The 1,153,433-nt window shown below is 42.0% G+C and overlaps 1 non-coding gene across 1 annotated transcript; it reads right to left on the bottom strand.

Moving 5' to 3' along the window:
* Nucleotides 1–517,454: 517,454 nt before the first annotated feature.
* Nucleotides 517,455–517,528, bottom strand: Trnat-ugu (transfer RNA threonine (anticodon UGU)). Its single transcript has one exon. It is a non-coding gene; the product is annotated as a tRNA-Thr (tRNA).
* Between the last annotated feature and the right edge of the window lie 635,905 nt (nt 517,529–1,153,433).

Raw genomic sequence — 1,153,433 nt, 5'->3', positions numbered from 1 at the left:
ATGGTGTAAGCCTGCTTAGCAGAATATTCGAGAAAATTTTGGAACATACTGGTAATAGCGATGTCCCTCTGTAATTACTACAATCCATTTTGTCGCCCTTCTTAAAAATTGAGATCAGAATCGACTCCTGCCACTCTTCAGGTATCTTCTCTGAGTTCCAGAGAACTTTAGTTATCACTTTATGCACTACTTCCACCAATTTCCGTCCCCCATTTTTAACTAATCCTGCAGTTATGCAATCTGATCCTGAACGGTACCCAACAATAACTAAGCATGCACGAAGACAAATGTGGAGTCGATGCACACACACACACACACAGCCGACTGAGGAGAGAAGTTCCAGAGAACTTTAGTTATCACTTTATGCACTACTTCCACCAATTTCCGTCCCCCATTTTTAACTAATCCTGCAGTTATGCAATCTGATCCTGAACGGTACCCAACAATAACTAAGCATGCACGAAGACAAATGTGGAGTCGATGCACACACACACACACACAGCCGACTGAGGAGAGAAGTTCCAGAGAACTTTAGTTATCACTTTATGCACTACTTCCACCAATTTCCGTCCCCCATTTTTAACTAATCCTGCAGTTATGCAATCTGATCCTGAACGGTACCCAACAATAACTAAGCATGCACGAAGACAAATGTGGAGTCGATGCACACACACACACACACAGCCGACTGAGGAGAGAAGTTCCAGAGAACTTTAGTTATCACTTTATGCACTACTTCCACCAATTTCCGTCCCCCATTTTTAACTAATCCTGCAGTTATGCAATCTGATCCTGAACGGTACCCAACAATAACTAAGCATGCACGAAGACAAATGTGGAGTCGATGCACACACACACACACACAGCCGACTGAGGAGAGAAGTTCCAGAGAACTTTAGTTATCACTTTATGCACTACTTCCACCAATTTCCGTCCCCCATTTTTAACTAATCCTGCAGTTATGCAATCTGATCCTGAACGGTACCCAACAATAACTAAGCATGCACGAAGACAAATGTGGAGTCGATGCACACACACACACACACAGCCGACTGAGGAGAGAAGTTCCAGAGAACTTTAGTTATCACTTTATGCACTACTTCCACCAATTTCCGTCCCCCATTTTTAACTAATCCTGCAGTTATGCAATCTGATCCTGAACGGTACCCAACAATAACTAAGCATGCACGAAGACAAATGTGGAGTCGATGCACACACACACACACACAGCCGACTGAGGAGAGAAGTTCCAGAGAACTTTAGTTGTCACTTTATGCACTACTTCCACCAATTTCCGTCCCCCATTTTTAACTAATCCTGCAGTTATGCAATCTGATCCTGAACGGTACCCAACAATAACTAAGCATGCACGAAGACAAATGTGGAGTCGATGCACACACACACACACACAGCCGACTGAGGAGAGAAGTTCCAGAGAACTTTAGTTGTCACTTTATGCACTACTTCCACCAATTTCCGTCCCCCATTTTTAACTAATCCTGCAGTTATGCAATCTGATCCTGAACGGTACCCAACAATAACTAAGCATGCACGAAGACAAATGTGGAGTCGATGCACACACACACACACACACACACACAGCCGACTGAGGAACCGTCGGCGAGCCAACACGCGTCGTCCAGTGGGACGACCGACCGCCGATCCACCCAGACCGTGGCCCGGCTCAAGTGGTGCCTGGCGGCAAAGGTCGGGCGAGCCACGTCGACGCAGACCTCGCTGCTCCAACCCGACTGCACTGCGTTGCAACTCCCCGACTGGCGGGTCCGGACTGCGCTCCAGACGTGTTCCAACTGGCTGGAAGACCCGAACTCGCTATCCGAACTCCTTACGACAGAAAACGACCGCCGAAGTAACAGCAGTGGAGCAAAGATACTACGAGGGGTGATATATGGATAGGTCAGGCAAAACAGCAACCCAGTTAACGTAGTGAGGTGGAAGCGGGGGTCTAGAATACATGATGGTGGGACCACGAGCCACGCACACCTCACTGGTGAACCGAATAAACACTCTAAAGACTACAGAACACGGACTGAGAGTAAATGTAAGAAGGACGAAAGCAATGAGAAGTGGCAGAAATGAGAGCAGCGAAAAACTTAAGGAATAATGGTCACGAAGTAGATGGATTTAATGAAATCTGCTATCTAGGCAGCAAAACAAGGCGTAATGGACGGAGCAAGGACATCGAAAGCAGACTGGCATTGGCAAAGAGGGCAGTTCTGGCCGACAGAAGTCTACTAGTATCAAACGTAGGACCTGATTTCAGGAAGGAATTCCTGAGGATGTAGGTTTGGAGTACTGCAGTGCACGGCAATGAAACACTGACTGCGTGAAAGTCGGAACAGAAGAGAATGGCAGCGTTTGAAATGTCGTGCTAAAGACGAATGTTGAAAATTAGGTGGACTGATAAGGTAAGCAATGACGAGGTTCGGCGCAGAATCCGAGAGGAAAGGAATATTTGAAAAACACTGACGAGGACAAGGGACAGATGACAGCACATTTGTAAAGGCACCAGGAAATGACTTCCATCGTGCTAGAGGGCAAGAACAGTGGAGGATGACAGAGATTGAAACGTTGATGTTGTGGTCTTCAGTCCTGAGACTGGTTTGATGCAGCTCTCCATGCTACTCTATCCTGTGCTAGCTGCTTCATCTCCCAGTACCTACTGCAGCCTAAATCCTTCTGTATCTGCTTAGTCTATTCATCTCTTGGTCGCCCTCTACGATTTTTACCCTCCACGCTGCCCTCCAGTACTAAATCGGTGATCCCTTGATGCCTCAGAACATGTCGTACCAATCGACCCCTTCTTCTGGTCAAGTTGTGCCACAATCTCCTCTTCTCCCCAATCCTATTCAATACCTCCTCATTAGTTATGTGATCTACCCATCTAACCTTCAGCATTCTTCTTTAGCATCACATTTCGAAAGCTTCTATTCTCTTCTTGTCTAAACTATTTATCGTCCACGTTTCACTTCCATACATGGCTACACTCCGTACAAATACTTTCAGAAACGACTTCCTGACACTTAAATCTATACTCGATGTTAACAAATTCCTCTTCTTCAGAAACACTTTCCTTGCCATTGCCAGTCTACATTTTATATCCATTTTATATCCATCATCAGTTATTTTGCTCCCCAAGTAGCAAAACTCCTTTCTACATCTACATCTACATGATTACTCTGCAATTCACATTTAAGTGCTTGGCAGAGGGTTCATCGAACCACAATCATACTATCTCTTTACCATTCCACTCCCGAACAGCTCGCAGGAAAAACGAACACCTAAACCTTTCTGTTCGAGCTCTGATTTCTCTTATTTTATTTTGATGATCATTCCTACCTATGTAGGTTGGGCTCAACAACATATTTTCGCGTTCAGAAGAGAAAGTTGGTGACTGAAATTCCATAAATAGATCTCGACGCGACGAAAAACGTCTTTGCTTTAATGACTTCCATCCCAACTCGCGTATCATATTTGCCACACTCTCTCCCCTATTACGCGATAATACAGAACGAGCTGCCCTTTTTTGCACCCTTCCGATGTCCTCGGTCAATCCCACCCGGTAAGGATCACACACCGCGCAGCAATATTTGAAACGTCCCCTTTGAACATTTATATAGGACTGAGCTTAAACTGACACACAATATTTTGAGCGCAACGCAATCTGACTTTCAAAAATCCCTACAAAACAATGGCCCTGACTAACATTAACCTATACCTTTCACAAATCACTTACCTCACAAAAATCTTCGTTACTCGAACTACTGCAATACAGCGAGTGCCACCACTGCCAGCTAAATAAAAGATTCAAACTACGGAAGTCACTAACTACTGATAGGGATAGTTAGCAAATGAAAGATTTTAATAGAGAACAAACAATGTATTTACCTTAATAGTCATAATATATATAGCAGTTCATGACAAATTTCAAAACTCCGCCATCTCTCTCCCCACATCCACCACTGCTGGCGGCTCACCTCCAACTGCGCAACGCTACGCGCTGTTCACATCCAGTTGCCCAACACTACAATGGCAGACAACAATGCAAACTAGCCACAGACTGCACACAGCACAGCCAGTGATTTTCATATAGAGCGCTACGTAACGTTGCCAATAAGAAAACATAAACAGCCTACTTACATAAAGAAAACATAAACAGCCTACTTACATAGCCCCCATGCTCCCCACAAAAAATTTTACAAATTGTTTTGGGCAGTGGCCAATAATGATTTGAAAAAATTTGTCATAATTACAATAACAAAGATATCAAATGGACACACTTATTTATACAATGTTGGTCAAAAGCTAAAATTTTCTCACAGTCCATTAAGACAGTCCAGATTGTTCATCACAGTAAAATTTCAGTGTTTTTTTTTTTCAAAGTCTGAGCAGTAAAAGACAATGCACACGGAAGTAGTGGATTTCCATGCAGTCTTGAAGAAGTAGTGTTGTCCTTCCAACTGAAAGACAGTGCTGACTCTTGACGTGCTGACAGGTAATGGGCCACAACAGAGCAAACCCACAGCAGAGTCATTCGACGTTTTGAAGAAGATTGGTAGGTAGGTCATCACAGAGCAGACCCACTGTAGTCCTGGTAGAGATTACGGTATTGGTGGGCCACCAGAGGTGCAGACCCACTGCAGCCCTTGTAGAAATTGTGGACAGGCCCACTGTAGTCCAGGTAGAGATTGTGGTATTGGTGGGTCATCAGAGATGCAGACCCACTGCAGTCCTTGTAGAGATGGCCAGCAGCCATCTGTTGCGACTGTGCGGGTGCACAATCACCATTGAAGAGTCTTGCAGTTAATATAGCAAGTCCATAATCACCACTTGTGCACTCACAAAGTTTTTGGAATTGTCCTTAGAACCAGCAATGCTGTTATCCAGTCCCTCGCTGAATTATTAACCCACGTGCAAACACTAACAGTCCCTGCTTCTCACATATTGTCCATATACTATGACTAACAGAAAAGTGTGCAGTGAAATGTAACTAACAAGTTAATAATATGATGAACTGGTATCAATTACAATTTTATAACATAAGAATACAATTACAAAGGTACAAAATACATCATTAAAGAACATTACAATACAGATAACATTTGTAGTACAGGCTTTACAAAAGAATCGAAATAACATATACATCAGGGTTACAGGAATTATGACATGAGTACATACATAAAAGATCAGAATAACTTTTGAAACATCAACTTTACACATGAGCATTAAAACAAAACAGAGTAAATAATGTCTAAACATCTTTACAAAGTACATAACAGATTATTAATGCAAATTATATTTGAGGATAACGGTATTCCTCATTATAGTGAATGTAGCTTAGTGTTAGAAGAAGAAAAAATTCTATGAACCTACACAGAGACAGAAAGAAAACAAATACACAAGGGTACACAAACACATAGTGGGATAACACAAAAGGAAAGGACAGGGTTTGTTTTCAGTGTAACATTTGGTACTGCAGTCCAACCCAAAACTTCATTCCATAGATCTTTCTTCTTATTTCAACATTTGCTCCAGCCAAAAAAACATCCTATCCAAGCATGCTTTCTGTATTTTTCTCGTATAACCTCTCAGTGCATTTCTTCAGATTCACTGCAACTCATTCTCTTATAGGCTACCCCCTCTTAAGCTAACTTAAATCTACTGAGCTCAGATGCATAAACTAAGGGACGAGGCAATGCAGCAGCACAAAACAATTAACGCAAACAGCAATGACAAAATAATGCAGATTGGCACAGTAAGCAACAATATTACAACTAATATAGGGCAATGAGAAGCAAACAAGAAAAATAAATCAGTAGTAAACTGGCTTAGAAGAGTAACACAAAGTCAAATTCAGTAACACTATGCCTGGCAAACAGCAGTAACTTATCTCTAAACATGACATAGCTCACAGAAAAATACATTACACTAAAGACAATAATGCAGACAAGGGAAATGTCTCTTCACATCTTAATGTCTATGTAATTAAAGTGGTGCACCACAAAAACTAATTCTACAAAAAATTACCAAGTACTTGAAAAGAAAATTACATATGCAGTTACTGTTATTAGTCCCTTCTTATTGTTCTTTCCATTCCAAGAGCACCTTTTTCGAAGAATGTGGATCATAAAATAATTATCTAATAGGTCTGTTGACAGAAAGTTTTCACATTAGCAAATGCATTTTATTTTATTTTATAAAACCAATGCTGCAACACAGCTGGAAACTATACTCCTGGAAATGGAAAAAAGAACACATTGACACCGGTGTGTCAGACCCACCATACTTGCTCCGGACACTGCGAGAGGGCTGTACAAGCAATGATCACACGCACGGCACAGCGGACACACCAGGAACCGCGGTGTTGGCCGTCGAATGGCGCTAGCTGCGCAGCATTTGTGCACCGCCGCCGTCAGTGTCAGCCAGTTTGCCGTGGCATACGGAGCTCCATCGCAGTCTTTAACACTGGTAGCATGCCGCGACAGCGTGGACGTGAACCGTATGTGCAGTTGACGGACTTTGAGCGAGGGCGTATAGTGGGCATGCGGGAGGCCGGGTGGACGTACCGCCGAATTGCTCAACACGTGGGGCGTGAGGTCTCCACAGTACATCGATGATGTCGCCAGTGGTCGGCGGAAGGTGCACGTGTCCGTCGACCTGGGACCGGACCGCAGCGACGCACGGATGCACGCCAAGACCGTAGGATCCTACGCAGTGCCGTAGGGGACCGCACCGCCACTTCCCAGCAAATTAGGGACACTGTTGCTCCTGGGGTATCGGCGAGGACCATTCGCAACCGTCTCCATGAAGCTGGGCTACGGTCCCGCACACCGTTAGGCCGTCTTCCGCTCACGCCCCAACATCGTGCAGCCCGCCTCCAGTGGTGTCGCGACAGGCGTGAATGGAGGGACGAATGGAGACGTGTCGTCTTCAGCGATGAGAGTCGCTTCTGCCTCGATGCCAATGATGGTCGTATGTGTGTTTGGCGCCGTGCAGGTGAGCGCCACAATCAGGACTGCATACGACCGAGGCACACAGGGCCAACACCCGGCATCATGGTGTGGGGAGCGATCTCCTACACTGGCCGTACACCACTGGTGATCGTCGAGGGGACACTGAATAGTGCACGGTACATCCAAACCGTCATCGAAGCCATCGTTCTACCATTCCTAGACCGGCAAGGGAACTTGCTGTTCCAACAGGACAATGCACATCCGCATGTATCCCGTGCCACCCAACGTGCTCTAGAAGGTGTAAGTCAACTACCCTGGCCAGCAAGATCTCCGGATCTGTCCCCCATTGAGCATGTTTGGGACTGGATGAAGCGTCGTCTCACGCGGTCTGCACGTCCAGCACGAACGCTGGTCCAACTGAGGCGCCAGGTGGAAATGGCATGGCAAGCCGTTCCACAGGACTACATCCAGCATCTCTACGATCGTCTCCATGGGAGAATAGCAGCCTGCATTGCTGCGAAATGTGGATATACACTGTACTAGTGCCGACATTGTGCATGCTCTGTTGCCTGTGTCTATGTGCCTGTGGTTCTGTCAGTGTGATCATGTGATGTATCTGACCCCAGGAATGTGTCAATAAAGTTTCCCCTTCCTGGGAAAATGAATTCATGGTGTTCTTATTTCAATTTCCAGGAGTGTATATATCAAATGAAATAAGCAACTATGAAAGGCAAAGCATAAAAATATCATTCAATAGTCATGTGACATTTCATAAGTTAGTAGAAATTCTCTCAACTCTCGTAGAAAGACACTTGTCATAGTCAGGTGTATAGACATAAAAATATTTCTCGTCATTTCATTAGGCATTTCAGTAAATATCATAAATTAAGAGCTCCACAGTGTTATCATATGTTTTCAAGTTTGAGTGTGTCGTATTTAAGAAATGTCAATAGCGAGGATAATGGCCTCCCTTTTTTTTTCTACCTGTGCTTCTGAAAGGCACTCACTAATGACTTGTTCTCCCGGCGTCTGACACAGCTGGGTGCCCATGACGCATTACTTGCAGGTGGTCACTTAACTTTCTTACGGAAATATTTACGACAGCAGTTTCCGCTACAGTGACAGTCTCATATAAAAATATTTCACAGGTAAGAATTTGCGTTACAAATCTGTAGAAACAAAATGCTATTGATATAACAATGTCCAAAAAACTTTCGTCGGCATTGTAATACATTCACGCATTTACATACATTTCATAACTCTTAAAGTACGATTCTTGGTTTCCAACAACCTTCTTCACAAACCAGAGTCCCTAACCACTACTCATTACTCCTTACCTTATTACACATATAAATATTCGTCGACACTCCTTCAACATTTCATCATAACAGATATGTAGCATAATCAAATTCCACATATAGCATCAACTTATTGACCATAAACATACCTCAGCAGCATAATACACATCGTCGTCGTAAAAATAACATCAGAACACCTCAGTCAAATCTCAAAAACGTCGTAGCTTTCTGCAGTAATTTCAAAACCTAAAGAAAATTCTCTGCTCATTTCAGTAGTGTGATCTACCTCAAACGTACTTTAAAAATCATGATCCCATACCAAATATATCATTCAAAACTCTCATAGTATCACAATGCTTCCGAAAAAATATGAACTGTTCACAAAGTACAGACAAAGTACAACTTCATAAGTGTGAAGTTATCCAACTGTGTAATTGCGTAAACATCTCTCACTGACGTAGTAAATAAAAAATGTTTGTTTCTCTGTTAAATAATCAGGTAGCTGTGTAATTCTGTGTTGGAGAAATATGGTACCGATGTGTAAAGTTGTATAAGCAAATACCATATTAGCTAGGGCTCCTTGTGCTTGCCACACACATGGTACTCAAAGTAAGCGTGTACCCCCCTGAGGAGGTGTTACAGACTACAGCAATGGAATGAAATGTATTACGGAAAACCTTTGTATCATTGTACTTCAAATATCTTTAAAAATAAATGTTTTAAGTATAAAATTAATCACTCAAATATGTGTACTGTAGCGCTAAACTGTGCGTCTTGTTGTAAGATAATCTCTGTGGAAGTGTCGTAGTTATCGTCCTCCGAAAGCTAAGTTCTGCAGAAGTCAGTGTACTCACCTCATGATAAACAAAAGTGAAATGCTTTGCATATAGATATCTTAGTTATTACGCTTATTGTCGTGGTGAAGAACGTACTGTGCTGTAACGTATTGTTGTGCTACGAAAGAGGCTGTCTCATTGTGGCTATACCACAAAAGTTACTACTAAAACATGTTTTACTTTCCAGAATAATACAGAAAAACTGTGCAGATATGAAACAGAAACACCGCAAACAGATTCTAAGTCTGACAAAGCATACTAGCAATGTAAAGTGAAAAGTTATATGGCAAAGACAAAGTTAAGGTGTAAACCTTTACTCTTCCTAGTACGCAGACGTTCAACTTGAACGGAATTATCATGTGGTATACGTCGGTAAAGAATTTTGCTCAAGGTTAGCGTCAATGTTATTTTTCCGTGAGCCAGCCGGTGCACGCGGCAGCCTGCGGTGCGAGTCATTGTCTGTTCCTATGTTGGCGCGCATCGTTACTGGTATTAGGAGGCCTAACTTCCACAAATTCACGTTGTCGAAAGTGCCCTGCTCTGTTTGAGTCCCGCCAGTTCTGATAAAATTCAGGTCTGTCGTTACGATCACATCGTCTGTCGTCATGTCGGTAGTTACTGTAGTTTCTTTCTTGTCGGTTAAGTGGTGGAGAATTTCTTCCTGAATCATAACTGCGCACTGAACTGTTGCGTCTGAAGTTATTCTGTCTCCCGTGATAATAATAGTTCTGGTTGCCAAATTGTCTGTTTCTATGATTGTCTCTATCATATTCATTACTACAGAAATGCGATCTTTCTCTGTAACTATTACTCTGCCAGTGGTTGTCATACGGGTGGTGTCTGTTTTGGTCACGATTTGTGTTGTGAGAATAGCCTTGTTGTGTCCAGTTATTATTTCTGTCGTCACAGAATTGTGACGGATGTGACCTGTAGTGATTGTTCCCCTGTTTTCGCATCCCGCGACTGTCTGTGTCTATTTCTAATTGTTGTAAGAGTCCCTGAAAAGCTTCAATGTCGTCTTTGCAACGCCCTGCCAAAATAATATTTCTTAAATGTTCAGGAAATTTCATTAAGCAAATGCGGATGAGTTCTGAAGGGCTGTATGGGTTTGAAAGATACTGATTCTTGTGCAATATGTCTTCAAAATATTTCATAAGACTGGAAAATTCAGATTGTTCGAAACGTTTCATCATTATGATGCTATGTTTACTCGGTCTTGTGTAGCTTGAGACCAATATGCTGAGAGGAAGGCATGATAAAATTCTCCTTCACTGTGACAATCGTGAATGACCGATCGCATTCTTACAGCTGGTTCATTCTCCAAGTAGCCACACATAAATTCTAACCTGTGCTCCAATGACCAGTTGGGAGAAAAACAATGAGAGAATTGATGGAGCCATGCTTGTGGATGAATGTCGTTGCCAGAATTCTTAAATGTTTTGAATTTACGTGTAGTAATGAACAGATTATAGTCAAAATCATCATGTCGGCGAGTCGCATGTCGGTCATTGTTACATCGTTTCGGCGGTTCCATCTCAAAATTCGGTGTACCTTGCCAATTTCTTTCATAATTTCCGAAATGCCCTGTGTTATTATTTTGTGACTGTTCCGTATTTCTATGTCCCTCTTCCCGTATTGGAGCGCGAGTGTCCTCTGAAATACGCAATTCTTGTATTACCTGTGTCAGCTGATCTTGTACTTCCCGGATTTCTCTTTGGTGTTGCGTATTAATTTGATTCAGATTTTGTTTCAGTTTCCTAATTTGTTCGCACTCTTCTGTGTCATTAAAGACTACCGGTTTTGTGTCATTCAGATTATCATCTACCTTCGTAGATAAGTTAGTGACCTGATCCGAAAGTTCGGCTACTTTCTCTGATAATGAACTAATTTCCTCCATGTGTCTTTCTGAACCAATTTTCAGAGTATCTACTGTGTCCTTTAAGTTTTCTTGAGTTTTTGAAAGTTGTGTAACCAAATCGGTAGATGCAACTGAGTCAATTTTAGCTTGCAAGGTCTCATGATTTTCATGAACAATGGTTTGCAGTTCTTTTATGGCTGCTTCGTGATTCTGTAATGCATTTTCATGCCGCGAAAAAATAGGTTGAAAATGCTCACAAATTTGTGTTTTTACGTCATTACAGACTTTTTGACATTTCGATTCAATGCTATGTAACTCAGTAGCTAAATCTTCACGTGTTTGTTCAAGCTTATGTTCCACTGAGACTAACGTTTGAAGCTTTTGTTCCATTGTGTCTAACTGTTGCTGTGTTTGCCTCTGGTGTTGTTCCATTGAGTCTAACTTTTGAAGATTTTGTTCCATTGTGTCTAACTTTCGAAGATTTTGTTCCATTGTGTCTAACTTTTGAAGCTTTTGTCCCATTTGTTGCATTAATTGTAATAACAATGCACTGGTGTCTGAAACATGTTCCTCAGTGCTATTCGGCAATGCATTTGAACCGCCAATATTCGCATTTTGAAAAGCAGAAAATGTGTCTTGAATAATTTGAGAAAACGGCGAGGACGCAAAACCTGAATCTACAGTATTTGCAAGATTGTATCCTGTCATTTCGGATTCCTGAGGCAAGCTGTTGCCGACCGATCGATCGATAATGCTTCCCTGTTCACTAATTGTTTCACTGCCTACACCATTATTTGACGCCCGCTCCATTTCCCTATGCACAGTTACCAAATTACTACTTTGAATATTTGTTAATTCATTACACAGTGGTGCTGATAAGCTACGCTTGTCGTCACTATTATTTCTCAGTTTACTTTGGAGCCTAGTGTTACGTTTTTCACACGCCATTATTGTCACAATATTTCACGTGACAACACAGAAAAGCACAATTTGAAGAGCAAAAATAAGAGAACACATTAACATAGCACTGAAAATAATATCTAGTTAATTGCAAGCGCAGCTGCGGAATACTTGGTGCAAATCTAAATGCATGCCACAACTGTGTACAACAATGAAAAACTACAACTACAAAGGAAATTCTCTCTATAATTGCGCGCTAGCAATAAACAAAATCTACACTAATTACACAAACTACAAGAAAAAATCAGAAGATTCCAGTGAGATATCCTTGGCTAAGGGTCGACATATGAAACGTCCCCTTTGGACATTTATATAGGACTGAGCTTAAACTGACACACAATATTTTTAGCGCAACGCAATCTGACTTTCAAAAATCCCTACAAAACAATGGCCCTGACTAACATTAACCTGTACCTTTCACAAATCACTTACCTCACCAAAAATCTTCGTTACTCGAACTACTGCAGTACAGCGAGCGCCACTACTGCCAGCTAAAGAAAAGATTCAAACTACAGAATGCACTAACTACTGATAGGCATAGTTAGCAAATGAAAGATTTTAATAGAGAACAAACACTGTATTTACCTTAATAGTCATAATATATATAGCAGTTCATGACAAATTTCAAAACTCCGCCATCTCTCTCCCCACATCCACCACTGCTGGCGGCTCACCTCCAACTGCGCAACGCTACGCGCTGTTCACATCCAGTTGCCCAACACTACAATGGCAGACAACAATGCAAACTAGCCACAGACTGCACACAGCACAGCCAGTGATTTTCATATAGAGCGCTACGTAACGTTGCCAATAAGAAAACATAAACAGCCTACTTACATAAAGAAAACATAAACAGCCTACTTACATATTGTAACAGAGGACGAACGAGGGTAGTGTAAACTGTCTCTTTAGTGGACTTGTTGCATCTTCTAAGTGTCCTGCCAATGAAACGCTACCTTTGGCTCGCCTTCCCCACAGTATTATCTATGTGGTCTTTCCAACTGAAATTGTTCGTAATTTTAACACCCAGGTACTTAGTTGAATTGACAGCTTTGAGAATTGTACTATTTATCGAGTAATCGAATTCCAAAGGATTTCTTTTGGAACTCGTGTGGATCACCTCACACTTTTTGTTATTTAGCGTCAACTGCCACTTCCCACACCGTACAGCAATCTTTTCTAAATCGCTTTGCAACTGATACTGGTCTTCGGATGACCTTACCAGACGGTAAATTACAGTATCATCTGCGAACGACCTAAGAGAACTGCTCAGATTGTCACCCAGGTCATTTATATAGATGAGGAACAGCAGAGGTCCCAGGACGGTTTCCTTTGAGAACACCTGATATCACTTCAGTTTCAGTCGATGATTTGCCGTCTATTACTACGAGCTGCGACCTTTCTGAAAGGAAATCACGAATCCAGTCGCACAACTGAGACGATACCCCATAGGCCCGCAGCTTGATTAGAAGTCGCTTGTGAGGAACGGTGTCAAATGCTTTCCGGAAATCTAGAAATACGGAATCAACTTGAGATCCCCTGTCGATAGCGGCCATTACTTCGTGCGAATAAAGAGCTAGCTGCGTTGCACAAGAGCGATGTTTTCTGAAACCGTGCTGATTACGTATCAATAGATCGTTCCCTTCGAGGTGATTCATAATGTTTGAATACAGTATATGCTCCAAAACCCTACTGCAAACCGACGTCAATGATATAGGTCTGTAGTTCGATGAATTACTCCTACTGCCCTTCTTAAACACTGGTGCGACCTGCGCAGTTTTCCAATCTGTAGGTACAGATCTATCGGTGAGCGAGCGGTTGTATATGATTGCTAAGTAGGGAGCTATTGTATCGGCGTAATCTGAAAGGAACCTAATCGGTATACAATCTGGACCTGAAGACTTGCCCGTATCAATCGATTTGTGTTGCTTCGCAACCCCTAAGGTATCTACTTCTGAGAAACTCATGCTAGCAGCTGTTCGTGTTTCAAATTCTGGAATATTCCATTCGTCTTCCCTGGTGAAGGAATTTCGGAAAACTGCGTTCAATAACTCCGCTTTAGCGGCACAGTCGTCGGTAACAGTACCATCGGCACTGCGCAGCGAAGTATTGACTGCGTCTTGCCGCTTGTGTACTTTAGATACGACCAGAATGTCTTCGGATTTTCTACCAAATTTCGAGACAATGTTTCGTTGTGGAACCTATTAAAGGCATCTCGCATTGAAGTCCGTGTCACATTTCGCGCGTCTGTAAATTTTAGCCAATCTTCGGGATTTCGCGTTCTTCTGAACTGCGCATGCTTTTTCCGTTGCCTCTGCAACAGCGTTCGGACCTGTTTTGTGTACCACGGGGGATCAGTTCCATCTCTTACCAATTTATGAGGTATGAATCTCTCAATTGCTGTTGCTACTATATCTTTGAATTTGAGCCACATCTCGTCTACATTTGCATCGTCAGTTCGGAAGGAATGGAGATTGTCTCTTAGGAAGTCTTCTAGTGACACTTTATCCGCTTTTTAAATAAAATTATTTTGCGTTTGTTTCTGGTGGATTTGGAAGAAACGGTATTGAGCCTAGCTACAACGATCTTGTGATCACTAACCCCTGTATCAGTCATGATGCTCTCTATTAGCTCTGGATTGTTTGTCGCTAAGAGATCAAGTGTGTTTTCGCAACCATTTACATTTCGTGGGTTCGTGGACTAACTGCTCGAAATAATTTTCGGAGAAAGCATTTAGGACAATCTCGGAAGATGTTTACTGCCTACCACCGGTTTCGAACAAGTATTTTTGCCAACATATCGAGGGAAGGTTGAAGTCCCCACCACCTATAACCGTATGAGTGGGGTATTTATTTGTTACGAGACTCAAATTTTCTCTGAACTGTTCAGCAACTATATCATCGGAGTCTGGGGGTCGGTAGAAGGAGCCAATTACTAACTTAGTTCGGCTGTTAAGTATAACCTCCACCCATACCAATTCGCACGGAGTATCTACTTCGACTTCACTACAAGATAAACCACTACTGACAGACACAAACACTCCACCACCAATTCTACCTAATCTATCTTTCCTGAACATCGTCTGAGACTTTGTAAAAATTTCCGCAGAACTTATTTCAGGCTTTAGCCAGCTTTCTGTACCTATAACGATTTCAGCTTCTGTCCTTCCTATTAGCGCTTGAAGCTCAGGGAGTTTCCCAGCACAACTACAACAATTTAATTCCGACTGTTCCTTGATCCAAGCACGTCCTGTGTTTGCCATGCACCCTTTGAGATTGCAGCCCACCCCGTACTTTCCCGAGGCCTTCTAACGTAAAAAACCGCCCAGTCCACGCCACACAGCCTCCGCTACCCGCGTAGCCGCCAGCTGAGTGTAGTGAACTCCTGACCTGTTCAGCGGAACCCGAAACCCCACCACCCTGCGGCGCAAGTCGAGGAATCTGCAGCCCACACGGTCGCAAAACCGTCTGAGCCTCTGATTCAGACCCTCCTCCCGGCTCTGTACCAAAGGTCCGCAGTCGGTTCTGTCAACGATGCTGCAGATGGTGAGCTCTGCCTTCAATTCGTAAGCAAGACCGGCAGCCTTCACAAAACCAGATAGCCGCTGGAATCCAGAGAGAATTTCCTCAGATCCAGAGCGACACACGTGATTAGTGCCGACATGTGCCACCACCTGCAGCTGGCTGCACCCTGTGCCCCTCATGGCATCCTTTACCACTTTAAGTGTCTCATTTCCTAATCTAATTCCCTCAGCATCACCCGACTTAATTCGACTACATTCCATTATCCTCGTTTTGCTTTTGTTGATGTTCATCTTATACCCTCCTTTCATGACACTGTGCATTCCGTTCAACTGCTCTTCCAAGTCCTTTGCTGTCTCTGACAGAATTACAATGTCATCGGATTTTAATACCTACTCTGAACTTTTCTCTTGTTTCCTTTACTGCTTGCTCAATATACAGATTGAATAGCATCGGGGAGATGCTATAACCTTGTCTCTCTCCCTTCCCTTTCATGGCCCTCGACTCTTATAACTGCCATCTGGTTTCTGTACAAATTGTGAATGTCCTTTCGCTCCCTGTATTTGACCCCTGCCACCTTCAGAATTTGAAACAGAGTATTCCTGTCAACATTGTCGAAAGCTTTCTCTAAGTCTACAAATGCTAGAAACGTAGGTTTGTCTTTCCTTAATCTGTTTTCTAAGATAACTCGTAGGGTGAGTATTGCCTCACGTGTTCCAATATTTCTACAGAATCGAAACTGATCTTCCCCGAGGTCGGCTTCTACCAGTTTTTCCATTCGTCTGTAAAGAATTCGCGTTAGTATTTTGCAGCCGTGACTTATTAAACTGACAATTCGGTAATTTTCGCATCTGTCAACCCCTGCTTTCTTCGCGATTGGAATTAGTGATTTCTTCTTGAAGTCTGAGGGAATTTCGCCTGTCTCATACATCTTGCTCAACAGATGGTAGAGGTTTGTCAGGACTGGCTCTCCCAAGGCCGTCAGTAGTTCTAATGGAATGTTGTCTACACTGGACTCGCATTCGGGAGGACGACGGTCCAATCTCGCATCCGGCCATCCTGATTTAGGTTTTCCGTGATTTCCCTAAATCGCTCCAGGCAAATGCCGGGATGGTTCCTTTGAAAGGGCACGGCCGACTTCCTTCCCCGTCCTTCCCTAATCCGATGAGACCGATGACCTCGCTGTCTGGTCTCCTGCCCCCCCCCCCCCCCCAGAAAAAAAATGTTGTCTACTCCCGGGGCCTTGTTTCGACTTATGTCTTTCAGTGCTCTGTCAAACTCTTCACGCAGTATCGTATCTCCCATTTCATCTTCATCTACATCCTCTTCCATTTCCATAATATTGTCCTCAAGAAGATCGCCCTTGTATAGACCCTATATATACAGATCTAACATGCAAGAAATAACTCAGGAGGTAGTCTGTGAGCGCTGCCCAGAGGTGAAGAGGTCGGCACAGGAGAGCAATCAAGCAACTGAGAAGGGCGATGACTCTGAAAAAGTTAACATTTCACAGTGACCGAATATGTTCACAATGAAACTTGAAATTAACAACATTTAAATACTCGTGCGATTTCAACAAACGATATCTCAGATGAGATAACTGCACTACAGCTGTCATACTAAGAAGCTGCACACATGTTGTTCCGGCGTAACCACAAGTGGAGGCAGGGAGATCGAGAGCGCGAGAGCGAAGAGTGCTGCGAGGTGCCGTCAACGTGTGCCTCATGTTAACCGTTCGTATGGACATCGTCTGCAGCTAAGGACGCTGATTGTTTACATGTCGCCCCTCGCTTGTGACGACTCATTGTAAATATTGTCAATCTACTTTACCCTAACAAAAACCATTAATGTGATTTGCTTGAATTGTTGTATAGCTATCCTTTAGGCACCCTATGAGCGACGAGTGGGCGCAAATATGTATCTACACTGATGAAAAAAAAAATCGCAACACGAAAAAGGTGTCATAAACGAAAGTTGGTAGACATGTCTCTACATCTACGAGGGCAGTTCAATAAGTAATGCAACACATTTTTTTTCTCGGCCAATTTTGGTTGAAAAAACCGGAAATTTCTTGTGGAATATTTTCAAACATTCCCGCTTCGTCTCGTATAGTTTCATTGACTTCCGACAGGTGGCAGCGCTATACGGAGCTGTTAAAATGGCGTCTGTAACGGATGTGCGTTGCAAACAACAGGCAGTGATCGAGTTTCTTTTGGCGGGAAACCAGGGCATCTCAGATATTCATAGGCGCTTGCAGAATGTCTACGGTGATCTGGCAGTGGACAAAAGCACGGTGAGTCGTCGGGAAAAGCGTGTGTCATCATCGCCGCAAGGTCGAGCGAGACTGTCTGATCTCCCGCGTGCGGGCCGGCCGTGCACAGCTGTGACTCCTGCAATGGCGGAGCGTGCGAACACACTCGTTCGAGATGATCGACGGATCACCGTCAAACAACTCAGTGCTCAACTTGACATCTCTGTCGGTAGTGCTGTCACAATTGTTCACCAGTTGGGATATTCAAAGGTTTGTTCCCGCTGGGTCCCTCGTTGTCTAACCGAACACCGTAAAGAGCAAAGGAGAACCATCTGTGCGGAATTGCTTGCTCGTCATGTGGCTGAGGGTGACAATTTCTTGTCAAAGATTGTTACAGGCGATGAAACATGGGTTCATCACTTCGAACCTGAAACAAAACGGCAATCAATGGAGTGGCGCCACACCCACTCCCCTACCGAGAAAAAGTTTAAAGCCATACCCTCAGCCGGTAAAGTCACGGTTACAGTCTTCTGGGACGCTGAAGGGGTTATTCTGTTCGATGTCCTTCCCCACGGTCAAACGATCAACTCTGAAGTGTATTGTGCTACTCTTCAGAAATCGAAGAAACGACTTCAGCGTGTTCGTAGGCACAAAAATCTGAACGAACTTCTCCTTCTTCGTGACAACGCAAGACCTCACACAAGTCTTCGCACCCGAGAGGAGCTCACAAAACTTCAGTGGACTGTTCTTCTTCATGCACCCTACAGCCCCGATCTCGCACCGTCGGATTTCCACATGTTTGGCCCAATGAAGGACGCAATCCGTGGGAGGCACTACGCGGATGATGAAGAAGTTATTGATGCAGTACGACGTTGGCTCCGACATCGACCAGTGGAATGGTACCGTGCAGGCATACAGGCCCTCATTTCAAGGTGGCGTAAGGCCGTAGCATTGAATGGAGATTACGTTGAAAAATAGTGTTGTGTAGCTAAAAGATTGGGGAATAACCTGGTGTATTTCAATGCTGAATAAAACAACCCCTGTTTCAGAAAAAAATGTGTTGCATTACTTATTGAACTGCCCTCGTACATGATGTCTAAAAGATTTCGCGCCATTCGGATAAGAGTGTGCGCTAGTGCTGCCTCTATGAGGATGCAAATCACGTTTGCTATATACAGGGTGGACCATTGATAGAAACCGGGCCTAATATCTCACGAAGTAAGCATCAAACCAAAAAACTACAAAGAACGAAACTCGTCTAGCTTGAAGACGGAAACCAGATGGCGCTATGGTTGGCCCGCTAGATGGCACTGCCATAGGTCAAACGGATATCAACTGCGTTTTTCTAAATAGGAACTCCCATTTTTTATTACTTATCCGTGTAGTACGTACAGAAATATGAATGTTTTAGTTGGACCACTTTTCTCGCTTTGTGATAGATGGCGCTGTAATAGTCACCAACGTCTAAGTACGTGGTATTACGTAACATTCCGCCAGTGTGGACGGTATTTGCTCCGTGATACATTACCCGTGTTAAAATGGACCGTTTACCAATTGCGGGAAAGGTGGATATTGTGTTGATGTATGGCTATTGTGATCAAAATGCCCAACGGGCGTGTGCTGTGTATGCTGCTCGGTATACTGGACGATGTCATCCAAGTGTCCGGACCGTTCGCCGGTTAGTTACGTTATTTAAGGAAACAGGAGGAGGGGAGGGGAGGGGTGGGGAGGGGAGGGGAGGGGAGGGCGTCGCGTGGCGCCACAGAGACACAGCGAGCCGTCGCAAGTCGGTTGCTTCGAGGACAGCTCCGTGCCAGACGCTGCGTAGCGTGGACTCCACTGACCCCAAAGCACCGCCATTTGCGCTTTCAGCGGTGTCAAGCGAGAGCTAAGTCGAGATCTGGGTCCAGAAGTTAACTCTCCGCAATATTGAGAGTGGTAGTGATGTTCAGTCCCGATGGGGCACTGTTAAGTGGGGCGTTCCCCAAGGGTCGGTGCTGGGGCCACTGCTGTTTCTTATTTATATAAATGATATGTCATCTAGTATTACAGGTGATTCAAAAATATTTCTGTTTGCTGATGACACCAGCTTGGTAGTGAAGGATCTTGTGTCTAATACTGAAACACTGTCAAATAATGCAGTTCACGAAATGAGTTAGTGGCTTGTGGAAAATAATTTGATGCTAAATCACAGTAAGACTCAGTTTTTACACTTTCTAACTCACAATTCAACAAGAACCGATATTTTGATGAGACAGAATGGGCATATTATAAGCGAGACGGAACAGTTCAAGTTCCTAGGCGTTCGGATACATAGTAAGCTGTTGTGGAAAGCCCACGTTCAGGATCTTGTTCAGAAACTAAATGCCGCTTTATTTACCATTACAACAGTATCTGAAATAAGTGACAGTTGAACGCGAAAAGCTGTCTACTTCGCATATTTTCATACGCTTATGTCGTACGGTATTATTTTTTGGGCTAATTCTTCTGATACGAAAAGAGTATTTTTGGCTCAAAAACGGGCTGTTCGAGCTGTATGTGCTGTAAGTTCGAGAAGATCTTGTCGACCTCTAATCAATAGTCTGGGAAATCTGACATTGCCCTCACAGTATATATTTTCTTTAATGTCGTTTGTTGTTAGCAATATTAGCTTATTCCCAAGAGTTAGTAGCTTTCACTCAGTTAATACTAGGCAGAAATCAAATCTGCATGTGGAATGCACTTCCTTGACTCTTGTGCAGAAAGGAGTGTACTATTCTGCTGCATCCATTTTAAATAAGCTACCACAAAAACTCAAAACTCTCAGCAGTAGCCCAAACGCTTTTAAGTCCAAACTGAAGAGTTTCCTCATGGCTCACTCCTTCTATTCTGTCGAGGAGCTCCTGGAAGAGCTGAAAAATTAAGCAAATTCCAGTGTTACATTGTTGATTTTCTTTATTTAAACTTACCAGTTGTCGCCTGAATACGTTTCTTGTATTTCATTTTATCTGTTTCTGCTATCGTGTTATAATTTCATGTATTGACTCGTTCCGTGACCACGGAGACTTCTCCTTAATTTGGTCCCACCGAACAATAAATAAATAAGTTAAAAAAAAGGTCTGTTTTGCTTCCTGACGAAAGCTGGTTCTGCCTCGGCGCCAGTGACGGCCGCGTGTCCGATAGAAGGAGGCGAGTTGAGCGCCTGCACCAGACCCGTCCGTCTGCGTTCTGGACGCACTGGACTCTACACCTGGAGTCGTGGGCTGGAGCGCCATTTCGTGTGACAGCAAAAGTCGTCCCTCGCTCCCTGACGGCCAGTGTGGTTATTCGGCCTGTTGTGGTGCCATTCATTAAGGGCATTCCATAGGGATTTTCCAACAGGATAACGCCCGTCCAGGAACGGCTGTTGCAACCCACGCACCGTGCTCTAAAGAGGGTCGACGTGTTGCCTTACTTTAAAAAAATGGTTCAAATGGTTCTGAGCACTATGCGACTTAACTGCTGAGGTCATCAGTCCCCTAGAACTTAGAACTACTTAAACCTAACCTAACCTAAGGATGTCACACACATCCATGCCCGAGGCAGGATTCGAACCTGCGACCGTAGCGGCCATTGCGTTACTTAGCCTGCTCGATCACCAGATCTGTCGCCAGTGCAGCACACGCGAAGTTGCATCATTAGAAAATTGTAGCGAAATACAGGGAGATCTGCAGCGGATAGGTGCTTGGTGCAGGGAGTGGCAACTGACTAAGGACATAGACAAATGCAACGTATTGCGAATACATAGAAAGAAGGATCCTTTATTGTATGATTATGTGATAGCGGAACAAACATTGGTAGCAGTTACTTCTGTAAAATATCTGGGAGTATGCGTACGGAACGATTTGAAGTGGAATGATCATATAAAATTAATTGTCGGTAAGGCGGGTGCCAGGTTGAGATTCATTGGGAGAGTCCTTAGAAAATGTAGTCCATCAACAAAGGAGGTGGCTTACAAAACACTCGTTCGACCTATACTCGAGTATTGCTCATCAGTGTGGGATCCGTACCAGGTCGGGTTGACAGAGGAGATAGAGAAGATCGAAAGAAGAGCGGCGCGTTTCGTCACAGGGTTATTTGGTAACCGTGATAGCGTTACGGATGTGTTTAGCAAAGTCAAGTGGCAGACTCTGCAAGAGAGGAGCTCTGCATCGCGGTGTAGTTTGCTGTCCAGGTTTCGAGAGGGTGCGTTTCTGGATGAGGTATCGAATATATTGCTTCCCCCTACTTATACCTCCCGAGGAGATCACGAATGTAAAATTAGAGAGATTCGAGCGCGCACGGAGGCTTTCCGGCAGTCGTTCTTCCCGCGAACCATACGCTACTGGAACAGGAAATGGAGGTAATGACAGTGGCGCGTAAAGTGCCCTCCGCCACACACCGCTGGGTGGCTTGCGGAGTATCAATCTAGAAATGTAGAATTCACGCACGCCTGCAGGTCTGTGTCCGTCATTCCGGCGGTTACAGCGGTTATTATCGTACCAGCACTTCACACTTCCAGTGGCTTATCTCACGTGTACGTTAACTTCCGATCTCGCAATAATAATCACTGAAATACGTTACCTAGACGAATGGATTCCCGAAATTTCATTACGCTAGATTAATTATTTTTCTGTGTTCCGATTTTTCCGTCAGTGCATTTTATTTACTGTTTTATTACGTTTTTATGGCCTTTCCTTTGCGCACATGTTTTTGAGAACATTGTCTCCTCCACGACAAGACAACCACGGAATGCAGAGTGAATACCGCGTTTCTTCTAATACTTGTGTTGCTAGTTAAGGAGTACACTACAATGTTTGCCAGTAGCTGTGTTTAAATTTGACTCAACTCGATATCAGACTAAATCCGTGACAATTTAAAAGTGGATAGTCGGATGTGTCAGCTGACACCGCCATAGGAAAGAATGACAAAAGACGCATCTGTCAAGCAGATATAAGTAACTGTTTAAACAATATTTAACAAGATTTTCTTCTCATTTAGTGTGGGTACGCACTTGTAAGGAAGCTGCCTTATTTACTTAGAAACAAACTACTACTTTATATTCTTGTAAATGCTCTCACAGTGACAGAACGTTTATAAAAATTTTATTTTATTATTGTTATAATATATTAGTTTAGTGTGGAAAGTTATCAGGTTGAGTCAAATCGTTTCTGTAGAACATAAAGGCGGTCTGCTTTTGGAGAGGGCGGCCTTTTGCCAGTCGGACGAAATGTCAACTGCTATCGACAAGGGATTTCAAATTGATTCGGAATTTCTTAATTTCCGGAGGCTTTTGACACTGTACCACACAAGCGGCTTGTAGCGAAACTGCGTGGTTATGGAATATCGTCTCAGTTATGTGACTGGATTCGTGATTTACTGTCACAGTCGGTAGTAACTGACGGAAAATGATCGAGTAAAACCGAAGTGATTTCTGGCGTTCCCCAAGGGAGGGTTATAGACCCTTTGGTGTTCCTTATCTATATAAACTATTTGGGAGACAATCTAAGCAGCCGTATTAGGTTGTTTGCAGATGACGTTTATCGACTAGTGAAGTTATCACAAGATCGAAAGAAATGGAAAACGATTTAGAATATGGTGCGAAAATTGGCAAGTAGCCCTAAATAACGAAAAGTGTGAGGTCCACCACACGAGTGCTAAAAGGATTCCGTTGAACTTGGGTTAGACGATAGATCAGTCAAATCTAAACGCCGTAAATTCAACTATATACCTAGGAATTACAATTAGGAACAACTTAAATTGGAAGGAACACACAGAAAATTTAGTGGCGAAGGCTAACCAAAGGCTGCGTTTTATTGGCAGGACGCTTAGAAAATGTAACAGACCTGCTAAGGAGACTTCCTACACTACGCTTGTCCGTCCTGTTTTGGAATACTGCTGCGCGGTGTGGGATCCCTACCTGATACGATTGACGGAGTACATCGAAAAAGTGCAAAGAAGGGCAGCACGTTTTGTATTATCGCGAAATAGGAGAGACTGTGTCACCGAAACGGCACAGGATTTGGGATGCACGTAAAGAAAGGCGTTTTTCGTAGCGCCGGAATCTTCTCACGAAATTCCAATCACCAGCTTCCTCCTCCGAATGCGAAAATATTTTGTTGACGCCGAGCTACGTAGGGAGGAATTCACCATGAACAAATAAGGGAAATCAGACATCGCACGGAAAGATACTGGTGTTCGTTCTTTACGCGCGGTTTAGAGAGCGGAATAACAGAGAATTACTGAGTGTAAAGTTGGGAAGCGGGCGAACACTGCTGGAGTCCAGTGTTCTGGAAGACGGCGGATCTGCCTGAGGAAGTAACGCGCGTCGCAGTCGGTCGTCTGGGCGCTGGAAACCTGGAAGTCTGGAAGGGTCTGAGTGTGCTCCAGTGCACAACTTTAACTGTTCCACTTGCGCTATAGAGTTGGTGCTAGAGAAATTACGATGTCCTACTCGCCATATGTCGTGTGCGTATGTGCAAGTCGTCTTCTTGAAGTCGGAACTATTTCAGGAGGGGAATGTTTCGTGTATTGTGGTCACGAAATGGGCTTAGTATATCGCGTATCAGGATCACTATTTAGATTGGGGATTTTGCTACTATTCTTGTAACATACCGCACCCACCCTTACTGCATTTTAATAAATTTATTTTTCTGCTCGTATTACACCTGGTAATTGTAGGACTACTTCCCATTCATTTGGGATGGCTTATTTGAATAAACGATATTCGACATGTAACCTCGCCACAAAAAAATTCCTAAACCTCCCAACAGGAAAAAATATAATTATTTATATCATTCACATTAAGTGTAAGCTCCCAACAGATAAATTCCGTAACCTACCAATAATACAATGTGGCTAATCTCTCAATAAAAAATTGTGGCTCACTTATAACCTTTCAATAATTGACTGTGAATTTAACCTGGTAAAGATTGGACGTCAGGAGTGCTGCGTCATGGTCCTGAAAGATCATTTTGAATAAATAGAAAATTCTTACCTCAATAAGGTCGCCGGATAACGCGTATCTATCTGCTCCTATAAGAAATTTTTCTGGCACAGCTCAGTGCAGTGCTGGCCGACAGATTTGTCGTGTATAAAAAGAAACAACTGATTCGTCTTTAGAATTATCAGGATGACCATGGATTGGAGAAATTAGTAAATTATGTAAATTGAGATGAATGATTGTGAAAAGTTAAATTTTATAAGAAAGATTATTATTAAGAGATTTGTTCTTAAAAGCATTTACATGGGAGTTGGTATAACAATACTACATATGCGCGGGGCTGCTTGCACCTTGTACTACAACGCCCAGGCGCCGCCATCGCTGCACCACGACCGGCCCAGCCAACTCGATACACACGACCAGACTGCTCGCTAGCAACCACTTACTGCTACTGCCACACAGTTCCTACTGCATACAGCACTGCTCTTTGGTCTGACATTCTCTTACAGCTTACATATCGCAGGCAGCGCGTGAGCAATCCATCGAAATTACATCTGCTCGAGTGCGCTAGCAACAAACTCCGCAATCATGGACCTCTTACAGACATACGCTCCTGGAAATGCAAAAAAGAACACATTGACACCGGTGTGTCAGACCCACCATACTTGCTCCGGACACTGCGAGAGGGCTGTACAAGCAATGATCACACGCACGGCACAGCGGACACACCAGGAACCGCGGTGTTGGCCGTCGAATGGCGCTAGCTGCGCAGCATTTGTGCACCGCCGCCGTCAGTGTCAGCCAGTTTGCCGCGGCATACGGAGCTCCATCGCAGTCTTTAACACTGGTAGCATGCCGCGACAGCGTGGACGTGAACCGTATGTGCAGTTGACGGACTTTGAGCGAGGGCGTACAGTGGGCATGCGGGAGGCCGGGTGGACGTACCGCCGAATTGCTCAACACGTGGGGCGTGAGGTCTCCACAGTACATCGATGTTGTCGCCAGTGGTCGGCGGAAGGTGCACGTGCCCGTCGACCTGGGACCGGACCGCAGCGACGCACGGATGCACGCCAAGACCGTAGAATCCTACGCAGTGCCGTAGGGGACCGCACCGCCACTTCCCAGCAAATTAGGGACACTGTTGCTCCTGGGGTATCGGCGAGGACCATTCGCAACCGTCTCCATGAAGCTGGGCTACGGTCCCGCACACCGTTAGGCCGTCTTCCGCTCACGCCCCAACATCGTGCAGCCCGCCTCCAGTGGTGTCGCGACAGGCGTGAATGGAGGGACGAATGGAGACGTGTCGTCTTCAGCGATGAGAGTCACTTCTGCCTCGGTGCCAATGATGGTCGTATGCGTGTTTGGCGCCGTGCAGGTGAGCGCCACAATCAGGACTGCATACGACCGAGGCACACAGGGCCAACACCCGGCATCGTGGTGTGGGGAGCGATCTCCTACACTGGCCGTACACCACTGGTGATCGTCGAGGGGACACTGAATAGTGCACGGTACATCCAAACCGTCATCGAACCCATCGTTCTACCATTCCTAGACCGGCAAGGGAACTTGCTGTTCCAACAGGACAATGCACGTCCGCATGTATCCCGTGCCACCCAACGTGCTCTAGAAGGTGTAAGTCAACTACCCTGGCCAGCAAGATCTCCGGATCTGTCCCCCATTGAGCATGTTTGGGACTGGATGAAGCGTCGTCTCACGCGGTCTGCACGTCCAGCACGAACGCTGGTCCAACACAGGCGCCAGGTGGAAATGGCATGGCAAGCCGTTCCACAGGACTACATCCAGCATCTCTACGATCGTCTCCATGGGAGAATAGCAGCCTGCATTGCTGCGAAAGGTGGATATACACTGTACTAGTGCCGACATTGTGCATGCTCTGTTGCCTGTGTCTATGTGCCTGTGGTTCTGTCAGTGTGATCATGTGATGTATCTGACCTCAGGAATGTGTCAATAAAGTTTCCCCTTCCTGGGACAATGAATTCACGGTGTTCTTATTTCAATTTCCAGGAGTGTAGTTCTCCAGTGTCTAAATAACCTTCTAGTAGAAGCACTTTTGTGAACTATTCATTTATCTTGTATATAATATTTGTGCCGAATTTATTAATTCGCACTTCTAGCTGACGTACAGACAATTAGACTGCAGAATCACACCCTCGTGATATTATTCGCAGCGAACCCACGTCTGCGCTGCACGTTTTAAATGGAGTCGTGAAGTCTCCGCCATACAGAGGGTTTAACTGGCTGAGTGAGAACCCAACTTGGTGACCTCGGTTCCCCTACCGATGACCCCAGAAGGCCACTAGATCCGATAAAACTACATTCACGCCTCAGGCCGGATAGCACGTGCATATTTTAATGCACAAGTACATTAATGTTGAACCTCTGGTATTGCTAACGGGTAGTGATATCGTAAAAAGCGTCAATATTCCCACAGAACACATTTTAAGAACACATGGGAAAAATGTCAACGATTTGCCGCGAACAGGAATTACAAAAGCCATCCCCACAACTGGTACTCCTGGAACCAAAAACTTCTGGATTTTCCGGTCTATTTCATTTTACAAAAAGAGGAAATTGTTGTTTCTATATGTACGTCCAAAAAATGTAGTGTTAAAATTTGAGCAATTTGCTATTATTAGTTACTGAGAGAAATGCGGCGCACGGCACAAAAACGGCTAAAAACAGGCTGTTGCGGATTTCTACGCAGTTACTTTAAGCTTGAGCCTGTGGAACACGGTAACGGATTATGATATCGTAAATAGGTGGTCTCCTGGGAAACTGCCCATGAACAAATGATGCTTTTACAAGCCGCCTAGGGTTCGTGTCTCTGCACACCTAATGCAAAAGAACCAACCGATTTGCTCAGTTTACCTCGGCTAGAGGGAGCGTGTAACATTTTACACTTGTCCTTGTACTGTAGCGAAGCTACAGTACGCGTGTTCTTCCGATAGCTGTACAAATGGTCGCTAGTGCAAGCGCTGTCCGAGACAGACTTTTTGATCAACAGAACCCGAGACACAGGACCCCGAAAAATCGCATTTTCGCCCGTGTGGCTGTTTGGTACACAATGGTACCACGCACCATAATGCGCGAACCGATACGTAAGTTCGTTTTGTCAACTTCCTTCTTACGTAATTTAATTATTAATTATGTTTAATAGTTCGTTAAATATTACGTAGTCTGTAAGTGTGATCTTACGGCAGAATGGGTTACAGTGGAAAAGGGTAGCGGCTCTTTCTACCACGTTACTGTCTCACTCTGCTGCACGTTAATTCTTTTTTAGATTTTGAACAAGAAACTTTATTTGTTTGTGTACAGAATGCTTCCAGTCTACAAAACAAAAACTAACACTCAAAGTTGGTCTATTGTATCGGCGCTAAAGGTTCCAGAAGCTGTAATAACTGCAAGAATGCGTTATAAAGAAACGGAACTCAGTTTAACGTCCCTCAAACCAAAATAGTACGTCACGTGAAAAGGAAGGAGAAAACAAAAGCTATTGTCCTAAAAGAGCAATGAATCGTTGTAACTGCGTCTTTACTGTAAAACAAGAGGTTTAACAACTCCGATATTTGCTTAAAATCGATACTCAGCTATTTGGAATAAAAATTAATCTACTTCGAAAAAAAAATCTCCAAGATTGGCGATCTTTTACAGAAGCTCGAAATTTAGCGCGGACTTCACTGCGAGATGCTTGTAACAGTTTCCGCAACGAAACTTTGACCCGAAACCTGACAGAAAATCCAAAGAGATTCTGGTCGCATGTGAAGTGTGTTAGCGGAAAGATACAATCAATGCCTTCTCTGCGCGATAGGAGTGGAGATACAATCGACGAGTGCTGCCAAAGCAGAGTTACCGAACACAGCCTTCCGATATGCCTGCACAAAAGAAGAGGAAGTGAATATTCCAAATTCGAATCAAGAACAGCTGCCGCCATGAGTAACGTAGAAGTAAATATCCTCGGAGTAGTGAAGCAATTTAAATCACTTCATAAAAGCAAGTCTTCTGCTCCAGACTGTACACCAATTACGTTCCTTTCAGAGTACGCTTATGCATTAGCTCCATACTTAACAATCATATACTATCGTTCGCACGACAAAAGATCCGTACCCAAAGACTGGAAAGCTGCACAGGTCGCACAAATATTCAAGAAACGTAGTACGAGTAATCCAGTAAATTACAGGCCCATATCGTTAACGTCGATATGCAGCAGGATTTTAGAACGTATATTGTGTTCGAACATTATGAATTACCTCTAAGGAAACTGTCTATTGACACACAGTCATCATGGGTTTACAAAACATCGTTCCTGTGAAACACAACCGGCTCTTTATTCGCATGAAGTGCTGAGTGCTATTGACAAGGGATTTCGGATCGATTCCGTATTGGCCCGCCGGTGTGGCCGTGCGGTTCTAGGCGCTTCTGTCTGGAACCGCGTGACCGCTACGGTCGCAGGTTCGAATCCTACCTCGGGCATGGATGTGTGTGATGTCCTTACGTTAGTTAGGTTTAAGTAGTTTTAAGTTCTAGGGGACTGATGACCACAGATGTTAAGTCCCATAGTGCTCAGAGCCATTTTTGATTCCGTATTTCTGGATTTCCGGAAGCTTTCGACACTGTACCACACAAGCGCCTTGTAAAGAAATTGCCTGCTTATGGCATATCGTCTCAGTTATGTGACTGGATTTCCTGTCAGAGGGGTCGGAGTTTGAAGTAACTGACGGAAAGTCATCCCCAAGCTAGTGTTATAGGCCCCCTGCTGTTCCTTATCTATGGGAGACAATCTGAGCAGCCGTCTTAGGTTGTTTAGAGACTACTAAAGTTATCAGAAGATCAAAACAAATTGCAAAACGACTTACAAAAGATATCCGTATGGTGTAAAAATTCGCAATTGACCCTGAATAACGAACAGTGTGAGGTCATCCACATGAGTTGTAAAAGAAATCCCTTAAACTTCGGTTACACGATAAATCAGTCAAATTTAAAGGCCGTAAATTCAAGTAAATACCTAGGAGTTACAATTACGAACAACTTAAATTGGAAGGAACACATGGAAAATGTTATGGGGAAGACTAACTAGCGACTGCGTTTTATTGGCGGGACATTTAGAAAACGTAACAGATCTACTAAGGAGATTGCCTACACTACGCCTGTCCGCCCTTTTTTATAATACTGCTGCGCGGTGTGGGATCCTTACTACATAGGACTGACGGAGTAGATCGAAGAAGTTCAAGGAAAGGCAGCACGTTTTGTATTATCGCGAAATAGGGGAGGGAGTGTCACTGAAATGAAACGGGATTTGGCATGGACATCGTGGCGTTTTTCGTTGCAACGGAATCTTCTCACGAAATTCCAGTCACCAACCTTCTCCTCCGAATGCGAAAATATTTTTTGAGACCGACCTACATAGGGAGAAACGATCACGACGATAAAATAAGGGAAATCAGAGCTCGCACGGAAAGACATGGGTGATGGTTCTTCCCGCGCGCTATTGGAGACTGGAACAATAGAGAATTGTGAAGGTATGCCGATGAACCCTCTGCCAGGCACTTAAATGTGATTTGCAGAGCATGCATGTAGATGCAGATGTGGCCTGTTAAGTGGCTCAGTGCATAAATTGGCCCGAGCTCTTTGGCTGGATTTGAGCAAGTTAGCCGATACTTCAAGGTTGCTTCAAACACTCAGCTTACGGCCTTTAATATACCAGCAGCTGGCTAATTCCTTGACTTGTTAGGCAGTGTTGTCGATGGGTGCAAACTCACTGGGGAGACAGTATTTTGTACCAGTGAGAGTGCAACCTGAGTGAACACTAAAGGCCACTCGAGAATTCGTGCTCGGGGAGGGCGTACGCGAAAAGCCGCCTTGAACTATTCCAGTGTCCAGGAAAACTCTGAAGTAAGCGAAAAACATAAAGCTTCAACAGGATCGAAAGCAGGTAAGAGGAGCAGAGGTTGAAAATACCGCTTCAGTTGTTAATTGCTTTACTTCCACACTGCCGGTTTCGGACTGTTATAAGCCCATCTCTCAGGAGATAGAGAAGATCCAAAGAAGAGCGGCGCGTTTCGTCACAGGGTTATTTGGTAACCGTGATAGCGTTACGGAGATGTTTAACAAACTCAGGTGGCAGACTCTGCAAGAGAGGCGCTCTGCATCGCGGTGTAGCTTGCTCGCCAGGTTTCGAGAGGGTGCGTTTCTGGATGAGGTATCGAATATATTGCTTCCCCCTATTTATACCTCCCGAGGAGATCACGAATGTAAAATTAGAGAGATTAGAGCGCGCACGGAGGCTTTCCGGCAGTCGTTCTTCCCGCGAACCATACGCGACTGGAACAGGAAAGGGAGGTAATGACAGTGGCACGTAAAGTGCCCTCCGCCACACACCGTTGGGTGGCTTGCGGAGTATAAATGTAGATGTAGATGTAGATATCGTAGCTGTGCTGTGCTGTGGACCACAGCACGGCTACGACACCTGAGGATGGGCTTATAACAGTTCGAAACCGTGGACCACAGCACAGCTACGACACCTGAAGATGGACTTACAACAGTCCGAAACCGGTCGTGTGAAAATAAAGTAATTTACGACTGAAGCGGTATTTTTAACTTCTGCTATAATGCTCAGTTGCGAATGTTTCTACCTAAGAGGAGGTTATCCGTGTATGCAGTTCACGAGAAACACAAAGACCGTTTAGGGTATGTGTGAGCCACCTACGACTAACATCTTTATAACTACTTGTTGTCCTGGCTCTCTCAGTTGCGAGTAAAAATATGTTAACACTTATTACGTTGTACTCATCTACACACAAAAAAGACCGAAACAAATTTTTTTGCCATGCGATTTTTGCCTTTATTATTTGCAAGGCATCCTCAGTGTCCGGTAATATATATACATATTTGTGTTTACACTTATTTGCTTTACATTTTGGACACTATTTGAATGTACTGATGTTATAAAGGAGTCTGGTATTTCTGCTTATCTATGATAGTGCTCAGAGCACGAAATTCTACTTACAGGTTTCTCAGACGCTTGTCTAGATGAGTTCTTTCTCCTGTTTTATTCTCAGTCTTTCTCTGCTTTTGCCATGAGAAATTCCCTTTTCACAGCACTACGGTGTGAACATTTGTTTACTTGATGTTATGTCCTCGGTGGTGTGAACTATGGACGGTGCTGCCAACTGTTGAATGTTGTTACCAACAGTTAAACGTGCGTTTGTGTTATCAGTGATCTGGTCCTCTGTGTGTGTGTGTGTGAGAGAGAGAGAGAGAGAGAGAGAGAGAGAGAGAGAGAGGCAGAGTGACTTCTTGAAACTTCCTGGCAGACTGAAACTGTGTGCCGGATCGAGACTCGAACTCGGGTAGAGCACTTGCCCGCGAAAGGCAAAGGTCGCGAGTTCGAGTCTCGGTCCGGCACACAGTTTTAATCTGCCGGGAAGTTTCATATCAGCGCACACTTCGCTGCAGAGTGAAAATCTCATTCTGGAGAGTGACTTGCTATTTGTTCGAGTACGATCAGATTTGTGTTTTCAATCTATATTTTGTGCGTGTGTGACTGCGAATGATACAGTAAGAAATATTTATGTACTATATGTCTGGTCGTTTATCACGTTGTAAGTAGGCTGTTTAGGTTTTTTTAATGGTAACGCCACGTAGCGCTCTGTATGAAAATCACTGGCTGTGCTGTGTGCAGTCTGTGGCTAGTTTTCATTGTTGTCTGCCATTGTAGTGTTGGGCAGCTGGATGTGAACAGCGCGTAGCGTTGCGCAGTTGGAGGTGAGCCGCCAGCAGTGGTGGATGTGGGGAGAGAGATGGCGGAGTTTTGAAATTTGTAAAACTGGATGTCATGAACTGCTACATATATTTGACTTTTGATGACTATTAAGGTAAATACATTGTTTGTTCTCTATCAAAATCTTCCATTTGCTAACTATGCCCATCAGTAGTTAGTGCCTTCCGTAGTTTGAATCTTTTATTTAGCTGGCAGTAGTGGCGCTCGCTGTATTGCAGTAGTTCGAGTAAAGAAGATTTTTGTGAGGTAAGTGGTTTGTGAAAGGTATAGGTTAATGTTAGTCAGGGCCATTGTTTTGTAGGGATTATTGAAAGTCAGATTGCGTTGCGCTAAAAATATTGTGTGTCAGTTTAAGCATAGTCTTGTATAAATTTTTCTAAGGGGACGTTTCAACGTCTTAGTCTTCTGCAGTGCGTTTCTGGATACGACAGTCTTCCTGCACTGGTGTGAGGGATTTGTTGTGCTTCTTCGCCTTAATGATTTTCATATCTTGTTTTAAGTTGGTAGGACGGTGGTTATGCTGTTTCGTTTACAAACGTGGAGTGATGTAATTCAGCACGTGCTGTGTCCTTTGTATCACGTCACAAGGTTCCTGTTTGTCTTGCCTATGTGCGACTTTGACGCTGCTGGTCCCTGAGATTTACGCCCCTGGATTGTTGGTTGGCTTAACTGCGTGGGGACGGTTTCCACAGCGTCAGCGGTTACACGGAGGCCCTGTCTCTCTGTCACGTTTGCCGCTCTGTGATGTAATTTTTGTGTGTATGTCTCAGTATGCAGTGTACGTTGTTCCTATGTAGATTTGCCATTGTGTATCTGTGTTTCGCCTGTTTGTGGGCTTGGGGTTTCTGAGTTATCACGCATTCTGGATCTGTCGGTTGTGTTGTGCCCATTTCGCATTTGTGTCTTTTTACGACTAATTTTTCTGAGTGAAATATAATTCCCCGTTTCGATTCAGCAGTGTGGGCAGCAGTATTGTGCCCCTTTCCCCATAATGTGGCAGTAGTGGAATTTGTGCGTCCCACAAAGTGGTAAGCGTCAGTTTTCCTGCGGACCGTTGGGTCTCGAACTTTCTCTGGCACGGCGAATTTGGATGTTTGCATTCGATACACTGCCGTTTATTCTCCGGCTCGTAATGACGGATCCATGTTTGGTCACCAGTAGTGATCCTGTCTAAGAAGTTGTCCCCTTCGTTGCCACAGCGATCCAAATGTTTTTTTGCACATGTCCAAGCGAATTTGTTTATGCAAGTGTGTGCGTTGTTTTGGGACCTATCTTGCACAAACTTTATGAAACCCAAGCCTGCTGTGGATCATGTCGTCGGCAGAACCGTGACTAATTTGCAGACAATGTGCCACTTGGTCAATAGTTAATCGTCTGTGTAAGAGAATCATCTCAGGCGAACGCTCAACGGTTTGTTCATTTGTGGCGGTAGGCGGTCGTGCGGCCCCTTCGTCGTGCGTAACACTTGTGCGACCATTTCGGAATTTTTAAATCCATTCGTAGACACTCAGTTGTGGCAAAACAGTATTCCCGTACTGTACCTAATGTCTTCGTTGAATTTCGGCCCTTGATACGCCTTCCCACCACAAAAAAACGGATCACGGAATGTTGCTCTTCTTTGGTGCAAATAGACAGCGGAGCCGCCACGATTAACAGCACGACAGCGAGAACGAAACTAACCTAGCAGGTTGAAAATTGCAAAAGGGATAACAACAAAAAAAAACAAAGCGTGTGTCATCAACCTAAAACGACAGTACTACCGAAAGATACAAAAATATAACTAAATTGCGGATAATAATTGACTTCGCTCGTATTTTTATAGCTCAAAGGAACTCTCGAAAACTAAGCATTTTGTTCTGCCGCAGGTTCGCCAGCATGTTGGGCTACTACCCGTCTTCTGTGTAGCTTTCGAATGCCTTGCAATGCCGAACGGATTTTCCGACTCGACAAACCCCGCGGATCTCTTTCGACTTTCCCTGAGCCGCGCACCTGTTATCACTCGGAACGCCGGAGCTGCGAGACGGGCGTTTCCCCAAAGATTTTACGTACTTCGGGGGGATGCAGTGTACCCCTTCCGTTCTATTTGCTCGTGAGATAGTGAGACGAATAGCACACAGATTAAGGTAATTGGAAATCAGCGTTTGGTGTCATTGGCCTGGAGGTGCGGCCGCCTTCGCCTCATCGGGCGACCTGCGCGCCGGAAGGGAACGAAATGATGATGCAGGCAACAAGACACGCAGTCCCTGAGGGGAGAAAGTCCTCGACCCAGCCGGGAACCTAACCCGGGCCCGTAGGACGGCAACCCGTCACGCTGGCCACTCAGCTGTCGCGACGGACACAGCTTAAGGTGGTGTGTAGAGCGTACTGCTGGATGCATCTACATCTACATCTACATTTATATTCCGCAAGCCACCCAACGGTATGTGGCGGGGGGCACTTTAGGTGTCACTGTCATTACCTCCCTTTCCTGTTCCAGTCGCGTATGGTTCGCGGGAAGAACGACTGCCGGAAAGCCTCCGTGCGCTCTCGAATGTCTCTAATTTTACGTTCGTGATCTCGGGAGCTACAAGTAGGCGGAAGCAACATGTTCGACACCTCCTCGAGAAACGCACCCTCTCGAAACCTGGACAGCAAGCTACACCGCGATGCAGAGCGCCTCTCTTGCAGAGTCTGCCACTCGAGTTCGCTAAACATCTCCGTAACGCCATCACGCTTACCAAATAACCCTGTGACGAAACGCGCCGCTCTTCTTTGGATCTTCTCTATCTCCACCGTCAACCCGATCTGGTACGGATCCCACACTGATGAGCAATAGTCGAGTATAGGTCGAACGAGTGTTTTGTAAGCCACCTGCTTTGTTGATGGACTACATTTTCTAAGGACTCTCCCAATGAATCTGAACCTGGTACCCGCCTTATCAACAATTACTTTTATATGATCATCCCACTTCAAATCCTTCCGCACGCATACTCCCAGATATTTTACAGAAGTAACTGCTACCAATGTTTGTTCCGCTCTCACATAACCATACAATAAAGGATCCTTCTTTCTATGTATTCGCAATACATTACGTTTGTCTCTGTTAAGGGTCAGTTGCCGCTACCTGCACCAAGTGCCTATCCGCTGCAGACCTTCCTGCATTTCGCTACAATTTTCTAATGCAGCAACTTCTCTCTATACTACAGCATCATCCGCGAAAAGCCGCATGGAACTTCCGACACTATCTACTAGGTCATTTATATATATTGTGAAAAGCAATGTTCCCATAACACTCCCCTGTGGCACGCCAGAGGTTACTTTAACATCTGTAGACGTCTCTCCATTGAGAACAACATGCTGTATTCTGTTTGCTAAAAACTCTTCAATCCAGCCACACAGCTGGTCTGATATTCCGTAGGCTCTTACTTTGTTTATCAGGCGACAGTGCGGAACTGTATAGAACGCCTTCCGGAAGTCAAGGAAAATGGCATCTACCTCGGGGCGTGTATCTAATATTTTCTGGGTCTCAGGAACAAATAAAGCTAGTTGGGTCTCACACGATCGATGTTTCCGGAATCCGTGTTGATTCCTACAGAGTAGATTGTGCGTTTCCAGAAACGACATGATACGCGAGCAAAAAAAACATGTTCTAAAATTGCCGGCCGCGGTGGTCTAGCGGTTCTAGGCGCGCAGTCCGGAACCGCGAGACTGCTACGGTCGCAGGTTCGAATCCTGCCTCGGGCATGGATGTGTGTGATGTCCTTAGGTTAGTTAGGTTTAAGTAGTTCTAAGTTCTAGGGGACTGATGACCACAGATGTTAAGTCCCATAGTGCTCAGAGCCATTTGAACCATTTTCATGTTCTAAAATTCTACAACAGATCGATCTCAGAGATATAGGCCTACAGTTTTGCGCATCTGCTCGACGACCCTTCTTGAAGACTGGGACTACCTGTGCTCTTTTCCAATCATTTGGAACCTTCCGTTCATCTAGAGACTTGCGGTACACGGCTGTTAGAAGGGGGGCAAGGTCTTTCGCGTACTCTGTGTAGAATCGAATTGGTATCCCGTCAGGTCCAGTGGACTTTCCTCTGTCGAGTGATTCCAGTTGCATTTCTATTCTTTGGTCACTTATTTCGATGTCAGCCATTTTTTCGTTCGTACGAGGATTTAGAGAAGGAACTGCAGTGCGGTCTTCCTCTGTGAAACAGTTTTGGAAGAAGGTGTTTAGTATTTCAGCTTTACGCGTGTCATCCTCTGTTTCAATGCCATCATCATCCCGGAGTGTCTGGATATGCTGTTTCGAGCCACTTACTGATTTAACGTAAGACCAGAACTTGCTAGGATTTTCTGTCAAGTCGGTATATAGAATTTGACTTTCGAATTCACTGAACGCTTCACGCATAGCCGTCCATACGCTAACTTTGACATCGTTTAGCTTCTGTTTGTCTGAGAGGTTTTGGCTGCGTTTAAATTTGCAGTAGTTTCCTAACTTTGTTGCTGAACCACGTGACAAATTCTACCGCCGAAACGAAAACCAATAAATGGGCTTGTTAGTGGTGTACTTGTTCTTCTTTAACTATAAGGTAATCGAGAGAAAGAACAAAAGCAAACATCAGTTACGCGAGAGGCGGCGCCACCAGCGCCGCGTCATTCTTACGGTGGACCGCAGGAATGCTGCCAGTCCTGACGGCGGCCGGCAGACGGTTCGCAGGAGCTGCGACTTCTCGTGGAGCCGCAGCTTCCAGCTGGTCCTCCAGTGAGGGATCTGCAGCGCTGCTGGAAACGTTTCCACTGTCACTTGTCAATGGCGTGACGCCGACACCTGGCGGTCCAGGCAGTTAAAACTGTGACTCCGAAACTGAGGCCGCTGGAAGCGTGTGCGGTAATCCTCTACAGTGGGAGGTATTTTTAGCTACAGGCCGCGCCGTACACAAAGGAACATGTTGGTGCCCCTTTGCGAAGTGCTGCCGTACAAAGCCGTTCTCGAGAGGAAACACTTACGAACAGTTAAATGTGCACATTGTTCGTGAATACGGCGTACCTCGTTTACGACTCGTACGAACTTGGAGAATTTGTGGCAGTCGTTTTAATGCGATTTTGTGGCAGGAAGTTGGGGGGGCAGTAGCGAGTGTAAGCACAGGGGATGTGAAGCACAATACACGATAAAAGGCGGGAAACCGTGAGCAGTAAAAGCCGCTTACGGCGTCGCTGAGTATAAAGGGGCGACGGCGCGCCGGGCAGCTGGGAGCGGACGCAGTCCGTCAGGCCGAGCGAGATCCGACATGGCGGCGGCGGGGGCGGCGAGCGGGGGCGGCGCGCTGCGGCGGCTTCTGCTGGCGGCGGGTGAGTCTGAACTTCGCAACCACCGCCCCCGGCAGCTGTTGTCGCAGGCGGTGGTGGCGACTTCCCGAGGGACCAAACGGCTGACGCCGTCCCCCCCGCCCCTCCCCCCCGGACTTGGACACTACTTACTTACTTACTCACTGGTCGTAGCGGACCATTACCGCAGCAACGTATTTTCGGCATCTGACCCTGTCTTGGGCTATTTCCTTCCATTTACCCTAATATCTTAATATTTCCATTTAACTCCACACCCTCTGACTTATCTGCTGCCATTCGTACAATATATTCTAGGACTAAATTAAAAAGTAGCGGAGACAGGCATCTCCCTGCTCAAGTTCGTTCTTTATTACAAATTCTTCTGACTCCAATTTCCCAACGCGTACTCTACCTTTTATGTTTTTCAAACTCTCTCCTATAAGTCTAACATACTTCTTTGGTATTCCAAGTTCTAAAATAATTCTGTACAATTGTGATTGCAATACTGAATCATATGCTTTTCTAAAATCTATGAAAAGATTATGAACTCGTTTATCGTATTCCCATTTCTTTTCCAAAATTTGACGCAAGGGTGCAATCTGATCCTGGTGCTTTATGGTTTTTCAATTTGTTGATTGCACCTCTTACTTCCTTTAACATTGGTTCAGGTATCTGGGGTCCTGCTGTGTGTATTTCGTACGCCTGCTCGTTTCCTGCTTCCTGGTGTACATTTAATAGATGCTCAAAATACGCCCTCCATTTACTTAATATAGCACTGGGGTTTGTCAGTGTTCCCCCGGCATCCCCTCGAAGTGCATTTGTCCCAGCCTTGAAGCCCTTCCTATACCCATTTATGTCTAGGTAAAGTTCGCAAATGTTTTTCGTTTTACTGTTTGTTTCCATTTGATTGTTCAAATAATCCCTCTTCTTTGCCCGTAGCCTACGACCAACTTCCCATCTCAAGTTCAAGAACTCCTCTCGTTTTCTGTCTCCCATTCTATCCCAATCTAATCGCGCTTTTCTCCTTTCCTCTACCAATTTCTTGCATTTGTCATCAAACCACGGTTTTCTCCTGTTCTTCTTAATTGTACCTATTTGATATTATTCCTCACAGCGATCCACTGTTTATTTACATCCTCGTCTTGATCTTCGTGTGTCCTGAGAGCATCAAACCTATTTGAAATTTCTAGCATATAACTTCTAAAGTTTTCATCATTTAGCTTGTCAGTGTCGAACCTAAAAAGGTCTGCATTGTGACACCTTGATGTTGCTGTAGATAGCTGTTGGTGAACTTTGGCAACTACAAGAAAATGATCAGAATCGCAGTCTGCTCCCCTGAAAGTCCTAACATTTTCTATACTAGTGTGCCATCTCCGATCTACAAGAACATGAGCAATTTGGTTTCGGGTGTGTCCATCCGGAGGGACCCAAGTTGCTTTATGAATGTCCTTCCTTTTGAAATATGTGCTCTCAACAATCACGTCTTCTGAAACAGCAAAATTAACCACCCTTGCGGCATTATCATTCGAAATGTTATCAAACTTTCTTTCCCAATTGTAAGCCGGAATCCTTCCTCCTTCCCTATCTTCGCTTTAAAATCACCTACGATTAATTTTGTATCGTACGAGGAGAACTCATCCCACAGTTGATCTAGTTCTTCATAAAAGCCGTCTTTAGCAAACTCTTCAGTGTCCTCAGTTGGTGCGTGTACATTAATTACTACTAGTCTATTCCACCTGCCGGACAACACTATAACTGATAGTCGGTCACTAATGAACCTTATATCTCTGATTGCGTGGAGCACTTTTCTCCGTACTGCGAAACCTGTTCCGAAACTGTGAGCTTCCGCACCTCCATAGAAAAATGTATAGTTACCCCTCTTTATGCTACCCTCCCCCTGCCACCGAGTTTCCTGAATAGCTGTAATGTCTACATCGTATCTGTCTAATTTGTCTAATAATGTCTGGAACGTTTCTGGCCTGTTCAAACATTCAACGTTCCATGTTCCCAACCTGAAAGTTCCTTTCGGCCTGAATCTCTTCGAAGTAGGTTCCGCCCGGAGATCCGAATGGGAACCTACGGAATATTTTACTTCAAAGTGACCCATGCACATTACTGTTACTGATTCTTGATGAACAGACTTGATAGTAAGGGAAGAAGAAACAGGGATGGTTCGTCACGCCATCGTCTGCCCCCCACCGGCTGCCCGCGACTGCTTATTTCTTGTATTCGCAGCCACCCTTCATGTCTGAAGGCCGTACCCCCTGGGGACGCGTTGTGCCGTGGTGGTAGGGGCTCAAGAGGCAGACAGTACACACTACCGACTGCGTAGGCTGCCGCGGCCACAGCCACTGGACATAAAAGTTTTCTGGGTGTGGTACCGCGTCATAATGTACAAACTACTGCTGCTGGAGAAAAACCGCGGCTGCGGCGGCATTCTTCTAACCTAACTTGAACTAACACGTTAAGGACAACACCCACACACACCCGTGCCCCCGAGGGAGGACTCGAACCACCGACGGGTGGCGGGGGGGGGGGGGGGAGACGAGGGGGCGAGAGCCACACGCCACCTTGGGTCCAGGCTCAGGTTCGCGTCCACCTTGACCTCTGCTCGCTCCCGAAGGAGGTTACCCCCGGTTCAGTCTACCACTCCCTGGGGTCGGGTGTTCTTTTATTGTCGGGGCACAAAGTTTCAAATACCGGCTCCATGGCCATTGTTCGGTCTTCACAGCCGAGCTCTTTGCCCTCTACCAGGCTGTTCTTTACATCCGCCGCCACCGACATTCTGCTTATGTCATCTACTCCGATTCCCTGAGCGCTATCCAGAGCCTCAGTGATCCGTATCCGGTTCACCCTTTCGTGCACCGGATCCGACGCTCTCTTCGGCAGCTGGTGGACGTCGGTTCTCCGGTTAGCTTTATGTGGGTTCCTGGCCGTGTCGGTATCCCTGGGAACGAAGCTGCAGATGCCGCGGCCAAGGCTGCGGTCCTCCAGCCTCGGACAGCTTCTTGTTGTGTCCCTTCGTCCGATTTTAGCAGGGTCATTTGTCGGCGCATTGTGTCGCTGTGGCATGCCGATTGGGCTGCACTTACAGACAACAAGCTTCGGGCCTTAAAACCTCTTCCCGTGGCTTGGACGTCCTCCTCACGCCCTTCTCGGCGGGAGGAGGTAGTTTTGGCCCGGTTAAGAATTGGACACTGCCGGTTCAGCCATCGCCATCTGCTGACGGCTGCGCCGGCGCCGTTCTGCCCGTGTGGGCACTTGCTGACGGTCCGCCACATTTTAACGTCCTGCCCGGATTTTAACACACTGCGTCTTGATCTTGGCCTGCCATGTACTGTAGAAGCCATTTTAGCGGATGACCCACGAGCAGCTGCTCGCGTTCTTCATTTTATCAATTTAACTACCCTCTCAAAGGACATTTGATTATGCTGTTTCCTTTTTTTAATCCTATGCCTGTCAGTCTGTCTTTTATCGTGTTTTCCGTTTCGTTGCTGTTTTAAACTTGTGACTCGCGGTGCATTCCTAACGTAGTCTGGGCGCTAATGACCGTTGAAGTTGTGCGCCCTAAACCCACAAAAAAAAAAAAGAAAAAAGAAAAAAGAGACGAGGGGAGCCGGCGAACCGCGGCAAGGTGGCCAGACGGCGCGGTTAGCCCGCCAGGCACGTGTTTAGCCTACGGGGAGAAGGAGGGCCCCAGCGGTGGCGCGCGCTTCCTCAAACTGTCTGCACGCTGGGTGGTGCAACCACACCGTTTCCGAGTAACTGACGGAAAAAAATACGAATTTTCTGTCATACTTAATAGCGCTAAATAAGTTGCATTATGTAACATGTTTGCCTGGGGTAATGCACAGCTTCCCATGCATCTGGTTGTGGGTTCGAATCTCATAACGGTTAGTAAGTATATCTTTATTTTGAAATCTTTATCGACATGACACTGGTCATCATTTTTATTCAATTAATTCATTTAAATGTTTCTCTATTCTGACATGACTGTGACTAAAATACAATTTAAATGTTTACTTGACAGTACAATGCTGAAACTATAGTCACACTACATAAATTTTTTCCTTTAAAAAGAACGGTTTACGTTACCACTTTCATCGAACTACGTCGCCGTTTTCAAATGTAAAAACATCAGTTGGAGAATATATATAATGGGAATTATGACCATACATCTGGCAAAAATTGCGAGAAATAATGACGCCAGCAACCGAGTCACTACAAGTTGTGCCTACGGTTGCCCAGACGTTCGCTGCATGTCCCAATGTAGGGTAGATAAAAACTACACCGTGGTGAAATTTGCCAAGAATTCCTGCTATGTGTCCTGCTGTGACTCAACGATCGCATGGCTGATATAAATTCACAAGTCGCAAGTGTGTCGAGCACAGCAAGTTTCCGGAAGCAATACAGCACACAGTTTCACTATGTTCCGAGAAAAGAACCTCAGAACACAGCGTACTTTCACGTAGGACTGGCGCACTTCTCGCTCATACCATCGATGCGTCACAGCACGACACATCGCAAGAACTCTTGGCAAATTTCACCACGGTGCAGTTTTTATCTGTTCTACATTGCGACATGCAGCGAACGTCTGGGCAACCGTAGCCTCAACGTGTAGTGACTCGGTTGTGCCATGGTCGCCTCAGTTACCTGGCCTCATTATTTCTCGTAATTTTTCTCAGATATGCGGTCATAATTCTCTTTATATATTCTCCAACTGACGTTTCAACATTTGAAAATGACGAGGTAGTTCGTCGAAACCGGTAATGTAACACTTTCTTTAAAAAAAAAATGTACTGTCACTATGGCTTCAGTGTTGTAGTGGCAAAAAAGCTTTTTGATTTAAATGTAATTTTTAATTCCATTCCTTTGTCACAAAATTTTTATCGTAATATCGACTTCTCCATTTGCTGTCACTTTTCCTCCTGTCATTCTTTCCCCACCTGAAATCTTTGTTCACGAGATTTCAGTTAATTTTGTGTGTTAATTACGATTTACTCGTAATTTCTTTTATTTTATCAGTGTCCACATTCTTACGTTCGTCGTATCTATTTCTCATTTAGTTTTACTTTTAAACCCATCTTTGACTTCAATTTTCACCTTCGTTATTTTGTACATAATGTAACAGATTTTTAGTCTGTGTTTCAAATGTTTGTATAACGATTATCGTGCAAAAAAAGAAAAAGAAAAAAAAAGAAAAGAAAATTGCAGAACTGGTAACAAGAAAACATTTCTTACATCATTACACTAACAGAAACAGATTATTTCGTCTTTTGTTTTTTAACTGATTTTCAAGTAACTGACTATTATAATAGATAAATATAATCAAATTCATATTCACAAAATTTCCGATTGGGAAAAGAATGATACGAAGAAAAAAATGAAACAAATCGAAAACTTCGTGCGGTGATTAAAATGTGACAAACGAATAGAAATAAAAAATTACATTTAAACGAATTAATCGAATAAAACTAACAATCAGAGTCATTTAAAAATAAAATAACAAATGATACTCTGGTACGGCGCGCCTCCGAATTTGAGTCCTCGCCAGACGCCGCGAACGTCGAAGACCCCTGGAGGTCTCTGCGCCGTCGCGCCGTTAAGCCCGCATTTAGTGTGAGGGCGCCGAACTGCAACACGTGGTTCCAGCGGCCAATGGCGGCGCCTGCTTATCGCCCTGCCAGACCCCTCCTGTGTCACCGTCCATAACGCCACTTCCCACACCTTCTACCCCTCTGCGGGTGTGCCCCAGGGCTCTGTCCTCTCCCCTCTCCTCTACCTCCTGTACACGGCGGATATGCCCCAACCCCCCCCCCCACCCCTCCAGTGCAATATGCTGCTGACACCGCATTCCTCGCCCTCGCTACTACCCTCCAACGGTCCCAACGCCTTCTCCAGAATCACCTTGACATTTTTGCTGCACGGTGTAACCAGTGGCTCCTGAAACTCAATCCTTCCGAGACCCGGGCAATCGTCGCAGGTCGTACCGCTCGCTCCTTCCGGCTCCTGGATTTCTCCCTTACTGTCTGCGCATGTCCTGTCCGCCTCACCCCCACCCTCACCTACCTTGACCTCACCATTGACCGTCACCTCACCCGGGTCCCTCATCTCCACTCCATCCAATCCTGGGTCCCTCATCTCCACTCCATCCAATCCAAAGCCCACAACCGCCTCCGACTCCTCAAACTCCTCTCTCGCCAGACATGGGGTTGCACCCCTCAACCATCCTCCACGCCTACAAATCCTTAATCCGTCCCATCCTCTGTTATGCCAGTCCTGCCTGGATTTCTGCCCCCCCCACCCCCAAGTTCTGTAAGTCCCTCCAGATCCTTGAGCATGCACTCCGCCTCGCCTTCCTTATACGCCTCCCGTCCCCCACGAGGATCCTCTATGACCTCATCCCTTTCCCCCATCTGCTCCTATTCCTCGAACATATCCGCATCGTCTACACCTCCCGCAACCTTGATCCCCCTCACCCCCTGGTTGCTCCTCTCCTCTCCCATCCCCACCCCCTGCCACGTCTTCACTGTTGTGTCCCCCCTACCCTCCATCTCTACACCCTACATCTCCTTTCCCAAGGTGGCTTCCATCACCTCCCCCTCCCGGATGATGCCCTCTCTCCCTCCATTTATCCCTCCTATCAACTCTGATCCTCACTCCCCTCCTTTCCTCTGTCATTTTCCTGGGCTCCCTCTCCCCCCCCTTCCATTCTCTTTCTTCCCCACCTCCTCTCTCTTTGCCCCCTTCTCTCCCCCGAGTCCTTTTACATTTCCCTCCTGTGCCGCCTCTTATTCCCTCTCGCGTCTGCCCTTCTCCCCCTTTATTCGTCCTCTCCCTCCTTGGTTCCCCCCCCTTCTTCGTTTTTTTACCCTTCCTCCCTCCTTCTTCTTCCCCCTCCTCCGGGTCCCCCCATCTGCCTTTGGCTCGGGAGTGTCATCTTTGTGCCGCCACTTTCGTGCAGTGTTCTACTACAGTGAGTGTTCTGCAGTGCGTGTTTTACAGTGAGTGTTCTGTGTTGTGTTTTTTGGGAAGTGTTGCGAACGGCCATCATACTGTCACTGCATGTGCCTTTTATCTCTTGCGAACAGAAACCAGACTTTCGCCGTGTTTTTTCATTGTGTGTGTACTATGTTATTTGTCTGATTCCTGTGTCTTTTATTGACGTCGCAAACCCCTTTTGCTTTCTGTTTTGACTTTCCGCATTTTTCCGCCATTTTACACTTGACGTCACCATTTTATCGCCTGTTTTTCTTGTTTTCTTCCGTTTTTAAAATGGAAGTCTGTAGGCTGTAGAGCAGCGTACTAAGCTGCTGCCAGCCCGCCCCCTTCGGGGGGAACTGAAAATCAATAAAGGAAAAAAAAAAAGCCCTGCCAGAGTAAATATCTCTGGAGTGAGCATTGCGTGCTGCGCATGTCGTCAACATTAAACCAGGATTGTCACGTGTTTTCGGGACTTTGCTGTGCGTGTGTGCTTTCCGCAGAGTTTGAAGTTTATAATATCAATAGTTTTTGTTGTGTTTTCACCGTTTGTTGATAGTGTAATAGCGATGGTGAATTACTGCTGTTGCTACGGATGCAAAGAAAAATATGTGAAAGGAGGGATAGTAAAAAAAATTCGAGACGCATAATAATTAAGGCTTGATTCTGTAGACCTATTTTTCTACGATTTTATGACTATATAATAGATATTACGGCTCGTACAAAAGCTTACAAACACTCGCTTCCTCTCGTAAAGCTGCTAGTGGAAGAGGAAAGGGAATGGTTAGTTGTTCAGCAAATACTATCTTCCATGCATTTATCAGTGACTTGTCGATTATTGTGTATAGATTTGAAAGACGGGAGACAGATGAATTCAATAGAGTGGGAGTCTGTAATTGTCTTCGTATAATATGTGTGTCCAAACCTTTTTGTTTACTATAAAGTTTCAGTAGGAGACCATGTTAAGTGTGTCTAGGACATGGAGAATGATTATGTGTGATTTATATTGTAGTTTCCCGAAGGATGAACAACGAGTAAAGATGTGGCTCCAGAAAATAAGGAGAGTAATTTTGTGCGCACAAAATATTCCGAAGTATGTTCAAAACACTTTGAAGAGGAATGTTCGGAAAGAGAAAAATTTGGACGTGTGTGGCTGAAGTTAGATGCTATACCAACTATTTTTAATTTTCCACAGTAGCTACTACCAATTTCTGCATTCAGCTTAAATACGTTTTCTGCACAAATCAAATAAAAAACGCAATAGTGTAGCTAATAAAGGTAAACATTCATCCTCTTTGGTGTATTTTGCCTTCAATTTACTTTCTTCACCATTTGATTAAGAAGCGTAAAATATTAGTAAACATGTCCCAAAACTCTTTCATTTGTGTCACTTTCCACTTCCCTTAATGGTGTTATATGGGTTGGCTGTTACATGACCAACTGTATTTGCTTTACAGTACATTTACTCTCCGATCGCCTTTTTCCCCCCTTCTTACTCAGTCTGCTATTTATTTAATAAACTGGGAGCAAGTACGTAAAATGCGTTAAATAAATACTTCAAAGTGTCACCAGTAAGAAAAATTGTGTTTTAGGTCGCAAAAACGAGAAAATAAGTAACCATTAATAGCAGAAAAAAAGGACGAATTAGCAGGGATGTATGTGATCGCTAATGTGTGGCAAATTCGGTGGTTTCCGGACAGTTGCAAAAGTACTAGCGTACTGTCCAGGCGTTTTGCAAGACTATCACTGCCAAAATGTACGTCAGGCCCTGTAATACTATAAAGTGTCGTATCATACCAAAAAGTACCAAAAACCGAGTGCATCTGAACTGTGACACCTATCGCAAACAAGCAGAATGCAGTATCACTTGCCCTTTAAAGTTATGTAGCTGGTTTATTCCCGGTATGAAATGGATACTGTTAAAATATCGGCGCAACATACATAAATAATCCACGACACGTACGAAAAGAATCCGTCTGTACCAGGGCTGCAGTGACATTCGAAATATACAGGGCGCTATACGGACAAGCACAAGACGTCCCGAGAACACGTGACCAGGCCGGCAATGTACAGGGTGTTTCAAAAATGACCGGTATATTTGAAACGGCAATAAAAACTAAACGAGCAGCGATAGAAATACACCGTTTGTTGCAATATGCTTGGGACAACAGTACATTTTCAGGCGGACAAACTTTCGAAATTACAGTAGTTACAATTTTCAACAACAGATGGCGCTGCAAGTGATGAGAAAGATATAGAAGACAACGCAGTCTGTGGGTGCGCCATTCTGTACGTCGTCTTTCTGCTGTAAGCGTGTGCTGTTCACAACGTGCAAGTGTGCTGTGGACAACATGGTTTATTCCTTAGAACAGAGGATTTTTCTGGTGTTGGAATTCCACCGCCTAGAACACAGTGTTGTTGCAACAAGACGAAGTTTTCAACAGAGGTTTAATGTAACCAAAGGACCGAAAAGCGATACAATAAAGGATCTGTTTGAAAAAAACTGGGAACGTGACGGACGAACGTGCCGGAAAGGTAGGGCGACCGCGTACGGCAACCACAGAGGGCAACGCGCAGGTAGTGCAGCAGGTGATCCGACAGCGGCCTCGGGTTTCCGTTCGCCATGTTGCAGCTGCGGTCCAAATGACGCCGACGTCCACGTATCGTCTCGTGCGCCAGAGTTTACACCTCTATCCGTACAAAATTCAAACGCGGCAAACCTTCAGCACCGCTACCATTGCTGCACGAGAGACATTCGCTAACGATATAGTGCACAGGATTGATGACGGCGATATGCATGTGGGCAGCATTTGGTTTACTGACGAAGATTATTTTTACGTGGACGGCTTCGTCAATAAACAGAACTGGCGCATATGGGGAACCGAAAAGCCCCATGTTGCAGTCCCATCGTCCCTGCATCCTCAAAAAGTACTGGTCTGGGCCGCCATTTCTTCCAAAGGAATCATTGGCCCATTTTTCAGATCCGAAACGATTACTGCATCACGCTATCTGGACATTCTTCGTGAATTTGTGGCGGTACAAACTGCCTTAGACGACACTGCGAACACCTCGTGGTTTATGCAAGATGGTGCCCGGCCACATCGCACGGCCGACGTCTTTAATTCCCTGAATGAATATTTCGATGATCGTGTCATTGCTTTGGGCTATCCGAAACATACAGGAGGCGGCGTGGATTGGCCTCCCTATTCGCCAGACACGAACGCCTGTGACTTCTTTCTGTGGGGACACTCGAAAGACCAGGTGTACCGCCAGAATCCAGAAACAATTGAACAGCTGAAGCAGTACATCTCATCTGCATGTGAAGCCATTCCGCCAGACACGTTGTCAAAGGTTTCGGGTAATTTCATTCAGAGACTACGCCATATTATTGCTACGCATGGTGGATATCTGGAAAATATAGTACAATAGTGTTTCCCAGACCGCAGCGCCATCTGTTGTTGACAATTGTAACTACTGTAATTTCGAAAGTTTGTCTGCCTGAAAATGTACTGTTGTCCCAAGCATATTGCAACAAACGGTGTAGTTCTATCGCTGCTCGTTTAGTTTGTATTGCCGTTTCAAATATACCGGTCATTTTTCAAACACCCTGTATGTTCACAACGCAAAATCTGTTCTGCGCATGTGAATGCTCACTCCAGAGGTATCTACTCTATGCGCCCTGCCAGCGAGTCTAATCTCTGGAGACGTCGGCTCGCCTCGGACAGCTTGTTTACTTTCTTGTTCTGTGTACGAGCCGACGCGGTTGTTGGGTTTTCTCGTTCCCCTGTCGCCTCGGTCTCGTCGTTGTTGGTCCTGTCCTACGTCGGTCGTGTCCTTCCTATCCCCTTGTGTCGTCGTTCGCTCCCGCCGAGCTTTCCGTCACTTCAAACCCGCGACTGTTCCGGTCGCCTTTGCAACAGATACAGCTGACGAGGATCGAACCCAGAACCTCCTGCGCAAGTAAGCTGTCATCCTATCCTTTACACCGTGCTACCGGGCTGTTGATGAGCTTTTTTAACGCTGTTGATCGTCACACAAAACTCGTACTTCTTTTTTTTATTTTTTTATTTTTTGTCAATTACTTGCCGACGACCGCTTACGAGGGTGAACGGTTGCAGTGTGGGGCGCCTGGGACCCGAACCCACGTCACCGTGCGGGTCGCTTCGAAAAGTCGGGTTCGCGGATCGCTGGCGACTTCTGCCTGTACGGAGAAAACATGAGCGTGACAGAGTGGCGTTACATACGCCTACCTGCTTGTAACGAACAGGGGATAAGAAACGCTCTTTGCTTATAGTCAGCAGATCATTTCCCACTCAACTTCGGAGTGCTGGCTTTTGCACGCAGTACGTCGGGATATTGTATTCTCACGAAAATGTAATGTGATATTCGCGAAAGTTCATTGCCTTCGCCGAAATCACTCCCCCACACTCTGTGAGATTTGTAAAATCACACTGGTTCATTCCCCCCCCCCCCCCCCCCCTTCGCCCTTCTTTTTTTTTTTCTCTGTACGCTGGTACTCAGTCCTGAGACTGGTTTGATGCAGCTCTCCATGCTACTCTATCCTGTGCAAGCTTCTTCATCTCCCAGTACCTACTGCAACCTTCTGAATCTGCCCAGTTATTCATATTTTGGTCTCCCTCTACGATCTTCACCCTCCACGCTGCCCTCCAATTGGTAATCCCTATCAACTCTTCTCACCAGTTCTATTCAGTACCTCCCCATTAGTTATCTGATCTACCCATCTAATGTTCAACATCCTTCTGTAGCACCACATTTCGAAAGCTTCTATTCGCTTCTTGTCCAAACTATTTATCGTCCATGTTTCACTTCCATACATGGCTACACTCCATACAAATACTTTCAGAAAGGAATACCTGATACTTAAATCTACACTCGATGTTACCAAACCTAATTTCTCTTCTTGAGAAATGCTTTCCTTGCCATAGCCAGCATACATTTTATATCCTCTTTAGTTCGACCATCATCAGTTATTTTTCTTCCCAAATATCAAAACTCCTTTACTACTTGAAGCGTGTCGTATCCTAATCTAATTCCTTCAGTCTCACCTGATTTAATTCGACTACATTCCATTATCCTCGTTTTGCTTTTGTTGGTTTCCGTCATATACCCTCGTTTCAAGACGCTGTCCATTCCGTTCAACTGCTCTTCCAGGTGCTTTGCTGTCTCTGACAGAATTACAATGTCGTTTGCAAACCTCAAAGTTTTTGTTTCTCTTTCATGCATTTTTGGCGCTACTCCAGATTTTCCTTTTGTTTCATTTACTGCTTGCTCAGTATGCAGATTGAATAACATTGCGGATAGGCTAGTAGCCTGTCTCACTCCATTCTCAACCGCTGCTTCCCTTTCGTGCCCCTCCACTCATAACTGCCTTCTGGTTTCTCTACAAATTGTAATCAGCCTTTCGCTCCCTGCATTTTATCCCTGTGCCTCTAACCTGGTCGTAGGTCGTGTTCCAAAAATGAACAACATAGAGACAGAAGTGATGACACTTTCTGCAGGACCTGACCATCGTTTTGCCGGACAATGCTCAAGCACGTACAGTCCAAGCTGTTATTGGTTTGAGTGACTGATGGGGCTGCTAAGTGCTATACCACCTACTGCACTCCCCTGACTTGAGCCCTCGAGAGTGCAACTCGATTTCTTAAGCGAAGGAAGCACTGCACGGCATTCGCTTCAGAACTGCTACAAATTCGTCGGGCAACAGACCGTGCCTTTCGAATTGTCAACACAACTGGCACTGCTAACAGTAAGTATCCTACGACTTCTACATCGCTGGCGACGGGATATACACAACGCTGGTGACTATTTCGAAGGTCACTAAAACTTTGAAACACGTATCTATTTTGTACGAGCTGTAAATTGCCACTATTAAAGTTCCGAACCCCGTATCTTCACGCAGTTACATCGTTACAGCAAAAAAATTCGACTGCGGCAGACGAGCCTGCAGCTTCGCTGCCTCCACACACGGCTCCGCCCTCTTCTGCAACACAAAGTCACGTGCGTTCCCTCCAGCTCCAGTACCGGCCGGCGGCGCCTCATCAGAATTTATTTATTTATTTACTGTTCCGTGGGACCAAATTAAGGAGAAGTCTCCGTGGTCATGGAACGAGTCAATACATGAAATTATAACACGATAATAGAATCAGATAAAATGAAATATAAGAAACGTAATCAGGCGACAATTCGTAAGTTTAAATAAAGAAAATCAACAATGTAACACTGGAATTTGCTTAATTTTTCAACTCTTCCAGGAGCTCCTCGACAGAATAGAAGGAGTGAGCCATGAGGAAACTCTTCAGTTTAAAGTGTTTGGGCTAGTGCTAAGATTTTTGAGTTCTTGTGGTGGCTTATTGAAAATGGATGCAGCAGAATACTGCACTCCTTTCTGCACAAGAGTCAAGGAAGTGCATTCCACATACAGATTTGATTTCTGCCTAGCATTAACTGAGAGAAAGCTGCCAACTCTTCGGAATAGGCTAATATTGCTAACTACAAACGAGATAAAGAAAATACATACTGTGAGGGCAATGTCAGAATTCCCAGACTATTGAATAGGGGTCACAAAAGGTTCTCGAACTTACACCACATATAGCTCGAACAGCCCGTTTTTGAGCCAAAAATACCCTTTTTGAATCAGAAGAATTACCCAAAAAAATACTGCCATATGACATAAGCGTATGAAAATATGCGAAGTAGACTACTTTTCGTGTTCAACTGTCACTTATTTCAGATACTGTTCTAATGGTAAATAAAGCAGCATTTAGTTTCTGAACAAGATCCTGAACACGGGCTTTCCACAACAGCTTACTATTTATCCGAACGCCTAGGAACTTGAACTGTTCCTTCTCGCTTACAATATGCCCATTCTGTCTGATCAAAATATCGGTTCTTGTTGAATTGTGAGTTAGAAACTGTAAAAACTGAGTCTTACTCTGATTTAGCATCAAATTATTTTCCACAAGCCACGAACTTATTTCATGAACTACATTATTTGATAATGTTTCAATATTACACACAAGATCCTTCACTACCAAGCTGGTGTCAGCAGCAAACAGAAATATTTTTGAATCACGTGTAATACCAGAAGGCATATCATTTATGTAAATAAGAAACAGCAGTGGCCCCAGCACCGACCCTTGGGGAACGCCCCACTTAACAGTGCCCCATTGGGACTGAACATCACTACCACTCTCAATATTGTGGAGAATTGCCTTTTGCTTTCTGTTCTTAAAGTAAGAGGCGAACCAATTGTAAGCTACTCCCCTTATTCGATAATGGTCCAAGTTGTGCAGTAATATTTTGTGGTCAACACAGTCAAAAGCCTTCGTTAAATCGAAGAAAACACCTAGTGTCGCAACCTTTTATTTAATCCGGCCAAAACCTCACAAAGAAAAGAGAATGTAGCATTTTCAGTTGTTAAACCATTTCTAAAACCAAACATTCCACCCCCAGCAAGTTGGGAACCACCTCAGCCTGTCTTCTGGTCGCACAACTTTGCACCAAAGATACATTCGTCCCACCATTCTGGAGCCACAGCTCGTCCTTATCAAAATTCTCTACACGTTTTAGAATATTTGTTGCGCCGTCTTTACCGCCGCGCTGCTTAAAATTGTCTTACAACATGTGTGGCAGATTTCCAATGGCACAGAACTTTCGGAGCAACCTGTCCCTTTCACCGCCGGTTTGTTCCGCCGCCACCTGCGTCCCACCTGCCGACGTAATTTCTCGCTCTCGATTCTGCGTTCCAGCCTCCGCTCTCTCCCGCCTCCGCTCTCTCCCGCCTCCTCTCTCTCGCGCCTCCGCTCTCTCCCGCGTCCGCTCTCTCCCGCCTCCGCTCTCTCCCGCCTCCGCTCTGTCCCGCCTCCGCTCTCTCCCGCCTCTGCTCTCTCCCGCCTCCGCTCTCTCCCGCCTTCGCTCTCTCGCGCCTCCGCTCTCTCCCGCCTTCGCTCTCTCTCGCTTCCGCTCTCCCCCCCCTTCGCTCTCTCCCGTCTCCGCTCTCTCCCGCGTCCGCTCTCTCCCGCCTCCGCTTTCTCCCGCCTCCGCTCTGTCCCGCCTCCACTCTCTCCCGCCTCCGCTCTCTCCCGCCTCCACTTTCTCCCGCCTCCGCTCTGTCCCGCCTCCACTCTCTCCCGCCTCCGCTCTCTCCCGCCTCCGCTCTCTCCCGCGTCCTCTCTCTCCCGCCTCCGCTTTCTCCCGCCTTCGCTCTGTCCCGCCTCTGCTCTCTCCCGCCTCCGCTCTCTCCCGCCTCCGCTTTCTCCTGCCTCCGCTCTGTCCCGCCTCCACTCTCTCCCGCCTTCGCTCTGTCCCGCCTCCGCTCTGTCCCGCCTCCGCTCTGTCCCGCCTCCGCTCTCTCTCGCTTCCGTCCTCTCCCACCTCCGCTCTCTCCCGCCTCTGCTCTCTCCCGCCTCCGCTCTCTCCCGCCTCCGCTCTCTCCCGCCTCCGCTCTCTTGTGCCTCCGCTCTCTCCCGCCTCCGCTCTCTCCCACCTCCGCTTTCTCCCGCCTCCGCTCTGTCCCGCCTCCACTCTCTCCCGCCTCCGCTCTCTCCCTCCTCCGCTCTCTCCCGCCTCCGCTCTCTCCCGCCTCCGCTCTCTCCCGCCTCCACTCTCTCCCGCCTCCGCTCTCTCCCGCCTCCGCTTTCTCGCGCCTCCGCTCTCTCCCCCGTCCGCTATCTCCAGCCTCCTCTCTCTCCCGCCTCCGCTCTCTCCCGCCTCCGCTCTCTCCCGCCTCTGCTCTCTCCCGCCCCCCGCCTCTCTACGCCGGCGACGCCTCACGGTGGGACGGACGCCGCTGTCGGTTCCAGCTCTGCTGCCGCTGGTGCTCCGCGTTCCAGAGGCGGTGGCGGCGCCGCAGGACCCGCCTCCAGACGACGCTCCAGCAGACGAGGCTCCAGCAGACGGCCCGCCGGCGGAGGACAGGGCGGCGTCGAATCAAGGCCCGCCGCCTCCAGACGCGAGCGACGACGCTCCACCGGATTCGTCGGAGGCGGCGACGGAGGCGGCGGCCGCGGAGGCGGCGACGGAGGCGGCGACGGGGAACCGCACGGAGGGCAACGACACGTCGCCCGAGCCGCCGGACTGCCAGAGGGAGTGCGACGACTGGAAGTTCGAGATCCTGGCCAAGTGCGACGGCGAGCTGGTCGGCTTCGACAACCTCTGCCACTACTACAACCACAAGTGCGTCAACCCCGAGTCCGGTGAGTGCTCGCCGCTCTCCCCTCTGCCGCCTCACGTCTCCTTTGCGCACTATTATATCTCTTAAATAAATGTGCAACTAATATATTTTTAGAGGAAACATTTTCCTACTAAATCTGTTTGTCTTTTCATTTACCGTGATCTGTTACTAATTTTTAGTGAAGTTAGTTTTTACGTTTAGCTTTCAAAAAAATACAAAAGAGATGTAATAGCCAAAATAATGAATTTCGTAGGTTGCCAATTACGTATTATATCTGGTTTTATCGAGCGCCAGGCTCCCTACAAATTACTGTAAATGGAATAGCGTAGTATTACTCAGCGCCAGTTCACTCATCTGAAATTATTACCGTCACAGAAAATAGACGAGCTTTAATAAAATTATTCACAGGATTCCTTCAATTAATCTCATTGAATATTTTCACATAATTTCTTCCGCTCCGGCTATCAGACACTGTGCTGTGAAAAAATATTTTTAAATGTACCGCGTAATGGCGGCTAATTGTTAAGAGTCAGAGATCACTGTTACTCGCTCCGCAGCAGCTGGAAACGTGCTAAATAATTTTCATTAAATATTCTTTTCGTAAGATAAACGGGGCGTAGGTTCTCGAAATAACACACGGAGATCACTTCATACTAATATATTCTTACTAGGACACAGTTTACACCATTAAATATTTGCAATTACGTTACGACAGAAACAAATGCTAGCGCAGCACAATAGCTTGCGTACCTTATTCCAGCTAACACCAGAACGAACAGAACAAAACAGACTAGACTGAAGAATGAGCATTGCATTCTGTTTTATACTCTTACAAAGATAATAATACTTCTTTTAATTACTTACACATTATAATCTCATACAACAAAAATAGTGTCCTTCCTGCATCTATCGATCTATATTGTATATTTTTACTGTTAGTGTTATTACCTTTCGCAGATAAATCGATGTCTGCAGTTCATTTTGAGTCACACACGCAGTCATTTTTATTTATGTTTCACCTCGATAATGGTGAATATTGAAAAACGGACACTACAGCGCATTACTAATATTTTATTCGTGCAGTTCTAGTGAACATTACTATTTTTGCAAAGTGTGTTTTAATGTTCCGAAACGAGACGTTATACGAGGGTAAGTCAATTATTATCCGCTGTTTAGTGATATTTTTGTTTATTTTGCTACTACTGTCATTTTACGTTGATGGCGCACGCTTTGTTTATTTCTTGTTATACCTTTGCAATTTCCGACCTGCTGGGTTAGTTTGGTTCTCGCTGCCGTGCTGTGAATCGTGGCGGCCCCGCAGTCTATTCGCACCAGAGAAGAGCGACGTTCAGTGATCCGATTCTTGTGCTGCGAAGGCGTGTCAGGGGCCGGAATTCATCGAACACTTCCCGTACAGTACGGGAATACTGTTTTGCCACAACGGAGTGCCTACGAATGGATTTAAAAATTCTGAAATGGTCGCACAAGTGTTACGCACGACGAAGGGGCCGCACGACCGCCTACCGCCACAAATGAACAAACCATTGAGCGTTCGCGTGAGATGATTCTCTTACACAGACGATTAACTACTGACGAAGTGGCACATCGTCTGCAAATTAGTCACGGTTCTGCCAACGAAATGATCCAGAACAGGCTTGGGTTTCATAAAGTTTGTGCAAGATGGGTCCCAAAACAACGCACACACTTCCATAAACAAACACGCTGGGACACCTGCAAAAAACATTTGGATCGCTGTGGCAACGAAGGGGACAACTTCTTAGACAGGATTAATACTCGTGACGAAACATGGGTCCATCATTACGAGCCGGAGAATAAACGGCAGTGTGTGTAATGCAAACATCCAAATTCGCCGTGACAGAAAAACTTCGAGACCCAACGGTCCGCAGGAAAACTGATGCTTACGGTTGTTTGGGACGCACGAGGTCCAGTACTGTGACATTATGGCGAAAGGGGCACAACAGTAAACAGTGCACGTTACAGTGAGATGCTTACTGCCAGGCTAAAGCCTGCAATTCGAAGCAAACGCCGAGGACTGCTGTCAGGAGGTGTTTGTGTTGTTGCACGACAATGCCCGTCCGCATACTGCTGCCCACACTGGTGAAACGCTCCAGAAACCCAAATTTGAAGTACTGGATCACCCTCCGCATAGTCCCGATCTTCCCCCTTCTGACTTATAGCTTGTTTGGTCCACTCAAACAGGCATTAAGGGGCCGCCGATTTGCCTCGGACGAAGCAGTGGAAGAAGCAGCGCATTCCAGGCTCCCAGCTCAACCGAGAAGCTTCCTTTATGAGGGCGTCGGGAAGCTTGTACAACGGTGGACCGAGTGCGTTGAAACGCAAGGAGACTATGTCGAAAAATTAAATTCTTGTAACTACTTTGCGGATAATAATTGACTTACTCTCGTACGAATAGAGTATCACCATCTAGGGCTTTGTAAAGTACATACGAGGGTGTTTCAAAAAATAATGCCCCACATTTTTGCTGTCAGAACATATTTATTTCTAACAGTGTCCGCCCCAGTAGCTGAGTGGTCAGCGTGACGGATTGCCGTCCTCCGGGCCCGGGTTCGATTCCCGGCTGGGTCGGAGATTTTCTCCGCTCAGTGACTGGGTGTTGTGTTGTGTTCATCATCATTTCATCCCCATCCGGCGTGCAGGTCGCCCAATGTGGCGCCGAATGTAATAAGACCTGCGCCAAGGCGGCCGGACCTGCCCCGCGAGGGGCCTCCCGGCCAATGACGCCAAACGCTCATCATCATCATTTCTAACAGTCAGAATTTGTTGACAATATACATCAACATGTCTTGTCGACGTCTTGTTTTTCTACGTGGTCTCCATTACGTTCTATGGCCGTGAGCCAACATTGTGGAAGACCACGTGTTATTCCCTGCTGGTAAACGTTCTCGCCCTGTAGGCGAAGCCACGTTGTCTTCAGACTGTGTTCCCCGTACAGAATCCTTAAGCGGCCCAAAGAGGTGCAAGTCCGAGGCTGCCAGTTTTGGTCTGTAGGGTGGATGGGGCAGCGATGTCCAGCCCAATTCGGCGACGTGTTTCCGTGTGTGTGGGCGTGCATTATAGTGTCGGAGCAAGATTTCTGCTGGATTCTCGCCCGATCGGACACGTCGGGGACGGTTCTCGAGTTTATCCAGAGTCTTCACGTATGTCTCTGACCCTGTCGGCGTCACATCCACGAGAATGAGGCCACCAGAATCCCCGAACACTGCCACCGTGACTTTTCCGTCAGAGGGGGACGTCTCGAATTTCTTCTTTTGCTGTGAATGATGACGGTGCCGCTCCGTGGACTGCCTTTTCGTTTCCGGCCAAAGTGGTGGTCCCAGCTTTCGTCCCCCGTAACGACCCGTCACAGAAAGGCCTCTCCGTCGGTGTCAAAACGCTCCGACAATTCAGACGAAATGGTGTGCCTCAGAATCTTGTGGTCCGATGTGAGCATTCGTGGAACCCATCGTGAGCACCTCTTTGAACACGCGAGAGTGTCTATCACTGCAGACGCACTTCCAAAGCCGACAGGCAACTGCAGAGCCAGTTGTCGAGTTGTGATGCGCGTCTGCAGCAGTGGCTGCGGCAAGGCGACGCGGGCGTCGCTGACCGTGGAGCTCTGGTTCTGCACTTCCCGAGGCTGTGACTGTCTTTACTCATCGATCAACTGAACTCGTATCAACTGCAGCATCGCCATACACTGAACACAGACGTTTATGCACGTTCGCCGCGGTTTCTTTCTCTGCACACAAGAATTCAATGACAGCACGCTGCTCGAAACGTGAGTAGTAAGTAGACGCCATTTTGACGATGTGTTGCGGCTCTGCCATCTGTCAGCACGGCTCGAAACTTCGCCGGCGGACAGAACAAACATCAGATGTGAAGCACCAACAAGGACGTTTGTCTACGTATATTGGTGGCTCTTTATAAAAAATGTGGGGCATTGCTTATGCAACGATCCTCGTATTAACCGGTCTACTTGTTTCGACTTTAAAAAGTCCAATCTGATTGCTATTTTCACGTTGGAACTCTTTCAGTTCTGACTTCCGATTTTAATTTGTCATTATCAACTGTAACCCTGAAAAGGAAAATGCAAAGGCTCACTCTAGGTATAAGAGGGGTCAGTGAAGTGAAGTGGAAAGAAGACACGAATTTCTGGTCAGATGAGTATAGGGTAATATCAACAGCAGCAGAAAGTGGTATAACACGAGTAGGATTCGTTACGAATAGGAAGGTAGGGCAGAGGGTGTGTCTCTGCGAACAGTTCAGTGACAGGGTCGTTCTTATCAGAATCGACAGCAGACCAACACCGACAACTATAGTCCAGGTACACATGCCGGCGTCGTAAGCTGAAGGTGAACAGAGAGAGAAAGTGTAGGAGGATATTGAAAGGGTAATGCGGTATGTAAAGGGGGACGAAAATCTAATAGTCACGGGCGACTGGAATCCAGTTGTAGGGGAAGGAGTAGAAGAAAAGGTTACAGGAGAATATGGGCTTGGGACAAGCAATGAGAGAGGAGAAACAGTTATTGAGTTATGTAATAAATTTCAGCTAGTAATAGCCAATACTCTGTTCAAAAATCACAAGAGGAGGAGATATACTTGGAAAAGGCCGGATGATACGCGAAGATTTCAGTTAGATTACATCACGGTCGGACAGAGATTCCGAAATCAGATACTGGATTGTAAGGCGTACCCGGGAGCAGATTTAGACTCAGATCACAATATAGTAGCGATGCAGAGTAGATTGAAGCTTAAAAGGTTAGTCAGGGAGATTCAATGCGCAAAGAAGTGGGATACGGAAGTACCAAGCAATGACGACATTCGCTTGAAGTTCTCTAAGGCTATAGATACGAGGAATAGCTCAGTAGGCAGTACAGTTTAAGAGAAATTGACATATCTAGAAAGGGCCATCACAGAAGTTGGGAAGGAAAATGTAGGTACAAAGAAGGTAACTGCGAAGAAACCACGGATGACAGAAGAGATCAGTTTATCGATGGAAGTAGGAAGTACAAAAATGTTCCGGGAAACTCACGAATACAGAAATACAAGTCGCTGAGGAATGAAATAAATAGGAAGTGCAGGGAAGCTAAGACGAAATGGCTGCAGCAAAAAGAAATTATTGTCGGAAGGACAGACTCAGCACACAGGAAAGTCAAAACAACCTTCGGTGACATTAAAAGCGAGGGTGGTAACATTAAGAGTGCAACGGGAATTCCAGTGTTAAATGCAGAGGAGAGAGCGGACTGGTGGAAAGAATACATTGAAAGCCTCTATGAGGGGACCATTTGTCTGTTGCGATAGAAGAAGAAACAGGAGTCGATTTAGAAGAGACAGGGGATCCAGCATTAGAATCAGAATTTAAAAGAGCTTTGGAGGACTTACGGTCAAATAGGGCAGAATGGATAGATCATCAAGAATTTCTAAAATCATTGGAGCGGAAGTGGCAACAAAACGACCATTCACGCTGATGTGTAGAATGTAGGGGTCTGGCGAGATGCCATCTGACTTTCGGAAGAGCATCATCCACACGACTCGGAAGACGGCAAGAGCTGACAAGCGCGAGAATTACAGCACAGTCAGCTTAACAGCTCGTGCGTCCAAGTTACCTACAAGGATAATACACAGAAGAAAGGAAAACAAATGAGGATCCGTTGGACGACGATCAGTGTGGCTTTACGAAAAGTAAACGCACGACAGTGGCAATTCTGATGTTGCGGTTAATAATGGAAGCGAGACTAAAGAAAAATCGAGACACGTTCATAGGATTGTCGACCTGGGAAAAGCGTTCGACAGTGAAAAATGGTGCAAGACGTTCGAAATTCTAGAAAAAAGTAGGGGTAAGCTATAGGGAGAGACGGGCCATATACAATATGTACAACAGCCAAGAGGGAATAATAAGAGTGGACGATCAAGAACGAAGTGCTCGTATTAAGAAGGGTGTAAGACAAGGCTGTAGCCTTTCGCCCCTACTCTTCAATCTGTACATCGAGGAAGCAATGATGGAAATAAAAGAAAGGTTCAGGAGTGGAATTAAAATACAAGGTGAAAGGATATCAATGATACGATTCGCTGATGACATTGCTATCCTGAGTGAAAGTGAAGAACTACATGATCTGCTGAACGGAATGAACAGTCTAATGAGTACACAGTGTGGCTAGAGAGTAAATCGGAGAAAGACGAAGGTAATGAGAAGTAGTAGAAATGAGAACAGCGAGAAAACATCAGGATTGATGGTCACAAAGTCAATGAAGTTAAGGAATTCTGCTACCTAGGCAGTAAAATAACCAATGACGGACGGAGCAAGGAGGACATCAAAAGCAGACTCGCTACGGCAAAAAAGGCATTTCTGGCCAAGAGAAGTCTACTAATATCAAATACCGGCCTTAATTTGAGGAAGAAATTTCTGAGGATGTACGTCTGGAGTACAGCATTGTATGGTAGTGAAACATGGACTGTGGGAAAACCGGAACAGAAGAGAATCGAAGCATTTGAGATGTGGTGCTACAGACGAATGTTGAAAATTAGGTGGACTGATAAGGTAAGGAACAAGGAGAACCTGCGCAGAATCGGAAAAGAATATATGGAAAACGTTGACAAGGAGAAGGAACAGGATGGTAGGACATTTATTAAGACGTGAGAGAATGACTTCCATGGTACTAGAGGAAGCTGTAGAGGGCAAAAACTGTAGAGGAAGACGGAGATTGGAATACGTCCAGCAAATAACTGAGGACGTAGACTGCAAGTGCTGCGCCAAGATGAAGAGGTTGTCACGGGGGGGGGGGGGGGGGGGGATTCGTGGCGGGCCACATGAAAGCAGTCAGAAGGCTGATGACCTCCCCCCAAAAAAAAGCCTTCGCGTGTTTGAAAATAAGTCTATTTCAGTGAAGATACCAAGTTTGGGATCCCGCAATGTGTCCGTAATTGCCGGCCAGGGGGGCCGAGCGGTTCTAGGCGCTGCAGTCTGGAACCGCGCGACCGCCACGGTCGCAGGTTCGAATCCTGCCTCGAGCATGGATATGTGTGATGTCCTTAGGTTAGTTAGGTTTAAGTAGTTCTAAGTTGTAGGGGACCGATGACCTCAGAAGTTAAGTCCCATAGTGCTCAGAGCCATTTTTTGTCCGTAATTTGTCTCACACCTCACACCCCCGCCTGCCTGCTTATCTAACTAAATCGTGGCGTTCTGCTTATCTCCGCTTTTGTTCCAGACTTCAGCGCCGAGAATTTCTGTCTGCTTTTTCATTTTCAATTAAGAGTGATATTTCTGAGAAAATTTGATCAACGAAAATATTTTTCCTCCAAAATTGTTTCCAGTATCTTACTTGCGTCCATGGTCCTGGTCGAAAAGTATTATTATGTACTAGTACGCTCCTGAAAAATACAGTCAGTAGTATTCCACTCTTTTATTTCTTAGAACCTGGTTAAGGATCCGCAGCTATAATGTGTTTCTTAGATATGCTGTTAATACTCCAGTCAAGCATTTCTAATGAACGGCACCATTTTTGCTACGTGTATTCTGAGGTTACAATAGACGATATTATACTTGTATATGGTATCAGTGTCTAGGGTTCGGCCTCTAATAGAAATCTTGATTAAGATTCGTATCATCCGGGTTTTCAGCTCAGTGATACCGAGAGCTCAAGTATCACTTTGACGTCTTTGATTTTTAAGTTTTCTCATCACAAAGTGGCTAACGAGCGTCGTAGCTCACGTCAGAAAACACACACAATTTTAACACAGACGAGCAAAATGTAAAAATTTACACAATACGATTTCTCGCGGTAGCAGCAAACGGCTTGTTTGCACATTCTCGCGGTAGCAGGAAACGGCTTGTTTGCACAGTGTACAGTCAGTCTGACTGACACACACACACACACACTCACACACACACACACACACACACACACACACACACACACACACACACCAAATGCTCACTAGGAGATTTCCAACTGCAGTGCGCGCCTTGGTTACAATCCTAAGGTATCTGTAATACACTTTTACTTCCAGAAGCATCTATAAGTTGTGAATCAAATTGGTAAATGATACTGTTTCCATCTTTAAGAACAGGGACAAATTTAGATGAAATTATATTTCTTATAACTGAAAAGTTCTCAGAAATATTATAGAAACAAGAAATTATTTAGATGCTTATGAAAATTAAGATTCAATTGTTTTTAAAATATGTCACGTCACACGGTTTGTTTGTATTTACATTTTACATCACGTTATTTCTGAGGTAGTGAACTATGACTTTGGAAAAAAAAAATATTCTTTGTTTAGTGAGCAATAAAGTTTTGTTAGATATCACGTAATTTACGTTTGGAAATAATCATATACAAGTGGCATTCGTTGTGAGTGACATACAGAAAAACGTATAAAAAACATTATCCGTTTTGCATAGATATTTAAGCTATCTTGAATCTAGGTGATTATAAAGCGAAGTTTGTAGGATAAATAATTTTTGTAGCACAACATTTTCACACGAAAATATGCAAAAATGTTATTACATTATGGACAAGTTCGGAAAGATGTAAAATTTCGTAAATTCAGGAGTGTGTTGCGTAATTGTGTGAGAAACATGAATCTGACAGTTTGTAGCCGGAAATCTGATAAAACGTTACCAAAAAGAAGACGGGATCGCAAACTTCAGTTACCCAGTGGGTTGGTTTGTTGTAACAGCAGTTGAATAAACGTGCACTGCACGGAAGAATATTTTCGCACGCGCCCCTGAATTCGTTTCGCACGGTACCACTAGCTCTGTGTTGTAATCATCTGACATCGACCGACACAGTTAGCAGATTTGCTACACTCGTGCCCCGTCTGAAGAAGAACTAAAAGACCTGTAAACTGAAATCGTACGATATGGCCTCAGTATCCACACACAAAGCCGCTGATAAACTTAACATCCAGATTTTGGATGAAGTGGAAGAGTTGTGGTGCCTAGGAACGATAATGACGTACGACAACAAAGCGAGGAAGACGTACGGAGTGGAGTACAGCAACAGAAGAGCGTTCGGTAAGAGGAGCCTGTCGGGCCTCGAGTAGAGGCAGGTGCCCTCTGAGAATGTGTGTGTGCAGCGTGGCATCGTACGGAGGTCAGTCGAGGACTGGGGGACAGCCGGAGAGGAAGACAGACAGCCACAGCGTCTGGCAAGGGGCACCAACACGAGCCGTGCAAGGCGCACACGTCAGGGAGTAAATGTGATCGTACAGGAGGTATGCGTGCCTTCCACAGGTACACAAAGCAGTGGTTTCGAAGATGTGTATGATAATATTCGCGAGCTTATAAAACATGTCTCATAGATCGGGAAGAATTTATTCATAGAGAGGGTCTGGACTGCAGTGATAGGAGATGGTGGAGAAGAGAAGATAACAGCAGGTAGTTCGCTACTGGTCAACGGAACAAGTGAGGCGGCGGGGTAATTGCTGACAGATTTCCGTTGGAACAGGTTACAGGGGTGTGTGCAAGCGGGTGAGGCCGCCGGCAGCCGCTTTGGTGGTCGCCCTGCTGCATCCCCCTAAGTTGTGTAAACATTGCACACACAGGAACGAAATATCTCAACGGATTTCTGTATTTAGCGCAAAGTCGCCTTTTCAGTGACTGCTTGAAAAAGAAATTCAAGTGGAAGAGGGCAGGGAGTCACAAATGTAACGAGATTCAGAATACCTTCATAGAACAAAGGTTTGGGGATCGAGTTAAGAACTGACGGAGACATTCAGGTGTTGGCACCGCCATAGAGTGGTACTAATGAGACGCCACCTGAAACTCAGGTGACGCTGTGGTTTCACAGAGCTCGGAGCCCCTTCTGGCCGTGCTGAAGGCGCCGAAACCTCAGTCGCCCTCCGGGGAACACTTTATAAAACATTCGAGAGGTTGTCGGCGTCGAAAATCGATAGAGTGACGTCAAAGTTGTGGTAGTAAATGTGACAGAAAACGGATCTAGGATTGAAAAACGCAAAAGAGATGCAGTGGTGAATAGTGACACGCTCATATTTCCAAAAGAAGCAACATTTACTGTAAAAATATTTATAACGAAAAGAAAAAATACAGATCACTGATGTACGAAGTTAAACGCAAGTTTGGAAAGGATGACGAGGAATGAATGGAGAATACTTGACATGGGTGAATATGGAACTGAAACAGGTGAATGACCTCGGGGGAAAACAGAAGAAGGAACACAGTCATTAGAGGTGGAATAGGTAATTGTGAAAAGAATGTAAAACTAATTCGTGTAGGTAGAAAGAAGATGTGCAAAAACTTGATAGGTGCTGATAAAAAATTAGACGAATTGAAAGAGAAGAAAGGGTGCAAGAAGATGATTAAGGAGATTCAACCCTTACCTTTGAATTACAAAATGTTTTCCTCGAATTCACAAGGTACCAGTATTCACGTAATGACGAAACTCCGGGGGAATCCTCGTATGTTTAGGGCCCAGAAGAGAAGCGAGAACTGTACAAGTTGATATAAGAAATTTATGAATCTCACGAAGTTGCATTAAATTTAGGAAAGACTGAAATTATTATGCATTTGGGGAAAGTGAGATCAAGTAACTGTGAATATCATCACACGGTCGGTCCAATCTTACGTGCTGCTGTACTATTCGAGACAGCATTTCGTAGCGGAATGGGAAGGAAAATTCAAACAGGAGAGGACCGGCTTGATTTTGAGACAGGGAATGGGTCTCGAGGCGAGATTCCGGCAGTGTGTGTCTAATAAACCAGGCCACACTAGTGAGGAACAGGGAAGGGTGCGTAACATCACTAGGTGTGGACGCGGTTTCCGATCGTACGAAGTGCAGTGAAAAGTTTCCCGTGCGTAGGCAGTGTGGTGTCCACTGCAGGGACAGAAGGCTGATAAATGTTGTCAGTTCTGCAGCCCTGCCTCTCACGCCGCACCTGGCATATCGCTGCAGTCCCGTTTCGAAAGTTTTTCAACTCGACACACAGTGATTGCAACGTTTAGGACTCACAGGGGTCCGCACAGAGCAAAATATTCATTATCAGTTCCAAAAATATTTGAGTAAGCATCTTCCTCTTCTTCTTTTGCCAGTACCTTATCGCGCGGTTGCGCAAGGTCGGCGAGCTTAGAATGGGATTTGGCAGGGTCAGGTCGAAGGGGTGGGTGGGGGTGGGGGTGGGTGTGCCCTGCCCTTCCTGCAGGTACCCCGTACCCCCCTGGGATGGAATCGGTGAACACCAGCTGTCTGCGTCTAGTGTAAATCGTGAAATAGTGTGAGGTGGAAGGTGGGGACCAGCCCAGTATTCACCTAGCGGGATGTGGAAAACCGCCTAAAAACCACATGCAGGCTGGCCGGCACACCAGCCGACGTCGGTATTCCTCCGGGCGGATTCGATCCGGGGCCGGCGCGCCTACCCGAGTACAGGGAGCGGCGCATTAGCGCTTTTGCCTATCCGGGCGGGTCATTTGAGTAAAGATATTGATTATAAATTTTCAGTTTAGAGTAATTATCATTATTTGCAGAAGTTTAGTGCTTACACAATTAATGGTAAGAGCCATTTCTGAATCACAACTCACTTGCGTAGACTAACTCGCATATAGAGCGATAGCCATAGAGGTTTCGATTGCTGTCGAGCAAAAGTAAAATGACTTAATTAATTTCCTTTTTTGTTTGCAGTCCTGGTGCACACCGAAACCGACACGCAGGAGTCCAGCAGCACGGAACTGCAGGAGCTAAAACGAAATGGCTCAGCCGATTTAGAGTTGACCAAACGGTAGTCAAAAGCCTCAGATGTACACTATGTGATCAAAAGTATCCGGACACCCCCAAAAACGTACGTTTCTCACATCAGGTGCATCGTGCTGCCAGCTACTGCCAGGTACTCCATATCGGCGACCTCAGTAGTCATCAGACATCGCGAGAGAGCAGAATGGGGCGTTCCGCAGGTCAGGTGACTGGGTGTCACTTGCGACATACGTCTGTACGCGAGATTTCTACACTCCTAAACATCCCTAGGTCCACTGTTTCAGATGTGACAGTGAAGTGGAAACGTGAAGGGAGGCTTACGGCAGAAAGGCATACAGGCCGACCTCGTCTGTTGACTGACAGAGACCGCCGACTGTTGAAGAGGGTCGTAATGTGTAATAGACAGACATATCTGTGCAGACCATCACGCAGGAATTCCAAACTGCATCAGGATCCACTGCAAGTACTGTGGCAGTTAGGCGGCAGGTGAGAAAACTTGAATTTCGTGGTGGAGTGGCTGCTCATAAGCCACACATCACGCCAGTAAATGCCAAAAGACTCCTCGCTCGGTGTAAGGAGCGTAAACATTGGACGATTGGACAGTGGGAAAACGTTGTGTGGAGTGACGAATCACGGTACACAACGTGGCGATCCGATGGCAGGGTGAGGGCATGGCGATTGCCCGGTGAACGTCATCTGCCAGCGTGTGTAGTGGCGACAGTAAAATTCGGAAGTGGTGGTGTTACGGTGTGGTCGTGTTCCACATGGAGGGGGTACAGCTGCTATAGCCGGCCTGCAGTTCGCACGTAAAAAGAGACGAGCAGGGGAGCAATACAGGTCCGAGTGCCATTTAATTATTAAGCAGAATTAAACAATACACTGGAAATCTCCCACAATACGCTACTTAGACGAATAGACGTCGATCAGTTGTAGAATTTTGGAACACGTATTGTGTTCGAGTATAATGACTTTTCTGGAGACTAGAAATCTACTCTGTAGGAATCAGCATGGGTTTCGAAAAAGACGGTCATGTGAAACCCAGCTCGCGCTATTCGTCCACGAGCCTCAGAGGGCCATAGACACGGGTTCACAGGTAGATGCCGTGTTTCTTGACTTCCGCAAGGCGTTCGATACAGTTCCCCACAGTCGTTTATTGAACAAAGTAAGAGCATATGGACTATCAGACCAATTGTGTGATTGGATTGAGGAGTTCCTAGATAACAGGACGCAGCATGTTATTCTCAATGGAGAGAAGTCTTCCGAAGTAAGAGTAATTTCAGGTGTGCCGCAGGGGAGTGTCATAGGACCGTTGCTATTCACAATATACATAAATGACCTGGTGGATGACATCGGAAGTTCACTGAGGCTTTTTGCAGATGATGCTGTGGTGTATCGAGAGGTTGTAACAATGGAAAATTGTACTGAAATGCAGGAGGATCTGCAGCGAATTGACGCATGGTGCAGGGAATGGCAACTGAATCTCAATGTAGACAAGTGTAATGTGCTGCGAATACACAGAAAGATAGATCCTTTATCATTTAGCTACAAAATAGCAGGTCAGCAACTGGAAGCAGTTAATACCATAAATTATCTGCGAGTACGCATTAGGAATGATTTAAAATGGAATGATCATATAATGTTGATTGTCGGTAAAGCAGATGCCAGACTGAGATTCATTGGAAGAATCCTAAGGAAATGCAATCCGAAAACAAAGGAAGTAGGTTACAGTACGCTTGTTCGCCCACTGCTTGAATACTGCTCAGCAGTGTGGGATCCGTACCAGATAGGGTTGATACAAGACATAGAGAAGATCCAACGGAGAGCAGCGCGCTTCGTTACAGGATCATTTAGTAATCGCGAAAGCGTTACGGAGATGATAGATAAACTCCAGTGGAAGACTCTGCAGGAGAGACGCTCAGTAGCTCGGTACGGGCTTTTGTCAAAGTTTCGAGAACATACCTTCACCGAAGAGTCAAGCAGTATATTGCTCCCTCCTACGTATATCTCGCGAAGAGACCATGAGGATAAAATCAGAGAGATTAGAGCCCACACAGAGGCATACCGACAATCCTTCTTTCCACGAACAATACGAGACTGGAATAGAAGGGAGAACCGATAGAGGTACTGAAGGTACCCTCCGCCACACACCGTCAGGTGGCTTGCGGAGTATGGATGTAGATGTAGATGTAGATGTAGATGTAGACGATACCGACATACGTTATCGTTTTTAGCTAACCCAGTACTGTAATTAAAAACAAGAATGATGAAATTTCCTGACTTAACCGCAGGGTAATTCTTCTGTGTAAGCTGTATGTAACGTAAGAGAGTATTGAAGGATTTCACTGTATGGTTAAATATTGAAGCCACTGAACGTATTACTTGCAGTCAGTCGTCCGGTAATGCGTTAGTTCGTTCCTTATCCGAATCCGAGAAATACGCTTCAGTTCTGGAAGTGTCGCCTGCTACGTCGATAAGGAGCCAGTCGACAACAGAATCCACGAGGCCAACCGGGCGCAGCATCTTCTCTTCTTCTTTTATGACGAGTCGTTCGTTCTGTATATCCCGCCAGAGTTTGGGCAGTGGCGTGCGTCAGTTCCGGCACGTCTGACAGCTTAAACAGTCTCCTTACTTCTCGGGCCTAAGCCCGCAGCTCGGCTACGGTTCAGTCCTGTTGGGTACATATTGTAATAACGGTGCAGTAGCAAATGCAAAAATGTAGCATTTGTCTGATGTGCTCGATGTTGAGAAAATGATTATTTTTCATGTTTCTGTGATACTGTGGTATAAAATGATGGACATAGTCCAAATAAAGAGGATTTGGTTTTTCGTTTTTGCTTCAAAAAATTAAATTATGTTTTCTTAATTTAAACAACTTTTATGAACAGTCTTTCGTGAAACATCGATTATTAAGACTTTGTATTTGAAATGGAAACAAGAATTTCGCGTCCAATATGTAATTAGAAACAAGAAGACGCGCATTATTCATAAAAATTATGAAGAGTGTTATAATAACGAGATTAAGTATTTAGGTACTTGAATCTGAACGAGAAAATAAACCGTACACTCCGGAGATCTGAACTACCGTGCTTGGCTCACAACCTGCTACGCTACCGCCGCCTGCGCTACACGTTCAGTGGGTATCTGTGTATCAACTGTATTACGTATGACACTGGGAAAACTTCAAAGCTGATTACCTCCATAAACTTGTGAAAAACATTGAGAGCAGCCTGTTTCTCGGCACGGTGTTCCGCGCGCGAGTTTCACTACGGAACAGGAAGCAGCCTCGCGGCCATTTTCGTACAGCGCAACAATCAGAGCACAACAATGCACAGACTGTGACTGTGCACGATTTTTGAAATAAAAACTACGCAGCTAAAGCGTGATTAAGAAAAGCGTTGCTGGCTGTTAATACATTTGAATATCTTCAGGTTTCACTTAATGTAACTTAGTAATAATACAGGGTGATTCAAAAAGAATACCACAACTTTAAAAATGTGTATGTAATGAAAGAAACATAATATAACCTTCTGTTATACATCATTACAAAGAGTATTTAAAAAGGTTTTTTTTTTTCACTCAAAAACAAGTTCAGAGATGTTCAATACGGCCCCCTCCAGACACTCGAGCAATATCAACCCGATACTCCAACTCGTTCCACACTCTCTGTAGCATATCAGGCGTAACAGTTTGGATAGCTGCTGTTATTTCTCGTTTCAAATCGTCAATGGTGGCTGGGAGAGGTGGCCGAAACACCGTATCCTTAACATACCCCCATAAGAAAAAATCGCAGGGGGTAAGATCAGGGCTTCTCGGAGACCAGTGACGAAGTGCTCTGTCACGGGCTGCCTGGCGGCCGACCCATCGCCTCGGGTAGTTGACGTTCAGGTAGTTACGGACAGATAAGTGCCAATGTGGTGGCGCTCCATCCTGCTGAAATATGAATTGTTGTGCTTCTTGTTCGAGCTGAGGGAACAGCCAATTTTCATCACTCGTTCTCGGCCGTCAAGAACTTTTCCCTTTGCACAAACACCCATTGTCTGTAAACTGTTTATACCGACGTTTAATACACCACCTATCAGGAGCTTTAACACCATACTTCGTTCGAAATGCACGCTGAACAACTGTCGTCGATTCACTTCTGCCGTACTCAATAACACAAAAAGCTTTCTGTTGAGCGGTCGCCATCTTAGCGTCAACTGACGCTGACGCCTAGTCAACAGCGCCTCAAGCGAACAAATGTACAACTAAATGAAACTTTATAGCTCCCTTAATTCGCCGACAGATATTGCTTAGCTCTGCCTTTTGTCGTTGCAGAGTTTTAAATTCCTAAAGTTGTGGTATTCTTTTTGAATCACCCTGTATATCTAATGCATACGTAGGACCTACTTCCAAGAGCGTAACAGCAACAGTGCACGCGTGCTACGCCTTTGTGTTTGTTTACAACAGGTTTATTCTTATGATGAACGGATAACTGGTACAAGGTGCCCTCCGCCATGCACCGTAGGATGGCTTGCCAAGTACGCGTGTAGCTGTAGACTGCGTATGCTAGCGAACAAGTGCCTGTATTGATGTACGACATTTCAGAGTATCTACGTTTGTGTCACTAATTACAACTAATTCACTTTATTCCTTTTCAGAATGCCGCTTTTTTTGCTGTCTCTACCCTGGCACCAACGTCACTACAGCTACAAATTTCGACTGTGACGACATATGCGGATATACTTAGCCACACGAAGCTCATCGCACTCGATCTGCACTCAAACTAACACTGCTTCTGAGACTGCTGCCACGCGATACTTCACTGTGTGTATAGTGATGTCAGTAATTAAAAGTAGTTCACTGCATTTGTTTCCAGATTGCAGTACAGTAATTCAGGATATTCAATCTATTGTTATCCGAAAAAAATCTGTATCTGGGAAGACAAATGTAACATTCTGGGGATGAGTGAATTACTTTTTTTTTAAGTTGCACGTTTTTGACTGCTCAAATTCGCAGTAAATTTTATTAGCACACTAATAAAATGTAGTTTAGTTAAAAAGTTTTTAAACCGTGTAGGCAAAGAGGTATTACCAGTTAATTTTGTTTTCTTCGCTTTTCGTGCCACAAAGCAAACTTCGTAGTACGTGAGGAAGAAGGAAACAATCCGTGGCAGATGACGCTATTCCCATCTGGTGTGAATAATGAGAACTTGAAACAAAGAAACCGTGTACTGTCGACAAAAGTGACATCTGTCAGTGAGTGAATACACTTAAACGGGACGAGGGGGGTTTTAACGTGAGCTGCATCAGTTTGGTAACTACAGTTAATGAAAGGGACGCATTTAGTTACATACGTAACAATACGATTATTGTTAATCTGTACGTTTTGAGAGTGGCTGACGAAGAACCGTCCTGGAGTTTCCTGGAATAATGATACAGATATTCTGTGGATGGACGTTAACAGGATTTTTCTGTTAGTGGTTGTATTGTAGAATACAGTGTAAGTTATTAGACGTTTGTATTTTCGCTATCCGGGTTGTAGCCAGCTATTTGTAGAAGATGTCAGTTACAGCTTTCAGCGAGTAGAGTTTTTGGCAGCTTGCTGTTGGTGCGACAGGGCAAAGCGTAGACTTCCCAGCGGGCCGCTCCGACTTGCCGCGACAGCGAGCACTGCTTTATTCTCCGAAAGCCGCATAGCTAGGGGTTTAATACTCGAGCAAGGAAAAATAAAAAAAGTAAAAATAAATGAAAAATAAAAAGATGGGGAAGAGACATTTACCATAATGTAACAACTAACGTCAGTAGTATTTTACTGTAGTGATTCAGAAGCTTTTACATATTCATGTACATTATACATCACTTGAAATGTTGTAGCAGATGTGAAGTATTGTAATAGTTATATCACAAAGGACATGTTTACCTCATGTCCTTCGTGAGGAAAACCAAAAATAAAAGATTTAGAAGGGCAGTCACAAGAATAGTGGTCCTAAACCCGTATCTGGAAATAAATACGGCGATTTTGCATAAAATCTCTGCATCATTATTCCAGAAGAGAATTCTACAGATTAAAAACAATCCTATTGTTATGTATCTAAACTAGCGAACCTCTTTCATTAATTGTAATGAAACTGATGCAGCTCATGTTGAAAAAATCGCTCTTCCTATTTAAGCATTTTCACTCACTCACAAATGTCACTCTTGTCGACAGTACATTGTTTCTCTCCTTCAGGTTTCCATTATTCGCGTCAGATGGCAGTAGCGTCGTCTGTCACGGATCGTCTCTCTCTTCTTCGCGTCTTAGAAACTTCGTTTTGTGGCATGAAAAACGATGAAAGCAAAATTACTTTATTTTTTCCTATTTGAATTTGTTGCTACGGATTTTGACTTGTTATCGGAAACATGCTGACATACAGCGACTTATATTTTGTTTTTATTAATAAATTATGTTAATAGCAACCATTTGTAATATTAATGTAGAAATAAAACGGAAAACTGAAAATAAGAATGAGCTTAAGGGGACATTTTATGTCCCATGCCGCCAATGTTAAATTATCGAATTGTATGACCCATTATCTTGGAAATTTTTTAAGACACCAACTTACAATTGTCCATAATTATTGGATGCACCTTTCTAGATACACTGAACTAGAATTATTACTAAAATTGAATTGTGGGCCATGTTATCTTTTTCTTCAAACACTGAATGTTTTGGCAGAATTTTGAAAATAAATGAACACTGAAACAAAACTACTTAGGATATTATAAGTATTCTAGTTCCATATGTGTTGAATGTCACACAAGGCATGCTGTGAAAATTTCATGTCTCTATCATCAGTACTTTTACAGAGAACGGGTCATTTATTGCAGCCGGCCGCAGTGTTAGAGCGGTTCTAGGCACTTCAGTTCGGAACCACACGACCGTTACGGTCGCAGGATCGAATCCTGCCTCGGGCATGGAGGTATATGATGTCCTATCGTTAGTTAGGTTTAAGTATTGCAGAAAATCTAGTTCAGAGGTATTGAGGTTTAAAACTTTTTTATCACAAATTCTTACATTTGTGCATCTTTTATGCACTAGAACTGCCCTGGCTCATAGCCTGCGTCTTCTTCAGTGTCACAACAGCCCAGTGCTTGCCTCCTGCTTTTCTTTCTTGCTTCTTTTGTCATTTGCTGAGCAGCTAACTCTGCTTCACGAAGCTCACCCAGTTGCCGCAGTCCTTTAGCTGTGTCCTGTCCAAATCTTACCACTAACTTCTCCAGACCCTTCAAGCCTTTCATAACATTACTGAAGGGCTCATTCACACTCTGGGTCTTCCCATGTAAACTTTAGTAGCACAGGATTTGCCAAATCTCTGTAAATGGGTTTGATTGCTTTCATTAATGCCAAAGTAAGAGAAAGTTTATGTGTAAGTTCATGCAAGGTGAAAGAAAATTCATATTGCCTATATTTACACCAAGTACATGGCGGCTTAATTATAAAATGAAAACATAATTTTAGTAGCCGTGTATCCGGTTACGAAGTCTCATAACCGCTTGACCCTGAGTAGTATTAGTACGTAATCTGACTGCATAAAATAACAATAAAGAATGAAAGGAAATTTCCGTTAACACAATTGATTAATTAAGTCTCCAGCAACTATAAAAGCTACGAAACAACAAAGCACCAGTGTAACTGTTCTGTGTGTAGAAGTGTGATTCAACGTACACGTATCTGGCACTGTTCTTCCTCAATACACATTCCTCAATTGCACATAGAAACCAGAATTACAAGTCTAATACATGAACACGAGCCAGATGCTTTGTTGACTGAACCTTTGACCAAGAGGCATTGTTATTTAGGAAATTTGAAATAAAAAAATTTTGTTAACTCCATATATATTGACAAAAAATACACTGTGATCATTGCAACATCTTCCATGTATACATTACACCAACTGAACAGTATCCACTCTCTTGGCCAGCAGAAGAACAACTGCACACGACATGCTCTCAACTAGTACAGCTCTCGATATCCTCTCAACAAGCACTGCTCACGACAACGTCTGAACTACAACTGCCCCAGTGGAGGCGGCGGAATCATTGGCGCTGTGACTCAGTGTAGCCACCTTTCACAAGTCTTTGGTGGAGGTGGACACAAAGCATGATATGGCTTTTCATCGGTTGATATTCGATGAAAGAAAGTGCTCCACACAGCTCTTTTCATCTTCTTTTCATCTTCATATTCTCTAGCCATTTAATTTACGTATAAAAAATCAATATAAGTTATCTTACTACAAAAATAGTTCATAGTCACACTACTTTCAACGAAAACTAGTATCAGAAACAAAGGACTGATTTGTTTATTCGTAATGCCAACTTCTGAGACGATGCAGTAGGCACAAAACAAAGAAATTCAGAGCCTTCTAGACTGTGTAGTTCCCAAGATATGACTGCTCAACTGTGGCAGCATATCGGTTGCCGCGAAATTTGAAGATTTCACAATTGTCTGATTTCAATGTATTATAAAGCAAAATGTTCAGAAAGTCCAAAGTACGTTATGGAATAGAAAACAGAAAATGTAAAATTTCAACAAATTTCATGTACAATGTCTCCTTAAAAAAGAAAATAAAAGGAATCAACTCAAGTTCGATGTGAATAATTTCCAGCTAATATTACTAAAATACATTGCTGGCATCATAAGACTAAGTCAAGGTCTGCCGACTTACTACAGCTGTGCCCGCTTCTAAACCTGTCCGAGATGCTACTCGAGGCGGGTGTAAAAATAAACGTGAGCAACGGAAAATAATAAACGCTAAAATGAAGATTTGGCCCTGTGTGACTACCACTTGATGCAGATCTTAGGATCTCTTAATGGACTTGAACATATGAATTACAACCTAAAGATAAATGAATGATTAGGGCAACCGGTACCACCAAATGATAAACGTTGATCCCGCTTATGTATTTATTGTACATTAAAAAAAACTTTATGTTACAAAGTTCACATTTCCTAAGTGAAATTACTAATCAATCGCTAAACTCTGCCACTTATTATGACTGCGCGATCTAATTTTAGTAACACGAAATTACTGACATCATCTATGTACCAAACACTAGAAGACACTACTTTCAAAGATGATCAACGGTGGTGTGGAAGCCCAGTAGAAGTAAACTAACGTGATCACAGATGTTTAGCTTTTATAGCCCTAATTAGCCAAAGCAATTTGCGATGTCACCGTATCTGCTGCATTCGGGATGTCAAAGTGACGGTTCTCGTACTCGTCTGCGATGATGGAAGAACTCCAGCCACAAACAAACTCTTTCAAACACTAAGACGGCAGAAGGCGGTCCTCTGACTAATATACTCTAATCGTGTCTTCTCGTTATCGTTATCAGGAGAAAGAAAACTGGCGTTCTACGGATCGGAGCGTGGAATGTCAGATCCCTTAATCGGGCAGGTAAGTTAGAGAATTTAAAAAGGGAAATGGATAGGTTAAAGTTAGATATAGTGGGAATTAGTGAAGTTCGGTGGCAGGAGGAACAAGACTTTTGGTCAGGCGAATACAGGGTTATAAATACAAAGTCAAATAGGGGTAATGCAGGAGTAGGTTTAATAATGAATAAAAAAAATAGGAATGTGGGTAATCCACTACAAACAGCATAGTGAACGCATTATTGTGGTCAAGATAGACACAAAGCCTACGCCTACTACAGTAGTACAAGTTTATATGCCAACTAGCTCTGCAGATGACGAAAAAATTGAAGAAATGTATGATGAAATAAAAGATATTATTCAGATAGTGAAGGGAGACGAAAATTTAATAGTCATGGGTGACTGGAATTCGGTAGTAGGAAAAGGGAGAGAAGGAAACGTAGTAAGTGAATATGGACTGGGGGTAAGAAATGAAAGAGGAAGCCGCATGGTAGAATTTTGTGCAGAGCTTAACTTAATCATAGCTAACTTGGTTCAAGAATCATGAAAGAAGGTTGTATACATGGAAGAACCCTGGAGATTCTAAAAGGTTTCAGATAGATTATATAATGGTAAGACAGAGATTTAGGAACCAGGTTTTAAATTGTAAGACATTTCCAGGGGCATATGTGGACTCTGACCACTATCTATTGGTTATGATCTGTAGATTAAAACTGAAGAAACTGCAAAAAGGTGGGAATTTAAGGAGATGGGACCTGGATAAACTGAAAGAACCAGAGGTTGTACAGAGATTCAGGGAGGGCATAAGGGAACAATTGACAGGAATGGGGGAAAGAAATACAGTAGAAGAAGAATGGGTAGCTTTGAGGAATGAAATAGTGAAGGCAGCAGAGGATCAAGTAGGTAAAAAGACGAGGGCTAGTAGAAGTCCTTGGGTAACAGAAGAGATACTGAATTTACTTGATGAAAGGAGAAAATACAAAAATGCAGTAAGTGAAGCAGGCAAAAAGGAATACAAACGTCTCAAAAATGAGATCGACAGGAAGTGCAAAATGGCTAAGCAGGGATGGCTAGAGGACAAATATAAGGATGTAGAGGCTTATCTCAAGAGGGGTAAGATAGATACTGCCTACAGGAAAATTAAAGAGACCTGTGGAGAAAAGAGAACCACTTGTATGAATATCAAGAGCTCAGGTGGAAACCCAGTTCTAAGCAAAGAAGGGAAAGCAGAAAGGTGGAAGGAGTATATAGAGGGTGGGCGATGTACTTGAGGACAATATTATGGAAATGAAGAGGATGTAGATGAAGATGCAATGGGAGATATGATACTGCTTGAAGAGTTCGACAGAGCACTGAAAGATTTGAGGCGAAACAAGGCCCCGGGAGTAGACAACATTCCATTAGAACTACTGACGGCCTTGGGAGAGCCAGTCCTGAAAAAACTCTACCATCTGGTGAGCAAGATGTATGAGACAGGCGAAATACCGTCAGACTTCAAGAAGAATATAATAATCCCAATCCCAAAGAACGCAGGTGTTGACAGATGTGAAAATTACCAAACTATCTGTTTAATAAGTCATGGCTGGAAAATACTATTGCGAATTCTTTACAGACGAGTGGCAAAATTAGTAGAAGCCGACCTTGGGGAAGATCAGTTTGGATTCCGTAGAAGTATTGGAACATGTGAGGCAATACTGACCCTACGGCTTATCTTAGAAGCTAGATTAAGGAAAGGCAAACCTACGTTTCTAGCATTTGTAAACTTAGAGAAAGCTTTTGACAATGTTGAGTGGAATACTATCTTTGGATTGGATTGGATTGTTTGGGGAAAGAGACCAAACAGCGAGGTCATCAGTCTCATCGGATTAGGGAAGGAAGTCGGCCGTGCCCTTTCAGAGGAACCATCCCGGCATTTACCTGGAGCGATTTAGGGAAATCACGGAAAACCTAAATCAGGATGGCCGGACGCGGGATTGAACCGTCGTCCTCCCGAATGCGAGTCCAGTGTGCTAACCACTGCGCCACCTCGCTCGGTAATACTATCTTTCAAATTCTGAAGGTGGCAGGGATAAAATACAGGGAGCGAAAGGCTATTTACAATTTGTACAGAAACCAGATGACAGTTATGAGAGTCGAGGGGCATGAAAGGGAAGCAGTGGTTGGGAAGGGAGTAAGACAAGGTTATAGCCTCTCCCCGATGCTATTCAATCTGTATATTGAGCAAGCAGTAAAGGAAAGAAAAGAAAAATTCGGAGTAGGTATTAAAATCCAAGGAGAAGAACTAAAAACTTTGAGGTTCGCCGATGACATTGTAATTCTGTCAGAGACAGCAAAGGACTTGGAAGAGCAGTTGAAATGAATGGACAGTATCTTGAAAGGAGTGTATAAGATGGACATCAACAAAAGCAAAACGAGGATAATGGAATGTAGTCGAATTAAATCGGATGATGCTGAGTGAATTAGATTAGGAAATGAGACACTTAAAGTAGTAAAGGAGTTTTGCTATTTGGGGAGCAAAATAACTGATGATGGTCGATGTAGAGAGGATATAAAATGTAGACTGGCAATGGCAAGGAAAGAGTTTCTGAAGAAGAGAAATTTGTTAACATCGAGTATAGATTTAAGTGTCAGGAAGTCGTTTCTGAAAGTATTTGTATGGAGTGTAGCCATGTATGGAAGTGAAACGTGGACGACAAGTTAGATAAGTAATTACAGATAATTGAGGGTCACTCTAGACCATTTTGAGAGTTTTCTCTTTTGTGAAACTTAATTTAAACCTAGATTATAGATGTGATATGGCATAGGTCATCCTTCGATCTATTGTAGAACTTGGAAACCCATTCAGGGAATATTCGTTCACATTTTTGTTGAACACAGTTGGTTTTTACCATCCTGTATTAAAACATTTCCTTTTATCAATAGTGCAATTTATAAACAATGTTTTGTGAGTAGAATAAAGTTTCCAATGGTAAACTTATCTGCTTTTTCGACGTTATTTTACCAGCTAACTAAAAAGAGGAAAGCCTCGAACCCCTTCCACTAAATTTAGTTAGTATTAAGATTCTTTTACAGGGAGTACGTTGGAGCTGACGCTGAAATCATTAAGTATTTGGTTATATCATCGTTAGTCTCACTGAACTCTTCTGAACTCTACATGTCATGTGTGGTCTGGCGTCTCCTTACCGGCAACAGGTCCCAGGTTCAAACTAGTCAGTTCCCTAAAAAACACGCTCAGAGCGTCGTTGCGCGGAAGTGGCAGGGAGACACGATACAGAACAGACAGACACCACGCAGAGTGGTAGACCTTTTACACACTCGCCGCGCTGTCGCACTGACTGCAGTCCACAAGTTCGGTCTGCGGGTCGCCGTCAAAGTGTCCGCAGTTCCTCTCTCCCCATGTAACACCATAGCCCTTATGCACTACTGATTTATTTTGCTTTTGTTTCATTTAATATTACATCGTTAAGAACCTGTAAATGTTTTTGATTGAATAGATAACACAAAATTGTATACTCCTTTCTTTGTACAAACTTTGACGTCATGTTTTGGTTCAATGCAAAGTAGTGTATCTGCAATTTATATTCTTTGTCTCATTTGGAGGGAACAAAACTTACTGTATATGATTGTAATTTTGTGTGAATAATTTTTTGTAGAGATGTCAATATGTATAAATGTTTTGTTTTATTTAATGTATTTGGTTGCTGTTATGTAAATTGCTGATCCTCACTTAGGGTTCTTAGTTAGTTTGTATGTAAATGGTGTAGTGGTTCCCCTCGGGAACGGAACTGTGTAGTGCGCGCAAATTGTGGTTGGCCTATGTAGGAAAGGTGGAACTGATAGTCAGTCGGAGACGAGCTACGAGTCGGGGATTAGCTACCAAACTGTGCACTGTCATGTAAATGTTGCATATCGTGCTGGTTCCGAGAGAGGCTTTTCCTCCCGCTTTCCAATGCCTCGGATGGATGGATAAATAGCTGGAACTATTCTGGAATTGGTATCTGTCGTCGCCACCAAGAAATGGCAGAGTCCAGCAATTCTGTCTGCGAATCCACCTACCAACGTGCAGTTGCCACCACATCGCGCAATCACTGTAACGTAATACTATAATGATGTACAGTGAAGGATCAGCCTAATGGATGTGTTATTGTGCTCAAATATAAGGTAATTTATATCTGAATTTATGTACCTACCTTGATTTTTCTCCTTATCATAACACCTCTCAGGTTCCTTTCCGTTTGAACTGAAGTAATTACCGAGTGTCACTACTGAAAGAACATTTATGACCGATGTTGTGCTAATCAATGCCTCTTGAACTTAGTAAAGGAAAGTTAAAGTTAATGTGGCAAGAGAGTGAGTTAAAGTAAATGTTGTTTGCTGAAAATAATTTTCCTATTAAAACTGCTTATTAAAGTGCTGTTGCCAAGTGCAAAATTAAAAGTTCTTAAGACTGAGGCTTCTAAAGTTTTGCTTAGCAAATGATCACTTTGATATCTGTAGTAAATTCAAAAAGGTGAGTCAGTTTCTTGAAATTTTGTCAACATTGTGTTTCGCTGTAGTAAAAGTGGAAAACTGCAGTTGTGAAACATTATATACTCATGTTTGTTAAGTGTATGTCTCTCTTGTGTATAGGAAGTGCATATTAATAATATAACAAGATCCACAGTTTGTCTATTGTATTAATGCTGAGTATCAAGTAATGGGAAGACTACTAATTATAAAAAACCATAATTTCTTTAAAGCCTGAAAGTAATAGGGTGTTTTGGTATCTCTTATAATTTTGCAAATAGTTCTGCTGCTCTAACTGCTAGCTTCAATCTTAAAACGTATGTGTGTGTCAGAGTTCATTGCACTCGCGTGTGGCTAAGTCTAGGTTGTGTTTGTCCGTTATAGTTACTTATACCTACTTTCTTAAACGAGAACGTTAATCTTTCTCTTGCCTAATTAGGCTGGCGACCGTTTCCCTTATTCTATAAACAGTATAGCTAGGCAAAATTTTGTTTGTTACTATTCAAATATTTACGTAATTCTGACTTTCATTTCCGACGAGCCACCTCCGTTAGGAACAACACGGTCAACCTAGCAAAATTCCTCTCAGAGGGTAACACTGCTCTGTTGCTTTATACGATTATTAATCCAACAAAATAATTCTGTTTTGCAAATTGCCTCCAGTTTTGAGGTTATGGTATAACAGTAGCAGACAGGAGTGTTATACCCACCTGAAACAGGTGGCAACTCAGAGAAACGCCGCCGCCGGACCTCTGCTCGCCGCACCCGCAGACTGCACCCCAGTCGACGCTGGCGCCTGCAGCGGCCGCCGTCACCCGTCGGCCACGGGTGCCACAGCTGGGGCAGGGGCAGCGTGGCGCAGACCGAGTCCGCTCCCGGAGCTCGGCCATGTGCTGCGAACGCGCCCTGCGGTACGTCGGGTGTCCCAGCCGGGCCACCGCCAGTATACGAGGGCAGTTCAATAAGTGATGCAACACATTTTTTTTCTCGGCCAATTTTGGTTGAAAAAACCGGAAATTTCTTGTGGAATATTTTCAAACATTCACGCTTCGTCTCGTATAGTTTCATTGACTTCCGACAGGTGGCAGCGCTGTTAAAATGGCGTCTGTAACGGACGTGCGTTGCAAACAACGGGCAGTGATCGAGTTTCTTTTGGTGGAAAACCAGGGCATCTCAGATATTCGTAGGCGCTTGCAGAATGTCTACGGTGATCTGGCAGTGGACAAAAGCACGGTGAGTCGTTGGGAAAAGCGTGTGTCATCATCGCCGCAAGGTCGAGCGAGACTGTCTGATCTCCCGCGTGCGGGCCGGCCGTGCACAGCTGTGACTCCTGCAATGGCGGAGCGTGCGAACACACTCGTTCGAGATGATCGACGGATCACCGTCAAACAACTCAGTGCCTCAACTTGACATCTCTGTTGGTAGTGCTGTCACAATTGTTCACCAGTTGGGATATTCAAAGGTTTGTTCCCGCTGGGTCCCTCGTTGTCTAACCGAACACCGTAAAGAGCAAAGGAGAACCATCTGTGCGGAATTGCTTGCTCGTCATGTGGCCGAGGGTGACAATTTCTTGTCAAAGATTGTTACAGGCGATGAAACATGGGTTCATCACTTCGAACCTGAAACAAAACGGCAATCAATGGAGTGGCGCCACACCCACTCCCCTACCGAGAAAAAGTTTAAAGCCATACCCTCAGCCGGTAAAGTCACGGTTACAGTCTTCTGGGACGTTGAAGGGGTTATTCTGTTCGATGTCCTTCCCCACGGTCAAACGATCAACTCTGAAGTGCATTGTGCTACTCTTCAGAAATTGAAGAAACGACTTCAGCGTGTTTGTAGGCACAAAAATCTGAACGAACTTCTCCTTCTTCACGACAACGCAAGACCTCACACAAGTCTTCGCACCCGAGAGGAGCTCACAAAACTTCAGTGGACTGTTCTTCCTCGTGCACCCTACAGCCCCGATCTCGCACCGTCGGATTTCCATATGTTTGGCCCAATGAAGGACGCAATCCGTGGGAGGCACTACGCGGATGATGAAGAAGTTATTGATGCAGTACGACGTTGGCTCCGACGTCGACCAGTGGAATGGTACCGTGCAGGCATACAGGCCCTCATTTCAAGGTGGCGTAAGGCCGTAGCATTGAATGGAGATTACGTTGAAAAATAGTGTTGTGTAGCTAAAAGATTGGGGAATAACCTGGTGTATTTCAATGCTGAATAAAACAACCCCTGTTTCAGAAAAAAAAAGTGTTGCATTACTTATTGAACTGCCCTCGCAACTTCAAGGCTCGTGAGTTCCGACGACCTCGTACGCACGAACATACCCTGCAGTGCAGGCCCGACACAGCACAGAGCTGCCCCGTAGCGCCGTCGCCACACGGACCGTGCTGTCGAACGTCACGTTGAGCGTGCCGAGTCCGACGCGCTGCTGAACGCTCAGCAACGATGCGACTCGTGCACACGGTACGTGGGCCCCGACGTGGTATACGCGATCGCAACGCACTCCAGCGGCAGTTGAGGGATGTTTCTAGTTCGCAAATCACACTTTTACTAAACGGGCGCGCGTAAAATTCCCACTTCAGCTCTATTAAATCGCTCATTTCCTCCATCGTCCACGAAAAGGAAAATATCGTGTCCAATCAATAAGGACACAGGCTTATGAAAGTTCCATTACAAACAGTGCGGTACAAATTTGGAATACTTCTCCGCACAACATTATTTCATCATTCCATTTTAGTAAAACCCCAAGGTCAGTCTTACTTGATCACTGTTCCTACCCAGTGAGCAGAATCTTTGCAACATGTCAATTACCAAGCGTAAAAGAAAAAGGAGCAAAACATCTTTATAGAAGTAGCGCAAGCTGTCCTGTAGATTAAGTCTATCTGTAACAACAACAACCGTACATATGATAAATTTTTTTTTCTTTCTGAATGTTGATAAATTAATGTAAGCAATGTTTTGAATTTCTTTTTCTTTTCGTGTCATGTTAAAGAAACTGTGAGCAACTTTCGAAATGAATATTATTATTTATGTTAGATTTCAAGTAATGTGGTAATCAAAGGGAAGTGTATTTAATGTTAAAACTAATGTAAGATGTGAAAATTGTATTTATACGCCTGGTCCATACGTAGGAAAGGTATTAATATATGTGTAGTAGAAAACCTGTGGTGAATACCCTACCTGTAGGGGAGCAGGAAAAGGTGGAGGCAGGCGAGCGCGGGAAAACGCACACTGGCGCGGTTCGGCACAACGGGCTCAGTATGACAGTCGGAGTTGGGCATAGGTCAGAGGAACTCGTACCATATCGAGGAGGCTATCCAGGAAAAGTGGATTCCATTGAGCTTCGGATGTGCCGATTCCGACGACTACATGGCATGGCTATATTCTTAGGCACAAAATTGGAAAGTACGACGCTAAGAAGAAGGAAAGTGCCGATGCAGTGAGAGCCTTAGCCGCACGTGCTTGTATGTGTGCTGTGCTGCCCGCTATCTCGCTGCCCGCCATCCGCCGCACCGACGTGCACAGGTCAAACATTTATTTCATCTTTAGAATTGTATCTGTGTGGACCAGTGTCGAAACTGTTTCTAACTGTTCAATAATAACGTGACTTTTACCAGAATTGCCTCAGCCATTACTTATCCTGATCACTGACCTAGACAGGGTCCTTACCACATATTGTGCAACCCGAGTATCCCGAATTGAAAGTTTAAAGTTAGTGTTAACGAGAATTATCAGCAGACAAATCTATGCTATAAAGAAGTTTAAAGTTCTGTGTGTTATTGCAAATGTTGATAAAGAACAAAAGTATGACTAAATTGGAAGAGAGTTTTTTTTTAAGTGAGTTAGCGATGTTATTTAATTAATTTGAGACAGAAATAATGACAGTTAAATAACTCAGAATTAAGACAAAAGAGTAGTTATCCATAGATTGATAATTCTGAGTGTTAATTTACCTTCAGTACTTAATAGTTTCAGTATAACGACCATAACAGTTTCAGGGCCCCCCCCCTTTTTTCTTGTCTGTTCTTTCAAATCTTGAAGGGTACTGATCAGATTTGAACAGCAAAGTTAAGTTCTATATTAAACCTAAGTGTATTAGTGTTTTTCCAATTTTAATAGTGACATTGTATGTGTGCTTTCAAAATTGCTAATTCTAGGGTAATCTATGCCCGATTTCAGTCTGACCAATATACAAAATGCAGTTAGTAGTAATCATTGCTGTGTGGTGTTGTGTATTTATAGCTCGTCCAACTTATTACAAAAGGAGAAAACTTCAGTTCATTGGATTTTTCCGGTTCCAAACTTTGCCATAAAACGCAACATTACTACGTGTTATTATGCTTGTACATGCACCCACTTGTACAAGGAAAAAACTTACTCAGTGCTTAAGTAGGCTGGCGACCGAATTATTAATCATTGGTAGTATCTACTGTGTGTACTTCTTGTCCATGCGAACGAGTAGTTATACTTTACATTTGCTTGACGCATCACTGTAGTTACTGACTGGATATAAGTCCGAATTGCTTCCAATTAGGTACACGCGGTCAACTTATGTACTAAAATCCTTGTTTATAAGGTGAAGCCCGTGAACTTATTACAGTACAGGCTTTAAAGAGCTAACGTACGCCCGAAGTAGCGTTACAAGTGGCTTCCCGGTGACAGGATATCCAGTTGTTGTCGGTCATAAATTAAGGTAAATACCGAACAGTGGATGTTCAGTGGCACGAATAGCAAAAATATTTAGCAAAGTAAATTGCAGTGTGCATCAAGTATAGTAGTGTGGTATAGTTGGAATTCAATATGGACAGGAACGTGGACACGGTAGACGTGCCGAGCGAAATGGAGAATGCGGCTGGCAATAGCCGGAGTTTACGCGGCCAGATAACAGATGGCGTTAGCGGAAGACAATTGGCGTACATACAATACCATGAACACGTCAACGAACAGACTGAAATATCGAGATCATCTCGAACACAGCAAGGGACAAAACAGGAAGAAGAGGGTGACTTTGTAGATGATAGTGGGTACGTGAACGAATCCACTGACATGTTTGATTCACCACACATACAGAAAGAACCGAAAGAAACTTCTGAAGTAGAATCGGAACACATCGATCCTGTAGAACAAAACAGTATAAAAATGTTAAGTACGAACGACTTATTTGAACAATTAACCAAACAAATTGCAGGACAGACTGAGCAGTTCAAAACGCAGGGCCATCAGCTCAAAACACAGAATGAGCAACTTCAAAAACAAGTCGGCAATCAGGTTAATCAGCTTAAAACACACGTTGCAGAGCAGCTTAAAACACAGAGCCATCAGCTAAAAACACACGTTGACGAGCAACTCAAAACACAGAACGAGCAGCTTAAAACACACGTTAATCAGCAGCTCAAAACTCAAAGTGATCAGATTAAAGCACAGGTTGAAGGACAGGGAATTAAAATTAGTAAACAAATAGAACAGGTAGAACAAAAAATGGGTAATTTAAGTGCTGTGGTAAACAATATGAAATTTGAAATTGATACCATTAACAAAAATATGGATACTATGCAGGAGGAAATTGGTAACATTAATAGTAGATTCAATGTTGAAATTATCAACATCCAAGAGAAAGTAGAACCTCTGGTTGAAACTAAGGTAGACGAAAAAGTTTTCGGTCTTAAAACTGAGATCGTAAACGAATGTCAACATGGAATATCACAGTTGAAAAAGGTAGTTTTAGACGCTGAAAGGGATTTAGGTAAAAAAGTAACCGGATGTGTTCAAAATTGTACGAAAATTCAAGGTAAAATTTTCGATTTGGAGAGTAAAATTAAAGATAGGCCTGGTGTTGTCTGTAATGGCACACCAATTACGAAGCTATTAGAAGGTGAGGAAAGCTTCGATCCAGCCAAGAAACATAACGGGTGGCATCCGTTAGATTTCATCAAAAATTGCGAGAGAGTATTTCCTGAGCACTTGTCTGATCAGGAAAAGATAAATGTAGTAATTAGCGCCTTAGCAGGTGACGCTAAGCGCTGGGGAATCAATTTAAATACTGAACGAATGACGTTCGAAGAATTCAGGCAAAGATTTACGGAAGAATATTGGTCTGAACAAAAGCAGGACCATTTATGGTGCGAGTTTATCATGGCCAAACAGCATGATAACAGGGGCAGGAATTCTTTGAAAGATTTCTGCGAGTATTGGTACAGGAAATTGACGCATTTAAGGGGTAGAAGATCAGAATCAGAAATTATCTGGGAGCTATATAAAAAGCTTCCGGAGGATTCAAAGACGTATGTAGGAAGCAATCATCGTAGCTTCCAAGCATTTTTAGAAAGGGTCGAAGACGAAGACCATTGGCGCGCAAGTCGTGCCAATTATCGAAACTTTGGTAACCATAATAACCGACACAATGACGAAAGAAATGACGGCGATGGATTTCGCGTCAATGTAATACAGAGAGGAAGAGGCAGAGGAAGAGGCAGAGGAAATTATCCAGGTCGCGGTAGAGGGTATACCGCGCAAAATAATAACGACGCGGGAAACTAATTTCCGCGAACGTTGCGGGCCAAACGGAAGCGGACAATACATACTGGCCCCGATTTAAGAAAAAATACCGGACCAACTGTAGTGTAATGAGACAGGCTAGGGACAGACATGGAACGACGCAACGTGTTGTGGCGAAACAAGCGTCAGGTGCGAGCCAGAATGAGTCATCTCTGCCGCACAGAGCGCTACATGTTAACAGGCGAGTGGAGCATCAGAGGGCAACGGCCCAGCCTAGCAGAACATCTGTTCAGAGAGAAGCTATTAGCAATACTGCAGCAGTAGGTACGAACATAGCCGTAAGAGCTGAGGAAAAATTTACGAGTGATAATTCCGTGGCAAAGGAAACAATAAATGAGACTGTGAGTACACAGAAAGGTGCGGTTAGCAGTGTTTGCAATGAGGTAAAAGGCGATAATGAATTAGCAGAAGTAACTGATTGGCGTGTGCAGATCGACGATCTGTACAAGGGCCTAAAGCAAGGTGAGTGGGAGGATTTTAAGAAGGAGTATGAGGCGAGGAAATTAGTTGGTGGAAGGAGAGATAGTAGGGACGTCAATAAAGTGACGTGGCCCAAATTTGAAGAGGGGAGAATAAATAGCGCCGCGCAAAGTACGCGTGCTGCCGATAGGAGGAAGGTTATGATAGGAAGGATTTGGAGGATGAAATCCTCAGCTTTGACAAAGAAATAACTTCTGCTAACAATCCGCCAATAGTACAAGCTGCTACCGAGAGGCACCGTGGAGAAGGGGTAGATGATTACCTGAAAGTAATTAAAGTCCACGAGGATTACACTGAATATGAAGTCACAGTAGATGTAAATAAAGCTGATGATGAGGCCATTTGCCAAAAGAGGAGATTGAATTAAAATCTAAGCCTGACGACAATACAGAGGAAGAACTTAGTGACTGTCTCAGAAAAGCTTTTATGTTAGAACCTGAAAGCGATCCAGAATGGTCGGATTCCGACGGTAGTTCAGATGATGAAAGGTACGCAAATACAGACGAAAATGAATATACTAACTTTCCCTATTGTGCAAAAGTAGCGTACTTAAGTGAATCTGATGGTGAGGAAGAGAGTAGTGATGACTCTAGTGTAGATGAATTTTCAGGTGTAAAAGAAAGTGAATATACTTTTACTGAAAGAGGGTATGAGAAAATCAGTGAAAATAAAGGGAATGCAGTTAATTGCGATATTGTACCTAATGATGAAGAAGTTTCAAAACAAAATCCAGACGTTGAGACCGAACAAAGAAAGAAAGAATCACCTGACGACTCAGTGTTTATTTTGCGAAGAGTTCAAGTAAGCAAAGACTTTGAACTCCAGAGGCCTAAACAGCCACCAGACTTATGTGACTGTTTTATGAACCATAAAAGACTGCCTTGTTAATAAAGAGACTGGGGGCAGGGTGCTGTATTTGTATATATTATTATTATTATTATGCATGACTTTGTTATTACTGTAACTCAGTGTTATCTGAAAGTGAGTTATTGTTTTGTTGAATTAGAGCCTGGGGAAGATTTATATCGGAATTTGAGAATGTCATGAACACATTACATCATGAAACTACAGGATTCCCACCGGAAGAAATTTTGTTAGGTAGAAGTAGTAAAAGTTTAATTGAAGAAAAACTAGAGTTTCCACCTTGTACAAGTTTGGGATTGGATCAAAAGAAAGAATTGGTGATAAAAAGGGCAAAGCAAAAAGCTGAATCTAGATCTAGAAGACACGATAAAGATCTAAAAGTTTCAAAATTTAAAATTGGAGATTATGTTCTTTTAAAAACCCACGAAAAATCTAGTGAACTAAACCATGAAATTTCCAAATTTAAATATATTTATAATGGACCATATATAATACAGAATATTCCACACGATAATGCTTACTACCTGATCTACCCAAAATCCAAAAGACCTTTAGGTGTAAGAAATAATGTGGACCTGAAACTGTATGTTCCTAGGAACGAGTAATTGTGCTGTATGTTATGCTGAACCCAAGTTATTCTAAATGTAACTAATCTTTGTAAATGTCTGTATACCCTTGAAAGTGTGCTAATGTAGTTATGTGAGTTTCAGATTACCAAGTGTACTGTAACTGTAAAAATGTATGGAGAAAAGGATTGAAAAGAAAGGATAAATGCTATCAGCCAGATAAAAGATGGGACTGTCAAAACGAAAATGGGCAGTGTATGAACCATAAAACGAAGGACTGCCAAATACCAATGAGGGCAGATAAATAGTCGATGGAAAATTGTAAATGTGATCCAGGAGATGTGACAATATGAAGTGAAAAGGACTGCCCAAATCCGCATAATAGGCAGCAAATATGTGTAGTTAATTTTCTGAATATATGTGTGTGTTTTGTTTAGTAAGTAAGGAAATGGACTGCTATTCAAAGCAAGCAGCGACAAATTATCTTATAGTGTATACGAAATATGCATTTGTTTTTGTAGTTAAATGTTTGTATTCCATAATCTGAAATTATTTCTTTGAGAAATTTAGAAAAAATGATTAAATTACTATTTTAATAATGCTATGATGGGAAGTTGGACTGTGCAAGGCACTTGAGTAAATGACAAGTAATTATTCTTGATATGTTAAAAAAGTGTAAACCTATATACAGTGAGTAAAAGGAAATATGCAGTGTAAATCTTTTTGGACATTTAAGTAAAGATTCGGAACCACTGTATAATGGTAAGATTTAGTGTTCCCATAAAATTTAGACTTAAGAAATTTTTTTGGAAACAGGGGCATGTGTAACAACAACAACTGTATATATTATATATTTTTTTCTTTCTGAATTTCGAGAGATTAATGTAAGCAATGTTTTGAATTTCTTTTTCTTTTCGTGTCATGTTAAAGAAACTATAAGCAACATTTGAAATAAATATTATTATTATGTTAGATTTCAAGTAATGTGGTAATCAAAGGGAAGTGTATTTAATGTTAAAACTAATGTAAGATGTGAAAATTGTATTTATACACCTGGTCCATACGTAGGAAAGGTATTAATATATGTGTAGTAGAAAACCTGTGGTGAATACCCTACCTGTAGGGGAGCAGGAAAAGGTGGAGGCAGGCGAGCGCGGGAAAACGCACACTGGCGCGGTTCGGCACAACGGGTTCAGTATAACAGTCGGAGTTGGGCATAGGTCAGAGGAACTCGTACCATATCGAGGAGGCTATCCAGGAAAAGTGGATTCCATTGAGCTTCGGATGTGCCGATTCCGACGACTACATGGCATGGCTATATTCTTAGGCACAAAATTGGAAAGTACGACGCTAAGAAGAAGGAAAGTGCCGATGCAGTGAGAGCCTTAGCCGTGCTTGTATGTGTGCTGTGCTCCTCGCTATCTCGCTGCCCACCATCCGCCGCACCGACGTGCACAGGTCAAACATTTATTTCATCTTTAGAATTGTATCTGTGTGGACCAGTGTCGAAACTGTTTCTAACTGTTCAATAATAACGTGACTTTTACCAGAATTGCCTCAGCCATTACTTATCCTGATCACTGACCTAGACAGGGTCCTTACCACATATTGTGCAACCCGAGTATCCCGAATTGAAAGTTTAAAGTTAGTGTTAACGAGAATTATCAGCAGACAAATCTATGCTATAAAGAAGTTTAAAGTTCTGTGTGTTATTGCAAATGTTGATAAAGAACAAAAGTATGACTAAATTGGAAGAGAGTTTTTTTTTAAGTGAGTTAGCGATGTTATTTAATTAATTTGAGACAGAAATAATGACAGTTAAATAACTCAGAATTAAGACAAAAGAGTAGTTATCCATAGATTGATAATTCTGAGTGTTAATTTACCTTCAGTACTTAATAGTTTCAGTATAACGACCATAACAGTTTCAGGCCCCCCCCCCCCTTTTTTCTTGTCTGTTCTTTCAAATCTTGAAGGGTACTGATCAGATTTGAACAGCAAAGTTAAGTTCTATATTAAACCTAAGTGTATTAGTGTTTTTCCAATTTTAATAGTGACATTGTATGTGTGCTTTCAAAATTGCTAATTCTAGGGTAATCTATGCCCGATTTCAGTCTGACCAATATACAAAATGCAGTTAGTAGTAATCATTGCTGTGTGGTGTTGTGTATTTATAGCTCGTCCAACTTATTACAAAAGGAGAAAACTTCAGTTCATTGGATTTTTCCGGTTCCAAACTTTGCCATAAAACGCAACATTACTACGTGTTATTATGCTTGTACATGCACCCACTTGTACAAGGAAAAAACTTACTCAGTGCTTAAGTAGGCTGGCGACCGAATTATTAATCATTGGTAGTATCTACTGTGTGTACTTCTTGTCCATGCGAACGAGTAGTTATACTTTACATTTGCTTGACGCATCACTGTAGTTACTGACTGGATATAAGTCCGAATTGCTTCCAATTAGGTACACGCGGTCAACTTATGTACTAAAATCCTTGTTTATAAGGTGAAGCCCGTGAACTTATTACAGTACAGGCTTTAAAGAGCTAACGTACACCAATGAGGGCAGTAGCGTTACACCCTGATACATCTAGATACGATTCTGAGAGCTGATACTTACGTAAGCGTCCTGAGTGATCACCAGCACCCATTCATGTCCATTGGGCAATTCCAGCAGGACATTGCAACACCTCACACGTCCAGAATTGCAACAAAGTGGCTCCAGGCGCACTCTTCTGAGTCAAAACACTTCCTCTGACCACTAAACTCCCCAGACATGACATTATTGAGTATGTCTGGGAAGCCTTGCATCGTTCTGTCCAGAAGAGATTTCAACAGACTCGTACTTTCACGAACTTAGGGACAGCCGTGCAGGATTCGTGGTGTCAATTGCGTCCAGCACTACTTCACACATTAGTCGAGTCCACGCCACTTCGTGTTGCGATACTTCTGCGTGCTCGCGGAGGCCCTGCACCGTACTGTGCAGGTGCACCAGTTTCTTTGGCTCTTCATTGTATTAGATGAGACACTGCCGCTGTGGCGGTGTTGTTCTCGGCGGAACTGTCCCGGACGACACAAACCATTTAACCATTTACGCTACTACTACACTCCTGGAAATTGAAATAAGAACACCGTGAATTCATTGTCCCAGGAAGGGGAAACTTTATTGACACATTCCTGGGGTCAGATACATCACATGATCACACTGACAGAACCACAGGCACATAGACACAGGCAACAGAGCATGCACAATGTCGGCACTAGTACAGTGTATATCCACCTTTCGCAGCAATGCAGGCTGCTATTCTCCCATGGAGACGATCGTAGAGATGCTGGAGGTAGTCCTGTGGAACGGCTTGCCATGCCATTTCCACCTCGCGCCTCAGTTGGACCAGCGTTCGTGCTGGACGTGCAGACCGCGTGAGACGACGCTTCATCCAGTCCCAAACATGCTCAATGGGGGACAGATCCGGAGATCTTGCTGGCCAGGGTAGTTGACTTACACCTTCTAGAGCACGTTGGGTGGCATGGGATACATGCGGACGTGCATTGTCCTGTTGGAACAGCAAGTTCCCTTGCCGGTCTAGGAATGGTAGAACGATGGGTTCGATGACGGTTTGGATGTACCGTGCACTATTCAATGTCCCCTCGACGATCACCAGTGGTGTACGGCCAGTGTAGGAGATCGCTCCCCACACCGTGATGCCGGGTGTTGGCCCTGTGTGCCTCGGTCGTATGCAGTCCTGATTGTGGCGCTCACCTGCACGCCGCCAAACACGCATACGACCATCATTGGCACCGAGGCAGAAGCGACTCTCATCGCTGAAGACGACACGTCTCCATTCGTCCCTCCATTCACGCCTGTCGCGACACCACTGGAGGCGGGCTGCACAATGTTGGGGCGTGAGCGGAAGACGGCCTAACGGTGTGCGGGACCGTAGCCCAGCTTCATGGAGACGGTTGCGAATGGTCCTCGCCGATACCCCAGGAGCAACAGTGTCCCTAATTTGCTGGGAAGTGGCGGTGCGGTCCCCTACGGCACTGCGTAGGACCCTACGGTCTTGGCGTGCATCCGTGCGTCGCTGCGGTCCGGTCCCAGGTCGACGGGCACGTGCACCTTCCGCCGACCACTGGCGACAACATCGATGTACTGTGGAGACCTCACGCCCCACGTGTTGAGCAATTCGGCGGTCGTCCACCCGGCCTCCCGCATGCCCACTATACGCCCTCGCTCAAAGTCCGTCAACTGCACATACGGTTCACGTCCACGCTGTCGCGGCATGCTACCAGTGTTAAAGACTGCGATGGAGCTCCGTATGCCACGGCAAACTGGCTGACACTGACGGCGGAGGTGCACAAATGCTGCGCAGCTAGCGCCATTCGACGGCCAACACCGCGGTTCCTGTTGTGTCCGCTGTGCCGTGCGTGTGATCATTGCTTGTACAGCCCTCTCGCAGTGTCCGGAGCAAGTATGGTGGGTCTGACACACCGGTGTCAATGTGTTCTTTTTTCCATTTCCAGGAGTGTATTATCAGTGTTTTTTTTTTTCATCAGTCTACTGACTGGTTTGATGCGGTCCGCCACGAATTCCTTTCCTGTGCTAACCTCTTCATCTCAGAGTAGCACTTGCAACCTACGTCCTCAATTATTTGCTTGACGTATTCCAATCTCTGTCTTCCTCTACAGTTTTTGCCCCCTACAGCTCCCTCTAGTACCATGGAAGTCATTCCCTCATGTCTTAGCACATGTCCTATCATCCTGTCCCTTCTGCTTATCAGTGTTTTCCACATATTCCTTTCCTCTCCGATTCTGCGTAGAACCTCCACATTCCTTACCTTGGATCAGTCCACCTAATTTTCAACATTCGTCTACAGCACCACATCTCAAATGCTTCGATTCTCTTCTGTTCCGGTTTTCCCACAGTCCATGTTTCACTACCATACAATGCTGTACTCCAGACGTACATCCTCAGAAATTTCTTCCTCAAATTAAGGCCGGTATTTGATATTAGTAGACTTCTCTTGGCCAGAAATGCCTTTTTTGCCATAGCGAGTCTGCTTTTGATGTCCTCCTTGCTCCGTCCGTCATTGGTTATTTTACTGCCTAGCGAGCAGAATTCCTTAACTTCATTGACTTCGTGACCATCAATCGTGATGTTAAGTTTCTCGCTGTTCTCATTTCTACTACTTCTCATTACCTTCGTTTTTCTCCGATTTACTCTCAAACCATACTGTGTACTCATTAGACTGTTCATTTCGTTCAGCAGATCATTTAATTCTTCTTCACTTTCGGTCAGGATAGCAATGTCATCAGCGAATCGTATCATTGATATCCTTTCACCTTGCATTTTAATACCACTCCTGAACGTTTCTTTTATTTCCATCATTGCTTCCTCGATGTACAGATTGAAGAGTAGGGGCGAAAGGCTACAGCCTTGTCTTACACCCCTCTTAATGCGAGCACTTCGTTCTTGATCGTCCACTCTTATTATTCCCTCTCGGTTGTTGTACATATTGTATACGACCCGTCTCTCCCTATAGCTTACCCCTACTTTTTTCAGAATCTCGAACAGCTTGCATCGGTGTACAGATCGTTTAATTATACGACCATAGTTCTGCTCATATCATCCTCATAGAGTAAACAACGGCAATGGTGACATGACGCATTTTTCAACAATACAGGGGGGGGGGGAGGGGGGGGGGTCTTCGACGTCCCGTGTCGTTTCTTAGCAACAGTCTGAGTCGAGTCGAATGGAGAGCAACGTGAATGGCGCTGTCCGCATTCAGCAAAATCTCAAGAAATCGTGAAATGCAGTAGGGGGCACGGGCGGCGATAGCGGTCCCTGGTAAGTCATTAATTAGCATCTGATTTCCGACATTCCCTGGCAGCTAACACAAAGGCGTTAAATCGATTGCATCTTTCTGCGGACGCGTAACATTAATTCTCACATCACATATATTGAATGAATATGGAGATCTTCAACACAGCCGTTATGGGTCTAGTGAAGCAGGGGATACAACCCGTCGGCTTTGACCAATGACATCATACCTTAGTCATAGATAGTAATGTCTTCACTTCGAGACGTAGAGAATAAAACAGTTCTGTGTTCCAATAAGCGCTATCATTAAAATAATTGAATGTGAATCTAAAAGCGATCGCTTGGTATTCGTTAAATTATTAATCGTGTGATTTAATTAAGTTAATTGTTTGCTTCTTATTCAGACGGTACTTAATAGTTTTCGTAGTGATATCGAGGTAATTTGGAGTATTAGTTTTTTACTGTAGAACAATTTTTAGTGTCTTATTTTCTTTTATAGGTATGGATTTGTCTATCCCAATGAATCTTGACGATTTAAGAGAAGCCATGGGCGAAGACATGTTGACCACAATTTGCTTCATGCAAATGTGTGGTCTCATTGCTGAATACGTCCGATGTCGTGAGTGCGGCGAACATATGCGCCTCACCAGTGTATCAGGTCGCCGTACTCGCGACTTATTTGTGTGGAGGTGGAGCACAGACCGGTTATGGCGATCTATTACGAGGGGAACGTGGTTCGAGAAATCTAACAAGGGGAAGCCGCCAATTGTGAAATTCAGATTCGATTCATACTGCGCATAATAAAAGCCCATGGCCAGAGGTGTAATGTGGCAAAGCACCAAGATGCACTTCTCAGCCGTTGTCCAGAAAATCGACAGTTAAAACAAACCGTTGCGGTGAAGTACTCTCTACGATTAATATTTTTCTACAGCGTCGTGGCGCAGCGGTAAGCGCTCGGGTTCGTAATCCGAAGGTCGCCGGATCGAATCTCGCGCCATGCAATATTTTTTATTATTAGTTTTTTGAAATTTATATATATATATATATATATATATATATATATATATATATATATATATATAAACTATTAATGAAATGCTTATGCATGTTGGTGAAGGCGGATCGCTCTCCAATTGTACCGCCTCCATTTTTCCGTTTGTTTAACAGGCTGTACCAAAGCTCGCACGTCCGCACTGATTTTTAACGATGTTATAAGTTGCGCTAGGGACCGCATCTACCTTCTTTCGAAGTTAGCAGGTTACTACGCTGTTATGCGGCAGTTCGTTTCGGCCCATTCAACATGTGTCCTTCAAGTGTAACGACCGAGTAACGGAGTTTATATTTCATACCTGCCACAGCAAATTTGTGTTCGTGGGGTCTCTATTCCAATTCGAACGTTTGACTTAACGCTATACGTATTCGTTTCGGAATATCGTTTCTACGTCTTCCGTTAACTATACGTGGTTAACATTGTGAAGACAATTAGTAACATTTGTGAAATACAACTTTGTTTGCGGAAAACATAATGATGTTCGAAGTCGCCAGTTTTTCCACGACAAACGACTCTCGACAACTTATTATATGCATAATTGTTGAAACTGATTTCCGGGAATTTATATATATATATATATATATATATTATTATTCACGTTTGGGCCCTACTGGACCACGCGAAGTACAATCACGGGGCATTCAGTTATTTTCTTTTAGACTTTCTCTCTGCCCAAATTGTTTTCATTCTCTCGGAATGAGCTCTTTTCCTTTCATCAGACCATGTGGTTCCAGTTTTCTTTGGTTTTTCAGCTTGACCAACTACCCAGTCATGAATTTTTTGCCTAAATAATTTTCTGTCTTGAATTTCATCTTGTTTTATATCTGCCTCTTTCATGTCCTCTTTTATAGCAGCAATCCATTTTATTGTCTCAGATTTAGCTTTACTTCGATTTTCGTAGAATTCCACTACTTGTTTAGTTAGTCTGGTAGCATCCATTCTTTTAATATGCCCATAAAATTTTAATCTGCGTTTTTTCATATCCGAATATATGCTGGTGTATTGTTGAATTTCACTATTTGCTCTTAGCCTGTATGTTCCTTCTTCAGTATATTTTGGACCTAGAATTTTTCTGATTACTTTTCTTTCTCTTTTTTGGATTTCTTGAATGTCCTTTTTCGTGTTTAAAATTAGCGTTTCAGCCCCATAAAGGCACTCTGGTTTTATGACCGTGTTGTAATGTCTCAATTTAGAGTACCTCGAGAGACATTTTTTGTTGTAGATGTCTTTTGTAAGTCTAAAAGCTGTCTCCATCTTTTGACAACGAATTTCATTTCCAATTTTTTCTAGACCAGTCTCTGAGATTGTTTCACCTAAATATTTGAATTGCGAATCTCTTTTGATTTTTCCATACTTAGTTTCCAAAAGTTTGGGTGCCAGTTTGTTGCTAGTCATATACTGTGTTTTTTCAAATGAGATTTGGAGACCTACTCTTTCTGCTGTTTCTTTAAGAATTTCTATTTGTTTCTGAGCAATTTGGATGTCCTGCGTTAGAATAACCAAGTCGTCTGCAAAGGCCAAACAGTCTATTCGAATATTTGTTCGTCCTAATTTCACTGGTTGGTCAATTTTGAACTCCAATTTTCGTTCGCGCCACTCTTGTATTACTTTTTCTAGAACGCAGTTAAATAGCAACGGAGAGAGTCCATCACCTTGCCTCACGCCTGTTTTTATTTCAAAGGGTTCTGAAATTTCTCCTCTGAACTTTACTTTTGATTTTGTACCAGTTAGCGTGTCTCTGATAATTGCCGTGGTTTTAGGATCCAGGCCTTGTTCTTTCACAATTTGGAAAAGAGATTCACGATCCACTGAGTCATAAGCCTTTCTAAAATCTACAAAGGTAGAAACTAGTTTTTTATTGCAAATTTTTTGATGTCTGAGAATTAGTTTGAGGACTAAAATCTGTTCTGGGCAAGATCTATTTGGCCTGAAACCTGCTTGATATTCGCCAATTTTCCATTCAAGTTGTTGTTGTGCTCGGTTCAGAAGACATTGAGAGAGGATTTTGTATGTGACTGGAAGAAGAGAAATTCCTCTGTAATTATTAACATCAGTTTTGTCTCCCTTCTTATGAAGTGGGTGAATCAAGGCGGTTTTCCATTCATCAGGAATTTTTTCAGTTTGCCAAATGTTTTGCATGATTGAAGTAATTTCTTTAACGGTTTTTGGACCAGCTGCCTTTAAAAGTTCTGCAACAATTCCATCTTCACCAGATGCTTTGTTGTTTTTCAACCTATGAATTTCTTTAATGATTTCCTCTTCATTTGGTGCAAGTGAAACTGGATTGCATTGTTGGGGAATTTTTGGTGGAAATCTTTCTGTGGGCTCGGGGCAATTTAGAAGATTCTTAAAATATTTAGAAAGTTCTTTGCAATTTTCTTGGTTGTTAAGAGCCAACTGTCCATTTTCCTTCTTGAAGCAAAGATTCTGGGGTTGGTACCCCTTTATTTTGGTTTTAAAAGTTTTATAAAAATTTCTGGTATTGTATTTCTGAAAATCTTCTTCAATTTCTAAGAGTTGACTATTCTCATATTGTCTTTTTGTTTGTCTAATTAGTTTTGAAGTGTCTTTTCTAGTTGTCAGGAATGTATCATATGTGTCTTCTGTCTTGTTGCTATTCCATGCTTTAAATGTCTCTTGTCTGGCTTTGATTGCATGATCACAGTTTTCATTCCACCAAGCATGTTTCTTGTGTTTTCGTAAAGGAATTTGATCTTGAGCTGTTTTGATAATCTTGTGTTTGAGTTGTTCCCAATTTTGTGCACTTGTTTTGTCAAATTCGTCTGCTAATAATGATGGTTGGATTTTACTGGTGTCAAATTTGGGGAATAATGGTGTCCTTTTGTTGAAATTTTGGGGTTTTAGCTTTAGTTTCACACGGGTTAAGTAATGGTCTGAGTCAATATTGGCGCCTTTACGAACTTGAACATTTAAAATTTCTTTGTGACATGGATACGAGATTGCAATATGGTCAATTTGGAATTCACCTATGTCCTTGTTAGGTGATCGCCATGTCTTTTGTTTTGAAGGTTTTTTCTTAAAATGACTTGACATAATTTTGAGATTGAAATTTCTGCAAAATTCTACCAGCCTCTTTCCATTTTGATTGGTCCATTTATGTGCAGGGAATTCACCGACCGTTTTTCTAAATTTTCTCTCTTTCCCTAACTGTGCATTAAAATCACCCATTAAAATCTTTACATAATTTTGAGGAATTTTGGAGACTGTATTCTCTAACACTTCCCATGACTTATTTACTTTTTCTGGATTTGTTTTATTCTCCTGGTTGATAGGCATGTGTGCGTTAATTAAACAGTACATTTTATTTGCACATTTCATGGAAATTGTCATTAGTCTGTTGTTTGCTGGATTTACTTCGATTACGGAGCCAAGAATGTCTTGCGAAATTGCGAATGCAACACCCAGATGCGGAGTGTTTTTAAGAATTCTTTTGTCTGTTTTACTTTTAAACAATCGGTAGTTTCCAAAATCCATGGTATTCTCATCAGGCAACCTTGTTTCTTGCAGGGCTAAAATTTTGATATTTTGTTCTTTTAGTGTGTCTCCTAATTTATAGAGTTTTCCTGGTGTCAAGAGAGAGTTAATATTGATAGTTCCAAAAAATGTTTCGACCTTGGGCATGAGTCGGTCAAAAGACTTCGATTTCCTCTGGTTTGGGATATAGCGTTTCAGCCTAGTCTCCCCAGAATCCGATAGACTAGTTGCGCCACTGATGGCGGAGGATTTGTTACCACCTGGGGTAATTTTGTAATTACTAAAACGCTCCATAATAGTACTTAGAATCAAAGGGTTGAGCTCAGAAAAGCTCAGTGGTTAAGACTGGAGTGGTTAGTTCCAGAATTTGTATTACGGCCGCACCTCTGGTGAACAGACGCCGACCACAGTGCCGCTTGTTACAAGTCAGACGCAAGGTGGATTTATTGTATTATGTGCCTCTTCCGCTAGTTCCACCGTACCGAGATTCGTTCTCTCCGCCTTCACTACCGTTGAGGTCTTCGCTGTAACCCTAGCAAAGGGGCCCTGACAGAGTACTATCACCCGGGCCAGGTGAACTCTGGTTTTTTAAACGAGGTTGTTACTCCTCCCCCTCCTCCTTCCTCATCACTTGCATAATGAGGCCCCGGGCTTGGGACCGGTACAGCGGAGTTATATATATATACATATATATTTTTTTTAGTGTTTGTTTTTTGTAATTCAAATGTGTATGTATACACACACACACACACACACACACACACACACACACACACACACATATATATATATATATATATATATATATATATATATATATGTGTGTGTGTGTGTGTATACATACACATTTGAATTACAAAAAACAAACACTAAAAAAAAAGGTTGCATGCCGCGAGATTCGATCCGGCGACATTCGGATTACGAACCCGAGCGCTTACCACTGCACCACGACGCTGTAGAAAATTATTTATCATAGAGAGTATTCCACCGCAACGGTTTCTTTTAACTGTAGATTTTGGGGGGGAATATGTGAGACATAGTGGGCCGTTGGGGGGAGGGTGGGGGGTGTTATGGTAGAAATTGACGAATCGCATTTTGGGAAAAGGAAGTACAATAGGAGGGAACCTCCAGTGGGATTATGGGTGTAGGGGGCAGCAGTTTCAGGTCAGCGTTGTGACGATGTAGTGTTCAGAGTAGTACCAAAAAGAAGTAAGGAAGTTTTGGTTAGGTTAATTGAAGATCAGGTTGCAGAGGGTTCTATTGTTATTTCAGACGGGTTTTCTTCATATAGGGATTTAGGGGATAGGGGTTATCAACATCTAGTAGTAAACCACAACATTGAATTTAGATCTCTATCGCCAGGCGCCTGCACTAACAGCATAGAGGGGTACTGGTTAGCGGTAAAATCTCTTACAGGGAAAGGGAAACGCCAGATTTCGACTCTTGAAAGCCACCTAGATGAGTATTCGTGGAGACAAAGTATTCCGCGGACATATTGCCTGTTTAAATGCTTTACTAAACACGTTGGCAAAATGTACCGTCCCAAACATCTCAGTTAATTTTAGAGAGGGGGATGGAGGGAAGGGGGGTTGGTGAATGTGTGTGTGTGTGTGTGTGTGTGTGTGTGTGTGTGTGTGTGTGTGAGGAAGAGAGGGAGGGAGAGGTTTCGTAATGTCGTGTTTGTTGTGAGTGTGGGTATGTGATTTTCGTTAACTGTGTTTAGGCGAGCTTCCGTTATTCCTCGACATTTCCGTGTGGTAAGTTCACTTTTCCATTTTTCACTATTTTGCCATATTTCACTGTTTTATTCCACCAATATGTGTATTTTCGTGTTGTGAAGTACGTAACAGAAATTTGACAGCTGTTGATCTTGTTTCGTTTTCCAGCTCTAGTATCAGTACGACATTTTCGAATGTGTACTTGCGAAACCCCCGACACAACAAAACTTTGTATGCCGTGTTTCATTTAGGGTTTACTGAAGCGGAGGATACATCGTTCAAGTGAAGACCACAACAGTAATGCTAGTGAAAACGAAGAAATCGACTTACGACACACTCGTTTTCCGTACTGTACTTAGGCAACACACTTCGAATGAGCTTTTAATTTGTATCGGGTGTTTCATTTACGGTTTAGTGAAACAGGTGATACATAGTTCAAGTGAACAACAGGACAGCAATGCTACTTAAAACTAAGAAATCGACGTACGCTAAACTTGTATCCCGTACTGCACTTAAGCAATATAGTTCGAAAGTAGATACAACTGACATACTCGTACATGTAACGTGATATACTCTTTGCTAGTAATATATTCCATTCATTTCTTTCCATTGTATTTTGCGGAGAAATACTAAGATATAAATACCCGATATCGTTAACGTGAAAATACTACTGGCCCTTATATATGTGAAGTACAGTTTTTCTCTCTCGCATTCCTTTGTTTCTGAACATTCTTCTCAGCTCTTTCGTCTTTGTAGTACATGCTCTCTGGCGAATTCTGACGTCATTGGTCAAAGCCGACGGGTTGTATCCCCTGCTAAACTAGACCCGCCGTTATATTCGAGGTACTTTAATTTTCCAAATCCGTCGTCGAGACCGTTTATCACAGTTCGTCTAAAGCAGTTTGTGTTGGAGAACCATTAACCTCATTAATCTTGCAACTAGAGTAAGATCGAAATACTACAAATTATACGTGTTCCTACGGAGATGCACATGCCAACTGCTTACTGTATTCGCTCGCGTAGATAACGCTCGACAAGCTTAGTACATCGCGATGCTGCCGTGAAACACACGTTTTCCATGCCCCTGTCGTATTAAATAATATCTTTCTAACGTATTTTAAATAAATATCAGGCATTCAGCTCTATTTTGAGTCAAATCTAGCGTCCGATTCCACCAGTCAGCTTCGACCAATGACATCCCGAGTGAAGGACCCCGTGAGTTTACGATGCGAAGGATGGAAGTGGCTTCTTATTAAATTTCATCTGTGGTTGCCTTAGTAACTGCCGTAAACTATGCTGTTTATTAGAAATATATCGCGATTTCCCAGGTTGTGGGGTAGGCAAGAACCTAAGTGCACAGCTTAAGTTGCTGCTCGCGAATCAAGCAGCAATCTTGTTTATAATCTTAGTTCTCATAAATATATATGGCACCTTGTCATCAGTCTTGTGACTCGCTCTGAAGATGGCCGGACGATACGCGGCCGAAATATCAGTAGAAGAAATTTTATTTGCGCGGCTGCATGCCCGAAATTTAATGGATTATATATGACAATTTTTTCCGAATATGGCACCATTTACAAAGGTGGGGTTGGCCAGAAACTTAAGAGCACAGCTGAGACTATCTGCAATTATCGATGTATATAATCCTGCTTCTCACAAACATTTGGTTGCTTTTCTCCCAATGTGCCATCACTGCTGAGGATGAGATTAGGCAGCTACCTAAGAGGACAGTTATATACGTCAATTATAGTTTGTGTCTATATACCGTAGGTCAACTCACATTGTCGATTACAACGTTACTTATGTTTCCCGTTCTTCCAGTAGCATAACGAGTGATACGAAAAAATTAAACGTTTGACGAAATAACCAACAGCCAATAAAAATCATGAAAATAACGGTACGTGGAATCAAAAATTAGAGTGATACCATACATGGCAATTCTCAAAGAATGTGCAGTACACACCTGCAACAACAGTAGTACAGAGAGTAACATGAAAACAGAAATCGTATAGCTGTGAACTCTTTTAGAATTTTCATGCGTGGTACCGCTCAAATTGGTTCAAAATGGTTCAAATGGCTCTGAGCACTATGGTACTTAACATCTGTGGTCATCAGTCCCCTAGAACTTAGAACTACTTAAACCTAACTAACCTAGGGACATCACACACATCCATGCCCGAGGCAGGATTCGAACCTGCGACCGTAGCGGTCACGCGGTTCCAGACTGAAACGCCTAGAACCGCACGGCCACTCTGGGCGGCGCTCAAATTGGTGACTGCTCGTTCCATTATTATGTCATTTTCATTAGGGGTGGCTCCCAAATTCCTTTAGGATTTACCTGTATGGTATCGCTTCCTGTACTAATGCAAAAAAGCGATTAATAGCCGACCTTCGAATCGACAAGTAGAACTGACGTATACAGCCCACTTCTGGTTATCGATTGTTCAAATGTTCAAATGTGTGTGAAATCTTATGGGACTTAACTGCTAAGGTCATCAATCCCTAAGCTTACACACTACTTAACCTAAATTACCCTAAGGACAAACACACGCACACACCCATGCCCGAGGGAGGACTCGAACTTCCGCCGGGACCAGCCGCACAGTCCATGACTGCAGCGCCTTAGTTTATCGATTCCAAGATTTGTTATTTTTTCGTTACCTTTCTCTTAGAAATTCTGTGTTGCTTTCTTCTTATTTCCCGATAATGTCCTGCTTACGTTACATTTGAGTTGCTATTTATTTTATTTTGCAGTTCTTGTGTTAGATTTTAGTTTGTGCCCGTTCAAAACTCCACCCCCCCGTTCAAAACTCCACCCTCTTAAGATTCAATACTTCTTATTAAGACCTGCCGCTATTCCACAATATTACGAGTTTACTATGCGTGATGCTGCAGTGAACTTTTAAGATAGTATGTGTTCTTTCACTTCCTAGCGTAAGCTGTAATAATAATTCAGACACTGAGAGCCGGAAGGGTCCAAAGCACATATATTAAGTTTACGGAAATACAGATACTTGTGAAAATCAAATTTGCAGGGAAACCACCAGTCTCATAGGTTTGAATTTTTTTTTAACATCTTTCCTATAAAAGCCATGTAATATTTATTAACCACCAGTCTCATAGGTTTGACTTGTTTTTTTAACATCCTTCCTATAAAAACCATGTAATATTTATTATTATTATTATTATTATTGTTATTCTTATTGTTAATTTACAAAATTTTTGTATATAGGCTAGAGACAATAGTTTATTTTAATTGTAGTATAGTTTGTAATTAACGTAAAACTAGCATCAGGACATAAGTAACAGACACTTAATGCACCACACATATAGTTGTGACCTGCCCCAACACTTCACATTCCTCATTGTCATCATTTTCATTAAGCACGTTCTCTGGCTTGAGGCTCAGACGAAACTGTCTGTTCACTTTAGGCATGAGTTGTAGTAGTTTTGATAAGTCTATGTGTTTCAAGTTTGATATAGTAGTTTGTTAAGAGTTCGTGTTTCAAGGTTGGTATTTGCCTTCCACCTATTGGGCACTAGGATTTGCGAGGCATCTACACACTGTGGACAAATAGCAAATTGTGGTCTCCCTCGATGTGACTTGAAGAAAATGGTGGCCTCCCACTACTCCAATCAAGAATACGTTGCTTTAAACAATGTTCACGGAAACCCATTGAAGATTTTATCATTTCAAAATTTCTTAAAAGTACATTGTTACGATGAACACCAGTTTTAGGTGTGATAGAGAGGTCGATAACACTCTTAAATGTTCTAAAATCCTCAACGTCCATTTTACAAATTGGAATATTGAAACAAAGGAGCGTGATATTGTGGTGGGGCATTTACCCTAAGAGCTTCCAGATTTTATGAAGAAATGGGGGGTCAGTGTAGCCGGTGAGCATTGATACAGCTTTTCGCAACCGTTCATATACAGGGTGTTTCATAAAGCACTTTATAACTTTAAAAATTCATATACATTTATTGAAAGAAGATATAGACCTGGGTTTAATGTTATTTTGTAGGGAAACACAAGTTTTTTTTACCTTAAATTAAAGATGTTGTATGTGGCTTCCGTTGCTTATCCTGCACACATTCCATCGGAGTCAATTTCTTCTCAAACTCCTTGTAGCGTTGCAAGTGTAACTTGCTTAGTGGCGGCATAAGTTCTTCCTCAAGTTCTGGTAGAGAAGCTGCCACAGGAGGTACAAAGCACAATATCCTTGATGAATCCCCATAAGAAAATCGAGCGGTGTCAGGTTTGGGAAATGCGCGGACCATGCAATTGGTGCATCGCGGCCAATCAATTGACCTGGTAAGTGGCCACTGAGAAAATCCCAGACGTCAGCCCGGTAATGGGCTGGTGCACCGTCTTGTATGAAGTAAACATTTCGAGCTGTGGTATCAAAAATTGCAACATATCTAGCTACGCTGTCCCATTGACGGCTCTCTCACGGAAAAAGGGGCCGTACCCTTTGTTCTTGCTCAATACACAAGAAGTGTTCAGTTTAGGGCTATCACGAACACGATGCAATATTTGACGTTGATTTTCACTGCCCCAAATCCTACAGTTAAGTGTGTCAACCTTGCCACTGAAGTGAAAAGTCGACTCGTCAGGAAAGATGATTTTGTCGAAGAAATTTTCATCCTCACGTAATCAATTTAACATATCCGCAAAGATGTTCTTGCGAGCATTTTTATCAGTGTGCTTTATTGCTTGTACAATCGTCAATCTGCACGGTTTCAAATACAAACGGTTTCTCAACACTCGCCAAATGGTCATATGTGGGGTTTGCAGTTCGCGAGATGCACGCTGGGTCAATTTCGTAAGGCTGTTGACAGAAAGTTGTCTCACTCGCTCAATGACGTCGTCAGATGTGCTTGGACGACCTGATGATTTCCCATGTCTTACTCAGCACCCCGTTTCTACAAAACATTTATGCCACTCATAAACTGTAGGCCTACTAGGAAGATCTCTAGCGTACTTGGTACGGAAATTATTTTGAACTGTGTCGCCGACTTTGATTCTTCAAACCAAAACACACAGCTAGGGCGCTCGGATTTAGTGGTATGATGGCCCAGTGGATATCCCGTCAAAAACTGAACACAGATCGAGCATGAAAAAAGGAGGAAGGTGTACTGAGCTGAGAGAAAAAAGTAAAAATTATAATTGAACGATTGAAGCTTAGCACGTGAACCGCAAAAAAGTCCTTTTCCAACACGACAATGCAACAGCACACACCTCAGCAGTTGTGATCACGAAATTAATGGAAATAGGATTCCGACTCTTTTACATCCCCCCTGTTCTCCAGACTTGGCTCCCTCAGAGTACTATTTGTTTCCCAGTCTGAAGAAATGGCTGGCAGGACAAAGATTTTATTCAAACGAAGAGGTGATTGCGACAACTAATACCTATTTTGCAAACTTGGAGACTTCCTATTATTCGGAGGGGATCAACAAATTGGAACAGCGTCAGACGAATTATATAAGTCTAAAAGGAGACTATGTAGAAAAAAAATTTACCCCAAACACGTCAATAGTTTTTATTTTTGCACGGACTTTTCGAACGCCCTTCATTACGCCCGCCCGCACACCACGAGAGTTTCTGCTGCTCGTCTTCGTGCTTGCTAAACCCTACCTTGGCCAGAAAGGTCGCTGGATCTCTCTCCAGTTGATGACGTTCGGAGCATTACGGACAGGACCCTCTAACCAGCTCAGGACTTTGACTAGATCGCCCATTGGACTGAATTTGGCACGTCGTCCCTCATGAGGACATCCAACAACTAATCAGTGCCAAGCCAAATATCTGCTTGCACAAGTGCCAGAGATTGACCACCGTGTTGTTGGTTCAGATGGATCTGTGCACTATGGAACTTAACATCTGAGGTCATCAGTCCCCTCGAACTTAAAACTACTTAAACCTAACTAACCTAAGGTCATCACACACGTCCATGCCCGAGGCAGGATTCGAACCTGCGACCGTAGCGTTCGCGCTGTTCCAGACTGTAGCTCCTAGAACCGCTCGGCCACACCGGCCGCCTCTTTCTCTTGAATAAATTATTCATTTTTTTTCTGAAAGTGTAATCATTTATTTATCTGCACGTGTACATCACATTTGCCGATTTCCGTCTTATTTGGATCATTCCTTGAAGTTGTGTCGTTTTTTTCCTTTTCGTAGAGTGTGTGCTGACTTGAATAACAAAGATATAAAACGTCTCGGTTGTCTGTCATCGTGCTTGTCCTTCCATTCCCATTCGTCTGACTTGTTTGTTCGCCGGCCGCTACCATTCGGTCCCGCCGCATCTTCGTTAGTGGCAATCCCCCGACCGTTCCTGCCGTGGTTACATTTTGGCGACAAGGTAAACGGTAATAGTTGTTCCCATGGAGGCTAAGTTGGTCTGTCTGTTGCAACAACAACAGCAGCAGCTCGTGCAGCAGCAGCAGCCTCCAGTTAGACAAACTACAAAAGTCGATGTGGTTGCTAATGGATACAATTGATGCCCGGGACACTTTACCACAACAGCTTCCAAGTCCTCGGGTGTCCGATGCTTTCCCCACATCCGCTGTCATTCCCAACTTTTAATGACGCTAAAGAAGACTGTAAAACATACTTACATTGGCTGAAACATCATTTCACGGCTTTTCAAATCACGGATGACCCACTGCGGTGGCCATTGTTTTTGTCTTGGGCCACCCCAGACACATTCTTTCTTCTCTGCAAGTTGGTACCCTTGTCTGATCCTGTAGCTCTCCCTTTCCAGGAGATATGCCTTTTGCTGACAAACTATTATTCACAGTGCTACTATGTGGTCGCCCCTCAGAAGGAGTTCCACCAGTGCCAGTGCCAGTGCCAGTGATTTTAAATGCACCAATCAGCAATGTAAGGCTTCCTATGTGGACTCCCTGATCCGGGATGTGGTGGTTCAGCTGGCTCCCGATACTGAGGTCCACACTGAGGCGTTGAAACTCAATAATTCCTCATTGGAAGAGATTCTTCGAATTGCCCACTCATCTGAAATTGCTCAGGTGGCTAATGAGTGTCTCAAGGCTCAGCTGCAAGTGGCGGCGATCGACGCATCTCCACCCTTGCAATGTCGATGTGGCCCAGCCGACAGAGGCCAGTGCCATTGGGACTCCTCTTTGTCTGATGTCTCTATGGCATCAGAGCTGGTCATGTGGCCAGCTTCCATCTTGCCCACAGTGCTTTACCGCACATGCTCAAGCTGATTGCCCCCATTGCTGGAAAACGTGCATGCTGTGTGAGAAGGAGGACCACATGTGATACGCTTGTCATACTCGTTCGACTCACCCCTGTTCTTCCCCTAATGGGCCTCAGGATACAGTACATGCTCTGCCATCAGTCGTCCCGCTGGAGGACCCATCAGCAAGGAGGCTACTCCTCACGCTCCGCCTTTTTACTGAGGATGTCAGTTTTCAGGTCGGCACTGGGGCCACCATCTCCCGGATAAATATTGCATTGTGTAGTCGCTTGGACTCTCCTGCATTGTTGCCGCCCTCTTGGTGTTTGGTTGCCTGTGGCGATGGTTCCATTCCCCTTTGCGGACAGTCCACCTACGAACATGTTCCCTGGCTCCTTACCCTATTTATTGTCGACCATCCGTCGGCTTCAAATATTTTTGGACTAGATGCATTTCGACAGTCTGGCTTTTCAATTTCCGATGAAGTTATGGTCATTTCCACGGCTGTTCCTTTTCAGGACATGGACGATCTGTGCTCGGCTTTTGCATCATTGTTTGTGACATATCTCGGTTGTGCTTCACGTTTTGAGGCACACGTCACACTTCGGCCGGATGTGCAGCCTTGCCTTTTTCCAGGCCAGACCCATTCTGGTGGCCTCACAGCCAGCAGTCGTGCAGGAACTTCATCGGCTCTAGGCTGCTGGCGTCCTCGAGTCTGTGACATACAGTGCCCGGGCGACACCATTGGTGGTCGTACGGAAACCCGATGGGTCCCTTCAGCTGTTTTGGGACTTCAGTGCTACTGTCAATGCTCAGTCCTTAGTAGACACTTACCCCATTTCCCGACAGGAAGACTTTCTCGCCAAACTTGTGGGGATGAGTACTTTTCTAAGATCGACCTGGCTGACACATACCACCAGTTACCTTTGGATTCCAATTCCTTGAACATCTCGGTTATCAACACACCTTTTGGCTTATACAAGTACAAGCGCCTTCCATTTGGTGTCTCTTCGGTGCCAGCTATTTTGAAAATGGTTCCCGTAGCAGCTTATGCCGCAGCCTATCCCAGCCTGCATTAATTATCTAGATGACGTATCGGTCACCGGGCGTTCCCACCAGGAACATTTGCACAACCTCAGTACCTTATTTCACGCTCTGCGATCTGTGGGTTTACGCTGTCACCTGGACAAGTGTTGTTTTTTTTTTTTTCAACTAGAAGTGGAATACTTAGGCCACTGGCTTAGCAAAGATGGCATTCACCCTTCGGATTGCAATGTCGTGGCCATTGAGGCCCTTCCTCATCCCAAGGACTTATCTGAACTCCAGGTCTTTTTGGGAAAGGTTACTTATTACTTAAAGTTCTTGCCCCAAGCTGCCTCTGTTGCTCAACCCTTCAATCACTTGCATCACAAAGGGGTACCTTTTGATTGGACTCCTGCCTGTGACCAGGCTTTTCTCCATTTAAAGGTGATGCTGAAGTCCGCCCCTTGACTTACTCCCTTCTCTCTGGATCGCACCTTGGTTGTGGTGGCTTATGCGTCGTCCTACGTCATTGAGGCAGTCCTCACACATCGGAATACCAATGGCTCAGAACAGCCCATCACTTATGCATCAAAGACGTTAAGGACAGCACAACAGAACTACTCCCAGATTGAAAAGGAGGCCCTGGCGATAATGTTTGCAGTCCAGATATTTCACATCTATCTCTTTGGGGCAAGACCATCAACTCTTAGTTACCCTTTTCGGACCCCACTCTCACTTTCCAGAGAGGATGGCTCAACGTCTCCACTGCTGGGCATTATTTTTACAGAATTATACTTACACCATTCGCTATAAGCCCACCGCTCACTGTGCTAATGCAGACACTTTGTCACGTCTCCCATCAGGCTCCAATCCTGCATTTGACCAACAGGAGGTCCTCTGCTTTCACATTGATTCCGCCCGCCAGGATTCGCTGTACGGTCTGCCTCTTATGGCTGCTCACATTTCCACGGCTCTGCACCGAGACTCTATCTTGCGGCAGGTTCTCTGCTACGTGATCCATCTTTGGCCCTCCAATATTACTCGTCGGTTGTGGACTGACTTCATCCCCTGGCACCACCTGTCCCACTGTCTATCCGTGGTCGATGGTGTCCTTCTGTTGGCCACGGAGTTGGATGCCCATCGGGTGGTCGTCCCTCCAGATTTTCGACATCGTGTGCTCAGTTTGTTACACCCTGGGCACTGTGGTATGTCCCGCATGAAAGTTTTGGCTCGCCAGCATGTGTATTGGCCTGAAATTGATGGCGATATTGAACGCCTGGTTTGCGGGTGCACTGTGTGTGCCTGTCACCAGGCAAGCCCCCCCTCAGTCATTCCCACCCTAGCCTGTGCCTCGCCGGCCCTGGGATAGCATCCATCTCGGTTTTGTGGGCCCATTTTTGGGGTCCATGTGGTTACTTATCGTTGATGACTACTCCAAATACCCATATGTCATCCGCATGGCAGCCATGACCATAGAGGCCATGCTCACGGCCCTCACCTAGGTTCTCGCCATTGAGGGCCTGCCTCACATGTTGGTCTCCGATAATGGCCCCCAATCCACGACATTCTCCTTCCACGACTTCTGTCAGGTCAACAGTATCAAACATATCCGTAGCCTACCTTTCCACCCTTCCTCCGATGGCGCAGTGGAGAGGTTTGTCTGCACATTTAAACAACAGTTGACAAAGGTAGTGGAAACATCTCTAACCACATCAGCCCTCACCCTGTTCTTGAGCACATATCCCACCACACCAATTGACGGACATAGTTTGACAGAGCTCCTCCATAGGCGACAGCTGCAGACCCTGCTCCATTTGCTGAAGCTGTCAACTTCCCACCCCACTCCTAGCCATCTCAGCGTTACGCCCCCAGCATGGCCTTGTGGGCCCGCATGTAAGGAAGCAAGGTGGACTGTGCTCTTGCCATGGTCGTCACGGCCCATGGTCAGTGTGTGATGTCAGTGCACATGTCGAAAGGATTCTAGCCCCACCATCATAACCAGTTCCATCCATGTACCCCTGTGGGACTACCGCTGCCATCTCCTCCTACACTACCTCCTTCGGGTACAGACATGGTCATCGAGTCGTTGCCACTACCCTCGGTTGCTACATCCCCGCAAGCCTACCGCCAACCCTCCCCATCCTGAGGTGGATCGGAAGCTCCTTGTAACACCCTGCCCTCTGGCTTGGCCGACATGGACACCTCGGATGTCCCTTCCTCCCCGACAATGGCAGTTGACAAGCCTGGGTCTTCTCCCATCTGCCAAACACCGCAGCACAGACTGGGGCATTTTCACCCCAATGCACAAGTTTCAGGGGGGAAGGATCTGGTACCAAGCTCCACGTGTTTCAAATCCACAGGAGACCGCATGGAACTTGATGACCACTAGAGGTCTCTGGAGCAATCACCCCAAATGCTGTGGCTGCACGTGCTCCTGGCCCTGAGTCTAATGTGGGGGCGCCACTGTGGAGCATGTGGCCCACTGGCCAATAGAAAAATACCCTGTCTCTCACTCAGTGAGGCAGTCTGGTGTTTGCATTGAGTCAGTTGACATCTCGCTTACAGACATCGTGTTTACATTGTGTGTGCTTGCTTCCCGTTTACGAGGGGGCATAGTTTGATTTCGTGAGGTTATCTCTTATGACCCTGTTCCTTAATACTTTGTTGTTGATCTTGGTACCTTGCTTGGTTGTCTGTCATCTCGATTGTCCTTCCATTCCATTCCTGTTTGTTTGCAGCCGCTCCAGTCGATACCACCACATTTTCATTAGCGGTAACCCATGGCATTCCTGTTGCGGTTACAACAGGTGGCAATGTTTATTTTCACATCCACTGGGTGTTTGGTGTAAGGGAACCATCACATCCAGCATACTGACTACTGGAGAGACTGGGAAAATCTTCTTTCTTCTGGTATGTTCTCATTTACTTACATTCTTATCAGTTATATTCATCAAGTTCACAGTAGAATAATTTATTTGTTCTTTGAAATTTTGTAAATATTTTATCCTTTACAGCTGGGTAATGTTGTTGTTTGGCTACAATGTTTATTCTCACTTCAACAGGTTTTCAGTGGAAATGAGACACCACATGTACCATACTAACAGATTTTTTAAATTTGATAAATCGGCTTTGTTTAGGTATGTCCTTACTTTGTATTGTATTTTTGATAGTCATATCCCTATGTACACCAAGAACAATGTATTTGCAATACAAAACATAGTAAATGATTCTTTCCTCACAGCAGGGAGATTCCATTGTATGGGTGCAATGTTTATTTTCCCATCGACTGTGTTTTGGTGAAGGGAACCACCACATCCATCATACTGACTACTGGAGATAACTGGAAAATCTTCTTTCTTCTGGTATGTTCTTCTTTTGCTTGACATTCTTATCAGTTACATTCTTCCAGTCCACAGTGGAAAAATGTATTTGATTCGTGAAATGTTCAAAATTTTTTACATTACAGCAGGGTGATGTGGTTGTGTGACTAAGTTGATTATTCTCTCTTGAATGGGTTTTGTGGTGGTAATGACATACCACATTCACCTTACTAACTAACAGATTATCAGAGCTTGATAAACAAGCCTTGATGAATTCTTCTCTGGTTATCAGCCGAGTGGTGGCATCATCTTGTCGCAACGTTTCAATGAGTTTCATACCCATAATCTTCTGGCGAAGTGACGCGATGCTGTGTTCTGCATATCTATATAGCTGCTTGGCTGTCATCCACTACTGCAGGCCGGCCAATCACGTTCTTCCGGCAGGGAGTACCGCGTGGGTATTAGTGGGGGCAGGGGCTGCGGCGCCGCCCAGTATCTACACCAGGTGGCTATCCAATCTGTCTGCAGATGCCACTGCCTTCAGATCAGAGTGTTCCTGATGTATTTTGTCAATTGTGGGATTCCAAGCTGCACTGAGCTGAAAACCGCTACCCCTGTTTACTAAATTGTTGTGCAGACGTATGTCCACTGCCTCTTTGAAGATCGAGTCCCAGAAACTGTTGGTGCTGCACAGCTTCTTCGAAGGTGTGTCCCTTGATAATGCTATGTTTTGCTACCGCAGACTTGTTTGTCTGTCCTAGTCATACATTTCTGATGTATCATTGTATCATTGTATCTACCCGATATATTCCATCCCACATTCGCACTCAATACTGTAAATGCGCAGTGTCTGCAACCCCAGCTGGTCTTTGGTTGAGCCAAGAATATCTTTGACTTTTTTGGTGCACGAAAGACGGTCGTTAGTTCGTGCTTCTTTAATATTTTTATGATCTTGGCTGTTGGCAGTCCAGCAAACGGCAGAAACGCCACACGTTTTGCTTCATCTTCTTCTTGTTTCTCCTCCCGCCTCTTGTCTGCACGCAAGGCGTATCTTATTTGTGTCTCAGTGTAGCTCTTAAAGAAGGTTTCTCGCAGATGTGCTAACTCACGCGGCAAACTCTCGCTGTCGCAGATCGACCAGGTTCTTTGAACTAAGGTGTTAATTACTGTGTTACATTTTGCTGGATGGTGGCAACTCCAAGCATTGAGATATAAGTCCATGTGCATCTTCTTCCTGTAGACCGAATGTCCCAATGTACTGTCCGGATTTTTCCTAATCAAAATATCCAAGAAGGGAAGGCAGCCATTCTCTTCTACTTCCATGCTAAATTTGATGCTATCATTTACGTCACTGAGATGGTGTAGGAACTCCTATAGTTTTTTCTTGCAATGGGGCCACACTACAAAAGTGTCATCTACATATCTGTAGAACACCTTTGGTTTATGGCAGATGGTGTTCAATGCCACATTTTCGAAGTGCTCCATGCACAAGTTGGCATACCTGGGGATAGGGGGGGAACTCATGGCAACACCATCTGTTTGTTGATAGAATTTCCCACTACATTTGAAGTACATTGTGGTTAACACAAGATAAAAGAGTCTGAGTGTGTCCTCATCGAAGTGATCTTCGAGTAGAGCTAAGGAATCATCCAGAGGCACACGGGTGAAAACAGAAGTGACATCAAAGCCAGCTAGTAGATCCTTCTCATCCAGGCGTAACCCTTGGAGTACCTTAACAAATTCGGCCGAGTTCTTGACATGGGGAGGGCAATGACCCACGAGTGGTTTTAACAGGTGTGCTAGGTGCTTGGCTACACCATACATCAGAGAATTTATGGTGTTCAATATAGGATGTAGTGGGACATTCTCCTTACGGATCTTTCGGAGGGCATACTGTTGTGGTGGAGCCGGTGCCCGAGGGTAAAGCTTCCTGATGGTGTTTCTGTCAAGTCCACAGCTATTGAGAAGATCGATGGTCTTGCCTGTAACAGAAGCAGTTGTGTCTTTCCCCACTTCTTTGTATGCTGGATCTTGTAGTAAGATGTAGATCTTCTACCAGTAATCTTCTGACTTCCGTAGGAATGTCGCATTCCTTTTGTCTGGTGCTAAGACCGCTATACCCTTGACATCGCGTAGGTTCATCAGTGCTTTGTGCTCTTCTGCTGTAATGTTGTTCTTAGGCATTCTTGCTTTCTCGAGTACCCTGCTGGTCTCCCTCCTCACTTCCTCGGCTGATCTCAGCGGGAGTCCACATGTGGCTTGCTCGACATATAGATATACAGAATAAAGCACCCTGACACTTCACCAGAAAATGATGGGTATGAAACTCATTGAAACATTGCGACAAGACAACGCCACCACTCGGCTGATAATGCAAGAAGAATGCATCAGTGGAATACGCCAAGAAAGACTGCAATCGCATAAATATGCTTTGTTTAGGAATGTCCTTCCTTTGCATTATATTTTACATATTCATATCTCAATGTTCACTAAGAAGAAAATATTTCTCTCCTTGAAGCAGGGAAATTACATTGTATGTCTGCAATATTCTTTTTCTATCAACTGGGTTTTTGGTGGAAAGGAACCACCAAATCCAGCATAATGCCTATGGGAATGACTAGGAAAATCTTCTTTCTATTGGTATATCTTTATAATGAAACACCACATGTACAATATTAACCAACAGATATCCTGAACTTGTAAATCTTCTTAATTGGGTATGTCCTTCCATTGCTTTATATTGTTATAAGTCGTATCAGTATGTTCACAAAGAAAAATTTATTTGCTTGACATGATGTAGTAAATCTATCTATCCTCACAGAAGCAAGATTACATTGCATGGGTGCAATGTTTATTATACCATAGAATGAGATTTTGGTGAAAGGGAACCACCACATCCAGCATACTGAACACGGGAGATACTGGGAAAGTCTTCTTTTTTTGGTATGTCCTTCTTTTGAATTATAATCATATGAGTTATATTCATCAAGTTCACAGTGGAATATTTTATTTGAATTGTGAAATGTGGGAAGGTTTTGTTCTTTACAGTAGGGTTATCATGTTGTATGGCAATAGAGTTTATTCACCATTCAATGTGTTTTTGGTTCAAATAAGACATAATGTGCACCTTACCAACTAACAGATTCTAGGATCTTAATAAATACATTTTTAGGTATGTCTTTCATTTACTTTATATGTTTAAAAATCATGTCAGAATGGTCACTAAGAACAGTCAATGTACATTACAAAATGTAGTAAATCTTACTTTCCCCACAACAGAGAGATTCCACTGTACTGGTGCAATGTTTATTTTCCCATCGTCTGGAAATCTGGTGGAAGGGAACCAAAATATGCAGCATACTGACTATGGGAGATTTTATTCTTGTCAGATATATTTTTAAAGTTCACAGTTGAATAGTTCATCGAACTGCAAAATGTTGTAATGTTTTATTTCTTTATAGCCGGGTGATGTGCTTGTTTTGCTACAAATATTGTTCTCCATTCAATAATGTTTAATGCAAGTGAGACATGGTGTGCACCTTACCATCTTACAGACCTTCGAATCTTAATAAATATACATTTTAGGTATGTCATTCATTTACTTTATACCTAAAAACAAAGATGATGTGACTTACCAAATGAAAGTGCTGGCAGGTCGACAGGCGCACAAACGAACACAAACACACACACAAAATTCAAGCTTTCGCAACAAACTGTTGCCTCATCAGGATAGAGGGAAGGAGAGGGAAAGACGAAAGGATGTGGGTTTTAAGGGAGAGGGTAAGGAGTCATTCCAGTCCTGGGAGCGGAAAGACTTACCTTAGGGGGAAAAAGGACGGGTATACACTCGCACACACACACATATCCATCCACACATATACAGACACAAGCAGACATATTTAAAGACCCGGTAAAAGGGGAAGGTGAATACAAAGTGAAACTACTGGTAAAAACAGAAAGAGAAAATAAAGAGAAAAAAGAGAAATAAGACGACAGGAAAGATTTCGAAATGCGAAGGCGACAATAACAAACGTAATTGTTGGGTTCAAATTAATGATATGGTTATAATAGAAGGAAACATTCCACGAAGGAAAAATATACCTAAAAACAATATATGTCTGCTTGTGTCTGTATATGTGTGGATGGATATGTGTGTGTGTGCGAGTGTATACCCATCCTTTTTTTCCCCCTAAGGTAAGTCTTTCCGCTCCCGGGACTGGAATGACTCCTTACCCTCTCCCTTAAAACCCACATCCTTTCGTCTTTCCATCTCCTTCCCTCTTTCCTGATGAGGCAACAGTTTGTTGCGAAAGCTTGAATTTTGTGTGTGTGTTTGTGTTTGTTTGTGTGCCTGTCGACCTGCCAGCACTTTCATTTGGTAAGTCACATCATCTTTGTTTTTAGGTATATTCATTTACTTTATATATTTATAAATCATATCACAATTGTCGTTAAGGACAATCAATGTATATTACAATATGTAGTAAATCTTTATTTCCTCACAGTAGGGAGATTCCATTCTACGGGTGCAATGTTCATTTTCCCACCGACTTGCAACCTGGTGGAAGGGAAACACCACAACCAGCATAATGGGTGTGGGAGATACTAGCTACCCTTCTTTCTTTTGGTATATCCTTCTTTAAAATTCAATTCTTTTCTGATATATCTCTCAAATTCACAGTTTACTAGTTTTTTCGAATTACCAATTGTAGTAAAGTTTTTTTTTCTTTACAGCAATGTGATGTGGTTGTTTAGTACAATTGAGACATAACATGCTCCTTACAAAGTTACAGATTTCTGATCTTAATAAATATACTTTTTTAGATGTTCTTAATTTACTTTATGTATTTGTTATACATATAAAAGGATCACTAAGAAGGATTAATGTACACTACAGTATGTAGTAAATCTTGATTTTCTCACAGCAGCGAGCTTCCATTGTACAGATGCAATGTTTATTTCCTGATCTACTGCGAATCTGGTGGAAGGGAACCACCAGAACCAGCATAATGAGTGTGGGAGATACTAGCTAGCCTTCTTTCTTTTGGTATGTCCTTTTTTTAAATTTTATTCTTATCAGATATATTTCTTAAGTTCACAGTTTACTAGTTTATTGTAATTGCAAAATGTAGTAAGTTTTGTTCTATACAGCAGGTTGATGTTGTTGTGTGGCTACAAAGATTACTCTCCATTCAATGTGTTTTTGGTGAAAGTGAGACACAATGTGCACCTTAGCAAATAACAGATCTTCTGATCTTAATAAATATACTTTTTTTAAGTTGTTGTATTGTTGTTGTTCTTGTTGTGGTCTTCGGCCTGAGACTGGTTTGATACAGCTCACCATGCTACTCTATCCTGTGCAAGCTTCTTCATCTCCCAGTACCTACTGCAACCTACATTCTTCTGAATCTGCTTAGTGAATTTATCTCTTGGTCTCCCTCTACGATTTTTACCCTCTTCCATTTCCATAATATTGTCCTCAAGTATATCGCCCTTGTATAGACCCTCTATATACTTCCACCTTTCTGCTTTCCCTTCTTTGCTTAAGACTGGGTTTCCATCTGAGCTCTTGATATTCATACAAGTGGCTCTCTTTTCTCCAAAGGTCTCTTTCATTTTCCTGTAGCCAGTATCTATCTTACCCCTAGTGATACAAGCCTCTACATCCTTACATTTGCCCTCTAGCCATCCCTGCTTAGCCATTTTGCACTTCCTGTCGATCTCATTTTTGAGACGTTTCTATTCCTTTTTGCCTGCTTCACTTACTGCATATTTTTACTTTCTTCTTTCATCAATTAAATTCAGTATCGCTTTTATTACCCAAGGATTTCTACTAGCCATCATCTTTTTACCTACTTGATCCTCTGCTGCTTTCACTACTTCATCCATCAGAGCTACCCATTCTTCATCTACTGTATTTCTTTCCCCCATTCCTGTCAATTGTTCCCTTATGCTCTCCCTGAAACTGTACAACCTCTGGTTTAGTCAGTTTATCCAGGTCCCATCTCCTTAAATTCCCACCTTTTTGCAGTTTCTTCAGTTTTAATCTACAGTTCATAACTAATAGATTGTGGTCAGAGTCCACATCTGCCCCTGGAAATGTCTTACAATTTAAAACCTGGTTCCTAAATCTCTGCCTTACCATTATATAACCCATCTGAAACCTGTCAGTATCTCCAGGCTTCTTCCATGTATACAACCTTCTTTTATGATTCTTGAACCAAGTGTTAGCTATGATTAAGTTATGCTCTGTGCAAAATTCTACCAGACGGCTTCCTCTTTCATTTCTCACCCCCAATCCATATTCACCCACTATGTTTCCTTCTCTCCCTTTCCCTACTGTCGAATTCCAGTCATCCATGACTATTAAATTTTCGTCTGTTCATCGTCTGTTCACTACGTGAATAATATCTTTTATCTCATTATAGATTTCATCAATTTCTTCATCATCTGCAGAGCTAGTTGGCATATGAACTTGTACTACCGTAGTAGGCATGGGGTTCGTGTCTATCTTGGCCACAATAATGCATTCACTATGCTGTTTGTAGTAGCTTACCCGCACTTCTATTTTTTTATTCATTATTAAACCTACTCCTGCATTACCACTATTTGATTTTGTATTTACAAACCTGTATTCACCTGACCAAAAGTCTTGTTCCTCCTGCCACCGAACTTCACTGATTCCCACTGTATCTAACTCTAACCTATCCATTTCCCTCTTTAAATTTTCTAAACTATCTGCCTGGTTAAGGGATCTGACATTCCACGTTCCGATCTGTAGAACGCCAGTTTTCTTCCTCCTGATAATGACGTCCTCTTGAGTAGTCCCCATTTAGACATCCAAATGGGGGACTATTTTACCTCTGGAATATTTTACCCAGGAGGACGCCATCATCATTGAACCATACAGTACAGCTGCATGCCCTCAGGAAAAATTATGGCTGTAGTTTCCCCTTGCTTTCACCCGTTTGCAGTACCAGAACAGCAAGGCCGTTTTGGTTAATGTTACAAGGCCAGATCAGTCAATCATCCAGACTGTTGCCCCTGCAACTACTGAAAAGTCTGCTGCCCCTCTTCAGGAACCACACGTATGTCTGGCCTCTCAACATATACCCTTCCGTTGTGGTTGCACCTACACCTATCTGTATCACTGAGGCATGCAGGCCTCCCCACTAACAGCTAGGTCCATGGTTCATGGGGGGGGGGGGGGGGGGACTAGTATGTCCTTCATTTACTCTATATATTTACAAACCATATCAAAATGATTTACTAGGAACAATCAAAGTACATTTCAATATGTAGTAAAGCTTTATTTCCTCACAGCAGGGAGATTCCATTGTACGGATGCAATGTTTATTCTCCCATCAACTGGGAATCTTAGATTAGATTAGTTTTTCGATCCATAGATCCATGCTGAGGAGATCCTCATGGATGTGGATCATGTCAAATATTTTTTATATTTTTTTATTTTATTTAAAGCTGAAATAACAATACTAATAGTGTGAGTATATACAAAACATCATTTGTTTCTTTTAAAAAATTTGTCAATGGAGTTGAAAGAGTTGGCCACTAGTAAATCTTTCAGGCTCGTTTTAAACTGATCCTTATTTGTAACTAAATTTTTTATTTTTGCTGGCAAATTATTGAACATGAGTGTTCCTGAGTAGTGGACCCCTTTTTGTACTAAAGTAAGTGATTTTAAGACTTTGTGCAGATCATTTTTGTTTTTGGTATTTTATGTATGAACTGAGCTGTTTGTTGGAAAAAAGAGATAAATTATTTACGACAAATTTCATTAAAGAGTAAATATACAGAGAGGCAGTAGCCTTTGACAAATCACAGAAAATACCTGCAACTCATAATTTGCTATTTAATGAATTAAGTACATTTTCACTGTAGGTGTAAATAGCCTTCTCGATTTCAGAACCCTTCAGAAATCCAAAGTGTGTTCTTGATTATATGTTATTTGTGGTCAGATGGTTGAGAAGCTGCCTATACATTACTTTTTCTAAAATTTTTGAGAATGCTGGCAAAAGTGAAATCAGTCTGTAGTTTGATGGTATCTCTTTATCCCCACTCTTGAATAGAGGCTTAAAATCTACATCTTTTAGCCAATCAGGAAATGTCCCAGTTATAATAGACTGGTTACACAACTAATTTCGAATTGTACTAAACTCACAAGAACATGCCTTAATTAACTTTGTTGATATGAATAGATTATAATTTCCTGCGGGTGCTTGGTAAATAGTCACTATTATATAGGATCTGTTATGGAACTCTACATCTGTTGCACATGCTTCTAGATGCTGCTCTAAATAGAATTTATTAATGTCATTATTCTTGAATTTATGGCAGTTTTTAATGAATGTGGCAACTCCTACTCCATCCATATCTACTCTGCAGAAGTAGGAAGCTAGCATAAATCCTGAAATCTGGTGGAAGGTAACCAACACTTGCTGCGTACTGAATATGTGAGATACTAGAAAGCCTTCATCCTTTTCGTTTGCCCTTTTTTTTACATTTTATTCTTATCAGATATATTTCTCAAGTTCACAGTTGAATAGTTTATTTGAATTGCAAAACGTAGTAAAGTTTTTTTCTTTACAGCAGGGTGATGTGGTTGTGTGGCTACAAAGGTTACTCTCCATTCAATGTGTTTTGGTTGCAAATGACCCTCAAAGTGCACCTACCAACTGACAGATCTTCGAATTGTAATAAATATACTTTTTGTAAGAATTTCCTTCATTTACTTTATCTATTTACATATTATATCAAAATGGTCACAAAGAACAATCAATGTACATTACAATATGTAGTAAATCTTTATTTTCTCACAGCAGGGAGATTCCATTGTACGGGTGATATGTTTATTTTTCCATCAACTGGGAATCTGGTGGAAAGGAACCACCACATGCAGCATATGGTCTATGGGAGGTATTAGAAAGCCTTCCTTCTTTTGGTGTGTCCTTATTTTAAATTTTATTCTAATCTGATATATATCTCAAGTTCGCAGTTGAATGATTTATTTGGGTTGCGAAATGTAGTAAAGTTTTTGTTCCTTACAGCAGGTTTTATGTGATTGAGTTAGTACAAAAATTATTCTCCATTCAATGTGTTTTTTGCGCAAATGTGCCACATAGTTGTAATGTAATGGACTGCTGAAACTATCGATACAATCCACTGGCGAGCTACGCGTTGCTGTGAATCGACATGAAAGAACAATTATATATAAAATTACAGTGAACTTTAATTACGTGAACATAGACAGAAATATTATCGCTCTATTATAAAAACTAATAATTTTCAGGACAATAATATTATGTATTGCTGCAGAACTATTTGAGAACTCTATTCAATTTTCGTACTGTTACCATAAGTGTGTAAGTGTGATGTAAAAAATATGTATGCTCAATTCATGTTGGCACACCTGCGTAGTATGAAAGGTCGTGGATTGTTGAGGCAGAAACAGTTACGTTATAAACAGTATCAGTCACGTAGCATACTACAAACCCAAGGACCCATTGTAGTAACAATTACATCAAATCCAGAAGTTACCCCTAGACAACGAGTGTTCATGGTGAGGTAATTAAATTATTTCATGTTCGTACTGTGAAGTTACCTTCTCTTTGTCAAATATTTATCTTATGCTCTGTTAATAGAGTGAACAGACTGACGGGGACTTGTGGTCCACTATTGAAACCAGGAAGACCTCACAGGTTTTTAAACACGTGTCATAATTTGATATAAAATAATTGATGATATTTAATATTTGTTCCCCGGACGAGAGAGGTACAATACATATGGGAACACTCTGTCCGGGATTCAAATTGCATTGTTCGAACTGATACTTGTTCTATATTCACAGATAACAGTAGGTACAGTAACAGTAAATCGGCCAATAAAGAGGAAGAGGAAAAGGAATTCAATGAAGAAGGCAAATAACATATATTAAAGTACGGAAACAATTAAGCAACAACAAAATAAGGCCTACACTTTACGGCGGACGCAAGACCACGCGGAAAACAAGATAAGTGCATATATTGATTTGTTCATATTGTTGACTGTTTTAGACGTATTTTGTGGGTTAATAAGTTTAAAAATCTCTTGCTTTAAAATGGCGATAACGGAGGATATTACAAACAATCTTGTCGGGGGGGGGGGAGGGGGGGTAGGCAAATTCGAATGCAAGTGGCGAGCTTAGTACCAGTACAGGAATGGAGAACACGTTATCAAAAAATGTCGTTGAAGAATTAGATATATCCACGATGTTGCGATTACCTTTAAAACAAAATTCTGAATTGAAGAACGTAATTGAAAATAAAGTGTCTCGAATTGTTAGACAATGCAAAACGTGTAGAAGAAAAACTTTTGAAAGAAAATTGCCAAGTGGCGAGCTTAGTACCAGTACAGGAATGGAGAATACATAATCAAAAAATGTCGTTGAAGAATTAGATACATCCACGATGTTGCGATTACTTTTAAAACAAAATTCTGAATTGAAGAACGTAATTGAAAATAAAGTGTCTCGAATTGTTAGAAAATTCAAAATGTGTAGAAGAAAAACTTTTGAAAGAAAATAGCCAAGTGGCTCAGAAATTATAAAAAGTAAGTGAAGGTATCAGATCTGACATGGAATTAATGAAAATCAATTTAGAAGAACGTGCAAATAAGATTGAGGATAGGGTGTCGACATAGAAGATACGCTCAATAAAGTCAAACTAACGATCAAACGGGAAGCGGAAGAAACCGCGAAAAATTTCGAAAAATTTGCAAATGAAAGGAAAATTAAATAGGGGGGAAATGATTACCGGAATTGAGTTGCATATGAAAAATTTCTGTGGCAAATTGTCAATGCTTGAAAACAATGTTGTGGAAAAAGTAAAGACTGTTGGGAATGATGTAGTGTTGTAACGCTGTAATTAAAGACAATGAGCATGAGGTAGTACGATTAAAGCAACAACTGAGATTCGGGACAATTTAGTCATGAAATCGGTGGCGACTTCATTTAACAGATTTTGGCCAGGTGTTGTGCGTAATTTTCCAGGGGTCGGAAAATTACACCCGGTTGACTTGATTATGAATTGTAGTGACAATTTTCGTATGGAATGAAAGAATGGAAATTATCGAAGTAATTATAATAGGAACAATCAAAATTATCAGCAAAATCGACATAACTGTCAGGGAAATTCCAATACTCAAGACAAGGGCAAATGGAGACGAAATGAGAACAAGGCAAGAAATAATTATGGCTGAAACGGGAATAGACAATGGGAAAATTCAGAGAGAGGACAAGATGGGATTTTGCAAGGGCGGTTAAACTATGAGCCATCCCGATGAGGGCCTGTCAGTTTGGGACGAACAGATATAACTTCAAAAAACAGGTTATTAGAAACCAAAGTAGGCATATAGATACTAATTACGGAAGAAGACAGGTGATTATACAAGTAGGGCTCCGGATGTTGTAAGAGAGCATTTGATAATCAATTTTGGCACCAAATAAGTGATAGGGGGACAAGCAAAGATAATTGTAGACACATTAGTATTAGGAATCAGTGGGGATGTAACGAAGAATTTGTTTATGGAGAAAGAAAATGATATCTGATATGGGGGGCTGTTGCTATGTTAATAATACTAATGATACCTATGATAATTATTGTAGTAAATTGTGATCTGAATTACGTGGAGGCTTCTATGACTGAGAATTAGAAAAAAGTACTGAATAATAGAGTTGTAGAATGGAAGGAAGGAGATTGTGTTGATGATGTGGGAGATAATGTTTGATAATGTTGAAGTGTTTGATGGTAGGGAAGTTGAGTCATGTGTTGAGGTATTGAAGGATTCTGAGGAAAAGGCTGTTGATGGTTGAGAAGTAGGTGCTTCTTTTTATTGAAATTCTTATCAGTTTAATTCATCATATTCACAGTGGAATAATTTATTTAAATTGCAATATATGGTTAAATATTTGTTGTTTAGTGCAGGGTCACCTGGTTGTATGGCCACAAAGCAGATTTTCCATTCAATGGGTTTTTGTGCATATGGGACTTCACATGCACCTTACTGAATAACGGATGTTCGGAATGTGAAAAATCTTCTTGTTTAGGTATCTCCTTCATTTCCTTTATACGTTTAAAAATATTATTCCAATGGTCACTAAAAATAATCAATGTGCTGCACAAATTGTGGTACATGTTTCTTCCCTCTCAGCAGGGAGATTCCGTTTGATGACTGCTATGTTTGTTATACCATCGAGTGTCATTATGGTCAATGGGAACCACCACTCCCAGCATTCTGACTATTGGAGTTACTAGCAAAGACTTCTTTCTTTTGCTAGGTGCTTCTTTTGATTGATACCGTTATCACTTATATTCATCAATTTCACAGTGGAGTAATGTATTTGAATCGTGAAATGTGGATAAGTGTTTGTTCTTTACAGCAGGGTCATCTGGTTGTATGGCCACAAAGCAAATTCTCCATTCAATGGGTTTATTGTGCGTATGGGACACCACATTCTCCTTACTGAACAATGGATGTTCGGAATGTAATATATCTTTTTGTTTAGGTATATCCTTCATTCACTTTGTATTTTTAAAAATTTTATTCTAATGGTCACTAAAAATAATCAATGTGCTGCACAAATTGAGGTACATGTTTCATCCCTCTCGGCAGGGAGATTCTCCTTTCATGACTGGTATCGTTGTTCTAACATTGAATGTGATTTTGTTGGATGGGCACCACCACTGCCAGCATTCTGACTATTGGAGATATTAGGAAAGACTTCTTTCTTTTGCTACGTGCTTCTTTTGATTGATACCGTTATCACTTATATTAATCAATTTCACAGTGGAGTAATGTATTTGTATCATGAAATGTGGTTAAATGTTTGTTCCTTACAGCAGGGTCATCTGTTTGTATGGCCAAAAAGCAGATACTCCATTCAATGGTATTTTTGTGCATATGGGACACCACATACACCTTACTGAATAACGGATGTTCAGAATGTGATAAATCTTCTTGTTTAGGTATCTCCTTCATTTGCTTTATATTTTTAAATATCTTATTCCAATGGTCACTAAAAATAATCAGTGTGCTGCACAAATTGTGGTACATGATTGTTCCCTCTCAGCAGGGAGATTCCGTTTGATGACTGCTATGTTTGTTCTACCATCGAGTGTGATTTTGTCGGATGGGAACCTCCACTCCTAGCATTCTGACTATTGGAGTTATTAGGAAAGCCTTCTTTCTTTTGCTAGATGCATCTTTTGATTGATACCATTATCACTTATATTCATCAATTTGACAGTGGAGTAATATATTTGAATCGTAAAATGTGGTTAAGTGTTTGTTCTTTACAGCAGGGGCATCTGGTTGTATGGCCACAAAGCAGATCCTCCATTCAATGTGTTTTTTGTGCATATGGGATACCACATCCTCCTTACTGAATAATGGATGTTCGGAATGTAAAAAATCTTCTTGTTTAGGTATCTCCTACAAACGCTTTGTATTTTTAAAAATCTTACTGCAGTGGTCACTAAAAGTAATCAATGTGCTGCACAAATTGTGGTACATGTTTGTTCCCTCTCAGCAGGGAGATTCTCCTTTCATGACTGCTATCGTTGTTCCACCATTGAGTATTATTTTGTTGGATGGGAACCACCACTCCCAGCATTCTGACTATTGGACTTATTAGGAAAGACGTATTTCTTTTGCTAGGTGCTTCTTTTGATTGATACTGTTATCACTTATATTCATCAATTTCACAGAGGAGTAATGTATTTGAATCGTGAAATGTGGTTAAATGTTAGTTCCTTAAAGCAGGGTCATCTGTTTGTATGGCCAAAAAGCAGATTCCATTCAATGGTATTTTTGTGCATATGAGACACCACATACACCTTACTGAGTAACGGATGTTCAGAATGTGATAAATCTTCTTGTTTAGGTATCTCCTTCATTTGCTTTATATTTTTAAAAATCTTATTCCAATGGTCATTAAAAATAATCAATGTGCTGCACAAATTGTGGTACATGTTTGTTCCCACTCAGCAGGGAGATTCCCTTTGATGACTGCTATGTTTGTTCTACCATCGAGTGTGATTTTGTAGGATGGGAACCACCACTCCTAGCATTCTGACTATTGGAGTTATTAGGAAAGACTTCTTTCTTTTGCTAGGTGCTTCTTTTGATTGATACCGTTATCACTTATATTCATCAATTTCACAGTGGAGTAATGAATTTCAATCTTGAAATGTCGTTAAGTGATTGTTCTTTACAACGGGGTCACCAGATTGTATGGCCACAAACTAGATTCGCCATTCAATGTGTTTTTTGTGCATATGGGACTTCACATGCACCTTACTGAATAACGGATGTTCGCAATGTGATAAATGTTCTTGATTAGGTATCTCCTTCATCTCCACTCCTAGCATTCTGACTATTGGAGTTATTAGGAAAGCCTTCTTTCTTTTGCTAGATGCATTTTTGATTGATACCATTATCACTTATATTCATCAATTTCACTGTGGAGTAATATATTTGAATCGTGAAATGTGGTTAAGTGTTTGTTCTTTACAGCAGGGGCATCTGGTTGTATGGCCACAAAGCAGATTCTCCATTCAATGAGTTTTTTGTACATATGGGATACAACATCCTCCTTACTGAATAATAAATGTTCAGAATGTAAAAAATCTTCTTCTTTAGGTATCTCCTACATTCGCTTTGATTTTTAAAAATCTTACTGCAGTGGTCACTAAAAGTAATCAATGTGCTGCACAAATTGCGGTACATGTTTGTTCCCTCTCAGCAGGGAGATTCTCCTTACATGACTGGTATCGTTGTTCCACCATTAAGTGTGATTTTGTTGGATGGGAACCACCACTCCCAGCATTCTGACTATTAGAGTTATTAGGAAAGACTTCTTTCTTTTGCTTTGTGCTTCCTTTGATTGATACCGTTATCACTTATATTCATCAATTTCACAGTGGAGTAATGTGTTTGAATCATGAAATGTGGTTAAGTGTTTGTTCTTTACAGCAGAGGCATCTGGTTGTATGGCCACAAAGCAGATTCTCCATTCAATGAGTTTTTTGTACATATGGGATACAACATCCTCCTTACTGAATAATAAATGTTCAGAATGTAAAAAATCTTCTTGTTTAGGTATCTCCCACATTCGCTTTGTATTTTTAAAAATCTTACTGCAGTGGTCACTAAAAGTAATCAATGTGCTGCACAAATTGTGGTACATGTTTGTTCCCTCTCAGCAGGGAGATTCCCTTTGATGACTGCTATGTTTGTTCTACCATCGAGTGTGATTTTGTTGGATGGGAACCACCACTCATAGCATTCTGACTATTGGAGTTATTAGGAAAGGCTTCTTTCTTTTGCTTTGTACATCCTTTGATTGATAACGTTATCACTTATATTCATCAATTTCACAGTGGAGTAATGTATTTGAATCGTGAAATGTGGATAAGTCTTTGTTCTTTACAGCAGGGTCATCTGGTTGTATGGCCACAAAGCAGATTCTCCATTCAATGGGATTTTTGTGCATATGATACACCACATTCTCCTTACTGAATAATGGATGTTCGTAATGTAATATATCTATTTGTTTAGGTATCTCCTTCATTCACTTTGTATGTTAAAAAATCTTATTCCAATGGTCACTAAAAATAATCAATGTGCTGCACAAATTGTGGTACATGTTTCATCCCTCTCGGCAGGTAGATTCCCCTTTCATGACTGGTATCGTTGTTCCACCATTGAGTGTGATTTTGTTGGATGGGCACCACCATCTCCAGCATTCTGAGTATTGGAGATATTAGGAAAGCCTTTTTTCTTTTGCTAGGTGCTTCTTTTGATTGATATCGTTATTGCTTATATTCATCAATTTCACAGAGGAGTAATGTATTTGAATCGTGAAATGTGGTTGAATGTTTGTTCCTTACAGCAGATTCATCTGTTTGTATGGCCAAAAAGCAGATTCTCCATTCAATGCTATTTTTGTGCATATGGGATACCACATACACCTTACTGAATAACGGATATTCAGAATTTGATAAATCTTCTTGTTTAGGTATCTCCTTCATTTGCTTTGTATTTTTAAATATCCTATTCCAATGGTCACTAAAAATAATCAATGTGCTGCACAAATTGTAGTACATGTTTGTTCCCTCTGAGCAGGGAGATTCCGTTTGATGACTGCTATGTTTTGCTACCATCGAGTGTGATATTGTTGGATGGAAAACACCACTTCCAGCATTCTGACTATTGGAGATGTTAAGAAAGACTTCTTTCTTTTGCTAGGTGCTTATTTTGTTTGATACCGTTATCACTTATATTCATCAATTTCACAGTGGAGTAATGTATTTGAATTGTGAAATGTGGTTAAATGTGTGTTCCTTACAGCAGGGACATCTGTTTGTATGGCCAAAAAGCAGATTCTCCATTCAATGGTATTTTTGTGCATATGGGACATCACATACACCTTACTGAATAACGAATGTTCAGAATGTGATATATCTTCTTGTTTAGGTATCTCCTTCATTTGGGTCATATTTTTAAAAATCTTATTCCAATGGTTACTAAAAATAATCAATGTGCTGCGCAAATTGTGGTACATGTTTGATCCCTCTCAGCAGGGAGGGTCGGTTTAATGACTGCTATGTTTGTTCTACAATCGAGTGGGATTTTGTTGGATGGGAACCACCACTCCCAGCATTCTGACTATTGGAGTTATTAGGAAAGCCTTCTTTCTTTTGCTAGGTGCTTCTTTTGATTGATACCGTTATCACTTATATTCATCAATTTCACATTGGGTAAAGTATTTGAATCGTGAAATGTGGTTAAATGTTTGTTCCTTACAGCAGGGTCATCTGTTTGTATGGCCAAAAAGCAGATTCTCCATTCAGTGGTATTTTTGTGCATATGGGACACCACATACACATTACTGAATAATGGATATTTAGAATGTGATAAATCTTCTTGTTTAGGTATCTCATTCATTTGGTTTATATTTTTAAAAATCTTATTCCAGTGGTCACTAAAAATAATCAAAGTGCTGCACAAATTGTGGTACATGTTTGTTCCCTCTCAGCAGGGAGATTGCGTTTGATGACCGCTATGTTTGTTCTACCATTGAGTGTGATTTTGTTGGATGGGAACCACCACTCCCAGCATTCTGACTATTGGAGTTATTAGGAAAGACTTCTTTCTGTTGCTAGGTGCTTCTTTTGATTGGTACCGTTTTCACTTATTTTCATCAATTTCACAGTGGAGTAATGTATTTGAATCGTGAAATGTGGTTAAATGTTTGTTCCTTAGAGCAGGGTCATCTGTTTGTATGGCCAAAAAGCAGATTCTCCATTCAATGGTATTTTTGTGCATATGGGACACCACATACACCTTACTGAATAATGGATATTCAGAATGTGATAAATCTTCTTGTTTAGGTATCTCCTTCATGTGGTTTATATTTTTAAAAATCTTATTCCAGTGGTCACTAAAAATAATCAAAGTGCTTCACAAATTGTGGTACATGTTTGTTCCCTCTCAGCAGGGAGATTCCGTTTGATGACCGCTATGTTAGTTCTACCATCGAGTGTGATTTTGTTTGTTTGGGAACCACCACTCCCAGCATTCTGACTATTGGAGTTATTAGGAAAGATTTCTTTCTTTTGCTAGGTGCTTCTTTTGATTGATACCATTATCACTTATATTCATCAATTTCACAGTGGAGTAATGTATTTGAATCGTGAAATTTGGTTAAATGTTTGTTCCTTACAGCAGGGTCATCTGTTTGTATGGCCAAAAAGCAGATTCTCCATTCAGTGGTATTTTTGTGCATATGGGACACCACATACACATTACTGAATAATGGATATTTAGAATGTGATAAATCTTCTTGTTTAGGTATCTCATTCATTTGGTTTATATTTTTAAAAATCTTATTCCAGTGGTCACTAAAAATAATCAAAGTGCTGCACAAATTGTGGTACATGTTTGTTCCCTCTCAGCAGGGAGATTGCGTTTGATGACCGCTATGTTTGTTCTACCATTGAGTGTGATTTTGTTTGATGGGAACCACCACTCCCAGCATTCTAACTATTGGAGTTATTAGGAAAGACTTCTTTCTGTTGCTAGGTGCTTCTTTTGATTGATACCATTATCACTTATATTCATCAGTTTCACAGTGGAGTAACGTATTTGTATCGTGAAATGTGGTTAAGTGTTTGTTCTTTACAACGGGGTCACCCGGTTGTATGGCCACAAAGCAGATTCTCCATTCAATAGGTTTTTTGTGCATATGGGACACCACATCCTCCTTACTGAATAATGGATGTTCGGAATGAAATATATCTTCTTGTTTAGGTATCTCCTCCATTTGCTTTGTATTTTTTAAAATCTTATACCAGTGGTCACTAAAAATAATCAAAGTGCTGCACAAATTGTGGTACATGTTTGTTCCCTCTCAGCAGGGAGATTGCGTTTGATGACCGCTATGTTTGTTCTACCATTGAGTGTGATTTTGTTTGATGGGAACCACCACTCCCAGCATTCTAACTATTGGAGTTATTAGGAAAGACTTCTTTCTGTTGCTAGGTGCTTCTTTTGATTGATACCATTATCACTTATATTCATCAGTTTCACAGTGGAGTAACGTATTTGAATCGTGAAATGTGGTTAAGTGTTTGTTCCTTACAACGGGGTCACCCGGTTGTATGGCCACAAAGCAGATTCTCCATTCAATGGGTTTTTTGTGCATATGGGACTTCACATGCACCTTACTGAATAACAGTTGTTCGGAATGTAATATATCTTCTTGTTTAGGTATCTCCTCCATTTGCTTTGTATTTTTTAAAATCTTATACCAGTGGTCACTAAAAATAATCAAAGTGCTGCACAAATTGTGGTACATGTTTGTTCCCTCTCAGCAGGGAGATTCCGTTTGATGACCGCTATGTTTGTTCTACCATCGAGTGTGATTTTGTTGGATGGGAACCACCACTCCCAGCATTCTGACTATTGGAGTTATTAGGAAAGACTTCTTTCTGTTGCTAGGTGCTTATTTTGTTTGATACCATTATCACTTATATTCATCAGTTTCACAGTGGAGTAACGTATTTGAATCGTGAAATGTGGTTAAGTGTTTGTTCCTTACAACGGGGTCACCCGGTTGTATGGCCACAAAGCAGATTCTCCATTCAATGGGTTTTTTGTGCATATGGGACTTCACATGCACCTTACCGAATAACAGTTGTTCGGAATGTAATATATCTTCTTGTTTAGGTATCTCCTCCATTTGCTTTGTATTTTTTAAAATCTTATACCAGTGGTCACTAAAAATAATCAAAGTGCTGCACAAATTGTGGTACATGTTTGTTCCCTCTCAGCAGGGAAATTCCGTTTGATGACCGCTATGTTTGTTCTACCATCGAGTGTGATTTTGTTGGATGGGAACCACCACTCCCAGCATTCTGACTATTGGAGTTATTAGGAAAGACTTCTTTCTGTTGCTAGGTGCTTATTTTGATTGATACCATTATCACTTATATTCATCAGTTTCACAGTGGAGTAACGTATTTGAATCGTGAAATGTGGTTAAGTGTTTGTTCCTTACAACGGGGTCACCCGGTTGTATGGCCACAAAGCAGATTCTCCATTCAATGGGTTTTTTGTGCATATGGGACTTCACATGCACCTTACTGAATAACAGTTGTTCGGAATGTAATATATCTTCTTGTTTAGGTATCTCCTCCATTTGCTTTGTATTTTTTAAAATCTTATACCAGTGGTCACTAAAAATAATCAAAGTGCTGCACAAATTGTGGTACATGTTTGTTCCCTCTCAGCAGGGAGATTCCGTTTGATGACCGCTATGTTTGTTCTACCATCGAGTGTGATTTTGTTGGATGGGAACCACCACTCCCAGCATTCTGACTATTGGAGTTATTAGGAAAGACTTCTTTCTGTTGCTAGGTGCTTATTTTGTTTGATACCATTATCACTTATATTCATCAGTTTCACAGTGGAGTAACGTATTTGAATCGTGAAATGTGGTTAAGTGTTTGTTCCTTACAACGGGGTCACCCGGTTGTATGGCCACAAAGCAGATTCTCCATTCAATGGGTTTTTTGTGCATATGGGACTTCACATGCACCTTACTGAATAACAGTTGTTCGGAATGTAATATATCTTCTTGTTTAGGTATCTCCTCCATTTGCTTTGTATTTTTTAAAATCTTATACCAGTGGTCACTAAAAATAATCAAAGTGCTGCACAAATTGTGGTACATGTTTGTTCCCTCTCAGCAGGGAGATTCCGTTTGATGACCGCTATGTTTGTTCTACCATCGAGTGTGATTTTGTTGGATGGGAACCACCACTCCCAGCATTCTGACTATTGGAGTTATTAGGAAAGACTTCTTTCTGTTGCTAGGTGCTTATTTTGTTTGATACCATTATCACTTATATTCATCAGTTTCACAGTGGAGTAACGTATTTGAATCGTGAAATGTGGTTAAGTGTTTGTTCTTTACAACGGGGTCACCCGGTTGTATGGCCACAAAGCAGATTCTCCATTCAATAGGTTTTTTGTGCATATGGGACACCACATCCTCCTTACTGAATAATGGATGTTCGGAATGAAATATATCTTCTTGTTTAGGTATCTCCTCCATTTGCTTTGTATTTTTTAAAATCTTATACCAGTGGTCACTAAAAATAATCAAAGTGCTGCACAAATTGTGGTACATGTTTGTTCACTCTCAGCAGGGAGATTGCGTTTGATGACCGCTATGTTTGTTCTACCATTGAGTGTGATTTTGTTTTTTGGGAACCACCACTCCCAGCATTCTAACTATTGGAGTTATTAGGAAAGACTTCTTTCTGTTGCTAGGTGCTTCTTTTGATTGATACCATTATCACTTATATTCATCAGTTTCACAGTGGAGTAACGTATTTGAATCGTGAAATGTGGTTAAGTGTTTGTTCCTTACAACGGGGTCACCCGGTTGTATGGCCACAAAGCAGATTCTCCATTCAATGGGTTTTTTGTGCATATGGGACTTCACATGCACCTTACTGAATAACAGTTGTTCGGAATGTAATATATCTTCTTGTTTAGGTATCTCCTCCATTTGCTTTGTATTTTTTAAAATCTTATACCAGTGGTCACTAAAAATAATCAAAGTGCTGCACAAATTGTGGTACATGTTTGTTCCCTCTCAGCAGGGAGATTCCGTTTGATGACCGCTATGTTTGTTCTACCATCGAGTGTGATTTTGTTGGATGGGAACCACCACTCCCAGCATTCTGACTATTGGAGTTATTAGGAAAGACTTCTTTCTGTTGCTAGGTGCTTCTTTTGATTGATACCATTATCAGTTATATTCATCAGTTTCACAGTGGAGTAACGTATTTGAATCGTGAAATGTGGTTAAGTGTTTGTTCCTTACAACGGGGTCACCCGGTTGTATGGCCACAAAGCAGATTCTCCATTCAATGGGTTTTTGTGCATATGGGACTTCACATGCACCTTACTGAATAACAGTTGTTCGGAATGTAATATATCTTCTTGTTTAGGTATCTCCTCCATTTGCTTTGTATTTTTTAAAATCTTATACCAGTGGTCACTGAAAATAATCAAAGTGCTGCACAAATTTTGGTACATGTTTGTTCCCTCTCAGCAGGGAGATTGCGTTTGATGACCGCTATGTTTGTTCTACCATTGAGTGTGATTTTGTTGGATGGGAACCACCACTCCCAGCATTCTGACTATTGGAGTTATTAGGAAAGACTTGTTTCTGTTGCTAGGTGCTTATTTTGTTTGATACCATTATCACTTATATTCATCAGTTTCACAGTGGAGTAACGTATTTGAATCGTGAAATGTGGTTAAGTGTTTGTTCCTTACAACGGGGTTACCCGGTTGTATGGCCACAAAGCAGATTCTCCATTCAATGGGTTTTTTGTGCATATGGGACTTCACATGCACCTTACTGAATAACAGTTGTTCGGAATGTAATATATCTTCTTGTTTAGGTATCTCCTCCATTTGCTTTGTATTTTTTAAAATCTTATACCAGTGGTCACTAAAAATAATCAAAGTGCTGCACAAATTGTGGTACATGTTTGTTCCCTCTCAGCAGGGAGATTGCGTTTGATGACCGCTATGTTTGTTCTACCATCGAGTGTGATTTTGTTGGATGGGAACCACCACTCCCAGCATTCTGACTATTGGAGTTATTAGGAAAGACTTCTTTCTGTTGCTAGGTGCTTCTTTTGATTGATACCATTATCACTTATATTCATCAGTTTCACAGTGGAGTAACGTATTTGAATCGTGAAATGTGGTTAAGTGTTTGTTCCTTACAACGGGGTCACCCGGTTGTATGGCCACAAAGCAGATTCTCCATTCAATGGGTTTTTTGTGCATATGGGACTTCACATGCACCTTACTGAATAACAGTTGTTCGGAATGTAATATATCTTCTTGTTTAGGTATCTCCTCCATTTGCTTTGTATTTTTTAAAATCTTATACCAGTGGTCACTAAAAATAATCAAAGTGCTGCACAAATTGTGGTACATGTTTGTTCCCTCTCAGCAGGGAGATTCCGTTTGATGACCGCTATGTTTGTTCTACCATCGAGTGTGATTTTGTTGGATGGGAACCACCACTCCCAGCATTCTGACTATTGGAGTTATTAGGAAAGACTTCTTTCTGTTGCTAGGTGCTTCTTTTGATTGATACCATTATCACTTATATTCATCAGTTTCACAGTGGAGTAACGTATTTGAATCGTGAAATGTGGTTAAGTGTTCATTCCTTACAACGGGGTCACCCGGTTGTATGGCCACAAAGCAGATTCTCCATTCAATGGGTTTTTTGTGCATATGGGACTTCACATGCACCTTACTGAATAACAGTTGTTCGGAATGTAATATATCTTCTTGTTTAGGTATCTCCTCCATTTGCTTTGTATTTTTTAAAATCTTATACCAGTGGTCACTAAAAATAATCAAAGTGCTGCACAGATTGTGGTACATGTTTGTTCCCTCTCAGCAGGGAGATTCCGTTTGATGACCGCTATGTTTGTTCTACCATCGAGTGTGATTTTGTTGGATGGGAACCACCATTCCCAGCGTTCTGACTATTGGAGTTATTAGGAAAGACTTCTTTCTGTTGCTAGGTGCTTCTTTTGATTGATACCATTATCACTTATATTCATCAGTTTCACAGTGGAGTAACGTATTTGAATCGTGAAATGTGGTTAAGTGTTTGTTCCTTACAACGGGGTCACCCGGTTGTATGGCCACAAAGCAGATTCTCCATGCAATGGGTTTTTTGTGCATATGGGACTTCACATGCACCTTACTGAATAACAGTTGTTCGGAATGTAATATATCTTCTTGTTTAGGTATCTCCTCCATTTGCTTTGTATTTTTTAAAATCTTATACCAGTGGTCACTAAAAATAATCAAAGTGCTGCACAAATTGTGGTACATGTTTGTTACCTCTCAGCAGGGAGATTCCGTTTGATGACCGCTATGTTTGTTCTACCATCGAGTGTGATTTTGTTGGATGGGAACCACCACTCCCAGCATTCTAACTATTGGAGTTATTAGGAAAGACTTCTTTCTGTTGCTAGGTGCTTCTTTTGATTGATACCATTATCACTTATATTCATCAGTTTCACAGTGGAGTAACGTATTTGAATCGTGAAATGTGGTTAAGTGTTTGTTCCTTACAACGGGGTCACCCGGTTGTATGGCCACAAAGCAGATTCTCCATTCAATGGGTTTTTTGTGCATATGGGACTTCACATGCACCTTACTGAATAACAGTTGTTCGGAATGTAATATATCTTCTTGTTTAGGTATCTCCTCCATTTGCTTTGTATTTTTTAAAATCTTATACCAGTGGTCACTAAAAATAATCAAAGTGCTGCACAAATTGTGGTACATGTTTGTTCCCTCTCAGCAGGGAGATTCCGTTTGATGACCGCTATGTTTGTTCTACCATCGAGTGTGATTTTGTTGGATGGGAACCACCACTCCCAGCATTCTGACTATTGGAGTTATTAGGAAAGACTTCTTTCTGTTGCTAGGTGCTTATTTTGTTTGATACCATTATCACTTATATTCATCAGTTTCACAGTGGAGTAACGTATTTGAATCGTGAAATGTGGTTAAGTGTTTGTTCCTTACAACGGGGTCACCCGGTTGTATGGCCACAAAGCAGATTATCCATTCAATAGTTTTTTTGTGCATATGGGACTTCACATGCACCTTACTGAATAACAGTTGTTCGGAATGTAATATATCTTCTTGTTTAGGTATCTCCTCCATTTGCTTTGTATTTTTTAAAATCTTATACCAGTGGTCACTAAAAATAATCAAAGTGCTGCACAAATTGTGGTACATGTTTGTTCCCTCTCAGCAGGGAGATTCCGTTTGATGACCGCTATGTTTGTTCTACCATCGAGTGTGATTTTGTTGGATGGGAACCACCACTCCCAGCATTCTGACTATTGGAGTTATTAGGAAAGACTTCTTTCTGTTGCTAGCTGCTTATTTTGTTTGATACCATTATCACTTATATTCATCAGTTTCACAGTGGAGTAACGTATTTGAATCGTGAAATGTGGTTAAGTGTTTGTTCCTTACAACGGGGTCACCCGGTTGTATGGCCACAAAGCAGATTCTCCATTCAATAGGTTTTTTGTGCATATGGGACTTCACATGCACCTTACTGAATAATGGATGTTCGGAATGAAATATATCTTCATGTTTAGGTATCTCCTCCATTTGCTTTGTATTTTTTAAAATCTTATACCAGTGGTCACTAAAAATAATCAAAGTGCTGCACAAATTGTGGTACATGTTTGTTCCCTCTCAGCAGGGAGATTGCGTTTGATGACCGCTATGTTTGTTCTACCATTGAGTGTGATTTTGTTGGATGGGAACCACCACTCCCAGCATTCTGACTATTGGAGTTATTAGGAAAGACTTCTTTCTGTTGCTAGGTGCTTCTTTTGATTGATACCATTATCACTTATATTCATCAATTTCACAGTGGAGTAATGTATTTGAATCGTGAAATTTGGTTAAATGTTTGTTCCTTACAGCAGGGTCATCTGTTTGTATGGCCAAAAAGCAGATTCTCCATTCAGTGGTATTTTTGTGCATATGGGACACCACATACACATTACTGAATAATGGATATTTAGAATGTGATAAATCTTCTTGTTTAGGTATCTCATTCATTTGGTTTATATTTTTAAAAATCTTATTCCAGTGGTCACTAAAAATAATCAAAGTGCTGCACAAATTGTGGTACATGTTTGTTCCCTCTCAGCAGGGAGATTCCGTTTGATGTCCGCTATGTTTGTTCTACCATCGAGTGTGATTTTGTTTGATGGGAACCACCACTCCCAGCATTCTGACTATTGGAGTTATTAGGAAAGACTTCTTTCTGTTGCTAGGTGCTTATTTTGTTTGATACCATTATCACTTATATTCATCAGTTTCACAGTGGAGTAGCGTATTTGAATCGTGAAATGTGGTTAAGTGTTTGTTCCTTACAACGGGGTCACCCGGTTGTATGGCCACAAAGCAGATTCTCCATTCAATAAGTTTTTTGTGCATATGGGACTTCACATGCACCTTACTGAATAATGGATGTTCGGAATGAAATATATCTTTTTGTTTAGGTATCTCTTCCATTTGCTTTGTATTTTTTAAAATCTTATACCAGTGGTCACTAAAAATAATCAAAGTGCTGCACAAATTGTGGTACATGTTTGTTCCCTCTCAGCAGGGAGATTGCGTTTGATGACCGCTATGTTTGTTCTACCATCGAGTGTGATTTTGTTTGATGGGAACCACCACTCCCAGCATTCTGACTATTGGTGTTATTAGGAAAGACTTCTTTCTGTTGCGAGGTGCTTATTTTGTTTGATACCATTATCACTTATATTCATCAGTTTCACAGTGGAGTAACGTATTTGAATCGTGAAATGTGGTTAAGTGTTTGTTCCTTACAACGGGGTCACCCGGTTGTATGGCCACAAAGCAGATTCTCCATTCAATAGGTTTTTTGTGCATATGGGACTTCACATGCACCTTACTGAATAATGGATGTTCGGAATGAAATATATCTTCTTGTTTAGGTATCTCCTCCATTTGCTTTGTATTTTTTAAAATCTTATACCAGTGGTCACTAAAAATAATCAAAGTGCTGCACAAATTGTGGTACATGTTTGTTCCCTCTCAGCAGGGAGATTCCGTTTGATGTCCGCTATGTTTGTTCTACCATCGAGTGTGATTTTGTTGGATGGGAACCACCACTCCCAGCATTCTGACTATTGGAGTTATTAGGAAAGACTTCTTTCTGTTGCTAGGTGCTTATTTTGTTTGATACCATTATCACTTATATTCATCAGTTTCACAGTGGAGTAGCGTATTTGAATCGTGAAATGTGGTTAAGTGTTTGTTCCTTACAACGGGGTCATCTGTTTGTATGGCCAAAAAGCAGATTCTCCATTCAGTGGTATTTTTGTGCATATGGGACACCACATACACATTACTGAATAATGGATATTTAGAATGTGATAAATCTTCTTGTTTAGGTGTCTCATTCATTTGGTTTATATTTTTAAAAATCTTATTCCAGTGGTCACTAAAAATAATCAAAGTGCTGCACAAATTGTGGTACATGTTTGTTCCCTCTCAGCAGGGAGATTCCGTTTGATGACCGGTATGTTTGTTCTACCATCGAGTGTGATTTTGTTGGATGGGAACCACCACTCCTACCATTCTGACTATTGGAGTTATTAGGAAAGACTTCTTTCTGTTGCTAGGTGCTTATTTTGTTTGATACCATTATCACTTATATTCATCAGTTTCACAGTGGAGTACCGTATTTGAATCGTGAAATGTGGTTAAGTGTTTGTTCCTTACAACGGGGTCACCCGGTTGTATGGCCACAAAGCAGATTCTCCATTCAATAGGTTTTTTGTGCATATGGGACACCACATCCTCCTTACTGAATAATGGATGTTCGGAATGAAATATATCTTCTTGTTTAGGTATCTCCTCCATTTGCTTTGTATTTTTTAAAATCTTATACCAGTGGTCACTAAAAATAATCAAAGTGCTGCACAAATTGTGGTACATGTTTGTTCCCTCTCAGCAGGGAGATTGCGTTTGATGACCGCTATGTTTGTTCTACCATTGAGTGTGATTTTGTTGGATGGGAACCACCACTCCCAGCATTCTGACTATTGGAGTTATTAGGAAAGACTTCTTTCTGTTGCTAGGTGCTTATTTTGTTTGATATCATTATCACTTATATTCATCAGTTTCACAGTGGAGTAACGTATTTGAATCGTGAAATGTGGTTAAGTGTTTGTTCCTTACAACGGGGTTACCCGGTTGTATGGCCACAAAGCAGATTCTCCATTCAATAGGTTTTTTGTGCATATGGGACTTCACATGCACCTTAGTGAATAATGGATGTTCGGAATGAAATATATCTTCTTGTTTAGGTATCTCCTCCATTTGCTTTGTATTTTTTAAAATCTTATACCAGTGGTCACTAAAAATAATCAAAGTGCTGCACAAATTGTGGTACATGTTTGTTCCCTCTCAGCAGGGAGATTGCGTTTGATGACCGCTATGTTTGTTCTTCCATTGAGTGTGATTTTGTTGGATGGGAACCACCACTCCCAGCATTCTGACTATTGGAGTTATTAGGAAAGACTTCTTTCTGTTGCTAGGTGCTTATTTTGTTTGATACCATTATCACTTATATTCATCAGTTTCACAGTGGAGTAATGTATTTGAATCGTGAAATGTGGTTAAGTGTTTGTTCCTTACAACGGGGTCACCCAGTTGTATGGCCACAAAGCAGATTCTCCATTCAATAGGTTTTTTGTGCATATGGGACTTCACATGCACCTTACTGAATAATGGATGTTCGAAATGAAATATATCTTCTTGTTTAGGTATCTCCTCCATTTGCTTTGTATTTTTTAAAATCTTATACCAGTGGTCACTAAAAATAATCAAAGTGCTGCACAAATTGTGGTACATGTTTGTTCCCTCTCAGCAGGGAGATTGCGTTTGATGACCGCTATGTTTGTTCTACCATTGAGTGTGATTTTGTTGGATGGGAACCACCACTCCCAGCATTCTGACTATTGGAGTTATTAGGAAAGACTTCTATCTGTTGCTAGGTGCTTATTTTGTTTGATCCCATTATCACTTATATTCGTCAGTTTCACAGTGGAGTAACGTATTTGAATCGTGAAATGTGGTTAAGTGTTTGTTCCTTACAACGGGGTCACCCGGTGTTATGGCCACAAAGCAGATTCTCCATTCAATAGGTTTTTTGTGCATATGGGACTTCACATGCACCTTACTGAATAATGGATGTTCGGAATGAAATATATCTTCTTGTTTAGGTATCTCCTCCATTTGCTTTGTATTTTTTAAAATCTTATACCAGTGGTCACTAAAAATAATCAAAGTGCTGCACAAATTGTGGTACATGTTTGTTCCCTCTCAGCAGGGAGATTGCGTTTGATGACCGCTATGTTTGTTCTACCATTGAGTGTGATTTTGTTGGATGGGAACCACCACTCCCAGCATTCTGACTATTGGAGTTATTAGGAAAGACTTCTTTCTGTTGCTAGGTGCTTATTTTGTTTGATACCATTATCACTTATATTCATCAGTTTCACAGTGGAGTAACGTATTTGAATCGTGAAATGTGGTTAAGTGTTTGTTCCTTACAACGGGGTCACCCGTTTGTATGGCCACAAAGCAGATTCTCCATTCAATAGGTTTTTTGTGCATATGGGACACCACATCCTCCTTACTGAATAATGGATGTTCGGAATGAAATATACCTTCTTGTTTAGGTATCTCCTCCATTTGCTTTGTATTTTTTAAAATCTTATACCAGTGGTCACTAAAAATAATCAAAGTGCTGCACAAATTGTGGTACATGTTTGTTCCCTCTCAGCAGGGAGATTCCGTTTGATGTCCGCTATGTTTGTTCTACCATCGAGTGTGATTTTGTTGGATGGGAACCACCACTCCCAGCATTCTGACTATTGGAGTTATTAGGAAAGACTTCTTTCTGTTGCTAGGTGCTTATTTTGTTTGATACCATTATCACTTATATTCATCAGTTTCACAGTGGAGTAACGTATTTGAATCGTGACATGTGGTTAAGTGTTTGTTCCTTACAACGGGGTCACCCGGTTGTATGGCCACAAAGCAGATTCTCCATTCAATAGGTTTTTTGTGCATATGGGACTTCACATGCACCTTACTGAATAATGGATGTTCGGAATGAAATATATCTTTTTGTTTAGGTATCTCCTCCATTTGCTTTGTATTTTTTAAAATCTTATACCAGTGGTCACTAAAAATAATCAAAGTGCTGCACAAATTGTGGTACATGTTTGTTCCCTCTCAGCAGGGATATTGCGTTTGATGACTGCTATGTTTGTTCTACCATCGAGTGTGATTTTGTTTGATGGGAACCACCACTCCCAGCATTCTGACTATTGGAGTTATTAGGAAAGACTTCTTTCTGTTGCTAGGTGCTTTATTTGTTTGATACCATTATCACTTATATTCATCAGTTTCACAGTGGAGTAACGTATTTGAATCGTGAAATGTGGTTAAGTGTTTGTCCCTTACAACGGGGTCACCCGGTTGTATGGCCACAAAGCAGATTCTCCATTCAATAGGTTTTTTGTGCATATGGGACTTCACATGCACCTTACTGAATAATGGATGTTCGGAATGAAATATATCTTCATGTTTAGGTATCTCCTCCATTTGCTTTGTATTTTTTAAAATCTTATACCAGTGGTCACTAAAAATAATCAAAGTGCTGCACAAATTGTGGTACATGTTTGTTCCCTCTCAGCAGGGAGATTCCGTTTGATGACCGCTATGTTTGTTCTACCATCGAGTGTGATTTTGTTGGATGGGAACCACCACTCCCAGCATTCTGACTATTGGAGTTATTAGGAAAGACTTCTTTCTGTTGCTAGGTGCTTATTTTGTTTGATACCATTATCACTTATATTCATCAGTTTCACAGTGGAGTAACGTATTTGAATCGTGAAATGTGGTTAAGTGTTTGTTCCTTACAACGGGGTCAGCCGGTTGTATGGCCACAAAGCAGATTCTCCATTCAATAGGTTTTTTGTGCATATGGGACACCACATCCTCCTTACTGAATAATGGATGTTCGGAATGAAATATATCTTCTTGTTTAGGTATCTCCTCCATTTGCTTTGTATTTTTTAAAATCTTATACCAGTGGTCACTGAAAATAATCAAAGTGCTGCACAAATTTTGGTACATGTTTGTTCCCTCTCAGCAGGGAGATTGCGTTTGATGACCGCTATGTTTGTTCTACCATTGAGTGTGATTTTGTTGGATGGGAACCACCACTCCCAGCATTCTGACTATTGGAGTTATTAGGAAAGACTTCTTTCTGTTGCTAGGTGCTTATTTTGTTTGATACCATTATCACTTATATTCATCAGTTTCACAGTGGAGTAACGTATTTGAATCGTGAAATGTGGTTAAGTGTTTGTTCCTTACAAAGGGGTCACCCGGTTGTATGGCCACAAAGCAGATTCTCCATTCAATAGGTTTTTTGTGCATATGGGACTTCACATGCACCTTACTGAATAATGGATGTTCGGAATGAAATATATCTTCTTGTTTAGGTATCTCCTCCATTTGCTTTGTATTTTTTAAAATCTTATACCAGTGGTCACTAAAAATAATCAAAGTGCTGCACAAATTGTGGTACATGTTTGTTCCCTCTCAGCAGGGAGATTGCGTTTGATGACCGCTATGTTTGTTCTACCATTGAGTGTGATTTTGTTGGATGGGAACCACCACTCCCAGCATTCTGACTATTGGAGTTATTAGGAAAGACTTCTTTCTGTTGCTAGGTGCTTATTTTGTTTGATACCATTATCACTTATATTCATCAGTTTCACAGTGGAGTAACGTATTTGAATCGTGAAATGTGGTTAAGTGTTTGTTCCTTACAACGGGGTCACCCGGTGTTATGGCCACAAAGCAGATTCTCCATTCAATAGGTTTTTTGTGCATATGGGACTTCACATGCACCTTACTGAATAATGGATGTTCGGAATGAAATATATCTTCTTGTTTAGGTATCTCCTCCATTTGCTTTGTATTTTTTAAAATCTTATACCAGTGGTCACTAAAAATAATCAAAGTGCTGCACAAATTGTGGTACATGTTTGTTCCCTCTCAGCAGGGAGATTGCGTTTGATGACCGCTATGTTTGTTCTACCATTGAGTGTGATTTTGTTGGATGGGAACCACCACTCCCAGCATTCTGACTATTGGAGTTATTAGGAAAGACTTCTTTCTGTTGCTAGGTGCTTATTTTGTTTGATACCATTATCACTTATATTCATCAGTTTCACAGTGGAGTAACGTATTTGAATCGTGAAATGTGGTTAAGTGTTTGTTCCTTACAACGGGGTCACCCGGTTGTATGGCCACAAAGCAGATTCTCCATTCAATAGGTTTTTTGTGCATATGGGACACCACATCCTCCTTACTGAATAATGGATGTTCGGAATGAAATATATCTTCTTGTTTAGGTATCTCCTCCATTTGCTTTGTATTTTTTAAAATCTTATACCAGTGGTCACTAAAAATAATCAAAGTGCTGCACAAATTGTGGTACATGTTTGTTCCCTCTCAGCAGGGAGATTGCGTTTGATGACCGCTATGTTTGTTCTACCATTGAGTGTGATTTTGTTGGATGGGAACCACCACTCCCAGCATTCTGACTATTGGAGTTATTAGGAAAGACTTCTTTCTGTTGCTAGGTGCTTATTTTGTTTGATACCATTATCACTTATATTCATCAGTTTCACAGTGGAGTAACGTATTTGAATCGTGAAATGTGGTTAAGTGTTTGTTCCTTACAACGGGGTCACCCGGTTGTATGGCCACAAAGCAGATTCTCCATTCAATAGGTTTTTTGTGCATATGGGACTTCACATGCACCTTACTGAATAATGGATGTTCGGAATGAAATATATCTTCTTGTTTAGGTATCTCCTCCATTTGCTTTGTATTTTTTAAAATCTTATACCAGTGGTCACTAAAAATAATCAAAGTGCTGCACAAATTGTGGTACATGTTTGTTCCCTCTCAGCAGGGAGATTGCGTTTGATGACCGCTATGTTTGTTCTACCATGGAGTGTGATTTTGTTGGATGGGAACCACCACTCCCAGCATTCTAACTATTGGAGTTATTAGGAAAGACTTCTTTCTGTTGCTAGGTGCTTATTTTGTTTGATACCATTATCACTTATATTCATCAGTTTCACAGTGGAGTAACGTATTTGAATCGTGTAATGTGGTTAAGTGTTTGTTCCTTACAACGGGGTCACCCGGTTGTATGGCCACAAAGCAGATTCTCCATTCAATAGGTTTTTTGTGCATATGGGACTTCACATGCACCTTACTGAATAATGGATGTTCGGAATGAAATAGATCTTCTTGTTTAGGTATCTCCTCCATTTGCTTTGTATTTTTTAAAATCTTATACCAGTGGTCACTAAAAATAATCAAAGTGCTGCACAAATTGTGGTACATGTTACTTCCCTCTCAGCAGGGAGATTGCGTTTGATGACCGCTATGTTTGTTCTACCATCGAGTGTGATTTTGTTGGATGGGAACCACCACTCCCAGCATTCTGACTATTGGAGTTATTAGGAAAGACTTCTTTCTGTTGCTAGGTGCTTATTTTGTTTGATACCATTATCACTTATATTCATCAGTTTCACAGTGGAGTAACGTATTTGAATCGTGAAATGTGGTTAAGTGTTTGTTCCTTACAACGGGGTCACCCGGTTGTATGGCCACAAAGCAGATTCTCCATTCAATAGGTTTTTTGTGCATATGGGACTTCACATGCACCTTACTGAATAATGGATGTTCGGAATGAAATATATCTTCTTGTTTAGGTATCTCCTCCATTTGCTTTGTATTTTTTAAAATCTTATACCAGTGGTCACTAAAAATAATCAAAGTGCTGCACAAATTGTGGTACATGTTTGTTCCCTCTCAGCAGGGAGATTCCGTTTGATGTCCGCTATGTTTGTTCTACCATCGAGTGTGATTTTGTTTGATGGGAACCACCACTCCCAGCATTCTGACTATTGGAGTTATTAGGAAAGACTTCTTTCTGTTGCTAGGTGCTTATTTTGTTTGATACCATTATCACTTATATTCATCAGTTTCACAGTGGAGTAACGTATTTGAATCGTGAAATGTGGTTAAGTGTTTGTTCCTTACAACGGGGTCACCCGGTTGTATGGCCACAAAGCAGATTCTCCATTCAATAGGTTTTTTGTGCATATTGGACTTCACATGCACCTTACTGAATAATGGATGTTCGGAATGAAATATATCTTCTTGTTTAGGTATCTCCTCCATTTGCTTTGTATTTTTTAAAATCTTATACCAGTGGTCACTAAAAATAATCAAAGTGCTGCACAAATTGTGGTACATGTTTGTTCCCTCTCAGCAGGGAGATTGCGTTTGATGACCGCTATGTTTGTTCTACCATCGAGTGTGATTTTGTTGGATGGGAACCACCACTCCCAGCATTCTGACTATTGGAGTTATTAGGAAAGACTTCTTTCTGTTGCTAGGTGCTTCTTTTGATTGATACCATTATCACTTATATTCATCAATTTCACAGTGGAGTAATGTATTTGAATTGTGAAATTTGGTTAAATGTTTGTTCCTTACAGCAGGGTCATCTGTTTGTATGGCCAAAAAGCAGATTCTCCATTCAGTGGTATTTTTGTGCATATGGGACACCACATACACATTACTGAATAATGGATATTTAGAATGTGATAAATCTTCTTGTTTAGGTGTCTCATTCATTTGGTTTATATTTTTAAAAATCTTATTCCAGTGGTCACTAAAAATAATCAAAGTGCTGCACAAATTGTGGTACATGTTTGTTCCCTCTCAGCAGGGAGATTCCGTTTGATGACCGCTATGTTTGTTCTACCATCGAGTGTGATTTTGTTGGATGGGAACCACCACTCCCAGCATTCTGACTATTGGAGTTATTAGGAAAGACTTCTTTCTGTTGCTAGGTGCTTATTTTGTTTGATACCATTATCACTTATATTCATCAGTTTCACAGTGGAGTAACGTATTTGAATCGTGAAATGTGGTTAAGTGTTTGTTCCTTACAACGGGGTCACCCGGTTGTATGGCCACAAAGCAGATACTCCATTCAATAGGTTTTTTGTGCATATGGGACACCACATCCTCCTTACTGAATAATGGATGTTCGGAATGAAATATATCTTCTTGTTTAGGTATCTCCTCCATTTGCTTTGAATTTTTTAAAATCTTATACCAGTGGTCACTAAAAATAATCAAAGTGCTGCACAAATTGTGGTACATGTTTGTTCCCTCTCAGCAGGGAGATTGCGTTTGATGACCGCTATGTTTGTTCTACCATTGAGTGTGATTTTGTTGGATGGGAACCACCACTCCCAGCATTCTGACTATTGGAGTTATTAGGAAAGACTTCTTTCTGTTGCTAGGTGCTTATTTTGTTTGATACCATTATCACTTATATTCATCAGTTTCACAGTGGAGTAACGTATTTGAATCGTGAAATGTGGTTAAGTGTTTGTTCCTTACAACGGGGTTACCCGGTTGTATGGCCACAAAGCAGATTCTCCATTCAATAGGTTTTTTGTGCATATGGGACTTCACATGCACCTTACTGAATAATGGATGTTCGGAATGAAATATATCTTCTTGTTTAGGTATCTCCTCCATTTGCTTTGTATTTTTTAAAATCTTATACCAGTGGTCACTAAAAATAATCAAAGTGCTGCACAAATTGTGGTACATGTTTGTTCCCTCTCAGCAGGGACATTGCGTTTGATGACCGCTATGTTTGTTCTACCATTGAGTGTGATTTTGTTGGATGGGAACCACCACTCCCAGCATTCTGACTATTGGAGTTATTAGGAAAGACTTCTTTCTGTTGCTAGGTGCTTATTTTGTTTGATACCATTATGACTTATATTCATCAGTTTCACAGTGGAGTAACGTATTTGAATCGTGAAATGTGGTTAAGTGTTTGTTCCTTACAACGGGGTCACCCGGTTGTATGGCCACAAAGCAGATTCTCCATTCAATAGGTTTTTTGTGCATATGGGACTTCACATGCACCTTACTGAATAATGGATGTTCGGAATGAAATATATCTTCTTGTTTAGGTATCTCCTCCATTTGCTTTGTATTTTTTAAAATCTTATACCAGTGGTCACTAAAAATAATCAAAGTGCTGCACAAATTGTGGTACATGTTTGTTCCCTCTCAGCAGGGAGATTGCGTTTGATGACCGCTATGTTTGTTCTACCATTGAGTGTGATTTTGTTGGATGGGAACCACCACTCCCAGCATTCTGACTATTGGAGTTATTAGGAAAGACTTCTTTCTGTTGCTAGGTGCTTATTTTGTTTGATACCATTATCACTTATATTCATCAGTTTCACAGTGGAGTAATGTATTTGAATCGTGAAATGTGGTTAAGTGTTTGTTCCTTACAACGGGGTCACCCGGTTGTATGGCCACAAAGCAGATTCTCCATTCAATAGGTTTTTTGTGCATATGGGACACCACATCCTCCTTACTGAATAATGGATGTTCGGAATGAAATATATCTTCTTGTTTAGGTATCTCCTCCATTTGCTTTGTATTTTTTAAAATCTTATACCAGTGGTCACTAAAAATAATCAAAGTGCTGCACAAATTGTGGTACATGTTTGTTCCCTCTCAGCAGGGAGATTGCGTTTGATGACCGCTATGTTTGTTCTACCATTGAGTGTGATTTTGTTGGATGGGAACCACCACTCCCACCATTGTGACTATTGGAGTTATTAGGAAAGACTTCTTTCTGTTGCTAGGTGCTTATTTTGTTTGATACCATTATCACTTATATTCATCAGTTTCACAGTGGAGTAACGTATTTGAATCGTGAAATGTGGTTAAGTGTTTGTTCCTTACAACGGGGTCACCCGGTTGTATGGCCACAAAGCAGATTCTCCATTCAATAGGTTTTTTGTGCATATGGGACTTCACATGCACCTTACTGAATAATGGATGTTCGGAATGAAATATATCTTCTTGTTTAGGTATCTCCTCCATTTGCTTTGTATTTTTTAAAATCTTATACCAGTGGTCACTAAAAATAATCAAAGTGCTGCACAAATTGTGGTACATGTTTGTTCCCTCTCAGCAGGGAGATTGCGTTTGATGACCGCTATGTTTGTTCTACCATCGAGTGTGATTTTGTTGGATGGGAACCACCACTCCCAGCATTCTGACTATTGGAGTTATTAGGAAAGACTTCTTTCTGTTGCTAGGTGCTTATTTTGTTTGATACCATTATCACTTATATTCATCAGTTTCACAGTGGAGTAACGTAATTGAATCGTGTAATGTGGTTAAGTGTTTGTTCCTTACAACGGGGTCACCCGGTTGTATGGCCACAAAGCAGATTCTCCATTCAATAGGTTTTTTGTGCATATGGGACTTCACATGCACCTTACTGAATAATGGATGTTCGGAATGAAATAGATCTTCTTGTTTAGGTATCTCCTTCATGTGGTTTATATTTTTAAAAATCTTATTCCAGTGGTCACTAAAAATAATCAAAGTGCTTCACAAATTGTGGTACATTTTTGTTCCCTCTCAGCAGGGCGATTGCGTTTGATGACCGCTATGTTTGTTCTACCATGGAGTGTGATTTTGTTGGATGGGAACCACCACTCCCAGCATTCTGACTATTGGAGTTAATAGGAAAGACTTCTTTCTGTTGCTAGGTGCTTATTTTGTTTGATACCATTATCACTTATATTCATCAGTTTCACAGTGGAGTAACGTATTTGAATCGTGAAATGTGGTTAAGTGTTTGTTCCTTACAACGGGGTCACCCGGTTGTATGGCCACAAAGCAGATTCTCCATTCAATAGGTTTTTTGTGCATATGGGACTTCACATGCACCTTACTGAATAATGGATGTTCGGAATGAAATATATCTTCTTGTTTAGGTATCTCCTCCATTTGCTTTGTATTTTTTAAAATCTTATACCAGTGGTCACTAAAAATAATCAAAGTGCTGCACAAATTGTGGTACATGTTTGTTCCCTCTCAGCAGGGAGATTGCGTTTGATGACCGCTATGTTTGTTCTACCATTGAGTGTGATTTTGTTGGATGGGAACCACCACTCCCAGCATTCTGACTATTGGAGTTATTAGGAAAGACTTCTTTCTGTTGCTAGGTGCTTATTTTGTTTGATACCATTATCACTTATATTCATCAGTTTCACAGTGGAGTAACGTATTTGAATCGTGTAATGTGGTTAAGTGTTTGTTCCTTACAACGGGGTCACCCGGTTGTATGGCCACAAAGCAGATTCTCCATTCAATAGGTTTTTTGTGCATATGGGACTTCACATGCACCTTACTGAATAATGGATGTTCGGAATGAAATAGATCTTCTTGTTTAGGTATCTCCTCCATTTGCTTTGTATTTTTTAAAATCTTATACCAGTGGTCACTAAAAATAATCAAAGTGCTGCACAAATTGTGGTACATGTTTGTTCCCTCTCAGCAGGGAGATTGCGTTTGATGACCGCTATGTTTGTTCTACCATCGAGTGTGATTTTGTTGGATGGGAACCACCACTCCCAGCATTCTGACTATTGGAGTTATTAGGAAAGACTTCTTTATGTTGCTTGGTGCTTATTTTGTTTGATACCATTATCACTTATATTCATCAGTTTCACAGTGGAGTAACGTATTTGAATCGTGAAATGTGGTTAAGTGTTTGTTCCTTACAACGGGGTCACCCGGTTGTATGGCCACAAAGCAGATTCTCCATTCAATAGGTTTTTTGTGCATATGGGACTTCACATGCACCTTACTGAATAATGGATGTTCGGAATGAAATATATCTTCTTGTTTAGGTATCTCCTCCATTTGCTTTGTATTTTTTAAAATCTTATACCAGTGGTCACTAAAAATAATCAAAGTGCTGCACAAATTGTGGTACATGTTTGTTCCCTCTCAGCAGGGAGATTGCGTTTGATGACCGCTATGTTTGTTCTACCATTGAGTGTGATTTTGTTGGATGGGAACCACCACTCCCAGCATTCTGACTATTGGAGTTATTAGGAAAGACTTCTTTCTGTTGCTAGGTGCTTATTTTGTTTGATACCATTATCACTTATATTCATCAGTTTCACAGTGGAGTAACGTATTTGAATCGTGAAATGTGGTTAAGTGTTTGTTCCTTACAACGGGGTCACCCGGTGTTATGGCCACAAAGCAGATTCTCCATTCAATAGGTTTTTTGTGCATATGGGACTTCACATGCACCTTACTGAATAATGGATGTTCGGAATGAAATATATCTTCTTGTTTAGGTATCTCCTCCATTTGCTTTGTATTTTTTAAAATCTTATACCAGTGGTCACTAAAAATAATCAAAGTGCTGCACAAATTGTGGTACATGTTTGTTCCCTCTCAGCAGGGAGATTGCGTTTGATGACCGCTATGTTTGTTCTACCATCGAGTGTGATTTTGTTGGATGGGAACCACCACTCCCAGCATTCTGACTATTGGAGTTATTAGGAAAGACATCTTTCTGTTGCTAGGTGCTTATTTTGTTTGATACCATTATCACTTATATTCATCAGTTTCACAGTGGAGTAACGTATTTGAATCGTGAAATGTGGTTAAGTGTTTGTTCCTTACAACGGGGTCACCCGGTTGTATGGCCACAAAGCAGATTCTCCATTCAATAGGTTTTTTGTGCATATGGGACACCACATCCTCCTTACTGAATAATGGATGTTCGGAATGAAATATATCTTCTTGTTTAGGTATCTCATTCATTTGGTTTATATTTTTAAAAATCTTATTCCAGTGGTCACTAAAAATAATCAAAGTGCTGCACAAATTGTGGTACATGTTTGTTCCCTCTCAGCAGGGAGATTCCGTTTGATGTCCGCTATGTTTGTTCTACCATCGAGTGTGATTTTGTTGGATGGGAACCACCACTCCCAGCATTCTGACTATTGGAGTTATTAGGAAAGACTTCTTTCTGTTGCTAGGTGCTTCTTTTGATTGGTACCGTTTTCACTTATATTCATCAATTTCACAGAGGAGTTATGTATTTGAATCGTGAAATGTGGTTAAATGTTTGTTCCTTAGAGCAGGGTCATCTGTTTGTATGGCCAAAAAGCAGATTCTCCATTCAATGGTATTTTTGTGCATATGGGACACCACATACACCTTACTGAATAATGGATATTCAGAATGTGATAAATCTTCTTGTTTAGGTATGTCCTTCATGTGGTTTATATTTTTAAAAATCTTATTCCAGTGGTCACTAAAAATAATCAAAGTGCTTCAAAAATTGTGGTACCTGTTTGTTCCCTCTCAGCAGGGAGATTCCGTTTGATGATCGCTATGTTAGTTCTTCCATCGAGTGTGATTTTGTTGGTTGGGAACCACCACTCCCAGCATTCTGACTATTGGAGTTATTAGGAAAGATTTCTTTCTTTTGCTAGGTGCTTCTTTTGATTGTTACAGTTATCACTTATATGCATCAATTTCACAGAGATGTAATGTATTTGAATCGTGTAATGTAGTTAAGTGTTTGTTCTTTACAGCAGGGTCATCTGCTTGTGTGGCCACAAAGCAGATTCTCTATTCAATCGGTTTTTTGTGCATATGGGACACCACATCCTCCTTAATGAATAATGGATGTTCGGAATGTAATATATCTTCTTGTTTAGGTATCTCCTTCATTCCCTTTGTATTTTTAAAAATCTTATTCCAGTGGTCACTAAATATAATCAAAGTGCTGCACAAATTGTGGTACATGTTTGTTCCCTCTCTGCAGGGAGATTCCGTATGATGACCGTTATGTTTGTTCTACCATCGAGTGTGATTTTGTTGGATGGGAACCACCACTCCCAGCATTCTGACTATTGGAGTTATTAGGAAAGACTTCTTTCTGTTGCTATGTGCTTCTTTTGATTGATACCGTTATCACTTATATTCATCAATTTCACAGTGGAGTAATGTATTTGAATCGTGAAATGTGGTTAAGTGTTTGTTCCTTACAGCAGGGTCATCTGTTTGTATGGCCAAAAAGCAGATTCTCCATTCAATGGTATTTTTGTGCATATGGGACACCACATACACCTTACTGAATAATGGATGTTCAGAATGTAATATATCTTCTTGTTTAGGTATCTCCTTCATTCGCTTTGTATTTTTAAAAATCTTATTCCAGTGGTCACTAAAAATTATCAAAGTGCTGCACAAATTGTGGTACATGTTTGTTCCCTCTCAGCAGGGAGATTCCGTTTGATGACCGCTATGTTTGTTCTACCATCGAGTGTGATTTTGTTGGATGGGAACCACCACTCCCAGCATTCTGACTATTGGAGTTATTAGGAAAGACTTCTTTCTGTTGCTAGGTGCTTCTTTTGATTGATACCGTTATCACTTATATTCATCAATTTCACAGTGGAGTAATGTATTTGAATCGTGTAATGTGGTTAAGTGTTTGTTCCTTACAGCAGGGTCAGCTGTTTGTATGGCCAAAAAGCAGATACTCCATTCAATGGTATTTTTGTGCATATTTGACACCACATACACCTTAGTGAATAACGGATGTTCAGAATGTGATAAATATTCTTGTTTAAGTATCTCCTTCCTATGGTTTATATTTTTAAAAATCTTATTCCAATGGTCACTAAATATAATCAAAGTGCTGCACAAATTGTGGTACATGTTTGTTCCCTCTCAGCAGGGAGATTCCGTTTGATGACCGCTATGTTTGTTCTACCATCGAGTGTGATTTTGTTGGGTGGGAACCACCACTCCCAGGATTCTGACTATTGGAGTTATTAGGAAAGACTTCTATCTGTTGCTAGGTGCTTCTTTTGATTGATACCGTTATCACTTATATTCATCAATTTCACAGTGGAGTAATGTATTTGAATCGTGAAATGTGGTTCAGTGTTTGTTCTTTACAGAAGGGTCATCTGTTTGTATGGCCACAAAGCAGATTCACCATTCAATGGTATTTTTGTGCATATGGGACACCACATACACCTTACTGAATAATGGATGTTCAGAATGTAATATATCTTCTTGTTTAGGTATCTCCTTCATTCGCTTTGTATTTTTAAAAATCTTATTCCAGTCGTCACTAAATATAATCAAAGTGCTGCACAAATTGTGGTACATGTTTGTTCCCTCTCAGCAGGGAGATTCCGTTTGATGACCGCTATGTTTGTTCTACCATCGAGTGTGATTTTGTTGGATGGGAACCACCACTTCCAGCATTCTGACTATTGGAGTTATTAGGAAAGACTTCTTTCTGTTGCTAGGTGCTTCTTTTGATTGATACCGTTATCACTTATATTCATCAATTTCACAGAGGAGTAATATATTTGAATCGTGAAATGTGGTTAAGTGTTTGTTCTTTACAGAAGGGTCATCTGTTTGTATGGCCACAAAGCAGATTCTCCATTCAATGGGTTTTTTGTGCATATGGCACACCACATCCTCCTTACTGAATAATGGATGTTCGGAATGTAATATATCTTCTTGTTTAGGTATCTCCTTCATTCCCTTTGTATTTTTAAAAATCTTATTCCAGTGGTCACTAAAAATAATCAAAGTGCTGCACAAATTGTGGTACATGTTTGTTCCCTCTCTGCAGGGAGATTCATTATGATGACCGCTATGTTTGTTCCACCATCGAGTGTGATTTTCTTGGATGGGAACCACCACTTCCAGCGTTCTGACTATTGGAGTTATTAGGAAAGATTTCTTTCTGTTGGTAGGTGCTTCTTTTGATTGATACCGTTATCACTTATATTTATCAATTTCACAGGGGAGTGATGTATTTGAATCGTGAAATGTGGTTAAATGTTTGTTCCTTACAGCAGGGTCATCTGTTTGTATGGCCAAAAAGCAGATTCTCCATTCAATGGTATTTTTGTGCATATGGGACACCACATACACCTTACTGAATAATGGATGTTCAGAATGTAATATATCTTCTTGTTTAGGTATCTCCTTCATTCGCTTTGTATTTTTAAAAATCTTATTCCAGTGGTCACTAAAAATTATCAAAGTGCTGCACAAATTGTGGTACATGTTTGTTCCCTCTCAGCAGGGAGATTCCGTTTGATGACCGCTATGTTTGTTCTACCATCGAGTGTGATTTTGTTGGATGGGAACCACCACTCCCAGCATTCTGACTATTGGAGTTATTAGGAAAGACTTCTTTCTGTTGCTAGGTGCTTCTTTTGATTGATACCGTTATCACTTATATTCATCAATTTCACAGTGGAGTAATGTATTTGAATCGTGAAATGTGGTTAAGTGTTTGTTCCTTACAGCAGGGTCAGCTGTTTGTATGGCCAAAAAGCAGATACTCCATTCAATGGTATTTTTGTGCATATTTGACACCACATACACCTTAGTGAATAACGGATGTTCAGAATGTGATAAATATTCTTGTTTAAGTATCTCCTTCCTATGGTTTATATTTTTAAAAATCTTATTCCAATGGTCACTAAATATAATCAAAGTGCTGCACAAATTGTGGTACATGTTTGTTCCCTCTCAGCAGGGAGATTCCGTTTGATGACCGCTATGTTTGTTCTACCATCGAGTGTGATTTTGTTGGGTGGGAACCACCACTCCCAGGATTCTGACTATTGGAGTCATTAGGAAAGACTTCTATCTGTTGCTAGGTGCTTCTTTTGATTGATACCGTTATCACTTATATTCATCAATTTCACAGTGGAGTAATGTATTTGAATCGTGAAATGTGGTTCAGTGTTTGTTCTTTACAGAAGGGTCATCTGTTTGTATGGCCACAAAGCAGATTCTCCATTCAATGGTATTTTTGTGCATATGGGACACCACATACACCTTACTGAATAATGGATGTTCAGAATGTAATATATCTTCTTGTTTAGGTATCTCCTTCATTCGCTTTGTATTTTTAAAAATCTTATTCCAGTGGTCACTAAATATAATCAAAGTGCTGCACAAATTGTGGTACATGTTTGTTCCCTCTCAGCAGGGAGATTCCGTTTGATGACCGCTATGTTTGTTCTACCATCGAGTGTGATTTTGTTGGATGGGAACCACCACTCCCAGCATTCTGACTATTGGAGTTATTAGGAAAGACTTCTTTCTGTTGCTAGGTGCTTCTTTTGATTGATACCGTTATCACTTATATTCATCAATTTCACAGAGGAGTAATATATTTGAATCGTGAAATGTGGTTAAGTGTTTGTTCTTTACAGAAGGGTCATCAGTTTGTATGGCCACAAAGCAGATTCTCCATTCAATGGGTTTTTTGTGCATATGGCACACCACATCCTCCTTACTGAATAATGGATGTTTGGAATGTAATATATCTTCTTGTTTAGGTATCTCCTTCATTCCCTTTGTATTTTTAAAAATCTTATTCCAGTGGTCACTAAAAATAATCAAAGTGCTGCACAAATTGTGGTACATGTTTGTTCCCTCTCTGCAGGGAGATTCATTATGATGACCGCTATGTTTGTTCCACCATCGAGTGTGATTTTCTTGGATGGGAACCACCACTTCCAGCGTTCTGACTATTGGAGTTATTAGGAAAGATTTCTTTCTGTTGGTAGGTGCTTCTTTTGATTGATACCGTTATCACTTATATTTATCAATTTCACAGTGGAGTGATGTATTTGAATCGTGAAATGTGGTTAAATGTTTGTTCCTTACAGCAGGGTCATCTGTTTGTATGGCCAAAAAGCAGATTCTCCATTCAATGGTATTTTTGTGCATATGGGACACCACATACACCTTACTGAATAATGGATGTTCAGAATGTAATATATCTTCTAGTTTAGGTATCTCCTTCATTCCCTTTGTATTTTTAAAAATCTTATTCCAGTGGTCACTAAAAATAATCAAAGTGCTGCACAAATTGTGGTACATGTTTGTTCCCTCTCTGCAGGGAGATTCATTATGATGACCGCTATGTTTGTTCCACCATCGAGTGTGATTTTCTTGGATGGGAACCACCACTTCCAGCGTTCTGACTATTGGAGTTATTAGGAAAGATTTCTTTCTGTTGGTAGGTGCTTCTTTTGATTGTTACAGTTATCACTTATATGCATCAATTTCACAGAGGAGTAATGTATTTGAATCGTGAAATGTGGATAAATGTTTGTTCCTTACAGCAGGGTCATCTGTTTGTGTGCCCAAAAAGCAGATTCTCCATTCAATGGTATTTTTGTGCATATGGGACACCACATACACCTTACTGAATAATGGCTGTTCGGAATTTAATATATCTACTTGTTTAGGTAACTCCTTCATTTGGTTTATATTTTCAAAAATCTTATTCCAGTGGTCACTAAAATTAATCAAAGTGCTGCACAAATTGTGGTAAGTGTTTGTTCCCTCTCAGCAGGGAGATTCCGTTTGATGACCGCTATGTTTGTTCTACCATCGAGTGTGATTTTGTTGGATGGGAACCACCACTCCCAGCATTCTGACTATTGGAGTTATCAGGAAAGACTTCTTTCTTTTGCTAGGTGCTTCTTTTGATTGATACCGTTATCACTTATATTCATCAATTTCGCAGAGGAGTAATGTATTTGAATCGTGAAATGTGGTTAAGTGTTTGTTCCTTACAGCAGGGTCATCTGTTTGTATGGCCAAAAAGCAGATCCTCCATTCAATGGTATTTTTGTGCATATGGGACACCACATACACCTTACTGAATAATGGATATTCAGAATGTGATAAATCTTCTTGTTTAGGTATCTCCTTCATGTGGTTTATATTTTTAAAAATCTTATTCCAGTGGTCACTAAAAATAATCAAAGTGCTTCACAAATTGTGGTACATGTTTGTTCCCTCTCAGCAGGGAGATTCCGTTTGATGACCGTTATGTTAGTTCTACCATTGAGTGTGATTTTGTTGGTTGGGAACCACCACTCCCAGCATTCTGACTATTGGAGTTATTAGGAAAGACTTCTTTCTTTTGCTAGGTGCTTCTTTTGATTGTTACCGTTATCACTTATATTCATCAATTTCACAGAGGAGTAATGTATTTGAATCGTGAAATGTGGTTAAGTGTTTGTTCCTAACAGCAGGGTCATCTGTTTGTATGGCCAAAAAGCAGATCCTCCATTCAATGGTATTTTTGTGCATATGGGGCACCACATACACCTTACTGAATAATGGATGTTTGGAATGTAATATATCTTCTTGTTTAGGTATCTCCTTCATTCACTTTGTATTTTTAAAAATCTTATTCCAGTGGTCACTAAAAATTATCAAAGTGCTGCACAAATTGTGGTACATGTTTGTTCCCTCTCAGCAGGGAGATTCCGTTTGATGACCGCTATGTTTGTTCTACCATCGAGTGTGATTTTGTTGGATGGGAACCACCACTCCCAGCATTCTGACTATTGGAGTTATTAGGAAAGACTTCTTTCTGTTGCTATGTGCTTCTTTTGATTGATACCGTTATCACTTATATTCATCAATTTCACAGTGGAGTAATGTATTTGAATCGTGTAATGTGGTTAAGTGTTTGTTCTTTACAGCAGGGTCATCTGCTTGTATGGCCACAAAGCAGATTCTCTATTCAATCGGTTTTTTGTGCATATGGGACACCACATCCTCCTTACTGAATAATGGATGTTCGGAATGTAATATATCTACTTGTTTAGGTAACTCCTTCATTTGGTTTATATTTTCAAAAATCTTATTCCAGTGGTCACTAAAATTAATCAAAGTGCTGCACAAATTGTGGTAAGTGTTTGTTCCCTCTCAGCAGGGAGATTCCGTTTGATGACCGCTATGTTTGTTCTACCATCGAGTGTGATTTTGTTGGATGGGAACCACCACTCCCAGCATTCTGACTATTGGAGTTATCAGGAAAGACTTCTTTCTTTTGCTAGGTGCTTCTTTTGATTGATACCGTTATCACTTATATTCATCAAGTTCACAGTGGAGTAATGTATTTGAATTGAGAAATGTGGTTAAATGTTTGTTCCTTACAGCAGGGTCATCTGTTTGTATGGCCAAAAAGCAGATTCTCCATTCAATGGTATTTTTGTGCATGTGGGACGCCACATACACCTTACTGAATAATGGATATTCAGAATGTGATAAATCTTCTTGTTTAGGTATCTCCTTCATGTGGTTTATATTTTTAAAAATCTTATTCCAGTGGTCACTAAAAATAATCAAAGTGCTTCACAAATTGTGGTACATGTTTGTTCCCTCTCAGCAGGGAGATTCCGTTTGATGACCGCTATGTTTGTTCTACCATCGAGTGTGATTTTGTTGGTTGGGAACCACCACTCCCAGCATTCTGACTATTGGAGTTATTAGGAAACATTTCTTTCTTTTGCTAGGTGCTTCTTTTGATTGTTACCGTTATCACTTATATTCATCAATTTCACAGAGGAGTAATGTATTTGAATCGTGAAATGTGGTTAAATGTTTGTTCCTTACAGCAGGGTCATCTGTTTGTATGGCCAAAAAGCAGATTCTCCATTCAATGGTATTTTTGTGCAATGGGACACCACATACACCTTACTGAATAATGGATGTTTGGAATGTAATATATCTTCTTGTTTAGGTATGTCCTTCATTCCCTTTGTATTTTTAAAAATCTTATTCCAGTGGTCACTAAAAATATTCAAAGTGCTGCACAAATTGTGGTACATGTTTGTTCCCTCTCAGCAGGGAGATTCCGTTTGATGACCGCTATCTTTGTTCTACCATCGAGTGTGATTTTGTTGGATGGGAACCACCACTCCCAGCATTCTGACTATTGGAGTTATTAGGAAAGACTTCTTTCTGTTGCTATGTGCTTCTTTTGATTGATACCGCTATCACGTGTATTCATCAATTTCACAGAGGAGTAATGTATTTGAATCGTGAAATGTGGTTAAATGTTTGTTCCTTACAGCAGGGACATCTGTTTGTATGGCCAAAAAGCAGATTCTCAATTCAATGGTATTTTTATGCATATGGGACACCTCATACACCTTACTGAATAGTGGATATTCAGAATGTGATAAATCTTCTTGTTTAGGTATCTCCTTCATTTGGTTTATATTTTTAAAAATCTTTTTCCAATGGTCACTAAATATAATCAAAGTGCTGCACAAATTGTGGTACATGTTTGTTCCCTCTCAGCAGGGAGATTCCGTTTGATGACCGCTATCTTTGTTCTACCATCGAGTGTGATTTTGTTGGATGGGAACCACCACTCCCAGCATTATGACTATTGGAGTTATTAGGAAAGACTTCTTTCTTTTACTAGGTGCTTCTTTTGATTGATACCGTTACCACTTATATTCATGAATTTCACAGTGGAGTAATGTATTTGACTCGTGTAATGTGGTTAAGTGTTTGTTCTTTACAGCAGGGTCATCTGCTTGTATGGCCACAAAGCAGATTCTCCATTCAATGGTATTTTTGTGCATATGGGACACCACATACACCTTACTGAATTATGGATGTTCAGAATGTAATATATCTTCTTGTTTAGGTATCTCCTTCATTCCCTTTCTATTTTTAAAAATCTTATTCCAGTGGTCAATAAAAATAATCAAAGTGCTGCACAAATTGTGGTACATGTTTGTCCCCTCTCAACAGGGAGATTCCGTTTGATGACCGCTATCTTTGTTCTACCATCGAGTGTGATTTTGTTGGATGGGAACCACCACTCCCAGCATTCTGACTATTGGAGTTATTAGGGAAGACTTCTTTCTGTTGCTAGGTGCTTCTATTGATTGATACCGTTATCACTTATATTCATCAATTTCACAGTGGAGTAATGTATTTGAATCGTGTAATGTGGTTAAGTGTTTGTTCTTTACAGCAGGGTCATCTGCTTGTATGGCCACAAAGCAGATTCTCTATTCAATCGGTTTTTTGTGCATATGGGACACCACATCCTCCTTACTGAATAATGGATGTTTGGAATGTAATATATCTTCTTGTTTAGGTATCTCCTTCATTCGCTTTGTATTTTTAAATATCTTTTTCCAGTGGTCACTAAAAATAATCAAAGTGCTGCACAAATTGTGGTACATGTTTGTTCCCTCTCAGCAGGGAGATTCCGTTTGATGACCGCTATGTTTGTTCTACCATCGAGTGTGATTTTGTTGGATGGGAACCACCACTCCCAGCATTCTGACTATTGGAGTTATTAGGAAAGACTTCTTTCTGTTGCTATGTGCTTCTTTTGATTGATACCGCTATCACGTGTATTCATCAATTTCACAGTGGAGTAATGTATTTGAATCGTGTAATGTGGTTAAGTGTTTGTTCTTTACGGCAGGGTCATCTGCTTGTATGGCCACAAAGCAGATTCTCTATTCAATCGGTTTTTTGTGCATATGGGACACCACATCCTCCTTACTGAATATTGGATGTTCGGAATGTAATATATCTTCTTGTTTAGGTATCTCCTTCATTCCCTTTGTATTTTTAAAAATCTTATTCCAGTGGTCACTAAAAATATTCAAAGTGCTGCACAAATTGTGGTACATGTTTGTTCCCTCTCAACAGGGAGATTCCGTTTGATGACCGCTATGTTTGTTCTACCATCGAGTGTGATTTTGTTGGATGGGAACCACCAGTCCCAGCATTCTGACTATTGGAGTTATTAGGAAAGACTTCTATCTTTTGCTAGGTGCTTCTTTTGATTGATACCGTTATCACTTATATTCATCAATTTCACAGTGGAGTAATGTATTTGAATCGTGTAATGTGGTTAAGTGTTTGTTCTTTACAGCAGGGTCATCTGCTTGTATGGCCACAAAGCAGATTCTCTATTCAATCGGTTTTTTGTGCATATGGGACACCACATCCTCCTTACTGAATAACGGATGTTCGGAATGTAATATATCTTCTTGTTTAGGTATCTCCTTCATTCACTTTGTATTTTTAAAAATCTTATTCCAGTGGTCACTAAAAATATTCAAAGTGCTGCACAAATTGTGGTACATGTTTGTTCCCTCTCAACAGGGAGATTCCGTTTGATGACCGCTATGTTTGTTCTACCATCGAGTGTGATTTTGTTGGATGGGAACCACCACTCCCAGCATTATGACTATTGGAGTTATTAGGAAAGACTTCTTTCTTTTGCTAGGTGCTTCTTTTGATTGATACCGTTATCACTTATATTCATCAATTTCACAGTGGAGTAATGTATTTGAATCGTGTAATGTGGTTAAGTGTTTGTTCTTTACAGCAGGGTCATCTGCTTGTATGGCCACAAAGCAGATTCTCTATTCAATCGGTTTTTTGTGCATATGGGACACCACATCCTCCTTACTGAATAATGGATGTTCGGAATGTAATATATCTTCTTGTTTAGGTATCTCCTTCATTCCCTTTGTATTTTTAAAAATCTTATTCCAGTGGTCACTAAAAATATTCAAAGTGCTGCACAAATTGTGGTACATGTTTGTTCCCTCTCAACAGGGAGATTCCGTTTGATGACCGCTATGTTTGTTCTACCATCGAGTGTGATTTTGTTGGATGGGAACCACCACTCCCAGCATTATGACTATTGGAGTTATTAGGAAAGACTTCTTTCTTTTGCTAGGTGCTTCTTTTGATTGATACCGTTATCATTTATATTCATCATTTCACAGTGGAGTAATGTATTTGAATCGTGTAATGTGGTTAAGTGTTTGTTCTTTACAGCAGGATCATCTGCTTGTATGGACACAAAGCAGATTCTCTATTCAATCGGTTTTTTGTGCATATGGGACACCACATCCTCCTTACTGAATAATGGATGTTCGGAATGTAATATATCTTCTTGTTTAGGTATCTCCTTCATTCCATTTGTATTTTTAAAAATCTTATTCCAGTGGTCACTAAAAATATTCAAAGTGCTGCACAAATTGTGGTACATGTTTGTTCCCTCTCAACAGGGAGATTCCGTTTGATGACCGCTATGTTTGTTCTACCATCGAGTGTGATTTTGTTGGATGGGAACCACCACTCCCAGCATTATGACTATTGGAGTTATTAGGAAAGACTTCTTTCTTTTGCTAGGTGCTTCTTTTGATTGATACCGTTATCACTTATATTCATCAATTTCACAGTGGAGTAATGTATTTGAATCGTGTAATGTGGTTAAGTGTTTGTTCTTTACAGCAGGGTCATCTGCTTGTATGGCCACAAAGCAGATTCTCTATTCAATCGGTTTTTTGTGCATATGGGACACCACATCCTCCTTACTGAATAATGGATGTTCGGAATGTAATATATCTTCTTGTTTATGTATCTCCTTCATTCCCTTTGTATTTTTAAAAATCTTTTTCCAGTGGTCACTAAAAATATTCAAAGTGCTGCACAAATTGTGATACATGTTTGTTCCCTCTCAACAGGGAGATTCCGTTTGATGACCGCTATGTTTGTTCTACCATCGAGTGTGATTTTGTTGGATGGGAACCACCACTCCCAGCATTATGACTATTGGAGTTATTAGGAAAGACTTCTTTCTTTTACTAGGTGCTTCTTTTGATTGATACCGTTATCACTTATATTCATCAATTTCACAGTGGAGTAATGTATTTGAATCGTGTAATGTGGTTAAGTGTTTGTTCTTTACAGCAGGGTCATCTGCTTGTATGGCCACAAAGCAGATTCTCTATTCAATCGGTTTTTTGTGCCTATGGGACACCACATCCTCCTTACTGAATAATGGATGTTCGGAATGTAATATATCTTCTTGTTTAGGTATCTCCTTCATTCCCTTTGTATTTTTAAAAATCTTATTCCAGTGGTCACTAAAAATATTCAAAGTGCTGCACAAATTGTGGTACATGTTTGTTCCCTCTCAACAGGGAGATTCCGTTTGATGACCGCTATCTTTGTTCTACCATCGAGTGTGATTTTGTTGGATGGGAACCACCACTCCCAGCATTCTGACTATTGGAGTTATTAGGAAAGACTTCTTTCTTTTGCTAGGTGCTTCTTTTGATTGATACCGTTATCATTCATATTCATCAATTTCACAGTGGAGTAATGTATTTGAATCGTGTAATGTGGTTAAGTGTTTGTTCTTTACAGCAGGATCATCTGCTTGTATGGCCACAAAGCAGATTCTCTATTCAAGGGTTTTTTTGTGCATATGGGACACCACATCCTCCTTACTGAATAATGGATGTTCGGAATGTAATATATCTTCTTGTTTAGGTATCTCCTTCATTCCCTTTGTATTTTTAAAAATCTTATTCCAGTGGTCACTAAAAATATTCAAAGTGCTGCACAAATTGTGGTACATGTTTGTTCCCTCTCAGCAGGGAGATTCCGTTTGATGACCGCTATCTTTGTTCTACCATCGAGTGTGATTTTGTTGGATGGGAACCACCACTCCCAGCATTATGACTATTGGAGTTATTAGGGAAGATTTCTTTCTGTTGCTAGGTGCTTCTTTTGATTGATACCGTTATCACTTATATTCATCAATTTCACAGTGGAGTAATGTATTTGAATCGTGTAATGTGGTTAAGTGTTTGTTCTTTACAGCAGCGTCATCTGCTTGTATGGCCACAAAGCAGATTCTCTATTCAATCGGTTTTTTGTGCATATGGGACACCACATTCTCCTTACTGAATAGTGGATGTTCGGAATGTAATATATCTTCTTGTTTAGGTATCTCCTTCATTCCCTTTGTATTTTTAAAAATCTTATTCCAGTGGTCACTAAAAATATTCAAAGTGCTGCACAAATTGTGGTACATGTTTGTTCCCTCTCAACAGGGAGATTCCGTTTGATGACAGCTATGTTTGTTCTACCATCGAGTGTGATTTTGTTGGATGGGAACCACCACTCCCAGCATTATGACTATTGGCGTTATTAGCAAAGACTTCTTTCTTTTACTAGGTGCTTCTTTTGATTGATACCGTTACCACTTATATTCATCAATTTCACAGTGGAGTAATGTATTTGAATCGTGTAATGTGGTTAAGTGTTTGTTCTTTACAGCAGGATCATCTACTTGTATGGACACAAAGCAGATTCTCTATTCAATCGGTTTTTTGTGCATATGGGACACCACATCCTCCTTACTGAATAATGGATGTTCGGAATGTAATATATCTTCTTGTTTAGGTATCTCCTTCATTCCCTTTGTATTTTTAAAAATCTTATTCCAGTGGTCACTAAAAATATTCAAAGTGCTGCACAAATTGTGGTACATGTTTGTTCCCTCTCAGCAGGGAGATTCCGTTTGATGACCGCTATCTTTGTTCTACCATCGAGTGTGATTTTGTTGGATGGGAACCACCACTCCCAGCATTATGACTATTGGAGTTATTAGGGAAGATTTCTTTCTGTTGCTAGGTGCTTCTTTTGATTGATACCGTTATCACTTATATTCATCAATTTCACAGTGGAGTAATGTATTTGAATCGTGTAATGTGGTTAAGTGTTTGTTCTTTACAGCAGCGTCATCTGCTTGTATGGCCACAAAGCAGATTCTCTATTCAATCGGTTTTTTGTGCATATGGGACACCACATTCTCCTTACTGAATAGTGGATGTTCGGAATGTAATATATCTTCTTGTTTAGGTATCTCCTTCATTCCCTTTGTATTTTTAAAAATCTTATTCCAGTGGTCACTAAAAATATTCAAAGTGCTGCACAAATTGTGGTACATGTTTGTTCCCTCTCAACAGGGAGATTCCGTTTGATGACAGCTATGTTTGTTCTACCATCGAGTGTGATTTTGTTGGATGGGAACCACCACTCCCAGCATTATGACTATTGGAGTTATTAGCAAAGACTTCTTTCTTTTACTAGGTGCTTCTTTTGATTGATACCGTTACCACTTATATTCATCAATTTCACAGTGGAGGAATGTATTTGAATCGTGTAATGTGGTTAAGTGTTTGTTCTTTACAGCAGGGTCATCTGCTTGTATGGCCACAAAGCAGATTCTCTATTCAATGGGATTTTTGTGCATATGGGACACCACATCCTCCTTACTGAATAATGGATGTTCGGAATGTAATATATCTTCTTGTTTAGGTATCTCCTTCATTCCCTTTGTATTTTTAAAAATCTTATTCCAGTGGTCACTAAAAATATTCAAAGTGCTGCACAAATTGTGGTACATGTTTGTTCCCTCTCAGCAGGGAGATTCCGTTTGATGACCGCTATCTTTGTTCTACCATCGAGTGTGATTTTGTTGGATGGGAACCACCACTCCCAGCATTCTGACTATTGGAGTTATTAGGAAAGACTTCTTTCTGTTGCTATGTGCTTCTTTTGATTGATACCGCTATCACGTGTATTCATCAATTTCACAGAGGAGTAATGTATTTGAATCGTGAAATGTGGTTAAATGTTTGTTCCTTACAGCAGGGACATCTGTTTGTATGGCCAAAAAGCAGATTCTCCATTCAATGGTATTTTTATGCATATGGGACACCACATACACCTTACTGAATAGTGGATATTCAGAATGTGATAAATCTTCTTGTTTAGGTATCTCCTTTATTTGGTTTATATTTTTAAAAATCTTATTCCAGTGGTCACTAAAAATAATCATAGTGCTGCACAAATTGTGGTACATGTTTGTTCCCTCTCAACAGGGAGATTCCGTTTGATGACCGCTATGTTTGTTCTACCATAGAGTGTGATTTTGTTGGATGGGAACCACCACTCCCAGCATTATGACTATTGGAGTTATTAGGAAAGACTTCTTTCTTTTACTAGGTGCTTCTTTTGATTGATACCGTTACCACTTGTATTCATCAATTTCACAGTGGAGTAATGTATTTGATGCGTGTAATGTGGTTAAGTGTTTGTTCTTTACAGCAGGGTCATCTGCTTGTATGGCCACAAAGCAGATTCTCTATTCAAGGGGTTTTTTGTGCATATGGGACACCACATCCTCCTTACTGAATAATGGATGTTCGGAATGTAATATATCTTCTTGTTTAGGTATCTCCTTCATTCCCTTTGTATTTTTAAAAATCTTATTCCAGTGGTCACTAAAAATATTCAAAGTGCTGCACAAATTGTGGTACATGTTTGTTCCCTCTCAGCAGGGAGATTCCGTTTGATGACCGCCATCTTTGTTCTACCATCGAGTGTGATTTTGTTGGATGGGAACCACCACTCCCAGCATTCTGACTATTGGAGTTATTAGGGAAGACTTCTTTCTGTTGCTAGGTGCTTCTTTTGATTGATACCGTTATCATTTATATTCATCAATTTCTCAGTGGAGTAATGTATTTGAATCGTGAAATGTGGTTAAGTGTTTGTTCCTTACAGCAGGGTCATCTGTTTGTATGGCCAAAAAGCAGATACTCCATTCAATGGTATTTTTGTGCATATTTGACACCACATACACCTTAGTGAATAACGGATGTTCAGAATGTGTTAAATCTTCTTGTTTAAGTATCTCCTTCCTATGGTTTATATTTTTAAAAATCTTTTTCCAATGGTCACTAAATATAATCAAAGTGCTGCGCAAATTGTGGTACATGTTTGTTCCCTCTCAGCAGGGAGATTCCGTTTGATGACCGCTATGTTTGTTCTACCATCAAGTGTGATTTTGTTGGATGGGAACCACCACTCCCAGCATTATGACTATTGGAGTTATTTGGAAAGACTTCTTTCTTTTGCTAGGTGCTTCTTTTGATTGGTACCATTATCACTTATATTCATCAATTTCACAGTGGAGTAATGTATTTGAATCGTGAAATGTGGTTAAGTGTTTGTTCTTTACAGAAGGGTCATCTGCTTGTATGGCCACAAAGCAGATTCTCCATTCAATGGTATTTTTGTGCATATGGGACACCACATACACCTTACTGAATAATGGATGTTCAGAATGTAATATATCTTCTTGTTTAGGTATCTCCTTCATTCCCTTTGTATTTTTATAAATCTTATTCCAGTGGTCACTAAAAATAATCAAAGTGCTGCACAAATTGTGGTACATGTTTGTTCCCTTTCAACAGGGAGATTCCGTTTGATGACTGCTATGTTAGTTCTACCATCGAGTGTGATTTTGTTGGATGGGAACCACCACTCCCAGCATTCTGACTATTGGAGTTATTAGGAAAGACTTCTTTCTTTTGCTAGGTGCTTCTTTTAATTGATACCGTTATCACTTATATTCATCAATTTCACAGTGGAGTAATGTATTTGAATCGTGTAATGTGGTTAAGTGTTTGTTCCTTACAGCAGGGACATCTGTTTGTATGGCCAAAAAGCAGATTCTCCATTCAATGGTATTTTTATGCATATGGGACACCACATACACCTTACTGAATAGTGGATATTCAGAATGTGATAAATCTTCTTGTTTAGGTATCTCCTTCATTTGGTTTATATTTTTAAAAATCTTATTCCAGTGGTCACTAAAAATAATCAAAGTGCTGCACAAATTGTGGTACATGTTTGTTCCCTCTCAACAGGGAGATTCCGTTTGATGACCGCTATGTTAGTTCTACCATCGAGTGTGATTTTGTTGGTTGGGAACCACCACTCCCAGCATTCTGACTATTGGAGTTATTAGGAAAGATTTCTTTCTTTTGCTATGTGCTTCTTTTGATTGTTACCGTTATCACTTATATTCATCAATTTCACAGAGGAGTAATGTATTTCAATCGTGAAATGTGGTTAAGTGTTTGTTCCTTACAGCAGGGACATCTGTTTGTATGGCCAAAAAGCAGATTCTCCATTCAATGGTATTTTTATGCATATGGGACACCACATACACCTTACTGAATAGTGGATATTCAGAATGTGATAAATCTTCTTGTTTAGGTATCTCCTTCATTTGGTTTATATTTTTAAAAATCTTATTCCAGTGGTCACTAAAAATAATCAAAGTGCTGCACAAATTGTGGTACATGTTTGTTCCCTCTCAACAGGGAGATTCCGTTTGATGACCGCTATGTTAGTTCTACCATCGAGTGTGATTTTGTTGGTTGGGAACCACCACTCCCAGCATTCTGACTATTGGAGTTATTAGGAAAGACTTCTTTCTTTTGCTAGGTGCTTCTTTTGATTGATACCGTTATCACTTATATTCATCAATTTCACAGTGGAGTAATGTATTTGAATCGTGTAATGTGGTTAAGTGTTTGTTCTTTACAGCAGGGTCATCTGTTTGTATGGCCACAAAGCAGATTCTCTATTCAATGGGTTTTTTGTGCATATGGGACACCACATCCTCCTTACTGAATAATGGATGTTCGGAATGTAATATATCTTCTTGTTTAGGTATCTCCTTCATTCCCTTTGTATTTTTAAAAATCTTATACCAGTGGTCACTAAAAATAATCAAAGTGCTGCACAAATTGTGGTACATCTTTGTTCCCTCTCAACAGGGAGATTCCGTTTGATAACCGCTATGTTAGTTCTACCATCGAGTGTGATTTTGTTGGTTGGGAACCACCACTCCCAGCATTCTGACTATTGGAGTTATTAGGAAAGATTTCTTTCTTTTGCGAGGTGCTTCTTTTGATTGTTACCGTTATCACTTATATTCATCAATTTCACAGAGGAGTAATGTATTTGAATCATGAAATGTGGTTAAATGTTTGTTCCTTACAGCAGGGTCATCTGTTTGTATGGCCAAAAAGCAGATTCTCCATTCAATGGTATTTTTGTGCATATGGGACACCACATACACCTTACTGAATAATGGATATTCAGAATGTGATAAATCTTCTCGTTTAGGTACCTCCTTCATTTGGTTTATATTTTTAAAAATCTTATTCCAATGGTCACTAAAAATAATCAAAGTGCTGCACAAATTGTGGTACATGTTTGTTCCCTCTCAGCAGGGAGGTTCTGTTTGATGACCGCTATGTTTGTTCTACCATCGAGTGTGATTTTGTTGGTTGGGAACCACCACTCCCAGCATTCTGACTATTGGAGTTATTAGGAAAGATTTCTTTCTTTTGCTAGGTGCTTCTTTTGATTGATACTATTATCACTTATATCATCAATTTCACAGTGGAGTAATGTATTTGAATCGTGAAATGTGGTTAAGTGTTTGTTCATTACAGCAGGGACATCTGCTTGTATGGCCAGAAAGCAGATTCTCCATTCAATGGGTTGTTTGTGCATATGGGTCACCACATCTTCCTTACTGAATAATGGATGTTCAGAATGTAATATATCTTCTTGTTTAGGTATCTCCTTCATTCGCTTTGTATTTTTAAAAATCTTATTCCAGTGGTCACTAAAAATAATCAATGTGCTGCACAAAATGTGGTACATGTTTCTCCCTCTCAGCAGGGAGATTCCGTTTGATGACCGCTATCTTTGTTCTACCATCGAGTGTGATTTTGTTGGATGGGAACCACCACTCCCAGCATTCTGACTATTGGAGTTATTAGGAAAGACTTCTTTCTGTTGCTAGGTGCTTCTTTTGATTGATACCGCTATCACGTGTATTCATCAATTTCACAGAGGAGTAATGTATTTGAATCGTGAAATGTGGTTAAGTGTTTGTTCCTTACAGCAGGGACATCTGTTTGTATGGCCAAAAAGCAGATTCTCCATTCAATGGTATTTTTATGCATATGGGACACCACATACACCTTACTGAATAGTGGATATTCAGAATGTGATAAATCTTCTTGTTTAGGTATCTCCTTCATTTGGTTTATATTTTTAAAAATCTTATTCCAGTGGTCACTAAAAATAATCAAAGTGCTGCACAAATTGTGGTACATGTTTGTTCCCTCTCAACAGGGAGATTCCGTTTGATGACCGCTATGTTTGTTCTACCATCGAGTGTGATTTTGTTGGATGGGAACCACCACTCCCAGCATTATGACTATTGGAGTTATTAGGAAAGACTTCTTTCTTTTGCTAGGTGCTTCTTTTGATTGATACCGTTACCACTTATATTCATCAATTTCACAGTGGAGTAATGTATTTGAATCGTGTAATGTGGTTAAGTGTTTGTTCTTTACAGCAGGGTCATCTGCTTGTATGGCCACAAAGAAGATTCTCTATTCAATGGGTTTTTTGTGCATATGGGACACCACATCCTCCTTACTGAATAATGGATGTTCGGAATGTAATATATCTTCTTGTTTAGGTATCTCCTTCATTCCCTTTGTATTTATAAAAATCTTATTCCAGTGGTCACTAAAAATTATCAAAGTGCTGCACAAATTGTGGTACATGTTTCTTCCCTCTCAACAGGGAGATTCCGTTTGATGACCGCTATGTTAGTTCTACCATCGAGTGTGATTTTGTTGGTTGGGAACCACCACTCCCAGCATTCTGACTATTGGAGTTATTAGGAAAGATTTCTTTCTTTTGCTAGGTGCTTCTTTTGATTGATACTATTATCACTTATATCATCAATTTCACAGTGGAGTAATGTATTTGAATCGTGAAATGTGGTTAAGTGTTTGTTCATTACAGCAGGGACATCTGCTTGTATGGCCACAAAGCAGATTCTCCATTCAATGGGTTGTTTGTGCATATGGGTCACCACATCCTCCTTACTGAATAATGGATGTTCAGAATGTAATATATCTTCTTGTTTAGGTATCTCCTTCATTCGCTTTGTATTTTTAAAAATCTTATTCCAGTGGTCACTAAAAATAATCAATGTGCTGCACAAAATGTGGTACATGTTTGTCCCTCTCAGCAGGGAGATTCCGTTTGATGACCGCTATGTTTGTTCTACCATCGAGTGTGATTTTGTTGGATGGGAACCACCACTCCCAGCATTCTGACTAATGGAGTTATTAGGAAAGACTTCTTTCTGTTGCTAGGTGCTTCTTTTGATTGATACCGTTATCACTTATATTCAACAATTTCACAGTGGAGTAATGTATTTGAATCGTGAAATGTGGTTAAATGTTTGTTCCTTAGAGCAGGGTCATCTGTTTGTATGGCCAAAAAGCAGATTCTCCATTAAATGGTATTTTTGTGCATATGGGACACCATATACACCTTACTGAATAATGGATATTCAGAATGTGATAAATCTTCTTGTTTAGGTATCTCCTTCATGTGGTTTATATTTTTAAAAATCTTATTCCAGTGGTCACTAAAAATAATCAAAGTGCTTCACAAATTGTGGTACATGTTTGTTCCCTCTCAGCAGGGAGATTCCGTTTGATGACCGCTATGTTAGTTCTACCATCGAATGTGATTTTGTTCGTTGGGAACCACCACTCCCAGCATTCTGACAATTGGAGTTATTAGGAAAGATTTCTTTCTTTTGCTAGGTGCTTCTTTTGATTGTTACAGTTATCACTTATATGCATCAATTTCACAGAGGAGTAATGTATTTGAATCGTGAAATGTGGTTAAATGTTTGTTCCTTACAGCAGGGTCATCTGTTTGTGTGCCCAAAAAGCAGATTCTCCATTCAATGGTATTTTTGTGCATATGGGACACCACATACACCTTACTGAATAATGGATGTTCGGAATGTAATATATCTACTTGTTTAGGTAACTCCTTCATTTGGTTTATATTTTCAAAAATCTTATTCCAGTGGTCACTAAAATTAATCAAAGTGCTGCACAAATTGTGGTAAGTGTTTGTTCCCTCTCAGCAGGGAGATTCCGTTTGATGACCGCTATGTTTGTTCTACCATCGAGTGTGATTTTGTTGGATGGGAACCACCACTCCCAGCATTCTGACCATTGGAGTTATCAGGAAAGACTTCTTTCTTTTGCTAGGTGCTTCTTTTGATTGATACCGTTATCACTTATATTCATCAATTTCACAGAGGAGTAATGTATTTGAATCGAGAAATGTGGTTAAATGTTTGTTCCTTACAGCAGGGTCATCTGTTTGTATGGCCAAAAAGCAGATTCTCCATTCAATGGTATTTTTGTGCATATGGGACACCACATACACCTTACTGAATAATGGATGTTTGGAATGTAATATATCTTCTTGTTTAGGTATCTCCTTCATTCGCTTTGTATTTTTAAAAATCTTATTCCAGTGGTCACTAAAAATTATCAAAGTGCTGCACAAATTGTGGTACATGTTTGTTCCCTCTCAACAGGGAGATTCCGTTTGATGACCGCTATGTTTGTTCTACCATCGAGTGTGATTTTGTTGGATGGGAACCACCACTCCCAGCATTCTGACTATTGGAGTTATTAGGAAAGACTTCTTTCTTTTGCTATGTGCTTCTTTTGATTGATACCGCTATCACGTGTATTCATCAATTTCACAGAGGAGTAATGTATTTGAATCGTGTAATGTGGTTAAGTGTTTGTTCTTTACAGCAGGGTCATCTGCTTGTATGGCCACAAAGCAGATTCTCTATTCAATCGGTTTTTTGTGCATATGGGACACCACATCCTCCTTAATGAATAATGGATGTTCGGAATGTAATATATCTTCTTGTTTAGGTATCTCCTTCATTCCCTTTGTATTTTTAAAAATCTTATTCCAGTGGTCACTAAAAATAATCAAAGTGCTGCACAAATTGTGGTACATGTTTTTTCCCTCCTAGCAGGGAGATTCCGTTTGATGACCGCTATCTTTGTTCTACCATCGAGTGTGATTTTGTTTGATGGGAACCACCACTCCCAGCATTCTGACTATTGGAGTTATTAGGAAAGACTTCTTTCTGTTGCTAGGTGCTTCTTTTGATTGATACCGCTATCACGTGTCTTCATCAATTTCACAGAGGAGTAATGTATTTGAATCGTGAAATGTGGTTAAGTGTTTGTTCCTTACAGCAGGGACATCTGTTTGTATGGCCAAAAAGCAGATTCTCCATTCAATGGTATTTTTATGCATATGGGACACCACATACACCTTACTGAATAGTGGATATTCAGAATGTGATAAATCTTCTTGTTTAGGTATCTCCTTCATTTGGTTTATATTTTTAAAAATCTTATTCCAGTGGTCACTAAAAATAATCAAAGTGCTGCACAAATTGTGGTACATGTTTGTTCCCTCTCAACAGGGAGATTCCGTTTGATGACCGCTATGTTAGTTCTACCATCGAGTGTGATTTTGTTGGTTGGGAACCACCACACCCAGCATTCTGACTATTGGAGTTATTAGGAAAGACTTCTTTCTTTTGCTAGGTGCCTCTTTTGATTGATACCGTTATCACTTATATTCATCAATTTCACAGTGGAGTAATGTATTTGAATCGTGTAATGTGGTTAAGTGTTTGTTCCTTACAGCAGGGACATCTGTTTGTATGGCCAAAAAGCAGATTCTCCATTCAATGGTATTTTTATGCATATGGGACACCACATACACCTTACTGAATAGTGGATATTCAGAATGTGATAAATCTTCTTGTTTAGGTATCTCCTTCGTTTGGTTTATATTTTTAAAAATCTTATTCCAGTGGTCACTAAAAATAATCAAAGTGCTGCACAAATTGTGGTACATGTTTGTTCCCTCTCATCAGGGAGATTCCGTTTGATGACCGCTATGTTAGTTCTACCATCGAGTGTGATTTTGTTGGTTGGGAACCACCACTCCCAGCATTCTGACTATTGGAGTTATTAGGAAAGACTTCTTTCTTTTGCTAGGTGCTTCTTTTGATTGTTACCGTTATCACTTATATTCATCAATTTCACAGAGGAGTAATGTATTTGAATCGTGAAATGTGGTTAAGTGTTTGTTCCTTACAGCAGGGACATCTGTTTGTATGGCCAAAAAGCAGATTCTCCATTCAATGGTATTTTTATGCATATGGGACACCACATACACCTTACTGAATAGTGGATATTCAGAATGTGATAAATCTTCTTGTTTAGGTATCTCCTTCATTTGGTTTATATTTTTAAAAATCTTATTCCAGTGGTCACTAAAAATAATCAAAGTGCTGCACAAATTGTGGTACATGTTTGTTCCCTCTCAACAGGGAGATTCCGTTTGATGACCGCTATGTTAGTTCTACCATCGAGTGTGATTTTGTTGGTTGGGAACCACCACTCCCAGCATTCTGACTATTGGAGTTATTAGGAAAGACTTCTTTCTTTTGCTAGGTGCTTCTTTTGATTGATACCGTTATCACTTATATTCATCAATTTCACAGTGGAGTAATGTATTTGAATCGTGTAATGTGGTTAAGTGTTTGTTCTTTACAGCAGGGTCATCTGTTTGTATGGCCACAAAGCAGATTCTCTATTCAATGGGTTTTTTGTGCATATGGGACACCACATCCTCCTTACTGAATAATGGATGTTCGGAATGTAATATATCTTCTTGTTTAGATATCTCCTTCATTCCCTTTGTATTTTTAAAAATCTTATTCCAGTGGTCACTAAAAATTATCAAAGTGCTGCACAAATTGTGGTACATGTTTGTTCCCTCTCAACAGGGAGATTCCGTTTGATGACCGCTATGTTAGTTCTACCATCGAGTGTGATTTTGTTGGTTGGGAACCACCACTCCCAGCATTCTGACTATTGGAGTTATTAGGAAAGATTTCTTTCTTTTGCTAGGTGCTTCTTTTGATTGTTACCGTTATCACTTATATTCATCAATTTCACAGAGGAGTAATGTATTTGAATCGTGAAATGTGGTTAAATGTTTGTTCCTTACAGCAGGGTCATCTGTTTGTATGGCCAAAAAGCAGATTCTCCATTCAATGGTATCTTTGTGCATATGGGACACCACATACACCTTACTGAATAATGGATGTTTGGAATGTAATATATCTTCTTGTTTAGGTATCTCCTTCATTCGCTTTGTATTTTTAAAAATCTTATTCCAGTGGTCACTAAAAATTATCAAAGTGCTGCACAAATTGTGGTACATGTTTGTTCCCTCTCAACAGGGAGATTCCGTTTGATGACCGCTATGTTTGTTCTACCATCGAGTGTGATTTTGTTGGATGGGAACCACCACTCCCAGCATTCTGACTATTGGAGTTATTAGGAAAGACTTCTTTCTTTTGCTAGGTGCTTCTTTTGATTGATAACGTTATCACTTATATTCATCAGTTTCACAGAGGAGTAATATATTTGAATCGTGAAATGTGGTTAAATGTTTGTTCCTTACAGCAGGGTCATCTGTTTGTATGGCCAAAAAGCAGATTCTCCATTCAATGGTATTTTTGTGCATATGGGACACCACATACACCTTACTGAATAATGGATATTCAGAATGTGATAAATCTTCTTGTTTAGGTATCTCCTTCATTTGGTTTATATTTTTAAAAATCTTATTCCAATGGTCACTAAAAATAATCAAAGTGCTGCACAAATTGTGGTACATGTTTGTTCCCTCTCAGCAGGGAGGTTCTGTTTGATGACCGCTATGTTTGTTCTACCATCGAGTGTGATTTTGTTGGTTGGGAACCACCACTCCCAGCATTCTGACTATTGGAGTTATTAGGAAAGATTTCTTTCTTTTGCTAGGTGCTTCTTTTGATTGATACTATTATCACTTATATCATCAATTTCACAGTGGAGTAATGTATTTGAATCGTGAAATGTGGTTAAATGTTTGTTCATTACAGCAGGGACATCTGCTTGTATGGCCAGAAAGCAGATTCTCCATTCAATGGGTTGTTTGTGCATATGGGTCACCACATCCTCCTTACTGAATAATGGATGTTCAGAATGTAATATATCTTCTTGTTTAGGTATCTCCTTCATTCGCTTTGTATTTTTAAAAATCTTATTCCAGTGGTCACTAAAAATAATCAATGTGCTGCACAAAATGTGGTACATGTTTGTCCCTCTCAGCAGGGAGATTCCGTTTGATGACCGCTATGTTTGTTCTACCATCGAGTGTGATTTTGTTGGATGGGAACCACCACTCCCAGCATTCTGACTATTGGAGTTATTAGGAAAGACTTCTTTCTGTTGCTAGGTGCTTCTTTTGATTGATACCGTTATCACTTATATTCATCAATTTCACAGTGGAGTAATGTATTTGAATCGTGAAATGTGGTTAAATGTTTGTTCCTTAGAGCAGGGTCATCTGTTTGTATGGCCAAAAAGCAGATTCTCCATTGAATGGTATTTTTGTGCATGTGGGACACCACATACACCTTACTGAATAATGGATATTCAGAATGTGATAAATCTTCTTGTTTAGGTATCTCCTTCATGTGGTTTATATTTTTAAAAATCTTATTCCAGAGGTCACTAAAAATAATCAAAGTGCTGCACAAATTGTGGTACATGTTTGTTCCCTCTCAACAGGGAGATTCTGTTTGATGACCGCTATGTTAGTTCTACCATCGAGTGTGATTTTGTTGGTTGGGAACCACCACTCCCAGCATTCTGACTATTGGAGTTATTAGGAAAGACTTTTTTCTTTTGCTAGGTGCTTCTTTTGATTGATACCGTTATCACTTATTTCATCAATTTCACAGTGGAGTAATGTATTTGAATCGTGTAATGTGGTTAAGTGTTTGTTCTTTACAGCAGGGTCATCTGCTTGTATGGCCACAAAGCAGACTCTCTATTCAATCGGTTTTTTGTGCATATGGGACACCACATCCTCCTTAATGAATAATGGATGTTCGGAATGTAATATATCTTCTTGTTTAGGTATCTCCTTCATTCCCTTTGTATTTTTAAAAATCTTATTCCAGTGGTCACTAAAAGTAATCAAAGTGCTGCACAAATTGTGGTACATGTTTGTTCCCTCTCAACAGGGAGATTCCGTTTGATGACCGCTATGTTTGTTCTACCATCGAGTGTGATTTTGTTGGATGGGAACCACCACTCCCAGCATTCTGACTATTGGAGTTATTAGGAAAGACTTCTTTCTGTTGCTATGTGCTTCTTTTGATTGATACCGCTATCACGTGTATTCATCAATTTCACAGAGGAGTAATGTATTTGAATCGTGTAATGTGGTTAAGTGTTTGTTCTTTACAGCAGGGTCATCTGCTTGTATGGCCACAAAGCAGATTCTCTATTCAATCGGTTTTTTGTGCATATGGGACACCACATCCTCCTTAATGAATAATGGATGTTCGGAATGTAATATATCTTCTTGTTTAGGTATCTCCTTCATTCCCTTTGTATTTTTAAAAATCTTATTCCAGGTGTCACTAAAAATAATCAAAGTGCTGCACAAATTGTGGTACATGTTTGTTCCCTCTCAGCAGGGAGATTCCGTTTGATGACCGCTATGTTTGTTCTACCATCGAGTGTGATTTTGTTGGATGGGAACCACCACTCCCAGCATTCTGACTATTGGAGTTATTAGGAAAGACTTCTTTCTGTTGCTAGGTGCTTCTTTTGATTGATACCGCTATCACGTGTATTCATCAATTTCACAGAGGAGTAATGTATTTGAATCGTGAAATGTGGTTAAGTGTTTGTTCCTTACAGCAGGGACATCTGTTTGTATGGCCAAAAAGCAGATTCTCCATTCAATGGTATTTTTATGCATATGGGACACCACATACACCTTACTGAATAGTGGATATTCTGAATGAGATAAATCTTCTTGTTTAGGCATCTCCTTCATTTGGTTTATATTTTTAAAAATCTTATTCCAGTGGTCATTAAAAATAATCAAAGTGCTGCACAAATTGTGGTACATGTTTGTTCCCTCTCAACAGGGAGATTCCGTTTGATGACCGCTATGTTTGTTCTACCATCGAGTGTGATTTTGTTGGATGGGAACCACCACTCCCAGCATTATGACTATTGGAGTTATTAGGAAAGACTTCTTTCTTTTGCTAGGTGCTTCTTTTGATTGATACCGTTACCACTTATATTCATCAATTTCACAGTGGAGTAATGTATTTGAATCGTGTAATGTGGTTAAGTGTTTGTTCTTTACAGCAGGGTCATCTGCTTGTATGGCCACAAAGCAGATTCTCTATTCAATGGGTTTTTTGTGCATATGGGACACCACATCCTCCTTACTGAATAATGGATGTTCGGAATGTAATATATCTTCTTGTTTAGGTATCTCCTTCATTCCCTTTGTATTTATAAAAATCTTATTCCAGTGGTCACTAAAAATTATCAAAGTGCTGCACAAATTGTGGTACATGTTTGTTCCCTCTCAACAGGCAGATTCCGTTTGATGACCGCTATGTTTGTTCTACCATCGAGTGTGATTTTGTTGGATGGGAACCACCACTCCCAGCATTCTGACTATTGGAGTTATTAGGAAAGACTTCTTTCTTTTGCTAGGTGCTTCTTTTGATTGATAACGTTATCACTTATATTCATCAGTTTCACAGAGGAGTAATATATTTGAATCGTGAAATGTGGTTAAATGTTTGTTCCTTACAGCAGGGTTATGTGTTTGTATGGCCAAAAAGCAGATTCTCCATTCAATGGTATTTTTGTGCATATGGGACACCACATACACCTTACTGAATAATGGATATTCAGAATGTGATAAATCTTCTTGTATAGGTATCTCCTTCATTTGGTTTATATTTTTAAAAATCTTATTCCAATGGTCACTAAAAATAATCAAAGTGCTGCACAAATTGTGGTACATGTTTGTTCCCTCTCAGCAGGGAGGTTCTGTTTGATGACCGCTATGTTTGTTCTACCATCGAGTGTGATTTTGTTGGATGGGAACCACCACTCCCAGCATTCTGACTAATGGAGTTATTAGGAAAGACTTCTTTCTGTTGCTAGGTGCTTCTTTTGATTGATACCGTTATCACTTATATTCATCAATTTCACAGTGGAGTAATGTATTTGAATCGTGAAATGTGGTTAAATGTTTGTTCCTTAGAGCAGGGTCATCTGTTTGTATGGCCAAAAAGCAGATTCTCCATTAAATGGTATTTTTGTGCATATGGGACACCATATACACCTTACTGAATAATGGATATTCAGAATGTGATAAATCTTCTTGTTTAGGTATCTCCTTCATGTGGTTTATATTTTTAAAAAATCTTATTCCAGTGGTCACTAAAAATAATCAAAGTGCTTCACAAATTGTGGTACATGTTTGTTCCCTCTCAGCAGGGAGATTCCGTTTGATGACCGCTATGTTAGTTCTACCATCGAATGTGATTTTGTTCGTTGGGAACCACCACTCCCAGCATTCTGACAATTGGAGTTATTAGGAAAGATTTCTTTCTTTTGCTAGGTGCTTCTTTTGATTGTTACAGTTATCACTTATATGCATCAATTTCACAGAGGAGTAATGTATTTGAATCGTGAAATGTGGTTAAATGTTTGTTCCTTACAGCAGGGTCATCTGTTTGTGTGCCCAAAAAGCAGATTCTCCATTCAATGGTATTTTTGTGCATATGGGACACCACATACACCTTACTGAATAATGGATGTTCGGAATGTAATATATCTACTTGTTTAGGTAACTCCTTCATTTGGTTTATATTTTCAAAAATCTTATTCCAGTGGTCACTAAAATTAATCAAAGTGCTGCACAAATTGTGGTAAGTGTTTGTTCCCTCTCAGCAGGGAGATTCCGTTTGATGACCGCTATGTTTGTTCTACCATCGAGTGTGATTTTGTTGGATGGGAACCACCACTCCCAGCATTCTGACCATTGGAGTTATCAGGAAAGACTTCTTTCTTTTGCTAGGTGCTTCTTTTGATTGATACCGTTATCACTTATATTCATCAATTTCACAGAGGAGTAATGTATTTGAATCGAGAAATGTGGTTAAATGTTTGTTCCTTACAGCAGGGTCATCTGTTTGTATGGCCAAAAAGCAGATTCTCCATTCAATGGTATTTTTGTGCATATGGGACACCACATACACCTTACTGAATAATGGATGTTTGGAATGTAATATATCTTCTTGTTTAGGTATCTCCTTCATTCGCTTTGTATTTTTAAAAATCTTATTCCAGTGGTCACTAAAAATTATCAAAGTGCTGCACAAATTGTGGTACATGTTTGTTCCCTCTCAACAGGGAGATTCCGTTTGATGACCGCTATGTTAGTTCTACCATCGAGTGTGATTTTGTTGGATGGGAACCACCACTCCCAGCATTCTGACTATTGGAGTTATTAGGAAAGACTTCTTTCTTTTGCTATGTGCTTCTTTTGATTGATACCGCTATCACGTGTATTCATCAATTTCACAGAGGAGTAATGTATTTGAATCGTGTAATGTGGTTAAGTGTTTGTTCTTTACAGCAGGGTCATCTGCTTGTATGGCCACAAAGCAGATTCTCTATTCAATCGGTTTTTTGTGCATATGGGACACCACATCCTCCTTAATGAATAATGGATGTTCGGAATGTAATATATCTTCTTGTTTAGGTATCTCCTTCATTCCCTTTGTATTTTTAAAAATCTTATTCCAGTGGTCACTAAAAATAATCAAAGTGCTGCACAAATTGTGGTACATGTTTTTTCCCTCTCAGCAGGGAGATTCCGTTTGATGACCGCTATCTTTGTTCTACCATCGAGTGTGATTTTGTTTGATGGGAACCACCACTCCCAGCATTCTGACTATTGGAGTTATTAGGAAAGACTTCTTTCTGTTGCTAGGTGCTTCTTTTGATTGATACCGCTATCACGTGTCTTCATCAATTTCACAGAGGAGTAATGTATTTGAATCGTGAAATGTGGTTAAGTGTTTGTTCCTTACAGCAGGGACATCTGTTTGTATGGCCAAAAAGCAGATTCTCCATTCAATGGTATTTTTATGCATATGGGACACCACATACACCTTACTGAATAGTGGATATTCAGAATGTGATAAATCTTCTTGTTTAGGTATCTCCTTCATTTGGTTTATATTTTTAAAAATCTTATTCCAGTGGTCACTAAAAATAATCAAAGTGCTGCACAAATTGTGGTACATGTTTGTTCCCTCTCAACAGGGAGATTCCGTTTGATGACCGCTATGTTAGTTCTACCATCGAGTGTGATTTTGTTGGTTGGGAACCACCACACCCAGCATTCTGACTATTGGAGTTATTAGGAAAGACTTCTTTCTTTTGCTAGGTGCCTCTTTTGATTGATACCGTTATCACTTATATTCATCAATTTCACAGTGGAGTAATGTATTTGAATCGTGTAATGTGGTTAAGTGTTTGTTCCTTACAGCAGGGACATCTGTTTGTATGGCCAAAAAGCAGATTCTCCATTCAATGGTATTTTTATGCATATGGGACACCACATACACCTTACTGAATAGTGGATATTCAGAATGTGATAAATCTTCTTGTTTAGGTATCTCCTTCGTTTGGTTTATATTTTTAAAAATCTTATTCCAGTGGTCACTAAAAATAATCAAAGTGCTGCACAAATTGTGGTACATGTTTGTTCCCTCTCATCAGGGAGATTCCGTTTGATGACCGCTATGTTAGTTCTACCATCGAGTGTGATTTTGTTGGTTGGGAACCACCACTCCCAGCATTCTGACTATTGGAGTTATTAGGAAAGACTTCTTTCTTTTGCTAGGTGCTTCTTTTGATTGTTACCGTTATCACTTATATTCATCAATTTCACAGAGGAGTAATGTATTTGAATCGTGAAATGTGGTTAAGTGTTTGTTCCTTACAGCAGGGACATCTGTTTGTATGGCCAAAAAGCAGATTCTCCATTCAATGGTATTTTTATGCATATGGGACACCACATACACCTTACTGAATAGTGGATATTCAGAATGTGATAAATCTTCTTGTTTAGGTATCTCCTTCATTTGGTTTATATTTTTAAAAATCTTATTCCAGTGGTCACTAAAAATAATCAAAGTGCTGCACAAATTGTGGTACATGTTTGTTCCCTCTCAACAGGGAGATTCCGTTTGATGACCGCTATGTTAGTTCTACCATCGAGTGTGATTTTGTTGGTTGGGAACCACCACTCCCAGCATTCTGACTATTGGAGTTATTAGGAAAGACTTCTTTCTTTTGCTAGGTGCTTCTTTTGATTGATACCGTTATCACTTATATTCATCAATTTCACAGTGGAGTAATGTATTTGAATCGTGTAATGTGGTTAAGTGTTTGTTCTTTACAGCAGGGTCATCTGTTTGTATGGCCACAAAGCAGATTCTCTATTCAATGGGTTTTTTGTGCATATGGGACACCACATCCTCCTTACTGAATAATGGATGTTCGGAATGTAATATATCTTCTTGTTTAGATATCTCCTTCATTCCCTTTGTATTTTTAAAAATCTTATTCCAGTGGTCACTAAAAATTATCAAAGTGCTGCACAAATTGTGGTACATGTTTGTTCCCTCTCAACAGGGAGATTCCGTTTGATGACCGCTATGTTAGTTCTACCATCGAGTGTGATTTTGTTGGTTGGGAACCACCACTCCCAGCATTCTGACTATTGGAGTTATTAGGAAAGATTTCTTTCTTTTGCTAGGTGCTTCTTTTGATTGTTACCGTTATCACTTATATTCATCAATTTCACAGAGGAGTAATGTATTTGAATCGTGAAATGTGGTTAAATGTTTGTTCCTTACAGCAGGGTCATCTGTTTGTATGGCCAAAAAGCAGATTCTCCATTCAATGGTATCTTTGTGCATATGGGACACCACATACACCTTACTGAATAATGGATGTTTGGAATGTAATATATCTTCTTGTTTAGGTATCTCCTTCATTCGCTTTGTATTTTTAAAAATCTTATTCCAGTGGTCACTAAAAATTATCAAAGTGCTGCACAAATTGTGGTACATGTTTGTTCCCTCTCAACAGGGAGATTCCGTTTGATGACCGCTATGTTTGTTCTACCATCGAGTGTGATTTTGTTGGATGGGAACCACCACTCCCAGCATTCTGACTATTGGAGTTATTAGGAAAGACTTCTTTCTTTTGCTAGGTGCTTCTTTTGATTGATAACGTTATCACTTATATTCATCAGTTTCACAGAGGAGTAATATATTTGAATCGTGAAATGTGGTTAAATGTTTGTTCCTTACAGCAGGGTCATCTGTTTGTATGGCCAAAAAGCAGATTCCCCATTCAATGGTATTTTTGTGCATATGGGACACCACATACACCTTACTGAATAATGGATATTCAGAATGTGATAAATCTTCTTGTTTAGGTATCTCCTTCATTTGGTTTATATTTTTAAAAATCTTATTCCAATGGTCACTAAAAATAATCAAAGTGCTGCACAAATTGTGGTACATGTTTGTTCCCTCTCAGCAGGGAGGTTCTGTTTGATGACCGCTATGTTTGTTCTACCATCGAGTGTGATTTTGTTGGTTGGGAACCACCACTCCCAGCATTCTGACTATTGGAGTTATTAGGAAAGATTTCTTTCTTTTGCTAGGTGCTTCTTTTGATTGATACTATTATCACTTATATCATCAATTTCACAGTGGAGTAATGTATTTGAATCGTGAAATGTGGTTAAATGTTTGTTCATTACAGCAGGGACATCTGCTTGTATGGCCAGAAAGCAGATTCTCCATTCAATGGGTTGTTTGTGCATATGGGTCACCACATCCTCCTTACTGAATAATGGATGTTCAGAATGTAATATATCTTCTTGTTTAGGTATCTCCTTCATTCGCTTTGTATTTTTAAAAATCTTATTCCAGTGGTCACTAAAAATAATCAATGTGCTGCACAAAATGTGGTACATGTTTGTCCCTCTCAGCAGGGAGATTCCGTTTGATGACCGCTATGTTTGTTCTACCATCGAGTGTGATTTTGTTGGATGGGAACCACCACTCCCAGCATTCTGACTATTGGAGTTATTAGGAAAGACTTCTTTCTGTTGCTAGGTGCTTCTTTTGATTGATACCGTTATCACTTATATTCATCAATTTCACAGTGGAGTAATGTATTTGAATCGTGAAATGTGGTTAAATGTTTGTTCCTTAGAGCAGGGTCATCTGTTTGTATGGCCAAAAAGCAGATTCTCCATTGAATGGTATTTTTGTGCATGTGGGACACCACATACACCTTACTGAATAATGGATATTCAGAATGTGATAAATCTTCTTGTTTAGGTATCTCCTTCATGTGGTTTATATTTTTAAAAATCTTATTCCAGAGGTCACTAAAAATAATCAAAGTGCTGCACAAATTGTGGTACATGTTTGTTCCCTCTCAACAGGGAGATTCTGTTTGATGACCGCTATGTTAGTTCTACCATCGAGTGTGATTTTGTTGGTTGGGAACCACCACTCCCAGCATTCTGACTATTGGAGTTATTAGGAAAGACTTTTTTCTTTTGCTAGGTGCTTCTTTTGATTGATACCGTTATCACTTATTTCATCAATTTCACAGTGGAGTAATGTATTTGAATCGTGTAATGTGGTTAAGTGTTTGTTCTTTACAGCAGGGTCATCTGCTTGTATGGCCACAAAGCAGACTCTCTATTCAATCGGTTTTTTGTGCATATGGGACACCACATCCTCCTTAATGAATAATGGATGTTCGGAATGTAATATATCTTCTTGTTTAGGTATCTCCTTCATTCCCTTTGTATTTTTAAAAATCTTATTCCAGTGGTCACTAAAAGTAATCAAAGTGCTGCACAAATTGTGGTACATGTTTGTTCCCTCTCAACAGGGAGATTCCGTTTGATGACCGCTATGTTTGTTCTACCATCGAGTGTGATTTTGTTGGATGGGAACCACCACTCCCAGCATTCTGACTATTGGAGTTATTAGGAAAGACTTCTTTCTGTTGCTATGTGCTTCTTTTGATTGATACCGCTATCACGTGTATTCATCAATTTCACAGAGGAGTAATGTATTTGAATCGTGTAATGTGGTTAAGTGTTTGTTCTTTACAGCAGGGTCATCTGCTTGTATGGCCACAAAGCAGATTCTCTATTCAATCGGTTTTTTGTGCATATGGGACACCACATCCTCCTTAATGAATAATGGATGTTCGGAATGTAATATATCTTCTTGTTTAGGTATCTCCTTCATTCCCTTTGTATTTTTAAAAATCTTATTCCAGGTGTCACTAAAAATAATCAAAGTGCTGCACAAATTGTGGTACATGTTTGTTCCCTCTCAGCAGGGAGATTCCGTTTGATGACCGCTATGTTTGTTCTACCATCGAGTGTGATTTTGTTGGATGGGAACCACCACTCCCAGCATTCTGACTATTGGAGTTATTAGGAAAGACTTCTTTCTGTTGCTAGGTGCTTCTTTTGATTGATACCGCTATCACGTGTATTCATCAATTTCACAGAGGAGTAATGTATTTGAATCGTGAAATGTGGTTAAGTGTTTGTTCCTTACAGCAGGGACATCTGTTTGTATGGCCAAAAAGCAGATTCTCCATTCAATGGTATTTTTATGCATATGGGACACCACATACACCTTACTGAATAGTGGATATTCTGAATGAGATAAATCTTCTTGTTTAGGCATCTCCTTCATTTGGTTTATATTTTTAAAAATCTTATTCCAGTGGTCATTAAAAATAATCAAAGTGCTGCACAAATTGTGGTACATGTTTGTTCCCTCTCAACAGGGAGATTCCGTTTGATGACCGCTATGTTTGTTCTACCATCGAGTGTGATTTTGTTGGATGGGAACCACCACTCCCAGCATTATGACTATTGGAGTTATTAGGAAAGACTTCTTTCTTTTGCTAGGTGCTTCTTTTGATTGATACCGTTACCACTTATATTCATCAATTTCACAGTGGAGTAATGTATTTGAATCGTGTAATGTGGTTAAGTGTTTGTTCTTTACAGCAGGGTCATCTGCTTGTATGGCCACAAAGCAGATTCTCTATTCAATGGGTTTTTTGTGCATATGGGACACCACATCCTCCTTACTGAATAATGGATGTTCGGAATGTAATATATCTTCTTGTTTAGGTATCTCCTTCATTCCCTTTGTATTTATAAAAATCTTATTCCAGTGGTCACTAAAAATTATCAAAGTGCTGCACAAATTGTGGTACATGTTTGTTCCCTCTCAACAGGCAGATTCCGTTTGATGACCGCTATGTTTGTTCTACCATCGAGTGTGATTTTGTTGGATGGGAACCACCACTCCCAGCATTCTGACTATTGGAGTTATTAGGAAAGACTTCTTTCTTTTGCTAGGTGCTTCTTTTGATTGATAACGTTATCACTTATATTCATCAGTTTCACAGAGGAGTAATATATTTGAATCGTGAAATGTGGTTAAATGTTTGTTCCTTACAGCAGGGTTATGTGTTTGTATGGCCAAAAAGCAGATTCTCCATTCAATGGTATTTTTGTGCATATGGGACACCACATACACCTTACTGAATAATGGATATTCAGAATGTGATAAATCTTCTTGTATAGGTATCTCCTTCATTTGGTTTATATTTTTAAAAATCTTATTCCAATGGTCACTAAAAATAATCAAAGTGCTGCACAAATTGTGGTACATGTTTGTTCCCTCTCAGCAGGGAGGTTCTGTTTGATGACCGCTATGTTTGTTCTACCATCGAGTGTGATTTTGTTGGTTGGGAACCACCACTCCCAGCATTCTGACTATTGGAGTTATTAGGAAAGATTTCTTTCTTTTGCTAGGTGCTTCTTTTGATTGATACTATTATCACTTATATCATCAATTTCACAGTGGAGTAATGTATTTGAATCGTGAAATGTGGTTAAGTGTTTGTTCATTACAGCAGGGACATCTGCTTGTATGGCCACAAAGCAGATTCTCCATTCAATGGGTTGTTTGTGCATATGGGTCACCACATCCTCCTTACTGAATAATGGATGTTCAGAATGTAATATATCTTCTTGTTTAGGTATCTCCTTCATTCGCTTTGTATTTTTAAAAATCTTATTCCAGTGGTCACTAAAAATAATCAATGTGCTGCACAAAATGTGGTACATGTTTGTCCCTCTCAGCAGGGAGATTCCGTTTGATGACCGCTATGTTTGTTCTACCATCGAGTGTGATTTTGTTGGATGGGAACCACCACTCCCAGCATTCTGACTAATGGAGTTATTAGGAAAGACTTCTTTCTGTTGCTAGGTGCTTCTTTTGATTGATACCGTTATCACTTATATTCATCAATTTCACAGAGGAGTAATGTATTTGAATCGAGAAATGTGGTTAAATGTTTGTTCCTTACAGCAGGGTCATCTGTTTGTATGGCCAAAAAGCAGATTCTCCATTCAATGGTATTTTTGTGAATATGGTACACCACATACACATTACTGAATAATGGATATTCAGAATGTGATAAATCTTTCTTGTTTTGGTATATCCTTCATTTGGTTTAAATTTTTAAAAATCTTATTGCAATGGTCACTAAAAATAATCAAAGTTCTGGACAAATTGTGGTACATGTTTGTTCCCTCTCAGCAGGGAGATTCCTTTTGATGACCGCTATGTTTGTTCTACCATCAAGTGTGATTTTGTTGGATGGGAACCACCACTTCGAGCATTCTGACTATTGGAGTTATTAGGAAAGACTTCTTTCTTTTGCTATGTGCTTCTTTTGATTGATACCGTTATCACTTATATTCATCAATTTCACAGAGGAGTAATGTATTTGAATCGTGAAATGTGGTTAAATGTTTGTTCCTTACAGCAGGGTCATCTGTTTGTATGGCCAAAAAGCAGATTCTCCATTCAATGGTATATTTGTGCATATGGGACACCACATACACCTTACTGAATAATGGATGTTTGGAATGTAATATATCTTCTTGTTTAGGTATCTCCTTCATTCGCTTTGTATTTTTAAAAATCTTATTCCAGTGGTCACTAAAAAGAATCAAAGTGCTGCACAAATTGTGGTACATGTTTGTTCCCTCTCAGCAGGGAGATTCCGTTTGATGACCGCTATCTTTGTTCTACCATCGAGTGTGATTTTGTTGGATGGGAACCACCACTCCCAGTATTCTGACTATTGGAGTTATTAGGAAAGACTTCTTTCTGTTGCTATGTGCTTCTTTTGATTGATACCGCTATCACGTGTATTCATCAATTTCACAGAGGGGTAATGTATTTGAATCGTGAAATGTGGTTAAATGTTTGTTCCTTACAGCAGGGACATCTGTTTGTATGGCCAAAAAGCAGATTCTCCATTCAATGGTATTTTTATGCATATGGGACACCACATACACCTTACTGAATAGTGGATATTCAGAATGTGATAAATCTTCTTGTTTAGGTATCTCCTTCATTTGGTTTATATTTTTAAAAATCTTATTCCAGTGGTCACTAAAAATAATCAAAGTGCTGCACAAATTGTGGTACATGTTTGTTCCCTCTCAACAGGGAGATTCCGTTTGATGACCGCTATGTTTGTTCTACCATCGAGTGTGATTTTGTTGGATGGGAACCACCACTCCCAGCATTATGACTATTGGAGTTATTAGGAAAGACTTATTTCTTTTACTAGGTGCTTCTTTTGATTGATACCGTTACCACTTATATTCATCAATTTCACAGTGGAGTAATGTATTTGAATCGTGTAATGTGGTTAAGTGTTTGTTCTTTACAGCAGGGTCATCTGCTTGTATGGCCACAAAGCAGATTCTCTATTCAATCGGTTTTTTGTGCATATGGGACACCACATCCTCCTTAATGAATAATGGATGTTCGGAATGTAATATATCTTCCTGTTTAGGTATCTCCTTCATTCGCTTTGTATTTTTAAAAATCTTATTCCAGTGGTCACTAAAAATAATCAAAGTGCTGCACAAATTGTGGTACATGTTTGTTCCCTCTCAGCAGGGAGATTCCGTTTGATGACCGCTATCTTTGTTCTACCATCGAGTGTGATTTTGTTGGATGGGAACCACCACTCCCAGCATTCTGACTATTGGAGTTATTAGGGAAGACTTCTTTCTGTTGCTAGGTGCTTCTTTTGATTGATACCGTTATCACGTGTATTCATCAATTTCACTGTGGAGTAATGTATTTGAATCGTGTAATGTGGTTAAGTGTTTGTTCTTTACAGCAGGGTCATCTGCTTGTATGGCCACAAAGCAGATTCTCTATTCAATCGGTTTTTTGTGCATATGGGACACCACATCCTCCTTAATGAATAATGGATGTTCGGAATGTAATATATCTTCTTGTTTAGGTATCTCCTTCATTCCCTTTGTATTTTTAAAAATCTTATTCCAGTGGTCACTAAAAATAATCAAAGTGCTGCACAAATTGTGGTACATGTTTGTTCCCTCTCAGCAGGGAGATTCCGTTTGATGACCGCTATCTTTGTTCTACCATCGAGTGTGATTTTGTTGGATGGGAACCACCACTCCCAGCATTCTGACTATTGGAGTTATTAGGGAAGACTTCTTTCTGTTGCTAGGTGCTTCTTTTGATTGATACCGTTATCACGTGTATTCATCAATTTCACTGTGGAGTAATGTATTTGAATCGTGTAATGTGGTTAAGTGTTTGTTCTTTACAGCAGGGTCATCTGCTTGTATGGCCACAAAGCAGATTCTCTATTCAATGGGTTTTTTGTGCATATGGGACACCACATCCTCCTTACTGAATAATGGATGTTCGGAATGTAATATATATTCTTGTTTAGGTATCTCCTTCATTCCCTTTGTATTTTTAAAAATCTTATTCCAGTGGTCACTAAAAATATTCAAAGTGCTGCACAAATTGTGGTACATGTTTGTTCCCTCTCAGCAGGGAGATTCCGTTTGATGACCGCTATCTTTGTTCTACCATCGAGTGTGATTTTGTTGGATGGGAACCACCACTCCCAGCATTCTGACTATTGGAGTTATTAGGGAAGACTTCTTTCTGTTGCTAGGTGCTTCTTTTGATTGATACCGTTATCACTTATATTCATCAATTTCACAGTGGAGTAATGTATTTGAATCGTGAAATGTGGTTAAGTAATTGTTCCTTACAGCAGGGTCATCTGTTTGTATGGCCAAAAAGCAGATACTCCATTCAATGGTATTTTTGTGCATATTTGACACCACATACACCTTAGTGAATAACGGATGTTCAGAATGTGTTAAATCTTCTTGTTTAAGTATATCCTTCCTATGGTTTATATTTTTAAAAATCTTTTTCCAATGGTCACTAAATATAATCAAAGTGCTGCACAAATTGTGGTACATGTTTGTTCCCTCTCAGCAGGGAGATTCCGTTTGATGACCGCTATGTTTGTTCTACCATCGAGTGTGATTTTGTTGGATGGGAACCACCACTCCCAGCATTATGACTATTGGAGTTATTAGGGAAGACTTCTTTCTGTTGCTAGGTGCTTCTTTTGATTGATACCGTTATCACTTATATTCATCAATTTCACAGTGGAGTAATGTATTTGAATCGTGCAATGTGGTTAAGTGTTTGTTCTTTACAGCAGGGTCATCTGCTTGTATGGCCACAAAGCAGATTCTCCATTCAATGGTATTTTTGTGCATATGGGACACCACATACACCTTACTGAATAATGGATGTTCAGAATGTAATATATCTTCTTGTTTAGGTATCTCCTTCATTCCCTTTCTATTTTTAAAAATCTTATTCCAGTGGTCACTAAAAATAATCAAAGTGCTGCACAAATTGTGGTACATGTTTGTTCCCTCTCAACAGGGAGATTCCGTTTGATGACCGCTATGTTTGTTCTACCATCGAGTGTGATTTTGTTGGATGGGAACCACCACTCCCAGCATTCTGACTATTGGAGTTATTAGGGAAGACTTCTTTCTGTTGCTAGGTGCTTCTTTTGATTGATACCGTTATCACGTGTATTCATCAATTTCACTGTGGAGTAATGTATTTGAATCGTGTAATGTGGTTAAGTGTTTGTTCTTTACAGCAGGGTCATCTGCTTGTATGGCCACAAAGCAGATTCTCTATTCAATGGGTTTTTTGTGCATATGGGACACCACATCCTCCTTACTGAATAATGGATGTTCGGAATGTAATATATATTCTTGTTTAGGTATCTCCTTCATTCCCTTTGTATTTTTAAAAATCTTATTCCAGTGGTCACTAAAAATATTCAAAGTGCTGCACAAATTGTGGTACATGTTTGTTCCCTCTCAGCAGGGAGATTCCGTTTGATGACCGCTATCTTTGTTCTACCATCGAGTGTGATTTTGTTGGATGGGAACCACCACTCCCAGCATTCTGACTATTGGAGTTATTAGGGAAGACTTCTTTCTGTTGCTAGGTGCTTCTTTTGATTGATACCGTTATCACTTATATTCATCAATTTCACAGTGGAGTAATGTATTTGAATCGTGAAATGTGGTTAAGTAATTGTTCCTTACAGCAGGGTCATCTGTTTGTATGGCCAAAAAGCAGATACTCCATTCAATGGTATTTTTGTGCATATTTGACACCACATACACCTTAGTGAATAACGGATGTTCAGAATGTGTTAAATCTTCTTGTTTAAGTATATCCTTCCTATGGTTTATATTTTTAAAAATCTTTTTCCAATGGTCACTAAATATAATCAAAGTGCTGCACAAATTGTGGTACATGTTTGTTCCCTCTCAGCAGGGAGATTCCGTTTGATGACCGCTATGTTTGTTCTACCATCGAGTGTGATTTTGTTGGATGGGAACCACCACTCCCAGCATTATGACTATTGGAGTTATTAGGGAAGACTTCTTTCTGTTGCTAGGTGCTTCTTTTGATTGATACCGTTATCACTTATATTCATCAATTTCACAGTGGAGTAATGTATTTGAATCGTGCAATGTGGTTAAGTGTTTGTTCTTTACAGCAGGGTCATCTGCTTGTATGGCCACAAAGCAGATTCTCCATTCAATGGTATTTTTGTGCATATGGGACACCACATACACCTTACTGAATAATGGATGTTCAGAATGTAATATATCTTCTTGTTTAGGTATCTCCTTCATTCGCTTTGTATTTTTAAAAATCTTATTCCAGTGGTCACTAAAAATAATCAAAGTGCTGCACAAATTGTGGTACATGTTTGTTCCCTCTCAGCAGGGAGATTCCGTTTGATGACCGCTATGTTTGTTCTACCATCGAGTGTGATTTTGTTGGATGGGAACCACCACTCCCAGCATTCTGACTATTGGAGTTATTAGGAAAGACTTCTTTCTGTTGCTATGTGCTTCTTTTGATTGATACCGCTATCACGTGTTCATCAATTTCACAGTGGAGTAATGTATTTGAATCGTGTAATGTGGTTAAGTGTTTGTTCTTTACAGCAGTGTCATCTGCTTGTATGGCCACAAAGCAGATTCTCTATTCAATCGGTTTTTTGTGCATATGGGACACCACATCCTCCTTACTGAATAATGTATGTTCGGAATGTAATATATCTTCTTGTTTAGGTATCTCCTTCATTCCCTTTGTATTTTTAAAAATCTTATTCCAGTGGTCACTAAAAATATTCAAAGTGCTGCACAAATTGTGGTACATGTTTGTTCCCTCTCAGCAGGGAGATTCCGTTTGATGACCGCTATCTTTGTTCTACCATCGAGTGTGATTTTGTTGGATGGGAACCACCACTCCCAGCATTCTGACTATTGGAGTTATTAGGAAAGACTTCTTTCTGTTGCTATGTGCTTCTTTTGATTGATACCGCTATCACGTGTATTCATCAATTTCACAGTGGAGTAATGTATTTAAATCGTCTAATGTGGTTAAGTGTTTGTTCTTTACAGCAGGGTCATCTGCTTGTATGGCCACAAAGCAGATTCTCTATTCAATCGGTTTTTTGTGCATATGGGACACCACATCCTCCTTACTGAATAATGGATGTTCGGAATGTAATATATCTTCTTGTTTAGGTATCTCCTTCATTCCCTTTGTATTTTTAAAAATCTTATTCCAGTGGTCACTAAAAATATTCAAAGTGCTGCACAAATTGTGGTACATGTTTGTTCCCTCTCAACGGGGGATTCCGTTTGATTACCGCTATGTTTGTTCTACCATCGAGTGTGATTTTGTTGGATGGGAACCACCACTCCCAGCATTATGACTATTGGAGTTATTAGGAAAGACTTCTTTCTTTTGCTAGGTGCTTCTTTTGATTGATACCGTTATCACTTATATTCATCAATTTCACAGTGGAGTAATGTATTTGAATCGTGTAATGTGGTTAAGTGTTTGTTCTTTACAGCAGGGTCATCTGCTTGTATGGCCACAAAGCAGATTCTCTATTCAATCGGTTTTTTGTGCATATGGGACACCACATCCTCCTTACTGAATAATGGATGTTCGGAATGTAATATATCTTCTTGTTTAGGTATCTCCTTCATTCCCTTTGTATTTTTTAAAATCTTATTCCAGTGGTCACTAAAAATATACAAAGTGCTGCACAAATTGTGGTACATGTTTGTTCCCTCTCAACAGGGAGATTCCGTTTGATGACCGTTATGTTTGTTCTACCATCGAGTGTGATTTTGTTGGATGGGAACCACCAGTCCCAGCATTATGACTATTGGAGTTATTAGGAAAGACTTCTTTCTTTTGCTAGGTGCTTCTTTTGATTGATACCGTTACCACTTATATTCATCAATTTCACAGTGGAGTAATGTATTTGAATCGTGTAATGTGGTTAAGTGTTTGTTCTTTACAGCAGGATCATCTGCTTGTATGGCCACAAAGCAGATTCTCTATTCAATGGGTTTTTTGTGCATATGGGACACCACATCCTCCTTACTGAATAATGGATGTTCGGAATGTAATATATCTTCTTGTTTAGGTATCTCCTTCATTCCCTTTGTATTTTTAAAAATCTTATTCCAGTGGTCACTAAAAATATTCAAAGTGCTGCACAAATTGTGGTACATGTTTGTTCCCTCTCAGCAGGGAGATTCCGTTTGATGACCGCTATCTTTGTTCTACCATCGAGTGTGATTTTGTTGGATGGGAACCACCACTCCCAGCATTCTGACTATTGGAGTTATGAGGGAAGACTTCTTTCTGTTGCTAGGTGCTTCTTTTGATTGATACCGTTATCACTTATATTCATCAATTTCACAGTGGAGAAATGTATTTGAATCGTGTAATGTGGTTAAGTGTTTGTTCTTTACAGCAGGGTCATCTGCTTGTATGGCCACAAAGCAGATTCTCTATTCAATCGGTTTTTTGTGCATATGGGACACCACATCCTCCTTAATGAATAATGTATGTTCGGAATGTAATATATCTTCTTGTTTAGGTATCTCCTTCATTCCCTTTGTATTTTTAAAAATCTTATTCCAGTGGTCACTAAAAATAATCAATGTGCTGCACTAATTGTGGTACATGTTTGTTCCCTCTCAGCAGGGAGATTCCGTTTGATGACCGCTATGTTTGTTCTACCATCGAGTGTGATTTTGTTGGATGGGAACCACCACTCCCAGCATTCTGACTATTGGAGTTATTAGGAAAGACTTCTTTCTTTTGCTAGGTGCTTCTTTTGATTGATAACGTTATCACTTATATTCATCAGTTTCACAGAGGAGTAATATATTTGAATCGTGAAATGTGGTTAAATGTTTGTTCCTTACAGCAGGGTCATCTGTTTGTATGGCCAAAAAGCAGATTCTCCATTCAATGGTATTTTTGTGCATATGGGACACCACATACACCTTACTGAATAATGGATATTCAGAATGTGATAAATCTTCTTGTTTAAGTATCTCCTTCATTTGGTTTATATTTTTAAAAATCTTATTCCAATGGTCACTAAAAATAATCAAAGTGCTGCACAAATTGTGGTACATGTTTGTTCCCTCTCAGCAGGGAGGTTCTGTTTGATGACCGCTATGTTTGTTCTACCATCGAGTGTGATTTTGTTGGATGGGAACCACCACTCCCAGCATTCTGACTATTGGAGTTATTAGGAATGAGTTCTTTCTGTTGCTAGGTGCTTCTTTTGATTGATACTATTATCACTTATATCATCAATTTCACAGTGGAGTAATGTATTTGAATCGTGAAATGTGGTTAAGTGTTTGTTCATTACAGCAGGGTCATCTGCTTGTATGGCCAAAAAGTAGATTCTCCATTCAATGGTATTTTTGTGCATATGGGACACCACATACACCTTACTGAATAATGGATGTTCAGAATGTAATATATCTTCTTGTTTAGGTATCTCCTTCATTCCCTTTCTATTTTTAAAAATCTTATTCCAGTGGTCACTAAAAATAATCAAAGTGCTGCACTAATTGTGGTACATGTTTGTTCCCTCTCAGCAGGGAGATTCCGTTTGATGACCGCTATCTTTGTTCTACCATCGAGTGTGATTTTGTTGGATGGGAACCACCACTCCCAGCATTCTGACTATTGGAGTTATTAGGAAAGACTTCTTTCTTTTGCTAGGTGCTTCTTTTGATTGATAACGTTATCACTTATATTCATCAGTTTCACAGAGGAGTAATATATTTGAATCGTGAAATGTGGTTAAATGTTTGTTCCTTACAGCAGAGTCATCTGTTTGTATGGCCAAAAAGCAGATTCTCCATTCAATGGTATTTTTGTGCATATGGGACACCACATACACCTTACTGAATAATGGATATTCAGAATGTGATAAATCTTCTTGTTTAGGTATCTCCTTCATTCGCTTTGTATTTTTAAAAATCTTATTCCAGTGGTCACTAAAAATAATCAATGTGCTGCACAAAATGTGGTACATGTTTGTCCCTCTCAGCAGGGAGATTCCGTTTGATGACCGCTATGTTTGTTCTACCATCGAGTGTGATTTTGTTGGATGGGAACCACCACTCCCAGCATTATGACTATTGGAGTTATTAGGAAAGACTTCTTACTTTTGCTAGGTGCTTCTTTTGATTGATACCGTTATCACTTATATTCATCAATTTCACAGTGGAGTAATGTATTTGAATCGTGAAATGTGGTTAAATGTTTGTTCCTTAGAGCAGGGTCATCTGTTTGTATGGCCAAATAGCAGATTCTCCATTCAATGGTATTTTTATGCATATGGGACACCACATACACCTTACTGAATAGTGGATATTCAGAATGTGATAAATCTTCTTGTTTAGGTATCTCCTTCATTTGGTTTATATTTTTAAAAATCTTATTCCAGTGGTCACTAAAAATAATCAAAGTGCTGCACAAATTGTGGTACATGTTTGTTCCCTCTCAACAGGGAGATTCCGTTTGATGACCGCTATGTTTGTTCTACCATCGAGTGTGATTTTGTTGGATGGGAACCACCCCTCCCAGCATTATGACTATTGGAGTTATTAGGAAAGACTTCTTTCTTTTGCTAGGTGCTTCTTTTGATTGGTACCATTATCACTTATATTCATCAATTTCACAGTGGAGTAATGTATTTGAATCGTGAAATGTGGTTAAGTGTTTGTTCTTTACAGAAGGGTCGTCTGCTTGTATGGCCACAAAGCAGATTCTCCATTCAATGGTATTTTTGTGCATATGGGACACCACATACACCTTACTGAATAATGGATGTTCAGAATGTAATATATCTTCTTGTTTAGGTATCTCCTTCATTCCCTTTGTATTTTTAAAAATCTTATTCCAGTGGTCACTAAAAATAATCAAAGTGCTGCACTAATTGTGGTACATGTTTGTTCCCTCTCAGCAGGGAGATTCCGTTTGATGACCGCTATCTTTGTTCTACCATCGAGTGTGATTTTGTTGGATGGGAACCACCACTCCCAGCATTCTGACTATTGGAGTTATTAGGAATGAGTTCTTTCTGTTGCTAGGTGCTTCTTTTGATTGATACTATTATCACTTATATCATCAATTTCACAGTGGAGTAATGTATTTGAATCGTGAAATGTGGTTAAGTGTTTGTTCATTACAGCAGGGACATCTGGTTGTATGGCCACAAAGCAGATTCTCCATTCAATGGGTTGTTTGTGCATATGGGTCACCACATCCTCCTTACTGAATAATGGATGTTCAGAATGTAATATATCTTCTTGTTTAGGTATCTCCTTCATTCGCTTTGTATTTTTAAAAATCTTATTCCAGTGGTCACTAAAAATAATCAATGTGCTGCACAAAATGTGGTACATGTTTGTCCCTCTCAGCAGGGAGATTCCGTTTGATGACCGCTATCTTTGTTCTACCATCGAGTGTGATTTTGTTGGATGGGAACCACCACTCCCAGAATTCTGACTATTGGAGTTATTAGGAAAGACTTCTTTCTGTTGCTAGGTGCTTCTTTTGATTGATACCGTTATCACTTATATTCATCAATTTCACAGTGGAGTAATGTATTTGAATCGTGTAATGTGGTTAAGTGTTTGTTCTTTACAGCAGGGTCATCTGCTTGTATGGCCACAAAGCAGATTATCCATTCAATGGTATTTTTGTGCATATGGGACACCACATACACCTTACTGAATAATGGATGTTCAGAATGTAATATATCTTCTTGTTTAGGTATCTCCTTCATTCCCTTTGTATTTTTAAAAATCTTATTCCAGTGGTCACTAAAAATAATCAAAGTGCTGCACAAATTGTGGTACATGTTTGTTCCCTCTCAACAGGGAGATTCCGTTTGATGACCGCTATGTTTGTTCTACCATCGAGTGCGATTTTGTTGGATGGGAACCACCACTCCCAGCATTCTGACTATTGGAGTTATTAGGGAAGACTTCTTTCTGTTGCTAGGTGCTTCTTTTGATTGATACCGTTATCACTTATATTCATCAATTTCACAGTGGAGTAATGTATTTGAATCGTGTAATGTGGTTAAGTGTTTGTTCTTTACAGCAGGGTCATCTGCTTGTATGGCCACAAAGCAGATTCTCTATTCAATCGGTTTTTTGTGCATATGGGACACCACATCCTCCTTACTGAATAATGGATGTTCGGAATGTAATATATCTTCTTGTTTAGGTATCTCCTTCATTCCCTTTGTATTTTTTAAAATCTTATTCCAGTGGTCACTAAAAATATACAAAGTGCTGCACAAATTGTGGTACATGTTTGTTCCCTCTCAACAGGGAGATTCCGTTTGATGACCGTTATGTTTGTTCTACCATCGAGTGTGATTTTGTTGGATGGGAACCACCAGTCCCAGCATTATGACTATTGGAGTTATTAGGAAAGACTTCTTTCTTTTACTAGGTGCTTCTTTTGATTGATACCGTTACCACTTATATTCATCAATTTCACAGTGGAGTAATGTATTTGAATCGTGTAATGTGGTTAAGTGTTTGTTCTTTACAGCAGGATCATCTGCTTGTATGGCCACAAAGCAGATTCTCTATTCAATGGGTTTTTTGTGCATATGGGACACCACATCCTCCTTACTGAATAATGGATGTTCGGAATGTAATATATCTTCTTGTTTAGGTATCTCCTTCATTCCCTTTGTATTTTTAAAAATCTTATTCCAGTGGTCACTAAAAATATTCAAAGTGCTGCACAAATTGTGGTACATGTTTGTTCCCTCTCAGCAGGGAGATTCCGTTTGATGACCGCTATCTTTGTTCTACCATCGAGTGTGATTTTGTTGGATGGGAACCACCACTCCCAGCATTCTGACTATTGGAGTTATGAGGGAAGACTTCTTTCTGTTGCTAGGTGCTTCTTTTGATTGATACCGTTATCACTTATATTCATCAATTTCACAGTGGAGAAATGTATTTGAATCGTGTAATGTGGTTAAGTGTTTGTTCTTTACAGCAGGGTCATCTGCTTGTATGGCCACAAAGCAGATTCTCTATTCAATCGGTTTTTTGTGCATATGGGACACCACATCCTCCTTAATGAATAATGTATGTTCGGAATGTAATATATCTTCTTGTTTAGGTATCTCCTTCATTCCCTTTGTATTTTTAAAAATCTTATTCCAGTGGTCACTAAAAATAATCAATGTGCTGCACTAATTGTGGTACATGTTTGTTCCCTCTCAGCAGGGAGATTCCGTTTGATGACCGCTATGTTTGTTCTACCATCGAGTGTGATTTTGTTGGATGGGAACCACCACTCCCAGCATTCTGACTATTGGAGTTATTAGGAAAGACTTCTTTCTTTTGCTAGGTGCTTCTTTTGATTGATAACGTTATCACTTATATTCATCAGTTTCACAGAGGAGTAATATATTTGAATCGTGAAATGTGGTTAAATGTTTGTTCCTTACAGCAGGGTCATCTGTTTGTATGGCCAAAAAGCAGATTCTCCATTCAATGGTATTTTTGTGCATATGGGACACCACATACACCTTACTGAATAATGGATATTCAGAATGTGATAAATCTTCTTGTTTAAGTATCTCCTTCATTTGGTTTATATTTTTAAAAATCTTATTCCAATGGTCACTAAAAATAATCAAAGTGCTGCACAAATTGTGGTACATGTTTGTTCCCTCTCAGCAGGGAGGTTCTGTTTGATGACCGCTATGTTTGTTCTACCATCGAGTGTGATTTTGTTGGATGGGAACCACCACTCCCAGCATTCTGACTATTGGAGTTATTAGGAATGAGTTCTTTCTGTTGCTAGGTGCTTCTTTTGATTGATACTATTATCACTTATATCATCAATTTCACAGTGGAGTAATGTATTTGAATCGTGAAATGTGGTTAAGTGTTTGTTCATTACAGCAGGGTCATCTGCTTGTATGGCCAAAAAGTAGATTCTCCATTCAATGGTATTTTTGTGCATATGGGACACCACATACACCTTACTGAATAATGGATGTTCAGAATGTAATATATCTTCTTGTTTAGGTATCTCCTTCATTCCCTTTCTATTTTTAAAAATCTTATTCCAGTGGTCACTAAAAATAATCAAAGTGCTGCACTAATTGTGGTACATGTTTGTTCCCTCTCAGCAGGGAGATTCCGTTTGATGACCGCTATCTTTGTTCTACCATCGAGTGTGATTTTGTTGGATGGGAACCACCACTCCCAGCATTCTGACTATTGGAGTTATTAGGAAAGACTTCTTTCTTTTGCTAGGTGCTTCTTTTGATTGATAACGTTATCACTTATATTCATCAGTTTCACAGAGGAGTAATATATTTGAATCGTGAAATGTGGTTAAATGTTTGTTCCTTACAGCAGAGTCATCTGTTTGTATGGCCAAAAAGCAGATTCTCCATTCAATGGTATTTTTGTGCATATGGGACACCACATACACCTTACTGAATAATGGATATTCAGAATGTGATAAATCTTCTTGTTTAGGTATCTCCTTCATTCGCTTTGTATTTTTAAAAATCTTATTCCAGTGGTCACTAAAAATAATCAATGTGCTGCACAAAATGTGGTACATGTTTGTCCCTCTCAGCAGGGAGATTCCGTTTGATGACCGCTATGTTTGTTCTACCATCGAGTGTGATTTTGTTGGATGGGAACCACCACTCCCAGCATTATGACTATTGGAGTTATTAGGAAAGACTTCTTACTTTTGCTAGGTGCTTCTTTTGATTGATACCGTTATCACTTATATTCATCAATTTCACAGTGGAGTAATGTATTTGAATCGTGAAATGTGGTTAAATGTTTGTTCCTTAGAGCAGGGTCATCTGTTTGTATGGCCAAATAGCAGATTCTCCATTCAATGGTATTTTTATGCATATGGGACACCACATACACCTTACTGAATAGTGGATATTCAGAATGTGATAAATCTTCTTGTTTGGGTATCTCCTTCATTTGGTTTATATTTTTAAAAATCTTATTCCAGTGGTCACTAAAAATAATCAAAGTGCTGCACAAATTGTGGTACATGTTTGTTCCCTCTCAACAGGGAGATTCCGTTTGATGACCGCTATGTTTGTTCTACCATCGAGTGTGATTTTGTTGGATGGGAACCACCCCTCCCAGCATTATGACTATTGGAGTTATTAGGAAAGACTTCTTTCTTTTGCTAGGTGCTTCTTTTGATTGGTACCATTATCACTTATATTCATCAATTTCACAGTGGAGTAATGTATTTGAATCGTGAAATGTGGTTAAGTGTTTGTTCTTTACAGAAGGGTCGTCTGCTTGTATGGCCACAAAGCAGATTCTCCATTCAATGGTATTTTTGTGCATATGGGACACCACATACACCTTACTGAATAATGGATGTTCAGAATGTAATATATCTTCTTGTTTAGGTATCTCCTTCATTCCCTTTGTATTTGTAAAAATCTTATTCCAGTGGTCACTAAAAATAATCAAAGTGCTGCACTAATTGTGGTACATGTTTGTTCCCTCTCAGCAGGGAGATTCCGTTTGATGACCGCTATCTTTGTTCTACCATCGAGTGTGATTTTGTTGGATGGGAACCACCACTCCCAGCATTCTGACTATTGGAGTTATTAGGAATGAGTTCTTTCTGTTGCTAGGTGCTTCTTTTGATTGATACTATTATCACTTATATCATCAATTTCACAGTGGAGTAATGTATTTGAATCGTGAAATGTGGTTAAGTGTTTGTTCATTACAGCAGGGACATCTGGTTGTATGGCCACAAAGCAGATTCTCCATTCAATGGGTTGTTTGTGCATATGGGTCACCACATCCTCCTTACTGAATAATGGATGTTCAGAATGTAATATATCTTCTTGTTTAGGTATCTCCTTCATTCGCTTTGTATTTTTAAAAATCTTATTCCAGTGGTCACTAAAAATAATCAATGTGCTGCACAAAATGTGGTACATGTTTGTCCCTCTCAGCAGGGAGATTCCGTTTGATGACCGCTATGTTTGTTCTACCATCGAGTGTGATTTTGTTGGATGGGAACCACCACTCCCAGAATTCTGACTATTGGAGTTATTAGGAAAGACTTCTTTCTGTTGCTAGGTGCTTCTTTTGATTGATACCGTTATCACTTATATTCATCAATTTCACAGTGGAGTAATGTATTTGAATCGTGTAATGTGGTTAAGTGTTTGTTCTTTACAGCAGGGTCATCTGCTTGTATGGCCACAAAGCAGATTCTCCATTCAATGGTATTTTTGTGCATATGGGACACCACATACACCTTACTGAATAATGGATGTTCAGAATGTAATATATCTTCTTGTTTAGGTATCTCCTTCATTCCCTTTGTATTTTTAAAAATCTTATTCCAGTGGTCACTAAAAATAATCAAAGTGCTGCACAAATTGTGGTACATGTTTGTTCCCTCTCAACAGGGAGATTCCGTTTGATGACCGCTATGTTTGTTCTACCATCGAGTGCGATTTTGTTGGATGGGAACCACCACTCCCAGCATTCTGACTATTGGAGTTATTAGGGAAGACTTCTTTCTGTTGCTAGGTGCTTCTTTTGATTGATACCGTTATCACTTATATTCATCAATTTCACAGTGGAGTAATGTATTTGAATCGTGTAATGTGGTTAAGTGTTTGTTCTTTACAGCAGGGTCATCTGCTTGTATGGCCACAAAGCAGATTCTCTATTCAATCGGTTTTTTGTGCATGTGGGACACCACATCCTCCTTAATGAATAACGGATGTTCGGAATGTAATATATCTTCTTGTTTAGGTATCTCCTTCATTCGCTTTGTATTTTTAAAAATCTTATTCCAGTGGTCACTAAAAATAATCAAAGTGCTGCACAAATTGTGGTACATGTTTGTTCCCTCTCAGCAGGGAGATTCCGTTTGATGACCGCTATGTTTGTTCTACCATCGAGTGTGATTTTGTTGGATGGGAACCACCACTCCCAGCATTCTGACTATTGGAGTTATTAGGAAAGACTTCTTTCTGTTGCTATGTGCTTCTTTTGATTGATACCGCTATCGCGTGTATTCATCAATTTCACAGTGGAGTAATGTATTTGAATCGTGTAATGTGGTTAAGTGTTTGTTCTTTACAGCAGTGTCATCTGCTTGTATGGCCACAAAGCAGATTCTCTATTCAATCGGTTTTTTGTGCATATGGGACACCACATCCTCCTTACTGAATAATGGATGTTCGGAATGTAATATATCTTCTTGTTTAGGTATCTCCTTCATTCCCTTTGTATTTTTAAAAATCTTATTCCAGTGGTCACTAAAAATATTCAAAGTGCTGCACAAATTGTGGTACATGTTTGTTCCCTCTCAGCAGGGAGATTCCGTTTGATGACCGCTATCTTTGTTCTACCATCGAGTGTGATTTTGTTGGATGGGAACCACCACTCCCAGCATTCTGACTTCTTCTTCTTCTTCGGTTATCAACCCACAGGTTGGTTGGCAGCAGCACGCCATTCCGTTCTTTTGTCAACTTTCTTCTTCATATCTGCATAGGTCTGGCACCCGATGTCATTTATTACTTGTTGAATGTAGGTTAATCTAGGTCGTCCTCGGCGAGTTCTTCCTTCAATGATTCCTTCTAATATTCTCTTAATGAAATTGTTATGCCGTAAAATGTGACCTATGAAGGTTATTCTTCTTTTCTGTATATTTCGCCAAAGAGATCTGTTTTCTTTCACTCTTCTGAGGACATCTTCGTTTGTAGCCTTGTCTCGCCAGCTGATTTTTTCCATTCTCCGGTAGCACCACATTTCGAATGCCTCTAATCTTCTCTTTTCTTCTTTTCCACAAGTCCAAGTTTCACATCCGTAAAGGGCTGTACTCCACACATAGGTTTTCATGACTCTCTTTCTTACGTCTAAACTAACATTTCTACTCGTCAGTAAGTTTCTTTTTCCATTGAATGCTATTTTGGCAAGTTGTATTCTGTTTTTAATGTCACTTTTGCTCCTTCCATCTGCTGTTATTTTGCTACCTAAGTAGTTAAATTCTGTAACCTGCCCTAGTTTCTCTCCCTTTATTGTTATTCGTATGGGTTCATTGTAGTTCAGGGCGCCACTCACCATCACTTTAGTCTTTTTCTTATTTATTATCATTCCATACTGTTCTTTTAAGGTGTTTTCCATTTCATTGAGTGCGGCTTCTAAATCTTCTTTCCTTTCTGTAATTATGGCGATATCATCTGCATATCGCAACATATCTATTTTCATTCCGTTAAGTTTTATTCCTACTTCAATATTCTCTCTTATTTTGTCTATTGCTTCTTGGATATATGCGTTGAAAATTACTGGAGATAGTGGGCATCCCTGTCTCACTCCTTTCCTTATTCTTGCTGTTTCTTCTTTGTTTTCCTTCTTAACTAAGGCTGTTTCATTTTGGTATATTTTAAAGATTATCCTTCTATCATTATATTTCAGACCAGCCTTCTTCAGAATTCTAACTATTCTGACTATTGGAGTTATTAGGAAAGACTTCTTTCTGTTGCTATGTGCTTCTTTTGATTGATACCGCTATCACGTGTATTCATCAATTTCACAGTGGAGTAATGTATTTAAATCGTCTAATGTGGTTAAGTGTTTGTTCTTTACAGCAGGGTCATCTGCTTGTATGGCCACAAAGCAGATTCTCTATTCAATCGGTTTTTTGTGCATATGGGACACCACATCCTCCTTACTGAATAATGGATGTTCGGAATGTAATATATCTTCTTGTTTAGGTATCTCCTTCATTCCCTTTGTATTTTTAAAAATCTTATTCCAGTGGTCACTAAAAATATTCAAAGTGCTGCACAAATTGTGGTACATGTTTGTTCCCCCTCAACAGGGAGCTTCCGTTTGATGACCGCTGTGTTTGTTCTACCATCGAGTGTGATTTTGTTGGATGGGAACCACCACTCCCAGCATTATGACTATTGGAGTTATTAGGAAAGACTTCTTTCTTTTGCTAGGTGCTTCTTTTGATTGATACTATTATCACTTATATCATCAATTTCACAGTGGAGTAATGTATTTGAATCGTGAAATGTGGTTAAGTGTTTGTTCATTACAGCAGGGACATCTGGTTGTATGGCCACAAAGCAGATTCTCCATTCAATGGGTTGTTTGTGCATATGGGTCACCACATCCTCCTTACTGAATAATGGATGTTCAGAATGTAATATATCTTCTTGTTTAGGTATCTCCTTCATTCGCTTTGTATTTTTAAAAATCTTATTCCAGTGGTCACTAAAAATAATCAATGTGCTGCACAAAATGTGGTACATGTTTGTCCCTCTCAGCAGGGAGATTCCGTTTGATGACCGCTATGTTTGTTCTACCATCGAGTGTGATTTTGTTGGATGGGAACCACCACTCCCAGAATTCTGACTATTGGAGTTATTAGGAAAGACTTCTTTCTGTTGCTAGGTGCTTCTTTTGATTGATACCGTTATCACTTATATTCATCAATTTCACAGTGGAGTAATGTATTTGAATCGTGAAATGTGGTTAAATGTTTGTTCCTTAGAGCAGGGTCATCTGTTTGTATGGCCAAAAAGCAGATTCTCCATTCAATGGTATTTTTGTGCATATGGGACACCACATACACCTTACTGAATAATGGATATTCAGAATGTGATAAATCTTCTTGTTTAGGTATCTCCTTCATGTGGTTTATATTTTTAAAAATCTTATTCCAGTGGTCACTAAAAATAATCAAAGTGCTTCACAAATTGTGGTACATGTTTGTTCCCTCTCAGCAGGGAGATTCCGTTTGATGACCGCTATGTTTGTTCTACCATCGAGTGTGATTTTGTTGGATGGGAACCACCACTCCCAGCATTATGACTATTGGAGTTATTAGGAAAGACTTCTTTCTTTTACTAGGTGCTTCTTTTGATTGATACCGTTACCACTTATATTCATCAATTTTACAGTGGAGTAATGTATTTGAATCGTGTAATGTGGTTAAGTGTTTGTTCTTTACAGCAGGGTCATCTGCTTGTATGGCCACAAAGCAGATTCTCCATTCAATGGTATTTTTGTGCATATGGGACACCACATACACCTTACTGAATAATGGATGTTCAGAATGTAATATATCTTCTTGTTTAGGTATCTCCTTCATTCCCTTTCTATTTTTAAAAATCTTATTCCAGTGGTCACTAAAAATAATCAAAGTGCTGCACAAATTGTGGTACATGTTTGTTCCCTCTCAACAGGGAGATTCCGTTTGATGACCGCTATGTTTGTTCTACCATCGAGTGCGATTTTGTTGGATGGGAACCACCACTCCCAGCATTCTGACTATTGGAGTTATTAGGGAAGACTTCTTTCTGTTGCTAGGTGCTTCTTTTGATTGATACCGTTATCACTTATATTCATCAATTTCACAGTGGAGTAATGTATTTGAATCGTGTAATGTGGTTAAGTGTTTGTTCTTTACAGCAGGGTCATCTGCTTGTATGGCCACAAAGCAGATTCTCTATTCAATCGGTTTTTTGTGCATGTGGGACACCACATCCTCCTTAATGAATAACGGATGTTCGGAATGTAATATATCTTCTTGTTTAGGTATCTCCTTCATTCGCTTTGTATTTTTAAAAATCTTATTCCAGTGGTCACTAAAAATAATCAAAGTGCTGCACAAATTGTGGTACATGTTTGTTCCCTCTCAGCAGGGAGATTCCGTTTGATGACCGCTATGTTTGTTCTACCATCGAGTGTGATTTTGTTGGATGGGAACCACCACTCCCAGCATTCTGACTATTGGAGTTATTAGGAAAGACTTCTTTCTGTTGCTATGTGCTTCTTTTGATTGATACCGCTATCGCGTGTATTCATCAATTTCACAGTGGAGTAATGTATTTGAATCGTGTAATGTGGTTAAGTGTTTGTTCTTTACAGCAGTGTCATCTGCTTGTATGGCCACAAAGCAGATTCTCTATTCAATCGGTTTTTTGTGCATATGGGACACCACATCCTCCTTACTGAATAATGGATGTTCGGAATGTAATATATCTTCTTGTTTAGGTATCTCCTTCATTCCCTTTGTATTTTTAAAAATCTTATTCCAGTGGTCACTAAAAATATTCAAAGTGCTGCACAAATTGTGGTACATGTTTGTTCCCTCTCAGCAGGGAGATTCCGTTTGATGACCGCTATCTTTGTTCTACCATCGAGTGTGATTTTGTTGGATGGGAACCACCACTCCCAGCATTCTGACTATTGGAGTTATTAGGAAAGACTTCTTTCTGTTGCTATGTGCTTCTTTTGATTGATACCGCTATCACGTGTATTCATCAATTTCACAGTGGAGTAATGTATTTAAATCGTCTAATGTGGTTAAGTGTTTGTTCTTTACAGCAGGGTCATCTGCTTGTATGGCCACAAAGCAGATTCTCTATTCAATCGGTTTTTTGTGCATATGGGACACCACATCCTCCTTACTGAATAATGGATGTTCGGAATGTAATATATCTTCTTGTTTAGGTATCTCCTTCATTCCCTTTCTATTTTTAAAAATCTTATTCCAGTGGTCACTAAAAATAATCAAAGTGCTGCACAAATTGTGGTACATGTTTGTTCCCTCTCAACAGGGAGATTCCGTTTGATGACCGCTATGTTTGTTCTACCATCGAGTGTGATTTTGTTGGATGGGAACCACCACTCCCAGCATTATGACTATTGGAGTTATTAGGAAAGACTTCTTTCTTTTACTAGGTGCTTCTTTTGATTGATACCGTTACCACTTATATTCATCAATTTTACAGTGGAGTAATGTATTTGAATCGTGTAATGTGGTTAAGTGTTTGTTCTTTACAGCAGGGTCATCTGCTTGTATGGCCACAAAGCAGATTCTCCATTCAATGGTATTTTTGTGCATATGGGACACCACATACACCTTACTGAATAATGGATGTTCAGAATGTAATATATCTTCTTGTTTAGGTATCTCCTTCATTCCCTTTCTATTTTTAAAAATCTTATTCCAGTGGTCACTAAAAATAATCAAAGTGCTGCACAAATTGTGGTACATGTTTGTTCCCTCTCAACAGGGAGATTCCGTTTGATGACCGCTATGTTTGTTCTACCATCGAGTGCGATTTTGTTGGATGGGAACCACCACTCCCAGCATTCTGACTATTGGAGTTATTAGGGAAGACTTCTTTCTGTTGCTAGGTGCTTCTTTTGATTGATACCGTTATCACTTATATTCATCAATTTCACAGTGGAGTAATGTATTTGAATCGTGTAATGTGGTTAAGTGTTTGTTCTTTACAGCAGGGTCATCTGCTTGTATGGCCACAAAGCAGATTCTCTATTCAATCGGTTTTTTGTGCATGTGGGACACCACATCCTCCTTAATGAATAACGGATGTTCGGAATGTAATATATCTTCTTGTTTAGGTATCTCCTTCATTCGCTTTGTATTTTTAAAAATCTTATTCCAGTGGTCACTAAAAATAATCAAAGTGCTGCACAAATTGTGGTACATGTTTGTTCCCTCTCAGCAGGGAGATTCCGTTTGATGACCGCTATGTTTGTTCTACCATCGAGTGTGATTTTGTTGGATGGGAACCACCACTCCCAGCATTCTGACTATTGGAGTTATTAGGAAAGACTTCTTTCTGTTGCTATGTGCTTCTTTTGATTGATACCGCTATCGCGTGTATTCATCAATTTCACAGTGGAGTAATGTATTTGAATCGTGTAATGTGGTTAAGTGTTTGTTCTTTACAGCAGTGTCATCTGCTTGTATGGCCACAAAGCAGATTCTCTATTCAATCGGTTTTTTGTGCATATGGGACACCACATCCTCCTTACTGAATAATGGATGTTCGGAATGTAATATATCTTCTTGTTTAGGTATCTCCTTCATTCCCTTTGTATTTTTAAAAATCTTATTCCAGTGGTCACTAAAAATATTCAAAGTGCTGCACAAATTGTGGTACATGTTTGTTCCCTCTCAGCAGGGAGATTCCGTTTGATGACCGCTATCTTTGTTCTACCATCGAGTGTGATTTTGTTGGATGGGAACCACCACTCCCAGCATTCTGACTATTGGAGTTATTAGGAAAGACTTCTTTCTGTTGCTATGTGCTTCTTTTGATTGATACCGCTATCACGTGTATTCATCAATTTCACAGTGGAGTAATGTATTTAAATCGTCTAATGTGGTTAAGTGTTTGTTCTTTACAGCAGGGTCATCTGCTTGTATGGCCACAAAGCAGATTCTCTATTCAATCGGTTTTTTGTGCATATGGGACACCACATCCTCCTTACTGAATAATGGATGTTCGGAATGTAATATATCTTCTTGTTTAGGTATCTCCTTCATTCCCTTTGTATTTTTAAAAATCTTATTCCAGTGGTCACTAAAAATATTCAAAGTGCTGCACAAATTGTGGTACATGTTTGTTCCCCCTCAACAGGGAGCTTCCGTTTGATGACCGCTATGTTTGTTCTACCATCGAGTGTGATTTTGTTGGATGGGAACCACCACTCCCAGCATTATGACTATTGGAGTTATTAGGAAAGACTTCTTTCTTTTGCTAGGTGCTTCTTTTGATTGATACCGTTATCACTTATATTCGTCAATTTCACAGTGGAGTAATGTATTTGAATCGTGTAATGTGGTTAAGTGTTTGTACTTTACAGCAGGATCATCTGCTTGTATGGCCACAAAGCAGATTCTCTATTCAATCGGTTTTTTGTGCATATGGGACACCACATCCTCCTTACTGAATAATGGATGTTCGGAATGTAATATATCTTCTTGTTTAGGTATCTCCTTCATTCCCTTTGTATTTTTTAAAATCTTATTCCAGTGGTCACTAAAAATATACAAAGTGCTGCACAAATTGTGGTACATGTTTGTTCCCTCTCAACAGGGAGATTCCGTTTGATGACCGTTATGTTTGTTCTACCATCGAGTGTGATTTTGTTGGATGGGAACCACCAGTCCCAGCATTATGACTATTGGAGTTATTAGGAAAGACTTCTTTCTTTTACTAGGTGCTTCTTTTGATTGATACCGTTACCACTTATATTCATCAATTTCACAGTGGAGTAATGTATTTGAATCGTGTAATGTGGTTAAGTGTTTGTTCTTTACAGCAGGATCATCTGCTTGTATGGCCACAAAGCAGATTCTCTATTCAATGGGTTTTTTGTGCATATGGGACACCACATCCTCCTTACTGAATAATGGATGTTCGGAATGTAATATATCTTCTTGTTTAGGTATCTCCTTCATTCCCTTTGTATTTTTAAAAATCTTATTCCAGTGGTCACTAAAAATATTCAAAGTGCTGCACAAATTGTGGTACATGTTTGTTCCCTCTCAGCAGGGAGATTCCGTTTGATGACCGCTATCTTTGTTCTACCATCGAGTGTGATTTTGTTGGATGGGAACCACCACTCCCAGCATTCTGACTATTGGAGTTATTAGGAAAGACTTCTTTCTGTTGCTAGGTGCTTCTTTTGATTGATACTATTATCACTTATATCATCAATTTCACAGTGGAGTAATGTATTTGAATCGTGAAATGTGGTTAAGTGTTTGTTCATTACAGCAGGGTCATCTGCTTGTATGGCCAAAAAGTAGATTCTCCATTCAATGGTATTTTTGTGCATATGGGACACCACATACACCTTACTGAATAATGGATGTTCAGAATGTAATATATCTTCTTGTTTAGGTATCTCCTTCATTCCCTTTCTATTTTTAAAAATCTTATTCCAGTGGTCACTAAAAATAATCAAAGTGCTGCACTAATTGTGGTACATGTTTGTTCCCTCTCAGCAGGGGGATTCCGTTTGATGACCGCTATCTTTGTTCTACCATCGAGTGTGATTTTGTTGGATGGGAACCACCACTCCCAGCATTCTGACTATTGGAGTTATTAGGAAAGACTTCTTTCTTTTGCTAGGTGCTTCTTTTGATTGATAACGTTATCACTTATATTCATCAGTTTCACAGAGGAGTAATATATTTGAATCGTGAAATGTGGTTAAATGTTTGTTCCTTACAGCAGAGTCATCTGTTTGTATGGCCAAAAAGCAGATTCTCCATTCAATGGTATTTTTGTGCATATGGGACACCACATACACCTTACTGAATAATGGATATTCAGAATGTGATAAATCTTCTTGTTTAGGTATCTCCTTCATTCGCTTTGTATTATTAAAAATCTTATTCCAGTGGTCACTAAAAATAATCAATGTGCTGCACAAAATGTGGTACATGTTTGTCCCTCTCAGCAGGGAGATTCCGTTTGATGACCGCTATGTTTGTTCTACCATCGAGTGTGATTTTGTTGGATGGGAACCACCACTCCCAGCATTATGACTATTGGAGTTATTAGGAAAGACTTCTTACTTTTGCTAGGTGCTTCTTTTGATTGATACCGTTATCACTTATATTCATCAATTTCACAGTGGAGTAATGTATTTGAATCGTGAAATGTGGTTAAATGTTTGTTCCTTAGAGCAGGGTCATGTGTTTGTATGGCCAAAAAGCAGATTCTCCATTCAATGGTATTTTTATGCATATGGGACACCACATACACCTTACTGAATAGTGGATATTCAGAATGTGATAAATCTTCTTGTTTAGGTATCTCCTTCATTTGGTTTATATTTTTAAAAATCTTATTCCAGTGGTCACTAAAAATAATCAAAGTGCTGCACAAATTGTGGTACATGTTTGTTCCCTCTCAACAGGGAGATTCCGTTTGATGACCGCTATGTTTGTTCTACCATCGAGTGTGATTTTGTTGGATGGGAACCACCCTCCCAGCATTATGACTATTGGAGTTATTAGGAAAGACTTCTTTCTTTTGCTAGGTGCTTCTTTTGATTGGTACCATTATCACTTATATTCATCAATTTCACAGTGGAGTAATGTATTTGAATCGTGAAATGTGGTTAAGTGTTTGTTCTTTACAGAAGGGTCGTCTGCTTGTATGGCCACAAAGCAGATTCTCCATTCAATGGTATTTTTGTGCATATGGGACACCACATACACCTTACTGAATAATGGATGTTCAGAATGTAATATATCTTCTTGTTTAGGTATCTCCTTCATTCCCTTTCTATTTTTAAAAATCTTATTCCAGTGGTCACTAAAAATAATCAAAGTGCTGCACTAATTGTGGTACATGTTTGTTCCCTCTCAGCAGGGAGATTCCGTTTGATGACCGCTATCTTTGTTCTACCATCGAGTGTGATTTTGTTGGATGGGAACCACCACTCCCAGCATTCTGACTATTGGAGTTATTAGGAATGAGTTCTTTCTGTTGCTAGGTGCTTCTTTTGATTGATACTATTATCACTTATATCATCAATTTCACAGTGGAGTAATGTATTTGAATCGTGAAATGTGGTTAAGTGTTTGTTCATTACAGCAGGGACATCTGGTTGTATGGCCACAAAGCAGATTCTCCATTCAATGGGTTGTTTGTGCATATGGGTCACCACATCCTCCTTACTGAATAATGGATGTTCAGAATGTAATATATCTTCTTGTTTAGGTATCTCCTTCATTCGCTTTGTATTTTTAAAAATCTTATTCCAGTGGTCACTAAAAATAATCAATGTGCTGCACAAAATGTGGTACATGTTTGTCCCTCTCAGCAGGGAGATTCCGTTTGATGACCGCTATGTTTGTTCTACCATCGAGTGTGATTTTGTTGGATGGGAACCACCACTCCCAGCATTCTGACTATTGGAGTTATTAGGAAAGACTTCTTTCTGTTGCTAGGTGCTTCTTTTGATTGATACCGTTATCACTTATATTCATCAATTTCACAGTGGAGTAATGTATTTGAATCGTGAAATGTGGTTAAATGTTTGTTCCTTAGAGCAGGGTCATCTGTTTGTATGGCCAAAAAGCAGATTCTCCATTCAATGGTATTTTTGTGCATATGGGACACCACATACACCTTACTGAATAATGGATATTCAGAATGTGATAAATCTTCTTGTTTAGGTATCTCCTTCATGTGGTTTATATTTTTAAAAATCTTATTCCAGTGGTCACTAAAAATAATCAAAGTGCTTCACAAATTGTGGTACATGTTTGTTCCCTCTCAGCAGGGAGATTCCGTTTGATGACCGCTATGTTAGTTCTACCATCGAATGTGATTTTGTTGGTTGGGAACCACCACTCCCAGCATTCTGACTATTGGAGTTATTAGGAAAGATTTCTTTCTTTTGCTAGGTGCTTCTTTTGATTGTTACAGTTATCACTTATATGCATCAATTTCACAGAGGAGTAATGTATTTGAATCGTGAAATGTGGTTAAATGTTTGTTCCTTACAGCAGGGTCATCTGTTTGTATGGCCAAAAAGCAGATTCTCCATTCAATGGTATTTTTGTGCATATGGGACACCACATACACCTTACTGAATAATGGATGTTTGGAATGTAATATATCTTCTTGTTTAGGTATCTCCTTCATTCGCTTTGTATTTTTAAAAATCTTATTCCAGTGGTCACTAAAAATTATCAAAGTGCTGCACAAATTGTGGTACATGTTTGTTCCCTCTCAACTGGGAGATTCCGTTTGATGACCGCTATCTTTGTTCTACCATCGAGTGTGATTTTGTTGGATGGGAACCGCCACTCCCAGCATTCTGACTATTGGAGTTATTTGGAAAGACTTTTTTCTGTTGCTATGTGCTTCTTTTGATTGATACCGCTATCACGTGTATTCATCAATTTCACAGAGGAGTAATGTATTTGAATCGTGTAATGTGGTTAAGTGTTTGTTCTTTACAGCAGGGTCATCTGCTTGTATGGCCACAAAGCAGATTCTCTATTCAATCGGTTTTTTGTGCATATGGGACACCACATCCTCCTTAATGAATAATGGATGTTCGGAATGTAATATATCTTCTTGTTTAGGTATCTCCTTCATTCGCTTTGTATTTTTAAAAATCTTATTCCAGTGGTCACTAAAAATTATCAAAGTGCTGCACAAATTGTGGTACATGTTTGTTCACTCTCAACAGGGAGATTCCGTTTGATGACCGCTATGTTTGTTCTACCATCGAGTGTGATTTTGTTGGATGGGAGCCACCACTCCCAGCATTCTGACTATTGGAGTTATTAGGAAAGACTTCTTTCTTTTGCTAGGTGCTTCTTTTGATTGATAACGTTATCACTTATATTCATCAGTTTCACAGAGGAGTAATATATTTGAATCGTGAAATGTGGTTAAATGTTTGTTCCTTACAGCAGGGTCATCTGTTTGTATGGCCAAAAAGCAGATTCTCCATTCAATGGTATTTTTGTGCATATGGGACACCACATACACCTTACTGAATAATGGATATTCAGAATGTGATAATTCTTCTTGTTTAGGTATCTCCTTCATTTGGTTTATATTTTTAAAAATCTTATTCCAATGGTCACTAAAAATAATCAAAGTGCTGCACAAATTGTGGTACATGTTTGTTCCCTCTCAGCAGGGAGGTTCTGTTTGATGACCGCTATGTTTGTTCTACCATCGAGTGTGATTTTGTTGGTTGGGAACCACCACTCCCAGCATTCTGACTATTGGAGTTATTAGGAAAGATTTCTTTCTTTTGCTAGGTGCTTCTTTTGATTGATACTATTATCACTTATTTCATCAATATCACAGTGGAGTAATGTATTTGAATCGTGAAATGTGGTTAAGTGTTTGTTCATTACAGCAGGGACATCTGCTTGTATGGCCACAAAGCAGATTCTCCATTCAATGGGTTGTTTGTGCATATGGGTCACCACATCCTCCTTACTGAATAATGGATGTTCAGAATGTAATGTATCTTCTTGTTTAGGTATCTCCTTCATTTGGTTTATATTTTTAAAAATCTTATTCCAGTGGTCACTAAAAATAATCAATGTGCTGCACAAAATGTGGTACATGTCTCTCCCTCTCAGCAGGGAGATTCCGTTTGATGACCGCTATGTTTGTTCTACCATCGAGTGTGATTTTGTTGGATGGGAACCACCACTCCCAGCATTCTGACTATTGGAGTTATTAGGAAAGATTTCTTTCTGTTGCTAGGTGCTTCTTTTGATTGATACCATTATCACTTATATTCATCAATTTCACAGTGGAGTAATGTATTTGAATCGTGAAATGTGGTTAAATGTTTGTTCCTTAGAGCAGGGTCATCTGTTTGTATGGCCAAAAAGCAGATTCTCCATTCAATGGTATTTTTGTGCATATGGGACACCACATACACCTTACTGAATAATGGATATTCAGAATGTGATAAATCTTCTTGTTTAGGTATCTCCTTCATGTGGTTTATATTTTTAAAAATCTTATTCCAGTGGTCACTAAAAATAATCAAAGTGCTTCACAAATTGTGGTACATGTTTGTTCCCTCTCAGCAGGGAGATTCCGTTTGATGACCACTATGTTAGTTCTACCATCGAATGTGATTTTGTTGGTTGGGAACCACTACTCCCAGCATTCTGACTATTGGAGTTATTAGGAAAGATTTCTTTCTTTTGCTAGGTGCTTCTTTTGATTGTTACAGTTATCACTTATATGCATCAATTTCACAGAGGAGTAATGTATTTGAATCGTGAAATGTGGTTAAATGTTTGTTCCTTACAGCAGGGTCATCTGTTTGTGTGCCCAAAAAGCAGATTCTCCATTCAATGGTATTTTTGTGCATATGGGACACCACATACACCTTACTGAATAATGGATGTTTGGAATGTAATATATCTTCTTGTTTAGGTATCTCCTTCATTCGCTTTGTATTTTTAAAAATCTTATTCCAGTGGTCACTAAAAATTATAAAAGTGCTGCACAAATTGTGGTACGTGTTTGTTCCCTCTCAGCAGGGAGGTTCTGTTTGATGACCGCTATGTTTGTTCTACCATCGAGTGTGATTTTGTTGGATGGGAACCACCACTCCCAGCATTCTGACTATTGGAGTTATTAGGAATGAGTTCTTTCTGTTGCTAGGTGCTTCTTTTGATTGATACTATTATCACTTATATCATCAATTTCACAGTGGAGTAATGTATTTGAATCGTGAAATGTGGTTAAGCGTTTGTTCATTACAGCAGGGACATCTGCTTGTATGGCCACAAAGCAGATTCTCCATTCAATGGGTTGTTTGTGCATATGGGTCACCACATCCTCCTTACTGAAAATATGGATGTTCAGAATGTAATATATCTTCTTGTTTAGGTATCTCCTTCAAAAGCTTTGTATTTTTAAAAATCTTATTCCAGTGGTCACTAAAAATAATTAATGTGCTGCACAAAATGTGGTACATGTTTGTCCCTCTCAGCAGGGAGAATCCGTTTGATGACCGCTATGTTTGTTCTACCATCGAGTGTGATTTTGTTGGATGGGAACCACCACTCCCAGCATTCTGACTATTGGAGTTATCAGGAAAGACTTCTTTCTTTTGCTAGGTGCTTCTTTTGATTGATACCGTTATCACTTATATTCATCAATTTCACAGAGGAGTAATGTATTTGAATCGAGAAATGTGGTTAAATGTTTGTTCCTTACAGCAGGGTCATCTGTTTGTATGGCCAAAAAGCAGATTCTCCATTCAATGGTATTTTTGTGCATATGGGACACCACATACACCTTACTGAATAATGGATATTCAGAATGTGATAAATCTTCTTGTTTAGGTATCTCCTTCATGTGGTTTATATTTTTAAAAATGTTACTCCAGTGGTCACTAAAAATAATCAAAGTGCTTCACAAATTGTGGTACATGTTTGTTCCCTCTCAGCAGGGAGATTCCGTTTGATGACCGCTATGTTAGTTCTACCATCGAGTGTGATTTTGTTGGTCGGGAACCACCACTCCCAGCATTCTGACTATTGTAGTTATTAGGAAAGATTTCTTTCTTTTGCTAGGTGCTTCTTTTGATTGTTACCGCTATCACTTATATTCATCAATTTCACAGAGGAGTAATGTATTTGAATCGTGAAATGTGGTTAAATGTTTGTTCCTTACAGCAGGGTCATCTGTTTGTATGGCCAAAAAGCAGATTCTCCATTCAATGGTATTTTTGTGCATATGGGACACCACATACACCTTACTGAATAATGGATGTTTGGAATGTAATATATCTTCTTGTTTAGGTATCTCCTTCATTCGCTTTGTATTTTTAAAAATCTTATTCCAGTGGTCACTAAAAATTATCAAAGTGCTGCACAAATTGTGGTACATGTTTGTTCCCTCTCAACTGGGAGATTCCGTTTGATGACCGCTATGTTTTTTCTACCATCGAGTGTGATTTTGTTGGATGGGAACCACCACTCCCAGCATTCTGACTATTGGAGTTATTAGGAAAGACTTTTTTCTGTTGCTATGTGCTTCTTTTAATTGATACCGCTATCACGTGTATTCATCAATTTCACAGAGGAGTAATGTATTTGAATCGTGTAATGTGGTTAAGTGTTTGTTCTTTACAGCAGGGTCATCTGCTTGTATGGCCACAAAGCAGATTCTCTATTCAATCGGTTTTTTGTGCATATGGGACACCACATCCTCCTTAATGAATAATGGATGTTCGGAATGTAATATATCTTCTTGTTTAGGTATCTCCTTCATTCCCTTTGTATTTTTAAAAATCTTATTCCAGTGGTCACTAAAAATTATCAAAGTGCTGCACAAATTGTGGTACATGTTTGTTCACTCTCAACAGGGAGATTCTGTTTGATGACCGCTATGTTTGTTCTACCATCGAGTGTGATTTTGTTGGATGGGAGCCACCACTCCCAGCATTCTGACTATTGGAGTTATTAGGAAAGACTTCTTTCTTTTGCTAGGTGCTTCTTTTGATTGATAACGTTATCACTTATATTCATCAGTTTCACACAGGAGTAATATATTTGAATCGTGAAATGTGGTTAAATGTTTGTTCCTTACAGCAGGGTCATCTGTTTGTATGGCCAAAAAGCAGATTCTCCATTCAATGGTATTTTTGTGCATATGGGACACCACATACACCTTACTGAATAATGGATATTCAGAATGTGATAATTCTTCTTGTTTAGGTATCTCCTTCATTTGGTTTATATTTTTAAAAATCTTATTCCAATGGTCACTAAAAATAATCAAAGTGCTGCACAAATTGTGGTACATGTTTGTTCCCTCTCAGCAGGGAGGTTCTGTTTGATGACCGCTATGTTTGTTCTACCATCGAGTGTGATTTTGTTGGTTGGGAACCACCACTCCCAGCATTCTGACTATTGGAGTTATTAGGAAAGATTTCTTTCTTTTGCTAGGTGCTTCTTTTGATTGATACTATTATCACTTATTTCATCAATTTCACAGTGGAGTAATGTATTTGAATCGTGAAATGTGGTTAAGTGTTTGTTCATTACAGCAGGGACATCTGCTTGTATGGCCACAAAGCAGATTCTCCATTCAATGGGTTGTTTGTGCATATGGGTCACCACATCCTCCTTACTGAATAATGGATGTTCAGAATGTAATGTATCTTCTTGTTTAGGTATCTCCTTCATTCGCTTTGTGTTTTTAAAAATCTTATTCCAGTGGTCACTAAAAATAATCAATGTGCTGCACAAAATGTGGTACATGTTTGTCCCTCTCAGCAGGGAGATTCCGTTTGATGACCGCTATGTTTGTTCTACCATCGAGTGTGATTTTGTTGGATGGGAACCACCACTCCCAGCATTCTGACTATTGGAGTTATTAGGAAAGATTTCTTTCTGTTGCTAGGTGCTTCTTTTGATTGATACCATTATCACTTATATTCATCAATTTCACAGTGGAGTAATGTATTTGAATCGTGAAATGTGGTTAAATGTTTGTTCCTTAGAGCAGGGTCATCTGTTTGTATGGCCAAAAAGCAGATTCTCCATTCAATGGTATTTTTGTGCATATGGGACACCACATACACCTTACTGAATAATGGATATTCAGAATGTGATAAATCTTCTTGTTTAGGTATCTCCTTCATGTGGTTTATATTTTTAAAAATCTTATTCCAGTGGTCACTAAAAATAATCAAAGTGCTTCACAAATTGTGGTACATGTTTGTTCCCTCTCAGCAGGGAGATTCCGTTTGATGACCACTATGTTAGTTCTACCGTCGAATGTGATTTTGTTGGTTGGGAACCACTACTCCCAGCATTCTGACTATTGGAGTTATTAGGAAAGATTTCTTTCTTTTGATAGGTGCTTCTTTTGATTGTTACAGTTATCACTTATATGCATCAATTTCACAGAGGAGTAATGTATTTGAATCGTGAAATGTGGTTAAATGTTTGTTCCTTACAGCAGGGTCATCTGTTTGTGTGCCCAAAAAGCAGATTCTCCATTCAATGGTATTTTTGTGCATATGAGACACCACATACACCTTACTGAATAATGGATGTTTGGAATGTAATATATCTTCTTGTTTAGGTATCTCCTTCATTCGCTTTGTATTTTTAAAAATCTTATTCCAGTGGTCACTAAAAATTATAAAAGTGCTGCACAAATTGTGGTACGTGTTTGTTCCCTCTCAGCAGGGAGGTTCTGTTTGATGACCGCTATGTTTGTTCTACCATCGAGTGTGATTTTGTTGGATGGGAACCACCACTCCCAGCATTCTGACTATTGGAGTTATTAGGAATGAGTTCTTTCTGTTGCTAGGTGCTTCTTTTGATTGATACTATTATCACTTATATCATCAATTTCACAGTGGAGTAATGTATTTGAATCGTGAAATGTGGTTAAGCGTTTGTTCATTACAGCAGGGACATCTGCTTGTATGGCCACAAAGCAGATTCTCCATTCAATGGGTTGTTTGTGCATATGGGTCACCACATCCTCCTTACTGAAAATATGGATGTTCAGAATGTAATATATCTTCTTGTTTAGGTATCTCCTTCAAAAGCTTTGTATTTTTAAAAATCTTATTCCAGTGGTCACTAAAAATAATTAATGTGCTGCACAAAATGTGGTACATGTTTGTCCCTCTCAGCAGGGAGAATCCGTTTGATGACCGCTATGTTTGTTCTACCATCGAGTGTGATTTTGTTGGATGGGAACCACCACTCCCAGCATTCTGACTATTGGAGTTATCAGGAAAGACTTCTTTCTTTTGCTAGGTGCTTCTTTTGATTGATACCGTTATCACTTATATTCATCAATTTCACAGAGGAGTAATGTATTTGAATCGAGAAATGTGGTTAAATGTTTGTTCCTTACAGCAGGGTCATCTGTTTGTATGGCCAAAAAGCAGATTCTCCATTCAATGGTATTTTTGTGCATATGGGACACCACATACACCTTACTGAATAATGGATATTCAGAATGTGATAAATCTTCTTGTTTAGGTATCTCCTTCATGTGGTTTATATTTTTAAAAATGTTATTCCAGTGGTCACTAAAAATAATCAAAGTGCTTCACAAATTGTGGTACATGTTTGTTCCCTCTCAGCAGGGAGATTCCGTTTGATGACCGCTATGTTAGTTCTACCATCGAGTGTGATTTTGTTGGTCGGGAACCACCACTCCCAGCATTCTGACTATTGTAGTTATTAGGAAAGATTTCTTTCTTTTGCTAGGTGCTTCTTTTGATTGTTACCGCTATCACTTATATTCATCAATTTCACAGAGGAGTAATGTATTTGAATCGTGAAATGTGGTTAAATGTTTGTTCCTTACAGCAGGGTCATCTGTTTGTATGGCCAAAAAGCAGATTCTCCATTCAATGGTATTTTTGTGCATATGGGACACCACATACACCTTACTGAATAATGGATGTTTGGAATGTAATATATCTTCTTGTTTAGGTATCTCCTTCATTCGCTTTGTATTTTTAAAAATCTTATTCCAGTGGTCACTAAAAATTATCAAAGTGCTGCACAAATTGTGGTACATGTTTGTTCCCTCTCAACTGGGAGATTCCGTTTGATGACCGCTATGTTTGTTCTACCATCGAGTGTGATTTTGTTGGATGGGAACCACCACTCCCAGCATTCTGACTATTGGAGTTATTAGGAAAGACTTTTTTCTGTTGCTATGTGCTTCTTTTGATTGATACCGCTATCACGTGTATTCATCAATTTCACAGAGGAGTAATGTATTTGAATCGTGTAATGTGGTTAAGTGTTTGTTCTTTACAGCAGGGTCATCTGCTTGTATGGCCACAAAGCAGATTCTCTATTCAATCGGTTTTTTGTGCATATGGGACACCACATCCTCCTTAATGAATAATGGATGTTCGGAATGTAATATATCTTCTTGTTTAGGTATCTCCTTCATTCCCTTTGTATTTTTAAAAATCTTATTCCAGTGGTCACTAAAAATAATCAAAGTGCTGCACAAATTGTGGTACATGTTTGTTCCCTCTCAGCAGGGAGATTCCGTTTGATGACCGCTATCTTTGTTCTACCATCGAGTGTGATTTTGTTGGATGGGAACCACCACTCCCAGCATTCTGACTATTGGAGTTATTAGGAAAGACTTCTTTCTGTTGCTATGTGCTTCTTTTGATTGATACCGCTATCACGTGTATTCATCAATTTCACAGAGGAGTAATGTATTTGAATCGTGAAATGTGGTTAAGTGTTTGTTCCTTACAGCAGGGACATCTGTTTGTATGGCCAAAAAGCAGATTCTCCTTTCAATGGTATTTTTATGCATATGGGACACCACATACACCTTACTGAATAGTGGATATTCAGAATGTGATAAATCTTCTTGTTTAGGTATCTCCTTCATTTGGTTTATATTTTTAAAAATCTTATTCCAGTGGTCACTAAAAATAATCAAAGTGCTGCACAAATTGTGGTACATGTTTGTTCCCTCTCAACAGGGAGATTCCGTTTGATGACCGCTATGTTAGTTCTACCATCGAGTGTGATTTTGTTGGTTGGGAACCACCACTCCCAGCATTCTGACTATTGGAGTTATTAGGAAAGATTTCTTTCTTTTGCTAGGTGCTTCTTTTGATTGTTACCGTTATCACGTATATTCATCAATTTCACAGAGGAGTAATGTATTTGAATCGTGAAATGTGGTTAAGTGTTTGTTCCTTACAGCAGGGACATCTGTTTGTATGGCCAAAAAGCAGATTCTCCATTCAATGGTATTTTTATGCATATGGGACACCACATACACCTTACTGAATAGTGGATATTCAGAATGTGATAAATCTTCTTGTTTAGGTATCTCCTTCATTTGGTTTATATTTTTAAAAATCTTATTCCAGTGGTCACTAAAAATAATCAAAGTGCTGCACAAATTGTGGTACATGTTTGTTCCCTCTCAACAGGGAGATTCCGTTTGATGACCGCTATGTTAGTTCTACAATCGAGTGTGATTTTGTTGGTTGGGAACCACCACTCCCAGCATTATGACTATTGGAGTTATTAGGAAAGACTTCTTTCTTTTGCTAGGTGCTTCTTTTGATTGATACCGTTATCACTTATATTCATCAATTTCACAGTGGAGTAATGTATTTGAATCGTGTAATGTGGTTAAGTGTTTGTTCTTTACAGCAGGGTCATCTGCTTGTATGGCCACAAAGCAGATTCTCTATTCAATCGGTTTTTTGTGCATATGGGACACCACATCCTCCTTAATGAATAATGGATGTTCGGAATGTAATATATCTTCTTGTTTAGGTATCTCCTTCATTCCCTTTGTATTTTTAAAAATCTTATTCCAGTGGTCACTAAAAATAATCAAAGTGCTGCACAAATTGTGGTACATGTTTTTTCCCTCTCAGCAGTGAGATTCCGTTTGATGACCGCTATCTTTGTTCTACCATCGAGTGTGATTATGTTGGATGGGAACCACCACTCCCAGCATTCTGACTATTGGAGTTATTAGGAAAGACTTCTTTCTGTTGCTATGTGCTTCTTTTGATTGATACCGCTATCACGTGTATTCATCAATTTCACAGAGGAGTAATGTATTTCAATCGTGAAATGTGGTTAAATGTTTGTTCCTTACAGCAGGGACATCTGATTGTATGGCCAAAAAGCAGATTCTCCATTCAATGGTATTTTTATGCATATGGGACACCACATACACCTTACTGAATAGTGGATATTCAGAATGTGATAAATCTTCTTGTTTAGGTATCTCCTTCATTTGGTTTATATTTTTAAAAATCTTATTCCAGTGGTCACTAAAAATAATCAAAGTGCTGCACAAATTGTGGTACATGTTTGTTCCCTCTCAACAGGGAGATTCCGTTTGATGACCGCTATGTTAGTTCTACCATCGAGTGTGATTTTGTTGGTTGGGAACCACCACTCCCAGCATTCTGACTATTGGAGTTATTAGGAAAGACTTCTTTCTGTTGCTAGGTGCTTCTTTTGATTGATACCGTTATCACTTATATTCATCAATTTCACAGTGGAGTAATGTATTTGAATCGTGTAATGTGGTTAAGTGTTTGTTCTTTACAGCAGGGTCATCTGTTTGTATGGCCACAAAGCAGATTCTCTATTCAATGGGTTTTTTGTGCATATGGGACACCACATCCTCCTTACTGAATAATGTATGTTCGGAATGTAATATATCTTCTTGTTTAGGTATCTCCTTCATTCCCTTTGTATTTTTAAAAATCTTATTCCAGTGGTCACTAAAAATATTCAAAGTGCTGCACAAATTGTGGTACATGTTTGTTCCCTCTCAGCAGGGAGATTCCGTTTGATGACCGCTATATTTGTTTTACCATCGAGTGTGATTTTGTTGGATGGGAACCACCACTCCCAGCATTCTGACTATTGGAGTTATTAGGGAAGACTTCTTTCTGTTGCTAGGTGCTTCTTTTGATTGATACCTTTATCACTTATATTCATCAATTTCACAGTGGAGTAATGTATTTGAATCGTGTAATGTGGTTAAGTGTTTGTTCTTTACAGCAGGGTCATCTGCTTGTATGGCCACAAAGCAGATTCTCTATTCAATCGGTTTTTTGTGCATATGGGACACCACATCCTCCTTAATGAATAATGGATGTTCGGAATGTAATATATCTTCTTGTTTAGGTATCTCCTTCATTCCCTTTGTATTTTTAAAAATCTTATTCCAGTGGTCATTAAAAATATTCAAAGTGCTGCACAAATTGTGGTACATGTTTGTTCCCTCTCAGCAGGGAGATTCCGTTTGATGACCGCTATCTTTGTTCTACCATCGAGTGTGATTTTGTTGGATGGGAACCACCACTCCCAGCATTCTGACTATTGGAGTTATTAGGAAAGACTTCTTTCTGCTGCTATGTGCTTCTTTTGATTGATACCGCTATCACGTGTATTCATCAATTTCACAGAGGAGTAATGTATTTGAATCGTGAAATGTGGTTAAATGTTTGTTCCTTACAGCAGGGACATCTGTTTGTATGGCCAAAAAGCAGATTCTCCATTCAATGGTATTTTTATGCATATGGGACACCACATACACCTTACTGAATAGTGGATATTCAGAATGTGATAAATCTTCTTGTTTAGGTAACTCCTTCATTTGGTTTATATTTTAAAAAATCTTATTCCAGTGGTCACTAAAAATAATCAAAGTGCTGCACAAATTGTGGTACATGTTTGTTCCCTCTCAACAGGGAGATTCCGTTTGATGACCGCTATGTTTGTTCTACCATCGAGTGTGATTTTGTTGGATGGGAACCACCACTCCCAGCATTATGACTATTGGAGTTATTAGGAAAGACTTCTTTCTTTTGCTAGGTGCTTCTTTTGATTGGTACCATTATCACTTATATTCATCAATTTCACAGTGGAGTAATGTATTTGAATCGTGAAATGTGGTTAAGTGTTTGTTCTTTACAGAAGGGTCATCTGCTTGTATGGCCACAAAGCAGATTCTCCATTCAATGGTATTTTTGTGCATATGGGACACCACATACACCTTACTGAATAATGGATGTTCAGAATGTAGTATATCTTCTTGTTTAGGTATCTCCTTCATTCCCTTTCTATTTTTAAAAATCTTATTCCAGTGGTCACTAAAAATAATCAAAGTGCTGCACTAATTGTGGTACATGTTTGTTCCCTCTCAGCAGGGAGATTCCGTTTGATGACCGCTATGTTTGTTCTACCATCGAGTGTGATTTTGTTGGATGGGAACCACCACTCCCAGCATTCTGACTATTGGAGTTATTAGGAATGAGTTCTTTCTGTTGCTAGGTGCTTCTTTTGATTGATACTATTATCACTTATATCATCAATTTCACAGTAGAGTAATGTATTTGAATCGTGAAATGTGGTTAAGTGTTTGTTCATTACAGCAGGGACATCTGCTTGTATGGCCACAAAGCAGATTCTCCATTCCATGGGTTGTTTGTGCATATGGGTCACCACATCCTCCTTACTGAATAATGGATGTTCAGAATGTAATATATCTTCTTGTTTAGGTATCTCCTTCATTCGCTTTGTATTTTTAAAAATCTTATTCCAGTGGTCACTAAAAATAATCAATGGTCTGCACAAAATGTGGTACATGTTTGTCCCTCTCAGCAGGGAGATTCCGTTTGATGACCGCTATGTTTGTTCTACCATCGAGTGTGATTTTGTTGGATGGGAACCACCACTCCCAGCATTCTGACTATTGGAGTTATTAGGAAAGACTTCTTTCTGTTGCTAGGTGCTTCTTTTGATTGATACCGTTATCACTTATATTCATCAATTTCACAGTGGAGTAATGTATTTGAATCGTGTAATGTGGTTAAGTGTTTGTTCTTTACAGCAGGGTCATCTGTTTGTATGGCCAAAAAGCAGATTCTCCATTCAATGGTATTTTTGTGCATATGGGACACCACATACACCTTACTGAATAATGGATGTTCAGAATGTAGTATATCTTCTTGTTTAGGTATCTCCTTCATTCCCTTTCTATTTTTAAAAATCTTATTCCAGTGGTCACTAAAAATAATCAAAGTGCTGCACTAATTGTGGTACATGTTTGTTCCCTCTCAGCAGGGAGATTCCGTTTGATGACCGCTATGTTTGTTCTACCATCGAGTGTGATTTTGTTGGATGGGAACCACCACTCCCAGCATTCTGACTATTGGAGTTATTAGGAATGAGTTCTTTCTGTTGCTAGGTGCTTCTTTTGATTGATACTATTATCACTTATATCATCAATTTCACAGTGGAGTAATGTATTTGAATCGTGTAATGTGGTTAAGTGTTTGTTCTTTACAGCAGGGTCATCTGCTTGTATGGCCACAAAGCAGATTCTCTATTCAATCGGTTTTTTGTGCATATGGGACACCACATCCTCCTTAATGAATAATGGATGTTCGGAATGTAATATATCTTCTTGTTTAGGTATCTCCTTCATTCCCTTTGTATTTTTAAAAATCTTATTCCAGTGGTCACTAAAAATAATCAAAGTGCTGCACAAATTGTGGTACATGTTTTTTCCCTCTCAGCAGGGAGATTCCGTTTGATGACCGCTATCTTTGTTCTACCATCGAGTGTGATTATGTTGGATGGGAACCACCACTCCCAGCATTCTGACTATTGGAGTTATTAGGAAAGACTTCTTTCTGTTGCTATGTGCTTCTTTTGATTGATACCGCTATCACGTGTATTCATCAATTTCACAGAGGAGTAATGTATTTCAATCGTGAAATGTGGTTAAATGTTTGTTCCTTACAGCAGGGACATCTGATTGTATGGCCAAAAAGCAGATTCTCCATTCAATGGTATTTTTATGCATATGGGACACCACATACACCTTACTGAATAGTGGATATTCAGAATGTGATAAATCTTCTTGTTTAGGTATCTCCTTCATTTGGTTTATATTTTTAAAAATCTTATTCCAGTGGTCACTAAAAATAATCAAAGTGCTGCACAAATTGTGGTACATGTTTGTTCCCTCTCAACAGGGAGATTCCGTTTGATGACCGCTATGTTAGTTCTACCATCGAGTGTGATTTTGTTGGTTGGGAACCACCACTCCCAGCATTCTGACTATTGGAGTTATTAGGAAAGACTTCTTTCTGTTGCTAGGTGCTTCTTTTGATTGATACCGTTATCACTTATATTCATCAATTTCACAGTGGAGTAATGTATTTGAATCGTGTAATGTGGTTAAGTGTTTGTTCTTTACAGCAGGGTCATCTGTTTGTATGGCCACAAAGCAGATTCTCTATTCAATGGGTTTTTTGTGCATATGGGACACCACATCCTCCTTACTGAATAATGTATGTTCGGAATGTAATATATCTTCTTGTTTAGGTATCTCCTTCATTCCCTTTGTATTTTTAAAAATCTTATTCCAGTGGTCACTAAAAATATTCAAAGTGCTGCACAAATTGTGGTACATGTTTGTTCCCTCTCAGCAGGGAGATTCCGTTTGATGACCGCTATATTTGTTTTACCATCGAGTGTGATTTTGTTGGATGGGAACCACCACTCCCAGCATTCTGACTATTGGAGTTATTAGGGAAGACTTCTTTCTGTTGCTAGGTGCTTCTTTTGATTGATACCTTTATCACTTATATTCATCAATTTCACAGTGGAGTAATGTATTTGAATCGTGTAATGTGTTTAAGTGTTTGTTCTTTACAGCAGGGTCATCTGCTTGTATGGCCACAAAGCAGATTCTCTATTCAATCGGTTTTTTGTGCATATGGGACACCACATCCTCCTTAATGAATAATGGATGTTCGGAATGTAATATATCTTCTTGTTTAGGTATCTCCTTCATTCCCTTTGTATTTTTAAAAATCTTATTCCAGTGGTCATTAAAAATATTCAAAGTGCTGCACAAATTGTGGTACATGTTTGTTCCCTCTCAGCAGGGAGATTCCGTTTGATGACCGCTATCTATGTTCTACCATCGAGTGTGATTTTGTTGGATGGGAACCACCACTCCCAGCATTCTGACTATTGGAGTTATTAGGAAAGACTTCTTTCTGCTGCTATGTGCTTCTTTTGATTGATACCGCTATCACGTGTATTCATCAATTTCACAGAGGAGTAATGTATTTGAATCGTGAAATGTGGTTAAATGTTTGTTCCTTACAGCAGGGACATCTGTTTGTATGGCCAAAAAGCAGATTCTCCATTCAATGGTATTTTTATGCATATGGGACACCACATACACCTTACTGAATAGTGGATATTCAGAATGTGATAAATCTTCTTGTTTAGGTAACTCCTTCATTTGGTTTATATTTTAAAAAATCTTATTCCAGTGGTCACTAAAAATAATCAAAGTGCTGCACAAATTGTGGTACATGTTTGTTCCCTCTCAACAGGGAGATTCCGTTTGATGACCGCTATGTTTGTTCTACCATCGAGTGTGATTTTGTTGGATGGGAACCACCACTCCCAGCATTATGACTATTGGAGTTATTAGGAAAGACTTCTTTCTTTTGCTAGGTGCTTCTTTTGATTGGTACCATTATCACTTATATTCATCAATTTCACAGTGGAGTAATGTATTTGAATCGTGAAATGTGGTTAAGTGTTTGTTCTTTACAGAAGGGTCATCTGCTTGTATGGCCACAAAGCAGATTCTCCATTCAATGGTATTTTTGTGCATATGGGACACCACATACACCTTACTGAATAATGGATGTTCAGAATGTAGTATATCTTCTTGTTTAGGTATCTCCTTCATTCCCTTTCTATTTTTAAAAATCTTATTCCAGTGGTCACTAAAAATAATCAAAGTGCTGCACTAATTGTGGTACATGTTTGTTCCCTCTCAGCAGGGAGATTCCGTTTGATGACCGCTATGTTTGTTCTACCATCGAGTGTGATTTTGTTGGATGGGAACCACCACTCCCAGCATTCTGACTATTGGAGTTATTAGGAATGAGTTCTTTCTGTTGCTAGGTGCTTCTTTTGATTGATACTATTATCACTTATATCATCAATTTCACAGTGGAGTAATGTATTTGAATCGTGAAATGTGGTTAAGTGTTTGTTCATTACAGCAGGGACATCTGCTTGTATGGCCACAAAGCAGATTCTCCATTCAATGGGTTGTTTGTGCATATGGGTCACCACATCCTCCTTACTGAATAATGGATGTTCAGAATGTAATATATCTTCTTGTTTAGGTATCTCCTTCATTCGCTTTGTATTTTTAAAAATCTTATTCCAGTGGTCACTAAAAATAATCAATGGTCTGCACAAAATGTGGTACATGTTTGTCCCTCTCAGCAGGGAGATTCCGTTTGATGACCGCTATGTTTGTTCTACCATCGAGTGTGATTTTGTTGGATGGGAACCACCACTCCCAGCATTCTGACTATTGGAGTTATTAGGAAAGACTTCTTTCTGTTGCTAGGTGCTTCTTTTGATTGATACCGTTATCACTTATATTCATTAATTTCACAGTGGAGTAATGTATTTGAATCGTGAAATGTGGTTAAATGTTTGTTCCTTAGAGCAGGGTCATCTGTTTGTATGGCCAAAAAGCAGATTCTCCATTCAATGGTATTTTTGTGCATATGGGACACCACATACACCTTACTGAATAATGGATATTCAGAATGTGATAAATCTTCTTGTTTAGGTATCTCCTTCATGTGGTTTATATTTTTAAAAATCTTATTCCAGTGGTCACTAAAAATAATCAAAGTGCTTCACAAATTGTGGTACATGTTTGTTCCCTCTCAGCAGGGAGATTCCGTTTGATGACCGCTATGTTAGTTCTACCATCGAATGTGATTTTGTTGGTTGGGAACCACCACTCCCAGCATTCTGACTATTGGAGTTATTAGGAAAGATTTCTTTCTTTTGCTAGGTGCTTCTTTTGATTGTTACAGTTATCACTTATATGCATCAATTTCACAGAGGAGTAATGTATTTGAATCGTGAAATGTGGTTAAATGTTTGTTCCTTACAGCAGGGTCATCTGTTTGTGTGCCCAAAAAGCAGATTCTCCATTCAATGGTATTTTTGTGCATATGGGACACCACATACACCTTACTGATTAATGGATGTTCGGAATGTAATATATCTACTTGTTTAGGTAACTCCTTCATTTGGTTTATATTTTCAAAAATCTTATTCCAGTGGTCACTAAAATTAATCAAAGTGCTGCCAAATTGTGGTAAGTGTTTGTTCCCTCTCAGCAGGGAGATTCCGTTTGATGACCGCTATGTTTGTTCTACCATCGAGTGTGATTTTGTTGGATGGGAACCACCACTCCCAGCATTCTGACTATTGGAGTTATTAGGAAAGACTTCTTTCTGTTGCTATGTGCTTCTTTTGATTGATACCGCTATCACGTGTATTCATCAATTTCACAGAGGAGTAATGTATTTGAATCGTGAAATGTGGTTAAGTGTTTGTTCCTTACAGCAGGGACATCTGTTTGTATGGCCAAAAAGCAGATTCTCCATTCAATGGTATTTTTATGCATATGGGACACCACATACACCTTACTGAATAGTGGATATTCAGAATGTGATTAATCTTCTTGTTTAGGTATCTCCTTCATTTGGTTTATATTTTTAAAAATCTTATTCCAGTGGTCACTAAAAATAATCAAAGTGCTGCACAAATTGTGGTACATGTTTGTTCCCTCTCAACAGGGAGATTCCGTTTGATGACCGCTATGTTAGTTCTACCATCGAGTGTGATTTTGTTGGTTGGGAACCACCACTCCCAGCATTCTGACTATTGGAGTTATTAGGAAAGATTTCTTTCTTTTGCTAGGTGCTTCTTTTGATTGTTACCGTTATCACTTATATTCATCAATTTCACAGAGGAGTAATGTATTTGAATCGTGTAATGTGGTTAAGTGTTTGTTCTTTACAGCAGGGTCATCTGCTTGTATGGCCACAAAGCAGATTCTCTATTCAATCGGTTTTTTGTGCATATGGGACACCACATTCTCCTTAATGAATAATGGATGTTCGGAATGTAATATATCTTCTTGTTTAGGTATCTCCTTCATTCCCTTTGTATTTTTAAAAATCTTATTCCAGTGGTCACTAAAAATAATCAAAGTGCTGCACAAATTGTGGTACATGTTTGTTCCCTCTCAGCAGGGAGATTCCGTTTGATGACCGCTATCTTTGTTCTACCATCGAGTGTGATTTTGTTGGATGGGAACCACCACTCCCAGCATTCTGACTATTGGAGTTATTAGGAAAGACTTCTTTCTGTTGCTATGTGCTTCTTTTGATTGATACCGCTATCACGTGTATTCATCAATTTCACAGAGGAGTAATGTATTTCAATCGTGAAATGTGGTTAAATGTTTGTTCCTTACAGCAGGGTCATCTGTTTGTATGGCCAAAAAGCAGATTCTCCATTCAATGGTATTTTTATGCATATGGGACACCACATACACCTTACTGAATAGTGGATATTCAGAATGTGATAAATCTTCTTGTTTAGGTATCTCCTTCATTTGGTTTATATTTTTAAAAATCTTATTCCAGTGGTCACTAAAAATAATCAAAGTGCTGCACAAATTGTGGTACATGTTTGTTCCCTCTCAACAGGGAGATTCCGTTTGATGACCGCTATGTTTGTTCTACCATCGAGTGTGATTTTGTTGGATGGGAACCACCACTCCCAGCATTATGACTATTGGAGTTATTAGGAAAGCCTTCTTTCTTTTGCTAGGTGCTTCTTTTGATTGATACCGTTACCACTTATATTCATCAATTTCACAGTGGAGTAATGTATTTGAATCGTGTAATGTGGTTAAGTGTTTGTTCTTTACAGCAGGGTCATCTGCTTGTATGGCCACAAAGCAGATTCTCTATTCAATGGGTTTTTTGTGCATATGGGACACCACATCCTCCTTACTGAATAATGGATGTTCGGAATGTAATACATCTTCTTGTTTAGGTATCTCCTTCATTCCCTTTGTATTTTTAAAAATCTTATTCCAGTGGTCACTAAAAATTATCAAAGTGCTGCACAAATTGTGGTACATGTTTGTTCCCTCTCAACAGGGAGATTCCGTTTGATGACCGCTATGTTAGTTCTACCATCGAGTGTGATTTTGTTGGTTGGGAACCACCACTCCCAGCATTCTGACTATTGGAGTTATTAGGAAAGACTTCTTTCTGTTGCTATGTGCTTCTTTTGATTGATACCGTTATCACTTATATTCATCAATTTCACAGTGGAGTAATGTATTTGAATCGTGTAATGTGGTTAAGTGTTTGTTCTTTACAGCAGGGTCATCTGTTTGTATGGCCACAAAGCAGATTCTCCATTCAATGGGTTTTTTGTGCATTTGGGACACCACATCCTCCTTACTGAATAATGGATGTTCGGAATGTAACATATCTTCTTGTTTAGGTATCTCCTTCATTCCCTTTGTATTTTTAAAAATCTTATTCCAGTGGTCACTAAAAATTATCAAAGTGCTGCACAAATTGTGGTACATGTTTGTTCCCTCTCAACAGGGAGATTCCGTTTGATGACCGCTATGTTTGTTCTACCATCGAGTGTGATTTTGTTGGATGGGAACCACCACTCCCAGCATTCTGACTATTGGAGTTATTAGGAAAGACTTCTTTCTTTTGCTAGGTGCTTCTTTTGATTGATAACGTTATCACTTATATTCATCAGTTTCACAGAGGAGTAATATATTTGAATCGTGAAATGTGGTTAAATGTTTGTTCCTTACAGCAGGGTCATCTGTTTGTATGGCCAAAAAGCAGATTCTCCATTCAATGGTATTTTTGTGCATATGGGACACCACATACACCTTACTGAATAATGGATATTCAGAATGTGATATATCTTCTTGTTTAGGTATCTCCTTCATTTGGTTTATATTTTTAAAAATCTTATTCCAATGGTCACTAAAAATAATCAAAGTGCTGCACAAATTGTGGTACATGTTTGTTCCCTCTCAGCAGGGAGGTTCTGTTTGATGACCGCTATGTTTGTTCTACCATCGAGTGTGATTTTGTTGGTTGGGAACCACCACTCCCAGCATTCTGACTATTGGAGTTATTAGGAAAGATTTCTTTGTTTTGCTAGGTGCTTCTTTTGATTGTTACTATTATCACTTATATCATCAATTTCACAGTGGAGTAATGTATTTGAATCGTGAAATGTGGTTAAGTGTTTGTTCATTACAGCAGGGACATCTGCTTGTATGGCCACAAAGCAGATTCTCCATTCAATGGGTTGTTTGTGCATATGGGTCACCACATCCTCCTTACTGAATAATGGATGTTCAGAATGTAATATATCTTCTTGTTTAGGTATCTCCTTCATTCGCTTTGTATTTTTAAAAATCTTATTCCAGGGTCACTGAAAATAATCAATGTGCTGCACAAAATGTGGTACATGTTTCTCCCTCTCAGCAGGGAGATTCCGTTTGATGACCGCTATGTTTGTTCTACCATCGAGTGTGATTTTGTTGAATGGGAACCACCACTCCCAGCATTCTGACTATTGGAGTTATTAGGAAAGACTTCTTTCTGTTGCTAGGTGCTTCTTTTGATTGATACCGTTATCACTTATATTCATCAATTTCACAGTGGAGTAATGTATTTGAATCGTGAAATGTGGTTAAATGTTTGTTCCTTAGAGCAGGGTCATCTGTTTGTATGGCCACAAAGCAGATTCTCCATTTTATGGTATTTTTGTGCATATGGGACACCACATACACCTTACTGAATAATGGATATTCAGAATGTGATAAATCTTCTTGTTTAGGTATCTCCTTCGTGTGGTTTATATTTTTAAAAATCTTATTCCAGTGGTCACTAAAAATAATCAAAGTGCTTCACAAATTGTGGTACATGTTTGTTCCCTCTCAGCAGGGAGATTCCGTTTGATGACCGCTATGTTAGTTCTACCATCGAATGTGATTTTGTTGGTTGGGAACCACCACTCCCAGCATTCTGACTATTGGAGTTATTAGGAAAGATTTCTTTCTTTTGCTACGTGCTTCTTTTGATTGTTATAGTTATCACTTATATGCATCAATTTCACAGAGGAGTAATGTATTTGAATCGTGAAATGTGGTTAAATGTTTGTTCCTTACAGCAGGGTCATCTGTTTGTGTGCCCAAAAAGCAGATTCTCCATTCAATGGTATTTTTGTGCATTTGGGACACCACATACACCTTACTGAATAATGGATGTTCGGAATGTAATATATCTACTTGTTTAGGTAACTCCTTCATTTGGTTTATATTTTTAAAAATTTTATTCCAGTGGTCACTAAAATTAATCAAAGTGCTGCACAAATTGTGGTAAGTGTTTGTTCCCTCTCAGCAGGGAGATTCCGTTTGATGACCGCTATGTTTGTTCTACCATCGAGTGTGATTTTGTTGGATGGGAACCACCACTCCCACCATTCTGACTATTGGAGTTATCAGGAAAGACTTCTTTCTTTTGCTAGGTGCTTCTTTTGATTGATACCGTTATCACTTATATTCATCAATTTCACAGAGGAGTAATGTATTTGAATCGAGAAATCTGGTTAAATGTTTGTTCCTTACAGCAGGGTCATCTGTTTGTATGGCCAAAAAGCAGATTCTCTATTCAATCGGTTTTTTGTGCATATGGGACACCACATCCTCCTTAATGAATAATGGATGTTCGGAATGTAATATATCTTCTTGTTTAGGTATCTCCTTCATTCCCTTTGTATTTTTAAAAATCTTATTCCAGTGGTCACTAAAAATAATCAAAGTGCTGCACAAATTGTGGTACATGTTTGTTCCCTCTCAGCAGGGAGATTCCGTTTGATGACCGCTATCTTTGTTCTCTCATCGAGTGTGATTTTGTTGGATGGGAACCACCACTCCCAGCATTCTGACTATTGGAGTTATTAGGAAAGACTTCTTTCTGTTGCTATGTGCTTCTTTGATACCGCTATCACGTGTATTCATAAATTTCACAGAGACGTAATGTATTTGAATCGTGAAATGTGGTTAAGTGTTTGTTCCTTACAGCAGGGACATCTGTTTGTATGGCCAAAAAGCAGATTCTCCATTCAATGGTATTTTTATGCATATGGCACACCACATACACCTTACTGAATAATGGATGTTTGGAATTTAATATATCTTCTTGTTTAGGTATCTCCTTCATTCCCTTTGTATTTTTAAAAATCTTATTCCAGTGGTCACTAAAAATAATCAAAGTGCTGCACAAATTGTGGTACATGTTTGTTCCCTCTCAGAAGGGAGATTCCGTTTGATGACCGCTATCTTTGTTCTACCATCGAGTGCGATTTTGTTGGATGGGAACCACCACTCCCAGCATTCTGACTATTGGAGTTATTAGGAAAGACTTCTTTCTGTTGTTATGTGCTTCTTTTGATTGATACCGCTATCACGTGTATTCATCAATTTCACAGAGGAGTAATGTATTTGAATCGTGAAATGTGGTTAAGTGTTTGTTCCTTACAGCAGGGACATCTGTTTGTATGGCCAAAAAGCAGATTCTCCATTCAATGGTATTTTTATGCATATGGGACACCACATACACCTTACTGAATAGTGGATATTCAGAATGTGATAAATCTTCTTGTTTAGGTATCTCCTTCATTTGGTTTATATTTTTAAAAATCTTATTCCAGTGGTCACTAAAAATAATCAAAGTGCTGCACAAATTTTGGTACATGTTTGTTCCCTCTCAGCAGGGAGATTCCGTTTGATGACCGCTATCTTTGTTCTACCATCGAGTGTGATTTTGTTGGATGGGAACCACCACTCCCAGCATTCTGCCTATTGGAGTTATTAGGAAAGACTTCTTTCTGTTGCTATGTGCTTCTTTTGATTGATACCGCTATCACGTGTATTCATCAATTTCACAGAGGAGTAATGTATTTCAATCGTGAAATGTGGTTAAATGTTTGTTCCTTACAGCAGGGACATCTGTTTGTATGGCCAAAAAGCAGATTCTCCATTCAATGGTATTTTTATGCATATGGGACACCACATACACCTTACTGAATAGTGGATATTCAGAATGTGATAAATCTTCTTGTTTAGGTATCTCCTTCATTTGGTTTATATTTTTAAAAATCTTATTCCAGTGGTCACTAAAAATAATCAAAGTGCTGCACAAATTGTGGTACATGTTTGTTCCCTCTCAACAGGGAGATTCCGTTTGATGACCGCTATGTTTGTTCTACCATCGAGTGTGATTTTGTTGGATGGGAACCACCACTCCCAGCATTATGACTATTGGAGTTATTAGGAAAGACTTCTTTTTTTTGCTAGGTGCTTCTTTTGATTGATACCGTTACCACTTATATTCATCAATTTCACAGTGGGGTAATGTATTTGAATCGTGTAATGTGGTTAAGTGTTTGTTCTTTACAGCAGGGTCATCTGCTTGTATGGCCACAAAGCAGATTCTCTATTCAATGGGTTTTTTGTGCATATGGGACACCACATCCTCCTTACTGAATAATGGATGTTCGGAATGTAATATATCTTCTTGTTTAGGTATCTCCTTCATTCCCTTTGTATTTTTAAAAATCTTATTCCAGTGGTCACTAAAAATTATCAAAGTGCTGCACAAATTGTGGTACATGTTTGTTCCCTCTCAACAAGGAGATTCCGTTTGATGACCGCTATGTTAGTTCTACCATCGAGTGTGATTTTGTTGGTTGGGAACCACCACTCCCAGCATTCTGACTATTGGAGTTATTAGGAAAGACTTCTTTCTATTGCTAGGTGCTTCTTTTGATTGATACCGTTATCACTTATATTCATCAATTTCACAGTGGAGTAATGTATTTGAATCGTGAAATGTGGTTAAAAGTTTGTTCCTTACAGCAGGGTCATCTGTTTGTATGGCCAAAAAGCAGATTCTCCATTCAATGGTATTTTTGTGCATATGGGACACCACATACACCTTACTTAATAATGGATGTTTGGAATGTAATATATCTTCTTGTTTAGGTAACTCCTTCATTTGGTTTATATTTTAAAAAATTTTATTCTTGTGGTCACTAAAATTAATCAAAGTGCTGCACAAATTGTGGTAAGTGTTTGTTCCCTCTCAGCAGGGAGATTCCGTTTGATGACCGCTATGTTTGTTCTACCATCGAGTGTGATTTTGTTGGATGGGAACCACCACTCCCACCATTCTGACTATTGGAGTTATCAGGAAGGACTTCTTTCTGTTGCTATGTGCTTCTTTTGATTGATACCGCTATCACGTGTATTCATAAATTTCACAGAGGAGTAATGTATTTGAATCGTGAAATGTGGTTAAGTGTTTGTTCCTTACAGCAGGGACATCTGTTTGTATGGCCAAAAAGCAGATTCTCCATTCAATGGTATTTTTATGCATATGGGACACCACATACACCTTACTGAATAATGGATGTTTGGAATGTAATATATCTTCTTGTTTAGGTATCTCCTTCATTCCCTTTGTATTTTTAAAAATCTTATTCAAGTGGTCACTAAAAATAATCAAAGTGCTGCACAAATTGTGGTACATGTTTGTTCCCTCTCAGCAGGGAGATTCCGTTTGATGACCGCTATCTTTGTTCTACCATCGAGTGCGATTTTGTTGGATGGGAACCACCCCTCCCAGCATTCTGACTATTGGAGTTATTAGGAAAGACTTCTTTCTGTTGCTATGTGCTTCTTTTGATTGATACCGCTATCACGTGTATTCATCAATTTCACAGAGGAGTAATGTATTTGAATCGTGAAATGTGGTTAAGTGTTTGTTCCTTACAGCAGGGACATCTGTTTGTATGGCCAAAAAGCAGATTCTCCATTCAATGGTATTTTTATGCATATGGGACACCACATACACCTTACTGAATAGTGGATATTCAGAATGTGATAAATCTTCTTGTTTAGGTATCTCCTTCATTTGGTTTATATTTTTAAAAATCTTATTCCAGTGGTCACTAAAAATAATCAAAGTGCTGCACAAATTTTGGTACATGTTTGTTCCCTCTCAGCAGGGAGATTCCGTTTGATGACCGCTATCTTTGTTCTACCATCGAGTGTGATTTTGTTGGATGGGAACCACCACTCCCAGCATTATGACTATTGGAGTTATTAGGAAAGACTTCTTTCTGTTGCTATGTGCTTCTTTTGATTGATACCGCTATCACGTGTATTCATCAATTTCACAGAGGAGTAATGTATTTCAATCGTGAAATGTGGTTAAATGTTTGTTCCTTACAGCAGGGACATCTGTTTGTATGGCCAAAAAGCAGATTCTCCATTCAATGGTATTTTTATGCATATGGGACACCACATACACCTTACTGAATAGTGGATATTCAGAATGTGATAAATCTTCTTGTTTAGGTATCTCCTTCATTTGGTTTATATTTTTAAAAATCTTATTCCAGTGGTCACTAAAAATAATCAAAGTGCTGCACAAATTGTGGTACATGTTTGTTCCCTCTCAACAGGGAGATTCCGTTTGATGACCGCTATGTTTGTTCTACCATCGAGTGTGATTTTGTTGGATGGGAACCACCACTCCCAGCATTATGACTATTGGAGTTATTAGGAAAGACTTCTTTTTTTTGCTAGGTGCTTCTTTTGATTGATACCGTTACCACTTATATTCATCAATTTCACAGTGGAGTAATGTATTTGAATCGTGTAATGTGGTTAAGTGTTTGTTCTTTACAGCAGGGTCATCTGCTTGTATGGCCACAAAGCAGATTCTCTATTCAATGGGTTTTTTGTGCATATGGGACACCACATCCTCCTTACTGAATAATGGATGTTCGGAATGTAATATATCTTCTTGTTTAGGTATCTCCTTCATTCCCTTTGTATTTTTAAAAATCTTATTCCAGTGGTCACTAAAAATTATCAAAGTGCTGCACAAATTGTGGTACATGTTTGTTCCCTCTCAACAGGGAGATTCCGTTTGATGACCGCTATGTTAGTTCTACCATCGAGTGTGATTTTGTTGGTTGGGAACCACCACTCCCAGCATTCTGACTATTGGAGTTATTAGGAAAGACTTCTTTCTATTGCTAGGTGCTTCTTTTGATTGATACCGTTATCACTTATATTCATCAATTTCACAGTGGAGTAATGTATTTGAATCGTGCAATGTGGTTAAGTGTTTGTTCTTTACAGCAGGGTCATCTGTTTGTATGGCCACAAAGCAGATTCTCTATTCAATGGGTTTTTTGTGCATATGGGGCACCACATCCTCCTTACTGAATAATGGATGTTCGGAATGTAATATATCTTCTTGTTTAGGTATCTCCTTCATTCCCTTTGTATTTTTAAAAATCTTATTCCAGTGGTCACTAAAAATTATCAAAGTGCTGCACAAATTGTCATACATGTTTGTTCCCTCTCAACAGGGAGATTCTGTTTGATGACCGCTATGTTAGTTCTACCATCGAGTGTGATTTTGTTGGTTGGGAACCACCACTCCCAGCATTCTGACTATTGGAGTTATTAGGAAAGATTTCTTTCTTTTGCTAGGTGCTTCTTTTGATTGTTACCTTTATCACTTATATTCATCAATTTCACAGAGGAGTAATGTATTTGAATCGTGAAATGTGGTTAAATGTTTGTTCCTTACAGCAGGGTCATCTGTTTGTATGGCCAAAAAGCAGATTCTCCATTCAATGGTATTTTTGTGCATATGGGACACCACATACACCTTACTTAATAATGGATGTTTGGAATGTAATATATCTTCTTGTTTAGGTAACTCCTTCATTTGGTTTATATTTTTAAAAATTTTATTCTTGTGGTCACTAAAATTAATCAAAGTGCTGCACAAATTGTGGTAAGTGTTTGTTCCCTCTCAGCAGGGAGATTCCGTTTGATGACCGCTATGTTTGTTCTACCATCGAGTGTGATTTTGTTGGATGGGAACCACCACTCCCACCATTCTGACTATTGGAGTTATCAGGAAAGACTTCTTTCTTTTGCTAGGTGCTTCTTTTGATTGATACCGTTATCACTTATATTCATCAATTTCACAGAGGAGTAATGTATTTGAATCGAGAAATGTGGTTAAATGTTTGTTCCTTACAGCAGGGTCATCTGTTTGTATGGCCAAAAAGCAGATTCTCTATTCAATCGGTTTTTTGTGCATATGGGACACCACATCCTCCTTAATGAATAATGGATGTTCGGAATGTAATATATCTTCTTGTTTAGGTATCTCCTTCATTCCCTTTGTATTTTTAAAAATCTTATTCCAGTGGTCACTAAAAATAATCAAAGTGCTGCACAAATTGTGGTACATGTTTGTTCCCTCTCAGCAGGGAGATTCCGTTTGATGACCGCTATCTTTGTTCTCTCATCGAGTGTGATTTTGTTGGATGGGAACCACCACTCCCAGCATTCTGACTATTGGAGTTATTAGGAAAGACTTCTTTCTGTTGCTATGTGCTTCTTTTGATTGATACCGCTATCACGTGTATTCATAAATTTCACAGAGGAGTAATGTATTTGAATCGTGAAATGTGGTTAAGTGTTTGTTCCTTACAGCAGGGACATCTGTTTGTATGGCCAAAAAGCAGATTCTCCATTCAATGGTATTTTTATGCATATGGGACACCACATACACCTTACTGAATAATGGATGTTTGGAATGTAATATATCTTCTTGTTTAGGTATCTCCTTCATTCCCTTTGTATTTTTAAAAATCTTATTCAAGTGGTCACTAAAAATAATCAAAGTGCTGCACAAATTGTGGTACATGTTTGTTCCCTCTCAGCAGGGAGATTCCGTTTGATGACCGCTATCTTTGTTCTACCATCGAGTGCGATTTTGTTGGATGGGAACCACCCCTCCCAGCATTCTGACTATTGGAGTTATTAGGAAAGACTTCTTTCTGTTGCTATGTGCTTCTTTTGATTGATACCGCTATCACGTGTATTCATCAATTTCACAGAGGAGTAATGTATTTGAATCGTGAAATGTGGTTAAGTGTTTGTTCCTTACAGCAGGGACATCTGTTTGTATGGCGAAAAAGCAGATTCTCCATTCAATGGTATTTTTATGCATATGGGACACCACATACACCTTACTGAATAGTGGATATTCAGAACGTGATAAATCTTCTTGTTTAGGTATCTCCTTCATTTGGTTTATATTTTTAAAAATCTTATTCCAGTGGTCACTAAAAATAATCAAAGTGCTGGACAAATTGTGGTACATGTTTGTTCCCTCTCAACAGGGAGATTCCGTTTGATGACCGCTATGTTAGTTCTACCATCGAGTGTGTTTTTGTTGGTTGGGAACCACCACTCCCAGCAATCTGACTATTGGAGTTATTAGGAAAGACTTCTTTTTTTTGCTAGGTGCTTCTTTTGATTGATACCGTTACCACTTATATTCATCAATTTCACAGTGGAGTAATGTATTTGAATCGTGTAATGTGGTTAAGTGTTTGTTCTTTACAGCAGGGTCATCTGCTTGTATGGCCACAAAGCAGATTCTCTATTCAATGGGTTTTTTGTGCATATGGGACACCACATCCTCCTTACTGAATAATGGATGTTCGGAATGTAATATATCTTCTTGTTTAGGTATCTCCTTCATTCCCTTTGTATTTTTAAAAATCTTATTCCAGTGGTCACTAAAAATTATCAAAGTGCTGCACAAATTGTGGTACATGTTTGTTCCCTCTCAACAGGGAGATTCCGTTTGATGACCGCTATGTTAGTTCTACCATCGAGTGTGATTTTGTTGGTTGGGAACCACCACTCCCAGCATTCTGACTATTGGAGTTATTAGGAAAGACTTCTTTCTATTGCTAGGTGCTTCTTTTGATTGATACCGTTATCACTTATATTCATCAATTTCACAGTGGAGTAATGTATTTGAATCGTGCAATGTGGTTAAGTGTTTGTTCTTTACAGCAGGGTCATCTGTTTGTATGGCCACAAAGCAGATTCTCTATTCAATGGGTTTTTTGTGCATATGGGACACCACATCCTCCTTACTGAATAATGGATGTTCGGAATGTAATATATCTTCTTGTTTAGGTATCTCCTTCATTCCCTTTGTATTTTTAAAAATCTTATTCCAGTGGTCACTAAAAATTATCAAAGTGCTGCACAAATTGTCATACATGTTTGTTCCCTCTCAACAGGGAGATTCTGTTTGATGACCGCTATGTTAGTTCTACCATCGAGTGTGATTTTGTTGGTTGGGAACCACCACTCCCAGCATTCTGACTATTGGAGTTATTAGGAAAGATTTCTTTCTTTTGCTAGGTGCTTCTTTTGATTGTTACCTTTATCACTTATATTCATCAATTTCACAGAGGAGTAATGTATTTGAATCGTGAAATGTGGTTAAATGTTTGTTCCTTACAGCAGGGTCATCTGTTTGTATGGCCAAAAAGCAGATTCTCCATTCAATGGTATTTTTGTGCATATGGGACACCACATACACCTTACTTAATAATGGATGTTTGGAATGTAATATATCTTCTTGTTTAGGTAACTCCTTCATTTGGTTTATATTTTTAAAAATTTTATTCTTGTGGTCACTAAAATTAATCAAAGTGCTGCACAAATTGTGGTAAGTGTTTGTTCCCTCTCAGCAGGGAGATTCCGTTTGATGACCGCTATGTTTGTTCTACCATCGAGTGTGATTTTGTTGGATGGGAACCACCACTCCCACCATTCTGACTATTGGAGTTATCAGGAAAGACTTCTTTCTTTTGCTAGGTGCTTCTTTTGATTGATACCGTTATCACTTATATTCATCAATTTCACAGAGGAGTAATGTATTTGAATCGAGAAATGTGGTTAAATGTTTGTTCCTTACAGCAGGGTCATCTGTTTGTATGGCCAAAAAGCAGATTCTCTATTCAATCGGTTTTTTGTGCATATGGGACACCACATCCTCCTTAATGAATAATGGATGTTCGGAATGTAATATATCTTCTTGTTTAGGTATCTCCTTCATTCCCTTTGTATTTTTAAAAATCTTATTCCAGTGGTCACTAAAAATAATCAAAGTGCTGGACAAATTGTGGTACATGTTTGTTCCCTCTCAACAGGGAGATTCCGTTTGATGACCGCTATGTTAGTTCTACCATCGAGTGTGTTTTTGTTGGTTGGGAACCACCACTCCCAGCAATCTGACTATTGGAGTTATTAGGAAAGACTTCTTTCTTTTGCTAGGTGCTTCTTTTGATTGATACCGTTATCATTTATATTCATCAATTTCACAGTGGAGTAATGTATTTGAATCGTGTAATGTGGTTAAGTGTTTGTTCTTTACAGCAGGGTCATCTGCTTGTATGGCCACAAAGCAGATTCTCTATTCAATCGGTTTTTTGTGCATATGGGACACCACATCCTCCTTAATGAATAATGGATGTTCGGAATGTAATATATCTTCTTGTTTAGGTATCTCCTTCATTCCCTTTGTACTTTTAAAAATCTTATTCCAGTGGTCACTAAAAATAATCAAAGTGCTGCACAAATTTTGGTACATGTTTGTTCCCTCTCAGCAGGGAGATTCCGTTTGATGACCGCTATCTTTGTTCTACCATCGAGTGTGATTTTGTTGGATGGGAACCACCACTCCCAGCATTCTGCCTATTGGAGTTATTAGGAAAGACTTCTTTCTGTTGCTATGTGCTTCTTTTGATTGATACCGCTATCACGTGTATTCATCAATTTCACAGAGGAGTAATGTATTTCAATCGTGAAATGTGGTTAAATGTTTGTTCCTTACAGCAGGGACATCTGTTTGTATGGCCAAAAAGCAGATTCTCCATTGAATGGTATTTTTATGCATATGGGACACCACATACACCTTACTGAATAGTGGATATTCAGAATGTGATAAATCTTCTTGTTTAGGTATCTCCTTCATTTGGTTTATATTTTTAAAAATCTTATTCCAGTGGTCACTAAAAATAATCAAAGTGCTGCACAAATTGTGGTACATGTTTGTTCCCTCTCAACAGGGAGATTCCGTTTGATGACCGCTATGTTTGTTCTACCATCGAGTGTGATTTTGTTGGATGGGAACCACCACTCCCAGCATTATGACTATTGGAGTTATTAGGAAAGACTTCTTTCTTTTGCTAGGTGCTTCTTTTGATTGATACTGTTACCACTTATATTCATCAATTTCACAGTGGAGTAATGTATTTGAATCGTGTAATGTGGTTAAGTGTTTGTTCTTTACAGCAGGGTCATCTGCTTGTATGGCCACAAAGCAGATTCTCTATTCAATGGGTTTTTTGTGCATATGGGACACCACATCCTCCTTACTGAATAATGGATGTTCGGAATGTAATATATCTTCTTGTTTAGGTATCTCCTTCATTCCCTTTGTATTTTTAAAAATCTTATTCCAATGGTCACTAAAAATTATCAAAGTGCTGCACAAATTGTGGTACATATTTGTTCCCTCTCAACAGGGAGATTCCGTTTGATGACCGCTATGTTAGTTCTACCATCGAGTGTGATTTTGTTGGTTGGGAACCACCACTCCCAGCATTCTGACTATTGGAGTTATTAGGAAAGATTTCTTTCTTTTGCTAGGTGCTTCTTTTGATTGTTACCGTTATCACTTATATTCATCAATTTCACAGAGGAGTAATGTATTTGAATCGTGAAATGTGGTTAAATGTTTGTTCCTTACAGCAGGGTCATCTGTTTGTATGGCCAAAAAGCAGATTCTCCATTCAATGGTATTTTTGTGCATATGGGACACCACATACATCTTACTGAATAATGGATGTTTGGAATGTAATATATCTTCTTGTTTAGGTATCTCCTTCATTCGCTTTGTATTTTTAAAAATCTTATTCCAGTGGTCACTAAAAATTATAAAAGTGCTGCACAAATTGTGGTACATGTTTGTTCCCTCTCAACAGGGAGATTCCGTTTGATGACCGCTATGTTTGTTCTACCATCGAGTGTGATTTTGTTGGATGGGAACCACCACTCCCAGCATTCTGACTATTGGAGTTATTAGGAAAGACTTCTTTCTTTTGCTAGGTGCTTCTTTTGATTGATAACGTTATCACTTATATTCATCAGTTTCACACAGGAGTAATATATTTGAATCGTGAAATGTGGTTAAATGTTTGTTCCTTACAGCAGGGTCATCTGTTTGTATGGCCAAAAAGCAGATTCTCCATTCAATGGTATTTTTGTGCATATGGGACACCACATACACCTTACTGAATAATGGATATTCAGAATGTGATAAATCTTCTTGTTTAGGTATCTCCTTTATTTGGTTTATATTTTTAAAAATCTTATTCCAGTGGTCACTAAAAATAATCAAAGTGCTGCACAAATTGTGGTACATGTTTGTTCCCTCTCAGCAGGGAGGTTCTGTTTGATGACCGCTATGTTTGTTCTACCATCGTGTGTGATTTTGTTGGTTGGGAACCACCACTCCCAGCATTCTGACTATTGGAGTTATTAGGAAAGATTTCTTTCTTTTGCTAGGTGCTTCTTTTGATTGATACTATTATCACTTATATCATCAATTTCACAGTGGAGTAATGTATTTGAATCGTGAAATGTGGTTAAGTGTTTGTTCATTACAGCAGGGACATCTGCTTGTATGGCCACAAAGCAGATTCTCCATTCAATGGGTTGTTTGTGCATATTGGTTAACCCCATCCTCCTAACTGAATAATGGATGTTCAGAATGTAATATATCTTCTTGTTTAGGTATCTCCTTCATTCGCTTTGTATTTTTAAAAATCTTATTCCAGTGGTCACTAAAAATAATCAATGTGCTGCACAAAATGTGGTACATGTTTGTCCCTCTCAGCAGGGAGATTCCGTTTGATGACCGCTATGTTTGTTCTACCATCGAGTGTGATTTTGTTGGATGGGAACCACCACTCCCAGCATTCTGACTATTGGAGTTATTAGGAAAGACTTGTTTCTTTTGCTAGGTGCTTCTTTTGACTGTTACAGTTATCACTTATATGCATCAATTTCACAGAGGAGTAATGTATTTGAATCGTGTAATGTGGTTAAGTGTTTGTTCTTTACAGCAGGGTCATCTGTTTGTATGGCCAAAAAGCAGATACTCCATTCAATGGTATTTTTGTGCATATTTGACACCACATACACCTTAGTGAATAACGGATGTTCAGAATGTGATAAATCTTCTTGTTTAAGTATCTCCTTCCTATGGTTTATATTTTTAAAAATCTTTTTCCAATGGTCACTAAATATAATCAAAGTGCTGCACAAATTGTGGTACATGTTTGTTCCCTCTCAGCAGGGAGATTCCGTTTGATGACCGCTATGTTTGTTCTACCATCAAGTGTGATTTTGTTGGATGGGAACCACCACTCCCAGCATTATGACTATTGGAGTTATTAGGAAAGACTTCTTTCTTTTGCTAGGTGCTTCTTTTGATTGATACCGCTTTCACGTGTATTCATCAATTTCACAGAGGAGTAATGTATTTGAATCGAGAAATGTGGTTAAATGTTTGTTCCTTACAGCAGGGTCATCTGTTTGTATGGCCAAAAAGCAGATTCTCCATTCAATGGTATTTTTGTGAATATGGTACACCACATACACCTTACTGAATAATGGATATTCAGAATGTGATAAATCTTTCTTGTTTAGGTATATCCTTCATTTGGTTTAAATTTTTAAAAATCTTATTGCAATGGTCACTAAAAATAATCAAAGTGCTGGACGAATTGTGGTACATGTTTGTTCCCTCTCAGCAGGGAGATTCCTTTTGATGACCGCTATGTTTGTTCTACCATCAAGTGTGATTTTGTTGGATGGGAACCACCACTTCCAGCATTCTGACTATTGGAGTTATTAGGAAAGACTTCTTTCTTTTGCCAGGTGCTTCTTTTGATTGATACCGTTATCACTTATATTCATCAATTTCACAGAGGAGTAATGTATTTGAATCGTGAAATGTGGTTAAATGTTTGTTCCTTACAGCAGGGTCATCTGTTTGTATGGCCAAAAAGCAGATTCTCCATTCAATGGTATTTTTGTGCATATGGGACACCACATACACCTTACTGAATAATGGATGTTTGGAATGTAATATATCTTCTTGTTTAGGTATCTCCTTCATTCGCTTTGTATTTTTAAAAATTTTATTCCAGTGGTCACTAAAAATTATCAAAGTGCTGCACAAATTGTGGTACATGTTTGTTCCCTCTCAGCAGGGAGATTCCTTTTGATGACCGCTATGTTTGTTCTACCATCAAGTGTGATTTTGTTGGATGGGAACCACCACTTCCAGCATTCTGACTATTGGAGTTATTAGGAAAGACTTCTTTCTTTTGCTAGGTGCTTCTTTTGATTGATACCGTTATCACTTATATTCATCAATTTCACAGAGGAGTAATGTATTTCAATCGTGAAATGTGGTTAAATGTTTGTTCCTTACAGCAGGGTCATCTGTTTGTATGGCCAAAAAGCAGATTCTCCATTCAATGGTATTTTTATGCATATGGGACACCACATACACCTTACTGAATAATGGATATTCAGAATGTGATAAATCTTCTTGTTTAGGTATCTCCTTCATTTGGTTTATATTTTTTAAAATCTTATTCCAGTGGTCACTAAAAATAATCAAAGTGCTGCACAAATTGTGGTACATGTTTGTTCCCTCTCAACAGGGAGATTCCGTTTGATGACCGCTATGTTTGTTCTACCATCGAGTGTGATTTTGTTGGATGGGAACCACCACTCCCAGCATTATGACTATTGGAGTTATTAGGAAAGACTTCTTTCTTTTGCTAGGTGCTTCTTTTGATTGATACCGTTATCACTTATATTCATCAATTTCACAGTGGAGTAATGTATTTGAATCGTGTAATGTGGTTAAGTGTTTGTTCTTTACAGCAGGGTCATCTGCTTGTATGGCCACAAAGCAGATTCTCTATTCAATGTGTTTTTTGTGCATATGGGACACCACATCCTCCTTACTGAGTAATGGATGTTCGGAATGTAATATATCTTCTTGTTTAGGTATCTCCTTCATTCCCTTTCTATTTTTAAAAATCTTATTCCAGTGGTCACTAAAAATAATCAAAGTGCTGCACTAATTGTGGTACATGTTTGTTCCCTCTCAGCAGGGAGATTCCGTTTGATGACCGCTATGTTTGTTCTACCATCGAGTGTGATTTTGTTGGATGGGAACCACCACTCCCAGCATTCTGACTATTGGAGTTATTAGGAATTAGTTCTTTCTGTTGCTAGGTGCTTCTTTTGATTGATACTATTATCACTTATATCATCAATTTCACAGTGGAGTAATGTATTTGAATCGTGAAATGTGGTTAAGTGTTTGTTCATTACAGCAGGGACATATGCTTGTATGGCCACAAAGCAGATTCTCCATTCAATGGGTTGTTTGTGCATATGGGTCACCACATCCTCCTTACTGAATAATGGATGTTCAGAATGTAATATATCTTCTTTCTTAGGTATCTCCTTCATTCACTTTGTATTTTTAAAAATCTTATTTTAGTGGTCACTAAAAATAATCAATGTGGTGCACAAAATGTGGTACATGTTTGTCCCTCTCAGCAGGGAGATTCCGTTTGATGACCGCTATGTTTGTTCTACCATCGAGTGTGATTTTGTTGCATGGGAACCACCACTCCCAGCATTCTGACTATTGGAGTTATTAGGAAAGACTTCTTCCAGTTGCTAGGTGCTTCTTTTGATTGATACCAGTATCACTTATATTCATCAATTTCACAGTGGAGTAATGTACTTGAATCGTGAAATGTGGTTTAATGTTTGTTCCTTACAGCAGGGTCATCTGTTTGTATGGCCAAAAAGCAGATTCTCCATTCAATGGTATCTTTGTGCATATGGGACACCAAATACACCTTACTGAATAATGGATATTCAGAATGTGATAAATCTTCTTGTTTAGGTGTCTCCTTCATTTGGTTTATATTTTTAAAAATCTTATTCCAATGGTCACTAAAAATAATCAAAGTGCTGCACAAATTGTGGTACATGTTTGTTCCCTCTCAGCAGGGAGATTCTCCAATCATGACTGCTATTTTTGTTGTACCATCGAGTGTGATTTTGTTGGATGGGCACCACCACTCCCAGCATTCTGACTATTGGAGATATTAGGAAAGACTTCTTTCTTTTGCTAGGTGCTTCTTTTGATTGATACTGTTATCACTTATATTGATCAGTTTCACAGTGGAGTAATGTATTTGAATCGTGAAATGTGGTTAGGTGTTTGTTCTTTACAGCAGGGTCATCTGGATGTATGGCCACAAAGCAGATTCACCATTGAATGGTTTTTTTGTGCATATGGGACGTAACATACATCTTACTGAATAACAGATGCTCAGAATGAGATAAAACTTCTTGATTAGGTATCTCCTTCATTTGCTTGATATGTTTAAAAATTTTATTCCAACGTCACTAAATATAATCAATGTGCTGCACAAATTGTAGTACATGTTTCTTCCCTCTCAGCAGTGAGATTCTCCAATCATGACTGCTATTTTTGTTGTACCATTGAGTGTGATTTTGTAGGATGGGCACCACCACTCCCAGCATTCTGACTATTGGAGTTATTAGGAAAGATTTCTTTCTTTTGCTAGGTGCTTCTTTTGATTGATACTATTATCACTTATATCATCAATTTCACAGTGGAGTAATGTATTTGAATCGTGAAATGTGGTTATGTGTTTGTTCATTACAGCAGGGACATCTGCTTGTATGGCCACAAAGCAGATTCTCCATTCAATGGGTTGTTTGTGCATATGGGTCACCACATCCTCCTTACTGAATAATGGATGTTCAGAATGTAATATATCTTCTTGTTTAGGTATCTCCTTCATTCGCTTTGTATTTTTAAAAATCTTATTCCAGTGGTCACTAAAAATAATCAATGTGCTGCACAAAATGTGGTACATGTTTGTCCCTCTCAGCAGGGAGATTCCGTTTGATGACCGCTATGTTTGTTCTACCATCGAGTGTGATTTTGTTGGATGGGAACCACCACTCCCAGCATTCTGACTATTGGAGTTATTAGGAAAGACTTCTTTCTGTTGCTAGGTGCTTCTTTTGATTGATACCGTTATCACTTATATTCATCAATTTCACAGTGGAGTAATGTATTTGAATTGTGAAATGTGGTTAAATGTTTGTTCCTTAGAGCAGGGTCATCTGTTTGTATGGCCAAAAAGCAGATTCTCCATTCAATGGTATTTTTGTGCATATGGGACACCAGATACACCTTACTGAATAATGGATATTCAGAATGTGATAAATCTTCTTGTTTAGGTATCTCCTTCATGTGGTTTATATTTTTAAAAATCTTATTCCAATGGTCACTAAAAATAATCAAAGTGCTGCACAAATTGTGGTACATGTTTGTTCCTTCTCAGCAGGGAGGTTCTGTTTGATGACCGCTATGTTTGTTCTACCATCGAGTGTGATTTTGTTGGTTGGGAACCACCACTCCCAGCATTCTGACTATTGGAGTTATTGTTATGTGTCGACAGAAGTGCCGACACAGTGTTATTATGATGGGCCGAATAGGCACGCTATCAGCTCCCCCAGAATACCGCGAAGTATGAAACAGGATGCTCAATGAATGCTAATAAGAAAAGAACGGAGCGTCTCATATACTTAACTTTATTCTCTTGTGTGGTACATCTCTATGGTGAATACAAGTAAGACTCTCTCCAGATATGGTTAACTGCGCCTTGCTAGGTCGTAGCTATGGACTTAGCTGAAGGCTATTCTAACTGTCTCTCGGCAAATGAGAGGAAGGCTTCGTACGTCTAGTCGCTAGCAATGTCGTCCGTACAACTGGGGCGAGTGCTAGTCCGTCTTCCTAGACCTGCCATGTGGTGGCGCTAGGTCTGCTACTACTGACAGTGGCGACACGCGGGTCCGACATGTACTACTGGACCGCGGCCGATTTAAGCTACCACCTAGCAAGTGTGGTGTCTGGCGGTGACACCACAGTTATTAGGAAAGATTTCTTTCTTTTGCTAGGTGCTTCTTTTGATTGATACTATTATCACTTATATCATCAATTTCACAGTGGAGTAATGTATTTGAATCGTGAAATGTGGTTAAGTGTTTGTTCATTACAGCAGGGACATCTGCTTGTATGGCCACAAAGCAGATTCTCCATTCAATGGGTTGTTTGTGCATATGGGTCACCACATCCTCCTTACTGAATAATGGATGTTCAGAATGTAATATATCTTCTTGTTTAGGTATCTCCTTCATTTGGTTTATATTTTTTAAAATCTTATTCCAGTGGTCACTAAAAATAATCAAAGTGCTCACAAATTGTGGTACATGTTTGTTCCTTCTCAGCAGGGAGGTTCTGTTTGATGACCGCTATGTTTGTTCTACCATCGAGTGTGATTTTGTTGGTTGGGAACCACCACTCCCAGCATTCTGACTATTGGAGTTATTAGGAAAGATTTCTTTCTTTTGCTAGGTGCTTCTTTTGATTGATACTATTATCACTTATATCATCAATTTCACAGTGGAGTAATGTATTTGAATTGTGAAATGTGGTTAAGTGTTTGTTCATTACAGCAGGGACATCTGCTTGTATGGCCACAAAGCAGATTCTCCATTCAATGGGTTGTTTGTGCATATGGGTCACCACATCCTCCTTACTGAATAATGGATGTTCAGAATGTAATATATCTTCTTGTTTAGGTATCTCCTTCATTCGCTTTGTATTTTTAAAAATCTTATTCCAGTGGTCACTAAAAATAATCAAAGTGCTGCACTAATTGTGGTACATGTTTGTTCCCTCTCAGCAGGGAGATTCCGTTTGATGACCGCTATGTTTGTTCTACCATCGAGTGTGATTTTGTTGGATGGGAACCACCACTCCCAGCATTCTGACTATTGGAGTTATTAGGAAAGACTTCTTTCTTTTGCTAGGTGCTTCTTTTGATTGATAACGTTATCACTTATATTCATCAGTTTCACAGAGGAGTAATATATTTGAATCGTGAAATGTGGTTAAATGTTTGTTCCTTACAGCAGGGTCATCTGTTTGTATGGCCAAAAAGCAGATTCTCCATTCAATGGTATTTTTGTGCATATGGGACACCACATACACCTTACTGAATAATGGATATTCAGAATGTGATAAATCTTCTTGTTTAGGTATCTCCTTCATTTGGTTTATATTTTTAAAAATCTTATTCCAATGGTCACTAAAAATAATCAAAGTGCTGCACAAATTGTGGTACATGTTTGTTCCCTCTCAGCAGGGAGATTCTGTTTGATGACCGCTATGTTTGTTCTACCATCGAGTGTGATTTTGTTGGATGGGAACCACCACTCCCAGCATTCTGACTATTGGAGTTATTAGGAATGAGTTCTTTCTGTTGCTAGGTGCTTCTTTTGATTGATACTATTATCACTTATATCATCAATTTCACAGTGGAGTAATGTATTTGAATCGTGAAATGTGGTTAAGTGTTTGTTCATTACAGCAGGGACATCTGCTTGTATGGCCACAAAGCAGATTCTCCATTCAATGGGTTGTTTGTGCATATGGGTCACCACATCCTCCTTAATGAATAATGGATGTTCGGAATGTAATATATCTTCTTGTTTAGGTATCTCCTTCGTTCCCTTTGTATTTTTAAAAATCTTATTCCACTGGTCACTAAAAATAATCAAAGTGCTGCACAAATTGTGGTACATGTTTGTTCCCTCTCAGCAGGGAGATTCCGTTTGATGACCGCTATCTTTGTTCTACCATCGAGTGTGATTTTGTTGGATGGGAACCACCACTCCCAGCATTCTGACTATTGGAGTTATTAGGAAAGACTTCTTTCTTTTGCTAGGTGCTTCATTTGATTGATACCGTTATCACTTATATTCATCAATTTCACAGTGGAGTAATGTATTTGAATCGAGTAATGTGGTTAAGTGTTTGTTCTTTACAGCAGGGTCATCTGCTTGTATGGCCACAAAGCAGATTCTCTATTCAATGGGTTTTTTGTGCATATGGGACACCACATCTTCCTTACTGAATAATGGATGTTCGGAATGTAATATATCTTCTTGTTTAGGTATCTCCTTCATTCCCTTTGTATTTTTAAAAATCTTATTCCAGTGGTCACTAAAAATATTCAAAGTGCTGCACAAATTGTGGTACATGTTTGTTCCCTCTCAGCAGGGAGATTCCATTTGATGACCGCTATCTTTGTTCTACCATCGAGTGTGATTTTGTTGGATGGGAACCACCACTCTCAGCATTATGACTATTGGAGTTATTAGGAAAGACTTCTTTCTTTTGCTAGGTGCTTCTTTTGATTGATACCGCTATCACGTGTATTCATCAATTTCACAGTGGAGTAATGTATTTGAATCGTGAAATGTGGTTAAGTGTTTGTTCCTTACAGCAGGGTCATCTGTTTGTATGGCCAAAAAGCAGATACTCCATTCAATGGTATTTTTGTGCATATTTGACACCACATACACCTTAGTGAATAACGGATGTTCAGAATGTGATAAGTCTTCTTGTTTAAGTATCTCCTTCTTATGGTTTATATTTTTAAAAATCTTTTTCCAATGGTCACTAAATATAATCAAAGTGCTGCACAAATTGTGGTACATGTTTGTTCCCTCTCAGCAGGGAGATTCCGTTTGATGACCGCTATGTTTGTTCTACCATCAAGTGTGATTTTGTTGGATGGGAACCACCACTCCCAGCATTATGACTATTGGAGTTATTAGGAAAGACTTCTTTATTTTGCTAGGTGCTTCTTTTGATTGATACCGCTATCACGTGTATTCATCAATTTCACAGAGGAGTAATGTATTTGAATCGAGAAATGTGGTTAAATGTTTGTTCCTTACAGCAGGGTCATCTGTTTGTATGGCCAAAAAGCAGATTCTCCATTCAATGGTATTTTTGTGAATATGGTACACCAGATACACCTTACTGAATAATGGATATTCAGAATGTGATAAATCTTTCTTGTTTAGGTATATCCTTCATTCGCTTTGTATTTTTAAAAATCTTATTCCAGTGGTCACTAAAAATAATCAATGTGCTGCACAAAATGTGGTACATGTTTGTCCCTCTCAGCAGGGAGATTCCGTTTGATGACCGCTATGTTTGTTCTACCATCGAGTGTGATTTTGTTGGATGGGAACTACCACTCCCAGCATTCTGACTATTGGAGTTATTAGGAAAGACTTCTTTCTGTTGCTAGGTGCTTCTTTTGATTGATACCGTTATCACTTATATTCATCAATTTCACAGTGGAGTAATGTATTTGAATTGTGAAATGTGGTTAAATGTTTGTTCCTTAGAGCAGGGTCATCTGTTTGTATGGCCAAAAAGCAGATTCTCCATTCAATGGTATTTTTGTGCATATGGGACACCACATACACCTTACTGAATAATGGATATTCAGAATGTGATAAATCTTCTTGTTTAGGTATCTCCTTCATGTGGTTTATATTTTTAAAAATCTTATTCCAATGGTCACTAAAAATAATCAAAGTGCTGAACAAATTGTGGTACATGTTTGTTCCTTCTCAGCAGGGAGGTTCTGTTTGATGACCGCTATGTTTGTTCTACCATCGAGTGTGATTTTGTTGGTTGGGAACCACCACTCCCAGCATTCTGACTATTGGAGTTATTAGGAAAGATTTCTTTCTTTTGCTAGGTGCTTCTTTTGATGGATACTATTATCACTTATATCATCAATTTCACAGTGGAGTAATGTATTTGAATCGTGAAATGTGGTTAAGTGTTTGTTCGTTACAGCAGGGACATCTGCTTGTATGGCCACAAAGCAGATTCTCCATTCAATGGGTTGTTTGTGCATATGGGTCACCACATCCTCCTTACTGAATAATGGATGTTCAGAATGTAATATATCTTCTTGTTTAGGTATCTCCTTCATTCGCTTTGTATTTTTAAAAATCTTATTCCAGTGGTCACTAAAAATTATCAAAGTGCTGCACAAATTGTGGTACATGTTTGTTCCCTCTCAGCAGGGAGATTTCGTTTGATGACCGCTATGTTTGTTCTACCATCGAGTGTGATTTTGTTGGATGGGAACCACCACTCCCAGCATTCTGACTATTGGAGTTATTAGGAAAGACTTCTTTCTGTTGCTAGGTGCTTCTTTTGATTGATACCGTTATCACTTATATTCATCAATTTCACAGTGGAGTAATGTATTTGAATCGTGAAATGTGGTTAAATGTTTGTTCCTTAGAGCAGGGTCATCTGTTTGTATGGCCAAAAAGCAGATTCTCCATTCAATGGTATTTTTGTGCATATGGGACACCACATACACCTTACTGAATAATGGATATTCAGAATGTGATAAATCTTCTTGTTTAGGTATCTCCTTCATGTGGTTTATATTTTTAAAAATCTTATTCCAGTGGTCACTAAAATTAATCAAAGTGCTGCACAAATTGTGGTAAGTGTTTGTTCCCTCTCAGCAGGGAGATTCCGTTTGATGACCGCTATGTTTGTTCTACCATCGAGTGTGATTTTGTTGGATGGGAACCACCACTCCCAGCATTCTGACTATTGGAGTTATCAGGAAAGACTTCTTTCTTTTGCTAGGTGCTTCTTTTGATTGATACTGTTATCACTTATATTCATCAATTTCACAGAGGAGTAATGTATTTGAATCGAGAAATGTGGTTAAATGTTTGTTCCTTACAGCAGGGTCATCTGTTTGTATGGCCAAAAAGCAGATACTCCATTCAATGGTATTTTTGTGCATATTTGACACCACATACACCTTAGTGAATAACGGATGTTCAGAATGTGATAAATCTTCTTGTTTAAGTATCTCCTTCCTATGGTTTATATTTTTAAAAATCTTTTTCCAATGGTCACTAAATATAATCAAAGTGCTGCACAAATTGTGGTACATGTTTGTTCCCTCTCAGCAGGGAGATTCCGTTTGATGACCGCTATGTTTGTTCTACCATCAAGTGTGATTTTGTTGGATGGGAACCACCACTCCCAGCATTATGACTATTGGAGTTATTAGGAAAGACTTCTTTCTTTTGCTAGGTGCTTCTTTTGATTGATACCGCTTTCACGTGTATTCATCAATTTCACAGAGGAGTAATGTATTTGAATCGAGAAATGTGGTTAAATGTTTGTTCCTTACAGCAGGGTCATCTGTTTGTATGGCCAAAAAGCAGATTCTCCATTCAATGGTATTTTTGTGAATATGGCACACCACATACACCTTACTGAATAATGGATATTCAGAATGTGATAAATCTTTCTTGTTTAGGTATATCCTTCATTTGGTTTAAATTTTTAAAAATCTTATTGCAATGGTCACTAAAAATAATCAAAGTGCTGGACAAATTGTGGTACATGTTTGTTCCCTCTCAGCAGGGAGATTCCTTTTGATGACCGCTATGTTTGTTCCACCATCAAGTGTGATTTTGTTGGATGGGAACCACCACTTCCAGCATTCTGACTATTGGAGTTATTAGGAAAGACTTCCTTCTTTTGCCAGGTGCTTCTTTTGATTGATACCGTTATCACTTATATTCATCAATTTCACAGTGGAGTAATGTATTTGAATCGTGTAATGTGGTTAAGTGTTTGTTCTTTACAGCAGGGTCATCTGCTTGTATGGCCACAAAGCAGATTCTCTATTCAATCGGTTTTTTGTGCATATGGGACACCACATCCTCCTTAATGAATAATGGATGTTCGGAATGTAATATATCTTCTTGTTTAGGTATCTCCTTCATTCCCTTTGTATTTTTAAAAATCTTATTCCAGTGGTCACTAAAAATAATCAAAGTGCTGCACAAATTGTGGTACATGTTTGTTCCCTCTCAGCAGGGAGATTCCGTTTGATGACCGCTATCTTTGTTCTACCATCGAGTGTGATTTTGTTGGATGGGAACCACCACTCCCAGCATTCTGACTATTGGAGTTATTAGGAAAGACTTCTTTCTGTTGCTATGTGCTTCTTTTGATTGATACCGCTATCACGTGTATTCATCAATTTCACAGAGGAGTAATGTATTTAATCGTGAAATGTGGTTAAATGTTTGTTCCTTACAGCAGGGACATCTGTTTGTATGGCCAAAAAGCAGATTCTCCATTCAATGGTATTTTTATGCATATGGGACACCACATACACCTTACTGAATAATGGATATTCAGAATGTGATAAATCTTCTTGTTTAGGTATCTCCTTCATTTGGTTTATATTTTTAAAAATCTTATTCCAGTGGTCACTAAAAATAATCAAAGTGCTGCACAAATTGTGGTACATGTTTGTTCCCTCTCAACAGGGAGATTCCGTTTGATGACCGCTATGTTTGTTCTACCATTGAGTGTGATTTTGTTGGATGGGAACCACCACTTCCAGCATTATGACTATTGGAGTTATTAGGAAAGACTTCTTTCTTTTGCTAGGTGCTTCTTTTGATTGATACCGTTATCACTTATATTCATCAATTTCACAGTGGAGTAATGTATTTGAATCGTGTAATGTGGTTAAGTGTTTGTTCTTTACAGCAGGGTCATCTGCTTGTATGGCCACAAAGCAGATTCTCTATTCAATGGGTTTTTTGTGCATATGGGACACCACATCCTCCTTACTGAATAATGGATGTTCGGAATGTAATATATCTTCTTGTTTAGGTATCTCCTTCATTCCCTTTGTATTTTTAAAAATCTTATTCCAGTGGTCACTAAAAATATTCAAAGTGCTGCACAAATTGTGGTACATGTTTGTTCCCTCTCAGCAGGGAGATTCCGTTTGATGACCGCTATCTTTGTTCTACCATCGAGTGTGATTTTGTTGGATGGGAACCACCACTCCCAGCATTCTGACTATTGGAGTTATTAGGGAAGACTTCTTTCTGTTGCTCGGTGCTTCTTTTTATTGATACCGTTATCACTTATATTCATCAATTTCACAGTGGAGTAATGTATTTGAATCGTGAAATGTGGTTAAGTGTTCGTTCTTTACAGCAGGGTCATCTGGTTGTATGGCCACAAAGCAGATTCACCATTGAATGGGTTTTTTGTGCATATGGGACTTCACATACATCTTACTGAATAACAGATGCTCAGAATGAGATAAAACTTCTTGATTAGGTATCTCCTTCATTTGTTTTATATGTTTAAAAATTTTATTCCAATGGTCACTAAATATAATCAATGTGCTGCACAAATTGTGGTACATGTTTGTTCCCTCTCAGCAGGGAGATTCTCCAATCATGACTGCTATTTTTGTTGTACCATTGAGAGTGATTTTGTTAGATGGGCACCACCACTCCCAGCATTCTGACTATTGGAGTTATTAGGAAAGACTTCTTTCTTTTGCTAGGTGCTTCTTTTGATTGATACCGTTATCACTTATATTCATCAATTTCACAGTGGAGTAATGTATTTGAATCGCGAAATGTGGTTAATTGTTTGTTTCTTACAGCAGGGTCATCTGTTTGTATGGCCAAAAAGCAGATTCTCCATTCAACGGTTTTTGTTGTGCATATGGGACTTCACATACATCTTACTGAATAAGGGATGTACAGAATGAGATAAATCTTCTTGATTAGGTATCTCCTTCTTTTTCTTTATATGTTTAAAAATTTTATTCCAATGGTCACTAAATATAATCAATGTGCTGCACAAATTGTGGTACATGTTTCTTCCCTCTCAGCAGTGAGATTCTCCAATCATGACTGCTATTTTTGTTGTACCATTGAGTGTGATTTTGTAGGATGGGCACCACCACTCCCAGCATTCTGACTATTGGAGATATTAGGAAAGACTTCTTTCTTTTGCTAGGTGCTTCTTTTGATTGATACCGTTATCACTTATATTCATCAATTTCACAGTGGAGTAATGTATTTGAATCGTGAAATGTGGTTAATTGTTTGTTCCTTACAGCAGGGTCATCTGTTAGTATGGCCAAAAAGCAGATTCTCCATTCAATGGGTTTTTCGTGCATATGGGACACCACATACACCTTACTGAATAATGGATGTTCAGAATGTGGTAAATCTTCTTGGTTTGGTATCTCCTTCATTTGCTTGATACGTTTAAAAATTTTATTCCAATGGTCACTAAATATAATCAATGTGCTGCTACTCTCAGAGGAGTAATGTATTTGAATCGTGAAATGTGGTTAAATGTTTGTTCATTACAGCAGGGACATCTGCTTGTATGGCCACAAAGCAGATTCTCCATTCAATGGGTTGTTTGTGCATATGGGACACCACATCCTCCTTACTGAATAATGGATGTTCAGAATGTAATATATCTTCTTGTTTAGGTATCTCCTTCATTCGCTTTGTATTTTTAAAAATCTTATTCCAGTGGTCACTAAAAATAATCAATGTGCTGCACAAATTGTGGTACATGTTTGTTCCCTCTCAGCAGGGAGATTCCGTTTGATGACCGCTATGTTTGTTCTACCATCGAGTGTGATTTTGTTGCATGGGAACCACCACTCCCAGCATTCTGACTATTGGAGTTATTAGGAAAGACTTCTTCCAGTTGCTAGGTGCTTCTTTTGATTGATACCGTTATCACTTATATTCATCAATTTCACAGTGGAGTAATGTATTTGAATCGTGAAATGTGGTTTAATGTTTGTTCCTTACAGCAGGGTCATCTGGTTGTATGGCCACAAAGCAGATTCATTATTGAATGGGTTTTTTGTGCATATGGGACACCACATACATCTTACTGAATAACGGATGTTCAGAATGAGATAAATCTTCTTGATTAGGAATCTCCTTCATTTGCTTGATATGTTTAAAAATTTTATTCCAATGGTCACTAAATATAATCACTGTGTTGCACAAATTGTGGTACATGTTTCTTCCCTCTCAGCAGGGAGATTCTCCAATCATGACTGCTTTTTTTGTTGTACCATTGAGTGTGATTTTGTTGGATGGGCACGACCACTCCCAGCATTCTGACTATTGGAGATATTAGGAAAGACTTCTTTCTTTTGCTAGGTGCTTCTTTTGATTGATACCGTTATCACTTATATTCATCAGTTTCACAGTGGAGTAATGTATTTGAATCGTGAAATGTGGTTAGGTGTTTGTTCTTTACAGCAGGGTCATTTGGATGTATGGCCACAAAGCAGATTCACCATTGAATGGGTTTTTTGTGCATATGGGACTTCACATACATCTTACTGAATAACGGATGTTCAGAATGAGATAAATCTTCTTGATTAGGTATCTCCTTCATTTGCTTTATATGTTTAAAAATTTTATTCCAATGGTCACTAAATGTAATCAATGTGCTGCACAAATTGTGGTACATGTTTCTTCCCTCTCAGCAGGGAGATCCTCCAATCATGACTGCTATTTTTGTTGTACCATTGAGTGTGATTTTGTTGGATGGGCACCACCACTCCCAGCATTCTGACTGTTGGAGATATTAGGAAAGATTTCTTTCTTTTGCTAGGTGATTCCTTTGATTGTTACCGTTATCACTTATATTCATCAATTTCACAGTGGAGTAATGTATTTGAATCGTGAAATGTGGTTAAGTGTGTGTTCTTTACAGCAGGGTCTTCTGGTTGTATGGCCACAAAGCAGATTCACCATTGAATGGGTTTTTTGTGCATATGGGACTTCACATACATCTTACTGAATAACGGATGTTCAGAATGAGATAAATCTTCTTGATTAGGTGTCTCCTTCATTTGTTTTATATGTTAAAATTTTTATTCCAATGGTCACTAAATATAATCAATGTGCTGCACAAATTGTGGTACATGTTTCTTCCCTCTCAGCAGGGAGATTCTCCAATCATGACTGCTATTTTTGTTGTACCATTGAGGGTGATTTTGTTGGATGGGGACCACCACTCCCAGCATTCTGACTATTGGAGATATTAGGAAAGACTTCTTTCTTTTGCTAGGTGCTTCTTTTGATTGATATCGTTATCACTTATATTCATCAATTTCACAGTGGAGTAATGTATTTGAATCGTGAAATGTGGTTTAATGTTTGTTCCTTACAGCAGGGTCATCTGTTTGAATGGCCAAAAAGCAGATTCTCCATTCAATGGTATTTTTGTGCATATGGGACACCACATACACCTTACTGAATAATGGATGTTCAGAATGTAATATATCTTCTTGTTTAGGTATCTCCTTCATTCGCTTTGTATTTATAAAAATCTTATTCCAGTGGTCACTAAAAATAATCAATGTGCTGCACAAATTGTGGTACATGTTTCTTCCCTCTCAGCAGGGAGATCCTCCAATCATGACTGCTAATTTTGTTGTACCATTGAGTGTGATTTTGTTGGATGGGCACCACCACTCCCAGCATTCTGACTGTTGGAGATATTAGGAAAGATTTCTTTCTTTTGCTAGGTGATTCCTTTGATTGTTACCGTTATCACTTATATTCATCAATTTCACAGTGGAGTAATGTATTTGAATCGTGAAATGTGGTTAAGTGTGTGTTCCTTACAGCAGGGTCTTCTGGTTGTATGGCCACAAGGCAGATTCACCATTGAATGGGTTTTTTGTGCATATGGGACTTCACATACATCTTACTGAATAACCGATGTTCAGAATGAGATAAATCTTCTTGATTAGGTGTCTCCTTCATTTGTTTTATATGTTAAAATTTTTATTCCAATGGTCACTAAATATAATCAATGTGCTGCACAAATTGTGGTACATGTTTCTTCCCTCTCAGCAGGGAGATTCTCCAATCATGACTGCTATTTTTGTTGTACCATTGAGTGTGATTTTGTTGGATGGGCACCACCACTCCCAGCATTCTGACTATTGAAGATATTAGGAAAGACTTCTTTCTTTTGCTAGGTGCTTCTTTTGATTGATACCATTATCACTTATATTCATCAATTTCACAGTGGAGTAATGTATTTGAATCGTGAAATGTGGTTAAGTGTTTGTTCTTTACAGCAGGGTCATCTGGATGTATGCCCCCCTGCGGGTTCGGGGGTTAGAATAGGCCCGCGGTATTCCTGCCTGTCGTAAGAGGCGACTAAAAGGAGTCTCACATGTTTCGGCCTTATGTGATGGTCCCCTCTCGGGTTTGACCTCCATCTTTCTAAATTATTCCGAAGAGCGAGCCAATTGGGGAAGGGCGCCTTACATGGTGCACTGTATCCGTCGTGCAATTAGACCTTTAGCCGTCTTTCTCGTCGTTGCACTGGTGTCCCGCTCGTTTTCGATCTCTTGGGCGATTACCACACTGCACTCTGCAGTGTTTCTTTTAACTGCGACGACGACCTTGGCCATTTTTGCACCTAAGATCCAGCACGGTAGCCAGCCCGTTGTGGTGGGGCCGCCATGTACCCTCTTGGTTGTAGCCCCCTGACAACACAGGGATCGCTCTACTGATGCCTGCGCCGTTCACTCCCCACGTATGCCAAGGAGTAGATGCCCATCTCCCTGGGGCATCAGGACTCCCAGCAATGGCCATCCTGCCAGGTGGCTATTGCTGCGGCTGGGTGGCGCCCGTGGGGAGGGCCCTTGGTCGGAGTAGGTGGCATCAGGGCGGATGACCCGCAATGAAGCGTGGTACATCATCTCTCGCTGGTGGGCCACCACCAGCAGTCTCTAAGCGATCGAGGTCTAACCTCAACGGCAGGAAATACGATCCACGATCATTTCCCTCCCTGGCCACTCCATGGGAGGAACGTATGGCAAAAGAAGGCAGTGGAGACTATTCACCCCGGTTCCTTGTGTGTACGCGAGTTGATGGGGAATCGTTTATGTCAACCAAGCCCCAGTTTTTTGTGGAGCATTTAGAGGACAAGTTCGGGGAGGTGGAGGGCTTGTCCAAGATGCGCTCTGGTTCTGTGCTCATCAAAACGGCATCCTCTGCCCAGTCGCGGAGGTTGCTCAATTGTGACAAGTTGGGGGATGTTTCAGTTAACATCACGCCGCATAAGAGTCTGAACATGGTCCAGGGTATAATATTCCACAGGGATCTTCTTCTGCAGTCCGACGATGAATTACGCGCCAACCTCGAACGACGAGGTGTTCACTTCGTCCGGCGCGTCCATCGGGGTCCGAGGGATAATCAGGTAGCCACCGGTGCCTTCATCTTGGCCTTCGAAGGTGATGTTTTACCCGAAAAGGTCAAGGTGATGGTTTACCGTTGTGATGTGAAGCCATATATCCCTCCTCCGATGCGGTGTTTTAAATGCTGGAAGTTCGGGCACATGTCATCTCGCTGTACTTCCAGCATCACGTGTCGGGATTGTGGACGTCCTTCGCATCCTGATACTCCATGTGCCCCGCCTCCTATCTGTGTTAACTGCGGAGAACACCATTCCCCCTGCTCGCCGGACTGTAGGATCTTCCAGAAAGAAAGGAAGATAATGGAATATAAGACCCTGGACCGCCTGTCCTACACCGAGGCAAGGCGGAAATTTGAGCGGCTACATCCTGTGCCAATGCCAACTAGTTATGCCGCTGCTGCAACACCAGTTCGATCTCAGCTCGGTCAGCATTCACCGGCCCCCTTGGTTGTGGGGGGCACTTCACTCCCTGTTGCTCCTGCTCCATCTTCTTCAGGAGCAACACCACCCCAACCACCGGGGACATCTGTTCCCCCTTCACAGCCGGAGAAGTGTGAGCCTTCTTCGGCTCCTCTCGCTCGGAAGGGGTCCCTTGGGGCCCTCCCATCCCAGGCTTTGCCCAGTGCCAAAGCGGACACCCGCAAGGTTGTCAAACAACCACCGGTCGCTGGTCGTAGGGCGTCACGGTCGTCTTCAGTCCCAGAGACTTACCCAGTGAGGCCCTCCCAGCCAGAACCACCTAAGGCTCAGTGCGCAAGGCAGTCGAAGAAAAAGGCTCCCAAGCATCCTGAAATTGCGGTGGCACCTGTCCCACCGCAACCTTCTCCCTCTGCGTCCGAAGATGAGGTGGAGATCCTGGCGTCCGCTGAGGACATGGATCTCGCCAGTCCCTCGGATGCAATTGACAGCTGTTGTCCAGGTGGTGACTCAGTAGCAGCAGGGGCCCCGGAGGCGTAATCTGCCTCCCCAGTCCCTTCACGCCTTTCCCATCCATGGCTAATACCATCCTCCAGTGGAACTGCAGCGGTTTTTTCCACCATCTAGCTGAGCTCCGCCAACTTCTCAGCCGTCATCCTTTCCTTTGCATTGCTCTGCAGGAAACTTGGTTTCCAGCACTGCGAACCCCCGCCCTCCGTGGGTATCGGGGTTATTTTAAGAACCGAGCAGCTTATGAAAGGGTGTCTGGTGGCGTCTGCATCTATGTCCTTAAATCTCTTCACAGCGAGTTTGTACCTCTACAAACAGCTTTAGAGGCTGTCGCTGTTCGGGTGTGGACGCCACAGGCTATCACCGTCTGCAGTATTTACCTTCCACCTGATGGTGTTGTCGCACAGCATGTCCTGGCTGCTCTCATAGCCGAACTGCCGCCACCTTTTTTGCTGCTGGGTGATTTCAATGCCCACAACCCTCTATGGGGTGGGACTGTCTCCGATGTTCGCGGTCGTGCCGTGGAGCATGTGTTGGCTCAGCTCGACCTTAGCCTCTTGAACACCGGTGCTCCCACGCATTTCAGTGTGGCCCATGGCTCGTTCTCGGCCATCGATCTCTCTATTTGCAGCCCTGGCCTTCTCCCATCCCTCCACTGGAGAGTGCACCCTGACCTGTGTGGTAGTGACCATTTTCCCATCTATTTGTCACTGCCCCAGTGTCATTCTTCTGGGCGCTTGCCCCGCTGGGCTCTCCACAGGGCTGACTGGCCAGCTTTTACTTCCGCTGCAACCATTGAGTCTCCCTCACAGGGTGACATTGACGAGGTGGTTCGTGTTTTAACCACGTCCATCATTTCAGCGGCCGAGGCTTCCATCCCCCGTTCTTCTGGCCTCCCTCGGAGGAAGGCTGTCCCCTGGTGGTCGCCGGAGATTGCTGAGGCTATTCGCGACCGCAGGCGGGCTCTCCAGCGTCATAGGCGGCACCCGTCTCTGGAGACCCTCGTCGCCTTTAAGAGGCTCCGTGCCTTCGCCCGCCGTCTTATTGCACGGCGTAAGCAGGAGTGCTGGGAGCGGTATGTTTCCTCCTTGGGCTCCCGTGTTTCCCCCTCGCTCGTGTGGTCCCGGATACGGCGGATTTATGGACACCAGACCCCTACGGGTGTCCCTGGGATCTCTTTGGACGGCGCTGTGTGCACGGACGCTGCCGCCATTGCTGAACACCTTGCTGCGCACTTCGCTACGAGCTCTGCGACTGCAACTTATCCCCCCGCCTTTCGCTCTCTCAAGGAGCGGGCCGAGCAGACGCCATTATCGTTCCACACGCGTCGTTCTGAAACTTACAATGCTCCTTTCAGCGAGAGGGAATTCCTCGCTGCCCTCGCCGATTGCCCTGATACAGCACCAGGACCGGACTGCATCCACGCACAGATGCTGAAGCATCTCTCCAGGGACTGCCAGAGCCACATTCTCGCGATATTTAATCGCATTTGGAGTGAAGGCGTGTTCCCGTCGCAATGGCGAGAGGGTGTTATTGTCCCCATCTTGAAGCCCGGTGCGGACCCACTGGCGGTGGACAGCTATCGTCCCATTACCCTCACCAACGTTTTGTGCAAATTGCTCGAACGTATGGTGGGGCGGCGTTTGTGTTGGGTCCTTGAGTCGCGCGGTCTCCTCGCTCCATCCCAGGGTGGCTTCCGTCGGGGCCGGTCTGCAGTGGACAATTTGGTGCGGCTGGAATCTGCTGTCCGTATGGCCTTTGCCCGACGTCAGCATCTCGTTGCTGTGTTTTTCGATCTGCGGAAGGCGTATGACACCACATGGAGGCATCACATCCTCGCCACATTGCATGAGTGGGGTCTTCGTGGTCGGCTCCCGGCTTTTATTCAAAGCTTTTTATTGCGCCGCTCTTTCCGGGTGCAAGTCGGTGCCACCTCTAGTTCCTCTTACATACAGGAAAATGTGGTCCCGCAGGGCTCGGTGTTGAGCGTCTCCTTATTTTTAGTGGCCATTAATGGTCTGGCTGCAGCAGTGGGGTCGTCGGTGTCTCCTTCTTTGTATGCCGACGACTTCTGCATCTCATTTAGCTCCACGACTACGGGAGTCGCCGAACGTAGCCTGCAAGTCGCCGTTCGCAAGGCAGCATCATGGGCTCTGACTCACGGTTTTCAGTTCTCTGCACCCAAGACTCGAGTTATGCACTTCTGCAGGCGTCGGACGGTCCACCCTCATCCTGAACTTTACCTCGACGGCCACCTGCTTGAAGTGGTGGACACTTGCCGCTTCTTGGGACTCGTGTTTGATGCCCGGCTCACATGGGTTCCTCATGTTACTCAGCTGAAGCAAAAAATGCTGGCGGCACCTCAACGCCCTCCGCTGCCTTAGCCACACGTCTTGGGGTGCAGATCGCTGCACGCTGCTGCGGTTGTACAGGGCCCTTGTGCAGTCCCGGCTTGATTATGGGAGCCTGGCCTATGGGTCTGCGTCCCCCTCAGTGTTGAAGTTGTTAGACCCCATACACCACTGTGGGGTTAGGCTTGCCACTGGCGCTTTTCGCACCAGCCCCGTGGATAGTCTACTGGTGGAGGCCGGGGTTCCCCCGCTGCGGATTCGCCGCCATCGTCTGCTCGTCGACTATGCTGTCCACGTTCATTGCTCGCCAGATCATCCCAATCGTCGCCTGCTTTTCCCTGCTATGGTCCTCCATCTGCCCGACCGGCGACCTAGGTCTGGGCTTTCCGTCGCTGTCCGCGTTCAGTCCCTGCTGTCGGAATTGGGTTCATTCCCTCTTCCGCCTCCCTTCCGGGTCCGTGCACCTACGCCTCCCTGGTGTTTGTCCCGGCCGTCCGTCCGTCTGGACTTGGCACAGGGACCCAAGGACTCGGTTCCGCCTGTGGCCCTCCGTCGCCGTTTTCTTGCTCTCCTCGCCTCATTTTCGGACAGTGAGACTGTCTACACTGATGGTTCCCTGGTTGATGGTCGCACTGCCTAATCTTTTGCTCATGCTGCTCATGTTGAGCAGCGCTCCTTGCCGGCTGGCTGCAGTGTTTTTACTGCAGAGCTGGTGGCCATATTGCGCGCTCTTGAGCATATGCGTTTCTGCTCAGGTAGGTCTGTCGTCATCTGCAGTGACTCCCTGAGCAGCCTTCAGGCCATCGACCGCTGTTATCCCTCCTCTCCTCTGGTGTCCTCCATTCAGGAGAGTGTTTCCGCCATTGCCCGTTCTGGTCGTTCGGTGGTCCTGGTTTGGACGCCCGGTCATGTTGGCATCCCAGGGAACGAACGTGTAGACAGGCTGGCCAAAGGGGCGATCGACGCCCCGGCTTTGGAGGTCGGCCTTACGGCTCGCGACCAGCAGATGGTGTTGCGCCGTAAGCTGATTGGGGTGTGGGCTGCTGAGTGGCGTGGCATGACAGCCTCGAATAAACTGCGGGCTGTCAAGGGGACGACCGATGTGTGGCGTTCCTCCCTGCGGGCTTCTCGCAGGGACTCGGTAGTCCTGTGTCGGCTGCGCATCGGCCATACATACCTGACGCACGGCCATCTGTTGCGTCAGGAGGATCCCCCCTTGTGCCGGTGTGGGTCCCGGCTGACGGTCGGCCACATTTTGCTGGAGTGTCCTCGACTGCGCACACTCCGGCAATCTTTTAATCTCCCGGGCACTTTGGCTTTGATTTTATCTGACGATGCCTCCATGGCTGATGCCGTTTTAAATTTTATCCGTGGTAGTCCGTTTTATGGTTCGATTTAGGGAGGTCTTGCACCTTTCCTTTTCTGTGTCTTTTGTCCTTGTGTCTGTTGCTGTTCTGGTGCGCCGTGAGATGGTTGGCTCTTTCCCTTTTTTGTTCTCGTGGTCAGTCAACCAGTCTCCGGCCGTCTTCCTTTCTTCTGTTTCTTTCTGTCTGGTGTTCCTCTGTCCTGTTCTTATCTGTAATGTTTGTTGCTCCATTTGTGTTCTTTTAGCGCCTGGGGGGACGTCTCCTCCCCCTTTGGTTTTTACCTGCTCCGTGGATTTTCGGCTCGCCTGATTTTGGAATGGGGGACTGATGACCTTCGCTGTTTAGTCCCCCTTAAACATCCCAACAACCACCACCACCATCTGGATGTATGGCCACAAAGCAGATTCACCATTGAATGGGTTTTTTGTGCATATGGGACTTCACATACATCTTACTGAATAACGGATGTTCAGAATGAGATAAATCTTCTTGATTAGGTATCTCCTTCATTTGCTTTATATGTTTAAAAATTTTATTCCAATGGTCACTAAATATAATCAATGTGCTGCACAAATTGTGGTACATGTTTCTTCCCTCTCAGCAGGGAGATTCTCCAATCATGACTGCTATTTTTGTTGTACCATTGAGTGTGATTTTGTTGGATGGGCACCACCACTCCCAGCATTCTGACTATTGGAGATATTAGGAAAGACTTCTTTCCTTTGCTAGGTGCTTCTTTTGATTGATACCGTTATCACTTATATTCATCAATTTCACAGTGGAGTAATGTATTTGAATCGTGAAATGTGGTTAAGTGTTCGTTCTTTACAGCAGGGTCATCTGGTTGTATGGCCTCAAAGCAGATTCACCATTGAATGGGTTTTTTGTGCATATGGGACTTCACATACATCTTACTGAATAACAGATGCTCAGAATGAGATAAAACTTCTTGATTAGGTATCTCCTTCATTTGTTTTATATGTTTAAAAATTTTATTCCAATGGTCACTAAATATAATCAATGTGCTGCACAAATTGTGGTACATGTTTGTTCCCTCTCAGCAGGGAGATTCTCCAATCATGACTGCTATTTTTGTTGTACCATTGAGTGTGATTTTGTAGGATGGGCACCACCACTCCCAGCATTCTGACTATTGGAGATATTAGGAAAGACTTCTTTCTTTTGCTAGGTGCTTCTTTTGATTGATACCGTTATCACTTATATTCATCAATTTCACAGTGGAGTAATGTATTTGAATCGTGAAATGTGGTTAATTGTTTGTTCCTTACAGCAGAGTCATCTGTTAGTATGGCCAAAAAGCAGATTCTCCATTCAATGGGTTTTTCGTGCATATGGGACACCACATACACCTTACTGAATAATGGATGTTCAGAATGTGGTAAATCTTCTTGGTTTGGTATCTCCTTCATTTGCTTGATACGTTTAAAAATTTTATTCCAATGGTCACTAAATATAATCAATGTGCTGCACAAATTGTGGTACATGTTTGTTCCCTCTCAGCAGGGAGATCCTCCAATCATGACTGCTATTTTTGTTGTACCATTGAGTGTGATTTTGTTGTATGGGCACCACCACTCCCAGCATTCTGACTATTGGAGATATTGGGAAAGATTTCTTTCTTTTGCTAGGTGCTTCCTTTGATTGATACCGTTATCACTTATATTCATCAATTTCACAGTGGAGTAATGTATTTGAATCGTGAAATGTGGTTAAGTGTTTGTTCTTTACAGCAGGGTCATCTGGTTGTATGGCCACAAAGCAGATTCACCATTGAATGGGTTTTTCGTGCATATGGGACTTCACATACATCTTACTGAATAACAGATGTTCAGAATGAGATATATCTTCTTGATTAGGTATCTCCTTCATTTGTTTTATATGTTTAAAAATTTTATTCCAATGGTCACTAAATATAATCAATGTGCTGCACAAATTGTAGTACATGTTTGTTCCCTCTCAGCAGGGAGATTCTCCAATCATGACTGCTAATTTTGTTGTACCATTGAGTGTGATTTTGTTGGATGGGCACCACCACTCCCAGCATTCTGACTATTGGAGATATTAGGAAAGACTTCTTTCTTTTGCTAGGTGCTTCTTTTGATTGATACCGTTATCACTTATATTCATCAGTTTCTCAGAGGAGTAATGTATTTGAATCGTGAAATGTGGTTAAATGTTTGTTCATTACAGCAGGGACATCTGCTTGTATGGCCACAAAGCAGATTCTCCATTCAATGGGTTGTTTGTGCATATGGGACACCACATCCTCCTTACTGAATAATGGATGTTCAGAATGTAATATATCTTCTTGTTTAGGTATCTCCTTCATTCGCTTTGTATTTTTAAAAATCTTATTCCAGTGGTCACTAAAAATAATCAATGTGCTGCACAAATTGTGGTACATGTTTGTTCCCTCTCAGCAGGGAGATTCCGTTTGATGACCGCTATGTTTGTTCTACCATCGAGTGTGATTTTGTTGCATGGGAACCACCACTCCCAGCATTCTGACTATTGGAGTTATTAGGAAAGACTTCTTCCAGTTGCTAGGTGCTTCTTTTGATTGATACCGTTATCACTTATATTCATCAATTTCACAGTGGAGTAATGTATTTGAATCGTGAAATGTGGTTTAATGTTTGTTCCTTACAGCAGGGTCATCTGGTTGTATGGCCACAAAGCAGATTCATTATTGAATGGGTTTTTTGTGCATATGGGACACCACATACATCTTACTGAATAACGGATGTTCAGAATGAGATAAATCTTCTTGATTAGGAATCTCCTTCATTTGCTTGATATGTTTAAAAATTTTATTCCAATGGTCACTAAATATAATCACTGTGTTGCACAAATTGTGGTACATGTTTCTTCCCTCTCAGCAGGGAGATCCTCCAATCATGACTGCTATTTTTGTTGTACCATTGAGTGTGATTTTGTTGGATGGGCACCACCACTCCCAGCATTCTGACTGTTGGAGATATTAGGAAAGATTTCTTTCTTTTGCTAGGTGATTCCTTTGATTGTTACCGTTATCACTTATATTCATCAATTTCACAGTGGAGTAATGTATTTGAATCGTGAAATGTGGTTAAGTGTGTGTTCTTTACAGCAGGGTCTTCTGGTTGTATGGCCACAAAGCAGATTCACCATTGAATGGGTTTTTTGTGCATATGGGACTTCACATACATCTTACTGAATAACAGATGTTCAGAATGAGATAAATCTTCTTGATTAGGTGTCTCCTTCATTTGTTTTATATGTTAAAATTTTTATTCCAATGGTCACTAAATATAATCAATGTGCTGCACAAATTGTGGTACATGTTTCTTCCCTCTCAGCAGGGAGATTCTCCTACCATGACTGCTATTTTTGTTGTACCATTGAGGGTGATTTTGTTGGATGGGCACCACCACTCCCAGCATTCTGACTATTGGAGATATTAGGAAAGACTTCTTTCTTTTGCTAGGTGCTTCTTTTGATTGATACCGTTATCACTTATATTCATCAATTTCACAGTGGAGTAATGTATTTGAATCGTGAAATGTGGTTTAATGTTTGTTCCTTACAGCAGGGTCATCTGTTTGAATGGCCAAAAAGCAGATTCTCCATTCAATGGTATTTTTGTGCATATGGGACACCACATACACCTTACTGAATAATGGATGTTCAGAATGTGATAAATTTTCTTGTTTAGGTATCTCCTTCATTTGGTTTATATTTTTAAAAATCTTATTCCAATGGTCACTAAAAATAATCAAAGTGCTGCACAAATTGTGGTACATGTTTGTTCCCACTCAGCAGGGAGATTCTCCAATCATGACTACTATTTTTGTTGTACCATCGAGTGTGATTTTGTTGGATGGGCACCACCGCTCCCAGCATTCTGATTATTGGAGATATTAGGAAAGACTTATTTCTTTTGCTAGGTGCTTCTTTTGATTGATACCGTTATCACTTATATTCATCAATTTCACAGTGGAGTAATGTATTTGAATCGTGAAATGTGGTTAATTGTTTGTTCCTTACAGCAAGGTCATCTGTTTGTACGGCCAAAAAGCAGATTCACCATTGAATGGGTTGTTTCTGCATATGGGACACCACATCCTCCTTACTGAATAATGGATGTTCAGAATGTAATATATCTTCTTGTTTAGGTATCTCCTTCATTCGCTTTGTATTTTTAAAAATCTTATTCCAGTGGTCACTAAAAATAATCAATGTGCTGCACAAATTGTGGTACATGTTTCTTCCCTCTCAGCAGGGAGATCCTCCAATCATGACTGCTATTTTTGTTGTACCATTGAGTGTGATTTTGTTGGATGGGCACCACCACTCCCAGCATTCTGACTGTTGGAGATATTAGGAAAGATTTCTTTCTTTTGCTAGGTGATTCCTTTGATTGTTACCGTTATCACTTATATTCATCAATTTCACAGTGGAGTAATGTATTTGAATCGTGAAATGTGGTTAAGTGTGTGTTCCTTACAGCAGGGTCTTCTGGTTGTATGGCCACAAAGCAGATTCACCATTGAATGGGTTTTTTGTGCATATGGGACTTCACATACATCTTACTGAATAACTGATGTTCAGAATGAGATAAATTTTCTTGATTGGGTGTCTCCTTCATTTGTTTTATATGTTAAAATTTTTATTCCAATGGTCACTAAATATAATCAATGTGCTGCACAAATTGTGGTACATGTTTCTTCCCTCTCAGCAGGGAGATTCTCCAATCATGACTGCTATTTTTGTTGTACCATTGAGTGTGATTTTGTTGGATGGGCACCACCACTCCCAGCATTCTGACTATTGGAGATATTAGGAAAGACTTCTTTGTTTTGCTAGGTGCTTCTTTTGATTGATAGCGTTATCACTTATATTCATCAGTTTCACAGTGGAGTAATGTATTTGAATCGTGAAATGTGGTTAAGTGTTTCTTCTTTACAGCAGGGTCATCTGTTTGTATGGCCAAAAAGCAGATTCTCCAATCAATGGTTTTTTTGTGCATATGGGACTTCACATACATTTTACGGAATAACGGATGTTCAGAATGAGATAAATCTTCTTGATTAGGTATCTCCTTCATTTGTGTTATATGTTTAAAAATTTTATTCCAATGGTCACTAAATCTAATCAATGTGCTGCACAAATTGTGGTACATGTTTCTTCCCTCTCAGCAGGGAGATTCTCCAATCATGACTGCTATTTTTGTTTTACCATTGAGTGTGATTTTGTTGGATGGGCACCACCACTCCCAGCATTTTGACTATTGGAGATATTAGGAAAGACTTCTTTCCTTTGCTAGGTACTTCTTTTGATTGATACCGTTATCACTTATATTCATCAATTTCACAGTGGAGTAATGTATTTGAATCGTGAAATGTGGTTAAGTGTTTGTTCTTTACAGCAGGGTCATCTGGTTGTATGGCCACAAAGCAGATTCACCATTGAATGGGTTTTTTGTGCATATGGGACTTCACATACATCTTACTGAATAACGGATGTTCAGAATGAGATAAATCTTCTTGATTAGGTATCTCCTTCATTTGCTGTATATGTTTAAAAATTTTATTCCAATGGTCACCCCCCTGCGGGTTCGGGGGTTAGAATAGGCCCGCGGTATTCCTGCCTGTCGTAAGAGGCGACTAAAAGGAGTCTCACATGTTTCGGCCTTATGTGATGGTCCCCTCTCGGGTTTGACCTCCATCTTTCTAAATTCTTCCGAAGAGCGAGCCAATTGGGGAAGGGCGCCTTACATGGTGCACTATATCCGTCGTGCAATTAGACCTTTAGCCGTCTTTCTCGTCGTTGCAATGGTGTCCCGCTCGTTTTCGATCTCTTGGGCGATTACCACACTGCACTCTGCAGCGTTTCTTTTAACTGCGACGACGACCTTGGCCATTTTTTGCACCTAAGATCCAGCACGGTAGCCAGTCCGTTGTGGTGGGGCCGCCATGTACCCTCTTGGTTGTAGCCCCCTGACAACACAGGGATCGCTCTACTGATGCCTGCGCCGTTAACTCCCCACGTATGCCAAGGAGTAGATGCCCATCGCCCCGGGGCATCGGGACTCCCGGCAATGGCCATCCTGCCAGGTGGCCTTTGCTGTGGCTGGGTGGCGCCCGTGGGGAGGGCCCTTGGTCGGAGTAGGTGGCATCAGGGCGGATGACCCGCAATGAAGCGTGGTACATCATCTCTCGCTGGTGGGCCACCACCAGCAGTCTCTAAGCGATCGAGGTCTAACCTCAACGGCAGGAAATACGATCCACGATCATTTCCCTCCCTGGCCACTCCATGGGAGGAACGTATGGCAAAAGAGGGCGGTGGAGACTATTCACCCCGGTTCCTTGTGTGTACGCGAGTTGATGGGGAATCGTTTATGTCAACCAAGCCCCAGTTTTTTGTGGAGCATTTAGAGGACAAGTTCGGGGAGGTGGAGGGCTTGTCCAAGATGCGCTCTGGTTCTGTGCTCATCAAAACGGCATCCTCTGCCCAGTCACGGAGGTTGCTCAATTGTGACAAGTTGGGGGATGTTTCCGTTAACATCACGCCGCATAAGAGTCTGAACATGGTCCAGGGTATAATATTCCACAGGGATCTTCTTCTGCAGTCCGACGATGAATTACGCGCCAACCTCGAACGACGAGGTGTTCACTTCGTCCGGCGCGTCCATCGGGGTCCGAGGGATAATCAGGTAGCCACCGGTGCCTTCATCTTGGCCTTTGAGGGTGATGTCTTACCCGAAAAGGTTAAGGTGATGGTTTACCGTTGTGATGTGAAGCCCTATATCCCTCCTCCGATGCGGTGTTTTAAATGCTGGAAGTTCGGGCACATGTCATCTCGCTGTACTTCCAGCATCACGTGTCGGGATTGTGGACGTCCTTCGCATCCTGATACTCCATGTGCCCCGCCTCCTATCTGTGTTAACTGCGAAGAACACCATTCCCCCTGCTCGCCGGACTGTAGGATCTTCCAGAAAGAAAGGAAGATAATGGAATATAAGACCCTGGACCGCCTGTCCTACACCGAGGCAAGGCGGAAATTTGAGCGGCTACATCCTGTGCCAATGCCAACTAGTTATGCCGCTGCTGCAACACCAGTTCGATCTCAGCTCGGTCAGCATTCACCGGCCCCCTTGGTTGTGGGGGGCACTTCACTCCCTGTTGTTCCTGCTCCATCTACTTCAGGCGCAACACTACCCCAACCACCGGGGACATCTGTTCCCCCTTCACAGCCGGAGAAGCGTGAGCCTTCTTCGGCTCCTCTCGCTCGGAAGGGGTCCCTTGGGGCCCTCCCATCCCAGGCTTTGCCCAGTGCCAAAGTGGACACCCGCAAGGTTGTCAAACAACCACCGGTCGCTGGTCGTAGGGCGTCACGGTCGTCTTCAGTCCCAGAGACTGACCCAGTGAGGCCCTCCCAGCCAGAACCACCTAAGGCTCAGCGCGCAAAGCAGTCAAAGAAAAAGGCTCCCAAGCATCCTGAAATTGCGGTGGCACCTGTCCCACCGCAACCTTCTCCCTCTGCGTCCGAAGATGAGGTGGAGATCCTGGCGTCCGCTGAGGACATGGATCTCGCCAGTCCCTCGGATGCAATAGACAGCTGTTGTCCAGGTGGTGACTCAGTAGCAGCAGGGGCCCCGGAGGCGTAATCTGCCCCCCCAGTCCCTTCACGCCTTTCCCGTCCATGGCTAATACCATCCTCCAGTGGAACTGCAGCGGTTTCTTCCACCATCTAGCTGAGCTCCGCCAACTTCTCAGCCGTCATCCTTTCCTTTGCATTGCTCTGCAGGAAACTTGGTTTCCAGCAATGCGAACCCCCGCCCTCCGTGGCTATCGGGGTTATTTTAAGAACCGAGCAGCTTATGAAAGGGTGTCTGGTGGCGTCTGCATCTATGTCCTTAACTCTCTTCACAGCGAGTTTGTACCTCTACAAACAGCTTTAGAGGCTGTCGCTGTTCGGGTGTGGACGCCACAGGCTATCACCGTCTGCAGTATTTACCTTCCACCTGATGGTGTTGTCGCACAGCATGTCCTGGCTGCTCTGATAGCCGAACTGCCGCCACCTTTTTTGCTGCTGGGTGATTTCAATGCCCACAACCCTCTATGGGGTGGGACTGTCTCCGATGTTCGCGGTCGGGCCGTGGAGCATGTGTTGGCTCAGCTCGACCTTAGCCTCTTGAACACCGGTGCTCCCACGCATTTCAGTGTGGCCCATGGCTCGTTCTCGGCCATCGATCTCTCTATTTGCAGCCCTGGCCTTGTCCCATCCCTCCACTGGAGAGTGCACCCTGACCTGTGTGGTAGTGACCATTTCCCCATCTATTTGTCACTGCCCCAGTGTCATTCTTCTGGGCGCTTGCCCCGCTGGGCTCTCCACAGGGCTGACTGGCCAGCTTTTACTTCCGCTGCAACCATTGAGTCTCCCCCACAGGGTGACATTGACGAGGTGGTTCGTGTTTTAACCACGTCCATCATTTCCGCGGCCGAGGCTTCCATCCCCCGTTCTTCTGGCCTCCCTCGGAGGAAGGCTGTCCCCTGGTGGTCGCCGGAGATTGCTGAGGCTATTCGCGACCGTAGGCGGGCTCTCCAGCGTCATAGGCGGCACCCGTCTCTGGAGACCCTCATCGCCTTTAAGAGGCTACGTGCCTTCGCCCGCCGTCTTATTGCACGGCGTAAGCAGGAGTGCTGGGAGAGGTACGTCTCCTCCCTGGGCTCCCGTGTCTCGTCCTCGCACGTGTGGTCCCGGATCCGGCGGATTTATGGCTCCCAGACCCCTATGGGTGTCCCTGGGCTCTCCTTGGACGGCGCTGTCTGCACGGACGCTGCCGCCATTGCTGAACGGCTAGCCGCGCACTTTGCTCAGGGCTCTGCGACTGCTTCCTATCCCCCCGCCTTTCGATCTCTAAAGGAGCGAGCCGAGAGGACGCCGTTCTCATTCCACACGCGTCATTATGAAACATACAATGCTCCTTTCAGCGAGAGGGAATTCCTCGCTGCCCTCGCCGATTGCCCTGATACAGCACCAGGACCGGACTGCATCCACGCACAGATGCTGAAGCATCTCTCCAGGGACTGCCAGAGACACATTCTCGCGATATTTAATCGCATTTGGAGCGAAGGCGTCTTCCCGTCGCAATGGCGAGAGGGTGTTATTGTCCCCATCTTGAAGCCCGGTGCGGACCCACTGGCGGTGGACAGCTATCGTCCCATTACCCTCACCAACGTTTTGTGCAAATTGCTCGAACGTATGGTGGGGCGGCGTTTGTGTTGGGTCCTTGAGTCGCGCGGTCTCCTCGCTCCATCCCAGGGTGGCTTCCGCCGGGGCCGGTCTGCAGTGGACAATTTGGTACGGCTGGAATCTGCTGTCCGTACGGCCTTTGCCCGACGTCAGCATCTCGTTGCCGTGTTTTTCGATCTGCGGAAGGCGTATGACACCACATGGAGGCATCACATCCTCGCCACATTGCATGAGTGGGGTCTTCGTGGTCGGCTCCCGGCTTTTCTTCAAAGTTTTTTATTGCACCGCTCTTTCCGGGTGCAAGTCGGTGCCACCTCTAGTTCCTCTTACATACAGGAAAATGGGGTCCCGCAGGGCTCGGTGTTGAGCGTCTCCTTATTTTTAGTGGCCATTAATGGTCTGGCTGCAGCAGTGGGGTCGTCGGTGTCTCCTTCTTTGTATGCCGACGACTTCTGCATCTCATTTAGCTCCACGACTACGGGAGTCGCCGAACGCAGGCTGCAAGTCGCCGTTCGCAAGGCAGCATCATGGGCTCTGACTCACGGTTTTCAGTTCTCTGCACCCAAGACTCGAGTTATGCACTTCTGCAGGTGTCGGACGGTCCACCCTCATCCTGAACTTTACCTCGACGGCCACCTGCTTGAAGTGGTGGACACTTGCCGCTTCTTGGGACTCGTGTTTGATGCCCGGCTCACATGGGTTCCTCATGTTACTCAGCTGAAGCAAAAAATGCTGGCGGCACCTCAACGCCCTCCGCTGCCTTAGCCACACGTCTTGGGGTGCAGATCGCTGCACGCTGCTGCGGTTGTACAGGGCCCTTGTGCAGTCCCGGCTTGATTATGGGAGCCTGGCCTATGGGTCTGCGTCCCCCTCAGTGTTGAAGTTGTTAGACCCCATACACCACTGTGGGGTTAGGCTTGCCACTGGCGCTTTTCGCACCAGCCCCGTGGATAGTCTACTGGTGGAGGCCGGGGTTCCCCCACTGCGGATTCGCCGCCATCGTCTGCTCGTCGACTATGCTGTCCACGTTCATTGCTCGCCAGATCATCCCAATCGTCGCCTGCTTTTCCCTCCTATGGTCCTCCATCTGCTCGAACGGCGACCTAGGTCTGGGCTTTCCATCGCTGTCCGCGTTCAGTCCCTGCTGTCGGAATTGGGTTCATTCCCTCTTCCGCCTCCCTTCCGGGTCCGTGCACCTACGCCTCCCTGGTGTTTGTCCCGGCCGTCCGTCCGTCTGGACTTGGCACAGGGACCCAAGGACTCGGTTCCGCCTGTGGCCCTCCGTCGCCGTTTTCTTGCTCTCCTCGCCTCATTTTCGGACTGTGAGACTGTCTACACTGATGGTTCCCTGGTTGATGGTCGCACTGCCTACTCTTTTGCTCATGCTGCTCATGTTGAGCAACGCTCCTTGCCGGCTGGCTGCAGTATATTTACTGCAGAGCTGGTGGCCATATTGCGCGCTCTTGAGCATATGCGTTTCTGCTCAGGTAGGTCTGTCGTCATCTGCAGTGACTCCCTGAGCAGCCTTCAGGCCATCGACCGCTGCTATCCCTCCTCTCCTCTGGTGTCCTCCATTCAGGAGACTGTTTCCGCCATTGCCCGTTCTGGTCGTTCGGTGGTCCTGGTTTGGACGCCCGGTCATGTTGGCATCCCAGGGAACGAACGTGTAGACAGGCTGGCCAAAGGGGCGATCGACGCCCCGGCTTTGGAGGTCGGCCTTACGGCTCGCGACCAGCAGATGGTGTTGCGCCGTAAGCTGATTGGGGTGTGGGCTGCTGAGTGGCGTGGCATGACAGCCCCGAATAAACTGCGGGCTGTCAAGGGGACGACCGATGTGTGGCGTTCCTCCCTGCGGGCTTCTCGCAGGGACTCGGTAGTCCTGTGTCGGCTGCGCATCGGCCATACATACCTGACGCACGGCCATCTGTTGCGTCGGGAGGATCCCCCCTTGTGTCGGTGTGGGTCCCGGCTGACGGTCGGCCACATTTTGCTGGAGTGTCCTCGACTGCGCACACTCCGGCAATCTTTTAATCTCCCGGGCACTTTGGCTTTGGTTTTATCTGACGATGCCTCCATGGCTGATGCCGTTTTAAATTTTATCCGTGGTAGTCCGTTTTATGGTTCGATTTAGGGAGGTCCTGCACCTTTCCTTTTCTGTGTCTTTTGTCCTTGTGTCTGTTGCTGTTCTGGTGTGCCGTGAGATGGTTGGCTCTTTCCCTTTTTTGTTCTCGTGGTCAGTCAACCAGTCTCCGGCCGTCTTCCTTTCTTGTGCTTCTTTCTGTCTGGTGTTCCTCTGTCCTGTTCTTGTCTGTAATGTTTGTTGCTCCATTTGTGTTCTTTTAGCGCCTGGGGGGTCGTCTCCTCCCCCTTTGGTTTTTACCTGCTCCGTAGATTTTCGGCTCGCCTGATTTTGGAATGGGGGACTGATGACCTTCGCTGTTTAGTCCCCCTTAAACATCCCAACAACCACCACCACCACCAATGGTCACTAAATATAATCAATGTGCTGCACAAATTGTTGTACATGTTTCTTCCCTCTCAGCAGGGAGATCCTCCAATCATGACTGCTATTTTTATTGTACCATTGAGTGTGATTTTGTTGGATGGGCACCACTACTCCCAGCATTCTGACTGTTGGAGATATTAGGAATGATTTCTTTCTTTTGCTAGATGCTTCTTTTGATTGATACCATTATCACTTATATTCATCAATTTCACAGTGGAGTAATGTATTTGAATCATGAAATGTGGTTAATTGTTTGTTCCTTAAAGCAGGGTCATCTGTTTGTATGGCCAAAAATCAGATTCTCCATTCAATGGTTTTTTTGTGCATATGGGACACCACATACACCTTACTGAATCACGGATGTTCAGAATGTGATAAATCTTCTTGATTTGGTCTCTCCTTCATTTGCTTTATGTGTTTAAAAATTTTATACCAATGGTCACTAAATATAATCAATGTGCTGCACAAATTGTGGTACATGTTTGTTCCCTCTCAGCAGGGAGATTCTCCAATCATGACTGCTATTTTTGTTGTACCATTGAGTGTGATTTTGTTGGATGGGCACCACCACTACCAGCATTCTGACTATTGGAGATATTAGGAAAGACTTCTTTCTTTTGCTAGGTGCTTCTTTTGATTGATACCGTTATCACTTATATTCATCAATTTCACAGTGGAGTAATGTATTTGAATCGTGAAATGTGGTTAATTGTTTGTTCCTTACAGCAGGGTCATCTGTTTGTACGGCCAAAAAGCAGATTCACCATGGAATGGGTTGTTTCTGCATATGGGACACCACATCCTCCTTACTGAATAATGGATGTTCAGAATGTAATATATCTTCTTGTTTAGGTATCTCCTTCATTCCCTTTGTATTTTTAAAAATCTTATTCCAGTGGTCACTAAAAATAATCAATGTGCTGCACAAATTGTGGTACATGTTTGTTCCCTCTCAGCAGGGAGATTCCGTTTGATGACCGCTATGTTTGTTGTACCATCAAGTGTGATTTTGTTGGATGGGAACCACCACTCCCAGCATTCTGACTATTGGAGTTATTAGGAAATACTTCTTCCAGTTGCTAGGTGCTTCTTTTGATTGATACCATTATCACTTATATTCATCAATTTCACAGTGGAGTAATGTATTTGAATCGTGAAATGTGGTTTAATGTTTGTTCCTTACAGCAGGGTCATCTGTTTGTATGGCCAAAAAGCAGATTCTCCATTCAATGGTATTTTTGTGCATATGGGACACCACATACACCTTACAGACTAATGGATATTCAGAATGTGATATATCTTCTTGTTTAGGTATCTCCTTCATTTGGTTTATATTTTTAAAAATCTTATTCCAATGGTCACTGAAAATAATTAAAGTGCTGCACAAATTGTGGTACATGTTTGTTCCCTCTCAGCAGGGAGATTCTCCAATCATGACTGCTGTTTTTGTTGTACCATCGAGTGTGATATTGTTGGATGGGCACCACCACTCCCAGCATTCAGACTATTGGAGATATTAGGAAAGACTTCTTTCTGTTGCTAGGTGCTTCTTCTGATTGATACCGTTATCACTTATATTCATCAGTTTCACAGTGGAGTAAAGTATTTGAATCGTGAAATGTGGTTAAGTGTTTCTTCTTTACAGCAGGGTCATCTGGATGTATGGCCACAAAGCAGATTCACCATTGAATGGGTTTTTTGTGCATATGGGACTACACATACATCTTACTGAATAACAGATGTTCAGAATGAGATAAATCTTCTTGATTAGGTATCTCCTTCATTTGATTTATATGTTTAAAAATTTTATTCCAATGGTCACTAAATATAATCAATGTGCTGCACAAATTGTGGTACATGTTTGTTCCCTCTCAGCAGGGAGATTCTCCAATCATGACTGCTATTTTTGTTGTACCATTGAGTGTGATTTTGTAGGATGGGCACCACCACTCCCAGCATTCTGACTATTGGAGTTATTAGGAAAGACTTCTTTCTTTTGCTAGGTGCTTCTTTTGATTGATACCGTTATCACTTATATTCATCAATTTCACAGTGGAGTAATGTATTTCGATCGCGAAATGTGGTTAATTGTTTGTTTCTTACAGCAGGGTCATCTGTTTGTATGGCCAAAAAGCAGATTCTCCATTCAACGGTTTTTGTTGTGCATATGGGACTTCACATACATCTTACTGAATAAGGGATGTACAGAATGAGATAAATCTTCTTGATTAGGTATCTCCTTCTTTTTCTTTATATGTTTAAAAATTTTATTCCAATGGTCACTAAATATAATCAATGTGCTGCACAAATTGTGGTACATGTTTCTTCCCTCTCAGCAGTGAGATTCTCCAATCATGACTGCTATTTTTGTTGTACCATTGAGTGTGATTTTGTAGGATGGGCACCACCACTCCCAGCATTCTGACTATTGGAGATATTAGGAAAGACTTATTTCTTTTGCTAGGTGCTTCTTTTGATTGATACCGTTATCACTTATATTCATCAATTTCACAGTGGAGTAATGTATTTGAATCGTGAAATGTGGTTAATTGTTTGTTCCTTACAGCAGGGTCATCTGTTAGTATGGCCAAAAAGCAGATTCTCCATTCAATGGGTTTTTCGTGCATATGGGACACCACATACACCTTACTGAATAATGGATGTTCAGAATGTGGTAAATCTTCTTGGTTTGGTATCTCCTTCATTTGCTTGATACGTTTAAAATTTTTATTCCAATGGTCACTAAATATAATCAATGTGCTGCACAAATTGTGGTACATGTTTGTTCCCTCTCAGCAGGGAGATCCTCCAATCATGACTGCTATTTTTGTTGTACCATTGAGTGTGATTTTGTTGTATGTGCACCACCACTCCCAGCATTCTGACTATTGGAGATATTAGGAAAGATTTCTTTCTTTTGCTAGGTGCTTCCTTTGATTGATACCGTTATCACTTATATTCATCAATTTCACAGTGGAGTAATGTATTTGAATCGTGAAATGTGGTTAAGTGTTTGTTCTTTACAGCAGGGTCATCTGGTTGTATGGCCACAAAGCAGATTCACCATTGAATGGGTTTTTCGTGCATATGGGACTTCACATACATCTTACTGAATAACAGATGTTCAGAATGAGATATATCTTCTTGATTAGGTATCTCCTTCATTTGTTTTATATGTTTAAAAATTTTATTCCAATGGTCACTAAATATAATCAATGTGCTGCACAAATTGTAGTACATGTTTGTTCCCTCTCAGCAGGGAGATTCTCCAATCATGACTGCTATTTTTGTTGTACCATTGAATGTGATTTTGTTGGATGGGCACCACCACTCCCAGCATTCTGACTATTGGAGATATTAGGAAAGACTTCTTTCTTTTGCTAGGTGCTTCTTTTGATTGATACCGTTATCACTTATATTCATCAGTTTCTCAGAGGAGTAATGTATTTGAATCGTGAAATGTGGTTAAATGTTTGTTCATTACAGCAGGGACATCTGCTTGTATGGCCACAAAGCAGATTCTCCATTCAATGGGTTGTTTGTGCATATGGGACACCACATCCTCCTTACTGAATAATGGATGTTCAGAATGTAATATATCTTCTTGTTTAGGTATCTCCTTCATTCGCTTTGTATTTTTAAAAATCTTATTCCAGTGGTCACTAAAAATAATCAATGTGCTGCACAAATTGTGGTACATGTTTGTTCCCTCTCAGCAGGGAGATTCCGTTTGATGACCGCTATGTTTGTTCTACCATCGAGTGTGATTTTGTTGCATGGGAACCACCACTCCCAGCATTCTGACTATTGGAGTTATTAGGAAAGACTTCTTCCAGTTGCTAGGTGCTTCTTTTGATTGATACCGTTATCACTTATATTCATCAATTTCACAGTGGAGTAATGTATTTGAATCGTGAAATGTGGTTTAATGTTTGTTCCTTACAGCAGGGTCATCTGGTTGTATGGCCACAAAGCAGATTCACCATTGAATGGGTTTTTTGTGCATATGGGACACCACATACATCTTACTGAATAACGGATGTTCAGAATGAGATAAATCTTCTTGATTAGGAATCTCCTTCATTTGCTTGATATGTTTAAAAATTTTATTCCAATGGTCACTAAATATAATCACTGTGTTGCACAAATTGTGGTACATGTTTCTTCCCTCTCAGCAGGGAGATTCTCCAATCATGACTGCTTTTTTTGTTGTACCATTGAGTGTGATTTTGTTGGATGGGCACGACCACTCCCAGCATTCTGACTATTGGAGATATTAGGAAAGACTTCTTTCTTTTGCTAGATGCTTCTTTTGATTGATACCGTTATCACTTATATTCATCAGTTTCACAGTGGAGTAATGTATTTGAATCGTGAAATGTGGTTAGGTGTTTGTTCTTTACAGCAGGGTCATCTGGATGTATGGCCACAAAGCAGATTCACCATTGAATGGGTTTTTTGTGCATATGCGACTTCACATACATCTTACTGAATAACGGATGTTCAGAATGAGATAAATCTTCTTGATTAGGTATCTCCTTCATTTGCTTTATATGTTTAAAAATTTTATTCCAATGGTCACTAAATGTAATCAATGTGCTGCACAAATTGTGGTACATGTTTCTTCCCTCTCAGCAGGGAGATCCTCCAATCATGACTGCTATTTTTGTTGTACCGTTGAGTGTGATTTTGTTGGATGGGCACCACCACTCCCAGCATTCTGACTGTTGGAGATATTAGGAAAGATTTCTTTCTTTTGCTAGGTGATTCCTTTGATTGTTACCGTTATCACTTATATTCATCAATTTCACAGTGGAGTAATGTATTTGAATCGTGAAATGTGGTTAAGTGTGTGTTCTTTACAGCATGGTCTTCTGGTTGTATGGCCACAAAGCAGATTCAGCATTGAATGGGTTTTTTGTGCATATGGGACTTCACATACATCTTACTGAATAACGGATGTTCAGAATGAGATAAATCTTCTTGATTAGGTGTCTCCTTCATTTGTTTTATATGTTAAAATTTTTATTCCAATGGTCACTAAATATAATCAATGTGCTGCACAAATTGTGGTACATGTTTCTTCCCTCTCAGCAGGGAGATTCTCCAATCATGACTGCTATTTTTGTTGTACCATTGAGGGTGATTTTGTTGGATGGGCACCACCACTCCCAGCATTCTGACTATTGGAGATATTAGGAAAGACTTCTTTCTTTTGCTAGGTGCTTCTTTTGATTGATACCGTTATCACTTATATTCATCAATTTCACAGTGGAGTAATGTATTTGAATCGTGAAATGTGGTTTAATGTTTGTTCCTTACAGCAGGGTCATCTGTTTGAATGGCCAAAAAGCAGATTCTCCATTCAATGGTATTTTTGTGCATATGGGACACCACATACACCTTACTGAATAATGGATGTTCAGAATGTGATAAATTTTCTTGTTTAGGTATCTCCTTCATTTGGTTTATATTTTTAAAAATCTTATTCCAATGGTCACTAAAAATAATCAAAGTGCTGCACAAATTGTGGTACATGTTTGAGCCCACTCAGCAGGGAGATTCTCCAATCATGACTACTATTTTTGTTGTACCATCGAGTGTGATTTTGTTGGATGGGCACCACCACTCCCAGCATTCTGATTATTGGAGATATTAGGAAAGACTTCTTTCTTTTGCTAGGTGCTTCTTTTGATTGATACCGTTATCACTTATATTCATCAATTTCACTGTGGAGTAATGTATTTGAATCGTGAAATGTGGTTAATTGTTTGTTCCTTACAGCAAGGTCATCTGTTTGTACGGCCAAAAAGCAGATTCACCATTGAATGGGTTGTTTCTGCATATGGGACACCACATCCTCCTTACTGAATAATGGATGTTCAGAATGTAATATAACTTCTTGTTTAGGTATCTCCTTCATTCGCTTTGTATTTTTAAAAATCTTATTTCAGTGGTCACTAAAAATAATCAATGTGCTGCACAAATTGTGGTACATGTTTCTTCCCTCTCAGCAGGGAGATTCTCCAATCATGACTGCTATTTTTGTTGTACCATTGAGTGTGATTTTGTTGGATGGGCACCACCACTCCCAGCATTCTGACTATTGGAGATATTAGGAAAGACTTCTTTCTTTTGCTAGGTGCTTCTTTTGATTGATACCGTTATCACTTATATTCATCAATTTCACAGTGGAGTAATGTATTTGAATCGTGAAATGTGGTTAATTGTTTGTTCCTTACAGCAGGGTCATCTGTTTGTATGGCCAAAAAGCAGATTCTCCATTCAACGGTTTTTGTTGTGCATATGGGACTTCACATACATCTTACTGAATAAGGGATGTACAGAATGAGATAAATCTTCTTGATTAGGTATCTCCTTCTTTTTCTTTATATGTTTAAAAATTTTATTCCAATGGTCACTAAATATAATCAATGTGCTGCACAAATTGTGGTACATGTTTCTTCCCTCTCAGCAGTGAGATTCTCCAATCATGACTGCTATTTTTGTTGTACCATTGAGTGTGATTTTGTTGGATGGGCACCACCACTCCCAGCATTCTGACTATTGGAGATATTACGAAAGACTTCTTTCTTTTGCTAGGTGCTTCTTTTGATTGATACCGTTATCACTTATATTCAGCAATTTCACAGTGGAGTAATGTATTTGAATCGTGAAATGTGGCTAAATGTTTGTTCTTTACAGCAGGGACATCTGCTTGTATGGCCACAAAGCAGATTTTCTATTCAATGGGTTGTTTGTGCATATGGGAAACCACATCCTCCTTACTGAATAATGGATGTTCAGAATGTAATATATCTTCTTGTTAAGGTATCTCCTTCATTCGCTTTGTATTTTTAAAAGTCTTATTCCAGTGGTCGTTAAAAATATCAATGTGCTGCACAAATTGTGGTACATGTTTGTCCCTCTCAGCAGGGAGATTCCGTTTGATGACCGCTATGTTTGTTCTACCATCAAGTGTGATTTTGTTGGATGGGAACCACCACTCCCAGCATTCTGACTATTGGAGTTATTAGGAAATACTTCTTCCAGTTGCTAGGTGCTTCTTTTGATTGATACCGTTATCACTTATATTCATCAATTTCACAGTGGAGTAATGTATTTGAATCGTAAAATGTGGTTTAATGTTTGTTCCTTACAGCAGGGTCATCTGTTTGTATGGCCAAAAAGCAGATTCTCCATTCAATGGTATTTTTGTTCATATGGGACACCACATACACCTTACAGACTAATGGATATTCAGAATGTGATAAATCTTCTTGTTTAGGTATCTCCTTCATTTGGTTTATATTTTTAAAAATCTTATTCCAATGGTCACTGAAAATAATCAAAGTGCTGCAGAAATTGTGGTACATGTTTGTTCCCTCTCAGCAGGGAGATTCTCCAATCATGACTGCTGTTTTTGTTGTAGCATCGAGTGTGATATTGTTGGATGGGCACCACCACTCCCAGCATTCAGACTATTGGAGATATTAGGAAAGACTTCTTTCTTTTGCTAGGTGCTTCTTTTGATTGATAGCGTTATCACTTATATTCATCAGTTTCACAGTGGAGTAATGTATTTGAATCGTGAAATGTGGTTAAGTGTTTCTTCTTTACAGCAGGGTCATCTGGATGTATGGCCACAAAGCAGATTCACCATTGAATGGGTTTTTTGTGCATATGGGACTACACATACATCTTACTGAATAACAGATGTTCAGAATGAGATAAATCTTCTTGATTAGGTATCTCCTTCATTTGCTTTATATGTTTAAAAATTTTATTCCAATGGTCACTAAATATAATCAATGTGTTGCACAAATTGTGGTACATGTTTGTTCCCTCTCAGCAGGGAGATTCTCCAATCATGACTGCTATTTTTGTTGTACCATTGAGAGTGATTTTGTTAGATGGGCACCACCACTCCCAGCATTCTGACTATTGGAGATATTAGGAAAGACTTCTTTCCTTTGCTAGGTGCTTCTTTTGAATGATACCGTTATCACTTATATTCATCAATTTCACAGTGGAGTAATGTATTTGAATCGTGAAATGTGGTTAAGTGTCTGTTCTTTACAGCAGGGTCATCTGTTTGTATGGCCAAAAAGCAGATTCTCCATTCAATGGTTTTTTTGTGCATATGGGACTTCACATACATTTTACTGAATAACGGATGTTCAGAATGAGATAAATCTTCTTGATTAGGTATCTCCTTCATTTGTTTTATATGTTTAAAAATTTTATTCCAATGGTCACTAAATATAGTCAATGTGCTGCACAAATTGTGGTACATGTTTGTTCCCTCTCAGCAGGGAGATTCTCCAATCATGACTGCTATTTTTGTTGTACCATTGAGTGTGATTTTGTTGGATGGGCACCACCACTCCCAGCATTCTGACTATTGGAGATATTAGGAAAGACTTCTTTCCTTGGCTAGGTGCTTCTTTTGATTGATACCGCTATCACTTATATTCATCAATTTCACAGTGGAGTAATGTATTTGAATCGTGAATTGTGGTTAAGTGTTTGTTCTTTACAGCAGGGTCATCTGGTTGTATGGCCACAAAGCAGATTCACCATTGAATGGGTTTTTTGTGCATATGGGACTTCACATACATCTTACTGAATAACGGATGTTCAGAATGAGATAAATCATCTTGATTAGGTATCTCCTTCATTTGCTTAATATGTTTAAAAATTTTATTCCAGTGGTCACTAAATATAATCAAAGTGCTGCACAAATTGTTGTACATGTTTCTTCCCTCTCAGCAGGGAGATTCTCCAATCATGACTACTATTTTTGTTGTACCATTGAGTGTGATTTTGTTGGATGGGCACCACCACTCCCAGCATTCTGACTATTGGAGATATTAGGAAAGACTTCTTTCCTTTGCTAGGTGCTTCTTTTGATTGATACTGTTATCACTTATATTCATCAATTTCACAGTGGAGTAATGCATTTGAATCGTGAAAAGTGGTTAAGTGTTTGATCCTTACAGCAGGGTCATCTGGTTGTATGGCCACAAAGCAGATTCTCCATTCAATGGGTTGTTTGTGCATATGGGACACCACATCCTCCTTACTGAATAATGGATGTTCAGAATGTAATATATCTTCTTGTTTAGGTATCTCCTTCATTCGCTTTGTATTTTTAAAAATCTTATTCCAGTGGTCACTAAAAATAATCAATGTGCTGCACAAATTGTGGTACATGTTTGTTCCCTCTCAGCAGGGAGATTCCGTTTGATGACCGCTATGTTTGTTCTACCATCGAGTGTGATTTTGTTGCATGGGAACCACCACTCCCAGCATTCTGACTATTGGAGTTATTACGAAAGACTTCTTCCAGTTGCTAGGTGCTTCTTTTGATTGATACCGTTATCACTTATATTCATCAATTTCACAGTGGAGTAATGTATTTGAATCGTGAAATGTGGTTTAATGTTTGTTCCTTACAGCAGGGTCATCTGGTTGTATGGCCACAAAGCAGATTCACCATTGAATGGGTTTTTTGTGCATATGGGACACCACATACATCTTACTGAATAACGGATGTTCAGAATGAGATAAATCTTCTTGATTAGGAATCTCCTTCATTTGCTTGATATGTTTAAAAATTTTATTCCAATGGTCACTAAATATAATCACTGTGTTGCACAAATTGTGGTACATGTTTCTTCCCTCTCAGCAGGGAGATTCTCCAATCATGACTGCTTTTTTTGTTGTACCATTGAGTGTGATTTTGTTGGATGGGCACGACCACTCCCAGCATTCTGACTATTGGAGATATTAGGAAAGACTTCTTTCTTTTGCTAGGTGCTTCTTTTGATTGATACCGTTATCACTTATATTCATCAGTTTCACAGTGGAGTAATGTATTTGAATCGTGAAATGTGGTTAGGTGTTTGTTCTTTACAGCAGGGTCATCTGGATGTATGGCCACAAAGCAGATTCACCATTGAATGGGTTTTTTGTGCATATGCGACTTCACATACATCTTACTGAATAACGGATGTTCAGAATGAGATAAATCTTCTTGATTGGGTATCTCCTTCATTTGCTTTATATGTTTAAAAATTTTATTCCAATGGTCACTAAATGTAATCAATGTGCTGCACAAATTGTGGTACATGTTTCTTCCCTCTCAGCAGGGAGATCCTCCAATCATGACTGCTATTTTTGTTGTACCGTTGAGTGTGATTTTGTTGGATGGGCACCACCACTCCCAGCATTCTGACTGTTGGAGATATTAGGAAAGATTTCTTTCTTTTGCTAGGTGATTCCTTTGATTGTTACCGTTATCACTTATATTCATCAATTTCACAGTGGAGTAATGTATTTGAATCGTGAAATGTGGTTAAGTGTGTGTTCTTTACAGCATGGTCTTCTGGTTGTATGGCCACAAAGCAGATTCAGCATTGAATGGGTTTTTTGTGCATATGGGACTTCACATACATCTTACTGAATAACGGATGTTCAGAATGAGATAAATCTTCTTGATTAGGTGTCTCCTTCATTTGTTTTATATGTTAAAATTTTTATTCCAATGGTCACTAAATATAATCAATGTGCTGCACAAATTGTGGTACATGTTTCTTCCCTCTCAGCAGGGAGATTCTCCAATCATGACTGCTATTTTTGTTGTACCATTGAGGGTGATTTTGTTGGATGGGCACCACCACTCCCAGCATTCTGACTATTGGAGATATTAGGAAAGACTTCTTTCTTTTGCTAGGTGCTTCTTTTGATTGATACCGTTATCACTTATATTCATCAATTTCACAGTGGAGTAATGTATTTGAATCGTGAAATGTGGTTTAATGTTTGTTCCTTACAGCAGGGTCATCTGTTTGAATGGCCAAAAAGCAGATTCTCCATTCAATGGTATTTTTGTGCATATGGGACACCACATACACCTTACTGAATAATGGATGTTCAGAATGTGATAAATTTTCTTGTTTAGGTATCTCCTTCATTTGGTTTATATTTTTAAAAATCTTATTCCAATGGTCACTAAAAATAATCAAAGTGCTGCACAAATTGTGGTACATGTTTGGGCCCACTCAGCAGGGAGATTCTCCAATCATGACTACTATTTTTGTTGTACCATCGAGTGTGATTTTGTTGGATGGGCACCACCACTCCCAGCATTCTGATTATTGGAGATATTAGGAAAGACTTCTTTCTTTTGCTAGGTGCTTCTTTTGATTGATACCGTTATCACTTATATTCATCAATTTCACTGTGGAGTAATGTATTTGAATCGTGAAATGTGGTTAATTGTTTGTTCCTTACAGCAAGGTCATCTGTTTGTACGGCCAAAAAGCAGATTCACCATTGAATGGGTTGTTTCTGCATATGGGACACCACATCCTCCTTACTGAATAATGGATGTTCAGAATGTAATATATCTTCTTGTTTAGGTATCTCCTTCATTCGCTTTGTATTTTTAAAAATCTTATTTCAGTGGTCACTAAAAATAATCAATGTGCTGCACAAATTGTGGTACATGTTTCTTCCCTCTCAGCAGGGAGATCCTCCAATCATGACTGCTATTTTTGTTGTACCATTGAGTGTGATTTTGTTGGATGGGCACCACCACTCCCAGCATTCTGACTGTTGGAGATATTAGGAAAGATTTCTTTCTTTTGCTAGGTGATTCCTTTGATTGTTACCGTTATCACTTATATTCATCAATTTCACAGTGGAGTAATGTATTTGAATCGTGAAATGTGGTTTAATGTTTGTTCCTTACAGCAGGGTCATCTGTTTGTATGGCCAAAAAGCAGATTCTCCATTCAATGGTATTTTTGTGCATATGGGACACCACATACACCTTACTGAATAATGGATATTCAGAATGTGATAAATCTTCTTGTTTAGGTATCTCCTTCATTTGGTTTATATTTTTAAAAATCTTATTCCAATGGTCACTAAAAATAATCAAAGTGCTGCACAAATTGTGGTACATGTTTGTTCCCTCTCAGCAGGGAGATTCTCCAATCATGACTGCTGTTTTTGTTGTACCATCGAGTGTGATTTTGTTGGATGGGCACCACCACTCCCAGCATTCTGACTATTGGAGATATTAGGAAAGACTTCTTTCTTTTGCTAGGTGCTTCTTTTGATTGATACCGTTATCACTTATATTCATCAATTTCACAGTGGAGTAATGTATTTGAATCGTGAAATGTGGTTATGTGTTTGTTCTTTACAGCAGGGTCATCTGGTTGTATGGCCACAAAGCAGATTCACCATTGAATGGGTTTTTTGTGCATATGGGACTTCACATACATCTTACTGAATAACGGATGTTCAGAATGAGATAAATCTTCTTGATTAGGAATCTCCATCATTTGCTTTATATGTTTAAAAATTTTATTCCACTGGTCACTAAATGTAATCAATGTGCAGCACAAATTGTGGTACATGTTTCTTCCCTCTCAGCAGGGAGATTCTCCAATCATAACTTCTATTTTTGTTGTACCATTGAGTGTGATTTTGTTGGATGGGCACCACCACTCCCAGCATTCTGACTATTGGAGATATTAGGAAAGACTTCTTTCTTTTGCTAGGTGCTTCTTTTGATTGATACCGTTATCACTTATATTCATCAATTTCACAGTGGAGTAATGTATTTGAATCGTGAAATGTGGTTAATTGTTTGTTCCTTACAGCAGGGTCATCTGTTTGTATGGCCAAAAAGCAGATTCTCCATTCAACGGTTTTTGTTGTGCATATGGGACTTCACATACATCTTACTGAATAAGGGATGTACAGAATGAGATAAATCTTCTTGATTAGGTATCTCCTTCTTTTTCTTTATATGTTTAAAAATTTTATTCCACTGGTCACTAAATGTAATCAATGTGCAGCACAAATTGTGGTACATGTTTCTTCCCTCTCAGCAGGGAGATTCTCCAATCATGACTGCTATTTTTGTTGTACCATTGAGTGTGATTTTGTTGGATGGGCACCACCACTCCCAGCATTCTGACTATTGGAGATATTAGGAAAGACTTCTTTCTTTTGCTAGGTGCTTCTTTTGATTGATACCGTTATCACTTATATTCATCAGTTTCTCAGAGGAGTAATGTATTTGAATCGTGAAATGTGGTTAAATGTTTGTTCATTACAGCAGGGACATCTGCTTGTATGGCCACAAAGCAGATTCTCCATTCAATGGGTTGTTTGTGCATATGGGACACCACATCCTCCTTACTGAATAATGGATGTTCAGAATGTAATATATCTTCTTGTTTAGGTATCTCCTTCATTCGCTTTGTATTTTTAAAAATCTTATTCCAGTGGTCACTAAAAATAATCAATGTGCTGCACAAATTGTGGTACATGTTTGTTCCCTCTCAGCAGGGAGATTCCGTTTGATGACCGCTATGTTTGTTCTACCATCGAGTGTGATTTTGTTGCATGGGAACCACCACTCCCAGCATTCTGACTATTGGAGTTATTACGAAAGACTTCTTCCAGTTGCTAGGTGCTTCTTTTGATTGATACCGTTATCACTTATATTCATCAATTTCACAGTGGAGTAATGTATTTGAATCGTGAAATGTGGTTTAATGTTTGTTCCTTACAGCAGGGTCATCTGGTTGTATGGCCACAAAGCAGATTCACCATTGAATGGGTTTTTTGTGCATATGGGACACCACATACATCTTACTGAATAACGGATGTTCAGAATGAGATAAATCTTCTTGATTAGGAATCTCCTTCATTTGCTTGATATGTTTAAAAATTTTATTCCAATGGTCACTAAATATAATCACTGTGTTGCACAAATTGTGGTACATGTTTCTTCCCTCTCAGCAGGGAGATTCTCCAATCATGACTGCTTTTTTTGTTGTACCATTGAGTGTGATTTTGTTGGATGGGCACGACCACTCCCAGCATTCTGACTATTGGAGATATTAGGAAAGACTTCTTTCTTTTGCTAGGTGCTTCTTTTGATTGATACCGTTATCACTTATATTCATCAGTTTCACAGTGGAGTAATGTATTTGAATCGTGAAATGTGGTTAGGTGTTTGTTCTTTACAGCAGGGTCATCTGGATGTATGGCCACAAAGCAGATTCACCATTGAATGGGTTTTTTGTGCATATGCGACTTCACATACATCTTACTGAATAACGGATGTTCAGAATGAGATAAATCTTCTTGATTGGGTATCTCCTTCATTTGCTTTATATGTTTAAAAATTTTATTCCAATGGTCACTAAATGTAATCAATGTGCTGCACAAATTGTGGTACATGTTTCTTCCCTCTCAGCAGGGAGATCCTCCAATCATGACTGCTATTTTTGTTGTACCGTTGAGTGTGATTTTGTTGGATGGGCACCACCACTCCCAGCATTCTGACTGTTGGAGATATTAGGAAAGATTTCTTTCTTTTGCTAGGTGATTCCTTTGATTGTTACCGTTATCACTTATATTCATCAATTTCACAGTGGAGTAATGTATTTGAATCGTGAAATGTGGTTAAGTGTGTGTTCTTTACAGCATGGTCTTCTGGTTGTATGGCCACAAAGCAGATTCAGCATTGAATGGGTTTTTTGTGCATATGGGACTTCACATACATCTTACTGAATAACGGATGTTCAGAATGAGATAAATCTTCTTGATTAGGTGTCTCCTTCATTTGTTTTATATGTTAAAATTTTTATTCCAATGGTCACTAAATATAATCAATGTGCTGCACAAATTGTGGTACATGTTTCTTCCCTCTCAGCAGGGAGATTCTCCAATCATGACTGCTATTTTTGTTGTACCATTGAGGGTGATTTTGTTGGATGGGCACCACCACTCCCAGCATTCTGACTATTGGAGATATTAGGAAAGACTTCTTTCTTTTGCTAGGTGCTTCTTTTGATTGATACCGTTATCACTTATATTCATCAATTTCACAGTGGAGTAATGTATTTGAATCGTGAAATGTGGTTTAATGTTTGTTCCTTACAGCAGGGTCATCTGTTTGAATGGCCAAAAAGCAGATTCTCCATTCAATGGTATTTTTGTGCATATGGGACACCACATACACCTTACTGAATAATGGATGTTCAGAATGTGATAAATTTTCTTGTTTAGGTATCTCCTTCATTTGGTTTATATTTTTAAAAATCTTATTCCAATGGTCACTAAAAATAATCAAAGTGCTGCACAAATTGTGGTACATGTTTGAGCCCACTCAGCAGGGAGATTCTCCAATCATGACTACTATTTTTGTTGTACCATCGAGTGTGATTTTGTTGGATGGGCACCACCACTCCCAGCATTCTGATTATTGGAGATATTAGGAAAGACTTCTTTCTTTTGCTAGGTGCTTCTTTTGATTGATACCGTTATCACTTATATTCATCAATTTCACTGTGGAGTAATGTATTTGAATCGTGAAATGTGGTTAATTGTTTGTTCCTTACAGCAAGGTCATCTGTTTGTACGGCCAAAAAGCAGATTCACCATTGAATGGGTTGTTTCTGCATATGGGACACCACATCCTCCTTACTGAATAATGGATGTTCAGAATGTAATATATCTTCTTGTTTAGGTATCTCCTTCATTCGCTTTGTATTTTTAAAAATCTTATTTCAGTGGTCACTAAAAATAATCAATGTGCTGCACAAATTGTGGTACATGTTTCTTCCCTCTCAGCAGGGAGATCCTCCAATCATGACTGCTATTTTTGTTGTACCATTGAGTGTGATTTTGTTGGATGGGCACCACCACTCCCAGCATTCTGACTGTTGGAGATATTAGGAAAGATTTCTTTCTTTTGCTAGGTGATTCCTTTGATTGTTACCGTTATCACTTATATTCATCAATTTCACAGTGGAGTAATGTATTTGAATCGTGAAATGTGGTTTAATGTTTGTTCCTTACAGCAGGGTCATCTGTTTGTATGGCCAAAAAGCAGATTCTCCATTCAATGGTATTTTTGTGCATATGGGACACCACATACACCTTACTGAATAATGGATATTCAGAATGTGATAAATCTTCTTGTTTAGGTATCTCCTTCATTTGGTTTATATTTTTAAAAATCTTATTCCAATGGTCACTAAAAATAATCAAAGTGCTGCACAAATTGTGGTACATGTTTGTTCCCTCTCAGCAGGGAGATTCTCCAATCATGACTGCTGTTTTTGTTGTACCATCGAGTGTGATTTTGTTGGATGGGCACCACCACTCCCAGCATTCTGACTATTGGAGATATTAGGAAAGACTTCTTTCTTTTGCTAGGTGCTTCTTTTGATTGATACCGTTATCACTTATATTCATCAATTTCACAGTGGAGTAATGTATTTGAATCGTGAAATGTGGTTATGTGTTTGTTCTTTACAGCAGGGTCATCTGGTTGTATGGCCACAAAGCAGATTCACCATTGAATGGGTTTTTTGTGCATATGGGACTTCACATACATCTTACTGAATAACGGATGTTCAGAATGAGATAAATCTTCTTGATTAGGAATCTCCATCATTTGCTTTATATGTTTAAAAATTTTATTCCACTGGTCACTAAATGTAATCAATGTGCAGCACAAATTGTGGTACATGTTTCTTCCCTCTCAGCAGGGAGATTCTCCAATCATAACTTCTATTTTTGTTGTACCATTGAGTGTGATTTTGTTGGATGGGCACCACCACTCCCAGCATTCTGACTATTGGAGATATTAGGAAAGACTTCTTTCTTTTGCTAGGTGCTTCTTTTGATTGATACCGTTATCACTTATATTCATCAATTTCACAGTGGAGTAATGTATTTGAATCGTGAAATGTGGTTAATTGTTTGTTCCTTACAGCAGGGTCATCTGTTTGTATGGCCAAAAAGCAGATTCTCCATTCAACGGTTTTTGTTGTGCATATGGGACTTCACATACATCTTACTGAATAAGGGATGTACAGAATGAGATAAATCTTCTTGATTAGGTATCTCCTTCTTTTTCTTTATATGTTTAAAAATTTTATTCCAATGGTCACTAAATATAATCAATGTGCTGCACAAATTGTGGTACATGTTTCTTCCCTCTCAGCAGTGAGATTCTCCAATCATGACTGCTATTTTTGTTGTACCATTGAGTGTGATTTTGTTGGATGGGCACCACCACTCCCAGCATTCTGACTATTGGAGATATTACGAAAGACTTCTTTCTTTTGCTAGGTGCTTCTTTTGATTGATACCGTTATCACTTATATTCATCAATTTCACAGTGGAGTAATGTATTTGAATCGTGAAATGTGGCTAAATGTTTGTTCTTTACAGCAGGGACATCTGCTTGTATGGCCACAAAGCAGATTTTCCATTCAATGGGTTGTTTGTGCATATGGGAAACCACATCCTCCTTACTGAATAATGGATGTTCAGAATGTAATATATCTTCTTGTTAAGGTATCTCCTTCATTCGCTTTGTATTTTTAAAAGTCTTATTCCAGTGGTCGTTAAAAATATCAATGTGCTGCACAAATTGTGGTACATGTTTGTCCCTCTCAGCAGGGAGATTCCGTTTGATGATCGCTATGTTTGTTCTACCATCAAGTGTGATTTTGTTGGATGGGAACCACCACTCCCAGCATTCTGACTATTGGAGTTATTAGGAAATACTTCTTCCAGTTGCTAGGTGCTTCTTTTGATTGATACCGTTATCACTTATATTCATCAATTTCACAGTGGAGTAATGTATTTGAATCGTGCAATGTGGTTAAGTGTTTGTTCTTTACAGCAGGGTCATCTGCTTGTATGGCCACAAAGCAGATTCTCCATTCAATGGTATTTTTGTGCATATGGGACACCACATACACCTTACAGATTAATGGATATTCAGAATGTGATAAATCTTCTTGTTTAGTTATCTCCTTCATTTGGTTTATATTTTTAAAAATCTTATTCCAATGGTCACTGAAAATAATCAAAGTGCTGCACAAATTGTGGTACATGTTTGTTCCCTCTCAGCAGGAAGATTCTCCAATCATGACTGCTGTTTTTGTTGTAGCATCGAGTGTGATATTGTTGGATGGGCACCACCACTCCCAGCATTCAGACTATTGGAGATATTAGGAAAGACTTCTTTCTTTTGCTAGGTGCTTCTTTTGATTGATAGCGTTATCACTTATATTCATCAGTTTCACAGTGGAGTAATGTATTTGAATCGTGAAATGTGGTTAAGTGTTTCTTCCTTACAGCAGGGTCATCTGGATGTATGGCCACAAAGCAGATTCACCATTGAATGGGTTTTTTGTGCATATGGGACTACACATACATCTTACTGAATAACAGATGTTCAGAATGAGATAAATCTTCTTGATTAGGTATCTCCTTCATTTGCTTTATATGTTTAAAAATTTTATTCCAATGGTCACTAAATATAATCAATGTGTTGCACAAATTGTGGTACATGTTTGTTCCCTCTCAGCAGGGAGATTCTCCAATCATGACTGCTATTTTTGTTGTACCATTGAGAGTGATTTTGTTAGATGGGCACCACCACTCCCAGCATTCTGACTATTGGAGATATTAGGAAAGACTTCTTTCCTTTGCTAGGTGCTTCTTTTGAATGATACCGTTATCACTTATATTCATCAATTTCACAGTGGAGTAATGTATTTGAATCGTGAAATGTGGTTAAGTGTCTGTTCTTTACAGCAGGGTCATCTGTTTGTATGGCCAAAAAGCAGATTCTTCATTCAATGGTTTTTTTTGTGCATATGGGACTTCACATACATTTTACTGAATAACGGATGTTCAGAATGAGATAAATCTTCTTGATTAGGTATCTCCTTCATTTGTTTTATATGTTTAAAAATTTTATTCCAATGGTCACTAAATATAGTCAATGTGCTGCACAAATTGTGGTACATGTTTGTTCCCTCTCAGCAGGGAGATTCTCCAATCATGACTGCTATTTTTGTTGTACCATTGAGTGTGATTTTGTTGGATGGGCACCACCACTCCCAGCATTCTGACTATTGGAGATATTAGGAAAGACTTCTTTCCTTGGCTATGTGCTTCTTTTGATTGATACCGCTATCACTTATATTCATCAATTTCACAGTGGAGTAATGTATTTGAATCGTGAATTGTGGTTAAGTGTTTGTTCTTTACAGCAGGGTCATCTGGTTGTATGGCCACAAAGCAGATTCACCATTGAATGGGTTTTTTGTGCATATGGGACTTCACATACATCTTACTGAATAACGGATGTTCAGAATGAGATAAATCATCTTGATTAGGTATCTCCTTCATTTGCTTAATATGTTTAAAAATTTTATTCCAGTGGTCACTAAATATAATCAAAGTGCTGCACAAATTGTTGTACATGTTTCTTCCCTCTCAGCAGGGAGATTCTCCAATCATGACTACTATTTTTGTTGTACCATTGAGTGTGATTTTGTTGGATGGGCACCACCACTCCCAGCATTCTGACTATTGGAGATATTAGGAAAGACTTCTTTCCTTTGCTAGGTGCTTCTTTTGATTGATACTGTTATCACTTATATTCATCAATTTCACAGTGGAGTAATGTATTTGAATCGTGAAAAGTGGTTAAGTGTTTGATCCTTACAGCAGGGTCATCTGGTTGTATGGCCACAAAGCAGATTCACCATTGAATGGTTTTTTTGTGCATATGGGACTTCACATACATCTTACTGAATAAAGGATGTTCAGAATGAGATAAATCTTCTTGATTAGTTATCTCCTTCATTTGTTTTATATGTTTAAAAATTTTATTCCAATGGTCACTAAATATAATCAATGTGCTGCACAAATTGTGGTACATGTTTCTTCCCTCTCAGCAGGGAGATTCTCCAATCATGACTGCTATTTTTGTTGTACCATTGAGTGTGATTTTGTTGGATGGGCACCACCACTCCCAGCATTCTGACTATTGGAGATATTAGGAAAGACTTCTTTCTTTTGCTAGGTGCTTCTTTTGATTGATACCGTTATCACTTATATTCATCAATTTCACAGTGGAGTAATGTATTTGAATCGTGAAATGTGGTTAAGTGTTTGTTCTTTACAGCAGGGTCATCTGGTTGTATGGCCACAAAGCAGATTCACTATTGAATGGGTTTTTTGTGCATATGGGACTTCACATACATCTTACTGAATAACGGAAGTTCAGAATGAGATAAATCTTCTTGATTAGGTATCTCCTTCATTTGCTTTATATGTTTAAAAATTTTATTCCAATGGTCACTAAATATAATCAATGTGCAGCACAAATTGTGGTACATGTTTCTTCCCTCTCAGCAGGGCGATTCTCCAATCATGACTGCTATTTTTGTTGTACCATTGAGTGTGATTTTGTTGGATGGGCACCACCACTCCCAGCATTCTGACTATTGGAGATATTAGGAAAGACTTCTTTCTTTTGCTAGGTGCTTCTTTTGATTGATACCGTTATCACTTATATTCATCAATTTCACAGTGGAGTAAAGTATTTGAATCGTGAAATGTGGTTTAATGTTTGTTCCTTACAGCAGGGTCATCTGTTTGTATGGCCAAAAAGCAGATTCTCCATTCAATGGTATTTTTGTGCATATGGGACACCACATACACCTTACTGAATAATGGATATTCAGAATGTGATAAATCTTCTTGTTTTGGTATCTCCTTCATTTGGTTTATATTTTTAAAAATCTTATTCCAATGGTCACTAAAAATAGTCAAAGTGCTGCACAAATTGTGGTACATGTTTGTTCCCTCTCAGCAGGGAGATTCTCCAATCATGACTGCTGTTTTTGTTGTACCATCGAGTGTGATTTTGTTGGATGGGCACCACCACTCCCAGCATTCTGACTATTGGAGATCTTAGGAAAGACTTCTTACTTTTGTTAGGTGCTTCTTTTGATTGATACCGTTATCACTTATATTCATCAGTTTCAAAGTGGAGTAATGTATTTGAATCGTGAAATGTGGTTAAGTGTTTGTTCTTTACAGCAGGGTCATCTGGATGTATGGCCACAAAGCAGATTCACCATTAAATGGGTTTTTTGTGCATATGGGACTTCACATACATCTTACTGAATAACGGATGTTCAGAATGAGATAAATCTTCTTGATTAGGTATCTCCTTCATTTGCTTTATATGTTAAAAAATTTTATTCCAATGGTCACTAAATATAATCAATGTGCTGCACAAATTGTGGTACATGTTTGTTCCCTCTCAGCAGGGAGATTCTCCAATCATGACTGCTATTTTTGTTGTACCATTGAGTGTGATTTAGTTGGATGGGCACCACCACTCCCAGCATTCTGACTATTGGAGTTATTAGGAAAGACTTCTTTCTTTTGCTTGGTGCTTCTTTTGATTGATACCGTTATCACTTATATTCATCAATTTCACAGTGGAGTAAAGTATTTGAATCGTGAAATGTGGTTTAATGTTTGTTCCTTACAGCAGGGTCATCTGTTTGTATGGCCAAAAAGCAGATTCTCCATTCAATGGTATTTTTGTGCATATGGGACACCACATACACCTTACTGAATAATGGATATTCAGAATGTGATAAATCTTCTTGTTTAGGTATCTCCTTCATTTGGTTTATATTTTTAAAAATCTTATTCCAATGGTCACTAAAAATAATCAAAGTGCTGCACAAATTGTGGTACATGTTTGTTCCCTCTCAGCAGGGAGATTCTCCAATCATGACTGCTGTTTTTGTTGTACCATCGAATGTGATTTTGTTGGATGGGCACCACCACTCCCAGCATTCTGACTATTGGAGATATTAGGAAAGACTTCTTTCTTTTGCTAGGTGCTTCTTTTGATTGATACCGTTATCACTTATATTCATCAATTTCACAGTGGAGTAATGTATTTGAATCGTGAAATGTGGTTAAGTGTCTGTTCTTTACAGCAGGGTCATCTGGTTGTATGGCCACAAAGCAGATTCATCATTGAATGGGTTTTTGTGCATATGGGACTTCACATGCATCTTACTGAATAACGGATGTTCAGAATGAGATAAAGCTTCTTGATTAGGAATCTCCATCATTTGCTTTATATGTTTAAAAATTTTATTCCACTGGTCACTAAATGTAATCAATGTGCAGCACAAATTGTGGTACGTGTTTCTTCCCTCTCAGCAGGGAGATTCTCCAATCATAACTTCTATTTTTGTTGTACCATTGAGTGTGATTTTGTTGGATGGGCACCACCACTCCCAGCATTCTGACTATTGGAGATATTAGGAAAGACTTCTTTCTTTTGCTAGGTGCTTCTTTTGATTGATACCGTTATCACTTATATTCATCAATTTCACAGTGGAGTAATGTATTTGAATCGTGAAATGTGGTTAATTGTTTGTTCCTTACAGCAGGGTCATCTGTTTGTATGGCCAAAAAGCAGATTCTCCATTCAACGGTTTTTGTTGTGCATATGGGACTTCACATACATCTTACTGAATAAGGGATGTACAGAATGAGATAAATCTTCTTGATTAGGTATCTCCTTCTTTTTCTTTATATGTTTAAAAATTTTATTCCATTGGTCACTAAATATAATCAATGTGCTGCACAAATTGTGGTACATGTTTCTTCCCTCTCAGCAGTGAGATTCTCCAATCATGACTGCTATTTTTGTTGTACCATTGAGTGTGATTTTGTTGGATGGGCACCACCACTCCCAGCATTCTGACTATTGGAGATATTAGGAAAGACTTCTTTCTTTTGCTAGGTGCTTCTTTTGATTGATACCGTTATCACTTATATTCATCAATTTCACAGTGGAGTAATGTATTTGAATCGTGAAATGTGGCTAAATGTTTGTTCTTTACAGCAGGGACATCTGCTTGTATGGCCACAAAGCAGATTTTCCATTCAATGGGTTGTTTGTGCATATGGGAAACCACATCCTCCTTACTGAATAATGGATGTTCAGAATGTAATATATCTTCTTGTTAAGGTATCTCCTTCATTCGCTTTGTATTTTTAAAAGTCTTATTCCAGTGGTCGTTAAAAATATCAATGTGCTGCACAAATTGTGGTACATGTTTGTCCCTCTCAGCAGGGAGATTCCGTTTGATGACCGCTATGTTTGTTCTACCATCAAGTGTGATTTTGTTGGATGGGAACCACCACTCCCAGCATTCTGACTATTGGAGTTATTAGGAAATACTTCTTCCAGTTGCTAGGTGCTTCTTTTGATTGATAGTGTTATCACTTATATTCATCAATTTCACAGTGGAGTAATGTATTTGAATCGTGAAATGTGGTTTAATGTTTGTTCCTTACAGCAGGGTCATCTGTTTGTATGGCCAAAAAGCAGATTCTCCATTCAATGGTATTTTTGTGCATATGGGACACCACATACACCTTACAGACTAATGGATATTCAGAATGTGATAAATCTTCTTGTTTAGGTATCTCCTTCATTTGGTTTATATTTTTAAAAATCTTATTCCAATGGTCACTGAAAATAATCAAAGTGCTGCACAAATTGTGGTACATGTTTGTTCCCTCTCAGCAGGGAGATTCTCCAATCATGACTGCTGTTTTTGTTGTACCATCGAGTGTGATATTGTTGGATGGGCACCACCACTCCCAGCATTCAGATTATTGGAGATATTAGGAAAGACTTCTTTCTTTCCTTAGGTGCTTCTTCTGATTGATACCGTTATCACTTATATTCATCAGTTTCACAGTGGAGTAATGTATTTGAATCGTGAAATGTGGTTAAGTGTTTCTTCTTTACAGCAGGGTTATCTGGATGTATGGCCACAAAGCAGATTCACCATTGAATGGGTTTTTTGTGCATATGGGACTACACATACATCTTACTGAATAACAGATGTTCAGAATGAGATAAATCTTCTTGATTAGGTATCTCCTTCATTTGATTTATATGTTTAAAAATTTTATTCCAATGGTCACTAAATATAATCAATGTGCTGCACAAATTGTGGTACATGTTTGTTCCCTCTCAGCAGGGAGATTCTCCAATCATGACTGCTGTTTTTGTTGTACCATCGAGTGTGATATTGTTGGATGGGCACCACCACTCCCAGCATTCAGACTATTGGAGATATTAGGAAAGACTTCTTTCTTTTGCTAGGTGCTTCTTTTGATTGATACCGTTATCACTTATATTCATCAATTTGACAGTGGAGTAATGTATTTCGATCGCGAAACGTGGTTAATTGTTTGTTTCTTACAGCAGGGTCATCTGTTTGTATGGCCAAAAAGCAGATTCTCCATTCAACGGTTTTTGTTGTGCATATGGGACTTCACATACATCTTCCTGAATAAGGGATGTACAGAATGAGATAAATCTTCTTGATTAGGTATCTCCTTCTTTTTCTTTATATGTTTAAAAATTTTATTCCAATGGTCACTAAATATAATCAATGTGCTGCACAAATTGTGGTACATGTTTCTTCCCTCTCAGCAGTGAGATTCTCCAATCATGACTGCTATTTTTGTTGTACCATTGAGTGTGATTTTGTAGGATGGGCACCACCACTCCCAGCATTCTGACTATTGGAGATATTAGGAAAGACTTCTTTCTTTTGCTAGGTGCTTCTTTTGATTGATACCGTTATCACTTATATTCATCAATTTCACAGTGGAGTAATGTATTTGAATCGTGAAATGTGGTTAATTGTTTGTTCCTTACAGCAGGGTCATCTGTTAGTATGGCCAAAAAGCAGATTCTCCATTCAATGGGTTTTTCGTGCATATGGGACACCACATACACCTTACTGAATAATGGATGTTCAGAATGTGGTAAATCTTCTTGGTTTGGTATCTCCTTCATTTGCTTGATACGTTTAAAAATTTTATTCCAATGGTCACTAAATATAATCAATGTGCTGCACAAATTGTGGTACATGTTTGTTCCCTCTCAGCAGGGAGATTCCGTTTGATGACCGCTATGTTTGTTCTACCATCGAGTGTGATTTTGTTGCATGGGAACCACCACTCCCAGCATTCTGACTATTGGAGTTATTAGGAAAGACTTCTTCCAGTTGCGAGGTGCTTCTTTTGATTGATACCGTTATCACTTATATTCATCAATTTCACAGTGGAGTAATGTATTTGAATCGTGAAATGTGGTTAAGTGTGTGTTCTTTACAGCAGGGTCTTCTGGTTGTATGGCCACAAAGCAGATTCACCATTGAATGGGTTTTTTGTGCATATGGGACTTCACATACATCTTACTGAATAACGGATGTTCAGAATGAGATAAATCTTCTTGATTAGGTGTCTCCGTCATTTGTTTTATATGTTAAAATTTTTATTCCAATGGTCACTAAATATAATCAATGTGCTGCACAAATTGTGGTACATGTTTCTTCCCTCTCAGCAGGGAGATTCTCCAATCATGACTGCTATTTTTGTTGTACCATTGAGGGTGATTTTGTTGGATGGGCACCACCACTCCCAGCATTCTGACTATTGGAGATATTAGGAAAGACTTCTTTCTTTTGCTAGGTGCTTCTTTTGATTGATACCGTTATCACTTATATTCATCAATTTCACAGTGGAGTAATGTATTTGAATCGTGAAATGTGGTTTAATGTTTGTTCCTTACAGCAGGGTCATCTGTTTGAATGGCCAAAAAGCAGATTCTCCATTCAATGGTATTTTTGTGCATATGGGACACCACATACACCTTACTGAATAATGGATGTTCAGAATGTGATAAATTTTCTTGTTTAGGTATCTCCTTCATTTGGTTTATATTTTTAAAAATCTTATTCCAATGGTCACTAAAAATAATCAAAGTGCTGCACAAATTGTGGTACATGTTTGAGCCCACTCAGCAGGGAGATTCTCCAATCATGACTACTATTTTTGTTGTACCATCGAGTGTGATTTTTTTGGATGGGCACCACCACACCCAGCATTCTGATTATTGGAGATATTAGGAAAGACTTCTTTCTTTTGCTAGGTGCTTCTTTTGATTGATACCGTTATCACTTATATTCATCAATTTCACTGTGGAGTAATGTATTTGAATCGTGAAATGTGGTTAATTGTTTGTTCCTTACAGCAAGGTCATCTGTTTGTACGGCCAAAAAGCAGATTCACCATTGAATGGGTTGTTTCTGCATATGGGACACCACATCCTCCTTACTGAATAATGGATGTTCAGAATGTAATATATCTTCTTGTTTAGGTATCTCCTTCATTCGCTTTGTATTTTTAAAAATCTTATTTCAGTGGTCACTAAAAATAATCAATGTGCTGCACAAATTGTGGTACATGTTTCTTCCCTCTCAGCAGGGAGATCCTCCAATCATGACTGCTATTTTTGTTGTACCATTGAGTGTGATTTTGTTGGATGGGCACCACCACTCCCAGCATTCTGACTGTTGGAGATATTAGGAAAGATTTCTTTCTTTTGCTAGGTGATTCCTTTGATTGTTACCGTTATCACTTATATTCATCAATTTCACAGTGGAGTAATGTATTTGAATCGTGAAATGTGGTTAAGTGTGTGTTCCTTACAGCAGGGTCTTCTGGTTGTATGGCCACAAAGCAGATTCACCATAGAATGGGTTTTTTGTGCATATGGGACTTCACATACATCTTACTGAATAACGGATGTTCAGAATGAGATAAATCTTCTTGATTAGGTGTCTCCTTCATTTGTTTTATATGTTAAAATTTTTATTCCAATGGTCACTAAATATAATCAATGTGCTGCACAAATTGTGGTACATGTTTGTTCCCTTTCAGCAGGGAGATTCCGTTTGATGACCGCTATGTTTGTTGTACCATCGAGTGTGATTTTGTTGGATGGGAACCACCGCTCCCAGCATTCTGACTATGTGAGTTATTAGGAAATACTTCTTCCAGTTGCTAGGTGCTTCTTTTGATTGATACCGTTATCACTTATATTCATCAATTTCACAGTGGAGTAATGTATTTGAATCGTGAAATGTGGTTTAATGTTTGTTCCTTACAGCAGGGTCATCTGTTTGTATGGCCAAAAAGCAGATTCTCCATTCAATGGTATTTTTGTGCATATGGGACACCACATACACCTTACTGAATAATGGATATTCAGAATGTGATAAATCTTCTTGTTTAGGTATCTCCTTCATTTGGTTTATATTTTTAAAAATCTTATTCCAATGGTCACTAAAAATAATCAAAGTGCTGCACAAATTGTGGTACATGTTTGTTCCCTCTCAGCAGGGAGATTCTCCAATCATGACTGCTGTTTTTGTTGTACCATCGAGTGTGATTTTGTTGGATGGGCACCACCACTCCCAGCATTCTGACTATTGGAGATATTAGGAAAGACTTCTTTCTTTTGCTAGGTGCTTCTTTTGATTGATACCGTTATCACTTATATTCATCAATTTCACAGTGGAGTAATGTATTTGAATCGTGAAATGTGGTTATGTGTTTGTTCTTTACAGCAGGGTCATCTGGTTGTATGGCCACAAAGCAGATTCACCATTGAATGGGTTTTTTGTGCATATGGGACTTCACATACATCTTACTGAATAACGGATGTTCAGAATGAGATAAATCTTCTTGATTAGGAATCTCCATCATTTGCTTTATATGTTTAAAAATTTTATTCCACTGGTCACTAAATGTAATCAATGTGCAGCACAAATTGTGGTACATGTTTCTTCCCTCTCAGCAGGGAGATTCTCCAATCATAACTTCTATTTTTGTTGTACCATTGAGTGTGATTTTGTTGGATGGGCACTACCACTCCCAGCATTCTGACTATTGGAGATATTAGGAAAGACTTCTTTCTTTTGCTAGGTGCTTCTTTTGATTGATACCGTTATCACTTATATTCATCAATTTCACAGTGGAGTAATGTATTTGAATCGTGAAATGTGGTTAATTGTTTGTTCCTTACAGCAGGGTCATCTGTTTGTATGGCCAAAAAGCAGATTCTCCATTCAACGGTTTTTGTTGTGCATATGGGACTTCACATACATCTTACTGAATAAGGGATGTACAGAATGAGATAAATCTTCTTGATTAGGTATCTCCTTCTTTTTCTTTATATGTTTAAAAATTTTATTCCAATGGTCACTAAATATAATCAATGTGCTGCACAAATTGTGGTACATGTTTCTTCCCTCTCAGCAGTGAGATTCTCCAATCATGACTGCTATTTTTGTTGTACCATTGAGTGTGATTTTGTTGGATGGGCACCACCACTCCCAGCATTCTGACTATTGGAGATATTAGGAAAGACTTCTTTCTTTTGCTAGGTGCTTCTTTTGATTGATACCGTTATCACTTATATTCATCAATTTCACAGTGGAGTAATGTATTTGAATCGTGAAATGTGGCTAAATGTTTGTTCTTTACAGCAGGGACATCTGCTTGTATGGCCACAAAGCAGATTTTCCATTCAATGGGTTGTTTGTGCATATGGGAAACCACATCCTCCTTACTGAATAATGGATGTTCAGAATGTAATATATCTTCTTGTTAAGGTATCTCCTTCATTCGCTTTGTATTTTTAAAAGTCTTATTCCAGTGGTCGTTAAAAATATCAATGTGCTGCACAAATTGTGGTGCGTGTTTGTCCCTCTCAGCAGGGAGATTCCGTTTGATGACTGCTATGTTTGTTCTACCATCAAGTGTGATTTTGTTGGATGGGAACCACCACTCCCAGCATTCTGACTATTGGAGTTATTAGGAAATACTTCTTCCAGTTGCTAGGTGCTTCTTTTGATTGATACCGTTATCACTTATATTCATCAATTTCACAGTGGGGTAATGTATTTGAATCGTGAAATGTGGTTTAATGTTTGTTCCTTACAGCAGGGTCATCTGTTTGTATGGCCAAAAAGCAGATTCTCCATTCAATGGTATTTTTGTGCAAATGGGACACCACATACACCTTACAGACTAATGGATATTCAGAATGTGATAAATCTTCTTGTTTAGGTATCTCCTTCATTTGGTTTATATTTTTAAAAATCTTATTCCAATGGTCACTGAAAATAATCAAAGTGCTGCACAAATTGTGGTACATGTTTGTTCCCTCTCAGCAGGGAGATTCTCCAATCATGACTGCTGTTTTTGTTGTAGCATCGAGTGTGATATTGTTGGATGGGCACCACCACTCCCAGCATTCAGACTATTGGAGATATTAGGAAAGACTTCTTTCTTTTGCTAGGTGCTTCTTTTGATTGATACCGTTATCACTTATATTCATCAGTTTCACAGTGGAGTAATGTATTTGAATCGTGAAATGTGGTTAAGTGTTTCTTCTTTACAGCAGGGTCATCTGGATGTATGGCCACAAAGCAGATTCACCATTGAATGGGTTTTTTGTGCATATGGGACTACACATACATCTTACTGAATAACAGATGTTCAGAATGAGATAAATCTTCTTGATTAGGTATCTCCTTCATTTGCTTTATATGTTTAAAAATTTTATTCCAATGGTCACTAAATATAATCAATGTGCTGCACAAATTGTGGTACATGTTTGTTCCCTCTCAGCAGGGAGATTCTCCAATCATGACTGCTATTTTTGTTGTACCATTGAGAGTGATTTTGTTAGATGGGCACCACCACTCCCAGCATTCTGACTATTGGAGATATTAGGAAAGACTTCTTTCCTTTGCTAGGTGCTTCTTTTGAATGATACCGTTATCACTTATATTCATCAATTTCACAGTGGAGTAATGTATTTGAATCGTGAAATGTGGTTAAGTGTCTGTTCTTTACAGCAGGGTCATCTGTTTGTATGGCCAAAAAGCAGATTCTCCATTCAATGGTTTTTTTGTGCATATGGGACTTCACATACATTTTACTGAATAACGGATGTTCAGAATGAGATAAATCTTCTTGATTAGGTATCTCCTTCATTTGTTTTATATGTTTAAAAATTTTATTCCAATGGTCACTAAATATAGTCAATGTGCTGCACAAATTGTGGTATATGTTTGTTCCCTCTCAGCAGGGAGATTCTCCAATCATGACTGCTATTTTTGTTGTACCATAGAGTGTGATTTTGTTGGATGGGCACCACCACTCCCAGCATTCTGACTATTGGAGATATTAGGAAAGACTTCTTTCCTTGGCTAGGTGCTTCTTTTGATTGATACCGCTATCACTTATATTCATCAATTTCACAGTGGAGTAATGTATTTGAATCGTGAAATGTGGTCTAATGTTTGTTCCTTACAGCAGGGTCATCTGTTTGTATGGCCAAAAAGCTGATTCTCCATTCAATGGTATTTTTGTACATATGGGACACCACATACACCTTACAGAATAATGGGTATTCAGAATGTGATAAATCTTCTTGTTTAGGTATCGCCTTCATTGGCTTTGTATTTTTAAAAATCTTATTCCAGTGGTCACTAAAAATAATCAATGTGCTGCACAAATTGTGGTACATGTTTGTTCCCTCTCAGCAGGGAGATTCCGTTTGCTGACCGCTATGTTTGTTCTACCATCGAGTGTGATTTTGATGGATGGGAACCACCACTCCCAGCATTCTGACTATTGGAGTTATTAGGAAATACTTCTTCCAGTTGCTAGGTGCTTCTATTGATTGATACCGTTATCACTTATATTCATCAATTTCACAGTGGAGTAATGTATTTGAATCGTGAAATGTGGTTTAATGTTTGTTCCTTACAGCAGGGTCATCTGTTTGTATGGCTAAAAAGCAGATTCTCCATTCAATGGTATTTTTGTGCATATGGGACACCACATACAACTTACTGAATAATGGATATTAAGAATGTGATAAATCTTCTTGTTTAGGTATCTCCTTCATTTGGTTTATGTTTTTAAAAATCTTATTCCAATGGTCACTAAAAATAATCAAACTGCTGCACAAATTGTGGTACATGTTTGTTCCCTCTCAGCAGGGAGATTCTCCAATCATGACTGCTATTTTTGTTGTACCATTGAGTGTGATTTTGTTGGATGGGCACCACCACTCCCAGCATTCTGACTATTGGAGATATTAGGAAAGACTTCTTTCTTTTGTTAGGTGCTACTTTTGATTGATACCGTTAGCACTTATATTCATCAATTTCACAGTGGAGTAATGTATTTGAATCGTGAAATGTGGTTAAGTGTCTGTTCTTTACAGCAGGGTCATCTGGTTGTATGGCCACAAAGCAGATTCACCATTGAATGGGTTTTTTGTGCATATGGGACTTCAGATACATCTTACTGAATAACGAATGTTCAGAATGAGATAAATCTTCTTGATTAGGAATCTCCTTCATTTGCTTTATATGTTTAAAAATTTTATTCGAATGGTCACTAAATATAATCAATGTGCTGCACAAATTGTGGTACATGTTTCTTCCCTCTCAGCAGGGAGATTCTCCAATCATGACTGCTATTTTTGTTGTACCATTGAGTGTGATTTTGTTGAATGGGCACCACCACTCCCAGCATTCTGACTATTGGAGATATTAGGAAAGACTTCTTTCCTTGGCTAGGTGCTTCTTTTGATTGATACCGCTATCACTTATATTCATCAATTTCACAGTGGAGTAATGTATTTGAATCGTGAAATGTGGTCTAATGTTTGTTCCTTACAGCAGGGTCATCTGTTTGTATGGCCAAAAAGCTGATTCTCCATTCAATGGTATTTTTGTACATATGGGACACCACATACACCTTACAGAATAATGGGTATTCAGAATGTGATAAATCTTCTTGTTTAGGTATCGCCTTCATTGGCTTTGTATTTTTAAAAATCTTATTCAAGTGGTCACTAAAAATAATCAATGTGCTGCACAAATTGTGGTACATGTTTGTTCCCTCTCAGCAGGGAGATTCCGTTTGCTGACCGCTATGTTTGTTCTACCATCGAGTGTGATTTTGTTGGATGGGAACCACCACTCCCAGCATTCTGACTATTGGAGTTATTAGGAAATACTTCTTCCAGTTGCTAGGTGCTTCTATTGATTGATACCGTTATCACTTATATTCATCAATTTCACAGTGGAGTAATGTATTTGAATCGTGAAATGTGGTTTAATGTTTGTTCCTTACAGCAGGGTCATCTGTTTGTATGGCTAAAAAGCAGATTCTCCATTCAATGGTATTTTTGTGCATATGGGACACCACATACAACTTACTGAATAATGGATATTAAGAATGTGATAAATCTTCTTGTTTAGGTATCTCCTTCATTTGGTTTATGTTTTTAAAAATCTTATTCCAATGGTCACTAAAAATAATCAAACTGCTGCACAAATTGTGGTACATGTTTGTTCCCTCTCAGCAGGGAGATTCTCCAATCATGACTGCTATTTTTGTTGTACCATTGAGTGTGATTTTGTTGGATGGGCACCACCACTCCCAGCATTCTGACTATTGGAGATATTAGGAAAGACTTCTTTCTTTTGTTAGGTGCTACTTTTGATTGATACCGTTATCACTTATATTCATCAACTTCACAGTGGAGTAATGTATTTGAATCGTGAAATGTGGTTAAGTGTCTGTTCTTTACAGCAGGGTCATCTGGTTGTATGGCCACAAAGCAGATTCACCATTGAATGGGTTTTTTGTGCATATGGGACATCAGATACATCTTACTGAATAACGAATGTTCAGAATGAGATAAGTCTTCTTGATTAGGAATCTCCTTCATTTGCTTTATATGTTTAAAAATTTTATTCCAATGGTCACTAAATATAATCAATGTGCTGCACAAATTGTGGTACATGTTTCTTCCCTCTCAGCAGGGAGATTCTCCAATCATGACTGCTATTTTTGTTGTACCATTGAGTGTGATTTTGTTGGATGGGCACCACCACACCCAGCATTCTCACTATTGGAGATATTAAGAAAGAGTTCTTTCTTTTGCTTGGTGCTTCTTTTGATTGATAACGTTATCACTTATATTCATCAATTTCACAGTGGGGTAATGTATTTGAATCGTGAAATGTGGTTAAGTGTTTGTTCTTTACAGCAGGGTCATCTGGATGTATGGCCACAAAGCAGATTCACCATTGAATGGGTTTTTTGTGCATATGGGACTTCACATACATCTTGCTGAATAACGGATGTTCAGAATGAGATAAATCTTCTCGATTAGGTATCTCCTTCATTTGCTTTATATGTTTAAAAATTTTATTCCAATGGCCACTAAATATAATCAATGTGCTGCACAAATTGTGGTACATGTTTGTTCCCTCTCAGCAGGGAGATTCTCCAATCATGACTGCGATTTTTGTTGTACCATTGAGTGTGATTTTGTTGGATGGGCACCACCACTCCCAGCATTCTGACTATTGGAGTTATTAGGAAAGACTTCTTTCTTTTGATTGGTGCTTCATTTGATTGATACCGTTATCACTTATATTCATCAATTTCACAGTGGAGTAATGTATTTGAATCGTGAAATGTGGTTAATTGTTAGTTCCTTACAGCAGGGTCATCTGGTTGTATGGCCACAAAGCAGATTCACTATTGAATGGGTTTTTTGTGCATATGGGACTTAACATACATCTTACTGAATAACGGATGTTCAGAATGTAATATACCTTCTTGTTTAGGTATCTCCTTCATTGGCTTTGTATTTTTAAAAATTTTATTCCAGTGGTCACTAAAAATAATAAATGTGCTGCACAAATTGTGGTACATGTTTGTTCCCTCTCAGCTGGGAGATTCCGTTTGCTGACCGCTATGTTTGTTCTACCATCGAGTGTGATTTTGTTGGATGGGAACCACCACTCCCAGCATTCTGACTATTGGAGTTATTAGGAAATACTTCTTCCAGTTGCTAGGTGCTTCTTTTGATTGATACCGTTATCACTTATATTCATCAATTTCACAGTGGAGTAATGTATTTGAATTGTGAAATGTGGTTTAATGTTTGTTCCTTACAGCAGGGTCCTCTGTTTGTATGGCCAAAAAGCAGATTCTCCATTCAATGGTATTTTTGTGCATATGGGACACCGCATACACCTTACTGAATAATGGATATTCAGAATGTGATAAATCTTCTTGTTTAGGTATCTCCTTCATTTGGTTTATGTTTTTAAAAATCTTATTCCAATGGTCACTAAAAATAATCAAAGTGCTGCACAAATTGTGGTACATGTTTGTTCCCTCTCAGCAGGGAGATTCTCCAATCATGACTGCTATTTTTGTTGTACCATCGAGTGTGATTTTGTTGGATGGGCACCACCACTCCCAGCATTCTGACTATTGGAGATATTAGGAAAGACTTCTTTCTTTTGCTAGGTGCTTCTTTTGATTGATACCGTTATCACTTATATTCATCAATTTCACAGTGGAGTAATGTATTTGAATCGTGAAATGTGGTTAAGTGTCTGTTCTCTACAGCAGGCTCATCTGGTTGTATGGCCACAAAGCAGATTCACCATTGAATGGGTTTTTTGTGCATATGGGACTTCACATACATCTTACTGAATAACGGATGTTCAGAATGAGATAAATCTTCTTGATTAGGAATCTCCTTCATTTGCTTTATATGTTTAAAAATTTTATTCCAATGGTCACTAAATATAATCAATGTGCTGCACAAATTGTGGTACATGTTTCTTCCCCCTCAGCAGGGAGATTCTCCAATCATGACTGCTATTTTTGTTGTACCATTGAGTGTGATTTTGTTGGATGGGCACCACCACTCCCAGCATTCTGACTATTGGAGATATTAGGTAAGACTTCTTTCTTTTGCTAGGTGCTTCTTTTGATTGATTCCGTTATCACTTATATTCATCAGTTTCAAAGTGGCTTAATGTATTTGAATCGTGAAATGTGGTTAAGTGTTTGTTCTTTACAGCAGGGTCATCTGGATGTATGGCCACAATGTAGATTCACCATTGAATGTGTTTTTTGTGCATATGGGACTTGACATACATCTTACTGAATAACAGATGTTCAGAATGAGATAAATCTTCTTGATTAGGTATCTCCTTCATTTGCTTTATATGTTTAAAAATTTTATTCCAATGGTCACTAAATATAATCAATGTGCTGCACAAATTGTGGTACATGTTTGTTCCCTCTCAGCAGGGAGATTCTCCAATCATGACTGCTATTTTTGTTGTACCATTGAGTGTGATTTTGTTGGATGGGCACCACCACTCCCAGCATTCTGACTATTGGAGATATTAGGAAAGACTTCTTTCTTTTGCTAGGTGCTTCTTTTGATTGATTCCGTTATCACTTATATTCATCAATTTCACAGTGGAATAATGTATTTGAATCGTGAAATGTGGTTAATTGTTTGTTCCTTACAGCAGGGTGATCTGTTTGTATGGCCAAAAAGCAGATTCTCCATTTAATGGTTTTTTTTGTGCATACGGGACTTCACATACATTTTACTGAATAACAGATGTTCAGAATGAGATAAACCTTCTAGATTAGCTACCTTCTTCATTTGCTTGATATGTTTAAAAATTTTGTTCCAATGGTCACTAAATATAATCAATGTGCTTCACAAATTGTGGTACATGTTTCTTCCCTCTCAGCAGGGAGATTCTCCAATCATGACTGCTATTTTTGTTGTACCATTGAGTGTGATTTTGTTGGATGGGCACCACCACTCCCAGCATTCTGACTATTGGAGATATTAGGAAAGACTTCTTTCTTTTGCTAGGTGCTTCTTTTGATTGATACCGTTATCACTTATATTCATCAATTTCACAGTGGAGTAATGTATTTGAATCGTGAAATGTGGCTAAGTGTTTGTTCTTTACAGCAGGGACATCTGCTTGTATGGCCACAAAGCAGATACTCCATTCAATGGGTAGTTTGTGCATATGGGACACCACATCCTACTTACTGATTAATGGATGTTCAGAATGTAATATATCTTCTTGTTTAGGTATCTCCTTCATTCGCTTTGTATTTTTAAAAATCTTATTCCAGTGGTCACTAAAAATAATCAATGTGCTGCACAAATTGTGGTACATGTTTGTTCCCTCTCAGCAGGGAGATTCCGTTTGCTGACCGCTATGTTTGTTCTACCATCGAGTGTGATTTTGTTGGATGGGAACCACCACTCCCAGCATTCTGACTATTGGAGTTATTAGGGAATACTTCTTCCAGTTGCTAGGTGCTTCTTTTGATTGATACCGTTATCACTTATATTCATCAATTTCATAGTGGAGTAATGTATTTAAATCGTGAAATGTGGTTTAATGTTTGTTCCTTACAGCAGGGTCATCTGGTTGTATGGCCACAAAGCAGATTCACCATTGAATGGGTTTTTTGTGCATATGGGACTTCACATACATCTTACTGAATAACGGATGTTCATAATGAGATAAATCTTCTTGATTAGGTATCTCCTTCATTTGCTTTCTATTTTTAAAAATTTTATTCGAATGGTCACTAAATATAATCAATGTGCAGCACAAAATGTGGTACATGTTTCTTCCCTCTCAGCACGGAAATTCTCAAATCATGACTGCTATTTTTGTTGTACCATTGAGTGTGATTTTGTGGGAAGGGCACCACCACTCCCAGCATTCTGACTATTGGAGATATTAGGAAACACTTCTTTCTTTTGCTAGGTCCTTTTTTTGATTGATACCGTTATCACTTATATTCATCAATTTCACAGTGGAGTAATGTGTTTGTATCGTGAAATGTGGTTAATTGTTTGTCCCTTACAGCAGGGTCATCTGTTTGTATGGCCAAAAAGCAGATTCACCATTGAATGGTTTTTTTGTGCATATGGGACTTCACATACATCTTACTGAATAACTGATGTTCAGAATGAGATAAATCTTCTTGATTAGGTATCTCCTTCATTTGCTTTATATGTTTAAAAATTTTATTCCAATGGTCACTAAATATAATCAATGTCCTCCACAAATTGTGCTACATGTTTCTTCCCTCTCAGCAGGGAGATTCTCCAATCATGGCTGCTATTTCTGTTGTACGATTGAGTGTGATTTTGTTGGATGGGCACCACCACTCCCAGCATTCTGACTATTGGAGATATTAGGAAAGACTTCTTTCTTTTGCTAGGTGCTTCTTTTGATTGATACCGTTATCACTTATATTCATCAATTTCACAGTGGAGTAATGTATTTGAATCGTGAAATTTGGTTAATCAATTGTTCCTTACAGCAGGGTCATCTGTTTGTACGGCCAAAAAGCAGATTCACCATTGAATGGGTTTTTTGTGCATATGGGACTTCACATATATCTTACTGAGTAACGAATGTTCAGAATGAGATAAATCTTCTTGATTAGGTATCTCCTTCATTTGTTTTATATGTTTAAAAATTTTATTCCAATGGTCACTAAATATAATCAATGTGCTGCACAAATTGTGGTACATGTTTCTTCCCTCTCAGCAGGAAGATTCTCCAGTCATGACTGCTATTTTTGTTGTACCATTGAGTGTGATTTTGTTGGATGGGCACCACCACTCCCAGCATTCTGACTATTGGAGATATTAGGAAAGACTTCTTTCTTTTGCTAGGTGCTTCTTTTGATTGATACCGTTATCACTTATATTCATCAATTTCACAGTGGAGTAATGTATTTGAATCGTGAAATGTGGTTAAGTGTTTGTTCTTTACAGCAGGGTCATCTGGTTGTATGGCCACAAAGCAGATTCACCATTGAATGGGTTTTTTGTGCATATGGGACTTGACATACATCTTACTGAATAACGGATGTTCAGAATGAGATAAATCTTCTTGATTAGGTATCTCTTTCATTTGCTTTATATGTTTAAAAATTTTATTCCAATGGTCACTAAATATAATCAATATGCTGCACAAATTGTGGTACATGTTTCTTCCCCCTCAGCAGGGAGATTCTCCAATCATTACTGCTATTTTTGTTGTACCATTGGGTGTGATTTTGTTGGATGGGCACCACCACTCCCAGCTTTCTGACTATTGGAGATATTAGGAAAGACTTCTTTCTTTTGCTAGGTGCTTCTTTTGATTGATACCGTTAGCACTTATATTCACCAATTTCACAATGGAGTAATGTATTTGAATCGTGAAATGTGGTTAAGTGTTTGTTCTTTACAGCAGGGTCATCTGGTTGTATGGCCACAAAGCAGATTCACCATTGAATGGGTTTTTTGTGCATTTGGGACCTAACATACATCTTACTGAATAACGGATGTTCAGAATGAGATAAATCTTCTTGATAAGGTATCTCTTTCATTTGCTTGATATGTTTAAAAATTTTATTTGAATGATCACTAAATATAATCAATGTGCAGCTCAAAATGTGGTACATGTTTCTTCCCTCTCAGCACGGAATATCTCAAATCATGACTGCTATTTTTGTTGTACCATTGAGTGTGATTTTGTGGGAAGGGCACCACCACTCACAGCATTCTGACTATTGGAGATATTAGGAAAGACTTCTTTCTTTTGCTAGGTCCTTTTTTTGATTGATACCGTTATCACTTATATTCATCAATTTCACAGTGGAGTAATGTATTTGAATCGTGAAATGTGGTTAATTGTTTGTCCCTTACAGCAGGGTCATCTGTTTGTATGGCCAAAAAGCAGATTCTCCATTCAATGGTTTTTTTGTGCATATGGGACTTCATATACATCTTACTGAATAACAGATGTTCAGAATGAGATAAATCTTCTTGATTAGGTATCTCCTTCATTTGCTTTATATGTTTAAAAATTTTATTCCAATGGTCACTAAATGTAATCAATGTCCTCCACAAATTGTGGTACATGTTTCTTCCCTCTCAGCAGGGAGATTCTCCAATCATGACTGCTATTTTTGTTGTACCATTGAGTGTGATTTTGTTGGATGGGCACCACCACTCCCAGCATTCTGACTAATGGAGATATTAGGAAAGACTTCTTTCTTTTGCTAGGTGCTTCTTTTGATTGATACCGTTATCACTTATATTCATCAATTTCACAGTGGAGTAATGTATTTGAATCGTGAAATGTGGTTAAGTGTTTGTTCTTTACAGCTGGGCCATCTGGTTGTATGGCCACAAAGCAGATTCACCATTGAATGGGTTTTTTGTGCATTTGGGACCTAACATACATCTTACTGAATAACGGATGTTCAGAATGAGATAAATCTTCTTGATAAGGTATCTCTTTCATTTGCTTGATATGTTTAAAAATTTTATTCGAATGGTCACTAAATATAATCAATGTGCAGCACAAAATGTGGTACATGTTTCTTCCCTCTCAGCACGGAAATTCTCAAATCATGACTGCTATTTTTGTTGTACCATTGAGTGTGATTTTGTGGGAAGGGCACCACCACTCCCAGCATTCTGACTATTGGAGATATTAGGAAAGACTTCTTTCTTTTGCTAGGTCCTTTTTTTGATTGATACCGTTATCACTTATATTCATCAATTTCACAGTGGAGTAATGTATTTGAATCGTGAAATGTGGTTAATTGTTTGTCCCTTACAGCAGGGTCATCTGTTTGTATGGCCAAAAAGCAGATTCTCCATTCAATGGTTTTTTTGTGCATATGGGACTTCACATACATCTTACTGAATAACAGATGTTCAGAATGAGATAAATCTTCTTGATTAGGTATCTCCTTCATTTGCTTTATATGTTTAAAAATTTTATTCCAATGGTCACTAAATATAATCAATGTGCTGCACAAATTGTGGTACATGTATCTTCCCTCTCAGCAGGGAGATTCTCGAATCATGACTGCTATTTTTGTTGTACCATTGAGTGTGATTTTTTTGGATGGGCACCACCACTCCCAGCATTCTGACTATTGGAGATATTAGGAAAGACTTCTTTCTTTTGCTAGGTGCTTCTTATGATTGATACCGCTATCACTTATATTCATCAATTTCACAGTGGACTAATGTATTTGAATCGTGAAATGTGGTTAAGTGTTTCTTCTTTACAGCAGGGTCATCTGGTTGTATGGCCACAAAGCAGATTCACCATTGAATGGGTTTTTTGTGCAAATGGGACGCCACATACATCTTGCTGAATAACGGATGTTCAGAATGTGATAAATCTTCTTGATTAGGTATGTCCTTCTTTTGCTTTATATGTCTAAAAATTTTATTCCAATGGTCACTAAATATAATCAATGTGCTGCACAAATTGTGGTACATGTTTCTTCCCTCTCAGCAGGGAGATTCTCCAATCATGACTGCTATTTTTGTTGTACCATTGAGTGTGATTTTGTTGGATGGGCACCACCACTCCCAGCATTCTGACTATTGGAGATATTAGGAAAGACTTCTTTCTTTTGCAAGGTGCTTCTTTTGATTGATACCGTTATCACTTATATTCATCAATTTCACAGTGGAGTAATGTATTTGAATCGTGAAATGTGGTTAAGTGTTTGTTCTTTACAGCAGGGTCATCTGGTTGTATGGCCACAAAGCAGATTCACCATTGAATGGGTTTTTTGTGCAAATGGGACGCCACATACATCTTGCTGAATAACGGATGTTCAGAATGTGATAAATCTTCTTGATTAGGTATCTCCTTCATTTGCTTTATATGTCTAAAAATTTTATTCCAATGGTCACTAAATATAATCAATGTGCTGCACAAATTGTGGTACATGTTTCTTCCCTCTCAGCAGGGAAATTCTCCAATCATGACTGCTATTTTTGTTGTACCATTGAGTGTGATTTTGTTGGATGGGCACCACCACTCCCAGCATTCTGACTATTGGAGATATTAGGAAAGACTTCTTTCTTTTGCAAGGTGCTTCTTTTGATTGATACCGTTATCACTTATATTCATCAATTTCACAGTGGAGTAATGTATTTGAATCGTGAAATGTGGTTATGCGTTTGTTCTTTACAGCAGGGTCATCTGGTTGTATGGCCACAAAGCAGATTCACCATTGAATGGGTTTTTTGTGCATATGGGACGCCACGTACATCTTACTGAATAACGGATGTTCAGAATGAGATAAATCTTCTTGATTAGGTATCTCCTTCATTTGCTTTATATGTTTAAAAATTTTATTCCAATGGTCACTAAATATAATCAATGTGCTGCACAAATTGTGGTACATGTTTCTTCCCTCTCAGCAGGGAGATTCTCCAATCATGACTGCTATTTTTGTTGTACCATTGAGTGTGATTTTGTTGGATGGGCACCATCACTCCCAGCATTCTGACTATTGGAGATAGTAGGAAAGACTTCTTTCTTTTGCTAGGTGCTTCTTTTGATTGTTACAGTTATCACTTATATTCATCAATTTCACAGTGGAGTAATGTATTTGAATCGTTAAATGTGGTTATGCGTTTGTTCTTTACAGCAGGGTCATCTGGTTGTATGGCCACAAAGCAGATTCACCATTGAATGGGTTTTTTGTGCATATGGGACGCCACGTACATCTTACTGAATAACGGATGTTCAGAATGAGATAAATCTTCTTGATTAGGTATCTCCTTCATTTGCTTTATATGTTTAAAAATTTTATTCCAATGGTCACTAAATATAATCAATGTGCTGCACAAATTGTGGTACATGTTTCTTCCCTCTCAGCAGGGAGATTCTCCAATCATGACTGCTATTTTTGTTGTACCATTGAGTGTGACTTTGTTGGAGGGGCACCACCACTCCCAGCATTCTGACTATTGGAGATATTAGGAAAGACTTCTTTCTTTTGCTAGGTGCTTCTTTTGATTGACACCGTTATCACTTATATTCATCAATTTCACAGTGGAGTAATGTATTTGAATCGTTAAATGTGGTTAAGTGTTTGTTCTTTACAGCAGGGTCATCTGGTTGTATGGCCACAAAGCAGATTCACCATTGAATGGGTTTTTTGTGCATATGGTTCTTCACATGCACCCTACTAAATAACGGATGTTCAGAATGAGATAAATCTTCTTGATTAGGTATCTCCTTCATTTTCTTTATATGTTTAAAAATTTTATTCCAATGGTCACTAAATATAATGAATGTGCTGCACAAATTGTGGTACATGTTTCTTCCCTCTCAGCAGGGAGATTCTCCAATCATGACTGCTATTTTTGTTGTACAATTGAGTGTGATTTTGTTGGATGGGCACCATCACTCCCAGCATTCTGACTATTGGAGATAGTAGGAAAGACTTCTTTCTTTTGCTAGGTGCTTCTTTTGATTGTTACAGTTATCACTTATATTCATCAATTTCACAGTGGAATAATGTATTTGAATCGTGAAATGTGGTTAAGTGTTTGTTCTTTACAGCAGGGTTATCTGGTTGTATGGCCAGAAAGCAGATTCACCATTGAATGGGTTTTTTGTGCATATGGGACTTCACATGCACCTTACTGAATAAAGGATGTTCAGAATGAGATAAATCTTCTTGATTAGGTATCTCCTTCATTTGCTTTATATGTTAAAAAATTTTATTCCAATGGTCACTAAATATAATCAATGTGCTGCACAAATTATGGTACATGTTTCTTCCCTCTCAGCAGGGAGATTCTCCAATCATGACTGCTATATTTGTTGTACCATTGAGTGTGATTTTGTTGGATGGGCATCACCACTCCCAGCATTCTGACTATTGGAGATATTAGGAAAGACTTCTTTCTTTTGCAAGGTGCTTCTTTTGATTGATACCGTTATCACTTATATTCATCAATTTCACAGTGGAGTAATGTATTTGAATCGTCAAATGTGGTTAAGTGTTTGTTCTTTACAGCAGGGTCATCTGGTTGTATGGCCACAAAGCAGATTCACCATTGAATGGGTTTTTTGTGCGTATGGGACGCCACATACATCTTACTGAATAACGAATGTTCAGAATGTGATAAATCTTCTTGATTAGGTAACTCCTTCATTTGCTTTATATGTTTAAAAATTTTATTCCAATGGTCACTAAATATAATCAATGTGCAGCACAAAATGTGGTACATGTTTCTTCCCTCTCAGCACGGAATATCTCAAATCATGACTGCTATTTTTGTTGTACCATTGAGTGTGATTTTGTGGGAAGGGCACCACCACTCACAGCATTCTGACTATTGAAGATATAAGGAAAGACTTCTTTCTTTTGCTAGGTCCTTTTTTTGATTGATACCGTTATCACTTATATTCATCAATTTCACAGTGGAGTAATGTATTTGAATCGTGAAATGTGGTTAATTGTTTGTCCCTTACAGCAGGGTCATCTGTTTGTATGGCCAAAAAGCAGATTCTCCATTCAATGGTTTTTTTGTGCATATGGGACTCCACATACATCTTACTGAATAACAGATGTTCAGAATGAGATAAATCTTCTTGATTAGGTATCTCCTTCATTTGCTTTATATGTTTAAAAATTTTATTCCAATGGTCACTAAATGTAATCAATGTCCTCCACAAATTGTGGTACATGTTTCTTCCCTCTCAGCAGGGAGATTCTCCAATCATGACTGCTATTTTTGTTGTACCATTGAGTGTGATTTTGTTGGATGGGCACCACCACTCCCAGCATTCTGACTAATGGAGATATTAGGAAAGACTTCTTTCTTTTGCTAGGTGCTTCTTTTGATTGATACCGTTATCACTTATATTCATCAATTTCACAGTGGAGTAATGTATTTGAATCTTGAAATGTGGTTAAGTGTTTGTTCTTTACAGCTGGGCCATCTGGTTGTATGGCCACAAAGCAGATTCACCATTGAATGGGTTTTTTGTGCATTTGGGACCTAACATACATCTTACTGAATAACGGATGTTCAGAATGAGATAAATCTTCTTGATAAGGTATCTCTTTCATTTGCTTGATATGTTTAAAAATTTTATTCGAATGGTCACTAAATATAATCAATGTGCAGCACAAAATGTGGTACATGTTTCTTCCCTCTCAGCACGGAAATTCTCAAATCATGACTGCTATTTTTGTTGTACCATTGAGTGTGATTTTGTGGGAAGGGCACCACCACTCCCAGCATTCTGACTATTGGAGATATTAGGAAAGACTTCTTTCTTTTGCTAGGTCCTTTTTTTGATTGATACCGTTATCACTTATATTCATCAATTTCACAGTGGAGTAATGTATTTGAATCGTGAAATGTGGTTAATTGTTTGTCCCTTACAGCAGGGTCATCTGTTTGTATGGCCAAAAAGCAGATTCTCCATTCAATGGTTTTTTTGTGCATATGGGACTTCACATACATCTTACTGAATAACAGATGTTCAGAATGAGATAAATCTTCTTGATTAGGTATCTCCTTCATTTGCTTTATATGTTTAAAAATTTTATTCCAATGGTCACTAAATATAATCAATGTGCTGCACAAATTGTGGTACATGTATCTTCCCTCTCAGCAGGGAGATTCTCGAATCATGACTGCTATTTTTGTTGTACCATTGAGTGTGATTTTTTTGGATGGGCACCACCACTCCCAGCATTCTGACTATTGGAGATATTAGGAAAGACTTCTTTCTTTTGCTAGGTGCTTCTTATGATTGATACCGCTATCACTTATATTCATCAATTTCACAGTGGAGTAATGTATTTGAATCGTGAAATGTGGTTAAGTGTTTGTTCTTTACAGCAGGGTCATCTGGTTGTATGGCCACAAAGCAGATCACCATTGAATGGGTTTTTTGTGCAAATGGGACGCCACATACATCTTGCTGAATAACGGATGTTCAGAATGTGATAAATCTTCTTGATTAGGTATCTCCTTCATTTGCTTTATATGTCTAAAAATTTTATTCCAATGGTCACTAAATATAATCAATGTGCTGCACAAATTGTGGTACATGTTTCTTCCCTCTCAGCAGGGAGATTCTCCAATCATGACTGCTATTTTTGTTGTACCATTGAGTGTGATTTTGTTGGATGGGCACCACCACTCCCAGCATTCTGACTATTGGAGATATTAGGAAAGACTTCTTTCTTTTGCAAGGTGCTTCTTTTGATTGATACCGTTATCACTTATATTCATCAATTTCACAGTGGAGTAATGTATTTGAATCGTGAAATGTGTTTATGCGTTTGTTCTTTACAGCAGGGTCATCTGGTTGTATGGCCACAAAGCAGATTCACCATTGAATGGGCTTTTTGTGCATATGGGACGCCACGTACATCTTACTGAATAACGGATGTTCAGAATGAGATAAATCTTCTTGATTAGGTATCTCCTTCATTTGCTTTATATGTTTAAAAATTTTATTCCAATGGTCACTAAATATAATCAATGTGCTGCACAAATTGTGGTACATGTTTCTTCCCTCTCAGCAGGGAGATTCTCCAATCATGACTGCTATTTTTGTTGTACCATTGAGTGTGATTTTGTTGGATGGGCATCACCACTCCCAGCATTCTGACTATTGGAGATATTAGGAAAGACTTCTTTCTTTTGCAAGGTGCTTCTTTTGATTGATACCGTTATCACTTATATTCATCAATTTCACAGTGGAGTAATGTATTTGAATCGTGAAATGTGGTTAAGTGTTTGTACTTTACAGCAGGGTCATCTGGTTGTATGGCCATAAAGCAGATTCACCATTGAATGGGTTTTTTGTGCATGTGGGACTTCACATGCACCTTACTAAATAACGGATGTTCAGAATGTGATAAATCTTCTTGATTAGGTATCTCCTTCATTTGCTTTATATGTCTAAAAATTTTATTCCAATGGTCACTAAATATAATCAATGTGCTGCACAAATTGTGGTACATGTATCTTCCCTCTCAGCAGGGAGATTCTCCAATCATGGCTGCTATTTCTGTTGTACGATTGAGTGTGATTTTGTTGGATGGGCACCACCACTCCCGGCATTCTGACTATTGGAGATATTAGGAAAGACTTCTTTCTTTTGCTAGGTGCTTCTTTTGATTGATACCGTTATCACTTATATTCATCAATTTCACAGTGGAGTAATGTATTTGAATCGTGAAATTTGGTTAATCGTTTGTTCCTTACAGCAGGGTCATCTGTTTGTACGGCCAAAAAGCAGATTCACCATTGAATGGGTTTTTTGTGCATATGGGACTTCACATACATCTTACTGAGTAACGAATGTTCAGAATGAGATAAATCTTCTTGATTAGGTATCTCCTTCATTTGTTTTATATGTTTAAAAATTTTATTCCAATGGTCACTAAATATAATCAATGTGCTGCACAAATTGTGGTACATGTTTCTTCCCTCTCAGCAGGGAGATTCTCCAATCATGACTGCTATTTTTGTTGTACCATTGAGTGTGATTTTGTTGGATGGGCACCACCACTCCCAGCATTCTGACTATTGGAGATATTAGGAAAGACTTCTTTCTTTTGCTAGGTGCTTCTTTTGATTGATACCGTTATCACTTATATTCATCAATTTCACAGTGGAGTAATGTATTTGAATCGTGAAATGTGGTTAAGTGTTTGTTCTTTACAGCAGGGTCATCTGGTTGTATGGCCACAAAGCAGATTCACCATTGAATGGGTTTTTTGTGCATATGGGACTTGACATACACCTTACTGAATAACGGATGTTCAGAATGAGATAAATCTTCTTGATTAGGTATCTCTTTCATTTGCTTTATATGTTTAAAAATTTTATTTGAATGGTCACTAAATATAATCAATGTGCAGCACAAAATGTGGTACATGTTTCTTCCCTCTCAGCACAGAATATCTCAAATCATGACTGCTATTTTTGTTGTACCATTGAGTGTGATTTTGTGGGAAGGGCACCACCACTCACAGCATTCTGACTATTGGAGATATTAGGAAAGACTTCTTTCTTTTGCTAGGTCCTTTTTTTGATTGATACCGTTATCACTTATATTCATCAATTTCACAGTGGAGTAATGTATTTGAATCGTGAAATGTGGTTAATTGTTTGTCCCTTACAGCAGGGTCATCTGTTTGTATGGCCAAAAAGCAGATTCTCCATTCAATGGTTTTTTTGTGCATATGGGACTTCACATACATCTTACTGAATAACAGATGTTCAGAATGAGATAAATCTTCTTGATTAGGTATCTCCTTCATTTGCTTTATATGTTTAAAAATTTTATTCCAATGGTCACTAAATGTAATCAATGTCCTCCACAAATTGTGGTACATGTTTCTTCCCTCTCAGCAGGGAGATTCTCCAATCATGACTGCTATTTTTGTTGTACCATTGAGTGTGATTTTGTTGGATGGGCACCACCACTCCCAGCATTCTGACTAATGGAGATATTAGGAAAGACTTCTTTCTTTTGCTAGGTGCTTCTTTTGATTGATACCGTTATCACTTATATTCATCAATTTCACAGTGGAGTAATGTATTTGAATCGTGAAATGTGGTTAAGTGTTTGTTCTTTACAGCTGGGCCATCTGGTTGTATGGCCACAAAGCAGATTCACCATTGAATGGGTTTTTTGTGCATTTGGGACCTAACATACATCTTACTGAATAACGGATGTTCAGAATGAGATAAATCTTCTTGATAAGGTATCTCTTTCATTTGCTTGATATGTTTAAAAATTTTATTCGAATGGTCACTAAATATAATCAATGTGCAGCACAAAATGTGGTACATGTTTCTTCCCTCTCAGCACGGAAATTCTCAAATCATGACTGCTATTTTTGTTGTACCATTGAGTGTGATTTTGTGGGAAGGGCACCACCACTCCCAGCATTCTGACTATTGGAGATATTAGGAAAGACTTCTTTCTTTTGCTAGGTCCTTTTTTTGATTGATACCGTTATCACTTATATTCATCAATTTCACAGTGGAGTAATGTATTTGAATCGTGAAATGTGGTTAATTGTTTGTCCCTTACAGCAGGGTCATCTGTTTGTATGGCCAAAAAGCAGATTCTCCATTCAATGGTTTTTTTGTGCATATGGGACTTCACATACATCTTACTGAATAAGAGATGTTCAGAATGAGATAAATCTTCTTGATTAGGTATCTCCTTCATTTGCTTTATATGTTTAAAAATTTTATTCCAATGGTCACTAAATATAATCAATGTGCTGCACAAATTGTGGTACATGTATCTTCCCTCTCAGCAGGGAGATTCTCGAATCATGACTGCTATTTTTGTTGTACCATTGAGTGTGATTTTTTTGGATGGGCACCACCACTCCCAGCATTCTGTCTATTGGAGATATTAGGAAAGACTTCTTTCTTTTGCTAGGTGCTTCTTATGATTGATACCGCTATCACTTATATTCATCAATTTCACAGTGGAGTAATGTATTTGAATCGTGAAATGTGGTTAAGTGTTTGTTCTTTACAGCAGGGTCATCTGGTTGTATGGCCACAAAGCAGATTCACCATTGAATGGGTTTTTTGTGCAAATGGGACGCCACATACATCTTGCTGAATAACGGATGTTCAGAATGTGATAAATCTTCTTGATTAGGTATCTCCTTCATTTGCTTTATATGTCTAAAAATTTTATTCCAATGGTCACTAAATATAATCAATGTGCTGCACAAATTGTGGTACATGTTTCTTCCCTCTCAGCAGGGAGATTCTCCAATCATGACTGCTATTTTTGTTGTACCATTGAGTGTGATTTTGTTGGATGGGCACCACCACTCCCAGCATTCTGACTATTGGAGATATTAGGAAAGACTTCTTTCTTTTGCAAGGTGCTTCTTTTGATTGATACCGTTAGCACTTATATTCATCAATTTCACAGTGGAGTAATGTATTTGAATCGTGAAATGTGGTTATGCGTTTGTTCTTTACAGCAGGGTCATCTGGTTGTATGGCCACAAAGCAGATTCACCATTGAATGGGTTTTTTGTGCATATGGGACGCCACGTACATCTTACTGAATAACGGATGTTCAGAATGAGATAAATCTTCTTGATTAGGTATCTCCTTCATTTGCTTTATATGTTTAAAAATTTTATTCCAATGGTCACTAAATATAATCAATGTGCTGCACAAATTGTGGTACATGTTTCTTCCCTCTCAGCAGGGAGATTCTCCAATCATGACTGCTATTTTTGTTGTACCATTGAGTGTGATTTTGTTGGATGGGCACCATCACTCCCAGCATTCTGACTATTGGAGATAGTAGGAAAGACTTCTTTCTTTTGCTAGGTGCTTCTTTTGATTGTTACAGTTATCACTTATATTCATCAATTTCACAGTGGAGTAATGTATTTGAATCGTTAAATGTGGTTAAGTGTTTGTTCTTTACAGCAGGGTCATCTGGTTGTATGGCCACAAAGCAGATTCACCATTGAATGGGTTTTTTGTGCATATGGGACGCCACGTACATCTTACTGAATAACGGATGTTCAGAATGAGATAAATCTTCTTGATTAGGTATCTCCTTCATTTGCTTTATATGTTTAAAAATTTTATTCCAATGGTCACTAAATATAATCAATGTGCTGCACAAATTGTGGTACATGTTTCTTCCCTCTCAGCAGGGAGATTCTCCAATCATGACTGCTATTTTTGTTGTACCATTGAGTGTGATTTTGTTGGATGGGCACCACCACTCCCAGCATTCTGACTATTGGAGATATTATGAAAGACTTCTTTCTTTTGCAAGGTGCTTCTTTTGATTGATACTGTTATCACTTATATTCATCAATTTCACAGTGGAGTAATGTATTTGAATCGTGAAATGTGGTTAAGTGTTTGTTCTTTACAGCAGGGTCATCTGGTTGTATGGCCACAAAGCAGATTCACCATTGAATGGGTTTTTTGTGCAAATGGGACGCCACATACATCTTGCTGAATAACGGATGTTCAGAATGTGATAAATCTTCTTGATTAGGTATCTCCTTCATTTGCTTTATATGTCTAAAAATTTTATTCCAATGGTCACTAAATATAATCAATGTGCTGCACAAATTGTGGTACATGTTTCTTCCCTCTCAGCAGGGAGATTCTCCAATCATGACTGCTATTTTTGTTGTACCATTGAGTGTGATTTTGTTGGATGGGCACCACCACTCCCAGCATTCTGACTATTGGAGATATTAGGAAAGACTTCTTTCTTTTGCAAGGTGCTTCTTTTGATTGATACCGTTATCACTTATATTCATCAATTTCACAGTGGAGTAATGTATTTGAATTGTGAAATGTGGTTATGCGTTTGTTCTTTACAGCAGGGTCATCTGGTTGTATGGCCACAAAGCAGATTCACCATTGAATGGGTTTTTTGTGCATATGGGACGCCACGTACATCTTACTGAATAACGGATGTTCAGAATGAGATAAATCTTCTTGATTAGGTATCTCCTTCATTTGCTTTATATGTTTAAAAATTTTATTCCAATGGTCACTAAATATAATCAATGTGCTGCACAAATTGTGGTACATGTTTCTTCCCTCTCAGCAGGGAGATTCTCCAATCATGACTGCTATTTTTGTTGTACCATTGAGTGTGATTTTGTTGGATGGGCACCATCACTCCCAGCATTCTGACTATTGGAGATAGTAGGAAAGACTTCTTTCTTTTGCTAGGTGCTTCTTTTGATTGTTACAGTTATCACTTATATTCATCAATTTCACAGTGGAGTAATGTATTTGAATCGTGAAATGTGGTTAAGTGTTTGTTCTTTACAGCAGGGTCATCTGGTTGTATGGCCACAAAGCAGATTCACCATTGAATGGGTTTTTTGTGCATATGGGACGCCACGTACATCTTACTGAATAACGGATGTTCAGAATGAGATAAATCTTCTTGATTAGGTATCTCCTTCATTTGCTTTATATGTTTAAAAATTTTATTCCAATGGTCACTAAATATAATCAATGTGCTGCACAAATTGTGGTACATGTTTCTTCCCTCTCAGCAGGGAGATTCTCCAATCATGACTGCTATTTTTGTTGTACCATTGAGTGTGACTTTGTTGGAGGGGCACCACCACTCCCAGCATTCTGACTATTGGAGATATTAGGAAAGACTTCTTTCTTTTGCTAGGTGCTTCTTTTGATTGACACCGTTATCACTTATATTCATCAATTTCACAGTGGAATAATGTATTTGAATCGTGAATTGTGGTTAAGTGTTTGTTCTTTACAGCAGGGTTATCTGGTTGTATGGCCAGAAAGCAGATTCACCATTGAATGGGTTTTTTGTGCATATGGGACTTCACATGCACCTTACTGAATAAAGGATGTTCAGAATGAGATAAATCTTCTTGATTAGGTATCTCCTTCATTTGCTTTATATGTTAAAAAATTTTATTCCAATGGTCACTAAATATAATCAATGTGCTGCACAAATTGTGGTACATGTTTCTTCCCTCTCAGCAGGGAGATTCTCCAATCATGACTGCTATATTTGTTGTACCATTGAGTGTGATTTTGTTGGATGGGCATCACCACTCCCAGCATTCTGACTATAAGAGATATTAGGAAAGACTTCTTTCTTTTGCAAGGTGCTTCTTTTGATTGATACCGTTATCACTTATATTCATCAATTTCACAGTGGAGTAATGTATTTGAATCTAGAAGTGTCGTTAAGTGTTTGTTCTTTACAGCAGGGTCATCTGGTTGTATGGCCACAAAGCAGATTCACCATTGAATGGGTTTTTTGTGCAAATGGTTCTTCACATGCACCTTACTGAATAACGGATGTTCAGAATGAGATAAATCTTCTTGATTAGGTATCTCCTTCATTTGCTTTATATGTTTAAAAATTTTATTCCAATGGTCACTAAATATAATCAATGTGCTGCACAAATTGTGGTACATGTATCTTCCCTCTCAGCAGGGAGATTCTCGAATCATGACTGCTACTTTTGTTGTACCATTGAGTGTGATTTTTTTGGATGGGCACCACCACTTCCAGCATTCTGACTATTGGAGATATTAGGAAAGACTTCTTTCTTTTGCTAGGTGCTTCTTATGATTGATACCGTTATCACTTATATTCATCAATTTCACAGTGGAGTAAAGTATATGAATCGTTAAATGTGGTTAAGTGTTTGTTCTTTACAGCAGGGTCATCTGGTTGTATGGCCACAAAGCAGATTCACCATTGAATGGGTTTTTTGTGCATATGGGACTTCACATGCACCTTACTGAATAACGGATGTTTAGAATGAGATAAATCTTCTTGATTAGGTATCTCCTTCATTTGCTTTATATGTTTAAAATTTTTATTCCAATGGTCACTAAATATAATCAATGTGCTGCACAAATTGTGGTACATGTTTGTTCCCTCTCAGCAGGGAGATTCTCCAATCATGACTGCTATTTTTGTTGTACCATTGAGTGTGATTTTGTTGGATGGGCACCACTACTCCCAGCATTCTGACTATTGGAGATATTAGGAAAGACTTCTTTCTTTTGCTAGGTGCTTCATTTGATTGATACCGCTATCACTTATATTTATCAATTTCACAGTGGAGTAATGTATTAGAATCGTGAAATGTGGTTAAGTGTTTGTACTTTACAGCAGGGTCATCTGGTTGTATGGCCATAAAGCAGATTCACCATTGAATGGGTTTTTTGTGCATATGGGACACCGTATACATCTTACTGAATAACGGATGTTCAGAATGTGATAAATCTTCTTGATTGGGTATCTCCTTCATTTGCTTTATATGTTTAAAAAATTTATTCCAATGGTCACTAAATATAATCAATGTGCTGCACAAATTGTGGTACATGTTTGTTCCCTCTCAGCATGGAGATTCTGCAATCATGGCTGCTATTTTTGTTGTACCATTGAGTGTGATTTTGTTGGATGGGCACCACCACTCCCAGCATTCTGACTATTGGAGATATTAGGAAAGACTTCTTTCTTTTGCTAGGTGCTTCTTTTGATTGATACCGTTATCACTTATATTCATCAATTTCACAGTGGAGTAATGTATTTGAATCGTTAAATGTGGTTAAGTGTTTGTTCTTTACAGCAGGGTCATCTGGTTGTATGGCCACAAAGCAGATTCACCATTGAATGGGTTTTTTGTGCATATGGGACTTCACATGCACCTTACTGAATAACGGATGTTTAGAATGAGATAAATCTTCTTGATTAGGTATCTCCTTCATTTGCTTTATATGTTTAAAATTTTTATTCCAATGGTCACTAAATATAATCAATGTGCTGCACAAATTGTGGTACATGTTTGTTCCCTCTCAGCAGGGAGATTCTCCAATCATGACTGCTATTTTTGTTGTACCATTGAGTGTGATTTTGTTGGATGGGCACCACCACTCCCAGCATTCTGACTATTGGAGATATTAGGAAAGACTTATTTCTTTTGCTAGGTGCTTCTTTTGAATGATACCGTTATCACTTATATTCATCAATTTCACAGTGGAGTAATGTATTTGAATCTAGAAGTGTCGTTAAGTGTTTGTTCTTTACAGCAGGGTCATCTGGTTGTATGGCCACAAAGCAGATTCACCATTGAATGGGTTTTTTGTGCATATGGTTCTTCACATGCACCTTACTGAATAACGGATGTTCAGAATGAGATAAATCTTCTTGATTAGGTATCTCCTTCATTTGCTTTATATGTTTAAAAATTTTATTCCAATGGTCACTAAATATAATCAATGTGCTGCACAAATTGTGGTACATGTATCTTCCCTCTCAGCAGGGAGATTCTCGAATCATGACTGCTACTTTTGTTGTACCATTGAGTGTGATTTTTTTGGATGGGCACCACCACTTCCAGCATTCTGACTATTGGAGATATTAGGAAAGAATTCTTTCTTTTGCTAGGTGCTTCTTATGATTGATACCGTTATCACTTATATTCATCAATTTCACAGTGGAGTAATGTATTTGAATCGTTAAATGTGGTTAAGTGTTTGTTCTTTACAGCAGGGTCATCTGGTTGTATGGCCACAAAGCAGATTCACCATTGAATGGGTTTTTTGTGCATATGGGACTTCACATGCACCTTACTGAATAACGGATGTTTAGAATGAGATAAATCTTCTTGATTAGGTATCTCCTTCATTTGCTTTATATGTTTAAAATTTTTATTCCAATGGTCACTAAATATAATCAATGTGCTGCACAAATTGTGGTACATGTTTGTTCCCTCTCAGCAGGGAGATTCTCCAATCATGACTGCTATTTTTGTTGTACCATTGAGTGTGATTTTGTTGGATGGGCACCACCACTCCCAGCATTCTGACTATTGGAGATATTAGGAAAGACTTCTTTCTTTTGCTAGGTGCTTCATTTGATTGATACCGCTATCACTTATATTTATCAATTTCACAGTGGAGTAATGTATTTGAATCGTGAAATGTGGTTAAGTGTTTGTACTTTACAGCAGGGTCATCTGGTTGTCCCCCCTGCGGGTTCGGGGGTTAGAATAGGCCCGCGGTATTCCTGCCTGTCGTAAGAGGCGACTAAAAGGAGTCTCACTTGTTTCGGCCTTATGTGATGGTCCCCTCTCGGGTTTGACCTCCATCTTTCTAAATTATTCCGAAGAGCGAGCCAATTGGGGAAGGGCGCCTTACATGGTGCACTGTATCCGTCGTGCAATTAGACCTTTAGCCGGCTTTCACGTCGTTGCAATGGTGTCCCGCTCGTTTTCGATCTTTAGGGCGGGGATACGTCCCTGGGTGCGATTACCACGCTGCCCTCTGCAGTGTTTCTTTTAACTGCGACGACGACCTTGGACAGTTTTGCACCTAAGATCCAGCACGGTAGCCAGTCCGTTGTGGTGGGGCCGCCATGTACCCTCTTGGTTGTAGCCCCCTGACAACACAGGGATCGCTCTACTGATGCCTGCGCCGTTAACTCCCCACGTATGCCAAGGAGTAGATGCCTATCCTCCTGGGGTATCAGGACTCCCGGCAACGGCCATCCTGCCAGGTGGCCTTTGCTGTGGCTGGGTAGCGCCCGTGGGGAGGGCCCTTGGTCGGAGTAGGTGGCATCAGGGCGGATGACCCGCAATGAAGCGTGGTACATCATCTCTCGCTGGCGGCCAGCCGCCAGCAGTCTCTAAGCGTTCTCGGGCTCAATTTAATGCTCAGAAGTACGATCCGAAAACGTTCCCCTCCCTGGCCACGCCGTGGGAAGAGCGTAAGTCCCAGGATGGAGGTAACAGTTATTCGCCCCGATTCTTAGTTTGCACGAGAGCTGATGGGGAGTCTTTTCTCTCCACAAAGCCTCAGTTCTTCGTCGAGCATTTAGAGGACAAGTTTGGGGAGGTGGAGGGCTTGTCTAAAATGCGCTCTGGCTCCGTACTGATACAAACAGCATCCTCCGCCCAGTCGCGCAGGTTACTTGCTTGTGACAAGTTGGGGGATGTTAACGTTACTATTACTCCACATAAGAGTTTAAATATGGTCCAGGGTGTTATTTTCCATAGGGACCTCCTTTTGCAGTCTGATGACGAGCTGCGCGCCAACTTAGAACGTAGAGGTGTTCATTTCGTCCGGCGCGTTCATCGGGGTCCGAGGGACAATCAGGTTGCTACCGGTGCCTTCATCTTGGCCTTCGAGGGTGATACGTTACCGGAAAAGGTCAAGGTGATGGTCTACCGATGTGACGTCAAGCCCTATATCCCTCCCCCGATGCGGTGCTTCAAGTGCTGGAAGTTCGGCCATATGTCTTCTCGCTGCACTTCCAGCCTCACATGTCGAGATTGCGGATGCCCGTCTCATCCCGATACTCCATGTGCCCCGCCTCCCATCTGCGTCAACTGCGGGGAGCACCATTCACCTTGCTCGCCAGACTGCAGAATATTCCAGAAAGAGCGCAAAATCATGGAATATAAGACCCTGGACAGACTGACTTATACTGAGGCCAAACGGAAGTACGACCGATTACATCCAGTGCGAATGACAACTTCCTACGCCGCTGCTACAACACCTGTGCTAGCCCCATCAGTTTCGCGCCTTCCGGCCGGATCGACGAGTGGTAGAACTCCTCCTGCCCCCTTGCCAGTGGGGGGCTCTACCCACCGGGTTGCTCCTGTGCCACCTACCTCAGGAGCAACACCATCCCCCCCATCGGGGACGTCGGTCCCCGCTTCTAAGCCGGAGAAGTGTCCAACTTCTTCGGCTTCTCACGCTCGCAAGAGGTCCCTTGGGTCCCTTCCTTCCCAGGTTTCCACCGGCGGGAAGGCTGACGATAGCCAGTGGCGTAAGTGCCCACAATCTGCAGGTCGAAGGGCTTCCCGATCCTCCTCAGTCCCGGAGACTGAATCGGTGAAGCCCTCCCAGCCAGTTAAACCCAAGGAGCAGCGTGAGAAATCAAAGAAGAGCAGCTCTAAGCCCAAGGAACGCGCGGTGGTAGCCACCCCATCGCAACCTTCTAGCTCTGCGTCTGGGGACGAGGTGGAGATTCTGGCGTCCGCTGAGGACCTCGATCTCGCCGGTCCCTCAGACGCCGTGAATAGCAATAGCACTAGCACGGGTGCTCAATCGGAGGCAGCAGGTGACTCAGCGGCGTAATCTGCCGTCCCAGTCCCGGCACGCCTTTCTCAGCCATGGACAAAACCATCCTCCAGTGGAACTGCAGCGGTTTCTTCCACCATCTAGCTGAGCTCCGCCAACTTATCAGCCTTCACCCTTTCCTCTGTATTGCTCTGCAGGAAACTTGGTTTCCAGCAATGCGCACCCCCGCCCTCCGTGGCTATCGGGGTTATTATAAGAACCGAGCAGCTTATGAAAGGGTGTCTGGTGGCGTCTGCATCTATGTCCTTAACTCTCTTCACAGCGAGTCTGTCCCTCTACAAACAGCTTTAGAGGCTGTCGCTGTTAGGGTGTGGACGCCGCAGGCTCTTACCATCTGCAGTCTTTACCTTCCACCGGAGGGTGATGTCGCGCAGCATGTCCTGGCTGCGCTGATAGCCCAATTGCCGCCACCTTTCTTATTACTGGGCGATTTTAACGCCCATAACCCTCTGTGGGGTGGGTCAGTGGCAACAGGTCGAGGTGCCACCGTTGAGCATGTATTGTCGCAGCTCGATCTCTCGATTTTGAATGATGGTGCCTCCACACACTTCAGTGTGGCGCATGGCACCTACTCCGCCATTGACCTTTCAATCTGTAGCCCTAGCTTCTTACCATCTGTCCACTGGAGTGTGCATGACGACCTGTGTGGTAGTGACCACTTTCCGATTTTTCTGTCACTACCACAGCGTCCCTCTTCTGTGCGCCCTAGCAGATGGGCTATGAATAAGGCTGACTGGGACTTGTTCTCCTCCACTGCCGCTATTGAGCCTCTCTCAACTGATGCCATTGATGCGGTGGTTACATCGGTCACCGCCGGCATCGTCACTGCCGCAGAGTCTGCCATTCCCCGTTCTTCTGGGTCCCCTCGGCGGAGGGCTGTGCCTTGGTGGTCGCCTGAGATCGCTGAAGCGATTAAAGATCGCCGGCGGGCGCTCCAGCGTCACAAGCGACATCCCTCCATGGACCACCTTATCGCCTTCAAACGGCTGCGTGCGCGGGCTCGCCTCCTTATCCGCCAAGGCAAGAAGGAGTGCTGGGAGCGGTATGTGTCCACCATTGGACTCCATGTCACTCCATCGCAGGTCTGGGCCAAGATTCGACGGGTCTTCGGCTATCGGACCCCTGCCAGCGTCCCTGCGCTCTCACTGAATGGAGCAGTTTGTACTGACTCCGACGTCATTGCAAACCGCTTAGCAGAGCATTTTGCTATGAGTTCCGCTTCTGCGAATTACCCCCAGGCCTTCCGCTCCATTAAAGAGCGGATGGAACGTCGGAGCCTTTCTTTTCGCACCAACGCTTCTGAACCCTACAACGCTCCATTCAGTGAGTGGGAATTTCAGAGTGCCCTTGCCGCTTGCCCTGATACCGCTCCCGGGCCAGATCGCATCCACTGTCAGATGCTGAAACACCTTTCAGTGGACTGCAAGCGACGCCTCCTCGACCTTTACAACCGTCTCTGGGTCGAGGGTGAGTTTCCGTCGCAATGGCGGGAAAGTATTGTCATCCCCATTTTGAAACCTGGAAAGAACCCTCTGGGGGTGGACAGCTACCGTCCCATTAGTCTCACCAACGTTCTTTGCAAGTTGCTTGAACGGATGGTGAGCCGGCGCTTAAATTGGGTGCTGGAGTCTCGGGGCCTTCTGGCTCCGTCTCAGGGTGGGTTCCGTAAAGGGCGCTCCGCCACCGACAATCTGGTGAGCCTTGAGTCGGCCATCCGTACAGCCTTTGCCCGCCGTCAGCACCTGGTCGCTGTCTTTTTCGACATGCGGAAGGCGTACGATACGACATGGCGTCATCACATCCTTTCTACGCTTCATGGATGGGGTCTTCGGGGCCCTCTGCCGATCTTTATCCGCAATTTCCTGTCGTATCGTACCTTCCGCGTGCAAGTCGCGGCCTCGTATAGTTCCTCCCTCGTCCAGGAGAACGGGGTACCCCAGGGCTCTGTCCTCAGTGTCTGCCTGTTTTTAATTGCAATAAACGGTCTCGCTGCGGCAGTAGGAAATTCTGTCTCCGCTTCCCTGTATGCTGACGACATCTGTCTTTACTATAGTTCTATTAGCATTGCAGCAGCTGAACGTCAGCTACAGGGCGCAATCCGCAAGGCGCAGTCTTGGGCTGTAGCGCGTGGTTTTCAGTTTTCGGCTGCCAAGACCCGCGTTATGCATTTCTGCCGGCGCCGAACGGTCCATCCTGAGCCGCGGCTTTATCTTGCCGACGAACTTCTTGCTATGGTGGAGACCCACAGGTTTTTGGGTGTCCTTTTTGATGCCCGGTTGACTTGGCTGCCTCATATCCGGCAGCTTAAACAAGCGTGTTGGCGGCAACTCAACGCCCTGCGTTGTCTGAGCCACACCCGCTGGGCGCCGACCGATCTACCCTGTTGCGGCTCTACCAGGCGTTAATCCAGTCTCGCCTGGATTATGGGTGCCTAGCTTATGGCTCAGCATCCCCATCTGCGTTGCGGGTGCTGGACCCAATTCTCCACAGCGGGATACGCCTTGCCACTGGTGCATTCCGCACCAGCCCTGTGGACAGCGTCCTAGTGGAGGCAGGTGTACCTCCACTGCGGTTCCGACGCCAACGTTTGCTGGCCGCTTATGCTGCCCATGTTTTTAGCTTGCCCGGGCATCCAAATTATCGTGTCCTGTTCCCGCAGTCAGTCGTCCATCTGCCAGACCGTCGGCCCCGGTCGGGTTGTCCGATCGCCGTACGCATCAAGGAGCTTCTCTGCGGGCTTGGGTTTCTCCCAGTTCCACCTACTTTCCGGGCGCCTCTGCGTACACCCCCGTGGTGTGTTCCTCGCCCTTGCCTTCGGCTCGACTTGGCACAGGGCTCGAAGGACTCGGTCCCTCCAGAGGCCTTCCGCCGCCGCTTTTATTCCATCCTGGCCACGTATCAGGGCTCTGGAATTGCTTACACCGACGGTTCGATGGTTGCTGGTCGTGTCGGGTATGCGCTAACTCTAGGGGACCATTCTGAACAACGGTCCTTGGCGGCTGGCTGCAGTGTTTACACTGCTGAACTAGTCGCCATCTTTCGTGCCCTAGAGTATATCCGCTCCTGCTCAGGTGAGTCCTTCGTTATCTGTAGCGATTCCCTGAGCGGTTTACGAGCTCTCGACCAGTGTTTTCCTCGTTCTCGTCTGGTGATGGCTATCCATGAGTCCCTGCATACTCTTGCGCGTTGCGGCCGCTCTGTGGTCTTTGTGTGGACCCCCGGTCATGTCGGTATCCCGGGCAATGAACATGTTGACCGCCTGGCGAAAGAGGTCACGAGTAAACAGTCTCTGGACGTTGGCCTCCCAGAGACTGATTTGCGGGCAGTCCTCCGCCGAAAAGTTTTTGCGCTTTGGGACGCTGAATGGCGCAATCGGATCATGCCCAATAAACTCCGTGCCATCAAGGAGACGACGACTGTGTGGCGGTCATCCCTGCGAGCCAACCGCAGGGACTCTGTCGTCCTTTGTCGGCTACGCATTGGCCACTCCCACCTGACACACAGTTATTTACTGCGCCGGGAGGACCCTCCTGTATGTCGCTGCGGGGCGGCTTTGACAGTGGCCCACATTTTGTTGGCCTGCCCCCTTTTAGCTGTGGTCAGGCAGACATTTGCGCTGCCTGATACACTCCCTACCCTCTTATGTGATGACCCTGGTATGGCTGACTTAGTTTTCCGTTTTATTCGGGCAGGGGGTTTTTATTATTTACTCTGAGTGTTTGTTCTGTTCTTTTGTGTTGATTCTGGCCATTGGCCTACGATTTTACGCTGAGTTTTTAATGTGTTCTCGGTGGTTGGCTTTTCCTTTTTATCTCTATGGTCGGCCAACCACTGTCACACTCTGTGTGATTTTAATTTGTTTCGTCTGATCTCTGTAGGAGTATTTCTTGTCCTGTGTCGTCTGACGTCTTTCCTGTTGTTCATTTTTTATTCTCTTTGGGTGGTTTTACTTTTTTTTTTGGAAAAAGGGACCGATGACCGTCGCAGTCTGGTCCCTTTAATCCCCCCCAAACCAACCAACCAACCAACCATATGGTTGTATGGCCATAAAGCAGATTCACCATTGAATGGGTTTTTTGTGCATATGGGACACCGTATACATCTTACTGAATAACGGATGTTCAGAATGTGATAAATCTTCTTGATTGGGTATCTCCTTCATTTGCTTTATATGTTTAAAAAATTTATTCCAATGGTCACTAAATATAATCAATGTGCTGCACAAATTGTGGTACATGTTTGTTCCCTCTCAGCAGGGAGATTCTCCAATCATGACTGCTATTTTTGTTGTACCATTGAGTGTGATTTTGTTGGATGTGCATCACCACTCCCAGCATTCTGACTATTGGAGATATTAGGAAAGACTTCTTTCTTTTGCAAGGTGCTTCTTTTGATTGAGACCGTTATTACTTATATTCATCAATTTCACAGTGGAGTAATGTATTTGAATCGTGAAATGTGGTTAAGTGTTTGTACTTTACAGCAGGGTCATCTGGTTGTATGGCCATAATGCAGAATCACCATTGAATGGGTTTTTTGTGCATGTGGGACTTCACATGCACCTTACTGAATAACGGATGTTCAGAATGTGATAAATCTTCATGATTAGGTATCTCCTTCATTTGTTTTATATGTTTAAAAATTTTATTCCAATGGTCACTAAATATAATCAATGTGCTGCACAAATTGTGGTACATGTTTGTTCCCTCTCAGCAGGGAGATTCTCCAATCATGACTGCTATTTTTGTTGTACCATTGAGTGTGATTTTGTTGGATGAGCACCACTACTCCCAGCATTCTGACTATTGGAGATATTAGGAAAGACTTCTTTCTTTTGCTAGGTGCTTCTTTTGATGGATACCGTTATCACTTATATTCATCAATTTCACAGTGGAGTAATGTATTTGAATCGTGAAATGTGGTTAAGTGTTTGTTCTTTTCAGCAGGGTCATCTGGTTGTATGGCCAAAAAGCAGATTCACCATTGAATGGGTTTTTTGTGCATATGGGACACCGTATACATCTTACTGAATAACGGATGTTCAGAATGTGATAAATCTTCTTGATTGGGTATCTCCTTCATTTGCTTTATATGTTTAAAAAATTTATTCCAATGGTCACTAAATATAATCAATGTGCTGCACAAATTGTGGTACATGTTTGTTCCCTCTCAGCAGGGAGATTCTGCAATCATGGCTGCTATTTTTGTTGTACCATTGAGTGTGATTTTGTTGGATGGGCACCACCACTCCCAGCATTCTGACTATTGGAGATATTAGGAAAGACTTCTTTCTTTTGCTAGGTGCTTCTTTTGATTGATACCGTTATCACTTATATTCATCAATTTCACAGTGGAGTAATGTATTTGAATCGAGAAGTGTGGTTAAGTGTTTGTTCTTTACAGCAGGGTCATCTGGTTGTATAGCCACAAAGCAGATTCACCATTGAATGGGTTTTTTGTGCATATGGTTCTTCACATGCACCTTACTGAATAACGGATGTTCAGAATGAGATAAATCTTCTTGATTAGGTATCTCCTTCATTTGCTTTATATGTTTAAAAATTTTATTCCAATGGTCACTAAATATAATCAATGTGCTGCACAAATTGTGGTACATGTATCTTCCCTCTCAGCAGGGAGATTCTCGAATCATGACTGCTATTTTTGTTGTACCATTGAGTGTGATTTTTTTGGATGGGCACCACCACTCCCAGCATTCTGACTATTGGAGATATTAGGAAAGACTTCTTTCTTTTGCTAGGTGCTTCTTATGATTGATACCGTTATCACTTATATTCATCAATTTCACAGTGGAGTAATGTATTTGAATCGTTAAATGTGGTTAAGTGTTTGTTCTTTACAGAAGGGTCATCTGGTTGTATGGCCAGAAGGCAGATTCACCATTGAATGGGTTTTTTCGTCATATGGGACTTCACATGCACCTTACTGAATAACGGATGTTCAGAATGAGATAAATCTTCTTGATTAGGTATCTCCTTCATTTGCTTTATATGTTTAAAAATTTTATTCCAATGGTCACAAAATATAATCAATGTGCTGCACAAATTGTGGTACATGTCTGTTCCCTCTCAGCAAGGAGATTCTCCAATCATGACTGCCCCCCTGCGGGTTCGGGGGTTAGAATAGGCCCGCGGTATTCCTGCCTGTCGTAAGAGGCGACTAAAAGGAGTCTCACATGTTTCGGCCTTATGTGATGGTCCCCTCTCGGGTTTGACCTCCATCTTTCTAAATTATTCCGAAGAGCGAGCCAATTGGGGAAGGGCGCCTTACATGGTGCACTGTATCCGTTGTGCAATTAGACCTTTAGCCGTCTTTCTCGTCGTTGCAATGGTGTCCCGCTCGTTTTCGATCTCTTGGGCGATTACCACACTGCACTCTGCAGTGTTTCTTTTAACTGCGACGACGACCTTGGCCATTTTTGCACCTAAGATCCAGCACGGTAGCCAGTCCGTTGTGGTGGGGCCGCCATGTACCCTCTTGGTTGTAGCCCCCTGACAACACAGGGATCGCTCTACTGATGCCTGCGCCGTTCACTCCCCACGTATGCCAAGGAGTAGATGCCCATCTCCCTGGGGCATCAGGACTCCCGGCAATGCACATCCTGCCAGGTGGCTATTGCTGCGGCTGGGTGGCGCCCGTGGGGAGGGCCCTTGGTCGGAGTAGGTGGCATCAGGGCGGATGACCCGCAATGAAGCGTGGTACATCATCTCTCGCTGGTGGGCCACCACCAGCAGTCTCTAAGCGATCGAGGTCTAACCTCAACGGCAGGAAATACGATCCACGATCATTTCCCTCCCTGGCCACTCCATGGGAGGAACGTATGGCAAAAGAAGGCAGTGAAGACTATTCACCCCGGTTCCTTGTGTGTACGCGAGTTGATGGGGAATCGTTTATGTCAACCAAGCCCCAGTTTTTTGTGGAGCATTTAGAGGACAAGTTCGGGGAGGTGGAGGGCTTGTCCAAGATGCGCTCTGGTTCTGTGCTCATCAAAACGGCATCCTCTGCCCAGTCACGGAGGTTGCTCAATTGTGACAAGTTGGGGGATGTTTCAGTTAACATCACGCCGCATAAGAGTCTGAACATGGTCCAGGGTATAATATTCCACAGGGATCTTCTTCTGCAGTCCGACGATGAATTACGCGCCAACCTCGAACGACGAGGTGTTCACTTCGTCCGGCGCGTCCATCGGGGTCCGAGGGATAATCAGGTAGCCACCGGTGCCTTCATCTTGGCCTTTGAGGGTGATGTCTTACCCGAAAAGGTTAAGGTGATGGTTTACCGTTGTGATGTGAAGCCATATATCCCTCCTCCGATGCGGTGTTTTAAATGCTGGAAGTTCGGGCACATGTCATCTCGCTGTACTTCCAGCATCACGTGTCGGGATTGTGGACGTCCTTCGCATCCTGATACTCCATGTGCCCCGCCTCCTATCTGTGTTAACTGCGGAGAACACCATTCCCCCTGCTCGCCGGACTGTAGGATCTTTCAGAAGGAACGGAAGATAATGGAATATAAGACCCTGGACCGCCTGTCCTACACCGAGGCAAGGCGGAAATTTGAGCGGCTACATCCTGTGCCAATGCCAACTAGTTATGCCGCTGCTGCAACACCAGTTCGATCTCAGCTCGGTCAGCATTCACCGGCCCCCTTGGTTGTGGGGGGCACTTCACTCCCTGTTGCTCCTGCTCCATCTACTTCAGGAGCAACACCACCCCAACCACCGGGGACATCTGTTCCCCCTTCACAGCCGGAGAAGCGTGAGCCTTCTTCGGCTCCTCTCGCTCGGAAGGGGTCCCTTGGGGCCCTCCCATCCCAGGCTTTGCCCAGTGCCAAAGTGGACACCCGCAAGGTTGTCAAACAATCACCGGTCGCTGGTCGTAGGGCGTCACGGTCGTCTTCAGTCCCAGAGACTGACCCAGTGAGGCCCTCCCAGCCAGAACCACCTAAGGCTCAGCGCGCAAAGCAGTCAAAGAAAAAGGCTCCCAAGCATCCTGAAATTGCGGTGGCACCTGTCCCACCGCAACCTTCTCCCTCTGCGTCCGAGGATGAGGTGGAGATCCTGGCGTCCGCTGAGGACATGGATCTCGCCAGTCCCTCGGATGCAGTAGATAGCTGTTGTCCCGGTGGTGACTCAGTAGCAGCAGGGGCCCCGGAGGCGTAATCTGCCTCCCCAGTCCCTTCACGCCTTTCCCATCCATGGCTAATACCATCCTCCAGTGGAACTGCAGCGGTTTCTTCCACCATCTAGCTGAGCTCCGCCAACTTCTCAGCCTTCGCCCTTTCTTCTGCATTGCTCTGCAGGAAACTTGGTTTCCGGCGATGCGAACCCCCGCCCTCCGTGGCTATCGGGGTTATTACAAGAACCGAGCAGCTTATGAAAGGGTGTCTGGTGGCGTCTGCATTTATATCCTTCACACTCTGCACAGCGAGTCTGTCCCTCTCCAGACGCCTTTAGAGGCTGTCGCTGTACGTGTGTGGACGCCACAGGCTGTTACCGTCTGCAGTCTTTACATTCCACCGGATGGTGATGTCTCGCAGCATGTCCTGGCTGCACTGGTCGCCCAATTGCCGCCACCTTTCTTGCTATTGGGCGACTTCAACGCTCATAACCCTCTGTGGGGTGGGTCAGTGGCAACAGGTCGAGGCGCCATCATTGAGCATTTATTGTCGCAGCTCGATCTCTCGCTGTTAAATGATGGTGCCTTCACACACTTCAGTGTGGCGCATGGCACCTACTCCGCCATTGACCTTTCAATCTGTAGCCATAGCCTCTTACCGTCTGTCCAATGGAGTGTGCATGACGACCTGTGTGGTAGTGACCATTTTCCGATCTTTTTGTCACTACCACAGCGCCCCTCTTCTGGGCACCCTAGCAGATGGGCTATGAATAAGGCTGACTGGGACTTGTTCTCCTCCACTGCCGCTTTTGAGCCTCTCTCTACCGATGACATTGATGCGGTGGTTCAATCGGTCACCACCGGCATCGTTACTGCCGCCGAATCTGCCATTCCCCATTCCTGTGGGTCCCCTCGGCGGAAGGCTGTGCCTTGGTGGTCGCCTGAGATCGCTGAAGCGATTAAAGATCGCCGGCGGGCGCTCCAGCGTCACAAGCGACACCCCTCCCTCGACCACCTTATCGCCTTCAAACGGCTGCGTGCGCGGGCCCGCCTCCTTATCCGCCACGGCAAGAAGGAGTGCTGGGAGCGGTATGTGTCCACCATTGGCCTCCATGTCACTCCTTCGCAGGTCTGGGCCAAGATTCGACGCGTCTACGGCTATCGGCCACCTGCCAGCGTCCCTGCGCTCTCACTGAATGGAGCAGTTTGTACTGACTCCGACGTCATTGCCAATCGCTTAGCAGAGCATTTTGCTATGAGTTCCGCTTCTGCGAATTACCCCCAGGCCTTCCGCTCCATTAAAGAGCGGATGGAACGTCGGAGCCTTTCGTTTCACACCAACCACCCGGAATCTTACAATGCTCCATTTAGTGAGTGGGAATTTCGCAGTGCCCTCGCTGCTTGCCCTGATACCGCTCCTGGGCCAGATGGCATCCACTGTCAGATGCTGAAACACCTTTCAGTGGACTGCCAGCGGCGCCTTCTCGATCTTTACAACCGTCTTTGGGTCGAGGGGGAGTTTCCGTCGCAATGGCGGGAAGGCATTGTCATCCCCGTTTTGAAACCTGGAAAGCACCCTCTGGAGGTGGACAGCTACCGTCCCATTAGCCTCACCAACGTTCTTTGCAAGTTGCTTGAACGGATGGTGAGCCGGCGCTTGCATTGGGTACTGGAGTCTCGAGGCCTTCTGGCTCCGTCTCAGGGTGGGTTCCGTAAAGGCCGCTCCGCCGCCGACAATCTGGTGAGCCTGGAGTCGGCCATCCGTACTGCCTTTTCCCGCCGTCAGCACCTGGTCGCTGTCTTTTTCGACATGCGGAAGGCGTACGATACGACGTGGCGTCATCACATTCTTTCTACGCTCCATGGATGGGGTCTTCGGGGTCCTCTGCCGATTTTTATCCGCAATTTTCTGTCGTGTCGTACCTTCCGCGTGCAAGTCGCGGCCTCGTATAGTTCCTCCCACGTCCAGGAGAACGGTGTGCCACAGGGCTCTGTTTTAAGTGTCTGTCTGTTTTTAATAGCCATTAACGGGCTTGCTGCGGCCGTGGGAAATTCTGTCTCCGCTTCCCTGTATGCTGACGACTTCTGCCTTTATTACAGCTCTACTGGCATTGCCGCTGTTGAACGTCAGCTACAGGGCGCTATCCGTAAGGCGCAGTCTTGGGCTGTAGCGCATGGGTTTCAGTTTTCGGCAGCCAAGACCCGCGTTATACATTTCTGCCGGCGCCGAACAGTCCATCCTGAGCCGCGGCTTTATCTTGCCGACGAACTCCTTGCTGTGGTGGAGACCCACAGGTTTTTGGGGGTGGTTTTTGATGCCCGGTTGACGTGGCTGCCTCATATCCAGCAGCTTAAACAGACGTGTTGGCGGCATCTAAACGCTCTGAGATGCTTGAGCCACACCCGCTGGGGAGCCGACCGCTCTACCCTGTTACGGCTCTACCAGGCGTTAATCCAGTCCCGTCTGGATTATGGGTGCCTGGCATATGGCTCAGCATCCCCGTCTGCGTTGCGGGTGCTGGACCCAATCCTCCACAGCGGGATACGCCTTGCCACTGGTGCTTTCCGCACCAGCCCTGTGGACAGCTTACTCGTGGAGGCAGGTGTCCCTCCACTGCGGTTCCGGCGCCAACGTTTGCTGGCCGCTTATGCTGCCCATGTTCTAAGCTCGCCCGGGCATCCTACCTATCGTCTCCTGTTCCCGCAGTCAGTCGTCCGTCTGCCGGAACGTCGGCCCCGGTCGGGTTGTCCGATCGCCATTCGCGTCAAGGAGCTTCTCTCCGGGCTTGGGCTTGTCCCTGTTCCACCTCCTTTCCGGGCACTTCTGCGTACACCCCCGTGGTGCGTTCCTCGCCCTTGCCTTCGGCTCGACTTGGCACAGGGCTCGAAGGACTCAGTCCCTCCAGAGGCCTTCCGCCGCCGCTTTTATTCCATCCTGGCCACGTATCAGGGCTCTGGCATTGTTTACACCGACGGCTCGATGGTTGCTGGTCGAGTCGGGTATGCGCTCACTCTAGGGAACCATTCCGAACAACGTTCTTTGCCGGCTGGCTGCAGCGTTTACACTGCTGAGCTGGTCGCCATCTTTCGAGCCCTAGAGTATATCCGCTCCTGCTCAGGTGAGTCGTTCGTTATCTGTAGCGATTCCCTGAGCAGTTTACGAGCACTCGACCAGTGTTTTCCTCGTTCCCGTCTGGTGATGGCTATCCATGAGTCCCTGCATACTCTTGCGCGTTGCGGCCGCTCTGCGGTCTTCGTGTGGACCCCAGGCCATGTTGGGATCCCCGGCAACGAGAATGTTGACCGGCTGGCGAAAGAGGCGACTAGTGCACCACCTCTGGACGTTGGCCTCCCGGAGACCGATTTGCGGGCGTTCCTACGCCGCAAAATTCTGGACCTTTGGGACACTGAATGGCGCGCCCTGCCTTCACGCAACAAACTTCGGGCCATCAAGGGGGCTACCGGTGTGTGGCGCTCCTCCTTGCGGGTTTCTCGCAAGGAGTCTGTTGTCCTCTGCCGGCTGCGCATTGGGCACACTCGGCTTACCCACGGCCACTTATTGCGCCGTGAGGATGCGCCTCTATGTCGCTGCGGCTCCGTTTTATCCGTGGTTCATGTTTTATTGGAGTGTCCGTTTTTAGCTGCGCTCAGGCAGTCGTTCGCACTGCCTGACTCGCTCCCTGCCCTTTTAACAGATGACCCGGCTATGGCTGACTTAGTTTTACGTTTTATTCGGGCAGGGGGTTTTTATTCTTTACTCTGAGTGTTTCTATTTTTATCTTATTGTTTTGTGTTGATTCTGGCCTTTGGCCTCCGGTTTTAAACTGATTTTTTAATGTGTTTCTAGTGGTTGGCTTTTCCTTTTTTATTTCTCTGGTCGGCCAACCACCGTCACACTCTGTGTGCTTTTAGTTCGTTTTGTCTTGTCTTTGTCTCAGTTTCTCTTGTCCTGTATCGTCTGTGATCTCTTTTGTTCCTCGTTTTTATTCTCTGTGGGTGTTCTTTGTCTTTGGAAAAAGGGACCGATGACCATAGCAGTCTGGTCCCTTTAATCCCCCAAACCAAACCAAACCAAACCATTGAGTGTGATTTTGTTGGATGGGCACCACCACTCCCAGCATTCTGACTATTGGAGATATTAGGAAAGACTTCTTTCTTTTGCTAGGTGCTTCTTTTGATTGATACCGTTATCACTTATATTCATCAATTTCACAGTGGAGTAATGTATTTGAATCGAGAAGTGTGGTTAAGTGTTTGTTCTTTACAGCAGGGTCATCTGGTTGTATAGCCACAAAGCAGATTCACCATTGAATGGGTTTTTTGTGCATATGGTTCTTCACATGCACCTTACTGAATAACGGATGTTCAGAATGAGATAAATCTTCTTGATTAGGTATCTCCTTCATTTGCTTTATATGTTTAAAAATTTTATTCCAATGGTCACTAAATATAATCAATGTGCTGCACAAATTGTGGTACATGTATCTTCCCTCTCAGCAGGGAGATTCTCGAATCATGACTGCTATTTTTGTTGTACCATTGAGTGTGATTTTTTTGGATGGGCACCACCACTCCCAGCATTCTGACTATTGGAGATATTAGGAAAGACTTCTTTCTTTTGCTAGGTGCTTCTTATGATTGATACCGTTATCACTTATATTCATCAATTTCACAGTGGAGTAATGTATTTGAATCGTTAAATGTGGTTAAGTGTTTGTTCTTTACAGAAGGGTCATCTGGTTGTATGGCCAGAAGGCAGATTCACCATTGAATGGGTTTTTTCGTCATATGGGACTTCACATGCACCTTACTGAATAACGGATGTTCAGAATGAGATAAATCTTCTTGATTAGGTATCTCCTTCATTTGCTTTATATGTTTAAAAATTTTATTCCAATGGTCACAAAATATAATCAATGTGCTGCACAAATTGTGGTACATGTCTGTTCCCTCTCAGCAAGGAGATTCTCCAATCATGACTGCCCCCCTGCGGGTTCGGGGGTTAGAATAGGCCCGCGGTATTCCTGCCTGTCGTAAGAGGCGACTAAAAGGAGTCTCACATGTTTCGGCCTTATGTGATGGTCCCCTCTCGGGTTTGACCTCCATCTTTCTAAATTATTCCGAAGAGCGAGCCAATTGGGGAAGGGCGCCTTACATGGTGCACTGTATCCGTTGTGCAATTAGACCTTTAGCCGTCTTTCTCGTCGTTGCAATGGTGTCCCGCTCGTTTTCGATCTCTTGGGCGATTACCACACTGCACTCTGCAGTGTTTCTTTTAACTGCGACGACGACCTTGGCCATTTTTGCACCTAAGATCCAGCACGGTAGCCAGTCCGTTGTGGTGGGGCCGCCATGTACCCTCTTGGTTGTAGCCCCCTGACAACACAGGGATCGCTCTACTGATGCCTGCGCCGTTCACTCCCCACGTATGCCAAGGAGTAGATGCCCATCTCCCTGGGGCATCAGGACTCCCGGCAATGCACATCCTGCCAGGTGGCTATTGCTGCGGCTGGGTGGCGCCCGTGGGGAGGGCCCTTGGTCGGAGTAGGTGGCATCAGGGCGGATGACCCGCAATGAAGCGTGGTACATCATCTCTCGCTGGTGGGCCACCACCAGCAGTCTCTAAGCGATCGAGGTCTAACCTCAACGGCAGGAAATACGATCCACGATCATTTCCCTCCCTGGCCACTCCATGGGAGGAACGTATGGCAAAAGAAGGCAGTGAAGACTATTCACCCCGGTTCCTTGTGTGTACGCGAGTTGATGGGGAATCGTTTATGTCAACCAAGCCCCAGTTTTTTGTGGAGCATTTAGAGGACAAGTTCGGGGAGGTGGAGGGCTTGTCCAAGATGCGCTCTGGTTCTGTGCTCATCAAAACGGCATCCTCTGCCCAGTCACGGAGGTTGCTCAATTGTGACAAGTTGGGGGATGTTTCAGTTAACATCACGCCGCATAAGAGTCTGAACATGGTCCAGGGTATTATATTCCACAGGGATCTTCTTCTGCAGTCCGACGATGAATTACGCGCCAACCTCGAACGACGAGGTGTTCACTTCGTCCGGCGCGTCCATCGGGGTCCGAGGGATAATCAGGTAGCCACCGGTGCCTTCATCTTGGCCTTTGAGGGTGATGTCTTACCCGAAAAGGTTAAGGTGATGGTTTACCGTTGTGATGTGAAGCCATATATCCCTCCTCCGATGCGGTGTTTTAAATGCTGGAAGTTCGGGCACATGTCATCTCGCTGTACTTCCAGCATCACGTGTCGGGATTGTGGACGTCCGTCGCATCCTGATACTCCATGTGCCCCGCCTCCTATCTGTGTTAACTGCGGAGAACACCATTCCCCCTGCTCGCCGGACTGTAGGATCTTCCAGAAAGAAAGGAAGATAATGGAATATAAGACCCTGGACCGCCTGTCCTACACCGAGGCAAGGCGGAAATTTGAGCGGCTACATCCTGTGCCAATGCCAACTAGTTATGCCGCTGCTGCAACACCAGTTCGATCTCAGCTCGGTCAGCATTCACCGGCCCCCTTGGTTGTGGGGGGCACTTCACTCCCTGTTGCTCCTGCTCCATCTACTTCAGGAGCAACACCACCCCAACCACCGGGGACATCTGTTCCCCCTTCACAGCCGGAGAAGCGTGAGCCTTCTTCGGCTCCTCTCGCTCGGAAGGGGTCCCTTGGGGCCCTCCCATCCCAGGCTTTGCCCAGTGCCAAAGCGGACACCCGCAAGGTTGTCAAACAACCACCGGTCGCTGGTCGTAGGGCGTCACGGTCGTCTTCAGTCCCAGAGACTGACCCAGTGAGGCCCTCCCAGCCAGAACCACCTAAGGCTCAGCGCGCAAAGCAGTCGAAGAAAAAGGCTCCCAAGCATCCTGAAATTGCGGTGGCACCTGTCCCACCGCAACCTTCTCCCTCTGCGTCCGAAGATGAGGTGGAGATCCTGGCGTCCGCTGAGGACATGGATCTCGCCAGTCCCTCGGATGCAATAGATAGCTGTTGTCCAGGTGGTGACTCAGTAGCAGCAGGGGCCCCGGAGGCGTAATCTGCCTCCCCAGTCCCTTCACGCCTTTCCCATCCATAGCTAATACCATCCTCCAGTGGAACTGCAGCGGTTTTTTCCACCATCTAGCTGAGCTCCGCCAACTTCTCAGCCGTCATCCTTTCCTTTGCATTGCTCTGCAGGAAACTTGGTTTCCAGCAATGCGAACCCCCGCCCTCCATGGCTATCGGGGTTATTTTAAGAACCGAGCAGCTTATGAAAGGGTGTCTGGTGGCGTCTGCATCTATGTCCTTAACTCTCTTCACAGCGAGTTTGTACCTCTACAAACAGCTTTAGAGGCTGTCGCTGTTCGGGTGTGGACGCCACAGGCTATCACCGTCTGCAGTATTTACCTTCCACCTGATGGTGTTGTCGCACAGCATGTCCTGGCTGCTCTGCTAGCCGAACTGCCGCCACCTTTTTTGCTGCTGGGTGATTTCAATGCCCACAACCCTCTATGGGGTGGGACTGTCTCCGATGTTCGCGGTCGGGCCGTGGAGCATGTGTTGGCTCAGCTCGACCTTAGCCTCTTGAACACCGGTGCTCCCACGCATTTCAGTGTGGCCCATGGCTCGTTCTCGGCCATCGATCTCTCTATTTGCAGCCCTGGCCTTGTCCCATCCCTCCACTGGAGAGTGCACCCTGACCTGTGTGGTAATGACCATTTTCCCATCTATTTGTCACTGCCCCAGTGTCATTCTTCTGGGCGCCTGCCCCGCTGGGCTCTCCACAGGGCTGACTGGCCAGCTTTTACTTCCGCTGCAACCATTGAGTCTCCCCCCTGCGGGTTCGGGGGTTAGAATAGGCCCGCGGTATTCCTGCCTGTCGTAAGAGGCGACTAAAAGGAGTCTCACATGTTTCGGCCTTATGTGATGGTCCCCTCTCGGGTTTGACCTCCATCTTTCTAAATTATTCCGAAGAGCGAGCCAATTGGGGAAGGGCGCCTTACATGGTGCACTGTATCCGTCGTGCAATTAGACCTTTAGCCGTCTTTCTCGTCGTTGCAATGGTGTCCCGCTCGTTTTCGATCTCTTGGGTGATTACCACACTGCACTCTGCAGTGTTTCTTTTAACTGCGACGACGACCTTGGCCATTTTTGCACCTAAGATCCAGCACGGTAGCCAGCCCGTTGTGGTGGGGCCGCCATGTACCCTCTTGGTTGTAGCCCCCTGACAACACAGGGATCGCTCTACTGATGCCTGCGCCGTTCACTCCCCACGTATGCCAAGGAGTAGATGCCCATCTCCCTGGGGCATCAGGACTCCCAGCAATGGCCATCCTGCCAGGTGGCTATTGCTGCGGCTGGGTGGCGCCCGTGGGGAGGGCCCTTGGTCGGAGTAGGTGGCATCAGGGCGGATGACCCGCAATGAAGCGTGGTACATCATCTCTCGCTGGTGGGCCACCACCAGCAGTCTCTAAGCGATCGAGGTCTAACCTCAACGGCAGGAAATACGATCCACGATCATTTCCCTCCCTGGCCACTCCATGGGAGGAACGTATGGCAAAAGAAGGCAGTGGAGACTATTCACCCCGGTTCCTTGTGTGTACGCGAGTTGATGGGGAATCGTTTATGTCAACCAAGCCCCAGTTTTTTGTGGAGCATTTAGAGGACAAGTTCGGGGAGGTGGAGGGCTTGTCCAAGATGCGCTCTGGTTCTGTGCTCATCAAAACGGCATCCTCTGCCCAGTCACGGAGGTTGCTCAATTGTGACAAGTTGGGGGATGTTTCAGTTAACATCACGCCGCATAAGAGTCTGAACATGGTCCAGGGTATTATATTCCACAGGGATCTTCTTCTGCAGTCCGACGATGAATTACGCGCCAACCTCGAACGACGAGGTGTTCACTTCGTCCGGCGCGTCCATCGGGGTCCGAGGGATAATCAGGTAGCCACCGGTGCCTTCATCTTGGCCTTTGAGGGTGATGTCTTACCCGAAAAGGTTAAGGTGATGGTTTACCGTTGTGATGTGAAGCCATATATCCCTCCTCCGATGCGGTGTTTTAAATGCTGGAAGTTCGGGCACATGTCATCTCGCTGTACTTCCAGCATCACGTGTCGGGATTGTGGACGTCCTTCGCATCCTGATACTCCATGTGCCCCGCCTCCTATCTGTGTTAACTGCGGAGAACACCATTCCCCCTGCTCGCCGGACTGTAGGATCTTCCAGAAAGAAAGGAAGATAATGGAATATAAGACCCTGGACCGCCTGTCCTACACCGAGGCAAGGCGGAAATTTGAGCGGCTACATCCTGTGCCAATGCCAACTAGTTATGCCGCTGCTGCAACACCAGTTCGATCTCAGCTCGGTCAGCATTCACCGGCCCCCTTGGTTGTGGGGGGCACTTCACTCCCTGTTGCTCCTGCTCCGTCTTCTTCAGGAGCAACACCACCCCAACCACCGGGGACATCTGTTCCCCCTTCACAGCCGGAGAAGCGTGAGCCTTCTTTGGCTCCTCTCGCTCGGAAGGGGTCCCTTGGGGCCCTCCCATCCCAGGCTTTGCCCAGTGCCAAAGCGGACACCCGCAAGTTTGTCAAACAACCACTGGTCGCTGGTCGTAGGGCGTCACGGTCGTCTTCAGTCCCAGAGACTGACCCAGTGAGGCCCTCCCAGCCGGAACCACCTAAGGCTCAGCGCGCAAAGCAGTCGAAGAAAAAGGCTCCCAAGCATCCTGAAATTGCGGTGGCACCTGTCCCACCGCAACCTTCTCCCTCTGCGTCCGAAGATGAGGTGGAAATCCTGGCGTCCGCTGAGGACATGGATCTCGCCAGTCCCTCGGATGCAATAGACAGCTGTTGTCCAGGTGGTGACTCAGTAGCAGCAGGGGCCCCGGAGGCGTAATCTGCCTCCCCAGTCCCTTCACGCCTTTCCCATCCATGGCTAATACCATCCTCCAGTGGAACTGCAGCGGTTTTTTCCACCATCTAGCTGAGCTCCGCCAACTTCTCAGCCGTCATCCTTTCCTTTGCATTGCTCTGCAGGAAACTTGGTTTCCAGCACTGCGAACCCCCGCCCTCCGTGGGTATCGGGGTTATTTTAAGAACCGAGCAGCTTATGAAAGGGTGTCTGGTGGCGTCTGCATCTATGTCCTTAACTCTCTTCACAGCGAGTTTGTACCTCTACAAACAGCTTTAGAGGCTGTCGCTGTTCGGGTGTGGACGCCACAGGCTATCACCGTCTGCAGTATTTACCTTCCACCTGATGGTGTTGTCGCACAGCATGTCCTGGCTGCTCTGATAGCCGAACTGCCGCCACCTTTTTTGCTGCTGGGTGATTTCAATGCCCACAACCCTCTATGGGGTGGGACTGTCTCCGATGTTCGCGGTCGGGCCGTGGAGCATGTGTTGGCTCAGCTCGACCTTAGCCTCTTGAACACCGGTGCTCCCACGCATTTCAGTGTGGCCCATGGCTCGTTCTCGGCCATCGATCTCTCTATTTGCAGCCCTGGCCTTCTCCCATCCCTCCACTGGAGAGTGCACCCTGACCTGTGTGGTAGTGACCATTTTCCCATCTATTTGTCACTGCCCCAGTGTCATTCTTCTGGGCGCTTGCCCCGCTGGGCTCTCCACAGGGCTGACTGGCCAGCTTTTACTTCCGCTGCAACCATTGAGTCTCCCCCACAGGGTGACATTGACGAGGTGGTTCGTGTTTTAACCACGTCCATCATTTAAGCGGCCGAGGCTTCCATCCCCCGTTCTTCTGGCCTCCCTCGGAGGAAGGCTGTACCCTGGTGGTCGCCGGAGATTGCTGAGGCTATTCGCGACCGTAGGCGGGCTCTCCAGCGTCATTCGCCGCCATCGTCTGCTCGTCGACTATGCTGTCCACGTTCATTGCTCGCCAGGTCATCCCAATCGTCGCCTGCTTTTCCCTGCCATGGTCCTCCATCTGCCCGAACGGCGACCTAGGTCTGGGCTTTCCGTCGCTGTCCGCGTTCAGTCCCTGCTGTCGGAATTGGGTTCATTCCCTCTTCCGCCTCCCTTCCGGGTCCGTGCACCTACGCCTCCCTGGTGTTTGTCCCGGCCGTCCGTCCGTCTGGACTTGGCACAGGGACCCAAGGACTCGGTTCCGCCTGTGGCCCTCCATCGCCGTTTTCTTGCTCTCCTCGCCTCATTTTCGGACAGTGAGACTGTCTACACTGATGGTTCCCTGGTTGATGGTCGCACTGCCTACTCTTTTGCTCATGCTGCTCATGTTGAGCAGCGCTCCTTGCCGGCTGGCTGCAGTGTTTTTACTGCAGAGCTGGTGGCCATATTGCGCGCTCTTGAGCATATGCGTTTCTGCTCAGGTAGGTCTGTCGTCATCTGCAGTGACTCCCTGAGCAGCCTTCAGGCCATCGACCGCTGTTATCCCTCCTCTCCTCTGGTGTCCTCCATTCAGGAGAGTGTTTCCGCCATTGCCCGTTCTGGTCGTTCGGTGGTCCTGGTTTGGATGCCCGGTCATGTTGGCATCCCAGGGAACGAACGTGTAGACAGGCTGGCCAAAGGGGCGATCGACGCCCCGGCTTTGGAGGTCGGCCTTACGGCTCGCGACCAGCAGATGGTGTTGCGCCGTAAGCTGATTGGGATGTGGGCTGCTGAGTGGCGTGGCATGACAGCCCCGAATAAACTGCGGGCTGTCAAGGGGACGACCGATGTGTGGCGTTCCTCCCTGCGGGCTTCTCGCAGGGACTCGGTAGTCCTGTGTCGGCTGCGCATCGGCCATACCTACCTGACGCACAGCCATTTGTTGCGTCAGGAGGATCCCCCCTTGTGTCGGTGTGGGTCCCGGCTGACAGTCGGCCACATTTTGCTGGAGTGTCCTCGACTGCGCACACTCCGGCAATCTTTTAATCTCCCGGGCACTTTGGCTTTGGTTTTATCTGACGATGCCTCCATGGCTGATGCTGTTTTAAATTTTATCCGTGGTAGTCCGTTTTATGGTTCGATTTAGGGAGGTCCTGCACCTTTCCCCTTCTGTGTCTTTTGTCCTTGTGTCTGTTGCTGTTCTGGTGTGCCGTGAGATGGTTGACTCTTTCCCTTTTTTGTTGTCGTGGTCAGTCAACCAGTCTCCGGCCATCTTCTTCTCTTCTAATTCTTTCTGTCTGGTGTTCGTCCGTACTCTTCTTTTCTGTAGTGTTCGTTGCCTAATTTGTGTTCTTTAGCACCTGGGGGGGGGGGCAGTCTCCTTCCCCTTGGGGTTTTATCTGCTCTGCGACTTTGTCTCGCTTGTTTTTGGAATGGGGGACTGATGACCTTCGCTGTTTAGTCCCCCTTAAACATCCCAACAACCACCACCACCACCATTGAGTCTCCCCCACAGGGTGACATTGACGAGGTGGTTCGTGTTTTAACCACATCCATCATTTCAGCGGCCGAGGCTTCCATCCCCCGTTCTTCTGGCCTCCCTCGGAGGAAGGCTGTCCCCTGGTGGTCGCCGGAGATTGCTGAGGCTATTCGCGACCGTAGGCGGGCTCTCCAGCGTCACAGGGTTATTTGGTAACCGTGATAGCGTTACGGAGATGTTTAACAAACTCAAGTGGCAGACTCTGCAAGAGAGGCGCTCTGCATCGCGGTGTAGCTTGCTCGCCAGGTTTCGAGAGAGTGCGTTTCTGGATGAGGTATCGAATATATTGCTTCCCCCTACTTATACCTCCCGAGGAGATCACGAAAGTAAAATTAGAGAGATTAGAGCGCGCACAGAGGCTTTCAGACAGTCGTTCTTCCCGCGAACCATACGCAACTGGAACAGGAAAGGGAGATAATGACAGTGGCACGTAAAGTGCCCTCCGCCACACACCGTTGGGTGGCTTGCGGAGTAGAAATGTAGATGTAGATGTAGATGTAGATAGGCGGCACCCGTCTCTGGAGACCCTCATCGCCTTTAAGAGGCTCCGTGCCTTCGCCCGCCGTCTTATTGCACGGCGTAAGCAGGAGTGCTGGGAGCGGTATGTTTCCTCCTTGGGCTCCCGTGTTTCCCCCTCGCTCGTGTGGTCCCGGATACGGCGGATTTATGGACACCAGACCCCTATGGGTGTCCCTGGGATCTCTTTGGACGGCGCTGTGTGCACGGACGCTGCCGCCATTGCTGAACACCTTGCTGCGCACTTCGCTACGAGCTCTACGACTGCAACTTATCCCCCCGCCTTTCGCTCTCTCAAGGAGCGGGCTGAGCAGACGCCATTATCGTTCCACACGCGTCGTTCTGAAACTTACAATGCTCCTTTCAGCGAGAGGGAATTCCTCGCTGACCTCGCCGATTGCCCTGATACAGCACCAGGACCGGACTGCATTCACGCACAGATGCTGAAGCATCTCTCCAGGGACTGCCAGAGACACATTCTCGCGATATTTAATCGCATTTGGAGCGAAGGCGTGTTCCCGTCGCAATGGCGAGAGGGTGTTATTGTCCCCATCTTGAAGCCCGGTGCGGACCCACTGGCGGTGGACAGCTATCGTCCCATTACCCTCACCAACGTTTTGTGCAAATTGCTCGAACGTATGGTGGGGCGGCGTTTGTGTTGGGTCCTTGAGTCGCACGGTCTCCTCGCTCCATCCCAGGGTGGCTTCCGTCGGGGCCGGTCTGCAGTGGACAATTTGGTGCGGCTGGAATCTGCTGTCCGTATGGCCTTTGCCCGACGTCAGCATCTCGTTGCCGTGTTTTTCGATCTGCGGAAGGCGTATGACACCACATGGAGGCATCACATCCTCGCCACATTGCATGAGTGGGGTCTTCGTGGTCGGCTCCCGGCTTTTCTTCAAAGCTTTTTATTGCGCCGCTCTTTCCGGGTGCAAGTCGGTGCCACCTCTAGTTCCTCTTACATACAGGAAAATGGGGTCTCGCAGGGCTCGGTGTTGAGTGTCTCATTATTTTTAGTGGCCATTAATGGTCTGGCTGCAGCAGTGGGGTCGTCGGTGTCTCCTTCTTTGTATGCCGACGACTTCTGCATCTCATTTAGCTCCACGACTACGGGAGTCGCCGAACGCAGGCTGCAAGTCGCCGTTCGCAAGGCAGCATCATGGGCTCTGACTCACGGTTTTCAGTTCTCTGCACCCAAGACTCGAGTTATGCACTTCTGCAGGCGTCGGACGGTCCACCCTCATCCTGAACTTTACCTCGACGGCCACCTGCTTGAAGTGGTGGACACTTGCCGCTTCTTGGAACTCGTGTTTGATGCCCGACTCACATGGGTTCCTCATGTTACTCAGCTGAAGCAAAAATGCTGGCGGCACCTCAACGCCCTCCGCTGCCTTAGCCACACGTCTTGGGGTGCAGATCGCTGCACGCTGCTGCGGTTGTACAGGGCCCTTGTGCAGTCCCGGCTTGATTATGGGAGCCTGGCCTATGGGTCTGCGTCCCCCTCAGTGTTGAAGTTGTTAGACCCCATACACCACTGTGGGGTTCGGCTTGCAACTGGCGCTTTTTGCACCAGCCCCGTGGATAGTCTACTGGTGGAGGCCGGGGTTCCCCCGCTGCAGATTCGCCGCCATCGTCTGCTCGCCGACTATGCTGTCCACGTACATTGCTCGCCAGATCATCCCAATCGTCGCCTGCTTTTCCCTGCCATGGTCCTTCATCTGCCCGAACGGCGACCTAGGTCTGGGCTTTCCGTCGCTGTCCGTGTCCAGTCCCTGCTGTCCGAACTGGGGTCATTCCCTCTTCCGCCTCCCTTCCGGGTCCGTGCACCTACGCCTCCCTGGTGTTTGTCCCGGCCGTCCGTCCGTCTGGACTTGGCACAGGGACCCAAGGACTCGGTTCCGCCTGTGGCCCTCCGTCGCCGTTTTCTTGCTCTCCTCGCCTCATTTTCGGACTGTGAGACTGTCTACACTGATGGTTCCCTGGTTGATGGTCGCACTGCCTACTCTTTTGCTCACGCTGCCCATGTTGAGCAACGCTCCTTGCCGGCTGGCTGCAGTGTTTTTACTGCAGAGCTGGTGGCCATATTGCGCGCTCTTGAGCATATGCGTTTCTGCTCAGGTAGGTCCGTCGTCATCTGCAGTGACTCCCTGAGCAGCCTTCAGGCCATCGACCGCTGTTATCCCTCCTCTCCTCTGGTGTCCTCCATTCAGGAGACTGTTTCCGCCATTGCCCGTTCTGGTCGTTCGGTGGTCCTGGTTTGGACGCCCGGTCATGTTGGCATCCCAGGGAACGAACGTGTAGACAGGCTGGCCAAAGGGGCGATCGACGCCCCGGCTTTGGAGGTCGGCCTTACGGCTCGCGACCAGCAGATGGTGTTGCGCCGTAAGCTGATTGGGATGTGGGCTGCTGAGTGGCGTGGCATGACAGCCCCGAATAAACTGCGGGCTGTCAAGGGGACGACCGATGTGTGGCGTTCCTCCCTGCGGGCTTCTCGCAGGGACTCGGTAGTCCTGTGTCGGCTGCGCATCGGCCATACATACCTGACGCACAGCCATCTGTTGCGTCAGGAGGATCCCCCCTTGTGTCGGTGTGGGTCCCGGCTGACGGTCGGCTACATTTTGCTGGAGTGTCCTCGACTGCGCACACTCCGGCAATCTTTTAATCTCCCGGGCACTTTGGCTTTGGTTTTATCTGACGATGCCTCCATGGCTGATGACGTTTTAAATTTTATCCGTGGTAGTCAGTTTTATGGTTCGATTAAGGGAGGTCCTGCACCTTTCCCCTTCTGTGTCTTTTGTCCTTGTGTCTGTTGCTGTTCTGGTGTGCCGTGAGATGGTTGACTCTTTCCCATTTTTGTTGTAGTGGTCAGTCAACCAGTCTCCGGCCATCTTCTTCTCTTCTATTTCTTTCTGTCTGGTGTTCGTCTGTACTCTTCTTTTCTGTAGTGTTCGTTGCCTAATTTGTGTTCTTTAGCACCTGGGGGGGGGGGGGGGGGGCAGTCTCCTTCCCCTTGGGGTTTTATCTGCTCTGCGACTTTGTCTTGCTTGTTTTTGGAATGGGGGACTGATGACCTTCGCTGTTTAGTCCCCCTTAAACATCCCAACAACCACCACCTACAGCAGGGTAATCTGGTTGTATGGCCAGAAAGCAGATTCACCATTGAATGGGTTTTTTGTGCATATGGGACTTCACATGCACCTTACTGAATAAAGGATGTTCAGAATGAGATAAATCTTCTTGATTAGGTATCTCCTTCATTTGCTTTATATGTTTAAAAATTTTATTCCAATGGTCACTATAATCAATGTGCTGCACAAATTGTGGTACATGTTTCTTCCCTCTCAGCAGGGAGATTCTCCAATCATGACTGCTATTTTTGTTGTACCATTGAGTGTGATTTTGTTGGATGGGCATCACCACTCCCAGCATTCTGACTATTGGAGATATTAGGAAAGACTTCTTTCTTTTGCAAGGTGCTTCTTTTGATTGATACCGTTATCACTTATATTCATCAATTTCACAGTGGAGTAATGTATTTGAATCGTGAAATGTGGTTAAGTGTTTGTACTTTACAGCAGGGTCATCTGGTTGTATGGCCATAAAGCAGATTCACCATTGAATGGGTTTTTGTGCATGTGGGACTTCACATGCACCTTACTGAATAACGGATGTTCAGATTGTGATAAATCTTCTTGATTAGGTATCTCCTTCATTTGCTTTATATGTCTAAAAAGTTTATTCCAATGGTCACTAAATATAATCAATGTGCTGCACAAATTGTGGTACATGTTTGTTCCCTCTCAGCAGGGTGATTCTCCAATCATGACTGCTATTTTTGTTGTACCATTGAGTGTGATTTTGTTGGATGGGCACCACTACTCCCAGCATTCTGACTATTGGAGATATTAGGAAAGACTTCTTTCTTTTGCTAGGTGCTTCATTTGATTGATACCGTTATCACTTATATTCATCAATTTCACAGTGGAGTAATGTATTTGAATTGTGAAATGTGGTTAAGTGTTTGTTCTTTACAGCAGGGTCATCTGGTTGTATGGCCAAAAAGCAGATTCACCATTGAATGGGTTTTTTATGCATATGGGACACCGTATACATCTTACTGAATAACGGATGTTCAGAATGTGATAAATCTTCTTGATTGGGCATCTCCTTCATTTGCTTTATATGTTTAAAAAAATTTATTCCAATGGTCACTAAATATAATCAATGTGCTGCACAAATTGTGGAACATGTTTGTTCCCTCTCAGCAGGGAGATTCTCCAATCATGACTGCTATTTTTGTTGTACCATTGAGTGTGATTTTGTTGGATGGGCATCACCACTCCCATCATTCTGACTATTAGAGATATTAGGAAAGACTTCTTTCTTTTGCAAGGTGCTTCTTTTGATTGATACCGTTATCACTTATATTCATCAATTTCACAGTGGAGTAATGTATTTGAATCGTGAAATGTGGTTAAGTGTTTGTACTTCACAGCAGGGTCATCTGGTTGTATGGCCATAAAGCAGATTCACCATTGAATGGGTTTTTTGTGCATGTGGGACTTCACATGCACCTTACTGAATAACGGATGTTCAGAATGTGATAAATCTTCTTGATTAGGTATCTCCTTCATTTGCTTTATATGTTTAAAAATTTTATTCCAATGGTCACTAAATATAATCAATGTGCTGCACAAATTGTGGTACATGTTTGTTCCCTCTCAGCAGGGAGATTCTCCAATCATGACTGCTATTTATGTTGTACCATTGAGTGTGATTTTGTTGGATGGGCACCACTACTCCCAGCATTCTGACTATTGGAGATATTAGGAAAGACTTCTTTCTTTTGCTAGGTGCTTCTTTTGATTGATACCGTTATCACTTATATTCATCAATTTCACAGTGGAGTAATGTATTTGAATCGTGAAGTGTGGTTAAGTGTTTGTTCTCTACAGCAGGGTCATCTGGTTGTATGGCCACAAAGCAGATTCACCATTGAATGGGTTTTTTGTGCATATGGTTCTTCACATGCACCTTACTGAATAACGGATGTTCAGAAAGAGATAAATCTTCTTGATTAGGTATCTCCTTCATTTGCTTTATATGTTTAAAAATTTTATTCCAATGGTCACTAAATATAATCAATGTGCTGCACAAATTGTGGTACATGTTTGTTCCCTCTCAGCAGGGAGATTCTCCAATCATGACTGCTATTTTTGTTGTACAATTGAGTGTGATTTTGTTGGATGGGCACCACCACTCCCAGCATTCTGACTATTGGATATAGTAGGAAAGACTTCTTTCTTTTGCTAGGTGCTTCTTTTGATTGATACCGTTATAACTTATATTCATCAATTTCACAGTGGAATAATGTATTTGAATCGTGAAATGTGGTTAAGTGTTTGTTCTTTACAGCAGGGTCATCTGGTTGTATGGCCAGAAAACAGATTCACCATTGAATGGGTTTTTTGTGCATATATGACTTCACATGCACCTTACTGAATAACGGGTGTTCAGAATGAGATAAATCTTCTTGATTAGGTATCTCCTTCATTTGCTTTATATGTTTAAAAATCTTATTCCAATGGTCACAAAATATAATCAATGTGCTGCACAAATTGTGGTACATGTTTGTTCCCTCTCAGCAGGGAGATTCTCCAATCATGACTGCTATTTTTGTTGTACCATTGAGTGTGATTTTGTTGGATGGGCACCACCACTCCCAGCATTCTGACTATTGGAGATATTAGGAAAGATTTCTTTCTTTTGCTAGGTGCTTCTTTTGATTGATACCGTTATCACTTATATTCATCAATTTCACAGTGGAGTAATGTTTTTGAATCGTTAAATGTGGTTAAGTGTTTGTTCTTTACAGTAGGGTCTTCTGGTTGTATGGCCAGAAGGCAGATTCACCATTGAATGGGTTTTTTGTGCATACGGGACGCCACATACATCTTACTGAATAACGGATGTTCAGAATGTGATAAATCTTCTTGATTAGGTATCCCCTTCATTTGCTTTATATGTTTAAAAATTTTATTCCAATGGTCACTAAATATAATCAATGTGCTGCACAAATTGTGGTACATGTTTCTTACCTCTCAGCAGGGAGATTCTCCAATCATGACTGCTATTTTTGTTGTACCATTGAGTGTGACTTTGTTGGAGGGGCACCACCACTCCCAGCATTCTGACTATTGGAGATATTAGGAAAGACTTCTTTCTTTTGCTAGGTGCTTCTTTTGATTGATACCGTTATCACTTATATTCATCAATTTCACAGTGGAGTAATGTATTTGAATCGTTAAATGTGGTTAAGTGTTTGTTCTTTACAGCAGGGTCATCTGGTTGTATGGCCACAAAGCAGATTCACCATTGAATGGGTTTTTTGTGCATATGGGACGCCACATACATCTTACTGAATAACGGATGTTCAGAATGTGATAAATCTTCTTGATTAGGTATCCCCTTCATTTGCTTTGTATGTTTAAAAATTTCATTCCAATGGTCACTAAATATAATCAATGTGCTGCACAAATTGTGGTACATGTTTGTTCCGTCTCAGCAGGGAGATTCTCCAATCATGACTGCTATTTTTGTTGTACCATTGAGTGTGATTTTGTTGGATGGGCACCACCACTCCCAGCATTCTGACTATTGGAGATAGTAGGAATGACTTCTTTCTTTTGCAAGGTGCTTCTTTTGATTGATACCGTTATCACTTATATTCATCAATTTCACAATGGAGTAATGTATTTGAATCGTGAAATGTGGTTAAGTGTTTGTTCTTTACAGCAGGGTCATCTGGTTGTATGGCCACAAAGCAGATTCACCACTGAATGGGTTTTTTGTGCATACGGGACGCCACATACATCTTACTGAATAACGGATGTTCAGAATGTGATAAATCTTCTTGATTAGGTATCCCCTTCATTTGCTTTATATGTTTAAAAATTTTATTCCAATGGTCACTAAATATAATCAATGTGCTTCACAAATTGTGGTACATGTTTCTTACCTCTCAGCAGGGAGATTCTCCAATCATGACTGCTATTTTTGTTGTACCATTGAGTGTGACTTTGTAGGAGGGGCACCACCACTCCCAGCATTCTGACTATTGGAGATATTAGGAAAGACTTCTTTCTTTTGCTAGATGCTTCTTTTGATTGATACCGTTATCACTTATATTCATCAATTTCACAGTGGAGTAATGTATTTGAATCGTTAAATGTGGTTAAGTGTTTGTTCTTTACAGCAGGGTCATCTGGTTGTATGGCCACAAAGCAGATTCACCATTGAATGGGTTTTTTGTGCATATGGTTCTTCACATGCACCTTACTGAATAACGGATGTTCAGAATGTGATAAATCTTCTTGATTAGGTATCCCCTTCATTTGCTTTATATGTTTAAAAATTTTATTCCAATGGTCACTAAATATAATCAATGTGCTGCACAAATTGTGGTACATGTTTGTTCCCTCTCAGCAGGGAGATTCTCCAATCATGACTGCTATTTTTGTTGTACCATTGAGTGTGATTTTGTTGGATGGGCACCACCACTCCCAGCATTCTGACTATAGGATATAGTAGGAAAGACTTCTTTCTTTTGCTAGGTGCTTCTTTTGATTGATACCGTTATAACTTATATTCATCAATTTCACAGTGGAATAATGTATTTGAATCGTGAAATGTGGTTAAGTGTTTGTTCTTTACAGCAGGGTCATCTGGTTGTATGGCCAGAAAACAGATTCACCATTGAATGGGTTTTTTGTGCATATATGACTTCACATGCACCTTACTGAATAACGGGTGTTCAGAATGAGATAAATCTTCTTGATTAGGTATCTCCTTCATTTGCTTTATATGTTTAAAAATCTTATTCCAATGGTCACAAAATATAATCAATGTGCTGCACAAATTGTGGTACATGTTTGTTCCCTCTCAGCAGGGAGATTCTCCAATCATGACTGCTATTTTTGTTGTACCATTGAGTGTGATTTTGTTGGATGGGCACCACCACTCCCAGCATTCTGACTATTGGAGATATTAGGAAAGACTTCTTTCTTTTGCTAGGTGCTTCTTTTGATTGATACCGTTATCACTTATATTCATCAATTTCACAGTGGAGTAATGTATTTGAATCGTGAAATGTGGTTAAGTGTTTGTTCTTTACAGTAGGGTCTTCTGGTTGTATGGCCAGAAGGCAGATTCACCATTGAATGGGTTTTTTCATCATATGGGACTTCACATGCACCTTACTGAATAACGGATGTTCAGAATGAGATAAATCTTCTTGATTAGGTATCCCCTTCATTTGCTTTATATGTTTAAAAATTTTATTCCAATGGTCACAAAATATAATCAATGTGCTGCACAAATTGTGGTACATGTTTGTTCCGTCTCAGCAGGGAGATTCTCCAATCATGACTGCTATTTTTGTTGTACCATTGAGTGTGATTTTGTTGGATGGGCACCACCACTCCCAGCGTTCTGACTATTGGAGATAGTAGGAATGACTTCTTTCTTTTGCTAGGTGCTTCTTTTGATTGATACCGTTATCACTTATATTCATCAATTTCACAGTGGAGTAATGTATTTGAATCGTTAAATGTGGTTAAGTGGTTGTTCTTTACAGCAGGGTCATCTGGTTGTATGGCCACAAAGCAGATTCACCATTGAATGGGTTTTTTGTGCATATGGTTCTTCACATGCACCTTACTGAATAACGGATGTTCAGAATGTGATAAATCTTCTTGATTAGGTATCTCCTTCATTTGCTTTATATGTTTAAAAATTTTATTCCAATGGTCACTAAATATAATCAATGTGCTGCACAAATTGTGATACATGTTTCTTCCCTCTCACCAGGGAGATTCTCCAATCATGACTGCTATTTTTGTTGTACCATTGAGTGTGATTTTGTTGGATGGGCACCACCACTCCCAGCATTCTGACTATTGGAGATATTAGGAAAGACTTCTTTCTTTTGCTAGGTGCTTCTTTTGATTGATACCGTTATCACTTATATTCATCAATTTCACAGTGGAGTAATGTATTTGAATCGTTAAATGTGGTTAAGTGTTTGTTCTTTACAGCAGGGTCATCTGGTTGTATGGCCACAAAGCAGATTCACCATTGAATGGGTTTTTTGTGCATATGGTTCTTCACATGCACCTTACTGAATAACGGATGTTCAGAATGTGATAAATCTTCTTGATTAGGTATCCCCTTCATTTGCTTCATATGTTTAAAAATTTTATTCCAATGGTCACTAAATATAATCAATGTGCTGCACAAATTGTGGTACATGTATCTTCCCTCTCAGCAGGGAGATTCTCCAATCATGACTGCTATTTTTGTTGTACCATTGAGTGTGACTTTGTTGGAGGGGCACCACCACTCCCAGCATTCTGACTATTGGAGATATTAGGAAAGACTTCTTTCTTTTGCTAGGTGCTTCTTTTGATTGATACCGTTATCACTTATATTCATCAATTTCACAGTGGAATAATGTATTTGAATCGTGAAATGTTGTTAAGTGTTTGTTCTTTACAGCAGGGTCATCTGGTTGTATGGCCACAAAGCAGATTCACCATTGAATGGGTTTTTTGTGCATATGGGACGCCACATGCATCTTACTGAATAACGGATGTTCAGAATGTGATAAATCTTCTTGATTAGGTATCCCCTTCATTTGCTTTGTATGTTTAAAAATTTCATTCCAATGGTCACTAAATATAATCAATGTGCTGCACAAATTGTGGTACATGTTTGTTCCGTCTAAGCAGGGAGATTCTCCAATCATGACTGCTATTTTTGTTGTACCATTGAGTGTGATTTTGTTGGATGGGCACCACCACTCCCAGCATTCTGACTATTGGAGATAGTAGGAATGACTTCTTTCTTTTGCAAGGTGCTTCTTTTGATTGATACCGTTATCACTTATATTCATCAATTTCACAATGGAGTAATGTATTTGAATCGTGAAATGTGGTTAAGTGTTTGTTCTTTACAGCAGGGTCATCTGGTTGTATGGCCACAAAGCAGATTCACCATTGAATGGGTTTTTTGTGCATACGGGACGCCACATACATCTTACTGAATAACGGATGTTCAGAATGTGATAAATCTTCTTGATTAGGTATCCCATTCATTTGCTTTATATGTTTAAAAATATCATTCCAATGGTCACTAAATATAATCAATGTGCTGCACAAATTGTGGTACATGTTTGTTCCCTCTCAGCAGGGAGATTATCCAATCATGACTGCTATTTTTGTTGTACCATTGAGTGTGACTTTGTTGGAGGGGCACCACCACTCCCAGCATTCTGACTATTGGAGATATTAGGAAAGACTTCTTTCTTTTGCTAGGTGCTTCTTTTGATTGATACCGTTATCACTTATATTCATCAATTTCACAGTGGAGTAATGTATTTGAATCGTTAAATGTGGTTAAGTGTTTGTTCTTTACAGCAGGGTCATCTGGTTGTATGGCCACAAAGCAGATTCACCATTGAATGGGTTTTTTGTGCATATGGGACGCCACATACATCTTACTGAATAACGGATGTTCAGAATGTGATAAATCTTCTTGATTAGGTATCCCCTTCATTTGCTTTGTATGTTTAAAAATTTCATTCCAATGGTCACTAAATATAATCAATGTGCTGCACAAATTGTGGTACATGTATGTTCCGTCTCAGCAGGGAGATTCTCCAATCATGACTGCTATTTTTGTTGTACCATTGAGTGTGACTTTGTTGGAGGGGCACCACCACTCCCAGCATTCTGACTATTGGAGATATTAGGAAAGACTTCTTTCTTTTGCTAGGTGCTTCTTTTGATTGATACCGTTATCACTTATATTCATCAATTTCACAGTGGAGTAATGTATTTGAATCGTGAAATGTTGTTAAGTGTTTGTTCTTTACAGCAGGGTCATCTGGTTGTATGGCCACAAAGCAGATTCACCATTGAATGGGTTTTTTGTGCATATGGTTCTTCACATGCACCTTACTGAATAACGGATGTTCTGAATGAGATAAAACTTCTTGATTAGGAATCTCCTTCATTTGCTTTATATGTTTAAATATTTTATTCCAATGGTCATAAAATATAATCAATGTGCTGCACAAATTGTGGTACATGTTTGTTCCCTCTCAGCAGGGAGATTATCCAATCATGACTGCTATTTTTGTTGTACCATTGAGTGTGATTTTGTTGGATGGGCACCACCACTCCCAGCATTCTGACTATTGGAGATAGTAGGAAAGACTTCTTTTTTTTGCAAGGTGCTTCTTTTGATTGATACCGTTATCACTTATATTCATCAATTTCACAGTGGAGTAATGTATTTGAATCGTGAAATGTTGTTAAGTGTTTGTTCTTTACAGCAGGGTCATCTGGTTGTATGGCCACAAAGCAGATTCACCATTGAATGGGTTTTTTGTGCATATGGGACGCCACATACATCTTACTGAATAACGGATGTTCAGAATGTGATAAATCTTCTTGATTAGGTATCCCCTTCATTTGCTTTGTATGTTTAAAAATTTCATTCCAATGGTCACTAAATATAATCAATGTGCTGCACAAATTGTGGTACTTGTTTGTTCCTTCTCAGCAGGGAGATTCTCCAATCATGACTGCTATTTTTGTTGTACCATTGAGTGTGACTTTGTTGGAGGGGCACCACCACTCCCAGCATTCTGACTATTGGAGATATTAGGAAAGACTTCTTTCTTTTGCTAGGTGCTTATTTTGATTGATACCGTTATCACTTATATTCATCAATTTCACAGTGGAATAATGTATTTGAATCGTGAAATGTTGTTAAGTGTTTGTTCTTTACAGCAGGGTCATCTGGTTGTATGGCCACAAAGCAGATTCACCATTGAATGGGTTTTTTGTGCATATGGGACGCCACATACATCTTACTGAATAACGGATGTTCAGAATGTGATAAATCTTCTTGATTAGGTATCCCCTTCATTTGCTTTGTATGTTTAAAAATTTCATTCCAATGGTCACTAAATATAATCAATGTGCTGCACAAATTGTGGTACATATTTGTTCCGTCTCAGCAGGGAGATTCTCCAATCATGACTGCTATTTTTGTTGTACCATTGAGTGTGATTTTGTTGGATGGGCACCACCACTCCCAGCATTCTGACTATTGGAGATAGTAGGAGTGACTTCTTTCTTTTGCAAGGTGCTTCTTTTGATTGATACCGTTATCACTTATATTCATCAATTTCACATTGGAGTAATGTATTTGAATCGTGAAATGTGGTTAAGTGTTTGTTCTTTACAGCAGGGTCATCTGGTTGTATGGCCACAAAGCAGATTCACCATTGAATGGGTTTTTTGTGCATACGGGACGCCACATACATCTTACTGAATAACGGATGTTCAGAATGTGATAAATCTTCTTGATTAGGTATCCCCTTCATTTGCTTTATATGTTTAATAATTTTATTCCAATGGTCACTAAATATAATCAATGTGCTGCACAAATTGTGGTACATGTTTCTTACCTCTCAGCAGGGAGATTCTCCAATCATGACTGCTATTTTTGTTGTACCATTGAGTGTGACTTTGTAGGAGGGGCACCACCACTCCCAGCATTCTGACTATTGGAGATATTAGGAAAGACTTCTTTCTTTTGCTAGATGCTTCTTTTGATTGATACCGTTATCACTTATATTCATCAATTTCACAGTGGAGTAATGTATTTGAATCGTTAAATGTGGTTAAGTGTTTGTTCTTTACAGCAGGGTCATCTGGTTGTATGGCCACAAAGCAGATTCACCATTGAATGGGTTTTTTGTGCATATGGTTCTTCACATGCACCTTACTGAATAACGGATGTTCAGAATGTGATAAATCTTCTTGATTAGGTATCCCCTTCATTTGCTTTATATGTTTAAAAATTTTATTCCAATGGTCACTAAATATAATCAATGTGCTGCACAAATTGTGGTACATGTTTGTTCCCTCTCAGCAGGGAGATTCTCCAATCATGACTGCTATTTTTGTTGTACCATTGAGTGTGATTTTGTTGGATGGGCACCACCACTCCCAGCATTCTGACTATAGGATATAGTAGGAAAGACTTCTTTCTTTTGCTAGGTGCTTCTTTTGATTGATACCGTTATAACTTATATTCATCAATTTCACAGTGGAATAATGTATTTGAATCGTGAAATGTGGTTAAGTGTTTGTTCTTTACAGCAGGGTCATCTGGTTGTATGGCCAGAAAACAGATTCACCATTGAATGGGTTTTTTGTGCATATATGACTTCACATGCACCTTACTGAATAACGGGTGTTCAGAATGAGATAAATCTTCTTGATTAGGTATCTCCTTCATTTGCTTTATATGTTTAAAAATCTTATTCCAATGGTCACAAAATATAATCAATGTGCTGCACAAATTGTGGTACATGTTTGTTCCCTCTCAGCAGGGAGATTCTCCAATCATGACTGCTATTTTTGTTGTACCATTGAGTGTGATTTTGTTGGATGGGCACCACCACTCCCAGCATTCTGACTATTGGAGATATTAGGAAAGACTTCTTTCTTTTGCTAGGTGCTTCTTTTGATTGATACCGTTATCACTTATATTCATCAATTTCACAGTGGAGTAATGTATTTGAATCGTGAAATGTGGTTAAGTGTTTGTTCTTTACAGTAGGGTCTTCTGGTTGTATGGCCAGAAGGCAGATTCACCATTGAATGGGTTTTTTGTGCATATGGTTCTTCACATGCACCTTACTGAATAACGGATGTTCAGAATGTGATAAATCTTCTTGATTAGGTATCTCCTTCATTTGCTTTATATGTTTAAAAATTTTATTCCAATGGTCACTAAATATAATCAATGTGCTGCACAAATTGTGATACATGTTTCTTCCCTCTCACCAGGGAGATTCTCCAATCATGACTGCTATTTTTGTTGTACCATTGAGTGTGATATTGTTGGATGGGCACCACCACTCCCAGCATTCTGACTATTGGAGATATTAGGAAAGACTTCTTTCTTTTGCTAGGTGCTTCTTTTGATTGATACCGTTATCACTTATATTCATCAATTTCACAGTGGAGTAATGTATTTGAATCGTTAAATGTGGTTAAGTGTTTGTTCTTTACAGCAGGGTCATCTGGTTGTATGGCCACAAAGCAGATTCACCATTGAATGGGTTTTTTGTGCATATGGTTCTTCACATGCACCTTACTGAATAACGGATGTTCAGAATGTGATAAATCTTCTTGATTAGGTATCCCCTTCATTTGCTTCATATGTTTAAAAATTTTATTCCAATGGTCACTAAATATAATCAATGTGCTGCACAAATTGTGGTACATGTATCTTCCCTCTCAGCAGGGAGATTCTCCAATCATGACTGCTATTTTTGTTGTACCATTGAGTGTGACTTTGTTGGAGGGGCACCACCACTCCCAGCATTCTGACTATTGGAGATATTAGGAAAGACTTCTTTCTTTTGCTAGGTGCTTCTTTTGATTGATACCGTTATCACTTATATTCATCAATTTCACAGTGGAGTAATGTATTTGAATCGTTAAATGTGGTTAAGTGTTTGTTCTTTACAGCAGGGTCATCTGGTTGTATGGCCACAAAGCAGATTCACCATTGAATGGGTTTTTTGTGCATATGGTTCTTCACATGCACCTTACTGAATAACGGATGTTCAGAATGTGATAAATCTTCTTGATTAGGTATCTCCTTCATTTGCTTTATATGTTTAAAAATTTTATTCCAATGGTCACTAAATATAATCAATGTGCTGCACAAATTGTGATACATGTTTCTTCCCTCTCAGCAGGGAGATTCTCCAATCATGACTGCTATTTTTGTTGTACAATTGAGTGTGCTTTTGTTGGATGGGCACCACCACTCCCAGCATTCTGACTATTGGAGATATTAGGAAAGACTTCTTTCTTTTGCTAGGTGCTTCTTTTGATTGATACCGTTATCACTTATATTCATCAATTTCACAGTGGAATAATGTATTTGAATCGTGAAATGTTGTTAAGTGTTTGTTCTTTACAGCAGGGTCATCTGGTTGTATGGCCACAAAGCAGATTCACCATTGAATGGGTTTTTTGTGCATACGGGACGCCACATACATCTTACTGAATAACGGATGTTCAGAATGTGATAAATCTTCTTGATTAGGTATCCCCTTCATTTGCTTTATATGTTTAAAAATTTTATTCCAATGGTCACTAAATATAATCAATGTGCTTCACAAATTGTGGTACATGTTTCTTACCTCTCAGCAGGGAGATTCTCCAATCATGACTGCTATTTTTGTTGTACCATTGAGTGTGACTTTGTAGGAGGGGCACCACCACTCCCAGCATTCTGACTATTGGAGATATTAGGAAAGACTTCTTTCTTTTGCTAGATGCTTCTTTTGATTGATACCGTTATCACTTATATTCATCAATTTCACAGTGGAGTAATGTATTTGAATCGTTAAATGTGGTTAAGTGTTTGTTCTTTACAGCAGGGTCATCTGGTTGTATGGCCACAAAGCAGATTCACCATTGAATGGGTTTTTTGTGCATATGGTTCTTCACATGCACCTTACTGAATAACGGATAGTCAGAATGTGATAAATCTTCTTGATTAGGTATCCCCTTCATTTGCTTTATATGTTTAAAAATTTTATTCCAATGGTCACTAAATATAATCAATGTGCTGCACAAATTGTGGTACATGTTTGTTCCCTCTCAGCAGGGAGATTCTCCAATCATGACTGCTATTTTTGTTGTACCATTGAGTGTGATTTTGTTGGATGGGCACCACCACTCCCAGCATTCTGACTATAGGATATAGTAGGAAAGACTTCTTTCTTTTGCTAGGTGCTTCTTTTGATTGATACCGTTATAACTTATATTCATCAATTTCACAGTGGAATAATGTATTTGAATCGTGAAATGTGGTTAAGTGTTTGTTCTTTACAGCAGGGTCATCTGGTTGTATGGCCAGAAAACAGATTCACCATTGAATGGGTTTTTTGTGCATATATGACTTCACATGCACCTTACTGAATAACGGGTGTTCAGAATGAGATAAATCTTCTTGATTAGGTATCTCCTTCATTTGCTTTATATGTTTAAAAATCTTATTCCAATGGTCACAAAATATAATCAATGTGCTGCACAAATTGTGGTACATGTTTGTTCCCTCTCAGCAGGGAGATTCTCCAATCATGACTGCTATTTTTGTTGTACCATTGAGTGTGAATTTGTTGGATGGGCACCACCACTCCCAGCATTCTGACTATTGGAGATATTAGGAAAGACTTCTTTCTTTTGCTAGGTGCTTCTTTTGATTGATACCGTTATCACTTATATTCATCAATTTCACATTGGAGTAATGTATTTGAATCGTGAAATGTGGTTAAGTGTTTGTTCTTTACAGCAGGGTCATCTGGTTGTATGGCCACAAAGCAGATTCACCATTGAATGGGTTTTTTGTGCATATGGTTCTTCACATGCACCTTACTGAATAACGGATGTTCAGAATGTGATAAATCTTCTTGATTAGGTATCTCCTTCATTTGCTTTATATGTTTAAAAATTTTATTCCAATGGTCACTAAATATAATCAATGTGCTGCACAAATTGTGATACATGTTTCTTCCCTCTCAGCAGGGAGATTCTCCAATCATGACTGCTATTTTTGTTGTACAATTGAGTGTGCTTTTGTTGGATGGGCCCCACCACTCCCAGCATTCTGACTATTGGAGATATTAGGAAAGACTTCTTTCTTTTGCTAGGTGCTTCTTTTGATTGATACCGTTATCACTTATATTCATCAATTTCACAGTGGAATAATGTATTTGAATCGTGAAATGTTGTTAAGTGTTTGTTCTTTACAGCAGGGTCATCTGGTTGTATGGCCACAAAGCAGATTCACCATTGAATGGGTTTTTTGTGCATATGGGACGCCACATGCATCTTACTGAATAACGGATGTTCAGAATGTGATAAATCTTCTTGATTAGGTATCCCCTTCATTTGCTTTGTATGTTTAAAAATTTCATTCCAATGGTCACTAAATATAATCAATGTGCTGCACAAATTGTGGTACATGTTTGTTCCGTCTAAGCAGGGAGATTCTCCAATCATGACTGCTATTTTTGTTGTACCATTGAGTGTGATTTTGTTGGATGGGCACCACCACTCCCAGCATTCTGACTATTGGAGATAGTAGGAATGACTTCTTTCTTTTGCAAGGTGCTTCTTTTGATTGATACCGTTATCACTTATATTCATCAATTTCACAATGGAGTAATGTATTTGAATCGTGAAATGTGGTTAAGTGTTTGTTCTTTACAGCAGGGTCATCTGGTTGTATGGCCACAAAGCAGATTCACCATTGAATGGGTTTTTTTTGCATACGGGACGCCACATACATCTTACTGAATAACGGATGTTCAGAATGTGATAAATCTTCTTGATTAGGTATCCCATTCATTTGCTTTATATGTTTAAAAATTTCATTCCAATGGTCACTAAATATAATCAATGTGCTGCACAAATTGTGGTACATGTTTCTTACCTCTCAGCAGGGAGATTCTCCAATCATGACTGCTATTTTTGTTGTACCATTGAGTGTGACTTTGTTGGAGGGGCACCACCACTCCCAGCATTCTGACTATTGGAGATATTAGGAAAGACTTCTTTCTTTTGCTAGGTGCTTCTTTTGATTGATACCGTTATCACTTATATTCATCAATTTCACAGTGGAGTAATGTATTTGAATCGTTAAATGTGGTTAAGTGTTTGTTCTTTACAGCAGGGTCATCTGGTTGTATGGCCACAAAGCAGATTCACCATTGAATGGGTTTTTTGTGCATATGGGACGCCACATACATCTTACTGAATAACGGATGTTCAGAATGTGATAAATCTTCTTGATTAGGTATCCCCTTCATTTGCTTTGTATGTTTAAAAATTTCATTCCAATGGTCACTAAATATAATCAATGTGCTGCACAAATTGTGGTACATGTTTGTTCCGTCTCAGCAGGGAGATTCTCCAATCATGACTGCTATTTTTGTTGTACCATTGAGTGTGACTTTGTTGGAGGGGCACCACCACTCCCAGCATTCTGACTATTGGAGATATTAGGAAAGACTTCTTTCTTTTGCTAGGTGCTTCTTTTGATTGATACCGTTATCACTTATATTCATCAATTTCACAGTGGAGTAATGTATTTGAATCGTGAAATGTTGTTAAGTGTTTGTTCTTTACAGCAGGGTCATCTGGTTGTATGGCCACAAAGCAGATTCACCATTGAATGGGTTTTTTGTGCATATGGTTCTTCACATGCACCTTACTGAATAACGGATGTTCTGAATGAGATAAAACTTCTTGATTAGGAATCTCCTTCATTTGCTTTATATGTTTAAATATTTTATTCCAATGGTCATAAAATATAATCAATGTGCTGCACAAATTGTGGTACATGTTTGTTCCCTCTCAGCAGGGAGATTATCCAATCATGACTGCTATTTTTGTTGTACCATTGAGTGTGATTTTGTTGGATGGGCACCACCACTCCCAGCATTCTGACTATTGGAGATAGTAGGAAAGACTTCTTTTTTTTGCAAGGTGCTTCTTTTGATTGATACCGTTATCACTTATATTCATCAATTTCACAGTGGAGTAATGTATTTGAATCGTGAAATGTTGTTAAGTGTTTGTTCTTTACAGCAGGGTCATCTGGTTGTATGGCCACAAAGCAGATTCACCATTGAATGGGTTTTTTGTGCATATGGGACGCCACATACATCTTACTGAATAACGGATGTTCAGAATGTGATAAATCTTCTTGATTAGGTATCCCCTTCATTTGCTTTGTATGTTTAAAAATTTCATTCCAATGGTCACTAAATATAATCAATGTGCTGCACAAATTGTGGTACTTGTTTGTTCCTTCTCAGCAGGGAGATTCTCCAATCATGACTGCTATTTTTGTTGTACCATTGAGTGTGACTTTGTTGGAGGGGCACCACCACTCCCAGCATTCTGACTATTGGAGATATTAGGAAAGACTTCTTTCTTTTGCTAGGTGCTTATTTTGATTGATACCGTTATCACTTATATTCATCAATTTCACAGTGGAATAATGTATTTGAATCGTGAAATGTTGTTAAGTGTTTGTTCTTTACAGCAGGGTCATCTGGTTGTATGGCCACAAAGCAGATTCACCATTGAATGGGTTTTTTGTGCATATGGGACGCCACATACATCTTACTGAATAACGGATGTTCAGAATGTGATAAATCTTCTTGATTAGGTATCCCCTTCATTTGCTTTGTATGTTTAAAAATTTCATTCCAATGGTCACTAAATATAATCAATGTGCTGCACAAATTGTGGTACATATTTGTTCCGTCTCAGCAGGGAGATTCTCCAATCATGACTGCTATTTTTGTTGTACCATTGAGTGTGATTTTGTTGGATGGGCACCACCACTCCCAGCATTCTGACTATTGGAGATAGTAGGAGTGACTTCTTTCTTTTGCAAGGTGCTTCTTTTGATTGATACCGTTATCACTTATATTCATCAATTTCACATTGGAGTAATGTATTTGAATCGTGAAATGTGGTTAAGTGTTTGTTCTTTACAGCAGGGTCATCTGGTTGTATGGCCACAAAGCAGATTCACCATTGAATGGGTTTTTTGTGCATACGGGACGCCACATACATCTTACTGAATAACGGATGTTCAGAATGTGATAAATCTTCTTGATTAGGTATCCCCTTCATTTGCTTTATATGTTTAATAATTTTATTCCAATGGTCACTAAATATAATCAATGTGCTGCACAAATTGTGGTACATGTTTCTTACCTCTCAGCAGGGAGATTCTCCAATCATGACTGCTATTTTTGTTGTACCATTGAGTGTGACTTTGTAGGAGGGGCACCACCACTCCCAGCATTCTGACTATTGGAGATATTAGGAAAGACTTCTTTCTTTTGCTAGATGCTTCTTTTGATTGATACCGTTATCACTTATATTCATCAATTTCACAGTGGAGTAATGTATTTGAATCGTTAAATGTGGTTAAGTGTTTGTTCTTTACAGCAGGGTCATCTGGTTGTATGGCCACAAAGCAGATTCACCATTGAATGGGTTTTTTGTGCATATGGTTCTTCACATGCACCTTACTGAATAACGGATGTTCAGAATGTGATAAATCTTCTTGATTAGGTATCCCCTTCATTTGCTTTATATGTTTAAAAATTTTATTCCAATGGTCACTAAATATAATCAATGTGCTGCACAAATTGTGGTACATGTTTGTTCCCTCTCAGCAGGGAGATTCTCCAATCATGACTGCTATTTTTGTTGTACCATTGAGTGTGATTTTGTTGGATGGGCACCACCACTCCCAGCATTCTGACTATAGGATATAGTAGGAAAGACTTCTTTCTTTTGCTAGGTGCTTCTTTTGATTGATACCGTTATAACTTATATTCATCAATTTCACAGTGGAATAATGTATTTGAATCGTGAAATGTGGTTAAGTGTTTGTTCTTTACAGCAGGGTCATCTGGTTGTATGGCCAGAAAACAGATTCACCATTGAATGGGTTTTTTGTGCATATATGACTTCACATGCACCTTACTGAATAACGGGTGTTCAGAATGAGATAAATCTTCTTGATTAGGTATCTCCTTCATTTGCTTTATATGTTTAAAAATCTTATTCCAATGGTCACAAAATATAATCAATGTGCTGCACAAATTGTGGTACATGTTTGTTCCCTCTCAGCAGGGAGATTCTCCAATCATGACTGCTATTTTTGTTGTACCATTGAGTGTGATTTTGTTGGATGGGCACCACCACTCCCAGCATTCTGACTATTGGAGATATTAGGAAAGACTTCTTTCTTTTGCTAGGTGCTTCTTTTGATTGATACCGTTATCACTTATATTCATCAATTTCACAGTGGAGTAATGTATTTGAATCGTGAAATGTGGTTAAGTGTTTGTTCTTTACAGTAGGGTCTTCTGGTTGTATGGCCAGAAGGCAGATTCACCATTGAATGGGTTTTTTCATCATATGGGACTTCACATGCACCTTACTGAATAATGGATGTTCAGAATGAGATAAATCTTCTTGATTAGGTATCCCCTTCATTTGCTTTATATGTTTAAAAATTTTATTCCAATGGTCACAAAATATAATCAATGTGCTGCACAAATTGTGGTACATGTTTGTTCCGTCTCAGCAGGGAGATTCTCCAATCATGACTGCTATTTTTGTTGTACCATTGAGTGTGATTTTGTTGGATGGGCACCACCACTCCCAGCATTCTGACTATTGGAGATAGTAGGAATGACTTCTTTCTTTTGCTAGGTGCTTCTTTTGATTGATACCGTTATCACTTATATTCATCAATTTCACAGTGGAGTAATGTATTTGAATCGTTAAATGTGGTTAAGTGGTTGTTCTTTACAGCAGGGTCATCTGGTTGTATGGCCACAAAGCAGATTCACCATTGAATGGGTTTTTTGTGCATATGGTTCTTCACATGCACCTTACTGAATAACGGATGTTCAGAATGTGATAAATCTTCTTGATTAGGTATCTCTTTCATTTGCTTTATATGTTTAAAAATTTTATTCCAATGGTCACTAAATATAATCAATGTCTGCACAAATTGTGATACATGTTTCTTCCCTCTCAGCAGGGAGATTCTCCAATCATGACTGCTATTTTTGTTGTAGAATTGAGTGTGCTTTTGTTGGATGGGCACCACCACTCCCAGCATTCTGACTATTGGAGATATTAGGAAAGACTTCTTTCTTTTGCTAGGTGCTTCTTTTGATTGATACCGTTATCACTTATATTCATCAATTTCACAGTGGAGTAATGTATTTGAATCGTTAAATGTGGTTAAGTGTTTGTTCTTTACAGCAGGGTCATCTGGTTGTATGGCCACAAAGCAGATTCACCATTGAATGGGTTTTTTGTGCATATGGTTCTTCACATGCACCTTACTGAATAACGGATGTTCAGAATGTGATAAATCTTCTTGATTAGGTATCCCCTTCATTTGCTTTATATGTTTAAAAATTTTATTCCAATGGTCACTAAATATAATCAATGTGCTGCACAAATTGTGGTACATGTATCTTCCCTCTCAGCAGGGAGATTCTCCAATCATGACTGCTATTTTTGTTGTACCATTGAGTGTGACTTTGTTGGAGGGGCACCACCACTCCCAGCATTCTGACTATTGGAGATATTAGGAAAGACTTCTTTCTTTTGCTAGGTGCTTCTTTTGATTGATACCGTTATCACTTATATTCATCAATTTCACAGTGGAGTAATCCCCCTGCGGGTTCGGGGGTTAGAATAGGCCCGCGGTATTCCTGCCTGTCGTAAGAGGCGACTAAAAGGAGTCTCACATGTTTCGGCCTTATGTGATGGTCCCCTCTCGGGTTTGACCTCCATCTTTCTAAATTATTCCGAAGAGCGAGCCAATTGGGGAAGGGCGCCTTACATGGTGCACTGTATCCGTCGTGCAATTAGACCTTTAGCCGTCTTTCTCGTCGTTGCAATGGTGTCCCGCTCGTTTTCGATCTTTTGGGCGATTACCACACTGCACTCTGCAGCGTTTCTTTTAACTGCGACGACGACCTTGGCCATTTTTTGCACCTAAGATCCAGCACGGTAGCCAGTCCGTTGTGGTGGGGCCGCCATGTACCCTCTTGGTTGTAGCCCCCTGACAACACAGGGATCGCTCTACTGATGCCTGCGCCGTTAACTCCCCACGTATGCCAAGGAGTAGATGCCCATCGCCCCGGGGCATCGGGACTCCCGGCAATGGCCATCCTGCCAGGTGGCCTTTGCTGTGGCTGGGTGGCGCCCGTGGGGAGGGCCCTTGGTCGGAGTAGGTGGCATCAGGGCGGATGACCCGCAATGAAGCGTGGTACATCATCTCTCGCTGGTGGGCCACCACCAGCAGTCTCTAAGCGATCGAGGTCTAACCTCAACGGCAGGAAATACGATCCACGATCATTTCCCTCCCTGGCCACTCCATGGGAGGAACGTATGGCAAAAGAAGGCAGTGGAGACTATTCACCCCGGTTCCTTGTGTGTACGCGAGTTGATGGGGAATCGTTTATGTCAACCAAGCCCCAGTTTTTTGTGGAGCATTTAGAGGACAAGTTCGGGGAGGTGGAGGGCTTGTCCAAGATGCGCTCTGGTTCTGTGCTCATCAAAACGGCATCCTCTGCCCAGTCACGGAGGTTGCTCAATTGTGACAAGTTGGGGGATGTTTCAGTTAACATCACGCCGCATAAGAGTCTGAACATGGTCCAGGGTATAATATTCCACAGGGATCTTCTTCTGCAGTCCGACGATGAATTACGCGCCAACCTCGAACGACGAGGTGTTCACTTCGTCCGGCGCGTCCATCGGGGTCCGAGGGATAATCAGGTAGCCACCGGTGCCTTCATCTTGGCCTTTGAGGGTGATGTCTTACCCGAAAAGGTTAAGGTGATGGTTTACCGTTGTGATGTGAAGCCATATATCCCTCCTCCGATGCGGTGTTTTAAATGCTGGAAGTTCGGGCACATGTCATCTCGCTGTACTTCCAGCATCACGTGTCGGGATTGTGGACGTCCTTCGCATCCTGATACTCCATGTGCCCCGCCTCCTATCTGTGTTAACTGCGGAGAACACCATTCCCCCTGCTCGCCGGACTGTAGGATCTTTCAGAAGGAAAGGAAGATAATGGAATATAAGACCCTGGACCGCCTGTCCTACACCGAGGCAAGGCGGAAATTTGAGCGGCTACATCCTGTGCCAATGCCAACTAGTTATGCCGCTGCTGCAACACCAGTTCGATCTCAGCTCGGTCAGCATTCACCGGCCCCCTTGGTTGTGGGGGGCACTTCACTCCCTGTTGCTCCTGCTCCATCTACTTCAGGAGCAACACCACCCCAACCACCGGGGACATCTGTTCCCCCTTCACAGCCGGAGAAGCGTGAGCCTTCTTCGGCTCCTCTCGCTCGGAAGGGGTCCCTTGGGGCCCTCCCATCCCAGGCTTTGCCCAGTGCCAAAGTGGACACCCGCAAGGTTGTCAAACAATCACCGGTCGCTGGTCGTAGGGCGTCACGGTCGTCTTCAGTCCCAGAGACTGACCCAGTGAGGCCCTCCCAGCCAGAACCACCTAAGGCTCAGCGCGCAAAGCAGTCAAAGAAAAAGGCTCCCAAGCATCCTGAAATTGCGGTGGCACCTGTCCCACCGCAACCTTCTCCCTCTGCGTCCGAGGATGAGGTGGAGATCCTGGCGTCCGCTGAGGACATGGATCTCGCCAGTCCCTCGGATGCAGTAGATAGCTGTTGTCCAGGTGGTGACTCAGTAGCAGCAGGGGCCCCGGAGGCGTAATCTGCCTCCCCAGTCCCTTCACGCCTTTCCCATCCATGGCTAATACCATCCTCCAGTGGAACTGCAGCGGTTTCTTCCACCATCTAGCTGAGCTCCGCCAACTTCTCAGCCTTCGCCCTTTCTTCTGCATTGCTCTGCAGGAAACTTGGTTTCCGGCGATGCGAACCCCCGCCCTCCGTGGCTATCGGGGTTATTACAAGAACCGAGCAGCTTATGAAAGGGTGTCTGGTGGCGTCTGCATTTATGTCCTTCACACTCTGCACAGCGAGTCTGTCCCTCTCCAGACGCCTTTAGAGGCTGTCGCTGTACGCGTGTGGACGCCACAGGCTGTTACCGTCTGCAGTCTTTACATTCCACCGGATGGTGATGTCTCGCAGCATGTCCTGGCTGCACTGGTCGCCCAATTGCCGCCACCTTTCTTGCTATTGGGCGACTTCAACGCTCATAACCCTCTGTGGGGGGGGTCAGTGGCAACACGTCGAGGCGCCATCATTGAGCATTTATTGTCGCAGCTCGATCTCTCGCTGTTAAATGATGGTGCCTTCACACACTTCAGTGTGGCGCATGGCACCTACTCCGCCATTGACCTTTCAATCTGTAGCCATAGCCTCTTACCGTCTGTCCAATGGAGTGTGCATGACGACCTGTGTGGTAGTGACCATTTTCCGATCTTTTTGTCACTACCACAGCGCCCCTCTTCTGGGCACCCTAGCAGATGGGCTATGAATAAGGCTGACTGGGACTTGTTCTCCTCCACTGCCGCTTTTGAGCCTCTCTCTACCGATGACATTGATGCGGTGGTTCAATCGGTCACCACCGGCATCGTTACTGCCGCCGAATCTGCCATTCCCCATTCCTGTGGGTCCCCTCGGCGGAAGGCTGTGCCTTGGTGGTCGCCTGAGATCGCTGAAGCGATTACAGATCGCCGGCGGGCGCTCCAGCGTCACAAGCGACACCCCTCCCTCGACCACCTTATCGCCTTCAAACGGCTGCGTGCGCGGGCCCGCCTCCTTATCCGCCAAGGCAAGAAGGAGTGCTGGGAGCGGTATGTGTCCACCATTGGCCTCCATGTCACTCCTTCGCAGGTCTGGGCCAAGATTCGACGCGTCTACGGCTATCGGCCACCTGCCAGCGTCCCTGCGCTCTCACTGAATGGAGCAGTTTGTACTGACTCCGACGTCATTGCCAATCGCTTAGCAGAGCATTTTGCTATGAGTTCCGCTTCTGCGAATTACCCCCAGGCCTTCCGCTCCATTAAAGAGCGGATGGAACGTCGGAGCCTTTCGTTTCGCACCAACCACCCAGAATCTTACAATGCTCCATTTAGTGAGTGGGAATTTCGCAGTGCCCTCGCTGCTTGCCCTGATACCGCTCCTGGGCCAGATGGCATCCACTGTCAGATGCTGAAACACCTTTCAGTGGACTGCCAGCGGCGCCTTCTCGATCTTTACAACCGTCTTTGGGTCGAGGGGGAGTTTCCGTCGCAATGGCGGGAAGGCATTGTCATCCCCGTTTTGAAACCTGGAAAGCACCCTCTGGAGGTGGACAGCTACCGTCCCATTAGCCTCACCAACGTTCTTTGCAAGTTGCTTGAACGGATGGTGAGCCGGCGCTTGCATTGGGTACTGGAGTCTCGAGGCCTTCTGGCTCCATCTCAGGGTGGGTTCCGTAAAGGCCGCTCCGCCGCCGACAATCTGGTGAGCCTGGAGTCGGCCATCCGTACTGCCTTTTCCCGCCGTCAGCACCTGGTCGCTGTCTTTTTCGACATGCGGAAGGCGTACGATACGACGTGGCGTCATCACATTCTTTCTACGCTCCATGGATGGGGTCTTCGGGGTCCTCTGCCGATTTTTATCCGCAATTTTCTGTCGTGTCGTACCTTCCGCGTGCAAGTCGCGGCCTCGTATAGTTCCTCCCACGTCCAGGAGAACGGTGTGCCACAGGGCTCTGTTTTAAGTGTCTGTCTGTTTTTAATAGCCATTAACGGGCTTGCTGTGGCCGTGGGAAATTCTGTCTCCGCTTCCCTGTATGCTGACGACTTCTGCCTTTATTACAGCTCTACTGGCATTGCAGCTGTTGAACGTCAGCTACAGGGCGCTATCCGTAAGGCGCAGTCTTGGGCTGTAGCGCATGGGTTTCAGTTTTCGGCAGCCAAGACCCGCGTTATACATTTCTGCCGGCGCCGAACAGTCCATCCTGAGCCGCGGCTTTATCTTGCCGACGAACTCCTTGCTGTGGTGGAGACCCACAGGTTTTTGGGGGTGGTTTTTGATGCCCGGTTGACTTGGCTGCCTCATATCCAGCAGCTTAAACAGACGTGTTGGCGGCATCTAAACGCTCTGAGATGCTTGAGCCACACCCGCTGGGGAGCCGACCGCTCTACCCTGTTACGGCTCTACCAGGCGTTAATCCAGTCCCGTCTGGATTATGGGTGCCTGGCATATGGCTCAGCATCCCCGTCTGCGTTGCGGGTGCTGGACCCAATCCTCCACAGCGGGATACGCCTTGCCACTGGTGCTTTCCGCACCAGCCCTGTGGACAGCTTACTCGTGGAGGCAGGTGTCCCTCCACTGCGGTTCCGGCGCCAACGTTTGCTGGCCGCTTATGCTGCCCATGTTCTAAGCTCGCCCGGGCATCCTACCTATCGTCTCCTGTTCCCGCAGTCAGTCGTCCGTCTGCCGGAACGTCGGCCCCGGTCGGGTTGTCCGATCGCCATACGCGTCAAGGAGCTTCTCTCCGGGCTTGGGCTTGTCCCTGTTCCACCTCCTTTCCGGGCACTTCTGCGTACACCCCCGTGGTGCGTTCCTCGCCCTTGCCTTCGGCTAGACTTGGCACAGGGCTCGAAGGACTTAGTCCCTCCAGAGGCCTTCCGCCGCCGCTTTTATTCCATCCTGGCCACGTATCAGGGCTCTGGCATTGTTTACACCGACGGCTCGATGGTTGCTGGTCGAGTCGGGTATGCGCTCACTCTAGGGAACCATTCCGAACAACGTTCTTTGCCGGCTGGCTGCAGCGTTTACACTGCTGAGCTGGTCGCCATCTTTCGAGCCCTAGAGTATATCCGCTCCTGCTCAGGTGAGTCGTTCGTTATCTGTAGCGATTCCCTGAGCAGTTTACGAGCACTCGACCAGTGTTTTCCTCGTTCCCGTCTGGTGATGGCTATCCATGAGTCCCTGCATACTCTTGCGCGTTGCGGCCGCTCTGCGGTCTTCGTGTGGACCCCAGGCCATGTTGGGATCCCCGGCAACGAGAATGTTGACCGGCTGGCGAAAGAGGCGACTAGTGCACCACCTCTGGACGTTGGCCTCCCGGAGACCGATTTGCGGGCGTTCCTACGCCGCAAAATTCTGGACCTTTGGGACACTGAATGGCGCGCCCTGCCTTCACGCAACAAACTTCGGGCCATCAAGGGGGCTACCGGTGTGTGGCGCTCCTCCTTGCGGGTTTCTCGCAAGGAGTCTGTTGTCCTCTGCCGGCTGCGCATTGGGCACACTCGGCTTACCCACGGCCACTTATTGCGCCGTGAGGATGCGCCTCTATGTCGCTGCGGCTCCGTTTTATCCGTGGTTCATGTTTTATTGGAGTGTCCGTTTTTAGCTGCGCTCAGGCAGTCGTTCGCACTGCCTGCCTCGCTCCCTGCCCTTTTAACAGATGACCCGGCTATGGCTGACTTAGTTTTACGTTTTATTCGGGCAGGGGGTTTTTATTCTTTACTCTGAGTGTTTCTGTTTTTATCTTATTGTTTTGTGTTGATTCTGGCCTTTGGCCTCCGGTTTTAAACTGATTTTTTAATGTGTTTCCAGTGGTTGGCTTTTCCTTTTTTATTTCTCTGGTCGGCCAACCACCGTCACACTCTGTGTGCTTTTAGTTCGTTTTGTCTTGTCTTTGTTTCAGTTTCTCTTGTCCTGTATCGTCTGTGATCTCTTTTGTTCCTCGTTTTTATTCTCTGTGGGTGTTCTTTGTCTTTGGAAAAAGGGACCGATGACCATAGCAGTCTGGTCCCTTTAATCCCCCAAACCAACCAACCAACCACAGTGGAGTAATGTATTTGAATCGTTAAATGTGGTTAAGTGTTTGTTCTTTACAGCAGGGTCATCTGGTTGTATGGCCACAAAGCAGATTCACCATTGAATGGGTTTTTTGTGCATATGGTTCTTCACATGCACCTTACTGAATAACGGATGTTCAGAATGTGATAAATCTTCTTGATTAGGTATCTCCTTCATTTGCTTTATATGTTTAAAAATTTTATTCCAATGGTCACTAAATATAATCAATGTGCTGCACAAATTGTGATACATGTTTCTTCCCTCTCAGCAGGGAGATTCTCCAATCATGACTGCTATTTTTGTTGTACAATTGAGTGTGATTTTGTTGGATGGGCACCACCACTCCCAGCATTCTGACTATTGGAGATATTAGGAAAGACTTCTTTCTTTTGCTAGGTGCTTCTTTTGATTGATACCGTTATCACTTATATTCATCAATTTCACAGTGGAATAATGTATTTGAATCGTGAAATGTTGTTAAGTGTTTGTTCTTTACAGCAGGGTCATCTGGTTGTATGGCCACAAAGCAGATTCACCATTGAATGGGTTTTTTGTGCATATGGGACGCCACATACATCTTACTGAATAACGGATGTTCAGAATGTGATAAATCTTCTTGATTAGGTATCCCCTTCATTTGCTTTGTATGTTTAAAAATTTCATTCCAATGGTCACTAAATATAATCAATGTGCTGCACAAATTGTGGTACATGTTTCTTACCTCTCAGCAGGGAGATTCTCCAATCATGACTGCTATTTTTGTTGTACCATTGAGTGTGATTTTGTTGGATGGGCACCACCACTCCCAGCATTCTGACTATTGGAGATAGTAGGAATGACTTCTTTCTTTTGCAAGGTGCTTCTTTTGATTGATACTGTTATCACTTATATTCATCAATTTCACAATGGAGTAATGTATTTGAATCGTGAAATGTGGTTAAGTGTTTGTTCTTTACAGCAGGGTCATCTGGTTGTATGGCCACAAAGCAGATTCACCATTGAATGGGTTTTTTGTGCATACGGGACGCCACATACATCTTACTGAATAACGGATGTTCAGAATGTGATAAATCTTCTTGATTAGGTATCCCCTTCATTTGCTTTATATGTTTAAAAATTTCATTCCAATGGTCACTAAATATAATCAATGTGCTGCACAAATTGTGGTACATGTTTCTTACCTCTCAGCAGGGAGATTCTCCATCATGACTGCTATTTTTGTTGTACCATTGAGTGTGACTTTGTTGGAGGGGCACCACCACTCCCAGCATTCTGACTATTGGAGATATTAGGAAAGACTTCTTTCTTTTGCTAGGTGCTTCTTTTGATTGATACCGTTATCACTTATATTCATCAATTTCACAGTGGAGTAATGTATTTGAATCGTTAAATGTGGTTAAGTGTTTGTTCTTTACAGCAGGGTCATCTGGTTGTATGGCCACAAAGCAGATTCACCATTGAATGGGTTTTTAGTGCATATGGGATGCCACATACATCTTACTGAATAACGGATGTTCAGAATGTGATAAATCTTCTTGATTAGGTATCCCCTTCATTTGCTTTGTATGTTTAAAAATTTCATTCCAATGGTCACTAAATATAATCAATGTGCTGCACAAATTGTGGTACATGTTTGTTCCGTCTCAGCAGGGAGATTCTCCAATCATGACTGCTATTTTTGTTGTACCATTGAGTGTGACTTTGTTGGAGGGGCACCACCACTCCCAGCATTCTGACTATTGGAGATATTAGGAAAGACTTCTTTCTTTTGCTAGGTGCTTCTTTTGATTGATACCGTTATCACTTATATTCATCAATTTCACAGTGGAGTAATGTATTTGAATCGTGAAATGTTGTTAAGTGTTTGTTCTTTACAGCAGGGTCATCTGGTTGTATGGCCACAAAGCAGATTCACCATTGAATGGGTTTTTTGTGCATATGGTTCTTCACATGCACCTTACTGAATAACGGATGTTCTGAATGAGATAAAACTTCTTGATTAGGAATCTCCTTCATTTGCTTTATATGTTTAAATATTTTATTCCAATGGTCATAAAATATAATCAATGTGCTGCACAAATTGTGGTACATGTTTGTTCCCTCTCAGCAGGGAGATTCTCCAATCATGACTGCTATTTTTGTTGTACCATTGAGTGTGACTTTGTTGGAGGGGCACCACCACTCCCAGCATTCTGACTATTGGAGATAGTAGGAAAGACTTCTTTTTTTTGCAAGGTGCTTCTTTTGATTGATACCGTTATCACTTATATTCATCAATTTCACAGTGGAGTAATGTATTTGAATCGTGAAATGTTGTTAAGTGTTTGTTCTTTACAGCAGGGTCATCTGGTTGTATGGCCACAAAGCAGATTCACCATTGAATGGGTTTTTTGTGCATATGGTTCTTCACATGCACCTTACTGAATAACGGATGTTCTGAATGAGATAAAACTTCTTGATTAGGAATCTCCTTCATTTGCTTTATATGTTTAAAAATTTTATTCCAATGGTCATAAAATATAATCAATGTGCTGCACAAATTGTGGTACATGTTTGTTCCCTCTCAGCAGGGAGATTCTCCAATCATGACTGCTATTTTTGTTGTACCATTGAGTGTGATTTTGTTGGATGGGCACCACCACTCCCAGCATTCTGACTATTGGAGATATTAGGAAAGACTTATTTTTTTTGCAAGGTGCTTCTTTTGATTGATACCGTTATCACTTATATTCATCAATTTCACAGTGGAGTAATGTATTTGAATCGTGAAATGTTGTTAAGTGTTTGTTCTTTACAGCAGGGTCATCTGGTTGTATGGCCACAAAGCAGATTCACCATTGAATGGGTTTTTTGTGCATATGGGACACCACATACATCTTACTGAATAACGGATGTTCAGAATGTGATAAATCTTCTTGATTAGGTATCCCCTTCATTTGCTTTATATGTTTAAAAATTTCATTCCAATGGTCACTAAATATAATCAATGTGCTGCACAAATAGTGGTACATGTTTCTTCCCTCTCAGCAGAGAGATTCTCCAATCATGACTGCTATTTTTGTTGTACCATTGAGTGTGACTTTGTTGGAGGGGCACCACCACTCCCAGCATTCTGACTATTGGAGATAGTAGGAAAGACTTCTTTCTTTTGCTAGGTGCTTCTTTTGATTGATACCGTTATCACTTATATTCATCAATTTCACAGTGGAGTAATGTTTTTGAATCGTTAAATGTGGTTAAGTGTTTGTTCTTTACAGCAGGGTCATCTGGTTGTATGGCCACAAAGCAGATTCACCATTGAATGGGTTTTTTGTGCATACGGGACGCCACATACATCTTACTGAATAACGGATGTTCAGAATGTGATAAATCTTCTTGATTAGGAATCTCCTTCATTTGCTTTATATGTTTAAAAATTTTATTCCAATGGTCATAAAATATAATCAATGTGCTGCACAAATTGTGGTACATGTTTGTTCCCTCTCAGCAGGGAGATTCTCCAATCATGACTGCTATTTTTGTTGTACCATTGAGTGTGATTTTGTTGGATGGGCACCACCACTCCCAGCATTCTGACTATTGGAGATATTAGGAAAGACTTCTTTCTTTTGCTAGGTGCTTCTTTTGATTGATACCGTTATCACTTATATTCATCAATTTCACAGTGGAGTAATGTATTTGAATCGTGAAATGTTGTTAAGTGTTTGTTCTTTACAGCAGGGTCATCTGGTTGTATGGCCACAAAGCAGATTCACCATTGAATGGGTTTTTTGTGCATATGGGACGCCACATACATCTTACTGAATAACGGATGTTCAGAATGTGATAAATCTTCTTGATTAGGTATCCCCTTCATTTGCTTTGTATGTTTAAAAATTTCATTCCAATGGTCACTAAATATAATCAATGTGCTGCACAAATTGTGGTACATGTTTGTTCCGTCTCAGCAGGGAGATTCTCCAATCATGACTGCTATTTTTGTTGTACCATTGAGTGTGATTTTGTTGGATGGGCACCACCACTCCCAGCATTCTGACTATTGGAGATAGTAGGAATGACTTCTTTCTTTTGCAAGGTGCTTCTTTTGATTGATACCGTTATCACTTATATTCATCAATTTCACAATGGAGTAATGTATTTGAATCGTGAAATGTGGTTAAGTGTTTGTTCTTTACAGCAGGGTCATCTGGTTGTATGGCCACAAAGCAGATTCACCATTGAATGGGTTTTTTGTGCATACGGGACGCCACATACATCTTACTGAATAACGGATGTTCAGAATGTGATAAATCTTCTTGATTAGGTATCCCATTCATTTCCTTTATATGTTTAAAAATTTCATTCCAATGGTCACTAAATATAATCAATGTGCTGCACAAATTGTGGTACATGTTTCTTACCTCTCAGCAGGGAGATTCTCCAATCATGACTGCTATTTTTGTTGTACCATTGAGTGTGACTTTGTTGGAGGGGCACCACCACTCCCAGCATTCTGACTATTGGAGATATTAGGAAAGACTTCTTTCTTTTGCTAGGTGCTTCTTTTGATTGATACCGTTATCACTTATATTCATCAATTTCACAGTGGAGTAATGTATTTGAATCGTTAAATGTGGTTAAGTGTTTGTTCTTTACAGCAGGGTCATCTGGTTGTATGGCCACAAAGCAGATTCACCATTGAATGGGTTTTTTGTGCATATGGGACGCCACATACATCTTACTGAATAACGGATGTTCAGAATGTGATAAATCTTCTTGATTAGGTATCCCCTTCATTTGCTTTGTATGTTTAAAAATTTCATTCCAATGGTCACTAAATATAATCAATGTGCTGCACAAATTGTGGTACATGTTTGTTCCGTCTCAGCAGGGAGATTCTCCAATCATGACTGCTATTTTTGTTGTACCATTGAGTGTGACTTTGTTGGAGGGGCACCACCACTCCCAGCATTCTGACTATTGGAGATATTAGGAAAGACTTCTTTCTTTTGCTAGGTGCTTCTTTTGATTGATACCGTTATCACTTATATTCATCAATTTCACAGTGGAGTAATGTATTTGAATCGTGAAATGTTGTTAAGTGTTTGTTCTTTACAGCAGGGTCATCTGGTTGTATGGCCACAAAGCAGATTCACCATTGAATGGGTTTTTTGTGCATATGGTTCTTCACATGCACCTTACTGAATAACGGATGTTCTGAATGAGATAAAACTTCTTGATTAGGAATCTCCTTCATTTGCTTTATATGTTTAAATATTTTATTCCAATGGTCATAAAATATAATCAATGTGCTGCACAAATTGTGGTACATGTTTGTTCCCTCTCAGCAGGGAGATTCTCCAATCATGACTGCTATTTTTGTTGTACCATTGAGTGTGATTTTGTTGGATGGGCACCACCACTCCCAGCATTCTGACTATTGGAGATAGTAGGAAAGACTTCTTTTTTTTGCAAGGTGCTTCTTTTGATTGATACCGTTATCACTTATATTCATCAATTTCACAGTGGAGTAATGTATTTGAATCGTGAAATGTTGTTAAGTGTTTGTTCTTTACAGCAGGGTCATCTGGTTGTATGGCCACAAAGCAGATTCACCATTGAATGGGTTTTTTGTGCATATGGGACGCCACATACATCTTACTGAATAACGGATGTTCAGAATGTGATAAATCTTCTTGATTAGGTATCCCCTTCATTTGCTTTGTATGTTTAAAAATTTCATTCCAATGGTCACTAAATATAATCAATGTGCTGCACAAATTGTGGTACTTGTTTGTTCCTTCTCAGCAGGGAGATTCTCCAATCATGACTGCTATTTTTGTTGTACCATTGAGTGTGACTTTGTTGGAGGGGCACCACCACTCCCAGCATTCTGACTATTGGAGATATTAGGAAAGACTTCTTTCTTTTGCTAGGTGCTTATTTTGATTGATACCGTTATCACTTATATTCATCAATTTCACAGTGGAATAATGTATTTGAATCGTGAAATGTTGTTAAGTGTTTGTTCTTTACAGCAGGGTCATCTGGTTGTATGGCCACAAAGCAGATTCACCATTGAATGGGTTTTTTGTGCATATGGGACGCCACATACATCTTACTGAATAACGGATGTTCAGAATGTGATAAATCTTCTTGATTAGGTATCCCCTTCATTTGCTTTATATGTTTAAAAATTTTATTCCAATGGTCACTAAATATAATCAATGTGCTGCACAAATTGTGGTACATGTATCTTCCCTCTCAGCAGGGAGATTCTCCAATCATGACTGCTATTTTTGTTGTACCATTGAGTGTGACTTTGTTGGAGGGGCACCACCACTCCCAGCATTCTGACTATTGGAGATATTAGGAAAGACTTCTTTCTTTTGCTAGGTGCTTCTTTTGATTGATATCGTTATCACTTATATTCATCAATTTCACAGTGGAGTAATGTATTTGAATCGTTAAATGTGGTTAAGTGTTTGTTCTTTACAGCAGGGTCATCTGGTTGTATGGCCACAAAGCAGATTCACCATTGAATGGGTTTTTTGTGCATATGGTTCTTCACATGCACCTTACTGAATAACGGATGTTCAGAATGTGATAAATCTTCTTGATTAGGTATCTCCTTCATTTGCTTTATATGTTTAAAAATTTTATTCCAATGGTCACTAAATATAATCAATGTGCTGCACAAATTGTGATACATGTTTCTTCCCTCTCAGCAGGGAGATTCTCCAATCATGACTGCTATTTTTGTTGTACAATTGAGTGTGCTTTTGTTGGATGGGCACCACCACTCCCAGCATTCTGACTATTGGAGATATTAGGAAAGACTTCTTTCTTTTGCTAGGTGCTTCTTTTGATTGATACCGTTATCACTTATATTCATCAATTTCACAGTGGAATAATGTATTTGAATCGTGAAATGTTGTTAAGTTTTTGTTCTTTACAGCAGGGTCATCTGGTTGTATGGCCACAAAGCAGATTCACCATTGAATAGGTTTTTTGTGCATATGGGACGCCACATACATCTTACTGAATAACGGATGTTCAGAATGTGATAAATCTTCTTGATTAGGTATCCCCTTCATTTGCTTTGTATGTTTAAAAATTTCATTCCAATGGTCACTAAATATAATCAATGTGCTGCACAAATTGTGGTACATGTTTCTTACCTCTCAGCAGGGAGATTCTCCAATCATGACTGCTATTTTTGTTGTACCATTGAGTGTGATTTTGTTGGATGGGCACCACCACTCCCAGCATTCTGACTATTGGAGATAGTAGGAATGACTTCTTTCTTTTGCAAGGTGCTTCTTTTGATTGATACCGTTATCACTTATATTCATCAATTTCACAATGGAGTAATGTATTTGAATCGTGAAATGTGGTTAAGTGTTTGTTCTTTACAGCAGGGTCATCTGGTTGTATGGCCACAAAGCAGATTCACCATTGAATGGGTTTTTTGTGCATACGGGACGCCACATACATCTTACTGAATAACGGATGTTCAGAATGTGATAAATCTTCTTGATTAGGTATCCCCTTCATTTGCTTTATATGTTTAAAAATTTCATTCCAATGGTCACTAAATATAATCAATGTGCTGCACAAATTGTGGTACATGTTTCTTACCTCTCAGCAGGGAGATTCTCCAATCATGACTGCTATTTTTGTTGTACCATTGAGTGTGACTTTGTTGGAGGGGCACCACCACTCCCAGCATTCTGACTATTGGAGATATTAGGAAAGACTTCTTTCTTTTGCTAGGTGCTTCTTTTGATTGATACCGTTATCACTTATATTCATCAATTTCACAGTGGAGTAATGTATTTGAATCGTTAAATGTGGTTAAGTGTTTGTTCTTTACAGCAGGGTCATCTGGTTGTATGGCCACAAAGCAGATCACCATTGAATGGGTTTTTTGTGCATATGGGACGCCACATACATCTTACTGAATAACGGATGTTCAGAATGTGATAAATCTTCTTGATTAGGTATCCCCTTCATTTGCTTTGTATGTTTAAAAATTTCATTCCAATGGTCACTAAATATAATCAATGTGCTGCACAAATTGTGGTACATGTTTGTTCCGTCTCAGCAGGGAGATTCTCCAATCATGACTGCTATTTTTGTTGTACCATTGAGTGTGACTTTGTTGGAGGGGCACCACCACTCCCAGCATTCTGACTATTGGAGATATTAGGAAAGACTTCTTTCTTTTGCTAGGTGCTTCTTTTGATTGATACCGTTATCACTTATATTCATCAATTTCACAGTGGAGTAATGTATTTGAATCGTGAAATGTAGTTAAGTGTTTGTTCTTTACAGCAGGGTCATCTGGTTGTATGGCCACAAAGCAGATTCACCATTGAATGGGTTTTTTGTGCATATGGTTCTTCACATGCACCTTACTGAATAACGGATGTTCTGAATGAGATAAAACTTCTTGATTAGGAATCTCCTTCATTTGCTTTATATGTTTAAATATTTTATTCCAATGGTCATAAAATATAATCAATGTGCTGCACAAATTGTGGTACATGTTTGTTCCCTCTCAGCAGGGAGATTCTCCAATCATGACTGCTATTTTTGTTGTACCATTGAGTGTGATTTTGTTGGATGGGCACCACCACTCCCAGCATTCTGACTATTGGAGATAGTAGGAAAGACTTCTTTTTTTTGCAAGGTGCTTCTTTTGATTGATACCGTTATCACTTATATTCATCAATTTCACAGTGGAGTAATGTATTTGAATCGTGAAATGTTGTTAAGTGTTTGTTCTTTACAGCAGGGTCATCTGGTTGTATGGCCACAAAGCAGATTCACCATTGAATGGGTTTTTTGTGCATATGGGACGCCACATACATCTTACTGAATAACGGATGTTCAGAATGTGATAAATCTTCTTGATTAGGTATCCCCTTCATTTGCTTTGTATGTTTAAAAATTTCATTCCAATGGTCACTAAATATAATCAATGTGCTGCACAAATTGTGGTACTTGTTTGTTCCTTCTCAGCAGGGAGATTCTCCAATCATGACTGCTATTTTTGTTGTACCATTGAGTGTGACTTTGTTGGAGGGGCACCACCACTCCCAGCATTCTGACTATTGGAGATATTAGGAAAGGCTTCTTTCTTTTGCTAGGTGCTTCTTTTGATTGATACCGTTATCACTTATATTCATCAATTTCACAGTGGAGTAATGTATTTGAATCGTGAAATGTTGTTAAGTGTTTGTTCTTTACAGCAGGGTCATCTGGTTGTATGGCCACAAAGCAGATTCACCATTGAATGGGTTTTTTGTGCATATGGTTCTTCACATGCACCTTACTGAATAACGGATGTTCTGAATGAGATAAAACTTCTTGATTAGGAATCTCCTTCATTTGCTTTATATGTTTAAATATTTTATTCCAATGGTCATAAAATATAATCAGTGTGCTGCACAAATTGTGGTACATGTTTGTTCCCTCTCAGCAGGGAGATTCTCCAATCATGACTGCTATTTTTGTTGTACCATTGAGTGTGATTTTGTTGGATGGGCACCACCACTCCCAGCATTCTGACTATTGGAGATATTAGGAAAGACTTCTTTTTTTTGCAAGGTGCTTCTTTTGATTGATACCGTTATCACTTATATTCATCAATTTCACAGTGGAGTAATGTATTTGAATCGTGAAATGTTGTTAAGTGTTTGTTCTTTACAGCAGGGTCATCTGGTTGTATGGCCACAAAGCAGATTCACCATTGAATGGGTTTTTTGTGCATATGGGACGCCACATACATCTTACTGAATAAAGGATGTTCAGAATGTGATAAATCTTCTTGATTAGGTATCCCCTTCATTTGCTTTGTATGTTTAAAAATTTCATTCCAATGGTCACTAAATATAATCAATGTGCTGCACAAATTGTGGTACATGTTTGTTCCGTCTCAGCAGGGAGATTCTCCAATCATGACTGCTATTTTTGTTGTACCATTGAGTGTGACTTTGTTGGAGGGGCACCACCACTCCCAGCATTCTGACTATTGGAGATAGTAGGAAAGACTTCTTTTTTTTGCAAGGTGCTTCTTTTGATTGATACCGTTATCACTTATATTCATCAATTTCACAGTGGAGTAATGTATTTGAATCGTGAAATGTTGTTAAGTGTTTGTTCTTTACAGCAGGGTCATCTGGTTGTATGGCCACAAAGCAGATTCACCATTGAATGGGTTTTTTGTGCATATGGTTCTTCACATGCACCTTACTGAATAACGGATGTTCTGAATGAGATAAAACTTCTTGATTAGGAATCTCCTTCATTTGCTTTATATGTTTAAAAATTTTATTCCAATGGTCATAAAATATAATCAATGTGCTGCACAAATTGTGGTACATGTTTGTTCCCTCTCAGCAGGGAGATTCTCCAATCATGACTGCTATTTTTGTTGTACCATTGAGTGTGATTTTGTTGGATGGGCACCACCACTCCCAGCATTCTGACTATTGGAGATAGTAGGAAAGACTTCTTTCTTTTGCTAGGTGCTTCTTTTGATTGATACCGTTATCACTTATATTCATCAATTTCACAGTGGAGTAATGTTTTTGAATCGTTAAATGTGGTTAAGTGTTTGTTCTTTACAGCAGGGTCATCTGGTTGTATGGCCACAAAGCAGATTCACCATTGAATGGGTTTTTTGTGCATACGGGACGCCACATACATCTTACTGAATAACGGATGTTCAGAATGTGATAAATCTTCTTGATTAGGAATCTCCTTCATTTGCTTTATATGTTTAAAAATTTTATTCCAATGGTCATAAAATATAATCAATGTGCTGCACAAATTGTGGTACATGTTTGTTCCCTCTCAGCAGGGAGATTCTCCAATCATGACTGCTATTTTTGTTGTACCATTGAGTGTGATTTTGTTGGATGGGCACCACCACTCCCAGCATTCTGACTATTGGAGATATTAGGAAAGACTTCTTTCTTTTGCTAGGTGCTTCTTTTGATTGATTCCGTTATCACTTATATTCATCAATTTCACAGTGGAATAATGTATTTGAATCGTGAAATGTGGTTAAGTGTTTGTTATTTACAGCAGGGTCATCTGGTTGTATGGCCAGAAAGCAGATTCACCATTGAATGGGTTTTTTGTGCATATGTGACTTCACATGCACCTTACTGAATAACGGATGTTCTGAATGAGATAAAACTTCTTGATTAGGAATCTCCTTCATTTGCTTTATATGTTTAAAAATCTTATTCCAATGGTCACAAAATATAATCAATGTGCTGCACAAATTGTGGTACATGTTTGTTCCCTCTCAGCAGGGAGATTCTCCAATCATGACTGCTATTTTTGTTGTACCATTGAGTGTGATTTTGTTGGATGGGCACCACCACTCCCAGCATTCTGACTATTGGAGATATTAGGAAAGACTTCTTTCTTTTGCTAGGTGCTTCTTTTGATTGATACCGTTATCACTTATATTCATCAATTTCACAGTGGAGTAATGTATTTGAATCGTGAAATGTGGTTAAGTGTTTGTTCTTTACAGTAGGGTCTTCTGGTTGTATGGCCAGAAGGCAGATTCACCATTGAATGGGTTTTTTCATCATATGGGACTTCACATGCACCTTACTGAATAACGGATGTTCAGAATGAGATAAATCTTCTTGATTAGGTATCCCCTTCATTTGCTTTATATGTTTAAAAATTTCATTCCAATGGTCACTAAATATAATCAATGTGCTGCACAAATAGTGGTACATGTTTCTTCCCTCTCAGCAGAGAGATTCTCCAATCATGACTGCTATTTTTGTTGTACCATTGAGTGTGATTTTGTTGGATGGGCACCACCACTCCCAGCATTCTGACTATTGGAGATATTAGGAAAGACTTCTTTCTTTTGCTAGGTGCTTCTTTTGATTGATACCGTTATCACTTATATTCATCAATTTCACAGTGGAGTATTGTATTTGAATCGTGAAATGTGGTTAAGTGTTTGTTCTTTACAGCAGGGTCATCTGGTTGTATGGCCACAAAGCAGATTCACCATTGAATGGGTTTTTTGTGCATATGTGACTTCACATGCACCTTACTGAATAACGGATGTTCTGAATGAGATAAAACTTCTTGATTAGGAATCTCCTTCATTTGCTTTATATGTTTAAAAATTTTATTCCAATGGTCACTAAATATAATCAATGTGCTGCACAAATAGTGGTACATGTTTGTTCCCTCTCAGCAGGGAGATTCTCCAATCATGACTGCTATTTTTGTTGTACCATTGAGTGTGATTTTGTTGGATGGGCACCACCACTCCCAGCATTCTGACTATTGGAGATATTAGGAAAGACTTCTTTCTTTTGCTAGGTGCTTCTTTTGATTGATTCCGTTATCACTTATATTCATCAATTTCACAGTGGAATAATGTATTTGAATCGTGAAATGTGGTTAAGTGTTTGTTATTTACAGCAGGGTCATCTGGTTGTATGGCCAGAAAGCAGATTCACCATTGAATGGGTTTTTTGTGCATATGTGACTTCACATGCACCTTACTGAATAACGGATGTTCTGAATGAGATAAAACTTCTTGATTAGGAATCTCCTTCATTTGCTTTATATGTTTAAAAATTTCATTCCAATGGTCACTAAATATAATCAATGTGCTGCACAAATTGTGGTACATGTTTCTTCCCTCTCAGCAGGGAGATTCTCCAATCATGACTGCTATTTTTGTTGTACCATTGAGTGTGACTTTGTTGGAGGGGCACCACCACTCCCAGCATTCTGACTATTGGAGATAGTAGGAAAGACGTCTTTTTTTTGCAAGGTGCTTCTTTTGATTGATACCGTTATCACTTATATTCATCAATTTCACAGTGGAGTAATGTATTTGAATCGTGAAATGTTGTTAAGTGTTTGTTCTTTACAGCAGGGTCATCTGGTTGTATGGCCACAAAGCAGATTCACCATTGAATGGGTTTTTTGTGCATATGGTTCTTCACATGCACCTTACTGAATAACGGATGTTCTGAATGAGATAAAACTTCTTGATTAGGAATCTCCTTCATTTGCTTTATATGTTTAAAAATTTTATTCCAATGGTCATAAAATATAATCAATGTGCTGCACAAATTGTGGTACATGTTTGTTCCCTCTCAGCAGGGAGATTCTCCAATCATGACTGCTATTTTTGTTGTACCATTGAGTGTGATTTTGTTGGATGGGCACCACCACTCCCAGCATTCTGACTATTGGAGATAGTAGGAAAGACTTCTTTCTTTTGCTAGGTGCTTCTTTTGATTGATACCGTTATCACTTATATTCATCAATTTCACAGTGGAGTAATGTTTTTGAATCGTTAAATGTGGTTAAGTGTTTGTTCTTTACAGCAGGGTCATCTGGTTGTATGGCCACAAAGCAGATTCACCATTGAATGGGTTTTTTGTGCATACGGGACGCCACATACATCTTACTGAATAACGGATGTTCAGAATGTGATAAATCTTCTTGATTAGGAATCTCCTTCATTTGCTTTATATGTTTAAAAATTTTATTCCAATGGTCATAAAATATAATCAATGTGCTGCACAAATTGTGGTACATGTTTGTTCCCTCTCAGCAGGGAGATTCTCCAATCATGACTGCTATTTTTGTTGTACCATTGAGTGTGATTTTGTTGGATGGGCACCACCACTCCCAGCATTCTGACTATTGGAGATATTAGGAAAGACTTCTTTCTTTTGCTAGGTGCTTCTTTTGATTGATTCCGTTATCACTTATATTCATCAATTTCACAGTGGAATAATGTATTTGAATCGTGAAATGTGGTTAAGTGTTTGTTATTTACAGCAGGGTCATCTGGTTGTATGGCCAGAAAGCAGATTCACCATTGAATGGGTTTTTTGTGCATATGTGACTTCACATGCACCTTACTGAATAACGGATGTTCTGAATGAGATAAAACTTCTTGATTAGGAATCTCCTTCATTTGCTTTATATGTTTAAAAATCTTATTCCAATGGTCACAAAATATAATCAATGTGCTGCACAAATTGTGGTACATGTTTGTTCCCTCTCAGCAGGGAGATTCTCCAATCATGACTGCTATTTTTGTTGTACCATTGAGTGTGATTTTGTTGGATGGGCACCACCACTCCCAGCATTCTGACTATTGGAGATATTAGGAAAGACTTCTTTCTTTTGCTAGGTGCTTCTTTTGATTGATACCGTTATCACTTATATTCATCAATTTCACAGTGGAGTAATGTATTTGAATCGTGAAATGTGGTTAAGTGTTTGTTCTTTACAGTAGGGTCTTCTGGTTGTATGGCCAGAAGGCAGATTCACCATTGAATGGGTTTTTTCATCATATGGGACTTCACATGCACCTTACTGAATAACGGATGTTCAGAATGAGATAAATCTTCTTGATTAGGTATCCCCTTCATTTGCTTTATATGTTTAAAAATTTCATTCCAATGGTCACTAAATATAATCAATGTGCTGCACAAATAGTGGTACATGTTTCTTCCCTCTCAGCAGAGAGATTCTCCAATCATGACTGCTATTTTTGTTGTACCATTGAGTGTGACTTTGTTGGAGGGGCACCACCACTCCCAGCATTCTGACTATTGGAGATATTAGGAAAGACTTCTTTCTTTTGCTAGGTGCTTCTTTTGATTGATACCGTTATCACTTATATTCATCAATTTCACAGTGGAGTACTGTATTTGAATCGTTAAATGTGGTTAAGTGTTTGTTCTTTACAGCAGGGTCATCTGGTTGTATGGCCACAAAGCAGATTCACCATTGAATGGGTTTTTTGTGCATACGGGACGCCACATACATCTTACTGAATAACGGATGTTCAGAATGTGATAAATCTTCTTGATTAGGTATCCCCTTCATTTCCTTTATATGTTTAAAAATTTTATTCCAATGGTCACTAAATATAATCAATGTGCTGCACAAATTGTGGTACATGTTTCTTACCTCTCAGCAGGGAGATTCTCCAATCATGACTGCTATTTTTGTTGTACCATTGAGTGTGATTTTGTTGGATGGGCACCACCACTCCCAGCATTCTGACTATTGGAGATATTAGGAAAGACTTCTTTCTTTTGCTAGGTGCTTCTTTTGATTGATACCGTTATCACTTATATTCATCAATTTCACAGTGGAGTATTGTATTTGAATCGTGAAATGTGGTTAAGTGTTTGTTCTTTACAGCAGGGTCATCTGGTTGTATGGCCACAAAGCAGATTCACCATTGAATGGGTTTTTTGTGCATATGTGACTTCACATGCACCTTACTGAATAACGGATGTTCTGAATGAGATAAAACTTCTTGATTAGGAATCTCCTTCATTTGCTTTATATGTTTAAAAATTTTATTCCAATGGTCACTAAATATAATCAATGTGCTGCACAAATAGTGGTACATGTTTGTTCCCTCTCAGCAGGGAGATTCTCCAATCATGACTGCTATTTTTGTTGTACCATTGAGTGTGATTTTGTTGGATGGGCACCACCACTCCCAGCATTCTGACTATTGGAGATATTAGGAAAGACTTCTTTCTTTTGCTAGGTGCTTCTTTTGATTGATTCCGTTATCACTTATATTCATCAATTTCACAGTGGAATAATGTATTTGAATCGTGAAATGTGGTTAAGTGTTTGTTATTTACAGCAGGGTCATCTGGTTGTATGGCCAGAAAGCAGATTCACCATTGAATGGGTTTTTTGTGCATATGTGACTTCACATGCACCTTACTGAATAACGGATGTTCTGAATGAGATAAAACTTCTTGATTAGGAATCTCCTTCATTTGCTTTATATGTTTAAAAATTTTATTCCAATGGTCATAAAATATAATCAATGTGCTGCACAAATTGTGGTACATGTTTCTTCCCTCTCAGCAGGGAGATTCTCCAATCATGACTGCTATTTTTGTTGTACCATTGAGTGTGACTTTGTTGGAGGGGCACCACCACTCCCAGCATTCTGACTATTGGAGATATTAGGAAAGACTTCTTTCTTTTGCTAGGTGCTTCTTTTGATTGATTCCGTTATCACTTATATTCATCAATTTCACAGTGGAATAATGTATTTGAATCGTGAAATGTGGTTAAGTGTTTGTTATTTACAGCAGGGTCATCTGGTTGTATGGCCAGAAAGCAGATTCACCATTGAATGGGTTTTTTGTGCATATGTGACTTCACATGCACCTTACTGAATAACAGATGTTCTGAATGAGATAAAACTTCTTGATTAGGAATCTCCTTCATTTGCTTTATATGTTTAAAAATTTTATTCCAATGGTCACTAAATATAATCAATGTGCTGCACAAATAGTGGTACATGTTTGTTCCCTCTCAGCAGAGAGATTCTCCAATCATGACTGCTATTTTTGTTGTACCATTGAGTGTGACTTTGTTGGAGGGGCACCACCACTCCCAGCATTCTGACTATTGGAGATATTAGGAAAGACTTCTTTCTTTTGCTAGGTGCTTCTTTTGATTGATACCGTTATCACTTATATTCATCAATTTCACAGTGGAGTACTGTATTTGAATCGTTAAATGTGGTTAAGTGTTTGTTCTTTACAGCAGGGTCATCTGGTTGTATGGCCACAAAGCAGATTCACCATTGAATGGGTTTTTTGTGCATACGGGACGCCACATACATCTTACTGAATAACGGATGTTCAGAATGTGATAAATCTTCTTGATTAGGTATCCCCTTCATTTGCTTTGTATGTTTAAAAATTTCATTCCAATGGTCACTAAATATAATCAATGTGCTGCACAAATTGTGGTACTTGTTTGTTCCTTCTCAGCAGGGAGATTCTCCAATCATGACTGCTATTTTTGTTGTACCATTGAGTGTGACTTTGTTGGAGGGGCACCACCACTCCCAGCATTCTGACTATTGGAGATATTAGGAAAGGCTTCTTTCTTTTGCTAGGTGCTTCTTTTGATTGATACCGTTATCACTTATATTCATCAATTTCACAGTGGAGTAATGTATTTGAATCGTGAAATGTTGTTAAGTGTTTGTTCTTTACAGCAGGGTCATCTGGTTGTATGGCCACAAAGCAGATTCACCATTGAATGGGTTTTTTGTGCATATGGTTCTTCACATGCACCTTACTGAATAACGGATGTTCTGAATGAGATAAAACTTCTTGATTAGGAATCTCCTTCATTTGCTTTATATGTTTAAATATTTTATTCCAATGGTCATAAAATATAATCAATGTGCTGCACAAATTGTGGTACATGTTTCTTCCCTCTCAGCAGGGAGATTCTCCAATCATGACTGCTATTTTTGTTGTACCATTGAGTGTGATTTTGTTGGATGGGCACCACCACTCCCAGCATTCTGACTATTGGAGATAGTAGGAAAGACTTCTTTTTTTTGCAAGGTGCTTCTTTTGATTGATACCGTTATCACTTATATTCATCAATTTCACAGTGGAGTAATGTATTTGAATCGTGAAATGTTGTTAAGTGTTTGTTCTTTACAGCAGGGTCATCTGGTTGTATGGCCACAAAGCAGATTCACCATTGAATGGGTTTTTTGTGCATATGGGACGCCACATACATCTTACTGAATAACGGATGTTCAGAATGTGATAAATCTTCTTGATTAGGTATCCCCTTCATTTGCTTTGTATGTTTAAAAATTTCATTCCAATGGTCACTAAATATAATCAATGTGCTGCACAAATTGTGGTACTTGTTTGTTCCTTCTCAGCAGGGAGATTCTCCAATCATGACTGCTATTTTTGTTGTACCATTGAGTGTGACTTTGTTGGAGGGGCACCACCACTCCCAGCATTCTGACTATTGGAGATATTAGGAAAGGCTTCTTTCTTTTGCTAGGTGCTTCTTTTGATTGATACCGTTATCACTTATATTCATCAATTTCACAGTGGAGTAATGTATTTGAATCGTGAAATGTTGTTAAGTGTTTGTTCTTTACAGCAGGGTCATCTGGTTGTATGGCCACAAAGCAGATTCACCATTGAATGGGTTTTTTGTGCATATGGTTCTTCACATGCACCTTACTGAATAACGGATGTTCTGAATGAGATAAAACTTCTTGATTAGGAATCTCCTTCATTTGCTTTATATGTTTAAATATTTTATTCCAATGGTCATAAAATATAATCAGTGTGCTGCACAAATTGTGGTACATGTTTGTTCCCTCTCAGCAGGGAGATTCTCCAATCATGACTGCTATTTTTGTTGTACCATTGAGTGTGATTTTGTTGGATGGGCACCACCACTCCCAGCATTCTGACTATTGGAGATATTAGGAAAGACTTCTTTTTTTTGCAAGGTGCTTCTTTTGATTGATACCGTTATCACTTATATTCATCAATTTCACAGTGGAGTAATGTATTTGAATCGTGAAATGTTGTTAAGTGTTTGTTCTTTACAGCAGGGTCATCTGGTTGTATGGCCACAAAGCAGATTCACCATTGAATGGGTTTTTTGTGCATATGGGACGCCACATACATCTTACTGAATAAAGGATGTTCAGAATGTGATAAATCTTCTTGATTAGGTATCCCCTTCATTTGCTTTGTATGTTTAAAAATTTCATTCCAATGGTCACTAAATATAATCAATGTGCTGCACAAATTGTGGTACATGTTTGTTCCGTCTCAGCAGGGAGATTCTCCAATCATGACTGCTATTTTTGTTGTACCATTGAGTGTGACTTTGTTGGAGGGGCACCACCACTCCCAGCATTCTGACTATTGGAGATAGTAGGAAAGACTTCTTTTTTTTGCAAGGTGCTTCTTTTGATTGATACCGTTATCACTTATATTCATCAATTTCACAGTGGAGTAATGTATTTGAATCGTGAAATGTTGTTAAGTGTTTGTTCTTTACAGCAGGGTCATCTGGTTGTATGGCCACAAAGCAGATTCACCATTGAATGGGTTTTTTGTGCATATGGTTCTTCACATGCACCTTACTGAATAACGGATGTTCTGAATGAGATAAAACTTCTTGATTAGGAATCTCCTTCATTTGCTTTATATGTTTAAAAATTTTATTCCAATGGTCATAAAATATAATCAATGTGCTGCACAAATTGTGGTACATGTTTGTTCCCTCTCAGCAGGGAGATTCTCCAATCATGACTGCTATTTTTGTTGTACCATTGAGTGTGATTTTGTTGGATGGGCACCACCACTCCCAGCATTCTGACTATTGGAGATAGTAGGAAAGACTTCTTTCTTTTGCTAGGTGCTTCTTTTGATTGATACCGTTATCACTTATATTCATCAATTTCACAGTGGAGTAATGTTTTTGAATCGTTAAATGTGGTTAAGTGTTTGTTCTTTACAGCAGGGTCATCTGGTTGTATGGCCACAAAGCAGATTCACCATTGAATGGGTTTTTTGTGCATACGGGACGCCACATACATCTTACTGAATAACGGATGTTCAGAATGTGATAAATCTTCTTGATTAGGAATCTCCTTCATTTGCTTTATATGTTTAAAAATTTTATTCCAATGGTCATAAAATATAATCAATGTGCTGCACAAATTGTGGTACATGTTTGTTCCCTCTCAGCAGGGAGATTCTCCAATCATGACTGCTATTTTTGTTGTACCATTGAGTGTGATTTTGTTGGATGGGCACCACCACTCCCAGCATTCTGACTATTGGAGATATTAGGAAAGACTTCTTTCTTTTGCTAGGTGCTTCTTTTGATTGATTCCGTTATCACTTATATTCATCAATTTCACAGTGGAATAATGTATTTGAATCGTGAAATGTGGTTAAGTGTTTGTTATTTACAGCAGGGTCATCTGGTTGTATGGCCAGAAAGCAGATTCACCATTGAATGGGTTTTTTGTGCATATGTGACTTCACATGCACCTTACTGAATAACGGATGTTCTGAATGAGATAAAACTTCTTGATTAGGAATCTCCTTCATTTGCTTTATATGTTTAAAAATCTTATTCCAATGGTCACAAAATATAATCAATGTGCTGCACAAATTGTGGTACATGTTTGTTCCCTCTCAGCAGGGAGATTCTCCAATCATGACTGCTATTTTTGTTGTACCATTGAGTGTGATTTTGTTGGATGGGCACCACCACTCCCAGCATTCTGACTATTGGAGATATTAGGAAAGACTTCTTTCTTTTGCTAGGTGCTTCTTTTGATTGATACCGTTATCACTTATATTCATCAATTTCACAGTGGAGTAATGTATTTGAATCGTGAAATGTGGTTAAGTGTTTGTTCTTTACAGTAGGGTCTTCTGGTTGTATGGCCAGAAGGCAGATTCACCATTGAATGGGTTTTTACATCATATGGGACTTCACATGCACCTTACTGAATAACGGATGTTCAGAATGAGATAAATCTTCTTGATTAGGTATCCCCTTCATTTGCTTTATATGTTTAAAAATTTCATTCCAATGGTCACTAAATATAATCAATGTGCTGCACAAATAGTGGTACATGTTTCTTCCCTCTCAGCAGAGAGATTCTCCAATCATGACTGCTATTTTTGTTGTACCATTGAGTGTGACTTTGTTGGAGGGGCACCACCACTCCCAGCATTCTGACTATTGGAGATATTAGGAAAGACTTCTTTCTTTTGCTAGGTGCTTCTTTTGATTGATACCGTTATCACTTATATTCATCAATTTCACAGTGGAGTACTGTATTTGAATCGTTAAATGTGGTTAAGTGTTTGTTCTTTACAGCAGGGTCATCTGGTTGTATGGCCACAAAGCAGATTCACCATTGAATGGGTTTTTTGTGCATACGGGACGCCACATACATCTTACTGAATAACGGATGTTCAGAATGTGATAAATCTTCTTGATTAGGTATCCCCTTCATTTCCTTTATATGTTTAAAAATTTTATTCCAATGGTCACTAAATATAATCAATGTGCTGCACAAATTGTGGTACATGTTTCTTACCTCTCAGCAGGGAGATTCTCCAATCATGACTGCTATTTTTGTTGTACCATTGAGTGTGATTTTGTTGGATGGGCACCACCACTCCCAGCATTCTGACTATTGGAGATATTAGGAAAGACTTCTTTCTTTTGCTAGGTGCTTCTTTTGATTGATACCGTTATCACTTATATTCATCAATTTCACAGTGGAGTATTGTATTTGAATCGTGAAATGTGGTTAAGTGTTTGTTCTTTACAGCAGGGTCATCTGGTTGTATGGCCACAAAGCAGATTCACCATTGAATGGGTTTTTTGTGCATATGTGACTTCACATGCACCTTACTGAATAACGGATGTTCTGAATGAGATAAAACTTCTTGATTAGGAATCTCCTTCATTTGCTTTATATGTTTAAAAATTTTATTCCAATGGTCACTAAATATAATCAATGTGCTGCACAAATAGTGGTACATGTTTGTTCCCTCTCAGCAGGGAGATTCTCCAATCATGACTGCTATTTTTGTTGTACCATTGAGTGTGATTTTGTTGGATGGGCACCACCACTCCCAGCATTCTGACTATTGGAGATATTAGGAAAGACTTCTTTCTTTTGCTAGGTGCTTCTTTTGATTGATTCCGTTATCACTTATATTCATCAATTTCACAGTGGAATAATGTATTTGAATCGTGAAATGTGGTTAAGTGTTTGTTATTTACAGCAGGGTCATCTGGTTGTATGGCCAGAAAGCAGATTCACCATTGAATGGGTTTTTTGTGCATATGTGACTTCACATGCACCTTACTGAATAACGGATGTTCTGAATGAGATAAAACTTCTTGATTAGGAATCTCCTTCATTTGCTTTATATGTTTAAAAATTTCATTCCAATGGTCACTAAATATAATCAATGTGCTGCACAAATTGTGGTACATGTTTCTTCCCTCTCAGCAGGGAGATTCTCCAATCATGACTGCTATTTTTGTTGTACCATTGAGTGTGATTTTGTTGGATGGGCACCACCACTCCCAGCATTCTGACTATTGGAGATATTAGGAAAGACTTCTTTCTTTTGCTAGGTGCTTCTTTTGATTGATTCCGTTATCACTTATATTCATCAATTTCACAGTGGAATAATGTATTTGAATCGTGAAATGTGGTTAAGTGTTTGTTATTTACAGCAGGGTCATCTGGTTGTATGGCCAGAAAGCAGATTCACCATTGAATGGGTTTTTTGTGCATATGTGACTTCACATGCACCTTACTGAATAACGGATGTTCTGAATGAGATAAAACTTCTTGATTAGGAATCTCCTTCATTTGCTTTATATGTTTAAAAATCTTATTCCAATGGTCACAAAATATAATCAATGTGCTGCACAAATTGTGGTACATGTTTGTTCCCTCTCAGCAGGGAGATTCTCCAATCATGACTGCTATTTTTGTTGTACCATTGAGTGTGATTTTGTTGGATGGGCACCACCACTCCCAGCATTCTGACTATTGGAGATATTAGGAAAGACTTCTTTCTTTTGCTAGGTGCTTCTTTTGATTGATACCGTTATCACTTATATTCATCAATTTCACAGTGGAGTAATGTATTTGAATCGTGAAATGTGGTTAAGTGTTTGTTCTTTACAGTAGGGTCTTCTGGTTGTATGGCCAGAAGGCAGATTCACCATTGAATGGGTTTTTTCATCATATGGGACTTCACATGCACCTTACTGAATAACGGATGTTCAGAATGAGATAAATCTTCTTGATTAGGTATCCCCTTCATTTGCTTTATATGTTTAAAAATTTCATTCCAATGGTCACTAAATATAATCAATGTGCTGCACAAATAGTGGTACATGTTTCTTCCCTCTCAGCAGAGAGATTCTCCAATCATGACTGCTATTTTTGTTGTACCATTGAGTGTGACTTTGTTGGAGGGGCACCACCACTCCCAGCATTCTGACTATTGGAGATATTAGGAAAGACTTCTTTCTTTTGCTAGGTGCTTCTTTTGATTGATACCGTTATCACTTATATTCATCAATTTCACAGTGGAGTACTGTATTTGAATCGTTAAATGTGGTTAAGTGTTTGTTCTTTACAGCAGGGTCATCTGGTTGTATGGCCACAAAGCAGATTCACCATTGAATGGGTTTTTTGTGCATACGGGACGCCACATACATCTTACTGAATAACGGATGTTCAGAATGTGATAAATCTTCTTGATTAGGTATCCCCTTCATTTCCTTTATATGTTTAAAAATTTTATTCCAATGGTCACTAAATATAATCAATGTGCTGCACAAATTGTGGTACATGTTTCTTACCTCTCAGCAGGGAGATTCTCCAATCATGACTGCTATTTTTGTTGTACCATTGAGTGTGATTTTGTTGGAGGGGCACCACCACTCCCAGCATTCTGACTATTGGAGATATTAGGAAAGACTTCTTTCTTTTGCTAGGTGCTTCTTTTGATTGATACCGTTATCACTTATATTCATCAATTTCACAGTGGAGTACTGTATTTGAATCGTGAAATGTGGTTAAGTGTTTGTTCTTTACAGCAGGGTCATCTGGTTGTATGGCCACAAAGCAGATTCACCATTGAATGGGTTTTTTGTGCATACGGGATGCCACATACATCTTACTGAATAACGGATGTTCAGAATGTGATAAATCTTCTTGATTAGGTATCCCCTTCATTTCCTTTATATGTTTAAAAATTTTATTCCAATGGTCACTAAATATAATCAATGTGCTGCACAAATAGTGGTACATGTTTCTTCCCTCTCAGCAGAGAGATTCTCCAATCATGACTGCTATTTTTGTTGTACCATTGAGTGTGACTTTGTTGGAGGGGCACCACCACTCCCAGCATTCTGACTATTGGAGATATTAGGAAAGACTTCTTTCTTTTGCTAGGTGCTTCTTTTGATTGATACCGTTATCACTTATATTCATCAATTTCACAGTGGAGTACTGTATTTGAATCGTGAAATGTGGTTAAGTGTTTGTTCTTTACAGCAGGGTCATCTGGTTGTATGGCCACAAAGCAGATTCACCATTGAATGGGTTTTTTGTGCATACGGGACGCCACATACATCTTACTGAATAACGGATGTTCAGAATGTGATAAATCTTCTTGATTAGGTATCCCCTTCATTTCCTTTATATGTTTAAAAATTTTATTCCAATGGTCACTAAATATAATCAATGTGCTGCACAAATTGTGGTACATGTTTCTTACCTCTCAGCAGGGAGATTCTCCAATCATGACTGCTATTTTTGTTGTACCATTGAGTGTGATTTTGTTGGAGGGGCACCACCACTCCCAGCATTCTGACTATTGGAGATATTAGGAAAGACTTCTTTCTTTTGCAAGGTGCTTCTTTTGATTGATACCGTTATCACTTATATTCATCAATTTCACAGTGGAGTAATGTTTTTGAATCGTGAAATGTGGTTAAGTGTTTGTTCTTTACAGCAGGGTCATCTGGTTGTATGGCCACAAAGCAGATTCACCATTGAATGGGTTTTTTGTGCATATGTGACTTCACATGCACCTTACTGAATAACGGATGTTCTGAATGAGATAAAACTTCTTGATTAGGAATCTCCTTCATTTGCTTTATATGTTTAAAAATCTTATTCCAATGGTCACAAAATATAATCAATGTGCTGCACAAATTGTGGTACATGTTTGTTCCCTCTCAGCAGGGAGATTCTCCAATCATGACTGCTATTTTTGTTGTACAATTGAGTGTGATTTTGTTGGATGGGCACCACCACTCCCAGCATTCTGACTATTGGAGATATTAGGAAAGACTTCTTTCTTTTGCTAGGTGCTTCTTTTGATTGATACCGTTATCACTTATATTCATCAATTTCACAGTGGAGTAATGTATTTGAATCGTGAAATGTGGTTAAGTGTTTGTTCTTTACAGCAGGGTCATCTGGTTGTATGGCCACAAAGCAGATTCACCATTGAATGGGTTTTTTGTGCATATGGGACGCCACATACATCTTACTGAATAACGGATGTTCAGAATGTGATAAATCTTCTTGATTAGGAATCCCCTTCATTTGCTTTATATGTTTAAAAATTTCATTCCAATGGTCACTAAATATAATCAATGTGCTGCACAAATAGTGGTACATGTTTGTTCCCTCTCAGCAGGGAGATTCTCCAATCATGACTGCTATTTTTGTTGTACCATTGAGTGTGACTTTGTTGGAGGGGCACCACCACTCCCAGCATTCTGACTATTGGAGATATTAGGAAAGACTTCTTTCTTTTGCTAGGTGCTTCTTTTGATTGATACCGTTATCACTTATATTCATCAATTTCACAGTGGAGTAATGTTTTTGAATCGTTAAATGTGGTTAAGTGTTTGTTCTTTACAGCAGGGTCATCTGGTTGTATGGCCACAAAGCAGATTCACCATTGAATGGGTTTTTTGTGCATATGTGACTTCACATGCACCTTACTGAATAACGGATGTTCTGAATGAGATAAAACTTCTTGATTAGGAATCTCCTTCATTTGCTTTATATGTTTAAAAATCTTATTCCAATGGTCACAAAATATAATCAATGTGCTGCACAAATTGTGGTACGTGTTTGTTCCCTCTCAGCAGGGAGATTCTCCAATCATGACTGCTATTTTTGTTGTACCATTGAGTGTGATTTTGTTGGATGGGCACCACCACTCCCAGCATTCTGACTATTGGAGATATTAGGAAAGACTTCTTTCTTTTGCTAGGTGCTTCTTTTGATTGATACCGTTATCACTTATATTCATCAATTTCACAGTGGAGTAATGTATTTGAATCGTGAAATGTGGTTAAGTGTTTGTTCTTTACAGTAGGGTCTTCTGGTTGTATGGCCAGAAGGCAGATTCACCATTGAATGGGTTTTTTCATCATATGGGACTTCACATGCACCTTACTGAATAACGGATGTTCAGAATGAGATAAATCTTCTTGATTAGGTATCCCCTTCATTTGCTTTATATGTTTAAAAATTTTATTCCAATGGTCACTAAATATAATCAATGTGCTGCACAAATTGTGGTACATGTTTCTTCCCTCTCAGCAGGGAGATTCTCCAATCATGACTGCTATTTTTGTTGTACCATTGAGTGTGATTTTGTTGGATGGGCACCACCACTCCCAGCATTCTGACTATTGGAGATATTAGGAAAGACTTCTTTCTTTTGCTAGGTGCTTCTTTTGATTGATACCGTTATCACTTATATTCATCAATTTCACAGTGGAGTAATGTTTTTGAATCGTTAAATGTGGTTAAGTGTTTGTTCTTTACAGCAGGGTCATCAGGTTGTATGGCCACAAGGCAGATTCACCATTGAATGGGTTTTTTGTGCATATGGTTCTTCACATGCACCTTACTGAATAATGGATGTTCAGAATGTGATAAATCTTCTTGATTAGGTATCTCCTTCATTTGCTTTATATGTTTAAAAATTTTATTCCAATGGTCACTAAATATAATCAATGTGCTGCACAAATTGTGGTACATGTTTCTTCCCTCTCAGCAGGGAGATTCTCCAATCATGACTGCTATTTTTGTTGTACAATTGAGTGTGATTTTGTTGGATGGGCACCACCACTCCCAGCATTCTGACTATTGGAGATATTAGGAAAGACTTCTTTCTTTTGCTAGGTGCTTCTTTTGATTGATTCCGTTATCACTTATATTCATCAATTTCACAGTGGAATAATGTATTTGAATCGTGAAATGTGGTTAAGTGTTTGTTATTTACAGCAGGGTCATCTGGTTGTATGGCCAGAAAGCAGATTCACCATTGAATGGGTTTTTTGTGCATATGTGACTTCACATGCACCTTACTGAATAACGGATGTTCAGAATGAGATAAAACTTCTTGATTAGGTATCTCCTTCATTTGCTTTATATGTTTAAAAATTTTATTCCAATGGTCATAAAATATAATCAATGTGCTGCACAAATTGTGGTACATGTTTGTTCCCTCTCAGCAGGGAGATTCTCCAATCATGACTGCTATTTTTGTTGTACAATTGAGTGTGATTTTGTTGAATGGGCACCACCACTCCCATCATTCTGACTATTGGAGATATTAGGAAAGACTTCTTTCTTTTGTTAGGTGCTTCTTTTGATCGATACCGTTATCACTTATATTCATCAATTTCACAGTGGAGTAATGTATTTGAATCGTGAAATGTGGTTAAGTGTTTGTTCTTTACAGCAGGGTCATCTGGTTGTATGGCCACAAAGCAGATTCACCATTGAATGGGTTTTTTGTGCATATGGGACGCCACATACATCTTACTGAATAACGGATGTTCAGAATGTGATAAATCTTCTTGATTAGGTATCCCATTCATTTGCTTTATATGTTTAAAAATTTCATTCCAATGGTCACTAAATATAATCAATGTGCTGCACAAATTGTGGTACATGTTTCTTCCCTCTCAGCAGGGAGATTCTCCAATCATGACTGCTATTTTTGTTGTACAATTGAGTGTGATTTTGTTGGATGGGCACCACCACTCCCAGCATTCTGACTATTGGAGATATTAGGAAAGACTTCTTTTTTTTGCTAGGTGCTTCTTTTGATTGATACCGTTATCACTTATATTCATCAATTTCACAGTGGAGTACATTATTTGAATCGTTAAATGTGGTTAATTGTTTGTTCTTTACAGCAGGGTCATCTGGTTGTATGGCCTCAAAGCAGATTCACCATTGAATGGGTTTTTTGTGCATATGGTTCTTCACATGCACCTTACTGAATAACGGATGTTCAGAATGAGATAAATCTTCTTGATTAGGTATCACCTTCATTTGCTTTATATGTTTAAAAATTTTATTCCAGTGGTCACTAAATATAATCAATGTGCTGCACAAATTGTGGTACATGTTTCTTCCCTCTCAGCAGGGAGATTCTCCAATCATGACTGCTATTTTTGTTGTACAATTGAGTGTGATTTTGTTGGATGGGCACCACCACTCCCAGCATTCTGACTATTGGAGATATTAGGAAAGACTTCTTTCTTTTGCTAGGTGCTTCTTTTGATTGATTCCGTTATCACTTATATTCATCAATTTCACAGTGGAATAATGTATTTGAATCGTGAAATGTGGTTAAGTGTTTGTTATTTACAGCAGGGTCATCTGGTTGTATGGCCAGAAAGCAGATTCACCATTGAATGGGTTTTTTGTGCATATGTGACTTCACATGCACCTTACTGAATAACGGATGTTCAGAATGAGATAAAACTTCTTGATTAGGTATCTCCTTCATTTGCTTTATATGTTTAAAAATTTTATTCCAATGGTCATAAAATATAATCAATGTGCTGCACAAATTGTGGTACATGTTTGTTCCCTCTCAGCAGGGAGATTCTCCAATCATGACTGCTATTTTTGTTGTACAATTGAGTGTGATTTTGTTGAATGGGCACCACCACTCCCATCATTCTGACTATTGGAGATATTAGGAAAGACTTCTTTCTTTTGTTAGGTGCTTCTTTTGATCGATACCGTTATCACTTATATTCATCAATTTCACAGTGGAGTAATGTATTTGAATCGTGAAATGTGGTTAAGTGTTTGTTCTTTACAGCAGGGTCATCTGGTTGTATGGCCACAAAGCAGATTCACCATTGAATGGGTTTTTTGTGCATATGGGACGCCACATACATCTTACTGAATAACGGATGTTCAGAATGTGATAAATCTTCTTGATTAGGTATCCCCTTCATTTGCTTTATATGTTTAAAAATTTCATTCCAATGGTCACTAAATATAATCAATGTGCTGCACAAATTGTGGTACATGTTTCTTCCCTCTCAGCAGGGAGATTCTCCAATCATGACTGCTATTTTTGTTGTACAATTGAGTGTGATTTTGTTGGATGGGCACCACCACTCCCAGCATTCTGACTATTGGAGATATTAGGAAAGACTTCTTTTTTTTGCTAGGTGCTTCTTTTGATTGATACCGTTATCACTTATATTCATCAATTTCACAGTGGAGTACATTATTTGAATCGTTAAATGTGGTTAATTGTTTGTTCTTTACAGCAGGGTCATCTGGTTGTATGGCCTCAAAGCAGATTCACCATTGAATGGGTTTTTTGTGCATATGGTTCTTCACATGCACCTTACTGAATAACGGATGTTCAGAATGAGATAAATCTTCTTGATTAGGTATCACCTTCATTTGCTTTATATGTTTAAAAATTTTATTCCAGTGGTCACTAAATATAATCAATGTGCTGCACAAATTGTGGTACATGTTTCTTCCCTCTCAGCAGGGAGATTCTCCAATCATGACTGCTATTTTTGTTGTACAATTGAGTGTGATTTTGTTGGATGGGCACCACCACTCCCAGCATTCTGACTATTGGAGATAGTAGGAAAGACTTCTTTCTTTTGCTAGGTGCTTCTTTTGATTGATACCGTTATCACTTATATTCATCAATTTGACAGTGGAATAATGTATTTGAATCGTGTAATGTGGTTAAGTGTTTGTTCTTTACAGCAGGTTCATCTGGTTGTATGGCCAGAAAGCAGATTCCCCATTGAATGGGTTTTTTGTGCATATGTGACTTCACATGCACCTTACTGAATAACGGATGTTCAGAATGTGATAAAACTTCTTGATTAGGTATCTCCTTCATTTGCTTTATATGTTTAAAAATTTTATTCGAATGGTCATAAAATATAATCAATGTGCTGCACAAATTGTGGTACATGTTTGTTCCCTCTCAGCAGGGAGATTCTCCAGTCATGACTGCTATTTTTGTTGTACCATTGAGTGTGATTTTGTTGGATGGGCACCACCACTCCCAGCATTCTGACTATTGGAGATATTAGGAAAGACTTCTTTCTTTTGCAAGGTGCTTCTTTTGATTGATACCGTTATCACTTATATTCATCAATTTCACAGTGGAGTAATGTATTTGAATCGTGAAATGTGGTTAAGTGTTTGTTCTTTACAGCAGGGTCATCTGGTTGTATGGCCACAATGCAGATTCACCATTGAATGGGTTTTTTGTGCATATGGGACGCTACATACATCTTACTGAATAACGGATGTTCAGAATGTGATAAATCTTCTTGATTAGGTATCCCCTTCATTTGCTTTATATGTTTAAAAATTTCATTCCAATGGTCACTAAATATAATCAATGTGCTGCACAAATTGTGGTACATGTTTCTTCCCTCTCAGCAGGGAGATTCTGCATTTATGACTGCTATTTTTGTTGTACAATTGAGTGTGATTTTGTTGGATGGGCACCACAACTCCCAGCATTCTGACTATTGGAGATATTAGGAAAGACTTCTTTCTTTTGCTAGGTGCTTCTTTTGATTGATAACGTTATCACTTATATTCATCAATTTCACAGTGGAATAATGTATTTGAATCGTGAAATGTGGTTAAGTGTTTGTTCTTTACAGCAGGGTCATCTGGTTGTATGGCCAGAAAGCAGATTCACCATTGAATGGGTTTTTTGTGCATATGTGACTTCACATGCACCTTACTGATAACGGATGTTCAGAATGAGATAAAACTTCTTGATTAGGTATCTCCTTCATTTGCTTTATATGTTTAAAAATTTTATTCCAATGGTCATAAAATATAATCAATGTGCTGCACAAATTGTGGTACATGTTTCTTCCCTCTCAGCAGGGAGATTCTCCAATCATGACTGCTATTTTTGTTGTACCATTGAGTGTGACTTTGTTGGAGGTGTGCTGTACTTCCAGCATCACGTGTCGGGATTGTGGACGTCCTTCGCATCCTGATACTCCATGTGCCCCGCCTCCTATCTGTGTTGACTGCGGAGAACACCATTCCCCCTGCTCGACGGACTGTAGGATCTTCCAGAAAGAAAGGAAGATAATGGAATATAAGACCCTGGACCGCCTGTCCTTCACCGAGGCAAGGCGGAAATTTGAGCGGCTACATCCTGTGCCAATGCCAACTAGTTATGCCGCTGCTGCAACACCAGTTCGATCTCAGCTCGGTTAGCATTCACCGGCCCCCTTGGTTGTGGGGGGCACTTCACTCCCTGTTGCTCCTGCTCCATCTACTTCAGGAGCAACACCACCCCAACCACCGGGGACATCTGTTCCCCCTTCACAGCCGGAGAAGCGTGAGCCTTCTTCGGCTCCTCTCGCCCGGAAGGGGACCCTTGGGGCCCTCCCATCCCAGGCTTTGCCCAGTGCCAAAGCGGACACCCGCAAGTTTGTCAAACAACCACCGGTCGCTGGTCGTAGGGCGTCACGGTCGTCTTCAGTCCCAGAGTCTGACCCAGTGAGGCCCTCCCAGCCAGAACCACCTAAGGCTCAGCGCGCTAAGCAGTCGAGGAAAAAGGCTCCCAAGCATCCTGAAATTGCGGTGGCACCTGTCCCACCGCAACCTTCTCCCTCTGTGTCCGAAGATGAGGTGGAGATCCTGGCGTCCGCTGAGGACATGGATCTCGCCAGTCCCTCGGATGCAATAGATAGCTGTTGTCCAGGTGGTGACTCAGTAGCAGCAGGGGCCCCGGAGGCGTAATCTGCCTCCCCAGTCCCTTCACGCCTTTCCCATCCATAGCTAATACCATCCTCCAGTGGAACTGCAGCGGTTTCTTCCACCATCTAGCTGAGCTCCGCCAACTTCTCAGCCGTCATCCTTTCCTTTGCATTGCTCTGCAGGAAACTTGGTTTCCAGCAATGCGAACCCCCGCCCTCCATGGCTATCGGGGTTGTTTTAAGAACCGGGCAGCTTATGCACGGGTGTCTGGTGGCGTCTGCATATATGTCCTTAACTCTCTTCACAGCGAGTTTGTACCTCTACACACAGCTTTAGAGGCTGTCGCTGTTCGGGTGTGGACGCCACAGGCTATCACCGTCTGCAGTATTTACCTTCCACCTGATGGTGCTGTCGCGCAGCATGTCTTGGCTGCTCTGATAGCCCAACTGCCGCCACCTTTTTTGCTGCTGGGCGATTTCAATGCCCACAACCCTCTATGGGGTGGGACTGTCTCCGATGTTCGCGGTCGGGCCGTGGAGCATGTGTTGGCTCAGCTCGACCTTAGCCTCTTGAACACTGGTGCTCCCACGCATTTCAGTGTGGTCCATGGCTCGTTCTCGGCCATCGATCTCTCTATTTGCAGCCCTGGACTTGTCCCATCCCTCCACTGGAGAGTGCATCCTGACCTGTGTGGTAGTGACCATTTTCCCATCTATTTGTCACTGCGCCAGTGTCATTCTTCTGGGCGCCTGCCCCGCTGGGCTCTCCACAGGGCTGACTGGCCAGCTTTTACTTCCGCTGCAACCATTGAGTCTCCCCCGCAGGGTGACATTGACGAGGTGGTCCGTGTTTTAACCACGTCCATCATTTCAGCGGCCGAGGCTTCCATCCCCCGCTCTTCTGGCCTCCCTCGGCGGAAGGCTGTCCCCTGGTGGTCGCCAGAGATTGCTGAGGCTATTCGCGACCGTAGGCGGGCTCTCCAGCGTCATAGGCGGCACCCGTCTCTGGAGACCCTCATCGCCTTTAAGAGGCTCCGTGCCTTCGCCCGCCGTCTTATTGCACGGCGTAAGCAGGAGTGCTGGGAGCGGTATGTTTCCTCCTTGGGCTCCCGTGTTTCCCCCTCGCTCGTGTGGTCCCGGATACGGCGGATTTATGGACACCAGACCCCTACGGGTGTCCCTGGGATCTCTTTGGACGGCGCTGTGTGCACGGACGCTGCCGCCATTGCTGAACACCTTGCTGCGCACTTCGCTACGAGCTCTGCGACTGCAACTTATCCCCCCGCCTTTCGCTCTCTCAAGGAGCGGGCCGAGCAGACGCCATTATCGTTCCACACGCGTCGTTCTGAAACTTACAATGCTCCTTTCAGCGAGAGGGAATTCCTCGCTGCCCTCGCCGATTGCCCTGATACAGCACCAGGACCGGACTGCATCCACGCACAGATGCTGCAGCATCTCTCCAGGGACTGCCAGAGACACATTCTCGCGATATTTAATCGCATTTGGAGCGAAGGCGTGTTCCCGTCGCAATGGCGAGAGGGTGTTATTGTCCCCATCTTGAAGCCCGGTGCGGACCCACTGGCGGTGGACAGCTATCGTCCCATTACCCTCACCAACGTTTTGTGCAAATTGCTCGAACGTATGGTGGGGCGGCGTTTGTGTTGGGTCCTTGAGTCGCGCGGTCTCCTCGCTCCATCTCAGGGTGGCTTCCGCCGGGGCCGGTCTGCAGTGGACAATTTGGTACGGCTGGAATCTGCTGTCCGTACGGCCTTTGCCCGACGTCAGCATCTCGTTGCCGTGTTTTTCGATCTGCGGAAGGCGTATGACACCACATGGAGGCATCACATCCTCGCCACATTGCATGAGTGGGGTCTTCGTGGTCGGCTCCCGGCTTTTCTTTAAAGCTTTTTATTGCGCCGCTCTTTCCGGGTGCAAGTCGGTGCCACCTCTAGTTCCACTTACATACAGGAAATTGGGGTCCCGCAGGGCTCGGTGTTGAGCGTCTCCTTATTTTTAGTGGCCATTAATGGTCTGGCTGCAGCAGTGGGGTCGTCGGTGTCTCCTTCTTTGTATGCCGACGACTTCTGCATCTCATTTAGCTCCACGACTACGGGAGTCGCCGAACGCAGGCTGCAAGTCGCCGTTCGCAAGGCAGCATCATGGGCTCTGACTCACGGTTTTCAGTTCTCTGCACCCAAGCCTCGAGTTATGCACTTCTGCAGGCGTCGGACGGTCCACCCTCATCCTGAACTCTACCTCGACGGCCACCTGCTTGAAGTGGTGGACACTTGCCGCTTCTTGGGACTCGTGTTTGATGCCCGACTCACATGGGTTCCTCATGTTACTCAGCTGAAGCAAAAATGCTGGCGGCACCTCAACGCCCTCCGCTGCCTTAGCCACACGTCTTGGGGTGCAGATCGCTGCACGCTGCTGCGGTTGTACAGGGCCCTTGTGCAGTCCCGGCTTGATTATGGGAGCCTGGCCTATGGGTCTGCGTCCCCCTCAGTGTTGAAGTTGTTAGACCCCATACACCACTGTGGGGTTCGGCTTGCAACAGGCGCTTTTCGCACCAGCCCCGTGGATAGTCTACTGGTGGAGGCCGGGGTTCCCCCGCTGCAGATTCGCCGCCATCGTCTGCTCGCCGACTATGCTGTCCACGTACATTGCTCGCCAGATCATCCCAATCGTCGCCTGCTTTTCCCTGCCATGGTCCTTCATCTGCCCGAACGGCGACCTAGGTCTGGGCTTTCCGTCGCTGTCCGTGTCCAGTCCCTGCTGTCCGAACTGGGGTCCTTCCCTCTTCTGCCTCCCTTCCGGGTCCGTACACCTACGCCTCCCTGGTGTTTGTCCCGGCCGTCCGTCCGTCTGGATTTGGCACAGGGACCTAAGGACACGGTTCCGCCTGCGGCCCTCCGTCGCCGTTTTCTTGCGCTCCTCGAATCATTTCCAGGCTGTGAGCCTGTCTACACTGATGGTTCCCTGGTTGATGGTCGCACTGCCTACGCTTTCGCTCACGCTGCCCATGTTGAGCAACGCTCCTTGCCGGTTGGCTGCAGTATTTTTACTGCAGAGCTGGTGGCCATCTTGCGCGCTCTTGCGCATATGCGTTGCTGCTCAGGTGCGTCCGTCGTCATCTGCAGTGACTCCCTGAGCAGCCTCCAGGCCATTGACCGCTGCTATCCCTCTTCTCCTCTGGTGTCCTCTATTCGGGAGTCTGTTTCCACCATTACCCACTCTGGTCGTTCGGTGGTTTTTGTTTGGACACCAGGTCACGTTGGCATCCCGGGGAACGAACGTGTTGACAGGCTGGCCAAAGGGGCGATAGACGCCCCAGCTTTGGAGATCGGCCTTACGGCTCGCGACCAGCAGCTGGTGTTGCGCCGTAAGGTGCTTGGGATGTGGGTTGCTGAGTGGCTTGGCATGACAGCCCCGAATAAACTGCGGGCTGTCAAGGAGACGACCGTTGTGTGGCATTCCTCCCTGCGGGCTTCTCGCAGGGACTCGGTGGTCCTGTGTCGGCTGCGCATCGGCCATACGTACCTGACGCATGGCCATCTCTTGCGTCGTGGTGATCCCCCCCCTGTGTCAGTGTGGGTCCCGGCTGACGGTCGGCCACATTTTGCTGGAGTGTCCTCGACTGCGCACACTCCGGCAATCTTTTAATCTCCCGAGCACTTTGGCTTTGGTTTTATCCGACGATGCCTCCATGGCTGATGCCGTTTTAAATTTTATCCGTGGTAGTTAGTTTTATGGTTCGATTTAGTTTTATGGTTCGATTTAGGGAGTCCTGCACCTTTCCCTTTCTGTGTCTTTTGTCCTTGTGTCTGTTGCTGTTCTTGTCTGTAATGTTTGTTGCTCCATTTGAGTTCTTTTAGCGCCTAGGGGGACGTCTCCTCCCCCTTGGGTTTTTACCTGCTCCGTAGATTTTCGGCTCGCCTGATTTTGAAATGGGGGACTGATTACCTTCGCTGTTTAGTCCCCCCTTAAACATCCCAACAACCACCACCACCACCGTTCCTTCCCTAGACGGTACGTTGGTGAATTAATGGTACTCACAATCGGTTGTAGAGGAAAGGCCTCTTTATGGACCTCCAGATCAACAAATTTGTTTGGTGCCTGTGGAACTTGTGAGATGGGTCTTCTGGCCGTGTCAGAATTCATTGTAGTTTACTTTAGTAGTGCTTGTGTCGATTTGATTGTCTTGTACGTTGGATCTCTGTGAAGTTTCTGTAAATGGATTTACTTGGAAGATCCCCCATTCATTTGTTATAATCTTGTGAGTCCAATATAATGGCCGCATTTGCCTTGTCTGCTCATGTTCTTACTAAATGAAAGCTGTACTCCAGCTTGGGTGGTGGGATACGTGCAGTCGCAGCAAGCTATTCTGCATGAGGCTGTATGTTTTCCTTGTTAATCCTGTAACCCACAAATGAAATTTTCTTCTTTACATCTTCAGATTTACAGAAGTTAGTTTCATACCTCCTCTATACATAGCTCTCAACACTTCATTGAGGAAATTACAGTGTTTGAAGCATTCTGCACTCACTATGAGGTAATCTACATAGACTGTTATTTCATGAGTTAATTTCGCACGTAGCACGTTGTCAACAGTTCTGATAAACGCACACAGACTAGTACAGAGCAAATGGCATCACACAGTATACTAAACACTTACCTTGATGTAAGAATTCTGTACATGGCCTAGATTCCTTGGCCATAGTGATATTCCAATAGTCACAAGTCATATCAAAAGATTTGAGAAATGTACAATTTTGCAAAATTTCATCTATGTTAGCTAGTCCGTCACTCTCTCTTACTACAACTTCATTCAACTTTATTGCTTCCAGCACCAACCTGAAACCACCGTTATTCTTCATTGAACTACAAGTGGTTTATTATACCTGCTGGTTGACCATTCAGTTATCCCCCTTGAGACGATGTATTGAATGTTTTTTCTCACCACTTGTTTTTTTTTTTTTTTTTGTAATTGGAGTGATATGAGGCTGCTTGGAAAACAGTGATGATCCTTCAACTTTATTTTGCACTCAGTAATCTTTACAAACCTGGCCTGGTTGAAAATGCCTTACAGTTGCTCAGGAGAATACCTTTTCGGTCCTCCGTTTCAGTATTCGTAAAACATTCAATAAAATTTTTGTGGGCTTGTGACCACATTGTCAAGAAATATAAGACCACAGATGGTTCGGTCCTCATTGCAAGCGACTTTCTTCTGGGTGGTTTGTTAACTGCTGAGTGAGAAACCTCTATTTTCAATATACCAGCATGCTTGGCTGTTGTGTAATTCTGATAGGCTGTTTAGGATGAAGGGGAGCGATGTTAGAAATAGTTATTGGTGTTTGTATTATTTCTTTTCATAGGTGAAAACCCGACATTTTGTTTGATGTTTGCATTACTGGTTGTGATTTGTGGAAATCGGCTAATGGAAAACCAGGCGACAACTATGATGTGTAGCCTTTTCCCTGAATTTTAGTGCTGTCTGAAGTGTGCCAATATGTCATAACGTAACGTGATCTAACCTACAGGCACTGCAGTCTCCTGTGCGCCTCTGTGTGTGGCTTCAAGTTAACTGTTGTCCTGTAGTGCTGTTATTGTTGGCAACCAAGACGTCTGAAGTCGGTGCCCACGTTGTCTGTTCGTACTGGCCAGTGGGCTGACTGTTTCTATTGCCTCCGTCTTCTTCCTGCTGAATGTAAGAGCTGTTTCCACAACATGCTTGCTTTACCAAAATCGACTGTTTGCTGAACTGATCCAGGTGTGATGTCATATTCGGATGTGTCATTCATGTTCAGATACCTGTGTGCTGATACGTTGCCCATCTCACATACATACACCAATCCACATTTGCAGCTGATTTCGTGAACTCCAGCAGGATGTAGTTTGTCAACTGTGTCTTTCGTTGTGTGAGGAACATCTTTCATCCTGTTGGGGCCTCGCAAATTTCGATTGATGCCTGCTCAGTGGAGAATTTTGCCCACTGGTTCAGTGACACTTTGAACATATGGTAATCGAGCAATGTTTTGTGATTTCTTTTGCTATCCGCAATAGCCTTCATACATTGTCACTATAGTTTTATGTAGTACATTCATTCCATAACCGTTGGCACAAAAACTGGACTGGTGGTTTTGTAGTTCACCCTTTAGATGTTCCTCATCGCTGATCCTGAGAGCAGTTTTGGTTTCTTCTGTGTAGGGTGATATTTGGGATGTGGCATGCAGGTGCTGTGAGCACAGCTTGGCTTATTATTTTATCTATGGGCCAGTTATCCATCAGGCTTTCTGTAAACTTCCACACCGAGGAAAGGCAGTACGCGATTCTTTTCCATATCCATAGTAAATTGGATACCTCGTGCTGATGGTTGAGGTGCTGTTGGAAATTTCGTAGCTCTTCCTCTCCATGTGGCCAGATGATAAAAGTACTTAGTATATCTCCGAGCCATTAATCTGTGTGTAATGGTGCAGACTGGAATGCTGTTTCTTCAAATTCTTCCATAAAGATGTCTACTGCAATAGGCGAAAGAGGGTAGCCCATTGCTACCCCACCTCTCTGTTCATAAAATTTCCCTTACCGCCTGAAAAAGGTGCTTGTTAAACACAGTGGAGCACTTGATCGCAGATATCGGGTGCCATGCGTCCCTGTTCATGGTGTCGTGTATAGGTACAGTCATGAATAAAGGCTTGACATCGAAGCTAACCATCATTTCTGTGGCCGAGATACAGTTTTGTTTTAAACGTTTCACTGAATTGCTATTGTCGTTAATGTACTATTATGTTTAGCTCACCAAATGTCGGAGCTTTCGGGCCCGTTCCTTCCCTAGACCGTACGTTGGTGAATTAATAGTACTCACAATCGGTTGTAGAGGAAAGGCCTCTTTGCGGACCTCCAGAGCACCAAATTTGTTTGGTGCCTGTGGAACTTGTGAGATGGGTCTTCTGGCCGTGTCAGAATTCATTGTAATTTACTTTAGTAGTGCTTGTGTCGATTTGATTGTCTTGTACGTTGGATCTCTGTGAAGTTTCTGTAAATGGATTTACTTGGAAGATCCCCCATTCATTTGTTATAACCTTGTGAGTCCAATATAATGGTCGCATTTGCCTTGTCTGCTCATGTTCTTACTAAATGAAAGCTGTACTCCAGCTTGTGTGGTGGGATACGTGCAGTAGCAGCAAGCTATTCTGCATGAGGCTGTATGCCTTCCTTGTCAATCCTTGTAACCCACAAATGAAATTTTCTTCTTTACATCTTCAGATTTACAGAAGTTAGTTTCATACCTCCTCTATACATAGCTCACAACACTTCATTGAGGAAATTATAGTGTTTGATGCATTCTGCACTCACTATGAGGTAATCTACATAGACTGTTATTTCATGAGTTAATTTCGCACGTAGCACGTTGTCAACAGCTCTGATAAACGCACACAGACTATTACAGAGCAAATGGCATCACACAGTATACTAAACCCTTACCTTGATGTAAGTACACCAGCCCTGTGGAAAGCCTTTATGCTGAGACTGCTGAACCTCCGCTGTCCAATCGGCGGACAGTCCTTCTGAGTCGTTATGCTAGCCATCTGTCTTCCATGCCCCCCCCTGCGGGTTCGGGGGTTAGAATAGGCCCGCGGTATTCCTGCCTGTCGTAAGAGGCGACTAAAAGGAGTCTCACATGTTTCGGCCTTATGTGATGGTCCCCTCTCGGGTTTGACCTCCATCTTTCTAAATTATTCCGAAGAGCGAGCCAATTGGGGAAGGGCGCCTTACATGGTGCACTGTATCCATCGTGCAATTAGACCTTTAGCCGTCTTTCTCGTCGTTGCAATGGTGTCCCGCTCGTTTTCGATCTCTTGGGCGATTACCACACTGCACTCTGCAGCGTTTCTTTTAACTGCGACGACGACCTTGGCCATTTTTGCACCTAAGATCCAGCACGGTAGCCAGTCCGTTGTGGTGGGGCCGCCATGTACCCTCTTGGTTGTAGCCCCCTGACAACACAGGGATCGCTCTACTGATGCCTGCGCCGTTAACTCCCCACGTATGCCAAGGAGTAGATGCCCATCGCCCTGGGGCATCGGGACTCCCGGCAATGGCCATCCTGCCAGGTGGCCTTTGCTGTGGCTGGGTGGCGCCCGTGGGGAGGGCCCTTGGTCGGAGTAGGTGGCATCAGGGCGGATGACCCGCAATGAAGCGTGGTACATCATCTCTCGCTGGTGGGCCTCCACCAGCAGTCTCTAAGCGATCGAGGTCTAACCTCAACGGCAGGAAATACGATCCACGATCATTTCCCTCCCTGGCCACTCCATGGGAGGGACGTATGGCAAAAGAAGGCAGTGGAGACTATTCACCCCGGTTCCTTGTGTGTACGCGAGTTGATGGGGAATCGTTTATGTCAACCAAGCCCCAGTTTTTTGTGGAGCATTTAGAGGACAAGTTCGGGGAGGTGGAGGGCTTGTCCAAGATGCGCTCTGGTTCTGTGCTCATCAAAACGGCATCCTCTGCCCAGTCACGGAGGTTGCTCAATTGTGACAAGTTGGGGGATGTTTCAGTTAACATCACGCCGCATAAGAGTCTGAACATGGTCCAGGGTATAATATTCCACAGGGATCTTCTTCTGCAGTCCGACGATGAATTACGCGCCAACCTCGAACGACGAGGTGTTCACTTCGTCCGGCGCGTCCATCGGGGTCCGAGGGATAATCAGGTAGCCACCGGTGCCTTCATCTTGGCCTTTGAGGGTGATGTCTTACCCGAAAAGGTTAAGGTGATGGTTTACCGTTGTGATGTGAAGCCATATATCCCTCCTCCGATGCGGTGTTTTAAATGCTGGAAGTTCGGGCACATGTCATCTCGCTGTACTTCCAGCATCACATGTCGGGATTGTGGACGTCCTTCGCATCCTGATACTCCATGTGCCCCGCCTCCTATCTGTGTTAACTGCGGAGAACACCATTCCCCCTGCTCGCCGGACTGTAGGATCTTTCAGAAGGAAAGGAAGATAATGGAATATAAGACCCTGGACCGCCTGTCCTACACCGAGGCAAGGCGGAAATTTGAGCGGCTACATCCTGTGCCAATGCCAACTAGTTATGCCGCTGCTGCAACACCAGTTCGATCTCAGCTCGGTCAGCATTCACCGGCCCCCTTGGTTGTGGGGGGCACTTCACTCCCTGTTGCTCCTGCTCCATCTACTTCAGGAGCAACACCACCCCAACCACCGGGGACATCTGTTCCCCCTTCACAGCCGGAGAAGCGTGAGCCTTCTTCGGCTCCTCTCGCTCGGAAGGGGTCCCTTGGGGCCCTCCCATCCCAGGCTTTGCCCAGTGCCAAAGTGGACACCCGCAAGGTTGTCAAACAATCACCGGTCGCTGGTCGTAGGGCGTCGCGGTCGTCTTCAGTCCCAGAGACTGACCCAGTGAGGCCCTCCCAGCCAGAACCACCTAAGGCTCAGCGCGCAAAGCAGTCAAAGAAAAAGGCTCCCAAGCATCCTGAAATTGCGGTGGCACCTGTCCCACCGCAACCTTCTCCCTCTGCGTCCGAGGATGAGGTGGAGATCCTGGCGTCCGCTGAGGACATGGATCTCGCCAGTCCCTCGGATGCAGTAGATAGCTGTTGTCCAGGTGGTGACTCAGTAGCAGCAGGGGCCCCGGAGGCGTAATCTGCCTCCCCAGTCCCTTCACGCCTTTCCCATCCATGGCTAATACCATCCTCCAGTGGAACTGCAGCGGTTTCTTCCACCATCTAGCTGAGCTCCGCCAACTTCTCAGCCTTCGCCCTTTCTTCTGCATTGCTCTGCAGGAAACTTGGTTTCCGGCGATGCGAACCCCCGCCCTCCGTGGCTATCGGGGTTATTACAAGAACCGAGCAGCTTATGAAAGGGTGTCTGGTGGCGTCTGCATTTATATCCTTCACACTCTGCACAGCGAGTCTGTCCCTCTCCAGACGCCTTTAGAGGCTGTCGCTGTACGTGTGTGGACGCCACAGGCTGTTACCGTCTGCAGCCTTTACATTCCACCGGATGGTGATGTTTCGCAGCATGTCCTGGCTGCACTGGTCGCCCAATTGCCGCCACCTTTCTTGCTATTGGGCGACTTCAACGCTCATAACCCTCTGTGGGGTGGGTCAGTGGCAACAGGTCGAGGCGCCATCATTGAGCATTTATTGTCGCAGCTCGATCTCTCGCTGTTAAATGATGGTGCCTTCACACACTTCAGTGTGGCGCATGGCACCTACTCCGCCATTGACCTTTCAATCTGTAGCCATAGCCTCTTACCGTCTGTCCAATGGAGTGTGCATGACGACCTGTGTGGTAGTGACCATTTTCCGATCTTTTTGTCACTACCACAGCGCCCCTCTTCTGGGCACCCTAGCAGATGGGCTATGAATAAGGCTGACTGGGACTTGTTCTCCTCCACTGCCGCTTTTGAGCCTCTCTCTACCGATGACATTGATGCGGTCGTTCAATCGGTCACCACCGGCATCGTTACTGCCGCCGAATCTGCCATTCCCCATTCCTGTGGGTCCCCTCGGCGGAAGGCTGTGCCTTGGTGGTCGCCTGAGATCGCTGAAGCGATTAAAGATCGCCGGCGGGCGCTCCAGCGTCACAAGCGACACCCCTCCCTCGACCACCTTATCGCCTTCAAACGGCTGCGTGCGCGGGCCCGCCTCCTTATCCGCCAAGGCAAGAAGGAGTGCTGGGAGCGGTATGTGTCCACCATTGGCCTCCATGTCACTCCTTCGCAGGTCTGGGCCAAGATTCGACGCGTCTACGGCTATCGGCCACCTGCCAGCGTCCCTGCGCTCTCACTGAATGGAGCAGTTTGTACTGACTCCGACGTCATTGCCAATCGCTTAGCAGAGCATTTTGCTATGAGTTCCGCTTCTGCGAATTACCCCCAGGCCTTCCGCTCCATTAAAGAGCGGATGGAACGTCGGAGCCTTTCGTTTCGCACCAACCACCCGGAATCTTACAATGCTCCATTTAGTGAGTGGGAATTTCGCAGTGCCCTCGCTGCTTGCCCTGATACCGCTCCTGGGCCAGATGGCATCCACTGTCAGATGCTGAAACACCTTTCAGTGGACTGCCAGCGGCGCCTTCTCGATCTTTACAACCGTCTTTGGGCCGAGGGGGAGTTTCCGTCGCAATGGCGGGAAGGCATTGTTATCCCCGTTTTGAAACCTGGAAAGCACCCTCTGGAGGTGGACAGCTACCGTCCCATTAGCCTCACCAACGTTCTTTGCAAGTTGCTTGAACGGATGGTGAGCCGGCGCTTGCATTGGGTACTGGAGTCTCGAGGCCTTCTGGCTCCATCTCAGGGTGGGTTCCGTAAAGGCCGCTCCGCCGCCGACAATCTGGTGAGCCTGGAGTCGGCCATCCGTACTGCCTTTTCCCGCCGTCAGCACCTGGTCGCTGTCTTTTTCGACATGCGGAAGGCGTACGATACGACGTGGCGTTATCACATTCTTTCTACGCTCCATGGATGGGGTCTTCGGGGTCCTCTGCCGATTTTTATCCGCAATTTTCTGTCGTGTCGTACCTTCCGCGTGCAAGTCGCGGCCTCGTATAGTTCCTCCCACGTCCAGGAGAACGGTGTGCCACAGGGCTCTGTTTTAAGTGTCTGTCTGTTTTTAATAGCCATTAACGGGCTTGCTGCGGCCGTGGGAAATTCTGTCTCCGCTTCCCTGTATGCTGACGACTTCTGCCTTTATTACAGCTCTACTGGCATTGCCGCTGTTGAACGTCAGCTACAGGGCGCTATCCGTAAGGCGCAGTCTTGGGCTGTAGCGCATGGGTTTCAGTTTTCGGCAGCCAAGACCCGCGTTATACATTTCTGCCGGCGCCGAACAGTCCATCCTGAGCCGCGGCTTTATCTTGCCGACGAACTCCTTGCTGTGGTGGAGACCCACAGGTTTTTGGGGGTGGTTTTTGATGCCCGGTTGACTTGGCTGCCTCATATCCAGCAGCTTAAACAGACGTGTTGGCGGCATCTAAACGCTCTGAGATGCTTGAGCCACACCCGCTGGGGAGCCGACCGCTCTACCCTGTTACGGCTCTACCAGGCGTTAATCCAGTCCCGTCTGGATTATGGGTGCCTGGCATATGGCTCAGCATCCCCGTCTGCGTTGCGGGTGCTGGACCCAATCCTCCACAGCGGGATACGCCTTGCCACTGGTGCTTTCCGCACCAGCCCTGTGGACAGCTTACTCGTGGAGGCAGGTGTCCCTCCACTGCGGTTCCGGCGCCAACGTTTGCTGGCCGCTTATGCTGCCCATGTTCTAAGCTCGCCCGGGCATCCTAACTATCGTCTCCTGTTCCCGCAGTCAGTCGTCCGTCTGCCGGAACGTCGGCCCCGGTCGGGTTGTCCGATCGCCATACGCGTCAAGGAGCTTCTCTCCGGGCTTGGGCTTGTCCCTGTTCCACCTCCTTTCCGGGCACTTCTGCGTACACCCCCGTGGTGCGTTCCTCGCCCTTGCCTTCGGCTCGACTTGGCACAGGGCTCGAAGGACTCAGTCCCTCCAGAGGCCTTCCGCCGCCGCTTTTATTCCATCCTGGCCACGTATCAGGGCTCTGGCATTGTTTACACCGACGGCTCGATGGTTGCTGGTCGAGTCGGGTATGCGCTCACTCTAGGGAACCATTCCGAACAACGTTCTTTGCCGGCTGGCTGCAGCGTTTACACTGCTGAGCTGGTTGCCATCTTTCGAGCCCTAGAGTATATCCGCTCCTGCTCAGGTGAGTCGTTCGTTATCTGTAGCGATTCCCTGAGCAGTTTACGAGCACTCGACCAGTGTTTTCCTCGTTCCCGTCTGGTGATGGCTATCCATGAGTCCCTGCATACTCTTGCGCGTTGCGGCCGCTCTGCGGTCTTCGTGTGGACCCCAGGCCATGTTGGGATCCCCGGCAACGAGAATGTTGACCGGCTGGCGAAAGAGGCGACTAGTGCACCACCTCTGGACGTTGGCCTCCCGGAGACCGATTTGCGGGCGTTCCTACGCCGCAAAATTCTGGACCTTTGGGACACTGAATGGCGCGCCCTGCCTTCACGCAACAAACTTCGGGCCATCAAGGGGGCTACCGGTGTGTGGCGCTCCTCCTTGCGGGTTTCTCGCCAGGAGTCTGTTGTCCTCTGCCGGCTGCGCATTGGGCACACTCGGCTTACCCACGGCCACTTATTGCGCCGTGAGGATGCGCCTCTATGTCGCTGCGGCTCCGTTTTATCCGTGGTTCATGTTTTATTGGAGTGTCCGTTTTTAGCTGCGCTCAGGCAGTCGTTCGCACTGCCTGACTCGCTCCCTGCCCTTTTAACAGATGACCCGGCTATGGCTGACTTAGTTTTACGTTTTATTCGGGCAGGGGGTTTTTATTCTTTACTCTGAGTGTTTCTGTTTTTATCTTATTGTTTTGTGTTGATTCTGGCCTTTGGCCTCCGGTTTTAAACTGATTTTTTAATGTGTTTCCAGTGGTTGGCTTTTCCTTTTTTATTTCTCTGGTCGGCCAACCACCGTCACACTCTGTGTGCTTTTAGTTCGTTTTGTCTTGTCTTTGTTTCAGTTTCTCTTGTCCTGTATCGTCTGTGATCTCTTTTGTTCCTCGTTTTTATTCTCTGTGGGTGTTCTTTGTCTTTGGAAAAAGGGACCGATGACCATAGCAGTCTGGTCCCTTTAATCCCCCAAACCAACCAACCAATCTTCCATGCCTGCTAATCCAGCCCATGGCCTTTTTTTCGACGCCTCCTTTGATGTAGGGTATGCAGGGCGCTCCTCCTCCCTACTACCCCCGGGAGTCCGCTTCCGTCAACTGCTCCATTCTCTTTCCTTCCGCTTTCCCACAACCTTCTTGACAACTTGGGGTACAGCACCGCCTTGGCTCCATCCCCGGATCTACTTGCTCTGTGACCTTTGTCAGTTTCCCAAGTATGGTACCCCTACACTTGTTTACCGTCGGGCATTTGCTGCTCTATGTGCACAAATGACGGACGCCACATTTATTTACACCAACGGCTCGAAAACATCGTTAGATGTAGGGAGTGCCTATATTGTAGGCGACACTCCAAATCACTTTTGGCTTCCCGACCAGTGTTCGGTGTATACTGCGGAGATTTACGCTGTTCTCCAGGCTGTCCACTACATCCGCCGCCATCAGCGGATACAGTACGTTATCTGCTGATTCTCTCAGCTCTCTCCTCAGTCTCCAAGCTCTTTACCCTGTGCACCCTCTGGTCCACCGGATTCAGGACTGTCTGCGCTTGCTCCACCTGGGGGGCGTTTCGGTGGCGTTCCTCTGGCTTCCGGGATACGCTGGTATCTGTGGGAATGATATAGCGGCCAAGGCTGCAGTCTCTTCTTCGACCAGCTATTCAGTCGATTCCCTTCACCGATCTACGGAGCGTTTTATGTCATAGAGTTGTTCTTTTATTGGTCGACACTTCCCCATAATAAATTGCGGGACGTAAAAACTCTTCCTTGTGCTTGGACCTCTTCCTCCCGAACGCGTCGTCGGGAGGAGGTAATTTTAACTAGACTCCGGATAGGGCACTGTCTTTTTAGCCATCATCTTTTAAGCGGCGATCCTCCCCCACTCTGTCCCCACTGCTCTCAGCTGTGGACGGTAAGACACCTTTTGAGTGCCCCTATTTTACTCCGTTACGCGCCCGTCTCCAGCTGTCTCCTGATATATCGTCAATTTTAGCAGATGACACGCGCTCGGCCGATCGTGTTCTCGAGTTTATTAGTGACAGTGAAATGATGTCAGTCATTTGAAGCTTTTTTTGGGGACCACCAACCCCTTTCTGTAGTGGATTTTTAAGCCTTCTTTCTGCTTTTAGTTTCTCCAATTTTTTGAGTTTCGTTCCCATTTCTGCTGTTTTTCATTTTCGGTTTCTATTGTTTCCTAAGTCACGGACCGGGCGCTAATGACCATAGCAGTTTCGCACCCTAAAACCAAATCAAAAATCCGAAGGCAGAGTCATCCACAACCAGCGTTAACATTACCTGTATTAACTAAATGCAACAGGCGTAGAACTCTGTCGTACACACTGGCTTTAGTCACGTGTGAAACACACTGCATGCACGTTTGCATGCTTAGATTCAACATCCTGGCAGTTACACGGGTTTTCAATGTAACAGCATTTCACATTTGCAATGGCTTATTTCACGCTAACGTTAACCTGTGATTCGCAATGTTAGTCACTTAAATTCGTCACCTACACAAATGTATTCCTGAAATTTCATTAATGTAGTTTTTGGTGTTAGGTTTCTTTTACGTCAGTGTGTGTGTCGTTGCATCTTGTGCAGGACGTCAGTATGTTTCAAGAACACGGATTAGCAAGGGAGAACGTGGCGGTTTGCAGATATTACGTATGGTCACTTCTCCAATTCCTAATCAGATTTGACGAATATAGTTCATGGAATCGGATAGCAAGTGAGCATTCACGATGTTACTCAGGACACGTGACTGCTCCGTAGACATTGTGAAACGTTGCTCTGACAATATCGTATTCCAGTATTTAGGACTAGAATGTAGAAGATGGGCTTAAACAGCACCTCCTGTAAGCTTTGGCATTTGGATCTGGTAATGCTCTCAATGTTCAGTTGACATATTTTAATATGATCCCGCTTTTGCAGATGGTTGACCCTGGAAAAGAGCTACTGATGTGCTGAGTCCTTACCCTTAATCTACAGTCGCTGTGCACAGTGATTCCTTATGGAATCAAAGTTGGTTACTTCTCATGTATCTGAAAAGATTCTCTAGCAGTCAGTTCCGTTGCTTTCTTATCAGCACCCAAGCATCTGTAGGGCAAGTATAGGTTGTCACCTACGGATGTGAAGGTACATCGATCCCTGAAATACTTAAAGAAAGATACAGCTCAACAGTTTAACAATTGACGGTTACCTTCGGTAAGCTGTCTACTCCAATGTTGCTCAAAAGAATGGAACGAGTTATTTGAGAGAAACTGGTGGGCATTTGATTTGAACAGATTTAATATTCATGCATTTTACACGCTAATGGGAAGAAGTTAGTAAAATTCTACAGCAGCATACTTAACGTCTCTCTACAGCAGGGACAGATTACGTTAAAAAAGTCATATTTTTCTCACACGGAAGTAGTGGCGTCCGAAGGGTATGGTGACCGTGACGACAGATGAGAGAAAAAAGGTTAACAGAACCGCTGGTAAATATTCTCAGCTTTCTCAATTTGAAACGGGACATTCTTCGACTGCATCTACATATGACCCCGATCATTCTAATAAGCAATGAGCAAGAGAGAAACTCCCTCAGAGGATAATTCCGTGTGACGGTGAGTACCCAGAAGCCAAAAAGTCAGCCTTTGTGACTGTTTCGTGTCTAATACGAGAGGGCATTCTGGATCAGAAAGGTGCTGAGCCAAATCTGTTTTCAGACTGGGACGTTCCCTGTGTAGTTTTCAGTCTGTGAAAGCCCAGGAATATTGTGCTCGTTATTGTCACTGAGAATTTCTTTGGCTCTGTGACGTGATCTAAATTGCGTTAAATTAGTTGCTTAGGCGCGCAGGAAGGGAGGTACCAGCAAACCAATTAATAACTTTCTATAAAATGCTATTACTGACTGTAGACGGGTGACACCAGCATTAAAACAGAACATCTGTCAGAAAAGACAAATTTGCACTCTGCCCCCATTCACTACTGCTGGTACAGAGGCATAAATCAAAGATGTTGAAGGATATAGCACAGAAAGTACATAGATATTACTAGACTAACTCGGTTCATGACACCCAGCGCCAGGTGCATTTTGCCTGTATGTCTTCTAGGAGCAACAAAATTGTAAAGACTCAATTTTAAAAACATAATAATTTTGGAAACCAAATGACTCATAATCTGCTCATTAAGAGGATCTTAGTATTTGGTCTACAATACTTGTTTCACTGTATGAAACCTGCGACCTATGTACGTTTCTCCAGGAAGCATAGCTCACGACGCGCAAATTAGTCAGACTTACTCAATGTTACGTAGTGAGGATATTCAATGTTAGTTGGGCTTAGCTTGATTACAAAAACGCTTTACAATTTTTTTGCTTACACTCCTAATGTCAGATATTTAACGCACTGGAACAGCTTAAACTTCAGATTGCTTTACAAGTGAGTTCAAAACATGGGAGTTTGATTGCATAAGGAATCAGAGGTTTACTATTAGATTTCTAATTGCTATCAATGCTTCTGATGACTGAGGTTTTTCATGTTCTATATTTGGTCTCATATAATATTAACATATGCTCGATGTAAGACTTCTTCTCCCATGAGAACTACATTAATTTAAGTGAAACAAAACGCTATACGGTAATTGTGCAAATCGTTATCCCGGATAGAGCAACGAAACTTGCTCATTACGGTTGTAGTGATAGTCGTAAACAGGTTTGTATTTAGTTTCTTTGTGCTAATGTGACAGCGCTACTAAATATGTACTTTTTGTAACTACTTACGCCATTCAGTGTATCTAGCTGCTTTAGCGCTTATGTACCCTGCTTCACTTCTAACAGGCAGAGAACTGTGCTGTTTGGTGAATTGTACCAATACGTCGGCTGTTCATATTCATTCGTTCAGTGCTGCAATAGCTTCATGCACTGCTTGGCGCAAATAGTAAGTTATTTACCACTTTCCATTTTAAACAGGCAATGTACTATACCGTTTCCTTTAATGCTAATAAGTCAGAACTAAATATTTAATTCATTGTAACCACTTATACTGTACAATGCATGTAGCTATTACAGCGCTAATATACGCAGTTCGTAGTCTAGAACTGGTAGACTGTTTCATTGTACTTACGTCGGCACAAAGTGTGTAATTTCGAACAGGCAAGGAAATGTACTGCTCGAATTAAGTTCTGCGCTTAAAGTTCAGAACCAAGCTTATTTTAATTGTGACTGTCAGCTTTCTACATGCTACATTAGTACAAACCACCAATTAATTAAAACTGTCGCTATGTAGCGTCATACTTGCATGTGCAACGTCATCTGGCGTCAAACATTGTACAGTCAGCAATATTAATAATAATCCTATGTTTTGCTGATTTTTAACATTTTATTTGTAAAAACATTACTGTTCTTGCACATTGCGTTGTATTTCCCTTGGTTTAATGCTTTTTGTAAGTCGTACGTGATTTCATACTATGGTTCTGCATGCGCAACATTTGTATCCTCACCTAATGATCAGCAATTTTATGCCCGTTACCATCAAAACATGTAAATATTACGTCCAGTTGTGCTTGTAACTATGTCTACTAGTTGCATGCAGTTTCCTGGCACATGTCCTCTTATTGTTTGCCGATATTGGTTCTGTAACTCATTTTTATGTCGTGAGTAATTGATTTAATTAAAACATGTCTGATGACGAACACCTCATTGCATTCAGTCAGTGACATTTTCAGTGAGCAATACAGCAATGTGCAGACTATATAAAATTGATATTGGCAGCACTCCTTGCTACCATATAGCTGACCTTCCAGTGATACCATACGGATAGAAAAATTTATAAGGGCAAACTCAACAAATTTACTATAACCATGCTTTTTTTATGCCCTTTCATTATCTGTCGATTTTATTATGTACTGTATAAATCTTGCGTTTTTAAGCAATCCTCTCATCTAAGGACTGTCAGAGTAGGTAATTGTTTTTAGTTAATTGCATTAGAGAATGAGCAGTTTGCTATTAATAATGGTAATTGTGTTCTAGGTGTAATCTGAACTGTATATGTAGATAAACAAGCATGTTACTAGTCATGTGCATTTGAACTCCCCCATTTCTCACTCTGTTCCAGAATTTTAATCAGAAATTTATTGGCTTTGTATACGCTGAAGCGCCAAAGAAAGTGGTACCTATTCAAATACAGAGATGTAAACAGGCAGATTACGGCGCTCCGGTCGGCAACGCCTGTATAACAAAAAGTTCCTGGCGCGGCTGTTGGATCGGTCAGTGCTGCTACAATGGCAGGTTATCAAGATTTGAGTTTGAACTTGGTGTTACAGTCGCCGCACGAGCGATGGGACACAGCATCTCTGAGGTAGCGATGAAATCCGGATTTTCACGTATGACCATTTCAAGAGTGTACCTAGAATATCAGCAGTCCGGTAAAACATCAAATCTTTGACATCATGCGGCCGGAAAAAGATCTTACAAGAACGGTGCCAATGGCAAGAAAATGGTTCAACGTGACAGAAATGCAACCCTTCAGCAAACTGCTGCAGATACCAATGCTGGGCCATAGTGTCAGCGTGTGAACAATTCAACGCAACAAGCGACACTGGACGGTTGACGAGAAACACGTTGTCTGGTCGGATGAGTCTCGTTTCAAATTGCATCGAGCGAATGGACGTGTGGAGACAACCTCATGAATCCATGGACCCTGCACGACAGCAGGGGACTGTTACAGCTGGCGGAGGTTCTGTGATGGTATGGGGCATGTGCAGCTATAGTGACATGGGACCTCTGATACGTCTACATACGATTGAAAAGTGGCACATTTGTAGCCTTCCTGATATATCACCTGCATCCATTCATGTCCCTTCTGCATTCCGACGGACTTCAGCAATTCTACCAGGGAAATACAACAACCAACACGCCCAGAATGGTAACAGTGGCTCCAGGGACGGTCTTCAGAGTTCATACTGCCGCTGACTAAAAGACTTCCCAGACATCAACCTTATTGAGCATATCTGGGATGCCTTGCAACGTGCTTTTCAGAAGAGATCCCCGCCCTTTCGTACTACCACGGATTTATGGACAGCCCTGCAGGATTCATGGTGTCACTTTCCTCCATCACGCCTCCAGCACGGCTTCAGGCATTAGTGGAGTCCACGCCACGTCCTGTAGCGGCACTGTCGTGCTCGCAGGGGCCCTATTCGATAGTTGGAAAGTGTACCAGTTTCTTTGGCCTTCAGTGTATTTCGTTCTGTTTAGGTTCAGTTGTGGATAGGTTCGTTTAGTCATTGTGCATAAGGAATAATCACAAGCAATCTCAGCATTACTTTGCGTGCTGGTTGACTACTGCTATTGACCTCCCCTGCCCCCTCTATTGTCTAAAGTGCAGTACTACTCTCATAGGTATGAGACTACATCTGGAAGCTCTCATGTTGTCTTGCAATTAGTTGGCATACATATGCTTAAGATTCTTAAGTTGTTTGATACTCATTTACTGAAATGTCTTGGCAATAGTAGATACATCAGAAATATTGGATACATAAAATATTACTATATTCTTTAACATGACTTCATTGTACTGTGTTTTAGTTTGTTCAATTTAATGATCAAGCCCATTACATTTTATTTTTGTGCCCTTCACTTACCTCTGGGTTTGTGAATGGCTCCTATGTTCATGAAGAATGTGCACTTCGAACATATAGTTCACTTTGGGAGTGGAGTGAAGATTAATTTCATAATCCCTTTATTGAACGTAATCAATTTAATTTTATACATTAATACGATCTTAAGTCATAATACTTGGCAGAAATAGTTCCATATTGCTATGCACATGTATACTCTCCATTTGTCCTGACAATGTATAACTTCAGAACTGCAAACTTATGTTCACTTTTATATACATTTTTATTGTAACAGTTTTTCTTCGTATATGTAGAAATGTAGGATATCTGATGCGATAAATATTTTTTGATAAATATGTGAAGATGACAACGTAATCCCATTGGATCTTCAATTCCTTCTACTGTTATATTGGGTTTCTTTCTCTTATGGTGTTTGTATACTACTGTGAGTGTGATCAGTGAATGAAACTAGTAATAAGTGATTAGAAGACAGCATTGTAACGGACTTTTCGAAGCCAATACTTGATTGATTTCGTACTGATCGCCAGTATATGCAAATGTCGGTGTTTGAAGATAAAACACATTACAGCTTAGAGATAGCTATAAAAGTAATTTTGTCTAACCTTCGATCTTTATGTAACCTCACCAATACCACATGAGGGTCCTACTCATTGCAGTCTCTCACTTCCTCTTCCTTTTTAACCTCTCCCAGCCTACCTCTTCTACTTGAGGAACGAACTGCTAGTTACAGAATCCATGGTTTTCTTAATTGTAGTTAATGATACCTGTTATGTTATCATTGTCTTTTTATGAATTTTTGTGTGTGTTCATATTATCAGTGCAGAGAACTCTCTGAAATATTTGCAATCAAAGAGTTCATCATAACTGAAATTTGTATTACAAGTAGTCAATTGAAATTCCTGTCTCTGAAAGTAATCTGTAATATTACGTGAAAAGTTGCTGAGATTTTTAAATTAGTGTTATTTCTCACAAGCACTGTAATAAAGCCTGTTACAAAAATTCTCCACTTACTAGAATTGGTAAATGGTAGATACTGAAGCTGGTTTACAGTTGAACTGTTACGAATATTTTACTTTGTATGACCAGATCAAACAACTTGCATAGCCATTTCAACTATAACTGACATTAAGAAAATTGTAACTCAAGAAATTATTTTTAGGTAAGGTGTAAACTCAATTTAGCTCTCGTTGTGTAACGATCACAAACTTTCAATGTCAAATAGATCAGCAGCATTACTAAATAAGGAACTTCTACAATATACAGTGTGCAGATGCATCTTTTAAGTTACCTTCTGTTAATCACCATTACTTTGTAAGCAGTATTACAGAAGCGCAGTCAGACTAGAAATATTACTTTAAAATAATTGACAACCTTAGGACATCAACGTTCCTTTCATGCAAATGGTCTAGCTAGTCACTGTTCACGAAGTCTGACTTTACTTCCACTTACTTCACGATCTTCTGTTTCCTTTCCTGTCGGCCTCTCTTGGTGAACTCTTGTTCTTTTCGACCCCAATGGTATTAGGTTGCGAGGCCAGAGGGTGTCTTTCATTTTCACTATTGCCTTCGATTGGGGAAGGGGGGGAGGGAGGGGCGGCGGCGGCGGCCTCAGGACATGGTTAGAGAGGAAGCCAACGTTCCTGGGAGCGATCCCATCAGAGAAAGCCTGGCCCTCCAAGCTGGGTGTTAAGCGATAAAGTTGGTAAACGATCCATGTAAGTCTTCATAGTCGAACGCCTGAAAATAATTTTTGGATGTGAAGACTAAGCAAGAGACAGAACAAGCCATACTAGATGTGTAAACAGAACAGTAGTGTCAGCATGATCACTCACAATATCCCTAGTTCGTGAATAAAATGTGAATCGCAGATGGAGACGTTACTCTGCATCAGTAGTGAAGTAAATGGGATCGAAAAGGAAGCCTTAAACATAAAGAAGGTTGCTTCTCAGGATGTAAACCATGTCAAATGTTAACTGTTGCTGATCTTGGAGGTGTGATCACCAGTAGAAATATTGGAGCATATTGGAATCACACAATCAAAAGTTCCTGGAGTTACTACAGGGACAATCCTGGATAGGTCCACAGCGCTGAAGTGACCTTGATGGCTAGTGAACAAATGCAAGTGAGACAGAGAAGACTGATAATTCAAAACTCCAGTGATATTATGTACCATGCCGTAGACCGCTGACAAGCAAAGTAATTTTGTGGTTGCAGTTGCGAAGAGAAGACAATGTGAAGACGGGGATAGAACGCTGTGGTCGAGCATTGCTGTATCAGATACTGGTGTACTTCCTCCCAAAACAGTGTCTGCAGCACACAGCCCGCCAGATGGCACCATATTCCAAGTTCCGTGTCTGACCTCACGGACGTCTGCACTGATTCTCATCACTTCTGTGTTGGTGGCTACAACTGGAAGAGTTGTGATCATTTGTCATTGAAGAAGATCGTTCCGCAGATCAGTCGGCAAGAATAAGAGAAGAGGTAAAGCCAGAACTTCCCCATGCTGTCGTTCACTTGACGAAGATGATGGTGGCGTCCGCTGAATGCAGTCCTTCCAGCCACTTCACTATCGCTACTGCCTGACCTGAAAGCACCCAGCTCATAAGATATACAGTGGAAGATGCAAGTTGCTGGCCAGCACCTCAGAAGTGGAAATCCATTCCCGACGACTTACAAGCCTTTCAGCGAGACATTCCAGAGTTGGCTCTGGAGGGACAGTGATAGTTTAAAGGCCAGTGGCTCCGAAGTTAGGGACATCCCCCCCCCCCCCCCCCCCAAAATCACTCCCCACCCCTATCTTACGTACTTCATACTATTGTTTACTGCTTCTGTACCTAAATCACTTACATAAAATAGCAATTAAATTTTCATGTTGAATATATATGTAAACTGAAATTACGTGTCGGATCTCCTAGTAATACATTATTTCCTTAAGTTTGTTAATTATGAAAATCAGTCAAGTCATTACATCACATGACTGTAATATGGCTAAATGTGAAAACGTGACTAATATAGTTCTGTCATTAAGACGTCAAATAGATTCAATTCATAAGTGCAAATGTATCTCACCATTGTAGAAGACGAAAGTTGTGTCGTCAGACGTAGGTAATAAGTTGGAATGGTCGAAAGAGGAGAGAGGTGGTGTACCGTAAGTATCCTGTTTGAGGGTGTTGTTCACCTAGAAATGTGTCGGTAGTCTAAAACACCCAAGCAGATGAAACGCCCATTGTATCCATAGTCGTTGAGATGGAGCTGTAGCTCCGAAACACATTGGGCGGATAGTAGAAAATGATTTTTTCCTGTCTGTACTGAAAGTTGAGTCACTGATGTTACGTGATTTCCATAAAATTGTCTGTTCACAACAAATAAGTTCATTGTAAATTAATATTATGCATGCGTTGGTACCAATGCAGTAACATGACTATTCAAAATATCGACGTGATGTTTCCATATATCTCTAATTTATTTGAGAAAATGCTGTGCCTGAACATGGAAGGGTTCTAAATGTGCCAGTAAACCTCTGAGCCTTAAAGACTCGAACTCTCATGTACAAAACAGCTTCAGTCGTCTGATTACTTTATAAATTAGTTACTGTTATAATAATTGCATGTCAAATTTAGTTTCAAACCTTTCATAAACTTTCCAAACGAACTTCATGTTCATAAGCGAGAAAATCACATACTCGATGAGTTGTCAAGATACTTCCGTGCTGTCAGTTACGCTGCCTAATGTCACACAGTTTGTAACCGTAAACCTTAGTTTTGTTGTTAAACTTCTAACATGATATTATGCATCGTAATGTGCAGATCATGATAGCATTGTATATATTAAGTCAATTACGTGAAGTAATGCAACTCAAATTTGTTTCTCCTGGAAGCAGCTGGATTCTTAATGCACAATCGACCAGGTCATCGGACTGTAGTAATATTTATATTGAATGGAAAGTCTGTCAGTAGTTGGATTAAAATAATCCTCCCATTTACCACTAGTAAAAAAACTCCAGCTGTGTAGTTGAGAACAAATGTTGTTGACGTAGCTAAGCAGCAACCTCTCGTAGCTAGAGGAGGTTGCAAAGCCACTTCCTACAATGGGGTGTATCTGACACCGGGACCACAGTGCCATCGTGTGTAATCAACACACGTCAGATAATGGTCTTACACTTCCTGCTGTGGGTTCGTCATCTGAGCACCCCATCTCAGATGTTTTGCGATTTCCAGTATTTCCTTACTTTCAGTGATTGTCCATATTTAGCTTTCAAATCATTCTGTACAAACCTTCAAATTCTGCTTTCCCTGATGTGTATCATCCCTAAAATATGTGGAAGGCTACCCGAGGTAAATGATAAATGAGCTTTTGTGCAAAGTTTGTAATATTGATCAAACTGACATTTCCTTAGTGCAAGAAACTGTTACCATTTTCAGTAAATAATAAAGGTGTATCATTCTTAGCAGCCGATGAGGCTGTTGCAATGTAGTGAGCATTCCATCACATTTACTGGTAATCGGTTTGAAGTCCAGTTCGGGGTTGGTCGTTAACTTCAGTTCTGCCTGCACATCTCGCAGCTTCTGATTAACTGAATATCGAGCTTCTGTGCTGGTGTCCCATTCTAGCTGCTGTATCGAACTCGGAGGGATGTGGTTACTGCACAAAGTTGTTGGGCATTGTGATGTGTAACTTTGGTATTCGTGGTTTGTTACGGGGTCTTTGAAAGTACAGTGACGTAGCTGGAAAGCGATTACCCTGCGCATTTTAGGGTTAAAGATTTTTAAACCCAGTCATTCGTCAGGTCACTTTTGTCCTATAGCTTATGGACACATTTTGAAAATACGTAAGCCAAATTTCTTCCAATTTCTATTCACCCTAGGGGCAATTAGGCCTAATTGTTATGTGGTATAAAATATTTAACATTATTTTGCGTGACTGTAGGTGTCTGACTAGGCACAATTATTTTAAATATGGAATGTCAGTTACTCTCAGTAGATAAATGATCTCATGTTTTACAGTAGTCAGTTTGTATGCTTTTGACACTTGCTGGATGAGAACAGGAAAATTTTCTCAAAGTAAAATAAACGCAAAAAGAAATTAAGTAGGATGATCTTCAAAATCAGACCCAGCCAGGTGTGGGACGAGTTCACACTAGAGAAGCGAAACTCGGAGATTAAAACGTGGGACAATGTATCAGAAACATGTCGCACACGCCAACGACCGCTTCGCGAAAGAGCAGGCCTTCAGCAACTGTCGAGGTGACAGAACGCCGTCCGGCAGAAGGCAGTAGCCGCTGCCCAGGGAAGGCGCGGCCAGGCCGCGCTGCACGTCCAGAGCTCAGCTGCGGCGATCCACGGCCCTGCGGGAACACCACTCCGGCCCTCCTCGTTACACAGTGCCGACTTGGGCCGAAGACAGTCCAGACTTCGTAGTATAGTAGGGAAGACACATCTGCTGCTAACCGCCGTCCGTTCCTATCTGCCCACAGCTCGGAGACACACCTCGCTACTCCGCGAAAACGGCAAGCAGATGTCGCTTTTTTGTTTTTTTTCGCTGTGGTGTTTGATCAGTGTCCTGACTGGGTTGCCGCAGCCCGCCACGATTTCATCTAGAGTAGCACTTGCAACCCACGTCCTCTATTATTTGCTGGATGTATTCCATTCTGTCTTCCTCTACAGTTTTCGACCTCTACAGCTTCCTATAATACCACTAGTACCATAGAAGTCATACCTTCTTACCAGATGTCCTGTCATCCTGTCCCTTCTCCTTATCAATGTTTTCCACATATTCCTTTCCTCTCCGACTCTGCACAGAACCTCATTCCTTACCTTGTCAGTCAACCTAATTTTCAAAATTCGTCTCAAGTTCATCTCAAATGCTTCGATTCTCTTCTGTTACGGTTTCCCCCAATCCATGTTTCACTACGATACAATGCTGTACTCGAGACGTACATTCTCAGAAATTTCTTCTTCAAATTAACGCCGATATTTGATATTAGTAGATTTATCTTGGCCATGAACGCCCTTTTTGCCAGTGCTAGTCTGCTTTCGATGTCCTTGCTCAGTCCGTCAGTCGTTACTGTGCTGCCTACGTAGCATAATTCCTTAACTTCAGCTACTTCGTGACCATCGATCCTCATATTGAGTTTCTCCCTGTTCTCATTTCTATTACTTGTGATTACCTTCGTCTTTCTTAGATTTACGCTCAATCCAAACTCCTCTCGTAGAAGCACAGCAGTCACACCTGAATAAGATGCGTTGGTCTGCACAATGAAAGATTTCTGGAAAGCACACTGTAAGAAATGGGGTTAGCCAAAGCGGTCTTCACAGCATCATAGGCAGACAGTTGCGATACTCCGCACCTGTCTTACGTAGGTCCTTCAAGGGAATGGCTAATTGAGCAAAATGGGGCACGAACTTCCTTAAGAAAAATTGAGCATGCCTATAAAACCGAGCAATTATCTTCTTGTTCTGAGATGGAGAAAACACACAAAAATATCTAGACTGTCCTTGATCAAATTTGAACCTTTCAGCTACCTTATGAGGTAGACTTACTTTAGACAGCTTAATTATGAGGCCACCAGCATGTAAACGAAGTAAGACCTACTCCAGATATTGGTGTTCGAAGAGAGCGCTGTAGACACCATCGTCCAGATAATCGTAAAGAGACTTAATTTCAGATCTCGCGAGATATTATCCAATAATCGGGAAACGACGGCTCCACCTGTGTGCAGTTCCAATAGAACTCTGTTAAACCTTTATAGTGGGAAGAATCTGATAAAATGCCTGGTTCAGACTGAAGACCGTAAAAATCTTTGTCTTCGTAAACCTGGTGATACAATGGCGTAAGTCGGTAACGGAACAGGTTGCAAAATAACCTTCACATTCAATTGCATATAAAAAACGAGCAGGCGGTACCCAGACAACTCTTTCAGGACTAGAAACATTAACGAGGACGAGGCAGGAAGAGATGCAGATGGCCTAATTACTCACTCCTCAAACACTTTGTCCACTATGTGTCGTAAGGCCTGCCTTGCACAGTGAAAGCAGATACGGGGATTGCCTAACTGGAACATAATTGGTCAGCCGTTTCTTGTAAAGGATGCTATTGGTGACGGACGATTTATTGACCAAAACGTCGGGGAACTGAGTGAGAACTTCAAACAGGCCCTCACACTCCCCTCTGGATAAATGGCTCACGCCGAACCTCCCCACATCTACATTCTTAAATCCAGTCACAACTTGACATGAACATGATCTGAATTTGTCAGTACAAAACCTAAAGAAAAATGCTTTACCAGCTTCATCTGTAACTAAGCCCGCTCTCTGGATCCAAACGCAGCCAATAACAAACTGCCTGAAAGATATCTAGTTACTAATAGTTGAACTAGCAACGAAAAATCTTGTGCAGACAAATCACTTTACAGTAACCCATCAGGGATATCACCTGACCGTTGACAGCACGATGTCCTTGTAAAGTGAGCTCCAAGCAGAACACGTGCGTGAAAGATTACGATACGACCGGTAGTTGTAATCTCACCCTCCCACACATCACCATTAGCTTCCATTCTTTGTACAATTTTGGAAAACAGTGAGATTACAGAAGAGCAATTTTTTACTTACCTTGATTATCTGGTTGTTGTAGATAGCTGTCCTGTCTAAAACTACTTTCTTGCAGCTGAAAATTTCGATTTCTTAGGTTCGTTAAAAGAAAATAACTGAACAGTTTCCTTTTGCTATGAACATCCTTTTATTTTATACCATTCTTCTAAATCACACACACTCCCATGTTAAACCAATAAATACATTGTCGCTTACATGTTTCCATCAGACATGCCGACCACTCCTTACATACTCTGCGGTACCCACAATATCCCAAAGACTTCATAAAGTAAGAGTTGGCGAAGCAAAAGAAGAATCACCACTAAAATATCATTTCATAAATTAATCCAGACGTCAATAATTAGTGTTAGATTGTGCAATAAATGCGAATTTTAAGTATGCAACAAATTTTGTAATTTCAAATAATTTCCAAAAAGAGCAATTTTAACTGTTACTACCAATCGTGACACAATCTTTTTTATACATGTTACCCTGACATACAACATATACAAAATAAAATGAATTCTTGTAATGAGACAGCTGATACAGTTTTAACCTATGAGAAATTTGAGATTATACATGGTATCGGTTATGTCTATAAATAAAAGTAATGCCTCAGGAGGAAGAATATTCATTATGTAGTGCAACGATGAGATATTACTGCCGGACTCCAGTAAGTTGTAGACTACACAAACAACCAAAGTACTTCAATAACGTGTGGCAACTCATCCAAGGTTAGCACATCCAATCCCTGCACCAAGGTACATATAGGATGGAAGAGCTTAGCAAAAGGTCGTCAAAGTCATTTACTACAGCCCCAGTAATTCATACGTTGCTGTACATACCACCTTGATTTTCTACGCTAGTCGAAAAACGTATGGAAGAAACTGCAGAAAGCTTCCTTACCATCATTCACCATATGTAGACATAGTTACTGGGTAGCTGTAGGTAGTGACTTGATTTTCTACCGTGGGCGAAAAACTTACAGAACCCACCGGAGCTTCCTTACCAACATTTTGGAAGCAACATCGTGAGGATGTCGATGAAAGGCCGCTCTCGGATACCTGGAATTAAACAAGTAGACGGCCGTGCAAAGCAAGTACCGAGGCATGCAGCTGATGGAGCTACTATATATATGATTAGCTCTCTCTCAAAGATATGATACCCATGCTCACGAATCGATTGTCTTTGGACTGGTAAGAGTAATGGTCACAGGCATCGAAAATCAAAAGCGATCACTACACGTTACTTCATCCAACAGTTCAGTGTGTTCCAGGGTATCACAACTACAGTATGGCTGAAAATTAAACATTGCAGTGCAACAAAGACTTGCATCGACTCGAGAAGTGTCATCCAACCACTCACTTCTACGATGTCCTCTGGGCACGTATCACATCAACCTCCTTAGACGTGATCTTCGGGCTCTTTGTCATGTGTTCCCAGTCAGCCTCCGAAGTCCGTTAACATCGAACGCTGTAGCAACATACAACCTGCCGTACGAATTAGACAACAGTGCCAGCATCAGAATATAGCTCCCAGTTGCTAATTAATGCTTAATGTACTGAGAATGCCAGAAGACCAAAGCTCAATTGACTGTATCTGCTACTCTGCAGGATATGGAATGCTCAGTCTCAAAATTCATGTCACTGTACGTTCTGTGTGTACTTGCCTGTGTACTGGTGTATCAATGCGTGTGGCTGTAATAACACTTTAGTTCTTGTTAACTGTTCTGCTGTTCTGTTCTGTGTAGACGGAACTTATAGACTTGTACAAACATTTAATTGTCTTTCCGAAGCTTTTGAAACAATTGTCAGAACATACAAAAAACATTTCATTGTTAGTCATTATTGTGGACTGACTGGCAATATCCCAAATTTGTACCAATGGCGAGTTATTTCTTCTGTTAGCAGAAGAATTTTTATAGCATACTAGCACTGTGTGTCTTGTGTTCGATTTTCGTCCTGTTCACTCGTTTTCGTGTACTGATCGTAAATCTTGTTTTATGTCGAATCCGATACTTGTCAATCCTGTGTTACATCGTACCAGGACACGAATTCAAATGTCTTCCATGAGCTGTCGAAACCAACTGTAATAACATTTCCTGTGTTTGGTTGGCTGTATGTGCACGTTCCGAAAGCCAAGAAATTAAAAAAATAAAATAAAAATAAAGTTGTGCCTCTTATAGTTTCTGCTGTATGCGTACACTTGCCGCAGGGACAGGCAATGTGCTATCATTCTGCAATGCACTTTCACAGCCCTAACACTTCCACTAGTCTGCTGGTCATTCCTGAACGATGGATAGCTCCCGCCAAATGCCAAATCCAACGTTTACGAATTTTATTGGACTTCAAAGGATTTCATTTGTCAGCTTCGTACATCACCTTTACAAAAGATCTTGGGCAAATTTATGGTGTAATGCAGGTATAAGGGTGTCACACAATGCGAGAGTAGCCTGATTACAGTGTGTCTGGAAACCCAAGAGCGACCAGCTAAGTCTCACCTATCAGTTGTCAAACGCACCCAGTAATGGCTGATAAACATTCCTTTAAATGAAGACTGTATTTTTCTGAAAAGTCACTGAGGATATCTTTCAGATTAAAGACGAAACGACTGGGGAACACGAATATTGTACTTCAGGAACCGAAAAGGACTTTCAAATTAAGACACTTGAATACATCAAAGAAGCAGCTGGTACGAGGACTGGCGGTACCAGTACTAAGACATGACTGTACCAGTTCACAACTGGGTTACTGATCATGCATCGGGGCTTGGCTACAAACGATTCATACAGAAGTGTGACACACTTCCGGTCAACGATAAATTATGACTCTACGTAAGAATCTCTTGCAACAATTGTGCACACACTGTCGTGAAATATGCGCCATGCAAACATCCTTTGAATACCAAACGCTGCACAGGAATTATCCTGATACAACGTAACAAGACACACACAGGTTCGCAACGTCGTGCCCATTCGCATCGAGGTATCCACCAAGGTCCTGCATGAATACCGAAGGGAGAGAGTGAGTGGCGAGCAATGAATCGACATCCCACAGCCATCCCACTTCGCCGGGGCGCGGACTGGACGATCGCCGTGACCTTTGGAATCCGCCACGTCCTGGATTAGGGGGTGGGTGTGAACTTAGCCAAATTAGACACCGCACACTGTTTGAGCCTAGTAGTTAGGATTCATTGGTAGAAAATAGTTTTTATGGATAATTTCGAAAGACCTGCAGCAATTTCCAGTTAAGGCCAGCCCAGTGTCAGGGGTACGCCCACTGGGATTAGCTCAGTGGGCACGGCCAAGAAAGAGGTTTGTATTTTGCTGGCACACTTTTAACGCTGTAGGACGTTGCTTGGTAGAGTAGTAGGTTGAATAGTAGGCTTTCCCATACAGTAGCTAGCTCTCCATCCTGTAGTTAATATTTAGTAGATAAAAGAATAGTAAATGCTGCTTGGTAATCAGTACATTGTATGTACTTAGGACCCACTAATGTTTTAGTTGGTGGGTTATTATGTATAATAATTGTTTTGATGAATAAAGATTTTAAAAAAAAGGCTCACACAGCCTTAGACCCCAAATCTGTGGTATGGAGGTTATAACATAACCTTTCATTTTTCAGTTTGTCTCCTCTCAGTTCACTTATTATGATTACATTTTTTTTCTTGTTGATAACTCTAATTCTGAAGAAAATGCGTGTCCTTGTGAAACATTGCAGGAAAGATCAGAGAAAAGGTAACGCCTTATAAGATAGGCAACGTAAATTCGCATACTATGGAATATCTTAAAGTGACCAGTTAGTATGCTGTCCCTCCATAAACAATTGTTGATACAGAAAGCTGAATCACTTTTTTGAACATGTTTTAATTTCCGTAACTCAGTGCTATATCCTGTATTCTTTTGTCTGAAGATCCTTTGTTTCTATTTTCATAATTTCTATTTACTTGCGCAGGCACGCATTGACAGTCACACAGCAGTGGGTTTTCGTCGTTAACGTTTTGTCTAGTAGCAATTTCATCTTTAGTCGTTAATTTACTTCTATTTTCCTGGAAAATATTTTCTAATTCCTTGCGATAGCTCCATTTTCGTGCCCGAATATTTCTCTCATTATTAGGTTCATTACTACGGCCTGAATCAGCAGTGGATGGATTTAGAATTGGAACAGCATCACTCTACCTGCATTTAGAACGAGTAGTCAACAGTTTTTTTTTCAAATCTCTTCCGTAATCGCAACCCACAAGAGTATTTTCAACTGGAAGCGAATCTGCAAGTCTCAAACACTTGTCTATTTTCTTTTTGTCTCACCGCTTCTAGGGCTCGTAGCAAATCATTATTTTTCACTTAAGAACATTCTCTAAAAATCCCTCAACATGCCGATAATTACGCCGTAACTCTGTATTCAATCACCAGTCAGTAATAAAAATTCACATTGACGCAAGCCACCTTGTTTTCGCTCGGAAACGCGATTACAACACAGAACATAGTGGCAGTCCCGGGCTGCTAGGCGCTGTCCGGGCTCGCTACTGTGGACACACCTCGTGATCCCTGCCGTGCCTTCTAGTATCCACGCACACACCCTACTGACAGCGAAATCTTGAAAGGTCATTTTTATTCGCCATTTCACCTACATATTACCCAAGACATTTTGGCAACTTCGGAACCCTTGAAAAGAACACGAAGCTGTGGGAATATCAGCGCCTACTTTGTTGCCACATCTACCCACAATTTCCTTTCAATTCATAAATGAAACCTGAGTCTGACCCACACATTTGGTTAAAAATAATCTCATTTACTCCTACTAATAAGATTATAGCAACAATGTAACAGTCGAGCCCCTGAATGGAATTTAGTATTAACTTACACATTTCTAGAAAACTAGTGAACAGACATAAATGAAAAATTCTGCACTAAATGTTGATGCTTCTGCAGCTCGTTCCAAATTTTCTGCCTGAATGTTCAGCAGAGTTAAACTGTCAACTTCAAAGCCATTCGTGAACCATACTGACAGACCTATTTAGTGTCCCTTTTTAATGTCTCTTTCAGAAGTCTTTATTCTCATTTTTTAATCAAAATTAAATGCGCTGCCGAATCACTCGTAAAAACAGTACTGCAGTGTCAAATATCTACAGCCGACTTGATCCGTCTACATGTCACCATACCAACTCATGGTTCATACATAGGGTAGAGAGGGCTCTAGAGGCGCTGTGCACCCAGCTTCCCAAGCCAGACAACCCCGGCAGAAAATCAAGCAAGAGGCGGCAGCCCCATCACGTGCGCAGGTTGTGTCTTTGGCAATGTGGAATGTTAGACGACTGACCAACACAGGAAACGAGTTAAATTAAGTACGCAAGGAGAGGGAAGTATACACTGTAACAAGAGAAACTAAGAAAAACAAAGAGAAACAAAAGATGTGACGGACTACACGATAGCTTACAGTGGGTTCCCACAAAGAAAACGAGCCAGTGCTGGAGTGTCAGTTTCAGTCAATGATAAATGGAGAGGGCAGGTTCGTCAATTCAACCTTATGAATAATGACCGATTTCAAATTCCAAGAGACTATCTAAAAGCTGTCTACAGCCCAGAGGAGGAAAGGATGATCCTCAGAAAGTGAATAAAAATCAACACGACAGACCATGTTGTCATCGCTGGTGATTTTAATGCAGAGCTGGAAATCTACCTACACCAGTAATATCAGGCTTATTTGGAGGAAAGATCCTTGATAATAATGGAAATGAACTACGCACAGTTGTCTCCAACAATTTTAAAATTACTACCACATTTTGCAGACAAAGACAGTAACAAGTTTACGTGGAGTGCACGAAGATTAATGTCTGTGATTGACTACACACTGATTAACGATAAAATGAAGAATCTGATGTAAGATATACATGTTTGTAGAGTACGAGGCATGGGTAGTGACCACTTCCCTCTACGCAGTAAGATAAGGCTACTGCCAAAATGGAAAGAGACAAACCCCTAAAGAAACCACACCACGAGTTGTTCAAAATACACCTTCTGTCGGAATGTAGTATTAGGAAACTTCATCAGTACGGTCTCAAAGGGAAGCTTGTTTTATTACCAGTCAATAAAGACATCTATATAGAATTTAATATCAAAACCGGCATAATTAAAGAAGCCCTACAAGCATTTGGTAGAAGGAAGAAAACAGATGGGGAAAATACTCAATTTGGAACACAGAAATTGAAGAAGTGATTAAAGAACAATACATAGCTTGTCTGAAGTTTCTACAAATGAAAACGTCAGAAAGTTTGCAGACGTACGGAATGAAGCGGAATGCTGCCCAACAATTACTGTGCAAATCTCACCAACAGTCTGTTACATTCATAAGCGTCTTAGAACACGATGTACATGGCAGACAGCAATGTGCATACGAGGTCATGAAAGCGCTCAACAAGAAAGAAAAAGACGCTGCCTCACTAAACATTATAAGCAATGGATAAATTATACAGATCAGTGGTGTACACCGAATGCTGAAAATGACACTCGAGAAAGTATGAACAATGAATCAGTAGACGCAATTACTACGGACGAACTACAACACGCTTTGAAAGGCATGAAATACAGGAAAAAAAAGAATAGATGGAATACATGCAGAGCTAATTAAATATGGAGGGTTACCACTAAATAAGAGTTTACAATTAACAAATGAATGTTGGTCGAAATGTAAGATCACAAGACCATTGGTACATAGCAGAAGTGATCTCTCTCCAGGAAAGGGAAACACTGTGATTGTAGGAGCTATCGCGGCGTAAGTCTTCCAAACACTGGCTACAAACTATATAGATAGATCAATAATGACATGCAGAATATTACAGAAAATATTATTTCTGAGGAACATAATGGTTTTAGGTCGTTTATGCACAGTCATTCTGGTTGTAATTAAGAACATGATAGGAAAAACACAGAGTTTAATGTACAAACCCATATGGCCTTACCGATCTTCAGAAGGCCTTTGGACGCATGAGCCGTGATAGCCTATGGAAGATTATGTCCAAATATTGATATACGTACCACCTAACTGAGGTAGTGAAAAGTCTTTACAATAGTACATGCAATGCAGTAAACACAGGTAGGAATCGATTAGATGAAATAATTATTAACCAACGGGTTAGATAAGGATGTGGACTGTCACCTATCCTTTTTAATACTACAATGACATTACCGCAAATGCAAATGTAAAGTAAACAAAGGAATTAACATAACGAATGAGCAATATCTGAATGTATTTCAGACTGACCTCCAAAGATCAGTGTACCAGCTAACAAAGATCAATATATCAGCAGAACGGAAGTACATCTTTAGAATTTCTATTAACAAAAAAAATAATGGCATTCTGAGGAAAATCTCCAGTCAGGTCAAAAATTGTTTTGGATAATTGAGTTTTAGAACAAGTGTCTCAACTCTTATTTAGGATCAGCTGGAAGTTTTGATTTGGATCCTCATATTGAAAATAAAATACAGAAATTTCAAGTTCTCTGTGGCACCGCTAGCAGAACACTGGCTTATAAAGCACAAAAACAAACAGTCGTGATATTCTATAAAGTAACGGCGGTTCCGGTGTTATCTTACACAAACGAAAGTTTGTTTACCACAAGAAAATAAAATTCAAAAAGAAGAAATGGGGTTCCTGAGAAAGACAAAGAGCTGAACAATAAGATATGATTGAAAACGAAGAATTAGAAGAGAAATATTTCCATCATGAATGGAAAAGTTAAAAAAATATCGTGAAGATTGGGAGCAAACACCTCATAATTCCAGGTCACAGAATTCCTCATACGATTGTGAACTACAAGCTGAAATGGGAGATATTGGAAGGCCTGGAGAAAGATGGGAATGAGTTTGTTTCAAAGGTCGTAACAGGCAACAGCCTCATCCTTTAAAGGACGATGATAGTGTGTGTAGGTGGCTTGTGGGATTTGTTTGCTTAAAACAGCTTGAATACGACCATAAAAATCACTCGTAGGTGCAGCTCCGTCATGTGATTGTGCAACAGAAATTTAAATTACGGTTGGTAGTTTTTTCTTAATGTAGGCGACCAAGTTTTTACAGGTTCGAAGACTAGGGACGTTTCGTATACGTTACCACCTAAATAGCACCGAATGACTATATTTTCTCAGTTTTCGAAAACACTTTTGACTCTTCAAACATTAGAACAAAATACTGGGCTTCTTTCACTTCATGTGAGGCATTCTACCATATTGCTAAGGTTATAAGGATATTATTTGGTGTACCGTGAGGTGTTTATTTTTCCTGTTTAGGTTCACGTTTTTCCTAAGACAGATCCTTCCTTCAAAGTTCCAATGAAAGGAAAAAATTTATGATTGTCACTATCTTTCTACTCACTATGAACTCTTCGAACAAGACCCTTGAGAGCTGTGTATCGAAGTAAATTAGCAGTCTCTTCCATCCCCCCTCCGTTTTCTTGAACGTCTAGAACGTATCTTTCATCTACTAGAGCAGCAACCATTACATTCACTCCAACCTATTACTTGCAAGTTATAGAACACGAGAGCGTATAATCCCTGAACTACAATTGAAAACCTTGTGCTTAAAGTAACAGGATGTAAACATGTACCAGTATAGTTTTAATGTTCATTGCACAGCACTGTTTACGGGATTACCAATAGGTTGCGATCCCACATGTCTGCTTTGACTCATGATATGAAAATACCGGCCATCTGGGTTTCAAGCATAAAGAGTATGTCCCTCATAGTTCCACTCATTGCATCTGTGAACAGACTTAACATGCGCAATAATCACTACTAAAAACTCAAATTAATGGGCCAACCACGAGAAGTAGAAATTCTTGCCAAACACTAACAAGAAAACACCTTAAATTAAAGGAAAGAATCGTCCGGTATTGGTCGAAACAGCTGCTGGAAACTTATCACAGACAACTTCTCCCACTGCAGGAAGCAATGACCTACTCGTAAATTTCCTTATCACACACAACGAATTTTATATGAATTACCTGTCCTCTTCCTGAAAATTCTGAAAACGTATTATGCAACGTTTGGTGGGTTTCTAAACTTACCTTCTCACACCCTTCACCCAGAGCTTTTCGAGTTGGATGGATACGAAATATGAAGTCAGATGACTGAAGGAAATCCTCTAATGCGAAAGTAAACAGCGCAGCCACTGCAGATTAAAAAATCAACCATGTGTAGAGTCGAAACAGGCAAAATAATGTAAAAAGTCTGTTCTTGATGTTTACTGTAAAAAAATAATCGCCATGAGCATGCTATTGTACAAATTGTATCAGAGGGACGTTTTAATGAGAGATATATATAAATATAGGACTTCCATTTTACATGCATAACATGTTTATAGGAACATCAAATAAAATATGAACACTGTCATTTTCTTAAAACTTAACATCTCAGCAAAATACAATTTACAAGAAATTCAGAGTTCACTTACCATGGCTGTTATCTTGATGGCACTCTCCTCCCAAAGCAAAAACTCTCTCCTCAAGGCAACGCTCGCGCCTCCTCTCCAGACAAACTCCTGCCAACTCTGTGCACAATACTCGATGTATTCAATTCTAACCAAGTAAGACGAATAACCCTCAGCTGTTCGTATCATCCGTAGCAGCCGTCAGGCAGATCACATGACTCGATAGCAGCGCCTCTCGTGGCACCCCACCAACCGTCCGTCTGACAAATTGGCTGTGTGTCGGTGTTTTGACTGACTGACCGACCGACGAATTTTTATTGTCGAGTTGTCGGGTGCATCCGACCAGTCGACAACTGACCCAAGAAATTGTGTTGTGTGTATCGCGATCGTGACAAACGCATGACCAAAACTCTAGTTCTGACACAGCTCTCAGAATTAAATATTGTTGTAATATACAGGGCTATTACAAATGATTGAAGCGATTTCATAAATTCACTGTAGCTCCATTCATTGACATATGGTCACGACACACTACAGATACGTAGAAAAACTCATAAAGTTTCATTCGGCTGAAGCCGCACTTCAGGTTTCTGCGGTCAGAGCGCTCGAGAGCGCAGTGAGACAAAATGGTGACAGGAGCCGAGAAAGCGTATGTCGTGCTTGAAATGCACTCACATCAGTTAGTCATAACAGTGCAACGACACTTCAGGACGAAGTTCAACAAAGATCCACCAACTGCTAACTCCATTCGGCGATGGTATGCGCAGTTTAAAGCTTCTGGATGCCTCTGTAAGGGGAAATCAACGGGTCGGCCTGCAGTGAGCGAAGAAACGGTTGAACGCGTGCGGGCTAGTTTCACGCGTAGCCCGCGGAAAATTGGCTCGTGCCACAACTGGAGACCGACAGCGCCGACTTCATCTTTCAACAGGATGGTGCTCCACCGCACTTCCATCATGATGTTCGGCATTTCTAAAACAGGAGATTGGAAAACCGATGGATCGGTCGTGGTGGAGATCATGATCAGCAATTCATGTCATGGCCTCCACGCTCTCCCGACTTAACCCCATGAGATTTCTTTCTGTGGGGTTATGTGAAAGATTCAGTGTTTAAACCTCCTCTACCAAGAAACGTGCCAGAACTGCGAGCTCGCATCAACGATGCTTTCGAACTCATTGATGGGGACATGCTGCGCCGGATGTGGGAGGAACTTGATTATTGGCTTGATGTCTGCCGAATCACTAAAGGGGCACATATCGAACATTTGTGAATGCCTAAAAACCTTTTTGAGTTTTTGTATGTGTGTGCAAAGCATTTTGAAAATATCTCAAATAATAAAGTTATTGTAGAGCTGTGAAATCGCTTCAATCATTTGTAACAACCCTGTACATTTCTACGTCCGAGGCGGACGAAACTTTAAGGACAGAGTTTTTAGAGAAATTCAAAGACTGTACATCTTTTCGCGACACATCGTGTGAGGAGTATAACAATAGAGATGCAAGAAATGAAGCACTTAATTCATTTTTTAACGAATCCATGATGGTTTCTCTATGTGCAACACGAGATTAAGTCTGTTGATCTTCTTTATTTATGTTTTTAGATTTTAATTTCCCTGTAGACCAAATGTGGCATCTTTAATTTTTATTTATTTATTTATTGCAATTCTAACGCTGAGCGAGTTGTTGCAGTGGTTAGCACACTGGACTCGCATTCAGAAGGACGACGGTTCAATCCCGCGTCCGGCCATCCTGATTTAGGTTTTCCGTGATTTCCCTAAATCGCTCCAGGCATATTCCGGGATGGTTCGTTTGAAAGGGCACGGCCGACTTCCTTCCCCGTCCTTCCTTAATCCGATGAGATCGATGACCTCGCTGTTTGGTCTCTTCCCCCAAACAACCCAACCGAACAATTCTAACAGTCGCTAAATGTTTCATTTCTTACGTATCCATTGTATTTACTAGATGATGCGAGCCACCGTCATGTGTAGTCTTTCTTGTTCAAATATGATAGGAGTTTCTGAAATTTGCAGATCATCTTTTGTATAGCATCCGTAAATAAATTAATAACGTTTTGTTTTATTTATTTTATCATGATTTATTACCTCTGTCAACTATAGATCACGTTGCACGTTTCAGGAATAATTTTAGGTAATAATTGCAGCGGTATGACAGTACTGAATCTTAGGTCTGCCGCCAGTGGCGAGAAATCGTAATACAACTAACAGTCTCTCCTCGGAGTTTAGCACCTCTCTCAGGACTGCATTATTTCTCCTTTAAGAATGATGTCCAGCGGCCCCGAAAAGCATGATTCACCCCTTCTTAAATAATCAGGAAAATTATAAGCTCCCAGCCTGAACATGGGTGAATTTCTTCCCTTGCGTTGGCCACTTATTTGCCCACAGCTTTCTCTCTGTTTTTTTTTCCCTTCTCACCTTTAAAACAGCCAAAGCAATGCGCGTTATTATTTTTCTGAAAAACCAGGCGAGATCTCGTAGAACAAAAACGCAATTAACTGAAGATAAAACAAACAACAGGGTGGCACTATAATCGCCGAGTACAGTCGGTTCGGACGTGTGTAGGCTGCGACCAATTAGGTCATTCTGTCATCCGATAAATTTGTGTGTGTGTGTAGGAGCCTTGTATACGCAAATACTGTTCATTGAGACCCTAAACCGATGACAAATCCGTATTTCCTGCTTCTCGACGCTGACCTGCCTCTGTTTCCTCTGCCTGGCCTTCGATGATAGCCAGCGCAGCTGGATAGATGTTTTCGCTCTGGCGCAAATTTTAATTACTTCCGGATGAAAAATGGACAGTTGTTCCCAAAGTATGGAGCACAGGTTCTTAGTGACACCAATTTCCGTGGACAAATTGTGGTTCCATAGATCTGGACAAAAAAAATTTCGTAGCTGAGAGGTGGAGGTTAGAGTTTAACGTGCTGCCGACAGCGAAGCCATTAGAGACGGAGCACAAGCTCGTACTGTTGAAGGGTGGACTAGGAAGTCGGCCGTGCCCTTTCACAGGAACCATCCCGACATTTGCAGTAAGCAATTTAGGGAAATCACGGAAATCCCATACCTAAATGGCCGGACGCAGGTTTGCGCTGTAAACCTGCCGAATGCGAGTCCAGTGTGCTAACCACTGCGTTACCTCACTCGATAATTTCATAGTAGTTTGAAGGAGCGATTCTGAGGTTACAAGCAAACCTCCGCGAGAAATCGTGGTCAGCCACTCAACCGAACTTTCCTCAAGCATTGCCAGTAACTTCCCAGCGTGTGTCGCCAGTGATCTGTCGTAATGTTGCTTCGGTATACTACATACCTGGCAAGATACAGTATTGAAATCCTTCAACGCTGAAGTCAGAAGCCTGTTATGAGGCATCGGAATCTGCTATTGCGAAATCTGCTATTGTGAAATCTAGATTTTCGAGCTCTCTCTCTCTCTCATTCAGTTACTATCAGTGTCTCACTGTCAGTAAAGGACCCTACCCTACACATGCGCCGGTTTACCGACCGACCGATAAATTGTGCGCGTGTAGCTTGTTGACCGACCGACCGACTAACAGTACGCCTGTAGGCTTGTTGGTCTGAAGAGAGATCTTTCTTTGCGGTGGGTTGGTTGGCTAAGAGTAGCAGACAGCCGCACCCGCCTGCCCGCGACCCCATCCGCCGTGCAAATCGTGTAGTCTGCCGTGCAAGCCGCCCCACAACAGTTCCTTTTCAGTCACCACGCGCGGGGTTCAGCGCACTCCGAATGTGGCTAACACGGCAGTGTGCGAAGCAGACGAAATTTTTATGACAGAGTTCCTGGAAAGTTTTAGAGTCTTCAGACGTCTGTGGGACATGCCGTGCGAGCAGTATAGCAATAGAGGTTAAGAAGTGAAGTGCTTCTTTCATTTTTAACGAATCTGTAGTAGTTTCGTGTGGCAAACAGAGAAATTAAAATGCACATTTTTGTGAATAACTGTTATTCATCTGTCTGTTTCTCGATTTTATTTCCAATACTCATCGGAAAGGAAGTCTGATAATCTTAAATACAGACAGATTGGATTTTTATTTAATTTCCGATACGTAGCGAAAATAAAAACTAAAAACCGAATTATAGACACACTTGGTTCATTATTAGAAGTGTTACAAAAATTCAACCTATCGTCGCCCCTCCTGCTATGAAGAGCAAAGTGAAGAGCTTTTCTCAAGTTCTAACAACTGTTAAGTGCTGCATTTCTTATGACTATGTTGCTGAATTTATTACATAATACGCGCCGCCGCCATTTGCAGTCGTCCTTCTAATCTGAAATGAATTTCTTGAACTTACAGGGGATATTATTACATTCGAACATAAATTCATAAAGTTTACATAAATATATTTTAATTTTCGTTTCGCTTCTGCTTTATCACGAGCATTTCCTCAAGCAACTATTAATCACCTTGCAGATTTCATGAATCCTTTTAGATAATTTTGAGGATTAATTGCGCTGAATCTGAGGTCCTCGTAAATTCAGCCAGTGGCTAGAAATCGTTTTCAGCTATCCGATGCAGGAGGTAGCCGTGTGTCACCCAAGTGTGGCCAATGCGGAGACAACAGAAAAGTCTCTGCAAGAGGCCCGCGTGGAGGTCTTCCACACATTCGTAGTCTCCTTAATGGTACGCAGTTTATTGTGCGTACTGAGGTTATGCCATTCCGTCTCCCAAAGCCGCAAAACCTCGCGGCGGAGTAGTGAACGCAGGTCAGTTGCAGAGAAGCCGATCTCCATTAGCGGTTTCCGTGTACACTGTTCGGCCAGCCTGTCGGCAAGTTCGTTGCCTGGGATTTTGACGTGGCCTGCGGTACAGACAAACACCACTGAACGACTGGACCGTTCCAAGGCATATATGGACTCCTGGATGGTCGCTACCAACGAATGACGAGACTAGCACTGGCCGATAGCTTGTAGGCTGCTCAAGGAGTCAATACACAGAAGAAACGACTCCCCAGGGCATGAACGGATGTGCTCAAGAGCACGAGGTATAGCCACCAGCTCGACAGTGAAAACACTGCAGCCATCAGGCAAGGTATGCTGTTCAATATGTCCTCCATGGACATACGTAAAATCGACAGGATCGCCAGCCATCAAGCTGTCAGTTTAAACCACTTCATGGCCTTGGTATATGTCAAGAATAGAACGAAGTGGCATTGGAGAGACGGGGGTTAACTGCATCCTTAGGGCCAAGTGAAAGATCCAGGCAGAGCTGCGGCCTAGGTGTACACCGTGGAGGTGTAAAAGAGTGGACCTCAAGTATAGGTGGTCAAGGAAAGGATTCCAGTTCATAAACAAGGGACCGGACGAACTGTAATTGGAAGCCCTTACCTGGGCCGCCTATGTGGGAAATGGACTACTGTCGGTGCGAAAAGAAGACGGTAATTCGGATGCACAGGAGAACTACGAACGTGTGCAACTTAAATGGCCAGCAGTTTGGCACGCCTGACCTGCAATGGAGGGACTCCAGCCTCCATCAGGACGCTGGTCACCGGACTCATTCTATAAGCTCCTGTCGCTAGGCGAACGCCACAGTCGTGCACTGGGTCCAGTAAACGCAACACTGAGGGCGCCGCCGAGCCATAAGCCAGACTTCCATAGTCATGGCGGGATTGAACAAGGGTTCTGCAGAGATGCAGAAGTGTAAAGAAATCTACACCCCAGTTGGTGTTGCTTTGGCAGCATAGGGCATTCAGGTGCTGCCAGCACTCTGACTTGGATTCCTCACCGTCGTGAGCGTAAGCGAATCAGGCGTCGAAAACCAGTCCTAATATTCGGTATTTCTCCACTACAGTGAGTGTGTCGTCATTAAGGTAAAGTTCTGGTTCCGGAGAACAGTACAACGCCAACAGAAGTGCATGACACGTCATTGCGGCCGAAAACTGGAAACCACGACTGGTAATGGTGGGGTAGAGCGGCGCCTACAGGGAGCCATCCACAAAGAGCAGAGGAGCAGTATGAAACGCAGAGGTCGTCTGCATACAGAGAAGATGAGACAGACGGCCGTACAGCTGCTGCTAGACCATTGACTACTAAAAGTATACACTCAATACAGAGCCCTGTGGGACCCCATTCTCCTGGATATTGGGGTGGGGGGAGGGGGAGGAGGACTATGAGAGGCACCAATTTGGACATGGAAGGTTCAAAGTGACAGGAAATTTTGGATAAAAATCGGGAGTGGGCCTCTGAAAGCTCACTCGTATAATGTGGCAAGGATATGATTTCGCCAGGTCGCGTCATAAGCTTTTCGTAAATCGAAAAAGACACCAACCAGGTGCGGGCGTCTGCGAAAGGCAGTTCGGATGGCAAACTCGAGAGACACAAGATTATCAGTGGTAGAGCGACCATGGTGGAAGCCGCCCTAACATGGGCCGTGCAATCACGTGGTCCACTGGCTCTAACACAACTGATGACACACCATACGTTCCTGCAGCTTACAAACATCGTTGGTAAGGCTGATGGGCCGATAGCTATGCACATCAAGTGGGTTTTTACCGGGTTTGAGCACTGGAATGATGGTACTCTCCCGCCATTGTGATGGAAAGATGCCATCGCACCAGATCTGGTTTCAGATGAGAAGATGTCGCTTGTAGTCAGATGAGAGATGTTTAATCACCTGGCTGCGGATCCGATCAGGCCCAGGAGCTGTGTTGGGGCAATGTGCAGAGGCACTGCAGAGCTCCCAATCTGTAAATGGGGCGTTGTAGGATTCACTGTGGCGTATAGTGAACTAGACGACTTTCACTTCCAGCCGCCATTTGAGAGTGTGTAGGAGTATTACCCCCCCAGACTTTCGCAGAGACTCGAGCACAGTGCTCGGCAATCGCGATTGCGTCGGTAGATAACACGCCATTTATGTTAACACCGGGAACATCTTGTTGGCGTCTGGTTCCCAAAAACAAGTTTTGTCCTTCCCCCAGACTTGAGAAGGTGTTGTATGGCAACCAATGGTCGAGATGTGTCTCGACCAACACTCCTGCTTCCGTCGTTTGATTAGCTGGCGAACGCGGGCACCGAGCCATTTAAAGGCTATGAGGCGCTCTGGGGAAGGGTGCCGCTTATGCCGCTGCAGAGCCCGCCGGCGCTCCTTAATTGCTTTAGCGACTACCGAGGGACTGCCTTTCGCTGTGGACACCGTAAAGAGCAAGGAATCGCGTTTTATGCCGCAGAAACGATTGTGGTAGTCACCTGCTCAACCATCTCATCGATGATCACATATGGGGGAGATTGAACAAGTTGGAGTGGGAAGCTTTCACCTCTGCTGTCACTGTTTAAAGCCCATCGGGGCAGGCGCCCATGTGCCTGACGACCGGGCAGTGACAACAAGACGGGGAAGTGGTCACAACCACACAGGTCGTCATGTGGTCTTCATTGGATAGGTGGGAGAAGGCCATGACTGCACACCGAGAGATCAATGGCCGAATATGTACCTTGTGCCACAGTGAAATGTGGGGCGGCCTAAGTATTTAAGAGGCAGAGGTCGAACTGAGACAGTAAAGTTTCGACATGTCTGCTTCAGTCAGTAAGCATGGTGCCATCCCACAATGGATTATGGATATTAAAATCTCTCAAGAGTAGGAAACGTTTAGGGAGTTGATCAATCAGTGCAGCTAATACATTCAGGGGTATTGCACCATCTGGAGAAAGATGTTCATTGCACACAGTTATTTCCTCCATCCGTATTCTTGTAGCCACAGCTTCGGGAGGTGTTTGAGTTTAGGACATAAACACAGTCTGTAATGAAACTGTGTCCTTTCAACACCTGACACTCGATTATAGTCGCTACGGTACCTGTAATATTCCTTATAGCCGCAGAGTGCAGGGGTCAACATTGCCAGGAAACAGGTGTTTTGGAGGGCAATGCAGAAAGCAGATGTAAAGCTCAACAGCTGCTGTAGCTCAGCCAGGCGGTGGAAAAAATACACTTCAGTTCCACTGGGAAGACATGGAACATTCAGTGAGGCAGTTTACACCTCAGGGTCACATGCTGCCACAGACTTTTTGCCTGAGCAATCTATATCCATTGTGTCTGTGGCTGAGGATGGGGTGGAGATTCTGGGGTCCACTGAGGACCTGGATCTCGCTGACCCTCAGAGCTTGTAGGTTGCGGTTGTGTGGGTGGCACCGCAATCTCCTTGGTCTTAGGGGTCTTCTTTTTCGATTTCTCGCGCTGTTACTTGGGTTTCCGTGGCTTGGAGGACTTCACTGGCTAAGTCTCCGGGACTAAGGATGACCGTGATGCCCAACAACCAGCTGCTTTTGGTTCTTCAGCCTCTGGCGGGTGTCATCTTTCCCACTTGTAGAAACCTGGGAAGGGAATGACCCAAGGGACCCCTTCCTAGCGAGAGGAGCCAAGGAAGACTTAGGCCTCTCCATCTCAGAATTGCGGACAGAAATCCCCGATGGCTGGGAGGGTGTTGCTACCAAAGTAGGTGGTGCGGGATCAACAGGAAGGGAAGTGCACTCCACCATCAAGGGAGCAGGTGTAGTCTCCCAGTTCTGAGAGGCCACAGAAGACCTGATGGGACGACAACTGTTCCCGAAGTGGCAGCATATAAGGTGGTCATAGCCACAGGATGTAGGCGCTCAAATTTCCTCTTAGCCTCAGTGTAGGTCAGTTGGTCCAGGGTCTTTTAGTCTATGATTTTCCTCTCTTTCTGGAGAATCCTGTAGTCTGGCGAGCAAGGTGAATGATGTTCCCTGCAGTTGACAGAGATGGGAGGCAGGACATATGGGGTATTGGGATGTGATGGGCGTCCACAGTCTGGGAAGACATATGGCCAAACTCCCAGCACTTTAAGCACCGCCTTGTGGGAGGGATATATGACTTGACATCCCATTGCCATTAACACCAGGCTGAAAGTTAGTTCACAGAATAACATCTTCAGGAAGCTCACATCCACCACCTGGGGAGCAAGTTGTCCCATCCTGAGAATTTAGCCTCTCGTTTTCTGTGTGTCCACAGCAGAGTATGCTTCATCTGTGTGGAGTGCATCCACTCACACCAAACATGTTGGTATTGCAATCAATGAGAATCTTTCCAGGATTCCAGGTATGAAGCCAACTCCAGTCGATAAAATCTACCCGATTGTTGAAACAGCTCCCCTCACTATTAGAAGGGCTGTTGCTACTTATGTAGAGTGGGCTAAGCAAACTTATGATCCCTGACACCCACTGCATGGTCAGCAGGCTGTAGTCCATCAACTGAAGTTCATCAACTGAAATTCAGAAAGAGATTCTGGTGTTCCCTCTAGTGATTGATAACTTGCCCTACCCTATTTTGAGATCGCTCAATCGTCTTAGGGTGGGCGTTCCTCTTTGCGAGACCAACATGCGAAAATGGGGCGTTCTTCCAGCTGATGGAGATATACACTGCGAGTGCCGAACAACGCAAGAGCCGGCCTACCTGCTAATTTGTCCTCAATTTGAATAATCCTGCACAACACAGGATCTGATCGAGGGAAACAAGGTCATCGCAGTTGCTATCTTCTGGAAATGCTGACCAGACACGAATGAATGACAGCGGCATACCAGTACACCTCTTTGATATCGCAGTGCAGTCGCCACGACATCCGCGCTCCAACTGAATTAGATCAAATCGTCGCCGCCCCCTGGCCCCGCCAGTCAGCGCGCGGACCCACTGCCGACGCCTGTCACGTGAGGCGGCCGCTCGCGGTGGACTGCCGGCGTGCTTCAGCGGCCCGCGCTAGCCGCTGGACTGGCGATCGCTCCCACATCGTAAACATGATTTCGCTGGACACGCTGGAGCTTGCCAAGTTTGACGTCACAGCGGTCCATTGTCCGTTCACCACGCGTTTTCGTCGCCTCCGCACGTTTCCCGCCAAAATTGTTTGCATTGGAGCTGAATCACACAACCGTCAGCCATTTCACAAAGAACACTCTGCCACACTTTTGGCGCGAAAGTTGTTTTCCTGGGCACGTTCAAACCTGTCGATGCCGACTGTTCGCCACCTACCACAACTACTTTTTGAGGACCACACCGCCATCTCTTCCTAGGAACCCTCGCCGAGTTTGAATTCAATCAGTAAAAAAACCTCATTTGCGCCGTCGCTACCAACCTAAGAAAATTGTGCGTAAAGAAACGGCACTTGTAATAACCTCATCCACCCGACCGCCACTTCCTCCTAGTATCAGGCGCCAAGTGTGAAATCTGCCAGTAAACAAAGCTCACTTGCGTCGTCGCTGCCAACGTAAGAAAATTATTGAAAACTAGGCGTACCACCACCATCAATTCGTAGGGGGCTGTTGGTAAAACGACTCACCCCGCATTAGGCTGATGGAAGAAGGAAGGAGTGTGCTTTACTCTTAAACTCTCTAAATAAAGCACAGCACAGTGCACAGCCATGCTCACAAAAAAAAATAGTCCAACAGATGCGCCCAAACACCCTCACCCAATACCCTGCCCCCAAGGGGTCCACAACTCTTTTGTGGATACGTGCGGGGCGAGCATGCAGCCCTGGAAAGAAGGAAGGCTCCAATAGCTCGGGGCCCCATTTCCTTCCCCTTCCCTGCCTTTCCTCTTCTTGCTCCTTCCCTCTCGCCCTGTCCTGGTGTCCTTGCTTATGTTGAGCCCCGCTATCCTCCTGGTTATGTTGGTTTTGCAATTTAGCTTTGTTGCATAATCACCTCCTTTTGGCACTCCCTGGTCCCCCTCTGGGGTTTGACCCCCATTACTAAATTTCTCTTCCGTATTGTGAGCCATTTGGGGAAGAGCACCTTACCTAGTGTCTCCGACATAATCCCTCCTAGTTAATTCCACCTTTTCTTTCACGTTGTTGTCTGATGCTAGGGTGCATAGCCAGCACAGTAGCCAGCCCGTGTGGTGGAGTCGCTATGTACACTTTTGGTTGAGCCCCCTGAACACACAGGGATCACACTTCCGATACCTGAGCTGTGACCTCCTCATGCAAGCCTCGGAGTGGTTGCTCGTCATCCTGGAGCATTGGAACTCCCGGCAATGGTAGCCGTGCCAGACGGCCCTTGCTGTGCCTGGGTGGCGCCTGTGAGGAGAGCCCCTGATCGGAGTGGGTGGTATCAGGGCAGACGCTATGCAAATGAAATTCATAGGGGTCCAGAACTCTGGCCATTCTCCTGCGGCCATCTCATAGTGTGGAACTGATTCTTCTAGTGCTGCTTCTCTTGCCCCCTTCGGCCTTCCCTTCCATGGCTACCCCCTGGGAAGAGGGACAGGCCCATCGGCTAGCGTTGAAACCTTCCCACCCCCCACCCCCCCGCAATCAGGTTTGCTCCAGGACTGATGGGGATACTTTTACCAATACCAAACCTTTATTCTTTGTGGAACACATTGAAGACAAGTTTGGTGAAGTGGACTCCCTGAGCAAGATGCGGTCGAGTTCGATGCTGATCAAAACTGCATCAGGTGCCCAGTCTCCCCCCTGCGGGTCCGGGGATTAGAATAGGCCCGAGGTATTCCTGCCTGTCGTAAGAGGCGACTAAAAGGAGTCCATCCCCCTCACAGGGGGTAGTTAGCGCCTGCGTCCGGAGACGGATGGTTCCACGACCTATAATTGTGGTCTTTTTGGTTTTTCACTTCTCGTTTCTTCCTTCCTTCCTTTTGTTGGTTCCTTTCTTTGTTCTTCTCCACCTCACTGTCTTCCTTACTCTTTCCCTTGACTTCTCCTTGCCTTCTCATTGCCTTCTTCTCCTTGCCTTCTCATTGCCTTCTTCTCTTTCCCTTCTCTGGTCACCGCCTTGGCGTTTGAGACAGTCTGTCCTCTTTCTCCCTCTCTCTTCTTTTTCCTCTTCTTCCTTCCTCCCTGTGTGTGCCTGAAGGCCGACCCACGCGTTCGCACGCGTAGCCGGTGACGGGGTAACGCGTAATTCCCCGCCCTGGGTAGACATGTAAGGCACGTGCGTACCCCCTGGTAAAGGCCAGGCCCGGGGAGGGGTGATTGCCTGAGCTGATACCTTCTGACCATGCCGATTGGTCCCTCCGTCTGTTTCTCGGGAGGTGTGACCTGAGGTGTAAACATTCACCTAAGGCGGGAGTGCCCTCTGAGAGGGTCCCCACAAGGAAGGAGCGCGCCATCGGAGACGCTGGCAATCATGGGGGATTCCTCCGCAATGGATTCTACTCCATCTCTCTCGACTTCGACCCAAAAACGGAAACGTGACCAGCCAACAGTGACAAAAGTACTACCGCCTGCCCCACAGTTCCTCGTAGTTTCTCGATCTGAGGACGGAAAGGATTTTTCCTCTGTCAATCCTTTTGTTATCCAGAAGGGCGTAGATGCCATAGCCGGATATGTCAAATCTTGTACCAGGTTGCGTAACGGTACCTTATAACTAGAAACTGAGAGCGCCTTTCAGGCACAAAAACTGCTTCAGGCCACACTCCGGTACACGTTCCCTGTCCGGGTGGAGGCCCACCGAACTTTGAATTCGTCTCGTGGTGTAGTCTATACTAGCTCCCTCGACGGATTGACTGACGAGGAGATTCAATCTTTCCTCGCTGAGCAGGGCGTGACGGCTGTCCATAGGGTCATGAAAAACGTCAACGATGACCTTGTACCGACCCGGACACTTTTCTTGACCTTCGATAGTGTTAAGCTGCCATCGCGCATCAAGGCGGGCTACGAGGTTATTTCTGTTCGCCCCTATGTCCCGACACCTACGCGCTGCTACCAGTGTCAGCGTTTCAGTCACGCTCGACAGTCTTGTTCCAATGCGGCTAAATGTGTCACTTGTGGCAGGGATGCCCATGAGGGTGACTGTCCACCTCCGTCTCCTCGTTGTGTGAACTGTCAGGGTGACCATGCCGCATCCTCCCGCGACTGTCCTGTCTATAAGGAAGAACGCTGTATCCAAGAAATTCGGGTCAAAGAGAAAGTGTCCACCTCGGCTGCTCGCAAGCTATTGGCTAGTAGGAAGCCCATGCTGCTCCCAGCGGGGAAATACAGTACTGTCCTCGCCTCTCCTCGGACTACCTGGGAGGTGGCTACCCAGACATGCGATCTGACCTTCAGCACGACGGTCGTCCGTTCGGCCAGTGCTAAGATCGCGCGGTCGACGTCTCCTCTTCCTCCCATCACCCCACAGACACCAGCCCCTTCATCAGCTTCTGCTAAGACGAAGACCCAGAAGTCCGATGCACGGGCCTTCAAGAAGGAACCATCCCGTGCAGACTTCCTACGTACCTCGACCTCCCAGCCTTCGCCGGTACTTCCACCAAACGTCCTACCAAGAAGGCTCATAGGAAGCACAGTTCTCCTTCTCCGCCATGGCGCATTTCTTTCCTGCGCCACCCAGCGGTTGCCGCCCCAGGCCGTCATCCGTTTCGCCTGGCCGCACCGCTGGTAGCCGAACATCTGGCCGTTCACCGGCGGAGGAAGCTCCCCCTCCCGGCCATCCTCCCAAGATGGCCGATGAACCTATAGACCCAATGGACGATGACTGTCCGCCTACTGATAGCGGCGGCAGTGCTCGCTCGAAGCCAGGCCCTAAGCGGCCTTCGAGGTGACCCCTTCTATCATCTTCCTTTTCTTACGATGGCACTTATTTACTGGAATATTCGCAGCATTCGCTCTAACCGAGAGGACTTCAAGTTGCTGCTCCGCTTGCACCGTCCACTCGTCGTAGCCCTCCAGGAAACGAAGCTACGCCCATGCGATCAAATTGCCTTGGCACACTACACCTCTGTGCGTTTTGACCTACCCCCTGTGTTAGGTATCCTAGATCATGGAGGGGTTATGTGGCTGGTCCGGGATGATATTTACTACGATCCCATCACGTTGCACACCGGCCTGCAGGCAGTTGCCATCCGCATTACTCTCCCCACTTTTACATTTTCCATTTGTACCGTTTACACTCCATCGTCATCTGCCGTTACCAGGGCAGACATGATGCACCTTATTGCTCAGCTACCTGCACCATTTTTGTTAACTGGAGACTTCAATGCCCACCATCCCCTTTGGGGCTCTCCAGCATCCTGCCCGAGGGGCTGCCTGTTGGCAGACTTTTTCAACCAGCTCAATCTTGTCTGCCTCAATACTGGCGCCCCTACTTTTTTTCGGACACATCTAACACCTATTCCCATTTAGACCTCTCTATATGTACTCCCCAACTTGCACGCCGGTTTGAGTGGTATGCCCTTTCTGATACATATTCGAGCGACCACTTCCCGTGTGTTATCCATCTCCTGCGGCATACCCCCTCTCCGTGTTCCTCTAGTTGGACCATCTCCAAGGCAGACTGGGGGCTCTTCTCTTCCAGGGCGACCTTTCAGGATCAAACCTTCACAAGCTGCGATCGTCAGGTCGCACACCTCACGGAAGTCATCGTCGCTGCTGCTGAATAATCCATCCCTCACCCTACTTCTTCTCCACGTCGCGTACCGGTCCCCTGGTGGACCGCAGCATGTAGAGACGCTTTACGTGCTCGCCGACGTGCTTTACGCACATTTAAACGCCACCCTACAGTGGCGAATTGTATCAATTATAAACGATTACGTGCTCAGTGTCGTCGTATTCTTAAAGAAAGCAAGAAAGCCAGCTGGGCTGCTTTCACAAGCACCTTCAACAGTTTTACTCCTTCTTCTGTTGTCTGGGGTAGCCTGCGCCGGCTATCTGGCACTAAGGTCCACTCATCAGTTTCTGGCTTGAAGGTCGCGAATGACGTCCTTGTGGCCCCTGAGGCTGTCTCCAATGCCTTCGGCCGCTTTTTCGCAGAGGTTTCGAGCTCCGCTCATTACCACCCTGCCTTCCTCCCCCGCAAACAGGCAGAGGAGGCTAGGCCACCTAACTTCCGCTCCTCGAATTGTGAAAGTTACAATGCCCCATTCACCATGCGGGAACTCGAAAACGCACTTGGCCGATCACGGTCCTCCGCTCCAGGGCCTGATTCTATTCATATTCAGATGCTGAAGAACCTTTCTCCTGCGGGTAAAGGTTTTCTTCTTCGTACATACAATCGCATCTGGATTGAGGGACATGTTCCCGCATGCTGGCGCGAGTCTATTGTTGTCCCGATTCCTGAGCCGGGGAAGGACAAGCACTTGCCTTCCAGTTATCGACCTATCTCGCTTACCAGCTGTGTCTGTAAAGTGATGGAGCGAATGGTTAACTCTCGATTGGTTTGGCTGCTCGAGTCTCGACGCCTACTAACCAATGTTCAATGTGGATTTCGTAGGCGCCGCTCTGCTGTTGACCATCTGGTTACATTGTCGACCTTCATTATGAATAACTTCTTGCGGAAGCACCCGACCGCGGCTGTGTTCTTTGATTTGGAAAAGGCTTAAGACACCTGTTGGAGGGCGGGCATTCTCCGCAACATGTATACATGGGGCCTTCGCGGTCGCCTCCCTCTTTCTAATCGTTCCTTTTTAATGGATCGACAGTTCAGGGTACGTGTGGGTTCTGTCCTGTCAGACACCTTTCGCCAGGAGAATGGGGTGCCACAGGGCTCAGTTTTGAGCGTCGCTCTCTTCGCCATCGCGATCAATCCAATAATGGATTGCCTCCCAGCTGATGTATCAGGCTCCCTTTTCGTGGACGATTTTACCATCTATTACAGTGCGCAGTGTACACGTGTCCTGGAGCGCTGTCTTCAGCGTTCTCTTGACCGTCTTTCCTCCTGGAGTGTCGCCAATGGCTTCTGTTTTTCTGCCGAGAAGACGGTCTGTATTAACTTCTGGCGCTACAAAGAGTTTCTCCCACCGTCCTTACGACTGGGTCCCGTTGCTCTCCCAATCGTGGAGACAACCAAATTTTTAGGCCTTACTTTTGACAGGAAACTTAGCTGGTCTCCACATGTGTCATATTTGGCTGCCCGTTGTACCCGTTCTCTAAATGTCCTCCGTTTCTCAGTGGTATGTCGTGGGGAGCGGATCAAACCGTCCTACTTCGTCTATATCGGTCGATCGTCCGCTCCAAGCTGGATTATGGGAGCTTCGTATACTCCTCTGCACGGCCATCCATCTTACGCCGCCTCAACTCCATACAACATCGGGGTTTACGACTTGCGATCGGAGCATTTTATACTAGTCCCGTAGAGAGTCTGCATGCTGACGGTGGCGAATTGCCACTCACCTACCGGCGCGATATACTGCTTTGTCGGTATGCCTGTCGGCTACTGTCAATGCCCAACCACCCGTCTTATCGTTCCTTTTTTGACGACTCTCTCGACTGTCAATACGGGTTGTATGTCTCTGCCCTGCTACCCCGTGGAGTTCGCTTTCGTCGCCTCCTTCAACACCTTAATTTTTCACTCCCTGCAACCTTTCGAGTGGGCGAGAGCCACACGCCACCTTGGCTCCAGGTTCAGGTCCGCGTTCACCTTGACCTCAGCTCGCTCCCAAAAGAGGTTACCCCCGGTTCGGTCTACCACTCCCGTTTTGTGGAACTTCGTTCGAAGTTCATCAATATGACTTTCATTTATACAGATGGCTCTAAGACCAATGACGGGGTCGGGTGTTCCTTTATTGTCGGGGCACAAAGTTTCAAATACCGGCTCCATGGCCATTGTTCGGTCTTCACAGCTGAGCTCTTTGCCCTCTACCAGGCTGTTCTTTACATCTGCCGCCACCGACATTCTGCTTATGTCATCTGCTCAGATTCCCTGAGCGCCATCCAGAGCCTCAGTGATCCGTATCCGGTTCACCCTTTCGTGCACCGGATCCAACGCTCTCTTCGGCAGCTGATGGACGTCGGTTCTCCGGTTAGCTTTATGTGGGTTCCTGGCCATGTCGGTATCCCTGGGAACGAAGCTGCAGATGCCGCGGCCAAGGCTGCGGTCCTCCAGCCTCGGACAGCATCCTGTTGTGTCCCTTCGTCAGATTTTAGCAGGGTTATTTGTCGGCGCATTTTCTCGCTGTGGCATGCCGATTGGACTGCCCTTACAGCCAACAAGCTTCGGGCCTTGAAACCTCTTCCCGTGGCTTGGACGTCCTCCTCACGCCCTTCTCGGCGGGAGGAGGTAGTTTTGGCCCGGTTAAGAATTGGACACTGCCGGTTCAGCCATCGCCATCTGCTGACGGCTGCGCCGGCGCCATTCTGCCCATGTGGGCAATTGCTGACGGTCCGCCACGTTTTGATGTCCTGTCCAGATTTTAACGCACTGCGTCTCGATCTTAACCTGCCATGTACTATAGATGCCGTTTTAGCGGATGACCCACGAGCAGCCGCTCGTGTTCTTCGTTTTATCAATTTGACAAACCTCACTAAGGACATTTGATGATGCTGTTTTTTTAATCCTATGCCTGTCAGTCTGTTTTTTTATCGTGTTTTCCCTTTTAGTTGTTGTTTTAAACATGAGCCTCGCGGTGCATTCTTAACGTAGTCAGGGCGCTAATGATCATTGAAGTTGTGCGGCCTAAAACCACAAAAAAAAAAGCTGCCCAGTCTGCGGCCCTTCATGCCTGTACCCATCTTGGCACAATTCCTGTGTCCATTACCCCCCACCAGTCTCTAAATGTGGTTCAAGGTGCGATGTTTCACAGGGACCTTATCCTTCAGACTGATGAGGAACTTCAGGACAATCTCAGACGGCGGGGTGTTAACTTTGTTCGGCGTGTTCAGAAGGGTCCTAAGGACAATTGCATTGATACTGGTGCCTTTATCCTGGCTTTTCAAGGGGATACCCTCCATGAGAAAGTAAAGATTATGGTTTATCGATGTGATGTGAAGCCGTGCATCCCACCTCCTATGAGGTGTTGTAAGTGCTTGCATATTGGACACGTCTTCCCGCGGTTCGCAAGCCCCTCTCTGTGGTGACTGTGGACGTCCACTCCATGAGGGGAGTCCCTGTGTTCCCCCTCCTATGTGTGTAAATTGCCATGGCAATCATTCTCCACGTTCACCAGATTGCCCAGTATATAAGAAGGAAAAGAACATACAGGAGTATAAGTCCCTTGATCGTTTAGACGTCATAGACACAGCGTGAAGACGTGTATTCGTCTTACGAGCCTCTGTGTAGGTTAGTTTTGCTTTAGTTACATCTTTACCCCTTCCGTACCTCAATCCTGGACCCCTCTCCTCCCTCCCTCCCCTGCGGCTCCCACACCTTCTCCTCTGGGCGCTGCTCCCCCCCCCCCCCCCCAGCCACAGAAGTCTCACACTCCTTCGGGTTCTGCTGGTCAAGGGCGCCCCTCCCGGGGTTGCCCCTTCCCAGCACCTTCCAGGACACAGGTCTGCTGCCACATGACGACTGCGAGAACCGCAGTTTGTTGGCCTCCAGGTCGCCCGGTCTCTTTCTGTTCCCGATCTTGCTGGCTACTTTATTCTACACAGCCCTCCTCGATCTCAACCTGAAAAGAAGAAGAAACATACGTCCTGGGACAAAGAGCCTCTGGTGTCACCAGAGGTCCCATCCCCAGCTTTACAACCAGATTCTGACCTGTTGTTCATGGATGCAGCACCCTTCTTGTCAGTGACGGGTGATGACCTGGCGGTATGACTGGGTTTAGCGTGTTCAGCCCCCATTTAAATCATCATTCTGTGGTTCTCCAATGGAATTGGACTACCGTCACCTTCCAGTATTGAAATCCCTTATTGCGTCTTATTCTGCAGCTTGTGTGGTTCTACAGGAATGATGCTCACACACCGACCCTCCGTGGGTTCCGTGTTTTCTGTCGAAATCAGGTCGGACCACTGCGGGCTCCTGGTGGCGTTTGTACGTTGGTCCGTACGAACATTGCTAGCACATGGATTCCTCTTCACACTACATTTGAAGCGGTTGCAGTTAGGGTCCACTTAGACTCTGCGGTCACAGTGTACAATATTTATCTCCCTCCTGACAGGACTCTTACACCTGCTGCCTTAACTGCCCTTCTTCAGCAACTTCCTCCTCCCTTCCTCCTCCTTGGGGATTTTAATGCTCATCATCCCTTGTGGGGCAGTGCCTTTCCATCTAGACGAGGTCGTCTTATTGACCAATTTATTGCAGACCACGACCTGTGCGTTCTTAATGATGGCTCCCCTACTCATTACAGTGCCGCTCATGGTACCTTTTCTGCCATTGATCTTTCTCTTACTTCTCCCTCTCTCCTCCCTTCATTACACTGGTCGCCACACGACGACCTTTGTGATAGTGACAATTTCCCGTTGATTATCACGCTCCCTTCCCGCTCGCCGATGGACAGGTTAACTCGTTGGTCTTCCCAACGCGCTGATTGGCCTCTATACACTGCACATGTCGTGCTTTCTCCCTCTTTGTCGGGTTGTATTGATGACGTCCTCGGTGAAGTGTCTGACGCGATTGTTCGCGCTGCTAGCCTTGCTGTCTCGCGCTCATCTGGACCATTTCGTCGCCGGCAAGTCCCATGGTGGAGTACGGCCATTGCCACTGCCATCCGTGATCGCCGTCGAGCTTTGCAACACTTTAAGAGGCACCCATCCGTAGGCAGCTTTACTACCTTTAAACGCCTTCGCGCTAAAGCCCGTTATTTAATCAAACAGAGCAAGCGGATATGTTGGGAACGATTTGCTTCTTCCCTTGGTTCTACTGTCCCTCTGTCACGAGTATGGGCTACACTTCGCTCTCTCCAAGGTTGCCATCGGCAGTCCACCTTCCCAGGCATTCATCTCCCAGATGGCATTTGTATGGACCCATTAGTTCTTGCAGAACATCTTGCGACCCATTTTGCAGTGGCATCAGCGTCAGCCTCCTATCCAGCTGCTTTCCTTCATCAAAAACATAAGGTGGAAGCTTCAGCCCGCTGTTTCACCCCTTGTGAGTCAGAATCTTACAACGAATCTTTTACTGAATGGGAATTTCTTTCTGCTCTATCTTCTTCTCGTGATACGGCCCCTGGCCCAGATTCAATTCGTAACCAACTGCTTCAACATCTCAGTGCTCCACAACAGCAACATCTTCTTCAGGTGTTTAACCGTATCTGGCTCCAGGGTGACTTCCCTTCTCAGTGGAGGGATAGCATTGTGGTTCCTGTCCTTAAGCCTGGTAAGAACCCCCTATCTGTTGACAGCTATCGGCCCATTAGTTTGACCAATGTTGTTTGTAAGTTACTTGAACGGATGGTAGCCCGTCGGCTCAATTGAGTCCTCGAATCTCGGGATTTATTGTCCCCTTACTAGTGTGGCTTTCGAGAGGGACGGTCTCCAATCGATCATTTACTTCGCTTGGAATCTGCAGTTCGGCAGGCTTTTTCCCAGCGCCGCCATTTGGTTGCATTGTTTTTGACCTTCGCAAGGCCTATGACACGGCCTGGCGCCATCACATCTTACTTACCCTTCATCAGTGGGGTTTTTGGGGCCCACTCCCGATTTTTATCTGCCAGTTCCTGATCCATCGGTCATTCAGAGTTCGAGTTGGTACTGCTTTTAGTTCTCCACGGACCCAGGAGACGGGCATCCCACAGGGTTCTGTCTTGAGTGTACTTCTTTTCCTCATTGCTATCGATGGACTTGGGGCCTCTGTTGGTCCTTTAGTCGCCCCTGCCCTGTATGTGGGTGATTCCTGCATTTGGGTTGGTTCCTCTTCGATGGCCTCTGCAGAACGGCAGGTCCAGGGAGCTATACGGCGTGCCTCTGCATGGACCCTCCCACACGGGTTTCAATTCTCTCCTTTAAAATCGCGGGTAGTCCACTTCTGTCGCCGTACTACGATCCACTCTGAGCCAGAGCTCTATCTCGATGCACAACGATTGCCTGTGGTCCCACAGTTTCGTTTCCTAGGTCTTCTTTTCGACAACAAGCTCACTTGGCTGCCCAATATCAGACTTCTGAAGGTAGGATGTTTCCTTAAACTCAGTGTCCTTCGCTTCCTTGCCCACTCCTCTTGGGTTGCGGACCCCTCTCTCCTCCGTCTTTATCATGCTCTAGTTCTATCTCGCTTGGACTATGGTTGTCAACTTTATAGTTTGGCTGCTCCTTCCACACTGCTCGTGCTGGATCCAGTCCACCATCGTGGTATCTGTTGTGGGTTGGCAGGAGAGCCAACACAGTGATATTAGAGGAGTCCGAAAGGCATGCGTTTTAGCTCACGCAGGCTGGCGTGAGGTCTGGAACAGGTCAAGGAAATTAGACTTTAGCAAAAAAAACGGACGTAGCTGGTGGAATACTTAACTTTAATCCATATATCGTGAACGTCGCTCTTGACTGTACATTATTTACAATATCAATAGTAAATGAACATGGCGCCTTGCTAGGTCGTAGCAATTGACGTAGCTGAAGGCTATGCTAACTATCGTCTCAGCAAATGAGAGCGTATTTTGTCAGTGAACCATCGTTAGCAAAGTCGGTTGTACAACTGGGGCGAGTGCTAGGAAGTCTCTCTAGACCTGCCGTGTGGCGGCGCTCGGTCTGCAATCTCTGTTAGTGGCGACGTATACTAACGGACCGCGGCCGATTTAAAGGCTACTACCTAGCAAGTGTGGTGTCTGGCGGTGACACCACAGTATCCGTTTGGCCACTGGTGCCTTCCCTACTAGCACTGCTAGCACTGTTGATAGTCTCCTGGTTGAAGCTGGGATCACCCCCCCCCCCCCCTTCTATTCGGCGGTCCCAGCTTCTGGTGTCTTATGCACTCGCTGTCTGTTCTTCTCCCACTCATCCTTCCTATTCTATGGACGCCGCCCACCTGATTCCCGCCCTCAAGCAGGTTTACCGGTTGGGCTCCGCCTTGCGTCTCTTTGCCGTGATTTTCAGCTTGCTTCTTAGTCCTGTGTTCCTCGCTCCCTACCCTCCGCCCCCCCCCCCCCCCCCTCGGTTAGTTCCTCGGCCTCGAATTCAGATGGATCTCCGCCGAGGCCCGAAAGATTCCATCCCCCCCCCCCCCCCCCGAAGGTGTTCCGTCCCTTTTTCCGCTGAATTTTATGGGAGTTTCGGGATGCTGTTGTTTTTTACACTGATGGCTCTAAATCTGCTGATCATGTTGGGTATGCCTTCAAGTCCTCTGTTGGAAGGAAAATCATCTGCTGCCACCCACATGTGGGGTGTTTACTGCGGAATTGATGGCAATTTCCCAGGCCCTTACCTTTATTAAACAGTCCCAACACAACCATGTTTTGTTATGTACGGACTCAATGAGTGGCCTTCTGGCTATTGACCGATGGTTTCGCGCCATCCCTTGATCTCTGTCATCCATGACCATCTCGCTGATATTCACCGTGGTGCTTGTTCCGTTGACTTGCTTTGGGTCCCGGGCCACGTGGGTATCCTGGGTAATGAGCTCGCTGATCGTCAGGCTGGGGGAGTAGTCACTTACCCCCGTTATCTGTAAGCCCTCCTGCAGCGGATTTACGGCTTCACATCAAATCCCACTTCACACAATCATGGGCCAACTCTTGGGAGGCTACTTCCCTGTCTAATATGCTTGATGCGATTAAGGTGACACCAGGCCCGTGGCGTTCTTCCTTTGGCCTCTCCCGAATGCACTCGACAACACTGTGTCGTCTCCACATTGGCCATACCAGGCTGACCCATGGTTTTCTTTTGTGTGATGAGCCACCCCCACTTTGTGGTTGTGGATTCTTCCAGTTAGTAGCCCACATTTTGGTTGAATGCCCCATTCTTTTGGTTCTGTGTGCTAAGTACAGGCTCCCCCACACTTCACCTTTAATGTTGGCTGGCGATTCCCAGATGGTCGACCTGGTTCTCGGCTTCCTCAAGGAAAGTGGTTTGTATTCTCAGTTTCAAGGTTTTTAATCTCTGGTGTTGGGGCAGGGCGGTGAGTGTTGGGGTATCTCCCACTGTACGCCGTGTTTGGAGATTCCCGACTCCCCTCCCTGGCTGAGATCCTGTTTTCTTCCCCTTTTACTATAGCCAATCCTTAAAAAATTGATAAAAACAGTCTCCTTTTCCTCATACACACTTCTACATTCTAGCGGTTGCACCTTTTAAGTCGCAGATGGTCTTGCCTCTGCTGCTTCAGCGTAGCGTTGAGTTCGCTCTCTTGCAGACTTGCCTCATTTTGTTTTTACCATTGCCAACATGACTGCCCTTTTACATTTTTAGCCATTTCCCTTTCATCGTTCTGACTTTTTTGAGATATCACACTATCGGAATGGACCACATTTGAAACAAGGGACTGCTGGGTTGGTTGGTTGGACCAAACAGACCAAAAGTCTCCGCTCGGCCGCCTCCAAACATGACTTCGTCACAGTCGCATTCGCGCCTAACACCCGAGAAAATTCATATCACCTATACATCTTGGATGGAGGCTCTGGAATCCCTCCTCCCGCCGACCGCACGCGCGCGCGGCCTGGCTTGGAGCGTAATCTAAGTTTGGCTTCCGCGCTCGCTCGTGACAGCCGATCCGAAAGGGCACTCTCCTCTGACATGTGAAAGCTGCGTTGTTCTTCTCATGTTTACCGCCGGCGTCTCAGGTCTTGACCTGTCTTCAGGTCTATTGTCAGAACAGCCCATAGCTCGTTGACACACATGATTAACGCGGCCGGCAAAACATTTACTACTCGCAAGCAACCGAGACCGTGATGGAAAACCAATCACTCTGATTTGCGCTGCAGGTGTGTGTAATCATTGAGAACACTCTATTTTTTCGAACAACTTATTTAACCATACAGTATATCTATCACGCTATCACTAAACACCCACCCAGATGTGCCCTGGGCCATGTTGCACAGCCCACAGACACGCACCCAATCATAATTTCAGTACATACAATAGCAAACTGCTGCTAATAATTCTTCACACAGATGTGTAGATACGCTCAGTACTCGTAAACTATCCAAATAACGCATAGCAGAGCCTGTAGATCCGCTCGGAAAATAACTCAGCAGACGTGCTCAGTTACCCACCCCCCCCACTCCGCACCCTGCCCACAGGATCGTGAAGTCACCCATCCGTCTGATCTCAGACCTCACACAGCCCCTGTTCGGCTTCCGCAAGCGTGACTTGGCGCGGTAAACGCGCTCGTCAGCAGTCACAGAACACACATACGTCTGTCCAGGACCACGATCCGTCTCAATCCCGAGCCGCGACCACCGAACTCGGGTGAAAGACAACTTAATATCAACGTAGCATAATTCGAAAGCGCAGTCTCCATAAGCTAGACACATCATAGCAGCACATGTCCTTACCTCCTATGACACTGTAGAACACTGCGCATTGCTCCTGACACGTCATTACACGACCCTTTAACTAAACGTAACTACGCATCCCTGCTCTCGCCTCGTCGCGTAACCAGCCATCTAAAACATTCTCAATATTATTCTTACTTTACAACATTTTTTTAATGAGATCTAATTTACACCTCCCACAGCACCTCACCTCACACCCGTCCCACCATCAACATACGCAGACGTCCTCAACACTATCTTGACACTCATGTATCACCCCACAAACCATGTTCATCAATCAATTTACCATTCTCATCCCCTCTTTTCGAATTACGTACAAACGTAGCCTCTATCTAAACACCAATCAACTCGTCTTTCTCGCACTTTCAACAGTAAAATTAATTTTACACACCCCCAGAGATACCAAACGCAATTAATGAGTCAAACATTTATACAAAGCATCAAGCACATACGACACTCTCACCAATATTCAAAGCCTGATCCACATTTACCACCTCCACCTTGAATTAAGTATTATTACCATTGCCCCAACATTCTGCCAGCACTCGATTTCGACCTATTTTTCCGCTCTCAACTGTTGTTACTAGCGGTCGAATATCACTATCTATAGATTGCATAAATTTCCACATAAAAAAATCTCGAGCGCCGTTTAGAGACTCCTATATCCGAACATCATTAGGCAAGAGCAAGTGATAGTTGTTGAATAACTCATCCATCAGGTCTGGGGACAAGGTCACCCCTTTCTTTCCTTCTTTCAGCAGCAGACAGCTATTTTTTACAGTGGTAGCTAAATTTCGCCATCAACTTAACATCACCAATCGCGAAACATATCTTCAAATACACAAACACTCTCACTCAATTACACAGTGGTCCCGCTGAGGACATGAACTTCAATATTACAGTTCTTAATCCAATAACGACCAAGACAAGTACTAAATGCTCAAACTAATCGCATAGCGCCTTACAAAGCGAGCGTCCGAGCGCCGCTGGCGGCATGTCAAAGCGACATAACTGTCAATCTAAACAGCCGTCCACTCAGCCCTGGGACCAGAATGCTGAAGTGGGCTCTCTCTTTCTATAACTGCTCTCCAGCTATTGTCTAACGACATACAGTGCACAAATGGATTCCTGAATAGCGCAGATCTCTATCCCTCCCTCCCCCTCCCCCCCCCCCCCCCCACTCGCATCTCCAACAGGACATGTGAAAAGTGTCTCCCCCAGCCAGCGAACCTGACGTCATTCACCCTTCGCTGACAATTTCCACTCGCAAATCTTAAACACTCGCATATATAAAACCATATTCACTCCTGCCAAAACTCACTTAATAATATTAAAAAATCATTCTCCCTTTCTAAGCGTAGATGAGTATGCATTTATCGTCACCCATCTGATCTCTGCAATTTTAGTCGGAGAAAGACATGTCTATTACCTTCTGCAGCCTGTATAGAAACAGGACGACCTCAGTTACTGCAACAGGACCTTCTTTTGACCATTCGCCAGAAATGAGCGCAATGTTGTACGTTACAAACTAGATACAACAGATCCTCAACGCCCTATCATCTTTATCCTCTACCATCAAACAGTGAAAAAGTCACGAAGGCACCAATGCGATCCACCTCCAGCGGGGACAAACGGAATTCACAATACTCTCCCCGAATAACTCAGAGTGCGACCATCCAAGAATTCCTGACACCTCAAACTGCAGCTGCCTATATGAACAAGATCATATTAAATATACAGACGCTGCACAGACCACTTTAAAGTTTGACCAACCATACTCTAAGCGAATGAGAAGCTACCTCCGACCCTTGTTCAAACAGTGTTTTCTAACACGCTTTTGCACACTGCCGAGCATTTCGTCCTTCTGCCGCGACTTCGAAGTCAGTGTCTGATTCTAAACAGACATTAACACGGACTGATGCACGGCCTCTCACAGGAAACTATACCTTGCAGCTTGTAAATCATTCAATGTTATTCTGTCGACTGTATGAATATGATTTCAAATAAAGGACAGCCACAGCACAAGGAAACTAGAAGAGCCTGGTGGCGTTGTGGCGACTTCCCTCGAAAATGATTGACCACCTCTACATTTAAACTCGTATGTCGCAGTGACCGAATAGTTTATAACTCTGTGTTCCATTTCTAGTGATGGTGATCAGCTTCTCTATGTATTTCAATTCCTACTCCGAATTTTTCTTTTGTTTCCTTTACTGCTTGCTTAGTAAACAGATTGAATAACATCAGGGATAGACTACAACCCTGTCTCACTCCCTTCCCAACCACTGCTTCAATTTCATGCCAACGTACACACACTCATTTAAATTCATAGTTTCTTTCACTGCATGTGTCATAGATTTCTCTCCCGTTTATTGCAAGCAGCGCTCTGTAAAGTTTTTTTAATTATTTACATGGCTCGTAAAGCTTTTCGTTCGTTTCCAATAGTATGTGTGCCGTACAAAAACATAACATTTGTTTCATGATATTCACTATTTTATTTCTTGCAAGTCTTCTAGAACTTCTCTCGAAAACTTTGTGGGTAGATCTTGGCCTTTGTTTTGTTCAGAAACTAAAAAGACGCCTGATACAATATTACCGTAGAAAACAACTGACCACTAGAAAAGAAAAAATGTAGTCAATTGGTGAAAGCTCAAAGCAACGGGAAAAGATGTCCCTAGGCTTATCAGCTCAAAGAAGAGCTGTCACAGAGAAACAAGTGGGCATGTCTTGCATAGCAAGCTGCCACTTAAACCAACATTTAGGACTTTGAAATAAGGATTTGGACTAAAATGCTTTTATATTTGCACTAAGTTTAAATCAAACTGGCACAATCACCAATAGAAAAAATTTTATTTTCATTCTGCTCTTCGGAATAAATATATTGCGAATCAGTAGTTATATGCCTGTTTCCCCAAACAGGAGACGACTAGAAACTTTCGAAATGTGGTGGTGTAGAAGAATTCCAAAAAATTTAGTTCGAATAGCTGGTGGGGAGATACGAAATCAGATTAGGGTGCAGAGAAATTAATGGCACAACTAGACAGAAAGAAGCGATCGTGGGCAAAGGGCATATTTCGATTCCACCCATCCGATTTGACCCATGACGTTCAGCATGACGGTCATTAGTTTGCGTTTAAAACGATATCAGTGGCCTTATTAAATGTCACCTGTGATTGTCTTCCTTTCTAGAGCAATTTAACTATGATTCTTTTCGTAATATATCGTGATAAACGATGAGAGGAACCCGAGAGCACAGCTTAAATTGTCGTTAAAGAAACGAGTAGCAATTGTATTTTTATCTTTCTTATCCGACACGCTGGGGAACCCAGGGTAGAATGGGGTACAAAGTTGAAAACTTTGATTAAATGTACAAAAGTGATAAGTAAGAGAGTTACCATTTTTTATATGAACACATTATGATGTATTAATCACAGAAATACAAGAACATTGCCATAAAATAAAAGAACAATATTTTTTCACTCAAAAATAGAAATGTATGTCATTTGCCCCATGCACGTGGCAGAATGGGGTGGTGTATACAAGTGATTAAAAAAACGTATAAAATTATCGGAAATGCAGAAAATATTGGCTTGCTCGGTATTTATTTAGTTTAATGTGAAACTACAGTTTCATGTATTGTATCCTTTTCTTAAGGCTGTTTACAAAATTCACACACGAGGAGACACTCATAATCTTAGCTATCTATTCCTGCACAAGAATCGTGTGTCTTCAGACATTACACCTGTAATGGGACCAACCTAAGGCAGTTTAAAAAATCGCAGGTGACACTCGTGTACAAGAAGAGTAAAAGAAAGGATGTGCAAAATTACAGACCAGTGTCCTTGACATCGATTTTCTGCAGAATTTTAGAACGTATTCTGAATCTGATTACATAAATTTCCTAGACACCGAAAAGCCTATGTCCATAAATCAGCACGGTTTTAGAAAGCCGTGTGAAACCCAGCTTGCCCTTTTCGCACATTATATACTGCGAACCACGGATGAAGGGTGCCAGGCAGATTGCACTCTCCTAGATCTGAGAAAAGCCTATGACACGGTGCTCCACTGCACACTGTTAACGAAGGGCCTCGTATGAGCATACGGAGTAGGTTCCCAGATATGTGAGTGGCTCAAAGACTATAATAGATACCAGTACGTTCTCGATGGCGAGAGTTGATCAGAGACAAGGGTATCGTCAGGAATGTCCCAGGAAGTGTAACAGACAGCTGTTGTTCTGTATAGACATAAATGATGTGACAGGCAGACTGAACAGCAATCTGCGGCTGTTGATGATGCTGTCGTGTACGGGAGAGTGTCGTCAGCGAGTCACTGTAGGAGGATACAATTAACGCGAAGCGCGGACAACTGAGAAACGTGCAGGAGGCAGTGAGGTACTGAGCCATGCCGACGCCGGTGCCTCAGTCAGCTGCGCTACGTTTGTCGGTTGAGGACCCAGGACACGAACAGCCTGAGCCAGGTGGTCCCACTTATTCTCGATTCCGTTAAGCCCGGGAAGCCTGGTGGTCGGTGGAGTACAGCAAACTCATCCTGGTGCTTTTCAGACCACGCACGTACACTGCAAGCTGTGTCAGAGATTCAGTTGTTCTGCTGGTAGGTTCCGAGGGAAAACAAACTCCATGTAGGTGTGGCAATGGTTCCGACGGATATCTCTGCTCATGCACTGTGCCCCTCCAGAACGACGATGTCACGGCGGGAGTGTCACGATAACGTTTCTGAGACCAAAACGATCCTTCCTCCGGTCTTAACCCTGCCGTCGACTGTTGCAGGGTGTTCACTTTCAGGTGAATCACGCCCTACACGCCAACGACTATCTGTCACTGGAAAAGCCCGCTTGTCACCGTGCAGTGGAAGCCCAGTCGCAGAACTGGCTTGGAAATTCCAGCCTTCGTCCCCGATAAACAGCAGTCAGCATAGGTGTGTGGACCAGGCGTCTGCTGTGGAGACCCACAAGCAGCATTTTTCGCCGAGCGGTGTTTGAGGAGACACTGTCGGTAGCCCCTTGCTAAACAGTTGCACGTTATTTACCTGCAGCCTTCTTTAACTCCTGTCATGTATGGCCCGTGGGGCACCACAACGGCCTCAACGTCGGTTCTGGACAGCGCCATGCACGGAGTGCTTTAAATATGGCAACACGCCAACATTTTACGAACTTTTCCGTTTCGAAAATGCGTCCACTGGTGGCCCGAAAGGCAACGATCACGTGCTTTTGGATGTCACATAAGTGGTTGAGTTTCCGCATTACGCATACCCTACACTGCTAGTGCTGCCACCCGCTGTCTGTCAGTGGTTACTGCACATTGACGTCGGACACAGGCGGTGATCACGTTAATGTGACTGGACCGTGTAGTAAGAAGAAGGAAAGGAAAAGGAAAGGACGCTAATCGGTACCAGGAGCACCGAAAATGTATACCAATTGCCTGTGCATGAACTCCGAGCGAAATAGGAGCAGCGGCAGTTTCAAAATTGTAAATGGTAGAATCATGGCTGAACAGTAAGTTCCTCGCCCAACCTGACGAAACAGATGTGGAGATTGAGAAACGAATGCGTAAATGCAGGCAAAGAATCTGCGGAGAGGAGACAGTGACTGTTTTCTGAAGGTTTAAAGAGCAATTTCAAGATTTGCGAGATACACGTTTAGATTACGTCGCAAGTATGACGAATTATGAGAAAGACTGCACTGTGTAAGGGAAGCTACTGGGATGTCCCATAACCGTGGCATTAGTTCAGGGATTCAGCTGCGCGAAGAGACTTTGAAAGTGACTGAAGTTTTTTTGAAAATTTGCAAATGAATCCGGGTGATCAGTTACGAAGAAAGGGAGAAAATGTGTGAAAATAAAGCTCTTCTTATGGACGGACATTTCGGACAACTGTACACCATTGCATGTTGATATCTGAAGCACGGAAGACTAGCTTTTTTACCAGAGGAAAGTCAAAATAATTGTGAAATATTTTTTTCTGAATCGAGAATTGTCATATCTGGGCTGTCATTTAATACTGCAATGCTAGACTTGGAAATGGCTGCAAATTAAGCTATGGAAACAGTGTTCTCCGAGCCATCTATTTCCAGTTGTAATTTTGATTTCAAGCAATGCCTCTGGAAGACATACAAGAACAGGGATTAGTGGAGAGATACAGGGATGAAGAAGTAGTTCGATTGTCTTGCCGCAAGTATGTTGTAGAGCACATCTTCCACCCTACCGCCTTGATGACGCACGGATGGTAACAGCGTAGCAAATGCCCAGTGGCGAAAAGATCATGAATACGTAGACTATATAGTCAGTCAATAGGTGGAAAATCCTAGTACACCATCTGAAATGTGGAATTGGTGAAGACAGACAGTCGACCGAAATTATTTCGAAATAAATTCACTCCTAACTTGGCTTCAGTTGCGTTAGGTAATACCTCGATACCTAACACAACTGTATCAAAGTTATCTGCGTTCAGAGAATTTATTTCCAAGTGATTTTGGTCAGCTTTCTGCCGTCATCAATTCCATGCACAGGACCATGAATGCTGTCGAAGTTTGGCATAGCAAACGATACTCAATAAGCCAAAGGTATCTGAACCTACAATTTCTGATCAATACGCTAAAGGAGAATGCAATAAAATCAATACCTGAAATTAAAAAAAAAAATAATAATCCGTTGGTCAGCCTCTTCAGTGAAAGAGGTAAAAGATACTTATGTGTCAGGGTGCGAATTGTGCTTTTACCAGTGTGGGGGGTGTCTTAGGGGGTTTGTAGAATTATATATGTTATTAGCATTGACCGTGGCGTTACGCATGGTTAAACAGCTATTTATAAATAGATGTTAATGCCGAAACTCACTATTGACGCGTATGCACTGTCAGAAAAGCCATCCCTTCTTATATCTTTAAAAGTACATTATAGGTAAAGCTTACTTACAAAATCATCTACATACGGGTAAAGTTATACGAGGGGAATTCCAAAAGTAGAGGCACATTTGGGAAAAGTTGTACTTATTCTGATGATAGAAAACTGAAACGTATTAATAGTAAGACTTATTAAAAACTTTCAGTGTTCGGCTCCACAAATATAAATTATATGTAAAGTTTTACTCCAGTGCGTGGGAAATAAACATCCCAGGTTGCGATGCATAAACTAAAACCAGAGGAGGGGATGGTCTGATGCAGAGGGGGGGAAATCCCCCCCTGCAAATCGCACACTGAATTATGTGTTGAAAAAGAGTTAAAAGATATTTTAAGAACACATAATGACTCGGTGGATTTAAGACGTTTAAAATTTACGACATTCCTACGAAAAGTTCGTAATATAAGACAGGAAGTAATGTTGTAGAATGGAAAAGGTAAAAAAAATAACTATTTTTTAAAACACGGCTATGCACTATGTGCACAGACAGTCTTAAGCCTAGATAAAATGTGGAGGGGAGTTCTTATTACAAAACGACAGGCAGAGCGTCCCCCATTGTCGCGGCTTCCTTCGAAGGTCGGAGGACCCGCAGCTAAAATGTATGTGGTCAGAAACACCGCGTTGACTCACGGGTCGCAAAGTCCACGGCAGCAAAATCCCATAACACCCTTCAAGAGGCGGCGAGGCATCTCGTACAGTAGTTATTTGAGAGTGAATTTATTCCTCGCTCCTCATGACACGTTATCCAATTGATCTTCCTGCTTCTGGAGTGTCTACAGCGAGTATGAGGGAATGCCGAAACATTACATCTTAGTTTTGTTCTGCTCTCCGTTCCGCACCTTCAAGGACCCACTTCTTATCTGTGGTAGTCGAACACCTGCACTTCTTCGATGTCATTTTCGCGACGGATTTATGTACTGTGCTTATGCTTTATTGAGAAAATACGGGAATTTTTCGAAGTGTATAGGGATGAAACGATTATCTTAATAACCGATAAAACAATTCCAGATATCGATTATTACGTACCGGCTGACACTTCATTGCAAAATGTTTACGGGGTTGTCTGTTATGACAATCGCTTCCGTTTTTCGAATGTACCGAACACATGAGGTTTCTTCGATAAATAGAAGTTGACAACACGATCGAATTACAAAGGTTCAAATAGTGAGACTCGACTGCATGTAACTGCATAGGCAGATTTTCGGTCCCTGCAAATAATTGTATCGCAACTAAGGACATTATAGCGACACGAACGTCAGCCGGGTAAATAAGTCGTACACTAAGTGGACATCCAGCGGACGCAGGTAAACACTTCCTGTTATACCTGCCTCGGTGTAAACACGGAGGACAGCAGAAAGTGCCCTACGACCACTAGCTGGACTTCAGAGCAGGAAACGGCCGGGGTCCCCGGTGGTCTAGTGGTAAGGTGTCTGGAACGTTCCAGCGCCTCGGCTGGGGCTGTTCGCCCCAGCCGGGCCGGGGTTCTATCCCCGGCCGGCGCTGGAATTTTCAGATTTCCGAACACTAGTCCCCACCTCTGCCCTGGTATGTGGCGCATGCCGGGTACCCCCGTGGGGTCCTTGCTTCGGATCCCACGTGGAGCTTACTGCCACACTACAAACTAAACCTGATTATGCTGCTGCAAAAATTTTAAATCACACACTTGCTTAACCAGACTTCATCTACATATATTTTAAAGTACTTAATATACCTCACTATCAAAAGAAACTGCATGGTATCATTAATATTTGTAGGATTACAACTACGAAATAAAAACCTTGCAAAAAAATATATATATCTTGTTTTCCTTCGTGTGCTGAATACTACTGAGGTAAATACCCAAACATCTGCCATTTTCTTGTAGTGAACAGCCAATATCCGAAAAAAAATTATAATACTGATTTATATATTACATACTGTATTTCACACGTTCTCAGTGCTGAAAAAGCAGTAATTATTTCAAAGTCATAAGAAAATGCAAAATATTATATCAATAGCAAAACACAAGACAACAATGTGTTCTTTTTAGTATCATGATTGACTATGTGATAAATAAATTCTATAGATGAAATCGTTTCGTAAAAGTTTACAATACCTTTTGAAAATACATTGTTTTCACTAATTGCATTTTCAGAAACGAACAGAGGCCTATTTTTCTCAAATTATTCTAGTGTCAAAATGAGATGTTTGATTTCACACAGGTCACTAATGAGACAAACTCTTTTTTTTAATGACAAACGATATTTCTCGTTGTTTTATGTGAGCTGAATGCTGAATCAAAGAGATAACACTTAACATTAATAAGAGGAATTTCTTGGCGATTTTACTAACACGTCCATTATTTCATATAATATTTCGATTAATAGTTATATGACAACCTCTCTGCCTCTACGTTTTGTAAAAGTATCTTGTGGATCAGAAAAGAAATTATATTACTACCTCTACAAGTTAAGTCTAGTTGAATGAAAGAGATTGTAAAGGCCGTAGCCGAAGATGTAGAATGTTACATTCTCTGCAAGGCGTTTGCCATCAGTAATGAGCGAAACTGTAAAATAAGGAGAAGGGATGACAAACGTCTATTATTGTTGTACTATTATATCACTAACGTTGCATTGCAAGAAACTTACTTACAGTTCCCCTTGCTGTTCAAAATTATTTAACCCACAATACCGTGCGATTATTTTGGTACCATTTAATGTAACAGTAGCCCCGACACCTCACTGCGCAGAGGAAATTGAACCTACATTTCGTATTTTTGTTAATTAGAGAGACTGTCTGGCAGTATGGCTGTTTCTTTTACTATTAAATTCCGAGCCACATATCCATTTTTAATGCTTAAAAGTGCGGACAAAACTTTTAGTAATACTAAATTACAAAGAGGGAATGATGAATGTAGCATGCTGCATACATAAATGTCACTGGAGATGTAGTTTGCATTTTATGTTACGAGAACAGAACTATTTTGTAACGCGTGAAATACACAATGATACGGTAACAGACAAACCGAGCAGTGATGCCATAGTCTGTTTTGTAATAATAGTGTAAAGGAAGAAGTAAACAGCAACTAGACATTTAAGTCACTCAATTTTCGCGGCCATTTTGCGGTTCATCACTTTGCTGCAAGGTGTCACTACCAGTCCCTCACACAGTCAGTTATCACTTCGCTGCTAGGTGTCGCTACTAGTCCTTCACACACTCAGTTATCACTTCGCTGCTAGGTGTCGCTAATACTCCCTCACACAGTCAGTTATCACTTCGCTGCTAGGTGTCGCTTCTAGTCCCTCATAGACTCAGTTGTCTATAGTGCAGGGCTTCGCTACCAGAGGGCTCTATCAGCACCGGCGAGGACTCACTCTGTCGGCGTTTGCTGCTTCACTCCTCAACATCTATGCTAGCTGACGTGACTGCTAAATCTTCAGACTAAACGAAAAAATAACACAAATACCAAATAGGGCAAATAGTGATAAGTGCGAATACTACCGAACCATCACTTTCATACGTCCTGGCTGAAAATACTGATCCAAAATATTTACAGAGGAATGGAACACATTAGAGAAGACGAGCTAGACGAAAATCGATTTTGTGAGAACACACTAGCCGCTAGAGATCGGTTGAAGAAATTCAACCCCTATTTATAACATCCATAGATGTAGAAAATAACTTCTGACAGTTTTGACCAGAACATACAGTTTGAATTTAAGATGCAACCACCGATAAAATACAGTGAGCGGCATGTTATCTAGAACTCGGCCAGAAATCAGACAGCAGTTGTAAGACTTAACAGGAAGCTAATAGTTGAGAAGTGAGAGAGAGAGAGAGAGAGAGAGAGAGAGAGAGGGGGGGGGGGGGGTTCTAGCCCCAGCTTCCATGTTATTCACTTTGCATACAGAGTGTTTCACACGTCATGCCACACACTTATCGAGTCTGTAGAGGGGACCTAGCTGATGAAGTTTTACATAGGAATCGATGTCTGGAAACGTCATCCAGCGACGCTACAGAGTATATAAGTTACAGGCGCTGCAGTCTGTAAAATATGTGTATACAGGGAGATCCAATTTTCTATGACGATGGAGATGGATAAATGTATCAATTTGAGGTTACGTCCATATAACGGAAAATTAGAAGAGAATACATCCCTGTTACGTGTAACAGTATGTTCCGGTAGTGTTGTAGCTAAAATGTAGGGCAGCAAACTTTCAGAGGTGGTAGTATGGACCGAAAGAAGAAAGCAATGTGCCGTACACATGGGCTGTAAAATGCATACCTTAAGAGCTGTGAGGACTTGTTCATCTTCGCTAGCATAAAACATGTGTCCACTATTGAACAAGTGCTCATAGCCCCTCAGGTACGCATTTTGTGGCCCATGTTTACCGGACATTTTTTCTTACTTTGATCCATACTACTACCTTTGAAAGTTAGCAACAACAGTATCAGTACTTGTATTCCACCGTCAGAGGTGTGATAACGATTTTCCCTTTTAACTTTCGACTCATCCGTTTCCGGTACTGGGGCCCTTACCTCAAATAGATACATAATAACGGCATCACACACTATTTACAAACATTTGCCGGAGCTGGCACCTGTATTTTGGTGCTCCGTAGCGTCGTTAGATGACGTTTGCAGGCCTGAGTTACTATGTAAAATTGCCAGCTCTAGAAATGTATAAAGACAGCAACATACGAAACGGACGGGAAATTCGGGAAATTAATCGAAGATAAAGAAGAAATAGAAGTTGTTTCCAAATCAAACTTTCATTTTGCTGCTGCTGATTTCAAATTTCGTGGCATTTATTCGCTCTGAAGAGGATCGTTCAAACGATGGTCGAAATGTCGTTATTTTGGTTGTTTCACTGTTTTATAATGACATAGCCTAGTACCCAAAATGATTTTCTTCAAGTTGTTTGTAGGAATTCTATCGCTTCTCTCCGATATTTTCAGTATGATATTAGTATTTTTTCCTACACCTAGCAACTTTAGTAGTGCTTGAAATGACGGAAAGGTGCTTCGTTTTAATGATAACGATATACAGGATAATTCAGCCATGTTTCTGCGAAGTTGCACAACGCCGAAATCCTGAAAGACATCCGTATATTTCGAATGAGGTTCAACAGCTGTAGGTAGGAGACGAGTTACTGGCAGAAGTAAAGCTGTGTGGGCGAGGCGTGAGTCTTGCTTGGGTAGCTCAGATGGTAGAGCACTTGCCCGCGAAAGGCAAACCTCCCGAGTCGAGTCACGGTCCAGCACACAGTTATAATCTGCCAGGAAGTTTCATATCGGCGTACACTCCTCTGCAGAGTGAACTAATTCTGGAAACAGCTGTACAGGTACTGGAGAGATACAGGACGTTCCAAAATTCCCGTTAAAAACTTCTAGGGAACTGAGTGACGATATTTAGAAATGGAATCCATGTATGGAAACGTATATCCGTGCTACAGCCGTATAAATACATCTTTGCTAATGTAGTAGTAATTCCAGCAGGACACTGCGACACCCCACAAAACCACAATTGCTACAGAGTGGCTGCAGGAACACTGTTCCGAAGTTAAACACTTCCGCTGGCCACGAAGCTCCCCAAACATCCTGTACGTTTCCTGTAAACTGTATAGCATTATCGAGCATATCTGGGATGCCTTGCAACGTGTTGATCAGAGGAGATCTCTAATCGCTCGTACTCTTAAGGATTTATGGGCAGCTCGGCAGGATTCATGATGTCAGTTCCCTCCTGCGCGACTTGAGCCATTAGTCGATTCCATGCCACCGCGTGTTGAGGCACTTCTGCGTGCTCGCGGGGGCCCTACACGGTATTTCTTTGGCTCTTCAGTGTAACAAATTACTTGTCAAAGTGACAGCGTTACCAACATGTTTTCAAATGGTTGTAGCACACGGTACGTTGCCGGAGATGGGTTACAATTTAAAATACGAGTATTATGTACTCAGTCCCCTCTACAAGTTCTAGCAGTTAGTGATGGGAATTACGGAACATCCTGTACGTTTCCAGTAAATTGTGTGGCCGTTGTCGTATTATATCTGATATCTGCGAATACATTTCATAATTCGTGACAGATCGTCAGGCGCGACTGCAGACGTCCGCAGCGTTTACCCAGGGGGCGTCTTGGCTACGGCAGCTCTGACGCCCACGAGAATAACCGGAGGTAGAGAGCGCAGCACGGCTAGTTTGAAGGACATTTTCAGCTAGTGTTGCCAGAGGTGTCTCTTTTTAGAGATACGACGACTCGCCGCACGTAAGCTGTAAGCGCAAAGCCAAATGCTAACATTTCGAAATACACTATCCTATCAGTAAGTGTACAGGCACCTATTAGTGGACATTAATATGCAGTGTGTCCACCCTTTGTCTCTATGGCGGCTTGAACTCTGCGCGGGACACTAAGTGAGGTGCCTGACGACAATTTACGCACCACACACGGAGATAGTATCTACGTGTTTGTCTTTGTACATGCCAGGCAATACATTGCTCAGCAAGATTGCCACGTCTCTCACAAATTTTGAACGTTTGGAGCACAATGGGCGGGTTCTTTAAAGCAGGTCGCGATTTTGACGATGTAACGAACCAACTGAACTGAGTTTGGTTCGATATTCGTCAGGATCCGTTATTGACTTATCAATTGGTGAAGCTCTTTCTCTTGAATTAATCATACAGTTTTTCTGCAACTGTAATCATTCATTTGCCCCTACACGTACATCACGTGTATCGATTTCCATCGCACTGGGGTAGTTCCTCCGGGATACGTTTAATTTCCTTAGTGTGTAAATATATTTGGAGCATGTCATTCAGAAACGTTTGAAACTAAATAGAGGGGAGCGGGTTGTTGTTAGGAGAACAGAATGTATTAGACCCGCGGATCATGTGGTGTTATTGGCAGAGAACGAAAGAAGTATGACTGAAATGTTCAAAGAATTAAACAAGAGACGTGAGTAAATTGGAATGAGAAATAATAAGAAAAATGCAAAATGTCCGGTGGTAAGAGCACGAAAAGTAAGTACGACTGTAATGTTAGGAAGGATGATACAGAACAATTTAGTGTTTTTAGATAACTGCGACGCCCTATTATGGACGACATTGGAAGTAATAAGGAGGTGAAAACACGTATAGCAATTGCCAACGAGACGTTTCATAAAAGGAGGCTTTTATGTGGGTGCGTTGATATTGGATAAAATAGGCAGGCGCAGTAAGAAATGAGGTGGTGTTAAGTGGAAGAACAGAGAGAAATTTTAAAGGTAGCAGGATGAGGAAACACAATTGGCATGGACACTAAATTAGAAGAGATTGTTTATTGATGGTATGAAGGAAATAGTGAATGAAAGAAGAAGAAGAAGAAGAAGACGATGCAGAACATACCAGGTGGTGGACAGCGTAAGGACAGAAAATAGTTGTGAGAAAAGAAGAGGGTAACAAATGATGGGACTGCATGGAGAGGTACATGTGAAGACCTGCCCTAGGGCATAACACTCATGATGGCGGCGATGGTGGTGGTGGTGGTGGTGGTGGTGGTGACGACGACGATGACGATGAAGATGAGACTTATTTAGGACGTTTTCCAAGACGCCCATTTTCTTGTAATCGAAATTTAAACAAGAAAATAGGCAGCATATAATCTGTACTCTACAAACGACTGTGAACTGCATGGCAGATGGAACTTGCCATTATACCAGTTACTAGGACTTATTCCCACTCCACTGACGCATGGAGCGTGCGAATTGTGACTGCTTAAAAGCCTCTGTGCGTGCTGTGCTTAGTCTAATCTGGTCTTCACGCTTCCTGCAATACCGCCCACATTGCCGCGGTAAGTGGAAGAATTTGTTTTCCGACACATGTCGCCATGTAACAGTCGCTCATGGCGATACATTAAAGAGTTCTCTGTCTCCCTGTCAGAGAGCCAGTACCCGGCATCACTCTAACGAAATAAAGACGCAATTTCTGTGTGCCGCATTTGAAGGTGAGTCTGTAAAGGCTACAAAACTAGTTAATGGAATTAAAAATATTTCAAAGAGTGAGTTGTTGCAGTTTTCCATTTTTATATTCAATACACAAGTCACAGGCTCTAGATCCTCAGTGGATATGCTTAATCGGTTGTGATACTATTTGAATTGTTGAGCGCGTGATGTGTCCCTCCGAGATAAATTTTGCCTGGGCTTTAAGTGACTCACCGGTCAGCATTTACAGAGCTGCCAACTACATCTCGCATATTATTATGCTCAGTTTTAACCGCAGCTAAGGGAAGCGAACGCAGATCGAACGTGCATTCGCAGTCATTCCCTCTATTGACTACCATTCGCCTATATACAACATTTAAGGATTCCTCCGGAAATATTTCAAGTAAACTTTCTCTGGATATCTTACGTTTGTTTCCAAGCGCCTGCCAGTTCAGTTTCATCAGAAACTCTGTGACACTCTCCAACGGGTCGAACAAACCTGTGACCATTCGTGCTGCCCTTCTCTGTATACATTCAGTATCGCCTGGCAGTCGTATCTGATTATGATCCAAGAATCTCTAGCAATATTGGGGGATGGGTCCCACGAGTGATTTCTAAGCAATTTCTTTTGTACACATATTGTGTTTTCCTAGAATTCCACCAACGAATGGCAGCCTGCCACCATCTTTCCCTAAGACTGCGTCTATGTGACGGTTCCATTTCAAATCTCTAGAAATTTTTACACCCAGGTATTGGTGTGAGTTGAGCGATTGAGAATTTGACTCGCCGACACTATACCCGTAGGATAAGGTTATTTCGTTTTGTGAACCGAACAATTTATCATTTCGGGAACATTTGAACCAAGTTTTTTTTTTTTTTTGGTGGGGTTTAAGGGCGCTCAACTACTGAGGTCATTAGCGCCCAGTCACTGTTAGAGCACATGGAATCTAGTAAAACTCAAGGCGAGGGGGGGACACCAGGAAGACCTGACAAAGATGCAGATAAAATAAGTAAAAAGGTTAGATGTCTTTGGACAAGCCAGTCAAAGTTATAAAACGCAGGAGACGAGCAGCTGCTCGAGCGTCATCAGCTAAAATATCCGGTAAAGTATATGGCAGGGACAGGACAACACGAGATTGACTAAAGCGGGGACACGACAATAAAACATGGCGCACTGTTAATGCCTGACCACAAGGGCACTGCGGGGCTGGGTCACCGGAGAGCAGGTAGCGGTGGCTAAGCCGGCAATGCCCAATCCGCAACCTGGTCAGAAGGACCTCCTCTCGCTGAGATAGTCGGGAGGAGGTTGTCCAAGCAGTTGGGAGCGGTTTTACTGCCCGGAGCTTGTTTCCTTGGAGGGATGACCAAGCATCGCACCACAACGACACAAGCCTCTTACAAACATCCCCATGAACGTCAGATGACGGGACACAATGGGAGGCTGGCCGAGGCAGGAGGACTGCAGCCTCATTCCCAGGCACTCCTACACGTCCGGGAACCCACAGAAAGCTGACAGGAGAACCATCATCAGCGAAAGAATGGAGGGACTGCTGTATCCGTTGAATCAAGGGATGGACCGGATAGGGAGCTCCAAGGCTCTGAAGAGCACTGAGTGAGACTGAGCAGAGTACATACGATGAATGGCGGTGGCGGCGGGAATACTGAACGGCCTGATGGAGAGCAAAAAGCTCGGCCATAAAGCTCGAACATTGGTCGAGGAGCCGGTATTTAAAGGTGGCGGCCCCGATGACAAAGGCACAGCTGACACCATCGTCAGTTTTGGAGCCATCGGTGTAAATAAAGGTGTGACCGGCAAGTCGAGCACGAAGTTCGACAAACCGTGAGCAATACACTGCAGCCGGAGTACCCTCCTTCGGGAGTGAGCTGGGGTTGAGATAAATATGAACCGGAGCCTGGAGCCAAGGTGGTGTCGGGCTCTCACCCTCTCTGAAGGTGGTAGGGAGGGCAAAATCCAGTTGTCGAAGCAGGCGACGGAAGCGGACTCCCGGGGGCAGCAGGGCAGACACATACAACCTGTACTGACGGTCGAGAGAATCGGCGAAGAAGGACTGGTAAGAGGGGTGGTCAGGCATAGACAACAGCCGGCAGGCATACCGACACAGCAGTACGTCGCGCCGGTAGGTCAATGGTAATTCATCAGCTTCAGCATAAAGACTCTCGACAGGACTAGTGTAGAAGGCTCCGGTCGCAAGACGTAACCCCCGATGGTGGATGAAATTGAGACGGCGTAAGAGGGATAGCCGAGCAGACGAGTAGACGAAGCTCCCATAATCCAGCTTCGATCGGACTATGGACCGATACAAGCGAAGAAGGACAGTGTGATCAGCTCCCCAAGATGAACCACTAAGAACTCTGAGGATATTAAGGGAACGTGTACAACGGGCCGCCAAATAAGAGACATGTGGAGACCAACACAGTTTCCTGTCCAACGTGAGCCCTAGAAACTTAGTTGTTTCCACGAATGGGAGAACAACGGGACCGAGATGTAAGGATGGCGGAAGGAACGCTTTATATCGCCAAAAGTTGATACAAACCGTCTTCTCTTCAGAGAACCGGAAGCCATTTGCCACACTCCATGACTATAGGCTGTCTAGACAACGCTGAAGGCAGCGCTCCAGGAGGCATGTTCTCTGGGCACTGCAGTAGATCGTGAAGTCATCGACAAAGAGAGAGCCTGAGACATTAGGTGGAATGCAATCCATAATTGGATTGATCGCGATGGCAAAAAGGGCTACGCTCAAGACGGAGCCCTGAGGCACTCCGTTCTCCTGGAGGAAGACGTCGGACAATACGGAACCCACACGTACCCTAAACTTTCGATCCGTTAAAAAGGAATCAATAAAAAGGGGCAGGCGACCGCGTAGGCCCCACCTGTGCATAGTGCGGAGGATACCTCCTCTCCGACAGGTATCATAAGCCTTCTCCAAATCGAAGAACACGGCTACCGTTTGGCGCCTTCGCAAAAAGTTGTTCATGATGAATGTCGACAAGGTCACAAGGTGGTCAACAGCGGAGCGGCGGCGACGAAAGCCGCATTGGACATTGGTAAGTAGCCGTCGAGATTCAAGAATCCAAACTAACCGAGCATGAACCATGCGCTCCATCACCTTACAGACACAGCTTGTAAGAGAAATGGGGCGGTAACTAGAAGGAAGGTGTCTATCCTTCCCGGGTTTGGGTATAGGAACAACGACAGCATCACGCCAACGCATGGGGACCTGACCTTCGGTCCAGACGCGATTGTAGGTACGAAGAAGGAAGCTTTTGCCCGCTGGAGAAAGGTGTGCCAGCATCTGAACGTGAATGGCATCTGGCCCCGGAGCAGAGGACCGGGACAGTGCAAGCGCACGTTCGAGTTCCCGCATAGTAAAGGGGGCATTATAGGTTTCCAGATTCAGCGAGTGGAAGGAAGGTCGCCGAGCCTCTTCTGCCTCTTTCCTGGGAAGGAAGGCAGAGTGGTAATGGGCGGAGCTTGAAACCTCCGCGAAAAACCGGCCGAAGGCGTTGGAGACAGCCACAGGATCAACGAGGACCTCATTACCTGAGGTCATGCCACGTACCGAGGCGTGGGCCTTAATGCCCGACAGCCGGCGCAGGCCACCCCAGACGACAGAAGAGGGAGTAAAACTGTTAAAGGAGCTGGTGAAAGAGGCCCAACAAGCTTTTTTGCTGTCTTTGATGACTCTACGGCATTGCGCTCGGAGTCGTTTGTATCCAATACAATTCGCCAACGTAGGATGGCGGCGAAAGGTGCGTAAAGCACATCGTCGAGCACGGATAGCGTTTCTACAAGCCTCGTTCCACCAGGGGACGGAAACGCGACGGGAAGAAGAGGTAGTACGATGAATGGAACGTTCGGCAGCATTGATGATAACAGCCGTGAGGTATTCGACCTGACTGTCACAACTGAGAAACTCGTGGTCCGGAAATGCCGCCAGGGAGGAGTAAAGTCCCCAGTCAGCTTTCGGTATGTTCCAGCTCGAAGGACGTGGGGATGGGGTGTTGTGCAGGAGACGAACGACACAGGGGAAATGGTCATTCGAATAGGTGTCAGAAAGGACATACCACTCGAACCGACGGGCATGAGTGGTAGAACAGATCGAGAGGTCCGAGTGGGAGTATGTATGAGTAGAGTCCAAGAGGAAAGTCGAGGCGCCATTATTGAGGTAGACAAGATTGCGATGGTTGAAGACATCCGCCAAGAGTGAGCCTCTTTGACAGGATGCAGGAGAGCCCCAAAGGGGATGATGGGCATTGAAGTCGCCAAACAATAAAAACGGCGGGGGAAGCTGAACGATCAGGTGCATCATGTCAGCCCGACTAACAGCAGATGACGAAGGAGTGTAGATGGTACAAACTGAAAAAGTAAAAGCAGAAAGAGTAATACGGACAGCTATTGCTTGGAGTGGGGTGGTCGATGGGATGGGATGGTAATAGACATCGTCCCAAACGAGCAACATGACCCCACCATGAGCTGGGATACCGTCCACAGGGGTGAGGTCATACCGCTCCGAGGTATAGTGGGTAAAGGCAATACGGTCAGTTGGGCGCAACTTGGTTTCCTGGAGACCAAGGACGAGCGGACAGTGCAGGCGGAGGAGCAGTTGTAATTCCTCCCGATTAGATCGAATACCTCTTATGTTCCAATGTAACAAGGCCATCGCTAGTCAAAAAAGAGGGGGAACGAGACGGGGGAAGAGCTGGTCACCTCGACGGCCGCGGAGGGCCAGGTTTCGAGGGAACAACGCTACAACCGGCGGGAGGCGGATCCTGTTCCATCGAGTCGTCGCCAGCTGCGGCCGCTGTCCCCGGTTGTGTAGGAGGGGCAGCATCATTGGCCGACGAGAGGCCAGCTGAGCGCCTGGCAGCAGAGCGTCCCGGCGAAACTGAGGACGGCCGGGAGCAACGACTCACGGATGGAGCGTCAGACGAAATGCGCCGGGGTGGAGAGGGCGATAGTGACTTCTTCTTGGAGGCCCTCTTGGAAGTCCGAGGAGGGACAGGGATGGTGGGCTGGACCCAAAGGAGGTCCTCACGCGCGGGGTCCGTTTTGGAACGCTGGACCTCGGAAAATGGGGTCCGGAACGTTTCCCCAATGGACGCCTGAGAAGAGGATCGCTTCTCAGGCGGAGGGGGGGGGGAGGAGGAGAAGGAGGAAGGGTGGCCCCTGGGGCAAAGGGGGCGGGGGCCACGGAGGAGGAGGATTTGGAAGGGAGGGATTTGGGAGTCGGAGGCAGAGACCCCGGATGGGGGGAGGAGGCAGAGGGGCGAAGGGATTGGGGTGAGGATACTGCGGAAGGAGTGGACACAACTGAGGCAAACGAAGCGGTCAACGGCACGGGATGGAGGCGGTCATACTTCTTCCTGGCCTCAGAATAAGAGAGCCGATCCAAAGTTTTGAGTTCTTGTATCTTCTTCTCCTTCTGATATGCAGGGCAGTCTGAGGATCTAGGCGAGTGGATGCCGGGACAATTAATACACCGAGGTGGTGGGGTGCATGTATGTTCCTCACAAAGAGGACGTCCACAATCGACACAAAGGGGCTCAGCCTCACACCGTGACGACATGTGCCCAAAGCGCAAACACCGAAAACAGCGCATAGGAGGCGGGACGTAAGGTCGCACGTAGCACCGGTAGCACATCACCTTTACCTTCTCCGGGAGTTTTTTTTTTTTTTTATGGTTTTAGGGCGCACAACTTCAATGGTCATTAGCGCTCTGACTACTCTAAGAATGCACCGCGAGACACAAGTTCACAACAACAACTAAAATGGAAAACACGATAAAACACAGACTGACAGGCATAGGATTAAAAAACAGCATCATCAAATGTCCTTAGAGAGGTTTGTCAAATTGATAAAACGAAGAACACGAGCAACTGCTCGTGGGTCATCCGCTAAAATGGCATCGAAAGTACTGGGCAGGTTAAGATCTAGACGCAGTGTGTTAAAATCTGGACAGGACATTAAAATGTGTCGAACCGTCAGCAAGTGCCCACATGGGCAGAATGGCGCCGGCGCAGCCGTCAGCAGATGGCGATGGCTGAACTGGCAGTGTCCAATTCTTAACCGGGCCAAAACTACCTCCTCCCGCCGAGAAGGGCGTGAGGAGGACGTCCAAGCCACGGGAAGAGGTTTTAAGGCCCGAAGCTTGTTGTCGGTAAGTGCAGCCCAATCGGCATGCCACAGCGACACGACGCGCCGACAAATGACCCTGCTAAAATCGGACGAAGGGACACAACAAGAAGCTGTCCGAGGCTGGAGGACCGCAGCCTTGGCCGTGGCATCTGCAGCTTCGTTCCCAGGGATACCGACATGGCCAGGAACCCACATAAAGCTAACCGGAGAACCGACGTCCACCAGCTGCTGAAGAGAGCGTTGGATCCGGTGTACAAAAGGGTGAACCGGGTACGGATCACTGAGGCTCTGGATGGCGCTCAGGGAGTCGGAGCAGATGACATAAGGAGAATGTCGGTGGCGGCAGATGTAAAGAACAGCCTGGTAGAGGGCAAAGAGCTCAGCAGTGAAGACCGAACAATGGCCATGGAGCCGGTATTTGAAACTTTGTGCCCCAACAATAAAGGAACACCCGACCCCGTCATTGGTCTTAGAGCCATCTGTATAAATGAAAGTCATGTTGATAAACTTCGAACGAAGTTCCAAAAAACGGGAGTGGTAGACCGAACCGGGGGTAACCTCTTTTGGGAGCGAGCTGAGGTCAAGGTGAACGCGGACCTGATCCTGGAGCCAAGGTGGCGTGTGGCTATCGCCCACTCGAAAGGTTGCAGCCTCGATTTCCCTGAAGATGTCTTCAATGTGCTGAACAAAGAACATAGGCTTGGAGGTGGCGAACGTCGCCCCATCGGTTCGAGAACAGACCAAATAGCGGGGGAAGTACTTCGCCCCAAGCCGGCGGGCCTGTCCCTCCTCCCAGGGAGTGGCCAAGGGGGAAAGGGCGGGAGAAACAGAACTAGAAACAGTACCTTTCTTTTTGAAAGACTCGGCCGCAGAGCGACCTGATACGTGTTGACGTTCCATCTGCGAAACGTCCGCCCCGATACCACCCACTCCGACCAGGGGCTCTCCCCACGGGCGCCACCCAGCCACAACAAGGGCCACCTGGCAGGATGACCGTTGCCGGGAGTCCTGATGCCCCAAGGAGACGGGCATCTACTCCTTGGCCGACGTGGGGAGGGTGCAGCTCAGGTATCGGCAGTACGATCGATGTGTTGTCAGGGGGCTACAACCTAGAGGGTACAAGACGACCCCACCACAACGGGCTGGCTACCATGCTTGATTTCGGGTGCCATGGAAAGTCCATCATGATCGTAGGTGCAGATGGGGAGCACTATGGGCGTAACTTGTACAACCCATCAGGCGTTTAGGCCCAATTTGAGGAATAGTGGGTATGGTTACAACGCCAGTACAACGCTGAGTGCCAAGGTCTTAGTGCACTGAGGACCAGTGGTACACCACGTAAGGCGTCCTTCCCCAAAAGGCTCGTACTACTGTAGAATTTTGAAAAATGGAGGTCAAACCACAAGGGGGACCATCACATGGAAGGCCGAAACGGTTGAAACTCCTTTTAGTCGTCTCTTACGACAGGCAGGAATACCTCGGGCCTATTCTTACCCCGGACCCGCAGGGGGTTGAACCAAGTTGTCATGCTTTGCACTACAGTGATATCAGAGCGTGGCTTCTTTCAGACAGTAATTCATTACAGACAACTGCATAATTTGCGGAAAGTGTGAAGTTTCAAATAGACCGCGTAACCACCACCGCCTTCTCCCCTCCAAATTGCTATCTGAAGACTGGAAGTACCATATGTAAACCACCTTCAGAAGTTCGTTCACTTTCCGTATCAGTTAATGTGTTAAATACTTGACCTGAAGAAGCATAGCCCTTTGCAGTTGAAGACGCTCTGTTTTAAGAGAAGCTAGTTTTTCGACAACATCTGAACGTTTATGAGGTAGGTGTTGTACAATGCTATAATATTTCAGGTATATTCAGCGATATGTGTGGATACTGTCAGACAAATGTGTTGCGAATAGAGTGAGTAGTAAAGAAGTAATAAATTCAAAATTCATGCCTAATGCCGACGCCTTACTGCACGAACAGCTAAAATGTAGGAGCGATAAAAGTCTTTTTTCCTTTCATCATTCTGTCAGGGATATCAGCGGGAAAAAAAAGTTTCGGAAATTTTCGAAATTGTGTGAAGTTTGTTGGAAGTCGCCAAGTGCTGCCATACACAAATGCACGGTTAATATAATCTGGATAATTTTCGCGCCATGAAATTATGCTGTCTTAAGCGTGTACGCAGTTTCTAACTTTTAACGCCCGACTTATTGAGTTAAACCTATGCCTTTAAATGAGGGACGGAAGGAGGATTGTATTTAATGTGCCATCGATGTTGAGGTCATCAGAGACGCAGCAGGAAATGGCACTGCGTCAAGGAAGGGTAAAAGAAGTCCGCCATGTCCTTTTAAAGGAATCATCCCGACATTTACTTGGAGTGATTTAGGAAAATTACGGAAAACATAAATCAGGGTGGCCGGACGCGGATTTAAACCGTCGTCCTCCCCAATGGGAGTCTCGTAGCTAGCGTTTCTGCTCTGGAACATGGGATTCCGGGTTCGATTCCCGGCCGGGTTGAGGACTTTCTTCGCCCGGGGACTAGGTGTGTGTATTGTCCTTATCATTTCGAAATCATTCGTGAAGGTGACGAGATTGGACTGTGTAAAGATTAGGGCTTTGAACAGGCGCTGATAACCGCGCAGTTGAGCGCCCAACAAACCAATCTTCATCATCATCATCATCATCATCATCATCATTCATCATCATAATACAGTGCACTAACCACTGCGCCAGCTCGCTCGGTATACATTTAAATGAGTAAATTATGTCAGCATTTTTAGTATTTACATTGACTTCATTCTTCATAAATGAAAGCATGAAATACGAGCAAAGGAATTGGGATAACGAATGAGAAATACCTGATTGTGCTTCTGTTTGTAAATGACATGATTCAAGTGAATGGAATGACCTCCAAAGATCTGCATACTACCTGAATTAAATATGCAACGAATGCAACTTTAAAATTTCTAGTAATAAAACGAAAATAAGTGCACTTCGAGGAAAATATTCAGTCAGATTAAAACTAGTTTCGGATAATCCTGCTTTATAACAGGTCTCTTAAACCTTCATTTAGGGTACGCTGTAAGATCTGATTGTTACTCTGATACTGAAAATAAATTACACAAATTCTAAGCTGTCTGTGGCACCATTATCAGAACATTGGGCAATAAAGTACAAAAAGAGATTGTCCCATAATTCTATAAAGTGGTCGCGGTTCCTGTGTTACGCTATGAAAGCGAAAACATGGTTAAAACAAAAAAAAGTTCAGACGGCAGTGATGAGGTTCTTAAGAAATTCGAAGGGCTGCAGAGCAAGAAATATTATGAATGAAGATACTAGAGAAAAATGAGAAAAATTAAGTATTTTCAACAGAAACTAAAAAATTCAAAAATATCGTGAAGACTGGTGAGAATGCTAAGTCCCAGACTTCCCCAAAATATTCTGAACTACAAGCGGAATGGGAGACGTGATATTGAAAGGCCTCGGACGTGGGAGCAATTTCGTTTGAGATACTATCCCGCGCGGCGACTACTGAAGTACTTATATATTACACAATTCTTAAGTTACACATCAAAATAAGTAAGTTTTAATGTAGTTTACGTTCACTGATGTAAAAAAAAACATTTCTTGCTTTCTAAAGTGGGCTATGTTCATTCTCAGGGTTCAAACTGTCTCCATGCCATATTTGAACAATATCTGTTAAGCGGTTTAGTCTCGAAAACGAAACAGACTGTTACAAAGAAGAAAAACAACTGAGAGAAAGAAGCGGCGTCACTTTCTGCAGGACGCGCCCATCATTTTGCAGGACAATATTCGGCACGCTTGGTGCAAGTCGTGATGATTTGTTCGCTATGTAGGGCTGGAAAGAGCCGCACCACTCACCACACCTCGGACTTATGCCCTCGCGATCTCAGCTTGATTCCTAACGTGAAGGACGAACTCTGGGGTATTCGGTTCGGAGCTGTTATGGAGATTCGTCGGACAATAGACCGCTCCATTCGAACTACCTATACAATTGGCGTAGCTACGGGTATCTTGCTCTTTCGACATCACTGGCGACGGCCTATATACGAGAGCTGCTCAAAAAATATCCCATCTCTAGTAATTGTTGAAATCAACAATGGTATCAGGGCGTGCGTGCGCTCATGTTTTCAGGCATACATAGCGCACATACCTCATTTTCTCCACTACTTCGGAACACTTGCAAGTGGTACACGTCGGATATAGTAATGTCAGCAAAATGACGTCATTGCATGACATTTGGCTTCAAGCTCAGCGATTCTCAAGTTGAAACCATCATGTGATTGAGGACGAAAAAATGGGTAATACACGGCTAAAGGAGTGGTACAACCGTTTCGAAGGCGGCCACTAATCAATAAAGACAGAAGCCTGTTAATGTACGCCCTCAATATCCGCATTTCAGGTCGTCACTGACCCCGAAAGATCCCTAATGAAGCAGAATAGACGAATCACAACCAGAGAAGTTGCAGTCTAATCTAAAAGCCGTAAATTCAACTAAATACCTAGGTATTACAATCACGAACAAGTTCAACTGGAAGGAACACATCGAAAATGTTGTGGAGAAGGCTAACCAAAGACTGCGTTTTATTGGCAAGACACTTAGAAAACGTAACAGACCTACAAAGGAGACTGCCTACACTACGCTTGTCCGTCCTCTTTTAGAATAGTGCTGGGAGATGTGGGATCCTTACCAGATAGGACTGACGGAGTACATCGAAAAAGTTCAAAGAAAGGCACCACGTTTTCTATTATCGCGAAATATGGGAGAGAGTGTCACAGAAATGATACAGGATTTGGGCTGGACATCATTAAAAGAAAAGCTTTTTTCGTTGCGACGGAAACTTCTCACGAAATTCCAATCACCAACTTTTTCCTCCGAATGCGAAAATATTTTGTTCACGCCGATCTACGTAGGGTGGAACGATCGCCACGACAAAATAAGGGAAATCAGAGCTTACGGTAAGATACAGGTGATCATTCTTTCCGGGTGCTATACGAGATTGGAATAAGAGAGACTTGTGAAGGTGGTTCGATGAACCCTCTGCCAGGCACTTAAATGTGATTTGCAGAGTATCCATGTAGATGTAAGTATAGGTGTTCACATTATTGTTTCCTATCCTCTGTATGTGCATATCGCTTCCTACGAACTTTGTTACCTCAATGTCGATATCTGCACCATTTTCGAAATATGTAAGCTTACTTATATTATCTGTAATGTTAATATACAACATGAAAGGTAAGGCTCCCAACACACTTCCCTGTGGCACACGTGGCTACTTTTACACGTACAGATGTACCTCCATTCAAGATGAGATGCTGTGTCCTCCCTACAAAAATATTTTACTGGCTGTTCTTTATACGATACAGGCAAACGGTCAACTACAATTGCTGTTAACTGTGCGGTAACCTCTAGCGTATCAGAAGCGGTTTAAGAAAATTGTTTCAAATGAGTATACGCACTCGTATTTCGGCAGGTGCACAGTTCTGCCTTTCAATTTTTACACGTTTCCCACATACTTTTTCGAAAATGTCGAGCAAAACAAATCGAAATGTTTATTACATCATGAAACAATGAAGAAGCAAATGCGGGTTTGTTCGCAAACCCGAAGCAACATCTGGTGCAAGAGTCATGGGTTTTAATAAAGTAGCTGTCGATAGTTTTTCTTTTCGTTGCTAACAAATGTAACTGACAAACACATACTAATGACTTCTCAAATATCTAATTGTGATGGAATAGGCATTTCGGTTAATTCTAAAAACCAATCGAAGATCGCAGCTTGCAAGGGGAAACGTCAAGTAGGATCGTTAACATCTGCAGAAAGGGGCGAAACTGCAGCCTGCCTCATTAGTTCGTCAGCAAGCGGAGCTTACGTGCCTCTAACTTATTTTTCCACGAAAGAAGAAGCAGAAAAAAATTTAGTTAGGACTGGCAGCAGGAGGTTGCGCTGAGGTCCACAGCACCGCATGGATGGCCACAAAATCATTCTTTGTATGGTTTCGAAAATTTGTGGAATTTTCTAAGGCATAAAAGGACTTTCCAGTTCTCCTTATATTAGATGGCCACTCAGCACATACGACATACATTGACGTTATGAACTACGCGAGGGAGAGTTGCGTTTCGTTGCTATCTTTACCACCATATTGCTCTCACAGACTTCAGCCGCTTGATGCTTCTTTTATGAAGCCTTTAAGCTTTCGTTATAGTGATGAGCTTCGAAAATGGCTACGAAGTCATGCAGGGAAAGTCGTAACTATCTTTCAAATTTCAACGCTTTTTGGTTCAGCTTTCGTCTAAAATGCAACAATGAAAACCGCCATTAAATGTTTCGAAGCTAATGGAATACGGCCCACGGACCCATCTATATTCACCGATGCAGACTTCCTTCCTGCAGACACATTTGACATCGGACAAAATAGGTCGTCAGATAAAGAGGTTATCATATCTGAATAATTGGAATTGCCTCCACCTAGCACACCAGCTAAAAAAGACGACGCCAACGGGCTAGATAATCAAGCGGGCGAGGTTTCAGCGAATTGTATCAATGAACTGCCGCATAAGAATGACAAAGTTATTGAGGCTAATTGTTCTAATCCTTGATGCTCTTGAATAACAACTGACAACACCTCCTCATTTCATATTTCACTACAAATTCTGATGCCCTTGCCAATAGTTAACGAAAGCAAGAAAAGAGCGAAACGGAAGAGGGGGAAGACTGTTGTTTTAACTTATTCGCCGTACAAAAAAAGAGTTAGAAGCCATTATTAAGGAAAAATAGAAAAAGAACTTTGCCAAAGAAGAAAGTGCTAAGAAAAAACTATTTTCAAAAGAGAATAAAATTAAGGAAAAAAAAGAAAGGGCCTGAAGATAAATGGAAAAAAGGACAGAATACAATACTAAGGAGAGTGATTATGAGAAAAGTTCCGACTGTGAATGTTTATATTGTGGTGGATTTTATTCAAAATCAGTTGAAGGTGGGGTCGCTTGTTCCACGTGCAAAAAATGGACACACGATTCTCGTGCAGGAATAGATAGCGAAGATGATGAGTATTTCCTCGTGTGTGAATTTTGTAAACAGCCTTAAGAAAAGGATACAATACATGAAAACTGTAGTTTGACATTAATATTCACTTTAAACTAAATAAATACCGAGCAAGCCAATATTTCCTGCATTTCCGATAATTTTATACGGTTTTGTTATCACTTGTACTTACCACCCCATTCTGCCGCGTGCACGGGGCAGAATGGGGCAAATGACATACATTTCTGTTTTTGAGTGAAAAATATTGTTGTTTTATTTTGTGGCAATGTTCTTTTTTTGTGATTAATACATCATAAGGTGTTCACATAAAAATTGGTAACTCTCTTATTTATCAATTTTGTACATTTAATCAAAGTTTTCAACTTTGTACCCCATTCGACACCAGGTTCCCGTATGTGTCGGATAAGAAAGATAAAAATACAATCGCTACTCGTTTCTTTAACGACAATTTAAGCTGTGCTCTCGGGTTCCTCCCATCGTTCGTCACGATATATTACGAAAAAAATCATAGTTAATGATCATTATAAATTGCTCTAGAAACGAAGGCAATCACAGTTAACATTTAATAAGGCGACTGGTATCCTTCGAAACGCTAACTAATGACCGTCATGCTAAACGTCATGGGTCAAAGTTGATGGGTGGAATCGAAATACGCCCTTTGCCCACGATCGCTACTTTCTGTCAAGTTGTGCCATTAATTTCTCTGCTCCCTAATCTGTTTTCGAACTCCCCATCAGCTATTCGATATAAACTTTTTTAGCATTCTTCTACACCACCACATTTCGAAAGTTTCTATCCGTCTCCTGTTTGGAGAACGAGGCATATTAACTACTGATTCGCAATATATTTATTCCGAAGGGCAGAAGGTACCTCGAAAACAATGAAAATAATTTTTTTATTGGTGATTGTACCAATTTGATTTACACTTAGTGTGAATATAAAAGCATTTTAGTCCAAATCCTTATTTGAAGGTCCTAAATGTCGGTTTAAATGGCAGCTTGCTATGTAAGGCATGCCCACTTGTTTCTTTGTGACAGCTCTTCGTTGAGATGATAAGCGTAGGGACATTTTTTCCCGTTGCTTTGAGCTATCACCTATTGAATACATTTTTTCTTGTCTCGTAGTCAGTTGTTTGCTACAGTAATAACGTATCATGGGTGTTTCTCGTTTCTGAACAAAACAAATGCCAAGATCTACCCACAAAGTGTTCGAGAGAAGTTCTAGAAGACTTGCAAGAAATAAAAGAGTAAATGTCATTAAACAAATGTTATGTTTTTGTACAGCATGCGTACTATTTGAAAGGAACGAAAGACTTTACGAGAGATGTAAAAAATTAAAAAATTACTTGACAGTGCGCTGCTTGCAATAAACAGGAGAGAAATCTATGACACATGCAGTGAAAGAAACTATGAATTTAAATGAGTGCATGTACGTTGCTAAGTGCAATACAACTTTAAATTTTCCATAACTTTTCTAACTAAATGTACCTTTCCTCTCAAACCATTTATCCTAGAACCATGGAATTCTAACGGTCAGTTGTCTTACTGGAGGGCATAAAGAGTCGAGGGGCATGAAAGGGAAGCAGTGGTGGGGAAGGGAGTGAGACAGGGTTGTAGTCTATCCCCGATGTTATTCAATCTGTTTATTGAGCAAGCAGTAAAGGAAACAAAAGAAAAATTCGGAGTAGGAATTAAAATCCATGGAGAAGCTTTATTATAAAGAACACTGTTGCCTTTTTATTTTTGAAATTTGCCCATAAAACCTGTCTTTCTAAATTTTTCCCAAAATTTCACTATTAATATATTATTCATGAAAAATAGTCAGCTTGTTGGAAAATAGTGGAAATGCATGTAAGAAATGTTTTATGTTTTACCGTTAATATAACACAGCTTGAGATAAGGGACGTGGAAATAGATCAATTTAACATGGTGGAGATAGAAGATACCTTCTCCCCTTGAAATCTGTCTTTAAAAACAAATGAATATTTTCAAATCAACAGCTCATTTCAAGCAGTCATTACTAGAAACATCTATAATCTCCACAAAATTTTGGAAGTTAATTACTTTGGTGCAAAAAAGTCTCCATCATTCAGGAAAACGAATTTTCAATAACTTGGCAGCAGCCATAAAAAGCTTTACTACTGACAAATTTCAGTTTAAGAGGAGCCTAAAGGATTTATTAACCCATCTCCTCCGACACTATTAATGAAATGAATTTTTTTAGTAGAACTAGGGCGCGGGCGATTGTGAGTGAGTGAGTGAGTGAGTGAGTAAGTGAGAGAGAGAGAGAGAGAGAGAGAGAGAGAGAGAGAGAGAGAGAGAGAGGCGGGGGGGGGGGGTGTCAAGTAATGCGAGTACAATCACAAGTATGTCTAAATTTTCATTCCTCATTCCATGTCCATGATCAGTCTACTTGCGATCTGTGGAAGGTAAATTAGCATATTAGTTTCCCACTGAGTATCTCCTCATTATGGATCAATTGCAACGGAAAGTACATATAATCTAATCTGACCCTCTTGTCTGTCCCATTTCTGTTGAAGGTTACACATGAGACAGGTGCCTTCATATTTTTGTTGTTGTAGTCTTCAGTCCAGAGACTGGTTTGATGCAGCTCTCCATGCTACTGTATCATGTGCAAGCTTCATCTCCCAATGCCTACTGCAACCTACATCCTTCTGAATCTGCTTAGTGTATTCATCTCCTTCCTCGATTTTTATCCTCCACATTGCCCTCCAATATTAAATTGATGCCTCATAACGTGTCCTACCAACCGACCCCTTCTTCTAGTCAAGTTGTGCCACAAACTCCTCTTCTCCCTGATACTAGTCAATACCTAGACCATTAGTTATGTGATCTATCCATCTGATCATCAGCATTCTTCTGTAGCACCATTTTTATAAAGCCTCTATTCTCTTCTTTATCGTCCATGATTCACTTCCATACATGGCTACAGTCCATACAAATACTCGGATAAAAGACTTCCTGATACCTAAAGCTATACTTGATGTTAAATTTTTCTTCTTCAGAAACACTTTCCTTGCCATTGCCAGCCTACAATTTATATCCTCTCTACTTCGACCATCATCAGTTATTTTGCTCCCCAAATAGCAAAACTCATTTACTACTTCAAGTGTCTCATTTCCCAATCTAATTCCCGCAGCACCACCTGACTTAATTCGATTACATTCCATTACCCTAGTTTTGCTTTTATTGATGCTCATATCATCCTTTCAGGACACTCCATTGCGTTCAGCTGCTCTTCCAGGTTCTTTGCTGTCTCTGACAGAATTATGTCATCGGCGAAACTCAAGGTTTTAATTTCTTCTTCATTGATTTAAATTCCTACTCCGAATTTTTCTTTTGTTTCCTTTACTGCTTGCTCAATAAACAGATTGAATAACATCGGGGATAGACTACAACCCTGTCTCACTACCTTCCCAACCACTGCTTCCCTTTCATGTCCCTCAACTCTTATAACTGCCATCTCGTTTCTGTACAAATTGTAAATAGCCTTTCGCTCCCTCTATTTTACCACCGCCACCTTCAGAATTTGAAAGAGTATTCCAGTCAACATTGTCAAAAGATTTCCCTAATCTAGCTTCTAAGATAAGTCGTAGGGTCAGTATTGCCTCATGTGTTCCAGTATTTCTACGGTATCCAAACTGGTGTTTCCCAAGGTCGGCTTCTACCAGTTTCTCCATTCGTCTGTAAAGAATTGGCGTTATTATTTTGCACCTGTGACTCACTAAACAAATAGTTCGGTAATTTTCACATCTGTCAACACCTGGTTTCTATGAGATTGGAATTATTATATCCTTCTTGAAGTCTGACGGTATTTCGCCTGTCTCATACACCTTCCTCATCAGATGGTAGAGTTTTGTCAAGGCTGGCTCTCCCACGGGTGTCAGTAGTTATAATGGAATGTTGTCTACTCCCGGGGCCTTATTTCGGCTTAGGTCTTTCAGTGCTCTGTCAAACTCTTCACGCAGTATATCATCTCTCATTTCAATTTCATCTTCATCTACATCCTCTTCCATTTCCATTATACTGTCCTCAAGTACACTGCCCTTGTATAGATCCTCTATATACTCCTTCCACCTTTCTGCTTTACCTTCTTTGCTTATAGCAGGGTTTCCATCTGAGCTCTTGATATGCATACAAGTGGATCTCTTTTCTCCAAAGGTTTTTTATTTATTTATTGTTCCGTGGGACCAAATTAAGGAGAAACCTCCATGGTCATGGAACGAGTCAATATATGAAATTATAACACGATAGTAGAAACAGATAAAATGAAATATAAAAACATAATCAGGCGACAAGCCGTAAGTATAAATAAAAAAAAATCAACAATGTAACACTGGAATTAGCTTAATTTTTTAGCTCTTCCAGGAGCTCCTCGACAGAATAGAAGGAGTGAACCATGAGGAAACTCTTCAGTTTAGACTTAAAAGATTTTGGGCTCCTGCTAAGATTTTAGAATTCTTGTGGTAGCTTATTGGAAATAGATGCAGCAGAATACTGCACTCCTTTCTGCACAACAGTCAAGGAAGTGCATTCCACATACAGATTTGATTTCTGCCTAATATTAACTGAGTGAAAGCTGCTAACTGTTGGGAATCGGCTAATATTGCTAATAACAAACGACATTAAAGAAAATATATGCTGTGAGGGCAATGTCAGAAATCCCAGACTATTGAATAGGGGCCGACAAGAGGTTCTGGAACTACATATAGCTCGAACAGCCCGTTTTTGAGCCAAAAATACCCTTTTAGAATCAGAAGAATTACCCCAAAAAATAATACCATACGACATACGCGTATGAAAATATACAAAGTAGACTATTTTTCGTGTTGAACTGTCACTTATTTCAGATAATGTTCTAATGGTAAATAAAGCAGCATTTAGTTTCTGAACGAGATCCTGGACATGGGCTTTCCACAACAGATTACTATCTATCCGAACGCCTAAGAACTTGAACTGTTCCGTCTCGCTTATATTATGCCCATTCTGTCTCATAAAAGTATTGGTCCTTGTTGAATTGTGAGTCAGAAACTGTAAAAACTGAGTCTTACTGTGATTTAGCATCAAATTGTTTTCCACAAGCCACGAACTTATTTCATGAACTACATTATTTGATACTGTTTCAATATTACACACAAGATCCTTCACTGCCAAACTGGTGTCATCAGCAAACAGAAATATTTTTGAATCACCTGTAATACTAGAAGGCATATCATTTATAGAAATAAGAAACAGCAGTGGCCCTAGCACCGACCCTTGGGGAATGCCCCACTTAACAGAGCCCCATTGCGACTGAACATCACTACCACTCTCAATATTGCGGAGAATTACCTTCTGCTTTCTGTTCTTAAAGTAAGAGGGAAACCAATTCTATGCTACTCCCCTTACTCCATAACGGTCCAACTTCTGCAATAATATTTTGTGGTCAAAACAGTCAAAAGCTTTCGTTAAATCAAAGAAAACACCTAGCGTCCGCAACCTTTTATTTAATCCGTCCAAAACCTCACAGAGAAAAGAGAATATAGCATTTTCAGTTGTTAAATCATTTCTTAAACCAAACTGTACATTTGACAGCAAATTATGTGAATTTAAATGCTCCAGTAACCTTGTATATACAACCTTCTCGATAACTTTAGCAAACACCGATGGAATGGAAATAGCTCTAAAGTTGTCAACATTATCCCTGTCTCCCTTTTTATAAAGTGGCTTCACTAAAGAGTACTTTAATCGGTCAGGAAACCGACCACTACTAAAGGAAAAGTTACAGATATGGCCAAGTATTGGGCTAACATACACAGAACAATACTTCAGTATTCTGCTAGATACCCCGTCATATCCATGAGTGTTCTTGGTCTTTAGTGATTTACTTATTAAGTCAATCTCCCTCTTGTCAGTATCATGGAGGAGCATTTCAGGTAACAGTATCGGAACACTTTTTTCTAAGACCGCTGTATGATTCCCTGTTGGGGCTAGGTTTCTGTTTAGTTCACCTGCTATATTCAGAAAGTGATTATTAAATACTGTACATATATGCGACTTATCAGTAACACGAACATTCACACTACGCACTGATTCTATATCCTCGACCTGTCTCTGCAGACCAGCCACTTCCTTTGCGACTGACCATATGGTTTTAATTTTATCCTGACACTTAGCTATTTTATCTGCATACCACTTACTTTTTGCCTTCCTAATAACATTTTTAAGCACCTTACATTACTGTTTGTAATGGGCTGCTGCATTTAGATTTTGACTGTTTCTAACGTTTTGATATAATTGCCACTTTGTTCTATAAGATATTCTTATCCCTATAGACAGCCACCTAGGCTGCCTGTTAGTGCTAGTACCCTGTTTTGAACGTTCTAACGGAAAGCAACTTTCAAAGAGAACGAGAAAAGTCTTGAGAAAAGCACTATATTTATCGTCTACTGTCTCAGCGCTATAAACATCTTGCCACTCTTGTTGCTTGATAAGGTTTACAAAGGTCTCTGCAGCAACTGGATCAGCTTTCCTACACAGTTGATAACTATATTTAACATGTGTTGCAGCACAAAAATCTTTTAGAGTTATAATTTGTGCATCATGATCTGAAAGGCCATTCACCTTTTTGCTAACAGAATGCCCTTCTAGTAATGAGGAATGAACAAAAATGTAGTCTATGGTTGTTCTACTGTTCCCTTGCACTCTCGTTGGAAAGAACAAGGTTTGCATAAGATTATATGAATTAAGGAGGTCTACCGGCATCCGTTTCCTTGCAGAATCACTTACACAATTAATATTGAAGTCACCACATATAACAAACTTTTTGTATTTCCTATAAAGTGAACCAAAAACCTCCTCTAGCTTTAGCAAATATGTTGTGAAATCGGCGTCTGGGGATCTATAAATAACAACAATTAGAAGCTTAGCTCCATTAAATTTAACCACACCTACACAACATTCAAACACCTTTTCAGTGCAGTACTTTGAAACATCAATTGACTCTAATGGGATGCCGTTTTTCACATACATGGCTACTCCCCCACACCGCAAAGAGCTCCTAGAAAAGCTGCCAGCCAACCTGTATCCTGGTAAAGGAAGCCTTTGAATTATCTCCTTATTTAAGAAGTGTTCAGATATACCAATAATTTCAGAGTCAACATCTATAAGCAGTTCACTAACTTAATCTCTAATCCTTGTACATTTTGATGAAATATACTAATTCCCTCATTACTCGGATGCCTAAGCTTTGTCAAAAGTGGTTCTTTTGTTAGAGAGAATTCCCTTAAGCAGGAATACCTATCAGCTGACTTCAATCTAAAAAAGGTGCAGCTGTAACATCCACTATTGCAGGAATTTTCCCATGAGTGCTCCCACCACCCCCACCTATGCTGTCACTTTAATTTTCCTGTAGGCAGTATCTATCTTACCCCTAGTGATATGCGCCTCTACATCCTTACATTTGTCCTCTAGCCATCCATGCTTAGCCATTTGCACTTCCTGTCGATCTCATTTTTTGCTTCATTTACTGAATTTTTGTAATTTCTCCTTTCATAAATTAAATTCAATATATCTTCTGTTACCCAAGGATTTCTACTAGCGCTCGTCTTTTTACCTACTTGATCCTCTGCTGCCTTCACTATTTCATGCCTCAAAGCTACCCATTCTTCTTCTACTGTATTACTTTCCCCCATTCCTGTCAATCGTTCCCTAATGCTCTTCCTGAAACACTCTACAACTTCTGATTCTGTCAGTTCAACCAGGTCCCATCTCCTTAAATTCCCACCTTTTTCAAGTTTCTTCAGTTTTAATCTACAGTTCATAACCAATAGATTGTGGTCAGAGTCCACATTTTCCCCTGGAAATGTCTTACAATTTAATACCTGGTTCCTAAATCTCTGTCTTACCATTATATAATCCATCTAAAATATTGCAGTATCTCCAGGTCTCTTTCACGTTTACAACCTTCTTTCATGATTCTTGGACCAAGTGTTAGCTATGATTAAGTTATGTTCTGGGCAAAAACCTACCAGGCGGCTTCCTCTCATTTCTTACCCCCATTCCATATTCACCTACTACGCTACCTTTTCTTCCTTTTTCTACTATCGAATTCCAGTCACCCATTACTATTAAACTTTCATCTCCCTCCACTATCTGAATAATTTCTTTTATCTTATCACACATTTCATCAATTTCTTCGTCATCTGCGGACTACTTGTACTACTGTGGTGGGCTTGGGCTTCGTGTCTATCTTGGCCACAACAACGCGTTCACTATGCTGCTTGTAGTAGCTAACCCGCAATCCTATTTTTCTTATTCATCATTAGACATACTCATGCGTTGGCTTCATATTAGACTTCCTAATACTTATATCTATATTCGATGCTAACAATGACGCCGGTGGATAGACTACCATGAAATAACTGACCTTCGAGAAAGTCACCAACATAATGGCTCTGAGCACTATGGGACTCAACTGCTGTGGTCATAAGTCCCCTAGAACTTAGAACTACTTAAACCTAACTAACCTAAGGACAGCACACAACACCCAGCCATCACGAGGCAGAGAAAATCCCTGACCCCGCCGGGAATCGAACCCGGGAACCCGGGCGTGGGAAGCGAGAACGCTACCGTACGACCACGAGATGCGGGCTCACGAATATAACCGACAAGCTAATGGGTCCTTCGCAGGAAAAGGTTTTTCGCCGCAAAAAGCGGAAAACTGGAATCCAGCAAATGAGTAAAATATATATATTCACTGACAATAAATTAGTATACGTACACCACAGTAGTCTGGGATTTCTCTATTACGTAATAGTTTTGGTCTTTGTATCTTGCAGCTTTCGTTATTTTTAATTAAAAGGGATTTTAAAAGGACCGAAAGAACATTTTGGACTGCGCTACAGATAGTTCTGTTAGCACAGTCTTGACTTCGTAATCACTTTTTTTGACTTCGGCAACTCTCAACCAAAATCTCCAACCTAACCGAGACAATGCGCTACGATACAGCCGAGATCATGACAAGAGAATGGGCTACATTACACTTGAAGTAATTTTATATACATAAGGATCTCCATGACCTGTGTACGTCTAATATAAAAGACCTCCGAAACACTCTCCTCAAATAGATCGCAATCTTCACTTGACCTTTAACTGTTACTATTTCAGAATTAAAAACCGAATTCAAAGAAAACTTGGCTACCAGTCACAAAACTAGAAAAATAAAAATAATAAAAGTGAGAACGTGAAACAGGTTAGCAATAACCATAAACAGGAGATTCTACAGGAAATAAAAGTGAGAAAGGAAATTATTAATATTATCGACCGTTTAGGAACTGTAGGCTACGAAAGGGATGAAATCATTTATCGAATAATTGGTGGAAGAGTTAGTGTGTTTTAAGATTAAATCCAAACAAGAATTAGAGAAAAATATATCGAAGCTAGGCCGATATTACGAAAAATTGCTTACTCTCGAGACAAATTGTGTCATGTATTAGATGAAGAGTTTGTGCCCGTAGTACGGATAAAACAGTATCTGCAGCATCAGCAGAAACTTCGGACATGTGTTTCATATTTCATCCAAGCCTGCAGGCTATAAGTACTTAAACAAAATACCACTATAGGGAAATTACCTACGAAGAAGTTCTTGGTAAAGAAACACAGGACACAAATACGTGTGTAGGCTTAATATGCACTACAACTGTGTTTAAAAATCGCTATACTAGCTTTGGACTAACGACGAGCGAATATCAGTATAACCTGTACAGCCTGTACACTTTCCAAAGCTGTTATCCATGAAAAAGCTAAACGGCGTATCGCGAACAAAATACAATTGGACACCGAAACAATGAAATTAGCTGACAATGGGCACTGACTTTAGTCAATGGACACTGTTGAAAATTTGTGCCAGACCAGGATTAGCACCCGAGTCCCCTGGTTACTAGGGAGAGGCAATGATCACTGTGTCCGAATTACGCAGTGGACAACCTAATTGCACCAACTGTCCGAGCATGCCGTTCATCAGATCCAAATTCTCAATTTCTCCATAGACTGCTAATGCAATGCTCCTTGAACATTATCCTCCTCGGCTTAATTATACAGTATATGGCAAAAAAAAAAAAAAAAACTGACACCGAATGTATACAAACTTGGCCTTACGAACATTGCAGACACACGTCGCACTTCAAAGAATTGACCGTTGCATTGTTTACTATAGACCACGAATCAAGTAACGTAAAAAAAAGCTCTGCGTCTATTGAGATCATGATCCAGAGTTAAAAAAACTCTAATAAGTCGCCTACATATTACAGTTGCTGCCGAAAGAGGAGAACCACTATTTTCCCAGAAACGGAAATATAGTTAAAATTATGCTTCTATTTCGGCTAGTTTCGGCGCTTACTAAAAATTGTACTGAAAGTTACATAGTGGACTCTCCCCTCCCCCCACCAGAAACGTAGTTTTCGTGACTGTTGTGCGACTTTAGTACACAGCTAGAGAAAATGTGTTAAATAAGGCGCGGACGGAAACACTAGGCTACGCTACAGGGCAATCTGCTCGCACAACGTTTACTCGGCATTCATAATCGTTGGCATAAACAACTCTCAATCAAATTACCTCCCTACAACCTAACTTAGATCTCGGGCTACACTACCCATCGGCCTGTCATCACAACCAAAATTTCATTCAGGAGGGGGGATTTCCAGTATCTCTCTCTAGGCAAATCTGTCAGTTATTGTAGATTGATTGTCAGTCTCAACTACAAGATTTACTAATGATAAACGCTTTCGAGACGGCTCATAATTTTAGAATAGTTCTCTTCGTCTTACTTGGCATAAATTGTTCGCTGGCGTCCCTACAGCTAGCTCCCTCAGTGTCTGCTTCTGCCATCGCACCACGCCAGTCTGTTGTTGTCTTAGCAGACCGAACGCACCGCACATCCGACACCTTCGGAACCACTCAATGGCCAGTTAGTTACTGAGCCGAGCACTGTTTACAACGTGAAAGGAAAACTATGCAAAGATGTACACTCAAATGGCACGACTGAGTAGCACACACACACACAGTAATATCTGTGGAATGTCCATCGACACGCGTGGAACGAAATACTTCTCGCGAACGTACAACGTCTCCGAAAAAAATCTCGTCACTATATTCCGCCATTAAGGCCAGGTTCTCATTCAAATGAGCAAAAAATGGTACATTTGGAAATCTTTTTGAGACAATGAAAATACATTCGAAGGATCTGTTTGGGAATTACAAGTGATCATACTATGAGCTTTATTTTAGATTTTCAGTAAAAAAAATGGCGCCCGTAATTATAATTTGATCAAGGGCCTGCGAGTCTGAAGTACGCAGAGTGCGTGCAGTGTGGCCCCTCAGATGTTACCTGAAATCAAAAATGGACAACATCAGTTGATACTACATTATTTCTCTGAAATTAAAAATGGATAACATCAGTCGATATTACATAAAATTTATGCAAGCGCATACCGAACCCCAATGAAACAACCTTAAATTTAAAGATACAGTGCTAATTCGAACTTTGACTTCGATTTTTGGGGGTTTGTTTCACTCCTTATGCCCACACAAAAATTAGTTAATATTAACAAATGTCACATTATAGCTATAAGCTCCTAAGAAAAATGTTTACTTTTCGGGGTCCGAGGTAGAAGTTAAGAGGTTGAATCACTTTTAGTTTATGCTGCATGCCGTTCTGAGAAATAAACGTATCTCGAAAAAAAAAGTGTTCAAAGTTTAGCGAAAACTTTTAGTTATATTATTACTTCGATTTGCATGAACTGAGTGTTACATATATATTTTTAATGTTGCTGAACAGGAAGCTGAAGTCAGATTTTCAATATTCAAAACGGCTAATTTAATACGGAGGGCACAGGATTATGTTTTGACCAATTTTTACCAAAAATGCATTTTCGTCATTTACGTTTAGTCTGCAATTCAAGGAGTGCTTATGAGCCCTACCTCTAGCTCGAATTGTTCCTACATAGCAATTCCCTGTTCTTATTGGCAGGAAAGGCCGATCTGTGTAACTTGGATATGCAGCACTCGTTATTCGTCAGTATTTACGGCGAGTATGTTTGCATGCATTCTGTAGTATGAATCGTTTTGAGCACGTGCGACATGGATACTCTTCAAATCACATTTAAGTGCCTGGCAGAAGGTTCATCGAATTACCTTCCGAATTGATAATTAATTGAAACCCTCAGATGCCGATAGGTGTTGTTGATACAACCTCGATGGGGACAGCTGAAAATATATGCCCCGACCGGGACTCGAACCCGGGATCTCCTGCTTACATGGCAGACGCTCTATCCATCTGAGCCACCGAGGACACAGATGAATAGCGCGACTGGAAGGACTTAACCCTTGCACGCTTCCCGTGAGACCCACATTCCCAACTGTCCACAATCAACATACGTAATGTACGTAATAGGTATTTGCCCATCCACTCATTACTCGGGCACACTAAGGTGACGATTCCCGTATAAGAGTTCGGGCAATCTTTGGGCATTCGCACAGACGAAGGTTAATGGCTGGGTAGCCTTTAACTACATATATGAAGATAGTAACTGTTCTCGAAGGAACAGATACCACTGATTACCGTGCAGCTTCTCTAGAATAAATGATAATTAATTGAAACCCTCAGCTGCCGACAGGTGTTGATATACCTCGATGGGGACAGCTGAAAATGTGTACCCCGAGGTACATCAACACCTGTCGGCAGCTGAGCGTTTCAATTAATTATCATTTATTCTAGAGAAGCTGCACGGTCATCAGTCGTACCTGTTCTTTCGAGAACAGTTACTATCTTCATATACCTTCACAATTCTCTATTACTCCAATCTCGTATAGCGCGCGGAAAGAACGAACACCTATATCTTTCCGTACGAGCTCTGATTTCCATTATTTTATCGAGGTGATCGTTTGTTCCTATGTAGGTCGTTGTCAACAAAATATTATCGCATTCGGAGGAGAAAGTTGGTGATTGGAATTTCGTCGCAACGAAAAACGCCTTTGTTTTAATGATACCCATCCCAAATCCTCTATCATTTCAGTGACACTCTCTCCCATATTTCGCGATATAACGTGCTGCCCTTCTTTGAACTCCGACAGTCCTATCTGGTAAGGATCCCACACGGCGCAACAATATTCTAAAAGCGGACAGACAAGCGTAGGGTAGGCCTTCTTCCTGAGCAAGCGTTTCCGACTCAAGAGTGTCCCATGGCAACCGTCCGTCTGTGGTAAGCTCCTGTGGGACCAAACTGCTAAGGTCATCAGTACCTAGCCGGCCGGTGTGACCGTGCGGTTCTAGGCGCTTCAGTCTGGAACCGTGTGTCCGCTACGGTCGCAGGTTCGAATGCTGCCTCAGGTATGGATGTGTGTGGTGTCCTTAGGTTAGTTAGGTTTAAGTAGTTCTAAGTTCTAGGGGACTGATGACCTCAGAAGTTAAATATTCTGCGATTTACTTTACTCTGATACCCGTACAACATCCAGACAGTGCAGCAACTGAAACCTCACTATGTGCAGCAACATTATGAATTCGCTCTTCGGTTTCTGGCGCGGATCGAAGTTGGTGACTTTTAGCTGGGTAATATTCTGTACAGTGAAGAGGCTGATTTTACACTACAGGGTGCAGTGAATAGACAGACCTGCCGAATTTGGGGTACTGTTAAATCGCGTGTTGTGCATGAAGAGCCGTTGCACTGACCCTATGTGATGGTGTGAGGTGGATTCACAAGCATCTTTATTCTCCATCCGTTCTTCTTTGAAGACAATTCACCATAAAGACCTGTCAGGTGTACCGTGACGTCTGCACGTTATCGAGACCTCTCTGTACAGCATGTGAGTCCGCTTTGGACTTTCTGTTATGTACACGAACAGTAACGCTCTTGTCCTTGTGCCTCCTTTGGACTTAGATTTCTGAAGATGGAAGTAACTCCAAAACGCGTCATGCATACTTTGCATTTGATCCGGTGACCTCGCTGTTTGGTCCTCTCTTCCCAAATCAACCAATCATACTTTGCAACAACCAATAAAGTCATTCTTCACCTGCTGTGTGGGATTTTATGCTATCTGATCAGCAGACCTAAGCATATTAATAGAACTAGTATCGCCTGTGGTCAAAATCCGACCAATTGCGTCAAGGAATCTCATATGCGATGGATAATGTCATGTATCTTAAAGTGAAATTTTAGCCGCAGAACTGATCCCTGGCAAATGCTACGTTGCAGCTACGTGTGTCTATGAAACAGTTCTTTAATTTCTCTTTAATTATTCAAGCATTTAAAGGGAGTCTTTGATACACTACGTTGACAAATTAATTTTACCATTATGACAACACAATGTGAATGCCATTCTATCGTATAAGGTCATCTCAGACGCGAAATGATTTGCATTACAATATCTGCGTTGTAAATTCATCAAAGCGCAATTACAGTTCTCAAAATTATTTGTAATTATGTTCCATGCACATTTAATTGTATCTTTTAGAACCACAATAGAATTATCGTTACTGACATCTAACAAAAATTGTGTGTCTCTAGCTCTTCGTCTTTCAGCCCGACTCGTTAATGTTCTTTTTCGAGGCGTAGCCCAAAACAAGTACAGTTTCGTTACAATAGAGGACGTCGTAGCTACTCAAAATGCAGATACTGAAAATTAGGAACACACTACATTTGGTGGTGACGGCGGAAAATGAACACAGAGTTAGTTCCGTTTTCTCTTTGACCAAAGTAAGTGAAAAAACGACATTAATAAAGAACGTTTGCTGCACCCGACGACTTCGTTACTACGTTTCGTTTTCCACTGTTGACAACTTCAACGACATAGCAGCTTCGGTCCTGGAAGTTGGTAGCAGTGTCAGAGACAAAGGAAAAGTTTTCACAAGTGTGTGCTTCTATTTACCTATCCTAATGGTTATGGACACACATGATGGTTTCCATTTGTTCACATCTACGGCGAAGTTCCTTACCCGTTATGCAAGTTTGATTTGTCATATTGTATAATTAATTTTAAGAATCAGTACTTCAGTTTTCGATAAACACATGCGTTATCATTATGAATGTTCACATTGCTATTACTTTCGCGACGCAAAAACTGTGTCTGCCTAGCTCTGCGTCTTCCACTCTGACCCGTTAGCATTCTCCTTCTAGGCATACACTAAAACAAATATGGTTTCCGCATACTAAGGGAAATCGGAAGTCTTACATATTCAAAGTGAAGAAATTACAAATCCGGAACTTACTTCAAAGTTTCTGATAATGGCAGCAAACGATCACGTAATTACTTTTACACAAAACTAAGCGAAATAACGACGCCAATATACAATGCTATTTACAGACATCATCATTGACTTAGCAGATGCCGCATTTTACATGCCAGATAAGCATGTTGTACTGCAAATCCATGTAAGCACGAAAGCCCCTAAAATACGATCTCACGAAATGTTGTCACTTTCATTTGTCAATTCTACTGTAGCACTTGATCTGTGCGCTAGGCAGAGGTTGGCAGCTCTACAGTTTTCAGTTTTCAGGCATTGGAGATTTTAATGCGTGATAGAGAATGAAAGATTAGTGTTACGAATGTGAACGCTTCTATTTCCTTTTACGACTCTTAATGGCTTAATACAGAGATTATTTTTTCTTAGCGCACATCTATGGCAAAGTATCTTTCGAATCACATAAGGATCATTGTCCTCGTTGTTCGATTAATATACAAAATCTGTACTTCAATTTCCTTGTTCGCGTATTAAAATTATGACTTGACTTTTGTTACATCTTTGTTACTGACCACTCACCCTCGAAAACACTGTACATAGCTTACAGCGGGCTGGAACGTGGATGGTCAACTCTTGTCATTATTGGCGTATCTGCAAGCTACCAGATCATCTTCCACGGATTAATGTGGAGATTACAAAGTCGCACTCGAAACGTAATCTGCATCCAGCTATATTTTTAACGCTTCAGGGCCGTTTACCCGAGCTAAAAGTCAGGCGATATTTGTATCTAATCCCTGAAGGAACATGACGTTTCTTGTTTAGTTATAGATTTATAATCTGAGACGTAATCAACTGCAAGCAAGCCCCACTGATTGACGCAAGCCCGCATTTCGTGGTCGTGCGGTAGAGCTCTCGCTTCCCACGCCCGGGTTCCCGGGTTCGATTCCCAGCGGGGTCAGGGATTTTCTCTGCCTTGTGATGGCTGGGTGTTGTTTGCTGTCCTTAGGTTAGTTAGGTTTAAGTAGTTCTAAGTTCTAGGGGACTGATGACCATAGATGTTAAGTCCCATAGTGCTCAGAGCCATTTGAACCATTTTTTTGATTGACGCAAATGCCTCTTTCCAGACAAGATACCAATTGAAATCTGTAAGTTTTAGTTTTGTTTGCCGATATGAAACTTACTGACTGACGTAATTCTACATTTTAGTAGAAAACAGCTGTCTGAAAGAAAGAATTCTGTGGGAGATGAAAACAAAAAGAGAAACACATTAAGGCGCATTGAAACGAAAGCGAGACAGTTGGGAAAAAGTAAGGAAATTATTATTATTATTATTTCAAAAATAATCACCATAATTGTTATTACTTTTATACAAGTATGCGACAAGACGGTAATGCCTCCATGGAAAAAATGTTTGCGGTGCCTACAGAACCATTACGATACTCAAGCGTGCGCCTCCTCGTCCGAAACAAATTGACGGCAACGAATGTCTTTCCGCTCTAAAAATATGGACGTCGTACGTGGGAGATTGCGACCGTATGCAGGATCTGTAAGCGCTCTTCCCAGCAAAACTTCTGCAGCATAGTACTGTAAGTAGGCTGTTTCTGTTTTCTTATTGGCAACGCCACGTAGCACTGTGTATGAAAATCACTGGCTGTGCTGTGTGCAGTCTCTGGCTAGTTTGCATTGTTGTCTGCCATTGTAGTGTTGGGCAGCTGGATGTTAACAGCGCATAGCGTGGCGCAGTTGGAGGTGAGCCGCCAGCAGTGGTGGATGTGGGGAGAGAAATAGCGGAGTTTTGAAATCTGTAAGACTGGATGTCATGAGCTGCTATATATATTATGAGTATTAAGGTAAATACATTGTTTGTTCTCTATTAAAATCTTTCATTTGCTAACTATGCCTATCAGTAGTTAGTGCCTTCTGTAGTTTGGATCTTTTATTTAGCTGGCAGTAGTGGCGCTCGCTGTATTGCAGTAGTTCGAGTAACGAAGATTTTTGTGAGGTAAGTGATTTGTGAAATGTATAGGTTAATGTTAGTCAGGGCCTTTCTTTTGTACTGGTTTTTGAAAGTCAGATTGCGTTGCGCTAAAAAAAAATATTGTGTGTCAGTTTAAGGACAGTCATGTATAATGTTTCTAAGGGGACGTATCATATGGCGCGTCTGCCAGGATACCTCACTGGAATATTCAGATTTTTTTTTTTGTAGTTTGTGTAATTAGTGTAGCTATTGTTTATTGCTAGCGCGTAATTGTAGAGAGAATCTCCTTTGTAGTTGCAGTCTTTCATTGTTGTTGTGGCATGCATGTAGATTTGCACCAAGTATTTCGCAGCTGCGCTTGCAATTAACTAGATATTGTTTTCAGTGCTATGTTGATGTGTTTTCTTATTTTGCTCTTAAAATTGTGCTTCTCTGTGTTGTCGTGTGAAATATTGTGACAATAACGGCGTGTGAAAAACGTAATACTAGGCTCCAAAGTAAACTGAGAAATGACAGTAAAGACGAAAGCAGTGTGTTAGCGCCATCGTGTAATGAATTAACTAATGTTCAAACTAGTGATTTGGTAATTGTGCATAAGGAAATGGAGCGGGCGGCAAATAATGGCATAGACAGTGAAACAATTAGTGAACAAGGAAGCATTATCGATCGATCGGTCGGCAATAGCTCGCCTCAGGAATCCGAAATGGCAGGACACAATCTCCAAAATACTGTAGATTCAGGTTTTGGGTCCTCACCGTTTTCTCACATAAGTCAAGACACATTTTCTGCTTGTCAAAATGTGAATGTGGCTGGTGCAAATTCACTGTCGAAAAGCACTGAGGAACATGTTTCAGATACCAGTGCATTGTTATTACAATTAATACAACAAATGGGACAAACACAGCAAAAGCTTCAAAAGTTAGACACAATGGAACAAATTCTTCAAAAGTTAGACACAATGGAACAACACCAGAGACAAACACAGCAACAGTTAGACACAATGGAACAAAATCTTCCGAAGTTAGACACCACACTTGAATAAACACGTGAATATTTAACTACTGAGTTACATAACATTGAATCGAAATGTCAAAAAGTCTGTGATGACGTAAAAACACAAATATGTGAGCAATTCCAACCGATTTTTTCGCGGCAAGAAAATGCATTATAGAATCACGAAGCAGCCATAAAAGAACTGCAAACTATTGTTCATGAAAATCACGACACATTGCAAGCTAAAATTGACTCAGTTGCATCTACCGATTCGGTACCCTATATAAATCGATACCTCGAGATAAATCGATACCTCGAAATCCAGTAGTATCTCTATATAAATCGGTATATCGAAATTATCGATTTCAGAAATTGGTATCCGAAATAAATCGATATATAGAAACAAATCCATACCTCGAATCAATCGATACCTCGAAACTACAGGAAAACTCGAATTACCTCGATGCCTCGAAATAAGTCGGCATATCGAAGAAATCGATATCACCACAAACCGGAATCCAAATAAATCGAAATCTCGAAATAAATCGATGCGTCGAAAAAATACGGTTCCTAGAAATACATCGATACCTGGATATAAATCGCTATCCGGAAATAAATCTATATCTCGAAATAAACATATAATGGAAATAAATCGAAATCTCGATTCAAATCGACATCTCGAAAGAAATCGACACCTAAAAAAAATGGATACATCGGTATATTTCGATACCACGTATTAAATCGACAGCTCGAAATAAACCGATGTCTCGACACAAGCCGATTTCTCGTCAAATATCGATAATTCTAAATACCTCGACAACTCGATATACATCGACATCTAGAAATATATCGTTACCTCGAAATATACCAACCTCGAAATATAACGTTTTCTCGAAATATACTGACACCGCGAAATAAATCGATATCTCGAAAAAATATCGCATACCGAAATAAATAGATATCTCGAACTAATATGACATATCGATATATATCGATATATATCGTTGTATGTCGATATCACGAATAAATCGAAGACCAAAATAAAACGATATCTCGAAATAAATCGATATCTCGACTAAATAGATACAGATATTTTGCGCCCCCCCCCCCAAGAGACAGTTACTTTGCCACCACAAGAGACAGATACTTTGCGCTCCCCCTGAGAGACAGATACTTTCCCCACCCCCGAGAGAAAGATACTTGCCACGCCCGCCCCCGAGAGACAGTTACTTGCCGCTCCCCACCCCAAGGGACAGACACTTGCTGCCCACCCCGAGAGACAGATAACTTGCCGCCCCTCCCCCGAGAGACAGATACTTGCCGCCCCCCCACCCCGAAAGACAGATACCTGCCACCCCCCGAGAGACAGATACTTTCCACCCCCCCCCCCCCCTGAGAGACAGATATTTGCCGTACCCCAAAAGACAGACACTTGCCCCCCCCCCCCAGAGACAGATACTTTGTAACCCCCCCCCCCCCCCCCCCGAGAGGAATAAACCATGTTGTCTACAGCACACTTGCACGTTGTGAACAGCACACGCTTACAGCAGAAAGACGACGTACAGAATGGCGCACCCACAGACTGCGTTGTCTTCTATATCTTTCACATCACTTGCAGCGTGATCTGTTGATGAAAATTGTAACTACTGTAATTTCGAAAGTTTGTCAGCCTGAAAATGTACTGTTGTCCCAAGCATATTGCAACAAACGGTGTATTTCTATCGCTGCTCGTTTAGTTTTTATTGCCGTTTCAAATATACCGGTCATTTTTGAAACACCCTGTATTACGTACAGACTGGTGCGACCGCAAAGCTCATCACGCGACAATAATTGCCAGAAGATAAATGTAAACGATCCCGAGAGTAATGCGTCCATTGTGACGATTTGCAGTTACGTCATTTCCAAAACAAATGTATTAAACGTAAGATTTTCTGCGGTTTTTTCTACACGTTACCACTTCTGGCTTTTTCTTGTGTAATGTGGCTGCCAGAGCTCGGTTCGTGCTAAATCTTAAGGTCCTAGGTCAACTACAAGGCAGCAAAAGCGGCCAAAAATTGAGTTTTCAAAAACTAAAACTTGATTTGCTGTGCTCCTTACTTGTCGACTGCAACAACTTAGATGCTTAAATTACGTACAGAGTGGTGCGCCCGCAAGGCTCATCACGCGACTTTAACTGCCAGAAGATTAATGTAAACGTTTCCGATAGAAATGCGTCCATTGTGACGATTTGCATTTACGTCATTTCGAAAACAAATGTATTAAACGTAAGATATTCTGCGGTTTTTTCTACACATTACCACTTCTGGCTTTTTCTTGTGTAATGTGGCTGCCAGAGCTCGGTTCGTGCCAAATCTTAAGGTCCTCGGTCAACTACAAGGCAGCAAAAGCGGCCAAAAATTGAGTTTTCAAAAACTAAAACTTGGCTTGCTGTGCTCCTTACTTGTCGACTGCAACATCTTAGATGCTTAAATTACGTACAGAGTGGTGCACCCGCAAGGCTCATCACGCGACTTTAACTGCCAGAAGATAAATGTAAACGTTTCCGATAGAAATGCGTCCATTGTGACGATTTGCAGTTTCGCCATTTCGAAAACAAATGTATTAAACGTAAGATTTTCTGCGGTTTTTTCTACACATTACCACTTCTGGCTTTTTCTAGTGTAATGTGGCAGCCAGAGCTCGGTTCGTGCCAAATCTTAAGGTCCTAGGTCAACTACAAGGCAGGAAAAGCGGCCAAAAATTGAGTTTTCACAAACTAAAACTTGACTTGCTGTGCTCCTTACTTGTCGACTGCAACAACTTAGATGCTTAAATTGCGTACAGGGTGGTGCACCCGCAAGGCTCATTACGCGACTTTAAATGCCAGAAGATAAATGTAAACGTTTCCGATAGAAATGCGTCCATTGTGACGATTTGCAGTTACTTCATTTCGAAAACAAATGTATTAAACGTAAGATTTTCTACGGCTTTTACTACACATTACCATTTCTGGCTTTTTCTTGTGTAATGTGGCTGCCAGAGCTCGGTTCGTGCAAAATCTTATGGTCCTAGGTCAACTACAAGACAGCAAAAGCGGCCAAAAATTGAGTTTTCAAAAACTAAAACTTGACTTGCTGTGCTCCTTACTTGCCGACTGCAACAACTTAGATAATTAAATTACGTACAGGGTGGTGCACCCGCAAGGCTCATCACGCGACTTTAACTGCCAGAAGATAAATGTAAACGTTTCCGATAGAAATGCGTCCATTGTGACGATTTGCAGTTACGTCATTTCGAAAACAAATGTATTAAACGTAAGATTTTCTGCGGTTTTTTCTACACATTACCACTTCTGCCTTTTTCTTGTGTAATGTGGCTGCCAGAGCTCGGTTCGTGCCAAATCTTAAGGTCCTAGGTCAACTACAAGGCAGCAAAAGCGGCCAAAAATTGAGTTTTCACAAACTAAAACTTGACTTGCTGTGCTCCTTACTTGTCGACTGCAACAACTTAGATGCTTAAATTACGTACAGGGTGGTGCACCCGGAAGGCTCATTACGCGACTTTAACTGCCAGACGATAAATGTAAACGTTTCCGATAGAAATACGTCCATTGTGACGATTTGCAGTTACGTCATTTCGAAAACAAATGTATTAAACGTAAGATTTTCTACGGCTTTTACTACACATTACACTTCTGGCTTTTTCTTGTGTAATGTGGCTGCCAGAGCTCGGTTTGTGCTAAATCTTAAGGTCCTAGGTCAACTACAAGGCAGCAAAAGCGGCCAAAAATTGAGTTTTCAAAAACTAAAACTTGACTTGCTGTGCTCCTTACTTGCCGACTGCAACAACTTAGATACTCAAATTACGTACAGGGTGGTGCACCCGCAAGGATCATCACGCGACTTTAACTGCCAGAAGATAAATGTAAACGTTTCCGATAGAAATGCGTCCTTTGCGACGATTTGCAGTAACGTCATTTCGAAAACAAATGTATTAAACGTAAGATTTTCTGCGGTTTTTTCTACACATTACCACTTCTGGCTTTTTCTTGTGTAATGTGGCAGCCAGAGCTCGGTTCGTGCCAAATCTTAAGGTCCTAGGTCAACTACAAGGCAGCAAAAGCGGCCAAAAATTGAGTTTTCAAAAACTAAAACTTGACTTGCTGTGCTCCTTACTTGTCGACTGCAACAACTTAGATGCTAAAAATTATGTACAGGGTGGTGCACTCGCAAGGCTAATCACGCGACTTTAACTGCCAGAAGATAAATGTAAACGTTTCCGATAGAATTGCGTCCATTGTGACGATTTGCAGTTACGTCATTTCGAAAACAAATGTATTAAACGTAAGATTTTCTGCGGTTTTTACTACACATTACCACTTCTGGCTTTTTCTTGTGTAATGTGGCTACCAGAGCTCGGTTCGTGCCAAATCTTAAGGTCCTAGGTCAACTACAAGGCAGCAAAAGCGGCCAAAAATTGAGTTTTCAAAAACTAAAACTTGACTTGCTGTGCTCCTTACTTGTCGACTGCAACAACTTAGATGCTAAAAATTATGTACAGGGTGGTGCACCCGCAAGGCTAATCACGCGACTTTAACTGCCAGAAGATAAATGTAAACGTTTCCGATAGAAATGCGTCCATTGTGACGATTTGCAGTTACGTCATTTCGAAATCAAATGTATTAAACGTAAGATTTTCTGCGGTATTTTATACACATTACCACTTCTGCCTTGTTCTAGTGTAATGTGGCTGCCAGAGCTCGGTTCGTACCAAATCTTAAGGTCCTAGGTCAACTACAAGGCAGCAAAAGCGCCAAAAATTGAGTTTTCAAAAACTAAAATTTGACTTGCAGTGCTCCTAACTTCTGACTGCACCAACTTAGATGCTTAAATTACGTACAGGGTGGTGCACCCGCAAGGCTAATCACGCGACTTTAACTGCCAGAAGATAAATGTAAACGTTTCCGATAGAAATGCGTCCATTGTGACGATTTGCAGTTACGTCATTTCGAAAACAAATGTAATAAACGTAAGATTTTCTGCGGTTTTTTCTACACATTACCACTTCTGGCTTTTTCTAGTGTAATGTGGCTGCCAGAGCTCGGTTCGTTCCAAATCTTAAGGTCCTAGGTCAACTAAAAGGCAACAAAAGCAGCCAAAAATTGAGTTTTCAAAAACTAAAACTTGACTTGCTGTGCTCCTTACTTGTCGACTGCAACAATTTAGATGCTTAAATTACGTACAGAGTGATGCACCCGCAAGGCTCAACACGCGCCTTTAACTGCCAGAGTATAAATGTAAACGTTTCCGATAGAAATGCGTCCATTGTGACGATTTGCAGTTACGTCATATCGAAAACAAATGTATTGAACGTAAGATTTTCAGCGGTTTTTCTACACATTACCACTTCTGGCTTTTTCTTGTTTAACGTGGCTGCCAGAGCTCGGTTCGTACCAAATCTTAAGGTCCTAGGTCAACTACAAGGCAGCAAAAGCGGTCAAAAATTGAGTTTTCCATAACTAAAACTTGACTTGCTGTGCTCCTCACTTGTCGACTGCAACAACTTAGATACTCAAATTACGTACAGGGTGGTGCACCCGCAAGGCTCATCACGCGACTTTAACTGCCAGAAGATAAATGTGTACGTTTCCGATAGAAATGCTTCCATTGTGACGATTTGCAGTTACGTCATTTCGAAAACAAATGTATTAAACGTAAGATTTTCTGCGGTTTTTTCTACACATTACCACTTCTGGCTTTTTCTTGTGTAATGTGGCTGCCAGAGCTCGGTTCGTGCCAAATCGTAAGGTCCTAGGTCAACTACAAAGCAGCAAAAGCGGCCAAAAATTGAGTTTTCAAAAACTAAAACTTGACTTGCTGTGCTCCTTACTTGTCGACTGCAACAACTTACATGCTTAAATTACGTGCAGAGTGGTGCACCCGCAAGCCTCATCACGCGACTTTAACAGCCAGAAGATAAATGTAAGCGTTTCCGATAGAAATGCGTCCATTGTGACGATTTGCAGTTACGTCATTTCGAAAACAAATGTAATAAACGTAAGATATTCTGCGGTTTAATTCTACAGATTACCGCTTCTGGCTTTTTCTTGTGTAATGTGGCTGCCAGAGCTCGGTTCGTGCCAAATCTTAAGGTCCTAGGTCAACTACAAGGCAGCAAATGCGGCCAAAAATTGAGTTTTCAAAAACTAAAAATTGACTTGCTGTGCTCCTTACTTGTCGACTGCAACAACTTAGATGCTTTAATTACGTACAGAGTGGTGCACCCGAAAGGCTCATCACGCAACTTTAACTGCCAGAAGATAAATGTAAACGTTTCCGATAGAAATGCGTCCATTGTGACGATTTGCAGTTACGTCATTTCGAAAACAAATGTATTAAACGTAAGATTTTCTGCGGTTTTTCCTACACATTACCACTTCTGGCATTTTCCTGTGGAATGTGGCTGCCAGAGCTCGGTTCGTGCCAAATCTTAAGGTCCTAGGTCAAATGCAAGGCAGCAAAAGCGGCCAAAAATTGAGTTTTCAAAAACTAAAACTTGACTTGCTGTGCTCCTTACTTGTCGACTGCAGCAACTTAGATGCTTAAATTACGTACAGATTGGTGCACCCGCAAGGCTCATCACGCAACTTTAACTGCCAGAAGATAAATGTAAACGTTTGCGATAGAAATGCGTCCATTGGGACGTTTTCTACTTACGTCATTTCGAAAACAAATGTATTAAACGTAAGATTTTCTCGGTTTTTTCTACACATTACCACTTCTGGCTTTTTCTTGTGTAATGTAGCTGCCAGAGCTCGGTTCGTGACATATCTTAAGGTCCTAGGTCAACTACAAGGCAGCAAAAGCGGACAAAAATTGAGTTTTCAAAAACTAAAACTTGACTTGCTGTGCTCCTTACTTGTCGACTGCAACAACTTAGATGCTTTAATTACGTACAGAGTGGTGCACCCGAAAGGCTCATCACGCAACTTTAACTGCCAGAAGATAAATGTAAACGTTTCCGATAGAAATGCGTCCATTGTGACGATTTGCAGTTACGTCATTTCGAAAACAAATGTATTAAACGTAAGATTTTCTGCGGTTTTTCCTACACATTACCACTTCTGGCATTTTCCTGTGGAATGTGGCTGCCAGAGCTCGGTTCGTGCCAAATCTTAAGGTCCTAGGTCAAATGCAAGGCAGCAAAAGCGGCCAAAAATTGAGTTTTCAAAAACTAAAACTTGACTTGCTGTGCACCTTACTTGTCGACTGCAACAGCTTAGATGCTTAAATTACGTACAGAGTGGTGCACCCGCAAGGCTCATCACTCGATTTTAACTGCCAGAAGATAAATGTAAACGTTTCCGATAGAAATGCGTCCATTGTGACGATTTGCAGTTACGTCATTTCGAAAACAAATGTATTAAACGTAAGATTTTCTGCGGTTTTTTCTACACATTATCACTTCTGGCTTTTTCTTGTGTAATGTGGCTGCCAGAACTCGGTTCGTGCCAAATCTTAAGGTCCTAGGTCAACTACAAGGCAGCAAAAGTGGCCAAAAATTGAGTTTTCAAAATTAAAACTTGACTTGCTGTGCTCCTTACTTGTCGACTGCAACAACTTAGATGCTTAAAATACGTACAGGGTGGTGCACCCGCAAGACTCATCACGCGACTTTAACTGCCACAAGATTAATGTTAACGTTTCCGATAGAAATGCGTACATTGTGACGATTTGCAGTTACGTCATTTCGAAACCAGATGTATTAAACGTAGGATTTTCTGCGGTTATTTCTACACATTACCACTTCTGGCTTTTTCTTGTGTAATGTGGCTGCCAGAGCTCAGTTCGTGCCAAAACGTAAGGTAATAGGTCAATTACAAGGCAGCAAAAGCGGCCAAAAATTGAGTTTCAAAAACTACAACTTGACTTGCTGTGCTCCTTACTTGTCGACTGCAACAACTTTGGTGCTTAAATTACGTACAGAGTGGTGCACCCGCAAGGCTCATCACGCGACTTTAACTGCCAGAAGATAAATGTTAACGTTTCCGATAGAAATGCGTCCATTGAGACGATTTGCAGTTACGTCATTTCGAAAACAAATGTATTAAACGTAAGATTTTCTGCGGTTTTTTCTACACATTACCACTTCTGGCTTTTTCTTGTGCAATGTGGCAGCTAGAGTTCCGTTCGTGCCAAATCGTAAGGTCCTAGGTCAACTACAAGGCAGCAAAAGCGGCCAAAAATTGAGTTTTCAAAAACTAAAACTTGACTTGCTGTGCTCCTTACTTGTCGACTGCAACAGCTTAGATGCTTCAATTACGTACAGAGTGGTGCACCCGCAAGGCTCATCACGCGATTTTAACTGCCAGAAGATAAATGTAAACGTTTCCGATAGAAATGCGTCCATTGAGACGATTTGCAGTTACGTCATTTCCAAAACAAATGTACTAAACGTAAGATTTTCTGCGGTTTTTTCTACACATTACCACTTCTGGCTTTTTCTTGTGCAATGTGGCTGCCAGAGCTCGGTAAGTGCCAAATCATATGGTCCTAGGTCAACTACAAGGCAGCAAAAGCGGCCAAAAATTGAGTTTTCAAAAACTAAAACTTGACTTTCTGTGCTCCTTACTTGTCGACTGCAACAACTTAGATGCTTAAATTACGTACATAGTGGTGCACCCGCAAGGCTCATCACGCGACTTTAACAGCCAGAAGATAAATGTAAGCGTTTCCGATAGAAATGCGTCCATTGTGACGATTTGCAGTTACGTCATTTCGAAAACAAATGTATGAAACGTAAGATTTTCTGCGGTTTTTTCTACACATTACCACTTCTGTCTTTTTCTTGTGTAATGTGGCTGCCAGAGCTCGGTTTGTGAAATATCTAAAGGTCCTAGGTCAACTACAAGACAGCAAAAGCGGCCAAAAATTGAGTTTTCAAAAACTAAAACTTGACTTGCTGTGCTCCTTACTTGTCGACTGCAACAACTTAGATGCTTAAATTACGTACAGAGTGATGCACCCGCAAGGCTCAACACGCGACTTTAACTGCCAGAGTATAAATGTAAACGTTTCCGATAGAAATGCGTCCATTGTGACGATTTGCAGTTACGTCATTTCGAAAACAAATGTATTGAACGTAAGATTTTCAGCGGTTTTTCTACACATTACCACTTCAGGCTTTTTCTTGTTTAATGTGGCTGCCAGAGCTCGGTTCGTGCCAAATCTTAAGGTCCTAGGTCAACTACAAGGTAGCAAAAGCGGCCAAAAATTGAGTTTTCAAAAACTAAAACTTGACTTGCTGTGCTCCTTACTTGTCGACTGCAACAACTTAGATGCTTAAATTACGTACAGAGTGGTGCACCCGCAAGGCTCATCACGCAACTTTAACTGCCAGAAGATAAATGTAAACGTTTGCGATAGAAATGCGTCCATTGTGACGATTTGTAGTTACGTCATTTCGAAAACAAATGTATTAAACGTAAGATTTTCTCGGTTTTTTCTACACATTACCACTTCTGGCTTTTTCTTGTGTAATGTGGCAGCGAGAGCTCGGTTCGTGCCAAATCTTAAGGCCCTAGGTCAACTACAAGGCAGCAAAAGCGGCCAACAATTGAGTTTTCAAAAACTAAAACTTGACTTGCTGTGCTCCTTACTTGTCGACTGCAACAACTTTGATGCTTAAATTACTTACAGGTGGTGCAACCGCAAGGCTCATCACGCGACTGTAACTGCCAGAAGATAAATGTAAGCGTTTCCGACAGAAATGCGTCCATTGTGACGATTTGCAGTTACGTCAATTGAAAAACAAATGTATTAAACGTAAGATTTTCTGCGGTTTTTTCTACACATTACCACTTCTGGCTTTTTCGTGTGTAATGTGGCTGCCAGAGCTCGGCTCGTGCCAAACCTTAAGGTCCTAGGTCAACAACAAGGCAGCAATAGCGGCCAACAATTGAGTTTTCAAAAACTAAAACTTGACTTGCTGTCCTCCTTACTTGTCGACTGCAACAACTTAGATGCTTAAATAACGTACAGAGTGGTGTACCCGAAAGGCTCATCACGCAACTTTAACTGCCAGAAGATAAATGTAAACGTTTGCGATAGAAATGCGTCCTTGGTGACGATTTGTAGTTACGTCATTTCGAAAACAAATGTATTAAACGTAAGATTTTCTCGGTTTTTTCTACACATTACCACTTCTGGCTTTTTCGTGTTTAATGTGGCAGCTAGAGCTCGGTTCGTGCCAAATCTTAGGGTCCTAGGTCAACTACAAGGCAGCAAAAGCGGCCAAAATAGGAGTTTTCAAAAACTAAAACTTGACTTGCTGTGCTCCTTACTTGTCGACTGCAACAACTTAGATGCTTAAATTACGTACAGAGTGGTGCACCCGCAAGGCTCATCACGCAACTTTAACTGCCAGAAGATAAATGTAAACGTTTGCGATAGAAATGCGTCCATTGTGACGATTTCTACTTACGTCATTTCGAAAACAAATGTATTAACGTAAGATTTTCTCGGTCTTTTCTACACATTACCACTTCTGGCTTTTTCTTGTGTAATGTGGCTGCCAGAGCTCGGTTCGTGCCATATCTTAAGGTCCTAGGTCAACTACAAGGCAGAGAAAGCGGCCAAAAATTGAGTTTTCAAAAACTAAAACTTGACTTGCTGTGCTCCTTACTTGTCGACTGCAACAACTTAGATGCTTAAATTACGTACAGGGTAATACACCCGCAAGGCTCATCACGCAACTTTAACTGCCGGAAGATAAATGTAAGCGTTTGCGATAGAAATGCGTCCATTGTGACGATTTCTAGTTACGTCATTTCGAAAACAAATGTATTAAACGTACGATTTTCTCGGTTTTTTCTACACATTACCACTTCTGGCTTTCTCTTGTGTAATGTGGCAGCGACAGCTCGGTTCGTGCCAAATCTTAAGGTCCTAGGTCAACTACAAGGCAGCAAAAGCGGCCAAAAATTGAGTTTTCAAAAACTAAAACTTGACTTGCTGTGCTCCTTACTTGTCGACTGCAACAACTTAGATGCTTAAATTACGTACAGGGTGGTGCAACCGCAAGGCTCATCACGCGACTGTAACTGCCAGAAGATAAATGTAAGCGTTTCCGATAGAAATGCGTCCATTGTGAAGATTTGCAGTTACGTCAATTGAAAAACAAATGTATTAAACATAAGATTTTCTGCGGTTTTTTCTACAGATTACCACTTCTGGCATTTTCTTGTGTAATGTGGCTGCCAGAGCTCGGTTCGTGCCAAACCTTAAGGTTCTAGGTCAACAACAAGGCAGCAAAAGCGGCCAACAATTGAGTTTTCAAAAACTAAAACTTGACTTGCTGTCCTCCTTACTTGTCGACTGCAACAACTTAGATGCTTAAATTACGTACAGAGTGGTGTACCCGAAAGGCTCATCACGCAACTTTAACTGCCAGAAGATAAATGTAAACGTTTGCGATAGAAATGCGTCCATGGTGACGATTTGTAGTTACGTCATTTCGAAAACAAATGTATTAAACGTAAGATTTTCTCGGTTTTTTCTACACATTACCACTTCTGGCTTTTTCTTGTGTAATGTGGCAGCGAGAGCTCGGTTCGTGCCATATCTTAAGGTCCTAGATCAACTACAAGGCAGCAAAAGCGGCCAAAAATTGAGTTTTCAAAAACTAAACAAGGCTCATCACGCAACTTTAACTGCCAGCAGATAAATGTAAACGTTTCCGATAGAAATGCGTCCATTGTGACGATTTGCAGTTACGTCATTTCGAAAAATAATGTATTAAACGTAAGATTTTCTGCGGTTTTTTCTACACATTACCTCTTCTGGCTTTTTCTTGTGTAATGTGGCTGCCAAAGCTCGGTTCGTGCCAAATCTGAAGGTCCTAGGTCAACTACAAGGCTGCAAAAGCCTCCAAAAATTGAGTTTTCAAAAACTAAAACATGACTTGCTGTGCTCCTTATTTGTCGACTGCAACAACTTAGATGCTTAAATTACGTACAGAGTGGTGCACCCGCAAGGCTCATCACGCGACTTTAACTGCCAGAAGATAAATGTAAACGTTTGCGATAGAAATGCGTCCATTGTGACGATTTGCAGTTACGTCATTTCGAAAACAAATGTATTAAACGTAAGATTTTCTGCGGTTTTTTCTACACATTACCACTTCTGGCTTCTTCTTGTGTAATGTGGCTGCCAGAGCTCGGTTCGTGCCAAATCTTAAGGTCCTAGGTCAACTACAAGGCAGCAAAAGCGGCCAAAAATTGAGTTTTCAAAAACTAAAACTTGACATGCTGTGCTCCTTACTTGTCGACTGCAACAACTTAGATGCTTAAATTAGGTACAGGGTGGTGCACCCGCAAGGCTCATCACACGACTTTAACTGCCAGAAGATAAATGTAAATGTTTACGATAGAAATGCGTCCATTTTGACGATTTGCAGTTACGACATTTCGAAAACAAATGTATTAAACGTAAGATTTTCTGCAGTTTTTTCTACACATTACCACTTCTGGCTTTTTCTTGTGTAACGTAGCTGCCAGAGCTCTGTTCGTGCCAAATCTTAAGGTCCTAGGTCAACTACAAGGCAGCAAAAGCGGCCAAAAATTGAGTTTTCAAAAACTAAAACTTGACTAGCTGTGCTCCTTACTTGTTGACTGCAACAACTTAGATGCTTAAATTACGTACAGAGTGGTGCACCCGCAAGGCTCATGACGCGACTTTAACTGCCAGAAGATAAATGTAAACGTTTCCGATAGAAATGCGTTCATTGTGACGATTTGCACTTACGTCATTTCGAAAACAAATGTATTAAACGTAAGATTTTCTGCGGTTTGTTCTACACATTACCTCTTCTGGCTTTTTCTTGTGTAATGTGGCTGCCAGAGCTCGGTTCGTGCCAAATCTGAAGGTCCTAGGTCAACTACAAGGCAGCAAAAGCCACCAAAAATTGAGTTTTCAAAATCTAAAACTTGACTTGCTGTGCTCCTTATTTGTCGACTGCAACAACTTAGATTCTTAAATTACGTACAGAGTGGTGCACCCGCAAGGCTCATCACACACCTTTAACTGCCAGAAGATAAATGTAAACGTTTGCGATAGAAATGCGTCCATTGTGACGATTTGCAGTTACGTCATTTCGAAAACAAATGTATTAAACGTAAGATTTTCTGCGGTTTTTTCTACACATTACCTCTTCTGGCTTTTTCTTGTGTAATGTAGCTGCCAGAGCTCGGTTTGTGCCAAATCTGAAGGTCCTAGGTCAACTACAAGGCAGCAAAAGCCTCCAAAAATTGAGTTTTCAAAAACTAAAACTTGACTTGCTGTGCTCCTTACTTGTCGACTGCAACAACTTAGATGCTTAAATTACGTACAGGGTAATGCACCCGCAAGGCTCATCACGCAACTTTAACTGCCAGAAGATAAATGTAAACGTTTCCGATAGAAATGCGTTCATTGTGACGATTTGCAGTTACGTCATTTCGAAAACAAATGTATTAAACGTACGATTTACTCGGTTTTTTCTACACATTACCACTTCTGGCTTCTTCTTGTGTAATGTGGCTGCCAGAGCTCGGTTCGTGCCAAATCTTAAGGTCCTAGGTCAACTACAAGGCAGCAAAAGCGGCCAAAAATTGAGTTTTCAAAAACTAAAATTTGACTTGCTCTGCTCCTTACTTGTCGACTGCAACAACTTAGATGCTTAAATTACGTACAGAGTGGTGTACCCGAAAGGCTCATCACGCAACTTTAACTGCCAGAAGATAAATGTAAACGTTTGCGATAGAAATGCGTCCACGGTGACGATTCGTAGTTACGTCATTTCGAAAACAAATGTATTAAACGTAAGATTTTCTCGGTTTTTTCTACACATTACCACTTCTGGCTTTTTCTTGTGTAATGTGGCAGCTAGAGCTCGGTTCGTGCCAAATCTTAAGGTCCTAGGTCAACTACAAGGCAGCCAAAGCTTCCAAAAATTGAGTTTTCAAAAACTAAAACTTGACTTGCTGTGCTCCTTACTTGTCGACTGCAACAACTTAGATGCTTAAATTACGTACAGGGTGGTGCAACCGCAAGGCTCATCAAGCGACTGTAACTGCCAGAAGATAAATGTAAGCGTTTCCGATAGAAATGCGTCCATTGTGAAGATTTGCAGTTACGTCAATTGAAAAACAAATGTATTAAACATAAGATTTTCTGCGGTTTTTTCTACAGATTACCACTTCTGGCTTTTTCTTGTGTAATGTGGCTGCCAGAGCTAGGTTCGTGCCAAACCTTAAGGTCCTAGGTCAACAACAAGGCAGCAAAAGCGGCCAACAATTGAGTTTTCAAAAACTAAAACTTGACTTGCTGCCCTCCTTACTTGTCGACTGCAACAACTTAGATGCTTAAATTACGTACAGAGTGGTGTACCCGAAAGGCTCATCACGCAACTTTAACTGCCAGAAGATAAATGTAAACGTTTGCGATAGAAATGCGTCCATGGTGACGAGTTGTAGTTACGTCATTTCGAAAACAGTTGTATTAAACGTAAGATTTTCTCGGTTTTTTCTACACATTACCACTTCTGGCTTTTTCTTGTGTAATGTGGCTGCCAGAGCTCGGTTAGTGCCAAATCTTATGGTCCTAGGTCAACTACAAGGCAGCAAAAGCTGCCAAAAATTGAGTTTTCAAAAACTAAAACTTGACTTTCTGTGCTCCTTACTTGTCGACTGCAACAACTTAGATGCTTAAATTACGTACATAGTGGTGCACCCGCAAGGCTCATCACGCGACTTTAACAGCCAGAAGATAAATGTAAGCGTTTCCGATAGAAATGCGTCCATTGTGACGATTTGCAGTTACGTCATTTCGAAAACAAATGTAATAAACGTAAGATTTTCTGCGGTTTTTTCTACACATTACCACTTCTGGCTTTTTCTTGTGTAATGTGGCTGCCAGAGCTCGGTTTGTGCCAAATCTTAAGGTCCTAGGTCAACAACAAGGCAGCAAAAGCGGCCAACAATTGAGTTTTCAAAAACTAAAACTTGACTTGCTGTCCTCCTTACTTGTCGACTGCAACAACTTAGATGCTTAAATTACGTACAGAGTGGTGTACCCGAAAGGCTCATCACGCGACTTTAACTGCCAGAAGATAAATGTAAACGTTTGCGATAGAAATGCGTCCATTGTGACGATTTGCAGTTACGTCATTTCGAAAACAGTTGTATTAAACGTAAGATTTTCTCGGTTTTTTCTACACATTACCACTTCTGGCTTTTTCTTGTGTAATGTGGCAGCGAGAGCTCGGTTCGTGCCATATCTTAAGGTCCTAGATCAACTACAAGGCAGCAAAAGCGGCCAAAAATTGAGTTTTCAAAAACTAAAACTTGACTTGCTGTGCTCCTTACTTGTCGACTGCAACAACTTAGATGCTTAAATTACGTACAGGGTAATGCACCCGCAAGGCTCATCACGCAACTATAACTGCCAGCAGATAAATGTTAACGTTTCCGATAGAAATGCGTCCATTGTGACGATTTGCAGTTACGTCATTTCGAAAACAAATGTATTAAACGTACGATTTACTCGGTTTTTTCTACACATTACCACTTCTGGCTTCTTCTTGTGTAATGTGGCTGCCAGAGCTCGGTTCGTGCCAAATCTTAAGGTCCTAGGTCAACTACAAGGCAGCAAAAGCGGCCAAAAATTGAGTTTTCAAAAACTAAAACTTGACTTGCTGTGCTCCTTACTTGTCGACTGCAACAACTTAGATGCTTAAATTACGTACAGAGTAGTGTACCCGAAAGGCTCATCACGCAACTTTAACTGCCAGAAGATAAATGTAAACGTTTGCGATAGAAATGCGTCCACGGTGACGATTTGTAGTTACGTCATTTCGAAAACAAATGTATTAAACGTAAGATTTTCTCGGTTTTTTCTACACATTACCACTTCTGGCTTTTTCTTGTGTAATGTGGCAGCTAGAGCTCGGTTCGTGCCAAATCTTAAGGTCCTAGGTCAACTACAAGGCAGCAAAAGCGGCCAAAAATTGAGTTTTCAAAAATTAAAACTTGACTTGCTGTGCTCCTTACTTGTCGACTGCAACAACTTAGATGCTTAAATTACGTACAGGGTGGTGCACCCGCAAGGCTCATCACACGACTTTAACTGCCAGAAGATAAATGTAAATGTTTACGATAGAAATGCGTCCATTGTGACGATTTGCAGTTACGTCATTTCGAAAACAAATGTATTAAACGTAAGATTTTCTGCAGTTTTTTCTACACATTACCACTTCTGGCTTTTTCTTGTGTAATGTAGCTGCCAGAGCTCGGTTCGTGCCAAATCTTAAGGTCCTAGGTCAACTACAAGGCAGCAAAAGCGGCCAAAAATTGAGTTTTCAAAAACTAAAACTTGACTTGCTGTGCTCCTTACTTGTCGACTGCAACAACTTAGATGGTTAAATTACGTACAGGGTAATGCACCCTCAAGGCTCATCACGCAACTTTAACTGCCAGCAGATAAATGTTAACGTTTGCGATAGAAATGCGTCCATTGTGACGATTTGCAGTTACGTCATTTCGAAATAAAATGTATTAAACGTACGATTTACTCGGTTTTTTCTACACATTACCACTTCTGGCTTCTTCTTGTGTAATGTGGCTGCCAGAGCTCGGTTCGTGCCAAATCTTAAGGTCCTAGGTCAACTACAAGGCAGCAAAAGCGGCCAAAAATTGAGTTTTCAAAAACTAAAACTTGACTTGCTGTGCTCCTTACTTGTCGACTGCAACAACTTAGATGCTTAAATTACGTACAGAGTGGTGTACCCGAAAGGCTCATCACGCAACTTTACCTGCCAGAAGATAAATGTAAACGTTTTCGATAGAAATGCGTCCACGGTGACGATTTGTAGTTACGTCATTTCGAAAACAAATGTATTAAACGTAAGATTTTCTCGGTTTTTTCTACACATTACCACTTCTGGCTTTTTCTTGTGTAATGTGGCAGCTAGAGCTCGGTTCGTGCCAAATCTTAAGGTCCTAGGTCAACTACAAGGCAGCTAAAGCTTCCAAAAATTGAGTTTTCAAAAACTAAAACTTGACTTGCTGTGCTCCTTACTTGTCGACTGCAACAACTTAGATGCTTACATTACGTACAGAGTGGTGTACTCGAATAACTCATCACGCAACTTTAACTGCCAGAAGATAAATGTAAACGTTTGCGATAGAAATGCGTCCACGGTGACGATTTGTAGATACGTCATTTCGAAAACAAATGTATTAAACGTAAGATTTTCTCGGTTTTTTCTACACATTATCACTTCTGGCATTTTCTTGTGTATTGTGGCTCCCAGAACTCGTTTCGTGCCAAATCTTAAGGTCCTAGGTCAACTACAAGGCAGCAAAAGGGGCCAAAAATTGAGTTTTCAAAAACTAAAACTTGACTTGCTGTGCTCCTTACTTGTCGACTGCAACAACTTAGATGCTTAAATTATGTACAGGGTGGTGCACCCGCAAGGCTCATCACGCGACTTTAACTGCCAGAAGATAAATGTTAACGTTTCCGATAGAAATGCGTACATTGTGACGATTTGCAGTTACGTCAATTCGAAAACAAATGTATTAAACGTATGATTTTCTGCGGTTTTTTCTACACATTACCACTTCTGGCTTTTTCATGTGTAATGTGGCTACCAGAGCTCAGTTCGTGCCAAAACGTAAGGTCCTAGGTCAACTACAAGGCAGCAAAAGCGGCCAAAAATTGAGTTTTCATAAACTACAACTTGACTTGCTGTGTTCCTTACTTGTCGACTGCAACAACTTTGATGCTTAAATTACGTACAGAGTGGTGCACCCGCAAGGCTCATCACGCCACTTTAACTGCCAGAAGATAAATGTAAACGTTTCCGATAGAAATGCGTCCATTGTGACGAGTTGCAGTAACGTCATTTCGAAAACAAATGTATTAAACGTAAGATTTTCTGCGGTTTTTTCCACACATTACCACTTCTGGCATTTTCTTGTGTAATGTGGCTGCCAGAGATCGGTTAGTGCCAAATCTTATGGTCCTAGGTCAACTACAAGGCAGCAAAAGCTGCCAAAAATTGAGTTTTCAAAAACTAAAATTTTACTTTCTGTGCTCCTTACTTGTCGACTGCAACAACTTAGATGCTTAAATTACGTACATAGTGGTGCACCCGCAAGGCTCATCACGCGACTTTAACAGCCAGAAGATAAATGTAAGCGTTTCCGATAGAAATGCGTCCATTGTGACGATTTGCAGTTACGTCATTTCGAAAACAAATGTAATAAACGTAAGATTTTCTGCGGTTTTTTCTACACATTACCACTTCTGGCTTTTTCTTGTGTAATGTGGCTGCCAGAGCTCGGTTCGTGCCAAATCTTAAGGTCCTAGGTCAATTACAAGGCAGCAAAAGCGGCCAAAAATTGAGTTTTCAAAAACTAAAAATTGACTTGCTGTGCTCCTTACTTGTCGACTGCAACAACTTAGATGCATTAATTTCGTACAGAGTGGTGCACCCGAAAGGCTCATCACGCAACTTTAACTGCCAGAAGATAAATGTAAACGTTTGCGATAGAAATGCGTCCATTGTGACGATTTGTAGTTACGTCATTTCGAAAACAATTGTATTATACGTAAGATTTTCTCGGGTTTTTCTACACATTACCACTTCTGGCTTTTTCTTGTGTAATGTGGCTGCCAGAGCTCGGTTCGTGCCAAATCTTAAGGACCTAGGTCAACTACAAGGCAGCAAAAGCGGCCAAAAATTGAGTTTTCGAAAACTAAAACTTGACTTGCTCTGCTCCTTATTTGTCGACTGCAACAACTTAGATGCTTAAATTACGTACAGAGTGGTGCACCCTAAGGCTCATGACGCGACTTTAACTGCCAGAAGATAAATGTAAACGTTTCCGATAGAAATGCATCCATTGCGACGATTTGCAGTTACGTCATTTCCAAAACAAATGTATTAAACGTAAGATTTTCTGCGGTTTTTCCTACACATTACCACTTCTGGCTTTTTCTTGTGGAATGTGGCTGCCAGAGCTCGGTTCGTGCCAAATCTTAAGGTCCTAGGGCAAATACAAGGCAGCAAAAGCGGCCAAAAATTGAGTTTTCAAAAACTAAAACTTGACTTGCTGTGCTCCTTACTTGTCGACTGCAACAACTTGGATGCTTAAATTACGTACAGGGTAATGCACCCGCAAGGCTCATGACGCGACTTTAACTGCCAGAAGATAAATGTAAGCGTTTCCGATAGAAATGCGTCCATTGTGACGATTTGCAGTTACGTCATTTCAAAAACATATGTATTAAACGTAAGATTTTCTGCGGTTTTTTCTTTACATTACCACTTCTGTCTTTTTCTTGTGTAATGTGGCTGCCAGAGCTCGGTTCGTGCCAAACCGTACGGTCCTAGGTCAACTACAAGGTAGCAAAAGCGGCCAAAAATTGAGTTTTCAAAAACTATAACTTGACTTGCTGTGCTCCTTACTTGTCGACTGCAACAACTTAGATGCTTAAATTACGAACAGAGTGGTGCACCCGCAAGGCTCATGACGCGACTTTAACTGCCAGAAGATAAATGTAAACGTTTCCGATAGAAATGCATCCATTGTGACGATTTGCAGTTACGTCATTTCGAAAACAAATGTATTAAACGTAAGATTTTCTGCGGTTTTTTCTACACATTACCACTTCTGTCTTTTTCTTGTGTAATGCGGCTGCCAGAGCTCGGTTCGTGCCAAACCTTACGGTCCTAAGTCAACTACAAGGTAGCAAAAGCGGCCAAAAATTGAGTTTTCAAAAACTAAAACTTGACTTGGTGTGCTCCTTACTTGTCGACTGCAAAAACTTAGATGCTTAAATTACGTACAGATTGGTGCACCCGCAAGGCTCATCACGCAACTTTAACTGCCAGAAGATAAATGTAAACGTTTGCGATAGAAATGCGTCCATTGGGACGATTTCTACTTACGTCATTTCGAAAACAAATGTATTAAACGTAAGATTTTCTCGGTTTTTTCTACACATTACCACTTCTGGCTTTTTCTTGCGTAATGTGGCTGCCAGAGCTCGGTTCGTGCCATATCTTAAGGTCCTAGGTCAACTACAAGGCAGCAAAAGCGGCCAAAAATTGAGTTTTCAAAAACTAAAACTTGACTTGCTGTGCTCCTTACTTGTCGACTGCAACAACTTAGATGCTTAAATTACGTACAGAGTGGTGTACCCGAAAGGCTCATCACGCAACTTTAACTGCCAGAAGATAAATGTAAACGTTTGCGATAGAAATGCGTCCACGGTGACGATTTGTAGTTACGTCATTTCGAAAACAAATGTATTAAACGTAAGATTTTCTCGGTTTTTTCTACACATTACCACTTCTGGCCTTTTCTTGTGTAATGTGGCAGCTAGAGCTCGGTTCGTGCCAAATCTTAAGGTCCTAGGTCAACTACAAGGCAGCAAAAGCGGCCAAAAATTGAGTTTTCAAAAACTAAAACTTGACTTGCTGTGCTCCTTACTTGTCGACTGCAACAACATAGATGCTTAAATTACGTACAGGGTGGTGCACCCGCAAGGCTCATCACACGACTTTAACTGCCAGAAGATAAATGTAAATGTTTACGATAGAAATGCGTCCATTTTGACGATTTGCAGTTACGTCATTTCGAAAACAAATGTATTAAACGTAAGATTTTCTGCAGTTTTTTCTACACATTACCACTTCTGGCTCTTTCTTGTGTAATGTATCTGCCAGAGCTCGGTTCGTGCCAAATCTTAAGGTCCTAGGTCAACTACAAGGCAGCAAAAGCGGACAAAAATTGAGTTTTCAAAAACTAAAACTTGACTAGCTGTGCTCCTTACTTGTCGACTGCAACAACTTAGATGCTTAAATTACGTACAGAGTGGTGCACCCGCAAGGCTCATGACGCGACTTTAACTGCCAGAAGATAAATGTAAACGTTTCCGATAGAAATGCGTCCATTGTGACGATTTGCAGTTACGTCATTTCGAAAACAAATGTATTAAACGTAAGAATTTCTGCGGTTTTTTCTACACATTACCATTTCTGGCTTTTTCTTGTGTAATGTGGCTGCCAGAGCTCGGTTTGTGCCAAATCTGAAGGTCCTAGGTCAACTACAAGGCAGCAAAAGCCTCCAAAAATTGAGTTTTCAAAAACTAAAACTTGACTTGCTCTGCTCCTCATTTGTCGACAGCAACAACTTAGATGCTTAAATTTCGTACAGAGTGGTGCACCCGCAAGGCTCATGACGCGACTTTAACTGCCAGAAGATAAATGTAAACGTTTCCGATAGAAATGCGTCCATTGTGACGATTTGCAGTTACGTCATTTCAAAAACAAATGTATTAAACGTAAGATTTTCTGCGGTTTTTTCTACACATTTCCACCTCTGTCTTTTTCTTGTGTAATGTGGCTGCCAGAGCTCGGTTCGTGCCAAACCTTACGGTCCTAAGTCAACGACAAGGTAGCAAAAGCGGCCAAAAATTGAGTTTTCAAAAACTAAAACTTGACTTGCTGTGCTCCTTACTTGTCGACTGCAAAAACTTAGATGCTTAAATTACGTACAGATTGGTGCACCCGCAAGGCTCATCACGCAACTTTAACTGCCAGAAGATAAATGTAAACGTTTGCGATAGAAATGCGTCCATTGGGACGATTTCTACTTACGTCATTTCGAAAACAAATGTATTAAACGTAAGATTTTCTCGGTTTTTTCTACACATTACCACTTCTGGCTTTTTCTTGTGTAATGTGGCTGCCAGAGCTCGGTTCGTGCCAAACCTTAAGGTCCTAGGTCAGCAACAAGGCAGCAAAAGCGGCCAACAATTGAGTTTTCAAAAACTAAAACTTGACTTGCTGTCCTCCTTACTTGTCGACTGCAACAACTTAGATGCTTAAATTACGTACAGAGTGGTGTACCCGAAAGGCTCATCACGCAACTTTAACTGCCAGAACATAAATGTAAACGTTTGCGATAGAAATGCGTCCATTGTGACGATTTCAACTTACGTCATTACGAAAACAAATGTATTAACGTAAGTTTTTCGCGGTTTTTTCTACACATTACCACTTCTGGCTTTTTCTTGTGTAATGTGGCTGCCAGAGCTCGGTTCGTGCCATATCTTAAGGTCCTAGGTCAATTACAAGGCAGAGAAAGCGGCCAAAAATTGAGTTTTCAAAAACTAAAACTTGACTAGCTGTGCTCCTTACTTGTCGACTGCAACAACTTAGATGCTTAAATTACGTACAGGGTAATACACCCGCAAGGCTCATCACGCAACTTTAACTGCCAGAAGATAAATGTAAACGTTTGCGATAGAAATGCGTCCATTGTGACGATTTGCAGTTACGTCATTTCGAAAACAAATGTATTAAACGTAAGATTTTCTGCAGTTTTTTCCACACATTACCACTTCTGGCTTTTTCTTGTGTAATGTAGCTGCCAGAGCTCGGTTTGTGCCAAATCTTAAGGTCCTAGGTCAACTACAAGGCAGCAAAAGCGGCCAAAAATTGAGTTTTCAAAAACTAAAACTTGACTAGCTGTGCTCCTTACTTGTCGACTGCAACAACTTAGATGCTTAAATTACGTACAGAGTGGTGCACCCGCAAGGCTCATGACGCGACTTTAACTGCCAGAAGATAAATGTAAACGTTTCCGATAGCAATGCGTCCATTGTGACGATTTGCAGTTACGTCATTTCGAAAACAAATGTATTAAACGTAAGAATTTCTGCGGTTTTTTCTACACATTACCTCTTCTGGCTTTTTCTTGTGTAATGTGGCTGCCAAAGCTCGGTTCGTGCCAAATCTGAAAGTCCTAGGTCAACTACAAGGCAGCAAAAGCCTCCAAAAATTGAGTTTTCAAAAACTAAAACTTGACTTGTTGTGCTCCTTATTTGTCGACTGCAACAACTTAGATGCTTAAATTACGTACAGAGTGGTGCACCCGCAAGGCTCATCACGCGACATTAACTGCCAGAAGATAAATGTAAACGTTTGCGATAGAAATGCGTCCACTGTGACGATTTGCAGTTACGTCATTTCGAAAACAAATGTATTAAACGTAAGATTTTCTGCGGTTTTTTCTACACATTACCACTTCTGGCTTCTTCTTGTGTAATGTGGCTGCCAGAGCTCGGTTCGTGCCAAATCGTAAGGTCCTAGGTCAACTACAAGGCAGCAAAAGCGGCCAAAAATTGAGTTTTCAAAAACTAAAACTTGACTTGCTGTGCTCCTTACTTGTCGACTGCAACAACTTAGATGCTTAAATTACGTACAGAGTGGTGCACCCGCAAGGCTCATGACGCGACTTTAACTGCCAGAAGATAAATGTAAACGTTTCCGATAGAAATGCGTCCATTGTGACGATTTGCAGTTACGTCATTTCGAAAACAAATGTATTAAACGTAAGAATATCTGCGGTTTTTTCTACACATTACCTCTTCTGGCCTTTTCTTGTGTAATGTGGCTGCCAGAGCTCGTTTCGTGCCAAATCTTAAGGTCCTAGGTCAACTACAAGGCAGCAAAAGCGGCCAAAAATTGAGTTTTCAAAAACTAAAACTTGACTTGCTGTGCTCCTTACTTGTCGACTGCAACAACTTAGATGCTTAAATTACGTACAGAGTGGTTCACCCGCCAGGCTCATCACGCGACATTAACTGCCCTAAGATAAATGTAAACGTTTGCGATAGAAATGCGTCCATTGTGACGATTTGCAGTTACGTCATTTCGAAAACAAATGTATTAAACGTAAGATTTTCTGCCGTTTTTTCTACACATTACCACTTCTGGCCTTTTCTTGTGTAATGTGGCAGCTAGAGCTCGGTTCGTGCCAAATCTTAAAGTCCTAGGTCAACTACAAGGCAGCAAAAGCGGCCAAAAATTGAGTTTTCAAAAACTAAAACTTGACTTGCTGTGCTCCTTACTTGTCGACTGCAACAACTTAGATGCTTAAATTACGTACAGGGTGGTGCACCCGCAAGGCTCATCACACGACTTTAACTGCCAGAAGATAAATGTAAATGTTTACGATAGAAATGCGTCCATTTTGACGATATGCAGTTACGTCATTTCGAAAACAAATTTATTAAACATAAGATTTTCTGCAGTTTTTTTCTACACATTACCACTTCTGGCTTTTTCTTGTGTAATGTAGCTGCCAGAGCTCGGTTCGTGCCAAATATTAAGGTCCTAGGTCAACTACAAGGCAGCAAAAGCGGACAAAAATTGAGTTTTCAAAAACTAAAACTTGACTAGCTGTGCTCCTTACATGTCGACTGCAACAACTTAGATGCTTAAATTACGTACAGAGTGGTGTACCCGCAAGGCTCATGACGCGACTTCTACTGCCAGAAGATAAATGTTAACGTTTGCGATAGAAATGCGTCCATTGTGACGATTTGCAGTTACGTCATTTCGAAAACAAATGTATTAAACGTAAGATTTTCTGCAGTTTTTTCTACACATTACCACTTCTGGCTTTTTCTTGTGTAATGTGGCTGCCAGAGCTCGGTTTGTGCCAAATCTTAAGGTCCTAGGTCAACTACAAGGCAGCAAAAGCCTCCAAAAATTGAGTTTTCAAAAACTAAAACTTGACTTGCTCTGCTCCTCATTTGTCGACAGCAACAACTTAGATGCTTAAATTTCGTACAGAGTGGTGCACCCGCAAGGCTCATGACGCGACTTTAACTGCCAGAAGATAAATGTAAACGTTTCCGATAGAAATGCGTCCATTGTGACGATTTGCAGTTACGTCATTTCAAAAACAAATGTATTAAACGTAAGATTTTCTGCGGTTTTTTCTACACATTACCACTTCTGTCTTTTTCTTGTGTAATGTGGCTGCCAGAGCTCGGTTCGTGCCAAACCTTACGGTCCTAAGTCAACTACAAGGTAGCAAAAGCGGCCAAAAATTGAGTTTTCAAAAACTAAAACTTGAGTTGCTGTGCTCCTTACTTGTCGACTGCAAAAACTTAGATGCTTAAATTACGTACAGATTGGTGCACCCGCAAGGCTCATCACGCAACTTTAACTGCCAGGAGATAAATGTAAACGTTTGCGATAGAAATGCGTCCATTGGGACGGTTTCTACTTACGTCATTTCGAAAACAAATGTATTAAACGTAAGATTTTCTCGGTTTTTTCTACACATTACCACTTCTGGCTTTTTCTTGTGTAATGTGGCTGCCAGAGCTCGGTTCGTGCCAAACCTTAAGGTCCTAGGTCAGCAACAAGGCAGCAAAAGCGGCCAACAATTGAGTTTTCAAAAACTAAAACTTGACTTGCTGTCCTCCTTACTTGTCGACTGCAACAACTTAGATGCTTAAATTACGTACAGAGTGGTGTACCCGAAAGGCTCATCACGCCACTTTAACTGCCAGAAGATAAATGTAAACGTTTGCGATAGAAATGCGTCCATTGTGACGATTTCAACTTACGTCATTACGAAAACAAATGTATTAACGTAAGTTTTTCGCGGTTTTTTCTACACATTACCACTTCTGGCTTTTTCTTGTGTAATGTGGCTGCCAGAGCTCGGTTCGTGCCATATCTTAAGGTCCTAGGTCAATTACAAGGCAGAGAAAGCGGCCAAAAATTGAGTTTTCAAAAACTAAAACTTGACTTGCTGTGCTCCTTACTTGTCGACTGCAACAACTTAGATGCTTAAATTACGCACAGGGTAATACACCCGCAAGGCTCATCACGCAACTTTAACTGCCAGAAGATAAATGTAAACGTTTGCGATAGAAATGCGTCCACGGTGACGATTTGTAGTTACGTCATTTCGAAAACAAATGTATTAAACGTAAGAGTTTCTGCGGTTTTTTCTACACATTACCACGTCTGGCTTTTTCTAGTGTAATGTGGCTGCCAGGGCTCGGTTCGGGCCAAATCTTAAGGTCGTAGGTCAACTACAAGGCAGCAAAAGCGGCCAAAAATTGAGTTTTCACAAACTAAAACTTGACTTGCTGTGCTCCTTACTTGTCGACTGCAACAACTTAGATGCTTAAATTACGTACAGAGTGGTGCACCCGCAAGGCTCATGACGCGACTTTAACTGCCAGAAGATAAATGTAAACGTTTCCGATAGAAATGCGTCCATTGTGACGATTTGCAGTTACGTCATTTCGAAAACAAATGTATTAAACGTAAGAATATCTGCGGTTTTTTCTACACATTACCTCTTCTGGCCTTTTCTTGTGTAATGTGGCAGCTAGAGCTCGGTTCGTGCCAAATCTTAAAGTCCTAGGTCAACTACAAGGCAGCAAAAGCGGCCAAAAATTGAGTTTTCAAAAACTAAAACTTGACTTGCTGTGCTCCTTACTTGTCGACTGCAACAACTTAGATGCTTAAATTACGTACAGGGTGGTGCACCCGCAAGGCTCATCACACGACTTTAACTGCCAGAAGATAAATGTAAATGTTTACGATAGAAATGCGTCCATTTTGACGATATGCAGTTACGTCATTTCGAAAACAAATTTATTAAACATAAGATTTTCTGCGGTTTTTTCTACACATTACCACTTCTGGCCTTTTCTTGTGTAATGTGGCAGCTAGAGCTCGGTTCGTGCCAAATCTTAAAGTCCTAGGTCAACTACAAGGCAGCAAAAGCGGCCAAAAATTGAGTTTTCAAAAACTAAAACTTGACTTGCTGTGCTCCTTACTTGTCGACTGCAACAACTTAGATGCTTAAATTACGTACAGGGTGGTGCACCCGCAAGGCTCATCACGCGACATTAACTGCCAGAAGATAAATGTAAACGTTTGCGATAGAAATGCGTCCACTGTGACGATTTGCAGTTACGTCATTTCGAAAACAAATGTATTAAACGTAAGATTTTCTGCGGTTTTTTCTACACATTACCACTTCTGGCTTCTTCTTGTGTAATGTGGCTGCCAGAGCTCGGTTCGTGCCAAATCGTAAGGTCCTAGGTCAACTACAAGGCAGCAAAAGCGGCCAAAAATTGAGTTTTCAAAAACTAAAACTTGACTTGCTGTGCTCCTTACTTGTCGACTGCAACAACTTAGATGCTTAAATTACGTACAGAGTGGTGTACCCGAACGGCTCATCACGCAACTTTAACTGCCAGAAGATAAATGTAAACGTTTGCGATAGAAATGCGTCCACGGTGACGATTTGTAGTTACGTCATTTCGAAAACAAATGTATTAAACGTAAGATTTTCTGCGGTTTTTTCTACACATTACCACGTCTGGCTTTTTCTAGTGTAATGTGGCTGCCAGGGCTCGGTTCGGGCCAAATCGTAAGGTCCTAGGTCAACTAAAAGGCAGCAAAAGCGGCCAAAAATTGAGTTTTCACAAACTAAAACTTGACTTGCTGTGCTCCTTACTTGTCGACTGCAACAACTTAGATGCTTAAATTACGTACAGAGTGGTGCACCCGCAAGGCTCATGACGCGACTTTAACTGCCAGAAGATAAATGTAAACGTTTCCGATAGAAATGCGTCCATTGTGACGATTTGCAGTTACGTCATTTCGAAAACAAATGTATTAAACGTAAGAATATCTGCGGTTTTTTCTACACATTACCTCTTCTGGCCTTTTCTTGTGTAATGTGGCAGCTAGAGCTCGGTTCGTGCCAAATCTTAAAGTCCTAGGTCAACTACAAGGCAGCAAAAGCGGCCAAAAATTGAGTTTTCACAAACTAAAACTTGACTTGCTGTGCTCCTTACTTGTCGACTGCAACAACTTAGATGCTTAAATTACGTACAGAGTGGTGCACCCGCAAGGCTCATGACGCGACTTTAACTGCCAGAAGATAAATGTAAACGTTTCCGATAGAAATGCGTCCATTTTGACGATATGCAGTTACGTCATTTCGAAAACAAATTTATTAAACATAAGATTTTCTGCAGTTTTTTTCTACACATTACCACTTCTGGCTTTTTCTTGTGTAATGTGGCAGCCAGAGCTCGGTTCGTGCCAAATCTTAAGGTCCTAGGTCAACTACAAGGCAGCAAAAGCGGACAAAAATTGAGTTTTCAAAAACTAAAACTTGACTAGCTGTGCTCCTTACTTGTCGACTGCAACATCTTAGATGCTTAAATTACGTACAGAGTGGTGCACCCGCAAGGCTCATGACGCGACTTCTACTGCCGGAAGATAAATGTTAACGTTTGCGATAGAAATGCGTCCATTGTGACGATTTGCAGTTACGTCATTTCGAAAACAAATTTATTAAACGTAAGATTTTCAGCAGTTTTTTCTACACATTACCACTTCTGGCTTTTTCTTGTGTAATGTGGCTGCCAGAGCTCGGTTTGTGCCAAATCTTAAGGTCCTAGGTCAACTACAAGGCAGCAAAAGCGGCCAACAATTGAGTTTTCAAAAACTAAAACGTGACTTGCTCTGCTCCTTATTTGTCGACTGCAACAACTTAGATGCTTAAATTTCGTACAGAGTGGTGCACCCGAAAGGCTCATCACGCACCTTTAACTGCCAGAAGATAAATGTTAACGTTTGCGATAGAAATGCGGCCATTGTGACGATTTGTAGTTACGTCATTTCGAAAACAAATGTATTAAACGTAAGATTTTCTCGGTTTTTTCTACACATTACCACTTCTGGCTTTTTCTTGTGTAATGTGGCAGCTAGAGCTCGGTTCGTGCCAAATCTTAAGGTCCTAGGTCAACTACAAGGCAGCAAATGCGGCCAAAAATTGAGTTTTCAAAAACTAAAACTTGACTTGCTGTGCTCCTTACTTGTCGACTGCAACAACTTAGATGCTTAAATTACGTACAGGGTGGTGCACCCGCAAGGCTCATCACACGACTTTAACTGCCAGAAGATAAATGTAAATGTTTACGATAGAAATGCGTCCATTGTGACGATTTGCAGTTACGTCATTTCGAAAACAAATGTATTAAACGTAAGATTTTCTGCGATTTTTTCTACACATTACCACTTCTGGCTTATTCTTGTGTAATGTGGCTGCTAGAGTTCGGTTCGTGCCAAATCTTAAGGTCCTAGGTCAACTACAAGGCAGCAAAAGCGGCAAAAAATTGAGTTCTCAAAACCTAAAACTTAACTTGGTGTGCTCCTTACTTGTCGACTGCAACAACTTAGATGCTTAAATTACGTACAGAGTGGTGCACCCGCAAGGCTCACGACGCGACTTTAACTGCCAGAAGATAAATGTAAACGTTTCCGATAGAAATGCGTCCATTGTGACGATTTGCAGTTACGTCATTTCGAAAACAAATGTATTAAACGTAAGAATTTCTGCGGTTTGTTCTACACATTACCTCTTCTGGCTTTTTCCTGTGTAATGTGGCTGCCAAAGCTCGGTTCGTGCCAAATCAGAAGGTCCTAGGTCAACTACAAGGCAGCAAAAGCGGCCAAAAATTTTTTCATAAAGTAAAACTTGACTTGCTGTGCTCCTTATTTGTCGACTGCAACAACTTAGATGCTTAAATTACGTACAGAGTGGTGCACCCGCAAGGCTCATCACGCGACTTTAATTGCCAGAAGATAAATGTAAACGTTTGCGATAGAAATGCGTCCATTGTGACGATTTGCAGTTACGTCATTTCGAAAACAAATGTATTAAACGTAAGATTTTCTGCGGTTTTTCCTACACATTACCACTTCTGGCTTTTTCTTGTGTAATGTGGCTGCCAGAGCTCGGTTCGTGCCAAATCTTAAGTTCCTAGGTCAACTACAAGGCAGCAAAAGCGGCCAACAATTGAGTTTTCAAAAACTAAAACTTTACTTGCTGTGCTCCTTACTTGTCGACTGCAACAACTTAGATGCTTAAATTACGTACAGAGTGGTGCACCCACAAGGCTCATCACGCAACTTTAACTACCAGAAGATAAATGTAAATGTTTCCGATAGAAATGCGTCATTGTGACGATTTGCAGTTACGTCATTTCGAAAACAAATGTATTAAACGTAAGATTTTCTGCGATTTTTTCAACACATTATCACTGCTGGCTTTCCTTGTGTAATGTGGCTGCCAGAGCTCGGTTCGTGCCAAATCTTAAGTTCCTAGGTCAACTACAAGGTAGCAAAAGCGGCCAAAAATTGAGTTTTCGAAAACTAAAACTTGACTTGCTGTGCTCCTTACTTGTCGACTGCAACAACTTAGATGCTTAAATTACGTACAGGGTGGTGCACCCGCAAGGCTCATCACGCGAATTTAACTGCCAGAAGATAAATGTAAACGTTTCCGATAGAAATGCGTCCACTGTAACGATTTGCAGTTACGTCATTTCGAAAACAAATGTATTAAACGTAAGATTTTCTGCGGGGTTTTCTACACATTACCACTTCTGGCTTTTTCTTGTGTAATATGGCTGCCAAAGCTCGGTTCGTGCCAAATCTTAAGGTCCTAGGTCAACTACAAGGCAGCAAAAGCGGCCAAAAATTGAGTTTTCAAAAACTAAAACTTGACTTGCTGTGCTCCTTACTTGTCGACTGCAACAACTTAGATGCTTAAATTACATACAGGGTGGTGCACCCACAAGGCTCATCACGCCACTTTAACTGCCAGAAGATAAATGTAAGCGTTTCCGAGAGAAATGCGTCCATTGTGACGATTTGTAGTTACGTCATTTCGAAAACAAATGTATTAAACGTAAGATTTTCTGCGGTTTTTTCTACACATTACCACTTCTGGCTTTTTCTTGTGTAATGTGGCTGCCAAAGCTCGGTTCGTGCCAAATCTTAAGTTCCTAGGTCAACTACAAGGCAGCAAAAGCGGCCAAAATTTTTTTCAAAAAGTAAAACTTGACTTGCTGTGCTCCTTATTTGTCGACTGCAACAACTTAGATGCTTAAATTACGTACAGAGTGGTGCACCCGCAAGGCTCATCACGCGACTTTAATTACCAGAAGATAAATGTAAACGTTTGCGATAGAAATGCGTCCATTGTGACGATTTGCAGTTACGTCATTTCGAAATCAAATGTATTAAACGTAAGATTTTCTGCGGTTTTTCCTACACATTACCACTTCTGGCTTTTTCTTGTGTAATGTGGCTGCCAGAGCTCGGTTCGTGCCAAATCTTAAGGTCCTAGGTCAACTACAAGGCAGCAAAAGCGGCCAAAAATTGAGTTTCAAAAACTAAAACTTGACTTGCTGTGCTCCTTACTTGACGACTGCAACAACTTAGATGCTTAAATTAAGTACAGGGTAATGCACCCGCAAGGCTCATGACGCGACTTTAACTGCCAGAAGATAAATGCAAACGTTTCCGATAGAAATGCGTCCATTGTGACGATTTGCAGTTACGTCATTTCAAAAACATATGTATTACACGTAAGATTTTCTGCGGTTTTTTCTACACAATACCACTTCTGTCTTTTTCTTGTGTAATGTGGCTGCCAGAGCTCGGTTCGCGCCAAACCTTAAGGTCCTAGGTCAACTACAAGGCAGAAAAAGCGGCCAACAATTGAGTTTTCAAAAACTAAAACTTGACTTGCTGTCCTCCTTACTTGTCGACTGCAACAACTTAGATGCTTAAATTACGTACAGAGTGGTGCACCCGGAAGGCCCATCACACGACTTCAACTGCCAGAAGATAAATGTAAATGTTTCCGATAGAAATGCGTCCATTGTGACGATTTGCAGTTACGTCATTTCGAAAACAAATGTATTAAACGTAAGATTTTCTGCGGTTTTTTCTACACATTATCACTTCTGGCTTTCTTTGTGTAATGTGGCTGCCAGAGCTCGGTTCGTGCCAAATCTTAAGGTCCTAGGTCAACTACAAGGTAGCAAAAGCGGCCAAAAATTAAGTTTTCGAAAACTAAAACTTGACTTGCTGTGCTCCTTACTTGTGGACTGCAACAACTTAGATGCTTAAATTACGTACAGGGTGGTGCACCCGCAAGGCTCATCACGCGAATTTAACTGCCAGAAGATAAATGTAAACGTTTCCGATAGAAATGCGTCCACTGTGACGATTTGCAGTTACGTCATTTCGAAAACAAATGTATTAAACGTAAGATTTTCTGCGGTGTTTTCTACACATTACCACTTCTGGCTTTTTCTTGTGTAATGTGGCTGCCAAAGCTCGGTTCGTGCCAAATCTTAAGGTCCTAGGTCAACTACAAGGCAGCAAAAGCGGCCAAAAATTGAGTTTTCAAAAACTAAAACTTGACTTGCTGTGCTCCTTACTTGTCGACTGCAACAACTTAGATGCTTAAATTACGTACAGGGTTGTGCACCCACAAGGCTCATCACGCCACTTTAACTGCCAGAAGATAAATGTAAACGTTTCCGATAGAAATGCGTCCATTGTGACGATTTGCAGTTACGTCATTTCGAAAACAAATGTACTAAACGCAAGATTTTCTGCGGTTTTTTCTACACATTACCACTTCTGGCTTTTCCTTGTGTAATGTGGCTGCCAGAGCTCGGTTCGTGCCAAATCTTAAGGTCCTAGGTCAACTACAAGGCAGCAAAATCGGCCAAAAATTGAGTTTTCAAAAACTAAAACTCGACTTGCTTTGCTCCTTACTTGTCGACTGCAACAACTTAGATGCCTAAATTACGTACAGAGTGGTGCACCCACAAGGCTCATCACGCAACTTTAACTACCAGAAGATAAATGTTAACGTTTGCGATAGAAATGCGTCCATTGTGACGATTTCTAGTTACGTCATTTAGAAAACAAATGTACTAAACGTAAGATTTTCTCTGTTTTTTCTACACATTACCACTTCTGGCTTTTTCTTGTGTAATGTGGCAGCGAGAGCTCGGTTCGTGCCAAATCTTAAGGTCCTAGGTCAACTACAAGGCAGCAAAAGCGGCCAAAAATTGAGTTTCAAAAACTAAATCTTGACTTGCTATGCTCCTTACTCGACGACTGCAACAACTTAGATGCTTAAATTAAGTACAGGGTAATGCACCCGCAAGGCTCATGACGCGACTTTAACTGCCAGAAGATAAATGTAAACGTTTCCGATAGAAATGCGTCCATTGTGACGATTTGCAGTTATGTCATTTCAAAAACAAATGTATTTAACGTAAGATTTTCTGCGGTTTTTTCTACACATTACCACTTCTGTCTCTTTCTTGTGTAATGTGGCTGCCAGAGCTCGGTTCGCGCCAAACCTTAAGGTCCTAGGTCAACTACAAGGCAGCAAAAGCGGCCAACAATTGAGTTTTCAAAATCTAAAACTTGACTTGCTGTCCTCCTTACTTGTCGACTGCAACAACTTAGATGCTTAAATTACGTACAGAGTGGTGCACCCGCAAGGCACATCACACGACTTTAACTGCCAGAAGATAAATGTAAATGTTTCCGATAGAAATGCGTCATTGTGACGATTTGCAGTTACGTCATTTCGAAAACAAATGTATTAAACGTAAGATTTTCTGCGATTTTTTCTACACATTACCACTTCTGGCTTTTTCTTGTGTAATGTGGCTGCCAAAGCTCGGTTCGTGCCAAATCTTAAGTTCCTAGGTCAACTACAAGGCAGCAAAAGCGGCCAAAATTTTTTTCAAAAAGTAAAACTTGACTTGCTGTGCTCCTTATTTGTTGACTGCAACAACTTAGATGCTTAAATTACGTACAGAGTGGTGCACCCGCAAGGCTCATCACGCGTCTTTAATTGCCAGAAGATAAATGTAAACGTTTGCGATAGAAATGCGTCCATTGTGACGATTTGCAGTTACGTCATTTCGAAAATAAATGTATTAAACGTAAGATTTTCTGCGGTTTTTCCTACACATTACCACTTCTGGCTTTTTCTTGTGTAATGTGGCTGCCAGAGCTCGGTTCGTGCCAAATCTTAAGGTCCTAGGTCAACTACAAGGCAGCAAAAGCGGCCAAAAATTGAGCTTCAAAAACTAAAACTTGACTTGCTGTGCTCCTTACTTGACGACTGCAACAACTTAGATGCTTAAATTAAGTACAGGGTAATGCACCCACAAGGCTCATGACGCGACTTTAACTGCCAGAAGATAAATGCAAACGTTTCCGATAGAAATGCGTCCATTGTGACGATTTGCAGTTACGTCATTTCAAAAACAAATGTATTACACGTAAGATTTTCTGCGGTTTTTTCTACACAATACCACTTCTGTCTTTTTCTTGTGTAATGTGGCGGCCAGAGCTCGGTTCGCGCCAAACCTTAAGGTCCTAGGTCAACTACAAGGCAGAAAAAGCGGCCAACAATTGAGTTTTCAAAAACTAAAACTTGACTTGCTGTCCTCTTTACTTGTCGACTGCAACAACTTAGATGCTTAAATTCCGTACAGAGTGGTGCACCCGCAAGGCCCATCACACGACTTTAACTGCCAGAAGATAAATGTAAATGTTTCCGATAGAAATGCGTCCATTGTGACGATTTGCAGTTACGTCATTTCGAAAACAAATGTATTAAACGTAAGATTTTCTGCGGTTTTTTCTACACATTATTACTTCTGGCTTTCCTTGTGTAATGTGGCTGCCAGAGCTCGGTTCGTGCCAAATCTTAAGGTCCTAGGTCAACTACAAGGTAGCAAAAGCGGCCAAAAATTGAGTTTTCGAAAACTAAAACTTGACTTGCTGTGCTCCTTACTTGTGGACTGCAACAACTTAGATGCTTAAATTACGTACAGGGTGGTGCACCCGCAAGGCTCATCACGCGAATTTAACTGCCAGAAGATAAATGTAAACGTTTCCGATAGAAATGCGTCCACTGTGACGATTTGCAGTTACGTCATTTCGAAAACAAATGTATTAAACGTAAGATTTTCTGCGGGTTTTTCTACACATTACCACTTCTGGCTTTTTCTTGTGTAATGTGGCTGCCAAAGCTCGGTTCGTGCCAAATCTTAAGGTCCTAGGTCAACTATAAGGCAGCAAAAGCGGCCAAAAATTGAGTTTTCAAAAACTAAAACTTGACTTGCTGTGCTCCTTACTTGTCGACTGGAACAACTTAGATGCTTAAATTAAATACAGGGTGGTGCACCCACAAGGCTCATCACGCCACTTTAACTGCCAGAAGATAAATGTAAGCGTTTCCGAGAGAAATGCGTCCATTGTGACGATTTGTAGTTACGTCATTTCGAAAACAAATGTATTAAACGTAAGATTTTCTGCGGTTTTTTCTACACATTACCACTTCTGGCTTTTTCTTGTGTAATGTGGCTGCCAAAGCTCGGTTCGTGCCAAATCTTAAGTTCCTAGGTCAACTACAAGGCAGCAAAAGCGGCCAAAATTTTTTTCAAAAAGTAAAACTTGACTTGCTGTGCTCCTTATTTGTCGACTGCAACAACTTAGATGCTTAAATTACGTACAGAGTGGTGCACCCGCAAGGCTCATCACGCGACTTTAATTGCCAGAAGATAAATGTAAACGTTTGCGATAGAAATGCGTCCATTGTGACGATTTGCAGTTACGTCATTTCGAAAACAAATGTATTAAACGTAAGATTTTCTGCGGTTTTTCCTACACATTACCACTTCTGGCTTTTTCTTGTGTAATGTGGCTGCCAGAGCTCGGTTCGTGCCAAATCTTAAGGTCCTAGGTCAACTACAAGGCAGCAAAAGCGGCCAAAAATTGAGTTTCAAAACTAAAACTTGACTTGCTGTGCTCCTTACTTGACGACTGCAACAACTTAGATGCTTAAATTAAGTACAGGGTAATGCACCCGCAAGGCTCATGACGCGACTTTAACTGCCAGAAGATAAATGAAAACGTTTCCGATAGAAATGCGTCCATTGTGACGATTTGCAGTTACGTCATTTCGAAAACAAATGTATTAAACGTAAGATTTTCTGCGGTTTTTTCTACACATTACCACTTCTGGCTTTTTCTTGTGTAATGTGGCTGCCAAAGCTCGGTTCGTGCCAAATCTTAAGGTCCTAGGTCAACTACAAGGCAGCAAAGGCGGCCAAAAATTGAGTTTTCAAAAACTAAAACTTGACTTGCTGTGCTCCTTACTTGTCGACTGCAACAACTTAGATGCTTAAATTACGTACAGGGTTGTGCACCCACAAGGCTCCTCACGCCACTTTAACTGCCAGAAGATAAATGTAAACGTTTCCGATAGAAATGCGTCCATTGTGACGATTTGCAGTTACGTCATTTCGAAAACAAATGTACTAAACGCAAGATTTTCTGCGGTTTTTTCTACACATTACCACTTCTGGCTTTTTCTTGTGTAATGTGGCTGCCAGAGCTCGGTTCGTGCCAAATCTTAAGGTCCTAGGTCAACTACAAGGCAGCAAAATCGGCCAAAAATTGAGTTTTCAAAAACTAAAACTCGACTTGCTTTGCTCCTTACTTGTCGACTGCAACAACTTAGATGCTAAAATTACGTACAGAGTGGTGCACCCGCAAAGCTCATCACGCGACTTTAACTGCCAGAAGATAAATGTAAGCGTTTCCGAGAGAAATGCGTCCATTGTGACGATTTGTAGTTACGTCATTTCGAAAACAAATGTTTTAAACGTTGATTTTTTGCGGTTTTTTCTACACATTACCACTTCTGGCTTTTTCTTGGGTAATGTGGCAGCCAGAGCTCGGTTCGTGCCAAATCTTAAGTTCCTAGGTCAACTACAAGGCACAAAAGCGGCCAAAAATTGAGTTTTCTAAAACTAAAACTTGACTTTCTGTGCTCTTTACTTGTCGACTGCAACAACTTAGATGCTTAAATCACGTACAGAGTGGTGCACCCGCAAGGCTCATCACGCGACTTTAACTGCCAGAAGATAAATGTAAACGTTTCCGAGAGAAATGCGTCCATTGTGACGATTTGGAATTACGTCATTTCGAAAACAAATGTATTAAACGTTGATTTTTTGCGGTTTTTTCTACACATTACCACTTCAGGCTTTTTTTTGTGTAATGTGGCAGCCAGAGCTCGGTTCGTGCCAAATAATAAGGTCCTACGTCAACTACAAGGCAGCAAAAGCGGCCAAAAATTGAGTTTTCAAAAATTAAAACTCGACTTGCTGTGCTCCTTATTTGACGACTGCAACAACTTAGATGCTTAAATTACGTACAGGGTGGTGCACCCGCAAGGCTCATCACGCGACTGTAACTGCCACAAGATAAATGTAAACGTTTCCGATAGAAATGCGTCCATTGTGACGATTTGCAGTTACGTCATTTCAAAAAAACATGTATTAAACGTAAGATTTTCTGCGGTTTTTTGTACACATTACCACTTCTGGCTTTTCCTTGTGTAATGAGGCTGCCAGAGCTCGGTTCGTGCCAAACCTTAATGTCGTAGGTCAAATACAAGGCAGCAAAAGCGGCCAACAATTGAGTTTTCAAAAACTAAAACTTGACTTGCTGTGCTTCTTACTTGTCGACTGCAACAACTTAGATGCTTAAATTACGTACAGGGTAATGCACCCGCAAGGCCCATGGCGCGACTTTAACTGCCAGAAGATAAATGTAAACGTTTCCGATGGAAATGCGTCCATTGTGACGATTTGCAGTTACGTCACTTCGAAAACAAATGTATTAAACGTAAGATTTTCTGCGGTTTTTTCTTCACATTACCACTTCTGGCTTTTTCTTGTGTAATGTGGCTGCCAGAGTTCGGTTCGTGCCAAATCTTAAGGTCCTAGTTCAACTACAAGGCAGCAAAAGCGGCCAAAAATTGAGTTTTCAAAAACTAAAACTTGACTTGCTGTGCTCCTTACTTGTCGACTGCAACTACTTAGATGCTTAAATCACGTACAGAGTGGTGCACCCGCAAGGCTCATCACGCGACTTTAACTGCCAGAAGACAAATGTAAACGTTTCCGAGAGAAATGCGTCCATTGTGACGATTTGCAATTACGTCATTTCGAAAACAAATGTATTAAACGCAAGATTTTCTGCGGTTTTTTCTAGACAATACCACTTCTGGCTTTTTTTTTTGTGTAATGTGGCCGCCAGAGCTCGGTTCGTGCCAAATAATAAGGTCCTACGTCAACTACAAGGCAGCAAAAGCGGCCAAAAATTGAGTTATCAAAAACTAAAACTTGACTTGCTGTGCTCCTTACTTGTCGACTGCAACAACTTAGATGCTTAAATTACATACAGAGTGGTGCACCCAGAAGGCTCATACGCGACTTTAACTGCCAGAAGATAAATGTAAATTTTGCGATAGAAATGCGTCCATTGTTACGATTTGCAGTTACGTCATTTCGAAAACATATCTATTACACGTAAGATTTTCTGCGGTTTTTTCTATACATTGCCACTTCTGGCTTTTTCTTGTGTAATGTGGCTGCCAGAGCTCGGTTCGTGCCAAATCTTAAGGTCCTAGGTCAACTACAAGGCAGCAAAAGCGGCCAAAAATTGAGTTTTCTAAAACTAAAACGTGACTTCTGTGCTCCTTACTTGTCGACTGCAACAACTTAGATGCTTCAATTACGTACAAGGTGTTGCACCCGCAAGGTTCATGACGCCACTTTAACTGCCAGAAGATAAAAGTAAACTTTTCCGAGAGAAATGCGTCCATTGTGACGATTTGCAGTTACGTCATTTCGAAAACAAATGTATTAAACGTAAGATTTTCTGCGGTTTTTTCTACACATTACCACTTCTGGCTTTTTCCTGTGTAATGTGGCTGCCAGAGCTCGGTTCGTGCCAAATCTTAAGTTCCTAGGTCAACTACAAGGCACAAAAGCGGCCAAAAATAGAGTTTTCTAAAACTAAAACTTGACTTGCTGTGCTCCTTACTTGTCGACTGCAACAACTTAGATGCTTAAATCACGTACAGAGTGGTGCACCCGCAAGGCTCATCACGCGACTTTAACAGCCAGAAGATAAATGTAAACGTTTCCGAGAGAAATGCGTCCATTGTGACGATTTGCAGTTACGTCATTTCAAAAAAACATGTATTAAACGTAAGATTTTCTGCGGTTTTTTCTACACATTACCACTTCTGGCTTTTCCTTGTGTAATGAGGCTGCCAGAGCTTGGTTCGTGCCAAACCTTAAGGTCCTAGGTCAACTACAAGGCAGCAAAAGCGGCCAACAATTGAGTTTTCAAAAACTAAAACTTGACTTGCTGTGCTTCTTACTTGTCGACTGCAACAACTTAGATGCTTAAATTACGTACAGGGTGGTGCACCCGCAAGGCTCATCACGCGACTTTAACTGCCAGAAGATAATTATAAACGTTTCCGATTGAAATGCGTCCATTGTGACGATTTGCAGTTACGTCATTTCGAAAACAAATGTACTAAACGTAAGATTTTCTGCGGTTTTTTCTACACATTACCACTTCTGTCTTTTTCTTGTGTAATGTGGCTGCCAGAGCTCGGTTCGTGCCAAATCTTAAGGTCCTAGGTCAACTACAAGGCAGCAAAAGCGGCCAAAAATTGAGTTTTCAAAAACTAAAACTTGACTTGCTGTGCTTCTTACTTGTCGACTGCAACAACTTAGATGCTTAAATTACGTACAGGGTAATGCACCCGCAAGGCTCATGGCGCGACTTCAACTGCCAGAAGATAAATGTAAACGTTTCCGATAGAAATGCGTCCATTGTGACGATTTTCAGTTACGTCATTTCAATAACAAATGTATTAAACGTAAGATTTTCTGCGGTTTTTTCTACACAATACCACTTCTGTCTTTTTCTTGTGTAATGTGGCTGCCAGAGCTCGGTTCGCGCCAAACCTTAAGGTCCTAGGTCAACTACAAGGCAGCAAAAGCGGCCAACTATTGAGTTTTCAAAAACTAAAACTTGACTTGCTGTGCTCCTTACTTGTCGACTGCAACATCTTAGATGCTTAAATTACGTACAGGGTGGTGCACCCGCAAGGCTCATCACGCGACTTTAACTGCCAGAAGATAATTATAAACGTTTCCGATAGAAATGCGTCCATTGTGACGATTTGCAGTTACGTCATTTCGAAAACAAATGTACTAAACGTAAGATTTTCTGCGGTTTTTTCTACACATTACCACTTCTGTCTTTTTCTTGTGTAATGTGGCTGCCAGAGCTCGGTTCGTGCCAAATCGTAAGGTCCTAGGTCAACTACAAGGCAGGAAAATCGGCCAAAAATAGAGTTTTCAAAATCTAAAACTTTACTAATTGTGCTCCTTACTTGTCGACTGCGACAACTTAGATGCTTAAATTACGTACAGAGTGTAGCGCCCGCAAGGCTCATCACGCGACTTTAACTGCCAGAAGATAAATGTAAACGTTTCCGAGAGAAATGCGTCCATTGTAACGATTTGCAGTTACGTCATTTCGAAAACAAATGTACTAAACGCAAGATTTTCTGCGTTTTTTTCTACACATTACCACTTCTGGCTTTTTCTTGTGTAATATGGCTGCCAGAGCTCGGTTCGTGCCAAATCTTAAGGTCCTAGGTCAACTACAAGGCAGCAAAAGCGGCCAAAAATTGAGTTTTCAAAAACTAAAACTCCACTTGCTGTGCTCCTTACTTGTCGACTGCAACAACTTAGATGCTTAAATTACGTACAGGGTGGTGCACCCGCAAGGCTCATCACGCGACTGTAACTGCCAGAAGATAAATGTAAACGTTTCCGATAGAAATGCGTCCATTGTGACGATTTGCAGTTACGTCATTTCAAAAAAACATGTATTAAACGTAAGATTTTCTGCGGTTTTTTCTACACATTACCACTTCTGGCTTTTCCTTGTGTAATGAGGCTGCCAGAGCTTGGTTCGTGCCAAACCTTAAGGTCCTAGGTCAACTACAAGGCAGCAAAAGCGGCCAACAATTGAGTTTTCAAAAACTAAAACTTGACTTGCTGTGCTTCTTACTTGTCGACTGCAACAACTTACATGCTTAAATTACGTACAGGGTGGTGCACCCGCAAGGCTCATCACGCGACTTTAACTGCCAGAAGATAATTATAAACGTTTCCGATTGAAATGCGTCCATTGTGACGATTTGCAGTTACGTCATTTCGAAAACAAATGTACTAAACGCAAGATTTTCTGCGTTTTTTTCTACACATTACCACTTCTGGCTTTTTCTTGTGTAATATGGCTGCCAGAGCTCGGTTCGTGCCAAATCTTAAGGTCCTAGGTCAACTACAAGGCAGCAAAAGCGGCCAAAAATTGAGTTTTCAAAAACTAAAACTCCACTTGCTGTGCTCCTTACTTGTCGACTGCAACAACTTAGATGCTTAAATTACGTACAGGGTGGTGCACCCGCAAGGCTCATCACGCGACTGTAACTGCCAGAAGATAAATGTAAACGTTTCCGATAGAAATGCGTCCATTGTGACGATTTGCAGTTACGTCATTTCAAAAAAACATGTATTAAACGTAAGATTTTCTGCGGTTTTTTCTACACATTACCACTTCTGGCTTTTCCTTGTGTAATGAGGCTGCCAGAGCTTGGTTCGTGCCAAACCTTAAGGTCCTAGGTCAACTACAAGGCAGCAAAGGCGGCCAACAATTGAGTTTTCAAAAACTAAAACTTGACTTGCTGTGCTTCTTACTTGTCGACTGCAACAACTTAGATGCTTAAATTACGTACAGGGTAATGCACCCGCAAGGCTCATGGCGCGACTTCAACTGCCAGAAGATAAATGTAAACGTTTCCGATAGAAATGCGTCCATTGTGACGATTTTCAGTTACGTCATTTCAATAACAAATGTATTAAACGTAAGATTTTCTGCGGTTTTTTCTACACAATACCACTTCTGTCTTTTTCTTGTGTAATGTGGCTGCCAGAGCTCGGTTCGTGCCAAATCGTAAGGTCCTAGGTCAACTACAAGGCAGGAAAATCGGCCAAAAATAGAGTTTTCAAAAACTAAAACTTTACTAATTGTGCTCCTTACTTGTCGACTGCGACAACTTAGATGCTTAAATTACGTACAGAGTGTAGCGCCCGCAAGGCTCATCACGCGACTTTAACTGCCAGAAGATAAATGTAACCGTTTCCGATAGAAATGTGTCCATTGTGACGATTTGCAGTTCCGTCATTTCGAAAACAAATGTATTAAACGTAAGATTACCTGCAGTTTTTTCTACACATTACCACTTCTGGCTTTTTCTTGTGTAACGTGGCTGCCAGAGCTCGGTTCGTGCGAAATCTTAAGGTCCTAGGTCAACTACAAGGCAGCAAAAGCGGCCAAAAATTGAGTTTTCAAAAACTAAAACTTGACTTGCTGTGCTCATTATTTGTCAACTGCAACACCTTAGATGCTTAAATCACGTACAGAGTGGTGCACCCGCAAGGCTCATCACGCGACTTTAACTGCCAGAAGATAAATGTAAACTTTTCCGAGAGAAATGCGTCCATTGTGATGATTTGCAGTTACGTCATTTCGAAAACAAATGTATTAAACGTAAGAATTTCTGCGGTTTTTTCTACACATTACCTCTTCTGGCTTTTTCTTGTGTAATGTGGCTGCCAAAGCTCGGTTCGTGCCAAATCTGAAGGTCCTAGGTCAACTACAAGGCAGCAAAAGCCTCCAAAAATTGAGTTTTCAAAAACTAAAACTTGACTTGCTGTGCTCCTTATTTGTCGACTGCAACAACTTAGATGCTTAAATTACGTACAGAGTGGTGCACCCGCAAGGCTCATCACGCGACATTAACTGCCAGAAGATAAATGTAAACGTTTGCGATAGAAATGCGTCCATTGTGACGATTTGCAGTTACGTCATTTCGAAAACAAATGTATTAAACGTAAGATTTTCTGCGGTTTTTTCTACACATTACCACTTCTGGCTTCTTCTTGTGTAATGTGGGTGCCAGAGCTCGGTTCGTGCCAAATCTTAAGGTCCTAGGTCAACTACAAGGCAGCAAAAGCGGCCAAAAATTGAGTTTTCAAAAACTAAAACTCCACTTGCTGTGCTCCTTACTTGTCGACTGCAACAACTTAGATGCTTAAATTACGTACAGAGTGGTGTACTCGAAAGGCTCATCACGCAACTTTAACTGCCAGAAGATAAATGTAAACGTTTGCGATAGAAATGCGTCCACGGTGACGATTTGTAGTTACGTCATTTCGAAAACAAATGTATTAAACGTAAGATTTTCTCGGTTTTTTCTACACATTACCACTTCTGGCCTTTTCTTGTGTAATGTGGCAGCTAGAGCTCGGTTCGTGCCAAATCTTAAGGTCCTAGGTCAAGTACAAGGCAGCAAAAGCCTCCAAAAATTGAGTTTTCAAAAACTAAAACTCCACTTGCTGTGCTCCTTACTTGTCGACTGCAACAACTTAGATGCTTAAATTACGTACAGGGTGGTGCACCCGCAAGGCTCATCACACGACTTTAACTGCCAGAAGATAAATGTAAATGTTTACGATAGAAATGCGTCCATTTTGACGATTTGCAGTTAGGTCATTTCGAAAACAAATTTATTAAACGTAAGATTTTCTGCAGTTTTTTCTACACATTACCACTTCTGGCTTTTTCTTGTGTAATGTAGCTGCCAGAGCTCGGTTCGTGCCAAATCTTAAGGTCCTAGGTCAACTACAAGGCAGCAAAAGCGGACAAAAATTGAGTTTTCAAAAACTAAAACTTGACTAGCTGTGCTCCTTACTTGTCGACTGCAACAACTTAGATGCTTAAATTTCGTACAGAGTGGTGCACCCGAAAGGCTCATCACGCGACTTTAACTGCCAGAAGATAAATGGAAACGTTTCCGAGAGAAATGGGTCCATTGTGACGATTTGCAGTTACGTCATTTTGAAAACAAATGTATTAAACGTAAGATTTTCTGCGGTTTTTCCTACACATTACTACTTCTGGCTTTTTCTTGTGTAATGTGGCTGCCAGAGCTCGGTTTGTGCCAAATCTTAAGGTCCTAGGTCAACTACAAGGCAGCAAAAGCGGCCAACAATTGAGTTTTCAATAACTAAAACGTGACTTGCTCTGCTCCTTATTTGTCGACTGCAACAACTTAGATGCTTAAATTTCGTACAGAGTGGTGCACCCGAAAGGCTCATCACGCACCTTTAACTGCCAGAAGATAAATGTTAACGTTTGCGATAGAAATGCGGCCATTGTGACGATTTGTAGTTACGTCATTTCGAAAACAAATGTATTAAACGTAAGATTTTCTCGGTTTTTTCTACACATTACCACTTCTGGCTTTTTCTTGTGTAATGTGGCAGCTAGAGCTCGGTTCGTGCCAAATCTTAAGGTCCTAGGTCAACTACAAGGCAGCAAATGCGGCCAAAAATTGAGTTTTCAAAAACTAAAACTTGACTTGCTGTGCTCCTTACTTGTCGACTGCAACAACTTAGATGCTTAAATTACGTACAGGGTGGTGCACCCGCAAGGCTCATCACACGACTTTAACTGCCAGAAGATAAATGTAAATGTTTACGATAGAAATGCGTCCATTGTGACGATTTGCAGTTACGTCATTTCGAAAACAAATGTATTAAACGTAAGATTTTCTGCGATTTTTTCTACACATTACCACTTCTGGCTTTTTCTTGTGTAATGTGGCTGCTAGAGCTCGGTTCGTGCCAAATCTTAAGGTCCTAGGTCAACTACAAGGCAGCAAAAGCGGCAAAAAATTGAGTTCTCAAAACCTAAAACTTGACTTGGTGTGCTCCTTACTTGTCGACTGCAACAACTTAGATGCTTAAATTACGTACAGAGTGGTGCACCCGCAAGGCGCACGACGCGACTTTAACTGCCAGAAGATAAATGTAAACGTTTCCGATAGAAATGCGTCCATTGTGACGATTTGCAGTTACGTCATTTCGAAAACAAATGTATTAAACGTAAGAATTTCTGCGGTTTGTTCTATACATTACCTCTTCTGGCTTTTTCCTGTGTAATGTGGCTGCCAAAGCTCGGTTCGTGCCAAATCTGAAGGTCCTAGGTCAACTACAAGGCAGCAAAAGCGGCCAAAAAGTTTTTCAAAAAGTAAAACTTGACTTGCTGTGCTCCTTATTTGTCGACTGCAACAACTTAGATGCTTAAATTACGTACAGAGTGGTGCACCCGCAAGGCTCATCACGCGACTTTAACTGCCAGAAGATAAATGTAAGCGTTTCCGAGAGAAATGCGTCCATTGTGACGATTTGTAGTTACGTCATTTCGAAGACAAATGTATTAAACGTAAGATTTTCTGCGGTTTTTTCTACACATTACCACTTCTGGCTTTTTCTTGTGTAATGTGGCTGCCAAAGCTCGGTTCGTGCCAAATCTTAAGTTCCTAGGTCAACTACAAGGCAGCAAAAGCGGCCAAAATTTTTTTAAAAAAGTAAAACTTGACTTGCTGTGCTCCTTATTTGTCGACTGCAACAACTTAGATGCTAAAATTACGTACAGAGTGGTGCACCCGCAAGGCTCATCACGCGACTTTAATTGCCAGAAGATAAATGTAAACGTTTGCGATAGAAATGCGTCCATTGTGACGATTTGCAGTTACGTCATTTCGAAAACAAATGTATTAAACGTAAGATTTTCTGCGGTTTTTCCTACACATTACCACTTCTGGCTTTTTCTTGTGTAATGTGGCTGCCAGAGCTCGGTTCGTGCCAAATCTTAAGGTCCTAGGTCAACTACAAGGCAGCAAAAGCGGCCAACAATTGAGTTTTCAAAAACTAAAACTTGACTTGCTGTCCTCCTTACTTGTCGACTGCAACAACTTAGATGCTTAAATTACGTACAGAGTGGTGCACCCGCAACTCCCATCACACGACTTTAAATGCCAGAAGATAAATGTAAACGTTTGCGATAGAAATGCGTCCACGGTGACGATTTGTAGTTACGTCATTTCGAAAACAAATGTATTAAACGTAAGATTTTCTCGGTTTTTTCAACACATTACCACTTCTGGCCTTTTCTTGTGTAATGTGGCAGCTAGAGCTCGGTTCGTGCCAAATCTTAAAGTCCTAGGTCAACTACAAGGCAGCAAAAGCGGCCAAAAATTGAGTTTTCAAAAACTAAAACTTGACTTGCTGTGCTCCTTACTTGTCGACTGCAACAACTTAGATGCTTAAATTACGTACAGGGTGGTGCACCCGCAAGGCTCATCACACGACTTTAACTGCCAGAAGATAAATGTAAATGTTTACGATAGAAATGCGTCCATTTTGACGATTTGCAGTTACGTCATTTCGAAAACAAATTTATTAAACGTAAGATTTTCTGCAGTTTTTTCTACACATTACCACTTCTGGCTTTTTCTTGTGTAATGTAGCTGCCAGAGCTCGGTTCGTGCCAAATCTTAAGGTCCTAGGTCAACTACAAGGCAGCAAAAGCGGACAAAAATTGAGTTTTAAAAACTAAAACTTGACTAGCTGTGCTCCTTACTTGTCGACTGCAACAACTTAGATGCTTAAATTACGTACAGAGTGGTGCACCCGCAAGGCTCATGACGCGACTTTAACTGCCAGAAGATAAATCTAAATGTTTACGGTAGAAATGCGTCCATTTTGACGATTTGCAGTTACGTCATTTCGAAAACAAATTTATTAAACGTAAGATTTTCTGCAGTTTTTTCTACACATTACCACTTCTGGCTTTTTCTTGTGTAATGTAGCTGCCAGAGCTCGGTTCGTGCCAAATCTTAAGGTCCTAGGTCAACTACAAGGCAGCAAAAGCGGACAAAAATTGAGTTTTCAAAAACTAAAACTTGACTAGCTGTGCTCCTTACTTGTCGACTGCAACAACTTAGATGCTTAAATTTCGTACAGAGTGGTGCACCCGAAAGGCTCATCACGCGACTTTAACTGCCAGAAGATAAATGTAAACGTTTCCGAGAGAAATGGGTCCATTGTGACGATTTGCAGTTACGTCATTTTGAAAACAAATGTATTAAACGTAAGATTTTCTGCGGTTTTTCCTACACATTACTACTTCTGGCTTTTTCTTGTGTAATGTGGCTGCCAGAGCTCGGTTTGTGCCAAATCTTAAGGTCCTAGGTCAACTACAAGGCAGCAAAAGCGGCCAACAATTGAGTTTTCAATAACTAAAACGTGACTTGCTCTGCTCCTTATTTGTCGACTGCAACAACTTAGATGCTTAAATTTCGTACAGAGTGGTGCACCCGAAAGGCTCATCACGCACCTTTAACTGCCAGAAGATAAATGTTAACGTTTGCGATAGAAATGCGGCCATTGTGACGATTTGTAGTTACGTCATTTCGAAAACAAAAGTATTAAACGTAAGATTTTCTCGGTTTTTTCTACACATTACCACTTCTGGCTTTTTCTTGTGTAATGTGGCAGCTAGAGCTCGGTTCGTGCCAAATCTTAAGGTCCTAGGTCAACTACAAGGCAGCAAAAGCGGCCAAAAAGTTTTTCAAAAAGTAAAACTTGACTTGCTGTGCTCCTTATTTGTCGACTGCAACAACTTAGATGCTTAAATTACGTACAGAGTGGTGCACCCGCAAGGCTCATCACGCGACTTTAACTGCCAGAAGATAAATGTAAGCGTTTCCGAGAGAAATGCGTCCATTGTGACGATTTGTAGTTACGTCATTTCGAAAACAAATGTATTAAACGTAAGATTTTCTGCGGTTTTTTCTACACATTACCACTTCTGGCTTTTTCTTGTGTAATGTGGCTGCCAAAGCTCGGTTCGTGCCAAATCTTAAGTTCCTAGGTCAACTACAAGGCAGCAAAAGCGGCCAACAATTGAGTTTTCAAAAACTAAAACTTGACTTGCTGTCCTCCTTACTTGTCGACTGCAACAACTTAGATGCTTAAATTACGTACAGAGTGGTGCACCCGCAAGGCCCATCACACGACTTTAACTGCCAGAAGATAAATGTAAATGTTTCCGATAGAAATGCGTCCATTGTGACGATTTTCAGTTACGTCATTTCGAAAACAAATGTATTAAACGTAAGATTTTCTGCGGTTTTTTCTACACATTATCACTTCTGGCTTTCCTTGTGTAATGTGGCTGCCAGAGCTCGGTTCGTGCCAAATCTTAAGGTCCTAGGTCAACTACAAGGTAGCAAAAGCGGCCAAAAATTGAGTTTTCGAAAACTAAAACTTGACTTGCTGTGCTCCTTACTTGTGGACTGCAACAACTTAGATGCTTAAATTACGTACAGGGTGGTGCACCCGCAAGGCTCATCACGCGAATTTAACTGCCAGAAGATAAATGTAAACGTTTCCGATAGAAATGCGTCCACTGTGACGATTTGCAGTTACGTCATTACGAAAACAAATGTATTAAACGTAAGATTTTCTGCGGTTTTTTCTATACATTACCACTTCTGGCTTTTTCTTGTGTAATGTGGCTGCCAAAGCTCGGTTCGTGCCAAATCTTAAGGTCCTAGGTCAACTACAAGGCAGCAAAAGCGGCCAAAAATTGAGTTTTCAAAAACTAAAACTTGACTTGCTGTGCTCCTTACTTGTCGACTGCAACAACTTAGATGCTTAAATTACGTACAGGGTTGTGCACCCACAAGGCTCATCACGCCACTTTAACTGCCAGAAGATAAATGTAAACGTTTCCGATAGAAATGCGTCCATTGTGACGATTTGCAGTTACGTCATTTCGAAAACAAATGTACTAAACGCAAGGATTTCTGCGGTTTTTTCTACACATTACCACTTCTGGCTTTTTCTTGTGTAATGTGGCTGCCAGAGCTCGGTTCGTGCCAAATCTTAAGGTCCTAGGTCAACTACAAGGCAGCAAAATCGGCCAAAAATTGAGTTTTCAAAAACTAAAACTCGACTTGCTTTGCTCCTTACTTGTCGACTGCAACAACTTAGATGCTAAAATTACGTACAGAGTGGTGCACCCGCAAAGCTCATCACGCGACTTTAACTGCCAGAAGATAAATGTAAGCGTTTCCGAGAGAAATGCGTCCATTGTGACGATTTGTAGTTACGTCATTTCGAAAACAAATGTATTAAACGTAAGATTTTTTGCGGTTTTTTCTACACATTACCACTTCTGGCTTTTTCTTGTGTAATGTGGCAGCCAGAGCTCGGTTCGTACCAAATAATAAGGTCCTACGTCAACTACAAGGCAGCAAAAGCGGCCAAAAATTGAGTTTTCAAAAATTAAAACTCGACTTGCTGTGCTCCTTACTTGACGACTGCAACAACTTAGATGCTTAAATTACGTACAGGGTGGTGCACCCGCAAGGCTCATCACGCGACTGTAACTGCCAGAAGATAAATGTAAACGTTTCCGATAGAAATGCGTCCATTGTGACGATTTGCAGTTACGTCATTTCAAAAAAACATGTATTAAACGTAAGATTTTCCGCGGTTTTTTCTACACATTACCACTTCTGGCTTTTCCTTGTGTAATGAGGCTGCCAGAGCTCGTTTCGTGCCTAACCTTAATGTCGTAGGTCAACTACAAGGCAGCAAAAGCGGCCAACAATTGAGTTTTCAAAAACTAAAACTTGACTTGCTGTCCTCCTTACTTGTCGACTGCAACAACTTAGATGCTTAAATTACGTACAGAGTGGTGCACCCAGAACGCACATCACGCGACTTTAACTGCCAGAAGATAAATGTAAACGTTTGCGATAGAAATGCGTCCACTGTGACGATTTGCAGTTACGTCATTTCGAAAACAAATTTATTACACGTAAGATTTTCTGCGGTTTTTTCTACACATTGCCACTTCTGGCTTTTTCTTGTATAATGTGGCTGCCAGAGCTCGGTTCGTGCCAAATCTTAAGGTCCTAGGTCAACTACAAGGCAGCAAAAGCGGACAAAAATTGAGTTTTCAAAAACTAACCATGACTTGCTGTGTTCCTTACTTGTCGACTGCAACAACTTTGATGCTTCAATTACGTACAGGGTGGTGCACCCGCAAGGCTCATCACGCCACTTTAACTGCCAGAAGATAAGTGTAAACGTCTCCGATAGAAATGCGTCCATTGTGACGATTTGCAGTTACGTCATTTCGAAAACAAATGTATTAAACGTAAGATTTTCTGCGGTTTTTTCTACACATTACCATATCTGGCTTATTCTTGTGTAATGTGGTTGCCAGAGCTCGGTTCGTGCCAAATCTTAAGGTCCTAGGTCAACTACAAGGCAGAGAAAGCGGCCAAAAATTGAGTTTTCAAAAACTAAAACTTGACTTGCTGTGCTCCTTACTTGTCGACTGCAACAACTTAGATGCTTCGATTACGTACAGGGTGGTGCACCCGCAAGGCTCATGACGCCACTTTAACTGCCAGAAGATAAATGTAAACATTTTCGATGGAAATGCGTCCATTGTGACGATTTGCAGTTACGTCATTTCAAAAACAAATGTATTAAACGTAAGATTTTCTGCGGTTTTTTCTACACATTCCCACTTCTCGCGTTTTCTTGTGTAATGTGGCTGCCAGAGCTCGGTTCGTGCCAAATCTTAAGGTTCTAGGTCAACTACAAGGCAGTAAAGGCGGCCAAAAATTTAATTTTCAAAAACTAAAACTTGACTTGCTGTGCTCCTTACTTGTCGACTGCAACTACATAGATGCTTAAATTACGTACATGGAGGTTCACCCGCAAGGCTCATCACGCGACTTTAACTGCCAGAAGATAAATGTAAACCTTTCCGTTAGAAATGCGTCCATTGTGACGAATTGCAGTTCCGTCATTTCAAAAACAAATGTATTAAACGTAAGATTTTCTGCGGTTTTTTCTACACATTACCACTTCTGGCTTTTTCTTGTGTAATGTGGCTGCCAGAGCTCGGTTCGTGCCAAATCTTAAGGTCCTAGGTCAACTACAAGGCAGCAAAAGCGGCCAAAAATTGAGTTATCAAAAACTAAAACTTGACTTGCTGTGCTCCTTACTTGTCGACTGCAACAACTTAGATGCTTAAATTACATACAGAGTGGTGCACCCAGAAGGCTCATACGCGACTTTAACTGCCAGAAGATAAATGTAAATTTTGCGATAGAAATGCGTCCATTGTTACGATTTGCAGTTACGTCATTTCGAAAACATATCTATTACACGTAAGATTTTCTGCGGTTTTTTCTACACATTGCCACTTCTGGCTTTTTCTTGTGTAATGTGGCTGCCAGAGCTCGGTTCGTGCCAAATCTTAAGGTCCTAGGTCAACTACAAGGCAGCAAAAGCGGCCAAAAATTGAGTTTTCTAAAACTAAAACGTGACTTCTGTGCTCCTTACTTGTCGACTGCAACAACTTAGATGCTTCAATTACGTACAGAGTGGTGCACCCGCAAGGTTCATGACGCCACTTTAACTGCCAGAAGATAAATGTAAACTTTTCCGAGAGAAATGCGTCCATTGTGACGATTTGCAGTTACGTCATTTCGAAAACAAATGTATTAAACGTAAGATTTTCTGCGGTTTTTTCTACACATTACCACTTCTGGCTTTTTCCTGTGTAATGTGGCTGCCAGAGCTCGGTTCGTGCCAAATCTCAAGTTCCTAGGTCAACTACAAGGCACAAAAGCGGCCAAAAATAGAGTTTTCTAAAACTAAAACTTGACTTGCTGTGCTCCTTACTTGTCGACTGCAACAACTTAGATGCTTAAATCTCGTACAGAGTGGTGCACCCGCAAGGCTCATCACGCGACTTTAACTGCCAGAAGATAAATGTAAACGTTTCCGAGAGAAATGCGTCCATTGTGACGATTTGCAATTACGTCTTTTCGAAAACAAATGTATTAAACGCAAGATTTTCTGCGGTTTTTTCTACACATTACCACTTCTGGCTTTTTTTTGTGTAATGTGGCAGCCAGAGCTCGGTTCGTGCCAAATAATAAGGTCCTACGTCAACTACAAGCCAGCAAAAGCGGCCAAAAATTGAGTTTTCAAAAATTAAAACTCGACTTGCTGTGTTCCTTACTTGTCGACTGCAACAACTTAGATGCTTAAATTACGTACAGGGTGGTGCACCCGCAAGGCTCATCACGCGACTGTAACTGCCAGAAGATAAATGTAAACGTTTCCGATAGAAATGCGTCCATTGTGACGATTTGCAGTTACGTCATTTCAAAAAAATATGTATTAAACGTAAGATTTTCTGCGGTTTTTTCTACACATTACCACTTCTGGCTTTTCCTTGTGTAATGAGGCTGCCAGAGCTTGGTTCGTGCCAAACCTTAAGGTCCTAGGTCAACTACATGGCAGCAAAAGCGGCCAACAATTGAGTTTTCAAAAACTAAAACTTGACTTGCTGTGCTTCTTACTTGTCGACTGCAACAACTTAGATGCTTAAATTACGTACAGGGTAATTCACCCGCAAGGCTCATGGCGCGACTTCAACTGCCAGAAGATAAATGTAAACGTTTCCGATAGAAATGCGTCCATTGTGACGATTTTCAGTTACGTCATTTCAATAACAAATGTATTAAACGTAAGATTTTCTACGGTTTTTTCTACACATTACCACTTCTGTCTTTTTCTTGTGTAATGTGGCTGCCAGAGCTCGGCTCGCGCCAAACCTTAAGGTCCTAGGTCAACTACAAGGCAGGAAAATCGGCCAAAAATAGAGTTTTCAAAAACTAAAACTTTACAAATTGTGCTCCTTACTTGTCGACTGCGACAACTTAGATGCTTAAATTACGTACAGAGTGTAGCGCCCGCAAGGCTCATCACGCGACTTTAACTGCCAGAAGATAAATGTAAACGTTTCCGAGAGAAATGCGTCCATTGTAACAATTTGCAGTTACGTCATTTCGAAAACAAATGTACTAAACGCAAGATTTTCTGCGTTTTTTTCCACACATTACCACTTCTGGCTTTTTCTTGTGTAATGTGGCTGCCAGAGCTCGGTTCGTGCCAAATCTTAAGGTCCTAGGTCAACTACAAGGCAGCAAATGCGGCCAAAAATTGAGTTTTCAAAAACTAAAACTCCACTTGCTGTGCTCCTTACTTGTCGACTGCAACAACTTAGATGCTTAAATTACGTACAGAGTGGTGCACCCGCAAGGCTCATCACGCGACTTTAACTGCCAGAAGATAAATGTAACCGTTTCCGATAGAAATGTGTCCATTGTGACGATTTGCAGTTCCGTCATTTCGAAAACAAATGTATTAAACGTAAGATTATCTGCAGTTTTTTCTAAACATTACCACTTCTGGCTTTTTCTTGTGTAACGTGGCTGCCAGAGCTCGGTTCGTGCGAAATCTTAAGGTCCTAGGTCAACTACAAGGCAGCAAAAGCGGCCAAAGATTGAGTTTTCAAAAACTAAAACTTGACTTGCTGTGCTCATTATTTGTCAACTGCAACACCTTAGATGCTTAAATCACGTACAGAGTGGTGCACCCACAAGGCTCATCACGCGACTTTAAGTGCCAGAAGATAAATGTAAACGTTTCCGATGGAAATGCGTCCATTGTGACGATTTGCAGTTACGTCATTTCGAAAACAAATGTACTAAACGTAAGATTTTCTGCGGTTTTTTCTACACATTACCACTTCTGTCTTTTTCTTGTGTAATGTGGCTGCCAGAGCTCGGTTCGTGCCAAATCGTAAGGTCCTAGGTCAACTACAAGGCAGGAAAATCGGCCAAAAATAGAGTTTTCAAAAACTAAAACTTTACTAATTGTGCTCCTTACTTGTCGACTGCGACAACTTAGATGCTTAAATTACGTACAGAGTGGTGCACCCGCAAGGCTCATCAAGCGACTTTAACTGCCAGAAGATGAATGTAAACGTTTCAGATAGAAATGCGTCCATTGTGACGATTTGCAGTTACGTCATTTCGAAACCAAATGTATTAAACGTACGATTTTCTGCGGTTTTTTCTACACATTACCACTTCTGGCTTTTTCTTGTGTAATGCGGCTGCCAGAGCTCGGTTCGTGCCAAATCTTAAGGTCCTAGGTCAACTACAAGGCAGCAAAAGCGGCTAAAAATTGAGTTTTCAAAAACTAAAACTTGACTTGCTGTGCTCCTTACTTGTCGACTGCAACAACTTAGATGCTTAAATTTCGTACAGGGTGGTGCACCCGCAAGGCTCATCACGCGACTTTAACTGCCAGAAGATAAATGTAAACCTATCCGTTAGAAATGCGTCCATTGTGACGAATTGCAGTTCCGTCATTTCAAAAACAAATGTATTAAACGTAAGATTTTCTGCGGTTTTTTCTACACATTACCACTTCTGGCTTTTTCTTGTGTAATGTGGCTGCCAGAGCTCGGTTCGTGCCAAATCTTAAGGTCCTAGGTCAACTACAAGGCAGCAAAAGCGGACAAAATTTGAGTTTTCAAAAACTAATACTTGACTTGCTGTGCTCCTTACTTGTCGACTGCAACAACTTAGATGCTTAAATTACGTACAGGGTGGTGCACCCGCAAGGCTCATCACGCGACTTTAACTGCCAGAAGATAAATGTAAACGTTTCCGATAGAAATGCGTCCATTGTGACGATTTGCAGTTACGTCATTTCGAAAACAAATGTATTAAACGTAAGATTCACTGCGGTTTTTTTTACTCATTACCACTTTTGGCTATTTCTTGTGTAATGTGGCTGCCAGAGCTCGGTTCGTGCCAAATCGTAAGGTCCTAGGTCAACTACAAGGCAGCAAAAGTGGCCAAAAATTTAGTTTTCAAAAACTAAAACTCCACTTGCTGTGCTCCTTACTTGTCGACTGCAACAACTTAGATGCTTAAATTACGTACAGAGTGGTGCACCCGCAAGGCTCATCACGCGACTTTAACTGCCAGAAGATAAATGTAAACGTTTGCGATAGAAATGCGTCCATTGTTACGATTTGCAGTTACGTCATTTCTAAAACAAATCTATTACACGTAAGATTTTCTGCGGTTTTTTCTACACATTGCCACACCTGGCTTTTTCTTGTGTAATGTGGCTGCCAGAGCTCGGTTCGTGCCAAATCGTAAGGTCCTAGGTCAACTACAAGGAAGCAAAAGCGGACAAAAATTGAGTTTTCAAAAACTAAACATGACTTGCTGTGCTCCATACTTGTCGACTGCAACAACTTTGATGCTTCAATTACGTACAGGGTGGTGCACCCGCAAGGCTCATCACGCCACTTTAACTGCCAGAAGATAAATGTAAACGTTTCCGATAGAAATGCGTCCATTGTGACGATTTGCAGTTACGTCATTTCGAAAACAAATGTATTAAAGGTAAGATTTTCTGCGGTTTTTTCTACACATTACCACTTCTGGGTTTTTCTTGTGTAATGTGGCTGCCAGAGCTCGGTTCGTGCCAAATCTTAAGGTCCTAGGTCAACTACAAGGCAGAGAAAGCGGCCAAAAATTGAGTTTTCAGAAGCTAAAAGTTGACTTGCTGTGCTCCTTACTTGCCGACTGCAACAACTTAGATTCTTAAATTACGTACAGAGTGGTGCACCCGCAAGGCTCATCACGCGACTTTAACTGCCAGAAGATAAATGTAAACGTTTCCGATTGAAATGCGTCCATTGTGACGATTTGCAGTTACGTCATTTCAAAAACAAATGTATTAAACGTACGATTTTCTGCGGTTTTTTCTACACATTACCACTTCTAGCTTTTCTTGTGTAATGTGGCAGCCAGAGCTCGGTTCGTGCCAAATCTTAAGGTCCTAGGTCAACTACAAGGCAGCAAAAGCGGACAAAAATTGAGTTTTCAAAAATTAAACTTGACTTGCTGTGCTCCTTACTTGTCGACTGCAACAACTTAGATGCTAAAATTACGTTCAGAGTGGTGCACAAGCAAGGCTCATCACGCGACTTTAACCGCCAGAAGATAAATGTAAACGTTTCCCATAGAAATGCGTCCATTGTGACGGTTTGCAGTTACGTCATTTCGAAAACAAATGTATTAAACGTAAGATTTTCAGCGGTTTTTTCTACACATTGCCACTTCTGGCTTTTTCTTGTGTAATGTGGCTGCCGGAACTCTGTTCGTGCCAAATCTTAAGGTCCTAGGTCAACTACAAGGCAGCAAAAGCGGCCAAAAATTGAGTTTTCAAAAACTAAAACGTGACTTGCTGTGCTCCTTACTTGTCGACTGCAACAACTTAGATGCTTAAATTACGTACAGAGTGGTGCACCCAGAAGGCTCATCACGCGACTTTAACTGCCAGAAGATAAATGTAAACGTTTGCGATAGAAATGCGACCATTGTTACTATTTGCAGTTACGTCATTTCGAAAACAAATTTATTACACGTAAGATTTTGTGCGGTTTTTTCTACACATTACCACTTCTGGCTTTTTCTTGTGTAATGAGGCTACCAGAGCTCGGTTCGTGCCAAATCGTAAGGTCGTAGGTCAACTACAAGGAAGCAAAAGCGGACAATAATTGAGTTTTCAAAAACTAAAACGTGACTTGCTGTGCTCCTTACTTGTCGACTGCAACAACTTAGATGCTTAAATTACGTACAGGGTGGTGCACCCGCAAGGCTCATCACGCGACTTTAACTGCCAGAAGATAAATGTAAACGTCTCCGATTGAAATGCGTCCATTGTGACGATTTGCAGTTCCGTCATTTCCAAAACAAATGTATTAAACGTAAGATTTTCTGCGGTTTTTTCTACACATTACCACTTCTGGCTTTTTCTTGTGTAATGAGGCTACCAGAGCTCGGTTCGTGCCAAATCGTAAGGTCGTAGGTCAACTACAAGGAAGCAAAAGCGGACAATAATTGAGTTTTCAAAAACTAAAACTTTACTTGCTGTGCTCCTTACTTGTCGACTGCAACATCTTACATGCTTAAATCACGAACAGAATGGTGCACCCGCAAGGCTCATCATGCGACTTTAACTGCCAGAAGATAAATGTAAACGTTTCCGATAGAAATGCGTCCATTGTGACGATTTGCAGTTGCGTCATTTCGAAAACAAATGTATTAAACGTAAGATTCACTGCGGTTTTTTCTACTCATTACCACTTCTGGCTTTTTCTTGTGTAATGTGGCTGCCAGAGCTCGGTTCGTGCCAAATCGTAAGGTCCTAGGTCAACTACAAGGCAGCAAAAGCGGCCAAAAATTGAGTTTTCAAAAACTAAAACTCCACTTGCTGTGCTCCTTACTTGTCGACTGCAACAACTTAGATGCTAAAATTACGTTCAGAGTGGTGCACAAGCAAGGCTCATCACGCGACTTTAACCGCCAGAAGATAAATGTAAACGTTTCCGATTGAAATGCGTCCATTGTGACGGTTTGCAGTTACGTCATTTCGAAAACAAATGTATTAAACGTTAGATTTTCTGCGGTTTTTTCTACACATTGCCACTTCTGGCTTTTTCTTGTGTAATGTGGCTGCCAGAGCTCGGTTCGTGCCAAATCATAAGGTCCTAGGTCAACTACAAGGCAGCAAAAGCGGACAAAAATTGAGTTTTCAAAAACTAATCATGACTTGCTGTGCTCCATACTTGTCGACTGCAACAACTTTGATGCTTCAATTACGTACAGGGTGGTGCACCCGCAAGGCTCATCACGACACTTTAACTGCCAGAAGATAAATGTAAACGTTTCCGATAGAAATGCGTCCATTGTGACGATTTGCAGTTACGTCATTTCGAAAACAAATGTATTAAACGTAAGATTTTCTGCGGTTTTTTCTACACATTACCTCTTCTGGCTTTTGCTTGTGTAATGTGGCTGCCAGAGCTCGGTTCGTGCCAAATCGTAAGGTCGTAGGTCAATTACAAGGCAGAGAAAGCGGCCAAATATTGAGGTTTCAGAAGCTAAAAGTTTACTTGCTGTGCTCCTTACTTGCCGACTGCATCAACTTAGATTCTTAAATTACGTACAGAGTGGTGCACCCGCAAGGCTCATCTTGCGACTTTAACTGCCAGAAGATAAATGTAAACGTCTCCGATTGAAATGCGTCCATTGTGACGATTTGCAGTTACGTCATTTCGAAAACCAATGTATTAAACGTAAGATTTTCTGCGGTTTTTTCTACACATTGCCACTTCTGGCTTTTTCTTGTGTAATGTGGCTGCCGGAACTCTGTTCGTGCCAAATCTTAAGGTCCTAGGTCAACTACAAGGCAGCAAAAGCGGCCAAAAATTGAGTTTTCAAAAACTAAAACTTGACTTGCTGTGCTCCTTACTTGTCGACTGCAACAACTTAGACGCTTAAATTACGTACAGAGTGGTGCACCCGCAAGGCTCATCAAGCGACTTTAACTGCCAGAAGATGAATGTAAACGTTTCAGATAGAAATGCGTCCATTGTGACGATTTGCAGTTACGTCATTTCGAAACCAAATGTATTAAACGTACGATTTTCTGCGGTTTTTTCTACACATTACCACTTCTGGCTTTTTCTTGTGTAATGCGGCTGCCAGAGCTCGGTTCGTGCCAAATCTTAAGGTCGTAGGTCAACTACAAGGCAGCAAAAGCGGCCAAACATTGAGTTTTCAAAAATTAAACTTGACTTGCTGTGCTCCTTACTTGTCGACTGCAACAACTTAGATGCTTAAATTACGTACAGAGTGGTGCACCCGCAAGGCTCATCACGCGACTTTAACTGCCAGAAGATAAATGTCAACGTTTCCGATAGAAATGCGTCCATTGTGACGATTTGCAGTTACGTCATTTCCAAAACAAATGTATTAAACGTAAGATTTTCTGCGGTTTTTTCTACACATTACCACTTCTGGCTTTTTCTTTTGTAATGAGGCTGCTAGAGCTCGGTTCGTGCCAAATCGTAAGGTCGTAGGTCAACTACAAGGCAGCAAAAGCGAACAAAAATTGAGTTTTCAAAAACTAAAACTTTACTTGCTGTGCTCCTTACTTGTCGACTGCAACATCTTACATGCATAAATTACGAACAGAGTGGTGCACCCGCAAGGCTCATCATGAGACTTTAACTGCCAGAAGATAAATGTAAACGTTTCCGATAGAAATGCGTCCATTGTTACGATTTGCAGTTACGTCATTTCGAAAACAAATGTATTAAACGTAAGATTCTCTGCGGTTCTTTCTACTCATTACCACTTCTGGCTTTTTCTTGTGTAATGTGGCTGCAAGAGCTCGGTTCGTGCCAAATCTTAAGGTCGTAGGTCAACTACAAGGCAGCAAAAGCGGCCAAACATTGAGTTTTCAAAAATTAAACTTAACTTGCTGTGCTCCTTACTTGTCGACTGCAACAACTTAGATGCTTAAATTACGTACAGAGTGGTGCACCCGCAAGGCTCATCACGCGACTTTAACTGCCAGAAGATGAATGTAAACGTTTCCGATAGAAATGCGTCCATTGTGACGATTTGCAGTTACGTCATTTCGAAAACAAATGTATTAAACGTAAGATTTTCAGCGGTTTTTTCTACACATTACCACTTCTGGCTTTTTCTTGTGTAATGAGGCTGCCAGAGCTCGGTTCGTGCCAAATCGTAAGGTCGTAGGTCAACTACAAGGCAGCAAAAGCGGACAAAAATTGAGTTTTCAGAAACTAAAACTTTACTTGCTGTGCTCCTTACTTGTCGACTGCAACAACTTAGATGCTTAAATTACGTACAGAGTGGTGCACCCGCAAGGCTCATCACACGACTTTAACTGCCAGAAGATAAATGTAAACGTTTCCGATTGAAATGCGTCCATTGTGACGATTTGCAGTTACGTCATTTCGAAAACCAAAGTATTAAACGTAAGATTTTCTGCGGTTTTTTCTACACATTACCACTTCTGGCTTTTTCTTGTGTAATGAGGCTGCCAGAGCTCGGTTCGTGCCAAATCGTAAGGTCGTAGGTCAACTACAAGGCAGCAAAAGCGGACAAAAATTGAGTTTTCAAAAACTAAAACTTGACTTGCTGTGCTCCTTACTTGTCGACTGCAACAACTTAGATGCTTAAATTACGTACAGAGTGGTGCACCCGCAAGGCTCATCACACGACTTTAACTGCCAGAAGATAAATGTAAACGTTTCCGATTGAAATGCGTCCATTGTGACGATTTGCAGTTACGTCATTTCGAAAACAAATGTATTAAACGTAAGATATTCTGCGGTTTTTTCTACACATTACCACTTCTGGCTTTTTCTTGTGTAATGTGGCTGCCAGAGCTCGGTTCGTGCCAAATCTTAAGGTCCTAGGTCAACTACAAGACAGCAAAAGCGGACAAAAATTGAGTTTTCAAAAACTAATACTTGACTTGCTGTGCTCCTTACTTGTCGACTTCAACAGCTTAGATGATCAAATTACGTACAGGGTGGTGCACCCGCAAGGCTCATCACGCGACTTTAACTGCTAGAAGATAAATGTCAACGTTTCCGATAGAAATGCGTCCATTGTGACGATTTGCAGTTCCGTCATTTCCAAAACAAATGTATTAAACGTAAGATTTTCTGCGGTTTTTTCTACACATTACCACTTCTGGCTTTTTCTTGTGTAATGAGGTTGCCAGAGCTCGGTTCGTGCCAAATCGTAAGGTCGTAGGTCAACTACAAGGCAGCAAAAGCGGACAAAAATTGAGTTTTCAAAAACTAAAACTTTACTTGCTGTGCTCCTTACTTGTCGACTGCAACATCTTACATGCTTAAATTACGAACAGAGTGGTGCACCCGCAAGGCTCATCATGCGACTTTAACTGCCAGAAGATAAATGTAAACGTTTCCGATAGAAATGCGTCCATTGTGACGATTTGCAGTTACGTCATTTCGAAAACAAATGTATTAAACGTAAGATTCACTGCGGTTTTTTTTACTCATTACCACTTCTGGCTTTTTCTTGTGTAATGTGGCTGCCAGAGCTCGGTTCGTGCCAAATCGTAAGGTCCTAGGTCAACTACAAGGCAGCAAAAGCGGCCAAAAATTGAGTTTTCAAAAACTAAAACTCCACTTGCTGTGCTCCTTACTTGTCGACTGCAACAACTTAGATGCTTAAATTACGTACAGAGTGGTGCACCCGCAAGGCTCATCACGCGACTTTAACTGCCAGAAGATAAATGTAAACGTTTGCGATAGAAATGCGTCCATTGTTACGATTTGCAGTTACGTCATTTCTAAAACAAATCTATTACACGTAAGATTATCTGCGGTTTTTTCTACACATTGCCACTCCTGGCTTTTTCTTGTGTAATGTGGCTGCCAGAGCTCGGTTCGTGCCAAATCTTAAGGTCCTAGGTCAACTACAAGGCAGCAAAAGCGGACAAAAATTGAGTTTTCAAAAACTAAACATGACTTGCTGTGCTCCATACTTGTCGACTGCAACAACTTTGATGCTTCAATTACGTACAGGGTGGTGCACCCGCAAGGCTCATCACGCCACATTAACTGCCAGAAGATAAATGTAAACGTTTCCGATAGAAATGCGTCCATTGTGACGATTTGCAGTTACGTCATTTCGAAAACAAATGTATTAAAGGTAAGATTTTCTGCAGTTTTTTCTACACATTACCACTTCTGGCTTTTTCTTGTGTAATGTGGCTGCCAGAGCTCGGTTCGTGCCAAATCTTAAGGTCCTAGGTCAACTACAAGGCAGAGAAAGCGGCCAAAAATTGAGTTTTCAGAAGCTAAAAGTTGACTTGCTGTGCTCCTTACTTGCCGACTGCAACAACTTAGATTCTTAAATTACGTACAGAGTGGTGCACCCGCAAGGCTCATCACGCGACTTTAACTGCCAGAAGATAAATGTAAACGTTTCCGATTGAAATGCGTCCATTGTGACGATTTGCAGTTACGTCATTTCAAAAACAAATGTATTAAACGTACGATTTTCTGCGGTTTTTTCTACACATTACCACTTCTAGCTTTTCTTGTGTAATGTGGCAGCAAGAGCTCGGTTCGTGCCAAATCTTAAGGTCCTAGGTCAACTACAAGGCAGCAAAAGCGGCCAAAAATTGAGTTTTCAAAAATTAAACTTGACTTGCTGTGCTCCTTACTTGTCGACTGCAACAACTTAGATTCTAAAATTACGTTCAGAGTGGTGCACAAGCAAGGCTCATCACGCGACTTTAACCGCCAGAAGATAAATGTAAACGTTTCCCATAGAAATGCGTCCATTGTGACGGTTTGCAGTTACGTCATTTCGAAAACAAATGTATTAAACGTAAGATTTTCTGCGGTTTTTTCTACACATTGCCACTTCTGGCTTTTTCTTGTGTAATGTGGCTGCCGGAACTCTGTTCGTGCCAAATCTTAAGGTCCTAGGTCAACTACAAGGCAGCAAAAGCGGCCAAAAATTGAGTTTTCAAAAACTAAAACGTGACTTGCTGTGCTCCTTACTTGTCGACTGCAACAACTTAGATGCTTAAATTACGTACAGAGTGGTGCACCCGCAAGGCTCATCATGCGACTTTAACTGCTAGAAGATAAATGTCAACGTTTCCGATAGAAATGCGTCCATTGTGACGATTTGCAGTTCCGTCATTTTCAAAACAAATGTATTAAACGTAAGATTTTCTGCGGTTTTCTCTACACATTACCACTTCTGGCTTTTTCTTGTGTAATGAGGTTGCCAGAGCTCGGTTCGTGCCAAATCGTAAGGTCGTAGGTCAACTACAAGGCAGCAAAAGCGGACAATAATTGAGTTTTCAAAAACTAAAACTTTACTTGCTGTGCTCCTTACTTGTCGCCTGCAACATCTTACATGCTTAAATTACGAACAGAGTGGTGCACCCGCAAGGCTCATCATGCGACTTTAACTGCCAGAAGATAAATGTAAACGTTTCCGATAGAAATGCGTCCATTGTGACGATTTGCAGTTACGTCATTTCGAAAACAAATGTATTAAACGTAAGATTCACTGCGGTTTTTTTTACTCATTACCACTTCTGGCTTTTTCTTGTGTAATGTGGCTGCCAGAGCTCGGTTCGTGCCAAATCTTAAGGTCCTAGGTCAACTACAAGGCAGACAAAGCGGCCAAAAATTGAGTTTTCAGAAGCTAAAAGTTGACTTGCTGTGCTCCTTACTTGCCGACTGCAACAACTTAGATTCTTAAATTACGTACAGAGTGGTGCACCCGCAAGGCTCATCACGCGACTTTAACTGCCAGAAGATAAATGTAAACGTTTCCGATTGAAATGCGTCCATTGTGACGATTTGCAGTTACGTCATTTCAAAAACAAATGTATTAAACGTACGATTTTCTGCGGTTTTTTCTACACATTACCACTTCTAGCTTCTCTTGTGTAATGTGGCAGCCAGAGCTCGGTTCGTGCCAAATCTTAAGGTCCTAGGTCAACTACAAGGCAGCAAAAGCGGCCAAAAATTGAGTTTTCAAAAACTAAAACTTGACTTGCTGTGCTCCTTACTTGTCGACTGCAACAACTTAGATGCTAAAATTACGTTCAGAGTGGTGCACAAGCAAGGCTCATCACGCGACTTTAACCGCCAGAAGATAAATGTAAACGTTTCCCATAGAAATGCGTCCATTGTGACGGTTTGCAGTTACGTCATTTCGAAAACAAATGTATTAAACGTAAGATTTTTTGCGGTTTTTTCTACACATTGCCACTTCTGGCTTTTTCTTGTGTAATGTGGCTGCCAGAGCTCGGTTCGTGCCAAATCTTAAGGTCCTAGGTCAACTACAAGGCAGCAAAAGCGGACAAAAATTGAGTTTTCAAAAACTAAACATGACATGCTGTGCTCCATACTTGTCGACTGCAACAACTTTGATGCTTCAATTACGTACAGGGTGGTGCACCCGCAAGGCTCATCACGACACTTTAACTGCCAGAAGATAAATGTAAACGTTTCCGATAGAAATGCGTCCATTGTGACGATTTGCAGTTACGTCATTTCGAAAACAAATGTATTAAACGTAAGATTTTCTGCGGTTTTTTCTACACATTACCTCTTCTGGCTTTTGCTTGTGTAATGGGGCTGCCAGAGCACGGTTCGTGCCAAATCGTAAGGTCGTAGGTCAATTACAAGGCAGAGAAAGCGGCCAAATATTGAGTTTCCAGAAGCTAAAAGTTTACTTGCTGTGCTCCTTACTTGCCGACTGCATCAACTTAGATTCTTAAATTACGTACAGAGTGGTGCACCCGCAAGGCTCATCACGCGACTTTAACTGCCAGAAGATAAATGTAAACGTCTCCGATTGAAATGCGTCCATTGTGACGATTTGCAGTTACGTCATTTCGAAAACCAATGTATTAAACGTAAGATTTTGTGCGGTTTTTTCTACACATTGCCACTTCTGGCTTTTTCTTGTGTAATGTGGCTGCCGGAACTCTGTTCGTGCCAAATCTTAAAGTCCTAGGTCAACTACAAGGCAGCAAAAGCGGCCAAAAATTGAGTTTTCAAAAACTAAAACTTGACCTGCTGTGCTCCTTACTTGTCGACTGCAACAACTTAGACGCTTAAATTACGTACAGAGTGGTGCACCCGCAAGGCTCATCACGCGACTTTAACTGCCAGAAGATGAATGTAAACGTTTCAGATAGAAATGCGTCCATTGTGACGATTTGCAGTTACGTCATTTCGAAACCAAATGTATTAAACGTACGATTTTCTGCGGTTTTTTCTACACATTACCACTTCTGGCTTTTTCTTGTGTAATGAGGCTGCCAGAGCTCGGTTCGTGCCAAATCTTAAGGTCGTAGGTCATTTACAAGGCAGCAAAAGCGGCCAAACATTGAGTTTTCAAAAATTAAACTTGACTTGCTGTGCTCCTTACTTGTCGACTGCAACAACTTAGATGCTTAAATTACGTACAGAGTGGTGCACCCGCAAGGCTCATCACGCGACTTTAACTGCCAGAAGATAAATGTAAGCGTTTCCGAGAGAAATGCGTCCATTGTGACGATTTGTAGTTACGTCATTTCGAAAACAAATGTATTAAACGTAAGATTTTCTGCGGTTTTTTCTACACATTACCACTTCTGGCTTTTTCTTTTGTAATGAGGCTGCCAGAGCTCGGTTCGTGCCAAATCGTAAGGTCGTAGGTCAACTACAAGGCAGCAAAAGCGAACAAAAATTGAGTTTTCAAAAACTTAAACTTTACTTGCTGTGCTCCTTACTTGTCGACTGCAACATCTTACATGCATAAATTACGAACAGAGTGGTGCACCCTTAAGGCTCATCATGAGACTTTAACTACCAGAAGATAAATGTAAACGTTTCCGATAGAAATGCGTCCATTGTTACGATTTGCAGTTACGTCATTTCGAAAACAAATGTATTAAACGTAAGATTCTCTGCGGTTTTTTCTACTCATTACCACTTCTGGCTTTTTCTTGTGTAATGTGGCTGCAAGAGCTCGGTTCGTGCCAAATCTTAAGGTCCTAGGTCAATTCCAAGGCAGCAAAAGCGGACAAAAATTGAGTTTTCTAAAACTAAACATGACTTGCTGTGCTGCATACTTGTCGACTGCAACAACTTAGATGCTTCAATTACGTACAGAGTGGTGCACCCGCAAGGCTCATCACGCCACTTTAACTGCCAGAAGATAAATGTAAACGTTTCCGATAGAAATGCGTCCATTGTGACGATTTGCAGTTACGTCATTTCGAAAACAAATGTATTAAACGTAAGATTTTCTGCGGTTTTTTCTACACATTACCACTTCTGGCTTTTGCTTGTGTAATGTGGATGCCAGAGCTCGGTTCGTGCCAAATCTTAAGGTCCTAGGTCTACTACAAGGCAGAGAAAGCGGCCAAAAATTGAGTTTTCAGAAGCTAAAAGTTGACTTGCTGTGCTCCTTACTTGTCGACTGCAACAACTTAGATGCTTAAATTACGTACAGAGTGGTGCACCCGCAAGGCTCATCACGCGACTTTAACCGCCAGAAGATAAATGTAAACGTTTCCCATAGAAATGCGTCCATTGTGACGGTTTGCAGTTACGTCATTTCGAAAACAAATGTATTAAACGTAAGATTTTCTGCGGTTTTTTCTACACATTACCACTTCTAGCTTTTCTTGTGTAATGTGGCAGCCAGAGCTCGGTTCGTGCCAAATCTTAAGGTCCTAGGTCAACTAAAAGGCAGCAAAAGCGGCCAAAAATTGAGTTTTCAAAAATTAAACTTGACTTGCTGTGCTCCTTACTTGTCGACTGCAACAACTTAGATGCTTAAATTACGTACAGAGTGGTGCACCCGCAAGGCTCATCACGCGACCTTAACTGCCAGAAGATGAATGTAAACGTTTCCGATAGAAATGCGTCCATTGTGACGATTTGCAGTTACGTCATTTCGAAAACAAATGTATTAAACGTAAGATTTTCAGCGGTTTTTTCTACACATTACCACTTCTGGCTTTTTCTTGTGTAATGAGGCTGCCAGAGCTCGGTTCGTGCCAAATCGTAAGGTCGTAGGTCAACTACAAGGCAGCAAAAGCGGACAAAAATTGAGTTTTCAAAAACTAAAACTTTACTTGCTGTGCTCCTTACTTGTCGACTGCAACAACTTAGATGCTTAAATTACGTGCAGAGTGGTGCACCCGCAAGGCTCATCACACGACTTTAACTGCCAGAAGATAAATGTAAACGTTTCCGATTGAAATGCGTCCATTGTGACGATTTGCAGTTACGTCATTTCGAAAACCAATGTATTAAACGTAAGATTTTCTGCGGTTTTTTCTACACATTACCACTTCTGGCTTTTTCTTGTGTAATGAGGCTGCCAGAGCTCGGTTCGTGCCAAATCGTAAGGTCGTAGGTCAACTACAAGGCAGCAAAAGCGGACAAAAATTGAGTTTTCAAAAACTAAAACTTGACTTGCTGTGCTCCTTACTTGTCGACTGCAACAACTTAGATGCTTAAATTACGTACAGAGTGGTGCACCCGCAAGGCTCATCACACGACTTTAACTGCCAGAAGATAAATGTAAACGTTTCCGATTGAAATGCGTCCATTGTGACGATTTGCAGTTACATCATTTCGAAAACAAATGTATTAAACGTAAGATTTTCTGCGGTTGTTTCTACACATTACCACTTCTGGCTTTTTCTTGTGTAATGTGGCTGCCAGAGCTCGGTTCGTGCCAAATCTTGAGGTCCTAGGTCAACTACAAGACAGCAAAAGCGGACAAAAATTGAGTTTTCAAAAACTAATACTTGACTTGCTGTGCTCCTTACTTGTCGACTTCAACAACTTAGATGATCAAATTACGTACAGGGTGGTGCACCCGCAAGGCTCATCACGCGACTTTAACTGCTAGAAGATAAATGTCAACGTTTCCGATAGAAATGCGTCCATTGTGACGATTTGCAGTTCCGTCATTTCCAAAACAAATGTAATAAACGTAAGATTTTCTGCGGTTTTTTCTACACATTACCACTTCTGGCTTTTTCTTGTGTAATGAGGTTGCCAGAGCTCGGTTCGTGCCAAATCGTAAGGTCGTAGGTCAACTACAAGGCAGCAAAAGCGGACAAAAATTGAGTTTTCAAAAACTAAAACTTTACTTGCTGTGCTCCTTACTTGTCGACTGCAACAACTTAGATGCTTAAATTACGTACAGAGTGGTTCACCCGCAAGGCTCGTCACACGACTTTAACTGCCAGAAGATAAATGTAAACGTTTCCGATTGAAATGCGTCCATTGTGACGATTTGCAGTTACGTCATTTCGAAAACCAATGTATTAAACATAAGATTTTCTGCGGTTTTTTCTACACATTACCACTTCTGGCTTTTTCTTGTGTAATGTGGCTGCCAGAGCTCGGTTCGTGCTAAATCGTAAGGTCCTAGGTCAACTACAAGGCAGCAAAAGCGGCCAAAAATTGAGTTTTCAAAAACTAAAACTTGACTTGCTGTGCTCCTTACTAGTCGACTGCAACAACTTAGATGCTTAAATTACGTACTGAGTGGTGCACCCGCAAGGCTCATCACACGACTTTAACTGCCAGAAGATAAATTTAAACGTTTCCGATTGAAATGCGTCCATTGTGAAGATTTGCAGTTACGTCATTTCGAAAACCAATGTAGTAAACGTAAGATTTTCTGCGGTTTTTTCTACACATTACCACTTCTAGCTTTTCTTGTGTAATGTGTCTGCGAGAGCTCGGTTCGTGCCAAATCTTAAGGTCCTAGGTCAACTACAAGGCAGCAAAAGCGGCCAAAAATTGAGTTTTCAAAAATTAAACTTGACTTGCTGTGCTCCTTACTTGTCGACTGCAACAACTTAGATGCTTAAATTACGTACAGAGTGGTGCACCCGCATGGCTCATCACACGACTTTAACTGCCAGAAGATGAATGTAAACGTTTCCGATAGAAATGCGTCCATTGTGACGATTTGCAGTTAAGTCATTTCGAAAATAAATGTATTAAACGTACGATTTTCTCCTGTTTTTTCTACACATTACCACTTCTGGCTTTTTCTTGTGTAATGAGGCTGCCAGAGCTCGGTTCGTGCCAAATCGTAAGGTCGTAGGTCAACTACAAGGCAGCAAAAGCGGACAAAAATTAAGTTTTCAAAAACTAAAACTTGACTTGCTGTGCTCCTTACTTGTCGACTGCAACAACTTAGATGCTTAAATTACGTACAGAGTGGTGCACCCGCAAGGCTCATCACACGACTTTAACTGCCAGAAGATAAATGTAAACGTTTCCGATTGAAATGCGTCCATTGTGACGATTTGCAGTTACGTCATTTCGAAAACAAATGTATTAAATGTAAGATTTTCTGCGGTTTTTTCTACACATTACCACTTCTGGGTTTTTCTTGTGTAATGTGGCTGCCAGAGCTCGGTTCGTGCCAAATCGTAAGGTCCTAGGTCAACTACAAGGCAGCAAAAGCGGCCAAAAATTGAGTTTTTAAAAACTAAAACTTGACTTGCTGTGCTCCTTACTTGTCGACTGCAACAACTTAGATGCTTAAATTACGTACAGAGTGGTGCACCCGCAAGGCTCATCACGCGACTTTAACTGCCAGAAGATAAATGTTAACGTTTCCGATTGAAATGCGTCCATTTAGACGATTTGCAGTTACGTCATTTCGAAAACAAATGTATTAAACGTAAGATTTTCTGCGGTTCTTTCTACACATTACCACTTCTGGCTTTTTCTTGTGTAATGTGGCAGCCAGAGCTCGGTTCGTGCCAAATCTTAAGGTCCTAGGTCAACTACAAGGCAGCAAAAGCGGACAAAAATTGAGTTTTCAAAAACTAATACTTGACTTGCTGTGCTCCTTACTTGTCGACTTCAACAACTTAGATGATCAAATTACGTACAGGGTGGTGCACCCGCAAGGCTCATCACGCGACTTTAACTGCTAGAAGATAAATGTCAACGTTTCCGATAGAAATGCGTCCATTGTGACGATTTGCAGTTCCGTCATTTCCAAAACAAATGTATTAAACGTAAGATTATCTGCGGTTTTTTCTACACATTACCACTTCTGGCTTTTTCTTGTTTAATGAGGTTGCCAGAGCTCGCTTCGTGCCAAATCGTAAGGTCGTAGGTCAACTACAAGGCAGCAAAAGCGGACAAAAATTGAGTTTTCAAAAACTAAAACTTTACTTGCTGTGCTCCTTACTTGTCGACTGCAACAACTTAGATGCTTAAATTACGTACAGAGTGGTTCACCCGCAAGGCTCATCACACGTCTTCAACTGCCAGAAGATAAATGTAAACGTTTCCGAATGAAATGCGTCCATTGTGATGATTTGCAGTTACGTCATTTCGAAAACCAATGTAGTAAACATAAGATTTTCTGCGGTTTTTTCTACACATTACCACTTCTGGCTTTTTCTTGTGTAATGTGGCTGCCAGAGCTCGGTTCGTGCTAAATCGTAAGGTCCTAGGTCAACTACAAGGCAGCAAAAGCGGCCAAAAATTGAGTTTTCAAAAACTAAAACTTGACTTGCTGTGCTCCTTACTTGTCGACTGCAACAACTTAGATGCTTAAGTTACGTACAGAGTGGTGCACCCGCATGGCTCATCACGCGACTTTAACTGCCAGAAGATGAATGTAAACGTTTCCGATTGAAATGCGTCCATTGTGACGATTTGCAGTTACGTCATTTCGAAAACCAATGTATTAAACGTAAGATTTTCTGCGGTTTTTTCTACACATTACCACTTCTGGCTTTTTCTTGTGTAATGTGGCTGCCAGAGTTCGGTTCGTGCCAAATCGTAAGGTCCTAGGTCAACTACAAGGCAGCAAAAGCGGCCAAAAATTGAGTTTTTAAAAACTAAAACTTGACTTGCTGTGCTCCTTACTTGTCGACTGCAACAACTTAGATGCTTAAATTACGTACAGAGTGGTGCACCCGCAAGGCTCATCACCCGACTTTAACTGCCAGAAGATAAATGTAAACGTTTCCGATTGAAATGCGTCCACTGTGACGATTTGCAGTTACGTCATTTCGAAAACAAATGTATTAAACGTAAGATTTTCTGCGGTTTTTTCTACACATTACCACTTCTGGCTTTTTCTTGTGTAATGAGGTTGCCAGAGCTCGGTTCGTGCCAAATCGTAAGGTCGTAGGTCAACTACAAGGCAGCAAAAGCGGACAAAAATTGAGTTTTCAAAAACTAAAACTTTACTTGCTGTGCTCCTTACTTGTCGACTGCAACAACTTAGATGCTTAAATTACGTACAGAGTGGTTCACCCGCAAGGCTCATCACACGACTTTAACTGCCAGAAGATAAATGTAAACGTTTCCGATAGAAATGCGTCCATTGTGACGATTTGCAGTTACGTCATTTCGAAAACAAATGTATTAAACGTACGATTTTCTGCTGTATTTTCTACACATTACCACTTCTGGCTTTTTCTTGTGTAATGTGGCTGCCAGAGCTCGGTTCGTGCCAAATCTTAAGGTCCTAGGTCAACTACAGGGAGCAAAAGCGGACAAAAATTGAGTTTTCAAAAACTAATACTTGACTAGCTGTGCTCCTTACTTGTCGACTTCAACAACTTAGATGCTTAAATTACGAACAGAGTGGTGCACCCGCAAGGCTCATCACGCGACTTTAACTGCCAGAAGATGAATGTAAACGTTTCCGATTGAAATGCGTCCATTGTGACGATTTGCAGTTACGTCATTTCGAAAACAAATGTATTAAACGTACGATTTTCTGCGGTTTTTTCTACACATTACCACTTCTAGCTTTTCTTGTGTAATGTGGCAGCCAGAGCTCGGTTCGTGCCAAATCTTAAGGTCCTAGGTCAACTACAAGGCAGCAAAAGCGGACAAAAATTGAGTTTTCAAAAACTAAACATGACTTGCTGTGCTCCATACTTGTCAACTGCAACAACTTAGATGCTAAAATTACGTCTAGAGTGGTGCACCCGCAAGGGTCATCACGCGACTTTAACTGCCAGAAGATGAATGTAAACGTTTCCGATAGAAATGCGTCCATTGTGACGATTTGCAGTTACGTCATTTCGAAAACAAATGTATTAAACGTACGATTTTCTGCGGTTTTTTCTACACATTACCACTTCTGGCTTTTTCTTGTGTAATGTGGCTGCCAGAGCTCGGTTCGTGCCAAATCTTAAGGTCCTAGGTCAACTACAAGGCAGCAAAAGCGGACAAAAATTGAGTTTTCAAAAACTAATACTTGACTTGCTGTGCTCTATACTTGTCGACTTCAACAACTTAGATGATCAAATTACGTACATGGTGGTGCACCCGCAAGGCTCATCACGCGACTTTAACCGCCAGAAGATAAATGTAAACGTTTCCCATAGAAATGCGTCCATTGTGACGGTTTGCATTTACGTCATTTCGAAAACAAATGTATTAAACGTAAGATTTTCTGCGGTTTTTTCTACACATTGCCACTTCTGGCTTTTTCTTGTGTAATGCGGCTGCCGGAACTCTGTTCGTGCCAAATCTTAAGGTCCTAGGTCAACTACAAGGCAGCAAAAAGCGGCCAAAAATTGAGTTTTCAAAAATTAAACTTGACTTGCTGTGCTCCTTACTTGTCGACTGCAACAACTTAGATGCTTAAATTACGTTCATAGTGGTGCACAAGCAAGGCTCATCACGCGACTTTAACCGCCAGAAGATAAATGTAAACGTTTCCATAGAAATGCGTCCATTGTGACGGTTTGCAGTTACGTCATTTCGAAAACAAATGTATTAAACGTAAGATTTTCTGCGGTTTTTTCTACACATTGCCACTTCTGGCTTTTTCTTGTGTAATGTGGCTGCCAGAGCTCGGTTCGTGCCATATCTTAAGGGCCTAGGTCAACTACAAGGCAGCAAAAGCGGACAAAAATTGAGTTTTCAAAAACTAAACATGAATTGCTGTGCTCCATACTTGTCGACTGCAACAACTTTGATGCTTCAATTACGGACAGGGTGGTGCACCCGCAAGGCTCATCACGCGACTTTAACTGCCAGAAGATAAATGTAAACGTTTCCGATACAAATGCGTCCATTGTGACGATTTGCAGTTACGTCATTTCGAAACCAAATGTATTAAACGTACGATTTTCTGCGGTTTTTTCTACACATTACCACTTCTGGCTTTTTCTTGTGTAATGTGTCTGCGAGAGCTCGGTTCGTGACAAATCTTAAGGTCCTAGGTCAACTACAAGGCAGCAAAAGCGGCCAAAAATTGAGTTTTCAAAAATTAAACTTGACTTGCTGTGCTCCTTACTTGTCGACTGCAACAACTTAGATGCTTAAATTACGTTCAGAGTGGTGCACAAGCAAGGCTCATCACGCGACTTTAACTGCCAGAAGATAAATGTAAACGTTTCCCGTAGAAATGCGTCCATTGTGACGGTTTGCAGTTACGTCATTTCGAAAACAAATGTATTAAACGTAAGATTTTCTGCGGTTTTTTCTACACATTGCCACTTCTGGCTTTTTCTTGTGTAATGTGGCAGCCAGAGCTCGGTTCGTGCCAAATCTTAAGGTCCTAGGTCAACTACAAGGCAGCAAAAGCGGACAAAAATTGAGTTTTCAAAAACTAATACTTGACTTGCTGTGCTCCTTACTTGTCGACTGCAACAACTTAGATGCTTAAATTACGTACAGAGTGGTGCACCCGCAAGGCTCATCACGCGACTTTAACTGCCAGAAGATAAATGTCAACGTTTCCGATAGAAATGCGTCCATTGTGACGATTTGCAGTTCCGTCATTTCCAAAACAAATGTATTAAACGTAAGATTTTCTGCGGTTTTTTCTACACATTACCTCTTCTGGATTTTTCTTGTGTAATGACGCAGCCAGAGCTCGGTTCGTGCCAAATCTTAAGGTCCTAGGTCAACTACAAGGCAGCAAAAGCGGACAAAAATTGAGTTTTCAAAAACTAAACATGACTTGCTGTGCTCCATACTTGTCGACTGCAACAACTTTGATGCTTCAATTACGTACAGGGTGGTGCACCCGCAAGGCTCATCACGCCACTTTAACTGCCAGAAGATAAATGTAAACGTTTCCGATAGAAAAGCGTCCATTGTGACGAATTGCAGTTACGTCATTTCGAAAACAAATGTATTAAAGGTAAGATTTTCTGCAGTTTTTTCTACACATTACCACTTCTGGCTTTTTCTTGTGTAATGTGGCTGGCAGAGCTCGGTTCGTGCCAAATCTTAAGGTCCTAGGTCAACTACAAGGCAGAGAAAGCGGCCAAAAATTGAGTTTTCAAAACTAAAACTTGACTTGCTGTGCTCCTTACTTGTCGACTGCAACAACGTAGATGCTTCAATTACGTACAGGGTGGTGCACCCGCAAGGCTCATCACGCGACTTTAACTGCCAGAAGATAAATGTAAACCTTTCCGTTAGAAATGCGTCCATTGTGACGAATTGCAGTTCCGTCATTTCAAAAACAAATGTATTAAACGTAAGATTTTCTACAGTTTTTTCTACACATTACCACTTCTGGCTTTTTCTTGTGTAATGTGTCTGCGAGAGCTCGGTTCGTGCCAAATCTTAAGGTCCTAGGTCAACTACAAGGCAGCAAAAGCGGACAAAAATTGAGTTATCAAAAACTAAAACTTGACTTGCTGTGCTCCTTACTTGTCGACTGCAACAACTTAGATGCTTCAATTACGTACAGAGTGGTGCACCCAGAAGGCTCATCACGCGACTTTAATTGCCAGAAGATAAATGTAAACGTTTCCGATAGAAATGCGTCCATTGTGACTTTGCAGTTACGTCATTTCGAAAACAAATGTATTAAACGTACGATTTTCTGCGGTTTTTTCTACACATTACCACTTCTGGCTTTTTCTTGTGTAATGTGTCTGCGAGAGCTCGGTTCGTGCCAAATCTTAAGGTCCTAGGTCAACTAGAAGGCAGCAAAAGCGGACAAAAATTGAGTAATCAAAAACTAAGACTTGACTTGCTGTGCTCCTTACTTGTCGACTGCAACAACTTAGATGCTTCAATTACGTACAGAGTGGTGCACCCAGAAGGCTCATCACGCGACTTTAATTGCCAGAAGATAAATGTCAACGTTTCCGATAGAAATGCGTCCATTTTCACGGTTTGCAGTTACGTCATTTCGAATACAAATGTATTAAACGTAAGATTTTCTGCAGTTTTTTCTACACATTACCACTTGTGGCTTTTTCTTGTGTAATTTCGCTGCCAGAGCTCGGTTCGTGCCAAATCTAACGGTCCTAGGTCAACTACAAGGCGGCAAAAGCGGCCAAAAATTGAGTTTTCAAAAACTAAAACTTGACTTGCTGTGCTCCTTACTTGTCGACTTCAACAACTTAGATGCTCAAATTACGTACAGGGTGGTGCACCCGCAAGGCCCATCACGCGACTTTAACTGCCAGAAGATAAATGTAAACGTTTCCGATGGAAATGCGTCCATTGTGACGATATGCAGTTCCGTCATTTCCAAAACAAATGTATTAAACGTAAGATTTTCTGCGGTTTTTTCTACACATTACCACTTCTGGTATTTTCTTGTGTAATGAGGCTGCCAGAGCTCGGTTCGTGCCAAATCGTAAGGTCGTAGGTCAACTACAAGGCAGCAAAAGCGGACAAAAATTGAGTTTTCAAAAACTAAAACTTTACTTGCTGTGCTCCTTACTTGTCGACTGCAACATCTTTCATGCTTAAATTACGAACAGAGTGGTGTACCCGCAAGGCTCATCATGCGACTTTAACTGCCAGAAGATAGATGTAAACGTTTCCGATAGAAATGCGTCCATTGTGACGATTTGCAGTTACGTCATTTCGAAAACAAATGTATTAAACGTACGATTTTCTGCGGTTTTTTCTACACATTACCACTTCTGGCTTTTACTTGTGTAATGTGGCTGCCAGAGCTCGGTTCGTGCCAAATCTTAAGGTCCTAGGTCAACTACAAGGCAGCAAAAGCGGCTAAAAATTCAGTTTTAAAAAACTGAAACCTGATTTGCTGTGCTCCTTACTTGTCGACTGGAACAACTTAGATGCTTAAATTACGTACAGGGTGATGCACCCGCAAGACTCATCACGCGACTTTAACTGCCAGAAGATAAATGTCAACGTTTCCGATAGAAATGCGTCCATTGTGACGATTTGCAGTTACGTCATTTCGAAAACAAATGTATTAAACGTAAGATTCTCTGCGGTTTTATCTACACATTACCGCATCTGGCTTTTTCTTGTGTAATGTGGCTTCCAGAGCTCGGTTCGTGCCAAATCATAAGGTCCTAGGTCAACTACAAGGCAGCAAAAGCGGCTAAAAATTCAGTTTTAAAAAACTAAAACCTGATTTGCTGTGCTCCTTACTTGTCGACTGCAACAACTTAGATGCTTAAATTTCGTACAGGGTGGTGCACCCGGAAGGCTCATCACGCGACTTTAATTGCCAGAAGATAAATGTAAACGTTTCCGAGAGAAATGCGTCCATTGTGACGATTTGCAGTTACGTCATTTCGAAAACAAATGTATTAAACGTACGATTTTCTGCGGTTTTTTCTACACATTACCACTTCTGGCTTTTTCTTGTGTAATGTGGCTGCCAGAGCTCGGTTCGTGCCAAATCTTAAGGTCTAGGTCAACTACAAGGCAGCAAAAGCGGACAAAAATTGAGTTATCAAAAACTGAAACTTGACTTGCTGTGCTCCTTACTTGTCGACTGCAACAACTTAGATGCTTAAATTACGTACAGAGTGGTGCACCCAGAAGGCTCATCACGCGGCTTTAACTGCCAGAAGATAAATGTAAACGGTTGCGATAGAAATGCGTCCATTGTTACGATTTGCAGTTACGTCATTTCGAAAACAAATCTATTACACGTAAGATTTTCTGCGGTTTTTTTTACACATAGCCACTTCTGGCTTTTTCTTGTGTAATGTGGCTGCCAGAGCTCGGTTCGTGCCAAATCTTAAGGTCCTAGGTCAACTACAAGGCAGCAAAAGCGGACAAAAATTGATTTTTCAAAAACTAAACATGACTTGCTGTGCTCCATACTTGTCGACTGCAACAACTTTGATGCTTCAATTACGTACAGGGTGGTGCACCCGCAAGGCTCATCACGCCAATTTAACTGCCAGAAGATAAATGTAAACGTTTCCGATAGAAAAGCGTCCATTGTGACGATTTGCAGTTACGTCATTTCGAAAACAAATGTATTAAAGGTAAGATTTTCTGCAGTTTTTTCTACACATTACCACTTCTGGCTTTTTCTTGTGTAATATGTCTGCCAGAGCTCGGTTCGTGCCAAATCTTAAGGTCCTAGGTCAACTACAAGGCAGAGAAAGCGGCCAAAAATTGAGTTTTCAAAAACTAAAACTTGACTTGCTGTGCTCCTTACTTGTCGACTGCAACAACTTAGATGCTTCAATTACGTACAGGGTGGTGCAACCGCAAGGCTCATCACGCCACTTTAACTGCCAGAAGATAAATGTAAACGTTTCCGATAGAAATGCGTCCATTGTGACGATTTGCAGTTACGTCATTTCAAAAACAAATGTATTAAACGTAAGATTTTCTGCGGTTTTTTTTACACATTCCCACTTCTAGCGTTTTCTTGTGTAATGTGGCTGCCAGAGCTCGGTTTGTGCCAAATCTTAAGGTCCTAGGTCAACTACAAGGCAGCGAAAGCGGCTAAAAATTCAGTTTTCAAAAACTAAAACCTGATTTGCTGTGCTCCTTTCTTGTCGACTGCAACAACTTAGATGCTTAAATTTCGTACAGGGTGGTGCACCCGCAAGGCTCATCACGCGATTTTAACTGCCAGAAGATAAATGTAAACGTTTCCGAGAGAAATGCGTCCATTGTGACGATTTGCAGTTACGTCATTTCGAAAACAAATGTATTAAACGTACGATTTTCTGCGGTTTTTTCTACACATTACCACTTCTGGCTTTTTCTTGTGTAATGTGGCTGCCAGAGCTCGGTTCGTGCCAAATCTTAAGGTCCTAGGTCAACTACAAGGCAGCAAAAGCGGACAAAAATTGAGTTATCAAAAACTAAAACTTGACTTGCTGTGCTCCTTACTTGTCGACTGCAACAACTTAGATGCTTAAATTACGTACAGAGTGGTGCACCCGCAAGGCTCATCACGCGACTTTAACTGCCAGAAGATAAATGTAAACCTTTCCGTTAGAAATGCGTCCATTGTGACGAATTGCAGTTCCGTCATTTCAAAAACAAATGTATTAAACGTAAGATATTCTACAGTTTTTTCTACACATTACCACTTCTGGCTTTTTCTTGTGTAATGGTAATGTGTCTGCGAGAGCTCGGTTCGTGCCAAATCTTAAGGTCCTAGGTCAACTACAAGGCAGCAAAAGCGGACAAAAATTGAGTTATCAAAAACTAAAACTTGACTTGCTGTGCTCCTTACTTGTCGACTGCAACAACTTAGATGCTTAAATTACGTACAGAGTGGTGCACCCGCAAGGCTCATCACGCGACTTTAACTGCCAGAAGATAAATGTAAACCTTTCCGTTAGAAATGCGTCCATTGTGACGAATTGCAGTTCCGTCATTTCGAAAACAAATGTATTAAACGTAAGATTTTCTGCGGTTTTTTGAACACCTTACCTCTTTTGGCTTTTTCTTGTGTAATGTGGCTGCCAGAGCTCGGTTCGTGCCAAATCGTAAGTTCCTAGGTCAACTACAAGGCAGCAAAAGCGGATAAAATTTGAGTTTTCAAAAACTAAAACTTGACTTGCTGTGCTCCTTACTTGTCGACTGCAGCAACTTAGATGCTTAAAATACGTACAGGGTGGTGCACCCGCAAGGCTCATCACGCGACTTTAACTGACAGAAAATAAATGTAAACCTTTCCGATAGAAATTCGTCCATTGTGACGATTTGCAGTTACGTCATTTCGAAAACGAATGTATTAAACGTAAGATTTTCTGCGGTTTTTCTACACATATCCACTTTTGGCGTTTTCTTTTGTAATGTGACAGCCAGAGCACGGTTCGTGCCAAATCTTAAGGTCCTAGGACAACTACAAGGCAGCAAAATCTGCCAAAAATTGAGTTTTCAAAAACTAAAACTTGACTTGCTTTGCTCCTTACTTGTCGACTGCATTAACTTAGATGCTTAAATTACGTACAGGGTGGTGCACCCGAAAGGCTCATCACGCGACTTTAACTGCCAGAAGATAAATGTAAACGTTTCCGATAGAAATGCGTCCATTGTGACGATTTGCAGTCACGTCATTTCGAAAATAAATGTATTAAACGTAAGATTTTCTGCGGTTTTTTCTACACATTACCACTTCTGGCTTTTTCTTGTGTAATGTAGCTGCCAGAGCTCGGTTCGTACCAAATCTTAAGGTCCTAGGTCAACCACAAGGCAGCAAAAGTGGCCAAAAATTGAGTTTTAAAAAACTAAAATTTGACTTGCTGTGCTCCTTACATGTCGACTGCAATAACTTAGATGCTTAAATGACGTACAGTGTGGTGCACCCGCAAGGCTCATCCCGCGACTTTAACTGCCAGAAGATAAATGTAAACGTTTCCGATAGAAATGCGTCCATTGTGACGATTTGCAGTTACGTCATTTCAAAAACAAATGTATTAAACGTAAGATTTTCTGCGGGTTTTTTTACACATTCCCACTTCTAGCGTTTTCTTGTGTAATGTGGCTGCCAGAGCTCGGTTTGTGCCAAATCTTAAGGTCCTAGGTCAACTACAAGGCAGCGAAAGCGGCTAAAAATTCAGTTTTCAAAACTAAAACCTGATTTGCTGTGCTCCTTTCTTGTCGACTGCAACAACTTAGATGCTTAAATTTCGTACAGGGTGGTGCACCCGCAAGGCTCATCACGCGATTTTAACTGCCAGAAGATAAATGTAAACGTTTCCGAGAGAAATGCGTCCATTGTGACGATTTGCAGTTACGTCATTTCGAAAACAAATGTATTAAACGTACGATTTTCTGCGGTTTTTTCTACACATTACCACTTCTGGCTTTTACTTGTGTAATGTGGCTGCCAGAGCTCGGTTCGTGCCAAATCTTAAGGTCCTAGGTCAACTACAAGGCAGCAAAAGCGGACAAAAATTGAGTTATCAAAAACTAAAACTTGACTTGCTGTGCTCCTTACTTGTCGACTGCAACAACTTAGATGCTTAAATTACGTACAGAGTGGTGCACCCGCAAGGCTCATCACGCGACTTTAACTGCCAGAAGATAAATGTAAACCTTTCCGTTAGAAATGCGTCCATTGTGACGAATTGCAGTTCCGTCATTTCAAAAACAAATGTATTAAACGTAAGATTTTCTACAGTTTTTTCTACACATTACCACTTCTGGCTTTTTCTTGTGTAATGGTAATGTGTCTGCGAGAGCTCGGTTCGTGCCAAATCTTAAGGTCCTAGGTCAACTACAAGGCAGCAAAAGCGGACAAAAATTGAGTTTTCAAAAACTAAAACTTGACTTGCTGTGCTCCTTACTTGTCGACTGCAACAACTTAGATGCTTAAATTACGTTCAGAGTGGTGCACAAGCAAGGCTCATCACGCGACTTTAACTGCCATAAGATAAATGTAAACGTTTCCCATAGAAATGCGTCCATTGTGACGGTTTGCAGTTACGTCATTTCGAAAACAAATATATTAAACGTAAGATTTTCTACAGTTTTTTCTTCACATTACCACTTCTGGCTTTTTCTTGTGTAATGTGGCGGCCAGAGCTCGGTTCGTGCCAAATCTTAAGGTCCTAGGTCAACTACAAGGCAGCAAAAGCGGCCAAAAATTGAGTTTTCAAACACTAAAATTTGACTTGCTGTGCTCCTTACTTGTCTACTGCAACAACTTAGATGCTTATATTACGTACAGGGTGGTGCACCCGCAAGGCCCATCACGCGACTTTAACTGCCAGAAGATAAATGTAAACGTTTCCGATGGAAATGCGTCCATTGTGACGATATGCAGTTCCGTCATTTCCAAAACAAATGTATTAAACGTAAGATTTTCTGCGGTTTTTTCTACACATTACCACTTCTGGTATTTTCTTGTGTAATGAGGCTGCCAGAGCTCGGTTCGTGCCAAATCGTAAGGTCGTAGGTCAACTACAAGGCACAAAAGCGGACAAAAATTGAGTTTTCAAAAACTAAAACTTTACTTGCTGTGCTCCTTACTTGTCGACTGCAACATCTTACATGCTTAAATTACGAACAGAGTGGTGCACCCGCAAGGCTCATCATGCGACTTTAACTGCCAGAAGATAAATGTAAACGTTTCCGATAGAAATGCGTCCATTGTGACGATTTGCAGTTACATCATTTCGAAAACAAATGTATTAAACGTACGATTTTCTGCGGTTTTTTCTACACATTACCACTTCTGGCTTTTACTTGTGTAATGTGGCTGCCAGAGCTCGGTTCGTGCCAAATCTAAAGGTCCTAGGTCAACTACAAGGCGGCAAAAGCGGACAAAAATTGAGTTTTCAAAAACTAAAACTTTACTTGCTGTGCTCCTTACTTGTCGACTGCAACAACTTAGATTCTTAAATTACGTACAGAGTGGTGCACCCGCAAGGCTCATCACGCGACTTTAACTGCCAGAAGATAAATGTAAACGTTTCCGATAGAAATGCGTCCATTGTGACGATTTGCAGTTACGTCATTTCGAAGACAAATGTATTAAACGCACGATTTTCTGCGGTTTTTTCTACACATTACCACTTTTGGCTTTTTCTTGTGTAATGTGGCTGCCAGAGCTCGGTTCGTGCCAAGTCTTAAGGTCCTAGGTCAACTACAAGGCAGCAAAAGCGGACAAAAATTGAGTTTTCAAAAACTAATACTTGACTTGCTGTGCTCCTTACTTGTCGACTTCAACAACTTAGATGCTCAAATTACGTACAGGGTGGTGCACCCGCAAGGCCCATCACGCGACTTTAACTGCCAGAAGATAAATGTCAACGTTTCCGATGGAAATGCGTCCATTGTGACGATATGCAGTTCCGTCATTTCCAAAACAAATGTATTAAACGTAAGATTTTCTGCGGTTTTTTCTACACATTACCACTTCTGGTATTTTCTTGTGTAATGAGGCTGCCAGAGCTCGGTTCGTGCCAAATCGTAAGGTCGTAGGTCAACTACAAGGCAGCAAAAGCGGACAAAAATTGAGTTTTCAAAAACTAAAACTTTACTTGCTGTGCTCCTTACTTGTCGACTGCAACAACTTAGATGCTTAAATTACGTACAGAGTGGTGCACCCAGAAGGCTCATCACGCGGCTTTAACTGCCAGAAGATAAATGTAAACGGTTGCGATAGAAATGCGTCCATTGTTACGATTTGCAGTTACGTCATTTCGAAAACAAATCTATTACACGTAAGATTTTCTGCGGTTTTTTCTACACATTGCCACTTCTGACTTTTTCTTGTGTAATGTGGCTGCCAGATCTCGGTTCGTGCCAAATCTTAAGGTCCTAGGTCAACTACAAGGCAGCAAAAGCGGACAAAAATTGAGTTTTCAAAAACTAAACATGACTTGCTGTGCTCCATACTTGTCGACTGCAACAACTTTGATGCTTCAATTACGTACAGGGTGGTGCACCCGCAAGGCTCATCACGCCAATTTAACTGCCAGAAGATAAATGTAAACGTTTCCGATAGAAAAGCGTCCATTGTGACGATTTGCAGTTACGTCATTTCGAAAACAAATGTATTAAATGTAAGATTTTCTGCAGTTTTTTCTACACATTACCACTTCTGGCTTTTTCTTGTGTAATGTGTCTGCCAGAGCTCGGTTCGTGCCAAATCTTAAGGTCCTAGGTCAACTACAAGGCAGAGAAAGCGGCCAAAAATTGAGTTTTCAAAAACTAAAACTTGACTTGCTGTGCTCCTTACTTGTCGACTGCAACAACTTAGATGCTTCAATTACGTACAGGGTGGTGCACCCGCAAGGCTCATCACGCCACTTTAACTGCCAGAAGATAAATGTAAACGTTTCCGATAGAAATGCGTCCATTGTGACGATTTGCAGTTACGTCATTTCAAAAACAAATGTATTAAACGTAAGATTTTCTGCGGGTTTTTTTACACATTCCCACTTCTAGCGTTTTCTTGTGTAATGTGGCTGCCAGAGCTCGGTTTGTGCCAAATCTTAAGGTCCTAGGTCAACTACAAGGCAGCGAAAGCGGCTAAAAATTCAGTTTTCAAAAACTAAAACCTGATTTGCTGTGCTCCTTTCTTGTCGACTGCAACAACTTAGAGGCTTAAATTTCGTACAGGGTGGTGCACCCGCAAGGCTCATCACGCGATTTTAACTGCCAGAAGATAAATGTAAACGTTTCCGAGAGAAATGCGTCCATTGTGACGATTTGCAGTTACGTCATTTCGAAAACAAATGTATTAAACGTACGATTTTCTGCGGTTTTTTCTACACATTACCACTTCTGGCTTTTACTTGTGTAATGTGGCTGCCAGAGCTCGGTTCGTGCCAAATCTTAAGGTCCTAGGTCAACTACAAGGCAGCAAAAGCGGACAAAAATTGAGTTATCAAAAACTAAAACTTGACTTGCTGTGCTCCTTACTTGTCGACTGCAACAACTTAGATGCTTAAATTACGTACAGAGTGGTGCACCCGCAAGGCTCATCACGCGACTTTAACTGCCAGAAGATAAATGTAAACCTTTCCGTTAGAAATGCGTCCATTGTGACGAATTGCAGTTCCGTCATTTCAAAAACAAATGTATTAAACGTAAGATTTTCTACAGTTTTTTCTACACATTACCACTTCTGGCTTTTTCTTGTGTAATGGTAATGTGTCTGCGAGAGCTAGGTTCGTGCCAAATCTTAAGGTCCTAGGTCAACTACAAGGCAGCAAAAGCGGACAAAAATTGAGGTATCAAAAACTAAAACTTGACTTGCTGTGCTCCTTACTTGTCGACTGCAACAACTTAGATGCTTCAATTACGTACAGAGTGGTGCACCCAGAAGGCTCATCACGCGACTTTAATTGCCAGAAGATAAATGTAAACGTTTCCGATAGAAATGCGTCCATTGTGACTTTGCAGTTACGTCATTTCGAAAACAAATGTATTAAACGTACGATTTTCTGCGGTTTTTTCTACACATTACCAGTTCTGGCTTTTTCTTGTGTAATGTGTCTGCGAGAGCTCGGTTCGTGCCAAATCTTAAGGTCCTAGGTCAACTACAAGGCAGCAAAAGCGGACAAAAATTGAGTTATCAAATTCTAAAACTTGACTTGCTGTGCTCCTTACTTGGCGACTGCAACAACTTAGATGCTTAAATTGCGTACAGTGTGGTGCACCCGCAAGGCTCATACCGCCACTTTAACTGCCAGAAGATAAATGTCAACGTTTCCGATAGAAATGCGTCCATTTTCACGGTTTGCAGTTACGTCATTTCGAATACAAATGTATTAAACGTAAGATTTTCTGCAGTTTATTTCTACACATTACCACTTCTGGCATTTTCTTGTGTAATGTGGCTGTCAGATCTCGGTTCGTGCCAAATCTTAAGGTCCTAGGTCAACTACAAGGCGGCAAAAACGGCCAAAAATTGAGTTTTCAAAAACTAAAACTTGACTTGCTGTGCTCCTTACTTGTCGACTGCAACAACTTAGATGCTTAAATTACGTACAGAGTGGTGCACCCGCAAGGCTCATCACGCGACTTTAACTGCCAGAAGATAAATGTCAACGTTTCCGATAGAAATGCGTCCATTGTGACGATTTGCAGTTACGTCATTTCGAAAACAAATGTATTAAACGTACGATTTTCGGCGGTTTTTTCTACACATTACCACTTCTGGCTTTTACTTGTGTAATGTGGCTGCCAGAGCTCGGTTCGTGCCAAATCTTAAGGTCCTAGGTCAACTACAAGGCAGCAAAAGCGGACAAAAATTGAGTTATCAAAAACTAAAACTTGACTTGCTGTGCTCCTTACTTGTCGACTGCAACAACTTAGATGCTTAAATTACGTACAGAGTGGTGCACCCGCAAGGCTCATCACGCGACTTTAACTGCCAGAAGATAAATGTAAACGTTTCCTATAGAAATGCGTCCATTGTGACGATTTGCAGTTACGTCATTTCGAAAACAAATGTATTAAACGTAAGATTTTTCGCGGTTTTTTCTACACATTACCACTTCTGGCTTTTTCTTGTGTAATGTGGCTGCCAGATCTCGGTTCGTGCCAAATCTTAAGGTCCTAGGTCAACTACAAGGCGGCAAAAGCGGCCAAAATTTGAGTTTTCAAAAACTAAAATTTTACTTGCTGTGCTCCTTACTTGTCGACTGCAACAACTTAGATGCTTAAATTACGTAGAGAGTGGTGCGCCCTCAAGACTCATCACGCGACTTTAACTGCCAGAAGATAAATGTAGACGTTTCCGATAGAAATGCGTCCATTGTGACGATTTGCAGTTACGTCATTTCAAAAACAAATGTATTAAACGTAAGAATTTCTGCGGTTTTTCCTACACATTACCACTTCTGGCTTTTTCTTGTGTAATGTGGCTGCCAGAGCTCGGTTCGTGCCAAATCATAAGGTTCTAGGTCAACTACAAGGCAGCAAATGCGGCCAAAAATTGAGTTTTCAAAAACTAAAACTTGACTTGCTGTGCTCCTTACTTGTCGACTGCAACAACTTAGATGCTTAAATTACGTACAGAATGGTGCACCCGCAAGGCTCATCACGCGACATTAACTGCCAGAAGATAAATGTAAACGTTCCTGATAGAAATGCGTCCAGTATGACGATTTGCAGTTACGTCATTTCGAAAACAAATGTATTAAACGTAAGATTTTCTACTGTTTTTTCTTCACATTACCACTTCTGGCTTCTTCTTGTGTAATGTGGCTGCCGGAGCTCGGTTCGTGCCAAATCTTAAGGTCCTAAGTCAACTACAATGCAGCAAAAACGGCCAAAAATTGAGTTTTCAAAAAATAAAACTTGACTTGCAGTGCCCCTTAGTTGTCGACTGCAGCAACTTAGATGCTTAAATTACGTACAGAGTGGTGCACCCGCAATGCTCATCACGCGACTTTAACTGCCAGAAGATAAATGTAAACGTTTCCGATAGAAATGCGTCCATTGTGACGATTTGCAGTCACGTCATTTCGAAAATAAATGTATTAAACGTAAGATTTTCTGCGGTTTTTTCTACACATTACCACTTCTGGCTTTTTCTTGTGTAATGTAGCTGCCAGAGCTCGGTTCGTACCAAATCTTAAGGTCCTAGGTCAACCACAAGGCAGCAAAAGTGGCCAAAAATTGAGTTTTAAAAAACTAAAATTTGACTTGCTGTGCTCCTTACATGTCGACTGCAATAACTTAGATGCTTAAATGACGTACAGTGTGGTGCACCCGCAAGGCTCATCCCGCGACTTTAACTGCCAGAAGAGAAATGTAAACGTTTCCGAGATAAATGCGTCCATTGTGACGATTTGCAGTTACGTCATTTCGAAAACAAATGTACTAAACATAAGATTTTCTGCGGTTTTTTCTACACATTACCACTTCTTCATTTTTCTTGTGTAATGTGGCTGAAAGAGCTCGGTTCGTGCCAAATCTTAAGGTCCTAGGTCAACTACAAGGCAGCAAAAGTGGCCAAAAATTGAGTTTTCAAAAACTAAAACTTGACTTGCTGTGCTCCTTACTTGTCGACTGCAACAACTTAGATGCTTAAATTACGTTCAGAGTGGTGCACAAGCAAGGCTCATCACGCGACTTTAACTGCCATAAGATAAATATAAACGTTTCCCATAGAAATGCGTCCATTGTGACGGTTTGCAGTTACGTCATTTCGAAAACAAATATATTAAACGTAAGATTTTCTACAGTTTTTTCTTCACATTACCACTTCTGGCTTTTTCTTGTGTAATGTGGCGGCCAGAGCTCGGTTCGTGCCAAATCTTAAGGTCCTAGGTCAACTACAAGGCAGCAAAAGCGGCCAAAAATTGAGTTTTCAAAAACTAAAATTTGACTTGCTGTGCTCCTTACTTGTCTACTGCAACAACTTAGATGCTTATATTACGTACAGGGTGGTGCACCCGCAAGGCTCATCACGCGACTTTAAATGCCAGAAGATAAATGTAAACGTTTCCGATAGAAATGCGTCCATTGTGACTATTTGCAGTTACGTCATTTCGAAAACAAATGTATTAATCGTACGATTTTCTGCGGTTTTTTCTACACATTACCACTTCTGGCTTTTTCGTGTGTTATGTGGCTGGCAGAGCTCGGTTCGTGCCAAATCTTAAGGTCGTAGGTCAACTACAAGGCAGCAAAAGCGCCAAAAATTGAGTTTTCAAAAACTAAAACTTGACTTGCTGTGCTCCTTACTTGTCGACTGCAACAACTTATATGCTTAAATTACGTACAGAGTGGTGCGCCTGCAAGGCTCATCACGCGACTTTAACTGCCAGAAGCTAAATGTAAACGTCTCCGATAGAAATGCGTCCATTGTGACGATTTGCAGTTACGTCATTTCGAAAACAAATGTATTAAACGTACGATTTTCTGCGGTTTTTTCTACACATTACCACTTCTGGCTTTTTCTTGTGTAATGTGGCTGCCAGAGCTCGGTTCGTGCGAAATATTAAGGTCCTCGGTCAAGTACAAGGCAGCAAAAGCGGCCAAAAATTGAGTTTTCAAAAACAAAAACTTGACTTCCTGTGCTCCTTACATGTCGACTGCAACAACTTAGATGCTTAAATTACGTACAGATTGGTGCACCCGCAAGGCTCATCACGCCACTTTAACTGCCAGAAGATAAATGTAAACGTTTCCGATAGAAATGCGTCCATTGTGACGATTTGCAGTTACCTCATTTCGAAAACAAATATATTAAACGTAAGATTTTCTGCATTTTTTTCTACACATTACCACTCCTTGCTTTTTCTTGTGTAATGTGGCTGCCAGAGCTCGGTTCGTGCCAAATCTTAAGGTCGTAGGTCAACTACAAGGCAGCAAAAGCGGCAAAAAATTGAGTTTTCAAAAACTAAATCTTGACTTGCTGTGCTCCGTACTTATCAACAGCAACAACTTAAATGCTTAAATTTCCTACAGGGTGGTGCACCCGCAAGGCTCATCACGCGACTTTAACTGCCAGAAGATAAATGTAAACGTTTCCGACAGAAATGCGTCCATTGTGACGATTTGCAGTTACGTCATTTCGAAAACAAATGTATAAAACGTAAGATTTTCTGCGGTTTTTTCTACACATTACCACATCTGGCTTTTTCTTGTGTAATGTGGCTGCCAGAGCTCGGTTCGTTCCAAATCTTAAGGTCCTAGGTCAACTACAATGCAGCAAAAGCGGCCAAAAATTGAGTTTTCAAAAACTAAAACTTGAATTGCTGTGCTCCTTACTTGTCGACTGCAACAACTTAGATGCTTAAATTACGTACAGGGTGGTGCACCCGCAAGGCTCATCACACGACATTAACTGCCTGAAGATAAATGTAAACTTTCCGATAGAAATGCGACCATTGTGACGATTTGCAGTTACGTTATTTCGAAAACAAATGTATTAAACGTAAGATTTTCTGCAGTTTTTCCTACACATTACCACTTCTGGCTTTTTCTTGTGTAATGTGGCTGCCAGAACTCGGTTCGTGCCAAATCTTAAGGTCCTAGGTCAATTACAAGGCAGCAAAAGCCGCCAAAAATTGAGTTTTCAAAAACAAAAACTTGACTTGCTTTGCTCCTTACATGTCGACTGCTACAACTTACATGTTTAAATTACGTACAGATTGGTGCACCCGCAAGGCTCATCACGCCACTTTAACTGCCAGAAGTTAAATGTAAACGTTTCCGATAGAAATGCGGCCATTGTGACGATTTGCTGTTACCTCATTTCGAAAACAAATGTATTAAACGTTAGATTTTTTGCGGTCTTTTCTACACATTACCACTTCTGGGTTTTTCTTGTGTAATGTGGCTGCCAGCGCTCGGTTCGTGCCAAATCTGAAGGTCCTAGGTCAACTACAAGGCAGCAAAAGCGGCCAAAAATTGAGTTTCAAAAAACTATAACTTGACTTGCTGTGCTCCTTACTTGTCGACTGCAACAACTTAAATGCTTAAATTACGTACAGGGTGGTGCACCCGCAAGGCTCATCACGCGACTTTAACTGCCAGAAGATAAATGTAAACGTTTCCGAGAGAAATGCGTCCATTGTGACGATTTGCAGTTACGTCATTTCGAAAACAAATGTATTAAACGTAAGATATTCTGCGGTTTTTTCTACACATTACCACTTCTGGCTTTTTCTTGTGGAATGTGGCTGCCAGAGCTCGGTTCGTGCCAAATCTTAAGGTCGTAGGTCAACTACAAGGCAGCAAAAGCGGCCAAAAATTGAGTTTTCAAAAACTAAAACTTGACTTGCTGTGCTCCTTACTTGTCGACTGCAACAACTTAGATGCTTAAATTACGTACACATTGGTGCACCCGCAAGGCTCATCACGCGACTTTAACTGCCAGAAGATAAATGTAAACGTTTCCTATAGAAATGCGTCCATTGTGACGATTTGCAGTTACGTCATTTCGAAAACAAATGTATTAAACGTAAGATTTTTCGCGGTTTTTTCTACACATTACCTCTTCTGGCTTTTTCTTGTGTAATGTGGCTGCCAGATCGTGGTTCGTGCCAAATCTTAAGGTCCTAGGTCAACTACAAGGCAGCAAAAGCGGCCAAAATTTGAGTTTTCAAAAACTAAAATTTTACTTGCTGTGCTCCTTACTTGTCGACTGCAACAACTTAGATGCTTAAATTACGTAGAGAGTGGTGCGCCCTCAAGACTCATCACGCGACTTTAACTGCCAGAAGATAAATGTAGACGTTTCCGATAGAAATGCGTCCATTGTGACGATTTGCAGTTACGTCATTTCAAAAACAAATGTATTAAATGTAAGAATTTCTGCGGTTTTTCCTACACATTACCACTTCTGGCTTTTTCTTGTGTAATGTGGCTGCCAGAGCTCGGTTCGTGCCAAATAATAAGGTTCTAGGTCAACTACAAGGCAGCAAATACGGCCAAAAATTGAGTTTTCAAAAACTAAAACTTGACTTGCTGTGCTCCTTACTTGTCGACTGCAACAACTTAGATGCTTAAATTACGTACAGAATGGTGCACCCGCAAGGCTCATCACGCGACATTAACTGCCAGAAGATAAATGTAAACGTTCCTGATAGAAATGCGTCCATTGTGACGATTTGCAGTTACGTCATTTCGAAAACAAATGTTTTAAACGTAAGATTTTCTGCGGTTTTTTCTACACATTAACACTTCTGGATTTCTCTTGTGTAATGTGGCTGCCAGAGCTCGTTTCGTGCCAAATCTTAAGGTCCTAGGTCAACTACAAGGCAGCAAAAGCGGCCAAAAATTGAGTTTTCAAAAACTAAAACTTGACTTGCTGTGCTCCTTACTTGTCGACTGCAACATCTTACATGCTTAAATTACGAACAGAGTGGTGCACCCGCAAGGCTCATCATGCGACTTTAACTGCCAGAAGATAAATGTAAACGTTTCCGATAGAAATGCGTCCATTGTGACGATTTGCAGTTACATCATTTCGAAAACAAATGTATTAAACGTACGATTTTCTGCGGTTTTTTCTACACATTACCACTTCTGGCTTTTACTTGTGTAATGTGGCTGCCAGAGCTCGGTTCGTGCCAAATCTAAAGGTCCTAGGTCAACTACAAGGCGGCAAAAGCGGACAAAAATTGAGTTTTCAAAAACTAAAACTTTACTTGCTGTGCTCCTTACTTGTCGACTGCAACAACTTAGATTCTTAAATTACGTACAGAGTGGTGCACCCGCAAGGCTCATCACGCGACTTTAACTGCCAGAAGATAAATGTAAACGTTTCCGATAGAAATGCGTCCATTGTGACGATTTGCAGTTACGTCATTTCGAAGACAAATGTATTAAACGCACGATTTTCTGCGGTTTTTTCTACACATTACCACTTTTGGCTTTTTCTTGTGTAATGTGGCTGCCAGAGCTCGGTTCGTGCCAAGTCTTAAGGTCCTAGGTCAACTACAAGGCAGCAAAAGCGGACAAAAATTGAGTTTTCAAAAACTAATACTTGACTTGCTGTGCTCCTTACTTGTCGACTTCAACAACTTAGATGCTCAAATTACGTACAGGGTGGTGCACCCGCAAGGCCCATCACGCGACTTTAACTGCCAGAAGATAAATGTCAACGTTTCCGATGGAAATGCGTCCATTGTGACGATATGCAGTTCCGTCATTTCCAAAACAAATGTATTAAACGTAAGATTTTCTGCGGTTTTTTCTACACATTACCACTTCTGGTATTTTCTTGTGTAATGAGGCTGCCAGAGCTCGGTTCGTGCCAAATCGTAAGGTCGTAGGTCAACTACAAGGCAGCAAAAGCGGACAAAAATTGAGTTTTCAAAAACTAAAACTTTACTTGCTGTGCTCCTTACTTGTCGACTGCAACAACTTAGATGCTTAAATTACGTACAGAGTGGTGCACCCAGAAGGCTCATCACGCGGCTTTAACTGCCAGAAGATAAATGTAAACGGTTGCGATAGAAATGCGTCCATTGTTACGATTTGCAGTTACGTCATTTCGAAAACAAATCTATTACACGTAAGATTTTCTGCGGTTTTTTCTACACATTGCCACTTCTGACTTTTTCTTGTGTAATGTGGCTGCCAGATCTCGGTTCGTGCCAAATCTTAAGGTCCTAGGTCAACTACAAGGCAGCAAAAGCGGACAAAAATTGAGTTTTCAAAAACTAAACATGACTTGCTGTGCTCCATACTTGTCGACTGCAACAACTTTGATGCTTCAATTACGTACAGGGTGGTGCACCCGCAAGGCTCATCACGCCAATTTAACTGCCAGAAGATAAATGTAAACGTTTCCGATAGAAAAGCGTCCATTGTGACGATTTGCAGTTACGTCATTTCGAAAACAAATGTATTAAATGTAAGATTTTCTGCAGTTTTTTCTACACATTACCACTTCTGGCTTTTTCTTGTGTAATGTGTCTGCCAGAGCTCGGTTCGTGCCAAATCTTAAGGTCCTAGGTCAACTACAAGGCAGAGAAAGCGGCCAAAAATTGAGTTTTCAAAAACTAAAACTTGACTTGCTGTGCTCCTTACTTGTCGACTGCAACAACTTAGATGCTTCAATTACGTACAGGGTGGTGCACCCGCAAGGCTCATCACGCCACTTTAACTGCCAGAAGATAAATGTAAACGTTTCCGATAGAAATGCGTCCATTGTGACGATTTGCAGTTACGTCATTTCAAAAACAAATGTATTAAACGTAAGATTTTCTGCGGGTTTTTTTACACATTCCCACTTCTAGCGTTTTCTTGTGTAATGTGGCTGCCAGAGCTCGGTTTGTGCCAAATCTTAAGGTCCTAGGTCAACTACAAGGCAGCGAAAGCGGCTAAAAATTCAGTTTTCAAAAACTAAAACCTGATTTGCTGTGCTCCTTTCTTGTCGACTGCAACAACTTAGAGGCTTAAATTTCGTACAGGGTGGTGCACCCGCAAGGCTCATCACGCGATTTTAACTGCCAGAAGATAAATGTAAACGTTTCCGAGAGAAATGCGTCCATTGTGACGATTTGCAGTTACGTCATTTCGAAAACAAATGTATTAAACGTACGATTTTCTGCGGTTTTTTCTACACATTACCACTTCTGGCTTTTACTTGTGTAATGTGGCTGCCAGAGCTCGGTTCGTGCCAAATCTTAAGGTCCTAGGTCAACTACAAGGCAGCAAAAGCGGACAAAAATTGAGTTATCAAAAACTAAAACTTGACTTGCTGTGCTCCTTACTTGTCGACTGCAACAACTTAGATGCTTAAATTACGTACAGAGTGGTGCACCCGCAAGGCTCATCACGCGACTTTAACTGCCAGAAGATAAATGTAAACCTTTCCGTTAGAAATGCGTCCATTGTGACGAATTGCAGTTCCGTCATTTCAAAAACAAATGTATTAAACGTAAGATTTTCTACAGTTTTTTCTACACATTACCACTTCTGGCTTTTTCTTGTGTAATGGTAATGTGTCTGCGAGAGCTAGGTTCGTGCCAAATCTTAAGGTCCTAGGTCAACTACAAGGCAGCAAAAGCGGACAAAAATTGAGGTATCAAAAACTAAAACTTGACTTGCTGTGCTCCTTACTTGTCGACTGCAACAACTTAGATGCTTCAATTACGTACAGAGTGGTGCACCCAGAAGGCTCATCACGCGACTTTAATTGCCAGAAGATAAATGTAAACGTTTCCGATAGAAATGCGTCCATTGTGACTTTGCAGTTACGTCATTTCGAAAACAAATGTATTAAACGTACGATTTTCTGCGGTTTTTTCTACACATTACCAGTTCTGGCTTTTTCTTGTGTAATGTGTCTGCGAGAGCTCGGTTCGTGCCAAATCTTAAGGTCCTAGGTCAACTACAAGGCAGCAAAAGCGGACAAAAATTGAGTTATCAAATTCTAAAACTTGACTTGCTGTGCTCCTTACTTGGCGACTGCAACAACTTAGATGCTTAAATTGCGTACAGTGTGGTGCACCCGCAAGGCTCATACCGCCACTTTAACTGCCAGAAGATAAATGTCAACGTTTCCGATAGAAATGCGTCCATTTTCACGGTTTGCAGTTACGTCATTTCGAATACAAATGTATTAAACGTAAGATTTTCTGCAGTTTATTTCTACACATTACCACTTCTGGCATTTTCTTGTGTAATGTGGCTGTCAGATCTCGGTTCGTGCCAAATCTTAAGGTCCTAGGTCAACTACAAGGCGGCAAAAACGGCCAAAAATTGAGTTTTCAAAAACTAAAACTTGACTTGCTGTGCTCCTTACTTGTCGACTGCAACAACTTAGATGCTTAAATTACGTACAGAGTGGTGCACCCGCAAGGCTCATCACGCGACTTTAACTGCCAGAAGATAAATGTCAACGTTTCCGATAGAAATGCGTCCATTGTGACGATTTGCAGTTACGTCATTTCGAAAACAAATGTATTAAACGTACGATTTTCGGCGGTTTTTTCTACACATTACCACTTCTGGCTTTTACTTGTGTAATGTGGCTGCCAGAGCTCGGTTCGTGCCAAATCTTAAGGTCCTAGGTCAACTACAAGGCAGCAAAAGCGGACAAAAATTGAGTTATCAAAAACTAAAACTTGACTTGCTGTGCTCCTTACTTGTCGACTGCAACAACTTAGATGCTTAAATTACGTACAGAGTGGTGCACCCGCAAGGCTCATCACGCGACTTTAACTGCCAGAAGATAAATGTAAACGTTTCCTATAGAAATGCGTCCATTGTGACGATTTGCAGTTACGTCATTTCGAAAACAAATGTATTAAACGTAAGATTTTTCGCGGTTTTTTCTACACATTACCACTTCTGGCTTTTTCTTGTGTAATGTGGCTGCCAGATCTCGGTTCGTGCCAAATCTTAAGGTCCTAGGTCAACTACAAGGCGGCAAAAGCGGCCAAAATTTGAGTTTTCAAAAACTAAAATTTTACTTGCTGTGCTCCTTACTTGTCGACTGCAACAACTTAGATGCTTAAATTACGTAGAGAGTGGTGCGCCCTCAAGACTCATCACGCGACTTTAACTGCCAGAAGATAAATGTAGACGTTTCCGATAGAAATGCGTCCATTGTGACGATTTGCAGTTACGTCATTTCAAAAACAAATGTATTAAACGTAAGAATTTCTGCGGTTTTTCCTACACATTACCACTTCTGGCTTTTTCTTGTGTAATGTGGCTGCCAGAGCTCGGTTCGTGCCAAATCATAAGGTTCTAGGTCAACTACAAGGCAGCAAATGCGGCCAAAAATTGAGTTTTCAAAAACTAAAACTTGACTTGCTGTGCTCCTTACTTGTCGACTGCAACAACTTAGATGCTTAAATTACGTACAGAATGGTGCACCCGCAAGGCTCATCACGCGACATTAACTGCCAGAAGATAAATGTAAACGTTCCTGATAGAAATGCGTCCAGTATGACGATTTGCAGTTACGTCATTTCGAAAACAAATGTATTAAACGTAAGATTTTCTACTGTTTTTTCTTCACATTACCACTTCTGGCTTCTTCTTGTGTAATGTGGCTGCCGGAGCTCGGTTCGTGCCAAATCTTAAGGTCCTAAGTCAACTACAATGCAGCAAAAACGGCCAAAAATTGAGTTTTCAAAAAATAAAACTTGACTTGCAGTGCCCCTTAGTTGTCGACTGCAGCAACTTAGATGCTTAAATTACGTACAGAGTGGTGCACCCGCAATGCTCATCACGCGACTTTAACTGCCAGAAGATAAATGTAAACGTTTCCGATAGAAATGCGTCCATTGTGACGATTTGCAGTCACGTCATTTCGAAAATAAATGTATTAAACGTAAGATTTTCTGCGGTTTTTTCTACACATTACCACTTCTGGCTTTTTCTTGTGTAATGTAGCTGCCAGAGCTCGGTTCGTACCAAATCTTAAGGTCCTAGGTCAACCACAAGGCAGCAAAAGTGGCCAAAAATTGAGTTTTAAAAAACTAAAATTTGACTTGCTGTGCTCCTTACATGTCGACTGCAATAACTTAGATGCTTAAATGACGTACAGTGTGGTGCACCCGCAAGGCTCATCCCGCGACTTTAACTGCCAGAAGAGAAATGTAAACGTTTCCGAGATAAATGCGTCCATTGTGACGATTTGCAGTTACGTCATTTCGAAAACAAATGTACTAAACATAAGATTTTCTGCGGTTTTTTCTACACATTACCACTTCTTCATTTTTCTTGTGTAATGTGGCTGAAAGAGCTCGGTTCGTGCCAAATCTTAAGGTCCTAGGTCAACTACAAGGCAGCAAAAGTGGCCAAAAATTGAGTTTTCAAAAACTAAAACTTGACTTGCTGTGCTCCTTACTTGTCGACTGCAACAACTTAGATGCTTAAATTACGTTCAGAGTGGTGCACAAGCAAGGCTCATCACGCGACTTTAACTGCCATAAGATAAATATAAACGTTTCCCATAGAAATGCGTCCATTGTGACGGTTTGCAGTTACGTCATTTCGAAAACAAATATATTAAACGTAAGATTTTCTACAGTTTTTTCTTCACATTACCACTTCTGGCTTTTTCTTGTGTAATGTGGCGGCCAGAGCTCGGTTCGTGCCAAATCTTAAGGTCCTAGGTCAACTACAAGGCAGCAAAAGCGGCCAAAAATTGAGTTTTCAAAAACTAAAATTTGACTTGCTGTGCTCCTTACTTGTCTACTGCAACAACTTAGATGCTTATATTACGTACAGGGTGGTGCACCCGCAAGGCTCATCACGCGACTTTAAATGCCAGAAGATAAATGTAAACGTTTCCGATAGAAATGCGTCCATTGTGACTATTTGCAGTTACGTCATTTCGAAAACAAATGTATTAATCGTACGATTTTCTGCGGTTTTTTCTACACATTACCACTTCTGGCTTTTTCGTGTGTTATGTGGCTGGCAGAGCTCGGTTCGTGCCAAATCTTAAGGTCGTAGGTCAACTACAAGGCAGCAAAAGCGCCAAAAATTGAGTTTTCAAAAACTAAAACTTGACTTGCTGTGCTCCTTACTTGTCGACTGCAACAACTTATATGCTTAAATTACGTACAGAGTGGTGCGCCCGCAAGGCTCATCACGCGACTTTAACTGCCAGAAGCTAAATGTAAACGTCTCCGATAGAAATGCGTCCATTGTGACGATTTGCAGTTACGTCATTTCGAAAACAAATGTATTAAACGTACGATTTTCTGCGGTTTTTTCTACACATTACCACTTCTGGCTTTTTCTTGTGTAATGTGGCTGCCAGAGCTCGGTTCGTGCGAAATATTAAGGTCCTCGGTCAAGTACAAGGCAGCAAAAGCGGCCAAAAATTGAGTTTTCAAAAACAAAAACTTGACTTCCTGTGCTCCTTACATGTCGACTGCAACAACTTAGATGCTTAAATTACGTACAGATTGGTGCACCCGCAAGGCTCATCACGCCACTTTAACTGCCAGAAGATAAATGTAAACGTTTCCGATAGAAATGCGTCCATTGTGACGATTTGCAGTTACCTCATTTCGAAAACAAATATATTAAACGTAAGATTTTCTGCATTTTTTTCTACACATTACCACTCCTTGCTTTTTCTTGTGTAATGTGGCTGCCAGAGCTCGGTTCGTGCCAAATCTTAAGGTCGTAGGTCAACTACAAGGCAGCAAAAGCGGCAAAAAATTGAGTTTTCAAAAACTAAATCTTGACTTGCTGTGCTCCGTACTTATCAACAGCAACAACTTAAATGCTTAAATTTCCTACAGGGTGGTGCACCCGCAAGGCTCATCACGCGACTTTAACTGCCAGAAGATAAATGTAAACGTTTCCGACAGAAATGCGTCCATTGTGACGATTTGCAGTTACGTCATTTCGAAAACAAATGTATAAAACGTAAGATTTTCTGCGGTTTTTTCTACACATTACCACATCTGGCTTTTTCTTGTGTAATGTGGCTGCCAGAGCTCGGTTCGTTCCAAATCTTAAGGTCCTAGGTCAACTACAATGCAGCAAAAGCGGCCAAAAATTGAGTTTTCAAAAACTAAAACTTGAATTGCTGTGCTCCTTACTTGTCGACTGCAACAACTTAGATGCTTAAATTACGTACAGGGTGGTGCACCCGCAAGGCTCATCACACGACATTAACTGCCTGAAGATAAATGTAAACTTTCCGATAGAAATGCGACCATTGTGACGATTTGCAGTTACGTTATTTCGAAAACAAATGTATTAAACGTAAGATTTTCTGCAGTTTTTCCTACACATTACCACTTCTGGCTTTTTCTTGTGTAATGTGGCTGCCAGAACTCGGTTCGTGCCAAATCTTAAGGTCCTAGGTCAATTACAAGGCAGCAAAAGCCGCCAAAAATTGAGTTTTCAAAAACAAAAACTTGACTTGCTTTGCTCCTTACATGTCGACTGCTACAACTTACATGTTTAAATTACGTACAGATTGGTGCACCCGCAAGGCTCATCACGCCACTTTAACTGCCAGAAGTTAAATGTAAACGTTTCCGATAGAAATGCGGCCATTGTGACGATTTGCTGTTACCTCATTTCGAAAACAAATGTATTAAACGTTAGATTTTTTGCGGTCTTTTCTACACATTACCACTTCTGGGTTTTTCTTGTGTAATGTGGCTGCCAGCGCTCGGTTCGTGCCAAATCTGAAGGTCCTAGGTCAACTACAAGGCAGCAAAAGCGGCCAAAAATTGAGTTTCAAAAAACTATAACTTGACTTGCTGTGCTCCTTACTTGTCGACTGCAACAACTTAAATGCTTAAATTACGTACAGGGTGGTGCACCCGCAAGGCTCATCACGCGACTTTAACTGCCAGAAGATAAATGTAAACGTTTCCGAGAGAAATGCGTCCATTGTGACGATTTGCAGTTACGTCATTTCGAAAACAAATGTATTAAACGTAAGATATTCTGCGGTTTTTTCTACACATTACCACTTCTGGCTTTTTCTTGTGGAATGTGGCTGCCAGAGCTCGGTTCGTGCCAAATCTTAAGGTCGTAGGTCAACTACAAGGCAGCAAAAGCGGCCAAAAATTGAGTTTTCAAAAACTAAAACTTGACTTGCTGTGCTCCTTACTTGTCGACTGCAACAACTTAGATGCTTAAATTACGTACACATTGGTGCACCCGCAAGGCTCATCACGCGACTTTAACTGCCAGAAGATAAATGTAAACGTTTCCTATAGAAATGCGTCCATTGTGACGATTTGCAGTTACGTCATTTCGAAAACAAATGTATTAAACGTAAGATTTTTCGCGGTTTTTTCTACACATTACCTCTTCTGGCTTTTTCTTGTGTAATGTGGCTGCCAGATCGTGGTTCGTGCCAAATCTTAAGGTCCTAGGTCAACTACAAGGCAGCAAAAGCGGCCAAAATTTGAGTTTTCAAAAACTAAAATTTTACTTGCTGTGCTCCTTACTTGTCGACTGCAACAACTTAGATGCTTAAATTACGTAGAGAGTGGTGCGCCCTCAAGACTCATCACGCGACTTTAACTGCCAGAAGATAAATGTAGACGTTTCCGATAGAAATGCGTCCATTGTGACGATTTGCAGTTACGTCATTTCAAAAACAAATGTATTAAATGTAAGAATTTCTGCGGTTTTTCCTACACATTACCACTTCTGGCTTTTTCTTGTGTAATGTGGCTGCCAGAGCTCGGTTCGTGCCAAATAATAAGGTTCTAGGTCAACTACAAGGCAGCAAATACGGCCAAAAATTGAGTTTTCAAAAACTAAAACTTGACTTGCTGTGCTCCTTACTTGTCGACTGCAACAACTTAGATGCTTAAATTACGTACAGAATGGTGCACCCGCAAGGCTCATCACGCGACATTAACTGCCAGAAGATAAATGTAAACGTTCCTGATAGAAATGCGTCCATTGTGACGATTTGCAGTTACGTCATTTCGAAAACAAATGTTTTAAACGTAAGATTTTCTGCGGTTTTTTCTACACATTAACACTTCTGGATTTCTCTTGTGTAATGTGGCTGCCAGAGCTCGTTTCGTGCCAAATCTTAAGGTCCTAGGTCAACTACAAGGCAGCAAAAGCGGCCAAAAATTGAGTTTTCAAAAACTAAAACTTGACTTGCTGTGCTCCTTACATGTCGACTGCAACAACTTAGATGCTTAAATTACGTACAGAGTGGTGCGCCCGCAAGGCCCATCACGCGACATTAACTGCCAGAAGATAAATGTAAACGTTTCCGATTGAAATGCGTCCATTGTGACGATTTGCAGTTACGTCATTTCGAAATCAAATGTATTAAACGTACGATTTTCTGCGGTTTTTTCTACACATTACCACTTCTGGCTTTTTCTTGTGTTATGTGGCTGCCAGAGCTCGGTTCGTGCCAAATCGTAAGGTCCTAGGTCAACTACAAGGCAGCAAAATCGGCCAAAAATAGGGTTTTCAAAAACTAAAACTTGACTTGCTGTGGTCCTTACTTGTCGACTGCAACAACTTAGATGCTTAAATTACGTACAGGGTGGTGCACCCGCAAGGCTCATCACGCGACATTAACAGCCAGAAGATAAATGTAAACGTTTCCGATAGAAATGCGTCCATTGTGACGATTTGCAGTTACGTCATTTCGAAAACAAATGTATTAAACGTAAGATTTTCTGCGGTTTTTTCTACATATTACCACTTCTGGCTTTTTCTTGTGTAATGTGGCTGCCAGATCTCGGTTCGTGCCAAATCTTAAGGTCCTAGGTCAATTACAAGGCGGCAAAAGCCTCCAAAATTTGAGTTTTCAAAAACAAAAATTTTACTTGCTGTGCTCCTTACTTGTCGACTGCAACAACTTAGATGCTTAAATTACGTACAGGGTGGTGCACCCGCAAGGCTCTTCACGCAACATTAACTGCCAGAAGATAAATGTAAACGTTTCCGATAGAAATGCGTCCATTGTGACGATTTGCAGTTACGTCATTTCGAAACAAATGTATTAAACGTAAGATTTTCCGCGGTTTTTTCTACACATTACCACTTCTGGCTTTCTCTTGTGTAATGTGGCTGCCAGAGCTCGTTTCGTGCCAAATCTTAAGGTCCTAGGTCAACTACAAGGCAGCAAAAGCGGCCAAAAATTGAGTTTTCAAAAACTAAAACTTGACTTGCTGTGCTCCTTACATGTCTACTGCAAAAACTTAGATGCTTAAATTACGTACAGAGTGGTGCGCCCGCAAGGCTCATCACGCGACATTAACTGCCAGAAGATAAACGTAAACGTTTCCGATTGAAACGCGTCCATTGTGACGATTTGCAGTTACGTCATTTCGAAAACAAATGTATTAAACGTACGATTTTCTGCGGTTCTTTCTACACATTACCACTTCTGGCTTTTTCTTGTGTTATGTGGCTGCCAGAGCTCGGTTCGTGCCAAATCTTAAGGTCCTAGGTCAACTACAAGGCAGCAAAAGCGGCCAAAAATTGAGTTTTCCAAACTAATACTTGACTTGCTGTGCTCCATACATGTCGACTGCAACAACTTAGATACTTAAATTACGTACAGAGTGGTGCGCCCGCAAGGCTCATCACGCGACATTAACTGCCAGAAGATAAATGTAAACGTTTCCGATTGAAATGCGTCCATTGTGACGATTTGGAGTTACGTCATTTCGAAAACAAATGTATTAAACGTACGATTTTCTGCGGTTTTTTCTACACATTACCACTTCTGGCTTTTTCTTGTGTTATGTGGCTGCCAGAGCTCGGTTCGTGCCAAATCTGAAGGTCCTAGGTCAATTACAAGGCAGCAAAAGCAGCCAAAAATTGAGTTTTAAAAAACTAAAACTTGACTTGCTGTGCTCCTTACTTGTCGACTGCAACAACTTAGGTGCTTAAATTACGTACAGAGTGGTGCGCCTGTAAGGCTCATCACGCGACTTTAACTGCCAGAAGATAAATGTAAACGTTTCCGATAGAAATGCGTCCATTGTGACGATTAGGATTTACGTCATTTCAAAAACTAAAGTATTAAACGTAAGATTTTCTGCATTTTTTCTACATATTACCACTTCTGGCTTTTTCTTGTGTTATGTGGCTGCCAGAGCTCGGTTCGTGCCAAATCGTAAGGTCCTAGGTCAACTACAAGGCAGCAAAATCGGCCAAAAATTGAGTTTTCAAAAACTAAAACTTGACTTGCTGTGGTCCTTACTTGTCGACTGCAACAACTTAGATGCTTAAATTACGTACAGGGTGGTGCACCCGCAAGGCTCATCACGCGACATTAACAGCCAGAAGATAAATGTAAACGTTTCCGATAGAAATGCGTCCATTGTGACGATTTGCAGTTACGTCATTTCGAAAACAAATGTATTAAACGTACGATTTTCTGCGGTTTTTTCTACACATTACCACTTCTGGCTGTTTCTTGTGTAATGTGGCTGCCAGATCTCGGTTCGTGATAAATCTTAAGGTCCTAGGTCAATTACAAGGCGGCAAAAGCCTCCAAAATTTGAGTTTTCAAAAACTAAAATTTTACTTGCTGTGCTCCTTACTTGTCGACTGCAACAACTTAGATGCTTAAATTACGTACAGGGTGGTGCACCCGCAAGGCTCTTCACGCAACATTAACTGCCAGAAGATAAATGTAAACGTTTCCGATAGAAATGCGTCCATTGTGACGATTTGCAGTTACGTCATTTCGAAAACAAATGTATTAAACCTAAGATTTTCCGCGGTTTTTTCTACACATTACCACTTCTGGCTTTCTCTTGTGTAATGTGGCTGCCAGAGCTCGTTTCGTGCCAAATCTTAAGGTCCTAGGTCAACTACAAGGCAGCAAAAGCGGCCAAAAATTGAGTTTTCAAAAACTAAAACTTGACTTGCTGTGCTCCTTACATGTCGACTGCAAAAACTTAGATGCTTAAATTACGTACAGAGTGGTGCGCCCGCAAGGCCCATCACGCGACATTAACTGCCAGAAGATAAATGTAAACGTTTCCGATTGAAATGCGTCCATTGTGACGATTTGCAGTTACGTCATTTCGAAATCAAATGTATTAAACGTACGATTATCTGCGGTTTTTTCTACACATTACCACTTCTGGCTTTTTCTTGTGTTATGTGGCTGCCAGAGCTCGGTTCGTGCCAAATCGTAAGGTCCTAGGTCAACTACAAGGCAGCAAAATCGGCCAAAAATTGAGTTTTCAAAAACTAAAACTTGACTTGCTGTGGTCCTTACTTGTCGACTGCAACAACTTAGATGCTTAAATTACGTACAGGGTGGTGCACCCGCAAGGCTCATCACGCGACATTAACAGCCAGAAGATAAATGTAAACGTTTCCGATAGAAATGCGTCCATTGTGACGATTTGCAGTTACGTCATTTCGAAAACAAATGTATTAAACGTACGATTTTCTGCGGTTTTTTCTACACATTACCACTTCTGGCTTTTTCTTGTGTTATGTGGCTGCCAGAGCTCGGTTCGTGCCAAATCATAAGGTCCTAGGTCAACTACAAGGCAGCAAAAGCGGCCAAAAATTGAGTTTTCAAAACTAATACTTGACTTGCTGTGCTCCATACATGTCGACTGCAACAACTTAGATGCTTAAATTACGTACAGAGTGGTGCGCCCGCAAGGCTCATCACGCGACATTAACTGCCAGAAGATAAATGTAAACGTTTCCGATTGAAATGCGTCCATTGTGACGATTTGGAGTTACGTCATTTCGAAAACAAATGTATTAAACGTACGATTTTCTGCGGTGTTTTCTACACATTACCACTTCTGGCTTTTTCTTGTGTTATGTGGCTGCCAGAGCTCGGTTCGTGCCAAATCTGAAGGTCCTAGGTCAACTACAAGGCGGCAAAAGCGGCCAAAATTTGAGTTTTAAAAAACTATAACTTGACTTGCTGTGCTCCTTACTTGTCGACTGCAACAACTTAGATGCTTAAATTACGTACAGAGTGGTGCGCCCGCAAGGCTCATCACGCGACTTTAACTGCCAGAAGATAAATGTAAACGTTTCCGATAGAAATGCGTCCATTGTGACGATTTGGAGCTACGTCATTTCAAAAACTAAAGTATTAAACGTAAGATTTTCTGCATTTTTTTCTACACATTACCACTTCAGGCTTTTTCTTGTGTAATGTGGCTGCCGAAGCTCGGTTCGTGCCAAATCTTAAGGTCCTAGGTCAACTACAAGGCAGCAAAAGCGGCCAAAAATTGAGTTTTCAAAAACTAAAACTTGACTTGCTGTGGTCCTTACTTGTCGACTGCAACAACTTAGATGCTTAAATTACGTACAGGGTGGTGCACCCGCAAGGCTCATCACGCGACATTAACAGCCAGAAGATAAATGTAAACGTTTCCGATAGAAATGCGTCCATTGTGACGATTTGCAGTTACGTCATTTCGAAATCAAATGTATTAAACGTAAGATTTTCTGCGGTTTTTCCTACACATTACCACTTCTGGCTTTTTCTTGTGTAATGTGGCTGCCAGAGCTCGGTTCGTGCCAAATCGTAAGGTCCTAGGTCAACTACAATGCAGCAAAAGCGGCCAAAAATTGAGTTTTCAAAAACTAAAACTTGAATTGCTGTGCTCCATACTTGTCGACTGCAATAACTTAGATGCTTAAATTACGTACAGGGTGGTGCACCCGCAAGGCTCATCACACGACATTAACTGCCAGAAGATAAATGTAAACTTTCCGATAGAAATGCGACCATTGTGACGATTTGCAGTTACGTCATTTCGAAAACAAATGAATTAAACGTAAGATTTTCTGCAGTTTTTCCTACACATTACCACTTCTGGCTTTTTCTTGTGTAATGTGGCTGCCAGAACTCGGTTCGTGCCAAATCTTAAGGTCCTAGGTCAATTACAAGGCAGCAAAAGCGCCCAAAAATTGAGTTTTCAAAAACAAAAACTTGACTTGCTTAGCTCCTTACATGTCGACTGCAACAACTTACATGCTTAAATTACGTACAGATTGGTGCACCCGCAAGGCTCATCACGCCACTTTAACTGCCAGAAGATAAATGTAAACGTTTCCGATAGAAATGCGTCCATTGTGACGATTTGCAGTTACCTCATTTCGAAAACAAATGTATTAAACGTTAGATTTTTTGCGGTCTTTTCTACACATTACCACTTCTGGGTTTTTCTTGTGTAATGTGGCTGCCAGAGCTCGGTTCGTGCCAAATCTGAAGGTCCTAGGTCAACTACAAGGCAGCAAAAGCGGCCAAGAATTGAGTTTAAAAAAACTATAACTTGACTTGCTGTGCTCCTTACTTGTCGGCTGCAACAACTTAAATGCTTAAATTACGTACAGAGTGGTGCGCCTGTAAGGCTCATCACGCGACTTTAACTGCCAGAAGATAAATGTAAACGTTTCCGATAGAAATGCGTCCATTGTGACGATTAGGATTTACGTCATTTCGAAAACAAATGTATTAAACGTAAGATTTTCTGCAGTTTTTCCTACACATACCACTTCTGGCTTTTTCTTGTGTAATGTGGCTGCCAGAGCTCGGTTCGTGCCAAATCTTAAGGTCCTAGATCAACTACAAGGCAGCAAAAGCAGCCAAAAATTGAGTTTTAAAAAACTAAAACTTGACTTCCTGTGCTCCTTACATGTCGACTGCAACAACTTAGATGCTTAAATTACGTAGAGAGTGGTGCGCCCTCAAGACTCATCACGCGACTTTAACTGCCAGAAGATAAATGTAGACGTTTCCGATAGAAATGCGTCCATTGTGACGATTTGCAGTTACGTCATTTCGAAAACAAATGTATTAAACGTACGATTTTCTGCGGTTTTTTTTACACATTACCACTTCTGGCTTTTTCTTGTGTAATGTGGCTGCCAGATCTCGGTTCGTGCCAAATCTTAAGGTCCTAGGTCAACTACAAGGCAGCAAAAGCGGCCAAACTTTGAGTTTTCAAAAACTAAAATTTTACTTGCTGTGCTCCTTACTTGTCGACTGCAACAACTTAGATGCTTAAATTACGTACAGGGTGGTGCACCCGCAAGGCTCATCACGCGACATTAACTGCCAGAAGATAAATGTAAACGTTTCCGATAGAAATGCGTCCATTGTGACGATTTGCAGTTACGTCATTTCGAAAACAAATGTATTAAACGTACGATTTTCTGCGGTTTTTTCTACACATTACCACTTCCGGCTTTTTCTTGTGTTATGTGGCTGCCAGAGCTCGGTTCGTGCCAAATCTTAAGGTCCTAGGTCAACTACAAGGCAGCAAAAGCGGCCAAAAATTGAGTTTTCAAAAACTAAAACTTGACTTGCTGTGCTCTTTACTTGTCGACTGCAACAACTTAGATGCTTAAATTACGTAGAGAGTGGTGCGCCCTCAGGACTCATCACGCGACTTTAACTGCTAGAAGATAAATGTAGACGTTTCCGATAGAAATGCGTCCATTGTGACGATTTGCAGTTACGTCATTTCGAAAACAAATGTATTATACGTAAGATTTTCTGCGGTTTTTTCTACACATTACCACTTCTGGCTTTTTCTTGTGTAATGTGGCTGCCAGATCTCGGTTCGTGCCAAATCTTAAGGTCCTACGTCAACTACAAGGCGGAAAAAACGGCCAAAATTTGAGTTTTCAAAAACTAAAATTTTACTTGCTGTGCTCCTTACTTGTCGACTGCAACAACTTAGATGCTTAAATTACGTACAGGGTGGTGCACCCGCAAGGCTCATCACGCGACATTAACTGCCAGAAGATAAATGTAAACGTTTCCGATAGAAATGCGTCCATTGTGACGATTTGCAGTTACGTCATTTCGAAAACAAATGTATTAAACGTACGATTTTCTGCGGTTTTTTCTACACATTACCACTTCTGGCTTTTTCTTGTGTTATGTGGCTGCCAGAGCTCGGTTCGTGCCAAATCTTAAGGTCGTAGGTCAACTACAAGGCAGCAAAAGCGGCCAAAAATTGAGTTTTCAAAAACTAAAACTTGACTTGCTGTGCTCTTTACTTGTCGACTGCAACAACTTAGATGCTTAAATTACGTACAGAGTGGTGCGCCCTCAAGACTCATCACGCGACTTTAACTGCCAGAAGATAAATGTAGACGTTTCCGATAGAAATGCGTCCATTGTGACGATTTGCAGTTACGTCATTTCGAAAACAAATGTATTAAACGTACGATTTTCTGCGGTTTTTTTTACACATTACCACTTCTGGCTTTTTCTCGTGTAATGTGGCTGCCAGATCTCGGTTCGTGCCAAATCTTAAGGTCCTAGGTCAACTACAAGGCAGCAAAAGCGGCCAAAATTTGAGTTTTCAAAAACTAAAATTTTACTTGCTGTGCTCCTTACTTGTCGACTGCAACAACTTAGATGCTTAAATTACGTACAGGGTGTTGCACCCGCAAGGCTCATCACGCGACATTAACTGCCAGAAGATAAATGTAAACGTTTCCGATAGAAATGCGTCCATTGTGACGATTTGCAGTTACGTCATTTCGAAAACAAATGTATTAAACGTACGATTTTCTGCGGTTTTTTCTACACATTACCACTTCTGGCTTTTTCTTGTGTTATGTGGCTGCCAGAGCTCGGTTCGTGCCAAATCTTAAGGTCCTAGGTCAACTACAAGGCAGCAAAAGCGGCCAAAAATTGAGTTTTCAAAAACTAAAACTTGACTTGCTGTGCTCTTTACTTGTCGACTGCAACAACTTAGATGCTTAAATTACGTAGAGAGTGGTGCGCCCTCAAGACTCATCACGCGACTTTAACTGCTAGAAGATAAATGTAGACGTTTCCGATAGAAATGCGTCCATTGTGACGATTTGCAGTTACGTCATTTCGAAAACAAATGTATTAAACGTAAGATTTTCTGCGGTTTTTTCTACACATTACCACTTCTGGCTTTTTCATGTGTAATGTGGCTGCCAGATCTCGGTTCGTGCCAAATCATAAGGTCCTAGGTCAACTACAAGGCGGCAAAAGCGGCCAAAATTTGAGTTTTCAAAAACTAAAATTTTACTTGCTGTGCTCCTTACTTGTCGACTGCAACAACTTAGATGCTTAAATTACGTACAGGGTGGTGCACCCGCAAGGCTCATCACGCGACATTAACTGCCAGAAGATAAATGTAAACGTTTCCGATAGAAATGCGTCCATTGTGACGATTTGCAGTTACGTCATTTCGAAAACAAATGTATTAAACGTAAGATTTTCTGCGGTTTTTTCTACACATTACCACTTCTGGCTATTTCTTGTGTAATGTGGCTGCCAGATCTCGGTTCGTGCCAAATTTTAAGGTCCTAGGTCAACTACAAGGCGGCAAAAGCGGCCAAAATTTGAGTTTTCAAAAACTAAAATTTTACTTGCTGTGCTCCTTACTTGTCGACTGCAACAACTTAGATGCTTAAATTACGTACAGGGTGGTGCACCCGCAAGGCTCATCACGCGACATTAACTGCCAGAAGATAAATGTAAACGTTTCCGATAGAAATGCGTCCATTGTGACGATTTGCAGTTACGTCATTTCGAAAACCAATGTATTAAACGTAAGATTTTCTGCGGTTTTTTTTACACATTACCACTTCTGGCTTTTTCTTGTGTAATGTGGCTGCCAGATCTCGGTTAGTGCCAAATCTTAAGGTCCTAGGTCAACTACAAGGCGGCAAAAGCGGCCAAAATTTGAGTTTTCAAAAACTAAAATTTTTCTTATTGTGCTCCTTACTTGTCGACTGCAACAACTTAGATGCTTAAATTACGTACAGGGTGGTGCACCCGCAAGGCTCATCACGAGACATTAACTGCCAGAAGAGAAATGTAAACGTTTCCGATAGAAATGCGTCCATTGTGACGATTTGCAGTTACGTCATTTCAAAAACAAATGTATTAAACGTAAGATTTTCTGCGGTTTTTCCTACACATTACCACTTCTGGCTTTTTCTTGTGTAATGTGGCTGCCAGAGCTCGTTTCGTGCCAAATCTTAAGGTCCAAGGTCAACTACAAGGCAGCAAAAGCGGCCAAAATTTGAGTTTTCAAAAACTAAAACTTGACTTGCTGTGCTCCTTACTTGTCGACTGCAACAACTTATATGCTTAAATTACGGACAGAATGGTGCACCCGCAAGACTCATCACGCGACTTTAACTGCCAGAAGATAAATGTAAATGTTTCCGATAGAAATGCGTCCATTGTGACGATTTGCAGTTACGTCATTTCGAAAACAAATGTATTAAACGTAAGATTTTCTGCGGTTTTTTCTACACATTACCACTTCTGGCTTTTTCTTGTGTAATGTGGCTGCCAGATCTCGGTTCGTGCCAAATCTTAAGGTCCTAGATCAACTACAAGGCAGCAAAAGCGGCAATAAATTGAGTTTTCAAAAACTAAAATTTTAGTTGCTGTGCTCCTTACTTGTCGACTGCAACAACTTAGATGCTTAAATTACGTACAGGGTGGTGCACCCGCAAGGCTCATCACGCGACATTAACTGCCAGAAGATAAATGTAAACGTTTCCGATAGAAATGCGTCCATTGTGACGATTTGCTGTTACCTCATTTCGAAAACAAATGTATTAAACGTTAGATTTTTTGCGGTCTTTTCTACACATTACCACTTCTGGGTTTTTCTTGTGTAATGTGGCTGCCAGAGCTCGGTTCGTGCCAAATCTGAAGGTCCTAGGTCAACTACAAGGCAGCAAAAGCGGCCAAAAATTGAGTTTCAAAAAACTATAACTTGACTTGCTGTGCTCCTTACTTGTCGACTGCAACAACTTAAATGCTTAAATTACGTACAGGGTGGTGCACCCGCAAGGCTCATCACGCGACTTTAACTGCCAGAAGATAAATGTAAACGTTTCCGAGAGAAATGCGTCCATTGTGACGATTTGCAGTTACGTCATTTCGAAAACAAATGTATTAAACGTAAGATATTCTGCGGTTTTTTCTACACATTACCACTTCTGGCTTTTTCTTGTGGAATGTGGCTGCCAGAGCTCGGTTCGTGCCAAATCTTAAGGTCGTAGGTCAACTACAAGGCAGCAAAAGCGGCCAAAAATTGAGTTTTCAAAAACTAAAACTTGACTTGCTGTGCTCCTTACTTGTCGACTGCAACAACTTAGATGCTTAAATTACGTACACATTGGTGCACCCGCAAGGCTCATCACGCGACTTTAACTGCCAGAAGATAAATGTAAACGTTTCCTATAGAAATGCGTCCATTGTGACGATTTGCAGTTACGTCATTTCGAAAACAAATGTATTAAACGTAAGATTTTTCGCGGTTTTTTCTACACATTACCACTTCTGGCTTTTTCTTGTGTAATGTGGCTGCCAGATCTCGGTTCGTGCCAAATCTTAAGGTCCTAGGTCAACTACAAGGCGGCAAAAGCGGCCAAAATTTGAGTTTTCAAAAACTAAAATTTTACTTGCTGTGCTCCTTACTTGTCGACTACAACAACTTAGATGCTTAAATTACGTAGAGAGTGGTGCGCCCTCAAGACTCATCACGCGACTTTAACTGCCAGAAGATAAATGTAGACGTTTCCGATAGAAATGCGTCCATTGTGACGATTTGCAGTTACGTCATTTCAAAAACAAATGTATTAAACGTAAGAATTTCTGCGGTTTTTCCTACACATTACCACTTCTGGCTTTTTCTTGTGTAATGTGGCTGCCAGAGCTCGGTTCGTGCCAAATCATAAGGTTCTAGGTCAACTACAAGGCAGCAAATGCGGCCAAAAATTGAGTTTTCAAAAACTAAAACTTGACTTGCTGTGCTCCTTACTTGTCGACTGCAACAACTTAGATGCTTAAATTACGTACAGAATGGTGCACCCGCAAGGCTCATCACGCGACATTAACTGCCAGAAGATAAATGTAAACGTTCCTGATAGAAATGCGTCCATTGTGACGATTTGCAGTTACGTCATTTCGAAAACAAATGTTTTAAACGTAAGATTTTCTGCGGTTTTTTCTACACATTAACACTTCTGGATTTCTCTTGTGTAATGTGGCTGCCAGAGCTCGTTTCGTGCCAAATCTTAAGGTCCTAGGTCAACTACAAGGCAGCAAAAGCGGCCAAAAATTGAGTTTTCAAAAACTAAAACTTGACTTGCTGTGCTCCTTACATGTCGACTGCAACAACTTAGATGCTTAAATTACGTACAGAGTGGTGCGCCCGCAAGGCCCATCACGCGACATTAACTGCCAGAAGATAAATGTAAACGTTTCCGATAGAAATGCGTCCATTGTGACGATTTGCAGTTACGTCATTTCGAAATCAAATGTATTAAACGTACGATTTTCTGCGTTTTTTTCTACACATTACCACTTCTGGCTTTTTCTTGTGTTATGTGGCTGCCAGAGCTCGGTTCGTGCCAAATCGTAAGGTCCTAGGTCAACTACAAGGCAGCAAAATCGGCCAAAAATTGAGTTTTCAAAAACTAAAACTTGACTTGCTGTGGTCCTTACTTGTCGACTGCAACAACTTAGATGCTTAAATTACGTACAGGGTGGTGCACCCGCAAGGCTCTTCACGCAACATTAACTGCCAGAAGATAAATGTAAACGTTTCCGATAGAAATGCGTCCATTGTGACGATTTGCAGTTACGTCATTTCGAAAACAAATGTATTAAACGTAAGATTTTCCGCGGTTTTTTCTACACATTACCACTTCTGGCTTTCTCTTGTGTAATGTGGCTGCCAGAGCTCGTTTCGTGCCAAATCTTAAGGTCGTAGGTCAACTACAAGGCAGCAAAAGCGGCCAAAAATTGAGTTTTCAAAAACTAAAACTTGACTTGCTGTGCTCCTTACATGTCGACTGCAACAACTTAGATGCTTAAATTACGTACAGAGTGGTGTGCCCGCAAGGCCCATCACGCGACATTAACTGCCAGAAGATAAATGTAAACGTTTCCGATTGAAATGCGTCCATTGTGACGATTTGCAGTTACGTCATTTCGAAATCAAATGTATTAAACGTACGATTATCTGCGGTTTTTTCTACACATTACCACTTCTGGCTTTTTCTTGTGTTATGTGGCTGCCAGAGCTCGGTTCGTGCCAAATCGTAAGGTCCTAGGTCAACTACAAGGCAGCAAAATCGGCCAAAAATTGAGTTTTCAAAAACTAAAACTTGACTTGCTGTGGTCCTTACTTGTCGACTGCAACAACTTAGATGCTTAAATTACGTACAGGGTGGTGCACCCGCAAGGCTCATCACGCGACATTAACAGCCAGAAGATAAATGTAAACGTTTCCGATTGAAATGCGTCCATTGTGACGATTTGGAGTTACGTCATTTCGAAAACAAATGTATTAAACGTACGATTTTCTGCGGTTTTTTCTACACATTACCACTTCTGGCTTTTTCTTGTGTTATGTGGCTGCCAGAGCTCGGTTCGTGCCAAATCTGAAGGTCCTAGGTCAACTACAAGGCGGCAAAAGCGGCCAAAATTTGAGTTTTAAAAAACTATAACTTGACTTGCTGTGCTCCTTACTTGTCGACTGCAACAACTTAGATGCTTAAATTACGTACAGGGTGGTGCACCCGCAAGGCTCTTCACGCAACATTAACTGCCAGAAGATAAATGTAAACGTTTCCGATAGAAATGCGTCCATTGTGACGATTTGGAGCTACGTCATTTCAAAAACTAAAGTATTAAACGTAAGATTTTCTGCATTTTTTTCTACACATTACCACTTCAGGCTTTTTCTTGTGTAATGTGGCTGCCGAAGCTCGGTTCGTGCCAAATCTTAAGGTCCTAGGTCAACTACAAGGCAGCAAAATCGGCCAAAAATTGAGTTTTCAAAAACTAAAACTTGACTTGCTGTGGTCCTTACTTGTCGACTGCAACAACTTAGATGCTTAAATTACGTACAGGGTGGTGCACCCGCAAGGCTCTTCACGCAACATTAACTGCCAGAAGATAAATGTAAACGTTTCCGATAGAAATGCGTCCATTGTGACGATTTGCAGTTACGTCATTTCGAAAACAAATGTATTAAACCTAAGATTTTCCGCGGTTTTTTCTACACATTACCACTTCTGGCTTTCTCTTGTGTAATGTGGCTGCCAGAGCTCGTTTCGTGCCAAATCTGAAGGTCCTAGGTCAACTACAAGGCAGCAAAAGCGGCCAAAAATTGAGTTTTCAAAACTAATACTTGACTTGCTGTGCTCCATACATGTCGACTGCAACAACTTAGATGCTTAAATTACGTACAGAGTGGTGCGCCCGCAAGGCTCATCACGCGACATTAACTGCCAGAAGATAAATGTAAACGTTTCCGATTGAAATGCGTCCATTGTGACGATTTGGAGTTACGTCATTTCGAAAACAAATGTATTAAACGTACGATTATCTGCGGTTTTTTCTACACATTACCACTTCTGGCTTTTTCTTGTGTTATGTGGCTGCCAGAGCTCGGTTCGTGCCAAATCTGAAGGTCCTAGGTCAATTACAAGGCGGCAAAAGCCTCCAAAATTTGAGTTTTCAAAAACTAAAATTTTACTTGCTGTGCTCCTTACTTGTCGACTGCAACAACTTAGATGCTTAAATTACGTACAGAGTGGTGCGCCCGCAAGGCTCATCACGCGACTTTAACTGCCAGAAGATAAATGTAAACGTTTCCGATTGAAATGCGTCCATTGTGACGATTTGCAGTTACGTCATTTCGAAATCAAATGTATTAAACGTACGATTATCTGCGGTTTTTTCTACACATTACCACTTCTGGCTTTTTCTTGTGTTATGTGGCTGCCAGAGCTCGGTTCGTGCCAAATCGTAAGGTCCTAGGTCAACTACAAGGCAGCAAAATCGGCCAAAAATTGAGTTTTCAAAAACTAAAACTTGACTTGCTGTGGTCCTTACTTGTCGACTGCAACAACTTAGATGCTTAAATTACGTACAGGGTGGTGCACCCGCAAGGCTCATCACGCGACATTAACAGCCAGAAGATAAATGTAAACGTTTCCGATAGAAATGCGTCCATTGTGACGATTTGCAGTTACGTCATTTCGAAAACAAATGTATTAAACGTACGATTTTCTGCGGTTTTTTCTACACATTACCACTTCTGGCTTTTTCTTGTGTAATGTGGCTGCCAGATCTCGGTTCGTGATAAATCTTAAGGTCCTAGGTCAATTACAAGGCGGCAAAAGCCTCCAAAATTTGAGTTTTCAAAAACTAAAATTTTACTTGCTGTGCTCCTTACTTGTCGACTGCAACAACTTAGATGCTTAAATTACGTACAGGGTGGTGCACCCGCAAGGCTCTTCACGCAACATTAACTGCCAGAAGATAAATGTAAACGTTTCCGATAGAAATGCGTCCATTGTGACGATTTGCAGTTACGTCATTTCAAAAACTAAAGTATTAAACGTAAGATTTTCTGCATTTTTTTCTACACATTACCACTTCAGGCTTTTTCTTGTGTAATGTGGCTGCCGAAGCTCGGTTCGTGCCAAATCTTAAGGTCCTAGGTCAACTACAAGGCAGCAAAAGCGGCCAAAAATTGAGTTTTCAAAAACTAAAACTGGACTTTTTGTGCTCCTTACTTGTCGACTGCAACAAATTAGATGCTTAAATTACGTACAGGGTGGTGCACCCGCAAGGCTCATCACGAGACATTAACTGCCAGAAGATAAATGTAAACGTTTCCGATAGAAATGCGTCCATTGTGACGATTTGCAGTTACGTCATTTCGAAATCAAATGTATTAAACGTAAGATTTTCTGCGGTTTTTCCTACACATTACCACTTCTGGCTTTTTCTTGTGTAATGTGGCTGCCAGAGCTCGGTTCGTACCAAATCTTAAGGTCCTAGGTCAACTACAATGCAGCAAAAGCGGCCAAAAATTGAGTTTTCAAAAACAAAAACTTGACTTGCTTAGCTCCTTACATGTCGACTGCAACAACTTACATGCTTAAATTACGTACAGATTGGTGCACCCGCAAGGCTCATCACGCCACTTTAACTGCCAGAAGATAAATGTAAACGTTTCCGATAGAAATGCGTCCATTGTGACGATTTGCAGTTACCTCATTTCGAAAACAAATGTATTAAACGTTAGATTTTTTGCGGTCTTTTCTACACATTACCACTTCTGGGTTTTTCTTGTGTAATGTGGCTGCCAGAGCTCGGTTCGTGCCAAATCTGAAGGTCCTAGGTCAACTACAAGGCAGCAAAAGCGGCCAAGAATTGAGTTTAAAAAAACTATAACTTGACTTGCTGTGCTCCTTACTTGTCGACTGCAACAACTTAAATGCTTAAATTACGTACAGGGTGGTGCACCCGCAAGGCTCATCACGCGACATTAACAGCCAGAAGATAAATGTAAACGTTTCCGATAGAAATGCGTCCATTGTGACGATTTGCAGTTACGTCATTTCGAAAACAAATGTATTAAACGTAAGATTTTCTGCGGTTTTTTCTACACATTACCACTTCTGGCTTTTTCTTGTGTAATGTGGCTGCCAGATCTTGGTTCGTGCCAATCTTAAGGTCCTAGGTCAATTACAAGGCGGCTAAAGCGGCCAAAATTTGAGTTTTCAAAAACTAAAATTTTACTTGCTGTGCTCCTTACTTGTCGACTGCAACAACTTAGATGCTTAAATTACGTACAGAGTGGTGCGCCCGCAAGGCTCATCACGCGACATTAACTGCCAGAAGATAAATGTAAACGTTTCCGATTGAAATGCGTCCATTGTGACGATTTGGAGTTACGTCATTTCGAAAACAAACGTATTAAACGTACGATTTTCTGCGGTTTTTTCTACACATTACCACTTCTGGCTTTTTCTTGTGTTATGTGGCTGCCAGAGCTCGGTTCGTGCCAAATCTGAAGGTCCTAGGTCAACTACAAGGCAGCAAAAGCAGCCAAAAATTGAGTTTTAAAAAACTAAAACTTGACTTGCTGTGCTCCTTACTTGTCGACTGCAACAACTTAAGTGCTTAAATTACGTACAGAGTGGTGCGCCTGTAAGGCTCATCACGCGACTTTAACTGCCAGAAGATAAATGTAAACGTTTCCGATAGAAATGCGTCCATTGTGACGATTAGGATTTACGTCATTTCGAAAACAAATGTATTAAACGTAAGATTTTCTGCAGTTTTTCCTACACATACCACTTCTGGCTTTTTCTTGTGTAATGTGGCTGCCAGAGCTCGGTTCGTGCCAAATCTTAAGGTCCTAGATCAACTACAAGGCAGCAAAAGCGGCAAAAAATTGAGTTTTCAAAAACAAAAACTTGACTTCCTGTGCTCCTTACATGTCGACTGCAACAACTTAGATGCTTAAATTACGTACAGATTGGTGCACCCGCAAGGCCCATCACGCCACTTTAACTGCCAGAAGATAAATGTAAACGTTTCCGATAGAAATGCGCCCATTGTGACGATTTGCAGTTACCTCATTTCGAAAACAAATGTATTAAACGTAAGATTTTCTGCGGTCTTTTCTACACATTACCACTTCTAGGTTTTTCTTGTGTAATGTGGCTGCCAGAGCTCGGTTCGTGCCAAATCTGAAGGTCCTAGGTCAACTACAAGGCGGCAAAAGCGGCCAAAATTTGAGTTTTCAAAAACTAAAATTTTACTTGCTGTGCTCCTTACTTGTCGACTGCAACAACTTAGATGCTTAATTTACGTACAGAGTGGTGCGCCCGCAAGGCCCATCACGCGACATTAACTGCCAGAAGATAAATGTAAACGTTTCCGATTGAAATGCGTCCATTGTGACGATTTGCAGTTACGTCATTTCGAAATCAAATGTATTAAACGTACGATTTTCTGCGGTTTTTTCTACACATTACCACTTCTGGCTTTTTCTTGTGTTATGTGGCTGCCAGAGCTCGGTTTGTGCCAAATCTTAAGGTCCTAGGTCAACTACAAGGCAGGAAAAGCGGCCAAAAATTGAGTTTTCAAAAACTAAAACTTGACTTGCTGTGCTCTTTACTTGTCGACTGCAACAACTTAGATGCTTAAATTACGTACAGAGTGGTGCGCCCTCAAGACTCATCACGCGACTTTAACTGCCAGAAAATAAATGTAGACGTTTCCGATAGAAATGCGTCCATTGTGACGATTTGCAGTTACGTCATTTCGAAAACAAATGTATTAAACGTAAGATTTTCTGCGGTTTTTTCTACACATTACCACTTCTGGCTTTTTCTTGTGTAATGTGGCTGCCAGATCTCGGTTCGTGCCAAATCTTAAGGTCCTAGGTCAACTACAAGGCGGCAAAAGCGGCCAAATTTGAGTTTTCAAAAACTAAAATTTTACTTGCTGTGCTCCTTACTTGTCGACTGCAACAACTTAGATGCTTAAATTACGTAAAGGGTGGTGCACCCGCAAGGCTCATCACGCGACATTAACTGCCAGAAGATAAATGTAAACGTTTCCGATAGAAATGCGTCCATTGTGACGATTTGCAGTTACGTCATTTCGAAAACAAATGTTTTAAATGTAAGATTTTCTACGGTTTTTTCTACACATTACCACTTCTGGCTTTTTCTTGTGTAATGTGGCTGCCAGAGCTCGGTTCGTGCCAAATCATAAGGTTCTAGGTCAACTACAAGGCAGCAAATGCGGCCAAAAATTGAGTTTTCAAAAACTAAAACTTGACTTGCTGTGCTCCTTACTTGTCGACTGCAACAACTTAGATGCATAAATTACGTACAGAGTGGTGCGCCCTCAAGACTCATCACGCGACTTTAACTGCCAGAAGATAAATGTAAACGTTTCCGATAGAAATGCGTCCATTGTGACGATTTGCAGTTACGTCATTTCGAAAACAAATTTTTTAAACGTAAGATTTTCTGCGGTTTTTTCTACACATTACCACTTCTGGCTTTTTCTTGTGTAATGTGGCTGCCAGAGCTCGGTTCGTGCCAAATCATAAGGTTCTAGGTCAACTACAAGGCAGCAAATGCGGCCAAAAATTGAGTTTTCAAAAACTAAAACTTGACTTGCTGTGCTCCTTACTTGTCGACTGCAACAACTTAGATGCTTAAATTACGTACAGAATGGTGCACCCGCAAGGCTCATCACGCGACTTTAACTGCCAGAAGATAAATGTAAACGTTTCCGATAGAAATGCGTCCATTGTGACGATTTGCAGTTACGTCATTTCGAAAACAAATGTTTTAAACGTAAGATTTTCTGCGGTTTTTTCTACACATTACCACTTCTGGCTTTTTCTTGTGTTATGTGGCTGCCAGATCTCGGTTCGTGCCAAATCTTAAGGTCCTAGGTCAACTACAAGGCGGCAAAAGCAACCAAAATTTGAGTTTTCAAAAACTAAAACTTGACTTGCTGTGCTCTTTACTTGTCGACTGCGACAACTTAGATGCTTAAATTACGTAGAGAGTGGTGCGCCCTCAAGACTCATCACGCGACTTTAACTGCCAGAAGATAAATGTAGACGTTTCCGATAGAAATGCGTCCATTGTGACGATTTGCAGTTACGTCATTTCGAAAACAAATGTATTAAACGTACGATTTTCTACGGTTTTTTTTACACATTACCACTTCTGGCTTTTTCTTGTGTAATGTGGCTGCCAGATCTCGGTTCGTGCCAAATCTTAAGGTCCTAGGTCAACTACAAGGCAGCAAAAGCGGCCAAACTTTGAGTTTTCAAAAACTAAAATTTTACTTGCTGTGCCGGCCGTGGTGGTCTAGCGGTTCTGGCGCTGCTGTCCGGAACCGCGGGACTGCTACGGTCGCAGGTTCGAATCCTGCCTCGGGCATGGGTGTGTGTGATGTCCTTAGGTTAGTTAGGTTTAAGTAGTTCTAAGTTCTAGGGGACTTATGACCTAAGATGTTGAGTCCCATAGTGCTCAGAGCCATTTGAACCATTTACTTGCTGTGCTCCTTACTTGTCGACTGCAACAACTTAGATGCTTAAATTACGTACAGGGTGGTGCACCCGCAAGGCTCATCACGCGACATTAACTGCCAGAAGATAAATGTAAACGTTTCCGATAGAAATGCGTCCATTGTGACGATTTGCAGTTACGTCATTTCGAAAACAAATGTATTAAACGTACGATTTTCTGCGGTTTTTTCTACACATTACCACTTCTGGCTTTTTCTTGTGTTATGTGGCTGCCAGAGCTCGGTTCGTGCCAAATCTTAAGGTCTTAGGTGAACTACAAGGCAGCAAAAGCGGCCAAAAATTGAGTTTTCAAAAACTAAAACTTGACTTGCTGTGCTCTTTACTTGTCGACTGCAACAACTTAGATGCTTAAATTACGTAGAGAGTGGTGCGCCCTCAGGACTCATCACGCGACTTTAACTGCTAGAAGATAAATGTAGACGTTTCCGATAGAAATGCGTCCATTGTGACGATTTGCAGTTACGTCATTTCGAAAACAAATGTATTAAACGTAAGATTTTCTGCGGTTTTTTCTACACATTACCACTTCTGGCTTTTTCTTGTGTAATGTGGCTGCCAGATCTCGGTTCGTGCCAAATCTTAAGGTCCTACGTCAACTACAAGGCGGCAAAAACGGCCAAAATTTGAGTTTTCAAAAACTAAAATTTTACTTGCTGTCCTCATACTTGTCGACTGCAACAACTTAGATGCTTAAATTACGTACAGGGTGGTGCACCCGCAAGGCTCATCACGCGACATTAACTGCCAGAAGATAAATGTAAACGTTTCCGATAGAAATGCGTCCATTGTGACGATTTGCAGTTACGTCATTTCGAAAACAAATGTATTAAACGTAAGATTTTCTGCGGTTTTTTCTACACATTACCACTTCTGGCTATTTCTTGTGTAATGTGGCTGCCAGATCTCGGTTCGTGCCAAATTTTAAGGTCCTAGGTCAACTACAAGGCGGCAAAAGCGGCCAAAATTTGAGTTTTCAAAAACTAAAATTTTACTTGCTGTGCTCCTTACTTGTCGACTGCAACAACTTAGATGCTTAAATTACGTACAGGGTGGTGCACCCGCAAGGCTCATCACGCGACATTAACTGCCAGAAGATAAATGTAAACGTTTCCGATAGAAATGCGTCCATTGTGACGATTTGCAGTTACGTCATTTCGAAAACAAATGTAATAAACGTAAGATTTTCTGCGGTTTTTTCTACACATTACCACTTCTGGCTTTTTCTTGTGTTATGTGGCTGCCAGATCTCGGTTCGTGCCAAATCTTAAGGTCCTAGGTCAACTACAAGGCGGCAAAAGCGGCCAAAACTTGAGTTTTCAAAAACTAAAATTTTACTTGCTGTGCTCCTTACTTGTCGACTGCAACAACTTAGATGCTTAAATTACGTACAGGGTGGTGCACCCGCAAGGCTCATCACGCGACATTAACTGCCAGAAGATAAATGTAGACGTTTCCGATAGAAATGCGTCCATTGTGACGATTTGCAGTTACGTCATTTCGAAAACAAATGTATTAAACGTAAGATTTTCTGCGGTTTTTTCTACACATTACCACTTCTGGCTTTTTCTTGTGTAATGTGGCTGCCAGATCTCGGTTCGTGCCAAATCTTAAGGTCCTAGGTCAACTACAAGGCGGCAAAAGCGGCCAAAATTTGAGTTTTCAAAAACTAAAATTTTACTTGCTGTGCTCCTTACTTGTCGACTGCAACAACTTAGATGCTTAAATTACGTACAGGTTGGTGCACCCGCAAGGCTCATCACGCGACATTAACTGCCAGAAGATAAATGTAAACGTTTCCGATAGAAATGCGTCCATTGTGACGATTTGCAGTTACGTCATTTCGAAAACAAATGTATTAAACGTAAGATTTTCTGCGGTTTTTTCTACACATTACCACTTCTGGCTTTTTCTTGTGTTGTGTGGCTGCCAGAGCTCGGTTCGTGCCAAATCTTAACGTCCTAGGTCAACTACAAGGCAGCAAAAGCGGCCAAAAATTGAGTTTTCAAAAACTAAAACTTGACTTGCTGTGCTCCTTACTTGTCGACTGCAACAACTTAGATGCTTAAATTACGTAGAGAGTGGTGCGTCCTCAAGACTCATCACGCGACTTTAACTGCCAGAAGATAAATGTAAACGTTTCCGATAGAAATGCGTCCATTGTGATGATTTGCAGTTACGTCATTTCGAAAACAAATGTATTAAACGTAAGATTTTCTGCGGTTTTTTCTACACATTACCACTTCTGGCTTTTTCTTGTGTTATGTGGCTGCCAGAGCTCGGTTCGTGCCAAATCTTAAGGTCCTAGGTCAACTACAAGGCAGCAAAAGCGGCCAAAAATTGAGTTTTCAAAAACTAAAACTTGACTTGCTGTGCTCCTTACTTGTCGACTGCAACAACTTAGATGCTTAAATTACGTGGAGAGTGGTGCGTCCTCAAGACTCATCACGCGACTTTAACTGCCAGAAGATAAATGTAAACGTTTCCGATAGAAATGCGTCCATTGTGACGAATTGCAGTTACGTCATTTCGAAAACAAATGTATTAAACGTAAAATTTTCTGCGGTTTTTTCTACACATTACCACTTCTGGCTTTTTCTTGTGTAATGTGGCTGCCAGATCTCGGTTCGTGCCAAATCTTAAGGTCCTAGGTCAACTACAAGGCGGCAAAAGCGGCCAAAATTTGAGTTTTCAAAAACTAAAATTTTACTTGCTGTGCTCCTTACTTGTCAACTGCAACAACTTAGATGCTTAAATTACGTACAGGGTGGTGCACCCGCAAGGCTCATCACGCGACATTAACTGCCAGAAGACAAATGTAAACGTTTCCGATAGAAATGCGTCCATTGTGACGATTTGCAGTTACGTCATTTCGAAAACAAATGTATTAAACGTAAGATTTTCTGCGGTTTTTTCTACACATTACCACTTCTGGCTTTTTCTTGTGTAATGTGGCTGCCAGATCTCGGTTCGTCCAAATCTTAAGGTCCTAGGTCAACTAAAAGGCGGCAAAAGCGGCCAAAATTTGAGTTTTCAAAAACTAAAATTTTACTTGCTGTGCTCCTTACTTGTCGACTGCAACAACTTAGATGCTTAAATTACGTACAGGGTGGTGCACCCGCAAGGCTCATCACGCGACATTAACTGCCAGAAGATAAATGTAAACGTTTCCAATAGAAATGCGTCCATTGTGACGATTTGCAGTTACGTCATTTCAAAAACAAATGTATTAAACGTAAGATTTTCTGCGGTTTTTCCTACACATTACCACTTCTGGCTTTTTCTTGTGTAATGTGGCTGCCAGAGCTCGGTTCGTGCCAAATCATAAGGTTCTAGGTCAACTACAAGGCAGCAAATGCGGCCAAAAATTGAGTTTTCAAAAACTAAAACTTGACTTGCTGTGCTCCTTACTTGTCGACTGCAACAACTTAGATGCTTAAATTACGTACAGAATGGTGCGACCGCAAGGCTCATCACACGACTTTAACTGCCAGAAGGTAAATGTAAACGTTTCCGATAGAAATGCGTCCATTGTGACGATTTGCAGTTACGTCATTTCGAAAACAAATGTTTTAAACGTAAGATTTTCTGCGGTTTTTTCTACACATTACCACTTCTGGCTTTTTCTTGTGTAATGTGGCTGCCAGATCACGGTTCGTGCCAAATCTTAAAGTCCTAGGTCAACTACAAGGCGGCAAAAGCGGCCAAAATTTGAGTTTTCAAAAACTAAAATTTTACTTGCTGTGCTCCTTACTTGTCGACTGCAACAACTTAGATGCTTAAATTACGTACAGGGTAGTGCACCCGCAAGGCTCATCACGCGACATTAACTGCCAGAAGATAAATGTAAACGTTTCCGATAGAAATGCGTCCATTGTGACGATTTGCAGTTACGTCATTTCGAAATCAAATGTATTAAACGTAAGATTTTCTGCGGTTTTTTCTACGCATTACCACTTCTGGCTTTTTCTTGTGTTATGTGGCTGCCAGAGCTCGGTTCGTGCCAAATCTTAAGGTCCTAGGTCAACTACAAGGCAGCAAAAGCGGCCAAAAATTGAGTTTTCAAAAACTAAAACTTGACTTGCTGTGCTCCTTTCTTGTCGACTGCAACAACTTAGATGCTTAAATTACGTAGAGGGTGGTGCGTCCTCAAGACTCATCACGCGACTTTAACTGCCAGAAGATAAATGTAAACGTTTCCGATAGAAATGCGTCCATTGTGACGATTTGCAGTTACGTCATTTCGAAAACAAATGTATTAAACGTACGATTTTCTGCGGTTTTTTCTACACATTACCACTTCTGGCTTTTTCTTGTGTTATGTGGCTGCCAGAGCTCGGTTCGTGCCAAATCTTAAGGTCCTAGGTCAACTACAATGCAGCAAAAGCGGCCAAAAATTGAGTTTTCAAAAACTAAATGTTGACTTGCTGTGCTCCTTACTTGTCGACTGCAACAACTTAGATGCTTAAATTACGTACAGGGTGGTGCACCCGCAAGGCTTATCACGCGACATTAACTGCCAGAAGATAAATGTAAACGTTTCCGATAGAAATGCGTCCATTGTGACGATTTGCAGTTACGTCATTTCGAAAACAAATGTATTAAACGTAAGATTTTCTGCGGTTTTTTCTACACATTACCACTTCTGGCTTTTTCTTGTGTAATGTGGCTGCCAGATCTCGGTTCGTGCCAAATCTTAAGGTCCTAGGTCAATTACAAGGCGGCAAAAGCGGCCAAAATTTGAGTTTTCAAAAACTAAAATTTTACTTGCTGTGCTCCTTACTTGTCGACTGCAACAACTTAGATGCTTAAATTACGTACAGGGTGGTGCACCCGCAAGGCTCATCACGCGACATTAACTGCCAGAAGATAAATGTAAACGTTTCCGATAGAAATGCGTCCATTGTGACGATTTGCAGTTACGTCATTTCGAAAACAAATGTTTTAAACGTAATATTTTCTGCGGTTTTTTCTACACATTACCACTTCTGGCTTTTTCTTGTGTAATGTGGCTGCCAGATCTCGGTTCGTGCCAAATCTTAAGGTCCTAGGTCAACTACAAGGCGGCAAAAGCGGCCAAAATTTGAGTTTTCAAAAACTAAAATTTTACTTGCTGTGCTCCTTACTTGTCGACTGCAACAACTTAGATGCTTAAATTACGTACAGGGTGGTGCACCCGCAAGGCTCATCACGCGACATTAACTGCCAGAAGATAAATGTAAAAGTTTCCGATAGAAATGCGTCCATTGTGACGATTTGCAGTTACGTCATTTCGAAAACAAATGTATTAAACGTAAGATTTTCTGCGATTTTTTCTACACATTACCACTTCTGGCTTTTTCTTGTGTAATGTGGCTGCCAGAGCTCGGTTCGTGCCAAATCTTAAGGTCCTAGGTCAACTACAAGGCAGCAAAAGCGGCCAAAAATTGAGTTTTCAAAAACTAAAACTTTACTTGCTGTGCTCCTTACTTGTCGACTGCAACAACTTAGATGCTTAAATTACGTACAGAATGGTGCACCCGCAAGGCTCATCACGCGACTTTAACTGCCAGAAGATAAATGTTAACGTTTCCGATAGAAATGCGTCCATTGTAACCATTTGCAGTTACGTCATTTCGAAAACAAATGTATTAAACGTAAGATTTTCTGCGGTTTTTTCTACACATTACCACTTCTGGCTTTTTCTTGTGTTATGTGGCTGCCAGAGCTCGGTTCGTGCCAAATCTTAAGGTCCTAGGTCAACTACAAGGCGGCAAAAGCGGCCAAAATTTGAGTTTTCAAAAACTAAAATTTTACTTGCTGTGCTCCTTACTTGTCGACTGCAACAACTTTGATGCTTAAATTACGTACAGGGTGGTGCACCCGCAAGGCTCATCACGCGACATTAACTGCCAGAAGGTAAATGTAAACGTTTCCGATAGAAATGCGTCCATTGTGACGATTTGCAGTTACGTCATTTCAAAAACAAATGTATTAAACGTACGATTTTCTGCGGTTTTTTCTACACATTACCACTTCTGGCTTTTTCTTGTGTAATGTGGCTGCCAGAGCTCGGTTCGTGCCAAATCTTCAGGTCCTAGGTCAACTACAAGGCAGCAAAAGCGGCCAAAATTTGAGTTTTCAAAAACTAAAACTTGACTTGCTGTGCTCCTTACTTGTCGACTGCAACAACTTAGATGCTTCAATTACGTACAGAGTGGTGCGCCCTCAAGACTCATCACGCGACTTTAACTGCCAGAAGATAAATGTAAACGTTTCCTATAGAAATGCGTCCATTGTGACGGTTTGCAGTTACGTCATTTCGAAAACAAATGTATTAAACGTAAGATTTTCTGCGGTTTTTTCTACACATTACCACTTCTGGCTTTTTCTTGTGTTATGTGGCTGCCAGATCTCGGTTCGTGCCAAATCTTAAGGTCCTAGGTCAACTACAAGGCGGCAAAAGCGGCCAAAATTTGAGTTTTCAGAAACCAAAATTTTTCTTGCTGTGCTCCTTACTTGTCGACTGCAACAACTTAGATGCTTAAATTACGTACAGGGTGGTGCACCCGCAAGGCTCTTCACGCGACTTTAACTGCCAAAAGATAAATGTAAACGTTTCCGATAGAAATGCGTCCATTGTGACGATTTGCAGTTACGTCATTTCGAAAACAAATGTATTAAACGTAAGATTTTCTGCGGTTTTTTCTACACATTACCACTTCTGGCTTTTTCTTGTGTTATGTGGCTGCCAGAGCTCGGTTCGTGCCAAATCTTATGGTCCTAGGTCAACTACAAGGCAGCAAAAGCGGCCAAAAATTGAGTTTTCAAAAACTAAAACTTGACTTGCTGTGCTCCTTACTTGTCGACTGCAACAACTTAGATGCTTAAATTACGTAGAGAGTGGTGCGCCCTCAAGACTCATCACGCGACTTTATCTGCCAGAAGATAAATGTAAACGTTTCCGATAGAAATGCGTCCATTGTGACGATTTGCAGTTACGTCATTTCGAAAACAAATGTATTAAACGTAAGATTTTCTGCGGTTTTTTCTACACATTACCACTTCTGGCTTTTTCTTGTGTTATGTGGCTGCCAGAGCTCGGTTCGTGCCAAATCTTCAGGTCCCAGGTCAACTACAAGGCAGCAAAAGCGGCCAAAAATTGAGTTTTCAAAAACTAAAACTTGACTTGCTGTGCTCCTTACTTGTCGACTGCAACAACTTACATGCTTAAATTACGTACAGAGTGGTGCGCCCTCAAGACTCATCACGCGACTTTAACTGCCAGAAGATAAATGTAAACGTTTCCTATAGAAATGCGTCCATTGTGACGATTTGCAGTTACGTCATTTCGAAAACAAATGTATTAAACGTAAGATTTTCTGCGGGTTTTTCTACACATTACCACTTCTGGCTTTTTCTTGTGTAATGTGGCTGCCAGATCTCGGTACGTGCCAAATCGTAAGGTCCTAGGTCAACTACAAGGCGGCAAAAGCGGAGAAAACTTGAGTTTTCAAAAACTAAAATTTTACTTGCTGTGCTCCTTACTTGTCGACTGCAACAACTTAGATGCTTAAATTACGTACAGGGTGTTGCACCCGCAAGGCTCATCACGCGACATTAACCGCCAGAAGATAAATGTAAACGTTTCCGATAGAAATGCGTCCATTGTGACGATTTGCAGTTACGTCATTTCAAAAACTAAAGTATTAAACGTAAGATTTTCTACATTTTTTCTACATATTACCACTTCTGGCTTTTTCTTGTGTAATGTGGCTGCCAGAGCTCGGTTCGTGCTAAGTCTTAAGGTCGTAGGTCAACTACAAGGCAGCAAAAGCGGCCTAAAATTGAGTTTTCAAAAACTAAGACTTGACTTGCTGTGCTCCTTACATGTCGACTGCAACAACTTATTTGCTTAAATTACGTACAGAGTGGTGCACCCGCAAGGCTCATCACGCGACATTAACTGCCAGAAGATAAATGTAAACGTTTCCGATAGAAATGCGTCCATTGTGACGATTTGCAGTTACGTCATTTCGAAAACAAATGTATTAAACGTAAGATTTTCTGCGGTTTTTCCTACACATTACCACTTCTGGCTTTTTCTTGTGTAATGTGGCTGCCAGAGCTCGGTTCGTGCCAAATCATAAGGTCCTAGGTCAACTACAAGGCAGCAAATGCGGCCAAAAATTGAGTTTTCAAAAACTAAAATTTTACTTGCTGTGCTCCTTACTTGTCGACTGCAACAACTTAGATGCTTAAATTACGTACAGAGTGGTGCGCCCTCAAGACTCATCACGCGACTGTAACTGCCAGAAGATAAATGTAAACGTTTCCTATAGAAATGCGTCCATTGTGACGATTTGCAGTTACGTCATTTCGAAAACAAATGTATTAAACGTAAGATTTTCTGCGGTTTTTTCTACACATTACCACTTCTGGCTTTTTCTTGTGTTATGTGGCTGCCAGATCTCGGTTCGTGCCAAATCTTAAGGTCCTAGGTCAACTACAAGGCGGCAAAAGCGGCCAAAATTTGAGTTTTCAGAAACTAAAATTTTACTTGCTGTGCTCCTTACTTGTCGACTGCAACAACTTAGATGCTTAAATTACGTACAGGGTGGTGCACCCGCAAGGCTCTTCACGCGACTTTAACTGCCAAAAGATAAATGTAAACGTTTCCGATAGAAATGCGTCCATTGTGACGATTTGCAGTTACGTCATTTCGAAAACAAATGTATTAAACGTAAGATTTTCTGCGGTTTTTTCTACACATTACCACTTCTGGCTTTTTCTTGTGTTATGTGGCTGCCAGAGCTCGGTTCGTGCCAAATCTTATGGTCCTAGGTCAACTACAAGGCAGCAAAAGCGGCCAAAAATTGAGTTTTCAAAAACTAAAACTTGACTTGCTGTGCTCCTTACTTGTCGACTGCAACAACTTAGATGCTTAAATTACGTAGAGAGTGGTGCGCCCTCAAGACTCATCACGCGACTTTATCTGCCAGAAGATAAATGTAAACGTTTCCGATAGAAATGCGTCCATTGTGACGATTTGCAGTTGCGTCATTTCGAAAACAAATGTATTAAACGTAAGATTTTCTGCGGTTTTTTCTACACATTACCACTTCTGGCTTTTTCTTGTGTTATGTGGCTGCCAGAGCTCGGTTCGTGCCAAATCTTCAGGTCCCAGGTCAACTACAAGGCAGCAAAAGCGGCCAAAAATTGAGTTTTCAAAAACTAAAACTTGACTTGCTGTGCTCCTTACTTGTCGACTGCAACAACTTACATGCTTAAATTACGTACAGAGTGGTGCGCCCTCAAGACTCATCACGCGACTTTAACTGCCAGAAGATAAATGTAAACGTTTCCTATAGAAATGCGTCCATTGTGACGATTTGCAGTTACGTCATTTCGAAAACAAATGTATTAAACGTAAGATTTTCTGCGGGTTTTTCTACACATTACCACTTCTGGCTTTTTCTTGTGTAATGTGGCTGCCAGATCTCGGTACGTGCCAAATCGTAAGGTCCTAGGTCAACTACAAGGCGGCAAAAGCGGAGAAAACTTGAGTTTTCAAAAACTAAAATTTTACTTGCTGTGCTCCTTACTTGTCGACTGCAACAACTTAGATGCTTAAATTACGTACAGGGTGTTGCACCCGCAAGGCTCATCACGCGACATTAACCGCCAGAAGATAAATGTAAACGTTTCCGATAGAAATGCGTCCATTGTGACGAATTGCAGTTACGTCATTTCGAAAACAAATGTATTAAACGTAAGATTTTCTGCGATTTTTTCTACACATTACCACTTCTGGCTTTTTCTAGTGTTATGTGGCTGCCAGAGCTCGGTTCGTGCCAAATCTTAAGGTCCTAGGTCAACTACAAGGCAGCAAAAGCGGCCAAAAATTGAGTTTCAAAAACTAAAACTTGACTTGCTGTGCTCCTTACATGTCGACTGCAACAACTTAGATGCTTAAATTACGTAGAGAGTGGTGCGCCCTCAAGACTCATCACGCGACTTTATCTGCCAGAAGATAAATGTAAACGTTTCCGATAGAAATGCGTCCATTGTGACGATTTGCAGTTACGTCATTTCGAAAACAAATGTATTAAACGTAAGATTTTCTGCGGTTTTTTCTACACATTACCACTTCTGGCTTTTTCTTGTGTAATGTGGCTGCCAGATCTCGGTTCGTGCCAAATCGTAAGGTCCTAGGTCAACTACAAGGCGGCAAAAGCGGCCAAAATTTGAGTTTTCAAAAACTAAAATTTTACTTGCTGTGCTCCTTACTTGTCGACTGCAACAACTTAGATGCTTAAATTACGTACAGAGTGGTGCGCCCTCAAGACTCATCACGCGACTTTAACTGCCAGAAGATAAATGTAAACGTTTCCTATAGAAATGCGTCCATTGTGACGATTTGCAGTTACGTCATTTCGAAAACAAATGTATTAAACGTAAGATTTTCTGCGGTTTTTTCTACACATTACCACTTCTGGCTTTTTCTTGTGTTATGTGGCTGCCAGATCTCGGTTCGTGCCAAATCTTAAGGTCCTAGGTCAACTACAAGGCGGCAAAAGCGGCTAAAATTTGAGTTTTCAAAAACTAAAATTTTACTTGCTGTGCTCCTTACTTGTCGACTGCAACAACTTAGATGCATAATTACGTACAGGGTGTTGCACCCGCAAGGCTCATCACGCGACATTAACTGCCAGAAGATAAATGTAAACGTTTCCGATAGAAATGCGTCCATTGTGACGATTTGCAGTTACGTCATTTCGAAAACAAATGTATTAAACGTAAGATTTTCTGCGGTTTTTCCTACACATTACCACTTCTGGCTTTTTCTTGTGTAATGTGGCTGCCAGAGCTCGGTTCGTGCCAAATCATAAGGTCCTAGGTCAACTACAAGGCAGCAAATGCGGCCAAAAATTGAGTTTTCAAAAACTAAAATTTTACTTGCTGTGCTCCTTACTTGTCGACTGCAACAACTTAGATGCTTAAATTACGTACAGAGTGGTGCGCCCTCAAGACTCATCACGCGACTGTAACTGCCAGAAGATAAATGTAAACGTTTCCTATAGAAATGCGTCCATTGTGACGATTTGCAGTTACGTCATTTCGAAAACAAATGTATTAAACGTAAGATTTTCTGCGGTTTTTTCTACACATTACCACTTCTGGCTTTTTCTTGTGTTATGTGGCTGCCAGATCTCGGTTCGTGCCAAATCTTAAGGTCCTAGGTCAACTACAAGGCGGCAAAAGCGGCTAAAATTTGAGTTTTCAAAAACTAAAATTTTACTTGCTGTGCTCCTTACTTGTCGACTGCAACAACTTAGATGCTTAAATTACGTACAGGGTGTTGCACCCGCAAGGCTCATCACGCGACATTAACTGCCAGAAGATAAATGTAAACGTTTCCGATAGAAATGCGTCCATTGTGACGATTTGCAGTTACGTCATTTCGAAAACAAATGTATTAAACGTAAGATTTTCTGCGATTTTTTCTACACATTACCACTTCTGGCTTTTTCTTGTGTTATGTGGCTGCCAGACCTCGGTTCGTGCCAAATCTTAAGGTCCTAGGTCAACTACAAGGCAGCAAAAGCGGCCAAAAATTGAGTTTTCAAAAACTAAAACTTGACTTGCTGTGCTCCTTACTTGTCGACTGCAACAACTTAGGTGCTTAAATTACGTACAGAGTGGTGCGCCTGTAAGGCTCATCACGCGACTTTAACTGCCAGAAGATAAATGTAAACGTTTCCGATTGAAATGCGTCCATTGTGACGATTAGGAGTTACGTCATTTCAAAAACTAAAGTATTAAACGTAAGATTTTCTACATTTTTTCTACATATTACCACTTCTGGCTTTTTCTTGTGTAATGTGGCTGCCAGAGCTCGGTTCGTGCTAAGTCTTAAGGTCGTAGGTCAACTACAAGGCAGCAAAAGCGGCCTAAAATTGAGTTTTCAAAAACTAAGACTTGACTTGCTGTGCTCCTTACATGTCGACTGCAACAACTTATTTGCTTAAATTACGTACAGAGTGGTGCACCCGCAAGGCTCATCACGCGACATTAACTGCCAGAAGATAAATGTAAACGTTTCCGATAGAAATGCGTCCATTGTGACGATTTGCAGTTACGTCATTTCGAAAACAAATGTATTAAACGTAAGATTTTCTGCGGTTTTTCCTACACATTACCACTTCTGGCTTTTTCTTGTGTAATGTGGCTGCCAGAGCTCGGTTCGTGCCAAATCATAAGGTCCTAGGTCAACTACAAGGCAGCAAATGCGGCCAAAAATTGAGTTTTCAAAAACTAAAACTTGACTTGCTGTGCTCCTTACTTGTCGACTGCAACAACTTAGATGCTTAAATTACGTACAGGGTGGTGCACCCGCAAGGCTCTTCACGCGACTTTAACTGCCAGAAGATAAATGTAAACGTTTCCGATAGAAATGCGTCCATTGTGACGATTTGCAGTTACGTCATTTCGAAAACAAATGTATTAAACGAAAGATTTTCTGCGGTTTTTTCTACACATTACCACTTCTGGCTTCTTCTTGTGTAATGTGACTGCCAGATCTCGGTTCGTACCAAATCTTAAGGTCCTAGGTCAACTACAAGGCGGCAAAAGCGGCCAAAATTTGAGTTTTCAAAAACTAAAATTTTACTTGCTGTGCTCCTTACTTTTCGACTGCAACAACTTAGATGCTTAAATTACGTACAGGGTAGTGCACCCGCAAGGCTCATCACGCGACATTAACTGCCAGAAGATAAATGTAAACGTTTCCGATAGAAATGCGTCCATTGTGACGATTTGCAGTTACGTCATTTCGAAAACAAATGTATTAAACGTAAGATTTTCTGCGGTTTTTTCTACACATTACCACTTCTGGCTTTTTCTTGTGTAATGTGGCTGCCAGATCTCGGTTCGTGCCAAATCTTAAGGTCCTAGGTCAACTACAAGGCGGCAAAAGCGGCCAAAACTTGAGTTTTCAAAAACTAAAATTTTACTTGCTGTGCTCCTTACTTTTCGACTGCAACAACTTAGATGCTTAAATTACGTACAGGGTGGTGCACCCGCAAGGCTCATCACGCGACATTAACTGCCAGAAGATAAATGTAAACGTTTCCGATAGAAATGCGTCCATTGTGACGATTTGCAGTTACGTCATTTCAAAAACAAATGTATTAAACGTAAGATTTTCTGCGGTTTTTTCTACACATTACCACTTCTGGCTTTTTCTTGTGTTATGTGGCTGCCAGAGCTCGGTTCGTGCCAAATCTTCAGGTCCTAGGTCAACTAGAAGGCAGCAAAAGCGGCCAAAAATTGAGTTTTCAAAAACTAAAACTTGACTTGCTGTGCTCCTTACTTGTCGGCTGAAACAACTTAGATGCTTAAATTACGTACAGAGTGGTGCGCCCTCAAGACTCATCACGCGACTTTAACTGCCAGAAGATAAATGTAAACGTTTCCTATAGAAATGCGTCCATTGTGACGATTTGCAGTTACGTCATTTCGAAAACAAATGTATTAAACGTAAGATTTTCTGCGGTTTTTCCTACACATTACCACTTCTGGCTTTTTCTTGTGTTATGTGGCTGCCAGATCTCGGTTCGTGCCAAATCTTAAGGTCCTAGGTCAACTACAAGGCGGCAAAAGCGGCTAAAATTTGAGTTTTCAAAAACTAAAATTTTACTTGCTGTGCTCCTTACTTGTCGACTGCAACAACTTAGATGCTTAAATTACGTACAGGGTGTTGCACCCGCAAGGCTCATCACGCGACATTAACTGCCAGAAGATAAATGTAAACGTTTCCGATAGAAATGCGTCCATTGTGACGATTTGCAGTTACGTCATTTCGAAAACAAATGTATTAAACGTAAGATTTTCTGCGATTTTTTCTACACATTACCACTTCTGGCTTTTTCTAGTGTTATGTGGCTGCCAGAGCTCGGTTCGTGCCAAATCTTAAGGTCCTAGGTCAACTACAAGGCAGCAAAAGCGGCCAAAAATTGAGTTTCAAAAACTAAAACTTGACTTGCTGTGCTCCTTACTTGTCGACTGCAACAACTTAGATGCTTAAATTACGTAGAGAGTGGTGCGCCCTCAAGACTCATCACGCGACTTTATCTGCCAGAAGATAAATGTAAACGTTTCCGATAGAAATGCGTCCATTGTGACGATTTGCAGTTACGTCATTTCGAAAACAAATGTATTAAACGTAAGATTTTCTGCGGTTTTTTCTACACATTACCACTTCTGGCTTTTTCTTGTGTAATGTGGCTGCCAGATCTCGGTTCGTGCCAAATCGTAAGGTCCTAGGTCAACTACAAGGCGGCAAAAGCGGCCAAAATTTGAGTTTTCAAAAACTAAAATTTTACTTGCTGTGCTCCTTACTTGTCGACTGCAACAACTAAGATGCTTAAATTACGTACAGAGTGGTGCGCCCTCAAGACTCATCACGCGACTTTAACTGCCAGAAGATAAATGTAAACGTTTCCTATAGAAATGCGTCCATTGTGACGATTTGCAGTTACGTCATTTCGAAAACAAATGTATTAAACGTAAGATTTTCTGCGGTTTTTTCTACACATTACCACTTCTGGCTTTTTCTTGTGTTATGTGGCTGCCAGATCTCGGTTCGTGCCAAATCTTAAAGTCCTAGGTCAACTACAAGGCGGCAAAAGCGGCTAAAATTTGAGTTTTCAAAAACTAAAATTTTACTTGCTGTGCTCCTTACTTGTCGACTGCAACAACTTAGATGCTTAAATTACGTACAGGGTGTTGCACCCGCAAGGCTCATCACGCGACATTAATTGCCAGAAGATAAATGTAAACGTTTCCGATAGAAATGCGTCCATTGTGACGATTTGCAGTTACGTCATTTCGAAAACAAATGTATTAAACGTAAGATTTTCTGCGATTTTTTCTACACATTACCACTTCTGGCTTTTTCTTGTGTTATGTGGCTGCCAGAGCTCGGTTCGTGCCAAATCATAAGGTCCTAGGTCAACTACAAGGCAGCAAAAGCGGCCAAAAATTGAGTTTTCAAAAACTAAAACTTGACTTGCTGTGCTCCTTACTTGTCGACTGCAACAACTTAGGTGCTTAAATTACGTACAGAGTGGTGCGCCTGTAAGGCTCATCACGCGACTTTAACTGCCAGAAGATAAATGTAAACGTTTCCGATTGAAATGCGTCCATTGTGACGATTAGGATTTACGTCATTTCAAAAACTAAAGTATTAAACGTAAGATTTTCTACATTTTTTCTACATATTACCACTTCTGGCTTTTTCTTGTGTAATGTGGCTGCCAGAGCTCGGTTCGTGCTAAGTCTTAAGGTCCTAGGTCAACTACAAGGCAGCAAAAGCGGCCAAAAATTGAGTTTTCAAAAACTAAAACTTGACTTGCTGTGCTCCTTACATGTCGACTGCAACAACTTAGATGCTTAAATTACGTACAGGGTGGTGCACCCGCAAGGCTCATCACGCGACATTAACTGCCAGAAGATAAATGTAAACGTTTCCGATAGAAATGCGTCCATTGTGACGATTTGCAGTTACGTCATTTCAAAAACAAATGTATTAAACGTAAGATTTTCTGCGGTTTTTTCTACACATTACCACTTCTGGCTTTTTCTTGTGTAATGTGGCTGCCAGAGCTCGGTTCGTGCCAAATCATAAGGTCCTAGGTCAACTACAAGGCAGCAAATGCGGCCAAAAATTGAGTTTTCAAAAACTAAAACTTGACTTGCTGTGCTCCTTACTTGTCGACTGCAACAACTTAGATGCTTAAATTACGTACAGGGTGGTGCACCCGCAAGGCTCTTCACGCGACTTTAACTGCCAGAAGATAAATGTAAACGTTTCCGATAGAAATGCGTCCATTGTGACGATTTGCAGTTACGTCATTTCGAAAACAAATGTATTAAACGAAAGATTTTCTGCGGTTTTTTCTACACATTACCACTTCTGGCTTCTTCTTGTGTAATGTGACTGCCAGATCTCGGTTCGTGCCAAATCTTAAGGTCCTAGGTCAACTACAAGTCGGCAAAAGCGGCCAAAATTTGAGTTTTCAAAAACTAAAATTTTACTTGCTGTGCTCCTTACTTTTCGACTGCAACAACTTAGATGCTTAAATTACGTACAGGGTAGTGCACCCGCAAGGCTCATCACGCGACATTAACTGCCAGAAGATAAATGTAAACGTTTCCGATAGAAATGCGTCCATTGTGACGATTTGCAGTTACGTCATTTCGAAAACAAATGTATTAAACGTAAGATTTTCTGCGGTTTTTTCTACACATTACCACTTCTGGCTTTTTCTTGTGTAATGTGGCTGCCAGAGCTCGGTTCGTGCCAAATCTTAAGGTCCTAGGTCAACTACAAGGCAGCAAAAGCGGCCAAAAATTGAGTTTTCAAAAACTAAAACTTGACTTGCTGTGCTCCTTACTTGTCGACTGCAACAACTTACATGCTTAAATTACGTACAGAGTGGTGCGCCCTCAAGACTCATCACGCGACTTTAACTGCCAGAAGATAAATGTAAACGTTTCCGATAGAAATGCGTCCATTGTGACGATTTGCAGTTACGTCATTTCAAAAACAAATGTATTAAACGTAAGATTTTCTGCGGTTTTTTCTACACATTACCACTTCTGGCTTTTTCTTGTGTAATGTGGCTGCCAGATCTCGGTTCGTGCCAAATCTTAAGGTCCTAGGTCAACTACAAGGCGGCAAAAGCGGCCAAAAATTGAGTTTTCAAAAACTAAAATTTTACTTGCTGTGCTCCTTACTTTTCGACTGCAACAACTTAGATGCTTAAATTACGTACAGGGTGGTGCACCCGCAAGGCTCATCACGCGACATTAACTGCCAGAAGATAAATGTAAACGTTTCCGATAGAAATGCGTCCATTGTGACGATTTGCAGTTACGTCATTTCGAAAACAAATGTATTAAACGTAAGATTTTCTGCGGTTTTTTCTACACATTACCACTTCTGGCTTTTTCTTGTGTAATGTGGCTGCCAGATCTCGGTTCGTGCCAAATCTTAAGGTCCTAGGTCAACTACAAGGCGGCAAAAGCGGCCAAAATTTGAGTTTTCAAAAACTAAAATTTTACTTGCTGTGCTCCTTACTTTTCGACTGCAACAACTTAGATGCTTAAATTACGTACAGGGTGGTGCACCCGCAAGGCTCATCACGCGACATTAACTGCCAGAAGATAAATGTAAACGTTTCCGATAGAAATGCGTCCATTGTGACGATTTGCAGTTACGTCTTTTCGAAAACAAATGTATTAAACGTAAGAATTTCTGCGGTTTTTCCTACACAGTACCACTTCTGGCTTTTTCTTGTGTAATGTGGCTGCCAGAGCTCGGTTCGTGCCAAATCATAAGGTCCTAGGTCAACTACAAGGCAGCAAATGCGGCCAAAAATTGAGTTTTCAAAAACTAAAACTTGACTTGCTGTGCTCCTTACTTGTCGACTGCAACAACTTAGATGCTTAAATTACGTACAGAGTGATGCGCCCGCAAGGCACATCACGCGACATTAACTGCCAGAAGATAAATGTAAACGTTTCCGATAGAAATGCGTCCATTGTGACGATTTGCAGTTACGTCATTTCGAAAACAAATGTATTAAACGTAAGATTTTCTGCGGTTTTTTCTACACATTACCACTTCTGGGTTTTTCTTGTGTAATGTGGCTGCCAGAGCTCGGTTCGTGCCAAATCTGAAGGTCCTAGGTCAACTACAAGGCAGCAAAAGCAGCCAAAAATTGAGTTTTCAAAACTAATACTTGACTTGCTGTGCTCCTTAATTGTCGACTGCAACAACTTAGATGCTTAAATTACGTACACACTGGTGCACCCGCAAGGCTCATCACGCGACTTTAACTGCCAGAAGATAAATGTAAACGTTTCCTATAGAAATGCGTCCATTGTGACGATTTGCAGTTACGTCATTTCGAAAACAAATGTATTAAACGTAAGATTTTCTGCGGTTTTTTCTACACATTACCACTTCTGGCTTTTTCTTGTGTAATGTGGCTGCCAGATCTCGGTTCGTGCCAAATCTTAAGGTCCTAGGTCAACTACAAGGCGGCAAAAGCGGCCAAAATTTGATTTTTCAAAAACTAAAATTTTACTTGCTGTGCTCCTTACTTGTCGACTGCAACAACTTAGATGCTTAAATTACGTACAGGGTGGTGCACCCGCAAGGCTCATCACGCGACATTAACTGCCAGAAGATAAATGTAAACGTTTCCGATAGAAATGCGCCCATTGTGACGATTTGCAGTTACGTCATTTCGAAAACAAATGTATTAAACGTAAGATTTTCCGCGGATTTTTCTACACATTACCACTTCTGGCTTTCTCTTGTGTAATGTGCTTGCCAGAGCTCGTTTCGTGCCAAATCTTAAGGTCCTAGGTCAACTACAAGGCAGCAAAAGCGGCCAAAAATTGAGTTTTGAAAAACTAAAACTTGACTTGCTGTGCTCCTTACATGTCGACTGCAACAACTTAGATGCTTAAATTACGTACAGAGTGGTGCGCCCGCAAGGCTCATCACGCGACATTAACTGCCAGAAGATAAATGTAAACGTTTCCGATTGAAATGCGTCCATTGTGACGATTTGCAGTTACGTCATTTCGAAAACAAATGTATTAAACGTAAGATTTTCTGCGGTTTTTTCTACACATTACCACTTATGGCTTTTTCTTGTGTTATGTGGCTGCCAGAGCTCGGTTCGTGCCAAATTTTAAGGTCCTAGGTCAACTACAAGGCAGCAAAAGCGGCCAAAAATTGAGTTTTCAAAACTAATACTTGACTTGCTGTGCTCCTTACATGTCGACTGCAACAACTTAGATGCTTAAATTACGTACAGAGTGGTGCGCCCGCAAGGCTCATCACGCGACATTAACTGCCAGAAGATAAATGTAAACGTTTCCGATTGAAATGCGTCCATTGTGACGATTTGCAGTTACGTCATTTCGAAAACAAATGTATTAAACGTACAATTTTCTGCGGTTTTTTCTACACATTACCACTTCTGGCTTTTTCTTGTGTTATGTGGCTGCCACAGCTCGGTTCGTGCCAAATCTGAAGGTCCTAGGTCAACTACAAGGCAGCAAAAGCGGCCAAAAATTGAGTTTTAAAAAACTAAAACTTGACTTGCTGTGCTCCTTACTTGTCGACTGCAACAACTTAGGTGCTTAAATTACGTACAGAGTGGTGCGCCTGTAAGGCTCATCACGCGACTTTAACTGCCAGAAGATAAATGTAAACGTTTCCGATAGAAATGCGTCCATTGTGACGATTAGGATTTACGTCATTTCAAAATCTAAAGTATTAAACGTAAGATTTTCTACATTTTTTCTACATATTACCACTTCTGGCCTTTTTCTTGTGTAATGTGGCTGCCAGAGCTCGGTTCGTGCTAAGTCTTAAGGTCGTAGGTCAACTACAAGGCAGCAAAAGCGGCCTAAAATTGAGTTTTCAAAAACTAAGACTTGACTTGCTGTGCTCCTTACATGTCGACTGCAACAACTTATTTGCTTAAATTACGTACAGAGTGGTGCGCCCGCAAGGCCCATCACGCGACATTAACTGCCAGAAGATAAATGTAAACGTTTCCGATTGAAATGCGTCCATTGTGACGATTTGCAGTTACGTCATTTCGAAATCAAATGTATTAAACGTACGATTTTCTGCGGTTTTTTCTACACATTACCACTTCTGGCTTTTTCTTGTGTAATGTGGCTGCCAGATCTCGGTTCGTGCCAAATCTTAAGGTCCTAGGTCAACTACAAGGCAGCAAAAGCGGCCAAAAATTGAGTTTTCAAAAACTAAAACTTGACATGCTGTGCTCCTTACATGTCGACTGCAACAACTTAGATGCTTAAATTACGTGCAGGGTGGTGCACCCGCAAGGCTCATCACGCGACATTAACTGCCAGAAGATAAATGTAAACGTTTCCGATAGAAATGCGTCCATTGTGACGATTTGCAGTTACGTCATTTCGAAAACAAATGTATTAAACGTAAGATTTTCTGCGGTTTTTCCTACACATTACCACTTCTGGCTTTTTCTTGTGTAATGTGGCTGTCAGAGCTCGGTTCGTGCCAAATCATAAGGTCCTAGGTCAACTACAAGGCAGCAAATGCGGCCAAAAATTGAGTTTTCAAAAACTAAAACTTGACTTGCTGTGCTCCTTACTTGTCGACTGCAACAACTTAGATGCTTAAATTACGTACAGGGTGGTGCACCCGCAAGGCTCATCACGCGACTTTAACTGCCAGAAGATAAATGTAAACGTTTCCGATAGAAATGCGTCCATTGTGACGATTTGCAGTTACGTCATTTCGAAAACAAATGTATTAAACGAAAGATTTTCTGCGGTTTTTTCTTCACATTACCACTTCTGGCTTCTTCTTGTGTAATGTGGATGCCAGAGCTCGGTTCGTGCCAAATCTTAAGGTCCTAGGTCAACTACAAGGCAGCAAAAGCGGCCAAAATTTGAGTTTTCAAAAACTAAAATTTTACTTGCTGTGCTCCTTACTTTTCGACTGCAACAACTTAGATGCTTAAATTACGTACAGGGTAGTGCACCCGCAAGGCTCATCACGCGACATTAACTGCCAGAAGATAAATGTAAACGTTTCCGATAGAAATGCGTCCATTGTGACGATTTGCAGTTACGTCATTTCAAAAACAAATGTATTAAACGTAAGATTTTCTGCGGTTTTTTCTACACATTACCACTTCTGGCTTTTTCTTGTGTAATGTGGCTGCCAGAGCTCGGTTCGTGCCAAATCTTAAGGTCCTAGGTCAACTACAAGGCAGCAAAAGCGGCCAAAAATTGAGTTTTCAAAAACTAAAACTTGACTTGCTGTGCTCCTTACATGTCGACTGCAACAACTTAGATGCTTAAATTACGTACAGGGTGGTGCACCCGAAAGGCTCATCACGCGACATTAACTGCCAGAAGATAAATGTAAACGTTTCCGATAGAAATGCGTCCATTGTGACGATTTGCAGTTACGTAATTTCAAAAACAAATGTATTAAACGTAAGATTTTCTGCGGTTTTTTCTACACATTACCACTTCTGGCTTTTTCTTGTGTAATGTGGCTGCCAGAGCTCGGTTCGTGCCAAATCATAAGGTCCTAGGTCAACTACAAGGCAGCAAATGCGGCCAAAAATTGAGTTTTCAAAAACTAAAACTTGACTTGCTGTGCTCCTTACTTGTCGACTGCAACAACTTAGATGCTTAAATTACGTACAGAATGGTGCACCCGCAAGTCTCATCACGCGACTTTAACTGCCAGAAGATAAATGTAAACGTTTCCGATAGAAATGCGTCCATTGTGACGATTTGCAGTTACGTCATTTCGAAAACAAATGTTTTAAACGTAAGATTTTCTGCGGTTTTTTCTACACATTACCACTTCTATATTTCTCTTGTGTAATGTGGCTGCCAGAGCTCGTTTCGTGCCAAATCTTAAGGTCCTAGGTCAACTACAAGGCAGCAAAAGCGGCCAAAAATTGAGTTTTCAAAAACTAAAACTTGACTTGCTGTGCTCCTTACATGTCGACTGCAACAACTTAGATGCTTAAATTACGTACAGAGTGGTGCGCCCGCAAGGCACATCACGCGACATTAACTGCCAGAAGATAAATGTAAACGTTTCCGATAGAAATGCGTCCATTGTGACGATTTGCAGTTACGTCATTTCGAAAACAAATGTATTAAACGTAAGACTTTCTGCGGTTTTTTCTACACATTACCACTTCTGGGTTTTTCTTGTGGAATGTGGCTGCCAGAGCTCGGTTCGTGCCAAATCTGAAGGTCCTAGGTCAACTACAAGGCAGCAAAAGCAGCCAAAAATTGAGTTTTCAAAACTAATACTTGACTTGCTGTGCACCTTAATTGTCGACTGCAACAACTTAGATGCTTAAATTACGTACACACTGGTGCACCCGCAAGGCTCATCACGCGACTTTAACTGCCAGAAGATAAATGTAAACGTTTCCTATAGAAATGCGTCCATTGTGACGATTTGCAGTTACGTCATTTCGAAAACAAATGTATTAAACGTAAGATTTTCCGCGGATTTTTCTACACATTACCACTTCTGGCTTTTTCTTGTGTTATGTGGCTGCCAGAGCTCGGTTCGTGCCAAATTTTAAGGTCCTAGGTCAACTACAAGGCAGCAAAAGCGGCCAAAAATTGAGTTTTCAAAACTAATACTTGACTTGCTGTGCTCCTTACATGTCGACTGCAACAACTTAGATGCTTAAATTACGTACAGAGTGGTGCGCCCGCAAGGCTCATCACGCGACATTAACTGCCAGAAGATAAATGTAAACGTTTCCGATTGAAATGCGTCCATTGTGACGATTTGCAGTTACGTCATTTCGAAAACAAATGTATTAAACGTAAGATTTTCCGCGGTTTTTTCTACACATTACCACTTCTGGCTTTTTCTTGTGTTATGTGGCTGCCAGAGCTCGGTTCGTGCCAAATTTTAAGGTCCTAGGTCAACTACAAGGCAGCAAAAGCGGCCAAAAATTGAGTTTTCAAAACTAATACTTGACTTGCTGTGCTCCTTACATGTCGACTGCAACAACTTAGATGCTTAAATTACGTACAGAGTGGTGCGCCTGTAAGGCTCATCACGCGACTTTAACTGCCAGAAGATAAATGTAAACGTTTCCTACAGAAATGCGTCCATTGTGACGATTTGCAGTTACGTCATTTCGAAAACAAATGTATTAAACGTAAGATTTTCCGCGGATTTTTCTACACATTACCACTTCTGGCTTTTTCTTGTGTAATGTGGCTGCCAGTTTTCGGTTCGTGCCAAATCTTAAGGTCCTAGGTCAACTACAAGGCGGCAAAAGCGGCCAAAATTTGAGTTTTCAAAAACTAAAATTTTACTTGCTGTGCTCCTTACTTGTCGACTGCAACAACTTAGATGCTTAAATTACGTACAGGGTGGTGCACCCGCAAGGCTCATCACGCGACATTAACTGCCAGAAGATAAATGTAAACGTTTCCGATAGAAATGCGCCCATTGTGACGATTTGCAGTTACGTCATTTCGAAAACAAATGTATTAAACGTAAGATTTTCCGCGGATTTTTCTACACATTACCACTTCTGGCTTTCTCTTGTGTAATGTGCTTGCCAGAGCTCGTTTCGTGCCAAATCTTAAGGTCCTAGGTCAACTACAAGGCAGCAAAAGCGGCCAAAAATTGAGTTTTGAAAAACTAAAACTTGACTTGCTGTGCTCCTTACATGTCGACTGCAACAACTTAGATGCTTAAATTACGTACAGAGTGGTGCGCCCGCAAGGCTCATCACGCGACATTAACTGCCAGAAGATAAATGTAAACGTTTCCGATTGAAATGCGTCCATTGTGACGATTTGCAGTTACGTCATTTCGAAAACAAATGTATTAAACGTAAGATTTTCCGCGGTTTTTCCTACACATTACCACTTCTGGCTTTTTCTTGTGTAATGTGGCTGCCAGAGCTCGGTTCGTGCCAAATTTTAAGGTCCTAGGTCAACTACAAGGCAGCAAAAGCGGCCAAAAATTGAGTTTTCAAAACTAATACTTATTTGCTGTGCTCCTTACATGTCGACTGCAACAACTTAGATGCTTAAATTACGTACAGAGTGGTGCGCCCGCAAGGCTCATCATGCGACATTAACTGCCAGAAGATAAATGTAAACGTTTCCGATTGAAATGCGTCCATTGTGACGATTTGCAGTTACGTCATTTCGAAAACAAATGTATTAAACGTAAGATTTTCCGCGGTTTTTTCTACACATTACCACTTCTGGCTTTTTCTTGTGTTATGTGGCTGCCAGAGCTCGGTTCGTGCCAAATTTTAAGGTCCTAGGTCAACTACAAGGCAGCAAAAGCGGCCAAAAATTGAGTTTTCAAAACTAATACTTGACTTGCTGTGCTCCTTACATGTCGACTGCAACAACTTAGATGCTTAAATTACGTAGAGAGTGGTGCGCCCTCAAGACTCATCACGCGACTTTATCTGCCAGAAGATAAATGTAAACGTTTCCGATAGAAATGCGTCCATTGTGACGATTTGCAGTTACGTCATTTCGAAAACAAATGTATTAAACGTAAGATTTTCTGCGGTTTTTTCTACACATTACCACTTCTGGCTTTTTCTTGTGTAATGTGGCTGCCAGATCTCGGTTCGTGCCAAATCGTAAGGTCCTAGGTCAACTACAAGGCGGCAAAAGCGGCCAAAATTTGAGTTTTCAAAAACTAAAATTTTACTTGCTGTGCTCCTTACTTGTCGACTGCAACAACTTAGATGCTTAAATTACGTACAGAGTGGTGCGCCCTCAAGACTCATCACGCGACTTTAACTGCCAGAAGATAAATGTAAACGTTTCCTATAGAAATGCGTCCATTGTGACGATTTGCAGTTACGTCATTTCGAAAACAAATGTATTAAACGTAAGATTTTCTGCGGTTTTTTCTACACATTACCACTTCTGGCTTTTTCTTGTGTTATGTGGCTGCCAGATCTCGGTTCGTGCCAAATCTTAAAGTCCTAGGTCAACTACAAGGCGGCAAAAGCGGCTAAAATTTGAGTTTTCAAAAACTAAAATTTTACTTGCTGTGCTCCTTACTTGTCGACTGCAACAACTTAGATGCTTAAATTACGTACAGGGTGTTGCACCCGCAAGGCTCATCACGCAACATTAATTGCCAGAAGATAAATGTAAACGTTTCCGATAGAAATGCGTCCATTGTGACGATTTGCAGTTACGTCATTTCGAAAACAAATGTATTAAACGTAAGATTTTCTGCGGTTTTACCTACACATTACCACTTCTGGCGTTTTCTTGTGTAATGTGGCTGTCAGAGCTCGGTTCGTGCCAAATCATAAGATCCTAGGTCAACTACAAGGCAGCAAATGCGGCCAAAAATTGAGTTTTCAAAAACTAAAACTTGACTTGCTGTGCTCCTTACTTGTCGACTGCAACAACTTAGATGCTTAAATTACGTACAGGGTGGTGCACCCGCAAGGCTCATCACACGACTTTAACTGCCAGAAGATAAATGTAAACGTTTCCGATAGAAATGCGTCCATTGTGACGATTTGCAGTTACGTCATTTCGAAAACAAATGTATTAAACGAAAGATTTTCTGCGGTTTTTTCTTCACATTACCACTTCTGGCTTCTTCTTGTGTAATGTGGATGCCAGAGCTCGGTTCGTGCCAAATCTTAAGGTCCTAGGTCAACTACAAGGCAGCAAAAGCGGCCAAAATTTGAGTTTTCAAAAACTAAAATTTTACTTGCTGTGCTCCTTACTTTTCGACTGCAACAACTTAGATGCTTAAATTACGTACAGGGTAGTGCACCCGCAAGGCTCATCACGCGACATTAACTGCCAGAAGATAAATGTAAACGTTTCCGATAGAAATGCGTCCATTGTGACGATTTGCAGTTACGTCATTTCAAAAACAAATGTATTAAACGTAAGATTTTCTGCGGTTTTTTCTACACATTACCACTTCTGGCTTTTTCTTGTGTAATGTGGCTGCCAGAGCTCGGTTCGTGCCAAATCTTAAGGTCCTAGGTCAACTACAAGGCAGCAAAAGCGGCCAAAAATTGAGTTTTCAAAAACTAAAACTTGACTTGCTGTGCTCCTTACATGTCGACTGCAACAACTTAGATGCTTAAATTACGTACAGGGTGGTGCACCCGAAAGGCTCATCACGCGACATTAACTGCCAGAAGATAAATGTAAACGTTTCCGATAGAAATGCGTCCATTGTGACGATTTGCAGTTACGTCATTTCAAAAACAAATGTATTAAACGTAAGATTTTCTGCGGTTTTTTCTACACATTACCACTTCTGGCTTTTTCTTGTGTAATGTGGCTGCCAGAGCTCGGTTCGTGCCAAATCTTAAGGTCCTAGGTCAACTACAAGGCAGCAAAAGCGGCCAAAAATTGAGTTTTCAAAAACTAAATCTTGACTTGCTGTGCTCCTTACTTCTCTACTGCAACAGCTTAGATGCTTAAATTTCGTACAGAGTGGTGCGCCCTCAAGACTTATCACGCGACTTTAACTGCCAGAAGATAAATGTAAACGTTTCCGATAGAAATGCGTCCATTGTGACGATTTGCAGTTACGTCGTTTCGAAAACAAATGTATTAAACGTAAGATTTTCTGCGGTTTTTTCTACACATTACCACTTCTGGCTTTTTCTTGTGTAATGTGGCTGCCAGATCTCGGTTAGTGCCAAATCTTAAGGTCCTAGGTCAACTACAAGGCGGCAAAAGCGGCCAAAATTTGAGTTTTCAAAAACTAAAATTTTACTTGCTGTGCTCCTTACTTTTCGACTGCAACAACTTAGATGCTTAAATTACGTACAGGGTGGTGCACCCGCAAGGCTCATCACGCGACATTAACTGCCAGAAGATAAATGTAAACGTTTCCGATAGAAATGCGTCCATTGTGACGATTTGCAGTTACGTCATTTCGAAAACAAATGTATTAAACGTAAGATTTTCTGCGGTTTTTTCTACACATTACCACTTCTGGCTTTTTCTTGTGTAATGTGGCTGCCAGATCTCGGTTCGTGCCAAATCTTAAGGTCCTATGTCAACTACAAGGCAGCAAAAGCGGCCAAAAATTGAGTTTTCAAAAACTAAAATTTTACTTGCTGTGCTCCTTACTTGTCGACTGCAACAACTTAGATGCTTGAATTACGTACAGGGTGGTGCACCCGCAAGGCTCATCACGCGACATTAACTGCCAGAAGATAAATGTAAACGTTTCCGATAGAAATGCGTCCATTGTGACGATTTGCAGTTACGTCATTTCGAAATCAAATGTATTAAACGTAAGATTTTCTGCGGTTTTTCCTACACATTACCACTTCTGGCCTTTTCTTGTGTAATGTGGCTGCCAGAGCTCGGTTCGTGCCAAATCATAAGGTTCTAGGTCAACTACAAGGCAGCAAATGCGGCCAAAAATTGAGTTTTAAAAAACTAAAACTTGACTTGCTGTGCTCCTTACTTGTCGACTGCTACAACTTAGATGCTTAAATTACGTACAGGGTGGTGCACCCGCAAGGCTCATCACGCGACTTTAACTGCCAGAAGATAAATGTAAACGTTTCCGATAGAAATGCGTCCATTGTGACGATTTGCAGTTACGTCATTTCGAAAACAAATGAATTAAACGTAAGATTTTCTGCGGTTTTTTCTACACATTACCACTTCTGGCTTTTTCTTGTGTAATGTGGCTGCCAGATCTCGGTTCGTGCCAAATCTTAAGGTCCTAGGTCAACTACAATGCGGCAAAAGCGGCCAAAATTTGAGTTTTCAATAACTAAAATTTGACTTGCTGTGCTCCTTACTTTTCGACTGCAACAACTTAGATGCTTAAATTACGTACAGGGTGGTGCACCCGCAAGGCTCATCACGCGACATTAACTGCCAGAAGATAAATGTAAACGTTTCCGATAGAAATGCGTCCATTGTGACGATTTGCAGTTACGTCATTTCGAAAACAAATGTATTAAACGTAAGATTTTCTGCGGTTTTTTCTACACATTACCACTTCTGGCTTTTTCTTGTGTAATGTGGCTGCCAGAGCTCGGTTCGTGCCAAATCTTAAGGTCCTAGGTCAACTACAAGGCAGCAAAAGCGGCCAAAAATTGAGTTTTCAAAAACTAAAACTTGACTTGCTGTGCTCCTTACTTGTCGACTGCAACAACTTAGATGCTTAAATTACGTACAGAGTGGTGCGCCCTCAAGACTCATCACGCGACTTTAACTGCCAGAAGATAAATGTAAACGTTTCCGATAGAAATGCGTCCATTGTGACGATTTGCAGTTACGTCATTTCGAAAACAAATATATTAAACGTAAGATTTTCTGCGGTTTTTTCTACACATTACCACTTCTGGCTTTTTCTTGTGTAATGTGGCTGCCAGATGTCGGTTCGTGCCAAATCTTAAGGTCCTAGGTCAACTACAAGGCGGCAAAAGCGGCCAAAATTTGAGTTTTCAAAAACTAAAATTTTACTTGCTGTGCTCCTTACTTTTCGACTGCAACAACTTAGATGCTTAAATTACGTACAGGGTGGTGCACCCGCAAGGCTCATCACGCGACATTAACTGCCAGAAGATAAATGTAAACGTTTCGGATAGAATTGCGTCCATTGTGACGATTTGCAGTAACGTCATTTCGAAAACAAATGTTTTAAACGTAAGATTTTCTGCGGTTTTTTCTACACATTACCACTTCTATATTTCTCTTGTGTAATGTGGCTGCCAGAGCTCGTTTCGTGCCAAATCTTAAGGTCCTAGGTCAACTACAAGGCAGCAAAAGCGGCCAAAAATTGAGTTTTCAAAAACTAAAACTTGACTTGCTGTGCTCCTTACATGTCGACTGCAACAACTTAGATGCTTAAATTACGTACAGAGTGGTGCGCCCGCAAGGCCCATCACGCGACATTAACTGCCAGAAGATAAATGTAAACGTTTCCGATAGAAATGCGTCCATTGTGACGATTTGCAGTTACGTCATTTCGAAAACAAATGTATTAAACGTAAGATTTTCTGCGGTTTTTTCTACACATTACCACTTCTGGGTTTTTCTTGTGTAATGTGACTGCCAGAGCTCGGTTCGTGCCAAATCTTAAGGTCCTAGGTCAACTACAAGGCAGCAAATGTGGCCAAAAATTGAGTTTTCAAAAACTAAAACTTGACTTGCTGTGCTCCTTACTTGTCGACTGCAACAACTTAGATGCTTAAATTACGTACAGAATGGTGCACCCGCAAGGCTCATCACGCGACTTTAACTGCCAGAAGATAAATGTAAACGTTTCCGATAGAAATGCGTCCATTGTGACGATTTGCAGTTACGTCATTTCGAAAACAAATGTTTTAAACGTAAGATTTTCTGCGGTTTTTTCTACACATTACCACTTCTATTTTTCTCTTGTGTAATGTGGCTGCCAGAGCTCGTTTCGTGCCAAATCTTAAGGTCCTAGGTCAACTACAAGGCAGCAAAAGCGGCCAAAAATTGAGTTTTAAAAAACTAAAACTTGACTTGCTGTGCTCCTTACTTGTCGACTGCAACAACTTAGGTGCTTAAAATACGTACAGAGTGGTGCGCCTGTAAGGCTCATCACGCGACTTTAACTGCCAGAAGATAAATGTAAACGTTTCCGATAGAAATGCGTCCATTGTGACGATTAGGATTTACGTCATTTCAAAAACTAAAGTATTAAACGTAAGATTTTCTGCATTTTTTCTACATATTACAACTTCTGGCTTTTTCTTGTGTAATGTGGCTGCCAGAGCTCGGTTCGTGCTAAGTCTTAAGGTCGTAGGTCAACTACAAGGCAGCAAAAGAGGCAAAAAATTGAGTTTTCAAAAACTAAAACTTGACTTGCTGTGCTCCTTACTTATCAACTGCAACAACTTAAATGCTTAAATTACGTACAGGGTGGTGCACCCGCAAGGCTCATCACGCGACTTTAACTGCCAGAAGATAAATGTAAACGTTTCCGAGATAAATGCGTCCATTGTGACAATTTGCAGTTACGTCATTTCTAAAACAAATGTATTAAACGTAAGATATTCTGCGGTTTTTTCTACACATTACCACTTCTGGCTTTTTCTTGCGTAATGTGGCTGCCAGAGCTCGGTTCGTGCCAAATCTTAAGGTCGTAGGTCAACTACAAGGCAGCAAAAGCGGCAAAAATTGAGTTTTCAAAAACTAAAACTTGACTTGCTGTGCTCCTTACTTGTCGACTGCAACAACTTAGATGCTTAAATTACGTACAGATTGGTGCACCCGCAGGCTCATCACGCGACTTTAACTGCCAGAAGATAAATGTAAACGTTTCCGATAGAAATGCGTCCATTGTGACGATTTGCAGTTACGTCATTTCGAAAACCAATGTATTAAACGTAAGATTTTCTGCGGTTTTTTCTACACATTACCACTTCTGGCTTTTTCTTGTGTAATGTGGCTGCCAGAGCTCGGTTCGTGCCAAATCATAAGGTCCTAGGTCAACTACAAGGCAGCAAATGCGGCCAAAAATTGAGTTTTCAAAAACTAAAACTTGACTTGCTGTGCTCCTTACTTGTCGACTGCAACAACTTAGATGCTTAAATTACGTACAGAATGGTGCACCCGCAAGGCTCATCACGCGACTTTAACTGCCAGAAGATAAATGTAAACGTTTCCGATAGAAATGCGTCCATTGTGACGATTTGCAGTTACGTCATTTCGAAAACAAATGTTTTAAACGTAAGATTTTCTGCGGTTTTTTCTACACATTACCACTTCTATTTTTCTCTTGTGTAATGTGGCTGCCAGAGCTCGTTTCGTGCCAAATCTTAAGGTCCTAGGTCAACTACAAGGCAGCAAAAGCGGCCAAAAATTGAGTTTTAAAAAACTAAAACTTGACTTGCTGTGCTCCTTACTTGTCGACTGCAACAACTTAGGTGCTTAAATTACGTACAGAGTGGTGCGCCTGTAAGGCTCATCACGCGACTTTAACTGCCAGAAGATAAATGTAAACGTTTCCGATAGAAATGCGTCCATTGTGACGATTTGCAGTTACGTCATTTCGAAAACAAATGTTTTAAACGTAAGATTTTCTGCGGTTTTTTCTACACATTACCACTTCTATTTTTCTCTTGTGTAATGTGGCTGCCAGAGCTCGTTTCGTGCCAAATCTTAAGGTCCTAGGTCAACTACAAGGCCGCAAAAGCGGCCAAAAATTGAGTTTTAAAAAACTAAAACTTGACTTGCTGTGCTCCTTACTTGTCGACTGCAACAACTTAGGTGCTTAAATTACGTACAGAGTGGTGCGCCTGTAAGGCTCATCACGCGACTTTAACTGCCAGAAGATAAATGTAAACGTTTCCGATAGAAATGCGTCCATTGTGACGATTAGGATTTACGTCATTTCAAAAACTAAAGTATTAAACGTAAGATTTTCTGCATTTTTTCTACATATTACAACTTCTGGCTTTTTCTTGTGTAATGTGGCTGCCAGAGCTCGGTTCGTGCTAAGTCTTAAGGTCGTAGGTCAACTACAAGGCAGCAAAAGAGGCAAAAAATTGAGTTTTCAAAAACTAAAACTTGACTTGCTGTGCTCCTTACTTATCAACTGCAACAACTTAAATGCTTAAATTACGTACAGGGTGGTGCACCCGCAAGGCTCATCACGCGACTTTAACTGCCAGAAGATAAATGTAAACGTTTCCGAGATAAATGCGTCCATTGTGACGATTTGCAGTTACGTCATTTCTAAAACAAATGTATTAAACGTAAGATATTCTGCGGTTTTTTCTACACATTACCACTTCTGGCTTTTTCTTGTGTAATGTGGCTGCCAGAGCTCGGTACGTGCCAAATCGTAAGGTCGTAGGTCAACTATAAGGCAGCAAAAGCGGCAAAAATTGAGTTTTCAAAAACTAAAACTTGACTTGCTGTGCTCCTTACTTGTCGACTGCAACAACTTAGATGCTTAAATTACGTACAGATTGGTGCACCCGCAGGCTCATCACGCGACTTACCCTGCCAGAAGATAAATGTAAACGTTTCCGATAGAAATGCGTCCATTGTGACGATTTGCAGTTACGTCATTTCAAAAACAAATGTATTAAACGTAAGATTTTCTGCGGTTTTTTCTACACATTACCACTTCTGGCTTTTTCTTGTGTTATGTGGCTGCCACAGCTCGGTTCGTGCCAAATCTGAAGGTCCTAGGTCAACTACAAGGCAGCAAATGCGGCCAAAAATTGAGTTTTCAAAAACTAAAACTTGACTTGCTGTGCTCCTTACTTGTCGACTGCAACAACTTAGATGCTTAAATTACGTACAGAGTGGTGCGCCCTCAAGACTCATCACGCGACTTTAACTGCCAGAAGATAAATGTAAACGTTTCCTATAGAAATGCGTCCATTGTGACGATTTGCAGTTACGTCATTTCGAAAACCAATGTATTAAACGTAAGATTTTCTGCGGTTTTTCCTACACATTACCACTTCTGGCTTTTTCTTGTGTAATGTGGCTGCCAGAGCTCGGTTCGTGCCAAATCATAAGGTCCTAGGTCAACTACAAGGCAGCAAATGCGGCCAAAAATTGAGTTTTCAAAAACTAAAACTTGACTTGCTGTGCTCCTTACTTGTCGACTGCAACAACTTAGATGCTTAAATTACGTACAGAATGGTGCACCCGCAAGGCTCATCACGCGACTTTAACTGCCAGAAGATAAATGTAAACGTTTCCGATAGAAATGCGTCCATTGTGACGATTTGCAGTTACGTCATTTCGAAAACAAATGTTTTAAACGTAAGACTTTCTGCGGTTTTTTCTACACATTACCACTTCTGGCTTTTTCTTGTGTAATGTGGCTGCCAGAGCTCGGTTCGTGCCAAATCATAAGGTCCTAGGTCAACTACAAGGCAGCAAATGCGGCCAAAAATTGAGTTTTCAAAAACTAAAACTTGACTTGCTGTGCTCCTTACTTGTCGACTGCAACAACTTAGATGCTTAAATTACGTACAGAATGGTGCACCCGCAAGGCTCATCACGCGACTTTAACTGCCAGAAGATAAATGTAAACGTTTCCGATAGAAATGCGTCCATTGTGACGATTTGCAGTTACGTCATTTCGAAAACAAATGTTTTAAACGTAAGATTTTCTGCGGTTTTTTCTACACATTACCACTTCTATTTTTCTCTTGTGTAATGTGGCTGCCAGAGCTCGGTTCGTGCCAAATCATAAGGTCCTAGGTCAACTACAAGGCAGCAAATGCGGCCAAAAATTGAGTTTTCAAAAACTAAAACTTGACTTGCTGTGCTCCTTACTTGTCGACTGCAACAACTTAGATGCTTAAATTACGTACAGAGTGGTGCGCCCTCAAGACTCATCACGCGACTTTAACTGCCAGAAGATAAATGTAAACGTTTCCTATAGAAATGCGTCCATTGTGACGATTTGCAGTTACGTCATTTCGAAAACAAATGTATTAAACGTAAGATTTTCTGCGGTTTTTCCTACACATTACCACTTCTGGCTTTTTCTTGTGTAATGTGGCTGCCAGAGCTCGGTTCGTGCCAAATCATAAGGTCCTAGGTCAACTACAAGGCAGCAAATGCGGCCAAAAATTGAGTTTTCAAAAACTAAAACTTGACTTGCTGTGCTCCTTACTTGTCGACTGCAACAACTTAGATGCTTAAATTACGTACAGAATGGTGCACCCGCAAGGCTCATCACGCGACTTTAACTGCCAGAAGATAAATGTAAACGTTTCCGATAGAAATGCGTCCATTGTGACGATTTGCAGTTACGTCATTTCGAAAACAAATGTTTTAAACGTAAGATTTTCTGCGGTTTTTTCTACACATTACCACTTCTGGCTTTTTCTTGTGTTATGTGGCTGCCACAGCTCGGTTCGTGCCAAATCTGAAGGTCCTAGGTCAACTACAAGGCAGCAAATGCGGCCAAAAATTGAGTTTTCAAAAACTAAAACTTGACTTGCTGTGCTCCTTACTTGTCGACTGCAACAACTTAGATGCTTAAATTACGTACAGAATGGTGCACCCGCAAGGCTCATCACGCGACTTTAACTGCCAGAAGATAAATGTAAACGTTTCCGATTGAAATGCGTCCATTGTGACTATTTGCAGTTACGTCATTTCGAAAACAAATGTTTTAAACGTAAGATTTTCTGCGGTTTTTTCTACACATTACCACTTCTGGCTTTTTCTTGTGTTATGTGGCTGCCAGAGCTCGGTTCGTGCCAAATCTTAAGGTCCTAGGTCAACTACAAGGCGGCAAAAGCGGCCAAAATTTGAGTTTTCAAAAACTAAAACTTGACTTGCTGTGCTCCTTACATGTCGACTGCAACAACTTAGATGCTTAAATTACGTACAGAATGGTGCACCCGCAAGGCTCATCACGCGACTTTAACTGCCAGAAGATAAATGTAAACGTTTCCGATAGAAATGCGTCCATTGTGACGATTTGCAGTTACGTCATTTCGAAAACAAATGTTTTAAGCGTAAGATTTTCTGCGGTTTTTTCTACACATTACCACTTCTGGCTTTTTCTTGTGTAATGTGGCTGCCAGAGCTCGGTTCGTGCCAAATCATAAGGTTCTAGGTCAACTACAAGGCAGCAAATGCGGCCAAAAATTGAGTTTTCAAAAACTAAAACTTGACTTGCTGTGCTCCTTACTTGTCGACTGCAACAACTTAGGTGCTTAAATTACGTACAGAGTGGTGCGCCTGTAAGGCTCATCACGCGACTTTAACTGCCAGAAGATAAATGTAAACGTTTCCGATAGAAATGCGTCCATTGTGACGATTAGGATTTACGTCATTTCAAAAACTAAAGTATTAAACGTAAGATTTTCTGCATTTTTTCTACATATTACAACTTCTGGCTTTTGCTTGTGTAATGTGGCTGCCAGAGCTCGGTTCGTGCTAAGTCTTAAGGTCGTAGGTCAACTACAAGGCAGCAAAAGAGGCAAAAAATTGAGTTTTCAAAAACTAAAACTTGACTTGCTGTGCTCCTTACTTATCAACTGCAACAACTTAAATGCTTAAATTACGTACAGGGTGGTGCACCCGCAAGGCTCATCACGCGACTTTAACTGCCAGAAGATAAATGTAAACGTTTCCGATAGAAATGCGTCCATTGTGACGATTTGCAGTTACGTCATTTCTAAAACAAATGTATTAAACGTAAGATATTCTGCGGTTTTTTCTACACATTACCACTTCTGGCTTTTTCTTGCGTAATGTGGCTGCCAGAGCTCGGTTCGTGCCAAATCTTAAGGTCGTAGGTCAACTACAAGGCAGCAAAAGCGGCAAAAATTGAGTTTTCAAAAACTAAAACTTGACTTGCTGTGCTCCTTACTTGTCGACTGCAACAACTTAGATGCTTAAATTAGGTACAGATTGGTGCACCCGCAGGCTCATCACGCGACTTTAACTGCCAGAAGATAAATGTAAACGTTTCCGATAGAAATGCGTCCATTGTGACGATTTGCAGTTACGTCATTTCGAAAACCAATGTATTAAACGTAAGATTTTCTGCGGTTTTTTCTACACATTACCACTTCTGGCTTTTTCTTGTGTAATGTGGCTGCCAGAGCTCGGTTCGTGCCAAATCATAAGGTCCTAGGTCAACTACAAGGCAGCAAATGCGGCCAAAAATTGAGTTTTCAAAAACTAAAACTTGACTTGCTGTGCTCCTTACTTGTCGACTGCAACAACTTAGATGCTTAAATTACGTACAGAATGGTGCACCCGCAAGGCTCATCACGCGACTTTAACTGCCAGAAGATAAATGTAAACGTTTCCGATAGAAATGCGTCCATTGTGACGATTTGCAGTTACGTCATTTCGAAAACAAATGTTTTAAACGTAAGATTTTCTGCGGTTTTTTCTACACATTACCACTTCTATTTTTCTCTTGTGTAATGTGGCTGCCAGAGCTCGTTTCGTGCCAAATCTTATGGTCCTAGGTCAACTACAAGGCAGCAAAAGCGGCCAAAAATTGAGTTTTAAAAAACTAAAACTTGACTTGCTGTGCTCCTTACTTGTCGACTGCAACAACTTAGGTGCTTAAATTACGTACAGTGTGGTGCGCCTGTAAGGCTCATCACGCGACTTTAACTGCCAGAAGATAAATGTAAACGTTTCCGATAGAAATGCGTCCATTGTGACGATTAGGATTTACGTCATTTCAAAAACTAAAGTATTAAACGTAAGATTTTCTGCATTTTTTCTACATATTACAACTTCTGGCTTTTTCTTGTGTAATGTGGCTGCCAGAGCTCGGTTCGTGCTAAGTCTTAAGGTCGTAGGTCAACTACAAGGCAGCAAAAGAGGCAAAAAATTGAGTTTTCAAAAACTAAAACTTGACTTGCTGTGCTCCTTACTTATCAACTGCAACAACTTAAATTCTTAAATTACGTACAGGGTGGTGCACCCGCAAGGCTCATCACGCGACTTTAACTGCCAGAAGATAAATGTAAACGTTTCCGAGATAAATGCGTCCATTGTGACGATTTGCAGTTACGTCATTTCTAAAACAAATGTATTAAACGTAAGATATTCTGCGGTTTTTTCTACACATTACCACTTCTGGCTTTTTCTTGTGTAATGTGGCTGCCAGAGCTCGGTTCGTGCCAAATCTTAAGGTCGTAGGTCAACTACAAGGCAGCAAAAGCGGCAAAAATTGAGTTTTCAAAAACTAAAACTTGACTTGCTGTGCTCCTTACTTGTCGACTGCAACAACTTAGATGCTTAAATTACGTACAGATTGGTGCACCCGCAGGCTCATCACGCGACTTTAACTGCCAGAAGATAAATGTAAACGTTTCCGATAGAAATGCGTCCATTGTGACGATTTGCAGTTACGTCATTTCAAAAACAAATGTATTAAACGTAAGATTTTCTGCGGTGTTTTCTACACATTACCACTTCTGGCTTTTTCTTGTGTTATGTGGCTGCCACAGCTCGGTTCGTGCCAAATCTGAAGGTCCTAGGTCAACTACAAGGCAGCAAATGCGGCCAAAAATTGAGTTTTCAAAAACTAAAACTTGACTTGCTGTGCTCCTTACTTGTCGACTGCAACAACTTAGATGCTTAAATTACGTACAGAGTGGTGCGCCCTCAAGACTCATCACGCGACTTTAACTGCCAGAAGATAAATGTAAACGTTTCCTATAGAAATGCGTCCATTGTGACGATTTGCAATTACGTCATTTCGAAAACAAATGTATTAAACGTAAGATTTTCTGCGGGTTTTCCTACACATTACCACTTCTGGCTTTTTCTTGTGTAATGTGGCTGCCAGAGCTCGGTTCGTGCCAAATCATAAGGTCCTAGGTCAACTACAAGGCAGCAAAAGCGGCCAAAAATTGAGTTTTCAAAAACTAAAACTTGACTTGCTGTGCTCCTTACATGTCGACTGCAACAACTTAGATGCTTAAATTACGTACAGAGTGGTGCGCCCGCAAGGCCCATCACGCGACATTAACTGCCAGAAGATAAATGTAAACGTTTCCGATAGAAATGCGTCCATTGTGACGATTTGCAGTTACGTCATTTCGAAAACAAATGTATTAAACGTAAGATTTTCTGCGGTTTTTTCTACACATTACCACTTCTGGGTTTTTCTTGTGTAATGTGACTGCCAGAGCTCGGTTCGTGCCAAATCTTAAGGTCCTAGGTCAACTACAAGGCAGCAAAAGCGGCCAAAAACTGAGTATTCAAAAACTAATACTTGACTTGCTGTGCTCCTTACATGTCGACTGCAACAACTTAGATGCTTAAATTACGTACAGAGTGGTGCGCCCGCAAGGTTCATCACGCGACATTAACTGCCAGAAGATAAATGTAAACGTTTCCGATTGAAATGCGTCCATTGTGACGATTTGCAGTTACGTCATTTCGAAAACAAATGTATTAAACGACAATTTTCTGCGGTTTTTTCTACACATTACCACTTCTGGCTTTTTCTTGTGTTATGTGGCTGCCACAGCTCGGTTCGTGCCAAATCTGAAGGTCCTAGGTCAACTACAAGGCAGCAAATGCGGCCAAAAATTGAGTTTTCAAAAACTAAAACTTGACTTGCTGTGCTCCTTACTTGTCGACTGCAACAACTTAGATGCTTAAATTACGTACAGAATGGTGCACCCGCAAGGCTCATCACGCGACTTTAACTGCCAGAAGATAAATGTAAACGTTTCCGATAGAAATGCGTCCATTGTGACGATTAGGATTTACGTCATTTCAAAAACTAAAGTATTAAACGCAAGATTTTCTACATATTTTCTACATATTACCACTTCTGGCTTTTTCTTGTGTAATGTGGCTGCCAGAGCTCGGTTCGTGCTAAGTCTTAAGGTCGTAGGTCAACTACAAGGCAGCAAAAGAGGCAAAAAATTGAGTTTTCAAAAACTAAAACTTGACTTGCTGTGCTCCTTACTTATCAACTGCAACAACTTAAATGCTTAAATTACGTACAGGGTGGTGCACCCGCAAGGCTCATCACGCGACTTTAACTGCCAGAAGATAAATGTAAACGTTTCCGAGATAAATGCGTCCATTGTGACGATTTGCAGTTACGTCATTTCTAAAACAAATGTATTAAACGTAAGATATTCTGCGGTTTTTTCTACACATTACCACTTCTGGCTTTTTCTTGTGTAATGTGGCTGCCAGAGCACGGTTCGTGCCAAATCTTAAGGTCGTAGGTCAACTACAAGGCAGCAAAAGCGGCAAAAATGGAGTTTTCAAAAACTAAAACTTGACTTGCTGTGCTCCTTACTTGTCGACTGCAACAACTTAGATGCTTAAATTACGTACAGATTGGTGCACCCGCAGGCTCATCACGCGACTTTAACTGCCAGAAGATAAATGTAAACGTTTCCGATAGAAATGCGTCCATTGTGACGATTTGGAGTTACGTCATTTCAAAAACTAAAGTATTAAAGGTAGGATATTCAGCATTTTTTTCTACACATTACCACCTCTGGCATTTCCTTGTGTAATATGGCTGCCAGAGCTCGGTTCGTGCCAAATCTTAAGGTCGTAGGTCAACTACAAGGCAGCAAAAGCGGCCAAAAATTGAGTTTTCAAAAACTAAAACTTGACTTGCTGTGCTCCTTACTTATCAACTGCATCAGCTTAAATGCTTAAGTTACGTACAGGGTGGTGCACCCGTAAGGCTCATCACGCGACTTTAACTGCCAGAAGATAAATGTAAACGTTTCCGAGAGAAATGCGTCCATTGTGACGATTTGCAGTTACGTCATTTCGAAAACAAATGTATTAAACGTAAGATATTCTGCAGTTTTTTCTACACATTACCACTTCTGGCTTTTTCTTGTGTAATGTGGCTGCCAGATCTCGGTTCGTGCCAATTCTTAAGGTCCTTGGTCAACTACAAGGCAGCAAAAGCGGCCAAAAATTGAGTTTTCAAAAACTAAAACTTGACTTCCTGTGCTCCTTACTTGTCGATTGCAACAACTTAGATGCTTAAATTACGTACAGGGTGGTGCACCCGCAAGGCTCATCACGCGACTTTAACTGCCAGAAGATAAATGTAAACGTTTCCGATAGAAATGCGTCCATTGTGACGATTTGGAGTTACGTCATTTCGAAAACAAATGTATTAAACGTAAGATTTTCTGCGGTTTTCTCTACACATTACCACTTCTGGATTTTTCTTGTGTAATGTGGCTGCCAAAGCTCGGTTCGTGCCAAATCTTAAGGTCCTAGGTCAACTACAAGGCAGCAAAAGCGGCCAAAAATTGAGTTTTCAAAAACTAATACTTGACTTGCTGTGCTCCTTACATGTCGACTGCAACAACTTAGATGCTTAAATTACGTACAGAGTGGTGCGCAAGGAAGGCTCATCACGCGACATTAACAGCCAGAAGATAAATGTAAACGTTTCCGATAGAAATGCGTCCATTGTGACGATTTGCAGTTACGTCATTTCGAAAACAAATGTTTTAAACGTAAGATTTTCTGCGGTTTTTTCTACACATTACCACTTCTATTTTTCTCTTGTGTAATGTGGCTGCCAGAGCTCGTTTCGTGCCAAATCTTATGGTCCTAGGTCAACTACAAGGCAGCAAAAGCGGCCAAAAATTGAGTTTTAAAAAACTAAAACTTGACTTGCTGTGCTCCTTACTTGTCGACTGCAACAACTTAGGTGCTTAAATTACGTACAGTGTGGTGCGCCTGTAAGGCTCATCACGCGACTTTAACTGCCAGAAGATAAATGTAAACGTTTCCGATAGAAATGCGTCCATTGTGACGATTAGGATTTACGTCATTTCAAAAACTAAAGTATTAAACGTAAGATTTTCTGCATTTTTTCTACATATTACAACTTCTGGCTTTTTCTTGTGTAATGTGGCTGCCAGAGCTCGGTTCGTGCTAAGTCTTAAGGTCGTAGGTCAACTACAAGGCAGCAAAAGAGGCAAAAAATTGAGTTTTCAAAAACTAAAACTTGACTTGCTGTGCTCCTTACTTATCAACTGCAACAACTTAAATTCTTAAATTACGTACAGGGTGGTGCACCCGCAAGGCTCATCACGCGACTTTAACTGCCAGAAGATAAATGTAAACGTTTCCGAGATAAATGCGTCCATTGTGACGATTTGCAGTTACGTCATTTCTAAAACAAATGTATTAAACGTAAGATATTCTGCGGTTTTTTCTACACATTACCACTTCTGGCTTTTTCTTGTGTAATGTGGCTGCCAGAGCTCGGTTCGTGCCAAATCTTAAGGTCGTAGGTCAACTACAAGGCAGCAAAAGCGGCAAAAATTGAGTTTTCAAAAACTAAAACTTGACTTGCTGTGCTCCTTACTTGTCGACTGCAACAACTTAGATGCTTAAATTACGTACAGATTGGTGCACCCGCAGGCTCATCACGCGACTTTAACTGCCAGAAGATAAATGTAAACGTTTCCGATAGAAATGCGTCCATTGTGACGATTTGCAGTTACGTCATTTCAAAAACAAATGTATTAAACGTAAGATTTTCTGCGGTGTTTTCTACACATTACCACTTCTGGCTTTTTCTTGTGTTATGTGGCTGCCACAGCTCGGTTCGTGCCAAATCTGAAGGTCCTAGGTCAACTACAAGGCAGCAAATGCGGCCAAAAATTGAGTTTTCAAAAACTAAAACTTGACTTGCTGTGCTCCTTACTTGTCGACTGCAACAACTTAGATGCTTAAATTACGTACAGAGTGGTGCGCCCTCAAGACTCATCACGCGACTTTAACTGCCAGAAGATAAATGTAAACGTTTCCTATAGAAATGCGTCCATTGTGACGATTTGCAATTACGTCATTTCGAAAACAAATGTATTAAACGTAAGATTTTCTGCGGGTTTTCCTACACATTACCACTTCTGGCTTTTTCTTGTGTAATGTGGCTGCCAGAGCTCGGTTCGTGCCAAATCATAAGGTCCTAGGTCAACTACAAGGCAGCAAAAGCGGCCAAAAATTGAGTTTTCAAAAACTAAAACTTGACTTGCTGTGCTCCTTACATGTCGACTGCAACAACTTAGATGCTTAAATTACGTACAGAGTGGTGCGCCCGCAAGGCCCATCACGCGACATTAACTGCCAGAAGATAAATGTAAACGTTTCCGATAGAAATGCGTCCATTGTGACGATTTGCAGTTACGTCATTTCGAAAACAAATGTATTAAACGTAAGATTTTCTGCGGTTTTTTCTACACATTACCACTTCTGGGTTTTTCTTGTGTAATGTGACTGCCAGAGCTCGGTTCGTGCCAAATCTTAAGGTCCTAGGTCAACTACAAGGCAGCAAAAGCGGCCAAAAACTGAGTATTCAAAAACTAATACTTGACTTGCTGTGCTCCTTACATGTCGACTGCAACAACTTAGATGCTTAAATTACGTACAGAGTGGTGCGCCCGCAAGGTTCATCACGCGACATTAACTGCCAGAAGATAAATGTAAACGTTTCCGATTGAAATGCGTCCATTGTGACGATTTGCAGTTACGTCATTTCGAAAACAAATGTATTAAACGACAATTTTCTGCGGTTTTTTCTACACATTACCACTTCTGGCTTTTTCTTGTGTTATGTGGCTGCCACAGCTCGGTTCGTGCCAAATCTGAAGGTCCTAGGTCAACTACAAGGCAGCAAATGCGGCCAAAAATTGAGTTTTCAAAAACTAAAACTTGACTTGCTGTGCTCCTTACTTGTCGACTGCAACAACTTAGATGCTTAAATTACGTACAGAATGGTGCACCCGCAAGGCTCATCACGCGACTTTAACTGCCAGAAGATAAATGTAAACGTTTCCGATAGAAATGCGTCCATTGTGACGATTAGGATTTACGTCATTTCAAAAACTAAAGTATTAAACGCAAGATTTTCTACATATTTTCTACATATTACCACTTCTGGCTTTTTCTTGTGTAATGTGGCTGCCAGAGCTCGGTTCGTGCTAAGTCTTAAGGTCGTAGGTCAACTACAAGGCAGCAAAAGAGGCAAAAAATTGAGTTTTCAAAAACTAAAACTTGACTTGCTGTGCTCCTTACTTATCAACTGCAACAACTTAAATGCTTAAATTACGTACAGGGTGGTGCACCCGCAAGGCTCATCACGCGACTTTAACTGCCAGAAGATAAATGTAAACGTTTCCGAGATAAATGCGTCCATTGTGACGATTTGCAGTTACGTCATTTCTAAAACAAATGTATTAAACGTAAGATATTCTGCGGTTTTTTCTACACATTACCACTTCTGGCTTTTTCTTGTGTAATGTGGCTGCCAGAGCACGGTTCGTGCCAAATCTTAAGGTCGTAGGTCAACTACAAGGCAGCAAAAGCGGCAAAAATGGAGTTTTCAAAAACTAAAACTTGACTTGCTGTGCTCCTTACTTGTCGACTGCAACAACTTAGATGCTTAAATTACGTACAGATTGGTGCACCCGCAGGCTCATCACGCGACTTTAACTGCCAGAAGATAAATGTAAACGTTTCCGATAGAAATGCGTCCATTGTGACGATTTGGAGTTACGTCATTTCAAAAACTAAAGTATTAAAGGTAGGATATTCAGCATTTTTTTCTACACATTACCACCTCTGGCATTTCCTTGTGTAATATGGCTGCCAGAGCTCGGTTCGTGCCAAATCTGAAGGTCGTAGGTCAACTACAAGGCAGCAAAAGCGGCCAAAAATTGAGTTTTCAAAAACTAAAACTTGACTTGCTGTGCTCCTTACTTATCAACTGCATCAGCTTAAATGCTTAAGTTACGTACAGGGTGGTGCACCCGTAAGGCTCATCACGCGACTTTAACTGCCAGAAGATAAATGTAAACGTTTCCGAGAGAAATGCGTCCATTGTGACGATTTGCAGTTACGTCATTTCGAAAACAAATGTATTAAACGTAAGATATTCTGCAGTTTTTTCTACACATTACCACTTCTGGCTTTTTCTTGTGTAATGTGGCTGCCAGATCTCGGTTCGTGCCAATTCTTAAGGTCCTTGGTCAACTACAAGGCAGCAAAAGCGGCCAAAAATTGAGTTTTCAAAAACTAAAACTTGACTTCCTGTGCTCCTTACTTGTCGATTGCAACAACTTAGATGCTTAAATTACGTACAGGGTGGTGCACCCGCAAGGCTCATCACGCGACTTTAACTGCCAGAAGATAAATGTAAACGTTTCCGATAGAAATGCGTCCATTGTGACGATTTGGAGTTACGTCATTTCGAAAACAAATGTATTAAACGTAAGATTTTCTGCGGTTTTCTCTACACATTACCACTTCTGGATTTTTCTTGTGTAATGTGGCTGCCAAAGCTCGGTTCGTGCCAAATCTTAAGGTCCTAGGTCAACTACAAGGCAGCAAAAGCGGCCAAAAATTGAGTTTTCAAAAACTAATACTTGACTTGCTGTGCTCCTTACATGTCGACTGCAACAACTTAGATGCTTAAATTACGTACAGAGTGGTGCGCAAGGAAGGCTCATCACGCGACATTAACAGCCAGAAGATAAATGTAAACGTTTCCGATAGAAATGCGTCCATTGTGACGATTTGCAGTTACGTCATTTCGAAAACAAATGTATTAAACGTACGATTTTCTGCGATTTTTCTACACATTACCACTTCTGGCTTTTTCTTGTGTTATGCGGCTGCCAGAGCCCGGTTCGTGCCAAATCTTAAGGTCCTAGGTCAACTACAAGGCAGCAAAAGCGGCCAAAAATTGAGTTTTCAAAAACTAAAACTTGACTTGCTGTGCTCCTTACTTGTCGACGGCAACAACTTAGATGCTTAAATTACGTACAGAGTGGTGCACCAGCAAGGCTCATCACGAGACTTTAACTGCCAGAAGATAAATGTAAACGTTTCCGATAGAAATGCGTCCATTGTGACGATTTGCAGTTACGTCATTTTAAAAACTAAAGTATTAAACGTAAGATTTTCTGCGGTTTTTTCTACACATTACCACTTCTGGCTTTTTCTTGTGTAATGTGGCTGCCAGAGCTCGGTTCGTGCCAAATCTTAAGGCAGTAGGTCAACTACAAGGCAGCAAAAGCGCCAAAATTTGAATTTTCAAAAACTAAAACTTGACTTGCTGTGCTCCTTACTTGTCGACTGCAATAACTTAGTTGCTTAAATTACGTACAGAGTGGTGCACCCGCAAGGCTCATCACGCGACTTTCACTACCAGAAGGTAAATGTAAACGTTTCCGATAGAAATGCGTCCATTGTGACGATTTGCAGTTAAGTCATTTCGAAAACAAATGTATTAAACGTAAGATTTTCTGCGGTTTTTTCTACACATTACCACTTCTGGCTTTTTCTTGTGTAATGTGACTGCCAGAGCTCGGTTCGTGCCAAATCTTAAGGTCCTAGGTCAACTACAAGGCAGCAAAAGCGGCCAAAAACTGAGTTTTCAAAAACTAATACTTGACTTGCTGTGCTCCTTACATGTCGACTGCAACAACTTAGATGCTTAAATTACGTACAGAGTGGTGCGCCCGCAAGGCTCATCACGCGACATTAACTGCCAGAAGATAAATGCATACGTTTCCGATTGAAATGTGTCCATTGTGACGATTTGCAGTTACGTCATTTCGAAAACAAATGTATTAAACGTACGATTTTCTGCGGTTTTTTCTACACATTACCACTTCTGGCTTTTTCTTGTGTTATGTGGCTGCCAGAGCTCGCTTCGTGCCAAATCTTAAGGTCCTATGTCAACTACAAGGCAGCAAAAGCGGCCAAAAATTGAGTTTTCAAAAACTAAAACTTGACTTGCTGTGCTCCTTACTTGTCGACTGCAACAACTTAGATGCTTAAATTACGTACAGGGTGGTGCACCCGCAAGGCTCATCACGCTACTTTAACTGCCAGAAGATAAATGTAAACGTTTCCGATAGAAATGCGTCCATTGTGACTATTTGGAGTTACGTCATTTCAAAAACTAAAGTATTAAACGTAAGATTTTCAGCATTTTTTTCTACATATTACCACTTCTGGCATTTTCTTGTGTAATATGGCTGCCAGAGCTCGGTTCGTGCCAAATCTTAAGGTCGTAGGTCAACTACAAGGCAGCAAAAGCGGCCAAAAATTGAGTTTTCAAAAACTAAAACTTGACTTGCTGTGCTCCTTACTTATCAACTGCAACAGCTTAAATGCTTAAGTTACGTACAGGGTGGTGCACTCGCAAGGCTCATCACGCGACTTTAACTGCCAGAAGATAAATGTAAACGTTTCCGATAGAAATGCGTCCATTGTGACGATGTGGAGTTACGTCATTTCAAAAACTAAAGTATTAAAAGTAAGATTTTCAGCATTTTTTTCTACACATTACCACTTCTGGCATTTTCTTGTGTAATATGGCGGCCAGAGCTCGGTTCGTGCCAAATCTTAAGGTCGTAGGTCAACTACAAGGCAGCAAAAGCGGCCAAAAATTGAGTTTTCAAAAACTAAAACTTGACTTCCTGTGCTCCTTACTTGTCGACTGCCACAACTTAGGTGCTTAAATTACGTACAGAGTGGTGCGCCTGCAAGGCAATCACGCGACTTTAACTGCCAGAAGATAAATGTAAACGTTTCCGATAGAAATGCGTCCATTGTGACGATTTGCAGTTACGTCATTTCGAAAACAAATGTATTAAACGTAAGATTTTCTGCGGTTTTTCCTACACATTACCACTTCTGGCTTTTTCTTGTGTAATGCGGCTGCCAAAGCTCGGTTCGTGCCGAATCTTAAGGACCTAGGTCAACTACAAGGCATCAAAAGCGACCAAAAATTGAGTTTTAAAAAACTAAAACTTGACTTGCTGTGTTCCTTACTTGTCGACTGCAACAACTTAGATGCTTAAATTACGTACAGAATGGTGCACCCGCAAGGCTCATCATGCGACTTTAACTGCCAGAAGATAAATGTAAACGTTTCCGATAGAAATGCGTCCATTGTGACGATTTGGAGTTACGTCATTTCGAAAACAAATGTATTAAACGTAAGATTTTCTGCGGTTTTTCCTACACATTACCACGTCTGGCTTTTTCTTGTGTAATGTGACTGCCAGAGCTCGGTTCGTGCCAAATCTTAAGGTCCTAGGTCAACTACAAGGCAGCAAAAGCGGCCAAAAACTGAGTTTTCAAAAACTAAAACTTGACTTCCTGTGCTCCTTACTTGGCGACTGCAACAACTTAGATGCTTAAATTACGTACAGAGAGGTGCGCCCGCAAGGCTCATCACGCGACATTAACTGCCAGAAGATAAATGTAAACGCTTCCGATTGAAATGCGTCCATTGTGACGATTTGCAGTTACGTCATTTCGAAAACAAATGTATTAAACGTAAGATTTTCTGCGGTTTTTTCTACACATTACCACTTCTGGCTTTCTCTTGCGTAATGTGGCTGCCAGAGCTCGTTACGTGCCAAATCTTAAGGTCCTAGGTCAACTACAAGGCAGCAAAAGCGGCCAAAAATTGAGTTTTCAAAAACTAAAACTTGACTTGCTGTGTTCCTTACTTGTCGACTGCAACAACTTAGATGCTTAAATTACGTATAGAATGGTGCACCCGCAAGGCTCATCATGCGACTTTAACTGCCACAAGATAAATGTAAACGTTTCCGATAGAAATGCGTCCATTGTGACGATTTGGAGTTACGTCATTTCGAAAACAAATGTATTAAACGTAAGATTTTCTGCGGTTTTTCCTACACATTACCACTTCTGGCTTTTTCTTGTGTAATGTGACTGCCAGATCTCGGTTCGTGCCAAATCTTAAAGTCCTAGGTCAACTACAAGGCAGCAAAAGCGGCCAAACACTGAGTTTTCAAAAACTAAAACTTGACTTCCTGTGCTCCTTACTTGTCGACTGCAACAACTTAGATGCTTAAATTACGTACAGAGTGGTGCGCCCGCAAGGCTCATCACGCGACATTAACTGCCAGAAGATAAATGTAAACGTTTGCGATTGAAATGCGTCCATTGTGACGATTTGCAGTTACGTCATTTCGAAAACAAATGTATTAAACGTACGATTTTATGCGGTTTTTTCAACACATTACCACTTCTGGCTTTTTCTTGTGTTATGTGGCTGCCAGAGCTCGGTTCGTGCCAAATCTTAAGGTCCTAGGTCAACTACAAGGCAGCAAAAGCGGCCAAAATTTGAGTTTTCAAAAACTAAAATTTTACTTGCTGTGCTCCTTACTTGTCGACTGCAACAACTTAGATGCTTAAATTACGTACAGGGTGGTGCACCCGCAAGGCTCATCACGCGACTTTAACTGCCAGAAGATAAATGTAAACGTTTCCGATAGAAATGCGTCCATTGTGATGATTTGCAGTTACGTCATTTCGAAAACCAATGTATTAAACGTAAGATTTTCTGCGGTTTTTTCCACACATTACCACTTCTGGCTTTTTCTTGTGTAATGTGGCTGCCAGATCTCGGTTCGTGCCAAATCTTAAGGTCCTAGGTCAACTACAAGGCAGCAAAAGCGGCTAAAAATTGAGTTTTCAAAAACTAAAACTTGACTTCCTGTGCTCCTTACTTGTCGATTGCAACAACTTAGATGCTTAAATTACGTACAGGGTGGTGCACCCGCAAGGCTCATCACGCGACTTTAACTGCCAGAAGATAAATGTAAACGTTTCCGATAGAAATGCGTCCATTGTGACGATTTGGAGTTACGTCATTTCAAAAACTAAAGTATTAAAGGTAGGATTTTCAGCATTTTTTTCTACACATTACCACCTCTGGCATTTCCTTGTGTAATATGGCTGCCAGAGCTCGGTTCGTGCCAAATCTTAAGGTCGTAGGTCAACTACAAGGCAGCAAACGCGGCCAAAAATTGAGTTTTCAAAAACTAAAACTTGACTGCTGTGCTCCTTACTTATCAACTGCAACAGCTTAAATGCTTAAGTTACGTACAGGGTGGTGCACCCGTAAGGCTCATCACGCGACTTTAACTGCCAGAAGATAAATGTAAACGTTTCCGAGAGAAATGCGTCCATTGTGACGATTTGCAGTTACGTCATTTCGAAAACAAATGTATTAAACGTAAGATATTCTGCGGTTTTTTCTACACATTACCACTTCTGGCTTTTTCTTGTGTAATGAGGCTGCCAGAGCTCGGTTCGTGCCAAATCTTAAGGTCGTAGGTCAACTACAAGGCAGCAAAAGCGGCAAAAATTGAGTTTTCAAAAACTGAAACTTGACTTGCTGTGCTCCTTACTTGTCGACTGCAACAACTTAGATGCTTAAATTACGTACAGATTGGTGCACCCGCAGGCTCATCACGCCACTTTAACTGCCAGAAGATAAATGTAAACGTTTCCGATAGAAATGCGTCCATTGTGACGATTTGGAGTTACGTCATTTCGAAAACAAATGTATTAAACGTAAGATTTTCTGCGGTTTTCTCTACACATTACCACTTCTGGCTTTTTCTTGTGTAATGTGGCTGCCAGATCTCGGTTCGTGCCAAATCTTAAGGTCCTAGGTCAACTACAAGGCAGCAAAAGCGGTTAAAAATTGAATTTTCAAAAACTAAAACTTGACTTCCTGTGCTCCTTACTTGTCGACTGCAACAACTTAGATGATTAAATTACGTACAGGGTGGTGCACCCGCAAGGCCCATCACGCGACATTAACTGCCAGAAGATAAATGTAAACGTTTCCGATAGAAATGCGTCCATTGTGACGATTTGCAGTTTCGTCATTTCAAAAACAAATGTATTAAACGTAAGATTTTCTGCGGTTTTTTCTACACATTACCACTTCTGGCTTTTTCTTGTGTAATGTGGCTGTCAAAGCTCGGTTCGTGCCAAATCTTAAGGTCCTAGGTCAACTACAAGGCAGCAAAAGCGGCCAAAAATTGAGTTTTCAAAAACTAAAACTTGACTTGCTGTGTTCCTTACTTGTCGACTGCAACAACTTAGATGCTTAAATTACGTACAGAGTGGTGCGCAAGCAAGGCTCATCACGCGACATTAACAGCCAGAAGATAAATGTAAACGTTTCCGATAGAAATGCGTCCATTGTGACGATTTGCAGTTACGTCATTTCGAAAACAAATGTATTAAACGTACGATTTTCTGCGATTTTTCTACACATTACCACTTCTGGCTTTTTCTTGTGTTATGCGGCTGCCAAAGCCCGGTTCGTGCCAAATCTTAAGGTCCTAGGTCAACTACAAGGCAGCAAAAGCGGCCAAAAATTGAGTTTTCAAAAACTAAAACTTGACTTGCTGTGCTCCTTACTTGTCGACTGCAACAACTTAGATGCTTAAATTACGTACAGAGTGGTGCACCCGCAAGGCTCATCACGCGACTTTAACTGCCAGAAGATAAATGTAAACGTTTCCGATAGAAATGCGTCCATTGTGACGATTTGGAGTTACGTCATTTTAAAAACTAAAGTATTAAACGTAAGATTTTCTGCGGTTTTTTCTACACATTACCACTTCTGGCTTTTTCTTGTGTAATGTGGCTGCCAGAGCTCGGTTCGTGCCAAATCTTAAGGCAGTAGGTCAACTACAAGGCAGCAAAAGCGCCAAAATTTGAATTTTCAAAAACTAAAACTTGACTTGCTGTGCTCCTTACTTGTCGACTGCAATAACTTAGTTGCTTAAATTACGTACAGAGTGGTGCACCCGCAAGGCTCATCACGCGACTTTAACTACCAGAAGGTAAATGTAAATGTTTCCGATAGAAATGCGTCCATTGTGACGATTTGCAGTTACGTCATTTCGAAAACAAATGTATTAAACGTAAGATTTTCTGCGGTTTTTTCTACACATTACCACTTCTGGCTTTTCTTGTGTATGTGGGCGCCAGAGCTCCGATCGTGCCAAATCTTAAGGTCCTAGGTCAACTACAAGGTAGCAAAAGCGGCCAAAAATTGAGTTTTCAAAAAGTAAAACCTGATTTGCTGTGCTCCTTACTTGTCGACTGCAACAACTTCGATGCTTAAATTAGGTACAGAGTGGTGCGCCCTCAAGACTCATCACGCGACTTTAACTGCCAGAAGATAAATGTAAACGTTTCCGATAGAAATGCGTCCATTGTGACGATTTGCAGTTACGTCATTTGGAAAACAAATGTACTAAACGTAAGATTTACTACGGGTTTTTCTACACATTACCACTTCTGGCTTTTTCTTGTGTAATGTGGCTGCCAGAGCTCGCTTCGTGCCAAATCTTAAGGTCCTAGGTCAACTACAAGGCAGCAAAAGCGGCCAAAAATTGAATTTTCCAAAACTTAAACTTGACTTGCTGTGCTCCTTACTTGTCGACTGCAACAACTTAGATGCTTAAATTACGTACAGAGTGGTGCGCAAGGAAGGCTCATCACGCGACTTTAACTGCCAGAAGATAAATGTAAACGTTTCCGATAGAAATGTGTCCATTGTGACGATTTGGAGTTACGTCATTTCAAAAACTAAAGTATTAAACGTAAGATTTTCTGCGGTTTTATCTACACATTACCACTTCTGGCTTTTTCTTGTGTAATGTGGCTGCCAGAGCTCGGCTCGTGCCAATTCTTATGGTCCTAGGTCAACTACAAGGCAGCAAAAGCGGCCAAAAATTAAGTTTTCAAAAACCAAAACTTGACTTGCTGTGCTCCTTACTTATCAACTGCAACAACTTAAATACTTAAATTACGTACAGGGTGGTGCACCCGCAAGGCTCATCACGCGACTTTAACTGCCAGAAGATAAATGTAAACGTTTCCGAGAGAAATGCGTCCATTGTGACGATTTGCAATTACGTCATTTTGAAAACAAATGTATTAAACGTAAGATTTTCTGCGGTTTTTTCTACACATTACCACTTCTGGCTTTTTCTTGTGTAATGTGGCTGCCAGAGCTCGGTTCGTTCCAAATCTTAAGATCGTAGGTTAACTACAAGGCAGCAAAAGCGGCCAAAAATTGAGTTTTCAAAAACTAAAACTTGATTTTCTGTGCTCCTCACTTGTCGACTGCAATAACTTAGTTACTTAAATTACGTACAGAGTGGTGCACCCGCATGGCTCATCACGCGACTTTATCTACCAGAAGGTAAATGTAAATGTTTCCGATAGAAATGCGTCCATTGTGACGATTTGCAGTTACGTCATTTCGAAAACAAATGTATTAAACGTAAGATTTTCTGCGGTTTTTTCTACACATTACCACTTCTGGCTTTTTCTTGTGTAATGTGACTGCCAGAGCTCGGTTCGTGCCAAATCTTAAGGTCCTAGGTCAACTACAAGGCAGCAAAAGCGGCCAAAAACTGAGTTTTCAAAAACTAATACTTGACTTGCTGTGATCCTTACATGTCGACTGCAACAACGTAGGTGCTTAAATTACGTACAGAGTGGTGCGCCTGCAAGGCTCATCACGCGACTTTAACTGCCAGAAGATAAATGTAAACGTTTCCGATAGAAATGCGTCCATTGTGACGATTTGGAGTTACGTCATTTCGAAAACAAATGTATTAAACGTACGATTTTCTGCGGTTTTTTCCAACACATTACCACTTCTGGCTTTTTGTTGTGTTATGTGGCTGCCAGATCTCGGTTCGTGCCAAATCTTAAGGTCCTAGGTCAACTACAAGGCAGCAAAAGCGGCCAAAAATTGAGTTTTCAAAAACTAAAACTTGACTTCCTGTGCTCCTTACTTGTCGACTGCCACAACTTAGGTGCTTAAATTACGTACAGAGTGGTGCGCCTGCAAGGCAATCACGAGACTTTAACTGCCAGAAGATAAATGTAAACGTTTCCGATAGAAATGCGTCCATTGTGACGATTTGCAGTTACGTCATTTCGAAAACAAATGTATTAAACGTAAGATTTTCTGCGGTTTTTCCTACACATTACCACTTCTGGCTTTTTCTTGTGTAATGCGGCTGCCAAAGCTCGGTTCGTGCCAAATCTTAAGGACCTAGGTCAACTACAAGGCAGCAAAAGCGGCCAAAAATTGAGTTTTCAAAAACTAAAACTTGACTTGCTGTGTTCCTTACTTGTCGACTGCAACAACTTAGATGCTTAAATTACGTACAGAATGGTGCACCCGCAAGGCTCATCATGCGACTTTAACTGCCAGAAGATAAATGTAGACGTTTCCGATAGAAATGCGTCCATTGTGACGATTTGGAGTTACGTCATTTCGAAAACAAATGTATTAAACGTAAGATTTTCTGCGGTTTTTCCTACACATTACCACGTCTGGCTTTTTCTTGTGTAATGTGACTGCCAGAGCTCGGTTCGTGCCAAATCTTAAGGTCCTAGGTCAACTACAAGGCAGCAAAAGCGGCCAAAAACTGAGTTTTCAAAAACTAAAACTTGACTTCCTGTGCTCCTTACTTGGCGACTGCAACAACTTAGATGCTTAAATTACGTACAGAGAGGTGCGCCCGCAAGGCTCATCACGCGACATTAACTGCCAGAAGATAAATGTAAACGCTTCCGATTGAAATGCGTCTATTGTGACGATTTGCAGTTACGTCATTTCGAAAACAAATGTATTAAACGTACGATTTTATGCGGTTTTTTCAACACATTACCACTTCTGGCTTTTTCTTGTGTTATGTGGCTGCCAGAGCTCGGTTCGTGCCAAATCTTAAGGTCCTTGGTCAACTACAAGGCAGCAAAAGCGGCCAAAATTTGAGTTTTCAAAAACTAAAATTTTACTTGCTGTGCTCCTTACTTGTCGACTGCAACAACTTAGATGCTTCAATTACGTACAGGGTGGTGCACCCGCAAGGCTCATCACGCGACTTTAACTGCCAGAAGATAAATGTAAACGTTTCCGATAGAAATGCGTCCATTGTGATGATTTGCAGTTACGTCATTTCGAAAACAAATGTATTAAACGTAAGATTTTCTGCGGTTTTTTCTACACATTACAACTTCTGGGTTTTTCTTGTGTAATGTGGCTGCCAGATCTCGGTTCGTGCCAAATCTTAAGGTCCTAGGTCAACTACAAGGCAGCAAAAGCGGCCAAAAATTGAGTTTTCAACAACTAAAACTTGACTTCCTGTGCTCCTTACTTGTCGACTGCAACAACTTAGGTGCTTAAATTACGTACAGAGTGGTGCGCCTGCAAGGCTCATCACGCGACTTTAACTGCCAGAAGATAAATGTAAACGTTTCCGATAGAAATGCGTCCATTGTGACGATTTGGAGTTACGTCATTTCGAAAACAAATGTATTAAACGTACGATTTTCTGCGGTTTTTTCTACACATTACCACTTCTGGCTTTTTCTTGTGTAATGCGGCTGCCAAAGCTCGGTTCGTGCCAAATCGTAAGGCCCTAGGTCAACTACAAGGCAGCCAAAGCGCCAAAAATTGAGTTTTCAAAAACTAAAACTTGACTTGCTGTGTTCCTTACTTGTCGACTGCAACAACTTAGATGCTTAAATTACGTACAGAATGGTGCACCCGCAAGGCTCATCATGCGACTTTAACTGCCAGAAGATAAATGTAAACGTTTCCGATAGAAATGCGTCCATTGTGACGATTTGGAGTTACGTCATTTCGAAAACAAATGTATTAAACGTAAGATTTTCTTCGGTTTTTTCTACACATTACCACTTCTGGCTTTTTCTTGTGTAATGTGACTGCCAGAGCTCGGTTCGTGCCAAATCTTAAGGTCCTAGGTCAACTACAAGGCAGCAAAAGCGGCCAAAAACTGAGTTTTCAAAAACTAATACTTGACATGCTGTGCTCCTTACATGTCGACTGCAACAACTTAGATGCTTAAATTACGTACAGAGTGGTGCGCCCGCAAGGTTCATCACGCGACATTAACTGCCAGAAGATAAATGTAAGCGTTTCCGATTGAAATGCGTCCTTTGTGACGATTTGCAGTTACGTCATTTCGAAAACAAATGTATTAAACGTACGATTTTCTGCGGTTTTTTCTACACATTACCACTGCTGGCTTTTTCTTGTGTAATGTGGCCACCAAAACTAGGTTCGTGCCAAATATTAAGGTCCTAGGTCAACTACAAGGCAGCAAAAGCGGCCAAGAATTGAGTTTTCAAAAACTAAAACTTGACTTGCTGTGCTCGTTACTTGTCGACTGCAACAACTTAGATGCTTAAATTACGTACAGAGTGGTGCGCCCGCAAGGCTCATTACGCGACTTTAACTGCCATAAGATAAATGTAAACGTTTCCGATAGAAATGTGTCCATTGTGACGATTTGGAGTTACGTCATTTGAAAAACTAAAGTATTAAACGTAAGATTTTCTGCGTTTTTTTCTACACATTACCACTTCTGGCTTTTTCTTGTGTAATGTGGCTGCCAGAGCTCGGTTTGTGCCAAATCTTAAGGTCCTAGGTCAACTACAAGGCAGCAAAAGCGGCAAAAAATTGAGTTTTAAAAAACTAAAACTTGACTTGCTGTGCTCCTTACTTATCAACTGCAACAACTTAAATGCTTAAATTACGTACAGGGTGGTGCACCCGCAAGGCTCATGACGCGACTTTAACTGCCAGAAGATAAATGTAAACGTTTCCGAGAGAAATGCGTCCATTGTGACGATTTGCAGTTACGTCATTTCGAAAACAAATGTATTAAACGTAAGATTTTCTGCGGTTTTTTCTACACATTACCACTTCTGACTTTCTCTTGTGTAATGTGGCTGCCAGAGCTCGTTTCGTGCCAAATCTTAAGGTCCTAGGTCAACTACAAGGCAGCAAAAGCGACCAAAAATTGAGTTTTCAAAAACTAAAACTTGACTTGCTGTGCTCCTTACATGTCGACTGCAACAACTTAGATGCTTAAATTACGTACAGAGTGGTGCGCCCGCAAGGCTCATCACGCGACATTAACTGCCAGAAGATAAATGTAAACGTTTCCGATAGAAATGCGTCCATTGTGGCGATTTGCAGTTACGTCATTTCGAAAACAAATGTATTAAACGTAAGATTTTCTGCGGTTTTTCCTACACATTACCACTTCTGGCTTTTTCTTGTGTAATGCGGCTGCCAAAGCTCGGTTCGTGCCAAATCTTAAGGACCTAGGTCAACTACAAGGCAGCAAAAGCGGCCAAAAATTGAGTTTTCAAAAACTAAAACTTGACTTGCTGTGTTCCTTACTTGTCGACTGCAACAACTTAGATGCTTAAATTACGTACAGAATGGTGCACCCGCAAGGCTCATCATGCGACTTTAACTGCCAGAAGATAAATGTAAACGTTTCCGATAGAAATGCGTCCATTGTGACGATTTGGAGTTACGTCATTTCGAAAACAAATGTATTAAACGTAAGATTTTCTGCGGTTTTTTCTACACATTACCACTTCTGGCTTTTTCTTGTGTAATGTGACTGCCAGAGCTCGGTTCGTGCCAAATCTTAAGGTCCTAGGTCAACTACAAGGCAGCAAAAGCGGCCAAGAATTGAGTTTTCAAAAACTAAAACTTGACTTGCTGTGCTCCTTACTTGTCGACTGCAACAACTTAGATGCTTAAATTACGTACAGAGTGGTGCGCCCGCAAGGCTCATCACGCGACATTAACTGCCAGAAGATAAATGTAAACGTTTCCGATTGAAATGCGTCCATTGTGACGATTTGCAGTTACGTCATTTCGAAAACAAATGTATTAAACGTAAGATTTTCTGCGGTTTTTTCTACACATTACAACTTTTGGGTTTTTCTTGTGTAATGTGGCTGCCAGAGCTCGGTTCGTGCCAAATCTTAAGGTCCTAGGTCAACTACAAGGCAGCAAAAGTGGCCAAAAATTGAGTTTTCAAAAACAAAAACTTGACTTGCTGTGCTCCTTACTTGTCGACTGCAACAACTTAGATGATTAAATTACGTACAGGGTGGTTCACCCGCAAGGCTCATCACGCGACATTAACTGCCAGAAGATAAATGTAAACGTTTCCGATAGAAATGCGTCCATTGTGACGATTTGCAGTTACGTCATTTCGAAAACAAATGTATTAAACGTAAGATTTTCTGCGGTTTTTCCTACACATTACCACTTCTGGCTTTTTCTTGTGTAATGCGGCTGCCAAAGCTCGGTTCGTGCCAAATCTTAAGGACCTAGGTCAACTACAAGGCAGCAAAAGCGGCCAAAAATTGAGTTTTCAAAAACTAAAACTTGATGTGTTCCTTACTTGTCGACTGCAACAACTTAGATGCTTAAATTACGTACAGAATGGTGCACCCGCAAGGCTCATCATGCGACTTTAACTGCCAGAAGATAAATGTAAACGTTTCCAATAGAAATGCGTCCATTGTGACGATTTGGAGTTACGTCATTTCGAAAACAAATGTATTAAACGTAAGATTTTCTGCGGTTTTTTCTACACATTACCACTTCTGGCTTTTTCTTGTGTAATGTGACTGCCAGGGCTCGGTTCGTGCCAAATCTTAAGGTCCTAGGTCAACTACAAGGCAGCAAAAGCGGCCAAAAACTGAGTTTTCAAAAACTAATACTTGACTTGCTGTGCTCCTTACATGTCGACTGCAACAACTTAGATGCTTAAATTACGTACAGAGTGGTGCGCCCGCAAGGCTCATCACGCGACATTAACTGCCAGAAGATAAATGTAAGCGTTTCCGATTGAAATGCGTCCATTGTGACGATTTGCAGTTACGTCATTTCGAAAACAAATGTATTAAACGTACGATTTTCTGCGGTTTTTTCTACACATTACCACTGCTGGCTTTTTCTTGTGTAATGTGGCCACCAAATCTCGGTTCGTGCCAAATCTTAAGGTCCTAGGTCAACTACAAGGCAGCAAAAGCGGCCAAGAATTGAGTTTTCAAAAACTAAAACTTGACTTGCTGTGCTCCTTACTTGTCGACTGCAACAACTTAGATGCTTAAATTACGTACAGAGTGGTGCGCCCGCAAGGCTCATTACGCGACTTTAACTGCCATAAGATAAATGTAAACGTTTCCGATAGAAATGTGTCCATTGTGACGATTTGGAGTTACGTCATTTCAAAAACTAAAGTATTAAACGTAAGATTTTCTGCGGTTTTTTCTACACATTACCACTTCTGGCTTTTTCTTGTGTAATGTGGCTGCCAGAGCTCGGTTTGTGCCAAATCTTAAGGTCCTAGGTCAATTACAAGGCAGCAAAAGCGGCAAAAAATTGAATTTTAAAAAACTAAAACTTGACTTGCTGTGCTCCTTACTTATCAACTGCAACAACTTAAATGCTTAAATTTACGTACAGGGTGGTGCACCCGCAAGGCTCATGACGCGACTTTAACTGCCAGAAGATAAATGTAAACGTTTCCGAGAGAAATGCGTCCATTGTGATGATTTGCAGTTACGTCATTTCGAAAACAAATGTATTAAACGTAAGATTTTCTGCTGTTTTTTCTACACATTACAAATTCTGGGTTTTTCTTGTGTAATGTGGCTGCCAGATCTCGGTTCGTGCCAAATCTTAAGGTCCTAGGTCAACTACAAGGCAGCAAAAGCGGCCAAAAAGTGAGTTTTCAAAAACTAAAACTTGACTTCCTGTGCTCCTTACTTGTAGACTGCAACAACTTAGATGCTTAAATTACGTACAGAGTGGTGCGCCCGCAAGGCTCATCACGCGACATTAACTGCCAGAAGATAAATGTAAACGTTTCCGATAGAAATGCGTCCATTGTGACGATTTGGAGTTACGTCATTTCAAAAACTAAAGTATTAAACGTAAGATTTTCTGCATTTTTTTCTACACATTACCACTTCTGGCTTTTTCTTGTGTAATGTGACTGCCAGAGCTCGGTTCGTGCCAAATCTTAAGGTCGTAGGTCAACTACAAGGCAGCAAAAGCGGCCAAGAATTGAGTTTTCAAAAACTAAAACTTGACTTGCTGTGCTCCTTACTTGTCGACTGCAACAACTTAGATGCTTAAATTACGTACAGAGTGGTGCGCCCGCAAGGCTCATTACGCGACTTTAACTGCCAGAAGATAAATGTAAACGTTTCCGATTGAAATGCGTCCATTGTGACGATTTGCAGTTACGTCATTTCGAAAACAAATGTATTAAACGTAAGATTTTCTGCGGTTTTTTCTACACATTACAACTTCTGGGTTTTTCTTGTGTAATGTGGCTGCCAGAGCTCGGTTCGTGCCAAATCTTAAGGTCCTAGGTCAACTACAAGGCAGCAAAAGTGGCCAAAAATTGAGTTTTCAAAAACTAAAACTTGACTTCCTGTGCTCCTTACTTGTCGACTGCAACAACTTAGATGATTAAATTACGTACAGGGTGGTTGACCCGCAAGGCTCATCACGCGACATTAACTGCCAGAAGATAAATGTAAACGTTTCCGAGAGAAATGCGTCCATTGTGACGATTTGCAGTTACGTCATTTCGAAAACAAATGTATTAAACGTAAGATTTTCTGCGGTTTTTTCTACACATTAACACTTCTGGCTTTCTCTTGTGTAATGTGGCTGCCAGAGCTCGTTTCGTGCCAAATCTTAAGGTCCTAGGTCAACTACAAGGCAGCAAAAGCGGCCAAAAATTGAGTTTTCAAAAACTAAAACTTGACTTGCTGTGCTCCTTACTTGTCGACTGCAACAACTTAGATGCTTCAATTACGTACAGGGTGGTGCACCCGCAAGGCTCATCACGCGACTTTAACTGCCAGAAGATAAATGTAAACGTTTCCGATAGAAATGCGTCCATTGTGATGATTTGCAGTTACGTCATTTCGAAAACAAATGTATTAAACGTAAGATTTTCTGCGGTTTTTTCTACACATTACAACTTCTGGGTTTTTCTTGTGTAATGTGGCTGCCAGATCTCGGTTCGTGCCAAATCTTAAGGTCCTAGGTCAACTACAAGGCAGCAAAAGCGGCCAAAAATTGAGTTTTCAAAAACTAAAACTTGACTTGCTGTGTTCCTTACTTGTCGACTGCAACAACTTAGATGCTTAAATTACGTACAGAATGGTGCACCCGCAAGGCTCATCATGCGACTTTAACTGCCACAAGATAAATGTAAACGTTTCCGATAGAAATGCGTCCATTGTGACGATTTGGAGTTACGTCATTTCGAAAACAAATGTATTAAACGTACGATTTTCTGCGGTTTTTTCTACACATTACCACTTCTGGCTTTTTCTTGTGTAATGCGGCTGCCAAAGCTCGGTTCGTGCCAAATCGTAAGGACCTAGGTCAACTACAAGGCAGCCAAAGCGCCAAAAATTGAGTTTTCAAAAACTAAAACTTGACTTGCTGTGTTCCTTACTTGTCGACTGCAACAACTTAGATGCTTAAATTACGTACAGAATGGTGCACCCGCAAGGCTCATCATGCGACTTTAACTGCCAGAAGATAAATGTAAACGTTTCCGATAGAAATGCGTCCATTGTGACGATTTGGAGTTACGTCATTTCGAAAACAAATGTATTAAACGTAAGATTTTCTTCGGTTTTTTCTACACATTACCACTTCTGGCTTTTTCTTGTGTAATGTGACTGCCAGATCTCGGTTCGTGCCAAATCTTAAGGTCCTAGGTCAACTACAAGGCAGCAAAAGCGGCCAAGAATTGAGTTTTCAAAAACTAAAACTTGACTTGCTGTGCTCGTTACTTGTCGACTGCAACAACTTAGATGCTTAAATTACGTACAGAGTGGTGCGCCCGCAAGGCTCATTACGCGACTTTAACTGCCATAAGATAAATGTAAACGTTTCCGATAGAAATGTGTCCATTGTGACGATTTGGAGTTACGTCATTTGAAAAACTAAAGTATTAAACGTAAGATTTTCTGCGTTTTTTTCTACACATTACCACTTCTGGCTTTTTCTTGTGTAATGTGGCTGCCAGAGCTCGGTTTGTGCCAAATCTTAAGGTCCTAGGTCAACTACAAGGCAGCAAAAGCGGCAAAAAATTGAGTTTTAAAAAACTAAAACTTGACTTGCTGTGCTCCTTACTTATCAACTGCAACAACTTAAATGCTTAAATTACGTACAGGGTGGTGCACCCGCAAGGCTCATGACGCGACTTTAACTGCCAGAAGATAAATGTAAACGTTTCCGAGAGAAATGCGTCCATTGTGACGATTTGCAGTTACGTCATTTCGAAAACAAATGTATTAAACGTAAGATTTTCTGCGGTTTTTTCTACACATTACCACTTCTGACTTTCTCTTGTGTAATGTGGCTGCCAGAGCTCGTTTCGTGCCAAATCTTAAGGTCCTAGGTCAACTACAAGGCAGCAAAAGCGACCAAAAATTGAGTTTTCAAAAACTAAAACTTGACTTGCTGTGCTCCTTACATGTCGACTGCAACAACTTAGATGCTTAAATTACGTACAGAGTGGTGCGCCCGCAAGGCTCATCACGCGACATTAACTGCCAGAAGATAAATGTAAACGTTTCCGATTGAAATGCGTCCATTGTGACGATTTGCAGTTACGTCATTTCGAAAACAAATGTATTAAACGTACGGTTTTCTGCGGTTTTTTCTACACATTACCACATCTGGCTTTTTCTTGTTTTATGTGGCTGCCAGAGCTCGGTTCGTGCCAAATCTTAAGGTCCTAGGTCAACTACAAGGCAGCAAAAGCGGCCAAAAATTGAGTTTTCCAAAACTTAAACTTCACTTGCTGTGCTCCTTACTTGTCGACTGCAACAACTTAGATGCTTAAATTACGTACAGAGTGGTGCACCCGCAAGGCTCATCACGCGACATTAACTGCCAGAAGATAAATGTAAACGTTTCCGATAGAAATGCGTCCATTGTGGCGATTTGCAGTTACGTCATTTCGAAAACAAATGTATTAAACGTAAGATTTTCTGCGGTTTTTCCTACACATTACCACTTCTGGCTTTTTCTTGTGTAATGCGGCTGCCAAAGCTCGGTTCGTGCCAAATCTTAAGGACCTAGGTCAACTACAAGGCAGCAAAAGCGGCCAAAAATTGAGTTTTCAAAAACTAAAACTTGACTTGCTGTGCTCCTTACTTGTCGACTGCAACAACTTAGATGCTTAAATTACGTACAGAATGGTGCACCCGCAAGGCTCATCATGCGACTTTAACTGCCAGAAGATAAATGTAAACGTTTCCGATAGAAATGCGTCCATTGTGACGATTTGGAGTTACGTCATTTCGAAAACAAATGTATTAAACGTAAGGTTTTCTGCGGTTTTTTCTACACATTACCACTTCTGGCTTTTTCTTGTGTAATGTGACTGCCAGAGCTCGGTTCGTGCCAAATCTTAAGGTCCTAGGTCAACTACAAGGCAGCAAAAGCGGCCAAGAATTGAGTTTTCAAAAACTAAAACTTGACTTGCTGTGCTCCTTACTTGTCGACTGCAACAACTTAGATGCTTAAATTACGTACAGAGTGGTGCGCCCGCAAGGCTCATCACGCGACATTAACTGCCAGAAGATAAATGTAAACGTTTCCGATTGAAATGCGTCCATTGTGACGATTTGCAGTTACGTCATTTCGAAAACAAATGTATTAAACGTAAGATTTTCTGCGGTTTTTTCTACACATTACAACTTTTGGGTTTTTCTTGTGTAATGTGGCTGCCAGAGCTCGGTTCGTGCCAAATCTTAAGGTCCTAGGTCAACTACAAGGCAGCAAAAGTGGCCAAAAATTGAGTTTTCAAAAACTAAAACTTGACTTGCTGTGCTCCTTACTTGTCGACTGCAACAACTTAGATGATTAAATTACGTACAGGGTGGTTCACCCGCAAGGCTCATCACGCGACATTAACTGCCAGAAGATAAATGTAAACGTTTCCGATAGAAATGCGTCCATTGTGACGATTTGCAGTTACGTCATTTCGAAAACAAATGTATTAAACGTAAGATTTTTTGCGGTTTTTTCTACACATTAACACTTCTGGCTTTCTCTTGTGTAATGGGGCTGCCAGAGCTCGTTTCGTGCCAAATCGTAAGGTCCTAGGTCAACTACAAGGCAGCAAAAGCGGCAAAAATTGAGTTTTCAAAAACTAAAACTTGACTTCCTGTGCTCCTTACTTGTCGACAGCAACAACTTAGGTGCTTAAATTACGTACAGAGTGGTGCGCCTGCAAGGCTCATCACGCGACTTTAACTGCCAGAAGATAAATGTAAACGTTTCCGAGAGAAATGCGTCCATTGTGACGATTTGGAGTTACGTCATTTCAAAAACAAATGTATTAAACGTAAGATATTCTGCGGTTTTTCCTACACATTACCACTTCTGGCTTTTTCTTGTGTAATGCGGCTGCCAAAGCTCGGTTCGTGCCAAATCTTAAGGACCTAGGTCAACTACAAGGCAGCAAAAGCGGCCAAAAATTGAGTTTTCAAAAACTAAAACTTGACTTGCTGTGTTCCTTACTTGTCGACTGCAACAACTTAGATGCTTAAATTACGTACAGAGTGGTGCGCCCGCAAGGCTCATCACGCGACATTAACTGCCAGAAGATAAATGTAAGCGTTTCCGATTGAAATGCGTCCATTGTGACGATTTGCAGTTACGTCATTTCGAAAACAAATGTATTAAACGTACGATTTTCTGCGGTTTTTTCTACACATTACCAGTGCTGGCTTTTTCTTGTGTAATGTGGCCACCAAATCTCGGTTCGTGCCAAATCTTAAGGTCCTAGGTCAACTACAAGGCAGCAAAAGCGGCCAAGAATTGAGTTTTCAAAAACTAAAACTTGACTTGCTGTGCTCCTTACTTGTCGACTGCAACAACTTAGATGCTTAAATTACGTACAGAGTGGTGCGCCCGCAAGGCTCATCACGCGACATTAACTGCCAGAAGATAAATGTAAACGTTTCCGATTGAAATGCGTCCATTGTGACGATTTGCAGTTACGTCATTTCGAAAACAAATGTATTAAACGTAAGATTTTCTGCGGTTTTTTCTACACATTACAACTTTTGGGTTTTTCTTGTGTAATGTGGCTGCCAGAGCTCGGTTCGTGCCAAATCTTAAGGTCCTAGGTCAACTACAAGGCAGCAAAAGTGGCCAAAAATTGAGTTTTCAAAAACTAAAACTTGACTTGCTGTGCTCCTTACTTGTCGACTGCAACAACTTAGATGATTAAATTACGTACAGGGTGGTTCACCCGCAAGGCTCATCACGCGACATTAACTGCCAGAAGATAAATGTAAACGTTTCCGAGGGAAATGCGTCCATTGTGACGATTTGCAGTTACGTCATTTCGAAAACAAATGTATTAAACGTAAGATTTTTTGCGGTTTTTTCTACACATTAACACATCTGGCTTTCTCTTGTGTAACGTGGCTGCCAGAGCTCGTTTCGTGCCAAATCGTAAGGTCCTAGGTCAACTACAAGGCAGCCAAAGCGGCAAAAATTGAGTTTTCAAAAAGTAAAACTTGACTTCCTGTGCTCCTTACTTGTCGACAGCAACAACTTAGGTGCTTAAATTACGTACAGAGTGGTGCGCCTGCAAGGCTCATCACGCGACTTTAACTGCCAGAAGATAAATGTAAACGTTTCCGATAGAAATGCGTCCATTGTGACGATTTGGAGTTACGTCATTTCAAAAACTAAAGTATTAAACGTAAGATTTTCTGCGGTTTTTTCTACACATTACCACTTCTGGCTTTTTCTTGTTTTATGTGGCTGCCAGAGCTCGGTTCGTGCCAAATCTTAAGGTCCTAGGTCAACTACAAGGCAGCAAAAGCGGCCAAAAATTGAGTTTTCCAAAACTTAAACTTGACTTGCTGTGCTCCTTACTTGTCGACTGCAACAACTTAGATGCTTAAATTACGTACAGAGTGGTGCACCCGCAAGGCTCATCACGCGACATTAACTGCCAGAAGATAAATGTAAACGTTTCCGATAGAAATGCGTCCATTGTGGCGATTTGCAGTTACGTCATTTCGAAAACAAATGTATTAAACGTAAGATATTCTGCGGTTTTTCCTACACATTACCACTTCTGGCTTTTTCTTGTGTAATGCGGCTGCCAAAGCTCGGTTCGTGCCAAATCTTAAGGACCTAGGTCAACTACAAGGCAGCAAAAGCGGCCAAAAATTGAGTTTTCAAAAACTAATACTTGACTTGCTGTGCTCCTTACATGTCGACTGCAACAACTTAGATGCTTAAATTACGTACAGAGTGGTGCGCCCGCAAGGCTCATCACGCGACATTAACTGCCAGAAGATAAATGTAAGCGTTTCCGATTGAAATGCGTCCATTGTGACGATTTGCAGTTACGTCATTTCGAAAACAAATGTATTAAACGTACGATTTTCTGCGGTTTTTTCTACACATTACCACTGCTGGCTTTTTCTTGTGTAATGTGGCCACCAAATCTCGGTTCGTGCCAAATCTTAAGGTCCTAGGTCAACTACAAGGCAGCAAAAGCGGCCAAGAATTGAGTTTTCAAAAACTAAAACTTGACTTGCTGTGCTCCTTACTTGTCGACTGCAACCACTTAGATGCTTAAATTACGTACAGAGTGGTGCGCCCGCAAGGCTCATTACGCGACTTTAACTGCCAGAAGATAAATGTAAACGTTTCCGATTGAAATGCGTCCATTGTGACGATTTGCAGTTACGTCATTTCGAAAACAAATGTATTAATCGTAAGATTTTCTGCGGTTTTTTCTACACATTACAACTTCTGGGTTTTTCTTGTGTAATGTGGCTGCCAGAGCTCGGTTCGTGCCAAATCTTAAGGTCCTAGGTCAACTACAAGGCAGCAAAAGTGGCCAAAAATTGAGTTTTCAAAAACTAAAACTTGACTTCCTGTGCTCCTTACTTGTCGACTGCAACAACTTAGATGATTAAATTACGTACAGGGTGGTTGACCCGCAAGGCTCATCACGCGACATTAACTGCCAGAAGATAAATGTAAACGTTTCCGAGAGAAATGCGTCCATTGTGACGATTTGCAGTTACGTCATTTCGAAAACAAATGTATTAAACGTAAGATTTTCTGCGGTTTTTTCTACACATTAACACTTCTGGCTTTCTCTTGTGTAATGTGGCTGCCAGAGCTCGTTTCGTGCCAAATCTTAAGGTCCTAGGTCAACTACAAGGCAGGAAAAGCGGCCAAAAATTGAGTTTTCAAAAACTAAAACTTGACTTCCTGTGCTCCTTACTTGTCGACAGCAACAACTTAGGTGCTTAAATTACGTACAGAGTGGTGCGCCTGCAAGGCTCATCACGCGACTTTAACTGCCAGAAGATAAATGTAAACGTTTCCGATAGAAATGCGTCCATTGTGACGATTTGCAGTTACGTCATTTCAAAAACTAAAGTATTAAACGTAAGATTTTCTGCATTTTTTTCTACACATTACCACTTCTGGCTTTTTCTTGTGTAATGTGACTGCCAGAGCTTGGTTCGTGCCAAATCTTAAGGTCGTAGGTCAACTACAAGGCAGCAAAAGAGGCAAAAAATTGAGTTTTCATAAACTAAAACTTGACTTGCTGTGCTCCTTACTTATCAACTGCAACAACTTAAATGCTTAAATTACGTACAGGGTGGTGCACCCGCAAGGCTCATCACGCGACTTTAACTGCCAGAAGATAAATGTAAACGTTTCCGAGAGAAATGCGTCCATTGTGATGATTTGCAGTTACGTCATTTCGAAAACAAATGTGTTATGTGTGTCGACAGAAGTGCCGACACAGTGTTATTATGAAGGGGCCGAATAGGGCACGCGTCAACTCACGCCGTCCTGCGTTAAGTCTGAAACAGGATACTTCATAAATGCTATAAAGAAAAGAACGGAGCTTCTCGTATACTCAACTTTATTTTCCTGTGTGGTACATCTCCATGGTGAATACAAGTAAGACTCTCTCCGGATATGGTTAACTGCGCCTTGCTAGGTCGTAGCTATGGACTTAGCTGAAGGCTATTCTAACTGTCTCTCGGCAAATGAGAGGAAGGCTGCGTACGTCTAGTCGCTAGCAGTGTCGTCCGTACAACTGGGGCGAGTGCTAGTCCGTCTTTCTAGACCTGCCATGTGGTGGCGCTAGGTCTGCAAGTACTGATGGCGGCGACACGCGGGTCCGACATGTACTAATGGACCGCGGCCGATTTAAGCTACCACCTAGCAAGTGTGGTGTCTGGCGGTGACACCACATTCCTCCCCCGCAAATCGGCGAACGGTCGTGTTATAAGGCTTCCGCCCGCCGTGGGGAGGGCCCCATGTTGACGTATGCGATGAGGTGGGGAGCCTAACAACAGGCGAGGCTGTGCCACCCGCACCCGGCCATTCGGTCCGAGGGGAGCTAGGAAACGCCTGGAAACCTACCCCAGGGTGCACGTCAACATGCGGCGTATGCGCCCGTAATGAGACAGGGGTGTCCGAAGGGTCGACCTCCATTGCGTCGGGGTATCCGACGCGCGATGACGCCATGTGGTCCGGAGCGAGCCAGAGGTCCAGGGCGGACGACAGCCGGTCACGGGAAGCGATCGGCGGCGCGTGACCCAGGGAGGCGGTTGGCGGCTGCAGCGAAGCGTCCTCTGCGGGCGGCAGCGGCTGCAGCGGCGGCTGCGGCGGCGCGACGCCATGGGGCAGAATGGAAGGCATCGTCGGTAACACCTGGGGATGAGGCGAGCCAGTAGATGGGTCCCCAGGGCGCTGACCGGACGGCTCCGTCGCTGAAAGCAGACGGGGAGCGGCAGAACCCAGGCGACGACAGAGGCGCAGCTGATTGAGATGCCGACGCACCTCACCAGAGGCCCCCAAAACCAGATACATAGCGCGGCCGAGGCAGCGAAGAATGCGCCCTGCGAGCCAACGCCTTGAACCGCGATAGTTGCGATATAATACAGCGTCGCCAGGAGCAAAAGCAGGAGTCTGCCGCTGCACAGGAACCTGATGCGGCGGATGCAGCAAAGACATCAAGGTTCGATGAGGACGACCGTGAAGCAACTCAGCCGGCGAGCGACCATCGCGGGGCTGAGAGCGATACGAAGACAAAAAGAGCAACAACGCGTCCTCCCGAGAATGCGACTCTTTCAACTTCAACATCTGTGACTTGAAAGTCCGGACCAATCGTTCAGCGGCACCGTTTGACTGAGGCGAAAACGGCGCGGATGTCAGATGTTGAATACCATTGGCCTTGCAGAATGACTGAAATTCTGCGGACATGAATTGTGGGCCATTGTCGGAAACAATAGTCTGTGGAAGACCTTCAATGCAAAAGATAGCAGACAATGCTTGGATGGTGGCAGATGACGTCGTGGAAGACATCCGGACAACAAAAGGAAAATTACTGAAGGAATCGACAACAACCAACCATCGAGCATTCCAGAATGGACCAGCAAAATCTATGTGTAAGCGTTGCCAAGGGGAAGTGGCTTTCGGCCAAGCAAAGAATTTCCGCGGCGGTGCGGATTGTTGTTCGGCACACGCCATGCAAGAAGAGCACATATTCGTAATCGCAGCATCGATTCCGAACCAAGTACAGTGCTGACGAGCAAGTTGTTTCGTACGCACTATACCCCAATGGCCTTGGTGGAGAAGCTTTAAGACAGAGGACTGTAACGAACGTGGGACCACGACCCTAGACTGATCATTATCAGAACGCAACAACAAAACACCACGTCGTACAAAAAGTCTCTCCTTGTGAGCAAAAAATCGGCGAACCAACGGATCCTTGATCCGTGACTTCGACAAGGGCCATTGCGTAGCAACAAAACGCAAAACGGTAGCAAGGACAGGGTCAGCAGCTGTTGCTGTAGCTACACGACGAAAATCAATCGGAAACGATTCGACCACGTCATCAGTTTCCGCATCAATGAACATGCAAGCAAGTTCGGAAGAATCGAATGCTTTATCCTCAGCAACTGGCAAACGGGACAACGCATCTGCGTTGCCGTGCTTAGCAGTGGACCGGTACAAGATATCGTAGCGGTACTGCGAGAGGAAAAGAGACCAGCGAATGAATTTCTGCGCTGTACGTGGAGGTACAGGCTTGTTCGGATGAAAAAGCGATGTCAAAGGTTTGTGGTCTGTAATGATGGTAAAGTGACGACCATACAAGAAATCGTGAAACTTCGTAACACCAAACACGAGAGCCAAAGCTTCTTTCTCTATCTGGGAATAATTTCTTTGCGCTGACGAGAGCAATTTGGACGCAAAGGCAATAAGGCGATCATGCGAACCATCTTTGTGCGCAAGCACAGCACCGATCCCGAAATCCGATGCATCTACCATCAACAAAAGGGGTTTCTGGGGATCGAATGGCGTAAGGCAAGTATTTGAAAGCAACGCCGATTTCAATTGGCGAAAGGCGCGTTCGCATTCCGTCGACCAGACGAACGGAACACCTTTACGGCGTAAGCGATGAAGCGGAGCTGAAATTGAAGAGGCATGCGGAATTAAGTTATGGTAGTAATTTATTTTTCCCAACACACTCTGTAGCTGCTTCATAGTTCTTAGCGCAACCAAGGCCCGGTGCAAAAATGTCTGCAAATTCCTCACATAGACTAGAAACACTGGCTGAAGGCACAGTCTGGTTCACTGATAGGACCTGATTCACTATGGACAAGTTAAACAATTGAAATAAATCTAAACCAAACAAGTTCACTGCAGCAGAAGAACGAAGAACGTAAAACGACACAAGTTTTGTTTGTCCCTTGTATGTTGCAAGAAGGCTGCACTGTCCTAACACAGGGATATGCTGTCCTGAATAACTAGTGAGCTGAACTTTTGCGGCACGCAACGGCGGTGCGCCCAGTTGTTTGTACGTGGCGTGATTGAGCAATGAAACTGCAGCTCCGGTATCGAGCTGGAACGGTATCACTTGTCCGGCAAAGTCCAAATCTACAAAAAGTTTATTGTCTTGCTGACGACAAGAGCGACTGTTTTGTGCAACTTGAACAGACACTGGGACAGAATAACGTGCGACGTGACGGGATTGCCGTCGACGTCGACGCACACTTTTTGTGGGACAAACACAGTCACAGTTAGAGAGAGGAACACTGGGCGGAGTGGCATTAACTACATGAATGTCCATGGGCGAATGTTCCCGAGCCTGAGTGTCCTTGGTTTGATTCCGGCGCGAAGCAAAGGGCCTGGAACGGTTGTGATTGTCTGATCTGAGCTTTTTCTGGCAAACACTTTGAACATGTCCTTTCCTATTGCAGAAAAAGCAAATAGCTTTGCGTGACGGGCACAGTTCACGCGAATGTCTAGTTGCACACCGCGGGCATGATTTCAGCACTGCATTCGCTCGTTTTCGCGGGACACTTGGCGTTGCGGACGTGCGCGAAGGCTGTTTACAGTTCCTTGCAGCGCGCCCGGCGGGCCGGTTAATGAGACACACAGCTGGCGAAGTGGCAAATGATTCCTGAGCAAAGTCAAGTGTGTCTTGCCTATCCAATATGTCTATCACTTGTTGAAGGGAGGGATTAACTAGTTTCAAAATCTGTTCCCTTATGCGAACATCAGAAACGTTCTGTGCTATTGCATCACGCACCATTGTATCTGAATAAGGAAGGCCACAGTCACACTGAAATTCACAATCCCTAGTAAGGCCTTGCAAAGTTGCAACCCACTCCCTATTAGTTTGACCGGCCGTACGTTTCGTACGAAAGAACGTATACCGTTTTGCAACCACATTAACTGTTTCTTTGAAATAGGCATCTAAAGCCGACACAATTAAATGTATTAAACGTAAGATATTCTGCGGTTTTTTCTACACATTACCAGTTCTGGCTTTTTCTTGTGTAATGAGGCTGCCAGACCTCGGTTCGTGCCAAATATTAAGGTCGTAGGTCAACTACAAGGCAGCAAAAGCGGCAAAAATTGAGTTTTCAAAAACTGAAACTTGACTTGCTGTGCTCCTTACTTGTCGACTGCAACAACTTAGATGCTTAAATTACGTACAGATTGGTGCACCCGCAGGCTCATCACGCCACTTTAACTGCCAGAAGATAAATGTAAACGTTTCCGATAGAAATGCGTCCATTGTGACGATTTGGAGTTACGTCATTTCGAAAACAAATGTATTAAACGTAAGATTTTCTGCGGTTTTTTCTACACATTACCACTTCTGGCTTTTTCTTGTGTAATGTGGCAGCCAGATCTCGGTTCGTGCCAAATCTTAAGGTCCTAGGTCAACTACAAGGCAGCAAAAGCGGCGAAAAATTGAGTTTTCAAAAACTAAAACTTGACTTCCTGTGCTCCTTACTTGTCGACTGCAACAACTTAGATGATTAAATTACGTACAGGGTGGTTCACCCGCAAGGCTCATCACGCGACATTAACAGCCAGAAGATAAATGTAAACGTTTCCGAGAGAAATGCGTCCATTGTGACGATTTGCAGTTACGTCATTTCGAAAACAAATGTATTAAACGTAAGATTTTCTGCGGTTTTTTCTACACATTAACACTTCTGGCTTTCTCTTGTGTAATGTGGCTGCCAGAGCTCGTTTCGTGCCAAATCTTAAGGTCCTAGGTCAACTACAAGGCAGCAAAAGCGGCCAAAAATTGAGTTTTCAAAAACTAAAACTTGACTTCCTGTGCTCCTTACTTGTCGACAGCAACAACTTAGGTGCTTAAATTACGTACAGAGTGGTGCGCCTGCAAGGCTCATCACGCGACTTTAACTGCCAGAAGATAAATGTAAACGTTTCCGATAGAAATGCGTCCATTGTGACGATTTGGAGTTACGTCATTTCAAAAACAAAAGTATTAAACGTAAGATTTTCTGCATTTTTTTCTACACATTACCACTTCTGGCTTTTTCTTGTGTAATGTGACTGCCAGAGCTCGGTTCGTGCCAAATCTTAAGATCCTAGGTCAACTACAAGGCAGCAAAAGAGGCAAAAAATTGAGTTTTCAAAAACTAAAACTTGACTTGCTGTGCTCCTTACTTATCAACTGCAACAACTTAAATGCTTAAATTACGTACAGGGTGGTGCACCCGCAAGGCTCATCACGCGACTTTAACTGCCAGAAGATAAATGTAAACGTTTCCGATTGAAATGCGTCCATTGTGACGATTTGCAGTTACGTCATTTCGAAAACAAATGTATTAAACGTAAGATATTCTGCGGTTTTTTCTGCACATTACCACTTCTGGCTTTTTCTTGTGTAATGTGGCTGCCAGAGCTCGGTTCGTGCCAAATCTTAAGGTCCTAGGTCAACTACAAGGCAGCAAAAGCGGCAAAAATTGAGTTTTCAAAAACTAAAACTTGACTTGCTGTGCTCCTTACTTGTCGACTGCAACAACTTAGATGCTTAAATTACGTACAGAGTGGTGCACCCGCAAGGCTCATCACGCGACTTTAACTGCCAGAAGATAAATGTAAACGTTTCCGATAGAAATGCGTCCATTGTGACGATTTGGAGTTACGACATTTCAAAAACTAAAGTATTAAACGTAAGATTTTCTGCGGTTTTTTCTACACATTACCACTTCTGGCTTTTTCTTGTGTAATGTGGCTGCCAGAGCTCGGTTCGTGCCAATTCTTAAGGTCCTAGGTCAACTACAAGGCAGCAAAAGCGCCAAAAATTGAGTTTTCAAAAACTAATACTTGACTTGCTGTGCTCCTTACTTGTCGACTGCAACAACTTAGTTGCTTAAATTAGGTACAGAGTGGTGCGCCCGAAAGGCTCATCACGCGACTTTAACTGCCAGAAGATAAATGTAAACGTTTCCGATAGAAATGCGTCCATTGTGGAGATTTGCAGTTACATCATTTGGAAAACAAATGTATTAAACGTAAAATTTGCTACGGGTTTTTCTACACATTACCACTTCTGGCTTTCTCTTGTGTAATGTGGCTGCCAGAGCTCGCTTCGTGCCAAATCTTAAGCTCCTAGGTCAACTACAAGGCAGCAAAAGCGGCCAAAAATTGAGTTTTCAAAAACTAAAACTTGACTTGCTGTGCTCCTTACTTGTCGACTGCAACAACTTAGATGCTTAAATTACGTACAGAGTGGTGCGCCCGCAAGGCTCATCACGCGACTTTAACTGCTATAAAATAAATGTAAACGATTCCGTTAGAAATGTGTCCATTGTGACGATTTGGAGTTACGTCATTTCAAAAACTAAAGTATCAAACGTAAGATTTTCTGCGTTTTTTTTTACACATTACCACTTCTGGCTTTTTCTTGTGTAATGTGGCTGCCAGAGCTCGGTTTGTGACAAATCTTAAGGTCCTAGGTCAACTACAAGGCAGCAAAAGCGGCAAAAAATTGAGTTTTAAAAAACTAAAACTTGACTTGCTGTGCTCCTTACTTATCAACTGCAACAACTTAAATGCTTAAATTACGTACAGGGTGGTGCACCCGCAAGGCCCATGACGCGACTTTAACTGCCAGAAGATAAATGTAAACGTTTCCGATAGAAATGCGTCCATTGTGACGATTTGCAGTTACGTCATTTGGAAAACAAATGTATTAAACGTAAGATTTTCTACGGGTTTTTCTACACATTACCACTTCTGGCCTTTTCTTGTGTAATGTGGCTGCCAGAGCTCGGTTCGTGCCAAATCTTAAGGTCCTAGGTCAACTACAAGGCAGCAAAAGCGGCCAAGAATTGAGTTTTCAAAAACTAAAACTTGACTTGCTGTGCTCCTTACTTGTCGACTGCAACCACTTAGATGCTTAAATTACGTACAGAGTGGTGCGCCCGCAAGGCTCATTACGCGACTTTAACTGCCAGAAGATAAATGTAAACGTTTCCGATTGAAATGCGTCCATTGTGACGATTTGCAGTTACGTCATTTCGAAAACAAATGTATTAATCGTAAGATTTTCTGCGGTTTTTTCTACACATTACAACTTCTGGGTTTTTCTTGTGTAATGTGGCTGCCAGAGCTCGGTTCGTGCCAAATCTTAAGGTCCTAGGTCAACTACAAGGCAGCAAAAGTGGCCAAAAATTGAGTTTTCAAAAACTAAAACTTGACTTCCTGTGCTCCTTACTTGTCGACTGCAACAACTTAGATGATTAAATTACGTACAGGGTGGTTGACCCGCAAGGCTCATCACGCGACATTAACTGCCAGAAGATAAATGTAAACGTTTCCGAGAGAAATGCGTCCATTGTGACGATTTGCAGTTACGTCATTTCGAAAACAAATGTATTAAACGTAAGATTTTCTGCGGTTTTTTCTACACATTAACACTTCTGGCTTTCTCTTGTGTAATGTGGCTGCCAGAGCTCGTTTCGTGCCAAATCTTAAGGTCCTAGGTCAACTACAAGGCAGGAAAAGCGGCCAAAAATTGAGTTTTCAAAAACTAAAACTTGACTTCCTGTGCTCCTTACTTGTCGACAGCAACAACTTAGGTGCTTAAATTACGTACAGAGTGGTGCGCCTGCAAGGCTCATCACGCGACTTTAACTGCCAGAAGATAAATGTAAACGTTTCCGATAGAAATGCGTCCATTGTGACGATTTGCAGTTACGTCATTTCAAAAACTAAAGTATTAAACGTAAGATTTTCTGCATTTTTTTCTACACATTACCACTTCTGGCTTTTTCTTGTGTAATGTGACTGCCAGAGCTTGGTTCGTGCCAAATCTTAAGGTCGTAGGTCAACTACAAGGCAGCAAAAGAGGCAAAAAATTGAGTTTTCATAAACTAAAACTTGACTTGCTGTGCTCCTTACTTATCAACTGCAACAACTTAAATGCTTAAATTACGTACAGGGTGGTGCACCCGCAAGGCTCATCACGCGACTTTAACTGCCAGAAGATAAATGTAAACGTTTCCGAGAGAAATGCGTCCATTGTGATGATTTGCAGTTACGTCATTTCGAAAACAAATGTGTTATGTGTGTCGACAGAAGTGCCGACACAGTGTTATTATGAAGGGGCCGAATAGGGCACGCGTCAACTCACGCCGTCCTGCGTTAAGTCTGAAACAGGATACTTCATAAATGCTATAAACAAAAGAACGGAGCTTCTCGTATACTCAACTTTATTTTCCTGTGTGGTACATCTCCATGGTGAATACAAGTAAGACTCTCTCCGGATATGGTTAACTGCGCCTTGCTAGGTCGTAGCTATGGACTTAGCTGAAGGCTATTCTAACTGTCTCTCGGCAAATGAGAGGAAGGCTGCGTACGTCTAGTCGCTAGCAGTGTCGTCCGTACAACTGGGGCGAGTGCTAGTCCGTCTTTCTAGACCTGCCATGTGGTGGCGCTAGGTCTGCAAGTACTGATGGCGGCGACACGCGGGTCCGACATGTACTAATGGACCGCGGCCGATTTAAGCTACCACCTAGCAAGTGTGGTGTCTGGCGGTGACACCACATTCCTCCCCCGCAAATCGGCGAACGGTCGTGTTATAAGGCTTCCGCCCGCCGTGGGGAGGGCCCCATGTTGACGTATGCGATGAGGTGGGGAGCCTAACAACAGGCGAGGCTGTGCCACCCGCACCCGGCCATTCGGTCCGAGGGGAGCTAGGAAACGCCTGGAAACCTACCCCAGGGTGCACGTCAACATGCGGCGTATGCGCCCGTAATGAGACAGGGGTGTCCGAAGGGTCGACCTCCATTGCGTCGGGGTATCCGACGCGCGATGACGCCATGTGGTCCGGAGCGAGCCAGAGGTCCAGGGCGGACGACAGCCGGTCACGGGAAGCGATCGGCGGCGCGTGACCCAGGGAGGCGGTTGGCGGCTGCAGCGAAGCGTCCTCTGCGGGCGGCAGCGGCTGCAGCGGCGGCTGCGGCGGCGCGACGCCATGGGGCAGAATGGAAGGCATCGTCGGTAACACCTGGGGATGAGGCGAGCCAGTAGATGGGTCCCCAGGGCGCTGACCGGACGGCTCCGTCGCTGAAAGCAGACGGGGAGCGGCAGAACCCAGGCGACGACAGAGGCGCAGCTGATTGAGATGCCGACGCACCTCACCAGAGGCCCCCAAAACCAGATACATAGCGCGGCCGAGGCAGCGAAGAATGCGCCCTGCGAGCCAACGCCTTGAACCGCGATAGTTGCGATATAATACAGCGTCGCCAGGAGCAAAAGCAGGAGTCTGCCGCTGCACAGGAACCTGATGCGGCGGATGCAGCAAAGACATCAAGGTTCGATGAGGACGACCGTGAAGCAACTCAGCCGGCGAGCGACCATCGCGGGGCTGAGAGCGATACGAAGACAAAAAGAGCAACAACGCGTCCTCCCGAGAATGCGACTCTTTCAACTTCAACATCTGTGACTTGAAAGTCCGGACCAATCGTTCAGCGGCACCGTTTGACTGAGGCGAAAACGGCGCGGATGTCAGATGTTGAATACCATTGGCCTTGCAGAATGACTGAAATTCTGCGGACATGAATTGTGGGCCATTGTCGGAAACAATAGTCTGTGGAAGACCTTCAATGCAAAAGATAGCAGACAATGCTTGGATGGTGGCAGATGACGTCGTGGAAGACATCCGGACAACAAAAGGAAAATTACTGAAGGAATCGACAACAACCAACCATCGAGCATTCCAGAATGGACCAGCAAAATCTATGTGTAAGCGTTGCCAAGGGGAAGTGGCTTTCGGCCAAGCAAAGAATTTCCGCGGCGGTGCGGATTGTTGTTCGGCACACGCCATGCAAGAAGAGCACATATTCGTAATCGCAGCATCGATTCCGAACCAAGTACAGTGCTGACGAGCAAGTTGTTTCGTACGCACTATACCCCAATGGCCTTGGTGGAGAAGCTTTAAGACAGAGGACTGTAACGAACGTGGGACCACGACCCTAGACTGATCATTATCAGAACGCAACAACAAAACACCACGTCGTACAAAAAGTCTCTCCTTGTGAGCAAAAAATCGGCGAACCAACGGATCCTTGATCCGTGACTTCGACAAGGGCCATTGCGTAGCAACAAAACGCAAAACGGTAGCAAGGACAGGGTCAGCAGCTGTTGCTGTAGCTACACGACGAAAATCAATCGGAAACGATTCGACCACGTCATCAGTTTCCGCATCAATGAACATGCAAGCAAGTTCGGAAGAATCGAATGCTTTATCCTCAGCAACTGGCAAACGGGACAACGCATCTGCGTTGCCGTGCTTAGCAGTGGACCGGTACAAGATATCGTAGCGGTACTGCGAGAGGAAAAGAGACCAGCGAATGAATTTCTGCGCTGTACGTGGAGGTACAGGCTTGTTCGGATGAAAAAGCGATGTCAAAGGTTTGTGGTCTGTAATGATGGTAAAGTGACGACCATACAAGAAATCGTGAAACTTCGTAACACCAAACACGAGAGCCAAAGCTTCTTTCTCTATCTGGGAATAATTTCTTTGCGCTGACGAGAGCAATTTGGACGCAAAGGCAATAAGGCGATCATGCGAACCATCTTTGTGCGCAAGCACAGCACCGATCCCGAAATCCGATGCATCTACCATCAACAAAAGGGGTTTCTGGGGATCGAATGGCGTAAGGCAAGTATTTGAAAGCAACGCCGATTTCAATTGGCGAAAGGCGCGTTCGCATTCCGTCGACCAGACGAACGGAACACCTTTACGGCGTAAGCGATGAAGCGGAGCTGAAATTGAAGAGGCATGCGGAATTAAGTTATGGTAGTAATTTATTTTTCCCAACACACTCTGTAGCTGCTTCATAGTTCTTAGCGCAACCAAGGCCCGGTGCAAAAATGTCTGCAAATTCCTCACATAGACTAGAAACACTGGCTGAAGGCACAGTCTGGTTCACTGATAGGACCTGATTCACTATGGACAAGTTAAACAATTGAAATAAATCTAAACCAAACAAGTTCACTGCAGCAGAAGAACGAAGAACGTAAAACGACACAAGTTTTGTTTGTCCCTTGTATGTTGCAAGAAGGCTGCACTGTCCTAACACAGGGATATGCTGTCCTGAATAACTAGTGAGCTGAACTTTTGCGGCACGCAACGGCGGTGCGCCCAGTTGTTTGTACGTGGCGTGATTGAGCAATGAAACTGCAGCTCCGGTATCGAGCTGGAACGGTATCACTTGTCCGGCAAAGTCCAAATCTACAAAAAGTTTATTGTCTTGCTGACGACAAGAGCGACTGTTTTGTGCAACTTGAACAGACACTGGGACAGAATAACGTGCGACGTGACGGGATTGCCGTCGACGTCGACGCACACTTTTTGTGGGACAAACACAGTCACAGTTAGAGAGAGGAACACTGGGCGGAGTGGCATTAACTACATGAATGTCCATGGGCGAATGTTCCCGAGCCTGAGTGTCCTTGGTTTGATTCCGGCGCGAAGCAAAGGGCCTGGAACGGTTGTGATTGTCTGATCTGAGCTTTTTCTGGCAAACACTTTGAACATGTCCTTTCCTATTGCAGAAAAAGCAAATAGCTTTGCGTGACGGGCACAGTTCACGCGAATGTCTAGTTGCACACCGCGGGCATGATTTCAGCACTGCATTCGCTCGTTTTCGCGGGACACTTGGCGTTGCGGACGTGCGCGAAGGCTGTTTACAGTTCCTTGCAGCGCGCCCGGCGGGCCGGTTAATGAGACACACAGCTGGCGAAGTGGCAAATGATTCCTGAGCAAAGTCAAGTGTGTCTTGCCTATCCAATATGTCTATCACTTGTTGAAGGGAGGGATTAACTAGTTTCAAAATCTGTTCCCTTATGCGAACATCAGAAACGTTCTGTGCTATTGCATCACGCACCATTGTATCTGAATAAGGAAGGCCACAGTCACACTGAAATTCACAATCCCTAGTAAGGCCTTGCAAAGTTGCAACCCACTCCCTATTAGTTTGACCGGCCGTACGTTTCGTACGAAAGAACGTATACCGTTTTGCAACCACATTAACTGTTTCTTTGAAATAGGCATCTAAAGCCGACACAATTAAATGTATTAAACGTAAGATATTCTGCGGTTTTTTCTACACATTACCAGTTCTGGCTTTTTCTTGTGTAATGAGGCTGCCAGACCTCGGTTCGTGCCAAATATTAAGGTCGTAGGTCAACTACAAGGCAGCAAAAGCGGCAAAAATTGAGTTTTCAAAAACTGAAACTTGACTTGCTGTGCTCCTTACTTGTCGACTGCAACAACTTAGATGCTTAAATTACGTACAGATTGGTGCACCCGCAGGCTCATCACGCCACTTTAACTGCCAGAAGATAAATGTAAACGTTTCCGATAGAAATGCGTCCATTGTGACGATTTGGAGTTACGTCATTTCGAAAACAAATGTATTAAACGTAAGATTTTCTGCGGTTTTTTCTACACATTACCACTTCTGGCTTTTTCTTGTGTAATGTGGCAGCCAGATCTCGGTTCGTGCCAAATCTTAAGGTCCTAGGTCAACTACAAGGCAGCAAAAGCGGCGAAAAATTGAGTTTTCAAAAACTAAAACTTGACTTCCTGTGCTCCTTACTTGTCGACTGCAACAACTTAGATGATTAAATTACGTACAGGGTGGTTCACCCGCAAGGCTCATCACGCGACATTAACAGCCAGAAGATAAATGTAAACGTTTCCGAGAGAAATGCGTCCATTGTGACGATTTGCAGTTACGTCATTTCGAAAACAAATGTATTAAACGTAAGATTTTCTGCGGTTTTTTCTACACATTAACACTTCTGGCTTTCTCTTGTGTAATGTGGCTGCCAGAGCTCGTTTCGTGCCAAATCTTAAGGTCCTAGGTCAACTACAAGGCAGCAAAAGCGGCCAAAAATTGAGTTTTCAAAAACTAAAACTTGACTTCCTGTGCTCCTTACTTGTCGACAGCAACAACTTAGGTGCTTAAATTACGTACAGAGTGGTGCGCCTGCAAGGCTCATCACGCGACTTTAACTGCCAGAAGATAAATGTAAACGTTTCCGATAGAAATGCGTCCATTGTGACGATTTGGAGTTACGTCATTTCAAAAACAAAAGTATTAAACGTAAGATTTTCTGCATTTTTTTCTACACATTACCACTTCTGGCTTTTTCTTGTGTAATGTGACTGCCAGAGCTCGGTTCGTGCCAAATCTTAAGGTCCTAGGTCAACTACAAGGCAGCAAAAGAGGCAAAAAATTGAGTTTTCAAAAACTAAAACTTGACTTGCTGTGCTCCTTACTTATCAACTGCAACAACTTAAATGCTTAAATTACGTACAGGGTGGTGCACCCGCAAGGCTCATCACGCGACTTTAACTGCCAGAAGATAAATGTAAACGTTTCCGATTGAAATGCGTCCATTGTGACGATTTGCAGTTACGTCATTTCGAAAACAAATGTATTAAACGTAAGATATTCTGCGGTTTTTTCTGCACATTACCACTTCTGGCTTTTTCTTGTGTAATGTGGCTGCCAGAGCTCGGTTCGTGCCAAATCTTAAGGTCCTAGGTCAACTACAAGGCAGCAAAAGCGGCAAAAATTGAGTTTTCAAAAACTAAAACTTGACTTGCTGTGCTCCTTACTTGTCGACTGCAACAACTTAGATGCTTAAATTACGTACAGAGTGGTGCACCCGCAAGGCTCATCACGCGACTTTAACTGCCAGAAGATAAATGTAAACGTTTCCGATAGAAATGCGTCCATTGTGACGATTTGGAGTTACGACATTTCAAAAACTAAAGTATTAAACGTAAGATTTTCTGCGGTTTTTTCTACACATTACCACTTCTGGCTTTTTCTTGTGTAATGTGGCTGCCAGAGCTCGGTTCGTGCCAATTCTTAAGGTCCTAGGTCAACTACAAGGCAGCAAAAGCGCCAAAAATTGAGTTTTCAAAAACTAATACTTGACTTGCTGTGCTCCTTACTTGTCGACTGCAACAACTTAGTTGCTTAAATTAGGTACAGAGTGGTGCGCCCGAAAGGCTCATCACGCGACTTTAACTGCCAGAAGATAAATGTAAACGTTTCCGATAGAAATGCGTCCATTGTGGAGATTTGCAGTTACATCATTTGGAAAACAAATGTATTAAACGTAAAATTTGCTACGGGTTTTTCTACACATTACCACTTCTGGCTTTCTCTTGTGTAATGTGGCTGCCAGAGCTCGCTTCGTGCCAAATCTTAAGCTCCTAGGTCAACTACAAGGCAGCAAAAGCGGCCAAAAATTGAGTTTTCAAAAACTAAAACTTGACTTGCTGTGCTCCTTACTTGTCGACTGCAACAACTTAGATGCTTAAATTACGTACAGAGTGGTGCGCCCGCAAGGCTCATCACGCGACTTTAACTGCTATAAAATAAATGTAAACGATTCCGTTAGAAATGTGTCCATTGTGACGATTTGGAGTTACGTCATTTCAAAAACTAAAGTATCAAACGTAAGATTTTCTGCGTTTTTTTTTACACATTACCACTTCTGGCTTTTTCTTGTGTAATGTGGCTGCCAGAGCTCGGTTTGTGACAAATCTTAAGGTCCTAGGTCAACTACAAGGCAGCAAAAGCGGCAAAAAATTGAGTTTTAAAAAACTAAAACTTGACTTGCTGTGCTCCTTACTTATCAACTGCAACAACTTAAATGCTTAAATTACGTACAGGGTGGTGCACCCGCAAGGCCCATGACGCGACTTTAACTGCCAGAAGATAAATGTAAACGTTTCCGATAGAAATGCGTCCATTGTGACGATTTGCAGTTACGTCATTTGGAAAACAAATGTATTAAACGTAAGATTTTCTACGGGTTTTTCTACACATTACCACTTCTGGCTTTTTCTTGTGTAATGTGGCTGCCAGAGCTCGCTTCGTGCCAAATCTTAAGGTCCTAGGTCAACTACAAGGCAGCAAAAGCGGCCAAAAATTGAGTTTTCAAAAACTTAAACTTGACTTGCTTTGCTCCTTACTTATCAACTGCAACAACTTAAATGCTTAAATTACGTACAGGGTGGTGCACCCGCAAGGCTCATGACGCGACTTTAACTGCCAGAAGATAAATGTAAACGTTTCCGAGAGAAATGCGTCCATTGTGACGATTTGCAGTTACGTCATTTCGAAAACAAATGTATTAAACGTAAGATTTTCTGCGGTTTTTTCTACACATTACCACATCTGGCCTTTTCTTGTGTAATGTGGCTGCCAGAGCTCGCTTCGTGCCAAATCTTAAGGTCCTAGGTCAACTACAAGGCAGCAAAAGCGGCCAAAAATTGAGTTTTCAAAAACAAAAACTTGACTTGCTGTGCTCCTTACTTGTCGACTGCAACAACTTAGATACTTAAATTACGTACAGAGTGGTGCACCCGCAAGGCTCATCACGCGACATTAACTGCCAGAAGATAAATGTAAACGTTTCCGATAGAAATGCGTCCATTGTGACGATTTGCAGTTACGTCATTTCGAAAACAAATGTATTAAACGTAAGATTTTCTGCGGTTTTTCCTACACATTACCACTTCTGGCTTTTTCTTGTGTAATGCGGCTGCCAAAGCTCGGTTCGTGCCAAATCTTAAGGACCTAGGTCAACTACAAGGCAGCAAAAGCGGCCAAAAATTGAGTTTTCAAAAACTAAAACTTAACTTGCTGTGTTCCTTACTTGTCGTCTGCAACAACTTAGATGCTTAAATTACGTACAGAATGGTGCACCCGCAAGGCTCATCATGCGACTTTAACTGCCAGAAGATAAATGTAAACGTTTCCGTTGGAAATGTGTCCATTGTGACGATTTGGTGTTACGTCATTTCAAAAACTAAAGTATCAAACGTAAGATTTTCTGCGTTTTTTTTTACACATTACCACTTCTGGCTTTTTCTTGTGTAATGTGGCTGCCAGAGCTCGGTTTGTGCCAAATCGTAAGGTCCTAGGTCAACTACAAGGCAGCAAAAGCGGCAAAAAATTGAGTTTTAAAAAACTAAAACTTGACTTGCTGTGCTCCTTACTTATCAACTGCAACAACTTAAATGCTTAAATTACGTACAGGGTGGTGCACCCGCAAGGCCCATGACGCGACCTTAACTGCCAGAAGATAAATGTAAACGTTTCCGATAGAAATGCGTCCATTGTGACGATTTGCAGTTACGTCATTTGGAAAACAAATGTATTAAACGTAAGATTTTCTACGGGTTTTTCTACACATTACCACTTCTGGCTTTTTCTTGTGTAATGTGGCTGCCAGAGCTCGCTTCGTGCCAAATCTTAAGGTCCTAGGTCAACTACAAGGCAGCAAAAGCGGCCAAAAATTGAGTTTTCCAAAACTTAAACTTGACTTGCTTTGCTCCTTACTTATCAACTGCAACAACTTAAATGCTTAAAATACGTACAGGGTGGTGCACCCGCAAGGCTCATGACGCGACTTTAACTGCCAGAAGATAAATGTAAACGTTTCCGAGAGAAATGCGTCCATTGTGACGATTTGCAGTTACGTCATTTCGAAAACAAATGTATTAAACGTAAGATTTTCTGCGGATTTTTCTACACATTACCACATCTGGCTTTTTCTTGTGTAATGTGGCTGCCAGAGCTCGCTTCGTGCCAAATCTTAAGGTCCTAGGTCAACTACAAGGCAGCAAAAGCGGCCAAAAATTGAGTTTTCAAAAACAAAAACTTGACTTGCTGTGCTCCTTACTTGTCGACTGCAACAACTTAGATACTTAAATTACGTACAGAGTGGTGCACCCGCAAGGCTCATCACGCGACATTAACTGCCAGAAGATAAATGTAAACGTTTCCGATAGAAATGCGTCCATTGTGACGATTTGCAGTTACGTCATTTCGAAAACAAATGTATTAAACGTAAGATTTTCTGCGGTTTTTCCTACACATTACCACTTCTGGCTTTTTCTTGTGTAATGCGGCTGCCAAAGCTCGGTTCGTGCCAAATCTTAAGGACCTAGGTCAACTACAAGGCAGCAAAAGCGGCCAAAAATTGAGTTTTCAAAAACTAAAACTTGACTTGCTGTGCTCCTTACTTGTCGACTGCAACAACTTAGATGCTTAAATTACGTACAGAATGGTGCACCCGCAAGGCTCATCATGCGACTTTAACTGCCAGAAGATAAATGTAAACGTATCCGATAGAAATGCGTCCATTGTGACGATTTGGAGTTACGCCATTTCGAAAACAAATGTATTAAACGTAAGATTTTCTGCGGTTTTTTCTACACATTACCACTTCTGGCTTTTTCTTGTGTAATGTGACATCCAGAGCTCGGTTCGTGCCAAATCTTAAGGTCGTAGGTCAACTACAAGGCAGCAAAAGCGGCCAAAAACTGAGTTTTCAAAAAATAATACTTGACTTGCTGTGCTCCTTACATGTCGACTGCAACAACTTAGATGCTTAAATTACGTACAGAGTGGTGCACCCGCAAGGCTCATCACGCGACTTTAACTGCCAGAAGATAAATGTAAACGTTTCCGATAGAAATGCGTCCATTGTGACGATTTGCAGTTACGTCATTTGGAAAACAAATGTATTAAACGTAAGATTTTCTACGGGTTTTTCTACACATTACCACTTCTGGCTTTTTCTTGTGTAATGTGGCTGCCAGAGCTCGCTTCGTGCCAAATCTTAAGGTCCTAGGTCAACTACAAGGCAGCAAAAGCGGCCAAAAATTGAGTTTTCCAAAACTTAAACTTGACTTGCTGTGCTCCTTACTTGTCGATTGCAACAACGTAGATGCTTAAATTACGTACAGAGTGGTGCACCCGCAAGGCTCATCACGCGACATTAACTGCCAGAAGATAAATGTAAACGTTTCCGATAGAAATGCGTCCGTTGTGACGATTTGGAGTTACGTCATTTCGAAAACAAATGTATTAAACGTAAGATTTTCTGCGATTTTTTCTACACATTACCACTTCTGGCTTTTTCTTGTGTAATGTGACTGCCAGAGCTCGGTTCGTGCCAAATCTTAAGGTCCTAGGTCAACTACAAGGCAGCAAAAGCGGCCAAAAACTGAGTTTCCAAAAACTAATACTTGACTTGCTGTGCTCCATACATGTCGACTGCAACAACTTAGATGCATAAATTACGTACAGAGTGGTGCGCCCGCAAGGCTCATCACGCGACATTAACTGCCAGATGATAAATGTAAGCGTTTCCGATTGAAATGCGTCCATTGTGACGATTTTCAGTTACGTCATTTCGAAAACAAATGTATTAAACGTACGGTTTTCTGCGGTTTTTTCTACACATTACCACTGCTGGCTTTTTCTTGTGTAATGTGGCTGCCAGAGCTCGGTTCGTTCCAATTCTTAAGATCGTAGGTTTACTACAAGGCAGCAAAAGCGGCCAAAAATTGAGTTTTCAAAAACTAAAACTTGACTTGCTGTGCTCCTCACTTGTCGACTGCAATAACTTAGTTGCTTAAATTACGTACAGAGTGGTGCACCCGCAAGGCTCATCACGCGACTTTATCTACCAGAAGGTAAATGTAAATGTTTCCGATAGAAATGCATCCATTGTGACGATTTGCAGTTACGTCATTTCGAAAACAAATGTATTAAACGTACGATTTTCTGCGGTTTTTTCTACACATTACCACTTCTGGCTTTTCTTGTGTGATGTGGGCGCCAGAGCTCCGATCGTGCCAAATCTTAAGGTCCTAAGTCAACTACAAGGCAGCAAAAGCGGCCAAAAATTGAGTTTTCATAAAGTAAAACCTGACTTGCTGTGCTCCTTACTTGTCGATTGCAACAACTTTGATGCTTAAATTACGTACAGAGTGGTGCGCCCGCAAGGGTCATCACGCGACTTTAACTGCCAGAAGATAAATGTAAACGTTTCCGATAGAAATGCGTCCATTGTGACGATTTGCAGTTACGTCATTTGGAAAACAAATGTATTAAACGTAAGATTTTCTACGGGTTTTTCTACACATTACCACTTCTGGCTTTTTCTTGTGTAATGTGGCTGCCAGAGCTCGCTTCGTGCCAAATCTCAAGGTCCTAGGTCAACTACAAGGCAGCAAAAGCGGCCAAAAATTGAGTTTTCCAAAACTTAAACTTGACTTGCTGTGCTCCTTACATGTCGACTGCAACAACTTAGATGCTTAAATTACGTACAGAGTGGTGCGCCCGCAAGGCTCATCACGCGACATTAACTGCCAGAAGATAAATGTAAGCGTTTCCGATTGAAATGCGTCCATTGTGACGATTTGCAGTTACGTCATTTCGGAAACAAATGTATTAAACGTACGATTTTCTGCGGTTTTTTCTACACATTACCACTGCTGGCTTTTTCTTGTGTAATTTGGCAACCAAATCTCGGTTCGTGCCAAATCTTAAGGTCCTAGGTCAACTACAAGGCAGCAAAAGCGGCCAAGAATTGAGTTTTCAAAAACTAAAACTTGACTTGCTGTGCTCCTTACTTGTCGACTGCAACAACTTAGATGCTTAAATTACGTACAGAGTGGTGCGCCCGCAAGGCTCATCACGCGACTTTAACTGCCATAAGATAAATGTAAACGTTTCCGATAGAAATGTGACCATTGTGACGATTTGGAGTTACGTCATTTCAAAAACTAAAGTATTAAACGTAAGATTTTCTGCGGTTTTTTCTACACATTACCACTTCTGGCTTTTTCTTGTGTAATGTGACTTCCAGAGCTCGGTTCGTGCCAAATCATAAGGTCCTAGGTCAACTACAAGGCAGCAAAAGCGGCCAAAAACTGAGTTTTCAAAAACTAATACTTGACTTGCTGTGCTCCTTACATGTCGACTGCAACAACTTAGATGCTTAAATTACGTACAGAGTAGTGCACCCGCAAGGCTCATCACGCGACTTTAACTGCCAGAAGATAAATGTAAACGTTTCCGATAGAAATGCGTCCATTGTGACGATTTGCAGTTACGTCATTTGGAAAACAAATGTATTAAACGTAAAATTTACTACGGGTTTTTCTACACATTACCACTTCTGGCTTTTTCTTGTGTAATGTGGCTGCCAGAGCTCGCTTCGTGCCAAATCTTAAGCTCCTAGGTCAACTACAAGGCAGCAAAAGCGGCCAAAAATTGAGTTTTCAAAAACAAAAACTTGACTTGCTGTGCTCCTTACTTGTCGACTGCAACAACTTAGATGCTTAAATTACGTACAGAGTGGTGCGCCCGGGGCTCATCACGCGACTTTAACTGCCATAAGATAAATGTAAACGTTTCCGATAGAAATGTGTCCATTGTGACGATTTGGAGTTACGTCATTTCAAAAACTAAAGTATTAAACGTAAGATTTTCTGCGGTTTTTTCTACACATTACCACTTCTGTCTTTTTCTTGTGTAATGTGGCTGCCAGAGCTCGCTTCGCGCCAAATCTTAAGGTCCTAGGTCAACTACAAGGCAGCAAAAGCGGCCAAAAATTGAGTTTTCCAAAACTTAAACTTGACTTGCTGTGCTCCTTACTTGTCGATTGCAACAACGTAGATGCTTAAATTACGTACAGAGTGGTGCACCCGCAAGGCTCACCACGCGACTTTAACTGCCAGAAGATAAATGTAAACGTTTCCGATAGAAATGTGTCCATTGTGACGATTTGGAGTTACGTCATTTCAAAAACTAAAGTATTAAACGTAAGATTTTCTGCGGTTTCTTCTTCACATTACCACTTCTGGCTTTCTCTTGTGTAATGTGGCTGCCAGAGCTCGGTTTGTGCCAAATCTTAAGGTCCTAGGTCAACTACAAGGCAGCAAAAGCGGCAAAAAATTGCGTTTAAAAAACTAAAACTTGACTTGCTGTGCTCCTTACTTATCAACTGCAACAACTTAAATGCTTAAATTACGTACAGGGTGGTGCACCCGCAAGGCTCATGACGCGACTTTAACTGCCAGAAGATAAATGTAAACGTTTCCGATAGAAATGCGTCCATTGTGACGATTTGCAGTTACGTCATTTGGAAAACAAATGTATTAAACGTAAAATTTACTACGGGTTTTTCTACACATTACCACTTCTGGCTTTTTCTTGTGTAATGTGGCTGCCAGAGCTCGCTTCGTGCCAAATCTTAAGCTCCTAGGTCAACTACAAGGCAGCAAAAGCGGCCAAAAATTGAGTTTTCCAAAACTTAAACTTGACTTGCTGTGCTCCTTACTTGTCGATTGCAACAACGTAGATGCTTAAATTACGTACAGAGTGGTGCACCCGCAAGGCTCATCACGCGACATTAACTGCCAGAAGATAAATGTAAACGTTTCCGATAGAAATGCGTCCGTTGTGACGATTTGGAGTTACGTCATTTCGAAAACAAATGTATTAAACGTAAGATTTTCTGCGATTTTTTCTACACATTACCACTTCTGGCTTTTTCTTGTGTAATGTGACTGCCAGAGCTCGGTTCGTGCCAAATCTTAAGGTCCTAGGTCAACTACAAGGCAGCAAAAGCGGCCAAAAACTGAGTTTCCAAAAACTAATACTTGACTTGCTGTGCTCCTTACATGTCGACTGCAACAACTTAGATGCATAAATTACGTACAGAGTGGTGCGCCCGCAAGGCTCATCACGCGACATTAACTGCCAGAAGATAAATGTAAGCGTTTCCGATTGAAATGCGTCCATTGTGACGATTTTCAGTTACGTCATTTCGAAAACAAATGTATTAAACGTAAGATTTTCTGCGGTTTTTTCTACACATTACCACTTCTGGCTTTTTCTTGTGTAATGTGGCTGCCAGAGCTCGGTTCGTTCCAATTCTTAAGATCGTAGGTTTACTACAAGGCAGCAAAAGCGGCCAAAAATTGAGTTTTCAAAAACTAAAACTTGACTTGCTGTGCTCCTCACTTGTCGACTGCAATAACTTAGTTGCTTAAATTACGTACAGAGTGGTGCGCCCGCAAGGCTCATCACGCGACTTTAACTGCCAGAAGATAAATGTAAACGTTTCCGATAGAAATGCGTCCATTGTGACGATTTGCAGTTACGTCATTTGGAAAACAAATGTATTAAACGTAAGATTTTCTACGGGTTTTTCTACACATTACCACTTCTGGCTTTTTCTTGTGTAATGTGGCTGCCAGAGCTCGCTTCGTGCCAAATCTCAAGGTCCTAGGTCAACTACAAGGCAGCAAAAGCGGCCAAAAATTGAGTTTTCCAAAACTTAAACTTGACTTGCTGTGCTCCTTACTTGTCGACTGCAACAACTTAGATGCTTAAATTACGTACAGAGTGGTGCACCCGCAAGGCTCATCACGCGACATTAACTGCCAGAAGATAAATGTAAACGTTTCCGATAGAAATGCGTCCATTGTGACGATTTGGAGTTACGTCATTTCGAAAACAAATGTATTAAACGTAAGATTTTCTGCGGTTTTTTCTACACATTACCACTTCTGGCTTTTTCTTGTGTAATGTGACTGCCAGTGCTCGGTTCGTGCCAAATCTTAAGGTCCTAGGTCAACTACAAGGCAGCAAAAGCGGCCAAAAACTGAGTTTTCAAAAACTAATACTTCACTTGCTGTGCTCCTTACTTGTCGACTGCAACAACTTAGATGCTTAAATTACGTACAGAGTGGTGCGCCCGCAAGGCTCATCACGCGACATTAACTGCCAGAAGATAAATGTAAGCGTTTCCGATTGAAATGCGTCCATTGTGACGATTTGCAGTTACGTCATTTGGAAAACAAATGTATTAAACGTAAAATTTACTACGGGTTTTTCTACACATTACCACTTCTGGCTTTTTCTTGTGTAATGTGGCTGCCAGAGCTCGCTTCGTGCCAAATCTTAAGCTCCTAGGTCAACTACAAGGCAGCAAAAGCGGCCAAAAATTGAGTTTTCAAAAACTAAAACTTGACTTGCTGTGCTCCTTACTTGTCGACTGCAACAACTTAGATGCTTAAATTACGTACAGAGTGGTGCGCCCGCAGGGCTCATCACGCGACTTTAACTGCCATAAGATAAATGTAAACGATTCCGTTAGAAATGTGTCCATTGTGACGATTTGGAGTTACGTCATTTCAAAAACTAAAGTATCAAACGTAGGATTTTCTGCGGTTTTTTCTACACATTACCACTTCTGGCTTTTTCTTGTGTAATGTGGCTGCCAGAGCTCAGTTTGTGCCAAATCTTAAGGTCGTAGGTCAAGGCAGCAAAAGCGGCAAAAAATTGAGTTTTAAAAAACTAAAACTTGACTTGCTGTGCTCCTTACTTATCAACTGCAACAACTTAAATGCTTAAATTACGTACAGGGTGGTGCACCCGCAAGGCTCAAGACGCGACTTTAACTGCCAGAAGATAAATGTAAACGTTTCCGATAGAAATGCGTCCATTGTAACGATTTGCAGTTACGTCATTTGGAAAACAAATGTACTAAACGTAAGATTTTCTACGGGTTTTTCTACACATTACCACTTTTGGCTTTTTCTTGTGTAATGTGGCTGCCAGAGCTCGCTTCGTGCCAAATCTTAAGGTCCTAGGTCAACTACAAGGCAGCAAAAGCGGCCAAAAATTGAGTTTTCCAAAACTTAAACTTGACTTGCTGTGCTCCTTACTTGTCGACTGCAACAACTTAGATGCTTAAATTACGTACAGAGTGGTGCACCCGCAAGGCTCATCACGCGAAATTAACTGCCAGAAGATAATTGTAAACGTTTCCGAGAGAAATGCGTCCATTGTGACGATTTGGAGTTACGTCATTTCAAAAACTAAAGTATTAAACGTAAGATTTTCTGCGGTTTTTTCTACACATTACCACTTCTGGCTTTTTCTTGTGTAATGTGGCTGCCATAGCTCGGTTTGTGCCAAATCTTAAGGTCCTAGGTCAACTACAAGGCAGGAAAAGCGCCAAAATTGAGTTTTCAAAAACTAATACTTGACTTGCTGTGCTCCTTACTTGTCGACTGCAACAACTTAGTTGCTTAAATTACGTACAGAGTGGTGCACCCGCAAGGCTCATCACGCGACTTTAACTGCCAGAAGATAAATGTAAACGTTTCCGATTGAAATGCGTCCATTGTGACGATTTGCAGTTACGTCATTTCGAAAACAAATGTATTAAACGTACGATTTTCTGCGGTTTTTTCTACACATTACCACTTCTGGCTTTTCTTGTGTAATGTGGGCGCCAGAGCTCCGATCGTGCCAAATCTTAAGGTCCTAGGTCAACTACAAGGTAGCAAAAACGGCCAAAAATTGAGTTTTCAAAAAGTAAAACCTGACTTGCTGTGCTCCTTACTTGTCGACTGCTTTTTTTTTTTTTACAAAGAGGTGGAGCCCCTCCACGCCCACACCGGCATGATGGTCAACACTAAAGGTCTACTGCCATCTCTGCATAAGGGTTAGTATTCACTAAAGTGAGGTGTCGCAGGATGTGGGTACTGCGATGTTTGCGTACGTCTGGTTAGGATTAATCATTAATACGCGCTCATCTGGAGATAGATTGGTCGAAATCTGACGAAGGGTAGCGGTTTGAAGGGCAGAGGAAAAAAAGTGCCAAGGCAAGAGCCAAGGGAAAAAAAACCTCTGCGAAAGTTAGGTCGGGCGGCAAGAGCAGTAGCGGTTATCTTGCTGCCTGCGATAGGTTGTGCAAGGATAGGTTTTGTTAGTAGTGGGTATCATGCATGTCGATACCTTGACGTTGTGCGCTTGTGCTGCTCGGCGGCTGGCGCTGGGTGCTGGTACAGAGTCCTCGTTCAGCGTCCTGCAACCTGCAACAGTTATGTTTGTTATCGGTCTTGTGTCCGATAGGTCATATACCGGAGGCACAGTGTGAGGGAGTGTTGGGAGATTGTTCGTGCGTCTGTGGGCGAGCTCGTCGGTGTCCCTGCTGTGGCCTGTTGGTCGGCTCTAATAGCAGCTGGTAGTTGCCAGTCAGTATTGCTGAAATGCAGGGGCTTACCGACGTTTGTCGCTGTTTGCGTATGTTAGTTTACCATAGGTGGTTATGCCCTAGCTAGCAGTGTCTTTGGACGCTTGTGTTTCCACCTGTGGTTGTGATCGTAGTTTCCCAGAGTGAGGATGAAAGGATAGTTCGAGTGTCTCGAGTTCCTGTATAGTCGTGTGGCGTGTTTCTTGAATACTTCCTTGATGGTATCAAGGCGGTATTCATGTGTCGACTGCAAGAACTTCGATGCTTAAATTAGGTACAGAGTGGTGCGCCCGAAAGGCTCATCACGCGACTTTAACTGCCAGAAGATAAATGTAAACGGTTCCGATAGAAATGCGTCCATTGTGACGATTTGCAGTTACGTCATTTCGAAAACAAATATATTAAACGTAAGATTTTCTGCGGTTTTTTCTACACATTACCACTTCTGGCTTTTTCTTGTGTAATGTGGCTGCCAGAGCTCGCTTCGTGCCAAATCTTAAGCTCCTAGGTCAACTACAAGGCAGCAAAAGCGGCCAAAAATTGAGTTTTCCAAAACTTAAACTTGACTTGCTGTGCTCCTTACTTGTCGATTGCAACAACGTAGATGCTTAAATTACGTACAGAGTGGTGCACCCGCAAGGCTCATCACGCGACATTAACTGCCAGAAGATAAATGTAAACGTTTCCGATAGAAATGCGTCCGTTGTGACGATTTGGAGTTACGTCATTTCGAAAACAAATGTATTAAACGTAAGATTTTCTGCGATTTTTTCTACACATTACCACTTCTGGCTTTTTCTTGTGTAATGTGACTGCCAGAGCTCGGTTCGTGCCAAATCTTAAGGTCCTAGGTCAACTACAAGGCAGCAAAAGCGGCCAAAAACTGAGTTTCCAAAAACTAATACTTGACTTGCTGTGCTCCTTACATGTCGACTGCAACAACTTAGATGCTTAAATTACGTACAGAGTGGTGCGCCCGCAAGGCTCATCACGCGACATTAACTGCCAGAAGATAAATGTAAGCGTTTCCGATTGAAATGCGTCCATTGTGACGATTTTCAGTTACGTCATTTCGAAAACAAATGTATTAAACGTAAGATTTTCTGCGGTTTTTTCTACACATTACCACTTCTGGCTTTTTCTTGTGTAATGTGGCTGCCAGAGCTCGGTTCGTTCCAATTCTTAAGATCGTAGGTTTACTACAAGGCAGCAAAAGCGGCCAAAAATTGAGTTTTCAAAAACTAAAACTTGACTTGCTGTGCTCCTCACTTGTCGACTGCAATAACTTAGTTGCTTAAATTACGTACAGAGTGGTGCGCCCGCAAGGCTCATCACGCGACTTTAACTGCCAGAAGATAAATGTAAACGTTTCCGATAGAAATGCGTCCATTGTGACGATTTGCAGTTACGTCATTTGGAAAACAAATGTATTAAACGTAAGATTTTCTACGGGTTTTTCTACACATTACCACTTCTGGCTTTTTCTTGTGTAATGTGGCTGCCAGAGCTCGCTTCGTGCCAAATCTCAAGGTCCTAGGTCAACTACAAGGCAGCAAAAGCGGCCAAAAATTGAGTTTTCCAAAACTTAAACTTGACTTGCTGTGCTCCTTACTTGTCGACTGCAACAACTTAGATGCTTAAATTACGTACAGAGTGGTGCACCCGCAAGGCTCATCACGCGACATTAACTGCCAGAAGATAAATGTAAACGTTTCCGATAGAAATGCGTCCATTGTGACGATTTGGAGTTACGTCATTTCGAAAACAAATGTATTAAACGTAAGATTTTCTGCGGTTTTTTCTACACATTACCACTTCTGGCTTTTTCTTGTGTAATGTGACTGCCAGTGCTCGGTTCGTGCCAAATCTTAAGGTCCTAGGTCAACTACAAGGCAGCAAAAGCGGCCAAAAACTGAGTTTTCAAAAACTAATACTTCACTTGCTGTGCTCCTTACTTGTCGACTGCAACAACTTAGATGCTTAAATTACGTACAGAGTGGTGCGCCCGCAAGGCTCATCACGCGACATTAACTGCCAGAAGATAAATGTAAGCGTTTCCGATTGAAATGCGTCCATTGTGACGATTTGCAGTTACGTCATTTGGAAAACAAATGTATTAAACGTAAAATTTACTACGGCTTTTTCTACACATTACCACTTCTGGCTTTTTCTTGTGTAATGTGGCTGCCAGAGCTCGCTTCGTGCCAAATCTTAAGCTCCTAGGTCAACTACAAGGCAGCAAAAGCGGCCAAAAATTGAGTTTTCAAAAACTAAAACTTGACTTGCTGTGCTCCTTACTTGTCGACTGCAACAACTTAGATGCTTAAATTACGTACAGAGTGGTGCGCCCGCAAGGCTCATCACGCGACTTTAACTGCCATAAGATAAATGTAAACGATTCCGTTAGAAATGTGTCCATTGTGACGATTTGGAGTTACGTCATTTCAAAAACTAAAGTATCAAACGTAGGATTTTCTGCGGTTTTTTCTACACATTACCACTTCTGGCTTTTTCTTGTGTAATGTGGCTGCCAGAGCTCAGTTTGTGCCAAATCTTAAGGTCGTAGGTCAAGGCAGCAAAAGCGGCAAAAAATTGAGTTTTAAAAAACTAAAACTTGACTTGCTGTGCTCCTTACTTATCAACTGCAACAACTTAAATGCTTAAATTACGTACAGGGTGGTGCACCCGCAAGGCTCATGACGCGACTTTAACTGCCAGAAGATAAATGTAAACGTTTCCGATAGAAATGCGTCCATTGTAACGATTTGCAGTTACGTCATTTGGAAAACAAATGTACTAAACGTAAGATTTTCTACGGGTTTTTCTACACATTACCACTTTTGGCTTTTTCTTGTGTAATGTGGCTGCCAGAGCTCGCTTCGTGCCAAATCTTAAGGTCCTAGGTCAACTACAAGGCAGCAAAAGCGGCCAAAAATTGAGTTTTCCAAAACTTAAACTTGACTTGCTGTGCTCCTTACTTGTCGACTGCAACAACTTAGATGCTTAAATTACGTACAGAGTGGTGCACCCGCAAGGCTCATCACGCGAAATTAACTGCCAGAAGATAATTGTAAACGTTTCCGAGAGAAATGCGTCCATTGTGACGATTTGGAGTTACGTCATTTCAAAAACTAATGTATTAAACGTAAGATTTTCTGCGGTTTTTTCTACACATTACCACTTCTGGCTTTTTCTTGTGTAATGTGGCTGCCAGAGCTCGGTTTGTGCCAAATCTTAAGGTCCTAGGTCAACTACAAGGCAGGAAAAGCGCCAAAATTGAGTTTTCAAAAACTAATACTTGACTTGCTGTGCTCCTTACTTGTCGACTGCAACAACTTAGTTGCTTAAATTACGTACAGAGTGGTGCACCCGCAAGGCTCATCACGCGACTTTAACTGCCAGAAGATAAATGTAAACGTTTCCGATTGAAATGCGTCCATTGTGACGATTTGCAGTTACGTCATTTCGAAAACAAATGTATTAAACGTACGATTTTCTGCGGTTTTTTCTACACATTACCACTTCTGGCTTTTCTTGTGTAATGTGGGCGCCAGAGCTCCGATCGTGCCAAATCTTAAGGTCCTAGGTCAACTACAAGGTAGCAAAAACGGCCAAAAATTGAGTTTTCAAAAAGTAAAACCTGACTTGCTGTGCTCCTTACTTGTCGACTGCTTTTTTTTTTTTTACAAAGAGGTGGAGCCCCTCCACGCCCACACCGGCATGATGGTCAACACTAAAGGTGTACTGCCATCTCTGCATAAGGGTTAGTATTCACTAAAGTGAGGTGTCGCAGGATGTGGGTACTGCGATGTTTGCGTACGTCTGGTTAGGATTAATCATTAATACGCGCTCATCTGGAGATAGATTGGTCGAAATCTGACGAAGGGTAGCGGTTTGAAGGGCAGAGGAAAAAAAGTGCCAAGGCAAGAGCCAAGGGAAAAAAAACCTCTGCGAAAGTTAGGTCGGGCGGCAAGAGCAGTAGCGGTTATCTTGCTGCCTGCGATAGGTTGTGCAAGGATAGGTTTTGTTAGTAGTGGGTATCATGCATGTCGATACCTTGACGTTGTGCGCTTGTGCTGCTCGGCGGCTGGCGCTGGGTGCTGGTACAGAGTCCTCGTTCAGCGTCCTGCAACCTGCAACAGTTATGTTTGTTATCGGTCTTGTGTCCGATAGGTCATATACCGGAGGCACAGTGTGAGGGAGTGTTGGGAGATTGTTCGTGCGTCTGTGGGCGAGCTCGTCGGTGTCCCTGCTGTGGCCTGTTGGTCGGCTCTAATAGCAGCTGGTAGTTGCCAGTCAGTATTGCTGAAATGCAGGGGCTTACCGACGTTTGTCGCTGTTTGCGTATGTTAGTTTACCATAGGTGGTTATGCCCTAGCTAGCAGTGTCTTTGGACGCTTGTGTTTCCACCTGTGGTTGTGATCGTAGTTTCCCAGAGTGAGGATGAAAGGATAGTTCGAGTGTCTCGAGTTCCTGTATAGTCGTGTGGCGTGTTTCTTGAATACTTCCTTGATGGTATCAAGGCGGTATTCATGTGTCGACTGCAAGAACTTCGATGCTTAAATTAGGTACAGAGTGGTGCGCCCGAAAGGCTCATCACGCGACTTTAACTGCCAGAAGATAAATGTAAACGGTTCCGATAGAAATGCGTCCATTGTGACGATTTGCAGTTACGTCATTTCGAAAACAAATATATTAAACGTAAGATTTTCTGCGGTTTTTTCTACACATTACCACTTCTGGCTTTTTCTTGTGTAATGTGGCTGCCAGAGCTCGGTTCGTTCCAAATCTTAAGATCGTAGGTTAACTACAAGGCAGCAAAAGCGGCCAAAAATTGAGTTTTCAAAAACTAAAACTTGACTTGCTGTGCTCCTCACTTGTCGACTGCAATAACTTAGTTGCTTAAATTACGTACAGAGTGGTGCGCCCGCAAGGCTCATCACGCGACATTAACTGCCAGAAGACAAATGTAAGCGTTTCCGATTGAAATGCGTCCATTGTGACGATTTGCAGTTACGTCATTTCGAAAACAAATGTATTAAACGTACGGTCTACTGCGGTTTTTTCTACACATTACCACTGCTGGCTTTTTCTTGTGTAATGTGGCCACCAAATCTCGGTTCGTGCCAAATCTTAAGGTCCTAGGTCAACTACAAGGCAGCAAAAGCGGCCAAGAATTGAGTTTTCAAAAACTAAAACTTGACTTGCTGTGCTCCTTACTTGTCGACTGCAACAACTTAGATGCTTAAATTACGTACAGAGTGGTGCACCCGCAAGGCTCATCACGCAACATTAACTGCCAGAAGATAAATGTAAACGTTTCCGATAGAAATGCGTCCATTGTGACGATTTGCAGTTACGTCATTTCGAAAACAAATGTATTAAACGTAAGATTTTCTGCGGTTTTTCCTACACATTACCACTTCTGGCTTTTTCTTGTGTAACGCGGCTGCCAAAGCTCGGTTCGTGCCAAATCTTAAGGTCCTAGGTCCACTACAAGGCAGCAAAAGCGGCCAAAAATTGAGTTTTCAAAAACTAAAACTTAACTTGCTGTGCTCCTTACTTGTCGACTGCAACAACTTAGATGCTTAAATTACGTACAGAATGGTGCACCCGCAAGGCTCATCATGCGACTTTAACTGCCAGAAGATAAATGTAAACGTATCCGATAGAAAAGCGTCCATTGTGACGATTTGGAGTTACGCCATTTGGAAAACAAATGTATTAAACGTAAGATTTTCTGCGGTTTTTTCTACACATTACCACTTCTGGCTTTTTCTTGTGTAATGTGACTTCCAGAGCTCGGTTCGTGCCAAATCTTAAGGTCCTAGGTCAACTACAAGGCAGCAAAAGCGGCCAAAAACTGAGTTTTCAAAAACTAATACTTGACTTGCTGTGCTCCTTACATGTCGTCTGCAACAACTTAGATGCTTAAATTACGTACAGAGTGGTGCGCCCGCAAGGCTCATCACGCGTTATTAACTGCCAGAAGATAAATGTAAACGTTTCCGATTGAAATGCGTCCATTGTGACGATTTGCAGTTACGTCATTTCGAAAACAAATGTATTAAACGTACGATTTTCTGCGGTTTTTTCTACACATTACCACTTCCGGCTTTTTCTTGTGTTATGTGGCTGCCAGAGCTCGGTTCGTGCCAAATTTTAAGGTCCTAGGTCAACTACAAGGCATCAAAAGCGACCAAAAATTGAGTTTTCAAGAACTAAAACTTGACTTGCTGTGCTCCTTACTTGTCGACTGCAACAACTTAGATGCTTAAATTACGTACAGAGTGGTGCGCCCGGGGCTCATCACGCGACTTTAACTGCCATAAGATAAATGTAAACGTTTCCGATAGAAATGTGTCCATTGTGACGATTTGGAGTTACGTCATTTCAAAAACTAAAGTATTAAACGTAAGATTTTCTGCGGTTTTTTCTACACATTACCACTTCTGGCTTTTTCTTGTGTAATGTGGCTGCCAGAGCTCGCTTCGTGCCAAATCTTAAGGTCCTAGGTCAACTACAAGGCAGCAAAAGCGGCCAAAAATTGAGTTTTCAAAAACAAAAACTTGACTTGCTGTGCTCCTTACTTGTCGACTGCAACAACTTAACTGCTTAAATTACTTACAGAGTGGTGCACCCGCAAGGCTCATCACGCGACTTTAACTGCCAGAAGATAAATGTAAACGTTTCCGATAGAAATGCGTCCACTGTGACGATTTGCAGTTACGTCATTTCGAAAACAAATGTATTAAACGTAAGATTTTCTGCGGTTTTTCCTACACATTACCACTTCTGGCTTTTTCTTGTGTAATGCGGCTGCCAAAGCTCGGTTCGTGCCAAATCTTAAGGTCCTAGGTCAACTACAAGGCAGCAAAAGCGGCCAAAAATTTAGTTTTCAAAAACTAAAACTTGACTTGCTGTGCTCCTTACTTGTCGACTGCAACAACTTAGATGCTTAAATTACGTACAGAGTGGTGCGCCCGCAAGGCTCATCACGTGACTTTAACTGCCAGAAGGTAAATGTAAACGTTTGCGATAGAAATGCGTCCATTGTGACGATTTGCAGTTACGACATTTCGAAAACAAATGTATTAAACGTAAGATTTTCTGCGGTGTTTGCTACACATTACCACTTCTGGGTTTTTCTTGTGTAATGTGGCTGCCAGAGCTCGGATCGTGCCAAATCGTGAGGTCCTAGGTCAACTACAAGGCAGCAAAAGCGGACAAAAATTGAGTTTTCAAAAACTAAAACTTGACTTGCTGTGCTCCTTACTTGTCGACTGCAACAACTTAGATGCTTAAATTACGTACAGAGTGGTGCGCCCGCAAGGCTCATCACGCGACTTTAACTGACAGAAGATAAATGTAAACGTTTCCGATAGAAATGCGTCCATTGTGACGATTTTGAGTTACGTCATTTCGAAAACAAATGTATTAGACGTAAGATTTTCTGCTGTTTTTCCTACACATTACCACTGCTGGCTTTTTCTTGTGTAGTGTGGCCACCAAATCTCGGTTCGTGCCAAATCTTAAGGTCCTAGGTCAACTACAAGGCAGCAAAAGCGCCAAAAATTGAGTTTTCAGAAACTAAAACTTGACTTGCTGTGCTCCTTACTTGTCGACTGCAACAACTTAGATGCTTAAATTACGTACAGAGTGGTGCGCCCGCAAGCCTCATCACGCGACTTTAACTGCCAGAAGATAAATGTAAACTTTTGCGATAGAAATGCGCCCATTGTGACGATTTGCAGTTACGTCATTTCGAAAACAAATGTATTAAACGTAAGATTTTCTGCGGTTTTTTCTACACATTACCACTTCTGGCTTTTTCTTGTGTAATGTGGCTGCCAGAGCTCGGTTCGTGCCAAATCATAAGGTCCTAGGTCAACTACAAGGCAGCAAAAGCGGCCAAAAATTGAGTTTTCAAAAACTAAAACTTAACTTGCTGTGCTCCTTACTTGTCGACTGCAACAACTTAGATGCTTAAATTACGTACAGAATGGTGCACCCGCAAGGCTCATCATGCGACTTTAACTGCCAGAAGATAAATGTAAACGTATCCGATAGAAAAGCGTCCATTGTGACGATTTGGAGTTACGCCATTTGGAAAACAAATGTATTAAACGTAAGATTTTCTGCGGTTTTTTCTACACATTACCACTTCTGGCTTTTTCTTGTGTAATGTGACTTCCAGAGCTCGGTTCGTGCCAAATCTTAAGGTCCTAGGTCAACTACAAGGCAGCAAAAGCGGCCAAAAACTGAGTTTTCAAAAACTAATACTTGACTTGCTGTGCTCCTTACATGTCGTCTGCAACAACTTAGATGCTTAAATTACGTACAGAGTGGTGCGCCCGCAAGGCTCATCACGCGTTATTAACTGCCAGAAGATAAATGTAAACGTTTCCGAATGAAATGCGTCCATTGTGACGATTTGCAGTTACGTCATTTCGAAAACAAATGTATTAAACGTACGATTTTCTGCGGTTTTTTCTACACATTACCACTTCTGGCTTTTTCTTGTGTTATGTGGCTGCCAGAGCTCGGTTCGTGCCAAATTTTAAGGTCCTAGGTCAACTACAAGGCATCAAAAGCGACCAAAAATTGAGTTTTCAAGAACTAAAACTTGACTTGCTGTGCTCCTTACTTGTCGACTGCAACAACTTAGATGCTTAAATTACGTACAGAGTGGTGCGCCCGGGGCTCATCACGCGACTTTAACTGCCATAAGATAAATGTAAACGTTTCCGATAGAAATGTGTCCATTGTGACGATTTGGAGTTACGTCATTTCAAAAACTAAAGTATTAAACGTAAGATTTTCTGCGATTTTTTCTACACATTACCACTTCTGGCTTTTTCTTGTGTAATGTGGCTGCCAGAGCTCGCTTCGTGCCAAATCTTAAGGTCCTAGGTCAACTACAAGGCAGCAAAAGCGGCCAAAAATTGAGTTTTCAAAAACAAAAACTTGACTTGCTGTGCTCCTTACTTGTCGACTGCAACAACTTAACTGCTTAAATTACTTACAGAGTGGTGCACCCGCAAGGCTCATCACGCGACTTTAACTGCCAGAAGATAAATGTAAACGTTTCCGATAGAAATGCGTCCATTGTGACGATTTGCAGTTACGTCATTTCGAAAACAAATGTATTAAACGTAAGATTTTCTGCGGTTTTTCCTACACATTACCACTTCTGGCTTTTTCTTGTGTAATGCGGCTGCCAAAGCTCGGTTCGTGCCAAATCTTAAGGTCCTAGGTCAACTACAAGGCAGCAAAAGCGGCCAAAAATTTAGTTTTCAAAAACTAAAACTTGACTTGCTGTGCTCCTTACTTGTCGACTGCAACAACTTAGATGCTTAAATTACGTACAGAGTGGTGCGCCCGCAAGGCTCATCACGTGACTTTAACTGCCAGAAGGTAAATGTAAACGTTTGCGATAGAAATGCGTCCATTGTGACGATTTGCAGTTACGTCATTTCGAAAACAAATGTATTAAACGTAAGATTTTCTGCGGTTTTTGCTACACATTACCACTTCTGGGTTTTTCTTGTGTAATGTGGCTGCCAGAGCTCGGATCGTGCCAAATCGTGAGGTCCTAGGTCAACTACAAGGCAGCAAAAGCGGACAAAAATTGAGTTTTCAAAAACTAAAACTTGACTTGCTGTGCTCCTTACTTGTCGACTGCAACAACTTAGATGCTTAAATTACGTACAGAGTGGTGCGCCCGCAAGGCTCATCACGCGACTTTAACTGACAGAAGATAAATGTAAACGTTTCCGATAGAAATGCGTCCATTGTGACGATTTTGAGTTACGTCATTTCGAAAACAAATGTATTAGACGTAAGATTTTCTGCTGTTTTTCCTACACATTACCACTGCTGGCTTTTTCTTGTGTAGTGTGGCCACCAAATCTCGGTTCGTGCCAAATCTTAAGGTCCTAGGTCAACTACAAGGCAGCAAAAGCGCCAAAAATTGAGTTTTCAGAAACTAAAACTTGACTTGCTGTGCTCCTTACTTGTCGACTGACAACTTAGATGCTTAAATTACGTACATAGTGGTGCGCCCGCAAGGCTCATCACGTGACTTTAACTGCCAGAAGATAAATGTAAACGTTTCCGATAGAAATGCGTCCATTGTGACGATTTGCAATTACGTCATTTCGAAAACAAATGTATTAAACGTAAGATTTTCTGCGGTTTTTTCTACACATTACCACTTCTGGCTTTTCTTGTGTAATGTGGCTGCCAGAGCTCGGTTCGTGCCAAATCTTAAGGTCCTAGGTCAACCTAAAGGCAGAAGAAGCGGCCAAAAATTGAGTTTTCAAAAAGTAAAACCTGACTTGCTGTGCTCCTTACTTGTCGACTGCAACAACTTAGATGCTTAAATTACGTACAGAGTGGTGCGCCCGCAAGCCTCATCACGCGACTTTAACTGCCAGAAGATAAATGTAAACTTTTGCGATAGAAATGCGCCCATTGTGACGATTTGCAGTTACGTCATTTCGAAAACAAATGTATTAAACGTAAGATTTTCTGCGGTTTTTTCTACACATTACCACTTCTGGCTTTTTCTTGTGTAATGTGGCTGCCAGAGCTCGGTTCGTGCCAAATCATAAGGTCCTAGGTCAACTACAAGGCAGCAAAAGCGGCCAAAAATTGAGTTTTCAAAAACTAAAACTTGACTTGCTGTGCTCCTTACTTGTCGACTGCAACAACTTAGATGCTTAAATTACGTACAGAGTGGTGCACCCGCAAAGCTCATCACGCGACATTAACTGCCAGAAGATAAATGTAAACGTTTCCGATAGAAATGCGTCCATTGTGACGATTTGCAGTTGCGTCATTTCGAAAACAAATGTATTAAACGTAAGATTTTCGGCGGTTTTTCTACACATTGCCACTTCTGGCTTTTTCTTTTGTAATGTGGCTGCCAGAGCTCGGTTCGTGCCAAATCTTAAGGCCCTAGGTCAATTACAAGGCAGCAAAAGCGGCCAAAAATTGAGTTTTCAAAAACTGAAACTTGACTTGCTGTGCTCCTTACTTGTCGACTGCAACAACTTAGATGCTTAAATTACGTACAGGGTGGTGCACCCGCAAGACTCATCACGCGACTTTAACTGCCAGAAGATAAATTTAAACGTTTCCGGGGGAACTGCGTCCATTGTGACGATTTGCAGTTACGTCATTTCAGAAACTAATGTATTAAACGTAAGATTTTCTGCGGTGTTTTTTACACATTACCACTTCTGGCTTCTTCTTGTGTAATGTGGCTGCCAGGGCTCCTTTCGTGCCAAATCTTAAGGTCCTAGGTCAACTACAAGGCAGCGAAATCGGCCAAAAATTGAGTTTTGAAAAAGTGAAACTTGACTTGCTGTGCTCCTTACTTGTCGACTGCAACAACTTAGATGCTTAAATTATGTACAGGGTGGTGCACCCGCAAGGCTCATCACGCGACTTTAACTGCCAGAAGATAAATGTAAACGTTTCCGAGAGAAATGCGTCCATTGTGACGATTTGCAGTTACGTCATTTGAAAGACTAATGTATTGAACGTAAGATTTTCTGCGGTTTTTCTACACATTACCACTTCTGGCTTTTTCTTGTGTAATGTGGCTGCCAGAGCTCCGTTCGTGCCAAATCTTAAGGTCGTAGGTCAACTACAAGCAGCCAAAGCGGCCAAAAATTGAGTTTTCAAAAACTAAAACTTGACTTGCTGTGCTCCTTACTTGTCGACTGCAACAACTTAGATGCTTATATTACGTACAGAGTGGTGCGCCCGAAAGGCTCATCACGCGACATTAACTGCCAGAAGATAAATGTAAACGTTTCCGATAGAAATGCGTCCATTGTGACGATTTGCAGTTGCGTCATTTCGAAAACAAATGTAATAAACGTAAGATTTTCTGCGGTTTTTTCTACACATGACCACTTCTGGCTTTGTCTTGTGTAATGTGGCTGCCAGAGCTCGGTTCGTGCCAAATCTTAAGGTCCTAGGTCAAGTACAAGGCAGCAAAAGCGGCCAATAATTGAGTTTTCAAAAACTAAAACTTGACTTGCTGTGCTCCTTACTTGTCGACTGCAACAACTTAGATGCTTAAATTACGTACAGAGTGGTGCACCCGCACGGCTCATCACGCGACTTTAACTGCCAGAAGATGAATGTGGACGTTTATGATAGAAATGTGTCCATTGTGACAATTTGCAGGTACGTCATTTCGAAAACAAATGAATTAAACGTAAGATTTTCTAAGGTTTTTTCTACACATTACCACTTCTGGCTTTTTCTTGTGTAATGTGGCTGCCAGAGCTCGGTTCGTGCCAAATCTTTAGGTCCTAGGTCAACTATAAGGCAGCATAAGCGGCTAAAAATTGAGTTTTCAAAAACTAAAACTTGACTTGCTGTGCTACTTACTTGTCGACTGCAACAACTTAGATGCTTAAATTACGTACAGGGTGGTCCACCCGCAAGGCTCATCACGCGACATTAACTGCCAGAAGATAAATGTGGACGTTTATGATAGAAATGTGTCCATTGTGACAATTTGCAGGTACGTCATTTCCAAAACAAATGTATTAAAAGTAAGATTTTCTGCGGTTTTTTCTACACATTACCACTTCTGGCTTTTTCTTGTGTAATGTGGCTGCCAGAGCTCGGTTCGTGCCAAATCTTTAGGTCCTAGGTCAACTATAAGGCAGCATAAGCGGCTAAAAATTGAGTTTTCAAAAACTAAAACTTGACTTGCTGTGCTACTTACTTGTCGACTGCAACAACTTAGATGCTTAAATTACGTACAGGGTGGTCCACCCGCAAGGCACATCACGCGACATTAACTGCCAGAAGATAAATGTAAACGTTTCCGATAGAAATGCGTCCATTGTGACGATTTGCAGTTACGTCATTTCGAAAACAAATGTATTAAATGTAAGATTTTCTGCGGTTTTTTCTACAAATTACCACTTCTGGCTGTTTATTGCTAAATGTGGCTGCCAGAGCTCGGATCGTGCCAAATCTTAAGGTCCTAGGTCAACTACAAGGGAGCAAAAGCGGCCAAAAATTGAGTTTTCAAAAACTAAAACTTGACTTGCTGTGCTCCTTACTTGTCGACTGCAACAACTTAGTCGCCTTTATTACGTACAGGGTGGTGCACCCGCAAGGCTCATCACGCGACTTTAACTTACAGAAGATAAATGTAACCGTTTGCGATAGAAATGCGTCCATTGTGACGATTTGCAGTTACGCCATTTCGAAAACAAATGTATTAAATGTAAGATTTCCTGCGGTTTTTTCTACACATTACCACATCTGGCTTTTTCTTGTGTAATGTGGCTGACAGAGCTCGTTTCGTGCCAAATCTTAAGGTCCTAGGTCAACTACAGGGCAGCAAAAGCGGCCAAAAATTGAATTTTCAAAAACTAAAACTTGACTTGCTGTGCTCCTTACTTGTCGACTGCAACAACTTAGATGCTTATATTACGTACAGGGTGGTGCACCCGCAACGCTCATCACGCGACTTTAACTGCCAGAAGATAAATGTAAACGTTTCCGATAGAAATGCGTCCATTGTGACGATTTGCAGTTACGTCATTTCGAAAACAAATGTTTTAAACGTAAGATTTTCTGCGGTTTTTCTACAGATTACCACTTCTGGCTTTTTCTTGTGTAATGAGGCTGCCAGAGCTCGGTTCGTGCCAAATCTTAAGGTCCTAGGTCAACTACAAGGCAGCAAAAGCGACCAGAAATTGAGTTTTCAATAACTAAAACTTGACTTGCTGTGCTCCTTACTTGTCGACTGCAACCACTTAGATGCTTAAATTACGTACAGAGTGGTGCACCCGCAAGGCTCATCACGCGACTTTAACTGCCAGAAGATAAATGTAAACGTTTCCGAAAGAAATGCGTCCATTGTCACGATTTGCATTTACGTCATTTCAAAAACTAATGTATTAAACGTAACATTTTCTGCGGTTTTTTCTACACATTATCACTTCTGGCTTTTGCTTGTGGAATGTGGCTGCCAGAGCTCGCTTCGTGCCAAATCTTAAGGTCCTAGGTCAACTACAAGGCAGCAAAAGCGGCCACAAAATTGAGTTTTCAAAAACTAAAACTTGACTGGCTGTGCTCCTTACTTGTCGACTGCAACAACTTAGATGATTAAATTACGTACATGGTGGTGCACCCGCACGGCTCATCACGCGACTTTAACTGCCAGAAGATAAATCTAACTGTTTCCGATAGAAATGTGTCCATTGTGACGATTTGCAGTTACGTCATTTCGAAAACAAATGTATTAAACATAGGATTTTCTGCGGTTATTTTGTACACATTACCACATCTGGCTTTTTCCTGTGTAATGTGGCTGCCAGAGCTCGGTTTGTGCCAAATCTTAAGGTCCTAGGGCAACTACAAGGCAGCAGAAGCGGCCAAAAATTGAGTTTTCAAAATCTAAAACTTGACTTGCTGTGCTCCTTACTTGTCGACTGCAACAACTTAGATGCTGAAATTACGTACAGGGTGGTGCACCCGGAAGGCTCATCACGCGACTTTAACTGCGAGAAGATAAATGTAAGCGTTTCCGATAGAAATGCGTCCATTGTGACGATTTGCAGTTACGTCATTTCAAAACAAATGTATTAAACGTAAGATTTCTGCGGTTTTTTCTACACATTACCACTTCTGGCTTGTTCTTGTGTAATGTGGCTGATAGAGCTCGGTTCGTGCCAAATCGTAAGGTCCTAGGTCAACTACAAGGCAGCAAAAGCGGCCAAAAATTCAGTTTTCAAAAACTAAAACTTGACTTGCTGTGCTCCTTACTTGTCGACTGCAACAACTTAGATGCTTAAATTACGTACAGAGTGGTGCACCCGCAAGGCTCATCACGCGACTTTAACTGCCAGAAGATAAATGTAAACATTTCCGATAGAAATGCGTCCATTGTGACGATTTGCAGTTACGTCATTTCGAAAACAAATGTATTAAACGTAAGATTTTCTGCGGTTTTTTCTACACATTACCACTTCTGGCTTTTTCTTGTGTAATGTGGCTGCCAGAGCTCGGTTCGTGCCAATTCTTAGGGTCCTAGGTCAACTACAAGGTAGCAAAAGCGGCCAAAAATTGAGTTTTCGAAAACTAAAACTTGAATTGCTGTGCTCCTTACTTGTCGACTGCAACAACTTAGATGCTTAAATTACGTACAGAGTGGTGCGCCCGCAAGGCTCATCACGCGACTTTAAGTGCCAGAAGATAAATGTAAACGTTTCCGATAGAAATGCGTCCATTGTGACGATTTGCAGTTACGTCATTTCAAAAACTAATGAATTAAGCGTAAGATTTTCTGCGGTTTTTCTACAGATTACCACTTCTGGATTTTTCTTGTGTAATGTGGCTGCCAGAGCTCGGTTCGTGCCAAATCTTAAGGTCCTAGGTCAACTACAAGGCAGCAAAAGCGACCAAAAATTGAGTTTTCAAAAACTAAAACTTGACTTGCTGTGCTCCTTACTTGTCGACTGCAACAACTTAGATGCTTAAATTACATACATGGTGGTGCACCCGCACGGCTCATCACGCGACTTTAACTGCCAGAAGATAAATCTAACTGTTTCCGATAGAAATTTGTCCATTGTGACGATTTACAGTTACGTCATTTCGAAAACAAATGTATTAAACATAAGATTTTCTGCGGTTGTTTCTACACATTACCACATCTGGCTTTTTCTTGTGTAATGTGGCTGCCAGAGCTCGGTTTGTGCCAAATCTTAAGGTCCCAGGTCAACTACAAGGCAGCAAAAGCGGCCAAAAATTGAGTTTTCAAAAACTAAAACTTGACTTGCTGTGCTCCTTACTTGTCGACTGCAACAACTTAGATGCTTAAATTACGTACAGGGTGGTGCACCCGCAAGGCTCATACGCGACTTTAACTGCGACAAGATAAATGTAAACGTTTCCAATAGAAATGCGTCCATTGTGACGATTTGCAGTTACGTCATTTCGAAAACAAATGTATTAAACGTAAGATTTTCTGCGGTTTTTTCTACACATTACCACTTCTGGCGTTTTCGTGTTTAATGTGGCTGCCAGAGCTCGGTTCGTGCCAAATCTTAAGGTCCTAGGTCAACTACAAGGCACCAAAGCGGCCACAAAATTGAGTTTTCATAAACTAAAACTTCACTGGCTGTGCTCCTTACTTGTCGACTGCAACAACTTAGATGCTTAAATTACGTACATGGTGGTGCACCCGCACGGCTCATCACGCGACTTTAACTGCCAGAAGATAAATCTAACTGTTTCCGATAAATATGTGTCCATGGTGACGATTTGCAGCTGCGTCATTTCGAAAACAAATGTATTAAACATAAGATTTTCTGCGGTTATTTTCTACACATTACCACTTCTGGCTTTTTCTTGTGTAATGTGGCTGACAGAGCTCGGTTCGTGCCAAATCTTAAGTTCCTAGGTCAACTACAGGGCAGTAAAAGCGGCCAAAAATTGAATTTTCAAAAACTAAAACTTGACTTGCTGTGCTCCTTACTTTTCGACTGCAACAACTTAGATGCTTAAATTACGTACAGAATGGTGCACCCGCAAGGCTCATCACGCGACTTTAACTGCCAGAAGATAAATGTAAACGTTTCCGATAGAAATGCGTCCATTGTGACGATTTGCAGTTACGTCATTTCGAAAACAAATGTATTAAACGTAAGATTTTCTGCGGTTTTTCTACAGATTACCACTTCTGGCTTTTTCTTGTGTAATGTGGCTGCCAGAGCTCGGTTCGTGCCAAATCTTAAGGTCCTAGGTCAACTACAAGGCAGCAAAAGCGACCAAAAATTGAGTTTTCAAAAACTAAAACTTGACTTGCTGTGCTCCTTACTTGTCGACTGCAACAACTTAGATGCTTAAATTACGTACATGGTGGTGCACCCGCACGGCTCATCACGCGACTTTAACTGCCAGAAGATAAATCTAACTGTTTCCGATAGAAATGTGTCAATTGTGACGATTTGCAGTTACGTCATTTCGAAAACAAATGTATTACACATAAGATTTTCTGCGGTTATTTTGTACACATTACCACATCTGGCTTTTTCTTGTGTAATGTGGCTGCCAGAGCTCGGTTTGTGCCAAATCTTAAGGTCCTATGGCAACTACAAGGCAGCAGAAGCGGCCAAAAATTGAGTTTTCAAAATCTAAAACTTGACTTGCTGTGCTCCTTACTTATTGACTGCAACAACTTAGATGCTTAAATTACGTACAGGGTGGTGCACCCGCAAGGCTCATCACGCGACTTTAACTGCGAGAAGATAAATGTAAACGTTTCCGATAGAAAGGCGTCCATTGTGACGATTTGCAGTTACGTCATTTCGAAAACAAATGTATTAAACGTAAGATTTCTGCGGTTTTTTCTACACATTACCACTTCTGGCTTTTTCTTGTGTAATGAGGCTGCCAGAGCTCGGTTCGTGCCAAATCGTAAGACCCCAGGTCAACTACAAGGCAGCAAAAGCGGCCAAAAATTGAGTTTTCAAAATCTAAAGCTTGACTTGCTGTGCTCCTTACTTGTCGACTGCAACAACTTAGATGCCTTTATTACGTACAGGGTGGTGCACCCGCAAGGCTCATCACGCGACTTTATCTGACAGAAGATAAATGTAACCGTTTGCGATAGAAATGCGTCCATTGTGACGATTTGCAGTTACGCCATTTCGAAAACAAATGTATTAAATGTAAGATGGTCTGCGGTTTTTTCTACACATTACCACTTCTGGCTTTTTCTTGTGTAATGTGGCTGACAGAGCTCGGTTCGTGCCAAATCTTAAGGTCCTAGGTCAACTACAGGGCAGTAAAAGCGGCCAAAAATTGAATTTTCAAAAACTAAAACTTGACTTGCTGTGCTCCTTACTTGTCGACTGCAACAACTTAGATGCTTAAATTACGTACAGAATGGTGCACCCGCAAGGCTCATCACGCGACTTTAACTGCCAGAAGATAAATGTAAACGTTTCCGATAGAAATGCGTCCATTGTGACGATTTGCAGTTACGTCATTTCGAAAACAAATGTATTAAACGTAAGATTTTCTGCGGTTTTTCTACAGATTACCACTTCTGGCTTTTTCTTGTGTAATGTGGCCGCCAGAGCTCGGTTCGTGCCAAATCTTAAGGTCCTAGGTCAACTACAAGGCAGCAAAAGCGACCAAAAATTGAGTTTTCAAAAACTAAAACTTGACTTGCTCTGCTCCTTACTTGTCGACTGTAACAACTTAGATGCTTAAATTACATACATGGTGGTGCACCGGCACGGCTCATCACGCGACTTTAACTGCCAGAAGATAAATCTAACTGTTTCCGATAGAAATTTGTCCATTGTGACGATTTACAGTTACGTCATTTCGAAAACAAATGTATTAAACATAAGATTTTCTGCGGTTGTTTCTACACATTACCACATCTGGCTTTTTCTTGTGTAATGTGGCAGCCAGAGCTCGGTTTGTGCCAAATCTTAAGGTCCCAGGTCAACTACAAGGCAGCAAAAGCGGCCAAAAATTGAGTTTTCAAAAACTAAAACTTGACTTGCTGTGCTCCTTATTTGTCGACTGCAACAACTTAGATGCTTAAATTACATACAGGGTGGTGCACCCGCAAGGCTCATCACGCGACTTTAACTGCGACAAGATAAATGTAAACGTTTCCAATAGAAATGCGTCCATTGTGACGATTTGCAGTTACGTCATTTCGAAAACAAATGTATTAAACGTAAGATTTTCTGCGGTTTTTTCTACACATTACCACTTCTGGCGTTTTCTTGTTTAATGTGGCTGCCAGAGCTCGGTTCGTGCCAAATCTTAAGGTCCTAGGTCAACTACAAGGCACCAAAGCGGCCACAAAATTGAGTTTTCATAAACTAAAACTTGACTGGCTGTGCTCCTTACTTGTCGACTGCAACAACTTAGATGCTTAAATTACGTACATGGTGGTGCACCCGCACGGCTCATCACGCAACTTTAACTGCCAGAAGGTAAATGTAACCGTTTGCAATAGAAATGCGTCCATTGTAACGATTTGCAGTTACGCCATTTCGAAAACAAATGTATTAAATGTAAGATTTTCTGCGGTTTTTTCTACACATTACCACTTCTGGCTTTTTCTTGTGTAATGTGGCTGACAGAGCTCGGTTCGTGCCAAATCTTAAGGTCCTAGGTCAACTACAGGACAGCAAAAGCGGCCAAAAATTGAATTTTCAAAAACTAAAACTTGACTTGCTGTGCTCCTTACTTGTCGACTGCAACAACTTAGATGCTTAAATTACGTACAGAGTGGTGCACCCGCAAGGCTCATCACGCGACTTTAACTGCCAGAAGATAAATGTAAACGTTTCCGATAGAAATGCGTCCATTGTCACGATTTGCATTTACGTCATTTCAAAAACTAATGTATTAAACGTAAGATTTTCTGCGGTTTTTTCTACACATTACCACTTCTGGCTTTTTCTTGTGGAATGTGGCTGCCAGAGCTCGGTTCGTGCCACATCTTAAGGTCCTAGGTCAACTACAAGGCAGCAAAAGTGGCCACAAAATTGAGTTTTCAAAAACTGAAACTTGACTGGCTGTGCTCCTTACTTGTCGACTGCAACAACTTAGATGCTTAAATTACGTACATGGTGGTGCACCCGCACGGCTCATCACGCGACTTTAACTGCCAGAAGATAAATCTAACTGTTTCCGATAGAAATGTGTCAATTGTGACGATTTGCAGTTACGTCATTTCGATAAACAAATGTATTATACATAAGATTTTCTGCGGTTATTTTCTACACATTACCACATCTGGCTTTTTCTTGTGTAATGTGGCTGCCAGAGCTCGGTTTGTGCCAAATCTTAAGGTCCTAGGGCAACTACAAGGCAGCAGAAGCGGCCAAAAATTGAGTTTTCAAAATCTAAAACTTGACTTGCTGTGCTCCTTACTTGTTGACTGCAACAACTTAGATGCTTAAATTACGTACAGGGTGGTGCACCCGCAAGGCTCATCACGCGACTTTAACTGCGAGAAGATAAATGTAAACGTTTCCGATAGAAAGGCGTCCATTGTGACGATTTGCTGTTACGTCATTTCGAAAACAAATGTATTAAACGTAAGATTTCTGCGGTTTTTTCTACACATTACCACTTCTGGCTTTTTCTTGTGTAATGTGGCTGCCAGAGCTCGGTTCGTGCCAAATCGTAAGGTCCTAGGTCAACTACAAGGCAGCAAAAGCGGCCAAAAATTGAGTTTTCAAAAACTAAAACTTGACTTGCTGTGCTCCTTACTTGTCGACTGCAACAACTTAGATGCTTAAATTACGTACAGAGTGGTGCACCCGCAAGGCTCATCACGCGACTTTAACTGCCAGAAGATAAATGTAAACGTTTCCGATAGAAATGCGTCCATTGTGACGATTTGCAGTTACGTCATTTCGAAAACAAATGTATTAAACGTAAGATTTTCTGCGGTTTTTTCTACACATTACCACTTCTGGCTTTTTCTTGTGTAATGTGGCTGCCAGAGCTCGGTTCGTGCCAATTCTTAGGGTCCTAGGTCAACTACAAGGCAGCAAAAGCGGCCAAAAATTGAGTTTTCGAAAACTAAAACTTGAATTGCTGTGCTCCTTACTTGTCGACTGCAACAACTTAGATGCTTAAATTACGTACAGAGTGGTGCGCCCGCAAGGCTCATCACGCGACTTTAACTGCCAGAAGATAAATGTAAACGTTTCCGATAGGAATGCGTCCATTGTGACGATTTGCAGTTACGTCATTTCAAAAACTAATGTGTTAAACGTAAGATTTTTTGCGGTGATTTCTACACATTGCCACTTCTGGCTTTTTCTTGTGTAATGTGGCTGCCAGAGCTCGGTTCGTGCCAAATCTTAAGGTCCTAGGTCAACTACAAGGCAGCAAAAGTGGCCAAAAATTGAGTTTTCAAAAACTAAAACTTGACTTGCTGTGCTCCTTACTTGTCGACTGCAACAACTTAGATGCCTTTATTACGTACAGGGTGGTGCACCCGCAAGGCTCATCACGCGACTTTATCTGACAGAAGATAAATGTAACCGTTTGCGATAGAAGTGCGTCCATTGTGACGATTTGCAGTTACGCCATTTCGAAAACAAATGTATTAAATGTAAGATGTTCTGCGGTTTTTTCTACACATTACCACTTCTGGCTTTTTCTTGTGTAATGTGGCTGCCAGAGCTCGGTTCGTGCCAAATCGTAAGGTCCTAGGTCAACTACAAGGCAGCAAAAGCGGCCAAAAATTGAGTTTTCAAAAACTAAAACTTGACTTGCTGTGCTCCTTACTTGTCGACTGCAACAACTTAGATGCTTAAATTACGTACAGAATGGTGCACCCGCAAGGCTCATCACGCGACTTTAACTGCCAGAAGATAAATGTAAACGTTTCCGATAGAAATGCGTCCATTGTGACGATTTGCAGTTACGTCATTTCGAAAACAAATGTATTAAACGTAAGATTTTCTGCGGTTTTTCTACAGATTACCACTTCTGGCTATTTCTTGTGTAATGTGGCTGCCAGAGCTCGGTTCGTGCCAAATCTTAAGGTCCTAGGTCAACTACAAGGCAGCAAAAGCGACCAAAAATTGAGTTTTCAAAAACTATAACTTGACTTGCTGTGCTCCTTACTTGTCGACTGCAACCACTTAGATGCTTAAATTACGTACAGAGTGGTGCACCCGCAAGGCTCATCACGCGACTTTAACTGCCAGAAGATAAATGTAAACGTTTCCGATAGAAATGCGTCCATTGTCACGATTTGCATTTACGTCATTTCAAAAACTAATGTATTAAACGTAAGATTTTCTGCGGTTTTTTCTACACATTACCACTTCTGGCTTTTTCTTGTGGAATGTGGCTGCCAGAGCTCGGTTCGTGCCACATCTTAAGGTCCTAGGTCAACTACAAGGCAGCAAAAGCGGCCACAAAATTGAGTTTTCAAAAACTGAAACTTGACTGGCTGTGCTCCTTACTTGTCGACTGCAACAACTTAGATGCTTAAATTACGTACATGGTGGTGCACCCGCACGGCTCATCACGCGACTTTAACTGCCAGAAGATAAATCTAACTGTTTCCGATAGAAATGTGTCAATTGTGACGATTTGCAGTTACGTCATTTCGAAAACAAATGTATTATACATAAGATTTTCTGCGGTTATTTTCTACACATTACCACATCTGGCTTTTTCTTGTGTAATGTGGCTGCCAGAGCTCGGTTTGTGCCAAATCTTAAGGTCCTAGGGCAACTACAAGGCAGCAGAAGCGGCCAAAAATTGAGTTTTCAAAATCTAAAACTTGACTTGCTGTGCTCCTTACTTGTTGACTGCAACAACTTAGATGCTTAAATTACGTACAGGGTGGTGCACCCGCAAGGCTCATCACGCGACTTTAACTGCGAGAAGATAAATGTAAACGTTTCCGATAGAAAGGCGTCCATTGTGACGATTTGCAGTTACGTCATTTCGAAAACAAATGTATTAAACGTAAGATTTCTGCGGTTTTTTCTACACATTACCACTTCTGGCTTTTTCTTGTGTAATGTGGCTGCCAGAGCTCGGTTCGTGCCAAATCGTAAGGTCCTAGGTCAACTACAATGCAGCAAAAGCGGCCAAAAATTGAGTTTTCAAAAACTAAAACTTGACTTGCTGTGCTCCTTACTTGTCGACTGCAACAACTTAGATGCTTAAATTACGTACAGAGTGGTGCACCCGCAAGGCTCATCACGCGACTTTAACTGCGAGAAGATAAATGTAAACGTTTTCGATAGAAATGCGTCCATTGTGACGATTTGCAGTTACGTCATTTCGAAAACAAATGTATTAAACGTAAGATTTTCTGCGGTTTTTTCTACACATTACCACTTCTGGCTTTTTCTTGTGTAATGTGGCTGCCAGAGCTCGGTTCGTGCCAATTCTTAGGGTCCTAGGTCAACTACAAGGCAGCAAAAGCGGCCAAAAATTGAGTTTTCGAAAACTAAAACTTGAATTGCTGTGCTCCTTACTTGTCGACTGCAACAACTTAGATGCTTAAATTACGTACAGAGTGGTGCGCCCGCAAGGCTCATCACGCGACTTTAACTGCCAGAAGATAAATGTAAACGTTTCCGATAGGAATGCGTCCATTGTGACGATTTGCAGTTACGTCATTTCAAAAACTAATGTGTTAAACGTAAGATTTTTTGCGGTGATTTCTACACATTGCCACTTCTGGCTTTTTCTTGTGTAATGTGGCTGCCAGAGCTCGGTTCGTGCCAAATCTTAAGGTCCTAGGTCAACTACAAGGCAGCAAAAGTGGCCAAAAATTGAGTTTTCAAAAACTAAAACTTGTCTTGCTGTGCTCCTTACTTGTCGACTGCAACAACTTAGATGCCTTTATTACGTACAGGGTGGTGCACCCGCAAGGCTCATCACGCGACTTTATCTGACAGAAGATAAATGTAACCGTTTGCGATAGAAATGCGTCCATTGTGACGATTTGCAGTTACGCCATTTCGAAAACAAATGTATTAAATGTAAGATGTTCTGCGGTTTTTTCTACACATTACCACTTCTGGCTTTTTCTTGTGTAATGTGGCTGACAGAGCTCGGTTCGTGCCAAATCTTAAGTTCCTAGGTCAACTACAGGGCAGTAAAAGCGGCCAAAAATTGAATTTTCAAAAACTAAAACTTGACTTGCTGTGCTCCTTACTTTTCGACTGCAACAACTTAGATGCTTAAATTACGTACAGAATGGTGCACCCGCAAGGCTCATCACGCGACTTTAACTGCCAGAAGATAAATGTAAACGTTTCCGATAGAAATGCGTCCATTGTGACGATTTGCAGTTACGTCATTTCGAAAACAAATGTATTAAACGTAAGATTTTCTGCGGTTTTTCTACAGATTACCACTTCTGGCTTTTTCTTGTGTAATGTGGCTGCCAGAGCTCGGTTCGTGCCAAATCTTAAGGTCCTAGGTCAACTACAAGGCAGCAAAAGCGACCAAAAATTGAGTTTTCAAAAACTAAAACTTGACTTGCTGTGCTCCTTACTTGTCGACTGCAACAACTTAGATGCTTAAATTACGTACATGGTGGTGCACCCGCACGGCTCATCACGCGACTTTAACTGCCAGAAGATAAATCTAACTGTTTCCGATAGAAATGTGTCAATTGTGACGATTTGCAGTTACGTCATTTCGAAAACAAATGTATTACACATAAGATTTTCTGCGGTTATTTTGTACACATTACCACATCTGGCTTTTTCTTGTGTAATGTGGCTGCCAGAGCTCGGTTTGTGCCAAATCTTAAGGTCCTATGGCAACTACAAGGCAGCAGAAGCGGCCAAAAATTGAGTTTTCAAAATCTAAAACTTGACTTGCTGTGCTCCTTACTTATTGACTGCAACAACTTAGATGCTTAAATTACGTACAGGGTGGTGCACCCGCAAGGCTCATCACGCGACTTTAACTGCGAGAAGATAAATGTAAACGTTTCCGATAGAAAGGCGTCCATTGTGACGATTTGCAGTTACGTCATTTCGAAAACAAATGTATTAAACGTAAGATTTCTGCGGTTTTTTCTACACATTACCACTTCTGGCTTTTTCTTGTGTAATGAGGCTGCCAGAGCTCGGTTCGTGCCAAATCGTAAGACCCCAGGTCAACTACAAGGCAGCAAAAGCGGCCAAAAATTGAGTTTTCAAAATCTAAAGCTTGACTTGCTGTGCTCCTTACTTGTCGACTGCAACAACTTAGATGCTTAAATTACGTACAGAGTGGTGCACCCGCAAGGCTCATCACGCGACTTTAACTGCCAGAAGATAAATGTAAACATTTCCGATAGAAATGCGTCCATTGTCACGATTTGCATTTACGTCATTTCAAAAACTAATGTATTAAACGTAAGATTTTCTGCGGTGTTTTCTACACATTACCACTTCTGGCTTTTTCTTGTGGAATGTGGCTGCCAGAGCTCGGTTCGTGCCAAATCTTAACGTCCTAGGTCAACTACAAGGCAGCAAAAGCGGCCACAAAATTGAGTTTTCAAAAACTAAAACTTGACTGGCTGTGCTCCTTACTTGTCGACTGTAACAACTTAGATGCTTAAATTACGTACATGGTGGTGCACCCGCACGGCTCATCACGCGACTTTAACTGCCAGAAGATAAATCTAACTGTTTCCGATAGAAATGTGTCCATTGTGACGATTTGCAGTTACGTCATTTCGAAAACAAATGTATTAAACATAGGATTTTCTGCGGTTATTTTCTACACATTACCACATCTGGCTTTTTCTTGTGCAATGTGGCTGCCAGAGCTCGGTTTGTGCCAAATCTTAAGGTCCTAGGGCAACTACAAGGCAGCAGAAGCGGCCAAAAATTGAATTTTCAAAATCTAAAACTTGACTTGCTGTGCTCCTTACTTGTCGACTGCAACAACTTAGATTGTAAATTACGTACAGAGTGGTGCACCCGCAAGGCTCATCACGCGACTTTAACTGCCAGAAGATAAATGTAAACATTTCCGATAGAAATGCGTCCATTGTCACGATTTGCATTTACGTCATTTCAAAAACTAATGTATTAAACGTAAGATTTTCTGCGGGTTTTTCTACACATTACCACTTCTGGCTTTTTCTTGTGTAATGTGGCTGCCAGAGCTCGGTTCGTGCCAAATCTTAAAGTCCTAGGTCAAGTACAAGGCAGCAAAAGCGGCCACAAAATTGAGTTTTCAAAAACTAAAACTTGACTGGCTGTGCTCCTTACTTGTCGACTGCAACAACTTAGATGCTTAAATTACGTACAGGGTGGTGCACCCGCAAGGCTCATAACGCGACTTTAACTACGAGAAGATAAATGTAAACGTTACCGATAGAAATGCGTCCATTGTGACGTTTTGCAGTTACGTCATTTCGAAAACGAATGTATTGAACGTAAGATTTCTGCGGTTTTTTCTACACATTACCACTTCTGGCTTTTTGTTGTGTTATGTGGCTGCCAGAGATCCTTTCGTGCCAAATCTTAAGGTCCTAGGTCAACTACAAGGCAGCAAAAGCGGCCAAAAATTGAGTTTTCAAAAACTAAAACTTGACTTGCTGTGCTCCTTACTTGTCGACTGCAACAACTTAGATGCCTTTATTACGTACAGGGTGGTGCACCCGCAAGGCTCATCACGCGACTTTAACTGCCAGAAGATAAATGTAAACGTTTGCGATAGAAATGCGTCCATTGTGACGATTTACAGTTACGCCATTTCGAAAACAAATGTATTAAACGTAAGATTTTCTGCGGTTTTTTCTACACATTATCACTTCTGGCTTGTTCTTGTGTAATGTGGCTGCCAGAGCTCGGTTCGTGCCAAATCTTAAGGTCCTAGGTCAACTACAAGGCAGCAAAAGCGGCCAAAAACTGAGTTTTCCAAAACTAATACTTGACTTGCTGTGATCCTTACTTGTCGACTACAACAACTTAGATGCTTAAATTACGAACAGGGTGGTGCACCCGCAATGCTCATAACGCGACTTTAACTGCCAGAAGATAAATGTAAACGTTTCCGATAGAAATGCGTCCATTCTGACGATTTGCAGTTACGTCATTTCGAAAACAAATGTATTAAACGTAAGATTTTCTGCGGTTTTTCTACAGATTACCACTTCTGGCTTTTTCTTGTGTAATGTGGCTGCCAGAGCTCGGTTCGTGCCAAATCTTAAGGTCCGAGGTCAACTACAAGGCAGCAAAAGCGACCAAAAATTGAGTTTTAAAAAACTAAAACTTGACTTGCTGTGCTCCTTACTTGTCGACTGCAACAACTTAGATGCTTAAATTACGTACAGGGTGGTGCACCCGCAAGGCTCATAACGCGACTTTAACTGCCAGAAGATAAATGTAAACGTTTCCGATAGAAATGCGTCCATTGTGACGATTTGCAGTTACGTCATTTCAAAAACTAATGTAATAAACGTACGATTTTCTGCGGTTTTTTCTACACATTACCACATCTGGCTTGTTCTTGTGTAATGTGGCTGCCAGAGCTCGGTTCGTGCCAAATCTTAAAGTCCTAGGTCAACTACAAGGCAGCAAAAGCGGCCAAAAATTGAGTTTTCAAAAACTAAAACTTGACTTGCTGTGCTCCTTACTTGTCGACTGCAACAACTTAGATGCCTTTATTACGTACAGGGTGGTGCACCCGCAAGGCTCATCACGCGACTTTAACTGCCCGAAGATAAATGTAAACGTTTGCGATAGAAATGCGTCCATTGTGACGATTTACAGTTACGCCATTTCGAAAACAAATGTATTAAACGTAAGATTTTCTGCTGTTTTTTCTACACATTATCACTTCTGGCTTGTTCTTGTGTATTGTGGCTGCCAGAGCTCGGTTCGTGCCAAATCTTAAGGTCCTAGGTCAACTACAAGGCAGCAAAAGCGGCCAAAAATTGAGTTTTCCAAAACTAATACTTGACTTGCTGTGATCCTTACTTGTCGACTGCAACAACTTAGATGCTTAAATTACGTACAGGGTGGTGCACCCGCAAGGCTCATAACGCGACTTTAACTGCCAGAAGATAAATGTAAACGTTTCCGATAGAAATGCGTCCATTGTGACGATTTACAGTTACGCCAATTCGAAAACAAATGTATTAAACGTAAGATTTTCTGCGGTTTTTTCTACACATTACCACATCTGGCTTTTTCTTGTGTAATGTGGCTGCCAGAGCTCGGTTCGTGCCAAATCTTAAGGTCCTAGGTCAACTACAAGGCAGCAAAAGCGGCCAAAAATTGAATTTTCAAAAACTAAAACTTGACTTGCTGTGCTCCTTACTTGTCGACTGCAACAACTTAGATGCCTTTATTACGTACAGGGTGGTGCACCCGCAACGCTCATAACGCGACTTTAACTGCCAGAAGATAAATGTAAACGTTTCCGATAGAAATACGTCCATAGTGACGATTTGCAGTTACGTCATTTCGAAAACAAATGTATAAAACGTATGATTTTCTGCGGTTTTTCTACACATTACCACTTCTGGCTTTTTCTTGTGTAATGTGGCTGCCAGAACTCGGTTCGTGCCAAATCTTATGGTCCTAGGCCGACAACAAGGCAGCAAAAGCGGCCAAAAATTGAATTTTCAAAAACTAAAACTTGACTTGCTGTGCTCCTTACTTGTCGACTGCAACAACTTAGATGCTTTAATTACGTACAGAGTGGTGCACCCGCAAGGCTCTTCACGCGACTTTAACTGCCAGAAGATAAATGTAAACGTTTCCGATAGAAATGCGTCCATTGTGACGATTTGCAGTTACGTCATTTCGAAAACAAATGTATTAAACGTAAGATTTTCTGCGGTTTTTTCTACACATTACCACTTCTGGCTTTTTCTTGTGTAATGTGGCTGCCAGAGCTCGGTTCGTGCCAAATCTTATGGTCCTAGGCCAACAACAAGGCAGCAAAAGCGGCCAAAAATTGAATTTTCAAAAACTAAAACTTGGCTTGCTGTGCTCCTTACTTGTCGACTGCAACAACTTAGATGCCTTTATTACGTACAGGGTGGTGCACCCGCAAGGCTCATCACGCGACTTTAACTGCCAGAAGATAAATGTAAACGTTTGCGATGGAAATGCGGACATTGTGACGATTTGCAGTTACGCCATTTCGAAAACAAATGTATTAAACGTAAGATTTTCTGCAGTTTTTTCTACACATTACCACTTCTGTCTTTTTCTTGTGTAATGTGGCAGCCAGAGCTCGGTTCGTGCCAAATCTTAAGGTCCTAGGTCAACTACAAGGAAGCAAAAGCGGCCAAAAATTGAGTTTTCAAAATCTAAAACTTGACTTGCTGTGCTCCTTACTTGTCGACTGCAACAACTTAGATGCTTAAATTACGTACAGGGTGGTGCACCCGCAAGGCTCATCACGCGACTTTAACTGCGAGAAGATAAATGTAAACGTTTCCGATAGAAATGCGTCCATTGTGACGATTTGCAGTTACGTCATTTCGAAAACAAATGTATTAAACGTAAGATTTTCTGCGGTTTTTTCTACACATTACCACTTCTGGCTTTTTCTTGTGTAATGTGGCTGCCAGAGCTCGGTTCGTGCCAAATCTTAGGGTCCTAGGTCAACTACAAGGCAGCAAAAGCGGCTAAAAATTGAGTTTTCAAAAATTAAACTTGACTTGCTGTGCTCCTTACTTGTCGACTGCAACAACTTAGATGCTTAAATTACGTACAGGGTGGTGCACCCGCAAGGCTCATCACGCGCCTTTAACTGCCAGAAGATAAATGTAAACGTTTATGATAGAAATGCGTCAACTATGACGATTTGCAGTCATGTCATTTCGAAAACAAATGTATTAAACGTAAGATTATCTGCGGTTTTTTCTACACATTACCACTTCTGGCTTTTTCTTATGTAATGTGGCTGCCAGAGCTCAGTTCGAGCAAAATCTTAAGGTCGTAGGTCCACTACAAGGCAGCAAAAGCGGCCAAATATTGAGTTTTCAAAAACTAAAACTTGACTTGCTGTGCTCCTTAGTTGTCGACTGCAACCACTTAGATGCCTTTATTACGTACAGGGTGGTGCACCCGCAAGGCTCATCACGCGACTTTAACTGCCAGAAGATAAATGTAAACGTTTTCGATAGAAATGCGTCCATAGTGACGATTTGCAGTTACGTCATTTCGAAAACAAATGTATAAAACGTAAGATTTTCTGCGGTTTTTCTACACATTACCACTTCTGGCTTTTTCTTGTGTAATGTGGCTGCCAGAGCTCGGTTCGTGCCACATCTTATGGTCCTAGGTCAACTACAAGGCAGCAAAAGCGGCCAAAAATTGAATTTTCAAAAACTAAAACTTGACTTGCTGTGCTCCTTACTTGTCGACTGCAACAACTTAGATGCTTTAATTACGTACAGAGTGGTGCACCCGCAAGGCTCATCACGCGACTCTAACTGCCACAAGATAAATGTAAACGTTTCCGATAGAAATGCGTCCATTGTGACGATTTGCAGTTACGTCATTTCGAAAACAAATGTATTAAACGTAAGATTTTCTGCGGTTTTTTCTACACATTATCACTTCTGGCTTCTTCTTGTGTAATGTGGCTGCCAGAGCTCGGTTCGTGCCAAATCTTAAGGTCCTAGGTCAACTACAAGGCAGCAAAAGCGGCCACAAAATTGAGTTTTCAAAAACTAAAACTTGACTGGCTGTGCTCCTTACTTGTCGACTGCAACAACTTAGATGCTTAAATTACGTACATGGTGGTGCACCCGCACGGCTGATCACGCGACTTTAACTGCCAGAAGATAAATCTAACTGTTTCCGATAGAAATGTGTCCATTGTGACGATTTGCAGTTACGTCATTTCGAAAACAAATGTATTAAACATAGGATTTTCTGCGGTTATTTTCTACACATTACCACATCTGGCTTTTTCTTGTGTAATGTGGCTGCCAGAGCTCGGTTTGTGCCAAATCTTAAGGTCCTAGGGCAACTACAAGGCAGCAGAAGCGGCCAAAAATTGAATTTTCAAAATCAAAAACTTGACTTGCTGTGCTCCTTACTTGTCGACTGCAACAACTTACATTGTAAATTACGTACAGAGTGGTGCGCCCGCAAGGCTCATCACGCGACTTTAACTGCCAGAAGATAAATGTAAACGTTTCCGATAGAAATGCGTCCAGTGTGACGATTTGCAGTTACGTCATTTCAAAAACTAATGTATTAAACGTAAGATTTTTTGCGGTGATTTCTACACATTGCCACTTCTGGCTTTTTCTTGTGTAATGTGGCTGCCAGAGCTCGGTTCGTGCCAAATCGTAAGGTCATAGGTCAACTACAAGGCAGCAAAAGCGGCCAAAAATTGAGTTTTCAAAAACTAAAACTTGACTTGCTGTGCTCCTTACTTGTCGACTGCAACAACTTAGATTGTAAATTACGTACAGAGTGGTGCACCCGCATGGCTCATCACGCGACTTTAACTGCCAGAAGATAAATATAATCGTTTCCGATAGAAATGCGTCCATTGTCACGATTTGCATTTACGTCATTTCAAAAACTAATGTATTAAACGTAAGATTTTCTGCGGGTTTTTCTACACATTACCACTTCTGGCTTTTTCTTGTGTAATGTGGCTGCCAGAGCTCGGTTCGTGCCAAATCTTAAGGTCCTAGGTCAACTACAAGGCAGCAAAAGCGGCCAAAAATTGAGTTTTCAAAAACTAAAACTTGACTTGCTGTGCTCCTTACTTGTCGACTGCAACAACTTAGATGCCTTTATTACGTACAGGGTGGTGCACCCGCAAGGCTCATCACGCGACTTTAACTGCCAGAAGATAAATGTAAACGTTTTCGATAGAAATGCGTCCATTGTGACGATTTACAGTTACGCCATTTCGAAAACAAATGTATTAAACGTAAGATTTTCTGCGGTTTTTTCTACACATTATCACTTCTGGCTTGTTCTTGTGTAATGTGGCTGCCAGAGCTCGGTTCGTGCCAAATCTTAAGGTCCTAGGTCAACTACAAGGCAGCAAAAGCGGCCAAAAACTGAGTTTTCCAAAACTAATACTTGACTTGCTGTGATCCTTACTTGTCGACTACAACAACTTAGATGCTTAAATTACGTACAGGGTGGTGCACCCGCAAGGCTCATAACGCGACTTTAACTGCCAGAAGATAAATGTAAACGTTTCCGATAGAAATGCGTCCATTCTGACGATTTGCAGTTACGTCATTTCGAAAACAAATGTATTAAACGTAAGATTTTCTGCGGTTTTTCTACAGATTACCACTTCTGGCTTTTTCTTGTGTAATGTGGCTGCCAGAGCTCGGTTCGTGCCAAATCTTAAGGTCCGAGGTCAACTACAAGGCAGCAAAAGCGACCAAAAATTGAGTTTTAAAAAACTAAAACTTGATTTGCTGTGCTCCTTACTTGTCGACTGCAACAACTTAGATGCTTAAACTACATACAGGGTGGTGCACCCGCAAGGCTCATAACGCGACTTTAACTGCCAGAAGATAAATGTAAACGTTTCCGATAGAAATGCGTCCATTGTGACGATTTGCAGTTACGTCATTTCAAAAACTAATGTAATAAACGTACGATTTTCTGCGGTTTTTTCTACACATTACCACATCTGGCTTGTTCTTGTGTAATGTGGCTGCCAGAGCTCGGTTCGTGCCAAATCTTAAAGTCCTAGGTCAACTACAAGGCAGCCAAAGCGGCCAAAAATTGAGTTTTCAAAAACTAAAACTTGACTTGCTGTGCTCCTTACTTGTCGACTGCAACAACTTAGATGCCTTTATTACGTACAGGGTGGTGCATCTGCAAGGCTCATCACGCGACTTTAACTGCCCGAAGATAAATGTAAACGTTTGCGATAGAAATGCGTCCATTGTGACGATTTACAGTTACGCCATTTCGAAAACAAATGTATTAAACGTAAGATTTTCTGCTGTTTTTTCTACACATTATCACTTCTGGCTTGTTCTTGTGTATTGTGGCTGCCAGAGCTCGGTTCGTGCCAAATCTTAAGGTCCTAGGTCAACTACAAGGCAGCAAAAGCGGCCAAAAATTGAGTTTTCCAAAACTAATACTTGACTTGCTGTGATCCTTACTTGTCGACTGCAACAACTTAGATGCTTAAATTACGTACAGGGTGGTGCACCCGCAAGGCTCATAACGCGACTTTAACTGCCAGAAGATAAATGTAAACGTTTCCGATAGAAATGCGTCCATTGTGACGATTTACAGTTACGCCATTTCGAAAACAAATGTATTAAACGTAAGATTTTCTGCGGTTTTTTCTACACATTACCACATCTGGCTTTTTCTTGTGTAATGTGGCTGCCAGAGCTCGGTTCGTGCCAAATCTTAAGGTCCTAGGTCAACTACAAGGCAGCAAAAGCGGCCAAAAATTGAATTTTCAAAAACTAAAACTTGACTTGCTGTGCTCCTTACTTGTCGACTGCAACAACTTAGATGCCTTTATTACGTACAGGGTGGTGCACCCGCAACGCTCATAACGCGACTTTAACTGCCAGAAGATAAATGTAAACGTTTCCGATAGAAATACGTCCATAGTGACGATTTGCAGTTACGTCATTTCGAAAACAAATGTATAAAACGTATGATTTTCTGCGGTTTTTCTACACATTACCACTTCTGGCTTTTTCTTGTGTAATGTGGCTGCCAGAACTCGGTTCGTGCCAAATCTTATGGTCCTAGGCCGACAACAAGGCAGCAAAAGCGGCCAAAAATTGAATTTTCAAAAACTAAAACTTGACTTGCTGTGCTCCTTACTTGTCGACTGCAACAACTTAGATGCTTTAATTACGTACAGAGTGGTGCACCCGCAAGGCTCTTCACGCGACTTTAACTGCCAGAAGATAAATGTAAACGTTTCCGATAGAAATGCGTCCATTGTGACGATTTGCAGTTACGTCATTTCGAAAACAAATGTATTAAACGTAAGATTTTCTGCGGTTTTTTCTACACATTACCACTTCTGGCTTTTTCTTGTGTAATGTGGCTGCCAGAGCTCGGTTCGTGCCAAATCTTATGGTCCTAGGCCAACAACAAGGCAGCAAAAGCGGCCAAAAATTGAATTTTCAAAAACTAAAACTTGGCTTGCTGTGCTCCTTACTTGTCGACTGCAACAACTTAGATGCCTTTATTACGTACAGGGTGGTGCACCCGCAAGGCTCATCACGCGACTTTAACTGCCAGAAGATAAATGTAAACGTTTGCGATGGAAATGCGGACATTGTGACGATTTGCAGTTACGCCATTTCGAAAACAAATGTATTAAACGTAAGATTTTCTGCAGTTTTTTCTACACATTACCACTTCTGTCTTTTTCTTGTGTAATGTGGCAGCCAGAGCTCGGTTCGTGCCAAATCTTAAGGTCCTAGGTCAACTACAAGGAAGCAAAAGCGGCCAAAAATTGAGTTTTCAAAATCTAAAACTTGACTTGCTGTGCTCCTTACTTGTCGACTGCAACAACTTAGATGCTTAAATTACGTACAGGGTGGTGCACCCGCAAGGCTCATCACGCGACTTTAACTGCGAGAAGATAAATGTAAACGTTTCCGATAGAAATGCGTCCATTGTGACGATTTGCAGTTACGTCATTTCGAAAACAAATGTATTAAACGTAAGATTTTCTGCGGTTTTTTCTACACATTACCACTTCTGGCTTTTTCTTGTGTAATGTGGCTGCCAGAGCTCGGTTCGTGCCAAATCTTAGGGTCCTAGGTCAACTACAAGGCAGCAAAAGCGGCTAAAAATTGAGTTTTCAAAAATTAAACTTGACTTGCTGTGCTCCTTACTTGTCGACTGCAACAACTTAGATGCTTAAATTACGTACAGGGTGGTGCACCCGCAAGGCTCATCACGCGCCTTTAACTGCCAGAAGATAAATGTAAACGTTTATGATAGAAATGCGTCAACTATGACGATTTGCAGTCATGTCATTTCGAAAACAAATGTATTAAACGTAAGATTATCTGCGGTTTTTTCTACACATTACCACTTCTGGCTTTTTCTTATGTAATGTGGCTGCCAGAGCTCAGTTCGAGCAAAATCTTAAGGTCGTAGGTCCACTACAAGGCAGCAAAAGCGGCCAAATATTGAGTTTTCAAAAACTAAAACTTGACTTGCTGTGCTCCTTAGTTGTCGACTGCAACCACTTAGATGCCTTTATTACGTACAGGGTGGTGCACCCGCAAGGCTCATCACGCGACTTTAACTGCCAGAAGATAAATGTAAACGTTTTCGATAGAAATGCGTCCATAGTGACGATTTGCAGTTACGTCATTTCGAAAACAAATGTATAAAACGTAAGATTTTCTGCGGTTTTTCTACACATTACCACTTCTGGCTTTTTCTTGTGTAATGTGGCTGCCAGAGCTCGGTTCGTGCCACATCTTATGGTCCTAGGTCAACTACAAGGCAGCAAAAGCGGCCAAAAATTGAATTTTCAAAAACTAAAACTTGACTTGCTGTGCTCCTTACTTGTCGACTGCAACAACTTAGATGCTTTAATTACGTACAGAGTGGTGCACCCGCAAGGCTCATCACGCGACTCTAACTGCCACAAGATAAATGTAAACGTTTCCGATAGAAATGCGTCCATTGTGACGATTTGCAGTTACGTCATTTCGAAAACAAATGTATTAAACGTAAGATTTTCTGCGGTTTTTTCTACACATTATCACTTCTGGCTTCTTCTTGTGTAATGTGGCTGCCAGAGCTCGGTTCGTGCCAAATCTTAAGGTCCTAGGTCAACTACAAGGCAGCAAAAGCGGCCACAAAATTGAGTTTTCAAAAACTAAAACTTGACTGGCTGTGCTCCTTACTTGTCGACTGCAACAACTTAGATGCTTAAATTACGTACATGGTGGTGCACCCGCACGGCTGATCACGCGACTTTAACTGCCAGAAGATAAATCTAACTGTTTCCGATAGAAATGTGTCCATTGTGACGATTTGCAGTTACGTCATTTCGAAAACAAATGTATTAAACATAGGATTTTCTGCGGTTATTTTCTACACATTACCACATCTGGCTTTTTCTTGTGTAATGTGGCTGCCAGAGCTCGGTTTGTGCCAAATCTTAAGGTCCTAGGGCAACTACAAGGCAGCAGAAGCGGCCAAAAATTGAATTTTCAAAATCAAAAACTTGACTTGCTGTGCTCCTTACTTGTCGACTGCAACAACTTACATTGTAAATTACGTACAGAGTGGTGCGCCCGCAAGGCTCATCACGCGACTTTAACTGCCAGAAGATAAATGTAAACGTTTCCGATAGAAATGCGTCCAGTGTGACGATTTGCAGTTACGTCATTTCAAAAACTAATGTATTAAACGTAAGATTTTTTGCGGTGATTTCTACACATTGCCACTTCTGGCTTTTTCTTGTGTAATGTGGCTGCCAGAGCTCGGTTCGTGCCAAATCGTAAGGTCATAGGTCAACTACAAGGCAGCAAAAGCGGCCAAAAATTGAGTTTTCAAAATCTAAAACTTGACTTGCTGTGCTCCTTACTTGTCGACTGCAACAACTTAGATTGTAAATTACGTACAGAGTGGTGCACCCGCATGGCTCATCACGCGACTTTAACTGCCAGAAGATAAATATAATCGTTTCCGATAGAAATGCGTCCATTGTCACGATTTGCATTTACGTCATTTCAAAAACTAATGTATTAAACGTAAGATTTTCTGCGGGTTTTTCTACACATTACCACTTCTGGCTTTTTCTTGTGTAATGTGGCTGCCAGAGCTCGGTTCGTGCCAAATCTTAAGGTCCTAGGTCAACTACAAGGCAGCAAAAGCGGCCAAAAATTGAGTTTTCAAAAACTAAAACTTGACTTGCTGTGCTCCTTACTTGTCGACTGCAACAACTTAGATGCCTTTATTACGTACAGGGTGGTGCACCCGCAAGGCTCATCACGCGACTTTAACTGCCAGAAGATAAATGTAAACGTTTTCGATAGAAATGCGTCCATTGTGACGATTTACAGTTACGCCATTTCGAAAACAAATGTATTAAACGTAAGATTTTCTGCGGTTTTTTCTACACATTATCACTTCTGGCTTGTTCTTGTGTAATGTGGCTGCCAGAGCTCGGTTCGTGCCAAATCTTAAGGTCCTAGGTCAACTACAAGGCAGCAAAAGCGGCCAAAAACTGAGTTTTCCAAAACTAATACTTGACTTGCTGTGATCCTTACTTGTCGACTACAACAACTTAGATGCTTAAATTACGTACAGGGTGGTGCACCCGCAAGGCTCATAACGCGACTTTAACTGCCAGAAGATAAATGTAAACGTTTCCGATAGAAATGCGTCCATTCTGACGATTTGCAGTTACGTCATTTCGAAAACAAATGTATTAAACGTAAGATTTTCTGCGGTTTTTCTACAGATTACCACTTCTGGCTTTTTCTTGTGTAATGTGGCTGCCAGAGCTCGGTTCGTGCCAAATCTTAAGGTCCGAGGTCAACTACAAGGCAGCAAAAGCGACCAAAAATTGAGTTTTAAAAAACTAAAACTTGATTTGCTGTGCTCCTTACTTGTCGACTGCAACAACTTAGATGCTTAAATTACGTACAGGGTGGTGCACCCGCAAGGCTCATAACGCGACTTTAACTGCCAGAAGATAAATGTAAACGTTTCCGATAGAAATGCGTCCATTGTGACGATTTGCAGTTACGTCATTTCAAAAACTAATGTAATAAACGTACGATTTTCTGCGGTTTTTTCTACACATTACCACATCTGGCTTGTTCTTGTGTAATGTGGCTGCCAGAGCTCGGTTCGTGCCAAATCTTAAAGTCCTAGGTCAACTACAAGGCAGCCAAAGCGGCCAAAAATTGAGTTTTCAAAAACTAAAACTTGACTTGCTGTGCTCCTTACTTGTCGACTGCAACAACTTAGATGCCTTTATTACGTACAGGGTGGTGCATCTGCAAGGCTCATCACGCGACTTTAACTGCCCGAAGATAAATGTAAACGTTTGCGATAGAAATGCGTCCATTGTGACGATTTACAGTTACGCCATTTCGAAAACAAATGTATTAAACGTAAGATTTTCTGCTGTTTTTTCTACACATTATCACTTCTGGCTTGTTCTTGTGTATTGTGGCTGCCAGAGCTCGGTTCGTGCCAAATCTTAAGGTCCTAGGTCAACTACAAGGCAGCAAAAGCGGCCAAAAATTGAGTTTTCCAAAACTAATACTTGACTTGCTGTGATCCTTACTTGTCGACTGCAACAACTTAGATGCTTAAATTACGTACAGGGTGGTGCACCCGCAAGGCTCATAACGCGACTTTAACTGCCAGAAGATAAATGTAAACGTTTCCGATAGAAATGCGTCCATTGTGACGATTTACAGTTACGCCATTTCGAAAACAAATGTATTAAACGTAAGATTTTCTGCGGTTTTTTCTACACATTACCACATCTGGCTTTTTCTTGTGTAATGTGGCTGCCAGAGCTCGGTTCGTGCCAAATCTTAAGGTCCTAGGTCAACTACAAGGCAGCAAAAGCGGCCAAAAATTGAATTTTCAAAAACTAAAACTTGACTTGCTGTGCTCCTTACTTGTCGACTGCAACAACTTAGATGCCTTTATTACGTACAGGGTGGTGCACCCGCAACGCTCATAACGCGACTTTAACTGCCAGAAGATAAATGTAAACGTTTCCGATAGAAATACGTCCATAGTGACGATTTGCAGTTACGTCATTTCGAAAACAAATGTATAAAACGTATGATTTTCTGCGGTTTTTCTACACATTACCACTTCTGGCTTTTTCTTGTGTAATGTGGCTGCCAGAACTCGGTTCGTGCCAAATCTTATGGTCCTAGGCCGACAACAAGGCAGCAAAAGCGGCCAAAAATTGAATTTTCAAAAACTAAAACTTGACTTGCTGTGCTCCTTACTTGTCGACTGCAACAACTTAGATGCTTTAATTACGTACAGAGTGGTGCACCCGCAAGGCTCTTCACGCGACTTTAACTGCCAGAAGATAAATGTAAACGTTTCCGATAGAAATGCGTCCATTGTGACGATTTGCAGTTACGTCATTTCGAAAACAAATGTATTAAACGTAAGATTTTCTGCGGTTTTTTCTACACATTACCACTTCTGGCTTTTTCTTGTGTAATGTGGCTGCCAGAGCTCGGTTCGTGCCAAATCTTATGGTCCTAGGCCAACAACAAGGCAGCAAAAGCGGCCAAAAATTGAATTTTCAAAAACTAAAACTTGGCTTGCTGTGCTCCTTACTTGTCGACTGCAACAACTTAGATGCCTTTATTACGTACAGGGTGGTGCACCCGCAAGGCTCATCACGCGACTTTAACTGCCAGAAGATAAATGTAAACGTTTGCGATGGAAATGCGGACATTGTGACGATTTGCAGTTACGCCATTTCGAAAACAAATGTATTAAACGTAAGATTTTCTGCAGATTTTTCTACACATTACCACTACTGTCTTTTTCTTGTGTAATGTGGCAGCCAGAGCTCGGTTCGTGCCAAATCTTAAGGTCCTAGGTCAACTACAAGGAAGCAAAAGCGGCCAAAACTTGAGTTTTCAAAATCTAAAACTTGACTTGCTGTGCTCCTTACTTGTCGACTGCAACAACTTAGATGCTTAAATTACGTACAGGGTGGTGCACCCGCAAGGCTCATCACGCGACTTTAACTGCCAGAAGATAAATGTAAACGTTTCCAATAGAAATGCGTCCATTGTGACGATTTGCAATTACGTCATTTCGAAAACAAATGTATTAAACATAAGATTTTCTGCGGTTATTTTCTACACATTACCGCATCTCGCTTTTTCTTGTGTGATGTGGCTGCCAGAGCTCGGTTTGTGCCAAATCTTAAGGTCCTAGGTCAACTACAAGGCAGCGGGCGCTAATGACCATAGAAGTTTTGCGCCCTAAAACCACAAAAAAAAAAAAAAAAAAAAAAACTACAAGGCAGCAAAAGCGGCCAAAAATTGAATTTTCAAAATCTAAAACTTGACTATCTGTGCTCCTTACTTGTCGACTGCAACAACTTAGATGCTTAAATTACGTACAGGGTGGTGAACCCGCAAGGCTCATCACGCGACTTTAACTGCGAGAAGATAAATGTAAACGTTTCCGATAGAAATGCGTCCATTGTGACGATTTGCAGTTACGTCATTTCGAAAACAAATGTATTAAACGTAAGATTTTCTGCGGTTTTTTCTACACATTACCACTTCTGGCTTTTTCTTGTGTAATGTGGCTGCCAGAGCTCGGTTCGTGCCAAATCTTAGGGTCCTAGGTCAACTACAAGGCAGCAAAAGCGGCTAAAAATTGAGTTTTCAAAAATTAAACTTGACTTGCTGTGCTCCTTACTTGTCGACTGCAACAACTTAGATGCTTAAATTACGTACAGGGTGGTGCACCCGCAAGGCTCATCACGCGCCTTTAACTGCCAGAAGATAAATGTAAACGTTTATGATAGAAATGCGTCAACTATGACGATTTCCAGTCATGTCATTTCGAAAACAAATGTATTAAACGTAAGATTATCTGCGGTTTTTTCTACACATTACCACTTCTGGCTTTTTCTTATGTAATGTGGCTGCCAGAGCTCAGTTCGAGCAAAATCTTAAGGTCGTAGGTCCACTACAAGGCAGCAAAAGCGGCCAAATATTGAGTTTTCAAAAACTAAAACTTGACTTGCTGTGCTCCTTATTTGTCGACTGCAACCACTTAGATGCCTTTATTACGTACAGGGTGGTGCACCCGCAAGGCTCATCACGCGACTTTAACTGCCAGAAGATAAATGTAAACGTTTTCGATAGAAATGCGTCCATAGTGACGATTTGCAGTTACGTCATTTCGAAAACAAATGTATAAAACGTAAGATTTTCTGCGGTTTTTCTACACATTACCACTTCTGGCTTTTTCTTGTGTAATGTGGCTGCCAGAGCTCGGTTCGTGCCACATCTTATGGTCCTAGGTCAACTACAAGGCAGCAAAAGCGGCCAAAAATTGAATTTTCAAAAACTAAAACTTGACTTGCTGTGCTCCTTACTTGTCGACTGCAACAACTTAGATGCTTTAATTACGTACAGAGTGGTGCACCCGCAAGGCTCATCACGCGACTCTAACTGCCACAAGATAAATGTAAACGTTTCCGATAGAAATGCGTCCATTGTGACGATTTGCAGTTACGTCATTTCGAAAACAAATGTATTAAACGTAAGATTTTCTGCGTTTTTTTATACACGTTACCACTTCTGGCTTTTTCTTGTGTAATGTGGCTGCCAGAGCTCGGTTCGTGCAAAATCTTAAGGTCCTAGGTCAACTACAAGGCAGCAAAAGCGCCAAAAAATTGAGTTTACAAAAATTAAACTTGACTTGCTGTGCTCCTAACTTGTCGACTGCAACAACTTAGATGCTTAAATTACGTACAGGGTGGTGAACTCGCAGGCTCATCACGCGACTTTAACTGCCAGAGGATAAATGTAAACGTTTCCGAGGGAATTGCGTCCATTGTGACGATTTGCAGTTACGTCATTCCGAAAACTAATGTATTAAACGTAAGATTTTCTGTGGTTTTTCTACACATTAACACTTATGGCTTTTTCTTGTGTAATGTGGCTGCCAGGGCTCGATTCGTGCCAAATCTTAATGTCCTAGGTCATCTACAAGGAAGCAAAAGCGGCCAAAAATTGAGTTTTCAAAATCTAAAACTTGACTTGCTGTGCTCCTTACTTGTCGACTGCAACAACTTAGATGCTTAAATTACGTACAGGGTGGTGCACCCGCAAGGCTCATTACGCGACTTTAACTGCCAGAAGATAAATGTAAACGTTTCCGATAGAAATGCGTCCATTGTGACGATTTGCAGTTATCTCATTTCGAAAACAAATGTATTAAACGTAAGATTTTCTGCGGTTTTTTCTACACATTACCACTTCTGGCTTTTTCTTGTGTAATGTGGCTGCCAGAGCTCGGTTCGTGACAAATCTTATGGTCCTATGCCAACAACAAGGCAGCAAAAGCGGCCAAAAATTGAATTTTAAAAAACTAAAATTTGACTTGCTGTGCTCCTTACTTGTCGACTGCAACAACTTAGATGCTTTAATTACGTACAGAGTGGTGCACCCGCAAGGCTCATCACGCGACTTTAACTGGCAGAAGATAAATGTAAACATTTCCGATAGAAATGCGTCCATTGTGACGATTTGCAGTTACGTCATTTCGAAAACAAATGTATAAACGTAAGATTTTCTGCGGTTTTTTCTACACATTACCACTTCTGGCTTTTTCTTGTGTAATGTGGCTGCCAGAGCTCGGTTCGTGCCAAATCTTATGGTCCTATGCCAACAACAAGGCAGCAAAAGCGGCCAAAAATTGAATTTTCAAAAACTAAAACTTGACTTGCTGTGCTCCTAACTTGTCGACTGCAACAACTTAGATGCTTAAATTACGTACAGGGTGGTGCACTCGCCAGGCTCATCACGCGACTTTAACTGCCAGAAGATAAATGTAAACGTTTCCGAGGGAATTGCGTCCATTGTGACGATTTGCAGTTACGTCATTTCGAAAACAAAAGTATTAAACGTAAGATTTTCTGCGGTTTTCTACACATTACCACTTCTGGCTTTTTCTCGTGAAATGTGGCTGCCTGAGCTCGGTTCGTGCCAAATCTTAAGGTCCTAGGTCAACTACAAGGCAGCAAAAGCGGCCAAAAATTGAATTTTCAAAAACTAAAACTTGACTTGCTGTGCTCCTAACTTGTCGACTGCAACAACTTAGATGCTTAAATTACGTACAGAGTGGTGCGCCGGCAAGGCTCATCACGCGACTTTAACTGCCAGAAGATAAATGTAAACGTTTCCGAAAGAAATGCGTCCATTGTGACGATTTGCAGTTACGTCATTTCAAAAACTAATGTATTAAACGTAAGATTTTCTGCGGTATTTTCCACACATTACCACTTCTGGCTTTTTCTTGTGTAATGTGGCTGCCAGAGCTCGGTTCGTGCCAAATCTTACGGTCCTATGCCAACAACAAGGCAGCAAAAGCGGCCAAAAATTGAATTTTAAAAAACTAAAATTTGACTTGCTGTGCTCCTTACTTGTCGACTGCAACAACTTAGATGCTTAAATTACGTACAGAGTGGTGCACCCGCAAGGCTCATCACGCGACTTTAACTGGCAGAAGATAAATGTAAACGTTTCCGATAGAAATGCGTCCATTGTGACGATTTGCAGTTACGTCATTTCAAAAACTAATGTATTAAACGTAAGATTTTCTGCGGTATTTTCCACTCATTACCACTTCTGTCTTTTTCTTGTGTAATGTGGCTGCCAGAGCTCGGTTCGTGCCAAATCTTATGGTCCTATGCCAACAACAAGGCAGCAAAAGCGGCCAAAAATTGAATTTTAAAAAACTAAAATTTGACTTGCTGTGCTCCTTACTTGTCGACTGCAACAACTTAGATGCTTAAATTACGTACAGAGTGGTGCACCCGCAAGGCTCATCACGCGACTTTAACTGGCAGAAGATAAATGTAAACGTTTCCGATAGAAATGCGTCCATTGTGACGATTTGCAGTTACGTCATTTCAAAAACTAATGTATAAACGTAAGATTTTCTGCGGTTTTTTCTACACATTACCACTTCTGGCTTTTTCTCGTGTAATGTGGCTGCCTGAGCTCGGTTCGTGCCAAATCTTAAGGTCCTAGGTCAACTACAAGGCAGCAAAAGCGGCCAAAAATTCAGTTTTCAAAAACTAAAACTTGACTTGCTGTGCTCCTAACTTGTCGACTGCAACAACTTAGATGCTTAAATTACGTACAGAGTGGTGCGCCGGCAAGGCTCATCACGCGACTTTAACTGCCAGAAGATAAATGTAAACGTTTCCGAAAGAAATGCGTCCATTGTGACGATTTGCAGTTACGTCATTTCAAAAACTAATGTATTAAACGTAAGATTTTCTGCGGTATTTTCCACACATTACCACTTCTGGCTTTTTCTTGTGTAATGTGGCTGCCAGAGCTCGGTTCGTGCCAAATCTTATGGTCCTATGCCAACAACAAGGCAGCAAAAGCGGCCAAAAATTGAATTTTCAAAAACTAAAATTTGACTTGCTGTGCTCCTTACTTGTCGACTGCAACAACTTAGATGCTTTAATTACGTACAGAGTGGTGCACCCGCAAGGCTCATCACGCGACTTTAACTGCCAGAAGATAAATGTAAACGTTTCCGATAGAAATGCGTCCATTGTGACGATTTGCAGTTACGCCATTTCGAAAACAAATGTATTAAACGTAAGATTTTCTGCGGGTTTTTCTACACATTACCACTTCTGGCGTTTTCTTGTGTCATGTGGCTGCCAAAGCTCGGTTCGTGACAAATCTTAAGGTCCTACGTCAACTACAAGGCAGCAAAAGCGGCCAAAAATTGAGTTTTCAAAAACTAAAACTTGACTTGCTGTGCTCCTTACTTGTCGACTGCAACAACTTAGATGCTTTAATTACGTACAGAGTGGTGCACCCGCAAGGCTCATCACGCGACTTTAACTGCCAGAAGATAAATGTAAACGTTTCCGAGGGAATTGCGTCCATTGTCACGATTTGCAGTTACGTCATTCCGAAAACAAATGTATTAAACGTAAGATTTTCTGCGGTTTTCTACACATTACCACCTCTGGCTTTTTGTCGTGTAATGTGGCTGCCAGAGCTCGGTTCGTGCCAAATCTTAAGGTCCTAGGTCAACTACAAGGCAGCAAAAGCGGCCAAAATTTGAATTTTCAAAAACTAAAACTTGACTTGCTGTGCTCCTTACTTGTCGACTGCAACAACTTAGATGCTTTAATTACGTACAGAGTGGTGCACCCGCAAGGCTCATCACGCGACTTTAACTGCCAGAAGATAAATGTAAACGTTTTCGATAGAAATGCGTCCATTGTGACGATTTGCAGTTACGCCATTTCGAAAACAAATGTATTAAACGTAAGATTTTCTGCGGGTTTTTCTACACATTACCACTTCTGGCGTTTTCTTGTGTCATGTGGCTGCCAAAGCTCGGTTCGTGACAAATCTTAAGGTCCTACGTCAACTACAAGGCAGCAAAAGCGGCCAAAAATTGAGTTTTCAAAAACTAAAACTTGACTTGCTGTGCTCCTTACTTGTCGACTGCAACAACTTAGATGCTTTAATTACGTACAGAGTGGTGCACCCGCAAGGCTCATAACGCGACTTTAACTGCCAGAAGATAAATGTAAACGTTTCCGATAGAAATGCGTCCATTGTGACGATTTGCAGTTACGCCATTTCGAAAACAAATGTATTAAACGTAAGATTTTCTGCGGGTTTTTCTACACATTACCACTTCTGGCATTTTCTTGTGTCATGTGGCTGCCAAAGCTCGGTTCGTGACAAATCTTAAGGTCCTACGTCAACTACAAGGCAGCAAAAGCGGCCAAAAATTGAGTTTTCAAAAACTAAAACTTGACTTGCTGTGCTCCTTACTTTCGACTGCAACAACTTAGATGCTTTAATTACGTACAGAGTGGTGCATCCGCAAGGCTCATCACGCGACTTTAACTGCCAGAAGATAAATGTAAACGTTTCCGATAGAAATGCGTCCATTGTGACGATTTGCAGTTACGCCATTTCGAAAAAGATGTATTAAACGTAAGATTTTCTGCGGGTTTTTCTACACATTACCACTTCTGGCGTTTTCTTGTGTCATGTGGCTGCCAAAGCTCGATTCGTGACAAATCTTAAGGTCCTACGTCAATTACGAGGCAGCAAAAGCGGCCAAAAATTGAGTTTTCAAAAACTAAAACTTGACTTGCTGTGCTCCTTACTTGTCGACTGCAACAACTTAGATGCTTTAATTACGTACAGAGTGGTGCACCCGCAAGGCTCATCACGCGACTTTAACTGCCAGAAGATAAATGTAAACGTTTCCGATAGAAATGCGTCCATTGCGACGATTTGCAGTTACGTCATTTCGAAAACAAATGTATTAAACGTAAGATTTTCTGCGGTTTTTTCTACACATTACCACTTCTGGCTTTTTCTTGTGTAATGTGGCTGCCAGAGCTCGGTTCGTGCCAAATCTTATGGTCCTATGCCAACAACAAGGCAGCAAAAGCGGCCAAAAATTGAATTTTCAAAAACTAAAACTTGACTTGCTCTGCTCCTTACTTGTCGACTGCAACAACTCAGATGCTTTAATTACGTACAGAGTGGTGCACCCGCAAGGCTCATCACGCGACTTTAACTGCCAGAAGATAAATGTAAACGTTTCCGATAGAAATGCGTCCATTGTGACGATTTGCAGTTACGTCATTTCGAAAACAAATGTATAAAACGTAAGATTTTCTGCGGTTTTTTCTACACATTACCACTTCTGGCTTTTTCTTGTGTAATGTGGCTGCCAGAGCTCGGTTCGTGCCAAATCTTATGGTCCTATGCCAACAACAAGGCAGCAAAAGCGGCCAAAAATTGAATTTTCAAAAACTAAAACTTGACTTGCTGTGCTCCTTACTTGTCGACTGCAACAACTTAGATGCTTTAATTACGTACAGAGTGGTGCGCCGGCAAGGCTCATCACGCGACTTTAACTGCCAGAAGATAAATGTAAACGTTTCCGATAGTAATGCGTCCATTGTGACGATTTGCAGTTACGCCATTTCGAAAACAAATGTATTAAACGTAAGATTTTCTGCGGGTTTTTCTACACATTACCACTTCTGGCGTTTTCATGTGTCATGTGGCTGCCAAAGCCTGGTTCGTGCCAAATCTTAAGGTCCTACGTCAATTACAAGGCAGCAAAAGCGGCCAAAAATTGAGTTTTCAAAAACTAAAACTTGACTTGCTGTGCTCCTTACTTGTCGACTGCAACAACTTAGATGCTTTAATTACGTACAGAGTGGTGCACCCGCAAGGCTCATCACGCGACTTTAACTGCCAGAAGATAAATGTAAACGTTTCCGATAGAAATGCGTCCATTGTGACGATTTGCAGTTACGTCATTTCGAAAACAAATGTATAAAACGTAAGATTTTCTGCGGTTTTTTCTACACATTACCACTTCTGGCTTTTTCTTGTGTAATGTGGCTGCCAGAGCTCGGTTCGTGCCAAATCTTATGGTCCTATGCCAACAACAAGGCAGCAAAAGCGGCCAAAAATTGAATTTTCAAAAACTAAAACTTGACTTGCTGTGCTCCTTACTTGTCGACTGCAATAACTTAGATGCTTTAATTACGTACAGAGTGGTGCACCCGCAAGGCTCATCACGCGACTTTAACTGCCAGAAGATAAATGTAAACGTTTCCGATAGTAATGCGTCCATTGAGACGATTTGCACTTACGCCATTTCGAAAACAAATGTATTAAACGTAAGATTTTCTGCGGGTTTTTCTACACATTACCACTTCTGGCGTTTTCATGTGTCATGTGGCTGCCAAAGCCTGGTTCGTGCCAAATCTTAAGGTCCTACGTCAATTACAAGGCAGCAAAAGCGGCCAAAAATTGAGTTTTCAAAAACTAAAACTTGACTTGCTGTGCTCCTTACTTGTCGACTGCAACAACTTAGATGCTTTAATTACGTACAGAGTGGTGCACCCGCAAGGCTCATCACGCGACTTTAACTGCCAGAAGATAAATGTAAACGTTTCCGATAGAAATGCGTCCATTGTGACAATTTGCAGTTACGTCATTTCGAAAACAAATGTATAAAACGTAAGATTTTCTGCGGTTTTTTCTACACATTACCACTTCTGGCTTTTTCTTGTGTAATGTGGCTGCCAGAGCTCGGTTCTTGCCAAATCTTATGGTCCTATGCCAACAACAAGGCAGCAAAAGCGGCCAAAAATTGAATTTTCAAAAACTAAAACTTGACTTGCTGTGCTCCTTACTTGTCGACTGCAACAACTTAGATGCTTTAATTACGTACAGAGTGGTGCACCCGCAAGGCTCATCACGCGACTTTAACTGCCAGAAGATAAATGTAAACGTTTCCGATAGAAATGCGTCCATTGTGACGATTTGCAGTTACGTCATTTCGAAAACAAATGTATTAAACGTAAGATTTTCTGCGGTTTTTTCTACACATTACCACTTCTGGCTTTTTCTTGTGTAATGTGGCTGCCAGAGCTCGGTTCGTGCCAAATCTTATGGTCCTATGCCAACAACAAGGCAGCAAAAGCGGCCAAAAATTGAATTTTCAAAAACTAGAACTTGACTTGCTGTGCTCCTTACTTGTCGACTGCAACAACTTAGATGCTTTAATTACGTACAGAGAGGTTCGCCCGCAAGGCTCATCACGCGACTTTAACTGCCAGAAGATAAATGTAAACGTTTCCGATAGAAATGCGTCCATTGTGACGATTTGCAGTTACGTCATTTCGAAAACAAATGTATAAAACGTAAGATTTTCTGCGGTTTTTCTACACATTACCACTTCTGGCTTTTTCTTGTGTAATGTGGCTGCCAGAGCTCGGTTCGTGCCAAATCTTATGGTCCTATGCCAACAACAAGGCAGCAAAAGCGGCCAAAAATTGAATTTTCAAAAACTAAAACTTGACTTGCTGTGCTCCTTACTTGTCGACTGCAACAACTTAGATGCTTTAATTACGTACAGAGTGGTGCACCCGCAAGGCTCATCACGCGACTTTAACTGCCAGAAGATAAATGTAAACGTTTCCGATAGAAATTCGTCCATTGTGACGATTTGCAGTTTCGTCATTTCGAAAACAAATGTATTAAACGTAAGATTTTCTGCGGTTTTTTCTACACATTACCACTTCTGGCATTTTCTTGTGTAATGTGGCTGCCAGAGCTCGGTTCGTGCCAAATCTTATGGTCCTATGCCAACAACAAGGCAGCAAAAGCGGCCAAAAATTGAATTATCAAAAACTAAAATTTGACTTGCTGTGCTCCTTACTTGTCGACTGCAACAACTTAGATGCTTTAATTACGTACAGAGTGGTGCACCCGCAAGGCTCATCACGCGACTTTAACTGCCAGAAGATAAATGTAAACGTTTCCGATAGAAATGCGTCCATTGTGACGATTTGCAGTTACGTCATTTCGAAAACAAATGTATTAAACGTAAGATTTTCTGCGGTTTTTTCTACACATTACCACTTCTGGCTTTTTCTTGTGTAATGTGGCTGCCAGAGCTCGGTTCGTGCCAAATCTTATGGTCCTATGCCAACAACAAGGCAGCAAAAGCAGCCAAAAATTGAATTTTCAAAAACTAAAACTTGACTTGCTGTGCTCCTTACTTGTCGACTGCAACAACTTAGATGCTTTAATTACGTACAGAGTGGTGCACCCGCAAGGCTCATCACGCGACTTTAACTGCCAGATGATAAATGTAAACGTTTCCGATAGAAATGCGTCCATTGTGACGATTTGCAGTTACGTCATTTCGAAAACAAATGTATTAAACGTAAGATTTTCTGCGGTTTTTTCTACACATTACCACTTCTGGCTTTTTCTTGTGTAATGTGGCTGCCAGAGCTCGGTTCGTGCCCAATCTTAAGGTCCTAGGTCAACTACAAGGCAGCAAAAGCGGCTAAAAATTGCGTTTTCAAAAATTAAACTTGACTTGCTGTGCTCCTTACTTGTCGACTGCAACAACTTAGATGCTTTAATTACGTACAAAGAGGTTCGCCCGCAAGGCTCATCACGCGGCTTTAACTGCCAGAAGATAAATGTAAACGTTTCCAATAGAAATGCGTCCATGGTGACGATTTGCAGTTACGTCATTTGGAAAACAAATGTATTAACAGTAACATTATCTGCGGTTTTTTCTACACATTACCACTTCTGGCTTTTTCTTGTGTAATGTGGCTGCCAGAGCTCGGTTCGTGCCAAATCTTATGGTCCTATGCCAACAACAAGGCAGCAAAAGCGGCCAAAAATTGAATTTTCAAAAACTAAAACTTGACTTGCTGTGCTCCTTACTTGTCGACTGCAACAACTTAGATGCTTTAATTACGTACAGAGTGGTGCACCCGCAAGGCTCATCACGCGACTTTAACTGCCAGAAGATAAATGTAAACGTTTCCGATAGAAATGCGTCCATTGTGACGATTTGCAGTTACGTCATTTCGAAAACAAATGTATAAAACGTAAGATTTTCTGCGGTTTTTTCTACACATTACCACTTCTGGCTTTTTCTTGTGTAATGTGGCTGCCAGAGCTCGGTTCGTGCCAAATCTTATGGTCCTATGCCAACAACAAGGCAGCAAAAGCGGCCAAAAATTGAATTTTCAAAAACTAAAACTTGACTTGCTGTGCTCCTTACTTGTCGACTGCAACAACTTAGATGCTTTAATTACGAACAGAGTGGTGCACCCGCAAGGCTCATCACGCGACTTTAACTGCCAGAAGATAAATGTAAACGTTTCCGATAGAAATGCGTCCATTGTGACGATTTGCAGTTACGTCATTTCGAAAACAAATGTATTAAACGTAAGATTTTCTGCGGTTTTTTCTACACATTACCACTTCTGGCTTTTTCTTGTGTAATGTGGCTGCCAGAGCTCGGTTCGTGCCAAATCTTATGGTCCTATGCCAACAACAAGGCAGCAAAAGCGGCCAAAAATTGAATTTTCAAAAACTAGAACTTGACTTGCTGTGCTCCTTACTTGTCGACTGCAACAACTTAGATGCTTTAATTACGTACAGAGAGGTTCGCCCGCAAGGCTCATCACGCGACTTTAACTGCCAGAAGATAAATGTAAACGTTTCCGATAGAAATGCGTCCATTGTGACGATTTGCAGTTACGTCATTTCGAAAACAAATGTATAAAACGTAAGATTTTCTGCGGTTTTTCTACACATTACCTCTTCTGGCTTTTTCTTGTGTAATGTGGCTGCCAGAGCTCGGTTCGTGCCAAATCTTATGGTCCTATGCCAACAACAAGGCAGCAAAAGCGGCCAAAAATTGAATTTTCAAAAACTAAAACTTGACTTGCTGTGCTCCTTACTTGTCGACTGCAACAACTTAGATGCTTTAATTACGTACAGAGTGGTGCACCCGCAAGGCTCATCACGCGACTTTAACTGCCAGAAGATAAATGTAAACGTTTCCGATAGAAATTCGTCCATTGTGACGATTTGCAGTTTCGTCATTTCGAAAACAAATGTATTAAACGTAAGATTTTCTGCGGTTTTTTCTACACATTACCACTTCTGGCATTTTCTTGTGTAATGTGGCTGCCAGAGCTCGGTTCGTGCCAAATCTTATGGTCCTATGCCAACAACAAGGCAGCAAAAGCGGCCAAAAATTGAATTATCAAAAACTAAAATTTGACTTGCTGTGCTCCTTACTTGTCGACTGCAACAACTTAGATGCTTTAATTACGTACAGAGTGGTGCACCCGCAAGGCTCATCACGCGACTTTAACTGCCAGAAGATAAATGTAAACGTTTCCGATAGAAATGCGTCCATTGTGACGATTTGCAGTTACGTCATTTCGAAAACAAATGTATTAAACGTAAGATTTTCTGCGGTTTTTTTTACACATTACCACTTCTGGCATTTTCTTGTGTAATGTGGCTGCCAGAGCTCGGTTCGTGCCAAATCTTATGGTCCTATGCCAACAACAAGGCAGCAAAAGCGGCCAAAAATTGAATTTTCAAAAACTAAAACTTGACTTGCTGTGCTCCTTACTTGTCGACTGCAACAACTTAGATGCTTTAATTACGTACAGAGTGGTGCACCCGCAAGGCTCATCACGCGACTTTAACTGCCAGAAGATAAATGTAAACGTTTCCAATAGAAATGCGTCCATTGTGACGATTTGCAGTTACGTCATTTCGAAAACAAATGTATAAAACGTAAGATTTTCTGCGGTTTTTCTACACATTACCACTTCTGGCTTTTTCTTGTGTAATGTGGCTGCCAGAGCTCGGTTCGTGCCAAATCTTATGGTCCTATGCCAACAACAAGGCAGCAAAAGCGGCCAAAAATTGAATTTTCAAAAACTAAAACTTGACTTGCTGTGCTCCTTACTTGTCGACTGCAACAACTTAGATGCTTTAATTACGTACAGAGTGGTGCACCCGCAAGGCTCATCACGCGACTTTAACTGCCAGAAGATAAATGTATACGTTTCCGATAGAAATACGTCCATTGTGACGATTTGCAGTTACGTCATTTCGAAAACAAATGTATAAAACGTAAGATTTTCTGCGGTTTCTCTAAACATTACCACTTCTGGCTTTTTCTTGTGTAATGTGGCTGCCAGAGCTCGGTTCGTGCCAAATCTTATGGTCCTATGCCAACAACAAGGCAGCAAAAGCGGCCAAAAATTGAATTTTCAAAAACTAAAACTTGACTTGCTGTGCTCCTTTCTTGTCGACTGCAACAACTTAGATGCTTTAATTACGTACAGAGTGGTGCACCCGCAAGGCTCATCACGCGACTTTAACTGCCAGAAGATAAATGTAAACGTTTCCGATAGAAATGCGTCCATTGTGACGATTTGCAGTTACGTCATTTCGAAAACAAATGTATTAAACGTAAGATTTTCTGCGGTTTTTTCTACACATTACCACTTCTGGCATTTTCTTGTGTAATGTGGCTGCCAGAGCTCGGTTCGTGCCAAATCTTATGGTCCTATGCCAACAACAAGGCAGCAAAAGCGGCCAAAAATTGAATTATCAAAAACTAAAATTTGACTTGCTGTGCTCCTTACTTGTCGACTGCAACAACTTAGATGCTTTAATTACGTACAGAGTGGTGCACCCGCAAGGCTCATCACGCGACTTTAACTGCCAGAAGATAAATGTAAACGTTTCCGATAGAAATGCGTCCATTGTGACGATTTGCAGTTACGTCATTTCGAAAACAAATGTATTAAACGTAAGATTTTCTGCGGTTTTTTCTACACATTACCACTTCTGGCTTTTTCTTGTGTAATGTGGCTGCCAGAGCTCGGTTCGTGCCAAATCTTAAGGTCCTAGGTCAACTACAAGGCAGCAAAAGCGGCTAAAAATTGCGTTTTCAAAAATTAAACTTGACTTGCTGTGCTCCTTACTTGTCGACTGCAACAACTTAGATGCTTTAATTACGTACAGAGAGGTTCGCCCGCAAGGCTCATCACGCGGCTTTAACTGCCAGAAGATAAATGTAAACGTTTCCGATAGAAATGCGTCCATTGTGACGATTTGCAGTTACGTCATTTCGAAAACAAATGTATTAAACGTAAGATTTTCTGCGGTTTTTCTACACATTACCACTTCTGGCTTTTTCTTGTGTAATGTGGCTGCCAGAGCTCGGTTCGTGCCAAATCTTATGGTCCTATGCCAACAACAAGGCAGCAAAAGCGGCCAAAAATTGAATTTTCAAAAACTAAAACTTGACTTGCTGTGCTCCTTACTTGTCGACTGCAACAACTTAGATGCTTTAATTACGTACAGAGTGGTGAACCCGCAAGGCTCATCACGCGACTTTAACTGCCAGAAGATAAATGTAAACGTTTCCAATAGAAATGCGTCCATGGTGACGATTTGCAGTTACGTCATTCGAAAACAAATGTATTAAACGTAAGATTTTCTGCGGTTTTTTCTACACATTACCACTTCTGGCTTTTTCTTGTGTAATGTGGCTGCCAGAGCTCGGTTCGTGCCAAATCTTAAGGTCCTAGGTCAACTACAAGGCAGCAAAAGCGGCTAAAAATTGAGTTTTCAAAAATTAAACTTGACTTGCTGTGCTCCTTACTTGTCGACTGCAACAACTTAGATGCTTTAATTACGTACAGAGTGGTGCGCCGGCAAGGCTCATCACGCGACTTTAACTGCCAGAAGATAAATGTAAACGTTTCCGATAGAAATGCGTCCATTGTGACGATTTGCAATTACGCCATTTCGAAAACAAATGTATTAAACGTAAGATTTTCTGCGGGTTTTTCTACACATTACCACTTCTGGCGTTTTCTTGTGTCATGTGGCTGCCAAAGCCTGGTTCGTGCCAAATCTTAAGGTCCTACGTCAATTACAAGGCAGCAAAAGCGGCCAAAAATTGAGTTTTCAAAAACTAAAACTTGACTTGCTGTGCTCCTTACTTGTCGACTGCAACAACTTAGATGCTTTAATTACGTACAGAGTGGTGCACCCGCAAGGCTCATCACGCGACTTTAACTGCCAGAAGATAAATGTAAACGTTTCCGATAGAAATGCGTCCATTGTGACGATTTGCAGTTACGTCATTTCGAAAACAAATGTATTAAACGTAAGATTTTCTGCGGTTTTTTCTACACATTACCACTTCTGGCTTTTTCTTGTGTAATGTGGCTGCCAGAGCTCGGTTCGTGCCAAATCTTATGGTCCTATGCCAACAACAAGGCAGCAAAAGCGGCCAAAAATTGAATTTTCAAAAACTAAAACTTGACTTGCTCTGCTCCTTACTTGTCGACTGCAACAACTTAGATGCTTTAATTACGTACAGAGTGGTGCACCCGCAAGGCTCATCACGCGACTTTAACTGCCAGAAGATAAATGTAAACGTTTCCGATAGAAATGCGTCCATTGTGACGATTTGCAGTTACGTCATTTCGAAAACAAATGTATAAAACGTAAGATTTTCTGCGGTTTTTTCTACACATTACCACTTCTGGCTTTTTCTTGTGTAATGTGGCTGCCAGAGCTCTGTTCGTGCCAAATCTTATGGTCCTATGCCAACAACAAGGCAGCAAAAGCGGCCAAAAATTGAATTTTCAAAAACTAAAACTTGACTTGCTGTGCTCCTTACTTGTCGACTCCAACAACTTAGATGCTTTAATTACGTACAGAGTGGTGCACCCGCAAGGCTCATCACGCGACTTTAACTGCCAGAAGATAAATGTAAACGTTTCCGATAGAAATGCGTCCATTGTGACGATTTGCAGTTACGTCATTTCGAAAACAAATGTATAAAACGTAAGATTTTCTGCGGTTTTTCTACACATTACCACTTCTGGCTTTTTCTTGTGTAATGTGGCTGCCAGAGCTCGGTTCGTGCCAAATCTTATGGTCCTATGCCAACAACAAGGCAGCAAAAGCGGCCAAAAATTGAATTTTCAAAAACTAAAACTTGACTTGCTGTGCTCCTTACTTGTCGACTGCAACAACTTAGATGCTTTAATTACGTACAGAGTGGTGCACCCGCAAGGCTCATCACGCGACTTTAACTGCCAGAAGATAAATGTAAACGTTTCCGATAGAAATGCGTCCATTGTGACGATTTGCAGTTTCGTCATTTCGAAAACAAATGTATTAAACGTAAGATTTTCTGCAGTTTTTTCTACACATTACCACTTCTGGCATTTTCTTGTGTAATGTGGTTGCCAGAGCTCGGTTCGTGCCAAATATTATGGTCCTATGCCAACAACAAGGCAGCAAAAGCGGCCAAAAATTGAATTTTCAAAAACTAAAATTTGACTTGCTGTGCTCCTTACTTGTCGACTGCAACAACTTAGATGCTTAAATTACGTACAGAGTGGTGCGCCGGCAAGGCTCATCACGCGACTTTAACTGCCAGAAGATAAATGTAAACGTTTCCGAAAGAAATGCGTCCATTGTGACGATTTGCAGTTACGTCATTTCAAAAGCTAATGTATTAAACGTAAGATTTTCTGCGGTATTTTCCACACATTACCACTTTTGGCTTTTTCTTGTGTAATGTGGCTGCCAGAGCTCGGTTCGTGCCAAATCTTAAAGTCCTAGGTCAACTACAAGGCAGCAAAAGCACCTGAAAATTGAGTTTTCAAAAATTAATTTTGACTTGCTGTGCTCCTTACTTGTCGACTGCAACAATTTAGATGCTTAAATTACGTACAGGGTGTTGCACCTGCAAGGTTCATCACGCGACTTTAACTGCCAGAAGATAAATGTAAAGGTTTCCGATAGAAATGCGTCCATTGTGACGATTTGCAGTTACGTCATTTCGAAAACAAATGTATTAACAGTAACACTATCTGCGATTTTTTCTACACATTACCACTTCTGGCTTTTTCTTGTGTAATGTGGCTGCCAGAGCTCGGTTCGTGCCAAATCTTAAGGTCCTAGGTCAACTACAAGGCAGCAAAAGCAGCAAAAAATTGAGGTTTCAAAAATTAAACTTGACTTGCTGTGCTCCTTACTTGTCGACTGCAACAACTTAGATGCTTAAATTACGTACAGAGTGGTGCGCCCGCAAGGCTCATCACGCGACTTTAACTGCCAGAAGATAAATGTAAACGTTTCCGATAGAAATGCGTCCATTGTGACGATTTGCAGTTACGTCATTTCGAAAACAAATGTATTAAACGTAAGATTTTCTGCGGTTTTTTCTGCACATTACCACTTCTGGCTTTTTCTTGTGTAATTTGGCTGCCAGAGCTCGGTTCGTGCCAAATCTTAAGGTTCAAAGTCAACTACAAGGCAGCAAAAGCGGCCAAAAATTGAGTTATCAAAAACTAAAACTTGATTTGCTGAGATCCTTAGTTGTCGACTGCAACAACTTAGATGCTTAAATTACGTACAGGGTGGTGCACCCGCAAGGCTCATCACGCGTCTTTAACTGCCAGAAGATAAATGTAAACGTTTCCGATAGAAATGCGTCCATTGTGACGATATGCAGTTACGTCATTTCGAAAACAAATGTATTAACAGTAACACTATCTGCGATTTTTTCTACACATTACCACTTCTGGCTTTTTCTTGTGTAATGTGGCTGCCAGAGCTCGGTTCGTGCCAAATCTTAAGGTCCTAGGTCAACTACAAGGCAGCAAAAGCAGCCAAAAATTGAGTTTTCAAAAACAAAAACATGACTTGCTGTGCTCCTTACTTGTCGACTGCAACAACTTAGATGCTTAAATTACGTACAGGGTGGTGCACCCGCAAGGCTCATCACGCGACTTTAACTGCCAGAAGATAAATGTAAACGTTCCGATAGAAATGCGTCCATTGTGACGATTTGCAGTTACGTCATTTCGAAAACAAATGTATTAACCTTAAGATTTTCTGCGGTTTTTTCTACACATTCCCACTTCTAGCTTTTTCTTGTGTAATGTGGCTACCAGAGCTCGGTTCGTGCCAAATCTGAAGGTCCTAGGTCAACTACTATGCAGCAAAAGCGGCCAAACATTGAGTTTTTAAAAACTAAAACTTGACTTGCTGTGCTCCTTACCTGTAAACTGCAACAACTTAGATGCTTAAATTACGTACAGAGTGGATCGCCCGCAAGGCTCATCACGCGACTTTAACTGCCAGAAGATAAAAGTAAACGTTTCCGATAGAAATGCGTCCATTGTGACGATTTGCAGTTACGTCATTTCGAAAACAAATGTATTAAACGTAAGATTTTCTGCGGTTTTTTCTGCACATTACCACTTCTGGCTGTTTCTTGTGTAATTTGGCTGCCAGAGCTCGGTTCGTGCCAAATCTTAAGGTCCAAAGTCAACTACATGGCAGCAAAAGCGGCCAAAAATTGAGTTTTCAAAAACTAAAACTTGACTTTCTGTGCTCCTTACTTGTCGACTGCAACATCTTAGATGCTAAAATTTTACGTACAGGGTGGTCCACCCGCAAGGCTCATCACGCGACTTTAACTGCCAGAAGATAAATGTAAACGTTTCCGATAGAAATGCGTCCATTGTGACGATTTGCAGTTACGTCATTTCGAAAACAAATGTATTAAACGTAAGATTTTCTGCGGTTTTTTCTACACATTACCACTTCTGGCTTTTTCTTGTGTAATGTGGCTGCCAGAGCTCGGTTCGTGCCATATCTTAAGGTCCTAGGTCAACTACAAGGTAGCAAAAGCAGCCAAAAATTGAGTTTTAAAAAACTAAACCTTGAATTGCTCTGCTCCTTACTTGTCGACTGCAACAACTTAGATGCTTAAATTACGTACAGGGTGGTGCACCCGCAAGGCTCATGACGCGACATTAACTGCCAGAAGATAAATGTAAACGTTCCGATAGAAATGCGTCCATTGTGACGATTTGCAGTTACGTCATTTCGAAAACAAATGTATTAAACGTAAGATTTTCTGCGGTTTTTTCTGCACATTACCACTTCTGGCTTTTTCTTGTGTAATTTGGCTGCCAGAGCTCGGTTCGTGCCAAATCTTAAGGTCCAAAGTCAACTACATGGCAGCAAAAGCGGCCAAAAATTGAGTTTTCAAAAACTAAAACTTGACTTGCTCTGCTCCTTACTTGTCGACTGCAACATCTTAGATGCTAAAATTTTACGTACAGGGTGGTCCACCCGCAAGGCTCATCACGCGACTTTAACTGCCAGAAGATAAATGTAAACGTTTCCGATAGAAATGCGTCCATTGTGACGATTTGCAGTTACGTCATTTCGAAAACAAATGTATTAAACGTAAGATTTTCTGCGGTTTTTTCTACACATTACCACTTCTGGCTTTTTCTTGTGTAATGTGGCTGCCAGAGCTCGGTTCGTGCCATATCTTAAGGTCCTAGCTCAACTACAAGGCAGCAAAAGCAGCCAAAAATTGAGTTTTAAAAAACTAAACCTTGAATTCTCTGCTCCTTACTTGTCGACTTCAACAACTTAGATGCTTAAATTACGTACAGTGTGGTGCACCCGCAAGGCTCATCACGCGACATTAACTGCCAGAAGATAAATGTAAACGTTTCCGATAGAAATGCGTCCATTGTGACGATTTGCAGTTACGTCATTTCGAAAACAAATGTATTAAACGTAAGATTTTCTGCGGTTTTTTCTACACATTACCACTTCTAGCTTTTTCTTGTGTAATGTGGCTGCAAGAGCTCGTTTCGTGGCAAATCTTAAGGTCCTAGGTCAACTACAAGGCAGCAAAAGCGCCCAAAAATTGAGTTATCAAAAACTAAAACTTGAGTTGCTGAGATCCTTACTTATCGACTGCAACAACTTAAATGCTTAAATTACGTACAGGGTGGTGCACCCGCATGGCTCATCACGCGACTTTAACTGCCAGAAGATAAATGTAAACGTTTCCGATAGAAATGCGTCCATTGTGACGTTTTGCAGTTACGTCATTTGGAAAACAAATGTATTAACAGTAACATTATCTGCGGTTTTTTCTACACATTACCACTTCTGGCTTTTTCTTGTGTAATGCGGCTGCCAGAGCTCGGTTCGTGCCAAATCTTAAGGTCCTAGGTCAACTACAAGGCAGCAAAAGCGGCCAAAAATTGAGTTTTAAGAAAATAAACCTTGACCTGCTCTGCTCCTTACTTGTCGACTGCAACAACTTAGATGCTTAAATTACGCACAGAGTGGTGCGCCCGCAAGGCTCATCACGCGACTTTAACTGCCAGAAGATAAATGTAAACGTTTCCGAGAGAAATGCGTCCATTGTGACGATTTGCAGTTACGTCATTTCGAAAACAAATGTATTAAACGTAAGATTTTCTGCGGTTTTTCTACAAATTACCACTTCTGGCTTTATCTAGTGTAATGTGGCTGCCAGAGCTCGGTTCGTGCCAAATCTTAAGATCCTAGGTCAACTACAAGGCAGCAAAAGCAGCCCAAATTTGAGTTTTCAAAAACAAAAACATGACTTGCTGTGCTCCTTACTTGTCGACTGCAACAACTTAGATGCTTAAATTACGTACAGGGTGGTCCACCCGCAAGGCTCATCACGCGACTTTAACTGCCAGAAGATAAATGTAAACGTTTCCGATAGAAATGCGTCCATTGTGACGATTTGCAGTTACGTCATTTCGAAAACAAATGTATTAAACGTAAGATTTTCTGCGGTTTTTTCTACACATTACCACTTCTGGCTTTTTCTTGTGTAATGTGGCTGCCAGAGCTCGGTTCGTGCCAAATCTTAAGGTCCTAGGTCAACTACAAGGCAGCAAAAGCGGCCAAAAATTGAGTTTTAAAAAACTAAACCTTGACTTGCTCTGCTCCCTACTTGTTGACGGCAACAACTTAGATGCTTAAGTTACGTACAGGGTGGTGCACCCGCAAGGCTCATCACGCCACTTTAACTGCCAGAAGATAAATGTAAACGTTTCGAAAGAAATGCGTCCATTGTGACGATTTGCAGTTACGTCATTTCAAAAACAAATGTATTAAACCTAAGATTTTCTGCGGTTTTTTCTACACATTACCACTTCTGGCTTTTTCTTGTGTAATGTGGCAGCCAGAGCTCGGTTCGTGCCAAATCTTAAGGTCTTAGGTCAACTACAAGGCAGCAAAAGCAGCCAAAATTTGAGTTTTCAAAAGCAAAAGCATGACTTGCTGTGCTCCTTACTTGTCGACTGCAACAACTTAGATGCTTAAATTACGTACAGGGTGGTGCACCCGCAAGGCTCATCACGCGACATTAACTGCCAGAAGATAAATGTAAACGTTCCGATAGAAATGCGTCCATTGTGACGATTTGCAGTTACGACATTTCGAAAACAAATGTATTAAACGTAAGATTTTCTGCGGTTTTTTCTACACATTACCACTTCTGGCTTTTTCTTGTGTAATGTGGCTGCCAGATCTCGGTTCGTGCCATATCTTAAGGTCCTAGGGCAACTACAAGGCAGCAAAAGCAGCCAAAAGAAGAGTTTTAAAAAACTAAACCTTGACTTGCTCTGCTCCTTACTTGTCGACTGCAACAACTTAGATGCTTAAATTACGTACAGGGTGGTGCACCCGCAAGGCTCATCACGCGAAATTAACTGCCAGAAGATAAATGTAAACGTTCCGATAGAACTGCGTCCATTGTGACGATTTGCAGTTACGTCATTTCGAGAAAAAAATGTATGAAACGTAAGATTTTCTGCGGTTTTTTCTACACATTACCACTTCTAGCTTTTTCTTGTGTAATGTGGCTGCAAGAGCTCGTTTCGTGCCAAATCTTAAGGTCCTAGGTCAACTACAAGGCAGCAAAAGCAGCCGAAATTGAGTTATCAAAAACTAAAACTTGAGTTGCTGAGATCCTTACTTATCGACTGCAACAACTTAAATGCTTAAATTACGTACAGGGTGGTGCACCCGCAAGGCTCATCACGCGACTTTAACTGCCAGAAGATAAATGTAAACGTTTCCGATAGAAATGCGTCCATTGTGACGATTTGCAGTTACGTCATTTCGAAAACAAATGTATTAAACGTAAGATTTTCTGCGGTTTTTTCTATACATTACCACTTCTGGCTTTTTCTTGTGTAATGTGGCTGCCAGAGCTCGGTTCGTGCCATATCTTAAGGTCCTAGGTCAACTACAAGGTAGCAAAAGCAGCCAAAAATTGAGTTTTAAAAAACTAAACCTTGACTTGCTCTGCTCCTTACTTGTCGACTGCAACAACTTAGATGCTTAAATTACGTACAGGGTGGTGCACCCGCAAGGCTCATCACGCGACATTAACTGCCAGAAGATAAATGTAAACGTTCCGATAGAAATGCGTCCATTGTGACGATTTGCAGTTACGTCATTTCGAAAACAAATGTATTAAACGTAAGATTTTCTGCGGTTTTTTCTACACATTACCACTTCTGGCTTTTTCTTGTGTAATGTGGCTGCAAGAGCTCGTTTCGTGCCAAATCTTAAGGTCCTAGGTCAACTACAAGGCAGCAAAAGCAGCCAAAAATTGAGTTATCAAAAACAAAAACTTGAGTTGCTGAGATCCTTACTTATCGACTGCAACAACTTAAATGCTTAAATTACGTACAGGGTGGTGCACCCGCAAGGCTCATCACGCGACTTTAACTGCCAGAAGATAAATGTAAACGTTTCCGATAGAAATGCGTCCATTGTGACGATTTGCAGTTACGTCATTTCGAAAACAAATGTATTAAACGTAAGATTTTCTGCGGTTTTTTCTACACATTACCACTTCTGGCTTTTTCTTGTGTAATGTGGCTGCCAGATCTCGGTTCGTGCCATATCTTAAGGTCCTAGGGCAACTACAAGGCAGCAAAAGCAGCCAAAAGAAGAGTTTTAAAAAACTAAACCTTGACTTGCTCTGCTCCTTACTTGTCGACTGCAACAACTTAGATGCTTAAATTACGTACAGGGTGGTGCACCCGCAAGGCTCATCACGCGAAATTAACTGCCAGAAGATAAATGTAAACGTTCCGATAGAAATGCGTCCATTGTGACGATTTGCAGTTACGTCATTTCGAGAAAAAAATGTATGAAACGTAAGATTTTCTGCGGTTTTTTCTACACATTACCACTTCTAGCTTTTTCTTGTGTAATGTGGCTGCAAGAGCTCGTTTCGTGCCAAATCTTAAGGTCCTAGGTCAACTACAAGGCAGCAAAAGCAGCCAAAATTGAGTTATCAAAAACTAAAACTTGAGTTGCTGAGATCCTTACTTATCGACTGCAACAACTTAAATGCTTAAATTACGTACAGGGTGGTGCACCCGCAAGGCTCATCACGCGACTTTAACTGCCAGAAGATAAATGTAAACGTTTCCGATAGAAATGCGTCCATTGTGACGATTTGCAGTTACGTCATTTCGAAAACAAATGTATTAAACGTAAGATTTTCTGCGGTTTTTTCTATACATTACCACTTCTGGCTTTTTCTTGTGTAATGTGGCTGCCAGAGCTCGGTTCGTGCCATATCTTAAGGTCCTAGGTCAACTACAAGGTAGCAAAAGCAGCCAAAAATTGAGTTTTAAAAAACTAAACCTTGACTTGCTCTGCTCCTTACTTGTCGACTGCAACAACTTAGATGCTTAAATTACGTACAGGGTGGTGCACCCGCAAGGCTCATCACGCGACATTAACTGCCAGAAGATAAATGTAAACGTTCCGATAGAAATGCGTCCATTGTGACGATTTGCAGTTACGTCATTTCGAAAACAAATGTATTAAACGTAAGATTTTCTGCGGTTTTTTCTACACATTACCACTTCTGGCTTTTTCTTGTGTAATGTGGCTGCCAGAGCTCGGTTCGTGCCATATCGTAAGGTCCTAGGTCAACTACAAGGTAGCAAAAGCAGCCAAAAATTGAGTTTTAAAAAACTAAACCTTGACTTGCTCTGCTCCTTACTTGTCGACTGCAACAACTTAGATGCTTAAATTACGTACAGGGTGGTGCACCCGCAAGGCTCATCACGCGAAATTAACTGCCAGAAGATAAATGTAAACGTTCCGATAGAAATGCGTCCATTGTGACGATTTGCAGTTACGTCATTTCGACAACAAATGTATGAAACGTAAGATTTTCTGCGGTTTTTTCTACACATTACCACTTCTAGCTTTTTCTTGTGTAATGTGGCTGCAAGAGCTCGTTTCGTGCCAAATCTTAAGGTCCTAGGTCAACTACAAGGCAGCAAAAGCAGCCAAAAATTGAGTTATCAAAAACTAAAACTTGAGTTGCTGAGATCCTTACTTATCGACTGCAACAACTTAAATGCTTAAATTACGTACAGGGTGGTGCACCCGCAAGGCTCATCACGCGACTTTAACTGCCAGAAGATAAATGTAAACGTTTCCGATAGAAATGCGTCCATTGTGACGATTTGCAGTTACGTCATTTCGAAAACAAATGTATTAAACGTAAGATTTTCTGCGGTTTTTTCTACACATTAGCACTTCTGGCTTTTTCTTGTGTAATGTGGCTGCCAGAGCTCGGTTCGTGCCATATCTTAAGGTCCTAGGTCAACTACAAGGTAGCAAAAGCAGCCAAAAATTGAGTTTTAAAAAACTAAACCTTGACTTGCTCTGCTCCTTACTTGTCGACTGCAACATCTTAGATGCTTAAATTACGTACTGGGTGGTCCACCCGCAAGGCTCATCACGCGACTTTAACTGCCAGAAGATAAATGTAAACGTTTCCGATAGAAATGCGTCCATTGTGACGATTTGCAGTTACGTCATTCCTAAAACAAATGTATTAAACGTAAGATTTTCTGCGGTTTTTTCTACACATTACCAACTCTAGCTTTTTCTTGTGTAATGTGGCTGCCAGAGCTCGGTTCGTGCCAAATCTTAAGGTCCTAGGTCAACTACAAGGCCGCAAAAGCGGCCAAAAATTGAGTTTTCAAAAACTAAATCTTGACTTGCTCTGCTCCTTACCTGTCGACTGCAACAACTTAGATGCTTAAATTACGTACAGAGTGGTGCACCCGCTAGGCTCATCACGCGACATTAACTACCAGAAGATAAATTAAACGTTTCCGATAGAAATGCGTCCATTGTGACGATTTGCAGTTACGTCATTTCGAAAACAAATGTATTAAACGTAAGATTTTCTGCAGTTTTTTCTACAAATTACCACTTCTGGCTTTATCTAGTGTAATGTGGCTGCCAGAGCTCGGATCGTGCCAAATCGTAAGATCCTAGGTCAACTACAAGGCAGCAAAAGCAGCCCAAATTTGAATTTTCAAAAACAAAAACATGACTTGCTGTGCTCCTTACTTGTCGACTGCAACAACTTAGATGCTTAAATTACGTACAGGGTGGTGCACCCGCAAGGCTCATCACGCGACTTTAACTGCCAGAAGATAAATGTAAACGTTTCCGATAGAAATGCGTCCATTGTGACGATTTGCAGTTACGTCATTTCGAAAACAAATGTATTAAACGTAAGATTTTCTGCGGTTTTTTCTACACATTACCACTTCTGGCTTTTTCTTGTGTAATGTGGCTGCCAGAGCTCGGTTCGTGCCAAATCTTAAGGTCCTAGGTCAACTACAAGGCAGCAAAAGCGGCCAAAAATTGAGTTTTAAAAAACTAAACCTTGACTTGCTCTGCTCCCTACTTGTTGACGGCAACAACTTAGATGCTTAAGTTACGTACAGGGTGGTGCACCCGCAAGGCTCATCACGCCACTTTAACTGCCAGAAGATAAATGTAAACGTTTCGAAAGAAATGCGTCCATTGTGACGATTTGCAGTTACGTCATTTCGAAAACAAATGTATTAAACCTAAGATTTTCTGCGGTTTTTTCTACACATTACCACTTCTGGCTTTTTCTTGTGTAATGTGGCAGCCAGAGCTCGGTTCGTGCCAAATCTTAAGGTCTTAGGTCAACTACAAGGCAGCAAAAGCAGCCAAAATTTGAGTTTTCAAAAGCAAAAGCATGACTTGCTGTGCTCCTTACTTGTCGACTGCAACAACTTAGATGCTTAAATTACGTACAGGGTGGTGCACCCGCAAGGCTCATCACGCGACATTAACTGCCAGAAGATAAATGTAAACGTTCCGATAGAAATGCGTCCATTGTGACGATTTGCAGTTACGTCATTTCAAAAACAAATGTATTAAACGTAAGATTTTCTGCGGTTTTTTCTACACATTACCACTTCTGGCTTTTTCTTGTGTAATGTGGCTGCCAGATCTCGGTTCGTGCCATATCTTAAGGTCCTAGGGCAACTACAAGGCAGCAAAAGCAGCCAAAAGAAGAGTTTTAAAAAACTAAACCTTGACTTGCTCTGCTCCTTACTTGTCGACTGCAACAACTTAGATGCTTAAATTACGTACAGGGTGGTGCACCCGCAAGGCTCATCACGCGAAATTAACTGCCAGAAGATAAATGTAAACGTTCCGATAGAAATGCGTCCATTGTGACGATTTGCAGTTACGTCATTTCGAGAAAAAAATGTATGAAACGTAAGATTTTCTGCGGTTTTTTCTACACATTACCACTTCTAGCTTTTTCTTGTGTAATGTGGCTGCAAGAGCTCGTTTCGTGCCAAATCTTAAGGTCCTAGGTCAACTACAAGGCAGCAAAAGCAGCCAAAATTGAGTTATCAAAAACTAAAACTTGAGTTGCTGAGATCCTTACTTATCGACTGCAACAACTTAAATGCTTAAATTACGTACAGTGTGGTGCACCCGCAAGGCTCATCACGCGACTTTAACTGCCAGAAGATAAATGTAAACGTTTCCGATAGAAATGCGTCCATTGTGACGATTTGCAGTTACGTCATTTCGAAAACAAATGTATTAAACGTAAGATTTTCTGCGGTTTTTTCTATACATTACCACTTCTGGCTTTTTCTTGTGTAATGTGGCTGCCAGAGCTCGGTTCGTGCCATATCTTAAGGTCCTAGGTCAACTACAAGGTAGCAAAAGCAGCCAAAAATTGAGTTTTAAAAAACTAAACCTTGACTTGCTCTGCTCCTTACTTGTCGACTGCAACAACTTAGATGCTTAAATTACGTACAGGGTGGTGCACCCGCAAGGCTCATCACGCGACATTAACTGCCAGAAGATAAATGTAAACGTTCCGATAGAAATGCGTCCATTGTGACGATTTGCAGTTACGTCATTTCGAAAACAAATGTATTAAACGTAAGATTTTCTGCGGTTTTTTCTACACATTACCACTTCTGGCTTTTTCTTGTGTAATGTGGCTGCCAGAGCTCGGTTCGTGCCATATCGTAAGGTCCTAGGTCAACTACAAGGTAGCAAAAGCAGCCAAAAATTGAGTTTTAAAAAACTAAACCTTGACTTGCTCTGCTCCTTACTTGTCGACTGCAACAACTTAGATGCTTAAATTACGTACAGGGTGGTGCACCCGCAAGGCTCATCACGCGAAATTAACTGCCAGAAGATAAATGTAAACGTTCCGATAGAAATGCGTCCATTGTGACGATTTGCAGTTACGTCATTTCGACAACAAATGTATGAAACGTAAGATTTTCTGCGGTTTTTTCTACACATTACCACTTCTAGCTTTTTCTTGTGTAATGTGGCTGCAAGAGCTCGTTTCGTGCCAAATCTTAAGGTCCTAGGTCAACTACAAGGCAGCAAAAGCAGCCAAAAATTGAGTTATCAAAAACTAAAACTTGAGTTGCTGAGATCCTTACTTATCGACTGCAACAACTTAAATGCTTAAATTACGTACAGGGTGGTGCACCCGCAAGGCTCATCACGCGACTTTAACTGCCAGAAGATAAATGTAAACGTTTCCGATAGAAATGCGTCCATTGTGACGATTTGCAGTTACGTCATTTCGAAAACAAATGTATTAAACGTAAGATTTTCTGCGGTTTTTTCTACACATTAGCACTTCTGGCTTTTTCTTGTGTAATGTGGCTGCCAGAGCTCGGTTCGTGCCATATCTTAAGGTCCTAGGTCAACTACAAGGTAGCAAAAGCAGCCAAAAATTGAGTTTTAAAAAACTAAACCTTGACTTGCTCTGCTCCTTACTTGTCGACTGCAACATCTTAGATGCTTAAATTACGTACTGGGTGGTCCACCCGCAAGGCTCATCACGCGACTTTAACTGCCAGAAGATAAATGTAAACGTTTCCGATAGAAATGCGTCCATTGTGACGATTTGCAGTTACGTCATTCCTAAAACAAATGTATTAAACGTAAGATTTTCTGCGGTTTTTTCTACACATTACCAACTCTAGCTTTTTCTTGTGTAATGTGGCTGCCAGAGCTCGGTTCGTGCCAAATCTTAAGGTCCTAGGTCAACTACAAGGCCGCAAAAGCGGCCAAAAATTGAGTTTTCAAAAACTAAATCTTGACTTGCTCTGCTCCTTACCTGTCGACTGCAACAACTTAGATGCTTAAATTACGTACAGAGTGGTGCACCCGCTAGGCTCATCACGCGACATTAACTACCAGAAGATAAATTAAACGTTTCCGATAGAAATGCGTCCATTGTGACGATTTGCAGTTACGTCATTTCGAAAACAAATGTATTAAACGTAAGATTTTCTGCAGTTTTTTCTACAAATTACCACTTCTGGCTTTATCTAGTGTAATGTGGCTGCCAGAGCTCGGATCGTGCCAAATCGTAAGATCCTAGGTCAACTACAAGGCAGCAAAAGCAGCCCAAATTTGAATTTTCAAAAACAAAAACATGACTTGCTGTGCTCCTTACTTGTCGACTGCAACAACTTAGATGCTTAAATTACGTACAGGGTGGTGCACCCGCAAGGCTCATCACGCGACTTTAACTGCCAGAAGATAAATGTAAACGTTTCCGATAGAAATGCGTCCATTGTGACGATTTGCAGTTACGTCATTTCGAAAACAAATGTATTAAACGTAAGATTTTCTGCGGTTTTTTCTACACATTACCACTTCTGGCTTTTTCTTGTGTAATGTGGCTGCCAGAGCTCGGTTCGTGCCAAATCTTAAGGTCCTAGGTCAACTACAAGGCAGCAAAAGCGGCCAAAAATTGAGTTTTAAAAAACTAAACCTTGACTTGCTCTGCTCCCTACTTGTTGACGGCAACAACTTAGATGCTTAAGTTACGTACAGGGTGGTGCACCCGCAAGGCTCATCACGCCACTTTAACTGCCAGAAGATAAATGTAAACGTTTCGAAAGAAATGCGTCCATTGTGACGATTTGCAGTTACGTCATTTCGAAAACAAATGTATTAAACCTAAGATTTTCTGCGGTTTTTTCTACACATTACCACTTCTGGCTTTTTCTTGTGTAATGTGGCAGCCAGAGCTCGGTTCGTGCCAAATCTTAAGGTCTTAGGTCAACTACAAGGCAGCAAAAGCAGCCAAAATTTGAGTTTTCAAAAGCAAAAGCATGACTTGCTGTGCTCCTTACTTGTCGACTGCAACAACTTAGATGCTTAAATTACGTACAGGGTGGTGCACCCGCAAGGCTCATCACGCGACATTAACTGCCAGAAGATAAATGTAAACGTTCCGATAGAAATGCGTCCATTGTGACGATTTGCAGTTACGTCATTTCAAAAACAAATGTATTAAACGTAAGATTTTCTGCGGTTTTTTCTACACATTACCACTTCTGGCTTTTTCTTGTGTAATGTGGCTGCCAGATCTCGGTTCGTGCCATATCTTAAGGTCCTAGGGCAACTACAAGGCAGCAAAAGCAGCCAAAAGAAGAGTTTTAAAAAACTAAACCTTGACTTGCTCTGCTCCTTACTTGTCGACTGCAACAACTTAGATGCTTAAATTACGTACAGGGTGGTGCACCCGCAAGGCTCATCACGCGAAATTAACTGCCAGAAGATAAATGTAAACGTTCCGATAGAAATGCGTCCATTGTGACGATTTGCAGTTACGTCATTTCGAGAAAAAATGTATGAAACGTAAGATTTTCTGCGGTTTTTTCTACACATTACCACTTCCAGCTTTTTCTTGTGTAATGTGGCTGCAAGAGCTCGTTTCGTGCCAAATCTTAAGGTCCTAGGTCAACTACAAGGCAGCAAAAGCAGCCAAAAATTGAGTTTTAAAAAACTAAACCTTGACTTGCTCTGCTCCTTACTTGTCGACTGCAACAACTTAGATGCTTAAATTACGTACAGGGTGGTGCACCCGCAAGGCTCATCACGCGACATTAACTGCCAGAAGATAAATGTAAACGTTCCGATAGAAATGCGTCCATTGTGACGATTTGCAGTTACGTCATTTCGAAAACAAATGTATTAAACGTAAGATTTTCTGCGGTTTTTTCTACACATTACCACTTCTGGCTTTTTCCTGTGTAATGTGGCTGCCAGAGCTCGGTTCGTGCCATATCGTAAGGTCCTAGGTCAACTACAAGGTAGCAAAAGCAGCCAAAAATTGAGTTTTAAAAAACTAAACCTTGACTTGCTCTGCTCCTTACTTGTCGACTGCAACAACTTAGATGCTTAAATTACGTACAGGGTGGTGCACCCGCAAGGCTCATCACGCGAAATTAACTGCCAGAAGATAAATGTAAACGTTCCGATAGAAATGCGTCCATTGTGACGATTTGCAGTTACGTCATTTCGACAACAAATGTATGAAACGTAAGATTTTCTGCGGTTTTTTCTACACATTACCACTTCTAGCTTTTTCTTGTGTAATGTGGCTGCAAGAGCTCGTTTCGTGCCAAATCTTAAGGTCCTAGGTCAACTACAAGGCAGCAAAAGCAGCCAAAAATTGAGTTATCAAAAACTAAAACTTGAGTTGCTGAGATCCTTACTTATCGACTGCAACAACTTAAATGCTTAAATTACGTACAGGGTGGTGCACCCGCAAGGCTCATCACGCGACTTTAACTGCCAGAAGATAAATGTAAACGTTTCCGAGAGAAATGCGTCCATTGTGACGATTTGCAGTTACGTCATTTCGAAAACAAATGTATTAAACGTAAGATTTTCTGCGGCTTTTTCTACACATTAGCACTTCTGGCTTTTTCTTGTGTAATGTGGCTGCCAGAGCTCGGTTCGTGCCATATCTTAAGGTCCTAGGTCAACTACAAGGTAGCAAAAGCAGCCAAAAATTGAGTTTTAAAAAACTAAACCTTGACTTGCTCTGCTCCTTACTTGTCGACTGCAACATCTTAGATGCTTAAATTACGTACTGGGTGGTCCACCCGCAAGGCTCATCACGCGACTTTAACTGCCAGAAGATAAATGTAAACGTTTCCGATAGAAATGCGTCCATTGTGACGATTTGCAGTTACGTCATTCCTAAAACAAATGTATTAAACGTAAGATTTTCTGCGGTTTTTTCTACACATTACCAACTCTAGCTTTTTCTTGTGTAATGTGGCTGCCAGAGCTCGGTTCGTGCCAAATCTTAAGGTCCTAGGTCAACTACAAGGCCGCAAAAGCGGCCAAAAATTGAGTTTTCAAAAACTAAATCTTGACTTGCTCTGCTCCTTACTTGTCGACTGCAACAACTTAGATGCTTAAATTACGTACAGAGTGGTGCACCCGCTAGGCTCATCACGCGACATTAACTACCAGAAGATAAATTAAACGTTTCCGATAGAAATGCGTCCATTGTGACGATTTGCAGTTACGTCATTTCGAAAACAAATGTATTAAACGTAAGATTTTCTGCAGTTTTTTCTACAAATTACCACTTCTGGCTTTATCTAGTGTAATGTGGCTGCCAGAGCTCGGTTCGTGCCAAATCGTAAGATCCTAGGTCAACTACAAGGCAGCAAAAGCAGCCCAAATTTGAATTTTCAAAAACAAAAACATGACTTGCTGTGCTCCTTACTTGTCGACTGCAACAACTTAGATGCTTAAATTACGTACAGGGTGGTGCACCCGCAAGGCTCATCACGCGACTTTAACTGCCAGAAGATAAATGTAAACGTTTCCGATAGAAATGCGTCCATTGTGACGATTTGCAGTTACGTCATTTCGAAAACAAATGTATTAAACGTAAGATTTTCTGCGGCTTTTTCTACACATTACCACTTCTGGCTTTTTCTTGTGTAATGTGGCTGCCAGAGCTCGGTTCGTGCCAAATCTTAAGGTCCAAAGTCAACTACAAGGCAGCAAAAGCGGCCAAAAATTGAGTTTTCAAAAACTAAAACTTGACTTGCTCTGCTCCTTACTTGTCGACTGCAACATCTTAGATGCTTAAATTACGTACTGGGTGGTCCACCCGCAAGGCTCATCACGCGACTTTAACTGCCAGAAGATAAATGTAAACGTTTCCGATAGAAATGCGTCCATTGTGACGATTTGCAGTTACGTCATTCCTAAAACAAATGTATTAAACGTAAGATTTTCTGCGGTTTTTTCTACACATTACCAACTCTAGCTTTTTCTTGTGTATGTGGCTGCCAGAGCTCGGTTCGTGCCAAATCTTAAGGTCCTAGGTCAACTACAAGGCAGCAAAAGCGGCCAAAAATTGAGTTTTCAAAAACTAAATCTTGACTTGCTGTGCTCCTTACTTGTCGACTGCAACATCTTAGAAGCTTAAATTACGTACAGGGTGGTGTACCCGCAAGGTTCATCACGCGACTTTAACTGCCAGAAGATAAATTAAACGTTTCCGATAGAAATGCGTCCATTGTGACGATTTGCAGTTACGTCATTTCGAAAACAAATGTATTAAACGTAAGATATTCTGCGGTTTTTTCTACACATTACCACTTCTGGCTTTTTCTTGTGTAATGTGGCTGCCAGAGGTCGGTTCGTGCCAAATTTTAAGGTCCTAGGTCAACTACAAGGCCGCAAAAGCGGCCAAAAATTGAGTTTTTAAAAACTAAATCTTGACTTGCTCTGCTCCTTACTTGTCGACTGCAACATCTTAGATGCTTAAATTACGTATAGGGTGGTGTACCCGCTAGGATCATCACGCGCCTTTAACTGCCAGAAGATAAATTAAACGTTTCCGATAGAAATGCGTCCATTGTGACGATTTGCTGTTACGTCATTTCGGAAACAAATGTATTAAACGTAAGATATTCTGCGGTTTTTTCTACACATTACCACTTCTGGCTTTTTCTTGTGTAATGTGGCTGCCAGAGCTCGGTTCGTGCCAAATCTTATGGTCCAAAGTCAACTACAAGGCAGCAAAAGCGGCCAAAAATTGAGTTTTCAAAAACTAAAACTTGACTTGCTCTGCTCCTTACTTGTCGACTGCAACATCTTAGATGCTTAAATTACGTACAGGGTGGTGCACCCGCAAGGTTCATCACGCGACTTTAACTGCCAGAAGATAAATTAAACGTTTCCGATAGAAATGCGTCCATTGTGATGATTTGCTGTTACGTCATCTCGAAAACAAATGTATTAAACGTAAGATTTTCCGCGGTTTTTTCTACACATTACCACTTCTGGCCTTTCCTTGTGTAATGTGGCTGCCAGAGCTCGGTTCGTGCCAAATCTTAAGGTCCTAGGTCAACTACAAGGCAGCAAAAGGGGCCAAAAATTGAGTTTTCAAAAACTAAAACTTGACTTGCTGTGCTCCTTACTTGTCGACTGCAACAACTTAGATGCTTAAATTACGTACTGGGTGGTCCACCCGCAAGGCTCATCACGCGACTTTAACTGCCAGAAGATAAATGTAAACGTTTCCGATAGAAATGCGTCCATTGTGACGATTTGCAGTTATGTCATTCCTAAAACAAATGTATTAAACGTAAGATTTTCTGCGGTTTTTTTTACTCATTACCATTTATGGCTTTTTCTTGTGTAATTTGGCTACCAGAGCTCGGTTCGTGCCAAATCTTAAGGTCCTTGGTCAACTACAAGATAGCAAAAGCGGCCAAAAATTGAGTTTTCAAAAACTAAAACTTGACTTTCAGTGCTCCTTACTTGTCGACTGCAACAACTTAGATGCTTAAATTACGTACAGAGTGGTGGGCCCGCAAGGCTCATCACGCGACTTTAACTGCCAGAAGATAAATGTAAACGTTTCCGATAGAAATGCGTCCATTGTGACGATTTGCAGTTACGTCATTTCAAAAACAAATGTATTAAACGTAAGATATTCTGCGGTTTTTTCTACACATTACCACTTCTGGCTTTTTCTTGTGTAATGTGGCTGCCAGAGGTCGGTTCGTGCCAAATCTTAAGGTCCTAGGTCAACTACAAGGCCGCAAAAGCGGCCAAAAATTGAGTTTTCAAAAACTGAAACTTGACTTGCTCTGCTGCTTACTTGTCGACTGCAGCATCTTAGATGCTTAAATTACGTACAGGGTGGTGCACCCGCAAGGTTCATCACGCGACTTTAACTGCCAGAAGATAAATTAAACGTTTCCGATAGAAATGCGTCCATTGTGACGATTTGCTGTTACTTCATTTCGAAAACAAATGTATTAAACGTAAGATTTTCTGCGGTTTTTTCTACACATTACCACTTTCGGCTTTTTCGTGTGTAATGTGGCTGCCAGAGCTCGGTTCGTGCCAAATCTTAAGGTCCAAAGTCAACTACAAGGCAGCAAAAGCGGCCAAAAATTGAGTTTTCAAAAACTAAAACTTGACTTGCTCTGCTCCTTACTTGTCGACTGCAACATCTTAGATGCTTAAATTACGTACAGGGTGGTGCACCCGCAAGGTTCATCACGCGACTTTAACTGCCAGAAGATAAATTAAACGTTTCCGATAGAAATGCGTCCATTGTGACGATTTGCTGTTACGTCATTTCGAAAACAAATGTATTAAACGTAAGATTTTCTGCGGTTTTTTCTACACATTACCACTTCTGGCTTTTTCTTGTGTAATGTGGCTGCCAGTGCTCGGTTCGTGCCAAATCTTAAGGTCCTAGGTCAACTACAAGGCAGCAAAAGCGGCCAAAAATTGAGTTTTCAAAACCTAAAACTTGACTTGCTGTGCTCCTTACTTGTCGACTGCAACAACTTTGATGCTTAAATTACGGACAGGGTGGTCCACCCGCAAGGCTCATCACGCGACTTTAACTGCCAGAAGATAAATGTAAACGTTTCCGATAGAAATGCGTCCATTGTGACGATTTGCAGTTACGTCATTTCGAAAACAAATGTATTAAACGTAACATTTTCTGCGGTTTTTCCTACACATAACCACTTCTGGCTTTTTCTTGTGTAATGTGGCTGCCAGAGCTCGGTTTGTGCCAAACCTTGAGGTCCTAGGTCAACTACTAGGCCGCAAAAGCCGCCAAAAATTGAGTTTTCAAAAACTAAAACTTGACTTGCTCTGCTCCTTACTTGTCGACTGCAACATCTTAGATGCTTAAATTACGTACAGGGTGGTGCACCCGCAAGGCTCATCACGCGACTTTAACTGCCAGTAGATAAATGTAAACGTTCCGATAGAAATGCGTCCATTGTGACTATTTGCAGTTACGTCATTTCGAAAACAAATGTATTAAACGTAAGATTTGCTGCGTTTTTTTCTACACATTACCAGTTCTAGCTTTTTCTTGTGTAATGTGGCTACCAGAGCTCGGTTCGTGCCAAATCTGAAGGTCCTAGGTCAACTACAAGGCAGCAAAAGCGGCCAAACATTGAGTTTTTAAAAACTAAAACTTGACTTGCTGTGCTCCTTACTTGTAAACTGCAACAACTTAAATGCTTAAATTACGTAGAGATTGGTGCGCCCGCATGGCTCATCACGCGACTTTAACTGCCAGAAGATAAATGTAAACGTTTCCGATAGAAATGCGTCCATTGTGACGATTTGCAGTTACGTCATTTCGAAAACAAATGTATTAAACGTAAGATTTTCTGCGGTTTTTTCTGCACATTACCACTTCTGGCTTTTTCTTGTGTAATTTGGCTGCCAGAGCTCGGTTCGTGCCAAATCTTAAGGTCCAAAGTCAACTACAAGGCAGCAAAAGCGGCCAAAAATTGAGTTTTCAAAAACTAAAACTTGACTTGCTCTGCTCCTTACTTGTCGACTGCAACATCTTAGATGCTTAAATTACGTACAGAGTGGTGCGACCTCAAGGCTCATCACGCGACTTTAACTGCCAGAAGATAAATGTAAACGTTTCCGATAGAAATGCGTCCATTGTGACGATTTGCAGTTACGTCATTTCTAAAACAAATGTACTAAACGTAAGATTTTCTGCGGTTTTTTCTACACATTACCACTTCTGGCTTTTTCTTGTGTAATGTGGTTGCCAGAGCTCGGTTCGTGCCAATTCTTAAGGTCCTAGGTCAACTACAAGGCAGCAAAAGCGGCCAAAAATTGAGTTTTCAAAACCTAAAACTTGACTTGCTGTGCTCCTTACTTGTCGACTGCAACAACTTAGATGTTTAAATTACGTACAGAATGGTGCACCCGCAAGGCTCATCACGCGACTTTAACTGCCAGAAGATAAATGTAAACGTTTCCGATAGAAATGCGTCCATTGTGACGATTTGCAGTTACGTCATTTCGAAAACAAATGTATTAAACGTAAGATTTTCTGCGGTTTTTTCTACTCATTACCACTTCTGGCTTTTTCTTGTGTAATGTGGCTGCCAGAGCGCGGTTCGTGCCAAATCTTAAGGTCCTTGGTCAACTACAAGATCGCAAAAGCGGCCAAAAATTGAGTTTTCAAAAACTAAAACTTGACTTGCTCTGCTCCTTACTTGTCGACTGCAACATCTTAGATGCTTAAATTAAGTACAGGGTGTTGCACCCGCAAGGTTCATCACGCGACTTTAACTGCCAGAAGATAAATTAAACGTTTCCGATAGAAATGCGTCCATTGTGACGATTTGCTGTTACGTCATTTCGAAAACAAATGTATTAAACGTAAGATTTTCTGCGGTTTTTTCTACACATTACCACTTCTGGCTTTTTCTTGTGTAATGTGGCTGCCAGAGCTCGGTTCGTGCCAAATCTTAAGGTCCAAAGTCAACTACAAGATAGCAAAAGCGGCCAAAAATTGAGTTTTCAAAAACTAAAACTTGACTTGCTCTGCTCCTTACTTGTCGACTGCAACATCTTAGATGCTTAAATTACGTACAGGGTGGTGCACCCGCAAGGTTCATCACGCGACTTTAACTGCCAGAAGATAAATTAAACGTTTCCGATAGAAATGCGTCCATTGTGACGATTTGCTGTTACGTCATTTCGAAAACAAATGTATTAAACGTAAGATTTTCTGCGGTTTTTTCTACACATTAACACTTCTGGCTTTTTCTTGTGTAATGTGGCTGCCAGAGCTCGGTTCGTGCCAAATCTTAAGGTCCTAGGTCAACTACAAGGCAGCAAAAGCGCCCAAAAATTGAGTTTTCAAAAACTAAAACTTGACTTGCTGTGCTCCTTACTTGTCGACTGCAACAACTTAGATGCTTAAATTACGTACAGGGTGGTCCACCCGCAAGGCTTATCACGCGACTTTATCTGCCAGAAGATAAATGTTAACGTTTCCGATAGAAATGAGTCCATTGAGACGATTTGCAGTTACGTCATTTCGAAAACAAATGTATTAAACGTAAGATTTTCTGCGGTTTTTTGTACACATTACCACTTCTGGCTTTTTCATGTGTAATGTGGCTGCCAGAGCTCGGTTCGTTCCAAATCTTAAGGTCCTTGGTCAACTACAAGATAGCAAAAGCTACCAAAAATTGAGTTTTCAAAAACTAAAACTTGACTTGCTGTGCTCCTTACTTGTCGTCTGCAACAACTTAGATGCTTATATTACGTACAGAGTGGTGCGACCGCAAGGCTCATCACGCGACAATAACTGCCAGAAGATAAATGTAAACGTTTCCGAGAGTAATGCGTCCATTGTGACGATTTGCAGTTACGTCATTTCCAAATCAAATGTATTAAATGTAAGATTTTCTGCGATTTTTTCTACACATAACCACTTCTCGCTTTTTCTCGTGTAATGTGGTAGCCAGAGCTCGGTGCGAGCCAAATCTTAAGGTCCAAAGTCAACTACAAGGCAGCAAAAGCGGCCAAAAATAGAGTTTTCAAAAACTAAAACTTGACTTGCTCTGCTCCTTACTTGTCGACTGCAACATCTTAGATGCTTAAATTACGTACAGGGTGGTGCACCCGCAAGGTTCATCACGCGACTTTAACTGCCAGAAGATAAATTAAACGTTTCCGATAGAAATGCGTCCATTGTGACGATTTGCAGTTACGTCATTTCGAAAACAAATGTATTAAACGTAAGATTTTCTGCGGTTTTTTCTACACATTACCACTTCTGGCCTTTTCTTGTGTAATGTGGCTTACAGAGCTCGGTTCGTGCCAAATCTTAAGGTCCTAGGTCAACTACAAGGCAGCAAAAGGGGCCAAAAATTGAGTTTTCAAAAACTAAAACTTGACTTGCTGTGCTCCTTACTTGTCGACTGCAACAACTTAGATGCTTAAATTACGTACTGGGTGGTCCACCCGCAAGGCTCATCACGCGACTTTAACTGCCAGAAGATAAATGTAAACGTTTCCGATAGAAATGCGTCCATTGTGACGATTTGCAGTTACGTCATTACTAAAACAAATGTATTAAACGTAAGATTTTCTGCGGTTTTTTCTACTCATTACCATTTCTGGCTTTTTCGTGTGTAATGTGGCTGCCAGAGCTCGGTTCGTGCCAAATCTTAAGGTCCTAGGTCAACTACAAGGCCGCAAAAGCGGCCAAAAATTGAGTTTTCAAAAACTAAAACTTGACTTGCTCTGCTCCTTACTTGTCGACTGCAACATCTTAGATGTTTAAATTACGTGCAGGGTGGTGCACCCGCAAGGTTCATCACGCGACTTTAACTGCCAGAAGATAAATTAAACGTTTCCGATAGAAATGCGTCCATTGTGACGATTTGCTGTTACGTCATTTCTAAAACAAATGTACTAAACGTAAGATTTTCTGCGGTTTTTTCTACACATTACCACTTCTGGCTTTTTCTTGTGTAATGTGGTTGCCAGAGCTCGGTTCGTGCCAATTCTTAAGGTCCTAGGTCAACTACAAGGCAGCAAAAGCGGCCAAAAATTGAGTTTTCAAAACCTAAAACTTGACTTGCTGTGCTCCTTACTTGTCGACTGCAACAACTTAGATGTTTAAATTACGTACAGAGTGGTGCACCCGCAAGGCTCATCACGCGACTTTAACTGCCAGAAGATAAATGTAAACGTTTCCGATAGAAATGCGTCCATTGTGACGATTTGCAGTTACGTCATTTCGAAAACAAATGTATTAAACGTAAGATTTTCTGCGGTTTTTTCTACTCATTACCACTTCTGGCTTTTTCTTGTGTAATGTGGCTGCCAGAGCGCGGTTCGTGCCAAATCTTAAGGTCCTTGGTCAACTACAAGATCGCAAAAGCGGCCAAAAATTGAGTTTTCAAAAACTAAAACTTGACTTGCTCTGCTCCTTACTTGTCGACTGCAACATCTTAGATGCTTAAATTAAGTACAGGGTGGTGCACCCGCAAGGTTCATCACGCGACTTTAACTGCCAGAAGATAAATTAAACGTTTCCGATAGAAATGCGTCCATTGTGACGATTTGCTGTTACGTCATTTCGAAAACAAATGTATTAAACGTAAGATTTTCTGCGGTTTTTTCTACACATTACCACTTCTGGCTTTTTCTTGTGTAATGTGGCTGCCAGAGCTCGGTTCGTGCCAAATCTTAAGGTCCAAAGTCAACTACAAGATAGCAAAAGCGGCCAAAAATTGAGTTTTCAAAAACTAAAACTTGACTTGCTCTGCTCCTTACTTGTCGACTGCAACATCTTAGATGCTTAAATTACGTACAGGGTGGTGCACCCGCAAGGTTCATCACGCGACTTTAACTGCCAGAAGATAAATTAAACGTTTCCGATAGAAATGCGTCCATTGTGACGATTTGCTGTTACGTCATTTCGAAAACAAATGTATTAAACGTAAGATTTTCTGCGGTTTTTTCTACACATTAACACTTCTGGCTTTTTCTTGTGTAATGTGGCTGCCAGAGCTCGGTTCGTGCCAAATCTTAAGGTCCTAGGTCAACTACAAGGCAGCAAAAGCGCCCAAAAATTGAGTTTTCAAAAACTAAAACTTGACTTGCTGTGCTCCTTACTTGTCGACTGCAACAACTTAGATGCTTAAATTACGTACAGGGTGGTCCACCCGCAAGGCTTATCACGCGACTTTAACTGCCAGAAGATAAATGTTAACGTTTCCGATAGAAATGAGTCCATTGTGACGATTTGCAGTTACGTCATTTCGAAAACAAATGTATTAAACGTAAGATTTTCTGCGGTTTTTTGTACACATTACCACTTCTGGCTTTTTCATGTGTAATGTGGCTGCCAGAGCTCGGTTCGTGCCAAATCTTAAGGTCCTTGGTCAACTACAAGATAGCAAAAGCTACCAAAAATTGAGTTTTCAAAAACTAAAACTTGACTTGCTGTGCTCCTTACTTGTCGTCTGCAACAACTTAGATGCTTATATTACGTACAGAGTGGTGCGACCGCAAGGCTCATCACGCGACAATAACTGCCAGAAGATAAATGTAAACGTTTCCGAGAGTAATGCGTCCATTGTGATGATTTGCAGTTACGTCATTTCCAAATCAAATGTATTAAATGTAAGATTTTCTGCAATTTTTTCTACACATTACCACTTCTGGCCTTTTCTTGTGTAATGTGGCTTACAGAGCTCGGTTCGTGCCAAATCTTAAGGTCCTAGGTCAACTACAAGGCAGCAAAAGGGGCCAAAAATTGAGTTTTCAAAAACTAAAACTTGACTTGCTGTGCTCCTTACTTGTCGACTGCAACAACTTAGATGCTTAAATTACGTACTGGGTGGTCCACCCGCAACGCTCATCACGCGACTTTAACTGCCAGAAGATAAATGTAAACGTTTCCGATAGAAATGCGTCCATTGTGACGATTTGCAGTTACGTCATTCCTAAAACAAATGTATTAAACGTAAGATTTTCTGCGGTTTTTTCTACTCATTACCATTTCTGGCTTTTTCGTGTGTAATGTGGCTGCCAGAGCTCGGTTCGTGCCAAATCTTAAGGTCCTTGGTCAACTACAAGATAGCAAAAGCGGCCAAAAATTGAGTTTTCAAAAACTAAAACTTGACTTTCTGTGCTCCTTACTTGTCGACTGCAACAACTTAGATGCTTAAATTACGTACAGAGTGGTGGGCCCGCAAGGCTCATCACGCGACTTTAACTGCCAGAAGATAAATGTAAACGTTTCCGATAGAAATGCGTCCATTGTGACGATTTGCAGTTACGTCATTTCGAAAACAAATGTATTAAACGTAAGATATTCTGCGGATTTTTCTACACATTACCACTTCTGGCATTTTCTTGTGTAATGTGGCTGCCAGAGGTCGGTTCGTGCCAAATCTTAAGGTCCTAGGTCAACTACAAGGCCGCAAAAGCGGCCAAAAATTGAGTTTTCAAAAACTAAAACTTGACTTGCTCTGCTCCTTACTTGTCGACTGCAACATCTTAGATGTTTAAATTACGTACAGGGTGGTGCACCCGCAAGGTTCATCACGCGACTTTAACTGCCAGAAGATAAATTAAACGTTTCCGATAGAAATGCGTCCATTGTGACGATTTGCTGTTACGTCATTCCCAAAACAAATGTATTAAACGTAAGATTTTCTGCGGTTTTTTCTACACATTACCACTTCTGGCCTTTTCTTGTGTAATGTGGCTGCCAGAGCTCGCTTCGTGCCAAATCTTAAGGTCCAAAGTCAACTACAAGGCAGCAAAAGCGGCCAAAAATTGAGTTTTCAAAAACTAAAACTTGACTTGCTCTGCTCCTTACTTGTCGACTGCAACATCTTAGATGCTTAAATTACGTACAGGGTGGTGCACCCGCAAGGTTCATCACGCGACTTTAACTGCCAGAAGATAAATTAAACGTTTCCGATAGAAATGCGTCCATTGTGACGATTTGCTGTTACGTCATTTCGAAAACAAATGTATTAAACGTAAGATTTTCTGCGGTTTTTTCTACACATTACCACTTCTGGCTTTTTCTTGTGTAATGTGGCTGCCAGAGCTCGGTTCTTGCCAAATCTTAATGTCTTAGGTCAACTACAAGGCAGCAAAAGCGGCCAAAAATTGAGTTTTCAAAACCTAAAACTTGACTTGCTGTGCTCCTTACTTGTCGACTGCAACAACTTTGATGCTTAAATTACGTACAGGGTGGTCCACCCGCAAGGCTCATCACGCGACTTTAACTGCCAGAAGATAAATGTTAACGTTTCCGATAGAAATGCGTCCATTGTGACGATTTGCAGTTACGTCATTTCTAAAACAAATCTATTAAACGTAAGATTTTCTGCGGTTTTTCCTACACATAACCACTTCTGGCTTTTTCTTGTGTAATGTGGCTGCCAGAGCTCTGTTTGTGGCAAACCTTAAGGTCCTAGGTCAACTACTAGGCCGCAAAAGCGGCCAAAAATTGAGTTTTCAAAAACTAAAACTTGACTTGCTCTGCTCCTTACTTGTCGACTGCAACATCTTAGATGCTTAAATTACGTACAGGGTGGTGCACCCGCAAGGCTCATCACGCGACTTTAACTGCCAGTAGATAAATGTTAACGTTTCCGATAGAAATGCGTCCATTGTGACGATTTGCAGTTACGTCATTTTGAAAACAAATGTATTAAACGTAAGATTTTCTGCGGTTTTTTCTACACATTACCACTTCTTGCTTTTTCTTGTGTAATGTGGCTGCCAGAGCTCGGTTCGTGCCAAATCTTAAGGTCCTTGGTCAACTACAAGATAGCAAAAGCGGCCAAAAATTGAGTTTTCAAAAACTAAAACTTGACTTGCTGTGCTCCTTACTTGTCGACTGCAACAACTTAGATGCTTAAATTACGTACAGAGTGGTGGGCCCGCAAGGCTCATCACGCGACTTTAACTGCCAGAAGATAAATGTAAACGTTCCGATAGAAATGCGTCCATTGTGACGATTTGCAGTTACGTCATTTTGAAAACAAATGTATTAAACGTAAGATTTTCTGCGGTTTTTCCTACACATAACCACTTCTGGCTTTTTCTTGTGTAATGTGGCTGCCAGAGCTCTGTTTGTGCCAAACCTTAAGGTCCTAGGTCAACTACTAGGCCGCAAAAGCGGCCAAACATTGAGTTTTTAAAAACTAAAACTTGACTTGCTGTGCTCCTTACTTGTAAACTGCAACAACTTAGATGCTTAAATTACGTACAGAGTGGTGCGCCCGCAAGGCTCATCACGCGACTTTAACTGCCAGAAGATAAATGTAAACGTTTCCGATAGAAATGCGTCCATTGTGACGATTTGCAGTTACGTCATTTCGAAAACAAATGTATTAAACGTAAGATTTTCTGCGGTTTTTTCTGCACATTACCACTTCTGGCTTTTTCTTGTGTAATTTGGCTGCCAGAGATCGGTTCGTGATAAATCTTAAGGTCCAAAGTCAACTACAAGGCAGCAAAAGCGGCCAAAAATTGTGTTTTCAAAAACTAAAACTTGACTTGCTCTGCTCCTTACTTGTCGACTGCAACATCTTAGATGCTTAAATTACGTACAGAGTGGTGCACCCGCAAGGCTCATCACGCGACTTTAACTGCCAGAAGATAAATGTAAACGTTTCCGATAGAAATGCGTCCATTGTGACGATTTGCAGTTACGTCATTTCGAAAACAAATGTATTAAACGTAAGATTTTCTGCGGTTTTTTCTACACATAACCACTTTTGGCTTTTTCTTGCGTAATGTGGCTGCTAGAGCTCGGTTCGTGCCAAATCTTAAGGTCCTAGGTCAACTACAAGGCCGCAAAAGCGGCCAAAAATTGAGCTTTCAAAAACTAAAACTTGACTTGCTCTGCTCCTTACTTGTCGACTGCAACATCTTAGATGCTTAAATTACGTACAGAGTGGTGCACCCGCAAGGCTCATCACGCGACTTTAACTGCCAGAAGATAAATGTAAACGTTTCCGATAGAAATGCGTCCATTGTGACGATTTGCTGTTACGTCATTTCGAAAACATATGTATTAAACGTAAGATTTTCTGCGGTTTTTTCTACACATTACCACTTCTGGCTTTTTCTTGTGTAATTTGGCTGCCAGAGCTCGGTTCGTGCCAAATCTTAAGGTCCTAGGTCAACTACAAGGAAGCAAAAGCAGCCTAAAATTAAGTTTTCAAAAACTAAAACTTAACTTGCTGAGCTCCTTATTTGTCGACTGCAACTACTTAAATGCTTATATTACGAATAGAGTGGAGCGCCCGCAAGGCTACTCACGCGACAATAACTGCCAGAAGATAAATGTAAACGTTTCCGAGAGAAATGCGTCCATTGTGACGATTTGCAGTTACGTCATTTCCAAAACAAATGTATTTAATGTAAGATTTTCTGCGATTTTTTCTACACATAACCACTTCTCGCTTTTTCTCGTGTAATGTGGTAGCCAGAGCTCGGTGCGAGCCAAATCTTAAGGTCCTAGGTCAACTACAAGGAAGCAAAAGCGGCCAAAAATTGAGTTGTTAAAAACTAAATCGTGACTTGCTGTGCTTCTTACTTGTCGACTGCAACCACTTAGATGCTTATATTACGTACAGAGTGGTGCGACCTCAAGGCTCATCAAGCGACATTTACTGCCAGAAGATAAATGTAAACGTTTCCGAGAGAAATGCGTCCATTGTGACGATTAGCAGTTACGTCAATTCCAAAACAAATGTATTAAATGTAAGATTTTCTGCGATTTTTTCTACACATTACCACTTCTCGCTTTTTCTCGTGTAATGTGGTAGCCAGAGATCGGTGCGAGCCAAATCTTAAGGTCCTAGGTCAACTACAAGGAAGCAAAAGCGGCCAAAAATTGAGTTGTTAAAAACTAAATCGTGACTTGCTGTGCTCCTTACTTGTCGACTGCAACAACTTACATGCTTATATTACGTACAGAGTGGTGCGACTGCATGGCTCATCACGCGACAAGAACTGCCAGATGATAAATGTAAAAGTTTCCGAGAGAAATGCGTCCATTGTGACGATTTGCAGTTACGTCATTGCGAAAACAAATGTATTAAACGTAAGATTTTCTGCGGTTTTTTCTACACATTACCACTTCTCGCTTTTTCTTGTGTAATGTGGCTGCCAGAGCTCGGTGCGTGCCAAATCTTAACGTCCTAGGTCAACTACAAGGCAGCAAACGCGGCCATAAATTAGTTTTTAAAAAACTAAAACGTGTCTTGCTGTGCTCCTTACTTGTGGACTGCAACAACATAGATGCTTAAATTACGTACAGAGTGGTGCGACCGCAAGGCTCATCACGCGACAATAACTGCCAGAAGATAAATGTAAACGTTTCCCAGAGAAATGCGTCCATTGTGACGATTTGCAGTTACGTCATTTCGAAAACAAATGTTCCAAACGTAAGATTTTCTGCGGTTTTTTCTGCACATTACCACTTCTCGCTTTTTCTCGTGAAATGTACCTGCCAGAGCTCGCTGCGTGCCAAATCTTAAGGTCCTAGGTCAACCACAAGGCAGCACAAGCGGAGAAAAATTGAGTTTTCAAAAACTAAAACGTGACTTACTGTGCTCCTTACTTGTCGACTGCAACAACTTAGATGCTTATATTACGTACAGAGTGGTGCGACTGCATGGCTCATCACGCGACAAGAACTGCCAGATGATAAATGTAAAAGTTTCCGAGAGAAATGCGTCCATTGTGACGATTTGCAGTTACGTCATTGCGAAAACAAATGTATTAAACGTAAGATTTTCTGCGGTTTTTTCTACACATTACCACTTCTCGCTTTTTCTTGTGTAATGTGGCTGCCAGAGCTCGGTGCGTGCCAAATCTTAACGTCCTAGGTCAACTACAAGGCAGCAAACGCGGCCATAAATTAGTTTTTAAAAAACTAAAACGTGACTTACTGTGCTCCTTACTTGTCGACTGCAACAACTTAGATGCTTATATTACGTACAGAGTGGTGCGACTGCATGGCTCATCACGCGACATTAACTGCCAGAAGATAAATGTAAACGTTTCCGAGACAAATGCGTCCATTGTGAAGATTTGCGGTTACATCATTTCGAAAACAAATGTATTAAACGTAAGCTTTTCGGCGGTTCTTTCTACACATTACCACCTCTCGCTTTTTCTGGTGTAATGTGGCTGCCAGAGCTAGGTGCGTGCCAAATCTTATTGTCCTAGGTGGACTACAAGGCAGCAAACGCGGCCATAAATTAATTTTTAAGAAACTAAAACGTGTCTTGCTGTGCTCCTTACTTGTCGACTGTAACAACTTAGATGGTTATATTATGTACGGAGTGGTGCGAAAATATGAAAAGTGTTGATATGTAGTAAAAACCTAAGAAAATCTCCCGTTTCCGTCATTTACTATGGAATCGACATAACGCCAGATCGTCACATAGGTCGCTTTTCTCTCTGAAACGGTTACTTTTATCGTCTGCAAGCCCTTGTCGCGTGCTGCGTTTTGCGGAGATACTACAAGCAGCACACTAGAACACAGAAGAAGCACCTACGTTGATGCATGCGGAAAGTAAGAAGAGCCACATTTCATGTTTTAGTTATCGATTAATGAATTATTGGCCGGTTTTGTGCCTTGGACCAGACCGAGGACCATAAGATTTTGCATGAACCGAGGACTGGCAGCCACGTAACACGAGAAAATGTGAAAAGTGTTAATACGTAGTAAAAACCTAAGAAAATCTCCCGTTTCCGTCATTTACTATCGAATCGACATAACGCCAGATCGTCACATTGGTCGCTTTTCCCTTTAAAACGGGTACATTTATCGTCTGCAAGCCCTTGTCGCGTGCTGCGGTATGCCGAGACAGTACAAGCAGCACTCTAGAACACGGAAGAAGCATCTACGTTGATGCATGCGGAAAGTAAGAAGAGCTACATTTCAAGTTTTAGTCATCGATTAATGAATTATTGGCCGGTTTGATGCCTTGGACCAGACCGAGGACCTTAAGATTTCCCAGGAATATAGGACTGGCAGCCACGTAACACGAGAAAACGTTAAAAGTGTTAATATGTAGTAAAAACGTAAGAAAATCTCCCGTTTCCGTCATTTACTGTCGGATCGACATAACGCCAGATCGTCACATTGGTCGCTTTTCTCTCTAAAACGGTTACATTTATCGTCTGCAAGCCCTTGTCGCGTGCTGCGGTATGCCGAGACAGTACAAGCAGCGCTCTAGAACACGGAAGAAGCATCTACGTTGATGCATGCGGAAAGTAAGAAGAGCTACATTTCAAGTTTTAGTTATCGATTAATGAATTGTTGGCCGGTTTGGTACCTTGGACATGACCGAGGACCTTAAGATTTTGCATGAACCGAGGACTGGCAGCAACGTAACACGAGAAAATGTGAAAAGTGCTAATACGTAGTAAAAACCTAAGAGAAACTCCAGTTTCCGTCATTTACTATCGAATCGACGTAACGCCAGATCGTCACATTCGTCGCTTTTCTATCTGAAACGGTTACATTTATCGTCTGCAAGCCCTTGTCGCGTGCTGCGGTATGCAGACACAGTACAAGCAGCACACTAGAACACAGAATAAGAATCTACGTTGATGCATTTGGCCAGTAAGAAGAGCTACATTTCAACTTGTACTTACCGATTAATAAATTATTGCCCGGTTTGGTGCCTTGGACATGTCCGAGGACCTTAAGATTTTGCATGAATCGAGGACTGGCAGCCACGTAACACGAGAAAATGTTAATATGTAGTAAAAAAGTAAGAAAATCTCCCGTTTCCGTCATTTACTATCTAAGCGACGTAACGCCAGATCGTCACATTGGTCGCTTTTCTCTCTGAAACGGTTACATTTATCGTCTGCAAGCCCTTGTCGCGTGCTTCGGTATGCAGACACAGTACAAGCAGCACACTAGAACACAGAATAAGAATCTACGTTGATGCAATCGGCCAGTAAGAAGGGCTACATTTCAACTTTTAGTTATCGATTAATAAATTATTGGGCGGTTTGGTGCCTTGGACATGACCGAGGACCTTACGATTTTGCATGATTCGAGGACTGGCAGCCACGTAACACGAGAAAACGTCAAAAGTGTTAATATGTAGTAAAAACGTAAGAGAATCTCCCGTTTCCGTTATTTGCTATCGAATCGACATAACGCCAGATCGTCACATTGGTCGCTTTTCTCTCTGAAACGGTTACATTTATCGTCTGCAAGCCCTTGTCGTGTACTGCGGTATGCAGAGTCACTACAAGCGGCACAGTAGAACACTGAAGAAGCATCTAAGTTTATGCAATCGCCCAGTAGGAAGAGCTGCAGTTCAAGTTTTAGTTATCGATTAATGACTTATTGGCCGGTTTGGTGCCTTGGACATGATGGAGGACCATAAGATTTTACATAAATCGAGAAATGGCAGCCACGAAACACGAGAAAATGTGAAAGGTGTTAATATGTAGTAAAAACCTGAGAAAATATCCCGTTTCCGTCATTTACTATCGATTCGACATAACGCCAGATCGTCACATTGGTCGCTTTTCTCTCTAAAACGGTTAAATTTATCGTCTGTTAGCCCTTGTCGCGTGTTGCGGTATGCGGAGACAGTACAAGCAGCACACTAGAACACACAAGAAGCATCTACGTTGATGCATGCGGAAAGTAAGAAGAGCTACATTTCAAGCTTTAGTTATCGATTAATGAATTATTGGCCAGTTTGGTGCCTTGGACCAGACCGAGGACCATAAGAATATGCATGAACCGAGGACTGGCAGCCTCGTAACACGAGAAAAAGTGTAAAGTGTTAATATGTAGTAAAAACCTAAGAAAATCTCCCATTTCCGTCATTTACTATCGAATCGACATAACGCCAGATCGTCACATTGGTCGCTTTTCTCTCTGAAACGGTTACATTTATCGTCTGCAAGCCCTTGTCGCGTGCTGCGGTATGCAGACACAGTACAAGCAGCACACTAGAACAAAGAATAAGAATCTACGTTGATGCAATCGGCCAATAAGAAGAGCTACATTTCAACTTTTAGTTATCGATTAATAAATTATTGGACGGTTTGGTGCCTTGGACACGACCGAGGACCTTACGATTTAGCATGAATCGAGGACTGGCAGCCACGTAACACGAGAAAACGTGAAAAGTGTTAATATGTAGTAAAAACGTAAGGAAGTCTCCCGTTTCCGTCATTTACTATCGAATCGACATAACGCCATATCGTCACATTGGTCGCTTTTCTCTGTAAAACGGTTACATTTATCGTCTGCAAGCCCTTGTCGCGTGCTGCGGTATGCAGACACATTACAAGCAGCACACTAGAACACAGAAGAAGCATCTACGTTGATGCATGCGGAAAGTAAGAAGAGCTACATTTCAAGTTTTAGTTATCGATTAATGAGTTATTGGCCGGTTTGGTGCCTTGGACCAGACCGAGGACCTTAAGAATTTGCATGAGCCGAGGACTGGCAGCCACGTAACACGAGAAAATGTGAAAAGTGTTAATACGTAGTAAAAACCTAAGAAAATCTCCCGTTTCCGTCATTTACTATCGAATCGACATAAGGCCAGATCGTCACATTGGTCGCTTTTCTCTCTGAAACGGTTACATTTATCGTCTGCAAGCCCTTGTCGGGTGCTGCGGTATGCAGACACAGTACAAGCAGCACACTAGAACACAAAATAAGAATCTACGTTGATGCAATCGGCCAGTAAGAAGAGCTACATTCCAACTTTTAGTTATCGATTAATAAATTAATGGCCGGTTTGGTGCCTTGGACATGACCGAGGACCTTAAGATTTTGCATGAATCGAGGACTGGCAAACACGTAACACGAGAAATTGTGTAAAGTGTTAGTATGTAGTAAAAACCTAAGAAAATCTCCCGTTTCCGTCACTTACTATCGAATCGACATAACGCCAGGTCGTCACATTGGTCGCTTTTCTCTCTGAAACGGTTACATTTATAGTCTGCAAGCCCTTGTCGCGTGCTGCGGTATGCGGAGACAGTACAAGCAGCACACTAGAACACAGAAGAAGCATCTACGTTGATGCATGCGGAAAGTATGAAGAGCTACAAGTTTTAGTTATCGATTAATAAATTATTGGCAGGTATGGTGCCTTGGACATGACCGAGGACCTTAAGATTTTGCATGAATCGAGGATTGGCAGCCAGTTAACACGAGAATTTGTGTAAAGTGTTAATATGTAGTAAAAACCTAAGAAAATCTCCCGTTTACGTCATTTACTATCGAATCGACATAACGCCAGATCGTCACATTGGTCGCTTTTCTCCCCGAAACGTTTACATTTATCGTCTGCAAGCCCTTGCGCGTGCTGCGTTATGCGGAGGCAGTACAAGCAGCACACTAGAACACAGAAGAAGCATCTACGTTGATGCATGCGGAAAGTAAGAAGTGCTACATTTCAAGTTTTAGTTATCGATTAATGAATTATTGGCCGGTTTGGTGCCTTGGACCAGGCCGAGGTCCTTAAGATTTTGCATGAACCGGGGACTTGCAGCCACGTAACACGAGAATATGTGAAAAGTGTTAATACGTAGTAAAAACCTAAGAAAATCTCCCGTTTCCGTCATTTACTATCGAATCGACATAACGCCAGATCGTCACATTGGTCGCTTTTTTCTCTGAAACGGTTACATTTATCGTCTGCAAGCCCTTGTCGCATGCTGCGATATGCAGACACAGTACAAGCAGCACACTAGAACACAGAATAAGAATCTACGTTGATGCAATCGGCCAGTAAGAAGAGCTACATTTCAACTTTTAGTTATCGATTAATAAATTATTGGCCGGTCTGGTGCCTTGGACCAGACCGAGGACCTTAAGATTTTGCATGAACCGACGACTGGCAGCCACGTAACACGTTAAAATGTGAAAAGTGTTAATACGTAGTAAAAACCTAAGAAAATCTAACGTTTCCGTCATTTACTATCGAATCGACATAACGCTAGATCGTCACATTGGTCGCTTTTCTCTCTGAAACGGTTACGTTTATCGTCTGCAAGCCCTTGTCGCGTGCTGCGGTATGCGGAGACAGTACAAGCAGCACACTAGAACACAGAATAAGAATCTACGTTGATGCAATCGGCCAGTAAGAAGAGCTACATTTCAACTTTTAGTTATCGATTAATAAATTATTGGCCGGTTTGGTGCCTTGGACATGACCGAGGACCTTAAGATTTTACATGAATCGAGAAATGGCACACACGTAACACGAGAAAATGTGAAAGGTGTTGATATGTAGTAGACACCTGAGAAAATCTCCCGTTTCCGTCATTTACTATCGAATCGACGTAACACCAGATCGTCACATTGGTCGCTTTTCTCTCCGAAACGTTTACATTTATCGTCTGCAAGCCCTTGTCGCGTGTTGCGGTATGCGGAGACAGTACAAGCAGCACACTAGATCACACAAGAAGCATCTACGTTGATGCATGCGGAAAGTAAGAAGAGCTACATTTCAAGCTTTAGTTATCGATTAATGAATTATGGGCCAGTTAGGTGCCTTGGACCAGACCGAGGACCTTAAGATTTTGCATGAACCGAGGACTGGCAGACACGTAACACGAGAAAACGTGAAAGGTGTTAATATGTAGTAAAAACGTAAGAAAATCTCCCGTTTCCGTCATTTACTATCGAATCGACATAACGCCAGATCGTCACATTGGTCGCTTTTCTCTCTGAAACGGTTACGTTTATCGTCTGCAAGCCCTTGTCGCGTGCTGCGGCATGCGGAGACAGTACCAGCAGCACACTAGAACACAGAATAAGAATCTACGGTGATGCATGCGGAAAGTAAGAAGAGCTACATTTCAAGTTTTAGTTATCGATTAATAAATTATTGGCCGGTTTGGTGTCTTGGACCAGACCGAGAACCTTAAGATTTCGCATGAACCGAGGACTGGCAGCCACGTAACACGAGAAATTGTGTAAAGTGTTAATATGTAGTAAAAACCTAAGAAAATCTTCCGTATCCGTCATTTACTATCGAATCGACGTAACGCCAGATCGTCACATTGGTCGCTTTTCTCTCCGAAACGTTTACATTTATCGTCTGCAAGCCCTTGTCGCGTGTTGCGGTATGCGGAGACAGTACAAGCAGCACACTAGATCACACAAGAAGCATCTACGTTGATGCATGCGGAAAGTAAGAAGAGCTACATTTCAAGCTTTAGTTATCGATTAATGAATTATGGGCCAGTTTGGTGCCTTTGACCAGACCGAGGACCTTAAGATTTTGCATGAACCGAGGACTGGCAGCCTCGTAACATGAGAAAATATGTAAAGTGTTAATATGTAGTAAAAACCAAAGAAAATCTCCCATTTCCGTCATTTACTATCGAATCGACATAACGCCAGATCGTCACATTGGTCGCTTTTCTCTCTGAAACGGTTACATTTATCGTCTGCAAGCCCTTGTCGCGTGCTGCGGTATGCAGACACAGTACAAGCAGCACACTAGAACAAAGAATAAGAATCTACGTTGATGCCATCGGCCAGTGAGAAGAGCTACATTTCAACTTTTAGTTATTGATTAATAAATTATTGGCCGGTTTGGTGCCTTGGACATGACCGAGGACCTTAATATTTTGCATGAATCGAGGACCGGCAACCACGTAACACGAGAAAACGTGAAAAGTGATAATATGTAGTAAAAATGTAAGAAAATCTCCCGTTTCCGTCATTTACTATCGAATCGACATAACGCCTTATCGTCACATTGGTCGCTTTTCTCTGTAAAACGGTTACATTTATCGTCTGCAAGCCCTTGTCGCGTGCTGCGGTATGCAGACACAGTACAAGCAGCACACTAGAACACATAAGAAGCATCTACGTTGATGCATGCGGAAAGTAAGAAGAGCTACATTTCAAGTTTTAGTTATTGATTAATGAGTTATTGGCCGGTCTGATGCCTTGAACCAGACCGAGTACCTTAAGAATTTGCATGAACCGAGGACTGGCAGCCACGTAACACGAGAAAATGTGGAAAGTGTTAATACGTAGTAAAAACCTAAGAAAATCTCCCGTTTCCGTCATTTACTATCGAATCGACATAACGCCAGTTCGTCACATTGGTCGCTTTTCTCTCTGAAACGGTAACATTTATAGTCTGCAAACCCTTGTCGCGTGCTGCGGTATGCGGAGACAGTACAAGCACCACACTGGAACACAGAAGAAGCATCTAGGTTGATGCATGCGGAAAGTATGAAGAGCTACAAGATTTAGTTATCGATTAATAAATTATTGGCCGGTTTGGTGCCTTGGACATGACCGAGGACCTTAACACTTTGCATGAATCGAGGACTGGCAGCCAGTTAACACGAGAATTTGTGTAAAGTGTTAATATGTAGTAAAAACCTAAGAAAATCTCCCGTTTACGTCATTTACTATCGAATCGACATAAAGCCAGATCGTCACATTGGTCGCTTTTCTCCCCGAAACGTTTACATTTATCATCTGCAAGCCCTTGTCGCTTGCTGCGTTATGCGGAGGCAGTACAAGCAGCACACTAGAACACAGAAGAAGCATCTACGTTGATGCATGCGGAAAGTAAGAAGAGCTACATTTCAAGTTTTAGTTATCGATTAATGAATTATTGGCCGGTTTGGTGCCTTGGACCAGGCCGAGGTCCTTAAGATTTTGCATGAACCGAGGACCGGCAGCCACGTAACACGAGAATATGTGAAAAGTGTTAATACGTAGTAAAAACCTAAGAAAATCTCCCGTTTCCGTCATTTACTATCAAATCGACATAACGCCAGATCGTCACATTGGTCACTTTTTTCTCTGAAACGGTTACGTTTATCGTCTACAAGCCCTTGTCGCGTGCTGCGGTATGCAGACACAGTTTAAGCAGCACACTAGATCACAGAATAAGAATCTACGTTGATGCAATCGGCCAGTAAGAAGAGCTACATTTCAACTTTTAGTTATCGATTAATAAATTATTGGCCGCTTTGGTGCCTTGGACGTGACCGAGGACCTTAAGATTTTGCATGAATCGAGGACTGGCAAACACGTAACACGAGTAATTGTGTAAAGTGTTAATATGTAGTAAAAACCTAAGAAAATCCCCCGTTTCCGTCATTTTCTATCGAATCGACATAACGCCAGATCGTCACATTGGTCGCTTTTCTCCCCGAAACGTTTACATTTATCATCTGCAAGCCCTTGTCGCGTGCTGCGGTATGCGAAGACAGTACAAGCAGCACACTAGAACACAGAAGAAGCATCTACGTTGATGCATGCGGAAAGTAAGAAGAGCTACATTTCAAGTTTTAGTTATCGATTAATGAATTATTTGTTGGTTTGGTGCCTTGGACCAGACCGAGGACCTTAAGATGTTGCATGAACCGAGGACTGGCAGCCACGTAACACGAGAAAACGTGAAAAGTGTTAATATGTAGTAAAAACGTAAGAAAATCTCCTGTTTCCGTCATTTACTATCGAATCGACATAACGCCAGATCGTCACATTGGTCGCTTTTCTCTCTGAAACGGTTACGTTTATCGTCTACAAGCCCTTGTCGCGTGCTGCGGCATGCGGAGACAGTACCAGCAGCACACTAGAACACAGAATAAGAATCTACGTTGATGCATGCGGAAAGTAAGAAGAGCTACATTTGAAGTTTTAGTTATCGATTAATGAATTATTGGCCGGTTTGGTGTCTTGGACCAGACCGAGGACCTTAAGAATTTGTATGAATCGAGGACTGGCAGCCACGTAACACGAGAAAACGTGAAAAGTGTTAATATGTAGTAAAAACGTAAGAAAATCTCCCGTTTCCGTCATTTACTATCGAATCGACATAACGCCAGATCGTCACATTGGTCGCTTTTCTCTCTAAAACGGGTACATTTATCGTCTGCAAGCCCTTGCCGCGTGCTGCGGTATGCGGAGACAGTACAAGCAGCACACTAGAACACAGAATAAAAATCTACGTTGATGTATTCGGCCAGCAAGAAGAGCTACATTTCAACTTTTAGTTATCGATTAATAAATTATTTTCCGGTTTGGTGCCTTGGACATGACCGAGGAACTTAAGATTTTGCATGAATATAGGACTGGCAGCCACGTAACACGAGAAAACGTGAAAAGTGTTAATATGTAGTAAAAACGTAAGAAAATCTCCCGTTTCCGTCATTTACTATCGAATAGACATAACGCCAGATCGTCACATTGGTCACTTTTCTCTCTGAAACGGTTACATTTATCGTCTGCAAACCCTTGTCGCGTGCTGCGGTATGCGGAGACAGTATAAGCACCACACTAGAACACAGAAGAAGCATCTAGGTTGATGCATGCGGAAAGTATGAAGAGCTACAAGATTTAGTTATCGATTAATAAATTATTGGCCGGTTTGGTGCCTTGGAAATGACCGAGGACCTTAACACTTTGCATGAATGGAGGACTGGCAGCCAGTTAACACGAGAATTTGTGTAAAGTGTTAATATGTAGTAAAAACCTAAGAAAATCTCCCGTTTACGTCATTTACTATCGAATCGACATAACGCCAGATCGTCACATTGGTCGCTTTTCTCCCCGAAACGTTTACATTTATCGTCTGCAAGCCCTTGTCGCGTGCTGCGGTATGCGGAGACAGTACAAGCAGCACACTAGAACACAGAAGAAGCATCTACGTTGATGCATGCGGAAAGTGAGAAGAGCTAAATTTCAAGTTTTAGTTATCGATTAATGAATTATTGGCCGGTTTGGTGCCTTGGACCAGACCGAAGACCTTAAGATTTTGCATGAACCGAGGACTGGCAGCCAAGTAACACGAGAAAATGTGAAAAGTGTTAATACGTAGTAAAAACCTAAGAAAATCTCCCGTTTCGTTCATATACTATCGAATCGACATAACGCCAGATCGTCACATTGGTCGCTTTTCTCTCTGAAACGGTTACATTTATCGTCTGCAAGCCCTTGTCGCGTGCTTCGGTATGATGACAACGTACAAGCAGCACACTAGAACACAGAATAAGAATCTACGTTGATGCAATCGGCCAGTAAGAAGAGCTACATTTCAACTTTTAGTTATCGATTAATAACTTATTGGCCGGTTTGGTGCCTTGGACATGACCGAGGACCTTAAGATTTTGCATGAACCGAGGATTTGCAGCCACGTAACACGAGAAATTGTGTAAAGTGTTAATATGTAGTAAAAACCTAAGAAAATCTCCCGTTTCTGTCATTTACTATCGAATCGACATAACGCCAGATCGTCACATTGGTCGCTTTTCTCTCTGAAACGGTTACATTTATCGTCTGCAAACCCTTGTCGCGTGCTGCGGTATGCGGAGACAGTATAAGCACCACACTAGAACACAGAAGAAGCATCTAGGTTGATGCATGCGGAAAGTATGAAGAGCTACAAGATTTAGTTATCGATTAATAAATTATTGGCCGGTTTGGTGCCTTGGAAATGACCGAGGACCTTAACACTTTGCATGAATCGAGGACTGGCAGCCAGTTAACAGGAGAATTTGTGTAAAGTGTTAATATGTAGTAAAAACCTAAGAAAATCTCCCGTTTACGTCATTTACTATCGAATCGACATAACGCCAGATCGTCACATTGGTCGCTTTTCTCCCCGAAACGTTTACATTTATCGTCTGCAAGCCCTTGTCGCGTGCTGCGTTATGCGGAGGCAGTACAAGCAGCACACTAGAACACAGAAGAAGCATCTACGTTGATGCATGCGGAAAGTAAGAAGAGCTACATTTCAAGTTTTAGTTATCGATTAATGAATTATTGGCCGGTTTGGTGCCTTGGACCAGGCCGAGGTCCTTAAGATTTTGCATGAACCGAGGACCGGCAGCCACGTAACACGAGAATATGTGAAAAGTGTTAATACGTAGTAAAAACCTAAGAAAATCTCCCGTTTCCATCATTTACTATCAAATCGACATAACGCCAGATCGTCACATTGGTCACTTTTTTCTCTGAAACGGTTACGTTTATCGTCTACAAGCCCTTGTCGCGTGCTGCGGTATGCAGACACAGTTTAAGCAGCACACTAGAACACAGAATAAGAATCTACGTTGATGCAATCGGCCAGTAAGAAGAGCTACATTTCAACTTTTAGTTATCGATTAATAAATTATTGGCCGGTTTGGTGCCTTGGACATGACCGAGGACCTTAAGATTTTGCATGAATCGAGGACTGGCAAACACGTAACACGAGTAATTGTGTAAAGTGTTAATATGTAGTAAAAACCTAAGAAAATCCCCCGTTTCCGTCATTTTCTATCGAATCGACATAACGCCAGATCGTCACATTGGTCGCTTTTCTCCCCGAAACGTTTACATTTATCATCTGCAAGCCCTTGTCGCGTGCTGCGGTATGCGAAGACAGTACAAGCAGCACACTAGAACACAGAAGAAGCATCTACGTTGATGCATGCGGAAAGTAAGAAGAGCTACATTTCAAGTTTTAGTTATCGATTAATGAATTATTTGTCGGTTTGGTGCCTTGGACCAGACCGAGGACCTTAAGATGTTGCATGAACCGAGGACTGGCAGCGACGTAACACGAGAAAACGTGAAAAGTGTTAATATGTAGTAAAAACGTAAGAAAATCTCCCGTTTCCCTCATTTACTATCGAATCGACATAACGCCAGATCGTCACATTGGTCGCTTTTCTCTCTGAAACGGTTACGTTTATCGTCTACAAGCCCTTGTCGCGTGCTGCGGCATGCGGAGACAGTACCAGCAGCACACTAGAACACAGAATAAGAATCTACGTTGATGCATGCGGAAAGTAAGAAGAGCTACATTTGAAGTTTTAGTTATCGATTAATGAATTATTGGCCGGTTTGGTGTCTTGGACCAGACCGAGGACCTTAAGAATTTGCATGAATCGAGGACTGGCAGCCACGTAACACGAGAAAACGTGAAAAGTGTTAATATGTAGTAAAAACGGAAGAAAATCTCCCGTTTCCGTCATTTACTATCGAATCGACATAACGCCAGATCGTCACAGTGGTCGCTTTTCTCTCTAAAACGGGTACATTTATCGTCTGCAAGCCCTTGTCGCGTGCTGCGGTATGCGGAGACAGTACAAGCAGCACACTAGAACACAGAATAAGAATCTACGTTGATGTATTCGGCCAGTAAGAAGAGCTACATTTCAACTTTTAGTTATCGATTAATAAATTATTTTCCGGTTTGGTGCCTTGGACATGACCGAGGAACTTAAGATTTTGCATGAATATAGGACTGGCAGCCACATAACACGAGAAAACGTGAAAGGTGTTAATATGTAGTAAAAACGTAAGAAAATCTCCCGTTTCCGTCATTTACTATCGAATTGACATAACGCCAGATCGTCACAGTGGTCTCTTTTCTCTCTGAAACGGTTACATTTATCGTCTGCAAGCCCTTGTCGCGTGATGCGGTATGCAGAGTCACTACAAGCGGCACAGTAGAACACTGAAGAAGCATCTAAGTTTATGCAATCGCCCAGTAGGAGGAGCTGCAGTTAAAGTTTTAGTTATCGATTAATGAATTGTTGGGCGGTTTGGTGCCTTGGAAATGATCGAAGACCTTAAGATTTTGCATAAATCGGGAAATGGCAGCCACGTAACACGAGAAAATGTGAAAGGTGTTATTATGTAGTAAAAACCTGAGAAAATCTCCCGTTTCCGTCATTTACTATCGAATCGACATAACGCCAGGTCGTCACATTGGTCGCTTTTCTCTCCGAAACGTTTAAATTTATCGTCTGCAAGCCCTTGTCGCGTGCTGCGGTATGCGGAGACAGTACAAGCAGCACACTAGAACACAGAAGAAGCATCTACGTTGATACATGCGGAAAGTGAGAAGAGCTAAATTTCAAGTTTTAGTTATCGATTAATGAATTATTGGCCGGTTTGGTGCCTTGGACCAGACCGAGGACCTTAAGATTTTGCATGAACCGAGGACTGGATGCCAAGTAACACGAGAAAATGTGAAAAGTGTTAATACGTAGTAAAAACCTAAGAAAATCTCCCGTTTCGTTCATATACTATCGAATCGACATAACGCCAGATCGTCACATTGGTCGCTTTTCTCTCTGAAACGGTTACATTTATCGTCTGCAAGCCCTTGTCGCGTGCTTCGGTATGATGACAACGTACAAGCAGCACACTAGAACACAGAATAAGAATCTACGTTGATGCAATCGGCCAGTAAGAAGAGCTACATTTCAACTTTTAGTTATCGATTAATAACTTATTGGCCGGTTTGGTGCCTTGGACATGACCGAGGACCTTTAAGATTTTGCATGAACCGAGGATTTGCAGCCACGTAACACGAGAAATTGTGTAAAGTGTTAATATGTAGTAAAAAAGTAAGTAAATCTCCCGTTTCCGTCATTTACTATCTAATCGACGTAACGCCAGATCGTCACATTTGTCGCTTTTCTCTCTGAAACGGTTACATTTATCGTCTGCAAGCCCTTGTCGCGTGCTACGATATGCAGACACAGATCAAGCAGCACTCTAGAACTCAGAAGAAGCATCTACGTTGAGGCATGCGGAAAGTAAGAAGAGCTACATTTCAAGTTTTAGTTATCGATTAATGAATTATTTGTCGGTTTGGTGCCTTGGACCGGACCGAGGACCTTAAGATTTTGCATGAACCGAGGACTGGCAGCCACGTAACACGAGAAAACGTGGAAAGTGTTAATATGTAGTAAAAAAGTAAGTAAATCTCCCGTTTCCGTCATTTACTATCGAATCGACATAACGTTAGATCGTCACATTGGTCGCTTTTCTCTCTGAAACGGTTACATTTATCGTCTGCAAGCCCTTGTCGCGTGCTGCGGTGTGCAGACACTGTACATGTAGCACACTAGAACAGAGAATAAGAATCTACGTTGATGCAATCGGCCAGTAAGAAGAGCTACATTTCAACTTTTAGTTATCGATTAATAAATTACTGGCCGGTTTGGTGCCTTGGACATGACCGTGGACCTTAAGATTTTGCATGAACCGAGGACTGGCAGGCACGTAACACGAGAAATTGTGTAAAGTGTTAATATGTAGTAAAAACCTAAGAAAATCTCCCGTTTCCGTCATTTACCATCGAATCGACATAACGCCAGATCGTCACATTGGTCGCTTTTCTCTCTGAAACGGTTACATTTATCGTCTGCAAGCCCTTGTCGCGTGCTGCGGTATGCAGACACAGTACAAGCAGCACACTAGAACACTGAATAAGAATCTACGTTGATGCAATCGGCCAGTAAGAAGAGCTACATTTCAACTTTTAGTTATCGATTAATAAATTATTGGCCGGTTTAGTGCCTTGGACATGACCGAGGACCTTAAGATTTTGCATGAACCGAGGACTGGCAGGCACGTACCACGAGAAATTGTGTAAAGTGTTAATATGTAGTAAAAACCTAAGAGAATCTCCCGTTTCTGTCATTTACTATCGAATCGACATAACGCCAGATCGTCACATTGGTCGCTTTTCTCTCTGAAACGGTTACATTTATCGTCTGCAAGCCCTTGTCGCGTGCTTCGGTATGATGACAACGTACAAGCAGCACACTAGAACACAGAATAAGAATCTACGTTGATGCAATCGGCCAGTAAGAAGAGCTACATTTCAACTTTTAGTTATCGATTAATAACTTATTGGCCGGTTTGGTGCCTTGGACATGACCGAGGACCTTAAGATTTTGCATGAACCGAGGACGGGCAGCCACGTAACACGAGAAATTGTGTAATGTGTTAATATGTAGTAAAAACCTAAGAAAATCTCCCGTTTCTGTCATTTACTATCGAATTGACATAACGCCAGATCGTCACATTGGTCGCTTTTCTCTCTGAAACGGTTACATTTATCGTCTGCAAGCCCTTCTCGCGTGCTGCGGTATGCGGAGACAGTACAAGCAGCACACTAGAACACAGACTAAGAATCTACGTTGATGCAATCGGCCAGTAAGAAGAGCTACATTTCAACTTTTAGTTATCGATTAATAAATTATTGGCCGGTTTGGTGCCTTGGACATGACCGAGGACCTTAAGATTTCGCATGAACCGAGGACTGGCAGCCACGTAACACGAGAAATTGTGTAAAGTGTTAATATGTAGTAAAAACCTAAGAAAATCTCCCGTTTCCGTCATTTACTATCGAATCGACATAACGCCAGATCGTCACATTGGTCGCTTTTCTCTCCGAAACAATTACATTTATCGTCTGCAAGCCCTTGTCGCGTGCTGCGGTATGCAGACACTGTACATGCAGCACACTAGAACAGAGAATAAGAATCTACGTTGATGCAATCGGCCAGTAAGAAGAGCTATATTTCAACTTTTAGTTATCGATTAATAAATTACTGGCCGGTTTGGTGCCTTGGACATGACCGAGGACCTTAAGATTTTGCATGAACCGAGGACTGGCAGGCACGTAACACGAGAAATTGTGTAAAGTGTTAATATGTAGTAAAAACCTAAGAAAATCTCCCGTTTCCGTCATTTACTATCGAATCGACATAACGCCAGATCGTCACATTGGTCGCTTTTCTCTCTGAAACGGTTACATTTATCGTCTGCAAGCCCTTGTCGCGTGCTGCGGTATGCAGACACAGTACAAGCAGCACACTAGAACACTGAATAAGAATCTACGTTGATGCAATCGGCCAGTAAGAAGAGCTACATTTCAACTTTTAGTTATCGATTAATAAATTATTGGCCGGTTTAGTGCCTTGGACATGCCCGAGGACCTTAAGATTTTGCATGAACCGAGGACTGGCAGCCACGTAACACGAGAAATTGTGTAAAGTGTTAATATGTAGTAAAAACCTAAGAAAATCTCCCGTTTCTGTCATTTACTATCGAATCGACATAACGCCAGATCGTCACATTGGTCGCCTTTCTCACTGAAACGGTTACATTTATCGTCTGCAAGCCCTTGTCGCGTGCTTCGGTATGATGACAACGTACAAGCAGCACACTAGAACACAGAATAAGAATCTACGTTGATGCAATCGGCCAGTAAGAAGAGCTACATTTCAACTTTTAGTTATCGATTAATAACTTATTGGCCGGTTTGGTGCCTTGGACATGACCGAGGACCTTAAGATTTTGCATGAACCGAGGACTGGCAGCCACGTAACACGAGAAATTGTGTAAAGTGTTAATATGTAGTAAAAACCTAAGAAAATCTCCCGTTTCTGTCATTTACTATCGAATCGACATAACGCCAGAACGTCACATTGGTCGCTTTTCTCTCTGAAACGGTTACATTTATCGTCTGCAAGCCCTTGTCGCGTGCTGCGGTATGCAGACACAGTACAAGCAGCACACTAGAACACAGAATAAGAATCTACGCTGATGCAATCGGCCAGTAAGAAGAGCTACATTTCAACTTTTAGTTATCGATTAATAAATTATTGGCCGGTTTGGTGCCTTGGACATGACCGAGGACCTCAAGATTTTGCATGAACCGAGGACTGGCAGCCACGTAACACGAGAAATTGTGTAAAGTGTTAATATGTAGTAAAAACCTAAGAAAATCTCCCGTTTCCGTCATTTACTATCGAATCGACATAACGCCAGATCGTCACATTGGTCGCTGTTCTCTCTAAAACGGGTACATTTATCGTCTGCAAGCACTTGTCGCATGCTGCGGTATGCGGAGAAAGTACAAGCAGCACTCTAGAACACAGAAGAAGCATCTACGTTGATGCATGCGGAAAGTAAGAAGAGCTACATTTCAAGTTTTAGTTATCGATTAATCAATTATTGGCCGGTTTGGTGCCTTGGACCAGACCGAGGACCTTAAGAATTTGCATGAACCAATGACTGGCAGCCACGTAACACGATAAAATGTGAAAAGTGTTAATACGTCGTAAAAACCTAAGAAAATCTCCCGTTTCTGTCATTTACTATCGAATCGACATAACGCCAGATCGTCACATTGGTCGCTTTTCTCTCTGAAACGGTTACATTTATCGTCTGCAAGCCCTTGTCGCGTGCTGCGGTATGCAGACACAGTACAAGCAGCACACTAGAACACAGAATAAGAATCTACGCTGATGCAATCGGCCAGTAAGAAGAGCTACATTTCAACTTTTAGTTATCGATTAATAAATTATTGGCCGGTTTGGTGCCTTGGACATGACCGAGGACCTTAGGATTTTGCATGAACCGAGGACTGGCAGCCACGTAACACGAGAAATTGTGTAAAGTGTTAATATGTAGTAAAAACCTAAGAAAATCTCCCGTTTCCGTCATTTACTATCGAATCGACATATCGCCAGATCGTCACATTGGTCGCTTTTCTCTCTGAAACGGTTACATTTATCGTTTGCAAGCCCTTGTCGCGTGCTGCGGTATGCAGACACAGTACAAGCAGCAAACTAGAACACAGAATAAGAATCTACGCTGATGCAATCGGCCAGTAAGGAGAGCTACATTTCAAGTTTTAGTTATCGATTAATAAATTATTGGCCGGTTTGGTGCCTTGGACATGACCGAGGACCTTAGGATTTTGCATGAACCGAGGACTGGCAGCCACGTAACACGAGAAATTGTGTAAAGTGTTAATATGTAGTAAAAACGTAAGAAAATCTCCCGTTTCCGTCATTTACTATCGAATCGACATAACGCCAGATCGTCACATTGGTCGCTGTTCTCTCTAAAACGGGTACATTTATCGTCTGCAAGCACTTGTCGCATGCTGCGGTATGCGGAGACAGTACAAGCAGCACTCTAGAACACAGAAGAAGCATCTACGTTGATGCATGCGGAAAGTAAGAAGAGCTACATTTCAAGTTTTAGTTATCGATTAATAAATTATTTTCCGATTTGGTGCCTTGGACATGACTGAGGAACTTAAGATTTTGCATGAACCGAGGACTGGCAGTAACGTAACACGAGAAAATGTGAAGAGTGTTAATACGTAGTAAAAACCTAAGAAAAACTCCCGTTTCCGTCATTTACTATCGAATCGACATAACGCCAGATCGTCACATTCGTCGCTTTTCTCTCTTAAACGGTTACATTTATCGTCTGCAAGCCTTGTCGCGTGCTGCGGTATGCAGACACAGTACAAGCAGCACACTAGAACACAGAATAAGAATCTACGTTGATGCATTTGGCCAGTAAGAAGAGCTACATTTCAACTATTAGTTATCGATTAATAAATTATTGGCCGGTTTGGTGCCTTGGACCAGACCGAGGACCTTAAGAATTTGCATGAATCGAGGACTGGCAGCCACGTAACACGAGAAAACGTGAAAAGTGTTAATATGTAGTAAAAACGTAAGAAAATCTCCCGTTTCCGTCATTTACTATCTAATCGACGTAACGCCAGATCGTCACATTTGTCGCTTTTCTCTCTGAAACGGTTACATTTATCGTCTGCAAGCCCTTGTCGCGTGCTGCGATATGCAGACACAGATCAAGCAGCACTCTAGAACACAGAAGAAGCATCTACGTTGAGGCATGCGGAAAGTAAGAAGAGCTACATTTCAAGTTTTAGTTATCGATTAATGAATTATTTGTCGGTTTGGTGCCTTGGACCAGACCGAGGACCTTAAGATTTTGCATGAAACGAGGACTGGCAGCCACGTAACACGAGAAAACGTGAAAAGTGTTAATATGTAGTAAAAACCTAAGAAAATCTCCCGTTTCCGTCATTTACTATCGAATCGACATAACGCCAGATCGTCACATTGGTCGCTTTTCTCTCTGAAACGGTTACGTTTATCGTCTACAAGCCCTTGTCGCGTGCTGCGGTATGCGGAGACAGTACAAGCAGCACACTAGAACACAGAATAAGAATCTACGTTGATGCATGCGGAAAGTAAGAAGAGCTACATTTCAAGTTTTAGTTATCGATTAATGAATTATTGGCCGGTTTGGGGTCTTGGACCAGACCGAGGACCTTAAGAATTTGCATGAATCGAGGACTGGCAGCCGAGTAACACGAGAAAACGTGAAAAGTGATAATATGTAGTAAAAACGTAAGAAAATCTCCCGTTTCCGTCATTTACTATCGAATCGACATAACGTTAGATCGTCACATTGGTCGCTTTTCTCTCTGAAACGGTTACATTTATCGTCTGCAAGCCCTTCTCGCGTGCTGCGGTATGCGGAGACAGTACAAGCAGCACACTAGAACACAGAATAAGAATCTACGTTGATGCAATCGGCCAGTAAGAAGAGCTACATTTCAACTTTTAGTTATCGATTAATAAATTATTGGCCGGTTTGGTGCCTTGGACATGACCGAGGACCTTAAGATTTCGAATGAACCGAGGACTGGCAGCCACGTAACACGAGAAATTGTGTAAAGTGTTAATATGTAGTAAAAACCTAAGAAAATCTCCCGTTTCCGTCATTTACTATCGAATCGACATAACGCCAGATCGTCACATTGGTCGCTTTTCTCTCCGAAACAATTACATTTATCGTCTGCAAGCCCTTGTCGCGTGCTGCGGTATGCAGACACTGTACATGCAGCACACTAGAACACAGAATAAGAATCTACGTTGATGCAATCGTCCAGTAAGAAGAGCTATATTTCAACTTTTAGTTATCGATTAATAAATTACTGGCCGGTTTGGTGCCTTGGACATGACCGAGGACCTTAAGATTTTGCATGAACCGAGGACTGGCAGGCACGTAACACGAGAAATTGTGTAAAGTGTTAATATGTAGTTAAAACGTAAGAAAATCTCCCGTTTCCGTCATTTACCATCGAATCGACATAACGCCAGATCGTCACATTGGTCGCTTTTCTCTCTGAAACGGTTACATTTATCGTCTGCAAGCCCTTGTCGCGTGCTGCGGTATGCAGACACAGTACAAGCAGCACACTAGAACACTGAATAAGAATCTACGTTGATGCAATCGGCCAGTAAGAAGAGCTACATTTCAACTTTTAGTTATCGATTAATAAATTATTGGCCGGTTTAGTGCCTTGGACATGACCGAGGACCTTAAGATTTTGCATGAACCGAGGACTGGCAGGCACGTAACACGAGAAATTGTGTAAAGTGTTAATATGTAGTAAAAACCTAAGAAAATCTCCCGTTTCCGTCATTTACCATCGAATCGACATAACGCCAGATCGTCACATTGGTCGCTTTTCTCTCTGAAACGGTTACATTTATCGTCTGCCAGCCCTTGTCGCGTGCTGCGGTATGCAGACACAGTACAAGCAGCACACTAGAACACAGAAGAAGCATCTACGTCGATGCATGCGGAAAGTAAGAAGAGCTACATTTCAAGTTTTAGTTATCGATTAATGAATTATTTGTCGGTTTGGTGCCTTGGACATGACCGAGGACCTTAAGATTTCGCATGAACCGAGGACTGGCAGCCACGTAACACTAGAAATTGTGTAAAGTGTTAATATGTAGTAAAAACCTAAGAAAATCTCCCGTTTCCGTCATTTTCTATCGAATCGACATAACGCCAGATCGTCACATTGGTCGCTTTTCTCTCCGAAACAATTACATTTATCGTCTGCAAGCCCTTGTCGCGTGCTGCGGTATGCAGACACTGTACATGCAGCACACTAGAACACAGAATAAGAATCTACGTTGCTGCAATCGGCCAGTAAGAATAGCTATATTTCAACTTTTAGTTATCGATTAATAAATTACTGGCCGGTTTGGTGCCTTGGACATGACCGAGGACCTTAAGATTTTGCATGAACCGAGGACTGGCAGGCACGTACCACGAGAAATTGTGTAAAGTGTTAATATGTAGTAAAAACCTAAGAAAATCTCCCGTTTCCGTCATTTACTATCGAATCGACATAACGCCAGATCGTCACATTGGTCGCTTTTCTCTCCGAAACAATTACGTTTATCGTCTGCAAGCCCTTGTCGCGTGCTGCGGTATGCAGACACTGTACATGCAGCACACTAGAACACAGAATAAGAATCTACGTTGATGCAATCGTCCAGTAAGAAGAGCTATATTTCAACTTTTAGTTATCGATTAATAAATTACTGGCCGGTTTGGTGCCTTGGACATGACCGAGGACCTTAAGATTTTGCATGAACCGAGGACTGGCAGGCACGTAACACGAGAAATTGTGTAAAGTGTTAATATGTAGTTAAAACGTAAGAAAATCTCCCGTTTCCGTCATTTACCATCGAATCGACATAACGCCAGATCGTCACATTGGTCGCTTTTCTCTCTGAAACGGTTACATTTATCGTCTGCAAGCCCTTGTCGCGTGCTGCGGTATGCAGACACAGTACAAGCAGCACACTAGAACACTGAATAAGAATCTACGTTGATGCAATCGGCCAGTAAGAAGAGCTACATTTCAACTTTTAGTTATCGATTAATAAATTATTGGCCGGTTTAGTGCCTTGGACATGACCGAGGACCTTAAGATTTTGCATGAACCGAGGACTGGCAGGCACGTAACACGAGAAATTGTGTAAAGTGTTAATATGTAGTAAAAACCTAAGAAAATCTCCCGTTTCCTTCATTTACCATCGAATCGACATAACGCCAGATCGTCACATTGGTCGCTTTTCTCTCTGAAACGGTTACATTTATCGTCTGCCAGCCCTTGTCGCGTGCTGCGGTATGCAGACACAGTACAAGCAGCACACTAGAACACAGAATAAGAATCTACGTTGATGCATGCGGAAAGTAAGAAGAGCTACATTTCAAGTTTTAGTTATCGATTAATGAATTATTTGTCGGTTTGGTGCCTTGGACCAGACCGAGGACCTTAAGAATTTGCATGAATCGAGGACTGGCAGCCACGTAACACGAGAAAACTATAAAAGTGTTAATATGTAGTAAAAACGTAAGAAAATCTCCCGTTTCCGTCATTTACTATCGAATCGACATAACCTTAGATCGTCACATAGGTCGCTTTTCTCTCTGAAACGGTTACATTTATCGTCTGCAAGCCCTTCTTGCGTGCTGCGGTATGCGGAGACAGTACAAGCAGCACACTAGAACACAGAGTAAGAATCTACGTTGATGCAATCGGCCAGTAAGAAGAGCTACATTTCAACTTTTAGTTATCGATTAATAAATTATTGGCCGGTTTGGTGCCTTGGACATGACCGAGGACCTTAAGATTTCGCATGAACCGAGGACTGGCAGCCACGTAACACTAGAAATTGTGTAAAGTGTTAATATGTAGTAAAAACCTAAGAAAATCTCCCGTTTCCGTCATTTTCTATCGAATCGACATAACGCCAGATCGTCACATTGGTCGCTTATCTCTCCGAAACAATTACATTTATCGTCTGCAAGCCCTTGTCGCGTGCTGCGGTATGCAGACACTGTACATGCAGCACACTATAACACAGAATAAGAATCTACGTTGATGCAATCGGCCAGTAAGTATAGCTATATTTCAACTTTTAGTTATCGATTAATAAATTACTGGCCGGTTTGGTGCCTTGGACATGACCGAGGACCTTAAGATTTTGCATGAACCGAGGACTGGCAGGCACGTACCACGAGAAATTGTGTAAAGTGTTAATATGTAGTAAAAACCTAAGAAAATCTCCCGTTTCCGTCATTTACCATCGAATCGACATAACGCCAGATCGTCACATTTTTCGCTTTTTTCTCTGAAACGTTTACATTCATCGTCTGCAAGCCCTTGTCGCGTGCTGCGGTATGCAGACACAGTACAAGCAGCACACTAGAACACAGAATAAGAATCTACGTTGATGCAATCGGCCAGTAAGAAGAGCTACATTTCAACTTTTAGTTATCAATTAATAAATTATTGGCCGGTTTGGTGCCTTGGACATGACCGAGGACCTTAAGATTTTGCATGAACCGAGGACTGGCAGCCACGTAACACGAGAAATTGTGTAAAGTGTTAATATGTAATAAAAACCTAAGAAAATCTCCCGTTTCCGTCATTTACTATCGAATCGACATAACGCCAGATCGTCACATTGGTCGCTTTTCTCTCTGAAACGGTTACATTTATCGTCTGCAAGCCCTTGTCGCGTGCTGCGGTATGCAGACACAGTACAAGCAGCACACTAGAACACTGAATAAGAATCTACGTTGATGCAATCGGCCAGTAAGAAGAGCTACATTTCAACTTTTAGTTATCGATTAATGAATTATTTGTCGGTTTGGTGCCTTGGACCAGACCGAGGACCTTAAGATTTTGCATGAACCGAGGACTGGCAGCCACGTAACACGAGAAAGCGTGAAAAGTATTAATATGTATTAAAAACGTAAGAAAATCTCCCGTTTCCGTCATTTACCATCGAATCGACATAACGCCAGATCGTCACATTGGTCGCTTTTCTCTCTGAAACGGTTACGTTTATCGTCTACAAGCCCTTGTCGCGTGCTGCGGTATGCGGAGACAGTACAAGCAGCACACTAGAACGCAGAATAAGAATCTACGTTGATGCAATCGGCCAGTAAGAAAAGCTACATTTCAACTTTTAGTTATCGATTAATAAATTATTGGCCGGTTTGGTGCCTTGGACATGACCGAGGACCTTAAGATTTCGCATGAACCGAGGACTGGCAGCCACGTAACACGAGAAATTGTGTAAAGTGTTAATATGTAGTAAAAACCTAAGAAAATCTCCCGTTTCCGTCATTTACTATCGAATCGACATAACGCCAGATCGTCACATTGGTCGCCTTTCTCACTGAAACGGTTACATTTATCGTCTGCAAGCCCTTGTCGCGTGCTGCGATATGCAGACACAGATCAAGCAGCACTCTAGAACACAGAAGAAGCATCTACGTTGAGGCATGCGGAAAGTAAGAAGAGCTACATTTCAAGTTTTAGTTATCGATTAATGAAATATTGGGCGGTTTGGTGCCTTGGATCAGACCGAAGACCTTAAGAATTTGCATGAACCAATGACTGGCAGCCACAAAACACGAGAAAATGTGTAAAGTGTTAATACGTAGTAAAAACCTAAGAAAAACTCCAGTTTCCGTCATTTACTATCGAATCAACATATCGCCAGATCGTCACATTGGTCGCTTTTCTCTCTGAAACGGTTACATTTATCGTCTGCAAGCCCCTGTCGCGTGCTGCGATAACAGACACAGTACAAGCAGCACACTAGAACACAGAATAAGAATCTACGTTGATGTAATCGGCCAGTAAGAAGAGCTACATTTCAACTTTTAGTTATCGATTAATAAATTATTGGCCGGTTTGGTGCCTTGGACATGACCGAGGACCTTAAGATTATGCATGAACCGAAGACTGGCAGCCACGTAACACGAGAAATTGTGTAAAGTGTTAATATGTAGTAAAAACCTAAGAAAATCTTCCGTTTCGTCATTTACCATCGAATCGACATAACGCCAGATCGTCACATTGGTCGCCTTTCTCACTGAAACGGTTACATTTATCGTCTGCAAGCCCTTGTCGCGTGCTGCGGTATGCAGACACTGTACAAGCAGCACACTAGAACACAGAATAAGAATCTACGTTGATGCAATCGGCCAGTAAGAAGAGCTACATTTCAACTTTTAGTCATCGATTAATAAATTATTGGCCGGTTTGGTGCCTTGGACATGACCGAGGACCTTAAGATTTTGCATGAATCGAGGACTGGCAGCCACGTAACACGAGAAAGCGTGAAAAGTGTTAATATGTAGTAAAAACGTAAGAAAATCTCCCGTTTCCGTGATTTACTATCGAATCGACATAACGCCAGATCGTCACATTGGTCGCTTTTCTCTCTAAAACGGGTACATTTATCGTCTGCATGCCCTTGTCGCGTGCTGCGGTATGCGGAGACAGTACAAGCAGCACACTAGAACACAGAATAAGAATCTACGTTGATGCAATCGGCCAATAAGAAGAGCTACACTTCAAGATTTAGTTATCGAAAATTGAATTATTGGCCGGTTTAATGCCTTTGACATGACCGACGACCTTAAGATTTTGCATCAATCGAGGACTGGCAGCCACGTAACACGAGAAATTGTGTAAAGTGTTAATATGTAGTAAAAACGTAAGAAACTCACCCGTTTCCGTCATTTACTATCGAATCGACATAACGTTACAACGTCACATTGGTCGCTTTTCTCTCTGAAACGGTTACATATATCGTCTGCAAGCCCTTGTCGCGTGCTGCGGTATGCGGAGACAGTACAAGAAGCACACTAGAACACAGAATGAGAATCTACGTTGATACAATCGGCCAGTAAGAAGAGCTACATTTCAACTTTTAGTCATCGATTAATAAATTATTGGCCGGTTTGGTGCCTTGGACATGACCGCGGACCTTAAGATTTTGCATGAATCGAGGACTGGCAGCCACGTAACACGAGAAATTGTGAAAGGTGTTAATATGTAGTAAAAACGTAAGAAAATCTCCCGTTTCCGTCATTTACTATCGAATCGACATAACGCCAGATCGTCACATAGGTCGCCTTTCTCTCTGAAACCGTTACATTTATCGTCTGCAAGCCCTTGTCGCGTGCTGCGGTATGCAGACACAGTACAAGCAGCCCACTAGAACACAGAGTAAGAATCTACGTTGATGCAATCGGCCAGTAAGAAGAGGTACATTTCAACTTTTAGTCATCGATTAATAAATTATTGGCCGGTTTGGTGCCTTGGACATGACCGCGGACCTTAAGATTTTGCATGAATCGTGGACTGGCAGCCACGTAACACGAGAAATTGTGCAAAGTGTTAATATGTAGTAAAAACGTAAGAAAATCTCCCGTTTCCGTCATTTACTATCGAATCGACATAACGCCAGATCGTCACATAGGTCGCCTTTCTCTCTGAAACCGTTACATTTATCGTCTGCAAGCCCTTGTCGCGTGCTGCGGTATGCAGACACAGTACAAGCAGCCCACTAGAACACAGAATAAGAATCTACGTTGATGCAATCATCCAGTAAGAAGAGCTACATTTCAACTTTTAGTCATCGATTAATAAATTATTGGCCGGTTTGGTGCCTTGGACGTGACCGCGGACCTTAAGATTTTGCATGAATCGAGGACTGGCAGCCACGTAACACGAGAAATTGTGAAAAGTGTTAATATGTCCTAAAAACGTAAGAAAATCTCCCGTTTCCGTCATTTACTATCGAATCGACATAACGCCAGATCAGCACATAGGTCGCCTTACTCTCTGAAACCGTTACATTTATCGTCTGCAAGCCCTTGTCGCGTGCTGCGGTATGCAGACACAGTACAAGCAGCCCACTAGAACACAGAATAAGAATCTACGTTGATGCAATCGGCCAATAAGAAGAGCTACACTTCAAGATTTAGTTATCGAAAATTGAAGTATTGGCCGGTTTAATGCCTTTGACATGACCGAGGACCTTAAGATTTTGCATCAATCGAGGACTGGCAGCCACGTAACACGAGAAATTGTGTAAAGTGTTAATATGTAGTAAAAACGTAAGAAACTCACCCGTTTCCGTCATTTACTATCGAATCGACATAACGTTACAACGTCACATTGGTCGCTTTTCTCTCTGAAACGATTACATTTATCGTCTGCAAGCCCTTGTCGCGTGCTGCGGTAAGCAAACACAGTACAAGCAGCACACTAGAACACAGAATAAGAATCTACGTTGATGCAATCGGCCAGTACGAAGAGCTACATTTCAACTTTTAATTATCGATTAATAAATTATTGCCCGGTTTGGTGCCTTGGACATGACCGAGGACCTTAAGATTTCGCATGAATCGAGGACTGGCAGCCACGTAACACGAGAAAACGAGAAAAGTGTTAATATGTAGTAAAAACGTAAGAAAATCACCCGTTTCCGTCATTTACTATCGAATCGACATAACGTTAGATCGTCACATTGGTCGCTTTTCTCTCTGAAACGGTTACATTTATCGTCTGCAAGCCCTTGTCGCGTGCTGCGGTATGCGGAGACAGTACAAGCAGCACACTAGAACACAGAATAAGAATCTACGTTGATGCAATCGGCCAATAAGAAGAGCTACACTTCAAGTTTTAGTTATCGAAAATTGAATTATTGGCCGGTTTAATGCCTTTGACATGACCGAAGACCTTAAGATTTTGCATCAATCGAGGACTGGCAGCCACGTAACACGAGAAATTGTGTAAAGTGTTAATATGTAGTAAAAACGTAAGAAAATCTCCCGTTTCCGTCATTTACTATCTAATCGACGTAACGCCAGATTGTCACATTGGTCGCTTTTCTCTCTGAAACGGTTACATTTATCGTCTGCAAGCCCTTGTCGCGTGTTGCGGTATGCAGAGTCACTACAAGCGGCACAGTAGAACACTAAAGAAGCATCTAAGTTTATGCAATCGCCCAGTAAGTAGAGCTGCAGTTCAAGTTTTAGTTATTTATTAATGACTTATTGGCCGGTTTGGTGCCTTGGACATGATCGAGGACCTTAAGATTTTGCATAAATCGAGAAATGGCAGCCACGTAACACGAGAAAATGTGAAAGGTGTTACTATGTAGTAAAAACGTAAGAAAAATCTCCGGTTTCCGTTATTTACTATCGAATCGACATAACGCCAGATCTCCACATTGGTCGCTTTTCTCTCTGAAACGGTTACATTTATCGTCTGCAAGCCCTTGTCGCGTGCTGCGGTATGCAGACACAGTACAAGCAGCACACTAGAACACAGAATAAGAATCTACGTTGATGCAATCGGCCGGTACGAAGAGCTACATTTCAACTTTTAATTATCGATTAATAAATTATTGCCCGGTTTGGTGCCTTAGACATGACCGAGGACCTTAAGATTTTGCATGAATCGAGGACTGGCAGCCACGTAACACGAGAAAACGTGAGAACTGTTAATATGTTGTAAAAACAAAAGAAAATCTCCCGTTTCCGTCATTTACTATCGAAGCGACATAACGCCAGATCGTCACATTGGTCGCTTTTCTCTCTAATACGGGTACATTTATCGTCAGCAAGCCCTTGTCTTGTGCTGCGTTATGCGGAGACAGTACAAGCAGCACTCTAGAACACAGAAGAAGCATCTACGTTCATGCATGCGGAAAGTAAGAAGAGCTACATTTCAAGTTTTAGTTATCGATTAATGAATTATTGGAAGGTTTGGTGCCTTGGACCAGACCGAGGACCTTAAGAATTTGCATGAACCAAGGACTGGCAGCCACGTAACACGAGAAAATGTGAAAAGTATAAATACGTAGTAAAAACCTAAGAAAAACTCCCGTTTCCGTCATTTACTATCGAATCGACATACCGCCAGATCGTCACATTGGCCGCTTTTCTCTCTGAAACTGTTACATTTATCGTCTGCAAGCCCTTGTCGCGAGTTGCGGTATGCAGAGTCACTACAAGCGGCATAGTAGAACACTGAAGAAGTATCTAAGTTTATGCAATCGCCCAGTAAGTAGAGCTGCAGTTCAAGTTTTAGTTATTTATTAATGACCTATTGGCCGGGTTGGTGCCTTGGACATGATCGAGGACCTTAAGATTTTGCATAAATCTTGAAATGTCAGCCACGTAACACGAGAAAATGTGAAAGGTGTTACTATGTAGTAAAAACGTAAGAAAATCTCCCGTTGCCGTTATTTACTATCGAATCGACATAACGCCAGATCGTCACATTGGTCGCTTTTCTCTCTGAAACGGTTACATTTATCGTCTGCAAGCCCTTGTCGCGTGCTGCGGTATGCAGACACAGTACAAGCAGCACACTAGAACACAGAATAAGAATCTACGTTGATGCAATCGGCCAGTAAGAAGAGCTACATTTCAACGATTAGTTATCGATTAATAAATTATTGGTCGGTTTGGTGCCTTGGACATGACCGAGGACCTTAAGATTTTGCATGAATCGAGGACTGACAGCCACGTAACACGAGAAAACGAGAAAAGTGTTAATATGTAGCAAAAACGTAAGAAAATCACCCGTTTCCATCATTTACTATCGAATCGACATAACGTTGGATCGTCACATTGGTCGCTTTTCTCTCTGAAACGGTTACATTTATCGTCTGCAAGCCCTTGTCGCGTGCTGCGGTATGCGGAGACAGTACAAGCAGCACACTAGAACACAGAATAAGAATCTACGTTGATGCAATCGGCCAATAAGAAGAGCTACACTTCAAGATTTAGTTATCGAAAATTGAATTTTTGGCCGGTTTAATGCCTTTGACATGACCGAGGACCTTAAGATTTTGCATGAATCGAGGACTGGCAGCCACGTAACACGAGAAAACATCAAAAGTGTTAATATGTAGTAAAACGTAAGAAAATCTCCCGTTTCCGTTATTTACTGTCGGATCAACATAACGCCAGATCGTCACATTGGTCGCTTTTCTCTCTAAAACGGTTACATTTATCGTCTGCAAGCCCTTGTTGCGTGCTGCGGTATGCAGACACAGTACAAGCAGCACACTAGAACACAGAATGAGAATCTACGTTGATGCAATCGCCCAGTAAGAAGAGCTACATTTCAACTTTTAGTTATCGATTAATGAATTATTGGCCGGTTTGGTGCCTTGGACATGACCGAGGACCTTAAGATTTTGCATGAATCGAGGACTGGCAGCCACTTAACACGAGAAATTGTGTAAAGTGTTAGTATGTAGTAAAAACCTAAGAAAATCTCCCGTTTCCGTCATTTACTATCGAATCGACATAACGCCTGATCGTCACATTGGTCGCTTTTCTCTCTGAAACGGTTACATTTATCGTCTGCAGGCCCTTGTCGCGTGCTGCGGTATGCAGACACAATACAAGCAGCACACTAGAACACAGAATAAGAATCTACGTTGATGCAATCGGCCAATAAGAAGAGCTAAACTTCAAGATTTAGTTATCGAAAATTGAATTTTTGGCCGGTTTAATGCCTTTGACATGACCGAGGACCTTAAGATTTTGCATGAATCGAGGACTGGCAGCCACGTAACACGAGAAAACATCAAAAGTGTTAATATGTAGTAAAACGTAAGAAAATCTCCTGTTTCCGTCATTTACTGTCGGATCAACATAACGCCAGATCGTCACATTGGTCGCTTTTCTCTCTAAAACGGTTACATTTATCGTCTGCAAGCCCTTGTCGCGTGCTGCGGTATGCGGAGACAGTACAAGCAGCACACTAGAACACAGAAGAAGCATATACGTTGATGCATGCGGAAAGTAAGAAGAGCTTCATTTCAAGTTTTAGTTATCGATTAATGACTTATTGGACGGGTTGGTGCCTTGGACCTTAAGATTTTGCATAAATCGAGAAATGGCAGCCACGTAACACGAGAAAATGTGAAAGGTGTTTCTATGTAGTAAAAACGTATGAAAATCTCCCGTTTCCGTTATTTACTATCGAATCGACACAACACCAGATTGTCACATTGGTCGCTTTTCTCTCTGAAACGGTTACATTTATCGTCTGCAAGCCCTTGTCGCGTGCTGCGGTATGCAGACACAGTACAATCAGCACACTAGAACACAGAATAAGAATCTACGTTGATGCAATCGACCTGTAAGAAGAGCTACATTTCAAATTTTAGCTATCGATTAATAAATTATTGGCCAGTTTGGTGCCTTGGTCCAGACCGAGGACCTTAAGATTTAGCATGAACTGAGGACTAACAGCCAGGTAACACGAGAAATTGTGTAAAGTGTTAATATGTAGTAAAAACGTAAGAAAATCTCCCGTTTCCGTCATCTACTATCGAATCGACATAACGTTAGATCGTCACATTGGTCGCTTTTCTCTCTGAAACGGTTACATTTATCGTCTGCAAGTCCTTGTCACGTGCTGCGGTATGCGGAGACAGTACAAGCAGCACACTAGAACACAGAAGCTGCATCTACGTCGATGCCTGCGGAAAGTAAGAAGAGCTACATTTCAAGTTTTAGTTATCGATTAATGAATTATTGGCAGGTTTGGTGCCTTGGACATGACCGAGGACCTTAACATTTTGCATGAACCGAGGACTGGCAGCCACGTAACTCGAGAAAATGTGAAAAGTGTAATACGTATTAAAAACCTAAGAATATCTCCCGTTTCGGTCATTTACTATCGAATCGACATAACGCCAGATCGTCACATTGGTCGCTTTTCTCTCTGAAACGGTTACATTTATCGTCTGCAAGCCCTGGTCGCGTGCTGCGGTATGCAGATACAGTATAAGCAGCACACTAGAACACAGAATGAGAATCTACGTTGATGCAATCGGCCAGTGAGAAGAGCTACATTTCAACTTTTAGGTATCGATTAATAACTTATTGGCCGGTTTGGTGCCTTGGACATGACCGAGGACCTTAAGATTTTGCAAGAATCGAGGACTGCCAGCCACGTAACACGAGAAATTGTGTAAAGTGTTAATATGTAGTAAAAACCTAAGAAAATCTCCCGTTTCCGTCATTTACTATCGAATCGACATAACGCCAGATCGTCACATTGGTCGCTTTTCTCTCTGAAACGGTTACATTTATCGTCTGCAAGCCCTTGTCTCGTGCTGCGGTATGCAGACACAGTACAAGCAGCACACTAGAACACAGAATAAGAATCTACGTTGATGCAATCGGCCAGTAAGAAGAGCTACATTTCAACTTTTAGTCATCGATTAATAAATTATTGGCCGGTTTGGTGAATTGGACATGACCGCGGACCTTAAGATTTTGCATGAATCGAGGACTGGCAGCCACGTAACACGAGAAATTGTGTAAAGTGTTAATATGTAGTAAAAACGTAAGAAAATCTCCCGTTTCCGTCATTTACTATCGAATCGACATAACGCCAGATCGTCACATTGGTCGCCTTTCTCTCTGAAACGGTTACATTTATAGTCTGCAAGCCCTTGTCGCGTGCTGCGGTATGCAGACACAGTACAAGCTGCACACTAGAACACAGAATAAGAATCTACGTTGATGGAATCGGCCAATAAGAAGAGCTAAACTTCAAGATTTAGTTATCGAAAATTGAATTATTGGCCGGCTTAATGCCTTTGACATGACCGAGGACTTTCAGATTTTGCATCAATCGAGGACTGACAGCCACGTAACACGAGAATACGTGGAAAGTGTTAATATGTAGTAAAAAAGTAAGAAAATCTCCCGTTTCCGTCATTTTCTATCTAATCGACATAACGCCAGATCGTCACATTGGTCGCTTTTCTCTCTGAAACGGTTACATTTATCGTCTGCAAACCCTTGTCGCGTGTTGCGGTATGTAGAGTCACTACAAGCGGCACAGTACAACACTGAAGACGCATCTAAGTTTATGCAATCGCCCAGTAAGTAGAGCTGCAGTTCAAGTTTTAGTTATCGATTAATGACCTATTGGCCGGGTTGGTGTCTTGGACATGATCGAGGACCTTAAGATTTTGCATAAATCGAGAAATGGCAGCCACGTAACACGAGAAAATGTGAAAGGTGTTACTATATAGTAAAAACGTAAGAAAATCTCCCGTTTCCGTTATTTACTATCGATTCGACATAACGCCAGATCGTCACATTGGTCGCTTTTCTCTCTGAAACGGGTACATTTATCGTCTGCAAGCCCTTGTCGCGTGCTGCGGTATGCAGACACAGTACAAGCAGCACAGTAGAACACAGAATAAGAATCTACGTTGATGCAATCGGCCAGTAAGAAGAGCTACATTTCAACTATTAGTTGTCGATTAATAAATTATTGGCCGGTTTGGTGCCTTGGACATGACCGAGGACCTTAAGATTTTGCATGTATCGAGGACTGGCAGCCACGTAACACGAGAAAACGTGGAAAGTGTTAATATGTAGTAAAAAAGTAAGAATCTCCCGTTTCCGTCATTTACTATCTAATCGACGTAACGCCAGATCGTCACATTGGTCGCTTTTCTCTCTGAAACGGTTACATTTATCGTCTGCAAGCCCATGTCGCGTGTTGCGGTATGCAGAGTCACTACAAGCGGCTCAGTAGAACACTGAAGAAGCATCTAAGTTCATGCACTCGCCCAGTAGTAGAGCTGCAGTTCAAGTTTTAGTTATCGATTAATGACCTATTGGCCGGGTTGGTGCCTTGGACATGATCGAGGACCTTAAGATTTTGCATAAATCGAGAAATGGCAGCCGCGTAACACGAGAAAATGTGAAAGGTGTTACTATGTAGTAAAAACGTAAGAAAATCTCCCGTTTCCGTTATTTACTATCGAATCGACATAACGCGAGATCGTCACATTGGTCGCTTTTCTCCCTGAAACGGTTAAATTTATCGTCTGCAAGCCCTTGTCGCGTGCTGCGGTATGCACACACAGTACAAGCAGCACACTAGAAAACAGAATAAGAATCTACGTTGATGCAATCGGCCAGTAAGAAGAGCTACTTTTCAACTTTTAGTTATCGATTAATAAATTATTGGCCGGTTTGGTGCCTTGGACATGACCGAGGACCTTAAGATTTTGCATGATTCGAGGACTGTCAGCCACGTAACACGAGAAAACGTGAAAGGTGTTAATATGTAGTAAAAACCTAAGAAAATCTCCCGTTTCCGTTATTTACTATCGAATCGACATAACGCCAGATCGTCACATTGGTCGCTTTTCTCTCTGAGACGGTTACATTTATCGGCTGCAAGCCCTTGTCGCGTGCTGCGGTATGCAGAGTCACTACAAGCGGCAGAGTAGAACACTGAAGTTCATGCAATCGCCCAGTAAGTAGAGCTGCAGTTCTAATTTTAATTATCGATTAAAGACTTATTGGCCGGGTTGGTGCCTTGGACAAGATCGAGAACCTTAAGATTTTGCATAAATCGAGATATGGCAGCCACGTAACACGAGAAAATGTGAAAGGTGTTACTATGTAGTAAAAACGTAAGAAAATCTCCCGTTTCCGATATTTACTGTCGAATCGACATAACGCCAGATCGTCACATTGGTCGCTTTTCTCTCTGAAACGGTTACATTTATAGTCTGCAAGCCCTGGTCGCGTGCTGAGGTATGCAGACACAGTACAAGCAGCACACTAGAACACAGAATGAGAATCTACGTTGATGCAATCGGCCAGTAAGAAGAGCTACATTTCAACTTTTAGTTATCGATTAATAAATTATTGGCCGGTTTGGTGCCTTGGACATGACCGAGGACCTTAAGATTTTGCAAGAATCGAGGACTGCCAGCCACGTAACACGAGAAATTGTGAAAAGTGTAATACGTATTAATAACCTAAGAAAATCTCCCGTTTCCGTCATTTACTATCGAATCGATATAACGCCAGATCGTCACATTGGTCGCTTTTCTCTCTGAAACGGTTACATTTATCGTCTGCATGCCCTGGTCGCGTGCTGCGGTATGCAGACAGAGTACAAGGAGCACACTAGAACACAGAATAAGAATCTACGTTGATGCAATCGGCCAGTAAGAAGAGCTACATTTCAACTTTTAGTTATCGATTAATAAATTATTGGGCGGTTTGGTGCCTTGGACATGAATGAGGACCTTAAGATTTTGCATAAATCGAGAAATGGCAGCCACGTAACACGAGAAAATGTGAAAGGTGTTACTATGTAGTAAAAACGTAAGAATATCTCCCGTTTCCGTTATTTACTGTCGAATCGACATAACGCCAGATCGTCACATTGGTCGCTTTTCTCTCTGAAACGGTTACATTTATAGTCTGCAAGCCCTGGTCGCGTGCTGCGGTATGCAGACACAGTACAAGCAGCACACTAGAACACAGAATGAGAATCTACGTTGATGCAATCGGCCAGTAAGAAGAGCTACATTTCAACTTTTAGTTATCGATTAATAAATTATTGGCCGGTTTGGTGCCTTGGACATGACCGAGGACCTTAAGATTTCGCAAGAATCGAGGACTGCCAGCCACGTAACACGAGAAATTGTGAAAAGTGTAATACGTATTAAAAACCTAAGAAAATCCACCGTTTCCGTCATTTACTATCGCATCGATATAACGCCAAATCGTCACATTGGTCACTTTTCTCTCTGAAACGGTTACATTTATCGTCTGCATGCCCTGGTCGCGTGCTGCGGTATGCAGACACAGTACAAGCAGCACACTAGAACACAGAATGAGAATCTACGTTGATGCAATCGGGCAGTAAGAAGAGCTACATTTCAACTTTTAGTTATCGATTAATAAATTATTGGGCGGTTTGGTGCCTTGGACATGAACGAGGACCTTAAGATTTTGCATGAATCGAGGACTGGCAGCCACGTAACACGAGAAAACGTGGAAAGTGTTAATATGTAGTAAAAAAGTAAGAAAATCTCCCGTTTCCGTCATTTACTATCGAATCGACGTAACGCCAGACCGTCACATTGGTCGCTTTTCTCTCTGAAACGGTTACATTTATCGTCTGCAAGCCCTTGTCGCGTGTTGATGTATACAGAGTCACTACAAGCGGCACAGTAGAACACTGAAGAAGCATCTGAGTTTATGCAATCGCTCAGTAAGTAGGGCTGCAGTTCAAGTTTTAGTTATCGATTAATGACTTATTGGCCGGGTTGGTGCCTTGGACATGATCGAGAACCTTAAGATTTTGCATAAATCGAGAAATGGCAGCCACGTAACCCGAGAAAATGTGAAAGGTGTTACTATGTAGTAATAACGTAAGAAAATCTCCCGTTTCCGTTATTTACTATCGAATCGACACAACGCCAGATCGACACAGTGGTCGCTTTTCTCTCTGAAACGGTTACATTTATCGTCTGCAAGCCCTTGTCGCGTGATGCGGTATGCAAAGTCACTACAAGCGGCATAGTAGAACACTGAAGAAGCATCTAAGTTTAAGCAATCGCCCAGTAAGAAGAGCTACATTTCAAGTTTTAGTTATCGATTAATGAATTATTGGGCGGTTTGGTGCCTTGGACCAGACCGAGGACCTTAAGATTTTGCATGAACCGAGGACTGGCAGCCAGGTAACACGAGAAATTGTGTAAAGTGTTAATATGTAGTAAAAACCTAAAAAAATCTCCCGTTTCCGTCATTTACTATCGAATCGACATAACGTTAGATCGTCACATTGGTCGCTTTTCTCTCTGAAACGGTTACATTTATCGTCTGCAAGCCCTTGTCGCGTGCTGCGGTATGCGGAGACAGTACAAGCAGCACAGTAGAACACAGAAGATGCATCTACGTTGATGCCTGCGGATAGTAAGAAGAGCTACATTTCAAGTTTTAGTTATCGATTAATGAATTATTGGCAGGTTTGGTGCCTTGGACATGACCGAGGACCTTAAGATTTTGCATGAACCGAGGACTGGCAGCCACGTAACACGAGAAAATGTGAAAAGTCTAATACGTATTAAAAACCTAAGAAAATCTCCCGTTTCCGTCATTTACTATGGAATCGACATAACGCCAGATCGTCACATTGGTCGCTTTTCTGTCTGAAACGGTTACATTTATCGTCTGCAAGCCCTGGTCGCGTGCTGCGGTATGCAGACACAGTACAAGCAGCACACTAGAACACAGAATGAGAATCTACGTTGATGCAATCGGCCAGTAAGAAGAGCTACATTTCAACTTTTAGTTATCGATTAATAAATTATTGGCCGGTTTGGTGCCTTCGACATGACCGAAGACCTTAAGATTTTGCATGAATCGAGGACTGGCAGCCACGTAACACGAGAAATTGTGTAAAGTGTTAATATGTAGTAAAAACCTAAGAAAATCTCCCGTTTCCGTCATTTACTATCGAATTGACATAACGCCAGATCGTCACATTGGTCGCTTTTCTCTTTGAAACGGTTACATTTATCGTCTGCAAGCCCTTGTCGCGTGCTGCGGTATGCAGACACAGTACAAGCAGCACACTAGAACACAGAATAAGAATCTACGTTGATGCAATCGGCCAGTAAGAAGAGCTACATTTCAACTTTTAGTTATCGATTAATAAATTATTGGCCGGTTTGGTGCCTTGGACATGACCGCGGACCTTAAGATTTTGCATGAATCGAGGACTGGCAGCCACGTAAGACGAGAAATTGTGTAAAGTGTTAATATGTAGTAAAAACGTAAGAAAATCTCCCGTTTCCGTCATTTACTATCGAATCGACATAACGCCAGATCGTCACATTGGTCGCCTTTCTCTCTGAAACGGTTACATTTATAGTCTGCAAGCCCTTGTCGCGTGCTGCGGTATGCAGACACAGTACAAGCAGCACTCTAGAACACAGAATAAGAATCTACGTTGATGCAATCGGCCAATAAGAAGAGCTACACTTCAAGATTTATTTATAGAAAATTGAATTATTGGCCGGTTTAATGCCTTTGACATGACCGAGGACCTAAAGATTTTGCATCAATCGAGAAATGGCAGCCACGTAACACGAGAAATTGTGTAAAGTGTTAATATGTAGTAAAAACATAAGAAAAAATCCCGTTTCCGTCATTTACTATCGAATCGACATAACGCCAGATCGTCACATTGGTCGCTTTTCTCTCTGAAACGGTTACATGTATCGTCTGCAAGCCCTTGTCGCGTGCTGCGGTATGCAGACACAGTACAAGCAGCACACTAGAAGACAGAATAAGAATCTACGTTGATGCAATCGGCCAGTAAGAAGAGCTACATTTCAAGTTTTAGTTATCGATTAAGAAATTATTGGCCGGTTTGGTGCCTTGGACATGACCGAGGACCTTAGGAGTTTGCATGAATCAAGGACTGGCAGCCACGTAACACGAGAAAACGTGAAAAGTGTTAATATGTAGTAAAAACGTAAGAAAATCTCCCGTTTAGTCATTTACAATGGAATTGACATAACGCCAGATCGTCACATTGGTCGCTTTTCTCTCCGAAACGGTTACATTTATCGTCTGCAAGCCCTTGTCGCGTGCTGTGGTATGCGGAGACAGTACAAGCAGCACACTAGAACACAGAAGAAGCATCTACGTTGATGCATGCGGAAAGTAAGAAGAGCTACATTTCAAGTTTTAGTTATCGATTAATGAATTATTGGCCGGTTTGGTGCCTTGGACCAGACCGAGGACCTTAAGATTTTGCATGAACCGAGGACTGGCAGCCATGTAACACTGGAAAATGTGAAAAGTGTTAATACGTAGTAAAAAGCTAAGAAAATCTCCCGTTTCCGTCATTTACTATCGAATCGACATAAAGTTAGATCGTTTCATTGGTCGCTTTTCTCTCTGAAACGGTTAAATTTATCGTCTGCAAGCCCTTGTCGCGTGCTGCGGAATGCAGAGTCACTACAAGAGGCACAGTTGAACACTGAAGAAGCATCTAAGATTATGCAATCGCCCAGTAAGTAGAGCTGCAGTTCATGTTTTAGTTATCGATTAATGACTTATTGGCCGCTTTGGTGCCTTGGACATGATCGAGGACCTTAAGATTTTACATAAATAGAGAAATGGCAGCCACGAAACACGAGAAATTCTGAAAGTGTTAATATGTAGTAAAAAATTGAGAATATCTCCCGTTTCCGTCATTTACTATCGAATCGACATAACGCCAGATCGTCACATTGGTCGCTTTTCTCTCTGAAACGGTTACATTTATCGTCTGCAAGCCCTTGTCACGTGCTGCGGTATGCAGACACAGTACAAGTAGCACGCTAGAACACAGATAAGAATCTACGTTGATGCAATCGGCCAGTAAGAAGAGCTACATTTCAACTTTTAGTTATCGATTAATAAATTATTGGCCGGTTTGGTGCCTCGGATATGACCGAGGACCTTAAGATTTTGCATGAATCGAGGACTGGCAGCCACGTAACACGAGAAATTGTGTAAAGTGTTAATATGTAGTAAAAACCTAAGAAAATCTCCCGTTTCCTTCATTTACTATCGAATCGACATAACGCCAGATCGTCACATTGGTCGCTTTTCTCTCTGAAACGGTTACATTTATCGTCTGCAAGCCCTTGTCGCGTGTTGCGGTATGCAGACACACTACAAGCAGCACACTAGAACACAGAATAAAAATCTACGTTGATGCAATCGGCCAGTAAGAAGAGCTACACTTCAACATTTAGTTGTCGATTAATAAATTATTAACCGGTTTGGTGCCTTGGACATGACCAAGGACCTTAAGATTTTGCATGAATCGAGGACTGGCAGCCACGTAACACGAGAAATTGTGTAAAGCGTTAATATGTAGTAAAAACCTAAGAAAATCTCCCGTTTCCTTCATTTACTATGGAATCGACATAACGCCAGATCGTCACATTGGTCGCTTTTCTCTCTGAAACGGTTACATTGAACGTCTGCAAGCCCTTGTCGCGTTCTGCGGTATGCAGAGTCACTACAAGCAGCACAGTAGAACACTGATGAAGCATCTAAGTTTATGCAATCGACCAGTAAGGAGAGCTGCACTTCAAGTTTAAGTTATCGATTAATGACTTATTGGCCGGTTTGGTGCCTTGGACATGATCGAGGACCTTCAGATTTTGCATAAATCGAGAAATGGCAGCCACGAAACACGAGAAAATGTGAAAGGTGTTAATATGTAGTAAAAACCTAAGAAAATCTCCTGTGTCCGTCCTTTACTATCGAATCGACATAACGCCAGATCGTCACATTGGTCGCTTTTCTCTCTGAAACGGTTACATTTATCGTCTGCAAGCCATTGTCGCGTGCTGCGGTATGCAGACACAGTACAAGCAGCACACTAGAACACAGAATAAGAATCTACGTTGATGCAATCGGCCAGTAAGAAGAGCTACATTTCAACTTTTAGTTATCGATTAATAAATTATTGGCCGGTTTGGTGCCTTGGACATGATCGAGGACCTTCAGATTTTGCATAAATCGAGAAATGGCAGCCACGTAACACGAGAAAACGTGAAAGGTGTTAATATGTAGTAAAAACGTAAGAAAATTTCCCTTTTCCGTCATTTACTATCAAATCGACATAACGCCAGATCGTCACATTGGTCGCTTTTCTCTCTGAAACGGTTACATTTATCGTCTGCAAGCCCTTGTCGCGTGCTGCGGTATGCAGACACAGTACAAGCAGCACACTAGAACACAGAATAAGAATCTACGTTGATGCAATCGGCCAATAAGAAGAGCTACACTTCAAGTTTTAGTTATCGAAAATTGAATTATTGGCCGGTTTAATGCCTTTGACATGACCGAGGACCTTAAGAATTTGCATGAACCGAGGACTGGCAGCCACGTAACACGAGAAAATGTGAAAGGGGTTAATACGTAGTAAAAACCTAGGAAAGTCTCATGTTTCCGTCATTTACTATCGAATCGACATAACGCCAGATCGTCACATTGGTCGCTTTTCTCTCTGAAACGGTTACATTTATCGTCTGCAAGCCCTTGTCGCGTGCTGCGGTATGCAGACACAGTACAAGCAGCACACTAGAAGACAGAATAAGAATCTACGTTGATGCAATCGGCCAGTAAGAAGAGCTACATTTCAAGTTTTAGTTATGGATTAATAAATTATTGGCCGGTTTGGTGCCTTGGACCAGACCGAGGACCTTAAGATTTTGCATGAACCGAGGACTGGCAGCCAGGTAATACGAGAAATTGTGTAAAGTGTTAATATGTAGCAAAAACGTATGAAAATCTCCAGTTTCCGTCATTTACTATCAAATCGACATAACGCCAGATCGTCACATTGGTCGCTTTTCTCTCTGAAACGGTTACATTTATGGTCTGCAAGTCGTTGTCGCTTGCTGCGGAATGCAGAGTCACTACAAGCGGCACTGTAGAACACTGAAGAAGCATCTAAGTTTATGCAGTCGCCAGTAAGAAGAGCTGCATTTCAAGTTTTAGTTATCGATTAATGACTTATTGGGCGGTTTGGTGCCTTGGACATAATCGAGGACCTTAAGATTTTGCATAAATCGAGAAATGGCAGCCACGTAACACGAGAAAATGTGAAAGGTGTTAATATGTAGTAAAAACCTGAGAAAATCTCCCGTTTCCGTCATTTACTATCGAATCGACATAACGCCAGATCGTCACATTGGTCGCTTTTCTCTCCGAAACATTTACATTTATCGTCTGCAAGCCCTTGTCGCGTGCTGCGGTATGCAGACACAGTACAAGCAGCACACTAGAACACAGAAGAAGCATCTACGTTGATGCATGCGGAAAGTAAGAAGAGCTACATTTCAAGGTTTAGTTATCGATTAATGAATTATTGGCCGGTTTGGTGCCTTGGACCAGACCGAGGACCTAAAGATTTTGCATGAACCGAAGACTGGCAGCCACGTAACATGAGAAATTGTGTAAAGTGTTAATATGTAGTAAAAACCTAAGTAAATCTCCCGTTTCCGTCATTTACTATCGAATCGACATAACGCCAGATCGTCACACTGGTCGCTTTACTCTATGAAACGGTTACATTTATCGTCTGCAAGCCCTTGTCGCGTGCTGCGGTATGCAGACACAGTACAAGCAGCACACTAGAACACAGAATAAGAATCTACGTTGATGCAATCGGCCAGTAAGATGAGCTACATTTCAAATTTTAGTTATCGAATAATAAATTATTGGCCGGATTGGTGCCTTGGACATTACCGAGGACCTTAAGATTTTGCATGATCCGAGGTCTGGCAGCCACGTAACTCGAGAAATTGTGTAAAGTGTTAATATGTAGTAAAAACCTAAGAAAATCTCCCGTTTCCGTCATTTACTATCGAATCGACATAACGCCAGATTGTCACATTGGTCGCTTTTCTCTCTGAAACGGTTACATTTATCGTCTGCAAGCCCTTGTCGCGTGCTGCGGTATGCACACACAGTACAAGCAGCACACTAGAACACAGAATAAGAATCTACGTTGATGCAATCGGCCAGTAAGAAGAGCTACATTTCACCTTTTAGTCATCGATTAATAATTTATTGGCCGGTTTGGTGCCTTGGACATACCGAGGACCTTAAGATCTTGCATGAATCGAGGGCTGGCAGCCACGTAACACGAGAAATAGTGTAAAGTGTTAATATGTAGTAAAAACCTAACAAAATCTCCCGTTTCCGTCATTTACTATCGGATCGACATAACGCCAGATCGTCACATTGGTCGCTTTTCTCTCTGAAACGGTAACATTTATCGTCTGCAAGCCCTTGTCGCGTGCTGCGGTATGCAGACACAGTACAAGCAGCACACTAGAACACAGAATAAGAATCTACGTTGATGCAATCGGCCAGTAAGAAGAGCTACATTTCAACTTTTAGTCATCGATTAATAAATTATTGGCCGGTTTGGTGCCTTGGACATACCGAGGACCTTAAGATTTTGTATGAACCGGGGCTGGCAGCCACGTAACACGAGTAATTGTGTAAAGTGTTAATATTTAGTAAAAACCTAAAAAAATCACCCGTTTCCGTCATTTACTATCGAATCGACATAACGCCAGATCGTCACATTGGTCGCTTTTCTCTCTGAAACGGTTACATTTATCGTCTGCAAGCCCTTGTCGCGTGATGCGGTATGCAGACACAGTACAAGCAGCACACTAGAACACAGAATAAGAATCTACGTTGAGGCAATCGGCCAGTAAGAAGAGCTACATTTCAAGTTTTAGTTATCGATTAATTAATTATTGGGCGGTTTGGTGCCTTGGACCAGACCGAGGACCTTAAGATTTTGCATGAACCGAGGACTGGCAGCCATGTAATACGAGAAATTGTGTAAAGTGTTAGTATGTAGTAAAAACCTGAGAAAATCTCCCGTTTCCGTCATTTACTATCGAATCGACATAACGCCAGATCGTCACATTGGTCGCTTTTCTCTCTGAAACGGTTACATTTATCGTCTGCAAGCCCTTGTCGCATGCTGCGGTATGCAGACACAGTACAAACAGCACACTAGAACACAGAATAACAATCTACGTTGACGCAATCGGCCAAAAAGAAGAGCTACACTTCAAATTTTAGCTATCGAAAATTGAATTATTGGCCGGTTTAATGCCTTTGACATGACCGAGGACCATAAGATTTTGCATGAACCGAGGACTGGCAGCCAGGTAACACGAGAAAATGTGTAAAGTGTTAATATATAGTAAAAACGTAAGAAAATCTCCCGTTTCCGTCATTTACTATCGAATCGACATAACGCCTGATCGTCACATTAGTTGCTTTTCTCTCTGACACGGTTACATTTATCGTTTGCAAGCCCTTGTCGCGTGCTGCGGTATGCAGACAAAGTACAAGCAGCACACTATAACACAGAATAAGAATCTACGTTGATGCAATCGGCCAGTAAGAAGAGCTACATTTCAACTTTTAGTCATCGATTAATAAATTATTGTCCGGTTTGGTGCCTTGGACCAGACCGAGGACCTTATGATTTTGCATGAATCGAGGACTGGCAGCCACGTAACACGAGAAATTGTGTAAAGTGTTAATATGTAGTAAAAACCTGAGAAAATGTCCCGTTTCCTTCAATTACTATCGAATCGACATAACGCCTGATCGTCACATTGGTCGCTTTTCTCTCTGAAACGGTTACATTTATCGTCTGCAAGCCCTTGCCGCGTGCTGCGGTATGCAGAGTCCCTACAAGCGGCACAGTAGAATTCTGAGGAAGCATCTAAGTTTATGCAGTCGCCCAGTAAGAAGAACTGCAGTTCAAGTTTTAGTTATCGATTAATGACTTATTGGACGGTTTGGTGTCTTGGACATGATCGAGGACCTGAAGATTTTGCATAAATCGAGAAATGGCAGCCACGAAACACGAGAAAATGTGAAAGGTGTTAATAAGTAGTAAATACCTGAGAAAATCTCCCGTTTCCGTCATTTACTATCGAATCGACATAACGCCAGATTGTCACATTGGTCGCTTTTCTCTCTGAAACGGTTACATTTATCGTCTGCAAGCCCTTGTCGCGTGCTGCGGTATGCAGACACAGTACAAGCAGCACACTAGAACACAGAATAAGAATCTACGTTGATGCAATCGGCCAGTATGAAGAGCTACATTTCAACTTTTAGTTATCGATTAATAAATTATTGACCGGTTTGGTGCGTTGGACATGACCGAGGACCTTAAGATTTTGCATGAATCGAGGACTGGCAGCCACGTAACACGAAAAATTGTGTAAAGTGTTAGTATGTAGTAAAAACATAAGAAAATCTCCCGTTTCCGTCATTTACTATCGAATCGACATAACGCCAGATCGTCACATTGATCGCTTTTCTCCCTGAAACGGTTACATTTATCGTCTGCAAGCCCTTGTCGCGTGCTGCGGTATGCAGACACAGTACAAGCAGCACACTAGAACACAGAATAAGAATCTACGTTGATGCAATCGGCCAGTAAGAAGAGCTACATTTCAACTTTTAGTTATCGATTAATAAATTATTGGCCGGTTTGGTGCCTTGGACATGACCGAGGACCTTAAGATTTTGCATGAATCGAGGACTGGCTGCCACGTAACACGAGAATTTGTGTAAAGTGTTAATATGTAGTAAAAACCTAAGAAAATCTCCAGTTTCCGTCATTTACTATCGAATCGACATAACGGCAGAACGTCACATTGGTCGCTTTTCTCTCCGAAACGTTTACATTTAACGTCTGCAAGCCCTTGTCGCGTGCTGCGGTATGCAGAGTCACTACAAGCGGCACAGTAGAACACTGAAGAAGCATCTAAGTTTATGCAATCGCCCAGTAAGTAGAGCTGCAGTTCAAGTTTTAGTTATCGATTAATGACTTATTGGTCGGTTTGGTGCCTTGGACATGAACGAGGACCTTAAGATTTCGCATAAATCGAGAAATGGCAGCCACGTAACACGAAATATTGTGTAAAGTGTTAATATGTAGTAAAAACCTAAGAAAATCTCCCGTTTCCGTCATTTACTATCGAATCGACATAACGCCAGATCGACACATTGGTCGCTTTTCTCCCTGAAACGGTTACATTTATCGTCTGCAAGCCCTTGTCGCGTGCTGCGGTATGCAGACACAGTACAAGCAGCACACTAGAACACAGAATAAGAATCTACGTTGATACAATCGGCCAGTAAGAAGAGCTACATTTCAAGTTTTAGTCATCGATTATTAAATTATTGGCCGGTTTGGTGCCTTGGACCAGACCGAGGACCTTAAGATTTTGCATGAATCGAGGACTGGCAGCCACGTAACACGAGAAATTGTGTAAAGTGTAAATATGTAGTAAAAACCTAACTAAATCTCCCGTTTCCGTCATTTACTATCGAATCGACATAACGCCAGAACGTCACATTGGTCGCTTTTCTCTCTGAAACGGTTACATTTATCGTCTGGAAGCCCTTGTCGCGTGCTGCGGTATGCAGACACAGTACAAGCAGCACACTAGAACACAGATTAAGATTCTACGTTGATGCAATCGGCCAGTAAGAAGAGCTACATTTCAACTTTTTGTTATCGAATAATAAATTACTGGCCTGATTGGTGCCTTGGACATTACCGAGGACCTTAAGATTTTGCATGAACCGAGGTCTGGCAGCCACGTAACACGAGAAATTGTGTAAAGTGTTTATATGTAGTAAAAACGTAAGAAAATCTCCCGTTTCCGTCATTTACAATCGAATCGACATAACGCCAGATTGTCACATTGGTCGCTTTTCTCTCTGAAACGGTTACATTTATCGTCTGCAAGCCCTTGTCGCGTGCTGCGGTATGCAGACACAGTACAAGCAGCACACTAGAACACAGAATAAGAATCTACGTTGATGCAATCGGCCAGTATGAAGAGCTACATTTCAACTTTTAGTTATCGATTAATAAATTATTGGCCGGTTTGGTGCGTTGGACATGACCGAGGACCTTAAGATTTTGCATGAATCGAGGACTGGCAGCCACGTAACACGAAAAATTGTGTAAAGTGTTAGTATGTAGTAAAAACATAAGAAAATCTCCCGTTTCCGTCATTTACTATCGAATCGACATAACGCCAGATCGTCACATTGATTGCTTTTCTCCCTGAAACGGTTACATTTATCGTCTGCAAGCCCTTGTCGCGTGCTGCGGTATGCAGACACAGTACAAGCAGCACACTAGAACACAGAATAAGAATCTACGTTGATGCAATCGGCCAGTAAGAAGAGCTACATTTCAACTTTTAGTTATCGATTAATAAATTATTGGCCGGTTTGGTGCCTTGGACATGACCGAGGACCTTAAGATTTTGCATGAATCGAGGACTGGCTGCCACGTAACACGAGAATTTGTGTAAAGTGTTAATATGTAGTAAAAACCTAAGAAAATCTCCCGTTTCCGTCATTTACTATCGAATCGACATAACGCCAGAACGTCACATTGGTCGCTTTTCTCTCCGAAACGTTTACATTTAACGTCTGCAAGCCCTTGTCGCGTGCTGCGGTATGCAGAGTCACTACAAGCGGCACAGTAGAACACTGAAGAAGCATCTAAGTTTATGCAATCGCCCAGTAAGTAGAGCTGCAGTTCAAGTTTTAGTTATCGATTAATGACTTATTGGTCGGTTTGGTGCCTTGGACATGACCGAGGACCTTAAGATTTTGCATGAATCGAGGACTGGCAGCCACGTAACACGAAATATTGTGTAAAGTGTTAATATGTAGTAAAAACCTAAGAAAATCTCCCGTTTCCGTCATTTACTATCGAATCGACATAACGCCAGATCGACACATTGGTCGCTTTTCTCCCTGAAACGGTTACATTTATCGTCTGCCAGCCCTTGTCGCGTGCTGCGGTATGCAGAGTCACTACAAGCGGCACAGTAGAACACTGAAGAAGCATCTAAGTTTATGCAATCGCCCAGTAAGTAGAGCTGCAGTTCAAGTTTTAGTTATCGATTAATGACTTATTGGTCGGTTTGGTGCCTTGGACATGAACGAGGACCTTAAGATTTTGCATAAATCGAGAAATGGCAGCCACGAAACACGAGAAAGTGTGAAAGGTGTTAATATGTAGTAAAAACCTGAGAAAATCTCCCGTTTCCGTCATTTACTATCGAATCGACATAACGCCAGATCGTCACATTGGTCGCTTTTCTCTCTGAAACGGTTACATTTATCGTCTGCAAGCCCTTTTCGCGTGCTGCGGTATGCAGACACAGTACAAGCAGCACACTAGAACACAGAATAAGAATCTACGTTGATGCAATCGGCCAGTAAGATGAGCTACATTTCAACTTTTAGTTATCGAATAAAAAATTATTGGCCGGATTGGTGCCTTGGACATTACCGAAGTTCTTAAGATTTTGCGTGAACCGAGGTCTGGCAGCCACGTAACACGAGAAATTGTGTAAAGTGTTAATATGTAGTAAAAACGTAAGAAAATCTCCCGTTTCCGTCATTTACTATCGAATCGACATAACGCCAGATTGTCACATTGGTCGCTTTTCTCTCTGAAACGGTTACATTTATCGTCTGCAAGCCCTTGTCGCGTGCTGCGGTATGCAGACACAGTACAAGCAGCACACTAGAACACAGAATAAGAATCTACGTTGATGCAATCGGCCAGTATGAAGAGCTACATTTCAACTTTTAGTTATCGATTAATAAATTATTGGCCGGTTTGGTGCGTTGGACATGACCGAGGACCTTAAGATTTTGCATGAATCGAGGACTGGCAGCCACGTAACACGAAAAATTGTGTAAAGTGTTAGTATGTAGTAAAAACATAAGAAAATCTCCCGTTTCCGTCATTTACTATCGAATCGACATAACGCCAGATCGTCACATTGATCGCTTTTCTCCCTGAAACGGTTACATTTATCGTCTGCAAGCCCTTGTCGCGTGCTGCGGTATGCAGACACAGTACAAGCAGCACACTAGAACACAGAATAAGAATCTACGTTGATGCAATCGGCCAGTAAGAAGAGCTACATTTCAACTTTTAGTTATCGATTAATAAATTATTGGCCGGTTTGGTGCCTTGGACATGACCGAGGACCTTAAGATTTTGCATGAATCGAGGACTGGCTGCCACGTAACACGAGAATTTGTGTAAAGTGTTAATATGTAGTAAAAACCTAAGAAAATCTCCCGTTTCCGTCATTTACTATCGAATCGACATAACGCCAGAACGTCACATTGGTCGCTTTTCTCTCCGAAACGTTTACATTTAACGTCTGCAAGCCCTTGTCGCGTGCTGCGGTATGCAGAGTCACTACAAGCGGCACAGTAGAACACTGAAGAAGCATCTAAGTTTATGCAATCGCCCAGTAAGTAGAGCTGCAGTTCAAGTTTTAGTTATCGATTAATGACTTATTGGTCGGTTTGGTGCCTTGGACATGACCGAGGACCTTAAGATTTTGCATGAATCGAGGACTGGCAGCCACGTAACACGAAATATTGTGTAAAGTGTTAATATGTAGTAAAAACCTAAGAAAATCTCCCGTTTCCGTCATTTACTATCGAATCGACATAACGCCAGATCGACACATTGGTCGCTTTTCTCCCTGAAACGGTTACATTTATCGTCTGCAAGCCCTTGTCGCGTGCTGCGGTATGCAGAGTCACTACAAGCGGCACAGTAGAACACTGAAGAAGCATCTAAGTTTATGTAATCGCCCAGTAAGTAGAGCTGCAGTTCAAGTTTTAGTTATCGATTAATGACTTATTGGTCGGTTTGGTGCCTTGGACATGAACGAGGACCTTAAGATTTTGCATAAATCGAGAAATGGCAGCCACGAAACACGAGAAAGTGTGAAAGGTGTTAATATGTAGTAAAAACCTGAGAAAATCTCCCGTTTCCGTCATTTACTATCGAATCGACATAACGCCAGATCGTCACATTGGTCGCTTTTCTCTCTGAAACGGTTACATTTATCGTCTGCAAGCCCTTTTCGCGTGCTGCGGTATGCAGACACAGTACAAGCAGCACACTAGAACACAGAATAAGAATCTACGTTGATGCAATCGGCCAGTAAGATGAGCTACATTTCAACTTTTAGTTATCGAATAAAAAATTATTGGCCGGATTGGTGCCTTGGACATTACCGAAGTTCTTAGGATTTTGCGTGAACCGAGGTCTGGCAGCCACGTAACACGAGAAATTGTGTAAAGTGTTAATATGTAGTAAAAACGTAAGAAAATCTCCCGTTTCCGTCATTTACTATCGAATCGACATAACGCCAGATTGTCACATTGGTCGCTTTTCTCTCCGAAACGTTTACATTTAACGTCTGCAAGCCCTTGTCGCGTGCTGCGGTATGCAGAGTCACTACAAGCGGCACAGTAGAACACTGAAGAAGCATCTAAGTTTATGCAATCGCCCAGTAAGTAGAGCTGCAGTTCAAGTTTTAGTTATCGATTAATGACTTATTGGTCGGTTTGGTGCCTTGGACATGAACGAGGACCTTAAGATTTCGCATAAATCGAGAAATGGCAGCCACGTAACACGAAATATTGTGTAAAGTGTTGATATGTAGAAAAACCTAAGAAAATCTCCCGTTTCCGTCATTTACTATCGAATCGACATAACGCCAGATCGACACATTGGTCGCTTTTCTCCCTGAAACGGTTACATTTATCGTCTGCAAGCCCTTGTCGCGTGCTGCGGTATGCAGACACAGTACAAGCAGCACACTAGAACACAGAATAAGAATCTACGTTGATACAATCGGCCAGTAAGAAGAGCTACATTTCAAGTTTTAGTCATCGATTATTAAATTATTGGCCGGTTTGGTGCCTTGGACCAGACCGAGGACCTTAAGATTTTGCATGAATCGAGGACTGGCAGCCACGTAACACGAGAAATTGTGTAAAGTGTTAATATGTAGTAAAAACCTAACTAAATCTCCCGTTTCCGTCATTTACTATCGAATCGACATAACGCCAGAACGTCACATTGGTCGCTTTTCTCTCTGAAACGGTTACATTTATCGTCTGCAAGCCCTTGTCGCGTGCTGCGGTATGCAGACACAGTACAAGCAGCACACTAGAACACAGATTAAGATTCTACGTTGATGCAATCGGCCAGTAAGAAGAGCTACATTTCAACTTTTTGTTATCGAATAATAAATTATTGGCCTGATTGGTGCCTTGGACATTACCGAGGACCTTAAGATTTTGCATGAACCGAGGTCTGGCAGCCACGTAACACGAGAAATTGTGTAAAGTGTTTATATGTAGTAAAAACGTAAGAAAATCTCCCGTTTCCCTCATTTACAATCGAATCGACATAACGCCAGATTGTCACATTGGTCGCTTTTCTCTCTGAAACGGTTACATTTATCGTCTGCAAGCCCTTGTCGCGTGCTGCGGTATGCAGACACAGTACAAGCAGCACACTAGAACACAGAATAAGAATCTACGTTGAAGCAATCGGCCAGTATGAAGAGCTACATTTCAACTTTTAGTTATCGATTAATAAATTATTGGCCGGTTTGGTGCGTTGGACATGACCGAGGACCTTAAGATTTTGCATGAATCGAGGACTGGCAGCCACGTAACACGAAAAATTGTGTAAAGTGTTAGTATGTAGTAAAAACATAAGAAAATCTCCCGTTTCCGTCATTTACTATCGAATCGACATAACGCCAGATCGTCACATTGATTGCTTTTCTCCCTGAAACGGTTACATTTATCGTCTGCAAGCCCTTGTCGCGTGCTGCGGTATGCAGACACAGTACAAGCAGCACACTAGAACACAGAATAAGAATCTACGTTGATGCAATCGGCCAGTAAGAAGAGCTACATTTCAACTTTTAGTTATCGATTAATAAATTATTGGCCGGTTTGGTGCCTTGGACATGACCGAGGACCTTAAGATTTTGCATGAATCGAGGACTGGCTGCCACGTAACACGAGAATTTGTGTAAAGTGTTAATATGTAGTAAAAACCTAAGAAAATCTCCCGTTTCCGTCATTTACTATCGAATCGACATAACGCCAGAACGTCACATTGGTCGCTTTTCTCTCCGAAACTTTTACATTTAACGTCTGCAAGCCCTTGTCGCGTGCTGCGGTATGCAGAGTCACTACAAGCGGCACAGTAGAACACTGAAGAAGCATCTAAGTTTATGCAATCGCCCAGTAAGTAGAGCTGCAGTTCAAGTTTTAGTTATCGATTAATGACTTATTGGTCGGTTTGGTGCCTTGGACATGACCGAGGACCTTAAGATTTTGCATGAATCGAGGACTGGCAGCCACGTAACACGAAATATTGTGTAAAGTGTTAATATGTAGTAAAAACCTAAGAAAATCTCCCGTTTCCGTCATTTACTATCGAATCGACATAACGCCAGATCGACACATTGGTCGCTTTTCTCCCTGAAACGGTTACATTTATCGTCTGCAAGCCCTTGTCGCGTGCTGCGGTATGCAGAGTCACTACAAGCGGCACAGTAGAACACTGAAGAAGCATCTAAGTTTATGCAATCGCCCAGTAAGTAGAGCTGCAGTTCAAGTTTTAGTTATCGATTAATGACTTATTGGTCGGTTTGGTGCCTTGGACATGAACGAGGACCTTAAGATTTTGCATAAATCGAGAAATGGCAGCCACGAAACACGAGAAAGTGTGAAAGGTGTTAATATGTAGTAAAAACCTGAGAAAATCTCCCGTTTCCGTCATTTACTATCGAATCGACATAACGCCAGATCGTCACATTGGTCGCTTTTCTCTCTGAAACGGTTACATTTATCGTCTGCAAGCCCTTGTCGCGTGCTGCGGTATGCAGACACAGTACAAGCAGCACACTAGAACACAGAATAAGAATCTACGTTGATGCAATCGGCCAGTAAGATGAGCTACATTTCAACTTTTAGTTATCGAATAAAAAATTATTGGCCGGATTGGTGCCTTGGACATTACCGAAGTTCTTAAGATTTTGCGTGAACCGAGGTCTGGCAGCCACGTAACACGAGAAATTGTGTAAAGTGTTAATATGTAGTAAAAACGTAAGAAAATCTCCCGTTTCCGTCATTTACTATCGAATCGACATAACGCCAGATTGTCACATTGGTCGCTTTTCTCTCTGAAACGGTTACATTTATCGTCTGCAAGCCCTTGTCGCGTGCTGCGGTATGCAGACACAGTACAAGCAGCACACTAGAACACAGAATAAGAATCTACGTTGATGCAATCGGCCAGTATGAAGAGCTACATTTCAACTTTTAGTTATCGATTAATAAATTATTGGCCGGTTTGGTGCGTTGGACATGACCGAGGACCTTAAGATTTTGCATGAATCGAGGACTGGCAGCCACGTAACACGAAAAATTGTGTAAAGTGTTAGTATGTAGTAAAAACATAAGAAAATCTCCCGTTTCCGTCATTTACTATCGAATCGACATAACGCCAGATCGTCACATTGATCGCTTTTCTCCCTGAAACGGTTACATTTATCGTCTGCAAGCCCTTGTCGCGTGCTGCGGTATGCAGACACAGTACAAGCAGCACACTAGAACACAGAATAAGAATCTACGTTGATGCAATCGGCCAGTAAGAAGAGCTACATTTCAACTTTTAGTTATCGATTAATAAATTATTGGCCGGTTTGGTGCCTTGGACATGACCGAGGACCTTAAGATTTTGCATGAATCGAGGACTGGCTGCCACGTAACACGAGAATTTGTGTAAAGTGTTAATATGTAGTAAAAACCTAAGAAAATCTCCAGTTTCCGTCATTTACTATCGAATCGACATAACGGCAGAACGTCACATTGGTCGCTTTTCTCTCCGAAACGTTTACATTTAACGTCTGCAAGCCCTTGTCGCGTGCTGCGGTATGCAGAGTCACTACAAGCGGCACAGTAGAACACTGAAGAAGCATCTAAGTTTATGCAATCGCCCAGTAAGTAGAGCTGCAGTTCAAGTTTTAGTTATCGATTAATGACTTATTGGTCGGTTTGGTGCCTTGGACATGAACGAGGACCTTAAGATTTTGCATAAATCGACAAATGGCAGCCACGAAACACGAGAAAGTGTGAAAGGTGTTAATATGTAGTAAAAACCTGAGAAAATCTCCCGTTTCCGTCATTTACTATCGAATCGACATAACGCCAGATCGTCACATTGGTCGCTTTTCTCTCTGAAACGGTTACATTTATCGTCTGCAAGCCCTTGTCGCGTGCTGCGGTATGCAGACACAGTACAAGCAGCACACTAGAACACAGAATAAGAATCTACCTTGATGCAATCGGCCAGTAAGATGAGCTACATTTCAACTTTTAGTTACCGAATAAAAAATTATTGGCCGGATTGGTGCCTTGGACATTACCGAAGTTCTTAAGATTTTGCGTGAACCGAGGTCTGGCAGCCACGTAACACGAGAAATTGTGGAAAGTGTTAATATGTAGTAAAAACCTAAGAAAATCTCCCGTTTCCGTCATTTACTATCGAATCGACATAACGCCAGATCGACACATTGGTCGCTTTTCTCCCTGAAACGGTTACATTTATCGTCTGCAAGCCCTTGTCGCGTGCTGCGGTATGCAGACCCAGTACAAGCAGCACACTAGAACACAGAATAAGAATCTACGTTGATACAATCGGCCAGTAAGAAGAGCTACATTTCAAGTTTTAGTCATCGATTAATAAATTATTGGCCGGTTTGGTGCCTTGGACCAGACCGAGGACCTTAAGATTTTGCATGAATCGAGGACTGGCAGCCACGTAACACGAGAAATTGTGTAAAGTGTTAATATGTAGTAAAAACCTAACTAAATCTCCCGTTTCCGTCATTTACTATCGAATCGACATAACGCCAGAACGTCACATTGGTCGCTTTTCTCTCTGAAACGGTTACATTTATCGTCTGCAAGCCCTTGTCGCGTGCTGCGGTATGCAGACACAGTACAAGCAGCACACTAGAACACAGAATAAGATTCTACGTTGATGCAATCGGCCAGTAAGAAGAGCTACATTTCAACTTTTTGTTATCGAATAATAAATTATTGGCCTGATTGGTGCCTTGGACATTACCGAGGACCTTAAGATTTTGCATGAACCGAGGTCTGGCAGCCACGTAACACGAGAAATTGTGTAAAGTGTTTATATGTAGTAAAAACGTAAGAAAATCTCCCGTTTCCGTCATTTACAATCGAATCGACATAACACCAGATTGTCACATTGGTCGCTTTTCTCTCTGAAACGGTTACATTTATCGTCTGCAAGCCCTTGTCGCGTGCTGCGGTATGCAGACACAGTACAAGCAGCACACTAGAACACAGAATAAGAATCTACGTTGATGCAATCGGCCAGTATGAAGAGCTACATTTCAACTTTTAGTTATCGATTAATAAATTATTGGCCGGTTTGGTGCGTTGGACATGACCGAGGACCTTAAGATTTTGCATGAATCGAGGACTGGCAGCCACGTAACACGAAAAATTGTGTAAAGTGTTAATATGTAGTAAAAACCGAAGAAAATCTCCCGTTTCCGTCATTTACTATCGAATCGACATAACGCCAGATCGTCACATTGGTCGCTTTTCTCTCCGAAACGTTTACATATATCGTCTGCAAGCCCTTGTCGCGTGCTGCGGTATGCAGAGTCACTAGAAGCGGCACAGTAGAACACTGAAGAAGCATCTAAGTTTATGCAATCGCCCAGTAAGTAGAGCTGCAGTTCAAGTTTTAGTTATCGATTAATGACTTATTGGTCGGTTTGGTGCCTTGGACATGAACGAGGACCTTAAGATTTTGCATAAATCGAGAAATAGCAGCCACGAAACACGACAAAGTGTGAAAGGTGTTAATATGTAGTAAAAACCTGAGAAAATCTCCCGTTTCCGTCATTTACTATCGAATCGACATAACGCCAGATCGTCACATTGGTCGCTTTTCTCTCTGAAACGGTTACATTTATCGTCTGCAAGCCCTTGTCGCGTGCTGCGGTATGCAGACACAGTACAAGCAGCACACTAGAACACAGAATAAGAATCTACGTTGATGCAATCGGCCAGTAAGAAGAGCTACATTTCAACTTTTAGTCATCGATTAATAAATTATTGGCCGGTTTGGTGCCTTGGACCAGACCGAGGACCTTAAGATTTTGCATGAATCGAGGACTGGCAGCCACGTAACACGAGAAATTGTGTTAAGTGTTAATATGTAGTAAAAACCTAACTAAATCTCCCGTTTCCGTCATTTACTATCGAATCGACATAACGCCAGATCGTCACATTGGTCGCTTTTCTCTCTGAAACGGTTACATTTATCGTCTGCAAGCCCTTGTCGCGTGCTGCGGTATGCAGACACAGTACAAGCAGCACACTAGAACACAGAATAAGAATCTACGTTGATGCAATCGGCCTGTAAGATGAGCTACATTTCAACTTTTAGTTATCGAATAAAAAATTATTGGCCGGATTGGTGCCTTGGACATTACCGAAGACCTTAAGATTTTGCGTGAACCGAGGTCTGGCAGCCACGTAACACGAGAAATTGTGTAAAGTGTTAATATGTAGTAAAAACGTAAGAAAATCTCCCGTTTCCGTCATTTACTATCGAATCGACATAACGCCAGATTGTCACATTGGTCGCTTTTCTCTCTGAAACGGTTACATTTATCGTCTGCAAGCCCTTGTCGCGTGCTGCGGTATGCAGACACAGTACAAGCAGCACACTAGAACACAGAATAAGAATCTACGTTGATGCAATCGGCCAGTAAGATGAGCTACATTTCAACTTTTAGTTATCGAATAAAAAATTATTGGCCGGATTGGTGCCTTGGACATTACCGAAGTTCTTAAGATTTTGCGTGAACCGAGGTCTGGCAGCCACGTAACACGAGAAATTGTGTAAAGTGTTAATATGTAGTAAAAACGTAAGAAAATCTCCCGTTTCCGTCATTTACTATCGAATCGACATAACGCCAGATTGTCACATTGGTCGCTTTTCTCTCTGAAACGGTTACATTTATCGTCTGCAAGCCCTTGTCGCGTGCTGCGGTATGCAGACACAGTACAAGCAGCACACTAGAACACAGAATAAGAATCTACGTTGATGCAATCGGCCAGTATGAAGAGCTACATTTCAACTTTTAGTTATCGATTAATAAATTATTGGCCGGTTTGGTGCGTTGGACATGACCGAGGACCTTAAGATTTTGCATGAATCGAGGACTGGCAGCCACGTAACACGAAAAATTGTGTAAAGTGTTAGTATGTAGTAAAAACATAAGAAAATCTCCCGTTTCCGTCATTTACTATCGAATCGACATAACGCCAGATCGTCACATTGATCGCTTTTCTCCCTGAAACGGTTACATTTATCGTCTGCAAGCCCTTGTCGCGTGCTGCGGTATGCAGACACAGTACAAGCAGCACACTAGAACACAGAATAAGAATCTACGTTGATGCAATCGGCCAGTAAGAAGAGCTACATTTCAACTTTTAGTTATCGATTAATAAATTATTGGCCGGTTTGGTGCCTTGGACATGACCGAGGACCTTAAGATTTTGCATGAATCGAGGACTGGCTGCCACGTAACACGAGAATTTGTGTAAAGTGTTAATATGTAGTAAAAACCTAAGAAAATCTCCAGTTTCCGTCATTTACTATCGAATCGACATAACGGCAGAACGTCACATTGGTCGCTTTTCTCTCCGAAACGTTTACATTTAACGTCTGCAAGCCCTTGTCGCGTGCTGCGGTATGCAGAGTCACTACAAGCGGCACAGTAGAACACTGAAGAAGCATCTAAGTTTATGCAATCGCCCAGTAAGTAGAGCTGCAGTTCAAGTTTTAGTTATCGATTAATGACTTATTGGTCGGTTTGGTGCCTTGGACATGAACGAGGACCTTAAGATTTTGCATAAATCGACAAATGGCAGCCACGAAACACGAGAAAGTGTGAAAGGTGTTAATATGTAGTAAAAACCTGAGAAAATCTCCCGTTTCCGTCATTTACTATCGAATCGACATAACGCCAGATCGTCACATTGGTCGCTTTTCTCTCTGAAACGGTTACATTTATCGTCTGCAAGCCCTTGTCGCGTGCTGCGGTATGCAGACACAGTACAAGCAGCACACTAGAACACAGAATAAGAATCTACCTTGATGCAATCGGCCAGTAAGATGAGCTACATTTCAACTTTTAGTTACCGAATAAAAAATTATTGGCCGGATTGGTGCCTTGGACATTACCGAAGTTCTTAAGATTTTGCGTGAACCGAGGTCTGGCAGCCACGTAACACGAGAAATTGTGTAAAGTGTTAATATGTAGTAAAAACCTAAGAAAATCTCCCGTTTCCGTCATTTACTATCGAATCGACATAACGCCAGATCGACACATTGGTCGCTTTTCTCCCTGAAACGGTTACATTTATCGTCTGCAAGCCCTTGTCGCGTGCTGTGGTATGCAGACACAGTACAAGCAGCACACTAGAACACAGAATAAGAATCTACGTTGATACAATCGGCCAGTAAGAAGAGCTACATTTCAAGTTTTAGTCATCGATTAATAAATTATTGGCCGGTTTGGTGCCTTGGACCAGACCGAGGACCTTAAGATTTTGCATGAATCGAGGACTGGCAGCCACGTAACACGAGAAATTGTGTAAAGTGTTAATATGTAGTAAAAACCTAACTAAATCTCCCGTTTCCGTCATTTACTATCGAATCGACATAACGCCAGAACGTCACATTGGTCGCTTTTCTCTCTGAAACGGTTACATTTATCGTCTGCAAGCCCTTGTCGCGTGCTGCGGTATGCAGACACAGTACAAGCAGCACACTAGAACACAGAATAAGAATCTACGTTGATGCAATCGGCCAGTATGAAGAGCTACATTTCAACTTTTAGTTATCGATTAATAAATTATTGGCCGGTTTGGTGCGTTGGACATGACCGAGGACCTTAAGATTTTGCATGAATCGAGGACTGGCAGCCACGTAACACGAAAAATTGTGTAAAGTGTTAATATGTAGTAAAAACCGAAGAAAATCTCCCGTTTCCGTCATTTACTATCGAATCGACATAACGCCAGATCGTCACATTGGTCGCTTTTCTCTCCGAAACGTTTACATATATCGTCTGCAAGCCCTTGTCGCGTGCTGCGGTATGCAGAGTCACTAGAAGCGGCACAGTAGAACACTGAAGAAGCATCTAAGTTTATGCAATCGCCCAGTAAGTAGAGCTGCAGTTCAAGTTTTAGTTATCGATTAATGACTTATTGGTCGGTTTGGTGCCTTGGACATGAACGAGGACCTTAAGATTTTGCATAAATCGAGAAATAGCAGCCACGAAACACGACAAAGTGTGAAAGGTGTTAATATGTAGTAAAAACCTGAGAAAATCTCCCGTTTCCGTCATTTACTATCGAATCGACATAACGCCAGATCGTCACATTGGTCGCTTTTCTCTCTGAAACGGTTACATTTATCGTCTGCAAGCCCTTGTCGCGTGCTGCGGTATGCAGACACAGTACAAGCAGCACACTAGAACACAGAATAAGAATCTACGTTGATGCAATCGGCCAGTAAGAAGAGCTACATTTCAACTTTTAGTCATCGATTAATAAATTATTGGCCGGTTTGGTGCCTTGGACCAGACCGAGGACCTTAAGATTTTGCATGAATCGAGGACTGGCAGCCACGTAACACGAGAAATTGTGTTAAGTGTTAATATGTAGTAAAAACCTATCTAAATCTCCCGTTTCCGTCATTTACTATTGAATCGACATACCGCCAGAACGTCACATTGGTCGCTTTTCTCTCTGAAACGGTTACATTTGTCGTCTGCAAGCCCTTGTCGCGTGCTGCGGTATGCAGACACAGTACAAGCAGCACACTATAACACAGAATAAGAATCTACGTTGATGCAATCGGCCAGTAAGAAGAGCTACATTTCAACTTTTAGTAATCGATTAATAAATTATTGGCCGGTTTGGTGCCTTGGAACAGACCGAAGACCTTAAGATTTTGCATGAATCGAGGACTGGCAGCCACGTAACACGAGAAATTGTGTAAAGTGTTAATATGTAGTAAAAACCTAACTAAATCTCCCGTTTCCGTCATTTACTATCGAATCGACATAACGCCAGATCGTCACATTGGTCGCTTTTCTCTCTGAAACGGTTACATTTATCGTCTGCAAGCCCTTGTCGCGTGCTGCGGTATGCAGACACAGTACAAGCAGCACACTAGAACACAGAATAAGAATCTACGTTGATGCAATCGGCCTGTAAGATGAGCTACATTTCAACTTTTAGTTATCGAATAAAAAATTATTGGCCGGATTGGTGCCTTGGACATTACCGAAGACCTTAAGATTTTGCGTGAACCGAGGTCTGGCAGCCACGTAACACGAGAAATTGTGTAAAGTGTTAATATGTAGTAAAAACGTAAGAAAATCTCCCGTTTCCGTCATTTACTATCGAATCGACATAACGCCAGATTGTCACATTGGTCGCTTTTCTCTCTGAAACGGTTACATTTATCGTCTGCAAGCCCTTGTCGCGAGCTGTGGTATGCGGGGACAGTACAAGCAGCACACTAAAACACAGAATAAGAATCTACGTTGATGCAATCGGCCAGTATGAAGAGCTACATTTCAACTTTTAGTTATCGATTAATAAATTATTGGCCGGTTTGGTGCCTTGGACATGACAGAGGACCTTAAGATTTTGCATGAACCGAGGTCTGGCAGCCACGTAACACGAGAAATTGTGTAAAGTGTTAATATGTAGTAAAAACGTAAGAAAATCTCCCGTTTCCGTCATTTACTATCGAATCGACATAACGCCAGATTGTCACATTGGTCGCTTTTCTCTCTGAAACGGTTACATTTATCGTCTGCAAGCCCTTGTCGCGTGCTGCGGTATGCAGACGCAGTACAAGCAGCACACTAGAACACAGAATAAGAATCTACGTTGATGCCATCGGCCAGTATGAAGAGCTACATTTCAACTTTTAGTTATCGATTAATAAATTATTGACCGGTTTGGTGCCTTGGACATGACCGAGGACCTTAAGATTTTGCATGAATCGAGGACTGGCAGCCACGTAACGCGAAAAATTGTGTAAAGTGTTAATATGTAGTAAAAACATAAGAAAATCTCCCGTTTCCGTCATTTACTATCGAATCGAAATAACGCCAGATTGTCACATTGGTCGCTTTTCTCTCTGAAACGGTTACATTTATCGTCTGCAAGCCCTTGTCGCGTGCTGCGGTATGCAGACACAGTACAAGCAGCACACTAGAACACAGAATAAGAATCTACGTTGATGCAATCGGCCAGTAAGAAGAGCTACATTTCAACTTTTAGTCATCGATTAATAAATTATTGGCCGGTTTGGTGCCTTGGAACAGACCGAGGACCTTGAGATTTTGCATGAATCGAGGACTGGAAGCCACGTAACACGAGAAATTGTGTAAAGTGTTAATATGTAGTAAAAACCTAACTAAATCTCCCGTTACCGTCATTTACTATCGAATCGACATAACGCCAGATCGTCACATTGGTCGCTTTTCTCTCTGAAACGGTTACATTTATCGTCTGCAAGCCCTTGTCGCGTGCTGCGGTATGCAGACACAGTACAAGCAGCACACTAGAACACAGAATAAGAATCTACGTTGATGCAATCGGCCAGTAAGATGAGCTACATTTCAACTTTTAGTTATCGAATAATAAATTATTGGCCGGATTGGTGCCTTGGACATTACCGAGGACCTTAAGATTTTGCATGTACCGAGGTCTGGCAGCCACGTAACACGAGAAATTGTGTAAAGTGTTAATATGTAGTAAAAACCTAAGAAAATCTCCCGTTTCCGTCATTTACTATCGAATCGAAATAACGCCAGATTGTCACATTGGTCGCTTTTCTCTCTGAAACGGTTACATTTATCGTCTGCAAGCCCTTGTCGCGTGCTGCGGTATGCAGACAAAGTACAAGCAGCACTCTAGAACACAGAATAAGAATTTACGTTGATGCAATCGGCCAGTAAGAAGAGCTACATTTCAACTTTTAGTTATCGATTAATAAATTATTGGCCGGTTTGGTGCCTTGGACATGACCGAGGACCTTAAGATTTTGCATGAATCGAGGACTGGCAGCCACGTAACACGAGAAATTGTGTAAAGTGTTAATATGTAGTAAAAACGAAAGAAAATCTCCCGTTTCCGTCATTTACTATCGAATCGACATCACGCCAGATTGTAACATTGGTCGCTTTTCTCTCTGAAACGGTTACATTTATCGTCTGCAAGCCCTTGTCGCGTGCTGCGGTATGCAGACACAGTACAAGCAGCACACTAGAACACAGAATAAGAATCTACGTTGATGCAATAGGCCAGTAAGAAGAGTTACATTTCAACTTTTAGGTATCGATTAATAAATTATTGGCCGGTTTGGTGCCTTGGACATGACCGAGGACCTTAAGATTTTGCATGAATCGAGGACTGGCAGCCACGTAACACGAGAAATTGTGTGAAGTGTTAATATGTAGTAAAAACCTAAGAAAATCTCCCGTTTCCGTCATTTACTATCGAATCGACATAACGCCAGATCGTCACATTGGTGGCTTTTCTCTCCGAAACGTTTACATTTATCGTCTGCAAGCCCTTGTCGCGTGCTGCGGTATGCGGAGACAGTACAAGCAGCACACTAGAACACAGAAGAAGCATCTACGTTGATGCATGCGCAAAGTAAGAAGAGCTACATTTCAAGTTTTAGTTATCGATTAATAAATTATTGGCCGGTTTGGTGCCTTGGACATGACCGAGGACCTTAAGATTTTGCATGAATCGAGGAATGGCAGCCACGTAACACGAGAAAATGTGAAAAGTGTTAATACGTAGTAAAAACCTAAGAAAATCTCCCGTTTCCGTCATTTACTATCGAATCGACATAACGCCAGATCGTCACATTGGTCGCTTTTCTCTCTGAAACGGTTACATTTATCGTCTGAAAGCCCTTGTCGCGTGCTGCGGTATGCAGAGTCTCTACAAGCGGCACAGTAGAACACCGAAGAAGCATCTAAGTTTATGCAATCGCCCAGTAAGTAGAGCTGCAGTTCAAGTTTTAGTTATCGATTAATGACTTATTGGTCGGTTTGGTGCCTTGGACATGATCGAGGACCTTAAGATTTTGCATAAATCGAGAAATGGCAGCCACGAAACACGAGAAAATGTGAAAGGTGTTAATATGTAGTTAAAACCTGAGAAAATCTCCTCATTCCGTCATTTACTATCGAATCGACATAACGCCAGATCGTCATATTGGTCGCTTTTCTCTCTGAAACGGTTACATTTATCGTCTGCAAGCCCTTGTCGCGTGCTGCGGTATGCAGACACAGTACAAGCAGCACACTAGAACACAGAATAAGAATCTACGATGATGCAATCGGCCAGTAAGAAGAGCTACATTTCTACTTTGAGTTATCGATTAATAAATTATTGGCCGGTTTGGTGCCTTGGACATGACCGAGGACCTTAAGATTTTGCATGAATCGAGGACTGGCAGCCACGTAACACGAAATATTGTGTAAAGTGTTAATATGTAGTAAAAACCTAAGAAAATCTCCCGTTTCCGTCATTAACTATCGAATCGACATAACGCCAGATCGACACATTGGTCGCTTTTCTTCCTGAAACGGTTACATTTATCGTCTGCAAGCCCTTGTCGCGTGCTGCGGTATGCAGACACAGTACAAGCTGCACACTAGAACACAGAATAAGAATCTACGTTGATACAATCGGCCAGTAAGAAGAGCTACATTTCAAGTTTTAGTCATCGATTAATAAAGTATTGGCCGGTTTGGTGCCTTGGACCAGACCGAGGACCTTAAGATTTTGCATGAATCGAGGACTGGCAGCCACGTAACACGAGAAATTGTGTAAAGTGTTAATATGTAGTAAAAACCTAACTAAATCTCCCGTTTCCGTCATTTACTATCGAATCGACATAACGCCAGAACGTCACATTGGTCGCTTTTCTCTCTGAAACGGTTACATTTATCGTCTGCAAGCCCTTGTCGCGTGCTGCGGTATGCAGACACAGTACAAGCAGCACACTAGAACACAGAATAAGAATCTACGTTGATGCAATCGGCCAGTAAGAAGAGCTACATTTCAACTTTTTGTTATCGAATAATAAATTATTGGCCGGATTGGTGCCTTGGACATTACCGAGGACCTTAAGATTTTGCATGAACCGAGGTCTGGCAGCCACGTAACACGAGAAATTGTGTAAAGTGTTAATATGTAGTAAAAACGTAAGAAAATCTCCCGTTTCCGTCATTTACAATCGAATCGACATATCGCCAGATTGTTACATTGGTCGCTTTTCTCTCTGAAACGGTTACATTTATCGTCTGCAAGCCCTTGTCGCGTGCTGCGGTATGCAGACACAGTACAAGCAGCACACTAGAACACAGAATAAGAATCTACGTTGATGCAATCGGCCAGTATGAAGAGCTACATTTCAACTTTTAGTTATCGATTAATAAATTATTGGCCGGTTTGGTGCCTTGGACATGACCGAGGACCTTAAGATTTTGGATGAATCGAGGACTGGCAGCCACGTAACACGAAAAATTGTGTAAAGTGTTAATATGTAGTAAAAACATAAGAAAATCTCCCGTTTCCGTCATTTACTATCGAATCGACATAACGCCAGATCGTCACATTGGTCGCTTTTCTCCCTGAAACGGTTACATTTATCGTCTGCAAGCCCTTGTCGCGTGCTGCGGTATGCAGACACAGTACAAGCAGCACACTAGAACACAGAATAAGAATCTACGTTGATGCAATCGGCCAGTAAGAAGAGCTACATTTCAACTTTTAGTCATCGATTAATAAATTATTGGCCGGTTTGGTGCCTTGGAACAGACCGAGGACCTTGAGATTTTGCATGAATCGAGGACTGGCAGCAACGTAACACGAGAAATTGTGTAAAGTGTTAATATGTAGTAAAAACCTGAGAAAATCTCCCGTTTCCGTCATTTACTATCGAATCGACATAACGCCAGATCGTCACATTGGTCGCTTTTCTCTCTGAAACGGTTACATTTATCGTCTGCAAGCCCTTGTCGCGTGCTGCGGTATGCAGACACAGTACAAGCAGCACACTAGAACACAGAATAAGAATCTACGTTGATGCAATCGGCCAGTAAGATGAGCTACATTTCAACTTTTAGTTATCGAATAATAAATTATTGGCCGGATTGGTGCCTTCGACATTACCGAGGACCTTAAGATTTTGCATGAACCGAGGTCTGGCAGCCACGTAACTCGAGAAATTGTGTAAAGTGTTAATATGTAGTAAAAACCTAAGAAAATCTCCCGTTTCCGTCATTTACTATCGAATCGACATAACGCCAGATTGTCACATTGGTCGCTTTTCTCTCTGAAACGGTTACATTTATCGTCTGCAAGCCCTTGTCGCGTGCTGCGGTATGCAGACACAGTACAAGCAGCACACTAGAACACAGAATAAGAATCTACGTTGATGCAATCGGCCAGTAAGAAGAGCTACATTTCAAGTTTTAGTTATCGATTAATAAATTATTGGTCGGTTTGGTACCTTGGACATGACCGAGGACCTTAAGATTTTGCATGAATCGAGGACTGGCAGCCACGTAACACGAGAAATTGTGTAAAGTGTTAATATGTAGTAAAAACCTAAGAAAATCTCCCGTTTCCGTCATTTACTATCGAATCGACATAACGCCAGATCGTCACATTGGTCGCTTTTCTCTCCGAAACGTTTACATTTATCGTCTCCAAGCCCCTGTCACGTGCTGTGGTATGCGGAGACAGTACAAGCAGCACACTAGAACACAGAAGAAGCATCTACGTTGATGCATGCGCAAAGTAAGAAGAGCTACATTTCAAGTTTTAGTTATCGATTAATAAATTATTGGCCGGTTTGGTGCCTTGGACATGACCGAGGACCTTAAGATTTTGCATGAATCGAGGACTGGCAGCCACGTAACACGAGAAAATGTGAAAGGTGTTAATACGTAGTAAAAACCTAAGAAAATTTCCCGTTTCCGTCATTTACTATCGAATCGACATAACGCCAGATCGACACATTGGTCGCTTTTCTCCCTGAAACGGTTACATTTATCGTCTGCAAGCCCTTGTCGCGTGCTGCGGTATGCAGACACAGTACAAGCTACACACTAGAACACAGAATAAGAATCTACGTTGATACAATCGGCCAGTACGAAGAGCTACATTTCAATTTTTATTCATCGATTAATAAATTATTGGCCGGTTTGGTGCCTTGGACCAGACCGGGGACCTTAAGATTTTGCATGAATCGAGGACTGGCAGCCACGTAAAACGAGAAATTGTGTAAAGTGTTAATATGTAGTAAAAACCTAACTAAATCTCCCGTTTCCGTCATTTACTATCGAATCGACATAACGCCAGAACGTCACATTGGTCGCTTTTCTCTCTGAAACGGTTACATTTATCGTCTGCAAGCCCTTGTCGCGTGCTGCGGTATGCAGACACAGTACAAGCAGCACAATAGAACACTGAATAAGATTCTACGTTGATGCAATCGGCCAGTAAGAAGAGCTACATTTCAACTTTTTGTTATCGAATAATAAATTATTGGCCGGATTGGTGCCTTGGACATTACCGAAGACCTTAAGATTTTGCATGAACCGAGGTCTGGCAGCCACGTAACACGAGAAATTGTGTAAAGTGTTAATATGTAGTAAAAACGTAAGAAAATCTCCCGTTTCCGTCATTTACAATCGAATCGACATAACGCCAGATTGTCTCATTGGTCGCTTTTCTCTCTGAAACGGTTACATTTATCGTCTGCAAGCCCTTGTCGCGTGCTGCGGTGTGCAGACACAGTACAAGCAGCACACTAGAACACAGAATAAGAATCTACGTTGATGCAATCGGCCAGTATGAAGAGCTACATTTCAACTTTTAGTTATCGATTAATAAATTATTGGCCGGTTTGGTGCCTTGGACATGACCGAGGACCTTAAGATTTTGCATGAATCGAGGACTGGCAGCCACGTAACACGAGAAATTGTGTAAAGTGTTAATATGTAGTAAAAACCTAAGAAAATCTCCCGTTTCCGTCATTTACTATCGAATAGACATAACGCCAGATCGTCACATTGGTCGCTTTTCTCTCTGAAACGGTTACATTTATCGTCTGCAAGCCCTTGTCGCGTGCTGCGGTATGCAGAGTCACTACAAGCGGCACAGTAGAACACTGAAGAAGCATCTAAGTTTATGCAATCGCCCAGTAAGTAGAGCTGCAGTTCAAGTTTTAGTTATCGATTAATGACTTATTGGTCGGTTTGGTGCCTTGGACATGATCGAGGACCTTAAGATTTTGCATAAATCGAGAAATGGCAGCCTCGAAACACGAGAAAATGTGAAAGGTGTTAATATGTAGTAAAAACCTGAGAAAATCTCCTCATTCCGTCATTTACTATCGAATCGACATAACGCCAGATCGTCACATTGGTCGCTTTTCTCTCTGAAACGGTTACATTTATCGTCTGCAAGCTCTTGTCGCGTGCTGCGGTATGCAGACACAGTACAAGCAGCACACTAGAACACAGAATAAGAATCTACGATGATGCAATCGGCCAGTAAGAAGAGCTACATTTCTACTTTGAGTTATCGATTAATAAATTATTGGCCGGTTTGGTGCCTTGGACATGACCGAGGACCTTAAGATTTTGCATGAATCGAGGACTGGCAGCCACGTAACACGGAATATTGTGTAAAGTGTTAATATGTAGTAAAAACCTAAGAAAATCTCCCGTTTCCGTCAATTACTATCGAATCGACATAACGCCAGATCGACACATTGGTCGCTTTTCTCCCTGAAACGGTTACATTTATCGTCTGCAAGCCCTTGTCGCGTGCTGCGGTATGCAGACACAGTACAAGCAGCACACTAGAACACAGAATAAGAATCTACGTTGATACAATCGGCCAGTAAGAATAGCTACATTTCAAGTTTTAGTCATCGATTAATAAATTATTGGCCGGTTTGGTGCCTTGGACCAGACCGAGGACCTTAAGATTTTGCATGAATCGAGGACTGGCAGCCACGTAACACGAGAAATTGTGTAAAGTGTTAATATGTAGCAAAAACCTAACTAAATCTCCCGTTTCCGTCATTTACTATCGAATCGACATAACGCCAGAACGTCACATTGGTCGCTTTTCTCTCTGAAACGGTTACATTTATCGTCTGCAAGCCCTTGTCGCGTGCTGCGGTATGCAGACACAGTACAAGCAGCACACTAGAACACAGAATAAGATTCTACGTTGATGCAATCGGCCAGTAAGAAGAGCTACATTTCAACTTTTTGTTATCGAATAATAAATTATTGGCCTGATTGGTGCCTTGGACATTACCGAGGACCTTAAGATTTTGCATGAACCGAGGTCTGGCAGCCACGTAACACGAGAAATTGTGTAAAGTGTTAATATGTAGTAAAAACATAAGAAAATCTCCCGTTTCCGTCATTTACTGTCAATCGACATAACGCCAGATCGTCACATTGATCGCTTTTCTCCCTGAAACGGTTACATTTATCGTCTGCAAGCTTTTGTCGCGTGCTGCGGTATGCAGACACAGTACAAGCAGCACACTAGAACACAGAATAAGAATCTACGTTGATGCAATCGGCCAGTAAGAAGAGCTACATTTCAACTTTTAGTTATCGATTAATAAATTATTGGCCGGTTTGGTGCTTTGGACATGACCGAGGACCTTAAGATTTTGCATGAATCGAGGACTGGCTGCCACGTAACATGAGAAATTGTGTAAAGTGTTAATATGTAGTAAAAACCTAAGAAAATCTCCCGTTTCCGTCATTTACTATCGAATCGACATAACGCCAGATTGTCACATTGGTCGCTTTTCTCTCTGAAACGGTTACATTTATCGTCTGCAAGCCCTTGTCGCGTGCTGCGGTATGCAGACACAGTACAAGCAGCACACTAGAACACAGAATAAGAATCTACGTTGATGCAATCGGCCAGTAAGAAGAGCTACATTTCAACTTTTAGTTATCGATTAATAAATTATTGGCCGGTTTGGTGCCTTGGACATGATCGAGGACCTTAAGATTTTGCATGAATCGAGGACTGGCTGCCACGTAACACGAGAAATTGTGCAAAGTGTTAATATGTAGTAAAAACCTAAGAAAATCTCCCGTTTCCGTCATTTACTATCTAATCGACATAACGCCAGATCGTCACATTGGTCGCTTTTCTCTCCGAAACGTTTACATTTATCGTCTGCAAGCCCTTGTCGCGTGCTGCGGTATGCAGACACAGTACAAGCAGCACACTAGAACCCAGAATAAGAATCTACGTTGATGCAATCGGCCAGTAAGAAGAGCTACATTTCAACTTTTTGTTATCGAATAATAAATTATTGGCCGGATTGGTGCCTTGGACATTACCGAGGACCTTAAGATTTTGCATGAATCGAGGACTGGCAGCCACGTAACACGAGAAATTGTGTAAAGTTTTAATATGTAGTAAAAACCTAAGAAAATCTCCCGTTTCCGTCATTTACTATCGAATCGACATAACGCCAGATCGACACATTGGTCGCTTTTCTCCCTGAAACGGTTACATTTATCGTCTGCAAGCCCTTGTCGCGTGCTGCGGTATGCAGACACAGTACAAGCAGCACACTAGAACACAGAATAAGAATCTACGTTGATACAATCGGCCAGTAAGAATAGCTACATTTCAAGTTTTAGTCATCGATTAATAAATTATTGGCCGGTTTGGTGCCTTGGACCAGACCGAGGACCTTAAGATTTTGCATGAATCGAGGACTGGCAGCCACGTAACACGAGAAATTGTGTAAAGTGTTAATATGTAGTAAAAACCTAACTAAATCTCCCGTTTCCGTCATTTACTATCGAATCGACATAACGCCAGAACGTCACATTGGTCGCTTTTCTCTCTGAAACGGTTACATTTATCGTCTGCAAGCCCTTGTCGCGTGCTGCGGTATGCAGACACAGTACAAGCAGCACACTAGAACACAGAATAAGATTCTACGTTGATGCAATCGGCCAGTAAGAAGAGCTACATTTCAACTTTTTGTTATCGAATAATAAATTATTGGCCTGATTGGTGCCTTGGACATTACCGAGGACCTTAAGATTTTGCATGAACCGAGGTCTGGCAGCCACGTAACACGAGAAATTGTGTAAAGTGTTAATATGTAGTAAAAACATAAGAAAATCTCCCGTTTCCGTCATTTACTATCGAATCGACATAACGCCAGATCGTCACATTGATCGCTTTCCTCCCTGAAACGGTTACATTTATCGTCTGCAAGCTTTTGTCGCGTGCTGCGGTATGCAGACACAGTACAAGCAGCACACTAGAACACAGAATAAGAATCTACGTTGATGCAATCGGCCAGTAAGAAGAGCTACATTTCAACTTTTAGTTATCGATTAATAAATTATTGGCCGGTTTGGTGCTTTGGACATGACCGAGGACCTTAAGATTTTGCATGAATCGAGGACTGGCTGCCACGTAACATGAGAAATTGTGTAAAGTGTTAATATGTAGTAAAAACCTAAGAAAATCTCCCGTTTCCGTCATTTACTATCGAATAGACATAACGCCAGATCGTCACATTGGTCGCTTTTCTCTCCGAAACGTTTACATTTATCGTCTGCAAGCCCTTGTCGCGTGCTGCGGTATGCAGAGTCACTACAAGCGGCACAGTAGAACACCGAAGAAGCATCTAAGTTTATGCAATCGCCCAGTAAGTAGAGCTGCAGTTCAAGTTTTAGTTATCGATTAATGACTTATTGGTCGGTTTGGTGCCTTGGACATGAACGAGGACCTTAAGATTTTGCATAAATCGAGAAATGGCAGCCACGAAACACGAGAAAATGTGAAAGGTGTTAATATGTAGTAAAAACCTGAGAAAATCTCCCGTTTCCGTCATTTACTATCGAATCGACATAACGCCAGATCGTCACATTGGTCGCTTTTCTCTCTGAAACGGTTACATTTATCGTCTGCAAGCCCTTGTCGCGTGCTGCGGTATGCAGACACAGTACAAGCAGCACACTAGAACACAGAATAAGAATCTATGATGATGCAATCGGCCAGTAAGAAGAGCTACATTTCAACTTTGAGTTATCGATTAATAAATTATTGAACGGTTTGGTGCCTTGGACATGACCGAGGACCTTAAGATTTTGCATGAATCGAGGACTGGCAGCCACGTAACACGAAAAATTGTGTAAAGTGTTAATATGTAGTAAAAACCTAAGAAAATCTCCCGTTTCCGTCATTTACTATCGAATCGACATAACGCCAGATTGTCACATTGGTCGCTTTTCTCTCTGAAACGGTTACATTTATCGTCTGCAAGCCCTTGTCGCGTGCTGCGGTATGCAGACACAGTACAAGCAGCACACTAGAACACAGAATAAGAATCTACGTTGATGCAATCGGCCAGTAAGAAGAGCTACATTTCAACTTTTAGTTATCGATTAATAAATTATTGGCCGGTTTGGTGCCTTGGACATGATCGAGGACCTTAAGATTTTGCATGAATCGAGGACTGGCTGCCACGTAACACGAGAAATTGTGTAAAGTGTTAATATGTAGTAAAAACCTAAGAAAATCTCCCGTTTCCGTCATTTACTATCTAATCGACATAACGCCAGATCGTCACATTGGTCGCTTTTCTCTCCGAAACGTTTACATTTATCGTCTGCAAGCCCTTGTCGCGTGCTGCGGTATGCAGACACAGTACAAGCAGCACACTAGAACCCAGAATAAGAATCTACGTTGATGCAATCGGCCAGTAAGAAGAGCTACATTTCAACTTTTTGTTATCGAATAATAAATTATTGGCCGGATTGGTGCCTTGGACATTACCGAGGACCTTAAGATTTTGCATGAATCGAGGACTGGCAGCCACGTAACACGAGAAATTGTGTAAAGTGTTAATATGTAGTAAAAACCTAAGAAAATCTCCCGTTTCCGTCATTTACTATCGAATCGACATAACGCCAGATCGTCACATTGGTCGCTTTTCTCCCTGAAACGGTTACATTTATCGTCTGCAAGCCCTTGTCGCGTGCTGCGGTATGCAGACACAGTACAAGCAGCACACTAGAGCACAGAATAAGAATCTACGTTGATGCAATCGGCCAGTAAGAAGAGCTACATTTCAACTTTTAGTCATCGATTAATAAATTATTGGCCGGTTTGGTGCCTTGGAACAGACCGAGGACCTTAAGATTTTGCATAAATCGAGAAATGGCAGCCACGAAACACGAGAAATTGTGTAAAGTGTTAATATGTAGTAAAAACCTAAGAAAATCTCCCGTTTCCGTCATTTACTATCTAATCGACATAACGCCAGATCGTCACATTGGTCGCTTTTCTCTCCGAAACGTTTACATTTATCGTCTGCAAGCCCTTGTCGCGTGCTGCGGTATGCAGACACAGTACAAGCAGCACACTAGAACCCAGAATAAGAATCTACGTTGATGCAATCGGCCAGTAAGAAGAGCTACATTTCAACTTTTTGTTATCGAATAATAAATTATTGGCCGGATTGGTGCCTTGGACATTACCGAGGACCTTAAGATTTTGCATGAATCGAGGACTGGCAGCCACGTAACACGAGAAATTGTGTATAGTGTTAATATGTAGTAAAAACGTATGAAAATCTCCCGTTTCCGTCATTTACTATCGAATCGACATAACGCCAGATTGTCACATTGGTCGCTTTTCTCTCTGAAACGGTTACATTTATCGTCTGCAAGCCCTTGTCGCGTGCTGCGGTATGCAGACACAGTACAAGCAGCACACTAGAACACAGAATAAGAATCTACGTTGATGCAATCGGCCAGTATGAAGAGCTACATTTCAACTTTTAGTTATCGATTAATGACTTATTGGTCGGTTTGGTGCCTTGGACATGATCGAGGACCTTAAGATTTTGCATAAATCGAGAAATGGCAGCCACGAAACACGAGAAATTGAGTATAGTGTTAATATGTAGTAAAAACGTAAGAAAATCTCCCGTTTCCGTCATTTACTATCGAATCGACATAACGCCAGATTGTCACATTTGTCGCTTTTCTCTCTGAAACGGTTACATTTATCGTCTGCAAGCCCTTGTCGCGTGCTGCGGTATGCAGACACAGTACAAGCAGCACACTAGAACACAGAATAAGAATCTACGTTGATGCAATCGGCCAGTATGAAGAGCTACATTTCAACTTTTAGTTATCGATTAATAAATTATTGGCCGGTTTGGTGCCTTGGACATGACCGAGGACCTTAAGATTTTGCATGAATCGAGGACTGGCAGCCACGTAACACGAGAAATTGTGTAAAGTGTTAATATGTAATAAAAACCTAAGAAAATCTTCCGTTTCCGTCATTTACTATCGAATCGACATAACGCCAGATCGTCACATTGGTCGCTTTTCTCTCCGAAACGTTTACATTTATCGTCTGCAAGCCCTTGTCGCGTGCTGCGGTATGCAGACACAGTACAAGCAGCACACTAGAACACAGAATAAGAATCTACATTGATGAAATCGGCCAGTAAGAAGAGCTATATTTCAACTTTTAGTTATCGAATAATAAATTATTGGCCGGATTGGTGCCTTGGACATTACCGAGGACCTTAAGATTTTGCATGAACCGAGGACTGGCAGCCAGGTAACACGAGAAATTGTGTAAAGTGTTAATATGTAGTAAAAACCCAAGAACATCTCCCGTTTCCGTCGTTTACTATCGAATCGACATAACGCCAGATCGTCACAGTGGTCGCTTTTCTCTCTGAAACGGTTACATTTATCGTCTGCAAGCTCTTGTCGCGTGATGCGGTATGCAGACACAGTACAAGCAGCACACTAGAACACAGAATAAGAATCTACGTTGATGCAATCGGCCAGTAAGAAGAGCTACATTTCAAGTTTTAGTTATCGATTAATAAATTATTGGCCGGTTTGGTGCCTTGGACATGACCGAGGCCCTTAAGATTTTGCATGAATCGAGGACTGGCAGCCACGTAACACGAGAAAATGTGAAAAGTGTTAATACGTAGTAAAAACCTAAGAAAATCTCCAGTTTCCGTCATTTACTATCGAATCGACATAACGCCAGATCGTCACATTGGTCGCTTTTCTCTCTGAAACGGTTACATTTATCGTCTGCAAGCCCTTGTCGCGTGATGCGGTATGCAGAGTCACTACAAGCGGCATAGTAGAACACTGAAGAAGCATCGAAGTTTATGCAATCGGCCAGTAAGAAGAGCTACATTTCAAGTTTTAGTTATCGATTAATGAATTATTGGGCGGTTTGGTGCCTTGGACCAGACCGAGGACCTTAACATTTTGCATGAACCGAGGACTGTCAGCCACGTAACACGACAAAATGGGAAAAGTGTTAATAGTAAAAACCTAAGAAAATCTCCCGTTTCCGTCATTTACTATCAAATCGACATAACGCCAGATCGTCACATTGGTCGCTTTTCTCTCTGAAACGGTTACATTTATCGTCTGCAAGCCCTTGTCGCGTGCTGCGGTATGCAGACACAGTACAAGCAGCACACTAGAACCCAGAATAAGAATCTACGTTCATGCAATCGGCCAGTATGAAGAGCTACATTTCAACTTTTAGTTTTCGATTAATAAATTATTGGCCGGTTTGGTGCCTTCGACATGACCGAGGACCTTAAGATTTTGCATGAATCGAGGACTGGCAGCCACGTAACACGAGAAAGTGTGTAAAGTGTTAATATGTAGTAAAAACCTAAGATAATCTCCCGTTTCCGTCATTTACTATCGAATCGACATAACGCCAGATCGTCACATTGGTCGCTTTTCTCTCTGAAACGGTTACATTTATCGTCTGCAAGCCCTTGTCGCGTGCTGCGGTATGCAGACACAGTACAAGCAGCACACTAGAACACAGAATAAGAATCTACGTTGACGCAATCGGCCAGTAAGAAAAGCTACATTTCAACTTTTGATTATCGAATAATAAATTATTGGCCGGATTGGTGCCTTGGACATGACCGAGGACCTTAAGATTTTGCATGAACCGAGGACTGGCAGCCACGTAACACGAGAAATTGTGTAAAGTGTTAATATGTAGTAAAAACTTAAGAAAATCTCCCGTTTCCGTCATTAGTATCGAATCGACATAACGCCAGATCGTCACATTGGTCGCTTTTCTCTCTGAAACGGTTACATTTATCGACTGCAAGCCCTTGTCGCGTGCTGCGGTATGCAGACACAGTACAAGCAGCACACTAGAACACAGAATAAGAATCTACGTTGATGCAATCGGCCAGTAAGAAGAGCTACATTTCAAGTTTTAGTTATCGATTAATAAATTATTGGCCGGTTTGGTGCCTTGGACATGACCGAGGACCTTAAGATTTTGCATGAATCGAGGACTGGCAGCCACGTAACACGAGAAATTGTGTAAAGTGTTAATATGTAGTAGAAACCTAAGAAAATCTCCCGTTTCCGTCATTTACTATCGAATCGACATAACGCCAGATCGTCACAGTGGTCGCTTTTCTCTCTGAAACGGTTACATTTATCGTCTGCAAGCCCTTGTCGCGTGCTGCGGTATGCAGACACAGTACAAGCAGCACACTAGAACACAGAATAAGAATCTACGTTGATGCAATCGGCCAAAAAGAAGAGCTACACTTCAAATTTTAGTTATCGAAAATTTAATTATTGCCCGGTTTAATGCATTTGACATGACCGAGGACCTTAAGATTTTGCATGAACCGAGGACTGGCAGCCACGTAACACGAGAAAATGTGTAAAGTGTTAATATGTAGTAAAAATATAAGATAATCTCCTGTTTCCGTTATTTACTATCGAATCGACATAACTCCAGATATTCAAATTGGTTGCCTTTCTCTCTGAAACGGTTACATTTATCGTCTGCAAGCCCTTGTCGCGTGATGCGGTATGCAGACACAGTACAAGCAGCACACTAGAACACAGAATAAGAATCTACGTTGATGCAATCGGCCAGTAAGAAGTGCTACATTTCAAGTTTTAGTTATCGATTAATGAATTATTGGGCGGTTTGGTGCCTTGGACCAGACCGAGGACCTTAAGATTTTGCATGGACCGAGGACTGGCAGCCAGGTAACACGAGAAATTGTGTAAAGTGTTAATATGTAGTAAAAACCTAAGAAAATCTCCCGTTTCCGTCATTTACTATCGAATCGACATAACGCCAGATCGTCACATTGGTCGCTTTTCTCTCTGAAACGGTTACATTTATCGTCTGCAAGCCCTTGTCGCGTGATGCGGTATGCAGACACAGTACAAGCAGCACACTAGAACACAGAATAAGAAACTACGTTGATGCAATCGGCCAGTAAGAAGAGCTACATTTCAAGTTTTAGTTATCGATTAATGAATTATTGGGCGGTTTGGTGCCTTGGACCAGACCGAGGACCTTAACATATTGCATGCACCGAGGACTGGCAGCCAGGTAACACGAGAAATTGTGTAAAGTGTCAATATGTTGTAAAAACCTAAGAAAATCTCCCGTTTCCGTCATTTACTATCGAATCGACATAACGCCAGATCGTCACATTGGTCGCTTTTCTCTCTGAAACGGTTACATTTATCGTCTGCAAGCCCTTGTCGCGTGATGCGGTATGCAGACACAGTACAAGCAGCACACTAGAACACAGAATAAGAATCTACGTTGATGCAATCGGCCAGTAAGAAGAGCTACATTTCAAGTTTTAGTTATCGATTAATGAATTATTGGGCGGTTTGGTGCCTTGGACCAGACCGAGGACCTTAAGATTTTGCATGAACCGAGGACTGGCAGCCAGGTAACACGAGAAATTGTGTAAAGTGTTAATATGTAGTAAAAACCCAAGAAAATCTCCCGTTTCCGTCATTTACTATCGAATCGACATAACGCAAGATCGTCACATTGGTCGCTTTTCTCTCTGAAACGGTTACATTTATCGTCTGCAAGCCCTTGTCGCGTGATGCGGTATGCAGACACAGTACAAGCAGCACACTAGAACACCGAATAAGAATCTACGCTGATGCAATCGGCCAGTAAGAAGAGCTACATTTCAACTTTTAGTTATCGATTAATAAATTATTGCCGGTTTGGTGCCTTGGACATGACCGAGGACCTTAAGATTTTGCATGAATCGAGGACTGGCAGCTACGTAACACGAGAAATTGTGTAAAGTGTTAATATGTAGTAAAAACCTAAGAAAATCTCCCGTTTCCGTCATTTACTATCGAATCGACATAACGCCAGATCGTCACATTGGTCGCTTTTCTCTCTGAAACGGTTACATTTATCGTCTGCAAGCCCTTGTCGCGTGCTGCGGTATGCAGACACAGTACAAGCAGCACACTAGAACACAGAATAAGAATCTACGTTGATGCAATCGCCCAGTAAGAAGAGCTACATTTCAAGTTTTACTTATCGATTAATGAATTATTGGGCGGTTTGGTGCCTTGGACCAGACCGAGGACCTTAAGATTTTGCATGAACCGAGGACTGGCAGCCAGGTAACACGAGAAATTGTGTAAAGTGTTAATATGTAGTAAAAACCGAAGAAAATCTCCCGTTTCCGTCATTTACTATCGAATCGACACAACGCCAGATCGTCACAGTGGTCTCTTTTCTCTCTGAAACGGTTACATTTATCGTCTGCAAGCCCTTGTCGCGTGATGCGGTATGCAGAGTCACTACAAGCGGCATAGTAGAACACTGAAGAAGCATCTAAGTTTATGCAATCGCCCAGTAAGAAGAGCTGCAGTTCAAGTTTTAGTTATCGATTAATGAATTATTGGGCGGTTTGGTGCCTTGGACCAGACCGAGGACCTTAAGATTTTGCATGAACCGAGGACTGGCAGCCAGGTAACACGAGAAATTGTGTAAAGTGTTAATATGTAGTAAAAACCTAAGAAAATCTCCCGTATCCGTCATTTACTATCGAATCGACATAACGCCAGATCGTCACATTGGTCGCTTTTCTCTCTGAAACGGTTACATTTATCGTCTGCAAGCCCTTGTCGCGTGATGCGGTATGCAGACACAGTACAAGCAGCACACTAGAACACAGAATAAGAATCTACGTTGATGCAATCGGCCAGTAAGAAGAGCTACATTTCAAGTTTTAGTTATCGATTAATGAATTATCGGGCGGTTTGGTGCCTTGGACCAAACCTAGGACCTTAAGATTTTGCATGAACCGAGGACTGGCAGCCAGGTAACACGAGAAGTTGTGTAAAGTGTTAATATGTAGTAAAAACCTAAGAAAATCTCCCGTTTCCGTCATTTACTATCGAATCGACATAACGCCAGATCGTCACAGTGGTCGCATTTCTCTCTGAAACGGTTACATTTATCGTCTGCAAGCCCTTGTCGCGTGATGCGGTATGCAGAGTCACTACAAGCGGCATAGTAGAACACTGAAGAAGCATCTAAGTTTATGCAATCGCCCAGTAAGAAGAGCTACATTTCAAGTTTTAGTTATCGATTAATGAATTATTGGGCGGTTTGGTGCCTTGGACCAGACCGAGGACCTTAAGATTTTGCATGAACCGAGGAATGGCAGCCAGGTAACACGAGAAATTGTGTAAAGTGTTAATATGTAGTAAAAACCTAAGAAAATCTCCCGTTGCCGTCATTTACTATTGAATCGACATAACGCCAGATCGTCACAGTGGTCGCTTTTTTCTCTGAAACGGTTACATTTATCGTCTGCAAGCCCTTGTCGCGTGATGCGGTATGCAGACACAGTACAAGCAGCACACTAGAACACAGAATAAGAATCTACGTTGATGCAATCGGCCAGTAAGAGGAGCTACAGTTCAAGTTTTAGTTATCGATTAATGAATTATTGGGCGGTTTGGTGCCTTGGACCAGACCGAGGACCTTAAGATTTTGCATGAACCGAGGACTGGCAGCCAGGTAACACGAGAAAGTGTGTAAAGTGTTAATATGTAGTAAAAACCTAAGAAAATCTCCCGTTTCCGTCATTTACTATCGAATCGCCATAACGCCAGATCGTCACAGTGGTTGCTTTTCTCTCTGAAACGGTTACATTTATCGTCTGCAAGCCCTTGTCGCGTGATGCGGTATGCAGAGTCACTACAAGCGGCATAGTAGAACACTGAAGAAGCATCTAAGTTTATGTAATCGCCCAGTAAGAAGAGCTACATTTCAAGCTTTAGTTATCGATTAATGAATTATTGGGCGGTTTGGTGCATTGGACCAGACCGAGGCCCTTCAGATTTTGCATGAACCGAGGACTGGCAGCCAGGTAACACGAGAAATTGTGTAAAGTGTTAATATGTAGTAAAAACCTAAGAAAATCTCCCGTTTCCATCATTTACTATCGAATCGACATAACGAAAGATCGTCACAGTGGTCGCTTTTCTCTCTGATACGGTTACATTTATCGTCTGCAAGCCCTTGTCGCGTGATGCGGTATGCAGACACAGTACAAGCAGCACACTAGAACACAGAATAAGAATCTACGTTGATGCAATCGGCCAGTAAGAAGAGCTACAGTTCAAGTTTTAGTTATCGATTAATGAATTATTGGGCGGTTTGGTGCCTTGGACCAGACCGAGGACCTTAAGATTTTGCATGAACCGAGGACTGGCAGCCAGGTAACACGAGAAATTGTGTAAAGTGTTAATATGTAGTAAAAACCTAAGAAAATCTCCCGTTTCCGTCATTTACAATCGAATCGACATAACGCCAGATCGTCACAGTGGTCGCTTTTCTCTCTGAAACGGTTACATTTATCGTCTGCAAGCCCTTGTCGCGTGCTGCGGTATGCAGACACAGTACAAGCAGCACACTAGAACACAGAATAAGAATCTACGTTGATGCAATCGGCCAGTAAGAAGAGCTACATTTCAAGTTTTAGTTATCGATTAATGAATTATTGGGCGGTTTGGTGCCTTGGACCAGACCGAGGACCTTAAGATTTTGCATGAACCGAGGACTGGCAGCCAGGTAACACGAGAAATTGTGTAAAGTGTTAATATGTAGTAAAAACCTAAGAAAATCTCCCGTTTCCGTCATTTACTATCGAATCGACATAACGCCAGATCGTCCAATTGGTCGCTTTTCTCTCTGAAACGGTTACATTTATCGTCTGCAAGCCCTTGTCGCGTGATGCGGTATGCAGACACAGTACAAGCAGCACAGTAGAACACAGAATAAGAATCTACGTTGATGCAATCGGCCAGTAAGGAGAGCTACATTTCAAGTTTTAGTTATCGATTAATGAATTATTGGGCGGTTTGGTGCCTTGGACCAGACCGAGGACCTTAAGATTTTGCATGAACCGAGGACTGGCAGCCAGGTAACACGAGAAATTGTGTAAAGTGTTAATATGTAGTAAAAACCTAAGAAAATCTCCCGTTTCCGTCATTTACTATCGAATCGACATAACGCCAGATCGTCACAGTGGTCGCTTTTCTCTCTGAAACGGTTACATTTATCGTCTGCAAGCCCTTGTCGCGTGATGCGGTATGCAGACACAGTGCAAGCAGCACACTAGAACACAGAATAAGAATCTACGTTAATGCAATCGCCCAGTAAGAAGAGCTACAGTTCAAGTTTTAGTTATCGATTAATGAATTATTGGGCGGTTTGGTGCCTTGGACCAGACCGAGGACCTTAAGATTTTGCATGAACCGAGGACTGGCAGCCAGGTAACACGAGAAATTGTGTAAAGTGTTAATATGTAGTAAAAACCTAAGAAAATCTCCCGTTTCCGTCATTTACTATCGAATCGACATATCGCCAGATCGTCACAGTGGTCGTTTTTCTCTCTGAAACGGTTACATTTATCGTCTGCAAGCCCTTGTCGCGTGATGCGGTATGCAGACACAGTACAAGCAGCACACTAGAACACAGAATAAGAATCTACGTTAATGCAATCGGCCAGTAAGAAGAGCTACATTTCAAGTTTTAGTTATCGATTAATGAATTATTGGGCGGTTTGGTGCCTTGGACCAGACCGAGGACCTTAAGATTTTGCATGAACCGAGGACTGGCAGCCAGGTAACACGAGAAATTGTGTAAAGTGTTAATATGTAGTAAAAACCTAAGAAAATCTCCCGTTTCCGTCATTTACTATCGAATCGACATAACGCCAGATCGTCCAATTGGTCGCTTTTCTCTCTGAAACGGTTACATTTATCGTCTGCAAGCCCTTGTCGCGTGATGCGGTATGCAGACACAGTACAAGCAGCACAGTAGAACACAGAATAAGAATCTACGTTGATGCAATCGGCCAGTAAGGAGAGCTACATTTCAAGTTTTAGTTATCGATTAATGAATTATTGGGCGGTTTGGTGCCTTGGACCAGACCGAGGACCTTAAGATTTTGCATGAACCGAGGACTGGCAGCCAGGTAACACGAGAAATTGTGTAAAGTGTTAATATGTAGTAAAAACCTAAGAAAATCTCCCGTTTCCGTCATTTACTATCGAATCGACATAACGCCAGATCGTCACAGTGGTCGCTTTTCTCTCTGAAACGGTTACATTTATCGTCTGCAAGCCCTTGTCGCGTGCTGCGGTATGCAGACACAGTACAAGCAGCACACTAGAACACAGCATAAGAATCTACGTTGATGCAATCGGCCAGTAAGAAGAGCTACATTTCAAGTTTTAGTTATCGATTAATGAATTATTGGGCGGTTTGGTGCCTTGGAGCAGACCGAGGACCTTAAGATTTTGCATGAACCGAGGACTGGCAGCCAGGTAACACGAGAAATTGTGTAAAGTGTTAATATGTAGTAAAAACCTAAGAAAATCTCCCGTTTCCGTCATTTACTATCGAATCGACATAACGCCAGATCGTCACAGTGGTCGCTTTTCTCTCTGAAACGGTTACATTTATCGTCTGCAAGCCCTTGTCGCGTGATGCGGTATGCAGAGTCACTACAAGCGGCATAGTAGAACACTGAAGAAGCATCTAAGTTTATGCAATCGCCCAGTAAGAAGAGCTACATTTCAAGTTTTAGTTATCGATTAATGAATTATTGGGCGGTTTGGTGCCTTGGACCAGACCGAGGACCTTAAGATTTTGCATGAACCGAGGACTGGCAGCCAGGTAACACGAGAAATTGTGTAAAGTGTTAATATGTAGTAAAAACCTAAGAAAATCTCCCGTTGCCGTCATTTACTATTGAATCGACATAACGCCAGATCGTCACAGTGGTCGCTTTTTTCTCAGAAACGGTTACATTTATCGTCTGCAAGCCCTTGTCGCGTGATGCGGTATGCAGACACAGTACAAGCAGCACACTAGAACACAGAATAAGAATCTACGTTGATGCAATCGGCCAGTAAGAGGAGCTACAGTTCAAGTTTTAGTTATCGATTAATGAATTATTGGGCGGTTTGGTGCCTTGGACCAGACCGAGGACATTAAGATTTTGCATGAACCGAGGACTGGCAGCCAGGTAACACGAGAAATTGTGTAAAGTGTTAATATGTAGTAAAAACCTAAGAAAATCTCCCGTTTCCGTCATTTACTATCGAATCGACATAACGCCAGATCGTCACAGTGGTCGCTTTTCTCTCTGAAACGGTTACATTTATCGTCTGCAAGCCCTTGTCGCGTGATGCGGTATGCAGAGTCACTACAAGCGGCATAGTAGAACACTGAAGAAGCATCTAAGTTTATGTAATCGCCCAGTAAGAAGAGCTACATTTCAAGTTTTTGTTATCGATTAATGAATTATTGGGTGGTTTGGTGCATTGGACCAGACCGAGGCCCTTAAGATTTTGCATGAACCGAGGACTAGCAGCCAGGTAACACGAGAAATTGTGTAAAGTGTTAATATGTAGTAAAAACCTAAGAAAATCTCCCGTTTCCGTCATTTACTATCGAATCGACATAACGCCAGATCGTCACAGTGGTCGCTTTTCTCTCTGATACGGTTACATTTATCGTCTGCAAGCCCTTGTCGCGTGATGCGGAATGCAGACACAGTACAAGCAGCACACTAGAACACAGAATAAGAATCTACGTTGATGCAATCGGCCAGTAAGAAGAGCTACAGGTCAAGTTTTAGTTATCGATTAATGAATTATTGGGCGGTTTGGTGCCTTGGACCAGACCGACGACCTTAAGATTTTGCATGAACCGAGGACTGGCAGCGAGGTAACACGAGAAATTGTGTAAAGTGTTAATATGTAGTAAAAACCTAAGAAAATCTCCCGTTTCCGTCATTTACTATCGAATCGACATAACGCCAGATCGTCACAGTGGTCGCTTTTCTCTCTGAAACGGTTACATTTATCGTCTGCAAGCCCTTGTCGCGTGATGCGGTATGCAGACACAGTACAAGCAGCACACTAGAACACAGAATAAGAATCTACGTTGATGCAATCGGCCAGTAAGAAGAGCTACATTTCATGTTTTAGTTATCGATTAATGAATTATTGGGCGGTTTGGTGCCTTGGACCAGACCGAGGACCTTAAGATTTTGCATGAACCGAGGACTGGCAGCCAGGTAACACGAGAAATTGTGTAAAGTGTTAATATGTAGTAAAAACCTAAGAAAATCTCCCGTTTCCGTCATTTACTATCGAATCGACATAACGCCAGATCGTCACATTGGTCGCTTTTCTCTCTGAAACGGTTACATTTATCGTCTGCAAGCCCTTGTCGCGTGATGCGGTATGCAGAGTCACTACAAGCGGCATAGTAGAACACTGAAGAAGCATCTATATTTATGCAATCGCCCAGTAAGAAGAGCTACATTTCAAGTTTTAGTTATCGATTATAGAATTATTGGGCGGTTTGGTGCCTTGGACCAGACCGAGGACCTTAAGATTTTGCATGAACCGAGGACTGGCAGCCAGGTAACACGAGAAATTGTGTAAAGTGTTAATATGTAGTAAAAACCTAAGAAAATCTCCCGTTTCCGTCATTTACTATCGAATCGACATAACGCCAGATCGTCACAGTGATCGCTTTTCTCTCTGAAACGGTTACATTTATCGTCTGCAAGCCCTTGTCGCGTGATGCGGTATGCAGACACAGTACAAGCAGCACACTAGAACACAGAATAAGAATCTACGTTGATGCAATCGGCCAGTAAGAGGAGCTACAGTTCAAGTTTTAGTTATCGATTAATGAATTATTGGGCGGTTTGGTGCCTTGGACCAGACCGAGGACATTAAGATTTTGCATGAACCGAGGACTGGCAGCCAGGTAACACGAGAAAGTGTGTAAAGTGTTAATATGTAGTAAAAACCTAAGAAAATCTCCCGTTTCCGTCATTTACTATCGAATCGCCATAACGCCAGATCGTCACAGTGGTTGCTTTTCTCTCTGAAACGGTTACATTTATCGTCTGCAAGCCCTTGTCGCGTGATGCGGTATGCAGAGTCACTACAAGCGGCATAGTAGAACACTGAAGAAGCATCTAAGTTTATGTAATCGCCCAGTAAGAAGAGCTACATTTCAAGTTTTTGTTATCGATTAATGAATTATTGGGTGGTTTGGTGCATTGGACCAGACCGAGGCCCTTAAGATTTTGCATGAACCGAGGACTGGCAGCCAGGTAACACGAGAAATTGTGTAAAGTGTTAATATGTAGTAAAAACCTAAGAAAATCTCCCGTTTCCGTCATTTACTATCGAATCGACATAACGCCAGATCGTCACATTGGTCGCTTTTCTCTCTGAAACGGTTACATTTATCGTCTGCAAGCCCTTGTCGCGTGATGCGGTATGCAGAGTCACTACAAGCGGCATAGTAGAACACTGAAGAAGCATCTATATTTATGCAATCGCCCAGTAAGAAGAGCTACATTTCAAGTTTTAGTTATCGATTATAGAATTATTGGGCGGTTTGGTGCCTTGGACCAGACCGAGGACCTTAAGATTTTGCATGAACCGAGGACTGGCAGCCAGGTAACACGAGAAATTGTGTAAAGTGTTAATATGTAGTAAAAACCTAAGAAAATCTCCCGTTTCCGTCATTTACTATCGAATCGACATAACGCCAGATCGTCACAGTGGTCGCTTTTCTCTCTGAAACGGTTACATTTATCGTCTGCAAGCCCTTGTCGCGTGATGCGGTATGCAGACACAGTACAAGCAGCACACTAGAACACAGAATAAGAATCTACGTTGATGCAATCGGCCAGTAAGAAGAGCTACATTTCAAGTTTTAGTTATCGATTAATGAATTATTGGGCGGTTTGGTGCCTTGGACCAGACCGAGGACCTTAAGATTTTGCATGAACCGAGGACTGGCAGCCAGGTAACACGAGAAATTGTGTAAAGTGTTAATATGTAGTAAAAACCTAAGAAAATCTCCCGTTTCCGTCATTTACTATCGAATCGACATAACGCCAGATCGTCACATTGGTCGCTTTTCTCTCTGAAACGGTTACATTTATCGTCTGCAAGCCCTTGTCGCGTGATGCGGTATGCAGAGTCACTACAAGCGGCATAGTAGAACACTGAAGAAGCATCTATATTTATGCAATCGCCCAGTAAGAAGAGCTACATTTCAAGTTTTAGTTATCGATTATAGAATTATTGGGCGGTTTGGTGCCTTGGACCAGACCGAGGACCTTAAGATTTTGCATGAACCGAGGACTGGCAGCCAGGTAACACGAGAAATTGTGTAAAGTGTTAATATGTAGTAAAAACCTAAGAAAATCTCCCGTTTCCGTCATTTACTATCTAATCGACATAACGCCAGATCGTCACAGTGATCGCTTTTCTCTCTGAAACGGTTACATTTATCGTCTGCAAGCCCTTGTCGCGTGATGCGGTATGCAGACACAGTACAAGCAGCACACTAGAACACAGAATAAGAATCTACGTTGATGCAATCGGCCAGTAAGAGGAGCTACAGTTCAAGTTTTAGTTATCGATTAATGAATTATTGGGCGGTTTGGTGCCTTGGACCAGACCGAGGACATTAAGATTTTGCATGAACCGAGGACTGGCAGCCAGGTAACACGAGAAAGTGTGTAAAGTGTTAATATGTAGTAAAAACCTAAGAAAATCTCCCGTTTCCGTCATTTACTATCGAATCGCCATAACGCCAGATCGTCACAGTGGTTGCTTTTCTCTCTGAAACGGTTACATTTATCGTCTGCAAGCCCTTGTCGCGTGATGCGGTATGCAGAGTCACTACAAGCGGCATAGTAGAACACTGAAGAAGCATCTAAGTTTATGTAATCGCCCAGTAAGAAGAGCTACATTTCAAGTTTTTGTTATCGATTAATGAATTATTGGGTGGTTTGGTGCATTGGACCAGACCGAGGCCCTTAAGATTTTGCATGAACCGAGGACTGGCAGCCAGGTAACACGAGAAATTGTGTAAAGTGTTAATATGTAGTAAAAACCTAAGAAAATCTCCCGTTTCCGTCATTTACTATCGAATCGACATAACGCCAGATCGTCACAGTGGTCGCTTTTCTCTCTGATACGGTTACACTTATCGTCTGCAAGCCCTTGTCGCGTGATGCGGTATGCAGACACAGTACAAGCAGCACACTAGAACACAGAATAAGAATCTACGTTGATGCAATCGGCCAGTAAGAAGAGCTACAGTTCAAGTTTTAGTTATCGATTAATGAATTATTGGGCGGTTTGGTGCCTTGGACCAGACCGACGACCTTAAGATTTTGCATGAACCGAGGACTGGCAGCGAGGTAACACGAGAAATTGTGTAAAGTGTTAATATGTAGTAAAAACCTAAGAAAATCTCCCGTTTCCGTCATTTACTATCGAATCGACATAACGCCAGATCGTCACAGTGGTCGCTTTTCTCTCTGAAACGGTTACATTTATCGTCTGCAAGCCCTTGTCGCGTGATGCGGTATGCAGACACAGTACAAGCAGCACACTAGAACACAGAATAAGAATCTACGTTGATGCAATCGGCCAGTAAGAAGAGCTACATTTCAAGTTTTAGTTATCGATTAATGAATTATTGGGCGGTTTGGTGCCTTGGACCAGACCGAGGACCTTAAGATTTTGCATGAACCGAGGACTGGCAGCCAGGTAACACGAGAAATTGTGTAAAGTGTTAATATGTAGTAAAAACCTAAGAAAATCTCCCGTTTCCGTCATTTACTATCGAATCGACATAACGCCAGATCGTCACATTGGTCGCTTTTCTCTCTGAAACGGTTACATTTATCGTCTGCAAGCCCTTGTCGCGTGATGCGGTATGCAGAGTCACTACAAGCGGCATAGTAGAACACTGAAGAAGCATCTATATTTATGCAATCGCCCAGTAAGAAGAGCTACATTTCAAGTTTTAGTTATCGATTATAGAATTATTGGGCGGTTTGGTGCCTTGGACCAGACCGAGGACCTTAAGATTTTGCATGAACCGAGGACTGGCAGCCAGGTAACACGAGAAATTGTGTAAAGTGTTAATATGTAGTAAAAACCTAAGAAAATCTCCCGTTTCCGTCATTTACTATCGAATCGACATAACGCCAGATCGTCACAGTGATCGCTTTTCTCTCTGAAACGGTTACATTTATCGTCTGCAAGCCCTTGTCGCGTGATGCGGTATGCAGACACAGTACAAGCAGCACACTAGAACACAGAATAAGAATCTACTTTGTTGCAATCGGCCAGTAAGAAGAGCTACAGTTCAAGTTTTAATTATCGATTAATGAATTATTGGGCGGTTTGGTGCCTTGGACCAGACCGACAGCCTTAAGATTTTGCATGAACCGAGGACTGGCAGCCAGGTAACACGAGAAATTGTGTAAAGTGTTAATATGTAGTAAAAACCTAAGAAAATCTCCCGTTTCCGTCATTTACTATCGAATCGACATAACGCCAGATCGTCACAGTGGTCGCTTTTCTCTCTGAAACGGTTACATTTATCGTCTGCAAGCCCTTGTCGCGTGATGCGGTATGCAGAGTCACTACAAGCGGCAGAGTAGAACACTGAAGAAGCATCTAAGTTTATGCAATCGCCCAGTAAGAAGAGCTACATTTCAAGTTTTAGTTATCGATTAATGAATTATTGGGCGGTTTGGTGCATTGGACCAGACCGAGGCCCTTAAGATTTTGCATGAACCGAGGACTGGCAGCCAGGTAAAACGAGAAATTGTTTAAAGTGTTAATATGTAGTAAAAACCTAAGAAAATCTCCCGTTTCCGTCATTTACTATCGAATCGACATAACGCCAGATCGTCACAGTGGTCGCTTTTCTCTCTGATACGGATTTATTTATCGTCTGCAAGCCCTTGTCGCGTGATGCGGTATGCAGACACAGTACAAGCAGCACACTAGAACACAGAATAAGAATCTACGTTGATGCAATCGGCCAGTAAGAAGAGCTACAGTTCAAGTTTTAGTTATCGATTAATGAATTATTGGGCGGTTTGGTGCCTTGGACCAGACCGAGGACCTTAAGATTTTGCATGAACCGAGGACTGGCAGCCAGGTAACACGAGAAATTGTGTAAAGTGTTAATATGTAGTAAAAACCTAAGAAAATCTCCCGTTTCCGTCATTTACTATCGAATCGACATAACGCCAGATCGTCACAGTGGTCGCTTTTCTCTCTGAAACGGTTACATTTATCGTCTGCAAGCCCTTGTCGCGTGATGCGGTATGCAGACACAGTACAAGCAGCACACTAGAACACAGAATAAGAATCTACGTTGTTACAATCGGCCAGGAAGAAGAGCTACATTTCAAGTTTTAGTTATCGATTAATCAATTATTGGGCGGTTTGGTGCCTTGGACCAGACCGAGGACCTTAAGATTTTGCATGAACCGAGGACTGGCAGCCAGGTAACACGAGAAATTGTGTAAAGTGTTAATATGTAGTAAAAACCTAAGAAAATCTCCCGTTTCCGTCATTTACTATCGAATCGACATAACGCCAGATCGTCACAGTGGTCGCTTTTCTCTCTGAAACGGTTACATTTATCGTCTGCAAGCCCTTGTTGCGTGATGCGGTATGCAGAGTCACTACAAGCGGCATAGTAGAACACTGAAGAAGCATCTAAGTTTATGCAATCGGCCAGTAAGAAGAGCTACATTTCAAGTTTTAGTTATCGATTAATGAATTATTGGGCGGTTTGGTGCCTTGGACCAGACCGAGGACCTTAAGATTTTGCATGAACCGAGGACTGGCAGCCAGGTAACACGAGAAATTGTGTAAAGTGTTAATATGTAGTAAAAACCTAAGAAAATCTCCCGTTTCCGTCCTTTACTATCGAATCGGCATAACGCCAGATCGTCACAGTGGTCGCTTTTCTCTCTGAAACGGTTACATTTATCGTCTGCAAGCCCTTGTCGCGTGATGCGGTATGCAGACACAGTACAAGCAGCACACTAGAACACAGAATAAGAATCTACGTTGATGCAATCGGCCAGTAAGAAGAGCTACATTTCAAGTTTTAGTTATCGATTAATGAATTATTGGGCGGTTTGGTGCCTTGGACCAGACCGAGGACCTTAAGATTTTGCATGAACCGAGGACTGGCAGCCAGGTAACACGAGAAATTGTGTAAAGTGTTAATATGTAGTAAAAACCTAAGAAAATCTCCCGTTTCCGTCATTTACTATCGAATCGACATAACGCCAGATCGTCACAGTGGTCGCTTTTCTCTCTGAAACGGTTACATTTATCGTCTGCAAGCCCTTGTCGCGTGATGCGGTATGCAGAGTCACTACAAGCGGCATAGTAGAACACTGAAGAAGCATCTAAGTTTATGCAATCGCCCAGTAAGAAGAGCTACATTTCAGTTTTTAGTTATCGATTAATGAATTATTGGGCGGTTTGGTGCCTTGGACCAGACCGAGGACCTTAAGATTTTGCATGAACCGAGGACTGGCAGCCAGGTAACACGAGAAATTGTGTAAAGTGTTAATATGTAGTAAAAACCTAAGAAAATCTCCCGTTTCCGTCATTTACTATCAGATCGACATAACGCCAGATCGTCACAGTGGTCGCTTTTCTCTCTGAAACGGTTACATTTATCGTCTGCAAGCCCTTGTCGCGTGATGCGGTATGCAGAGTCACTACAAGCGGCAGAGTAGAACACTGAAGAAGCATCTAAGTTTATGCAATCGCCCAGTAAGAAGAGCTACATTTCAAGTTTTAGTTATCGATTAATGAATTATTGGGCGGTTTGGTGCATTGGACCAGACCGAGGCCCTTAAGATTTTGCATGAACCGAGGACTGGCAGCCAGGTAACACGAGAAATTGTGTAAAGTGTTAATATGTAGTAAAAACCTAAGAAAATCTCCCGTTTCCGTCATTTACTATCGAATCGACATAACGACAGATCGTCACAGTGGTCGCTTTTCTCTCTGATACGGATTTATTTATCGTCTGCAAGCCTTTGTCGCGTGATGCGGTATGCAGACACAGTACAAGCAGCACACTAGAACACAGAATAAGAATCTACGTTGATGCAATCGGCCAGTAAGAAGAGCTACAGTTCAAGTTTTAGTTATCGATTAATGAATTATTGGGCGGTTTGGTGCCTTGGACCAGACCGAGGACCTTAAGATTTTGCATGAACCGAGGACTGGCAGCCAGGTAACACGAGAAATTGTGTAAAGTGTTAATATGTAGTAAAAACCTAAGAAAATCTCCCGTTTCCGTCATTTACTATCGAATCGACATAACGCCAGATCGTCACTTTGGTCGCTTTTCTCTCTGAAACGGTTACATCTATCGTCTGCAAGCCCTTGTCGCGTGATGCGGTATGCAGAGTCACTACAAGCGGCATAGTAGAACACTGAAGAAGCATCTAAGTTTATGCAATCGCCCAGTAAGAAGAGCTACATTTCAAGTTTTAGTTATCGATTAATGAATTATTGGGCGGTTTGGTGCCTTGGACCAGACCGAGGACCTTAAGATTTTGCATGAACCGAGGACTGGCAGCCAGGTAACACGAGAAATTGTGTAAAGTGTTAATATGTAGTAAAAACCTAAGAAAATCTCCCGTTTCCGTCATTAACTATAGAATCGACATAATGCCAGATCGTCACATTGGTCGCTTTTCTCTCTGAAACGGTTACATTTATCGTCTGCAAGCCCTTGTCGCGTGATGCGGTATGCAGAGTCACTACAAGCGGCATAGTAGAACACTGAAGAAGCATCAAAGTTTATGCAATCGCCCAGTAAGAAGAGCTACATTTCAAGTTCTAGTTATCGATTAATGAATTATTGGGCGGTTTGGTGCCTTGGAGCAGACCGAGGACCTTAAGATTTTGCATGAACCGAGGACTGGCAGCCAGGTAACACGAGAAATTGTGTAAAGTGTTAATATGTAGTAAAAACCTAAGAAAATCTCCCGTTTCCGTCATTTACAATCGAATCGACATAACGCCAGATCGTCACAGTGGTCGCTTTTCTCTCTGAAACGGTTACATTTATCGTCTGCAAGCCCTTGTCGCGTGATGCGGTATGCAGAGTCACTACAAGCGGCATAGTAGAACACTGAAGAAGCATCTAAGTTTATGCAATCGCCCAGTAAGAAGAGCTACATTTCAAGGTTTAGTTATCGATTAATGAATTATTGGGCGGTTTGGTGCCTTGGACCAGACCGAGGACCTTAAGATTTTGCATGAACCGAGGACTGGCAGCCAGGTAACACGAGAAATTGTGTAAAGTGTTAATATGTAGAAAAAACCTAAGAAAATCCCCCGTTTCCGTCATTTACTATCGAATCGACATAACGCCAGTTCGTCACAGTGGTCGCTTTTCTCTCTGAAACGGTTACATTTATCGTCTGCAAGCCCTTGTCGCGTGATGCGGTATGCAGACACAGTACAAGCAGCACACTAGAACACAGAATAAGAATCTACGTTGATGCAATCGGCCAGGAAGAAGAGCTACATTTCAAGTTTTAGTTATCGATTAATGAATTATTGGGCGGTTTGGTGCCTTGGATCAGACTGAGGACCTTAAGATTTTGCATGAACCGAGGACTGGCAGCCAGGTAACAAGAGAAATTGTGTAAAGTGTTAATATGTAGTAAAAACCCAAGAAAATCTCCCGTTTCCGTCATTTACTATCGAATCGACATAACGCCAGATCGTCACAGTGGTCGCTTTTCTCTCTGAAACGGTTACATTTATCGTCTGCAAGCCCTTGTCGCGTGATGCGGTATGCAGAGTCACTACAAGCGGCATAGTAGAACACTGAAGAAGCATCTAAGTTTATGCAATCGCCCAGTAAGAAGAGCTACATTTCAAGTTTTAGTTATCGATTAATGAATTATTGGGCGGTTTGGTGCCTTGGACCAGACCGACGACCTTAAGATCTTGCATGAACCGAGGACTGGCAGCCAGGTAACACGAGAAATTGTGTAAAAGGTTAATATGTAGTAAAAACCTAAGAAAATCTCCCGTTTCCGTCATTTACTATCGAATCGACATAACGCCAGATCGTCACATTGGTCGCTTTTCTCTCTGAAACGGTTACATTTATCGTCTGCAAGCCCTTGTCGCATGATGCGGTATGCAGAGTCACTACAAGCGGCATAGTAGATCACTGAAGAAGCATCTAAGTTTATGCAATCGCCCAGTAAGAAGAGCTACATTTCAAGTTTTAGTTATCGATTAATGAATTATTGGGCGGTTTGGTGCCTTGGACCAGACCGAGGACCTTAAGATTTTGCATGAACCGAGGACTGGCAGCCAGGTAACACGAGAAATTGTGTAAAGTGTTAATATGTAGTAAAAACCTAAGAAAATCTCCCGTTTCCGTCATTTACTGTCGAATCGACATAACGCCAGATCGTCACAGTGGTCGCTTTTCTCTCTGAAACGGTTACATTTATCGTCTGCAAGCCCTTGTCGCGTGATGCGGTATGCAGACACAGTACAAGCAGCACACTAGAACACAGAATAAGAATCTACGTTGATGCAATCGCCCAGTAAGAAATGCTACATTTCAAGTTTTAGTTATCGATTAATGAATTATTGGGCGGTTTGGTGCCTTGGACCAGACCGAGGACCTTAAGATTTTGCATGAACCGAGGACTGGCAGCCAGGTAACACGAGAAATTGTGTAAAGTGTTAATATGTAGTAAAAACCTAAGAAAATCTCCCGTTTCCGTCATTTACTATCGAATCGACATAACGCCAGATCGTCACTTTGGTCGCTTTTCTCTCTGAAACGGTTACATTTATCGTCTGCAAGCCCTTGTCGCGTGATGCGGTATGCAGAGTCACTACAAGCGGCATAGTAGAACACTGAAGAAGCATCTAAGTTTATGCAATCGCCCAGTAAGAAGAGCTACATTTCAAGTTTTAGTTATCGATTAATGAATTATTGGGCGGTTTGGTGCCTTGGACCAGACCGAGGACCTTAAGATTTTGCATGAACCGAGGACTGGCAGCCAGGTAACACGAGAAATTGTGTAAAGTGTTAATATGTAGTAAAAACCTAAGAAAATCTCCCGTTTCCGTCATTTACTATCGAATCGACATAACGCCAGATCGTCCAGTGGTCGCTTTTCTCTCTGAAACGGTTACATTTATCGTCTGCAAGCCCTTGTCGCATGATGCGGTATGCAGACACAGTACAAGCAGCACACTAGAACACAGAATAAGAATCTACGTTGATGCAATCGGCCAGTAAGAAGAACTACAGTTCAAGTTTTAGTTATCGATTAATGAATTATTGGGCGGTTTGGTGCCTTGGACCAGACCGAGGACCTTAAGATTTTGCATGAACCGAGGACTGGCAGCCAGGTAACACGAGAAATTGTGTAAAGTGTTAATATGTAGTAAAAACCTAAGAAAATCTCCCGTTTCCGTCCTTTACTATCGAATCGGCATAACGCCAGATCGTCACAGTGGTCGCTTTTCTCTCTGAAACGGTTACATTTATCGTCTGCAAGCCCTTGTCGCGTGATGCGGTATGCAGACACAGTACAAGCAGCACACTAGAACACAGAATAAGAATCTACGTTGATGCAATCGGCCAGTAAGAAGAGCTACATTTCAAGTTTTAGTTATCGATTAATGAATTATTGGGCGGTTTGGTGCCTTGGACCAGACCGAGGACCTTAAGATTTTGCATGAACCGAGGACTGGCAGCCAGGTAACACGAGAAATTGTGTAAAGTGTTAATATGTAGTAAAAACCTAAGAAAATCTCCCGTTTCCGTCATTTACTATCGAATCGACATAACGCCAGATCGTCACAGTGGTCGCTTTTCTCTCTGAAACGGTTACATTTATCGTCTGCAAGCCCTTGTCGCGTGATGCGGTATGCAGAGTCACTACAAGCGGCATAGTAGAACACTGAAGAAGCATCTAAGTTTATGCAATCGCCCAGTAAGAAGAGCTACATTTCAGTTTTTAGTTATCGATTAATGAATTATTGGGCGGTTTGGTGCCTTGGACCAGACCGAGGACCTTAAGATTTTGCATGAACCGAGGACTGGCAGCCAGGTAACACGAGAAATTGTGTAAAGTGTTAATATGTAGTAAAAACCTAAGAAAATCTCCCGTTTCCGTCATTTACTATCAGATCGACATAACGCCAGATCGTCACAGTGGTCGCTTTTCTCTCTGAAACGGTTACATTTATCGTCTGCAAGCCCTTGTCGCGTGATGCGGTATGCAGAGTCACTACAAGCGGCAGAGTAGAACACTGAAGAAGCATCTAAGTTTATGCAATCGCCCAGTAAGAAGAGCTACATTTCAAGTTTTAGTTATCGATTAATGAATTATTGGGCGGTTTGGTGCATTGGACCAGACCGAGGCCCTTAAGATTTTGCATGAACCGAGGACTGGCAGCCAGGTAACACGAGAAATTGTGTAAAGTGTTAATATGTAGTAAAAACCTAAGAAAATCTCCCGTTTCCGTCATTTACTATCGAATCGACATAACGACAGATCGTCACAGTGGTCGCTTTTCTCTCTGATACGGATTTATTTATCGTCTGCAAGCCTTTGTCGCGTGATGCGGTATGCAGACACAGTACAAGCAGCACACTAGAACACAGAATAAGAATCTACGTTGATGCAATCGGCCAGTAAGAAGAGCTACAGTTCAAGTTTTAGTTATCGATTAATGAATTATTGGGCGGTTTGGTGCCTTGGACCAGACCGAGGACCTTAAGATTTTGCATGAACCGAGGACTGGCAGCCAGGTAACACGAGAAATTGTGTAAAGTGTTAATATGTAGTAAAAACCTAAGAAAATCTCCCGTTTCCGTCATTTACTATCGAATCGACATAACGCCAGATCGTCACTTTGGTCGCTTTTCTCTCTGAAACGGTTACATTTATCGTCTGCAAGCCCTTGTCGCGTGATGCGGTATGCAGAGTCACTACAAGCGGCATAGTAGAACACTGAAGAAGCATCTAAGTTTATGCAATCGCCCAGTAAGAAGAGCTACATTTCAAGTTTTAGTTATCGATTAATGAATTATTGGGCGGTTTGGTGCCTTGGACCAGACCGAGGACCTTAAGATTTTGCATGAACCGAGGACTGGCAGCCAGGTAACACGAGAAATTGTGTAAAGTGTTAATATGTAGTAAAAACCTAAGAAAATCTCCCGTTTCCGTCATTAACTATAGAATCGACATAATGCCAGATCGTCACATTGGTCGCTTTTCTCTCTGAAACGGTTACATTTATCGTCTGCAAGCCCTTGTCGCGTGATGCGGTATGCAGAGTCACTACAAGCGGCATAGTAGAACACTGAAGAAGCATCAAAGTTTATGCAATCGCCCAGTAAGAAGAGCTACATTTCAAGTTTTAGTTATCGATTAATGAATTATTGGGCGGTTTGGTGCCTTGGAGCAGACCGAGGACCTTAAGATTTTGCATAAACCGAGGACTGGCAGCCAGGTAACACGAGAAATTGTGTAAAGTGTTAATATGTAGTAAAAACCTAAGAAAATCTCCCGTTTCCGTCATTTACAATCGAATCGACATAACGCCAGATCGTCACAGTGGTCGCTTTTCTCTCTGAAACGGTTACATTTATCGTCTGCAAGCCCTTGTCGCGTGATGCGGTATGCAGAGTCACTACAAGCGGCATAGTAGAACACTGAAGAAGCATCTAAGTTTATGCAATCGCCCAGTAAGAAGAGCTACATTTCAAGGTTTAGTTATCGATTAATGAATTATTGGGCGGTTTGGTGCCTTGGACCAGACCGAGGACCTTAAGATTTTGCATGAACCGAGGACTGGCAGCCAGGTAACACGAGAAATTGTGTAAAGTGTTAATATGTAGAAAAAACCTAAGAAAATCCCCCGTTTCCGTCATTTACTATCGAATCGACATAACGCCAGTTCGTCACAGTGGTCGCTTTTCTCTCTGAAACGGTTACATTTATCGTCTGCAAGCCCTTGTCGCGTGATGCGGTATGCAGACACAGTACAAGCAGCACACTAGAACACAGAATAAGAATCTACGTTGATGCAATCGGCCAGGAAGAAGAGCTACATTTCAAGTTTTAGTTATCGATTAATGAATTATTGGGCGGTTTGGTGCCTTGGATCAGACTGAGGACCTTAAGATTTTGCATGAACCGAGGACTGGCAGCCAGGTAACAAGAGAAATTGTGTAAAGTGTTAATATGTAGTAAAAACCCAAGAAAATCTCCCGTTTCCGTCATTTACTATCGAATCGACATAACGCCAGATCGTCACAGTGGTCGCTTTTCTCTCTGAAACGGTTACATTTATCGTCTGCAAGCCCTTGTCGCGTGATGCGGTATGCAGTCACTACAAGCGGCATAGTAGAACACTGAAGAAGCATCTAAGTTTATGCAATCGCCCAGTAAGAAGAGCTACATTTCAAGTTTTAGTTATCGATTAATGAATTATTGGGCGGTTTGGTGCCTTGGACCAGACCGACGACCTTAAGATCTTGCATGAACCGAGGACTGGCAGCCAGGTAACACGAGAAATTGTGTAAAAGGTTAATATGTAGTAAAAACCTAAGAAAATCTCCCGTTTCCGTCATTTACTATCGAATCGACATAACGCCAGATCGTCACATTGGTCGCTTTTCTCTCTGAAACGGTTACATTTATCGTCTGCAAGCCCTTGTCGCATGATGCGGTATGCAGAGTCACTACAAGCGGCATAGTAGATCACTGAAGAAGCATCTAAGTTTATGCAATCGCCCAGTAAGAAGAGCTACATTTCAAGTTTTAGTTATCGATTAATGAATTATTGGGCGGTTTGGTGCCTTGGACCAGACCGAGGACCTTAAGATTTTGCATGAACCGAGGACTGGCAGCCAGGTAACACGAGAAATTGTGTAAAGTGTTAATATGTAGTAAAAACCTAAGAAAATCTCCCGTTTCCGTCATTTACTGTCGAATCGACATAACGCCAGATCGTCACAGTGGTCGCTTTTCTCTCTGAAACGGTTACATTTATCGTCTGCAAGCCCTTGTCGCGTGATGCGGTATGCAGACACAGTACAAGCAGCACACTAGAACACAGAATAAGAATCTACGTTGATGCAATCGCCCAGTAAGAAATGCTACATTTCAAGTTTTAGTTATCGATTAATGAATTATTGGGCGGTTTGGTGCCTTGGACCAGACCGAGGACCTTAAGATTTTGCATGAACCGAGGACTGGCAGCCAGGTAACACGAGAAATTGTGTAAAGTGTTAATATGTAGTAAAAACCTAAGAAAATCTCCCGTTTCCGTCATTTACTATCGAATCGACATAACGCCAGATCGTCACTTTGGTCGCTTTTCTCTCTGAAACGGTTACATTTATCGTCTGCAAGCCCTTGTCGCGTGATGCGGTATGCAGAGTCACTACAAGCGGCATAGTAGAACACTGAAGAAGCATCTAAGTTTATGCAATCGCCCAGTAAGAAGAGCTACATTTCAAGTTTTAGTTATCGATTAATGAATTATTGGGCGGTTTGGTGCCTTGGACCAGACCGAGGACCTTAAGATTTTGCATGAACCGAGGACTGGCAGCCAGGTAACACGAGAAATTGTGTAAAGTGTTAATATGTAGTAAAAACCTAAGAAAATCTCCCGTTTCCGTCATTTACTATCGAATCGACATAACGCCAGATCGTCCAGTGGTCGCTTTTCTCTCTGAAACGGTTACATTTATCGTCTGCAAGCCCTTGTCGCATGATGCGGTATGCAGACACAGTACAAGCAGCACACTAGAACACAGAATAAGAATCTACGTTGATGCAATCGGCCAGTAAGAAGAACTACAGTTCAAGTTTTAGTTATCGATTAATGAATTATTGGGCGGTTTGGTGCCTTGGACCAGACCGAGGACCTTAAGATTTTGCATGAACCGAGGACTGGCAGCCAGGTAACACGAGAAATTGTGTAAAGTGTTAATATGTAGTAAAAACCTAAGAAAATCTCCCGTTTCCGTCATTTACTATCGAATCGACATAACGCCAGATCGTCACAGTGGTCGCTTTTCTCTCAGAAACGGTTACGTTTATCGTCTGCAAGCCCTTGTCGCGTGATGCGGTATGCAGACACAGTACAAGCAGCACACTAGAACACAGAATAAGAATCTACGTTGATGCAATCGGCCAGTAAGAAGAGCTACATTTCAAGTTTTAGTTATCGATTAATGAATTATTGGGCGGTTTGGTGCCTTGGACCAGACCGAGGACCTTAAGATTTTGCATGAACCGAGGACTGGCAGCCAGGTAACACGAGAAATTGTGTAAAGTGTTAATATGTAGTAAAAACCTAAGAATATCTCCCGTTTCCGTCATTTACTATCGAATCGACATAACGCCAGATCGTCACAGTGGTCGCTTTTCTCTCTGAAACGGTTACATTTATCGTCTGCAAGCCCTTGTCGCGTGATGCGGTATGCAGACACAGTACAAGCAGCACACTAGAACACAGAATAAGAATCTACGTTGATGCAATCGGCCAGTAAGAAGAGCTACATTTCAAGTTTTAGTTATCGATTAATGAATTATTGGGCGGTTTGGTGCCTTGGAGCAGACCGACGACCTTAAGATTTTGCATGAACCGAGGACTGGCAGCCAGGTAACACGAGAAATTGTGTAAAGTGTTAATATGTAGTAAAAACCTAAGAAAATCTCCCGTTTCCGTCATTTACTAACGAATCGACATAACGCCAGATCGTCACAGTGGTCGCTTTTCTCTCTGATACGGTTACATTTATCGTCTGCAAGCCCTTGTCGCGTGATGCGGTATGCAGACACAGTACAAGCAGCACACTAGAACACAGAATAAGAATCTACGTTGATGCAATCGGCCAGTAAGAAGAGCTACAGTTCAAGTTTTAGTTATCGATTAATGAATTATTGGGCGGTTTGGTGCCTTGGACCAGACCGAGGACCTTAAGATTTTGCATGAACCGAGGACTGGCAGCCAGGTAACACGAGAAATTGTGTAAAGTGTTAATATGTAGTAAAAACCTAAGAAAATCTCCCGTTTCCGTCATTTACTATCGAATCGACATAACGCCAGATCGTCACAGTGGTCGCTTTTCTCTCTGAAACGGTTACATTTATCGTCTGCAAGCCCTTGTCGCGTGATGCGGTATGCAGACACAGTACAAGCAGCACACTAGAACACAGAATAAGAATCTACGTTGATGCAATCGGCCAGTAAGGAGAGCTACAGTTCAAGTTTTAGTTATCGATTAATGAATTATTGGGCCGTTTGGTGCCTTGGACCAGACCGAGGACCTTAAGATTTTGCATGAACCGAGGACTGGCAGCCAGGTAACACGAGAAATTGTGTAAAGTGTTAATATGTAGTAAAAACCTAAGAAAATCTCCCGTTTCCGTCATTTACAATCGAATCGACATAACGCCAGATCGTCACAGTGGTCGCTTTTCTCTCTGAAACGGTTACATTTATCGTCTGCAAGCCCTTGTCGCGTGATGCGGTATGCAGAGTCACTACAAGCGGCATAGTAGAACACTGAAGAAGCATCTAAGTTTATGCAATCGCCCAGTAAGAAGAGCTACATTTCAAGGTTTAGTTATCGATTAATGAATTATTGGGCGGTTTGGTGCCTTGGACCAGACCGAGGACCTAAAGATTTTGCATGAACCGAGGACTGGCAGCCAGGTAACACGAGAAATTGTGTAAAGTGTTAATATGTAGAAAAAACCTAAGAAAATCCCCCGTTTCCGTCATTTACTATCGAATCGACATAACGCCAGTTCGTCACAGTGGTCGCTTTTCTCTCTGAAACGGTTACATTTATCGTCTGCAAGCCCTTGTCGCGTGATGCGGTATGCAGACACAGTACAAGCAGCACACTAGAACACAGAATAAGAATCTACGTTGATGCAATCGGCCAGGAAGAAGAGCTACATTTCAAGTTTTAGTTATCGATTAATGAATTATTGGGCGGTTTGGTGCCTTGGATCAGACTGAGGACCTTAAGATTTTGCATGAACCGAGGACTGGCAGCCAGGTAACAAGAGAAATTGTGTAAAGTGTTAATATGTAGTAAAAACCCAAGAAAATCTCCCGTTTCCGTCATTTACTATCGAATCGACATAACGCCAGATCGTCACAGTGGTCGCTTTTCTCTCTGAAACGGTTACATTTATCGTCTGCAAGCCCTTGTCGCGTGATGCGGTATGCAGAGTCACTACAAGCGGCATAGTAGAACACTGAAGAAGCATCTAAGTTTATGCAATCGCCCAGTAAGAAGAGCTACATTTCAAGTTTTAGTTATCGATTAATGAATTATTGGGCGGTTTGGTGCCTTGGACCAGACCGACGACCTTAAGATCTTGCATGAACCGAGGACTGGCAGCCAGGTAACACGAGAAATTGTGTAAAAGGTTAATATGTAGTAAAAACCTAAGAAAATCTCCCGTTTCCGTCATTTACTATCGAATCGACATAACGCCAGATCGTCACATTGGTCGCTTTTCTCTCTGAAACGGTTACATTTATCGTCTGCAAGCCCTTGTCGCATGATGCGGTATGCAGAGTCACTACAAGCGGCATAGTAGATCACTGAAGAAGCATCTAAGTTTATGCAATCGCCCAGTAAGAAGAGCTACATTTCAAGTTTTAGTTATCGATTAATGAATTATTGGGCGGTTTGGTGCCTTGGACCAGACCGAGGACCTTAAGATTTTGCATGAACCGAGGACTGGCAGCCAGGTAACACGAGAAATTGTGTAAAGTGTTAATATGTAGTAAAAACCTAAGAAAATCTCCCGTTTCCGTCATTTACTGTCGAATCGACATAACGCCAGATCGTCACAGTGGTCGCTTTTCTCTCTGAAACGGTTACATTTATCGTCTGCAAGCCCTTGTCGCGTGATGCGGTATGCAGACACAGTACAAGCAGCACACTAGAACACAGAATAAGAATCTACGTTGATGCAATCGCCCAGTAAGAAATGCTACATTTCAAGTTTTAGTTATCGATTAATGAATTATTGGGCGGTTTGGTGCCTTGGACCAGACCGAGGACCTTAAGATTTTGCATGAACCGAGGACTGGCAGCCAGGTAACACGAGAAATTGTGTAAAGTGTTAATATGTAGTAAAAACCTAAGAAAATCTCCCGTTTCCGTCATTTACTATCGAATCGACATAACGCCAGATCGTCACTTTGGTCGCTTTTCTCTCTGAAACGGTTACATTTATCGTCTGCAAGCCCTTGTCGCGTGATGCGGTATGCAGACACAGTACAAGCAGCACACTAGAACACAGAATAAGAATCTACGTTGATGCAATCGCCCAGTAAGAAATGCTACATTTCAAGTTTTAGTTATCGATTAATGAATTATTGGGCGGTTTGGTGCCTTGGACCAGACCGAGGACCTTAAGATTTTGCATGAACCGAGGACTGGCAGCCAGGTAACACGAGAAATTGTGTAAAGTGTTAATATGTAGTAAAAACCTAAGAAAATCTCCCGTTTCCGTCATTTACTATCGAATCGACATAACGCCAGATCGTCACTTTGGTCGCTTTTCTCTCTGAAACGGTTACATTTATCGTCTGCAAGCCCTTGTCGCGTGATGCGGTATGCAGAGTCACTACAAGCGGCATAGTAGAACACTGAAGAAGCATCTAAGTTTATGCAATCGCCCAGTAAGAAGAGCTACATTTCAAGTTTTAGTTATCGATTAATGAATTATTGGGCGGTTTGGTGCCTTGGACCAGACCGAGGACCTTAAGATTTTGCATGAACCGAGGACTGGCAGCCAGGTAACACGAGAAATTGTGTAAAGTGTTAATATGTAGTAAAAACCTAAGAAAATCTCCCGTTTCCGTCATTTACTATCGAATCGACATAACGCCAGATCGTCCAGTGGTCGCTTTTCTCTCTGAAACGGTTACATTTATCGTCTGCAAGCCCTTGTCGCATGATGCGGTATGCAGACACAGTACAAGCAGCACACTAGAACACAGAATAAGAATCTACGTTGATGCAATCGGCCAGTAAGAAGAACTACAGTTCAAGTTTTAGTTATCGATTAATGAATTATTGGGCGGTTTGGTGCCTTGGACCAGACCGAGGACCTTAAGATTTTGCATGAACCGAGGACTGGCAGCCAGGTAACACGAGAAATTGTGTAAAGTGTTAATATGTAGTAAAAACGAAGAAAATCTCCCGTTTCCGTCATTTACTATCGAATCGACATAACGCCAGATCGTCACAGTGGTCGCTTTTCTCTCAGAAACGGTTACGTTTATCGTCTGCAAGCCCTTGTCGCGTGATGCGGTATGCAGACACAGTACAAGCAGCACACTAGAACACAGAATAAGAATCTACGTTGATGCAATCGGCCAGTAAGAAGAGCTACATTTCAAGTTTTAGTTATCGATTAATGAATTATTGGGCGGTTTGGTGCCTTGGACCAGACCGAGGACCTTAAGATTTTGCATGAACCGAGGACTGGCAGCCAGGTAACACGAGAAATTGTGTAAAGTGTTAATATGTAGTAAAAACCTAAGAATATCTCCCGTTTCCGTCATTTACTATCGAATCGACATAACGCCAGATCGTCACAGTGGTCGCTTTTCTCTCTGAAACGGTTACATTTATCGTCTGCAAGCCCTTGTCGCGTGATGCGGTATGCAGACACAGTACAAGCAGCACACTAGAACACAGAATAAGAATCTACGTTGATGCAATCGGCCAGTAAGAAGAGCTACATTTCAAGTTTTAGTTATCGATTAATGAATTATTGGGCGGTTTGGTGCCTTGGAGCAGACCGACGACCTTAAGATTTTGCATGAACCGAGGACTGGCAGCCAGGTAACACGAGAATTTGTGTAAAGTGTTAATATGTAGTAAAAACCTAAGAAAATCTCCCGTTTCCGTCATTTACTAACGAATCGACATAACGCCAGATCGTCACAGTGGTCGCTTTTCTCTCTGATACGGTTACATTTATCGTCTGCAAGCCCTTGTCGCGTGATGCGGTATGCAGACACAGTACAAGCAGCACACTAGAACACAGAATAAGAATCTACGTTGATGCAATCGGCCAGTAAGAAGAGCTACAGTTCAAGTTTTAGTTATCGATTAATGAATTATTGGGCGGTTTGGTGCCTTGGACCAGACCGAGGACCTTAAGATTTTGCATGAACCGAGGACTGGCAGCCAGGTAACACGAGAAATTGTGTAAAGTGTTAATATGTAGTAAAAACCTAAGAAAATCTCCCGTTTCCGTCATTTACTATCGAATCGACATAACGCCAGATCGTCACAGTGGTCGCTTTTCTCTCTGAAACGGTTACATTTATCGTCTGCAAGCCCTTGTCGCGTGATGCGGTATGCAGACACAGTACAAGCAGCACACTAGAACACAGAATAAGAATCTACGTTGATGCAATCGGCCAGTAAGGAGAGCTACAGTTCAAGTTTTAGTTATCGATTAATGAATTATTGGGCCGTTTGGTGCCTTGGACCAGACCGAGGACCTTAAGATTTTGCATGAACCGAGGACTGGCAGCCAGGTAACACGAGAAATTGTGTAAAGTGTTAATATGTAGTAAAAACCTAAGAAAATCTCCCGTTTCCGTCATTTACTATCGAATCGACATAACGCCAGATCGTCACATTGGTCGCTTTTCTCTCTGAAACGGTTACATTTATCGTCTGCAAGCCCTTGTCGCGTGATGCGGTATGCAGAGTCACTACAAGCGGCATAGTGGAACACTGAAGAAGCATCTAAGTTTATGCAATCGCCCAGTAAGAAGAGCTACATTTCAAGTTTTAGTTATCGATTAATGAATTATTGGGCGGTTTGGTGCCTTGGACCAGACCGAGGACCTTAAGATTTTGCATGAACCGAGGACTGGCAGCCAGGTAACACGAGAAATTGTGTAAAGTGTTAATATGTAGTAAAAACCTAAGAAAATGTCCCGTTTCCGTCATTTACTATCGAATCGACATAACGCCAGATCGTCACAGTGGTCGCTTTTCTCTCTGAAACGGTTACATTTATCGTCTGCAAGCCCTTGTCGCGTGATGCGGTATGCAGAGTCACTACAAGCGGCATAGTAGAACACTCAAGAAGCATCTAAGTTTATGCAATCACCCAGTAAGAAGAGCTACATTTCAACTTTTAGTTATCGATTAATGAATTATTGGGCGGTTTGGTGCCTTGGACCAGACCGAGGACCTTAAGATTTTGCATGAACCGAGGACTGGCAGCCAGGTAACACGAGAAATTGTGTAAAGTGTTAATATGTAGTAAAAACCTAAGAAAATCTCCCGTTTCTGTCATTTACTATCGAATCGACATAACGCCAGATCGTCACAGTGGTCGCTTTTCTCTCTGAAACGGTTACATTTATCGTCTGCAAGCCCTTGTCGCGTGATGCGATATGCAGACACAGTACAAGCAGCACACTAGAACACAAAATAAGAATCTACGTTGATGCAATCGGCCAGTAAGAAGAGCTACATTTCAAGTTTTAGTTATCGATTAATTAATTATTGGGCGGTTTGGTGCCTTGGACCAGACCGAGGACCTTAAGATTTTGCATGAACCGAGGACTGGCAGCCAGGTAACACGAGAAATTGTGTAAAGTGTTAATATGTAGTAAAAACCTAAGAAAATCTCCCGTTTCCGTCATTTACTATCGAATCGACATAACGCCAGATCGTCACAGTGGTCGCTTTTCTCTCTGAAACGGTTACATTTATCGTCTGCATGCCCTTGTCGCGTGATGCGGTATGAAGAGTCACAACAAGCGGCATAGTAGAACACTGAATAAGCATCTAAGTTTATGCAATCGCCCAGTAAGAAGAGCTACATTTCGAGTTTAGTTATCGATTAATGAATTATTGGGCGGTTTGGTGCCTTGGACCAGACCGAGGACCTTAAGATTTTGCATGAACCGAGGACTGGCAGCCAGGTAACACGAGAAATTGTGTAAAGTGTTAATATGTAGTAAAAACCTAAGAAAATTTCCCGTTTCCGTCATTTACTATCGAATCGACATAACGCCAGATCGTCACAGTGGTCGCTTTTCTCTCTGAAACGGTTACATTAATCGTCTGCAAGCCCTTGTCGCGTGATGCGGTATGCAGACACAGTACAAGCAGCACACTAGAACACAGAATAAGAATCTACGTTGATGCAATCGGCCAGTAAGAAGAGCTACAGTTCAAGTTTTAGTTTTCGATTAATGAATTATTGGGCGGTTTGGTGCCTTGGACCAGACCGAGGACCTTAAGATTTTGCATGAACCGAGGACTGGCAGCCAGGTAACACGAGAAATTGTGTAAAGTGTTAATATGTAATAAAAACCTAAGAAAATCTCCCGTTTCCGTCATTTACTATCGAATCGACATAACGCCAGATCGTCACAGTGGTCGCTTTTCTCTCTGAAACGGTTACATTTATCGTCTGCAAGCCCTTGTCGCGTGATGCGGTATGCAAAGTCACTACAAGCGGCATAGTAGAACACTGAAGAAGCATCTAAGTTTATGCAATCGCCCAGTAAGAAGAGCTACATTTCAAGTTTTAGTTATCGATTAATGAATTATTGGGCGGTTTGGTGCCTTGGACCAGACCGAGGACCTTAAGATTTTGCATGAACCGAGGACTGGCAGCCAGGTAACACGAGAAATTGTGTAAAGTGTTAATATGTAGTAAAAACCTAAGAAAATCTCCCGTTTCCGTCATTTACTATCGAATCGGCATAACGCCAGATCGTCACATTGGTCGTTTTTCACTCAGAAACGTTTACATTTATGGTCTGCAAGCCCTTGTCGCGTGATGCGGTATGCAGACACAGTACAAGCAGCACACTAGAACACAGAATAAGAATCTACGTTGATGCAATCGGCCAGTAAGAAGAGCTACATTTCAAGTTTTAGTTATCGATTAATGAATTATTGGGCGGTTTGGTGCCTTGGACCAGACCGAGGACCTTAAGATTTTGCATGAACCGAGGACTGGCAGCCAGGTAACACGAGAAATTGTGTAAAGTGTTAATATGTAGTAAAAACCTAAGAAAATCTCCCGTTTCCGTCATTTACTATCGAATCGACATAACGCCAGATCGTCACAGTGGTCGCTTTTCTCTCTGAAACGGTTACATTTATCGTCTGCAAGCCCTTGTCGCGTGATGCGGTATGCAGACACAGTACAAGCAGCACGCTAGGACACAGAATAAGAATCTACGTTGATGCTATCGGCCAGTAAGAAGAGCTACATTTCAAGTTTTAGTTATCGATTAATGATTTATTGGGCGGTTTGGTGCCTTGGACCAGACCGAGGACCTTAAGATTTTGCATGAACCGAGGACTGGCAGCCAGGTAACACGAGAAATTGTGTAAAGTGTAAATATGTAGTAAAAACCTAAGAAAATCTCCCGTTTCCGTCATTTACTATCGAATCGACATAACGCCAGATCGTCACAGTGGTCGCTTTTCTCTCTGAAACGGTTACATTTATCGTCTGCATGCCCTTGTCGCGTGATGCGGTATGAAGAGTCACAACAAGCGGCATAGTAGAACACTGAATAAGCATCTAAGTTTATGCAATCGCCCAGTAAGAAGAGCTACATTTCGAGTTTAGTTATCGATTAATGAATTATTGGGCGGTTTGGTGCCTTGGACCAGACCGAGGACCTTAAGATTTTGCATGAACCGAGGACTGGCAGCCAGGTAACACGAGAAATTGTGTAAAGTGTTAATATGTAGTAAAAACCTAAGAAAATTTCCCGTTTCCGTCATTTACTATCGAATCGACATAACGCCAGATCGTCACAGTGGTCGCTTTTCTCTCTGAAACGGTTACATTTATCGTCTGCAAGCTCTTGGCGCGTGATGCGGTATGCAGACACAGTACAAGCAGCACACTAGAACACAGAATAAGAATCTACGTTGATGCAATCGGCCAGGAAGAAGAGCTACATGTCATGTTTTAGTTATCGATTAATGAATTATTGGGCGGTTTGGTGCCTTGGACCAGACCGAGGACCTTAAGATTTTGCATGAACCGAGGACTGGCAGCCAGGTAACACGAGAAATTGTGTAAAGTGTTAATATGTAGTAAAAACCTAAGAAAATCTCCCGTTTCCGTCATTTACTATCGAATCGACATAACGCCAGATCGTCACATTGGTCGCTTTTCTCTCTGAAACGGTTACATTTATCGTCTGCAAGCCCTTGTCGCGTGCTGCGGTATGCAGACACAGTACAAGCAGCACACTAGAACACTGAAGAAGCATCTAAGTTTATGCAATCGCCCAGTAAGAAGAGCTGCAGTTCAAGTTTTAGTTATCGATTAATGAATTATTGGGCGGTTTGGTGCCTTGGACCAAACCGAGGACCTTAAGATTTTGCATGAACCGAGGACTGGCAGCCAGGTAACACGAGAAATTGTGTAAAGTGTTAATATGTAGTAAAAACCTAAGAAAATCTCCCGTTTCCGTCATTTACTATCGAATCGACATAACGCCAGATCGTCACAGTGGTCGCTTTTCTCTCTGAAACGGTTACATTTATCGTCTGCAAGCCCTTGTCGCGTGATGCGGTATGCAGAGTCACTACAAGCGGCATATTAGAACACTGAAGAAGCATCTAAGTTTATGCAATCGGCCAGTAAGAAGAGCTACATTTCAAGTTTTAGTTATCGATTAATGAATTATTGGGCGGTTTGGTGCCTTGGACCAGACCGAGGACCTTAAGATTTTGCATGAACCGAGGACTGGCAGCCACGTAACACGAGAAAATGTGGAAAGTGTTAATATGTAGTAAAAATATAAGATAATCTCCTGTTTCCGTTATTTACAATCGAATCGACATAACTCCATATAGTCAAAATGGTCGCTTTTCTCTCTGAAACGGTTACATTTATCGTCTGCAAGCCCTTGTCGCGTGATGCGGTATGCAGACACAGTACAAGCAGCACACTAGAACACAGAATAAGAATCTACGTTGATGCAATCGGCAGTAAGAAGAGCTACATTTCAAGTTATAGTTATCGATTAATGAATTATTGGGCGGTTTGGTGCCTTGGACCAGACCGAGGACCTTAAGATTTTGCATGAACCGAGGACTGGCAGCCAGGTAACACGAGAAATTGTGTAAAGTGTTAATATGTAGTAAAAACCTAAGAAAATCTCCCGTTTCCGTCATTTACTATCGAATCGAAATAACGCCAGATCGTCACAGTGGTCGCTTTTCTCTCTGAAACGGTTACATTTATCGTCTGCAAGCCCTTGTCGCGTGATGCGGTTTGCAGACACAGTACAAGCAGCACACTAGAACACAGAATAAGAATCTACGTTGATGCAATCGGCCAGTAAGAAGAGCTACATTTCAAGATTTAGTTATCGATTAATGAATTATTGGGCGGTTTGGTGCCTTGGACCAGACCGAGGACCTTAAGATTTTGCATGAACCGAGGACTGGCAGCCAGGTAACACGAGAAATTGTGTAAAGTGTTAATATGTAGTAAAAACCTAAGAAAATCTCCCGTTTCCGTCATTTACTATCGAATCGACATAACGCCAGATCGTCACTTTGGTCGCTTTTCTCTCTGAAACGGTTACATTTATCGTCTGCAAGCCCTTGTCGTGTGATGCGGTATGCAGAGTCACTAAGAGCGGCATAGTAGAACACTGAAGAAGCATCTAAGTTTATGCAATCGCCCAGTAAGAAGAGCTACATTTCAAGTTTTAGTTATCGATTAATGAATTATTGGGCGGTTTGGTGCCTTGGACCAGACCGAGGACCTTAAGATTTTGCATGAACCGAGGACTGGCAGCCAGGTAACACGAGAAATTGTGTAAAGTGTTAATATGTAGTAAAAACCTAAGAAAATCTCCCGTTTCCGTCATTTACTATCGAATCGACATAACGCCAGATCGTCACAGTGGTCGCTTTTCTCTCTGAAACGGTTACATTTATCGTCTGCAAGCCCTTGTCGCGTGATGCGGTATGCAGAGTCACTACAAGTGGCATAGTAGAACACTGAAGAAGCATCTAAGTTGATGCAATCGGCCAGTAAGAAGAGCTACATTTCAAGTTTTAGTTATCGATTAATGAATTATTGGGCGGTTTGGTGCCTTGGACTAGACCGAGGACCTTAAGATTTTGCATGAACCGAGGACAGGCAGCCAGGTAACACGAGAAATTGTGTAAAGTGTTAATATGTAGTAAAAACCTAAGAAAATCTCCCGTTTCCGTCATTTACTATCGAATCGACATAACGCCAGATCGTCACAGTGGTCGCTTTTCTCTCTGAAACGGTTACATTTATCGTCTGCAAGCCCTTGTCGCGTGATGCGGTATGCAGAGTCACTACAAGCGGCATAGTAGAACACTGAAGAAGCATCTAAGTTTATGCAATCGCCCAGTAAGAAGAGCTACATTTCAAGTTTTAGTTATCGATTAATGAATTATTGGGCGGTTTGGTGCCTTGGACCAGACCGAGGACCATAAGATTTTGCATGAACCGAGGACTGGCAGCCAGGTAACACGAGAAATTGTGTAAAGTGTTAATATGTAGTAAAAACCTAAGAAAATCTCCCGTTTCCGTCATTTACTATCGAATCGACATAACGCCAGATCGTCACAGTGGTCGCTTTTCTCTCTGAAACGGTTACATTTATCGTCTGCAAGCCCTTGTCGCGTGCTGCGGTATGCAGACACAGTACAAGCAGCACACTAGAACACAGAATAAGAATCTACGTTGATGCAATCTGCCAAAAAGAAGAACTACAATTCAAATTTTAGTAATCGAAAATTGAATTATTGGCCGGTTTAATGCCTTTGACATGACCGAGGACCTTAAGATTTTGCATGAACCGAGGACTGGGAGCCACGTAACACGAGAAAATGTGGAAAGTGTTAATATGTAGTAAAAATATAAGATAATCTCCTGTTTCCGTTATTTACAATCGAATCGACATAACTCCATATAGTCAAAATGGTCGCTTTTCTCTCTGAAACGGTTACATTTATCGTCTGCAAGCCTTGTCGCGTGATGCGGTATGCAGACACAGTACAAGCAGCACACTAGAACACAGAATAAGAATCTACGTTGATGCAATCGGCCAGTAAGAAGAGCTACATTTCAAGTTTTAGTTATCGATTAATGAATTATTGGGCGGTTTGGTGCCTTGGACCAGACCGAGGACCTTAAGATTTTGCATGCACCGAGGACTGGCAGCCAGGTAACACGAGAAATTGTGTAAAGTGTTAATATGTAGTAAAAACCCAAGAAAATCTCCCGTTTCCGTCATTTACTATCGAATCGACATAACGCCAGAGCGTCACAGTGGTCGCTTTTCTCTCTGAAACGGTTACATTTATCGTCTGCAAGCCCTTGTCGCGTGATGCGGTATGCAGAGTCACTACAAGCGGCATAGTAGAACACTGAAGAAGCATCTAAGTTTATGCAATCGCCCAGTAAGAAGAGCTACATTTCAAGTTTTAGTTATCGATTAATGAATTATTGGGCGGTTTGGTGCCTTGGACCTTGACCGAGGACCTTAAGCTTTTGCATGAACCGAGGACTGGCAGCCAGGTAAGACGAGAAATTGTGTAAAGTGTCAATATGTAGTAAATACATAAGAAAATCTCCCGTTTCCGTCATTTACTATCGAATTGACATAACGCCAAATCGTCACATTGGTCGCTTTTCTCTCTGAAACGGTTACATTTATCGTCTGCAAGCCCTTGTCGCGTGATGCGGTATGCAGAGTCACTACAAGCGGCATAGTAGAACACTGAAGAAGCATCTAAGTTTATGCAATCGCCCAGTAAGAAGAGCTACATTTCAAGTTTTAGTTATCGATTAATGAATTATTGGGCGGTTTGGTGCCTTGGACCAGACCGAGGACCTTAAGATTTTGCATGAACCGAGGACTGGCAGCCAGGTAACACGAGAAATTGTGTAAAGTGTTAATATGTAGTAAAAACCTAAGAAAATCTCCCGTTTCCGCCATTTACTATCGAATCGACATAACGCCAGATCTTCACATTGGTCGCTTTTCTCTCTGAAACGGTTACATTTATCGTCTGCAAGCCCTTGTCGCGTGATGCGGTATGCAGAGTAACTACAAGCGGCATAGTAGAACACTGAAGAAGCATCTAAGTTTATGCAATCGCGCAGTAAGGAGAGCTACATTTCAAGTTTTAGTTATCGATTAATGAATTATTGGGCGGTTTGGTGCCTTGGACCAGACCGAGGACCTTAAGATTTTGCATGAACCGAGGACTGGCAGCCAGGTAACACGAGAAATTGTGTAAAGTGTTAATATGTAGTAAAAACCTAAGAAAATCTCCCGTTTCCGTCATTTACTATCGAATCGACATAACGCCAGATCGTCACAGTGGTCGCTTTTCTCTCTGAAACGGTTGCATTTATCGTCTGCAAGCCCTTGTCGCGTGATGCGGTATGCAGAGTCACTACAAGCGGCATAGTAGAACACTGGAGAAGCATCTAAGTACATGCAATCGCCCAGTAAGAAGAGCTACATTTCAAGTTTTAGTTATCGATTAATGAATTATTGGGCGGTTTGGTGCCTTGGACCAGACCGAGGACCTTAAGATTTTGCATGAACCGAGGACTGGCAGCCAGGTAACACGAGAAATTGTGTAAAGTGTTAATATGTAGTAAAAACCTAAGAAAATCTCCCGTTTCCGTCATTTACTATCGAATCGACATAACGCCAGATCGTCACAGTGGTCGCTTTTCTCTCTGAAACGGTTACATTTATCGTCTGCAAGCCCTTGTCGCGTGCTGCGGTATGCAGAGACAGTACAAGCAGCACACTAGAACACAGAATAAGAATCTACGTTGATGCAATCTGCCAAAAAGAAGAACTACACTTCAAATTTTAGTAATCGAAAATTGAATTATTGGCCGGTTTAATGCCTTTGACATGACCGAGGACCTTAAGATTTTGCATGAACCGAGGAGTGGCAGCCACGTAACACGAGAAAATGTGGAAAGTGTTAATATGTAGTAAAAATATAAGATAATCTCCTGTTTCCGTTATTTACTATCGAATCGACATAACTCCATATAGTCTAAATGGTCGCTTTTCTCTCTGAAACGGTTACATTTATCGTCTGCAAGCCCTTGTCGCGTGATGCGGTATGCAGACACAGTACAAGCAGCACACTAGAACACAGAATAAGAATCTACGTTGATGCAATCGGCCAGTAAGAAGAGCTACATTTCAAGTTTTAGTTATCGATTAATGAATTATTGGGCGGTTTGGTGCCTTGGACCAGACCGAGGACCTTAAGATTTTGCATGAACCGAGGACTGGCAGCCAGGTAACACGAGAAATTGTGTAAAGTGTTAATATGTAGTAAAAACCTAAGAAAATCTCCCGTTTCCGTCATTTACTATCGAATCGACATAACGCCAGATCGTCACATTGGTCGCTTTTCTCTCTGAAACGGTTACATTTATCGTCTGCAAGCCCTTGTCGCGTGCTGCGGTATGCAGACACAGTACAAGCAGCACACTAGAACACAGAATAAGAATCTACGTTGATGCAATCTGCCAAAAAGAAGAACTACACTTCAAATTTTAGTAATCGAAAATTGAATTATTGGCCGGTTTAATGCCTTTGACATGACCGAGGACCTTAAGATTTAGCATGAACCGAGGACTGGCAGCCACGTAACACGAGAAAATGTGGAAAGTGTTAATATGTAGTAAAAATATAAGATAATCTCCTGTTTCCGCTATTTACTATCGAATCGACATAACTCCATATAGTCAAAATGGTCGCTTTTCTCTCTGAAACGGTTACATTTATCGTCTGCAAGCCCTTGTCGCGTGTTGCGGTATGCAGACACAGTACAAGCAGCACACTAGAACACAGAATAAGAATCTACGTTGATGCAATCGGCCAGCAAGAAGAGCTACATTTTAAGTTTTAGTTATCGATTAATGAATTATTGGGCGGTTTGGTGCCTTGGACCAGACCGAGGACCTTAAGATTTTGCATGAACCGAGGACTGGCAGCCAGGTAACACGAGAAATTGTGTAAAGTGTTAATATGTAGTAAAAACCTAAGAAAATCTCCCGTTTCCGTCATTTACTATCGAATCGACATAACGCCAGATCGTCACAGTGGTCGCTTATCTCTCTGAAACGGTTACATTTATCGTCTGCAAGCCCTAGTCGCGTGATGCGGTATGCAGACACAGTACAAGCAGCACACTAGAACACAGAATAAGAATCTACGTTGATGCAATCGGCCAGTAAGAAGAGCTACATTTCAAGTTTTAGTTATCGATTAATGAATTATTGGGCGGTTTGGTGCCTTGGACCAGACCGAGGACCTTAAGATTTTGCATGAACCGAGGACTGGCAGCCAGGTAACACGAGAAATTGTGTAAAGTGTTAATATGTAGTAAAAACCTAAGAAAATCTCCCGTTTCCGTCATTTACTATAGAATCGACATAACGCCAGATCGTCACAGTGGTCGCTTTTCTCTCTGAAACGGTTACATTTATCGTCTGCAAGCCCTTGTCGCGTGATGCGGTATGCAGACACAGTACAAGCAGCACACTAGAACACAGAATAAGAATCTACGTTGATGCAATCGGCAGTAAGAAGAGCTACATTTCAAGTTTTAGTTATCGATTAATGAATTATTGGGCGGTTTGGTGCCTTGGACCAGACCGAGGACCTTAAGATTTTGCATGAACCGAGGACTGGCAGCCAGGTAACACGAGAAATTGTGTAAAGTGTTAATATGTAGTAAAAACCTAAGAAAATGTCCCGTTTCCGTCATTTACTATCGAATCGACATAACGCCAGATCGTCACAGTGGTCGCTTTTCTCTCTGAAACGGTTACATTTATCGTCTGCAAGCCCTTGTCGCGTGCTGCGGTATGCAGACACAGTACAAGCAGCACACTAGAACACAGAATAAGAATCTACGTTGATGCAATCTGCCAAAAAGAAGAACTACACTTCAAATTTTAGTAATCGAAAATTGAATTATTGGCCGGTTTAATGCCTTTGACATGACCGAGGACCTTAAGATTTTGCATGAACCGAGGACTGGCAGCCACGTAACACGAAAAATGTGGAAAGTGTTAATATGTAGTAAAAATATAAGATAATCTCCTGTTTCCGTTATTTACAATCGAATCGACATAACTCCATATAGTCAAAATGGTAGCTTTTCTCTCTGAAACGGTTACATTTATCGTCTGCAAGCCCTTGTCGCGTGATGCGGTATGCAGACACAGTACAAGCAGCACACTAGAACACAGAATAAGAATCTACGTTGATGCAATCGGCAGTAAGAAGAGCTACATTTCAAGTTATAGTTATCGATTAATGAATTATTGGGCGGTTTGGTGCCTTGGACCAGACCGAGGACCTTAAGATATTGCATGAACCGAGGATTGGCAGCCAGGTAACACGAGAAATTGTGTAGAGTGTTAATATGTAGTAAAAACCTAAGAAAATGTCCCGTTTCCGTCATTTACTATCGAATCGACATAACGCCAGATCGTCACAGTGGTCGCTTTTCTCTCTGAAACGGTTACATTTATCGTCTGCAAGCCCTTGTCGCGTGCTGCGGTATGCAGACACAGTACAAGCAGCACACTAGAACACAGAATAAGAATCTACGTTGATGCAATCGGCCAGTAAGAAGAGCTACATTTCAAGTTTTAGTTATCGATTAATGAATTATTGGGCGGTTTGGTGCCTTTTACCAGACCGAGGACCTTAAGATTTTGCATGAACCGAGGACTGGCAGCCAGGTAACACGAGAAATTGTGTAAAGTGTTAATATGTAGTAAAAACCCAAGAAAATCTCCCGTTTCCGTCGTTTACTATCGAATCGACATAACGCCAGATCGTCACAGTGGTCGCTTTTCTCTCTGAAACGGTTACATTTATCGTCTGCAAGCCCTTGTCGCGTGATGCGGTATGCAGACACAGTACAAGCAGCACACTAGAACACAGAATAAGAATCTACGTTGATGCAATCGGCCAGTAAGAAGAGCTACATTTCAAGTTTTAGTTATCGATTAATGAATTATTGGGCGGTTTGGTGCCTTGGACCAGACCGAGGACCTTAAGATTTTGCATGAACCGAGGACTGGCAGCCAGGTAACACGAGAAATTGTGTAAAGTGTTAATATGTAGTAAAAACCCAAGAAAATCTCCCGTTTCCGTCATTTACTATCGAATCGACATAACGCCAGATCGTCACAGTGGTCGCTTTTCTCTCTGAAACGGTTACATTTATCGTCTGCAAGCCCTTGTCGCGTGCTGCGGTATGCAGACACAGTACAAGCAGCACACTAGAACACAGAATAAGAATCTACGTTGATGCAATCTGCCAAAAAGAAGAACTACACTTCAAATTTTAGTAATCGAAAATTGAATTATTGGCCGGTTTAATGCCTTTGACATGACCGAGGACCTTAAGATTTTGCATGAACCGAGGACTGGCAGCCACGTAACACGAGAAAATGTGGAAAGTGTTAATATGTAGTAAAAATATAAGATAATCTCCTGTTTCCGTTATTTACAATCGAATCGACATAACTCCATATAGTCAAAATGGTCGCTTTTCTCTCTGAAACGGTTACATTTATCGTCTGCAAGCCCTTGTCGCGTGATGCGGTATGCAGACACAGTACAAGCAGCACACTAGAACACAGAATAAGAATCTACGTTGATGCAATCGGCCAGTAAGAAGAGCTACATTTCAAGTTATAGTTATCGATTAATGAATTATTGGGCGGTTAGGTGCCTTGGACCAGACCGAGGACCTTAAGATTTTGCATGAACCGAGTACTGGCAGCCAGGTAACACGAGAAATTGTGTAAAGTGTTAATATGTAGTAAAAACCTAAGAAAATCTCCCGTTTCCGTCATTTACTATCGAATCGACATAACGCCAGATCGTCACATTGGTCGCTTTTCTCTCTCAAACGGTTACATTTATCGTCTGCAAGCCCTTGTCGCGTGCTGCGGTATGCAGACACAGTACAAGCAGCACACTAGAACACAGAATAAGAATCTACGTTGATGCAATCTGCCAAAAAGAAGAACTACACTTCAAATTTTAGTAATCGAAAATTGAATTATTGGCCGGTTTAATGCCTTTGACATGACCGAGGACCTTAAGATTTTGCATGAACCGAGGACTGGCAGCCACGTAACACGAGAAAATGTGGAAAGTGTTAATATGTAGTAAAAATATAAGATAATCTCCTGTTTCCGTTATTTACTAACGAATCGACATAACTCCATATAGTCAAAATGGTCGCTTTTCTCTCTGAAACGGTTACATTTATCGTCTGCAAGCCCTTGTCGCGTGATGCGGTATGCAGACACAGTACAAGCAGCACACTAGAACACAGAATAAGAATCTACGTTGATGCAATCTGCCAAAAAGAAGAACTACACTTCAAATTTTAGTAATCGAAAATTGAATTATTGGCCGGTTTAATGCCTTTGACATGACCGAGGACCTTAAGATTTTGCATGAACCGAGGACTGGCAGCCAGGTAACACGAGAAATTGTGTAAAGTGTTAATATGTAGTAAAAACCTAAGAAAATGTCCCGTTTCCGTCATTTACTATCGAATCGACATAACGCCAGATCGTCACAGTGGTCGCTTTTCTCTCTGAAACGGTTACATTTATCGTCTGCAAGCCCTAGTCGCGTGATGCGGTATGCAGACACAGTACAAGCAGCACACTAGAACACAGAATAAGAATCTACGTTGATGCAATCGGCCAGTAAGAAGAGCTACATTTCAAGTTTTAGTTATCGATTAATGAATTATTGGGCGGTTTGGTGCCTTGGACCAGACCGAGGACCTTAAGATTTTGCATGAACCGAGGACTGGCAGCCAGGTAACACGAGAAATTGTGTAAAGTGTTAATATGTAGTAAAAACCTAAGAAAATCTCCCGTTTCCGTCATTTACTATAGAATCGACATAACGCCAGATCGTCACAGTGGTCGCTTTTCTCTCTGAAACGGTTGCATTTATCGTCTGCAAGCCCTTGTCGCGTGATGCGGTATGCAGAGTCACTACAAGCGGCATAGTAGAACACTGGAGAAGCATCTAAGTACATGCAATCGCCCAGTAAGAAGAGCTACATTTCAAGTTTTTGTTATCGATTAATGAATTATTGGGCGGTTTGGTGCCTTGGACCAGACCGAGGACCTTAAGATTTTGCATGAACCGAGGACTGGCAGCCAGGTAACACGAGAAATTGTGTAAAGTGTTAATATGTAGTAAAAACCTAAGAAAATCTCCCGTTTCCGTCATTTACTATCGAATCGACATAACGCCAGATCGTCACAGTGGTCGCTTTTCTCTCTGAAACGGTTACATTTATCGTCTGCAAGCCCTTGTCGCGTGCTGCGGTATGCATAGACAGTACAAGCAGCACACTAGAACACAGAATAAGAATCTACGTTGATGCAATCTGCCAAAAAGAAGAACTACACTTCAAATTTTAGTAATCGAAAATTGAATTATTGGCCGGTTTAATGCCTTTGACATGACCGAGGACCTTAAGATTTTGCATGAACCGAGGAGTGGCAGCCACGTAACACGAGAAAATGTGGAAAGTGTTAATATGTAGTAAAAATATAAGATAATCTCCTGTTTCCGTTATTTACTATCGAATCGACATAACTCCATATAGTCTAAATGGTCGCTTTTCTCTCTGAAACGGTTACATTTATCGTCTGCAAGCCCTTGTCGCGTGATGCGGTATGCAGACACAGTACAAGCAGCACACTAGAACACAGAATAAGAATCTACGTTGATGCAATCGGCCAGTAAGAAGAGCTACATTTCAAGTTTTAGTTATCGATTAATGAATTATTGGGCGGTTTGGTGCCTTGGACCAGACCGAGGACCTTAAGATTTTGCATGAACCGAGGACTGGCAGCCAGGTAACACGAGAAATTGTGTAAAGTGTTAATATGTAGTAAAAACCTAAGAAAATCTCCCGTTTCCGTCATTTACTATCGAATCGACATAACGCCAGATCGTCACATTGGTCGCTTTTCTCTCTGAAACGGTTACATTTATCGTCTGCAAGCCCTTGTCGCGTGCTGCGGTATGCAGACACAGTACAAGCAGCACACTAGAACACAGAATAAGAATCTACGTTGATGCAATCTGCCAAAAAGAAGAACTACACTTCAAATTTTAGTAATCGAAAATTGAATTATTGGCCGGTTTAATGCCTTTGACATGACCGAGGACCTTAAGATTTAGCATGAACCGAGGACTGGCAGCCACGTAACACGAGAAAATGTGGAAAGTGTTAATATGTAGTAAAAATATAAGATAATCTCCTGTTTCCGCTATTTACTATCGAATCGACATAACTCCATATAGTCAAAATGGTCGCTTTTCTCTCTGAAACGGTTACATTTATCGTCTGCAAGCCCTTGTCGCGTGTTGCGGTATGCAGACACAGTACAAGCAGCACACTAGAACACAGAATAAGAATCTACGTTGATGCAATCGGCCAGCAAGAAGAGCTACATTTTAAGTTTTAGTTATCGATTAATGAATTATTGGGCGGTTTGGTGCCTTGGACCAGACCGAGGACCTTAAGATTTTGCATGAACCGAGGACTGGCAGCCAGGTAACACGAGAAATTGTGTAAAGTGTTAATATGTAGTAAAAACCTAAGAAAATCTCCCGTTTCCGTCATTTACTATCGAATCGACATAACGCCAGATCGTCACAGTGGTCGCTTTTCTCTCTGAAACGGTTACATTTATCGTCTGCAAGCCCTAGTCGCGTGATGCGGTATGCAGACACAGTACAAGCAGCACACTAGAACACAGAATAAGAATCTACGTTGATGCAATCGGCCAGTAAGAAGAGCTACATTTCAAGTTTTAGTTATCGATTAATGAATTATTGGGCGGTTTGGTGCCTTGGACCAGACCGAGGACCTTAAGATTTTGCATGAACCGAGGACTGGCAGCCAGGTAACACGAGAAATTGTGTAAAGTGTTAATATGTAGTAAAAACCTAAGAAAATCTCCCGTTTCCGTCATTTACTATAGAATCGACATAACGCCAGATCGTCACAGTGGTCGCTTTTCTCTCTGAAACGGTTACATTTATCGTCTGCAAGCCCTTGTCGCGTGATGCGGTATGCAGACACAGTACAAGCAGCACACTAGAACACAGAATAAGAATCTACGTTGATGCAATCGGCAGTAAGAAGAGCTACATTTCAAGTTTTAGTTATCGATTAATGAATTATTGGGCGGTTTGGTGCCTTGGACCAGACCGAGGACCTTAAGATTTTGCATGAACCGAGGACTGGCAGCCAGGTAACACGAGAAATTGTGTAAAGTGTTAATATGTAGTAAAAACCTAAGAAAATGTCCCGTTTCCGTCATTTACTATCGAATCGACATAACGCCAGATCGTCACAGTGGTCGCTTTTCTCTCTGAAACGGTTACATTTATCGTCTGCAAGCCCTTGTCGCGTGCTGCGGTATGCAGACACAGTACAAGCAGCACACTAGAACACAGAATAAGAATCTACGTTGATGCAATCTGCCAAAAAGAAGAACTACACTTCAAATTTTAGTAATCGAAAATTGAATTATTGGCCGGTTTAATGCCTTTGACATGACCGAGGACCTTAAGCTTTTGCATGAACCGAGGACTGGCAGCCACGTAACACGAGAAAATGTGGAAAGTGTTAATATGTAGTAAAAATATAAGATAATCTCCTGTTTCCGTTATTTACAATCGAATCGACATAACTCCATATAGTCAAAATGGTCGCTTTTCTCTCTGAAACGGTTACATTTATCGTCTGCAAGTCCTTGTCGCGTGATGCGGTATGCAGACACAGTACAAGCAGCACACTAGAACACAGAATAAGAATCTACGTTGATGCAATCGGCAGTAAGAAGAGCTACATTTCAAGTTATAGTTATCGATTAATGAATTATTGGGCGGTTTGGTGCCTTGGACCAGACCGAGGACCTTAAGATATTGCATGAACCGAGCATTGGCAGCCAGGTAACACGAGAAATTGTGTAGAGTGTTAATATGTAGTAAAAACCTAAGAAAATCTCCCGTTTCCGTCATTTACTATCGAATCGACATAACGCCAGATCGTCACAGTGGTCGCTTTTCTCTCTGAAACGGTTACATTTATCGTCTGCAAGCCCTTGTCGCGTGCTGCGGTATGCAGACACAGTACAAGCAGCACACTAGAACACAGAATAAGAATCTACGTTGATGCAATCGGCCAGTAAGAAGAGCTACATTTCAAGTTTTAGTTATCGATTAATGAATTATTGGGCGGTTTGGTGCCTTGGACCAGACCGAGGACCTTAAGATTTTGCATGAACCGAGGACTGGCAGCCAGGTAACACGAGAAATTGTGTAAAGTGTTAATATGTAGTAAAAACCCAAGAAAATCTCCCGTTTCCGTCGTTTACTATCGAATCGACATAACGCCAGATCGTCACAGTGGTCGCTTTTCTCTCTGAAACGGTTACATTTATCGTCTGCAAGCCCTTGTCGCGTGATGCGGTATGCAGACACAGTACAAGCAGCACACTAGAACACAGAATAAGAATCTACGTTGATGCAATCGGCCAGTAAGAAGAGCTACATTTCAAGTTTTAGTTATCGATTAATGAATTATTGGGCGGTTTGGTGCCTTGGACCAGACCGAGGACCTTAAGATTTTGCATGAACCGAGGACTGGCAGCCAGGTAACACGAGAAATTGTGTAAAGTGTTAATATGTAGTAAAAACCCAAGAAAATCTCCCGTTTCCGTCATTTACTATCGAATCGACATAACGCCAGATCGTCACAGTGGTCGCTTTTCTCTCTGAAACGGTTACATTTATCGTCTGCAAGCCCTTGTCGCGTGCTGCGGTATGCAGACACAGTACAAGCAGCACACTAGAACACAGAATAAGAATCTACGTTGATGCAATCTGCCAAAAAGAAGAACTACACTTCAAATTTTAGTAATCGAAAATTGAATTATTGGCCGGTTTAATGCCTTTGACATGACCGAGGACCTTAAGATTTTGCATGAACCGAGGACTGGCAGCCACGTAACACGAGAAAATGTGGAAAGTGTTAATATGTAGTAAAAATATAAGATAATCTCCTGTTTCCGTTATTTACAATCGAATCGACATAACTCCATATAGTCAAAATGGTCGCTTTTCTCTCTGAAACGGTTACATTTATCGTCTGCAAGCCCTTGTCGCGTGATGCGGTATGCAGACACAGTACAAGCAGCACACTAGAACACAGAATAAGAATCTACGTTGATGCAATCGGCCAGTAAGAAGAGCTACATTTCAAGTTATAGTTATCGATTAATGAATTATTGGGCGGTTTGGTGCCTTGGACCAGACCGAGGACCTTAAGATTTTGCATGAACCGAGTACTGGCAGCCAGGTAACACGAGAAATTGTGTAAAGTGTTAATATGTAGTAAAAACCTAAGAAAATCTCCCGTTTCCGTCATTTACTATCGAATCGACATAACGCCAGATCGTCACATTGGTCGCTTTTCTCTCTCAAACGGTTACATTTATCGTCTGCAAGCCCTTGTCGCGTGCTGCGGTATGCAGACACAGTACAAGCAGCACACTAGAACACAGAATAAGAATCTACGTTGATGCAATCTGCCAAAAAGAAGAACTACACTTCAAATTTTAGTAATCGAAAATTGAATTATTGGCCGGTTTAATGCCTTTGACATGACCGAGGACCTTAAGATTTTGCATGAACCGAGGACTGGCAGCCACGTAACACGAGAAAATGTGGAAAGTGTTAATATGTAGTAAAAATATAAGATAATCTCCTGTTTCCGTTATTTACTAACGAATCGACATAACTCCATATAGTCAAAATGGTCGCTTTTCTCTCTGAAACGGTTACATTTATCGTCTGCAAGCCCTTGTCGCGTGATGCGGTATGCAGACACAGTACAAGCAGCACACTAGAACACAGAATAAGAATCTACGTTGATGCAATCGGCCAGTAAGAAGAGCTACATTTTAAGTTTTAGTTATCGATTAATGAATTATTGGGCGGTTTGGTGCCTTGGACCAGACCGTGGACCTTAAGATTTTGCATGAACCGAGGACTGGCAGCCAGGTAACACGAGAAATTGTGTAAAGTGTTAATATGTAGTAAAAACCTAAGAAAATCTCCCGTTTCCGTCATTTACTATCGAATCGACATAACGCCAGATCGTCACAGTGGTCGCTTTTCTCTCTGAAACGGTTACATTTATCGTCTGCAAGCCCTAGTCGCGTGATGCGGTATGCAGACACAGTACAAGCAGCACACTAGAACACAGAATAAGAATCTACGTTTATGCAATCGGCCAGTAAGAAGAGCTACATTTCAAGTTTTAGTTATCGATTAATGAATTATTGGGCGGTTTAGTGCCTTGGACCAGACCGAGGACCTTAAGATTTTGCATGAACCGAGGACTGGCAGCCAGGTAACACGAGAAATTGTGTAAAGTGTTAATATGTAGTAAAAACCTAAGAAAATCTCCCGTTTCCGTCATTTACTATAGAATCGACATAACGCCAGATCGTCACAGTGGTCGCTTTTCTCTCTGAAACGGTTACATTTATCGTCTGCAAGCCCTTGTCGCGTGATGCGGTATGCAGACACAGTACAAGCAGCACACTAGAACACAGAATGAGAATCTACGTTGATGCAATCGGCCAGTAAGAAGAGCTACATTTCAAGTTTTAGTTATCGATTAATGAATTATTGGGCGGTTTGGTGCCTTGGACCAGACCGAGGACCTTAAGATTTTGCATGAACCGAGGACTGGCAGCCAGGTAACACGAGAAATTGTGTAAAGTGTTAATATGTAGTAAAAACCTAAGAAAATCTCCCGTTTCCGTCATTTACTATCGAATCGACATAACGCCAGATCGTCACATTGGTCGCTTTTCTCTCTCAAACGGTTACATTTATCGTCTGCAAGCCCTTGTCGCGTGCTGCGGTATGCAGACACAGTACAAGCAGCACACTAGAACACAGAATAAGAATCTACGTTGATGCAATCTGCCAAAAAGAAGAGCTACACTTCAAATTTTAGTAATCGAAAATTGAATTATTGGCCGGTTTAATGCCTTTGACATGACCGAGGACCTTAAGATTTTGCATGAACCGAGGACTGGCAGCCACGTAACACGAGAAAATGTGGAAAGTGTTAATATGTAGTAAAAATATAAGATAATCTCCTGTTTCCGTTATTTACAATCGAATCGACATAACTCCATATAGTCAAAATGGTCGCTTTTCTCTCTGAAACGGTTACATTTATCGTCTGCAAGCCCTTGTCGCGTGATGCGGTATGCAGACACAGTACAAGCAGCACACTAGAACTCAGAATAAGAATCTACGTTGATGCAATCGGCAGTAAGAAGAGCTACATTTCAAGTTTTAGTTATCGATTAATGAATTATTGGGCGGTTTGGTGCCTTGGACCAGATCGAGGACCTTACGATTTTGCATGAACCGAGGACTGGCAGCCAGGTAACACGAGAAATTGTGTAGAGTGTTAATATGTAGTAAAAACCTAAGAAAATCTCCCGTTTCCGTCATTTACTATCGAATCGACATAACGCCAGATCGTCACAGTGGTCGCTTTTCTCTCTGAAACGGTTACATTTATCGTCTGCAAGCCCTTGTCGCGTGCTGCGGTATGCAGACACAGTACAAGCAGCACACTAGAACACAGAATAAGAATCTACGTTGATGCAATCGGCCAGTAAGAAGAGCTACATTTCAAGTTTTAGTTATCGATTAATGAATTATTGGGCGGTTTGGTGCCTTTTACCAGACCGAGGACCTTAAGATTTTGCATGAACCGAGGACTGGCAGCCAGGTAACACGAGAAATTGTGTAAAGTGTTAATATGTAGTAAAAACCCAAGAAAATCTCCCGTTTCCGTCGTTTACTATCGAATAGACATAACGCCAGATCGTCACAGTGGTCGCTTTTCTCTCTGAAACGGTTACATTTATCGTCTGCAAGCCCTTGTCGCGTGATGCGGTATGCAGACACAGTACAAGCAGCACACTAGAACACAGAATAAGAATCTACGTTGATGCAATCGGCCAGAAAGAAGAGCTACATTTCAAGTTTTAGTTATCGATTAATGAATTATTGGGCGGATTGGTGCCTTGGACCAGACCGAGGACCTTAAGATTTTGCATGAACCGAGGACTGGCAGCCAGGTAACACGAGAAATTGTGTAAAGCGTTAATATGTAGTAAAAACCCAAGAAAATCTCCCGTTTCCGTCATTTACTATCGAATCGACATAACGCCAGATCGTCACAGTGGTCGCTTTTCTCTCTGAAACGGTTACATTTATCGTCTGCAAGCCCTTGTCGCGTGATGCGGTATGCAGAGTCACTACAAGCGGCATAGTAGAACACTGAAGAAGCATCTAAGTTTATGCAATCGCCCAGTAAGAAGAGCTACATTTCAAGTTTTAGTTATCGATTAATGAATTATTGGGCGGTTTGGTGCCTTGGACCTTGACCGAGGACCTTAAGCTTTTGCATGAACCGAGGACTGGCAGCCAGGTAAGACGAGAAATTGTGTAAAGTGTCAATATGTAGTAAATACATAAGAAAATCTCCCGTTTCCGTCATTTACTATCGAATCGACATAACGCCAGATCGTCACAATGGTCGCTTTTCTCTCTGAAACGGTTACATTTATCGTCTGCAAGCCCTTGTCGCGTGATGCGGTATGCAGAGTCACTACAAGCGGCATAGTAGAACACTGAAGAAGCATCTAAGTTTATGCAATCGCCCAGTAAGAAGAGCTACATTTCAAGTTTTAGTTATCGATTAATGAATTATTGGGCGGTTTGGTGCCTTGGACCAGACCGAGGACCTTAAGATTTTGCATGAACCGAGGACTGGCAGCCAGGTAACACGAGAAATTGTGTAAAGTGTTAATATGTAGTAAAAACCTAAGAAAATCTCCCGTTTCCGCCATTTACTATCGAATCGACATAACGCCAGATCGTCACATTGGTCGCTTTTCTCTCTGAAATGGTTACATTTATCGTCTGCAAGCCCTTGTCGCGTGATGCGGTATGCAGACACAGTACAAGCAGCACACTAGAACACAGAATAAGAATCTACGTTGATGCAATCTGCCAAAAAGAAGAACTGCACTTCAAATTTTAGTAATCGAAAATTGAATTATTTGCCGGTTTAATGCCTTTGACATGACCGAGGACCTTAAGATTTAGCATGAACCGAGGACTGGCAGCCACGTAACACGAGAAAATGTGGAAAGTGTTAATATGTAGTAAAAATATAAGATAATCTCCTGTTTCCGTTATTTACTATCGAATCGACATAACTCCATATAGTCAAAATGGTCGCTTTTCTCTCTGAAACGGTTACATTTATCGTCTGCAAGCCCTTGTCGCGTGATGCGGTATGCAGACACAGTACAAGCAGCACACTAGAACACAGAATAAGAATCTACGTTGATGCAATCGGCCAGTAAGAAGAGCTACATTTTAAGTTTTAGTTATCGATTAATGAATTATTGGGCGGTTTGGTGCCTTGGACCAGACCGAGGACCTTAAGATTTTGCATGAACCGAGGACTGGCAGCCAGGTAACACGAGAAATTGTGTAAAGTGTTAATATGTAGTAAAAACCTAAGAAAATCTCCCGTTTCCGTCATTTACTATCGAATCGACATAACGCCAGATCGTCACAGTGGTCGCTTTTCTCTCTGAAACGGTTACATTTATCGTCTGCAAGCCCTAGTCGCGTGATGCGGTATGCAGACACAGTACAAGCAGCACACTAGAACACAGAATAAGAATCTACGTTGATGCAATCTGCCAAAAAGAAGAACTACACTTCAAATTTTAGTAATCGAAAATTGAATTATTGGCCGGTTTAATGCCTTTGACATGACCGAGGACCTTAAGATTTTGCATGAACCGAGGACTGGCAGCCACGTAACACGAGAAAATGTGGAAAGTGTTAATATGTAGTAAAAATATAAGATAATCTCCTGTTTCCGTTATTTACAATCGAATCGACATAACTCCATATAGTCAAAATGGTCGCTTTTCTCTGTGAAACGGTTACATTTATCGTCTGCAAGCCCTTGTCGCGTGATGCGGTATGCAGACACAGTACAAGCAGCACACTAGAACACAGAATAAGAATCTACGTTGATGCAATCGGCAGTAAGAAGAGCTACATTTCAAGTTTTAGTTATCGATTAATGAATTATTGGGCGGTTTGGTGCCTTGGACCAGACCGAGGACCTTAAGATTTTGCATGAACCGAGGACTGGCAGCCAGGTAACACGAGAAATTGTGTAGAGTGTTAATATGTAGTAAAAACCTAAGAAAATCTCCCGTTTCCGTCATTTACTATCGAATCGACATAACGCCAGATCGTCACAGTGGTCGCTTTTCTCTCTGAAACGGTTACATTTATCGTCTGCAAGCCCTTGTCGCGTGCTGCGGTATGCAGACACAGTACAAGCAGCACACTAGAACACAGAATAAGAATCTACGTTGATGCAATCGGCCAGTAAGAAGAGCTACATTTCAAGTTTTAGTTATCGATTAATGAATTATTGGGCGGTTTGGTGCCTTTTACCAGACCGAGGACCTTAAGATTTTGCATGAACCGAGGACTGGCAGCCAGGTAACACGAGAAATTGTGTAAAGTGTTAATATGTAGTAAAAACCCAAGAAAATATCCCGTTTCCGTCGTTTACTATCGAATCGACATAACGCCAGATCGTCACAGTGGTCGCTTTTCTCTCTGAAACGGTTACATTTATCGTCTGCAAGCCCTTGTCGCGTAATGCGGTATGCAGACACAGTACAAGCAGCACACTAGAACACAGAATAAGAATCTACGTTGATGCAATCGGCCAGTAAGAAGAGCTACATTTCAAGTTTTAGTTATCGATTAATGAATTATTGGGCGGTTTGGTGCCTTGGACCAGACCGAGGACCTTAAGATTTTGCATGAACCGAGGACTGGCAGCCAGTGTTAATATGTAGTAAAAACCCAAGAAAATCTCCCGTTTCCGTCATTTACTATCGAATCGACATAACGCCAGATCGTCACAGTGGTCGCTTTTCTCTCTGAAACGGTTACATTTATCGTCTGCAAGCCCTTGTCGCGTGCTGCGGTATGCAGACACAGTACAAGCAGCACACTAGAACACAGAATAAGAATCTACGTTGATGCAATCGGCCAGTAAGAAGAGCTACATTTCAAGTTTTAGTTATCGATTAATGAATTATTGGGCGGTTTGGTGCCTTGGACCAGACCGAGGACCTTAAGATTTTGCATGAACCGAGGACTGGCAGCCAGGTAACACGAGAAATTGTGTAAAGAGTCACTACAAGCGGCATAGTAGAACACTGAAGAAGCATCTAAGTTTATGCAATCGCCCAGTAAGAAGAGCTACATTTCAAGTTTTAGTTATCGATTAATGAATTATTGGGCGGTTTGGTGCCTTGGACCTTGACCGAGGACCTTAAGCTTTTGCATGAACCGAGGACTGGCAGCCAGGTAAGACGAGAAATTGTATAAAGTGTCAATATGTAGTAAATACATAAGAAAATCTCCCGTTTCCGTCATTTACTATCGAATCGACATAACGCCAGATCGTCACATTGGTCGCTTTTCTCTCTGAAACGGTTACATTTATCGTCTGCAAGCCCTTGTCGCGTGATGCGGTATGCAGAGTCACTACAAGCGGCATAGTAGAACACTGAAGAAGCATCTAAGTTTATGCAATCGCCCAGTAAGAAGAGCTACATTTCAAGTTTTAGTTATCGATTAATGAATTATTGGGCGGTTTGGTGCCTTGGACTAGACCGAGGACCTTAAGATTTTGCATGAACCGAGGACTGGCAGCCAGGTAACACGAGAAATTGTGTAAAGTGTTAATATGTAGTAAAAACCTAAGAAAATCTCCCGTTTCCGTCATTTACTATCGAATCGACATAACGCCAGATCGTCACAGTGGTCGCTTTTCTCTCTGAAACGGTTACATTTATCGTCTGCAAGCCCTTGTCGCGTGATGCGTTATGCAGAGTCACTACAAGCGGCATAGTAGAACACTGAAGAAGCATCTAAGTATATGCAATCGCCCAGTAAGAAGAGCTACATTTCAAGTTTTAGTTATCGATTAATGAATTATTGGGCGGTTTGGTGCCTTGGACCAGACCGAGGACCTTAAGATTTTGCATGAACCGAGGACTGGCAGCCAGGTAACACGAGAAATTGTGTAAAGTGTTAATATGTAGTAAAAACCTAAGAAAATCTCCCGTTTCCGTCATTTACTATCGAATCGACACAACGCCAGATCGTGACATTGGTCGCTTTTCTCTCTGAAACGGTTACATTTATCGTCTGCAAGCCCTTGTCGCGTGATGCGGTATGCAGACACAGTACAAGCAGCACACTAGAACACAGAATAAGAATCTACGTTGATGCAATCGGCCAGTAAGAAGAGCTACATTTCAAGTTTTAGTTATCGATTAATGAATAATTGGGCGGTTTGGTGCCTTGGACCAGACCGAGGACCTTAAGATTTTGCATGAACCGAGGACTGGCAGCCAGGTAACACGAGAAATTGTGTAAAGTGTTAATATGTAGTAAAAATCTAAGAAAATCTCCCGTTTCCGTCATTTACTATCGAATCGACATAACGCCAGATCGTCACAGTGGTCGCTTTTCTCTCTGGAACGTTTACATTTATCGTCTGCAAGCCCTTGTCGCGTGATGCGGTATGCAGACACAGTACAAGCAGCACACTAGAACACAGAATAAGAATCTACGTTGATGCAATCTGCCAAAAAGAAGAACTACACTTCAAATTTTAGTAATCGAAAATTGAATTATTGGCCGGTTTAATGCCTTTGACATGACCGAGGACCTTAAGATTTTGCATGAACCGAGGACTGGCAGCCACGTAACACGAGAAAATGTGGAAAGTGTTAATATGTAGTAAAAATATAAGATAATCTCCTGTTTCCGTTATTTACAATCGAATCGACATAACTCCATATAGTCAAAATGGACGCTTTTCTCTGTGAAACGGTTACATTTATCGTCTGCAAGCCCTTGTCGCGTGATGCGGTATGCAGACACAGTACAAGCAGCACACTAGAACACAGAATAAGAATCTACGTTGATGCAATCGGCAGTAAGAAGAGCTACATTTCAAGTTTTAGTTATCGATTAATGAATTATTGGGCGGTTTGGTGCCTTGGACCAGACCGAGGACCTTAAGATTTTGCATGAACCGAGGACTGGCAGCCAGGTAACACGAGAAATTGTGTAGAGTGTTAATATGTAGTAAAAACCTAAGAAAATCTCCCGTTTCCGTCATTTACTATCGAATCGACATATCGCCAGATCGTCACAGTGGTCGCTTTTCTCTCTGAAACGGTTACATTTATCGTCTGCAAGCCCTTGTCGCGTGCTGCGGTATGCAGACACAGTACAAGCAGCACACTAGAACACAGAATAAGAATCTACGTTGATGCAATCGGCCAGTAAGAAGAGCTACATTTCAAGTTTTAGTTATCGATTAATGAATTATTGGGCGGTTTGGTGCCTTTTACCAGACCGAGGACCTTAAGATTTTGCATGAACCGAGGACTGGCAGCCAGGTAACACGAGAAATTGTGTAAAGTGTTAATATGTAGTAAAAACCCAAGAAAATCTCCCGTTTGCGTCGTTTACTATCGAATCGACATAACGCCAGATCGTCACAGTGGTCGCTTTTCTCTCTGAAACGGTTACATTTATCGTCTGCAAGCCCTTGTCGCGTGATGCGGTATGCAGACACAGTACAAGCAGCACACTAGAACACAGAATAAGAATCTACGTTGATGCAATCGGCCAGTAAGAAGAGCTACATTTCAAGTTTTAGTTATCGATTAATGAATAATTGGGCGGTTTGGTGCCTTGGACCAGACCGAGGACCTTAAGATTTTGCATGAACCGAGGACTGGCAGCCAGGTAACACGAGAAATTGTGTAAAGTGTTAATATGTAGTAAAAACCCAAGAAAATCTCCCGTTTCCGTCATTTACTATCGAATCGACATAACGCCAGATCGCCACAGTGGTCGCTTTTCTCTCTGAAACGGTTACATTTATCGTCTGCAAGCCCTTGTCGCGTGCTGCGGTATGCAGACACAGTACAAGCAGCACACTAGAACACAGAATAAGAATCTACGTTGATGCAATCGGCCAGTAAGAAGAGCTACATTTCAAGTTTTAGTTATCGATTAATGAATTATTGGGCGGTTTGGTGCCTTGGACCAGACCGAGGACCTTAAGATTTTGCATGAACCGAGGACTGGCAGCCAGGTAACACGAGAAATTGTGTAAAGTGTTAATATGTAGTAAAAACCCAAGAAAATCTCCCGTTTCCGTCGTTTACTATCGAATCGACATAACGCCAGATCGTCACATTAATCGCTTTTCTCTCTGAAACGGTTACATTTATCGTCTGCAAGCCCTTGTCGCGTGATGCGTTATGCAGAGTCACTACAAGCGGCATAGTAGAACACTGAAGAAGCATCTAAGTATATGCAATCGCCCAGTAAGAAGAGCTACATTTCAAGTTTTAGTTATCGATTAATGAATTATTGGGCGGTTTGGTGCCTTGGACCAGACCGAGGACCTTAAGATTTTGCATGAACCGAGGACTGGCAGCCAGGTAACACGAGAAATTGTGTAAAGTGTTAATATGTAGTAAAAACCTAAGAAAATCTCCCGTTTCCGTCATTTACTATCGAATCGACATAACGCCAGATCGTCACATTGGTCGCTTTTCTCTCTGAAACGGTTACATTTATCGTCTGCAAGCCCTTGTCGCGTGATGCGGTATGCAGACACAGTACAAGCAGCACACTAGAACACAGAATAAGAATCTACATTGATGCAATCGGCCAGTAAGAAGAGCTACATTTCAAGTTTTAGTTATCGATTAATGAATAATTGGGCGGTTTGGTGCCTTGGACCAGACTGAGGACCTTAAGATTTTGCATGAACCGAGGACTGGCAGCCAGGTAACACGAGAAATTGTGTAAAGTGTTAATATGTAGTAAAAACCTAAGAAAATCTCCTGTTTCCGTCATTTACTGTCGAATCGACATAACGCCAGATCGTCACAGTGGTCGCTTTTCTCTCTGAAACGGTTACATTTATCGTCTGCAAGCCCTTGTCGCGTGATGCGGTATGCAGAGTCACTACAAGCGGCATAGTAGAACACTGAAGAAGCATCTAAGTTTATGCAATCGCCCAGTAAGAAGAGCTACATTTCAAGTTTTAGTTATCGGTTAATGAATTATTGGGCGGTTTGGTGCCTTGGACCAGACCGAGGACCTTAAGATTTTGCATGAACCGAGGACTGGCAGCCAGGTAACACGAGAAATTGTGTAAAGTGTTAATATGTAGTAAAAACCTAAGAAAATCTCCCGTTTCCGTCATTTACTATCGAATCGACATAACGCCAGATCGTCACAGTGGTCGCTTTTCTCTCTGAAATGGTTACATTTATCGTCTGCAAGCCCTTGTCGCGTGATGCGGTATGCAGAGTCACTACAAGCGGCATAGTAGAACACTGAAGAAGCATCTAAGTTTATGCAATCGCCCAGTAAGAAGAGCTACATTTCAAGTTTTAGTTATCGATTAATGAATTATTGGGCGGTTTGGTGCCTTGGACCAGACCGAGGACCTTAAGATTTTGCATGAACCGAGGACTGGCAGCCAGGTAACACGAGAAATTGTGTAAAGTGTTAATATGTAGTAAAAACCCAAGAAAATCTCCCGTTTCCGTCGTTTACTATCGAATCGACATAACGCCAGATCGTCACAGTGGTCGCTTTTCTCTCTGAAACGGTTACATTTATCGTCTGCAAGCTCTTGTCGCGTGATGCGGTATGCAGACACAGTACAAGCAGCACACTAGAACACAGAATAAGAATCTACGTTGATGCAATCGGCCAGTAAGAAGAGCTACATTTCATGTTTTAGTTATCGATTAATGAATTATTGGGCGGTTTGGTGCCTTGGACCAGACCGAGGATCTTAAGATTTTGCATGAACCGAGGACTGGCAGCCAGGTAACACAAGAAATTGTGTAAAGTGTTAATATGTAGTAAAAACCTAAGAAAATCTCCCGTTTCCGTCATTTACTATCGAATCGACATAACGCCAGATCGTCACATTGGTCGCTTTTCTCTCTGAAACGGTTACATTTATCGTCTGCAAGCCCTTGTCGCGTGATGCGGTATGCAGACACAGTACAAGCAGCACACTAGAAAACAGAATAAGAATCTACGTTGATGCAATCGGCCAGTAAGAAGAGCTACATTTCAAGTTTTAGTTATCGATTAATGAATTATTGGGCGGTTTGGTGCCTTGGACCAGACCGAGGACCTTAAGATTTTGCATGAACCGAGGACTGGCAGCCAGGTAACACGAGAAATTGTGTAAAGTGTTAATATGTAGTAAAAACCTAAGAAAATCTCCCGTTTCCGTCATTTACTATCGAATCGACATAACGCCAGATCGTCACATTGGTCGCTTTTCTCTCTGAAACGGTTACATTTATCGTCTGCAAGCCCTTGTCGCGCGATGCGGTATGCAGACACAGTACAAGCAGCACACTAGAACACAGAATAAGAATCTACGTTGATGCAATCGGCCAGTAAGAAGTGCTACATTTCAAGTTTTAGTTATCGATTAATGAATTATTGGGCGGTTTGGCGCCTTGGACCAGACCGGGGACCTTAAGATTTTGCATGAACCGAGGACTGGCAGTCAGGTAACACGAGAAATTGTGTAAAGTGTTAATATGTAGTAAAAACCTAAGAAAATCTCCCGTTTCCGTCATTTACTATCGATTCGACATAACGCCAGGTCGTCACAGTGGTCGCTTTTCTCTCTGAAACGGTTACATTTATCGTCTGCAAGCCCTTGTCGCGTGATGCGGTATGCAGAGTCACTACAAGCGGCATAGTAGAACACTGAAGAAGCATCTAAGTTTATGCAATCGCCCAGTAAGAAGAGCTACATTTCAAGTTTTAGTTATCGATTAATGAATTATTGGGCGGTTTGGTGCCTTGGACCAGACCGAGGACCTTAAGATTTTGCATGAACCGAGGACTGGCAGCCAGGTAACACGAGAAATTGTGTAAAGTGTTAATATGTAGTAAAAACCTAAGAAAATCTCCCGTTTCCGTCATTTACTATCGAATCGACATAACGCCAGATCGTCACAGTGGTCGCTTTTCTCTCTGAAACGGTTACATTTATCGTCTGCAAGCCCTTGTCGCGTGATGCGGTATGCAGACACAGTACAAGCAGCACACTAGAACACAGAATAAGAATCTACGTTGATGCAATCGGCCAGTAAGAAGAGCTACATTTCAAGTTTTAGTTATCGATTAATGAATTATTGGGCGGTTTGGTGCATTGGACCTTGACCGAGGACCTTAAGATTTTGCATGAACCGAGGACTGGCAGCCAGGTAACACGAGATATTGTGGAAAGTGTTAATATGTAGTAAAAACCAAAGAAAATCTCCCGTTTCCGTCATTTACTATCGAATCGACATAACGCCAGATCGTCACAGTGGACGCTTTTCTCTCTGAAACGGTTACATTTATTGTCTGCAAGCAATTGTCGCGTGATGCGGTATGCATAGTCACTACAAGCGGCATAGTAGAACACTGAAGAAGCATCTAAGTTTATGCAATCGCCCAGTAAGAAGAGCTACATTTCAAGTTTTAGTTATCGATTAATGAATTATTGGGCGGTTTGGTGCCTTGGACCAGACCGAGGACCTTAAGATTTTGCATGAACCGAGGACTGGCAGCCAGGTAACACGAGAAAGTGTGTAAAGTGTTAATATGTAGTAAAAACCTAAGAAAATCTCCCGTTTCCGTCATTTACTATCGAATCGACATAACGCCAGATCGTCACAGTAGTCGCTTTTCTCTCTGAAACGGTTACATTTATCGTCTGCAAGCCCTTGTCGCGTGATGCGGTATGCAGACGCAGTACGAGCAGCACACTAGAACACAGAATAAGAATCTACGTTGATGCAATCGGCCAGTAAGAAGAGCTACATTTCAAGTTTTAGTTATCGATTAATGAATTATTGGGCGGTTTGGTGCCTTGGACCAGACCGAGGACCTTAAGATTTTCCATGAACCGAGGACTGGCAGCCAGGTAACACGAGAAATTGTGTAAAGTGTTAATATGTAGTAAAAACCCAAGAAAATCTCCCGTTTCCGTCATTTACTATCGAATCGACATAACGCCAGATCGTCACAGTGGTCGCTTTTCTCTCTGAAACGGTTACATTTATCGTCTGCAAGCCCTTGTCGCGTGATGCGGTATGCAGAGTCACTACAAGCGGCATAGTAGAACACTGAAGAAGCATCTAAGTTTATGCAATCGCCCAGTAAGAAGAGCTACATTTCAAGTTTTAGTTATCGATTAATGAATTATTGGGCGGTTTGGTGCCTTGGACCTTGACCGAGGACCTTAAGCTTTTGCATGAACCGAGGACTGGCAGCCAGGTAACACGAGAAATTGTGTAAAGTGTTAATATGTAGTAAATACATAAGAAAATCTCCCGTTTCCGTCATTTACTATCGAATCGACATAACGCCAGATCGTCACATTGGTCGCTTTTCTCTCTGAAACGGTTACATTTATCGTCTGCAAGCCCTTGTCGCGTGATGCGGTATGCAGAGTGACTACAAGCGGCATAGTAGAACACTGAAGAAGCATCTAAGTTTATGCAATCGCCCAGTAAGAAGAGCTACATTTCAAGTTTTAATTATCGATTAATGAATTATTGGGCGGTTTGGTGCCTTGGACCAGACCGAGGACCTTAAGATTTTGCATGAACCGAGGACTGGCAGCCAGGTAACACGAGAAATTGTGTAAAGTGTTAATAAGTAGTAAAAACCTAAGAAAATCTCCCGTTTCCGTCATTTACTATCGAATCGACATAACGCCAGATCGTCACATTGGTCGCTTTTCTCTCTGAAACGGTTACATTTATCGTCTGCAAGCCCTTGTCGCGTGATGCGGTATGCAGACACAGTACAAGCAGCACACTAGAACACAGAATATGAATCTACGTTGATGCAATCGGCCAGTAAGAAGAGCTACATTTCAAGTTTTAGTTATCGATTAATGAATTATTGGGCGGTTTGGTGCCTTGGACCAGACCGAGGACCTTAAGATTTTGCATGAACCGAGGACTGGCAGCCAGGTAACACGAGAAATTGTGTAAAGTGTTAATATGTAGTAAAAACCTAAGAAAATCTCCCGTTTCCGTCATTTACTATCGAATCGACATAACGCCAGATCGTCACAGTGGTCGCTTTTCTCTCTGAAACGGTTACATTTATCGTCTGCAAGCCCTTGTCGCGTGATGCGGTATGCAGAGTCACTACAAGCGGCATAGTAGAACACTGAAGAAGCATCTAAGTTTATGCAATCGCCCAGTAAGAAGAGCTACATTTCAAGTTTTAGTTATCGATTAATGAATTATTAGGCGGTTTGGTGCCTTGGACCAGACCGAGGACCTTAAGATTTTGCATGAACCGAGGACTGGCAGCCAGGTAACACGAGAAATTGTGTAAAGTGTTAATATGTAGTAAAAACCTAAGAAAATCTCCCGTTTCCGTCATTTACTATCGAATCGACATAACGCCAGATCGTCACAGTGGTCGCTTTTCTCTCTGAAACGGTTACATTTATCGTCTGCAAGCCCTTGTCGCGTGATGCGGTATGCAGAGTCACTACAAGCGGCATAGTAGAACACTGAAGAAGCATCTAAGTTTATGCAATCGCCCAGTAAGAAGAGCTACATTTCAAGTTTTAGTTATCGATTTATGAATTATTGGGCGGTTTGGTGCCTTGGACCAGACCGAGGACCTTAAGATTTTGCATGAACCGAGGACTGGCAGCCAGGTAACACGAGAAATTGTGTAAAGTGTTAATATGTAGTAAAAACCCAAGAAAATCTCCCGTTTCCGTCGTTTACTATAGAATCGACATAACGCCAGATCGTCACAGTGGTCGCTTTTCTCTCTGAAACGGTTACATTTATCGTCTGCAAGCCCTTGTCGCGTGATGCGGTATGCAGACACAGTACAAGCAGCACACTAGAACACAGAATAAGAATCTACGTTGTTGCAATCGGCCAGTAAGAAGAGCTACATTTCAAGTTTTAGTTATCGATTAATGTATTATTGGGCGGTTTGGTGCCTTGGACCAGACCGAGGACCTTAAGATTTTGCATGAACCGAGGACTGGCAGCCAGGTAACACGAGAAATTGTGTAAAGTGTTAATATGTAGTAAAAACCCAAAAAAATCTCCCGTTTCCGTCATTTACTATCGAATCGACATAACGCCAGATCGTCACAGTGGTCGCTTTTCTCTCTGAAACGGTTACATTTATCGTCTGCAAGCCCTTGTCGCGTGATGCGGTATGCAGAGTCACTACAAGCGGCATAGTAGAACACTGAAGAAGCATCTAAGTTTATGCAATCGCCCAGTAAGAAGAGCTACATTTCAAGTGTTAGTTATCGATTAATGAATTATTGGGCGGTTTGGTACCTTGGACCTTGACCGAGGACCTTAAGCTTTTACATGAACCGAGGACTGGCAGCCAGGTAACACGAGAAATTGTGTAAAGTGTTAATATGTAGTAAATACCTAAGAAAATCTCCCGTTTCCGTCATTTACTATCGAATCGACATAACGCCAGATCGTCACATTTGTCGCTTTTCTCTCTGAAACGGTTACATTTATCGTCTGCAAGCCCTTGTCGCGTGATGCGGTATGCAGACACAGTTCAAGCAGCACACTAGAACACAGAATAAGAATCTACGTTGATGCAATCGGCCAGTAAGAAGAGCTACATATCAAGTTTTAGTTATCGATTAATGAATTATTGGGCGGTTTGGTGCCTTGGACCAGACCGAGGACCTTAAGATTTTGCATGAACCGAGGACTGGCAGCCAGGTAACACAAGAAATTGTGTAAAGTGTTAATATGTAGTAAAAACCTAAGAAAATCTCCCGTTTCCGTCATTTACTATCGAATCGACATAACGCCAGATCGTCACATTGGTCGCTTTTCTCTCTGAAACGGTTACATTTATCGTCTGCAAGCCCTTGTCGCGTGATGCGGTATGCAGACACAGTACAAGCAGCACACTAGAACACAGAATAAGAATCTACGTTGATGCAATCGGCCAGTAAGAACTGCTACATTTCAAGTTTTAGTTATCGATTAATGAATTATTGGGCGGTTTGGTGCCTTGGACCAGACCGAGGACCTTAAGATTTTGCATGAACCGAGGACTGGCAGCCAGGTAACACGAGAAATTGTGTAAAGTGTTAATATGTAGTAAAAACCTAAGAAAATCTCCCGTTTCCGTCATTTACTATCGAATCGACATAACGCCAGATCGTCACAGTGGTCGCTTTTCTCTCTGAAACGGTTACATTTATCGTCTGCAAGCCCTTGTCGCGTGATGCGGTATGCAGAGTCACTACAAGCGGCATAGTAGAACACTGAAGAAGCATCTAAGTTTATGCAATCGCCCAGTAAGAAGAGCTACATTTCAAGTTTTAGTTATCGATTAATGAATTATTGGGCGGTTTGGTGCCTTGGACTAGACCGAGGACCTTAAGATTTTGCATGAACCGAGGACTGGCAGCCAGGTAACACGAGAAATTGTGTAAAGTGTTAATATGTAGTAAAAACCCAAGAAAATCTCCCGTTTCCGTCGTTTACTATCGAATCGACATAACGCCAGATCGTCACAGTGGTCGCTTTTCTCTCTGAAACGGTTACATTTATCGTCTGCAAGCCCTTGTCGCGTGATGCGGTATGCAGACACAGTACAAGCAGCACACTAGAACACAGAATAAGAATCTACGTTGATGCAATCGGCCAGTAAGAAGAGCTACATTTCAAGTTTTAGTTATCGATTAATGAATTATTGGGCGGTTTGGTGCCTTGGACCAGACCGAGGACCTTAAGATTTAGCATGAACCGAGGACTGGCAGCCAGGTAACACGAGAAATTGTGTAAAGTGTTAATATGTAGTAAAAACCCAAGAAAATCTCCCGTTTCCGTCATTTACTATCGAATCGACATAACGCCAGATCGTCACAGTGGTCGCTTTTCTCTCTGAAACGGTCACATTTATCGTCTGCAAGCCCTTGTCGCGTGATGCGGTATGCAGAGTCACTACAAGCGGCATAGTAGAACACTGAAGAAGCATCTAAGTTTATGCAATCGCCCAGTAAGAAGAGCTACATTTCAAGTGTTAGTTATCGATTAATGAATTATTGGGCGGTTTGGTACCTTGGACCTTGACCGAGGACCTTAAGATTTTGCATGAACCGAGGAATGGCAGCCAGGTAACACGAGAAATTGTGTAAAGTGTTAATATGTAGTAAAAACCTAAGAAAATCTCCCGTTTCCGTCATTCACTATCGAATCGACATAACGCCAGATCGTCACATTGGTCGCTTTTCTCTCTGAAACGGTTACATTTATCGTCTGCAAGCCCTTGTCGCGTGATGCGGTATGCAGACACAGTACAAGCAGCACACTAGAACATAGAATAAGAATCTACGTTGATGCAATCGGCCAGTAAGAAGTGCTACATTTCAAGTTTTAGTTATCGATTAATGAATTATTGGGCGGTTTGGTGCCTTGGACCAGACCGAGGACCTTAAGATTTTGCATGAACCGAGGACTGGCAGCCAGGTAACACGAGAAATTGTGTAAAGTGTTAATATGTAGTAAAAACCTAAGAAAATCTCCCGTTTCCGTCATTTACTATCGATTCGACATAGCGCCAGATCGTCACAGTGGTCGCTTTTCTCTCTGAAACGGTTACATTTATCGTCTGCAAGCCCTTGTCGCGTGATGCGGTATGCAGAGTCACTACAAGCGGCATAGTAGAACACTGAAGAAGCATCTAAGTTTATGCAATCGCCCAGTAAGAAGAGCTACATTTCAAGTTTTAGTTATCGATTAATGAATTATTGGGCGGTTTGGTGCCTTGGACCAGACCGAGGACCTTAAGATTTTGCATGAACCGAGGACTGGCAGCCAGGTAACACGAGAAATTGTGTAAAGTGTTAATATGTAGTAAAAACCTAAGAAAATCTCCCGTTTCCGTCATTTACTATCGAATCGACATAACGCCAGATCGTCACAGTGGTCGCTTTTCTCTCTGAAACGGTTACATTTATCGTCTGCAAGCCCTTGTCGCGTGATGCGGTATGCAGAGTCACTACAAGCGGCATAGTAGAACACTGAAGAAGCATCTAAGTTTATGCAATCGCCCAGTAAGAAGAGCTACATTTCAAGTTTTAGTTATCGATTAATGAATTATTGGGCGGTTAGGTGCCTTGGACCAGACCGAGGACCTTAAGATTTTGCATGAACCGAGGACTGGCAGCCAGGTAACACGAGAAATTGTGTAAAGTGTTAATATGTAGTAAAAACCTAAGAAAATCTCCCGTTTCCGTCATTTACTATCGAATCGACATAACGCCAGATCGTCACAGTGGCCGCTTTTCTCTCTGAAACGGTTACATTTATCGTCTGCAAGCCCTTGTCGCGTGATGCGGTATGCAGACACAGTACAAGCAGCACACTAGAACACAGAAAAAGAATCTACGTAGATGCAATCGGCCAGTAAGAAGAGCTACATTTCAAGTTTTAGTTATCGATTAATGAATTATTGGGCGGTTTGGTGCCTTGGACCAGACCGAGGACCTTAAGATTTTGCATGAACCGAGGACTGGCAGCCAGGTAACACGAGAAATTGTGTAAAGTGTTAATATGTAGTAAAAACCCAAGAAAATCTCCCGTTTCCGTCATTTACTATCGAATCGACATAACGCCATTTCGTCACAGTGGTCGCTTTTCTCTATGAAACGGTTACATTTATCGTCTGCAAGCCCTTGTCGCGTGATGCGGTATGCAGAGTCACTACAAGCGGCATAGTAGAACACTGAAGAAGCATCTAAGTTTATGCAATCGCCCAGTAAGAAGAGCTACATTTCAAGTGTTAGTCATCGATTAATGAATTATTGGGCGGTTTGGTACCTTGGACCTTGACCGAGGACCTTAAGCTTTTACATGAACCGAGGACTGGCAGCCAGGTAACACGAGAAATTGTGTAAAGTGTTAATATGTAGTAAATACCTAAGAAAATCTCCCGTTTCCGTCATTTACTATCGAATCGACATAACGCCAGATCGTCACAGTGGTCGCTTTTCTCTCTGAAACGGTTACATTTATCGTCTGCAAGCCCTTGTCGCGTGATGCGGTATGCAGACACAGTTCAAGCAGCACACTAGAACACAGAATAATAATCTACGTTGATGCAATCGGCCAGTAAGAAGAGCTACATTTCAAGTTTTAGTTATCGATTAATGAATTATTGGGCGGTTTGGTGCCTTGGACCAGACCGAGGACCTTAAGATTTTGCATGAACCGAGGACTGGCAGCCAGGTAACACAAGAAATTGTGTAAAGTGTTAATATGTAGTAAAAACCTAAGAAAATCTCCCGTTTCCGTCATTTACTATCGAATCGACATAACGCCAGATCGTCACATTTGTCGCTTTTCTCTCTGAAACGGTTACATTTATCGTCTGCAAGCCCTTGTCGCGTGATGCGGTATGCAGACACAGTTCAAGCAGCACACTAGAACACAGAATAAGAATCTACGTTGATGCAATCGGCCAGTAAGAAGAGCTACATTTCAAGTTTTAGTTATCGATTAATGAATTATTGGGCGGTTTGGTGCCTTGGACCAGACCGAGGACCTTAAGATTTTGCATGAACCGAGGACTGGCAGCCAGGTAACACAAGAAATTGTGTAAAGTGTTAATATGTAGTAAAAACCTAAGAAAATCTCCCGTTTCCGTCATTTACTATCGAATCGACATAACGCCAGATCGTCACATTGGTCGCTTTTCTCTCTGAAACGGTTACATTTATCGTCTGCAAGCCCTTGTCGCGTGATGCGGTATGCAGACACAGTACAAGCAGCACACTAGAACACAGAATAAGAATCTACGTTGATGCAATCGGCCAGTAAGAAGTGCTACATTTCAAGTTTTAGTTATCGATTAATGAATTATTGGGCGGTTTGGTGCCTTGGACCAGACCGAGGACCTTAAGATTTTGCATGAACCGAGGACTGGCAGCCAGGTAACACGAGAAATTGTGTAAAGTGTTAATATGTAGTAAAAACCTAAGAAAATCTCCGGTTTCCGTCATTTACTATCGAATCGACATAACGCCAGATCGTCACAGTGGTCGCTTTTCTCTCTGAAACCGTTACATTTATCGTCTGCAAGCCCTTGTCGCGTGATGCGGTATGCAGAGTCACTACAAGCGGCATAGTAGAACACTGAAGAAGCATCTAAGTTTATGCAATCGCCCAGTAAGAAGAGCTACATTTCAGGTTTTAGTTATCGATTAATGAATTATTGGGCGGTTTGGTGCCATGGACCAGACCGAGGACCTTAAGATTTTGCACGAACCGAGGACTGGCAGCCAGGTAACACGAGAAATTGTGTAAAGTGTTAATATGTAGTAAAAACCTAAGAAAATCTCCCGTTTCCGTCATTTACTATCGAATCGACATAACGCCAGATCGTCACATTGGTCGCTTTTCTCTCTGAAACGGTTACATTTATCGTCTGCAAGCCCTTGTCGCGTGATGCGGTATGCAGACTCAGTACAAGCAGCACACTAGAACACAGAATAAGAATCTACGTTGATGCAATCGGCCAGTAAGAAGTGCTACATTTCAAGTTTTAGTTATCGATTAATGAATTATTGGGCGGTTTGGTGCCTTGGACCAGACCGAGGACCTTAAGATTTTGCATGAACCGAGGACTGGCCGCCAGGTAACACGAGATATTGTGGAAAGTTTTAATATGTAGTAAAAACCTAAGAAAATCTACCGTTTCCGTCATTTACTATCGAATCGACATAACGCCAGATCGTCACAGTGGTCGCTTTTCTCTCTGAAACGGTTACATTTATTGTCTGCAAGCAATTGTCGCGTGATGCGGTATGCAGAGTCACTACAATCGGCATAGTAGAACACTGAAGAAGCATCTAAGTTTATGCAAGCGCCCAGTAAGAAGAGCTACATTTCAAGTTTTAGTTACCGATTAATGAATTATTGGGCGGTTTGGTGCCTTGGACCAGACCGAGGACCTTAAGATTTTGCATGAACCGAGGACTGGCAGCCAGGTAACACGAGAAATTGTGTAAAGTGTTAATATGTAGTAAAAACCTAAGAAAATCTCCCGTTTCCGTCATTTACTATCGAATCGACATAACGCCAGATCGTCACAGTGGTCGCTTTTCTCTCTGAAACGGTTACACTTATCGTCTGCAAGCCCTTGTCGCGTGATGCGGTATGCAGAGTCACTACAAGCGGCATAGTAGAACACTGAAGAAGCATCTAAGTTTATGCAATCGCCCAGTAAGAAGAGCTACATTTCAAGTTTTAGTTATCGATTAATGAATTATTGGGCGGTTTGGTGCCTTGGACCAGACCGAGGACCTTAAGATTTTGCATGAACCGAGGACTGGCAGCCAGGTAACACGAGATATTGTGGAAAGTGTTAATATGTAGTAAAAACCTAAGAAAATTTCCCGTTTCCGTCATTTACTATCGAATCGACATAACGCCAGATCGTCACAGTGGTCGCTTTTCTCTCTGAAACGGTTACATTTATTGTCTGCAAGCAATTGTCGCGTGATGCGGTATGCAGAGTCACTACAAGCGGCATAGTAGAACACTGAAGAAGCATCTAAGTTTATGCAAGCGCCCAGTAAGAAGAGCTACATTTCAAGTTTTAGTTATCGATTAATGAATTATTGGGCGGTTTGGTGCCTTGGACCAGACCGAGGACCTTAAGATTTTGCATGAACCGAGGACTGGCAGCCAGGTAACACGAGAAATTGTGTAAAGTGTTAATATGTAGTAAAAACCTAAGAAAATCTCCCGTTTCCGTCATTTACTATCGAATCGACATAACGCCAGATCGTCACAGTGGCCGCTTTTCTCTCTGAAACGGTTACATTTATCGTCTGCAAGCCCTTGTCGCGTGATGCGGTATGCAGAGTCACTACAAGCGGCATAGTAGAACACTGAAGAAGCATCTAAGTTTATGCAATCGCCCAGTAAGAAGAGCTACATCTCAAGTTTTAGTTATCGATTAATGAATTATTGGGCGGTTTGGTGCCTTGGACCAGACCGAGGACCTTAAGATTTTGCATGAACCGAGGACTGGCAGCCAGGTAACACGAGAAATTGTGTAAAGTGTTAATATGTAGTAAAAACCTAAGAAAATCTCCCGTTTCCGTCATTTACTATCGAATCGACATAACGCCAGATCGTCACATTGGTCGCTTTTCTCTCTGAAACGGTTACATTTATCGTCTGCAAGCCCTTGTCGCGTGATGCGGTATGCAGACACAGTACAAGCAGCACACTAGAACACAGAATAAGAATCTACGTTGATGCAATCGGCCAGTAAGAACTGCTACATTTCAAGTTTTAGTTATCGATTAATGAATTATTGGGCGGTTTGGTGCCTTGGACCAGACCGAGGACCTTAAGATTTTGCATGAACCGAGGACTGGCAGCCAGGTAACACGAGAAATTGTGTAAAGTGTTAATATGTAGTAAAAACCTAAGAAAATCTCCCGTTTCCGTCATTTACTATCGATTCGACATAACGCCAGATCGTCACAGTGGTCGCTTTTCTCTCTGAAACGGTTACATTTATCGTCTGCAAGCCTTGTCGCGTGATGCGGTATGCAGAGTCACTACAAGCGGCATAGTAGAACACTGAAGAAGCATCTAAGTTTATGCAATCGCCCAGTAAGAAGAGCTACATTTCAAGTTTTAGTTATCGATTAATGAATTATTGGGCGGTTTAGTGCCTTGGACCAGACCGAGGACCTTAAGATTTTGCATGAACCGTGGACTGGCAGCCAGGTAACACGAGAAATTATGTAAAGTGTTAATATGTAGTAAAAACCTAAGAAAATCTCCCGTTTCCGTCATTTACTATCGAATCGACATAACGCCAGATCGTCACAGTGGCCGCTTTTCTCTCTGAAACGGTTACATTTATCGTCTGCAAGCCCTTGTCGCGTGATGCGGTATGCAGAGTCACTACAAGCGGCATAGTAGAACACTGAAGAAGCATCTAAGTTTATGCAATCGCCCAGTAAGAAGAGCTACATTTCAAGTTTTAGTTATCGATTAATGAATTATTGGGCGGTTTGGTGCCTTGGACCAGACCGAGGACCTTAAGATTTTGCATGAACCGAGGACTGGCAGCCAGGTAACACGAGATATTGTGGAAAGTGTTAATATGTAGTAAAAACCTAAGAAAATCTCCCGTTTCCGTCATTTACTATCGAATCGACATAACGCCAGATCGTCACAGTGGTCGCTTTTCTCTCTGAAACGGTTACATTTATTGTCTGCAAGCAATTGTCGCGTGATGCGGTATGCAGAGTCACTACAAGCGGCATAGTAGAACACTGAAGAAGCATCTAAGTTTATGCAAGCGCCCAGTAAGAAGAGCTACATTTCAAGTTTTAGTTATCGATTAATGAATTATTGGGCGGTTTGGTGCCTTGGACCAGACCGAGGACATTAAGATTTTGCATGAACCGAGGACTGGCAGCCAGGTAACACGAGAAATTGTGTAAAGTGTTAATATGTAGTAAAAACCTAAGAAAATCTCCCGTTTCCGTCATTTACTATCGAATCGACATAACGCCAGATCGTCACAGTGGTCGCTTTTCTCTCTGAAACGGTTACACTTATCGTCTGCAAGCCCTTGTCGCGTGATGCGGTATGCAGAGTCACTACAAGCGGCCTAGTAGAACACTGAAGAAGCATCTAAGTTTATGCAATCGCCCAGTAAGAAGAGCTACATTTCAAGTTTTAGTTATCGATTAATGAATTATTGGGCGGTTTGGTGCCTTGGACCAGACCGAGGACCTTAAGATTTTGCATGAACCGAGGACTGGCAGCCAGGTAACACGAGATATTGTGGAAAGTGTTAATATGTAGTAAAAACCTAAGAAAATTTCCCGTTTCCGTCATTTACTATCGAATCGACATAACGCCAGATCGTCACAGTGGTCGCTTTTCTCTCTGAAACGGTTACATTTATTGTCTGCAAGCAATTGTCGCGTGATGCGGTATGCAGAGTCACTACAAGCGGCATAGTAGAACACTGAAGAAGCAACTAAGTTTATGCAAGCGCCCAGTAAGAAGAGCTACATTTCAAGTTTTAGTTATCGATTAATGAATTATTGGGCGGTTTGGTGCCTTGGACCAGACCGAGGACCTTAAGATTTTGCATGAACCGAGGACTGGCAGCCAGGTAACACGAGAAATTGTGTAAAGTGTTAATATGTAGTAAAAACCTAAGAAAATCTCCCGTTTCCGTCATTTACTATCGAATCGACATAACGCCAGATCGTCACAGTGGTCGCTTTTCTCTCTGAAACGGTTACATTTATCGTCTGCAAGCCCTTGTCGCGTGATGCGGTATGCAGAGTCACTACAAGCGGCATAGTAGAACACTGAAGAAGCATCTAAGTTTATGCAATCGCCCAGTAAGAAGAGCTACATCTCAAGTTTTAGTTATCGATTAATGAATTATTGGGCGGTTTGGTGCCTTGGACCAGACCGAGGACCTTAAGATTTTGCATGAACCGAGGGTGGCAGCCAGGTAACACGAGAAATTGTGTAAAGTGTTAATATGTAGTAAAAACCTAAGAAAATCTCCCGTTTCCGTCATTTACTATCGAATCGACATAACGCCAGATCGTCACAGTGGTCGCTTTTCTCTCTGAAACGGTTACATTTATCGTCTGCAAGCCCTTGTCGCGTGATGCGGTATGCAGAGTCACTACAAGCGGCATAGTAGAACACTGAAGAAGCATCTAAGTTTATGCAATCGCCCAGTAAGAAGAGCTACATTTCAAGTTTTAGTTATCGATTAATGAATTATTGGGCGGTTTGGTGCCTTGGACCAGACCGAGGACCTTAAGATTTTGCATGAACCGAGGACTGGCAGCCAGGTAACACGAGATATTGTGGAAAGTGTTAATATGTAGTAAAAACCTAAGAAAATCACCCGTTTCCGTCATTTACTATCGAATCGACATAACGCCAGATCGTCACAGTGGTCGCTTTTCTCTCTGAAACGGTTACATTTATCGTCTGCAAGCCCTTGTCGCGTGATGCGGAATGCAGAGTCACTACAAGCGGCATAGTAGAACACTGAAGAAGCATCTAAGTTTATGCAATCGCCCAGTAAGAAGAGCTACATTTCAAGTTTTAGTTATCGATTAATGAATTATTGGGCGGTTTGGTGCCTTGGACCAGACCGAGGACCTTAAGATTTTGCATGAACCGAGGACTGGCAGCCAGGTAACACGAGATATTGTGGAAAGTGTTAATATGTAGTAAAAACCTAAGAAAATCTCCCGTTTCCGTCATTTACTATCGAATCGACATAACGCCAGATCGTCACAGTGGTCGCTTTTCTCTCTGAAACGGTTACATTTATTGTCTGCAAGCAATTGTCGCGTGATGCGGTATGCAGAGTCACTACAAGCGGCATAGTAGAACACTGAAGAAGCATCTAAGTTTATGCAAGCGCCCAGTAAGAAGAGCTACATTTCAAGTTTTAGTTATCGATTAATGAATTATTGGGCGGTTTGGTGCCTTGGACCAGACCGAGGACCTTAAGATTTTGCATGAACCGAGGACTGGCAGCCAGGTAACACGAGAAATTGTGTAAAGAGTTAATATGTAGTAAAAACCTAAGAAAATCTCCCGTTTCCGTCATTTACTATCGAATCGACATAACGCCAGATCGTCACATTGGTCGCTTTTCTCTCTGAAACGGTTACATTTATCGTCTGCAAGCCCTTGTCGCGTGATGCGGTATGCAGACACAGTACAAGCAGCACACTAGAACACAGAATAAGAATCTACGTTGATGCAATCGGCCAGTAAGAAGAGCTACATATCAAGTTTTAGTTATCGATTAATGAATTATTGGGCGGTTTGGTGCCTTGGACCAGACCGAGGACCTTAAGATTTTGCATGAACCGAGGACTGGCAGCCAGGTAACACGAGAAATTGTGTAAAGTGTTAATATGTAGTAAAAACCCAAGAAAATCTCCAATTTCCGTTATTTACTATCGAATCGACATAACGCCATATCGTCACAGTGGTCGCTTTTCTCTCTGAAACTGTTACATTTATCGTCTGGAAGCCCTTGTCGCGTGATGCGGTATGCAGACACAGTACAAGCAGCACACTAGAACACAGAATAAGAATCTACGTTGATGCAATCGGCCAGTAAGAAGAGCTACATTTCAAGTTTTAGTTATCGATTAATGAATTATTGGGCGGTTTGGTGCCTTGGACCAGACCGAGGACCTTAAGATTTTGCATGAACCGAGGACTGGCAGCCAGGTAACACGAGAAATTGTGTTAAGTGTTAATATGTAGTAAAAACCCAAGAAAATCTCCCGTTTCCGTCATTTACTATCGAATCGACATAACGCCAGATCGTCACAGTGGTCGATTTTCTCTCTGAAACGGTTACATTTATCGTCTGCAAGCCCTTGTCGCGTAATGCGGTATGCAGAGTCACTACAAGCGGCATAGTAGAACAATGAAGAAGCATCTAAGTTTATGCAATCGCCCAGTAAGGAGATCTACATTTCAAGTTTTAGTTATCGATTAATGAATTATTGGGCGGTTTGGTGCCTTGGACCTTGACCGAGGACCTTAAGATTTTGCATGAACCGAGGACTGGCAGCCAGGTAACACGAGAAATTGTGTAAAGTGTTAATAAGTAGTAAAAACCTAAGAAAATCTCCCGTTTCCGTCATTTACTATCGAATCGACATAACGCCAGATCGTCAAATTGGTCGCTTTTCTCTCTGAAACGGTTACATTTATCGTCTGCAAGCCCTTGTCGCGTGATGCGGTATGCAGACACAGTACAAGCAGCACACTAGAACACAGAATAAGAATCTACGTTGATGCAATCGGCCAGTAAGAAGAGCTACATTTCAAGTTTTAGTTATCGATTAATGAATTATTGGGCGGTTTGGTGCCTTGGACCAGACCGAGGCCTTACGATTTTGCATGAACCGAGGACTGGCAGCCAGGTAACACGAGAAATTGTGTAAAGTGTTAATATGTAGTAAAAACCTAAGAAAATCTCCCGTTTCCGTCATTTACTATCGAATCGACATAACGCCAGATCGTCACAGTGGTCGCTTTTCTCTCTGACACGGTTACATTTATTGTCTGCAAGCCCTTGTCGCGTGATGCGGTATGCAGAGTCACTACAAGCGGCATAGTAGAACACTGAAGAAGCATCTAAGTTTATGCAAGCGCCCAGTAAGAAGAGCTACATTTCAAGTTTTAGTTATCGATTAATGAATTATTGGGCGGTTTGGTGCCTTGGACCAGACCGAGGACCTTAAGATTTTGCATGAACCGAGGACTGGCAGCCAGGTAACACGAGAAATTGTGTAAAGTGTTAATATGTAGTAAAAACCTAAGAAAATCTCCCGTTTCCGTCATTTACTATCGAATCGACATAACGCCAGATCGTCATATTGGTCGCTTTTCTCTCTAAAACGGTTACATTTATCGTCTGCGAGCCCTTGTCGCGTGATGCGGTATGCAGACACAGTACACGCAGCACACTAGAACACAGAATAAGAATCTACGTTGATGCAATCGGCCAGTAAGAAGAGCTACATTTCAAGTTTTAGTTATCGATTAATGAATTATTGGGCGGTTTGGTGCCTTGGACCAGACCGAGGACCTTAAGATTTTGCATGAACCGAGGACTGGCAGCCAGGTAACACGAGAGATTGTGTAAAGTGTTAATATGTAGTGAAAACCTAAGAAAATCTCCCGTTTCCGTCATTTACTATCGAATCGACATAACGCCAGATCGTCACAGTGGTCGCTTTTCTCTCTGAAACGGTTACATTTATCGTCTGCAAGCCCTTGTCGCGTGATGCGGTATGCAGAGTCACTACAAGCGGCATAGTAGAACAGTGAAGAAGCATCTAAGATTAAGCAATCGCCCAGTAAGGAGAGCTACATTTCAAGATTTAGTTATCGATTAATGAATTATTGGGCGGTTTGGTGCCTTGGACCAGACCGAGGACCTTAAGATTTCGCATGAACCGAGGACTGGCAGCCAGGTAACACGAGAAATTGTGTAAAGTGTTAATATGTAGTAAAAACTTAAGAAAATCTCCCGTTTCCGTCATTTACTATCGAAACGACATAACGCCAGATCGTCACAGTGGTCGTTTTTCTCTCTGAAACGGTTACATTTATCGTCTGCAAGCCCGTGTCGCGTGATGCGGTATGCAGATTCAGTACAAGCAGCACACTAGAACACAGAATAAGAATCTACGTTGATGCAATCGGCCAGTAAGAAGAGCTACATTTCAAGTTTTAGTTATCGATTAATGAATTATTGGGCGGTTTGGTGCCTTGGACCAGACCGACGACCTTAAGATTTTGCATGAACCGAGGACTGGCAGCCAGGTAACACGAGAAATTGTGTAAAGTGTTAATATGTAGTAAAAACCCAAGAAAATCTCCCGTTTCCGTCATTTACTATCGAATCGACATAACGCCAGATCGTCACAGTGGTCGCTTTTCTCTCTGAAACGGTTACATTTATCGTCTGCAAGCCCTTGTCGCGTGATGCGGTATGCAGACACAGTACAAGCAGCACACTAGAACACAGAATAAGAATCTACGTTGATGCAATCGGCCAGTAAGAAGAGCTACATTTCAAGTTTTAGTTATCGATTAATGAATTATTGGGCGGTTTGGTGCCTTGGACCAGACCGAGGCCTTAAGATTTTGCATGAACCGAGGACTGGCAGCCAGGTAACACGAGAAATTGTGTAAAGTGTTAATATGTAGTAAAAACCTAAGAAAATCTCCCGTTTCCGTCATTTACTATCGAATCGACATAACGCCAGATCGTCACAGTGGTCGCTTTTCTCTCTGACACGGTTACATTTATCGTCTGCAAGCCCTTGTCGCGTGATGCGGTATGCAGAGTCACTACAAGCGGCATAGTAGAACACTGAAGAAGCATCTAAGTTTATGCAATCGCCCAGTAAGAAGAGCTACATTTCAAGTTTTAGTTATCGATTAATGAATTATTGGGCGGTTTGGTGCCTTGGACCAGACCGAGGACCTTAAGATTTTGCATGAACCGAGGACTGGCAGCCAGGTAACACGAGAAATTGTGTAAAGTGTTAATATGTAGTAAAAACCTAAGAAAATCTCCCGTTTCCGTCATTTACTATCGAATCGACATAACGCCAGATCGTCACATTGGTCGCTTTTCTCTCTGAAACGGTTACATTTATCGTCTGCAAGCCCTTGTCGCGTGATGAGGTATGCAGAGTCACTACAAGCGGCATAGTAGAACACTGAAGAAGCATCTAAGTTTATGCAATCGCCCAGTAAGAAGAGCTACATTTCAAGTTTTAGTTATCGATTAATGAAGTATTGGGCGGTTTGGTGCCTTGGACCAGACCGAGGACCTTAAGATTTTGCATGAACCGAGGACTGGCAGCCAGGTAACACGAGAAATTGTGTAAAGTGTTAATATGTAGTAAAAACCTAAGAAAATCTCCCGTTTCCGTCATTTACTATCGAATCGACATAACGCCAGATCGTCACAGTGGTCGCTTTTCTCTCTGAAACGGTTACATTTATCGTCTGCAAGCCCTTGTCGCGTGATGCGGTATGCAGACACAGTACAAGCAGCACACTAGAACACAGAATAAGAATCTACGTTGGTGCAATCGGCCAGTAAGAAGAGCTACATTTCAAGTTTTAGTTATCGATTAATGAATTATTGGGCGGTTTGGTGCCTTGGACCAGACGGAGGACCTTAAGATTTTGCATGAACCGAGGACTGGCAGCCAGGTAACACGAGAAATTGTGTAAAGTGTTAATATGTAGTAAAAAACAAGAAAATCTCCCGTTTCCGTCATTTACTATCGAATCGACATAACGCCAGATCGTCACAGTGGTCGCTTTTCTCTCTGAAACGGTTACATTTATCGTCTGCAAGCCCTTGTCGCGTGATGCGGTATGCAGACACAAAACAAGCAGCACACTAGAACACAGAATAAGAATCTACGTTGATGCAATCGGCCAGTAAGAAGAGCTACATTTCAAGTTTTAGTTATCGATTAATGAATTATTGGGCGGTTTGGTGCCTTGGCCCAGACCGAGGACCTTAAGATTTTGCATGAACCGAGGACTGGCAGCCAGGTAACACGAGAAATTGTGTAAAGTGTTAATATGTAGAAAAAACCTAAGAAAATCTCCCGTTTCCGTCATTTACTATCGAATCGACATAACGCCAGATTGTCACAGTGGTCGCATTTCTCTCTGAAACGGTTACATTTATCGTCTGCAAGCCCTTGTCGCGTGATGCGGTATGCAGAGTCACTATAAGCGGCATAGTAGAACACTGAAGAAGCATCTAAGTTTATGCATCGCCCAGTAAGAAGAGCTACATTTCAAGTTTTAGTTATCGATTAATGAATTATTGGGCGGTTTGGTGCCTTGGACCAGACCGAGGACCTTAAGATTTTGCATGAACCGAGGACTGGCAGCCAGGTAACACGAGAAATTGTGTAAAGTGTTAATATGTAGTAAAAACCTAAGAAAATCTCCCGTTTCCGTCATTTACTATCGAATCGACATAACGCCAGATCGTCACATTGGTCGCTTTTCTCTCTGACACGGTTACATTTATCGTCTGCAAGCCCTTGTCGCGTGATGCGGTATGCAGACACAGTACAAGCAGCACACTAGAACACAGAATAAGAATCTACGTTGATGCAATCGGCCAGTAAGAAGAGCTACATATCAAGTTTTAGTTATCGATTAATGAATTATTGGGCGGTTTGGTGCCTTGGACCAGACCGAGGACCTTAACATTTTGCATGAACTGAGGACTGGCAGCCAGGTAACACGAGAAATTGTGTAAAGTGTTATTATGTAGTAAAAACGTAAGAAAATCTCCCGTTTCCGTCATTTACCATCGAATCGACATAACGCCAGATCGTCACAGTGGTCGTTTTTCTCTCTGAAACGGTTACATTTATCGTCTGTAAGCCCTTGTCGCGTGATGCGGTATGCAGACACAGTACAAGCAGCACACTAGAACACAGAATAAGAATCTACGATGATGCAATCGGCCAGGAAGAAGAGCTACATTTCAAGTTTTAGTTATCGATTAATGAATTATTGGGCGGTTTGGTGCCTTGGACCAGACCGAGGACCTTAAGATTTTGCATGAACCGAGGACTGGCAGCCAGGTAACACGAGAAATTGTGTAAAGTGTTAATATGTAGTAAAAACCTAAGAAAATCTCCCGTTTCCGTCATTTACTATCGAATCGACATAACGCCAGATCGTCACATTGGTCGCTTTTCTCTCTGACACGGTTACATTTATCGTCTGCAAGCCCTTGTCGCGTGATGCGGTATGCAGACACAGTACAAGCAGCACACTAGAACACAGAATAAGAATCTACGTTGATGCAATCGGCCAGTAAGAAGAGCTACATATCAAGTTTTAGTTATCGATTAATGAATTATTGGGCGGTTTGGTGCCTTGGACCAGACCGAGGACCTTAACATTTTGCATGAACTGAGGACTGGCAGCCAGGTAACACGAGAAATTGTGTAAAGTGTTAATATGTAGTAAAAACCTAAGAAAATCTCCCGTTTCCGTCATTTACTATCGAATCGACATAACGCCAGATCGTCACAGTGGTCGCTTTTCTCTCTGAAACGGTTACATTTATCGTCTGCAAGCCCTTGTCGCGTGATGCGGTATGCAGACACAGTACAAGCAGCACACTAGAACACAGAATAAGAATCTACGTTGATGCAATCGGCCAGTAAGAAGAGCTACATTTCAAGTTTTAGTTATCGATTAATGAATTATTGGGCGGTTTGGTGCCTTGGACCAGACCGAGGACCTTAAGATTTTGCATGAACCGAGGACTGGCAGCCAGGTAACACGAGAAATTGTGTAAAGTGTAATATGTAGAAAAAACGTAAGAAAATCTCCCGTTTCCGTCATTTACTATCGAATCGACATAACGCCAGATCGTCACAGTGGTCGCTTTTCTCTCTGAAACGGTTACATTTATCGTCTGCAAGCCCTTGTCGCGTGATGCGGTATGCAGACACAGTACAAGCAGCACACTAGAACACAGAATAAGAATCTACGTTGGTGCAATCGGCCAGTAAGAAGAGCTACATTTCAAGTTTTAGTTATCGATTAATGAATTATTGGGCGGTTTGGTGCCTTGGACCAGACCGAGGACCTTAAGATTTTGCATGAACCGAGGACTGGCAGCCAGGTAACACGAGAAATTGTGTAAAGTGTTAATATGTAGTAAAAAATCAAGAAAATCTCCCGTTTCCGTCATTTACTATCGAATCGACATAACGCCAGATCGTCACAGTGGTCGCTTTTCTCTCTGAAACGGTTACATTTATCGTCTGCAAGCCCTTGTCGCGTGATGCGGTATGCAGACACAGTACAAGCAGCACACTAGAACACAGAATAAGAATCTACGTTGATGCAATCGGCCAGTAAGAAGAGCTACATTTCAAGTTTTAGTTATCGATTAATGAATTATTGGGCGGTTTGGTGCCTTGGACCAGACCGAGGACCTTAAGATTTTGCATGAACCGAGGACTGGCAGCCAGGTAACACGAGAAATTGTGTAAAGTGTAATATGTAGAAAAAACCTAAGAAAATCTCCCGTTTCCGTCATTTACTATCGAATCGACATAACGCCAGATCGTCACATTGGTCGCTTTTCTCTCTGAAACGGTTACATTTATCGTCTGCAAGCCCTTGTCGCGTGCTGCGGTATGCAGAAACAGTACAAGCAGCACACTAGAACACAGAATAAGAATCTACGTTGATGCAATCGGCCAAAAAGAAGAGCTACACTTCAAATTTTAGTTATCGAAAATTGAATTAATGGCCGGTTTAATGCCTTTGACATGACCGAGGGCCTTAAGATTTTGCATGAACCGAGGACTGGCAGCCACGTAACACGAGAAAATGTGGAAAGTGTTAATATGTAGTAAAAACCTAAGAAAATCTCCCGTTTCCGTCATTTACTATGGAATCGACATAACGCTAGATCGTCACAGTGGTCGCTTTTCTCTCTGAAACGGTTACATTTATCGTCTGCAAGCCCTTGTCGCGTGATGCGGTATGCAGAGTCACTACAAGCGGCATAGTAGAAAACTGAAGACGCATCTAAGTTTATGCAATCGCCCAGTAAGAAGAGCTACATTTCAAGTTTTAGTTATCGATTAATGAATTATTGGGCGGTTTGGTGCCTTGGACCAGACCGAGGACCTTAAGATTTTGCATGAACCGAGGACTGGCAGCCAGGTAACACGAGAAATTGTGTAAAGTGTTAATATGTAGTAAAAACCTAAGAAAATCTCCCGTTTCCGTCATTTACTATCGAATCGACATAACGCCAGATCGTCACAGTGGTCGCTTTTCCCTCTGAAACGGTTTCATTTATCGTCTGCAAGCCCTTGTCGCGTGATGCGGTATGTAGAGTCACTACAAGCGGCATAGTAGAACACTGAAGAAGCATCTAAGTTTATGCAATCGGCCAGTAAGAAGAGCTACATTTCAAGTTTTAGTTATCGATTAATGAATTATTGGGCGGTTTGGTGCCTTGGACCAGACCGAGGACCTTAAGATTTTGCATGAACCGAGGACTGGCAGCCAGGTAACACGAGAAATTGTGTAAAGTGTTAATATGTAGTAAAAACCTAAGAAAATCTCCCGTTTCCGTCATTTACTATCGAATCGACATAACGCCAGATCGTCACAGTGGTCGCTTTTCTCTCTGAAACGGTTACATTTATCGTCTGCAAGCCCTTGTCGCATGATGCGGTATGCTGACACAGTACAAGCAGCACACTAGAACACAGAATAAGAATCTACGTTGATGCAATCGGCCAGTAAGAAGAGCTACATTTCAAGTTTTAGTTATCGATTAATGAATTATTGGGCGGTTTGGTGCCTTGGACCAGACCGAGGACCTTAAGAATTTGCATGAACCGAGGACTGGCAGCCAGGTAACACGAGAAATTGTGTAAAGTGTAATATGTAGAAAAAACCTAAGAAAATCTCCCGTTTCCGTCATTTACTATCGAATCGACATAACGCCAGATCGTCACAGTGGTCGCTTTTCTCTCTGAAACGGTTACATTTATCGTCTGCAAGCCCTTGTCGCGTGATGCGGTATGCAGAGTCACTACAAGCGGCATAGTAGAACACTGAAGAAGCATCTAAGTTTATGCAATCGCCCAGTAAGAAGAGCTACATTTCAAGTTTTAGTTATCGAATAATGAATTATTGGGCGGTTTGGTGCCTTGGACCAGACCGAGGACCTTAAGATTTTGCATGAACCGAGGACTGGCAGCCAGGTAACACGAGAAATTGTGTAAAGTGTTAATATGTAGTAAAAACCTAAGAAAATCTCCCGTTTCCGTCATTTACTATCGAATCGACATAACGCCAGATCGTCACAGTGGTCGCTTTTCTCTCTGAAACGGTTACATTTATCGTCTGCAAGCCCTTGTCGCATGATGCGGTATGCTGACACAGTACAAGCAGCACACTAGAACACAGAATAAGAATCTACGTTGATGCAATCGGCCAGTAAGAAGAGCTACATTTCAAGTTTTAGTTATCGATTAATGAATTATTGGGCGGTTTGGTGCCTTGGACCAGACCGAGGACCTTAAGATTTTGCATGAACCGAGGACTGGCAGCCAGGTAACACGAGAAATTGTGTAAAGTGTTAATATGTAGTAAAAACCTAAGAAAATCTCCCGTTTCCGTCATTTACTATCGAATCGACATAACGCCAGATCGTCACATTGGTCGCTTTTCTCTCTGAAACGGTTACATTTATCGTCTGCAAGCCCTTGTCGCGTGCTGCGGTATGCAGAAACAGTACAAGCAGCACACTAGAACACAGAATAAGAATCTACGTTGATGCAATCGGCCAAAAAGAAGAGCTACACTTCAAATTTTAGTTATCGAAAATTGAATTAATGGCCGGTTTAATGCCTTTGACATGACCGAGGGCCTTAAGATTTTGCATGAACCGAGGACTGGCAGCCACGTAACACGAGAAAATGTGGAAAGTGTTAATATGTAGTAAAAACCTAAGAAAATCTCCCGTTTCCGTCATTTACTATGGAATCGACATAACGCTAGATCGTCACAGTGGTCGCTTTTCTCTCTGAAACGGTTACATTTATCGTCTGCAAGCCCTTGTCGCGTGATGCGGTATGCAGAGTCACTACAAGCGGCATAGTAGAAAACTGAAGACGCATCTAAGTTTATGCAATCGCCCAGTAAGAAGAGCTACATTTCAAGTTTTAGTTATCGATTAATGGATTATTGGGCGGTTTGGTGCCTTGGACCAGACCGAGGACCTTAAGATTTTGCATGAACCGAGGACTGGCAGCCAGGTAACACGAGAAATTGTGTAAAGTGTTAATATGTAGTAAAAACCTAAGAAAATCTCCCGTTTCCGTCATTTACTATCGAATCGACATAACGCCAGATCGTCACAGTGGTCGCTTTTCCCTCTGAAACGGTTTCATTTATCGTCTGCAAGCCCTTGTCGCGTGATGCGGTATGTAGAGTCACTACAAGCGGCATAGTAGAACACTGAAGAAGCATCTAAGTTTATGCAATCGCCCAGTAAGAAGAGCTACATTTCAAGTTTTAGTTATCGATTAATGAATTATTGGGCGGTTTGGTGCCTTGGACCAGACCGAGGACCTTAAGATTTTGCATGAACCGAGGACTGGCAGCCAGGTAACACGAGAAATTGTGTAAAGTGTTAATATGTAGTAAAAACCTAAGAAAATCTCCCGTTTCCGTCATTTACTATCGAATCGACATAACGCCAGATCGTCACAGTGGTCGCTTTTCTCTCTGAAACGGTTACATTTATCGTCTGCAAGCCCTTGTCGCATGATGCGGTATGCTGACACAGTACAAGCAGCACACTAGAACACAGAATAAGAATCTACGTTGATGCAATCGGCCAGTAAGAAGAGCTACATTTCAAGTTTTAGTTATCGATTAATGAATTATTGGGCGGTTTGGTGCCTTGGACCAGACCGAGGACCTTAAGATTTTGCATGAACCGAGGACTGGCAGCCAGGTAACACGAGAAATTGTGTAAAGTGTAATATGTAGAAAAAACCTAAGAAAATCTCCCGTTTCCGTCATTTACTATCGAATCGACATAACGCCAGATCGTCACAGTGGTCGCTTTTCTCTCTGAAACGGTTACATTTATCGTCTGCAAGCCCTTGTCGCGTGATGCGGTATGCAGAGTCACTACAAGCGGCATAGTAGAACACTGAAGAAGCATCTAAGTTTATGCAATCGCCCAGTAAGAAGAGCTACATTTCAAGTTTTAGTTATCGAATAATGAATTATTGGGCGGTTTGGTGCCTTGGACCAGACCGAGGACCTTAAGATTTTGCATGAACCGAGGACTGGCAGCCAGGTAACACGAGAAATTGTGTAAAGTGTTAATATGTAGTAAAAACCTAAGAAAATCTCCCGTTTCCGTCATTTACTATCGAATCGACATAACGCCAGATCGTCACAGTGGTCGCTTTTCTCTCTGAAACGGTTACATTTATCGTCTGCAAGCCCTTGTCGCATGATGCGGTATGCTGACACAGTACAAGCAGCACACTAGAACACAGAATAAGAATCTACGTTGATGCAATCGGCCAGTAAGAAGAGCTACATTTCAAGTTTTAGTTATCGATTAATGAATTATTGGGCGGTTTGGTGCCTTGGACCAGACCGAGGACCTTAAGATTTTGCATGAACCGAGGACTGGCAGCCAGGTAACACGAGAAATTGTGTAAAGTGTTAATATGTAGTAAAAACCTAAGAAAATCTCCCGTTTCCGTCATTTACTATCGAATCGACATAACGCCAGATCGTCACAGTGGTCGCTTTTCTCTCTGAAACGGTTACATTTATCGTCTGCAAGCCCTTGTCGCATGATGCGGTATGCTGACACAGTACAAGCAGCACACTAGAACACAGAATAAGAATCTACGTTGATGCAATCGGCCAGTAAGAAGAGCTACATTTCAAGTTTTAGTTATCGATTAATGAATTATTGGGCGGTTTGGTGCCTTGGACCAGACCGAGGACCTTAAGAATTTGCATGAACCGAGGACTGGCAGCCAGGTAACACGAGAAATTGTGTAAAGTGTAATATGTAGAAAAAACCTAAGAAAATCTCCCGTTTCCGTCATTTACTATCGAATCGACATAACGCCAGATCGTCACAGTGGTCGCTTTTCTCTCTGAAACGGTTACATTTATCGTCTGCAAGCCCTTGTCGCGTGATGCGGTATGCAGAGTCACTACAAGCGGCATAGTAGAACACTGAAGAAGCATCTAAGTTTATGCAATCGCCCAGTAAGAAGAGCTACATTTCAAGTTTTAGTTATCGAATAATGAATTATTGGGCGGTTTGGTGCCTTGGACCAGACCGAGGACCTTAAGATTTTGCATGAACCGAGGACTGGCAGCCAGGTAACACGAGAAATTGTGTAAAGTGTTAATATGTAGTAAAAACCTAAGAAAATCTCCCGTTTCCGTCATTTACTATCGAATCGACATAACGCCAGATCGTCACAGTGGTCGCTTTTCTCTCTGAAACGGTTACATTTATCGTCTGCAAGCCCTTGTCGCATGATGCGGTATGCTGACACAGTACAAGCAGCACACTAGAACACAGAATAAGAATCTACGTTGATGCAATCGGCCAGTAAGAAGAGCTACATTTCAAGTTTTAGTTATCGATTAATGAATTATTGGGCGGTTTGGTGCCTTGGACCAGACCGAGGACCTTAAGATTTTGCATGAACCGAGGACTGGCAGCCAGGTAACACGAGAAATTGTGTAAAGTGTTAATATGTAGTAAAAACCTAAGAAAATCTCCCGTTTCCGTCATTTACTATCGAATCGACATAACGCCAGATCGTCACAGTGGTCGCTTTTCTCTCTGAAACGGTTACATTTATCGTCTGCAAGCCCTTGTCGCGTGATGCGGTATGCAGACACAGTACAAGCAGCACTCTAGAACACAGAATAAGAATCTACGTTGATGCAATCGGCCAGTAAGAAGAGCTACATTTCAAGTTTTAGTTATCGATTAATGAATTATTGGGCGGTTTGGTGCCTTGGACCAGACCGAGGACCTTAAGATTTTGCATGAACCGAGGACTGGCAGCCAGGTAACACGAGAAATTGTGTAAAGTGTTAATATGTAGTAAAAACCTAAGAAAATCTCCCGTTTCCGTCATTTACTATCGAATCGACATAACTCCAGATCGTCACATTGGTCGCTTTTCTCTCCGAAACGGTTACATTTATCGTCTGCAAGCCCTTGTCGCGTGATGCGGTATGCAGACACAGTACAAGCAGCACACTAGAACACAGAATAAGAATCTACGTTGATGCAATCGGCCAGTAAGAAGAGCTACATTTCAAGTTTTAGTTATCGATTAATGAATTATTGGGCGGTTTGGTGCCTTGGACCAGACCGAGGACCTTAAGATTTTGCATGAACCGAGGACTGGCAGCCAGGTAACACGAGAAATTGTGTAAAGTGTTAATATGTAGTAAAAACCTAAGAAAATCTCCCGTTTCCGTCATTTACTATCGAATCGACATAACGCCAGATCGTCACATTGGTCGCTTTTCTCTCTGAAACGGTTACATTTATCGTCTGCAAGCCCTTGTCGCGTGCTGCGGTATGCAGAAACAGTACAAGCAGCACACTAGAATACAGAATAAGAATCTACGCTGATGCAATCGGCCAAAAAGAAGAGCTACACTTCAAATTTTAGTTATCGAAAATTGAATTAATGGCCGGTTTAATGCCTTTGACATGACCGAGGGCCTTAAGATTTTGCATGAACCGAGGACTGGCAGCCACGTAACACGAGAAAATGTGGAAAGTGTTAATATGTAGTAAAAACCTAAGAAAATCTCCCGTTTCCGTCATTTACTATCGAATCGACATAACGCCAGATCGTCACAGTGGTCGCTTTTCTCTCTGAAACGGTTACATTTATCGTCTGCAAGCCCTTGTCGCGTGATGCGGTATGCAGAGTCACTACAAGCGGCATAGTAGAAAACTGAAGAAGCATCTAAGTTTATGCAATCGCCCAGTAAGAAGAGCTACATCTCAAGTTTTAGTTATCGATTAATGAATTATTGGGCGGTTTGGTGCCTTGGACCAGACCGAGGACCTTAAGATTTTGCATGAACCGAGGACTGGCAGCCAGGTAACACGAGAAATTGTGTAAAGTGTTAATATGTAGTAAAAACCTAAGAAAATCTCCCGTTTCCGTCATTTACTATCGAATCGACATAACGCCAGATCGTCACAGTGGTCGCTTTTCCCTCTGAAACGGTTTCATTTATCGTCTGCAAGCCCTTGTCGCGTGATGCGGTATGTAGAGTCACTACAAGCGGCATAGTAGAACACTGAAGAAGCATCTAAGTTTATGCAATCGCCCAGTAAGAAGAGCTACATTTCAAGTTTTAGTTATCGATTAATGAATTATTGGGCGGTTTGGTGCCTTGGACCAGACCGAGGACCTTAAGATTTTGCATGAACCGAGGACTGGCAGCCAGGTAACACGAGAAATTGTGTAAAGTGTTAATATGTAGTAAAAACCTAAGAAAATCTCCCGTTTCGTCATTTACTATCGAATCGACATAACGCCAGATCGTCACAGTGGTCGCTTTTCTCTCTGAAACGGTTACATTTATCGTCTGCAAGCCCTTGTCGCATGATGCGGTATGCTGACACAGTACAAGCAGCACACTAGAACACAGAATAAGAATCTACGTTGATGCAATCGGCCAGTAAGAAGAGCTACATTTCAAGTTTTAGTTATCGATTAATGAATTATTGGGCGGTTTGGTGCCTTGGACCAGACCGAGGACCTTAAGATTTTGCATGAACCGAGGACTGGCAGCCAGGTAACACGAGAAATTGTGTAAAGTGTTAATATGTAGTAAAAACCTAAGAAAATCTCCCGTTTCCGTCATTTACTATCGAATCGACATAACGCCAGATCGTCACAGTGGTCGCTTTTCTCTCTGAAACGGTTACATTTATCGTCTGCAAGCCCTTGTCGCGTGATGCGGTATGCAGACACAGTACAAGCAGCACTCTAGAACACAGAATAAGAATCTACGTTGATGCAATCGGCCAGTAAGAAGAGCTACATTTCAAGTTTTAGTTATCGATTAATGAATTATTGGGCGGTTTGGTGCCTTGGACCAGACCGAGGACCTTAAGATTTTGCATGAACCGAGGACTGGCAGCCAGGTAACACGAGAAATTGTGTAAAGTGTTAATATGTAGTAAAAACCTAAGAAAATCTCCCGTTTCCGTCATTTACTATCGAATCGACATAACGCCAGATCGTCACATTGGTCGCTTTTCTCTCTGAAACGGTTACATTTATCGTCTGCAAGCCCTTGTCGCGTGATGCGGTATGCAGACACAGTACAAGCAGCACACTAGAACACAGAATAAGAATCTACGTTGATGCAATCGGCCAGTAAGAAGAGCTACATTTCAAGTTTTAGTTATCGATTAATGAATTATTGGGCGGTTTGGTGCCTTGGACCAGACCGAGGACCTTAAGATTTTGCATGAACCGAGGACTGGCAGCCAGGTAACACGAGAAATTGTGTAAAGTGTTAATATGTAGTAAAAACCTAAGAAAATCTCCCGTTTCCGTCATTTACTATCGAATCGACATAACTCCAGATCGTCACATTGGTCGCTTTTCTCTCCGAAACGGTTACATTTATCGTCTGCAAGCCCTTGTCGCGTGATGCGGTATGCAGACACAGTACAAGCAGCACACTAGAACACAGAATAAGAATCTACGTTGATGCAATCGGCCAGTAAGAAGAGCTACATTTCAAGTTTTAGTTATCGATTAATGACTTATTGGGCGGTTTGGTGCCTTGGACCAGACCGAGGACCTTAAGATTTTGCATGAACCGAGGACTGGCAGCCAGGTAACACGAGAAATTGTGTAAAGTGTTAATATGTAGTAAAAACCTAAGAAAATCTCCCGTTTCCGTCATTTACTATCGAATCGACATAACGCCAGATCGTCACAGTGGTCGCTTTTCTCTCTGAAACGGTTACATTTATCGTCTGCAAGCCCTTGTCGCGTGCTGCGGTATGCAGAAACAGTACAAGCAGCACACTAGAACACAGAATAAGAATCTACGTTGATGCAATCGGCCAAAAAGAAGAGCTACACTTCAAATTTTAGTTATCGAAAATTGAATTAATGGCCGGTTTAATGCCTTTGACATGACCGAGGGCCTTAAGATTTTGCATGAACCGAGGACTGGCAGCCACGTAACACGAGAAAATGTGGAAAGTGTTAATATGTAGTAAAAACCTAAGAAAATCTCCCGTTTCCGTCATTTACTATCGAATCGACATAACGCTAGATCGTCACAGTGGTCGCTTTTCTCTCTGAAACGGTTACATTTATCGTCTGCAAGCCCTTGTCGCGTGATGCGGTATGCAGAGTCACTACAAGCGGCATAGTAGAAAACTGAAGAAGCATCTAAGTTTATGCAATCGCCCAGTAAGAAGAGCTACATTTCAAGTTTTAGTTATCGATTAATGAATTATTGGGCGGTTTGGTGCCTTGGACCAGACCGAGGACCTTAAGATTTTGCATGAACCGAGGACTGGCAGCCAGGTAACACGAGAAATTGTGGAAAGTGTTAATATGTAGTAAAAACCTAAGAAAATCTCCCGTTTCCGTCATTTACTATCGAATCGACATAACGCCAGATCGTCACAGTAATCGCTTTTCCCTCTGAAACGGTTTCATTTATCGTCTGCAAGCCCTTGTCGCGTGATGCGGTATGTAGAGTCACTACAAGCGGCATAGTAGAACACTGAAGAAGCATCTAAGTTTATGCAATCGCCCAGTAAGAAGAGCTACATTTCAAGTTTTAGTTATCGATTAATGAATTATTGGGCGGTTTGGTGCCTTGGACCAGACCGAGGACCTTAAGATTTTGCATGAACCGAGGACTGGCAGCCAGGTAACACGAGAAATTGTGTAAAGTGTTAATATGTAGTAAAAACCTAAGAAAATCTCCCGTTTCCGTCATTTACTATCGAATCGACATAACGCCAGATCGTCACAGTGGTCGCTTTTCTCTCTGAAACGGTTACATTTATCGTCTGCAAGCCCTTGTCGCGTGATGCGGTATGCAGACACAGTACAAGCAGCACACTAGAACACAGAATAAGAATCTACGTTGATGCAATCGGCCAGTAAGGAGAGCTACATTTCAAGTTTTAGTTATCGATTAATGAATTATTGGGCGGTTTGGTGCCTTGGACCAGACCGAGGACCTTAAGATTTTGCATGAACCGAGGACTGGCAGCCAGGTAACCCGAGAAATTGTGTAAAGTGTTAATATGTAGTAAAAACCAAAGAAAATCTCCCGTTTCCGTCATTTACTATCGAATCGACATAACGCCAGATCGTCACATTGGTCGCTTTTCTCTCTGAAACGGTTACATTTATCGTCTGCAAGCCCTTGTCGCGTGATGCGGTATGCAGACACAGTACAAGCAGCACACTAGAACACAGAATAAGAATCTACGTTGATGCAATCGGCCAGTAAGAAGAGCTACATTTCAAGTTTTAGTTATCGATTAATGAATTATTGGGCGGTTTGGTGCCTTGGACCAGACCGAGGACCTTAAGACTTTGCATGAACCGAGGACTGGCAGCCAGGTAACACGAGAAATTGTGTAGAGTGTTAATATGTAGTAAAAACCTAAGAAAATCTCCCGTTTCCGTCATTTACTATCGAATCGACATAACGCCAGATCGTCACAGTGGTCGCTTTTCCCTCTGAAACGGTTTCATTTATCGTCTGCAAGCCCTTGTCGCGTGATGCGGTATGTAGAGTCACTACAAGCGGCATAGTAGAACACTGAAGAAGCATCTAAGTTTATGCAATCGCCCAGTAAGAAGAGCTACATTTCAAGTTTTAGTTATCGATTAATGAATTATTGGGCGGTTTGGTGCCTTGGACCAGACCGAGGACCTTAAGATTTTGCATGAACCGAGGACTGGCAGCCAGGTAACACGAGAAATTGTGTAAAGTGTTAATATGTAGTAAAAACCTAAGAAAATCTCCCGTTTCCGTCATTTACTATCGAATCGACATAACGCCAGATCGTCACAGTGGTCGCTTTTCTCTCTGAAACGGTTACATTTATCGTCTGCAAGCCCTTGTCGCGTGATGCGGTATGCAGACACAGTACAAGCAGCACACTAGAACACAGAATAAGAATCTACGTTGATGCAATCGGCCAGTAAGGAGAGCTACATTTCAAGTTTTAGTTATCGATTAATGAATTATTGGGCGGTTTGGTGCCTTGGACCAGACCGAGGACCTTAAGATTTTGCATGAACCGAGGACTGGCAGCCAGGTAACCCGAGAAATTGTGTAAAGTGTTAATATGTAGTAAAAACCAAAGAAAATCTCCCGTTTCCGTCATTTACTATCGAATCGACATAACGCCAGATCGTCACATTGGTCGCTTTTCTCTCTGAAACGGTTACATTTATCGTCTGCAAGCCCTTGTCGCGTGATGCGGTATGCAGACACAGTACAAGCAGCACACTAGAACACAGAATAAGAATCTACGTTGATGCAATCGGCCAGTAAGAAGAGCTACATTTCAAGTTTTAGTTATCGATTAATGAATTATTGGGCGGTTTGGTGCCTTGGACCAGACCGAGGACCTTAAGATTTTGCATGAAACGAGGACTGGCAGCCAGGTAACACGAGAAATTGTGTAAAGTGTTAATATGTAGTAAAAACCTAAGAAAATCTCCCGTTTCCGTCATTTACTATCGAATCGACATAACGCCAGATCGTCACAGTGGTCGCTTTTCTCTCTGAAACGGTTACATTTATCGTCTGCAAGCCCTTGTCGCGTGATGCGGTATGCAGAGTCACTACAAGCGGCATAGTAGAACACTGAAGAAGCATCTAAGTTTATGCAATCGCCCAGTAAGAAGAGCTACATTTCAAGTTTTAGTTATCGATTAATGAATTATTGGGCGGTTTGGTGCCTTGGACCAGACCGAGGACCTTAAGATTTTGCATGAACCGAGGACTGGCAGCCAGGTAACACGAGAAATTGTGTAAAGTGTTAATATGTAGTAAAAACCTAAGAAAATCTCCCGTTTCCGTCATTTACTATCGAATCGACATAACGCCAGATCGTCACAGTGGTCGCTTTTCTCTCTGAAACGGTTACATTTATCGTCTGCAAGCCCTTGTCGCATGATGCGGTATGCTGACACAGTACAAGCAGCACACTAGAACACAGAATAAGAATCTACGTTGATGCAATCGGCCAGTAAGAAGAGCTACATTTCAATTTTTAGTTATCGATTAATGAATTATTGGGCGGTTTGGTGCCTTGGACCAGACCGAGGACCTTAAGATTTTGCATGAACCGAGGACTGGCAGCCAGGTAACACGAGAAATTGTGTAAAGTGTTAATATGTAGTAAAAACCTAAGAAAATCTCCCGTTTCCGTCATTTACTATCGAATCGACATAACGCCAGATCGTCACAGTGGTCGCTTTTCTCTCTGAAACGGTTACATTTATCGTCTGCAAGCCCTTGTCGCGTGATGCGGTATGCAGACACAGTACAAGCAGCACTCTAGAACACAGAATAAGAATCTACGTTGATGCAATCGGCCAGTAAGAAGAGCTACATTTCAAGTTTTAGTTATCGATTAATGAATTATTGGGCGGTTTGGTGCCTTGGACCAGACCGAGGACCTTAAGATTTTGCATGAACCGAGGACTGGCAGCCAGGTAACACGAGAAATTGTGTAAAGTGTTAATATGTAGTAAAAACCTAAGAAAATCTCCCGTTTCCGTCATTTACTATCGAATCGACATAACGCCAGATCGTCACATTGGTCGCTTTTCTCTCTGAAACGGTTACATTTATCGTCTGCAAGCCCTTGTCGCGTGATGCGGTATGCAGACACAGTACAAGCAGCACACTAGAACACAGAATAAGAATCTACGTTGATGCAATCGGCCAGTAAGAAGAGCTACATTTCAAGTTTTAGTTATCGATTAATGAATTATTGGGCGGTTTGGTGCCTTGGACCAGACCGAGGACCTTAAGATTTTGCATGAACCGAGGACTGGCAGCCAGGTAACACGAGAAAATGTGTAAAGTGTTAATATGTAGTAAAAACCTAAGAAAATCTCCCGTTTCCGTCATTTACTATCGAATCGACATAACTCCAGATCGTCACATTGGTCGCTTTTCTCTCCGAAACGGTTACATTTATCGTCTGCAAGCCCTTGTCGCGTGATGCGGTATGCAGACACAGTACAAGCAGCACACTAGAACACAGAATAAGAATCTACGTTGATGCAATCGGCCAGTAAGAAGAGCTACATTTCAAGTTTTAGTTATCGATTAATGAATTATTGGGCGGTTTGGTGCCTTGGACCAGACCGAGGACCTTAAGATTTTGCATGAACCGAGGACTGGCAGCCAGGTAACACGAGAAATTGTGTAAAGTGTTAATATGTAGTAAAAACCTAAGAAAATCTCCCGTTTCCGTCATTTACTATCGAATCGACATAACGCCAGATCGTCACATTGGTCGCTTTTCTCTCTGAAACGGTTACATTTATCGTCTGCAAGCCCTTGTCGCGTGCTGCGGTATGCAGAAACAGTACAAGCAGCACACTAGAACACAGAATAAGAATCTACGTTGATGCAATCGGCCAAAAAGAAGAGCTACACTTCAAATTTTAGTTATCGAAAATTGAATTAATGGCCGGTTTAATGCCTTTGACATGACCGAGGGCCTTAAGATTTTGCATGAACCGAGGACTGGCAGCCACGTAACACGAGAAAATGTGGAAAGTGTTAATATGTAGTAAAAACCTAAGAAAATCTCCCGTTTCCGTCATTTACTATCGAATCGACATAACGCTAGATCGTCACAGTGGTCGCTTTTCTCTCTGAAACGGTTACATTTATCGTCTGCAAGCCCTTGTCGCGTGATGCGGTATGCAGAGTCACTACAAGCGGCATAGTAGAAAACTGAAGAAGCATCTAAGTTTATGCAATCGCCCAGTAAGAAGAGCTACATTTCAAGTTTTAGTTATCGATTAATGAATTATTGGGCGGTTTGGTGCCTTGGACCAGACCGAGGACCTTAAGATTTTGCATGAACCGAGGACTGGCAGCCAGGTAACACGAGAAATTGTGTAAAGTGTTAATATGTAGTAAAAACCTAAGAAAATCTCCCGTTTCCGTCATTTACTATCGAATCGACATAACGCCAGATCGTCACAGTGGTCGCTTTTCCCTCTGAAACGGTTTCATTTATCGTCTGCAAGCCCTTGTCGCGTGATGCGGTATGTAGAGTCACTACAAGCGGCATAGTAGAACACTGAAGAAGCATCTAAGTTTATGCAATCGCCCAGTAAGAAGAGCTACATTTCAAGTTTTAGTTATCGATTAATGAATTATTGGGCGGTTTGGTGCCTTGGACCAGACCGAGGACCTTAAGATTTTGCATGAACCGAGGACTGGCAGCCAGGTAACACGAGAAATTGTGTAAAGTGTTAATATGTAGTAAAAACCTAAGAAAATCTCCCGTTTCCGTCATTTACTATCGAATCGACATAACGCCAGATCGTCACAGTGGTCGCTTTTCTCTCTGAAACGGTTACATTTATCGTCTGCAAGCCCTTGTCGCGTGATGCGGTATGCAGACACAGTACAAGCAGCACACTAGAACACAGAATAAGAATCTACGTTGATGCAATCGGCCAGTAAGGAGAGCTACATTTCAAGTTTTAGTTATCGATTAATGAATTATTGGGTGGTTTGGTGCCTTGGACCAGACCGAGGACCTTAAGATTTTGCATGAACCGAGGACTGGCAGCCAGGTAACCCGAGAAATTGTGTAAAGTGTTAATATGTAGTAAAAACCAAAGAAAATCTTCCGTTTCCGTCATTTACTATCGAATCGACATAACGCCAGATCGTCACATTGGTCGCTTTTCTCTCTGAAACGGTTACATTTATCGTCTGCAAGCCCTTGTCGCGTGATGCGGTATGCAGACACAGTACAAGCAGCACACTAGAACACAGAATAAGAATCTACGTTGATGCAATCGGCCAGTAAGAAGAGCTACATTTCAAATTTTAGTTATCGAAAATTGAATTATTGGCCGGTTTAATGCCTTTGACATGACCGAGGACCTTAAGATTTTGCATGAACCGAGGACTGGCAGCCAGGTAACACGAGAAATTGTGTAAAGTGTTAATATGTAGTAAAAACCTAAGAGAATCTCCCGTTTCCGTCATTAACTGTCGAATCGACATAACGCCAGATCGTCACATTGGTCGCTTTTCTCTCTGAAACGGTTACATTTATCGTCTGCAAGCCCATGTCGCGTGATGCGGTATGCAGAAACAGTACAAGCAGCACACTAGAACACAGAATAAGAATCTACGTTGATGCAATCGGCCAAAAAGAAGAGCTACACTTCAAATTTTAGTTATCGAAAATTGAATTATTGGCCGGTTTAATGCCTTTGACATGACCGAGGACCTTAAGATTTTGCATGAACCGAGGACTGGCAGCCACGTAACACGAGAAAATGTGGAAAGTGTTAATATGTAGTAAAAACCTAAGAAAATCTCCCGTTTCCGTCATTTACTATCGAATCGACATAACGCCAGATCGTCACATTGGTCGCTTTTCTCTCTGAAACGGTTACATTTATCGTCTGCAAGCCCTTGTCGCGTGATGCGGTATGCAGAGTCACTACAAGCGGCATAGTACAACACTGAAGAAGCATCTAAGTTTATGCAATCGCCCAGTAAGAAGAGCTACATTTCAAGTTTTAGTTATCGATTAATGAATTATTGGGCGGTTTGGTGCCTTGGACCAGACCGAGGACCTTAAGATTTTGCATGAACCGAGGACTGGCAGCCAGGTAACACGAGAAATTGTGTAAAGTGTTAATATGTAGTAAAAACCTAAGAAAATCTCCCGTTTCCGTCATTTACTATCGAATCGACATAACGCCAGATCGTCACAGTGGTCGCTTTTCTCTCTGAAACGGTTACATTTATCGTCTGCAAGCCCTTGTCGCGTGATGCGGTATGCAGACACAGTACAAGCAGCACACTAGAACACAGAATAAGAATCTACGTTGATGCAATCGGCCAGAAGGAGAGCTACATTTCAAGTTTTAGTTATCGATTAATGAATTATTGGGCGGTTTGGTGCCTTGGACCAGACCGAGGACCTTAAGATTTTGCATGAACCGAGGACTGGCAGCCAGGTAACCCGAGAAATTGTGTAAAGTGTTAATATTTGTAAAAACCAAAGAAAATCTCCCGTTTCCGTCATTTACTATCGAATCGACATAACGCCAGATCGTCACATTGGTCGCTTTTCTCTCTGAACGGTTACATTTATCGTCTGCAAGCCCTTGTCGCGCGATGCGGTATGCAGACACAGTACAAGCAGCACACTAGAACACAGAATAAGAATCTACGTTGATGCAATCGGCCAGTAAGAAGAGCTACATTTCAAGTTTTAGTTATCGATTAATGAATTATTGGGCGGTTTGGTGCCTTGGACCAGACCGAGGACCTTAAGATTTTGCATGAACCGAGGACTGGCAGCCAGGTAACACGAGAAATTGTGTAGAGTGTTAATATGTAGTAAAAACCTAAGAAAATCTCCCGTTTCCGTCATTTACTATCGAATCGACATAACGCCAGATCGTCACAGTGGTCGCTTTTCTCTCTGAAACGGTTACATTTATCGTCTGCAAGCCCTTGTCGCGTGATGCGGTATGCAGAGTCACTACAAGCGGCATAGTAGAACACTGAAGAAGCATCTAAGTTTATGCAATCGCCCAGTAAGAAGAGCTACATTTCAAGTTTTAGTTATCGATTAATGAATTATTGGGCGGTTTGGTGCCTTGGACCAGACCGAGGACCTTAAGATTTTGCATGAACCGAGGACTGGCAGCAAGGTAACACGAGAAATTGTGTAAAGTGTTAATATGTAGTAAAAACCTAAGAAAATCTCCCGTTTCCGTCATTTACTATCGAATCGACATAACGCCAGATCGTCACATTGGTCGCTTTTCTCTCTGAAACGGTTACATTTATCGTCTGCAAGCCCTTGTCGCGTGCTGCGTTATGCAGAGTCACTACAAGCGGCATAGTAGAACACAGAATAAGAATCTACGTTGATGCAATCGGCCAGTAAGAAGAGCTACATTTCAAGTTTTAGTTATCGATTAATGAATTATTGGGCGGTTTGGTGCCTTGGACCAGACCGAGGACCTTAAGATTTTGCATGAACCGAGGACTGGCAGCAAGGTAACACGAGAAATTGTGTAAAGTGTTAATATGTAGTAAAAACCTAAGAAAATCTCCCGTTTCCGTCATTTACTATCGAATCGACATAACGCCAGATCGTCACAGTGGTCGCTTTTCTCTCTGAAACGGTTACATTTATCGTCTGCAAGCCCTTGTCGCGTGATGCGGTATGCAGAGTCACTACAAGCGGCATAGTAGAACACTGAAGAAGCATCTAAGTTTATGCAATCGCCCAGTAAGAAGAGCTACATTTCACGTTTTAGTTATCGATTAATGAATTATTTTGCGGTTTGGTGCCTTGGACCAGACCGAGGACCTTAAGATTTTGCATGAACCGAGGACTGGCAGCCAGGTAACACGAGAAATTGTGTAAAGTGTTAATATGTAGTAAAAACCTAAGAGAATCTCCCGTTTCCGTCATTAACTGTCGAATCGACATAACGCCAGATCGTCACATTGGTCGCTTTTCTCTCTGAAACGGTTACATTTATCGTCTGCAAGCCCATGTCGCGTGATGCGGTATGCAGAAACAGTACAAGCAGCACACTAGAACACAGAATAAGAATCTACGTTGATGCAATCGGCCAAAAAGAAGAGCTACACTTCAAATTTTAGTTATCGAAAATTGAATTATTGGCCGGTTTAATGCCTTTGACATGACCGAGGACCTTAAGATTTTGCATGAACCGAGGACTGGCAGCCACGTAACACGAGAAAATGTGGAAAGTGTTAATATGTAGTAAAAACCTAAGAAAATCTCCCGTTTCCGTCATTTACTATCGAATCGACATAACGCCAGATCGTCACATTGGTCGCTTTTCTCTCTGAAACGGTTACATTTATCGTCTGCAAGCCCTTGTCGCGTGATGCGGTATGCAGAGTCACTACAAGCGGCATAGTAGAACACTGAAGAAGCATCTAAGTTTATGCAATCGCCCAGTAAGAAGAGCTACATTTCAAGTTTTAGTTATCGATTAATGAATTATTGGGCGGTTTGGTGCCTTGGACCAGACCGAGGACCTTAAGATTTTGCATGAACCGAGGACTGGCAGCCAGGTAACACGAGAAATTGTGTAAAGTGTTAATATGTAGTAAAAACCTAAGAAAATCTCCCGTTTCCGTCATTTACTATCGAATCGACATAACGCCAGATCGTCACAGTGGTCGCTTTTCTCTCTGAAACGGTTACATTTATCGTCTGCAAGCCCTTGTCGCGTGATGCGGTATGCAGACACAGTACAAGCAGCACACTAGAACACAGAATAAGAATCTACGTTGATGCAATCGGCCAGTAAGAAGAGCTACATTTCAAGTTTTAGTTATCGATTAATGAATTATTGGGCGGTTTGGTGCCTTGGACCAGACCGAGGACCTTAAGATTTTGAATGAACCGAGGACTGGCAGCCAGGTAACACGAGAAATTGTGTAAAGTGTTAATATATAGTAAAAACCTAAGAAAATCTCCCGTTTCCGTCATTTACTATCGAATCGACATAACGCCAGATCGTCACATTGGTCGCTTTTCTCTCTGAAACGGTTACATTTATCGTCTGCAAGCCTCTTGTCGCGTGATGCGGTATGCAGACACAGTACAAGCAGCACACTAGAACACAGAATAAGAATCTACGTTGATGCAATCGGCCAGTAAGAAGAGCTGCATTTCAAGTTTTAGTTATCGATTAATGAATTATTGGGCGGTTTGGTGCCTTGGACCAGACCGAGGACCTTAAGATTTTGCATGAACCGAGGACTGGCATCCAGGTAACACGAGAAATTGTGTAGTGTTAATATGTAGTAAAAACCTAAGAAAATCTCCCGTTTCCGTCATTTACTATCGAATCGACATAACGCCAGATAGTCACAGTGGTCGCTTTTCTCTCTGAAACGGTTACATTTATCGTCTGCAAGCCCTTGTCGCGTGATGCGGTATGCAGACACAGTACAAGCAGCACACTAGAACACAGAATAAGAATCTACGTTGATGCAATCGGCCAGTAAGAAGAGCTACATTTCAAGTTTTAGTTATCGATTAATGAATTATTGGGCGGTTTGGTGCCTTGGACCAGACCGAGGACCTTAAGATTTTGCATGAACCGAGGACTGGCAGCCAGGTAACACGAGAAATTGTGTAAAGTGTTAATATGTAGTAAAAACCTAACAAAATCTCCCGTTTCCGTCATTTACTATCGAATCGACATAACGCCAGATCGTCACAGTGGTCGCTTTTCCCTCTAAAACGGTTACATTTATCGTCTGCAAGCCCTTGTCGCGTGATGCGGTATGCAGACACAGTACAAGCAGCACACTAGAACACAGAATAAGAATCTACGTTGATGCAATCGGCCAGTAAGAAGAGCTACATTTCAAGTTTTAGTTATCGATTAATGAATTATTGGGCGGTTTGGTGCCTTGGACCAGACCGAGGACCTTAAGATTTTGCATGGACCGAGGACTGGCAGCCAGGTAACACGAGAAATTGTGTAAAGTGTTAATATGTAGTAAAAACCCAAGAAAATCTCCCGTTTCCGTCATTTACTATCGAATCGACATAACGCCAGATCGTCACAGTGGTCGCTTTTCTCTCTGAAACGGTTACATTTATCGTCTGCAAGCCCTTGTCGCGTGATGAGGTATGCAGAGTCACTACAAGCGGCATAGTAGAACACTGAAGAAGCATCTAAGTTTATGCAATCGCCCAGTAAGAAGAGCTACATTTCAAGTTTTAGTTATCGATTAATGAATTATTGGGTGGTTTGGTGCCTTGGACCAGACCGACGACCTTAAGATTTTGCATGAACCGAGGTCTGGCAGCAAGGTAACACGAGAAATTGTGTAAAGTGTTAATATGTAGTAAAAACCTAAATAAATCTCCCGTTTCCGTCATTTACTATCGAATCGACATAACGCCAGATCGTCACAGTGGCCGCTTTTCTCTCTGAAACGGTTACATTTATCGTCTGCAAGCCCTTGTCGCGTGATGCGGTATGCAGACACAGTACAAGCAGCACACTAGAACACAGAATAAGAATCTACGTTGATGCAATCGGCCAGTAAGAAGAGCTACATTTCAAGTTTTAGTTATCGATTAATGAATTATTGGGCGGTTTGGTGCCTTGGACCAGACCGAGGACCTTAAGATTTTGCATGAACCGAGGACTGGCAGCCAGGTAACACGAGAAATCGTGTAAAGTGTTAATATGTAGTAAAAACCTAAGAAAATCTCCCGTTTCCGTCATTTACTATCGAATCGACATAACGCCAGATCGTCACATTGGTCGCTTTTCTCTCTGAAACGGTTACATTTATCGTCTGCAAGCCCTTGTCGCGTGATGCGGTATTCAGAGTCACTACAAGCGGCATAGTAGAACACTGAAGAAGCATCTAAGTTTATGCAATCGCCCAGTAAGAAGAGCTACATTTCAAGTTTTAGTTATCGATTAATGAATTATTGGGCGGTTTGGTGCCTTGGACCAGACCGAGGACCTTAAGATTTTGCATGAACTGAGGACTGGCAGCCAGGTAACACGAGAAATTGTGTAAAGTGTTAATATGTAGTAAAAACCTAAGAAAATCTCCCGTTTCCGTCATTTACTATCGAATCGACATAACGCCAGATCGTCACAGTGGTCGCTTTTCTCTCTGAAACGGTTACATTTATCGTCTGCAGGCCCTTGTCGCGTGATGCGGTATGCAGAGTCACTACAAGCGGCATAGTAGAACACTGAAGAAGCATCTAAGTTTATGCAATCGCCCAGTAAGAAGAGCTACATTTCAAGTTTTAGTTATCGATTAATGAATTATTGGGCGGTTTGGTGCCTTGGACCAGACCGAGGACCTTAAGATTTTGCATGAACCGAGGACTGGCAGCCAGGTAACACGAGAAATTGTGTAAAGTGTTAATATGTAGTAAAAACCTAAGAAAATCTCCCGTTTCCGTCATTTACTATCGAATCGACATAACGCCAGATCGTCACAGTGGTCGCTTTTCTCTCTGAAACGCTTACATTTATCGTCTGCAAGCCCTTGTCGCGTGATGCGGTATGCAGACACAGTACAAGCAGCACACTAGAACACAGAATAAGAATCTACGTTGATGCAATCGGCCAGTAAGAAGAGCTACATTTCAAGTTTTACTTATCGATTAATGAATTATTGGGCGGTTTGGTGCCTTGGACCAGACCGAGGACCTTAAGATTTTGCATGAACCGAGGACTGGCAGCCAGGAAACACGAGAAATTGTGTAAAGTGTTAATATGTAGTAAAAACCTAAGAAAATCTCCCGTTTCCGTCATTTACTATCGAATCGACATAACGCCAGATCGTCACAGTGGTCGCTTTTCTCTCTGAAACGGTTACATTTATCGTCTGCAAGCCCTTGTCGCGTGATGCGGTATGCAGAGTCACTACAAGCGGCATAGTAGAACACTGAAGAAGCATCTAAGTTTATGCAATCGCCCAGTAAGAAGAGCTACATTTCAAGTTTTAGTTATCGATTAATGAATTATTGGGCGGTTTGGTGCCTAGGACCAGACCGAGGACCTTAAGATTTTGCATGAACCGAGGACTGGCAGCCAGGTAACACGAGAAGTTGTGTAAAGTGTTAATATGTAGTAAAAACCTAAGAAAATCTCCCGTTTCCGTCATTTACTATCGAATCGACATAACGCCAGATCGACACAGTGGTCGCTTTTCTCTCTGAAACGGTTACATTTATCGTCTGCAAGCCCTTGTCGTGTGATGCGGTATGCAGACACAGTACAAGCAGCACACTAGAACACAGAATAAGAATCTACGTTGATGCAATCAGCCAGTAAGAAGAGCTACATTTCAAGTTTTAGTTATCGATTAATGAATTATTGGGCGGTTTGGTGCCTTGGACCAGACCGAGGACCTTAAGATTTTGCTTGAAACCGAGGACTGGCAGCCAGGTAACACGAGAAATTGTGTAAAGCGTTAATATGTAGTAAAAACCTAAGAAAATCTCCCGTTTCCGTCATTTACTATCGAATCGACATAACTCCAGATCGTCACATTGGTCGCTTTACTCTCTGAAACGGTTACATTTATCGTCTGCAAGCCCTTGTCGCGTGATGCGGTATGCAGACAACGTACAAGCAGCACACTAGAACACAGAATAAGAATCTACGTTGATGCAATCGGCCAGTAAGAAGAGCTACATTTCAAGATTTAGTTATCGATTAATGAATTATTGGGCGGTTTGGTGCCTTGGACCAGACCGAGGACCTTAAGATTTTGCATGAACCGAGGACTGGCAGCCAGGTAACACGAGAAATTGTGTAAAGTGTTAATATGTAGTAAAAACCTAAGAAAATCTCCCGTTTCCGTCATTTACTATCGAATCGACATAACGCCAGATCGTCACAGTGGTCGCTTTTCTCGCTGAAACGGTTACATTTATCGTCTGCAAGCCCTTGTCGCGTGATGAAGTATGCAGAGTCACTACAAGCGGCATAGTAGATCACTGAAGAAGCATCTAAGTTTATGCAATCGCCCAGTAAGAAGAGCTACATTTCAAGTTTTAGTTATCGATTAATGAATTATTGGGCGGTTTGGTGCCTTGGACCAGACCGAGGACCTTAAGATTTTGCATGAACCGAGGACTGGCAGCCAGGTAACACGAGAAATTGTGTAAAGTGTTAATATGTAGTAAAAACCTAAGAAAATCTCCCGTTTCCGTCATTTACTATCGAATCGACATAACGCCAGATCGTCACAGTGGTCGCTTTTCTCTCTGAAACGGTTACATTTATCGTCTGCAAGCCCTTGTCGCGTGATGCGGTATGCAGAGTCACTACAAGCGGCATAGTAGAACACAGAATAAGAATCTACGTTGATGCAATCGGCCAGGAAGAAGAGCTACATTTCAAGTTTTAGTTATCGATTAATGAATTATTGGGCGGTTTGGTGCCTTGGACCAGACCGAGGACCTTAAGATTTTGCATGAACCGAGGACTGGCAGCCAGGTAACACGAGAAATTGTGTAAAGTGTTAATATGTAGTAAAAACCTAAGAAAATCTCCCGTTTCCGTCCTTTACTATCGAATCGACATAACGCCAGATCGTCACAGTGGTCGCTTTTCTCTCTGAAACGGTTACATTTATCGTCTGCAAGCCCTTGTCGCGTGATGAAGTATGCAGAGTCACTACAAGCGGCATAGTAGATCACTGAAGAAGCATCTAAGTTTATGCAATCGGCCAGTAAGAAGAGCTACATTTCAAGTTTTAGTTATCGATTAATGAATTATTGGGCGGTTTGGTGCCTTGGACCAGACCGAGGACCTTAAGATTTTGCATGAACCGAGGACTGGCAGCCAGGTAACACGAGAAATTGTGTAAAGTGTTAATATGTAGTAAAAACCTAAGAAAATCTCCCGTTTCCGTCATTTACTATCGAATCGACATAACTCCAGATCGTCACATTGGTCGCTTTTCTCTCTGAAACGGTTACATTTATCGTCTGCAAGCCCTTGTCGCGTGATGAAGTATGCAGAGTCACTACAAGCGGCATAGTAGATCACTGAAGAAGCATCTAAGTTTATGCAATCGGCCAGTAAGAAGAGCTACATTTCAAGTTTTAGTTATCGATTAATGAATTATTGGGCGGTTTGGTGCCTTGGACCAGACCGAGGACCTTAAGATTTTGCATGAACCGAGGACTGGCAGCCAGGTAACACGAGAAGTTGTGTAAAGTGTTAATATGTAGTAAAAACCTAAGAAAATCTCCCGTTTCCGTCATTTACTATCGAATCGACATAACGCCAGATCGTCACAGTGGTCGCTTTTCTCTCTGAAACGCTTACATTTATCGTCTGCAAGCCCTTGTCGCGTGATGCGGTATGCAGACACAGTACAAGCAGCACACTAGAACACAGAATAAGAATCTACGTTGATGCAATCGGCCAGTAAGAAGAGCTACATTTCAAGTTTTAGTTATCGATTAATGAATTATTGGGCGGTTTGGTGCCTTGGACCAGACCGAGGACCTTAAGATTTTGCATGAACCGAGGACTGGCAGCCAGGTAACACGAGAAATTGTGTAAAGTGTTAATATGTAGTAAAAACCTAAGAAAATCTCCCGTTTCCGTCATTTACTATCGAATCGACATAACGCCAGATCGTCACAGTGGTCGCTTTTCTCTCTGAAACGGTTACATTTATCGTCTGCAAGCCCTTGTCGCGTGATGCGGTATGCAGAGTCACTACAAGCGGCATAGTAGAACACAGAATAAGAATCTACGTTGATGCAATCGGCCAGGAAGAAGAGCTACATTTCAAGTTTTAGTTATCGATTAATGAATTATTGGGCGGTTTGGTGCCTTGGACCAGACCGAGGACCTTAAGATTTTGCATGAACCGAGGACTGGCAGCAAGGTAACACGAGAAATTGTGTAAAGTGTTAATATGTAGTAAAAACCTAAGAAAATCTCCCGTTTCCGTCATTTACTATCGAATCGACATAACGCCAGATCGTCACATTGGTCGCTTTTCTCTCTGAAACGGTTACATTTATCGTCTGCAAGCCCTTGTCGCGTGATGCGGTATGCAGACACAGTACAAGCAGCACACTAGAACACAGAATAAGAATCTACGTTGATGCAATCGGCCAGTAAGAAGAGCTACATTTCAAGTTTTAGTTATCGATTAATGAATTATTGGGCGGTTTGGTGCCTTGGACCAGACCGAGGACCTTAAGATTTTGCATGAACCGAGGACTGGCAGCCAGGTAACACGAGAAATTGTGTAAAGTGTTAATATGTAGTAAAAACCTAAGAAAATCTCCCGTTTCCGTCATTTACTATCGAATCGACATAACGCCAGATCGTCACATTGGTCGCTTTTCTCTCTGAAACGGTTACATTTATCGTCTGCAAGCCCTTGTCGCGTGATGCGGTATGCAGAGTCACTACAAGCGGCATAGTAGAACACTGAAGAAGCATCTAAGTTTATGCAATCGCCCAGTAAGAAGAGCTACATTTCAAGTTTTAGTTATCGATTAATGAATTATTGGGCGGTTTGGTGCCTTGGACCAGACCGAGGACCTTAAGATTTTGCATGAACCGAGGACTGGCAGCCAGGTAACACGAGAAATTGTGTAAAGTGTTAATATGTAGTAAAAACCTAAGAAAATCTCCCGTTTCCGTCATTTACTATCGAATCGACATAACGCCAGATCGTCACAGTGGTCGCTTTTCTCTCTGAAACGGTTACATTTATCGTCTGCAAGCCTCTTGTCGCGTGATGCGGTATGCAGACACAGTACAAGCAGCACACTAGAACACAGAATAAGAATCTACGTTGATGCAATCGGCCAGTAAGAAGAGCTGCATTTCAAGTTTTAGTTATCGATTAATGAATTATTGGGCGGTTTGGTGCCTTGGACCAGACCGAGGACCTTAAGATTTTGCATGAACCGAGGACTGGCATCCAGGTAACACGAGAAATTGTGTAGTGTTAATATGTAGTAAAAACCTAAGAAAATCTCCCGTTTCCGTCATTTACTATCGAATCGACATAACGCCAGATCGTCACAGTGGTCGCTTTTCTCTCTGAAACGGTTACATTTATCGTCTGCAAGCCCTTGTCGCGTGATGCGGTATGCAGACACAGTACAAGCAGCACACTAGAACACAGAATAAGAATCTACGTTGATGCAATCGGCCAGTAAGAAGAGCTACATTTCAAGTTTTAGTTATCGATTAATGAATTATTGGGCGGTTTGGTGCCTTGGACCAGACCGAGGACCTTAAGATTTTGCATGAACCGAGGACTGGCAGCCAGGTAACACGAGAAATTGTGTAAAGTGTTAATATGTAGTAAAAACCTAACAAAATCTCCCGTTTCCGTCATTTACTATCGAATCGACATAACGCCAGATCGTCACAGTGGTCGCTTTTCCCTCTGAAACGGTTACATTTATCGTCTGCAAGCCCTTGTCGCGTGATGCGGTATGCAGACACAGTACAAGCAGCACACTAGAACACAGAATAAGAATCTACGTTGATGCAATCGGCCAGTAAGAAGAGCTAAATTTCAAGTTTTAGTTATCGATTAATGAATTATTGGGCGGTTTGGTGCCTTGGACCAGACCGAGGACCTTAAGATTTTGCATGAACCGAGGACTGGCAGCCAGGTAACACGAGAAATTGTGTAAAGTGTTAATATGTAGTAAAAACCTAAGAAAATCTCCCGTTTCCGTCATTTACTATCGAATCGACATAACGCCAGATCGTCACAGTGGTCGCTTTTCTCTCTGAAAGGGTTACATTTATCGTCTGCAAGCCCTTGTCGCGTGATGCGGTATGCAGAGTCACTACAAGCGGCATAGTAGAACACTGAAGAAGCATCTAAGTTTATGCAATCGCCCAGTAAGAAGAGCTACATTTCAAGTTATAGTTATCGATTAATGAATTATTGGGCGGTTTGGTGCCTTGGACCAGACCGAGGACCTTAAGATTTTGCATGAACCGAGGACTGGCAGCCAGGTAACACGAGAAATTGTGTAAAGTGTTAATATGTAGTAAAAACCTAAGAAAATCTCCCGTTTCCGTCATTTACTATCGAATCGACATAACGCCAGATCGTCACAGTGGTCGCTTTTCTCTCTGAAACGGTTACATTTATCGTCTGCAAGAGCTTGTCGCGTGATGCGGAATGCAGAGTCACTACAAGCGGCATAGTAGAACACTGAAGAAGCATCTACGTTTATGCAATCGGCCAGTAAGAAGAGCTACATTTCAAGTTTTAGTTATCGATTAATGAATTATTGGGCGGTTTGGTGCCTTGGACCAGACCGAGGACCTTAAGATTTTGCATGGACCGAGGACTGGCAGCCAGGTAACACGAGAAATTGTGTAAAGTGTTAATATGTAGTAAAAACCCAAGAAAATCTCCCGTTTCCGTCATTTACTATCGAATCGACATAACGCCAGATCGTCACAGTGGTCGCTTTTCTCTCTGAAACGGTTACATTTATCGTCTGCAAGCCCTTGTCGCGTGATGAGGTATGCAGAGTCACTACAAGCGGCATAGTAGAACACTGAAGAAGCATCTAAGTTTATGCAATCGCCCAGTAAGAAGAGCTACATTTCAAGTTTTAGTTATCGATTAATGAATTATTGGGTGGTTTGGTGCCTTGGACCAGACCGACGACCTTAAGATTTTGCATGAACCGAGGACTGGCAGCAAGGTAACACGAGAAATTGTGTAAAGTGTTAATATGTAGTAAAAACCTAAATAAATCTCCCGTTTCCGTCATTTACTATCGAATCGACATAACGCCAGATCGTCACAGTGGCCGCTTTTCTCTCTGAAACGGTTACATTTATCGTCTGCAAGCCCTTGTCGCGTGATGCGGTATGCAGACACAGTACAAGCAGCACACTAGAACACAGAATAAGAATCTACGTTGATGCAATCGGCCAGTAAGAAGAGCTACATTTCAAGTTTTAGTTATCGATTAATGAATTATTGGGCGGTTTGGTGCCTTGGACCAGACCGAGGACCTTAAGATTTTGCATGAACCGAGGACTGGCAGCCAGGTAACACGAGAAATCGTGTAAAGTGTTAATATGTAGTAAAAACCTAAGAAAATCTCCCGTTTCCGTCATTTACTATCGAATCGACATAACGCCAGATCGTCACATTGGTCGCTTTTCTCTCTGAAACGGTTACATTTATCGTCTGCAAGCCCTTGTCGCGTGATGCGGTATTCAGAGTCACTACAAGCGGCATAGTAGAACACTGAAGAAGCATCTAAGTTTATGCAATCGCCCAGTAAGAAGAGCTACATTTCAAGTTTTAGTTATCGATTAATGAATTATTGGGCGGTTTGGTGCCTTGGACCAGACCGAGGACCTTAAGATTTTGCATGAACTGAGGACTGGCAGCCAGGTAACACGAGAAATTGTGTAAAGTGTTAATATGTAGTAAAAACCTAAGAAAATCTCCCGTTTCCGTCATTTACTATCGAATCGACATAACGCCAGATCGTCACAGTGGTCGCTTTTCTCTCTGAAACGGTTACATTTATCGTCTGCAAGCCCTTGTCGCGTGATGCGGTATGCAGAGTCACTACAAGCGGCATAGTAGAACACTGAAGAAGCATCTAAGTTTATGCAATCGCCCAGTAAGAAGAGCTACATTTCAAGTTTTAGTTATCGATTAATGAATTATTGGGCGGTTTGGTGCCTTGGACCAGACCGAGGACCTTAAGATTTTGCATGAACCGAGGACTGGCAGCCAGGTAACACGAGAAATTGTGTAAAGTGTTAATATGTAGTAAAAACCTAAGAAAATCTCCCGTTTCCGTCATTTACTATCGAATCGACATAACGCCAGATCGTCACAGTGGTCGCTTTTCTCTCTGAAACGCTTACATTTATCGTCTGCAAGCCCTTGTCGCGTGATGCGGTATGCAGACACAGTACAAGCAGCACACTAGAACACAGAATAAGAATCTACGTTGATGCAATCGGCCAGTAAGAAGAGCTACATTTCAAGTTTTAGTTATCGATTAATGAATTATTGGGCGGTTTGGTGCCTTGGACCAGACCGAGGACCTTAAGATTTTGCATGAACCGAGGACTGGCAGCCAGGTAACACGAGAAATTGTGTAAAGTGTTAATATGTAGTAAAAACCTAAGAAAATCTCCCGTTTCCGTCATTTACTATCGAATCGACATAACGCCAGATCGTCACAGTGGTCGCTTTTCTCTCTGAAACGGTTACATTTATCGTCTGCAAGCCCTTGTCGCGTGATGCGGTATGCAGACACAGTACAAGCAGCACACTAGAACACAGAATAAGAATCTACGTTGATGCAATCGGCCAGTAAGAAGAGCTACATTTCAAGTTTTAGTTATCGATTAATGAATTATTGGGCGGTTTGGTGCCTTGGACCAGACCGAGGACCTTAAGATTTTGCATGAACCGAGGACTGGCAGCCAGGTAACACGAGAAGTTGTGTAAAGAGTTAATATGTAGTAAAAACCTAAGAAAATCTCCCGTTTCCGTCATTTACTATCGAATCGACATAACGCCAGATCGTCACAGTGGTCGCTTTTCTCTCTGAAACGGTTACATTTATCGTCTGCAAGCCCTTGTCGTGTGATGCGGTATGCAGACACAGTACAAGCAGCACACTAGAACACAGAATAAGAATCTACGTTGATGCAATCGGCCAGTAAGAAGAGCTACATTTCAAGTTTTAGTTATCGATTAATGAATTATTGGGCGGTTTGGTGCCTTGGACCAGACCGAGGACCTTAAGATTTTGCATGAACCGAGGACTGGCAGCCAGGTAACACGAGAAATTGTGTAAAGTGTTAATATGTAGTAAAAACCTAAGAAAATCTCCCGTTTCCGTCATTTACTATCGAATCGACATAACGCCAGATCGTCACATTGGTCGCTTTTCTCTCTGAAACGGTTACATTTATCGTCTGCAAGCCCTTGTCGCGTGATGCGGTATGCAGACACAGTACAAGCAGCACACTGGAACACAGAATAAGAATCTACGTTGATGCAATCGGCCACTAAGAAGAGCTACATTTCAAGTTTTAGTTATCGATTAATGAATTATTGGGCGATTTGGTGCCTTGGACCAGACCGAGGACCTTAAGATTTTGCATGAACCGAGGACTGGCAGCCAGGTAACACGAGAAATTGTGTAAAGTGATAATATGTAGTAAAAACCTAAGAAAATCTCCCGTTTCCGTCATTTACTATCGAATCGACATAACGCCAGATCGTCACAGTGGTCGCTTTTCTCTCTGAAACGGTTACATTTATCGTCTGCAAGCCCTTGTCGCGTGATGAAGTATGCAGAGTCACTACAAGCGGCATAATAGATCACTGAAGAAGCATCTAAGTTTATGCAATCGGCCAGTAAGAAGAGCTACATTTCAAGTTTTAGTTATCGATTAATGAATTATTGGGCGGTTTGGTGCCTTGGACCAGACCGAGGACCTTAAGATTTTGCATGAACCGAGGACTGGCAGCCAGGTAACACGAGAAATTGTGTAAAGTGTTAATATGTAGTAAAAACCTAAGAAAATCTCCCGTTTCCGTCATTTACTATCGAATCGACATAACGCCAGATCGTCACAGTGGTCGCTTTTCTCTCTGAAACGGTTACATTTATCGTCTGCAAGCCCTTGTCGCGTGATGAAGTATGCAGTGTCACTACAAGCGGCATAGTAGATCACTGAAGAAGCATCTAAGTTTATGCAATCGGCCAGTAAGAAGAGCTACATTTCAAGTTTTAGTTATCGATTAATGAATTATTGGGCGGTTTGGTGCCTTGGACCAGAGGGAGGACCTTAAGATTTTGCATGAACCGAGGACTGGCAGCCAGGTAACACGAGAAATTGTGTAAAGTGTTAATATGTAGTAAAAACCTAAGAAAATCTCCCGTTTCCGTCATTTACTATCGAATCGACATAACGCCAGATCGTCACAGTGGTCGCTTTTCTCTCTGAAACGGTTACATTTATCGTCTGCAAGCCCTTGTCGCGTGATGAAGTATGCAGAGTCACTACAAGCGGCATAGTAGATCACTGAAGAAGCATCTAAGTTTATGCAATCGGCCAGTAAGAAGAGCTACATTTCAAGTTTTAGTTATCGATTAATGAATTATTGGGCGGTTTGGTGCCTTGGACCAGACCGAGGACCTTAAGATTTTGCATGAACCGAGGACTGGCAGCCAGGTAACACGAGAAATTGTGTAAAGTGTTAATATGTAGTAAAAACCTAAGAAAATCTCCCGTTTCCGTCATTTACTATCGAATCGACATAACTCCAGATCGTCACCTTGGTCGCTTTTCTCTCTGAAACGGTTACATTTATCGTCTGCAAGCCCTTGTCGCGTGATGAAGTATGCAGAGTCACTACAAGCGGCATAGTAGATCACTGAAGAAGCATCTAAGTTTATGCAATCGGCCAGTAAGAAGAGCTACATTTCAAGTTTTAGTTATCGATTAATGAATTATTGGGCGGTTTGGTGCCTTGGACCAGACCGAGGACCTTAAGATTTTGCATGAACCGAGGACTGGCAGCCAGGTAACACGAGAAATTGTGTAAAGTGTTAATATGTAGTAAAAACCTAAGAAAATCTCCCGTTTCCGTCATTTACTATCGAATCGACATAACGCCAGATCGTCACAGTGGCCGCTTTTCTCTCTGAAACGGTTACATTTATCGTCTGCAAGCCCTTGTCGCGTGATGCGGTATGCAGACGCAGTACAAGCTGCACACTAGAACACAGAATAAGAATCTACGTTGATGCAATCGGCCAGTAAGAAGAGCTACATTTCAAGTTTTAGTTATCGATTAATGAATTATTGGGCGGTTTGGTGCCTTGGACCAGACCGAGGACCTTAAGATTTTGCATGAACCGAGGACTGGCAGCCAGGTAACACGAGAAATTGTGTAAAGTGTTAATATGTAGTAAAAACCTAAGAAAATCTCCCGTTTCCGTCATTTACTATCGATTCGACATAACGCCAGATCGTCACAGTGGTCGCTTTTCTCTCTGAAACGGTTACATTTATCGTCTGCAAGCCCTTGTCGCGTGATGCGGTATGCAGAGTCACTACAAGCGGCATAGTAGAACACTGAAGAAGCATCTAAGTTTATGCAATCGCCCAGTAAGAAGAGCTACATTTCAAGTTTTAGTTATCGATTAATGAATTATTGGGCTGTTTAGTGCCTTGGACCAGACCGAGGACCTTAAGATTTTGCATGAACCGAGGACTGGCAGCCAGGTAACACGAGAAGTTGTGTAAAGTGTTAATATGTAGTAAAAACCTAAGAAAATCTCCCGTTTCCGTCATTTACTATCGAATCGACATAACGCCAGATCGACACAGTGGTCGCTTTTCTCTCTGAAACGGTTACATTTATCGTCTGCAAGCCCTTGTCGTGTGATGCGGTATGCAGACACAGTACAAGCAGCACACTAGAACACAGAATAAGAATCTACGTTGATGCAATCAGCCAGTAAGAAGAGCTACATTTCAAGTTTTAGTTATCGATTAATGAATTATTGGGCGGTTTGGTGCCTTGGACCAGACCGAGGACCTTAAGATTTTGCATGAACCGAGGACTGGCAGCCAGGTAACACGAGAAATTGTGTAAAGCGTTAATATGTAGTAAAAACCTAAGAAAATCTCCCGTTTCCGTCATTTACTATCGAATCGACATAACTCCAGATCGTCACATTGGTCGCTTTACTCTCTGAAACGGTTACATTTATCGTCTGCAAGCCCTTGTCGCGTGATGCGGTATGCAGACAACGTACAAGCAGCACACTAGAACACAGAATAAGAATCTACGTTGATGCAATCGGCCTGTAAGAAGAGCTACATTTCAAGTTTTAGTTATCGATTAATGAATTATTGGGCGGTTTGGTGCCTTGGACCAGACCGAGGACCTTAAGATTTTGCATGAACCGAGGACTGGCAGCCAGGTAACACGAGAAATTGTGTAAAGTGTTAATATGTTGTAAAAACCTAAGAAAATCTCCCGTTTCCGTCATTTACTATCGAATCGACATAACGCCAGATCGTCACAGTGGTCGCTTTTCTCGCTGAAACGGTTACATTTATCGTCTGCAAGCCCTTGTCGCGTGATGAAGTATGCAGAGTCACTACAAGCGGCATAGTAGATCACTGAAGAAGCATCTAAGTTTATGCAATCGGCCAGTAAGAAGAGCTACATTTCAAGTTTTAGTTATCGATTAATGAATTATTGGGCGGTTTGGTGCCTTGGACCAGACCGAGGACCTTAAGATTTTGCATGAACCGAGGACTGGCAGCCAGGTAACACGAGAAGTTGTGTAAAGTGTTAATATGTAGTAAAAACCTAAGAAAATCTCCCGTTTCCGTCATTTACTATCGAATCGACATAACGCCAGATCGTCACAGTGGTCGCTTTTCTCTCTGAAACGCTTACATTTATCGTCTGCAAGCCCTTGTCGCGTGATGCGGTATGCAGACACAGTACAAGCAGCACACTAGAACACAGAATAAGAATCTACGTTGATGCAATCGGCCAGTAAGAAGAGCTACATTTCAAGTTTTAGTTATCGATTAATGAATTATTGGGCGGTTTGGTGCCTTGGACCAGACCGAGGACGTTAAGATTTTGCATGAACCGAGGACTGGCAGCCAGGTAACACGAGAAATTGTGTAAAGTGTTAATATGTAGTAAAAACCTAAGAAAATCTCCCGTTTCCGTCATTTACTATCGAATCGACATAACGCCAGATCGTCACAGTGGTCGCTTTTCTCTCTGAAACGGTTACATTTATCGTCTGCAAGCCCTTGTCGCGTGATGCGGTATGCAGAGTCACTACAAGCGGCATAGTAGAACACAGAATAAGAATCTACGTTGATGCAATCGGCCAGGAAGAAGAGCTACATTTCAAGTTTTAGTTATCGATTAATGAATTATTGGGCGGTTTGGTGCCTTGGACCAGACCGAGGACCTTAAGATTTTGCATGAACCGAGGACTGGCAGCAAGGTAACACGAGAAATTGTGTAAAGTGTTAATATGTAGTAAAAACCTAAGAAAATCTCCCGTTTCCGTCATTTACTATCGAATCGACATAACGCCAGATCGTCACATTGGTCGCTTTTCTCTCTGAAACGGTTACATTTATCGTCTGCAAGCCCTTGTCGCGTGATGCGGTATGCAGACACAGTACAAGCAGCACACTAGAACACAGAATAAGAATCTACGTTGATGCAATCGGCCAGTAAGAAGAGCTACATTTCAAGTTTTAGTTATCGATTAATGAATTATTGGGCGGTTTGGTGCCTTGGACCAGACCGAGGACGTTAAGATTTTGCATGAACCGAGGACTGGCAGCCAGGTAACACGAGAAATTGTGTAAAGTGTTAATATGTAGTAGAAACCTAAGAAAATCTCCCGTTTCCGTCCTTTACTATCGAATCGACATAACGCCAGATCGTCACAGAGGTCGCTTTTCTCTCTGAAACGGTTACATTTATCGTCTGCAAGCCCTTATCGCGTGATGAAGTATGCAGAGTCACTACAAGCGGCATAGTAGATCACTGAAGAAGCATCTAAGTTTATGCAATCGGCCAGTAAGAAGAGCTACATTTCAAGTTTTAGTTATCGATTAATGAATTATTGGGCGGTTTGGTGCCTTGGACCAGATCGAGGACCTTAAGATTTTGCATGAACCGAGGACTGGCAGCCAGATAACACGAGAAATTGTGTAAAGTGTTAATATGTAGTAAAAACCTAAGAAAATCTCCCGTTTCCGTCATTTACTATCGAATCGACATAACTCCAGATCGTCACATTGGTCGCTTTTCTCTCTGAAACGGTTACATTTATCGTCTGCAAGCCCTTGTCGCGTGATGAAGTATGCAGAGTCACTACAAGCGGCATAGTAGATCACTGAAGAAGCATCTAAGTTTATGCAATCGGCCAGTAAGAAGAGCTACATTTCAAGTTTTAGTTATCGATTAATGAATTATTGGGCGGTTTGGTGCCTTGGACCAGACCGAGGACCTTAAGATTTTGCATGAACCGAGGACTGGCAGCCAGGTAACACGAGAAGTTGTGTAAAGTGTTAATATGTAGTAAAAACCTAAGAAAATCTCCCGTTTCCGTCATTTACTATCGAATCGACATAACGCCAGATCGTCACAGTGGTCGCTTTTCTCTCTGAAACGCTTACATTTATCGTCTGCAAGCCCTTGTCGCGTGATGCGGTATGCAGACACAGTACAAGCAGCACACTAGAACACAGAATAAGAATCTACGTTGATGCAATCGGCCAGTAAGAAGAGCTACATTTCAAGTTTTAGTTATCGATTAATGAATTATTGGGCGGTTTGGTGCCTTGGACCAGACCGAGGACCTTAAGATTTTGCATGAACCGAGGACTGGCAGCCAGGTAACACGAGAAATTGTGTAAAGTGTTAATATGTAGTAAAAACCTAAGAAAATCTCCCGTTTCCGTCATTTACTATCGAATCGACATAACGCCAGATCGTCACAGTGGTCGCTTTTCTCTCTGAAACGGTTACATTTATCGTCTGCAAGCCCTTGTCGCGTGATGCGGTATGCAGAGTCACTACAAGCGGCATAGTAGAACACAGAATAAGAATCTACGTTGATGCAATCGGCCAGGAAGAAGAGCTACATTTCAAGTTTTAGTTATCGATTAATGAATTATTGGGCGGTTTGGTGCCTTGGACCAGACCGAGGACCTTAAGATTTTGCATGAACCGAGGACTGGCAGCAAGGTAACACGAGAAATTGTGTAAAGTGTTAATATGTAGTAAAAACCTAAGAAAATCTCCCGTTTCCGTCATTTACTATCGAATCGACATAACGCCAGATCGTCACATTGGTCGCTTTTCTCTCTGAAACGGTTACATTTATCGTCTGCAAGCCCTTGTCGCGTGATGCGGTATGCAGACACAGTACAAGCAGCACACTAGAACACAGAATAAGAATCTACGTTGATGCAATCGGCCACTAAGAAGAGCTACATTTCAAGTTTTAGTTATCGATTAATGAATTATTGGGCGGTTTGGTGCCTTGGACCAGACCGAGGACCTTAAGATTTTGCATGAACCGAGGACTGGCAGCCAGGTAACACGAGAAATTGTGTAAAGTGTTAATATGTAGTAAAAACCTAAGAAAATCTCCCGTTTCCGTCATTTACTATCGAATCGACATAACGCCAGATCGTCACAGTGGTCGCTTTTCTCTCTGAAACGGTTACATTTATCGTCTGCAAGCCCTTGTCGCGTGATGAAGTATGCAGAGTCACTACAAGCGGCATAGTAGATCACTGAAGAAGCATCTAAGTTTATGCAATCGGCCAGTAAGAAGAGCTACATTTCAAGTTTTAGTTATCGATTAATGAATTATTGGGCGGTTTGGTGCCTTGGACCAGACCGAGGACCTTAAGATTTTGCATGAACCGAGGACTGGCAGCCAGGTAACACGAGAAATTGTGTAAAGTGTTAATATGTAGTAAAAACCTAAGAAAATCTCCCGTTTCCGTCATTTACTATCGAATCGACATAACGCCAGATCGTCACAGTGGTCGCTTTTCTCTCTGAAACGGTTACATTTATCGTCTGCAAGCCCTTGTCGCGTGATGAAGTATGCAGTGTCACTACAAGCGGCATAGTAGATCACTGAAGAAGCATCTAAGTTTATGCAATCGGCCAGTAAGAAGAGCTACATTTCAAGTTTTAGTTATCGATTAATGAATTATTGGGCGGTTTGGTGCCTTGGACCAGACCGAGGACCTTAAGATTTTGCATGAACCGAGGACTGGCAGCCAGGTAACACGAGAAATTGTGTAAAGTGTTAATATGTAGTAAAAACCTAAGAAAATCTCCCGTTTCCGTCATTTACTATCGAATCGACATAACGCCAGATCGTCACATTGGTCGCTTTTCTCTCTGAAACGGTTACATTTATCGTCTGCAAGCCCTTGTCGCGTGATGCGGTATGCAGACACAGTACAAGCAGCACACTAGAACACAGAATAAGAATCTACGTTAATGCAATCGGCCAGTAAGAAGAGCTACATTTCAAGTTTTAGTTATCGATTAATGAATTATTGGGCGGTTTGGTGCCTTGGACCAGACCGAGGACCTTAAGATTTTGCATGAACCGAGGACTGGCAGCCAGGTAACACGAGAAATTGTGTAAAGTGTTAATATGTAGTAAAAACCTAAGAAAATCTCCCGTTTCCGTCATTTACTATCGAATCGACATAACGCCAGATCGTCACAGTGGTCGCTTTTCTCTCTGAAACGGTTACATTTATCGTCTGCAAGCCCTTGTCGCGTGATGCGGTATGCAGACACAGTACAAGCAGCACACTAGAACACAGAATAAGAATCTACGTTGATGCAATCGGCCAGTAAGAAGAGCTACATTTCAAGTTTTAGTTATCGATTAATGAATTATTGGGCGGTTTGGTGCCTTGGACCAGACCGAGGACATTAAGATTTTGCATGAACCGAGGACTGGCAGCAAGGTAACACGAGAAATTGTGTAAAGTGTTAATATGTAGTAAAAACCTAAGAAAATCTCCCGTTTCCGTCATTTACTATCGAATCGACATAACGCCAGATCGTCACATTGGTCGCTTTTCTCTCTGAAACGGTTACATTTATCGTCTGCAAGCCCTTGTCGCGTGATGCGGTATGCAGACACAGTACAAGCAGCACACTAGAACACAGAATAAGAATCTACGTTGATGCAATCGGCCAGTAAGAAGAGCTACATTTCAAGTTTTAGTTATCGATTAATGAATTATTGGGCGGTTTGGTGCCTTGGACCAGACCGAGGACGTTAAGATTTTGCATGAACCGAAGACTGGCAGCCAGGTAACACGAGAAATTGTGTAAAGTGTTAATATGTAGTAAAAACCTAAGAAAATCTCCCGTTTCCGTCATTTACTATCGAATCGACATAACGCCAGATCGTCACATTGGTCGCTTTTCTCTCTGAAACGGTTACATTTATCGTCTGCAAGCCCTTGTCGCGTGATGCGGTATGCAGACACAGTACAAGCAGCACACTAGAACACAGAATAAGAATCTACGTTGATGCAATCGGCCAGTAAGAAGAGCTACATTTCAAGTTTTAGTTATCGATTAATGATTTATTGGGCGGTTTGATGCCTTGGACCAGACCGAGGACGTTAAGATTTTGCATGAACCGAGGACTGACAGCCAGGTAACACGAGAAATTGTGTAAAGTGTTAATATGTAGTAAAAACCTAAGAAAATCTCCCGTTTCCGTCATTTACTATCGAATCGACATAACGCCAGATCGTCACAGTGGCCGCTTTTCTCTCTGAAACGGTTACATTTATCGTCTGCAAGCCCTTGTCGCGTGATGCGGTATGCAGACACAGTACAAGCTGCACACTAGAACACAGAATAAGAATCTACGTTGATGCAATCGGCCAGTAAGAAGAGCTACATTTCAAGTTTTAGTTATCGATTAATGAATTATTGGGCGGTTTGGTGCCTTGGACCAGACCGAGGACCTTAAGATTTTGCATGAACCGAGGACTGGCAGCCAGGTAACACGAGAAATTGTGTAAAGTGTTAATATGTAGTAAAAACCTAAGAAAATCTCCCGTTTCCGTCATTTACTATCGAATCGACATAACGCCAGATCGTCACATTGGTCGCTTTTCTCTCTGAAACGGTTACATTTATCGTCTGCAAGCCCTTGTCGCGTGATGCGGTATGCAGACACAGTACAAGCAGCACACTAGAACACAGAATAAGAATCTACGTTGATGCAATCGGCCAGTAAGAAGAGCTACATTTCAAGTTTTAGTCATCGATTAATGAATTATTGGGCGGTTTGGTGCCTTGGACCAGACCGAGGACCTTAAGATTTTGCATGAACCGAGGACTGGCAGCCAGGTAACACGAGAAACTGTGTAAAGTGTTAATATGTAGTAAGAACCTAAGAAAATCTCCCGTTTCCGTCATTTACTATCGAATCGACATAACGCCAGATCGTCACAGTGGCCGCTTTTCTCTCTGAAACGGTTACATTTATCGTCTGCAAGCCCTTGTCGCGTGATGCGGTATGCAGACACAGTACAAGCTGCACACTAGAACACAGAATAAGAATCTACGTTGATGCAATCGGCCAGTAAGAAGAGCTACATTTCAAGTTTTAGTTATCGATTAATGAATTATTGGGCGTTTTGGTGCCTTGGACCAGACCGAGGACCTTAAGATTTTGCATGAACCGAGGACTGGCAGCCTGGTAACACGAGAAATTGTGTAAAGTGTTAATATGTAGTAAAAACCTAAGAAAATCTCCCGTTTCCGTCATTTACTATCGAATCGACATAACGCCAGGTCGTCACAGTGGTCGCTTTTCTCTCTGAAACGGTTACATTTATCGTCTGCAAGCCCTTGTCGCGTGATGCGGTATGCAGAGTCAGTACAAGGGGCATAGTAGAACACAGAATAAGAATCTACGTTGATGCAATCGGCCAGTAAGAAGAGCTACATTTCAAGTTTTAGTTATCGATTAATGAATTATTGGGCGGTTTGGTGCCTTGGACCAGACCGAGGACCTTAAGATTTTGCATGAACCGAGGACTGGCAGCAAGGTAACACGAGAAATTGTGTAAAGTGTTAATATGTAGTAAAAACCTAAGAAAATCTCCCGTTTCCGTCATTTACTATCGAATCGACATAACGCCAGATCGTCACATTGGTCGCTTTTCTCTCTGAAACGGTTACATTTATCGTCTGCAAGCCCTTGTCGCGTGATGCGGTATGCAGACACAGTACAAGCAGCACACTAGAACACAGGATAAGAATCTACGTTGATGCAATCGGCCAGTAAGAAGAGCTACATTTCAAGTTTTAGTTATCGATTAATGAATTATTGGGCGGTTTGGTGCCTTGGACCAGACCGAGGACGTTAAGATTTTGCATGAACCGAGGACTGGCAGCCAGGTAACACGAGAAATTGTGTAAAGTGTTAATATGTAGTAAAAACCTAAGAAAATCTCCCGTTTCCTTCATTTACTATCGAATCGACATAACGCCAGATCGTCACATTGGTCGCTGTTCTCTCTGAAACGGTTACATTTATCTTCTGCAAGCCCTTTTCGCGTGATGCGGTATGCAGACACAGTACAAGCAGCACACTAGAACACAGAATAAGAATCTACGTTGATGCAATCGGCCAGTAAGAAGAGCTACATTTCAAGTTTTAGTTATCGATTAATGAATTATTGGGCGGTTTGGTGCCTTGGACCAGACCGAGGACGTTAAGATTTTGCATGAACCGAGGACTGGCAGCCAGGTAACACGAGAAATTGTGTAAAGTGTTAATATGTAGTAAAAACCTAAGAAAATCTCCCGTTTCCGTCATTTACTATCGAATCGACATAACGCCAGATCGTCACATTGGTCGCTTTTCTCTCTGAAACGGTAAGATTTATCGTCTGCAAGCCCTTGTCGCGTGATGCGGTATGCAGAGTCACTACAAGCGGCATAGTAGAACACAGAATAAGAATCTACGTTGATGCAATCGGCCAGGAAGAAGAGCTACATTTCAAGTTTTAGTTATCGATTAATGAATTATTGGGCGGTTTGGTGCCTTGGACCAGACCGAGGACCTTAAGATTTTGCATGAACCGAGGACTGGCAGCAAGGTAACACGAGAAATTGTGTAAAGTGTTAATATGTAGTAAAAACCTAAGAAAATCTCCCGTTTCCGTCATTTACTATCGAATCGACATAACGCCAGATCGTCACATTGGTCGCTGTTCTCTCTGAAACGGTTACATTTATCGTCTGCAAGCCCTTGTCGCGTGATGCGGTATGCAGACACAGTACAAGCAGCACACTAGAACACAGAATAAGAATCTACGTTGATGCAATCGGCCAGTAAGAAGAGCTACATTTCAAGTTTTAGTTATCGATTAATGAATTATTGGGCGGTTTGGTGCCTTGGACCAGACCGAGGACCTTAAGATTTTGCATGAACCGAGGACTGGCAGCCAGGTAACACGAGAAATTGTGTAAAGTGTTAATATGTAGTAAGAACCTAAGAAAATCTCCCGTTTCCGTCATTTACTATCGAATCGACATAACGCCAGATCGTCACAGTGGCCGCTTTTCTCTCTGAAACGGTTACATTTATCGTCTACAAGCCCTTGTCGCGTGATGCGGTATGCAGACACAGTACAAGCTGCACACTAGAACACAGAATAAGAATCTACGTTGATGCAATCGGCCAGTAAGAAGAGCTACATTTCAAGTTTTAGTTATCGATTAATGAATTATTGGGCGGTTTGGTGCCTTGGACCAGACCGAGGACCTTAAGATTTTGCATGAACCGAGGACTGGCAGCCTGGTAACACGAGAAATTGTGTAAAGTGTTAATATGTAGTAAAAACCTAAGAAAATCTCCCGTTTCCGTCATTTACTATCGAATCGACATAACGCCAGGTCGTCACAGTGGTCGCTTTTCTCTCTGAAACGGTTACATTTATCGTCTGCAAGCCCTTGTCGCGTGATGCGGTATGCAGACACAGTACAAGCAGCACACTAGAACACAGGATAAGAATCTACGTTGATGCAATCGGCCAGTAAGAAGAGCTACATTTCAAGTTTTAGTTATCGATTAATGAATTATTGGGCGGTTTGGTGCCTTGGACCAGACCGAGGACGTTAAGATTTTGCATGAACCGAGGACTGGCAGCCAGGTAACACGAGAAATTGTGTAAAGTGTTAATATGTAGTAAAAACCTAAGAAAATCTCCCGTTTCCGTCATTTACTATCGAATCGACATAACGCCAGATCGTCACATTGGTCGCTGTTCTCTCTGAAACGGTTACATTTATCTTCTGCAAGCCCTTTTCGCGTGATGCGGTATGCAGACACAGTACAAGCAGCACACTAGAACACAGAATAAGAATCTACGTTGATGCAATCGGCCAGTAAGAAGAGCTACATTTCAAGTTTTAGTTATCGATTAATGAATTATTGGGCGGTTTGGTGCCTTGGACCAGACCGAGGACGTTAAGATTTTGCATGAACCGAGGACTGGCAGCCAGGTAACACGAGAAGTTGTGTAAAGTGTTAATATGTAGTAAAAACCTAAGAAAATCTCCCGTTTCCGTCATTTACTATCGAATCGACATAACGCCAGATCGTCACATTGGTCGCTTTTCTCTCTGAAACGGTAAGATTTATCGTCTGCAAGCCCTTGTCGCGTGATGCGGTATGCAGAGTCACTACAAGCGGCATAGTAGAACACAGAATAAGAATCTACGTTGATGCAATCGGCCAGGAAGAAGAGCTACATTTCAAGTTTTAGTTATCGATTAATGAATTATTGGGCGGTTTGGTGCCTTGGACCAGACCGAGGACCTTAAGATTTTGCATGAACCGAGGACTGGCAGCAAGGTAACACGAGAAATTGTGTAAAGTGTTAATATGTAGTAAAAACCTAAGAAAATCTCCCGTTTCCGTCATTTACTATCGAATCGACATAACGCCAGATCGTCACATTGGTCGCTTTTCTCTCTGAAACGGTTACATTTATCGTCTGCAAGCCCTTGTCGCGTGATGCGGTATGCAGACACAGTACAAGCAGCACACTAGAACACAGAATAAGAATCTACGTTGATGCAATCGGCCAGTAAGAAGAGCTACATTTCAAGTTTTAGTTATCGATTAATGAATTATTGGGCGGTTTGGTGCCTTGGACCAGACCGAGGACGTTAAGATTTTGCATGAACCGAGGACTGGCAGCCAGGTAACACGAGAAATTGTGTAAAGTGTTAATATGTAGTAAAAACCTAAGAAAATCTCCCGTTTCCGTCATTTACTATCGAATCGACATAACGCCAGATCGTCACATTGGTCGCTTTTCTCTCTGAAACGGTTACATTTATCGTCTGCAAGCCCTTGTCGCGTGATGCGGTATGCAGACACAGTACAAGCAGCACACTAGAACACAGAATAAGAATCTACGTTGATGCAATCGGCCAGTAAGAAGAGCTACATTTCAAGTTTTAGTTATCGATTAATGATTTATTGGGCGGTTTGGTGCCTTGGACCAGACCGAGGACCTTAAGATTTTGCATGAACCGAGGACTGACAGCCAGGTAACACGAGAAATTGTGTAAAGTGTTAATATGTAGTAAAAACCTAAGAAAATCTCCCGTTTCCGTCATTTACTATCGAATCGACATAACGCCAGATCGTCACAGTGGCCGCTTTTCTCTCTGAAACGTTTACATTTATCGTCTGCAAGCCCTTGTCGCGTGATGCGGTATGCAGACACAGTACAAGCTGCACACTAGAACACAGAATAAGAATCTACGTTGATGCAATCGGCCAGTAAGAAGAGCTACATTTCAAGTTTTAGTTATCGATTAATGAATTATTGGGCGGTTTGGTGCCTTGGACCAGACCGAGGACCTTAAGATTTTGCATGAACCGAGGACTGGCAGCCAGGTAACACGAGAAATTGTGTAAAGTGTTAATATGTAGTAAAAACCTAAGAAAATCTCCCGTTTCCGTCATTTACTATCGAATCGACATAACGCCAGATCGTCACATTGGTCGCTTTTCTCTCTGAAACGGTTACATTTATCGTCTGCAAGCCCTTGTCGCGTGATGCGGTATGCAGACACAGTACAAGCAGCACACTAGAACACAGAATAAGAATCTACGTTGATGCAATCGGCCAGTAAGAAGAGCTACATTTCAAGTTTTAGTTATCGATTAATGAATTATTGGGCGGTTTGGTGCCTTGGACCAGACCGTGGACCTTAAGATTTTGCATGAACCGAGGACTGGCAGCCAGGTAACACGAGAAATTGTGTAAAGTGTTAATATGTAGTAAGAACCTAAGAAAATCTCCCGTTTCCGTCATTTACTATCGAATCGACATAACGCCAGATCGTCACAGTGGCCGCTTTTCTCTCTGAAACGGTTACATTTATCGTCTGCAAGCCCTTGTCGCGTGATGCGGTATGCAGACACAGTACAAGCTGCACACTAGAACACAGAATAAGAATCTACGTTGATGCAATCGGCCAGTAAGAAGAGCTACATTTCAAGTTTTAGTTATCGATTAATGAATTATTGGGCGGTTTGGTGCCTTGGACCAGACCGAGGACCTTAAGATTTTGCATGAACCGAGGACTGGCAGCCAGGTAACACGAGAAATAGTGTAAAGTGTTAATATGTAGTAAAAACCTAAGAAAATCTCCCGTTTCCGTCATTTACTATCGAATCGACATAACGCCAGATCGTCACAGTGGTCGCTTTTCTCTCTGAAACGGTTACATTTATCGTCTGCAAGCCCTTGTCGCGTGATGCGGTATGCAGAGTCACTACAAGCGGCATAGTAGAACACAGAATAAGAATCTACGTTGATGCAATCGGCCAGGAAGAAGAGCTACATTTCAAGTTTTAGTTATCGATTAATGAATTATTGGGCGGTTTGGTGCCTTGGACCAGACCGAGGACCTTAAGATTTTGCATGAACCGAGGACTGGCAGCAAGGTAACACGAGAAATTGTGTAAAGTGTTAATATGTAGTAAAAACCTAAGAAAATCTCCCGTTTCCGTCATTTACTATCGAATCGACATAACGCCAGATCGTCACATTGGTCGCTTTTCTCTCTGAAACGGTTACATTTATCGTCTGCAAGCCCTTGTCGCGTGATGCGGTATGCAGACACAGTACAAGCAGCACACTAGAACACAGAATAAGAATCTACGTTGATGCAATCGGCCAGTAAGAAGAGCTACATTTCAAGTTTTAGTTATCGATTAATGAATTATTGGGCGGTTTGGTGCCTTGGACCAGACCGAGGACGTTAAGATTTTGCATGAACCGAGGACTGGCTGCCAGGTAACACGAGAAATTGTGTAAAGTGTTAATATGTAGTAAAAACCTAAGAAAATCTCCCGTTTCCGTCATTTACTATAGAATCGACATAATGCCAGATCGTCACATTGGTCGCTGTTCTCTCTGAAACGGTTACATTTATCGTCTGCAAGCCCTTGTCGCGTGATGCGGTATGCAGACACAGTACAAGCAGCACACTAGAACACAGAATAAGAATCTACGTTGATGCAATCGGCCAGTAAGAAGAGCTACATTTCAAGGTTTAGTTATCGATTAATGAATTATTGGGCGGTTTGGTGCCTTGGACCAGACCGAGGACCTTAAGATTTTCCATGAACCGAGGACTGACAGCCAGGTAACACGAGAAATTGTGTAAAGTGTTAATATGTAGTAAAAACCTAAGAAAATCTCCCGTTTCCGTCATTTACTATCGAATCGACATAACGCCAGATCGTCACAGTGGCCGCTTTTCTCTCTGAAACGGTTACATTTATCGTCTGCAAGCCCTTGTCGCGTGATGCGGTATGCAGACACAGTACAAGCTGCACACTAGAACACAGAATAAGAATCTACGTTGATGCAATCGGCCAGTAAGAAGAGCTACATTTCAAGTTTTAGTTATCGATTAATGAATTATTGGGCGGTTTGGTGCCTTGGACCAGACCGAGGACCTTAAGATTTTGCATGAACCGAGGACTGGCAGCCAGGTAACACGAGAAATTGTGTAAAGTGTTAATATGTAGTAAAAACCTAAGAAAATCTCCCGTTTCCGTCATTTACTATCGAATCGACATAACGACAGATCGTCACATTGGTCGCTTTTCTCTCTGAAACGGTTACATTTATCGTCTGCAAGCCCTTGTCGCGTGATGCGGTATGCAGACACAGTACAAGCTGCACACTAGAACACAGAATAAGAATCTACGTTGATGCAATCGGCCAGTAAGAAGAGCTACATTTCAAGTTTTAGTTATCGATTAATGAATTATTGGGCGGTTTGGTGCCTTGGACCAGACCGAGGACCTTAAGAATTTGCATGAACCGAGGACTGGCAGCCAGGTAACACGAGAAATAGTGTAAAGTGTTAATATGTAGTAAAAACCTAAGAAAATCTCCCGTTTCCGTCATTTACTATCGAATCGACATAACGCCAGATCGTCACAGTGGTCGCTTTTCTCTCTGAAACGGTTACATTTATCGTCTGCAAGCCCTTGTCGCGTGATGCGGTATGCAGAGTCACTACAAGCGGCATAGTAGAACACAGAATAAGAATCTACGTTGATGCAATCGGCCAGGAAGAAGAGCTACATTTCAAGTTTTAGTTATCGATTAATGAATTATTGGGCGGTTTGGTGCCTTGGACCAGACCGAGGACCTTAAGATTTTGCATGAACCGAGGACTGGCAGCAAGGTAACACGAGAAATTGTGTAAAGTGTTAATATGTAGTAAAAACCTAAGAAAATCTCCCGTTTCCGTCATTTACTATCGAATCGACATAACGCCAGATCGTCACATTGGTCGCTTTTCTCTCTGAAACGGTTACATTTATCGTCTGCAAGCCCTTGTCGCGTGATGCGGTATGCAGACACAGTACAAGCAGCACACTAGAACACAGAATAAGAATCTACGTTGATGCAATCGGCCAGTAAGAAGAGCTACATTTCAAGTTTTAGTTATCGATTAATGAATTATTGGGCGGTTTGGTGCCTTGGACCAGACCGAGGACGTTAAGATTTTGCATGAACCGAGGACTGGCTGCCAGGTAACACGAGAAATTGTGTAAAGTGTTAATATGTAGTAAAAACCTAAGAAAATCTCCCGTTTCCGTCATTTACTATAGAATCGACATAATGCCAGATCGTCACATTGGTCGCTGTTCTCTCTGAAACGGTTACATTTATCGTCTGCAAGCCCTTGTCGCGTGATGCGGTATGCAGACACAGTACAAGCAGCACACTAGAACACAGAATAAGAATCTACGTTGATGCAATCGGCCAGTAAGAAGAGCTACATTTCAAGGTTTAGTTATCGATTAATGAATTATTGGGCGGTTTGGTGCCTTGGACCAGACCGAGGACCTTAAGATTTTCCATGAACCGAGGACTGACAGCCAGGTAACACGAGAAATTGTGTAAAGTGTTAATATGTAGTAAAAACCTAAGAAAATCTCCCGTTTCCGTCATTTACTATCGAATCGACATAACGCCAGATCGTCACAGTGGCCGCTTTTCTCTCTGAAACGGTTACATTTATCGTCTGCAAGCCCTTGTCGCGTGATGCGGTATGCAGACACAGTACAAGCTGCACACTAGATCACAGAATAAGAATCTACGTTGATGCAATCGGCCAGTAAGAAGAGCTACATTTCAAGTTTTAGTTATCGATTAATGAATTATTGGGCGGTTTGGTGCCTTGGACCAGACCGAGGACCTTAAGATTTTGCATGAACCGAGGACTGGCAGCCAGGTAACACGAGAAATTGTGTAAAGTGTTAATATGTAGTAAAAACCTAAGAAAATCTCCCGTTTCCGTCATTTACTATCGAATCGACATAACGACAGATCGTCACATTGGTCGCTTTTCTCTCTGAAACGGTTACATTTATCGTCTGCAAGCCCTTGTCGCGTGATGCGGTATGCAGACACAGTACAAGCTGCACACTAGAACACAGAATAAGAATCTACGTTGATGCAATCGGCCAGTAAGAAGAGCTACATTTCAAGTTTTAGTTATCGATTAATGAATTATTGGGCGGTTTGGTGCCTTGGACCAGACCGAGGACCTTAAGATTTTGCATGAACCGAGGACTGGCAGCCAGGTAACACGAGAAATTGTGTAAAGTGTTAATATGTAGTAAAAACCTAAGAAAATCTCCCGTTTCCGTCATTTACTATCGAATCGACATAACGCCAGATCGTCACAGTGGCCGCTTTTCTCTCTGAAACGGTTACATTTATCGTCTGCAAGCCCTTGTCGCGTGATGCGGTATGCAGACACAGTACAAGCTGCACACTAGAACACAGAATAAGAATCTACGTTGATGCAATCGGCCAGTAAGAAGAGCTACATTTCAAGTTTTAGTTATCGATTAATGAATTATTGGGCGGTTTGGTGCCTTGGACCAGACCGAGGACCTTAAGATTTTGCATGAACCGAGGACTGGCAGCCAGGTAACACGAGAAATTGTGTAAAGTGTTAATATGTAGTAAAAACCTAAGAAAATCTCCCGTTTCCGCCATTTACTATCGAATCGACATAACGCCAGATCGTCACATTGGTCGCTTTTCTCTCTGAAACGGTTACATTTATCGTCTGCAAGCCCTTGTCGCGTGATGCGGTATGCAGACACAGTACAAGCAGCACACTAGAACACAGAATAAGAATCTACGTTGATGCAATCGGCCAGTAAGAAGAGCTACATTTCAAGTTTTAGTTATCGATTAATGAATTATTGGGCGGTTTGGTGCCTTGGACCAGACCGAGGACCTTAAGATTTTGCATGAACCGAGGACTGGCAGCCAGGTAACCCGAGAAATTGTGTAAAGTGTTAATATGTAGTAAAAACCTAAGAAAATCTCCCGTTTCCGTCATTTACTATCGAATCGACATAACGCCAGATCGTCACAGTGGACGCTTTTCTCTCTGAAACGGTTACATTTATCGTCTGCAAGCCCTTGTCGCGTGATGTGGTATGCAGACACAGTACAAGCTGCACACTAGAACACAGAATAAGAATCTACGTTGATGCAATCGGCCAGTAAGAAGAGCTACATTTCAAGTTTTAGTTATCGATTAATGAATTATTGGGCGGTTTGGTGCCTTGGACCAGACCGAGGACCTTAAGATTTTGCATGAACCGAGGACTGGCAGCCAGGTAACACGAGAAATTGTGTAAAGTGTTAATATGTAGTAAAAACCTAAGAAAATCTCCCGTTTCCGTCATTTACTATCGAATCGACATAACGCCAGATCGTCACATTGGTCGCTTTTCTCTCTGAAACGGTTACATTTATCGTCTGCAAGCCCTTGTCGCGTGATGCGGTATGCAGACACAGTACAAGCAGCACACTAGAACACAGAATAAGAATCTACGTTGATGCAATCGGCCAGTAAGAAGAGCTACATTTCAAGTTTTAGTTATCGATTAATAAATTATTGGGCGGTTTGGTGCCTTGGACCAGACCGATGACCTTAAGATTTTGCATGAACCGAGGACTGGCAGCCAGGTAACACGAGAAATTGTGTAAAGTGTTAATATGTAGTAAAAACCTAAGAAAATCTCCCGTTTCCGTCATTCACTATCGAATTGACATAACGCCAGATCGTCACAGTGGCCGCTTTTCTCTCTGAAACGGTTACATTTATCGTCTGCAAGCCCTTGTCGCGTGATGCGATATGCAGACACAGTACAAGCTGCACACTAGAACACAGAATAAGAATCTACGTTGATGCAATCGGCCAGTAAGAAGAGCTACATTTCAAGTTTTAGTTATCGATTAATGAATTATTGGGCGGTTTGGTGCCTTGGACCAGACCGAGGACCTTAAGATTTTGCATGAACCGAGGACTGGCAGCAAGGTAACACGAGAAGTTGTGTAAAGTGTTAATATGTAGTAAAAACCTAAGAAAATCTCCCGTTTCCGTCATTTACTATCGAATCGACATAACGCCAGATCGTCACATTGGTCGCTTTTCTCTCTGAAACGGTTACATTTATCGTCTGCAAGCCCTTGTCGCGTGATGCGGTATGCAGACACAGTACAAGCAGCACACTAGAACACAGAATAAGAATCTACGTTGATGCAATCGGCCAGTAAGAAGAGCTACATTTCAAGTTTTAGTTATCGATTAATGAATTATTGGGCGGTTTGGTGCCTTGGACCAGACCGAGGACGTTAAGATTTTGCATGAACCGAGGACTGGCAGCCAGGTAACACGAGAAATTGTGTAAAGTGTTAATATGTAGTAAAAACCTAAGAAAATCTCCCGTTTCCGTCATTTACTAATCGAATCGACATAACGCCAGATCGTCACATTGGTCGCTGTTCTCTCTGAAACGGTTACATTTATCGTCTGCAAGCCCTTGTCGCGTGATGCGGTATGCAGACACAGTACAAGCAGCACACTAGAACACAGAATAAGAATCTACGTTGATGCAATCGGCCAGTAAGAAGAGCTACATTTCAAGTTTTAGTTATCGATTAATGAATTATTGGGCGGTTTGGTGCCTTGGACCAGACCGAGGATCTTAAGATTTTGCATGAACCGAGGACTGACAGCCAGGTAACACGAGAAATTGTGTAAAGTGTTAATATGTAGTAAAAACCTAAGAAAATCTCCCGTTTCCGTCATTTACTATCGAATCGACATAACGCCAGATCGTCACAGTGGCCGCTTTTCTCTCTGAAACGGTTACATTTATCGTCTGCAAGCCCTTGTCGCGTGATGCGGTATGCAGACACAGTACAAGCTGCACACTAGAACACAGAATAAGAATCTACGTTGATGCAATCGGCCAGTAAGAAGAGCTACATTTCAAGTTTTAGTTATCGATTAATGAATTATTGGGCGGTTTGGTGCCTTGGACCAGACCGAGGACCTTAAGATTTTGCATGAACCGAGGACTGGCAGCCAGGTAACACGAGAAATTGTGTAAAGTGTTAATATGTAGTAAAAACCTAAGAAAATCTCCCGTTTCCGTCATTTACTATCGAATCGACATAACGCCAGATCGTCACATTGGTCGCTTTTCTCTCTGAAACGGTTACATTTATCGTCTGCAAGCCCTTGTCGCGTGATGCGGTATGCAGACACAGTACAAGCAGCACACTAGAACACAGAATAAGAATCTACGTTGATGCAATCGGCGAGTAAGAAGAGCTACATTTCAAGTTTTAGTTATCGATTAATGAATTATTGGGCGGTTTGGTGCCTTGGACCAGACCGAGGACCTTAAGATTTTGCATGAACCGAGGACTGGCAGCCAGGTAACACGAGAAATTGTGTAAAGTGTTAATATGTAGTAAAAACCTAAGAAAATCTCCCGTTTCCGTCATTTACTATCTAATCGACATAACGCCAGATGGTCACATTGGTCGCTTTTCTCTCTGAAACGGTTACATTTATCGTCTGCAAGCCCTTGTCGCGTGATGCGGTATGCAGACACAGTACAAGCAGCACACTAGAACACAGAATAAGAATCTACGTTGATGCAATCGGCCAGTAAGAAGAGCTACATTTCAAGTTTTAGTTATCGATTAATGAATTATTGGGCGGTTTGGTGCCTTGGACCAGACCGAGGACCTTAAGATTTTGCATGAACCGAGGACTGGCAGCCAGGTAACACGAGAAATTGTGTAAAGTGTTAATATGTAGTAAAAACCTAAGAAAATCTCCCGTTACCGTCATTTACTATCGAATCGACATAACGCCAGATCGTCACATTGGTCGCTTTTCTCTCTGAAACGGTTACATTTATCGTCTGCAAGCCCTTGTCGCGTGATGCGGTATGCAGACACAGTACAAGCAGCACACTAGAACACAGAATAAGAATCTACGTTGATGCAATCGGCCAGTAAGAAGAGCTACATTTCAAGTTTTAGTTATCGATTAATGAATTATTGGGCGGTTTGGTGCCTTGGACCAGACCGAGGACCTTAAGATTTTGCATGAACCGAGGACTGGCAGCCAGGTAACACGAGAAATTGTGTAAAGTGTTAATATGTAGTAAAAACCTAAGAAAATCTCCCGTTTCCGTCATTTACTATCGAATTGACATAACGCCAGATCGTCACAGTGGCCGCTTTTCTCTCTGAAACGGTTACATTTATCGTCTGCAAGGCCTTGTCGCGTGATGCGGTATGCAGACACAGTACAAGCTGCACACTAGAACACAGAATAAGAATCTACGTTGATGCAATCGGCCAGTAAGAAGAGCTACATTTCAAGTTTTAGTTATCGATTAATGAATTATTGGGCGGTTTGGTGCCTTGGACCAGACCGAGGACCTTAAGATTTTGCATGAACCGAGGACTGGCAGCCAGGTAACACGAGAAATTGTGTAAAGTGTTAATATGTAGTAAAAACCTAAGAAAATCCCCCGTTTCCGTCATTTACTATCGAATCGACATAACGCCAGATCGTCACATTGGTCGCTTTTCTCTCTGAAACGGTTACATTTATCGTCTGCAAGCCCTTGTTGCGTGATGCGGTATGCAGACACAGTACAAGCAGCACACTAGAACACAGAATAAGAATCTACGTTGATGCAATCGGCCAGTAAGAAGAGCTACATTTCAAGTTTTAGTTATCGATTAATGAATTATTGGGCGGTTTGGTGCCTTGGACCAGACCGAGGACGTTAAGATTTTGCATGAACCGTGGACTGGCAGCCAGGTAACACGAGAAATTGTGTAAAGTGTTAATATGTAGTAAAAACCTAAGAAAATCTCCCGTTTCCGTCATTTACTATCGAATCGACATAACGCCAGATCGTCACAGTGGTCGCTTTTCTCTCTGAAACGGTTACATTTATCGTCTGCAAGCCCTTGTCGCGTGATGCGGTATGCAGATACAGTACAAGCAGCACACTAGAACACAGATTAAGAATCTACGTTGGTGCAATCGGCCAGTAAGAAGAGCTACATTTCAAGTTTTAGTTATCGATTAATGAATTATTGGGCGGTTTGGTGCCTTGGACCAGACCGAGGACCTTAAGATTTTGCATGAACCGAGGACTGGCAGCCAGGTAACACGAGAAATTGTGTAAAGTGTTAATATGTAGTAAAAAATCAAGAAAATCTCCCGTTTCCGTCATTTACTATCGAATCGACATAACGCCAGATCGTCACAGTGGTCGCTTTTCTCTCTGAAACGGTTACATTTATCGTCTGCAAGCCCTTGTCGCGTGATGCGGTATGCAGACACAGTACAAGAAGCACACTAGAACACAGAATAAGAATCTACGTTGATGCAATCGGCCAGTAAGAAGAGCTACATTTCAAGTTTTAGTTATCGATTAATGAATTATTGGGCGGTTTGGTGCCTTGGACCAGACCGAGGACCTTAAGATTTTGCATGAACCGAGGACTGACAGCCAGGTAACACGAGAAATTGTGTAAAGTGTTAATATGTAGTAAAAACCTAAGAAAATCTCCCGTTTCCGTCATTTACTATCGAATCGACATAACGCCAGATCGTCACAGTGGCAGCTTTTCTCTCTGAAACGGTTACATTTATCGTCTGCAAGCCCTTGTCGCGTGATGCGGTATGCAGACACAGTACAAGCTGCACACTAGAACACAGAATAAGAATCTACGTTGATGCAATCGGCCAGTAAGAAGAGCTACATTTCAAGTTTTAGTTATCGATTAATGAATTATTGGGCGGTTTGGTGCCTTGGACCAGACCGAGGACCTTAAGATTTTGCATGAACCGAGGACTGGCAGCCAGGTAACACGAGAAATTGTGTAAAGTGTTAATATGTAGTAAAAACCTGAGAAAATCTCCCGTTTCCGTCATTTACTATCGAATCGACATAACGCCAGATCGTCACATTGGTCGCTTTTCTCTCTGAAACGGTTACATTTATCGTCTGCAAGCCCATGTCGCGTGATGCGGTATGCAGACACAGTACAAGCAGCACACTAGAACACAGAATAAGAATCTATGTTGATGCAATCGGCCAGTAAGAAGAGCTACATTTCAAGTTTTAGTTATCGATTAATGAAGTATTGGGCGGTTTGGTGCCTTGGACCAGACCGAGGACCTTAAGATTTTGCATGAACCGAGGACTGGCAGCCAGGTAACACGAGAAATTGTGTAAAGTGTTAATATGTAGTAAAAACCTAAGAAAATCTCCCGTTTCCGTCATTTACTATCGAATCGACATAACGCCAGATCGTCACAGTGGTCGTTTTTCTCTCTGAAACGGTTACATTTATCGTCTGCAAGCCCTTGTCGCGTGATGCGGTATGCAGACACAGTACAAGCTGCACACTAGAACACAGAATAAGAATCTACGTTGATGCAATCGGCCAGTAAGAAGAGCTACATTTCAAGTTTTAGTTATCGATTAATGAATTATTGGGCGGTTTGGTGCCTTGGACCAGACCGAGGACCTTAAGATTTTGCATGAACCGAGGACTGGCAGCCAGGTAACACGAGAAATTGTGTAAAGTGTTAATATGTAGTAAAAACCTAAGAAAATCTCCCGTTTCCGTCATTTACTATCGATTCGACATAACGCCAGATCGTCACATTGGTCGCTTTTCTCTCTGAAACGGTTACATTTATCGTCTGCAAGCCCTTGTCGCGTGATGCGGTATGCAGACACAGTACAAGCAGCACACTAGAACACAGAATAAGAATCTACGTTGATGCAATCGGCCAGCAAGAAGAGCTACATTTCAAGTTTTAGTTATCGATTAATGAATTATTGGGCGGTTTGGTGCCTTGGACCAGACCGAGGACCTTAAGATTTTGCATGAACCGAGGACTGGCAGCCAGGTAACACGAGAAATTGTGTAAAGTGTTAATATGTAGTAAAAAATCAAGAAAATCTCCCGTTTCCGTCATTTACTATCGAATCGACATAACGCCAGATCGTCACAGTGGTCGCTTTTCTCTCTGAAACGGTTACATTTATCGTCTGCAAGCCCTTGTCGCGTGATGCGGTATGCAGACACAGTACAAGAAGCACACTAGAACACAGAATAAGAATCTACGTTGATGCAATCGGCCAGTAAGAAGAGCTACATTTCAAGTTTTAGTTATCGATTAATGAATTATTGGGCGGTTTGGTGCCTTGGACCAGACCGAGGACCTTAAGATTTTGCATGAACCGAGGACTGGCAGCCAGGTAACACGAGAAATTGTGTAAAGTGTTAATATGTAGTAAAAACCTGAGAAAATCTCCCGTTTCCGTCATTTACTATCGAATCGACATAACGCCAGATCGTCACATTGGTCGCTTTTCTCTCTGAAACGGTTACATTTAACGTCTGCAAGCCCTTGTCGCGTGATGCGGTATGCAGACACAGTACAAGCAGCACACTAGAACACAGAATAAGAATCTATGTTGATGCAATCGGCCAGTAAGAAGAGCTACATTTCAAGTTTTAGTTATCGATTAATGAATTATTGGGCGGTTTGGTGCCTTGGACCAGACCGAGGACCTTAAGATTTTGCATGAACCGAGGACTGGCAGCCAGGTAACACGAGAAATTGTGTAAAGTGTTAATATGTAGTAAAAACCTAAGAAAATCTCCCGTTTCCGTCATTTACTATCGAATCGACATAACGCCAGATCGTCACAGTGGCCGCTTTTCTCTCTGAAACGGTTACATTTATCGTCTGCAAGCCCTTGTCGCGTGATGCGGTATGCAGACACAGTACAAGCTGCACACTAGAACACAGAATAAGAATCTACGTTGATGAAATCGGCCAGTAAGAAGAGCTACATTTCAAGTTTTAGTTATCGATTAATGAATTATTGGGCGGTTTGGTGCCTTGGACCAGACCGAGGACCTTAAGATTTTGCATGAACCGAGGACTGGCAGCCAGGTAACACGAGAAATTGTGTAAAGTGTTAATATGTAGTAAAAACCTAAGAAAATCTCCCGTTTCCGTCAATTACTATCGATTCGACATAACGCCAGATGGTCACATTGGTCGCTTTTCTCTCTGAAACGGTTACATTTATCGTCTGCAAGCCCTTGTCGCGTGATGCGGTATGCAGACACAGTACAAGCAGCACACTAGAACACAGAATAAGAATCTACGTTGATGCAATCGGCCAGCAAGAAGAGCTACATTTCAAGTTTTAGTTATCGATTAATGAATTATTGGGCGGTTTGGTGCCTTGGACCAGACCGAGGACCTTAAGATTTTGCATGAACCGAGGACTGGCAGCCAGGTAACACGAGAAATTGTGTAAAGTGTTAATATGTAGTAAAAACCTAAGAAAATCTCCCGTTTCCGTCATTTACTATCGAATCGACATAACGCCAGATCGTCACAGTGGTCGCTTTTCTCTCTGAAACGGTTACATTTATCGTCTGCAAGCCCTTGTCGCGTGATGCGGTATGCAGACACAGTACAAGCAGCACACTAGAACACAGAATAAGAATCTACGTTGATGCAATCGGCCAGTAAGAAGAGCTACATTTCAAGTTTTAGTTATCGATTAATGAATTATTGGGCGGTTTGGTGCCTTGGACCAGACCGAGGACCTTAAGATTTTGCATGAACCGAGGACTGGCAGCCAGGTAACACGAGAAATTGTGTAAAGTTTTAATATGTAGTAAAAACCCAAGAAAATCTCCCGTTTCCGTCATTTACTATCGAATCGACATAACGCCACATCGTCACAGTGGTCGCTTTTCTCTCTGAAACGGTTACATTTATCGTCTGCAAGCCCTTGTCGCGTGATGCGGTATGCAGACACAGTACAAGCAGCACACTAGAACACAGAATAAGAATCTACGTTGATGCAATCGGCCAGTAAGAAGAGCTACATTTCAAGTTTTAGTTATCGATTAATGAATTATTGGGCGGTTTGGTGCCTTGGACCAGACCGAGGACCTTAAGATTTTGCATGAACCGAGGACTGGCAGCCAGGTAACACGAGAAATTGTGTAAAGTTTTAATATGTAGTAAAAACCCAAGAAAATCTCCCGTTTCCGTCATTTACTATCGAATCGACATAACGCCACATCGTCACAGTGGTCGCTTTTCTCTCTGAAACGGTTACATTTATCGTCTGCAAGCCCTTGTCGCGTGATGCGGTATGCAGACACAGTACAAGCAGCACACTAGAACACAGAATAAGAATCTACGTTGATGCAATCGGCCAGGAAGAAGAGCTACATTTCAAGTTTTAGTTATCGATTAATGAATTATTGGGCGGTTTGGTGCCTTGGACCAGACCGAGGACCTTAAGATTTTGCATGAACCGAGGACTGGCAGCCAGGTAACACGAGAAATTGTGTAAAGTGTTAATATGTAGTAAAAACCCAAGAAAATCTCCCGTTTCCGTCATTTACTATCGAATCGACATAACGCCAGATCGTCACAGTGGTCGCTTTTCTCTCTGAAACGGTTACATTTATCGTCTGCAAGCCCTTGTCGCGTGATGCGGTATGCAGACACAGTACAAGCAGCACACTAGAACACAGAATAAGAATCTACGTTGATGCAATCGGCCAGTAAGAAGAGCTACATTTCAAGTTTTAGTTATCGATTAATGAATTATTGGGCGGTTTGGTGCCTTGGACCAGACCGAGGACCTTAAGATTTTGCATGAACCGAGGACTGGCAGCCAGGTAACACGAGAAATTGTGTAAAGTTTTAATATGTAGTAAAAACCCAAGAAAATCTCCCGTTTCCGTCATTTACTATCGAATCGACATAACGCCACATCGTCACAGTGGTCGCTTTTCTCTCTGAAACGGTTACATTTATCGTCTGCAAGCCCTTGTCGCGTGATGCGGTATGCAGACACAGTACAAGCAGCACACTAGAACACAGAATAAGAATCTACGTTGATGCAATCGGCCAGGAGGATGAGCTACATTTCAAGTTTTAGTTATCGATTAATGAATTATTGGGCGGTTTGGTGCCTTGGACCAGACCGAGGACCTTAAGATTTTGCATGAACCGAGGACTGGCAGCCAGGTAACACGAGAAATTGTGTAAAGTGTTAATATGTAGTAAAAACCCAAGAAAATCTCCCGTTTCCGTCATTTACTATCGAATCGACATAACGCCAGATCGTCACAGTGGTCGCTTTTCTCTCTGAAACGGTTACATTTATCGTCTGCAAGCCATTGTCGCGTGATGCGGTATGCAGACACAGTACAAGCAGCACACTAGAACACAGAATAAGAATCTACGTTGATGCAATCGGCCAGTAAGAAGAGCTACATTTCAAGTTTTAGTTATCGATTAATGAATTATTATGCGGTTTGGTGCCTTGGACCAGACCGAGGACCTTAAGATTTTGCATGAACCGAGGACTGTCAGCCAGGTAACACGAGAAATTGTGTAAAGTGTTAATATGTAGTAAAAACCTAAGAAAATCTCCCGTTTCCGTCATTTACTATCGAATCGACATAACGCCAGATCGTCACATTGGTCGTTTTTCTCTCTGAAACGGTTACATTTATCGTCTGCAAGCCCTTGTCGCGTGATGCGGTATGCAGACACAGTACAAGCAGCACACTAGAACACAGAATAAGAATCTACGTTGATGCAATCGGCCAGTAAGAAGAGCTACATTTCAAGTTTTAATTATCGATTAATGAATTATTGGGCGGTTTGGTGCCTTGGACCAGACCGAGGACGTTAAGATTTTGCATGAACCGAGGACTGGCAGCCAGGTAACACGAGAAATAGTGTAAAGTGTTAATATGTAGTAAAAACCTAAGAAAATCTCCCGTTTCCGTCATTTACTATCGAATCGACATAACGCCAGATCGTCACAGTGGTCGCTTTTCTCTCTGAAACGGTTATATTTATCGTCTGCAAGCCCTTGTCGCGTGATGCGGTATGCAGAGTCACTACAAGCGGCATAGTAGAACACTGAAGAAGCATATAAGTTTATGCAATCGCCCAGTAAGAAGAGCTACATTTCAAGTTTTAGTTATCGATTAATGAATTATTGGGCGTTTTGGTGCCTTGGACCAGACCGAGGACGTTAAGATTTTGCATGAACCGAGGACTGGCAGCCAGGTAACACGAGAAATTGTGTAAAGTGTTAATATGTAGTAAAAACCTAAGAAAATCTCCCGTTTCCGTCATTTACTATCGAATCAACATAACGCCAGATCGTCACAGTGGTCGCTTTTCCCTCTGAAACGGTTACATTTATCGTCTGCAAGCCCTTGTCGCGTGATGCGGTATGCAGGGTCACTACAAGCGGCATAGTAGAACACTGAAGAAGCATCTAAGTTTATGCAATCGCCCAGTAAGAAGAGCTACATTTCTAGTTTTAGTTATCGATTAATGAATTATTGGGCGGTTTGGTGCCTTGGACCAGACCGAGGACCTTAAGATTTTGCATGACCCGAGGACTGGCAGCCTGGTAACACGAGAAATTGTGTAAAGTGTTAATATGTAGTAAAAACCTAAGAAAATCTCCCGTTTCCGTCATTTACTATCGAATCGACATAACGCCAGATCGTCACATTGGTCGCTTTTCTCTCTGAAACGGTTACATTTATCGTCTGCAAGCCCTTGTCGCGTGATGCGGTATGCAGACACAGTACAAGCAGCACACTAGAACACAGAATAAGAATCTACGTTTATGCAATCGGCCAGTAAGAAGAGCTACATTTCAAGTTTTAGTTATCGATTAATGAATTATTGGGCGGTTACGTGCCTTGGACCAGACCGAGGACCTTAAGATTTTGCATGAACCGAGGACTGGCAGCCACGTAACACGAGAAATTGTGTAAAGTGTTAATATGTAGTAAAAACCTAAGAAAATCTCCCGTTTCCGTCATTTACTATCGAATCGACATAACGCCAGATCGTCACAGTGGTCGCTTTTCTCTCTGAAACGATTACATTTATCGTCTGCAAGCCCTTGTCGCGTGATGCGGTATGCAGACACAGTACAAGCAGCACACTAGAACACAGAATAAGAATTTACGTTGATGCAATCGCCCAGTAAGAAGAGCTACATTTCAAGTGTTAGTTATCGATTAATGAATTATTGGGCGGTTTGGTGCCTTGGACCAGACCGAGGACCTTAAGATTTTGCATGAACCGAGGACTGGCAGCCAGGTAACACGAGAAATTGTGTAAAGTGTTAATATGTAGTAAAAACCTTAGAAAATCTCCCGTTTCCGTCATTTACTATCGAATCGACATAACGCCAGATCGTCACAGTGGTCGCTTTTCTCTCTGAAACGGTTACATTTATCGTCTGCAAGCCCTTGTCGCGTGATGCGGTATGCAGACACAGTACAAGCAGCACACTAGAACACAGAATAAGAATCTACGTTGATGCAATCGGCCAGTAAGAAGAGCTACATTTGAAGTTTTAGTTATCGATTAATGAATTATTGGGCGGTTTGGTGCCTTGGACCAGACCGAGGACCTTAAGATTTTGCATGAACCGAGGACTGGCAGCCAGGTAACACGAGAAATTGTGTAAAGTGTTAATATGTAGTAAAAACCTAAGCAAATCTCCCGTTTCCGTCATTTACTATCGAATCGACATAACGCCAGATCGTCACAGTGGTCACTTTTCTCTCTGAAACGGTTACATTTATCGTCTGCAAGCCCGTGTCGCGTGATGCGGTATGCAGAGTCACTACAAGCGGCATAGTAGAACACTGAAGAAGCATCTAAGTTTATGCAATCGCCCAGTAAGAAGAGCTACATTTCAAGTTTTAGTTATCGATTAATGAATTATTGGGCGGTTTGGTGCCTTGGACCAGACCGAGGACATTAAGATTTTGCATGAACCGAGGACTGGCAGCCAGGTAACACGAGAAATTGTGTAAAGTGTTAATATGTAGTAAAAACCTAAGAAAATCTCCCGTTTCCGTCATTTACTATCGAATCGACATAACGCCAGATCGTCACAGTGGTCGCTTTTCTCTCTGAAACGGTTACATTTATCGTCTGCAAGCCCTTGTCGCGTGATGCGGTATGCAGACACAGTACAAGCAGCACACTAGAACACAGAATAAGTATCTACGTTGATGGAATCGGCCAGTAAGAAGAGCTACATTTCAAGTTTTAGTTATCGATTAATGAATTATTGGGCGGTTTGGTGCCTTGGACCAGACCGAGGACCTTAAGATTTTGCATGAGCCGAGGACTGGCAGCCAGGTAACACGAGAAATTGTGTAAAGTGTTAATATGTAGTAAAAACCTAAGAAAATCTCCCGTTTCCGTCATTTACTATCGAATCGACATAACGCCAGATCGTCACAGTGGTCGTTTTTCTCTCTGAAACGGTTACATTTATAGTCTGCAAGCCCTTGTCGCGTGATGCGGTATGCAGACACAGTACAAGCAGCACACTAGAACACAGAATAAGAATCTACGTTGATGCAATCGGCCAGTAAGAAGAGCTACATTTCAAGTTTTAGTTATCGATTAATGAATTATTGGGCGGTTTGGTGCCTTGGACCAGACCGAGGACCTTAAGATTTTGCATGAACCGAGGACTGGCAGCCAGGTAACACGAGAAATTGTGTAAAGTGTTAATATGTAGTAAAAACCTAAGAAAATCTCCCGTTTCCGTCATTTACTATCGAATCGACATAACGCCAGATCGTCACAGTGGTCGCTTTTCTCTCTGAAACGGTTACATTTATCGTCTGCAAGCCCTTGTCGCGTGATGCGGTATGCAGAGTCACTACAAGCGGCATAGTAGAACACTGAAGAAGCATCTAAGTTTATGCAATCGCCCAGTAAGAAGAGCTACATTTCAAGTTTTAGTTATCGATTAATGAATTATTGGGTGGTTTGATGCCTTGGACCAGACCGAGGACCTTAAGATTTTGCATGAACCGAGGACTGGCAGCCAGGTAACACGAGAAATTGTGTAAAGTGTTAATATGTAGTAAAAACCTAAGAAAATCTCCCGTTTCCGTCATTTACTATCGAATCGACATAACGCCAGATCGTCACATTGGTCGCTTTTCTCTCTGAAACGGTTACATTTATCGTCTGCAAGCCCTTGTCGCGTGATGCGGTATGCAGACACAGTAGAAGCAGCACACTAGAACACAGAATAAGAATCTACGTTGATGCAATCGGCCAGTAAGAAGAGCTGTACTTCAAGTTTTAGTTACCGATTAATGAATTATTGGGCGGTTTGGTGCCTTGGACCAGACCGAGGACCTTAAGATTTTGCATGAACCGAGGACTGGCAGCCAGGTAACACGAGAAATTGTGTAAAGTGTTAATATGTAGTAAAAACCTAAGAAAATCTCCCGTTTCCGTCATTTACTATCGAGTCGACATAACGCCAGATCGTCACAGTGGTCGCTTTTCTCTCTGAAACGGTTACATTTATCGTCTGCAAGCCCTTGTCGCGTGATGCGGTATGCAGACACAGTACAAGCAGCACACTAGAACACAGAATAAGAATCTACGTTGATGCAATCGGCCAGTAAGAAGAGCTACATTTGAAGTTTTAGTTATCGATTAATGAATTATTGGGCGGTTTGGTGCCTTGGACCAGACCGAGGACCTTAAGATTTGGCATGAACCGAGGACTGGCAGCCAGGTAACACGAGAAATTGTGTAAAGTGATAATATGTAGTAAAAACCTAAGAAAATCTCCCGTTTCCGTCATTTACTATCGAATCGACATAACGCCAGATCGTCACAGTGGTCGCTTTTCTCTCTGAAACGGTTACATTTATCGTCTGCAAGCCCTTGTCGCGTGATGCGGTATGCAGAGTCACTACAAGCGGCATAGTAGAACACAGAATAAGAATCTACGTTGATGCAATCGGCCAGTAAGAAGTGCTACATTTCAAGTTTTAGTTATCGATTAATGAATTATTGGGCGGTTTGGTGCCTTGGACCAGACCGAGGACCTTAAGATTTTGCATGAACCGAGGACTGGCAGCCAGGTAACACGAGAAATTGTGTAAAGTGTTAATATGTAGTAAAAACCTAAGAAAATCTCCCGTTTCCGTCATTTACTATCGAATCGACATAACGCCAGATCGTCACAGTGGTCGCTTTTCTCTCTGAAACGGTTACATTTATCGTCTGCAAGCCCTTGTCGCGTGATGCGGTATGCAGACACAGTACAAGCAGCACACTAGAACACGGAATAAGAATCCACGTTGATGCAATCGGCCAGGAAGAAGAGCTACATTTCAAGTTTTAGTTATCGATTAATGAATTATTGGGCGGTTTGGTGCCTTGGACCAGACCGAGGACCTTAAGATTTTGCATGAACCGAGGACTGGCAGCCAGGTAACACGGGAAATTGTGTAAAGTGTTAATATGTAGTAAAAACCCAAGAAAATCTCCCGTTTCCGTCATTTACTATCGAATCGACATAACGCCAGATCGTCACAGTGGTCGCTTCTCTCTCTGAAACGGTTACATTTATCGTCTGCAAGCCCTTGTCGCGTGATGCGGTATGCAGACACAGTACAAGCAGCACACTAGAACACAGAATAAGAATCTACGTTGATGCAATCGGCCAGTAAGAAGAGCTACATTTCAAGTTTTAGTTATCGATTAATGAATTATTGGGCGGTTTGGTGCCTTGGACCAGACCGAGGACTTTAAGATTTTGCATGAACCGAGGACTGTCAGCCAGGTAACACGAGAAATTGTGTAAAGTGTTAATATGTAGTAAAAACCTAAGAAAATCTCCCGTTTCCGTCATTTACTATCGAATCGACATAACGCCAGATCGTCACAGTGGTCGCTTTTCTCTCTGAAACGGTTACATTTATCGTCTGCAAGCCCTTGTCGCGTGATGCGGTATGCAGAGTCACTACAAGCGGCATAGTAGAACACTGAAGAAGCATATAAGTTTATGCAATCGCCCAGTAAGAAGAGCTACATTTCAAGTTTTAGTTATCGATTAATGAATTATTGGGCGGTTTGGTGCCTTGGACCAGCCCGAGGACCTTAAGATTTTGCATGAACCGAGGACTGGCAGCCAGGTAACACGAGAAATTGTGTAAAGTGTTAATATGTAGTAAAAACCTAAGAAAATCTCCCGTTTCCGTCAATTACTATCGAATCGACATAACGCCAGATCGTCACAGTGGTCGCCTTTCTCTCTGAAACGGTTACATTTATCGTCTGCAAGCCCTTGTCGCGTGATGCGGTATGCAGAGTCACTACAAGCGGCATAGTAGAACACTGAAGAAGCATCTAAGTATATGCTATCGCCCAGTAAGAAGAGCTACATTTCAAGTTTTAGTTATCGATTAATGAATTATTGGGCGGTTTGGTGCCTTGGACCAGACCGAGGACCTTAAGATTTTGCATGAACCGAGGACTGGCAGCCAGATAACACGAGAAATTGTGTAAAGTGTTAATATGTAGTAAAAACCTAAGAAAATCTCCCGTTTCCGTCATTTACTATCGAATCGACATAACGCCAGATGGTCACATTGGTCGCTTTTCTCTCTGAAACGGTTACATTTATCGTCTGCAAGCCCTTGTCGCGTGATGCGGTATGCAGAGTCACTACAAGCGGCATAGTAGAACACTGAAGAAGCATCTAAGTTTATGCAATCGCCCAGTAAGAAGAGCTACATTTCAAGTTTTAGTTATCGATTCATGAATTATTGGGCGGTTTGGTGCCTTGGACCAGACCGAGGACCTTAAGATTTTGCATGAACCGAGGACTGGCAGCCAGGTAACACGAGAAATTGTGTAAAGTGTTAATATGTAGTAAAAACCTAAGAAAATCTCCCGTTTCCGTCATTTACTATCGAATCGACATAACGCCAGATCGTCACATTGGTCGCTTTTCTCTCTGAAACGGTTACATTTATCGTCTGCAAGCCCTTGTCGCGTGATGCGGTATGCAGACACAGTACAAGAAGCACACTAGAACACAGAATAAGAATCTAAGTTGATGCAATCGGCCAGTAAGAAGAGCTACATTTCAAGTTTTAGTTATCTATTAATGAATTATTGGGCGGTTTGGTGCCTTGGACCAGACCGAGGACCTTAAGATTTTGCATGAACCGAGGACTGGCAGCCAGGTAACACGAGAAATTGTGTAAAGTGTTAATATATAGTAAAAACCTAAGAAAATCTCCCGTTTCCGTCATTTACTATCGAATCGACATAACGCCGGATCTTCACAGTGGTCGCCTTTCTCTCTGAAACGGTTACAATTATCGTCTGCAAGCCCTTGTCGCGTGATGCGGTATGCAGACACAGTACAAGCAGCACACTAGAACACAGAATAAGTATCTACGTTGATGGAATCGGCCAGTAAGAAGAGCTACATTTCAAGTTTTAGTTATCGATTAATGAATTATTGGGCGGTTTGGTGCCTTGGACCAGACCGAGGACCTTAAGATTTTGCATGAGCCGAGGACTGGCAGCCAGGTAACACGAGAAATTGTGTAAAGTGTTAATATGTAGTAAAAACCTAAGAAAATCTCCCGTTTCCGTCATTTACTATCGAATCGACATAACGCCAGATCGTCACAGTGGTCGTTTTTCTCTCTGAAACGGTTACATTTATAGTCTGCAAGCCCTTGTCGCGTGATGCGGTATGCAGACACAGTACAAGCAGCACACTAGAACACAGAATAAGAATCTACGTTGATGCAATCGGCCAGTAAGAAGAGCTACATTTCAAGTTTTAGTTATCGATTAATGAATTATTGGGCGGTTTGGTGCCTTGGACCAGACCGAGGACCTTAAGATTTTGCATGAACCGAGGACTGGCAGCCAGGTAACACGAGAAATTGTGTAAAGTGTTAATATGTAGTAAAAACCTAAGAAAATCTCCCGTTTCCGTCATTTACTATCGAATCGACATAACGCCAGATCGTCACAGTGGTCGCTTTTCTCTCTGAAACGGTTACATTTATCGTCTGCAAGCCCTTGTCGCGTGATGCGGTATGCAGAGTCACTACAAGCGGCATAGTAGAACACTGAAGAAGCATCTAAGTTTATGCAATCGCCCAGTAAGAAGAGCTACATTTCAAGTTTTAGTTATCGATTAATGAATTATTGGGTGGTTTGATGCCTTGGACCAGACCGAGGACCTTAAGATTTTGCATGAACCGAGGACTGGCAGCCAGGTAACACGAGAAATTGTGTAAAGTGTTAATATGTAGTAAAAACCTAAGAAAATCTCCCGTTTCCGTCATTTACTATCGAATCGACATAACGCCAGATCGTCACATTGGTCGCTTTTCTCTCTGAAACGGTTACATTTATCGTCTGCAAGCCCTTGTCGCGTGATGCGGTATGCAGACACAGTAGAAGCAGCACACTAGAACACAGAATAAGAATCTACGTTGATGCAATCGGCCAGTAAGAAGAGCTGTACTTCAAGTTTTAGTTACCGATTAATGAATTATTGGGCGGTTTGGTGCCTTGGACCAGACCGAGGACCTTAAGATTTTGCATGAACCGAGGACTGGCAGCCAGGTAACACGAGAAATTGTGTAAAGTGTTAATATGTAGTAAAAACCTAAGAAAATCTCCCGTTTCCGTCATTTACTATCGAGTCGACATAACGCCAGATCGTCACAGTGGTCGCTTTTCTCTCTGAAACGGTTACATTTATCGTCTGCAAGCCCTTGTCGCGTGATGCGGTATGCAGACACAGTACAAGCAGCACACTAGAACACAGAATAAGAATCTACGTTGATGCAATCGGCCAGTAAGAAGAGCTACATTTGAAGTTTTAGTTATCGATTAATGAATTATTGGGCGGTTTGGTGCCTTGGACCAGACCGAGGACCTTAAGATTTGGCATGAACCGAGGACTGGCAGCCAGGTAACACGAGAAATTGTGTAAAGTGATAATATGTAGTAAAAACCTAAGAAAATCTCCCGTTTCCGTCATTTACTATCGAATCGACATAACGCCAGATCGTCACAGTGGTCGCTTTTCTCTCTGAAACGGTTACATTTATCGTCTGCAAGCCCTTGTCGCGTGATGCGGTATGCAGAGTCACTACAAGCGGCATAGTAGAACACAGAATAAGAATCTACGTTGATGCAATCGGCCAGTAAGAAGTGCTACATTTCAAGTTTTAGTTATCGATTAATGAATTATTGGGCGGTTTGGTGCCTTGGACCAGACCGAGGACCTTAAGATTTTGCATGAACCGAGGACTGGCAGCCAGGTAACACGAGAAATTGTGTAAAGTGTTAATATGTAGTAAAAACCTAAGAAAATCTCCCGTTTCCGTCATTTACTATCGAATCGACATAACGCCAGATCGTCACAGTGGTCGCTTTTCTCTCTGAAACGGTTACATTTATCGTCTGCAAGCCCTTGTCGCGTGATGCGGTATGCAGACACAGTACAAGCAGCACACTAGAACACGGAATAAGAATCCACGTTGATGCAATCGGCCAGGAAGAAGAGCTACATTTCAAGTTTTAGTTATCGATTAATGAATTATTGGGCGGTTTGGTGCCTTGGACCAGACCGAGGACCTTAAGATTTTGCATGAACCGAGGACTGGCAGCCAGGTAACACGGGAAATTGTGTAAAGTGTTAATATGTAGTAAAAACCCAAGAAAATCTCCCGTTTCCGTCATTTACTATCGAATCGACATAACGCCAGATCGTCACAGTGGTCGCTTCTCTCTCTGAAACGGTTACATTTATCGTCTGCAAGCCCTTGTCGCGTGATGCGGTATGCAGACACAGTACAAGCAGCACACTAGAACACAGAATAAGAATCTACGTTGATGCAATCGGCCAGTAAGAAGAGCTACATTTCAAGTTTTAGTTATCGATTAATGAATTATTGGGCGGTTTGGTGCCTTGGACCAGACCGAGGACTTTAAGATTTTGCATGAACCGAGGACTGTCAGCCAGGTAACACGAGAAATTGTGTAAAGTGTTAATATGTAGTAAAAACCTAAGAAAATCTCCCGTTTCCGTCATTTACTATCGAATCGACATAACGCCAGATCGTCACAGTGGTCGCTTTTCTCTCTGAAACGGTTACATTTATCGTCTGCAAGCCCTTGTCGCGTGATGCGGTATGCAGAGTCACTACAAGCGGCATAGTAGAACACTGAAGAAGCATATAAGTTTATGCAATCGCCCAGTAAGAAGAGCTACATTTCAAGTTTTAGTTATCGATTAATGAATTATTGGGCGGTTTGGTGCCTTGGACCAGCCCGAGGACCTTAAGATTTTGCATGAACCGAGGACTGGCAGCCAGGTAACACGAGAAATTGTGTAAAGTGTTAATATGTAGTAAAAACCTAAGAAAATCTCCCGTTTCCGTCAATTACTATCGAATCGACATAACGCCAGATCGTCACAGTGGTCGCCTTTCTCTCTGAAACGGTTACATTTATCGTCTGCAAGCCCTTGTCGCGTGATGCGGTATGCAGAGTCACTACAAGCGGCATAGTAGAACACTGAAGAAGCATCTAAGTATATGCTATCGCCCAGTAAGAAGAGCTACATTTCAAGTTTTAGTTATCGATTAATGAATTATTGGGCGGTTTGGTGCCTTGGACCAGACCGAGGACCTTAAGATTTTGCATGAACCGAGGACTGGCAGCCAGATAACACGAGAAATTGTGTAAAGTGTTAATATGTAGTAAAAACCTAAGAAAATCTCCCGTTTCCGTCATTTACTATCGAATCGACATAACGCCAGATGGTCACATTGGTCGCTTTTCTCTCTGAAACGGTTACATTTATCGTCTGCAAGCCCTTGTCGCGTGATGCGGTATGCAGAGTCACTACAAGCGGCATAGTAGAACACTGAAGAAGCATCTAAGTTTATGCAATCGCCCAGTAAGAAGAGCTACATTTCAAGTTTTAGTTATCGATTCATGAATTATTGGGCGGTTTGGTGCCTTGGACCAGACCGAGGACCTTAAGATTTTGCATGAACCGAGGACTGGCAGCCAGGTAACACGAGAAATTGTGTAAAGTGTTAATATGTAGTAAAAACCTAAGAAAATCTCCCGTTTCCGTCATTTACTATCGAATCGACATAACGCCAGATCGTCACATTGGTCGCTTTTCTCTCTGAAACGGTTACATTTATCGTCTGCAAGCCCTTGTCGCGTGATGCGGTATGCAGACACAGTACAAGAAGCACACTAGAACACAGAATAAGAATCTAAGTTGATGCAATCGGCCAGTAAGAAGAGCTACATTTCAAGTTTTAGTTATCTATTAATGAATTATTGGGCGGTTTGGTGCCTTGGACCAGACCGAGGACCTTAAGATTTTGCATGAACCGAGGACTGGCAGCCAGGTAACACGAGAAATTGTGTAAAGTGTTAATATATAGTAAAAACCTAAGAAAATCTCCCGTTTCCGTCATTTACTATCGAATCGACATAACGCCGGATCTTCACAGTGGTCGCCTTTCTCTCTGAAACGGTTACAATTATCGTCTGCAAGCCCTTGTCGCGTGATGCGGTATGCAGAGTCACTACAAGCGGCATAGTAGAACACTGAAGAAGCATCTAAGTTTATGCAATCGCCCAGTAAGAAGAGCTACATTTCAAGTTTTTGTTATCGATTTATGAATTATTGGGCGGTTTGGTGCCTTGGACCAGACCGAGGACCTTAAGATTTTGCATGAACCGAGGCTGGCAGCCAGGTAACACGAGAAATTGTGTAAAGTGTTAATATGTAGTAAAAACCTAAGAAAATCTCCCGTTTCCGTCTTTTACTATCGAATCGACATAGCGCCAGATCGTCACAGTGGTCGCTTTTCTCTCTGAAACGGTTACATTTATCGTCTGCAAGCCCTTGTCGCGTGATGCGGTATGCAGAGTCACTACAAGCGGCATAGTACAACACTGAAGAAGCATCTAAGTTTATGCAATCGGCCAGTAAGAAGAGCTACATTTCAAGTTTTAGTTATCGATTAATGAATTATTGGGCGGTTTGGTGCCTTGGACCAGACCGAGGACCTTAAGATTTTGCATGAACCGAGGACTGGCATCAGGTAACACGAGAAATTGTGTAAAGTGTTAATATGTAGTAAAAACCTAAGAAAATCTCCCGTTTCCGTCATTTACTATCGAATCGACATAACGCCAGATCGTCACAGTGGTCGCTTTTCTCTCTGAAACGGTTACATTTATCGTCTGCAAGCCCTTGTCGCGTGATGCGGTATGCAGACACAGTACAAGCAGCACACTAGAACACAGAATAAGAATCTACGTTGATGCAATCGGCCAGTAAGAAGAGCTACATTTCAAGTTTTAGTTATCTATTAATGAATTATTGGGCGGTTTGGTGCCTTGGACCAGACCGAGGACCTTAACATTTTGCCTGAACCGAGGACTGGCAGCCAGGTAACACGAGAAATTGTGTAAAGTGTTAATATGTAGTAAAAACCTAAGAAAATCTCCCGTTTCCGTCATTTACTATCGAATCGACATAACGCCAGATCTTCACAGTGGTCGCTTTTCTCTCTGAAACGGTTACATTTATCGTCTGCAAGCCCTTGTCGCGTGATGCGGTATGCAGACACAGTACAAGCATCACACTAGAACACAGAATAAGAATCTACGTTGATGCAATCGGCCAGTAAGAAGAGCTACATTTCAAGGTTTAGTTATCGATTAATGAATTATTGGGCGGTTTGGTGCCTTGGACCAGACCGAGGACCTTAAGATTTTGCATGAACCGAGGACTGGCAGCCAGGTAACACGAGAAATTGTGTAAAGTGTTAATATGTAGTAAAAACCTAAGAAAATCTCCCGTTTCCGTCATTTACTATCGAATCGACATAACGCCAGATCGTCACAGTGGTCGCTTTTCTCTCTGAAACGGTTACATTTATCGTCTGCAAGCCCTTGTCGCGTGATGCGGTATGCAGAGTCACTACAAGCGGCATAGTAGAACACTGAAGAAGCATCTAAGTTTATGCAATCGCCCAGTAAGAAGAGCTACATTTCAAGTTTTAGTTATCGATTAATGAATTATTGGGCGGTTTGGTGCCTTGGACCAGACCGAGGACCTTAAGATTTTGCATGAACCGAGGACTGGCAGCCAGGTAACACGAGAAATTGTGTAAAGTGATAATATGTAGTAAAAACCTAAGAAAATCTCCCGTTTCCGTCATTTACTATCGAATCGACATAACGCCAGATCGTCACAGTGGTCGCTTTTCTCTCTGAAACGGTTACATTTATCGTCTGCAAGCCCTTGTCGCGTGATGCGGTATGCAGAGTCACTACAAGCGGCATAGTAGAACACAGAATAAGAATCTACGTTGATGCAATCGGCCAGTAAGAAGTGCTACATTTCAAGTTTTAGTTATCGATTAATGAATTATTGGGCGGTTTGGTGCCTTGGACCAGACCGAGGACCTTAAGATTTTGCATGAACCGAGGACTGGCAGCCAGGTAACACGAGAAATTGTGTAAAGTGTTAATATGTAGTAAAAACCTAAGAAAATCTCCCGTTTCCGTCATTTACTATCGAATCGACATAACGCCAGATCGTCACAGTGGTCGCTTTTCTCTCTGAAACGGTTACATTTATCGTCTGCAAGCCCTTGTCGCGTGATGCGGTATGCAGACACAGTACAAGGAGCACACTAGAAGACAGAATAAGAATCCACGTTGATGCAATCGGCCAGGAAGAAGAGCTACATTTCAAGTTTTAGTTATCGATTAATGAATTATTGGGCGGTTTGGTGCCTTGGACCAGACCGAGGACCTTAAGATTTTGCATGAACCGAGGACTGGCAGCCAGGTAACACGAGAAATTGTGTAAAGTGTTAATATGTAGTAAAAACCCAAGAAAATCTCCCGTTTCCGTCATTTACTATCGAATCGACATAACGCCAGATCGTCACAGTGGTCGCTTTTCTCTCTGAAACGGTTACATTTATCGTCTGCAAGCCCTTGTCGCGTGATGCGGTATGCAGACACAGTACAAGCAGCACACTAGAACACAGAATAAGAATCTACGTTGATGCAATCGGCCAGTAAGAAGAGCTACATTTCAAGTTTTAGTTATCGATTAATGAATTATTGGGCGGTTTGGTGCCTTGGACCAGACCGAGGACTTTAAGATTTTGCATGAACCGAGGACTGTCAGCCAGGTAACACGAGAAATTGTGTAAAGTGTTAATATGTAGTAAAAACCTAAGAAAATCTCCCGTTTCCGTCATTTACTATCGAATCGACATAACGCCAGATCGTCACAGTGGTCGCTTTTCTCTCTGAAACGGTTACATTTATCGTCTGCAAGCCCTTGTCGCGTGATGCGGTATGCAGAGTCACTACAAGCGGCATAGTAGAACACTGAAGAAGCATATAAGTTTATGCAATCGCCCAGTAAGAAGAGCTACATTTCAAGTTTTAGTTTTCGATTAATGAATTATTGGGCGGTTTGGTGCCTTGGACCAGACCGAGGACCTTAAGATTTTGCATGAACCGAGGACTGGCAGCCAGGTAACACGAGAAATTGTGTAAAGTGTTAATATGTAGTAAAAACCTAAGAAAATCTCCCGTTTCCGTCAATTACTATCGAATCGACATAACGCCAGATCGTCACAGTGGTCGCCTTTCTCTCTGAAACGGTTACATTTATCGTCTGCAAGCCCTTGTCGCGTGATGCGGTATGCAGAGTCACTACAAGCGGCATAGTAGAACACTGAAGAAGCATCTAAGTATATGCTATCGCCCAGTAAGAAGAGCTACATTTCAAGTTTTAGTTATCGATTAATGAATTATTGGGCGGTTTGGTGCCTTGGACCAGACCGAGGACCTTAAGATTTTGCATGAACCGAGGACTGGCAGCCAGATAACACGAGAAATTGTGTAAAGTGTTAATATGTAGTAAAAACCTAAGAAAATCTCCCGTTTCCGTCATTTACTATCGAATCGACATAACGCCAGATGGTCACATTGGTCGCTTTTCTCTCTGAAACGGTTACATTTATCGTCTGCAAGCCCTTGTCGCGTGATGCGGTATGCAGAGTCACTACAAGCGGCATAGTAGAACACTGAAGAAGCATCTAAGTTTATGCAATCGCCCAGTAAGAAGAGCTACATTTCAAGTTTTAGTTATCGATTCATGAATTATTGGGCGGTTTGGTGCCTTGGACCAGACCGAGGACCTTAAGATTTTGCATGAACCGAGGACTGGCAGCCAGGTAACACGAGAAATTGTGTAAAGTGTTAATATGTAGTAAAAACCTAAGAAAATCTCCCGTTTCCGTCATTTACTATCGAATCGACATAACGCCAGATCGTCACATTGGTCGCTTTTCTCTCTGAAACGGTTACATTTATCGTCTGCAAGCCCTTGTCGCGTGATGCGGTATGCAGACACAGTACAAGAAGCACACTAGAACACAGAATAAGAATCTAAGTTGATGCAATCGGCCAGTAAGAAGAGCTACATTTCAAGTTTTAGTTATCTATTAATGAATTATTGGGCGGTTTGGTGCCTTGGACCAGACCGAGGACCTTAAGATTTTGCATGAACCGAGGACTGGCAGCCAGGTAACACGAGAAATTGTGTAAAGTGTTAATATATAGTAAAAACCTAAGAAAATCTCCCGTTTCCGTCATTTACTATCGAATCGACATAACGCCGGATCTTCACAGTGGTCGCCTTTCTCTCTGAAACGGTTACAATTATCGTCTGCAAGCCCTTGTCGCGTGATGCGGTATGCAGAGTCACTACAAGCGGCATAGTAGAACACTGAAGAAGCATCTAAGTTTATGCAATCGCCCAGTAAGAAGAGCTACATTTCAAGTTTTTGTTATCGATTTATGAATTATTGGGCGGTTTGGTGCCTTGGACCAGACCGAGGACCTTAAGATTTTGCATGAACCGAGGCTGGCAGCCAGGTAACACGAGAAATTGTGTAAAGTGTTAATATGTAGTAAAAACCTAAGAAAATCTCCCGTTTCCGTCTTTTACTATCGAATCGACATAGCGCCAGATCGTCACAGTGGTCGCTTTTCTCTCTGAAACGGTTACATTTATCGTCTGCAAGCCCTTGTCGCGTGATGCGGTATGCAGAGTCACTACAAGCGGCATAGTACAACACTGAAGAAGCATCTAAGTTTATGCAATCGGCCAGTAAGAAGAGCTACATTTCAAGTTTTAGTTATCGATTAATGAATTATTGGGCGGTTTGGTGCCTTGGACCAGACCGAGGACCTTAAGATTTTGCATGAACCGAGGACTGGCATCAGGTAACACGAGAAATTGTGTAAAGTGTTAATATGTAGTAAAAACCTAAGAAAATCTCCCGTTTCCGTCATTTACTATCGAATCGACATAACGCCAGATCGTCACAGTGGTCGCTTTTCTCTCTGAAACGGTTACATTTATCGTCTGCAAGCCCTTGTCGCGTGATGCGGTATGCAGACACAGTACAAGCAGCACACTAGAACACAGAATAAGAATCTACGTTGATGCAATCGGCCAGTAAGAAGAGCTACATTTCAAGTTTTAGTTATCTATTAATGAATTATTGGGCGGTTTGGTGCCTTGGACCAGACCGAGGACCTTAACATTTTGCCTGAACCGAGGACTGGCAGCCAGGTAACACGAGAAATTGTGTAAAGTGTTAATATGTAGTAAAAACCTAAGAAAATCTCCCGTTTCCGTCATTTACTATCGAATCGACATAACGCCAGATCTTCACAGTGGTCGCTTTTCTCTCTGAAACGGTTACATTTATCGTCTGCAAGCCCTTGTCGCGTGATGCGGTATGCAGACACAGTACAAGCATCACACTAGAACACAGAATAAGAATCTACGTTGATGCAATCGGCCAGTAAGAAGAGCTACATTTCAAGGTTTAGTTATCGATTAATGAATTATTGGGCGGTTTGGTGCCTTGGACCAGACCGAGGACCTTAAGATTTTGCATGAACCGAGGACTGGCAGCCAGGTAACACGAGAAATTGTGTAAAGTGTTAATATGTAGTAAAAACCTAAGAAAATCTCCCGTTTCCGTCATTTACTATCGAATCGACATAACGCCAGATCGTCACAGTGGTCGCTTTTCTCTCTGAAACGGTTACATTTATCGTCTGCAAGCCCTTGTCGCGTGATGCGGTATGCAGAGTCACTACAAGCGGCATAGTAGAACACTGAAGAAGCATCTAAGTTTATGCAATCGCCCAGTAAGAAGAGCTACATTTCAAGTTTTAGTTATCGATTAATGAATTATTGGGCGGTTTGGTGCCTTGGACCAGACCGAGGACCTTAAGATTTTGCATGAACCGAGGACTGGCAGCCAGGTAACACGAGAAATTGTGTAAAGTGATAATATGTAGTAAAAACCTAAGAAAATCTCCCGTTTCCGTCATTTACTATCGAATCGACATAACGCCAGATCGTCACAGTGGTCGCTTTTCTCTCTGAAACGGTTACATTTATCGTCTGCAAGCCCTTGTCGCGTGATGCGGTATGCAGAGTCACTACAAGCGGCATAGTAGAACACAGAATAAGAATCTACGTTGATGCAATCGGCCAGTAAGAAGTGCTACATTTCAAGTTTTAGTTATCGATTAATGAATTATTGGGCGGTTTGGTGCCTTGGACCAGACCGAGGACCTTAAGATTTTGCATGAACCGAGGACTGGCAGCCAGGTAACACGAGAAATTGTGTAAAGTGTTAATATGTAGTAAAAACCTAAGAAAATCTCCCGTTTCCGTCATTTACTATCGAATCGACATAACGCCAGATCGTCACAGTGGTCGCTTTTCTCTCTGAAACGGTTACATTTATCGTCTGCAAGCCCTTGTCGCGTGATGCGGTATGCAGACACAGTGCAAGGAGCACACTAGAAGACAGAATAAGAATCCACGTTGATGCAATCGGCCAGGAAGAAGAGCTACATTTCAAGTTTTAGTTATCGATTAATGAATTATTGGGCGGTTTGGTGCCTTGGACCAGACCGAGGACCTTAAGATTTTGCATGAACCGAGGACTGGCAGCCAGGTAACACGAGAAATTGTGTAAAGTGTTAATATGTAGTAAAAACCCAAGAAAATCTCCCGTTTCCGTCATTTACTATCGAATCGACATAACGCCAGATCGTCACAGTGGTCGCTTTTCTCTCTGAAACGGTTACATTTATCGTCTGCAAGCCCTTGTCGCGTGATGCGGTATGCAGACACAGTACAAGCAGCACACTAGAACACAGAATAAGAATCTACGTTGATGCAATCGGCCAGTAAGAAGAGCTACATTTCAAGTTTTAGTTATCGATTAATGAATTATTGGGCGGTTTGGTGCCTTGGACCAGACCGAGGACTTTAAGATTTTGCATGAACCGAGGACTGTCAGCCAGGTAACACGAGAAATTGTGTAAAGTGTTAATATGTAGTAAAAACCTAAGAAAATCTCCCGTTTCCGTCATTTACTATCGAATCGACATAACGCCAGATCGTCACAGTGGTCGCTTTTCTCTCTGAAACGGTTACATTTATCGTCTGCAAGCCCTTGTCGCGTGATGCGGTATGCAGAGTCACTACAAGCGGCATAGTAGAACACTGAAGAAGCATATAAGTTTATGCAATCGCCCAGTAAGAAGAGCTACATTTCAAGTTTTAGTTTTCGATTAATGAATTATTGGGCGGTTTGGTGCCTTGGACCAGACCGAGGACCTTAAGATTTTGCATGAACCGAGGACTGGCAGCCAGGTAACACGAGAAATTGTGTAAAGTGTTAATATGTAGTAAAAACCTAAGAAAATCTCCCGTTTCCGTCAATTACTATCGAATCGACATAACGCCAGATCGTCACAGTGGTCGCCTTTCTCTCTGAAACGGTTACATTTATCGTCTGCAAGCCCTTGTCGCGTGATGCGGTATGCAGAGTCACTACAAGCGGCATAGTAGAACACTGAAGAAGCATCTAAGTTTATGCAATCGCCCAGTAAGAAGAGCTACATTTCAAGTTTTAGTTATCGATTAATGAATTATTGGGCGGTTTGGTGCCTTGGACCAGACCGAGGACCTTAAGATTTTGCATGAACCGAGGACTGGCAGCCAGATAACACGAGAAATTGTGTAAAGTGTTAATATGTAGTAAAAACCTAAGAAAATCTCCCGTTTCCGTCATTTACTATCGAATCGACATAACGCCAGATCGTCACAGTGGTCGCTTTTCTCTCTGAAACGGTTACATTTATCGTCTGCAAGCCCTTGTCGCGTGATGCGGTATGCAGAGTCACTACAAGCGGCATAGTAGAACACTGAAGAAGCATCTAAGTTTATGCAATCGCCCAGTAAGAAGAGCTACATTTCAAGTTTTAGTTATCGATTAATGAATTATTGGGCGGTTTGGTGCCTTGGACCAGACCGAGGACCTTAAGATTTTGCATGAACCGAGGACTGGCATCAGGTAACACGAGAAATTGTGTAAAGTGTTAATATGTAGTAAAAACCTAAGAAAATCTCCCGTTTCCGTCATTTACTATCGAATCGACATAACGCCAGATCGTCACAGTGGTCGCTTTTCTCTCTGAAACGGTTACATTTATCGTCTGCAAGCCCTTGTCGCGTGATGCGGTATGCAGACACAGTACAAGCAGCACACTAGAACACAGAATAAGAATCTACGTTGATGCAATCGGCCAGTAAGAAGAGCTACATTTCAAGTTTTAGTTATCTATTAATGAATTATTGGGCGGTTTGGTGCCTTGGACCAGACCGAGGACCTTAACATTTTGCCTGAACCGAGGACTGGCAGCCAGGTAACACGAGAAATTGTGTAAAGTGTTAATATGTAGTAAAAACCTAAGAAAATCTCCCGTTTCCGTCATTTACTATCGAATCGACATAACGCCAGATCTTCACAGTGGTCGCTTTTCTCTCTGAAACGGTTACATTTATCGTCTGCAAGCCCTTGTCGCGTGATGCGGTATGCAGACACAGTACAAGCATCACACTAGAACACAGAATAAGAATCTACGTTGATGCAATCGGCCAGTAAGAAGAGCTACATTTCAAGGTTTAGTTATCGATTAATGAATTATTGGGCGGTTTGGTGCCTTGGACCAGACCGAGGACCTTAAGATTTTGCATGAACCGAGGACTGGCAGCCAGGTAACACGAGAAATTGTGTAAAGTGTTAATATGTAGTAAAAACCTAAGAAAATCTCCCGTTTCCGTCATTTACTATCGAATCGACATAACGCCAGATCGTCACAGTGGTCGCTTTTCTCTCTGAAACGGTTACATTTATCGTCTGCAAGCCCTTGTCGCGTGATGCGGTATGCAGAGTCACTACAAGCGGCATAGTAGAACACTGAAGAAGCATCTAAGTTTATGCAATCGCCCAGTAAGAAGAGCTACATTTCAAGTTTTAGTTATCGATTAATGAATTATTGGGCGGTTTGGTGCCTTGGACCAGACCGAGGACCTTAAGATTTTGCATGAACCGAGGACTGGCAGCCAGGTAACACGAGAAATTGTGTAAAGTGATAATATGTAGTAAAAACCTAAGAAAATCTCCCGTTTCCGTCATTTACTATCGAATCGACATAACGCCAGATCGTCACAGTGGTCGCTTTTCTCTCTGAAACGGTTACATTTATCGTCTGCAAGCCCTTGTCGCGTGATGCGGTATGCAGAGTCACTACAAGCGGCATAGTAGAACACAGAATAAGAATCTACGTTGATGCAATCGGCCAGTAAGAAGTGCTACATTTCAAGTTTTAGTTATCGATTAATGAATTATTGGGCGGTTTGGTGCCTTGGACCAGACCGAGGACCTTAAGATTTTGCATGAACCGAGGACTGGCAGCCAGGTAACACGAGAAATTGTGTAAAGTGTTAATATGTAGTAAAAACCTAAGAAAATCTCCCGTTTCCGTCATTTACTATCGAATCGACATAACGCCAGATCGTCACAGTGGTCGCTTTTCTCTCTGAAACGGTTACATTTATCGTCTGCAAGCCCTTGTCGCGTGATGCGGTATGCAGAGTCACTACAAGCGGCATAGTAGAACACTGAAGAAGCATCTAAGTTTATGCAATCGCCCAGTAAGAAGAGCTTCATTTCAAGTTTTAGTTATCGATTAATGAATTATTGGGCGGTTTGGTGCCTTGGACCAGACCGAGGACGTTAAGATTTTGCATGAACCGAGGACTGGCAGCCAGGTAACACGAGAAATTGTGTAAAGTGTTAATATGTAGTAAAAACCTAAGAAAATCTCCCGTTTCCGTCATTTACTATCGAATCGACATAACGCCAGATCGTCACAGTGGTCGCTTTTCTCTCTGAAACGGTTACATTTATCGTCTGCAAGCCCTTGTCGCGTGATGCGGTATGCAGAGTCACTACAAGCGGCATAGTAGAACACTGAAGAAGCATATAAGTTTATGCAATCGCCCAGTAAGAAGAGCTACATTTCAAGTTTTAGTTATCGATTTATGAATTATTGGGCGGTTTGGTGCCTTGGACCAGACCGAGGACCTTAAGATTTTGCATGAACCGAGGCTGGCAGCCAGGTAACACGAGAAATTGTGTAAAGTGTTAATATGTAGTAAAAACCTAAGAAAATCTCCCGTTTCCGTCATTTACTATCGAATCGACATAGCGCCAGATCGTCACAGTGGTCGCTTTTCTCTCTGAAACGGTTACATTTATCGTCTGCAAGCCCTTGTCGCGTGATGCGGTATGCAGAGTCACTACAAGCGGCATAGTAGAACACTGAAGAAGCATCTAAGTTTATGCAATCGGCCAGTAAGAAGAGCTACATTTCAAGTTTTAGTTATCGATTAATGAATTATTGGGCGGTTTGGTGCCTTGGACCAGACCGAGGACCTTAAGATTTTGCATGAACCGAGGACTGGCATCAGGTAACACGAGAAATTGTGTAAAGTGTTAATATGTAGTAAAAACCTAAGAAAATCTCCCGTTTCCGTCATTTACTATCGAATCGACATAACGCCAGATCGTCACAGTGGTCGCTTTTCTCTCTGAAACGGTTACATTTATCGTCTGCAAGCCCTTGTCGCGTGATGCGGTATGCAGACACAGTACACGCAGCACACTAGAACACAGAATAAGAATCTACGTTGATGCAATCGGCCAGTAAGAAGAGCTACATTTCAAGTTTTAGTTATCTATTAATGAATTATTGGGCGGTTTGGTGCCTTGGACCAGACCGAGGGCCTTAACATTTTGCCTGAACCGAGGACTGGCAGCCAGGTAACACGAGAAATTGTGTAAAGTGTTAATATGTAGTAAAAACCCAAGAAAATCTCCCGTTTCCGTCATTTACTATCGAATCGACATAACGCCAGATCTTCACAGTGGTCGCTTTTCTCTCTGAAACGGTTACATTTATCGTCTGCAAGCCCTTGTCGCGTGATGCGGTATGCAGAGTCACTACAAGCGGCATAGTAGAACACTGAAGAAGCATCTAAGTTTATGCAATCGCCCAGTAAGAAGAGCTACATTTCAAGTTTTAGTTATCGATTAATGTATTATTGGGCGGTTTGGTGCCTTGGACCAGACCGAGGACCTTAAGATTTTGCATGAACCGAGGACTGGCAGCCAGGTAACACGAGAAATTGTGTAAAGTGTTAATATGCAGTAAAAACCTAAGAAAATCTCCCGTTTCCGTCATTTACTATCGAATCGACATAACGCCAGATCGTCACAGTGGTCGCTTTTCTCTCTGAAACGGTTACATTTATCGTCTGCAAGCCCTTGTCGCGTGATGCGGTATGCAGAGTCACTACAAGCGGCATAGTAGAACACTGAAGAAGCATCTAAGTTTATGCAATCGCCCAGTAAGAAGAGCTACATTTCAAGTTTTAGTTATCGATTAATGAATTAATGGGCGGTTTGGTGCCTTGGACCAGACCGAGGACCTTAAGATTTTGCATGAACCAAGGACTGGCAGCCAGGTAACACGAGAAATTGTGTAAAGTGTTAATATGTAGTAAAAACCTAAGAAAATCTCCCGTTTCCGTCATTTACTATCGAATCGACATAACGCCAGATCGTCACATTGGTCGCTTTTCTCTCTGAAACGGTTACATTTATCGTCTGCAAGCCCTTGTCGCGTGATGCAGTATGCAGACACAGTACAAGCAGCACACTAGAACACAGAATAAGAATCTACGTTGATGCAATCGGAAAGTAAGAAGAGCTACATTTCAAGTTTTAGTTATCGATTAATGAATTATTGGGCGGTTTGGTGCCTTGGACCAGACCGAGGACCTTAAGATTTTGCATGAACCGAGGACTGGCAGCCAGGTAACACGAGAAATTGTGTAAAGTGTTAATATGTAGTAAAAACCTAAGAAAATCTCCCGTTTCCGTCATTTACTATCGAATGGACATAGCGCCAGATCGTCACATTGGTCGCTTTTCTCTCTGAAACGGTTACATTTATCGTCTGCAAGCCCTTGTCGCGTGATGCGGTATGCAGACACAGTACAAGCAGCACACTTGAACACAGAATAAGAATCTACGTCGATGCAATCGGCCAGTAAGAAGAGCTACATTTCAAGTTTTAGTTATCGATTAATGAATTATTGGGCGGTTTGGTGCCTTGGACCAGACCGAGGACCTTAAGATTTTGCATGAACCGAGGACTGGCAGCCAGGTAACACGAGAAATTGTGTAAAGTGTTAATATGTAGTAAAAACCTAAGAAAATCTCCCGTTTCCGTCATTTACTATCGAATCGACATATCGCCTGATCGTCACAGTGGTCGCTTTTCTCTCTGAAACGGTTACATTTATCGTCTGCAAGCCCTTGTCGCGTGATGCGGTATGCAGACACAGTACAAGCAGCACACTAGAACACAGAATAAGAATCTACGTTGATGCAATCGGCCAGTAAGAAGAGCTACATTTCAAGTTTTAGTTATCGATTAATGAATTATTGGGCGGTTTGGTGTCTTGGACCAGACCGAGGACCTTAAGATTTTGCATGAACCGAGGACTTGCAGCCAGGTAACACAAGAAATTGTGTAAAGTGTTAATATGTAGTAAAAACCTAAGAAAATCTCCCGTTTCCGTCATTTACTATCGAATCGACATAACGCCAGATCGTCACATTGGTCGCTTTTCTCTCTGAAACGGTTACATTTATCGTCTGCAAGCCCTTGTCGCGTGATGCGGTATGCAGACACAGTACAAGCAGCACACTAGAACACAGAATAAGAATCTACGTTGATGCAATCGGCCAGTAAGAAGAGCTACATTTCAAGTTTTAGTTATCGATTAATGAATTATTGGGCGGTTTGGTGCCTTGGACCAGACCGAGGACCTTAAGATTTTGCATGAACCGAGGACTGGCATCAGGTAACACGAGAAATTGTGTAAAGTGTTAATATGTAGTAAAAACCTAAGAAAATCTCCCGTTTCCGTCATTTACTATCGAATCGACATAACGCCAGATCGTCACAGTGGTCGCTTTTCTCTCTGAAACGGTTACATTTATCGTCTGCAAGCCCTTGTCGCGTGATGCGGTATGCAGACACAGTACAAGCAGCACACTAGAACACAGAATAAGAATCTACGTTGATGCAATCGGCCAGTAAGAAGAGCTACATTTCAAGTTTTAGTTATCTATTAATGAATTATTGGGCGGTTTGGTGCCTTGGACCAGACCGAGGACCTTAACATTTTGCATGAACCGAGGACTGTCAGCCAGGTAACACGAGAAATTGTGTAAAGTGTTAATATGTAGTAAAAACCTAAGAAAATCTCCCGTTTCCGTCATTTACTATCGAATCGACATAACGCCAGATCGTCACAGTGGTCGCTTTTCTCTCTGAAACGGTTACATTTATCGTCTGCAAGCCCTTGTCGCGTGATGCGGTATGCTGAGTCACTACAAGCGGCATAGTAGAACACTGAAGAAGCATCTAAGTTTATGCAATCGCCCAGTAAGAAGAGCTACATTTCAAGTTTTAGTTATCGATTAATGAATTATTGGGCGGTTTGGTGCCTTGGACCAGACCTAGGACCTTAAGATTTTGCATGAACCGAGGACTGGCAGCCAGGTAACACGAGAAATTGTGTAAAGTGTTAATATGTTGTAAAAACCTAAGAAAATCTCCCGTTTCCGTCATTTACTATCGAATCGACATAACGCCAGATCGTCACAGTGGTCGCTTTTCTCTCTGAAACGGTTACATTTATCGTCTGCAAGCCCTTGTCGCGTGATGCGGTATGCAGACACAGTACAAGCAGCACACTAGAACACAGAATAAGAATCTACGTTGATGCAATCGGCCAGTAAGAAGAGCTACATTTCAAGTTTTAGTTATCGATTAATGAATTATTGGGCGGTTTGGTGCCTTGGACCAGACCGAGGACCTTAAGATTTTGCATGAACCGAGGACTGGCAGCCAGGTAACACGAGAAATTGTGTAAAGTGTTAATATGTAGTAAAAACCTAAGAAAATCTCCCGTTTCCGTCATTTACTATCGAATCGACATAACGCCAGATCGTCACATTGGTCGCTTTTCTCCCTGAAACGGTTACATTTATCGTCTGCAAGCCCTTGTCGCGTGATGCGGTATGCAGACACAGTACAAGCAGCACACTAGAACACAGAATAAGAATCTACGTTGATGCAATCGGCCAGTAAGAAGAGCTACATTTCAAGTTTTAGTTATCGATTAATGAATTATTGGGCGGTTTGGTGCCTTGGACCAGACCGAGGACCTTAAGATTTTGCATTAACCGAGGACTGGCAGCCAGGTAACACGAGAAATTGTGTAAAGTGTTAATATGTAGTAAAAACCTAAGAAAATCTCCCGTTTCCGTCATTTACTATCGAATCGACATAACGCCAGATCGTCACAGTGGTCGCTTTTCTCTCTGAAACGGTTACATTTATCGTCTGCAAGCACTTGTCGCGTGATGCGGTATGCAGAGTCACTACAAGCGGCATAGTAGAACACTGAAGAAGCATCTAAGTTTATGCTATCTCCCAGTAAGAAGAGCTACATTTCAAGTTTTAGTTATCGATTAATGAATTATTGGGCGGTTTGGTGCCTTGGACCAGACCGAGGACCTTAAGATTTTGCATGAACCGAGGACTGGCAGCCAGGTAACACGAGAAATTGTGTAAAGTGTTAATATGTAGTAAAAACCTAAGAAAATCTCCCGTTTCCGTCATTTACTCTCGAATCGACATAACGCCAGATCGTCACAGTGGTCGCTTTTCTCTCTGAAACGGTTACATTTATCGTCTGCAAGCCCTTGTCGCGTGATGCGGTATGCAGACACAGTACAAGCAGCACACTAGAACACAGAATAAGAATCTACGTTGATGCAATTGGCCAGTAAGAAGAGCTACATTTCAAGTTTTAGTTATCGATTAATGAATTATTGGGCGGTTTGGTGCCTTGGACCAGACCGCGGACCTTAAGATTTTGCATGAACCGAGGACTGGCAGCCAGGTAACACGAGAAGTTGTGTAAAGTGTTAATATGTAGTAAAAACCTAAGAAAATCTCCCGTTTCCGTCATTTACTATCGAATCGACATAACGCCAGATCGTCACATTGGTCGCTTTTCTCCCTGAAACGGTTACATTTATCGTCTGCAAGCCCTTGTCGCGTGATGCGGTATGCAGACACAGTACAAGCAGCACACTAGAACACAGAATAAGAATCTACGTTGATGCAATCGGCCAGTAAGAAGAGCTACATTTCAAGTTTTAGTTATCGATTAATGAATTATTGGGCGGTTTGGTGCCTTGGACCAGACCGAGGACCTTAAGATTTTGCATAAACCGAGGACTGGCATCAGGTAACACGAGAAATTGTGTAAAGTGTTAATATGTAGTAAAAACCTAAGAAAAACTCCCGTTTCCGTCATTTACTATCGAATCGACATAACGCCAGATCGTCACAGTGGTCGCTTTTCTCTCTGAAACGGTTACATTTATCGTCTGCAAGCGCTTGTCGCGTGATGCGGTATGCAGACACAGTACAAGCAGCACACTAGAACACAGAATAAGAATCTACGTTGATGCAATCGGCCAGTAAGAAGAGCTACATTTCAAGTTTTAGTTATCGATTAATGAATTATTGGGCGGTTTGGTGCCTTGGACCAGACCGAGGACCTTAAGATTTTGCATGAACCGAGGACTGGCAGCCAGGTAACACGAGAAATTGTGTAAAGTGTTAATATGTAGTAAAAACCTAAGAAAATCTCCCGTTTCCGTCATTTACTATCGAATCGACATAACGCCAGATCGTCATATTGGTCGCTTTTCTCCCTGAAACGGTTACATTTATCGTCTGCAAGCCCTTGTCGCGTGATGCGGTATGCAGACACAGTACAAGCAGCACACTAGAACACAGAATAAGAATCTACGTTGATGCAATCGGCCAGTAAGAAGAGCTACATTTCAAGTTTTAGTTATCGATTAATGAATTATTGGGCGGTTTGGTGCCTTGGACCAGACCGAGGACCTTAAGATTTTGCATAAACCGAGGACTGGCAGCCAGGTAACACGAGAAATTGTGTAAAGTGTTAATATGTAGTAAAAACCTAAGAAAATCTCCCGTTTCCGTCATTTACTATCGAATCGACATAACGCCAGATCGTCACAGTGGTCGCTTTTCTCTCTGAAACGGTTACATTTATCGTCTGCAAGCACTTGTCGCGTGATGCGGTATGCAGAGTCACTACAAGCGGCATAGTAGAACACTGAAGAAGCATCTAAGTTTATGCTATCTCCCAGTAAGAAGAGCTACATTTCAAGTTTTAGTTATCGATTAATGAATTATTGGGCGGTTTGGTGCCTTGGACCAGACCGAGGACCTTAATATTTTGCATGAACCGAGGACTGGCAGCCAGGTAACACGAGAAATTGTGTAAAGTGTTAATATGTAGTAAAAACCTAAGAAAATCTCCCGTTTCCGTCATTTACTATCGAATCGACATAACGCCAGATCGTCACAGTGGTTGCTTTTCTCTCTGAAACGGTTACATTTATCGTCTGCAAGCCCTTGTCGCGTGATGCGGTATGCAGACACAGTACAAGCAGCACACTAGAACACAGAATAAGAATCTACGTTGATGCAATTGGCCAGTAAGAAGAGCTACATTTCAAGTTTTAGTTATCGATTAATGAATTATTGGGCGGTTTGGTGCCTTGGACCAGACCGCGGACCTTAAGATTTTGCATGAACCGAGGACTGGCAGCCAGGTAACACGAGAAATTGTGTAAAGTGTTAACATGTAGTAAAAACCTAAGAAAATCTCCCGTTTCCGTCATTTACTATCGAATCGACATAACGCCAGATCGTCACATTGGTCGCTTTTCTCCCTGAAACGGTTACATTTATCGTCTGCAAGCCCTTGTCGCGTGATGCGTTATGCAGACACAGTACAAGCAGCACACTAGAACACAGAATAAGAATCTACGTTGATGCAATCGGCCAGTAAGAAGAGCTACATTTCAAGTTTTAGTTATCGATTAATGAATTATTGGGCGGTTTGGTGCCTTGGACCAGACCGAGGACCTTAAGATTTTGCATAAACCGAGGACTGGCATCAGGTAACACGAGAAATTGTGTAAAGTGTTAATATGTAGTAAAAACCTAAGAAAATCTCCCGTTTCCGTCATTTACTATCGAATCGACATAACGCCAGATCGTCACAGTGGTCGCTTTTCTCTCTGAAACGGTTACATTTATCGTCTGCAAGCCCTTGTCGCGTGATGCGGTATGCAGACACAGTACAAGCAGCACACTAGAACACAGAATAAGAATCTACGTTGATGCAATCGGCCAGTAAGAAGAGCTACATTTCAAGTTTTAGTTATCGATTAATGAATTATTGGGTGGTTTGGTGCCTTGGACCAGACCGAGGACCTTAAGATTTTGCATGAACCGAGGACTGGCAGCCAGGTAACACGAGAAATTGTGTAAAGTGTTAATATGTAGTAAAAACCTAAGAAAATCTCCCGTTTCCGTCATTTACTATCGAATCGACATAACGCCAGATCGTCACAGTGGTCGCTTTTCCTTCTGAAACGGTTACATTTATCGTCTGCAAGCCATTGTCGCGTGATGCGGTATGCAGAGTCACTACAAGCGGCATAGTAGAACACTGAAGAAGCATCTAAGTTTATGCAATCGCCTAGTAAGAAGAGCTACATTTCAAGTTTTAGTTATCGATTAATGAATTATTGGGCGGTTTGGTGCCTTGGACCAGACCTAGGACCTTAAGATTTTGCATGAACCGAGGACTGGCAGCCAGGTAACACGAGAAATTGTGAAAAGTGTTAATATGTAGTAAAAACCTAAGAAAATCTCCCGTTTCCGTCATTTACTATCGAATCGACATAACGCCAGATCGTCACAGTGGTCGCTTTTCTCTCTGAAACGGTTACATTTATCGTCTGCAAGCCCTTGTCGCGTGATGCGGTATGCAGACACAGTACAAGCAGCACACTAGAACACAGAATAAGAATCTACGTTGATGCAATTGGCCAGTAAGAAGAGCTACATTTCAAGTTTTAATTATCGATTAATGAATTATTGCGCGGTTTGGTGCCTTGGACCAGACCTAGGACCTTAAGATTTTGCATGAACCGAGGACTGGCAGCCAGGTAACACGAGAAATTGTGTAAAGTGTTAATATGTAGTAAGAACCTAAGAAAATCTCCCGTTTCCGTCATTTACTATCGAATCGACATAACGCCAGATCGTCACATTGGTCGCTTTTCTCCCTGAAACGGTTACATTTATCGTCTGCAAGCCCTTGTCGCGTGATGCGGTATGCAGACACAGTACAAGCAGCACACTAGAACACAGAATAAGAATCTACGTTGATGCAATCGGCCAGTAAGAAGAGCTACATTTCAAGTTTTAGTTATCGATTAATGAATTATTGGGCGGTTTGGTGCCTTGGACCAAACCGAGGACCTTAAGATTTTGCATAAACCGAGGACTGGCAGCCAGGTAACACGAGAAATTGTGTAAAGTGTTAATATGTAGTAAAAACCTAAGAAAATCTCCCGTTTCCGTCATTTACTATCGAATCGACATAACGCCAGATCGTCACAGTGGTCGCTTTTCTCTCTGAAACGGTTACATTTATCGTCTGCAAGCCCTTGTCGCGTGATGCGGTATGCAGACACAGTACAAGCAGCACACTAGAACACAGAATAAGAATCTACGTTGATGCAATCGGCCAGTAAGAAGAGCTACATTTCAAGTTTTAGTTATCGATTAATGAATTATTGGGTGGTTTGGTGCCTTGGACCAGACCGAGGACCTTAAGATATTGCATGAACCGAGGACTGGCAGCCAGGTAACACGAGAAATTGTGTAAAGTGTTAATATGTAGTAAAAACCTAAGAAAATCTCCCGTTTCCGTCATTTACTATCGAATCGACATAACGCCAGATCGTCACAGTGGTCGCTTTTCCTTCTGAAACGGTTACATTTATCGTCTGCAAGCCATTGTCGCGTGATGCGGTATGCAGAGTCACTACAAGCGGCATAGTAGAACACTGAAGAAGCATCTAAGTTTATGCAATCGCCTAGTAAGAAGAGCTACATTTCAAGTTTTAGTTATCGATTAATGAATTATTGGGCGGTTTGGTGCCTTGGACCAGACCTAGGACCTTAAGATTTTGCATGAACCGAGGACTGGCAGCCAGGTAACACGAGAAATTGTGAAAAGTGTTAATATGTAGTAAAAACCTAAGAAAATCTCCCGTTTCCGTCATTTACTATCGAATCGACATAACGCCAGATCGTCACAGTGGTCGCTTTTCTCTCTGAAACGGTTACATTTATCGTCTGCAAGCCCTTGTCGCGTGATGCGGTATGCAGAGTCACTACAAGCGGTATAGTAGAACACTGAAGAAGCATCTAAGTTTATGCAATCGCCCAGTAAGAAGAGCTACATTTCAAGTTTTAGTTATCGATTAATGAATTATTGGGCGGTTTGATGCCTTGGACCAGACCGAGGACCTTAAGAATTTGCATGAACCGAGGACTGGCAGCCAGGTAACACGAGAAATTGTGTAAAGTGTTAATATGTAGTAAAAACCTAAGAAAATCTCCCGTTTCCGTCATTTACTATCGAATCGACATAACGCCAGATCGTCACAGTGGTCGCTTTTCTCTCTGAAACGGTTACATTTATCGTCTGCAAGCCCTTGTCGCGTGATGCGGTATGCAGACACAGTACAAGCAGCACACTAGAACACAGAATAAGAATCTACGTTGATGCAATTGGCCAGTAAGAAGAGCTACATTTCAAGTTTTAGTTATCGATTAATGAATTATTGGGCGGTTTGGTGCCTTGGACCAGACCGCGGACCTTAAGATTTTGCATGAACCGAGGACTGGCAGCCAGGTAACACGAGAAATTGTGTAAAGTGTTAATATGTAGTAAAAACCTAAGAAAATCTCCCGTTTCCGTCATTTACAATCGAATCGACATAACGCCAGATCGTCACATTGGTCGCTTTTCTCCCTGAAACGGTTACATTTATCGTCTGCAAGCCCTTGTCGCGTGATGCGGTATGCAGACACAGTACAAGCAGCACACTAGAACACAGAATAAGAATCTACGTTGATGCAATCGGCCAGTAAGAAGAGCTACATTTCAAGTTTTAGTTATCGATTAATGAATTATTGGGCGGTTTGGTGCCTTGGACCAGACCGAGGACCTTAAGATTTTGCATAAACCGAGGACTGGCATCAGGTAACACGAGAAATTGTGTAAAGTGTTAATATGTAGTAAAAACCTAAGAAAATCTCCCGTTTCCGTCATTTACTATCGAATCGACATAACGCCAGATCGTCACAGTGGTCGCTTTTCTCTCTGAAACGGTTACATTTATCGTCTGCAAGCCCTTGTCGCGTGATGCGGTATGCAGACACAGTACAAGCAGCACACTAGAACACAGAATAAGAATCTACGTTGATGCAATCGGCCAGTAAGAAGAGCTACATTTCAAGTTTTAGTTATCGATTAATGAATTATTGGGTGGTTTGGTGCCTTGGACCAGACCGAGGACCTTAAGATTTTGCATGAACCGAGGACTGGCAGCCAGGTAACACGAGAAATTGTGTAAAGTGTTAATATGTAGTAAAAACCTAAGAAAATCTCCCGTTTCCGTCATTTACTATCGAATCGACATAACGCCAGATCGTCACAGTGGTCGCTTTTCCTTCTGAAACGGTTACATTTATCGTCTGCAAGCCATTGTCGCGTGATGCGGCATGCAGAGTCACTACAAGCGGCATAGTAGAACACTGAAGAAGCATCTAAGTTTATGCAATCGCCTAGTAAGAAGAGCTACATTTCAAGTTTTAGTTATCGATTAATGAATTAATGGGCGGTTTGGTGCCTTGGACCAGACCTAGGACCTTAAGATTTTGCATGAACCGAGGACTGGCAGCCAGGTAACACGAGAAATTGTGAAAAGTGTTAATATGTAGTAAAAACCTAAGAAAATCTCCCGTTTCCGTCATTTACTATCGAATCGACATAACGCCAGATCGTCACAGTGGTCGCTTTTCTCTCTGAAACGGTTACATTTATCGTCTGCAAGCCCTTGTCGCGTGATGCGGTATGCAGAGTCACTACAAGCGGCATAGTAGAACACTGAAGAAGCATCTAAGTTTATGCAATCGCCCAGTAAGAAGAGCTACATTTCAAGTTTTAGTTATCGATTAATGAATTATTGGGCGGTTTGGTGCATTGGACCAGACCTAGGACCTTAAGATTTTGCATGAACCGAGGACTGGCAGCCAGGTAACACGAGAAATTGTGTAAAGTGTTAATATGTAGTAAAAACCTAAGAAAATCTCCCGTTTCCGTCATTTACTATCGAATCAACATAACGCCAGATCGTCTCATTGGTCGCATTTCTCCCTGAAACGGTTACATTTATCGTCTGCAAGCCCTTGTCGCGTGATGCGGTATGCAGACACAGTACAAGCAGCACACTAGAACACAGAATAAGAATCTACGTTGATGCAATCGGCCAGTAAGAAGAGCTACATTTCAAGTTTTAGTTATCGATTAATGAATTATTGGGCGGTTTGGTGCCTTGGACCAGACCGAGGACCTTAAGATGTTGCATAAACCGAGGACTGGCAGCCAGGTAACACGAGAAATTGTGTAAAGTGTTAATATGTAGTAAAAACCTAAGAAAATCTCCCGTTTCCGTCATTTACTATCGAATCGACATAACGCCAGATCGTCACAGTGGTCGCTTTTCTCTCTGAAACGGTTACATTTATCGTCTGCAAGCCCTTGTCGCGTGATGCGGTATGCAGACACAGTACAAGCAGCACACTAGAACACAGAATAAGAATCTACGTTGATGCAATCGGCCAGTAAGAAGAGCTACATTTCAAGTTTTAGTTATCGATTAATGAATTATTGGGTGGTTTGGTGCCTTGGACCAGACCGAGGACCTTAAGATTTTGTATGAACCGAGGACTGGCAGCCAGGTAACACGAGAAATTGTGTAAAGTGTTAATATGTAGTAAAAACCTAAGAAAATCTCCCGTTTCCGTCATTTACTATCGAATCGACATAACGCCAGATCGTCACAGTGGTCGCTTTTCCTTCTGAAACGGTTACATTTATCGTCTGCAAGCCATTGTCGCGTGATGCGGTATGCAGAGTCACTACAAGCGGAAAAGTAGAACACTGAAGAAGCATCTAAGTTTATGCAATCGCCTAGTAAGAAGAGCTACATTTCAAGTTTTAGTTATCGATTAATGAATTATTGGGCGGTTTGGTGCCTTGGACCAGACCTAGGACCTTAAGATTTTGCATGAACCGAGGACTGGCAGCCAGGTAACACGAGAAATTGTGAAAAGTGTTAATATGTAGTAAAAACCTAAGAAAATCTCCCGTTTCCGTCATTCACTATCGAATCGACATAACGCCAGATCGTCACAGTGGTCGCTTTTCTCTCTGAAACGGTTACATTTATCGTCTGCAAGCCCTTGTCGCGTGATGCGGTATGCAGAGTCACTACAAGCGGTATAGTAGAACACTGAAGAAGCATCTAAGTTTATGCAATCGCCCAGTAAGAAGAGCTATATTTCAAGTTTTAGTTATCGATTAATGAACCGAGGACTGGCAGCCAGGTAACACGAGAAATTGTGTAAAGTGTTAATATGTAGTAAAAACCTAAGAAAATCTCCCGTTTCCGTCATTTACTATCGAATCGACATAACGCCAGATCGTCACAGTGGTCGCTTTCTCTCTGAAACGGTTACATTTATCGTCTGCAAGCACTTGTCGCGTGATGCGGTATGCAGAGTCACTACAAGCGGCATAGTAGAACACTGAAGAAGCATCTAAGTTTATGCTATCTCCCAGTAAGAAGAGCTACATTTCAAGTTTTAGTTATCGATTAATGAATTATTGGGCGGTTTGGTGCCTTGGACCAGACCGAGGACCTTAAGATTTTGCATGAACCGAGGACTGGCAGCCAGGTAACACGAGAAATTGTGTAAAGTGTTAATATGTAGTAAAAACCTAAGAAAATCTCCCGTTTCCGTCATTTACTATCGAGTCGACATAACGCCAGATCGTCACATTGGTCGCTTTTCTCTCTGAAACGGTTACATTTATCGTCTGCAAGCCCTTGTCGCGTGATGCGGTATGCAGACACAGTACAAGCAGCACACTAGAACACAGAATAAGAATCTACGTTGATGCAATCGGCCAAAAAGGAGAGCTACACTTCAAATTTTAGTTATCGAAAATTGAATTATTGGGCGGTTTGGTGCCTTGGACCAGACCGAGGACCTTAAGATTTTGCATGAACCGAGGACTGGCAGCCAGGTAACACGAGAAATTGTGTAAAGTGTTAATATGTAGTAAAAACCTAAGAAAATCTCCCGTTTCCGTCATTTACTATCGAATCGACATAACGCCAGATCGTCACAGTGGTCGCTTTTCTCTCTGAAACGGTTACATTTATCGTCTTCAAGCCCTTGTCGCGTGATGCGGTATGCAGACACAGTACAAGCAGCACACTAGAACACAGAATAAGAATCTACGTTGATGCAATCGGCCAGTAAGATGAGCTACATTTCAAGTTTTAGTTATCGATTAATGAATTATTGGGCGGTTTGGTGCCTTGGACCAGACCGAGGACCTTAAGATTTTGCATGAACCGAGGACTGGCAGCCAGGTAACACGAGAAATTGTGTAAAGTGTTAATATGTAGTAAAAACCTAAGAAAATCTCCCGTTTCCGTCATTTACTATCGAATCGACATAACGCCAGATCGTCACATTGGTCGCTTTTCTCCCTGAAACGGTTACATTTATCGTCTGCAAGCCCTTGTCGCGTGATGCGGTATGCAGACACAGTACAAGCAGCACACTAGAACACAGAATAAGAATCTACGTTCATGCAATCGGCCAGTAAGAAGAGCTACATTTCAAGTTTTAGTTATCGATTAATGAATTATTGGGCGGTTTGGTGCCTTGGACCAGACCGAGGACCTTAAGATTTTGCATAAACCGAGGACTGGCAGCCAGGTAACACGAGAAATTGTGTAAAGTGTTAATATGTAGTAAAAACCTAAGAAAATCTCCCGTTTCCGTCATTTACTATCGAATCGACATAACGCCAGATCGTCACAGTGGTCGCTTTTCTCTCTGGAACGGTTACATTTATCGTCTGCAAGCCCTTGTCGCGTGATGCGGTATGCAGACACAGTACAAGCAGCACACTAGAACACAGAATAAGAATCTACGTTGATGCAATCGGCCAGTAAGAAGAGCTACATTTCAAGTTTTAGTAATCGATTAATGAATTATTGAGTGGTTTGGTGCCTTGGACCAGACCGAGGACCTTAAGATTTTGCATGAACCGAGGACTGGCAGCCAGGTAACACGAGAAATTGTGTAAAGTGTTAATATGTAGTAAAAACCTAAGAAAATCTCCCGTTTCCGTCATTTACTATCGAATCGACATAATGCCAGATCGTCACATTGGTCGCTTTTCTCTCTGAAACGGTTACATTTATCGTCCGCAAGCCCTTGTCGCGTGATGCGGTATGCAGACACAGTACAAGCAGCACACTAGAACACAGAATAAGAAAATACGTTGATGCAATCGGCCAGTAAGAAGAGCTACATTTCAAGTTTTAGTTATCGATTAATGAATTATTGGGCGGTTTGGTGCCTTGGACCAGACCGAGGACCTTAAGATTTTGCATGAACCGAGGACTGGCAGCCAGGTAACACGAGAAATTGAGTAAAGTGTTAATATGTAGTAAAAACCCAAGAAAATCTCCCGTTTCCGTCATTTACTATCGAATCGACATAACGCCAGATCGTCACAGTGGTCGCTTTTCTCTCTGAAACGGTTACATTTATCGTCTGCAAGCCCTTGTCGCGTGATGCGGCATGCAGAGTCACTACAAGCGGCATAGTAGAACACTGAAGAAGCATCTAAGTTTATGAAATCGCCCAGTAAGAAGAGCTACATTTCAAGTTTTAGTTATCGATTAATGAATTATTGGGCGGTTTGGTGCCTTGGACCAGACCGAGGACCTTAAGATTTTGCATGAACCGAGGACTGGCAGCCAGGTAACACGAGAAATTGTGTAAAGTGTTAATATGTAGTAAAAACCTAAGAAAATCTCCCGTGTCCGTCATTTACTATCGAATCGACATAACGCCAGATCGTCACATTGGTCGCTTTTCTCTCTGAAACGGTTACATTTATCGTCTGCAAGCCCTTGTCGCGTGATGCGGTATGCAGACACAGTACAAGCAGCACACTAGAACACAGAATAAGAATCTACGTTGATGCAATCGGCCAGTAAGAAGAGCTGCAGTTCAAGTTTTAGTTATCGATTAATGAATTATTGGGCGGTTTGGTGCCTTGGACCAGACCGAGGACCTTAAGATTTTGCATGAACCGAGGACTGGCAGCTAGGTAACACGAGAAATTGTGTAAAGTGTTAATATGTAGTAAAAACCTAAGAAAATCTCCCGTTTCCGTCATTTACTATCGAATCGACATAACGCCAGATCGTCACAGTGGTCGCTTTTCTCTCTGAAACGGTTACATTTATCGTCTGCAAGCCCTTGTCGCGTGATGCGGTATGCAGACACAGTACAAGCAGCACACTAGAACACAGAATAAGAATCTACGTTGATGCAATCGGCCAAAAAGAAGAGCTACACTTCAAATTTTAGTTATCGAAAATTGAATTATTGGGCGGTTTGGTGCCTTGGACCAGACCGAGGACCTTAAGATTTTGCATGAAGCGAGGACTGGCAGCCAGGTAACACGAGAAATTGTGTAAAGTGTTAATATGTAGTAAAAATTTAAGAAAATCTCCCGTTTCCGTCATTTACTATCGAATCGACATAACGCCAGATCGTCACAGTGGTCGCTTTTCTCTCTGAAACGGTTACATTTATCGTCTGCAAGCCCTTGTCGCGTGATGCGGTATGCAGAGTCACTACAAGCGGCATAGTAGAACACTGAAGAAGCATCTAAGTTTATGCAATCGCCCAGTAAGAAGAGCTACATTTCAAGTTTTAGTTATCGATTAATGAATTATTGGGCGGTTTGGTGCCTTGGACCAGACCGAGGACCTTAAGATTTTGCATGAACCGAGGACTGGCAGCCAGGTAACACGAGAAATTGCGTAAAGTGTTAATATGTAGTAAAAACCTAAGAAAATCTCCCGTTTCCGTCATTTACTATCGAATCGACATAACGCCAGATCGTCACAGTGGTCGCTTTTCTCTCTGAAACGGTTACATTTATCGTCTGCAAGCCCTTGTCGCGTGATGCGGTATGCAGACACAGTACAAGCAGCACACTAGAACACAGAATAAGAATCTACGTTGATGCAATCGGCCAAAAAGAAGAGCTACACTTCAAATTTTAGTTATCGAAAAGTGAATTATTGGGCGGTTTGGTGCCTTGGACCAGACCGAGGACCTTAAGATTTTGCATGAACCGAGGACTGGCAGCCAGGTAACACGAGAAATTGTGTAAAGTGTTAATATGTAGTAAAAACCTAAGAAAATCTCCCGTTTCCGTCATTTACTATCGAATCGACATAACGCCAGATCGTCACAGTGGTCGCTTTTCTCTCTGAAACGGTTACATTTATCGTCTGCAAGCCCTTGTCGCGTGATGCGGTATGCAGACACAGTACAAGCAGCACACTAGAACACAGAATAAGAATCTACGTAGATGCAATCGGCCAGTAAGAAGAGCTACATTTCAAGTTTAAGTTATCGATTAATGAATTATTGGGCGGTTTGGTGCCTTGGACCAGACCGAGGACCTTAAGATTTTGCATGAACCGAGGACTGGCAGCCAGGTAACACGAGAAATTGTGTAAAGTGTTAATATGTAGTAAAAACCTAAGAAAATCTCCCGTTTCCGTCATTTACTATCGAATCGACATAACGCCAGATTGTCACATTGGTCGCTTTTCTCCCTGAAACGGTTACATTTATCGTCTGCAAGCCGTTGTCGCGTGATGCGGTATGCAGACACAGTACAAGCAGCACACTAGAACACAGAATAAGAATCTACGTTGATGCAATCGGCCAGTAAGAAGAGCTACATTTCAAGTTTTAGTTATCGATTAATGAATTATTGGGCGGTTTGGTGCCTTGGACCAGACCGAGGACCTTAAGATTTTGCATGAACCGAGGACTGGCAGCCAGGTAACACGAGAAATTGAGTAAAGTGTTAATATGTAGTAAAAACCCAAGAAAATCTCCCGTTTCCGTCATTTACTATCGAATCGACATAACGCCAGATCGTCACAGTGGTCGCTTTTCTCTCTGAAACGGTTACATTTATCGTCTGCAAGCCCTTGTCGCGTGATGCGGCATGCAGAGTCACTACAAGCGGCATAGTAGAACACTGAAGAAGCATCTAAGTTTATGAAATCGCCCAGTAAGAAGAGCTACATTTCAAGTTTTAGTTATCGATTAATGAATTATTGGGCGGTTTGGTGCCTTGGACCAGACCGAGGACCTTAAGATTTTGCATGAACCGAGGACTGGCAGCCAGGTAACACGAGAAATTGTGTAAAGTGTTAATATGTAGTAAAAACCTAAGAAAATCTCCCGTGTCCGTCATTTACTATCGAATCGACATAACGCCAGATCGTCACATTGGTCGCTTTTCTCTCTGAAACGGTTACATTTATCGTCTGCAAGCCCTTGTCGCGTGATGCGGTATGCAGACACAGTACAAGCAGCACACTAGAACACAGAATAAGAATCTACGTTGATGCAATCGGCCAGTAAGAAGAGCTGCAGTTCAAGTTTTAGTTATCGATTAATGAATTATTGGGCGGTTTGGTGCCTTGGACCAGACCGAGGACCTTAAGATTTTGCATGAACCGAGGACTGGCAGCTAGGTAACACGAGAAATTGTGTAAAGTGTTAATATGTAGTAAAAACCTAAGAAAATCTCCCGTTTCCGTCATTTACTATCGAATCGACATAACGCCAGATCGTCACAGTGGTCGCTTTTCTCTCTGAAACGGTTACATTTATCGTCTGCAAGCCCTTGTCGCGTGATGCGGTATGCAGACACAGTACAAGCAGAACACTAGAACACAGAATAAGAATCTACGTTGATGCAATCGGCCAAAAAGAAGAGCTACACTTCAAATTTTTGTTATCGAAAATTGAATTATTGGGCGGTTTGGTGCCTTGGACCAGACCGAGGACCTTAAGATTTTGCATGAAGCGAGGACTGGCAGCCAGGTAACACGAGAAATTGTGTAAAGTGTTAATATGTAGTAAAAATTTAAGAAAATCTCCCGTTTCCGTCATTTACTATCGAATCGACATAACGCCAGATCGTCACAGTGGTCGCTTTTCTCTCTGAAACGGTTACATTTATCGTCTGCAAGCCCTTGTCGCGTGATGCGGTATGCAGAGTCACTACAAGCGGCATAGTAGAACACTGAAGAAGCATCTAAGTTTATGCAATCGCCCAGTAAGAAGAGCTACATTTCAAGTTTTAGTTATCGATTAATGAATTATTGGGCGGTTTGGTGCCTTGGACCAGACCGAGGACCTTAAGATTTTCCATGAACCGAGGACTGGCAGCCAGGTAACACGAGAAATTGTGTAAAGTGTTAATATGTAGTAAAAACCTAAGAAAATCTCCCGTTTCCGTCATTTACTATCGTATCGACATAACGCCAGATCGTCACAGTGGTCGCTTTTCTCTCTGAAACGGTAACATTTATCGTCTGCAAGCCCTTGTCGCGTGATGCGGTATGCAGACACAGTACAAGCAGCACACTAGAACACAGAATAAGAATCTACGTTGATGCAATCGGCCAGTAAGAAGAGCTACATTTCAAGTTTTAGTTATCGATTAATGAATTATTGGGCGGTTTGGTGCCTTGGACCAGACCGAGGACCTTAAGATTTTGCATGAACCGAGGACTGGCAGCCAGGTAACACGAGAAATTGTGTAAAGTGTTAATATGTAGTAAAAACCTAAGAAAATCTCCCGTTTCCGTCATTTACTATCGAATCGACATAACGCCAGATCGTCACAGTGGTCGCTTTTCTCTCTGAAACGGTTACATTTATCGTCTGCAAGCCGTTGTCGCGTGATGCGGTATGCAGACACAGTACAAGCAGCACACTAGAACACAGAATAAGAATCTACGTTGATGCAATCGGCCAGTAAGAAGAACTACATTTCAAGTTTTATTTATCTATTAATGAATTATTAGGCGGTTTGGTGCCTTGGACCAGACCGAGGACCTTAAGATTTTGCATGAACCGAGGACTGGCAGCCAGGTAACACGAGAAATTGTGTAAAGTGTTAATATGTAGTAAAAACCCAAGAAAATCTCCCGTTTCCGTCATTTACTATCGAATCGACATAACGCCAGATCGTCACAGTGGTCGCTTTTCTCTCTGAAACGGTTACATTTACCGTCTGCAAGCCCTTGTCGCGTGATGCGGTATGCAGAGTCACTACAAGCGGCATAGTAGAACACTGAAGAAGCATCTAAGTTTATGCAATCACCCAGTAAGAAGAGCTTCATTTCAAGTTTTAGTTATCGATTAATGAATTGTTGGGCGGTTTGGTGCCTTGGACCAGACCGAGGACCTTAAGATTTTGCATGAACCGAGGACTGGCAGCCAGGTAACACGAGAAATTGTGTAAAGTGTTAATATGTAGTAAAAACCTAAGAAAATCTCCCGTTTCCGTCATTTACTATCGAATCGACATAACGCCAGATCGTCACAGTGGTCGCTTTTCTCTCTGAAACGGTTACATTTATCGTCTGCAAGCCCTTGTTGCGTGATGCGGTATGCAGACACAGTACAAGCAGCACACTAGATCACAGAATAAGAATCTACGTTGATGCAATCGGCCAGTAAGGAGAGCTACATTTCAAGTTTTAGTTATCGAAAATTGAATTATTGGGCGGTTTGGTGCCTTGGACCAGACCGAGGACCTTATGATTTTGCATGAACCGAGGACTGGCAGCCAGGTAACACGAGAAATTGTGTAAAGTGTTAATATGTAGTAAAAACCTAAGAAAATCTCCCGTTTCCCTCATTTACTATCGAATCGACATAATGCCAGATCGTCACAGTGGTCGCTTTTCTCTCTGAATCGGTTACATTTATCGTCTGCAAGCCCTTGTCGCGTGATGCGGTATGCAGACACAGTACAAGCAGCACACTAGAACACAGAATAAGAATCTACGTTGATACAATCGGCCAAAAAGAAGAGCTACACTTCAAATTTTAGTTATCGAAAATTGAATTATTGGCCGGTTTAATGCCTTTGACATGACCGAGGGCCTTAAGATTTTGCATGAACTTAGGACTGGCAGCCACGTAACACGAGAAAATGTGGCAGTGTTAATATGTAGTAAAAATATAAGATAATCTCCTGTGTCCGTTATTTACTATCGAATCGACATAACTCCAGAGAGTCAAAATGGTTGCTTTTCTCTCTGAAACGGTTACATTTATCGTCTGCAAGCCCTTGTCGCGTGATGCGGTATGCAGACACAGTACAAGCAGCACACTAGAACACAGAATAAGAATCTACGTTGATGCAATCGGCCAGGAAGAAGAGCTACATTTCAAGTTTTAGTTATCGATTAATGAATTATTGGGCGGTTTGGTGCCTTGGACCAGACCGAGGACCTTAAGATTTTGCATGAACCGAGGACTGGCAGCCAGGTAACACGAGAAATTGTGTAAAGTGTTAATATGTAGTAAAAACCCAAGAAAATCTCCCGTTTCCGTCATTTACTATCGAATCGACATAACGCCAGATCGTCACAGTGGTCGCTTTTCTCTCTGAAACGGTTACATTTATCGTCTGCAAGCCCTTGTCGCGTGATGCGGTATAAAGAGTCACTACAAGCGGCATAGTAGAACACTGAAGAAGCATCTAAGTTTATGCAGTCGCCCAGTAAGAAGAGTTGCAGTTGAAGTTTTAGTTATCGATTAATGAATTATTGGGCGGTTTGGTGCCTTGGACCACACCGAGGACCTTAAGATTTTGCATGAACGGAGGACTGGCAGCCAGGTAACACGAGAAACTGTGTAAAGTGTTAATATGTAGTAAAAACCTAAGAAAATCTCCCGTTTCCGTCATTTACTATCGAATCGACATAACGCCAGTTCGTCACAGTGGTCGCTTTTCTCTCTGTAACGGTTACATTTATCGTCTGCAAGCCCTTGTCGCGTGATGCGGTATGCAGAGTCACTACAAGCGGCATAGTAGAACACTGAAGAAGCATCTAAGTTTATGCAATCGCCCAGTAAGAAGAGCTACATTTCAAGTTTTAGTTATCGATTAATGAATTATTGGGCGGTTTGGTGCCTTGGACCAGACCGAGGACCTTAAGATTTTGCATGAACCGAGGACTGGCAGCCAGGTAACACGAGAAATTGTGTAAAGTGTTAATATGTAGTAAAAACCCAAGAAAATCTCCCGTTTCCGTCATTTACTATCGAATCGACATAACGCCAGATCGTCACATTGGTCGCTTTTCTCTCTGAAACGGTTACATTTATCGTCTGCAAGCCCTTGTCGCGTGATGCGGTATGCAGACACAGTACAAGCAGCACACTAGAACACAGAATAAGAATCTACGTTGATGCAATCGGCCAGGAAGAAGAGCTACATTTCAAGTTTTAGTTATCGATTAATGAATTATTGGGCGGTTTGGTGCCTTGGACCAGACCGAGGACCTTAAGATTTTGCATGAACCGAGGACTGGCAGCCAGGTAACACGAGAAATTGTGTAAAGTGTTAATATGTAGTAAAAACCTAAGAAAATCTCCCGTTTCCGTCATTTACTATCGAATCGACATAACGCCAGATCGTCACAGTGGTCGCTTTTCTCTCTGAAACGGTTACATTTATCGTCTGCAAGCCTTTGTCGCGAGATGCGGAATGCAGAGTCACTACAAGCGGCATAGTAGAACACTGAAGAAGCATCTAAGTTTATGCAATCGACCAGTAAGAAGAGCTACATTTCAAGTTTTAGTTATCGATTAATGAATTATTGGGCGGTTTGGTGCCTTGGACCAGACCGAGGACCTTAAGATTTTGCATGAACCGAGGACTGGCAGCCAGGTAACACGAGAAATTGTTTAAAGTGTTAATATGAAGTAAAAACCTAAGAAAATCTCCCGTTTCCGTCATTTACTATCGAATCGACATAACGCCAGATCGTCACATTGGTCGCTTTTCTCTCTGAAACGGTTACATTTATGGTCTGCAAGCCCTTGTCGCGTGATGCGGTATGCAGACACAGTACAAGCAGCACACTAGAACACAGAATAAGAAACTACGTTGATGCAATCGGCCAGTAAGAAGAGCTACATTTCAAGTTTTAGTTATCGATTAATGAATTATTGGGCGGTTTGGTGCCTTGGACCAGACCGAGGACCTTAAGATTTTGCATGAAGCGAGGACTGGCAGCCAGGTAACACGAGAAATTGTGTAAAGTGTTAATATGTAGTAAAAACCTAAGAAAATCTCCCGTTTCCGTCATTTACTATCGAATCGACATAACGCCAGATCGTCACAGTTATCGCTTTTCTCTCTGAAACGGTTACATTTATCGTCTGCAAGCCCTTGTCGCGTGATGCGGTATGCAGACACAGTACAAGCAGCACACTAGAACACAGAATAAGAATCTACGTTGATGCAATCGGCCAAAAAGAAGAGCTACACTTCAAATTTTAGTTATCGAAAATTGAATTATTGGCCGGTTTAATGCCTTTGACATGATCGAGGACCTTAAGATTTTGCATGAACCGAGGACTGGCAGCCACGTAAAACGAGAAAATGTGGAAAGTGTTAATACGTAGTAAAAATATAAGATAATCTCCTGTTTCCGTTATTTACTATCGAATCGACATAACTCCAGATAGTCAAAATGGTTGCTTTTCTCTCTGAAACGGTTACATTTATCGTCTGCAAGCCCTTGTCGCGTGATGCGGTATGCAGACACAGTACAAGCAGCACACTAGAACACAGAATAAGAATCTACGTTGATGCAATCGGCCAGGAAGAAGAGCTACATTTCAAGTTTTAATTATCGATTAATGAATTATTGGGCGGTTTGGTGCCTTGGACCAGACCGAGGACCTTAAGATTTTGCATGAACCGAGGACTGGCAGCCAGGTAACACGAGAAATTGTGTAAAGTGTTAATATGTAGTAAAAACCCAAGAAAATCTCCCGTTTCCGTCATTTACTATCGAATTGACATAACGCCAGATCGTCACAGTGGTCGCTTTTCTCTCTGAAACGGTTACATTTATCGTCTGCAAGCCCTTGTCGCGTGATGCGGTATGCAGACACAGTACAAGCAGCACACTAGAACACATAATAAGAATCTACGTTGATGCAATCGGCCAGTAAGAAGAGCTACATTTCAAGTTTTAGTTATCGATTAATGAATTATTGGGCGGTTTGGTGCCTTGGACCAGACCGAGGACCTTATGATTTTGCATGAACCGAGGACTGGCAGCCAGGTAACACGAGAAATTGTGTAAAATGTTAATATGTAGTAAAAACCTAAGAAAATCTCCCGTTTCCGTCATTTACTATCGAATCGACATAATGCCAGATCGTCACAGTGGTCGCTTTTCTCTCTGAATCGGTTACATTTATCGTCTGCAAGCCCTTGTCGCGTGATGCGGTATGCAGACACAGTACAAGCAGCACACTAGAACACAGAATAAGAATCTACGTTGATACAATCGGCCAAAAAGAAGAGCTACACTTCAAATTTTAGTTATCGAAAATTGAATTATTGGCCGGTTTAATGCCTTTGACATGACCGAGGGCCTTAAGATTTTGCATGAACCGAGGACTGGCAGCCACGTAACACGAGAAAATGTGGCAGTGTTAATATGTAGTAAAAATATAAGATAATCTCCTGTGTCCGTTATTTACTATCGAATCGACATAACTCCAGAGAGTCAAAATGGTTGCTTTTCTCTCTGAAACGGTTACATTTATCGTCTGCAAGCCCTTGTCGCGTGATGCGGTATGCAGACACAGTACAAGCAGCACACTAGAACACAGAATAAGAATCTACGTTGATGCAATCGGCCAGGAAGAAGTGCTACATTTCAAGTTTTAGTTATCGATTAATGAATTATTGGGCGGTTTGGTGCCTTGGACCAGACCGAGGACCTTAAGATTTTCCATGAACCGAGGACTGGCAGCCAGGTAACACGAGAAATTGTGTAAAGTGTTAATATGTAGTAAAAACCCAAGAAAATCTCCCGTTTCCGTCATTTACTATCGAATCGACATAACGCCAGATCGTCACAGTGGTCGCTTTTCTCTCTGAAACGGTTACATTTATCGTCTGCAAGCCCTTGTCGCGTGATGCGGTATAAAGAGTCACTACAAGCGGCATAGTAGAACACTGAAGAAGCATCTAAGTTTATGCAGTCGCCCAGTAAGAAGAGTTGCAGTTCAAGTTTTAGTTATCGATTAATGAATTATTGGGCGGTTTGGTGCCTTGGACCACACCGAGGACCTTAAGATTTTGCATGAACGGAGGACTGGCAGCCAGGTAACACGAGAAACTGTGTAAAGTGTTAATATGTAGTAAAAACCTAAGAAAATCTCCCGTTTCCGTCATTTACTATCGAATCGACATAACGCCAGTTCGTCACAGTGGTCGCTTTTCTCTCTGTAACGGTTACATTTATCGTCTGCAAGCCCTTGTCGCGTGATGCGGTATGCAGAGTCACTACAAGCGGCATAGTAGAACACTGAAGAAGCATCTAAGTTTATGCAATCGCCCAGTAAGAAGAGCTACATTTCAAGTTTTTGTTATCGATTAATGAATTATTGGGCGGTTTGGTGCCTTGGACCAGACCGAGGACCTTAAGATTTTGCATGAACCGAGGACTGGCAGCCAGGTAACACGAGAAATTGTGTAAAGTGTTAATATGTAGTAAAAACCCAAGAAAATCTCCCGTTTCCGTCATTTACTATCGAATCGACATAACGCCAGATCGTCACAGTGGTCGCTTTTCTCTCTGAAACGGTTACATTTATCGTCTGCAAGCCCTTGTCGCGTGATGCGGTATGCAGACACAGTACAAACAGCACACTAGAACACAGAATAAGAATCTACGTTGATGCAATCGGCCAGGAAGAAGAGCTACATTTCAAGTTTTAGTTATCGATTAATGAATTATTGGGCGGTTTGGTGCCTTGGACCAGACCGAGGACCTTAAGATTTTGCATGAACCGAGGACTGGCAGCCAGGTAACACGAGAAATTGTGTAAAGTGTTAATATGTAGTAAAAACCTAAGAAAATCTCCCGTTTCCGTCATTTACTATCGAATCGACATAACGCCAGATCGTCACAGTGGTCGCTTTTCTCTCTGAAACGGTTACATTTATCGTCTGCAAGCCCTTGTCGCGTGATGCGGTATGCAGAGTCACTACAAGCGGCATAGTAGAACACTGAAGAAGCATCTAAGTTTATGCAATCGACCAGTAAGAAGAGCTACATTTCAAGTTTTAGTTATCGATTAATGAATTATTGGGCGGTTTGGTGCCTTGGACCAGACCGAGGACCTTAAGATTTTGCATGAACCGAGGACTGGCAGCCAGGTAACACGAGAAATTGTGTAAAGTGTTAATATGAAGTAAAAACCTAAGAAAATCTCCCGTTTCCGTCATTTACTATCGAATCGACATAACGCCAGATCGTCACATTGGTCGCTTTTCTCTCTGAAACGGTTACATTTATGGTCTGCAAGCCCTTGTCGCGTGATGCGGTATGCAGACACAGTACAAGCAGCACACTAGAACACAGAATAAGAAACTACGTTGATGCAATCGGCCAGTAAGAAGAGCTACATTTCAAGTTTTAGTTATCGATTAATGAATTATTGGGCGGTTTGGTGCCTTGGACCAGACCGAGGACCTTAAGATTTTGCATGAAGCGAGGACTGGCAGCCAGGTAACACGAGAAATTGTGTAAAGTGTTAATATGTAGTAAAAACCTAAGAAAATCTCCCGTTTCCGTCATTTACTATCGAATCGACATAACGCCAGATCGTCACAGTTATCGCTTTTCTCTCTGAAACGGTTACATTTATCGTCTGCAAGCCCTTGTCGCGTGATGCGGTATGCAGACACAGTACAAGCAGCACACTAGAACACAGAATAAGAATCTACGTTGATGCAATCGGCCAAAAAGAAGAGCTACACTTCAAATTTTAGTTATCGAAAATTGAATTATTGGCCGGTTTAATGCCTTTGACATGATCGAGGACCTTAAGATTTTGCATGAACCGAGGACTGGCAGCCACGTAAAACGAGAAAATGTGGAAAGTGTTAATATGTAGTAAAAATATAAGATAATCTCCTGTTTCCGTTATTTACTATCGAATCGACATAACTCCAGATAGTCAAAATGGTTGCTTTTCTCTCTGAAACGGTTACATTTATCGTCTGCAAGCCCTTGTCGCGTGATGCGGTATGCAGACACAGTACAAGCAGCACACTAGAACACAGAATAAGAATCTACGTTGATGCAATCGGCCAGGAAGAAGAGCTACATTTCAAGTTTTAATTATCGATTAATGAATTATTGGGCGGTTTGGTGCCTTGGACCAGACCGAGGACCTTAAGATTTTGCATGAACCGAGGACTGGCAGCCAGGTAACACGAGAAATTGTGTAAAGTGTTAATATGTAGTAAAAACCTAAGAAAATCTCCCGTTTCCGTCATTTACTATCGAATCGACATAACGCCAGATCGTCACAGTTATCGCTTTTCTCTCTGAAACGGTTACATTTATCGTCTGCAAGCCCTTGTCGCGTGATGCGGTATGCAGACACAGTACAAGCAGCACACTAGAACACAGAATAAGAATCTACGTTGATGCAATCGGCCAGGAAGAAGTGCTACATTTCAAGTTTTAGTTATCGATTAATGAATTATTGGGCGGTTTGGTGCCTTGGACCAGACCGAGGACCTTAAGATTTTGCATGAACCGAGGACTGGCAGCCAGGTAACACGAGAAATTGTGTAAAGTGTTAATATGTAGTAAAAACCCAAGAAAATCTCCCGTTTCCGTCATTTACTATCGAATCGACATAACGCCAGATCGTCACAGTGGTCGCTTTTCTCTCTGAAACGGTTACATTTATCGTCTGCAAGCCCTTGTCGCGTGATGCGGTATAAAGAGTCACTACAAGCGGCATAGTAGAACACTGAAGAAGCATCTAAGTTTATGCAGTCGCCCAGTAAGAAGAGTTGCAGTTCAAGTTTTAGTTATCGATTAATGAATTATTGGGCGGTTTGGTGCCTTGGACCACACCGAGGACCTTAAGATTTTGCATGAACGGAGGACTGGCAGCCAGGTAACACGTGAAACTGTGTAAAGTGTTAATATGTAGTAAAAACCTAAGAAAATCTCCCGTTTCCGTCATTTACTATCGAATCGACATAACGCCAGTTCGTCACAGTGGTCGCTTTTCTCTCTGTAACGGTTACATTTATCGTCTGCAAGCCCTTGTCGCGTGATGCGGTATGCAGAGTCACTACAAGCGGCATAGTAGAACACTGAAGAAGCATCTAAGTTTATGCAATCGGCCAGTAAGAAGAGCTACATTTCAAGTTTTAGTTATCGATTAATGAATTATTGGGCGGTTTGGTGCCTTGGACCAGACCGAGGACCTTAAGATTTTGCATGAACCGAGGACTGGCAGCCAGGTAACACGAGAAATTGTGTAAAGTGTTAATATGTAGTAAAAACCCAAGAAAATCTCCCGTTTCCGTCATTTACTATCGAATCGACATAACGCCAGATCGTCACAGTGGTCGCTTTTCTCTCTGAAACGGTTACATTTATCGTCTGCAAGCCCTTGTCGCGTGATGCGGTATGCAGACACAGTACAAACAGCACACTAGAACACAGAATAAGAATCTACGTTGATGCAATCGGCCAGGAAGAAGAGCTACATTTCAAGTTTTAGTTATCGATTAATGAATTATTGGGCGGTTTGGTGCCTTGGACCAGACCGAGGACCTTAAGATTTTGCATGAACCGAGGACTGGCAGCCAGGTAACACGAGAAATTGTGTAAAATGTTAATATGTAGTAAAAACCTAAGAAAATCTCCCGTTTCCGTCATTTACTATCGAATCGACATAACGCCAGATCGTCACAGTGGTCGCTTTTCTCTCTGAAACGGTTACATTTATCGTCTGCAAGCCTTTGTCGCGTGATGCGGTATGCAGAGTCACTACAAGCGGCATAGTAGAACACTGAAGAAGCATCTAAGTTTATGCAATCGACCAGTAAGAAGAGCTACATTTCAAGTTTTAGTTATCGATTAATGAATTATTGGGCGGTTTGGTGCCTTGGACCAGACCGAGGACCTTAAGATTTTGCATGAACCGAGGACTGGCAGCCAGGTAACACGAGAAATTGTGTAAAGTGTTAATATGAAGTAAAAACCTAAGAAAATCTCCCGTTTCCGTCATTTACTATCGAATCGACATAACGCCAGATCGTCACATTGGTCGCTTTTCTCTCTGAAACGGTTACATTTATGGTCTGCAAGCCCTTGTCGCGTGATGCGGTATGCAGACACAGTACAAGCAGCACACTAGAACACAGAATAAGAAACTACGTTGATGCAATCGGCCAGTAAGAAGAGCTACATTTCAAGTTTTAGTTATCGATTAATGAATTATTGGGCGGTTTGGTGCCTTGGACCAGACCGAGGACCTTAAGATTTTGCATGAAGCGAGGACTGGCAGCCAGGTAACACGAGAAATTGTGTAAAGTGTTAATATGTAGTAAAAACCTAAGAAAATCTCCCGTTTCCGTCATTTACTATCGAATCGACATAACGCCAGATCGTCACAGTTATCGCTTTTCTCTCTGAAACGGTTACATTTATCGTCTGCAAGCCCTTGTCGCGTGATGCGGTATGCAGACACAGTACAAGCAGCACACTAGAACACAGAATAAGAATCTACGTTGATGCAATCGGCCAAAAAGAAGAGCTACACTTCAAATTTTAGTTATCGAAAATTGAATTATTGGCCGGTTTAATGCCTTTGACATGATCGAGGACCTTAAGATTTTGCATGAACCGAGGACTGGCAGCCACGTAAAACGAGAAAATGTGGAAAGTGTTAATATGTAGTAAAAATATAAGATAATCTCCTGTTTCCGTTATTTACTATCGAATCGACATAACTCCAGATAGTCAAAATGGTTGCTTTTCTCTCTGAAACGGTTACATTTATCGTCTGCAAGCCCTTGTCGCGTGATGCGGTATGCAGACACAGTACAAGCAGCACACTAGAACACAGAATAAGAATCTACGTTGATGCAATCGGCCAGGAAGAAGAGCTACATTTCAAGTTTTAAATATCGATTAATGAATTATTGGGCGGTTTGGTGCCTTGGACCAGACCGAGGACCTTAAGATTTTGCATGAACCGAGGACTGGCAGCCAGGTAACACGAGAAATTGTGTAAAGTGTTAATATGTAGTAAAAACCTAAGAAAATCTCCCGTTTCCGTCATTTACTATCGAATCGACATAACGCCAGATCGTCACAGTGGTCGCTTTTCTCTCTGAAACGGTTACATTTATCGTCTGCAAGCCCTTGTCGCGTGATGCGGTATGCAGAGACAGTACAAGCAGCACACTAGAACACAGAATAAGAATCTACGTTGATGCAATCGGCCAGTAAGAAGAGCTACATTTCAAGTTTTAGTTATCGATTAATGAATTATTGGGCGGTTTGGTGCCTTGGACCAGACCGAGGACCTTAAGATTTTGCATGAACCGAGGACTGGCAGCCAGGTAACACGAGAAATTGTGTAAAGTGTTAATATGTAGTAAAAACCTAAGAAAAACTCCCGTTTCCGTCATTTACTATCGAATCGACATAACGCCAGATCGTCACATTGGTCCCTTTTCTCTCTGAAACGGTGACATTTATCGTCTGCAAGCCCTTGTCGCGTGATGCGGTATGCAGACACAGTACAAGCAGCACACTAGAACACAGAATAAGAATCTACGTTGATGCAATCGGTCAGTAAGGAGAGCTACATTTCAAGTTTTAGTTATCGATTAGTGAATTATTGGGCGGTTTGGTGCCTTGGACCAGACCGAGGACCTTAAGATTTTGCATGAACCGAGGACTGGCAGCCAGGTAACACGAGAAATTGTGTAAAGTGTTAATATGTAGTAAAAATCTAAGAAAATCTCCCTTATCCGTCATTTACTATCGAATCGAATTAACGCCAGATGGTCACATTGGTCGATTTCTCTCTGAAATGGTTACATTTATCGTCTGCAAGCCCTTGTCGCGTGATGCGGTATGCAGACACAGTACAAGCAGCACACTAGAACACAGAATAAGAATCTACGTTGATGCAATCGGCCAGTAAGAAGAGCTGCAGTTCAAGTTTTAGTTATCGATTAATGAATTATTGGGCGGTTTGGTGCCTTGGACCAGACCGAGGACCTTAAGATTTTGCATGAACCGAGGACTGGCAGCCAGGTAACACGAGAAATTGTGTAAAGTGTTAATATGTAGTAAAAACCTAAGAAAATCTCCCGTTTCCGTCATTTACTATCGAATCGACATAACGCCAGATCGTCACAGTGGTCGCTTTTCTCTCTGAAACGGTTACATTTATCGTCTGCAAGCCCTTGTCGCGTGATGCGGTATGCAGACACAGTACAAGCAGCACACTAGAACACAGAATAAGAATCTACGTTGATGCAATCGGCCGGGAAAAAGAGCTACATTTCAAGTTTTAGTTATCGATTAATGAATTATTGGGCGGTTTGGTGCCTTGGACCAGACCGAGGACCTTAAGATTTTGCATGAACCGAGGACTGGCAGCCAGGTAACACGAGAAATTGTGTAAAGTGTTAATATGTAGTAAAAACCCAAGAAAATCTCCCGTTTCCGTCATTTACTATCGAATCGACATAACGCCAGATCGTCACAGTGGTCGCTTTTCTCTCTGAAACGGTTACATTTATCGTCTGCAAGCCCTTGTCGCGTGATGCGGTATAAAGAGTCACTACAAGCGGCATAGTAGAACACTGAAGAAGCATCTAAGTTTATGCAGTCGCCCAGTAAGAAGGGCTGCAGTTCAAGTTTTAGTTATCGATTAATGAATTATTGGGCGGTTTGGTGCCTTGGACCAGACCGAGGACCTTAAGATTTTGCATGAACCGAGGACTGGCAGCCAGGTAACACGAGAAATTGTGTAAAGTGTTAATATGTAGTAAAAACCTAAGAAAATCTCCCGTTTCCGTCATTTACTATCGAATCGACATAACGCCAGATCGTCACAGTGGTCGCTTTTCTCTCTGAAACGGTAACATTTATCGTCTGCAAGCCCTTGTCGCGTGATGCGGTATGCAGACACAGTACAAGCAGCACACTAGAACACAGAATAAGAATCTACGTTGATGCAATCGACCAGTAAGAAGAGCTACATTTCAAGTTTTAGTTATCGATTAATGAATTATTGGGCGGTTTGGTGCCTTGGACCAGACCGAGGACCTTAAGATTTTGCATGAACTGAGGACTGGCAGCCAGGTAACACGAGAAATTGTGTAAAGTGTTAATATGTAGTAAAAACCCAAAAAAATCTCCCGTTTCCGTCATTTACTATCGAATCGACATAACGCCAGATCGTCACAGTGGTCGCTTTTCTCTCTGAAACGGTTACATTTATGGTCTGCAAGCCCTTGTCGCGTGATGCGGTATGCAGACACAGTACAAGCAGCACACTAGAACACAGAATAAGAAACTACGTTGATGCAATCTGCCAGTAAGAAGAGCTGCAGTTCAAGTTTTAGTTATCGATTAATGAATTATTGGGCGGTTTGGTGCCTTGGACCAGACCGAGGACCTTAAGATTTTGCATGAAGCGAGGACTGGCAGCCAGGTAACACGAGAAATTGTGTAAAGTGTTAATATGTAGTAAAAACCTAAGAAAATCTCCCGTTTCCGTCATTTACTATCGAATCGACATAACGCCAGATCGTCACAGTTATCGCTTTTCTCTCTGAAACGGTTACATTTATCGTCTGCAAGCCCTTGTCGCGTGATGCGGTATGCAGACACAGTACAAGCAGCACACTAGAACACAGAATAAGAATCTACGTTGATGCAATCGGCCAAAAAGAAGAGCTACACTTCAAATTTTAGTTATCGAAAGTTGAATTATTGCCGGTTTAATGCCTTTGACATGATCGAGGACCTTAAGATTTTGCATGAACCGAGGACTGGCAGCCAGGTAACACGAGAAAATGTGGAAAGTGTTAATATGTAGTAAAAATATAAGATAATCTCCTGTTTCCGTTATTTACTATCAAATCGACATAACTCCAGATAGTCAAAATGATTGCTTTTCTCTCTGAAACGGTTACATTTATCGTCTGCAAGCCCTTGTCGCGTGATGCGGTATGCAGACACAGTACAAGCAGCACACTAGAACACAGAATAAGAAACTACGTTGATGCAATCGGCCAGTAAGAAGAGCTACATTTCAAGTTTTAGTTATTGATTAATGAATTATTGGGCGGTTTGGTGCCTTGGACCAGACCGAGGACCTTAAGATTTTGCATGAACCGAGGACTGGCAGCCAGGTAACACGAGAAATTGTGTAAAGTGTTAATATGTAGTAAAAACCCAAGAAAATCTCCCGTTTCCGTCATTTACTTTCGAATCGACATAACGCCAGATCGTCACAGTGGTCGCTTTTCCCTCTGAAACGGTTACATTTATCGTCTGCAAGCCCTTGTCGCGTGATGCGGTATGCAGAGTCACTACAAGCGGCATAGTAGAACACTGAAGAAGCATCTAAGTTTGTGCAATCGCCCAGTAAGAAGAGCTGCAGTTCAAGTTTTAGTTATCGATTAATGTATTATTGGGCGGTTTGGTGCCTTGGACCAGACCGAGGACCTTAAGATTTTGCATGAACCGAGGACTGGCAGCCAGGTAACACGAGAAATTGTGTAAAGTGTTAATATGTAGTAAAAACCTAAGAAAATCTCCCGTTTCCGTCATTTACTATCGAATCGACATAACGCCAGATCGTCACAGTGGTCGCTTTTCTCTCTGAAACGGTTACATTTAACGTCTGCAAGCCCTTGTCGCGTGATGCGGTATGCAGAGTCACTACAAGCGGCATAGTAGAACACTGAAGAAGCATCTAAGTTTATGCAATCGCCCAGTAAGAAGAGCTTCATTTCAAGTTTTAGTTATCGATTAATGAATAATTGGGCGGTTTGGTGCCTTGGACCAGGCCGAGGACCTTAAGATTTTGCATGAACCGAGGACTGGCAGCCAGGTAACACGAGAAATTGTGTAAAGTGTTAATATGTAGTAAAAACCTAAGAAAATCTCCCGTTTCCGTCATTTACTGTCGAATCGACATAACGCCAGATCGTCACAGTGGTCGCTTTTCTCTCTGAAACGGTTACATTTATCGTCTGCAAGCCCTTGTCGCGTGATGCGGTATGCAGACACAGTACAAGCAGCACACTAGAACACAGAATAAGAATCTACGTTGATGCAATCGGCCAGTAAGAAGAGCTACATTTCAAGTTTTAGTTATCGATTAATGAATTATTGGGCGGTTTGGTGCCTTGGACCAGACCGAGGATCTTAAGATTTTGCATGAACCGAGGACTGGCAGCCAGGTAACACGAGAAATTGTGTAAAGTGTTAATATGTAGTAAAAGCCTAAGAAAATCTCCCGTTTCCGTCATTTACTATCGAATCGACATAACGCCAGATCGTCACAGTGGTCGCTTTTCTCTCTGAAACGGTTACATTTATCGTCTGCAAGCCCTTTGTCGCGTGATGCGGTATGCAGAGACAGTACAAGCAGCACACTAGAACACAGAATAAGAATCTACGTTGATGCAATCGGCCAGTAAGAAGAGCTACATTTCAAGGTTTAGTTATCGATTAATGAATTATTGGGCGGTTTGGTGCCTTGGACCAGACCGAGGACCTTAACATTTTGCATGAACCGAGGACTGGCAGCCAGGTAACACGAGAAATTGTGTAAAGTGTTAATATGTAGTAAAAACCTAAGAAAATCTCCCGTTTCCGTCATTTACTATCGAATCGACATAACGCCAGATCGTCACATTGGTCGCTTTTCTCTCTGAAACGGTGACATTTATCGTCTGCAACCCCTTGTCGCGTGATGCGGTATGCAGACACAGTACAAGCAGCACACTAGAACACAGAATAAGAATCTACGTTGATGCAATCGGCCAGTAAGAAGAGCTACATTTCAAGTTTTAGTTATCGATTAATGAATTATTGGGCGGTTTGGTGCCTTGGACCAGACCGAGGACCTTAAGATTTTGCATGAACCGAGGACTGGCAGCCAGGTAACACGAGAAATTGTGTAAAGTGTTAATATGTAGTAAAAACCTAAGAAAATCTCCCGTTTCCGTCATTTACTATCGAATCGACATAACGCCAGATCGTCACAGTGGTCGCTTTTCTCTCTGAAACGGTTACATTTATCGTCTGCAAGCCCTTGTCGCGTGATGCGGTATGCAGACACAGTACAAGCAGCACACTAGAACACAGAATAAGAATCTACGTTGATGCAATCGGCCAGTAAGAAGAGCTACATTTCAAGTTTTATTTATCTATTAATGAATTATTAGGCGGTTTGGTGCCTTGGACCAGACCGAGGACCTTAAGATTTTGCATGAACCGAGGACTGGCAGCCAGGTAACACGAGAAATTGTGTAAAGTGTTAATATGTAGTAAAAACCCAAGAAAATCTCCCGTTTCCGTCATTTACTATCGAATCGACATAACGCCAGATCGTCACAGTGGTCGCTTTTCTCTCTGAAACGGTTACATTTACCGTCTGCAAGCCCTTGTCGCGTGATGCGGTATGCAGAGTCACTACAAGCGGCATAGTAGAACACTGAAGAAGCATCTAAGTTTATGCAATCACCCAGTAAGAAGAGCTTCATTTCAAGTTTTAGTTATCGATTAATGAATTGTTGGGCGGTTTGGTGCCTTGAACCAGACCGAGGACCTTAAGATTTTGCATGAACCGAGGACTGGCAGCCAGGTAACACGAGAAATTGTGTAAAGTGTTAATATGTAGTAAAAACCTAAGAAAATCTCCCGTTTCCGTCATTTACTATCGAATCGACATAACGCCAGATCGTCACAGTGGTCGTTTTTCTCTCTGAAACGGTTACATTTATCGTCTGCAAGCCCTTGTCGCGTGATGCGGTATGCAGACACAGTACAAGCAGCACACTAGAACACATAATAAGAATCTACGTTGATGCAATCGGCCATTAAGAAGAGCTACATTTCAAGTTTTAGTTATCGATTAATGAATTATTGGGCGGTTTGGTGCCTTGGACCAGACAGAGGACCTAAAGATTTTGCAGGAACCGAGGACTGGCAGCCAGGTAACACGAGAAATTGTGTAAAGTGTTAATATGTAGTAAAAACCCAAGAAAATCTCCCGTTTCCGTCATTTACAATCGAATCGACATAACGCCAGATCGTCCCAGTGGTCGCTTTTCTCTCTGAAACGGTTACATTTATCGTCTGCAAGCCCTTGTCGCGTGATGCGGTATGCAGACACAGTACAAGCAGCACACTAGAACACAGAATAAGAATCTACGTTGATGCAATCGGCCAGTAAGAAGAGCTACATTTCAAGTTTTAGTTATCGATTAATGAATTATTGGGCGGTTTGGTGCCTTGGACCAGACCGAGGACCTTAAGATTTTGCATGAACCGAGGACTGGCAGCCAGGTAACACGAGAAATTGTGTAAAGTGTTAATATGTAGTAAAAAAAAAGAAAATCTCCCGTTTCCGTCATTTACTATCGAATCGACATAACGCCAGATCGTCACAGTGGTCGCTTTTCTCTCTGAAACGGTTACATTTATCGTCTGCAAGCCCTTGTCGCGTGATGCGGTATGCAGACACAGTACAAGCAGCACACTAGAACACAGAATAAGAATCTACGTTAATGCAATCGGCCAGTAAGAAGAGCTACATTTCAAGTTTTAGTTATCTATTAATGAATTATTGGGCGGTTTGGTGCCTTGGACCAGACCGAGGACCTTAAGATTTTGCATGAACCGAGGACTGGCAGCCAGGTAACACGAGAAATTGTGTAAAGTGTTAATATGTAGTAAAAACCCAAGAAAATCTCCCGTTTCCGTCATTTACTATCGAATCGACATAACGCCAGATCGTCACAGTGGTCGCTTTTCTCTCTGAAACGGTTACATTTATGGTCTACAAGCCCTTGTCGCGTGATGCGGTATGCAGAGTCACTACAAGCGGCATAGTAGAACACTGAAGAAGCATCTAAGTTTATGCAATCGCCCAGTAAGAAGAGCTACATTTCAAGTTTTAGTTATCGATTAATGAATTATTGGGCGGTTTGGTGCCCTGGACCAGACCGAGGACCTTAAGATTTTGCATGAACCGAGGACTGGCAGCCAGGTAACACGAGAAATTGTGTAAAGAGTTAATATGTAGTAAAAACCTAAGAAAATCTCCCGTATCCGTCATTTACTATCGAATCGACATAACGCCAGATCGTCACATTGGTCGCTTTTCTCTCTGAAACGGTTACATTTATCGTCTGCAAGCCCTTGTCGCGTGATGCGGTATGCAGACACAGTACAAGCAGCACACTAGAACACAGAATAAGAATCTACGTTGATGCAATCGGCCAGTAAGAAGAGCTACATTTCAAGTTTTAGTTATCGATTAATGAATTATTGGGCGGTTAGGTGCCTTGGACCAGACCGAGGACCTTAAGATTGTGCATGAACCGAGGACTGGCAGCCAGGTAACACGAGAAATTGTGTAAAGTGTTAATATGTAGTAAAAACCCAAGAAAATCTCCCGTTTCCATCATTTACTATCGAATCGACATAACGCCAGATCGTCACAGTGGTCGCTTTTCTCTCTGAAACGGTTACATTTATCGTCTGCAAGCCCTTGTCGCGTGATGCGGTATGCAGAGTCACTACAAGCGGCATAGTAGAACACTGAAGTAGCATCTAATTTTATGCAATCGCCCAGTAAGAAGAGCTACATTCCAAGTTTTAGTTATCGATTAATGAATTATTGGGCGGTTTGGTGCCTTGGACCAGACCGAGGACCTTAAGATTTTGCATGAACCGAGGACTGGCAGCCAGGTAACACGAGAAATTGTGTAAAGTGTTAATATGTAGTAAAAACCTAAGAAAATCTCCCGTTTCCGTCATTTACTTTCGAATCGACATAACGCCAGATCGTCACAGTGGTCGCTTTTCTCTCTGAAACGGTTACATTTATCGTCTGCAAGCCCTTGTCGCGTGATGCGGTATGCAGACACAGTACAAGCAGCACACTAGAACACAGAATAAGAATCTACGTTGATGCAATCGGCCAGAATGAAGAGCTACATTTCAAGTTTTAGTTATCGATTAATGAATTATTGGGCGGTATGATGCCTTGGACCAGACCGAGGACCTTAAGATTTTGCATGAACCGAGGACTGGCAGCCAGGTAACACGAGAAATTGTGTAAAGTGTTAATATGTAGTAAAAACCTAAGAAAATCTCCCGTTTCCGTCATTTACTGTCGAATCGACATAACGCCAGATCGTCACAGTGGTCGCTTTTCTCTCTGAAACGGTTACATTTATCGTCTGCAAGCCCTTGTCGCGTGATGCGGTATGCAGAGTCACTACAAGCGGCATAGTAGAACACTGAAGAAGCATCTAAGTTTATGCAATCGAAGAGTAAGAAGAGCTACATTTCAAGTTTTAGTTATCGATTAATGAATTATTGGGCGGTTTGGTGCCTTGGACCAGACCGAGGACCTTAAGATTTTGCATGAACCGAGGACTGGCAGCCAGGTAACACGAGAAATTGTGTAAAGTGTTAATATGTAGTAAAAACCTAAGAAAATCTCCCGCTTCCGTCATTTACTATTGAATCGACATAACGCCAGATCGTCACATTGGTCGCTTTTCTCTCTGAAACGGTTACATTTATCGTCTGCAAGCCCTTGTCGCGTGATGCGGTATGCAGACACAGTACAAGCAGCACACTAGAACACAGAATAAGAATCTACGTTAATGCAATCGGCCAGGAAGAAGAGCTACATTTCAAGTTTTAGTTATCGATTAATGAATTATTGGGCGGTTTGGTGCCTTGGACCAGACCGAGGACCTTAAGATTTTGCATGAACCGAGGACTGGCAGCCAGGTAACACGAGAAATTGTGTAAAGTGTTAATATGTAGTAAAAACCCAAGAAAATCTCCCGTTTCCGTCATTTACTATCGAATCGACATAACGCCAGATCGTCACAGTGGTCGCTTTTCTCTCTGAAACGGTTACATTTATCGTCTGCAAGCCCTTGTCGCGTGATGCGGTATGCAGACACAGTACAAGCAGCACACTAGAACACAGAATAAGAATCTACGTTGATGCAATCGGCAAAAAGAAGAGCTACACTTCAAATTTTAGTTATCGAAAATTGAATTATTGGGCGGTTTGGTGCCTTGGACCAGACCGAGGACCTTAAGATTTTGCATGAACCGAGGACTGGCAGCCAGGTAACACGAAAAATTGTGTAAAGTGTTAATATGTAGTAAAAACCTAAGAAAATCTCCCGTTTCCGTCATTTACTATCGAATCGACATAACGCCAGATCGTCACAGTGGTCGCTTTTCTCTCTGAAATGGTTACATTTATCGTCTGCAAGCCCTTGTCGCGTGATGCGGTATGCAGACACAGTACAAGCAGCACACTAGAACACAGAATAAGATTCTACGTTGATGCAATCGGCCAGTAAGAAGAGCTACATTTCAAGATTTAGTTATCGATTAATGAATTATTGGGCGGTTCGGTGCCTTGGACCAGACCGAGGACCTTAAGATTTTGCATGAACCGAGGACTGGCAGCCAGGTAACACGAGAAATTGTGTAAAGTGTTAATATGTAGTAAAAACCAAAGAAAATCTCCCGTTTCCGTCATTTACTGTCGAATCGACATAACGCCAGATCGTCACAGTGGTCGCTTTTCTCTCTGAAACGGTTACATTTATCGTCTGCACGCCCTTGTCGCGTGATGCGGTATGCAGACACAGTACAAGCAGCACACTAGAACACAGAATAAGAATCTACGTTGATGCAATCGGCCAGTAAGAAGAGCTACATTTCAAGTTTTAGTTATCGATTAATGAATTATTGGGCGGTATGGTGCCTTGGACCAGACCGAGGACCTTAAGATTTTGCTTGAACCGAGGACTGGCAGCCAGGTAACACGAGAAATTGTGTAAAGTGTTAATATGTAGTAAAAACCTAAGAAAATCTCCCGTTTCCGTCATTTACTATCGAATCGACATAACGCCAGATCGTCACAGTGGTCGCTTTTCTCTCTGAAACGGTTACATTTATCGTCTGCAAGCCCTTGTCGCGTGATGCGGTATGCAGAGTCACTACAAGCGGCATAGTAGAACACTGAAGAAGCATCTAAGTTTATGCAATCGAACAGTAAGAAGAGCTACATTTCAAGTTTTAGTTATCGATTAATGAATTATTGGGCGGTTTGGTGCCTTGGACCAGACCGAGGACCTTAAGATTTTGCATGAACCGAGGACTGGCAGCCAGGTAACACGAGAAATTGTGTAAATTGTTAATATGTAGTAAAAACCTAAGAAAATCTCCCGTTTCCGTTATTTACTATCGAATCGACATAACGCCAGATCGTCACAGTGGTCGCTTTTCTCTCTGAAACGGTTACATTTATCGTCTGCAAGCCCTTGTCGCGTGATGCGGTATGCAGACACAGTACAAGCAGCACACTAGAACACAGAATAAGAATCTACGTTGATGCAATCGGCCAGTAAGAAGAGCTACATTTCAAGTTTTAGTTATCGATTAATGAATTATAGGGCGGTTTGGTGCCTTGGACCAGACCGAGGACCTTAAGATTTTGCATGAACCGAGGACTGGCAGCCAGGTAACACGAGAAATTGTGTAAAGTGTTAATATGTAGTAAAAACCTAAGAAAATCTCCCGTTTCCGTCATTTACTATCGAATCGACATAACGCCAGATCGTCACAGTGGTCGCTTTTCTCTCTGAAACGGTTACATTTATCGTCTGCAAGCCCTTGTCGCGTGATGCGGTATGCAGAGTCACTACAAGCGGCATAGTAGAACACTGAAGAAGCATCTAAGTTTATGCAATCGCCCAGTAAGAAGAGCTACATTTGAAGTTTTAGTTATCGATTAATGAATTATAGGGCGGTTTGGTGCCTTGGACCAGACCGAGGACCTTAAGATTTTGCATGAACCGAGGAGTGGCAGCCAGGTAACACGAGAAATTGTGTAAAGTGTTAATATGTAGTAAAAACCTTAGAAAATCTCCCGTTTCCGTCACTTACTATCGAATCGACATAACGCCAGATCGTCACAGTGGTCGCTTTTCTCTCTGAAACGGTTACATTTATCGTCTGCAAGCCCTTGTCGCGTGATGCGGTATGCAGACACAGTACAAGCAGCACACTAGAACACAGAATAAGAATCTACGTTGATGCAATCGGCCGGTAAGAAGAGCTACATTTCAAGTTTTAGTTATCGATTAATGAATTATTGGGCGGTATGGTGGCTTGGACCAGACCGAGGACCTTAAGATTTTGCATGAACCGAGGACTGGCAGCCAGGTAACACGAGAAATTGTGTAAAGTGTTAATATGTAGTAAAAACCTAAGTAAATCTCCCGTTTCCGTCATTTACTATCGAATCGACATAACGCCAGATCGTCACAGTGGTCGTTTTTCTCTCTGAAACGGTTACATTTATCGTCTGCAAGCCCTTGTCGCGTGATGCGGTATGCAGAGTCACTACAAGTGGCATAGTAGAACACTGAAGAAGCATCTAAGTTTATGCAATCGCCCAGTAAGAAGAGCTACATTTCAAGTTTTAGTTATCGATTAATGAATTATTGGGCGGTTTGGTGCCTTGGACCAGACCGAGGACCTTAAGATTTTGCATGAACCGAGGACTGGCAGCCAGGTAACACGAGAAATTGTGTAAAGTGTTAATATGTAGTAAAAACCTAAGAAAATCTCCCGTTTCCGTCATTTACTATCGAATCGACATAACGCCAGATCGTCACAGTCGTCGTTTTTCTCTCTGAAACGGTTACATTTATCGTCTGCAAGCCCTTGTCGCGTGATGCGGTATGCAGAGTCACTACAAGCGGCATAGTAGAACACTGAAGAAGCATCTAAGTTTATGCAATCGCCCAGTAAGAAGAGCTACATTTCAAGTTTTAGTTATCGATTAGTGAATTATTGGGCGGTTTGGTGCCTTGGACCAGACCGAGGACCTTAAGATTTTGCATGAACCGAGGACTGGCAGCCAGGTAACACGAGAAATTGTGTAAAGTGTTAATATGTAGTAAAAACCTAAGAAAATCTCCCGTTTCCGTCATTTACTATCGAATCGACATAACGCCAGATCGTCACAGTGGTCGCTTTTCTCTCTGAAACGGTTACATTTATCGTCTGCAAGCCCTTGTCGCGTGATGCGGTATGCAGACACAGTACAAGCAGCACACTAGAACACAGAATAAGAATCTACGTTGATGCAATCGGCCAGTAAGAAGAGCTACATTTCAAGTTTTAGTTATCGATTAATGAATTATTGGGCGGTATGGTGCCTTGGACCAGACCGAGGACCTTAAGATTTTGCATGAACCGAGGACTGGCAGCCAGGTAACACGAGAAATTGTGTAAAGTGTTAATATGTAGTAAAAACCTAAGAAAATCTCCCGTTTCCGTCATTTACTATCGAATCGACATAACGCCAGATCGTCACAGTGGTCGCTTTTCTCTCTGAAACGGTTACATTTATCGTCTGCAAGCCCTTGTCGCGTGATGCGGTATGCAGACACAGTACAAGCAGCACACTAGAACACAGAATAAGAATCTACGTTGATGCAATCGGCCAGTAAGAAGAGCTACATTTCAAGTTTTAATTATCGATTAATGAATTATTGGGCGGTTTGGTGCCTTGGACCAGACCGAGGACCTTAAGATTTTGCATGAACCGAGGACTGGCAGCCAGGTAACACGAGAAATTGTGTAAAGTGTTAATATGTAGTAAAAACCTAAGAAAATCTCCCGTTTCCGTCATTTACTATCGAATCGACATAACGCCAGATCGTCACAGTGGTCGCTTTTCTCTCTGAAACGGTTACATTTATCGTCTGCAAGCCCTTGTCGCGTGATGCGGTATGCAGAGTCACTACAAGCGGCATAGTAGAACACAGAATAAGAATCTACGTTGATGCAATCGGCCAGTAAGAAGAGCTACATTTCAAGTTTTAGTTATCGATTAATGAATTATTGGGCGGTTTGGTGCCTTGGACCAGACCGAGGACCTTAAGATTTTGCATGAACCGAGGACTGGCAGCCAGGTAACACGAGAAATTGTGTAATGTGTTAATATTAGTAAAAACCCAAGAAAATCTCCCGTTTCCGTCATTTACTATCGAATCGACATAACGCCAGATCGTCACAGTGGTCGCTTTTCTCTCTGAAACGGTTACATTTATCGTCTGCAAGCCCTTGTCGCGTGATGCGGTATGTAGACACAGTACAAGCAGCACACTAGAACACAGAATAAGAATCTACGTTGATGCAATCGGCCAGTAAGAAGAGCTACATTTCAAGTTTTAGTTATCGATTAATGAATTATTGGGCGGTTTGGTGCCTTGGACCAGACCGAGGACCGTAAGATTTTGCATGAACCGAGGACTGGCAGCCAGGTAACACGAGAAATCGTGTAAAGTGTTAATATGTAGTAAAAACCTAAGAAAGTCTCCCGTTTCCGTCATTTACTATCGAATCGACATAACGCCAGATCGTCACATTGGTCGCTTTTCTCTCTGAAACGGTTACATTTATCGTCTGCAAGCCCTTGTAGCGTGATGCGGAATGCAGACACAGTACAAGCAGCGCAATAGAACACAGAATAAGAATCTACGTTGATGCAATCGGCCAGGAAGGAGAGCTACATTTCAAGTTTTAGTTATCGATTAATGAATTATTGGGCGGTTTGGTGCCTTGGACCAGACCGAGGACCTTAAGATTTTGCATGAACCGAGGACTGGCAGCCAGGTAACACGAGAAATTGTGTAAAGTGTTAATATGTAGTAAAAACCTAAGAAAATCTCCCGTTTCCGTCATTTACTATCGAATCGACATAACGCCAGATCGTCACAGAGGTCGCTTTTCTCTCTGAAACGGTTACATTTATCGTCTGCAAGCCCTTGTCGCGTGATGCGTTATGCAGAGTCACTACAAGCGGCATAGTAGAACACTCAAGAAGCATCTAAGTTTATGCAATCGCCCAGTAAGAAGAGCTACATTTCAAGTTTTAGTTATCGATTAATGAATTATTGGGCGGTTTGGTGCCTTGGACCAGACCGAGGACCATAAGATTTTGCATGAACCGAGGACTGGCAGCCAGATAACACGAGAAATTGTGTAAAGTGTTAATATGTAGTAAAAACCTAAGAAAATCTCCCGTTTCCGTCATTTACTATCGAATCGACATAACGCCAGATTGTCACAGTGGTCGCTTTTCTCTCTGAAACGGTTACATTTATCGTCTGCAAGCCCTTGTCGCGTGATGCGGTATGCAGACACAGTACAAGCAGCACACTAGAACGCAGAATAAGAATCTACGTTGATGCAATCGGCCAGTAAGAAGAGCTACATTTCAAGTTTTAGTTATCGCTAATGAATTATTGGGCGGTTTGGTGACTTGGACCAGACCGAGGACCTTAATATTTTGCATGAACCGAGGACTGGCAGCCAGGTAACACGAGAAATTGTATAAAGTGTTAATATGTAGTAAAAACCTAAGAAAATCTCCCGTTTCCGTCATTTATTATCGAATCGACATAACGCCAGATCGTCACAGTGGTCGCTTTTCTCTCTGAAACGGTTACATTTATCGTCTGCAAGCCCTTGTCGCGTGATGCGGTATGCAGACACAGTACAAGTAGCACACTAGAACACAGAATAAGAATCTACGTTGATGCAATCAGCCAGTAAGAAGAGCTACATTTCAAGTTTTAGTTATCGATTAATGAATTATTGGGCGGTTTGGTGCCTTGGACCAGACCGAGGACCTTAAGATTTTGCATGAACCGAGGACTGGCAGCCAGGTAACACGAGAAATTGTGTAAAGTGTTAATATGTAGTAAAAACCTAAGAAAATCTCCCGTTTCCGTCATTTACTATCGAATCGACATAACGCCAGATCGTCATATTGGTCGCTTTTCTCTCTGAAACGGTTACATTTATCGTCTGCAAGCCCTTGTCGCGTGATGCGGTATGCAGACACAGTACAAGCAGCACACTAGAACACAGAATAAGAATATACGTTGATGCAATCGGCCAGTAAGAAGAGCTACATTTCAAGTTTTAGTTATCGATTAATGAATTATTGGGCGGTTTGGTGCCTTGGACCAGACCGAGGACCTTAAGATTTTGCATGAACCGAGGACTGGCAGCCAGGTAACACGAGAAATCGTGTAAAGTGTTAATATGTAGTAAAAACCTAAGAAAGTCTCCCGTTTCCGTCATTTACTATCGAATCGACATAACGCCAGATCGTCACATTGGTCGCTTTTCTCTCTGAAACGGTTACATTTATCGTCTGCAAGCCCTTGTAGCGTGATGCGGTATGCAGACACAGTACAAGCAGCACACTAGAGCACAGAATAAGAATCTACGTTGATGCAATCGGCCAGGAAGAAGAGCTACATTTCAAGTTTTAGTTATCGATTAATGAATTATTGGGCGGTTTGGTGCCTTGGACCAGACCGAGGACCTTAAGATTTTGCATGAACCGAGGACTGGCAGCCAGGTAACACGAGAAATTGTGTAAAGTGTTAATATGTAGTAAAAACCTAAGAAAATCTCCCGTTTCCGTCATTTACTATCGAATCGACATAACGCCAGATCGTCACAGAGGTCGCTTTTCTCTCTGAAACGGTTACATTTATCGTCTGCAAGCCCTTGTCGCGTGATGCGGTATGCAGAGTCACTACAAGCGGCATAGTAGAACACTGAAGAAGCATCTAAGTTTATGCAATCGCCCAGTAAGAAGAGCTACATTTCAAGTTTTAGTTATCGATTAATGAATTATTGGGCGGTTTGGTGCCTTGGACCAGACCGAGGACCATAAGATTTTGCATGAACCGAGGACTGGCAGCCAGATAACACGAGAAATTGTGTAAAGTGTTAATATGTAGTAAAAACCTAAGAAAATCTCCCGTTTCCGTCATTTACTATCGAATCGACATAACGCCAGATGGTCACAGTGGTCGCTTTTCTCTCTGAAACGGTTACATTTATCGTCTGCAAGCCCTCTTCGCGTGATGCGGTATGCAGACACAGTACAAGCAGCACACTAGAACACAGAATAAGAATCTACGTTGATGTAATCGGCCAGTAAGAAGAGCTACATTTCAAGTTTTAGTTATCGATTAATGAATTATTGGGCGGTTTGGTGCCTTGGACCAGACCGAGGACCTTAATATTTTGCATGAACCGAGGACTGGCAGCCAGGTAACACGAGAAATTGTGTAAAGTGTTAATATGTAGTAAAAACCTAAGAAAATCTCCCGTTTCCGTCATTTACTATCGAATCGACATAACGCCAGATCGTCACAGTGGTCGTTTTTCTCTCTGAAACGGTTACATTTATCGTCTGCAAGCCCTTGTCGCGTGATGCGGTATGCAGACACAGTACAAGCAGCACACTAGAACACAGAATAAGAATCTACGTTGATGCAATCGGCCAGGATGAAGCGCTACATTTCAAGTTTTAGTTATCGATTAATGAATTATTGGGCGGTTTGGTGCCTTGGACCAGACCGAGGACCTTAAGATTTTGCATGAACCGAGGACTGGCAGCCAGGTAACACGAGAAATTGTGTAAAGTGTTAATATGTAGTAAAAACCTAAGAAAATCTCCCGTTTCCGTCATTTACTATCGAATCGACATAACGCCAGATCGTCACATTGGTCGCTTTTCTCTCTGAAACGGTTACATTTATCGTCTGCAAGCCCTTGTCGCGTGATGCGGTATGCAGACACAGTACAAGCAGCACACTAGAACACAGAATAAGAATCTACGTTGATGCAATCGGCCAGTAAGAAGAGCTACATTTCAAGTTTTAGTTATCGATTAATGAATTATTGGGCGGTTTGGTGCCTTGGACCAGACCGAGAACCTTAAGATTTTGCATGAACCGAGGACTGGCAGCCAGGTAACACGAGAAATTGTGTAAGGTGTTAATATGTAGTAAAAACCTAAGAAAATCTCCCGTTTCCGTCATTTACTATCGAATCGACATAACGCCAGATCGTCACAGTGGTCGTTTTTCTCTCTGAAACGGTTACATTTATCGTCTGCAAGCCCTTGTCGCGTGATGCGGTATGCAGAGTCACTACAAGCGGCATAGTAGAACACTGAAGAAGCATCTAAGTTTATGCAATCGCCCAGTAAGAAGAGCTACAGCCCGCATCTCGTGGTCGTGCGGTAGCGTTCTCGCTTCCCACGCCCGGGTTCCCGGGTTCGATTCCCGGCGGGGTCAGGGATTTTCTCTGCCTCGTGATGGCTGGGTGTTGTGTGCTGTCCTTAGGTTAGTTAGGTTTAAGTAGTTCTAAGTTCTAGGGGACTTATGACCACAGCAGTTGAGTCCCATAGTGCTCAGAGCCATTTTTTTTTGAAGAGCTACATTTCAAGTTTTAGTTATCGATTAATGAATTATTGGGCGGTTTGGTGCCTTGGACCAGACCGAGGACCTTAAGATTCTGCATGAACCGAGGACTGGCAGCCAGGTAACACGAGAAATTGTGTAAAGTGTTAATATGTAGTAAAAACCTAAGAAAATCTCACGTTTCCGTCATTTACTATCGAATCGACATAACGCCAGATCGTCACAGTGGTCGCTTTTCTCTCTGAAACGGTTACATTTATCGTCTGCAAGCCCTTGTCGCGTGATGCGGTATGCAGACACAGTACAAGCAGCACACTAGAACACAGAATAAGAATCTACGTTGATGCAATCGGCCAGTAAGAAGAGCTACATTTCAAGTTTTAGTTATCGATTAATGAATTATTGGGCGGTTTGGTGCCTTGGACCAGACCGAGGACCTTAAGATTTTGCATGAACCGAGGACAGGCAGCCAGGTAACACGAGAAATTGTGTAAAGTGTTAATATGTAGTAAAAACCCAAGAAAATCTCCCGTTTCCGTCATTTACTATCGAATCGACATAACGCCAGATCGTCACAATGGTCGCTTTTCTCTCTGAAACGGTTACATTTATCGTCTGCAAGCCCTTGTCGCGTGTTGCGGTATGCAGAGTCACTACAAGCGGCATAGTAGAACACAGAATAAGAATCTACGTTGATGCAATCGGCCAGTAAGAAGAGCTACATTTCAAGTTTTAGTTATCGATTAATGAATTATTGGGCGGTTTGGTGCCTTGGACCAGACCGAGGACCTTAAGATTTTGCATGAACTGAGGACTGGCAGCCAGGTAACACGAGAAATTGTGTAAAGTGTTAATATGTAGTAAAAACCTAAGAAAATCTCCCGTTTCCGTCATTTACTATCGAATCGACATAACGCCAGATCGTCACATTGGTCGCTTTTCTCTCTGAAACGGTTACATTTATCGTCTGCAAGCCCTTGTCGCGTGATGCGGTATGCAGACACAGTACAAGCAGCACACTAGAACACAGAATAAGAATCTACGTTGATGCAATCGGCCAGGATGAAGAGCTACGTTTCAAGTTTTAGTTATCGATTAATGAATTATTGGGCGGTTTGGTGCCTTGGACCAGACCGAGGACCTTAAGATTTTGCATGAACCGAGGACTGGCAGCCAGGTAACACGAGAAATTGTGTAAAGTGTTAATATGTAGTAAAAACCTAAGAAAATCTCCCGTTTCCGTCATTTACTATCGAATCGACATAACGCCAGATCGTCACATTGGTCGCTTTTCTCTCTGAAACGGTTACATTTATCGTCTGCAAGCCCTTGTCGCGTGATGCGGTATGCAGAGTCACTACAAGCGGCATAGTAGAACACTGAAGAAGCATCTAAGTTTATGCAATCGCCCAGTAAGAAGAGCTACATTTCAAGTTTTACTTATCGATTAATGAATTGATGCGGTATGCAGACACAGTACAAGCAGCACACTAGAACACAGAATAAGAATCTACGTTCATGCAATCGGCCAGTAAGAAGAGCTACATTTCAAGTTTTAGTTGTCGATTAATGAATTATTGGGCGGTATGGTGCCTTGGACCAGACCGAGGACCGTAAGATTTTGCATGAACCGAGGACTGGCAGCCAGGTAACACGAGAAATCGTGTAAAGTGTTAATATGTAGTAAAAACCTAAGAAAGTCTCCCGTTTCCGTCATTTACTATCGAATCGACATAACGCCAGATCCTCACATTGGTCGCTTTTCTCTCTGAAACGGTTACATTTATCGTCTGCAAGCCCTTGTAGCGTGATGCGGTATGCAGACACAGTACAAGCAGCACACTAGAACACAGAATATGAATCTACGTTGATGCAATCTGCCAGGAAGGAGAGCTACATTTCAAGTTTTAGTTATCGATTAATGAATTATTGGGCGGTTTGGTGCCTTGGACCAGACCGAGGACCTTAAGATTTTGCATGAACCGAGGACTGGCAGCCAGGTAACACGAGAAATTGTGTAAAGTGTTAATATGTAGTAAAAACCTAAGAAAATCTCCCGTTTCCGTCATTTACTATCGAATCGACATAACGCCAGATCGTCACATTGGTCGCTTTTCTCTCTGAAACGGTTACATTTATCGTCTGCAAGCCCTTGTCGCGTGATGCGGTATGCAGAGTCACTACAAGCGGCATAGTAGAACACTGAAGAAGCATCTAAGTTTATGCAATCGCCCAGTAAGAAGAGCTACATTTCAAGTTTTAGTTATCGATTAATGAATTATTGGGCGGTTTGGTGCCTTGGACCAGACCGAGGACCTTAAGATTTTGCATGAACCGAGGACTGGCAGCCAGGTAACACGAGAAATTGTGTAAAGTGTTAATATGTAGTAAAAACCTAAGAAAATCTCCCGTTTCCGTCACTTACTATCGAATCGACATAACGCCAGATCGTCACAGTGGTCGCTTTTCTCTCTGAAACGGTTACATTTATCGTCTGCAAGCCCTTGTCGCGTGATGCGGTATGCAGACACAGTACAAGCAGCACACTAGAACACAGAATAAGAATCTACGTTGATGCAATCGGCCAGTAAGAAGAGCTACATTTCAAGTTTTAGTTATCTATTAATGAATTATTGGGCGGTTTGGTGCCTTGGACCAGACCGAGGACCTTAAGATTTTGCATGAACCGAGGACTGGCAGCCAGGTAACACGAGAAATTGTGTAAAGTGTTAATATTTAGTAAAAACCCAAGAAAATCTCCCGTTTCCGTCATTTACTATCGAATCGACATAACGCCAGATCGTCACAGTGGTCGCTTTTCTCTCTGAAACGGTTACATTTACCGTCTGCAAGCCCTTGTCGCGTGATGCGGTATGCAGAGTCACTACAAGCGGCATAGTAGAACACTGAAGAAGCATCTAAGTTTATGCAATCACCCAGTAAGAAGAGCTTCATTTCAAGTTTTAGTTATCGATTAATGAATTATTGGGCGGTTTGGTGCCTTGGACCAGACCGAGGACCTTAAGATTTTGCATGAACCGAGGACTGGCAGCCAGGTAACACGAGAAATTGTGTAAAGTGTTAATATGTAGTAAAAACCTAAGAAAATCTCCCGTTTCCGTCATTTACTATCGAATCGACATAACGCCAGATCGTCACAGTGGTCGTTTTTCTCTCTGAAACGGTTACATTTACCGTCTGCAAGCCCTTGTCGCGTGATGCGGTATGCAGACACAGTACAAGCAGCACACTAGAACACAGAATAAGAATCTACGTTGATGCAATCGGCCATTAAGAAGAGCTACATTTCAAGTTTTAGTTATCGATTAATGAATTATTGGGCGGTTTGGTGCCTTGGACCAGACAGAGGACCTAAAGATTTTGCAGGAACCGAGGACTGGCAGCCAGGTAACACGAGAAATTGTGTAAAGTGTTAATATGTAGTAAAAACCCAAGAAAATCTCCCGTTTCCGTCATTTACAATCGAATCGACATAACGCCAGATCGTCACAGTGGTCGCTTTTCTCTCTGAAACGGTTACATTTATCGTCTGCAAGCCCTTGTCGCGTGATGCGGTATGCAGACACAGTACAAGCAGCACACTAGAACACAGAATAAGAATCTACGTTGATGCAATCGGCCAGTAAGAAGAGCTACATTTCAAGTTTTAGTTATCGATTAATGAATTATTGGGCGGTTTGGTGCCTTGGACCAGACCGAGGACCTTAAGATTTTGCATGAACCGAGGACTGGCAGCCAGGTAACACGAGAAATTGTGTAAAGTGTTAATATGTAGTAAAAACCTAAGAAAATCTCCCGTTTCCGTCATTTACTATCGAATCGACATAACGCCAGATCGTCACAGTGGTCGCTTTTCTCTCTGAAACGGTTACATTTATCGTCTGCAAGCCCTTGTCGCGTGATGCGGTATGCAGACACAGTACAAGCAGCACACTAGAACACAGAATAAGAATCTACGTTGATGCAATCGGCCAGTAAGAAGAGCTACATTTCAAGTTTTAGTTATCTATTAATGAATTATTGGGCGGTTTGGTGCCTTGGACCAGACCGAGGACCTTAAGATTTTGCATGAACCGAGGACTGGCAGCCAGGTAACACGAGAAATTGTGTAAAGTGTTAATATGTAGTAAAAACCCAAGAAAATCTCCCGTTTCCGTCATTTACTATCGAATCGACATAACGCCAGATCGTCACAGTGGTCGCTTTTCTCTCTGAAACGGTTACATTTATGGTCTACAAGCCCTTGTCGCGTGATGCGGTATGCAGAGTCACTACAAGCGGCATAGTAGAACACTGAAGAAGCATCTAAGTTTATGCAATCGCCCAGTAAGAAGAGCTACATTTCAAGTTTTAGTTATCGATTAATGAATTATTGGGCGGTTTGGTGCCTTGTACCAGACCGAGGACCTTAAGATTTTGCATGAACCGAGGACTGGCAGCCAGGTAACACGAGAAATTGTGTAAAGTGTTAATATGTAGTAAAAACCTAAGAAAATCTCCCGTTTCCTTCATTTACTATCGAATCGACATAACGCCAGTTCGTCACAGTGGTCGCTTTTCTCTCTGAAACGGTTACATTTATCGTCTGCAAGCCCTTGTCGCGTGATGCGGTATGCAGACACAGTACAAGCAGCACACTAGAACACAGAATAAGAATCTACGTTGATGCAATCGGCCAGAATGAAGAGCTACATTTCAAGTTTTAGTTATCGATTAATGAATTATTGGGCGGTATGATGCCTTGGACCAGACCGAGGACCTTAAGATTTTGCATGAACCGAGGACTGGCAGCCAGGTAACACGAGAAATTGTGTAAAGTGTTAATATGTAGTAAAAACCTAAGAAAATCTCCCGTTTCCGTCATTTACTGTCGAATCGACATAACGCCAGATCGTCACAGTGGTCGCTTTTCTCTCTGAAACGGTTACATTTATCGTCTGCAAGCCCTTGTCGCGTGATGCGGTATGCAGAGTCACTACAAGCGGCATAGTAGAACACTGAAGAAGCATCTAAGTTTATGCAATCGAAGAGTAAGAAGAGCTACATTTCAAGTTTTAGTTATCGATTAATGAATTATTGGGCGGTTTGGTGCCTTGGACCAGACCGAGGACCTTAAGATTTTGCATGAACCGAGGACTGGCAGCCAGGTAACACGAGAAATTGTGTAAAGTGTTAATATGTAGTAAAAACCTAAGAAAATCTCCCGTTTCCGTCATTTACTATCGAATCGACATAACGCCAGATCGTCACATTGGTTGCTTTTCTCTCTGAAACGGTTACATTTATCGTCTGCAAGCCCTTGTCGCGTGATGCGGTATGCAGACACAGTACAAGCAGCACACTAGAACACAGAATAAGAATCTACGTTGATGCAATCGGCCAGGAAGAAGAGCTACATTTCAAGTTTTAGTTATCGATTAATGAATTATTGGGCGGTTTGGTGCCTTGGACCAGACCGAGGACCTTAAGATTTTGCATGAACCGAGGACTGGCAGCCAGGTAACACGAGAAATTGTGTAAAGTGTTAATATGTAGTAAAAACCCAAGAAAATCTCCCGTTTCCGTCATTTACTATCGAATCGACATAACGCCAGATCGTCACAGTGGTCGATTTTCTCTCTGAAACGGTTACATTTATCGTCTGCAAGCCCTTGTCGCGTGATGCGGTATGCAGACACAGTACAAGCAGCACACTAGAACACAGAATAAGAATCTACGTTGATGCAATCGGCCAAAAAGAAGAGCTACACTTCAAATTTTAGTTATCGAAAATTGAATTATTGGGCGGTTTGGTGCCTTGGACCAGACCGAGGACCTTAAGATTTTGCATGAATCGAGGACTGGCAGCCAGGTAACACGAGAAATTGTGTAAAGTGTTAATATGTAGTAAAAACCTAAGAAAATCTCCCGTTTCCGTCATTTACTATCGAATCGACATAACGCCAGATCGTCACAGTGGTCGCTTTTCTCTCTGAAACGGTTACATTTATCGTCTGCAAGCCCTTGTCGCATGATGCGGTATGCAGACACAGTACAAGCAGCACACTAGAACACAGAATAAGAATCTACGTTGATGCAATCGGCCAGTAAGAAGAGCTACATTTCAAGTTTTAGTTATCGATTAATGAATTATAGGGCGGTTTGGTGCCTTGGACCAGACCGAGGACCTTAAGATTTTGCATGAACCGAGGACTGGCAGCCAGGTAACACGAGAAATTGTGTAAAGTGTTAATATTAGTAAAAACCCAAGAAAATCTCCCGTTTCCGTCATTTACTATCGAATCGACATAACGCCAGATCGTCACAGTGGTCGCTTTTCTCTCTGAAACGGTTACATTTATCGTCTGCAAGCCCTTGTCGCGTGATGCGGTATGCAGACACAGTACAAGCAGCACACTAGAACACAGAATAAGAATCTACGTTGATGCAATCGGCCAGTAAGAAGAGCTACATTTCAAGTTTTAGTTATCGATTAATGAATTATTGGGCGGTTTGGTGCCTTGGACCAGACCGAGGACCTTAAGATTTTGCATGAACCGAGGACTGGCAGCCAGGTAACACGAGAAATTGTGTAAAGTGTTAATATTAGTAAAAACCCAAGAAAATCTCCCGTTTCCGTCATTTACTATCGAATCGACATAACGCCAGATCGTCACAGTGGTCGCTTTTCTCTCTGAAACGGTTACATTTATCGTCTGCAAGCCCTTGTCGCGTGATGCGGTATGCAGACACAGTACAAGCAGCACACTAGAACACAGAATAAGAATCTACGTTGATGCAATCGGCCAGTAAGAAGAGCTACATTTCAAGTTTTAGTTATCGATTAATGAATTATTGGGCGGTTTGGTGCCTTGGACCAGACCGAGGACCGTAAGATTTTGCATGAACCGAGGACTGGCAGCCAGGTAACACGAGAAATCGTGTAAAGTGTTAATATGTAGTAAAAACCTAAGAAAGTCTCCCGTTTCCGTCATTTACTATCGAATCGACATAACGCCAGATCGTCACATTGGTCGCTTTTCTCTCTGAAACGGTTACATTTATCGTCTGCAAGCCCTTGTAGCGTGATGCGGTATGCAGACACAGTACAAGCAGCACACTAGAGCACAGAATAAGAATCTACGTTGATGCAATCGGCCAGGAAGAAGAGCTACATTTCAAGTTTTAGTTATCGATTAATGAATTATTGGGCGGTTTGGTGCCTTGGACCAGACCGAGGACCTTAAGATTTTGCATGAACCGAGGACTGGCAGCCAGGTAACACGAGAAATTGTGTAAAGTGTTAATATGTAGTAAAAACCTAAGAAAATCTCCCGTTTCCGTCATTTACTATCGAATCGACATAACGCCAGATCGTCACAGAGGTCGCTTTTCTCTCTGAAACGGTTACATTTATCGTCTGCAAGCCCTTGTCGCGTGATGCGGTATGCAGAGTCACTACAAGCGGCATAGTAGAACACTGAAGAAGCATCTAAGTTTATGCAATCGCCCAGTAAGAAGAGCTACATTTCAAGTTTTAGTTATCGATTAATGAATTATTGGGCGGTTTGGTGCCTTGGACCAGACCGAGGACCATAAGATTTTGCATGAACCGAGGACTGGCAGCCAGATAACACGAGAAATTGTGTAAAGTGTTAATATGTAGTAAAAACCTAAGAAAATCTCCCGTTTCCGTCATTTACTATCGAATCGACATAACGCCAGATGGTCACAGTGGTCGCTTTTCTCTCTGAAACGGTTACATTTATCGTCTGCAAGCCCTTGTCGCGTGATGCGGTATGCAGACACAGTACAAGCAGCACACTAGAACACAGAATAAGAATCTACGTTGATGTAATCGGCCAGTAAGAAGAGCTACTTTTCAAGTTTTAGTTATCGATTAATGAATTATTGGGCGGTTTGGTGCCTTGGACCAGACCGAGGACCTTAATATTTTGCATGAACCGAGGACTGGCAGCCAGGTAACACGAGAAATTGTGTAAAGTGTTAATATGTAGTAAAAACCTAAGAAAATCTCCCGTTTCCGTCATTTACTATCGAATCGACATAACGCCAGATCGTCACAGTGGTCGTTTTTCTCTCTGAAACGGTTACATTTATCGTCTGCAAGCCCTTGTCGCGTGATGCGGTATGCAGACACAGTACAAGCAGCACACTAGAACACAGAATAAGAATCTACGTTGATGCAATCGGCCAGGATGAAGAGCTACATTTCAAGTTTTAGTTATCGATTAATGAATTATTGGGCGGTTTGGTGCCTTGGACCAGACCGAGGACCTTAAGATTTTGCATGAACCGAGGACTGGCAGCCAGGTAACACCAGAAATTGTGTAAAGTGTTAATATGTAGTAAAAACCTAAGAAAATCTCCCGTTTCCGTCATTTACTATCGAATCGACATAACGCCAGATCGTCACATCGGTCGCATTTCTCTCTGAAACGGTTACATTTATCGTCTGCAAGCCCTTGTCGCGTGATGCGGTATGCAGACACAGTACAAGCAGCACACTAGAACACAGAATAAGAATCTACGTTGATGCAATCGGCCAGTAAGAAGAGCTACATTTCAAGTTTTAGTTATCGATTAATGAATTATTGGGCGGTTTGGTGCCTTGGACCAGACCGAGAACCTTAAGATTTTGCATGAACCGAGGACTGGCAGCCAGGTAACACGAGAAATTGTGTAAAGTGTTAATATGTAGTAAAAACCTAAGAAAATCTCCCGTTTCCGTCATTTACTATCGAATCGACATAACGCCAGATCGTCACAGTGGTCGTTTTTCTCTCTGAAACGGTTACATTTATCGTCTGCAAGCCCTTGTCGCGTGATGCGGTATGCAGAGTCACTACAAGCGGCATAGTAGAACACTGAAGAAGCATCTAAGTTTATGCAATCGCCCAGTAAGAAGAGCTACATTTCAAGTTTTACTTATCGATTAATGAATTATTGGGCGGTTTGGTGCCTTGGACCAGACCGAGGACCTTAAGATTCTGCATGAACCGAGGACTGGCAGCCAGGTAACACGAGAAATTGTGTAAAGTGTTAATATGTAGTAAAAACCTAAGAAAATCTCACGTTTCCGTCATTTACTATCGAATCGACATAACGCCAGATCATCACAGTGGTCGCTTTTCTCTCTGAAACGGTTACATTTATCGTCTGCAAGCCCTTGTCGCGTGATGCGGTATGCAGACACAGTACAAGCAGCACACTAGAACACAGAATAAGAATCTACGTTGATGCAATCGGCCAGTAAGAAGAGCTACATTTCAAGTTTTAGTTATCGATTAATGAATTATTGGGCGGTTTGGTGCCTTGGACCAGACCGAGGACCTTAAGATTTTGCATGAACCGAGGACTGGCAGCCAGGTAACACGAGAAATTGTGTAAAGTGTTAATATGTAGTAAAAACTTAAGAAAATCTCCCGTTTCCGTCATTTACTATCGAATCGACATAACGCCAGATCTTCACAGTGGTCGTTTTTCTCTCTGAAACGGTTACATTTATCGTCTGCAAGCCCTTGTCGCGTGATGCGGTATGCAGAGTCACTACAAGCGGCATAGTAGAACACTGAAGAAGCATCTAAGTTTATGCAATCGCCCAGTAAGAAGAGCTACATTTCAAGTTTTACTTATCGATTAATGAATTATTGGGCGGTTTGGTGCCTTGGACCAGACCGAGGACCTTAAGATTCTGCATGAACCGAGGACTGGCAGCCAGGTAACACGGGAAATTGTGTAAAGTGTTAATATGTAGTAAAAACCTAAGAAAATCTCACGTTTCCGTCATTTACTATCGAATCGACATAACGCCAGATCGTCACAGTGGTCGCTTTTCTCTCTGAAACGGTTACATTTATCGTCTGCAAGCCCTTGTCGCGTGATGCGGTATGCAGAGTCACTACAAGCGGCATAGTAGAACACTGAAGAAGCATCTAAGTTTATGCAATCGCCCAGTAAGAAGAGCTACATTTCAAGTTTTACTTATCGATTAATGAATTGATGCGGTATGCAGACACAGTACAAGCAGCACACTAGAACACAGAATAAGAATCTACGTTGATGCAATCGGCCAGTAAGAAGAGCTACATTTCAAGTTTTAGTTGTCGATTAATGAATTATTGGGCGGTATGGTGCCTTGGACCAGACCGAGGACCGTAAGATTTTGCATGAACCGAGGACTGGCAGCCAGGTAACACGAGAAATCGTGTAAAGTGTTAATATGTAGTAAAAACCTAAGAAAGTCTCCCGTTTCCGTCATTTACTATCGAATCGACATAACGCCAGATCGTCACATTGGTCGCTTTTCTCTCTGAAACGGTTACATTTATCGTCTGCAAGCCCTTGTAGCGTGATGCGGTATGCAGACACAGTACAAGCAGCACACTAGAACACAGAATAAGAATCTACGTTGATGCAATCGGCCAGGAAGGAGAGCTACATTTCAAGTTTTAGTTATCGATTAATGAATTATTGGGCGGTTTGGTGCGTTGGACCAGACCGAGGACCTTAAGATTTTGCATGAACCGAGGACTGGCAGCCAGGTAACACGAGAAATTGTGTAAAGTGTTAATATGGAGTAAAAACCTAAGAAAATCTCCCGTTTCCGTCATTTACTATCGAATCGACATAACGCCAGATCGTCACATTAGTCGCTTTTCTCTCTGAAACGGTTACATTTATCGTCTGCAAGCCCTTGTCGCGTGATGCGGTATGCAGAGTCACTACAAGCGGCATAGTAGAACACTGAAGAAGCATCTAAGTTTATGCAATCGCCCAGTAAGAAGAGCTACATTTCAAGTTTTAGTTATCGATTAATGAATTATTGGGCGGTTTGGTGCCTTGGACCAGACCGAGGACCTTAAGATTTTGCATGAACCGAGGACTGGCAGCCAGGTAACACGAGAAATTGTGTAAAGTGTTAATATGTAGTAAAAACCTAAGAAAATCTCCCGTTTCCGTCATTTACTATCGAATCGACATAACGCCAGATCGTCACAGTGGTCGCTTTTCTCTCTGAAACGGTTACATTTATCGTCTGCAAGCCCTTGTCGCATGATGCGGTATGCAGACACAGTACAAGCAGCACACTAGAACACAGAATAAGAATCTACGTTGATGCAATCGGCCAGTAAGAAGAGCTACATTTCAAGTTTTAGTTATCTATTAATGAATTATTGGGCGGTTTGGTGCCTTGGACCAGACCGAGGACCTTAAGATTTTGCATGAACCGAGGACTGGCAGCCAGGTAACACGAGAAATTGTGTAAAGTGTTAATATTTAGTAAAAACCCAAGAAAATCTCCCGTTTCCGTCATTTACTATCGAATCGACATAACGCCAGATCGTCACAGTGGTCGCTTTTCTCTCTGAAACGGTTACATTTACCGTCTGCAAGCCCTTGTCGCGTGATGCGGTATGCAGAGTCACTACAAGCGGCATAGTAGAACACTGAAGAAGCATCTAAGTTTATGCAATCACCCAGTAAGAAGAGCTTCATTTCAAGTTTTAGTTATCGATTAATGAATTATTGGGCGGTTTGGTGCCTTGGACCAGACCGAGGACCTTAAGATTTTGCATGAACCGAGGACTGGCAGCCAGGTAACACGAGAAATTGTGTAAAGTGTTAATATGTAGTAAAAACCTAAGAAAATCTCCCGTTTCCGTCATTTACTATCGAATCGACATAACGCCAGATCGTCACAGTGGTCGTTTTTCTCTCTGAAACGGTTACATTTATCGTCTGCAAGCCCTTGTCGCGTGATGCGGTATGCAGACACAGTACAAGCAGCACACTAGAACACAGAATAAGAATCTACGTTGATGCAATCGGCCATTAAGAAGAGCTACATTTCAAGTTTTAGTTATCGATTAATGAATTATTGGGCGGTTTGGTGCCTTGGACCAGACAGAGGACCTAAAGATTTTGCAGGAACCGAGGACTGGCAGCCAGGTAACACGAGAAATTGTGTAAAGTGTTAATATGTAGTAAAAACCCAAGAAAATCTCCCGTTTCCGTAATTTACAATCGAATCGACATAACGCCGGATCGTCACAGTGGTCGCTTTTCTCTCTGAAACGGTTACATTTATCGTCTGCAAGCCCTTGTCGCGTGATGCGGTATGCAGACACAGTACAAGCAGCACACTAGAACACAGAATAAGAATCTACGTTGATGCAATCGGCCAGTAAGAAGAGCTACATTTCAAGTTTTAGTTATCGATTAATGAATTATTGGGCGGTTTGGTGCCTTGGACCAGACCGAGGACCTTAAGATTTTGCATGAACCGAGGACTGGCAGCCAGGTAACACGAGAAATTGTGTAAAGTGTTAATATGTAGTAAAAACCTAAGAAAATCTCCCGTTTCCGTCATTTACTATCGAATCGACATAACGCCAGATCGTCACAGTGGTCGCTTTTCTCTCTGAAACGGTTACATTTATCGTCTGCAAGCCCTTGTCGCGTGATGCGGTATGCAGACACAGTACAAGCAGCACACTAGAACACAGAATAAGAATCTACGTTGATGCAATCGGCCAGTAAGAAGAGCTACATTTCAAGTTTTAGTTATCTATTAATGAATTATTGGGCGGTTTGGTGCCTTGGACCAGACCGAGGACCTTAAGATTTTGCATGAACCGAGGACTGGCAGCCAGGTAACACGAGAAATTGTGTAAAGTGTTAATATGTAGTAAAAACCCAAGAAAATCTCCCGTTTCCGTCATTTACTATCGAATCGACATAACGCCAGATCGTCACAGTGGTCGCTTTTCTCTCTGAAACGGTTACATTTATGGTCTACAAGCCCTTGTCGCGTGATGCGGTATGCAGAGTCAGTACAAGCGGCATAGTAGAACACTGAAGAAGCATCTAAGTTTATGCAATCGCCCAGTAAGAAGAGCTACATTTCAAGTTTTAGTTATCGATTAATGAATTATTGGGCGGTTTGGTGCCTTGTACCAGACCGAGGACCTTAAGATTTTGCATGAACCGAGGACTGGCAGCCAGGTAACACGAGAAATTGTGTAAAGTGTTAATATGTAGTAAAAACCTAAGAAAATCTCCCGTATCCGTCATTTACTATCGAATCGACATAACGCCAGATCGTCACATTGGTCGCTTTTCTCTCTGAAACGGTTACATTTATCGTCTGCAAGCCCTTGTCGCGTGATGCGGTATGCAGACACAGTACAGGCAGCACACTAGAACACAGAATAAGAATCTACGTTGATGCAATCGGCCAGTAAGAAGAGCTACATTTCAAGTTTTAGTTATCGATTAATGAATTATTGGGCGGTTTGGTGCCTTGGACCAGACCGAGGACCTTAAGATTTTGCATGAACCGAGGACTGGCAGCCAGGTAACACGAGAAATTGTGTAAAGTGTTAATATGTAGTAAAAACCCAAGAAAATCTCCCGTTTCCATCATTTACTATCGAATCGACATAACGCCAGATCGTCACAGTGGTCGCCTTTCTCTCTGAAACGGTTACATTTATCGTCTGCAAGCCCTTGTCGCGTGATGCGGTATGCAGAGTCACTACAAGCGGCATAGTAGAACACTGAAGTAGCATCTAATTTTATGCAATCGCCCAGTAAGGAGAGCTACATTTCAAGTTTTAGTTATCGATTAATGAATTATTGGGCGGTTTGGTGCCTTGGACCAGACCGAGGACCTTAAGATTTTGCATGAACCGAGGACTGGCAGCCAGGTAACACGAGAAATTGTGTAAAGTGTTAATATGTAGTAAAAACCTAAGAAAATCTCCCGTTTCCGTCATTTACTATCGAATCGACATAACGCCAGATCGTCACAGTGGTCGCTTTTCTCTCTGAAACGGTTACATTTATCGTCTGCAAGCCCTTGTCGCGTGATGCGGTATGCAGACACAGTACAAGCAGCACACTAGAACACAGAATAAGAATCTACGTTGATGCAATCGGCCAGAATGAAGAGCTACATTTCAAGTTTTAGTTATCGATTAATGAATTATTGGGCGGTATGATGCCTTGGACCAGACCGAGGACCTTAAGATTTTGCATGAACCGAGGACTGGCAGCCAGGTAACACGAGAAATTGTGTAAAGTGTTAATATGTAGTAAAAACCTAAGAAAATCTCCCGTTTCCGTCATTTACTGTCGAATCGACATAACGCCAGATCTTCACATTGGTTGCTTTTCTCTCTGAAACGGTTACATTTATCGTCTGCAAGCCCTTGTCGCGTGATGCGGTATGCAGACACAGTACAAGCAGCACACTAGAACACAGAATAAGAATCTACGTTGATGCAATCGGCCAGGAAGAAGAGCTACATTTCAAGTTTTAGTTATCGATTAATGAATTATTGGGCGGTTTGGTGCCTTGGACCAGACCGAGGACCTTAAGATTTTGCATGAACCGAGGACTGGCAGCCAGGCAACACGAGAAATTGTGTAAAGTGTTAATATGTAGTAAAAACCCAAGAAAATCTCCCGTTTCCGTCATTTACTATCGAATCGACATAACGCCAGATCGTCACAGTGGTCGCTTTTCTCTCTGAAACGGTTACATTTATCGTCTGCAAGCCCTTGTCGCGTGATGCGGTATGCAGACACAGTACAAGCAGCACACTAGAACACAGAATAAGAATCTACGTTGATGCAATCGGCCAAAAAGAAGAGCTACACTTCAAATTTTAGTTATCGAAAATTGAATTATTGGGCGGTTTGGTGCCTTGGACCAGACCGAGGACCTTAAGATTTTGCATGAACCGAGGACTGGCAGCCAGGTAACACCAGAAATTGTGTAAAGTGTTAATATGTAGTAAAAACCTAAGAAAATCTCCCGTTTCCGTCATTTACTATCGAATCGACATAACGCCAGATCGTCACAGTGGTCGCTTTTCTCTCTGAAACGGTTACATTTATCGTCTGCAAGCCCTTGTCGCGTGATGCGGTATGCAGACACAGTACAAGCAGCACACTAGAACACAGAATAAGAATCTACGTTGATGCAATCGGCCAGTAAGAAGAGCTACATTTCAAGTTTTAGTTATCTATTAATGAATTATTGGGCGGTTTGGTGCCTTGGACCAGACCGAGGACCTTAAGATTTTGCATGAACCGAGGACTGGCAGCCAGGTAACACGAGAAATTGTGTAAAGTGTTAATATGTAGTAAAAACCCAAGAAAATCTCCCGTTTCCGTCATTTACTATCGAATCGACATAACGCCAGATCGTCACAGTGGTCGCTTTTCTCTCTGAAACGGTTACATTTATGGTCTACAAGCCCTTGTCGCGTGATGCGGTATGCAGAGTCACTACAAGCGGCATAGTAGAACACTGAAGAAGCATCTAAGTTTATGCAATCGCCCAGTAAGAAGAGCTACATTTCAAGTTTTAGTTATCGATTAATGAATTATTGGGCGGTTTGGTGCCTTGTACCAGACCGAGGACCTTAAGATTTTGCATGAACCGAGGACTGGCAGCCAGGTAACACGAGAAATTGTGTAAAGTGTTAATATGTAGTAAAAACCTAAGAAAATCTCCCGTATCCGTCATTTACTATCGAATCGACATAACGCCAGATCGTCACATTGGTCGCTTTTCTCTCTGAAACGGTTACATTTATCGTCTGCAAGCCCTTGTCGCGTGATGCGGTATGCAGACACAGTACAGGCAGCACACTAGAACACAGAATAAGAATCTACGTTGATGCAATCGGCCAGTATGAAGAGTTACATTTCAAGTTTTAGTTATCGATTAATGAATTATTGGGCGGTTTGGTGCCTTGGACCAGACCGAGGACCTTAAGATTTTGCATGAACCGAGGACTGGCAGCCAGGTAACACGAGAAATTGTGTAAAGTGTTAATATGTAGTAAAAACCCAAGAAAATCTCCCGTTTCCATCATTTACTATCGAATCGACATAACGCCAGATCGTCACAGTGGTCGCCTTTCTCTCTGAAACGGTTACATTTATCGTCTGCAAGCCCTTGTCGCGTGATGCGGTATGCAGAGTCACTACAAGCGGCATAGTAGAACACTGAAGTAGCATCTAATTTTATGCAATCGCCCAGTAAGAAGAGCTACATTTCAAGTTTTAGTTATCGATTAATGAATTATTGGGCGGTTTGGTGCCTTGGACCAGACCGAGGACCTTAAGATTTTGCATGAACCGAGGACTGGCAGCCAGGTAACACGAGAAATTGTGTAAAGTGTTAATATGTAGTAAAAACCTAAGAAAATCTCCCGTTTCCGTCATTTACTATCGAATCGACATAACGCCAGATCGTCACAGTGGTCGCTTTTCTCTCTGAAACGGTTACATTTATCGTCTGCAAGCCCTTGTCGCGTGATGCGGTATGCAGACACAGTACAAGCAGCACACTAGAACACAGAATAAGAATCTACGTTGATGCAATCGGCCAGAATGAAGAGCTACATTTCAAGTTTTAGTTATCGATTAATGAATTATTGGGCGGTATGATGCCTTGGACCAGACCGAGGACCTTAAGATTTTGCATGAACCGAGGACTGGCAGCCAGGTAACACGAGAAATTGTGTAAAGTGTTAATATGTAGTAAAAACCTAAGAAAATCTCCCGTTTCCGTCATTTACTGTCGAATCGACATAACGCCAGATCGTCACATTGGTTGCTTTTCTCTCTGAAACGGTTACATTTATCGTCTGCAAGCCCTTGTCGCGTGATGCGGTATGCAGACACAGTACAAGCAGCACACTAGAACACAGAATAAGAATCTACGTTGATGCAATCGGCCAGGAAGAAGAGCTACATTTCAAGTTTTAGTTATCGATTAATGAATTATTGGGCGGTTTGGTGCCTTGGACCAGACCGAGGACCTTAAGATTTTGCATGAACCGAGGACTGGCAGCCAGGCAACACGAGAAATTGTGTAAAGTGTTAATATGTAGTAAAAACCCAAGAAAATCTCCCGTTTCCGTCATTTACTATCGAATCGACATAACGCCAGATCGTCACAGTGGTCGCTTTTCTCTCTGAAACGGTTACATTTATCGTCTGCAAGCCCTTGTCGCGTGATGCGGTATGCAGACACAGTACAAGCAGCACACTAGAACACAGAATAAGAATCTACGTTGATGCAATCGGCCAAAAAGAAGAGCTACACTTCAAATTTTAGTTATCGAAAATTGAATTATTGGGCGGTTTGGTGCCTTGGACCAGACCGAGGACCTTAAGATTTTGCATGAACCGAGGACTGGCAGCCAGGTAACACGAGAAATTGTGTAAAGTGTTAATATGTAGTAAAAACCTAAGAAAATCTCCCGTTTCCGTCATTTACTATCGAATCGACATAACGCCAGATCGTCACAGTGGTCGCTTTTCTCTCTGAAACGGTTACATTTATCGTCTGCAAGCCCTTGTCGCGTGATGCGGTATGCAGAGTCACTACAAGCGGCATAGTAGAACACTGAAGAAGCATCTAAGTTTATGCAATCGCCCAGTAAGAAGAGCTACATTTCAAGTTTTAGTTATCGATTAATGAATTATTGGGCGGTTTGGTGCCTTGGACCAGACCGAGGACCTTAAGATTTTGCATGAACCGAGGACTGGCAGCCAGGTAACACGAGAAATTGTGTAAAGTGTTAATATGTAGTAAAAACCTAAGAAAATCTCCCGTTTCCGTCACTTACTATCGAATCGACATAACGCCAGATCGTCACAGTGGTCGCTTTTCTCTCTGAAACGGTTACATTTATCGTCTGCAAGCCCTTGTCGCGTGATGCGGTATGCAGACACAGTACAAGCAGCACACTAGAACACAGAATAAGAATCTACGTTGATGCAATCGGCCAGTAAGAAGAGCTACATTTCAAGTTTTAGTTATCGATTAATGAATTATTGGGCGGTTTGGTGCCTTGGACCAGACCGAGGACCTTAAGATTTTGCATGAACCGAGGACTGGCAGCCAGGTAACACGAGAAATTGTGTAAAGTGTTAATATGTAGTAAAAACCTAAGTAAATCTCCCGTTTCCGTCATTTACTATCGAATCGACATAACGCCAGATCGTCACAGTGGTCGCTTTTCTCTCTGAAACGGTTACATTTATCGTCTGCAAGCCCTTGTCGCGTGATGCGGTATGCAGAGTCACTACAAGCGGCATAGTAGAACACTGAAGAAGCATCTAAGTTTATGCCATCGAACAGTAAGAAGAGCTACATTTCAAGTTTTAGTTATCGATTAATGAATTATTGGGCGGTTTGGTGCCTTGGACCAGACCGAGGACCTTAAGATTTTGCATGAACCGAGGACTGGCAGCCAAGTAACACGAGAAATTGTGTAAATTGTTAATATGTAGTAAAAACCTAAGAAAATCTCCCGTTTCCGTCATTTACTATCGAATCGACATAACGCCAGATCGTCACAGTGGTCGCTTTTCTCTCTGAAACGGTTACATTTATCGTCTGCAAGCCCTTGTCGCGTGATGCGGTATGCAGACACAGTACAAGCAGCACACTAGAACACAGAATAAGAATTTACGTTGATGCAATCGGCCAGTAAGAAGAGCTACATTTCAAGTTTTAATTATCGATTAATGAATTATTGGGCGGTTTGGTGCCTTGGACCAGACCGAGGACCTTAAGATTTTGCATGAACCGAGGACTGGCAGCCAGGTAACACGAGAAATTGTGTAAAGTGTTAATATGTAGTAAAAACCTAAGAAAATGTCCCGTTTCCGTCATTTACTATCGAATCGACATAACGCCAGATCGTCACAGTGGTCGTTTTTCTCTCTGAAACGGTTACATTTATCGTCTGCGAGCCCTTGTCGCGTGATGCGGTATGCAGAGTCACTACAAGCGGCATAGTAGAACACTGAAGAAGCATCTAAGTTTATGCAATCGCCCAGTAAGAAGAGCTACATTTCAAGTTTTAGTTATCGATTAATGAATTATTGGGCGGTTTGGTGCCTTGGACCAGACCGAGGACCTTAAGATTTTGCATGAACCGAGGACTGGCAGCCAGGTAACACGAGAAATTGTGTAAAGTGTTAATATAGAGTAAAAACCTAAGAAAATATCCCGTTTCCGTCACTTACTATCGAATCGAAATAACGCCAGATCGTCACAGTAGTCGCTTTTCTCTCTAAAACGGTAACATTTATCGTCTGCAAGCCCTTGTCGCGTGATGCGGTATGCAGACACAGTACAAGCAGCACACTAGAACACAGAATAAGAATCTACGTTGATGCAATCGGCCAGTAAGAAGAGCTACATTTCAAGTTTTAGTTATCGATTAATGAATTATTGGGCGGTTTGGTGCCTTGGACCAGACCGAGGACCTTAAGATTTTGCATGAACCGAGGACTGGCAGCCAGGTAACACGAGAAATTGTGTAAAGTGTTAATATGTAGTAAAAACCTAAATAAATCTCCCGTTTCCGTCATTTACTATCGAATCGACATAACGCCAGATCGTCACAGTGGTCGCTTTTCTCTCTGAAACGGTTACATTTATCGTCTGCAAGCCCTTGTCGCGTGATGCGGTATGCAGAGTCACTACAAGCGGCATAGTAGAACACTGAAGAAGCATCAAAGTTTATGCAATCGAACAGTAAGAAGAGCTACATTTCAAGTTTTAGTTATCGATTAATGAATTATTTGGCGGTTTGGTGCCTTGGACCAGACCGAGGACCTTAAGATTTGGCATGAACCGAGGACTGGCAGCCAGGTAACACGAGAAATTGTGTAAATTGTTAATATGTAGTAAAAACCTAAGAAAATCTCCCGTTTCCGTCATTTACTATCGAATCGACATAACGCCAGTTCGTCACAGTGGTCGTTTTTCTCTCTGAAACGGTTACATTTATCGTCTGCAAGCCCTTGTCGCGTGATGCGGTATGCAGAGTCACTACAAGCGGCATAGTAGAACACTGAAGAAGCATCTAAGTTTATGCAATCGCCCAGTAAGAAGAGCTACATTTCAAGTTTTAGTTATCGATTAGTGAATTATTGGGCGGTTTGGTGCCTTGGACCAGACCGAGGACCTTAAGATTTTGCATGAACCGAGGACTGGCAGCCAGGTAACACGAGAAATTGTGTAAAGTGTTAATATGTAGTAAAAACCTAAGAAAATCTCCCGTTTCCGTCATTTACTATCGAATCGACATAACGCCAGATCGTCACAGTGGTCGTTTTTCTCTCTGAAACGGTTACATTTATCGTCTGCAAGCCCTTGTCGCGTGATGCGGTATGCAGACACAGTACAAGCAGCACACTAGAACACAGAATAAGAATCTACGTTGATGCAATCGGCCAGTAAGAAGAGCTACATTTCAAGTTTTAGTTATCGATTAATGAATTATTGGGCGGTATGGTGCCTTGGACCAGACCGAGGACCTTAAGATTTTGCATGAACCGAGGACTGGCAGCCAGGTAACACGAGAAATTGTGTAAAGTGTTAATATGTAGTAAAAACCTAAGAAAATCTCCCGTTTCCGTCATTTACTATCGAATCGACATAACGCCAGATCGTCACAGTGGTCGCTTTTCTCTCTGAAACGGTTACATTTATCGTCTGCAAGCCCTTGTCGCGTGATGCGGTATGCAGAGTCACTACAAGCGGCATAGTAGAACACAGAATAAGAATCTACGTTGATGCAATCGGCCAGTAAGAAGAGCTACATTTCAAGTTTTAGTTATCGATTAATGAATTATTGGGCGGTTTGGTGCCTTGGACCAGACCGAGGACCTTAAGATTTTGCATGAACCGAGGACTGGCAGCCAGGTAACACGAGAAATCGTGTAAAGTGTTAATATTAGTAAAAACCCAAGAAAATCTCCCGTTTCCGTCATTGACTATCGAATCGACATAACGCCAGATCGTCACAGTGGTCGCTTTTCTCTCTGAAACGGTTACATTTATCGTCTGCAAGCCCTTGTCGCGTGATGCGGTATGCAGACACAGTACAAGCAGCACACTAGAACACAGAATAAGAATCTACGTTGATGCAATCGGCCAGTAAGAAGAGCTACATTTCAAGTTTTAGTTATCGATTAATGAATTATTGGGCGGTTTGGTGCCTTGGACCAGACCGAGGACCGTAAGATTTTGCATGAACCGAGGACTGGCAGCCAGGTAACACGAGAAATCGTGTAAAGTGTTAATATGTAGTAAAAACCTAAGAAAGTCTCCCGTTTCCGTCATTTACTATCGAATCGACATAACGCCAGATCGTCACATTGGTCGCTTTTCTCTCTGAAACGGTTACATTTGTCGTCTGCAAGCCCTTGTCGCGTGATGCGGTATGCAGACACAGTACAAGCAGCACACTAGAACACAGAATAAGAATCTACGTTGATGCAATCGGCCAGGAAGGAGAGCTACATTTCAAGTTTTAGTTATCGATTAATGAATTATTGGGCGGTTTGGTGCCTTGGACCAGACCGAGGACCTTAAGATTTTGCATGAACCGAGGACTGGCAGCCAGGTAACACGAGAAATTGTGTAATGTGTTAATATGTAGTAAAAACCTAAGAAAATCTCCCGTTTCCGTCATTTACTATCGAATCGACATAACGCCAGATCGTCACAGAGTTCGCTTTTCTCTCTGAAACGGTTACATTTATCGTCTGCAAGCCCTTGTCGCGTGATGCGTTATGCAGAGTCACTACAAGCGGCATAGTAGAACACTGAAGAAGCATCTAAGTTTATGCAATCGGCCAGGAAGAAGAGCTACATTTCAAGTTTTAGTCATCGATTAATGAATTATTGGGCGGTTTGGTGCCTTGGACCAGACCGAGGACCTTAAGATTTTGCATGAACCGAGGACTGGCAGCCAGGTAACACGAGAAATTGTGTAAAGTGTTAATATGTAGTAAAAACCTAAGAAAATCTCCCGTTTCCGTCATTTACTATCGAATCGACATAACGCCAGATCGTCATATTGGTCGCTTTTCTCTCTGAAACGGTTACATTTATCGTCTGCAAGCCCTTGTCGCGTGATGCGGTATGCAGACACAGTACAAGCAGCACACTAGAACACAGAATAAGAATCTACGTTGATGCAATCGGCCAGTAAGAAGAGCTACATTTCAAGTTTTAGTTATCGATTAATGAATTATTGGGCGGTTTGGTGCCTTGGACCAGACCGAGGACCTTAAGATTTTGCATGAACCGAGGACTGGCAGCCAGGTAACACGAGAAATTGTGTAAAGTGTTAATATCAGTAAAAACCCAAGAAAATCTCCCGTTTCCGTCATTTACTATCGAATCGACATAACGCCAGATCGTCACAGTGGTCGCTTTTCTCTCTGAAACGGTTACATTTATCGTCTGCAAGCCCTTGTCGCGTGATGCGGTATGCAGACACAGTACAAGCAGCACACTAGAACACAGAATAAGAATCTACGTTGATGCAATCGGCCAGTAAGAAGAGCTACATTTCAAGTTTTAGTTATCGATTAATGAATTATTGGGCGGTTTGGTGCCTTGGACCAGACCGAGGACCTTAAGATTTTGCATGAACCGAGGACTGGCAGCCAGGTAACACGAGAAATCGTGTAAAGTGTTAATATGTAGTAAAAACCTAAGAAAGTCTCCCGTTTCCGTCATTTACTATCGAATCGACATAACGCCAGATCGTCACATTGGTCGCTTTTCTCTCTGAAACGGTTACATTTATCGTCTGCAAGCCCTTGTAGCGTGATGCGGTATGCAGACACAGTACAAGCAGCACACTAGAGCACAGAATAAGAATCTACGTTGATGCAATCGGCCAGGAAGAAGAGCTACATTTCAAGTTTTAGTTATCGATTAATGAATTATTGGGCGGTTTGGTGCCTTGGACCAGACCGAGGACCTTAAGATTTTGCATGAACCGAGGACTGGCAGCCAGGTAACACGAGAAATTGTGTAAAGTGTTAATATGTAGTAAAAACCTAAGAAAATCTCCCGTTTCCGTCATTTACTATCGAATCGACATAACGCCAGATCGTCACAGAGGTCGCTTTTCTCTCTGAAACGGTTACATTTATCGTCTGCAAGCCCTTGTCGCGTGATGCGGTATGCAGAGTCACTACAAGCGGCATAGTAGAACACTGAAGAAGCATCTAAGTTTATGCAATCGCCCAGTAAGAAGAGCTACATTTCAAGTTTTAGTTATCGATTAATGAATTATTGGGCGGTTTGGTGCCTTGGACCAGACCGAGGACCATAAGATTTTGCATGAACCGAGGACTGGCAGCCAGATAACACGAGAAATTGTGTAAAGTGTAAATATGTAGTAAAAACCTAAGAAAATCTCCCGTTTCCGTCATTTACTATCGAATCGACATAACGCCAGATGGTCACAGTGGTCGCTTTTCTCTCTGAAACGGTTACATTTATCGTCTGCAAGCCCTTGTCGCGTGATGCGGTATGCAGACACAGTACAAGCAGCACACTAGAACACAGAATAAGAATCTACGTTGATGCAATCGGCCAGTAAGAAGAGCTACATTTCAAGTTTTAGTTATCGATTAATGAATTATTGGGCGGTTTGGTGCCTTGGACCAGACCGAGGACCTTAATATTTTGCATGAACCGAGGACTGGCAGCCAGGTAACACGAGAAATTGTGTAAAGTGTTAATATGTAGTAAAAACCTAAGAAAATCTCCCGTTTCCGTCATTTACTATCGAATCGACATAACGCCAGATCGTCACAGTGGTCGTTTTTCTCTCTGAAACGGTTACATTTATCGTCTGCAAGCCCTTGTCGCGTGATGCGGTATGCAGACACAGTACAAGCAGCACACTAGAACACAGAATAAGAATCTACGTTGATGCAATCGGCCAGGATGAAGAGCTACGTTTCAAGTTTTAGTTATCGATTAATGAATTATTGGGCGGTTTGGTGCCTTGGACCAGACCGAGGACCTTAAGATTTTGCATGAACCGAGGACTGGCAGCCAGGTAACACGAGAAATTGTGTAAAGTGTTAATATGTAGTAAAAACCTAAGAAAATCTCCCGTTTCCGTCATTTACTATCGAATCGACATAACGCCAGATCGTCACATTGGTCGCTTTTCTCTCTGAAACGGTTACATTTATCGTCTGCAAGCCCTTGTCGCGTGATGCGGTATGCAGAGTCACTACAAGCGGCATAGTAGAACACTGAAGAAGCATCTAAGTTTATGCAATCGCCCAGTAAGAAGAGCTACATTTCAAGTTTTAGTTATCGATTAATGAATTATTGGGCGGTTTGGTGCCTTGGACCAGACCGAGGACCTTAAGATTTTGCATGAACCGAGGACTGGCAGCCAGGTAACACGAGAAATTGTGTAAAGTGTTAATATGTAGTAAAAACCTAAGAAAATCTCCCGTTTCCGTCATTTACTATCGAATCGACATAACGCCAGATCGTCACAGTGGTCGTTTTTCTCTCTGAAACGGTTACATTTATCGTCTGCAAGCCCTTGTCGCGTGATGCGGTATGCAGAGTCACTACAAGCGGCATAGTAGAACACTGAAGAAGCATCTAAGTTTATGCAATCGCCCAGTAAGAAGAGCTACATTTCAAGTTTTATTTATCGATTAGTGAATTATTGGGCGGTTTGGTGCCTTGGACCAGACCGAGGACCTTAAGATTTTGCATGAACCGAGGACTGGCAGCCAGGTAACACGAGAAATTGTGTAAAGTGTTAATATGTAGTAAAAACCTAAGAAAATCTCCCGTTTCCGTCATTTACTGTCGAATCGACATAACGCCAGATCGTCACAGTGGTCGCTTTTCTCTCTGAAACGGTTACATTTATCGTCTGCAAGCCCTTGTCGCGTGATGCGGTATGCAGACACAGTACAAGCAGCACACTAGAACACAGAATAAGAATCTACGTTGATGCAATCGGCCAGTAAGAAGAGCTACATTTCAAGTTTTAGTTATCGATTAATGAATTATTGGGCGGTATGGTGCCTTGGACCAGACCGAGGACCTTAAGATTTTGCATGAACCGAGGACTGGCAGCCAGGTAACACGAGAAATTGTGTAAAGTGTTAATATGTAGTAAAAACCTAAGAAAATCTCCCGTTTCCGTCATTTACTATCGAATCGACATAAGGCCAGATCGTCACAGTGGTCGCTTTTCTCTCTGAAACGGTTACATTTATCGTCTGCAAGCCCTTGTCGCGTGATGCGGTATGCAGAGTCACTACAAGCGGCATAGTAGAACACAGAATAAGAATCTACGTTGATGCAATCGGCCAGTAAGAAGAGCTACATTTCAAGTTTTAGTTATCGATTAATGAATTATTGGGCGGTTTGGTGCCTTGGACCAGACCGAGGACCTTAAGATTTTGCATGAACCGAGGACTGGCAGCCAGGTAACACGAGAAATTGTGTAAAGTGTTAATATTAGTAAAAACCCAAGAAAATCTCCCGTTTCCGTCATTTACTATCGAATCGACATAACGCCAGATCGTCACAGTGGTCGCTTTTCTCTCTGAAACGGTTACATTTATCGTCTGCAAGCCCTTGTCGCGTGATGCGGTATGCAGACACAGTACAAGCAGCACACTAGAACACAGAATAAGAATCTACGTTGATGCAATCGGCCAGTAAGAAGAGCTACATTTCAAGTTTTAGTTATCGATTAATGAATTATTGGGCGGTTTGGTGCCTTGGACCAGACCGAGGACCGTAAGATTTTGCATGAACCGAGGACTGGCAGCCAGGTAACACGAGAAATCGTGTAAAGTGTTAATATGTAGTAAAAACCTAAGAAAGTCTCCCGTTTCCGTCATTTACTATCGAATCGACATAACGCCAGATCGTCACATTGGTCGCTTTTCTCTCTGAAACGGTTACATTTATCGTCTGCAAGCCCTTGTAGCGTGATGCGGTATGCAGACACAGTACAAGCAGCACACTAGAACACAGAATAAGAATCTACGTTGATGCAATCGGCCAGGAAGGAGAGCTACATTTCAAGTTTTAGTTATCGATTAATGAATTATTGGGCGGTTTGGTGCCTTGGACCAGACCGAGGACCTTAAGATTTTGCATGAACCGAGGACTGGCAGCCAGGTAACACGAGAAATTGTGTAATGTGTTAATATGTAGTAAAAACCTAAGAAAATCTCCCGTTTCCGTCATTTACTATCGAATCGACATAACGCCAGATCGTCACAGAGGTCGCTTTTCTCTCTGAAACGGTTACATTTATCGTCTGCAAGCCCTTGTCGCGTGATGCGTTATGCAGAGTCACTACAAGCGGCATAGTAGAACACTGAAGAAGCATCTAAGTTTATGCAATCGGCCAGTAAGAAGAGCTACATTTCAAGTTTTAGTTATCGATTAATGAATTATTGGGCGGTTTGGTGCCTTGGACCAGACCGAGGACCTTAAGATTTTGCATGAACCGAGGACTGGCAGCCAGGTAACACGAGAAATTGTGTAAAGTGTTAATATGTAGTAAAAACCTAAGAAAATCTCCCGTTTCCGTCATTTACTATCGAATCGACATAACGCCAGATCGTCATATTGGTCGCTTTTCTCTCTGAAACGGTTACATTTATCGTCTGCAAGCCCTTGTCGCGTGATGCGGTTTGCAGACACAGTACAAGCAGCACACTAGAACACAGAATAAGAATCTACGTTGATGCAATCGGCCAGTAAGAAGAGCTACATTTCAAGTTTTAGTTATCGATTAATGAATTATTGGGCGGTTTGGTGCCTTGGACCAGACCGAGGACCTTAAGATTTTGCATGAACCGAGGACTGGCAGCCAGGTAACACGAGAAATTGTGTAAAGTGTTAATATCAGTAAAAACCCAAGAAAATCTCCCGTTTCCGTCATTTACTATCGAATCGACATAACGCCAGATCGTCACAGTGGTCGCTTTTCTCTCTGAAACGGTTACATTTATCGTCTGCAAGCCCTTGTCGCGTGATGCGGTATGCAGACACAGTACAAGCAGCACACTAGAACACAGAATAAGAATCTACGTTGATGCAATCGGCCAGTAAGAAGAGCTACATTTCAAGTTTTAGTTATCGATTAATGAATTATTGGGCGGTTTGGTGCCTTGGACCAGACCGAGGACCTTAAGATTTTGCATGAACCGAGGACTGGCAGCCAGGTAACACGAGAAATCGTGTAAAGTGTTAATATGTAGTAAAAACCTAAGAAAGTCTCCCGTTTCCGTCATTTACTATCGAATCGACATAACGCCAGATCGTCACATTGGTCGCTTTTCTCTCTGAAACGGTTACATTTATCGTCTGCAAGCCCTTGTAGCGTGATGCGGTATGCAGACACAGTACAAGCAGCACACTAGAGCACAGAATAAGAATCTACGTTGATGCAATCGGCCAGGAAGAAGAGCTACATTTCAAGTTTTAGTTATCGATTAATGAATTATTGGGCGGTTTGGTGCCTTGGACCAGACCGAGGACCTTAAGATTTTGCATGAACCGAGGACTGGCAGCCAGGTAACACGAGAAATTGTGTAAAGTGTTAATATGTAGTAAAAACCTAAGAAAATCTCCCGTTTCCGTCATTTACTATCGAATCGACATAACGCCAGATCGTCACAGAGGTCGCTTTTCTCTCTGAAACGGTTACATTTATCGTCTGCAAGCCCTTGTCGCGTGATGCGGTATGCAGAGTCACTACAAGCGGCATAGTAGAACACTGAAGAAGCATCTAAGTTTATGCAATCGCCCAGTAAAAAGAGCTACATTTCAAGTTTTAGTTATCGATTAATGAATTATTGGGCGGTTTGGTGCCTTGGACCAGACCGAGGACCATAAGATTTTGCATGAACCGAGGACTGGCAGCCAGATAACACGAGAAATTGTGTAAAGTGTAAATATGTAGTAAAAACCTAAGAAAATCTCCCGTTTCCGTCATTTACTATCGAATCGCCAGATGGTCACAGTGGTCGCTTTTCTCTCTGAAACGGTTACATTTATCGTCTGCAAGCCCTTGTCGCGTGATGCGGTATGCAGACACAGTACAAGCAGCACACTAGAACACAGAATAAGAATCTACGTTGATGCAATCGGCCAGTAAGAAGAGCTACATTTCAAGTTTTAGTTATCGATTAATGAATTATTGGGCGGTTTGGTGCCTTGGACCAGACCGAGGACCTTAATATTTTGCATGAACCGAGGACTGGCAGCCAGGTAACACGAGAAATTGTGTAAAGTGTTAATATGTAGTAAAAACCTAAGAAAATCTCCCGTTTCCGTCATTTACTATCGAATCGACATAACGCCAGATCGTCACAGTGGTCGTTTTTCTCTCTGAAACGGTTACATTTATCGTCTGCAAGCCCTTGTCGCGTGATGCGGTATGCAGACACAGTACAAGCAGCACACTAGAACACAGAATAAGAATCTACGTTGATGCAATCGGCCAGGATGAAGAGCTACGTTTCAAGTTTTAGTTATCGATTAATGAATTATTGGGCGGTTTGGTGCCTTGGACCAGACCGAGGACCTTAAGATTTTGCATGAACCGAGGACTGGCAGCCAGGTAACACGAGAAATTGTGTAAAGTGTTAATATGTAGTAAAAACCTAAGAAAATCTCCCGTTTCCGTCATTTACTATCGAATCGACATAACGCCAGATCGTCACATTGGTCGCTTTTCTCTCTGAAACGGTTACATTTATCGTCTGCAAGCCCTTGTCGCGTGATGCGGTATGCAGAGTCACTACAAGCGGCATAGTAGAACACTGAAGAAGCATCTAAGTTTATGCAATCGCCCAGTAAGAAGAGCTACATTTCAAGTTTTAGTTATCGATTAATGAATTATTGGGCGGTTTGGTGCCTTGGACCAGACCGAGGACCTTAAGATTTTGCATGAACCGAGGACTGGCAGCCAGGTAACACGAGAAATTGTGTAAAGTGTTAATATGTAGTAAAAACCTAAGAAAATCTCCCGTTTCCGTCATTTACTATCGAATCGACATAACGCCAGATCGTCACAGTGGTCGTTTTTCTCTCTGAAACGGTTACATTTATCGTCTGCAAGCCCTTGTCGCGTGATGCGGTATGCAGAGTCACTACAAGCGGCATAGTAGAACACTGAAGAAGCATCTAAGTTTATGCAATCGCCCAGTAAGAAGAGCTACATTTCAAGTTTTATTTATCGATTAGTGAATTATTGGGCGGTTTGGTGCCTTGGACCAGACCGAGGACCTTAAGATTTTGCATGAACCGAGGACTGGCAGCCAGGTAACACGAGAAATTGTGTAAAGTGTTAATATGTAGTAAAAACCTAAGAAAATCTCCCGTTTCCGTCATTTACTGTCGAATCGACATAACGCCAGATCGTCACAGTGGTCGCTTTTCTCTCTGAAACGGTTACATTTATCGTCTGCAAGCCCTTGTCGCGTGATGCGGTATGCAGACACAGTACAAGCAGCACACTAGAACACAGAATAAGAATCTACGTTGATGCAATCGGCCAGTAAGAAGAGCTACATTTCAAGTTTTAGTTATCGATTAATGAATTATTGGGCGGTATGGTGCCTTGGACCAGACCGAGGACCTTAAGATTTTGCATGAACCGAGGACTGGCAGCCAGGTAACACGAGAAATTGTGTAAAGTGTTAATATGTAGTAAAAACCTAAGAAAATCTCCCGTTTCCGTCATTTACTATCGAATCGACATAACGCCAGATCGTCACAGTGGTCGCTTTTCTCTCTGAAACGGTTACATTTATCGTCTGCAAGCCCTTGTCGCGTGATGCGGTATGCAGAGTCACTACAAGCGGCATAGTAGAACACAGAATAAGAATCTACGTTGATGCAATCGGCCAGTAAGAAGAGCTACATTTCAAGTTTTAGTTATCGATTAATGAATTATTGGGCGGTTTGGTGCCTTGGATTAGACCGAGGACCTTAAGATTTTGCATGAACCGAGGACTGGCAGCCAGGTAACACGAGAAATTGTGTAAAGTGTTAATATTAGTAAAAACCCAAGAAAATCTCCCGTTTCCGTCATTTACTATCGAATCGACATAACGCCAGATCGTCACAGTGGTCGCTTTTCTCTCTGAAACGGTTACATTTATCGTCTGCAAGCCCTTGTAGCGTGATGCGGTATGCAGACACAGTACAAGCAGCACACTAGAACACAGAATAAGAATCTACGTTGATGCAATCGGCCAGGAAGGAGAGCTACATTTCAAGTTTTAGTTATCGATTAATGAATTATTGGGCGGTTTGGTGCCTTGGACCAGACCGAGGACCTTAAGATTTTGCATGAACCGAGGACTGGCAGCCAGGTAACACGAGAAATTGTGTAATGTGTTAATATGTAGTAAAAACCTAAGAAAATCTCCCGTTTCCGTCATTTACTATCGAATCGACATAACGCCAGATCGTCACAGAGGTCGCTTTTCTCTCTGAAACGGTTACATTTATCGTCTGCAAGCCCTTGTCGCGTGATGCGTTATGCAGAGTCACTACAAGCGGCATAGTAGAACACTGAAGAAGCATCTAAGTTTATGCAATCGGCCAGGAAGAAGAGCTACATTTCAAGTTTTAGTTATCGATTAATGAATTATTGGGCGGTTTGGTGCCTTGGACCAGACCGAGGACCTTAAGATTTTGCATGAACCGAGGACTGGCAGCCAGGTAACACGAGAAATTGTGTAAAGTGTTAATATGTAGTAAAAACCTAAGAAAATCTCCCGTTTCCGTCATTTACTATCGAATCGACATAACGCCAGATCGTCATATTGGTCGCTTTTCTCTCTGAAACGGTTACATTTATCGTCTGCAAGCCCTTGTCGCGTGATGCGGTATGCAGACACAGTACAAGCAGCACACTAGAACACAGAATAAGAATCTACGTTGATGCAATCGGCCTGTAAGAAGAGCTACATTTCAAGTTTTAGTTATCGATTAATGAATTATTGGGCGGTTTGGTGCCTTGGACCAGACCGAGGACCTTAAGATTTTGCATGAACCGAGGACTGGCAGCCAGGTAACACGAGAAATTGTGTAAAGTGTAAATATCAGTAAAAACCCAAGAAAATCTCCCGTTTCCGTCATTTACTATCGAATCGACATAACGCCAGATCGTCACAGTGGTCGCTTTTCTCTCTGAAACGGTTACATTTATCGTCTGCAAGCCCTTGTCGCGTGATGCGATATGCAGACACAGTACAAGCAGCACACTAGAACACAGAATAAGAATCTACGTTGATGCAATCGGCCAGTAAGAAGAGCTACATTTCAAGTTTTAGTTATCGATTAATGAATTATTGGGCGGTTTGGTGCCTTGGACCAGACCGAGGACCTTAAGATTTTGCATGAACCGAGGACTGGCAGCCAGGTAACACGAGAAATCGTGTAAAGTGTTAATATGTAGTAAAAACCTAAGAAAGTCTCCCGTTTCCGTCATTTACTATCGAATCGACATAACGCCAGATCGTCACATTGGTCGCTTTTCTCTCTGAAACGGTTACATTTATCGTCTGCAAGCCCTTGTAGCGTGATGCGGTATGCAGACACAGTACAAGCAGCACACTAGAGCAGAGAATAAGAATCTACGTTGATGCAATCGGCCAGGAAGAAGAGCTACATTTCAAGTTTTAGTTATCGATTAATGAATTATTGGGCGGTTTGGTGCCTTGGACCAGACCGAGGACCTTAAGATTTTGCATGAACCGAGGACTGGCAGCCAGGTAACACGAGAAATTGTGTAAAGTGTTAATATGTAGTAAAAACCTAAGAAAATCTCCCGTTTCCGTCATTTACTATCGAATCGACATAACGCCAGATCGTCACAGAGGTCGCTTTTCTCTCTGAAACGGTTACATTTATCGTCTGCAAGCCCTTGTCGCGTGATGCGGTATGCAGAGTCACTACAAGCGGCATAGTAGAACACTGAAGAAGCATCTAAGTTTATGCAATCGCCCAGTAAGAAGAGCTACATTTCAAGTTTTAGGTATCGATTAATGAATTATTGGGCGGTTTGGTGCCTTGGACCAGACCGAGGACCATAAGATTTTGCATGAACCGAGGACTGGCAGCCAGATAACACGAGAAATTGTGTAAAGTGTAAATATGTAGTAAAAACCTAAGAAAATCTCCCGTTTCCGTCATTTACTATCGAATCGCCAGATGGTCACAGTGGTCGCTTTTCTCTCTGAAACGGTTACATTTATCGTCTGCAAGCCCTTGTCGCGTGATGCGGTATGCAGACACAGTACAAGCAGCACAGTAGAACACAGAATAAGAATCTACGTTGATGCAATCGGCCAGTAAGAAGAGCTACATTTCAAGTTTTAGTTATCGATTAATGAATTATTGGGCGGTTTGGTGCCTTGGACCAGACCGAGGACCTTAATATTTTGCATGAACCGAGGACTGGCAGCCAGGTAACACGAGAAATTGTGTAAAGTGTTAATATGTAGTAAAAACCTAAGAAAATCTCCCGTTTCCGTCATTTACTATCGAATCGACATAACGCCAGACCGTCACAGTGGTCGTTTTTCTCTCTGAAACGGTTACATTTATCGTCTGCAAGCCCTTGTCGCGTGATGCGGTATGCAGACACAGTACAAGCAGCACACTAGAACACAGAATAAGAATCTACGTTGATGCAATCGGCCAGGATGAAGAGCTACGTTTCAAGTTTTAGTTATCGATTAATGAATTATTGGGCGGTTTGGTGCCTTGGACCAGACCGAGGACCTTAAGATTTTGGATGAACCGAGGACTGGCAGCCAGGTAACACGAGAAATTGTGTAAAGTGTTAATATGTAGTAAAAACCTAAGAAAATCTCCCGTTTCCGTCATTTACTATCGAATCGACATAACGCCAGATCGTCACATTGGTCGCTTTTCTCTCTGAAACGGTTACATTTATCGTCTGCAAGCCCTTGTCGCGTGATGCGGTATGCAGAGTCACTACAAGCGGCATAGTAGAACACTGAAGAAGCATCTAAGTTTATGCAATCGCCCAGTAAGAAGAGCTACATTTCAAGTTTTACTTATCGATTAATGAATTGATGCGGTATGCAGACACAGTACAAGCAGCACACTAGAACACAGAATAAGAATCTACGTTGATGCAATCGGCCAGTAAGAAGAGCTACATTTCAAGTTTTAGTTGTCGATTAATGAATTATTGGGCGGTTTGGTGCCTTGCACCAGACCGAGGACCGTAAGATTTTGCATGAACCGAGGACTGGCCGCCAGGTAACACGAGAAATCGTGTAAAGTGTTAATATGTAGTAAAAACCTAAGAAAGTCTCCCGTTTCCGTCATTTACTATCGAATCGACATAACGCCAGATCGTCACATTGGTCGCTTTTCTCTCTGAAACGGTTACATTTATCGTCTGCAAGCCCTTGTAGCGTGATGCGGTATGCAGACACAGTACAAGCAGCACACTAGAACACAGAATAAGAATCTACGTTGATGCAATCGGCCAGGAAGGAGAGCTACATTTAAAGTTTTAGTTATCGATTAATGAATTATTGGGCGGTTTGGTGCCTTGGACCAGACCGAGGACCTTAAGATTTTGCATGAACCGAGGACTGGCAGCCAGGTAACACGAGAAATTGTGTAAAGTGTTAATATGTAGTAAAAACCTAAGAAAATCTCCCGTTTCCGTCATTTACTATCGAATCGACATAACGCCAGATCGTCACAGAGGTCGCTTTTCTCTCTGAAACGGTTACATTTATCGTCTGCAAGCCCTTGTCGCGTGATGCGTTATGCAGAGTCACTACAAGCGGCATAGTAGAACACTGAAGAAGCATCTAAGTTTATGCAATCGCCCAGTAAGAAGAGCTACATTTCAAGTTTTAGTTATCGATTAATGAATTATTGGGCGGTTTGGTGCCTTGGAAAAGACCGAGGACCATAAGATTTTGCATGAACCGAGGACTGGCAGCCAGATAACACGAGAAATTGTGTAAAGTGTTAATATGTAGTAAAAACCTAAGAAAATCTCCCGTTTCCGTCATTTACTATCGAATCGACATAACGCCAGATTGTCACAGTGGTCGCTTTTCTCTCTGAAACGGTTACATTTATCGTCTGCAAGCCCTTGTCGCGTGATGCGGTATGCAGACACAGTACAAGCAGCACACTAGAACACAGAATAAGAATCTACGTTGATGCAATCGGCCAGTAAGAAGAGCTACATTTCAAGTTTTAGTTATCGACTAATGAATTATTGGGCGGTTTGGTGCCTTGGACCAGACCGAGGACCTTAATATTTTGCATGAACCGAGGACTGGCAGCCAGGTAACACGAGAAATTGTATAAAGTGTTAATATGTAGTAAAAACCTAAGAAAATCTCCCGTTTCCGTCATTTATTATCGAATCGACATAACGCCAGATCGTCACAGTGGTCGCTTTTCTCTCTGAAACGGTTACATTTATCGTCTGCAAGCCCTTGTCGCGTGATGCGGTATGCAGACACAGTACAAGTAGCACACTAGAACACAGAATAAGAATCTACGTTGATGCAATCAGCCAGTAAGAAGAGCTACATTTCAAGTTTTAGTTATCGATTAATGAATTATTGGGCGGTTTGGTGCCTTGGACCAGACCGAGGACCTTAAGATTTTGCATGAACCGAGGACTGGCAGCCAGGTAACACGAGAAATTGTGTAAAGTGTTAATATGTAGTAAAAACCTAAGAAAATCTCCAGTTTCCGTCATTTACTATCGAATCGACATAACGCCAGATCGTCATATTGGTCGCTTTTCTCTCTGAAACGGTTACATTTATCGTCTGCAAGCCCTTGTCGCGTGATGCGGTATGCAGACACAGTACAAGCAGCACACTAGAACACAGAATAAGAATCTACGTTGATGCAATCGGCCAGTAAGAAGAGCTACATTTCAAGTTTTAGTTATCGGTTAATGAATTATTGGGCGGTTTGGTGCCTTGGACCAGACCGAGGACCTTAAGATTTTGCATGAACCGAGGACTGGCAGCCAGGTAACACGAGAAATTGTGTAAAGTGTTAATATTAGTAAAAACCCAAGAAAATCTCCCGTTTCCGTCATTTACTATCGAATCGACATAACGCCAGATCGTCACAGTGGTCGCTTTTCTCTCTGAAACGGTTACATTTATCGTCTGCAAGCCCTTGTCGCGTGATGCGGTATGCAGACACAGTACAAGCAGCACACTAGAACACAGAATAAGAATCTACGTTGATGCAATCGGCCAGTAAGAAGAGCTACATTTCAAGTTTTAGTTATCGATAAATGAATTATTGGGCGGTTTGGTGCCTTGGACCAGACCGAGGACCTTAAGATTTTGCATGAACCGAGGACTGGCAGCCAGGTAACACGAGAAATCGTGTAAAGTGTTAATATGTAGTAAAAACCTAAGAAAGTCTCCCGTTTCCGTCATTTACTATCGAATCGACATAACGCCAGATCGTCACATTGGTCGCTTTTCTCTCTGAAACGGTTACATTTATCGTCTGCAAGCCCTTGTAGCGTGATGCGGTATGCAGACACAGTACAAGCAGTACACTAGAACACAGAATAAGAATCTACGTTGATGCAATCGGCCAGGAAGAAGAGCTACATTTCAAGTTTTAGTTATCGATTAATGAATTATTGGGCGGTTTGGTGCCTTGGACCAGACCGAGGACCTTAAGATTTTGCATGAACCGAGGACTGGCAGCCAGGTAACACGAGAAATTGTGTAAAGTGTTAATATGTAGTAAAAACCTAAGAAAATCTCCCGTTTCCGTCATTTACTATCGAATCGACATAACGCCAGATCGTCACAGAGGTCGCTTTTCTCTCTGAAACGGTTACATTTATCGTCTGCAAGCCCTTGTCGCGTGATGCGGTATGCAGAGTCACTACAAGCGGCATAGTAGAACACTGAAGAAGCATCTAAGTTTATGCAATCGCCCAGTAAGAAGAGCTACATTTCAAGTTTTAGTTATCGATTAATGAATTATTGGGCGGTTTGGTGCCTTGGATCAGACCGAGGACCATAAGATTTTGCATGAACCGAGGACTGGCAGCCAGATAACACGAGAAATTGTGTAAAGTGTTAATATGTAGTAAAAACCTAAGAAAATCTCCCGTTTCCGTCATTTACTATCGAATCGACATAACGCCAGATGGTCACAGTGGTCGCTTTTCTCTCTGAAACGGTTACATTTATCGTCTGCAAGCCCTTGTCGCGTGATGCGGTATGCAGACACAGTACAAGCAGCACACTAGAACACAGAATAAGAATCTACGTTGATGCAATCGGCCAGTAAGAAGAGCTACATTTCAAGTTTTAGTTATCGATTAATGAATTATTGGGCGGTTTGGTGCCTTGGACCAGACCGAGGACCTTAATATTTTGCATGAACCGAGGACTGGCAGCCTGGTAACACGAGAAATTGTGTAAAGTGTTAATATGTAGTAAAAACCTAAGAAAATCTCCCGTTTCCGTCATTTACTATCGAATCGACATAACGCCAGATCGTCACAGTGGTCGTTTTTCTCTCTGAAACGGTTACATTTATCGTCTGCAAGCCCTTGTCGCGTGATGCGGTATGCAGACACAGTACAAGCAGCACACTAGAACACAGAATAAGAATCTACGTTGATGCAATCGGCCAGTAAGAAGAGCTACATTTCAAGTTTTAGTTATCGATTAATGAATTATTGGGCGGTTTGGTGCCTTGGACCAGACCGAGGACCTTAAGATTTTGCATGAACCGAGGACTGGCAGCCAGGTAACACGAGAAATTGTGTAAAGTGTAAATATGTAGTAAAAACCTAAGAAAATCTCCCGTTTCCGTCATTTACTATCGAATCGACATAACGCCAGATCGTCACATTGGTCGCTTTTCTCTCTGAAACGGTTACATTTATCGTCTGCAAGCCCTTGTAGCGTGATGCGGTATGCAGACACAGTACAAGCAGCACACTAGAGCAGAGAATAAGAATCTACGTTGATGCAATCGGCCAGGAAGAAGAGCTACATTTCAAGTTTTAGTTATCGATTAATGAATTATTGGGCGGTTTGGTGCCTTGGACCAGACCGAGGACCTTAAGATTTTGCATGAACCGAGGACTGGCAGCCAGGTAACACGAGAAATTGTGTAAAGTGTTAATATGTAGTAAAAACCTAAGAAAATCTCCCGTTTCCGTCATTTACTATCGAATCGACATAACGCCAGATCGTCACAGAGGTCGCTTTTCTCTCTGAAACGGTTACATTTATCGTCTGCAAGCCCTTGTCGCGTGATGCGGTATGCAGAGTCACTACAAGCGGCATAGTAGAACACTGAAGAAGCATCTAAGTTTATGCAATCGCCCAGTAAGAAGAGCTACATTTCAAGTTTTAGGTATCGATTAATGAATTATTGGGCGGTTTGGTGCCTTGGACCAGACCGAGGACCATAAGATTTTGCATGAACCGAGGACTGGCAGCCAGATAACACGAGAAATTGTGTAAAGTGTAAATATGTAGTAAAAACCTAAGAAAATCTCCCGTTTCCGTCATTTACTATCGAATCGCCAGATGGTCACAGTGGTCGCTTTTCTCTCTGAAACGGTTACATTTATCGTCTGCAAGCCCTTGTCGCGTGATGCGGTATGCAGACACAGTACAAGCAGCACACTAGAACACAGAATAAGAATCTACGTTGATGCAATCGGCCAGTAAGAAGAGCTACATTTCAAGTTTTAGTTATCGATTAATGAATTATTGGGCGGTTTGGTGCCTTGGACCAGACCGAGGACCTTAATATTTTGCATGAACCGAGGACTGGCAGCCAGGTAACACGAGAAATTGTGTAAAGTGTTAATATGTAGTAAAAACCTAAGAAAATCTCCCGTTTCCGTCATTTACTATCGAATCGACATAACGCCAGATCGTCACAGTGGTCGTTTTTCTCTCTGAAACGGTTACATTTATCGTCTGCAAGCCCTTGTCGCGTGATGCGGTATGCAGACACAGTACAAGCAGCACACTAGAACACAGAATAAGAATCTACGTTGATGCAATCGGCCAGGATGAAGAGCTACGTTTCAAGTTTTAGTTATCGATTAATGAATTATTGGGCGGTTTGGTGCCTTGGACCAGACCGAGGACCTTAAGATTTTGCATGAACCGAGGACTGGCAGCCAGGTAACACGAGAAATTGTGTAAAGTGTTAATATGTAGTAAAAACCTAAGAAAATCTCCCGTTTCCGTCATTTACTATCGAATCGACATAACGCCAGATCGTCACATTGGTCGCTTTTCTCTCTGAAACGGTTACATTTATCGTCTGCAAGCCCTTGTCGCGTGATGCGGTATGCAGAGTCACTACAAGCGGCATAGTAGAACACTGAAGAAGCATCTAAGTTTATGCAATCGCCCAGTAAGAAGAGCTACATTTCAAGTTTTACTTATCGATTAATGAATTGATGCGGTATGCAGACACAGTACAAGCAGCACACTAGAACACAGAATAAGAATCTACGTTGATGCAATCGGCCAGTAAGAAGAGCTACATTTCAAGTTTTAGTTGTCGATTAATGAATTATTGGGCGGTTTGGTGCCTTGCACCAGACCGAGGACCGTAAGATTTTGCATGAACCGAGGACTGGCCGCCAGGTAACACGAGAAATCGTGTAAAGTGTTAATATGTAGTAAAAACCTAAGAAAGTCTCCCGTTTCCGTCATTTACTATCGAATCGACATAACGCCAGATCGTCACATTGGTCGCTTTTCTCTCTGAAACGGTTACATTTATCGTCTGCAAGCCCTTGTAGCGTGATGCGGTATGCAGACACAGTACAAGCGGCACACTAGAACACAGAATAAGAATCTACGTTGATGCAATCGGCCAGGAAGGAGAGCTACATTTCAAGTTTTAGTTATCGATTAATGAATTATTGGGCGGTTTGGTGCCTTGGACCAGACCGAGGACCTTAAGATTTTGCATGAACCGAGGACTGGCAGCCAGGTAACACGAGAAATTGTGTAAAGTGTTAATATGTAGTAAAAACCTAAGAAAATCTCCCGTTTCCGTCATTTACTATCGAATCGACATAACGCCAGATCGTCACAGAGGTCGCTTTTCTCTCTGAAACGGTTACATTTATCGTCTGCAAGCCCTTGTCGCGTGATGCGTTATGCAGAGTCACTACAAGCGGCATAGTAGAACACTGAAGAAGCATCTAAGTTTATGCAATCGCCCAGGAAGAAGAGCTACATTTCAAGTTTTAGTTATCGATTAATGAATTATTGGGCGGTTTGGTGCCTTGGAAAAGACCGAGGACCATAAGATTTTGCATGAACCGAGGACTGGCAGCCAGATAACACGAGAAATTGTGTAAAGTGTTAATATGTAGTAAAAACCTAAGAAAATCTCCCGTTTCCGTCATTTACTATCGAATCGACATAACGCCAGATTGTCACAGTGGTCGCTTTTCTCTCTGAAACGGTTACATTTATCGTCTGCAAGCCCTTGTCGCGTGATGCGGTATGCAGACACAGTACAAGCAGCACACTAGAACACAGAATAAGAATCTACGTTGATGCAATCGGCCAGTAAGAAGAGCTACATTTCAAGTTTTAGTTATCGACTAATGAATTATTGGGCGGTTTGGTGCCTTGGACCAGACCGAGGACCTTAATATTTTGCATGAACCGAGGACTGGCAGCCAGGTAACACGAGAAATTGTATAAAGTGTTAATATGTAGTAAAAACCTAAGAAAATCTCCCGTTTCCGTCATTTATTATCGAATCGACATAACGCCAGATCGTCACAGTGGTCGCTTTTCTCTCTGAAACGGTTACATTTATCGTCTGCAAGCCCTTGTCGCGTGATGCGGTATGCAGACACAGTACAAGTAGCACACTAGAACACAGAATAAGAATCTACGTTGATGCAATCAGCCAGTAAGAAGAGCTACATTTCAAGTTTTAGTTATCGATTAATGAATTATTGGGCGGTTTGGTGCCTTGGACCAGACCGAGGACCTTAAGATTTTGCATGAACCGAGGACTGGCAGCCAGGTAACACGAGAAATTGTGTAAAGTGTTAATATGTAGTAAAAACCTAAGAAAATCTCCAGTTTCCGTCATTTACTATCGAATCGACATAACGCCAGATCGTCATATTGGTCGCTTTTCTCTCTGAAACGGTTACATTTATCGTCTGCAAGCCCTTGTCGCGTGATGCGGTATGCAGACACAGTACAAGCAGCACACTAGAACACAGAATAAGAATCTACGTTGATGCAATCGGCCAGTAAGAAGAGCTACATTTCAAGTTTTAGTTATCGGTTAATGAATTATTGGGCGGTTTGGTGCCTTGGACCAGACCGAGGACCTTAAGATTTTGCATGAACCGAGGACTGGCAGCCAGGTAACACGAGAAATTGTGTAAAGTGTTAATATTAGTAAAAACCCAAGAAAATCTCCCGTTTCCGTCATTTACTATCGAATCGACATAACGCCAGATCGTCACAGTGGTCGCTTTTCTCTCTGAAACGGTTACATTTATCGTCTGCAAGCCCTTGTCGCGTGATGCGGTATGCAGACACAGTACAAGCAGCACACTAGAACACAGAATAAGAATCTACGTTGATGCAATCGGCCAGTAAGAAGAGCTACATTTCAAGTTTTAGTTATCGATAAATGAATTATTGGGCGGTTTGGTGCCTTGGACCAGACCGAGGACCTTAAGATTTTGCATGAACCGAGGACTGGCAGCCAGGTAACACGAGAAATCGTGTAAAGTGTTAATATGTAGTAAAAACCTAAGAAAGTCTCCCGTTTCCGTCATTTACTATCGAATCGACATAACGCCAGATCGTCACATTGGTCGCTTTTCTCTCTGAAACGGTTACATTTATCGTCTGCAAGCCCTTGTAGCGTGATGCGGTATGCAGACACAGTACAAGCAGTACACTAGAACACAGAATAAGAATCTACGTTGATGCAATCAGCCAGGAAGAAGAGCTACATTTCAAGTTTTAGTTATCGATTAATGAATTATTGGGCGGTTTGGTGCCTTGGACCAGACCGAGGACCTTAATATTTTGCATGAACCGAGGACTGGCAGCCAGGTAACACGAGAAATTGTGTAAAGTGTTAATATGTAGTAAAAACCTAAGAAAATCTCCCGTTTCCGTCATTTACTATCGAATCGACATAACGCCAGATCGTCACAGAGGTCGCTTTTCTCTCTGAAACGGTTACATTTATCGTCTGCAAGCCCTTGTCGCGTGATGCGGTATGCAGAGTCACTACAAGCGGCATAGTAGAACACTGAAGAAGCATCTAAGTTTATGCAATCGCCCAGTAAGAAGAGCTACATTTCAAGTTTTAGTTATCGATTAATGAATTATTGGGCGGTTTGGTGCCTTGGATCAGACCGAGGACCATAAGATTTTGCATGAACCGAGGACTGGCAGCCAGATAACACGAGAAATTGTGTAAAGTGTTAATATGTAGTAAAAACCTAAGAAAATCTCCCGTTTCCGTCATTTACTATCGAATCGACATAACGCCAGATGGTCACAGTGGTCGCTTTTCTCTCTGAAACGGTTACATTTATCGTCTGCAAGCCCTTGTCGCGTGATGCGGTATGCAGACACAGTACAAGCAGCACACTAGAACACAGAATAAGAATCTACGTTGATGCAATCGGCCAGTAAGAAGAGCTACATTTCAAGTTTTAGTTATCGATTAATGAATTATTGGGCGGTTTGGTGCCTTGGACCAGACCGAGGACCTTAATATTTTGCATGAACCGAGGACTGGCAGCCTGGTAACACGAGAAATTGTGTAAAGTGTTAATATGTAGTAAAAACCTAAGAAAATCTCCCGTTTCCGTCATTTACTATCGAATCGACATAACGCCAGATCGTCACAGTGGTCGTTTTTCTCTCTGAAACGGTTACATTTATCGTCTGCAAGCCCTTGTCGCGTGATGCGGTATGCAGACACAGTACAAGCAGCACACTAGAACACAGAATAAGAATCTACGTTGATGCAATCGGCCAGTAAGAAGAGCTACATTTCAAGTTTTAGTTATCGATTAATGAATTATTGGGCGGTTTGGTGCCTTGGACCAGACCGAGGACCTTAAGATTTTGCATGAACCGAGGACTGGCAGCCAGGTAACACGAGAAATTGTGTAAAGTGTAAATATGTAGTAAAAACCTAAGAAAATCTCCCGTTTCCGTCATTTACTATCGAATCGACATAACGCCAGATCGTCACAGTGGTCGCTTTTCTCTCTGAAACGGTTACATTTATCGTCTGCAAGCCCTTGTCGCGTGATGCGGTATGCAGACACAGTACAAGCAGCACACTAGAACACAGAATAAGAATCTACGTTGATGCAATCGGCCAGGATGAAGTGCTACATCTCAAGTTTTAGTTATCGATTAATGAATTATTGGGCGGTTTGGTGCCTTGGACCAGACCGAGGACCTTAAGATTTTGCATGAACCGAGGACTGGCAGCCAGGTAACATGAGAAATTGTGTAAAGTGTTAATATGTAGTAAAAACCTAAGAAAATCTCCCGTTTCCGTCATTTACTATCGAATCGACATAACGCCAGATCGTCACAGTGGTCGTTTTTCTCTCTGAAACGGTTACATTTATCGTCTGCAAGCCCTTGTCGCGTGATGCGGTATGCAGACACAGTACAAGCAGCACACTAGAACACAGAATAAGAATCTACGTTGATGCAATCGGCCAGGAAGAAGAGCTACATTTCAAGTTTTAGTTATCGATTAATGAATTATTGGGCGGTTTGGTGCCTTGGACCAGACCGAGGACCTTAAGATTTTGCATGAACCGAGGACTGGCAGCCAGGTAACACGAGAAATTGATTAAAGTGTTAATATGTAGTAAAAACCCAAGAAAATCACCCGTTTCCGTAATTTACTATCGAATCGACATAACGCCAGATCGTCACATTGGTCGCTTTTCTCTCTGAAACGGTTACATTTATCATCTGCAAGCCCTTGTCGCGTGATGCGGTATGCAGGCACAGTACAACAGCACACTAGAACACAGAATAAGAATCTACGTTGATGCAATCGGCCAGTAAGAAGAGCTACATTTCAAGTTTTAGTTATCGATTAATGAATTATTGGGCGGTTTGGTGCCTTGGACCAGACCGAGAACCTTAAGATTTTGCATGAACCGAGGACTGGCAGCCAGGTAACACGAGAAATTGTGTAAAGTGTTAATATGTAGTAAAAACCTAAGAAAATCTCACGTTTACGTCATTTACTATCGAATCGACATAACGCCAGATCGTCACAGTGGTCGTTTTTCTCTCTGAAACGGTTACATTTATCGTCTGCAAGCCCTTGTCGCGTGATGCGGTATGCAGAGTCACTACAAGCGGCATAGTAGAACACTGAAGAAGCATCTAAGTTTATGAAATCGCCCAGTAAGAAGAGCTACATTTCAAGTTTTACTTATCGATTAATGAATTATTGGGCGGTTTGGTGCCTTGGACCAGACCGAGGACCTTAAGATTTTGCATGAACCGAGGACTGGCAGCCAGGTAACACGAGAAATTGTGTAAAGTGTTAATATGTAGTAAAAACCTAAGAAAATCACACGTTTCCGTCATTTACTATCGAATCGACATAACGCCAGATCGTCACAGTGGTCGCTTTTCTCTCTGAAACGGTTACATTTATCGTCTGCAAGCCCTTGTCGCGTGATGCGGTATGCAGACACAGTACAAGCAGCACACTAGAACACAGAATAAGAATCTACGTTGATGCAATCGGCCAGTAAGAAGAGCTACATTTCAAGTTTTAGTTATCGATTAATGAATTATTGGGCGGTTTGGTGCCTTGGACCAGACCGAGGACCTTAAGATTTTGCATGAACCGAGGACTGGCAGCCAGGTAACACGAGAAATTGTCTAAAGTGTTAATATGTAGTAAAAACCCAAGAAAATCTCCCGTTTCCGTCATTTACTATCGAATCGACATAACGCCAGATCGTCACAGTGGTCGCTTTTCTTTCTGAAACGGTTACATTTATCGTCTGCAAGCCCTTGTCGCGTGATGCGGTATGCAGAGTCACTACAAGCGGCACACTAGAACACAGAATAAGAATCTACGTTGATGCAATCGGCCAGGATGAAGAGCTACGTTTCAAGTTTTAGTTATCGATTAATGAATTATTGGGCGGTTTGTTGCCTTGGACCAGACCGAGGACCTTAAGATTTTGCATGAACCGAGGACTGGCAGCCAGGTAACACGAGAAATTGTGTAAAGTGTTAATATGTAGTAAAAACCTAAGAAAATCTCCCGTTTCCGTCATTTACTATCGAATCGACATAACGCCAGATCGTCACATTGGTCGCTTTTGTCTCTGAAACGGTTACATTTATCGTCTGCAAGCTCTTGTCGCGTGATGCGGTATGCAGACACAGTACAAGCAGCACACTAGAACACAGAATAAGAATCTACGTTGATGCAATCGGCCAGTAAGAAGAGCTACATTTCAAGATTTAGTTATCGATTAATGAATTATTGGGCGGTTTGGTGCCTTGGACCAGACCGAGGACCTTAAGATTTTGCATGAACCGAGGACTGGCAGCCAGGTAACACGAGAAATTGTGTAAAGTGTTAATATGTAGTAAAAACCTAAGAAAATCTCCCGTTTCCGTCATTTACTATCGAATCGACATAACGCCAGATCGTCACATTGGTCGCTTTTGTCTCTGAAACGGTTACATTTATCGTCTGCAAGCCCTTGTCGCGTGATGCGGTATGCAGACACAGTACAAGCAGCACACTAGAACACAGAATAAGAATCTACGTTGATGCAATCGGCCAGTAAGAAGAGCTACATTACAAGTTTTAGTTATCGATTAATGAATTATTGGGCGGTTTGGTGCCTTGGACCAGACCGAGGACCTTAAGACTTTGCATGAACCGAGGACTGGCAGCCAGGTAACACGAGAAATTGTGTAAAGTGTTAATATGTAGTAAAAACCTAAGAAAATCTCCCGTTTCCGTCATTTACTATCGAATCGACATAACGCCAGATCGTCACATTGGTCGCTTTTGTCTCTGAAACGGTTACATTTATCGTCTGCAAGCCCTTGTCGCGTGATGCGGTATGCAGACACAGTACAAGCAGCACACTAGAACACAGAATAAGAATCTACGTTGATGCAATCGGCCAGGAAGAAGAGCTACATTTCAAGTTTTAGTTATCGATTAATGAATTATTGGGCGGTTTGGTGCCTTGGACCAGACCGAGGACCTTAAGATTTTGCATGAACCGAGGACTGGCAGCCAGGTAACACGAGAAATTGATTAAAGTGTTAATATGTAGTAAAAACCCAAGAAAATCACCCGTTTCCGTCATTTACTATCGAATCGACATAACGCCAGATCGTCACAGTGGTCGCTTTTCTCTCTGAATCGGTTACATTTATCGTCTGCAAGCCCTTGTCGCGTGATGCGGTATGCAGGGTCACTACAAGCGGCATAGTAGAACACTGAAGAAGCATCTAAGATTATGCAATCGCCCAGTAAGTAGAGCTACATTTCAAGTTTTAGTTATCGATTAATGAATTATTGAGCGGTTTGGTGCCTTGGACCAGACCGAGGACCTTAAGATTTTGCATGAACCGAGGACTGGCAGCCAGGTAACACGAGAAATTGTGTAAAGTGTTAATATGTAGTAAAAACCTAAGAAAATCTCCCGTTTCCGTCATTTACTATCGAATCGACATAACGCCAGATCGTCACAGTGGTCGTTTTTCTCTCTGAAACGGTTACATTTATCGTCTGCAAGCCCTTGTCGCGTGATGCGGTATGCAGACACAGTACAAGCAGCACACTAGAACACAGAATAAGAATCTACGTTGATGCAATCGGCCAGGATGAAGTGCTACATCTCAAGTTTTAGTTATCGATTAATGAATTATTGGGCGGTTTGGTGCCTTGGACCAGACCGAGGACCTTAAGATTTTGCATGAACCGAGGACTGGCAGCCAGGTAACACGAGAAATTGTGTAAAGTGTTAATATGTAGTAAAAACCTAAGAAAATCTCCCGTTTCCGTCATTTACTATCGAATCGACATAACGCCAGATCGTCACATTGGTCGCTTTTGTCTCTGAAACGGTTACATTTATCGTCTGCAAGCCCTTGTCACGTGATGCGGTATGCAGACACAGTACAAGCAGCACACTAGAACACAGAATAAGAATCTACGTTGATGCAATCGGCCAGGAAGAAGAGCTACATTTCAAGTTTTAGTTATCGATTAATGAATTATTGGGCGGTTTGGTGCCTTGGACCAGACCGAGGACCTTAAGATTTTGCATGAACCGAGGACTGGCAGCCAGGTAACACGAGAAATTGATTAAAGTGTTAATATGTAGTAAAAACCCAAGAAAATCACCCGTTTCCGTCATTTACTATCGAATCGATATAACGCCAGATCGTCACAGTGGTCGCTTTTCTCTCTGAAACGGTTACATTTATCGTCTGCAAGCCCTTGTCGCGTGATGCGGTATGCAGGGTCACTACAAGCGGCATAGTAGAACACTGAAGAAGCATCTAAGTTTATGCAATCGCCCAGTAAGTAGAGCTACATTTCAAGTTTTAGTTATCGATTAATGAATTATTGAGCGGTTTGGTGCCTTGGACCAGACCGAGGACCTTAAGATTTTGCATGAACCGAGGACTGGCAGCCAGGTAACACGAGAAATTGTGTAAAGTGTTAATATGTAGTAAAAACCTAAGAAAATCTCCCGTTTCCGTCATTTACTATCGAATCGACATAACGCCAGATCGTCACAGTGGTCGTTTTTCTCTCTGAAACGGTTACATTTATCGTCTGCAAGCCCTTGTCGCGTGATGCGGTATGCAGACACAGTACAAGCAGCACACTAGAACACAGAATAAGAATCTACGTTGATGCAATCGGCCAGGATGAAGAGCTACATCTCAAGTTTTAGTTATCGATTAATGAATTATTGGGCGGTTTGGTGCTTTGGACCAGACCGAGGACCTTAAGATTTTGCATGAACCGAGGACTGGCAGCCAGGTAACACGAGAAATTGTGTAAAGTGTTAATATGAAGTAAAAACCCAAGAAAATCTCCCATTTCCGTCATTTACTATCGAATCGACATAACGCCAGATCGTCACAGTGGTCGCTTTTCTCTCTGAAACGGTTACATTTATCGTCTGCAAGCCCTTGTCGCGTGATGCGGTATGCAGAGTCACTACAAGCGGCATAGTAGAACACTGAAGAAGCATCTAAGTTTATGCAATCGCCCAGTAAGAAGAGCTACATTTCAAGTTTTAGTTATCGATTAATGAATTATTGGGCGGTTTGGTGCCTTGGACCAGACCGAGGACCTTAAGATTTTGCATGAACCGAGGACTGGCAGCCAGGTAACACGAGAAATTGTGTAAAGTGTTAATATGTAGTAAAAACCTAAGAAAATCTCCCGTTTCCGTCATTTACTATCGAATCGACATAACGCCAGATCGTCACAGTGGTCGCTTTTCTCTCTGAAACGGTTACATTTATCGTCTGCAAGCCCTTGTCGCGTGATGCGGTATGCAGACACAGTACAAGCAGCACACTAGAACACAGAATAAGAATCTACGTTGATGCAATCGGGCAGGAAGAAGAGCTACATTTCAAGTTTTAGTTATCGATTAATGAATTATTGGGCGGTTTGGTGCCTTGGACCAGACCGAGGACCTTAAGATTTTGCATGAACCGAGGACTGGCAGCCAGGTAACACGAGAAATTGTGTAAAGTGTTAATGTGTAGTAAAAACCTAAGAAAATCTCCCGTTTCCGTCATTTACTATCGAATCGACATAACGCCAGATCGTCACATTGGTCGCTTTTCTCTCTGAAACGGTTACTTTTATCGTCTGCAAGCCCTTGTCGCGTGATGCGGTATGCAGACACAGTACAAGCAGCACACTAGAACACAGAATAAGAATCTACGTTGATGCAATCGGCCAGTAAGAAGAGCTACATTTCAAGTTTTAGTTATCGATTAATGAATTATTGGGCGGTTTGGTGCCTTGGACCAGACCGAGGACCTTAAGATTTTGCATGAACCGAGGACTGGCAGCCAGGTAACTCGAGAAATCGTGTAAAGTGTTAATATGTAGTAAAAACCTAAGAAAATCTCCCGTTTCCGTCATTTACTATCGAATCGACATAATGCCAGATCGTCACAGTGGTCGCTTTTCTCTCTGAAACGGTTACATTTATCGTCTGCAAGCCCTTGTCGCGTGATGCGGTATGCAGACACAGTACAAGCAGCACACTAGAACACAGAATAAGAATCTACGTGGATGCAATTGGCCAGTAAGGAGAGCTACATTTCAAGTTTTAGTTATCGATTTATGAATTATTGGGCGGTTTGGTGCCTTGGACCAGACCGAGGACCTTAAGATTTTGTATGAACCGAGGACTGGCAGCCAGGTAACACGAGAAATTGTATAAAGTGTTAATATGTAGTAAAAACCTAAGAAAATCTCCCGTTTCCGTCATTTACTATCGAATCGACATAACGCCAGATCGTCACAGTGGTCGCTTTTCTCTCTGAAACGGTTACATTTATCGTCTGCAAGCCCTTGTCGCGTGATGCGGTATGCAGACACAGTACAAGCAGCACACTAGAACACAGAATAAGAATCTACGTTGATGCAATCGGCCAGTAAGAAGAGCTACATTTCAAGTTTTAGTTATCGATTAATGAATTATTGGGCGGTTTGTGCCTTGGACCAGACCGAGGACCTTAAGATTTTGCATGAACCGAGGACTGGCAGCCAGGTAACCCGAGAAATTGTGTAAAGTGTTAATATGTAGTAAAAACCTAAGAAAATCTCCCGTTTCCGTCATTTACTATCGAATCGACATAACGCCAGATCGTCACATTGGTCGCTTTTCTCTCTGAAACGGTTACATTTATCGTCTGCAAGCCCTTGTCGCGTGATGCGGTATGCAGACACAGTACAAGCAGCACACTAGAACACAGAATAAGAATCTACGTTGATGCAATCGGCCAGGAAGAAGAGCTACATTTCAAGTTTTAGTTATCGATTAATGAATTATTGGGCGGTTTGGTGCCTTGGACCAGACCGAGGACCTTAAGATTTTGCATGAACCGAGGACTGGCAGCCAGGTAACACGAGAAATTGTGTAAAGTGTAAATATGTAGTAAAAACCTAAGAAAATCTCCCGTTTCCGTCATTTACTATCGAATCGACATAACGCCAGATCGTCACAGTGGTCGTTTTTCTCTCTGAAACGGTTACATTTATCGTCTGCAAACCCTTGTCGCGTGATGCGGTATGCAGACACAGTACAAGCAGCACACTAGAACACAGAATAAGAATCTACGTTGATGCAATCGGCCAGGAAGAAGAGCTACATTTCAAGTTTTAGTTATCGATTAATGAATTATTGGGCGGTTTGGTGCCTTGGACCAGACCGAGGACCTTAAGATTTTGCATGAACCGAGGACTGGCAGCCAGGTAACACGAGAAATTGATTAAAGTGTTAATATGTAGTAAAAACCCAAGAAAATCACCCGTTTCCGTCATTTACTATCGAATCGACATAACGCCAGATCGTCACAGTGGTCGCTTTTCTCTCTGAAACGGTTACATTTATCGTCTGCAAGCCCTTGTCGCGTGATGCGGTATGCAGGGTCACTACAAGCGGCATAGTAGAACACTGAAGAAGCATCTAAGTTCATGCAATCGCCCAGTAAGTAGAGCTACAGTTCAAGTTTTAGTTATCGATTAATGAATTATTGAGCGGTTTGGTGCCTTGGACCAGACCGAGGACCTTAAGATTTTGCATGAACCGAGGACTGGCAGCCAGGTAACACGAAAAATTGTGTAAAGTGTTAATATGTAGTAAAAACCTAAGAAAATCTCCCGTTTCCGTCATTTACTATCGAATCGACATAACGCCAGATCGTCACAGTGGTCGCTTTTCTCTCTGAAACGGTTACATTTATCGTCTGCAAGCCCTTGTCGCGTGATGCGGTATGCAGAGTCACTACAAGCGGCATAGTAGAACACTGAAGAAGCATCTAAGTTTATGCAATCGCCCAGTAAGAAGAGCTACATTTCAAGTTTTAGTTATCGATTAATGAATTATTGGGCGGTTTGGTGCCTTGGACCAGACCGAGGACCTTAAGATTTTGCATGAACCGAGGACTGGCAGCCAGGTAACACGAGAAATTGTGTAAAGTGTTAATATGTAGTAAAAACCTAAGAAAATCTCCCGTTTCCGTCATTTACTATCGAATCGACATAACGCCAGATCGTCACAGTGGTCGCTTTTCTCTCTGAAACGGTTACATTTATCGTCTGCAAGCCCTTGTCGCGTGATGCGGTATGCAGACACAGTACAAGCAGCACACTAGAACACAGAATAAGAATCTACGTTGATGCAATCGGCCAGGAAGAAGAGCTACATTTCAAGTTTTAGTTATCGATTAATGAATTATTGGGCGGTTTGGTGCCTTGGACCAGACCGAGGACCTTAACATTTTGCATGAACCGAGGACTGGCAGCCAGGTAACAGGAGAAATTGTGTAAAGTGTTAATATGTAGTAAAAACCCAAGAAAATCTCCCGTTTCCGTCATTTACTATCGAATCGACATAACGCCAGATCGTCACAGTGGTCGCTTTTCTCTCTGAAACGGTTACATTTATCGTCTGCAAGCCCTTGTCGCGTGATGCGGTATGCAGAGTCACTACAAGCGGCATAGTAGAATACTGAAGAAGCATCTAAGTTTATGCAATCGCCCAGTAAGAAGAGCTACATTTCAAGTTTTAGTTATCGATTAATGAATTATTGGGCGGTTTGGTGCCTTGGACCAGACCGAGGACCTTAAGATTTTGTATGAACCGAGGACTGGCAGCCAGGTAACACGAGAAATTGTGTAAAGTGTTAATATGTAGTAAAAACCTAAGAAAATCTCCCGTTTCCGTCATTTACTATCGAATCGACATAACGCCAGATCGTCACAGTGGTCGCTTTTCTCTCTGAAACGGTTACATTTATCGTCTGCAAGCCCTTGTCGCGTGATGCGGTATGCAGAGTCACTACAAGCGGCATAGTAGAACACTGAAGAAGCATCTAAGTTTATGCAATCGCCCAGTAAGAAGAGCTACATTTCAAGTTTTAGTTATCGATTAATGAATTATTGGGCGGTTTGGTGCCTTGGACCAGACCGAGGACCTTAAGATTTTGCATGAACCGAGGACTGGCAGCCAGGTAACACGAGAAATTGTGTAAAGTGTAAATATGTAGTAAAAACCTAAGAAAATCTCCCGTTTCCGTCATTTACTATCGAATCGACATAACGCCAGATCGTCACAGTGGTCGTTTTTCTCTCTGAAACGGTTACATTTATCGTCTGCAAGCCCTTGTCGCGTGATGCGGTATGCAGACACAGTACAAGCAGCACACTAGAACACAGAATAAGAATCTACGTTGATGCAATCGGCCAGGAAGATGAGCTACATTTCAAGTTTTAGTTATCGATTAATGAATTATTGGGCGGTTTGGTGCCTTGGACCAGACCGAGGACCTTAAGATTTTGCATGAACCGAGGACTGGCAGCCAGGTAACACGAGAAATTGATTAAAGTGTTAATATGTAGTAAAAACCCAAGAAAATCACCCGTTTCCGTCATTTACTATCGAATCGACATAACGCCAGATCGTCACAGTGGTCGCTTTTCTCTCTGAAACGGTTACATTTATCGTCTGCAAGCCCTTGTCGCGTGATGCGGTATGCAGACACAGTACAAGCAGCACACTAGAACACAGAATAAGAATCTACGTTGATGCAATCGGCCAGGAAGAAGAGCTACATTTCAAGTTTTAGTTATCGATTAATGAATTATTGGGCGGTTTGGTGCCTTGGACCAGACCGAGGACCTTAACATTTTGCATGAACCGAGGACTGGCAGCCAGGTAACACGAGAAATTGTGTAAAGTGTTAATATGTAGTAAAAACCCAAGAAAATCTCCCGTTTCCGTCATTTACTATCGAATCGACATAACGCCAGATCGTCACATGGTCGCTTTTCTCTCTGAAACGGTTACATTTATCGTCTGCAAGCCCTTGTCGCGTGATGCGGTATGCAGAGTCACTACAAGCGGCATAGTAGAATACTGAAGAAGCATCTAAGTTTATGCAATCGCCCAGTAAGAAGAGCTACATTTCAAGTTTTAGTTATCGATTAATGAATTATTGGGCGGTTTGGTGCCTTGGACCAGACCGAGGACCTTAAGATTTTGTATGAACCGAGGACTGGCAGCCAGGTAACACGAGAAATTGTGTAAAGTGTTAATATGTAGTAAAAACCTAAGAAAATCTCCCGTTTCCGTCATTTACTATCGAATCGACATAACGCCAGATCGTCACAGTGGTCGCTTTTCTCTCTGAAACGGTTACATTTATCGTCTGCAAGCCCTTGTCGCGTGATGCGGTATGCAGAGTCACTACAAGCGGCATAGTAGAACACTGAAGAAGCATCTAAGTTTATGTAATCGCCCAGTAAGAAGAGCTACATTTCAAGTTTTAGTTATCGATTAATGAATTATTGGGCGGTTTGGTGCCTTGGACCAGACCGAGGACCTTAAGATTTTGTATGAACCGAGGACTGGCAGCCAGGTAACACGAGAAATTGTGTAAAGTGTTAATATGTAGTAAAAACCTAAGAAAATCTCCCGTTTCCGTCATTTACTATCGAATCGACATAACGCCAGATCGTCACAGTGGTCGTTTTTCTCTCTGAAACGGTTACATTTATCGTCTGCAAGCCCTAGTCGCGTGATGCGGTATGCAGACACAGTACAAGCAGCACACTAGAACACAGAATAAGAATCTACGTTGATGCAATCGGCCAGGAAGAAGAGCTACATTTCAAGTTTTAGTTATCGATTAATGAATTATTGGGCGGTTTGGTGCCTTGGACCAGACCGAGGACCTTAAGATTTTGCATGAACCGAGGACTGGCAGCCAGGTAACACGAGAAATTGATTAAAGTGTTAATATGTAGTAAAAACCCAAGAAAATCACCCGTTTCCGTCATTTACTATCGAATCGACATAACGCCAGATCGTCACAGTTATCGCTTTTCTCTCTGAAACGGTTACATTTATCGTCTGCAAGCCCTTGTCGCGTGATGCGGTATGCAGGGTCACTACAAGCGGCATAGTAGAACACTGAAGAAGCATCTAAGTTTATGCAATCGCCCAGTAAGTAGAGCTACATTTCAAGTTTTAGTTATCGATTAATGAATTATTGAGCGGTTTGGTGCCTTGGACCAGACCGAGGACCTTAAGATTTTGCATGAACCGAGGACTGGCAGCCAGGTAACACGAGAAATTGTGTAAAGTGTTAATATGTAGTAAAAACCTAAGAAAATCTCCCGTTTCCGTCATTTACTATCGAATCGACATAACGCCAGATCGTCACAGTGGTCGCTTTTCTCTCTGAAACGGTTACATTTATCGTCTGCAAGCCCTTGTCGCGTGATGCGGTATGCAGACACAGTACAAGCAGCACACTAGAACACAGAATAAGAATCTACGTTGATGCAATCGGCCAGTAAGAAGAGCTACATTTCAAGTTTTAGTTATCGATTAATGAATTATTGGGCGGTTTGGTGCCTTGGACCAGACCGAGGACCTTAAGATTTTGCATGAACCGAGGACTGGCAGCCAGGTAACACGAGAAATTGTGTAAAGTGTTAATATGAAGTAAAAACCCAAGAAAATCTCCCATTTCCGTCATTTACTATCGAATCGACATAACGCCAGATCGTCACAGTGGTCGCTTTTCTCTCTGAAACGGTTACATTTATCGTCTGCAAGCCCTTGTCGCGTGATGCGGTATGCAGAGTCACTACAAGCGGCATAGTAGAACACTGAAGAAGCATCTAAGTTTATGCAATCGCCCAGTAAGAAGAGCTACATTTCAAGTTTTAGTTATCGATTAATGAATTATTGGGCGGTTTGGTGCCTTGGACCAGACCGAGGACCTTAAGATTTTGCATGAACCGAGGACTGGCAGCCAGGTAACACGAGAAATTGTGTAAAGTGTTAATATGTAGAGAAACCTAAGAAAATCTCCCGTTTCCGTCATTTACTATCGAATCGACATAACGCCAGATCGTCACAGTGGTCGCTTTTCTCTCTGAAACGGTTACATTTATCGTCTGCAAGCCCTTGTCGCGTGATGCGGTATGCAGACACAGTACAAGCAGCACACTAGAACACAGAATAAGAATCTACGTTGATGCAATCGGCCAGGAAGAAGAGCTACATTTCAAGTTTTAGTTATCGATTAATGAATTATTGGGCGGTTTGGTGCCTTGGACCAGACCGAGGACCTTAACATTTTGAATGAACCGAGGACTGGCAGCCAGGTAACACGAGAAATTGTGTAAAGTGTTAATATGTAGTAAAAACCCAAGAAAATCTCCCGTTTCCGTCATTTACTATCGAATCGACATAACGCCAGATCGTCACAGTGGTCGCTTTTCTCTCTGAAACGGTTACATTTATCGTCTGCAAGCCCTTGTCGCGTGATGCGGTATGCAGAGTCACTACAAGCGGCATAGTAGAATACTGAAGAAGCATCTAAGTTTATGCAATCGCCCAGTAAGAAGAGCTACATTTCAAGTTTTAGTTATCGATTAATGAATTATTGGGCGGTTTGGTGCCTTGGACCAGACCGAGGACCTTAAGATTTTGCATGAACCGAGGACTGGCAGCCAGGTAACACGAGAAATTGTGTAAAGTGTTAATATGTAGTAAAAACCTAAGAAAATCTCCCGTTTCCGTCATTTACTATCGAATCGACATAACGCCAGATCGTCACAGTGGTCGCTTTTCTCTCTGAAACGGTTACATTTATCGTCTGCAAGCCCTTGTCGCGTGATGCGGTATGCAGACACAGTACAAGCAGCACACTAGAACACAGAATAAGAATCTACGTTGATGCAATCGGCCAGTAAGAAGAGCTACATTTCAAGTTTTATTTATCTATTAATGAATTATTAGGCGGTTTGGTGCCTTGGACCAGACCGAGGACCTTAAGATTTTGCATGAACCGAGGACTGGCAGCCAGGTAACACGAGAAATTGTGTAAAGTGTTAATATGTAGTAAAAACCCAAGAAAATCTCCCGTTTCCGTCATTTACTATCGAATCGACATAACGCCAGATCGTCACAGTGGTCGCTTTTCTCTCTGAAACGGTTACATTTACCGTCTGCAAGCCCTTGTCGCGTGATGCGGTATGCAGAGTCACTACAAGCGGCATAGTAGAACACTGAAGAAGCATCTAAGTTTATGCAATCACCCAGTAAGAAGAGCTTCATTTCAAGTTTTAGTTATCGATTAATGAATTGTTGGGCGGTTTGGTGCCTTGGACCAGACCGAGGACCTTAAGATTTTGCATGAACCGAGGACTGGCAGCCAGGTAACACGAGAAATTGTGTAAAGTGTTAATATGTAGTAAAAACCTAAGAAAATCTCCCGTTTCCGTCATTTACTATCGAATCGACATAACGCCAGATCGTCACAGTGGTCGTTTTTCTCTCTGAAACGGTTACATTTATCGTCTGCAAGCCCTTGTCGCGTGATGCGGTATGCAGACACAGTACAAGCAGCACACTAGAACACAGAATAAGAATCTACGTTGATGCAATCGGCCATTAAGAAGAGCTACATTTCAAGATTTAGTTATCGATTAATGAATTATTGGGCGGTCTGGTGCCTTGGACCAGACAGAGGACCTAAAGATTTTGCAGGAACCGAGGACTGGCAGCCAGGTAACACGAGAAATTGTGTAAAGTGTTAATATGTAGTAAAAACCCAAGAAAATCTCCCGTTTCCGTCATTTACAATCGAATCGACATAACGCCAGATCGTCACAGTGGTCGCTTTTCTCTCTGAAACGGTTACATTTATCGTCTGCAAGCCCTTGTCGCGTGATGCGGTATGCAGACACAGTACAAGCAGCACACTAGAACACAGAATAAGAATCTACGTTGATGCAATCGGCCAGTAAGAAGAGCTACATTTCAAGTTTTAGTTATCGATTAATGAATTATTGGGCGGTTTGGTGCCTTGGACCAGACCGAGGACCTTAAGATTTTGCATGAACCGAGGACTGGCAGCCAGGTAACACGAGAAATTGTGTAAAGTGTTAATATGTAGTAAAAACCTAAGAAAATCTCCCGTTTCCGTCATTTACTATCGAATCGACATAACGCCAGATCGTCACAGTGGTCGCTTTTCTCTCTGAAACGGTTACATTTATCGTCTGCAAGCCCTTGTCGCGTGATGCGGTATGCAGAGTCACTACAAGCGGCATAGTAGAACACTGAAGAAGCATCTAAGTTTATGCAATCGCCCAGTAAGAAGAGCTACATTTCAAGTTTTAGTTATCGATTAATGAATTATTGGGCGGTTTGGTGCCTTGGACCAGACCGAGGACCTTAAGATTTTGCATGAACCGAGGACTGGCAGCCATGTAACACGAGAAATTGTGTAAAGTGTTAATATGTAGTAGAAACCTAAGAAAATCTCCCGTTTCCGTCATTTACTATCGAATCGACATAACGCCAGATCGTCACAGTGGTCGCTTTTCTCTCTGAAACGGTTACATTTATCGTCTGCAAGCCCTTGTCGCGTGATGCGGTATGCAGACACAGTACAAGCAGCACACTAGAACACAGAATAAGAATCTACGTTGATGCAATCGGCCAGGAAGAAGAGCTACATTTCAAGTTTTAGTTATCGATTAATGAATTATTGGGCGGTTTGGTGCCTTGGACCAGACCGAGGACCTTAAGATTTTGCATGAACCGAGGACTGGCAGTCAGGTAACACGAGAAATTGTGTAAAGTGTTAATATGTACTAAAAACCCAAGAAAATCTCCCGTTTGCGTCATTTACTATCGAATCGACATAACGCCAGATCGTCACAGTGGTCGTTTTTCTCTCTGAAACGGTTACATTTATCGTCTGCAAGCCCTTGTCGCGTGATGCGGTATGCAGACACAGTACAAGCAGCACACTAGAACACAGAATAAGAATCTACGTTGATGCAATCGGCCAGGAAGAAGAGCTACATTTCAAGTTTTAGTTATCGATTAATGAATTGTTGGGCGGTTTGGTGCCTTGGACCAGACCGAGGACCTTAACATTTTGCATGAACCGAGGACTGGCAGCCAGGTAACACGAGAAATTGTGTAAAGTGTTAATATGTAGTAAAAACCCAAGAAAATCTCCCGTTTCCGTCATTTACTATCGAATCGACATAACGCCAGATCGTCACAGTGGTCGCTTTTCTCTCTGAAACGGTTACATTTATCGTCTGCAAGCCCTTGTCGCGTGATGCGGTATGCAGAGTCACTACAAGCGGCATAGTAGAATACTGAAGAAGCATCTAAGTTTATGCAATCGCCCAGTAAGAAGAGCTACATTTCAAGTTTTAGTTATCGATTAATGAATTATTGGGCGGTTTGGTGCCTTGGACCAGACCGAGGACCTTAAGATTTTGTATGAACCGAGGACTGGCAGCCAGGTAACACGAGAAATTGTGTAAAGTGTTAATATGTAGTAAAAACCTAAGAAAATCTCCCGTTTCCGTCATTTACTATCGAATCGACATAACGCCAGATCGTCACAGTGGTCGCTTTTCTCTCTGAAACGGTTACATTTATCGTCTGCAAGCCCTTGTCGCGTGATGCGGTATGCAGACACAGTACAAGCAGCACACTAGAACACAGAATAAGAATCTACGTTGATGCAATCGGCCAGTAAGAAGAGCTACATTTCAAGTTTTAGTTATCGATTAATGAATTATTGGGCGGTTTGTGCCTTGGACCAGACCGAGGACCTTAAGATTTTGCCTGAACCGAGGACTGGCAGCCAGGTAACCCGAGAAATTGTGTAAAGTGTTAATATGTAGTAAAAACCTAAGAAAATCTCCCGTTTCCGTCATTTACTATCGAATCGACATAACGCCAGATCGTCACATTGGTCGCTTTTGTCTCTGAAACGGTTACATTTATCGTCTGCAAGCCCTTGTAGCGTGATGCGGTATGCAGACACAGTACAAGCAGCACACTAGAACACAGAATAAGAATCTACGTTGATGCAATCGGCCAGTAAGAAGAGCTACATTTCAAGTTTTAGTTATCGATTAATGAATTATTGGGCGGTTTGGTGCCTTGGACCAGACCGAGGACCTTAAGATTTTGCATGAACCGAGGACTGGCAGCCAGGTAACACGAGAAATTGTGTAAAGTGTAAATATGTAGTAAAAACCTAAGAAAATCTCCCGTTTCCGTCATTTACTATCGAATCGACATAACGCCAGATCGTCACAGTGGTCGTTTTTCTCTCTGAAACGGTTACATTTATCGTCTGCAAGCCCTTGTCGCGTGATGCGGTATGCAGACACAGTACAAGCAGCACACTAGAACACAGAATAAGAATCTACGTTGATGCAATCGGCCAGGAAGAAGAGCTACATTTCAAGTTTTAGTTATCGATTAATGAATTATTGGGCGGTTTGGTGCCTTGGACCAGACCGAGGACCTTAAGATTTTGCATGAACCGAGGACTGGCAGCCAGGTAACACGAGAAATTGATTAAAGTGTTAATATGTAGTAAAAACCCAAGAAAATCACCCGTTTCCGTCATTTACTATCGAATCGACATAACGCCAGATCGTCACAGTGGTCGCTTTTCTCTCTGAAACGGTTACATTTATCGTCTGCAAGCCCTTGTCGCGTGATGCGGTATGCAGACACAGTACAAGCAGCACACTAGAACACAGAATAAGAATCTACGTTGATGCAATCGGCCAGTAAGAAGAGCTACATTTCAAGTTTTAATTATCGATTAATGAATTATTGGGCGGTTTGGTGCCTTGGACCAGACCGAGGACCTTAAGATTTTGCATGAACCGAGGACTGGCAGCCAGGTAACACGAGAAATTGTGTAAAGTGTTAATATGTAGTAAAAACCTAAGAAAATCTCCCGTTTCCGTCATTTACTATCGAATCGACATAACGCCAGATCGTCAC

The sequence above is a fragment of the Schistocerca cancellata genome, chromosome 11 (assembly GCF_023864275.1).
Source record: "Schistocerca cancellata isolate TAMUIC-IGC-003103 chromosome 11, iqSchCanc2.1, whole genome shotgun sequence".
NCBI classification, from domain to species: domain Eukaryota; kingdom Metazoa; phylum Arthropoda; class Insecta; order Orthoptera; family Acrididae; genus Schistocerca; species Schistocerca cancellata.
The sequence above is the reverse complement of the archived record's forward strand: the minus strand, read 5'-3'. Positions and strand labels throughout refer to the sequence as shown.